This window comes from Rhinatrema bivittatum, chromosome 4 (genome assembly GCF_901001135.1).
Source record: "Rhinatrema bivittatum chromosome 4, aRhiBiv1.1, whole genome shotgun sequence".
Classification (NCBI taxonomy): Eukaryota; Metazoa; Chordata; class Amphibia; order Gymnophiona; family Rhinatrematidae; genus Rhinatrema; species Rhinatrema bivittatum.
The window spans coordinates 238,016,446-239,151,500 of NC_042618.1; the positions used below are offsets into that span (position 1 = coordinate 238,016,446).

General features: G+C 44.6%; 2 protein-coding genes and 2 long non-coding RNA genes across 6 annotated transcripts; 2 read left to right on the forward strand and 2 right to left on the reverse strand.

Annotated features, from left to right (window-relative positions):
* Positions 1–145,179: 145,179 nt before the first annotated feature.
* LOC115090607 lies at positions 145,180–235,975 on the reverse strand. Its single transcript, XR_003856430.1, has 3 exons — positions 235,579–235,975; positions 162,707–162,751; positions 145,180–145,897 (listed from the first exon to the last, which is right to left on the reverse strand). It is a non-coding gene; the product is annotated as an uncharacterized LOC115090607 (long non-coding RNA).
* LOC115090606 lies at positions 179,413–257,046 on the forward strand. Of its 2 annotated transcripts, none has more exons than XR_003856428.1 (5): positions 179,413–179,586; positions 192,719–192,941; positions 198,732–198,892; positions 219,363–219,417; positions 255,031–257,046. It is a non-coding gene; the product is annotated as an uncharacterized LOC115090606 (long non-coding RNA). The 2 variants fall into 2 exon arrangements; XR_003856429.1 differs by lacking the exon at positions 255,031–257,046 and adding an exon at positions 236,914–237,024.
* A 4,429-nt stretch (positions 257,047–261,475) lies between these two features.
* On the reverse strand, positions 261,476–801,672 carry IQSEC3 (IQ motif and Sec7 domain 3). The gene is made up of 17 exons (XM_029597483.1): positions 801,127–801,672; positions 578,677–578,757; positions 483,066–483,364; positions 482,000–482,662; positions 452,148–452,259; positions 449,054–449,366; positions 428,513–429,603; positions 409,563–409,724; positions 364,584–364,706; positions 356,409–356,575; positions 336,117–336,256; positions 332,655–332,780; positions 326,764–326,863; positions 305,969–306,130; positions 292,363–292,455; positions 265,385–265,428; positions 261,476–262,376 (listed from the first exon to the last, which is right to left on the reverse strand). Exons 1-17 carry the CDS (start codon positions 801,645–801,647, stop codon positions 261,918–261,920), a joined length of 4,656 nt encoding a protein of 1,551 aa, XP_029453343.1. The 5' UTR covers positions 801,648–801,672; the 3' UTR covers positions 261,476–261,917.
* Positions 801,673–949,669: 147,997 nt separating this feature from the next.
* LOC115090608 (WASH complex subunit 1-like) lies at positions 949,670–1,111,532 on the forward strand. Of its 2 annotated transcripts, none has more exons than XM_029599948.1 (11): positions 949,670–949,898; positions 1,013,023–1,013,167; positions 1,057,138–1,057,249; positions 1,057,867–1,058,013; positions 1,072,848–1,072,981; positions 1,075,038–1,075,173; positions 1,095,242–1,095,446; positions 1,107,333–1,107,485; positions 1,109,782–1,109,934; positions 1,110,634–1,110,699; positions 1,111,019–1,111,532. In XM_029599948.1, exons 2-11 carry the CDS (start codon positions 1,013,028–1,013,030, stop codon positions 1,111,171–1,111,173), a joined length of 1,401 nt encoding a protein of 466 aa, XP_029455808.1. In that variant the 5' UTR covers positions 949,670–949,898; positions 1,013,023–1,013,027; the 3' UTR covers positions 1,111,174–1,111,532. The 2 variants fall into 2 exon arrangements, with proteins under 2 accessions (XP_029455808.1, XP_029455809.1); XM_029599949.1 differs by lacking the exon at positions 949,670–949,898 and adding an exon at positions 988,323–988,464.
* The last annotated feature ends 23,523 nt before the right edge of the window (positions 1,111,533–1,135,055 follow it).

Sequence of the window (1,135,055 nt, forward strand, 5' to 3'; positions counted from 1 at the left end):
GATTTTATAAGATACGCGCCCTCCCCCCACCTTCCCCTTCCTTCCCCTACCTAACCCACCCCTCCCCCCCGGCCCGATCTAAACCCCCCCCTTACCTTTGTTTCATGATTTACGCCTGCTAAAAGCAGACATAAATCTGCGCGCGCCAGCGGGTTGCTGGTGCTCCGTCACCCGACCCAGGGGCTGGTCCGGACACCGCGTCGTTTCGGGAACGCCCCCGACACGCCCCCTCCTCTCCCCTTTTAGAAAGCCCCGGGACTTTCGCACGTCCCGGGGCTCTGCGCGCGTTGGCGGCCTATGCAAAATAGGCGCGCGAGGGCCCTGTGCGCGTAAATCCTTCCGGATTTACGCGCGCAGGGCTTTTAAAATCCGCCCCATTGTGCATGTCTCATGTATCTGCATAAGTTGATCCAGACTAAGTGGAGGCCTTCCCCAGGAGGCGTCATTGGGGAGGGGGTTTGCATTTCCCTGCATGATTTTTCATTTTCAAAATCTTTTAGGTAAACTTTCAAGAATTATTTCTGTGCAGAAATTAGCAGGCTGCAATTGTGTGTATGCAGTTTGGGGCGATAATTTTTAAATGGACCATAATGCACGTGTTTGCCTTTCGAAAACTCATGTAACTGTTTTTGCTGCCCGTTTTATGTGGGTTATTGCAAAATTTCCCTTATAAGCAATGTTCTCAGTGGAAGTAGGCTCTACTGCCATATAATTGCACAGGTCAACTGTGACCTGCAACACAACTTGCTGGGTTTTTTTATGTGTTTTTTAAACAGAATATTTTATTGCAATATGCTGCACAATTATGTATTTAACTAGCTGAGTTTCCAAACATTTGAGCCCCGTATCACTAGAATATTCAGAAAACTCTTTATGAAGGGAAATTCTGCATTCTGTCTTACATACCCCATGATGCATGAATGAGAGACATGCTTGCTTGATTTGAAACTGGTCTACATTTGAAACTGATCCTGGTCAATGTATTGTCCCCACCACCATAAACCTGACCTGGGAACTCACCCCAGCCCTATCAAAAGTCTAGAGCCTCTTTATGTAGAAACACAGAAATATGATGGCAGAAAAAAGACCATCTGACCTATCCAGTCTGCTGAACATGCTAAGTAATTCTGAAGATTGGAAATGAGATTGGGAGCCCATTTTAATCTAACCCAATAAAAAATGCTTCCTCCAAAAATCAGGGCTATGCCCAGAACCAGGATGTCACTTCATTCCAGTAAAAATGCTGATGATGTTTCTGCCTCTGGGAACCCAACACAGTTCAGTCACAATGCTTCTGCCTTCTCCTAAAACTGGCATAAGCACTGGTACTCAAATAAGGAAAGGAAGGGAACACATTAAAAGGGTTAGAGAGTTAGATGCCAGTGTAAAGATAAGGAGCAACATGCAGGTGGGAGACTGAGTATATATGGGCGTAAGAGTGTCATTTCTGTAAGTTTGCTCCATATTTGTGTATAATAAGTTTTGACAAAATAGTAGACCCCAAGGAGAGGACACTAAAGTCAGAACAGAACAAAATGGTATTTTGAACAAACTAGGCTATACTTCTGATTTTAAGAAGTTGTTCCGGCAATTCAGTTTGCAGTTGTAAGCATAATAAAGATCCTCCTGTTTCCTTCTGAATTTTAATGTAATTTCTGAAGAGAAATATGTTATTAAAGTTTCTGAAAGCTTCTCCTGCTTAGTAACTTCCATAATCATGAATCCGATTTATGCATGGAGCCACCGTAGTGACCCTCATCAGACCCTAGCAAGCATCACAGTGATACAAGTAAAGTAGGAATACAGTACAAGTAACGGCAGCGCAAACTCAGGGAAGGAAAGTTTTAATAACAGAGGGTGTGGACATTATAAAAAGCATAAAATATGTTCAGAGAAAAATATGTTTAGAGAAAAATAAAGGAAACCTAGCAATCAGACCAGAAGAGGGCACACTAGAGCCAGGAAACAGGCAGGTTGACATCCAAGTAACCTAGATAGAGGTGCTACTTTAAACCAGAGATATGATGAGCATGACTCACACAGATGTGAGCAGCCAAGTTTCCTGTTTTAGCAAAATAATTCCAGCTACAGCAACAGAAGTGCAAATGAATGCAGAAGGAAATTATATTTAGTTTTGCCTATTATTAGTATTCTATGCTATACATTCCACTGGTAATTGGAGATAGCTAAATATTGTGAAAACAGAAGACTCAGGGAGCAGATATATCAAAGCTTTATTTCAGTTTTGGTTCATTGTGGAAAAAAAAAAAAAAGCCCTCCAAAACCTTGAGTTTTGCATCAGGGGTTTTCCCATTGCAAATACTACAATTTTTCTGTAGCAAATCTGGAATAGTTTTTGCATTGAAATAAAACTGCAGCTATCCCTTGATAAATCAGCTCAAAAGTGCCTCGTCATGATGTGCTCACATGCCTGTTTTCATTTCTTTTTCAAAAGCTGTTCTAACTACAAAGTTCCAGTAGACTTGTCCTGTCAGGTTTGCTGGATAAACCCATAGTTCAATGGTTACCAGTGCCAGACTAGGCATTTTACCATACAGGGCAGGCAATAAACTCCAGCCCATTTCCTATATCATCTTCCCAGTGGACCTTAACCATCTCAGTCCATCAATTCCTGATGATCCTTGAGCCCCCCCACTTCTTCAACAGTGCTCGATCTCTAGGGTCCTCCTTTTCTCTCTCTACTTCCCTGTCTTCTCAGATATCCCCTCAGCCTCATTCTGTTAACAGACCTGGCAGATCCCATCTCTGTCCGGGAGGCACAAAGAACCGGTCTGGTTTTCAGGATATCATCCAGAATATCAGATTGGATCGAATTACCTCCAGAAATGGGTTGGGAAGCACTGCTGTAACTGGGGTATCTCTTTCTTAAACCCTACATTGATTTCTAGGATTGTTTGAGGCTCTAGCCCAGTTGATCTCAACCCGGTCTTCAGCCAGTTTGCTTTTCATGATATCCACAATGAATGGGATATATTTACATATAATGGAGGCAGTGCATACATATATATCTCAAGCATGTTCAGAATATCCTGAAAAGTACACTGGTAGCTCTCAACCTACATTTGATCCAAGACAGGAATTTCAGAAATCCTGATATCCTCATGTAATATGGCCTATTTATATACATCCTGTTATAGTATAAGACTTATTTTTAGAAAACACGCCTCAAAGAATCAGTCCATATGAGCTTGGTCAAGCTTCCACTGTCTCTTCATTTTTGCAAGTATGGAGTCTCTGTGCTTATCCTATGCTTTCATGAAGTCCATTACAAATTTAGCTTCCACCACTTGCTCTAGAAGAGCATTCCATGCACCCATCACCCTTTCTGTGAAATGTATAATACTCTTCCATTTCCCAATTCAATGCCATTGCAGCCTCAGCACGTCTGATCCAGAAAAGAAAGGAGAAAGCAAGCAATGAAGCCTTATCCCAACACGTGAAGCACCTTTAAAGTTCTGTGACTGTGTATGTCTTCTTGTACATTTTGTATGTATGGATTAAGTCTCTCCATTTTCAAAAGCATTGTATTATTATTTTTTTAAAAATTATGTATATTTTATAAGCTTTGAACAGAACATTATCTGATAAAATAAAGATGTTTACTTATGGTATCAGACTGAGATTGCAGGCTTATTTTTTATTCAAATTATAAAGCTTTGGGTTTAACTAATGCCACTACTTTACACTAGGTCATGTAACAGGTAGGGTGTTGAGAGCAACCCCCCAAAAAGAGCAGTCAGTACAGATAAAGAGTGTGAGCAATACCCCTGGCCTTTTACCTCATGGTCAACCCTCAATCTCAACTCCGGTACCCTCAGAAGCACCTAAGGAGATTGCGCAAGACATCCCTGGTGTGGAGAGAATTTAACCTTTGGGATGACCTGCATTTTGCTCAATGTATTCACTGCAGTAAGGCTGTTAGTCAAGGGAAGGCACTGGGCCATCTGCCAAGTGCTGGTATGCATCATTGCCTACAGAAATGCCACCCACTAGTATTTGGCATCAGGGGAGGGTGGCAGTATGATCCTGGGGTCCCACTCTGCCATTCAAAGTGAAAGCTTTAGCAAAGGGGTTGAAAAGGGGAAGAATTTTCCCCAAGCTGATTCCACGGCTCCTTCCACCAGTCAGGTTGCAGGCCAGCACCATATCATGCATCTGCAGTGACAAAGCACCATAGATAAAATAGGGTGATGTTTAGTATCACTGTCCTGGGGCAAAGGACAAGCAGCATCCAAAGTAGTGATGAGGTGCATTGGGGTAATGATTAGGGATGTGCATTAGTTTGTGATGAAATAGGAAATAGAAACGATATTTCTTATTTCGTCGCATTTCAGGCGGCGGGGGGGGGGGGGGGGCTATGAAACTATATCAAAACCCACAAAATTTTGTGTGGTTTTCTTATCATTGGGTGGGGGGGGGGGGGGGGGAGAAAGGGCACTAAAAAAAAACCCCACCCCAACCCTTCAAATTTAATTCATTGCAACCCCCCCCTCCTGACCCCCCAAGACTTGCCTGACTTCCCCCCCAAGAGTTACCGAAAGTCCCTGGTGGTCCAGCGAGGTCCCAGGAGCAATCTCCCCCTCTCAGGCTGTCGGCTGCCACTAATCAAAATGGCGCCGATGGCCCTTTGCCCTTACCATGTGACAGGGGCTATCGGTACCATTGGCCGGCCTCTGTCACATGGTAGGAGCAGTGGATGGCCCGCACCATTTTTAAAGATGGCGCCAGCCATCCATTGCTCCTACCATGTGACAGAGGCTGGCTAATGGCACCAATAGCCCCTGTCACATGGTAAGGGCAAAGGGCCATCAGCGCCATTTTGATTAGTGGCAGCCAACGGCCCGAGAGCGGGAGATCGCTAATATAAATGACGCCGATGGCCCGATAAAAAAAACCCCACCCGAACCCTTTAAAACCAATCCCTTACCCTCCCGAACCCCCCCAAAATGTTAAATTACCTGGTGGTCCAGTGGGGGGAGGGGGGGTGTCCCGGCGCGATCTCCCGCTCTCGGGCCATCGGCGCCATTTTGGCTGCCACTAATATAAATGGCGCCGATGGCCCGATAAAAAAAAACCCCACCCGACCCTTTAAACCAACCCCCTTAGCCTCCCCCACCCTCCCGACCCCCCCAAAACCTTTTAAAATTACCTGGTGGTCCGGGGGGGGGGGGCGCGGGGAACGATCTCCCGCTCTCGGGCCATCGGCTGCCACTTATAAAGATGGTGCCGATGGTCCTTTGCCCTTACCATGTGACAGGGTATCCGTGCCATTGGCCGGCCCCTGTCACATGGTAGGAGCACTGGATGGCCGGCGCCATCTTTACAATGGCAGCGGCCATCTTTAAAGATGGCGCTGGCCATCCAGTGCTCCTACCATGTGACAGGGACAGGCCAATGGCAAGCTTTGTTTTGTATGAGTGAATACGGGAGAGAGGTGCTGCCGCTGACGCCTGCCACCGTAAGCACACCCAATAATATCGGCACATAAACACCAGCATACTCCTGAGTGAATGAGAGGCAGGGGCACCACTGCCCATATATGGTTTCCAAGGTCTGTTTAATAATCAGCTGTTGTAGAGTCTTAATTAAGACCGGGATATTTATTAATCAAAACACGACACAAGTTGAGCCCCTGATGTAGCCCCATTGAAAGAGGGTGAAACTCGGCCAGCGTCGAGCTTGTTTACATATTCGTGTTGCTGCTCAATAAAGAAATCCTGTTTGAACATCTGGCTGCTAATCCTGTTTTGTTGCCCTCACGGCTTTGTTAGACAGCCTTCCTTGCTGTTTCTTCAGTCCTTGTTCTGTTCATGCCACACTTGATGCCACTTTGCCCCTCTCATGCAGCCTTGGGATGTTCATGCCACTGTTGGTGGTGCCCTTTGTCTCACCTTTGGAGCCTTTGGGTGTTCTGGCCACTCTTGCTGTTGTTTTGCTCCTCTGATGGTGACTGCAGGTGGCTTTTTGCCCCATTGCAGGTCCTTGGGCTATTCATGCCACCTTTGGTGCCACATGGAGACAGTCTTGATAAGTTGGAGGGCTTTTACCCTTCTGGTGATGTCTTCTACAACATAAGAACATAAGAACATAAGAAAATGCCATACTGGGTCAGACCAAGGGTCCATCAAGCCCAGCATCCTGTTTCCAACAGTGGCCAATCCAGGCCATAAGAACCTGACAAGTACCCAAAAACTAAGTCTATTCCATGAAACCATTGCTAATGGCAGTGGCTATTCTCTAAGTGAACTTAATAGCAGGTAATGGACTTCTCCTCCAAGAACTTATCCAATCCTTTTTTAAACACAGCTATACTAACTGCACGAACCACATTCTCTGGCAACAAATTCCAGAGTTTAATTGTGCGTTGAGTAAAAAAGAACTTTCTCCGATTAGTTTTAAATGTGCCCCATGCTAACTTCATGGAGTGTCCCCTAGTCTTTCTACTATCCGAAAGAGTAAATAACCGATTCACATCTACCCGTTCTAGACCTCTCATGATTTTAAACACCTCTATCATATCCCCCCTCAGTCGTCTCTTCTCCAAGCTGAAAAGTCCTAATCTCTTTAGTCTTTCCTCATAGGGGAGTTGTTCCATTCCCCTTATCATTTTGGTAGCCCTTCTCTGTACCTTCTCCATCGCAATTATATCTTTTTTGAGATGCGGCGACCAGAATTGTGCACAGTATTCAAGGTGCGGTCTCACCATGGAGCGATACAGAGGCATTATGACATTTTCCGTTTTATTCATCATTCCTTTTCTAATAATTCCCAACATTCTGTTTGCTTTTTTGACTGCCACAGCACACTGAACCAACGATTTCAATGTGTTATCCACTATGACACCTAGATCTCTTTCTTGGGTTGTAGCACCTAATATGGAACCCAACATCGTGTAATTATAGCATGGGTTATTTTTCCCTATATGCATCACCTTGCACTTATCCACATTAAATTTCATCTGCCATTTGGATGCCCAATTTTCCAGTCTCACAAGGTCTTCCTGCAATTTATCACAATCTGCTTGTGATTTAACTACTCTGAACAATTTTGTGTCATCTGCAAATTTGATTATCTCACTCGTCGTATTTCTTTCCAGATCATTTATAAATATATTGAACAGTAAGGGTCCCAATACAGATCCCTGAGGCACTCCACTGTCCACTCCCTTCCACTGAGAAAATTGCCCATTTAATCCTACTCTCTGTTTCCTGTCTTTTAGCCAGTTTGCAATCCACGAAAGGACATCGCCACCTATCCCATGACTTTTTACTTTTCCTAGAAGCCTCTCATGAGGAACTTTATCAAACGCCTTCTGAAAATCCAAGTATACTATATCTACCGGTTCACCTTTATCCACATGTTTATTAACTCCTTCAAAAAAGTGAAGCAGATTTGTGAGGCAAGACTTGCCCTGGGTAAAGCCATGCTGACTTTGTTCCATTAAACCATGTATTTCTATATGTTCTGTGATTTTGATGTTTAGAACACTTTAGAAATGAATTAAAAAAAAATAATAATAAAAACAGTTGAAAGCCCAAAATAGGTTGTTTTGCTTCTCCCATTGACTTTAATGGGAAACAAATGAACAGGTGAATAAACATTTTTTTTTCATTTGAAATGAGCCAAACAAATGATTGTGAACTACAAATTGCATAAACAAACCAAAACAAAAGTTTTCCCTCTGCACATCCTTAGTAACAGGTGAGCAGGCATTGGCCTTTCAAGATGCTCCCAGAATGCTCTGAAGGAGGTGAAAAACTAGGGCTCACGTCTGTTGCTCATATGCCCCTAGATTCAAACCCTAAACTGATAAAACACCAAGCCTTTTCTCCATTTCTGTCTCTGGTAAAAAAAAAAAAAAAGCTTAATGAATTAGGCCCTTAGACAACCCAAAGACCCTGATACACCACAGGAAAGCACTGAGGTGAAACCATCAATATTTCTTTCAGTACAAAATAGTTCTAGTTTTTTTTTTTTTTTTTCAGTGCCTTCCTCATTGAGAATACTAGAGTATTTTCATTGATAAGATCTGCCACAAGATATTACTAAATCTGCTCATAGAAAGGTTAATTTTCATACAGCCCTCACAGCGATAAAATCTGCATGCACGTTGAATAATGAGACTTTTACCAAGTATTCTGAAAGCAAACACATGTTTTGAGAATACTGAGGTAAGTGGCTGAGTATGCACACACGGACTCTTGAGCAAGGTTACACCTCCTTTTCGGAGGGCGTAATGTACACATGTACTTCTTAAAATCAAAAAGGATATGTGTTAAATGCTGACTGCACTCCAGTTCTACCCCTGGAACCCCTCTGCTCAGTTTGCATAACCGGTTACAAGCAGACTTTTACAGGAACACAGCCCTGTACAACCATTTACATGCATAAAACTGGGTTTTATGTGCATAAATAGCTTTGAAAATTACCCCCCTTGATCAGTGGTCTTCACTTTCAATCTTTGAGGACCACAAATGGGTTGGGTTTTTAGGATATTCCTAATGACTATGTAAGAGAAATTTGCATGCACATTGCCTCTTTCTATGCAAATCTCTCATGCATATTCATTAGGGGTAGCCTGAAAACCTGACATTTGCAGCCCTTGAGGACTAGAAGGGAATATCATTGCTCTTTAGATAGTAACCTTGAGAGTCAAAGTTTAAACCCTAGCCAGTAGGATGTTTGTAGAAAATTTGTGTTGGCAGTAAAGGTTTCAACTCAATTCCCAACGTGTGGGGGTTTCTGTGTGGCAGAGCTCACTATCCTGGTAATTTATTTTGCTGGATAAAACATGAAAGACTGTCTAATCACTTAATTTGTCACCCCCTCTGGAGCAAAGATTTCTGATTGTAGATTCAGCACTTAGAAAAATAGCACTCACATCATCAATGTTTTATTTAAAGCATACTGCTTTTTCAATTCAAATAAAGTTTCCAGTGGCTAAATAGAGTGCCTTTCTGGCTGCATGAAATGAGTTCTAGCTCTGGAACTTTCTATTGCTCATTCTGCTAGTGAGGGCCTTAGTGTCAGGTACATAAATTGTTCCCCCCCAGTTTTGCATTTTTAAAGATATTCTAAAGATATTGTAAATGTACATTTTTTGGCCCACTTGTTTCCTCTTGCTCCTCTGGGCTGCCAGATCGATTGGAATCAGCTTCCATTGACTCTTCATTTGCAACAACCTAGGGTTTTCCCCTGATTTATTTATTTATTTGCTTTATTAACTTTTGCGGACTTCCATACTGTACTGCAAACTCTAATCTTCTCAAACCTTGACTACTGCAATTCCCTACTACTAGGTCTTCCAGCAGGTCACTTAAAATCACTACAACTATTGCAAAATGCTGCAGCAATGCTATTACTAGGATTTAGGAAATATGATCACATTATACCATCGTTGATATCACTGTACAGCAAAGGGCCATTGGCCATCGGCGCCATTTTGTTTACTGGCAGCTGATGGCCCAAGAGCGGGAGAAAGCTCCTGGGACCCCCACTGGACCACCAGGTACTTAAAAATTTTGGGGGTGGGGTTGGAGGGTCCGGAGGGTGGGGGGATACTAAAGAACTAATTTTAAAGGATCAGGCTGTATTTTTGGGTTACTTTTAAGTGCCCTTTCTTCCCCCCCCCCCCCCCCAATAATGATAAGAGAACCCACGAAATTAATCATTGGGTTTCCTATCACTATCGGGGACCCCCCGATATCTGACAATATTTTCAATCGTCAGATAAATGATTCACATCCCTATTAACAATAATATTCAACATCATTCATTCCAATAACACCAGCTTAATAGGAATTACACTACAACTTTACAATCCTCAATGAACACTAAGATATCAAAATAAAGGACCATTATCTATTCCTACAATACGGAGCACACAGCTGCTGCAAATAAGAGATTGAGTGTTTTCCATAGTGGGTCCAAAGCTCTGGAATTCTCTGCCAGAGACGTTGCGTATTTTAACAGACAGAAAGAGATTTAAACATGAATTAAAAACATGGCTATTCAAAAATGCATATATTTTAACTTAAAAACATCTTCTGAACCACAAAGGGACTTTTCGCGTGCGATACCTAGATCGGGGCGGAGTCAGGGAGGAGTCCGCACCAGAAGGGGCGGAGTCGGGGCGGCCTCCACGACGACTTCGCTGACGGCGAAAGGTAAGAATCCTTATCGCCGCCAGTAGCACACCCAATAGCATCACCTTTCACGGTGGCGCTATTGGGTGTGAAAGCTGGCAGCGATCGCACCGCGGTGGTGCAATCGCTGACGGCTTTTGCAGGCCCGCCCCCCCACTTTGCCCCCCACCCCCCTGGTACCACGCAAGAATAGTGAATCCAGGCCTAAGATGTGAAAACCATCATTTTGTTTTTGTAATTATTTGTACTCTCTGCCTTATATACTAGATCAATCCTTATTTGTTTGTTTGTTGAGTTATAAGTATGAATGTCACTTTGTAAACCTTTGTGATCTATAAATGGACCGATGGTATATAAAATGTCTAAGTAGATAAATAAATAAATACATTGATTTTGCTTAATACTCTGCTTTTCAGGCACTTCAAATTGGATGTGTAGCAGTGGAGAAACATGAGAATCGGATGATGAAAAGAAGCCCTTTATTAAAAAATGCCCAACTCTGGCCGAGTTTCGCTCTTTAACATAGAGCTGCCTCAGGGGCAATTAAATTTGGCAGGACTTAAGGTATGCCTGCAGGGGCGATGTCGCAGTATCATACAAAGTCTTAAACTTGTACAGAGATGGCAATTATCCTGTTCTGTCAAGAGACTGTACTCTGATCACGTTGCCATGTCACGTAGCAACATTAGTGAGGAAAACCTCAATCAGTCTGTATCATCGACTTAATCTGAATCTATATGGCTGCGGAGTGCATCAACGATAATTCAGAATTATTGTTGATACACTCGTTGATATCAGAATTATGGTTGATACACTCCGCAAAAAAAAGGATTTGCATTCACAAAAAAGCAGGGAGTAGCTTGCTTGTTACGGCGGTTACTACCCCAAACCAAATAAGCCTGATACTTCACTTTCAATACATATCCAGCATAGCTCTCTGCTTCAATGGCAGGGGAGAAAGACCGATACTTCACACATATCCAGCATAGCTCTCTGCTTCAACAGCAGGGGAGAAAGACTGATACTTCACGCATATCCAGCATAGCTCTCTGCTTCAATGGCAGGGGAGAAAGACTGATACTTTACGCATATCCAGCATAACTCTGCTTCAACGGCAGGGGGAATGAAGAAAGGTGGATCTATATACAGAAAACAACCAACAAGGACTGAATTACATAGTCTGGGTAAATAAATAAGCATGGGTGTAGCTTGCTTATTGCGGCAGTTACTACCCCTAACTAATTAAGCTAGATATTCACTTAGATGCAGTTCCAACACTGCTCTCTACAGTAATGGTGGAGGTGGAAGGGAAATAGAACCAAAATGTTACTAGGAGCCAAGACTAACAGAAGTATGAGAAAATAAAAAAGAGTGCAAAGCTTGCTGGGCAGACTGGATGGGCCGTTTGGTCTTCTTCTGCTGTCATTTCTATGTTTCTATGTTTCTATGAGACAGAGGCTAGCTGGAGCTTCACCAATAGCAACCCGGGGTTCCCTCAGTTTGAGCCCTTGGTTACCCAGGCCGCCTGGTCTTAGGTGGGCTTTGCAGGATCTCCTGGAGAGGAAGTATAGAGGAGTGCCCACCACGAACAAGGGTGCGTGATTGAGGTCCACACCAGAATGTCTAGTGGTCACAGGAGGCTAGAACAGAGAGTCCGAATGGATAGCAAGGATCAAGGCCAGAGTAGACAATCAGAATGATCAGCCGAAGCAGGGGTCAGTACTTGTGGTCTATCTGGAAATAGTCAGTGTCCAGGCAGAGGTCAGTTCCAGGCAGCGGTCAAGAGTAGTTGGAGTTCAGGCAGAGGTCAGGTCCAGGCCGCGATCAAGGATAGTCGGGAGCAAGCAATGGTCAGTGCCGTGAGATCAGTCCGGAGGGTACTACCAAGGATGGAGAGACAAAGGAACAGGAGATGCTGGAACAGGAGACACAGGAGACTCTGGAATAGGAGACACTGGAACAGGAGACACTGGAACAAGAGACACTGGAACAGGAGACGCTGGAACAGGAGACACTGGAACAAGAGACACTGGAACAGGAATCGCTGGAAGGCAAACTAGACTCACCGGAGTGTATGACCCGATTGCCAAGGCAATAAGCTACAACTAGAGCCGCTGGTTATATACCCTGCTTATGTGATTTCAGACTCGAGCGCCACCTGAGGTTTTCCCATGCTTGGCCCTTTAACTGGAAGAGAGCTCCGCGCGCATGCTCTAGGGGGCAAGGCCGACGCCGAGCCCCAGTGTGAGGACAGCTGCAAGGAAGAAGGCTGTGAGGAAGCCAGGGATGCCCATGGATGCTGCGGCCGAGCAGCATAGGGACTCAGGGCAGAGCTGGTGGACGGTCAGGCCAGGTGAGCAGTACTGGCCGCGGAGCAGATGCAGCCAGGAAGCGCAACAGTACCCCCTCCTTCTAGGCCTCCCCCTTAACGGCCTGGGTTTGTCAGGATGAGTCCTGTGAAACTCAATGAGGAGGTTCTTGTCATATATGTCATGGGAGAGCTCCCAGGAGTTCTCTTCTGGACCGAAGCCGTCCCATGACAGGATGTACTCCCAATGGCCTCTCCTCCTCTGGACGTCCAGGACTTCCCTGACTTGGAGGACGTTCTCGTGTTCCACGGAGACTTGTGAAGGACGGGAGGTCTGCGAGAAAGCCAATTCAGTTCCAGGGGTTTCAACTACGAAACATGAAAAGTATTGTGGATACCCATGGAAGTAGGTAGTCGTAGTTGATATGTAACCGCCCCAATCCTGGGAAGGGTCCAATAAAGCAAGGAGCCAGATGCTGAGAAGGCAGGCGTAACTTGATGTGCTTTGTACTGAGCCACACCTTCTGGCCAGGTTGGAATAGAGGCGCCATGCGACGATGGGAATCCGCAACACGTTTGGCTTTCTCGGCTGACTGACCCAGTCTGACTTTGACCTGATTCCAGAGGCGGAGAATCATCTGTGCCATGGACTGGGCCGCAGGTGAGGGTACAGAGAGTGGTACTGGAAGAGGTAAATGTGGCTAGTGTCCGAAGACCACAGAGAAGGGAGAGACATCTGTGGCGAAAGCAAGATGAGAGTTATGGGACAACTCAGCCAAGGGCAAGAGGTTGGCCCAATTTGCCTGTTGGTTGTTCACGTAGGATCTCAGGAAGGTCTTTAATGAACGATTCATCCTTTCGGCTTGGCCGTTCGCCTGAGGGTGGTAGGCCGAGGTTAGGTTCAGAGAGATGTCGAACTTTGTGCATAGAGACTACCAGTACTTGGCTGCAAATTGTGGTCCACGATCGGAAATGATCTCCTTGGGTAACATAGAAACATAGACATGATGGCAGAAGAACACCAAACGGTCCATCCAGTCTGCCCAGCAAGCTTTCACACTATTTTTTTTTTCTCTTACTTATCTGTTACTCTTGGCCCTTATTAGTAACTTTTTGGTTCTAGTTACCTTCCACCCCTGCCATTGATGTAGAGAGCAGTGCTGGAGCTGCATCTAACTGAAGTATCTAGCTTAATTGGTTAAGGGTAGTAACTGCTGCAATAAGCAAGCTACTCCCACACTTATTTGTTTACCCAGCCTGTGCCATTCAGTCCTTGTTGGTTGTTGTCTGAATATAATTCCTCTTTTCTTTATTTCCCCCTGCCGTTGAAACAGTGAGTTGCATTGGATATGTATTCCAAGTGAAGTATCAGGCTTAATTGATTCGGGGGTAGTAACCGCCGTAACAAGCAAGCTACATCCATAATTATTTGTTTACTCAGACTATGTAATTCAGTCCTTGTTGGTTGTTGCCTGAATATAAATCCTCTTTTCCTCTCCCCCCCTGCTGTTGAAGTCGAGAGCTCTGCTGGATATACAGTGAAAGTGAAGTATCAGTCTTTTTCCCCCTGCCGTTGGAGCAGAGAGCTATGCTGGATATGCATTGAAAGTGAAGTATCAGACTTATTTGGTTTGGGGTAGTAACTGCCGCAACAAGCAAGCTACTCCCTGGTTTTTTGTGAATGCAAATCATTTTTACCACATTTCCTCTTGCTGTTGAAGCATAGAGCAATGCTGGAGTTGCAGTGACAGTGAGTATGTTTATTGAATAAGGGTATTAATCTCCAGGTAGTAGCTGTCATTCCCACAAGCTACCCCCATGCCTCTTCTCTTCATTCACATCCTCTAGCCTTTATGGATCCACAGTAGGCCATGTAGTCGGAATACGTGATGCAGGAAGAGTTTTGCCAACTTTGGAGCCAAAGGAAGACTTGGGAGTGGCACGAAGTGGGCCATTTTTGAAAAGCAGTCGATGATAACCCAGATGACCGTGTTGCCCTTTGATGGGGGCAGATCGACAATGAAGTCAGTAGAGATGCTTGACCAGGGTTCGGTGGAAGCCGGAAGAGGCTGAAGGAGTCCCCAAGGACGGCCCGTGGGAGGCTTCTGCTGTGAGCATATAGGACAGGAATCAACATAACTGCGGGAGTCCTTGACAAATTTGGGCCACCAATAATGTCTTCTCAACATTTCTAAAGTTTGGGCTCGGCCGGGATGGCCAGCCAACTTTGAGTCATGGGCCCAGCAGAGGATGCGCTCTTGGAGACAGCGTGGGACCACCATTTTCACAGCTGGCACCATGTGGGTAACCATGAGGTTTATAAAGGCTGGGTCAATGATGTGCTTGGCAGTGTCTGGAGTATCCTCTGGTTCAAGAGAGCGAGAGAAAGCATCCGCTCAGGTGTTCTTTGCGGCAGGGCGATAGCGGAGCTCAAAGTTAAAGTGCTCGAAGAACAACACCCAGCGGGCCTGTCTGGGATTCAAGAGTTGAGCTTCCTTCAGGGGTTCAAGTTTTTATGATCTGTGAAGATCGTGAATTTATGTTGGGCTCCTTTGAGCCAGGGACGCCACACTTGAAGAGCCAACTTTACGGCTAGCAGCTCACAGTCACCAATGGTGTAGTTTTGCTCCGTGGGTGAAAACTTATGAGAGTAGAAGGAGCAAGGTACCAGGGCCCCCTTGGGAGAATATTGGCTTAGGACCGCCCCTGCCCCAATGGCGGAGGCGTCTACCTTGACGATGAAGGGGTGGTTAGGATCTGGGTGATGTAGACAAGGTCCAGTGCAAAAGGCCTCTTTCAAGGCATAGAAAGCAGATTGAGCCTTGGGGCTCCAGACTTGAAGATTGCTACCTTTCCTAGTCATGGCTGTGAGTGGAACAGCGAGCATGGAGTAGTTAGCAATGAAGTTCCTGTAATAATTGATAAATCCAAGGAATCTCTATAGGGTGTGGAGGCCTACTAGCTGGGGCCAGTCTCGAATTCCCTGGAGTTTCTCAGGATCTATGGTAAAACCACAATTGGATATAATATAGCCCAGGAAGGGAAGATGAGTTTGTTTGAAGATACACTTCTCTAACTTTGCATAGAGATGATTGTCTCTAAGAAGTTGGATTACTGTCTGGACGTATGAATGGTAGGACTTCAGATCTTTGGAAAAGATCAGTATATCATCTAGATATACCATGACAAACGAATAGAGTAGGTCGCGGAAGATCTCATTCATCAAGCGCTGAAAAACCTCAGGGGCATTACAGAGTCCGAACAGCATCACTAAGTACTTGTAATGGCCGTCCCTAGTATTGAAAGCGGTCTTCCAGATATCATAGGGCTGGATCCGCACCAGGTTGTATGCCCCTCGGAGGTCTAATTTTGTAAAGATCTGGGCTCCTTGGAGGCGATCAAAGAGTTTGCTAATGAGTGGTAGAGGATAATGATCCTTACGGGTCACGGCGTTGAGCCCACAGTAGTCGATGCAAGGACATAAGCTGCCATCCCTCTTTTTCACGAAGAAGAATCCGGCTCCTGCCGGAGAGTCAGAGGGTCTTTTAAAACCTTTATTCAGGTTCTATTTAATGTACTCAGACATTGCTTGAGTCTCTGGTAACTAGAGTGGATAGGTTCTGCCCTTGGGAGGCATGGCGCCTGGCAGGAGCTCAATGGGGCAATTGAATTTATGAAGTGGGGGCAGAATATCTGCCTTTTGTTTCAAAAACACATCTTGAAAATCTGAGTATGATTCTGGTAACCCGGTGAGGGTTGTAGACTTTAGGACGGTGACTGCTGGAGTCACCTGATTCAGGCAATGGTTCTGGCACTGAGATCCCCACTAAATCAGCTGCAGGGATTGCCAGTCGAAATGGGGTCCATGGACCTGGAGCCATGGAAGTCCTAGGATTATTGGGTGCATTGAACGGTGCAAGACATACAAGGAGATCTCCTCTTTGTGAATGGTTCCTTCAGAGAGGTGGAAAGCCATGTTGCGATGCGTGATGTGTCCAGGAAGATGTTCTCCTTGGATGGATGCGATGCGAAGAGGCACCTCCAGTGGCTGAAGAGGGATCTTGAGCAAGAATACGATGTCGTTCATGATGAAGTTACCACTTGCGCCAGTATCCACGATAGCAGTTGTGGCAAAGGAGCGTGATCCCATGGAAAGAGACAACGGAAGCAGCAATTGAGGGCCAGTAACAGTGGTGCCCAAGCTCGGGACCCACACCAGGCTTCAGCAGTTTCCCGGATGTACAGGGCATGATTGTCGAAGGTGTCCGGAACCGCCACAGTACAGACAGATAGGGATGTGCAGACCAAAAGTTTAAGTTCATAAGTCCATAAGTCGAAAGGGGGGGTCATTTGCGGTCAATATGGACATATGGAGAATTCCATAAGTTGAGTCTATCTCCATATGTGCAAATACAAATTTAAACCCCTCACCCACCTTAATCCCCCCCCCCCAAGACTTACCAAAACTCCCTGGTGGTCCAGCAGGGTCAGGACGCCATTTCTGAACTCCTTTGCAAGGAGCACGTGAGGTCGGCGTCACGTCGGAGTGACGCGGCGTCACGTGATTCCCCTCGGGTCCGCTCCCGGACCCTCATTGGGCCCAAAAGGCACTTTTGGCCAGCTTGGGGGGGTCAGGAGGCCCCCCCCAAGCTGGCCAAAAGTGCCGTTTGGGTCCAACGAGGGGTCCGGGAGCGGAACCCCGATGGACCACGTGACGTCGGCGTCACGTCGGAGTGACGCGGATGTCACGTGATTCCCCGCGCGTCTGCTCCCGGACCCTCACGGAACTTTTGGCCAGTTTGGGGAGTTTTGGTAAGTCTTGGGGGGGGGGGGATTAAGGAGGGTGAGGGGTTTAAATTTTTATTTAGATCAACAATCACGATTTCCAACGTATTCAACATAGCTATGTTGAATAAGTTGGAAATCCGATCGTTTATGCCTCATCACTTTTTTAAGTTAAAAAAAAAAAATAAGTTGCATTTTACATTTAAGTTCAAAACGAATGCACACCCCTACAGACAGTTGCCTTCTTTCTTGCAGTGGAGACACTCCTCGGGAGACAAGCATCCTCAATTAATCTGCATCGGCTCCTCAGATGATAGAGGAGGTGCCGGTAAGGCCTTCAGCTGAGGACTGGGATCAGGGATTGGACTTGAGGCCGCAGACTGGGAGACCTTTACCTCTTGGTGTTGCTGACGTAGGCGATGGTCGATCTTGCCAACCAGGCAAATCAGGTCATCCAGAGATGTGGGAATCTCAAAAGCAGCCAGCTCATCCTTGAGGGCAGAAGACAAGCCATCTAGATAGATTGCCCTAAGGTAGTCTTCTTGCCACCCCAGTTCTATGGCTAGTGTCCTAAATTCCACAGTGAATTTGGTGAGTGAATGCGAACCTTGACGGAGGTGAAGAAGCTGATGCCCCACAACCGTCTGTCGACCGGGGTCTTCAAAGGTCCACTTGAAGAGGGTCATGAAGTGGGAGAGATGACGAAGAGTATCATCTGAACGTTCCCAGAGCGGAGAAGCCCATGCCAGGGCCTTCCCTTCAAGACGTGAGAGTATGACGGTAGCCTCATTTGGGAACAATGCAGGCTGCAATGAGAATTGCATAAAGCACTGATTAATGAAGCCTCGGCAGAGGTGTGGATCTCTGTTGAAACGAGGTGGAGCTGGAAGGGCCAGAGATGCCAGTGGAGGTGGGGTTTGAGCCCAATCCCCAGAATTAGCCATGTCAACGTCTTGAAGCTGAGACCATAGTTTCTCCACGGATGAAGTCAAAGCTTTGATGGTTCGCTGTTGTTCTCGGACATGGGCGGCTAGGCCAGGGATGGCCTGCAAGGCGGGAGACTCCGCCAAGTCCATGGCCTTGGCAACCTGTTGCACTGGAGGTGGACCCTTGGCCCGGTGTAGGATTGGTACGGCCCTCTGGTCGGACCCGGAGAGCGCCTGCCACCAGGAGGCGGAGCACAGGAGGAGACAGAGACTAACTGGAGCTTCACCAATAGCAACCCGGGGTTCCCTCAGGTTGAGCCCTTGGTTACCCAGGCAGCCTGGTCTTAGGTGGGCCTCGCAGGATCTCCTGGAGAGGAAGTGTAGAGGAGTGCCCACCACAAACAAGGGTGCACGGTCGAGGTCCACATCAGAATGTCTAGTGCTCACAAGAGGCCAGAACAGAGAGTCCGAATGGATAGCCAGGATCAAGGCCAGAGCAGACGATCAGAATGGTCAGTCGAAGCAGGGGTCAGTGCCTGTGGTCAAACCAGAAGTAGTAAATGTCCAGGCAGAGGTCAGTTCCAGGCAGCAGTCAAGAATGGTCAGTGTTCAGGCAGAGGTCAATTCCAGGCAGCAGTCAAGAGTAAGTAGGAGTTCAGGCAGAGGTCAGGTCCAGGCGGTGATCAAGGATAGTCGGGAGCAAGCAATGGTCAGTACCGTGAGATCAGTCCGAAGGGTACTACCAAGGATGGAGAGATGAAGGAACAGGAGACGCTGGAACAGGAGACACAGGAGACGCTGGAACAGGAGACGCTGGAACAGGAGACACTGGAACAAGAGACACTGGAACAGGAATCGCTGGAAGGCAAACTAGACTCACCGGAGTGTATGACCCGATTGCCAAGGCAATAAGCTACGACTAGAGCCGCTGGTTATACCCTGCTTATGTGATTTCAGACTCGGGTGCCACCTGAGGTTTTCCCGTGCGTGGGCCTTGAACTGGAGGAGAGCTCCGCGCGCATGCTCTAGGGGGCAGGGCCGACGCCGAGGAGGACGCCGAGCCCCAGTGTGAGGACAGCTGCGAGGAAGAAGGCTGCGAGGGAGCCAAGGACACCCGTGGATGCCGCGGCCGAGCAGCACAGGAACTCAGGGCAGAGCTGGTGGACGGTTGGGCCAGGTGATCAGGACCGGCCGCGGAGCGGACACGGCTGGGAAGCGCAACAGTTCAGAGTCAATGATGACTCCTAAGTCTCGTGCATTGTTAACTATTTCAATTTTAGAATGTTGATCATCCAGTATAAGGTTTAATAGATTGGTGCATGATGACCTCCTGTCCAACAGTATGATTTCTGTTTTGTCAACATTTAGAATAAATTTCATGTTTGTTAGTAATTTTTTTTTATCATTGACAGGTACATTGCTGTGAATTTACAGGTTGTTTCAAGTGAGCTATTGATCTGGATTAAAATTTGTATATTTTATCTGAAATAGTATTCTTAATTTTTACTTGGAAGACGCAGTTTGTAAGATATGAGGAGAATCATTTGAGTGTGGTGTCTGTCAATTCGATTTAAGTCTGTCTAGAAGAATTGTATGGTTCACACTGTCAAATGCTGCTGATAAATCCAGTAATATTAGTAAATAGCTGGAAACGTCTGCCCAGAAAAAACAGATATTCAGTAGTAAAGAAAGAGGCACTCAATATAAAATGGGCACTAGACGCCTTAAAATAATATTTGCTGGGGCAACATTTCACTCTAATTTCTGATCACAAGCCCCTGAAATGGCTATATAAAAATGAAGAACATCCAAAGATGTTTTCTAGCTCTGAAGCCTTTTTCCTTTTGAGTGGAACATCAGCCAGGGTGAGAGAATGCCCGTACAGACTTTCTATCCTGAGGGGGAAAATCCAAAGAAGCAAGTATTCCCCAGACATGGAGCTGAGGGTGAGGGTATGTAAGAGACAAAGGACAGAGGAAGGAATCCTCACTTTAAAAAAAAAAAACCCTCAAGAAGAATTAGACCAGTCCACCTTAGAAACAAAACAAAAACCTACTGACTCACCAGGTCAGTCCTGTCTCTTGCAGGCTAAAACAGACAAGAGGAAGTAGACATAGAGCGAGAGACTGAAGAACCCAGGAGTCTTGAAGCTCAAGCACAAGGAACCAACTTTGATCTTGCTATAGATCCAAGCCACAAGGAAGAAAGTCTTGCTAAGGAGAACCAGATGAGAATCTGACCGGAGCAGCTCCCGGAAGGGTAGGAAAATTTGCTGATTGAAGTAAGCCTGCAGCTGAAACTGTTTCTTTACATAAACCTCTGGGGTAGATTTTAAAACCTATGGGCGGGCATCCATGTGCGTTCACTACCCGGCGTGCACACATGGACGCCCGATTTAATAACATGCGTGCGTACGTGCGCGCATGTTATAAAATCAGGGGTTGCCACGTACAAGGGGGTGCACAATTGTGCACCCTGCATGCGCTGACGCCCGCGGCCTTCAACCGTTCCCTCCCAGGCCGCTCCAATTTTGGAGCGGCCTGGGAGGGAACTTCCTAACCCCCTAACCTAACCTCCCTTCCCCTTCCCCTAACCCTTCCGCCACCTAGCCCTATCCTAAACTCCCCCGACCTTTATTTTACCTCTTGCGCCTGTCTCTGGGCAGGCGCAAGTTGCGCACACCGGCAGCCTGCCAGCATATGATCCTCCGACATAGCGGCAAATAGCCACTGTGCCAGAGGCCTCTGACCCTGCCCCAGACCCTCCCCGCCCCTTTTTCGAAGCCCCGGGACTTAGACTCATCCCGGGGCTTTATGCCCATTGCCGGGCCTTTGTAAAATAGGGCCGGTATACACGTAACCCCACCTACGCGCGTAAATCCTATGGATTTACGTGCGTAGGGCTTTACAAAATATTGCCCTTTATGTTTCTCTGAGAGAGAACAGACTTCAATAAACCTCCATTAAAGCTATGTCTGCTTCCTGGGGAGTTATTTTAAAAAGAAGCAACTCTTAGCTTTGAGAAAAGTAAAGAGAAAGAGAGTCAGAATTCCCAGGCTGGATTCTCACGGTGTCATTTTTAGTCTCTCACTAATAGCCTGGACAATAATGCTGAAATCATTGGACATTTTCAGAGAAAAGCACATTTCTGACAGTGTCCCTAAAAAAAAATGCAAACACTGAACTCTTGGAGCTATCCTCCCTGCAGAATAAAAGAGATCATCGGTGGTGCTGTCCCAGGAGCCATGTTCCCACTGTAGAAACAAATGTAGGAACCACAGCATAGAACGAGGGAGGGGCTGTCCCATAACTGCCCCTTACTAGTGCAGAATCAGTGTCTCAACAGACACTGAATGTGATGAGTGATGTCAGTGATGAAAGAGGTGTGACACTCCCCACTTGAAGGTGTCATGAGTTTAACAAAACTCCTGGGCCCCTCATGGTTTAGGGTTCTTCCAGCCTCTTCTTTCCAAAGAACATTTCCTCAGGTGATCTCTCCAAGATGCAAGGACTACCAGTCCTACTTTCTATCTTGGGAAGGTGACCGGGGCTCAAGGTTGTGGTGCTCAGGATTAGGGAGTTCTTTTCTTGGGCTCCAAGAGTGATTCCTGTGTTCTTGCTGAGGATTTCTAAGTTTCCCGAAGGTCCATATCAAAGGGATTCTTCAGAGAGGTTGGAGAAAGAAGACTGTCCCTTGTGGGAGTCAGAGGGAAGTCTGCCTAACAAGAGAAGGTCCTAACTGGAAAAAGCAAATAGCCAGAGCTTCATCTGCTGGTGATTATTGGAATAGAGAAACTAAAACAAGCAAAGAGACCCCCGGAACAACAGTCCGCGAGTTCAATCAAGCAAAGTGCATTATTTAAATTTCAAGAATCATATCTTATCATATCTTAAAGATTGATATGGAGTATTTAAAGAGGAGTTTTGGTTTATATGCCGGAACATTGCCAGCTAAGCATGGTCATTGTAGCAATTTCTTTGCAATTTGTTAATCAAAGTTTGAAAAATAAAATAAAAATTATCAGAAAACTAATAGAAAATGAAAGTAAAAAAATCTGAAATAGATTGGATAAATATGAAAGTTGTATTGATATTTAACTTGGAGGCTTTTTATGATTAATGATTTTGCCGAAAATCTAAAATACACGCAGTGTGCACAAGGCCCGGCACACAAAATTCGCCTGATTTTGTGAGTATTCCTTTAAGAATTTTTCAAATTTATATTTACTGGGTATTTTTCTTGGTGAATATTAGAAGAGAAACAGAAGTAAAGATAGAGAAAGGGAGCTGCATCCAGAGGAGCAAGTGCCAGGGGAAGTGTCCAGGGAGGGTGTGCCTATCTCAGAGTGTCTACCTGGCAAAAACAAATTAGTGACCTGCACCCCACATCCACAAATATCAGAAAAAAATATATGCTAGTGGATTAGCATCAAAACTATACAGGTAGGAAGTGAGACTTTACCTCTCTAGTCCAAAATGTGTCTATTAAGATGTGTGAAAGTTTTTTTTAATTAAAAAATTAAATTTTTTTAATTAAAAAATTAAAGAATTTTTTAAGGACTCTTGGATTTTATTTTTTAGAAATTTTTTCCCTGGTTCAGAGAGGGAAATCCACCTGGCCTGGGAAGGATTTCCCACCTTCAGCCAGGAATAGGGACTCCAACTCACCTGAAGAGGTTGGGCAGTGGTGATTCTGTGCGGATAACGATAGAAAGAAGAGAAGACAAGCTAATTCCTTCACTCCCTGGATGGGCAGTGGTGACTCTGCCAGTGAAGCTGCCTTTGAGTATTTTCAAGTGTGTTTACATTTTGGTTTTGGGAGGAGGGTTTTTTCTCCATCTTTCCTACCCAGGAGTGGGGAAGAGAGGAGTCTTTCCTGCTGTGCTAATTTCCAAAAGTTTTCTGTCTGCTTGAAAGTCCTGCTGAGGAGAGAGTGGAGAAGTGCAAAGGATTTAATCTGGAGACATCCACAGGAGTCTCTACCCTCAAACAAAAGGAGTGGGAAAAGTGAAGTCTGAGAACAAGTGTAACTTCAATTACTGTTATTGGAAGGGAGAACCATTTGCCAGCTAGGAACCCTCTTTCTATGCTGGGATCCATGCTTCTAGCATCCAAGCGGAAAGGTTATCCTTGTGCTTGCCACCATGGACACATACACACAGCCAGGTGATTTTTAAAAGGCTGGCGCATGCCAAAGCTGGGAGATACGTGAACATGTTGGGCCGATGTGCGCTGAGCGGATTTAAAAAGCCACCCAAGTGCACATGTATCTCCTGCTGTGCGCAAAATGAAAAGTTCCAAAAAGGGGCGGGGTGTGGGCATGGTCTGGGTGGGGCATTGGGCGTCCCTGGTAATGGCATCGGCGCATGTGTGTCTGAAAATCCCCCCACTAACGGGGTAGAAGTGGCATTTGAGTGCACAGACGCACATCCACTTAAAATTGCATGCATATGTGCACGCGTTCAGGCTATTTTATAGCATTCGTGCATATATGCTCATATGTTAGAAAATGGCCGCCTCTCTGGGCACACAGATGAACGCACGCAAATTTATGCTTGCATGCCTGTTTAAAAATTACCATCAGAGAGAGAAATAAGATTTGCGGAGTAATCATAGATGTAACTAAAAAGAAGTATAATTGATGTCAGTTGTAGACTTAGACTACAGTAATCTTTACTTTTGGAACACTGTTTGAGTATCCAGCCTGGTTATTTACATCTGGTACAGAGAACTTCCAAGAGACTGCAAGTATACCGAAAGAAGAGGTTTCTCCTGTGCGCTTTGAGCCCTAGAGGTCTATTTTATTCCCTTCTGGAGAATCTATGGTCCAGGGCAGTTGGGACTGTGAAAGGACTTAACTCCAGACTGAGTGTGATCTCTGCCTTCCCAGATAAAAAGCAGAAGGGGAGCTACAGAAACATGAAGGCATTCTGCAAATACTATAAATGTAAATTATCTGGACACAAAATGCATAGTTCTGAAGAACCGTCAATAACAATTTTAAATAATACAGCAAGTTTTCTATTGACTAAAATTAATAATATTTAATTCCTATAAAATTAGTGATTGGAATATATCAATGTTATGTGATTAAACACAATACAGTTGCAGAGTTAGGGCTCAATTCACCCTCGGGTGTTTGGGTGTTCAAAAGATGAATAAAAGCTGAATATTGGATTTTCCCAAAATCTACTGGAAGAGGATATTCAGTCACTATGCTATGTGCTTTTGAAACATTACAAAAGCTATTCAAAGGGGATCAAATAAAGATATTTCGAGCACACAGAAGGTGAAACCAGTCTATAAGGCCAAAGTGCTAAAATGTGTTAATTAATTTGTGTTAATGGCCCAGGATATTGACATGCAAATCAGTTTTGCATTTACAAGTATAGTGACCCTTTGGGATCTCTACTAGATGGCTCTAGTCAATGACCTGGATAGACAGTGTAGTGTAACCCCCGAAGGTGGATTACGAAAAGTGAGCTTTAGAACTGTAACAGGGCAAAAGCAAATAACCTCTTTTCCTCACTTTACTTCAATGGCAGCCACACATAAAAGAACACTTCTGTATTGTGAATATTAACAATACAAGAGGCTTCCCCAAAGGTAGGGGAGAGAAAAAATGTATCAATAATGAAATCCTGAAATACAAAGGGACGATAACTTTAAAACGAGCGCGCATGTGCCCACATATGCATATATGCGCATGCGAGCACACATACACAAGAATTTTAAATTGTCCACACAATTGCACGTGTACTATTTATAATACACCTAGCATACATACGTGTGCTACTAATTTTAAGCAGTTACATGAGCAAACATTAATCGCGTATCTTTCTTAGGAATTTGTCGGCTTCAGCTAATCAGATTTGAAAATATACGTGCATGAAGGAAAAGCCAGTTTGACCAATTAATCCATCAGTTGACCCAGGTTATATCTAGGTCATCCAGATCCCTCTGGTTCTTCAGCCTGCACTCCCCATACTTTACCCAGATCTTTCACCCAGTCATTTTAGACTTAAAACAATTTTTCTTCAGACTTACTCCTCATCAAGAGCAGAAGTAAATAAGCGCGGAAAACAGCCTTACACATGCCCTGGGGGATGGGATTTAAAATCTGTATTATGCTTGTAAATGTCGGCCCCGCTCCAGAACACGAATTCACCCCTTTTTCCCATGCATTCAATTGCTCGCGCATGCACATATACATGCGTTATTTGCATATTTTAAAGTTCAAATTTCTCATGCTGGGCCAGTTACTCATGTATAGGGGCCTTTTAACATAATTAACTCTTAAAATTCATCCATAACCTTTAATTCACAGCAATAAATACCTTGACTCAAATTCTCAAATTCAATATAATTTATTTAACAAAAGAACACAAATTGAAGAAAACTTACAGGGTCATTCATCAAAGTGTGCTAGGCCGTTATCGCAGGCATTAGGGCCCTAACACCCGCAATAACAGCAGTGTTATTTATCACATCGCTAGATGTGAATGCACATTTATTCTAAGGGGAGATGTTTGGGCAGGCTTTATGAAAATGAGGGGCATTGTTATGCCTGTCGGTCATAGATGGCTGTGACTGCGAGTATCACAGCTTGTTCTGCTTTCCTACCCTCCCCACTGCATGGTCTCCTCACTGCATGGCCTCTCTGCATCACCGCGTTCTGCGGGCCTCCTCGCGGAGGCATGGACGCCATTACTTCTGGCTCCGATGTTGGGGCCTCCTAGGCGTGTGAGCGCATCACGTCCCGCCTTTGAAGCCACTTCGTCGGGAACCTCGGGGGCGTCCCTGTTGATGATGTCATCGGACTCCGGTATTTAAGCTCCTGCTTTGCCCCCAGCAAGTCGACTTGGCAACAAGTTCCGTATGAGTCCTAAGCCTGCCTTGTTCCTGAGACGCTGCTCCTGCTTGTATCGTGGACCCTGTCTGGCACCTGCTCATCGGGGGTCAGTGTGCGCTCTACGGGGACCTGTTCCCTGGCCTTCCCCACTCCTTGGGCTGGCCCCGCGCCTCTTGGGTTCCATCTCGCTTCCTGCTCTACCTCGGCTCTCCTTGGCAACTACTGCAGCAACTTGTGAGTTCTCAGCCGGCCTTCCCCGCTCCTCGGGGTTGCGCCGTATCCTTCAAAGACTGTTCGTGCCTTCCCACTCCTCAAGCTGCGCTCACCTACTCCAAGACCACCCTGAACTTCCCAGCTCCTTGGGGTTTGCTCCTGTGATTCTACAATTGACTGCTGTCCCGCTCCACGGGCCTGTTTCTCCATTACTCAGCTAGCTACCCTCCGATCTCCAGGTACCTGTCTACATGATCTACTGGACTTGGGCTTGGGCTCTCCGTCCCGGAGGGTTCGCCTACACTCTCCCTCTACGCCCACTGTGCTGTGTCTCCGCCCCTCGGGCTGCACCATCAGAGAATATCCTGCTTGGATGTTTGAGCGCCCATCATCCTGTGATCTGTCTGGTGCCCTCTCTCTTCAGTCTCTTCAAGTGCCATCTACAGACTGCTACCCTACGGGGGTCATCTCCTGGTCTCTGGGGCTCTCCCCTCGACTGTGTACAGAGCTTCCCTACACTAAAACACCTCGTCTCCTGATGGTGCGGACCTGTGGGGCTCCTCCCCACAGGCTGTATCAACTTGCACCTCGAGCCAAGGGTCCACATACAAACTAATCATAACAGGTATTAACACAGCATGCAATAGCATAATGCATGTTATTAATGACAGAAATAACTACACCTTTTTTTGTTCTGGTGTTAAGCTGTTTGATATGCCTGAAACAGAATTTGTGATATTGGGAGAGAGGGAGAGGGAGGGAGGAAGAGAGAGAAAGAGAGAACACCTCTAGGGTGGCACACATAATTGTCATTTACCGTATTTTTCGTTCCACAAGACGCACTTTTTTTTCCCCAAAAGTGGGGGGGAAAGTCTGTGCGTCTTATGGAGCGAATGCAGCGTCTCTCCCTCTTGCTCGCCGTCCCTCTCCTCCTCCTCCCAACTCAGCCCAATCAGTATGGCACAGGTCAAACACCAGCTGTTTGAAACGCGTGCGCTACAGAGGCCCCTCCAGTTCAAACAGCTCTCTGCCGGTCTGCTGTTCCCGGGGTGCCGCGGGGTGCATCTTACTGCAAAGGTCGGCGGCACCCCGGGAACAGCAGTCCAGCAGGGAGCTGTTTGAACTGGAGAGGGCTCCGTAGCACACGTGGTTCAAACAGCTGATGTTTGACCTGTGCCATGCCGAGCTTCACAGTAAGATGCACCCCAGGAACAGCAGACTGGGTGGGGGGAGCTTCAGCTCTACCGGCAGAAGACAATACATGGCATCAAAGTTAGTACAGGCCATTTCATTCTCATTTGTTTAGATATATTAGATGTTTCATGCATTTACCTGCGCCACCATACTGATTGGGCTGAGTTGGGAGGAGGAGGAGGGGGACGGCGTGTGAGAGGCAGAGACATTACATTCACTCCAGGGGGAGCTCCATACAGAGCCCGTCATGGGGACAGAATTGTTTTTCTTATTTTTCTCCTCTAAATCCTAGGTGCATCTTATGGTTAGGGGCGTCTTATGGACCGCAAAATACGGTATATATACCACTATAGGAGGGTAATCTAGTAGCTCATGGTGAGATTTTGGTGGTGGACTAGGGTTTGGAGGCCATTTTTACATGCACAGTCAAATGTACAACCAGCACAGTACATCAGTGAAGATTGGATGTGATTTGGAATGAGGAAAGATACACAAAGATGAGATTTCTACAAAGTTCTCTCGCCCTAGTTTGATGCATCTCTACCTAGGTACTATCAAGCTAGGGCGAGAGAGCATTGTCAAAATCTCAACTTTGTGTATCTTTCCTCATTCCAAATCACATCCAGTCTTCACTGATGTGTATTGTGCTGGTCGTGCGTCTGACTGTGCATGTAAAACTGGCCCCAAAATCCTGGTCCACCACCACAACCTATCTTTCTCTCTCTCTCAGCAGCCCAAATTGCGATAACATACCGATGCAAAGTAGAGATGTGAATCGTGTGCCCGATCGTCTTAACGATCGGGTTCGGCTAGAGGGGGGAAAAAATCTGATTGTGGGTGATGTGGGTGATGTGAATCGGAATTGGTTCCGATTCACATCGTTATTTTTTTTTAGTGAGACCCGACCCTTTAAAATTAACCCCTTACCTTCCCCCACCCTCCCGAACCCCCCCAAAACTTTTTACGATTACCTGGTGGTCCAATGGGGGCGCGGGGACCGGTCTCCCGCTCTCGGGCCATCGGCGCTATTTTGGCTGCCACTCAAAAATGGCGCTGATAGCCCGATAAAAAAAAACAACCCACCTGACCCTTTAAAAATGACCCCTTAGCTTCCCCCACCCTCCCGAGCCCCCCAAAACATTTTAAAATTACCTGGTGGTCTAGTGGTGGTCCCGGGAGTGATCTCCCGTTCTCGGGCAGTCGGCTGCCACTCATAAAGATGGCGCCAATGGCCCTTTGCCCTTACCATGTGACAGGGTATCCGTGCCATTGGCTGGCTCCTGTCACATGGTAGGAGCACTGGATGGCCAGCGCCATCTTTAAAGATGGCGGCGGCCATCTTTACAATGGCGGCGGCCAGTGGTGGCCATCTTTAAAGATGGCAGCGGCCATCTTTACGATGGTGGTGGCCATCTTTAAAGATGGCGCCGGCCAGCCAGTGCTCCTACCATGTGACAGGGGCCAGCCAATGGCACGGATACCCTGTCATATGGTAAGGGCAAAGGGCCATCGGCGCCATCTTTATGAGTGGCAGCCGACAGCCTGAGAATGGGAGATCGCTCCCGGGACCACCACTAGACCATCAGGTAATTTTAAAATGTTTTGAGGGGATCGGGAGGGTGGGGGAAGCTAAGGGGTCGTTTTTAAAGGGTCGAGTGGGTTTTTTTTTTATCGGGCCATCGGCGCCATTTTTGAGTGGCAGCCAAGATGGCGCCGATGGACCGAGAGCGGGAGATCGGTCCCCGCGCCCCCACTGGACCACCAGGTACTCGTAAAAAGCTTTGGGGGGGTTCGTGAGGGTGGGGGAAGGTAAGGAATTTGTTTTATATGGTCGGGGTGGGTTTAGGGGCTTTTTTGGTGTGCCGGTTTTTCCCGCCCTCCCCCTCCCCCTCCCCCGATTTACGATTTTTGACGATAAATCGGGGGAATTTCTATTGTATCGCGACTCTTAACGATTTTTGATGATTTAAAATATATCTGACAATTGTTTTAAATCATCAAAAAACGATTCACATCCCTAATGCAAAGCACTAAAATAGCGCATGGTGCAGTATCTCAAAAATTAACCTAAACACACCCCTTTTCCTTATTGCAGGCATTTATAGCATTTTGATGAATCTAGGCATTATTTTGGTAACAAGTCACATTTCTGAAAATAATTTCCAGGAACACACTTCAATAACCTCCAGTGAAACATCCAACAGGCACATCCCACAATTATTTACACTTCACTAGGTTTTTCAAAGAACTTCAAATATTAACTTCTTTTTCTTTCATCTTGCAGGTACAATGATTCACCACCAACAACAAAAATCAGTTAAGTTTTAGTTCTAGTCAAGCAACACAAACTTGTAGTGCAAATGTATTAAACCAAGAATATGATTATTTTCTCAAAATATTTTCACTCTTTTATTCTTGTAGGTTTCATTTCTTACTCAATCACCAGGTATAGATTATCTTCAATAATCAAAAAGGAAGAACACTAAACTTCTGTCAATATTTCCTTGTGCCTCACTCTATATACAACTTTCTGTGTGTCTGAATATCTGTAGTGTCTTTGTAACAGGTGTGCAAGAAATAGCTCACAGTTCTGTAGTCCTTGTTGGTGCTGTTGGAGTGTGTTGGTGCACTTTCTTCTTGAAATTATTTATAATCTGTTCCTCATCTGCCACACCACCTAAGCTTTACCAAATCAAAATAGAGACTATCTACTCAGTCTCTACATGAATTATCTTCCAGTAGAATCTAGGTATGCAAATGCCTCATTTGCTAGAACCACTAAACTGGATTGTGAACTAGCCAAAAAAATGTGTGTCTTTATCTAATTTTTGCAAGCTATTCAAATGTACTTTCTTAATCTGATTATGTGTATGTTAGTCTTAATGATATACAGTTCTAGTAGAGAAGGGCTTCCTTAGATTTTCTCTCCTCAGTTATTAACAAGGACACTTGGTTTTAATCAAACTCTGTGAAGGTCTTAAAGAAAACCTGCCATTTTACAAACAGCAGTTCACTCTGCCAGGGTACTTGTGTTTTAGAGAGTAGTTACAGCTTTTGTTTTTAATACCAGTCTGGCTCAACAAATCCTTGGATTTAGTTTCCAATTTCACAACAACTTTTCTATACTTAAAACATTTAACTTGATTTCTATGAATCTCTGCTGACCTTTAAATATCCTTTCACACAAATTTCTCTTTTTGTTTGCACTCTCTTCAAAAGTTCTCTTTTTCTATTTGAGCTGTACCACTGGGTTAAAATGCAATCCACATTTGCCAGAGTTAAGGACAATCTTTTGCCAAACAATTTCTTTCACTTTCTGACCAAAAAAACTACTTTTCTTTCTAACTAGTTGCAGCTACTCAGGCATGCTTCTGGTCCTCTCCAAATCTCTCTGTAGTCTGGATCCAAGTTGTTTCTTTTCTACGTGCAGATGAAATAAACATGAGCACTGCTTAGTTCAGCTGCTTATTGACTCTCATTTCCCATCCAAGTGCTCTTTATTTTTCCCTTTCCTTCCTATCAAAGACTCTACAGGTCAGCAAGCAATTAATTAAAAAAAAAATAAACCACAGGATCTCTCTGTTAGAACTAATGCAGCTCTGACCACTCTCTCCCAGGCTCATTCCTCAGGGGCCCAGGCAATAAATTATTATATTTTTAATTCTGTTACAGCAGAAATGGAGCAAAGTGTTGTGCAGTAGGTGGACCCTTGGTCCGAGATGGGGTTGACGCAACCCGTAAGTAGGGATCTATGAGTCCCCACCATCAGCAGGCGGAGTGGACTGATGAACAGAGGCCAGCTGGAGCTTCACCAATACCAGCCCTCATTCCCCATGGGTTGAGCCTTTGGGTGCCAGGGTCGACTGGACTTAGGTGGGCCTCTGTATGTCATCGATGAGGAGATCGTGATCAGCCCAGAGACAGCAGAAGGGAGATGATACAGTCTTACACTGGACAAGGCAGTGTCCTGGAGACTCGGGCGCCAAAGGAATGTCAGCAGACAGGGGGCACCCGAGCAAGAGCAGGCCAAAGCCTGAATAGATCAAGTCCAGGTAGTAGGCTGAAGAGGCATCAAAGAACAGGCTTGAGTCAGGGCTGGTGGCAATGTGGAAGCAGTGGCAAGCAAGGCTGAGGTCTGAACATGGAGATGGTCAAGCGTAGTCAAATGCTGCTGAGGTTTGGGTCTGGAGAGAGGCAACGACATAGACAGGCAATGCAGAGGTCTGGGTCTGGAGAGAGGCAATGACATAGTCAGGCAATGCAGAGGTCTGGGTCTGGAGAGAGTCAATGGCGTGGTCAGGTGAAGCAGAGGTCCGGGCTTGAAGAGAATCAATGGCGTGGTCAGACAAAGCAGAGGTCTGGGCTTGGAGAGAGTCAACGACGTGGTCAGGCGAAGCAAAGTCAAAGTCCATGTACGGAATCCGAGGAAAAGTGAAGAGCAGGAATGTAGAGGCAAGGACTCAGGACTCAGGAACAGCGAGGAACAGGAACACGGGAGTGAGATAAATTTCTCAGGATCCAACGAGTTCTCAACCAGCGAGGAGACCTGTTGCAAAAGCAAAGCTAGTGTTAGGCTTGCCACCCATGGCAGCCCAACGGTGCAGCCTTCTCACCTCTCAACTCAAGCTTCAGGCTCCAGCTCCTTGTCGCTGGCGGCGGTGGGCCGTCAGTCTTGACCTCGGACTTCCAGAAGTTCCTCCGGCCCTGCTACGCTTCCAGGGAGTCCAAGAAGCCTCTATCCGTTGGGCCTCTCCACAGGGTTCACGGAGAGACGCCGTTGGCAGCGCTGAGCCCCTCCCTAGGCGAGCGCATGCAGCAGTGAAACCTTTAAAGGGCCCACGACGGGAACCTGGCCGCAGACCCGGATGTTGATGTAGTGCCTACGTGTTCCTGAGACTTGCTCGTGCCTTGGACTTGGACCCTGTCTGGTACCCACTCCTCAGGGGCCAGTGCACGCATGGGAACTCACTCTCCTCACCTACCCCACTCCTTGGGCTGGCTCTGCGTCTCTTGTGTTCTACCTGCAAGGCCTCCCTTCCTCGGGACTATCTCTGGGACATCTCAGCTATCCATGAGTTTAACAGAGGGACTATGGTATGCCTGATTGACAAACTGAAGAGTAGTAAATCACCTGGACCGGATGTTCTACACCCCAGGGTTCTGAAGGAACTAAAAAATGAAATTTCAGACCTATTAGTAAAAATTTGTAACCTATCATTAAAATCATCCATTGTACCTGAAGCTTGGAGGGTGGCTAATGTAACCCCAATATTTAAAAAGGGCTGCAGGGGCGATTCAGGAAACTACAGGCTAGTTAGCCTGACTTTAGTGCCAGGAAAAATAGTGGAACGTATTCTAAATATCAAAATCACAGAACATATAGAAAGACATGGTTTAATGGAACAAAGTCAGCATGGCTTTACCCAGGGCAAGTCTTGCCTCACAAATCTGCTTCACTATTTTGAAGGAGTTAATAAACATGTAGATAAAGGTGAACTGGTAGATGTAGTGTATTTGGATTTTCAGAAGGCGTTTGACAAAGTTCCTCATGAGAGGCTTCTAGGAAAAGGAAAAGTCATGGAATAGGTGGCCATGTTCTTTCGTGGATACAATCTGGCTAAAAGACAGGAAACAGAGAGAAGGATTAAATGGACAATTTTCTCAGTGGAAGGGAGTGGGCAGTGGAGTGCCTCAGGGATCTGTATTGGGACCTGTACTTTTCAAAATATTTATAAATGATCTGGAAAGAAATATGACGAGTGAGGTAATCAAATTTGCAGATGATACAAAATTGTTCAGAGTAGTTAAATCACAAGCAGATTGTGATAAATTGCAGGAAGACCTTGTGAGATTGAAAAATTGGGCATCCAAATGGCAGATGAAATTTAATGTGGATAAGTGCAAGATGATGCATAGAAGGAAAAATAATCCATGCTATAGTTACACAATGTTAGGTTCCATATTAGGAGCTACCACCTAAGAAAGAGATCTAGGCGTCATAGTGGATACAACATTGAAATCATCGGTTCAGTGTGCTACAGCAATCAAAAAAGCAAACAGAAAGTTGGGAATTATTAGAAAGGGAATGGTGAATAAAATGGAAAATGTAATAATGCCTCTGTATCGCTCCATGGTGAGACCACACCTTGAATACTGTGTTCAATTCTGGTTGCCGCATCTCAAAAAAAGATATAGTTGCGATGGAGAAGGTACAGAGAAAGGCGTCCAAAATGATAAAGGGAATGGAACAACTCCCCTATGAGCAAAGACTAAAAAGGTTAGGACTTTTCAGCTTGGAGAATAGACAGCTGAGGGGGGATATGGAAGAGGTATTTAAAATCATGAGAGGTCTAGAACGGGTAAATGTGAATCAGTTATTTACTCTTTCGGATAATAGAAAGACTAGGCAGCACTCCATGAAGTTAGCATGTGGCACATTTAAAACTAATCGGAGAAAGTTCTTTTTCACTCAACACACAATTAAACTCTGCAATTTGTTGCCAGAGGATGTGATTAGTGCAGTTAGTGTAGCTGTGTTTAAAAAATGATTGGATACGTTCTTGGAGGAGAAGTCCATTACCTGCTATTAACTAAGTTGACTTAGAAAATAGCCATTGCTTTACTAGCAACAATAACATGGAACAGACTTAGTTTTAGGGCACTTGCCAGGTTCTTATGGCCTGGATTGGCCACTGTGGGAAACAGGATGTTGGGCTTGATGGACTCTTGGTCTGACCCAATATGGCATGTTCTTATGTTCTTATGTCCTCGGGGTTGTGCCTGCAACCTGAACAAGACTGTCTGCACCTCTCGCTCCTCGGGACCGCGCTTACATTGTACAAGTGACTGCCAGGTCTTCCCCGGAACTCGGGGCTGTGCCTTTTGGCTTCCCTGGGACTTTACTCGCTTCCCTACTCCTCGGGGTCACGCCTACGTATCCTATCGAGACTGCCAAAATTCCCCACTTCTCGGGGCAGTGCAACGTCATCACAAGAGGCTCAGCTAAGGCTGCCCTGTCCTGTGGGTTGGCCTACGGCGTTACTTCATCATCCTACGCTGTGCAGCTCCTTCCCTCGGGGTTGCCCTCCGGAGTACCTCCTGATTGGCCAAGCCTCGCGCCCCTGCTCTGCGGTCTGTCTGGCATTCCTCTCCTCGGGATCCCTGCCCAGGTATTGCCTCCAGTCTACTCTACACGGGGGCTCTCTCATGGCACCATGGGACCTCTCCATTACCTCAACGAGAGCTCTCCACTGTCTCTGACCTCGCCTCCCGACAGTGCAGACCTGTGGGTGTCCTTCCCACAGGTCGTGACAACTTGCATCTCAGGCCAAGGGCCCACATACCCACAAATCATAACAGATTGCCAAGTCCATTGACCCGGCAGAGGTCTCGGCCCTCCAGGCCATCCCTGGCCTGGTGCAAAGGATCAATGAACAGCATAAGGTCTTAGAATCTCTAACTGCCGCCATAGACAACCTGAGCTCTCATCTAGATGCTACTGTGACTGCCACTACAACGTCTATCAAGCTCAGTTCCTCAACATCTACGCCAGCTCCTCAGCCAACTGTGCCTTTGCCGGCACCACCACGCTTTTCTGAGAACCCTCTCCTGTGTCGAGGGTTCCTGAACCAATGCAATATGCATTTCTGTTAACAACCTGCTTACTTTCCAGATGTGATCACCAAGACCACATACATCCTGGCGCTTCTAGATGGTAAGGTCTTGGCATCATAAGAACATAAGAAATTGCCATGCTGGGTCAGACCAAGGGTCCATCAAGCCCAGCATCCTGTTTCCAACAGAGGCCAAACCAGGCCACAAGAACCTGGCAATTACCCAAACACTAAGAAGATCCCATGCTACTAATGCAATTAATAGCAGTGGCTATTCTCTAAGTACATTTGATTAATAGCCGTTAATGGACTTCTCCTCCAAGAACTTACCCAAAACTTTTTTAAACCCAGCTACATTAACTGCACAAACCCCATCCCCGGCAACAAATTCCAGAGTTTAATTGTGTGTTGAGTGAAAAAGAACTTTCTCCGATTAGTCTTAAATGTGCTACTTGCTAACTTCATGGAATGCCCCCTAGTCCTTCTATTATTCAAAAGTGTAAATAACCGATTCACATCTACTCATTCAAGACCTCTCATGATCTTAAAGACCTCTATCATATCCCCCCTCAGCCGTCTCTTCTCCAAGCTGAACAGCCCTAACATCTTCAGCCTTTCCTCATAGGGGAGCTGTTCCATCCCCTTTATAATTTTGGTTGCCCTTCACTGTACCTTCTCCATCGCAACTATATCTTTTTTGAGATGCGGCGACCAGAATTGTACACAGTATTCCAGGTGTGGTCTCACCATGGAGTGATATAGAGGCATTATGACATTTTCTGTTTTATTAACCATTCCCTTCCTAATAATTCCTAACATTCTGTTTGCTTTTTTGACTGTTGCAGCACACTGAGCCGACGATTTTAAAGTATTATCCACTATGATGCCTAGATCTTTTTCCTGGGTGGTAGCTCCTAATATGGAACCTACGTGTAACTACAGCAAGAGTTATTTTTCCCTAAATGCAACACCTTGCACTTGTCCACATTAAATTTCATCTGCCATTTGGATGCCCAATCTTCCAGTCTTGCAAGGTTTTCCTGTAATGTATCACAATCCACTTGTGATTTAACTACTCTGAATAATTTTGTATCATCTGCAAATTTGATAACCTCACTCATCGTATTCTTTTCCAGATCATTTATATATATATATTGAAAAGCACTGGTCCAAGTACAGATCCATGAGGCACTCCACTGTTTACCCTTTTCCACTGAGAAAATTGACCATTTAATCCTACTCTCTCTGTCTTTTAACCAGTTTGTAATCCACGAAAGGATATCACCTCCTATCCCATGACTTTTTAGTTTTCTTCGAAGCCTCTCATGAGAGACTTTGTCAAACACCTTCTGAAAATCCAAATACACTACATCTACATCTACATCTTTCTGGGAGTGAGCAGATCCAGTCCTTCGGGACTTTCCAGGGTTCCTGGCCCTATTCCGGACCATCTTTGAAGACCCTGTCGTTGAGCTGTGCCCAGTTCATCCTTTCTGCATCTTCAGCAAGGCTCTCGCCCTTTAATGGATTAAGTCATTGAATTCTGCACCCTGGCATCGGAGTTACATTGGGATGCTGACTGCTTACGTTCTATATTCCTCGAAGGGCTGAGTCCTCTGATTAAGGATGAGCTGGTGGCTCGCAAATTACCCTTCTCCTTGGACTCTCTGATTGACCTTACTGGGCGCATTGACCGTCGTCTACAAGAATGCTCTCTGGAGTCCAGCACATCCCGGAAGACTGTACAGGACCATCCTGATTCAAACATTCGTCCTCTCTGAGACCGCACCCACCGCAGAATAAGAACCCATGTAAATGGGTAGGAGTAGGTTCTCACCTAAAGAACGTTGACATCGACAGCAGGCTGGCCTCTGCCTGTACTGTGGCCAGTCGGGCCATGCTATTGCTTCATGTCCAGGCTGTCCGGGAAACTTCAGGGCCTAGGATCTGATGGAGGACCCCTCCTAGACCTAACTTTTCCATCTCCTCCCCTGACATTCCAGTATCACTAAAGATGGACAATCAAGCGTTCCACACCTTGGCACTGGTGGACTCCGGGGCTGGTGGGAACTTTATTCTAAAGCAGCTAACGGAACATCTACGAATCCCCACATCCGCTCTCCGATACCCCTACTCCTCTCCTCAATTCATGGTGAGCCTCTTCCTGGTGAAGTCACCCTCACTACAGCTCCCATCCAGTTATGCACTGGAACCTTGCATGTCGAGACCATCTCGTTCCACATCTTAGACAAGGCCATCCATCCCGTAGTATTGGGTCTACCCTGGCTTCAGCAGCATACCCCATACTTTGACTGGGCCACCCTACAGCTCTCTCATTGGGTCCTTGCCTGTCATAAGAATTGTCTGGAATCCTTTTCACCATTGCCTTGTATGGCAACCATTACTGCTCTTCCCGGCCTTCTGCCACAATATCCATTCTTCTCCAATGTGTTCTCTAAGAAGGCCGCGGATACTTTACCTCCACATCGCTCATATGACTGCATGATCAACTTGCTACCTAATATGGAGCCTCCAGGGGGGCAGAATCTACCCTCTCTCTCAGATGGAAACCCAAGCCATGTCAGAATACATTTGAGAAAACCTGGCTAAGGGATTCATTCATCTCTCCAAGTCCCCTGCTGGTGCAGGGTTCTTCTTCGTAGGGAAAAAAGATGGCTCCCTGGGCCCTTGCATTGACTACCGGGGTTTAAATTAAATAACCGTCAAGGATCTCTACCCACTGCCACTCATCTCTGAGCTCTTCGACAGACTTCAAGGAGCTAAGATCTTCTGAAAGTTAGACCTCCGTGGGGCCTACAATTTGGTCCGGATCCGCAAGGGCGATGACTGGAAAACCGCCTTTAACACCCGCGATGAATATTTCGAATACCTCGTAATGCCGTTTGAGTTGTGCAATGCACCCGCGGTATTTCAAAACTTGATGAACGAGGTTTTCAGAGGCATGCTATACCAGTGTGTAGTTGTCTATCTTGATGATATACTAGTTTTTTCACAAGACCTCAAAAGCCATCGCCGGGACATTTCTTGAGTTCTACAGCGACTACGGGAGAATCAACTATTCGCCAAGCTTGAAAAGTGTTCATTCGAACAGGAGACCATCCCTTTCCTGGGCTATGAGGTATCCAGCCAGGGGTTTCGTATGGATTCTCAGAAATTGAAGAGCATCCGTGATTGGCCTCAACCTTCAGGCCTCAAGGCCCTCCAGAGATTCATTGGCTTCACCAATTACTATCGCTCTTTTATCCACCATTATTCTACTCTGACTGCACCACTCACAGCCTTGACTCATAAGGGGGCTAATCTCTCTCAATGGGCACCCGAAGCTAAGACAGCTTTTCAGGATCTCAAGACTGCCTTCCTTAAGGAACCCTGTCTCCGTCATCCAGATCCTAAGCGCCCGTTTGTGGTTGAAGTCGATGCCTCTGACGTCGGCGTTGGAGCTGTATTAAGTCAGTACTCTACTACGCATACACTGCACCCCTGTTCTTTCTTTTCCTGACGATTTACACCCACGGAGCATAATTATGCTATCGGGGATAAAGAACTGCTGGCCATCAAGTTGGCATTTGAGGAATGGTGACCCTGGCTCAAAGGGGCACAGCACCAGATTACTGTATACCCAGACCATAAAAATTTGGAGTATCTCCATCAGGCCCAGCAACTGAACCACCTCCAGGCCCACTTGTCTCTCTCTTTTTCACATGATTCAATTTTGTGTTACGATACCATCCTGGCAATAAAAATGGTCGCGCTAACGCCCTCTTGCTCTCATTTGTCACAGAGGATGTACCCGATTAACCACGGCACATCATAGATCCTGCAGGGTCATTCTCTCTGCCACCTATCAGGTGCCTCCAGGGAAGACTGTGGTCCCTCACCCGCTATGACAGAAGGTGCTGTAGTGGGCCCACAACTCTCTGACCTCCGGACGTCCGGGTCAGTCCAGAACTCTGTCAACCCTTCTACGCTACTATTGGTGGCTTACTATTCGAAAGGACAAGCCTAAGTCGAATCTTGTCCTACATGCGCTCGTCATAAGACCCAGCTGGGAAGCCCTGGGGGCTCTTGCAACCACTTCTTGTCCCGAGCGAACCTTGGACCCATATTACCACTGATTTTATAGTGGACCTGCCTGCCTCCAGTGGGAAAAACACCATATGGTTCACTGTTGATCGCTTCTCTAAGATGGCGCACTTTGTGGCTCTACCTGGCATTCCAACAGTGCCCCAGCTGGCCAAACTATTTTTTTGGCATGTGTTGCACCTCCACAGTCTCCCCAAACATATTCTCTCCGACTGTGGTGTCCAATTTACGGCACGTTTCTGGAAATCTCTTTGCAAGAAGTTGGATATTTCCTTAGACTTCACGTCGGCCTACCAACCTCAAGCCAATGGCCAAACTGAGAGGACCAATAGGACTCTAAAACAATTCCTGCGAGCCTACGTGAATCTGCGGCAGGACGACTGGGACAATCTTCTGCCTTGGGCTGAGTTTGCCTTAAAATCTCATGTGTCCACATCCACCGGTTCTCCTCTGTTCCAGCTGGTCTATGGGCGCCAACCATTGCCACCGCTTCCACTTCCGCTGTCCGTGGAATCTCCAGCAGTGCAGGTGACTACCGAAGAATTATACCAACTGTGGCGCAGTACCCAGCAGCTGCTCGAACACGCTGCCCATAGATCAAGGAAGGCCTTCGATGCTCACCATCGCTCAGCACCCCAGTTTCAACCTGGAGATAAGGTGTGGCTTAGCACTAAGTTTATTTGCCTCAAACTGCCTTCCACATGCTTTGCTCCTATGTATATTGGCCCCTTTCCTGTATTACGCCACCTGTGTCCTGTTACCTACCGACTTCAGTTGCCCTCCTCACTCAAAATTCACAATGCATTTCATGTTTCCCTACTGAAGCCTCTGATACTCTCCAGGTTCTCGAAGAAACCACTGGATCCCATATCGCTATCCTCTGAGGCTGATGTCACCTACCAAGTCCAAGAAGTCTTGGACATCAGGAAACATGGCAGGAGATGGGAGTACTTCCTCTCATGGGAGGGCTTTGGACCCAAAGAAAACAGCAGGGAGCCCATGATCAATATCCTGGACAAGGATCTCATTTGACAGTTCCATGCTAAGCATCCTCACAAACCAAAACTCCTGGGGAGGGGCCTTAAGAGGGGGGGGTACTGTTATGCCCGTCAGTCGCAGATGGCTGTGACTGCATGTACTGACCTCCTGCACTGTTCTCCTGCCCTCTCCAGGGCTACTCCCAGCTCAGGCCAGCGTTCACTGTCACATTCCTTGGGACTCCTCGTGGCGGCTGGATGCTGCTGCCACCCTCCTCGACTTTGGGCCTTCCTAGTTGCGCACGTGCACTATTGGGCCCTCCTTTGAAGCCTCTTTGGTGGGAACCTTGGGGGCATCTCCAGTTGATGACAACATCAGACCGTCATATTTAAACTCCACCTTCGCCCTCGGCTAGCCGACTTGGCAACAGGTTTCGTACGTCTTCGACTACTGCCTATGTGTTCCTGAGACTTGCTCATCCCTTGGACTTGGACCCTGTCTGGTACCCGCTTCTCGGGGGCCAGTGCACGCACTGGGGACTCGCTCTCCTCGCCTACCACGCTCCTTGGGCTGGCTCTGCATCTCTTGGTTTCTGCCTGCAAGGCTTCCCTTCCTCGGGACTATCTCTGAGACATCTCAGCTTTCTGTGAGTTCAACAGAGGGACTTCCCCGCTCCTTGGTGTTGCACCCGCAACCTGAAAAAGACTGTCTGCACCTCCCGCTCCTCGGGACCACGCTTACATTGTACAAGTGACTGACAGGTCTTCCTCGCTCCTCGGGGCTGTGCCCTTTGGCTTCCCTGGGATTTTACTCGCTTCCCCGCTCCTCGGGGTCGTGCCTACGTATCCTATTGAGACTGCCAACATGCCCCGCTCCTCGGGGCAATGCAACGTCATCACCAGAGGCTCAGCTCAGGCTGCCCCGACCTGTGGGTTGGCCTATGGCATTACATCATTATCCTATGCTGTGCAGCTCCTCCCCTCGGGGTTGCCCTCTGGAGTACCTCCTGATCAGCCAAGCCTTGCGCCCCCGCTCTGTGGTCTGTCTGCAGTCCTCTCCTCAGGGTCCCTGCCCAGGTATTGCCTCCAGTCTACTCTACATGGGGGTTCTCTCCTGGTACCATGGGACCTCTCCATTACTTCAACCAGAGTTCTCCGCTGTCTCTAACCTCGCCTCCCGACAGTGCAGACCTGTGGGGGTCCTTCCCACAGGTAGCGACAACTTGCATCTTGGGCCAAGGGCCCACATACTCACAAATCATAACAACCTGCTCTCAGCGAGGTCCAGCGCAGCATCTGTCATAGTTTAAGCTATGACAGAAGCTGTGTTGGAGCTCGCTGGGAGCAGGTAAGTGTAGTCGCTGATAAATTGAAATTCAGAAAGGCTGGAAGATCCACTGATTGACTAAGATGCAATGCAGAAACCACCTTCGGAAGAAACGAGAGTACCATACGCAACGAGACCCCGAACTCTGAAATCTGTAGAAAAGGATCTCTAATAACAATGTCTTTCTGGCCGAACAAATTGCTACCAGGAAAACTACCTTCAGGGTTAAATCTTTTACAGTTGCCCTCTTCAGTGGTTCAAACAGAGCCACACACATTCCCCTTAGAACCAAATTACCGTTCCAAGGGGGACATATCTTGCGCACGGGGGAACGCAAATGTTTTGCTTCCCAAAGAAAGCAAACCACATCTGGATGCATGGCCAGGGCCACTCCGTGCACTTACCCCACAGACAGCCAAAAGCCACCATCTGCACCCGAAGGGAATTAAAAGCTAGTCCTTTAACCAAGCCCCTCTGTAGAAAAGTCAAATATGTGAAACTGAAGCATGAGTAGGCTGCACTCCCTGATTGATACACCAGGACTTGAAAACCCTCCAAATCTTCATGTAGGCCAAGGAAGTAGATGGTCTTCTGGCTTGCAGCAAGGTGGTGATGACATCCTTGGAATAACCCTTCAATCTCTGATATTTCTTCACAAAATCCAAACCACAAGACAGAAGTGATCCACTTGATCTAAAAATATTGGATCCTGATGAAGAAGTTCCAACAGATGTCCAAACCTTAATGCCCCATCTACTGTCATATTGACCAGATCCATGAACCATGGTTGACATGGCCTAAATTTGGACAGATCACCAAAAATGTTCCTGATCCTTCCAAAAGAAACTCTAAACTGCTTCACTACTATGATGCGAATTTGTCACTAAAATTCTCCTAGATATTTCCATTTTAGGCAGTGGGAGAGGGTTTTGCATTTTTTGGAATCCTTCCTTGCTTTATCCCCACCTTTTTGTGAGAGGTTTCAGGGGATTATAAAAAAATCCCCCAGAGTGCGCCTACCCATGTGACAGGGGCCGGCCAATGGCACAGATACCCTGTCACATGGTAAGGGCAAAGGGCCATCGGCGCCATTTTTATTAGTGGCAGCCGACGGCCTGAGAGCGGGAGATCGCTCCCAGGACCCCCACTGGACCACCAGGTAATTTCAAAACATTTTGGGGGGGTCGGGAGGGTGGGGAAGCTAAGGGAGCTATTTTAAAGGGTCGGGGTGGGTTTTTTGTTTCAGGGGATTATAAAAAAATCCCCCAGAGATATTTGCTATCCCCTAGGTAGATTGACCAAGAGAAAAAAAGTTTTCTCTGCTTTGCAGTAGAGGCGATATAGGGAGTAGATTCTTGGAGATTTGAAAATTTTTGCTACTTTTGGATTTTTGTATTCTGACCAGTTCCTAAAGGAAGGGAAACTCCTCGTATCTGGAAGGGCTGGCTTCAAATTTATTTTTGCCTTTGCTCATAGTCAACAGCAAGGGTGAAAATAAAGGATTTTGACATTTTTGGACTTTCTAGCAAGTGTTATTGGATCTATTGGATTTTGAAGACTAGTTGTTGGAACAGGGTGTGTTTTTCTCACCTTTTTCCAGCTTTTGTATGCTAGATCTACAATAGGACTTTCCTACCCTCCAAGGGGAAGGAATATTGGATATGGATGCTGGTGCAGTGGAGAAAAGAACATTAAGGAGGAGTAGAAATGAATAAAGAGACCATGATTTTTTTGGCATTGATTTTCCTAATGCTTTTCTTATTTTATCAATTCTTGCCTGGATATTGATTCTTAAACTAAAGTAAATTTTGTTGAACACCATGTGCTGGACTCTGTGACTTTTTCTTTGGACTCAGTAGTAGGACATAGAGTAGAAAGGGTGCTTATGGATTTTTTAAATTTAATTTTCCCTGCTTTTTTATCCTGACTCCTGCTGAAGAACCTCATGCACTGCATCTGAGACCAGAGAAGCAATGCCAGTCAAGCATAGACATGACCATGCCAAGGGCCCAGGAGGTTAAAACTTTCCTACCCTCCAAGGGGAGGGAATATTGGATATGGATGCTGGCGCAGTGGAGAAAAGAACATTAAAGAGGAATAGAAATGAATAAGGAGACCATGATTTTTTCTGACATGCTGGATGGACCTTGGCATTGTAGCTCCCCAGATGCAACCAACCAGTCAAAAGGGGATCCTGCTACACTACTACCTATTGTAAACTCCTCCTCACTTATAGTACTGACATTCACAATTCCAGTCAGCCTCAGGGGAGGTGCTGTTTCAAATGGTATTCCCCTCTCCTAAGCTCTCTAACCCCAGGTTGGAACTAGAGCCATCTAGTGGAGACCCAAAGGGTAACGAGCTGTTTTACAGCTCATTACCTCATTACCTAATTTGCATAGTTTTTTGCTTTAAAACTTGCAAACTAATTAACACATGTTAAAAGTGCTGATAATGCATAAACTAAATTGCAGGTACTAGCAGTGCTTTTGACATGCTTTAATACTTATGAAAGCATAACTGCGATTCAACATTGGTCTTTATTAGGGATGTGAATCGTTTTTCTGACGATTGAAAATATCGTACGATATTTTCAAAGTCGTCAGAAATCGGGGGCTCCCCGAAACCGATAGGAAAACCCCATGAAATTGTTCATGGGGTTCTCTTATCGTTTTGGGGGAGGGTGGGAAAAATGGCACACAAAAACAACCCCTAAACCCACCCCGACCCTTTAAAACAGCTCCCTTAGCTTCCCCCACCCTCCTGACCCCCCCCCAAAATGTTTAAACATTACCTGGTGGTCCAGTGGGGGTCCCGGGAGCGATCTCCCACACTCGGCCTGTCGGCTGCCACTAATAAAAATGGCGCTGATGGCCCTTTGCCCTTACCATGTGACAGGGTATCCGTGCCATTGGCCGACCCGTGTCACATGGTAGGAGTAATGGACGGCCGGCGCCATCTTTAAAAATGGTGCGGGCCATCAAGTGCGCCTACCCATGTGACAGGGGCCGGCCAATGGCACAGATACCCTGTCACATGGTAAGGGCAAAGGGCCATCGGCGCCATTTTTATTAGTGGCAGCCGACGGCCTGAGAGCGGGAGATCGCTCCCAGGACCCCCACTGGACCACCAGGTAATTTCAAAACATTTTGGGGGGGTCGGGAGGGTGGGGAAGCTAAGGGAGCTATTTTAAAGGGTCGGGGTGGGTTTTTTGTTTATCAGCTCAGGCACAGCCGATAAAAAAAAAACCCGATCGGGCCACATGAAAAAAAATTCACGATGTGAATCAGAACCGGAATCGGAACCGATTCAAGTTCCAATTCACATCTCTAGTCTTTATATGTTCCACTATTAAGCTTCTCTCCACTTCTGCTTCTTCTCTGAATGGGTTATTCGCCACTCCAAAATCTGTACCTGAAATAGATTTATTCCTGTTCAGAACAGGAGTAAGTCTGGCTTGCCTCCTGTTTGCCTTCATAGCTCCCATTCTTTCCTGGAGGAGAAACTTGTCATTTTTACTTTGTTTTTCTCCCATGAAAAATCATAGAAGCTGGTCAGTGCCAATCTTTTTCCTTTTGCTTTATGCAACAGCACTAAATCCCTTACATACTTTAAGGAAAGAGGCCTAAACAATTAATTTATGGATTATCAGCTATCATTTAGAATTCCAACAAATTATATGCATCATAAAAGAACAAATGTAGAGTGGTGACCACCACCAATTATTACAGCACTAGATTCTGCTGTCATATTATTATTTTTCACTTGGACACATGCTAATGTATTTGCAGCCTCATTTTCATTCAGCTTTTCTTTTTCACAGATTTTGTTGAAAAATGTTTACAGATATATATTGGCTTCAACTGGCTTCTACCCATAGCTCAGCCATCACAGTAATTCAGGACAAGGAATGAGAAATATTAGCAACTCTACAGAACCAAGTGAATGCAACTCCTCAGTAAAAGTGTGACGTGCACCATGAACTGTTGGCAGGTTTTGTTCCATCTAATAAATGCAGCACCAAGTGACTTTTCCCTGGAGCCATGGTTGCACTGGTCCAGTTAATGCATTGCATTGGAATAATTGCTCTGCAATTGTAAACTGGGCAGTTACTGTGGGATATCTGCTTCTGTATTTACTGTGAATGTCCATTGGGAATAAACCATAATCACAGCTTATCAAAAAGATATTGAAGTCCAAATGTGCTCCTCTAGGAGTTTTATGGAAAACAGTGATCCATCTCATTGCTTCTTTCCCCATCATACTTCATCTTATAGATTAGATGGCACATTTCTTAGACTTTTAGCTGAGCCATCGCTGAGCATGAAAGCAGCAGCTTTGGCAATCAGCATGCTGCTTGCATAGCCCTTCCTGCTTCCTTTGTAGAGCCTCAGAGCAGCCAGATTTGTCTTGAGGTACTTTTAATAACCTATTTTATCTGCTCTACATACAGTTCAGGCCAATTTTGTTTAAGCCATGAATGTCACACATATAAAATGACCTTTACAATAAAACTGCTGCCAGTAGGAAAAAACCCTTGCCTTTTAGGTGGGTTTTGCAGCCCTGCTGGTAGCAAAGGACCAGATGTGTAGTGCTAATCATTTTTTTTTTATCGTAAACACAAACTGGCAGGAAATCCTGATTACATCTGGACCTTAGAATCATATTATGAACAATGTACTAATAAGAGAAATTAAATCAGCCATTGATATTAATGATTGAATCTGATGAACTCAATATTGTGTAGTCGTAATTATAAAATATTCCAAATCATAATAGAAACCGTTAATGTAACAGCCAACTATGCAGTTGGTGGAAATGAAAGCCTTCGTAAACAGCGCTCTCAAGGGACTTGAAATTTCCAGCAAAGGCTCCCGCATACTGTGCAGCTGCTGTTCATGCCTGTTGGCAGTCAAGAGATAGTATTCATAATTTAATCATTAGTATGAGAGGATACAGCACTGATATAAAGATGTATTACAAAACCTAGGAGGGAAGCTATAGAAAACTCACTTGATTCTGCTTGGTTTAGCCATGATGTTAGGCTAAAACATTTCTGAGGCTCCTTGTCGTGCTGACTGTATTACAGAGTTTTAGTGTTGGGTGTTTGGCTCCTTTAGACTTCCAAGAAAACCTTAGAAAATGATTTCTTCTCATTTAATGATAGAAAGGTTATAAGTGTTCACCTTGAGTGATTTTTTTGTCTTGCTAAGTTCAAATTTACATCTGAATTGGGAGTTCAGGTCTTCATTTCAGTTGTTGTACCATATAAATATCTATACATTTTCAATTGCCATCTGACAATTAAATGTATCATTTTTTTGTTTGCAATCAATTGCAAACATTGCATGAAGCAAGTAATGAAAATGAGTATAGGAAAGTGCTGAATAACTATGTAGTCAGTTTCTACCACACACAAGCCTGGGTCCACAGCTTTATACCTTATGAAAATAATTCATTCACATTGAATATATACTGAATAGGGCTTTTTTTTTTAAATGATAATACTTGCAAAACCTTCCTTGTTGAATATTCAGGATTTGGCTGTAGAAGTAAGAGTCAATAAACAAGCTATAGGTGATCTCTTTTTATTGTCTGGAATTCTAAATGTGCGGATGCATGCCATTTAGAATAAAGAGATCTGACAGCACAAGAATGTGCAATTTTTTTCCTCATCTTTTGTTATCAAATATTCTAAAGCAAAACAATACTGTTTTTGGTTGTGGGTGAGGGTGGGAACTGGGAAAGATGACAGACAATTTTTTCCCAGTAAATACAAGTACAATTAACTATTCCATTGCACTTCCCCCCTCCCCCCCATTATCTCTGGCTTAGTACACAGTCGATAAAACTGGGGATCATGTATAAATGGAAGAGCTTCTTCCACATTTGTCTCATGGTATAGCACAATCTTATACACTATGGGGTAGATTTTCAAACTATGCGAATAGGCCTACTTTTGCTGGCGCATCAGGCGCAAGCAAAAGTACGCTGGATTTTAGTAGATACGCGCGAAGCTGCGCGTATCCACTAAAATCCTGGATCGGCGCGCGCAAGGCTATGAATTCTGTATAGCCGGCGCGCACCGAGCCGCGCAGCCTACCCCCGTTCCCTCCAAGGCCGCTCTGAAATCGGAGCGGCCTCGGAGGGAACTTCCTTTTGCCCTCCCCTCACCTTCCCCTCCCTTCCCCTACCTAACCCACCCACCCGGCCCTGTCTAAGCCCCCCCCTTACCTTTGTCGGGGGATTTACGCCTCCCTCTGGGAGGCGTAAATCCCCGCGCGTCAGCGGGCCTCCTGCGCGCCGGGATGCGACCTGGGGGCGGGTCCGGAGGGCGCGGCCACGCCCCCGGGCCACCCCGAGCCGTAACCACGCCTCCGGGCCCGCCCCCGAAACGCTCCCGGCACGCCCCCTAAACGCCACGCGGTTCGGGCCCGCCCCCCGACACGCCCCCGACACCCCCCCCCTCGGAGAACCCCGGGACTTACGCGAGTCCCGGGGTCTGCGCGCGCCGGTGAGCCTATGTAAAATAGGCTCACCGGCGCGCAGGGCCCTGCTCGCCTAAATCCGCCCGGATTTGGGCGGATTTAGGCGAGCAGGGCTCTGAAAATCCGCCCCTATGTAATGTGCAATTGTGATGTCACATATTGCGTTGCCCTGATACTGCAAGACTCATCCACTGTGGCTGAGACACTTGAACAAGTTCTTCAGTACAATCAAGGTCCTCGCTAAAACAAACCTTGCCTTACAATAGTGATGTCCAGAGCAAAAATGTTTGTTCGGTTCGTTCATTCATTCTATAGGGCACCTAAATTTGTTTCATTAGTTTCAAATGAAAAAAAAACAAGTTTCATTAATTTCATTAGTTTTGCGTTTCTCATTAAAATCAATGTGGTAAACATTGCAATACTACCTATTTTGGGCTCCCAAATTGGAATTTCTAATTATCTCTAATGAAACTGGTAGGTAGACATCATCAGAAGGGTGAAGGCATGCCAATGAATCATGACTATGTCAACATGGAACAAAAGTGGAATGAAGAGCCCAAGGACTTTCAATGAGGCAAACTGGTACCAGCAGTGGCAGGAGGTCTCCAAGGCACCATCAGAGAAGCAAAGAAGAGCATGAGGCATAAGAACACCTCAGGGCTCCAAAAGAGGGCATCAACAACAGTGGCATAAACCCTAGAAGGCAGCATGAGAGGTAAAGTGGCATCAAAAGTGGCATCAACATCCTAAGTGTTGTGTTTTGGACATTGAGGTGTGGGCCCTTGGTCGCTGCAAGAGATGGCACCTCCCACAGGGCAGAGCCCTGCGGGGCTTGCAGTGATCGGCTAGCTCTAAGCAGTGATGGACACAGAGTAAGTGAGTATTATACTGCAACGTAGATGGTAATGTTCCATCTTGAAGACTGTAGAGTGAAAAGGCAGTACACAGTCTCACCAGGTCCCGAGCGGGAGATGGATCCGGTAATGGTCCGCGAAGCAGGGTAGGCCGAGAACCTGGTCCTAGATGGAAAGGCCAGTGAGAGTAGATCCGGTAGTGGTCCATGGTGTGGGGTAGGCCAAGGATCTATGAAGAGAGAGATGAAACAATGCAGAGACAGAACTGGAGCAGTAGTACTCACTCTGATGCTGGTAGTTGTAGTAGGAGAGAACCCCTGAGGAGCAGAGGTCCGGGACGAAATAAGGCCCCCGAGGCAAGAACAGCCCAAGGTGTAGAGTCTGGGGTATGACAGCAAGGGAGAGTGACAGCAGGACCCTCAATTTACAAAGTCTACGCATGGAACCAATGTTGATTGAAAAAGAAAGATTATTTTGCTGTAGAATAAGGGGTAATACAGCAAGGCAGCAAGGCATTGGATATATATTTCTCCCTGTTGAAGTACTTACCACTGGTCAAATTTTGTTCGAGAATGATCTATCATCAGTATTATTTTGTTAGAAAAGCTTTTATTTCATTCCTTACTTGAACTTGATCTTGCTGCTGGGTAGAATTTTTTTTTTTTTTTTTTTTTTGCGAAATTAGCTTTCTAATTGAAACTTTTGTCACAATCAGAACATGTCAATAGTCTCTCCTCAATGTGGCTTTCCTAGGAACACTGATCTACAGTCAAAATGCTTCTGAAATGAATGTAGTCAAATTTTACTAAATCTTGGTCACTGAGAACGAAAATAATGCTTAAAATTGTTGATTGGCTTAATTTTCAAGATATGCTACTAGGTCTGTATATATGACCTTTGACTTGGGAATTGTGGAGAATAAATGAGTTAAGAAGGGAACGGATATCAAATTAAATCAGAAATGACTAATAAAAATGTTTGTTACCTCCTTTACACATCCATGGATAGACTTTGTGACTTGAGGGTCTTGCTGTCACTCTCCCTTGCTGTCATACCCCAGATTCTACACCTTGGGCTGTTCTTGCCACTTTGGGGTGCTACTTTGCACTTCTCATGGTGCATTGGCGTGTTGATGCCACTCCTTATTCTGCTTTGTACCTTTATCAGCGCTTTGGGAAGAACTTTGTCAAGGCCATGAACAAAACTAAAACAGTCTTCAAATATCTCAGAATTAAATTTCCAAGATTAAGTGAAGCCAAGGTAAAGGAAGATGTCTTTGTTGGCCTTCAAATTCATGAACTTCTTCAAACTTATGCATTTAACCGTGCATTGTGTGGCAAGGAAAAGACAGCATGGAAAGCCTTCCAGTTAATGATAACGCATTTTCTCAAAAATATCAAGGGACTTAAGAAACAGCAAGGAAGGCTGTCTAACAAAGCCATGAGGGCAACAAAACAGGATAAGCAGCCAGATGTCCAAACGGGATTTCTTTATTGAGTAGTAACACGAGTATGTGAACAATGCCCAACTCTGGCCGAGTTTCGCCCTCTTACAATGGGGCTACATCAGGGGCTAGAACATACAATAACACATACTTGTAAATAATAAAAATCATAAAAACATGATTAAAATACACAAATAAAATGGTAACATAAATATGTGGTGTAACATGTAAAAAATGACAAATCCATGTGTTATAAAAATGAAAATATGAACAAATCAACAAATATATCACCTTTACCTCAACTCAAATCGTGTTATGGTGAAAATCCAAGTCTTAATAAGGACTGTGCAACAAATAGTCTGTAATTTAAAAAAAAATATAATTCATTCATTCATTCATTCATTCAAATGAATTAAAAAAAATATATAATAATAAGGTTGCTTAAACCTGGCATGTCAAAAAATATATGAAATAATTAAAAATGAAATGAATGAAAGAGAGCACTATAAAAAATATGGGTATACAGCAATAAACTAATATCCAAATATTGAAACATAATGTAAGTAATAGAATGAAATTGGCATCAAAAACTGAAAAAAGAAAAATTATATTGTGGGAAACAAAAAAAGAAATTATGAGAAACCAAAAATGAATTAAAATATGTCTCACGACACCACTATTTTGCATTTTAACTTTAACTTATATAGCTATTAGAATTAAATAATAAAATTGTTTATGTTCTTTAAAATAAAAATTATGAAATCAATATGTATGACACACCAAAGGTACTTGAAAATGTATTATTGAAAAACTAGGTGTGTCACTAGAAAACGTGTCTGCCTCATACGTAGTGTATACTCACTATTAAATAGGCTTCTCCAAACACTCATTGATAGCGGTACCTCTGTTTCTCATTAGATCATCAATACAAGGGTTGTCAAAGAGCCGGTATCTTGTTTAGAAGGATTAACATTGTTTAAGGAAAAAGACATGATTCAAAAGGTGAATATATGATGAATTAACTCTGTAACATGTATATGAACAATTGCAGGTCATAAAGAAGATGAGCCTAAAAAAGAGACAACCAGTTCATATTACGAAAAAAATGTATATAAAAAATATTTTTCTCAAAAATTATTCTGAAAAAAATATATATTATTGCACGGGCTGAGATGGGGAACTTGACTTTGAAAATGAACATATTTATTTATTTATTTATTTATTTATTTATTTAACACTTTTTTATACCGACCTTCATAGTATTAACCATATCGGATCGGTTTACATAAAACAAGGGTATAACTGAAGCAATAAATAAAAGTAATTAACAAGAGAAGTGCATAAGGTAAAGTTACATTTAACATGGAGTAAAAACTTGGGAAGCTTAAAAGCTGGAAGAGAAGAAAAGCACATATGTGCTTGATATTGATTTATTAATGCCCTGTTATGTATTGCTTATATGACTTCTACTAAATACACTCATAAATGTTCCTCGGGATGCACGGCCGAGAATCAGATAAAACACAGCGATGGGATCAAAAAAACGCAAAAAGGAGAAAAGAGCAATTCAAAAATAGCAAATAAAATAAAAGCACCAAGTGATATGTATTTATTTATAGTGGTATATATTTATTTCTAACCACGATTAAGTCACTGACGAACTATAACAAAAAATTAAATCAAGAATTTACTCTTTAATGTGCTCGTGAAAAAACTATGACAAAAAAATATGACAAAATAAATAAATAAAGAACTTACTCTTTGATGTGCTCGTGATATTTATGGCTACTACTTAATGCACCTATAAATGTGTACCGGGGCACACGTCCGAGAATCAGATAATACACAGCAAAGGGATGAAAACAAATGCAAAAATAAGAAAAGGGCAATTCAAAAATAGCAAATAAAATAAAAACACCAAGTGATATATATTTGTGTGTGTTTATTTCTTGTCACAATTAAGTCACTGACAATTTGTAACAAAAAACTTGCTCTTTGATGTGCATGACTGCTACTTAATACACTTATAAATCTGCCCCGAGACGTATGTCCGAGAAAAAAATATATAAACACAGCGATGGAATCAAAACAACCACAAAAGGGAGACAAGAGCAATTCAAAAATGCCAAATAGAATAAAAACATCAAGTAATTTATATTTATTTCTAATGGTTTGTATTTATTTCTAGTAGCGACTGAGTCACTGATTAACTGTAGCCAAAAAAATGAATAAAGAACTTACTCTTTGATGTGCTTGTGACAACAAACATAGGCCTGGGTTTATCAAAATGCGGTAAGTACCGCATGCGATAGCAAAAGGGGTGTGTTTTATGCTAATATAGCATTTATTGCAATAATTACCTGTGTGAAGAGCTAAGTTATCACAAATTGCGATAAGTGCCAGACCTGTTGTATTTCCTGCATTCAACCACTGGGGGACCATTTGTGATGAGAGAGAGAGAGAGAGAGAGACCTTCATAAATGGAACATATTATTTAGTAAGGAATCAGAATGGCCTGTACATACTTAATGCAGAAGAGGTCCAGAAGTGTTTGACATTATACCTGTACCCTCTTCATAGGTTCCCTGACCCACAGACCCTGCTGAATGCATACATGATGGAATACTACATCTAGTATACAAAATAAATAACTTGCTAAAAAATACTTATATACTTATATAATGCTTTTGGGAATCAATGCATTATATAAGTATTTTTGAGCAAGATATTTATTTTGTTTAGTATTTTTTATTTTGATTGCTCTGGATGATTGTTTACTTTTTTGAGGAAACTGAATCTAGTACCATAACCTTTAAATGTTGCCAGATTCAGTCTTGGAATTGAAATGTGTGCTTTTGTCCATAAGCACATGTTTGCTGGTCTTAAATAATTTCACCAGTATGCTGACTATACTGTTTTTCCCTTTATTTATTCAGATATGAAGAGCTGAGGAACAGCAATTTAATCTTGATAGAGGATATTAGCTTTTAGTAGATTCGAGATATCATTAGTTTTGTTTTGACTTGAGTGGATATGAGAATAAAATGGCCCATATGAATGGGATATTTCCTCAGGAAAGTTATGGGCTGCTATTGAAACAGCTGAAACTGAGAGAAAATTAGATGAACAAAAGAAAAAAAAAGCAAATGAGACATAAGATTTTCTTTTAATCCATGTCCTCATTCATGGCATTTCTGCATTGACAAATGAGACTGAGGATTCAAGAAAGCAAAATATCAACTTGAAATGATGTTTGGGAGCGGTTTACACAAGAGAGAGAATGTTAAGATTTATGCTACACAAGCTAACAATTCTTGTCTTAAAGTGGCCTCTGATCTAGAAGCATTGAAGTATGTAATGTAGTTTCAAGAAATCTTTAGCTAAACAACTTGACATTGAAAAAAGGCAACACGAATATTGAGCTTCTACACTCTTTGCAGGCGAGAAAGAGTGAGGCATCTTTAAAGGAACATGTTAACACCGACTCTGCCTTCATACTAATGTCAGCTGACTGTACTTTGTATGAGAGAAGATCTTACCTGCATTGCAGCTTCCATAGGTCGAACACCTATGGAAACTAATAAATGGTTCAAATGGATTTTAAAATTTCTGTGTTTTTACAATTATGGATCTTGGTTCTTGGTTCTTAGACCATCGACCTTTAAATATGAGTTCCTGGCTTTATACTGACACATCAGAAGCTTCCCTTGTCTAAACTACAACAAAATTATTTTTTGTGAACTTTATGGACATTGTTGAACATTTATGCTCTTCCTTCTTTCACATTGATTTCTTAGAAATGTGGAACATGGTGTTAAAACTCTGCTAGTCTGCTGTATGTTACAAAGTTGCCAATAATGCTGATCCCAGGCAAATTATTGTTGTAGAAACAGGGGAAGACAACCCAAATGAGGTCATAGAAAATATAGGAGTCAGCCTGTTTTTCATGAGATAAAAACAGAATGTGATACACTATGGGGCGGATTTTCAGAGCCCTGCTCGCGTAAATCCGCCCAAAACCGGGCGGATTTACGCGAGCAGGGCCCTGCGCGCCGGTGAGCCTATTTTACATAGGCTCACCGGCGCGCGCAGAACCCCGGGACTCGCGTAAGTCCCGGGGTTTTCGGAGTGGGCGTGTCGGGAGGCGTGTCGGGGGGGCGGGGCCGGAGCGCGCGGCGTTGCGGGGGCGTGTCGGCAGCGTTTTGGGGGCGGGTACGGGGGCGTGGCCGCGCCCTCCGTTCCCGCCCCCAGGTCGCGGCCCGGCGCGCAGGAGGCCCGCTGGCGCGCGGGGAAATCCCCCGACAAAGGGGTAGATTTTCAGACGAGCGCGAATAGCCTACTTTTGTTTGCGCTCCAGGCGCAAACAAAAGTACGCTGGATTTTAGTAGATACGCGCGTAGTCGCGCGTATCGGCTAAAATCCTGGATCGGCGCGCGCAAGGCTATCGATTTCGTATAGCCTGCGCGCGCCGAGCCGCGCAGCCTACCCCCGTTCCCTCCTAGGCCGCTCCGAAATCGGAGCGGCCTAGAAGGGAACTTTCCTTTGCCCTCCCCTCACCTTCCCCTCCCTTCCCCTACCTAACCCACCCGCCCGGCCCTGTCTAAACCCCCATCCTACCTTTGTCGGGGGATTTACGCCTCCCGGAGGGAGGCGTAAATCCCCGCGCGCGAGCGGGACTCCTGCGCGCCGGGCCGCGACCTGGGGGCGGGTACGGAGGGCGCGGCCACGCCCCCGGGCCGTAGCCGCGCCCCCCTAACCCGCCCCCAAAACGCTGCCGACACGCCCCCGAAACGCCACAACGACCGGGCCCGCCCCCCGACACGCCCCCGACACGCCCCCCTCCGAGAACCCCGGGACTTACGCGAGTCCCGGGGCTCTGCGCGCGCCGGGAGGCCTATGTAAAATAGGCTTCCCGGCGCGCAGGGCCCTGCTCGCGTAAATCCGCCCGGTTTTGGGCGGATTTACGCGAGCAGGGCTCTGAAAATCCGCCCCAAAGGTAGGATGGGGGTTTAGACAGGGCCGGGCGGGTGGGTTAGGTAGGGGAAGGGAGGGGAAGGTGAGGGGAGGGCAAAGGAAAGTTCCCTTCTAGGCCGCTCCGATTTCGGAGCGGCCTAGGAGGGAACGGGGGTAGGCTGCGCGGCTCGGCGCGCGCAGGCTATACGAAATCGATAGCCTTGCGCGCGCCGATCCAGGATTTTAGCCGATACGCGCGACTACGCGCGTATCTACTAAAATCCAGCGTACTTTTGTTTGCGCCTGGAGCGCAAACAAAAGTAGGCTGTTCGCGCTCGTCTGAAAATCTACCCCTATAGAAATTAAAAAAAAAACAAAACACTTTTGTAAATGGTAAAAGTTAACTCTGGCAAAGGATAATATGGGAAAAATACAAATCTATCCCTTTTACGGACCTGATTTTCAAAAACATTTATGTTCATAAAATCCAATTTTATGCCCATAAGTGGCTCTTTGACAATTGCCTGGGGGGAGGAATGGGCCCAGTGCACATAAAAGTAGGCACATAACCCTCTTAAGTGCTTATTTTTATGCAAATTGGGAGCTGACATTCCAGAGGGTAGAGCTGAGGCAAGTATACAACTTATATCCTGTTATTGTATTTTCAAACGTTTTCAGTTAAGTTTCAAAGGAGTTATACACAAAAAATTAGTATATAGTTATATACATGTGCAAGTAGCTTATATTCGCAAACATGCTATTTTATAAACAAGAAAATTTAAGCACATAGTTTTAGTTTCTTGCACACAAGTACCTGAGCAAAAAAGGGGCGGTCTAGGGTGGGGCCAAGAGATATGTGCTCAAGTTGCTATTTTATAAGAGATTTACATAAATGCATTAGTCAACTTATTTGCACAATTTTATACCTGCAAATTAACGAACGCAATTTATATCAGATTTGTCTGTTGTCTGCTATTTTTTGGGTTGGAGGTCTGGGGGAAGTTGAGGATGGAGTAGCAAGAGGGTCGCGACAAATTGGAGACAGACTAGGTATTTTGGTGGAGGTATCTTCAAACTGTGGATTTCAAATGTATGCACATATTTTAAAGTATATCTACTTCTGCGTGGAAAGCAGTGTTTTATGCATACAGGTTATTTTTTCATGCGCAAAATATGCGTACATATGTTTATGAAATAGGTAAAGAAAGCAAGCATTTTTAATGCTTTGCAAATATTCATGCATACTGAAACACGCCCGAAGGTTGGAGGGAGCATATATATGCGTATTTTATAATCTGTACATGCCAGAAATGTGCAGATACTGTAGTACATCTCCGCACCCTCATATACGTGTATATATGTGGCTGCACAGAGATCTTTCTAAGTTATTCTTTAAAAGGCCAATATTCAGTAGGCAGCTTAGTGGTCAAGTAGCCAGATAAATTTAAAACCTAACCGGTTATGTTTGAATACAGCCGGTTAGATTTTGAAGTTATCCAGGCCTTGTATGGTCATATAACTAATTACTTAACTGGATATCTTCAACAAACTCCATGTATTAAAAAAATTAAGACCCCTCCTCCATTTCAACGACTTTCGCACAGTCCTCCAAGCCAAACCTTTCTCCAAAATAGACTATTGCAATACCCTCCTCCTAGGCCTCCCTGCAACCACAATCAAACTTCTCCAAATGCTTCAAAACACCACGGCCAGAATCCTCACCAACACTCGCAGAAAAGGCCACATTACCCCCATACCTATGGACCTCCACTGGCTCCCAATACGTTTTAGAATCCTCCACAAGAGTCTCTCTATTATCCATAAAACCCTGCATAACCAAAGCATCCAATGGCTAGAAGACTCCCTGCACTACCATTCATCTAACAGACCTACCAGAACAGCTTATAAAGGAACTCTCTACACCCCCCCCCCCCCCCTCCAAACTCACCCATCACATAGCCACGAAAGAACGGGCCCTGTCTATAGTTGGACCATCCTTATGGAGTTCAATGCCCTCAGACCTGCACCAAGAACATTGTACCCAGACCTTTAAGAAAAAACTAAAAACTTGGCTTTTCTCACAAGACTTTTCATAACCTCACCTCTTCTAAGCCTTAGCTACCCCCCTCATTTTATTATGTCCCGTACCCTCTCCCCCCTAACTGAAGTTGCTATTCTACGACTAAGTTCCACCTACATCCCTCCCTCCACACTCCCTTCCACTTGCTTAATGCTCCCTCCCTACTCCCTTTTCCATAATCCGCAAGCCTATTCTCCTTAAATATACACCTCAAATTGTAAATATACTCTTTTAAATACTCTATTTCTGTGCTATATTGTAAATACCCTATACAGTTCTATATGGTAAGTATTCTTTTCTGTTACTCGACTCTTCTTTTCTATCCCTTATACTCCCTAGTTCCAGTTCCCCCTCATTACATGTAATTTCTAATTCCTTTTCTAAAAGTTAACTGTTGCCCCTGTTCAATGTAAACCGATGTGATATCCCCATGAATGTCGGTATAGAAACGTTTTAAATAAATAAAATAAATATCTGGTGAAGTAGAGATCTGTAAAAGGAAAAAAAATATATGTAAAGGGGCCTGTGGCCTGTTTCTTTTGATCCCTTGTCCAAATTATAAAAGAGGCCCTGTTGGCCTTGCATCTGCCATCCCTCAGACCCAATAAAGTATGTTTAAATGTCCAAACCAAACCTGTTAGCAATTTAAGCAAATAGTAATCTCCCCCACCCTACCCCCCACTCATCCATGATTTAAGATGTGGCCAGTCCACCCCTCCCCTGGATCTTCCCTGGACACCCCCCCCCCCCCCCCAGATCTCTCCTCCATCTGGGCCACAAAGGATTTCCTCTCCCCTCTCAGAAAGAGCTCACTCCCTGCAAGTTGCAAAGAGAAGGGGAAGGGTGGTGAGAGTAGCCCCGACGGCTCTAGGGGAAACAGCAAACCCCTTGACAAAGGGTTGCAGATTTTTTTTTTCCTCTTACAGACCTCTACTTAACCAGATATCTTTGAAGGGCCTCATTTATAATTTGGACAAGCCCCATTGTTTAAGCAACCTAGCTTGATAGACTCTCTACCTGGGTAACATCAAGCTAGGTGGAGAGAACATTGCCCAAATCTCATCTTGGAGTGAGTTTCCTTACTCCGAAGGTCATAAAATCTTCACAAGAGACCACTGTTCTGTTCGTACGTCTCACTTTGAATGACAAACTGGCCCCTAACCCCCTACACTAATACCTAAACCTCACCTCGAGTTACTAGGTAGGCCTACCATAGGGATTCAAATACCTGTCTAGGGAGAGGACATTATGGCCAGGTTCTCTCTCTCTCTCTCTCTCTCTCTCTCTTACTCACTCAGTGGTTGTATGCAGGAATTACAACAGGTCTGGCACCTATTGCAAAGTCTGATGATGTTATCACAATTTGCACTACCTTAGCTCTTCACATAGGTAATTAGCACAAAGTGCAATAAACTTAATATTTGCATAAACCATGCCCCTTTTGCTATCACATGCGGTACTTACCGCATTTTGATAAATCTAGGTCTCTATGACTTTTGAATATTGTCCTGTGTAAGTTACCACACACACAAGTTATGCCCTGCTTGGAGCACCATATAACATTGTGCAATTAAGTTAAGATTTTCACTGTAAACTTATGTGCACTAAACACATAAGACCCGATTTTAAAAACCTGGCACGTGTGAAAACTGGGAGATGCGCACATGGCCGGGCTGTGCGCATGCCTCAGGGATTTTTGAATGCCCATGGCCACTTGTGAACAGCTCGAGGAAAAAGGGGAGAACAGAGTTTGGCTGGGGCATGGGTGGGCCGGGACAGTGCACTTTTCGGGTGCAATATAAAGTAGCTTGCATCCTCCACAACATAATATACGGAAATTAAACAGAATGGCTAAACTTTGCCATTCGACTACATATACCACAAAGGAACCTTCGATCCAGTAATAAAGGTCTCCTAACAATTCCTACAATTAAATCAGCAAGACTTAGCGAAACCCGAGAGAGAGGAATTTCTATCGCAGGTCCCAAGCTTTGGAGTACCCTGCCATCCCATCTATGGCTGCAAACTGACACCAAGAAATTTAAATCCGACTTAAAGACATGGCTATTTGCATGTGCCTATGCCGAGTCAGGTTAACCAATCAGCAAGTTTTGAGAATCTACATATTTCTCTGTTTTCAGTTCTATTATACTGCTTTGATTTAATTTAATTTTATTTGATGCTTTGTATTACTATTTATTGAGTTATTAGTGTTTTATAATTACTTCTAGATTCATTTAATAACTAGTCATTTTAAGCTACACATATCTTAGTTGATATTAGCCATTATTATTTATATTTATCATTTTATTGTATTTCCTGCTTTTATTGACTGTACACTATTGTGATGGTTTTATTACTGATGTGACGGTTTTACAAAAACCAAATAAACCATAAACCATTAGGCATTGTCCCGCTGAAGCACGAGCCTGGAGCTGACTGGCCCATACAAGTTGCTACTGCTCCATAGAGCAGATAAGTAATAAAACAAAAACAACTTAGGTTAGTTAGTGGGGTTTTAGGGGTCGGGCCGGATAGGGGAAAAGAGAGGCAGGTTAGCTAGGGGGTTTAGGAAGTTCTCTCCCATTTATCCAGTGGTGGGAAAAGGCCTAGGCTGTCGCCGTGTGCATGTAATAAAATTTCCCACCCCGCCACCTTACACACACAAGTTGGCACTCGCGTGCACATGCGCATGCCGATATAAAGTCAGGCGCGCATGTGCGCGCGGGTAGCAGATTTTATAACGTGTGTGTTGGCGCGCGCAGGTTGTAAAATCAGCGCGTCCATGTGCGTGTGTTGGGAACCACGTGCACAGGGATGCCCGCATGCGTGTTTGAAACTTACCCTCATAGAGTTTACTAATATATGGGGAGTTATAATATTACCTTGCCTAAGTCTAGAACAACGTATAGCCTGGGGTACCTCCTTCCTCAGAACCCTGGCTGTAGTTTTATAAGTGAATTTGACTTAGAAATCTGGGGGCCACTTCGTGATTAAAACCATAATTGGGGGAGTTGAAGAATATTCATTGACAGATACAGGGACAGCTGTTTGTTACATGGACAGAATAGACAAAGATCCTGCAACCTGATATACAACATTAAAGCAAGGAGTGAATGAAAGCTAAAACAATTGTTCACAGCACAACCATCTGTAATTGTATAAATGCCGAATGAATTTGCAGTAGTGGATATTGCCATAGGAGAACAGAGAGAAATTCTGGGAACTCCAGAGCTGTTAGCCATGGGCATTACTATTGATTTTGCTAATCAATGTCTGTGAAAACATGAGGGCTCTGAAAATGAATCCAACCAGAAAAACACAGAAGAAATATTCTTTGTCCCAAAGGAGATGACTTCTGTATGTAACAAAGCTCCAAAATTATTATCTAGCATCAACAGATAGTTTATTATCTGATATGAAAGAATTAGATGCACGGGCAGAGCATATATTGAATTATGCAAGTTGGATACTTTTTTATCTTATTGAAGGATGAAGACCCTCCCCTCCAGAAATAATGTCTGGTACCAAGAAAAGCAATTAAATATGTTGCAAAACTTTTGCAAGGATTAATTAAAAAAAAATAAAAATGGTTCTAACTGTTCAACTCCAGTTTTGCTCATGATTAACCCTGATAATACACAATGTCCTGAATGCAGCATCTAAAACTGTGGTACCAGTCCAGTACTCACCTCATTCACACCCAGAAATGATTTATAAACTGAGTCCTGCTAGTGAGATTTTCAGTGTTCTGGATATTTCTGAGGGCTTTTGGAATCTGCCTCTGGCAGAGGAATATCAATATCCCACAGCTTTTATATGGAAATGGCAGCAGTATGTGAGGACTAGAATGCCACAGAGGTATAAGGACTCCCCTCTGTTTTTCAAAAACACACAAAGCTGTGGGTGACACATTATCCTACTAAGAAAAAGTAATACAGGATGTAGACGTCCTTTTGATTCAATCACCTCAGAATGCCAGTATTATGATGACCTCAGCAAGGTATTGACTGCTTTACAGAAATGAACGTTAACCCTTGCAAAGTTCAACTTGACAAACTAGTTGTGACTTTTCATGGCTGTGTGTTCATTTCAGATGATGGTAGAAATACTAACAGAGATTGAATAGCTTTGCTCACCAGATTGCCACTATTCACTGACAAAAACATATCTCTAGTCCTTAGTGGGAGGATTTTGCAGAGGCTTCATGCATAATTTTACTGCAATGTCTGCACTTCTGTACATCCTCTTAAAAAGCAAAGATTACAATTGGAGAGAGTAAAATACTGAAGCAGAAAAGAAATGGAAAGAAACATTAATGTCTGCTCCAATGCTGGCATATTCAGATGAGAATAATCACTTTTACATTTATCCAGTGGTGGGAACTACTACCATAGAAGCTGCCATAACTCATATGGGGGTTTCTGAAAAGCATTTCTTAGTATGCTTCTTTGCCGTCACCAAATTTCAATACATTATTGAAAACAGAACTGATGTCAGCTGGGATGTAGCATTGCCTTGGCACTAATGAGAATTAGGGCCAAAGAAAACAGAAGTACTGATTTTACTTCATAGGATGCACTATTAGAAAGGCCTATGCCCAGATGGGAAAAACCTTACTTTGTCACATCCTGCAGTATAGCTAATTGAAAATCTTTATACTAAGCATAATTACTTACAGAACGTGTTTTTTTGTCTTTTCCTATTCCCAGCTATGTTGAATTAAAGATGTTATATACTCTGGGCTCAGCAGGAAATCTGACCAGACAAAAGAAAAATGATTTTCAAATCTGAACCAAAATTTGTAATAGCATTAGACAAATTAGAAGTTGGAATGTCAACTAAATGAGGGGCTCAGCGACTAATCTGGAGCTTTGGGATGATGTTGAAGGCAAGCTGTCCTGTGGTTGATTGTCATAGCAGAGGGTTAGCAGAAATGCAAGTAAGACAAACAGAATCTGTAAAGCACCTGGAGCACCTTTAGGGATGTGCATTTGTTTGCGACAAAATAGGAAATAGAGACGATATTTCCTATTTCGTCGCGTTTAGGGAGGGCGATGAAACGATAAGAAAACCCACGAAATTTCGTGTGGTTTTATCATATTCGGGGAGGAGAAAGGGCACATTAAAAAAAAAAAAACCCAACCCAAACCCTCCCCAACCCTTCAAATTTAATTAATTGCAACCCCCTACCCTCCTGACCCCCCCAAGACTTGCCCGACCCCCCCCCCCCAAGACTTACTGAAAGTCCCTGGTGGTCCAGCGGGGTCCCGGGAGTGATCTCCCCCTCTCGGGCCGTCGGCTGCCACTAATCAAAATAGCACTGATGGCCCTTTGCCCTTACCATGTGACAGGGGCTATCGGTGCTATTGGTCGGACTTCGTTTCGGATGGGCAGATGAAATAAAATTGGCCAGAACTGTGGGAAAATGAATCACATCTCTACCTTTAATAGTGTTCTCGAAAAGATGGATACAGAACGATTTCCTGCTTCTTGTAAGAGCGCAGAGTAAGTAGCCCCTTTCTTTTTTTTTAAACTTTAAGATGTATAACACTGACAAACACACAGTTTCTATACCACACTAGTACACAGCTGAGAACAGGTGTTGTGATAACAGACTGGATTCAAAATACATGTCTAACATCCCCACTCAACAACAGCTTAGATTTGATATTCTTAAACTTTGACCTTAGAAGTAGAACTGGCTTAGTCATAATATCTGCTAGCATATTGTCAGACTCACAGTATTTAAACACAATCACATCTTATTCCACTAAATCTCGAAGATAATGATGTTTGACATCAACATGCTTGGTTCTGGCATTTATTTTCTCACTGTTTGCAAGCTTTATATATTCTTGATTGTTCTCACATAAGACTGTTGACTGAGGCCCATATCTTGTAGTAGCTGTGCAGCCAAGCAACTTCTTGACTAGCGCAGGCCACTGAGATGTATTCAGATTCTGTTGATGACAGTGCAACTGATGTTTGCTTTTTACTGGACCAAGAAATTAGATTGTCGCAAAGTTTAAACAAGTAGCCACTTACGATCACTGGAATCACCGGCAAGGTTACAAAGATGTGTAACAGATCCTTAGTTCATTTACCATTAAGACCTGGGTGTCAGCTATCAGATAACTAGTGCAGGATAAAGAATGAGGAGGATTCATTCAAATACAGCCCCACCTTCTGCGGGATCTGTAATGATGACCATTCATCCAGTGAGCTTTTAAAAGCAGGGCTCTGGCAGTATGTTGAGTGTGAACAGTGCTCAGAGGTAGAGAGGAACTTAGCTTTTGTTATTTTCCAAGCCCAGCCAGAGAAGCCAAGCAAACCTTGGTTCATGGTCCTGACCAGGATTGGGAGGGGATTTGCCTATCCAGTACACAACCTGGGGTAGATTTTAAAAGAAGCATGTGCACACACATGTACACCTGATTTTATAAAATGCGTATGCAGGTGCGTGCTTGTTATAAAATCGGGGGTTGGCGCGTGCAAGGGGGTGCACAATTGTGCACCTTGTGTGCGCCGAGCTGCGCTGCCTTCCCCCGTTCCCTCCCAGGCCGCTCCGAAATCGCAAATTGTGTGCGCTGACAGCTTCCCCACCCCTCCCCGCCCCTGGACTGCCCCTTTAGTAAAGCCCCGGGCTTTTTTACTTTTTTAAAATAGGCCCGGTGCGTGTAAGGCCGGTTACGCACGTAAATCCTTTAAAATCCGGCCCCCTGTCTGGTGGGAATTCTCTCTCTGGGTACATTTTTTGGAATTTAACCTTTTAAGTTGTAGGAGCTTTACTGGAGCCTGTTCAGCTCCTGGGCCCAGGGAATGGGGAACACTAGATCTAGGCCTAGGCATGTTAGGGAAGACCTGCTCCCCTATATCCTCAGTGAGGTTGCGGGTGTGAGTGACCTGCTGTAGGGGTAAACTCCAGTGGTATTTTTATTTTTTGCTAAAGATTATTTTCAAGACCCAGGAAGAAGTTCTGACTGCCCTTCCTTCTTGACTACTCCTACTCCTACTCCAGGGGATCCCTCCCATCAGGGATCCAAACAAAGTACTAAGGCCTGCATTAGAGCAAAGAAAAGGTTTGAGTAATCCAACAGTGAGTAAAGGAAATCCTATCATCTAAAGGAACACTCATCCGATGAATCTCAAGACCCCTGAAAAAAATGAGAGTTTATCTCTCTGTGCAGAGACTGTCATTGTATCCTTGCCAGTTTGGAGGGGGTGTTCCTGTCTAGCATCACATAGGTGGAATTCCACCGGGTGGCAATGTCTTGAATGAGACGCTGGTGGGGCATCTCCAAATCAGTCTGCTTTTGTCGGAGAACCTGCCCCGCCTTCACACTTCTGTGGAAGAGTGCTGCTATGTTCCTGCACTTCTGTATTAACATATGCAGGTATTCTGTTATAATGGGTGAGTGGAACCAATGTCGGTGACCGCTTACCTTGAATAGAGGAGGTACAAAAAGGACTGGAAACTTGCAGCGGGACGCCAGGTAGGATGTCCAGGTTATGCAGAGAACCAGTAGCAGAGGCAAGCGGCAGGCAGGGTAATCCAGAGACAGTCCAGGTCAGGGCAGGCAGCAGACAACAGGAACCAAAGCGAATAATCCAAAGGCAGGCGGCAGGCAGGGTAATCCAGAGACAGTCCAGGTCAGGGCAGGCAGCAGACAACAGGAAGCAAAGCGAATAATCCAAAGGCAGGCAGCAGGCAGGGTAATCCAGAGACAGTGCAGGTCAAGCAGGCAGCAAGCGGCAGAGCAATAATCCAGCAGAAAGACTCCCAAACGCACTTGTGGCCGAAGCAGGAAACAAGCAAAAAGACTCTCCATAAAAAGGCGAATCTCCCGCGCAACCCGAATCCCATCGGCGTCTGGCGTCACAGGGGGCGTGGCCAAGCCCCAATTCACGTGGAACCGCGCTGCCAGCATCAGGGAGAAACGCCATTGCCAGCAGAGGAGGTAACATATTCATTCTCTTGGTGATTGGACTCCAACCCCAGAGCTGACTTCACTACCAGGTGCAGAGTGTGTGTAAAACATCAGATGTTCTGAAAGCCCCCGTCACATATTACCTTTACCATGTTGGCACCATTGTCTGTGACTAAGAATCCTGTCTGAATATTCCTGTCTCACTGGTGAAGCTGCCAGCCCGCCAGCATCTGTCAGATGCATGCTAGAATATTGGCTGAGGAATGGGCGTCATCCATCAGGTGGGTGTGCAGTAAAGCCCACCTCCACCCTGATACTTGTTCACTAATAGAGCTGCTGCCTGCCCCTGCCTCAGCCAGGTCCCACCAGTGTGCTGTCAGGGAGAGGTAAAAGTGTGCAGCATTCAGTGCGGTCCAGATATCGCAGGTGAAATGCACACTCCCCTCTGCCTTAGCTAGCAGCGCTTGGATGCGACTGCGACACTGGTTGTACAGGCTGGGGATGACCTTTCTGCTAAATGTGGTTCTGGAGAAGACTTTGTAATTTGGAACTAAGACCTTCAGCAAATGCTTGAAACCCACATTCTCCACTATCTGCAAGGGCTGGTAATCAAGGGCAATCATTTCTGCAATGCTCCTGATTACAACTTTTGAGGCTGCCTGCCTCCTTCCCCGGGATAGCATTACTGAATACCACCCCATTTCCTCCATGGTGGGCTGTCGCTTCTGACACATGGCATGGGGCTGCTGGCCTATCACCTGACTGTTTGAAGGGGCTGAGGGCGTGGGGTGACTTTGCTCCTTTTCAACCACTTTATGCTGCCTGGAAAAAGGGGTCCACTGGCTGGTACTGCCACCATCCCCAGATGGCAGTACTGTTGGGTGTTGCTTCTGCATAGGATGCATCATGCCAAAATTAGTTAGATGTCCCATTTGTTTGCCTCTGCTAATAGCCCTGGCACAGTAATTACACTGAGCAAAATGCGGGTCCTCTGTCACTTTAAAGTGGCTCTATATCGCAGATTTCTTTCGTGATCCCTTCTCTATAGCCTTCGGGGTAGATGCTGCCACTGGAGCTGAAGTAGTGGGTGCACCCTGAGAAGCAATGCCAGGGGCATCAGTCACACTCTGTGCCTGCACTGACTGCTCTTCCTCCTCATCATTATCAGTTTCATCTCTCCCCTGCAGCACTGAAGTGGAGGCTAAGACAGGACTAACTAATCATCCTAAACCTTCTTCAGCTATTACTTCTTCCATTTCTGATGATGAGAATCCCACACAAGATGATTCTTCATCGAAATCAGAAGCAAATAGTTCCTGTGCTACAATTTCAATGCTACATCAAGTCTGGTGTCTCACTGCTGCTTTTGGGTCTCGCCCTTTTGTCTTGCATGACTCAGCCTCCCCTTCCCCCTCACCTCCAAAACTAAGGGTCAGAAACAGGTGGTGGAGATGCATCATTTTTAAATTTCAATTTTTTTCTAGATGGAATTGCCTCCCCTCCAGAGATTTTAGATTGGAACAGTTCCCTTTTTAACTTTAATGGGGGACTGGCACTGCCTTTTGAAGTGTCTCCTCTGCCAGTGCCTCCTCTGCCAGTCCCAATCACTCGACCACATCTAGCTTTCTCTGACATAATGGATTTAATGTCACTGCCTACTAAGGATTTCAATTAAAAGAATTATTTCCAAAAGAAGCCTACTGCGGATTTGGCTTCAGAGAACACCGCTGTCCCAATATATGTGAGTCTGCAAAACTGCCCACAGGCCGACAAGGCAGTGTCTGGATGTACACTACAACTGGGACCGCTGTATGTGCACACACAAACTTGTAACTACAGAAGAGGCCTACTGGGGATTTGGCTTCTGACAACACCGCAGTCCCAATATATGTGAGTCTGCAAAACTGCCCACAGGTCCATGAGGCAGTGCCTGGATGTACACTACAACTGGGACTGCTGTATGTGCACACACCAAACTTGTAACTACAGAAGAGGCCTTCTGTCGATTTGGCTTCAGAGATCACCGCTGTCCCAATATATGTGAGTCTGCAAAACTGCCCACAGGTCCACGAGGCAGTGCCTGGATGTACACTACAACTGGGACTGCTGTATGTGCACACACCAAACTTGTAACTACAGAAGAGGTCTACTGGGGAATTGGCTTCAGAGAGCACCGCTGTCTCAATATATGTGAGTCTGCAAAACTGCCCACAGGCACACGAGGCAGTGCCTGGATGTACACTACAACTGGGACCACTGTATGTGCACACACCAAACTTGTAACTACAAAAGAGGCCTACTGGGGATTTGGCTTCAGAGAGCACCATTCTCCCAATATATGTGAGTCTGCAAAACTGCCCATTGACACCCAGTGCACTGCCTTGTTGGCTTAAAAGAGCACTGCTGTACCAATATATGTGAGTCTGCAAAACTGCCCACAGACGCCCAGTGCACTGCCTTGTTGGCTTAAAACAGCACAGTGAGACAGTCTGAGTTCAATAAAAAAAAAAAACTGCAGTTAAAAAAAAGCCTGGCTTGCACAGCAGCAAAAACGAAGAAATATCTTTTTCAATGGAAAATTCTATCAAACTAGCTAGAAATGTAATATATCTCCCTCCCACAACACCCAAATCCTGCTTGCAACCTACCCCAGGGGGGTAAATTAAGCAGCAAAATGCCACTGCTAACAGCTTGTGTCAGTGGGAGAGACAGTCTGAGTTCAATAAAAAAAAGTGCAGTTAAAAAGAAGCCTGGCTGACAGCACAAATGAAGAAATATCTTTTTCAATAGAAAATTCTATCAAAGTAACTAGCAATTGAATACAGATTTGAGACACTCAGACTAGCTCTTAGTAAAGCCACCTCCCTGGACCACCCCTGCAAGGAAAGAGCGTGGCACGCAATGTGCTTAAGGTATAAATAGTATAGCGTCATCAGGAACAGCGTCACAGAGCACTGAGTGAGAGCGGCGATTGGCTGCATTAGAAAAATGCTTAGCTCTGATAGGTTGCATTCTCGTCTCCTTGCCAACCTGTCTGACCCACTCTATGACAGGGCTGTGAGGTCACTTATGATTCACAGGAAAGGGCTGGTTTTTGCTATGGATACTCCCACATGGCCTTCTCCTATTTCAAATGGCTGCTAAGAAATCACTGCAAACCAAAAGAATGAAACTAATATGATATGTTTTATTCGTGGGGGATCGCCATGCATTTCGCGAACCCACAAATACAACGAATAGGGTCTTATGCGTTGCGGATTGCAGATTTGTTGAAAATGAATGCACATCCCTATTACTTGGTAAGAGATCATCTTTTTCAACTTCAGGTAAGATGCAGTCATTGGCATTGCTACACCCTTAGCTGCTGACATCCCAAATTGGTCGAGAATTGCACTGATTTTAGCAGTCTGATTTAGAAGAAAACTCCCATCATTTTATAGCTGAATATGGATTCCTAGATAGTATATCACTTCTCCTAGATACTTAGTAGTGAAGTGCAGGTGAAGAACTTTGCTTAGCTTTGAAAACTTTGAGCTTTGTTCGTGAGCAATAATCAAATCATCTACATAGAGCAATAGATACATCCATTTTCCATCCTCAGACTTAGAGTATAGGGATGGATCAGCTTTGCTTCGCATGAACAGCTGGTTAAAATGCTTATAGTCGTTCTACAATTCTTCCCCTTTCATATCCAAGTTATTTTTCCATGTTTTTGTAACTTTCTCACATCCAAAATATTGTTATAATATTTGTTAAGTTTCATACTATATTTGTTCTTGTATTGGGAAATGTTCTTTACTTTGTTACTCTCTGCCTTTACTCACATTGTTAATTGTAAACCGGGTTGATGTGATTCCTATCATGAAACTCGGTATAATAAAAAAAACAAATAAATAAATAAAATAAATGAACCCTTGTTCTAGCAAACTTTGTTTATTTTGCAGTTCCATGCTCTAGCTGATTGCTTAAAACCACAGAGAAATGTTTGTAATTTGTAGACAAGATGTTCTTTTTCCTTTTAAATTTAACCTTCAGGTTGTACCATATATAGCCCCTCTTCAATATTACCATTGAAAAAAGCAGTTTTAATGTCATAATGTCTCTCTTCCATGTTGCGCCAGAGGTGGACCCTTGGGACGAGGTGGGGTTGACGCAACCCATAGGAGGGATCCTACAGGTCCCCACTGTCGGCAGGCGAAGAGGGCTGATGGACGGAGGCCACTTTGTTTTTCAATTACTGCAATTGGAGGTTCCCTGGAAAACTTCTACATGGGTTACTGTCTGGCATAAACCCTACTTTCAAACTGGTTACTCCACTCTGTGCTGGTGTCCATGGATTCAAGCTGGTATATGGTCTCTTGCTCAGTTGCTTGATGAACATCGCTTTATATCCTTTGCTCAATTAGAAGACCAAAAGGGAAAAAGTTAATTGGATTCAGACAACAACTGAGAGCTCTGACTTTTATGGTTTGGGGAACAAATAAACATGGCTGTAGCTTGCTGATGTGACTTTTTCTTCCCTTAATCACTGAGCCTGATAATTTTGATGTAGCTCCATCATTGCTCTCTGCTTCCATGGCAAGGGTTAAGGGAAATTGGATTCAAACAACATCTGAGGGCCCTGATTTTTATGGTCTGGGAAACTGATAAGCATGAGGGTAACCTGCACAGTGCAGCAGATACTGGCATAAGCATAAGCTTGCTGGGCAAACTGGGTGGATCATTTGGTCCTTTTCTGCCGTCATTTCTATGTATGTTTCTATGTAAGAGCGTTTTTTTTCTACCTTTGTCTCAATTTTTCCGATGGATGCAACTAAAGGCCTGCGTTATTGCCCTTTCAACCAATTTAACTCTTTTACATGACAACCACAAATGCTTAGCTTGTTGTGTATACTAAGTATTAATGGTCATATTGCTTCTAATATATATATAAACATCTTAAAAGAACTAAATTTCAGGGTTGTGCTATGGTGGAGAAGTTATGGACCCATGATTTTGCATTGCCAGATGATTTTACATGGAATCTCTACTGGAACAATTCCCTTTATGTTTCTTTGTTCTCTCAATTAACTCAATCTATGTTTTTCTAGCTCATAATACAATGTGGACCCCATGGACTTTGTTTTGGGCTGGCCTTTCTCAATCTCATAGCTGTTGCTTATGTGGGACTCTTAAGGCAACACTATCTCATCTTTTGTTTTATTGTGAAGTTTAGGAGAAATTTTCCTTATTACTATCTCTTTCTATGCCACTTACATATGATATCATTATCTTGAAATCTTTTATGGTCTATCCCGCATTGCCACAACCTAAGGCTCAGGCTAAATTATTTGATGTTTTACTTTCTGTTGTGATAAAAATGGTGTTATTGACTTGAAAGAATGCTTCCTTTCTCAATGTACATTTTTGGTTGAACACTGTATGTTTATTTTATAAGTATGAGAAGGTGGCAGACGTTTGGTTTAATTGAGCGGCAAACTTCTGTCGGATGTGGTGTTTGGTTGATCAATATGTTCAAACTTAAGATAGATGTATTGGGGTTATGCGCTGTACCTTTTTAGTTTTAGTTTTATTATGGTTTTATTACCATCTTGTATATCTCAATTTCATTTTTGCTTTCACCTGTTCTTTATATGATGTTTCAATAAAAAGATTTGAACTTAAAATATACTGCATGGCTTTCCAGGATCCTGGCTGGGGTTGTGGTGGTATCTGAGCAATGTAGGATAAATATTTAGGTGGGATTCCCTTGTTCCATCTTGTAGATTTTCTGAGCGAAGACTAAAGTTGTTGCTCTTCTTCTTCTTCAGTATTAACTAGATCATCTATAGCAACTTCACTATCTCATGAAAGGTTAGAGATACTGAGTTGTCATCAATCACGATACTCTTACATGTAACTGCTGTTTTCTGCACTATTGTTCAAGTTGTTAAGTTTATTATAATTGCACCCCTGTTTCTTGTGAACCAGCATGATGGGACTATCGTCTTGAATGTTGGTATATAAAAAAACTTAAATAAAATAAATAAATAAATAATTGTTACCTTGTTGGTATCTCTGTGCAAAATTCTGTAACTCTTTTGTGACTCACTGTAGCCTACACTTGTGTACGAGTATCCTACTTTGTGCACTTTTCCTTTGGAACATGTTCAAACACTTTGCTTCCAAATATTTTAATATGCTGCAGGTTAGGTTTCTTCCCATTCCATAACTCATATAGAATCCTTTCAATTGCCTTTCTCCATATGTGATTTTGGAGATAGCAGGCTGTCATAATGGCTTCTCCTCAGTAGGTAACTGGTGTTACGTTCAAGGACTGTGGTAGTCAGGTAGTGAACCCTTGGGCCGGGCTGCCAGGGGTGACAGTATGGCAGACCGGGAGGCGGAGTCAGATGCCTGGTAGGACTTCACCCGGGACCGGAATCCTCCCGGGAGGAGCCCATAGGGAACCAGGCCCTTGGGGCTTAGGCTGTGCAGGGAGAGTCCAGAGGCTGATCAAGGAGGTCAGTCAGGTAGCCAGGAGAGAGCAGACCCTGGCACGGGTCAAGCGGAGAAAAAGTAACAGAGTCCAGAACTGATCCGAGGCTGGGCCAATGCTCTGTGGGCAAGGTCAGGGCAGACCGCTGGAAGGACAGAGTTCTGTAGCAAGGCGGGGCCTGGACCGGCAGCAGACTGGCGGGCGATGTGCTGAAGCAAACCGGGATGGTGGCAGGCAGCGACAAGCAGGCAGAGTACTGAGGCAGGCCAGTCTTGAGGCGGGCTGTAGACGGGCAGGCAGGGTACTGAGGCAAACCGGAGTCGAGGCAGGCGGCAGACAGGCAGGCAGTGTACTGAAGCAAACCAGTGTCGAGGCAGGCGGCAGAGAGGCAGGCAGTGTACTGAAGCAAACCGGAGTCGAGGCAGGCGGCAGACAGGCAGGCAGTGTACTGAAGCAAACCGGAGTTGAGGCAAGCGGCAGACAGGCAGGCAGTGTACTGAAGTAAACCGGAGTCGAGGCAAGCGGCAGACAGGCAGGCAGTGTACTGAAGCAAACCGGAGTCGAGGCAGGCGGCAGAAAGGCAGGCAAAGTTCTGAAGCAGGCCGGAGTCGAGAACCAGGAAGTCAAACGAGAACGTCACTGAAGCAGGTACAGGAACGGACGGCAACTAGTATTCAGAGAACCTCATTGCAAGGCATTTAGTAGGAGACTGGATGCCGGTTAAATGCGGACCGAGGCGTGACGTCAGGAGAAGGGGCCGTCCCGAACTTCCGGGTGCTGGGTGCACATAAGGGCCTTCTTCGCGTGCGCGCGAAGCAATGAGAGGGGCGGAGCTTCTGGTGGCCTAGACGGCGTTCTCCACGTGATGGGGCAGCAACCTGGCGGCCTACTGGACTGGAGGCGCGGCGCGGCCCTCCGCGGACCGGGGTGGAGGTAAGCGGATCCGACCCCGAACATGGGGGAAGCGCTCGGGGCCACAACAGTACCCCCCCTTCCTTTACGCCCCCTCTTCAATGGCCCAGGTTTCCCTGGGTGGTCAAGGTGGAACCGCCGGAGGAGAGTTTTGTCCAAGATGTTGCGGGCAGGTTCCCAGGTATTGTCCTCATTTCCGCAACCTTCCCAGGCTAAGAGGTACTCCCATCTCCGATTGAAGAACCGAACGTCGATGACTTCTTGCACTTGGTATGTGGGGTCCTCAGCCACGGGCGTGCAGACCCCTCCATAGTTCAACCTTTGTTGGGCTATTTGGAGTTGATTTGGGGTGCTTATAAGGAGTACAGCAGGTTTGCATGGCTCAACTACAATTTGACCTTCAGGGAGAGGATGGCAGGCAAGAGTTCAGTTTCTTGGAGTACTAACCAAAATGACAACTGGGGCATATGATGCAAAAGGAAACTTGAGATCCTTTTGGAATTCAGGAGGAGGTAGAGCGTATGTGGATAGGCAAGCCCCTAAAAGAAGATTTAGGATTATGGAGAGCTTTCTTAAAGGACTTTAATGGCATCTCAGTGTGTCTGCCCCCACCCGTTACCAGCAACGACTTTCAGTTGTATTCCAACACGTCTGGGTTATTGGATTCAGGGTCATCTGAGGGCAAGCTTGGTGTGCCTCCGCTTGGCCAGATAAATGGAAGGAGAGAGGAGTGGTAGGAATGTAGGAATGTTACATACTTAGGTAGGTGGATGGGATAGTGAGTGGGTAGGAGGGGTTAGGGGCTCTCTGGTCTTGGGCAGAGTCCCTCTGTCTCAGGGGCCCAGGGCAGAGTTCCTCTGGCTTAGAGGTCCTGGGGCATAGGGTTTCCGATTCTGGAGTTCCAGGGCAGAGTCCCTATTACTCAAGTATCCTGGAGCAGAGGGTCTTGGACTCAGGGATCCCAGGGCATAGTCTCTCTGGCTGATAATCCTGAGGCAGAAGTCTTTGACTTAAGGATCCCCATATGGACCAGAATGTTTCCAATTTTTGAAAGTTAAAAACTGTAGTAAAGTTAGTGCACTTTTTAAATTTTTACTGCACCTGGCTGACATTAAAGGTACTGTACGCTTAGCTTAGTGCACTTTTTTACTCCAGTTGTAGCACACATTTTTCCAGGCATGCATTTTTACTCCTGAAGCATTAGCATACCATTTGCTTATGGCATCAAAAGTTATCTTAAATTTTAACATGTTAAAAACATATGCACTAAATTTTAGCACACATTTTTTACTCAAGTTTTATTACTTAGGCCCCGCGGTATTTTTTTATCATTTTGTCTGTTCACTGATCTAAAAACCACATGAAAAAAAAAAAGAGAGTTAACATGGAAAATATAATTGCACTGACTGTATATGAATGAAAAAATATAATAGTGTTTCCAAACAAATTAATTTGGGGCAATGTCTGAGAACATTTTAGTGTGGAGGACAGAGCACTACAAAACTAGTCTTTTATTATCATTTTATTTTTACTACATTTATAGGTTTTCCCATCCTTGAAAATATTGTCACTGCATAATGTGGACCACACAGTTCATAAGAACAGTAGCTGGAAGTAAATTGGTTGGCTTCCTGTTTTATTATAGCTATACCCTAACCTGTGAAATTATTTTGAGACCAAATTAACTGACTCTACAGAAAGAGCTCTATCTGTAGATTTCACTTTTGCATGTTTACCCTGTGATTTACAATTAAGGCTCAGGGGCTTCTGCAAAAATGGATAGAGAAACCCAGAAAAGTACACTGAGAATAATAATAACTTTATGATTGCATTCTGCAGCCTTCCCCTCCCATACTAATGTCCTTAAGTCTGTTTTCTCCAGGCTATTTGCTAGACAGCATGCTAGTTTCCTGATGATGGCAAGAGACTGGACATGCAGAGCAGTGATCTGACCAGACATGAACTCAAAGCTCATTCACTACTCATCAATATTTTTAATAACAAGCAAGGCCAATGCGTCTCTTTGGAGGTAGTCTCTCTGCAAGCGAGGCTCAAGGTGCTTCTGTTTTTATGGGAGAAAGGTGACATACATCATGAGGTTCCATGCTTCAGTTAGAGGAGAACTGGAAGAATTTTTCCTAGGTAAGTGCCTCTTCCAGGACTAACCAGAAAACTCTTTATTGGTAAATTAGAAATTCCAATACCTAGGCCAATTGTAAGGGAGAGGAGAACAAGCATTTCCTCTTTTTCTAATATGATCTGGTGCTCGCTCTGTGCAGGTTACCCCCTTGCCTTCTGTTAAGGATTGTAGTAACTGCCGCTCCATGCAGGTTTTCTCCATGCAGAACTATTACAACGAAAGTTAACAAAGATTACCCCTTTCTTTTCATTTCCTTCCTCTAGCCTGTAGGGATCCAAGGTGTTTACCCAATACCTTTTGGAATTCCATCACCATTCTCGTCTTCCCCACCTCTTCTGGGAGGGCGTTGCATGCATCCACCGCCCTCTCAGTGAAGACATATTTCTTCTGAAAATATTTCTTCACAGAGGGGGTGATGGATGCATGCAACGCCCTCCTGGAAGAGGAGGTGAAAGACCAGAACTGTGATGGTATTCAAAAAGCATGGAAAAAAAACAGTGCGGATCCCTAGAGGCTGAGGATAGAAATGAAAAAAAGGGGTAACCTAAGTTAACATTAGGTGTAACATTTCTACATAGGGTAATCTGCACAGAGCGGAAGTTACTACCAAAAACAACTTGCTGGGCAGATCTTTGATTTTTATCTATCACCATTTACTATGCTATTGTCTTTCCCATGACAAAAGTAGGACTCCAAGTTCAATCAGAAAATATTAGCAGGGGATTAAAAAAAAACAAAAAAACAACCCTAAATATGGTTCATCTGTTCCTCGGAACATGGGCCATTTGTCAGCCCCATCTGGAAGGCAGATGTTAAAGTGAATTTTAATGGAAAACTTTAGCAATGAATGAAATACTCAACTCAAGGACAGCTGAAGTGAATAATTCATAATGATCAGGCAGCAGTCTATATGAATCATATTTCATTTATAAGAATCAATTTTCTCTGTGTTTGGATATGTTGAAGTATAGAAATAGTATATTTATAATGTCCTATGGCTTTCTTCCCCTCCATTTACTTTGGTTATTCTTGTGCGTATGCCACTGTCTTTGAAAATCACTTAGCAAACCTTCCATAATTGATTGCACAGATGAGATACACAACTATACCAGAGCTACTGCAGTTCAGGAATGCATTCCAAGGACTGATTACATTGAAATCTAGGACAGTGGCATTAGTTGCACATGATATCAGGTTTATGCGATTGAATCATGGCTGAAAGCTGTCTAAGGAAGACAAAATAGGAGAAAATGTATGACCTACTAATCAGGTTGCCTCTATAATTCAGGGTGAATTACTACTATACTAATTAGAAGGCCCTAAAGACCCATGTTGCCCATTATCAAACGCCCTTATTAATTCATTTGCCTTAGATGTTAGTAATTTATGGTGGCAGACTGCAGTTCTTGCATCTACCTTTTGAAGCTTAAAAAGCTGGTTACTGCTAAATATTCCTGCATAACCCTTGCTAGCGACACAATTTGGATTGCAAGTCAGTATAAAGCTAAGAAATGACCTGATTTTTTATGGCAATAGTGGTAGTTTAACATTTTTCTCAAGCTACGGCTTTTTGAATGCTGATTTACAGGACAATTTTCAAAAGTACATAACCTGGGAATAATAATAGACCCTGAAATCAATCTGAAACAACACATATCACTAAAAGTAAAGGAAGGTTATGCAAAACTCATGGTACTCAGAAAACTTAAACCACTACTAACGCAAAACGACTTCCGAACAATGCTACAGGCACTAATTTTCTCCAGCACGGATTACTGCAACGCCCTTATGCTAGGACTACCTAATACAACATTAAGACCACTGCAAATACTCCAGAACACAGCAGCTAGAATACTAACTGGAAAAAGAAGGAGGGACCATATAACTGAAACCCTAGCAGAATTACATTGGTTACCTATTGAACACAGAATTAAATTCAAAACCCTATGTACCATTCACAAACTAATTTACAATGATAAATCAGACTGGTTAAACACAGCATTATGGGTACACGTCCCTCACAGGAACCTCCGATCAGCAAATAAAGCACTCCTAACCATTCCTTCAATAAAACTGCAAGACTGACCCAAGTGAGAGAAAGAGCCCTATCACTAGCCCTATCACTAGCAGGGACAAAGTGATCTCAAGGCATTTAAGAAAAGTGTAAAAACATGGCTCTTTAAACAAGCATTTTACAAAGAGATGGGAGAATAGAAATTATTCAGGAAAAGGCAGGGGAGCACCGACACACAGTACTTAGGACTGTACAGTAGATTAATCTATGAACTTTACACCACAATAAGCATAACTATAATACTATGTGTGATAAAACTACCCTTGTAAGAACCTTGGTACAATTGGTCATGAACTACTTCGCTAAATGACTATGTCTAATGGTATATTGTAACCGAACCTTTGACGGCACCTGTTAGAATGCACTATAGTACACTTTTACCTACATTAAATATGTGCCTACATGTAAACCGTTGCGATGGTATTTAACTTAGCGACGGTATAGAAAAGATTTTAAATAAATAAAATTAAATAAAATGCATTTACATGTTGTGGAGCGCTAGGAGAGCGATCCCACTCTTGGGTGATGTGTGCCCTTGGGCCGCGACTCGACGCCAGAGGGGTCTGAAGAGGTGCCGCGGGAGGCGTGGCATGCCCAAGCATGGGCTGGACGGAAGCAGGGCTGGAGTGACATGGAAGACAGGCCCTCCTCCGGACCTGCACGCTTCGGAAGACCCAACAACGCAATGTTGGTCTTGTGAACAGTCCTCCGACCGTTCCTAGCCCTTTCGGACCTGCCGCAGGGTACGGCACGAAGCGGCAGGCTGGATGGAGGCCAGGGCAGCGAAGACTGGAACATGGATTCAGACGAGACTCAGGAACGACGTAGACTCAGTCATAGACGTGGACTCAGGACGAGGTGCAGGATCCATAGATGTGGATTCAGGCATAGATGCAGGATCCTTAGACATGGACTCAGGCAAAGACGTGGACTCAGGAATGAGGTGTAGGATGCATAGACGTGGACAGGCACAGGCGTGGACTCAGGACTGGATGCACAGAGGGGGAATCAGGAACGAGGGCTGAAGGAAGACATGGGCACCGTCCCTCAGGGCGCCCTACTCAGACCACCCGCGGGACTGAGTCGCGGACCACCCTGCCTCATGCGCGCCCTACTCAGCCCTGGAAGGCTGGTCACGGACCACGCAGAGAGCGGGAGAGCACAGGAAAGAGGAAGCAGGTTCGCTGCACTCCTGGCAGCACTAGGCAAGGATACGCTGCTCTCCTGGCAGCACAAGGCAAGGATATACGCTGCTCTCCTGGCAGCACAAGGCAGGTTAAAGCATCAGGATCAGGAACAAGGATATCTGGAACAGCAGGAACATCAGGACTGGAACACAGATACTGGAACAGGAGACACACCTCAGGGCTGGAACATGGACATCAGGAACAGCAGGACTGGAACACAGTTACTAGGGATGTGAATCGTGTCCTCGATCGTCTTAACGATCGATTTCAGCTGGGAGGGGGAGGGAATCGTATTGTTGCCGTTTGGGGGGGTAAAATATCGTGAAAAATCGTGAAAAATCATTAAAAATCGAAAAATCGAAAAATCGAAAAACCGGCACATTAAAACCCCCTAAAACCCACCCCCGACCCTTTAAATTAAATCCCCCACCCTCCCGAACCCCCCCCCAAATAACTTAAATAACCTGCGGGTCGTTAAAAATCGAAAAATCGAAAAACCGGCACATTAAAACCCCCTAAAACCCACCCCCGACCCTTTAAATTAAATCCCCCACCCTCCCGAACCCCCCCCAAATAACTTAAATAACCTGCGGGTCCAGCAGCGGTCCGGAACGGCAGCGGTCCGGAACGGGCTCCTGCTCCTGAATCTTGTCGTCTTCAGCCGGCGCCATTTTCCAAAATGGCGCCGAAAAATGGCGGCGGCCATAGACGAAAAAGATTGGACGGCAGGAGGTCCTTCCGGACCCCCGCTGGACTTTTGGCAAGTCTCGTGGGGGTCAGGAGGCCCCCCACAAGCTGGCCAAAAGTTCCTGGAGGTCCAGCGGGGGTCAGGGAGCGATTTCCCGCCGCAAATCGTTTTCGTACGGAAAATGGCGCCGGCAGGAGATCGACTGCAGGAGGTCGTTCAGCGAGGCGCCGGAACCCTCGCTGAACGACCTCCTGCAGTCGATCTCCTGCCGGCGCCATTTTCCGTACGAAAACGATTCGCGGCGGGAAATCGCTCCCTGACCCCCGCTGGACCTCCAGGAACTTTTGGCCAGCTTGTGGGGGGCCTCCTGACCCCCACGAGACTTGCCAAAAGTCCAGCGGGGGTCCGGAAGGACCTCCTGCCGTCCAATCTTTTTCGTCTATGGCCGCCGCCATTTTTCGGCGCCATTTTGGAAAATGGCGCCGGCTGAAGACGACAAGATTCAGGAGCAGGAGCCCGTTCCGGACCGCTGCCGTTCCGGACCGCCGCTGGACCCGCAGGTTATTTAAGTTATTGGGGGGGGGTTCGGGAGGGTGGGGGATTTAATTTAAAGGGTCGGGGTGGGTTTTAGGGGTTTTAGTGTGCCGGCTCACGATTCTAACGATTTATAACGATAAATCGTTAGAATCTGTATTGTATTGTGTTCCATAACGGTTTAAGACGATATTAAAATTATCGGACGATAATTTTAATCGTCCTAAAACGATTCACATCCCTAACAGTTACTGGAACAGGAGACACACCTCAGGGCTGGAACATGGACATCAGGAACAGCAGGAACAGCAGGACTGGATCAAGAGACAGACCTTGGGACTGGAACGGCAGGCAGACATCAGGACTGGACGAGGAGCTCCAACAGGTAACACGAAACACAGGACCTTGCAGAAGTGCTGGAACACTGACGACTTCCTGGAGCGAAGGATCTCAGGAGTGACCAACTCCTTGCGAAGGCAAAGAGACACTGAAAGCTGAGCCCTTTAGTAGGGCTGAGGTGGACAACGCCCAGGGAGGGGTCAGCAGGGGGCCACACCTGGCTGGCCCTTTAAGAGGAGCAGAGAGGCGCGCGCTCGCGCCCTAGAAGGCTGGAGAGAAGAGCTGGCAGCTGGTGGCATCCTCAGCCACATGGAGGGCCCATGGAAGCCGCGGAGCAACCCTGGACTGGAGCTGGGTGAAGGCAGGTCAGTGGAGCAGCTCCCAGCCGCATGGACAGATGCAGAGAAGGTAAGGCTGGCTGCAGGCACCGGCAGAGAGAAGTGCTGGCTGCAGGGAACTGTGAGAGAACAGAAGCAGGAGAAGGGCTGACTGCAGGAACGGCTCCATGCCGTGAAGACAGCCCCAGGAGGAGAGGTAAGACTGCAGGCAGAGTAGAGAGCTGCAGGCACCGGCAGGGATGGCTCCCTGCCAGGCAAGGACCCGGGCTGAAGCAGGCACTGGGAGAGACGGTCTTGCTGCTGGCTAAAGGTCCCGGGATCGCAGCAGCACGTCGGGGAAAGGCAGAAACAGGAGCCGACCGCATGGCATCAGTCCCAGCTGATTCAGGGAGAAAGCAATCAACAGCGTCAGCAGCCTGGCTGGCTGTCTGTGAGAAGGTAAGAGCCTGCCCATGCTTCTTGTGGGCAGGAGCGTAACATTACATGCATGACTGAGCCATCTGCAAATCACTCTCCTTCGATGTGGCTAAAAGTAGATCTGTTGTTCATGTGCACTTTTATCCCATTTAAAGGTGAATTTTAAAAATGCTGTGAACATAAAAAAGAGCACATATGCATTCAGGGACAGTAACTTTCAAATGAGTGCACAAGCGCCCATGTACATGTGTATATGGGCTCGTGCCAAATGCATTGAAATTTTATATCATGTGTGCGTGTACTCGTACATGTTATAAAATAGGCCAGGCATGTGTATGTATGCTCCTAATTTTAAGAGTGTATGTACACAACAGGGAAATGTCAGCTTTGAGGTGTGCAAGTGAGGGAATTTTATAACAGGCACGCCTGTTCAGCAGTTCACCAGTTCATCCACCAGTTTGCTAAGTCTATAGCTAGGTCCTCCAGACCCCCCCTGGCTCTTTAGTGTGCACTCCCCCCAGTCAATCCAGAGCCCTCATGCACTTCATAGATGCCTAGAAATAGTTATATTCAGGCTTAAACCTTTGCGCTGAAATATACCTGGACCTATGCCCAGGCACGTAGCTACATGCACGTGTATCTCTTGACCCCGCCCTGGAATGCCAATGCCTCACCTAAATTCCACCCCTTTTTTCCCAATGTGAGATATTCATGCGTCGGTACTCGTGCATGCATGCGGGCAGTTTATAAAATTGGGTGGACACACACACGTGCTAGATGCGTGCCCATCTCTCAGTTTGGGCACACATCTAGCTGAAAAAAAGTGGAGAAAAGATCCTACCCCACCCCATCTGGACAAATACAGAACAATACCCCAAATCTACAAGACTAACATAGACCAGGCCAAACGAGAATTCTAGGCAAAGAAAATCCACAAACACCAATACAACCCAAGAGCCCTCTTCAACCTCGTCACCAAACTTACCCAACCCATCCAAAACTCAGCCTCCAACGAGAATGCCACCATAACATGTGACAAACACGCGCATGTTTTCCTCGACAAAATCTCCAAATTAATAACACCCTCCCCACAAACGTCCAAGGAAACACCAACCCACCTGCCCAAGACCGCCCTCACTTGGACCACCTTTGAGCCCATAGCATCTACCAAAATAAAAACCATCATTCAAAAAATAAACCCAGCCACCCACCCCCTCGACCCCATTCCAATCAGAACACTGAAACTAAACCCAGACATCATATCCAAGCCAATAGCTGATATTATCAACTTATCTCTAGAGCAAGGAATCTTCCCCAAAGCCCCAAAATACGCCATCATCAGACCTATACTAAAGAAACCCCACCTTCATACCGCTGACCCTGCTAGCTACAGACCCATCTCCAACCTCTCATTCATCTCGAAAATCCTTGAAAAAACTGTAAACCACCAACTCTCCAAACAACTAGAAACCCAAAAAATACTATACCCATGACAGCACGGATTCAGAAAAAATCTCAGCACAGAAACACTCCTACTTACCCTCACCGACTCAATTCTCAGAGGTCTAGATTTCGGGCAATCATACCTTCTCATACTACTAGACATATCTGCCGCATTCGACACCATCAACCACAACACCCTCCTAACCAGACTAAGCGAGATTGGACTAGAAGGCACCACAATCAAATGGTTCAGCTCCTACCTCTCAAACAGTTCATACAAAGTAACACTCAACAACAAAGAATCAAAACAGTTCCCCCTCTCACACGGCATCCCTCAAGGATCATCACTCTCCTCCACCCTGTTCAATATCTACATTCTCCCCCTGTGCAAACTCCTCATCGACATGAACCTACTATACTTTGTATATGCCGACGATGTCCAGATCCTCCTCCCCACAAAAGAAGACCTACAGAACACACTACTTCAATGGAACTCCATCCTAACTCAAATTCAATAACTCCTGTCACAAATATCTCTTACTCTCAACAGCACAAAAACAAAAATTATGCACATCACAAACAAACCCCCAACTTGGAACATCCAAAACCCCTCCTCCAGGCAAACCAAGAGCCAATATTATTATTAATAATGTCAACATTGTGACATTGTATAACATACACAGTAACATCAATAAGGTTGCAAGTATGTGTTTCTTTGAATATTTAACGATATAAACTTGTGTCAATTGTATCTTGTTGGCTTAGTGTTATAGCAAGTGCAAGGTAATGATTCACCAATGTAACAGGGTTTAAGAGGTAGTGGGGCAATTTGATTGGATGTAGAACTGTTGTTTTAGGGGGGTGGGTGAAGGGGTGGGATTGGAAGGGCAGGAGTTGGATGGTGCTGATGCGGGGTTAGCTGTTTTCAGGATAGGCTTTGAGGAAAAGCCAGGTTTTTAGTGCTTTCTTGAAGGATTGCAGAGAGGGATCTGTCCTGAGTTTTTCTGGTAGTTTGTTCCATAGAGTGGGGCCTGCTATTGAGAATGCGCATTTTCATGTTGTAGTGAGGTGGGCCTGTTTGTTGGCGGGGATGGGAAGTAGTCCAGTGTTTTTGAATCGCAGGTTTCTTTGAGAGGTGTAGGGATGTAAGGTGTCCTTTAGCCAGTCGGTCTTTTCGTTGCTGATGGATTTGTGCATGAGGGTCAGCGCTTTATATTGAATTCTGTAGTTTAAGGGGAGCCAGTGGAGGTCTTTTAGTATGGGGTGATGTGTGCGGAGTGCTTGTTGTTTGAGATGGATCTGGCTGCTGCATTTTGTAGAAGTTGGATGGGTTTGAGGGTGGAGGTTGGGAGCCCGAGGAGGATGAGTTACAGTAGTCGATCTTGGATAGGAGGAGGGCTTGTAGTATGGACCGGTAGTCTTGAATGAGTAGAAGGGGTTTGATTTTTTTGAGGACTTGTAGTTTGAAATAGCCCCCTTTTATTATTGCATTGATGTGAGTTTTCAGGTTGAGCTCAGAGTCTAGATTAATGTCTAGGTCTCTTACGGTTGTATGCTTAATCATAGGTCAGTCCATATTTTTAAGTGTTTTTGTTGCTTAATTCACCCCAGTGATATACTCCAAATTTCTAGCAATAATCTTGTGTTACATCAATTCAAGGTTACTTTTGTTGAAAATTATGAACCAAACTTATCTGGATAATACAATGTTATTACTTCTTCTTAACCACCATCGACTTTGAGCTTGATGCCCTCAAATTCACTATATTGCTGTTCTATGCCCGACATTGCACAATGTTTCGGACTAGCATCGAGTCCTTCTTCAAGGGCGTAATATATTCCACAGCATGGCATATCTTGGCGTGGCATCAAGCTCAAAGTCGATGGTGGTTAAGAAGAAGTAATAACATCGTATTATCCAGATAAGCATAAGGCAGAGTGACAAAGGTATACTTTACCACACAATGATGCCTATTATGATGGTCATGAATTACTGCGTTTGATAAGTTTAAGGAAAGAGGGTTCCTTCATCATTGAATTTGTAATTAGTTTGAACCTAGTTCCATCTTAAAAGTACATTGCCTTTCTGAGCTTTTTTCAAGTAGAAATATTTTGGTACAACATTCCAGAGGGTTTTAAAACATCTCACAGAATACTGTGATGTATGATGAGATATCTGTCTTTATAGTAGACTAGTATATGGTTCTTTGTAAGTTATGAGATACTGCCACTTGAGATCTCTTTAAGTATAATTGAAATGCTTTCATAACTATATATTAGGTTTAGCATTGGTAGCTGCTTGAAGTAATTGAGTTTAAAATATTAAAAGTATAACAGCTGTAGCAGATTATTTAGAAATCTATTGTCAGGTGTGTGTGTGTGAAAGTATTTATCAATAAGAATATGAATTCCATGGCTCAGACTTTTAGTGCCCACCCATGTTAACCTTGGGCCCAGCCAAAAATTCATTTCTGGCTACGCCACTGGCAGGTACTTTTTTTTTATATTTTTGGGGTCTCGGTCAAGGCCTTGGCTGAAACCCTGGCGTTGCAGTCGCACCTAGGCCACAGTTCGTGCTTCAAACCATTTTCTTTTGTTTAAAAATAAAGTAAGCCACCAAAAAAAAAAAAGCCATTCCTGGGCCCTTCTCTCAGTTCCCCCATCTTTCCTCCTAAACTCTCTTACCATGTTGATGTTCTTCATATGCAGGAGCAATCTCTGGTTACTCCTGCTCCACTAGTGATACAAATAAGAAATGGCACTGGTGGACCAAGGCAGGCACCATTTTTAATTTCCTCTATACAAAATGGTTCTGGCCTGGGCCTGGGCCTGGGCCTGGCTGAGGCCACTTTTTGGACAAAATTAACCATGGAACTGGTCTTGGTCTGCTGGTGCCATTGTTCATTTTGCAGTACAGAATAGTGCCAGGCTGGCCCTGACCCATGTGTAATGGCCCCTCCGGGCGCATTACCAGTGGTACCCGAGTGATCTCCTTATGAGCGAGTGATAGTGCAGAGAGAGTAAATAATTGAGGGTGGTGTCATTCATATGCAGCCCCTCCCTTTAAGGGAGTGGCCATCCCCTTTTTTAGGGTTTATAAGCAGCTCTCTCCTGAAAGCTCTGGGAGCAGAATTAGTTTGGAGTTTTGGAGGAGGCTGGAGAGTTTTTTTGTGTTGAAGGTTTGGCCTTCTCGTAGGACCAGGCACACCCTTCTTGGAGTCTGTGAGTCAGGTCGGGGATTTGCCTTGCTTATCCACTCCCTGCTGTGTAGGGTTTGCCTCCTGGGCTTATTTTGTTTTAGCTTAAAGAGACCTTTGATTTGTAAGAACCCTGGTGAGACCCTTGGACACTGCTTGGGGAAACCTCTCTCTGGGATTCCCAGGTTAGGGAAGACCTGTCCTCCTGCACCCTCTATGAGGACAGAGGAAAGTGCCAGGACGTTCTGGTGTTTTACCTCAGCTGGGGAAGAATAAATTGCTTTAAGAAGATCTGGGAGGAAGGTTTGGCTGCCCCTCTTCCTGCCCATTAGAAGGACATCTGGAACTGCCTGTTCCAGAGTGGATCTCTCCCATCAGGGATTCGTCTTCTACATACAGAGATTTAGGAAGATAAACTAACTGTGAGTACGAACTTTGAGGACCCCCATCAGGAGTCTTCACCCCCTGGGGAGCAGTGGCGTAGCCAGAATTGATTTTTTGGGTGGGCACAAGGTTAACATAGGTGGGCACAAGGCATGCAGGTCTACTAGTTGTTTTCTTACTGATAAATAATGCCATATACTGCACCCTAGAATGGCTTTCTAAGTAGTTTGCAACAGCCATTATGTGTCATGTATGAAACTTTAAAATAATTTACTTCAATTATTTCAAGTATAGAAAACAATCAAATCCAATCATATAATAAAACAAAAATTAATGTATTCTTTCATGAACCATCTTTGCAGAAACCCAGAAATCTTCATAAATACAATAAAATATAATTAATCATCAGAACAGGTGCAGCGCAGAGCTAGGGCAATTCACATTACAAGTAACATGAAAAAAAAAATTCAAATTCTGGTGTAATCTCAGCAAAAAATAACCCTCCACTGCTATTTTGTGAAGTAACAAACTCTTGCAAAGAAAGAGGCATCTGGAACCTTGCCAAACAATCACAGCACTGACTCTCAGGATTCAAACAGCAACCTTATGAAAAAGCAGCAATGCAAATACTACGCCAGGCCCTAGAACATTAATACATCACCTACGGGAATAACAGAACAGGCTGGACTACTACTACAGAGAAACTATATGCCAGAAATACTCATTTCTGTCACAAACAGGCAAAACTGAGACCGACCCTTACCTAATATAGAAATAAGAGACTATAAATTAGAAACAGAAACATGTAGATAAAGCCAAAATAGAAAGCCTGAGAAACTAAAATGTCTGAACAGTGGAATACTTAAGAAAGAGCAAAATACAAAAATATAAGAATGCACATTCCCAAAGATGACATATTTAAATTGCTAACATCTCCCTCTCTCTCTCTCTCTCTATATATATATATTTTTTTTTTACCTTTGTTGTCTGATCTTTGTATTTTTCTAATCAGTTGGTCCTGGTCTCTCTTTCCCATTTTTTCCCTTGTCGCTCATTTCCTAATTCCTCTTCAGTGTCTTTTCTACTACTGTCTTCTTCCCTTCCATACACACACACATATATACATAAATGCTTTCTCTCACAGACTCCCTCACACACTCAGGCTCTCAGTCTCATATGCTCTCCCCTCCCCCCCCCCCCCAGCTCACATTCTCTGCAGACACACATACAAGCTCTCACTTTCTCACCCCTCCCCAGGCTTATATTCTTATGCACACACAGACGCACATCCAGGCACCCATTCTCATCCACACACACAAACCCATTCTCCCATTCTCACCCACACATACACACATTTAAGGTCCCATTCTCACCCACACATACACACTTTCAAGCACCCATTCTTACCCACATATTCAAGCTTCCATTCTCACCCACACACACAAACCCAGGCTCCCATTCTCACCCATATATACACACATTCAAGCTTCCATCCTCACCCATATATACACACATTCAAGCTTCCAACCTCACCCACATATTCAAGCTTCCAACCTCACCCACATATTCAAGCTTCCATCCTCACCCACATATTCAAGCTTCCATTATCACCCACACACATTCAAGACTCCATTCTCACTCCCATACACACCCAGGGTCCGATTTTCACCCACACCCACACAACAAGGCTCCCATTCTCATCCTCACATACACATTCAAGCCTGTGCACAGTTTCCGCTTCCTCCCCCTAGAGCAGGAAGATCAGCTGGCCTCTCCTGCTGCCACTGGCCTCCTGCTATCTTCGGGCCGTATGGCCGACCGATCTTCCTGTTTGGGGGGGGGGGGGAGGAGAGCGGAAGCGCCGCGCACAGTTTCCGCTTCCTCCCCCCAGAGCAGGAAGATCAGCTGACCTCTCCTGCTATCTTCGGGCCGTATGGCCGACTGATCTTCCTGCTGGGGGGGGGGGGGGCGGAAGCTGTGCGCGGCGCTTCCGCTCTTCTCCCCCCCCCCCCCCTAACAGGAAGATCGGTCGGCTGTACGCAGGAGGCCAGTGGCAGCAGGAGAGGTCAGCTGATCTTCCTGCTCTGGGGGGAGGAAGCGGAAACTGTGTGCGGCGCTTCCGCTCTCCTCCCCCCCCCCCCAAACAGGAAGATCGGTCGGCCATATGGTTGTAGGACGCTTCCCCACGTGTGCCGTGATGGTGCGCCAAGCATGGGTTCCCCTCTTCACTGTCGCGGGGATGGGATCCCGCGACAGCCTTGCAGTTCTGGTGTCAGTTGGGTGGGCCTGGGTCTAAATTGGGTGGGCAGCTGCCCACCCAGGCCCACCCGTGGCTACGCCACTGGTACCTGCTATGGGGAACCAGCATCATAAATCTTGGTGAGGAGTAGGCACTACACTCTTTCTATGGGTTCACTTTAAACAGTGGCCTTTTCCATTCCTCCCATTTGGAGCAATTGAACTCTCACTGGCTAATCAAAACCTTTAAATGTCCACACAGCTGGGACTTGCAGATCAGGTGTGCCCTGACAGGGATGGATCAGCTAGGATGTCAGGCACAGTTTGTCTTGCCCTTCACACAGGTAAACCAGAAGCAGTGGCCTGTGCATTTTGGGGCCTAGCATATTTCCTGTGACAGGGCTGACAAATTTGTATCTCTGGAGAAATTAATGAAGAGCAGCAAGAAACTTTCACTTTCAGATCACGAGTTAGAGGTTTTTCTGCTGGAACAGATATGGCAGCTCTGATCTACTGCTTCAGGGTTTGATGACTGCTACAAATGAGTAGTCTTAGCTTGGTTGTGAGGGGCTACCACACATTTGGTGGAATCCCCAGATGCAGTTTACTAGTCTGGAAGATCTGCTATACTGCTATACTGGTCATACTGTGTCACAGAAAAAGGTGGCATGCACTTAGCATAGGGAAATAGGATTTTAAGGCTCACGCTAAGCTAGAGGTTAGCTTTTACTGTCTTATAGCATGCTGTGGTTTGACAACCAGCTCTCAAAGTGACTGTGGTGTGAATGATCCCCCATTCTGTCTTTCCCGCAGGAGATTCGGGATATGGTTACAGGACCTGGCTTCTCACCCCTGTTGTTATTTCCAACACACCAGCGAAGACAATGTATGAGGCTTTATGTTCTACCCGCTGTGTCATAGAACATACCTTCGGAGTTCTCAAAAGTAGATTTTGCTGTTTGGACAAAATGGGTGGAGCTTAAATGTATGCCCCATCCAAAGTAGGAGATATAGTCGTGCTCTGCTGTGTATTTCATAATCTCGCTGTATGCCATTGCATGCCAATAGAGATACTTCTGGATCTACCCCCGGATCCTCCATGTGCACCCGCAGAAGCTGAGGACACCATTATTCGTGGCAGCTAGCTTTGGCAAAATATCATAGAATGCTACTTTGCCTGTTAGACCTCAACTACCCCTTTCCCCTTCCATGGAAGTGAGGCCAATAGAGTGTTTGCAGCTGCTCTCCTCTATCATCTTTTTTTCACTCACTGCTCCTCTGTCTAGGTTAGTGTGTAACAGAAACAACATATGCCTAGTTAGGCTTCATCTTGACAATGGAACAGTAGACTGTACTTGAAAAATTGTAGTCAAAATAAAGATAATACCAAATACATGTGGCTGGCCTCATGTTTTCTGTCTGATAGCGAGTTTAAAAGAGGCATGTATTGCAAGAGAATTCTTGTAGTACTGCCAACACAGTGTACATAGCTTGGCCTAGCTTGACTGGTCTACCCCTAGGACCCTTCAGATCTAATTATTTATAATCCCCCACCCTCCCGACCACCCCAAAACTTGCCTAAAGTCCCTGGTGGTCCAGCAGGGGTCCCGGGAGCAATGTCCCCCTCTCAGGCTGTCGGTTGCCACTAATCAAAATGGCACCAATAGCCCTTTGCCCTTATCATGTGACAGGGGCAATCAGTGCCATTGGCCGGCCCCTGTCACATGGTAAGGGCAAAGGGCCACCGGCACCATTTTGTTTACTGGCAGCCGACGGCCCAAGAGCAGGAGAAACCCATGCATGATGCGATCAGAGCATAAGGGAGCCCATTTAGCTGCTGCTCCTTCTCCTGTGCCGATCCTGAGGCACAGGAGAAGCATAAAGCATAAAGGTCGCTCCTCTCATGATTTTAAACACTACTCAGGAATGGCGGAAAAGCTTTATTGTCTTACATTCTCAAGTTACTTTGATGAGTTATTCTTTTGTTTTATGTTATCCCTGTAGGTGTATTGTTAAGGACAGAGATGATTCTTTAGTTTTCTTTCTTCCTGATCATCTAAGGTCCTTTTTAGAGTCCAGAAATGTACCATTATCTCGTGACGATTCTTAGTAGGAAGCTATTGATAGATCCTAGGGATGTGCATTCGTTTTGAACAAATGCGCAATCTGCAACGTATGTATAGGTCCCTATTTGTTGCATTTGTGGGGTTCCGAAATGTATGACGAACTCCCACGAATGCAACGTATCACTAACGAATAAACCCCCACCCTCCTGACCCCCCCAAGACTTTCCAAAAGTCCCTGGTGGTCCAGCGGGGGTCCTGGAGCGATCTCCTGCACTCGGGCCGTCGGCTGCCAGTATTCAAAATGGTGCTGATAGCCTTTGCCCTTACTATGTCACAGGGGCTACCGGTGCCATTGGTTGGCTCCTATCACATGGTAGGAGCACAAGATGGTGTCGGCCGTCCATTTTGAAACTAATGAAATGAATATGAGTCCCAACAAAATGAATGAATCAACCTAAACAATTTTTTTTGGTCTGCACCTCCCTATGGATAGTTTGCATTCCCAGATATTTGTGATTACCCACATAGAGAAGCTGATCCATTCCCGCGAAGGCACTTTTATAGAAATGACTCCATTTGGGGTAGTTTCTAGTCTCATTGGTCCACCTGTCCCAAGCAATTTTAATTTACCAGCTTTAGGTCAGGACTAGATGACACTGGGATGTAGTCCTTTATAACTGCTGATGAATATGCTCTGGCAGTATTTTTGTTAGTTCCCTCTTTAGGGTGTCAACTTATATGTGCCTGTATTTCTGTTACATTGCACTCATTTGTATGCATTTGCTTGTTTGTGCTACTCCTTTAAATAAAGTGTATTAAAAAAAAAGAAACTGTGATGAAATTTCAGAAAGAGAGAATCCTGAATGCTACCCCTATTAAAAAGGCTGCTTATTTTGCTTTATTCTTTCCTTTTTCTTTCTTTCAAGTGCTTTCTTGCTTCCTAACTTCCTGATCCTGGTTTTGGCTGGTATTCCTCTTTTCTTGTTGGAGACAGCTCTTGGACTGGGGGGATCTGGAATTTAGCACCCATGTTTAAAGGTAGAGTACTGCAATCCATCACATACACCACAGAGTATTTTATATAGATAAAAATATTTGAAAAATAGAAACTCAGATACAAGGGTGGATTGGCCTATCAAGGGATCGGGTTTCCCCTAGTGAACTGATTGCTCCCATAACGTGGTTTTTTTTTTATGCTCCCCAATCAAAAAAAAAGAAGATTGGCTGCTGTACTAATATTATCGTCGGCAGTAGCACGCCGAATAGCACCACCTTTCACGGTGGCGCTATTCAGTGCGAAAGCCACCAGCCGGCGCACCGCCATGTGCGAAGCCTGCGGGCTTTCACAGGCCCTTCGCCCCCCGCCCCCTGTTTTCGCAGGATTCATCATTCTGCAATGAATGATGAATCTAGGCCTTAGGCAGCAAAATCTGGGGTGCAGCAGATATCCCCCTCAAAAAAAACAACCCTCTGCGGTGGCTGCCTCACTCTGCATTTTGATTATTAAAGCCAGCAAGGTTCCCACACCTTGCTGGCAAGAAAATCCATGGCGCTGTGATACGACGTGCTGGCGAGGTTCCCATTCCCCGCCAGCACTGCAGAAGGCCCCGCAGAGGCTATCGGCATTTCTCCTGCAGCCGGTGGCAGAAGAGAAGGCCCAGAGGTGCAGCCAGTGTTTCCCCTGCAGCCGGCAGAAGAAGAAGCCCTGTTGTGCAGCTGGCAGCAGAAGAAGGGGCTTCCTTTGCACTGCCGGCAGCCAATGAAGAAAATCAGTGAGAGACAGAGAGAGACTGGCATCAGCTCAACCCCCGCGCGCAAGAGAGGAGGCTGCCACTTCAGTCTGGGCCTCGCTGCTTAAGAGAAAAGGCTGCTGCATTGGGGTGGATCACGTGGCTGAAGAAAAGGCAAAGCTTCTGCTGGTGAACTGTATACATTCCAGGGACAGAGTGAGAGGGTGAGAGCATGTGTGTGTGTGTAAGCAATAGCATGTATGAAAACTTGTGTGTGTCTGTGAGCAAAAGCATGTATGAGTGAGAACAATAGTACATATGACAGCTCGTGAGTGTGTGAGTGTGAGAAATAGCATTTGTGAGAGTTTGAGTGTGATCATTAGCATGTATGTGTATGTGAGTGATACTGCGTGGTCCCAAGGAGGCTGCTGCTACCTACAGCTTCCAGGGAAAAAACCTGTAGGTAGCATGTGTGTGTGTGAGAGAGAGCATTTGAGAGCTTGTGTGTGTGTGTGTGAGAGAGAGTGAGAGATGCTGCACAGGCCCAAGGAGGAAGCTGCTGCTCCTCTATATTAGAAGGAGTTTGTGCATATATTTGTGTATGTGAGAAAGAGAGCATGTGAGTGAACATGAGAGACCATATGGGAGAGAGAATGTGTGTGAGTAGACGAGTGTGTTACTGCATGTGAGGAGAAAGTCTGCATGCCTCCTTCCAATTCCCCCCCGTTAATCTGCAACAATCTCAGGATGGCTGGAAATCAAACATTCCTAGGTATGGAAAGCGGGCGATTTTTTAAATCCTTATTTTGATTATTGCTTGTTATTTGATGTATTTGCTGTTTTGAAATGTTTTATTGGTGTTTGGAAAATTTTAATAATTTTTAATGAGTTTTTAAAAATTGGATATTTTTTGTCAGCTGTTTTGAAATATTTGTTCTATAAATATGGTTTTACTATCATGATATTTAATATTTCTTGATTTTATAGTTTGATGTTTTACATGGCATGGTAATGTTTCAGTTTTTCCATTGTTGCACTGCATACTGTGGCTTGTTGCATTTTACAATTCAGTTTTTGACTGCATGTTGCTGTTTATACTTTATGATCTCTTTATTTTGTGTGTGATGAAGGTTTGTCTGTGTTCTGCATATGTGACCGAGGTGAGGTATTCTGCTAGCATGTAGTTTCAGTGTAAGGATGTATAGCATCCTGACTTTTTCTGTTTCCCTAAAATGAGGCATATTGGTGTTTTAGGGCCTAGTAATATTTGCAGTGTTGCCTTTTCATAGGTAGGGTTTTTACTGTTTGAGTGCTGGTAGTTAGTGTTGTATTCATATGGGAGGTTCACTATATTGTAATTCAGTTTACTTAAAACATTCTGAGGGCCAACATGCTTTACAATAGTCCTAATACCATATGGCTGCAGGTGTCGTTATTGCAGTTTTCTGATTGGTACCACAACAGTGCAAGTAAATAATACACTTTTTATGTTATATTTTTCCCTTACAACACAGATTTTTTTTCCTGTAAAATTTGTTACTATAAATGTGTATTTTTTTAATTATTTGTGGGAAGTGTGTGCAAGGCTGTAAGGTTCGCCTATGACACCTAATACCCTTGCACCAGCCCTGGCTGCACTGACTCCACAAGAGAAAGCAGGATCCCATCTGGCTCTCCCCAGTCCCTGCCAGGGCTTAATTTTCTCTTTTTATCAGCCCAGGTAACAGTATGGGTCACTTCTGGTGCCCCCTCTCCTGAAGTCGGTAGGCAGAGCAGAGCCTGGGGAACCATCAAAACAGCAGACTGTGTAGCCTGAAGCCAATGGGAAAGCACTACAGTGGTGCGAGCATTGCAGAGAAGTGGAGGTAAACTACAGGCACAGGAAGGAAGGGGGTAATTCAGGAGGAAGTGCCTATACAGTGTTGGGGAGGCTTCGGACTAAGGTAACTGTACTGAGCTCTGAGAGAAGCAGCTGGTTGTGGAACCAGCAAAACTCCTAAAGAATGCGATTGGGAAAGAGAGGGTCTGCTGCAGAATGGGGAAGGGTTAGCAGCGAGCAAGAATTTTAAACTAGGATGCAGCAGTGCTGGACTGGGGACACTCACGGTGTGAGGACATAAGCAGCAGCACAACATTAGCTTGTAAGAGAGAGTTTGTGTGTCTGTGTCAGAGAGCATGAGAGAGATATACACACCCATGCACGCTTTATCTGTAAGAGAGTGTGTTTGTGTTGGTATCTTTCTCTCTGATACAGTCAAATACACACTCTGTGTGGGTGGGTCTTTTTGACTGCGAAAGAGTGTTAGGATTTGTGAGTTTCGTGGACCCTTGGCCTGAGGTGAGGTAAGGTGCAGCAGGAGATGCAGTAGTGTGTAGAGGAACAGAATGTCCCGCGTCATAGCCATGTGGTCGCAGGAGCTTGTAAAGAGAAGTCTGTGGGAGGTCCCAAGGAGCGGGGTGAGTGACACAGTTCAGAGGGACCCCACAGTATACAGGCTGAGCTGGAGAGCAAGTGCCAAAGCAGGAACCTCCGAGAGAGCGGTGCTAGGTAGGCCCGAGGAGCAGGGAGCGCGAGGCAGGAAGTTCAGGAGGTATGCCGCGGAGACAGTCCCAAGGAGTGGAGCTGCATAGCGAGGAAGGCACTGGCGAGATGACATAGGCTGTCCCGCGGAGTGGGGAAGCCCGAGTCGAGTCGCCAAGTAATGACGTAAGCAACCCTGAGGAGTGGGGCTGCACACAATAGAGCCTCTGGTTGAGGAACGGAGACCCCACCCCGAGAAGCGGGAAGGTGCAAGCACAGTCACTGGTGTAAAACATAGGCACTGCCCTGAGGAGTGGAGAAGCACAGAATCGAGTCTCCAAAGCAGAGAGGCAGTTTTGAGAGGCAACCCCGAGGAGCAGGGAGACCGGCAAGTAGGACCTCTGAAAGACGCAGGGCTAGCCCGAGGAACAGGGGAAGCCAGGAGTCAAGGTCTCCAATAGGAGTGAAAGCAGGCCCCCGAGGAACGTGTACCCGAGCCAGTGTCCAGAGTCCAAGGAAGAACAGAGACAGCCACCACGGGTCCGAGGAGACGTGCGTAAACACCAGTAGTGAAGGAACTCGTTGCCAAGTCACCTAGCAAGGGGTGAAGGCGGTGCTTAAGAACCCTGACCAAGTGATGTCATCAGTCGGGAATGCCCCTGAGGTTCCCGCCATAGAATCTTCAAAAGAGGGCCCAATGGCGCGCGCACGTGCCTAGGAAGGCCTGGAGTCGGCGTGGGTGTATGTGCCAATCAAGTTTCTACAAAATAAATAAATACAATCTAAAATTCTGTGACTGAGAGTGTGTCTGACACTGGCTGGCAGTGTCATTACTTGCAACTGGTTCAAGAGCCAGATCAGGAATCCAGGATATATCTCTGTAAAGATATAAGCAGCTGTGTAGGGGGCCCAAACAATTTGCATGGATGGAACTTCAGTTTTGCTCACCCCTGGGCTAAAATGTGCTCACTTCTTAGTTATTTAGTGTATTTTGGAGATATTTTGGCTCAATTCTGCTGAGTTCCAGGGTTGATTTGGCATGCTTTTGGGAGCTATTGATGATACATGTACTGCAGGGAACATGCATGGGGGTGTAAGATATCTCACGGGCTGGTTTTGAAAAAATCCCCCAGGCCAATATTTTCCTGCAATCTGTCCCTGCTCATTCAAGTAGCCTTCCATATCTCTAGTTGAAGATATTTTCTGTTTTATTTTTATTCTGGGTTTTCCTCCACTGTGTTTTATAGTTTTTATTTATATTGATTTTTTTCAAAGATAATTGAGGAGCTCAGTTATTGATTGTACATTCATAATGGCTTTATTATTACATATTCAGAATTATAATTAGGTTTACTAATGTATAGGGCCATATGTGATGTTTATGAGATATTTAAAGGAGATAAGCCATCTCATTTGATAAAACTTGATAAGGAATGAAGCAGAATTACATGCAGTGGTATGACATAAACTGTAAGCTCAGACCAGCTGTTTGAAATAGAGATAATAAAGGTTTAATTGGTTTGAAATGATAGAATCATTTTCTGGAATTTTAAGTCTCTTAATTGGAATGTCAAGCCTTTATTTAGAAGTAACACATTAAGAATTTGCAACACGTAGACCATTTGTCTTATTGCTCATATTGGAACTGAGAAAGAATGTATATCCTGTTGTTTAATGACCGGTTACAGGAACATAGTACCCTGAGATTCATATGTCATATTTACTGTGCAGTGAGTGTGTAATAAAGGAAGTTTATGCAGAAAACAGAGAAGATATGACCTAGGAATAACAGAGTAATGATATAAAGTCAACCTGCAGGCATAGTCTTTCCATGGAGAATTTATCACTACAGAGCAACTTTAATGTTTGTTAAAAAGTGGCACCATCAGCTGGGAATTTGGCCTGAAGGTCAGCACTCTCTTGAAGAATTGCAGTTTAGGGGCTAAGAGAATGTCACTTGAAAGGCTAAAATTTGATTCCTGGGGCATCCATAGTACCTCACAAACCTATTTGTCTTCAGTCCAATTTCCAAGGCCTTTGGTTGTATCTCATTCTTGGCTGCATTTCTTTACATTGTTAGTTAGTTAGTTATTGCTGTTATATACAGACATTCGTTTGACACATCACATCGGTTTACAGAAAACATATGAAGGATGAAAGGGAAATTACAACATAACAAATATTTATACAGTAAAATGGCAGCCTATTAGATAAACTTGCATTTTCATTACCATGAGTGCAGAGAACTGTTTCTGCAACTCATAAGAAATGAAGCTCTATTGTATTTATGGAAACTCCCTCACCTTGTGAGCAATTATTATTGCTTGGATTTTTGCAAAATGGAATTCACTCAAAGGTTAGAGCATATTAGAAAAAATTTGCTTATAGCTTCACATTACAAAGATGTAAACAAATTTGAATAGCAGCAAAAACACAATACCAGTCGCCAACATAAAGTGTGCCTCAAGGCCTAACTAAAATAATTCTACAATTATGACATTACTCTAACTGCAACATAAAACTGGTGATTAACTCAAAATAAATAGTATCATAGCAAGACTGGGTTGTAGCAGCATTAGTCAGGCATTCATTGTTTCTGTAGACAATTTCCAGGATTAGCATTTAAAAAACTGATAGAATAGCCAAACTGGAATTTGCTTCCTGAAGTGAGAGCAGTCTTGTATTTGTTAGAGCTCTTTTGGTAGGAAGTTCCATAAGGTAAGCAGGCCCGGCGCTACCAGGTGTGCAAACCGTGCAATTGCATGGGACGGCACACCTGGGAGGGCGGTGGTTGCAATGGAAGGGGGCCCAGGACAGGGAGCAGCGAGAGGCCTATGTAGGTGCCGGTGGCAGAAGAATGTAAAGGCTTGTGCAGTCACTAGCAGCATCAAAAGAAATTGGGAGCTCATTCTGCGTTTCCTCCTTGTGTGCTGCCAGCCTCGCAGTACTCAATATTCGTAGTGCTTTAATTTCCTGTATGGTCATCTTGCCATGCATGTGATGAGCATGCAGGAAATGCTAGCACTGTGAGTACTGAGTAAATAAAATTGGAGATTAACTCAAAATAAATAGCATCATAGCAAGACTGGATTGTAGCAGCATTAGTCAGGCATTCATTGTTTCCGTAGACAATTTCCCAGATTAGCATTTAAAAAACTGATAGAATAGCCAAGATGAGACTTTATTTAGAATCAAGATGGCGTCTTGAGGGGAGGATGTGGTGTTAGGAGCTCCATATTGCTCATTAGAGGTGTGAATTGGAACCGGTATCGGTTCGGATTCCGGTTCCGATTCACATCGTGAAATTTTTATCTTGCAGTCCGATCGGGTTTTTTTTTATTGGCTGCGCCTGAGCCGATAACCAAAAAATACAGCAGACTCTTTAAATTGAGTTTGTTAGTATCCCCCCACCCTCCGGATCCCCCCATACATTTTTAAATACCTGGTGGTCCAGCGGGGTCCCAGGAGCATTCTCCTGCGCTCGGGCAGTCGGCTGCCAGTAAACAAAATGGCGCCGATGGCCCTTTGCCCTTAGCATGTGACAGGGTATCCGTGCCATTGGCCGGTCCCTGTCACATGGTAGGAGCAATGGATGGCCAGCGCCATCTTTAAAAACGGCACGGGCCATCCAGTGCACCTACCATGTGATCAATGGCACCGATAGCCCCTGTCACATGGTAAGAGCAAAGGGCCATCGGCACCATTTTGTTTAGTGGCAGCCGACAGCCCGAACACGGGAGAATGCTTCCAAGACCCCCGCTGGACCACCAGGTATTTAAAAAGTTTTTTTTGGGGGGGGTCCGGAGGGTGGGGGGGATACTAACAAACTCATTTTAAAGGGTCAGGTTGTGTTTTTAGGTTCTGTCCTTTCTTCCCGCCCCCCCCCCATAACGATAAGAAAACCCACTAAATTAATCGTGGGGTTTCCTATCGCTATCGGGGACCCCCGATATCTGATGATATTGAAAATATCGGATATTTTCAATCATCAGATAAATGATTCACATTCCTATTGCTCATTCCTTTTTTCTCTAATATCTTGAAAAACAATGCTGCATACAAAGAGGAAAGGGCGGGTGAGAAAGGTTAACTTGGCCTCGCCTCAGCCCGCCCTGATTCAGAGGAGCATCGACAGCTTCTGTACCGCTAAATTGGATTCACCAGCTCCAGTTGTTGGGTCCACTATGATTGCCGGCATTGAGTGCATATCGGCATCCCTGGACAAAATGTCTTTAAGACCTGGAGCTCCTGCTACTAGGGATGTGAATCGTGTCCTCGATCGTCTTAACGATCGATTTCGGCTGGGAGGGGGAGGGAATCGTATTGTTGCCGTTTGGGGGGGTAAAATATCGTGAAAAATCGTGAAAAATCGTTAAAAAATCGAAAAATCGAAAAACCGGCACATTAAAACCCCCTAAAATCCACCCCCGACCCTTTAAATTAAATTCCCCACCCCCAAATAACTTAAATAACCTGCGGGTCCAGCGGCGGTCCGGAACGGCAGCGGTCCGGAACGGGCTCCTGCTCCTGCATCTTGTCGTCTTCGGCCGGCGCCATTTTCTAAAATGGCGCCGAAAAATGGCGGCGGCCATAGACGAAAAAGATTGGACGGCAGGAGGTCCTTCCGGACCCCCGCTGGACTTTTGGCAAGTCTCGTGGGGGTCAGGAGGCCCCCCACAAGCTGGCCAAAAGTTCCTGGAGGTCCAGCGGGGGTCAGGGAGCGATTTCCCGCCGCGAATCGTTTTCGTACGGAAAATGGCGCCGGCAGGAGATCGACTGCAGGAGGTCGTTCAGCGAGGCGCCGGAACCCTCGCTGAACGACCTCCTGCAGTCGATCTCCTGCCGGCGCCATTTTCCGTACGAAAACGATTCGCGGCGGGAAATCGCTCCCTGACCCCCGCTGGACCTCCAGGAACTTTTGGCCAGCTTGTGGGGGGCCTCCTGACCCCCACGAGACTTGCCAAAAGTCCAGCGGGGGTCCGGAAGGACCTCCTTCCGTCCAATCTTTTTCGTCTATGGCCGCCGCCATTTTTCGGCGCCATTTTGGAAAATGGCGCCGGCCGAAGACGACAAGATGCAGGAGCAGGAGCCCGTTCCGGACCGCTGCCGTTCCGGACCGCCGCTGGACCCGCAGGTTATTTAAGTTATTTGGGGGGGGTTCGGGAGGGTGGGGGATTTAATTTAAAGGGTCGGGGGTGGGTTTTAGGGGGTTTTAGTGTGCCGGCTCACGATTCTAACGATTTATAACGATAAATCGTTAGAATCTGTATTGTATTGTGTTCCATAACGGTTTAAGACGATATTAAAATTATCGGACGATAATTTTAATCGTCCTAAAACGATTCACATCCCTACCTGCTACTCCCTCTCCCCCCACACACTCTGACACTGCTAGACCGGGTGAGCCGCCTGGATGGACGGCGTTTACAGAAGCGTCTGTCGCTGAGGTGGGTTTAGCAGCTAATGCCGAAATGTGCAAATCTAATGGCGTTTTGTCATCATTACCACTGGAAGGAACATCAGTTGAGTTTGGAAACAGAACATCATGGCTACTCTGCCTTGGCTTCTACTCCATTCGGGAGACATTGTTTGGAACCCACCCAGGTCACTGACAGAGAACTTTCTCAAACCTCTGTGGTAGGTTCTTTTCCTCAGATTTTACCAGTTAAACCTGCTGTAATAACTCTAGACTCATCTGGAATGCACTTTTGTCGCTGGAGCGCTCTATTACTTCACTAACGTTAGTTATGAAGGATACCCAGAGTCATGCTCACTCCTTGGATCCACTTATTACAGCTCACTCATCCAAGATAGATGAGCTTGACTCTAAAGTGAATAAGCTACAATCTAACCAGAGTGGTTGAATTCAAGGAGAGCTCTCTTCTTCTAAAAGGCTGGAAGATTTAGAAAATTCCTCTAGATATTTAAACCTGAGAGTTTTGAATTTTCCTAAGGTTAAGTTGTTCTCCTCAAGGGAACAATTTAAAAATGATTTGTAAGATGTTCTACATTTTTCATTAGAAGCAATTCCACCTTTTTCAAGGATTTACTTTGTGTCATCTCAGAGGAAACATAGTGCTTCCTCTGCAGCTGTAAATTTAACTGAATTATTGGAAACATCAGCTAAAAACCAGGTTGAAAGTCGTGGAATACACTTGGTTAATTTTGTATTTGCCTCAGACCGAGACTCAGTTCTTAGACTTTTTCTACGTAATTGTGATACCTTATATTTTGGGCAGAAGATCTGGATCTACCCCGATATATCAAGAGTGACTTAACAATGACGGAAGAAATTCCTGGCTCTTTGTCCATGAGCTAGACAGTTAGGTGCCCAGATAATAGTTCAATTTCCTTGTAAATGCGTTATAAATATTAAGAATACATATTATGTTTTCTTTGAACCATCTCACTTATCTTCCTTTTTGGATTCTTATCAATCTCCTGATGAGGTTAGTTAGATAGTAGCAGTAATGTATAACTGAAAATCCATATCCCTTTGATTGCTTATTTGATGTGTTACACAGTGTTGCAACGGTCACGGCCCGACGGCTTCACTCCGCCTACCTTTCTTTTTCTGCGACTCATCCTGCTCCCTGTAGATGTCTGGCTGCCGCGGCGTCTGCCCGCCGTCCTCTCCGGCATCCCCGGACCGGCTTGGGTGCTGCCTCCCACCATGCTCCTCAGGTACCTTAGGGCGTACGTGCTGCGGGGCCTTCATTCTTATTTCTTCTATGGCGTGAACCTCAGAGGCGTCCCCCTGTGATGATGTCACGCTGCCCGGATATTTAAGCCTATTGTTTATTGCTAGCCTTTGAGTTAACAAGGGAATTCCTACGGATGGGATTTGTTCTCCGTACCCAGCTACGCTGCCTCCAACTTCTATTTGGACTCTTTGCTGTTAACGAGGTACTCGCTCCTCGGGGGCCTCTCTGCTTCTTTCAGGTCACTATCAGGAACCGGTACTCGCTCCTCAAGGGCCCATGTTCCCTGACTCGCTGCCTGTGTCCATCTCCTCTTCTACTTGGAAGAATTCGCTACAGACACCATCTGTGAGTACTACTACCATCTAGTCCTCAGAGCTGTTTCCCTGGAACCAGGTACTCGCTCCTCGAGGGCCTGCCTCCGTTCCAGCACCAGTGCCATCTTCCATGGAGAACTGCTGCGTGAGTACTTGCCAACGAGTCTCTGAGCCCAGGGATCTGGTACTCGCTCCTCGAGGGCCAGCTCTCCCTTTCTCGGGGCTTCTCCATTCTGGGGACTCTGTGAATATCTCAGTGTACACATTTTCTCAGTTCTTCTTCCTACAGCACTGCTACCGGAGAAGCCACTGTTCCAGCGCCCTGAGGAATACTAGCCCAGCTGGGCTCCATCTTCTACTCACTACTGCCACCTCTGGTGGCTTCATAAACTGTCTAATAAAAGATATAATCTGTGTTTGTGTGTGCGGAGCTGAGCCTGATTTGTGGCCCCTCACGGGACTTCCACCCGTGGGCGTGGTCAGCTGCCACAGTGTCCAAGGGTCCACCCAAACCCTACAAAACATAACAGATTGCTAACTCCATGGATCCGGCACAACTCAATGCCCTGCAGGCCATACCAGGCCCTGCGCATTGCTGAACAACAGGATGCATTGGAGAAACTCACTTCTGCGTATCATCAGCCACACACACAGAAGAATCAAGGCGCTACCTTCCAGGAATGAAGGTCAGTTACCTGAAGTAACTTTAAAGACAACTGTACCTCTGGCTGCTCCAGTTCGTTTCTCTGGAGAGATTCAAAGGACTAGAGGTTTTCTAAATCAGTGCTGCATGCATTTTGCATTTCAGCATTCTCATGTCCCACGGCTTATGCCAAGACTACATACATTCTATCTTATCTTGATGGAAGGGCCTTGTCTTGGGCCTCTATGCTGTGGGAACGTAAGGATCCTATTTTGCAGGATATTGACAGATTTCTGGGTTTATTTAAGTCCGTCTTTGATGATCCTGCTCGAGTGACTGTTGCTGGTTCTACCCTGATGGACTTGAAGCAAGGCAACCGACCACTGGCTGATTTTGCAATAGAGTTCAAGATTCTTGCTGCACAACTATGCTGGGACTCCAAATGCCTGAAAACCCTCTTCTTCAGAGGTCGGGATACTCGCTTGAAAGACAAGCTGGCCGCTCGTGAGACACCTGACTCGCTGGATGAACTAGTGGCTTTGGCTACTAGAATTGACCACCGACTCCGTGATAAGGTGAAAGAACTCAAGCTTATCACCAGTCTGGTTCAGAAGGAGGTTCGTGCTAAACCTGCACTCCAGACAGTCCCAGCAATACCAGTCACCAGTGGAGAAGAACTGATGCAACTTGGTCGCAGTCACCTGACATCAAAAGAGAGAAGACTTCGGAAGAGGCATGGCCTGTGTATGTACTGTGGATAGACTGGTCACGATGTCCCAACATGCCCAATTCGTCTGGGAAACGGGCGGGCCTAAGTCCTGCGGGAAGACTGTTTTAGGCCTTTACCACGACATCTCCTCCACCCTCTCTCCCAGTCTCTCTGATCTGCGGACCATCCGAAGTTCAAACTCTTGCCCTGGTGGATTCAGGGGCAGGAGGTAACTTTATACTTCGACGCCTAGTGGAACACTTGAGGATTCCCCTCATGACCTTGGAAGTTCCACTGCTCCTATCCTCCATCCATGGAGAGCCTTTGCCGTGTGATGTAACCTGGTGTACCGATCCAGTAACCCTTCGCACCAGAGCCTTCCATAGAGAATCAATTTCCTTCTTTGTGCTGGAGAAGGCTATGCACCCTATCGTTCTGGGGTTACTCTGGTTGCAGTCGCACCAGCCTCAATTCGACTGGACCACCTTGGAAGTCTCCCGCTGGGGCCCAGGTTCTCATGGCAAGTGCCTTAAGGAGGTGTCTCCTGTCCTCTGCATGCCTACAACTCCAGTGATGCCAGGACTGCCACCTCAATACGCATCATTCAGTGATGTATTCTCCAAAGAAGCTGCTGACATCCTTCCTCCACACAGATCGTACGACTGTGCCATAAGGCTGAAACCTAACACTGAACCTCCTAAAGGATGTGTCTATCCTCTCTCTGCCATAGAGAACAAGGCTATGTCTGAATACATGGCTTATGGAATAGAAGAGAGGCTAGGAGAGATTTAGGAATGTAGGCCCTCGTGGAGCAAGTACCGGGTCCTATCTGTGAATCTGTAATAATAATCCATAAAATATAGGTATGCAATATCTTCTGAGAAAGAAGAGAGTATGAGAAAAGAATTAGGAACATAGGCCCTCTTGGAGCGAGTACCGATTCCTATCTGCAATCTGCAATGGTAACTCACGATCTCTGTACCTGCGATAGCGTCTTAGACTGAAGGGAGCCTTAGCGATTAGGAACAGTGGCCCTCATGGAGCGAGTACCGGTTCCTGTCTGTAATAGGACTCACTGTGTTCATGTCTGCGATCGCCTCCAGGCAATAGGAGTCATCTGAGTCTTCGGGAATGTAGGTCCTCAAGGAGCGAGTACCGGATCCCGTTCAACAATCTGAAATCAAGAAATAGAGAGCGGAGCCCCCGAGGAGCAGGTACTCCTGGTAAGTTTGAAAAGGCCGAGCAGTGGAGAAGAATTCCCCTTGCTCACTCGGAGCGTAGTTGCAAGTAGCGTGGACTGCCAATGCAAGTCCCATTGGAGTTCCTTGCTAACTCGTTTGAGGTTAGCAAACAAAGACCTTTTAAATTGAAAACGGATGACGTCACTACGGGGGGACACCCCTGAGGTTCGTGCCTTTGCTGGTACAAAGTCTGGAGCGTGCGTGCCCTTACGTCCTCAGGAACATGGCAGATCCATGATGCCACGGTATCCCCGTGGCGTCAAGCCAGCCCGGGGATACCGAGACCAAGAGGCAGGGAGAAGCCGCAGCTGCATCTGTCCCTCTGAGCCAAAGGGAGTCGCCACAAAGGTAGAGAGGGTGGAGCGAGGGCGAGAATAGGCACGAACACAACACGTCCCTGGTTTTGGCTTCGGACTTCTGACTTCTGGCTTCTGAACCGGCTTCGTTCTTGGACTCTGACTTAAGCTTCTTCCACCTCCACAGGTATCTGGTTCTTGCTGGTCCAGAGGATTCTTCTAAGTCCCAGCAGCTCGGGCTCTCATGGGCTCCTCCCGGGGGAGCTGCGGGCTTCCGAGGGTGAAGACTCTTCTAGCCTCTTGGGCCCTGCCGTCCTCATCTTCCATCTCTTCGGCCGCTTCCTGCATCCTTGGTCGCATAGGGTCCCACCTAAGTCCAAGAGGTCAGGGTCCCTATGGGCTCCTCCTGGGGGGACCTTTGACTTCCAGTGGTGAAGCCTTCTTCGGAGCCTCTCATCAGCACCACCTCCCAGCTGCAACGCTCACTGTGGGTCCCCACAGTGCAACACCTGCAGTCTCAGCCGGCTCAAAGGTCCACGATCCTAACAGTTTGCAAGGCCATGGACCCGGCGGATCTCGCGGGCTTGAAAGCCATCCCGGATATTGCACAGAGGCTGCAACAGCAGTAAACTTGCCTCAACTCACTGATGGCAACAGTGCAGAGGTAAGCTGACCGCGTTGAAGGAGCCGCCGCTTCCAGTTCCACGGTACCTGGACCTGTGACCAATACCGCACCCATACAGATGCCAACACCCTCACGGTATTCAGGGGCGCGAAGTTATGTCAAGGATTCTTGAACCAATGCTATATTCATTTCAATCTACTACCAGTTCAGTTTCCCTGTTGGATGGGAGACCCTTGGCACGAGCCTCTTCGCTGTGGGAGCATCAGGACTCCCACCTAGCCAGCATGATACAATTCGTCACCTCCTTTCGACGGATCTTCGATGAGTCCTTCCGCAGACCTACAGCCGCATCCGAACTGCTCCAGCTGCATCAGGGTAACCGGCCATTGGCTGAACATGCTGTGGAGTTTCAGACTCTTGCTGCCGAACTGAACTGGGGAATTGATAGCCTGCACTGCATCTTTTTGGAAAGTCTCTCCCCAAGACTTCAGGATGAGTTGGCGGCCAGGGATCTCCCGGACGATTTGAACGATCTCATCGATCTGGCGGGCCGCGTGGACCATCGTATCCAACGCCGGTTCCGGGAGAGGAAGCCTGCTCAGAGATCCAGGAGCTCTGGAACCATACCTTCTCGAAATGGGCACTCCCCTTCTACCCCTCCCGGGGCTCAAGATGCAGAACTCATGCAGGTGGGCCGGGATCCTATTTTTCAAGAGGAGAGGAGAAGACGTCGGTCCCAGGGCCTGTGCCTGTATTGCGGTGGCAAGGGACATTTCCTTGCCCACTGAAGCGAGCGTCCAGGAAATGCCTGGACCTAGGGATAGTTGGGGAGCTAACCCTAGGTAACACCACTTCTGCCTCCCCGTGAACCGTTCCGGTGACCTTACTCCTTCCTGAAGGGGAATTGATACGCTAGCCCTGATTGACTCCAGAGCCGGGGGAAACTTCATCCTCAAGGACTTAGTCCAGCAACTCCAGATTGGGGTTCAACACCAAAGACCCCCCCTCCGTGTGTCTTCTATTCAGGGGAAACTCCTTCCAGGGACCATCTCTACTCATACCAAGCCTCTCACGCTACGCACTGGTATCCTGAATGTGAAGGAAATTTCATTCCTCATCTTGGAAAGGTCCATGCATCCGGTCATCTTGGGGCTACCTTGGCTGCGGAAGCACTCTCCTGTAATCTCCTGGGATACCCTCCAGGTGGCATCCTGGGGGCCCTCGTGCTTCGACTCCTGTTTGACCGCTGTTCCTCGACCACTGGTACCTCTCCTGGCGACTTCATTGGCACTGCCGCCCCACTACCAAGACTACTTCAATGTATTCTCTAAGGAGAAAGCCGAGATCCTCCCGGAGCACCGCCCTTTCGACTGTGCAATCAGCTTGCTTCCGGGTACCATGCTGCCACAAGGACGGGTGTACTCGTTGTCACTCCCAGAGATCCAGGCCATGTCCGCATACATCCAGGAGAACCTGGACCGAGGGTTCATTCGACCATCCAAATCCCCAGCTGGAGCGGGGTTCTTCTTCGTAGCTAAGAAGGACCTGTCCCTCCGACCCTGCATAGATTACCGTGGCCTGAACAGCATTACCCGGCGTGACCGGTACCCATTGCCCTTGATTCCTGAACTTCTGAACAGACTTCAGGGGGCCAAGGTGTTCACAAAATTGGATCTCCATGGGGCATGTAACCTAGTGAGGATTCGGCCAGGCGACAAATGGAAAACCGCATTTAACAAAAGGGATGGCCGCTACGAATACCTGGTCATATCCTTCGGTCTCTGCAATGCCCTGGCGGTTTTTCAGAACCTCATGAACGAGGTTCTAAGAGAGATGCTACATACCTCGGTAATTGTTTACCTTGACGATGTGCTAATTTATACCAAGGACTTGGAGACGCACTGCCACGATGTCCGTCGAGTACTACAGAAACTGCGAGATAATCGACTTTACGCAAAATTTGAGAAATGCCAATTTGAGCAAGAATCACTGCCCTTCCTTGGGTATATTGTATCCGCCACGGGGTTCCATATGGATCCAGAGAAGGTTGCCGCCATCAAGAATTGGCCTCAGCCTGTGGGAGTCAAAGCGCTTCAGCGGTTCCTCGGGCTTGCCAATTTCTACCGGCAATTTATCCCACACTATTCCCAGATGGTGGCCCCGCTGACGGCCCTCATCAGAAAGGGGGCAGACGCTAAGAACTGGCTGGCGACGGCCCTACGAGCCTTTCAGGAACTGAAGAACACTTTCCTCCAAGACACATGCCTCCGGCACCCAGACCCTCAATACCAGTTCATCGTGGAGGTCGACGCCTCTAACATGGCCGTCGGGGCCGACCTAAGCCAATTGTCTAATGGAGGTAAATCCCTGCCGTGCTCCTATTTTTCACGCAAATTCTCGCCCACAGAGAGGAACTACGGCATAGGGGATAAAGAGTTGCTGGCCATCAAACTAGCATTCGAAGAATGGTGCCAGTGGTTGGAAGGGGCCCAGCACCCAGTGATCGTGTATACGGACCACAAGAACTTAGAATACCTATGCCGCGAACAGTGCCTTAACCCCCGGCAAGCCTGGTGGTCTCTCTTTAGCTGCTTCAACTTCCTTCTCCGCTACCGGTCAGCAGACAAGAATATCTGGGCGGACGCCCTTTCCCGTACAGCGGAAATGGAGGACACCCCTAATCTACCACAGTACATCCTTGACCCAGCCAAAGTGCTCATCACGGCCTCCAATGTGGTCCCGATGGGGAAGATAGTGGTGCCACTCCAACTTCGAAAAAAGGTCCTCTCTTAGGCCCACGACTCCCTGACTGCTGGTCACCCGGGAATAGCTAGAACCCAGGAGTTACTCTCTGAGTTCTACTGGTGGCCTCAGTTTAAGAAGGACATCCATCTCTATGTCAGCTCCTGCCTGACCTGTGCCCAACAGAAGACTCCCACCGGCCATCCCTGGGGTCTTCTTCAGCCTCTGCCTGTCCCCACTGAACTGTGGACCCACTTATCCACGGATTTTATTGTAGATTTGCCCACTTCAGAAGGGAAAACGGTGATCTGGGTTACGATAGACAGGTTCTTCTCTAAGATGGCTCACTTTGTGCCCCTCGCTAAACTGCCCTCAGCACCTGAATTGGCGAACCTGTTTACTCATCATATCTTTCACCTTCATGGACTCCCTCTACACATTGCCTCGGACAGGGGCTCCCAATTCACGGCAAAGTATTGGAGGGCGCTCTGTAAAAGTTTTGGGGTCCAGCTAGACTTCACGACCGCCTTCCATCCCCAAGCTAACGGCCAAGTGGAACGCACGAATCGGACATTGAAGACGTTCCTCCGATCCTTCATAGGAGACCTGCAAAATGACTGGGTGGCCCTACTCCCGTGTGCGGCGTTCTCTTACAACCACCACAAGCATTCCGCCACTGGTAGGTCTCCCTTCTACACGGTATATGGGAAACATCTTCAACCTCCTTTGCCATTGCCGTTGGAAGTGCCGTCTCCAGCCGTACAGATCATGGCCCGACAGTTGCGCCAGGTCTGGAAATGTACACAGGAGAAACTTCTGCACACTGCGGTTATTGTGAAAAATTTTGCGGACCACCTGCAACGGCCAGCCCCGGTATTTCTTCCCGGGGACAAGATGTGGCTAAGCACCAAACACCTCCGCTTGCAGCTTCCTTCAATGCATCTGGCTCCAAATTACATTTGCCCGTTCGCTATCAAGGAAAGGGTAGGGGCAGTTTCCTACTGTCTCCATCTCCCGCCCACGCTCAGGGTACACAACGTCTTCCATGTTTCCCTGTTGAAGCCATTGGTTCTCTTTCCCCTCCATAGGAGGTCGCCTGCACCGGCCACTCCTGAGGCACAAGAAGATACTATCAGGTTAAAGAGGTACTGGACATGCGGTTTCGCCTCAGATGCTGGGAGTACCTCCTCTCGTGGGAAGGCTATGGTTCCGAAGAGAATTCCTGAGAGCCAGCCGCCAATATCTTGGACAAGGGCCTTCTCCACCAATTTCATGTGGATCATCCAGGTAAACCCAGGCCTCCAGGAAGGGGGTGTAGGAGGGCGGGTACTGTTACAGTCCCGGGCCGTGCCCCGGGCCCTTCACTCACTGCGCGGCACTGTCCGGCCGCAGGAACTCCTCCTCTTCGGCCACCCAGGCCCGAAACGCAGCCTACCGCGGCGTTCTCCCTGCGAGGGAGACGCTGCCGAAGATCCAAGGTTAGCCCTGCCCCCTAGGTGTGCGCGCGCACCGGGGCTTCAGATTTAAAGGGGCCAGTGTGGGAAACTAAGGGACAGCCTCCCCTAACATCAGACGCTGCCGGGTTATTTAAACCCGGCAATCACAGCTATGCCTCGCCTTGCAACGAGGTTCCCTCTCTTCCGAGAGCTTCCAGTTGCTGTTCCCTTCTCCAGGTTCCTGACTTCGGACTTCTGACTTCTGGCTTCTGACCCGGCTTTGTCATTGACTCTGATTCCAGCTTCTGCCCCCTGCTTTTGGCTTCGGACTTCTGACTTCTGGCTTCTGACCCAGCTTCGTCCATCGATTCTGATTTATTTATTTTTATTTATTAAGCGTTTTTCTATACCGGCATTCATGATACAATCACATCATGCTGGTTTACAAATAACAGGGGGTGTAATAACTTAGAACCTTGAACAAGTGCAGAGAATCAATGCAGTTACAATAAAACAAGGCTGTTCAACGGGGAAGAAGAAACAAAGCTATAGTAGCTTAACAGACAGAGCTAGATTCCAGCTTCTGCCCCTGGTTTTGGCTTCAGACTTCTGACTTCTGGCTTCTGAACTGGCTTCATTCTTGGACTCTGACTTCAGCTTTTTCCGCCTCCACAAGTATCCGGTTCTTGCTGGTCCAGAGGATTCTCCTAAGTCCCAGTGGCTCGGGCTCTCACGGGCTCCTCCCGGGGGAGCCGCGGGCTTCTGAGGGTGAGGACTCTTCTAGCCTCTTAGGCCATGCCATCCTCGTCTTCCATCTCTTCGGCCGCTTCCTGGATCCTTGGTCGCATAGGGTCCCACCTAAATCCAAGAGGTCCAGGTCCCTAGGGGCTCCTCCTGGGGGAACCTCGGACTTCCAGTGGTGAAGTCTTCTTCGGAGCCTCTTGCCAGCACTGCCTCCCAGCTGCGACGCTCACTGTGGGTCCCCACAGTGCAACACCTGCAGTCTCAGCCGGCCCAAGGGTCCATGATCCTAACAACCGGTAGGTGGGGAAGGAGCACCTGGGGATCATTCCTGCACAATTTAGAAAATTTAGACCTGTGGATGGGATAAAATAGGTTCACAGGAGTGTGTTAATTTTCATAGTTTCGATTGTCAGAGGGAGCAGGGCTTTTTTTGGCGATGGAAGGGGAATTGGGACAGAGCGTGAGACTGACAGGCTCTGTTGTGTGCTGAAATAACAGGAGTTGAGCAGCATCTTATAGACTAACCAATTTATTATAGCATGAGCTTTCGAGAATAGTCCACTTCATCAGGTACATTGTGAGTTGGTTATTGGGGAAAAACTACAGAGCAGCAAAAATGCTAGCAATGGCCCTGAAGGAAACTGTTCCTTCATTTATTGACAGAGTACATATGGAAGCTCTGAGTGAGGATCTTAGTGGTATGGAAGGCATATAAGTGGCTAGCCTTTTGTTCAAGTAGAAAGGGCAATCTCCTCTTATTTATCATGGTTTTGCCTGCTATGCAGTCTCCCTGTGCCAAGGTTCCATTGTTTGCGCAGCCTTCATTCCACCAGGGTGCCTCAGCGAGCCTCATTCCTAGCTCTGCCAGTTAACTCTTCACTGGTCATACCACACCTCAGCTTCTGCCCTACTTAACCCAGTCTGCTCAATGCCTCTTCATTGAGTCACCTTGGCTCTCTGACCTGGCCACTCTTTCCTGGTTATTCTGTCTTGCCTTGTGGCCTACCCAGGCCTCCTTTCACCTTGCGGCCTATCTAGGCCTCCTACCTTGCCTTGTGGCCTATCTGGGCCTTCTGCCTTGCCTAGCTTGTGGCCTCTGGAGCTCCTGCCTTGCATTTGTGGCCTCTCACCTTGCTTTGGGCCCTTCCAGGCCTTCTGGCTTTGCCCTGCAACCTCTCAGGCCTCCCTGCCTTGCTCTGTGCCCTCTTGGGCTTCTCTGTCTTACCTTATGGCCTCCAGGTCTATTAGGATTACCTTGCCCAGTCTCATACCCTGATGAACTTTCTTGTTCCCTGTTCCCTGTCTAGTCTAGTCCTGTCCTTGTCTGGTGCTTGTCCTGCCCAGTTCAGTTTACTCCCTTATCTATTCCCCAGGCCTTGCCCTTGCCCTTGTCTCAGATCAAGCCCCTGCTTGTGGTCTTTATCCAGCCGTAAGCTAGTACCTGTATCCAGCCCTCAGCCAGTATCTGTATCTAGCTTCCAGTCTGTGCCTGCTTTGTCCAGCCTGCCATGTCTCATCCCACCTGCCCTGCCTTGTCCAGCCTATACCTGACCTCAGCTCCCACCAAACAAAAACTTGGCTCTCGCAGAGCACGATCTAAACTTCTTTAGGCATATGTGCCCAGGCATCCCTGAGCATTGGATTCCACTGTCCTTTCCCTGCCTCAGTTAATTTCTGGACAGTCAGTGAGTCTTATAGCCTGGCTTCAAGCTGGCTGGTGACAAGTCCCTTCTGGTGGTTTGTTTCCATCCCATGTCGTCTTACCTTCAGGTTTTCTGAAAGTGTAATTTCTGCTGTCTGCCTGCAACAAAGGTTAAAAAAAAGAACACCCTCTGCTTACTTCCTTATTCTGCAAGAAAGGTGGAACATGACAGATTTAAAGTCCCAGTCCATATTTTCCAAAGGACTCTCAGAGCCCACTGGCTTTCTTAGTGGCTTTGCCACCTTAGGCACATCTCATTTTCTCCACTGGGAATTTTTGCAGTATGCTCCCTGGTGTCCTATCTATATTCCTCCAGATGTTGTTTCCTATGTACAATGTAGACCCATTGACAGTGATCTAAAGCAATTAGTTCTATTCCAAAACACAGTTGTTTCAGTTATGCAGTTTATGAATAATGAATAGCAGTAAACAATATCTTCCAATCAGTTCTCAATAATGGACTATATGTCTTGAAAGTTAGTAGAATTACTGGACAAACTAGGGATGTGCAGCAGCAAAATTTTCATTTTGCTTTGTATCTTCTTTTTGTAGGTAGCAATCATTCATTTAGATTGTTTTAGATGAAACAAATATTTTAATTTATTTGTTTTATTCATGCATTCATTTCCCTTTAAAGTCAATGGGGGAAGCAATGCAGCCTATTCTGGGCTATCAAATTGAGGTTTTCTAATCATTTCTAATTAAACTTGTGGATAGACATAATCAGAATAGTAAATGGCAGTCCAATGTATCAAGACTGTTTTAACATGACACCAAAAGTGCCATGAATAGCCCAAGGACCCATAATGGGACAAAATGATACTAGCAAAGGCAGGAGTTCTTCACAACACCAGAAGAAGAGCAAAGTATACACAGGAGTGGCAAGAACACCCCATGGCTACACAAGAGGGAGAAAGGATATCAACAGAAGAGGTATGAACTCCCCAAAGACTGTGACACATTCTTCTGTGATAAGTATTTTCAAACTTTTTGGGATTGTGACCGGATATCGTGGTTTTTTTCAGCCTTACTAGTTCATCAGCAATTTTGAGAGACTGGTTTTATTGAAAATATACAAAATATATTAAAAAATGAACAAAAATGAACAAAATATAAGTGATATTAAATAAAAGCAAAGTGACCCTATATCATAAAAGAGTCTGTTGTTAACACTGCCTCTAGGATTTAAGGGTCCAACAAAGTTTTATGGCAGTTGGGAGTGCTACAAATATATACCAGTTTAACCATTGTTTTGACTATGTCACTGATTGAACAGGATAGTGATAGCCTACCTACTGAATATGGTCCTGGAGGGCACGTTGTAATTGGGGGCTTATACATGCAGCAGGTGTTTAAGGGCCAAGTTCTCCACAATCTGCAGGGGCTGTTGGTCTTCCAGAGCAATCATTTCCCCAATGCACTTCATGACTATTTTGGATGATAACTTCCTCTTGTTGTGGAACATTGATGCAGAACCCAACCCAACCTGCTCTATGGTGGATTTCCACTACAGACGCATGGCAGGAGGCTGCTGGCCTGCCACCTGACTGTTAGAAGGGGTTCTGAGGTCAGCTTGAGAAAAAGTCTTCCTCTTTTCAACCCTTTTGGTACTGCTTTTGCTTTTAGTGGAAGAAAGGTTTCCCAATCTAGTTCTGCCACCCTCCCCTGCTGCTAATGCTAGTGGGTGATGTTTCTGTAAGTGATGCTATATATTAGCTTTTGTCAGATGCTCCAGTAACCTCCCTTAACTGATGACCTTACTAAAGTGAATGTACTGAGCAAAACACGGATCCTCCCTCACATTAAACTACCTCTACACCATCTCTTCTGCAATCTCCTTTTTGGATTCCGCTTCTGGCCTTGGAGGTAAGGATGAGGGTGAACCTTAGAAGTGATAATCATGGAGGAGCACGTTGCTGGTTTTAGGTGTTTCACTTCTAATGCCCCTGTTCTTTTTTTTTTGCAATGTAATGTTTATTGACAACCATAAATGATCATTTACACAAGTAAATAAGTATACATGTACAATATGCAACTGTAACCGCTCCAAATATAACATGTAAGAAATGAATAAAGAATGATGTTACACGAAAAGCAGAGGATACCCATCCCTCTCATCTTTAAGAAAAACATATTTGACAATCATCGGTAGGTCCAAGTATCTCCTATATTAACTCAGTCAAGTCCCCCACCTCCTTTGATGAGCTATCAAATCTCAAGGAATATACTCAAAACAGGTAGAATCTGAAACTTCCAGATATTTATACAGTGGCCATTGTTGATTGTGTAGAGGTGTCATTCCGCCACATTAAATAAGGGTCCCAAATCTTATTAAAACTAGGCATTTGTTGATGCCGTTGAGCTGTGATTTTATACATTGCACACATAGAATCTAATTTATGTATTAACTTGTCTTTCGAAGGAACCAATGGTTGTTTCCATGTGGCTGCCAGTAAACAGCGGACTCCAATACAATATTGATGAACCAAGATACCCTCATATTTGGAGCCCTCCACTGGTACATTTAGCAAACATATAGCAGGGGACAACTCAATCCTCCGCTTAAGAGTGCTGATGATGAGATCATTCACATCCATCCACAACCTCTGTACCTTAATGCAAGTCCACCACAGGTGAAGGAATGTGCCCACCTGACCGCACGCCTTCCAACATAACGCATTCTGGCAGATACGTGCTTTGTGTAAGCGATAAGGCGTGAGATGCCAGCGGAACAACACTTTGTACCCAATTTCCGTCAGGGAGGCAGATACAGAACACCGCTTAGTGCAAGAAAATATCAGATCCCACTCTTCTCGAGTAAATGACTGTCCCAGTTCTGCCTCCCATTTCTCTGTATAAGGGGGCAACCCTGCTAATGATCCTTGCAAGACATTATAAATTTTTGACAGTCCGCCCTTAATTCGTTCAGCCAGGATGCACCCCCCTTCGAATTGAGTTCTCCCCTGGACAAGCGCTTTTGATACGTGTTCTGAGCACATAAAATGGCGTAATTGCATAAAGGCATAAATAGCCGTTGACGGGAGATGATAGGTTTCCTGCAACTGAAGGAATGACAGTGCACCATCCGGCCCCCATAACTGCCCCATAGTGTTTATGCCTCTCTGGCGCCAAACATGAAATAAAGAAGAGTCACAGCCTGACGGAAATCTATTATTATAATAGAGATATGTGCTATGGTAATATTGTCTAGTCCCAATGCCCCTGTTCTTGCCCGTGTCCTGCTAACACCAGTTTCTGATTGCTCTCCCACCCTTTGTACCTGCTCCAAAGCAAGAGGGAGAGTAACAGGCGATGGTGGCACATGTTCTCCCAATTTTAATTTCTTATGAGTATGCTTTTATAAATCACATAAAGGTGAATGTTAAAAGCCCGACATGCACATTAATTAGTGGATTCGTGAATATGTCAGGCTTAGGCGCACCAAGCGGATTTTGAAAGCCACCAAGGTGACACACGTATCTCCTGGAGTGCGCACATCTCAAAATTTGTCATAAAGGAGGGTTGTGGGCATGGTCTGGGCAGGGCATGGGCGCTTGGGGCATGAACATGAGATGTGCTTGTAAATAATTATGTGATCTGCCACGTAATTTTACTTCTGCTATGGATGATGTGTAAGTTAAAAAAATAAAGAAGAATATGTAGATCTGCGAGGTTTTAAGAGTCGGGGCTAACTGGAGGGGAGTGAAGGCTATCAAACCAGGGGGAGCTTTGGAGGATCTCTCTCTTACATGGGTGAACTATGGCCGAATTGGTAAAACTGGGAATGGCATCAGCATGCACTTCTTTTAAAATTCCCCAATTTATCTGGTAGATGCTGGATTTGCACGCCCATGTGCGTGTCCACTTAAAATTTAGTGCATATGTGCATGCAGGCAGGCTTTTTTATAACATGCATTTGTGCGCATGTTATTAAATAGCCATGTCCCTAGGTGTGGGCTGATGCATGTGAGCTCGCGCACCAGTTTGAAAGTTATGTCCCTGGTTTAAAATGATAAATACATGAATAAATGAAATAAAACATATGGCTTGAGCTGGCTTTCACTTCTAGCTTTCTGTGGTTAAAAATGTCTGTTTTAAGTTTAGGCACAGGACTCTTTTTTTTTCTCACTACGACTACTGCTTGTGCTTCTGACAGGCTGGGCTGGCTCTGCAGGAGCATCTAATCCTCTACCCCTACCGCTGCCATCCCTTCCTCTCCCCTTTCCTCACAATGGCATGATGGAATTGGAAGTGGCTAATGGGAATTTTGATAGTATTAAAGTCACTATATTTTACTGAGTATCTGTCACACACATTCAATCAAGTTAACAGACTGAGTTCACATCTGTGCTTAGTAAGCTTGCCAGTGGCATAAACTTAGTCTCTGCTGTCTAGCTAGAGCTAACTGTCATAATGTATGCAAAAATGTCTCTCACACACATACACAGTATGTAAGTACACTGCTAAATGACTGCTTTTGCACATACACAAAAAAACTGTCAGCAAGGAAGAAACTGACAAGCTTGGCAAGTCTGCTCTTCTGTTCTCTCTCTGTACTCTGCATTATCAGCAGTGCTCTGTGCAGAATGAGACAGAGATTTAAAAAAATCACTGTTCACTACTTCTCTATTTTCAGTCCACTGTCTTGCTCCAGTGAACAAACAGAATGCAGTACCTCTGTCTCTCTCCTACAGTGAGAGCACTGTGACCACAGCAGTGAAGATAAGAAAAAGCCCTTTGCCGATAGCATCTTCTCTCACTCCTTTTAATTAACTTTTTATTTCACTCTAACAGAACTTCCATAAAGATCACCTTTCCCTGTGAAATCCAAAACAGGGTAAGGGGTTTGCACTTGCTCATACTTTCAGTGGGAGGGCATTAGCATCATTTTATCCTGGTGCCAGCCATAGGCTAGTTATAAAAATGCTTCACCTTGATTGATCCTCCATCCTGTTTACTTATCTACTTTTCCTCTCTCAGCTGTATTCAGTCTAACTACTCACAGGCATTGCTTAGTTGCTATAGTTACCAGTCTAATTGCAGCATGTTTAAATAAAGCATAGACTTGAATGAGAATCATAAAGAGAATGAAGTGAAAACATTTGTTTATATTCATGAGCACCCTTCGTTTGTTTGGGGGGGTCACAAATGAAACAAAAATGCATATCCCTAGCACAAACATCAATTTTAAGTAGAATGTTGTCAACACTGATGACACTTGACTCCAAGTCATAATGAGTAGTTGAGTTAGTCCTAGTTTATCAATTCCTGTTTCAAAGCATTCTGAGAATCTTTCAATGTGTAGTACTTTCAAGAGAGCAGTTCGCTTTAGACTAATCATTCCTGTGTTATATTTTCTATATGATCTGAATATAAATGGTCACTCTAGTTTAGCTGTACCAGCATAACTCTTATATCATCTAAAGAGTGCAGATACATTATACTGATATAAGTACATACTGAGACACTTTATGCTAATTGCCTTTTGTTTAAAACTGGTGTTCACATAGTGATTTTATAAACTTCTATTGCTGATCTGAATTAATTCAAATATATTGTTATTCATTACTCATAAACCAACAACAGTTTTCACAAGAAGATTATGCTAATGTTTTATTCCTAATAAGACAGGGATCTTTTGGGAGCTAAGATTATTGCTGAAGGTCACTGACAGAAGCACACAGATCCAGATTTTCACATTTATTTTCAAAATATTAAGTAAGCCTGTTATATTTTTTTAAATTATTGTTTTGGTGCATATTGACTGACACTTATTGGCACAACAGAATTTTCACATACTTTGCTTCCTGTACAAGATTTGGGATAATAGAAATGTATATACCTGTTAGCATACCGAGTAATTTGACTGACTAACTCTAGTAATTATGTTATGTGTTGCTTCTTTTCTAGGTGTGGGTTTAGCTGCAGTGGTTCATTTCATTCTGACTGAACACTTATTACATTGTTATCATAGCCTGGGCATTTTATTATCTCTTCAACTCCTTCATATCAATTGTTTTGTTTCTAGCTGTCTAAGGGTAGTCATGTAAGATCTTTACTTAAAGTCCATTCTTAGTGGTTCTCTAGATGCAATCTATTCATGGTGGTCTTGGTGCTGAGTTCTGACTGCCAAGGAGAAATAGATATGGTATAGGAGAGAAACATGGAGAGGAGATGAAGAATAATAGAAGAAGCAATAAGGAGATAATCCCTTAAAGTCATGATGGATTTCAGTGATGATTTGTCTTTCTTACTGAAGGAAATGATTCCCATGACCTTTGGGACTGCTTGACGGAATGCACGACAATGAATCCAATTTTACTGCATTATCATTCCCAGCACTCCATGATTATCACTATTGTTATGTTGACAACATCATGAACAAGAAAGATAGCATTATCTTTAAAGTGAAAGCTCAGAATAAAAAATGGCTATCCTAATTCCTCTTTTTTACATTCTAAGAACATAAGAACATGCCATGCTGGGTCAGACCAAGGGTCCATCAAGCCCAGCATCCTGTTTCCAACAGAGGCCAAAACCAGGCCACAAGAACCTGGCAATTACCCAAACACTAAGAAGATCCCATGCTACTGATGCAATTAATAGCAGTGGCTATTCCCTAAGTAAAATTGATTAATAGCCATTAATGGACTTCTATCTCTAATTTGCTTTATTTTGGTATATTGCTAAATCTCATTTAGGCAGAGGTAAGCATAAGCAACTAAGGTCCATGGGCCAAAAGCAGCCCATGAGGCTCATTTATCTGCCCCCTGCTCCCTTCCTAAATTTTAATGCAGAACGACCTGCTGGCACTAAAGCTCTGAGGCTGTCCATACTGACGTCATCAGGAAAAAACATAGAAATGAAGGCAGAAAAGGACCAAATGGTCCATCCAGTCTGCCCAGCAAGCTTATGGTAGTATCTGCTACCATGATTATCAGTTTTCCAGACAATAAAAATCAGGGCCCTGTTACGCGTGCCGGCCGTGGCAGACCCGTAGCTCGGCCCCCTCACCTCTTTCAAAGTGATCCAGCACCTGGTTCCTCGTCTCTGGTGGCTATGGGCCACCGGCTCCGTCCTCGGGCTGCCCCTGGGGCTTCTGGCTCTGCTACAGTTCCTGCTGCTCCGCATTGGGCCTCTCTGCATGGCCCACGGAGAGACTCCATCCCAACCAACGCTGCACCCCTCCCTAGGTGCACCCGCGCGCACAGCTGGTCCTTTAATAGGGCCCACAGCGGGAACTTGGCTGCGACCCTGGATGATGACATCGACTAAGCTCTGGTATATAAGGCCGGGCTCTGCTCTCTCAAATTGCCTTTGCAACAGGTCCCCTCACTAGTCGAGTACTCGTTGCTTCTTCAGTTCCTGTTTCCTGATCCTGATTGCCTTCGTTCCTGTTTCCTTGTTCCAGTGTTCCTGTTCCTTCATCTCTCCTTCGGATTGCTAACCTGGTTTGACCCTGCATTGCCTGATGACGCCGTTGCCTATCTCCAGCCCCAGACCTCTGCATCGCCTGACTTCTCCGCTGCCTCTCTCCAGCCCCTGACCTCTGCATCACCTGACTAATCCATTGCCTCTCTCCAGCCCTGGACTTCTGCTTCGTCTGACCATCCTTTGACGCTGTCCTCGCCTAGACCTCAGCCTTGCTTGCCACTGCTTCCAAACTGCCGCCAGCCCAGAACCCAGCTTGCTTAAATACATCTCTTCAGCCTTTGTCCTGGATGTGGTTCATTCAGGCTTTGGCCTGCTCTTACTCAGGCGCCCTCTATCAGACTGTGTTCCTATTGGCGCCTAGGTCTCCGGGACTCTGCCTCGTCCAGTACAGACTGATACCTACTGATACCTACACCAGTTGCTGCCTCTGGGCTGACCTCGATCCACCCATCGATGACCACTGATGGAGGCCACCTAAATCCAGCCGGCCCTGGCACACAAAGGCTCAACCCGCGGGGAACGAGGGCTGGTATTGGTGAAGCACCAGCCGGCCTCTGTCTGTCATCCCTCTCTGCTGCCGACGGTGGGAACTTGTAGGATCCCTCCTACAGGTAGTGTAAACCCCACCTCAGCCCAAGGGTCCACCTCTGGCAACAGGCCCTCATTGGTTTACTGTTTGAATCCTATTCCCCGTTACACCTTGCCATTGAAGCAGAGAGCAATGTTGGAGTTGCATCAAAGTAACAGGCTTATTGGTTAAGGGTACTATCCACTGCGTCAGCAAGTTAGCTCCATAATTATTTGTTTGTTTCCCCAGACCATAAAAGTCAGGGCCCTCGTTGGTTGCTCTTTAAATCCAATTCCCCATTACGTCTTGCCATTGTGAAACAGAGAGCCATGTTGGAGTTGCATCAAGAGTATAAAGGCATATTGGTTAAGGGTTGTAACCGCTGCACCAGCAAGTTACGCCCATGCATTCTTTTCTTCATTTCCATCTTCTAGTCTTTAGGGATCCACGGTGTTTATCCCATGTTTCTTTGAATTCTTTCCAGTTTTCGTCTTCACCGCCTCCTCCGAAAGGGCATTCCAGGCATTTCAGCAGCATGGAGGAGAGTAGCTGCAATAGTAGTAATCTATCTGTCCTAGAGCTGGCAAGCCCCCATCCCCTCACTAGCGGAAGATATACACATACCTGCATCAGCACTGGAGAGGCTGGAGTGCCAGTGGGACCCTCATATCCCTTTTGGCTAAAAGAGTGAGAGAGACCTGGGTGGCCATATAGGAGATGCTGGAATGCCAAAGGGGACCACCATCCCCATGTTGACTGAAGAGAGTAACAGATATCCCCAGTGGTTCAGAAGAGGTCAAAGTGCAAGTGGGGCCCCATTCCCCCACTGGATGAAAAGACACACATACTTGCAATAGCACAGGAGAGGCTGCATTGCTAGTGGGGTCCCCGTCCTCCCACCAGCCAAAGAGCGAGACCCCATGTGGCCATATAGGAGAGGCATTTCCCTGTAGGCTGACAAGAGAGACAAATACCCATGGTGGTGCAGGAGAGGCCAGTGTACCAGAGGTACCCCATTCCCTTGCTCCCACCTGCAAAGAGAGAACCACTAATGTAGCCCATTTTTAAAAAGTTTGACAATTTCTGCACTAAGAACCTTATTTTGTAAAGTTCTTTTTTTCATAGGCATAGAGTTGGGAAAAAGTCATTTTTTAATAAAGCCCTAAGTCTTCTAGTAAACCCAAGGTGGGCAAATTATGGCCCAAAGGCCAAATCTGGCCAGCTTTCATGCAATCCATGTTGGAAGTGCAATAGTTTCCAGCCTGAGGTGGTGGCCATATGTTATTTCCATCCTGGGACACAATATTGACCAGAAGGGGGATGCAATTGGTGCCAGGGACATCCACATCCCACAATCTAGAGGAGTGGAGGGAACAGAGCTCTATTCATAAAAGATGAGAAAAGCCCTAGTTGCTCCTGCCCCGCCAAATCTGGTTCAAAAATGCCACGAATTGGCCCTGAAATGGTGCCATTTTGTTGTATGGCCATAAAACAAAATGGTGTCAGCCTGAGAGCCTTCAGACCAGTGTGATTTTGTTGTTAAGCCAACTGCTAGTTAGGCTCCATGGATTTGGAACCGGCAACCCTAGAGGGCAGAGATTGAAAAGATTCAGAGGAACTACAGAATCAGGACATTTATCCTCCAGTTACCAGGTAGCTAATTACATTGGTTAGCAATCCCTGATTAGTACAACAGATTCCTGGGATACATCTTCTGGAATTTGCTCATTTTTGTGCTATGTTAGACTCTGCAGTCTGCTCCAGTGTTCCTGTTCATCATCCAGTCCTGAAGTCCTACGCAAGTATTTTTCTATTTCATATCCAGCTCTGCAGTCCTGGTTCAGTGTTCCTGTTCCATGCCTCTCACCTAGGTTCCTGATCATAAGCTTGCTTTAGTATTACAGCAGCATGTCGAGATGGCTGCCAAGCTACATAGCCTGGGGTAATCCTGAAACGCTCAGAATCCTTTACTCGGGAGTGCTAAAACTCCCAGAATCCACTTCAAAGAGTAACTGAGTTTCTACATTGTTACAAGAATATCCTAAGAAGTGGAAAGGCCTTAACCATGAATTAAAAAATAAATGGTAACATGAAGGATCTATCTGGCATAAACTCTTATCAGAAGGGTGCAACTATTTTTGTGCCAGAGGTGGGCCCTTGGCCCGAGGTGGGGTTGACGCTACCCGCAGGGCAAGCCCTACGGGTCCCCACCGTCGGAAGGTGGAACTTGCTGAACGATGGAGGCCGGCAGGAGCTTCGCCAATACTAGCCCTCATTCCCTGCAGACTGAGCCCTTGGGTGCTGGAGCTGGTTGGTCTTAGGTGGGCCTCCGTCCGAGGACTCCCAGGATACGACGATGGATTCAGCCAGGGACCAGCAGTGTTAGCAGGAAGACGATGATGAGTCCAGACGAGGCAGAGATCCAGAGACCCAAGCGCCAATGGAGTACGGGAGACAGGACAGCTGGCACCCGAGTAGTAGTAGGCCGAAGCTTGAAGCCAAGTCCAATGTAGAACCAATAGAGGTGTAGGTGAGCAGGCTGTGGTCAGGACAGGTGGCAGACAAGGACAGGTGGGCAAACGAGCAAGGGTCAAACCAGGAGACAGTCCAAGAATGGTCAGGCGAAGCAGTGGTCAAGCCAGAAGTCAATCCAAGATGTGGTCAGGCAAAGCAGGGGTCGAGCCAGAAGTCAATCCGAGATGTAGAAGCGAGGACCGGGTACAGGAGCAGGAACCAGGAATGAGGACAGGATCAGGTACAAGCAACAAGCACCAAGGAACGTGGAAACCTGTCGCCAAGGCAAGGAAGCACTGGCTGGGCCTGGCCTTATATACCGGGACCCAGTGATGTCATCATACGGGGCCACAGAGTGGATTTCCGCCGAGGCCCCTTTAAAAACCAGAGAGGCGCGTGCGCCTAGAAGGCAGCATGGCACTGGATGGTGGCGTCTCTCTGCGGACCACGCAGGGAGGCCCACCGAGGAACCAAGGAGTCCACGGAGGAACCGGGGACAGCAGAGAAAGCTCGGGTGCACAGGCGGCTGCCTACTGCCATGAGAGGGGTCGAACCTGGAGCAGGAGCTAGCAGTCAGGGGTAAGTGGGCCTGGATATGGGCCTGCCGAGGGCGGCATATGCAACAACTATAATGCACCTTATTTTTCTTTTTTTAGTTTGTATAGGTCAGAAATAACAAAGCACATACCAAAGTATAAACATAGCCATAAGATATTTAACTTAGGAAAATATATTGGCTTTCATCTACTCTAGGAAAAAAAAACATGCTTATGAAAAAATATATTAACCACAAGTAACTTTAGGTATTATTGTATACAGTAATAAGAGGCATAGAAGTAATCAGTGATTAGCGTATAGTCAATAATAGCGTGTGAATGTGTCAACCATGGAACCATGGAACAAAAACATCATTCCCAAGGAGAGATAGCTGAGAAGAAAGAGAAAAGAAAGAAACAGTTGTTAGTGAAGAACAAAATAGATATACTGCAGTTTGGTTGTATACAATTATGTTTTTTTTATTTTGTATACTAAATTGTACTGTGGTTATGAATAAAATAAACTTGAAAAAAAATAGGAAGACCACATAAGGAGAAAGATAACAACTGCCAACATCTGGGCATCAGGAATGGGAGAACAACATCAGAAAGCTATTAAAATTGTACTTATTTAAGCAAGCATTCAGTGTTCAACAGACTCCATTAATTTGCTGGTATTAACAATTTTCTTGATACACAGTCCCAAGGCAAATGCATCATGTTCTGGAGGTAATTTTATTGTATTTTATTGATTTTTATTGTTTTATTGTTGTTATTTTGGGGTTTGCTTTTTTTTACTTGTTTTATTTTCTTTTTCATTTTGTCTAATCTTTTTTCTTTTAATGTTATCATTTTAATTCACTAATAGGTGAATTTTAAAAGCCCGGTGCATGCCAAAACTGGAAGACAGGCGCACAAGTTGGGCCAGCGCATGCCGAATGGATTTTAAAAGCTGCCTGAGGACCGTGTATCTCCCACTGCAATCACAAGTAAAATGTTTCTAAAAAGGGGTGAGGTATGGGCAAGGGAATGGGCGGGATATGGGCCTGGCCCATAGTTGGAGCCTGGCCAAGAGATGAGCGAGTAAATACTTACGTGCACAGGCGCACCTGGGGTCCCCAACTGCATAACTTTACTACTGTTATGGATGATGTGTAAGTCATAAAACAAAAAAAGTCTAAGCTAGTCAGTGGGATTTTAAGGGCCGGGGCTAACAGGGGGGGGAAGGGAGGCCATTAAACTAGAGGGGTTTGGAAATCCTATCCCTGAACTGGGAATGAACTGGGAAAACTAGCAATAGTGTCAGCACATGTTCCTTGTAAAATTTCTCCAATTACACAGTAGACGTGGGATTTGCGCGCACATGCACACGTCCATTTAAAATTGAGTGCACATGAAATGCATTCTTGCTATTTTATAACACACATGCATATATGTGTATATGTTATAAAATGGACACGTCCATGGATACAGGTCAATAAACATGCACACGTACACCCACGCACCGGTTTCAAAGTCTAAGGCTTTAATATATGTTATCGATTGTTCAACTGTACCAAATTATGGATGTTTACATGAAAACTGCTTAGACATTTTTGATAGGTGCTATAAAAATGTTTTAAATAAATACATCTATGTTGTATCTATTGCCATATGGCTAGAACTTGGTGAGAAAAGGATGCACTTTTCCTTTCAGGATTCTGAAGCTAATTTAGTTTTAGTTTTCTTAATTGTACAGAATAAAGGTACACACATATACACACACTTCGTTTGGCAATTTTGGTTTGTTGCTTTTTTTTGTCTGGGAGCAGTTTGCTAATGTAACCCATCTTCTAGGTTAGGCTGAGAAGGCAGGGTTCACTCTCAGTCCTGGTGCTACGTCCTCATAAAGTCTCACCAAAGTCCTCATAAAGTCTCACCATCCTGGGGGTAGAGTCTCTACTATGGGGGAAAGATAGAGTCATAGGTGCAGAGTGAAAGCCTTTCTGTGGAGGTTCTCAGCAGTTGTAAGCTGAGTGGATGTAATCGCCAAATAAACAAAATGGACACTAAAAATAGACGTTTTTAGTAGCACACCTAACTGTAAATTTAAATGTTTAATTTTAAGCATGTACAAAACAACCTGATTTCCATAACATGTCCTGAAATGCTTTTTTTGTGTGGACAAATTAAGAACATAAGAAATTGCCATGCTGGGTCAGACCAAGGGTCCATCAAGCCCAGCATCCTGTTTCCAACAGAGGCCAAACCAGGCCACAAGAACCTGGCAATCACCAAAACACCAAGAAGATCCCATGCCACCAGTGCAATCAATAGCAGTGGCCATTCCCTAAGTAAACTTGACTAATAGCCGTTAATGGACTTCTCCTCCAAGAACTTATCCAAAGCTTTTTTGAACCCAGCTACACTAAGTGCACTAACCATATCCTCTGGCAACAAATTCCAGAGCTTTATTGTGCGTTGAGTGAAAAACAATTTTCTCCGATTAGTCTTAAATGGCTACTTGCTAACTTCATGGAATGCCCCCTAGTCCTTCTATTATTTGAAAGTGTAAATAACCAATTCACATCTACTTGTTCAAGACCTCTCATGATCTTAAAGACCTCTATCATATCCCCCCTCAGCCATCTCTTCTCCAAGTTGAACAGCCCTAACCTCTTCAGCCTTTCCTCATAGGGGAGCTGTTCCATCCCCTTTATCATTTTGGTTTATGTGCATTATAAATTTACAAGCATATTTTTAAGTGGCTGAATAACCACTTGAGTACATAAAGTGACATATTTGTTTAACTTCTTTTAAAATAAAAATGAAGAAACTACTACCAAATATACCAATCTAAGCAAAATATATTTTTGGTAGGCATAATATCAATGTCCACTGTGATAGAACATAACCAATATCAAATTTATTATCCAAAAGTGTTTCAAGACAACTGTTGCATGTAATTCAGGTGCTCAGTTTTATATTTTTCTTTGGTTTTATGCACATTGCCTTAAGAACATAAGAAATTGCCACACTGGGTCAGACCAAGGGTCCATCAAACCCAGCATCTTGTTTCCAACAGTGGCCAATCCAGGCTAAAAGTACCTGGCAAGTACCCAAACACTAAGTAGATCCCATACTACTGATGCCATTAATAGCAGTGGCTATTCAATAAATCAATTTAATTAATAGCAATCTCTTCCAAGAAGTTATCCAAAACTTTTTTAAACCCAGCTACACTAAGGGCCGGATTTTAAAAGGGTTACGCACTTTGGTTAAGCGCGTAACCCTTAAAAAAAAACCCTGCGCGCGCTGAACCTACTTTACATAGGCTCGGCAGCATGCGCAAGCCCCTGCGTGTTGGGGGGGCATGTCGGGGGCGGCGTGACGTTCGGGGCGTTCCGGGGGGCATTCCAGGGGGCATGGTGCCGGCCCGGGGGCGTTCCGGGGGGGCGTGACCGAGGCCTCCGGACCAGCCCCTGGGTCGGGTGATGGCGCGGCAGCGGGCCATCGGCGCGCATGAGTTACGCCTGCTTCAAGCAGACGTAACTTGTGCGATAAAGGTAGGGGGGTTAGATAGGGCCGCGGGTGGGTTAGGTAGGGGAAGGGAGGGGAAGATGTGGGGGGGTGGAAGGAAAGTTCCCTCCGAGGCCGCTCCAAAATCGGAGCGGCCTCGGAGGGAACGGGCAGCGCGCGCGGGACTCGGCGCGCACGAGTTGTACAAAATGTATAAAATCCGGCGTACTTTTGTTTGCGCCTGGTGGGTGAACAAAAGTACACGCGCGCGCTGTTTTTTAAAATGTACCCCTAACTGCGCTTACCACATCCTCTGGCATCAAATTCCAGAGCTTAATTGCATATTGAGTGAAAAAGGAATTTTCTCTGATTACTTTTAAATGTGCTGCTTGCTAACTTCATGGAGTGCCCCCTAGTTCTTCTATTATCCAAAAGAGTAAATAACCGATTCACATTTACCCGTTCTAGACCTCTCATGATTTTAAACACCTCTACCAGGAGCACGTGATGCGGTGAGCTAGGTCGGACGTGCCTAGGAGGGCTCCGGGTGCCTCGCTTTGATTTCTCTCTGTTTTAAATCTGCAAATTGCATCTTTCGGCTAGCATCGGGGAGCCAAGGCTTAACTACATGTCCATAACCAATTATATGCAGCGATCACCGGCTGGTATGCCTTTACGAACGGGGAAACGGGACAAGGACAAGGTGAAACCAGGGGACGCTAAGATGGCGGCGGTGCAAGATTCACCCTCAGCCCCTGCCTTACCCGAACTCACGCCAGCGATCTCGGAGCAGTTAAAAATAATTCTTATGGAAGCACTGGACGTGAAGCTTGCTACCATATCCTCTCAGATCACGGATATTCACACTGCTCTTTCGGACCTTAATCCCAGACTCGAGCAAATTGAAACGCGGGTGGGTACCTTAGAGGACGACGCTCACACGGCTTCTACCAAATTAGCTGCGATGGCGACGCAACTGGACGTTCAGGCAGCGAAAATAGAAGATCTAGAGAACCGGAGCAGAAGATCTAATATCCGACTAGTGGGCCTACCGGAATCGCTCTTGGAAAAGAACTTGGGGTCCTTCTTAGAAAGCTGGCTCCCGGATGCCCTCCATTTACCGGAGTTACTCTCTGTTTTTCGCATAGAGAGGGCTCACCGCTTAGGTCAAAGACGGGAAGGGGAGATCCGACCTAGAATTGTAATAGCCAAAGTCCTTAATTATGCTCACAAGCAGGAGCTATTACAGGCATACCGGAATGTTCCTGATTTGGCCTATGAAGATCATCGGGTCCGCATTTTTCAGGACTATTCAGCCAAAGTCTCTGGGCAGAGACGGAGCTACTCTCAAATCTGCTCTACTTTGTTTTCAAAGCAGGTTCGCTTTACCTTGCAATACCCAGCCAGACTTAAAATATGGCACGAAAATCGCACGCATCTTTTTGAAACTTCCGAGGCGGCACAACAATTTTTGACCCGCACATGGCCTTGATGTGGAGGTGAGGAATGGCCACTTTCTATTTGGTAGACTCTTTCTGTGTACTGCAGAGGCCCCCTGCTCATGAGAGGACTTTGTTGGACTTTCTTTTCTATTTTTATTTTTTATTTTTTATTATTCAGTGCCTGATAATGTGTTTGGGACGGAGAGCTTTTACGCCTTTGTTTGGTCTATATGTCCTTCAGGACCGGAGGTAGGGAGCGAACCTTTGGGACCCCTTTCCCACGAGGCGCACTCTATTGCAGGGAGGAAAGGACTCGTATGTCTCAGAGCAGGGCCCGGCCGGGTCTTTGCGGAGACGGTTATGTGTTTTGTTTTGTTTTTCTTTTCTTTATCCTCCCAATCCTTCTGTTTCCCAGAGTGCAGTGTTGCCTTTGGGGAAGGGGCTATATGCGATCCGGTAGTGCTTCGCTCTGCGGAGGGGATACGGATTAGATATGCCGCACTGAACGTGTCTGAAGAGAGCTTATCTATGACTGTTCGCCCTGAGGCAGCCGGAGGAGGCGAAGAGAGGGAAGCGGGGCACCCGCCCGCATCATTACGTGACTCTCGCCCCATTTAAGGGGCTTAGGAAGGCTACGAATTTGTAGTTGGGGTTTGGGGATGGGTTTAGGAGGATGGGGAGGGAGGGAGGGAGGGGAGGAGGTGAGGGGAAGGGTAGGGGTAGCAGGGTTGGGTAATGGGGGGAAGAATATGTGTCAATGGCTCATGTTAGTATGGTGGATATGCTTGTGGTTCTGTTCTTTGTTCAATATGGGGTGGGTAAATGCTTCTTTTGGTTCTCCCCTGGGTTTCCTCGGGGCTTGTACAGAGGTGATTAGCCACGCAATGTTATGTAATGGGTGATATTACCAAAATTGTGTCCTGGAACGTAAATGGGCTAGGGTCGCCAATCAAACGCTATAAAATACTGCAACAAATTAGGAAATGCAATCCTACAGTAGCCTGCCTTCAGGAGACGCACCTGACAGTTGGTGAAAGTCAAAAATTCCAGAGGAAATGGGGAGGAGCTTGCTATTTTTCGCCAGCTAGAGGGAAGAAGGGGGGAGTGGCGGTTTTAGTCCACAAGTCTGCGTCTTTCACCATCTCCAATACTATTCAAGATTCGGAAGGGAGGTTATTAATGGTTATTGGCACCCTTAATGGAAAGCTTATTACGATATGCTGCATATATGCACCGAACACCTACTCACATGCCTTTTTTACCTATGTGCTCACACAGCTCGTGACCCACGCTCAGGGTTATATTGTGGTAGCGGGAGACTTTAATTTCACCCATGATCCACAGCTCGATAGGTCTCCGCCGGGGCCTGTTCCTAGCGGTCATGCCGGGAAAGGAGCTGCGTTTTTATGTCGTGAGCTCTCGTTGATAGACTCGTGGCGTACGCTACACCCCTCCGAGAGGGATTACACCCACGTTTCGAGGGCTCATATCGCCATGTCCCGCATAGACTATATACTTACCCCACAGGATGGTTTTCAAGCGTTGGTTAAAGCCGCCATAGGATCTCCTGCGATATCAGATCATGCGTTGATATGGGTGGAGCTTCGGTTTCAGGCCAGGGAACCCAACGAAAAGTTTTGGAGATTTCCCAGTTTTTTGAGGGGAGACCCAGACTTTAAGGACTTCCTCTCCAGTAAATGGAAGGAATTTGCCCTTCATAATCAAGCCCATGAGGACAATTCCCATCTCTACTGGGAAGCAGCTAAGGCTGTTCTCCGTGGAGAGGTCATTTCTTATGTGGCTTCCCGGGCTAAATGTTTGAATCAGACCATATTGCAGTTAGAATCTACCCTACAGACACTGAAGCAAAGTATGTCACAGAATCCGTCCCCGGTTCAGCACAAGACTTATTTTGGTATCTTGCGAGATCTTAATTGTGCGCTGCATAAGAGAGCACAGCAGGCATTTCAGACGGCTGAGAAAAATTTTTTTAAATATGGTAATAAGGCCGGTAAATATTTGGCTTCCTTGGTCCGGGCTCATAGGGGGAAGACGTTTATCTCTTCCATGAAAACAAGAGAGGGGCTGACGGTCGTCTCCCGTAGGGATATATGTGAGGCCTTCCGGGTCTTTTATGAATCCCTTTATACCGATGATGTGCCGGGAGGGGCGAGGGAGGAGGCTGATTTCTTTCAAGATCTCTCGCTTCCAGCACTGTCAGCCTCCCAATTGGCATTCCTCAATAGACCCATCATACCGTTAGAAGTTTCTACTGTTATAGCCTCCAGTAAAAGGGGAAAAGCACCGGGCCCAGATGGATTCTCCTTCGATTTTTATAAAATGCTTCAACTACAGGTGGTCACCCCTCTCACTGATTTTTTCAATGATGCTATACAAAAGGAATCTCTCCCGCCACGTTTTAATACTGCCTATATAACGGTGCTTCCGAAACCGGGAAAGGATCCTTTACTCCCAGCCTCGTATCGTCCAATATCACTTTTAAATTGTGATCTAAAAATCTTGGCTAAAATACTCACGGACAGATTGGGGCATTTTTTGCCGGCGCTTATTTCTAAACACCAGGTGGGGTTCGTAAAAAATAGACCCGCTTGTACCCACATCATCCGCTTGTTAACAGCTATGGCGACCTCCCTTCATAGTCAGTCTCCGGCCTTGGCCATTGGGTTCGATTCAGAAAAGGCTTTTGATAGGGTCTCATGGCCTTATATGTTTTCGTGCCTTCAAAGATATGGTCTTACTGGGAACTTTTTGACTTATATTTCACTTCTATATCGTAGTCCAGAATCTCATATAGTAGCCAACGGCTATAAATCTGAGGCAGTGCACATTGGGAGAGGTGTTAGGCAAGGCTGCCCCCTTTCTCCTCTACTGTATATTTTGGCAATAGACCCCCTGTTGCGGAAAATAGCTCAAAATAATAACATCAGAGGGCTGGGATATGGAGAACATGAGTTTAAAATTGCCGCTTTCGCGGACGACATATTGGTTTATCTGACTAACCCCCATTCTTCCCTTTCACTGCTTTTAAATTTACAGGCAGCATATGGAACATTTGCGGGATTGCGGGTAAATCAGGATAAATCTGAGGTTCTGGATGTGGGAGGTAGAGTACGAAGTGTATGGGTAGGAACCTTCCCGCTTAAATGGGTGCAGGGCACGATGAAGTACCTGGGTATTCAAATTCCCTCCAATTTGCATGATTTGTATAGAGTAAATATTGAACCGCTTCTACATAACACACGAAGAACATTAGAAAGGTGGCAGTCTCTCCCACTTTTGATCACGGGCAGAATACAGCTTTACAAATGATGATCCTGCCTAAGTGGATCTATATTTTTCAAATGTTACCGGTTTGGCTTTTGCAGAAACACAGGCGAGAGCTTTGTGTGATCTTACGAAAATTTTTATGGGCGGGTAAGAAAGCCCGTATAGCACTGAGCTCCTTGATGGTTCCGGTTGATAAGGGGGGTTTGAATTGCCCAGATATTCGGACCTATAACTTAGCGGCACTCTTGAGACATCTTAAGGACATGCTTGAACATACCACCTATTATACCCCGTTAGCAGAGATCCAACGATGGGTGGGAGATCTCTCTCTCAATGTGGCCATTCAGCTGCCCTTGATTCACTTGCCCTCCTTGATGGCAGCACAACCTCTGATCAAGTCCTGTCGTCTCGCTTGGGCATTTATATGTAAGAAACTACACTTACCCTCTAAAGTGACGGCCTTTTTGGATATTTGTGGTCATCCATTATTTCCCCCGGCGTGAAACTTATCCACTTTCCATAAATGGAAGGGTCAGGGGCTACAGTGGGTGTATCAATGTTATTCTCAGAGCACAGGGCTACTATTTTCTTTTGAGGAATTGCAGGCGACCTATGGTCTCCCGAATTCAGATTACTATGCATACATCCAATTGCGGCACTTCCTGGAACACCAGGGCAGTTTTTGTACACCGTCACCCGCTTTCTGGGCTCTGCACAGATTGATAGGGGCCAAAAAACTTAATAAGCCGACGATAGCAACTTACAAACAAGCGTTACAAGCTGTGACCGATGCAGGCGACCTTGACTCTTTGTACGAACGCTGGAGACATTGGCCTCACTTTTCGTTGTCTCGGCAAGCATTTTTCCAGTGTTTTAAGGTCTTACCTACATGGTCTGAAAGTATTTTATTTAGGGAGCTGCAATACAAGTTTCTACGGCTCTATTATATGACACCTGAAAGGGCCTTTCGTGCCCATGTCAGTACTTCACCCATATGTTTGAAGTGTAATTTGGCTGTGGGCTCTTATTCCCATTGTTTCTGGACCTGCCCAGTGGTGTACGCTTTTTGGGTAAAAGTTGCACAAACCTGTGGGCAACTGCTCATGAAGCATCTCCAGATGAATCCTATGTGGTGGCTGTTTGGGGTGACACCGATGCTTTCTTTGAAACCCTTGCTGGATGAACACAAATTTGTATGTAAAGCAGGTCTGATAGCGAAGAAGGTGATTCTCACGGGTTGGGTAGGAGTGGACCCCCCCAGCCATGAACATTGGTTCACACTCCTTATTAAATTGTATTCTTTAGAATTCAGTAGTGCTGATCACACCTCAGCTAAGCGTCGAGTGGAAGTTGAGTCGGTATGGAAACCTTTAAACGCATACTTACGTCCCACTACGGACCCGGGTCAGTAGTTTGACCTCAGGGACCCTGCTCAGCCACTCCCAAGGGTACGTCACATTACATTACCTTACATTATGCCACCAAGCTTAGAGGCCACGAGAGTACATTGGCTGGAATATGCCACATACACTTACAGGGTGGGGGGAAGGGGGGGGAGGGAGGGAATGGGTGGTTTGATAGAACGTTTGTTGTTGTTGAATTTTCATCTACCGACATTATCTACCTTCAGTTACCGACATTATTATGCTTCATGTTTTGTGCCAATAACAGGGAAGTTTGTTAAATGCGGTAGCAGATATGTTTCAAGTGCCTTTTTCTTTTATTGTTATTGTTACTGTTATGGAGGTTCTATCTAAACCCATAATGTCTGTGAAAATGCAATAAAAATATTATACAAAAAAAAAAAACACCTCTACCATATCCCCCCTCAGTCGCCTCTTCTCCAAGCTGAATAGCCCTAACCTCTTTAGCCTTTCCTCATAGGGGAGCTGTTCCATCTTCTTTATCATTTTGGTCACCCTTCTCTGTACCTTCTCTACTGTAACTATATCGGCCCGTATGACATAGTGAGGGCAAAGGTAGCGCCGGCGCCATTTTGAATATTGGCAATACGGCCCGCGTGCAGGAGGTTGCTCCCGGACCCCCGCGGGGGTCCGGGAGCGATCTCCTGCACTCGTGACGTCGGGTGCCAGGAACCAAAATGGCGCCTGCGCTACCTTTGCCCTGTCACATGATAAGGGCAAAGGGCCACCGGCACCATTTCTATTAACGCAGCCATGGCCCAAGAGCAGGAGATCGCGCCAGGACACCCCCCCCCCCCCCACTGGACCTCAGGTAATTTAAAACATTTTGGGGGGGTTCGGGAGGGTGGGGAATTTGTTTTAAAGGGTCGGGGTGGGTTTTAGGGTTGTTTTGGTGTGCCGGTTTTCCCGCCCTCCCCCCTCCCCCGATAAAATGATTTTTTAACCAAAAAAACCATGGCGATCAGATTTCCCCCACACACCCCCCCCCCCCAGCCAAAATCGATCGTTAAGACGATCGATCACATGATTCACATCCCTGTTGGAGACATTAATTTGCCAGATGTAGACTGGACAATCCCATCTGCAGAATCTAACAATAGTAAAGAAATAGTGGATGCCCTGCAAGGAGCTTTTTACAAATGGTAATGGAACCCACAAGAGAGGAGGCTATGCTCGATTTAGTGCTCACTAATGGAGATAATGTCTCTGATGTCCAGTTGGGCGCCCACCTCAGCACCAGTGATCGTCATACAGTATGGTTTAATATCACAAAAAGGATATGGAAAAGAAGCACAAAGACCAGAGTTTTGCAGTTCAAAAACACAGACTTTGATGAAATGGGGAAGTTCCTGGAGGAAGAACTAGTAGGCTGGGAGAACGAGAGAGATGTGGAACAACAGTGGACCAAACTAAAAGGAGCAATTACCAAGACAACTAATCTATATGTTAGAAAAGTAAATAAAAGCAAAAGAAAAATTAAATCTATCTGGTTCTCAAAGGAGGTGGCTGACAAAATAAAGGCTAAAAGAACAGCGTTCAAGAAATATAAAAGATCCCAAAGGGAGGAGCACAAGGAAGAATATCTGGTAGAACTGAGGAAGACAAAGAAAGTAATCAAGATGGCAAAAAGTCAAGAGGAAGAAATGATTGCCAAAGAGGTAAAGAGAGGTGACAAAGCATTTTTCAGATGCATCAGTGAAAGGAGAAAAGTCCAAAGTGGTATAGTGAAATTGAAAGATGAAAAGGATCAATGTGTGGAGAGAGACGAAGAAATGGCAGAAATATTAAACAATAGGGATGTGAATCATATTTTTGACGATTGAAAATATCGTTCGATTGAAAAGGGAGCACTGGATGGCCGGCGCCGTATCGTATGATTGGAGGGAGCACTAGATGGCCGGCACCATCTTTAAAAATGGTGCAGACCATCCAGTACTCCTTCCATGTGACAGGGGCCGGCCAATGGCATGGATACCCTGTCACATGGTAAGGGCAAAGGGCCATTGGCACCATTTTGATTAGTGGCAGCCGACGGCCCGAGAGCGGGAGATCGCTCCCGGGACCCCCACTGGACCACCAGGTACCTGTAAAAGGCTTTGGGGGGGGGGGGGGAAGCTAAGGGATTAGTTTTAAAAGGTTGGGGTGGGTTTTTTGTTTATCGGCTCGAGCGCAGCCGATAAAAAAAAACCCGATTGGGCCGGATGAAAAAAAATCATGATGTGAATCGTATTAAACAAATACTTTAGTTTGCTGTTCACTAAAGAGGACCCTGGAGAAGGATCATCGCTAGTTAACAAGAAACTGGAGGGGAATGGAGTAGATGTAACTCCATTTACAGTAGAGAATGTATGGGAAGAGCTGGGGAAATAAAGTGGACAAAGCCATGGGGCCTGATGAGGTTCATTCCAGGATACTAAGGGAGCTCAGAGATGTGCTGGTGGGTCCGCTGTGTGAACTGTTCAATAGATCCTTAGAAATGGGAGTGGTGCCGAGTGATTGGAGAAGAGCGGTGGTGGTCCCGCTTCACAAGAGTGGGAACAGAGAAGAGGCTGGTAACTACAGACCGGTCAGCCTCACCTCAGTGGTGGGAAAAGTAATGGAGTCACTGTTGAAAGAAAGAATAGTGAACTATCTACAGTCGGGAGAATTGCTGGACCAGAGGCAGCATGGATTCACCATGGGAAGATCCTGTCAGACAAATCTGATTGACTTTTTTGACTGTGTAACCAAGGAATTGGATCAACGAAGAGCGTTCGATGTCATCTACTTGGATTTCAGCAAGGCTTTTGATATGGGCCCACACAGGAGACTGGTGAATAAAATGAGAAGTTTAGGAGTGAGTGCCAAGGTGGTGGCCTGGATTGCAAACTGGTTGCGGACAGAAAACAATGTGTGATGGTAAACGGAACCTACTCTGAAGAGAGAGCGATGTTAAGCGGAGTGCCACAGGGATCGGTGTTGGGACTGGTCCTGTTCAATATCTTTGTGAGCGACATTGCGGATGGGATAGAAGGTAAGGTTTGTCTTTTTGCGGATGACACTAAGATCTGCAACAGAGTGGACACGCCGGAAGGAGTGGAGAGAATGAGACGGGATTTAAGGAAGCTGGAAGAGTGGTCAAAGATATGGCAGCTGAGATTCAATGCCAAGAAGTGCAGAGTCATGCACATGGGGTGTGGAAATCCGAAAGAACTGTATTCTATGGGGGAGAAGGGCTGATTATGTACGGAGCAGGAGAGAGACCTTGGGATAATAGTGTCTAATGATCTGAAGTCGGCAAAACAATTTGACAAGGCGATAGCAAAAGCCAGAAGAATTCTGGGCTGCATAGAGAGAGGAATATTGAGTAAGAAAAGGGAAGTGATAATCCCCTTATACAGGTCCTTGGTGCGGCCCCACCTGGAGTACTGTGTTCAGTTCTAGACACTGTATCTCCGGACAGAGACAGGATGGAGGCTGTCCAGAGAAGGGCAACCAAAAAGGTGGAGGGTCTTCATCAAATGACTTATGAGGAGAGATTGAAGAATCTAAATATGTACACCCTGGAGGAAAGGAGGAACAGGGGTGATATGATTCAAACTTTCAGATACTTGAAAGGTTTTCATGATCCAAAGACAATGACAAACATTTTCCGTTGCAAAAAAATCAGCAGAACCATGAGTCAAGATTTAAAACTCCAGGGAGGAAGACTCAGAACCAATGTCAGGAAGTATTTCTTCATGGAGAGGATGGCGGATGCCTGGAACGCCCTTCCGGAGGAAGTGATGAAGACCAAAATTGTGAAGGATTTCAAAGGGGCGAGGGATAAACACTGTGGATCCATAAAGTCTAGAGGATGTGAATGAAGATAAGAGGCATGGGGGTGGCTTGCTTGCAGGAATGACGGCTACTACCTGAAGATTAATATCCTTATTTAATAAACATACACACAGTTAATGTGACTCCAACATTGCTCTATGCTTCAACGGCAAGAGGAAATGTGGAAAAAAGGATTTGCATCCACAAAAAAGCAGGGGAGTAGCTTGCTTGTTACGGTGGTTAGTACCCCAAACCAAATAAGCCCGATACTTCACTTGGAATACATATCCAGCATAGCTCTCTGCTTCAACGGCAGGGGGTAATGAAGTAAAGATGATTTATATTCAGAAAACAACCAACAAGGAATGAATAAACAAATAAGCATGGGTGTAGCTTGCTTGTTACAGCGGTTACTACCCCGAATCAATTAAGTCTGATATTTCACTTGGAATACATATCCAGCGCAGCTCACTGCTTCAATGGCAGGGGGGGAAGAAGTGAAGATGATTTATATTCAGACAACCAACAAGGACTGAATTGCACAGGCAGGGTAAACAAGGAATGGGTAAACAAATAAGCATGGGTGTAGCTTGCTTGTTACAGCGGTTACTACCCCGAATCAATTAAGTCTGATATTTCACTTGGAATACATATCCAGCGCAGCTCACTGCTTCAATGGCAGGGGGGGAAGAAGTGAAGATGATTTATATTCAGACAACCAACAAGGACTGAATTGCACAGGCAGGGTAAACAAGCGTGGGAGTAGCTTGCTTATTACGGCGGTTACTACCCCAAACCAATTAGCTAGATACTTCACTTAGATGCAGCTCCAGCACTGCTTTCTGCATCGTTGGTGGGGGTGGAAGGGAATTGGAACCAAAAAGTTACAAATAAGGGCCCTGACCTCAGCGGTCAGAGTAACAGATAAGTATGAAAAACATAGGTGTGAAAGCTTGCTGGGCAGACTGGATGGGCCGTTTGGTCTTCTGCCGTCACTTCTATGTTTCTATGTCCTTTAAATGTATTAGTGAATTCACTATATGTCTGGTACTGATCAAACTCTCAATAAAGTTTTTGTTGTTTTTTGTTTTTTTGTGTTCCTGATTCCTGTGGTTCCCAGTTCCTGTCTTCCTCGTTCCTGCCTCGTCTATGTGTTGGACTGACTCTTTGGATTTCGACTCTGCTTTGTTTGACTACTCTTCAGCTCGTCTCCAGCCCCGGACCTCTGCTATGCCTGACTACTCTTCAGCTCGTCTCCAGCCCCGGACCTCTGCTACGCCTGACTACTCTTCAGCCTATCTCCAGCCCCGTACCTCTGCTACGCCTGACTACTCTTCAGCCTATCTCCAGCCCCGGACCTCTGCTACGCCTGACTACTCTTCAGCCTATCTCCAGCCCCGGACCTCTGCTACGCCTGACTACTCTTCAGCCTATCTCCAGCCCCGGACCTCTGCTACGCCTGACTACTCTTCAGCCTATCTCCAGCCCCGGACCTCTTCTACGCCTGCCTTCTCCATGTCCTGACCATTGCCTTGCTCGACTACGCCTGCCTTCTCCATGCCCTGACCATTGCCTTGCTTGACTACCCCTGCCTTCTCCGTGCCCTGACCATTGCTTTGATTGACTACACTACAGACCACTCTGTGTCCAGAGTTCTACATTGCTTGCCATGTCCTCTACTTGCCGCCGGCTCTGATCCTAGCCTGTCAGTGATGCCTTCTCTCGCTTATCCTCTGGACGTGGACTTACAAGGCTCCGGCCTTTCTTTGTGTAAACCACCACTCTTGTGGGATGGGAAGGCTGTCGTGACCGGTACTGATCTGACTGGTATTAAAAATGTAGTCTTCAAAATAGGCAGCAAGCTCTCAGATGTTGCCCACAAGAGAGTGCAATCCAATGCCTTCCTCCCTACTGGGTCTCACTAAGGATTGGGATGCATAGGGATCCGAGGTACTACGGTACCACCCATCCAGTAAAGTCTCTTGAAGATAAAGAGGGGAGGCAATGATAAATAGAATAATATTATATTTTTATAATTTTGATTAAAAACACTTCTTTAAAGCAAACATACTGTTTCTTAATACCATTGTGAACATTTAAACAATTTTCTCAATAAACCTTAACATATATTTCTTTTCTTTTTCCTACAAAAGATTATAAACTATAGCTAAACAAGAAATTACAAAGAAAATACTCAAGTTGTTTCTACCTCATCTACTTATCAGATAAGTGCTACAGTTAAACTTCCCTTTTTTTTCTTTATATTAAACTTAATGTTCCATATATTGTTTCTTTTAACTAAAAGATAATTGATTCTTTGTGTTTCCTTTTCTTTTTTTTCATTTAGGTCCAGTATTCCTTCTCAGCATCCACCCCGGTGCCGACGCCGCCCAGAACCCGCCCCGATTTAGGTATCACATGCTAAAAGTTCCTTTTCGCGTGTGATCCCTTTAGAGAATGAATCCCTAAATTAAATAAAAAAATAATCAAAATAACCCTATCTTTCTTTATATATTGAAGAACAGTTCACACATCAATAAAACAATAACTTCTGCCACACAGTCATTCACTCTTTCTTCTTCCTGCTAAAATGTTCTTAAGGGTTCCTCAAATTCTAGATAAAATTCTGTTACTTCATATATAGTGCACTTATAGGCAGACAGGAGTCTCTGATTATTTTTTATAGAAACAGCATATGATGCGCTTGTCTCATATATATATCAGACCCTTATAGCTAGTTAGTTCATTGAAGTAGTTGATGGTTCTCTTTATAATTTTCTCAGCATAGGGTGTCTTTTCTGCGTGATCTCCCACTTTTCTATAGTGATTTGCTCTGAATCCTCACTTCTTGGAGTTCACTATTAACAGGAGTCACAAACATCCACACTCTAATATTGATTCTACAATTGCTGTGCTAACACGCAGTACAGCAAAAACATTTATATCTTAGCTTTGCTGCCTATCTTCTTACCTTGGCAGGAACCTCACAATCATTCATTCATACACTCATACTTCTCTACTAAAGTGAATGTTCTTTCATTGACTTTGAATATTTGTTATATTTGTTATAGGCCTCGGAGTCAGAGGACATTGACAGCACCTCTGCTCCGTTTGACTTTAGTCTCTCAAGAGTTGTATTCTATAAATGTTTTTTCTTTTTCTGATCTCAGTAGATCACTACTTTTGCTGATGTCACTAACTTAAATAGTACATGATACTGTCTATTATATATTTTCTATTTTTCTTTCTGTGTAAATTTCTATCTGGATTTATTACTTTTAATTTAAGAAAACTTTTAATACATAGTTTATTAGCCAAATCTCCTTTTATTCTCTATTTTCATCCTGTGCTGAGTCTTAAGATAGTCTACTTGTGCTCACCTCATCACTGGTAACCAGGAAAGCCATTGTCATTGCTCCATGGTTACCACCTTATTTTTCAAAGGTGTTGTGGTCTGTACTACCTCAAATAGGGGTGTTCGGATCATACTAACTGTATTATCATTTCATTTTCTTAACTTTCTCAGACTTTTACATTTTCCCTAAATGCAATAAAAATATTCTTCATATTTTTTTTAAACTTTTCTAGTATTTTTCTTTTTTCAAACACTTAACATCCACACAATTATCATAAATATATGTCTCTCAGACACACCACAATTCCAAACCATTCCTATTAATTAGAGTCCCTAACGTTTACATAAGCTTTTCTTATACCTTACCAAATTTTCCCTCAAATTTTATAGATTATTTTATTTCTACAATATCAGGGTGTTCATTGGGGCAATTTACATATTTTAAAACATTTCTGGGACCATGGAGCTAGTCTCAGTCAGGTGGTCTGGGTCTCTTTATCTGGCCACCATTACCATTTCATTTAAAAAGTATGTAATTTTCTTTATTTTATTAAAAATTGATAGCCCCCCCCCTCACTCAAAATCGGGCTCCTGCTGACATCATTGATGATGTCATCTAAACTGTCGCAACCTAGGCCTGCACCGGGACCTTAGTCCACCAGCGCCAGCCACAATTCCCTTCCAACTGCTCTCCCCATTCAGCACTCACCCTACAGTCCTGATCACCAGCTGCTCCAGCTCCTGTCAGCTCCAATGCCCTTTACATGGAAGGGGAAGGCCGTCAGCAGCGATCGCGATTCAGCTCAGCTGATCGCTGCCAGCCAGCTGATCCTTCCCATGCTGTTTTCTTTCCTTCACTCCGGTGCCATCCTGAAGAAATTCCAGTGAGGCCTGTTCCTCATCGGGCTTCTCTCTTCACTCAATAGCACTGTCCGACGAAGCCCCATCTCCTGCACCGCCACAAATTCAGTCTCCGCCCCTCTGCTGTCTTTCTGCCATCCCTCCGCCATCCTGAATCACAGCTTCCGCTCCAGGCTTGACTCAATGCCCTGCCTCCGATTGCGTCAGGCCTGAGGCAGCAGCAAGCAAAACAAAACAAACTAAAAAAAAAAATGAAATCGCCAGTTTTCTCAACGCCTCTCACAACTCTCGGCCTGCCTCTAAATTACTGCCTGGCTCCTGATCGTGGCCTGCTCCTCGAACACAAAGGAGGGACCAACCAAAAAAACCCAACAAATCGCTAACTCCCAGCATTTCCTCCTTCCAGGTAACCTTTTTAATTTATATAATTTACATTTGCTTGATCGCCTCCAGTTACCTTTCATTCCTTTGGCGCCTGAGTTCCTGTACTGAATCTAATCCAGGGTAGGACTACACCATCTACCGGCTGCTGTCTCTGGGCTGAACCACTTCTCTTCCCTAACTAACCTCGAGGGCCACCTAAGTTCTGCTGGCCCCAGCACCCAAAGGCTCAACCTGAGGGAAACAAGGGCTGGTATAGGTGAAGCTCCAGTGGCCTCTAATTTCAGCCCACTCCACCTGCCGATGGTGGGGACCCATAGGTCCCTACCTACGGCTTCCGTGAGCCCCACCTCGGCCCAAGGGTCCACCTCTAACGCAACAGGTTACAAAGGCCATGGACTCGGGGGAGCTGCGTGCCCTCCAGGCCATTCCAGGCTTGGCCTCCAAGGTACAAGAACAGCAGCAGTTCCTTGAGAATCATCTTCATGCCCAGCTTGATGCCCTTACGAATAATCTGGTTCCTCTTCTGGCTCCTCTCATCCACAGCCACCTCCATCAATGCCTCGAGCCTTGTTGACACTTCCAGTGCCCCCATGCTTCAGCAGAGATGCCAGACTCTGCAGAGGGTTCATTTACCAATGCTATATGTAATTCACTCTGCAGCCCTCCGTCTTCCAGGACGAGTTGACAAAAGTCACGTTCATCCTATCCCGCCTTGAAGGAAAGGTGCTGGCCTGGGCTTTTCCCCTGTGGGAATGCTTGTATTCCTTGTTGAAGAAGTTGGCTCAGTTTGTGGCTGTATTCATATGGTCCTTTGATGATCCTGGGTGACATGCCATGGTAAGCACCAGCTTACTACACCTCCATCAAGGACAAAGATGTCTTTTTGATTATACCATTGAGTTTCAGACCTTGGCTTCTGAGCTTGCTTGGTAGGAAGACTGCCTCCGAGCTAGCTACCTGGATAGACTCTCCCCACAGCTGAAAGATGAGCTGGCTGCACGGGAGCTCCCTTCCTCTTTGGAGGATCTTATAGACTTGGCAGGCCAAATCAACCATCGTCTTCAAGAGCATCACTGGGAGAGTCGGATGCCCAAGACCCCCTCACGGGTTCGTTCCCGTTCACCACCTATTACCAACCCTGTTTCCTACAGTGATGTCAGAGTGGTAAAGCGGAAGAGCCCATGCAGTTGGGTCATGGGTGGCTGACACCAGAAGAGCTCCTCCGGTGGAGACAAACCGGTCTGTGTCTGTATTGCGAAGTACCTGGCCACCATCTACAGATTTGACCTATCCATCCAGGAAACTCCTTGGCCCGAGTTCAATAGAGGTCCTGAACTTGGGTGCAACTTCTCCGGCCACTCAGTTATCTGTACCTGTTACTCTGATCTGGGATTCCCGGTCCTTCCCGGTTCTTGCTCTGGTAGATTCTGGAGCAGGAGGTAATTTTATTCTCAAGGACCTTGTTCAGCTTTTGGGCATAAAGACCCGCTCGCTTGACACATCATTATGCATAACTTCTATCTATGGAGAGCTATTACCCGGCCGAATTTCCTTGACTATGGAACCCGTCCAGTTTCATACTGGGGCCTTACACATCAAGGAACTCAAACTACTAGTGTTGTATAAATCCATCCATCCCTTAGTACTTGGACTCCCTTGGCTACAGAAGCATTCTCCTCAATTCAACTGGGCTTCATTGCAACTGGTGGAGTGGGGTCCTGCCTGCCACCAGTCCTGCCTCCAGAAAGTGATACCATCTCCTGTGGTCCCTCTGGCTACCATGTCCTCTGGCATACCTGCTCCATATGCAGCCTTTGAGGACGTGTTCTCTAAACAAAAGGCCAACCTCCTTCCGCCTCTCAGAAGGTTTGATTATCCAATCGATCTCCTTCCAGGAACCAAGCCTCCTCGAGTATGCACCTACCCTCTGTCATTGCCCGAGACAATGGCAATGAAGGAATATAGTCAGGAAAATCTTGCAATGGGATTCATTTGCCCATCTACGTCTCCCACTGGGGCGGGATTTTTTTTTGTGACCAAGAAAGACGGGCCACTTAGGCCGTTTATTGACTACCATGACCTAAACACCATCACCCATAAGGATAAATACCCCTTGCCATTCATTTCTGAATTATTTGACCGCCTCCAGGGTGCCTCCATACTCACGAAGCTGGATTTACACAGGGCATATAACTTGGTCAGAATCCGTCCCGACGACATTTGGAAAACTGCCTTTAACACCCAGGACAGGCACTACGAATACTTGGTGATGCCCTTTGGCCTCTGTAACGCGCCCACAGTATTCCAACGAATGATGAACGAAATCTTCCAAGATCTACAGTACACCAAAGTCATGGCTTATCTGGACAATATCCTCGTCTTTTCCAAAGACCTCGATACTCATCGTGCCGATGTCCAAACCGTCCTCCAGTGCCTTCATGAAAACCATCTGTTTGTGAAGTTGGACAAATGCCTATTCTAGAAATCCAGTCTACCTTTCCTTGGTTATATAATCTCTCGGCAAGGCTTCTCTATGGATCCAGCCAAATTAAAGGGAATCCGGGATTGGCCACAGCCAGTGGGCCTCAAAGCGCTCCAGCGCTTCTTAGGATTCCTCAACTACTATCGTCACTTCATTCCACACTATTCTACCCTGGCTGCTCCGTTGACTGCCTTAACCCGTAAAGGCTGACACACGAAATTGGTTGCCTGAGGCCATTGCCGCCTTTCATCGTTAAAGGAAGTCTTCCAGAAGGGGTCCTGTCTGCACCACCCCGATCCCAGTCTCCCATTTCTAGTTGAAGTTGATGCCTCCGCCATTGGAGCTGGGGCCATCCTGAGTCAACGCATCGCCTCTGGTACCGTAGTTCCCTGTTCTTTTTACTCCCGTAAATTTTCATCTGCGGAGCAAAATTACAGCATCGGGGATCGTGAGCTGCTTGCCATAAAATTGGCTCTCAAAGAGTGGCGTCCATGGCTAGAGGGCGCACAACCCAAATTTACCATATTCACCAATCATAAGAATCTGGAACATTTGAGTCAAGCACAACGTCTCAATGCCCGTCAAGCTCGATGGGCCTTGTTCTTCTCCAGATTCGATTTTGAACTCCGCTATTGCCCAGCCGACAAGAATCTCCGGGCATATGCCCTATCATGATCCTTCAAGCCCGAAGATACTCTGGAAGAGCCGACACATATAATCAATCCGGCTTGTATTTGTTTGTCTGTCACTCATCCAGTTCCTGCTGGAAAGACGGTCGTGCCCCGGCGACTCCGAGAAAGTGTTCTCCGCTGGGCACACGATTCCAAATTTGCTGGTCACCCAGGATGAGCACAAACTGTGGCACTGCTCCAGCGGTTCTTCTGGTGCCCTACCATGGTCTCTGACGCGAAAGCATTCTTCAAATCCTGTAACCTATGTGCACAGCAAAAACCCCAGGTTGGGTTCCAGCACCTGAAGAACCGTGGACTCACTTGTCTACGGATTTCATCATGGATCTGCCACCTTCAAAGGGTCACACCGCAATATGGGTCACCATAGACTGTTTCTCAAAAATGGCCCATTTCGTACCTCTACCAGGCCTACCATCTGCTCCAGAGCTAGCACGATTATTCTTCCATCATATCTTCAGACTGCATGGCTTACCCACGGACATTGTTTCAGATCAAGGTCCTCAATTTGTTGCCAGGTACTGGCGCTCCCTCTGCCGAAAATTCGGCATAAATATTAGCCTCATAACCACCTATCATCCCCAAACCAACGGGCAAGCTGAGCAGATGAATTGCTCCTTGAAGGCCTTCCTACACGCTTACATCAACAACCAACAAGATAATTGCTCAGACCTCTTATCCTGGGCAGTGTTTTCACACAACTCTCACATCGCCACTGCTATTGGAACATCTCCATTTTCAGTTGTCTATGGGAAACAACCACGACCACCACTATCCATACCTCTATCAGTGCCATCCCCTGCGGCACAGGCTACTGTGGATGCCCTTAAAATGCTATGGGAACAGAGAAATCTCCGCTTGTGTCAGGCTACCTCCCGGGCCAAGAGAACTGCTGACAGCTGACGTTGCTCGGCTCCTGAATTCCTCCATGGCCAGAAAGTCTAGTTAAGTACTCGATATATCCGACTTCGAATTCTGTCTCAGAGATTCGCTGCTAGATACATCGGTCTTTTTGCTGTTACCCGACGCATTGGACCTGTTACATACCAGCTTCGGCTGCCTCCTACGCAAGGAATACATAATACATTCCATGTATTGTTCTTAAAGTTTGTGATCTTATCTTGGCCTGCCCGGAAAGACCCTGAGCCTCCTCCTTTGGTGGCAGAAACCAATACGATGTACAAGGTCCATGAAATCCTAGACGTCTGCCGTAGGGGACGCCGGTGGGAATACCTTCTCTCCTGGGAGGGATACGGTCCCGGAGAATTTGTGGGAACCAGCTCGAAACATCCTGGATAAGACCCTCCTCTTAAATTACCATCGTGCCCATCCGAGCAAACCCGACCTCCAAGAGGGGGCGTAAAGGGGGGTTACTGTTACCTATGGGTTGCATCAAACCCCACTTCGGCCCAAGGGTCCACCTCCGACGCAACACCTTATCTTTAAAGCTAATGAAATTAGCAAATCAAACACTGGACAGTTCACTTGATAGAATAGCTGATTTCTGTGATATAGTTTTTGATGTAAGAACTCAAATATACCATGGAATTTGGAAACAGAAACTTTGATTACTGTGATTCTTATCTGAGAACAGGAATGAACTGATGGACTTGTGATGAGTTGAAAGGAAACCACAACTCCAATTATTTATTTACTAGCCCAAAGAACCCAAACCACAGCCATTATTGCTTGTCCCGTTGTGGTCTACTGTTTAATAACATTTTACACATTATGAACAGAATAAATAAGTCTTTTTAAGTAACCACTGGAGTGTGTATTAGTATGACTGTGGTTTTAGTCTCAAGGTAAATATTGTGAAATGAAGACATGCTATTTTGTGTATTATTGGCCTGTTGCTATATGGGAATGTGACTTCATTTCAATTAGATGGTGAATTTGTATCTGGTGAAAATACCTGTTTTTATATGGTTTTGGAGGTAAGAGGAGACACTGGTAAACCACTGGTCAAGTCAGGTCAAGGAGCTCTGTTATTCCTCATGAGTATATAATTGCAAGTTTTTTGTCTGCGCTAGTGATTTTATATAATTGAGGTAAAGCCTGCTCATAAATCAATCAAAACACTGCTTTTCTGCTGCCAGCGATTATGTCAAGTTTATGCTGAGTACGACTCCGTGCCAAGTACAGACAAGCTGGAAGCTGAGTAATGATTGAATATACATTGCTTGTTAAATATGGAATTCTTACAAAGTAATGGGTTCTCTTACAGCCTTGAGTGCTTATTACAATTCACGTACAAATGTGCCAGCCTTTGCGAATTTGCATCTGTCTTCAGTTCTTAAACCATAGGTAATATGCTCTCCAGTCCTGAATGTTCCATTTGCTTTATGGTGAGCTTTGCTAAATGCATACTCAACTAAACCCTGGAGAATACTGCTTTAAATGTACAACTCAAACTTGCCATTTACAGCACCAGTTCCAACACAGGCAATGCAGTTTGATGACATGATACACTAATGTCAGCTATTCTCTAGACTTTGAGCTGGGAAATCAGTGTCCAGAAATCGTCTTGACAGTCGGCTGCTGTGGTTTGCAGAGCAGACAAGTTTCCTAAGAATGAGAGGTTGGGAGCATTACTGTATGAGTAGCAAGAAATGAAGAAAAATGAATACTTAATTATCAGATGCACTTGTACTTCACTTACCATCTCTGTCTTAGTTTAACAAGTGAACATTCAAATAATGATGTGCATAAGTACATTAGCTGTTAGGTTCATGCTAGGAATGAGTGTTATTTAAACTATAACATTCTTCTTCAGTAACCTGATAATGTGGAACTTTTTAAAGTTAAGCAAAAATAATTTTTAAAAATCTCTGTATTATTTTTGCATCTGTACTTTACACAGGGCTTATGTTGCTGTTTATATGGGGCCTGATATTCAGCACTACATAGCAGAATAAGTTGGGATTTATCTGGCTTAAGTGGCAGCGTTTCAATATTTGGCCAGATTCAATGGCCGCCACTGTGACGAGTAACAATTTGTCTAGCTAAAATTGTCATCCTTTTAAGTAGAGGACTGGGACAGGGACTTCTGGGGTAATTTTGAAAGACGTTATGCGCATAAATATAACATACTATTGCAGCAATTTTCAAAAGCCCATTTACTCGAGTAAAGTGCATTCACTCAAGTAAAACCCAGTTTTATGCATGTAAATGCTTTTTAAAATTACCCCGATGGCTTTTTTCCCATTCTGTCTAAGGAAAAATAGATTAGTGAATCAGGGCCCTAGCTAGATAAGTGGTAATATTCATGGCTGGGGCAAGGTGAGGTTGGCGCCATTTTCGAAAATGGCGCCGACCGGGATGGGTGTGAGGGTGCACCATTTCCCGACGCAGGCTCGATGCTAAGGTAAGGGGATCTCTGGGGGGGGGGGTTTGCCTCTATGGGGGGGGGCTGGGGGAGGGAGATTTCTCTATTGGGGTCGGGGGGGAGATGGGGCTGCCTCTATCAGGGGGACCAGGGAGGGTCGCCACTGCCCACGTACTTTACACTTTATATTTATTCTGGGGAAACCGGAGCTGCTTCAACCGGCAACCCTGGGTAGAAACAGGGGGTCAGCAATGACACCTGCTCATCCTCCCCTTTTGGCCATGGATTTTTGGTGGGGCAGCCAGCAACTCTTTAAAACGATAGCAGTCTTGTGAGGTTGGGGCCACCATCGCTTTAAAAGGCTGCTCACTGCAGTCTTTTGTATCATGGTATTTGCCACGATACAAAAGAACACACCATCAAGCTGCAATGTGTTTTCAGGGGAGGGGCCCCAGTATCGCAGAGACACGCCCCCGTGATAGTGGGACCCCTCCTGCGAACAAACATCGCATTTTGATGATTATAGGACTACGTTAGCTGAGATATGTTTATCTGGCTAACTTTCTTATCTGGATAATGTTTGAATATGGACCTCATGGCAACTAATGGTCTGACTCCCTTTTCCTGATAAGCTGATCACATTTTCTCCATGGCACACATGCAAATATAATTCTGATTTATTTAAAAAAAAAAAAAAATAGAAACCCACAAGACTGGATCTCTACTTCATGCATGCCATGGGGTAAAACCAGAACTGGATCAGACTTTTGGGGAAAAAATATTGGAGCAAAAAATACACTCCGTCCAACTGATATTTAGCAGCGGCCTCCACTTCCTGGCTTGACTTCACATAGCCTCTTCGGCCCCTGAAGCAGGCATTGATTGCCGAAACACTGCCAGTGTTACAAGCGCCTAGAGAAATTCATCAGTAATGCGGCAGATCGTTAAAAGAGAAGTTATCAGCTGTCCTAGAAATGAGCGGCTTCCCTCCCATTTTGCAAAACAACTTTATTTAAATGATCCTAAATATTTTAAGGCCTGTGGTTATTAAGGAGAACTTAAAAAAAAAAGTTAATGAGACTGAATAGGCCATAAATATACATATAGGCCCGGATTTTAAAAAGGTTGCGCTCGTAAATCCTGTAAAATGCCGGCACGTGGAAATCCTGGCAGATACGTGTCCGTGTACTGCCAGGTCACGCAGAAGTGCTGGCAGAGCAGAAAGGGGTGGGGGCAGGGCAGTGGCCGACCATGACAGCAGTCATTAGGCCCTGTCCCAGGGAAGCATGTGCCTGCTGGCTACCAGCATGTGGAACTTACTCCTGCTCAGAGGAGCGGGTAAGTTCTGAAATAAAAAAATTTCTGATAGTTAGGGTAGGTTTAAGGGTTGGGAAGAAGAGAGGAAAAGGGAGAAAGGTAAGGTAGGGGGATGGGAAAGTTCTCTCCTAGTCCGCTCCTTAATTGGAGCGGACTGGGAGGAAACGGGTGTAGGTCAGATTGCATCGCCGTGTGTTTTTAACTAAAATCCCCCCCTTGCATGCATGAGTCGCGACCCGACCACACATGCGTGCGCCGATATAAAAATCAGGTGCACATGTGTGCGCAGGAATCGTATTTTATAACATGCATGCAGTCACGTGAGCATGTTATAAAATCGCTGTATCCATGTGCGCACACCAGGAACCACACGCACATGGACGCACACGTGCATCTTTGAACATCTACCCTCATTGAATATTGAATAATTGAATAATTGAATAATCTTTGTATAATAATGAATAATTGAATAATCTTAGTAGTATTATATTAATTTTTAGAATCTACTGCACTTGTATGTTTGAAATGCCCCTGAGGAAGCCAATTTGTGAAACAAGGGTCCTTGTTGGGGATGTGTGTAACCAAGTAACAAGCATCACACTGGACATGCATGGGAATTTGACCAAGGATATGAAGAACTTTTAATTCTAGCATTTGATCTGAACATTTTCTACATTTCTATTGTGTTTTTTGAAACTTTAAAAAAATATTTTGTACATTAAGGGGCGGATTTTAAACCCCCTGCTCGCGTAAATCCGGCCGGATTTACGCGAGCAGGGCCCACCCGTGCCGGCACGCCTATTTTGCATAGGCCGCCAGCGCGCGCAGAGCCCCGGGACTCACGTAAGTCCCGGGGTTTCTGAAAAGGGGCGTGCCGGGGGCGTGTCGGGGGCGTCGCCGCGATTGGGGGCGTGGCGCAACATTTGGGGGCGGGCTCGGGGCGTGGCGCCAGCCCGGGGGCGTTCTGGGGGCATGGCCGCGCCCTCCGGAACAGCCCCTGGGTCGGGTCTCGGCGCGCCAGCAGCCCGCTGGCGCGCGCGGATTTACATCTGCCTCCGGCAGGCGTAAATCAATGGATAAAGGTAGGGGGGGGGGTTTAGATAGGGCCGGGGGGGGGTGCGTTAGGTAGGGGAAGGGAGGGGAAGGTGAGGGGAGGGCGAAAGTAAGTTCCCTCCGAGGCCGCTCCAATTTCGGAGCGGCCTCAGAGGGAACGGAGGAAGGCTGCGCGGCTCGGCGCGCGCAGGCTGCCCAAAATCGGCAGCCTTGCGCACGCTGATCCTGGATTTTATAAGATATGCACGGCTACGCGCGTATCTTATAAAATCCAGCGTACTTTTGTTTGCGCCTGGTGTGGAAACAAAAGTACGCGAACGAGCAATTTTTTAAAATCTACCTGAAAACCTATAATAATTGTTTATATGTGATTATATATGATGAGGGTAATAGATGCTTTGGTGGGTGTATTATATATTGGATGTCTTGATCGAATTCCAATAGCAATTCATATTGCTGTACAAGGTATGTCTTTTTAGTGTTTTTCAAATATAACTACATTGAAATTTTTTGTATTATGGTTCACATATATAATATTAACTATTAGTCAAGATGTTATTAGAATGAATAATTAAATAAAACTATTTTTGCATATGCTTAGCATTTTTAAATGGATAACATTAGTGCTTATCCTTTAGGGTTATTTAATTGATTGTATTAATGGAGCACCTAGATATATTGAGTAACATTGTCTGATATCTTGTTATTCTTATAGATCTATATCTATATCTTTCTACCTATCTATATCTATATATATGTATATATGTATATATAGATATAGCTATATAGATATATTTATAAATGTTCCATAAAGGAAAAGTTATTTAAATAAAATCTTGCAGAAGACAAAATGCAATATGGAATCTCTATAATAGAAATTCCGTGTGTGATGTGGAAGATTATTTTGGTGGGGGTATACTACCATCAGTATAACCAGGATGAAGAGATAGACAGTAAAAAGCTAACAGAAATTAAGAAAGCTAACAAATTATGTGACACAATAATAATGGGAAAAATACTGCAGTAGCATATAACTTTAAAAAGATAATATTAGGAAATTAGGAAAAAGACTAAAAGGAGAGGTTGCAAATCTTTAAAAACACCATCTTGAAAGCCGAGACTAAATGTATTCCATGGGGCGGATTTTAAAACCCCTGCGCGCGTAAATCCAGCTGGATTTACGTGCGCAGGGCCCTCCCGCGCTGGCGCGCCTATTTTGCATAGGCCGCCGGCGCGCGCAGAGCCCCGGGACTCGCGTAAGTCCCGGGGATTTCGAAAAGGGACGTGTTGGGGGCGTGTTGGGGGTGCGTCTAGAATGACGCGACATTTCGGGGGCGTGACGCGGTGCTTGGGGGGCAGACCCGGGGGCGTGGTCGAGGCCTCCGGACCAGCCTCCGGGTTGGATGATGGCGCGCCAGCAGTCCGCTGGCGCTCGTTGATTTACGTCTGCTTTGGGCAGGCGTAAATCACGAAATAAAGGTAGGGGGGGTTTAGATAGGGCTGGGGGGTGGGTTAGGCAGGCGAAAAGAAAGTTCCCTCCGAGGCCGCTCCGATTTCGGCGCGGCCTCGGGGGAACGGAGGCAGGCTGCGCGGCTCGGCGCACGCAGGCTGCCCAAAATTGGCAGCCTTGCACGCGCCGATCCTGGATTTTATAGGATACGCGCAGCTACATGCGTATCTTATAAAATCCAGTGTACTTTTGTTTGCGCCTGGTGCGCCAACAAAAGTACGCGATCGCGTATGTTTTAAAGATCTACCTCCATGTGTTTAAGAAAGAAGACTAAATGACTGCCAGAATGGCTAAATGGTGACGTGAAAGGGCTATTAATGCCTAAAGGACATCTTTTGAAAATTGGAATGTGGATCTAAATGAAAAAAAAATAGGAAAGAGCATAAGTACTGGCAAGTTAGATTTAAAGATACACTTAATGAGAGTCAAAAAATTCACAAAATAAATACAAAACAACTCTAAAAACTTTTATTATATAGCTTCATAGATAAATGCAATGTATGTACCTTAAATCCAAAACATCCCAATCACACCACATTCATACCTTTAAAACAAAAAATGTACAACAAAGTTTCTTGTAAAATACAATGAAATCTATATCCCTTCAAAATGATTTTTAATACCTATACAAAGGCATATGTTCAGCTCATCCCACCAATATATAATAATGATGTTGTCCTCACTAAAAATATATTCCCTTATCTCCTGAATGTAATGATACAATTTTTTTTCTAAATAAATATATTCCTTTTCTCAACTCTTATCACAACCAAAGGATTTTTCTTCTCCCAAAATTTTCTTTATCCTTCTCCTCATAATGACTTCTGTTATGAACGCTGCCCACGGGTCCCCCCACGAGCAGGCTCACTGACTCACCACGTTTGTTCGCCGACCCGGCAGGACGCCGCTGTCAGCCCGCCAACGCGGCCCGGAGGTCGCCCGTGCTTCCACTCTTCACCGTGGCCGGAGCCGCGGACCTTTCCACCCTCTTCGGGGCTGGGAGTGCCCCTGACGTCATCTGCCTCTTCGCGGCACTAGGCCGCAAACCCCGGTGCCATCCAGCGGCCTCCTGCAGCATCCCAGGCCAGCCCTGCCTTGTTTGACGCTGTACGTCAGTGCAGGCCACTGTCCGCGGTCCTGCACAGCTCCTGCACTCTTCTTAGGCGTGCGGCCATGTCTTCCTTCTGCATTTAAAGGGCCAGACACAGGAAGTGTCTAGGCCCCACCTTGATGACAGTTTCCTGCTCAACCCTATAAAGGGCTGCTCCGTCTGTTGTTCCTGGCCTTGCACCATCGTGGAGTCTTCGCTCTGGAGGCTCCGGCCTGCCAGAGTCCATGTAAGGTCTTCTAGTCTTCTAGGAGCTCCTTGTTTCGTCCTGCTGTTCCACGTCAAGTCTTCATGCCTGAGGTCCATGTCCAGGTGTCTTCGTGATCCTCTACGTCCTAGTGTTCCTGCCTTCCTTGATGTCCTTTCCTATGCCACACCTCATCTTCGCTCTCGAGCCTTCTGGTCCGGTAGGCCGGGGGTCCCTCAGATGCAGTACTCCTGAGTGGACTAGCCTGCCGGTGGAAGGTTGTCCTGTGCTCCTGAGCCGTCATGTCCCGGATGTGTGTTCCTGTGCTGTCCCGCTCCTGTCATGGTCCGTGACCAGCCCTTGGGGCTGTGTAGGGCGCGTAACAGACAGGGTGGTCCATGACAGTCCCGCGGGTGGCCTGAGTAGGGCGCCCTGAGAGACAGTGCCAATGTCCATGCCTCGTGTTGCCTTTCTGGATCTCAAGAGTCTCGTCCCTGGATGCCGTTGCATCAGCCACGTGTCTTCGTCTGGATGCCGTCGCATCACTCCATAGTCATGTCTTCATGTCAAGGCCCATCTGCCCTCAACCTCAGGCCAGGCCTGCTGCTCCATGCTGCTCGCAGCAGGTCCGAAAGGGCCCGGAATGGTCGGAGGACCATTCACCTTCCATCATCCTCGGATGTTGGCCATGGGAGCTTGCCAGCCTGGAGGAGGGTAGACCGTCAGCCACGCGGGGCCACCGTCAACCCTTGGCTCGGTCCTGAAGGTCGGGGTCAGGCTGAGGCCTAAGGGCACATGAAAACACCGTACACAACAACTTCACAACAACGATCTTCCTTATCTTCCCAATATATGGCAATGAATATATCTTCACTAAAAATGTTTCCCTTGTCTTCTAAATACACAATTTTTATCTTGATAGAGTTTCTTTTCTCAACTCTTATCACAACTAAAGTAGTTTTCTTCTCCCAAATATGTCCCTTTCCCTACAATGTATTACAAGAGGGGCATTTTCTTTAAATGTACGAACACTTCTTTTCTGTTCAATAATTCACTGTCTAATTTGTCTTTTAGTTTGTCCAATATAAATATAAAAGCATGGACATACTGTTGCATATAGCACCCTCCTTCTCAGTCATACACACACAGAAGCAGATCTCACATGCATAAGTGTGCCCCTCCTTTTTCTTTGGGCCCACCAACCTAAGCTCTGACGGCGGCCTGTGGCTCTCTTCATCAGCTCCTCGATGGCCTGATTCTTTCTTCTTCAACCCCACCGGCCTCTGCACTGGTGGCAGCCCATGGCTCCCTTCTTTAGCTCTGCCAACCTGAGCTCTGGCAGTGATCTGCGGCTCCCTTCTTCAGCCCCACCGGACTGAGCTCCAGTGGCAACCCGCAGCTCCCTTCTTTGGCCTGCCTGATCCGATGTTTGACTCTGGAGGCAGAGTGAGGCAGTAGAGGTGTTTTGAAGGGGCACTTTTTGCCGCTTCAAAATTCTGCCACCTCACCCTGCCTCATGATAGAACCGCCCCTGGAGACATTTAAATATCTCAAAGGTTTCTATATACAATAGGCTAGCCTCTTTCAATGGAAAGAAGGCTCTAGAACAAGAAATCATGGGATGATGATGAAAGGGGTATACTCAGGAGTAATCATAAAAAATATTTCTTTACAGAGAGGGTGGTGGATGTGTCAAACAGTCCCCCAGAGGAGGTGATAGAGGCAAAAACAGTATCTGAATTCAAGAAAGCATGGGGTAAATACAGGGGATCTCTGAGGGAGTGATGAGAATTGCAAGGGCTTCATAAATTGAATGGATGGGAAGACTAGGTAGGCCATATGGTTTTTTTCTGCCATCATGTTTCTATATTTCTATTCTGGGGGATATCTATGGTGGACTCTGCAGGTCTGTGCCTAGGTGGAAAAAATCTTGGTGTGGCATACAGGGCCAAAGACTTGCTGCTTCCTGTTGCTCAGGACAGGAAACGATCCCCCAGGGGGTCATCCTCCTCTCAGTATGAGAGGGAGATTTTTCCATTAAAGATGGAAGCCCTAGAAGGGATGATGTGTTTGATATGTGTATGATATGTATGTTTAAGGGGGAGGAGAGGAGAATAATGGGAGAGAAAAGAGGAGGAGGATTGGACGGAAAAGAGGGCAGGAAGAAAGAGGGAGATGCTGAGCGGTATACAAGATGGGGGAGAAACAGATACTAGGCAGAGCAAGGGGCCAAGAGAGAGGGAGTCATTGAGCACAGTATGAGAGAGACTGGGCAAGCATGGGCACAGAGGGGAAGAGATAAAAACATTGGGCAAAGCATGGGAAGAGAAAGGGAGATAGACACTGCAGATTATGAAGAGGGAGATAGAGAGTGGGAGAGCTTAGAGAAAATGCAGAGAGAGAGAGAGAGAGAGACTGGGCAAGCATTGGACGAAAGAAAGAGAAAGACATTGACAAAGCATTGGGAGAAGAGAGGGGAAAGAAAAACAGCAGAGCATAGAAAGAGCGGGAGAGACTGGGCAAGCATGGGGAGAGAGGGGGAGAGATAGAAATGCTGGATAGAATATGGGAAGAGTAAGGGAAGAGTGAGAGAAAAACCCCTGATAGCAGAGGAGAATGGCAGAGTATGCTAAGAAGATAAAGGTAATGCTGTTGTTATTAATAATAATAATAATAATAATAATAATAATATAGTGTAATAGTAGTAGGAACCTTTTAATTGTTAGAAAGCATAAAAATAACTATCTTTGGCATGATTCATTCTGATTTCTTGGCTCTTGGTCTGTGAAAGGTTAGCCACCTCTGGATTAAAGTAAAACATTTATGACTAGTTATTCTAATAGATCCTTAGAAAAAGAAAAATGCCAGCATATGAAATTAATGTACAGAGCAGCTCAACTAAAAATAGGCTAGATAAAGTACAGCAAGCAAAAGTCGTAATCTGCTGAAATCTGTTTAGACTTGATGAAGGGTGTTTAACAGTCAAAAACTTGAGATAAAAATATATCACCTGTAACTTGTTTTTTTAACCTTTCTTTCTGTGTGCAAGTAGAATTTATAATCCTCATTTTCTTATTAATGATTTCCGACTCTAAGTACTGCCCTCCTGTATTCACTAGTCAGCAGTAGGAAAATTGCAAAGGGTGTTTTATATCCTATGTCTCCATTTTTCTTAGGACTCCATCATTGTATGTAGCATAAACTCTACCACCAGCATATTTGCAGGGCTTGTCACCTTCTCCATTGTAGGCTTCGTGCCTCACATCAATCTCTAAGCTTGCAGCCTCAGGTAAAAAGTTGGCAGTTAGGGTTAGAGCTAGATCTAGAATTGGCGTGGCCAACTCCAGTCCTAAAGAACTACAAACAGATCTGATTTTCAGATATCCCCAATGAATATGCATTAGGGATGTGAATCGTTTTTTGACGATTTAAAATATCGGACCGCCGCTGGACCCCCAGGTAATTTAAGGCATTTGGGGGGGGGGTTCGGGAGGGTGGGGGATTTAATTTAAAGGGTCGGGGGTGGGTTTTAGGGGGTTTTAGTGTGCCGGCTCACGATTTTCACGATTTTCACGATACTTCAAACACCCAAACGGCAACAATACGATTCCCTCCCCCTCCCAGCCGAAATCGATCGTTAAGACGATCGAGGACACAATTCACATCTCTAATATGTAATAAGGAAAAAACATGCTGGAAAACAGGACTTAAAACCCATGCTGGGATTAGCAGGTCTCCATGCAAATTTCAGGGTAACGAGCTTATTAGCTATTACCCTGTCATGCAGGGAGGTGTGCCAAAGGTCAGACCTCGTTGCATAGGTACCTCGGGGAACTTTAACTCCTGGTCAGAGCAGGATTAGACTTCTCGTGGTGGAGCAAGTGAAACTTCCCCCCCCCCCCTACCTTTCCATTTGCCCAAGTTTAAAAAAAAAAGAAAAAACAAGTGTCTCAGTGCACACATTTCCAACCCTTCCCTGCCCTGATTTAAACTTTCCACAGTAGAGTGGGTTGAGCAGTGAACCCCCTCTCTCCCTCAAGTAAAAAGTAAATAAATACATTTGTGGCCCAGGGCACTTAAATTCTCAAAGATCTTACCTACTCCGGCGGCTGTCAATACTGGTACTGCTCTCAGCTGACATCTATCTTATTCTGTCACTGAAAAATGATGCCGTCAGTTTGAAGAATGCAATGCAGTAATATCACTGTGGCGCCTTCCTTCTGAATGGACAGTGTCATTTTTATGTACGATCATTGAAATGTATGGCCATAAACAAAATAACGCTGTCACTTGGCAGAAAGGCACTGCAGTGACATCACTATATCGCATCCTTCAAATGACATTATTTTTCAGTGATAGAAGAATAAATGATAGAAGAATAAATGCCAGAAGTCTAAGTCTAAATGATAGAAGAATAAATGCCAGAAGTCTAAGAAGTAAGATGGGAGAGTTAGAGTGTATAGCAGCAAATGATGAGATTGACATAATTGGCAGAGACTTAGTGGAAGGAGGATAACCAATGGGACAGTGCTATATCAGGGTACAAATTATATCGCAATGATAGGGAGGATCAACTTGATGGGGGTGTGGCACTTTATGTCCGGGAGGGTATAGAGTCCAACAGGATAAAGATCATACAAGAGAGTAAATGCTCAGTAGAATCTATAGGATAGATTTTAAAACCCCTGCGCGCCGGCACGCCTATTTTGCATAAGTCGCCGGCGCATGCAAAGCCCCGGGACATGCGTAAGTCCCGGAGTTTCGTAAAAGGGGCAGGAGGGGCGTGTCAGGGGGTGTGTCGGGGGCAGGGGGCGGTCCAGGGCGGGTCCGGGGGCGTGGCAACGGTTTGGGGGCGGGCCGGGAGGGTGATCCCGAGTCCCCCGGCACTGCGGCCTGTGCCAGGGGATGCCGGGGCGGCGCGCGCAAGTTACGCCTGCCTATGGTGACAGATCATATGTACAGGCCCCATTGATGCTCCTCCCCCAATAGAAGTGAATGGGGAGCCCCTCCCACACACCACCCCCAAACCGCCCCCCCATGATATCACGGGTGGATCCACTCAGACCCCAGCCCCAAGCCACACCCCCTGTGATGTCATGACATCACCGGAAGTCCACCCCCAAAAACACACCCCCTAAAATGTCATCAGAACGGGTCCTTTCGCTTTTTTAGTGATACCAGATTTAATGGACTCTTGCTGTTTTTTATGATCTCTCCAGAAGTACAATACAAAACCCCCAAATTATGCGCTCCTAGAACATCCTGATGCCTTTTAATGATGACGGAGCCGGGAAGTATGCTTTTAAAATGTGCCCCTAGAACATCCTGACATCTTTTAATGATGACAGAGCAGGAAGTATGCTTTTTTCTAGCCCCTCTGTTTTTAAAAAAAATTACAAGCTGTTAGATGGCAGGAAAACTGGCTCATTCTGTTGCCAAGGATTTGGTTTTTAAAACAAGTGATTACTTGGAACTACATGTGGTGAACTGCATGAACTGCAGACAATGTATTTTTTAACATAGGCACGATCAAACCTGCAAGACAGGTTTTGCAAGTCCGGAATAGTCTATGGGTACTCTGTCACTCAAACCCCCAAGCCGAACCCCCCCCCCAGTGATGTCACCAGAAGTCCACCCCTCCCCTCCAACCCCTCGCTGTAGATAGGCATGCCCCAATAAAAGTTACCAGTTAGGTGGCAGGAAGCTGTGACTCATTCTGTACACAGAGACAGGGAGAATCTTCCCCACACCCCTTCCCTCCACCCCTCTCTGTAGATACGATGCCTCAACCCTCCCTGCCCAGCTCTAAATCTGAGCAGAGGATAAATGACAACAGTGGGGGGTTGTTGTGTGTAGGCTTGCAAAGGTAAAACACATGGCTTTAGTTTTCTTTTTAAAAAAAACAGACCGCTGTATTTACAGCCATATAAAAAACAAGAATGCACCAGCGGATCTTAAAGAAAATTTATTATAACCCAGGCTCTATAGGTAGCTTTGCCGGTATAACACCTCTTTTTCAGATGGCTAAAACATGTATGCCGACTGTGACCAAGAAACAGGTGATTGACTGGCTTACAGAGCAAGATGCTTATTTTTTACACAAGCCTGCTAGGGTACGATTTAAAAGAAATAAAACCATAGTGTCTGATGTGGATGCGCAATGGTAAGCAGATCTGGTTGACATGACCACCTTGTCTGGTTATATCAGAGGCTACAAATACATTTTGACGGTGATAGATGTTTTGTCAAAATACGCATGGGCTGTGAGCCTAAAAACAAAAACAGGTCATGATGTGGCCAAGGCCTTTGAAAATATATTTAAAGGTGGTCGTGTTCCCAACAAAATACAAACAGACAGAGGTAAAGAGTTTTTAAACAGCTCTGTGAAGAATTTGTTAAAATACAGAGGCATTCATCATGTTTATGACCAACAATGATGTTAAGGCAGCAGTTGTGGAGAGATTTAGCAGGACTTTAAAATCCAAAATTTGGCAATACTTTACAGCACGCAACACTTTTCGATATGAAGATGTGCTTCAGGCTTTTATGAACAGTTACAATCACAGTTTTCACAGAACAATACAGGCCCGCCCCATCGATGTAGCAGCCTCAAACTTTCTGCAGTTCTGGAAAGTAATCTATGGCAATAACAACAAACATGAAACGGCTAAGCCTTTTTTTAAAAAAGGGGGATCATGTTAGACTGTCAAAAACTAAAGGGAAATTTGAAAAAGGTTATGAACAAACATGGACAGATGAGATATTTATAATAACTGATGTCTTAAACAGGGGTCAGAAAACAGTATACAAGATACAAGATTATGGTGAGGAAGCCATTCAAAGTTCTTTTTATCCTGAAGAATTACAGAAAGTCAGCCCTCAACAGGACAGAATATGCCGCGTTGATAAGGTTCTAAAGGTAAAAGGGAGAGGTAAGAACAAGCAGTGCTTTGTGAAATGGCGAGGGTGGCCCGAAAAATTTAACAGCTGGATAAAAGCATCAGAGATTCAAGACATTTGATTTGAAAAGGCCTTGTATCATAAAAAGAAAAAATGAAGGGGGATTTTACATAACACTGCCTAGTAACGCTTCTGTGAGAATAATTCCACAAAACACCAGCTCTAATTTCACTACACAATTAGCTAGACCTTTGGACCTACAGGTTCCCTGGGAAGTGGGTCTGGTGGAAACACAGTACCCGAACACATGGGATAATATTAAAGAAGACCATAAATATGTTGTCACCATGGGTGAAGGAAGCATGGAGCATCACTTTGTTGTACGAAGAGGGTATTATGCAACAGTTCAAAACCTGACGGACCAAATGAACCACGACATGAGCAGTCTCCTCAAACCCATGGAACCACGAATCATCTATGACCCCAATATCCGAAGAATCAAATTAAAATCAGAGGACAACACCATCATTTCTGCAGGGGGTGTCTTAACGACCATTTTGGGGCTAGAAGCTAAAGCGAATACGAAGCACTCGCTATTTCCAATGGATATCACAGGAGGGTTTAATACCTTATACCTGTATACGGATATCGTAGAGCACCAGCTGGTGGGAGACCATTTTGTGCAGCTACTTCGCTGTGTTCCCGCTAAAGCGGGTAAGGATGAGTTTATCACCTTCACTTATGATAAACCGCATTATGTTCCTGTGAACAAGCAGCACATAGACACCATAACATTTGAAATAAAGATGGATCAGAACCAACACGTCTCATTTCGCTATGGGAACGTGATCCTTAAGCTACACCTGCGACCCCGGAAAAATATTTTTTAAAAATGGTTGTGGTTAAAGACTATGGGGACCCTGGCACATACAGAAATTACTATGCAGCACAGGCCGGTGAAGGCCTTTCGGGGTATTACGGTGCTCCAGTCATGGATGGGGCTGGGATAGGTGGTATTTTTCATAGTCTCTTTAGAAAAGTAATACCTCTTTTGAGAAGGGGTTTTGAGATTGTTAAACCTCATGTGAAAAGTGCAGCAAAAAACATCAAAAAAGATGTTATGGGCCGTGTCACAACGGCCATTCTGCATAAAATGAACAATAACACGGAGCAGGAGGGGTCAGGATTAGAGGTTATTAGAAGAGCTGTTAAAAGAAAGAGAACCAATCAACAGGGGCCTCCTGAACCTTATAAAACAAAGAAGACCAAACGTGTCAAGTCTCAAAAGACTAACCGCAAGGCTAAGAAGAGAAACCTCTTCGCAAGAAGCAAGATATATTCTAAAAAACTATGGCTTTTGTACATCAGGGGTCTGAAGAATGCTTGAAATCAGAACTGGATCTGTTTCAACTGGCCCCCATACAAACCAGCATAGAAAAAAGTATTTATGTGGAGGTTCCGCCATTATCTGCCTTGTCAGAAACAGCCCCTTTAGATTGGTGCTCTTTCTTTTAACAGCTCTTCTAATAACCACTAATCCTGACCCCTCCTGCTCCGTGTTATTGTTCATTTTATGCAGAACGTCCGTTGTACCACGGCCCATAACATCTTTGGCGATGTTTTTTGCTGTACTTTTCACATGAGGTTTAACAATCTCAAAATCCCTTCTCAAAAGAAGTATTGCTTTTCTAAAGAGGTGTTATACCGGCAAAGCTACCTATAGAGCCTGGGTCATAATAAATTTTCTTTATGATCCGCTGGTGCATTCTTGCTAAATGTACAAAATTCAACCACTTTTATTAATGAATTGGATAAAATCAAGGTGCAACAATCTGGCCACATATTGGTTATGGTGGACATAAAGGCATTGTACACCAATATCCCCCAATGTGGGGCTTTAGAGTTATACATCAGGTATTGGAAAGGTTGGCGGTGCCTATTAATAGATTTATTGCAATCGAACAAATGGCAGATATAGTGATCAGGGCATTTTATTTTGTGTTCCAAGGAGTTTATTACAAACAAGTTAAGGGGATCTCAATGGGGTCCCCATTAGCCCCCTAAATGGCATGCCTATATATGGCAGCATTTGAGGAGATGCATATCTACACATCACCATGGTTTGGGCAGATTGCTGCCTGGAAAAGGTTTATTGATGATCTTTTTTGGGTTTGGATGGGTAGTGAGGAACAACTGGGAGAATTTGGTAAATGGTTAAATTCCCTGAATATGAATATGACGTTTACTTTACAATTGAATTTAGCAGTCATAGCATTGCATTTTTGGACATAATTGTACAATGGTTAGGTAATAGGCTGGTTACTATAATTTACACTAAACCGACTGATAGAAATTATATTTTGCATTTTAAGAGTTTTCATCTGCTGAGATTAAGAGAGTCCATACCCATTAGTCAGTTCTTGAGATATTGGAGAATTTGTACGTTGGTCCAGGATTATAAAGTAAGAGCACAGGGATTTATCCAGAAATTTCTGGATAGGGGATATCCAAGGAAGAAGAGCTTACAAAAGGGCATTATATGCCAATAGAGAACATTTATTAACTACAGCTACCTGGTTTCGGGTGGATAGATTGATGTATTGCATACCCCACTTGTCTTGGTACTCCCACATCAGGGCTATCATAATTAAATACTGGCCTGTTTTACAATCATTGCCTGGATTTCAGGATAATCCTATTTTTGCTATAAAAAAGGGTAGGAGTTTGAGAACACTGATAAAAGGTAGTGACAGAGTGGATGTGAGTCATGTAAGTTTGCGCTAACAGAGGTGGCCAATAGATTTTGTATTTTCAAGTCTTTGTTTAGCAACTTCTATATTGTTCTGAAGTTATATAGCTAGTACATAAGTGTTTTCTGATTTACTTTTTTGACTTTTTGTAATCCTAAAGCCATCATTCCTGCTTCAGAGTAAGGGGTAAGTCTGTAAAAAGCAACATTTTCTTAATGAACTTCTTTTCAGTAGATTGTAAACTGTTTAATCAATAACTAATTTTTTTCTACTTATCCATTTATCCCAGAGGGTGGCAGAAGGAAATCGTTTTTCTGGTAAAAAAACATTCTAATCATAGTTAAAATAGTGTCTCACTAATTTCTTTAGCGGGTTGCATTCTGTAGCCTGTTAACATTTCTTGAGGAAATCCACTCTTGCAGATCTGTTTCACCCCCAAAAAATAATTAGAGCACTTACATTTGAGCAGACCCATATGTGGTATAAAGTGATGTTGAATTGACTGGTAGTTCCAGGCTAAAACCTAGTTGCTCATTGCTCATCAGTGTACTTTGTTAATGTTTGAAATTCCTTCTTCCTCCCCCAGGCCACAAACAAGAGAACTCCATTGCCTTAATTTGTTTTCTATAGAATCAAATCAATTATTACAACTCCTGCATAGCAAAATTCCCTTTGTAGGCAATGCCTGAATATGGCATTTTGGCTGCTAGGCATTTTGGAAAGCCTGCCATGTGTTTTAGATTACTACAGTTGTATGTTGCCTGTTTGGGCACTTAGGGATGTGGATCTGTGAATAAAATGCACCTGGGTCCCCTTATGGCTTGCAGGATTCTGCACTCTTATCTATGAGTACTGTTGTGTTTGCATATTCTTTTATTTCTGTCACATTTCAATTGCAATAATATTTTATAAACACTGTATGATTTTTCAATCATGACTGTCATGGAAATAAGCTAAGACAGAATTTTGGCCAAATTTTAAAGAGAGATGAATATGCAGTGCATATTGTGTGCTGTGCAAAGAGCATACATTTCTGAACAGGTCTGTTCCAGTTTTAATGAAGGTGGAAACATTTCTGGTGTACTAATGAGCAGCATATGGGTCTGCATATTTATGTGTGTGCCACTTTGTATTGGATTAGGCTTTTCTTTTCCCAAATAGAGTTTAATCTGAATAGGTTCTACGCTGAAAACTACAGGAGAAGTGAATTCTGTGTTAACATACCTAACACCACTTGATTGCCGGGCAGGACCATAGTACCCTGAAAACCTGAAAAAGAAGAGAAAGAGAAAGACTGCAGAAATGGAAATATTGATGATGAAGTAACTACTTGACACAGCTGCTGCTTCAAGGAGTGTGTCCCTGAAGAAATGAGCGTGTCCCAGGAGCACAGAGCTCCTAACTCAATAACTATTAATACTAATAAAAGCAGAAAAAGATTAAATATGAAATTTAAATAAAGTCTGAGTATACAGCTTCCTTCCTCCAAAGAAATATTTAAAAAAATATTACCTTCCAAGATTTTTCAATAATGTTCATTCTTAACTAAATAGGCATCTTCACACAAACCCAGAAAACACACATAAACTACCACCTCCTAGCAGGTGTACAAATTCCAGCATTTTCGAAGGCACAACAGATGCCCAAGTCTAAGTCACATTACATATAGCTCCTGCGCAACATGCTTTGTCCCAGAATAAGTGAACCCCTGTGTTTTGAGCTCTCATGGTAGCATCCCACCAAATGTTGTCAACCTGCTTCTGAGGGAATGTGTTTGGTTCAGTTTAGTGTGTTTTGAGAGAAACTGAAGCAGGACTTTGGTATGTGAAGCAGCTTGAGGGAGTACCTCCCTATCTTGAGCAGAGGCAGAGATTTCCAGACAAGATGGCAGTAACATCGAAGCTCGTGCCCTAGTGAGGCCCAGAGTTCCTGGGTGTTGTATGCATTCTTACCTATACAAGCGTCACAACAATGAGGACCTAGAATAGTGAATAAAGTGGAAATTAAGAATGGGAAGAAGAAAAAATATTTTGTTTTCAGGGGCATATTTTCTATGAATTTCGTTTTGTTAAATGTTTATTTAGTTTATTTTGTTAAAAAAACAAAAGCAACATTTAAACAAAAGAACCCCCAAAAACAACAACAAAAAAAGAAATGGGACCCCCTGAGGCCTCCCACACTCCCACCTATCCTTCTCACCCAAACAAATGTCAGGGCCAGGTTTCTCCCTGGCACCCACATGCCTGGTATGGGGAGGATCCGACGTCGAGGCCTAGATACAGGCTGAAGCTTGAGCTTTGCGTATGACATAGGACAAAATCGCAGATACTTACCTCAGCCTAAGCATTGGGATGATCCCGACACCTAGGCCCAGACTGAAGCCTCGGCCTTGCAAAGACCTAAGCCGTGAAAGGTCGCCATGACCTCAGCCTTTGCCCTACCCAATGCCCAGGCTTTAAGGTCAGGACCCAATGCCTTTGCCTTGGTCTATGCTGGGGATCGTGCCCAGGTCCGATGCCATGACACAGTATGGAGGCCTGGTTCTAACCACGGGGCCGCAACAGGCCATACCCATTCTGGAAACCATGTTGCAACGCCGGGGCCTTGGCCATACCCATGCCCAATGCCAGGACCTGACCCAGAGGCCATGTTCCAACACCACGAACTGACATGGAGGCCAAGTCCTAATGCCAGATCCTCAGCCCAGGGTCAGGCCCAGATATAGGAGCTTAGGCCTTGGAACTTCTCTTTTTCGGTGGCTTCTTTCATTGGCATTTGAAAGCCAAATGACACTGTCCTCTGGGGTCGCACTGGAGTTAATTCACTCTGGCACATTCACTGTAGTGGACAGCATCATATTGATGTATGGCAATGTCGTACAATATTGTACATCAAAATGATGTCATCCACTGGGGTGAATGCCTGACTCTGGGCTCTGGTCCAAGAACTGAGCTTGGGTCCAGAATGAGGCCCCAGCATAGGGACCCAACCTCCAAATCGCTTCATTGCTTTTGGTCTAGATCTGGGCTGAGGCCCAGGCATAACGACCCAGCCTCCAGGTTGGGTCTCGGCAGCGGACCTGTGCCTGGGTCTGGACCATGATGCTGGATCCCCAGAACGGGAACATTTTTTATATTTTTGGAGTTTCAGTCAAGGCCCCGGTGTTAGGCCTAGGATGTGGTTCATGTGGCATCACACTCTGGCCTAGGCCGAGGCCCTTGCTTTTGGTCTCAGTCTATTCCATAGGTGAGGCCCCAGCTTTGGGCCTGGGCCTAGTCCCAACAGATCCTTTTTTTTTTTCAAAATGAAAAGTGAAAACCAACAAAATTGTCAGATTTTCAATTGTTTCAGTTTGATAACAAAATGAAATGAAATAGGAAATTTCATCTAATTTCCTATTTCATTTCTCCCAAATTCTCATTCCTAGTGAAACCATCCAACAAACACACTCTAAAATGTGGTCATTTTCTGCCAGGTCACCAACATGGAACTTTTCTTGCTGACCTGGATTCTTTTAGAACTTGTTTGTTTTAGAAAATTATCACCGACTGTAAAGATATACTAGATCCTATCATATATATATATAGTACCTTTTTAAAAGGGAAATGTCTGTAATGAGTGAAGCAGAATATCTATCGCCTCAGAAAAAGCTGGTAAAAACAGCATGCATTTGGTACTCTCATTTTCCCTGAGAATCCAATCTTTAAAAGGAGTGATGCAAAATATTTGATCTCTGGAATGAAATTATGAAATTGATCCACTTGGTCAGCACAAAGTAAAGAAAAATGTAGGACTGTATGAATCCCCCCTCCCAAGGAAGAGAGAGTAAAGAGCATGATACCATTTAAGTGAACTGCAGCAGAGAAAAAAAGGGAACAATGCAGCTATGTAACATGAGCCGCCAGCCCAGGAAACCTAGAATGAGATTGAAAAGGTTGCCAAACCCCTTAATGTGAAGGTGCTTAAATGACCATTGAATGACCATTGAAAAGTTGATCCAAGAAAACAAAGAGGTAGGCGATCTATGATAGCCATCAAGAAAAGACAAAAGAAATAGATGCCTTGATCTTTTCCAACGTTTATTAAACCAAGGACGTGTTCGTAAAATTGCCCAACTCAGGCCGAGTTTCGCAGCTTAGTAGCCGCTGCCTCAGGGGCTTGAACACTTCAGAAACAAAAATGAAACACAACAATCTGGTTTCATCCGCTGACCAATAATTGTGTACACAACTTTCCAAGTGAACGAACAAACTGAGATTGAGTGCGGCACGTCACTTGGAAAGTTGTGTACACAATTATTGGTCAGCGGATGAAACCAGATTGTGGTGTTTCATTTTTGTTTCTGAAGTGTTCAAGCCCCTGAGGCAACGGCTACTAAGCTGCGAAACTCGGCCTGAGTCGGGCAATTTTACGAACACGTCCTTGGTTTAATAAACGTTGGAAAAGATCAAGGCATTGAAAAGTTGAGACAGAGGCTCAGGTAGGGGATTTGCATGTCACAGCCCCCTGGACTACTGTTGGTAACTTCTAGTGAAATATCACATTAAATCAAAGGATAGCAAAATCCTAAATTATAGAACTATGACTGGAAAAGTCCTTCATTGGATAATTCTGAATGATAAAGGGATTTATTTATTTATTTATTTATTTAAATTCTTTTAATATACCGATGCTCAAGACCAGGTCTTATCGTACCGGTTTACAGTAAACTAGGGGGAACCAGTTAACAGAGCAAACAAAAACAAAAAACAAAAGTTACATTATAACAGGGAATGTGGAACTAGGCTGTTAGAGAAAAGATAGGTTAAACAAATTCTAACTGGAGAGAAGGGCAAAAGGAGGAGAGGGTGCTTACAGGATAAGAATTATGTACAAATTTACATAGTGTATATGAATTAAGCAAGTTATAAGATAGTGCAATTAGTCGGACAACAGTTCCTTTGAGTTGCGGAAATGGACGCATCCGTGGGGTAAGAGACTGTGTGGGTGACCCTGAGGCTTTTTCAGGGGTAAGCTTGGGCGAACAGCCAAGTTTTTAATTTTTTTCTGAACGTGATATGGCAATGTTCCTGGCGGAGATCTGGCGGGAGGGAGTTCCAGTGATGCGGACCAGCAATTGATAGTGCCCGTTTTTCAATAGAGTTGTGAAAAACGGATTTTTGGGGGGGAACCTGGAGGGAATCTCTATATGCAGATCTGGTGGGTCTTACAGAGGAGTGTGGTTTGAGGGGTATGGTAAGTTGGAGCGAGGATTCTTGAAATAAGGTTTTGTGGATAATAATAGTAAGTGTCTTGAAGAGAATTCTGAAGCGAATGGGTAGCCAGTGAAGTATTTTTAGAATCGGGGTGATGTGGTCCATGCGGCGGGAGTTTGTGAGGATCCTGGCTGCAGCGTTTTGCAGCATTTGAAGAGGTTTGGTAGAAGAGGCCGGGAGACCAAGTAACAGCGCATTACAATAGTCTATCTCTGAGAATAGTATGGCTTGAAGGACCGAACGGTAGTCATGAAAGTGAAGGAGAGGTCTTAGTTGTTTTAATACCTGTAGTTTGTAAAAGCCTTCTTTGGTGGTGTTGTTGATGAATTTTTTAAAGTTCATTCTGGAGTCTAGGAAGGCTCCAAGGTCTCTCACTTGATTTACTAGAGGTGTGTTAGTATTGATGGCTAGTATGTTGTTATCATTAGGGGAAATGATTAGCAGTTCGGTCTTGGACGTATTGAGAACGAGGCAGAGACTTGTGAGAAGGAGGTTGATGGCGTGAAGGCAGCTATTCCAGTAGTTTAGCGTGTCGGAGACGGGTTCCTTGATGGGATTAGGATCTGCACGTCGTCCGCATAGATGAAGTATGTGAGGTTGAGGTTATTGAGGAGTTGGCATAGGGGGAGAAGATATATGTTGAATAGGGTCGGCGAGAGAAGGAACCCTGGGGAACTCCTTGTTTGGCAGCTACAGGGTGCGACTCTTTTTTGGTTATTTTTACTTTGTAGTATCTGTCACTTAGAAAGGATTTTAACCAGAGGAGTGCAGCATCTGAGATACCTATTTCCATGAGACGGTCGATGAGGATTGTGTGGTTCACTGTGTCGAACGCTGCCGAGATGTCTAGCAGAGCTAGAAGGTATGATTGACCTTTGTCGAGACCCAACAGGATGTTGTCAGTTAATGAGAGTAGGAGAGTTTCTGTATTTCTGTGTTTCCTGAAACCGAATTGCGATGGATATAGGATGTCGTGGGATTCGAGGTAGTCTGTGAGTCTAGTATTGACCAATTTTTCCATTAGCTTGGCTATGAAAGGTAAGTTAGCGATAGGGCGAAAATTTGTGGGATTAGATGGGTCCAGGTTGAGTTTTTTTTAGTAAAGGTTTCAGCGAGGCTGTTTTCAAAGCGTCTGGGACTGTTCCGTTTGTGAGTGAACAGTTTATAATGTCGGCCAAAGGTTTGGCGATGATGTTAGGAATTGTAAGAAGGAGTTTGGTCGGAATTTGGTCTATTGGGTGCGATGAGGGCTTCATTTTCTTGATGATAGATTCTATTTCCAGGGATGATGTGGTATCAAAAGATTCTAGGGACCGTTTGTGTGTTGATGGGGCGTGGTTTTGGTCCGGTGGAGGCTGGGAGTTGTGAATGGGGTTAGGAATGGGGTTGGAGGATGTTAGCGGGATAAGTAGATTTTTTATTTTGTTGTCGAAGAAGACTGCCAGCTCGGTGGATTTGTTTTGTGCTTCTTCTTCCGGGATGATAGGAGGAATAGGGGTGGTGAGTGTGGCAACATATGAGAAGAGTGTTTTTGGGTCGTATATGAAGCCGTGTATTTTTTTGGCGTAGAAAGTCTCTTTTGGTACGAAGGAATAGTGGCCCTATAGTAGCACATAGTGGTTTTGTAGGAGGCCCGTGCAGTATTAGTGGGGTTCTTCCGCCATTGTTGTTCTTTATGTTGAAGGTTTGTTTAAGTGTTCTTAATTCTGATGAGAACCAGGGTTTTTTGTTAGTACGGGCAGGATTAATATTTTTGGATGTCAAGGGGCATATTTTATCAGCTGCTGCGTGGGTGATGGTTAGCCAGGAGTTCATGGCGGTGTCTGCATTTGTGAGGTCCAGGTTAGTTAGTTCCTTGGTGAGCGTGTTGCTGAGAGTTTCCATGGAGCATGTTTTTCTAAATTGGATCGTGGATTTGGAGATGTTGTTGGTGGGTTTATTCTTTATGGATATTTCCGTTTCTATAATTGAGTGATCTGACCAAGGGATGGGGGTGCAGGTAGGAAGAGCAGTGGTCGAGGTTGGATCATTCGTAAATATTTAATCTAGTGTGTGTCCTGCTTTGTGCGTGGGTTTGTTAATAATTTGTTTAAAGCCCATGGCCATGAAGGATGAGAGGAGGGCTTCGCAGTTGGCTGAGGGAGATGGGGAGTCCACATGAATGTTGAAGTCTCCTAGCAGGATCGCTGGTGAGTTGGTATTGATGTGTTTGGCTATAAGTTCTATGAGGGGCGATGGGTCGGAGTCTAGGAGCCCAGGCGGGGCGTAGATGAGGCAGATTTGGAGTTGATTGGATTTGAATAGCCCGATTTCAAGTTTAGTTGAAGTTTTAATTGCATGCTGGGTTAGTCTAAGTTCTTTTTTGGCAGCTAGCAGTAATCCTCCCCCTCTTTTTTTTGTTCTAGGGATGGAGAAAAAGTCGTAAAGTTGTGTTGGTAATTGGTTGATTAGTGGTGTGTCCGTGTTTTTTAACCATGTTTCAGTTATAGCACACAGGTCCGGTTGGGTGTCCAGTAGGTAGTCATTGAGCAAGTGAGATTTTTTTGATAGAGATTGGGAGTTGAGGAGGGTTAGTGTGATTAAGGATAGGCCTAGGAATTGGGTTAGAGGGGAGATCATGATGGGGATCAGGGATCTCTTAGAGCGTTGTATCTTGGGAAAGGGTGAATTAACTCTGTTGAGGGAGGAGTGCGGGATGATAGGGATAGGGAAGGTTTGCATCATGTTGATTAACTGGAGAGGCTGGCTGACTGCTGGAGAGGCTGGCTGACTGCTGGATGTTGGAGGGCTGGTTGAATGCTGGGTGCTGGATTCTAGAGTGGCTGGATGAATGTGGATGCTGGATTCTGGAGGGGCTGGTTGAATGCTGGATGTTGAATGATGTTGAATGCTGGGTGGTGGATGCTGGAGTGTCTGGATGAATGCTGGGTGCTGGATTCTGGAGTGGCTGGATGGATGCTGGGTGCTGGAGTGGCTGGATGGATGCTGGGTGCTGGATGCTGGAGTGGCTGGATGGATGCTGGGTGCTGGATTCTGGATGCTGGAGTGGCTGGATGGATGCTGGGTGCTGGATTCTGGAGTGGCTGGATGGATGCTGGATTCTGGAGTGGCTGGATGAATGCTGGATGCTGGAGTGGCTGGATGGATGCTGGGTGCTGGATTCTGGAGTGGCTGGATGAATGCTGGATGCTGGAGTGGCTGGATGAATGCTGGGTGCTGGATGCTGGGGTGGCTGGATGAATGCTGGATGCTGGGGTGGCTGGAAGAATGCTGGGTGCTGAATTCTGGAGAAGCTGGAAGAATGCTTTATGAGAGAAATGTACTGAATTTATGAGAGAAATGTACTGAAAAACAATCCTAGGAAGCAAATTCTCACCCTGACTAACAAGGGAAGTTAGACAATAGAAAAAAAAAAGCCAGGCAGGATGGAAGGGTGTGTACATAATTTCTTTCCATGGTCCTGCCTGGTCTTGGCCTTTTGGCTGAAAGAATGTGATCAATCCAGGCTGGGTAACAAAGAATGACTGGCCATCAGCTTAGCGAAGCTAAAATCATTAAAAGCTGAGACTGTAGAGGGCCTGAATCACTGAATGCTAAATAAGTCAGAATCCTAGTGGAGTTGTAAACCCAAGCCAGGGAAAACCCTCCTAATAATGAGAAGCACCAAAGGACAGCGGAAGATCCAGAGGTAGAGCAGTCCCTCAAGAGGAAAGCACCCCAGCAGGAGATTGGGAGGTGACTCTGGGTCCCCCTTGAGCAAGGGGACCCCAGCAGCAGATCGAGCGGTCCCCCAGGAGGAAGGGGACCCCAGCAGCAGATTGGGAGGTGACACTCTTTCCCCTTAAACAAAGGGACCACAGTGGCAGATTGAGTGGTCTCTCAGCAGAGTGTGGACTCCAGTTTTCAGATCAAGCACTCCTCCAGGAGGGTATGGATCAAGCCCTCCTCCAGGAGGAAGGGGACCCTAGCAGCAGGTCCAGAGTCACAGTTAAGTTCCCTAGGAGGGCATGAACCCCAGCAGCATTTCAGGAGGCAGCGTCAGATCCCCCAGGAGTGAGTGGACCCCCACAACAGACCAGGAAATGGAATCAGGTCCCCAGGGGGGCATGGATTCCAGTGTTGGCATGGAACTTTCAGCGGAGTGGAAGCAGCACTAAGGAGATGGCAGCAGTTTAGATATAACAAACCCTCCCAAGGCCAACATTGCCCCCCCAAGGCCAACATTGCCCACCATCCCAGTTGCATCTATTTACATGGGTGAGACGTGGAATAAAAAGGGGAGGATAATAATAATACCTGATTAAGCGGGAATGCAAAAGGTCCCTTCTGTTGTATATGGTGTTACACTGTGGGGGCCAACAACTCCAAACTGCCAAATATTAAATTTTCTTGCTACCTTGTAGAAATGTATATAGTTGTGTGGCCTGAGACTATTAACCACAAGTAGATAAGTGTGCGGTTTGGCATCCTATTAGTGATGTGCATAGTCATATAGAAATGTATATACTTATTAGGGTTGTGAATCGTTTTTCTGACGGATGAAAATATCGTATGATATTTTCTCATCTGTCAGATATCGGGTGGTCCCCGAAAGTGATAGGAAAACCCCATGACATTTTTCGTGTGGTTTTCTTATCATTTTGGGGGAGGGGGGAAGAAAGGGCACACAACCCCCCCCCCCCCCCCCCAAACCCACCCCGACCCTTTAAATCTAATTAGTTAGAATCGCCCACCTCCTGACCCCCCAAAACTTTCTTAAAGTACCTGGTGGTCCAGCAGGTGTCCCGGGAGCGATCTCTCACTCTTGGGCTGTCGGCTGCCACTAATCAAAATGGCACCGATGGCCCTTTGTCCTTACCATGTGAACAGGGGCTATCCATGCCATTGGCCGGCCAAGGCACTGCCTCGTGGGCCTGTGGGCAGTTGTGCAGACTCACATATATTGGGACAGCGGTGCTCCTTTAAGCCAAATCCCCAGTAGACCTCTTTTGTAGTTACAAGTTTGGTGTGTGCACATACAGCAGTCCCAGTAGTAGTATACATCCAGGTACTGCCTCATGGGCCTGTGGGCAGTTGTGCAGACTCACATATATTGGGACAGCGGTGCTCCTTTAAGCCAAATCCTCAGTAGACCTCTTTTGTAGTTACAAGTTTGGTGTGTGCACATACAGCAGTCCCAGTAGTAGTATACATCCAGGCACTTCCTCATGGGCCTGTGGACAGTTTTTCAGACTCATATATATTGGGACAGCGGTGCTCTCTGAAGCCAAATCCCCAGTAGGCCTTTTTTGGAAATAATTTTTTTAATTGAAATCCCTATTAGGCAGTAAAATTAAATCCATGATGTCAGGGAAAGCTAGATGTGGTTGAGTGATTGGGACTGGCAGAGGAGGCACTGGCAGAGGAGGCATTTCAAAAGGCAGTGCCAGTCCCCCATTAAAGTTAAAAAGGGACATATTCCAATCTAAAATCTCTGGAGGGGGAGGCAGTTCCAACCGGAAAAAAATGAAATTTAAAGATGATGCATTGCCACCACCTGTTTCTGACCCTGTAGTTTTGGACGCTGAGTCATGCAAGACAAAAGGGCGAGACCCAAAACAGCAGTGTGACAGAAGACTTGACTTAGCATTCAAAATGTAGCGCAGGCACTGTTTGCTTCTGATTCCAATGAAGAATAATCTTGTGGGGGATTCTCATCATCAGAAATGGAAGATGTAATAGCTGAAGAAGGTTTAGGAGGACTAGTTAGTTCTGTCTTAGCCTCCACTTCAGTCCTGCAGGGGAGAGATGAAACTGATGATGATGAGGAGGAAGAGCAGTCAGCACAGGCACAGAGTGTGACTGATGCCCCTGGCATTGCTTCTCAGGGTGCACCCACTACTTCAGCTCCAGTGCCAACATCCACCCCGAAGGCTATAGAGAAGGGATCACAAAAGAAATCTGCGATCTGAAGCCACTTTAAAGTGACAGAGGACCCGCATTTTGCTTAGTGTAATTACTGTGCCAGGGCTATTAGCAGAGGCAAGCAAATGTGACATCTAATTTTGGCATGATGCATCATATGCAGAAGCAACACCCAACAGTACTGCCATTTGGGGATGGTGGCAGTACCAGTCAGGGGACCCCTTTTTCCAGGCAGTGTAAAGTGGTTGAAAAGGAGAAGAGTCACCCCAGCCCTCAGCCCCTTCTAGCAGTCAGGTGGCAGGCTAGCAGCCCCCTGCCATGTGGCAGAAGCAACAGCCCACCATGGAGGAAATGGAGTGGTGCTCAGTAACACTATCCCGGGGAAGGAGGCAGGCAGCCTCAAAAGTTGTAAACAGGAGCATTGGGGAAATGATTGCCCTTGATGATCAGCCCTTGCACATAGTGGAGAATGTGGGTTTTAAGCATTTGCTGAATGTCTTAGTTTCAAATTACAAAGTCCCCTCCAGAACCACATTTAGCAGAAAGGTCATCCCCAGCCTGTACAACCAGTATCACAGTTGCATCCAAGTGCTGCTAGGTAAGGCAGAGGGGAGTGTGCATTTCACCTGCGATATCTGGAGCACCATGAATGCTGCACACTCTTACCTCTCCCTGACAGCATACTAGTGGGACCTGGCTGAGGCAGGGGCAGGCAGCAGTTCTATTAGTGAACAATTATGAGGGTGGAGGTGGGCTTTACTGCACACCCACTTGGAGAACAAGGCCCATACCTCAGTCAATATTCTAGCATGCATCACACAATGCTGGCAGGCTGGCAGCTACACCAGCGAGACAGGAATCTTTAGTCAGGGTTCTTTGTCACAGACAACGGTGCAAACATGGTAAAGGCAATATCCAATGGGTGATTTCAGAATATCCGATATTTTGCACACACTCTGCACCTGGTAGTGAAGTCAGCTCTGGGGTTGGAGTCCAATGAGCAAGAGAATGAAAACCTGCATACGTTAATACACAAGTGCAGGAACATAGCACACTTCCACAGAAGTGTGAAGGCGGGGCAGGTTCTCCAACAAAAGCAGACTGATTTGGAGATGCCTCACAAGCATCTCATTCAAGACATTTCCACCTGGTGGAATTCTACCTATATGGTGCTGTAGAGGTTAGTGGAGCAGCAGACACCCCTTCATGAACTTTCTGCGGCAATGGACATAGGTGTGCATAGTCCTCTAGGGCATAATGACTGGTTAATTATGAGTCAGCTGGTAAAGATCCAGCAGCCCTTCAAGGATGCCATGGAAGATCTGAGTTCCAGAAGTGCCACCTTGGCTGACATCATCCCTATAGCTAATTTTCTGGAGGAAAATTTGGAGGGCTTTAAACAGGAAGAGGGAATGACATCAGAGGTGCTGCATTGTCTGGATATTTTGCAGAAGCAGGTGCAAGAGAGATTAAGGCATTTAATAGACCAGACATACATGCTCGCCACAGTCTGTGATCCCCGCGTGAAAGGAAAACTTGCCCTACGGTACAATTGTCTCCTATTGGTGAAGGACCCACTCTTAGTAAAAGTCCGTGAACAAGAGCGCCATAGGCAGAGACGGATTAGGCATGAAGCAGAGGAGGAAACAGCGGGTTCTTCAGAGAGTAGTGCTAGCCCAAGCAGGAGCAGCATTCTGTCAGTGACAGCTAGTACTTCCTCCTCCACTTCAGTATGCCAAAGCCATGTTGCCCATAAAGAATCATCTGTTCTGCAATGGGCTAGAGAGAAAGCAGCTGGCAAGAGTGACTCTGAGCCCACCCAAGCAAAGGAGACACCAGCACAAATTTCAGTGACACGGTATATCTCAGAGCACACAGAGGACATGAAGACAGATCCACTGGCATATTGGGCACACAAGTCCACTGTCTGGCCACACCTAGCCAAAGTGTCTCAATGATATCTGTCATGTCCAATAACCAGTGTGCCCAGTGAACGTGTATTTGAGCCCTCACCACTCAAGGCTGGCACCAGAGTTGATGGAAATTCTAGTGTTTTTGAAAATAAACATGCCTTTGCTTGGGTTTCCAAATTTTCCCTGTGAACGGGAAGATGAATAAAGCAATTGAAAGCCTTGCAGCAGCTCCAACTGCCTCCTATGTCCAGATAATATCAGCACATGTACCTGACCTGAATCGCTGTGCCAGCCTGTCCACTGTCCAGCCCTTACGTCCCTACAAGGGCCTGACCTCAAACGCTGTGCCTGTCTGAGTTTAGTTCTAGTATTTCTAATTTCAGTTTCATGTATTTGTGCATCACTTCTTTCCAGAATATTCTTTTTCCTGTTTTGCAACATTTGGGATGTAAGCTGACTTAAGATGTTTGGAGCTTGCATATTTCATATGCTCAATAGTTTTCATGACCTTCATAATATGGGCCATTTTCCCTAGATGTTTCTTAGGTGCTAACATTAATGTTTCTAGTACTATAAAAAACTGGTGGTAGTTGCATTCTACTTTATCCTCTGTGTTCCCATAGTTTACAGAGGCACTGTGTAAACTAGAAAGTCAACATAGGTTGATAAGGTAGATTTGGACTTGAGTAATGTTTTTTTTTTATTTCTGAGAGCTCTTCAAATTCCTTTGTCATCAGCTGAAGTGCATAAGTACAGTTAATAGCTTCTGGATATTTACAAGGGCTTGACCTCAAATGCTGTGCCTGTCCATCCAGGCCATATGTCCCTACAAGGGTTTGACCTCTAATGCTGTGCCTGTCCGTCCAGGCCATAAGTCCCTACAAGGGCTTGTGCTCTATCCTCTAATGCTGTGCCTGTCTGTCCAGGCCTTACGTCCCTAGAAGGGCTTGACCTCTAATGCTGTGCCTGTCCGTCCACGCTTTACGTCCCTCCAAGCGTTTGAGCTCTGACGCTGTGCCTGTCCATTCAGGCCTTACATCCCTACAAGGGCTTGACCTCTAATGCTGTGCCTGTCCATGCAGGCCTTACGTCCCTACAAGGGCTTGACCTCTAATGTTGTGCCTGTCTATCCAGGCCGTACGTCCCTACAAAGGCTTGACCTCTATCCTCTAATGCTGTGCCTGTCCGTCCAGGCCTTACGACCCTATAAGGGCGTGATCTCTATCCTCTAATGTTGTGCCTGTCTGTCCAGGTCTTACGTCCCTACAAGGGCTTGACGTCTAATGCTGTGCCTGTCCATCCAGGCCTTATGTCCCTACAAGGGCCTGACCTCTAACGCTGTTCCTGTCTGTCCAGCTTGGAGCTTGGATATTTCATATGCTCTATAGTTTTCATGACCTTCATAATGTGGGCATTTTTTCCCTAGATGTTTCTTAGGTGCCAACATTAATGTTTTCTAGTGCTATAGAAAACTGGTGGTAGTTGTACTCTAGTTCATCCTCTGTGTTCCCATAATTTACAGAGGCACTGTAGGGTACAAAGTCAACATAGATTGATATTGTAGATTTGTACTTGAGTAGCAGAGCTCTTCAAGTTCCTTTGTCATCAGCTGAAGTGCATAAGTACAGTTACTAGCTTCTGGGTATTCACTAGATGCCAATGGAACCACCACACTCTAGGGGCCAATCCATTTCATGGAGCCCTTTCCTGCGCAAAGGAAAGGGAACTCTCCCCGGGTGTAGCCAGCCTATCTGTTAGTACCTGTTGACCCATGTTGAACCGCTGTTCATATAGAAACCTCCTCCATGTCGACCCGGCACGCTTGAAGGCTCATGCTCCACTCTAGGGGCCAACCCATTTCAGGGAGCCGTTTCCTGTGCAAAGGAAAGGGAACTCTCCCCAGGTGTGGCCAGCCTATCTCTTAGTACCCGTTGACCCATGTTGGACCAGAACCACTGTTCACATGGAAACCTCCTCCACGTCGACTCGCCACGCTTTGAAGGCTCATGCTCCACTAGGGGCCAACAACCCATTCTAGGGAGCCCTTTCCTATGCAAAGGAAAGGGAACTCTCCCCGAGTATAGCCAGCCTATCTCTTAGTACCCGTTGACCCATGTTGAACCAGAACTTTTGTTCACATGGAAACCTCCTCCATATTGACTTGCCATGCTTTGAAAGCTCATGCTCCACTCTAGGGTGCCAACCCATTTCAGGGAGCCCTTTCCTGTGCAAAGGAAAGGGAACTCTCCCCGGGTGTAGCAAGCCTATCTCTTAGCACCCGTTGACCCATGTTGAACCACTGTTCACATGGAATCCTCCAAGTTGGCTCACCATGCTTGAAGGTTCGTGCTCCACTCTAGGGGCCAACCCATTTCAGGGAGCCCATAACTGCGCAAAGGAAAGGGAACTCTCCCCCGGTACCTATCTCTTAGCACCTGTTGACCCGTTATTCACATGGAAACCTCCTCCACATCGACTCGCCACACTTGAAAGCTCATGCTTCACTCTAGGGGCCAACAACCAATTTCAGGGAGCCCTTTCCTGCGCAAAGGAAAGAGAACTCTCTCCAGGTGTAGCCAGCCTATCTCTTAGCACCCGTTGACCCATGTTGAACCGCTGTTCACATGGAATCCTCCTCCGCCTCGGCCTTGACAATTCTCGTTTGTATATCTCCTAGGTCCACCAGATTTTAAAAGACCAGTGAGAGCTCACTAGACGCCAACGGAAACACCCCGCTATAGGCGCGAACACATTCTAAGGAGCCCTTTTCTGCGCAAAGGAAAGGGAACTCTCCCTGGGGCCAGCCCGTCTTGCTCCTATCAAAACCACAGGGACGTGACTACCTCAGCTCTGCCAGCCTGTCTTGCCCCTATCAAAACCACAGGGAACAGACTACCTCCGCTCTGCCAGCCTGTCTTGCCCTATCAACTTTCTGCCACTCTGCCTTGCTGCCATACACCAGATGATTCACTCTACTCCTTGTGGTATTCTTACCACTATCATGTTTCCTCAGTGGGTTGGTGCTAGTCTTTCTGCTGCTTTGTCCCTTTATCGGCGCCTTGTGGTTTTTTCTGACACTCTTTCTGCTTGCTATGTTCCCCCTTCATTGTGCTGTAGGATGCTGATGCCACTTTGCCTGTCGTGCTGCCTTCGAGGGTTCATGCAACTGTTATCAGTGCTCTCTTTTGAAGCTGTGGTGTGTTTTTGACACTCTTGCTGCTGCTTTGCACCTCTGTTAAAGCACTCTTGCCACTCCTGGTACCCCTTTGCCCTTTTACAGTGCCTTAGGCTATTCATGCCACTTTGGTGCCACTTTGCCAGAGTCTTAAGTACCTTGGAGCTCTTTTCTTGTTCTGATGATTGCTCCACAGAAGTTTCGTCAGAATTGATAAGAAAATCCCAACTCTGCAGCCAAAAATAGTCTGCAAATACTTCCCCTATTGACTTTAATGGGAAAATGGACAACGAATAAAACTAATCAATGAATTGTTTTTTCCCCTTTGAAACTAATGCAACAAATTTGGGTCCCAGCGAAACAAAAACCGAATCGAAACAAATTATATCCTTCTGCACTTCTCTAATCAGTCCTCTGCCCACAGTTCCTCAAGAGTGGGATACAACCATACGGTGCTCTAGTTTTTGCAGGTATGATTAATATATATATATATATATATATATATATATATATATATATATATATATGAGATGTGAATCGGAACCGGAATCTGATCGGTTCCGGTTCCGATCCAAATCTTAAAATTTTTATCGCCCAGCCCGATTTGAGTTCTGATTAGCGGCTGCGCCCGATCCGATAATAAAAAAACCCTCCCCCACCCTCCCGAACCCCCAAAAAAGGTTTTAAAATTACCTGGTGGTCCAGCGGGAGCACGGGGAGTGATCTCCCGCTCTCAGGCCATCAGCGGCATTAATAAAAATGGCGCCGATGGCCCTTTGCCCTTACCATGTGACAGGGCAAAGGTAGCGCCATTGCCATTTTGAATATTGGCAATACGGCCTGAGTGCAGGAGATCGCTTCCGGACCCCCGCTGGACCCCCAGGGACTTTTGGCCAGCTTGGGGGGGGCCTCCTGACCCCCACAAGACTTGCCAAAAGTCCAGCGGGGGTCCAGGAGCGACCTCCTGCACTCGGGCTGTATTGCCAGTATTCAAAATGGCGCTCGTGCTACCTTTGCCCTCACTATGTCATAGGGGCCGATGGTCGGCCCCTATGACATATAAAAGGGCAGACTAGGGTATTGAATGGCATGATCAAGAGGTACAAGTAGAAGTTGTTATTTCATAAGAGATATTTGCATTATAAATTATCTATCTTATTCACACAGTTTTTTTTCCTGCTAATTGACTAGTGCAATTGAAATTGGACTTGTCTATTGTCTGCAGTTTTTGGGTGGGAGGTCTGGGTGAACAGACGGGGGATCAGGTTGAAATGTTAGAGGGTGTAGGTGAACTGTAGATTTCAAGTTTGCACGCAAGAAAGTATTTATGCACACATGCATTATAAAATACTTGTTATACGTAACTATGTGCAACTAGCTATTTGTTTAATTATACCCTATTTTGTCAGTTTCTCAATCCTACTTTTTTTGCTCTGCTATGATCGTTTACATGAAATTTTTCAGTCTTGTGTATAAAAATCAGAGCAAACCTCAAACATTTTGGCAGAAATCCAGATGACCTTTCTCAGAATGTTAAAAATGGAGCCAAGATTATGTCTGTATAACAAGAAGCAGCTGTTCATAGACAATAGCATGCTCTTGGATGAGTGCACTCAATGCACATCAAAAATCTCCCCTGGATGCTAGCCTGATATATATGCCTCATACTTGAAAGACCTGAAACTAATCACAAAAACTATGGTGTATTAAACTCCTACTTCCTCCTCTGGTGGTTTGGAGCAATCCTGGATGTGATGGAACGGCAGATTTTCTAAGGTGGATACCAGAAACTTTGTCAGGACAGGATGCTAATAGGATTGCAAAGAAAGCACTTTATACCTGAACCCCTCTGAACAGGTCAGTGACTTCTAAAATGGATAGACCCATGTTTCCATTAGTATTTGCTTTAATGTCCATATAATAAATGGAACAATGTAAAAGCGTTTTAGAATCAGTAATCAAGAAGCCAGGATTTCAATTAGTATTTTGTCAAAGCTATTCTAAATTGCTCATTTATTATTGCACTGAAAACAAAAAGGGAGGGAGAGGTAGCATAAGCTCTGAGAGATAGCAGTTTAATAACTGCAGAGTAAAAATGATCTGATTTTAAATGAAATGTGTCTGAGACCTGAATGCAATAGGAATTGAGCAGTCATATATTCAGGATGATAGAAGGTACACTTTATTAAAGATGTGCATTCGTTTAAATGAATGCACATTTCGTAACAAAAAAAGGCTATTTTCAGTCTGTTCTGAATGAAACAAACTGAAAATCAACTTACCTGAAAATATCTTAATATTTTGGATAGCTTTTTAAGGAGACTGTCCAGACATCTCCAACCACTTCCCTGAAGCTGAAATAGAACATCTGCAGCATGCACTTAATCCTTCCATGGGGTCGTCAAGGTAGAAAGGGGCAGGAACAATTCCCAGTTATTCCTGCTACGCCAGCTCCTGATGCACAATGGTATTAGATGGCCCTGAGACAAGTGCCATTTTGATTAATAGCTGTAAAACATTGATATCAGTTTCAGGGCGGGCTGGTGCAACTGTGCATCAGGAGCTGGCGGGACAGGAACAACTTTGGAATCAATCTTGCCCCTTTCCATATTGAAGAATCTGCAAAAGGGGGATGTGTTTAACATCCTTTGCTCAGGGGGAGCTATTAATGTGTTGCCCTTGTCTGTTTTGAATATGAGTATAGTGTTAAGTGTTTTGCTGCTATGGTTATAAGTGATGTTTTTGATTGTGTACATTTTCCTGTAGATAGAATGGGATATAATATTTTAAATAAATAATTGAGGGCTGGGGAGGACAAGGCTCTGGCTTACTTGTGAGGGGTGGAGGGGCGTGGAGAGACTCTGTCTCCCTTCAGGTAAGAATGTTGGAGGGGATGAGGGCAGTTATGGAGACCCCATTTCAGTTCATTGTTGTGTAGTTTTTTTGTGTTTTTCTTTTTAATTTAATGTTTATTTTGGTTGCCAACAAAACTGAAACACTTTTAACCGTTTAGAGTAAATAAGTTTGCAAACAGACCAATTTACCCATGTAAATCACTATTTACATTGCTAAATGGCTTTAAAAATTGCCCTGTTTCTTCATATTGGCTTTTATCTGTTGCACTCGGGGATGGACCCTTGTCCTGAGACAGTGAAGGAACGTCTCCTGAAAGGGAACAGGAGGTAACTGCCCCCAGGGGGCGGAGCACTGGAGGAGACAGAGGCTGTGAAGAGCTTCAACACTGGAAGCCCAAGGTCAGCCCGGGAGGAGCCCGTAGGGACCCAGGCCGCTTGGACGTAGGTGGGCCTCGCAGGCTCTCCTGAGAGAATGAAAGTCCAGCGTGCCCAAGGACACAGGGGGAGCGCGATCGGGTTTGAAGTTGGAGGCTGGTTGGAACAAGGAGAAGTAGAACAGAGTTGGTGATGACAAGGCGAGGAACAGAGCCAGAATCTGGAGACGAGGTCAGGCAGGCAAAGGTCAAGATCCAGAGGTCAGTCCGAGGAATGGTCAGCAAAGCAGGGGTCAGGTACCGGAGGTCAGGCTGAGGTCTTGAGGCAGGCAGGCATGTCAGGAGCAAGCTGAGGTCAGTACCAGTAAGACAGTCCGAGGGTACTACCGGGGTAGACAGACAGACGAACACAGAAACAAGCAGGACGCAGGAACTAGGATGCAGAAACAAGTCAGGAACAGAACTGGAACAGAAGGATCCTGGAATGAGACTAGGAACAGACAGGAGCAGGAACAAACGCAGAGGCAATCTTAGAGCAAACCAACCCGATTGCCAAGGCAAGGAAGCTTAGACAGGAACTTCCTTATATTGAGGGATCAATCAAGGCGCGCCACGGAGCTAAGACCCGCTCTTGGCCCTACATGAGTCCGGGCGGTCCACGCGCGCGTAGGGGCATGGCTAACGTGGCCGAGGACACTGAGCCTCGGCGTGAAGCCTGGCGCGCAGTGGAAGGAGTGGCAACTGCTGCCGCGGGACGCCGGGGCCTGGCAGGACTGGCAACTACCACAAGGGAGGTCATCCCAGGGCCCGCTGTGGGACCATGAAGGTGAGCAGGTCCGTGCACGGGATGGCCGCGGGCGGGGCGTGTAACATTATCTATATCACTTGCTTTCTCCGTTCTTTGTCTCTCTCTTTGATAGTACTATGTTCTATATGTCATAAAAAAAAAAGAAAAACAAGAAAGGAAGGAAAGTGGAGAAAGAAAGATGGAAAGAGACCGTAGCAAAAGAGGGAAGCTAGAAAAGAAAATAAGCAATAACATTAAAATGATGCGATGCAATAGGGAAAGCTTAAAGCACAGAAAGTAAATAAAGCAATAACAAGCATGAGAAAGAGGTGAAGAAGATAGGAGACTGCACAGGATGAGAAAAAGCAGAGATAAAAAACATTTAGTATTTTATCAAATTTACAGTATATTTAACAAAATAAACTATGCTTGAGCAGTGTGGGCTGGATTTTCAAAGTCCTACATGCGTAAACCCATAGGATTTATGCGCGTGGAGGGGGGGGGGGGTTACATGCGCCGGGCCTATTTTATAAAGGCCCTGTGAAGAGCGTAAAGTCCCAGGATGTGTCTAAGTCCCGGGGCTTCGAAAAGGTGCAGGGAGGGGGCGGTCCGGGGAGTGGGGTCAGAGGCTCCCGGCACAGCGGCTGTTTGCTGCTGTGCCGGGAGATCGCGTGCCAGTAGGATGCTGGTGCGCGCAACCTGCACCTGCCCAGAAGCAGGTGCTGAAGGTAAAACAAAGGTCGGGGGTGGGGGGTGGTTTAGGATAGGGCTGGGGGGGATAGGTTAGGGGAAGGGGTAGGAAGGTTAGATTAGGGGGTTATGAAGTTCCATCCCAGACCGCTCCGGAGCATGTTATAAAATCAGGTGTACATGTGTGTGCGCCGGGTAGCGCACACACATGTACGCCCGCGCTCACGTTTTAAAATCTACCCCTATATGAGCAGTAGATTTGCTGATTGATGCTACTGGCCTCAAGTTTCAAACTTGCGCTCATTCATCCCTTTTTGTGCCTAATATGTGTGTGTATTTTTCTCTGTGATTAGATGAAACAAATCCTAAAGTGTTTAAATCACTCAAATTTGGTCTTAAGAAATGTCTTCCAAAAAGGGATATGTTGACAAGCAAATAAAATATTAGTATACTGTGTTTAAATATTCCATCACGAAGATCCCACATGTCTTAGGAAAACTGAATAAACTGCTTTTGCACAGGAGTTTAGAACAGCCCCTGTTTGGTATCCTATAATACATTATCAATTTTGTTATAATTTATATGAGCTTCTTTATCCCATTTCCAATAAGCAGATTCACTCTCCTGGTGTCACTAATATCTACAACTGGGTAGAAAAAGTGACATATGCATGCTCTGATTGATATCTGTTTAACTAGGCTAAGAAGCCAAAACTGCTCACACTTCCTTTACCAACTACATAAGAAAACATAAGAAACATAAGAAAATGCCATACTGGGTCAGACCAAGGGTCCATCAAGCCCAGCATCCTGTTTCCAACAGTGGCCAATCCAGGCCATAAGAACCTGGCAAGTACCCAAAAACTAAGTCTATTCCATGTTACCATTGCTAATGGCAGTGGCTATTCTCTAAGGGCCTCATTTTCCACGCCGCTTGCACGCGATAAGGGACTTTTCGTGTGCAAAAGGTCCCTTATCGCGTGCGATACCAGGATGGGGGCGGAGTCGGCCCCGGAAGAGGAGGAGTCGCGGCGTTTCTGGGGCCGACTGAGCCGACGCCGCGGACAGCGAAAAGGTAAGTGCCTTTACGCAGCAGCTTTCGCTCCCAATAGCTACACCTCCTATGGTGGCGCTACTGGGTGAGAAACCGGCAGCGATCGCACCCTCCCCCCGTTTCGGTCCACCGCCCCTCATCTTCTAAAGTATCTCAGGCCTGCGATACTTTAGAAAATGAGGCCCTAAGTGAAATTAATAGCAGGTAATGGACTTCTCCTCCAAGAACTTATCCAATCCTTTTTTAAACACAGCTACACTAACTGCACTAACCACATCCTCTGGCAACAAATTCCAGAGTCTAATTGTGCGTTGAGTAAAAAAGAACTTTCTCCGATTAGTTTTAAATGTGCCCCATGCTAACTTCATGGAGTGCCCCCTAGTCTTTCTACTATCCGAAAGAGTAAATAACCGATTCACATCTACCCATTCTAGACCTCTCATAATTTTAAACACCTCTATCATATCCCCCCTCAGCCATCTCTTCTCCAAGCTGAAAAGTCCTAACCTCTTTAGTTTTTCCTCATAGGGGAGCTGTTCCATTCCCCTTATCATTTTGGTAGCCCTTCTCTGTACCTTCTCCATCGCAATTATATCTTTTTTGAGATGCGGCGACCAGAATTGTACACAGTATTTTCCGTTTTATTCACCATTCCCTTTCTAATAATTCCCAACATTCTGTTTGCTTTTTTGACTGCTGCAGCACACTGAACCGATGATTTCAATGTGTTATCCACTATGACTCCTAGATCTCTTTCTTGGGTTGTAGCACCTAATATGGAACCTAACATTGTGTAATTATAGCATGGGTTATTTTTCCCTATATGCATCACCTTGCACTTATCCACATTAAATTTCATCTGCCATTTGGATGCCCAATTTTCCAGTCTCACAAGGTCTTCCTGCAATTTATCACAATCTGCTTGTGATTTAACTACTCTGAGCAATTTTGTGTCATCTGCAAATTTGATTATCTCACTCGTCGTATTTCTTTCCAGATCATTTATAAATATATTGAAAAGTAAGAGTCCCAATACAGATCCCTGAGGCACTCCACTGTCCACTCTCTTCCACTGAGAAAATTGTCCATTTAATCCTACTCTCTGTTTCCTGTCTTTTAGCCAGTTTGCAATCCACGAAAGGACATCACCACCTATCCCATGACTTTTTACTTTTCCTAGAAGCCTCTCATGAGGAACTTTGTCAAACGCCTTCTGAAAATCCAAGTATACTACATCTACCGGTTTACCTTTATCCACGTGTTTATTAACTCCTTCAAAAAAGTGAAGCAGATTTGTGAGGCAAGACTTGCCGTGGGTAAAGCCATGCTGACTTTGTTCCATTAAACCATGTCTTTCTATATGTTCTGTGATTTTGATGTTTAGAACATTTTCCACTATTTTTCCTGGCACTGAAGTCAGGCTAACCTGTCTGTAGTTTCCCGGATCGCCCCTGGAGCCCTTTTTCAATATTGGGGTTACATTTGCTATCCTCCAGTCTTCAGGTACAATGGATGATTTTAATGATAGGTTACAAATTTTACTAATAGGTCTGAAATTTCATTTTTTAGTTCCTTCAGAACTCTGGGATGTATACCATCCGGTCCAGGTGATTTACTACTCTTCGGTTTGTCAATCAGGCCTACCACATCTTCTAGGTTCACCGTGATTTGATTCAGTCCATCTGAATCATTACCCATGAAAACCTTCTCCATTACAGGTACCTCCCCAACATCCTCTTCAGTAAACACCGAAGAAAAGAAATAATTTAATCTTTCCGCGATGGCCTTATCTTCTCTAAGTGCCCCTTTAACCCCTCGATCATCTAATGGTCCAACTGACTCCCTCACAGGCTTTCTGCTTCGGATATATTTAAAAAAAGTGAGTTTTTGCCTCTACAGCCAACTTCTTTTCAAATTCTCTCTTAGCCTGTCTTTAAATGTCTTACATTTAACTTGCCAACGTTTATGCTTTATCCTATTTTCTTCTGTTGGATCCTTCTTCCAGTTTTTGAATGAAGATCTTTTAGCTAAAATAGCTTCTTTCACCTCCCCTTTTAACCATGCCGGTAATCGTTTTGCCTTCTTTCCACCTTTCTTAATGTGTGGAATACATCTATACTATGCTTCTAGAATGGTATTTTTTTAACAATAACCACTACAAACAATCTTAACTGAATACATTTAAGAAGCATTTATGTATATAGATGTGCAAACAATTCAAAGTTGAATTAGAACCAGATAGAATAATTTTTAGGCATTTTTTGATTTTTTTCCCAGATCTGCTGGGAACATCTGGTTTTGGTTTGTTTTTTTTTTACTAATTCATTTTGGAAAAAAGGAAATGAAATATTGAAAACTGTAGAAATGTCACTTTGGATTTTTGAAACATTTTTAATGAACTCCTCCAAATTGACAAAATATGAATCAAAGATTTTTGAAAATTCAAAGTTTGTTTTTTTTAAATCTGCTTCAGATTTTTCAAAAAGGTTTGTCAACAACAATTAGAGAAACCTAATACTACTGCTTATTTCTACAGTTCTACTAGACATATGCCACATACCAGAATAGATATGAGTTGTAAGTGAATACATATATGTAGTATAAGGTAGATTGGTGAGTGATATATGTTTTATGCTTTGTGTTTTATGTAAACATGAGTATATGTGGTAGTCTTACCTAGTGTTATGAGTAGTCAGTATATACATGAGTAATGCTTGATTATATAGTTGAGAAGAAAGGAATGCAAGGAAACATAAGGTTAGCTCAGTAAAAAAGTAATGTCATTGTTTTAAATCACTCCTATAGAAAGTAATTGCAACTGTGTGCACTAATCCAGTTTTATACGATCCTCAAGCATGAGTAAATGGAATCATATCTGAGGGTTACCAGAGCCAAAGAAAAGTTTAGCATGTATTTTGTTTAATCGTTGGTTTGTAGGTAGGACTATGGGCATTTTTGTTTTTGTTTCATTCATTTTTTTAAATTTTAGTATGCACTAAAGCTATGTTATTTAGGGCCTGATTTTCAAAAGCATTTATATGTGTAAAACTGGATTTTACACATATAAATGCTTTTTCTGGTTGACAGACAGAAGACAGTGTGTGATGGTAATGTACATTTGCACATTTAAGGCCTGATTTTAAAAGCATTTATACATTTAAAATAGATTTTATATGTGTAAATGCACTTTACTCATGTAAGTGAGTTTTTGAAAATTGCTATAGTATATGCTATTGAATTATCCATAGGCTTTTCCTGTATAAGTATACTTTTTATGCTGGTAGCTTTTGAAAATTACTACAATAGTAGTTACATTTACATGTGTAAATCCTTTTGAAAATTATCCTCATACTTTAAAAAATCAAAAGTATGTGTGTAAATGTTTTTCCTGCCCCAACTCCGTCCACGCCCCCCCCCCCCCCCCCCCCCCTTCCCCAGAGCACCCCTTTGTAGTATGCATAAACGTACACGTGGAATAGCCACTGGGCACTTTTCAAATGCTCATTCTTGTGCATAAAACCACATTTTATTAGCATAAATCCTTTCAAAAATTCAGCCCTTAGTGCATGTTTAAAAACAAAACAAAATGAAATGTTGCTTTTTTGGGTCTTTTCAATCCATATTGACACAAAACAAAACAAATTTTGTTATTGTTTCTCTGACATTTTCAAATGGCAGAACATCCTTAATGGAATGTTCAGGGCGGCTCCTCTCCCAGCATGCTCTAAAATTCTTTTTCCAGGCTGTGATGGATTTTTTTTTCTGCACATCTTTCAAATTACTATTCTCACCTTTGATTCTTTTCAGTCTCCAGAGCCAAATACAAATTTAGCTAAATCAAGCCATTAGTGTTATAATTTAGTATAAACTATATAGGAAATTGTTGAAACAGAAAAATACTCTATAGCAGAAATTTAGATTTACACAGATCTGTAAACTACAAAAGTCAACCTTTACAGGTAGAAACAAGTGTGAAGATCTGTATAGTATACCTTCCTCCTTGACTTCACAGGAAAAGAGCTCAGCACTACAGCATGCCTAAATATACCCATGATGCATCTGGTGCCAGAAGACATCTCCACCATCTCCTATAGAGGACAAAGCAGCCCTTTGAGGTTCCCCTGTTGTCTAAGACTATGTGATAAGAGACCACAGTGACCACCAAGTTCATTCTTCATTTGAAATCCTACAAGAAATCATGTCAAGAACTTTCATGTTCAGAAGACATACAATGGTGGAGTGAAGGATCTTGGTTTATACTAGCACAGATAATGCAGCAGAGAAGGCCCCTCATTATGTTAATATGTTTATTGGAAATGTTGTAAAATATCTGAGGAACATTTGTGAAGTAATAGTGCAAAGATCCCAATATTCTCTTTCCAACAGTGAATGTAGTGCATATAGCTTCCTGGAATAATGATTCAATGTTTCAGTTTGACTTATTCTGACAAAAAGCATTATTAGGGCATGTTTGGCTTCCATCACATTACTGTCTTGAAATAAACACTAAAAGGGCCCAGAGACTATCTCTCTCTTTGTAATATAACCTTAGAGAGGTCAGTTTTGAGCTGCCAAACATTGGCCTGGATTCATCATTCATCGCGGAATGATGAATCCAGCGAAAACAGGGGGCAGGGTTGAAGGGGGGGGGGGGGGGGGGCAGGCCTGCGAAAGCCCGCAGCCTTCACACCACCATGGTGTCTTCGCTGCCTGCTTTCGCACCGAATAGCGCCACCGTGAAAGGTGGTGCTATTCGGCGTGCTACTGGCGACAATAACATTACTAACTTATTGCCGCCAGCGAAGACACTGCCAAGTCCGCCCCGACTCCGCCCTGAATCGATTTTTCATGCTATCGCTCGCGAAAAGGGCCTTTTCGCGTGCAATACAGGCTTATCGCACGCGATATGGCCGTATTGCATGCAATAAGTCTTTAAAAAATAAAACCGATTGAGAGAAAGTTCCTTTAATCATACAAAGGTTTTTGGGTCATCCACTAATTCCATTCATCACAATGTGGCATGAATCCAGTGGTTTTTTGTTTTAGAACAAACTTATCCTTAGGTTACTTTTATTGAATTATTTTGAAGCTAGACTAATATTTCAGATTTTCTTTCTTTTAATTGCATATTAAAATGACAGGTATTAACTATTAAACTAACTTTACATTTTATAGGAGCAGAAAAGGTTTAAGACAAGTATGTAGTCTGACAAGGGGGCCAATCTGTGCATAAGAAAACATTATGGATATTTACTAAGAGACATTTGAAGATTTAAATAAGACTCATTTGCTTATATTTTCTGTAAAACTGGTCTGCTTGGGTCATAATTATCCCAGGTTATAGTCTGCCACTTACACAGAGGATAGTTTTTCAAAGGCTCAGCACATGCATACTTTTACACACAAAAAAGGCATTTCTGGGGGTGGAGTCATGGAGGGGTTAGCACACATGCACAAATTTACATGCATACTTATTATATGAGTATAATTTTGTGGGAAAAAATATCTGCACAAATAGCAGTGGTGGTCTCTGTGTGTATGTGTTTTCCTGATCCAGTTTCAAAAGGGAACATTTTCTCTTTTTGATCCATTTTCAAAGTACTGTGACCTCTTCTCCAACCACTTAACTCATCCACAGTCTAAGGGGCAGGAGTGATCTCCAGTCACTCCTACCCTGCTAGGTCTTATCTCAAAAAGCTGGCTGGGACCATTTTCAGAGGATGATCAGGTGGGGCAGGAGGAAATAGGAATTGCTCCTGCCTTTAGACCCACAGATGAAGGTAAGTGGTGGGGAAGGGTCTGAAGAGTTTTGGGGCTGTGATAGCAGAGAGGAAGGGACAAGATGCACCTAATATTTTTTTCTTTTCTTTTTTTTTTATTTTTGAGTGGAGGGGGGCTTGTATGTTGTTTGTATTTTAAATAAAACAAAAAATGAATAAACAAAACAAAAAAAAATCAAAAAAGAAAATGACAAAATTAAACAATATTTAGTGCACACCCCTATTTAGAACAACCATTCTTGAAGCATAGTACTTATTCTCATCCCTATCACTATCACCATCTTGGCAGTATTGGAAAATTTAACCCGATCAATTTAAAATTAATTCTGTAGGAGATGGGTGAGAAGAAGGAGGTGAAAGGAGAACCGGCGGCCTTCCGGAGGAGTGGTTCCTGGCCTCGATGGGGTTTCTGCCGGCCATTTCTTGTGACTGACGTCATTCGTCAGCGATGCTCTAGGGGCCTACAAAATCAGCCCACTTGCGGCAGGGTGCGCAGCTTTGTTTCAATTAACTTTGCCTCCATCTCTTCCCCCTCTGTATTTTATAAAATTCAACTGCCGCTTGGAATTCTTAAAATCCTCCATGATTCATTGGAACTAAGAAAGATTGATCCTACACGTCGAGTGTTGGAGTACCCGTTTTAAGCCCTTTTTGTTACTACGTATTATAATGCCTCATTTTGTGAGGAAAAGGAGGGCAAGGGAAAAAGAAACCCTACCCACACCAATTCCAGTGATATCAGGTCTGATGGACGTACACGTGAGACGGAGAGATATGGAACTGGGAGTGAGCTCGCTAGGAGAAGGTTGGGAGGAAGTTTCACCAGACAACTCCTCGGAGCTGCAAACAACGTTTTTCATGGTATATTGGGTGGCGCCGGCGAATCCAGTTGAAGACAGGGTTTTGGAACAACTACGCATCGAAGTGGCTGCTGGCTCATCAGAGGGATGGGAGGGATGAGTTGGAGCCAAGACTGAATCCTCTACTCCTCAACAGAGTGCTAGTGAAGGTACCAGTAAAGTGGGATTTCTAACATCAGTTGGAGATGAACTTGATTTCCCAGAAATAAATAAGACAGATCTAGTAAGACGATACGAGAAAGGAACACTCTCATAGAAAGCCATTTTCGTAGGTGATAGTGCATTTATTAACAAGTGTGTCAAAAAAGTGATAATCAAATAAAAGTAAAAAGGAAGAACAGAAATATTGCAACAGTTCACTTCCTTGGCCGTCCTCTCCTATGGCCACCAGGAAGTTTAGACTATCCCACCCGGGCGCTCCGGCGCAGGGGACTCCTCCCACTGCTTACACTACCCTCAGAGGGCAGAGGTGCTTGGGGCAGTTCCAGGCCATGGCTGCAGGACGGTACAGCCAGGGGCAACAGCAGTTCTGGTGCTGGTGGGGGAAGCATCACAGGAGGTGCAGGCAGGGGTGGTGGTGCCATCCACGGATAGACTGGAACAGGCTGAGGCGCAGGTGGTGGTACCACACCGGGCGCCTCTGCACGAGCAGGTGCCATCCATGGGTATAGAGGCCCATAAGGTGGAGGGTAATGCATCCAGGGCCCCCATGAAAGGCCATGGAGCCGCTGGTGGCTGCGGCTGCATGGGAGGCAACAGCTGCAGCATCTCCCTCCAAACCGCCGTCTGTTCCTCAGTAGCCCGGCAAAGGTCTCGGAGGCACGCCTGAATCCCGTCACACACCTCCCTGACGGTATCACGGAGGGAACTCGCTTCCTGCTGCACCACATCAGACAGGCCAGAGATGGCGTCCAAGAGGCCAGTGCCCTGCTGTAACAGTCTCTCTGCCTGACTGGTATAGGGGTCGGGTTCGGGCTGGTCCGATGCACTGCTCTCCTGCCGCCGATCATGTAGCAGTTCAGCCAGTGGGTCCTCCGGCTCCTCTCCCTGCCACTGCTGCTCTTCCTCTGCAGGGTGTTCCATGTGTTCACGGGCTTCCACCTCCTCCTCTGCCAACGAGTCAAGGACCACCCGCAGATGCCGGTACAGCCTTTGGGGTCGTCTAGATGCAGGTCTGGGTTGCTCATCATCTGGCTCCCCTAAATTCAAAAGCATATAGAAATTAGCCCACTGGCAATAGGGGTGTTATGTACTTGGCTCCATATGTGATACATGGTACAGTAGTAGACCTGACTACTAATCCAGTGGTAGTCACATGGGACTCGGCATTCTAGGTAAGCCCGCATCCTGATGTACATGCCTGGGGGTATCATGTGTGGCATAGTGGGGCCGTCAACCACACCATCCAGCACCTGCCCAACAACCCCTTCTGGACACAGAGTGTTGTCAGTGTGCTGCATGGAATGTGGTAAGTTACCAGGCTGAGTTAGGACAGAGGGCCCTGTCGTAGGAACAGCGCCTTAACCCTCAACCTAATCGAGCCCCACTGTTTATGCATTCCAGGGACACATGACCTGTGCAATATGCTATGGAACCTGTGAAGTAGGTATGCTTGCTAGAGGAAGGGGGGGGAAGGGAAATCATAGGGGAAGGGTAGGAAGGGGCTGAAGGGGGACATGGGGAATGGGGAATGGGGGGTGGGGGGGTGGGAGAGAGTTAAAGACCCCTTTGCAAGGTGGAACATCCATTACTGAGCAGGTGATACTACCAACTGTAATGGACACATCGGTCATATGCCTTACATCAATTCCAATACAACAACTGTGCACTCTCATTGCAGACAGTGTGGAAAGCTAGCATTGTGTGTCTGCTTACCCATGTGGACTAGCAGATACTCTGACAGCCTACCTTGCCCGTAAGAAATAACATCCACAAAATATTGTAAGACAGTCCCTACACTATACTGCCGTATACGGCCTGCTGTATGACCACATATATACAGCATCGCCATACACACACCTACGAGATTAGTGCATGCTGTCCTGCTAGTCTAGTACCAAAGCTGGAGCAGTGCAATCCTCTGTGCTGGCTTGGTACATACATCTGTACAGGAGCCCTGCCTGGAATCCTGGATACTGACTGCTCTACATGCAATGGCCACAGTGTTGGCTATACAGGTTAACAGTAATCAGTACTTACATATAGGCAGAGACGGGAGGTATGTCAGTTCAGAAACAGTACAGCTGCCCAGGTAGTAGAGATATATGAAGACTTATGCTGCTATACTATGAGGAGGTACATGGATAGGATTACAGGGGGGTTGACAATGTTGTAGTTCTGCTTACCTTCCTGCCCTACATGGCGCATGGTGTCAAGCTGGCTAATGCCACCCACAGCTGCCTCAGAGATGGTACCCAGTATCAGCTGCTCAGAGGATGAGAAGGTTATATGGCTCCGTTCTCCCTCTGCAAGGTGCCTGGCCTGCTTGCGCTTCACCAGTCTCCTCATGTCCCTCCACTTGTGCATGAGTTCAGCAATACTCTGATTGTAATGGAACACGGAGTTGACAGTGTGCCTGATCCCTCTCCAGATCTGCTCCTTCCTGTATGCACCCACCGTATGAGACCGTGGACCATACAGCAGATCCCGGTGCCGTATGACATGCTCCACCAGCATATCAACCTCGGCTGACATGAAGTTCGGCTTCCGAATGAGAACAGGACGTGCCTGAGCCATGGTGAAGGTGCCCAGTGAGTGGACCAGCGATCGTTTTGAAGGGAGCCCAATTTGCGTGTTTCCCTCCCCACTGCCGCGTAAGTAACATGCACAGCTGATCCCATCAGCGCGAATAGCAATTACGCGTGCCGACAATTAAAATTGATGCGGAACATGTGCGCACTGGATGACTTGTGCATGCCACCTATTGATTTTACTGAAGATGTGCGCACCGCCTATTGATTTTCATGAAGATGTGCGCGCTGCCTATGTACCTCAATAGAGCTGTACATATTGTCCTATCAAAAATGTGTGTGTGTAGCCATTAACGAATATATGCAACATGTGCGTGCTGTTGCCTTTCCCCACCGGTACTCATGGGTAATCAACTACCACTTTGTGTCAATGCCTTACTGGGTGTTGGAGGTGCTAATTAGCAGCTGCCCATGATTGAGTTGACCTTCTCTGTGCCCTGCAGTGATCACAAGTCTCTGCACATACTACTCAATTGCTGCGGATGTAGGACCCAGAGTGAAAAGTGTAGATAAGACAGCTTTAATAAAGCCTTGGAAGGGGACATCTGTTTTTATTTTGGAATACTTGTGTATAGTATGTCTGAATAGTTGTAACCTGTGTTTGCTTTGAAAGGGGACCCATACCATACCTTCGCTGTCTAACGTGTAGTCTGCTTCTCAACAGCCTCTCTGAGGTCCATTATCCAGGATTTGTAGCTGTTCATCTTTGTATGTCACTGCACTGTCGTCCCACTATAGCGGCCCACCAAACAGCCTGGATTACCGTTTATATTGTATCATCTGCTATGTAGTATGGTATAGATTACAGGCAGCATATGCGCATTGCCCATAGACTTTAGAGGAGATGTGCGCGTCGCCCATAGACTTTAGAGGAGATGTGCGCGCCCCATAGACTTTAGTGGAGATGTGCGCGTCGCCCATAGACTTTAGAGGAGATGTGCGCATCGCCCATAGACTTTAGTGGAGATGTGCGCGTCCCATAGACTTTAGTGGAGATGTGCGCGTCGCCCATGGACTTTAGAGGAGATGTGCGCCCCATAGGCTTTAGAGGAGATGTGCACCCCATAGACTTTAGTGGAGATGTGCGCGCCCCATAGACTTTAGTGGAGATGTGCGCGCCGCCCATAGGCTTTAGTGGAGATGTGCGCGTCGCCCATAGGCTTTAGTGGAGATGTGCGCCCCATAGGCTTTAGTGGAGATGTGCGCCCCATAGACTTTAGAGGAGATGTGCGCCCCATAGGCTTTAGAGGAGATGTGCGCCCCATAGGCTTTAGAGGAGATGTGCGCCCCATAGGCTTTAGTGGAGATGTGCGCCCCATAGACTTTAGAGGAGATGTGCGCCCCATGTAAGTGTTGCTGTTACATCCCCCACAGCCCCCTGTATCCATACCATTTGCTATAAACACATAGCCAGAGAGGGAATAGAAAAAGAAACATCTCTTACCTACCAGCCAACAGAGCTTTTCGTTGTGGAAGATCTCCTCCCAGTTATGGGGCGGGATGATAGCTACATGAGTGCAGTCAATAGCTCCCAGAACACAGGGAAAGTGAGAAATGGCATAAAAGCCTCTCTTCAATTCCATCAAGTCCTGCCTGTCCCGAGGAAATGCTATGAAGTGATTAAGGTGGTCAAATATAGCTGTTATGACCTGGCCAGACAGCGTAAAAAGTGGATTGGGACATGCCCCTGATGACCCCCTACTGTAATTTGGAAGGAGCCAGATACCATGAAATGCAGGGTGGCCAATAGTTTGATGAGGCTTGGCACAGCATGAACCTTTCTGTGACGGGACCCAGATCCCCTCTGATTGCTTCATATAATTCTAGATAGCATGAGGGCTGAGGCCATACCTGCTAACCATATAATCCTCTGGCATGCCCAGCAATGAGGCTCATGGAGGAAAGATGCACTCCCGGTATCTTTTCTGCCGTGCCCACCTACATGCCAAGTGCTAGCGTGGGCCTCAGCCTTCTCCTTGCAGGGCCAGTGGCTTGGGCTCCGGTGCAGGGACTTCCCTAGGAGGGCTTGACACTTCCCTTGCCTATTCTAGTGGTTGTAGTTCTTGTTGTTGTCTGCGGATAGTAACCTGAAACATCCAGTATTCCCCAACAAGTAAACTTGCCAGAGGAGGACAGACCAGTTAAGAAAATGTGTTTTTATTGGCCAAGGAGTGTGTGGTAGGTGTGTCTGATAGACAGCCTCATTTTATCTCGAGATAATAGCTGTGAAAATTAGGGATGTGAATCGTTTTAGGACGATTAAAATTATCGTCCGATAATTTTAATATCGTCTTAAACCGTTATGGAACACAATACAATACAGATTCTAACGATTTATCGTTATAAATCGTTAGAATCGTGAGCCGGCACACTAAAACCCCCTAAAACCCACCCCCGACCCTTTAAATTAACTCCCCCACCCTCCCGAACCCCCCCCAAATAACTTAAATAACCTGCGGGTCCAGCGGCGGTCCGGAACGGCAGCGGTCCGGAACGGGCTCCTGCTCCTGCATCTTGTCGTCTTCGGCCGGCGCCATTTTCCAAAATGGCGCCGAAAAATGGCGGCGGCCATAGACGAAAAAGATTGGACGGCAGGAGGTCCTTCCGGACCCCCGCTGGACTTTTGGCAAGTCTCGTGGGGGTCAGGAGGCCCCCCACAAGCTGGCCAAAAGTTCCTGGAGGTCCAGCGGGGGTCAGGGAGCGATTTCCCGCAACGAATCGTTTTCGTACGGAAAATGGCGCCGGCAGGAGATCGACTGCAGGAGGTCGTTCAGCGAGGGTTCCGGCGCCTCGCTGAACGACCTCCTGCAGTCGATCTCCTGCCGGCGCCATTTTCCGTACGAAAACGATTCGCGGCGGGAAATCGCTCCCTGACCCCCGCTGGACCTCCAGGAACTTTTGGCCAGCTTGTGGGGGGCCTCCTGACCCCCACGAGACTTGCCAAAAGTCCAGCGGGGGTCCGGAAGGACCTCCTGCCGTCCAATCTTTTTCGTCTATGGCCGCCGCCATTTTTCGGCGCCATTTTGGAAAATGGCGCCGGCCGAAGACGACAAGATGCAGGAGCAGGAGCCCGTTCCGGACCGCTGCCGTTCCGGACCGCCGCTGGACCCGCAGGTTATTTAAGTTATTTGGGGGGGGGTTCGGGAGGGTGGGGGATTTAATTTAAAGGGTCGGGGGTGGGTTTTAGGGGGTTTTAATGTGCCGGTTTTTCGATTTTTCGATTTTTCGATTTTTTAACGATTTTTCACGATATTTTACCCCCCCAAACGGCAACAATACGATTCCCTCCCCCTCCCAGCCGAAATCGATCGTTAAGACGATCGAGGACACGATTCACATCCCTAGTGAAAATAGTCACAATCTGCAATAATGGCCTCAGGCACATGCTAAAAACGTTTTTCCCTTGCACCACAAAAAAATAAGTGTCGTTATTTCTGATGTTAAATTCCACGTTAGTGTGCGTTCATCTATCGCAGAATACGGTAGGACACCTTATTCTGCATTAAGTCCTCCCGCTTGCACTGTATCGCGCATGCAACCAGCGTTAGACCCTATTTAACGCGCATTAGGGCCCTTTTTGTATGCAGTGCAACAATGGAAAAAATGAAATATTACCATTTTCTCATGAAATAATAAAATAAAAAATATAAGTTTCATCAACAGTTGTAAAACACACCAAAAAAGTATAATTCAAAACACATTGAGGCAATGGAGGGTAAAGTGACTTGCCCAAGGTCACAAGGAGCAACAGTGGGACTTGAACCCTGGTCTCCTAGGTCATAGTCCACTGCTCTAACCACTAGGCTATTCCTCTTCCATATAAAATAACATCCAATAAATAAAAACATATAAACATTTTCTGAACACCAATAAAATAGACACATTGAATAACACCCATCAATTAAAACTAATAAGAATTTTAAAAATCCCCTGCTTTCCATAGAGGGAACTTTGATTTCCAGATTCGCTGGATTAGCAGGCAGAAAGATAAGAAGGTTGTAAACAAACTTTCTCCTCTTTCACACACACACACACATTCTCTCTCTCATACACATATGCTCTTTTTAACACACACACACTGTCTCACATACACACATACATGCTATCTCTCACATACACGCATGCTGTCTCTCTCTCTCACACACACACACACACACACACTTTCTATCTCCTACATGCACATGATCTTTCTCAGTTTCACACACATACACACACACATGATCTCTGTTTCATACACACACACACTCTCTCTCATTCTCTCACAAACACACGCTCACTCTCTCTTTTACACACACACACTCACACACATGCTATCTCTCACTTTTCCCCTTCTTGAAATAGCAGCAGCAATTTCAGCCCCCAAGGCCAATGGGATGACGTTTTCTTGGGGAGTGGGGCTGATCCAGTTCTGGCCTAGTGCTCCATACAGAGCAGGCCATTCTGCTCCTCCTTTTGCTTCTCCTAAGGCTGTGCTGACAATTCCAACAGGGACCATGGCATTCCTTCTCCTATTCAGGCTGTGATGGTGATTCTGGCAGGGCCACAGCACACTTCACCTTTCTTCCTTCTCATAAAGTCTCACCAGTGATTCTGGCAGGGCTGTGCCACTCCAAAGGAAAGTGATAGGTGACATCACTGGTAGTACTAGGGTGTTTTTTTAGGTAGCGACACCTATGACCAAGGCCATATTGGCCATAGACATGCTACAACTCTGCTCAAGCAAACAATTCAGGGTCATTTCTCCCAATCCTGATCAGTCTAATGAAATTGAGCCAGTCCTGCTTTTGTGCCATTGTATCTTGGGAGTTGCTTTAATTTCTCTAAACCTCTTTCTTCCCACCAAAAGACAAAACAAAAAAAAACAATAAACTAGGACTTCATGGATATAATAAGATAAACACAAAAAATACACAAGAAGTGTCAACCATTCCACAGTAATCCAAACAATTACTTTAAAAAGTGGATTGGAACAGTGGATTTTAATCATTGTGGAATTTGCAAGGAATTATCTGGAGTGGATGATTAGTGTGGAGTAGACACAATCCACATTTCCATATTTTATGCCAACATGCCACAACATTTTTTTTTAAATGTTTTGTATGTTGTTTTTATTGGAAGACTATAATAATGTCCCAATCTGTTTTTTGATGTGATTGCAATATGGTAAAACCAGGATTGGAATTGCCTCTTTGGAGTGACCTAGACCAGGCAGCAACACTAAACCAGATTATGGTTTGTAAATTACTGTGCCCAACTCTAAACCTGTCATCCTATAAATGACACTTTATTCCGGAATGTTATCCTGTTCTGCAACAGATTGCCTACAAATCATACCATGAGATGTGTGTGACATATCTGATTCAGATTGCAGTCTACACTCCTAAGCTACCAAATTGCTGTCATCTGCTGGCCTTTCCTGACTGAATGAGGCTTATTTGTGACTGGCTTACAGGCTGGGTAATAATGTACTGTGCTGTATGGATCAATGAATATGTGTGGTGACCTTGAACCTGCACAGAGAGACCGAGAGGAAAAGGTAGTGAGTATAGGACTGATTATGCTGTTATCCATTATAGTTCCTCTTGACTGGGCACAGTCAACATGAATTTGCAAAGTGATTTTGATAAAGTGGCTTTTGCACGCAAATGAAAATAATCAGTATTCCATTTGCAATGTGCACTCTAAGTAGGTCAAATACATCAGTCTGAGGTAGCAGTGCTTGGGCAAGATCTCTGAAAGGTACCTAGACTGAAATATTCTAAAGCATAATAATCACCAAATTTAGACTTTATATCGAATGAAATCCAATGCTTGCTTTAATGCTGTCAATGTGGAATCTATTTCTAAATGCAGAAATATAAACATCAGGAAAGGAAATGGTGACATCAACTTTAAGATGCACTGATGTTGTCTGCACAAATAAATCCTAAATAATTTTCTGCCAGCTGAATCCTGAATCTCAGAAACTCTATGAAGTCCATTTTGAGAGGGACAGCAAGCAAGAAGTTATCCAGGTAAAATTGTTTTATTTATGTATTTATTTATTTAAAATCACTTATTTCCCATACCCTTCAAAGTTTGGGGTGGGATACATAAAAACATGCATAAAATCAAGTACAAACTATACATGAAAACTAACAATAAATAATGGACTAATACACAAACATTGATGGAGCAATGGGAGTGCTGTACAAAGATAAAGGTTATGCTGAAGATCAGAAACTTGTCCAAATGTAAGAGGAGGCCAGGGAAATGATGTATGGCAACACGGTAGTCTTAGCAATCAGGCAGTTTAAAAGCAGTGAGGAATAGGAACATTTTGAGGGCTTTCTAAATTTTTGGGGATCTTCAATGCTGCAAAGGTTTTGGGGGAGAGAATGCCATAAAACAGAGCTAGTTATCAAGAAGGCTATTTCATTTGTAGATGCAAGGCAAGTTTGCCATGGAGAAGGAATGTCGAGGAGATGTTGACTAGAGGAACAAAGGTTTCTACTGTAAGCGTATAATCTTAATGTAGAGCTTAACTAGGGGGAGGTAATATTGTGTAGATGATTATGAATGATGGTGGCTAATTAGAATATGCCAATGTACAGGGAGCCAATGTAAGGAATATAGTACTGGAGTAATGTGATCCTGAATATTGGTCCCAGTTAAGATGTGAGCTGTGGAATTTTGAATAATCTGTAATACCTGAATGGTGTTTTGGGGAAGGCCAACATATATAGGGAGTTACAGTAATCTAGTGATGAAAATACCAGTGACTGCCTGCAGTACAGTTATGAAGTCAGATGGATCTAGGAAAAGGTCTGAGATGACATAGTAATTTTCAGTTTTGCAAACAAGACTTATATTGTAGTTGTAATGTATGGTTTCATGGAAAGTGTTGAATCAATTGTTGCACTCAGGTTTTGAGACTTTTGGGAAATCTGAAATATCTGATTGTCAGATACAAATGTGTTGGAGTGGGATATTTTGATGGATGATTAAATATCAAATTTCTGTCTTCTTTAGATTACGAGCTAGTCTATTGTGAGATAACCAGGATCTAATATTAGAGACACAGAGAGTGAATTGTAGCAGACCAGGTGGATTTTAAGGGAAAGTAAAAGTGTAGTATCACCATATAGTCCCAAAGTAAATGGTAACCGAGAGTAGGGTGAGGTAAATGTTAAATAATGCAGTGGATAAAGCTGAACCCTTGGGGATTCCAGTGGTGATGGGATGCCATGATGAAGTTGGTGTGGCAATTCTGACTTATTGGAGTCTATTTCAGAGATATGAGGTGAACCTGGAATGAACATAACCTGCAATTCCAACCTCAGTGAGATATGAAAGGAGGATATCATGGTTTAAAGTGTCAAATGCAGAAGTAATGTCGAGGAGAATTAACATGTAAGATATATCAGAGTCAAAGCCCTTAAGCATGGAATCCATGCTGGATAAAAGAAAACTTGCTGGGATAGATTTTATAAATTTCCGCGCGCGCATACTTTTGTTCGTGCACCAGGCGCGAACAAAAGTATGCTGGATTTTATAAGATACATGCGTAGCCGCGCGTATCTTATAAAATCCACCCCCCCCGCACCTTCCCCTCCCTTCCCCTACCTAACCCCCTCCCTACTTTTCTTGGCAGATTTACGCCTGCGGAAAGCAGGTGTAAATCTGCGCATGCCAGCGGGCTGCTGGCGTGCCATCACCCGACCCGGGGGCTGGTCCGGAGGCCTCGACCACGTCCCTGGGCCGGTGCCACGTCCCCGGGCCCACCCCCAAAACGCCGCGTCACTCGCGGCACGCCCCCCGACACGCCCCTCCATGCAAGCCCCAGGTCTTACGCGCGTCCCGGGGCTTGCGCGCGCCGCCGAGCCTATGCAAAATAGGCTCGGCGCGCGCAGGGGGGGTTTGGGGTAGGTTTTCGGGGGGTACGCATGTATCATACGTGCGTACCCCTTTGAAAATCTACCCCTCAGTGTTATGGAAGATTCTGAAGCCAGCTAAGTATTGGTCTAATATGGAATTAGTATCAATGTCATCAGTCAATTGTTTTAGGACAAGCCTTCAATTATTTTTGCAAGGAATGGGAATGATGAGATTGGTCAGAAGTTGTAATCATTGGAAGGTTTTTTTTCAATAGGAATCGAATTACGGTTTGTTTGAATGATGCGGGAAGTTGTCAGAGATCATGTTGCGCTCGGGGGTGAGCCCTTGTCCTGTGGCAGTGGAGATATGCCTCCTGGTAGAGACCAGGAGGCAACTGCCCCCAGGGGGCGAAGCACAGAAGGAGACAGAGGCTAGGAAGAGCTTCACCACTGGAAGCTCGAGGTCCCCCCGGGAGGAGCCCATAGGGACCAGGGCCGCTTGGACTTAGGTGGGCCTCGCAGGGTCTCCTGGGAGAGTGGAAGTCTGGCGTGCCCACAGACTGAAGGGGAGTGCAGTCAGGTTTGAGACTGGAGGTCAGGTGGAACAAGGACGACCAGAGCCAGAATCTAGAGATGAGGTCAAGCAGGCAAAGGTCAGAGTCCAGGAGTCAGTCCGAGGAATGGTCAGCAAAACAGAGGTCAGGTACCGAAGGCCAGACGAGGTCACAGGCAGACTGAGGTCAGGAGGCAGGCAGCAGACAGATGAGTCGAGTAGCAGGTTGGAGTCAGGAGGCAGGCAGTAGGCAGGCAGGTCGAGGAACGGACCGGGTTCAGAAGGCAGGCAGGCAAGCAGATGGGTCAAGTAGCAAACAGAGGTCAGTACCAGAGAAATAGTCCAGAGGTACTAATTGGGGAGACGTACAGACGAACATGAACAGGAGGACGCTGGAACTAGGAAGCAGGAACAAGGCAGGAACAGAACTGGAACAGAAGGATCCTGGAATGAGACTTGCAACAAGACAGGAGCAAGTACAAGCGCAGAGACAATCTAGCATAAGCCGACCCGATTACCAAGGCAAGTAAGTGCAGGCAGAGACTTCCTTATAACAGAGAATCAATCAGGGTGCGCCACGGAGCTAAGTCCCGCCCTTGGCCCTACAAGAGGCCAGGCGGTCCGCGCACACACGCGTAGGGGCATGGCCAAAAGCGCCGAAGACGCCGAGCTCCAGTGTGAGGCCTGGTGCGCAGTAGAAGGCCCGGCGAACGCTGCCGCGGGACACCGGGACCTGGAAGTGCTAGCAGCTGCCACTAGGGAGGCCGACCCGGGACCTGCCGTGGAACCATGAAGGTGAGCAGGCCCATGCGCGGGACGGGCGCGGATGGGGCGCGTAACAGATCAGTGGCAGATTTACAATTCTAGAGAGAGATTCAGTTATTTCATGATGGGTTATCTTGAGAAGAAGGGTGGAGCAGGGATTTAAAAGAGAGGAAGATGAATTTAGCTTACTTATAATGTGCATTATTTTGGGCTGAGAGATATATTCAAAGTCTGACCAAAGCATGGGAGTGTTGTTGATAATTGGGGGTGTGTAAGTGGGAAAGGCTGCACACAGGTTGGCAATTTTGATTTTGAAGAAGAAAGCAAAGGATTCACAGATATTTGTAGTTGTATCAGTGGATGGGAGGGAGGTGACTTACAGGGGGTTGGGGCAGGGGGCTGTTAACCATATAGTCCACAATATGAAATAACTCATGGGAATCATGCATAGCTGTTCTGATCCAATTGCTGCAGTATGATTTCCTGACCAGATTGGTGGCTGTTCTATATTGGACAAGAGTATAGCGGCAGGCTTTCAGATTTGGAAAGGTAGGATATTTTTCTCCATCTGGATTCTGTTCGACATAAGGATTTTTTCTGTAAAGTCAGAGAATGAATGTACCATCTTGCTTTAAATTTACATTTAGTGGTTTGCAATTTGAGGGAGGCTAGCTTGTTAGCAATGATTTGAATTGAGTTGTGCCAAGTGGTAACCATGTTATCCAGGGTATCACTGGGAAAAGTTGACATTATAGGTTATAATTGCAGTGAACTTTATAGTAGGGGATTCAGTCTCTCTCTCATTCCCCTCTCCCCTTCTGCTCCCCCAAGCCCCCAGGACTCTAGCAGTCTTGCTTCCTCAACGCCCTCTTCCCAAGACATAAAAGACTCTTGGAACTCATATGGCATTAGGCCTATTGTAACATGTATTGGCTGTGGGCTTGCCCACGAATAAACAATTATATTAAAGTAAAACTCCAATACCAAAAGAACATTAACTGCCAGCTCTTAAAGAGTAACAACACTACCTATGAAAAGGCAACACTGCAAATATTACATTAGGGCCAAGAAAAAAACAGAACACCTCTTATTAAGAAAACAGAACAAGCCAGGCTGCCTTAAAATACCTGTAGAACAAAAATATCTATGCCTAAAAATATTGTACAAAAGCTTTTAAAACTACAAATCAGAGATTCACATCTAAAAACAGGTCCTATATTGTCTCAATAGCTCATGTACAGTATTTTTAGATAATAGTTACATAGATCCAATAAAAGCTATCACAGCCTACCAAGAATACAATTTATCTCAAGAAACAAATCTACTGTATCAAAACAACATTAACTCCCAGGATTCAAACAGCAGCAATTCTACCCAGTAAAGAGAAGCACGGAAAATATTACATCAAGTCCTATAAGACCAATATACCTCATATTGAAAACAGAATAAGCATGACTGCTATAGACCTCTACACAGAAACTATAACTAGCAGAATCCCTCATCTTGGTCAGACATAAGAACACAGACAGAGCCTTACCAAATACAAAATAAGGTACCAATAAACAATAAAATCAAGACATGTAAAAAACAAATCAATCATAATAGTAAAACCATACTAATAAAACAATAAATATTTCAAAACAGCTGATAAATAGAACATTTAATAATTAAACATTATAGAAAATGTTTATAAACTTCCCAAAACACCAATAAAATATTTCAAAACAGCAGATGTATGAAATCACATTCAGTAATGAAACTAATAAGGATTAAAAAAAATCTCCCGCTTCCAAACCTGAGATTTTTTTATTTCCAGTCACCATGAGATTTTGTGGATTGAGGGAGCAGGATCCACACATATTTTATCCTCTTTCTCTTTCACATACACCCACACATACTCTCACATATATTCCCTCTCTCTTTCTCTCACACACACACACACACACACACACACACATATGATCACACAGAGGATCTCTCTCTCTCCTCATATATATTCATAACTTCTCATTTTCTTTCTTCTCTCATTCTCTCTCACACATACAGAGGCTTTCATACTCTCACAGGGTTCTTACACATGCCCCCCTCTTTCTCACATACACACAGACTCTTGCACATACACATATGTTCACAGAAAGGCTCTCTCTCTCACACACACACGCTCATACACAGGCTCTCTCTCACACACACATACTTTCTATCTCTCTCTTTCTCTCACATCACATACACACACACACCTCTTTCTCCTCTCTCTCACACACATCATTATGCTCTCTCACACACACATACACAGGCTCTCCCACATATCTCTTCCATCTCACACAAACAGCCTCTCACATACTCTTACTCTCTTTCTCTGAAACACACATACACACACACACAAACAAACTGTCTCTCCCTCTTTTTCTCTCACATACACAAGCTCACATACAGGCTCTTTCTCCTTCACACATACACTTTCTCTCTCTCATACACACATACACATGTGCACAAGCTCTCTTACACACCCTCTCTTTCTCTAACACACATACACATACATAATCTCTCACACACACATGCTCATATGCTCTCACACAAGCATCCTCTCTCTCTCATACACACATATGCAGACTCTCTCACACACACATGATAACACACAATGTCTCTCTCCCTCTCACACACACACATATTCACCCACATGCTCACACACAGGCTCTTCCTCCCTTTCACACACATGCTCATACACAGGCTTTTTCTTTCTCTCACACACGTGTTCACACACATACCCTTTCTCTCACATATACAGAGACACACTGAATCTCACACGTACCCTCACCCTTCTCTCTCTCTCTCGCATATACACATATTATTTTTCTGTCTCTCTATCTCTCGATCACACACATATTAATCCACCCCCTAATGTAATAGGGGGATTAGCGCCTATTTAACACATGTCTGACATGGAGTGAATGTGATAGCGCTCATCACATGCAAATGCATGTGAATGAGGCTATTACTCATTCACTCCGCATTAAAAAAAAAAAGTGTGCGTCTCAGATGCACATTTAGCTCTCAGATATTAACCCCTGCCTGGAGCAGGCGTTAATAGCTGAGTGCATGTAAAAGAAGTACAGAAAAGCAGAAAAAAAAACTGCTTTTCTGTACTTCTTTTTTTTACTTAAGAAAAAAAAATACCTCAGCAGACCGCTGAGTTAGGAAGACCAACACCGGTAAACTCGGAATCGATTTTCATAACCGTCCGTCTGCCAGTAATGAAAACAGACGCCGACCCTAGCACCTCCTTCCTAGCGCGATCCCCCTAATTTGTTTATAGCATGGCACATTAAGAAAGCGGACGCTGAAAAGTCAGTGCCTGCTTTCCGCGATTATTATAGCATCGGCCCCTTTATCTGTAACTTGGGATTTTTTCTGCCACATTTTCTACTTCATTCCTTCATGGTGATTTAGGGTCCTGATGCCACTTTTGGTTCCACTTTGCTTCTCGTGATGCCATCAACTTTTCATGATACTATTGCTAGGCTTCCATCCTTTTTGTAAAGCTTGAAGTGTTCTTCCTCCTCTTCCTCCTATTTTGCTTCACTTATGTTGCATTAGGGAACTCCTGCCAAGCCTGGTACCCCTTTGCAGAGTCTTAGGCTACTTTATGTCATTTTTTGATGCCACTTTACCACATTCTAAAGTACCATATGGCCCTTTCCTCCTTCTAATGTTTTCTTTTCACAAGTTTAATTAGAATTGATTTTAAAGAAATCGCTATTCTAGAACCTATTATAGACTGTAATAATTCTCCCATATGTTTTAATGGAAAATAAAAGCAACAAATGAAACGAATAAATGAAATTATTATTTTTTATATGAAACTAATGAAACGAATATGGGTCCCAACAAACCAAAACCATCTTTTTGTTCTGCACATTCCTTCTGCATTTCAATGGAAACCTCCCCCTTCATTCCATGCTGCACTAATCTGGTTAGCATCTAAGTCCCCCCCAGGGCTTATTGGGAGTGTGACTGACTGACTGTAATGTCCGCAACACATCAAAAGTATACACAGAAATGATTTCCCTACTCCACCCCTGCCACCAGGAATGCATCTTTGCAGCATGTATAACAGTACTCACAGAATCACTTTTACTTAATGTTTTCAAAAAGCCCATACGTGCTTTGAAAATTATCACCATAATCTTCAAGTTAAACATTTGAGAATATATCCTTGCAGGTAACCACAAAACAGAAAAAAAAACCCCACCCAAAAAGCTTTGGGGGCCTGAGTAGTATGCATAGTTATAAAGTATGTGGATATTTTGTAGCTAATTTTCAAAGGCAAATGACATTTGCTCTACTGCTCACAAGTTTCAAAATTGTGCTAATTCAACTTCTTTTATTGTCTGTTACCATGTATCTAATCTATGTACATGCATTTTCCAGTGCAGCATCTTGAAATGGTTCTAGTAGAGGAATTATCTCAATGCATAATTGCTTTATTAAGAATTGAACTGGAATTTTTAAAGAGTGTGATAGTTTCTTACCAGGCAGACCAAGAGTGTGAAATAAGCCCAGCAAAGCTTCCAGCAGACACATGGTCTATATCCAATCATCTTTTCAATATTGCTGTAAAATCTATCTGCTTCTGAAGAAAATACAGTCATAATAAGAACTAGAAGTGCACAAAAGATAGGGATTTAAGATTGTGATTCTAAATGCCTGCCCTTCATACTGGCATTTGCTATCAGTTAGTTGTATTTAATGGATCAGGATCCAAGATGTTATGAAAGCAATTCAAAAATATCAGTGAAAACAATAACAGAGACTGCATTAGAGAATAGGAGAAGAGTGGTGATTTTGCAAGCACATACACAGGCTCAAGTATTTAGAAGCATCACAATTCTCTCTCTCTCTCCCTCTGTCTCTCTCTGTTTCTCCATTCTACTACTACTATTATTTATGAGTTGTAAAGTGCTACTAGCCATACACAATGCTGCACAGATACACATAAAAGACAGTCCCTGCTCCATGGAGCTTAAATCTAGTCAAGACAAACATACATGACAAACAAGAGTCTATGGGAAGTTTATTTATCATAGAGACGAGATTAGGATTTAAAAGCAGCTTTTAAACTGGACTTGAATACAGCCAAAGAGAGAGCATGATGCACTTATTCAGGAAGTCTGTCTATTCCAAGCATATGGCACAGCAAGGTAAAAAGTGTTGATGGTATAGAAGAGCACAAATAAAAGCAACGTTCTCGATGACTAGAATTCAGAAGGAAGGGTGTATGAATATATAAGAGAAGATAGGAGCTGCAAAATGAATGCATTTATTGGTGAGTAACAGAAGCTTGAACTGTTAGTGGATGGGGAGCCAATGTAGCAACTTGAGTGATTACATGGTCATACTGATATTGAAGGAAGATAAATTGTGTAGACAAAATTTTATAGATTGCAGTGGAGAAAGTTGGTGCCATAGAAGGCCACTGAAGAACAAATTGCAGTAGACTAAGGGGTAGATTTTCAAAGGGTTATGTGCTTAACCCCCAAAACCTACCCCTGCACGCGCCAAGCCTATTTTGCATAGGCTCGGTGGCGTGCACAAGCCCCGGGATGCGTGTATGTCCCGGGGCGGGTCTGAGTGCCCCAACACAGTGGTTTGTGTCGGGGCCTGGTGTGCCGGCAGCCAGCTGGTGCGCGCAAGTTATGCCTGCCAGAGGCAGAGGCAGGAGTAACTCATCGAAATAAGGTAGGGGGGGATCAAAAAAAATGTTCCCTCCAAGGCCGCTCCGATTTCGGAGCGGCCTTGGAGGGAATGGGGAAAGCCATCGGGCCTCCCCTAGGGCTCGGCGCATGCAAGGTACACAAGTGTGCACCCCCTTGCACGCGCCAACCCCAAATTTTATAACATGCACATGGCAGCGTGCACATGTTATAAAATCGGGTATACATTTGTGCGTGCCAGGTAGCGCACAAATGAACACACACACCCCCCCCCCACCGTAATATTAAAAATCTGCCCCTAAGTGTAAGGTGATGAGTGGATGAGCATTTTGGTAGCATGCTCTGAAAGGAAGGGATGGATTTTAGTAATGTTTTAAAAAGGAAGAAACAACACATTTTAGCTGTATTTTGGATATGTGTAGAAAAGGAGAGAAAGGCACCAAAGATGACCATAAGGTTACTGACCAAGGGAACTGGGATGATGAGCATCCCATCTACGGAAAAAAAAAGAGAAAAGGGGGAAAGTGGGTTTGGGGGCAAAACAAGACGTTCCATCTTGGCCATGTTAAGTTTGAGATGGTTATGGGACATCCAGGCAATGATGTCAGATAAGCAGGCTGAAATTTGAGACTGGATTTGTAGTGACATTTCTGGTGTAGAGATCTGAGAGTCATTAACATAAAATGGAACAGAAAGCCATGGGCAGAGATTTGAACTTTGAGGGAAGAAATATATAGGAAAAGAGAAGAGGGCCTAGGACAGAGCTTTGAGGCTCACCAACCAATAGCAGAATACTAGCAATGAAGGAAGAACCCCCAGAGGATACTGTAAAAATTACAATGCGACAGAAGAAAACCAATAGAGTACAGTCAGAGTAGACAGTTATCAAAGTTGTCAAACACAGCAGATAACTGAAGGATGATGAGGGCTGAGTAAAGGCCCTTGGCCTTGGCCATGAAGAGGTCACTGGAGACTTTAGCAAGAGCAGTTTCTATGGAATGTGGAAGGTGAAAGCCAGACTGGAATGGATCCAGAATTATTTGAGATGAAAGACAGCAGAGATGAATAACACATTCAAGGAGTTTGGGATGCGAAAGGGAGGAGGTAGATGGGATGATAGTTAGCAGAACATCTTAAAAGATGTGTATGATCTTAAAAGATGAGGGCTACAACCAGTTGAACTATTGTGATTTGGAATTTTAAAAAAAATCATGCACATCTCTTCAGCAGGTATAGACTTTAAAGTTTGTAAAATAAATAAATAAATAAACAAATAAATAAAAAGCAATTCCCCCCCCCCCCCCCCCCATAGAATACATGGGGTAATACTATATTTATCACTGAAAATGTCTGAGTGTTTTCCATGGAAAATACAGTGGCCAGAACTGGATTAGTGTGTAACATATTCCCCATAGTACCAAATATGGTTGCTAGTTGTGCATAACTTTCTATTACCTAATATTAATTATATAGCAGCAAATCACCAGGATCCTATGACAGTTACCCCAGAGTTCTAAAAGAACTCAGAGATGAAATGACAATTATGTTAACGAATTTGTAATCTATCACTAAAATCTGGCACCATGTTTGAAGTCTGTAAGATAGTACATGTAATGCCAATTTTTAAATAGGACTCCAGGGATGATCCGGGGAACTACAGGCAGAGACTTTGACTTTAGTGCCAGACATAAAGGTAGAAATTATTAAGAACAAAATTACTGAATATATGAATTAATGTGGGAATAGCCAACATAGATTTAGCAAAGGGAAATCATGCCCTACCAGTCTATTAGAATTTTTTAAAGGTGTAAATAAACTTGTGGATAGGGGAGAAGTTAGTCAATATAGTAAACCTGAATTTTGAAAAAATATTAAAAAAAAAAAAAAAAAAAGATCATCTGAACATATACTTGAGGAAATAAAAAAAAGCCATGGAATAGGAGGTAATGTCAGTTTTAGTCAGGTTATTGTGGGCTGCCTGAAAATGAAGAGGATTCCACAACTGAGCTTAATTTTATTACAAATTTTATGGAAAAACAGAAATGCAGCCTGGCTGACTCTTGCAGGTTTATGTACTAGTTAAAGGTCCCTTCTCTTCAATGACAACATTAGATTCAGTAGTAATTTAAGCAGATTCAAAAGGCAAATTCATAGTTCAGTACAGTCTGGGCCAGGTTAAAGAAAGCACAGATATACTTTCTATGATAACACAAGGCTCTCAAATCTTCTCTGGATCCTCAGCCCTTAAATTACCAAGAACATTGTCTTGTTCCCAGCAACCTCCTTGTGGTAGTTGAGCAGTAGGTGGCTTGATAACAGCCAGAGGAAACAGAAGGCAGACTCTGGCTGTTTCTTAAGTGAAACAAACTCAAAACTAATATGGCAACATACTTTCACTTCAGGAGTCAGAACAAATGATTGGCTCACCTTACTTCAGGTATTGCACACAGTCCTTTAAACTTAGGAGGTCTTTGAATGAGGTAGACGGGTTTATTTCTCTGTGCCAAGCTTAGAAAAATCCCCGACCTGACACCATATGTGGTAGCTTGAGCAGTAGGCAGCTTGATAACAGTCAAAGGAAACAGAAGGCAGACTCTGACTGTTCCTTAAGGGGCAGATTTTAAAATGTACGCCAGATTTTATAACATGCGTACACACCCGGACCGCCCCGATCCCAGACTGCCCATTTTTTCAAGCCCCGGGACTTACACACGTCCTGGGGCTTTACATGCGCCGCCGGGCCTTTTGAAAATAGGCCCGGCGTGCGTAACCCCCTTACGCGCATAAATCCTCTTGGATTTATGCGCGTAGGGCTTTTAAAATCTGCCCCTAAGTGCAGTTTATTTACAGTGAAACCAACTCAAAAAATATATGGCAGCACACCTTCACTTCAGGAGTTAGAATAAACGATAAGGCTCACCTTACTTGAATGCACAGTCCTTTAAACATAGGAAGTCCTTGCATGTGGTAGCTCTCTCGCTCTGCTTCGTGGACCCCTGTAATCCCTCTCAGCCCTCCCAATTTAACTCAAGCTTGAGGGAACTCCCCTGGATCAAAATCTCTTGTGGTGTTGGTCCTTATGGAGGACCGGGCCAGATACCATGGCCATCCTTTAAGGTGGTTTGAGGGAGTTTTTTATAGACTCCCTTACACTCCTTATAAATTCAAAGGGCCAATCCGGATCATCAGGGACAAGGTTGTAGGTCTGGGCTTTAGAAATTAAGCAATTCCTTTCTGGGTGTTCAACTCCCCTTCCATATAGCCACTAGAAGCATGCACTGAAAAAGTTTTTGGTTAAGTTTAGGCTTTTGGTTAAGTTTTCTGTTTCATTTGGTTTGGATCAAAATGTCATTCATTTGATTTATTTCCATTAAAGTCAACGGGGAAGCAATGCATCCTGTTTTTGACTCTAACTTTAGGGTTTTCCATCCGAGTTTTAAGAAACCTGCTGGAAGACATCAGTAGGAGAGCAGCACCCCAAAACACCAAGAGTGGCATAAACATCCCATGGCACCAAAAGAGGTGCAAAGGATATCAATAGTAGCATAAACAGTCCAAGTTAAAAGGGGGAAAGCAGCACAAATAGTGTCATGAACACCCCAGGACATAAGTATAGCAGCAAGTATAGAGGGATGAAAAAATTATAAGGGATATTTGCTGATAATGTGCACTAAACTTTAGTGCAAGAGTCAACCATAGAAGAATTAATATGGTGTCAAGATGTCACACTTAGTGCAAGAGTCAACCATAGAAGAATTAATTTGGTGTCAAGGTGTCACTCTTTTTTATACAGACAAATAAACTTTCCCCTGCCACATTCAGTCACTGACCATTCTGTGTATGTGGCAAGAGAAAATCAATCTGTATGTTTCTTACAGGCACTGATACATATTACCTGTCATCTGTAGAAGAGAAGTTCAGTTTTACCCTGCTGATGTACAGTTACATGTAACCCTCTGACAGAGAGAGTACAGTTTCTATGCTACTAGCAGCACAGCTAAGACATTGGGGCCAATGCAATAATTTTTGCGGAGAGCAGGCGCTGACTTTTCAGCACCCTCTTTCTTAACACAAGGGGGGGTGCCATGCAATAGGCAAATTAGGGGGTCGCGCTAGCAAGGAGGTGCTAGGGTCGCTTGCATGACCTTAACGCCTCCTTGCTAACGCGACCCCACGGCGGCTGCTGGTTATGAAGAGCAACGCTGGTAAACCCGGCATCAGTTTTCATAACCGGCCGTCTGCCAGGAATGAAAATGGATGCTGATAAATTCGGCGTCCATTTTCATTCCTGGCAGACGGCCGGTTATGAAAACCGATCCGAGTTTACCGGCATCGGTCTTCATAACTCTGTGGTCTGCTGAGGTATTTTTTGTTTTGTTTTGTTTTTTTACTGAAGCAGTACAGAAAAGCAGTTTTTTCTGCTTTTCTGTACTTCTTTTACATGCGCTCAGCTATTAATGCCTGCTCCAGGCAATCGTTAATATCTTAGTGATAAATGTGCATCTTAGACGCACATTTATTTTATTGCATGCGGAGTGAATGAGTAATAAGCTAATTCACATGCATTTGCATGTGATGAGCGCTATCTCATTCACTCCGCATTAGACGCAGTTTAAATAGGTGCTAAACCCCCTATTGCATTAGGGGGTGGATTAGCGCCTATTAGAGATGTGAATTGGAACCAGTATCGGTTCGGATTCCTGTTCCGATTCACATCGTGAAATTTTTATCTTGCAGTCCGATCAGGTTTTTTTTTTTTTTTATCGGCTGCGCCCGAGCCGATAACCAAAAAATACAGCCGACTCTTTAAAATAAGTTTGTTAGTATCCCCCCACCCTCCGCCTCCCCCCCCCCCCCAAAAAATTTTTTAAATACCTGGTGGTCCAGCGGGGGTCCCGTGAGCATTCTCCCGCACTCGGGTCATCGGCTGCCAGTAAACAAAATGGCGCCAATGGCCCTTTGCCCTTAGCATGCGACAGGGTATCCGTGCCATTGGCCGGTCCCTGTCACATGGTAGGAGCAATGGACAGCTGGCGCCATCTTTAAAAATATCGGACGATATTTTCAATCGTCAGATAATGATTCACATCCCTACCGCCTATTTAACCCGTGTCCGACAGCGGGTTAAACAGTGCGCTCGTGTGAGCGCACTGAATTGCATCTTCCCCATTGACAAAAACTGTAGGAGCATACCTTGTTTTGTCTTCTAAATTTAAATTACTTTTCTCTTTTTTCTTTAACTCTGGAATTTTCAAATGTTTGAACTTTGAGCTTCAAAATGTCTGCTTTTCTCTCTGAGATCCAACAGAGAAATTACTGAGAATAAAATGGTCACTGGCAAAGTCTGTAAATACAGCACTATTTTACCAGTGGAAGTGCCTTTCCAAATTGCTTCCAGATATACTAAGAGCTTTCTTCCATTTTGTGTCTATGGGTAAGTCTCATTAAATTTCTCATCTAAAGTTACCCAGGTAAATTCCCATTCTCTGAGCTTTCTGAATATGGATATGCTAATGACCACAAGTTATAAATAGAAATATACAGGCACAAACTGAACCCTTGCCCACCTCAGTCTTACCCCTTTCCCTCCTGTTTCCTACAGGACAGGAGAGAAGGGAGCAAAAAATAGGAGGGGAGGGGCTGTATTAGGGAGTAGAGTGGTACTTCTTTGCTTTGCTCTGTTCACGCTAGTCTCACCACCTCCTCACCTTCCCTACAAGGGAGCGGAGAAACAACAGGAGAGGGGGTATGGCTGAATTAGAGAGCAGAGTGGCTCATTGCTGTTCTCCAGGCTCACCCTCTTCCCCATCTTGTTCCTTGCAAGCTTCCTGGGCAGGCAGGGGCTGCATCAGGAAGCAGAGGGTTGTTCTCTGCTGCCTGAGATTTGAGAAACTGTCCAATAGAGTCATCAGGGCAGAGCCTTGTGAGCTCATGTACAGGGAGTTCCCTGGTTCTGACTCAGAATTGTTCCACTCAAGGCGATGGCCTAAGTCTGCCTAATGGAAGAGCTGGCTAGTCCTGTCTGTAACTTAGGGATGTGATGTGGTCACCCAGATCCAGGCTTCCAAACAGCTTTTTGCTAAAGTTTTACTTTTCAGCACACCTTACAGATATGCTGGCTATTCAATAAAACTATGCTACTTTGGCATTTTAGACTAAAACTTTGGACATTGTGTTTTTTTTCTAATAAGTCAAATGTACCGGTGTGAAAAAGGACTTTTATCACCCTCCACCTCCCAAGTCCAATCCACCATCAACCTGCCCTCCTAAAATAAGCTCTAGTCTGAACTTCCTTATCTTGCTGAAAAGCATAATAATCTGGTACAGATGCTGCTGCTGAAAAATCAGTGTAACTTATTACTTCTAAAATGGATAGGGTGAGGAGAAAATAAAGGAAAATTGCTAAATGAAGAGAAATAGAAAAAATACGGCAGAAGATTTCCAGAGAATAGATGAAAAGCATTATGGGGTAAATGAGAACAGAACATTCCTATGATGTGCTGATTAAGAATGCTGAAAGGATACTGTAGGATATGAGAAATTCTTAAGCTGTGGTATGCGAGATGAGCAATTTTGAGCATAGGGTTACCAGATGACTCCAGGTAATAAGGTACAAGCTAAACCAATCCTGGATTTGACCTGTTGCACAAATGAACACACAGTTCTATTGTTCTCAAGAATATTAGCATTGTGATGAGACCCTCTTGGTCCCCACTAGATAAATTGACCCTAGCTTAAGACTTAGGTTATAGGAAGAAGTAGTTTGCTGACTATCCCTTAGGTACACCTCCAGAGAGGCTTGCCTGGATTGGTCAGTTAACTCCTTAAAAGCAGCAATGTACAAGGAGTCAGTGTGATATTTTTGAGTTAAGAGTTTTTGAGAAGCAAGAAAGTGCTGCAATGGTCCCCAGTTTAGACCCCCCCACAGTCTGATCCAGGGGGAAGAGGCTTATCTCTAGCCAGTGCTCCCTAGGTTTGAAAAGGAGGGCTTTATGAGAGTGGAAAGCAAGTTTTGTTGTTGTTATTATTGTTCAACAGCTTGCTTTTAGAAAGGATTCATTTTTGGAGATTGGCCCGGTCCAGGAGGAATATCAACCCTGCCTGTGGGAGGTTAGGATAAAGTGCTGGTGAGTCCCTGCTGACCAGCTAAAGAAGGATATTGGTGAAAGAAGAAAGAAGCAGTTCTGAGTTTTGAGAAGTTTTGTTCTTGTTGTTTTGGAGGGATTTTTTTGCCACTTTTCCCTATCCACTGAGAAAGAGAAGATATTTTGGATTTTGGACATTTTGTTAGGACGTCTAGCACCAGATGTCCAGAGCTAACATCAGGGAAAGTGATAGGAGATCCCACTAAGATCCTACATTCTACCACTAAGGGGTGTTCGATTGTTGCCTAGGGTTTGCCACTAGGGGAGACTGACTCAGTCGATAGAACTGAGAAAAGAAATATTTTTGGACTGTTTAATTTTTGTGAGAAGATCAACTGGAGACGTTTTTGGATGCTAATTGGGCTTTACGTATTTTCAGTTGCAGTAAATTTATTTTGGAACACCCCAACATAGACGGTAACTTTCATACCAGTATACGGACACACATGTGCGCAAGTTTGCTGGCTCGCGCCCAGGGAAGCAGCTGTTTTATAACATACGTGCATAAATGAACTCAGTTTTAAGTGGGTGTGGTGCCTGTGTGCGTAAGTGGGAGAATTTTAAGAGACGTGCGTCATCATTGCCAGTTGCCCCGACTCTTAAACCCTGCTGATCTATCTAGATTTTTTTGTTTTATAACTTGCACATTATCCATAGCAGAAGTAAAGTTACATGGCAGGGGACCCCGGAATGCGCCTATGTGCATTACTATTTATGCGCTAACTTCAAGTTAAAATCCAGGAATGCCCATGCCCCACCCATACCAGGCCCACACCCCACCTCTTTTTTAAAACTATTTGTGCGCACAGCAGGAGATACACGTGTACATGGTCAACTTTTAAAACCTGTTCGGCACATGGTGGTCCGACGTTTGCGCATATCTCCTGGTTTTGGCACAAGCCGGGTTTTTAAAATTCATCTGATAGGGTCCAGCAACTTTCTGAGAGTCAGAGGTGCCCTAAAGCCAGCAGGCAAAAGGACTTTTAATGTCCTTGTACAGTTCATTACTGAGGCCTCATCTGAAATGCTGTATTCAGTTCTGGAGACCCTATCCAAAAAATGGTTAGAGACAGGATAGAAGCAGTCCAGAGAAGGGCTACCAAAATGGTGTTGGGTTTGCACCAAAAGAGTTATGAGATGTTACCAAAGGACATAAATATGTATACTCTAGAGGAGAGAAGAGACAGGGGGAATATGATACAGACTTTTTTATATACCGGAAAGGTATTAATAATGCATGGGAATCAAACCTTTTTTGATGGAAACAAAACTGTAGAAAAGGGGTCATAATATGAAGCTTCAAGTGGGTAGAGTCAGGAAGTATTTTTTTCACTGAAAGGATGGTGGATGCTTGGAATGTCCTCCTGGAAGAGGTAGTGAAGAAAAAAATGGTAAAGGAATGTAAAAGAGCATGGGATAAACACAGAAGATCCCGGTGGTTATAGGACAGAGATAAAGAAAGGGGGTAACCCATGTTGACTGGGGTAACCTGAGCAAAACAGCAATTACTAGGATATTCCTAGGAATAAAATGCCTAAGAATAAAATAATAAAAAAATAGTTTGCTGGCAGACTGGATGGACCACTTAGGTCTTTTTCTGCTGACATCTACTATGTTAGGATATCCAAATCATGAATACATCTGGGAGAAACAGCAGAGAGACCAAGAGACTGTGTGCTGGTGTCCACCCCTGTGAGCCTAGCACCTCGGAGGTTAAATCATCCTCCCTGCTGTAAAGAACCCTGCGGCAAATGCACTGTTGATGTGAGAAAAGAGAAAGTTGGGAGAAAATAGCCCTGAGAACAGTAGTCCCGTGTATTCCTGTAGCCAGGATGTCCACCAAAAAGGGGATTGCAATTATAATGCAAAATGAAAGCTCGCTCATCTGGCATCCTTCTATGGGATTTTTGAATTATAGATACTAGAATATAGAAACATAGAAACATAGAAACATAGAAATGACGGCAGAAGAAGACCAAACGGCCCATCCAGTCTGCCCAGCAAGCTTCACACATTTTTTTCTCTCATACTTATCTGTTTCTCTTAGCTCTTGGTTCTATTTCCCTTCCACCCCCACCATTAATGTAGAAAGCAGTGATGGAGCTGCATCCAAGTGAAATATCTAGCTTGATTAGTTAGGGGTAGTAGGGGTAGTAACCGCCGCAATAAGCAAGCTACATCCATGCTTATTTGTTTTACCCAGACTATGTTATACAGCCCTTATTGGTTACTTATTACTGATATACGAGGAATAGTAATTTTCTAGACTACGGAGGTAACAAAATTTGAATGCAAAGTGGCAATGTTGGGTTTTGGAAGATGTATAAGAATCACTTACCAACCATAGCACCAGGAAATTGAAATAATCTCAAAGAAGAAAGAGAGGACACAGTAGTAGTCAAACAGCTTGAAGACATAGATTCCACCCTGTGGAGATGAAGCCAGAGATCTAATGGTTTAAGTGAGTAAGTAAGGGATAATAGAATATAGAAATAATCACATTTTGAATACTCTGACTTTACATTTCAATTATGATCAAATATAGAGGTCAAGTATTCTTTGTTCTTATTAAGAATCTTTTATTGGAACAGCAGATCATATGCTGTAGTACATGAGCTTTTGAGTCCTATAGATTTTCAATTTTTTTCTTATTGGTGATTGCAACTCATTCCATGTAAAGCCCCTTTCTCTTTTGGGCAGTTCATCGTTTTATGTAAACCGGAGTGATTTGTAGTTCTCACAAGAACTTCGGTATATAAAAATTAAAAATAAATAAATAAATAAATAAATGTGGGTATCAACGGTGAGTGTAAGCGGTTTCCGCTCTGAGTGCTTTCTTGAACATCTTGCCAGATTGGTTTGTCATGTCCCTATTTTGGAGAGTTCAGTTAATCAGAAGGGAAGTGACTTTTTCATCTGTACAAGAGTTAAATGATAACATGGGAATCTCTATAAGTTCACCACAGGATCTTTGTCAGAGGTGTGACAGCAAAGGAAAAGTGATTCTACTTGAGCTGCCTTTTCAGGGTAAGGATTTTCAAAACAGACCTGTTTCAGTTTCTTAGATTACTGTCACTTAAAATAATTGTTCATTCCCTAATCATCTAACTATGGGGGTCATTTTCCAAGGAGTTACTGCAGGTGATAATTCTGAGAGAGAGAGAGAGAGAGAGAGAGAGAGAGAGGGAGAGGGAGAGAGAGAGAGAGAGAGAGAGAGACTGAGACTTGCTATAGTGTCTCCTCCCTAGACAGGTATTTGTATCCCTATGGGAGGCCCACTTAGTAACTCGAGGTGGGGATTAGGTATGAGTGTAGGGGGTTGGGGGCCATTTTCACATTCAACATGAGACGTACGAACAGAACAGTGGTCTCTTGTGAAGATTTGCTGGCCTTCGGAGTGAGGAAACTCACTCCAAGATGAGATTTGGGCAATGTTCTCTCCACCTAGCTTGATGGACACTCTACCTGGGCAACAACAAGCTAGGTGGAGAGAACATTGCCCAAATCTCATCTTGGAGTGAGTTTCCTCACTCCGAAGGCCAGCAAATCTTCACAAGAGACCACTGTTCTGTTCGTACATCTCATGTTGAATGTGAAAGTGGCCCCCAATCCCCTACACTCATACCTAATCCCCACCTCGAGTTACTAGGTGGGCCTCCCATAGGGATACAAATATCTGTCTAGGGAGCAGGTACTATAGCAAGTCTCTCTCTCTCTCTTTCTCTCTCTCTCTCTCCCCCTACACATGCTGATTAGCATAAGGTACACCCCCTTTTGGTATCCAATGCGATATTGGAAAATGAGGCCCAATATCTCTGTAGAACATTGAGATGAAAATATATAATGCCATTAGGAGACATATTCTGTTTGAGATACCTGGGTCATATTGGAAAATCCAATGAGATAAGAGACCAGGCACACATTTGCAATGAATAACTTCTTTCTTGCCCTCAGCAGCTCCGGATACTCATCCATCAAGGCTGTAATAAATCCTTTGACTGTGCAAAACTGCAGTAAAACAGATACAAGTTTACAAAAATTGTATTATTCCATGCATCCAAAGTTCTTCTGGTAACCTAAGTATTTTTTGGAATTTAATATAATTACAATGTGATCCCCAGTTATAAGCCTGCAGTAGATTTTTACTAGGTTAGGAAAATGACTGTATTTCTTAGTATAATTATTATTGAAAAATATATTTGATGTTTATTGTTTAATGTTATCCTCCATTGTTCATTTCCCTGCATGATGGTTAACTAATCTGAAACTGAAATAATTAAAAAGAGATCTGAAAAATGAACTATGTCTGAGTACCTGGTAAGTACTTGTAGCTTAGCATGTTTTCTTGACTTCCTAATAAAATGTGGTTTTGCACAAGATACACAACTAACAAATAACATTCTGAGTACAGTATCTCCACTGAACAAATGATTTTAAATATCTTTTTAAACTAGATATGTTAGAGCCATCAGTACCATGCTGCTGCTGCTTTCTGCTTGACTGGAAGTGGTGAGTGACCTCAACTGAATCTAAAGTCTTGTGACAACCACCTGTAAAGGATGATGGAAAACCGGCAACCTGAACACTGCTATTTATGTGTCAAACTCTATTACTTCCTCTCAGCTGCAGAATTTTATTCAGCTTGCTTGAGACTGCAGGATAGAATAGAACTGTCTAGAAGAATAAGGCAATATGCCAAAAGAGTCATTTGGAGGGGGCTGTCATTACATGATTATTGAAGAAACAAGTTCTTGGTTGTTTGTTGACTGGCAAAAAGAGAAAAACAATTCTCAACAGTCTTAATAAAGGATTGGCAAAGAAGCAGGGTATCTGGGACCGAAGCCTGTACAACGTCACATAAAAATCCAGGGCCAGTGCAAGGATATTTAGCACCCTAGGCAGACCTTTGGTCATGCACTCCCTACCTCCAACTTACCTATAAGTGGCAGTTCTAGCACAGCGCTCCATTCTTTGGCAGTTTCTGCTCTCTCCATCTGTGCCTTGTGCTGGTGGGATTTTGCCACTCCCAAAATTTTGGCACTCTAGGCAACTGTCTAACTTGCCTAATGGAAGCACTGGTCCTGCAAAAGCCTTTGCGAATATGAAGGAAGAGACAGTTTTGCCTGCTCCATCTGTTCTGTAGCTTTAAGAAACTACTTTTCTTAACTATAAGTAAACCAACCACAAATAGATTAAAAAGAAACCTAAACTATCGATGAACAAGAAGGGGCTCCCAGTGGTTCTTCAGAACTCCTGGTTAATTTTTATTTTATAGAAATAGAGAGTATTTCACTAGTGAAAGCTCTTTGATAAAATATTGGTAGCACATTGCTGGCTTGATGACTATCATTACAATTCTATATACATGTTAGTATAATTATATCACTGTTGGACATGTTAGGATGAATAAAGGAACTTTTGATTGGATGACCCTCAGGATCACAAGTTGGCTACAGCATGTCAGGTACAGATTGTGCTAGTTTTAGTTTACAACTCTCATACTATCACATGCAGAAACTTGTAGTCCAGTATTTTATAATGAAAAATAAATTGTAGCATCACAGATAAGACATCAAATAGCATCAGAAGACTTATTTTCTAGATGTTTGCAAACTTGAAAAATATTTTAATCAAGAATCATTCATGAGGAAATAAAGTATGTGATAATTAAATGTTCATTAGATATTACAGTACTTCTTTGACTGATCCACTTCTATGATAAAGAATTGCTTGAATATAGTTATTACCAAGGCATTATAATTATTGCTAACAGTAATAATAAGCACTATCCATGTGATCTTTTATAATATTTATAAAGAGTGAGCAAATATTAGTACAGTATTACCAAATTACAATTGATATATGTGTGATCCTTAGAAAAATGCTGGAGTGTTGGCTATACAAGAATTTGAACACTTGTACAACAGAAGCTGCAGATGAAGTATTATAAAGTTTTTTTTATGCCATATTTACAAATTGTAACATCAGAACCCCCGCTGAACGACCTCCTGCAGTCGATCTCCTGCCTGCGCCATTTTCCGTACGGAAAACGATTCGCGGCAGGAGATCGTTTTCCGGACCCCCGCTGGACCCCCATGGACTTTTGGCCAGCTTGGGGGGGCCTCCTGACCTCCACAAGACTTGCCAAAAGTCCAGCGGGGGTCCGGAACGACCTCCTGCAGTCGAATCGTGTTGGTCTATGGCCGCCGCCATTTTGCGCCGCCATTTTGAAAAATGGCGCCGGCTGAAGACAACACAATTCAATTGCAGGAGGCCGTTCCGGACCGCTGCCGTTCCGGACCGCCGCTGGACCCCCAGGTAATTTAAGGCATTTGGGGGGGGTTCGGGAGGGTGGGGGATTTAATTTAAAGGGTCGGGGGTGGGTTTTAGGGGGTTTTAGTGTGCCGGTTTTCCTGCCCTCCCCCTTCCCCCGATTTACGATTTTTTGACGATAAATCGGGGGAATTGGTATTGTATCATGGCCCTAAAGATTTTTGACGATTTAAAATATATCGGACGATATTTTAAATCGTCAAAAACCGATTCACATCCCTATTACATATCAGGATTGTGTTAGAGCTGAAAATCTGCACCAGAACAGGAGTTGAAAGGCTGGCTAGGGTCAGTGCAGCTTATTACATTGCCCTCTCTGAGTAAGGCACCTGAGTTTGCTGCATGCCTCTTAGTGCTCATAGTCAGGGAAGGTCCCTCTGCATTAGGAGTGTGGGTGGTGGGATTGGTCCCACTAGGTCGGATTAGAATATGTTCAAGGAACTCTGTATCATGGGTCACATGCAGGTAGCTTCATGCGCCTATGCCTGGCACTGCTGCAGAATATAAGGTGCATAAGCCAGGGGTTGGGTTGCTACCCATTTTCACCCCACCTGCTCCAATATCTTCTCCTGAACAATAAAGAGATAGAGGACAGAAAATGAAAAGAGCTATTATTGTTAAGTCTATAGTAATAGTAACATTCCTCTGTATTATGGAAAGAAACAAGAGCTTCTACCACTGAAAACTGATAGTCAATCTATTAGAATAATAGTTGGATGATCAGTAAAACCAGGAAAACAGTTGATTTAAAATACGGTTCATCTTAACAAATAACCAAGAAAGGTAGTTTGTGACTATAACCTGTCCAAGTAACTATAAATTGTTACTTCCTCTCCATGCTAAACTCTATATAAGGTGGCCATAGCTAAGGTTACGTAAAAAAAAAACCCACCAGTGGAAATGTGTTAAGTTATACAAGATGTAGGGTGCATTTTGGCATATGTAACTGATCTAGGGGAGGTGGTTCCCTCTTTACTCTGAACCCCAAAGTGGGTATCTTCCATGCTCAGAAGGGTGATCCCTAATCTTACTTGACTGTGTAATGGGTCCCCCATGTTGCAGCGAATAAATGGACCTTTCTTTATGTGTAAACCATACTTAAGATCATGGAAAATATGGTGTTACCTGGAAGTTATGCTAAAATGTATTAGCTGAATCAAGGCTGCACAACCACTTTGGTGAAAATTCAGGAGCAGAGAATGTAAGCAATAAAATGCCTCTGTATGTTTGTAATACTTTACTTGGGGATTTTAAGTCCCAAGGGCACACAAACTTATTTATTCTTCGGGGCCGCTTTGGCTAACACTTCTCCCATAACTTTATTCTCTGTCCCAAGGGTGGAATCAGAGCTGCAGCCAGGCAATTTGGCACCTATGGCGAAGTGGAAAACTGTGCCCTCCCCCTTTACACAACACATAACACCATGAGTTGGGAGACTCTGTTAAATGTTTGTACAGCAATGCCCATGGCCAGTGCAATTGTATTAGAGGCCTTAAGAAAACTTACAGCCTTGCACCCCCACCCCATCACACCCTCCTCACACATAGTTAAAAATTATGCATTTATAATAACAGAACTTACATGAAAAAGAACATTCAAAATACAGTCTTCTGAGGTAAAAATGTCACTTACAATATGTATATTATATTTACAAGCGCTGCTGTGGTGCCAACTAGAAAACCCTGCAAAAAAGCAAGAGACACTTGGAACTTATATGGTATTAAGCCTACTGTAATGCATCTTGGGCATGGGTATGACCCTCAGAGAGCCACAAGTAAAAAGAATTTCTATATAAAAATAGCACTAACTGCTAGCACTCAAGCAGCAACAACCCTATCTATGAAAGTTAATACTATAAATATTACACCAGGCCTAATATAGTAATATAGCCCCTATTAGGAAACCAGAACAAGCCAAGCTGCTATAGATCCACACACAGAAACAACACACTAATGGAATAACTCAATTCAGTCACACATGCAAAACACAGACCATACATTAAAAATAGAAATGTACAGACAAAAACTGAACTGGAAACTGCAATAAGCCAAATTCTGTATGCACTGCAACAATGTAAAAAATAGAAAAATAACCATTCTTCATAAAACAAAATTAGTAAAACCATACCAATAAAAAGAATAATTCACAACAATTAGGGGTCGAATTAAAAAAAAAACAAAAACGTGCAGGCGTCCATGTGCGCACAGTTCCAGGCGCATGCACATGGACACGGCTATTTTATAACGCACATGTCGGCACGTGCGTGTTATAAAATATGATACCCGCACTCACATGCGTGCCCGATTTTGTAATTGGTGCATGCATGTGCAGGTGGATGTCTGTCACACGCGCAATGGAAGGGGATCTTAAAAACATACATGCGGCGACGCAGGTAGGCCTTTCCCAGTTCTCTCCCGATCCAATCCAATTAAGGAGCAGAATGCAAGGGAATTTCCCTAACCCTATCTTCCTCTCTCCTCCCCGACCCCTAAACTATCCCTACCTAACCCCTTTTCTTTTTTTATTCATACTTCTTCTCTGGAGGAGCAGTATCTTCCACATGTCAGCCAGCTGCCGGCGTGCACTTCCTTGGGACAGCGGCTGATGGCTCTGTCCCAGCCCGCACCCCTGCGCCTCCAGACCCAGACCCCACCTCGGCTCGCCCTTTTGGAGAGGTCCAGCACTTCAGCGCGTAACAGGGATTATGGCGTGGCCGGGCCCTTCCGAAAATGCTTGCAGCACGCACAAGGCCCAGCCACGCACATAACCCCTGTTATTTCCGAACATAGCACTTTTAAAATCGGGCCATTAATGAATAGAATAGCATTCAATAATTAAAAACTCAGATAAAAATCTTCCAAACATCAATAAAATATTTCAAAACAGACTCATCAAATAACACCCAACAATTAAAATAAGGATTTTTAAAAATTTCCCTTTATCTATTCCTTGGAGCTTTTGATTTCTAGATGCCCTGAAATTATCATGGATTAGCAGGCACAGACTAACTTGGGTAGTTGTGCACACACATGCTCCCTCTCTTACACACACATGCTCTCTGTCATTCCCACACATACACACACATGCTCTCTCTCACTCTCCCACACACAAGCACACATGCACTCTCTCACTCTCCCATACATGCACGCATGCTCTCTCTCACTGTCCCACATACATGCTCTCTCACTGTCATACACACAGATACACATGCTCTCTCACTCTCCCACATATATGCCCTCTCACTCTCCCACACACAAGCACTCATTGTTATGATCTGCTATGCTGATGGGAGGAGCAAGCAGATGGGAGTTAGCAATCTGTTAGGAAAGCTCTCTGTTAGAGCTAGGATTTAGCAATCTGTTATGGTTCAGCTCCCGTGGTGGAAGGAGTTAGCAATCCGTCACGCTCTACTCCTCAAGAAGGAAGGAGTTAACAATCTGTTATGAATCGGCTCCTGTAGAGGGAGGAGTTAGCAATCTGTTACGGTTCTCCGTGAGGAGTTAGCAATCTGTAATGAACTGGCTCCTGTGGAAGGAGGAGTTTAGCAATCTGGTATGCTCAGCTCCTGAAGAGGGAGTAGTTAACAAACTGTTAAGGTATAGACTGCAGAGTAGCAATCTGTTATGAATCTGTAGCTGAAGAATCCTGATGGGGAAGGAGTAGCCATCTGTTACCAGCGGAGTGCTTGGAGATGACACTCGGCTGTAGAGGAATGTAGATAGGTGAATCCTTGGGCCGATAGCAGATGTCTGTGTCCCCAGGAGGATATCCTGAGAGGGACCACCGGCTAGGCTTGGGTATGGAGACAGACACAAATATTTCTTTTATTAGACAGGTTAGTGAAACCACCAGAGGTGGCAGTAGTGAGCTGATATGCCTGGCAGGGCTGAAGTCCCTCAGGTACTGGAATAGCGATCCCAGGGTGGCTGAGCTGTAGAGAAACTATAGATAATAAGTAGACAGGATATGCTGTGTTCATAGCCAGAACTGGATGACAACTCACATACGGTCTTAAGGAAGCTCAGTAGCTGGAAAGGGTTAGGCCCTCGAGGAGTGAGTACCTGGTTCCAGGGAAGGCTCTGAGAGAGCGATGGTAACTCACAATTGTCTGTATCTGCGATAGCTTCAGAGTGTTCAGGAACATGGACCCTCGAGGAGCGAGTTCTGGTACCTTATCTGCAATCTGAAATAAAGAAAAGAGAGCGAGGCCCCCGAGGAGCAGGTATCCCTGGTAAGTCTGAGGAGGCAGAGTAGCTTGGACGAATCCTTGCTAACTCGAATCATTAGCGAAAACTGAGACCTTTTATTTTGGAAGCGGGTGACGTCATCTCGGGGGACGGCCCTGAGGTTCGCGCCCTTGCTGGTACATCAATCGGAGCCCTATGTCATCAGGCAACATTGTGGATCCGCAGCATCTGCCGGTCCGGGGACGCCGGAGGGAGACGGCATGGAGACGCCACGGCAGCCAATCGTCCATCAGAATCCACGGCAGCCAATCGTCCATCAGACCCAGAGGAAGTTACCACAGAGGTGAAGAGGGCGGAGTGAGGGCATCGAGTAGCGACGGACACAACACTCATGCTCTCTCAGTTTTTCACACACATGCACATATGCTCTCCATCACTTCCCCACACATGCTTTCTTTCACTTTCCCACACACAAGCATATATGCTGTCTCTCACTCTCCCACATATGCTCTCTCACTCTCTCACACACATGAACCCATATTCTCTCTCACTCTCCCACACACATGCACACATGCTCACTCTCACTCTCCTGCACATATGCTCTATCTCACTTCCTCCTTGAGTAGCAGGCAGCAGCAGCGGGAATGACTTCCAGCCACAGGGCCATGCCAGCTCTTTCTTTTTTTTAATTTTATTTTTATTTGCTTTTAGATATTTGTAACACTATTATTCAGATATATAATAAAGACATATCTCTATAGCATATTTAAACAAAATGTTACAGAACATTACTATATATCTATAGTATCAGGAAATTCAAGGAAACATCAAGAAATTAGAAAAAATTGGTTCTTAAGTACATAATGAAGCTGTAATCAGAAGAAATGACATTGTTCTATTACAAATTGTCTAACTCCTTCATCAAACATTTGTTTCCTTCTCTAAGCATCTTCTAAGAGTGTGAATCAAGATATATATGCAACTGGTCTGGCTGATTGAAAACATATCTTGAGTCTTGATGTTTAATAAAACACCTACAAGGGTATCTTAGGAAAAATTGAGCGCCTCTTTCTAATACCTCAGCTCTCATAGCGATAAATTTTCTACGTCTTAACTGAGTAGCTCGTACTACATCGGGAAAAATTCTTATACGTTGACCATAGAAATCCTGATTCTGATATCTAAAGTATAACCTTAATACAGAATCTCTTTCTAGAAGTGAGGAAAACTGGACTATTAAGGTAGCCCTTGAGTCGATATTCATCTCGTATGATTTTTCAAGAAAATCAGTAAGGTTAAAATCAACCTTATCCAAATTCTCTTGTTTTGTACTACCTTCTCTATTCTGAGATTGCTGCAAATAGTAGATCTTAGACAATATGGGGCAGATTTTTAAAGAGTACGCACGTAACCCCCGAAAAGCTGCCCCTTCCACCCCCTGCGTGCGCCGAGCCTATCTTGCATAGGCTCAGCGGCGCACGCAAGCCCTGGAACACGCGTAAGTCCTGGGGCTTTCCTGGGGGGGGCATATCGCAGCCGGCGCGTCATCAGGCGGTGTTCTGGGGGCGGGACAGCGGGCGTGGTTCTGGCCCAGGGGCGTACTGGGGGCATGGCCGTGGCCTCCGGACCAGCCCCCAGACCGGAACATGGCACGCTGGCAGCTGGCCGGCGTGCGTAACTTGTAAAATAAAGGTGGGGGGGAATTAGTTAGGGCTGGGGGGTGGGTTAGATAGGGGAAGGGAGGAGAAGGTGGGGGGGCTGGAAGGAAAGTTCCCTTCGAGGCTGCTCCGATTTCAGAGCGGCCTCAGAGGGAACGGGGGATGGCTGTGCGGCTCGGCACGTGCAGGCTGCAGATTTTGCGCAGCCTTGCGTGCGCCGACCCTGTATTTTATAACATGCACGTGGCAGCGCACGCATGTTATAAAATCGGGAGTAGATTTGTTCACGCCGGGTTGCGCAAACAAATCTACTCCCGCGCGCACCTTTTAAAATCTACCCCTATAGGAATAGATAAATCTGAATATTTTAGAATATTCTTCAGATAACTCTTGAATAAATCTATTGGGGATGCTAAATGTATTTTAGGAAAATTTAAAACTCTAAGATTAAATTTCCTTAACTGGTTCTCTAATATTTCAAATTTATCCTCTTGCACTTTTTCAGATTTTATTAAATTTATTTGTATTTTTTGAATTTCCTCAACTTTCGTTTGTAGGATATTCACACTTTTATCAATACTTTCTATTTTATTCTGTACAAAAATATTTTTGTTTTGAGCTTCCTGAACTGTTACAGTAAGATTATTTATGGATTTTTGCATTATAATCATCATAGACCCAAGTTCTTCAATAGAGAATTTCTTTGGTATAATAACAGGAATATCCTCAATATTCCCTAATTGTGCTTGGTTTTTCACTCTTGATTGCTCAGGTATCCCTCCAACTTCATCTGTTAAGGATTCAGGTAAATCATTTGATTCCCCGGGACCACGATCTTCTAAGTCCTCTGAGATATTTGTCGATTCTTCGACTTCTCTCTGGGAGCCAAATGAGTCTTTTGAGATTATATTAGATTCTAAATCCATCTTTCCAGATGGGGGGGCTGGTTTTTCTGGAGCACCAGGGCTCAAAGATGTTTCATATGCCTGGTAGTTCGGCTCCTGCTCCTGGCCTAAACTTCCTGCGGCTCCAACCGGTGCAGATGAGGAGATTGTTTGAAAACAATCCGCTATTCGGGGTTGAGTTAGTCTCATATTTGGTGTAGAGATAGGGGAAAACTCTCTCAATTTAGCTTTCCTCTTTGTATGAGGCATAGCTAACTGGAATTTAGTGTTAATACCGCTAGGAAACTTCTTTACCTCAAAGAATAAAATTCCCCGGGCGTAGTTGTTTACAAATAGACAAAAACCAGTTACTTAACTTGCCAATGATCTCAAGGCCGCTGAATCGCCAGCATAATCCGCTCCAAACCGTTCCAATCCGGGCTAAGCCGCTCGCGGCTTTGTCGTCGCGCCGGCAGCATCACGCCAGCGTGAGGCAGTTCTTATTGCCGACCCGGCTCCTCCCACCAACGTCACCGCAGCAGGCTCCAAGACAAGGAAATCAATTAAAGAAGCACTCAGCTCACCACCGGCAGATCCACTCAGCTCCAGGCAAATTCAAATTCAGCGGCAACGTCACGCCAGCATGAGGCAGCTCTTATTGCCGACCCGGCTCCTCCCACCGACGTCACCGCAGCAGGCTCCAATACAAGGAAATCAATTAAAGAAGCACTCAGCTCACCACCGGCGGGTCTGCTCAGCTCCAGGCAAATTCAAATTTAGCGGCCAGCCATGCCAGCTCTAGCATTTGATTACTTCCAGCAATGGCGCTCCTCTTCCTCTGAAGCAGTGTGGCCATGCTGAAATTGATGGCGTTGTAAGCACGGCCATAATAAATGGAAAAGCAGCGCGGCCCCACCAGAATCAGCAGCGTTCCCAACACGGCGGCTCTGCGTTTCCACTTACTAAGGCCATGCCGACCACGCCATCTATTTGGACAGGGCCGTGCTGCTTTTCTTTTGCTGAGGACCCACCAGGGGCTGACCGTTTTGCTCTCATTGGCACATGGTGCCTTTTGGTAGTGGTGCCTATAGCCATGGCCATATTGACCATAGACACACTATGACCCTGGGTGGAATCCTTTTTGTGGGGGATAGCTCTCAATTATGGCCAAGGCAGTGGTGTGTGCATGTAACTCTCTCTCTGTGATGTTAGCTGCTGTTCCCCAGGGTGTGAGATGCTGGAACAAACCAGGCAGGACAAGGAACTGGGTGTTAAATTAAATGTTTACTGATTCTTTAACAATTAAATTAAAGTCCATTTTCATAAAAGTGAATTTACAGCTGGGTAGGTGTCCTTTATCTCATGTATCTGGGCAAAGTTTACCATGGTGATTTGAAAGTGTTCAAAAGCTTTCCCAGTGAGTTGCATGGTTTCTAGGTCCGCAGGCTTAATGTGCCGCTGGCCTTGCCCAATGACTGAAAGTAACATAATGTATACTATGGAGCTTTGACTCTAGGCCTCCACTTGCTCAGCCCTCGATGGTTTTATGACATCACCAGTTGCACCTCTATACAATGATTCATCGACCATTGCTTCCACCACCATGTCAGGGCTATCACCAAACAGGAAGGCCTGGTCACACCCTGTCTCATGCTTGGGCGCGCCAGATCCAACAGGGACACTCGGCACTCTTGGCGAGGGGGGTTCTCAATTGCCGCTGCTTTGGTTTTCCCGGTGCTGCTGCTGCTCTCCTCCAATCCTACCTGAGAGATTCTATCACCCCACTGGTGAATCGCCATACAGCGGAAAGTGCTGGTAGCAGAAGGGCCTATTCTCCATCCTATGGAAATCCCAGGCTCCATCCTAATGCCCTGAAATAGAGAGCCATTGCAATAGTAACAATGCATGTTAACAGTAGAGGGGCACTGGCAAGCCTGGCAGTCTGGACATTCAACAGCTGGGTTAGCTCCAGTCCCTGCAAAAGACATTCAAAGGCCCGCTTTGAATTGCACAGGACACGCAAACTCAGTAAATGCAAAAACATGGCCTGATCCACAGTCAGGTACTTCTGAGGGTTTGCACAGCATATGCTTCTTCATGAATCATATTCATCAGGAAACCCTGAAGGGAAAAAGTCGGCTTTGGCACGGATTTCTCGGCCATGCTGTTCTATAAAAGCTGCACTGCTTTTACTTTCACCACTTTGCACAAGTTGTTGATTAAATTTCGCTAGTTAGCAGTCAAGATCGGAATGTCCGTAAGTTTAATAAATAATTATCTATTAGTTAGAAAGTCGATCACAAGCTTCTGCTATCCTTTTGTAATTAGGAGTCACAGCCTACTAACTGCAATTTGTTATGGTAGTACCAGGCTAGACTCAGATGCACAAACACAGAGAGTTTTTATTGTACAGCTAATTGAGTTCACCAGAGGTGGAAGTAGTGAGTAGATTCCTGCAGCAGCAGTCTGGGGTCCTCGGCTGAGGAGACCTGTCCCACAATGGTGGTATAGGGAGCTCCGATGCAGATCTTCAATGAGGAGCTGTAGGTGAGACAGACTGGTAGATGTTAGTTTACTCACACTCTTGTAGCTGTAATGGTGGAGTTCCCAGCAGGTAGAAGTAATGTTAGCAGGCACCAAGGTAGACAACTCAGGCCCTCGAGGAGCGAGTACCTAGATACTGTATAGGCACCTGGAAAGAAGCATAGGGCCCCCAAGTAGCGGGTACCCAAGTTAGTAGAACCCCGGAGGGTAGAGAGAGCTTCCAGGAGCAGTGAGAAGCGGCAGAGCAGCTTAGACCGGACGAATCCAATCCTTGCTAACTCAAAGTCAGTCAGCAAATGGGCAGCCTAAATACCCGGATGTTGTGACGTCACTCGAGGGGAATGCCCCAAGGTTTGCGCCAATGTTGGAATAAAGACATGGGTAGCGCGCGCACATGCACCCTAGGAAGCCCTCAGGTGAATCAGGGCGGAAAGCCTTGTCATAGCCATTCCTGGGACGCCGGAGAGTGTGGCAAGTAGACGCGGCAGTCGCCATTTTTCCGAGGCTGGTGGAGAAAGTGAATATTGAGGTGAGGCATGTGGGATGAAGCTGTCTGAGTCCGATGGACGCAACATAATTGCTCAGTGCACACACCCATGCCACATCGTCCTTCATGCTAAGAAAGTCATTGTGAGCATACTGCTGCTTTTAGAGTGCTATATTGGTCATACTTCTCATATGCTGTGCTGATGTCAGATGCACATGTCACACATTTCTTCTTTGGCGCGCTTTCCTTTTCGCTGATATTTAAACAAGGGAACATGAGCCATTTTTGTTGTAAGTGTTGCTTTATATTTCCTCTTTACACTTCTTTACACTCTTTACATGGTACATTGTACATTCACCAAAATTCACATTTTTCATTGGAAACACACAGTTCTACTTTTCCCACAATCTTCAAGCCCCATTTTCTTTGTACACAGCAAGGTTCCATAAGGTGTTTTCTAAAAGTTAGACTAACCACATCTTCAGCTTACAAAAGAACAGTTGCAAACAGACCTGGAACTAAAGGACTGTAGGGTTATTTAAAGACACAAAAGTAATGAACATTCAACTGTAGAATGTTAATGTCACTGACGTCCAACCCCAGAGTATCCTAATGGCCCAAAAATTGGACGTGAATTCGACAGATTCCAATGAAAATTTAAAAGGAAAGAGTCATTTCCTAACCTCTGCCTACTCCATGCGGTCTGCATGATTTTCCAGTCTTCATTGTTGGCAGGGTTATTTGCTATTACTCATGTAGTTGCCTAATTCTTGCTCGCAGACACAAGAAAAAGGTCAACATGACAAGGTGTTGCGCCCGGTCACAGACGCCTGCGCCCTCTATTGCTCACCTTTTTCCTGCCTGACTTGGTTCCTTTTGGGAAGATGGCTGCCTCCGCTTCTCCATGCCGACCCTTCCGGCATCTCCAGTCCGGCATGGGCAATTGCGTTCGCCATCTTTCTCCCAGAGTCACTCAGGGCACGTGCGCGCAGCCCCATTCTTTACATGTGTCATGGCAGGAATCTCGGGGGTGTCCCACCTCGGGGGTGTCACGAGCTCTGGTATTTAAACTCCGTTCACGATTCCCAATACGAGTTAGCAAGGAACCCTCCATGCTGATCTCTTTACATTACCAGATGCTGCCGCTCTGTGTTCTCTCACTCCAGGACGACTTAGGTACCCGCTCTTTGGGGGCCTTGCCTCGCTCCTGTTTACCCTCTGGGGTTGCCTACCACCTTCAAGGACGCCTAAGGTACCCGCTCCTCGGGGGCCTTATTTCGCCCCGTACCTCCACTCCTTGGGGGTTCTTTCCTACTACAACTGCCAGCATCAGAGTGAGTACTATCGCTCCAGTTCTGTCTCTGCATTGTCTCATCTCTCTCTACCTAGATCCTCAGCCTACCCCGCACCGTGGACCACTACCGGATCTACTCTCACTGGCCTTCCATCTAGGCCTGGGTTCTTGGCCTACCCCGCTTCGCAGACCACTACCGGACCCATCTCCCTCTCGGGACCTGGTGAGACTGTGTGACTGCCTTGCCACTCTGCAGCTTTCAGTCGGAACATTGCCATCAGAGATCTCCTCTTCTGGCTGGGATCATTGCCCGTTCCTTGGTTACCATCTACGTTGCAGTATAATAAAGACTACACTTCTCTGTGTCCATCTCTGCTTGGAGCTAGCCTATCACTGCAAGTCCCCTCAGGGCTCCGCCCTGTGGGAGGTGCCATCTCTTGCAGCGACCAAGGGCCCCCAACTCAAAACAGAGCACAAGGAAATAAGCAGTATCCATTACAGAAACAGAAAACAGCACAATAACGCCAGTGTAATGCAGGTGCAAAATTTTGAGCGCTAAAAAACTCGCTAAAGATGCACAAAATTTCAGTGAGCGTTATTGTATCGGGTACTAACTCCTAATTGGCACATTTTACTAAAATATGCATGCCATTGGTGTTATGCCATACGCGCATATTTTCCGCAAGCGTTAAGGACGCGTAAAACCTGATATTGCATTCACGTTCCCTCTGCGCTCAAAAAATGTGCATTCAACCACACATTCTCGACCGAGCTAAGCCGAACGCCCCGTATTGCATCGGCCCCCTAGGGTGTAGAGTAGGCTCACAGGTCTTCAGGCCCCTGGGTTGAGAGCCCTTTTGTGCCAAAGGGAATCTGGTAAAAATCAATCTCACTGCAATTAAATACAGGACAGCCCTCTGTCAGGATGTGCATAGCAAGGAACCTCTTCAAAAATAAAGTTTATGATAAGACTGGGAGGCCTCAACAGGGAATGGGAAAACTGTATCCTCACTGCTCTGATGCTAACTGAAAATGACTCCTTGGATTACTAAAAGGGCTGCACTATATAGGAGCAGGCAACCAACCACAGCCTTCCAGATTGGGAGGGACTGAGAAGGATGGAAGGCACATCTATGTAAGGGTTCTAAGCAGGAACCTAGTGACATCTAGTGGCCAACCCATAGGGCTGCCACTTGTTATACTAGTTAACATTCTGATGTTTTAGTGGTTTCACAAAAATTGGTAATTTTACCATAGTGCCCTGTAGTCAGGTAACTTTGTTATTTGTGTTGACCACTAAGTCCTTCCTCCACTTTGTCCAAACTGCTGTATGCTAAGAGAGGCCCTGATCAACAAGAAACTATTAGTCCCTATAACTGTTTCATTCCAGATGACCTGAATAAAATCACTTTGAAAACTTAGGGGCCGATGCAATACAATGCACTCAGCCAAGCGTACTGTATAACCCACACGTACTGTATAACCCACGCTAACTAATCCCCTTATACAATATGGGGATTAGTGCCTCTATAACACGTGTCCAACGCAAAGTGAAACTAATAGCACTCATGACATGCAAATGCATGTGATTGAGGCTATTAGCTATTCACTCCCAATGCAAAAATAAATGTGCGTCTAGGATGCACATTTTATTGATCAGAAATTAACGCCTGCGCGAAGCACCCACTTTCAGCACAACTTTTTTGCACTGGCCCCTTAGTTGGTCTCCAATAAGAATTAAGGGAATCAACTTCATGGTAGAAGATAAGAGGTTCAGTTGAAGGATCTGTGTATCTTGTTTTGATATTTTTTATATTTTTGTAACCACTTTAATGGTTTGAAATCAAATTGCAGTAATAATAATGTGTGCACATGGAAGGGAAAGACAGCAAGGTGAAGCCGATTGTACATGCACTTCTGTCAATGTGTGCATTTTGGTATGTGCCTGCCAGGGCAGGTATGAGAACTTCTAGAGGAATCTTGTCTTATCTACAAGTATGGCAGGGTAAGTTCATTCTGTCTGTAGAAAATCACCAGTGCATGGGATCTTTGAGATGTTTCCAGTGATGGATTTAGGATTTTTGCCATCCCCTAAGGTGCCATTGGTGCTGTCGTTCCCCCCATCAACCCTCTCTGCCTCCCCGAAGTTGGACAACAGGGAACAGAAGGTCCAAGGCACAGTTTCCTAGTTTCCTGTGGCTGCTCAAGGGTAGATTCTGTTGTGGCAAAAATGTAAAAATTCAGAAGCAAATTTGGCAAACATTTTCATCTTTTATATTACATTATAAAAATAAAGTAGTTTTACACTATGATTAATATAATTTTATATTACTTTTAGTGGGTGAAGAAAAGTGATCTCAAGTATCAATACAGGGAGGAGACAGGGAGGGGAAGAGAGGGGGGATCAGGAATGGGATGGGGAGAAAGGGGAAAGAAGACTCAGGATGGAGAAAGATGGGAGATGGGGAAGATTAGGAATCTGTGATGAGCGAGAGAGAGAGAGGAAGGACTTAGATTGAGGAAGGGTAGGAGGGAGGATGGAGTATGAAAGCTTGAGGAATGGGTTTCAGGATTTGGAGAGAAGGGAGAAGTAGGAAGGGAGGTTCCAGGATATGGGGGATATAATCCAAGATCAAGGAAAGGAGGATTTGAATTGCAGTGAGTAGGGAGGTGTCTCTATCATGCCCCATTCCTGTTCCTCCTTGCATCCCACTCTCTAACATCCCTCTCAGTATGACACATACACACTCAACCCCCAGCCTCATTTCCCACCCTCCAACAATCTCTAGTCAGCCCCTCTAATCTCCCCAAAATGATCCCCCTTTGCCTTGTCTGCTGCAGGCTCTCCTGTTCCCTGCATTCTATCTGGGAAGGGAGGGGGCTGGATCAGGAAGCAGAGGGTTACTCTCTGCCGAGTGAGATTAAGCACAACTGAAAGGCAGCAAAGCTTCAGCTAGCCTGCTGCGTCCCGTCCCCCCCCCCTCCGCCTCCGACACACACACACACACACACACACACACACACACACACACACACACACACACAGGTTTCTGCTGCCCTAGCCAAAGGCCTAGTGTGCCTATTTACAAATCCAGGCCTAGATGAAGGCCTAGTGAAGGCCATTCGCTAAACTTCAGTATACAAAAACATAGAAATAAATAAATGAGAATTCTGATAATCCAGCAATTGTGCTCATCTGGAATCAAAGCTCTGTCCTATAAGCATTGCATGGATAGTGCAGGGTCTCCACCTTGGCCATGCTACTTTAAGGATCTATCTTTACCTTTTATGTGTGGTTGATCTGGATTCCAGTTTCTTCTTAGCAAGAGGACTTGAATGCAGCCTGTGAATCTGGCTTATAATTGCAAAGCAACATGAATTTGGCGGCAAAGGCCTCACTCTGCAGCTTTTCTTTACTGCAGCTATCAAATGTCTTTTAGATGCAAGGAACAATTATCAAGGCACAGGCAGCACAAGCTTCACTCTGCAGCCTTTCTTCTTGGCAGACCCTGCGGTTTGGGTTTCCTTAATCACAACATACTGGAGATTTCTAGACCCTCTTTCTTCTTTCCAAAATCATAAAAGAAAATCTAGCCATAATCATCCACACTGGCAAGCTGCTTTCACTTTTTTAACTTAATTTCTGTCTGTGTTTTTGGATGTGCTCTGCTGCTGTCCTCTCCTACTGCACACTTTCTGGGTGTAGTCTTCATTCTTTCTTTTACACCCCATGCTGGTTTATTAATTCTGCTCACCTGGGGTTAGTTGGAAATCTCCACCCTCTACTTCCCCTGCAGGACCCCTTGGCATTTTGGGAGTTGTAGTTTTCCTCACCTGTCCTGGAGGATTTCTACAGCCAGCCTTTATTCTCCTAAGGGTTACTGGGGTTTTTCCCTGCTCTCTCAATGATGGAATATAGATTCCATCACTATAGACAGGGAATATGTAATAGGCCATATTAACAAATTAAAGAGTAGCAAATTATCTGGACCTGATGATATGCATTCCAAGGCTCAGAATTAACTTAAAAATGAAATTTCAGATGTATTATTGTTACGCCGATCGACCACACAGGCCGTGGCCGACAATGCTTACCCGCCTTCATGTCGGATCGGCGGTCCCGGAGATGCCGAAGAGGTCTTCTCTGCGGCAGGAGCGCTGCCGCCGCCGAAGCCACACCCCCCTGACATCGTCTGGATGCTCGCGCCGATGTCAGCCCTTCTTTTAAAGGGTCCAGCATGGGAAATACCCGGGGCCAGCCCTGGAAGTTCCCCACCTTTATAGGTTATCCTTGCTACAATTTTAGTTAGCAAGGACTCAAACCCACTCCTGTCTTCGCTACTCTGCCGCTTCCGTGCTGCCGCTGTAAGTTCTCTCTCTGCCCTTCGGGGTAACTCCTGCTCTCTCTCTGCCCTTCGGGGTAACTCCTAACCTGGGTACTCGCTCCTCGGGGGCCCTCTGCTTTATTTCAGGTGCCTTACAGGGAATAGGTACTCACTCCTCGAGGGCCTGCTCTCCCTGCCTCGGTACCTGCACTATCTGCTTCAACCTGGTGGAATCACATACCTACAGCAAACACCTAGTGAGTACTCTAACTCTCAGTCTATCTCATCCACAGTATTTCCTTGCTGGGAAACCTGCTTCGGAATCTTCCTATACCAAAGGAGTGAGAAGGGCTCTCTCTGCCGAGGTCCCTGAGACTGCTACTACCAGACTGCCTCACTACTGCCACCTCTGATGGTACTCTTCAAGATGTATAATAAAGATCTAACTGTGTTTGTGCTTTCTGAGTCTAGCCTAGTACTGTGGCTCCTCACGGGGCTCCTCCCCATGGGCGTGGTCATCTGCCACAGTACCCCAGGATCCACCCAAACACCGCTTAACCATAACAGGTTTAATGGAACACAGTTGTGGGAATTATAAGCTTTGCCAGCAAGCCATTTCAGGGTTTTACACTAACTTCCCTTTTCCCTGGCCTTTGCGCTGAATAAAGCATCACTTGTGCTTAAGCCTCTCTGCCTAGGAGAGGATACCTGACTGTCATGTATTTCTCTGGCTTATAATTAACCCTGATTGCCTGAAAGAAAAGCTAGTTGCCCCTAGTCAGGGGCAGGACAAAGACAGGAGGTATAGGATTCAGCAGCCAATGAAATGATCCGTACACACCCCCTGAGCCAAGCCAATAGTGTAGAGTCACGTCTGTTGCTATGTGGAAAGGAGCCAATCATGTGATGACACATCATCTGCCTTTGTATGAATGTACAATAAAAAGAGCACCCTTGGGAGTGCTCGGCCCTTTTCCTGCCTGCCATGAAAGCTGCCTGATGCGTCTTCATTGCCTCCATATTCAACACACAGTTAGCATGGATTTACCCAGGGGAAGTCTTGACTCACAAACCTGCTTCATTTTTTTGAAGGGGTTAATAAACACGTGGATAAAGGTGAATCAGTAGATGTAAACAGAATGTTAGGAATTATTAGGAAAAGAATAGTGAATAAAGCGGAAAATGTCATAATGCCTCTGTATCGATCCATGGTGAGACTACACCTTGAATACTATAGACCTCTATCATATCCCCTCTCAGCCGACTCTTCTCTAAGCTGAACAGCCCTAACCTCTTTAGCCTTTTCTCATAGGGGAGCTGTTTCATCCCCTTTATCGTTTTGTCTCCCTTCTCTGTACCTTCACCAGTGCAACTGTATCTTTTTTGAGATGTGGTGACCAGAACTGTACACAGTATTCAAGGTGCGGTCTCACCATGGAGCGATACAGAGGCATTATGACATTTTCCATTTTATTCACCATTCCCTTTCTAATAATTTCCAACATTCTATTTGCTTTTATGACTGCCGCAGCACACTGAACCGATGAATTAAATGTGTTATCCACTATGACGCCTAGATCTCTTTCTTGGGTGGTAGCTCCTAATATGGAAATTAATATTGTGTAACTATAGCATGGGTTATTTTTCCCTATATGCATTACCTTGCTCTTATCCACATTAAAGTTCATCTGCCATTTCAATGCCCAATTTTCCAGTCTCACAAGATCTTCCTGCAATTTACAGATCCCTGAGGCACTCCACTGCTAACTCCCTTCCACTGAGAAAATTGTCCATTTAATCCTACTCTCTGTTTCCTGTCTTTTAAGCCAGTTTGTAATCCACGAAAGGACATCGCCACCTATCCCATGACTTTTTACTTTTCCTAGAAGCCTCTAATGAGGAACTTTGTCAAACGCCTTCTGAAAATCCAAATACACTACATCTACCGGTTCACTTTATCTACATGTTTATTAACTCCTTCAAAAAAGTGAAGCAGATTTGGGAGGCAAGTCTTACCTTGGGTAAAGCCATTCTGACTTTGTTCCATTAAGCCATATCTTTCTATATGTTCTATGATTTTGATATTTAGAACACTTTTCACTATTTTTCCTGGCACTGAAGTCAGGCTAACCGGTCTGTAGTTTCCCAGATCGCCCCTGGAGCCCTTTTTAAATATTGGGGTTACATTAGTCACCCTCCAGTCTTCAGGTACAATGGATGATTTTAATGATAGGTTGCACATTTTTACTAAAAGGCCTGAAATTTCATTTTTTAGTTCCTTCAGAACCCTGGGGTGTATACCATCCAGTCCAGGTGATTTACTACTCTTCGGTTTGTTAATCAGGCCTACCACATCTTCTAGGTTCACCGTGATTTGGTTCAATCCATCTTAATTATTACCCATGAAAACCTTCTCCAGTACGGGTACCTCCCCAACATCCTCTTCAGTAAACACCGAAGCAATGAAATTGTTTAATCTTTCCACGATGGCCTTATCTTCTCTAAGTGCCCCTTTATCCCCTTGATCATCTAACGGTCCAACTGACTCCCTCACAGGCTTTCTGCTTCAAACATATTTTTAAAAGTTTTTACTGTGAGTTTTTGCCTCTATGGCCAACTTCTTTTCAAATTCTCTCTTAGCCTGTCTTAACAATGTCTTACATTTAAATTGCCAACACTTATGCATTATCCTATTTTCTTCTGTTGGATCCTTCATCCAATTTTTCTATGAAGATCTTTTGGCTAAAATAGCTTCTTGCACCTCCCCTTTTAACTATGCAGGTAATCGTTTTGCCTTCTTTCCATCTTTCTTAATGTGTGGAATACATCTGGACTGTGCTTCTAGGATGGTATTTTTTAACAATGACCATGCCTCTTGCACACTTTTTACCTTTGTAGCTGCTCCTTTCAGTTTTTTTCTAACTATTTTTCTCATTTTATTAAAGTTTCCCTTTTGAAAGTTTAGCACGAGAGCCATGGATTTGCTTACTGTCCTCCTTCCAGTCATTAATTCAAATTTGATCATATTATAATCACTATTGCCAAGCGGCCCTACCACTGTTACTTCTCTCACCAAATCCTGTGCTCCACTGAGAATTAGATCTAAAATTGTTCCCTCTCTTGTTGGTTCCTGATCCAATTGCTCCATAAAACTGTCATTTATTCCATCCAGGAACTTTATCTCTCTAGCGTGTCCCGATGATACATTTACCCAGTCAATATTGGGGTAATTGAAATCTCCCATTATTACCGCACTACCAATTTGGTTAGCTTTCCTAATTTCTCTTAGCATTTCACTGACCGTCTCACCATCTTGACCAGGTGGACGGTAGTATACTCCTATCACTATAGTCTTCCCTGACACACAAGGGATTTCTACCTATAAAGATTCTATTGGGCATTTAGTCTCATGCAAGATGTTTATCCTGTTGGACTCTATGCCATCCCGGACATAAAGCACTACATCACCTCCCGGTGCTCCTCTCTGTCATTGCGATATAATTTGTACCCCAGTATAGCACTGTCCCATTGGTTGTCCTCCTTCCACCATGTCTCTGAGATGCCAATTAAGTCTATGCCATCATTCACTGCTATACATTCTAATTCTCCCATTTTACTTCTTAGACTTCTGGCATTAGCATACAAACATTTCATTTTTTAGCTCAGGTGAGTTTTTAGTTACAGGCACTTGGACTACTTTTCTTATTATTGGAACCTCACTGTCAGGATGCCCTAAGTCTAATGCATCATTAGTATACTATGAAGATACCTCCCTCCGAAGTCTATTAACTGCTATTAATCAAGCTGACATAGCATAGCCACTGCTATTACTGGCAACAGTAGCATGGGTTCTTCTTAGTGTTTGGGTACTTGTCAGGTTCTTGTGGCCTAGTTTGGCCTCTGTTGGAAACAGGATGCTGGGCTTGTTGGACCCTCGGTCTGACCCAGTATGGCAACTTCTTATGTTCTTAACCATCTTAGGGGGTTATTTATCAAACTGCTATATGGTGTTTTTGCATGTGTTAAGGCATTTTCGCATGCAAAAAATGCCTTTAACGCATGCGAAAATGCCATAACACATAGTGCGATGCAAATTAGAGAAAGGGGAGGAGTTTGAGGGTGGGTCTTCATGATTTGTGAAGCCATATTGCATGGCTTTAAAATGTATTTTAACTACAACTTTTTCATTTGTGTTAAGCCGTGCAATAGGGGTTTATTTTGCTTTGCAATGATTTAAGCTCCTGGAGAGCCAGCCTAGCTATCAGGGCCCTTCTACAAACACTGAGGGGGGGGGGGGGGGGGGGAGAGAGGGAGAGAGACTAGCCATTAAGCCATCATAACCTCATATTAGGTAAGTATTTATACCTCTATATGAGGCCCACCTAGTCACGCGAGGTAAGGTTTAGGTATTAGTGTAGGGGTTAGGGGCCACTTTGACATTCAAAGTGAGATGTACGAACAGACCAGTGCTCTCTTGTGAAGATTTGATGACCTTCGGAGTGAGGAAGCTCACCCAAAGTGAGATTTGTGCAATGTTCTCTCAGCCTAGCTTAATGTCCATTAAGCTAGGTTGAGAGAACATTGCACAAATCTCATCTCAGACAAGGTGAACCTCATATAGAGGTATAAATACTTACCTAGTATGAAAGTATTATGGCTAGTTTCTCTCTCTCTCTCTCCCCCCCCCCCCCCCAGTGGTTGTATGTAGGAAATTCAACAATTGTGAAAATTATCACAGTTTGCACTCATACCTATGCAAAGCACTAAGATAGTGCATTTTGCAATAAACTGCCTATTACCATAAAACACACCCCTTTTCCTATCGCATGTGATATTTAGTGCATTTTGATAAATCCAGGCCTTAGTTAATTTGGATTGAAGAGAGGTGGATACTGCTCAGTGACAATTGAAGACCTCTGCATTACCCTCCGGGGCTGAGATTAAGAACTCTAGTTCTGTTCACTTTTAACCATTTGTTAAAAAAAAGTGATTTGTATTAAAGATTCCCTGCATACTGCTTTTGAATGGAAAGTTTATGGTTTAATTAAAGAAAAGGAACATCTTGGGAACTTGAAGACTGTGTGTGAACTGGTTTTTTGTTGTAGTTTTTTAACAGCGTGCAGTGAGATCACAATGTCTCCTACCAGTAGGGTCTTGAAACATGGAAAAGTACCCTTGAGCCTGCCTCAAATCCCTAAGAGCTACTGTGCTCCACTTAAATAAGTTAAATAATATTAGCAATATTTGAAATGCAAATGTGCAAATTTAAATACATTTGCATAAGTACTCTTAAGCTAAATACACAGGTTAGCGGAGTATAGTCAGATAAAATCCTTTCTCGAATTGATTTTTACCTTGAAATAATCTCTGCAAAGTAATGAAATTCCCATATGTTGAAACAAACTCCCCAGCATACTAGAATTCAAAGAACAACAATGCTGGATTGGGAGTTCCATTTGGACAAGGTGCTCTTTGGCAGAATGTCCAGACAAGAAGGTAACATAAGAACATAAGAACATAAGAAAATGCCATACTGGGTCAGACCAAGGGTCCATCAAGCCCAGCATCCTGTTTCCAACAGTGGCCAATCCAGGCCATAAGAACCTGGCAAGTACCCAGGTAAGAGGAATGAAAGCTTCTCCCTTTAGTACTGAAGATGATATCTCACCTTCTTTCCTCCTCCCCCCTCCCCAAGTTCGATTTACTAAACCTAACCTTTTTACTACCAATGGGATAACAATCCACAGTTTATCATATTGCTAGTTCTTGATCCCTCCAGCTGGCAAGTGTCCAGAAGCTGCATTTCAGGCTTTCTATTTCTTAGTTTTCCCTTTCCACAAATTGGCATCGCCTTTGCAGTTAAAAAACATTTATTATGTTTGTAGGCACTGCTGATATTTTTTTTTTCTCCTAATTAAGTCATTGTTATTTACTAGGTCAAACTGACAGATGGCCTGGGTGGTATTCCTCAACAATTTGTTTAATAAGGGTTGTTGGCCCTGCTTGTTTTCCTTTGTGCGCCTTTGAGTTCATGCCATATGCACATAGCTGCCAGTGCATTGTTCTTGTATCCTGATGCCAGATGAGAGGGATTTTGACAAATTTCCTCAGCCATTCTGGGGAAAATCTGAAAATTCCATCAAATTCAAACCAGGCTGAAATGTACCTAACTTGTTTGACCTCAAAGTTTCCATATTTCTATTTATTACCTTTCTGTGATGAAGATTACATTTTTGTTTTGTCTGTTTGTAATGTTAAATATTCTAATATGAAATATTGTATTGTTAATTATAATACCTTTGTTTTTCTGTTAAAACAGTGAAAGACTTGAAAGATTTTCTTATTAGTTTAGTAATGTCAGTGCTGTTAAATGGACAGATGATGGTAACAGCTTTCTTGTACATTATCCAAAGAACCCTCTGATCCTGTTACACCCGTCGGTCGCAGATGGCTGTGACAACTAATGCTCACCTCTTTCTTTGCTGCATTGACACCGTTGGGGAGAGTGGCGGCCTCCGCCAGCTACCGCCGACCTGCCTGGCATTCCTGGGACGGCATGGGCGCTGTGACCGCCATCTTGCCTTTGGGATCACATAGGCGCGCACGCACACGGGCCAGTCTTAAGCACGTCATGGCGGGAACCTCAGGGGCGTCCCCTCCAGATGATGTCATCACTCCATGATACTTAAGCCAGCTGGCCCTGCCTACTGATGACTTGGCAACGAGTTCCCTCTTTGCTGAATCTACTTCGCTCACTACGGACTTCCCATTCCAGTTCCTGCACATTTGACGTGAAACGCACTGCGGGCCACTACCGTACCATCTATAGTAGAAAACCTCTTCGGTGTACCTCGCGCTGTGGACCTCTACTGTACCATCTCTAGTGGGAAACCCTCACCAGTCTACCCCATGCTCCGGCCAACTACCGTACCATCTCTAAGTGAGGAACCCCTTCAATGTACCCTGCGCTGCAGGCCACTACCGAATTATCGCTACAGAGGAACCTCATCGATGTACCCCGCTCTGCGGACCATTGCTGGATCTCCACTACTGAGGTATTCCCTCTAGGTATACCCCACCGCACAGACTCTGTGACTTTCTCCTGCACTCCCCGCTTCTCGGGCAGTGCCTCTCTATCTCTCTAATAAAGACTCTATTCCACAGCTGTGTCTGACGTCCACTGAGACCTTGCCTCCCGACGGTGAGGCTCACAGGGCTCCTCCCTGTGGGCGGTACCATCTCTCACCTTGGCCCAGGGCCCACACACCTACAAATCCTAACAGATTGCCAAGTCCATGGACCCGGCACAGGTCTTGGCGATTCAGGCCATCCATGGCCTGGCCCAGCGAATTACAGAGCAGCAAAAGCTATTAGAGACTTTGGCTAATGCCATAAATCAATTGAGTAATCAGCTGGACTCTGCCTCGACGCCTGCCAAGCCAAGTCCTGCTTCATATGCATCATATCATTGATATTTTCAAAATCGTCAGAAATCGGGGGTTCCCCAAAACGATAGGAAAACCCCATGATATTGATCGTGGTGGTTCCCTTATCATTTTGGGTGAGGGCGGGAAAAACGGCACACAAAAATAACCCCTAAACCCACCCCGACCCTTTAAAGGTAACTCCTTAGCTTCCCCCACCCTCCCGACCCCCTAAAACCTTTTTACAGGTACCTGATGGTCCAGTGGGGGTCCCGGGAGCGATCTCCCGTGATCTCCCGCTCCAGGCATTCCTCCGGTTCCCGGGCCGTCGGCTGCCACTAATCAAAATGTCTGTCATTGTAATTGAAAGTGTTTCAGTGTTAAAATTCTTCCTAAAACCAAAATGATTGGGAAATAAAATATTATTGCACTCTAAAACAGCGGTTCTCAACCGGTGTGTCGCGACACCCCAGTGTGTCGCCAAGCACCAGCAGGGGTGTCGCGTGGCTCCCGGTCCCTCCCACTGCTCTTTCTTCCCTGCTGCCGTTGCCGCCGGGCTATCAGCACATTCAAGCCCAGCGGGAACGGCAGCGGTGCAAAAAAAAAAAAGCTGTGGCATCCGCGGCTGGCCTTTTCTTCTTCCCGCGTCTGCATTCCCCCCTCCCCCCCCGGACCCGGAACAGGAAGTGATACGCGGTGCGTGGGAAGAAGAAAGGCCGTGCCACGTGATAAACTAGCAGCGGCCGCTGCAGCATCGGCCCCCAAGCTATTGCAGCAGACGGTAATCGGGAAAGGAGAGAGCAGCATGAGCCTCCCGCGATCGATGGAGTTCTTCCTTCTTGGCCTGCGGGGGCTGGAGGAGGAGGAGCAGCTGTTTGTGCTCGGGGGGGGGAGAGGAAGTGAGTGACAGAAAGAGAGAGAAGCAGCCAGCCAGCCTGTGTGTAAGTGAGAGAATGTGTGTGATTGAGAGCCTGTGTGTAAGTGAGAGAATGTATTTGATCGAGAGTATGTGTGTGATTGAGAGAAACTGGTCAGAGAGCTGATGTATGTGTATATGTGAGAGACAATGAAAGTGGCTGCTCAAGGAGATGACTGATGTGTATGTGAGAGTGTGAGACAGTCAGGGATGTGTGTGTGTGTGTGTGAGAGAGAGAGAGAGAAAAAGCATGGAAGTGAGAAATCTGGGTATGTGAGAAAGCATGGGAGTAAGAAGCCTGGTGTTGTGGGGGTGTATGTGAAAGAAAGCATGGGAGTGAGAAGCCTGATTATGTGAGAGAGAGCATGGGAGTGGGAAGCCTGTGTGTGTGCATGTATATGAGAGAGACTGGTTGGTAAGGTGACGGTGTGACTGGTGTGTATGTGAATGTGAGAGAGAGAGAATGTGATTCAGGGAATGAGAAGCCTGTGCACGTGGAGAGCGAGCATGGAAATGAGAGAGAGACTGGGGTGTGTGTGTGTGTGTGTGTAACAGAGAAAATGATTATGGGAATGAGAAGCCTGTGCATGTGAAGAGAGTGAGCATGGGAGTGAGAACCTGGGTGTGTGTGAGACACAGCATGGGAGGGAGAAGCCTGTGTATGTAAGACAGAACATGGAAGTGGGAAGCCTGTGTGTGTGTGTATGCATGAGAGAGATCAGGTGACGGGTGTGTGAGAGAGAGAGAGAGAAAGTGATTATGGGAATGAGAAGCCTGTGCAGGTGAAGAGTGGGCATGGGAGTGAGAAACCTGTGTGTGTGTGTGAGACACAGCATGGGAGTGAGAAGCCTGTATATCTGAAAGAGGACATGAGAGTGGGAAGCCTATGTGTGTGTGTATATGCATGAGAGAGATCAGGTGACTGGTGTGTGTTTGTGTGTATGTGAGAGAGAGAAAGAAAGTGATTATGGGAATAAGAAGCCTGTGCATGTGAAGAGTGAGCATGGGAGTGAGAAAGCTGGGAGTGTGTGAGATACAGCATGGGAGTGAGAAGCCTGTATATCTGAAAGAGAACATGGGAGTGGGAAGCCTGTGTGTGTGTATGCATGAGAGAGATCAGGTGACTGGTGTGTGTGTATGTGTGAGAGAAAGAAAGTGATTATGGGAATGAGAAGCCTGTGCATGTGGAGAGAACAAGCATGGGAGTGAGAGACTGGTGAGTGTATGTGAGAAAGAGAAAGTGATTATGAGAGTGAGAAGCCCATATATGTAAGTGGAACACGGGAGTGGGAAGCCTGTGTGTGTGTGTGTATGGCATGAGAGAAACTGTTCAGGAAGGTGACTGGTGTGTTTGTCAAAGACTGGGAGATGATTGGTGTGTGAGAGACAGAAACTGGTCATGGGGGCATGACTGGTATGGTGTGTGTGTGTGTGTGAGAGACATGGGCCCTAAGGAAGAGGACCATGAGTATAGAGCTTAGCCACTACTGCTGCTTCTGGTGTGTGCTACAGCCTGCATGGAAGAGGAGTAGGAGAGCTGCTGGAGGGGGTAAGTAAAGGTGGCTTTTTAAGTTTATTTTTCTTGATTGACTGCCATTTTAATTATTTAATATTATGTGATGTGTCTGCTTTTTTTTAAATATTTTATTGGTGTTTGGAGAATTTTTAATAGTTTTTATGAGTTTTTAATTGTTGGATGTTATTCTGTTCATAGTTGTTGTGAAACATTTATTCTGCTTATTAGTATAGTTTTACAATTATTTCTGTGTGGGGATCTACAGCTGCTTGCTAGTTCTGTTTTCCTAATAAGAGGTGTATTGGTTTTTAGGGCCTGATTTAATATTTGTAGTGTTGCCTTTTCATAGATAGGGTTGCTCCTGTTTGAGTGTATTCCATAATACAGGTGTAACTGTGTGTGGATTAGTTTATGTGCACTACTACAGATCCTGGGAGTATGTTAGGTCAGTTCTGTGTCTGTTACAGAGATATTTTACTAGCATGTAAGTGTTTTATCAGTCTTATTTGTTGCGTTTTCTCAAGAGGACATGCATTGGTGGTAAACTGCTGTCTTTTCATAAGTAGGGCTATTGAGCCTGAAAGTAGAAGGAGTTTGAGTTGCTGTTACTGAGATGACACCAGAACCAGAATATCTTTTTTGTAGAGTGAGTTGAATGGGGAATGTCATAATTCTGCTTTACATCCATTATTGTGGATCAGGGGGGTTCCCGTGGATGCAAACTGTACATTTACATCTAGCCCTGTGACGATCATGGGTCAGTGTGTCACACATGTGAGAACCATCTGTCAGGTGTGTCCTGACAGAAAAAAGGTTGAGAACCACTGCTCTAAAACATTATCAAGCTGTTTTTGGATAACGTTTTCTAAAAGTTTTGTGATAAAAGATAAATTTAAAATAGGTCTAAAATTACTTAATTGAGTGTCGTCCAGATTGGGTTTTTTGAGAATGGGTTTGATTATTGCATTTTTCAAAATGTCAGGAAAGATACCTTCTTTTAAAGATAAATTAACTATTCTAGCAATGGAGGATGCAATTGTATCAGCAATGGTCTTAAGAGTAGTAACCGGAATGGCATCAATTGGATGCTTTCCTTGGTTTAATTTTTTAATAAGAGATTCAATTTCAATTTTAATAAGAGATTCAATTTCAATTTGTGAATTCAAAACTACTCCAGTTTATTCCTATTTTGATGGCCATCTTAATTTCTTGATTAGGCTTTAGCTTAATGTTAGAGTTTAATAAGTCTATTTTGTTTTTGAAGAATAAAGCTATCTCATTGCATTTATCTTATGGCAATACAGTATCTTTTTCAGATTGGTTTTTGGTCAAATTTTTTACAATTGAGAACAGTATCCTAGGATTATGAAGACATTTCTCAATTTTTTTCTTTAAAAACTCTTTTCTCGCTCCTCTGGTTGCTTTTTTATAGTGATTTAAAGCAGATCGGTAGATCCCTAAAGACTGTGGTGTACCCCATGCTGCAGCCTACTACCGTACAATCTCAAAGTGAGGAACCCCTTCAATGTTCCCTGCGCTGCAGGCCACTACCCACTGAACAGGCAGGGCCTCAAACAAGGATAGATGGATTCTCCAGGCAAGAAGGCCCTCCAAGGAGCGGATAGCCAGAACGTAACAAGGCCCCCGAGGAGTAGGTACCTAAGGCGTTCTAAGTCGGATTACAGTATATACAGACCATAAGAATCTCCAGTATCCATACCAGGCTCAGCGCTTAAACAGCCGCCAGGCCCGCTGGTCCCTCTTCTTTACAAGGTTCAACGTTATCTTCTGCTACCGCTCTGGGGATAGGAATGGGCGTGCTGATGCCATCTCTCAGTCGTTCATCACTGAGAACCTACCAGATATTCCACGACATATCATTGACCCCGCAAGGGTTCTTCTGTCAGCCACCTTTCCAGTTCCTCTGGGTAAGACCATGGTTCCTCGTCCACTGTGACCCAAGGCTCTACAATGGGCCCACAACTCACTGACCTCTGGACACCCCGGACAGACCAGGACTCTCTCCACTCTGCAACACTACTACTAGTGGCCTACCATGCATAAGAATACTCAAGCGTATGTAGAGTCCTACCCCACGTGCGCTCAGCATAAGCCTCCGGCAGGTAAACCTTGGGGACTTCTATAGCCGCTCCCCACTCCCAGCAAACTTTGGACCCATATCGCCGCAGATTTTATTGTGGATTTGCTGGTCTCCAATGGAAATAACACCAAATGGGTCACTGTCACCCGCTTCTCTAAGATGGTGCATTTTGTGGCTCTACCACGTCTCCCTACGGCACCTCAGTTGGCCAAACTATTCTTTAAGCACATATTTCAGCTCCATGGCCTTCCCAGACACATTCTCTCTGACTGTGGGGTCCAATTTACTGCACGCGTTTGGAAAGGTCTTTGCAAAAAATTTGATATTTCTTTGGATTTTACCTCAGCGTACCATCCTCAAGCCAATGGCCAAACCGAGAGGACTAACAGGACCCTTAAGCAATTCCTGCGAGCATACGTGAACCTGCGGCAAGATGACTGGGCCAACCTCCTGCCTTGGGCAGAGTTCGCACTGAATTCCCATGTCTCCACTTCCACAGGTTCATCAACTTTCCAGCTGGTCTACGGACACCAACCCTTGCCACCGCTTCCACTTCCACTGTCCGTTGCCTCCCCGGCAGTGCAGGTTACTGCTCAAGAGTTACATCAACTGTGGCAAAACACCCAACAGTTGCTGGAAAAGGCTGCTCAGAGATCAAAGAGGGCTTTTGACGCCCATCACTGTGCTGCACCCCAGTTTCAACCTGGAGATAAGATATGGCTCAGCACCAAGTTTATTCGCCTTAAGTTGCCCTCTGCCCGTTTTGCTCCAAGATACATTGGACCTTTTTCAGTGGTACGTCGCCTGGGATCTGTCACCTATCAGTTACAACTACCATCATCACTCTAGATACACAATGCCTTTCACGTTTCTCTACTCAAGCCTCTGATTCTCTCTGGATTCTCTAAGAAGCCACCAGATCCTGTTCCGCTGTCTTCAGAAGCTGATGTCACGTACCCAGTCCAGGAGGTCTTGGATATCCAAAAGCATGGAAGGAAATGGGAATACCTCCTGTCATGGGAGGGCTTGGCCCTGAGGAGAACAGCTGGGAACCCATGGCTAACATCCCAGACAAGGATCTTCTTCAGCAGTTCCATGCCAGTCATCCTCACAAACCCAAACCCCTGGGGAGGGGTCTTAAGAGGAGGGGTACTGTTATGCATGTCGGTCGCAGATGGCTGCGACCACAAGTACTCACTGCTTGCTCTGCACTCCTGCCCTCCTTGGCCTGCTCGCTGCATGGGCCTGCCTGCACCGCCGCTTTCCTCGGGCCTCCTTGCGGGAGCATGGACGCCGCTACTTCCTACTCTAATGTTAGGCCTTCCTAGACACACGCGTCACAGGCCCCGCCTTTGAAGCCGCTTCGATGGGAACCTCGGGAGCATCCCCGTTTGATGTCATCGGACTCCTGTACTTAAGCTCCACCTTCTCCCCCAGCAAGCCGACTTGGCAACAAGTTCCGTACAAGTCCTCTATGCCTGCCTCTAGTTCCTGAGATGCTGCTTCCTGCCTGCCGCTTGGACCCTGTCTAGCATCCGCTCTTTGGGGGTCAGTGTGCGCTCCTACAGGGACTTGCTCCCCTGGCCTACCCTGCTTCTCAGGCTGGCCCCGCGCCTCTTGGGCCCTATCCAGCTACCAGCTCTACCATTCGGGTCTCCCTTGGAACTACTGCGGCAACTAGTGAGTCTCTCGGCTGGCCTTCACCGCTTCTTGGGGTTGCACCTGTGCACATCAAGACTGTCTGCGCTTTCCTGCTCCTTGGGTCGTGCTCACCATTTTAGAGACTACCTTGAGCTCCCCCGCTCTACGGGGTCTGCTTCGGGGTGTACTACCACTGCCAACTGTCCCACTCCTCGGGCCTGCTTCTCTACTGCTCAGCTGGCTCTTCTCCGATCTCCGGGTACCTGTCTACGTGGGCTGCTGAGTTCGGGCTCGGGCTTCCCTGCCTTGTGGGCTGGCCTGCGCCCTCCTGTCTACGCCCACTATGCCGCAGTTCCGCCCCTTGGGGCCGTCCCACCAGAAACCTCCTGCACAGCTATTCCTGCGCCCACCACTCTGCGGTCTGCCTGGTGCCTCTCTCTCTTCAGGCTCTCACTCCAAGTACTGTCCACAGTCTGCTACCCTACGGGGGTCACCTCCTGGTCTCTGGGGTTCTCCCCACTACTGTGCTCAGAGCTTCCCAATATCTCCTATACCTCACCTCCTGATGGTGCAGACCTGTGGGGCTCCCCCCCACAAGCTGTATCAACTCGCACCTCGGGCCAAGGGTCCACATACACCCCAAGCATAACAGCATGAATTTTGCTTCGATGTTTAATGAATAGCAGAAAATGAAAGAAACTTAACTAATTGTGCAAATGCTTATGGTGTACAATATACACATATTGGGGCCAATTTTCAAACTGTCTGCACCTGCTGTTTTGTGCGGGTAGATTTTGTATGGTAAATAACCTGCATAGATTTGGAAATGCAATCTACATGCACTATTTTCTGATTCTGCACAAAATACAGCCCCCCTCCAAAATATTTCTCTCCAAACTGGCTACAAGTCCATGCGTTGTGGAAGAGCAGTTTTCAGAAAACCAATTTGCCAGGGTAAATTGCTATTTAAAACATGGATAGGACTTTGAAAATTGCCTTCCTACAGAGTAATTTTCAAACCTTCCACATCAGGACCTAATTCCTGGGTATTTTTTTTTTTTTTTTTACCTGCGGGCTTTGCACCACTTCTCAAAGGGAGCATACATGCATTTGCTTTCACTTTGAGACTTGCCGTGGATACTTGCAGATGCTTTTTTTCGTGCAGGTACTCATTTCATGAGTACAGCACATGTAGCAGTCTATGTGCGCTATTTATCCCTGACCTCAGCACGCCTCCGGGAACCTCTCCTCATAATATGGCAAATGACAGGCACGGTGCAGGACACAGCATATACTTCTAGCCACATGAAAGGAGGTGAATTTTCAGAATGTCAATTTTATGTAGGTAAAGAGTGCTTTACTCATTTACATGGGTTTAGAACTTGTTCTCTTGATGACCAACATAGGTTGGCATGATGAAGCCACAGCTTATTCAAGGGATGCTTCGCCATATCTCAAGAAACAATGTTTCACTGCTGGAACAACACATCAGGAAGGCTTCTCTTTGGAAAGGAAATTCCAGCATTTTCTTTTTTTCAATTCCCTGAGAATCTCCTAGCTTTAACCCCCCCCCCCCCCCCCTTGTTGCTGAAAAGTTATTGCTGCATTCTTTTAAAGCATGCAACAGGCCAAGCTACATTGACACTAGGGATGTGAATCGTGTCCTCGATCGTCTTAACGATCGATTTCGGCTGGGAGGGGGAGGGAATCGTATTGTTGCCGTTTGGGGGGGTAAAATATCGTGAAAAATCGTTAAAAATCGTTAAAAATCGAAAAATCGAAAAATCGAAAAACCGGCACATTAAAACCCCCTAAAACCCACCCCCGACCCTTTAAATTAAATCCCCCACCAAATAACTTAAATAACCTGCGGGTCCAGCGGCGGTCCGGAACGGCAGCGGTCCGGAACGGGCTCCTGCTCTGAATCTTGTCGTCTTCAGCCGGCGCCATTTTCCAAAATGGCGCCGAAAATGGCGGCGGCCATAGACGAAAAAGATTGGACGGCAGGAGGTCCTTCCGGACCCCCGCTGGACTTTTGGCAAGTCTCGTGGGGGTCAGGAGGCCCCCACAAGCTGGCCAAAAGTTCCTGGAGGTCCAGCGGGGGTCAGGGAGCGATTTCCCGCCGCGAATCGTTTTCGTACGGAAAATGGCGCCGGCAGGAGATCGACTGCAGGAGGTCGTTCAGCGAGGCGCCGGAACCCTCGCTGAACGACCTCCTGCAGTCGATCTCCTGCCGGCGCCATTTTCCGTACGAAAACGATTCGCGGCGGGAAATCGCTCCCTGACCCCCGCTGGACCTCCAGGAACTTTTGGCCAGCTTGTGGGGGGCCTCCTGACCCCCACGAGACTTGCCAAAAGTCCAGCGGGGGTCCGGAAGGACCTCCTGCCGTCCAATCTTTTTCGTCTATGGCCGCCGCCATTTTCGGCGCCATTTTGGAAAATGGCGCCGGCTGAAGACGACAAGATTCAGAGCAGGAGCCCGTTCCGGACCGCTGCCGTTCCGGACCGCCGCTGGACCCGCAGGTTATTTAAGTTATTTGGGGGGGGGGGGTTTGGGGGGGTGGGGGATTTAATTTAAAGGGTGGGGGGGGGGTTTTAGGGGGTTTTAGTGTGCCGGCTCACGATTCTAACGATTTATAACGATAAATCGTTAGAATCTGTATTGTATTGTGTTCCATAACGGTTTAAGACGATATTAAAATTATCGGACGATAATTTTAATCGTCCTAAAACGATTCACATCCCTAATTGACACCCCTAGCAGTGCCACATTGTGGAGGACTGGAGACTCTATCTTATTTCGTTGCCATTAACTTAAACCAAGCACAGTGCTCCTTTCCACTTCTGTTCAGATCCCCAGGTAAATAATTGCAAAGGTACAGATGCAGGTCCAGTGCCATCAGATCAGAACACTGGAGCACTAGGAGCAGATTCACAGAATTCCAGCTGGCAAGTCCATTCTTCCTTCATTCTGGTTTAATTGGATAAGGGCATTTTCCATCTGCGATACCGAGTCATGTGACCATCTGTTTACTTCTGGGTATTTGTGCATTATTGTACTGTGCAGTCCTCTCAGTGCTGAGTGCCAGAACAGAAATTTGCTGTATTGGAGAAATCATTGTCAGGTGAGACAATTTGTCTCTTTAATGTTTAAACAAAGCATGAGAAAAATGTATTGGACATATGGCTATTTCTATTACTTCCAAATCCCTTTTTGTTTTGTGTAACAGAAAATTGCAATCATTATGAATTTTGAAATAAGACTGGGACAGCCAGTGAAATGCAGAATGATGTTTCCTTTAAAATAACTTCTGTTGCCCTGTGAGAACACATTTCAATTAATCTGAGTTTTCAGAATTGTTCACTGTTTCATTGGATTCAATATATCAATATCCCATTTACTATACATATGTATATATACATATTTATATTTATACACACACACACACACACACACACACACATATATATATATATATATATATATATATATATATGTTCTGTTTCATCAACCCCATGTGCACATGCATGGCTGGCATGTAGCACTGCACACGACATGCAGTTGGCTCCTCTAGACTTCAGTGTCACTTGGGAAGCCAGGGGGAGGGGCCTGCAGATCTGGAATTGTCTCAGCCTGCTGAAGGAGCAGGGGCATGCCACACCTTCCACTAGTTTACTGGGAAGCCAAAGACGGTGGCAGCCTGTGAGGGCCGTGAAACCACTGTGGGGGAAAGTAGTTCAAGCTGGGTGAAGGACAGTTGGAATGGCCGCAGTGACAGGCAGGAGAGAAGGGAATAATCTGGGCCACTGAACACATGTATGGAGGCTGCGTCAGCCCATCCTTTTTGAACGGCCTTTTCAATTAGTCCTATATAATAAAAAAAACAGTGCCTGTCACCCTCCCTCCCAGACGATGTCACAAAATCTTGCCAATGCCCAGGCAGCAGATCAAAGCCCCAGTTTTGTTTCTCTTTGAGATTTTGGAAAAAGCTTCCCATACACATATGCACAAAAACACATACACAGAAGCACAGAAACAGACCAATGAAGGCTTGTGGATCTGCTGGGGCTGCGGGTGGTAATGGGTTGGACTAGGCTGGAGAGCTGATGAGGTTGAGGTGGGTGATTGAGACTGGAGGGATTAAGACTGGAGGATGACTGAAGCTAAGGGAATTGCTGGTAGTAGGGGAGGGCACTTAGGGGAGTGGTTGAGGTTTGCTGGGAGGGGCACTAAGGGAGGGGTAAATCAGTTTTGGGGAATCCAGAAAAGATTGAGGATTGAGAGATAAGGGGGTGGGAGAGAAAGCAGTGAGAACTGAGCAGACATACCCAAAACACACACACACACACACTCACAAATACAATATAAAAAACATCTTTTGAGATTTTGTGCACCCTGTGGAGTACTTTCCCAGTCTTGCAAGAGAATGGACTGCGTGTGTATTGCACCATAAAATTTTCAAACACTGACATCCTGTCATTTGTGATCAGCATTCTCATTACAAAAGGATCCCACTGTATAGTAATGTAGGTATGGCTGGATGCTCAACACAAGCATGTGTGTATCTGTATGGACAGGACGTCTGTACATGTGCATGGGAACAATAAGAGGTAAAAGAAAACAGTATTGCACAAGTGATTTATCTTGATATAATTTCCAGAGCTCTATTTTGTTACAAAATGTTAGACATTTGGATTCTTGCCCCATATGGACACACTGGTTTGAACTATGTCTCTTCTTCTTTGTGCAGGAAACAGGTGCTAGATAATGTTCAGAATTCACAGTTCACTAATATTATGTCCTTTTCGCAGAGACAACGTGTGGAGGGAAGCCCATCAATGGAGTTGAACTAGATATCTCTTGAAGCTTTTGCCTCAGATGTGACTGTCAAGGAGGGACCAGAAACAACGTGACCAAAGGTCTCAGGGTTTTTCTGGCATCACATTTCCAGCACTCAGAGAATACTTCCTGTGGCACCCCCCTTCTCTCCTCAGTCCAGGATGTAGATCCCATTCCCCTGTGAGCTTTCAGTCAAGAAACAATATGGAGAAAAATGGACCTTGGGATGCCAAAACCCCGATAAAAAAATATATGAAACCATAGCCATATGCCAATACTAGTCATATACGCATTACCAAATTTGTACAAACTCCTGTATAATGAGGATCTACTATTTGAAGTAGAAGTTGACTGTGGTGTTGAATTAGTAGTTGAATGGAAACACAAAGTATATGACGGTGACCATAAATATGAATACTGTAACTGTAAACTTTGTGATGTTCTTTTGGAACAACGGTATATAAAACATCTAAATAAGTAAATAGATAAATGAGTGAATAAATAAATAAATATTTCAGCATCATTTTATAGAGAAATGTATCAGAATTCATACTATGCTTTAAGCATGAGTTATTGTTTTAATAGAATTTTGAGGTACACATGAAATATTTAAAAAATAAAAAATAAAAAAAGAACTGAGATGGCCTTTAAAAAGTGTCAGTAGCTAATAGTCAACATGGCTCAAAAGAGAGTAGCCAAAGAGATATCAGTGCAAATGCAGCACTGAAGTGTCACTCCACTGGGATTATTTACAGATGCACAATTTTAATAGAAAATGTGTAAAAATATATCCAGAAATAAATGCTTATAAATATTCTTAGAGGTTTTATTTTTATTTTGGCTTGCAGCATCTCTAGTTCTTTTGATTTCCAAACATTAATTTAACAGAGCTGGACATACCAATAAAGAAAAAAAAGGACATTTTCATCAGATATCAAACCTGACGTGAAGAACTGCTTGTGCTGAAGAAAAGTTGTATGTGGCTGTAGAGACTATGAGGATTCCAGTGAAGGCCATTAATCATTTGGAAGTGCATGTATTAGGGTCCTCAGGATTATTGTACAAGAGGGGCACAAACCACCTAACTGCGAAGAGTTACTTTGATTTTAATTTAACATTTTGGAGTGAAAGGAAAACTCCCCCCACCTTAGAAGAGGTGAAGCAAAAGAGCTGCCACGTCTGAGAGGAAGACCAACCACAATAGTCCTGTTAAAAGTAACGACACATATCACACTCTACTTAAAGTTTCAGTCCTTTGAATGTAATGACACACATCAGAATGATGAGACAGTTTTGGAGTAACAAGTTACTTCTATTGTCTCCCAATGGTGTGACTGCAATAATTATTTTCTTTGAACAATGTTGCTCTTTGCATTCATATGCACTCTTCTGTAACACCAACCCAGTGGTTAATAGAATGTATTTCCTCTATCTGCATATACACAGTTCATTATGCAATGATGCTGAATCAGCACTGTAAGCATAATGGCACCCTCATGCCACTTTTACAATGCTTTGAAGTTTTGCCCTGTCCATTGTTAAAGAATCATACCTAAGAGGGAAGGGGGTTGCCTTCTCTCATTTAAAAAAAAAAAAAAAAAAAAAAAAAGCAAAATACCAATATTTGCTTCTGTTATAGTGAAGATACGTTATGTTCTTATTTTTTGTGTTCCCTGATATGGTTGCCAGAATGATTAAGGGATATATTTGGGGTGCCCTGTTACAAAGTGTTTCTTTCTGCTCATGAAATTCCAAAATAGTGGTTCATGTTTGGAATGGTCTATGAATTCTGCTGCATTTCTATATAAAATGATGAACAGCATTATACATTGCTTGTCCAGAAAGTGTGGTTTCACAATATGTATTCATTTATGGCCTGAATATTTCTATCTAGTAGTCTACATTAGCTAAAAAGAGGCCTTCTCCATCCTAGCCAAAAACTATAAAGTTTATTAGCCGGTGTAATGACAGTTTGCCAATAAATGTGGTTAAAACAACTGTACATGCTACAATCCCTACTCTTTTGTTTATTACTATAAATGCTGGGCAAGGCTCAAATGCCCAGTTTCTCAAAACTGCCATCCCCTAGCTTTTAGTTTCCAGCTTCACTTTTTAATGAGCAAAATGTCTAGTCTAGGGCTTCCCAAACTTTTAGCTAACGTGATTTGTTTTAGTCGCCAGAGGGCGACTAAAACAAATCAGCAGAGGTGTTGTCCCACTCCCTGCATGCCAGCTGATCCCCTCTCTCAGTCTTCACTCCCTCCAGCTGATACTTTCTTTTAACCTCTCCACCCCATCAGCAGATCTCATTTCTTGACCAGCTGTTTCCCTTACCTCCCCAACCCATCACCACTCTCCTACCCCTCCAACCTTTTTCACATCCCTCCCCAGCTGATCTTCTCACACTGAGGGGTAGATTTTATAAAAGTACGCCTGCGCGTACTTTTGTTCGCGCACCAGGCACAAGCAAACGTACGCCGGATTTTAATAGATACGCGCGTAGCTGCGCGTATCTTTTAAAATCTGGGATCGGCGTGCGCAAGGCTGCCCAAAATCGGCTGCCTGCCCGCACCGAGCAGCGCAGCCTGCCTCCGTTCCCTCCGAGGCCGCTCCGAAAGCGGAACTTTCTTTCCACCCCCCTGCACCTTCCCCTCCCTTCCCCTAACTAACCCGCCCCCCCCCTCCTACCTTTATCGCGAAAGTTACGCCTGCCCGAGGCAGGCATAACTTGCGCACACCGGGCCGGCTGCCGGCGTGCCATACTCCGGTCCAGGGGCTGGTCTGGAGGCCGCAACCACACCCCCGGAACGCCCGATGACCGCCGGCCGTAACACGCCCACCGACACGCCCCCGATGAAGCGCCGCTGCAACACGCCCCCCGACACGCCCCCCCCAGAAAAGCCCCAGGACTTACGCGCGCCCCAGGGCTTTGCATGAGTCGGCAGCCTATGCAACATAGGCTCGGCACGCACAGGGGGAGCTTGGGGCAGGTTTTCGGGGGGTACGCGCGTACCCCTTTGAAAATCTGCCCCACTCCTAATTGATCCAGTCACTCTCATTGCCCATTCTCTCACTCTCACCCCATCTCCTCTCTTTCACCTGCCAACCTCCCCCCTCCCCCTCCAATCCTTCTCTCACATCCCCTCAGTTGATCCCCCTCACCCTGACAGCTCCTGTCTTACATCCTCCAGACATTCCCCTTCTCTCACCTCTCCATCTGATCCCTCCCTTCAAACAACCCCTTCTCCAAGCAGCCCTTTGGCCAGGGTCAACAGCAACATTTTCTTTTGGGTTCAGGGCTAAAGATGGTTAACAGCTAGAGGACCATTTTTCTTGTGGCTAGGTTCACTGATGGGTGAGGACAGGAGCAGCGGCAATCTCTGCAGACCTGTGCACATTCAGCCATGTCCTTCCCCCATGACTGATTCCAAGCCTGGCAGCAACATTAGCAATGAAAGGCAGTGGAGGGCGAGTTCACAGGCCCCTGTAGTGGCCCAATCCCTCCTCCTGCAGGGTTTTCTGTTACTATAGAAACTCATGCGAGGGCAGGACCCTGTAGGGCCTGTTGCGTGTGTGCTGGTTCACAGGCCCCCACCTGCATTTCACTATTAATGCTGCTGGGCTCCTGAAGAGTGCTCCCATTTGAGGCATTTTTGACCCAAGTTAAAGGTATTGTGACTCCGTTTGGAGTTCCGATTCATACTTGGGGAAGCCCTGTTCTAGTTCTTTAGTTTAGTCTGAAATGGAACGATCACACCCAAGGAAATGGATCCAGGGCCAGCTCTAGGGCACATGTGGACAAGTGCAAGGTGTTGCACATAGGGAAAAATAACCCTTGCTGTAGTTACACGATGTTAGGTTCCATATTAGGAGCTACCACCCAGGAAAAAGATCTAGGCATCATAGTGGATAATACTTTCAAATCATCGGCTCAGTGTGTTGCAGCAGTCAAAAAAGCAAATAGAATGTTAGGAATTATTAGGAAGGGAATGGTTAATAGAACGGAAAATGTCATAATGCCTCTATATCGCTCCATGGTGAGACCACACCTTGAATACTGTGTACAATTCTGGTCGCCGCATCTCAAAAAAGATATAGTTGTGATGGAGAAGGTACAGAGAAGGGCAACCAAAATGATAACGGGGATGGAACAGCTCCCCTATGAGGAAAGGCTGAAGAGATTAGAGCTGTTCAGCTTGGAGAAGAGACGGCTGAGGGGGGATATGATAGAGGTCTTTAAGATCATGAGAGGTCTTGAATGAGTAGATGTGACTCGGTTATTTACACTTTCGAATAACAGAAGGACTAGGGGGCATTCCATGAAGTTAGCAAGTAGCATATTTAAGACTAATCGGAGAAAATTCTTTTTCACTCAACGCACAATAAAGTTCTGGAATTTGTTGCCAGAGGATGTGTTTAGTGCAGTTAGTGTAGCTGGGTTCAAAAAAGGTTTGGATAAGTTCTTGGAGGAGAAGTCCATTAATGGCTATTAATCAATTTTACTTAGGGAATAGCCACTGCTATTAATTGCATCAGTAGCATGGGATCTTCTTAGTGTTTGGGTAATTGCCAGGTTCTTGTGGCCTGGTTTTGGCCTCTGTTGGAAACAGGATGCTGGGCTTGATGGACCCTTGGTCTGACCCAGCATGGCAATTTCTTATGATCTTATGGCATCCTGGATGAAACATACCCCCCTCCCCACAACTGATGGCACCCCTCCCCCGGCCTCTCTAAGGTCATGGTGGGATGGGATTTTCCACGGGCATGCTGGGACTTTCTCTGGCCACGGTGGGATGGGATTCACAGTTGCCACACTGCCACGGGACGGGTGATGTTGGTGATACCCCCTAGCTCACAGCGCCCTGGGCAACTGACCAGCTTGCCCTACCCAAACACTGGCTCTGGATGAATCCCCCAAATTTTTCTTGAAAATTCTGGCCCCGTTACAACACATTTAACTTTTAACAGAATCCAAAACTGTAAAATTAAATAAATGCACAACCTGTAAAGATTATTTTAGGAGAAGCATTTTAAGCATCTCACCCAAGTTATGAGAGTCAAATCACTTTAGCCTTCACTTCTGTTATCATATTATCATTATTATTATTATTATTATTATTAATAAAAACTTATAAACTCTGAGTCAGGAAAATCTTTTAATGTTGGTTGACTTATTTTTATATCCTACTTAATTATTCTAAAGCCAGGCCTCTTAAAAGACCAATACCTTTGAGCTAATTACATTGAATCTTCTCTTCCATGGAGAATATTTCTAAAAATACAGCAAAATCTCACAGTAACGCAAAATTTCTGAACTTTAAATTTGTTTTATGATTCATGGGAATGCCCCATACAGATTGCATTCTTTAACTCTTTCCTGTACTTTCTTTTGTCATCTTTTGATGTTTCTGATAGAAGAGCTGTGTGGGAGAGAGGGAAAAGAGGAGGGATGGAAAAAGGAAGTAACCCTAGGCAAAGGGGAAAAGAGAAAGAGAAACGTAGTGGTGATGGGGGCCAGAGGAAAATGTATTTAGCATTTTTCTGTAGGAAAATCCACCAAAGGTCTGATGGCTAGGAAGTGTTTTCTTGAGCCAGGCTGTTTTCAATCTGAAGTCAGTAGTGACAAGACAGTGCCTTCTGAGGCCCCCAACAAGCAACAAAAGGTTAAAGCAACATTTGGCTCAAATTGATCCCAACCGGTTAGACTTGGTATCAAACAGCATATAAATTCTATGTGTGTGAAAACGTGCCGCCAGCCCTCAAGGAGAGGGAGTACATTCCAAATAGAATAGAAACATCTTGATGCCACAATTTAAAAAAAAGGGTCAAGTTAAATGGTGAACATGTGAATGTGCTTATTAATCTCCAGTTTGCATGTTATGCCTGTGGTTTGACCATGGGAGTGTGGGTTGCCTCTGGGTGAAGGTTATTCTGCCTGCTACATTCATGTGTATTTTTTGTGTGTGCGCTGCATAAGGATGTATTATTATGTGAGGTCTTTGGGTGTCCAACTATGCTAGCTCAGTATAATCTCAGGAGAAATAAACAACCTTGCCGAAAGATTTGACCACTCTCTCCCCCCCCTCCCCCCAGGGCTGCTTAGCATTTTCTTTGGTAAGCATGCTTCATACTGTACCAGACACATATTTACATGTGATGAGGTCTGCTGGTGAGCAGCAAAGTTATCTTACTACAATATTTCCTTAGCATAAACATTTTTTTTATGGTTAAATGATATAAAGCTATACTAAAGCTGGTGAAATCCGTATCCATAAACCAATTGCTGGCACTGAAGAATTCCAAGGCAATGAGTCAAGCGTCAAGAGTTTCACAAGTCCTCAGCTCCAGGCAGCAGCTCCTCCAAACCATCTGCCCCTCCCACCCCCCACCCACTACCACCAGCACCACCAAGTCAGTGCAGAAGACATGCAGTCTGTTTCCTCAGAGGCCTGCAACATTGTAAGATGGCAAGGATTGGGAGAGAGACGGGTGAAAAAAATAGCAATATTTTCTCAATCCGAAACATAAGCCACATAATACAACAGGGAGCTCTCAATTTCTTCAATCAACAAGGTGGAAAACTACGATGCAGGAGGTAGGGAGTAGGTGACAAAACTGTGGGTGAGCTCTTGGTCCAGCTGGTACTATAAATATTTTTCTACATTTAGAAACATCGGTAGGATGGGAAAAGGGAAAATAATTATTTTTGTTTTTCTAAAAAATATATATTTTCACAAACTAGACTTTTCCATGGACATAAGATTAGGTAGAAAGGGCCTGTAAAGGTGTCAAGTAGCTAATTCTGTGCAAGTGTCAAGATAGGTAAGTCTGTGCAAGTGGCAAGGGATGTCTGAAGTGACTACACCAAGCTGCGAGAGCCACTGGAATACCTACGCCTGCTCAGCAGGGAGCTAGGGGGACAGTACTGGTGCGGGTGGTTGTAGGGTGGTGGTGGAGGTGGAAGGGGTGGCTGGTGAGCAGTTTTCACAGGGGTTCCTGGAAGCCCACTGCTCAGGCTGTGGAGGGGGGTGGAGCTGCAGGAATCAGACATATAGCGGGTCAGAGTCTGATTGAGGGCCGGCATGGCATGAGCGAGATTCGGCTTGTCCAGGACAATGACTTTGACAATCTGCTGGCACTGTACAAGTGTCTCCGGGGTAGGCTGCGATGGCACCATTGCAGTCTGGAGCACCTGCTGCTGCTGCTGCTGCTGCTGCTGCTGCTCCTGCTGGTTAAGATGCATGCTGTGCTGCGTTCCATTCTCTGGCTCCAGGGCGGAGTTGTGCTGGTACGTTTGAAGCCTGTTGTGAATTGACACCTAGTTTAGAAACAGTCAAAGAAGCATTAAATGTTACAAGACTTTTTCCCATCTGCTAAGTCTGGCTGCCCTGTACACCTACACCCCCATCTCCTGTGCATGAATTCTACCCTGATCTTTCCCAGGCAAAAGCTTCATCCCTCCTCCTTATCTCACACATGGCAAGGATCAGAAGCTCCAGCTAAATTAATTACTAGGACCCACTGCAGTTCTGGGTTTGGGTCTTAGTCTAGACGTTTCAATGAATTCTACTGTTCTAATTTATCTAGAACCTGATGCCAACAATAACTCTACAAACAGATTTATGAACTGGTCAAAAGAATCCACAAAGGGAATGATTTTTTTCTCATGTCACCAAATATAAGACCCAGGTAAAAGAATCCCACAGATGCAACAAAAATGTGCAACACAGCACTGAAAGGTTGATCTTAATAGCCCTATGTGCGCCAAAGCCGGGAGATATGCGCGTCTCGGGCTAGTGCGCGCTGCGTGGATTTTAAAAAGCACCTAAGTCTGTGCATATCTCCCAGACTCCCAGTATGCGCACAAATCAGAAAGTTAAAAAATGGTCGGGGTGTGGGCATGATATGGGTGGAGCATGGGCAGGACATGGGCATTCCAGGAAGTCACCTTGAAATGTGCACGGATTTATGCACACAAGCGTGCTCCAGGGTCCCCTACCACTTAACTTTACTTCTGCTTTGGACGGTGTGTAAGCATTAAAATAAAAACTAGGAGGCGAGTCAGTGGAGTTTTAAGGGTCAGGGTAAAAGGGAGGCTAAATAGGAGGCATTAGGATATCCAATCCATTAACTGGAAAAAATGGGAGCAAACTGGGTAAAAGGACTATTGCATCGGCACGGGTTGCTTTTAAAATCCCCCGCCCACTTACATGGTAGAGCCAGCATTTACGCACACATGAGAGTGTCCATATAACATTGTGCGCAGATGTATGCACGTACAGATGATTTTATACCATGCGTGCATATATGTGCCTATGTTCTAAAATGGCCATATCCACTGGCACGAGCCAGCATACGCGCACACATGCATGCATGCCCGCACAGCTGATGAAAGTTACTGTCCCCAATTTTGTGTTGCAAAGTGTTAGACTTCAAAATATCTCATTTTTGCATGATTTTACAGATTTGCTTGAGGTAGTGTAAATAAACTTCTTTATACCAACATTTTTCTTTTTTTCTTTCAGCATTGTTACTTTTTACAGGGGGCTTTATGGCTAAAGCTAGGATAGCACTGGTATATTTGTAACAAGCAAGTACTTTTAATGATCAGTAGTAGGAAAAAGTTGATAATTCAATTGACCACAAAATTTTATTTTTTTCTCCTCTTAAATCAGGCTTTTTGTCATTTCATAGGCTATATATATTTGGTTAGTTCACCCTATCAAGTCAAAATTACTTTTTCAAGTTTAGTTATATATGAATATGAATATATATATTTTTTACATTTTAAAATAGAAATAGGTGCCAAAGTCAGTCTCCCTTCTTCAGGGACCATATGTTCCATATGTTCCATATGTTCAAAACAAAATTTTAGGCACAAGACAGGTTGATCAGCAATTTAGCTATGGCTTAAATCTCATTTACTTGTTTGTGCCAGCATAATTGTGCCAGAAATGCCCCATTTTTAAAAATCATCTGGCAATCCTTTCCTAAAATCAAACTATACAAAAAAAATAAATAAATAATGCCAAAAGCCCTAAATCCGCCCAATTTTCCTCTAGTGCGTGTTTTACCCAAGCCACAAATTCTAAAAGATACCCGAAAAGTGCTGCAGGACTTTTGCCCAATCCTTAAATCTGATGCTCCATTTTTAAATAAGAAAATGTTGAACCCAAACAAACCCCGGACTTAAGATACAAGAAATCTGCAAATAAAAAATAAACATACCTGCCATGCATGTATTGGGAGAAAGGAGAAAGCAGAGCATAAGGCAACTGGAGAGACTTTAAGAGACGTTATATTTTAGGATGCATTTCTAAAGAAGAACTATAATCTACTAGAACAGTTTGTGTCATAGACAGCAACAAAATCACAATCAGGCAATCAAATTAAAATGGCCATCCATTTTTCTAGCTAGTATGCAATATGATAATCATTATTATTGTTTAATAATGATGTCATTAAGGGTATTTACGATGTCACATCTTAGGAGAAGTCCTTTGAAACAGATGCATTCTCTTTCACTTCTTACCACTGTGCAGCTCTATAACATTCAGGAATAAAATCGACTAGCTGGGGAATCTTTTGGTTCTCCAGTATAAAAAATTAAAGAAAGAAATAAACAAATAATTCTCATTATTTTTCAAGACTAAACATAAGGATAAAAAGAAAATATGCACCACTACTCAAAATTATCCATACTTCATAGACAAAAAAAAATCCCAGTATTTTAAATCGTACTGATTTATGATAGGAAATTAATAAATCCTAATGCATTCATCTTAGACTTTTAATTTTTTTTTTTTTTTTGTCTATGGAGTCTTGAGCTCTGATTGGCTAAACTGTCCACTTGAAAACATAATTCCATGTATATTTTCATCAACCTTGATGAGTTTTGTAGTAGAAAAAGTGATCTCTCAGTTGGACATTTTTATTCACTAACTACCAGTCAAGATTGCTAATGGTCAGTAAACACCCCACTCCCCAAAACCCAAGACAGATGTCTATAAAAATAATTTCATGTCAGTAAAAAAAATGTTATAGTTCAGTGCATTGAGCTTGGGATCTGTGAGGCTGCACTACTTGGAAGTGTCTTCGTGCATAATGTGTTGGGTAACCCTGATGATAGAGTTCATGCCTTCTTCACTAGTCCTCTTGGCTTCCAAACTACAGCAAATCATTTCAGTGTTGTTTAGTGTGTTTATGGCACTCTCAGCCTGGCTAAGGAGGAACACTCAACAGAAGCTGAGAAACTATGCAAGCAGTAACATCAAAGCAGAGACACGCAACAATTACTTACCTGGCTTGTTCTGAGACTGCACTTACCTCCACTGTGCTGTCAGAACTTTTCTCCCCACAGTCTTTATTGCCTTTAAAAGTAGAAAGAGAATTTCTCAGCACTGCAGAAATAATGCTGATCTGACAAAGCAACTCGTGGATTAATAACTGAGCAACACATTACAGCTTTTCCAACAGCATGCACTATATGACAGAAAGCATAGGAAAGGGGCAAAAATATCCAAACTGGGCCATTTTGAAATATTTTAACATAACGATATTGCTCTGGATGCAGTTATCTCTGTGGTAACTATACAGGGGCAGAGCCCTTGGCTTTGATCCTTACTCTCTAGACCTGTCCAGTCTGCTATGTCAGATGAGATGGCATCCCAATATGCTCACTGAACTGACTGCCAGCGTACCAAAGTGATAAACGTATCTAGCTAACTTTGGAGGAATATTCAATAGTGCAGCCATATTATTGAATATGGTCAGTTAACTTTAGGACAGTTCTTTGGTCCAATCAGACTTAGCCGGCTAAGGCCTGGATTTTCTAAAATCGCAGGCCTTAGTGAATCACGCGGTACCGGGGGACGGGCCTGCGAAAGCCGGCAGCGATCGCAGCACCGCGGTGCTATCGCGCCAGCTTTCGCAAACCAATAGCGCCATTGTGAAAACTGATGCTATTGGGCGCAATCCTGGCGGTGATAAGGGGGCCTTACTTTTTCGCCGTCAGCGATGTCTTCGCCGCGTCTGCCCCGGTGCTGCCCCGACTCCTCCCTTTCCGGTGCCGACGCCGCCCCGATCTAGCTATCGCGTGCGAAAGCTATAGAAAATGACCCCCTAAGTCATTTGGCTAAATCTGAATATTGGATTTAACCAGTTGAATTAGCCAGCTAATTCAACTCCTCCTCCCCTAACTTATCCGGCCAAATTCTAGTCACCTAACTAATTAGCTGGCTAGAATTTAGCTGGACATTGTGTCCAAATATTTGTTTAGCCAGCTGACTTCTGAGTTAGCCAGCTAAATGCTTTTGAAAATGGGCCTCACAAGGTCCTTCTGCAGTTCATCACAAAATGCTGCTGTTTTATCAACATGGAGTAGTTTCATGTCATTCTGGAAATATGTACACCTGACTCGTTCCGTTTTCTAGATTTTTTATGAATATGGTGAACAGCACAGGTTTCAAGTAAAGATCCCGGTGGTACTCCACTAATGACTTTACTCTTGGAAAACTGACCATTTAGTCCCACCCTCTGCTTATTGTCTTTTAACCAGTTACCAATCCACAATAGAACTCTGCACCCCTCAAGACATCTATCAACTCAATTGACTCCTTACTTGTATGGCTTTTTGCTTTCAGTGTATTTGAAAAATATTTTACTATTAATTTTTGCCTCTCTAGCAAATTTCTTCTCAAATTCTCTCTTGGTCTGTCTTACTACTGTTTTATATCTAACTTGCCAGTTCTTATGATCTTGCCTATTTTCTTCATTTAGATCTTCTTTCCATTTTTTGAATGATGCCTTTTTGCTTTTATTGCTCTTTCACCTCTTCATTAAACCATGCTGGCAGTCATTAATGCATGTAATACATTTTATCTGGGCTTCTAAGATAGTATTTGTAAACAATGTCTACAGCTCATACAAATTTTTTTTATCTTTGTAAGTGTTCCTTATACTATTTTTTCTTACTAATTTCCTCATTCTATCATAGTCCCCCTCTATGGGTTTAAGTCTATCTACTACTGACCTTGGGCTTGTCATTTTATCATCCTGTGCTTTTCCAAGTCAACAAAAATGTGTGTTACATTTTTATTTATGTTTCTGTGTTTAATACATAATAACATAGTAAATGATGATAGATATAGACCAAAAAGCCCATCCAGTCTGCCCAGCAGTGATTTTCTTCACTACCCAAAGTAGACAAAATTCCCATTTGGAATCCAACTCCCCAATCCCACTGTATCCATTGAGGGAGTCTGTAAGAAACTCCCTCAAACCACCGTAAAAGACTGGTCAGAGGTAGCTGGCTCAGTCCTCCTTAAGGATCAACACTGCAAGGGATTATGGTCCAGGGGAGTTCCATTTAGCCAGGGGTTAAGTTAGTAAGGCAGGGTTAGCTTGAGAGGACTCTGGGAAGCAGAGAGAGCTACCTAGTGTAAGGACCTCCCCTAACTGAAGGTTTGTGCATACCTGAAATAAGGTGAATTATATTGTTTTGTTGTAACTTCTGAAGCAAAGGTGTGCTGCCGATTTGTTTGAGTTAAATCCACTATAAATAAAGTGCACTGAAGACACAGCCAGAGTCTACTTGGTGTTTTCTCTGGCTGTTATTAAGCCATACATATATGGTGTCATGTGTGGGATTTTTTTCTCTGAAAGGTGGTAAAGAGAAAAGCCCAAATTTTGAGGGAGTTTCGCAGGAGATGGACGCTTGAACCGAGGTGGGGTTGACGCTACCCGTAGGGCAAGCCCTACAGGTACCTACTATCGGTAGGCGGAGCTGGCTGACTGACGGAGGCCGGCTGGAGCTTCATCAATACCAGCCTTCATTCCCCACAGGTTGAGCCCTTGGGTGCCGGGACTGGCTGGAGTTAGGTGGGCCTCTGTCCGAGATCTTCTGGTAGATGAGGAGGAGGTTAGCCAGGGGCCAGCAATGGAAGTAATGGAGAGTCTGAACTGAACGAGGCTGAGTCCCAGAGTCCCAGGTGCCAAGAGGAATGAGAATCAGACAGGGGGTGCCCAGGTAAGAAGAGGCCAAAGCCTGAAAGACCAAGTCCAGAGTAGAGACTGTAGAAGCATCGTTGAACAGGCTGAAGTCAGGGCAGGTGGCAGGCAAGGAGGTATGGCAAGGCAAGGCAAAGGTCAGGTCCAGGAGATGATCAGTAGCATGGTCGGGTAAAGCAGAGGTTGGGTCCAGGAGATGATCAGTAGTGTGGTTGGGCAAAGCAGAGGTCAGGTCCAGGAGATGGTCAATAGCATGGTCAGGCAAAGCAGAGGTTGGGTCCAGGAGATGATCAGTAGTGTAGTAGAGCAAAGTAGAGGTCGTGTCCAGGAGATGATCAGTAATGTGGTCGGGCAAGGCAGAAGTCAGGTCCAGGAGTCAGTCCATAGAACAAGTAGAATAAACGCAAGACACAGGAACAAGAAGAAGCAACGGGACCAGGATCAAAAACACAAATGGAACAGGAACCAGGAATACGAAGGAATCACCAGAGGAGGCAACGAAGTACACGACCAGCGTGGAGACCTGTTGCAAAGGCAACTAACAGGAGCTGAGCCCGACCTTATATACTGGAACCCAGTGAAGTCATCATCCGGGTCCGCGGGTTGGATTCCCGCCACGGCCCCTTTAAAAGGGAAGGAGATGCACGCGCCCACCTATGGAGGAGTGCGGCATGGGACGGCGGCATCTCTCCGCGGACCACGCAGGGAGGCCCACCGCAGAGCAAAGGCATCTGCCGTGGAGACAGGAGCACCGGGGTTGGCCCGAGGTCTGAGGCAGTGGCCCATTGCCGTGAGGGAAGTGGAGCCAGATGCTGGAACAGGCAGAAGAGGGTGAGGGCCTGGCGCGGGCCTGGCACAGCCGGCACACACAACAGTACCCCCCCCCCCCCTCTTACACACACACACCCTTGGAAGTCTGGGTTTGCTTGGATGGGCACGGTGAAACTGCAGGAGGAGGCTTTTATCTAGGATGTTATGAGCTGGCTCCGAAGAATTTTCTTCTGGGCCGTAGCCCTCTCAAGAAAGGAGGTATTCCCAGCGACAACCCCTATGGCGTACATCAAGGAATTCATGGACCTTGTAAGTGGTGTCAGATTCAGCAACCAGCTGAGGTGGTTCAGGAACCTTACAAGAAGGCCAAGAGAGAATCACTGGCTTCAAAAGCGGCACATGGAATGTTTTGTGAATTCCCAGAGTTGGTGGCAGCTGGAGCTGGTAGGTAACAGGTCCAATAAGATGGGTGACTTAAAAGGGTCCAATGTATCTAGACGCAAATCTTTGAAATGGTATATTGAGATGGATGTATCGGGTTCTTAACCAGACATTTTGACCAGGAAGAAACTCAGGAGCAGAGCGTTGATGGGTGTTCGTGGACTTCTTTGCTCAGATCTCTGCTTGGCACAGACTAAGGTTCATCTGATTCCACAGAGCCTTGAGGGCATCAGCAGTGGCTTGCACAACCGGAGAGAGTACAGACAGTGGAATAGGTAGTGGAGGCTGTGGCTGCCTGCCATAAACGATAGAAAATGGCGACACTCCTGTGGCAGCGGCAATGTGCGAGTTGTGGGAAAACTCCGCCCAAGGAAGAAGTTCTGCCCAGTTGTCCTGCTGATTATTTACGTATGCGCAGAGAAAGGCCTTTAGAGAACAATTCATACGTTCAGCTTGACCATTGGCCTGCGGATGATAGGCTGTGGTGAGGCTGATTTTAATGCCGAGCTTGCAGCACACAGTGTGCCAGTAGTGGGCGTCAAACTGGGGACCTCTGTCCAAGACTATGTCCTTGGGTAAGTCGTGCAAATGAAATATATGGAGGAAAAACAGGCATGCCAATTCTGGAGCAGAAGGTAGGCCAGGCAGTGGAACAAAATGGGCCATTTTTTAAAACCTGTCAATAATGACCCATATGACAGGATTCCTTTAGATGACGGCAAATCCACAATGAAATCCATGGAAAGATGTGTCCACAGCTCCCCTGGAGCAGGCTCCAGGGTCGACTGACCTGGGGCTTCTGTTGGGCACAGGTATTGCAGGAATTGACGTACGCTCTGGCGTTGGAGGCCATAGTGGGCCACCAGAAAAATCGCTGGAGTAAAGCAAGAGTTCGCGCTCGTCCTGGGTGATTGTCGAACTTAGAATCATGTGCCCATCGGAGAACTCTTTCACGGAGGTGACGTGACACAACAGTTTTCCCAGCAGGGACTAGAAGAGTCGCAGACAAGCAGATACATGCAGTATCAATGATGTGACTTAGTTCTTCAGGAATATCTTCGGGTTCAAAGGAATGAAATAAGGCATCCGCCTAGCGATTTTTCTCTGCTGGGCGATACCGGAGTTCAAAATTAAGCCTGGAAAAGAACAGGGCCCATCGGGCCTGACGAGCGTTGAGACGCTGGGCATGACTCAGGTGTTCGAGGTTTTTGTGATCAGTGAAAATTGTAAATTTGTGCTGGGCGCCTTCTAACCATGAGTGCCATTCCTCTAAGGCCAGCTTAATTGCAAGTAATTCTCGATCACCAATACTGAAATTCTGTTCTGCGGGTGAGAACTTGCGAGAGAAAAAGGAACAAAGGATCAGGGACCCGGATGATGAGTGCTGGCTCAAAACCGCCCCGGCCCCGATAGCAGAAGCATCCACTTTGACCAGGAAGGAGCAGTTTGGGTCTGGATGATGGAGACATGGTCCAGCAAGGAAGGCCTCTATAAGGCGCTGAAAGGCTGTAAGGGTTTCCTGAGTCCAGTTCCGAGTGTCACGGCCCTTACGGGTCATAGCTGTCAGAGGAGCCACCAGAGTAGAATAGTTGGCAATGAAATGGTGGTAGTAATTTGTGAACCCGAGAAACCATTGTAAAGCTCCCAGGCCCGGGCCTGTCTTGGATTCCCTTGAGTTTCTCTGGGTCCATGGAAAACCCTTGTTGCAAGATAATATATCCTAGAAAAGACAGACTGGATTGTTCAAAGAGACACTTGTCCAACTTGGCAAAAAGATGGTTCTCACAGAGACGTTGGAGGACCATATGAACATCTGCATAGTGTGTAGTGAGATCCTTAGAAAAGACAAGAATATCGTCAAGGTAAGCAACTATCTTGATATACAGGAGGTCTCGGAAGGTCTTGTTGATCATTCGCTGAAATAAAGCTGGGGCACTACAAAGGCCGAAGGGCATTACCAGGTATTTGTAACGCCCGTCCCTGGTATTAAAGGCCATTTTCCAGATGTCTTCAGGGTGTATGCGAACCAGGTTGTAGGCTCTGCATAAGTCTAATTTAGTAAAGATGGAGGCCCCTTGGAGACAATCAAACAGTTCGGAGATCAGAGGAGGAGGATACTTGTCCTTACGAGTTATTGCATTTAAGCCACGATAATTGATACACGGCCTTAAGGATCCGTCTTTCTTCATGACGAAGAAAAATCCCACTCCGGTGGGAGAAGTTGATGGTCAAATGAACCCTTTAGCTAGGTTCTCTCGGATATACTCCATCATGGCTCGGGTCTCCGATTGTGACAGAGGATAGGTCCGGCCCTGAGGGGGTGTGGTACCAGGCAAAAGCTCGATAGGACAATCAAACCTCCGAAGAGACAGAAGGATATCAGCCTTCTGTTTTGAGAAGACATCTTCAAAGTCTGCATATGGATCTGGAATGCTGGAGGAAGTGGTCGCTAGAGCAACTGTAGGAGGTGTTACCACCTTTTTCAAGCAAGTCTGATAACAAGCTGGACTCCATTCAACAAGCTGGAGGGATCCCCAGTCAAACTGGGGAGAATGACGCTGGAGCCAGGGTAGTCCCAGGACAACCAGGTGAATCCGTTTTTCCAGGACAATAAATTCAACTTCTTCAATGTGAAGTGTGCCAGTAAGGAGACAAACTGGCTCAGTTATCAAGGAGATCTGGCCGGGTAATGGCTCACCATAAATGGATGCAATACCCAAGGAAGTTTCCAAAGGTCAGGAAGCAATACCCAAAAGCTGAACTAGGTCCTTGAGAATAAAATTTCCCCCTGCTCCGGAATCTATCAGAGCAAGGACAGGGAAGGACCGGGAGTCCCAGGTTAACGTAACTGGTAAGGATAGCTGAGGGGCCGGAGAAGTAACGCCCAAGTTCAGGACTCCTACTGAACTTAGGCCTGGAAGTTTCCCGGACGGACTGGACAGGTCTGAAGACGATGGCCTGATGCTCCACAATATAGACATAGGCCCGATAGCCTCCACTGGAGGCACTCTTCCGGGGACAGCCGCCCATGGCCCAACTGCATGGGCTCTTCCACTTTAGCAAGAGAGGGAGTCCTGCCAGAGGCGGAACTCGTGGTAGGTGGTGAGCGGGAGCGCTCCAAGGTGGACCTCATGGGCATCTGATTCTCCTGATGGCACTCTTGGAGGCAATGGTCGATTCGGACGGTCAAGTCAATAAGATCCTTGAGAGAGGATGGAAGCTCATGGGCTGCCAGTTCATCTTTAAGCTGAGGAGATAGTCCGTCCAGGTAGATGGCTCGGAGGCAATCTTCTTGCCAGGAAAGCTCTGTAGCCAGAGTCTGAAATTCTATAGTATAATCAAGCAGGCTTCGTTGACCTTGCCGCAAATGAAGAAGATTAGCACTTGCCACAGCATGCCGCCCTAGGTCATCAAAGTCCGACGGTAGACAGTCACAAAGCGAGATAATTCTTGTAGGAGCGAATCTGACCGCTCCCACAGGGGCAAGGGCCAGGCCAATGCCTTACCCTCCAATCGAGAAAGAATGAAGGTGACCTTCATGAGTTCATCTTGAAAGATAGATGGCTGCAGAGCAAACTGCATATAGCATTGGCTGATAAACCCTCTGCAGAGCTTAGGATCCCTGTTGAAGTGAGGCAGAGCTGGTAGGGCCAGCAAGGCTCTGGAGGAGGAGGGAAATGGCTGTTGGTTGGCTGAAGCTGGTACTGGAACCGAGTGACCGGATTGGGCATCAAGCCAGGCGTGTAGATGCTCGTTGGAGGAGGCCAATGCCTCATGGAACTGTTGCTGTTCTTGTGCTTTAGAGGCCAGGCCAGGGATGACTTGGAGGGTCCACGGCCTTTGCAACCTGTTACACAGGAGGTGGACCCTTGAACCAAGGTGGGGTTGATGCTACCCGTAGGGAAGACCCTACGGGTCCCCACCGTCGGTAGGTGGAGATGGCTGACTGATGGAGCCCGGCTGGAGCTTCGCCAATACCAGCCCTCATTCCCCGCAGGTTGAGCCCTTGGGTGCAGGGGCCAGCTGGAGTTAGGTGGGCCTCCATCCGAGGTCTTCTGGTAGATGAGGAGGAGGTCAGCCAGGGGCCAGCAACAGAAGAAATGGAGAGTCTGAACTGAATGAGGCTGAGTCCCAGAGACCCGGGCGCCAAGAGGAACGAGAGTCAGACAGGGGGCGCCCGGGTAAGAACAGGCCAAAGCCTGAAAGACCAAGTCCAGAGTAGAGACTGTAGAGGCGTCATTGAACAGGCTGAAGTCAGGGCAGGCAGCAGGCAAGGAGGTATGGCAAGGCAAGGCAAAGGTCAGGTCCAGGAGATGATCAGTAGCATGGTCGGGCAAAGCAGAGGTTGGGTCCAGGAGATGGTAAGTAGCGTAGACAGGCAAAGCAGAGGTCGGGTCTAGGAGATGATCAGTAGCATGGTCAGGCAAAGCAGAGGTTGGATCCAGGAGATGATCAATAGTGTGGTCAGGCAAGGCAGAGGTCAGGTCCAGGAGTCATTCCATAGAACAAGTAGAGTAAATGCAAGACACAGGAACAAAGAGAAGCAACAGGACCAGGATCAGGAACATGGATGGAACAGGAACCAGGAACACGAAGGAATCACCAGAGGAGGTTGGCTGAAGCTGGTACTGGAACCGAGCGACCGGATTGGGCATCAAGCCAGGCGTGTAGATGCTCGTTGGAGGAGGCCAATGCCTCATGGAACTGTTGCTGTTCTTGTGCTTTAGAGGCCAGGCCAGGGATGACTTGGAGGGTCCACGGCCTTTGCAACCTGTTACACAGGAAGTGGACCCTTGAGCCAAGGTGGGGTTGATGCTACCCGTAGGGAAGACTCTACGGGTCCCCACCGTCGGTAGGTGGAGATGGCTGACTGACGGAGGCCGGCTGGAGCTTCGCCAATACCAGCCCTCATTCCCCGCAGGTTGAGCCCTTGGGTGCAGGGGCCAGCTGGAGTTAGGTGGGCCTCCATCCGAGGTCTTCTGGTAGATGAGGAGGAGGTCAGCCAGGGGCCAGCAACAGAAGAAATGGAGAGTCTGAACTGAATGAGGCTGAGTCCCAGAGACCCGGGCGCCAAGAGGAACGAGAGTCAGCAGGGGGCGCCTGGGTAAGAACAGGCCAAAGCCTGAAAGACCAAGTCCAGAGTAGAGACTGTAGAGGCGTCATTGAACAGGCTGAAGTCAGGGCAGGCAGCAGGCAAGGAGGTATGGCAAGGCAAGGCAAAGGTCAGGTCCAGGAGATGATCAGTAGCATGGTCGGGCAAAGCAGAGGTTGGGTCCAGGAGATGGTAAGTAGCGTAGAAAGGCAAAGCAGAGGTCGGGTCTAGGAGATGATCAGTAGCATGGTCAGGCAAAGCAGAGGTTGAGTCCAGGAGATGATCAATAGTGTGGTCAGGCAAGGCAGAGATCAGGTCCAGGAGTCAGTCCATAGAACAAGTAGAGTAAATGCAAGACACAGGAACAAAGAGAAGCAACAGGACCTGGATCAGGAACATGGATGGAACAGGAACCAGGAACACGAAGGAATCACCAGAGGAGGCAACGAAGTTCTCGACCAGCGTGGAGATCTGTTGCAAAGACAACTAACAGGAGCTGGGCCCGGCCTTATATACCGGAGCCCAGTGTCATCATCATCTGGGGCCGCGGGCTGGATTCCCGCCATGGCCCCTTTAAAAGGGAAGGAGATGCACGCGTGCGCACCTAGGGAGGAGCATGATGTGGGACGGCGGCATCTCTTCGCAGAACATGCGGGGAGGCAAACCGAGGAGCACAGGCATCCACTGTGGAGACAGGAGCACCGGGGGTGGCCCGAGATCTGATGCGGTGGCCCATAGCCGCGAGGGAAGTGGATTCAGATTCTGGAACAGGCAGAAGAGGGTAAGGGCCTGGCTGCAGGCCTGCCGCGGCCGGCAAACACAACAGAGAAAAGATTTGTTTGCTGTGGTGCCTACCAGAAGCAGCTGAAGACAAAAGGGTGTGGCTTGCAGAGCACACTGAATCCAAGCAGCGCTGCTAGAACTGCAGAGCTAGAAGGGAAGAGCACAGAAGTTTATAGGCAAAGGCCTACAGCCACAAGAGAAAAAAAGAAAACTTTGCAAAGAGGTTCTTTCCTGGGGCCCAGTTGCAACCCACGTTTGTGCACAGCCAAAGGGCCTATCCCCACCTGACTAGCCAGAGGTCAAAGAGTGAGTAAGGGTCAGACAGGCCAGCAGGCTTTTTTTGTTTGCTTCCTGCTGTCCTATCCCGGAGAGGTATATAACTGAGCCAGCACAAGAACAATGAAATGGAGCAGGTGATCCAACTCCTTAGTTCTGCACAGCAGTAAATAAAGATAGCCCTGGAAACACAAATTAGCTAACAGCAGCCGGTACAAAGCAGCTGATGCAGCAGCACACGGCATTAGTTGTGTAGCTGGGTTCAAAAAAGGTTTGGATAAGTTCTTGGAGGAGAAGTCCATTAACGGCTATTAATCAAGTTTACTTAGGGAATAGCCACTGCTATTAATTGCATCAGTAGCATGGGATCTTCTTGGTGTTTGGGTAATTGCCAGGTTCTTGTGGCCTGGTTTGACCTCTTTTGGAAACAGGATGCTGGGCTTGATGGACCCTAGGTCTGATCCAGCATGGCAATTTCTTATGTTCTTACGTTCTTATCACACGGTTTTAATGCTGAAAATAACTACACCTTTTTTTCCGGTCATTAAGCTGTGCAGGGAGAGAAAGGGAGAGAGAGAAAGAGGGAAAGAGAACATCTATGGGGAGACCCTCACAGTGTGCAACTATTTATATCTCTATAGGAGGGCCACCTAATAGGTTGAGGTTAGGTGTTGGTGGTGATTTAGGGTGTAGGACCAGTTTCTCACGTAGAGTAAGATGTACGAACAGCACTGTACACTTGGGTGAAGATTTGACATCATTTGGAGTGAGGAAAGTTTCACATAGATGCCATTTTTACTATGTTCTCTCACCCTAGTTTGATGGACTCTATAACAAGGTACCATCACGCTAGGGTGAGATAACACAGTACAAAATTTCACCTTTGTGAGACTTTCCTCTCTCCAAATAATGTCAAATCTTCACCGAGGTGTACTGTGCTGTTCGTACGTCTCACTCTACATGAGAAACTGGCCCCTAAACCCTAAACCACCACCAACACCTCACCTCGACCTATAGACGGCCCTCTTATAGAGATATAAATACTTGACTGCTAGGCAGACCATGTAGATAGCTAGTCGTTCTCTCTCACACACACACACACACACACACACACACACACACACACACACACACACACACACACACACCAAAAATTTCTAACTCAGCTGGAACCTACTCTAAATTTTATGTAAGTGGAGCCAGGTTTATTTAATTACTGTTAAAGTTTTTCATCCTTCCAATGTTTTGTTTTCATGGCAGACCAAACCCCTGCATTTTTTTAAATTTCATTTTGTTTATCATTTCTTTTTTTTTAATTTTGTTTGTTGTTGTTTTTGTAAATTAAACAAATTAATGAAATAATTAAAAAAAAACCCCAGGGATGGTAACTTTAAAACAATCGTGCGCACACCCATATATACACATATGTGTGCATGTGACCATATACACAGGAATCTTATATTGGTCACACAACTACGTGCGCATGTTGTAAAATAAGCCTAGCGTGCATATGTGTGCTCCTAATTTTAAGCATTTAGACAAGCATCTGCTCATTGTGCATTTTCCTTAGGAACTGTGGGATTTTACATATGCACTTGAAGTAATTTTATAATATGCATGGTGAAGAAAATGACCAGTTTAACTAGCTCATCCACCAGTTTGTCCAGTCTATCTCTAGATCATCAAGACCCCCTAGTTCTTTAGCCTGCTCTCTCCCCAGGTAACCCAGACTTCTCACACAGCCCGTATTTGGCTATAAATTGTTTAATTCAGACTTACACCTGATAATAGCAGAAGTAAGTATACGCAGGGAAAAGCTGTACACATGCTGTGATCGTTGGATATAACATTGCTACGTACGCGCGTATATGTTGGCCCCACCCTTGAACGCCCCTGGCTTGCCCCTATTCCATCCCCTTTTTTCCAAGATGAAAGATATTTGCACATCGGTACTTGCACGATGTTTATAAAATCTCCATAGTGTGAATAAGAGCTATATAAAGTGAATTTTAAAAGCCAGATGCACACCAAAATCAGGAGGACGCGCATGTAGCACATGCATGTGTCCACCCAATTTTAGAAGCCATCAACATTCATACACAAGTCCCGATGTTGCATTGGGGAAAAAGTGATGGAAAGTGGGCATGATGTGGGCATTAGGGATGTGAATCGTTTTCCATATCGTCTTAACGATAGAAATCGTGTGGCAGGGCAAGAAAATCGTCTTAGGCACGATTATTTCATTGAAAAATCGTTAAAAATCGTTTTTTCCGATTAGTGCGCACTAACTCGAGTTAGTGCGCACTAACTCCCCGTTAGTGCGCACTAACTCGAGTTAGTGCGCACTAACTGAAAATGATACAAATAAACACTTTCCAGGTCACTGAAGGTCAGTTAGGAATGAATATGTGTTCCTATTGGCTGGCTGCCCTCTTATCTATTGATGTTACCACTGAGGTGATGGTTGGGTGGATGGGAAATGGAACTGGAAACTCACGAACACCAACAGAAAATGAAACAAAGTGTTGACACTTCCCAGGTCAGTAAAGGTCACTTAGGAATGAATATGTATTCCTATTGGCTGGCTGTGCTCTTATCTATTGATGTTACCAAGGTTTCCACTGAGGTAATGGTTGGGGGGATGTGAAATGGAAACAGTTGCAAGCTTGACAAAAAAAGTAATGTGATGATCAGCACTTCTTTGTTTATTATTTTTGTTAGCAGGCACCTGAAATGCTAGTGCATGTTGAATTTGCCAATCACTGTGCATTTTAGAAAGGTGGTCCTGGCTGGAACTGTACACAGTTCAAATATATGTAATTGATTGTTGGTAAGTGTATTTTTTAAGTAGCCACACTGGCACCAGTATGTTTACTTATCCTCTTACTTAACTCACTAGCTCAGCTTTGTAAGAAGGGCTTCTCTGCTTGTGTGTTGCTTTTCTTTGCTGTGAGGAGAGCAGAAACATCAGATCTGTATTCAATCTACTACAGTCATCTCTTATATTAACCTACTCAATTTTTTTTAAATGATTTGTTATATCACTGAATTAATAATTCATTATTATTAGGTGGTGGTGAATGTCTGGACCCCCGCTGGGCTTTTGGCAAGTCTTGTGGGGGTCAGGAGGCCCCCCCAAGGTGGCCAAAAGTCCCTGGGAGTCCAGCGGGGGTCTGGGAGCGATCTCCTGTCGCAAATCGTTTTTTCGTAAGGAAAATGGCGCCGGCCATAGCAGGGTGGGTTTTAGGGTTGCTTTAGCGTGCCGGTTTCCCCGCCCTCCCCCCCACTGGACCCCAGGTAATATAAGGCACTTTGGGGGGGTTCGGGAGGGTGGGGGATTTATTTTCAAGGGTCAGGGTGTTGTGATCTTCCTGCACACAGTGCCCTAACCCTGGCAGGAGGGTGGGGGATTTATTTTCAAGGGTCGGGGTGTTGTGATCTTCCTGCACACAGTGCCCTAACCCTGGCAGGAGGGTGGGGGATTTATTTTCAAGGGTCGGGGTGTTGTGATCTTCCTGCACACAGTGCCCTAACCCTGGCAGGAGGGTGGGGGATTTATTTTCAAGGGTCGGGGTGTTGTGATCTTCCTGCACACAGTGCCCTAACCCTGGCAGGAGGGTGGGGGATTTATTTTCAAGGGTCGGGGTGTTGTGATCTTCCTGCACACAGTGCCCTAACCCTGGCAGGAGGGTGGGGGATTTATTTTTAAGGGTCGGGGTGTGTTTTAGGTTTGCTTTAGCGTGCCGGTTTCCCCGCCCTGCCCCCCACTGGACCCCAGGTAATATAAGGCACTTTGGGGGGGTTCGGGAGGGTGGGGGATTTATTTTCAAGGGTCGGGGTGGGTTTTAGGGTTGCTTTAGCGTGCCGGTTTCCCCGCCCTGCCCCCCATTGGACGCCAGGTAATTTAAGGCACTTTGGGGGGGTTCGGGAGGGTGGGGGATTTATTTTCAAGGGTCAGGGTGTTGTGATCTTCCTGCACACAGTGCCCTAACCCTGGCACCAGGGGTGTTGTGATCTTCCTGCACCCAGTGCCCTAACCCTGGCACCAGGGGTGTTGTGATCTTCCTGCACACAGTGCCTGACCCTGACTCCTCCCCTCCCCCATGTCCCAGCCAGTGAATAGTGTGTGGGTGAGTGGTGGGGGGGGGGGGAGGGATGGGAAGGGAGAGACAGCCCCTGCATTCAGGGGCTGTCTCTCCCTTCCTATCCCTCCCAGGGAGTGGGGCTGGCTCTCCCTTCCCATCCCTCACAGGGAGTGGGGCTGCTTGCCCCTTCACCTCCCCCCACCCCCTCCCCTTCCCCTTCTCTCTCCCATATACCAGCAGTGGGGGATGTGAAGGGTGGGATACTTCAGCCCTTTCCAGTCTGAGCTTCTGAACTTACTTTTTTTCATCTTCTTTTTTATTTTCTCATTGTAGATGGATCATGATAGGGAGTCAGCCCAACCGTCCTCCTCAAAGGCCGATCGTGATGCTAGGTCCCGGAAGCCACGGTTCACACAAGCAGATGTGGACCTCCTAGCCTGGCTACTCCTCCTGGATGAGGAGCATCTCTACACCCCCTCAGGCAGCAGGCCTAACCTTCAAAGGGAGTCTGCAGCCTGGGTGGCTCTCCAGGAGGAGTTCTGCCGGAGAGCCTCTTACCCGCGTGAGATCGAAGATCTCAAGAAGAAAGGTGAGAGATAATGTTAGTGGTGTATTATATTTATTTATATTTATTTATCATTTTGAAATGATGTGATTTGTATTTGGGAATTTTGAATGCCACATTAAAAGATAGCTAATTTTTTTTTTATTACTAAATGTTATATATTGCATAAAAAAATAACCTAGCAGGGCATGTTGTGTTTGTAAGTAATTTATTAATCAATTAATGTTATTCTATTTCCTTTCTACCTCTAATTCTCAGGTCGGCATCTGAGACTTCACGAGGGTGATTGGCTTGAGGAGGTCCGCCTGACTTTAGCGCGTCCTTCGCCTGGTAGGCTGTTTGAGAATACTCCACAAGTACACAAATATTATTCAATTAATTGTAATGGAATTTGTGTTTAATATTGTTTGTGTCAGTTCCAATTCCTTTTTTTTAAATTTTAACTGTTGTTCTGTGAAATTTGATCTGTGTCTTCGTACAGAACCACACACCAGCAGGGACGAGGCAGGGCTTCCTGGGCCCAGTAGCTGTCAGCAGAGGAGGACGGAGCAAACCGTCACTGGTGGGCCAGGTATTATATTATTAGATAATTGAGCCCTGACCATTGACCAACATGCTGCAAATGTGAATGGGGGATAAATGTGAGACTGAGGGAAGGGGGTATTAGTCACTGTGAGAGGGGAGGGAGGCAGTGGGAGAAAGAGGATGAGTGAGGAAGAAGAACTGTAGAAGAGTGCCATGTTAAAAAATGAACTGAAAAACATTTTTTTTTAATGTAGCACGTGTGTACGGGCTTAATGGCTTGTATTTTGGCCCACAGGGCCAGTATGTATGTTGTAGTACTAGTAGTAGTAGTTTGTCTAGTATCTGTCTGAGGCAGAAAATCAAAATTATTGTTTGTGATCAGTCAGTTATATAGGGTGGGATAGATGTATGTTATGTTATATATTTATATAATATTATCTCTAATTATCTAGAATGATATCCCTCCACTCTCCCTCTCCGAGGTTGTAGACTATAAACTCATTTTTCCAAAACCCTACAATTTAGTAAACTAAGGGGTTGAATGTATTTTAATATTGTAAACTTGCTGGTGCGTACAATACTGGTTTGTGGCCCTCGAGGACCATAACTGCCCACCCCTGTTCTATATCTTATGTAGAATTTTTTACATTTCTTTACAGGGCAAGAAGAGGCAGCCACAGCCACCAGTGCCACTGCCAGTGCCCAAAGGATGGAGGCAGCCACAGCCGGGCCCAGCAGCACCAGCACCAGCACTGCTGCTGTACTCCCTGCAGGATCTCCTCCAAGCTGCGTATGTACTGCACATGCGCAGTTTGGCATACTGAAGGAGCTCCTGCAGGGAGGAAACAGCATCAGGGCAGATGTCAAGGATGTGCAGAGGAGGCTGTCAGCCATGGAGGAGGCCTTTCAGGAGCTGAGGGCACAGGTATCTCCTCCTCATGAGATGCCTCGTGAGGAGGAGATGCCACTGCCCTCTGCTCCAGAGCAGGATCCTCCTCTCGGGTTGCCATTCTCCTCTCCACATCCTTGAGTACTGGGTGCTAAAACACATAATTTTTTTTTGGTATGTTGTCATTGTAAAGTTATATTTTTATAACAGTGTTATTTAATTTCGTTATAGTTTTGTAGTTAATAAAATGTTTTAAATTTGAGAAATATTAGTGGACTCAATTATTAAAATTATTATAAATTGGGATTTATAGTCAACAGATTTTCTAACATGCACAGACACAGCAATAAAATTACCAGTGTTATCAATTAGTCTTTCAGTTTCCAATCCAGTCCATCTGCAACTCATCAAGATCAGCCTCAGCTTCCCCCCATTTCTCCCAGACCACGACCTAGTCATGATTTGACTGTTAAGACTTCTTATACTATCACTTACTCCAGATAAAGAGCGAGAGTAAATATAAAGCTGCCAAATCTACACATACAGTAAATCTCTTATAAAATAGCGACTAACATACATAAATGTTGGCCTCCACTTGGGAACACCTAGACCATCCCTTTTTTCACACGTGTAGATTTACTCATGTTGTACTATATGTATATAAAGAAGTATATGCTATTTATGTAAACACGTAAATGCTGTTTTTTATTAATGCAACTTGAAAATTCAACTTAACATGTATCTGCTCCGCAGGGAGAAATAATTAAATCTCGGCCAGAGAAACCTTTTACTGACCACAGGGAGGTTAGGTAACTCATGACACAACTGGAGATGGTTTTGATTTAGGCACTAACTTACGTGGTCAGGCTTTATTTAGAGAGTGAGACAAATTGGTCCCTACAAACCAGGGTTTTCCAAATAAATAACCACTCACTCAGCAGGATTTTATGCATGATGTAAATTTGCATATACTGAGTCCCCATGATATGCAAATGTATTTCATGCATAATTCTTTGTGGATATTCTAAAAATCCAACTGGCTGTGGAATCCCCAGGACCGGTTTGGTAAGCTGAGCTATAAACTGTCTCAGCCTGAAAAATAAACCATGCCCCTATCACAGTATGATATACATTAACTGCTTAGAGAGACTATGGTCAAAACTCAAAAGTACTTTAACTGCCTGTTTTCTAACAGCTGCTAAATAAGCGCACACAGTTGATAGACACAAACTTAGGTTTCTTTCTTGCACATACAAAGTCCTTATTCATCAAGCTGACAAGATAGATGATAACAGCACAGCAGACACCTGAGGTGAAGAGGCAGGGGCAGTTCTATCATGAGGCACTGGCAGTGCTTCTGCTGAATGCTCCATCCTGCTGTGTTCCCAAATGACCTTGCATCCCCATCCTAGACAAGAGACTCACTCCTCCTCCCAGTCACAGCGAATTTTCACATTATGAAGCAGCGGAAGGTTGATTTTGATGAAAACCAATTCCTCTACTAAGTCTGGATTCAAACGTGCACGGAGTGGACTCACAATATTCCCTGTCAATGAAAATACTCGTTCACTTTGCACACTGGTGGGTGGGCAGGAAAGAAAGTGTTGTGCTACTCTGGTAAGATAAGGCCACATTGAAGCTTTTTCTGCCCAATATCTCAGGGGATCTGACTCCATGCTCTCAACTGGCTCAGAGAGAAAATTATTCACATGAATTTCTGCAACCTTCTCTTGCAGGTGCTGCTGGTTAGCAGCCCCACCACTCTGAAATGTGACAAATTTTGCTCTTGCTATTGAAATAGGACCAGTTTCATGAAATTTGGGAGGAGAATGGGTTGTCATCATGGGAGGGAAGCAGCTGGTGGAACTGGAAGCAGCTGAGCAGGATGGAGTGGGAGGAGTTGAAATCTTTTTAACCATTTCAATCAACTTATTTGTCCAGGATGCAAGAGTATTGCACTTGAGAGCAACATTGCCTTTCACACGTGGGTCACACATAGTAGCTAAGATATAGCTATCCTTCTCCATTAGAGGTTTCAACCTTTTCTGTACTTGCTCTTTTAAGCATCTCACAAGCTGCAACACTTCCTTCGACAAATCTGTCTGATGCAGATATTCCTGTAATACCTGCTCCAGATCATATATTACAGGAATGATATCACCTAACGTGGCTGTAGCTGCACTCAGTGCATCAGTATATACTTTGAAAGGCTTGAGGACATGCACCATCTGTGCAATGTTTGTCCAGTCCTGACATCCAAGTGGATTTTCCAATCCAATTTCAGATTCCATTGCCAAATCATGCAGAGGTGTCTGTTGTTCAGACAACCTCTCCAACATAAGATAGGTGGAATTCCATCTGGTAGGCACATCCTGTACGAGGTTATGCAATGGTGCCCTAACTGCTTTTTGTTTTTCTCTGAGTTCCTTCCCACTTTTCACACTGCGATTGAAATGCCCAGTTATTTTGCGGCACTTTTCAATCAACCGCTTCAGGGCTTGACGACTAGTACCTTGCACTTCCTTGGCACCTAGCCCCAACGCATCCCTCACTACCAGGTGCAGTGTATGTGCAAAGCATCGGATGCCTTTGAATCCACCATCCTCCAGAGCCTTAATCATATTGGCAGCATTGTCAGTAATGATATATCCATTTAAACATTCCATATCACTGCTTCTAAGTAGCCCTTTCCATCCTTCCATCATCCCCTGAATTGTCTGTAAGATATTTGCAGAAGTATGTCTCTGGTCTAGCACTTGAGCATGCAGTAAAGCCCACCGGTATCCTGGAGAAAGCTTTTTGGAGCTGCTGGTGCTACTGCCACTGCTTGTGCTTGTGCTGTCAGTTAATGCCTCATCCAGCTGCCACCAATGTGCTGTTAGAGACAAATATGCATGTGTTGCATTCTTACTAGTCCAAAGATCAGTGGTGAGATGTATGCTCCTTCCCTTTGCCCTTGCCATCACAATCTGCATTTCAGCACGACATTGTGAGTACAGGGAAGGAATCACCTGACGGGTAAATGTAGTTCTTGAAGGAATTTTGTAGTCAGGGGCTAAAAGATGGATCAGCTTCTTAAATCCACTATTCTCTAAAATCTGCAGTGGCTGATCATCCTCAGCAATCATTACAGCAATTTGTCGTGTCACCACTTTGGATACTACTTGCTTCCTAGTCTGTGAAATTGAAGAAGGACACCACCCCATCTGCTCAACAGTAGCTTGCCGCTGCTGCCGGGGAAGAGGAGAAGAAGAAGACTGCTTCTGCTTCACATACACACAATCTTCTGAAGTAATTTCCTTCTGTGGCTTCCCTGCAGCTTCTTCTGCAAGCAACAGTGCTTTATGTTCTCTTTCAAGGTGATATTTCATGTTGGTGGTAGTAAGATGTCCAATAGTTCTTCCACGGCTCACCATCCTTTTACAATGGATACATTGAGCACATCTCCAATCATCCGTAACATTAAAATGATTCCAAACCTTAGATGTTTTTCTACTGTCCCTTACTCTAGGCTGGACATTTCTTGTCAGTGTTGTCATCAGAGTAGGAGTAGTAGTACTAGGAGTAGAAGTAGCAGAAGTTGTTCTTGTAGTAACCTGCAAAAGTTCAACTGGTTTAGGACTAGAGAGGATACTACTGGCGCTGACAGTGGTTTTTTTGACAATCGGACTACCATCATCTGATTCATCATCACTACTATCACTGTCATTGGCGGTGTTTTTCTCCTCATCCTGATTATCATCATTGTCATCCTCCTCCTCAGACTCAGAGTCCTCTGATTCTCTATTCAGCACTTTCTGTAGCACTTCATCCATCAATAAACTTTGCTGCTGCCGCACAGATTTCACTTTCACCTTTCCAGATTTTGCTCCTTCCTTGTCCTGCAAGTTACCTTGCTCCTTTACATTCGCTGAAGTAGAAGGGGTATCATCAAATCGCAGTTTTTTCCTACTGACTGGAATTTTCTTTCCAGTAGCACTCTTCTTCTTACCAGCAAACATTTTAAAACGTTATGGCTGCAAGTCCAGTCCAGTACCAACAAGTAAGCTGGCACAGCAGTGTACTGAGCAGCACCTAATAGATAAGATATATAGAAGGGTTAAATACAGTTAGTGAGTGACTTCGTCAGTCAGTGACAGGTCACTGTGTGATTAGTAATCTGACTAGTGGCTCACTGGCGTGGCTAGTAGCCAGCCACTAGCCAATGACACTAGGCTACCCCATAATATTATATTTACTTATACTTGCACTACTAACACAAACAATTTATTTATAAATTTAAGGCTCACGTGCATTTGCAAGTCCAGCACCAACACAGGGGTAGTGGCTGGCTAGTGTAAGACAACACACTAGTTTACTAGTAAATCGGGGGAAGTGGGAGGGGAAGGGGAGGGCGGGAAAACCGGCAGACTAAAGCAGCCCTAAAACCCACCCCGACCCTTTAAAATAAATCCCCCACCCTCCCGAACCCCCACAAAGTGCCTTATATTACCTGGGGTCCAGTGGGGGGGAGGGCAGGGAAACCGGCACACTAAAGCAACCCTAAAACCCACCATGACCCTTTAAAATAAATCCCCCACCCTCCCGAACCCCCCCAAAGTGCCTTATATTACCTGGGGTCCAGTGGGGGGGAGGGCAGGGAAACCGGCACACTAAAGCAACCCTAAAACCCACCCCGACCCTTTAAAATAAATCCCCCACCCTCCCGAACCCCCACAAAGTGCCTTATATTACCTGGGGTCCAGTGGGGGGGAGGGCAGGGAAACCGGCACACTAAAGCAACCCTAAAACCCACCATGACCCTTTAAAATAAATCCCTCACACCAAACAAAAGCAACACACAAGCAGAGAAGCCCTTCTTACAAAGCTGAGCTAGTGAGTTAAGTAGGAGGATAAGTAAACATACTGGTGCCACTGTGGCTACTTAAAAAATACACTTACCAACAATCAATTACATATATTTGAACTGTGTACAGTTCCAGCCAGGACCACCTTTCTAAAATGCACAGTGATTGGCAAATTTCACGTGCCTGCTAACAAAAATAATAAACAAACAAGTTCTAGTCACGTGAGTGCTGATCATCACATGTCAAGCTTGCAAACTGTTTCCATTTCACATCCCCCCAACCATTACCTCAGTGGAAACCTTGGTAACATCAATAGATAAGAGCACAGCCAGCCAATAGGAATACATATTCATTCCTAAGTGACCTTTACTGACCTGGGAAGTGTCAACACTTTGTTTCATTTTCTGTTGGTGTTCGTGAGTTTCCAGTTCCATTTCCCATCCCCCCAACCATCACCTCAGTGGTAACATCAATAGATAAGAGGGCAGCCAGCCAATAGGAACACATATTCATTCCTAACTGACCTTCAGTGACCTGGAAAGTGTTTATTTGTATCATTTTCAGTTAGTGCGCACTAACTCGAGTTAGTGCGCACTAACGGGGAGTTAGTGCGCACTAACACGATTTAACGATTTTTAACGATAAATCATTAGAATTTCTATTGTATCGTGTTCTATAACGATTTAAGACGATATAAACATTATCGGACGATAATTTTAATCGTTGAAAAACGATTCACATCCCTAGTGGGCATAGCACGGGCGTTCTGGAGCAGGGCCAAGAGATGTGTGTGCAAGTAACTACGTGCCTGGGTGCTCACCAGGTACATTTGAGTATAAAGTTACATCTGCTACAGAGGAGATGCAAATCTCAAAAAAATATTTCCAGGCATCTATGAAGTATCTGGATTACTTGGGGGGAGGGCAGGCTAAAGAACCAGGAGGGTTTGTAGGGCAAACTGATGTAAGAACTGTTGAAGCCGGTCATGGTGTGGATGTGCGTCTGTTATAAAATTCTCTCATTTGCATGGCTCAAAGCCAACATTACGCAACTGTGTGTGCATACTTGTAAAATTAAATACCACATATACACATGCCAGGGCTATTTTATAACTTGCACGCGTATGTGTGAGCAGGATATAAAATTGCCGTATATCTGGCCATGCACCCATATACACATGTATATGGCTGTCGCATGCCCGTTTGAAAGTTATCATCTATGCTCACACATCTCTGAAGTTTTGCACAGGCAGCGCTTTAAAATTCACCATAAAATGATTCAAAATATCTGTGCATGCCTCTAGTGGAATACAAAATGATATCCCATACAGGATGATGGTTAGGAAACGTATGGAGTATTTTTCAGCTCTAACTGCAGGACAGAAGGTTTTATTGAAGATATAGTTGAAGTCCTTGCTGTCATCAATGTTTGCTGTGTAACCCACCTAGATGTGGATAAAAGTGCGGGCTAAAATTATTTAAAATAAATGCAAATATGACTAATGCCGAGTAATATCAGTATTTACCCTTATATTCCTATAGAATTAAATTGATTTCCTTTCTATTGTCCATGCCAAAGCTTCTCAAACTCACACTGGGGTCCATATAACTAGTCTGGTATTCAGGACATTCAAAAAGAATATGCATGATTTGCATCTGTCAGGTCACCGATGAATGCAAATACATCTCATGCACATTTGTTGTGGATTTGCCAGGAAATGTTTTGGAAGCCCTTATCTATACTATATTTGAAACTTGGCAGGTAGATTTTAAAAGGGTTACGCGCATAAGGTATGCGCGTAACCCTTTTAAAATGCCCCTGCGCACGCCGAGCCTATTTTGCATAGGCTCGGTGGTACGCGCAAGCCCCGGGGCTTCGCTAGGGGGGGCGTGTCAGGTAGGCGGCGCGACGTTCGGGACGTTCCGGGGGGCTTGTTGGGGGCGTGGTGCCAGCCCGGGGGCATTCCGGGGGTGCGGCCGAGGCCTTTAGAACAGCCCCCGGGTCGGGAGATGGCACGCCAGCAGCCCACTGGCACGCGCGAGTTACACCTGCTTCTGGCAGGCGTACCTTTTAAAACACAGGTAGGGGGGTTTAGATAGGGCCGGGGGGGGGTGGGTTAGGTAGGGGAAGGGAGGGCAAGGTGCAGGGGGTGGAAGGAAAGTTCCCTCGGAGGCCGCTCCGATTTTGGAGCGGCCTCCGAGGGAACGGGAAGCACACGCAGGGCTTGGCGCACGCAAGGTGCACAAATGTGCACCCCCTTGCACGCGCTGACCCCGAATTTTATAAGATATGCACGGCTATGCGCGTATCTTATAAAATCCCTCGTACTTTTGTTGTGGGAAGAAAAAATATTTTTTCTTATATTTTCAGTCTAGTTTGGATGATGTATTTATGGAATTTCTATACCGTCTTTAACAATATATAATTGACTAAAATGGTTTACAATGGTATAAAATAAAATAAATAAAATCATAGAAAGTAATAAAGAATAGCTAAATAAAAACATTAGCTAAATTGTGTAGATTAAGCATAAACCGACATAAAAACCAAGATAACTATAGGAAAATAAATAATATAAATTAAATTACATTAAATCAAAATAGAAAGATGGAGAAAAATACAATTTCATGTTAAAAACCCTATACTAATCTGACATCTAATACATCAGTAAGCTAAACTTTCTACCATAATAATTACATTTAAGAATCAAGTACAGCAGGAAAGGCGAAGAACCGAAAAACCTAACAAACAAATGAACTTTCTCTAGTTTACCAGATTATTGTTGGCCTGAACCACAGCTGCAAAAGCCTCTTTGAAAAGGTGTGATTTTAGTGACTTTTTAAATTCTTTACTACTAGGAATTTGTCTCAAATCATTGGGAAGGGAGTTCCTTAATATGTGGCCTGCTACGGAAAACGCTCTTTCGCTCGTAATATTCAGTCTGGCTAACTGTACTGTAGGAACTTCAAGCAGATTCTTATTTAAGGATCTAAGGTTTCTAGATGGTTTGTAGAGTCGTAAGGAGGTACACAACCATATGGAATCTTGATTATTGATTTTGTATTTAATTCTGTATTTAATTGGTAGCCAGTGTAATTTGTATAATATAGGAGTGATATGTTTTTTCATAAGTGTGCCAGTTAACAACCGGGCTGCTGCATTTTGAATCATTTGCAACTGTTTAATTGTGGAATCCAGAAGGCCTAGGTATAGTCCATTGCAGTAATCTAGACCGGAAAAATTAGCAATTGAAGAACTGTTTGAAAGGCCGACAAAAATAATAATGGTCTCAGACGTTTCAAAATATGCAATTTGAAAAACAAATTTTTAACAGTATTGGAAATGTGTTGCGTTAATGATAAATTTGTATCAATTTGAATTCCTAAATTTCGGGCCACTTTATTAATTGGGATCCTTTCATTTCCTATTATAATATGAGATGGTGGGCTGTTAGTGGGATTTTCAATGACACTTAGAAATAGGATTTCAGGGTTTTTTGCATTTAATTTCAACCTACTGTGAGCAAGCCATTGGTCGATGGTTTTGATGTAAATTTGAATCAGGGAGAGAGTATTTGTCCATGAGATTTGTAAGGGACAAAGATCTGTATGTCGTCTGCATAAATTTTAAATTGATCGTTTAGGGTTGATAGTATTTGACAAAGTGGTATTAAATATATATTGAATAATATAGGTGATAGGGAGGACCCTTGCGGGACTCCTGTGGATTGCATGTAAAAGTGAGAGGAACATGATCCGATGTTAATTTGGCAACTGCAGTTGGTAAGATAACCGTTGAACCAGTTTAGAACAGTATTTTGCAGAAAAATAGATTGGAGTCTTGATATTAGAGTCTTGTGTTCAAGCGTATCAATCACAGCGGAAATATCTAATAATACTAGTAGAAAATCTGTATTAGAATCGAAGCCTCTAATGTATGTATCGAAAGAGGACAGGAGAAGTGTTTCAGTAGAATGCCCTTTTCTAAATCCATGTTGATTTGGGTGAATTATGTCATGATCCGATAGATATTCATTTAGCTGATGTAGAACGACTGATTCTAATTTTTTTGATAGAGAGGTTAATGTGGCAATTGGTCTAAGGTTGGAAAAATCTGTGAAATCCACTGATTTTTTCTTTTGGAGTGATGGAAGACTGCTTTAAATAATTTGAGAACTTACCCATTTCTAACGATTGGTTTATTAAAGTGCATATGAAATCTGAACAGATTTCTCTTAAAATTTTGAAGAGTAGTCCGGAACAGGGGTTCAATGGAGAGCTTGATATTTTTTGTTTGTTTATAATTTTTTTGTCTCGATCGAAATTTTGTTAAAGGAAGACCATTGGTTTATAGCTGTTGATTCTTATAATTAGGATAGGGAAGATCTTTGAACTCTTGTGCAATATTGGTGACTTTTGATTGAAAGAAAAATCCTATTTGATTACAGCTGGAATCATCAATGTCTGAGGTATCTTGATGGGAAGATGAAGTTAAAGATTTGACAATATTGAACAATGTGGCTGGGTTATTATTGGCTGAATTAATTTTATTGGCATAAAAATGTTTTTGTTCTACATTTACTTCTCGACACTATATTCTTAATGTACAATAGTAGTTGCTCTTAGTTGTGTTATTGTTATGTTTTTGCCATAGGCGTTTTTTTTCCCTTAGAACTCAGTGATAGTAGTATTCCACTTTTCAACTGATTTATCCACATCATCTGCTAGAGCCAATGGTAATTTGGGTACCAAGGCCTCGAGAAAATCCTCAGATGTAATGAATTTTCTCTTTTTTGAGTTATTTGAGTTATTTGTTTTATTTGAGTTATTTGAGTTATTTGTTTTCCCCTGCTTTTTGATATTTAAGAAAAAAGAAATCAGATGATGATCTGACCATGGAACTTTACTAAGCAGATTGCACACGATAAGGGACATTTCACACGCGAAAAGTCCCTTATCGAGTGCGATACCAGGATGGGGGTGGAGTCAGCCCCAGAAGAAGAGGAGTCGGGGTGGCACAGGGGGCTGATGCTGCAAAGACTGCGCCGACAGCGAAAAGTAAGCACCTTTATCGCTGTCAGTTTCACACCGGCTAGCTCAGGACCGCCCCCCGCTTCGCTCCCCCTGCCCCCCGTTATCGCGGGATTCACTGTGCCTTGCGGCATTAGTGAATCCGGCCCTATATTTGTCTAGAGGTAATATAATATAAGAAGGTTTATAGAAAACTAAGTCTAGGATATTGCCTTTAGAATGAGTGGGTTCTGAGATAAACTGAAGTCATCCTAACCCTGCCATAGCTTCTAAGAACGAAGTGGTGGTAATAGATTGGTTAACTACATTTATGTGGAGGTTAAAGTCTCCTATTATGATTGTCTCTTTCAGGTTTAACGTTAAAGAAGTAATAATTTCTAAGAACTTAGATAATTGTGATTCTAAAGTTGTCGGCGGACAGTAGACTACTATAATATTTAAGAGTGATGTAGTTATGATAAGCAGTTCAAAAGGATCTGTGTTGGAGATCTGTTTCTTAATCAGACTGAGGGAAGATTTTATTACTGCAAGGACTCCACCGCCTTTATGTTTTGCTCTAGAGACAGAGTCTGCTCGCTGCACTGTTCCTAGATTTACAAATGCAAGATTTTCAAAGGTCAATTTCAAGAGACTCCAGGAGAGCATAACTTGTCATGCATATATACAAAAATAAAAAATTCCAAAATAATGCATGAAAATCTATGGCAGTGCATGTGATATTCTCCCTAAATTAAATGCTTCATTTTTAATCTACTTTCTCTCAAAAAGTAGCAGATTAGCAGGAAACTCTACTGATAACAAAAACATACTTTGCTGATGTCTATATATGCCACAGATAACATGGAAAATGTATTCCTCCTTTTACCAGTGGTTAGAATTGTCTCTCTAGGATAGAGGTGAGGAAAAGGAAAGTATATTTTAATACTTTAAAAAGTTCTCTAACACTTATGAATAGCTCTTTGTAGTCAAAATGAGAGAACGAGTCATCCAACCTGTTGGAGATCCTTGCTTGGACTGTGATTCTAACTGGGATCCATTTGTCTTCAGCGACAGAGTCTTCGCACCCTGTTGTCTTTCCAGCTCCCCTATATGATGTGAGTAGAGCAGTGAGAAGTAACAATAAACAAATCAAATTGGAACTGAGAAGCAAAAGAGAAGACAGAAAGAGAGGGAGATAGAGAGAGGGCGAACAAAGGCAAAAGAGAAAGGATAGAACTACGATAGAAGAATGAGGGAAAAGAAGGCAGATGGGTAGAAAGGGCAGGTTAAAAGGTTATATGCAAACTTTCAAACACGAAGGCAAATTTCTCTTTTCTGATAATAGGGATGTGAATCATTTTCCATATCGTCTTAACGATAGAAATCGTGTGGCAGGGCAAGAAAATCGTCTTAGGCACGATTTTTTAGTTAAAAAATCGTTAAAAATCGTTTTTTCTGATTAGTGCGCACTAACTGGGAGTTAGTGCGCACTAACTGAAAATGATACAATTTGACACTTTTCAGGTCAGTTAAGGTCAGTTTAGGAATGAATATGTATTCCTATTGGCTGCCCTCTTATTTATTCATGTTACCAAGTTTCCTACTGACAGTATATGGGGGATGGGAAATGGAAACAGTTGGTAGCTTGACAAAACAAGTAATGTGATCAGTCAATGTGACTAGAACTTGTGCCCTAACCCTGATACCAGGGGTATTGTGATCTTCCTGCACACAGTGCCCTATCCCTATTAATACCAGGAGTGTTGTGATCTTCCTGCACACAGTGCCCTATCCCTAATACCAGGGGTGTTGAGATCTTCCTGCACACAGTGCCCTATTCCTGATACTGGGGGTGTTGTGATCTTCCTGCACACAGTGCCCTATTCCTGATACCGGGGGTGTTGTGATCTTCTTGCACACATCCCGATATCAGGGATAGGGCACTGCATGCAGGAAGATCACAACACTCCTGGTATTAATAGGGATAGGGCACTGCATGCAGGAAGATCACAACACTCCTGGTATTAATAGGGATAGGGCACTGCATGCAGGAAGATCACAACACCCCTGGTATCAGGGATAGGGCACTGTGTGCAGGAAGATCACAATACCCCGGAGGAGTGAGGGTCAGGCAGCTCCCCCCTGTCTGTGAAGCCAGCCTCTCACTAGTAATGCAGGGAGGGAGCTGTCTCAGACTTCACCAACCACCCCCCCCCCCTCACCTACACACCATTCACTAGCTGGGACATGGGGGAAGTCAGGAGTGAGGGTCAGGCAGCTCCCCCCTGTCTGCGAAGCCAGCCTCTCACTAGTAATGCAGGGAGGGAGCTGTCTCAGACTTCACCATCCTCCCCCCCCCCCCTCACCCACACACCATTCACTAGCTGGGACATGGGGGAAGTCAGGAGTGAGGGTCAGGCAGCTCCCCCCTGTCTGTGAAGCCAGCCTCTCACTAGTAATGCAGGGAGGGAGCTGTCTCAGACTTCACCATCCTCCCCCCCCCCCTCACCCACACACCATTCACTAGCTGGGACATGGGGGAAGTCAGGAGTGAGGGTCAGGCAGCTCCCCCCTGTCTGTGAAGCCAGCCTCTCACTAGTAATGCAGGGAGGGAGCTGTCTCAGACTTCACCATCCTCCCCCCCCCCCCCCCCTCACCCACACACCATTCACTAGCTGGGACATGGGGGAAGTCAGGAGTGAGGGTCAGGCAGCTCCCCCCTGTCTGTGAAGCCAGCCTCTCACTAGTAATGCAGGGAGGGAGCTGTCTCAGACTTCACCATCCTCCCCCCCCCCCCTCACCCACACACCATTCACTAGCTGGGACATGGGGGAAGTCAGGAGTGAGGGTCAGGCAGCTCCCCCCTGTCTGTGAAGCCAGCCTCTCACTAGTAATGCAGGGAGGGAGCTGTCTCAGACTTCACCATCCTCCCCCCCCCCCCCTCACCCACACACCATTCACTAGCTGGGACATGGGGGAAGTCAGGAGTGAGGGTCAGGCAGCTCCCCCCTGTCTGTGAAGCCAGCCTCTCACTAGTAATGCAGGGAGGGAGCTGTCTCAGACTTCACCATCCTCCCCCCCCCCTCACCCACACACCATTCACTAGCTGGGACATGGGGGAAGTCAGGAGTGAGGGTCAGGCAGCTCCCCCCTGTCTGTGAAGCCAGCCTCTCACTAGTAATGCAGGGAGGGAGCTGTCTCAGACTTCACCATCCACCCCCCCCCCCCCTCACCCACACACCATTCACTAGCTGGGACATGGGGGAAGTCAGGAGTGAGGGTCAGGCAGCTCCCCCCTGTCTGCGAAGCCAGCCTCTCACTAGTAATGCAGGGAGGGAGCTGTCTCAGACTTCACCATCCTCCCCCCCCCCCCCCCTCACCCACACACCATTCACTAGCTGGGACATGGGGGAAGTCAGGAGTGAGGGTCAGGCAGCTCCCCCCTGTCTGTGAAGCCAGCCTCTCACTAGTAATGCAGGGAGGGAGCTGTCTCAGACTTCACCATCCTCCCCCCCCCTCACCCACACACCATTCACTAGCTGGGACATGGGGGAAGTCAGGAGTGAGGGTCAGGCAGCTCCCCCCTGTCTGTGAAGCCAGCCTCTCACTAGTAATGCAGGGAGGGAGCTGTCTCAGACTTCACCATCCTCCCCCCCCCCCCCTCACCCACACACCATTCACTAGCTGGGACATGGGGGAAGTCAGGAGTGAGGGTCAGGCAGCTCCCCCCTGTCTGTGAAGCCAGCCTCTCACTAGTAATGCAGGGAGGGAGCTGTCTCAGACTTCACCATCCTCCCCCCCCCCCTCACCCACACACCATTCACTAGCTGGGACATGGGGGAAGTCAGGAGTGAGGGTCAGGCAGCTCCCCCCTGTCTGTGAAGCCAGCCTCTCACTAGTAATGCAGGGAGGGAGCTGTCTCAGACTTCACCATCCTCACCCACACACCATTCACTAGCTGGGACATGGGGGAAATCAGGAGTGAGGGTCAGGCAGCTCCCCCCTGTCTGCGAAGCCAGCCTCTCACTAGTAATGCAGGGAGGGAACTGTCTCAGACTTCACCATCCTCCCCCCCCCTCACCCACACACCATTCACTAGCTGGGACATGGGGGAAGTCAGGAGTGAGGGTCAGGCAGCTCCCCCCTGTCTGTGAAGCCAGCCTCTCACTAGTAATGCAGGGAGGGAGCTGTCTCAGACTTCACCATCCTCCCCCCCCCCCTCACCCACACACCATTCACTAGCTGGGACATGGGGGAAGTCAGGAGTGAGGGTCAGGCAGCTCCCCCCTGTCTGTGAAGCCAGCCTCTCACTAGTAATGCAGGGAGGGAGCTGTCTCAGACTTCACCATCCTCCCCCCCCCCCTCACCCACACACCATTCACTAGCTGGGACATGGGGGAAGTCAGGAGTGAGGGTCAGGCAGCTCCCCCCTGTCTGTGAAGCCAGCCTCTCACTAGTAATGCAGGGAGGGAGCTGTCTCAGACTGGTATCAGGGTTAGGGCACTGTGTGCAGGAAGATCACAACACTCCTGGTATTAATAGGGATAGGGCACTGTAAGAGATGACTGTAGTAGATTGAATAAAGATCTGATGTTTCTGCTCTCCTCACACCAAACAAAAACAACACACAAGCAGAGAAGCCCTTCTTACAAAGCTGAGCTAGTGAGTTAAGTAGGAGGAAAAGTAAACATACTGGTGCCAGTGTGGCTACTTAAAAAATACACTTACCAACAATCAATTACATATATTTGAACTGTGTACAGTTCCAGCCAGGACCACCTTTCTAAAATGCACAGTGATTGGCAAATTCAACATGCACTAGCATTTCAGGTGCCTGCTAACAAAAATAATAAACAAACAAGTTCTAGTCACGTGAGTGCTGATCATTACATTACTTTTTTTGTCAGCTTCCAACTGTTTCCATTTCACATCCCCCAACCATATTGGTAACATCAATAGATAAGAGCACAGCCAGCCAATAGGAATACATACATACATATTCATTCCTAAGTGACCTTTACTGACCTGGGAAGTGTGAACACTTTGTTTCATTTTCTGTTGGTGTTCGTTAGTTTCCAGTTCCATTTCCCATCCCCCCAACCATCACCTCAGTGGTAACCTTGGTAACATCAATAGATAAGAGGGCAGCCAGCCAATAGGAACACATATTCATTCCTAACTGACCTTCAGTGACCTGGAAAGTGTTTATTTGTATCATTTTCAGTTAGTGCGCACTAAATCGAGTTAGTGCGCACTAACGGGGAGTTAGTGCGCACTAACTCGATTTAGTGCGCACTAACACGATTTAACGATTTTTAACGATAAATCGTTAGAATTTCTATTGTATCGTGTTCTATAACGATTTAAGACGATATAAACATTATCGGACGATAATTTTAATCGTTGAAAAACGATTCACATCCCTATCTGATAATACATATCGCACTCACACATACGCATCAGACTTCACATAGAACGCAGCAGTTAGTTCTAGCTAGACAACGATTTCATGCAAAGTATGGCTGGGTATCCCTATCTAACTCTGTACAATTTCCCTTTGCATGCTGTAACTCATGTAAGTAGGGTTGCCAACTCGCTCTAGATTTTCAGAACAGGTTGATCCTGTCATGGCTTTGCCCCATTGCATGCAGGGATTTGTAGTTCTGACTTCCCTATTGCATTCCCTTAGAAAAGCAAAACTAAAAGTCCTAGCATGCAGTGGGGTAAAATCATAACTGTATCAGCCTTTCCTGAAAACCTGGAGCTACTTGGCAATCTTACATGGAAGCTTCCATGCATTCACATTTACATTGCATTCCCTTCTCCTCAGCAGGTACTGCACTCAGTATGCATACTGTTTGCATACAGGGACAATCAGAAATACATGTGTGGTTGTTAGATTTCAGAAAGGACTTTCCAGTAATGATGAGTTGTAATAGCTGCATCGGTGCTGGAAAAAGAAAACATGATTTCTTTGTAGGTTGTTCTGCCTTTTAAAGGACCAGCAAATAATAGCATTCTAGTACTTGAGCTTTTGAGATCATATTGGCCCCTCCTTCAGGCTTAAGATGTTGCAAAAGTTCTTATACCACAGCATAATCTTAGTTGGTCCTTTAAAAGGTACAAAGGCTTAAGGAGGGTAATTTTTAAACAGCCCACATAATGGTAAAGTCTGTGCATACATTGTGCATGCAGATTTTCCAGAGTATTTTCAAAGCAAACTTACAAGTTTGTTCTGAAATTACTCGGGTGATTGGCAGAGCATGCGCACACATTACCACACACAAACTTACGTCTGCTCCTTAAAGGGCGTAACTTGTGTGGGGTAACTTATGCACTTAGAGGTGAATTTTTAAAGCTGGGTGCGTGCCAGAATTGGGAGATGGGCACACATGTAGCACATGCACGTGTCCACCCGATTTTATAAGCTGCCCACATGCACGTACCAGTCCCGATGCACAAATATCTTGCATCAGGGAAAAAAGGGGCGGAACATGGGTGGAGTGTGCACACTCTGGGGGGGGGGGAGGGGCAAGAGATGTGCGTGCAAGTACCTACTTGCCTGGGCACGCGCCATAGTATAATTGAGCGTAAAGTTACTTCTGCTATGGAGGAGGAATAAGTCTCAATAAAACTATGTCCAGGCATCTATGAAGTGTTTGAGGGGTCTGGGATAACTGGGGGGGAGTGCAGCATAAGAACCAGGGGGGTTTGGAGGACCTAGCTGTAGACTGGAAACACTGGTGGATGAACTGGTGAAACTGGTCACGGCATGGATATGTGCCTATTATAAAATTACCTCACTTGAGTGGCTGTACATGCAGCCTTGTGAAATTAGGAGAACATATATGCGTGAGAGGGCTATTTTATAACAGACACGCGTATGTGTGAGCAGGATATAAAATTGCCGCCTATCTGGCTGGGCATATATGTGCACCCACGCACCTGTTTGAAAGTTACCGCCCCTGAGGTGAATTTTCAAAAGATGCGCACTAACAAATAACATGTGTGCGTGTAATATAGAATATGCATGAGTATACGCCATTTTACAAACTGCAACAATTGCGCATATATCGGGGAGCAAGAATAAACTTGGAAGTGTAAAATAGGGGCGAACTATGAGCGCTCCAGGGAGGGGCCAACAGTCACACGCATAAGTTGCTATTTTACAACCTGCCAAAGTGACGCGCATAAGTCTTTTACTTGCGTCTATTTACTCCTGCTCAATATCTGGTGTAAGTGATTGTAAACATCTCAAAAGTGAAAAAATGACTGGGTGGGGGGTTTGAGTGAAATGGGGGGGGCTTTGGGCTGAAGAACAATTAGGGTCTTCATGAGCTCTAGATGGACTGGGTGAAGTGGTACCTAATTGGTAAAACTGGTAATTTCATTGCCTCACACATGCTATAAAATCCCCTGACTTAAGTGTGTAAAAGCCGACTTACGGAGGGTAAATACTTCTGAGTAAAATCTATTTGCATATTCCTTTAAAATTCAAAGTAGAAATACATACGTATATCATTTGCGTACATTTATCCGGCTAAGTAACATCTTTGCTGCTATTTAGAATGACAAATTTGAAGTTATCTGGATAAAACCTTTGTTTTAGACTTATCCGGCTATCTTACATACCTGGATAAGTCGGAAAAGTGCTAATTAGATGGACAAGTAGTGCTTTTCAGACTTATCCAGCTAAGTGACACTACTTAGCTGCATAAATCAGAACTTATCCGGATAAATGCTGCTACCGTATCATTTGCATGCAGGTAATGAAATAGAGTAGTAAATTCATTTGTGCCCATATATATGCGTATATAGGCACAAGCGAGCAGTTTTGAAAGTTACCCTCCCTCTTTTTAAAATAAAAAGTATGCACGTTAAATCGTGACTGTGCCCCAGTTCCGCCCCACAAAACACTTCTCCTCAGTACATTTCAAAGCACGCACAAAAACCAACTTGTGCGCACACTTTTACACGCACTGGTCCCTGATTCATTTTCAAAATGCCGCTTACATGCATAAAACAGGGTCATAGGATCTTTCCCAAGGAGGAAAGAATATGACTGCAAGGTATGATGAATAATGCACCAAGCTCCATAGGACCTGGATTCAACTGATATTTTGGAATTGCTTCCGTGTGTGAACCTAAAAAGGTCTGTGGACAGCTTTGATTAGAAATAGCATAGGAGAAATGTGGGTTTTCTCAGGCTATCTGCCATGATTATGAAAATATTGTCATACAACATAAGATATATATCTTAAATCTTAGAATAATTTGTTAGATTAGTTGGAAAACAGCTAGGAACAATGGCACAGGATTAGATCATGGAGTATATTTAATCCTTACCCTTCTATCTAAGCAAGGACAGCATGTTATTAGATTCTAGCTATTGCTTTGGTTCCGGGGTGCTATGTGCTGTTTGTTTCTGTTATCTCACTTGGCAGTTTGCTCCATAACTTAATTATACATTTCCCTGATGAATAAACATTTCTCTACATTTGTTCTTATTTGATCTCCCTTTATTTTGCTTTTTTTGTTCCTGAGATCTTGTATCTTGCCTTACTTGACGTATCTTTGTAAATTCCAGTTTCTGAAACCCTATCATTATTTTAAACAGCTTTTTTGTTTCCTAAAAATCTCACCCAAGGACAATATCCACAACCACTTCACTTTTTAGCTATAACTGCTCTTAACTAAACCCCTTAATTTGGGGATTTTATTTTTACCAAGCAAAATCCTGTTGGGTGCTTCAAGAAATTGGAAAATGGGAGTCTCACATTGAAAAGTCAACACTGGGCATAAAATGGTATGGTTATCACCTGGCATCATGTCAAAAGGAACAGGCTAAAACAGTCTTGGTTTTACCCTATTGTATGCAGGGACTTGTAGTTCTGATTATCCTATTGATTCACCTAAGAAAATGAGAACTACAAGTCCCTGCATGGGACTGGATTAGCCTATCCCTTATGACATGAATCCAAGTGGTAACCCTACACATTGGTAATGTTTAAACATGCCAAAGCAAGAGTGCATGAAAATCTTATAAAATGAGAAAGAAAGTATGGGGGGGGGGGGGGCCTCTCAGTTGAACCACATTAAATCCTGGAGATTGTGGGACTCTGTACTTAAAGTTCAGTTTCCTGGTTACTGGGGCAAGGGGTAGGGAAGGGCAGGAGACCAGATTATCCCACATTCTCATTTGCAGTTCCTGCAGGATTGAATATATCAGGATCACTGCAGGCTTAGTGTTGCACGTTCTGTTCATGCTTGGCCCACGCATGGGCCTGCTCATCTCTCCAGCTCCTCCGGGGGTCCCGGGTCATCCTCTCCTGCAGCGGTGGCAAGCATGGCTAGGCCTCGGCGTCCCGCGGCAGCAGTCACCGGGCCTTCATCCTCCAGCCAGGCCTCATGGTGGGGCTCGGCGTCCTCCGTGGCGTCGGCCCCACCCCTAGGCACGCGTGCACGTAGGGCCAGGGGTGGCTCCCAGCTCCGCGGCGCACCCTGATTGAGCATAGTATAAAAGAAGTTCCCTGCCATCACTTCCTTGCCTTGGCAATCGGGTCGATCCTTGTGATTTCTAGTTTGCCTCTGCGTTCCAGTCCCTGTTCCAGACTTTGTTCTAGTCTTGTTCCAGCCTTTGTTCCAGTCTTGTTCCAGTCTCGTTCCAGTCCTGTTCCAGCGTCCATCCATTCTAGCATCCAGCGTCTTTCAGTTCCAGCATCCTTCTGTCTCCTCATCTTCCCAGGTAGTACCTTTCGGACTGTCTTCCCGGTACTGACCTCGGTTTCCCTTGACTATGTTTGATCGCTGCCTGCCTCTGACCTTCTGCCTGATTACTGACCACGTCTGCATGCTGCCTGAACTCGACCTCATCTGACTACCTCCTGGAACTTGACCTCTGCTTGGCTAGCCACCCACAGACTGACTACTGGTAACTGACCTCTGCTTTGCCTGACCATCCTCAGACTGATTACTGGCTCTGACCCTCGCATTGGCTGACCATGTGTCCTTGAATCTGGCCTTGATCCTTGCTATACATTCAGAGACACTCTTCCGGCCTTCTCAGGCATCCAGGACTTCCGGCCTCAGTATCGACCGTGCACCCTTGATCGTGGTGGGCACACCCCTGAACTTCCTATCAAGGAGATCCTACAAGGCCCACCTAAGACCAGGTGGCCCGGGTACCCAAGGGCTCAACCCGGGGGTACCTAGGGTTGCTATTGGTGAAGCTCCAGCTAGCCTCTGTCTCCTATTGTGCTCCATCTCCTTATGGCAGGCGCTTTCTGGGTCCAACCAGGGAACCTACCAATCCTGCACTAGGCCAAGGGTCCACCTCCTGGCGCAACACTTAGAAGGCATTTCTAGCATCCAAAGTATCCCAAAGACCTCTGCTCAGGAATCTTTGTCCCTGTGGCCGTTGGCTCCCATCTCTTTATCCACCTTAACCAAGAATGTATTTGTAAAATGTATTTACCGTATAATCAGTAAAAACAATAAATATGGGTGTCTTCTAGTGGAGATGAATGTTCCAATAAGTTAGGTGAGGGATCTGAGAGGATCCCTGTAAACCATTCTTCTGAACTGAGAGGTAGAGGAACACTAGCCCATGACCCAGATGAAGATGATGGTGATTGGGGAAGAATCCTCAGTCATTTCGGATGGGAATACTCCTAGGGCATGATTCAGATGGTGGTGCCCCATGTTCTATCCTTAGACTGGATGGATTCCTCTGCAGATAGGGATGGTAAGCCCAACTGATGAGGGCTAGATCCTACCAATGGGACCTATGATGGGAGCTATAAAGGGGTGGAGATGAGAGGGACTCCCTGTTGTGGGATATTCTGGACAGGAGAAGTTTAAGGGTGTTCTATTTGTCACTGGCCACCAACGAAGTAAATTCTGCATCAATTCAACCACCTTGTCTATGGACTGTTGAGTCCTTTGACCTGGAGTTGGAGAAGATACATCTTCCTCTGCAACCAGAATAAGGTCATCCTCCTGAGAAACACATACTGGACTCCACGAAGAGACTCCCCCTTTGTTAACTATGATGGTGGCCACATAGAGACCAGAGTCACAATGAAGCATATCTGATCCGGAGACTCTGAACGAAACCTATGGGCAGATGGAAGAGAAGGAGCTCCAGAGGGTCTGGGATCAAAACTGAGGAGGCAAGATGGAGATATGGACACCAACATGGAGGAAGGTAATGGGAAGGAGTCTTTTCTCATTCCCCCTACAGCATTGAATGCAAGATGGCACCAAGAATCAGTGTGCTGACTGCATTAAAGTCCGGTGCTTTGACAGCTCTACAGGCTGATGGGTCGACAATGCCAAGGCCCAATTTTCTAATGGCATCAAGAACTGATGTGTTGATGGTACCAAGGGCTGGCACATCAGTGGCACCAAGGGATTAGACTATCCCTTACGACGTGGAGCCAGGTAAAGTTTAAACATGATGTTGTGAAGACACTGAGGCCTGGTGATACATTGACAATGCATGCTTTGTCATCAATTTCTGTTTCAGTAGCACCAACTGCTCTGCTGGTTCCAATGAATGGCATTTCATCTCTTCTGCTCTGGCAAGCCCTATCAAGAAGGGGAAGTGGTGCCTGGGTACACTTAGTAGGTCACTGGCTCTTGTGCTCAATACTTCTGCATCTTGCTTGACTCCTGAACTATGGTGGATCCAGAGCCTGGAGCCACAATTGGGGATGCTTTACTTGAAGAGCTTCTGCTCAACTCACTGTAAGGGAGCCTAAAGAGGCCTTGCTCCAGAAGGAAGAATGGCTCCAACCATTTTCACCAATTTGTGAAGTTCCTCCATACTCTAGACCTTGTTCCTCTGGGATCTCAGCAACATCTGACCACAGTCATAGCAAGCAGTTGAATTATGATTAGGACCAAGGCATCTGTAACAGATATCATGGCTGTTGGTGATGGAGGTGGCCTTCATGGGAATCTTGAATTATTCACCTTTTTTAGGGAGGTATAGCACTGAAAAGTGCTGTTGAGGAGCTGCTGAGGTGGCGAGGCAACTTGAAAAATGAGTTAGCTGAAGCAAAAACTTAAATAAATTAAAAAAGGCTAAAAGAAGAAGAAGAGAGAGGGTACACATCTATGCAGAAGCTCAGACAAAAAAAGACTGAGGTACTCATAAAACTGCATGTGAGTATGGGAACTCCCGCACATGCTCAGTAGCAAAACTTTACTGAGCTAGAGTGATGAGTCTATTTGTTGCCATTAGATGACTTCACCCAAATGTCATTATTTAATGAATTTATTCAAAATATTTAGATCCTGCACACTCCAAGGTTCACAGCAGGTTACAATACTACATTTATAATTGATAAAATAACAAACAAAACAGAATATCCACAAATCGTACTATGTATTGAATTACAAAACCACATTCACTTATATGGCCCTAGAAAATACAAAACCCAAGACTCTACAACTGGAAGAATCTATAATGGACAGGACTTAGTCATTCATCTCAAATGCTGACTTCAATAAGCAGGTTTAAGGGCCTTCCTAAATGCATTTACATCTAGCATTATTCAAACTGTCATGGCTAATTCAGTCCTGCTTGTCAACTGAGAAAAAGTAGAGTCACAGCACAGTTATAGAAAACTTAGCACTGACAGGCACTTTAATATTAAACATATGTGAGTACAAATAGGAGTCAATATTCCAAAGGCTTAAGTTGCTAACTTTGCAAATTGGGAACTAAAATTGGCCAGGAGAAGGAGTTTGGGCTGAGAAAAATGTTAGGTTCTTTTACCTGATTTTTAATACTAGGCACCTGTTTTGGAGGATGATATATTAAACTGAGAAATTTTCACAATCAAGGGACTAATGAGTATTAAAACTCACAAAAATGGACTAGTGTTTCGGGCTGTCTGAGAAAATTACTCCTTTCACAGGTAGTGAACTTTTGCGCGTAATCTTCGACTTGTGAAAATGTACTAAAATTACGCATTAATAAACTGTTGTGATTCTCCCCCCCCCCCCCCCCACCCCACACACACTCACACACACACACTTTTTTTATTGGGCTACTCTTATGACTGATTGGATGCATATTGAACACTTGGATGCCTTATTCATGTGTCAGTTCATGTTCAAAGATTATGCAAAAGCTTAGACTCTTGTTTTTTGAACTAATATCATTTAAGGTCATTGGGATTGGTTCCCAAATGGGTAGGATTGTGCTTATGTGTTGTGACACTTGCATAACAGTTTGGAGATTGCATTAATAACAATAGATGTGATATCAGAGTTGCTTTACAACAGTAAATGTTACTTTAATTGTATTAAGGATATTTATGTTATCTTTTTTCTATTAGGTTTTTTTTTCCTATTCTGACGTTCGTACTATAATCTTTATGCAAGTTGGGATTCGCATTTGCATTAATAAAAATAAAATAAAATAAATAAATAGACTGCCTTAACTTGCTCTCATGCAAATCTTCAGAGGGATAGCCATGTTAGTCTGGTCTAGCAAAAATGACAAGAGGCAAGTGGCACCTTAGAGACTAACCAGTTTATTGGGGCATGAGCTCATTAATGCAGCATGACCAAAAATCATCGCTAAAAACATGCAATGACTTTTGGTCATGGAGGGAGGCTGAGAAATGTTTGCAGTACTGTTGTTATGTTCTGTATATCTGAATATGTCTTTTTATTATATTTGATCTTTAGTATTTTTTATATATTGGTTGTTTTTATTTTAGTCTTTATGCATTTTATTATGTATGTAAATTTTACCTGCTTTGGATCCAAATGCATAAAATAAATAAATAAATCGATCAGAGAAAAACTGTGCATGAAGACGTCTTTGTGGGCTGGTTTTCACTTCAATGAGGTGTCATTATCTTTTTCAGCCAGGCACATTAGCAATGTTTGCTACTGAGCTCATTTGCATCCATTCAAAACTTTCATGGAAAAGGGCCACTAACTGTGGTAAGTTCTGCAGGTTAGTATATTGAACCCTTTAGGCTCCTAAATCCAGGCAAATGAATTGCAAGCCTAAATATAGATCCCTAAGTTTTAGATGCCAAAATTTAGGTAATTCTCAACTGAAAACTTAAGGTCCCTAAATCCACCTAAATTTATGTGACTAAAATTTAGACGTTGGTTATTTTTTTGAAAATTGATGCCTGTGATAGCGTGAGGTGGCACTTGGGCTCAGGGAAGAGTCCCAGGGCACAGAAAAGGCCTGGACTCTAGCTTTTGCAACAGAAAACACCTTTTTTTATTTACAATAACAAAAATAGCAAATGCCAGTTTCCCTCAGCAGAGCTACAGCAAAACCCGGATATGCAAACATATAAAGATTTTATTCTAATTCCTGCAGCTTTCTCTTCCCGCTCTGGGCCTGGGTATTTATATTCCCCTCACCTGGGGAAGGCCTGTGGGCTGAGATCCTACTCTGGCTGGATTTTATGGTGGACCATACTAGATGCCTGGTCCTGGCCTTTTAAGGTGTTCCGGGGTTTTTAAAGTGTACATCCCTTTACAACTCCATAAATGTGTACATGCCCGTTCACAAATATGCATGCACAGAAACACATTATTGTGGCCTGCACCACCATCGGCACCCGATCTGAATCTTACATTCAATTCGAATCTGCTCCATTTCCATCACTTCTGATATGGATTCCTTCAGGTCTTCCACAAATTTTTGCAGCTCCTCTGAACCCACCGCACAGAAATGCAGGACCTGTTTCTTCTCAGATCCCGAAACCGGAGTTACTAATGTCATGCCATGGGGATAATCTAAGGACCACAATCACAAACACATGAATGTGATGACAAAAGTGAAAAGTCACTACCAGACATAAGAACATAAGAAATGCCATGCTGGGACAAACAAGTGACCAGCAAATCCCAAAGTAGATTTTTTTTTTTTTGTTTGTTATTTGCTTCCAGCGATAGCAATGGTTTTCTCCAGGAACTTTGGTTAAACCTCTTTCAAAACTTGCTATGGCAACAGATTCCACAACTTGACTGTGCTCTGTGTGTAAAAAGTAAATTTTCTGATATGTTTTAAATTAGCTGTTTGTTTCATGGAAAGCCCACTTCTTCTAGTATTTGAAAGGATAAATTAACCTTTCCACCCTACTCATGATTTACCTGTTCCATCTCACTCATAATTTTATAAACTTCTATCACGTCCCCTCTTAGCTGTCTCTTTTGGAAGCTGAGGAGCCCTAACCTGGGTAGTCATCCCATCCGCTTTATCATTTCTGTTGCCCTTCTCTTCCTCTTTTCCAGTTCCTTTCTGTCTTTTTTGAGATAGGGGTAACCAGAATTGCACACAATACTCAAGTTGTGGTCACACCAAGAATGGATACAGAGGCAATTTGATATTTTCCAGTTTATTCTTCATTCCTTTTTGGATCATTGCTAACATTCTCTGTGTTTTTTAGGCCGTGGCAGCATTCTGAGCTGAGGATTTCAATGTATTGTCCAGAAAGGACTCCAAAGTCCTTTGATTGGGTGGTGTCTTCCAATTCAGAACTCAGCATTGTGGGGTAGATTTTCAAAGGGGTACGCCCCGGGACACACGTAAGTCCCGGGGCTTTGCAAAGGGGGCGTGTCAGGGGTGTGTCGGGTGGGCGGCACGAATTTCAGGGCAGGGCGGGAGGCGTGTTGGGGGCGTGACGCTGGCCCGGGGGCATGGTTGAGGCCTCCTGACCAGCCCCTGGGTTGCGTGATGGCGCGCCAGCAGCCCGCTGGCACGCGCAGATTTACACCTGCTTTCGGCAGGCATAAATCTGCCACATAGGTAGGGGGGTTTAGATAGGGCTGGGGGGGGTCGGTTAGGTAGGAGAAGGGAGGGGAAGGTAAGGGGAGGTGGAAGGAAAGTTCCCTCCGAGGCTGCTCCGATTTCGGCGCGGCCTCGGCGCGCGCAGGTTGCACAAATGTGCACCCCCTTGCGCGCGCCGACCCCGGATTTTATAAGATATGCACGGCTACGCGCGTATCTTAAAAAATCCAGCGTACGTTTGTTCGCGCCTGGTGGACGAACAAAAGTACGCGTGCGCGTAAATTTATAAAATCTACCCCTGTGTTCCTGTATCTGGAATCATTTTTCCCTATGTGGATCACGTTGCACTTTTCCACATAAATTTCATCTGCCATTCAGATGCCCAGTCTCTTAGTCTTGCAAGGTCCTTCCACAGTGCCCCGCAATCTGATGATGTTTTAACAGCTTTGAATAATTTCATGCCATCTGCAAATGAGATCACGTCACGTTATTCCCTTTTTGCAGATCATTTATGCACATAAACTAATCCGCACACAGTTACACCTGGAACTCTTTTAAAAGATCGGTGTCACATTGGCCACCTGCCAGTCTTCAAGTACTGTGGCTGTTGTTGCCTTAAAAATGCAATAGTAGCCTCTGTTAAAGAGTTATTACCTCGCAGAATCTCAGCGTATACAGCAGTAAAGCAGATCTGTGTTATTACTGTGTTACAACATCTAGAACAAGGATGAGAAAACTATAGGGCTTGAACAATCCTGAAGGTGGGCACACTGGTTGCCTAATCAAGGAAGAAAATAACAGCTGCACTGTTGAGTCTTGATGCTGTGGAGGCATTGCAAGCTCAGGAAGGAGGAAGCTGCCAGAGTGTAGTGACATCATTGTTAGTATAGTATGGCTTAGCCATGCTTCTCTTTTGGTGGGCCAGGGTGATGAGCTGCTTTTGCTGTGGTGGGCCAGTGGGTGAAGGAGAGCTGCTTACTTTGCAGCAGAACTGGAAATGGGAGCAGCCACTCTAGTGTTCCACCACCCAGGAAGAGCTGTCATCCTCAGGCCTCAGCCCAGGAGGAGTTCCTCAGAGCTGATGCAAGCACTAGGCAGACTAGGTGGCCACTTAGAGCACCACCTTCCTGGGGGTGACAGAAAAGCAGAGCTGGCATGGCAGCATTAATCAGACCAACTTGCCCGAGATGAGGAGAGGAGCTGCAGCAGCTGTTAGAGCACTGCTTCCCAAACTGTGGGTCGGGACCCCAAATGGGGTCACAAAACCTCCAGCCGGGGTCACAAATGCCTCAAAGGGCAGTCCTCTCCAGACATCATCAGCAGCAGAAGTAGTGGAAATCAGCATGGGATCTTTGAGCTAGCATGCACTCTCAGGGCCTGAAATGGTCCCTACCTCCCTTGAGTTTCTACATGTATGAGGAAAGACTGGGGCCACTGCAGGGCCTGTGAGCTTTGACAGGCTCACAGATCCTGTGTTGACGTTCATTACTAATGATGCTGCCAGTTGCAGATCAACATCAGGCATTGGGCCAGCCTGCCCTCTCTTCCCACTACCTGTCATCCACTTATCGCCTGAGGCCCAAAGGAAAATATTGCTGCTGATCCTAGTCAAGAGGCTGGGGGCTGTTTGAAGGGAGGTATCAGACACAGGAAGGGTTTGAGGTTCGATCAGTGGGAGAGGGGTTGGCTGTGGAAAGTGAAAGGGGGATGCAAGAGAGGAGCTAGGGGCAAGAGTATCAACTGGGGTAGTTTGAGAGAAAAGAGAGAAGAAGGGATGACAGATGATCAATTAGGGATACAAAAATGACTTGGAGGTGAGAGAGGTTCAGTGGGGAGGATGTAAAAAGCTGGTGTTGGATTCGTGAACCCTTGGGCCGGCTCGGACAGTTGGTGGCTCACTGAGGAGATACTCAGTGGGTGTCGAAGCCGGGAGGTGGCACAATCAGGAGACCAAGAGATCTTCTCCACTGGAGACCCGAGGTCCCCCCAGGAGAAGCCCGTGAGGACCCGGGCCACTTGGACTTAGAGTGGTCTCCTGTGAGGTGGTATCCCGGGAATGGAGACGAAGAGCTGGAGGCCAACTGGAACTTCACCACTGGAAGCCCGCGGTCCCCCCGAGAGGAGCTCGTGAGGACCCGAGCCGCTTGGACTTAGGCGAGGCCTCCTGGACAAAGATGAAGTCGGAAGCCAAGGACGAAGCTGAATCAGAAGTCGGTGGACGGAAACTGGAGTCGAAAGCCAGGAGTCAGAAGCCAAAGTCAGAAGCCAAGGATGAAGCTGAATCAGAAGTCGGTGGACGGAAGCCGGAGTCGAAAGCCAGAAGTCAGAAGCCGAAGTCAGACACCGAAGGATCCGAAGCAGCAACTAGCAACTCTTACCAGAATGAACCTTGTTGCAAGGCAGGGAAGAGATCCTGTTGCAGGGTTAAATACCCTAGGAGCGTCTGACGTCATCCCAGGGCAGGGCTGCATTTCCCGTGCTGGCCCCTTTAAGAGCAGAGCCCCTGGGCGCACGCGAGCCTAGGGGGCGAAGCAAGCCGTGGAGCAACGACAGCATCTCCCTCGAGGAGGGAGCGCCGCAGCCAGGGTCGAGCAGGCCCAGGGAAGCGTCTCAGTGGCCCGGACAGTCCCCGAGGTAAGTGGAGGGACCGGGCATGGCCCGGGACCGTAACAGTACCCGTACCCCCTCTCCTACGCCCCTTTCCCGGGGCTTGGGCTTTGCAGGATGGTCCAAATGGAACTGGCGAAGAAGGTTCTTGTCCAGGATGTGCGAGGATGGCTCCCATGAATTCTCCTCGGGACCGTAACCCTCCCAGGAGAGAAGGTACTCCCATCTGCGATGGTGGAACCATACATCCAGTACGTCCTTCACCTGATAAATGCCATCTTGTTCAGCAGACGTGTTGGCGGGCGCAGGAGATTTATTGTGGAATTAAGATAGAACCACAGGCTTGAGGAGAGACACATGGAAGACATTGTGAATCCTCAGGGTGGATGGTAGTCGTAGCCGGTAGGATACTGCACCTACTCACTCCGCCACAGCAAACGGACCAATATACCTGTGGGCCAGGCACATGGAAGGAGTCCGTAATTGGATGTTTCTGGTGCTCTCTCGGGAGAAAAACAGACGCCGGCCGCCGTAGCCTGTCGGCAAACTTCTTTGCCTTAGCCGCCGTCAATCGGAGCTTCTCTTGGGTGGAACTCCAAAGGTCGTGCAACTGACATGCCATAAGTTGCGCTGAAGGAGACGGTACCATCAGAGGCAGGGGCAAGGGAGGTCTAAGGGTCTTCCCATAGACCACCTGGAAGGGAGACAAGCTGGTGGCAGAATGTCTGTGGCGGTTGGAGAACTCTTCCCAGAGTAAGAGAGTTACCCAGTCATCCTGGAGATCCCCCACAAAGGCACGGAGAAAGGTCTTTAATGTTTGATTAGTGCGTTCGGCTTGGCATTTGCCCTAGGGATTAAAAGCCGTCATAAGTTCTAGTTGGACCTCGAATTTCCTGCAGAGGGCTCTCCAATATTTTGCTGTGAACTGGGGCCCTCGGTCCGAGGCAATGTGCAAAAGAAGCCCATGCAGGTGGAAGATATGTTGAGCGAAGAGACTTGCAAGTTCTGGTGCTGGAGGAAACTTAGAGAGGGGCACAAAATGGGCCATCTTCGAGAATCTATCGACCGTGACCCAGATCACGGTCTTCCCATCCGAGGTAGGCAGATCCACAATGAAGTCTGTGGACAAATGGGTCCAGGGTTCAGTTGGAATGGGCAGCGGCTGGAGAAGGCCCCAGGGGTGGCCAGGCAAAGGCTTCTGTCGGGCGCAAGTAGGGCAAGAACTAACGTAGAGATGGACATCCCTCTTGACCTGAGGCCACCAGTAGAAATCTGTCAATAAGTCCAAGGTCTGGGTTACTTTCAGATGGCCTGCGGTCAGTGAGTCGTGGGCCCGTGATAACACCTTCCTACGGAGGTGAGTGGGTACCACCGTCTTGCCTGCGGGAGCCACCTCGGTAGCCGCAAGAAGGACTTTGGCCAGGGCGAGGATGTATTGAGGCGGATTAGGGGTATCCTCTGTCTCCACCATGCGAGAGAGGACATCGGCTCAGATGTTCTTGGAAGCTGGCCTGTAACAGAGGAGAAAGTTGAAGCGGCTAAGAAAGAGGGACCACCGAGCTTGTCGAGGGTTGAGGCGCTGGGCACAACACAAGCATTCCAGATTCTTGTGATCCATATAAATGATCACAAAATGTTGGGCTCCCTCCAACCATTGGCGCCATTCTTCAAAGGCCAATTTGATGGCCAGAAGCTCCTTGTCTCCTATGCTGTAATTCTTTTCTGCGGGCGAGAATTTCCTGGAAAAGTTAGAACATGGCAAGGACTTGCCGTTGCTGGATACTTGGCTCAGGGCGGCCCCGACTTCCACGTCAGAGGTATCAACTTCCACGACAAATTGATGCTGGGGGTCCAGATGGTGAAGACATGTGTCTTGAAGGAAGGCAGACTTCAGTTCCTGGAAGGCTTGTAGCGCTGCCGCGGACCAGTTCCTAGCGTCAGCCCCCTTTTTGGTGAGGGCCATTAGCGGGGCCACCATCCAGGAGTAGTGAGGTATGAACTGGTGGTAAAAATTGGGGAAGCCTAGGAATCGCTGAAGTGCCTTAACCCCAACGGGTTGAGGCCAATGTTTGATGGCCCTTACTTTCTCAGGGTCTATGTGGAAACCCGTGGAGGATACAATATACCCGAGGAAGGGTATGGACTCTTGCTCAAACTGACACTTCTCCATCTTGGCAAAGTCGGTTATCCCTGAGCTTCTGTAGTACACTCCGAACGTCTCTGCGGTGCGTGGCCAGGTCCTTCAAGTATATGAGCACGTCGTTCAAGTATACTATGACCGAGGTGTGTAGCATATCCCTCAGCACCTCATTCATTAGGTTCTGAAAAACTGCAGGGGCATTGCAGAAACTAAAGGGCATGACCAGGTATTTGTAATGCCCATCCCTCGTGTTGAACGCGGTCTTCCACTCGTCGCCTGGTCGTATCCGTACCAGGTTGTATGCTCCACGGAGATCCAACTTGGTGAAGATCTTGGCTCCTTGTAGTCGATCCAGTAGCTCCAGGTTCAGTGGTAATGGGTATCTGTCGCGTCACGTAATATTATGCAGTAGAGATGTGAATCGTGTCCTCGATCGTCTTAACGATCGATTTCGGCTGGGGGGGGAGGGAATTGTATTGTTGCCGTTTGGGTGTTTAAAGTATTGTGAAAATCGTGAGCCGAAACACTAAAACCCCCTATAACCCACCCCCGACCCTTTAAATTAAATCCCCCACCCTCCCGAACCCCCCCCAAATGCCTTAAATTACCTGGGGGTCCAGCGGCGGTCTGGAACGGCAGCGGTCCGGAACGGCCTCCTGCAATTGAATAGTGTTGTCTTCAGCCGGCGCCATTTTTCAAAATGGCGGCGCAAAATGGCGGCGGCCATAGACCAACACGATTCGACTGCAGGAGGTCGTTCCGGACCCCCGCTGGTCTTTTGGCAAGTCTTGTGGGGGTCAGGAGGCCCCCCCAAGCTGGCCAAAAGTCCCTGGGGGTCCAGCGGGGATCCGGAAAACGATCTCCTGCCGCGAATCGTTTTCCGTACGGAAAATGGCGCCGGCAGGAGATCGACTGCAGGAGGTCGTTCAGCGGGGGTTCCGGACCGCTGCTGAACGACTTCCTGCAGTCGATCTCCTGCCGGCGCCATTTTCCGTACGGAAAACGATTCGCGGCAGGAGATCGTTTTCTGGACCCCCGCTGGACCCCCAGGGACTTTTGGCCAGCTTGGGGGGGCCTCCTGACCCCCACAAGACTTGCCAAAAGTCCAGCGGGGGTCCGGAACGACCTCCTGCAGTCGAATCGTGTTGGTCTATGGCCGCCGCCATTTTGCGCCGCCATTTTGAAAAATGGCGCCGGCTGAAGACAACACTATTCAATTGCAGGAGGCCGTTCCAGACCGCTGCCGTTCCGGACCGCTGCTGGACCCCCAGGTAATTTAAGGCATTTGGGGGGGGGGTTCGGGAGGGTGGGGGATTTAATTTAAAGGGTCGGGGGTGGGTTTTAGGGGGTTTTAGTGTGCCGGTTTTCCTGCCCTCCCCCTTCCCCCGATTTACGATTTTTTGACGATAAATCGGGGGAATTGGTATTGTATCGTGGCCCTAACAATTTTTGACGATTTAAAATATATCGGACGATATTTTAAATCGTCAAAAAACGATTCACATCCCTATTATGCAGACCACAATAATCTATGTAGGGTCGGAGAGAACTGTCCTTCTTTGCAACAAAGAAGAATCTGGCTCCGGCCAGTGAGGTGGATAGCCGAATGAAGCCTCTGTCTAAATTCTCCCGATATTCAAGGACATGGCCCGCGTTTCCAGGAGCGACAAGGGATAAACCCACCTGGGATCAGATTGATGGAACAATCAAAGGGCCGGTGTTTCGGGAGGAGCTTGGCCTTTTCCTTCGAGAAGACATCCATATAATCCTTATATTGTAGTGGCAGCACCAAGGGTGTGGTCAGGAGTGGTACCGAAGGTCAAGGAATAGGTACCAGGCAGGTGTCGAAACAAGGCAGACTCCAGGATGTAATCTGGAGGGTATCCCAGTGGATAACCAGGGAGTGCTTCTGAAGCCAGGGTAAGCCCAAGATGACCGGGTGCATGGACCTCTCCAAGACGAGGAATGAGATCTCTTCTATGTGCAGAAGACCCATGCGCAAGGTTAGGGGCTTGGTACAAGTAGAAATGGTCCCCGGGAGGGGGGTCCCGTGAATGGAAGACACTTGGTTGGGGGGCTCTTGGGGTTGAACCCCGATTTGTAGTTGTTGGACTAGATCCCAGAGGATGAAATTCCCCCCGGCTCCGGAGTCAATCAGGGCCAGCGTATCGAAGTCTCCTCCAGGAAGGACTATGGTAACCGGAACGGTGCATGGAGAGGCAGAAGTGGTGTTACCTAGGGTCAGCACCCCGACGATCCCTAGGTTCTGGCGTTTCCCGGCCGCTCACCACACCGGGCTAGGAAGTGCCCCTTGCCACCGCAATATAGGTACAGACCTTGAGTACGGCGTCTTCTTCTCTCTTCCTGTGAGATTGGGCCCCGGCCCAACTGCATAGGCTCTACGTCTTGATTCCCTGGAGAGGCAGAAGAGGAGGGTACCGGTCGGGAAAATGTAGTTGCAGAGTTACTGGGTTTACGACCGGACCTCCCTTCCAGAACCGGCATTGGATACGGCGGTCCACCCAACCAGCCAAATCGATGAGGCTGTTCAGGTCATCCGGGAGTCCCTCGCCGCCAGCTCATCTTGGAGTTTTGGGGAGAGACCCTCCAGGAATATGCCGTGGAGACTGTCATCCCCCCAGTTCAGCTCGGCTGCTAGAGTCTGGAATTCTACCGCATACTTGGCAAGGGGCCGGTTGCCCTGGCGTAGCTGAAGTAACTCAGAGGTGGTAGTGGGCCTGCGAGAGGGCTCTTCATAGATATGTCGGAAGGCTGCGACAAACTGTTCCAGATTCGCAAGATCTATTCCTGACGCTCCCATAGTGGGGAGGCCCACGCCAGGGGTTTCCCATCCAACAATGAAATAATATAGCTGGTTTTAATCCAATCCGTAGGAAACTGGGCTGGCAGTAGGTTGAATCGGATGTAACACTGACTGAGGAATCCACTGCAAAGCTTCGCTTTCCCAGAGTACCGTGAGGGTGCTGGCAGTTGTGTGGGCATGGCCGGTCCGATATTGGCCGAGGCTACTGGTACCAGAGGAATGAATGCAGTGGTTCCATCTATCCGATCAGTTAGTCTCTGCACGGTCGTCATCAGGGAGTCAATGCAGATTTGCTGTTGTTGCAACTGCTGTGCAACACCGGGAATGGCTTTCAAGTCCGTGGTGTCCGCCAGGTCCATGGCCTTGCAAACTGTTGGATTCGTGAACCCTTGGGCCGGCTCGGACAGTTGGTGGCTCACTGAGGAGATACTCAGTGGGTGTCGAAGCCGGGAGGTGGCACAGACAGGAGACCAAGAGATCTTCACCACTGGAGACCCGAGGTCCCCCAGGAGAAGCCCGTGAGGACCCGGGCCGCTTGGACTTACGAGTGGTCTCCTGCGAGGTGGTATCCCGGGAATGGATTCGAAGAGCTGGAGCCAGGAGGCCAACTGGAACTTCACCACTGGAAGCCCATGGTCCCCCTGAGAGGAGCTCGTGAGGACCCGAGCTGCTTGGACTTAGGCGAGGCCTCCTGGACGAAGCTGAATTCGGAAGCCAAGGACGAAGCTGAATCAGAAGTCGGTGGATGGAAGCCAGAGTCGAAAGCCAGGAGTCAGAAGCCAAGGTTGAAGCTGAATCAGAAGTCGGTGGACAGAAGCCAGAGTCGAAAGCTAGGAGTCAGAAGCCGAAGTCAGACGCCGAAGGATCCGAAGCAGCAACTAGCAACTCTTACCAGAGTGAACCTCGTTGCAAGGCAGGGAAGAGATCCTGTTGCACGGTTAAATACCCTGGGAGTGTCTGACGTCATCCCAGGACAGGGCTGCATTTCCCGCGCTGGCCCCTTTTAGAGCAGAGCCCCTGCGCGCGCGCGCCTAGGGGGCGGGGCCAGCCACGGAGCAACAATGGTGTCTCCCTTGAGGAGGGAACGCCACAGCCAGGGTCGAGCAGGCCCGGGGAAGCGTCGCAGTGGCCCAGACCATCCCCGAGGTAAGTGGAGGGACCGGGCACGGCCTGGGACCGTAACAGTTGGAGTGGGTGAGCAAGAGGCTAGGCTGGGAAGGAGAGAGAAACTGAGGAATGTAAAAGGGGATCAGCTGGAGGGGCAGAGCTTAAGAGGCCCTCTGGAGGGGGATGAAGGTTGAGAGAGGGGATCAGTTGGAGTGCAGGAATGGTGAGTGGAGGGATTGTTGGAGGCAAACTACACCCCCACTAATTAGACTTGGTTGTTCTCTGGGGTCGTGTGAATTTTCAAGTGCTAAAATAGGGTCAGATTGGCTAATCAATTGGGAAGCCATGTGTTAGAGTATTTATTGCAACTTAACAACTGCTCAAACAATTCTCTCCTCTGGTATTCCTTCCCCCCCCCCCCCTTGCATGCAGCAATGATTATTAGAGATGTGAATCGTGTCCTCGATCGTCTTAACGATCGATTTCGGCTGGGAGGGGGAGGGAATCGTATCGTCGCCGTTTGGGTGTTTAGAGTATCGTGAAAATCGTTAAAATCGTGAACCGGCACACTAAAACCCCCTAAAACCCACCCCCGACCCTTTAAATTAAATCCCCCACCCTCCCGAACCCCCCCCCCCAAATGCCTTAAATTACCTGGGGGTCCAGCGGCGGTCATAGCTAAATCGGGGGAAGGGGGAGGGCAGGAAAACCGGCACACTAAGACCCCCTAAAACCCACCCCCGACCCTTTAAATTAAATCCCCTACCCTCCCGAACCCCCCCAAATGCCTTAAATTACCTGGGGGTCCAGTGGCGGTCCGTAGCTAAATCGGGGGAAGGGGGAGGGCAGGAAAACCGGCACACTAAAACACCCTAAAACCCACCCCGACCCTTTAAATTAAATCCCCCACCCTCCCGAACCCCCCCCCCCCCCAAATGCCTTAAATTACCTGGGGGTCCAGCGGCGGTCCGGAACGGCCTCCTGCAATTGAATCGTGTTGTCTTCAGCCGGAGCCATTCTGCGCCGCCATTTTGCAAAATGGCGGCACAAAATGGCGGCGGCCATAGACCAACTCGATTCGACTGCAGGAGGTCGTTCCGGACCCCCGCTGGACTTTTGGCAAGTCTTGTGGGGGTCAGGAGGTCCCCCCAAGCTGGCCAAAAGTCCCTGGGGTCCAGCGGGGGTCCGGAACGACCTCCTGCAGTCGAATCATGTTGGTCTATGGCCGCGGCCATTTTGCGCCGCCATTTTGCAAAATGGCGGCGCAGAATGGCGCCGGCTGAAGACAACACGATTCAATTGCAGGAGGCCGTTCCGGACCGCCGCTGGACCCCCAGGTAATTTAAGGCATTTGGGGGGGGTTCGGGAGGGTGGGGGATTTAATTTAAAGGGTCGGGGGTGGGTTTTAGGGTGTTTTAGTGTGCCGGTTTTCCTGCCCTCCCCCTTCCCCCGATTTACGATTTTTTGACGATAAATCGGGGGAATTGGTATTGTATCGTGGCCCTAACGATTTTTGACGATTTAAAATATATCGGACGATATTTTAAATCGTCAAAAAACGATTCACATCCCTAATGATTATTATTGGGAGCCTGGAAATCCTCAAGTGGCCAGATGCAGCAGAGAAACTCATGCTATCTGCAGCATACACATTTGAGGAGAAATGGATCAAGAGCACAAGCAGCAGTACATGGGAAAGAGGAGGAGGAAATACAACCTGCCCTGTCCCGACTGACCAGACCCAGCAGTCTCTTGCAGAAGAAGGGCATCTGTAGAGGCAGCTTCCCTCCTCCTTGTAGGCTGGTCTGGACTGGGACCATCGGAGACAGCAGAGCTACAAACCCAGGTCATGGAGACTGGGCACTGGTTGCATTAAGCAGTATACTTGAAAGCTAGGCTGCAGGTAAGCCAGCCAGAGCCTCCTTTGCCTGGGGATAAAAAAATCAGGGGGTTGCATCACAGAGGAGATGAAAGGCTGGGCCAGAGAGCAGAGAAGGGGAGGGAGAGAGAAAAAGAGCAGCCCTGAGGGGAGATGGGGGCCTGGAGAGATGGCATGGCAGGAGAGACGGTGTGGAGAGGAGAGGGTGGATACTGATAGAGACTACAGAGATAATATTTAAAGGAGTTACACGTGTAAATGTAACATACTCTCATAACAATTTTAAAAAGCTATTTACGCACATAAATTGCATTTACACATGCTTATCCTATGGACAATTCAAAGGCATATATTGTAGTAATTTTCAAAAGCCCACTTACACTAGTAAAGTGCACTTATATATGTAAAACCCATGTAAATGCTTTTTAAAATGACCCTCTAAGGCAGTGGTTCTCAACCTTTTTCCCATCGTGACACACCTGAGAGACCACGTTCACATGTGTGACACACTGCTCATTACAATTTACGGCAGAAATAAAAAATAAAGATCTAGTATTATTTTTATTGTTAAGAATGACACAAGGAAAAGATACATATTCTATCTGAACAGAAATTGCATAAACGGCAAACATCCCACACCAAAACAGCACCAATTTCCAGCACTTAACAGTAACCACCTTACCTAAGAAAAGGCAACACTGAAAATATTACACTAGGCCTTAAGACAATACATCTCCTATTAGGAAAACGGATCAAGTCAGGCTGCTATAGAGCCCTACACAGAAACTACACCCCAGCAGAGAACCTCACCTGAATCAAGTGCTGTCCCTCACCTAACATAGAATAAAGAGACCAAAACGCATAACAAGAAGCATGCAGAAAAAACTGAATTGGAAACTGCAATAAGCCAGAGTCTCTGTATGCAGTGCAACAAAGAAAAAAAGAAACATCACCCATCCTTATAAAACAAATCAAGAAATATAAAATCGGTAGCAGTAAAACCATACTAACAAAAAGAACAGATTATTTCAAAACAGCGGATGAATGGAATATCCAATAATTAAAAACTCATATAAAAAATTTCTAGATATCAATAAAATATTTTAAAATAGCAGACACAAAGATCCAGTAATGAAAAATAATAAGAATACAAAAAATGTTTTTGCTCTGCATACCTGGGAACGTTTGATATCCAGGTGCCCTGAGATTGTTTTGAATTAGCAGGAGGAGGGTGGTTTGCTTGGAACTTTCTCCTCTCTCTCTCTCTCTCTCTCTCTCTGTCTCTCTCACTGGCTCACAATTGCTCACATATACACATGCTTTTTCTCTCTCACTTATATAGGCTCTTAATTACACATTTACACACATGCTGTCTATCTTTTCAGGCTTACACACATGGGCTTTCAATCACACACATACATGCTGTCCTTTTCTCTCACACACAGACTATCATTCACATGCTTACAAACATGCTCTCTCTTTCTCTCATTTACACACAGGCTCTCAATCACATACTCATATGCTCCTTCACCTAAACCAGCTCTCAATCACACACAGACACACATGCTTTCTCTTTCTCTCATCATTTACACACAGGATCTCAATCACATACTCACATGCTCCCATACCTAAACCAGCTCTCGATCACACACATATTCTCTTTCACATGTACAGGCTCTCAATCATTCACATACATGCTATCTCACTCACACACACACAGAATCTCAAACACACATGCTTGCTCATTCACTCACTCTCCCCCCTCCCCCAAACTAGCAGCAGCAGCAGCAGCTGCCTCTTCCACTTCTAACCCTAAAGGCAGCAGCAATCTACTTCATTTTCAGCCCTCGCGTAGCAAGGAGTCCCATTGGCCGCGGGGGATGACGACGTTCTTCGCTTTTCTCTGAGCTGTGCTGCTCATTCCTCAGGATGCACCACTCCTTTCTTCGGGCCGACGCTGCCTGCACTAGCATGGTCTCTTCTTCCCGCTCATACACCCACTGCTCACCACTTCCTCTTCTGGGCCGCGGGGGGTGGGGGGCGGGAAGAAGAGAGCATGCCGGTGCCGCTGACTCCAGCTTTCCTGCCGTGTTCCACCCGTGCTTTCAGCGTTTTAAGCTCGGGTAGGGGGAGCAGCTGGGTCAGCAGGAGACCGGGAAGTGTGGCGACACACCTGTGTGTGCTTGACGACACACCGGTTGAGAACCACTGCTCTAAGGGATTAAGTGGGTGAATAGAAATTTGGGGATTGAGGGGGACAGTAAGGACTCAGATTGGGTGAGGGGAGGTTTGAGGGAGAGAGTAGGAGGATATGAGAGAGAGTGGCCCCAGGTGGGGAGGGAAGATTGGTGATTGATGGGAGAGAAACCTGGGAATGGGAGAGTAGGGGATTGGATTGGGAGAGGGCACAGGAGCATGGATTGAGAGATTGAGTGGGAGAGCGGGAACATGGGGAATGGAGGGATGGAGAGAGCGCGAACTGGGCAATGGGATAGGGTGAGAAGGATGCCTGTGGAGGAGAGAGAAGAGGCTATGGGGTTGAGTTGGGAGTTGGGATGTGAAAGAGGCCCTGAGTGGAGAGGTGAGAGTAAGGAATCAGATTGAGGGGGGGATGAGAATTCAGGGATTGGGTAGAAACTTGTGAGAACAGGGATTCATGGATTGGGTGGAAGGGAAAAGACTGATGAGAAAAGTGGTAAAAAAAAGAACAAGATCAATGTGTTTGGAAAAATAAAATGTCCAAACAACAAGGTAGAGAAAAGCATTTTATTTTCATTTTAGTAACTGAAGTATGGAAACTTTGGGAATATGCATCTTTTATGTTTATATTTTGCAAAGTATAAAAAAAATGTTACTTATAGGAAAACATAAAGTTCTGCACACATTTTCAAATCATGTACTCTCCTCCCCCCACCTATCCATACAGGCCTGACCCCTCTGCTTCTTTTCTTGAATCCCTTTCTTTTTACCTTGCTCAAGCTGATTCCCTGCTCTCCCTCTTCTTCCTCCTCCACTTCTGAACCCTCTCTCTCTTCCTCTTCTTCATCTCCAAGCTGATTCTGTATTCTCTCTCTTCTTCCTGCTCCAAGCCTGAATCCTACGCATTCTGTCTCTTCTCTAGGCCCAACTCCCCTCCATGTTTTTATCTCCCTTAGGCTGTTATGGTCTCCATTTCACTACAGATCCTAGAGAGGTGCATTCATTTTGAATGAATGTAAAAAATGCAATGAATAAAGCTATTTTCAGTTTGTATGAATGGTCTGAAACTAAAATTAGCCTTGGATGAAAATACCCCAAAATTTGGGGTATTTTCATATTTATATTTATTTATTTAATTAATTTAATTTATTTATTTAACACTTTTTTATACCGATATTAGTAGCTACATCATATCGGTTTACAGCAGAACTGAAGATTGAAATTACATTAAACAGGTACCAGGGTTGGGATTACATAGGAACAGAGATATATAGCTTCGAACTGGCAAACAAAAGCAACAGGCTGCTTAAAAACAAAAAGAACAAGAACAAGAAAACATTGTAACATAACTTATACCAACTATCGGGCCTCCGGCAGGACCAGGCCTTTACCTAATCTTGGGTCCAGTATCTGAGGCCCAGATCTAGTGCTGTAAAACAAAATGATGTCACCTGCCCTGGAGGAAGCTGCCATGGTGATACCACTGCAGCACATCCTCCAGGCAGAGGTCATCATTTTTAGTCACCAGATCAAGACATTAGAAGGCCTGTACCCGGGCATTGTGGCCTAGCCTAGGCCCGGGCCCTGGTCTCAGTGATTGGGACATGGCTCAGACCTCTCAGTGAAGAAATCCAGCCTTGGGCAGGGTCCCAGTGTTGGGCCTAGGCCTTGGCCCAACACTGAATGGACAATGGCAAAGCACTGATGCTTTCTTCCTGCCTGCACAGATCATGCTGTATTCACTATCACCCACCCACAATTCCAAATTCTGTGTAGAATTATAGAATTCCCTGTGGAAGGGGAATTCTGCCCATATTCTGCATTGCACAGTTGGACAGAATTCCCTTTGAAGTAAAATGTGTTTCTGTTTCTCCAGTGTTACACTACATACAGAGTATGACTTCTGGTGATTTTCATTTCAGTTTTTGTATTCAGATTTCTAATTTCTAATTTGCAGTCACTTAATTTGCATTGTTGAGAGTCTGATCTCTGTGTTATGCATTTGTGTCCAAGGTGAAGTATTCTGCTATTACGTATTCTGTGTAGAGATCTATAGCAATCCAATTTGTTTTATTTTCCAGTAGGAGGTGTATTGATGATCTAGCACTTGTTGTAATATTTTTCATAGATAAAGTTGTCGGGATTTGAGTCCTGGGAGATAGTGTTCTTATGGTATGGCAATTTTCCCATTTAGGTTCTGAGTGTCTATTTTGCAGAGTTTTCAGTATTTGGTCTGGTTGTCACGACCGCAGTGAATAGAATAGCCTAGTGGTTAGAACAGTGGACTATGAACCAGGAGACCAAAGTTCAAGTCCCGCTGTCGCTCCTTGTGACCTTGGGCAAGTCACTTTACCCAACATTGCCTCAGGTACAAAAACTTAGATTATAAGCCCTCTGGGGATAGAGAAATACCTACGGTACCTGAATGTAAACTGGTGTGATATCTCAATTGAGATGAATGTCGGTATATAAAAATAATAAATAAATATGTATATCATAGTAAATGACAGTTTTATCTCAGAAGACTGTACTTGGAATGTTTCTTTATTCATGTTCTATGTTGTTTAATATTCTGTTTATCTTGAAAAAATATCTGTTTGGTACAAAAGTTTAATTTTTCAGTTGATAGAAAAAAATTGGCAAACGGTATCGTAAATGGAGGGCTAAAAAGATCAAAGAATAGGCAAAACAATAAGATTCCTTGCTGAAGTATTTTCATCCATAGCATAAAGGTGAAGGTAGATCAAGGGATCTGTCTGAGACTGAAGCAGTGATGACAGTTTTGCCTACAGTTTCACAATATGAAGAGGAGTTTGAGGAACATATGAATGTAGAAGATGAACCAGTTAAGGTCCAATAGGATCAAGATTCGAGAGAATGTAAAGATAGAATGTGCCTTCAGTTTGAACTATGGTCGCCCTGCTACTTGGATCGATTTGCCACCCACCTATGATTGTATTGATAAATCTTGGTAGAATATGAACCAGAATAAGTTCTGCAGTTTGATTTCCCTAAAGATGATGTAGCGAGCCAAAAGGTTCTCTACGAGCAGAAGATGGTTCCTCCTAAAACAAGGGGGGGGGGGGGGGGGAGACAGAATTATCATTTTGACAGGGGTATCTCCCCCATGTGGGAGCCTTATATGTTGGGTTCCAGGCATATAAAACCTCTTGCCACCATGTTAAGGCCTGGAAATCTTACTTGACCTTTCTAGAGGCTGCATATTCATCAATGCTATTCGCTATTTTTCTTTTCTTTTGGCTAAGAAAGCACTCTGGGGTCTCTGGGGTTGAGACCTAGGGCAAAGTATGGAGACAGAGTCCCTTTACTCCTTTTAGTACCCTATTGTTGGAGACCTTTTCTGTTGTCTGAGGGCAAAGATTTTCACCCTATCCACCTCAGTTTCTTGATTTTTTTAATTGGGTATGGTGTATCCCTTTTGATTTTTCCTGGGTACCCCAGGATCCAGGCTCGCAGATATTTTCCATTCTTTGTCCTACATCAAGAGGAAGGGTGCTTTTCACTGACAGAGGACCATAGGATCGCCAGCATCCTCCAGGAGGGATGTTATAGAAGTCATCCATGGGGAGAAGGAGTATAATGCATTCTGAGGTTCAGCAGTATAGATGAAAGGAGAGAAGAACTACAGGCGAGTTCGGAAAATTTGGATTTTTCCATGGAACACACCAAATTGACTAAAGAGATATTTCCATCAATTGGGAGGGAGTTATCCTTACCACCTAATTGGACAGGGGAATAACCAAATTGGCAATTGGTATTTAGTTCAACGAGGGTCACAAATTTATTGAAGGAAAACATAAGAGAACTTGTACATCATGTTTTGGGAATAACTAAAGCTGTAAAGAACGTTTCCATCAATTACATAATTCAACAATAAAGGTTATGTTGGAACCTATAACAGATTCCAGCGTGATTACTGCTAATGTTTACAAGGAAGAGATCATCAGTGCTGTATACAATGAACTGTAATATGGGATTTGACTAAAATCAATGCACAGGGCCTAGAAGAAAAATCTTCTTCCCACCCAGGAAATCTCAGATACTCAGATAGCAGGAAATACCATTCATACCATATATAATAAAATCTAATAAAGTAATACTTGTCCACAATAAATCACATAACTTAAGAGAACACAATCCATTTGTTAGTACATATCTCTCAATGCTATAGACTGTTGTAAGCAGTGTCTAACATCTTACAGCAACTAGTGAGGAATATTTTTTCCATATTACAGTATTATAAAAAGTTTGTGGACAAATAGTGACTTACGTGGAGGTCTAACACCTTACAACAGTGATTGAAGCAATTTTGAAAAACGTACCTCTCATTGAGAGCACAGGAACATTAGCGGATAAAATAGAATTGACTGCTTGCCACACAAACTGCTTGCAACAGTGCTATAGCATTGAGAGATATGTACTAACAAATGGATTGTGTTCTCTTAAGTTATGTGATTTATTGTGGACAAGTATTACTTTATTAGATTTTATTATATATGGTATGAATGGTGGCGTGAATGGCAATGTCATTTTTTGATTTTATGCGATTTGTATAAAAACGGTTTTGATGTTTAGAATGGATTTAAATAAAGTTTTGTAATGTGGATAACAATCTCGTCGTACTAATATAAAGTAATCTTTAAGGAATTGATTAGCAGTATTTGTTAAGGCTAGACTGCGGTAAGGCAAGAAGTGGACCCTTGGGCCGGCCTGCAGGTCGATCACAGAGCAGACTGGGAGGCGGAGTCAGGTCTGGCAAGGTTTCACCCAGAGCCGGGAATCCCCCCCGGGAGGAGCCCGTAGGGACCCTGGCCCTAGGGACTAGGGCACAGCCGAGAGAGTACAGAGAGTTCAGAGAGTTCAGAGGGGCCCGCTGGGCACAAGGCAGGTCGTTGAAGGTAGGCAAGTCAGAGAGGTAGGTGGAGTCAGACCCGGTGGCGAACTGGTAGGCTGGGCCACGGGCTGACCAGGACAGGGGCAGACGACAGGCTAGCAGGGAGGTCCGCGGTGGACCTGGGTCAATGCAGACGGCTGGCTAGCAGAGAAGTCCGTGGCAAACCGGGGTCAATGCAGACGGCTGGCTGGCAGAGAAGTCCGTGGCAAACCGGGGTCAAGAAAGGCGGCTGGCTGGCAGAGAAGTCCGTGGCAAACCGGGGTCTAGGCAGGCGGCTGGCTAGCAGAGAAGTCCGTGGCAAACCGGGTCAACAACCAAAGAGACAACAAGAATCAGCAAGCAGGAACAGGAACAGGAAGCAACTAGTCAGCAGGGAACCTCGTTGCAAGGCGTCTAATGGAGGACTGGACGCCGGTTAAATCAGGAGCGGGGCGTGACGTCAGCAGGCGAGGCGGAGCCGGGCTTCCGGGTGCTGTGCGCTTAAGAGAGCCCTCCTCACGCGCGCGCGAGGCCAGGAGGGGGTAGGCCTGTAATGGCGTCTTCCTCGTGGGAACTCCTCAGGCAGGGCCCTTGCCGAGCCAGGAGTTCAGCGGAATCCTGCGGAGACTGGAGAGAAGGTAAGCGGGCCTGACCCCGAACATGAGAGGAGCGGTCGGGACCGCAACAGTATTTACAATATAGGAGGTTGGTCTGTCTCTCTCTCTATATATATATATAGAAAGAGAGAGAGAAAGAGTAACCCATCTTGGGGGGCCCCCAACCAATTGCATGACTAGAAGGGAGCTGAGACTCAAAACTTTCTTCACCCCTGATCTAGAAGCATCCAGCCCTGAAACACTACTGCATTACCTCTGCCATAATCATAGAAGAGCAGCCAGATACATCTGACACTGAAATATGACTGCATTACCTCTGGTACAGGGTATGGCATTTGCAATACAATTTTCCTCAAGCACTCAGACATGATAACACTATAAACCTCCATTTTATGACTTTCATTAGTCTATACATTGACAATATAGTATACCAGCCAGCTCCAGCTCTGTCACATTACATGCCACAGCATTTAGGAAAATGAAAGCAGAACGAGTTTACTGAAGATGGCATCACAGCATTTTAATATTCTATCTATATAACTGCAGACAAGAACTATTTTTCTTCAGCATCTTTCTGGCAGAGGAGATGCAGATTTTTATTTGCTGCTTACTGAAATGCCTGCTTAATGTTAACTTTACTATCTCATCTGCTGTTGGCTATAATTATTGTACTTGGCTACCTTTTGTATTCACAGACAGAAAGAAAGAAAATAAAATGAAGAGAGAGTGATCGGGCAAGAGCAAGGAGCAAAGAAATTCCCTTCTTTGATTGCTTTTTGTATTGCTCTTGTTCACAGAGATCCATGTCTGATTCATGTCCTCAGAAAAATCTATGTTCATTCTTCAGGATCGCATCATTTTCTTTGACAATAGGAGAAGAGAGACCAATCTATATCCCTGTCAGCTGAGAAAAGGACATGCAAGACACCATGGATTCATTGCATAAAGACGTCAGATTGGATTTACAAGGGAGAGGTCAATGTTTTATATCCCTCACATAAGCTAAACGCATGCCCCAAAGCACCAAGCAGTGATGGCAGCTGATGAAAGCCATCTGGTCCTTACTTGATGCCATTTACACGTAAGAGCTTTGTCACCCCATTCCCCTAAAATGTTTCCACTATATAGTCAGAAATGAGGACTCCTTCTGCAGTATATTCAGCGTGAAGATTATAATGCAGGGTTTGAGAACCAGAAATACACACAAATGCTATTCCTGGTTGTTCTCACTAATGTCTTCCAAAGCATCGTGTTCTCCATGCCGTGCTGTGAATAAAATCTTGTTCTGTGCACAACTGAACTCCCAAGTGATAAGTTATCTCCGTTTTCATCCAAGAAATGTCTTATACTTACTTCCTCTTTGTGGACTTACATTCATTTTCGAAAAGGTGGAACTGCATCCCCAACAGGCCTACAGACTTGCAGAACGTGTAGGTTGAGGAACTTTTCTTCTTAGGACAAAGTTTGAGGATCTGTCAAAGATATGGTAGTAATTAAGAGCTTTGAATGAAGAGAATCAAAAGGACAATTAAAACAGACAAAGATGAAATGAAATTTGCTTATAATTTTGATGACAGACTTGGCAGAATTCTCCTTCCAGTTATTCTTTAAAATTATACTGTATGTGCACAGTCCTGCTCAGTGCTTTAGTGGCAGTACTCAGCTGAGCAAATAATCTGGGCTCTGTTCCTTGGGATAGTTGGATCTGGGGAAATTGCTGAAGTAGGGTTCATGAGGGATGTACATTTATTTGAAACAAAATATATGTTCTTATAGCCACTGTTATTATGTTCTTATAGCCACTGTTATTAATTGCATCAATAGCATGGGATCTTCTTAGTGTTTGGGTAATTGCCAGGTTCTTGTGGCCTGGTTTGGACTAGTTGGAAACAGGATGCTGGGCTTGATGGACCCTTGGTCTGACCCAGCATGACAATTTCTTATGTTCTTAAAATAATTTTAATGAAATGTCCCATTTTGGGTTTTTTTTAATATTCCGCTTTTTGCACTTTTTTCCGCACTTCAAAGTGGATTGCATTCAGGTACTGTAGTTATTTCCCTATCCCCAGAGGGCTTACAATCTAAGGGAGTCATTTATCAAAGTGCTATATGGCGTTTTTGCATGCAAAAAGCACCTTTAACACATGCGAAAATGCCATTATCACATGCAAAAACACCATAACGCATGGTGCGATGCAAATTAGGAAAAGGGGAGGAGTTTGGGGCGGGATTTCTGGCCAAGTGGGCTCGCTTTGCAATGCCATATTGCACAGCTTTAATGTGGATTTTAAATACATCTTTTTCATTTGCGTTAAGCTGAGTTATATGGCTTTATCACACTTTGTGATATTTTCGCACATAGCATTTTAAGCTGTTAGGGGAGGGGGAGAGAGAGAGAGAGAAACTAGCTATAAGGCCCTCATACTAAGTAGGTATTTATACCTCTATAGGAGGCCCACCTTGCTACTCGAGGTGAGGTTTAGGTATTAGTGTAGGGGTTAGGTGTTGCGGGGCGTGAAACCTTGGGCCGGCTGAGACTGATGGAGTTGCATTGTTGGGTCCCACAGTGGGCGTCGCAGCCGGGAGGTGGCGCTGAAGAGGTGTTCTGAAGAGGACTTCACCACTGGAAACACGAAGTTCCCCCAGGAGAAGCCTGTAGGGACCCAGGCCTCTTGGACTTAGGTATGATCCTATGCGACCAAGGACCAGAGAAGCAGCTGAAGAGGTAGTCGACGGGAGCAGAAGAGCCCAGGAGGCAAGAAGAGACTTCACCCTTGGAAGCCCACGGTCCCCCCGGGAGGAGCCCTTGAGGACCCGGGCCGCTGGGACTTAGGAGAGGCCTCCGGGCATGAAGAACTGGTTACCTGCAGAAGAGATGAAGACTGAAGCCGAAGTCAATGGACGAAGCTGGTTCGGAGCCAGAAGTCAGAAACGAAAGCCAGGAACGGAAGCTAAAGCCGGAGTCAGAGAACGAAGCAGGGTCAGGAGCCAGAAGTCAGCAGTCAGAAGCCAAAACCAGGAACGGAAGCAGAAGCCGGAGTCGGTGAACAAGCAGGGTCAGGAGCCAGAAGTCAGAAGCCAAAACCAGGAACGGAAGCAGAAGCCGGAGTCAGTGAACAAAGCCGGGTCAGACGTCAGGAGCCGAAGACAAACAGGAATCCAACGCAGCAACTATCAACTCAGGAGAGTGAACCTTGTTGCAAGGCGGGGTCTAGCTGTGGCTGCCGGGTTTAAATAACCCGGTAGCGTCTGACGTCATCGATGGGGCTGTCCTCCATCTCCCGCGCTGGCCCCTTTAAATCTAGTGCCCCGGCGTGTGCGCGTGCCTAGGGAGCGGGGCCAGCGGCAGAAGGTCGGCGGAATTTCCCTCGCAGAGGGAACGCCGCAGGAGGCCATGTTTCAGGCCTGGGTGGCCGGAGCAGGGTCCCCACGGCCCGGCTTGGCCGCGAGGTAAGTGAAGAACCCAGGGCCCGGTCCAGGACCGTAACATTAGGGGCCACTTTGACATGCAGCGTGCGACGTACGAACAGAATAGTGCACTCTTGTGAAGATTTGTTGACCTTCAGAGTGAGGAAACTCACCCAAAAATGAGATTTGTGCAATGTTCTCTCAACCTAGCTTGATGTTACCCAAGTAGAGAGTCCATCAAGTTAGGCTGAGAGAACATTGCACAAATCTCATCTTTGGGTGAGTTTCCTCCCTCCGAAGGTCATCAAATCTTCACAAGAGTGCACTGTTCTGTTCGTACGTCGCACGCTGCATGTCAAAGTGCCCCCTAACCCCTACACTAATACCTATGCGAAGCGCTAAGATAGCACACTTTGCAATAAACAGCCTATTACCATAAAACGCACCCCTTTTCTTATCCAGGCCTAAGTTTGTACCTGAGGCAATGGAGGGTAAAGTGACTTGCCCAAGGTCACAAGGAGCAACAGTAGGACTTGAACGCTGGTCTCCTGGTTTGTAGCCTGCTGCTCTAACCATTAGGCTACTCCTCCACTGTTTCAATTAATTTTTACAATGAAAAGAAAGAAAAAAACAAAATTTTGTTCGTTTTCATTGCTTTCATTTAAAAAAAAAAACCATGCCACCAAAAAACAAACCCATTCCCAGCCCCTCTATCTAATTCTCTTACACTGACAGAGCTTGAATGAGCAACTTTAAAAGCCTTTAGGCCTAGAAGCCTCAAAAGAGCCACAGACTCTATGAAAAGCCAGGGGATATTTACCCTCAGAAGGTCCCATTGGTTCAGCAAAGAGTGTGCCCTAATTGATGATAGTATATCAGGAAAACAACAGAGTCACCTTTGCTGGTACAACAGCATCGGTTCAGTGTGCTGTGGCAGTCAAAAAAGCAAACAGAATGTTGGGAATTATTAGAAAGGGAATGGTGAATAAAATGGAAAACGTCATAATGCCTCTGCATCGCTCCATGGTGAGACCGCACCTTGAATACTGTGTACAGTTCAGGTCACCGCATCTCAAAAAAGATATAGTTGCGATGGCGAAGGTACAGAGAAGGGCGACCAAAATAATAAACGGAATGGAACAGTTCCCCTATGAGGAAAGACTAAAGAGGTTAGGACGTTTCAGCTTGGAGAAGAGATGGCTGAGAGGGGATATGATAGAGGTGTTTAAAATCATGAGAGGTCTAGAACGGGTTAATGTGAATCACTTATTTACTCTTTCGGATAATAGAAAGACTAGGGGGCATTCCATGAAGTTAGCATGTGACACATTTAAAACTAATCGGAGAAAGTTCTTTTTCACTCAGTGCACAATTGGACTCTGGAATTGGTTGCCAGAGGATGTGGTTAGTGCAATTAGTATAGCTGTGTTTAAAAAAGGATTGGATAAGTTCTTGGAGGAGAAGTTCATTACCTGCTATTAATTAAGTTGACTTAGAAAATAGCCACTGCTATTACTAGCAATAGTAGCATGGAATAGACTTAGTTTTTGGGTACTTGCCAGGTTCTTGTGGCCTGGATTGGCCACTGTTGGAAACAGGATGCTGGGCTTGATAGACCCTTGATGGACCCAGTATGGCATGTTCTTATGTGCTTATGTTCTTACAGACTCCTGGTGTATGTCCATTGGAACCTCTGTTTGTCTGGCTTTAGTCGTATTCCAGTGCTTCTGCTCCATGTCTTTGCTCGGGGTTCCTGATTCTGTTTGCTCCAGGATTACAGTTGCATGCCTATTGCCTAGACACATCCCAAACCATCCAGCGTCTTCAGGGATGCCTTTTTCTAATGTGTCATTTGAAAGCCTCCAGACATACACTCCTGAGCCATCCTACCATCTTGATGTTCTTCAAAGGGCAGGAGTGGTCCCCAGTTGTTCTTACCCTACCAGTGTTGCAAAACGTAACCGCGCGTATCTTATAAAATCCAGGGTCGGCGCGCGCAAGGGGGTGCACATTTGTGCAACCTGCGCGCGCTGAGCCCAGCGCGCGCTGCCTGTTCCCTCTGAGGCTGCTCCGATTTCGGAGCGGCCTCGGAGGGAACTTTCCTTCGCGGCCTCGGAGGGAACTTTCCTTCGCCCTCTCCCCACCTTCCCCTCCCTTCCCCTACCTAACCCATCCCCCCGGCCCTATCTAAACCCCCCCCTTACCTTGGCAGATTTACGCCTGCTGAAAGCAGATGTAAATCTGCGCGCGCCAGCGGGCTGCTGACGCGCCATCACCCGACCCGGGGGCTGGTCCGGAGGCCTCGACCACACCCCCGGGCCAGAGCCACGCCCCCGGGCCCACCCCCGAAACAGCACGTCACGCCCCCGAAACGCCACGTCATTTACGGAACGCCCCCAACACACCCCCGACATGCCCCTTTTACGAAGCCCCGGGACTTACGCGCATCCTGGGGCTCTGCGCGCGCCGAGTGCTTGGGGGGGGGGGGAGTTTCAGCCATTGCACTCAGGGTATATACAGAATGGATTCCTGAAGTAGTTGTGGTTTGTCATCCTTGGCTGAGGACAGTCACTGCAATGCTGAACTGGGAATTGTAAAATACAGGTGGGGGAGCCCCAGGTAGTTGCGAATTGAGGCTCATAGCACTGAGGCCCAATAGAGGTTGGTTCTGAATGAGCTGGAAGGCCCATAGTGAAGGAAGAAACTGCTCAGGTAAAAGAGAAATTGTTACGTTCCTGGGCCGTGCCCCGGGACCTCCACTCACCACGCGGCCTGGTCCGGCCGCGGGAACTCCTCTTCGGCCACCCAGGCCCAAAACGCGGCCTACCGCGGCGTTCTCCCTTCGAAGGAGATGCCGACGACGATCCGCAGCTGGCCCTACCCCCTAGGCGTGCACGCATGCCGGGGCTTCAGATTTAAAGGGGCCAGCGCGGGAAACAAGGTACAGCCTTCCTGGTGACATCAGATGCTACCGAGTTATTTAAACCCGGCAGTCACAGCTATGCCTCGCCTTGCAACGAGGTTCCCTCTCTGCTGAGAGCATGCAGTTGCTGTTCCCTTCGTCTAATTCCTGACTTCGGACTTCTGACTTCTGGCTTCTGACCCGGCTTCGTCCATTGACTCTGATTCCAGCTTCCGCCCCTGGTTTTGGCTTTGGTCTTCTGATTTCTGGCTTCTGACCCAGCTTCGTCCATCCACTCTGATTCCAGCTTCCGCCCCTGGCTTTGGCTTTGGACCTCTGACTTCTGGCTTCTGACCTGGCTTCGTTCTTGGACTCTGACTTCAGCTTCCTCCGCCTCCACAGGTATCCGGTTCTTGTTGGCCCAGAGGATTCTCCTAAGTCCCAGCGGCTCGGGCTCTCACGGGCTCCTCCCGGGGGAGCCGTGGGCTTCCGAGGGTGAAGACTCTTCTAGCCTCCTGGGCCCTGCCGTCCTCATCTTCCATCTCTTCGGCAGCTTCCTGGATCCTTGGTCGCATAGGGTCCAACCTAAGTCTAAGAGGTCCAGGTCCCTACGGGCTCCTCCTGGGGGGACCTCGGACTTCCAGTGGAGAAGCCTTCTTCGGAGTCTCTCCTCAGTGCCGTCTCCCGGCTGCGACGCTTACTGTGGGTCCCCACAATGCAACACCTGCAGTCTCAGCCGGCCCAAAGGTCCACGATCCTATCAGAAATTTACAACCATGGGAAAATCTAAAAGGAAAACTGAAGTGCAATTTACAAAGCATGGTGAGGAAACAAAGGCAATATTACCCTAAAAGGTAACAATTAGATGTGAGTAGTATTTAGTGATCCCTATTGGAGGTCAAAGATTTTTCTTGTTACTCTGGACTATCAGTGTTAAAACACACTGTACTCACCACTAGCAGATCATTAAAGAGGAATACCTCCCGCTGGTGTGCAGCTTGCTTCTGTAGTTTGTTCACATCTGTCACTTCATAAAGTCGACTACAGCAAACCAGGCGACGATGCGGTACTGAGAGGATCTACAAGAAGCCAGCCAGGAATCAGTGAAGAATGCTTTCATTGAATTCCTTCTCTACTGGGTTTACACACTCAAAGCCTAGCACCATTTTACATAAACTTGGACCAGATCTTCCATTGTATTCATAACTACTTAATTTAAATCTTTAATGTATCTTTATTACAGCAACAAGAAAGATCTACAATTCCCTGAACTCTAAATTAGAAATTACTTATAGGGTCTCCTTTGCTCCTTGAGCCCTAAGGATGATTATGGACTTTTATCCCTATGTATTTGCAAAAGAAGCATGGTTCCTATGTCTTAACTAAAGATGTAATTGCAGGCTCTGTCTTAATCCTTGTGTACAAGGTTATTAGGTGCCCTAGGTGAACCTTACAGCCTAGTGCACATCTGTCTCCTCCCTCCCCTTGGCTCTCCCAACACACAATTACAAATTATGGATTTAAATTAACAGAGTTTACATGAAAAAGGGCATTCAAAGTACAGTTTTCTCAGGTAAAAATATCACAACAAAATGTATATTATATTTGCATGAACTGTAGTGGTGCCAACCAGAAAACCTTGTACAAATTCAAAAGAAACACTTGGAATCCATATGGCATTAGGACTATTGAAATGTGAACTTGGTTCGTAGAAAGCCATAAGTAAACTGAATTTTAATTACAATATAGTAAGCCTCCCATACTAAAGCTGCACAAACTGTCTGCACTCAAACACTAACAACCCCATCTATGAAAAGGCAACACTGCAAATACTATGCCAGGCCTTAAAATACCAATACACCTTCTATTAAGAAAACAGAACAAACCAAGTTGCTTTAGATCCCTACAGAGAAACTACATGCTAACAGAATACCTCACCTTGATCAGGCATGTAGAACATAGACAGATCTTCACTAAATACAGACTAAAGAGACCATAACGTATAAACAAAAACATGCAGATAAAAACTTAACTGGAAACCACAAACAGCCAGACTCTATATGCAGTGCAACAGTGGAAAAACAGAAACATTTCTATTCTTCGTAAAACATCTATTCAGATGAAGTAAGTTCTGAAATAAAGAAAACAAAGGTAGGGAAAGGGGTTTTAAGGGTCGGGGAAGAGAGGAGAAAAGGGAGGCAGAGTAGGAAGGGGTATAGGGAACTGGGAACCGGCCGATCGCGTCGCCATGCATATTTCTCAAAAATCCACCCCCCCCCCCCGGTTGCATGTGGGAGATGCTACAGACCCGCATGTGCGTGCACGGACATTAAAATCCAGTGTGCATGTGCGCATCGGAATCATATTTTATAACATATGCGAGGCAATGTGCGCATGTTATAAAATTGGTGTTTCCATGTATGAGCACTGGGAACTACGTGCACATGGACGCGCGTGTTTCCGAAAATCGATCCCATACTCTCTTTCTCTCTCACATACATGTTTGCTCATTAGGGGTGTGCATTCGTTTTCGAAGTATTGGCAATCCGCAACGTATATGTCCCTATTCGTTGTATTCGTGGGGTCACAAAATGTATGGCGAACCCCCACGAATACAACATATCTAATGAATAAACCCCCCACCCTCCTGACCCCCCAAAGACTTACCAAAAGTCCCTGGTGGCCTAGCAGAGGTCCTGGAGCGATCTCCTGCACTTGGGTTGTCAGCTGCCGGTATTCAAAATGGCGCCGATAGCCTTTGCCCTCACTATGTCACAGGGGCTACTGGTGCCATTGGTCGGCCCCGGTCACATGGTAGGAGCACAAGATGGTGACAGCCGTCCATTGCTCCTACCATGTGACAGGGGCCGACCAATGGCACCGGTAGCCCCTGTGACATAGTGAGGGAAAAGGCTATCAGCGCCGACAGCCCAAGTGCAGGAGATCGCATCAGGACTCTCGCTGGACCACCAGGGACTTTTGGTAAGACTTGGGGGGGTCAGGAGGGTTGGGGGGTTGTAGTTAATTAAATTTAAAGGGTTGGGATGGGGAGTTTTTTGGGAAACGAATACATACGTAACTAATGAATGGATTGGGGACCCCCGAGAACAGATGCAATGGATTTGGCTCCCCACGAATATGAATACCGAATGGGACAAATCCATCCCTGCTGTACATCCCTATTGCTCATTCACTTTTCTCTCTCTCCGGAAGACATGAGCTTCAGCAACCTCCCCCTGGCCGACTCCGCTTTCCACAGACTGGGCAGGCCCATGCTACTCTGCCTCCTGCTCTTCTTTCTTTGGTGGTGGGACCCAACTAGTCTAGCTCCTGCTTGCTATTTCTTGCCCCATGGCTCAATGGAACACTACCTTGTACTCTTTTGGCCCCATGAACTGAAACTACTCTACCTCTTGCTCCTTTTTTTTCAGGTCATGGGACCGATGGTGTTCTGCCTCCTGCTCTTCTGGCCCTGTGGCCTGATGCTGCATTGCCTCTTGCTTCATTTTTTTTCAAATCTTGGGGCCAACGATGCCTTGTCTCCTGCTCTTCTCCAGATTCTGCAGCCCAATGCTACACCATCTCTTGCTTCTTTTCGGGCCTCTGGGGCCCAAGTTGTTTCACCACCTGAGTTCTGCCTGTTCCTTCTGGCAGTGATTACTCCTTCTTCTTCCAGCCCACTTAGACAACATGAAGGCACAATCTTGGTGGTCCTTCCACTGGCCCACCGCCCCAAAATAGTGGTGCTCAAAGTGGTCGCCTAGTCCTCCTAGTGCTTCCACTGGCCATGGTTCAAATGAGATTTACCATAATTTCATACCCTCTGGCTAGATAATCTAACTGCCTTCAGTATATTCATTTATTCATACTTGCTCAGTTTCCCAATCTAGTACATCCTACCCTTCTCCTCCTTTTTGGTACATGATTTCCCGTAGTTATAAAATAGGGAAGGGTGGGCTAAGTACACAAATGCCGGATAGAAATAGAAACAGAGCAAGTAACAGAGGAAGAAGCAAGGTTGTCCCAAAAGAAGACCCAGACCCCAGATTGATCGAGACAAAATGCTCTGAAAAGAAAGATATTTAAAATATTGAGAGAAACCAAAACAATCTTGGGAAGCACTTTAAAGAAGGCTTTTTCATCGATTTTGCATATGTCTCCATTACATATATGGTACTGCTGCTTTAGCTAACAAGGTGGTTTTGGCTTTCCTCTCTGCTCATTATGAGGAAATTTACCTTAGATAGAGTCATGTTACAAAGGTCTACTAAAACTTGAGTGAAGACAAGATCTGATTTAAAAAAACATTAAATTAAACAAGTGAAAAAGAGATATGAAGCTGTCAGAAAAGAAGATTCAGAAAAGAAAATTAGGTTAGAAAAAAGAGCAAAATAAAATACAGTTATAGCACTCACAGTTTTCATTCCTGTTATGGATTTTTCCACTTTGGTGACATAGGTAACATGATCTTCATTGGACTTCAGCTCTTTCTGTTGGATCCTCTCATAAATACCAACCACCATTTCTCTAGGAATGTCAGCACCATCATCCACACCTGCCAGCAGAAATTGTACAGAATGAGCTAGACAACAAAGAAGGAAGCTGAAGAGAAGGAGTTTACAGTACAGTCAGATTTCTTTTCTAGGATTTCTGAGGGGAGACAAGGATGGCAAAGGTATATTCATTTAATTTAATTTCCAGATTTACATTTTGCATTTTTTCAAGAAGACAAGAAAAAAGAGGATACTACCAGCTCCAGCATAACACTGAGAGGAGAGGATCACCTTGCTGGTGGCTGAAAGGAATCAGTACGTTTTTGCTTGGGACATTTTCTGTTTTAAAAATATTGGGGCGAAGTTAACTATTTATTTATTTTATTTATTTAAGGTTTTTATATACCGGCAATCATGAAAACATATCTTGCTGGTTTACATGGAATGGGAGTGCATTAAATACATCAATTCGAACTGTGGTGACCGAAGAAACAGTTACAAATAACAAGGGTAGCAGAACTTGGAGAAGAAGGAAGAGATAGGAAAGAATAAACGGAGACATATTTGCGAATATTATTTTGTGTGTTTGTGTGTTTGTGCTTTTAATAGTCAGTAAGGCAGTGAATAAACAAACGTGAGACTGTATTTTTAAATAGTCAGTAAGGCAGCTAGTAAGCAGTAATTAGTATGTTTATTTTTAATACTCTGTAAGGCAGCTAGTAAGCAGAAGTTAGAGTGTTTGTATATTAAAAACAAACAAGCAAACAAACAAAAAACAAAACAAAAAAGTAGCCAGAAGCTAGAAATAAGCTAGGAGCAGGGTATACCTAAGTAAAAAGGTTGAAAAGTTCAGTTCAGTTACTCACCTTGGAAAGGTGTTGAGGTAGTGTGATTTGGTTTGATTAGGTACCAACATGTGTTAATCAAGAGAGCAGTGAGTCACTCTGGCTGACTAACTGAAGTTAGACTGTTTCTATTTAAAACTAATCAGAGAAAGTTCTTTTTCACTCAGCGCAGAATTAAACTCTGGAATTTGTTGTCAGAGGATATAGTTAGTGCAGTTAGTATAGCTGTTTAAAAAAAAGGATTGGATAAGTTCTTGGAGGAGAAGTCCATTACCTGCTATTAATTAAGTTGACTTAGAAAATAGCCACTGCTATTACTAGCAACAGTAACATAGAATAGACTTAGTTTTTGGGTATTTGCCAGGTTCTTGTGACCTGGATTGGCCACTGTTGGAAACAGGATGCTGGGCTTGATGGACCCTTGGTCTGACCCAGTATGGCATGTTCTTATGTTTTTATGTTCTTACTGTTACACGTGCCGCCCGTGGCAGCCCCGCTGCGCGACCCTCTCACCTCTTCAGACGGACTCCAGCTCCTGGCTCCTCTTCGCTAGTGGCGGTGGGCCGCCAGCTCTGACTTTGGGTTCCCTCCGGTGCCTCCAGCCCTGCCACACCACCCAATGCTGCTAGCTGAGATGTCCCTGTTCGTCGGGCCTCTCTGTGTGGCCCTCAGAGAGAAGCCGCCCTCAGCGCTGCGCATCATTGATTCTTTTAAAGGACTCGCGGTGGGAACCTGGCTGTGGACCTGGATGCTGATGTAAGACTCTTCAGCGTATAAAATCACAGGCCTTGCTTCATAGTGTTGCCTTTGCAATAGGTCTCCACGTACTCCAAGTTATTGTTGCTGATCTTAGATGCGGCTCATTGGGTGTTCCTGTTTTCCTGTGGTTCCCGGTTCCTGTTCTCTTAGTTCCTGTTTTGTCTATGTGTTGGACTGACTCATTGGATTTGACCTCCGCTATGCCTGACTACTCTTCAGCTTCTCTCCAGCCCCAAACCTCCGCTATGCCTGCCTACTCTTCAGCTTCTCTCCAGCCCTGGACTTCCACTATGCCTGACTACTCTTCAGCTTCTCTCCAGCCCCGGACCTCAGCTATGCTTGACCACGCCTGCCTTCTCCATCCCCTGACCACTGCCTTGATTGACTACGCCAGCCTTCTCAGTGCTCTGACCACTGCCTTGATTGACTACGCCGGCCTTCTCTGTGCCCTGACCCTTGCTTTGAACCACTACGCTACAGACTATCCAGTGTCCAGTGTTCTACGTTGCTTGCCACAACTACTCATTGCCGGCTCTAACTCTAGTGATGCCTCTCCTCACCTATCCTCTGGATGTGGACTTTCAAGGCTTCGGCCTTCCTTTGCTCAAGTGCCTTCAGTTCCTCATTGTTTCTTTGGCACCTGAGTTCCGGTACCAAATCCAGTCCAGGATAGGACTGCACCATCTACCGACTGCTGTCTCTGGGCTGAATCATCCTTCTTCTCTAGCTAACCTCGAGGCCCACCTAAGTCCTGCCAGCCCCGGCACCCAAAGGCTCAACCCGAGGGGAATGAGGGCTGGTATAGGTGAAGCTCCAGCGGCCTCTAGCTTCAGCCCACTCCACCTGCTGATGGTGGGGACCCGTAGGTCCTCGCCTACGGGTTGCGACAACCCCACCTCAGCCCAAGGGTCCACCTCCGACGTAACATATACATGGCAAAGAATATACATAAAAATTATAAATTATATCTAACAAAAATATTCCTGTCTAAAAATATACCAGACATCAAAGAAAAGACATAGCATAACACGGCAATTAACTCCTCTAATTGACCATCTCTCAGAAATTCCCATCTACACCTTCCCTCCTAACATTACCCTTAAGCAGAGATCCCAGAGCCTCGACAAAACTAATCAGTCTACTAACTGCCATTCAATATCTAGCCAAACAGCCAGCTTTTTAGGCATTTTGAAACATCTCCTAGTTTTTGACGGCCTTAACTTTGGGAAGTAATTGATTCCACAGCAGAGATTCAAGTACATGAACCCACTCTCAAGTCAAGAGATAAATGGACACCCTTTGTTTATCACCCTGTAGCAATACACACCATTATGTTCAACTGGTAAGCTAAGCATCTCTTAAGAAACCATTTTTTAAAATACAGCTTTCATCATGAGTGCATGACATATATCAAAACTAACATCTAAAAAAATTATAATTTCCATCTTGTAACAAAACCAATTGTTTCCAATGATACTGCTCTGCTCAAACAAACACAAAAAATAATATCAGAACTAGCAAAATTATTCTTTAATAATTAATTTTTGTTCACATACCCTCTCCCACATGTGCTTCCTTTTAAACAGGAAGTGCATAGGTGTGAGGAAGGAGCAGCTGCAGGAAGTAGGAGCACACACTCAGGGTGTACCTGAGCTGTTACCATTGATTTCACTGTAGCTGGGTGGGAAGGTGGGCCTCGAGGGGAAGAAGGAGAAGGAAGAGCAAGCTTCTCTGCAGCAAGTAGTAGGATTGGGTCTACCAGTTGCAAACTTACAGTTTTTTTTTTAATAGATCTTGATAAAACAGGACAAACTTGATTTATTAAAGAAGAATTTTACAAGATTTGAGAGAGCTGGTTTTTTTGTTAGTGTATAATTTCTGCATGCACAAAAATAAATCTTCTTTTGTCCAACTTCTTGCAAACTTAGCAACATTTAATAATGATTAATCCTACTAGACATTATTTTCATAGCGACCAGTCATAATAGGAACTCCCAGCTTCATAGTCTTCATTTGCCTTTTAGGAAATCATAGATCACAATTTCATTTCAGTTAGTAATCTATAGATTTTTAAATTTCACCCAAAATTGGTGCTAAAATGAGGTGAAACACCAACAGAATGCTCCAGACACTACACTAGTCACCCGATGCTTGTGCTGCTCTGGCACGTCCTCCAACTTCTTCGCTGCAGATGTCGCCTCCTCATCTCCGCCAGCAGCCCTTAGGTGCATGTTCACAGAGCCCTCACTTCAAGGTCCCACAGTGAGAAACCTACTGGGCACCCAGAGATGACATCAGCGCTGGCTAGATATATAACACTCGCATTCACTCCCATCCAGCATCTTAGCAACAGGTCTCTAGCAGTACATGTTGCCAGCGTTCCTGTTTCTTTGCCTTCTGCCACTCTGCCTGCCCTGCCTTGTTGTGTCCAGCCAGCCCTGTCATTCCTCTCCAGCCCTCTGTATCTCATCCAGTCTCCTTGCCTTGTCATCCCCTTTTTCTTATGCTCCTGCCTCCCCTTGGACTGACTTTCTGGAGCTGACCTCTGCCTGGACCTTGACTACGCTTCCTGCTTGCTGCCTGCCACTGACCCTAGCCTGGACACCAACTATTCTTGACTGCTGCCTGCCCCTGACCATCACCTGGACTCTGACCACTCATATCTGTTGCCTAACCAGACACAGCCTGATTCTGGATTCTCCTTTTTGCTGTACCCTAAGGGACCCTTCCCTAAATCCTGCCGGTCCCTTGAATCCAAAGGTCAACAAATGGGGGAAAAGGCTGGTATAGGCGAGGCTCTCATCCAGTCCCATCCCAGATTTCATCTGCCGGCTGTCGGTGTGGACCTAGGGGGCCAACCCTCTAGGTGGTGCCAATTGCACTGCAACACAGGGGTCCACCTTCCCTAACAAATTTCCTTTTGGAACTGTCAGGATGGATGTCATGCAGCCTTCTCCTTCTCCAGTGCCAGCACCGCCTCCATAACCCACTCTGCAGTTGCCACCTTCTCTCTGCTATAATGGGAATCTGAGGGAGTACAGAGGGTTCATGAATCAGTGCAGCATGCACTTCAAACTCCAATCTGCTCTATTCCCCACAGAAAAAGCAAAGATTACATAATTGTTGTTTGGTGGGACAACACTTGCCTGGGCCTCTCCACTCTGGGAGGGAAAAGATTCAATCCTCCAAGACCCTGTGACAAATCCTCACTGTCTTTGATGAGCCCAGTCGTACCTCTTCCATGGTGGAGAGCTCTTCCATATCCAGCAAGGCACATGCACCATTGGGGAGTACTCCATTCAATTCTGTACCCTTGCCTCAGAGCTACACTGGGGAGAGGATATCATGACTGCCATCTTCTGGTAAGGCTTATCCATAAGAATCAAAGATGAGCTGGCCAGCCACAATGTTCGGACCACACTGAATGCCTTAATCTCCCTGGCCACTCATGTGGACAGGTGATTCCAGGAGTGCTCCCAGGAATCTAGGGTTCTCTGGTGCTCCATTCCGCTGGAGCCTCATTTCCAGCATCCAAAATGTCTTAAATTACCTGGGGTCCAGTGGGGGGGTCCCGTTGTGATCTTCCACTCTCGGGCGTCGGGCGCGTTGATAGAAAATGGTGCCAGCGCCATTTTGGTTCCTGTTCCCTGACGTCACGATCGTAGGAGATCGCTCCCGGACCCCCGCTGGACCCCCAGGGACTTTTGGCCAGCTTGGGGGCGCCTCCTGACCCCCACAAGACTTGCCAAAAGTCCAGCGGTGGTCCAGGAATGACCTCCTGCACTCGAATCGTGTTGCCATACGGCCGGCGCCATTTTGCTGTTCGGCAATATGGCCGGCGCCATTTTAAGCAAAATGGCGCCGGCCATATTGCCGTACAGCAAAATGGCGCCGGCCGTACGGCAACACGATTCGAGTGCAGGAGATCGCTCCCGACCCCCGCTGGACCCCCAAGGACTTTTGGCCAGCTTGGGGGGGCCTCCTGACCCCCACAAGACTTGCCAAAAGTCCAGCAGGGGTCCGGGAACGACCTCCTGCACTCGAATTGTGTTGCCGTACGGCTGGCGCCAAATGGCGCCGGCCATATTGCCGTACAGCAAAATGGCGCCGGCCATACGGTAACACGATTCGAGTGCAGGAGGTCGTTCCCGGACCCCCGCTGGACTTTTGGCAAGTCTTGTGGGGGTCAGGAGGCCCCCCCAAGCTGGCCAAAAGTCCCTGGGGGTCCAGCGGGGGTCCGGGAGCGATCTCCTATGCTCGTGACGTCGGGGAACAGGAACCAAAATGGCACCGGCGCTACCTTTGCCCTGTCATATGACAGGGCAAAGGTAGCGCCGGCGCCATTTTCTATCAACGCGCCCGACGCCCGAGAGTGGAAGATCACAACGGGACCCCCCCCACTGGACCCCAGGTAATTTAAGACATTTTGGGGGGGGGTTCGGGAGGGTGGGGGATTTATTTTAAAGGGTCGGGGTGGGTTTTAGGGATGTTTTAGTGTGCCGGTTTTCCCGCCCTCCCCCGATTTACGATTTACACGATATTTAAAAACACAAAACCGCGACGATCCGATTCCCTCCCCCCCCACAGCCGAAATCGATCGTTAAGATGATCGATCACACGATACATACCATATCTCTAATACCCAGGGCAGTTATCACATCATTGTGGGCCTGCCTTGGCTGCAGCAGCATCAACCATATATCGACTAAAACTCCTTGGAGTTGGCACGTTGGGGACCCATTTGTACCACCACCTGCCTAATAACGGTTCAGCCTCTACATGTCTTGACTGTGACCATGACTACGCCGAGCCTGCCATCCCATCCCTGTATGCCATTTACGCAGATGTGTTAGCACTGAGACCCTGCCCCTGCATCCTTCCTATGATTGTGCCATGGACCTCCTGCCTGGGAAGATGCCTCCATGCAGAAGGGTTTATCCCCTATCAGTTCCAGAGATAGCTGTCATAACCCATTACCTAAAGAAAAACCTAGAAAGAGGATTTATTTGTCCCTCCTCTTCCTCTGCAGGAGCAGGTTTCTTCTTAGTGGGCATCATTAAAAGAAACTGTAATCCTTTGCCACTTATCTCAGAGCTATTTGACCACATGTAAGAGGTGAGAATTTTCACCAAACTGGATCTTTGGGGAGTGTACAACCTCCTTCGCATTTGTGGGGGAGATGAGAACAAAATGGCATTCAATACTAGAGATGGCCACTATGAATACTTAGTTATGCCATTCAATCTATGTTATGCCCTCACTATATTTCAGAACATGATGAATGAAATCTTCAGGGATCTCCTGTACTCCCATGTAGTGGTATATCAAGACAACATCCTTATATTCTCTTGATCTTTGAACCAACACTGGGAGCACATCAATCAGGTACTACAGAGGTTGCGGGAACCTCACCTCTATGCAAAGTTGGAAAATGAATCTTTGAAAAGGAAGAGCTTCCCTTTTTGAGATATATCATCTCCCGGAGTAGCTTTCATATGGACCCCATGAAGTAGGAAGCCATCCTGGGCTGGCCTCAGCTGGTGGGACTCAGGGTGCTATAGCACTTCCTAGGATTCCCAAACTATTATAGAAGTTCATATTCAGGTACTCCTCTCTCACAGTGACCATTACTGCCTTAACTAAGAAGGGTGCAGATTCCCGACACTGTCTGGTTGTTGCGGTCCCGGGCCATGCCCCGGTCCCTCCACCGGGGACGGTCCGGGCCGCTGCGACGTCTTTTTGGCCTGTACGGGCCTGCCTGGCTCCTGCTGCGGTGCTCCCTTCTCGAGGGAGATGCCGCCGATGCTCCGTGGCTTGCCACGCCCCCTAGGCATGCGTACGCGCAGGGGCTCAACATTTAAAGGGGCCAGCTCGGGAAAGTACAGCACCGCCCTGGGGTGACGTCAGATGCTCTCATGGTATTTAAGCCCTGCAACTAGCTCCACTCCTTGCCTTGCAACGAGGTTCACTCTTCCAGAGTTGCTAGATGCTGTTCCTGGTTTCTGACTTCGGCTTCTGACTTCGGCTCGTCCACTGGCTTCTGACTTCGGCTCATCCTCCGGTATCCTGTCCTGCACTGTCCAGGGGGTCTCGCCTAAGTCCAAGTGGCTCGGGTCCTCACGGGCTCATCCCGGGGGGACCGCGGGCTTCCAGTGGTGAAGTTCCGGTTGGCATCCTGGCTCCAGGTTTTCCTTTCTTCAATACTCTGGAACTCCTCTTCAGACACCTGCCCACAGGAGACCTCACGTAAGTCCAAGCGGCCCGGGTCCTCAGGGGCTCCTCCTTGGGGGTCCTCGGGCTTCCAGTGAAGATCCCTCTGGTCTCCTGCCCTGTGCCACCTCCCAGCTTCGACATCCACTGTGAGCCTTCCCATGGTGCGTCATCATCTGTCCCAGCCGGCTCAAGGGTCCACGAATCCAACAGTTTGCAGCAACACTGCCTAGATGTCCTCACTGTGACAGTAGAGAGGCTGGCTAACCGTTTGGATGCCACGTCTTCGGCAGCACCTCCAGAAATGGTTTCCATGCCCATTCCTGGTCCTGCGACCTCTACCCAACTGCCAGTGCCGCCCAGATACTCAGGGGAAGCAAAGCAGTGCCGCGGGTTCCTCAACCAGTGCTAAATACATTTCACTCTACTGCCTTCTCAGTTTCCGACAGACATGGTGAAGATCAGTTACATTGTGTCCTTGCTAGATGGGAAGCCCCTGCCTGGGCCTCCCCGTTATGGGAACATAATGACCCCATCCTCGTCAAAAATGTGTCGGCGTTTCGACACATTTTTGACGAGCCCGCCCGCAAGTCCACAGCAGTTGCCGAGCTACTCCAATTGCGCCAGGGCTCCCGTTTCCTTGCAGAGTATGCGGTCGAGTTCCACACACTAGCCACGGAACTGGACTGGAGGGACGACAGTCTCCACAGCATATTCCTGGAAGGATTGTCCTCATGTCTCAAGGATGAGTTAGCAGTTAGGGACCTCCCGAAGGATCTCGACAGTTTGATCAACTTGGCAGGAAGGGTCGACCGCCAAATCCAACAACGGTCCCGGGAGGGGAGGCCTGGCCGTAGAACCGGTAATTCGGGTTCGATGTTTCCTCGGGTGGTGCCCTCGTCCTCTGCTTCCACCAGCGCCCAAGGAACAGAACCCATGCAGTTGGGGCGTAGCCCAATCTCGCAAGAAGAGAGGAGGCGATGCCGCACCCAGGGCCTGTGCCTATACTGCGGCAACAAGGAAAACTTCCTAGCTCAATGTGGTGAGCAACCGGGAAACGCCAGAACCTAGGGATTATCGGGGAGCTGATCATAGATAATACAAGTTCTGCCTCCCTATGCACCATACCGGATAACATTGTCTACCCCGGAGGTACTTTTGATATGCTGGTCAACTCTGGAGCAGGAGGGAATTTCATCCTCATGGATCTCGTCCAGCAGTTACAGCTTGAGATCCAACCCCGACTTCCTCCATTCCGAGCATCTTCGATCCACGGTACTCCCCTTCTGGGGAGCATTTCTACCTGCACCAAGCCCTTGATTCTACGCACCAGTCTCCTACACGCTGAAGAGATCTCGTTTCTCATACTGGAGAGATCCATTCACCCTATCATCTTGGGCTTGCCCGGGGCTTGAAATAGGGGCAGGGCATGGGTGGGGCGGTCCGGGGGTGGGGCCAGATCCTCAGGCACAGCGGCCATTTGCCGCTGCACCAGGGATTGCGGGCAGGTGTCGGCTGGCGTACGCAACCTACGCCTGCACGGAGGCAGGCACAACTTATAAAATAAAGGTTAGGGAGGGTTTTAGGTAGGGCTGGGGAGCGGGTTAGGTAGGGGAAGGGAGGGGAAGGGAGGGGAAGGGAGGGGAAGGTGGGGGGGGGGAACGAAAGGAAAGTTCACTCCGAGGCTGCTCCACTTTCAATTTCGGAGCAGCCTCGGAGGGAACGGGGAAAGCCAGCAGGGCTCCCCAAGGGTTCAGCGTGCGCAAGGTGCACTATTGTGCACCCCCTTGCATGCACCGACCCCGGATTTTATAACATGCGCGCGGCTGCGTGCGCATGTTATAAAATCGGGCGTACATTTGTGCGCACCGAGTTGCAAGCACAAATGTACGCCCGTGCGTAGGTATTAAAATCCGTCCCAAAGCCTGGTATTCTCTAGAACCAATTATAAAAGCCTAAAATAAATCAATCCGGGTCAAAATCAAGTCTGTTACACTCGCAGATTTCAAGAGAAGTATAAAACCTAGTTACAGAAAAAGCAAAAGGGGAAAGGAACACCTTGTTCTGATATTTGTACCTAGGGCCACTGAAATTATTTAAGTGTCTCTCAAAAGACAATAAGTTCACTGCAAAGAGAAAATAAAAACAAGGCAGCACACAATATCAGCAGTCTTAATCCAAGCTTAATTTAGAAATCAATTGAATCTTATTAATGAAGAGATAATTTGATTGACTTTTTAGGATGCTGGTTTAGGAGCTACCTTTACATGTCAATAGGTGAAGCAAAGGGAGTTAATGAAGTGTTCATTGTGCTTCCTCCCTTTTAGAGCCCTGAATATCTTTTTTTAGACTGTGACAAATATTTTCTTTGGGTTTTAGTTTTTGTCATGTTGCAGATATCCACCTTTACAATAGTTATTACTCTTGGCTGTTTTTTGTTTTGTTTTCCCATTATTTGCCTTAGAAAAGCCAGAAATGATTTCAGGTGAACCAAGCCTTGATGGGATAATGCAAAACTGAGACTGCAGATGTAGAAAAATACAAGCAGCACAGTAGATCAGATTCGTGACTTTACCAATGGGATTTTAAGATGTGCCTTCCACCCACACGATGGAAAATGCTTCCTAATGTGCATAGAGCACAGTGCACCTTCCCTGTAATTGCTTGGTGCACTTGTAGGAAATGGAATCCTCAAGCTACAGATGTGAATTTTAGAAAGATTTCAAAGGATGAGTCATTTCAATTATACATGTTTCTGGAGGGTTCAATATTAATTTGTATTTTAATTGCAAACAGCAGTATTGCAAAGCCAAACAAGGTTACAGATACAGAACTCTGTACACAAGTACAGCAAACTGGGAGCTGAAAGGAAGAGAACGTATGCAAACCCTGTTGTCTTGAGTCTGAGAAGACTCAACTGCACAGACTAGGAAATGCCACCCTTTGAACAATATGTGAAATTGCCTTTAAGGATCACTGATGAGAACTTTTTGAACTTCACTCATTTAAAAGGGTCCTCCAGAGAAAGAAAATGTGTAAAAAATAGACTTTAGGGAAGGGCTTGCCATATCTAATCAGAGATCCCAGTCAATATCCAAGGGCTGAATGCCTGTCTCCCAGCTCCCCCAGCTTTCCTCTGTGGCAGGCTCCTTTCATTCTCATGCTGCAGCTTCAGGGCTTAAGTGGCTTAACAGACCTCAAGCCTTCCCACACTAAATGGCTACCCTCTCTCTCAAAAGCCCACTCAGACTCTTCTCTCTTGGGCCCTGCCTGGATTTTCCCTGATCACCAATGTAAGTAAAAATGTTTGTTTTACTTATTCACAGACAGAGGGGGAGAAAAGCGAACATAAGTGAGCATGACTAAATGTATGAGCCAGTGAGGGTGTGTATCTCAGCATGTGTGAGCATTAGAGTGCAAGTGTGTTAGTGAGCATGTGCGCAAGGGAGAGAATGACAGCATGCGTTAATGTGCATAAGTCTGAGCATGTGTATGAGCGTGACTGGGCAGATGAGTCAGAGTTTGTGTGTCAGTGAACATGTGTGAGTGTGACAGTGCAAGTGTGTCAATGAGCATGTGGGTGAGGGACAGTGAATGAGTCAGCATGTATCTGAAAGCATGTATAAGGCCATGAGTGAGAGCATGTGTGTCAGTAAGCATATGTCAAACCCACTGATACCCTCCTCAACATCCTCAGGAGTATTGGAATCACTGGCAATGCACTGGCCTGGATACAATCATATCTCCAGAACCGATTTTATACTGTCTTAGTGGATAACAATGAATCTGACCCGATCAGTCTCCCTCAAGGTGTACCCCAAGGTTCTTCCCTCTCCTCCACCCTTTTTAATATCTACATGTTACCCCTTACCACCCTCCTCACCAACCTCCACATCAAGCACTTCATTTATGCTGACGATGTGCAAATCATATTCCCCTTCTCTGACTCCCTCCAGACTGCTCTACGAAATTGGGAATCCTGTCTCTCCTCAATTAACAAACTACTCACCGATATGCACCTCGCACTAAATCCCAACAAAACTGAACTAGTAATCATCTCCAATAAGCAACCGTTCCCTGCCATCCCCCCCACATACTCATCCACGATTTTCCCCACGCACATTCGCAGTTTAGGTGTCCTTATTGATAGTCATCTTACTTTTAAACCATTCATCAAATCTATCTTGAAGGAATGCTACTTTAAACTGCAAACGATCAAAAAACTTAGACCCCTTCTACACTTCTCGGATTTTCGTACTTGCTCCAGTCTATTATATTATCAAAAATAGACTACTGTAATGCACTCCTCCTTGGCATCCCCACATCACACATCAAGCCGTTACAGCTGCTACAAAACGCCGCCGCCCGGATACTGTCAAATTCTAAAAAAAGAGACCATATTACTCCCACCCTCATCCAATTACACTGGCTCCCAATTCGCTCAAGAATACTTTATAAAGTACTCTCCCTCATACACAAAAGTCTGCTACACTCCAATCTCAATTGGATCAACCCCCCCCTCCTCCCACGTACCTCCAACAGACCCACCCGCCCTGCCCTGCAAGGAACCTTACGCACACAACCCATCAAATCTCTTAAACTATCCTCCACCATAAGCAGAGCCTTCTCCCTTGCCGGACCCACAATATGGAACTCATTGCCCTATGACATACGCATGGAGTCCTACACCCCCAAGTTAAAAAAAAAATTGAAAACCTGGCTTTTCCAGCAAGCCTATCCCCTGACACCATCCAATTCATAATTATTCAGCAACCTACGATTAAGTATGCTCCACGACTTCGACCAAGAATGCCCACGACCACCGATTTATGCCTTGACGTATTTGATGACGACTGATGCTTTGTATATAGTTTTATGTATGTTATATTTATAGTTTCTCCCTATTTATTGACCTATTAATTTGCATTGCCTCCTCCCCCGGTTATTTGTATTGTTATCTGTTATTTGTAAGGGCGCTGCCCATAAGTTTTTTGTTCTTTGTGAACCGATACGATGTGCGAACGGCTATCGGTATATAAGAGACGTTAAATAAATAAAATAAATAAAAATAATACACACATTGTTTTAAGTGATGTTTTTACCTCAGAAGACTATACTTTGAATTCCAGGTAAAATGTTATTAGAAATGCATAAATTGTAATTGTGTTTGGGGAGGGCAAGGCTGGGGGGAGAGAGGAATGCAAGGCTCTAAGATTCGCCATTTGTTCCTAATACTTTTGTACTGGGCCCTGGCTTTGCTGGCTCCATACAGGAAAGCAAGGTTCCAACTGGAGCTGTGCTGCTGTAATCACTGACTCTCCCCAGTTTCAGCCAGGGCTTAATTTTCTTTTTTTTTTTAAATCCAGGGAACAGCATGGATCACTTCTGGTTCCCCCCTCCCATTCCCTGGAGTAGTTATGCAGAGTAGTAGCCTGGGGAATCATAAAAGCAGCAGGCTGTGAAGTGCAGTCAATGGGAATATGCTCGTGGGGTGGGGGGCAGCGGAGAAGTCTAGGAAGGGGGTGAGTCAGGAGGAAGTGCATGAGCGGTGCTAGTGAGGTTTAATGTGAGGTGACTGGGCTGAGCTCTGAGAGTGGCAGCTGGCTGTGGAACCTGTGAGTCTCCTGAAGAGTAGGCATGTTGAGAAGGGAGAGGCTGCTGCAGACTGGGAAGGGCTGGCAGCAAGCAAGAGCTTTACATAGTGATGTGGCAATGATGGGGCAGGGGGTAGGGTGGGGCATTCACTTACAGGCCGATTCAGTAAAAACGCGGGAGAGCGGACGAACACCCGCTCTCCTGGCGCGCGCACCGGCCACTCGCCGGTGCACACGATACAGTATTCAAATTAGGTGGTGCGGTAGAAACGGGCAAAAGGAGGCGCTAGGGACAGTAGCGCGTCCATAGCGTCTCCTTTTAGCCCGGAGCGGCAGCTGTCAGTGGGTTTGACAGCCGACGCTCAATTTTGCCGGCGTTGGTTCTCAAGCCCGCTGACAGCCACGGGCTCGGAAACCGGACGCCGGCAAAATTGAGCGTCCGGTTTTCGGTCCGACAGCCGCCGGCCCATTAAAAAAAATGTTTCTTTTTTTTTTTTACTTTTTTTTACCCTTCAGGACCTCGGACTTAATATCGCTATGATATTAAGTCGGTGGGTGCACAGAAAAGCAGTTTTTACTGCTTTTCTATGCACTTTCCCGGTGCCGGCAGAAACTAGCGACTACCTTTGGGTAGGCGCTAATTTCTTAAAGTAAAATGTGCGGCTTGGCTGCACATTTTACTTTCTGTATCGCAGAGAATACCTAATAGGGCCCTCAACATGCATTTGCATGTTGAGGGCGTTATTAGGTGCCGCGGGTTGGACGCGCGTTTTCCACCCCTTACTGAATAAGTGGTAAGGGAAAACCGATACAGTAAGTGGTAAGTGGTAAGGGAAAACCGATACAGTACAGTGCGCTCCGATGGAGCGCACTGTACTGTATCGGCCTGTTAGTGAGCACATGAGGAGCAGTACCACAACAGCAGAGTGTAGATTTGTCTGAGAGAGAGACTGTGTGAGTGTATGTGTGTCTCTCTGACACAAAGATGCACACTCTCTTTCTTGCTGTCAGTGTGTGGGTGTAACCTTGTGTCTGAGAGCAAGAGTGTGTGTGTGTCTTTGTGACAGACACCCACACACTGACAGTATGTGTGTGTCAGTGTGTATGTGCCAAAAAAGTTTGTGTGTGTGTGTGTGTGTGTGTGTGTGTGTGCCTGACACTACTTGGCAGTGTGGTTCATTACTTGGCAATTGGCTCAAGAGCTGATTGATTGACAAGAGACTTTAACACTGTACTAGGATATCTATCTATATATAAGAGATGTAACCAAACTTGTGGAAGGACCCAACCAAGTGAATGGATGGAAGGGGGACTACAGCTCTGTTTGCTCATCCCTGTTCAAGGATGACCTCTACCTCTTATTTAGGAAAGAAATTTAAAATTTTATTTTGGAGATTTTTTGGCTCAGTTCTGCCAAGCTCCAGGTCACATGATGTCTTTCTAATGGGTCAGCTGTTGAAGTATGCGCTGCAAGGAAAGTATATAAGGGATAAAGTTACCCTGTGGGCCAGTTTTGAAAAAAATACCCTGGGCTGATATTTTCCTGCAATCTGGCCCTGTACATGAACTCCCTCTATATGCAAAACTGGAGAAGAGAAAAGTCTTGTGGTGCAGGTAATTGGCTCTGTTAGTTACCTTGGCTGGCACATTTGGCTGCCAGAGCTCCTTCACTGCTGCTGCTGCTGCTCCCAACACTCAAAGGGGCCAATGCAATAAGACGTGCGGTAAAAAGGGCGCTTGTATTGAGACAAATGGGCATTTATATGAATTTATGTCTCCATTCAAATAAAGCTTACACTTGGACTATTTTGGCGCCTAATCTGCATTATTGTCCAACAGTGGCCAATCCAGGACATAAGAACCTGGCAAGTACCCAAAAACTAAGTCTATTCCATGTTACTATTGCTAGTAATAGCAGTGGCTATTTTCTATGTCAACTTAATTAATAGCAGGTAATGGACGTCTCCTCCAAGAACTTATCCAATCCTTTTTTAAACACAGCTACACTAACTGCACGAACCACATCCCCTGGCAACAAATTCCAGAGCTTAACTGTGCATTGATTGAAAAAGAACTTTCTCTGATTAGTTTTAAATGTGCCACATGCTAACTTCATGGAGGGCCCCCTAGTCTTTCTATTATCCGAAAGAGTAAATAACTGATTCACATCTACCCGTTCTAGACCTCTCATGATTTTAAAGACCTCTATCATATCCCCCCCCCCCTCCCCCTCAGCCGTCTCTTCTCCAGGCTGAAAAGTCCTAACCTCTTTAGTCTTTCCTCACAGGGGAGCTGTTCCATCCCCTTTATCATTTTGGTTGCCCTTCTCTGTACATTCTTCCTGTCTCACTCAGCCTAGGGAAAATACAGAGGCAGGAAAGCCTCAAAGGAGGCTCAGGAAGGGGAGGATGAGGAGGTGCTGTCTGCAAAGTATGTGCAAAACATAGTAGGGCCCACTTATCCGTGCCCTGTATGCTGCCCATTAATTACCACACTCTGAGGCTCATCCTAATGCTAGGAAGAGAAGACACGTGTGAACCGGATTTCAGAAGATTGCCTCCTTGCCCTCCTGAGCTTATGCTATATCAGGACTATGAACTGGGACAGGAAGCCAAATTAGTTTTTCCCCTCATTTGTGGTGTTTCAGATTTGTTTTGCTTAGTCTGGGCTCTCTAATTGCCCCTAGCACCAGGGAATTAAATCAAGGATTTTGATAAAAAGGTTGAGCAGCATTCAGTCTGATACTTGTCCTGGTTGGAAAAAAAAAACTGTAGCTAAAAGAGTTCTTTTACATCTTTGAGCTGCTGTCTACAGAACCCACCATCAAAAGGTTAACAGGCAAAAGAAGCAAGCTGAAAGAAAGGGGGAATTTGTAGGGAGAAAGTAACAAGGAGTCAGCTGACCCCAGGAGCCAATGGGAGCTGTAGAACTCCTGCACGAATGAATAATGACAAGAGAAAAGCAGCACGGGCTTGGTTTTTGAATCTCCCAGGCGGCTAAGAAAAGAGGGAGAACATGCCACGCTGTGAGATAGAGAGAGAGAGAGAGACTTTCCTGTCTTGGTAGGGTTGAAGGAGCTGTTTACCCACTGTTCCAAGAATCCAAAGATCTGAGGGGTGTATTTGCCTCTTCCCCACCTTGTATGGAGAGAGTACCTGACTGTTGCACCCGGCCCCCATAAGAGAGAACAATATCTAGTGAATGATATTTCTCTGGAGGGGGTGCCAGTTAGAAGATAGTCTTGGACCCTGCCCTGCCTGTTTGAGTGGAGGGACAGCTTTGTCAGTGTTTGTCAACATTTTCTGACTTACCTGAATTACTAAAATGGGGTAGCGCTGCCCCAGAGATCTACACTGAAGAGCTGGGTTCAGGTTGGGAATTTCTACCCAGGGGACTCAAAGCTGAAGAATAGTGAGCTGGTAGGACTGTATATAAAAGACAAGAAAATAAAGCCCCAGTTTGCCACTGTGAAATTCCAGCATGGGCCCCAACGCTGAAGGTTATATGTACATTTACTGATACCAGACAATATTTATGCTATATTTTGATCAACTACGTAATCGACTAGTTGCTATAATAATTGCTGTGCAAAGTGTACTTCCCTAAGATGGGGTTACCCTGTTTTCTGTTCCTGTTACTTGTGGGTTTCATAACACCAATGTTTCTTATTACTGTATTATATTTGCTTTTAGGAAAAGTTAAAACTCTTACTCATGTTGTCAATGTATTTAGATCTGCTGAACTGAGGGGGAAATATTACTGCTCAGAGAATCTGTATCGAGAGATATGAGTCTGGTACTGGGGGGGGATTCTGGGACACTGTCTCATCTCCTTCCAGCTGAGTGGAGGAGAGGGGGTAAATGACTGAAAGGTGAATGAGAGGGAAGGGGAGGGAGGAGGTAGAAAAGAGAGTTAAACATAGAAACATGACGGCAGAAAAAGACCATATGGTCCTTCTACTCTACCCATCCATCCAATGAATTTAGCATTGTAACTCCCATCACCTCCTTAGAGATCCACCTGTATTCACCCCATGTTTTCTTAAATTCAGATACTGTTTTGATCTCCACCACCTTCAGTGAGTGTCTATGCCACGTATCCACCACCCTCTCTGTAAAGAAATATTTCCTAAGATTATTCCTGCATCTACCTCCTTTTAACCTCATTCTAGAGCCTCCTTTCCATTGAAAAAGGCTCAGCTCCTATGCATGGAAACCTTTAAGATATTTGAATGTCTCTATTATATCTCCCCTCTGAATGTGTGTGTATTTGAGTGAGAGAGAGAGAGAGGAGAAAGTTTGTGTGTCCCCCACCTCCTCTCTACTAATCAACTACAATCTCAGTGTGACTGGAAATCAAAAGTTCATAGGTATGGAGAGGGGTAAATTTTTATCCTTATTAGTTTTTATTATTGGGTGTATGATATGTCTGCTGTTTTGAAATATTTAATTGACTTTTAGGAAATGTTTTTAATTTGTTTATCCTTATTCTTCTTAATTATTGTGGGGCGGATTTTCAAAGGATTACGCTTGTAATATACGCGCGTAACCCCGAAAACCCACTCCTGCGCGCGCCGAGCCTATTTTGCATAGGCCCGGCGATGGGCGCAAGCCCTGGGATGCGCGTATGTCCCAGGGCTTGAAAAAATGGGTGGGGAGTAGGCGGGCTGGGGGCAGGGCAGGACCGAGGCCTCCGGCACAGCGGTCGTGCCGGGGGCTCGAGAGCTGGCATTCAGCCGGCGTGTGCAACCTACACCTGCCTAGAGGCAGGCGCAACTTCGTCAACAAAGGTTATGGGGGGGATTTAGATAGGGCTAGCGGGCGGGTTAGGTAGGGGAAGGGAGGGGAAGGTGGGGCGGGTGGAAAGAAAGTTCCCTCCAAGGCTGCTCCGATTTTGGAGCGGCCTCGGAGAGAACAGGGAAAGCCATTGGGGCTCCCCTAGGGCTCGGAGCGTGCATGGTGCACAAGTGTGCGCACACATGTTATAAAATCGGGCGTAGATTTGTGCGCGCCGGGTTGCGTGCACAAATCTATGCCCTCGCGTAGGTTTAAAAATCTGGCCCTGTATGTTCAACTGTTTTGAAATATTTTTATTAGCATGTTTTATTATCATGATTGATTTTATATTTCTTTATTTTGTTTTATAAGGAATGGTGATATTTCTGTTTTTGCATTATTGCATGCATATGATTCTGGCTTGTAGTGGTTTCCAGTTTAGTTTTCTGTCTGCACCTTTCTATTTATATTTTATGGACTTTTATTCTTATATGGTGAGGGTCTGTCTGTGTTCTGCATTTACGACCGAGGTGAGATAGTCTGCAAACTGTAAAAATGCCTTATACCTCTTGGGTTAAAAGTTTTGCTGATTTTTGGTAGAAGCTGGGATCCATGTCTGAAGGAACTCCTCGCATGCTAAAAATGATGATGCTTAAGCCTGCTGGATGCTGAAATACTGCAGCAAGTGCTGGTGGTTTGATTTTTGTGTCAAGGAGCTCCAAGATGCCCCTCCCCGGCCCTCGTTGCAGTCAATAACTTGTAACATGGCCCCTGTTACCTCTGCTTGTTGTTGTGTTGGGTTTGGTTATGTTGTTAGAGCTCGGGGGGGAGGGGGTGGGTAGCCCGAGCCGATTAGGGGTTATGTCTGGTTAACGGGTTGACTGACTTGTCGGTGGTCATGTCAGGGATTCCTAGCAGAAGAACTGGGTGCAGTTGCTACTGGTACGATTCCTTGCTGGGGTGGTGGCGGGGGTCGTGGGTATGCTCATGATTGATGTTATTAACATACAGACGGTGTTGCCTGTTGGTGCCCATCTTGCTGGTCGGTGGCGGATGGGCGATGGGGGTTGATTGTTATGTACATTTGGTTCGGGCTCCTGGTTGTGAATTGTAAATAAAGCCGTGGCCTGTTTTGACCCCACTCATTTGTTTGTGTATTTATTCTGTTGTTTGTGAAGGGACGGGCATGGGGGAAGTGTTAGTCCTGGCTACCCATATTAATGCCTTGTGGTCTCTCAAAAAAAAAAACCCTGTACATCCTGCTATGTGAGTACCCACATCTTTTTTTTTTTGTTTTGTTTTTAGAAAGAAAGCACTAGTTAGTTATTACCATCATTTTTGAAAGTTGATTTTTAGAGAAAAACGTAATTCTTGTCTCCTGTTTTTCCCAGTAACTAATTCCTTCTACATCTGCCTGAAGTCCTACAGCATATGATATTTTGGTGAGGTCAGCCAGTCTGCAATTTTAGGAAAAGAGCTGAAGAGAGAAACTGAGAGCTAAAGAAAGAAGCTGTTTGGTTAGAACACAAGATTTTTATTGCTTAGGCAGCTGCTACCTTTAATAATTTGGTTTTCTAACCAGGATGGCTTTTTTTTTTAACAGCTGCCACCTTCTTCTGTCTCCCTTGGTTGCTGAACTGTAGGTGTGTGAAATTAAATTATTTTCAAACAAAATGAGCGAAAGATTTTTCTCTTTTTACCTTTAAAATGGTCATTTAAAAATTCTGACAATAGCAGAAGTTGGCTTTTAGAAATATTAAATATTAATCTACAGCCTGGAATTCAAAATAAACCAAAGGGGATTTTTTTTTTCCTGTTGGGAAATATCACAATTTCACATTGTACCCGTGAGAAAATGCAGAGCACATTGAACTAACAGATCAGTCTTACTGGACGAAGGCCTGCTAGGGACCTTCAATGAATCTGATAGAGCCCCTTCTTGTGGGCAGTGGTAACAGTGCTTTAAAATTAAGTGAGCCACTCTCGAAATAAGGAACACTCAGGAAATGTGAAGACACCCCCCCCACTGACCTCTCAAGTTCCGGATGAAGTCTTCCACCATCATCTTTCGGTCAGGTTTGATGTTGGGACTGTACATGTCCGTATTGAGCAGGATGATGGCAAAAGCCAAGATGAAGATGGTGTCAGGGTTATGGAATTGTTGAACCACTTCTGGGTTACACATGCAGTACCGCTGGCTGAAGAATAGTGGGATTTAGAAAACAAGAAAAGAAAAAAAAAAGAATTGTTACTATGGAAATGCCGTTGTCTTGTCCTGAATCTTCTGATCACAAAGAGAAGAAAACCACAGTACTTATCTACTCCAGACCTGAGCAGTGTCAGCTGAATGCACCATCAATATTTTTCAAATGATAAAAATATCACAATGCTCTGTAATAATCCAATTCAGATAAGATGGTGAGTAACATATTTATAGGGCAAAACTGAATGGCTCATGTCTGAAAACCTCATATTGTAATTTTTGAAATGTATGTGTAATGGGGCCCTTGGTCCCTTCACTAGCTCTTTGCTCTTCCCAAAGGAGGACATATTGAGAATGTCAGAGCCGTGTCTTGGACTAACCTATTTGCTATGGTATCCACCTCTAAGAGTGGCCAGTGTGGTGCAGTCCTCAGCTGGGTTAGGGCAGCTGAGGATTTTTTATTTGGAAGGGTTAGGAAACTGAAACAAAGCAAACCTCTGTCTCTGAGAAGGGAGAGGATCAGTGTCTCAGTTCTCTATAGTAGTACGGAGTTCGGGAAAGAGAAAATCCTGCCTGCATCCCCCGTTTGCTCCATAGTCTTTGGTAGGAAAAGAAGGCCACACAGATAGTTCCATCTGGTGGTGCTTCTGAGACCTTTCTAAAATTAACTGTTCTTGGTGTTTTCACCAGTGGGGTGGAAAGCTAGCAATCCCATTTTGAGGGAGTAAATCTCTCGCCTTGGGTCTGTCTTCCTATGGGGCGTAGACGTAGGCGTTTCAGGAGACGGTCTAGACGTGGGAGAAGGAATGAGCCACTCATTTAGTGCTCTATTTCCAGAGATTCAGGAGTCCACTGGAGCCCAAGAAGAGGAGAGGAAAAAAAAAGTAAAAGAAACATTCAAGCATTGGAATAATCAGATACAACAAGGGCCCTTGGGAGGCAGGGAACTCAATGACTGCCTTTAAAAGAATGAGGGGAACCCAGGAAGACAACTCAGCAAAGTTCAGTGATCTCCCTATGCAATTCTGTACCTGTGGTGGGATTTGCAAACAAAGACTGTACAAACTGCTATTTTTTCCAGTGTCATATATTTTTGGAACGCCATACCTTTGTCAAATGTCTCTTTTTGGTATTTCATCGGCAATATGCCTTGATCCCTGGAGTTTAAACCTCCTCCCCTTTTGAAAAATCAACAGCTGGGTTTGCAGGACTGAGTCAGGCCTAAACCCTGGTATTGAGTGTGCTCCCCAGTTAACCATTATACACAGAGCAGAGGGCTACATATGATACATGCCACAATATCTAATAGGTTATAGAGTACTTTGAAATGTTAAAAAGAGTGATCAGGTGCCACAGTGCCTTGCCAAAGCACAATTCACTCCCTACTGTCATAATACTGGCTGAACACAGTATGCATGTTATAGTAAATATACATGGAATTCATATTTCAAGGCTAGATCACAAATCTCCAATCTCCAAGTTTTTTTGTAAGCCAATATCCAATTAGAATCATAACTGTAGCGCTGAGCCTTGGAAAATGAAGAATAAAACAAAGAAAACATATATTACATAGTAACAAACATAATAGATGACAACAGATGGGGACCAATCAGCTCATCCAAGACTGTCCAGTTGTCTTCCTCCCTTGTTTTTTATCACTTTGGATAGTTGAGATTTTAAATTCCCATAAAAAAAAATCGCCACCAGCTCTCCAGCCCTGTTTTTTACCGAAAGCCTCTGTCTCTGTCCCAGGCTTGTTTAAATTCAGTTACAGTGCTGGCATCCACAACCTTTGCTTGTTTCTTGTAAGTCCTATGTTTAATCTAATACCCAGCCTCCTTCCCAGATCTTACCATCAATTTCTGTAATAATCACATAGCCACAAAAATTGTTAAGGCTGTTGTCTGAAACATCCAGCCACCCCACACTTATTGATGCTAGGATTATAACCATGGCTGCTCCTTGCAGGTTAACCCAGCCTTCTTCAAAGCCTAATGCAGCTGTATTTCAGATGTTAGGATTTTACCAACAAGCCAGATGATGTTGGATCACCTCTCTATGCCAAATGGCTTGTATCTTCCCCTCTGCAGCCTTTTAAAGTTCCAGATGACTGAGCAAACACACCCTGACTTGCATTTCTTCTTCCTGTTACCCCCTTACTACTGTCCTCTGTGCTGGACCCAAGCAAGCTTAAATTCTGCCACAGTTTTGGTTGCCACTCCTGCTGATAGGCGACTCCAGTCATCTACTACCCACTGAGTAAAATGTGTTTTCTCATCTTTCCTCTGAATCGTCCTCCCTGCAATTAGATGTCATGATCTATGGAAAATTTCACCTCTCCATACTTGATGGAAGCACTGTCAAGTATTTGAATGTTTCTATTATGCCCCATCCCTTCTTTCCTCCAGCAAGTACATTTTAAATCTCTTCAGCCTCTCTTTGCAGGGTTTCTATTGCAGACATTGTATGTTTTTAGTAGCCCTTTTCTGAACTGCTTCCATCCTTTTAATGTCCTTACAAATCAGGGGCGGATTGCCCTATCGGGGGATCAGGCATCCCCCAGTGGGCCGGTCGCTCTAGTCACGTGGTCTGCCAAGCGCGGCTGTGACAGAACCATGCTCGGCAGACCATGTGGTATCTCCTGGGCTGGCCTGGGCGGCGAATCCCCGGGCCGGTCGTCATCGGGAATCCGCCCCTGTTACAAATGTATAACTTCAGAACTGAATACAGAATTCAAGATGGGGTTCTTATTTCTACAAAGGCAATATTACCTGGTGATACATCTACTTTCGCAACCTAGTAAGCCATTAACTTTTCCAGTTGTTTTATTACATTGACTGGCTACCATGACGCCTTCTGAAATGATTACTCCTAGAGCTCTTTTTTTTTTTTTTTATAGTTTCCAGTTCTTCTAAATGATATGTAGCTAATTGATTTTGGTAATCCAAATGCTTTATCGCAGTATTTTTTCCATAGTTTTGCTTATAACAGAAGTCAGACTAATGGGTGTCTAGTGGCTTGCCTCCTCTTTATCCTTACTTTTCTGTAGCAGTATGATATCCATTCTCCTTTAGCCTCTCAGAGCCTTCCCCATTTTCAAGGACATTTTGAACAGAGTTGCAAGGGGCGCAATCCGAATATTCTTGAGCTTTTTTAGTGTCCTGGCAAGATACCCTTGAACACCTTTGAATCTATATGTCTACCCTCAAATCAAGTTACAATATAACAAATTATCTCTTAATATGTCTAAACCGAATTTCTTTCAATACAGAGATGCCATTCTATCATTCAGTAATCCTCTGTTATCATTGAAAACTGTTCTTTTCCTATTAATGAATGTATTAAAAGTTTGGATGTCTGGCTAGATTCCAATCTCTCATTTCTGCCTCATATTAAGTTTATCAGATCTAGATTCTACAAATTGCAAGTCATTTTTGGCTTAAAGCATATTTTGCATGATGTCGATTTCCATACTATTATATAAGCTTCAATTTTTCCATGAATTGATTATTGTAATTTACTTTATTTAGGCTTCCCAGATGTTTCTTTTCAACCTCTACAACTTCTTTTGAATGCTGCCACATGCTTCATGTCTAGTGTGAAACGCTATGAGCATTATTTCTCCCACTTTTATGAGTTTACATTGGCTCCCTATATATCAATGAGTGGATTATAAAATAGGAATGACTGTTTTTTAATTGATTAATTCTGGGACCTGCCCATGGCCCAATTCTCTTTTTAAATTGATTCAGCTGTCTCGTCTGCTAAGATCATCATAGAGAGGTTTAACGAGACATCCCTTCTGTCAAGTGTGCTTGCTTTGACCAGAGAATGTGCTTTTTCTGTTGCAGCTCCTGTTTTATGGAACTGCAGCTGAGTGATTGTTTAAAGACATTCAGTGGTCTCTTCAAGATATTTCTTTTTGGACAGGCTTATCAATGAGAACAATGGGGCCGATGCAATAAAGGGGCGTAGAGAGCGGGCGCTGAACAGTCAGCGCCCGCTCTCTTAACGCGCGCATGGTGCCCCAAAGGGGGGGGGGGGGCACCATGCAATATTTAAATTAGGGGGTCGCACTAGGAAGGAGGCGCTAGGGTCGCTTGCACTTAGCGCCCCCTTCCTAGCGTGACCCACCGCAGCTGCCTGTCTGCCAGTAATGCAAACATTCCCCGAATTTATCGGTGGCCATTTTCATTACTGGCAGACGGCCGGTTATGAAAACCGACGCCGAATTTACCGGCGTCGGTCTTCATAACTCGGCAGTCTGCCGATTTTTTTTATTTTATTTTTAAAAAGTTCAGAAAAGCAGTTTTTCTGCTTTTCTGTACTTCTTTTCAATGCGCTCAGCTATTAACGCCTGCTCCAGGCAGGCATTAATATCTGAGCGATAAATGTGCATTTGAGACGCACATTTATCTTTTTGCATTGGGAGTGAATGAGTAATAGGCTCATTCACATGCATTTGCATGTGATGAGCGCTATCTCATTCACTCCGCATTAGACGCACGTTAAATAAGCGCTAATCCCCTTATTGCATTAGGGGATTGATTAGTGCCTATTTTACCAGCGTCTAACTGCTCATTAAGAGTGCGCTTGGCATATTGCATCAGCCCCAATGCTTGCTATAACAAGTTAGAGTCCATCCTTCCAGATATTGTTGAATTCAAGTGATTTAACAATTTTTGTTTGTAATTTGAAATTGTCCTATTGTCATTTGATTAAACTTAAGGAGCTTGCTTAATTCTATGTTATACTTTATTTTTGTTTTGTGAAACATTTTGGATTTGAATGTTTTATATGTACATCACTTAGACCGGTAGTTCTCGAACTTTTTCCTGTCGTGACACACCTGATGGACAACACTCACATGTCTGACACACTGCTCATTACAATCCACGGTGGAATAAAAAAAAGGTCCAGTATTACTTTTATTGTTACAAATGACAGAAGGGAAAGATAAGAGTATTCTCTCTAAATAGAAATTACATAAATAGTAAACCTCCTATTCCAGAACTGCACCAACTTACAACACTCAAACAGTAACCACCTTACCTAAGAAAAGGCAACACTAAAATATTACACCAGGCCTTAAGACACCAATACACATCCTATTAGGAAAATGGACCAAGCCAGGTTGCTATAGAGCCCTACATAGAAACTACACGCCAGCAGAATACCTCACCTCAGTCACATGTGCAGACCCTCACTAACAAATAGGTTGATTCAGTACGGTGTGCTCAGGCCGATATTACCCCTTATACAGTAAGGGGTAATAGCGCATGGAAAACGCGTGTCCAATCCCCCTGAAACTAATAGTGCCCTCAACATGCAAATGCATGTTGATGAGCCTATTAATCCTGCGCGATACAGAAAGTAAAATGTGCAGCCAATCCGCACATTTTACTCTCAGAAATTAATGCCAGCCCAAAGGCAGGAGTTAATTTCGGCCGGCACTGGGAAAGTGTTCAAAAAAGCAGAAAAAACTGCTTTTCTGTACACCCTCCAACACCCATAGCAATTTTGTGGGGTTTTCCTATCGGTTTTGAGGAGCCCCAATTTCTGACGACTTTGAAAATATCGTACAATATTTTCAATCGTCAGAAAAATGATTCACATCCCTACTGTCTACATTTTCTCAACAGCTCAGCCATCCAGGGATCGCTGTTCCAGTATCTGAGGGACTTCAGCCTTGCTGGGCACTTCAGCTCACTACTGCCACCTCTGGTGGTTTCAAGACCTATTTAATAAAATAACTAGTGTGTGTCTATCTCCATACTCTAAGCCTAGCCGGTGGTCCCTCTCAGAATCTTTCCCCTGGGGCGTGGTCATCTGCCACCGGCCCAAGGATCCACCCACTACTATCTCCGCCTATGGAATACATCAGATTGTTACTCTTATCTGATTGCTCCTCCCATCAACATAGCGGATTATGACAGCCATCCACTGTGGTTGCTCCGGACTCTGTAACGGGAGGCCTCGTTTTCATTTTTTGGCCATTTTCTGGAGAGTTTTATTTAAATTGTTTGATTTGTGTTTTTCACATGAATGAAAATGAATCAAACAATCCACGAACTGAAATTCATGGAAAAAACCCCCCCTGAAAACGAACCGAAAATGAAAACAATTTTCTTCTTCCTGCACATCCCTAGTGATCACTAGATCTTTTGAGGTCTATATTCATGTACCTGATGAGTAGACAAGTTATCCTACTAAAGTTAGCTGGATAACTTGTCTTGGATATTCAGCGGGATAATCATCCCACTGAAAGTACTCGCCTAAAGTTAACCGGCTGCGTGTAGGGGGACTGCAGCCCTGATAATTTGTTTTGGTCGTCCTCTTGGGTCATGCAAATTTTAAATGCTAAAATGGGGTCACATTGGCAAAAGGTTTGAGATGCCCTGGAGTAAAGGGATGGTATACTTGCAAATCATCTGCGGAAGGCATCTGCAGAACTAGTAAAACCAGGTTACCTACTCAGAAGAAAAGACTGAATTTGCAAAGCAAGAAAATTATCCTAATTCTAGTTGATACATTTTTTTTCAGGACTCAGAAATAAGAGTCCAAACCTCCTCTCAGGAAACAAGAGAGACCTAAACATAGGTATGCTTGGTAAGTAAGGGGCACAGGTGAAACAAAAGAGGTAGTTGAAAGAAGGTGGGTAAAATGGAATGGGGGTCAGAATGACTTTCAGGTCACTTTTCTAAGGCCCGAAAAGTCATGCAGAGTGGGCATGATCGCTGGCTAATTTTAACTTGTTATTGAATTTTCATCCAAATCTAACCAGCTAGATTTTCAGTTGAAAATGTCCCTACATCTAGCAAGTCAAAATTTGAGCAGTTAGATTTGGGACTGCTCTTTGTGTAGCTGGAGTTAACTGCTTAAATTTAGCTTGTTAGAGTTGGAAAGCAGCACTAGCTGCTGAGGTCTCAAACATGCCCTGGGGATGCTTCTGTAGCCACTCCTTTTTTGCCTGGAAAAATTAGGCCATCTTGCAATTGTATAGGATTGAATTTAGCCTCTCAGAGGGGGGAAATTAAGCTGGTTAGGTTTAACTGGCTAACTCCTAAAGTTAGCTGGTTATACCTCACGAAAGTCCACCTCTTTGTCACAAATGCATCGTACTCTGTCTATCTTTGGCATGCAGGTCAAAGTTGTGTCTATAAAATGAGATGTCAATGAGAACTCGGTCATGAATTTTCACTTCTAATTAGTTCTCAATCACAAGTTTCTGCTCTTTCCTTCTCCTTAAAGTTGTATATTTCCTATGAAGTCCTTATCTGTTAAATAATGGATTCATGCTTCTTATACCAGAACACCGGGTGCCTGCGCACAGGGATGCCACACACCATCACCACCGGGCTCCCTGAACTAACAGTGATGAGAAAGACAGAAAGAAAGAAAAAAAGGTGAAAGAATCCATCTGGAACTGAGAGGGGAGGGGCGGTGTGTGATCCTCGATTGAGAGACCCGCCCCCCCTCTGATGTCACTGAGGACTGTGACGGACATTAAACGGCGCCAGAACACCGGGTGCCTGCGCACAGGGATGCCACACACCATCACCACCGGGCTCCCTGAAATAACTAACAGTGATGAGAAAGACAGAAAGAAAGAAAAAAAGGTGAAAGAATCCATCTGGAACTGAGAGGGGAGGAGCGGTGTGTGATCCTTGATTGGGAGACCCGCCCCCCCCTGATGTCACTGAGGACTGTGATGGACGTTAAATGACGCCATAACACCAGGCGTCACGCGCTGAAGGGGCACTCCCCTTTGTGCTTCCCTTCGTGCATCCCGTAGTGTTAGCCATTCCCCCTGTTCTTTTATATCCCTTGTTAACAATCCCCATATTTAAATGTTTAATGTATTTGACAAAGGTAACGCATAAGTTCCTGCAAATTTTGTTTAAATGTAAACCGATGTGATATGTAAAATCGAACACCGGTATATAAAAGTAAATAAATAAATAAATATACCATCTGAACTGCAAAACACATCTCTATAGTACCTGAAAGCCTCAATCAGCCGTTCCACCTTCTGGGCCTCGCCCTGTACACGAATATGAGCCTGAAATTTACGCAAAGCTTCATCCAGTTCCATGTTTGAGAAGTCCATTTCATCCACTACACAACTGAAAAAAAAACAAAATAGGGTACTACTGTTAGAATCGCACTGCTCTGATGAGGACAGGATCCCTAAATCACCAATGAAAGATGAAGAAAGTACACTGATATACCTTAACAGCCCCAAGAGATAAAAAGCTTGCTGCAAGAAAACCCGTTATAGTGGAAAAAGAGAAAAGCACAATAATAGTTCATTGTTCCAATGAAAATAATAATAATAATAATAGTTCATTGTTCCAATGAAAAAATTTGTTCCATGTAAACTGCCACACGGCAGTAGTTATTACCGTTTAACTGTGAACCGGAGTGATATGTATTGTATACAGGAACTCCCGGTATATAAATTCCATAAATAAATAAATAAATAAATAATAGCACTGCTAATTGACATGTTCAATACTAACAGACTATTCTGTGGACCATATAGAGAAAGAGAAGATGCTTGTGATGCAATCAGAGATCAAGAAAATGTGGCAGAAAGATTCAGAAATAGTCCCAATTGTATTGGGTGCCACTGGCCTGATTAAAAAGAATTTCCATGTGACTCTAGACATGTTGCCTGTGCAAATTACATCTTGTGAACTTCAGAAGGAAGCTTTCCTTGCCAAATGCAAGTATTAAGAAAGGCATTAGCAGTGAATTTGAAAGATTGAGATTCCTTTAGAATTCTGGAGTCTCTAGGCCAAATCTGGAGAGTTCCCAGGTATGTTCATTAGTAAGGTTGTTGCTGTTTGGGTTCTGGTCGTTAGCACTGTTTTGATGTGGCAGGTATTCCATATGGATTGTGAGTGACATTTTTTGCAGGGTTCTGGGTTACTTTTCAAAGTGTCTGGTAATGGATGAAATTCATGTCACTGTCATACCAAACAAAGTCCAAAGGAAGGGGTGAATAAACTAACCAAAACAAGGAACCACGATCCCTCACCATTACTGAAGTGACAACAGAACTGGAATTTTTTTTCCTATGGTGAATACTAAGGGGAAACATTCTATTTCAGCCCAGCCAACCATTACAGGGATTACCAATGCAATATGGGTTTTTTTTTATTTATACATTTATGTATTTCTTGAATTTGTTTGGCAGTCTATCCCAAACAAACAGAGGTGACATATTCAGACACTGTGACATAATTTCTGAAACATATATTCATAGACAGGCCGATCCAATAAATGTGCGCAGAAAGTGATAGCTAAGTTCTGAGCGCCAACATTCCCAATGCATGCCCAGCCACCTCTACTGGGCGCACGATTGAACATTGAAATGAGGGGTTGCACTAAAAAGGAGGCGCTAGGGACAAATGTGTGTCCATACTGCCTACTCAGCATCGGGTGCACAAGAGAGGTGGCTGTCAAGAGGGTTGGGAAAATGGATGCTCAATCTACGAGCGTCCATTTTCTCCCACTACCAGCATAAACATGCACAAGATACATGGCCTAGACCGTATATATTGTGTGTGTATTGGATGTCCAGAATTTTTTTTTCCAAAGACTTTTTATAAAATAAATACTACTTTACTTGGATCCACCTACTTAGTATCACTACACTACTATTAGGATGAATCATAGAAAGCAGGATTTTTCTATTTTTTCAATGCACCCTTGAGTGTGGCATACCTGGGCTGGTATAAAATTTGCCACGTTGCAAGGGTGCATTAGCCAAGGAGAAAATGTATTGTATTGTGGGGATTAGCTAATAGCCTCATCTACATGAATTTCCATGTGATGAGTGTAATTAGCTACACGGTGATTTGGACGCACATTTTGGACATGCTAATTCCCGTATTGGATCGGGGTAATGGACACACATCCAATCATGTGTTAAGCCATGCGCAGTAGCTAGTACATGGTATTGGATTGACCTGATTATGTACATATATGAAACAAAATTTAAAATTTAAAAGTGTGGAGGTCAATATTCAAAAGATATTTAGAAAGATAACTGAAAAGTTATTCATCAAAATGGCTACTCAGCTATATTTAAAGCCGTATGCAGCTAAATTCTAGCCCCATAATGACATATGAGGCTAGAATTTAGCCGCATAAGTCAGGGGCATTTTAGGGCCAGGCACGAGGAATTTCTGGGTGGAGTAGAGTTAGCCGCATAAAGTTGACAGGATATACTTATCCAGTTAACTTTAAGATATCTGGGGATATTCAGTGGCGCGGCTATATCCTACTAACTTAACTAGCAGCTCCAAAGCCGAATATTGGCCCCATAATGTCCAATTATATGTAGGGATTTGCAAAAAAGTTTATTTTGAGGGATGAGGTTTTATTCAGGTTTTGGTTCATTTACATTTATTTTGATTTATTACTTTTTCTCTCTCCCCAGGCCAAGCTTACCCCTTCCATAGAGGTCTTTGTTGTAGAAAGGGGAAAGTGTGATGCCAACTTGCTCCTGCCCTGCTCACTCCCAGTGTTGGGTTCACTGACAAGAATGTGGACCCCTTGCCCAAGGTGGAGTTGGCACAACCTGAGAGGGCGAACCCCCGCAGGTCCCCACTGTCAGGAGGCGAGGCCAGGCTGTTGCAGGGGCCGGCTGGAGCTTCACCATTACCAACCCCATTCCCCGCGGGTTGAGCCTTTGGGTGTGGGGGCTGGCTGGTCTTAGGTGGACCCCTGTGAAGATTGTTGTGCAGCAGCCAGGAGAATCGTCCAAAGTCAGTCCAAGATCAGAAGCCAGAGGATCGCCGATAGCCAGTCCAAGGTCGAAGCCAGAGGAGTCACTGAAGCCAGTCTGAGGTCGAAACCAGAGGAGTCACCGAAAGCCAGTCCGAGGTCAGAAGCCAGAAGATCTTTCCGCAGGAACCAAAGGATGGGAGCAGGTACAGGACTCGGAAGGCAGGAACAGGAACCGGAAGGCAGGAACAGGAACCAAAGCACCCACGAAGCACCGAAGACCTCACCGAAGCGAAGTAGACTCGTTGCCAAGTCGTAGGACGACCGGGGAACCTCCCTTAAGAAGGCCAGGGGTCCTGACGTCAGCTAGGGGCTGGACCTGGTTTTCCTGCCGCGGCCCCTTTAAGGAGCAGAGTCCTGGCTCACGCACGAGCTAGGAGACTCCCGGGAGATTTGGAGTCGGCGGCGTCGGAGGCAACATGCGGCCGAATGAAGGCCTGGGCAGCCGGGAACCAGTGACATTGACTTGCTGCTGAGGAAGGGGCCCCCGAGGGAGACTGGACAGCCGGGCCGTGGGTAAGAGGACGCGCCCACGGTCCATTGGCGCCAGCGGTGCTAACACCCAGTTTGAAAATGGTGCCGACCGACTTTGAGGCCGGTGCTATTATGTTGCATGGCTGTATAGCATATAGCCATACAAGAAAATGGCATTGGCATCAGCCTCAAGCCTGGTCAGCACCATTTTCAAACTAGAATTTGGCAGGGCAAAAGCCACTGGGGATTGTTTCTGTTCCTTTCTACATCAGAGACCCTTGCAGAAGCATTAAATGTGGTCTGGGGAAGGGATACATTGTGAATCATTGTATTTCTCCAACAGAAGTCAATGAAAAAAAAAATTTCTGAGGTGGCGTTTGTTTCATTTTTCTGTTTAAATCTGTTTTATTGATTTATATTAACAAACATATGATGGTATAATCTAGCATCAAAATGTAACAAAAAAGAAAACATAGCTAACACATGTCATTAGATAGATGTATATGTCAAACCAATTGCAGCCCTATCCCAGTCATCTCCCCCTTACCCAACCCAACCCAATCCCCTATATTCCCCAGCAAACTAAACCCATAGGTCTAATAAGATTTCAAGCAGTATAAACAACAGTGACCCTCAATTAAATTCATTCAGAACTTGACTTCGAGTAGAGTGTATAAGTGACGAAATATATGAAAGCCATATTATCCAATATTAACCTCCTCTTTCTGAATGAGGAAGATTTATTGGACATCAATTCCATAATCAACAAATTATGAATTTTGGTTCCTGGATGGCACCAAAAAAATAAAATAGTTCTCTCCAGTAATGACACCTTACGTCAGTGGCATAGCCAGAACTGAATTTTTGGCTGGGCCCAAGGTTAACATGAGTGGGCACTAAGTATACACATCTGAGCCAAGGTAGTTAAACTATTATTGATAAAAACTTTAGCATGCACCCAGTAGAAATTACCATTTCTCATAGAACATCAAACAACAAAGTCAAGAAAGCAAATCATGAATCATAATGGTAAAACCATACTAATAATAAATATTTCAAAACATCTGATAATTAAAAATATGTTATACATTTCAGAAAATATTAATAAAATATTTCAAAACAGCAGAAAACATCAAAATTCACTCAATGATTAAAATAAATAAGGATTTTAAAAAAATCTCCTGCCCTCCATACCTGGACATTTTTGATTTCCAGTCACCCTGAGATTGTCATAGTCTGGGAGAGGTGGGGCTGCATAAATTTTATCTTCTTTCTCTCATGTACACACACACATTCATTCTCTCACACACTCCCTCTCTCTCACATACACAGGCTCTCTCTCCCTCATATAAACACACAAGTACACAGGCTCTATTACACATACATACATGCACACACACACACACACACACACACACACAACTTTCATTCTCTGACACACTCCCTTTCTCATACCCATGCAACAACCCTACATATGAAAATGCAGCACTGCAAATATTACACCAGGCACTGAACACCAATACACCTCCTATTAGGAAAACAGAACAAGCCAGGCTGCTATAGATCTCTACACAAAAATTATATGCTAGCAGAACATCACCTCGGTTACACATGCAGAACACAGACAGGACCTCACCAAATACAGAATAAACACCATAAAGTATAAATAGAAACATGCAGACAAAAACTGAAATGGAAACCCCAACAAGCCAAATGCTGTATACAATGCAACAATGGAAAAACAGAATAACCACCATGCCTCATAAAACAATAGAATCAAGAAATATAAAACATCAATCATAACAGTAAAATCATACTAATAAAAAGAATATTTTGAAACAGTTAATGTAAAGATCAATCCAATAATTAAAAACTCATACAAAAATATATTGTCCAAAATATAATAAAATATTTCAAAACAGCAGGCATATCAAATAAAACCCAATAATTAAAACTAGTAAGGGAAAAATATTTTGCTCTACATACCTGGGAACTTTAGATTTCAGTCATCCTGAGACTGCTGTGGACTGCTGTGGGGTGAGGGGGTCTGCACAAAATTTCTCCTTTCTCTTATTTATACACATTCTCATATGCTCATTCACAAGCACATGCTCCATACACATGCTCACTAACACACACGCACTCTGTCAGATGCTCACAGACATGCTCCCACACACGTACACAGACACACACACATGCTTTCAGAGGCTCCGACTCAAACTCTCCCATATGCATGCTCCCTTACACATGCACATGTTCTCTCAGATGTTCACAAACACGCTGTCTGATTTACATGCTCTTTCACACATGTATCTGCACAGACATACATGCTCTCAGACACTCCCTAACACACTCTCTCCCTCCCTCACATATTCCCACACCTGCTGCCTGACTCACACATATACTTTCTCTCACGCTTCTCCCTTCCATAAAACAAAAACATTTTTTTCTTATATTGGTGATCAGAGAGGGAGGATTCAACAAGCATAATGGCCCCCAAATAATTGGATCCAGGTCAGCTCCTGCTCCTGACCTGGTGGTGTACCTTGGTGTGGGAAGAGGCTGGAAGGCCTTGATGGTGGTTTTTTTTATTATTATATTTTGCCACGGGCCCAGCATGAGGGGAGCCGACAGCTGACAGCAGTAGTGAGGCAGGGACGGAAGGTCGCTGTCCTGCCTCCCTTCTGCACTCCAAGGCAGAGACAATATGAGGGGAGCAGCGGAAGCAGCTACTGCCTTCGCCACATGAGAAAAATGCTGCTACAGAGTCTTGTATTGGTCGCAGTGGCTCCACAGGCATGGAGCCTCTGGGACCAAAATATCAACCACGTGATTGCCCCCACATCACTAGAAACAGTGACTACTGAGCTGCTCGACACTGATCTCCGAGCCTTACTGGTCCTGTCACAATTGGTAAGTACATACTGCAGTGTAGTGCAGTCCTGTCTCATGCCACGCCGCGCCAGACTGTACACTTTGACTTCCTTCTAGGCCAGGTCCTATCTACATGCTACTACTGAACACACCTCTACCCAGAATCCTTTTGGGCATCACAAGAGGGAGGGGAGGGAAATAGAGTGAGGGGAAGGCCTGGGGCTGCAAGAGCCTGCTGCTGATCTTCCAGCTGCCGCTGCTGCTGCTAACTTGTACCTGGCGGGTAGCTGCACTAAAAGTGTCCCATTGGCCGTTGATTCCCACCAGCTTGGTAAGGTTTTCCTGCTTATTTTGCTACCTCCACGGATTCCTTAATTTTCTGCTGGGTGCTGCCCTTCTACTGATGTGATAGGCAGGTTCCTATTGGCCCTGAAATAAATTGGGCGGGCCTGAACAAAAAGTGGGTGGGACATGGCCCACCCAGGCCCACCCGTGGCTATGCCACTGCCTTACGTATCCAGGAGCTTTGTGAGGGTGTACAGCACATTGTAGAATGAATGTCCCCAAATAAAGCAGAGATAGGATCATATTTCAGAGACAGTGTGGTAATTTTCTCCATGCACATAAATATTTTTCCTCCAAAAATCTGTATCTTAGAACAAAGCCAAAAGGAATGTCCCAAGGTGCCAATATCTTCCCCACACTTATCAGATAATGCAATACTCGCCTTAAATGCCTTTCTTTGCAACATGTATGCTCTACAGAAAAATTTAAATTGAGTTTCTCTCAATTGTATATTATTTGTTATCTTAGCTATCCCAGCTATGCCTGTAGTAAACACTGACATAGAAAGCATTATACCTAGCTCTTCTGTCCATTTATTTCTCAAGGGATTAATGTCCCTAGTATCTTCATAGAGCAACCTGACCAGATCTTCCACATCAAATCAATCTTGTAACTCAGACCAAAGTTCTTTAATTAATTCTGTACATGATAATGACCCCACATAAGAACAAGCCTGCATTTATACAAAATAATTATTCCCAGGCAGCTCAAATGTTTCTTGCGAATCAGGAAATTTAACAGTTTTCCCCTCCTCAGTTATCAACTAACCAATCATCAACAATCTCTTAGAGCTCCATCTAGTAAAAGTGCCTGTTTGTAAATCTCTCATTATCCATCAATGGCAAAAAGGGAGAGGCAGATTGCAATAAATGAGGTTTACACAAGAGCCACTGCTAGATTTTTTGTAGAAGGCTAATCATACAATGATGCTGTAGATGTGAGGATAGTTGTGTGTTGGTAAGATGAAGAATGTACAGTAATGAATAGGGTGCTATCAAGCCAGATTAATACTGAGTAACCATATAAAAATTAGATCTTTGAAGCCAGTCACATGTCATAGATTGGCAATCATATTATAAAGCTGTTGTGTATATGGCATTGTGGACCCTTGGTCGCAATGGAGATGACTCCGCCCACAGGGAGGAGCCCTGTGGGGAACCACTGTGATAGGCTGATACAGATAGCAGACACAGTATGGATAGAGTCTTTATTGTACTGCTGTAGATAGATGGTGAAAGCAGGAAGGTAAGGCACTGATCCACGAAGTGCCAGTAAGTTCAACAGGCTCAGAAGTATAGTCTCACCCAGATGTTCCCGATAGGCGGGGGCGCAGTGTGGGTAACGTCACGGCTGGTGGGTGGAGTTGGAGCGCCGGATCGTAGAGGTACTCACAGAATGAAGGCGACTTCCTGGTGGTAGAATGGTGGGACCGAAGGTCCGTGGTGCAGGATATGAAGTAGATAGGCCCTCGAGGAGCGAGTACCCAATGGTCCAATATCCTGAAAAGTAGAATAGAGAGAGGGAGAGACCCCCAAGGAGCGGTTGTCTTAGTGAAGAACCCCGAAGGGAAGTCAGAAGCGAGAGACCCCGGAGGAGCGAGTGTCTAGAGCTTCTTACTGGAGCGAGGCCCCTAGAGTGAAAGCGGCGTCTAAGCTGGCAGCTTAGAGCAGTCAGAGTAGCGAAGCAAAGTCTTTGCTAACTCAAGGTGGTAGCGGAGGGGCCGCCCCCGAGGTTCCCACCATGACGTGTGTTAGAGCATAGGAGATGTACGCGCTCGCGCCCTAGGAGGCCACAGGAGTGAGCATGGCGGATGGGGACACCCATGCTGGTTTGGAAACGCCGAGACCCTCAGCACGCAGCACCGAAGGCAGCCATCTTGTCCAAAGAAAGAGAAAGGGGAGAAAAAGAGGTAAGGCAGAGCGGTCGCAGCCGTCTGCGACCGACAGATGCAACAAAAGCTTCAAATTGGACACTCCTAACCCTCCTTTCCTCCAACACTTCATGAGATGATTGATCAAGATATGTGATTTCTTCCCCCTCCATAGGTACAAGTTCAATCCTGCTAAAAAAAACTGATTATTAAAGATTTCTTTAAATAGAGAGGGATTTGACCAAATATTGACAGCCACTTGGGTAATATGATCATTTTAAAAAGATATACCCTCTCCAAGAGTGAAGTATTAAAAGGTGTCCAAGCTCTCAGCAAATGTTTAGTAGTAGTCATCAATCTTTGCACATTAATTTCTTGTAGAGATATCAGATCCTTTGGTATTAACATTCCCAAATATTTGATAACATTTCCCACCCATTTAAGAGGAAATACACACACCCATATGTTTCTGATTTTACAGGATTTTCATGGAAGGGTTGATGATGGGGTCATAAGGATTGTTGACTTTAATTATCAAAATCATGTCAGGGGAAAGCCTTTGGAACCAGTCAGGTTTTCAGGATATCAGCAATGAATATGCATGAGAAAAATTTGCATGCAAGGGAGGCAGTGCATGCAATTCTGTTTCATCACACACTGACCAGAAGAAGATAGCAGTATATTTGTGTAAGGCCAGAAAATGTAGAGGTATATTTATGTTAGCCTACATAGGCTAGAAGGGGTATGCAGCTGCTCTCCCATCAGCTGATGCAGAGGAAGAAAGCTGCAGCAGTGGGCTGACAGTGTCAGATTAACAGGTGGGCGGGATAAAGGAGAGTGCTAGGGTTGGGGAGATGAGGAAGTGTGGTTGTCAATATGGAAAAAAATAAAAGAGGACCAAGTCACAGAAGTTTGCCCAAGGCTCTTTAAATTGTTAAAATTGGCCTGGCTATACTGTATGATTATCTACCTGTTAGTGAGAGGTGGTATGTGTACACCATGTGCAAAGAGCTTCTGGTATTCAGAGAATGAGTCAAATCTCTGCTCTGGAAGCTAGCATGGCAGATCTGAGGGAGGTGAGGCAGATAGAGCAGTGTATAGAGGAGACCTTCAGGGAGACATATAAAACAATCCTACCTCCATTCTGGCAGTCCTTGTGCAGTTTTGAAGGAGCAAGGTCAACTGGATAGAGAATAGCACCTTGGTGTGGCAGGAAGTGATCCTGTAGCTAGGACCTGCTCTCCAGCTTATGCATTGTCGCTTGCAGCAAGGATTTGTCTCCAGGAGCATGTACCTCAGAAGGAAGTGTTAGGACTCCTGTTGTAATTGGCAATTTGATAGGGATGTGAATCGTGTCCTCGATCGTCTTAACGATCGATTTCGGCTGGGAGGGGGAGGGAATCGTATTGTTGCCGTTTGGGGGGGTAAAATATCGTGAAAAATCGTTAAAAATCGTTAAAAATCAAAAAATCGAAAACCGGCACATTAAAACCCCCTAAAACCCACCCCCGACCCTTTAAATTAAATCCCCCACCCTCCCGAAACCCCCCCCCCAAATAACTTAAATAACCTGCGGGTCCAGCGGCGGTCCGGAACGGGCTCCTGCTCCTGAATCTTGTCGTCTTCAGCCGGCGCCATTTTCCAAAATGGCGCCGAAAAATGGCGGCGGCCATAGACGAAAAAGATTGGACGGCAGGAGGTCCTTCCGGACCCCCGCTGGACTTTTGGCAAGTCTCGTGGGGGTCAGGAGGCCCCCCACAAGCTGGCCAAAAGTTCCTGGAGGTCCAGCGGGGGTCAGGGAGCGATTTCCCGCCGCGAATCGTTTTCGTACGGAAAATGGCGCCGGCAGGAGATCGACTGCAGGAGGTCGTTCAGCGAGGCGCCGGAACCCTCGCTGAACGACCTCCTGCAGTCGATCTCCTGCCGGCGCCATTTTCCGTACGAAAACGATTCGCGGCGGGAAATCGCTCCCTGACCCCCGCTGGACCTCCAGGAACTTTTGGCCAGCTTGTGGGGGGCCTCCTGACCCCCACGAGACTTGCCAAAAGTCCAGCGGGGGTCCGGAAGGACCTCCTGCCGTCCAATCTTTTTCGTCTATGGCCGCCGCCATTTTTCGGCGCCATTTTGGAAAATGGCGCCAAAGGATCTGATATCTCTACAAGAAATTAATGTGCAAAGATTGATGACTAATTGACTACTACTAAACATTTGCTGAGAGCTTGGACACCTTTTAATACTTCACTCTTGGAGAGGGTATATCTTTTTAAAATGATCATATTACCCAAGTGGCTGTCAATATTTGGTCAAATCCCTCTCTATTTAAAGAAATCTTTAATAATCAGTTTTTTTTAGCAGGATTGAACTTGATCATGTCAGGGGAAAGCCTTTGGAACCAGTCAGGTTTTCAGGATATCAGCAATGAATATGCATGAGAAAAATTTGCATGCAAGGGAGGCAGTGCATGCAATTCTGTTTCATCACACACTGACCAGAAGAAGATAGCAGTATATTTGTGTAAGGCCAGAAAATGTAGAGGTATATTTATGTTAGCCTACATAGGCTAGAAGGGGTATGCAGCGGCCTCGGAGGGAATGGAGGCAGGCTGCGTGGCTCGGCATGCGCAGTCTGCCGATTTTGGGCAGCCTTGCACGCGCCGACCCCGGATTTTAATGGATACGCGCGGCTACGCGCATATCTATTAAAATCCTGCGAACAAAAGTACGCATGTGCGCAGATTTATAAAATCTGCCCCAGTATATTCATATCATTCCTTATGCATCGTTTCATCTTCCATTTACATTGCCTGTCTATGTAAACCCAGTATCATCATTTCCACCATCCCACAAATGCATCATCTTCCTACGTTCAGGCATCTTCACCGCCCCCCACAAAACACAAAATTTCCTCTCCCTCAGCGCATATGTCCAGCATCATCATCTTTCTTCATCCAGATATCAATCTTTCAATATATCACTAATGCAACTGCTTCCCTAAGCAGAAATTCCATCAAACCAGCAGCACCATTAATTGATTCATTGAGTTCTATGAATGTCGGTTATTTCTGTAATCATTTACCCATCCTTACAAATATAGGTCATCTGTTCTCTACCATGCACACATCACATCTTTTCTCCATCATATTTCTGTTCTCCCAGAGCACATACTCTACATTCACATAGTTTCCACTTCTGACATACTGTCACAGTGTACTTCCTTCAGACAAACACACAGAGGTGAAGTTATAGCAATGGGTACTCAAATACAGACATATTCACGCTTTGACTGCAAAACATTTGGGCTGCGCATTCTGCTCTTTCCTGCTGTACCCTGCTGTAGCACAGTGTGCTTGTGCTATATGAGTACCTTTGGGATCAGTCCCTCGTGTGCACTGTACTCAGTGCAGGACATTATGAAATACATAATGAGAAGAGAACTACAGAGGGAGGCTAATCAATGAATCTCCTCTCTGGAGACAGTGTTTTTCTCTCTTCAAGGTGGTGATCACAGATGCAATCAAAGGCAGTTTATAGAAGCAGAGAGCGAGAGAGAAAGAGTTTGAAAGGTTTGTTTATAATTCTCTCCGAAGAGCAATTTCTTCTTCTAATGCAGATGATAGTGACCTTTGGTTTGTTTTTTTTTCCTCCTCCCACCCTCCCTGCCTCCTCATGTGCTGACATACAGCTGTCCAATCGTTTCATATTCAGCGGTAGTCCTGTGAGAGATTTTTACTCTGCTTAATAATTATAACAACACAGCAGCCCTGGCCAGATGCAAAATTCAACACAGCTTATCTGAGCATTAAGTGTTCCCGGACTTAAACATTTGCCAGGATTAAGATAAATAAACAGGCATAGGCAATGCACCAAACCCATGGGCTGGTGGACATGATTGCACAGGAACTGAATGTCATTATCAAGCAAATAGATCTGCTACTATAATTTATACTGAAACTGACAATTAAGTCATAGCAAAACTTTAAATCACAGTAAGATCATGACTCTTGTTCTCGCTCAACTTTATAATCCCTTCTACATTCCTTTCTCATCTCTCCTTTTCCACCTCAATTTAGCCATGGCCTCTTTGAACCCTGGTTTCACCACTGTTCAATTCCTTTATTACAATCACTTTCCTTTCCTTTCATCTTACCTGCTCAGGTAAGAAAAAATTTGCTATTATTTATATTGTATGCTACCACTCTTGCTTTTCAATCTGTTATGTTGTAGGTGAAGGGATTTCTAAAAGGAGATGGGAAAGAGGTAGTTATCCAGGCTTGCAAGAGAAGTCATTGGCAGAAGGAACGATTTGACTGGAATGTGTAGGCCCCTGAGATTAAAGTTTGCTGTGCAGGAACTTCCAAGATTGGTTACTGGGAACAACATGAGAGTGCAGCTTCTAGAACATGGCCACATTCTCAGACTGGAACTTTGTAATGCAAGATCATAGCCATATCAATGCCCATACTGGGTGACGGCATTTCTTGGCTAAAAGGGGTATCACCTTGAAAAGAGGAGAGAGGAGCCATCTCTGCCTAAGACAGTCTCACACATTTCCTGTTAGAGGTCCTGGAATAGCAGATAATGGCAATGAGAGAGCTGGAGCAGTATTTATTTATTTATTTAAAATGCTTATATACCGCTTTTAAAACAATTAGTTCATCAAAACGGTTTACAGGATATAATATACATTGTAAAATACACATAGAAACACACATAAAACAGATATAAAAGAACATTATTTAAAAAAAAAAGGTGGAACCACTTGGATTGGGGGGGGGGGATGCTTATGGGAAGGGTAGCGTTAGGGGGTAGGCATCCATGGGTCTCCTACCAGGTGGCAGGGCAAGAACCGAATGCCAAAGAGAATAAGTAAGTTTTTAAATTGCATTTAAATTCCTTGCTAGAAGAAAACTGTCTTAGGTGGTCTGGGATCGAATTCCAGAGCGTAGGGCCTGCTACTGAAAAGGCGTATCTTCTAGTGATGTCCAAGCGCACTGATGGAATTTCCAGTAGGTTTTTGTGTAGTGACCGTAATTGTCTGTACGGTTGGTAGATGCAGAGAAAGGAGCAGAGCCAAGTTGTTGTTACAGAGGATAGGCTGTATGGCTGCATCACGGGTACAGTAATGCAGACCAACTCCAAGTAATCCTGTAGAGGTTCCTTCTTCTCCTCTCCCCGTGAACAGTGCTTCTGGTTTAAAAAGGAAGAAGAAACAAGAAAAACAGAAGAAGGAGGGGCTGCCATGGGGACCTATGCAAATGTTCTGCATTACTGTTTCCATAGATCATGTTGCAGCAGTTGCTACACTGAAGTTAATAATGTGGGAATGAGAGAGGGAGCAAATGAGGCTCTGGGAAGGGAAGGGTTCAGTCTGGACAGTGGGAGTTGATGGAGAGCTGAGGGACCAGAAGATGTTGAGAGAGGCAAGACATGGGGGATGGTGAAAGCTGGATTGTGAGTAATCAAAAGGAAAGTTGATAGGGAGCTAGAAAAGAGGTAGGGGGATGATAGGCAGGGATATAGGGGGCATGGTAACCTCATAGGGCAGAGTAAGGAGAGAACTTACCATCCTGAATGTAACCCAGGATTCTGGCAACAGAATTAGAGCTGCCCACCATTTCTGGAGCTATCTGGGAGAAGGAAGTAATTAAAATGGACAAGGGAAAGTTGTAGGAATTAGAAACTTGAATTAAACCAGAGCTGCATTTAGGCCCAAGTTATCTAAACTTAGGGCCTCAGATTCTGAGGGGCCTCTAAATACAAAAATATATCTATTAGGGATGTGAATCGGGCTTCGGATGATTGAAAATATCGTCGATATTTTCAAAATCGTCAGAAATTGGGGGCTTCCCCAAAACGATAGGAAAACCCCACGATATTGTTCGTGGGGGTTCTCTTATTGTTTTGGGGGAGGGCGGGAAAAAGGGCACACAAAAATAACCCCTAAACCCACCCTGACCCTTTAAAACTAATCCCTTAGCTTCCCCCACCTTCCCGACTCCCCCAAAAACTTTTTACAGGTACCTAGTGATCCAGTGGGGGTCCCGGGAGTGATTTCCCGCTCCCGGGCCATCGGCTGCCACTAATCAAAATGGCGCCGATGGCCCTTTGCCCTTACCATGTGACAGGGTACCCGTGCCATTGGCTGGCCCCTGTCACATGGTAGGAGCACTGGATGGCCCGTGCCATTTTTAAAGATGGCGCTGGCCATCCAGTGCTCCCTCCATGTGACAGGGGCCGGTCAATGGCACGGATACCCTGTCACATGGTAAGGGCAAAGGCCATCGGCACCATTTTTATTAGTGGCAGTCGACGGCCCGAGAGCGGGAGATCGCTCCCAGGACCCCCACTGGACCACCAGGTACCTGTAAAATGTTTTTGGGGGGGTCAGGAGGGTAGGGGAAGCTAAGGGATTAGTTTTAAAGGGTCAGGGTGGGTTTTTTGTTTATCGGCTCAGGCGCAAAAAAAAGTCCTGCGGCACCCTCAGATGATATCCCATACTTAGTCCTTTAAAGTGTCTCTGCTGCTTCTTTCTTACTGCCTCAGTAACAGATTGACTAACTTTAGGTAATGTAAATTGCTGCTTCAGGAGTCCTTGTCTTCATCCTCATCCAGCCTTGCCTTGCCTTCCTCGTCGTCAGGCTCGTCCAGCCTTGTCTTTCCTTGCCTTCCTCATTTTCAGCCTTGACCGGCCTTGCCTTACCTTCCTAATCTTCATCCTCATCCAACCTTCCATGTCTTCAGCTTTACCTTGCCTTCCTTTGGATTAACCTTTGGCCTGTAACCAGACCATCCATGTTTGCTGCCTGCCTCGACCATAGCCTGTGACTACTGTTCATCCTTGCTTCCCACCAGCCCCGAGCAAAACTGGACTTCTGAACCTCTCTTCAGCACTCACCAGAGACTATCACCTGCCAGTCCCCGGAACCCAAAGGCTCAACCCATGGGGAAAGGGGCTAGTAAAAGCAAAGCCTCAGTTCAGTCTCTGCATCATCTTATACCAATTGGCAGTGAGGACCTACTGGGCCTTCCCAGTGGCTAGCATCAACATCACTGCAACACAAGGGTCCACAACTCTTAACACATGTAAAATCTGTTATTTTAAATGTATAATTTTTAATTTTGTGTGGTGAGGTCTGGGAGGGAGGGGTCACAAGGCTTCAAGGTGTGCCTGGGCTACCTAATACCTTTGCATTAACCTGGAAACAGTTTTCAAGGGTGATAATTCAGATGAAATGAACCAAGTTATGGTGAACCTGGAAGATGTAGAAGGCCAGATTGACAAACTGAGGAGTAATAAATCACCTGAACCAGATGGTATACACCCCAGGGTTCTAAAAGAACTAAAAAATGAAATTTCAGACCTATTTGTAAAAATTTGTAACCTATCATTAATATCGTCCATTGTATCTGAAGACTGGAGGGTGGCCAATGTAACCCCAAAATTTAAAAAGGGTTCCAGGGGAGATCTGGGAAACTATAGACCAGTGAGCCTGACTTTAGTGCTGGGAAAAATCTTGGAAACTATTATAAATAATAAAATCACAGAACATTTTTATGAAGCGGTTAATAAAAATGTGGACAAAGGTGAACTGGTAGATGTAGTGTTTTTGGATTTTCAGAAGGCGTTCGACAAAGTCCCTCATGAAAGGCTTCTAAGAAAACTAAAAAGTCATGGGATAGGAGGCTATATTCTTTTGTGGATTGCAAGCTGGTTAAAAGACAGGAAACAGAGAGCAGTATTTATTTATTTATTTATTTAACATTTTTCTATACCGACCTTCAAGGTTAAATACCATATCAGGTCGGTTTACATCGAACAGGGGTAGATCAGTGTAACATAACATAACAAAGGAACAACTTTTTATAATTAGTGGAGGTAAAGCAGAAAAGTAAGAAAGTTACATAATAACAAGGACCATGAACTAGGAAGCTGAATTCAGCTGGAAAAAGAGAAACCTTAAGAATGTATTAAATTAAAATACTAGGAGACTAGTAACTGATGAGAATATTGAAGGGGCGAAGTTCCAAATTCAATGCTGAGTAGTTGTAGTTGTCTAGTGAAAGTTTGAAGGATCAGGGAAGGCTTGTAAGAAGAGCCAAGTTTTGAGTTTTTTTTTAAATGTTGGTAGGCACGGTTCCATTCTGAGTTCTGCAGGTAGGTTGTTCCAGATGGCTGGACCTGCTGTGGAAAAAGCTCGGTCTCTGGTAGAGATGAGTCGTGTAGCTTTAGAAGGTGGGGGTTGTAGTGCTCCTTTGTAGGTTTCTCTCATTGGTCTGTTGGAAGTGTGGAGTTTGAGTGGGAATTCGAGGTCAAGATGGAGGAAGCTATGAATTGATTTGTGAATTAGAGATAAAGCTTTGTGCAGAGCCCTGTGACTGACTGGTAACCAATGTAAATTACGGAGGACGGGCGTAATGTGGTCTCTCTGGTTGGTGCTTGTTAAAATTCTCGCTGCAGCGTTTTGTATCATCTGTAAGGGCTTGGTTGTTGAGTTGGGAAGGCCAATGAGGAGAGAGCTGCAGTAGTCAATTTTGGCAAATATTAGGGATTGAAGAACAGTCCTAAAGTCATGAAAAAATAGGAGAGGTTTGAGTCTTTTAACACTTGAAGTCTGTAGAAGCACTCTTTAGTTGTGGTTTTGATCATATTCTTTAGGTTAAGACGGTTGTCTATAATTACTCCAAGGTCTCTCACATGAGTGTGGGTGAGAAGGTGTTTGTGATGGATCTGTGACGAGGGGTTTTCTTGGTTGGAGGAAATGAGGAGGAGTTCAGTCTTAGAGGCATTGATGACCAGGTTTAGACTGTTGAGGAGATTAGTGATGGCTTGTAAGCTGTTGTTCCAGAGTGCGATGGATTTGTTAATAGATTCTGTTATGGGAATCAAAATCTGGACATCGTCCGCATAAATGTAGTGAATAAGGTTAAGACTGGTTAACAGTTGGCAAAGGGGAAGGAGGTAAATATTGAAAAGGGTAGGTGATAGGGATGAACCTTGTGGTACGCCAAGGGAAGAATTTGTAGATGGTGATTCTTTATTGTTTATTTTGACTTTAAAACTTCTATTACTGAGGAACGACTTGAACCAATTGTGGACTGTTCCTGAAATGCCTATGTCTGAGAGGCGATTCAAGAGGATGGGGTGGTTGACTGTGTCAAAAGCCGCCGAAATGTCTAAAAGGATTAGGAGAAAGGAGTGTCCTTTGTCTAGACCCATAAGAATATGGTCAGTTAGAGATATGAGTAGGGTTTCTGTGCTGCGAGATTTGCGAAACCCATATTGGGAAGGGAAAAGTAAGTTGTGATCTTCTAAATAATCCGAGAGCTGGATGTTGACCAATTTTTCTGTGATTTTGGCTAGAAATGGTAGATTAGAGATAGGGCGGAAATTTGCCAGCACACCAGGGTCTAGGTTATGTTTCTTGAGGAGTGGTTTCAGGGAGGCGTTTTTTAGATTATCTGGGTAGAGTCCTTGAGTTAAGCAGCAGTTTATGATTTTGGTTAAGGGACCAGAGATTATATTAGGAATAAGTAGCAGTAGCTTGGAAGGAATGTTGTCCGATGGGTGGCTGGATGGTTTCTGCCTTTTAAGAATGGATTCGATCTCTTTGGTCGATATTAATTCGAATTTATCGAATTTGACTCCCTTAAGAATGTAGGTGTTATCGAATGAGGTGTTGTAGTCAGTCTTGGTAGGAAGGAGAGCAAGTGTGTTTGAAATCTTCTGCTGAAAGAAAAGGGCTAGCTCATTTGCTTTGGACTGAGCTTGTTCGTCAGGTATCGACGGTGGTAGAGACTTTGTTATTTGAGAGACATATGCAAAGAGGGTTTTTGCATCAAATTGGATGTCATGGATTTTTTTACCGAAGTATTCTCTTTTTGCTTTTAGAATGGAAGTCCTGTAGTAATGTAGTGTTCCTTTGTATGACAATAGTGTAGTGGTGGAAGGTGCTTTGCGCCATTTATTTTCTTTGTGGCGTAATTCTTGTTTTATCCGTTTGAGATCGTTGGAAAACCAAGGTTGGTTTCCTTTTTTTGTCGTGTTGCTTAGTTTTGTGATTAATGGGCAGAGTTTGTTTGCTACCTCTTCAGTGATCTTGTGCCATGATAGCACTGCTGTGTTAGGGTTGGATAGATCTAAGTTCGAGATTTCCTTGGAGAGATGTTCACTGAGGGTCTCAGAAGCACAAGGTTTCCTGAATTGAAAAGAGGAAAGGTGCTGTGGGGAGGGAGATTGTTTTTTTGTAGTGAGGGTGGTAGTTATCAGAAAGTGATCTGACCAGGGGATAGAAGTACACACAGGTTCCGTAGAGTTAGAAAAATTAGAGTTGATAAAAATAAGGTCCAGGGTGTGTCCTGCTTTGTGTGTAGGTTTGTTTACAATCTGAGTGAATCCCATTGCACTGAGGGCTGTGAGGAGGGCGTCACAATTGGGTGGGTGGGAAGAAGCCTCAAAGTGAATGTTGAAATCTCCCATGATTATGGTGGGTGAGTCAGTGTTGACGTGTTTCACCACAGATTCTATAAGAGGGGAAGCATCTGTGTCTAATACTCCTGGGGGTGCATAGACTAGTAGTACTTGCAGCTGGTTTGATTTGAATAGACCTAGCTCAATTTTAGATTCTGACTTAATTGTATGTGGAGTTAGTCTGAGTTCTTTTTTGGTGGCTAGTAACAGACCGCCTCCTCTCTTTTTTTTGTCTGTGAATTGTAAAAACGTCATATTTGTGGGTGGGTAATTGGTTGATTAGGGCAATGTCCGAGTTTTTTAGCCAGGTTTCTGTGATAGCACAGACGTCTGGGTTACAGTCCAAGAGATAGTCGTTGAGGATGTGAGTCTTTTTTGTCAGAGATTGAGAGTTAACTAGTGTTACTGAGAGGAGAGATAATCCTAGGAACTGAGTCAGCGGATTGATCATGATTGGAATGAGAGATCTAGGAGTTCTTACTGGAGGTACCAGAGTCAGAGCTGGAAGCATGCTGCGGTGTAATCGATGGTATCTAATTGGAATATGTTGGGCTAGCATGTTGGAGAGTCTTGCTGGATGTGGGGGAGGCTGAATGAGAGCTGGGTGGATGATGAAGAGTCTTGACTGACGGTGAGGAGGCTAGAATGAATGTTGGAATGGCTGCTGGTGTGAATGGGTGAAAGGTGGCTTTATTTCAGACAGCAGAATCTGTTAGCCCAGTAACTTTGCAGTCAGCAACAATTTATTAATTTATTAAGGTTATAGATTTAGATTCTTCCCTGGATAGGGCTCGGGGCTTCCTCGGGGCTTTACGAAGGGGCGAAACAAAGGGGCAGGCCCCTTTGTCGCGCGGCGCCGTAGGGAGAGGAGATTTAAACTTCCCTCTGCTGCTGTCTGATTGGCCGGATCGGGCTGGTGGGCGGGTCTTAGCGCCGGGGCCGCTGCTCAATCTGTGAGGTCGGCGATCAGGCCCGCCGGGGGGAAGGGAAAATTCAACAGGCCTTACCCCGACGGGTCTGGGCGCCGATCGCGCAGGCCTCCCTCCTCTGATGAACGAGCGATGTCAGCTTCGGTAAGTAAGGGCAGCAGGCAGGCAGTCAGACGCGGCGCCGTAGGGAGAGGAGATTTAAACTTCCCTCTGCTGCTGTCTGATTGGCCGGATCGGGCTGGTGGGCGGGTCTTAGCGCCGGGGCCGCTGCTCAATCTGTGAGGTCGGCGATCAGGCCCGCCGGGGGGAAGGGAAAAATTCAACAGGCCTTACCCCGACGGGTCTGGGCGCCGATCGCGCAGGCCTCCCTCCTCTGATGAACGAGCGATGTCAGCTTCGGTAAGTAAGGGCAGCAGGCAGGCAGTCAGACGCGGCGCCGGAGGGAGAGGAGATTTAAACTTCCCTCTGCTGCTGTCTGATTGGCCGGATCGGGCTGGTGGGCGGGTCTTAGCGCCGGGGCCGCTGCTCAATCTGTGAGGTCGGCGATCAGGCCCGCCGGGGGGAAGGGAAATTCAACAGGCCTTACCCCGACGGGTCTGGGCGCCGATCGCGCAGGCCTCCCTCCTCTGATGAACGAGCGATGTCAGCTTCGGTAAGTAAGGGCAGCAGGCAGGCAGTCAGACGCGGCGCCGGAGGGAGAGGAGATTTAAACTTCCCTCTGCTGCTGTCTGATTGGCCGGATCGGGCTGGTGGGCGGGTCTTAGCGCCGGGGCCGCTGCTCAATCTGTGAGGTCGGCGATCAGGCCCGCCGGGGGGAAGGGAAAATTCAACAGGCCTTACCCCGACGGGTCTGGGCGCCGATCGCGCAGGCCTCCCTCCTCTGATGAACGAGCGATGTCAGCTTCGGTAAGTAAGGGCAGCAGGCAGGCAGTCAGACGCGGCGCCGGAGGGAGAGGAGATTTAAACTTCCCTCTGCTGCTGTCTGATTGGCCGGATCGGGCTGGTGGGCGGGTCTTAGCGCCGGGGCCGCTGCTCAATCTGTGAGGTCGGCGATCAGGCCCGCCGGGGGGAAGGGAAAATTCAACAGGCCTTACCCCGACGGGTCTGGGCGCCGATCGCGCAGGCCTCCCTCCTCTGATGAACGAGCGATGTCAGCTTCGGTAAGTAAGGGCAGCAGGCAGGCAGTCAGACGCTGCGCCGGAGGGAGAGGAGATTTAAACCAGTATTAAATGGTCTGTTATAGAAACATAGAAATGACAGCAGAAAAAGACCAATCGGCCCATCCAGTCTGCCCAGCAAGCTCTCACACTTATTTTCCCATACTTATCTGTTTCATCTACCAGCAAGTTCAGGGTCAGAATGTGGCCCCAGTGAGCCCCCCAATCCCCGTTAGCTGGCGGGACAGAGAATGCACAATGCAAGTATTTGAAGTTTTGCCCTCTTGACCTGGTCTCATTTGGAGGTTACAGTAAAGGGATAAAGAGAGAAGTAAATAAAGAGACAAAAACCACTGAGCAGGAACATGCCACTACAGGGTCAGAGCCATCATAAACCAGAGAAAGAAGAACAGGTAGAAGACAAAGGGAGGTACATGGAATTGTGTCACACAAACCTTGCATTCATATATCTTAGACAGCCACTCAGATTATTTTGCGGAAGATTCATATCTCAAAGACCTGGCATTATGTCCAAATTTATTGGAAGCCAGGGCTATCCAGAGTTTTCATATCACTCTGATCCAGTGATGCCTAGTAGTGGGAGATAGGGCTGCACTCAACAAAGTGGTAAAAGGGTTACTTGCCAGCAGGACGCGGCTGCAGCATGCAGGGGGGGTGTACTGATATGCTCAGCTGACTGTAATGACCTACCTTCAAGCATTTCCACTCAGGTGACAATGCAAGAAGAGCTGGACTACAGGGAAGATTGCCTGTGATAAATCCACAGGGCAGGCTCAGAAAAGAATTAGGGAGCAGAGCGGGAGCAGTCGAGTAGAAAATCATAAAACCACAAAGAAAAAAAAAAAGTACAAATAAATAAGGAAAGCTTCAAAAAAGTATAGAACGGTATCACACTCTGGTTGAACAAAATATAAAGACATCCCTTTTGTGTGATGTGTCCACCATGATCTCTTTGGTCAGATTATTTTCAGTGCTGTGTCCGCACCCATATCTATGCTGGTCTAGTTTAGGGTGTAGTATAGCCTGTCTTCTCTTAACATTTAGCGCACACAGGGCTCCTATGGCAAGTACTTCTTTTTTTCTAAAAGAAAATACGGCCAATAATACAACACCATAGCGCAGAGGGTCTTGAATTTAAAAGTATATGGCCCTATCACTCCATTCAAAAGGATGTATGCAGGCATAGTAAGCCCAGGGTGGCCAGCTCTGGTCCTTATCAACCATAAAACAAATTAGGCTTTCAGAATGTCTAAAATAAATATTCATGAGTACTGCACATTTGCATACAATTAATAAAAAAAAAAATTTTTTAAGTATTGGTTAATTTGTATGTTTGGTTTACACTGAAAATCAGAGCTCTTTGTGAACTTTGTGGTTTAAAGGACCAGAGCTGGCTCCCCTTGTTTTTAAGCTCTCCATAGATCTAACTTCTCTTAAAAATCTGGAAATGGGAAAGAGCAAAGAAAGAGTTGTGACATACGATTTCTTCCTAATCGCAATCTTTATCTGGATTGGTGTGGTGACCCCTGATGGAACTCAAGGTCCAGAATCAGGTTGCTGCTGATTCTTGCTCACCATTTTTTATGTCTAATGCATTAGGGATTAAAAAGAAGTGAAACCTGGAAGGTAATATAGCCTTGATCGATAGAGCAAGAAGTCTTTTCGGATCCTACAGTCTTCTAATCCCATGGAACAGAAATTTTCTAGGGGGCCATGAACCAGAAATAATTTACATTTAGAACTCCTGCTAGTATTTCTTGTAAAAGAAAGGGGAAGTGGGGGGTTTTTTTCTCTTGCCACTTACCCCAGCCCTCACCTTTCACTACTGCCTTCCCCCAGCATTCATCTCCTTTCTGCATCTCTCATCTCCCACCTGTTTATTTCTATGTCACTGGCCACCATCTCCAAATACCCTTCCATTTAAACATTACACTTTTCCTCAGCTTCAACCTTCCTCTAACCCTTAAAGCCTGCCTCGCTAATTAAAATGTGCTTATAACATATTCATCTAATTTGAAAACAAACAAGGATTCTGAGACAAATTTATGCTCAAAGCTTGCAGCAAATGTCACCTACCAGCAGTCAGTAACAGGCTACATATCCCCTCTGACTTCATTCTGGTCCAGACAGTTGGAAACTGCTAGGGATGTGAATCGTTTTTCAACGATTAAAATTATCGTCCGATAATGTTAATATCGTCTTAAATTGTTATAGAACACGATACAATAGAAATTCTAACGATTTATCGTTAAAAATCGTTAAATCGTGTTAGTGCGCACTAACGGGAGTTAGTGCGCACTAACTCCCTGTTAGTGCGCACTAACTCGATTTAGTGCGCACTAACTGAAAATGATACAAATAAACACTTTCCAGGTCACTGAAGGTCAGTTAGGAATGAATATGTGTTCCTATTGGCTGGCTGCCCTCTTATCTATTGATGTTACCAAGGTTACCACTGAGGTGATGGTTGGGGGGATGGGAAATGGAACTGGAAACTAACGAACACCAACAGAAAATGAAACAAAGTGTTCACACTTCCCAGGTCAGTAAAGGTCACTTAGGAATGAATATGTATTCCTATTGGCTGGCTGTGCTCTTATCTATTGATGTTACCAAGGCTAACACTGAGGTAATGGTTGGGGGGATGTGAAATGGAAACAGTTGGAAGCTTGACAAAAAAAGTAATGTAATGATCAGCACTCACGTGACTAGAACTTGTTTGTTTATTATTTTTGTTAGCAGGCACCTGAAATGCTAGTGCATGTTGAATTTGCCAATCACTGTGCATTTTAGAAAGGTGGTCCTGGCTGGAACTGTACACAGTTCAAATATATGTAATTGATTGTTGGTAAGTGTAGATTTTAAGTGATTTTCCTGCACACAGTGCCCTAACCCTGGCACCAGGGGTGTTGTGATCTTCCTGCACACAGTGCCCTAACCCTGATAACCAGTCTGAGACAGCTCCCTCCCTGCATTACTAGTGAGAGGCTGGCTTCACAGACAGGGGGGAGCTGCCTGACCCTCACTCCTGACTTCCCCCATGTCCCAGCTAGTGAATGGTGTGTGGGTGAGGGGGGGGGAGGATGGTGAAGTCTGAGACAGCTCCCTCCCTGCATTACTAGTGAGAGGCTGGCTTCACAGACAGGGGGGAGCTGCCTGACCCTCACTCCTGACTTCCCCCATGTCCCAGCTAGTGAATGGTGTGTGGGTGAGGGGGGGGGGGGAGGATGGTGAAGTCTGAGACAGCTCCCTCCCTGCATTACTAGTGAGAGGCTGGCTTCACAGACAGGGGGGGAGCTGCCTGACCCTCACTCCTGACTTCCCCCATGTCCCAGCTAGTGAATGGTGTGTGGGTGAGGGGGGGGAGGATGGTGAAGTCTGAGACAGCTCCCTCCCTGCATTACTAGTGAGAGGCTGGCTTCACAGACAGGGGGGAGCTGCCTGACCCTCACTCCTGACTTCCCCCATGTCCCAGCTAGTGAATGGTGTGTGGGTGAGGGGGGGGGGGGAGGAGGATGGTGAAGTCTGAGCCAGCGCCCTCCCTGCATTACTAGTGAGAGGCTGGCTTCACAGACAGGGGGGAGCTGCCTGACCCTCACTCCTGACTTCCCCCATGTCCCAGCTAGTGAATGGTGTGTGGGTGAGGGGGGGGGAGGATGGTGAAGTCTGAGACAGCTCCCTCCCTGCATTACTAGTGAGAGGCTGGCTTCACAGACAGGGGGGAGCTGCCGGACCCTCATCCTGACTTCCCCCATGTCCCAGCTAGTGAATGGTGTGTGGGTGAGGGGGGGGGAGGAGGATGGTGAAGTCTGAGACAGCTCCCTCCCTGCATTACTAGTGAGAGGCTGGCTTCACAGACAGGAGGGAGCTGCCTGACCCTCACTCCTGACTTCCCCCATGTCCCAGCTAGTGAATGGTGTGTGGGTGAGGGTGGGGGGGAGGATGGTGAAGTCTGAGACAGCTCCCTCCCTGCATTACTAGTGAGAGGCTGGCTTCACAGACAGGGGGGAGCTGCCGGACCCTCACTCCTGACTTCCCCCATGTCCCAGCTAGTGAATGGTGTGTGGGTGAGGGGGGGGGGGGGAGGATGGTGAAGTCTGAGACAGCTCCCTCCCTGCATTACTAGTGAGAGGCTGGCTTCACAGACAGGGGGGAGCTGCCTGACCCTCACTCCTGACTTCCCCCATGTCCCAGCTAGTGAATGGTGTGTGGGTGAGGGGGGGGGAGGAGGATGGTGAAGTCTGAGACAGCTCCCTCCCTGCATTACTAGTGAGAGGCTGGCTTCACAGACAGGGGGGAGCTGCCTGACCCTCACTCCTCCGGGGTATTGTGATCTTCCTGCACACAGTGCCCTATCCCTGATACCAGGGGTGGTGTGATCTTCCTGCATGCAGTGCCCTATCCCTATTAATACCAGGAGTGTTGTGATCTTCCTGCACCAGTGCCCTATCCCTAATACCAGGGGTGTTGTGATCTTCCTGCACACAGTGCCCTATTCCTGATACTAGGAGTGTTGTGATCTTCCTGCATGCAGTGCCCTATCCCTGATACCGGGATGTGTGCAAGAAGATCCCAACACCCCCGGTATAAGGAATAGGGCACTGTGTGCAGGAAGATCACAATACCCCTGGTATCAGGGTTAGGGCACAAGTTCTAGTCACATTGACTGATCACATTACTTGTTTTGTCAAGCTACCAACTGTTTCCATTTCCCATCCCCCATATACTGTCAGTGGGAAGCTTGGTAACATGAATAAATAAGAGGGCAGCCAATAGGAATACATATTCATTCCTAAACTGACCTTAACTGACCTGAAAAGTGTCAAATTGTATCATTTTCAGTTAGTGCGCACTAACTCGAGTTAGTGCGCACTAATCGGAAAAAACGATTTTTAACGATTTTTTAACTAAAAAATCGTGCCTAACACGATTTTCTTGCCCTGCCACACGATTTCTATCGTTAAGACGATATGGAAAACGATTCACATCCCTAGAAACTGCCATCTCTCATGACTATAACAGAAGTTTGACTATGACAGGTCAAACCACAGCACTTGGAATCACATTAACTTGCCACTGGTCTCCAAAATATCTCTTGCACAGAAATGTTTCTTTGCAAACAAATTCAGCAGACTATCACTCATGACCTTCCCTTGTTCTTCGAAAAAGAGATGCAAAGCACTGAACTAGAACAAGTTTTAAATATGCAGGCGGTAGCCCAAATTGTCAAAGCTTCAACTTAAGCTACTGGTCATTCATGCAGCTTTCATAGGCATTCATAATTCAAGCAACTTTTGAAAACTAAATAAAAAGCATTCACACGCTTCATGCTTACCACAGAGGCTTGGGTTGCTATAAGAAGTCAGGGATTGCTATTTTAGGGATTAATTTTCAGGGTTTTGACCTAGTCCTCCTTAAGGCAGAACACTGCAGAGGATTCTAGGTGAAAGGAGATTCCCTTCACCCTACCATAAGAACCCAGCCCTAGATGATTAGAGCGGTCCCAGGGAGCTGGTAAGATCTCACGGTATACCCGTGCACACTATGTCTACCTGATTTTTGTGTCTGATGTAAGATGAGCTATTATTTTGATTTATGTAACTTTGAAGCACTGTAAATAAATACATGCACCAGAAGTAAGTTGGTCCAGTGGCGTAGCCACGGGTGGGCCTGGGTGGGCAGGTGCCCACCCAACTTAGACCCAGGCCCACCCAACTAGCACCGGAACTGCAAGGCTGTCACGGGATCCCATCCCCGCGACAGCGAACAAGAGAACCCACGCCTCGCGCGCCATCACGGCACACGTGGGGAAGCGCTGCTGCGGCCGTATGGCCAACCGGTCTTCCTGTTTGGGGGGGGGGGAGCGGAAGCGCCGCCTGCAGCTTCCGCTTCCTCCCCCCAATGCAGGAAGATCAGCTGCCTCTCCTGCTGCCACCCGTTCTCCTGCTATCTTCGGGTCAAACGGCCCGCCGAACTTCCTGTTTGGGGGAGCGGAAGCGCTGCGCACAGCTTCCGCTTTCTCCCCCAAAGCAGGAAGATCAGCTGCCTCTCCTGCTGCCACCGGCCTCCTGCTATCTTCTTCGGGCGTCGGGCCGTATGGTCCGCCGATCTTCCTGCTTGGGGGGGGGAGGGAGGAAGCGGACGTTGTGCGCTGCGCTTCCGCTCCCCCCCCCCCCCGACAGGAGGTTCGGCGGGCAGTACGGCCCGACGCCCGAAGATAGCAGGAGGCCGGGGGCAGCAGGAGAGGCAGCTGATCTTCCTGCTCTGGGGAGAAAGCGGAAGCTGTGCACGTGCTTGAATGTGTATGTGTGGATGAGAATGGGAGTGTGTGTGGGTGAAAACTGGAGCCTGGGTATGTATGTGGGTGAGAATGGAAGCTTGAATATGTGGGTGAATGGGAGTTCGAATGTGTGTATGTGTGGTTGAGAATGGGAGCCTGGGTTTGTGGGTGGGTGAGAATGGGAGCTTGAATGTGTGTATATATGGGTGAGAATGAGAGCCTGGGTTTGTGTGGGTGGGTGAGAATGGAAGCTTGAATATGTGGGTGAATGGGAGCTCGAATGTGTGTATGTGTGGTTGAGAATGGGAGCCTGGGTTTGTGGGTGGGTGAGAATGGGAGCTTGAATGTGTGTATATATGGGTGAGAATGAGAGCCTGGGTTTGTGTGGGTGGGTGAGAATGGAAGCTTGAATATGTGGATAAGAATGGGTGCTTGAATGTGTGTATGTGTGGGTGAGAATAGTACCTTAAATGTGTATATGTATGGATGAGAATGGGAGCTTGAATATGTGTGGGTGAGACTGGGAGCATGGGTTTGTGGGTGAGAATGGGAGTCTGGGTTTATGTGTGTGGGTGAGAATGGGTGCCTGGATGTGCGTCTGTGTGTGCATAAGAATATAAGCCTGGGGAGGGGTGAGAAAGTGAGAACTTGAATGTGAGCTTGTGGGGGGGGGGGGAGGGGGGAGAGCATATGAGAGTGACAGCTTGAGTGTGTGAGAGGGAGTCTGTGAGAGAAAGCGTGTATGTGTGTGTGTGTGGAAGGGAAGAAGACAGTAATAGAAGAAAGACACTGAAAAGGAATTAGGAAATGAGCTATAAGGGAAAAAATGGGAAAAAGAGACCAGGACCAACTGATTAGAAAAATACAAAGGTCAGACAACAAAGGTAAAAATATATATCTATATTTTGAGATGTTAGCAATTTAAATATAAGCAACACAACCGCTCTCTCAAAATTTATGGACAGGTAGGAGCCGTGTATAAAATCGTAATAATAAGAAGGCTAAAGTACCACAAATCACCATGAATTATGTTTGTATCATTAAGTAAACCTCATACTTAGGCGTAGATGTGAATGCTATGCTGCATAATTTGGCATTATTTATCAGTAAAAAAACAACTAGTAGACCTGCATGCCTACAGCCCACCCATGTTAACCTTGTGCCCACCCAAAAAATCAATTCTGGCTACGCCACTGAGTTGGTCTAGTCTTATTGTGTTCCTGAGCTATTCCTGAGGCCACAATAGGCCCAAATACATGTTTTATGCATGGAAATGGCTATTATAAAATAATCAGGGGCTCAGTGTGAATAAAAGTATGCACATATTTTTATGTGAACTTTGGAGAGGCATTCCAGGGGTCGGAGTCAGAACTTACACACGTACTTTTTTAATTTTAAAATATATGAGGATAGCTTTCAAACAAATGCATGCAGTGGAATATAAGTGCATATATGGTCATTAGCAGATCTATGCAAGAGTTTTATAATACACGTGTATGATATACACGTGTGTTATAAAATATATGTATCTCTACCCTGTATGTGCACATGTAGACTTATGTGTGAATACATGCAATGCATTGAAACCATGTATATCAATGTATTGACCACGTGCACTCTTCCTACATATTTAAAAATATATGTGCATATATTTTATGCATGAAAGTAAAGTAGGACGTACTCGTGTATATCAGGATGTACACAAGTAAACTGGCCAATTTTAAAACATGCATGTGTAAGTGGCAGTGTACTACAGTACGGGTCCCTGCCCCCATGTGCATGTATTTGTGAGAGGCTTGGGCATAGACAATGAGTGTGGTGAGGCAGTGGCGGCTGCTCGGCGGGGCCGATGCTGCCGAGCAGGGCAGGAACTACTGCGACCTCCGGGCCGCAGGGGACGGCAGCAGCGGCGGACTGCCGCGAAGAGCACAGGTGGGTGGAGGGGCTGCCCGCGGGTCACCGCGGGCAGGACCATAACAGTTGACTTGGTCAAGAGCAATTTACAGCTGACTTGGTCAAGAGCAATTTACAGCCACCTTAGATGCTGGAGTATCTCAGTCTTCATTTTGACATGAAGCAAGACTGGATTTTTCTGTTGGAGATCCTCAATCAGAAGCAGATGTCTCAGGCGCGACTACTGATAGAAGCAGTTCGTCCAATGGTATGGTCTTACCTGCAGGTACTCGGTTTGATGGCAGCCACTCTAGAGGTGGTTCTGTGGGAAAGAGCACATACGTGTCCTCTTCAGTGCACACTGCTTGCACGGTGAAGTCCATGGTCTCAGGACTACTCGATACGGCTTCAGTTACCAGTGGGGATCATCATCCAACTGAAATGGTGGTTTCAGGTGGATCATTTAAGGAAGGGAGTTTCCTTGCAAGCTCTAGACTGGCTGGTGCTCCCAGTCAGGAGTTGATGGCGCAGGGGCACTGGAGTGCAGAGAAGTCTCTCTGGAGCATTAATCATCTGGAAGCGCATGTCATTCAGTTGGCATGCTTGCAGTTCATCAACCGCTTGCAAGGTCAAGCAGTCCAAGTAGCATGAGACAATGCAACAACAGTGGCTTACATCAATCACCTGCGAGGCACCAAGAGTCATCAAGTGTCACAGGAAATTGACCAGCTCATGGTATGGGCGGAGGTACATCGCCAGGAGATTTCTGCCTCCCATATTGTGGGAAAAGACAATGTAAAAGCCAATTTTCTCAGAACCTGGATCCAGGAGAATGGGAATTGTCAGATAAAGCGTTCTAGCTCATAGTGGGCCACTGGGGCCGACCATATCTAGACTTGCTAGCGACATCACACAATGCGAATGTTCCTCGTTTCTTCAAACGCAGATGACATTCAAAGTCTCTGCTCTAGTGCAGAAGAGGCCGAGGGGCAAGCTTCTGTATGCCTTCCCCTATTGCCCTAGTTGGGCAGGTTGGTTTGGAGGATTGAAAGGCAGACGATGGTTCTGGTGGCTTCCAACTGCCCCAGAAGGCCATGGTATGTAGATCTGTGGAGACTGTTGTTTGACTCTCCAGTTACTGGTCCAAAGAGATCTGTTACAACAGGGGCCTATTCTTCATGAAGATCTGACTCGATTTTCTCTTACAGTATGGCCCTTGAAAGGGCTCAGTTGCTGAAGTGTGGATATTCCACTGCTGTGATTTTCACATTGCTTTGAGTTCAGAAGTTCTCCACTTTCTTAGCCTATGTTTGGGTTTGGCGAGAGTTTGAAGCTTGGTGTGAGGAACGAGGGGTTCATTCAGTTAAGATCCTGCTCATTTTGGACTTTTTGCAGGATGGGTTGAATAAGGGCTTGGCTCTTAATTCCTTGAAGGTACAGGTGGCAGCTTTTGCCTGTTTCCAGGGTCAGGTGAATGGTGGACCCTTGTTGGCCCATCTGGATATGGCCCGGTTCTTGAAGGGGGTGAAGCATCTTTGCCCTCTCTTGCGGTTCCCAGTGCTTTTGTGGAGCCTTAATCTGGTTCTGGATTTTCTGGCGGGTCCCACCTTTCATTCACTGTGTAGCCTCGCCTTGGGGTTACTTACCTTGAAGATGGTTTTTCTTGTGGCAATATGTTCTGCACGTAGAGTTTCCAAACTGCAGGCTCTTTCTTGCTGGGAACCATTCCTGTGAGTGACTCCGGGGGTAATCCATCTATGAAGTGTTCCATCTTTTTTGCCAAAAGTAGTTTCAGACTTTCACTTGAATCAATCGATTTCCCTGCCAACACTGGATGGGAGAGAGATGTGGATGAATATCATCTGTTGCAGACCTTGGATGTCAAGCGGCATTCTTGAGGTATTTGGAGATTTCTAGACCTCTTAGGAAGACTGACTGGCCATTTGTACTCCATGGTGGGGGTAAACAGGGTGACCCAGTTTTGCAGACTACAATAGCCCATTGGATTAGGGAAGTTATCATGGCCTCATATGTGGATGCTGAGCAGCTGTTATCTAAACAGGATAGGGCTCATTCCTCTAGGGCTCAGGCGGAGCTTCAATTGTTGTCTCCTGTAGAAACTTGCCGATCGGGAACATGGTCCTCCTTACACAATTTTTCCAGGTATTACCATCTGGATGTGCAGGCCAGGAGCACGTAGCCTTTACACGTGCGGTGTTGGTCGGACCACAGGCAGTCTCCCCCCCTCTTTGGGAATAGCTTGAATACATCCCACTGGTCGTGGATTAAGCTGTCTGAATGCTGAGAAATGAGAAATTACTACTTACTTGATAATTGCCTTTTCTCTAGTGAAGACAGATTAATCCACCTTCCCATCTTTGGCTGCCGGTTTGTGGACCTATTGTCCTCCTGGTAACTGCATTTCCGGGGATAACTGGTAAGTGTCAGTTTCAGTCCCTAGATTAGTGATGTTATACTCTTTGTTATGCGTGCCAGCCGCGGCAGACCCGCGCCTCGGCCCTCTTACCTCTCTCAAGCTAATCCAGTGCCTGGTCCCTCGTCTCTGGCGGCAGTGGGCCGCCAGCTCTGTCCTCAGGCTGCCCCTGGTGCCTCCGACTCAGCTTCAGTTCCTGGTGTTCCAAGTCGGGCCTCTCCAAGTGGCCCACGGAGAGTCGCTGCCATCCAGCACCGCGCCCCTCCCTAGGTGCGCGCGCATCACTATGACTTAAGTAGGGCCCACGGCAGGAACCAAGCTACGGCCCCAGATGATGACTTCAGCGGAGCTCCGGTACTTAAGCCCGGGCTCCGCTTCCTCAGATTGCCTTTGCAACAGGTCTTCTCACTGGTCGAGTACTCGTTGCCTCTTGTTCCTCCTTGTTCCTGTGTTCCTGATCTTCAAGCTATTCTCGAATTGCTCCTTTGGATCATGACCTTTGCTTTGCCTGACCACGCCGTTGACTCTCTCCAAGCCCGGACCTCTGCTTTGCCTGACCACGCCGTTGACTCTCCCCAAGCCCGGACCTCTGCTTTGCCTGACTACGCCATTGACTTTCTCCAAGCCCGGACCTCTGCATCGCCTGACTACGCCATTGCCTCTCTCCAGACCCAGACCTCTGCATCACCTGACTACGCCGTTACCTCTCTCCAGACCCAGACCTCTGTATTTCCTAACTAATCCGTTGCCTCTCTCCAGACCCAGCCTACCCCTGTCTTGCCACCTTCTCAACGCCCCCAAGACTCACGAAAACCCCTGGTGGTCCAGCGGGGGGCCTGGGAGTGATCTTCCGCTCCTGGGCCATCGGCTGCCACTAACCAAAATAGTGCCAGTGGCCTTTAGACCCTACTATTTGACAGGGGCTACCAGTGCCATAGGCAGGCCCTACCACATAGTAGGGGCAATGAACGGCTCGTGCCGTTTTGGTTAGTGGCAGCCAACTGCGCTGGGCATCCAGTTCCCCAACCATGTGACAGGGTCCAGCCAACGGCACTGGTAGCCTCTGTCATATGGTAAGGACTAAAGGCCAGCGGTGCCATTTTGGTTACTGGCAGCCAATGGCCCGGGAGTGGCAGATCACTCCAGGGCCCCCAGCTGGACCACCAGGGATTTTCATGAGCCTTGGGGGGGGGGGGGCGTTATTTTATTTAAATTTGGGAGGCAGCACAGGGGGTGGGGGAACAGCGGCATGTGGTCCCTGCCTCAGGTGGCACATTTCCTTGAGACGCTCCTGTGTCCCCTCATACAAGTGGGAGTGATTCTTCTTGTGCAGCCCTCTCCTTTGCCTCTAAGTGAACATAGAGAGGGGCATTATATGTAAATGAAATTAATCAGTTTACCAATTAGTCCACCAGTTCACTCAGACCTTCTACAGATCATCAAGACCTTCCTGATTCTTCAGCCTGAACTTCTTCCCAGTTCACCCAGATCTCCCACCCATTCAGTACTACACAATAAACACATTTCATATCACTTACACCAGATAATTAGCAGGTGTAACAATATGCAAGTAAGTTGGAAAATGAACACAATAATTGTCTTTTAAAATAGCAATGTACATGCGTATGTGTTGGCCCCGCCCGGGAACGCCCTGAGACTGCCCTTCTTTACGCATGTATATGTGTGCGCAAAAGCAAAAATATGTGTGTATTGTCGACTTTTATAAAATAGGGAATACATGAGTAGGTGCTATTTATGCACATATATGCTAATTTTATAAATTTAACCTTTTTTAGAATTCACCCCCAAGCATGTAACTTAACCCAAAAAGGACATATAACTTTAGGAAAGTTAATCTATGCATGTACTGGATCAATTACTTTCTCAGCCTACTCCTCTGGGAACAGAGAAAAAAAAGCATGCCCAGGCAGAGTATTCCTTACAGAAGCCAGATGGATGAGAGCTGAGATCTTCTGCCTGCAGGATCTGCCATTCCCTGCAGGTTATGCCCCTGGGTCCAGGATGCTGCTAGAACTTACCAGGCAGAGGCTGAAAGCCTGAAATGAAATAGGACCTAGGAGCAGAGTTGAAGACCAGGAGCGAAGCCAAGGACCAGGAATGAAACAGGATACAGCAGATACCAGGAACACGTAGGAAATTGGCCAGGCAAAAGGATATCACAGAGCAAACTCAATCAGGTCTGTTGGACCAGCAAAGGGATGTAGGCTAAAATTTCTTATATACAGCTGTCAGTTTGAGACACACCTAATGCTGGTCCAACAGGGAGCCGCTGGTGACAGAGTACCCTAACACTGTTTTAGCATCATAGTTTCTACAGGAGTCTCCCTAAGACAGAGTCCCTGTAGCTCCACTGCAAGATCCCTTGGGCTTAAATTCCCAGCACTACAGGTTTGATCCTCACTGCCCCTGACAAAATACCCCACCAGGGCTCCTACTCTTGGTTTCTCCAGATGTTCTTGGTAGAATTGAGCCACCAATTCTTTGGCATGGACTTTTTGGGCCAGTTCCCAACTCTGGTCCTCCAGGTCATACCTTTTTCAATCCACCAAATAATCTGGCATCCAGAATCTGGTAGATTACGAATTCTTGGTGCCCCTTCACTGTGATTGGTGCTGTCTCTAAACAGAAGTATTTGGGTGGTGACAGGATAGCAAACCAAAGTGACATTTATACACATCACGCTCCCCTGCCATTAAGTTGGCTATAAAAGATACAATAAGAAAAGGTTTGAAGGTCCTTCTGTACAGTTAAAAAAAAAAACCCTAGCCAGTTTCAACTTCACAGTAAAACAACCATTAAAATTATTTCATAGTCTCATTTAAGTTCTTCTGTATGGACATGAAAATGAAGTCTATATAGAAAGGCACATAATCGCAATATAGAGTGCATTTAGAAAGTATTCAGATCTCTTCACTTTTCCAACATTTTCTTACTTTTCAGCCTTATTCTAAAATGGATTATTTGAATTTTTTGCTCCTTAATCTGCACACAATACCCCATAATGACAAAGCAAAATCAAGTTTGCAGAAATTTGAGAAAATTAATTTTAAAAAATACCTTAACTATCATATTTACATAAGTATTCAGACCCTTCGCTATGACACTCAAAATTGTGTTCAGGTGCATCCTGTTTCCATTGATCATCCTTGAGATGTTTCTCCAACTTGATTGGAGTCCATCTGTGGTAAGTTCAATTGACTGGACATGATTTGGAAAGGCACACCCCTGTCTATATAAGGTCCAACAGTTGACAGTGCATGTCAGAGCAAAATCAAAGCTTCAAAATATTGGTACACCTGGTATTCTCTTTAAATTAATGAAGAACTAGCTACCATATATTTGTGGGACCTCTCCTCACAGGGTCATGGTATTTTTACCAGACTCTATCTTATGGTTCTTGGCCCATTTTGCTTTGTATTTTTTCAAGTATTTTTTACATATTTTTTCACCACATTTTCACCACATTCTTTTGTGAATTAAATCTTTTTTTCAAAGCTGATGAAAACTTCAAACACAGTCATATATGGAAATCGTCACTTTTTCTCATTCCGGAGATCAATATATTCAGCAACAGTACTTATCTGCATATCCCAACACGATCGCATTTTGGACCCCCTCTCTTGAGGTCCTGCTTCAGGGGACAAAACTTTCCATCTTATTCTGTGACAAAACAACCAGTAAGAAGAGTTCAATAGCTACATTCAATCGTTGTATTCTTATAGCCGCGATCCCAACATTGGAATCGCCATTCTTTGAAACATGGCTCATACCGGATGGCTTTTAAAGAGCTAGAAACGGAAGTCCCTCCCCTCACTTGCTTCCTAATTGGTTAAACACTGTCGCCAACTAGGTCGGATCAATACATAGGCTCCAGCTCAGTTCTCCATCACGTCGTCTTTCTTTTGCGTCTACTTTTTTTGGGAACGTAACTATCCGCTGCTGGCGTAGTCTTCAAACAGGTCGGTTTGAGCTATATAATACAAGTAGGAGAAATGGACTGAACTAGGCTGTAGTTCTCCATCACATCATCTATTTTCAAAACAAAAATTCAGTCCCGCCCCTAATGGCGGGAAACTTAAACCCGAATTGATTTAAGGCAACAACTCCTCATTGTATTCCTGCAAATCCAAAAGGATCTAAGCGACCCAACATATTTATTGTTTGCCACAAAAATTGTATTCAAATTAATGAATACCAATTGATTTTCTCGTTCAGACCACATGGATCCATTGTGTTTAAAGTACAAATCCAGTGGTGTTCCCGTTTGTTAAGATGATACTGAATATCTCCTCCTCTACAGCTAGGCCGGATTTTTTCTATGATTAACCACCGCAAATCGGTGAAAACATGTTTGTGTGAAACACAGTGTTGTACAAGAGGGGCCGCCATTTTTAACGTCTTCAGGCAACTTCTATGTTCGATCAATCGAGTACGAATTTTCCTTTTTGTTCTCCCCACGTAACTCAATCGACACGGACATTGTATAACATAAATGACGCCCTCAGATTCACAGGACGTCATAGATCTAAGTTTCACCTTTACATTTGAATGTGATTCCTGCCATTCCTCACCAGACCACGAAAGAGAACACATTTCACAATGGCCACACGGGTAATGACCCCCGCTCGTCGAACTCACCGCCATTGATTGAAAGGTGGAATGTACCACCATATCTCGTAAATTTTGTCCTCTAAAAAACGTAAATCTTGGGCCTGTTTGGAAAGCTTCATGTAAAGCCAACACTTGCCAATGACTGCGAATCACATTAATAACTGACTGAGCTTGAATAGAGTATCTTAAAGTACAAGTACGATGTTTAGAAAAGGGACGTTGTTGATAATCCAGAAGCAGTTCTCTATTTGCAAATAATGCCCTTTTAAAGGCTCTCTTAATGACTGATTTTGGATAGCCCTTTTGACAAAATCTATCAGACAGCTCCATTGCTTGAGCACGAAATTCTATGTCAGTAGAACATATTCGGCGTAGTCGGAGGAATTGTGAGATGGGTAACCCGTCTTTGAGGCGGGACGGATGAACACTGGAGTATCGTAAATAATTATTCCGATCTGTTGTTTTTCGGTACAGAATGGGAGTACTGATTTTATCACCTTCACACCTGATCCATATATCCAAAAAGGCTATCGCCGTCTGTTCATATTGGGCAGTAAATTGTAAATGTGGATCTAATGAATTGAACCAACACAAAAAAGTTTGAAGATCCTCTAATGATGACAACCAAATAAAAAAGATATCATCAATGTAACGTTTGTATAGTAGCATTTTTTTAAACCATTGTGAAGAATACAGATATCGCTCCTCAAATTGTGTAACATAGAGGTTAGCGATATCCGGTGCAACTGTAGCACCCATTGCCACACCTCGTATTTGTAAGAAAAACTGCCCATCAAACTATTTTGAAGCATTATTTACAATTGGGGTACCCGGAATACATAAGGTGTATAAGAGCCGATATTGTGTGACTGATAGAGCAAAATCAAAGCCATGAAGTTGAAGGAATGGTTTGTGGACCTCTGGGATAGGATTGTGTCGAGGCACAGATCTTGGGATGGGTACAGAAAAAAATGCTGCAGCATTGAAGGTCCTGAAGGACACACTGGCCTCCATAATTCTTAAATGGAAGAAGTTCAGAACCACCAGGACTCTTCCTAGAGTTGTCTGCCCGCCCACTAAGCAATTGGGGGAGAAGGGCCTTGGTCAGGGAGTTGACCAAGAATCCGATGGACACTCTGACAGAATTCCAGATTTCCACTGTGGAGATGGGAGAACCTTCCAGAAGCACTCCACCAATCAGGCCTTTATGGTAGAGTGGCCAGACAGAAGCCACTCCTCAGTAAAAGGCACATGATTGCCCACTTGGAGTTTTCCAAAAGGCACTTAAAGGACTCTCAGAGCATGAGAAACAAGATTCTCTGGTCTGATGAAACCAATATTGAACTCTTTGGCCTGAATGCCAAGCATCATTTCTGGAGGAAACTAGCCACTGCTTATCACTTAGCAAATACCATCCCTATAGTGGAGCATGGTGGTGGCAGTATCATGCGACCGTTGCCCGTATGACATAGTGAGGGCAAAGGTAGCGCCGGCGCCATTTTGAAGATTGGCAATATGGCCCGCGAGCAGGAGGTCGCTCCCAGACCCCCCGCTGGACTTTTGGCAAGTCTTGGGGGGGTCAGGAGAACCCCCAAGCTGGCCAAAAGTCCCTGTGGGTCCAGCGGGGGTCCGGGGGCGATCTCCTGCACGCGTGACGTCGGGAGTCAGGAACCAAAATGGCGCCGGTGCTACCTTTGCCCTGTCACATGATAAGGGAAAAGGGCCACCGGCGCCATTGCTCTTAACACAGTCGTGGCCAGAGAGAGGGAGATCGTGCCGGGACCCCCCCCCCCCCCCACTGGACCCCAGGTAATTTAAAACATTTTGGGGGGGTTCGGGAGGGTGGGGGATTTGTTTTAAAACTTCGGGGTGGGTTTTAGGGTTTTTTTGGTGTGCCGGTTTTCCCGCCCTCCTCCGATTTACGATTTTTAACGATTTAAAAAAAACAAAAACAAAAACACGACGATAAGATTTACCTCCCCCCCCAGCCAAAATCGATCGTTAAGACGATCGATCACACGATTCATACTCCTATTAATCACTGCAAAAGGTGCCTCAACAAAGTACTGAGTCTGAATACTTATATAAATCTGAAATTTCATTTTTTAAAATTAATTTGCACAAATTTCTACAAACATGAATTTATTATTATAGGGTATTGTGTCTAGATTGAGGAGGGAAAGAATGCATATTATCCATTTTAGAATAAGGCTGTAACATAAAAAAATGTGGAAAAAGTAAAGGGATATGAATACTTTCTGAATGCACTGTCAATCCTACACCTTCAGTTCTATCTCTGCATTCACAGAAAGTCCTCCAACAACAGCCCTTGGACATTGACCCTTACAATTCACATTACAAAAAAAACCCCTTTCAAATCTTATCACCTCAGTAATTGCAGCACAAATGCCCACCATTGCCAGATGCTTTAAGGAGAATTTTAAAAGCCCGACATGTGCATTAATTAGGGGATGTGCAAATATGTTGGGCTGCGCACACCAAGCAGATTTTAAAAGCCACTGAGATATGCGCATATCTCCCGGAGAGCACACATCCGAGTTTTCAAAAAGGTGCAGAGCGAGGGCATGGTCTGGGCGGTGCATCGGCGTTTCAGGATATGAACTTGAGATTTGCACGTAAATACTTATGCGATCCTGTGCATGCCGAGACCCCCTGCAGTGTAACTTTACTTCTGCTATGAATGATGTTTAAGTTAAAAAATAAAGAAATATAGGCAGATCTGCAGGGTTTTAAGGATCGGGGTTAACTTGGGGGAGTGAAGGCTATTAAACTAGGAGGATTTGAAAGATCAGACTCTTAACTGGGTGAACTGGGGATGAACTGGTAAAACTGGGATTAGTGTTGGCACATGCCCCTTTTAAAATCCCTCAATTTATGCGTTAGAAACATCATTTGCACACAAATACATGCACTCATTTAAAATTCGGCGCACATGTACATGCAGTCGGGATATTTTATAACAGCATGCATATACGCACATATGTTATAAAATGGCAACGTCCTTGAGCACGGGCCAATATATGCACGCAAATGTATTGTGCACACACACGCCAGTTTGAAAGTTACCATCCCTGTGAAGTAACACAAAAGCTCTAACAAAATTAAACCTAGAATCTATATAGTAAACCTATCATACCATAACAGCATTAACTCCAAGGACTCAAATAGTATCAACCTAACCTATGAAAAGGAACACTGACAATATTACTCACCTCGAGCACACATGCAGAACACAGATAGACCCTCACCAAATAGAATAAACAGATTCTGTGTGCAGTGCAACAATGGAAAAACAGAAACATCATAATTCCTCATAAAACATGAACAAAAAAAATCGAGAAATATAAAACATCAACCATACTAATAAAAAGAATATTTCAAAGCTTCTGACAAATTAAATAAAATCCAATATTTAAAAACTCATATTAACATTTTAAAAATGTACCAAAGATTAATAATATATATCTAAACAGAAGACACAATAGCATCCAATAATTAAAACTAACAGGAATTTAAAATATCTTCTGCATCCATACCTTGGAACTTTTGATTTCCAGTCACCATGAGATTGCTCTGGATTAATGGAGGAGGGGATAATTCACAAACTTTATCTTCTCTCTCATATACATACTCTCACACATGTTCACTTTCATGCATACATGGTTACTCAGTGGCTGTCTCCCCCTCACACACACACAAAGTTTCTGTCTCTCTCACACACATACACAGGCTCTCTCTTTCCACACACATACACAAGGTCTTTTTCTCTCACACACACAGGGTTTCTCTTTCTCAAACACACACATGCACACACACACATACGTGGTCTCTCACACACACAAAAAAACACACACACACACATACACACATTCAAGGCCTCCCCCTCTCTTCTGGGCCTTTTCAAACAGCCATGCCAGTTCTCTTCTTCGACCACAACAAGATGGGGTCCACGGTGGCCCACCATGCCTAGTCTTTGGCCACTGTGGGATGGGATCTGCGATGGCACCACTGAGCCTAATCTTCAGCTGCCATGGGATGGTATTTATATTGGTCCTGCAGGGCCTAGTCTTCTGCTGCTGCAGGATGGAGTCCTCTTGTGTCCCTCCTACATCAGTCGCCATTTGAACTGCATGCCACAGGAGGGACAGAAGAGATGCTGGTATTAGCAGCAGGGGCAGCTGGCATCTGAAACTGAGGGTGGTAAAGTGGTGGCAAGCCATGTTTTTGGCGTGGCACTTGCTACCCCTTGCCACCTTGTAGCAACACTTATGTCCTGGAGGAGGAGGCTCTCTTCTTGGGAAGGGATTAGGCTTATAGGTGTTCAGAAGTACCACATGAAAAACTGGATAAACCTGCAAATTGGCTGGAAAATGAAGCCTGAATGCTACTGGATTTATTTGTTCTTGGCCCCATGAACCTCTGCTCAAGCTTACTTGCAGGTCACTTGCTTACTTACATGCTTTATGGACACCCAAACCATGTCCCATACTGTGAATTGTGGGTCTTCCTGGTGTGGCCTGTCCATAAATTTCTTCTGGAATTATTTAGCCTGTTCCAATTCATGTTGGACTTAGCATGGGTACCTCTCGTAAGGCATTTACCTACTGTGCTGATGCAGGAACCCTGGACTGCCAAGTCTCCCCCAAATGGAAGTGAGATTGGATGCCATAGTTTACAAAGAATGGGGAGGCATTAGTTGCTGATTTCTCAGAGTTATTATAAACTAATTTTTCCATAGGGAGTAACTGTGCCCAGTTCATTTGATTAGAATTACAGAAGCAGTGGAGATCCAGAACTAGAATCTGATTTAGCTATTCTATCTGCCCATCAGATTGTGGGTGGTATGCTCAAGACAAATGGAGTTGGACATCCAGAAATGTAGTTATCGCTTGCCAGAAGCATGCAGCAAACTGGGAGTCCCAGTCAGAGATAATATGAGATGACAAACTGTAGAGACACACTACTTATTAAACTAGCAGATCTACTATTTCAAGGGAAGAGGGAAGAATGTTAGTGGCTATTAAAGGGCCATCTTGATGAATAAATCTGTCACCACCAGAATCATGGTCTTTCCTTTTGATTATGCTAATTCGGGAATGAAGTCCACCGATACTCATTCCCATGGTCTCGAGGGTAGTGGTAATGGCAATAGTAATTCATGAGAGTGAAGACATGGTACCTTGTCCTGGGCACATACTTCACAAGAAGTATGTGCCCAGGACATACACTGTTACATCTCAGCTCTATCCCAGCCATAGAATTTGCATTCAACTAGTTCCTTAGAATTATGACAACCAGGATGACCTGACAATGGGGAGTCATGGCTGATTTGAAATACTCTTGGGTACGTAGAGTCAGTCCTTCTTATAAAGGATGGTTACTCGCTGGCTGAACATGAGGATCCTCATCACCAAAAGCTTGGTCAAGAACAAACTCAAACAGATCTATTTGGTTCATTATTAGATCATCTTGTTCCAGAAATGGTGTTACCCACACTACGGTCTTCTTTGTGAGCAGGCTAATCACTTGATGGAACTAATGCAGATATAGATGAAACCATAGTTGCACTAATCCTCGCAACTCACATTTATAGCCACCAGGGCATGGCAATCAAGGTTTCAGAATTGGTTGGTATGGTCAGGACTGCTCACCTTGACTGGCAGTCAAGCCCTAGAGTGAGTCCCCCTCAGCTGAAAGGCATGAAACTGAGCCTGTATCCCTTGTTCTGCCTTCATAAGATCTTTCAAGTATTTTGGGTTTGCAGGGGGCTGTTACCTTCTAACCAGGGTTCTAGTACCTTCTCTGTGACCCCAATGGAGCTGCTTCAGCATGCTCCATTGGGGTCACAGATAAGGTACCATCCCCTGAGAGGAGTGTACCTTAGAGAAGCCGGACAGTCCATAATAGACATCTTCTAACTGCAGCAGTCTCTGTTCCCCATGGGTTGGGCTTTTGAGTGTAGGCAACCACCAGGTCTTACCAGGCAGAGGCTGGAAGCCAGAAATGGAGCAGGCCCCAGGACTGGAACTAAAGGCCAGGATCGAAGCCGAGGACCAGGAATGAAGCAAGAGTCAGGATACAGCAGGTACCAAGAACACTCAGGAAATCAGCCAGGCAACAGGATATCACAGAGTAAACTCAAAGAGGACTGTTGGACCAGCAAAGGTGTGTCAGGCTAGAGCTTCTTATATATTGCTCTCAATTTAGGACACTGCTGGTCCAAATAAAGAGCCTCTGAGGGCAAATCGCCCTAATGCTGTTTTAGCTTTATTGTTTCTACAGGATGCTTGCTGAGATAAAAAGCCTGTGGCTTCAAAGCAAAATCCTATAAGTTTGAATACCTGGTGCTACAGGTTTGATTCCTGCTACCCCTGACAATTATCTGTGCATTTTCAAAGTGAACCTATGTGCAACTTTGAAAATGCTGGCTGATGTCTGTATGTAAACAAACTACAAGAGGATATTTAAAATATCACTAAGGAAGGTGAGTTTGTAGGGGACAGCTCTAGTCTAGAGGAGAAATGGGAGAAACATATTTCTAGCACCTAGGATGTTGACCTCAGAGAGAGAAGATAAAACACCAAAATATAGGAAGAACCATACATTACTAATGATTCTAAAGCAGACAAAAGAAAGACATTCTGCTTTGAAGCCTATTTTTGGAAAAGTGGTCAATAAATTGGAAAATACAAATAAAGTTATTCCAAAAGGAGTTTTTCCTATCTTGTGCCTATGAAAAACATCTTTATTAAATAAACCTCATAGTGTGAGCAGAAGGATCAGAAAGGAGAAAAGAAAAACAGTAAAAAAAAAAAAAAAAGCAACAAAGGAAGGCAGAGGAAACAGAGAGGCCAATGTACTAACTGGAGCTAAATGTTGCACACTATTTGTGAAGCAGTGTGTGCTATTATTTTATCAGGTATATATGCAAATAGACCCAATACAAAAGTAGTGCACATAGTTCTTCTACAGCAGTGGTTCCAAACTTGTCCTGGGGACCCCCAGCCAGTCAGGTTTTCAGGATATCCACAATGAACATGTATGAAATAAATCTGTATGCACTACTTCTATTGCATAAAATTTTTCTCAGGCATATTCATTGTGGATATCCAAAAACCTGACTGGCTAGGGGTCCCTCAGGACAAGTTTGTGAAATTTAGCAAAAATTTTAATATACCTGTTTGAGGTATAGTTAAAGCTTTTGTGAAATTGACTTTGCCAAGCAAATTCTGTACATAGTTTTACTAGGTTAATAGCTAATGAGCTGCTTTGTGCAATTTTGCATTGCAACAATTCATTGATTTGAAAAATCAGCTATTTGTGAATGCTGAAAATTTTCTCAAAGTCTGCTTCATGCTCTAAAAGGGAAAATAATGCGTGCTATTGCAAATTATATATGTATTATTTGCTGTTTTTATATGCAAAGTGGACTTTGCAAAATTTAACTTCCCTTTCTACAGTGGCCTTTGAGAGAAAAGCAAGACTAAGGAAATGATAAAGAGATCATGTCTCTGACCTGTATCAAGCACTGTCCTCTATACTAGAGTTGTACATTTGGATGATCCGAATGGGAAATATGATCCAAATGACCCAAACCAAAAATCAGCTCATTTTGAAAATTCTGAATATTTTCGGATTATATATATAGGCAAATAACGCACACTATTTTCCGAAATGAACTACTGTAATGCTTCATTGCATTTTCTAAATCTCTATTTTGTTGCTTTATGCAAAAGTAACTGTTGCTCTGTTCTCATTATTGCTTTATACAGGGTGGCACATGGAAAAGTAGCCCGCCTCCAATGCCAGCACCACGCAGGCAGGCTACTTTTCCATGGGCCACCCTGTATTGGTAGTATTGTTTATGGTCTCTCTGATGGAAAACCAATAAACATGTTTAATACAAAAATCCAAAACACTCGCTTCCCCCAGAAACAAAATTTGGTTGGAAAATGGACTGAAAACTACTAATGACCCGACCTAAAAATAAAGGCTTCTGTATGCACTATCCTAATCAGGCTTCCTCTGGTTTTTATACCTTCTCTTTTCTTATCCCTTTTTTCTTTGGAATAATCTCCCACTTGATCGTCAACAAGTCCTATGCATGCTTAATTTTAAAAGAAAAACAAAAACGTATTTATTTTTACTGGACTGAGTGTATAAACCCCATTTTTATTCACCTACTTTGTCGTCAAGCCCTATATTATATATTGCTGTATTTGTTTGCTCTATTTACCCGAAGGCTGCCTGGGTAGGGTGCCACATAAATAGCATAAGTAAATAAATGTGAAGCAGAGACCGGTATTTGGCTGTAAGAACATGAAATAGGAGAACGTGACAGATAAAGAAAGCCAAGCCCATTTAGTGTGCCCCATTGTCCCTTCCTACTCGGATGCAACCGATTGACTTGACTTGGTCTCTGGCCAAGGACTCTTTGTGCATGTTCCATGTATTTTTGAATCATGATACAGTTTTTGCTTCTATTGCATGCATTGGGAATCTGTACCAGCCATCTACCACCCTTTCTTATAATCTAAGCCTAAATTAAATAAGCTGGTTGTACCTAAGGCCACAATTTTGGGCTTTGTTTCTATTTCTGCCTTCTAGAGTCCTGCAGCAATTCCTGGTCTATACATCTACTCCCAAGATGTAGTTTTATAAATAAAATGAACCATGCAGGAGTCATGAGGAATGTTAATTAAATCCTAAAAGTAGAGATGGCCCAAAAATGATGTCTAGGATCAGCACTGAATCATAGATAGACAGTAGAGGTACATGAGACACTTACTCCAGGACATCACGATTAAACTGCTTCTTGCTGTTTCCCAAGAATTCTCCAATCATCTGCCGACTGAGCCCCTTCCTCTGGAGCAGGAAATGCGCTACTCCAATTGGAGTGTCTGGAATGAAGCCTTGAGATATCAGGAACTGAATTCCTTTGTCTGGATTTCTGGAAAGAAGAAGCAAGAATGTAAAATCTAGCTTTCATGTAGATTTCAGTAAGTTAAATCAGGTTTATTTATTTTATTTATTTATTTATTTATAACTTTTCTATACCGAAGTTCAAATAACAGAGTTAATTATCACTCCGGTTTACATTGCAACCATAAAACAGTGACAAAGTTGTCTTACATAGAACAGGGGGAGAGAAAAACTTGGATACAGCTTAAGCATGGGGAGTAATGTGTCAAAACTGGTAAGAACTGATAAGAGTTGGCTTTTTGGGGTAACAAGGTATTCCGAGGGAGGGGGTAGGAATGAGGGATTGGAAGGGGGTTGGAAGGGGGGTTAGAAGGTGGGGGGGGGGGGGAGGGTAGCGGAGGGTTACCATAGATTTAATGAAACTAATATACATATATTAAATAGCTTAGGTAGCGGAAGAAAAAGTGCTTAGGCATCTGAGCTTAGGAAGAGAAGGTCCGTGGAGGATGAGGCAAGGACAAGTGTTATGGGAAGGCTTGTCTGAACAGTAGTAGTTTAAATGGCGAAGGAATACGTTAATTGAGAGATTCTTGTACTGTGAGCCTAGCCTTCCTGGGGAGGCTTAGCTACACATAAGCAAAGGCATGAACTGCCTGTCTCAAGGCTATTATTTATTTTAAGAAAGTTGTAGTGATAAATGCATAATTTTAGAAACATGTTTTCCCAACAAGAACATTTTCAACTTTGGAAGTCAGTTCTAAGTCTTGTCTAGTATGTGGTAATTTTTATTTTTTGTTTTGTGATGATTGTTGCCTCTGTATTATATCTGGTACTATGTATATCTATAGTCAACTAATTGAGTGCGTATGGCGTGTGTGTGGTGTGATTGTGGGGGCAGTTTTAGAAAAAGTGAGTCATATTGCTCTTTCTGTATCACGTTACAGGTTTCTTTTTTTACACTGCTCTGTATGCATCTCTGTATGGCTTGTATTTGATGTTGTTGACTCAAATAAAAAGATGTTTTAAAAAAAAAAAAAAGGAAGAAAGCTTTGGTGATAACCTGTTAGGAAAATGTTCACCACTAGTGTAAATCAGTGGTGCACAACATTTTTAAATGACAGATCCTGTTGCATATGTGCACATTTTCACACACCTTTCATCCTCCCTGCCCCATTTTATATCTAGGTTCTCTCTCTCTCTCTTGCCACCTTTTATTCTCCCAAAAACCTCCTTGGCCATCTTTTTGCTCCATCTTCCAGTCTTCCCCATCGCTCCCCTTCCATATTCCTCTCACCTTATACATCTCCTTCTTTCAGTTTCCACGTATTACCTCTCCTCCCTTGTCATGTTCTTCTACCCCCTCATCCAGGTTCTTCTCTATCCCTTCCCTTTCCATCTGCTTTTCCCCATCCTGTCTTCCACTGTTCTCTTTCTATCCATTTCCTCTTCCACTATCCTCATTATCTTCATCTCCCCTCCCACCTGCCTGTTTCACTTCGCCACCTCCCCTTCACCTGGCTATCTCCCTTCCCTCCCTCCCTACACCTTCCATGTTCCTCTTCACCCCACTACCAGCTTTCAGTTTCCTTTCACCGTCCCCATTTCCTCTCCCTATTCAGACTCCATGCCACTCTCTTTCCAGGATATTATTTCCACTCCCTCCTATGTTATTCCTACACCTCCCAGATTCATATATCCTCCTCCCTCCCTTCTGCTCTCTTGTTTCCCTCTCATGTGTTCCTATCTCCCTTCTCCTGCTAGACCCCTCATTCCTGGACCTCTCTTTTTTAGCAGGTTTTTCCCCCTTCCCTCCCCTGGCAGTTGAACTCAGAGTGATGGCAGTAGAGTGTGAGCCAACAATTAAGGAATCCGATAAAGGTGTGCGCCCAGCCTCATGGCTGCTCCTACTTGCCTGCATTGAACATGTCCCTTCTAACCTAGAAGGAGCAGCAGCCACAATGCCAAGAGTGCGCCTTTACTGTGGTATCGCACTGCTGGCCTGCAAGCTGCTGATGCTAGGGGTGTGCATTTGTTTTCAATGTATTGGCAATCCGCAACGTATATATCCCTATTCATTGTATTCGTGGGGTCACGAAATGTATGGCGAACCCCCCATGAATACAATGTATCTAATGAATAAACCCCCCACCCTCCTGACCCCCCCAAGACTTACCAAAAGTCCCTGGTGGTCCAGCGGGAGTCCTGGCACGATCTCCTGCACTCGGGCTGTCGGCTGCCGGTATTCAAAATGGCGCCGATAGCCTTTGCCCTCACTATGTCACAGGGGCTTCCGGTGCCATTGGTCGGCCCCTGTCACATGGTAGGAGCACAAGATGGCGCCAGCCGCCCATTGCTCCTACCATGTGATGGGGCCGACCAATGGCACCGGTAGCCCCTGTGACATAGTGAGGGCAAAGGCTATCGGCACCATTTTGAATACCGGCAGCCTGAGTGCAGGAGATCGTGCCAGGACCCCCGCTGGACCACCAGGGACTTTTGGTAAGTCTTGGAGGGGTCAGAAGGGTGGGGGGTTGTAGTTAATTAAATTTAAAGGGTTGGGATGGGGTTTTTGGGGGGAAACGAATACATACATAACTAATGAAGGTATCAGGGTCCCCCAAAAACAGATGTAACGGATTTGGCTCCCCACGAATACGAATACCGAATGGGACGAATCCGTCCCTGCTGCACATCCCTAGCTGATGCCACTATTCTGAGTTCAATGGTGGAGAGGCAGGAGGGAAGAAGAGCCAGTAGTCTGAGCGTTCTTAGTGTTTCCTCCCCTCCTCCCAGAGGACAGAGAAGCATGGTCCCCAATTGGCATACTCCTGGTGTAGATTTTTTAACGTCCAGAGAATGAACACTTTTGGGTTTCCTTACTGAAATGGCAGCTCTGGTCTCAAATTTTTATTTATGTATTTATTTGACATGTTTTGTATCCCGTCATTCGGTTTCGCCATCATAACGGTTTACAGTAATCATAATAGGTAGACAAAGTAACAAATGACATCTATTTTGCATCACAGCATTCCATAGCAGTCCTTACACTGTATAGGTTATCCTTGTGCAAAATACTTTTGGCAGCATTTTCCCATCTTACTAGAGAAATAGTACTGATGAATGCTAACATCTTTATAATTGTTTGGCAGGACTGAATTCCGCTGGCGACTCTGTTTGCTGTGAGGTGCGGAGAGAAGAGCCCCGATGCTTGTCTGGTTCCAGGCATCAGGCAGTGGTGACCCTGATCAGGTCTGAAGGCACACCAGTGTGCCCTGGCATGCTATTTGGAAAACACTGACCTATACTAACAGGATCTTTGTATTAGGAAAGGAAATAAAAGTAAGTGGAAAAAGAGACCAGTATGTTTGTCAAATGAGGAGCCTGAAAAAGGAAAGGCATAAAGATTAGAATTTAAAAGGTTCAAGGGATGTCAGAAACAAGAGGATAGGGAAAGTATCTGAAAAGACTGAGGGAAATAGGGAAGGTAATCAGAGTAGCAAATAGAGCAAAATAGCTAAGGCAGAAAAGTAAGGTGACAAGACTCTTTTTTAGATATGTTAGTGAAAGAAGGAGATGTATAAGTGAGATTGTAAGCATGAGAGTGCACAAGAGGAATGTACAGAGAGTGAGAAATAAAAAAGCAGAAATACTGAATAAATATTATTTTTGTTCGGTGTTCATCACAGAAGGGGAGAGCCCACAGATAGATGGCAAGAGTATGGGGTAGATTTTAAAAGGTGCGCGCACTTCCCGGCAATCACACGTGGATGCGCCGATTTTATAGCATGCACGCATTATAAGATTACGCACGGCGACACAATCGGCCCTCCCCAAGTACCCTCCCAGACCGCTCCAATTAAGGAGCGGACTGGGAAGGAACTTCCTTACCCCCCATTCCCATCCTCCCTCTTCCCCTCTTCTCCCCACCCTCTAAACCTTGTCTCCTACCTTTTCTTTTTTTTTTTTTTGTTTCGTTGCTTACTGCTCTGTTGGAGCAGAAGCAACTTGCGCGTGCTGGCCAGCTGCTGGCGTGCGCTTCCCTGGCACAGTGGCAAATGGCCTCTATACTGGCCGCCTCCAGCCCCCCCCCGGACTGCCCCTTTCTCTGGACCCGGCACTAACGGGGGCCACGCACATAACCCCCCGTTTTTTATGCGCGCAGCATTTTTAAAATCTACCTGTATATTTTTACAGAGGAGTCAGTTTGAATGGAACTAGCAAAACTGAAAGTGGACAAGGCAATGGGGCCAGATGGAATACATCCTAGGATATGGTTCTGGAGGACTTCCTCTGTTTTTCCTGACTTCATAAAGTTCACCAGGCTGTTTTTAAAGGACCAGTGTCACTGGATGGGACAGCAGCATTTGCCTTTAAAAAAAAAAAAAAACCACCTGGCTTCTCTAATACCTGCAATATCCTATAAAATAGTCACAGCATCTTTCTTCTCATATGCTAAGCCTAGTTTTATCATCGCTCACAACTTTGCATCCTGACTCAATAATCTCACTCAGCAGCACCTCACATGCGTACACTTGCATTCGACATGCTCAAGGGTAGCTGAAAGCCTTCTTATACAGATGGAATTATAAATATTGAAGACGTTCTTTAGAGATGAAGATGATAAAAGAGACCAAGAACCATGCTGGCAAAGACTGTGGCAAGCGCTTTGCACGAGTGCTTAATAAAAAAGGAGCAATCGGCAAAGAGACAAGGGATTGCAATCAAGAATGCCGAGACAAAGCACGGCAGAGATAGTTCAGCGCCTGACGAGTGAGGTAAGTAATGTGCCACAGAAACAGCCGAATAAGGTCCTGGCCTGGGCATGGCTGGAATGCACCTAAGAGACTTATGCGAGATGAAATGCTTTCAGCAGGAGTTTCTGAGATTCTTTGCAAAGAATTGACTTGCTAACGGTCTGACTGGTAGATAGGATGGGATATCCTGTGGCGGAAAAGGATAAAAGGGCTGAACCATGTGAAAAACTCTGGTAGTCTAACTAATTAACAAACGAGAGATAACAGTACCTCAAGGTCAGAGAAGCAACAAGAAAGAAGTCACCAAGGAAAAGCAACTTAGTCTTCTCTGCTGAAATTGATTCCCCCCCCCCCCCCCCAAGAAAATTACAGCAGATAGGCAAAGAAAAAGAAAGCTGCTATAATTTTGTTGTCTTGCAATTGTAATCGGCCGCCGTATTTCACAGCATTTTGAAACACAGGGATAAGCAGGAAAATATGCAAACTATATTAAAAAAATGAAATGTGCTGCTCAGCATGTGCAAGCTGAGATGACATCATCCATCATTAGGACAGTAAAATGAATGATGCCGGCTCAGAAGTGCGTGCATTCTGTGCCTCTTGCCGTATACCGTGCAATAAATGAGCGAGAAAAAGGGAGTTTCTTATATCATCAATAATAAACTTGACAGACATGACCTAGAAATCAAGGACCGAACACAGGAAAAAAAAGACTGTTTATTACGAGAGACCAATTCCAAATGTTGTATTGTAATTCCTTTGTACCTAAGGCAGGCTATGAAACAGCAGCCTTTGCATAGCTCTTTGAAGGAATGGTAAGAAGGAAGAAAAGCAACAGAATGTCTGTCCCATTAAAATTTTGACACAGCAACTGCTAGGTTAAAAACTGAGAGTAAAAAAAATGCTGAATAAATATCTATAATTCAAGTTCAAAATTAAAATATTGATTTGCAATATTGATTTTCCCTTTTTTCCTCTATAGGTTTGCTTTTTTTTTTATTTTATTTTTCAGTCATCAAATAGGTTATCACTAATCCCTTTTAAACCCAAGAATTTTGTATTCTTTCTCTCTGTCTCAAGCTTTTCAGGGTATAAAAACTGTGGGCCATTTCTTTCCCATGTTAAGACTTTTTTTTTTTTTCCTTTTCGAACATGAGACATGGTAGATTTCTTTCATAAGAACCCCTGTGGGATTAAACAAAAATGCCCTTACAAGCAGAATGTTCTTAGAAGAGGAATTATTTCCAGAAGAAGCAACAAACACAGAAAACAATGCTCTTTGGCTTGGAATGCCTTTGTACTTAAATTGAATTTTTACAAGTGGAAGGGCTGGAATTCATTGTAGTGGCTTCTGTGCCTCTCGGCTGAAGGGGAGGGAATCTCTCCCAGTCATTATGAAACGGATGCTGTTGTAGATGGCATTTCTCTCAGAGATTTGTCGGGGATTTTTCCTGGTGGTCTTGCTTCACTGGTAGCATCCTCTTTGCTAAGAAACTGGAATTTATTTCCAACAGATTCTTGCTTTGGATGACTCAATTGTTTTGCATTATCGCTCCAGCCACCTGCCAGTACTGCCCCCGCGTTATCCAGGCAGTCTTTTAAAAAAAAAAAAAAAATGTAAAAATGCTGTGCAGGTTTCAGGAAAAGAATAAAACACCTTTTCTCTTCCCTTTGTGTGTCTTTCTCTTCAAGAACTCCAACTAGAGTTTTTAAAATGTTGACCATATGCTTGTATAGTCTCATACAGTTTCTGGGGGCCAGGGCAGCGGAATGCCTTTTTGGTTGGGGGGAGGGGGCAAGCCAGCAAAATTCCATTCCCTCTCTCTTTCCACTCTCTTTCCCCTCCCTCTCTTTTCTCCTACCTCCCATTCCCTCTTGCTGTCTTCCTCTACCCTTCTTTCCTCATCCCCTCTGACTCTCTCTTTCCCTGCCCCACCTCCCTTTCTCTCACCCTACCTAGGATCCCCCTTCCCCACTCATCAGGAGGAGAGTGGTGGTGCTTCGACCACATCCTCTCCTCCTCGTCTGTCGCCTGGCCCGACTGCTGCAGCTGTACAAATGCATTTCAAAGCAGTCGGGCCCAGAGCTGCAGAGGTAGAGGATATTAGCTGATGCACCACAACTCTCCTTTTCCTGCAGTTGAAAAGCTGCTTCCTGCTGACCCGGCCTCTGATCTCCCGCAGAGATTTTGCAGGAAGGGCCAGATTTTCCTGGCGCCATGGCCCCTGTGGCCCACCCCTTTCGGGCACCTATGGTTAGGGCCTTTCTCTCTTCTTTTCTAGTTATTTTATTATCCCTGTTTGATTTTCTTCTCATGAATTCCATGCAAGGTTTGTCAGAATATGTGTGCCTTTTCTCTCTTAGCTGCATTGCTACATGTGTCCTTCTGTATCCCTTTCAAACTTTTGTTTTCTTCTGCATTGATCATTGAAAGACATGAATATAGAATATGGTTGCAATGTATTTGCTCCTCTGTCTCTGCTTTTTGCATGTCTGACACTCGTGGCGCAGGGAGAAAGAAAGGAGATCAGTCAGCCACTCAATAACTCTGTCTGACACCTAAAGAAATAGCGGTTAACAAATAAAAAACAAACAAAACAAATTATTTGTGTGTATATATACACACAGTAAGGTGATATGTTTTTATTGAACTAAATACACTTCATGACTAGCTTTCAAGAGCAAATTCTCTTCTTCCACTCAGAATTCAAATAAGTAAAATATGATATTAGCATGAAATATAAAATAGAGCGGCTGCCATAAGCGAATCATAAAAGGCATTCCGATGATAGGGTAGAGGGAGGGGTGAGAGGGGTTTGATGGGTGATCACAAGTCAGCAGGTATTTCTTTAGAAAGTTCTATTTCATTATTAACTTCGGTTATGACTGATACAACGCAATCTGTCCATGCTATGGATTCTTTAATTTCCTCTCATAGTTCCCAAATCGCCAATTTGGATCAACGGGTGGAGAAGCTCCAAACAACTCAGATTGGGGTTGGTTCAATCTGATGTAATAAATGCCAAAAAAGATGAAAAATTTGGAGAATTCTCTCAGAGCTTTAAATCTGAGAGTGTTTCGTTTTCCTCATGTTAAATGAATACCTCCTCGTGGCCCGTTTAAGAAATATCTTCAGGAAGTATTGCAAATTGTCACTGATGTACTTCCACCTATTTCTCGGATATATTATACTTCCCGTGAGAGGAAATCTAATACTTCTCCGGAAAATCCTAGCCCAGCTACTGCCATTGCAGATCTCTCTGCCTTCCTGGAAACCTCTGGAGATGATCAGGTGGAATACCGTGGAACGTTATTTGTTGCCTTTGTTTTTCCATCCGATCAAGGTTTAGCTTTGAAACCTTTTCTACGTAACAGGGATAAGTTATATTATGGCCAGAAACTGTGGATTTATCCTGTCATCACCAGGGCTACTCCACAGCATAGGAAGGGATTTTTAGCAATGTGTCAAGAGGCTCATCAGTTGGGTGCTCAGATTATAATTTGCTACCCTTGTAAAACACCAGAAAAAGGGACCATATCACCCCCATTCTCCAGCACCTACATTGGCTACCTATCAAATACAGAATTCACTTCAAAACCATTATGATGATTCACAAGGCCCTACATAACATCGCTCCTCTCAATTTAACTTTTCAACTTCAGCTTCACACCTCCAAGAGACCGACAAGAAGTGCGTACAGAAATATGCTACGCGCCCAGCCAGCAAAATCCTCCCTGAGGAAACGCGCACTATCCACAGCTGGCCCCATACTCTGGAACTCGCTCCCTCTAGACCTTCGCCTCGAACCGTGCCACATTACTTTCAAAAAGAAACTAAAGACTTGGTTTTTTGCACAAGCTTTCCCAGGAATCTAAAAGCCGGAAGAAAATAATATCAGCCTGGTCTCTGACCCAACTCACCTTATGTACATTGTTTACTGTATATTGTATATTTAGTTACCTCTATTTAGCTATTTATGCTTAATCTCTGTATCCTTTGCCAAGTTCCGCTGCCCCCCCATATTATCTGTTATCTTGTTATCTTGTTGCAATGTAAACTGCCCTCTGAGGCGTCAGTTTGAGTTCCTTGTAAACCGGTGTGATATGTATATTATACAGGAACATCGGTATATAAAAACTAAAAATAAATAAATAAAATAAATAAATGCATAGTTTTGTATAATATTGATAGATATGTCTTTTTTTTTTAGCCTTTCCAACTCAGGTTTTTCCTTGATTTGCATTTGCCATCTGATATCACTAGCTAACTTGGTTATGGCTGGAATACTTTTGTTACCCCGTTGTCTGCTCATTTATTACTTTTTATTTTTTGCCACTATTTTTTGTGCTTTATCCCCCTTGGTTTCCCCATTTTCCTTGTACATGAGTCTAAGGGGGTCATTTTCTATGCGGATCGCACGCGATAAGGGACGTTTCACACGCGAAAAGTCCCTTATCGCGTGCGATGCCAAGATGGGGGCGGAGTCGGGGCGACATCAGCCCCGGAAGAGAAGGAGTCGGGGCGGCACCGGGGCTGAAGCGCGTGAAGACTTCGCTGACAGCGAAAGGTACGCTTCTTTTTCGCTGCCAGTTTCGCGCCAAATAACTACACCTTTTATGGTGTAGTTATTTGGTGCGACGCCAGCAGCGATCGCACCGCGGAGGTGCGATCGCTGCCGGCTATCGCAGGACCGCCCCCCCCCCCCATTTCGCCCCCCGTTACCGCCGAATTCACTATGCATTGTGGCATTAGAAAATCCAGCCCTAAGGGGGTTTGTTTCCCTTTACTCTTCTTTTTTTTATTATTATTCTATATGACTCTGCATTTCATTGACATGTTGTTTTGCTGTCTTATATTGTTATAACTTAATAAAAATAAATATAAAAAAAGAACTCAACAGGCAGTATAATTCTATGGCTCATAATGTGATAGGAAACCTAGATCTTTGCCCTACATCTCGGTTTTTTAGTCTTCCCACTTTATCCTGCCTGCAGGCAACTGCACTATTCACTGTAGCTGTGCTGCTTTGCCCTACTCTGGATTAGAGATGGCCTGAGAGAGTCAAGGCCTTGGTGTCCTCTGGAAACCTCCCTTCCAAAGAGAAGAGGCTGCTATGTGTGCCGGGTCCATGCAGCAGATTAACGGAAGCTGATGAATTGTCTGGGCCTGAATGGCCAAAAAGAGAATACACACACATACATGCTCTCTCAGATGCTATTTGATCACACACACTCATACGCTTTCACAGGCTGGGCTACGTGGCTGAAAAAAAGGCCGCTGTGAGCTGGGCCACATAGCCAAAGGAGGTTGCTGCTGTTGGCGGAGCTGCACTGCCATTCTTTTGTTTGTAGGGCCACATGGCCAAAAGAAGCTGTTGCATTGGTGAGTTATTAGTGGGGTCACCTGGCTGATGTCTGCACCCTGTATGTTCTATAGAGAAAGAGAAAATGAATGTGTGTGAGTGAGTGCATGAGAGAGAACATGTGTGTATGTGAGCAAATACCGTAGCTTCTCAGAGGCCATATGTATGAGACAGAGCATGTGTGTGTTTGTTTGTGTGTGTGTTTGTGTGTGTGTGTGTGTGTGTGTGTGTGTGAGAGAGAGACAGAGCATATATGTATGTGTATTTGTATGTGAGAGAGCATATAGGTTAGAGAAAGAGGGAGAGGGCATGTTTGTGAGGATGTGTAAGTAAGCAAAGGCATGTGTGTAGGAGAGCGTGTTTATGTGAGAGAGAAAGAGGGAAAAGAAAGTATTTAATACTCCCTCCCCAACTAATCCACAACAATCTCATGGTGACTGAAAATCAAAAGTTCTCAGGTATGCAGAGTGGGGGATTTTTTTTTAACCTTATTAGCTTTAATTACTGGGTGTTATTTGATGTGTCTTCTGTTTTGAAATATTTTATTTACATATTTATTTGATTTAAATTCCACTTTTATTGATGTTTGGACATTTCAAACAGTTTGTATATGAACTTTTAATTATTGGATATTCTTTTCAATCTACTGTTTTGAAGTTCATTTTATGAGTCTGGCTTTAATATGATATTTTATATTTCATGATTTGATTATCTGATGTTTTATTTGGAATGGTAATGTTTTTGTTTATTCATTTTTGCACAACATGTAGAGTCTGGCTTCTTATGGTTTCCAATTCAGTTTTTGCCTGCACATATCTGTTTATATTTTATGGTCTCTTTATTCTGTGTTTAGTGAGATTTGTTTGTTTTCTGCTTGTGTGATTAAGGTGAGGTATTCTGCTACCTTGTAGTTTCTGTGTAGAGGTCTATACAGAATCTCAGCTTATTCTAGTTTCCTAATAGGAGATGCATTGGTGATTTAGGACATGATCTAATATTTGCAGGTTGTTACTGTTTGGGTGCTGGCAGTTAGTGTTGTTATGGTATGAGAGGTTTACTATATTGTAATTATAATTCACTTTTTTCAGAAGATTCATTATCAATTTGTTCTCAGCATCAAAGACAACACTATTTTTAAATATCTACAATGTTATAATCCAAAGGCTGTATGTATGTAAGTGGCTGTGTGCTGTGCTCTGCCTGAGCCTCTCAGCCAGCTGTGAGCACACATTAAGAAGAGATCAGTGAAGGGTGTAGATGATTGATGCATTCATAATATTTCCATAACATTTGAAAAAAATAAGCAATGCGTGCCCACAATTAAGGGAATACATGCATCTATGCAGATTATGCTCCATCATTCTTATTATGTTTTAAATTGATTCATGAGTGCCTCACTTATCATTGATGGATCTATTGGCTCTGTAGATCTATTGGTAGATTGTTCATTGTCACTGTCCTGGAAATGCTAAAATAGAAGGAGCAGAGGAACGAGAAAGAGGAGGCAGGTTTGGGGGCAGTGGTGGCAAATGTGGATAAGATACAGCTATGTTCTTGTACTTTTGAATGTATCATCTGCAATCAATATCTTGGATCACAACATTCTCTTATTTCGGTTGTGAGAGTGTGGCATACCTGGTATTCTTTTGTCCTGATTTGAATCATACTCTGCTGACCATATTTGCAGGTTAGAATTAGCCAGCAACACTCTCGATGGTCTGCTGTTTCCTCTGGAGTCCCATAAGAACTGGCTCTTTTTGTTTTAAATATCTATCTTGCACCTATTTGCAATATTATTTCTGGCCTTTGTGAGGACTGCAGAGTTTTTGCAGATGATATTCAGTTTTTCTTCCGTGTGTGCAATCTACTTGGATTGATACTGTAGAACTGATTTAGATTTGTATTTCTACAATAAAACAATGGCAGTTCCACAATAAGTTGCCTTCCTGCAGCTATTAGAGCTGAAAGTGATCTTTCTCCGTTTAAGAAGCTCTTACAGACATATCTCTTTTCTCTAGCCTTCCCAGACTTATTGCTCGATCTTGTTAAGCTATGGGGCAGATTGTCAAAGGCTACGCGCGTAACATACGCGCGTAACCTGAGAAAATCTGCCCCTGCGCGCGCCAAGCCTATTTTGCATAAGGGATTTAGTTAGGGATGGGGGGTGGGTTAGATAGGGGAAGGGAGGGGAACGTGGGGGGAGACAGAAAAAAAGTTCCCTCCAAGGCCACTCCAATTTCAGAGCGGTCTTGGAGGGAACGGGGAAAGCCATCGGGGCTCCCCTTGGGCTCGGCGCTCACAAGGTGCACATGTGTGCACCTCCTTGTGCGTGCCGACCCCGGATTTTATAACGTGCGCACGGCAGCACGTGCATGTTATAAAATCGGGCATAGATTTGTTTACACCAGGTTGCGCGAACAAATCTACGCCCGAGCATAAGATTTAAAATCTGGCCCTATGTTTTTTGTTCCCCAAGAGTATATAGCAATGTTGCTTTTTAGTTGTTTTGGTAAGTTTGTTTTGTGTTGTGTAAGGTTTTATTATGCTTTACTGTGTATGTTGACTGCTATCCACTGAAATTGGTGGATCAGTGGAATAGAAATTGTGGAAAGAAAGAAAGAAAGAAAGAAAGAAAGAAATGTCAAAAAACAAATTTACAGTGATTAATAATCATCCTGATTGATGTTTCCCTACTTCTTCGACCATTGAGAATATTGTCTTTCCAATCCAAACCATGATTTAAAAGCTTAGGTATGTGAATCAACTCAAATTTGTCTTTTCAATACCATATTATTTCTGTTGTGAAGGCTAGGTTCTTCAAGCGATGAGTTCTTCAGGAATTGAAAAACCTTTAGGAGCCTTTTGATTTTCGTATTGTCATTCAGGCTCCCATTTTGCTTTATTGATGATTATTGTAATGCTATATATGTTCATCAACCTGGCTCTACCACAAGGGCCTTACAACTATTATAAAATGTTATAGTAGGGCTGATCTTAGGGAAAAGACTAAGTGACCATATTTCACCTGTGTTGCTTGATTTGCTTTGGCCGAAAGTACAGAATCGTATTAAGTATAAAATCATTTTGTTAGGCCACAAATTTTTGAAGTTGGACACTCTGTTATGGGCTATTGTGCTCTTTTAAATTTACAACTCTACATGGTCTCTAAGATCATCTCAATGTGGTCTTTTGGATGTTCCATCTGTGAAATCAGCACATCTAGCAGAGACTCGAGAATGTGCTTTTTCGGTGGCAGCTTCAGTCATTTGGAACTCGCTACCTGTGGCTTTAAGGTTAATGGACTGCACTAAAATATAAAAAAAAAATGCTCAAGTCTTTTTTTTTTTTTTTAGCAGAAAGAGGTTGAAGAAGTGTATTGACTGCTGGCTTTAATTTTAGCAGTTTGTGATTGTTAATTTCCAACACTTTAGTTATTTAGTTTTCACAGTTTGGTAGTTTCATAGGTATTTTTTTTACAGGAAGTATTACGGCATTCAGTGTATTTTATTTGCTTATGGGAGTTGTTAATTATTTGTTGTACTGGTATATATATTTTTCAATATGTATGTATTTTGTAAATAACTTAGAGCTTAAATAAATTAATATGTATGCAAATAAGGGGAGGTCAGGTATACACCCCCTCCCGGTCTGAGGAAAAGTTGGTATTCCAGGGAGGGACTGGGGAGGGGATGAAAGAGTAGGTGGTTTTAACAAGTATACTATATGCATATTTTCAAAGGTAAAATGCAGGTGTATTTTCCCTTTGAAAATTTGGATAAAGTACATGCATTTAAATCACATGCATAGTTTGCCCTTACATGTGCTGCTTGAAAATATTTCCCCTATATCTATCTATCTATCTATCTATCTATCTATATATATTTATTTTTATTTACGATTTTTATATACCGATGTTCATTTCAAAAAGAGATATCACATCGGTTTACAATAAGGTACAATCGGTAATTCACTATCCCCTAAAAGGGCTTACAATCTAAAATTTTTGTACCTCAGGCTGAGGTATATATATATATATATATAACTATCTATATATATATATATATATATATATATATATATATATATATATATATATATATATGGTAGTCTTTGCATTCACTAGAGGGAATGCTCTTATATTTTTATTATAATTTTAAATTACATTTCTCAAATACACCAACTATGATGGGGCAGCCAACTCCAGACCTCAAGGGCCACAAAAAGGCCTGATTTTCAGTGCATTCACAATGAATATGCATAAGATGGATTTGAATACAATAACAATGCAGGCAAATCTATCTCATGCATATTCATTGTGAATAGCCTGAAAACCAGGCTTGTTTGTGGTGCTTGAGGACTGGAGTTGGTCACCCCTGAACTATGGTAGTTTGGGGGAAAGAAGGGCTGTACAAAATCTAGAGAACCAAAGTGAAATATAAATATTTTCTATTAGAAAGAAGGGAAAGGGCAATATTTATGTATTATTATTTATTAAAACATTTATAGGCTGCCTTATCAAACATCAAAATACCAGCAGGCTTTGATAACATACCAAGCTATAGCATTTTCCATAGGACAAGCAGCTTATATGACACTATAGACATCAAACCACTCAGGTTTTCAGGATGTCCCTAATGAATATGCATACATTAGATTTGCATGCAAACTGCTTCCATTCTCTGAAAATCTATCTCATGCATATTCATTGGTAATATCCTAAGTATCAAAGCAAACTGGTGCCCACAGGACAGAAGGTTGCCCATCCTTTCCTAAAAGGAATTTCAAAAAAACGCGCCTTCACAGACAGGCTAGTGAATACCTACAACGGACTTCCAGTGAAGATATTAGGAGCCCAAGCAGTAGCAAAATAAAAACATTCTTTGGATAAATGAAAAGGGGCCTTAGTGACAAAGCAAACGAAAGAAGATATCAGAGGTCAAGTAGGGTCTAAGGCAGCATTGTTGGCAGGTAGACAGAGTGATAGACCAAGAAATTATTACCTGCCTGCCCCTTCTGGTTCTGTTTCCAAAAAGACTGATCTTCACGGCTAAAATATTTTTCCTTACTTTCACATCTGTTGTGTGTGCCGGTCGTGGCAGGCCTGCGGCCAGACCCTCTTACCAAGTGTGCCTGCTCCAGCGCCTGGTTCAGCTTCCCTTGTGGCCAGGGGCAGTCTCCTCCTACTCCGGGCCGCTCCCCGTGTTCCCAGCTCCGCAGTGGAAATTCCAGCTCCGCGGCAGGCCTCCCCGCGTAGTCCGCGGGAAGACGCCGCCATCTCATGCCACTCCCTTCCCTAGGCACGCACGCGCATATCTGGCCTCCTTTTAAAGGGGCTGCAGCAGGAATCCAACCCACGGCCCCGGATGAGACATCACTGGGTCCCGGTATATAAGGCCGGGCCCAGTCAGTGTTTCCTTGCCTTGGCAACAGGTCTCCATGCTATTCGTGTGCTTAGTTGCTTCTCCGTGTGATACCTCCATGTTCCTGGTTCCTGATTCCTCCCTGTTCCTGTTCCTGATCCTGGTATCTGTTCCTGCTCCGGTGTTCCGTGTCTACCCTGCTTGTTGCTACTGACTGACTCCTGGACTTGACTACTGCTTTGCCTGACCACGCTACTGATTGTCTCCTGGATCTGACCACTGCATCGCCTGACCATGCTCCTGATTGTCTCCTGGATCTGACCACTGCTTTGCCTGTCCACACTACCAATTGTCTCCTGGATCTGACCACTGCTTCACCTGTCCACGCTACTGATTGTCTTCTGAATCTGACCATTGCTTTGCCTGACCACGCTACTGATTGTCTCCTGGACCTGAACCTTGCTTTGCCTGACTACTCTACGGACTGACCTCTGGTTTGACCCTTGCCTTGCTCGACTATCCTCTCTCTGACCCACGCTTGTCTTGCCACTCTTCCTTGCCTGCCGCCTGCCATGACTTCAGCCTGCTTGACGACGCTCCTTTCAAACTCATTCCGGACTTGGCCTTTCAGGCTATGGCCTGTTCTTACTCGGGTGCCCCCTGTGTGCCTTCAGTTCCCTTTGCCACCGGGTCTCCGGGACTCTGCTTCATCCAAATCAGACCATCAACTCCTACCGCTGCTGACCCCTGGCTGACCTCCTTGCTGTCCCTCAGAAGACCTCAGACGGAGGCCCACCTAAGTCCAGCCAGCCCCGGTACCCAAGGACTCAACTTGTGGGGAACGAGGGCTGGTATTGGCGAAGCTCCAGCCGGCCTCCGTCAGTCAGCCAGCTCCACCTGCCGACAGTGGGGACTCATAGGGCTTGCCCTGCGGGTAGCATCAACCCCACCTCAGCCCAAGGGTCTACCTCCTGCGCAACAACATCTATGTTTTTGAAATTTTTTTTCATTCAAAATGCAATATTTTGTTTAAAGAATATAAATTTGAAAGAGTAGTGATCCATGGCCATGTGGTGCTTAGAACAGTGAGCCTGCAGTTAATAGGAGTTGGCGCAGTTTCTTCAGAAAGCTAGAAGCACAGCAAAGTGTGCATATGTAGGTTCAGGGCCATCACAAGGGGTGGGCAAGAAGGGCAATCACCTTGGGCACCATTGGGGGGGAGGGGGCACTGCGCTATTCTTTCGAGTCAGTCCGTGAGTCTGTGAGCATGCAAGCCCAAACGGAAAGGGGACGCCAAAACCAGGCCTTGTCTGGGGTGCTATTTTGTCCATCTGCTATATTGCAGAGTCTGCTTATTAGCTCACTAAAAACTAAAATTTATTCCAGCAGCCTAAGACTTGACTTTTTCTGTCAGTTGACTGCAGAAGGGAGGTAATTAACGCTTGGATTTTTTTCTTTAGTTCTGTTTTATTCTGTTGTGGTTTTGTACTAACCACAGGCAGTTTGTGATTCCTCAGGGAATGGTAAATGAAGATCAGAACTGATTTATTAAAATGGATTAGACTTCCTGGACTCTGCACAGGTTTAATCGAAGGGTGTGTGTATGCGGCTCTTCCAGAGAATGTGTCACAAACCATCCAGTGTATCTACTGCTCTATTCATTGCATCAGTTGGGCTTATCACGGACCTGTACTTTGGGAAACACATTTACATTTTCTGCCTTCACAAACTGGGCAGGAAAGAAATGTAAGGAAAATGAGAAAAAATGTCAAAGAAAATAAAAATGTTCATTCAATTAAAAAATGTGCACAAAAAAGATAAGTCACTCTCAACTGGCATTATATTAGGAGAAAACTCAATTCTAGTGTTGCAGGCAGCTGAACAAATGATCTCCTGCTCTGACAGTGTGTTACAAAACTAGTTCTCTGAGGTGCTCGGAGAAAGCAGAAGAGTTATGCAAATCCTATCAACGTCATGCATTCTGCTATACCAGGATAGGCCCTGATCTATCTCTCCTTTCTTCAATCAAACAGCAAGGGCTCACAATATATGAATGAAAATCAGTTTGGGGATGTCAAAGATACAGTAGAATATGCAATGTTGAACTTTAAATGGAGGAGGATAAAATTGGCTTCTGATTCATCGCAACCGATCACTAAGGTTTTGCAAACCAGAGGATGGCAGGCTGAAGGGCTCAGCAAGTCTCTTTTCCCAAAACAGTTCTTGGTTTCAGTTTCCGCAAAAGACAGTGAATGTCCTAGCTCTAGCAAAGCTCTCAATTAGCAGCAATGCTGCCATAATCCTAGAATTCCATCATGCATTCTGCTTTCTGTCTGCCAAGAAGCTACTGGCTGCAGAGGTACAACACTTTTATTAGCGTGTAATTCAATGCATCAAGAATTGTGAATTATTTTGACACCTCAGCATTGAAATCATGTGCAGTGCAAGGAATGCAATGACAGATATAGTCAACCACTTTCCGTAATCAAGCTAATACGTATCACAATGCCCCCAATGAAATGTTTAGCAGCCAGCAATCTGTTTCAGATATGAACAATGAACAATGGAACCAGCTGACTGACATGAGTGAGCACAGCTGAGTTAGTGTGCTGTCAGAGTGGGCCAAGATGTCACATAGCTGATCGCATTATAGTTTGGTGGAAGGTGAGGAGGGATTTTGCGCTGATTTTCGCATATTCAAATACCAAATAATGTTACCATCTTTTTTTAGCTCCCTTCTGAGAGACTAGAGACTGGTGGTACAATATGATAACTGCTTTAATTTAGTGAAGACCCATGTCGCCAAATGTGGTGATGAGATCATGGTCGATATTTCATAAGAGCTACTAAGAAAATGATATGAAGAGTCATATAACATCCTGCTATGAACCTCAGAGTAAAGCATATTAAAATAGTTGATTATGTGAATAAGTACCTCTTTCATCAATTCTATCATTCAACATAACATTTTGTTTCTTTTATTTCCTTTGAACTACTTTTTCTAGAAATGGCTTTGCTTTAAAGACAGGTCATTCTTTTTAACTGAAAGATTATTTTTTTACAAACTTAACAAAAGCTTACAAATGGACTGGTTTCATTAGTTTTCATTAATTCCTGTTATGCATAATGTTTTTTTTAATTTCAAAACTTACTTCTGGAAATGTTAAACCTTTTAATTCAAAGGGAAGTTCTAAGCAACCAAACAGTAACCTACCCACGGTGCATTTCTTTCCCTATTCTTTCTGACCATACACCAGACAGTAACTAAAGTGTCTCTGTTGAATGCATGCAAATCAATGAAGAAAGCAGGGAATTTCAAAGACAATTTCAGTCACTTACATGTTGAAGAGATTCAAGCCGATGCGGTACAGGCGTTTCCTCATGGTGTCTGTAGAGAGAGTTGGGGACTTGCAACTAGCTGGGTTCTCACAGTGGTATCTTGGAAGGCTCAGAATCATGGCTTGTAGGGCTTCCTTGGATGATACCTCAGATGCTGATTTGGCCGAAGTAGAGGTACTGCTGCTGCTCAGCTGCTCTGAGTTGTCTGCTGTTTCTGACTCCACACTTTTGCTCTGGCCTGCTTCATTATTGGCATCAACCTGAATTTTCTGCACCATCATCTGTCCTTGTTCCATCAGCCCTCCTGCCAAACCATTGGTGTTAACATTCACTTCTGTGAAAGTGTGACTATTTTGAATGATTCTCGTCTCAGGCAACCCTTCCAAATTATTTGAAAATTCCTTGTCCTTCTCATCTCCATCCACTATGTTTTCTACAGGTTTTGCATCCTGAGAGAGCATAGCTTGGGCACTGCTAAGGCAGTTTGCCATGGATACAGAGGTAGATGATGAAACAGAGATATTCTTGTTGTCAATCTGAACAGTAACATCTCTGAAAGCCATCATGAGGGTACTACTGCTTTTGGGCAGGGCATCCTGCAGACCTTCCTCAGTAACTTGATCTTGAAGCTCAGCTTTGTTTAACTCTGGATTCTGCTGCATTGAGCTGGCACTAAAGGTCTCGCGGATCTGGTAGGAACTTCCATCCTGGAGAGAACACATGGTCTTCAAGCTCCATGTGCTGAGGGCATCATCAATGGATTTGGCAAGAGACTGGACTTGTTCTGTAAACGAGTCCTCCAGTTCTGTGAGTGCCCCACTGAAAGTGACTGGCAAAGAAGGAGACCTCACCAAGGGAATGCCAACAAAGTTGTAACCCTCCATCAGGGCTTTCTCAGTAGAAAAACTTTCAGAGTTCTGGACACGTATTTTCCGCAGGGATATTCGCCTGGGCATACGGCTCTCAAGAAGAGAATTCCGGATCTTTTCAAAGTTTTTGCTGAGTTGGTATTGGCGGAAAGCTGTCTGGATGGTGCAGGCTGCCCTACGAGAGACTAGATGGCCTCCATATTTGTGCTCTAGCATTTCAATCTGAAACATAGAAATGAAATTAGTTAATAGATGACTATTTTCCAAATTCTTAAACATGGATTAGGAAAAAATGAAAACAAATGGGGAAGACATGAACCTAATCTTATCAAATCGTCTTCACAAAAATATTCTACAGTGGCTAAGGGTGGACTCAAACAGTGTGAAATGTTTCACAATAATTCCAGTTATGGTCATTCCAACAGTATAAGGGATAGCTTTTCCATAAGCCACCAAACAAAATGCACACGTACTGTTCAGCCCACACAAAACAACTTGATCTTTTACTGTCTCCACAGTGTGTGTGGGATGATTGGGTGGTTATGTAAATAAATAAGTACAAATGTTCTTTTTAAAAAGTAAATGTACATGTGTAGTTTTCCCCCAACCAATTGCACCCATCGAATGTATCTAATAATTGCAGCTAATGTTTGCTTTTAGCCAGCTGAAACTCCATTTATGCGAATTTGGTCATTCTACCCATGCAACCCCTGATCTTACCCACAAGTTCCCACCTAAGTGGTTGAATATTTACCCCTAAATGTCTAGACACCTGAGCCCCATCAATGCCAGTTGAGACTCTAGCGGAAGCCTCACCCAGCAATGCTTATGCAAACTAAGATTTCAGCAGTGTAAGCTCTTTTGCACCTACACATGCACTGATTAGGGAGAGATGATTTGTATATCTCTGCTTTTGGATGGCAACAAAGTGCATACACGAAAGAAAATTAAAATCTGTTTGAAATGCAAATGAAATAATCAAGTGCTAATCTCTCTGGCAGTAATAAGCAATTGTCTTGCTGGAGGGCCTATTGACAAGGTAATTATTGCTTTTAGAAATTTTAAACAATTTTGGAAAACATAATTTTGAACTCTGTTTTAGTTCTGCTAAATTGATACTTTATCAGAGACTTATTTTATCTGTCAGATAATGTCTGGTGGACTTCAGTGCTTCCTAACTGGCAAAAACATTCCATTTTCAGACTTTTATATATATATATTTATTTGTTTATAAGCCCAGGATAACCTAGCTCATAAAGCCTTGCCTGATTGAGATCTCTGGCAATTAATGACACAGACAAAAAAAAAAGTGAAGTAATAAATGGTATAGCGAGAACAAAGGGTTCAGACTTGCCAATATTTCTGAAATGCAGTCATTTGATTAAATAAATTAAAAGGCTATATTCAAGGTTTTCAGTGCAGCTTAGGTTTTTGTTTCTGTTTCACATCTATAGGAAAACACAGCATGAAATCACATCATGTCATAGACATGACTTCATGACAGTGATTGTCCTGTAAAAAAAGAATACAGTCCTCCAAGAAACTACAGAAATTGACCAGTATCTGCATTCTCTTAAAGTCGGTAATACCACAAAGAGGATATGTCAAATTTCCTTTAGGAGGAGCCCAGTGTTGCTAATGGGACCATGATGGTAGCTTCCAAACTCTTTACTTCAAATGATCACAGGCTGGGAAAGAGCCTTGCTTGCTCACATTTATGGACGTGCACAAGGAGGACTTCAAGGAAGGCACATTGTTCCCATCACACTTGGCATCAGTTATGCAGCTAAAAACTCAACAAAAGTTCTTGAGTGCAGCTTTAATGATTCCATGCTCTTGCCACATCACTGCCCTCTACAAAAAGTGAAAAACAGCTAGAAATCAATAATGGAGTCTCATATTATCGCCCTCATGCTGACTGCCTGAATACAACATTTTCTTTTTATTTGAGAGAAAGGGCAAGCGTGATTGGTCTTATTGTAATAATAATAATAATAAAAAAAAAAAAAAAATTTGGAATCACAAGTAATCTCCTACTTGTAACTGCTCTTCCCAATGGAACAATCCCGCAGAAATACCAAAGAAAGAGGGAAAGTTATTTTAGGAAACAATTATTTGCCTGCTTTGCTGCTGAGGAATGTTTGAAATTGGCAACCCCAATGCACAGTGGAGTAAAAGAATTGTTTGTAGGCAAGAAGGAGGAGGTTGGAGATTCTTTGGCCTCCTCTTAAAGATAAACGCCATGCAATTTGGAAGTGCAATGCAACTGCTAAGTACAGGGCTGGCGTGACCCACTGCACCCTTGCACAGGGCAGCAGCTAAAAGGGAGCAGCTGAGACTGCCCATTGAGTTCAAGCGGTACAGATCATGGCTTGGCTTATCTCTTCACTCCCCGCTGCACCCCTCTCTGGAATGGCACTTAACCCAGAATCAACTTCCTGTGCTGTGAGGGTCCAGTTTCACAATTATAAGGCACAAGATCTGTGTAATCCACCAGACCGGACCCACCTAGCGCAGGAAGTTGACACTGGGTTAAGCATCACTCCTTCTGCTGAGCAAGGAGGACTGGGAGGCAGGCAGGCTGCACTGGGGATTGCAGGGCAGAAAAGATCAGGGGGAACTGGGGAAGGGGATGTGTGAGAGCTTTGGGTGGGAGGAATGTGGGGAAAGCTTCCAGGGGAAGGAGGAGTTTGTGGGGAGATCCTTTTAGAGGTGAGATGGGGATATGGGGAGAGCCTTCCAGGGGTGCAAGGGAGATGTGAGGAGAGCTTTCTGAGATTAGAAACAGGGACAGATGTAGGATTTTGCCGCCCCTTGGCACGTTTGATACTTTCAAACCCACTCCCACCCCCACCTCCCACCTCCTGTAAGGGGTTTGTTACAGGGTAGCAGAGGGCTGCTCTTTGCTGAATGAGATCCAGCAGAGGTGGAAGGCAGAACATCTTAGCCAGCCTTCTGCCCCTAAATGTTTGCCACCCTAGACACAGGCCTAATGGGTGCCTATTGACAAATCCAGGACTAGTTGGAAAGGAGGTGTGGGAAGATCATTCTAGGGGTCAAGGAGAGGGAATGTGGGATGAGTATTCCAAAGATTAAGGAGAGCGAAGATTGAACTTGGACAGCAGAAAAGAGGACATGGGGATTAAAGAGAGGAAAAAAGCACCCAGGAAGGAAGGAAAGAGAGAAATAGAGGGCCAAGTTCTAGGGGAGTGGCACAGACAAATGGTATTCCATGCATTAAAAAACTTTGAAGGAAAACCAAATGAGTGCCTGCATGGTTTAACAGTGAGGTGAAAGAGGCAATTAAAACCAAAAAGGCATCATTCACAACATTGAAATCAGAACCAAATAAGGAAAATAGGGAAGAGATTAAGCACTGGCAAGTTAGATGTAAAAAAGTAATTAAGCAGGCTAAAATAGAATTTGAAAAGAATGTGGCCATAAAGGTGAAAGCAAGTAAAAAAATACAACTTTTTCAAATACATTTGAAGCAAAAAGCTTGTGAAGACTGCTAGATGACCAAGAACTAAAAGGGAGGTCAAGGAGGAAAAGGAAATTGCAGAAAAATTAAATTAATTCTTTGCTTTTGTCTATACTGAGAAGGATGTTGGGTCGTATACACACTGGAAATATTTTTTGATGGTGATGACTCTAAGCAACTAAACAAAATCAATGTAAAACTGGAGAATGTAATAAATGTAAACTGATAATGTATTTATTTATTTTATTTTATATCTTTTCGAATGACAATATTTAAAACTCCTAAACAAATAAATAAAATCAGATTGACAGGCTAAAGAATAATAAATCACCAGGACTGTATGGTATTCACCCCAGAGTTCTGAAGAAATTCAAATAGAAACTGCAGATTTGTTTCTGGTGATGTCACAGTTCTGCCTACTACACAGCCCCCTTCCCCCCCCCCCCCCCTCCTCCCGCATAGGTCATCAATGTACCTCGCTCACAGCTGCTCTAGTCCCCTCTTTGTTGATCCCTTGAGGCATCAACTCCAGCCTTACTTTACCCAACCTGTCTAATATCTTATTACATCTTCAAGTCACCTTGGCTCCTTGACCTACTTTCCTGCCTTGTGACCTTCCTTGGCCTCCTGCCTTGCCTTGTGGCCTTCCCAGCCTTCCTGCCTTGCTCTGTAGCCTTTCAGGCCTCATCACATGGTTCTGTGGCCTTCCAGGCCTCCCTGTCTTGTTCTGCAGCCTTCCAGGACTTCATACCTCACTCAGTGGCCTCCTGGGCCTCCCTGTCTTGTCTTGCTGAATTCAGGCCTTCTAGGCTTTGCCTAGCCTAGCCTTGTGCCAAGTTTGAGCCTTCCTGTTTATGTTAAGAACATAAGAAATTGCCATGCTGGATCCATCAAGCCCAGCATCCTGTTTCCAACAGAGGCCATACCAGGCCACCTGGCAATTACCCAAACACTAAAAAGATCCCATGCTACTGATGCAATTAATAGCTTGTTCTAGTCCTGTCCTTGTCCAGTCCTTGTCTAGTCTTGTCTTATCCAGTCCACTCCCTGTTTCCAGTCCAGTCCTTGTTTGCCTGTCTACAGTCCCTGCATTGTCTCCTTTCTTAGGCCTTATATCCAACCCCAGCCTTGCCCTTGGTTCCAGTCTGGTCTTCATTCCTGCCTGTGTCCAGCTCTTGCCTGCCCTCAGTACCAGCCTTGCCTCCAGCCCTGCCTGTATCCAGCTCCTGTCTGTACTCAGTACCAGTCTGTGCCATGTTCCAGCTAAGTCCTGCCAGCTACCAGGACCAAATGCTCAACCTGCATGGGAGGTGGCTAGTTCAGGCAGAAGAACTTGCTCTGCCCTGCCAGAAGTCCTGTACTGCACCTATAGGAATTTCCCAGCCCTAGCTGGACCTCCAGCCATGACAGGTGATTTGCAACCTATCATTTAAAACAGCCATAGTACCTGGAAGGTGGCCAATGTGACACCAGTTTTTAGTAAGGTCTCCAGAAGTGATTCAGGAAACTATAGACCAGTGAGTCTGACATCAGTGCCAGGCAAAACAGTAGAAGCTATTCTTAAAACCAAAGTTACTGACCACATAGATATGATTTACTAGGGAAGAGTCAACATGGTTTTTGCAAAGGGAAGTCTTGCCTTGCCAATTTACTAGATTTTTTTAAAGGTGTAAATAAACATGCAGATGAAAGTGAGCAGTTGATATAGAGTTTTAGGATTTTCAGAAGGCATTTAACAAATTTTCTTATGAAAGACTTCTCAGGAAATTGGGAGGTCATGGGATCAGAGGCAGTGCCTATTATGAATTGGTAACTGGATAAAAGACAGGAAACACAGGATAGGACTAAATGATGAGTTTTCCAAATGGAGACAAATGGAGTGCCCCAGAGGTCTGTATTGGGAACCATATTGTTTAGGATACTAATAAATGATCTGAAGAAAGGAACAACGAATGAGGTGAGCAAATTTGTAGACGACACAAAATTGATTTGAGTTGTTAAAACAGCAGAGGATTGAGAAGAACTGCTGAAGGACCTTGTGAGACCAGGAGACTGCAATGCAAAAAGACGGAATGTGGAACAAATCAAATAGTCCTTACATAAGCAGCTCACTGCTTCAACAGCAGGGGGGAATGAAGAAAAGAGGATTTACATTCAGACAACAACCAGCAAGGACAGAATTGCACAGTCTGGGTAAACAAATAAGCGCAGGAGTAGCTTGCTTATTGCGGCGGTTACTACCCCTAACAAATTAAGCATGTTACTTTACTTGGAAAGCATATACAGCGCAGCTCACTGCTTCAATGGCAAGGGGGGAATGAAGAAATAAGATTTACATCCAGACAACATCTAACAAGGCATTGATCTGAGCAGTATGAGTATACAAACATTGGGGTAACTTGCTCGATATGACGTTTTTTACTCTCAAACATTAAGCCTTATACTTCACTTTATGCAGCTCCAACACTGTTCTCTGCATCAATGGCGGGGGTGGAAGGAAATTAGAATAAAAAAGTTACCAATAAGGGCCTTAAACTCAGTGGTCAGAGTAACAGATAAGTATGAGAAAATAAGTATGAAAGCTTGCAGGGCAGACTGGATGGGCCTATTGGTCTTCTTCGGCCGATATTTCTATATATGTTTCTATATATTTCTATACTTCTTGAGAAAAAGCCTATCTTTTTTAATATATGAATACTCCACAGCTTCAGTGCAGATAATTAATTTTAAAAAGGTTAGTGTCCCCCGACATGGTCACAGTGTTTCGCCCCACAGGCTGCATCGGGAGGAACAACGAAATACCATTTACAAAGCTTAATAGCACGTTTTTTCTTTTCATATGCAGGAGTGTGTTACATGGTGACCGTGTCAGGGAACACCAACCTTTTTTAAATTCATTATCTGCAATGAAGTTGTGGAGCATTCATATATTATTAAGATAGACTTTTTCTCAAGAAGTTTGTAAGGACTATTTAATTTGTTCCATGCTCCGTCTTTTTGCATTGCATTATTTTTGAGTGTATGCCTTATCTCCATTATTTGTGAGACTAGGAGACTGGACATCTAAATGAGAAATGCAATTTAATATGGACAAGTGCAAAGTAATGCACATAGGGCAAAATAATCCCAACTATATGATGCTGGGTTCCATGTTAGGAATCACCACCCAGGAAAAGGACCTTGTAGACAATACCATAAAATCTTCCGCACTGTTTTGGCAGCAGTAAAAAAGACAAAGGAATTATTTGGAAAGGAAAAGAGAACAAAACTGGGAATATCATAATGCCTTTGTATAGTATCCATGGTGCAGCTGCATCCTGAGAATTGTGTGCAGTTCTGGTTGCCCCATCTCAAAAAAGACATAGCAGACATAGAAAAGGTACAGAGAAGGGTGACAAAAATGATTAAGCGGATGAAAAAACTCCCTTATGGAGAAAGGCTAAACAGATTAGGGCTCTTTTGTTTGGAAAAGAGATGACTGAGAAGGGATATGATTGAGATTCATAAAATCATGAGAGGGGTAGAATGGATAAATAGGGAATAGTTATTTACCTTTTCAAACAATACTAAGACTGAGGACATTCCATGAAACTAGCAACCAGCAGATTTAAACAAATTCTAGGAAGTATTTTTTCACTAAGCACATAATTAAACTATGGAATTTGTTTCCAGAGGATGTGGTCAAGGCAATTATCATGAAGGGGTTCAAAAAAGGATTGGACAAATTACTGAAGGAAAAGTTCATAAACAGTTATTAGCCAGGTAGACTTGGGAAAGCCAGTGCTTATCCCTGGGAGTGAGATACAAGAAATAGATCAACTACTGGAGACCTGCTGGGTTCTTGTGATCCAGACAGACCACTATCAGAGACAGGATGCTGCACTCGATGGACCTTGGTCTGACCCAACATTGCACTTAAGTTCTTAAGACTTAAGACTGGAGATGGAGGACAAGTTATAGGGAGAACTCAAGACTGAGGGAGAACGTACTCTGGCCAAGGGGGAATGTGTAGGAGAGAGGAATAAGGATACAGGGAGAGGGGGAGACTGGTTATTGATTAGAAGGAGAGGGAGAAAGGATCCATGATGGTGGGGGGTGGGAGGACAGAGGACCAGGGATGGGGCTGATAGAGAGAGGACTTTGGATTTGATGGGTAGAGGATCCAGGAAGATAATGTGGGGAGAGGAATGGAGGAGAGAGCATATGAAAAAGAAGGAAAGGGGGAGGAATTGGAAAAGGCAAGCAGACAGAAAGAATCTGAAGAGGAGAAAAGGAGGAAGAGAAAAGCAGAAGAGAACAGAAAGAGAAGGAAGAGAAAATATTAAAATATTCACTTTGAAGGAAAAGAGAAGGAAAGGAGAGAACTTAAACAGAAAAGAAAAAGAACACCAAAGAAAGAGAACAAAAAAATAACATAAACAAGTACAAAGCATTTAAAAAAGAGAGACGCTGAGCAGAAAATTAAAGCCAGAGACAGCAAAGATTGGAAAGCATTTTATTATCTTATAGAGAATATTAATAACATCAATTTAAAATATCATGGGACCCAGTTCAAAGACTCTGACCTCAACATTCACACAGAATTTAAATGTTGATAATGGCTGCATTTTGATGCCTGATTTAATATTTTTTTCTGATGCATATGAATTCTCTTGTGTACATGACATATTACCTACCAGCCCTGAGACTTTTTGAAGTTTGAAATGTTTTGCATTGACCAAACTTAGAGTGTGCTTTTAGGCATATTTTGAGAGTAGATTGCTACAATTTTTCATAGAGATAATCTAGGCAACAGTCCTCTCACCCGCAAATGAACTGCTTGATCACTGCTGGCACTACCGTGAGCGTGTATCCCAGGTTCATCCACCAGAAATCTGGCAACCTTACTCTAACCCCAACACAACTATAGTCAGTGTTCAGACACTCATAAATTTATTGTTGGTGAAAAAGAGAAGCCCATGAAGGGCTCCATTAGAATCTGTGATTGGGGGGGAGGGGGGCAGAATGAGAATTGTTTGACCGGGCAGCAAAAGAGGTAGCATCAGCCCTGGCTAAATGCAAACAGTAAATACAACTTTTCTGTATTTTTACTAGTGGATATGAGAGAGATGTAAAAATCTGGCATTGCATAAGACTCACAATGGTCATGGTAGATGCTCTGCTGGGAAAAGTGTGAGACAAACTCCTGAATCTCTCGTCTTCGTCTTCAGCATTTTCTCTCTCATTCCCATTAGTTTTACCCTTTCTCTGACCTTTGCTAAGAAGCTTGACCACTAGCTTGTGCTGAATTTGAGGCTTAACCCATGAATCATAGAGAGACTCTAGTAGCCACATTGGTCCTGGAGAAAACAGTAGTCTTTACAGTTAGTGGTACCATTTACTGGACCGATATAAGAATCATTCCTAGATGCAGTTGTACATTAATTTTTGAGAGCAGGTAGGTCTCTTGAATTATTCTTATGTTGGTCTATTAAAAGATACCACAACTTGCAAGGAATACAATAGAGAGAATGGAGAGAAGTACAGGATGTAGGATATGGAAGAGAGAAATTGTTTCCAAGGATAGAAACCAATAAATGATGTTTAACTTATTTAATGACAGCAGGATTACTGCAGGCAAAGCTACTCTTCATCTGGTGCCTCCAGCATATTTTCTATGCAATATGAAGGGTTCTGATATCTGTGAGTAACCCTTTTATTTCTAATGGACAAAGTCTTGGGTCTAGGTTCCAAATACATCCTAAATAGGCTCATCTGCATTGCAGCAAAAGGGTCAGGTTTCCTAATGAATATGCATGAGATAGATTTATATGCAAATCTATCTGATCCATATTCAATAGGGATAGTCTGAAAACCTGACCTATTTGTGGCCCTCAAGAATTGGAAGTGAATACCACTGCCTCCCAACTCTACACAGTGCTAAGTAATTCTCTAATGCAGTGTTTCCCAATCCTCTCCTGGAGGAACCCCTAACCAGTCGAGTTTTCAGGGTATCCATAATGAATATACATGAGATAGATTTGCATACCTTGGGACCCAAGGAATGCAAATCTATCTCATACATATTCATTGTAGCAATCCTGAAAAAGGGTATCTCCAGGAAAGGGAAAGGAAATGCTGCTGTACTGCAATAAATATAGACCTGCCTGGTACAAGCATTCTCCATCCACCAAATCACTAATCTAGTCAGTAAGGTGAGCACATTGAACTTTTTCTCATTTTTTTTTCTTAGGGGCAATTTCAATTTTTAACAACACTATTTGTAAGCAGCACACATTATAATATATTTGAGTGCATGTTATTTGCAAATAGAGCACACTAAAAGCTAATAGCCAGTCCCATACCCCTGCCAATTAAACTCAGCTCCTAAGCTTTTAAAAATGTCCCTTCCCCTGGGGTTGCCCTCCATACCTTCCATTCCTTTGGTACCACACTCTATCTTACCCAAGTCTGGGGTCCAAAGAGGACAGGAATGATCCCTAGCTGCTCCTGCTCCTCCAGTGCCATACTCCAAAATGACACCCAGCACCATTCTGAAGTACTGGTCAGCTGGTACCATTTTAGCATATAGCATCAGAAGGGCAGGAGAAACTGGGGATCACTCCTGCCCCTTGATCTCTGTGACTAGAGTTAGATAAACAAAGGGTTCCTGAGGGGGTGGGAGGGATGGAGGTCAAGAATGGAAGGGGTTAAGGAGGGAAGATGGCCGCCGAGGAGTGAGCAGCAAACGCTGAGCTCCGAGGTTTTCAATTCTCCTTTTGGTGTTTTCTCTATTTCCTGGAAATATTTTCTTCCTTTCTGTGGCATAATGCCACATACTAAACGAAAAGCCAAAATTAAGGAAGTTACCTCAACTCCGATCCAGTTAATTCGGTAACCTCGGATCGAAGAAGCCTTTGCTGGACTGTTGCAAACACTGCCAGGAGGAGGGGCCATTGGAGGCATCAGTGTGGAGCAGCCATTGTGCCTCCAGGCCATTGAAACATCTTTGAGCCCCGGCACACCAACAATGCCTGAAGCCCCGCTTAGGAAAGTGGAATCCCCCCTAGATATTTCTGCTCTGCTAGAAGGAAAATCGGCCATTCAGTTAAAGGAACCCCAGAGAGGTGGCGAGGTATTCACAATATCCTCGGAGAGCCCTGTGATATTGGGCTCCAGGGAGTTGCCAGCTGAAGAGACGCAGCGAGCCGGGGAAGGATCCTACCCCCTAAAGCCAGGAACGAGAGGAGAAGATCACATTCAAGTGGTATGTGGAACCCCCCCAATCTATCCCTTTCAAAGAAACCTTAGAGGAGATTTTAAAAGCAATTTTATCTATGGAGAATGCTATAGCCTCTTTGACAGTGACTGTAAAAGAAAGTATTGAAAAAAATCAATTCTTAGAGAAAAGAGTGGAAAAAAATGAATCACTAACTCTTAGTCTGGAAACTAAAGTTACTGAAATGGAGAAGATTCAGGGGAATTTAATAAAATCAGAGAATTTTCAAATGGTTAAAATGGAGAACTTGGAAACTTATATAAGGAGGAACAATATAAGACTATTGAATTTTCCTAAAATGCGATTGCTTAAATGTTATTTCCTTAAAATATTGAAATTGGAAGAAAAGGATTTACCATAAATTATTAAGTTGTATTATCTACCACAGTCAGATAAAGTTAAAGAGAAAGGATTAAGTGATCAGAAGGAAAAGATGGAGGCCTCCTTTGACTTGACGACTATCTTGGAAAAATCCAGTGACTTAGAAGTTGAAGAAAGAGCTACTTTATTTGTACAGCTGGATACAGCAATGGAGAGAGATCTCATCCTATCCTTAAATTGTTCTTTCGGAACCGAGAACAAAAGTTTTACGGACATCCTATTAAGAATTTTCCTGATATTACTAAGTTAACACAAATAAAAAGGAGGAAATTTCTGGAGATGAGAAGGGAGGTCCAAGATAGGGGGGGCAAAATATCTGCTTGGCTTTCCATGTCAGTGTTTCATAATTCATGATAATTCTAGATATTTGTTTAAAGAGCCAGATAATCTACGTACCTACTTGAACTCTCATTCTAATTAGTTGAGGGAAATTGGTATAGACTTAATGTGCAATGGTTAACTCCTAAGCATTTGTATTAATGTTAATATAGTATCTTTATGTATTCTGCTCCTAATCACATCTTCCCTCTCACATTTCTTAGTACAGAGACATGTATAGCATAGAGGGAGATAAAAAATGTATTCCTATTGTAATGAGGCTTCTATATAGTAGTTAACCTGTATATTCCGATATTGTGGTTCATGTCAAATTTCCAAACATTATTGTTTTGTGAATTTTTGTAAAATCTATAAATAGAAAATTAAAAAAAAAAGAATGGAAGGGGTTAAGTGGGGGGGGGGTTGGTTGGAAACAAAACTACAGAAAAACGAAATTAGTTTAATTCCATTTTCTGTCTAGGGAATTTTGTCATCATTTCAAATAACAGCACCTTCCTAATAGTCAGAGGTTTATTTGCTCACTTTTATAGCTTAGATCTGCTATATTGATATCTCTAAAGATTTGTATTAGCCACAGGCTCACTGTTTCACTTTTCAGTCCAGTACTTTTCAAAACCCATGTTTAAATTCCTAATTAATGAACTTATGGTATAGCATTTGCTGAAACAGGAAATCAAAAGCACTTTGTGCTTGCTTGGAGTTTCTTAGACAAGAGTTCAGCAGTTAGACAACATGGGTAGATTACAAAGAACCTATCATTTCCAAAATAATGCTCTCTAAACAGCAAATAAGAATTCATTCTAACATCTGAACAATCCTGAGAGGGAGGGTTGAAAATAAAAAAGCAGGGAGATGTAAGCTACTTTTGACATTAATTAGAATACGAGCATCTTTAGGAGATGAAAGGTAGAATTTTCTAACTTGTGAGGCTAAAGAAGACAGTTCCCTCCTAAAGCAGAAGTGTTGGCAAATCTGAATGAAATTTGCATAAACTACTCCAACTCTCACAGGTTTGAACATATAATTAAACAAAGTACAAAACAGACAGGATGCATGGAAAGATGGTTGAAATTAGCACATGTAAAGAACAGGATGAGAGCAAGAAATGGATTGCATTCCATCAGATTCAGATCTCTCAGAAAGCTTCCGTCCACTCTCACTTCACCAGAATAGGATCAAGTATTCAACTGGTCACTAATTAAATTAATTTTGTAATCTCAACTCAGCTTCTAGTACTAAAATCTAAGATAAAGCAGAGTTGCTTACCTATAAAAGGTGTTCTCTGAGGACAACAGGATGCCAGTCCTCACACATGAGTGACATCATCGGATGGAGTCCGGTACAGAACTTTGATCTCAAAGATCTTAAAGCTTTCAAACATGCCCCACCTAGCATGTGCAGCTGTAGTTATCATCCTGCCCCCTAGGCAGACTCCCTCGGTCCATGGTATAGCTAATACATGGAGAAACCAACTCCCAAGGGAGGCAGGTAGGTTTATTGAGGACTGGCATCCTGCTGTCCTCGGAGAAAACCTGTTACAGGTAAACAACTCTGCTTTCTTCAAGGACATGTAGGATGGCGTCCTCACACCTGGGTGATTACCAAGCTATAGGCTGCCTGTGCTAGACAAAGCAGGGAACCCCACAGTGCTGAAAGCACCACCTTTCTCCCTTTTGCCTGTGAAGCAGATGACCCTAAAACAGGTCCAGGTGGGAAAAGAGTTGGATTCTACAAAAAGAAATCTTAGGACAGACTGAGACACAAAACCTCAATGTGTAGCAGAGGCGCCTAAGGCAGGGGTGTGACAAGCATATTTTGCCTCACAGAAATATTACTTTCAGAGTTTTGGCTCAGTGAACCCTAACAAGCAAAGTAGGTCTAAATCCTCTGTATACAGGAAAAGGCCTAGAAAAACAACCAAGAGAAGAACTCCTGGACGAAGCCCGTTCAGTTTCCTTCAATGTCACAAGTCCATCGAAAAAACCAACTGGGGTCAGAAAACCTCTCAGAAAGAAACTGAAGTCCACAAGCATCTGAAGGACAGACTACATTTGCAGAGGTGCACCCAATGGTTGGCTGATAGGCACAATAGGCAGAAAACCCAAGTAACACTTGGAAGAAAAAGCTGCAACAATGGCAGAGTCTATGGCAGACCCTACCTGCCAAAGTACCAGACAGGTCAGATGTCAAGATTGTCAGGGGATGAAAGACAATCCCTGACATGGGATCACTAACCCAAATCCCAGAACAAGGAGTTAAACTGGGCCTGAAGTTCACCCATGCTCCACCCTATCAAGGGTAGGCCTATCCATCCCATCCACAGGATAGCTCAGGTGAGCCAGGAGGCACTTTGGTCAATCCAGTGAAGTATGAAAAGCTAAAGCCAGTACTTGCCAGAACTTGATGAAAAAACAGGGAAAAGGTGATGTACCGAACCCTGCAGATAGTGCCGCAGTTTTTCTCCCCCCCCCCCCCCCCAACATTCTGACCAGAAGTTGGAAGGAGCAAAGAATGCAAGGAGGCAGACCCCGGGGCTGCAAAGATAAGCAAAAGCCACTAGGCTATATTTATCAATCCCAAGCAAACAACTCCAGTAGATAGTTATCTCCTGAGGTAGACCTCTCAGCCTGATAGGACCAGCTGAAACTGAGACTGAACCTCCTGGGGAATAAATCCACCAAGAGGCAGAAAGCAGGGATACCACAAGTGCAAACCCCTGTAGAAACAGAATTTCTTCATTGACCTGGCAACCGAAAGGGTACCAGGGCAGGATTGGTCTGTTCTTGGAACAGATTGCCCAACAACCTGGGTACCAATGTGGCATGCCGGTGCTCTGGGACACTAGAGGCATAGATACAAGGAGGGTAATGTTGGGAGTCTTTCCCTCCCACAGAAGAGGGGTATGTCTTTCGACCCTTTCCATGTTCATTTACATTGAATCCCCTTGGGGGGAAGCCTCTGGGGCTCCATCCCTTGCAGGTCATTCACCAAACTGGAGTCAATAAGTATCAATATCCAAGGCCATTATTATAAATACTTTCCCCCAGGAATCAAGCGGTTCAGTAAGTGAAACAATGGTCACATGAATCAGGACCCCCCTGTCTGTTAACAGGATTATCTTAAAAGGGAGACTTGTAGCGTGCAAGCCACCGCAACAAAAGTGTAGCACATCTGTTGCAGGGTCCCTCAAACCCTAACTCACGCAGCCAATTGGGATGCAAATGGACCAGAACCCTCCTCACTGAGGTAGGGTCTCACATGTGAGAATGACTGGCAAAAGCAGTCATCTGCGAAAAACGCACATTGTGCTGAGCAAGTATTAAAAGAGTGACTCCTGCACGGGAGAGACCCCTAATCTTTGCCGGGGAGTTGCTCAGAAGAGGAGACCACTGGAGCAATGGGGAGATCGAATCAGGAATAGCTCCTCCATGAAATAGACCTGCTGCACCTTAGGATGGCCTAGGAAAAAGTGCAAATGCCCATCTTGCTCCTGGATTCTGCAGGGAACAGAGAGACCATTCAGAGGAAATTAAATCCCTTATTTGGAAAATGGAGAACAAGGACCATCTCTTGTAGGGGTGGACAACCCAGTGTCCCAGGGGGAACCCATAAGGGTCACTTCTGGAACCCCACTTGTATCTCCCCTTTGCAAGGGACAGGAAAGCAATGGGAATCAGGGCCTCCCTATCTCAAAAAACCTTTCTACTCTCCAGGGGAGAATGGGTTACTGTCGTTGATTGCTGAGGTTTATAAGTGATCAAATCAGCTGCAGGTGGCCACCATCAAGAATGGTCCAATGACCAACACTGCTGTTCCCTTTGGTCTGCAAGGAGATGCATTGATTCAAAAGAATAGAGACTCCAGTTTGGTGAATGACCTGCAAGGGATGGAGCCCCAGAGGCTTCCCCCCAAGGGGATTCAATGTAAATGAACATGGAAAGGGTCGAAAGACATACCCCTCTTCTGTGGGAGGGAAAGACTCCCAACATTACCCTCCTTGTATCTATGCCTCTAGTGTCCCAGAGCACCGGCATGCCACATTGGTACCCAAAGGAATTTATGACAGCCAGCGTCCTCAATGGTTCCTCTTGACTGCAGGCTCGATGGCATCCATGCCAGTGCCCATGGCTGCTACTAGCCTTGACAGAAATTTCAATGCTTGGCAGCACTGATGGTGCTCAAAGCCCCATGGGGCTTCCAATGCCTCACAACCCCAGTGCCTTTGATGCTGTATGGCGGCTCCAGGTACCTGAGCGCATCAGTGCCCACAACACCCGGCAGCCTATATGCCCTCCTTGGAACATTTCAATATCCCTTGATGTCCCATCTAGATATCACAAAGGAGGTTATCGGCACCCCCAATGCTTGATAGCCTCAAGGGCCCCAGGGCATGGTGCACTCTGGTTGCCTCGGTGCTCCAGGTGCCTTGTGTCAATGATGAAAACCCTGTCAGCAATTCTTGAGGGCTCTCAGGACCCCCATGCCCCAGCAGTAATTGGCCACAAGGATGACTAGGTGATCTATGATGATCCCAGTTTGACATTTTTTTGAGCAGCCACAAACGGAATCACTGGAAAATACACCCGATGCCCTTAAAGGCACTCAATGGCATTGAGGGTGGCTCTGATGGCATCAAGGATGACCATGGTGCTCGATGTAAGCCCTGGTCCCTGACATGGTCCAGACCATGATGCTCAAAGTTGGTGCCACTACTCCACCATATTGAAGCTCATGGTGCTCGATGACACTTGGATCGATGCCGTTTCTCTAGTCCATCAAGAGCCCATAGCGCACAATGGCAGCTATGGCACCCACTGATGCCTACACCACAGAAGGGATCCCACCCCCAGCCAGGGCACTTGACAACTTGCACAGTGCTCGATGGTGCCCTTGGTCAATGGCTCTTAACAGCATCGCGGATGGTCACACACCTCAATGCCATAGAGGGCTCCCCAGCACCTCGATGGTGTCAAGGGTGACCATGGTGCTCAACTGTAGACCTGGTCTCTGACATGGTCCTGACAACAACACATCAGACTATCGATGTGCTGGCACAGGTGTGCATGGACAACTGTTACCGGGCATGGCACCAAAGGTGCAGCATGAGCAACACTGTTTGCCCAGGCTCCTACTCATCCTCTCTCACAAGCAGACTTCACTGCCATCACTGGCAAGCAGGAGGAAAGGCTACATGATCCAAGGCTCCTGCCACTGCAGACTTGTTCCTTAGAATGTGGGGAGGATGAGATCTTCCCCCCACACACAGGGATGGTGCAGTCCTCAATTCCTTCACTATCCACTCCTCTGTCTATGCCAATCGATTGGTGAAATGACATGGAACTCCTACCCGGGTAGAACTCAAGCGAGTCCCCATGCTCATTGGCCTACACAAATCACTCACAAACTGCATACAGTTGGCCCTGTCAGCACCAGACAAAGGAACCAAAAATAGACAGAGCAAGGAGAGGACACAGAAACTAAACTGCAGATGCAGTATTTATTTATTAAAGAATTTGACTCAGCCAGGCTGCACATTGACTAAGCCCCGCCCTGCAGCTGGCAGAAAGTTGAAAGGAAGACAAAAAATAAAATAAAAAATACAACTACCATAAGGAAAAGAAAAAGAAAAACATCTGCAGTTCCAGAAAAAAAATCAGAACAAAAATTGTGAGGAGAGGGCAAAACTGAATACCATGACAACACGGCTCCTTGGAAAAAAAGAGATTGAGAGACTCTGCCAAGGGGTCCGGGTAATAACTACAGCTACACATGTTTAGTAGGGCATGTTTGAAAGCTCTAGAATCTTTGAGATCAAAATTCCAGGCCAGTCTCCATCTGATGATGTCACCCATGTGTGAGAACTGCTATCCTGCTTGTCCTTGGAGAAAAATAGATTCTAGAGGAGATCCCTCTTATTGGGATTACAAAGGAACTTGCTGTAAAACCAAATCCCTCAACAATCTCAGCAGATGGTCATTGAGGTCAGAGTTGGGGCATGACAGAACACAGAAAGGGCTGAGAACAGCAGTTGCCTTCTCCTCTCAGTACAGGAGAGCATGGCTCACAAAGAATAGTGGTTGGCTATGCTAGAGAAGCAGAGAAAAAAAATCCAATACTGAATGAGCCTGCAGAGAATTGCCCTTTCCCTGCATGCAAATGAATTCAGACACGTTGGGTGGAGGATAAAGAAGGAAGAGAAACCCAAAACCAAATGAACATGGATTGGAGACACACTCTTTTTCTTCCACTCTAAGATAGTTAAAGATTTTCATGACACATTAGAAATTATTTTAAGCAGAAGAGTGAATTAAATTAATTACACCAAAACAGCAAATTAATGTCATGGGTTCCTGACAGTAACTTGCCGATATTTCTCTCACTACAAACAAAATAACATATGAATCCAGAAAGCACCATACACTGCACTGTGCCAGAGATCTCAATCCTTTTAGCTGGTTGATGTGTCAGCCAATGGCTAACTTATCTATTTTGTTCACGAGCACCAGACACGTGCCTTATAAGTGACCAGTGAATTATTGAGTGGGAATGCTAGCTAGTGACCCCTTGTGTTTTAATAGAGTGAATCTGAGCCTTCCATTTTTAACAATGATCTCAAACTAATACCCTGCCCAGCTCTTCAAATGCCCTTAGTCTGTTACCATGCCCGGTACAGACTAAGGTGCTCAAAACCAGGATAAATAAGTAGCACAAGGAAATGGGTCAGCACTCCCTTTTTTGGCCTGTAAGATAAAATCTTCCATAGGTTAATAAATGATTAGATAATGAGTTTCAGTTTTTAGGAAAAAATTGTGAAGATAAATTAATGATTTTTTTTTATTTTTTGAAAGTTTAAGAATGACCAATACTTCAAATTGCCACTAGGCAGCATGATATTTTTGTTAAATATGAACAGTGGACATTCTGGACAGATTACACCTGAGACTAGGATAGATGCTGGGACATTCATATGTTATATCGGATGGCAGCAGTACTTTAAAATTTGAGCCTAGCTTATTGTCTTGGATAGCCATGAATAAAATTATTTTTATTTACTACCTTTAGGTGAATGGGTATTTTTTTTTTAGGGCATGCCAGCCTAGTTGTAACAATTTCTCATGAAATTAAGGGTGGGGGAGGCCTATTTATAACTGCATTGCTTCATTGATCACCAGTAATGAATCTTCTAAGGTCAACTCTTGATGAAAACTTTTATTTTAATCTTTCTAGTTCACACCATAGTGGAGCCGCAGCACTGGCAAAGTCCTCAAATGCCCTGTAAATACCTTGCGGGGAGGGCAGGAGGAAAAGAGGTTTAACCATTGACTTTCTGTGTTTCCATTGAGAACCATGTCTGGAAAGATGCAAGCCTTTCTTGGGGGATAGAGCAGGGTTGGCCGTTTCCAGTCCTTAAGCGCCACAAATAGATCTGGTTTTCAGGATACTCACAATGAATGCATGAGATGGATTTGCATGCACAGTCTCTATGCAAATATATTTTATGCATAAGCATTATGGATATCTTGAAAACTAGGCCTCTCTGTGGCTCTTCAGGTCTGTAGTTGGCCACCTCTCGTGTAGAGCAGGGGTGCTCAAACCGGTCCTATGGGCCCTCTCAGCCAGTTGGGTTTTCAAGATATTCCTAATGAATAAGAATGAGAAATATTTGCTACACAGGAGGTAGTACATGCAAATAAATCTCATGCATATTCATTAGGGATATTCTGAAAACCTGTCTGGCTTGGGGGGCCCATGGGACTGGTTTGAGCACCCCTGGTGTAGAGCATGGTACTTAAATGAGACTGAACTGTGCTCCAAAATCAGGCAGGAGCTTTGGAGAATGGGGAGCAGGGTACTGTTAGTTATTTATGCGTAACGTTAAGACAGAGACGTGAGTGCAGTGCTGTTGAAACCAGAGAAATCTGCTTTTCAGGGAACAGGGCCTGGGAGATAGTCTTAAAAAACCCATTGAAAGTGTTTATGTATAAAGCTGGAATTGAGCCGGCATGGATAGCTGCACTATTAGAGACATTTGTTAGAAATGTAATCACCGTCTCAGTTCTTTTTCTCACCCACTGCATGGCCCATCCTCAGACAATACATGTGCTTTTCTTACTCTATTTACATCGCTATTGGTATGGACACCCCCCCTTGAAACCCGCCCCCCCCCCCCCCAATCTGACCTCTACCAGATCCTGAGGTTGCTGAAGGTGTACCTGTTTGTTCTTTAAGTCAAGAGAAATCTCATAATCGGAGGCAGCCGCATGGGAGCACGTGGTAGTCCCTTTGCTGCGCTGCACTCTCACCGGGGATGCCGTGTGGTGAAGGCTGGCCTTCTGCACCAGGGCGAAGCACCCCGCTGCCTGCTCTTCCTGCAGTTCCGCCTGCTTGTTTTTAAACGTCAAGGGGTTAAACCTGCATTCCTGGCCCCGCTGTGGGTCGGCTTCCTTCGGCTCCTCCGTTTCACAGCCTGGCTTCTTGCTGGCAGAACCGCAGGACTCGTCACTGTGAATAAAATGCAACGGTTCTCTTTGTTTTATTTGTCTCTTTCTTTATTGCTGCATACGCATAACTCGATCTATTGGATTTCAAACTCAGAACGACCCTTTCAGCCCGAGTGGCTCTTCTGCAACACAAGTAAAATCAAACACAGGTAATGAAATCTAAAGGAAAAGGTCAGTGACTGCACAGGCAAAGCTATGAAGAGATTACAAGTCAAAGACCGACTGCTCAAAATCTGTCAAATGTCCTATCAATTATAAAAGGATTTGGTAAAACCCAGATCTGTCCACTTGTCCGTGATACATCTGCTCAAATATTTTAAGGTTATAGCTACTTAATTTCCTAAATCAATTCTCAGTCACTATAGGAAAAAGTGAAAAAAACTGGGTAAATGTAACCAAAATGCTCCATCTAATCTGCCCAGCAAGGTGTTTAAGAGTTACAACTGCTGCTCCATGCAAGTTACTTGCATGCAGAAATGTTACCACAATTTACCTGTTTCTTCTAGCCATTAGAGATCCTCTGTGTTTATCCCATTCCCTCTTGAATTCCATTACTGTTCTTGAGTTCTCTACCTTTTCTAGGAAGGCATTCCATGCATCCACCACCCTTTTTGTGAAAAATTATTTCCTGTCGTTCCTGAATCTACCCCTTGGAGCTTCATGTCATGATCATAGGGGCCGATGCAATACAGTGCGCTGCAGTTGGACGTCGTTAAGACAGAGACGTGAGTGCAGTGCTGTTGAAACCAGAGAAATCTGCTTTTCAGGGAACTACAATAAGGGGGATTAGCGCCTCTACAATGCACGTCCAACGCGGAGTGAAACTAATAGCGCTCATCACATGCAAATGCATGTGAATGAGGCTTTTAGCTATTCACTCCCTATGCAAAAAAAAAAAAAAAATGTGCGTCTAGGACGCACATTTTAGCAATCAGAAATTAACGCTTGCCCGGAGCAGGCGTTAATTGCTGAGCACTACTAAAACTAGTACAGAAAAGCAGAAAAAACTGGTTTTCTGTACATATCCTCCTACATAATATCTGTATTGCCTCCTACTTAATATCCCCATAGCTCTGTAGCCCATTTTGGGGCCGATGCCCAACTCCAACATGGAGTGAAACTAGTAGCGCTCATCACATACAAATACATGTGAATTAGGCTATTAGCTATTCACTTGGGATATTAATATCCTTGGGATATTAAGAAGGAGGAACAACTCTTTAAAAAAATAATTTAAAAAAATATTTTAAAAAAACACTGGCAGGGGTTTGGAAAATGGACGCTGGTTAATTCAGCGTCCATTCTCCGAACCTGACTACCGGCACCAGAAGGAGTGTATAAAATCAATATTAAAGTGTCGGGCACTTAATATTAGTTTATTCACTCCTTCACTTATTGCCCATTGGTCCTTTTCACTGACATTTATTTATTTATTTATTTATAACTTTTATATACCGACATTCAAATGAATATCACATCGGTTCACATACAACTGGGAAGTCAAAAAACTAGTAGAGAGAAAGGAAGGATAAAAAAGTTACAATTAACAGGGAATCATAAGGAACTGGGTGAGAAAGCGGAACGGTCTAAGGGGCCAAGTAAAGTGTTAGCAGGAAGAATACAGCAAAACTTAAAACTTTGTTGCGATATTTACAAAACTGTATGACAGTCAATAGCATTTGTCAGTGAAAGGACCAATCCCCTTTAAGGACAGCCTTCTGAAAGGAGATTGGTCCTTTCACTGACATGTGACAGTAAAGGGACCAATGGGCGATAAGGAGTGAATAAATTAATATTAAGTGCCCGGCACTTAAATATTGATTTATACACTCCTTCTGGTGTCCCTATTCAGGTTGGGAGAATGGACACTGAATTTATTAGCGTCCATTTTCCTAACCCGTGCATGTGCACGGGTTAGGAAAACCAACGCTGATAAGTTCAGCGTCGGGTTTTTTAACTGGGGGACAGCCGCCGACAGCGGACCTCTCTCCGGTGCTCGCTGTCAAGGAGGTGCTAGGGGTGCGCAGTCGCCCCTAGTGTTTCCTCGACAGCGAGAGCCCTAATTTAAATATTGCATTGCGCCCCCAGGAGAGGTGCCTGGGGGCGCGTTAGGAAAGCGGGCACTTAACACTTATCGCCCGCTTTCAACGCAACATTTTTGCATCGGCCCCAAATTTATTTGTAGGTAAAGTGTTCATGAAATAAAAAAAAGTGATTTCAACTAGTAACCTGAGCACACCTGATTTGGAGGTAATTAAAACTACCTGCAAACATCAAAGCAACCCAAACGATTCAGTAGGAGCAATGACTTGACTCGCCAGTAGACTAGTTCAGATTTCAAAAGGACCCTTGTGAACTGCAACAAACCCTGCCAACCACCCATCTCCAGAAAAAAAATCAACATTTCAAAACAAAATAACAATGTACATCAGGCACCCATGTAGGAAACAGACTTACAGGTCTGTGAAATGATAATATTTATAATTTGTCTTCCTTACAGTTAAGTTTTACTGATAAGGGACATCTAAACGCAGATCAAAATAAAACTATTTCTAAAAGTTAGTCTGTTAGGAGGAAGCTAGAGATGGTTAAGAAGGTACTATTTCACTCGGGGGAAGGAAGGAAACAACCATTTCTAATTACTATGAATTTAAGGTTTCTGATAGGTTTTGGTTTTTTTTATAAAAGGATAAATATGAATAAAGTATCTATGGTGCTGAAGAAAACCGTTAATAAATAATATCATGTAGAATGCATCACTTGGCTTTTTTTTTTACATATTTTGTGAGCTTTTTTTTTTTTTTACTTGTTCACTGTTACTAACAACATGTGCATGGACCCATCAGTTATGCTGCTGCGTCTCATCTTCAGGTTTTGTCTTCCATTGGTGACGTAGCAAACTACTGCAACAGACATGGCTGTGATGTCCCGCACAGGAGATTAGAATCTCAAACAGGGTTAAACTACAGGGTCAGATGACTTTTAGAAGGCATAAATCTTATTTTCATGAAAAGACCTTTTCATAAAGAAGAAGAAGAAGAGTACTAAATAATATATGCTAAATGGTATCTAAAGACCTATACCACTGGCATTTTAATATTTTTAAAAAGAATAATTAACATTCAAATGGATTATAAAAAAAACCCACTTTTCTTTAAAGCATATCAATTTTGATACTTTCTCAATTACCCCAAAACAATCTGCTGCAAATTTGTAAAAACATCTTGCCTGCAATAATATTTGCCTGTAAGTGTTGAAGCCTATGGTACCTGGATTCTGTTTTAAGACTGAGTACAGGTGGCAGGTGCTATTCCTGAAACTTGGTAGCTGGTAGTGTACAGCAGAATGGTAATTCCCCAGCATTTTCTGCTAAGAGCCCACCTGAGAGGGGAATTTAGTGCCCTGGAAATCAGCTCTCTAACTTCCAACCAGGGAAGGCAGACTTCTAGTTGGCAGCTAGTTAGAAAAATAACAGGTTTGCTAGTAAATCATCTTCAAATGCTCACTCCTTGACTCCTGGTCATGCTGCAACTCTAGAAACCGGCGCAACCTGACTCCACTCATCTAAACCATACAGTAGGTTGAAGGCAGAGTTAATGCTACAATGGATGCAGGCCACTCTGCATAAATTGGCTACAGTTGGTAGTTTTAGAGCCAGTGATTATAGCTGGCAGTTTTGCTTGTCCACTCAGGCTGAAGCAGAACCTGGTGCGTTCAGGAAATCTGGGACTTTTCACTAACAACCTGATGCCACTATGTTTTCCAAGCAGCTGAGTCTTTGATTGCACCACCAGCTTCCCAGAATTTGGGAAGGAATGGGAGTGGGAGTATTTCATGGAAGCATATGTCTGTGCTCATGTACGCTTTTAAGCAGGTACAGAACAAAAGGTGGTAAACGCCTCACTTTTTAATATCCAATTGATTTATGTAAACTTTTACTTTTTATTGTAAATCGCTTTGATTTGTAGTAAGAAAAGTGATACATCAAATACAATTAACTAACTAAGGGCCTGATTCACTAAACTGTTTTCCCATAGACACAGAATGGGAATAAAAGCCTTAGTGAATCAGGCCCTAAGGTAGTTAGGTCAGGCATGTGGCTGAGGCCTGCATGCCTGAGCTAGCTACCTCTTCCTAATGCCAGCCAACATTATAAAGCCATATTTATGTTTGTGCAGTGCAATCATCACCAGACCCCCCCCTTCCCCCCAGGGCATGATACAATTAACAGGGTACTAAAAGCTTTGTTTTCTAGGTGACTGTATGCCCCATCTAATATAGCAAAGAAAGACCCTCTTATGCTGTCTTGCCTTCTTTTGATGTAAGAACAGGTCAACTTTCTCAACTCCCAATTCAAAAGAATGTGAAAGAGTACTCTTATTATATAAAAAACATAAGGTTTGCACACTATTTGTTAATGCATGTAATGGGTAATATACTGAGGAGCCATTGAAGCTAAATGTTTTGTTGGCACTCAATAACAAAGTATGCTGTAGGCATTGCTGATGAGACATCACAATTACAGAGTGAAGTTATTATTCTCCTAGGCTAAAAATAATGATCCAATCCTATACAAGTAGAAAAAGTCTCAATTTGATAGGCTGATGCTTACTTTAAACCAAATTGCCTCCATAATAAAAACAACAGGTTGAGGACTGCGGCTAGGAAACTTGTCTGACAGAGACACTAGGGAAAAAAACAAAATTTATTTTTATGGCCAGATGTACTAAGCATTTTCCCCATAAGCATAGAATGGGAAAAGGCCTAAAATGGAAAATACCCTTTAGGACATCTGGCCCTAAGTTTGAGATTATATTAAGCTTGCCTGCTGTTATTATCACAGAGCTATCATGCTGATATTCTAGACAAAACTTTATTCAAGCCATTAGTGTTCGTGATTAAGAAATGAGGCACAGCAGGGTTTTCCCTGTAGTGTGACAGCACATGCCTAGGTGCATTGTTAATGTTAAGCATAAAGCTGCAGAATGAAAGTTATTTGATACAATTAAATGTGTATAATTACTCAAAGGGGGAATAATTATAAAATAGGTGAATAAAAATAAATGGATAAAATGGATGAAATAAGTAAATGCAAAAACATTTAAAAAAAAGCAAAAGGGCACATTTTATGTGCTCAATATTGTTTCAACTGGAGACTTATTTCTGTTTGGGTGCTGCATAATAGGGATGTTCATTAGAAGTGCTACTTTAATGGGAGGGGTGAGGGTAGAAATAGAGTCGAGGTAATGAGTTGACTGTCTATAACATTGGAATTTGTACTTTCTTTCTTTCTTGACCTCTGTTCTAAGTCCTTATAGTTATCCTATAGCAATTGTATTGTTCTTTGCTTTATTTTTCTCTTTGTAACTCATTGTTTCAAAAAAACTTAATAAAAATGTTTATGAAAAAAATGAATGGGCATTCAGAAATGAATGGGACCTTATTTGTTTCTTTTGGAGGTACCCCAAATTAAACAAATCCTATTCACTCCATTTGTTTTGTTCCTCATTCATTTCTATTGGCCATTAAAGTCTATTGCAGTTCAAGTGGGGAATGTAATAAAAGATCAAAAACCCTTGAATGTGTGAGGTTTTTTTTTATTCCAAAATTCTAGGAAATCCACACGGAGGAGAAACCATTTACATGTTATCAATGTGACTAAAGTTCCAATTGGAAAACAAATTTCTGATGAAACCCACACTACCACCCATCAGCTAGATCAAGTTCAAGCAAGGAATGTAATAGCCTATTTCAAGAAAGAAAAATTATACTTATTACAATTCATTTCCTTGTGCTGAATCTAAAATTTGACAAATGTGCTACAGTACATTGACTGGCATCTCCCATGCCACTCTGCCTTGCTGCTATACCTCTCATGCTACATCTTGAGGGTCTTTTTGCCACTCATTCTTGCTACCATGCCTGTATTTTACACCTTGGAGTTCTTTCTGCCACTGTGCCTTGCTGTCATACCCCAGACCTTACACCTTGAGTTGTTCTGGCCAGTCTAGGAGGCTGCTTTGCACCTCTCATGTTGTTTTGGTATTTTGATGCCACTCTCTGTGCTGCTTGGCCCCTTTTTCATCCCTTGTTGGTTTTTTTTTCTGCCATCTTTTCTGCTTTGTTCCCCTTTTATAATACCTTAGGATGCTGATGCCACTTTTGGTGCCAGTTATCCTGTCATGATGACATCAAGGGTTCATGTCATTATTGCTGGTGCCCTCTTTTGGAGCTTTGGGATGTTCTTCCCACACTTTCTTTTGTTCTTGGCTCCTCTGCTGATGCCTTGGAGAAGTCCTGCAAATGTTGGAATCCCTTTTCCCATTTATGTAATCTTAGGCTATCCATGCCATTTTTAGTGCCACTTTGCCATAGTCTAGAAACTTGGAGTTCTTTCCTCCTTCTGATGATTTCTTCCCACAAGTTCCATGAGAACTGATTAGAATTCCCCAATTCTGAAGCCCAATATAGGCTGTAATGCTTCCCCCATTGACTTTAATGGCAAATGAAAAATGAATCAATTGAAAAAACTTTGGGGTAGATTTTCAAAGGGTTTCACGTGTAAGATACATGCGTAACCCCCCCAAAACCTACCCCTGCACGCGCAAGCCCCGGGATGCATGTATGTCCTGGGGCTTTCCAAAATGGGAGGTCCGGGGCGGGGGGCAGGGCGGCGGCCCGGGGGTGGTCCGGGGGCAGTCCTGAGTGCTCCAGCACAGCGGCCTGTGCCGGGGTATGGCGCGCCGGCCGGCACATGAAGTTACGCCTGCCTTGGGCAGGCATAACTCCTGAAAAAAAGCAAGGGGGGGGATTTAGTTAGGGCTGGGGATAGGTTAGATAGGGGAAGGGAGGGAAAGGTGGGGGGGGAATAAAAAAATTTCCCTCCAAGGCCGCTCCGATTTCGGACCGGCTTTGGATGGAATGGGGAAAGCCATCGGGGCTCCCCTTGGGCTCGGCGCGCACAAGGTGCACAAGTGTGCACCCCCTTGCGCACGCCGACCCTGGATTTTATAACATGCGTGCAGCAGCGCACGTATGTTATAAAATCGGGTGTACATTCGTGCGCACCAGGTAGCGCGCACAAATGTACCCCGCGTGCGTAACATTTAAAATCTGCCCCTTTATATTTTTTTGTTTTGAAATTAATGAATTGAGGTCCCCATATAATAAATGGATGAAACAAAATGAAATGTTTTCTTCTATCCATCCCTACTGCATAGCTATCTGTCATTAAGCAATGTGTCAGCTGCACCAAAACTAGCATCTTCCATAATACATGTATGTACAAATGAGCATTATCTGATTTAAATCTAAAGTTTAAATAAGCCAAAACTGAGCATACATATCAGAACTGATGAAAATTGTATTATCCTAGATCAGTGGTTCTCAAACCTGTCCTGGGGGACCCCCAGTCAGTCAGGTTTTCAAGATATCAGCAATGAATATGCATGAGAGATATTTGCATGCATTGCCTCCATGCATACAAATTTATCTCAAGCATATTCATTGCAACTATCCTAAAAACCCAACTGGTTGGGGAACCACTGATCTAGATTATCTAAAGTAAATGGCTGCTTCTTATAGATATCGAGGCTAATGTTCAAAGAGATTAGGAGCCTAAATTTGTCAGATAAGCCCCTAAATTGGACCTTTTGAAAATGTACTAGGGCTGAGAGCCTAAAAAGTGATTGGGTATGGAGGTGGAGTTAGGGCTGGAAAAACAAATAGTTGCTTAGCACTGACTTTCAGCATGAGGCACCTCAAATCTAGACAAATGAATAGTTATCCTAAATTTAGGACCTAAGGCCCTAAGTTAAGTACCAGTTTTCAGCTAAAACTTAGGCCCATAAGTTCAACTGAAAATGGATGCCTAACTTAGGTACCCAAATGTAGGGGCTCAATTTTTTTGGATAATCAGGCTCATAGGCTGTGTATACATTCTTATCAACTCTTAGACCAGATAGGAAGCTATAACTTTGCACACTTAGAAATGTACTAAAATGTGCTAGCATTGGCTGTTAACACATGTAAATGCAGTGTATCATATGTATTAACATCTAATGCTAATGAGATGCAAATGATACTCACACAGCAATATAGAAACACGAAGGCAGAAAAAGACCATACGGTCTATCTAGTGTGCACATCCACACTAACTGCTGAGCTCTACAATCCCTGCCACTCCAGAGATCCCCTGGGCCTGTCCTATGCTTTCTTGAATTCAGATAGTGTCCTTGTCTCCACCACTTCTACTAGGAGGCTGTTCTATGCATCCACAACCTTTCTGTAAAGAAAAATTGCCTTAGATTACTCCCTTTTCAACCATATCCCATGAACCTTCATTCCAGAGTCTCCTTTCTGTGGAAAGAGGCCTACCTCCTATGCAGTGATATCTTGGAGGTGTTTAAATGTATATCGTATATCCCACCTTTCCTCTAGGGTATACATGTTTAAATCTTTAAGTCTGTCCCCATATGCTTTAAACTGAACACCAGTGACCATTTTACTAGCCACTCTTTAGACCGATTGCATCTGGTTTATATCCTTGTACACAGTATTCCAAAGAGGCAGGGCTGGATTTAGGTATAGAAAACACAGGCAGATGCCTTGGGTGCAATATTCTGAAGGCCCCCAAAAAAAACTAGGACTCCATTTGCTGCTGTCTGATTTATAGGGGCAAAATCTCCCATCTTTGATTCTCTACTTATAGACACACATCAGTCTTAAATCCTGCTCTGAAATGAGGTCTCTCCAGGGACTTATACAGGGGCAATATTACCACTTTTTTTTTTCCACTGATCATTCATCTCCTTATTCCTCATGAATCTTTATGACTTTTGCCATCACTTTCTCTACCTGTTTGGCCTTCTTGAAAAATATCAAATATAACAGATCCTGCTCTTTTTTCGTGCATAGAAGAAATATACCCTCCATTGCCTCAGGTACAAAACTTAGATTGTAAGCCCTCTGGGGATAGGGAAATACCTACAGTACCTGAATGTAAACCGATGTGGTATCTCAGATCGAATGTCAGTATATAAAAATAATTAATAAATAATAATAGTAATAATAGTAATAATAATAAATAATACCCCTATAATGTATTGCTCCTTTGAGTTTTTGAATGACCTTGCATTTTTTAGAATATAATCTTAGCTGCCAAATGTTAGACCTTTCCTCAAGCTTCACTAGATCCCTCCTCATCCATTCCACGTCTTCCTGCGTGCCTATCTTGTTGCAAATTCTGGTATCATCTGCAGAAAGACAAACTTCTCCCTATAGTCCTTTCACAATATCACCTGAGCACCCTTGGTATGGGACTTACAGTGACTGACTGGGTTAGAAAATTCTGGTTAAATCTTTTTCATTAGCATTCACAGAGCAATACGGCCCAATAAGGGCCTTGGGTGGGTGTACTATTTCCCAGCCCAGGCTTAGAACATATTTTTGTCAGGTGTACAATTCTGAACCCCAGCTCCACCTCCCCTTCACCCTACCCCTTTCCCACCCTTTGCAGAATGCCCAGCATACGCCACATGTTTAACCCACACTTCACTGATTCATGTCATTCAAGATCAAACTTCGGGCCCTTGGCGATAAGTAATATCAATATACATCCCGAACTTTTAAGAAAAAATTCCATGTTTCTTAGTCACATCTAATTGTTCCACGTGGCTTTCCAGGTGAAACAGTTGAAATACCATGTTTTTAAGCTGTCCCAAGCTAGACACCTGTGATACTGTCCATTTTTGCAGGATACATTTTTTTCCTAACCTTTCTGCACCACAGCCTGGTATAGTTTCTCAGATCATCAAATAATAAAGTATTTACATTAAATCCAAGCGTCACCCCCATTACATCTAAAATGTACCTCTGAACTGTCTTCCAGTAGAGGTATATTGTGGGAAATCCCCCAAAATTGTTGCCTAGTGTTCCTGTCTCCTGTTTACATTGCATGCATAGACTAGATGCAACCAGATTGCTCCTATGTGCCTGTTTTTGGGAGCAGAATGCTCAATGAAGAAATGTATACTGAGTCTCCCTCAAAGAGGCATTTGGCGTAATAGCCTGTGCCTTTGAGAAGCATCTGGTTAAAAACTGTCCTGACACTTCTACTCCCAATTCCCCATTCCAGCCCCTTACCACATTTTCATACTCAGGCTCCAATTGCATGTTTCTCAATGTCCTATACCAGAAAGAGTTGACAAAGAGTAAATGAAGTTCACTGCAAGCAGAGTGGAGTTAATAGTGGTGTGCTGCAGGGAGTTGTCCTTGGTCTTTTTAAGTCTCCTATGCGGAAGCATGTCAGTGTTCTTACTGAAATCCAAGTATACTACATCTAATGCCCTCCCCTGATCCAGTTCCCCGGGGACTCAGTCATGGTACTGCACCTATTAAAGTATATGCACACAGTATTGGAAAGACTTAACTACACATCTGAGCTGCAGTTAAGATTTTTGTATTAATGATTCTGTGAAACATTTTGCATGCATACTTTTTCACTTTACTAACAGGTATTTGAGCTTTTTTGCATAGTTTGTCATTTCATTACCCAATTAGCATACGTTTTGCATTAACACTATCACTATTTTATTTACACATATTAGTAGTACTCTCTCAAACTCCCAGATCTGATATTTTTGTAAAAATGCTGTAGATGAAGGCCTCAGAACAGGCTTCTGTTCTCCTTCCTCAGGGTCGCTTGGTTGGCCAGCTGTCGTTACACTTCAGGGACAATAGAATCTGTTCAGAATTTTCCTTTATTCCAGCTAGAATAATTTTTAAAGCCCTTCTGTATGTTTCTAGGCTATTCATAAGTGCATTAATTTATTTACGTTTCAATAGAGCATTAAAAACAGTTTTTACTGAAATAATGAAGGTTATATTGTATATTAATAACAAGGTCAAATATTCTTAGGCCAATATTCAGAAAGCCAGTGAGTGGACAAGTTGTCCAAATAAATGGCCCACTGAATATACTCAGCTAAAAATATCTGGCTACCTTTAGCTGGATAACATTCAAATATAACCGGTTAGGTTTGAACATTATCTGGTTGGGTGTGGCTGGGTAATTTGTTGCTTAACAAGCTATATTCAAACTATAGCTGGTTATGTGCTTGCAAAGGAAAATTTAAAAAAAAACAAACTTTGAGGTCTTCAGGCACAATCCCCCAACCCGCCACCTCAGAGAACACTTATAAATAAATGTGGTCATAGTCCCCAATCTTCCCCCCACACTCCACAACCCACCAAATCTTTTTTTTAAAGCAGAGGACTGAAGACAACCCTCTCCCTTTCCCAGGTTTTATGGTTAAAATCACAATTCCCAGTCTTGCAAACTCCCTTCTTTCCTCCTCACCCACCCCCGGCCCCATTCTCCACCCTGGGTCTTAAAAGCCCCAGCTGGGAATGCAGTAATCTGTGACAGCTCTGACAGCAACACTAAAAATGTTTGCTATTAACATTCAGGCGGATTCAGTAACGTTTTTACTGCTTTTCTGTGCACTTTCCCAGTGCCCGAAGAAATTAGCGCCTACCTTTGGATAGGCGCTAATTTCTGAAAGTAAAATGTGCGGCTTGGCTGTACATTTTACTTTCTGTATCGCGCGGGAATACCTAATAGGTCCATGAACATGCATTTGCATGTTGCGGGCGCTATTAGGTTCAGCAGATTGGACGCGCGTTTTCGGCCCCTTAGGGGCGGATTTTCAGAGCCCTGCTCGCCTAAATCCGCCCAAAACCGGGGCGGATTTAGGCGAGCAGGGCCCTGCGCGCCGGTGAGCCTATTTTACATAGGCCTACCGGCGCGCGCAGAGCCCCGGGACTCGCGTAAGTCCCGGGGTTCTCTGAGGGGGGCGTGTCGGGGGCGGGCCCGGTTGTCGCGGCGTTTCAGGGGCGTGTCGGCAGCGTTTTGGGGGCGGGTACGGGGCGTGGCTACGGCCCGGGGCGGTCCGGGGGCGTGGCCGCGCCCTCCGTACCCGCCCCCAGGTCGCGGCCCGGCGCACAGGAGGCCCGCTCGCGCGCGGGGATTTACTTCTCCCTCCGGGAGGCGTAAATCCCCGGAGAAAGGTAAGGGGGGGGTGTAGACAGGGCCGGGCGGGTGGGTTAGGTAGAGGAAGGGAGGGGAAGGTGAGGGGAGGGCGTTAGAGGATTCCCTCCAAGGCCGCTCCGATTTCGGAGCGGCCTTGGAGGGAATGGGGGTAGGCTGCGCGGCTCGGCGCGCGCCGGCTATACAAAATCGATAGCCTTGCGCGCACCGATCCAGGTTTTTAGCAGATACGCGCGGCTCCGCGCGTATCTACTAAAATCCAGCGTACTTTTGTTTGCGCCTGGAGCGCAAACAAAAGTAGGCCTATTCGCGGAGTCTGAAAATCCGCCCCTTACTGAATAAGGGGTAAGGGAAAACGCATGTCCAGTGGCGGGTTAACAGTGCGCTCCGTCGGAGTGCACTGTACTGTATCGGCCTGTTTGTGCTATTCATCATTGGTGACCGATTAGGGAACAGCCACTGCCTATTATCAGCTTTAATAGCATGGGATCTGTTTAATATTTGGGTATTTGCCAGGTACTTGTGACCTGGGTTGGCCACTGTTGGAAACAGGATGCTGGGCTTGATGGACCCTCGGTCTGATCCAGTATGTCAATTTCTTATGTTTTTATGTTTAATGGTGATGAAGATGAAAGGGCACAATTAGTAGTGACTGATACCAGAAAAAATTGTAAACTAACAAATTAATCAAACTTGAGGGCCTATGCACTAAAACTCATGCTAAACATCGGATAACTGCCAATGTGCTAAATTTTAGTGTATACATTCAAAAATATAAAGCCTCCATAGTGCATGAACAATATTAGCATGCATGCTAACCCATAAAACTGTAGCTTCTATACATTAATAGAACCTGTATGCTAAGGGGATGGAACAGCTCCCCTATGAGGAAAGGCTGAAGAGGTTAGGGCTGTTCAGCTTGGAGAAGAGACGGCTGATGGGGGATATGATAGAGGTCTTTAAAATCATGAGAGGTCTTAAATGAGTAGTGAATTGGTTATTTACACTTTTGGATAATAGAAGGACTAGGGGGCACTCCATGAAGTTAGCAAGTAGCACATTTAAGAATAATCGGAGAAAATTCTTATTTACTCAATGCACAATTGAGCTCTGGAATTTGTTGCCAGAGGATGTGGTTAGTGCAGTTAGTGTAACTGGGTTTAAAAAAGGTTTGGATAAGTTCTTGGAGGAAAAGTCCATTAACTGCTGTTAATCAAGTTGTCTTAGAGAATAGCCATTGCTATTAATTGCATCAGTAGCACGGGATCTTCTTGGTGTTTGGGTGCTTGCCAGGTTTTTGTGGCCTGGATTGGCCTCTGTTGGATACAGGATGCTGGTCTTGATGGACCCTTGGTCTGACCCAGCATGGCAATTTCTTATGTTCTTATGTTCTTATGTGTACAGAATGTGAAGCCCTCTTTTCCTCATGGCTTAGTTCCCATGCTGCAAACTTGTATAAAAATAACCCTGACACATGGGACTGGTTTCCAGTCCTGAGGGCATAAATGGGAAAGCATCTGACCCCAGGAGAGGAGGAGAAAGAAAAGACTTGGGGGTTGATTTTAAAACCCGCGCGCGTGCATCCATGTGTGCGCGGTTCCTAGCGCGCGCTCATGGACACGGCTAATTTATAACATGCGCACATCGGTGCATGCATGTTATAAAACATGATTCCTATGCACACATGGGCGCTAGATTTTAATGTCCACGTATGCATGTGTTGGCAGGTGGCCTCTTCCCCGTGCAACGAGGGGGGGGGGGGGATTTTAGAAAACAACAGATGGTGACACGAGTAGGGTTTTCCCAGTTCCCTATCCCCCTACCTACCCTTCCTCCATTTTCTCCCCAACCCCTAAACCAACCCTATGTACCCTAGAATGTTTTGTTTTGCCAACTTACTCGCTCCTCCAAGCTGGTGTAAGTTCCGTGTGCTGGCCAGATGCCGGCATGTGCTTCCCCTGGACAGGGCCTATTGGCCGCTGTTCCAGCCGGCCCCCGCCCTGCCCCTCCCTGCCCCTCCTCACCCAGGCTGGCACTTCTGCACGTACCGGAGGATACGCGTGTGGCCAGGCTGTTTTTAAAATACGTTCAGCGTGTGCACAGCCCACCCACGCCGCATATCCCCCGGTTTTAGCATGCGCAGCACTGTTGCATCCTGTCCACCTATGCCACACAGGAATGGCTATTCCCTAATTGACCACCTATGATGAACAGGTCTCATCCTCCACGGACCTTCTCTTCCTAAGCTCAGATGCCTAAGCACTTTTTCTTCCGCTACCTAAGCTATTTAATATATGTATATTAGTTTCATTAAATCTATGGTAACCCTCCGCTACCCTCCCCCCCCCCCCCCCACCTTCCAACCCCCCTTCCAACCCCCTTCCAATCCCTCATTCCTACCCCCTCCCTCGGAATACCTTGTTACCCTAAAAAGCCAACTCTTATCAGTTCTTACCAGTTTTGACACGTTACTCCCCATGCTTAAGCTGTATCCAAGTTTTTCTCTCCCCCTGTTCTATGTAAGACAACTTTGTCACTGGTTTTTATGGTTGCAATGTAAACCGGAGTGATAATTAACTCTGTTATTTGAACTTCGGTATAGAAAAGTTATAAATAAATAAATACATAAACAGCACAATGTTACTATCAAACAGTTTTAAAACAGAGGTTGGAAGACTGGACAGGAGTATCCAATCTTGGGTAGGAATAGGCTGCCATCTGACCATCCCTATTAGTTTTCCCTTAATGCCTTCTGTGAGGGACTTACACCTGAACTACTGAAGCCTTGTCTCTGCTGGATCATCTGTCTTGTAGACTGTTTGCAATATATTTGATCAGTGATATTCACTCCCAGTCCTTGAAGGCCGCAGACAGGTCGGATTTTCAGGACATCCCTAATAAATATGCATGAGACACATTTGCCTGCACACTGCCTCCATTGTAGGCAAATTTGCATGCACACTTCCTCCATTGTATGCAAATCTCTCATGCATATTCAATAGGGATATCCTGAAAACCTGACCTGTTTGTTGCCCTCAGGGGCTGGGAGTGACTACCACTGTCTTAGACCATACAGACAACAGAGCATATGCAGAGCAACATTTCAGCACTATTATGGTATTTGGTTGGAAGTTTTGGGATAGGTCTTTATTTGTAATAGTTACAACAGTTTGCCTTAATGTAATCAGGAGTTAAAAAGCAAAAAGGTTTTGTTTTGTATTCCTACACTGGTGTGACTATCACTTATTTTAAGAATAGTATTACTTATAAAAAGCTATGGCTGAGAAAAACTTCAACCTTTGTTCTTACCATGTGACAGAAGCTTGAGGTCTACAGCCACAGATTGGCTTCACAGTCAAATGGGTCCCTATGGGAACTGAAGCTGAGTTTGACAATGTCCCAGATACAGTTTACGGGTCAATGTCTCTGTGTGATATCATGAAGAAAATGCAAAAAAAAAAAAGGGGGGGGAAGGTGAAATAGCATATATGTGTGTGTGTGTGTGCGCGCTGCTGTGATGGGACAGATGGCGTGAAGCTGAAGTAAGTTTTTCAGAAAACAAGTTGCTGAATAGGAGAAAATCAGAAAAGCCGCTGACTGGATTGCCTGGAGTCAAGGTAAAACAGACTTATATTGCTCATGAAAGGGGTAACTGTGGAGTTTAAAGCCTCTCCTAAAGTGAGATACCAATCTTGAGAAAAGGAGAGCCAAGGAAGGGCTTTATTAAACCTCTGTTCTGTAAAGACTGAGAGAGTGGGTGCGGGGGAAAGCCAGAGTGTTACCCAGAGTCACTGTAAAAAATAGACAAAAGCTGAGAGAAAGAAAAAACCAGAGGCAGAAGGCAGCACTTCTGGACTGTAGTGACTGTGAGCCTGCCCTGAGAAGGCCATTGAACTGTAGCACAGTATGTGAAAGAGAGATGTACTGGAGTTGTTGCTGACAGAATTGCTGCGGAGAATATTTTGTGTGTGTGTGAGAATAAGTGCAAGAGACATTACTCCACCTAGCCAGTATAAGTTATTCTTGTGCACACTACACATTGCTGTGATTTAAAAAAATAGGAATACATGTCATTTCTGTTCTCCCTCCACCTGATGAACAGCCAGGAGATGAAGAGAGAACCCTGCATCAGTCTGTGGAAGATTTACAGAGAAAGTGTTGGCAGGTTTTACATTATTGATTTGATTTCTTAAAGTCAAGGAGACAGGTATCTTCTGGAGAACAGAGCAACTGGTTCAAGAAGTGCTGTGAAAATCTGCACCAAGTGACCTATATGTAGGACCACACGGTGGCAGATCTGGAGACCACATTCCACTGGGCCCCATCCAAGCATAATGATGAGCTCACGAGTGCTGCACATATCCACCCTTACGTGAGTCCAGAAATTATGATCAGAATTTTATTGATGTGAATAATTTAGGAAGAACTTTGACAAAATCTGAAATGTAAAGGCCAAACTTGAAGAAACCACCCTACCATGTCTACTAGAAGCTGTGTATGTAAAGGGTGTTTTCAAGTGGTTCTATATGCTGTATATCCTATCAAATAAAGAGAAACAAGGTTTAAAAGGGAGACGAGACAAATTTTATAGTGTTGATTGTCAGAGGTTCTTACCTGTACAAGTGTGGAAATCTATCAAAAAGAAGGAAAGGGAGTTATTAATAATAGGGTGAAGTCTGAAATAAAAGAAAGGAAGAGACAAGTAGATACCAAAAAAGAACTCACCCTAGTGAAGTTGTGTTTACAAGGGAAGTGAAGTGCACTGGTTAACAGAGAAATAACTTGTCTAAAGTCAATGGAAAAACTGTTATATTTGTACAAGATCATTTGTGTGACTTACCTGTTATTTAACAAATGTCGTAATATTGCTAACATTCTTCTTTCTAAATAAAAATTGTTGTATTGATCAAAAGTCTGGTTCTTGGGTGCGCTTATGATTTTCATGTACCCGCCAACCTACCTGGAGGTGAATAAGCTTTCGTTTAGTCTTGTGCCTCAGCTTCTTCTCCCAGCATGTGGGTTTTCCCATTATACAAGAATACCGGTCCCCAGATTCCATTCAATAACCACACTGTGTCATCATGACACAAAGGGGGTCATTTTCCAAGGTGTTATCGCGGCGCCTAATAGCTGGTGAGAGAGAGAGAGAGAGAGAGGGGGGATTAGGGGATTAGGGGATTAGGTATGAGCATAGGGTGTTGGGGGCCACTCGCACATTCAACATGAGACGAACGGAAAGAACAGTGGTCTCTAGTGAAGATTTGCTGGCCGTCGGAGTGAGGAAACTCACTCCAAGAAGAGATTTGGGCAACATTCTCTCCACCTAGCTTGATGGACACTCTACCTGGGCAACAACAAGCTAGGTGGAGAGAATGTTGCCCAAATCTCTTCTTGGAGTGAGTTTCCTCACTCCGACGGCCAGCAAATCTTCACTAGAGACCACTGTTCTTTCCGTACGTCTCATGTTGAATGTGCGAGTGGCCCCCAACCCCCTACGCTCATACCTAATCCCCACCTCGAGTTACTAGGTGGCCCTCCCATAGGGATACAAATACCTGTCTAGGGCATAGGCGCTCGCTCGCTCGCTCTCTCTCTGGTGTGAGACAATTGCTCAGTTCCATATAACATGTTGCTTGCGGCACCTAAGAGTGGAAGTAGGCTGTTTGGACACTTTCGTGTACTGCGAAGATTCATTGGTTGTTTTATCGCAGTGCACGATGTTGTCGCGATTTGCGAATCCATTTCCGCAAATGGCGAAAACATCGCGTGACGCGATGTTTCCCCGCTGCACGAAAAATGCCTTATTTGCATGGGACACGCCCCCTCATGCGTTACCACTGCGATATTGGAAAATGAGGCCCAAAATGAAGGAGGGACTCAGAGTTCTATACTCATGCCACACCAGTCAATTTACATTAGATACTGTGGAGTTTACAACAATACTTGAAAAAATTGTTGTCTTCAGTGAACCTTTGGTTTCAAAATGCTTTTGTAGGGATGGGCAATTTTTTTGAAATTTTATGCACTAGCCAAAATTCCTAGAAAACAGGGGGAAAATTCTTCATAACGTTTATTGACTTGTCATTTTGTTTTTAATCTAATTTTTTTAAATGTTCTATTTGCTCTTTCCCCTCTAACCTTTCTTCCTTCTTCTGCAACCCAATGTCTGTTCATGGCCCTTCTGCAGCTCAGCATCTGCCCACAACTCAGAGTGCTGTGTTGGCTACCACCACTTCCCTTTCCAGTCCAAGCTGATGCCGCCAATTCCAAAGTTATCAAACAAAATGAAGATTTGGGCACTTATAAAGATATATTCTAGCCGGCTAATAAGTTAGCTGTCTAGAATTTAGCCTGCTGAGTTAGGGGCATTCTAGGAGTGTAACTGGGAGAAGTTGAGTTAGCCGGCTACATTATCCAGCTAACTCCGATATTCAGAGTTAACCAGTAACATAACAGGCTAAGGGGGTCATTTTCTATGTGGATCGCATGCAAAAAAGGACTTTTCACGTGCGATAGCTAAATTGGGGCGGAGTCGGGGCGGCTTCAGAACCGGAAGGGGAGGAGCCGGGGCGGCACCGGGGCGGACGCGGCGGAGACATCGCTGGCGGCGTAAAGGTAAGAACCCTTATCACCGCCAGTAATGCCCCCAATAGCACCACCTTTCACGGTGGAGCTATTGGTTTGCGAAAGCCAGTAGCGATAACACCGCGGTGGTGCAATCGCTGCCGGCTTTCACAGGCCCTCCTCCCGCCTCACCCCCCTGCCCCCTGGTACTGCGCGATTCAGAAAGGCCTGCAACGTTAGAAAATCCAGGCCTAAGTCTGGTCAGCCCAAAGAGCTGTCTTAAATTTAGCCTGAGAAAGTTAGCTGGTTAACTTTAAAATAGCAGCTATATACAATAGTGCACATGTACTATTGAATATACCTCCATAGTTAGCCGGACAATGATTGAATATGGACCTCAAAGTGTTTTTGTTTCACATTGTAGAGAATTCTAAATATTTCCTGATAGTAAAAGCAGGATTCTGAAATTCCAGAATACTTCACAAAGGATTTAAAAATCAACCTGTCCTTAAAGAGGTGGATTTATGCAATCAAGGTGTTTATTGAAAGAAAAAGCAAAACAACAGAACTATAAAAAGACAGTTTTACACAGCTCTAAAGCATTCAGCTAATTTTTGCTGTCTCAAAGAATCTGTTCTTTTGCACAGAACAATTTTTTGCCCTTGTAAAAACAAATGCTGAGTTGAAGCTTTACAGTACATTAAATCACAGCTCCCCTGAGGACATCCCTGGCATATGTTGAGAAGGTTTATCAAAACTCATTGAAAAATGACTTAGGCTGGCATGGCAGCATTAGAATAAGCATTTTCAAGGTTCAGAGGCTTCTGATGTACAGTGTTGTTTTAAGTCTGGTGTTTTAACTCATTTGAGTTACATCTGAGGAATCTCAGGGAATGGTCCATATCAGTGGATTCCAACCTTTTTGTGTCGTGGAACACCCAGTATAGGGTTCACTTCACATTGGCACACCATCACTTTCACAATCATCATTCTCTCTTACCTTATCTTCCTTTCCCTCTCCCTCCTCCATCCCTCGGCTTAATCGTCACCTTCTGTTCTCATCCATCTCCCACCCTCTGGTATCATCATCATCACCTTCTCTTCCTCTCCGCTGACATCATCATCTTCCCTTCCTTTCCCTCTCCCACACTCCCTAGCTTCATCATTATCAGGGGTGATGCTAGGCACTTCAAAGATCTGGGTCATGGACCCATAGATCTTTTCCTTACCTCCCCCTTCCCAGGGATGCCAACTTTTCCACAGACTGGACACTTAAGGACCAGGAGGGGGCATTCACCTGAACTCCCCTCATTTGTATAGATTTGCCACCACTGCCCCTGAGCCTGCCTCCTCTTTCTCATCCCTCTGTTCCTTCTATTCTCGCATCCCCAGGATAATGGCAATGAATAATCTGCCAATGGATCAAAAGAACCCTCAGAGCCATCAATGATGAGTGATGCACTCATGAATCATCTTGAAACACCATAAGAATGATGGAGCATAATCTGCATAGATGCATGCACTCCATTAATTGTGGGCACACATTGCTCATTTTTCCAAATGTTATGGAAATATTATGAGTGCTTCAATCATCTATACCCTTCACTGATCTCTTCTTAATGTGTGCTCACAGCTGGCTGCGGGACCCAGACATAGCACAGCACACAGCCACTTACATGCAACTTTTGGATTACAGTATTGTAGATATTTTAAATTAGTGTTTTCTTTAATTTAATGCTGAAAATAAATTGAGAATGAATCCTCTAAAAAAAGTAAATTACAATTACAATATAGTAAACCTCCCATACCAAAACAGCTCTAAGTGCCTACACCCAAACAGAAACAACCCTGCCTATAATAAGGCAATACTGCAAATATTACACTAGGCCCTAAAGCACCAAATAGAAAAAGCTAAACTTAGATCTCTACACAGAAACTACAAGCTAGCAGAATACCTCACCTCAATCACACATATAGAAAACAAACAAACCAAACTCAGAATAAAAAGACCATATAATCTACACAGAAAACTGCAGATAAAAGCTGACTTGGAATTCGCAACAAGCCAGACTTTGTATACAGTGCAACAATGGAAAAACAGAAACATCACGATTCCACATAAAACATCAAATAATCAAATCAAGAAATAGAAAACATCATAATCATAAAAAAATATTTCAAAACAACAGATGAAAAGAATATCCAATAATTAAAAATTCATATAAAAATGATTTAAAATTTTCCAAACATTAATAAAAGCAGAATATAAATCAAATAAATATATAAATAAAATATTTCAGAAATGAAGAAACATCAAATAACACCCAATAATTAAAACTACTAAGAATTGAAAAAATACTCCGCTCTCCATACCTAGGAACTTTTGATTTTCAATCACCATGAGATTGTCGTGGATTAGTTGGGAGGGAATAGTAGAAGCTTTCTTCTCTTTCTCTCTCACACATACACATACTCTCTTACACCCACACCCTTGCTTACTCATACATCTTCACACACATACTCTCTCTCTCTTCCACATTTTCTCTCTCACATACACATATACATATATTCTCTTTCTCACACACACACACATATGCTGTTTTACACACATATGATCTGTTTCACCCATATGCTTTCTCTCTCACAGTCACACACACAAACACACATATACATGCACACACATGTGGTCTTATATGCTATTTGCTCACATGTACACATGCTCTCATACATATATAATCTCTCATACACATATGCACATGCTTTGCCTCACATACATATGCTCTTTCATGTCTCTCACATACATACACATGTCACAAACATGCTTTCTCTCACATAACACAGGCTCTGTCTCACACATATGCTCTTTCACACATACTCTATCTCATTCACACTCACATACTCACGGTCTCTCTCACAAATACACATGCTCTCTCTGTCTTCTAAGAACATACAAACAGCAGCAGCCTCTTCCTTGGGCCTGTGCAGCATCTCTCACATCCACACATATGCATACACATGCTGTTTCACATGCTAATTGCTCATGAACACGTTTTCTCTCACATTTACAAACACACACACACATTCACTCTCTCCATGGAACATACAGGGTACAGACAGCATCAGCCCTCCTACTTCAGCCACATGGCTTCACTAAAGCAACAGTTTCCATGCTGCACAACTCACCAACACATAGCCTCTTTCAGCCATGTGGCCCTATAGATGCAAGATGGAGCGGCTCCACTAACAGCAACAGCCTTCTCTTTTCAGCTGTGTGGCCTGACTGATAGCAGTCATCTCTTATTTGCATAGGCCCAGACAATTTAGCAGCTTCTTCTCTTCAGCCACGTAGCCCAGCTGATAGCCTCCTTCTCTTTTTAGCCACATAACCCTAGGCAGTTCAGCAGCCTCCTTTCTAGCGGTGCACGGGATCCAGTGGAGTACAAGGTCTTGACTCCCTCAGGCCATCTCTAATCCAGAGCAACAAAAGTGAATAGTGCAGTTGCCAGCAACAGGATTAACTGGGTTTGAAAAACATTAGTAAGCACCGCGGCTGAGTCTCAGGACCCTGACCTTTGGACTCAGGGCACAGACCCCATGTGCTCAATGCTAACAAAGCCCTTATTCAAAGTTCTTAAATCACAAGAGGATTTTAAGAAATTGCCAGACTGAGAGACTAGGCATATAAATGGCAAATTAAATTTAATGCGGACAAGTGCAAAATGATACACTTAGGGAAGATTACTCAAATTTAGCTACACAATGCAAGGTTCCACATTAGGAGTCACCATTCAGGAAAAGGATCTACATTAGGCGTCATCATTGATAATACATTGAAATCTTCTGCTCAAATCGCAGCAGCAGCCAAGCAAGCTAATAGAATGCTAGGAATTATTAGGAAAGGAATGGAGAATAAAACAGAGAATATCATAATGCCTCTGTATCACACCATGGTGCAACTTCAACTTGAGTATTGTGTGCAGTTCTGGTTACCACATCTTAAAAAATTTATGGCAGACTTAGAAAAGTACAGAGAAGGATGAACAAAATAAGAACATAAGAACATAAGAACATGCCATACTGGGTCAGACCAAGGGTCCATCATAAGAACATAAGAACATGAAAAAGGAGATGGATCAATTCCGCTATGAGGAAAGACTAAAGAGGTTAGGGCTTTTCAGCTTGAAAAAGAGAAGGCTGAGTGGAGATATAATAGAAGTCTATAAAATAATGAGTAGAATGGAATGAATAAATGTGACTCCATTGTTTACTCTTTCAAAAAGTACAAAGTCTAGGGGACACACAATGAAGTTACTAATTTGTACATTCAAAACTAATATGAGTAAATATTTTTTTTTTACTCAGCAGATTATTAAGCTCTGGAATTCATTGCCAGAGGATGTGGTGAAAGCTATTAGTGTAGCTGTGTTTAAAAATGGTTTGGACAAGTTCCTGAAGGGAAAGTCCATAAACCATTAGCAAATTGCAGAAATCCACTGCTTATCACTGGGATAAGCAGCATAGAATCTATCTACCCTTTGGGATCCTGCTAGGTACCTGTGAAATGGTTTGGCCATTGTTTAAACAGGATACTGGGTTTGGTGGACCTTTGGTCTGACCTAGTATAGAAACTCTCATGATCTTATGTTCTTATGATCATCATCGCCTTTTTTCTCCCCCCCACCCCCTGGCATCATCACTTTCCTTTTCCCCCTAGTCCTCTCCCTCCACTCCACTGGCATCATATTACCTTCTCTTCCCTCTCCCCTGGCATCATCACCTTCTTCTGTTCCCTCTCCCGATTGTCCTAGCTTAGGAGCCTATACAGAAAGTTAAACCTCTTCCTTGCTTTAAGCTTCCAAAGTCAGAGAGAACTCAGATCTTAATACCAAAACATTTATTGAATGATAAACAGTTTGACACTCACTGCAAAAGGTCTGGCACTGAAGATAGCCGCACAGACGATAGACCTGATACAGCTGTGATGAGAAACTCAGGGCTCAATCAAAAGCAGATGAGTGCAGCTGTAGAGAAAGCTGGGACCATCAGTAAACAGCAGAAGACACCAGCAGTGGGAAATAGATGCGTGGGGCATCAAGGAAGCAAGGTGAAAATAGTGATGCTATAAGAGCCTGCAGAGGAATTCTGGAGAGCTGCAAGCTAGTTAAGAGCCAGTTCCAGACTGAACTGTCAGCAGAGGGTAATTTCTCCCAGGGATTCCAAGGGGCAAAAGACCAATAGTAAAAATGAGAACTCAGACAGGGGCCGATGCAAATAAAAACACGTGATAAAATGGGCACTCGTGTTGAGCACCCGTTTTCCTAATGCTCGCTCATCCATAGCCCCTGGGCGCACTATGCAGAATATAAATTAGTGGCTGAAAGGGACATGCTAGGGACAAATTGTGCGTTCCTAGAGCTCAAAAGAACCGGGCACCCTGGAAATATGGCCGTGCGTGGATTACAAATACAGACGCTCAATACGAGCATCAGTTTTATCCCGCCACAGATAACTCAAACGCAGGCCTGAGGCATGTATATTCTGTGTGTTTATAGTGTGCCCACAAATATTTTTTGTTATCAAACCCTTTTTTTTGTAAATTTTAATCCCCACAAGCAGTGAATCTTAGTATCACAACAATACTAAGTAGGAGGAACCACTGACTGCAGGACTTTTTTGTTTTTTCTTGAACCCTTAGCCAACTCCATGGCTGGCATTAAGGGCCTTATTTTCTAAGGACTTATCGCACGCGATACGGCCATATCGCGTGCGATATCGCGCACTGCACTAATAGCTGTTTTCGCGGTCTGCGAATGCAAATTTTAAATTTAGTATTCAGGGGCGGAGTTGGGGGCGGGACAAATGTAAAGTATGGCGGACTTCCCGCAAAACGGCTGCGCTGTTAGCGCGGCTCCTAACATGGCCAATAACTACACCTTTTTCAATTGCGATAGGCTGTATCGCTGCGCATAGCGCACACAGTGATATTATCGCAGGGAGCGAAAATGAATATAACCAATCCCCACACACCTACAAAGCTATTCTTACCCAATAAAAAGGCTTGTTCTTAGTAGGTCTATGTTCCCAACACCATCTACACATTCCCAGTGTATGGGGCAGGCTCACTCCATGGATGAGCAGGCCCAACGCAGACGCCAGGACGTGGGTCGACGTCGCCGCAGATACAGGCAGTGGATCTTCCACGAACCTCATTGCTGGGTATGCCAGAGGACGTTGTGATCACCAGGTATCACCTCAGCTCTCGTGCCATCCTGCAAATATATTAAGACATACGAGGTGCTCGTGACCCTTGAACCCAAAAGAGCCGGGCTGTCCCCGTCCTCACCAAACTCTTGGCCGTCCTGCACTTCATAGCAAGTGGCTCCTTCCAATCCACAGAAGCTGTTGTAAGTGGGATGTCACAGAGCACCTTTTCACAGTGTCTGGACCAGGTCATTGAAGCAGTTATAGCCCACATGCCTCGATACATAGGTTTCCTGCGCAACAGACAGGACCTGATGGACCTCAAGCATGGTTTCTATGCCATTGCCCGCTTTCCGAATGTCATTGGAGCTATTGACTGCACTCATGTGGCCATCATTCCACCCTGTCGCCTGGAGGCAGCCTACCGCAACAGAAAGCAGTTCCACTCCCTCTACGTGCAAGTGGTGTGTGATGCTGGAATGTGGATCCTCTCAGTGATGTCCAGGTTTCCGGGATCAGCACACGATTCCTTCATACTCAGGCAATCATCTCTGGTTCGCAAATTTGAAGCTGGCCTGTATGGTGATGGTTGGCTTGTAGGTAAGAAATACGTTTCCATACATCTACCATATTTGCAATGTTTATCTCTGTAATGGCACACAAATGTGATGTATACGCCTGTCCGGATGGAGTGATATGTCCCCATCACACCAGGCCTCAGTGGTTCGTAGTGTAACCTTAAGTGGTGGAAATGCTCTTGCACCCAACCAGTTGCTATGGACTGCCAAGCTCCAGGTTCACACCAGCCACAGTATGGCCTGTATGTGGCATGGCTTGCTCACTTCACTTCACTAGTGTACAGCCTACACATATTAGGTATAGCCATGGTTAATGGCATTGCCAAAGGTGATTCCACAACTGTGATGTAAGGGCAGCTCACTTCCACAGGTTTCCTGAGGTCATGATGTTCATGATACTTCTCATGATCACTTCTAGTCAGCTGTGCACATTCAGGGGCAGGCAGATTACACCATGTATGTTATTGGGAATGCGTACCTACATAAAAGGTCAGGTTGAGTAGATATGTCTGTACACAATGACTAGAGTGCATGATGCATACGATCCGAACACAGGTATATAATCTTTAAGGACCGTGATTTTACGGATCTACCACATACAAATTGCTGACATAAATGTCACTGTTTAGGGGCCCTTCACATGCTATACTTCCTAATAGCAGCACACCTACTGTAAGACAAAGCAAGCATGGAGCCCCACAAATAAGGTATTAGGAAACAAGAATGGCCTGCCTCATCCCATCCGGTTCTACTGCATGTACTGAGCACAAACACCCATCTGACACAAACATCATTATTTGTAATGGCTTGCCTATGTCATTGCTACAGGAGACTCAGAGTATGGATGCAGGCCCTGGCTTATGACCCCAAACCTCCGGCCTGCCATGGCACAACAGATGGGCTATAATGAGGCCTTACGTGCCACACGCTCAGTCATCAAACGTACCTTCGGCCTTCTGAAGAGCCGCTTCCGATGTTTGGACAAGACTGGGGGAGCGTTACTGTATGCTCCCCCCAAAGTTGCTAGGATAATCTTGCTTTGCTGTGTTTTCCATAATGTGGCTCTTCAGCATGGAATACTATGGCTATAGATCCTGATCTCAGACCTGATCCCCCATGTGTGCGTGCACGACTTCATGAGAACACAGTCAGTGGCAGCCAGCTTCACCACCACCTTATACAGACCCACTTTTAAGGAAGGCATGGGACAGAATCTTGCCCCAGCAGGGCAGTTCAGGCACAGATGGGTTAGGACCTATTTTCGAGTCTGCTACTTGCATGACTTGCTAAGTCTGTCCACCCAACAACTATTTGGGGGTGGTGCTCTAAATCTGAGGGTATAGCCCATAACAGGGTGCCTAAGGGCTGGCTCTAGGCACTGCTGAGGTGCTCTATGTGTGTTACTTATTCAGTGGCATTGGATTAAGCACTTGTTACATACTGATATCCCACCAAGGATGAAAGTACTATACACACCTGTCCTCGTGAGACACAATACACTCACAGGCCTCACCAGATTTGCTAACACCTTACAACATTTGTACCTGTAATGGGCCTTATCTCTGTCAGTCCCTAATGCCATCACTGTCACATGCATATAGGTGCTTCATTTACGGCCATTAGGACTAATGAACCCTACATACTTCACTCGTTCCTTATTTGCGACCCCTCAATATTATTGTCATGTGCATCTTGCAGCAACTCTAACGACCCTTCAGTCTGCAAGTGGTATCAGTGAGGGCCTAGGCAGCACAGCCTCAATACACAGCAGGGAACACATACCAGCCTTACAACATCCTGATGCCTCATGAATGGGTGCATGAGAAAAAAAAGCATCTGGCGCTACACAGACTTAACTGAAGGTCCCTTATCACTGTAGCATCCCACATCCACACAACTCTTGGGTCATTGCAGCTGGCCGAAAGGAGAGCCATCTATGTTGTTGCATGCACATGGCTGTGCCGGCTGTATGCTGCTAAAAGAAATCGTTGTGAAGGAAAGGAGATGCATGTACAGTTAGCTCTCCCACACTGCTATGGCAGTATGTAACCCACTGTGCTGTCATGGGGACAATAATACTGGTTTCAAAATGGTGCCGATAGCCTTTGACCTACCATGTCACAGGGGCTACCGGTGCCATTGGTCAGCCCCTGTCACATGGATGGCTGGCACCATCTTGTGCTCCTACCATGTGACAGGGGCTGACCAATGGCACCGGTAGCCCCTGTGACATAGTAAGGGCAAAGGCTATCAGCGCCATTTTGATTACTGGCAGCCAACGGCCTGAGTGCAGGAGATCACTCCTGGACCCCCGCTGGACCACCAGGGACTTTTGGCAAGTCTTGAGGGACCCTGATGACCCCCACAAGACTTGCCAAAAGTCCACCGTGGGTCCGGGTAATCAAAATGGCGCCAATAGCTTTTGCCCTTACTATGTCATAGGGGCTACCGGTGCCATTGGTCAGCACCTGTGACATGGAAGGAGCACAAGATGGCACCGGCCATCCATGTGACAGGGGCTGACCAATGGCACCGGTAGCCCCTGTGACATGGTAGGTCAAAGGCTATCGGTACCATTTTGAAACCGGCAGCCCAAGGTGTGAGTGCAGGAGATGGCTCCTGGATCCCCCGCTGGACCACCAGGGAGTTTTGGTAAGTCTTGGGAGGGTCAGGAGGGTAGGGGGTTGTAGTTAATTTAATTTTAGCCGGGAAACGAATAAAAAGTAATGCATTAACGTATCGGGGGGCCCCCTTGCCGAATGCAATGTAGCTGCCCCCCGATGAATACGAATTATGAATGCAACGTATGGCGTCCCTCTGCACATCCCTACCAATTACAGTGGCAGACTATCTGTCAAGGATTGTGTCCTCCACGGCCGCACAAACCTACTCATAAAGGAGTACAGAAGTGTGGGCCACACGGAGATACATATAGCTTCAGACGTTGGGACTATGGCAATGCGTGAGAGTCTATATGTGGCCATGACCCCTTTAGCTTGCTGCCCAACTATGTATTCCACAGGAGCTGCAGGACAGTGGTTATCCCAGTCAGTGCTAACTGAGCTGTGTGCAACAATAGAGGGAATATGGACCAGATATGGCCCTACATCTTCTTCCAACTCAGATAGATGCATCCATATCCCTCAGTTGGGAGTGTATGCATCCCATTCACATGATGTCCCTCAAGAAAGTCTTGCAGGAACAGGAGCTTCAAGATGGAGTATGTAGAAGAACAAGTGTGAAGTGGGTATATTATGTGAAGGTGTCACAGGTCATTCAGTGTGTGCAAACACTAATATTCCGCTGATAATGTGTGAGCAACATTCGTTACCTATAACCTTTTGAACAGCAGATCTGTAGGGAGGAAAGTCCACTGGGGTTCTGCAGCATGTAACTGTATGTTATTGTGTTAATAGTAATTAATGTATACCTAATATTTAACAACACAGACAGATACTTGTCAGTGGACTGTACTTGATTTCCAAACAACATGCACTATCAACAATGTCATTAACCATGGATAGTGGCTCGTATATCAATGTCTGGCGATGTAATATTTTTGAAGAGAATGTAGGACTGTGTACTACACATTGTGGCCCTTCAGACAGTGTTCACATGTTGGACGTGGCCCACATTATAAAGGGTGCATGCACACACCACAGCTGGGAGACACCACCGGAGGGATGCGTGTCATAACGGATGGTGACCAAATCTTGCAACATTTGGCCTTTTCTGGAGGAATGGCTGTGTGTCTGATAACATAACATTATGTGTAGTCTGGCCATCCAATTAATATACTGGTAATTAACACTGACTGCACACCAGCAGTCACCATTTGTATGTGCACATGGACACCAGATAGACACTCTTAAGGCCTGTTGAACATTCCTTACACAGGTTGCACCATGTAAACGGGTATGACACATTAGCATTATTATATTAACCTCTCCTTACGACTAGCAACAGCCTTGTAACCTGTCCGCTGACAGTCTGTGCAACTGTGTTAATAAATGGCATGTAGATAGCTTCATAACCATTCCCATGCATCACTTTTCAGTGGCCCACAACCTTAAGGCTAACACAGTAACTATAGAAATCCTTCCCTGCCACACAAGGAATCCATGTACAAGCTGGCATGTGGTGTATGTACAGTGATATGTCAGTATGCACAGGATACATGCTTAGCTTGTGCAGATGAGAATGGCTACACACTATTGTATGCCTATAGCACCAGGACATTGAGCATATACATGATCCACCACTATAATGGAAGTCCTGCATGGCACCAGAAGTTAGTAATCTGCCTGTCAGTCACCTAGAGTTGGTGGAAGGCATCTTCCGTTTACCAGCACATGTGAGAGACCAATATAGGAAGGAAACTCGGTTTGTACCCTAGCATAGGTTTGGCTCACATACGTGGCGTTTGTCAGGCTGAGATAGCTGTAATACTGAACACTGCTAAGAAATACGTGTTTAGATCCTCACCACCAAGAGTGGCTGAAATGAGCACTGCAATTAGAATAGACCGCTGCCCACCCCTTCCCCTTTCCTCACAGATCTTAACAACATGCATACATCAGAACACTCCCTGACTGTGCATTGATTGTACTGAGGGACAGTACCTTTTCTACTGTGAGGAACATGTCATGTACTCACATTATGTTTACACTGCAGGGTCCTCCTTAGCACCCTCCTTGTACATGAACCTAACTGTAAGGTATGTCAATGGCAGGTGCAGACGTTGCTGTACTGAATCTCAGACAGGGGGCATTTAGGAAGCTCTGCATTGGTCCAACGTGCTACCTAAGGGGTGTGATGCAGCATGCTAGGTGTGGTGGGTGTAAACCAAGGGCACAATAGGAACATAAAGAGGACACAAAAGGTGGTAGGTAAAACAGGATATTTATTCCTGACAACATTGTGCAGAGTATTGTGATTTATTTGATCAGAAGTTTAACCATACATTAGACGTTCATAGGTAGTCATTATCTGCAAGTACTGGATAATAGGGGTGTGAATCGTGTGATCGATCGTCTTAACGATCGATTTTGGCTGGGGGGAGGGAAATCTGATCGTCGTGTTTTGTTTTTTGTTTTTTTTAAATCGTTAAAAATCGTAAATCGGGGAGGGCGGGAAAACCGGCACACCAAAACAACCCTAAAACCCACCCCGAACCTTTAAAACAAATCCCCCATCCTCCCGAACCCCCCCAAAATGTTTTAAATTACCTGGGGTCCAGTGGGGGGTCCCGGCGCAATCTCCCACTCTCTGGCCACGGCTGTGTTAAAAGAAATGGTGCCGGTGGCCCTTTGCCCTTATCATGTGACAGGGCAAAGGTAGCGCCGGCGCCATTTTGGTTCCTGGCTCCCGACCGTCACCCGTATGACATAGTGAGGGCAAAGGTAGCGCCGGCGTCATTTTGAATATTGGCAATACGGCCCGCATGCAGGAGGTCGCTCCCGGACCCCCGCTGGACTTTTAGCAAGTCTTGTGGGGGTCAGGAGGCCCCCCCAAGCTGGCCAAAAGTCCCTGGGGGTCTAGCGGGGGTCCGGGAGCGATCTCCTGCACGCGTGACGTCAGGAGCCAGGAACCAAAATGGCGCCGGAGCTACCTTTGCCCTGTCACTTGATAAGGGCAAAGGGCCATCGGCGCCATTTCTTTTAACGCAGCCTTGGCCAGAGAGTGGGAGATCGCGCCGGGACCCCCCACTGGACCCCAGGTAATTTAAAACATTTTGGGGGTGTTCGGGAGGGTGGAGGATTTGTTTTAAAGGGTCGGAGTGGGTTTTAGGGTTGTTTTGGTGTGCCGATTTTCCTGCCCTCCCCCAAATAATTCCCGTGCCCTATTTAACGATACAATACAAATGCCCCTGACGATAAATCGGGGGCATTTGCATTGTATCGTGCACTCTAACGATTTGGACGATTTTAAAATTATCTGACGATAATTTTAATCATTCAAAAACGATTCACATCCCTACTGGATAACTAATTGCTCCCAAATGGGCTAATTCTGTGCAACATCACATATCGTTGGATGTAACTCCCACATAAAGAGTATACTGTACACAAATATGCAGGTAGTGGGTGTTATCTGTACTGGCAAAGCATGATTAGCTAGGAACAGAGAAACAGGAAGTGGCACCCCAATAGCTCAGATACTGCAATACAAAGATTACTGCTGGACAGTATACAATGTGTAGACAGGCATAGGGCCCAGGCGGTCTATGTTGAAAGAGTGCACTGAAAGGGGAGAGGCTGAGAGGCCCACCAGCAGAGTGAAAGTCCGGGCCCCAGGCGGTTCATGTTGAAAGAGTGCACTGAAAGGGGAGAACCTGAGAGGCCCGCCAGCAGAGTGAAAGTCCAGGCAGCAGACAAGGTAGCCTACAGTTCAGCATGTAGGTACCAGGGGAATACATCAAGGGTGTGGCAACAGCAGTGAAGAACCAGGACGAGACAGCAGCAGCATGGCAGCAGGAGGAGGCCCAGGACGAGACAACAGCGGTGAAGGACCAGGACGAGACAGCAGCAGCATGGCAGCAGGAGGAGGCCCAGGACAAGACATCCCAAGTGGCAGTTGGAGCCCTGGAGCACAGAAGGCACCCCACAGCACACAGCCAGATTTTTCAGCCCTTGAGAACTGAAGGTACCCCACAGCACACAGCAGAGTGGCGCAGTGGATGCAGATGGCACACAGCAGAGTGGCGCAGCGGATGCAGATGGCCCAGCTGACCAGGAGGGCGGGAGGTGGTGCCTCATCTGCTTTGGATCATGCATCTTCTTCCATCTTGACGGCACGGCAACTCTGCGTGGAGCAGGCGATGATGCTGTTACTTCCATCTCGACGGCACAGCAACTCTGCGTGGAGCAGGCGATGATGCTGTTACTTCCATCTCGATGGCACAGCAACTCTGTGTGGAACAGGCGATGATGCTGTTACTTCCATCTCGACGGCACGGCAACTCTGCGTGGAGCAGGCGATGATGATGCTGTTACTTCCATCTCGATGGCACAGCAACTCTGTGTGGAACAGGCGATGATGCTGTTACTTCCATCTCAACGGCACGGCAACTCTGCGTGGAGCAGGCGATGATGCTGTTACATCCATCTCGACGGCATGCAACTCTGCGGGATGGCCATCCCGGTGGTGGTTATGAGATTCTGACCTGGCCAGTTTAGGCTTTCTTGTATTCCCCTCAGAGCCCTTTGCCACGTTGTGCAGGTCCTGTGGAAGGTGGCATCGTCTTGGGGGGACGTCCCCTGATACCTCGGGACCCTGAGGGACTGCTTTGGGGTGTAGATGTTGTTGAGGAAGTTGACTGCTGGTCCGGCATCTGCTGCAGGATTTGTAGCATTAAGGTGTTAAGTGTGCCAATCGCTGTAGTCATGCTGGTGGATGCTGCCGTGTGGAGCTGGAGGAGGCGGTTTAGCCGTGTTAGGGATCTCCTTATGCCGTGCAGTTCCATCCGCACTTGCTCTGCCTGTGTGCCAGTCATAGGGTCCTGGGGCGGTAGGAAGGGTGGGGCTGGTATTGCTGGTTCTAGTGCTGGTGGTGGGGGTTCTGGTGCTGGTGGATGTGGATGTGGTATTGGTGCCACAAGTGCAGGGCTGTGTGGTGACATTACTGGGGTTAGCTGGGTGAGCGTCATGGGAGGACCTATTTCCAGACTGAGTGGTCTGCTTGCCTGCGGAGCAGTGGTGGAGCCCTCCCACTCCAGACTGCCAAGGGCAGCTGACAAGTTGAGGGGGCTGCCCTCGGGTGCTGTCATGGGGCCCACCTCTTCCTCCTCGTCATCTGACCACTGCGTCATGGCATCCATATAGAAGGGCCTGGTGAACACTGGTGACCGCCTTGTCCCAGGTGGATCACGACTGGTGCCTGGGCCTTCCCACCTGTCTCCTGGACTCTCCTGCCTGTGACCAGAGTGCTCTGTGGAAAAAGGGGGAAAAAAGGATAGACAGCATCAGTACCACAGCATTTTGTTGCATTCCAGTAGCATGACACAGGGACACATTTTCATTGAACAACATGTCATGCTGCTTATAAAGTTATGTTGTTTCTCTGTACCTAATGGCCTGTGGCCTGGGGAGTGGAAGGGGGGGGGGGGCAAGACTGGTCAGGAGAGGACATGGGGAACTTAAACACAAAACAGTTCTAAGCATTTGGGTTACACCTCACACTGCTAGTCTCAGTCTGTGGCCTGGAGGATGGGGGGAAGGTCAAGACTGGTCAGGAGAGGACTATGGGGAACTTAAACACACATTTCTAAGCATTGTGTATGAACCTTGAACAGGACAGCTAAGGACTTGGTGGGGGGTACAGGCCAACTTACCATCTTCGAGGTAGGATGTGTCAAGGCATGGATCCAACCCCTCAAACACGTCTGGTCCCAGCCGCTGCATTAGGCGCCTCTCCATGTCACTGAACCTTATTGGGCAAGGGGCCCTTCCTCCAGTCTCGTGCAGGTACTCATTCCTCTCTGCTATCTTGCCCTTCAGCTGGGCCTTGATGTCCCGATAACGGTGGGCCACTTGCTCCCTGGTGCGCTGGATCCCAATCTGATGCCTGATGACCTCTGCAATGCTGGCCCATAGCTGTGCCTTGGCTGCCTTAGAGGTCTTCACTGAGAGGCTGCCAAACAGATGGGCGTAATGGTGGAGGACACCTTCAATGAGCCAATCGTTGTCCTCCGGGCTGAAGCGGATAGCACGCTGCCTCACCCTTGCCTGGCTGCCTGATTGGGGTGCCACTTCCGGAGGGGTCTCCTCCCTACTCTCACTCTCCGACCCACCTGAATCCCCACTCCCTTCCTCCCCCCCCCCCCCCCCCCCCCACCTCACCCTGCGCTTCCAGCTCCCTTCCCCTCTGGCCTGGCTGCCTAACCCTACCTCCTTCCACCATTCTTTCCTGCCTCACCCTTTCCCCCACCCCCACCCTCCTATCACTTCCCTCCTGCCTAGCTCTCCCACTAGCCCTGTCCCTGCTACTACTCCTCATACCCCTACCACTAGGTTCCTCTTCCTCCCTCCTCCTCTCCCTCCTCCTCCCTCTACTCTCATCTCCCCTCTTCTGTCCTCTCCTCCCACTCCTGTCACGCTCCATCCTCCACAACACTCCTTTTCACCACCACCACCACACTCCTCCTCCTCACCACCACTACCACCACCACACTCCTCCTCCTCCTCACCACCACCACCACACTCCTCCTCCTCCTCCACACAGATAAGGACAAACAAGTAACAAACCACCTTTCACTCCAACAGATATGAGAAACAACAAAGGTTAAGGGAAACAGATGAAAACACAGAAGACACATCTCCGCACTCAGTAATCAATATATCTAAACCACCAACACCTCCTAAGCCACAAACCTATCTCCACTACAAACCTCCTTCCAAACCCTCAAAGGAGGAGGGGCAGGAAGTGACCTTTTATACATGTGACATTATCACGGTACGCGGTATTTATTTTTTTTTCACTGACTGCGAAAACAGCGCGAATCGCAGTGTTTTCTTTTTGCAAGGTGCTATTGCAGCGCGAATCGCGAAAACGTATTTGCAATTCGCAAAAACATCGCAGATCGCGAAAACTTCGCAGCTATGCGGAAAGATCTTCATTTGCATGGAAACGCCCCTTTTACTAACGCATGCATTAGCCATGCGTTAACCATGCGATATTGGTAAATCCAGCCCTAAGTTTGCTGTGTTAACGAGTATGTGTTCAGAGCCAGGGGATTTTCTACATCGGGGGTAATAGCTTTTATATGTGATGAGTGCTATTAGCTACGCGCTTGTTTCAATGCGCGTTCTGGACGTGCTAATCCCATTACTGCATTGGGAGTTATTCTAGTACGTCCAAAACATGTGTCCAACCACACGCTAAGCTGTGTGCTAGGCTAAGCGCACTATAATGCATTGGCCTGACAGAGGGGAAAAAAACAGGAACATATCCAGTCAGAATCTTAGCAACATTTAAAGAATATCCAATAGGGATGTGAATCGGGCTTCGGACGATTGAAAATATCGTCGATATTTTCAAAATCGTCAGAAATCGGGGGCTCCCCGAAACGATAGGAAAACCCCCTGATATTGTTCGTGGGGGTTCTCTTATCGTTTTGGGGGAGGGCGAGAAAAACGACACACAAAAATAACCCTTAAACCCACCCCGATCCTTTAAAACTAATCCCTTTGCTTCCCCCACCCTCCCGACCCCCCAAAAAACATTTTACAGGTACCTGGTAGTCCAGTGGGGGTCCCGGGAGCGATCTCCTGCTCCCGGGCCGTCGGCTGCCACTAATCAAAATGGCGCCGATGGCCCTTTGCCCTTACCATGTGACAGGGTATCCGTGCCATTGGTCAGCCCCGTCACATGGTAGGAGCACTGGATGGCCCGCACCATTTTTAAAGATGGCGCTGGCCATCCAGTGCTCCCTCTCTAAACCCAGAACTACAGGGGCCAGCAGATCTCGCAAGACTACAGGGCTCCATGCATTTTCAATTACAGAGGAGAGCCAGTAGAGGGACAAGCAGCAGCAACAGGTAAGCACTGCTCCCCCCCCCCACCCCCCACCATCACACCTCAACCCGGCTGGTGGGAGGAAATCCTGCAGGCCAAGAGGGAAAGAAAATGAAGACTGCAGCTGCACCTCAACTCCTTCTTATATGGCTTTTTTTTTTTTTCACGGCACAACTGCCCCGCAACCATGGCACATGGTTTTGGGAAATGCTGGTCTATCTGGTCACACAAGACAAGACATGATCAAAAGTAATGCAATTTGAATCCCTTCTACTACCTCTATAGTCTGACGTTGACAATATTTCAGCCCAAATGCAAGGCAGCTGTCAAAAAAGCAAATAGAATGTTAGGTATTATTAGGAAAGGGATGGAAAATAAATAGAGGATATCATACTGCTTCTCTAGCAATCCATGGTGCAACCACACCCTGTATACTGTGTGCAGTTCTGATCGTCCTGTCTCAAAAAAAGTATTCAGCTGAACTGGAAAAGATGCAGAGAGGGCAACCAAAATGATAAAAGGGATGGAACGGCTCCCTTGTGAGGTGAGGTTAAACAGGATTAGCCTCTTCATCCCGGAGAAGAGATGGTTGACAGAATATGATACAGGATTATAAAAGCGCGAGTGGAGTGGAAGGGGTAAACAGAGAATGGTTACTTAATAGAGATGTGAATCGTGTCCTCGATAGTCTTAACGATCGATTTCGGCTGGGAGGGGGAGGGAATCGTATTGTTGCCGTTTGGGTGTGTAAACTATCGTGAAAAATCATTAAAATCGTGAGCCGGCACACTAAAACCCCCTAAAACCCACCCCGACCCTTTAAATTAAATCCCCCACCCTCCCGAACCCCCCCCCCAAATGCTTTAAATTACCTGGGGATCCGGCGGTGGTCTAGAACGGCGGCGGTCCGGAACGGCCCCCTCAATAGAATCGTGTTGTCTTCAGCCGGCGCCATTTTTCAAAATGGCCGCCGCAAAATGGCGGCGGCCATAGACAAAAACGATTCGACGCAGGAGGTCGTTCCAGACCCCCGCTGGACTTTTGGCAAGTCTTGTGGGGGTCAGGAGGCCCCCCCAAGCTGGCCAAAATTTTCCTGGGAGTCCAGCGGGGTTCCGGGAGCGATTTCTTGCCTCAAATCGTTTTCATACGGAAAATGGCGCCGGCAGGAGATCGACTGCAGGAGGTCGTTCAGCGGGGGTTCCGGACCGCCGCTGAACGACCTCCTGCAGTCGATCTCCTGCCGGCGCCATTTTCCGTACGAAAACGATTCGCGGCAAGAAATCGCTCCCGGAACCCCGCTGGACTCCCAGGAAAATTTTGGCCAGCTTGGGGGGGCCTCCTGACCCCCACAAGACTTGCCAAAAGTCCAGCGGGGGTCCGGAACGACCTCCTGCGTCGAATCATTTTTGTCTATGGCCGCCACCATATTGCGGTGGCCATTTTGAAAAATGGCGCCGGCTGAAGACAACACGATTCTATTGAGGGGGCCATTCCGGACCGCCGCCGTTCTGGACCACCGCCGGATCCCCAGGTAATTTAAAGCATTTGGGGGGGGGGGGGGTTCGGGGGGGGGGGGGATTTAATTTAAAGGGTCGGGGGTGGGTTTTTAGGGGGTTTTAGTATGCCGGTTTTCCTGCCCTCCCCCGATTTACGATTTTTTAACGATAAATCGGGGGAATTGGTATTGTATCGTGGCCCTAACGATTTTTTGACGATTTAAAATATATCGGACGATATTTTAAATTGTCAAAAAACGATTCACATCCCTATTACTTAATACTTACTCTTTCAAATAATACTAAGACTGGGGGACTAATGAAGCTAATAGGTAATACAAATTGGAGAAAGTATTTTCTTTTTACAGAGCGCACAATTAAACTGTGGAATTTGCTACCAGCTACACTGTTTTGGTAAAAAAAATATAGCATACCTGAGTTTAAAAAGGCATTGGACGAGTTCCTGGAGAAAATGTCCATAAACCATTATTAGCCAAGTAGACTTGGGGAAAACCACTGCTTTTCCCTGCTTATGAGTGAGAAGGATTGGATCTATTCTTTGGGATCCTGCCAGCTACTTGTGACCTGGCTTGGCCACTGTTGGAGACAGGACGGTGGGCTAGATGAACCCTGTATGGTAATTCTTATGTTCTTGTGTTGATATTTACTGAGTGCAAGCTGATCCGAGGGTAAATCAAAATTCATGAGTCTTCTAGTATATCTCATGCAAGGATATTTAATAACTGGTAATCATTTGATTCTTTTTTTTTGCTTTTTTTTATGATTTATTGTGCAATTGTAGATGTCAGCAAAGATGACAAATATGTTTGTTGTTCCAGCATTCTGCTTCTAAATAGGAGGTATAGCCATAATTCACTTTAGCATATAGAGAACTTGTGTAACCTCTGTGCTGGTTATACCCTGCTAGTGGTACCAGAGACCATATCTTAAATTGCAGTTTCAGGTGGTAAGCTTCTCATATAATGTTAAAATGTCCTGAACTTCTGGGTTCCCTGAGCAGGGGTAGCGGGAGGAGATAATTTTCAAGGCCCCTCACATTCCTACACTTCATTCCCAGTTTAGAGTTCTTGTGTACAGCACTGATAAGCACTAAAGTTACTTTGCAGCAAAAAGCACACTGGAAGTTGACTTTGGTTTCCAACAATACTTTTACCGATAAATGATGCAAATGATGACACTATTCTTTACAGCAGTTCAGTTCACTCATTTATAGTACAAATGCCGTAAGTACATTTGTGACCTCTTAAGGTTTAGATGTTAAAGTCAATTAATTCAGTCTTTAATCTGATGTTTCTCTCATCCCACTTGTTTAAGGCAAGTTTTTACTTCCCTCCCAGTTAGGTAAAATATTAAAGTTGTGATCCAAAAGTTAGATGTTTCTTCCAATACAAGGAACCTATAATAGACCTCGGCTGATACCAGAAATGGAACGCCATCACGCCATATTTGAATAGTGAATATTGCAACATGATTTAAGCCCTTGAAAAAGAATCGTTAATCCGAAACACGGTCCGATGTTGGGCATGGTTGCTTCGTAGTTGAAGGCTTCTATTATCAAGACGTGCAAGATAACACAAGACTTATAAGCTATGTGTATTTGAGATGAGAGGAAGTTTTCCCACGATTTCATGAATTGGTATTTTTGCGCACAAAGAGCATATGTACAAACTACAGTTTATTTCACATCAATGGGGCAGTGGCTCAATTTCAAAAAATTTAAAACATTTTAAAAAATGAACATTCAGTGACCGATGATTAGATATAAGGCTGAGTTCTAAAGTTATACTTGAAAACTATACGATGAAGCCTATTATGAAGATCATCAATATCTATTATAGGTTTGTTGATAATTGAGTATATTAATGTTGGACTTTTTGGTACTCATAAGATATTAGTTAATTGATTTACCAACAGTCCAATTTTGTAATTCCTGAGGTGAACGTGGCTGGTTGAGTCTTCCAATACAATACCATTCATCTCCTACATCTCTATGTAGTTTTCTTACACTTCTTGGTCTCCACACATGTACCTGAATGGCACAAGTTATCCTTCTCTCTTTTTCGTATTAGAGCGATACTGCAGTTACTTCTCCCAAATCTTTAGTAGATGGCCCTGTGTCCTAAGGGAGTACATTCCAACTCCTTTCTCCCCTCTCTCCTTTTTTCTCCTCTGGATGGCTGTAAGTCAACCCTCTTTTGCATACTGAAGATCTGCAGGTTCCTCCTCAGTGAAGGGACCTCTCCCTTTTATTGTTCTAAACAGAAAGTAACTGAGTCCCTAGTTATTGGGTGCTCAGAACTCAAATAAATCATCATAAAAATATAAAAGGATTACGGAGGTGGAAAAAACTTCTATCCAAAAATAGTAAGCTCCATGGAGGCATTAAAACTTAAGCTAACAGAAAACTCAGAGGACAGCTAAGGCTGTAGTTACACAATGTTAGGTTCTATCTTAGGAGCTACTACCCAGGAAAGATCTAGGCATCATAGTGGATAATACATTGAAATCGTCAGCTCAGTGTGCTGTGGCGATCAAAAAAGCAAACAGAATGTTAGGAATTATTAGGAAGGGAATGGCTAATAAAATGGAGGCTGTCATAACGCCTCTGTATTGCTCCATGGTGAGAGCACACCTTGAATACTGTGTACAATTCTGGTCATCTCAAAAAGGATATAGCTGCCCTGGAGAAAGTGCAGAGAAGGGTGACCAAAATGATAAGGGGCATGGAACGACTGTCCTATGAGGAAAGGCTAAAGAAGTTAGGGTTATTTAGTTTGGAGAAGAGACGACTGACGTGAGGTATGATAGAAGTTTACAAAATAATGAAAGGACATGAACAAGTTAATGTAAATCGGTTATTTACTCTCTCAGATAATAGAAGGTCCAGGGGGCACGCCATGAAGTTAGCAAGTAGCTCATTTAAAACAAATCAAAGAAAATTCTTTTTCTCTCAGCACATAGTTAAGCTCTGGAATTCATTGCCAGAGGATGTGGTTACAGCAGTTAGTGTAACTGGGTTTAAAAAAGGTTTGGATAAGTTCTTGGAGGAGAAGTCCATTAACTGCTATTAATGAATTTTACTTAGGTAATAGCCACTGCTATTAATTGCATCAGTAGCATGGGATCTTCTTGGTATTTGGGTACTTGCCAGATTCCTGTGGCCTGGTTTGGCCTCTGTTGGAAACAGGAAGCTGGGCTTGATGGACCCTTGGCCTGACCCAGCATTACAATTTCATATGTTCTTATGTTCTGTATTAGGAAAATAAAAATGGTATCTGCTACATACCAATCCATATATGTATATAATAGATTTCCTTGCTTACCATCTTTGGAGTAAAGTGCAAGAAAGGAACAGAGAAATTGGTTTATACACTCCTAGCATTCTTCTGACTTATTTTTCTCCTTTGCTATAATTTGAGATGGGGGGGGGGGGTGTTTCAAGTCAATTAATTTATCTCTAACCAGGTTACATTTAAAGCTAATTCAAAATTCACCCTGATTTTTTATATACTCTTAGGGGCGGATTTTAAGAGCCCTGCTCGCCTAAATCCGCCCAAATCCGGGCGGATTTAGGCGAGCAGGGCCCTGTGCGCCGGTGAGCCTATTTTACATAGGCTCACCGGCGCGCGCAGACCCCGGGACTCGCGTAAGTCCCGGGGTTCTCCGAGGGGGGCGTGTCGGGGGTGTGTCGGGGGGCGGGCCCGAACCGCGCGGCGTTTAGGGGGCGTGCCGGAAGCGTTTCGGGGGCGGGCCCGGAGGCGTGGTTACGGCTCGGGGCGGCCCGGGGGCGTGGCCGCGCCCTCCGGACCCGCCCCCAGGTCGCATCCCGGCGCGCAGGAGGCCCGCTGACGCGCGGGGATTTACGCCTCCCTCCAGGAGGCGTAAATCCCCCGACAAAGGTAAGGGGGGGGCTTAGACAGGGCCGGGTGGGTGGGTTAGGTAGGGGAAGGGAGGGGAAGCTGAGGGGAGGGCAAAAGGAAGTTCCCTTCGAGGCCGCTCCGATTTCGGAGCGGCCTTGGAGGGAACGGGGGTAGGCTGCGCGGCTCGGCGCACGCCGGCTATACAGAATTGATAGCCTTGCACGCGCCGATCCAGGATTTTAGTGGATACGCGCGGCTCCGCATAGTTTGAAAATCTACCCCTTAGTTTTGCAGAATCTACCCCTTAGTTTTGCAGAATGGAATATCTGATTTCAGATTCTGAATCACCATCTTTCAGAAACCTCTGATACAGAATGTCATCTTATTTGGTTGAAATAATTCAAATATTTTTAATATATGTTTGCTTTTCATTTTTTTCCTGCTAGTTTCCATACTTGGACCATAACCTGGTTGAGAAGTTGCTTAGAATACATGTTTGAATACACATCTGTATTTGTGTATAAGAAGCAGCTATTTGTATTCGATAAAGAGGGAGAAAGCAAAATTATTCAGGGCTGTATAACACGTGAAAACCACTGAATGAATCATCTGCATCCTTTGAGGGCTGTAAAACACAGTACAGCAGACTTTCCTGAAGGGTTTTATTGCACAGTTAAAACAGATTAAGAAAAAAATTATGGCACTTTTTTAAAAGACTAATTACATTGATAAATGCATTAAATGGCATTGTGCCATGACAAAATTAAATCTTTTTTTTTAAAAGCCATTTAAGTAAAACGCATATCCTGCTTTACTTATTTCTGTGGGGAAACAATAAACTCGTCTTTAGTTCTTGGAAATTTTCTCTTCTATTTGTGTGTCTCTAGCAAACCAATTTGAAAATAGGACATTTATCATAGTATCTTTAGTCAAATCTGAAAGGGGGCTTATGCCATATGTTATCTCATGTTCTACAATACCTTTGCATTACTAATTGCTGGTGTAATGGAAGGTACCCTACCTAGAAAGAATCTGCAGTATTTTCCAAAGACATTCTCTGAGTCTCAATTTCTAGCTCACACAGGTTAGAGGCCCATTTTGAGAAAGTTAGCTGCAGATGCTAATGACACCAGCTTTCAAGATGGCGTCAACTGACTCTTGAGCTCCTTTTCACGTGGCCTGTGAAGAGCTCGGGGTTTGGTTGCTCCCATATGGACCTCCATGAATTTATGATACACAAGAGGTTTCACATGGGCAGTATGGCCCCTTTAACGCTGTGAGCACCATGTTCCCATGTCAGCAGCTCAGATATCTCTACATCACTGAGAAATTTTTTCACAAGAGTGGGCTTTGTGTGAAAAAGAACACAAAACTGAAATGTTAGTATTTTTGCACATTTCAGGATGCTTTGTGCTATTTTTCATGTAAAGCCTTTTCCGAAAAAATTGTGGGTCTTAATACATCAGCCTCTAAGAACCTGATTTAGACTATGAGTGTGGAAAAAAAAGTTTAGTGAATCAGACTCTTAGAAAGCAGAGCTCTTAAAAGAAAACTACTGTTGCCTCAGGCTATAATTTATAAGTAGCCAGTGTTCAGGATGCATTCCATAGCAGGTCATGGAGATATATGTAAGGCTTGCTTCACTCCCTTATTAAAACGTCTTTCCTTTTTTCCATTTTTAAATAGGGATTTGCATTTTCTATGACCATCCCTAAGATTATTCCCCACCCACAGTGCTGAATTGGTCAAGCACCCCCCTATATAATCTGGGTTGAGGACATGCAATGTATGGGTTGGTTGTAGCTTTTTGGTTTTGGAAGAAGGGAAGTTGTTTGGAGGTTCCTTCAATTCAGGCCGCATAGCCTGTTCCACAGGGGGTTGGACTTTGCTTTGCTTGCCAGTGTCTTTACAGACCTGGCCAGTTTGAGAGGAAAGGGTTTTGAATTTTGAGAGAGCTGGTTTTGGTTTTGACTTGTTCCCAGCTTGGGAGAGACCCTCCCTCTCTCCCGACCTGAGGGGACAGAGTTGAGTGTTGTTGGCCCTGCTGCCGGTCAAGATGGACTCTGCAGTTGTCTGGGTGTTATTTTGCCCTGCGTCCAGTGAAAGTAGGGATTGTAGTTGCCAAGAAGGAGAAGAAGTAAGAATTGTTTTGGAGAAGACTGTTTTTTCTGACGTTTGGAGGGACATTCCTTTTTCAACCACCTTCCTACCTATTTATTGGAAGAAGAGATTTTCCCTGTTTTTCCATCACTGGAGGAGGGGGTAAGGCAATGACTCAGAGGTTGGAGATGGAGAGTTTGTGGCACTTGGGGTTTTCATTGTATCACGATGATTTTTGCTGTTTTGGCCTGGATTCTGTTTTTTTAAGAAACAGTAAATTTATTATTTGAAAACCAATCTGTGTCCTGCTTGCCTCTTTTCCAAGATGACAAGCAGTGAATATATCAACTTCTGAGACCGACTGGATCTGAGAGACAGTCTATTAACAGTCCGTATGCCTGTCTATGGTGAACAGATAAGTTCTTGGCTTTCCCTAAGCCTCTGTGCTAGAGGAAGAGGCCAGACTTCCCAAAAGTGATATTTCCAGCTTTGGCCTGTGGGTCCAAGGACACAGGGCAGATTTTTGGTTTAGGACAGAAAAGGTTCGAATGATGCCCAGCCCATGTGATTAAGCCCAGCAGTGTGTTACTGTCTGGCTACCATCCCAAAATATGGGGTTTGTCACTTTTACTCCCACTGGAGTACGATAAAAGGCTGATCAGAGATGCCATTTCCCAGACAGAATCTACTCACAGATCCCTCGGATGTATGGACCAAGATACTGGGGAGACTGATCCACTGGACCACACACAGTCTCCCCCAGTGTCATCTCTGATGTTTAAGGTTGCAGCTAGCAAGAGGGTCCTGCTCAAAAGATGGGGTTAAGAGGTTGTGCTGAATCTCTCCCAGAGTTTTCAAATTATTCTGGAATCCCAACTCTCCACAGAGAGTACATCCCCCTACTGGCAGAGAACGTTTCATGAAATCAGAGGACTACACTGGATTGTACAAGTCCTTCTTTGAGGGTATGGATTTACTTAAATTAGGCAAAGGGGTCTTGCACATTGCAATGTGGAAGGCAATAGCAACATAACTATACAGTCAAATCAAAATTATTTTCAGGATATTATGTATCCTTTTAACATAGCATGAAGTAAGTCATTTTGTTTTACTGCAGTGTGCTCAATGACATATCATGTATCAACTTCACTTCAGTATAAACTGACTGATATAGAGTTTTGCCTATTTTTTTATTTTTTCTTAACTACTGGGAATGTCTGTGACTATAAATAACAGATAAAAGCAACCTGAGCAAAAATAAAAAATAAAATACTGCTATTTTGATTGGCGTATTCTGAAGTATACGTAGCCTCCTCCTGCTACCTGATTATAATGCACCTCTACAACTTACACATGGAAAAGATAAGAGCATTTCTCTTTCCATGTTGGCTCGGTAGTACACAACATTATGAAGGTGGAAATGTATTTTTATTTGATTCCACATTTACGTTGCCATTAACAGCTAAAAACTTGGCTCTTTGAGCAGGCGTATAAAGAATGTACCTGTTAACAGTGAAAGTTTTATGATCATTTACATTATCCTGTTTTATTTCTGTTTTAATGGTATTATTTTATTCCATGCTATTTATAATTTTATGATTTATTTATTATAATTAATTTTTGATTATTAATGTTTATATTTTATTATCTTACCTTATCTTTAGGAATTTTAAGGCTGGTTATTAATAATTTCTATATTCTCTTCCTTTATTATTATAACTTTTTTATTGTTCATTTCATTATTATTGTTATTATTGTACTTTTATTTTCTTTTGCTAATGACGATTTTATTTTTTTATGTTTGTGAACCGTTGTGACGGCCTGTGCTATACAACGGTATAAAAACGTTTATAAATAAAATAAATAAATGAATAACCTTCTACAACTCATAAGACTGTTGACAATAGATCTTATTTAATAGTGTTATTACTAATGTATGGACTTAAAGCATTTCCCTCAAGCAGGCTCTGTAAAAGAAAAGGGACACTTAAGAGTGCTTTCTTGTACAATGTATATATTTTTTTTTTACTTTTGTCTTTTTTTTTTTTATCTGCTTCCCACTTCTCCTGCCAGATATCTGCTTACATCTCAATAGCAGAAGTAGCACACGAGACAGAGCCATGGGAACACTGTCTATGGGGAAAGTCTAACAGTGGCACAGGTATAGGATAAGGAGGAAACTGACGCTGGGTGAGATTGGAATGAGGTGGAGAATAATGGGTAGCCTGTGTGGGACCTGAGGCAAGGAGGTGTATGTGAAGAAAAGACAATGGTGATTTGTTCTGAAGGTATCAAGAAGCCTAGAGAGGTGTAGAGAAATGGATACCTGAATTCAACTACTGGCATTCAATGTGACCTGAATTTTCAGAGTATCTTCCTGAGGAGTTTTCCTTTGAAAATTCAGGGCCCAGCCAGGGCTTTGTAGCAAGTGTAAAGTTGGCACCATAAATAAGGGATATACATCTGGCTAAAAAGTCAATTTTTTATTCGTAATGAAAGGAACAAGCCAAAAATGAACTTATTTGAAAATATTCCAAAATTTTCAGATACTTTTCATTCATTAACCAAAACAAAGAGCCTCCCCAAGCTCCCTCCCCCCCAGATTTGAAATAGGGACTTCCTGCCCCCCCACAATCTTTCCATGGGGTCTTCAGTGTAGAAAGGGGCAGTCGTGATTGCAGTATCCTGTCAGCTTTTGATGCACAATGGTGTCAGCCTGAGGGCTCTGCCATTTTTTAGTACAGCCTTACAAACATATGGCTGCACAACAAAATGGCACTAGATAGCCCTGAGACTAGCACCATTTTGTTTTATGGCTGTAAAATATTTGTGCTGGTCTCAGGGCCAACTGAAGCCATTGGGCATTGGGAGCCCTGGGGCAGGAGTGGCTGGAGATTGCTCCTGCCCCTTTCATCACTGAATGCCAGGTCTGGATTTGTCAGTAGGCACCAAAAATCTGGAGGGGGGGGGGGGGGGGGAGGCAGTAGTCTGGCTGAAGATTTAGTGCCTTCCTGCTGTGCTGAATCTCACTCAGCAGAGAACAGCCCTCTGCATCCTGATCCAGCCCCCTCCCTTCCCAGACAGCATGCTGAGAAGAAATGGGAGGGGGCGAACCTGGCGCACAGAGAGCCAAGGGGGATCATTTTGATAAGATTAGGAGGGGCTGAATGGGGATCATTGGGGATGAGCACAGAGGCTGAGGAATGAGAGTGGATCAGATGGGGGGAAGGAGGCAGTGTTTCTGTGTGGAGAGAAGTGATTGATGCTGGTGTGTGTGTGCCAGTTTGAGAGGTTAGAGAGGAGTTATAAGGGGGAGCAGGGATACCTTCCTCCCTATCGTTCCCCTCTCCCACCCATTGCAATTGAGGTTCTCACTCCCTTGATCTCAGACTCTATCCCCCAGATCCTGGAACCTCCCTTCATTCCCTTCTTTTGAGATCCTGGAACCCACCCTCAAACATTTCCTACTCCCTTTACCCATCCCAGAACCTCCATCCATCTCCCTCATTTCCTCCCATCTCAAATTCCTGATTTCCCCCCTTTCCTCTACCTTCCCCATAACCCATACTCCCCATCCCTAGTCCTTTCTATCTCTCCTGCCCCATCCTCAGTCCTCATTCCTTCTCATACTCCTCCCCCCATCCTCAGCCCTCTTTCCTTCTCACACTCCTCTCTCCTATCCCTAATCCTTTCACCTTCTCCTCGCCCATTCCTAGACCTCCTCCTTTCTTCTCCCCATCCATGCGCCTCTCACCCTCCCCTTCTCTTCTGCCCGTCCCTGAGATCTCCTTCCTGTACTGATACCTAAGAACCCAATAAAAATACATAAATTATACAGACACAAACATGGAAATTACTTCATTTTTGGACATTACTTTTTGGAAATGACTTCATTTTTATAATATGAAAGATGGAAATGTTTGCCAGTGTGCTTCAGATTTTTCCAGTTTTGCCGCAAACTGTGGGGCTCTGCCTTACACCTCCTGCTCACTGTTGTCTGACCTTATGGAGGGGCGCAACAGCGCCTAGGGGTGGCAAACTCCTAAATCCGTCTCTGCCGAATGCCCCATGGAAGGGGTTACTGGGGGCAAGGAAAGCCCCCAGCTCTGGTTATAGGGGGGGGGGGCAGAGGAGCCCAGCTTGGCTCTGGCTCACTTCTAAAGTGGGAAAGTGGTGGTGCGGGGGGGGAGCAAAGAGGCTCCATCTCTCTTGAGGCAGTAGCAGGGACCTAAGGAGATCTCATTTTGATTCTTTTTTTTTTTTGTATTATTTAATGTTCATTTTGATTTGCTTTACGAACCAAGTTGAAATAAACATTAAATGAATCAAAACCCAAATTAAAAAAGGAAATAAAGGAACCAAAACAAAAATGTTTCTCCCACACATGCTTACTATAAAGCATGCGAGAGGACTTCGAAATGAAACTCCTGCGCGTTGCTTGCTGGCTCCACCCTTCCCCACCCCACCCAGGTAAAAGTACCCGCCCTGTGAAATAACACACATAATTATACTTGCAGAGGGGAAGGGGAATTTGCAGTGGCCAGTCTGAAAATGATCCTTCCCTTGATGCGGTATTCAATTTGTTCTATAGAATTCCAGCTACCGCCTCTTATACATGGTAACATAGTAATGACAGCAGAGAAGGACCAGATGGCCCATCCAGTCTGCCCAACAAGCTTCTGGAGCTCCATGCAGGATACGCCCATGTTTCTCTCAAGAGTAGTAACTTGCCACTCTGTGCCGTTACCCCCAAGCATGTATTTATTTATTTATTTAGATGTTTATACGCGTTTCACAATTTTTTTCAGCACTTCAAAGCGGATTACATTCAAGTACTGTATGTATTTCCCTATCCCCAAAGGGGATAGGGTAAGGGTAAGGGATAAGGGTACTAATATTTACAATCAATCAAAACGAAGCAACTGTCAAACCCATAAATTATTGCTAGCAACATTTTTACTGGGTAAGAAGCCTTCTTGATAATTCATACAGTGCTGCTTGACGTTCTTTGCTTTGGGATTTGACCATAGAAACCGTCCTGTGCTTTTTCTCTTACGTCTACATGTCAGTACCCCAGACTGTAAAAGTCAGAGCCCAGGTTTGTTGTTGTCTGTATCCAGTTCCCCTCCCTCCCCCCACCATCAAAGTGGGAAGCAATATTGCAGTTGCGTCGAAAGCATCAAGGATATTGATTGAGGGTAATAATCTCCATGCCTTCTGTTAAGGGTAGTAACTGCCACTCCATGCAAGTTACTCCCATGCACAGGATGCTGGGCTTGATGGACCCTTGGTCTGACCCAGTATGGCATTTTCTTATGTTCTTATGTTCTTCATTTTCACTGTCTGTCTGGCCTTTAGGGGTCCACAATGTTTATCCCATGCGCTTTTGAATTCATTTTGAATTTGTTGACTGTTTTCTTCTTCACCACCTCCTCCAGAAGGGCATTCCAAGCATCTGCCACCCTCTCTATGGAGAAATATTTCCTGATGTTGGTTCTGAGTTGTCCCCTCTGGAGTTTCATATTGTAACCCCTAGTTCTACAGTTTCCTTTCCAACGGAAAAAGTTTGAAGTTTGTGCATCATTATAATCTTTCAGGTATCTGAAGGTCTTTATCATATTTACCCGGCACCACCTTTCTTCCTGGGTGTACATATTAAGATCCTTCAACCTCTCCTTATATGTCTTCTGACATATACATGTCAATGTAAATAAAAAATAGAGGTTCAGGGAGAGGTATAAAAGAGGACTGAATGAGCTCATGTGAAGAAGGGTTTTGAGCAGTGACAGCTTTTAGGTAGAGCGAGCTGGGTGGTTGCCCAAGGCACCATTGGCATCACCTATTGGGATAGAAAGGGACCCAGACAAAAAGAAGAACCGGTGGGGGAGCTCGGGCCCATAAGCCAATGAGGAGCCCAGCGTTGGAGAAAATGAAGCAGCTGCCTGGCGGAGAGCCAAGGCTCTTCCAGCCAAAGAAAAGCACTGGAGGAGAAAGAAAAGTGCCGGCGGGGATGCCCCAGACTCTGTCAATAAAGATCCAGAGGCTGGGGCACAGCCAAGGATGGGCCATGGCTCTCCAACTTTGGATTAAGGCCATTCCATGGGCTCCACAGGCCTGCCCAAACTGAAGGCATATGAAGCACTAGCTGGTCTGTCACCATGGGGGATCTTCAGCTGACGTCAAAGCCACCGATATGAAAGAAATTCAGCATGGGACGATAGCCTCTGTGCGATTGAAGATCCTGCAGTGGCCCTGCCGCCTCCTCCTTCATGAGCTTCCTGTAATCAAGGAAACCCATGCAAGGGGCAGGGTTATTGCAGAGCCTGTGAGAGCATGCATGCTGGATGCATTTCTTTTCTGTTGCCACTGGGCCAGTAAGGGCTATTACAAAATATCCCCACTATGTTAAATATCCCCAATATGTTCAAATATATCTATGCACATTCAAAACCATGAATAAGTTAGAAACTGGGATGGGGAGAAAAGGGAAGGTGAGAGTAGCAGGTGAAAGAAAAGCAAGGGGATTTACTACAATGAGAAAAACACAGGGAAGGAAACATGGAAAGATATACGTCTAAGGAAAATAAAAATCTGCCCAAATGTGCCCATATATGCACGTTGGAGGTAAATTAATGGACAAATCAACCATGTGAGTTACTTTAGGAAAATAAGTAACCATGCTCAGAGATGAATTTAAATGAAAGAGACCAGAAATTTTACTTTTGTACTATTTGTAGTACATGACATTTTAAAGAGAATGCCTGATGGGAACCACAAGCAGGAGTGCATTCCTTACTGTGTTGAAAATAAAAATAGATGCTGAAAACCCACCAGAACTAAGATCAGAGTTTCAGTAATCTGCATTTCAGGAGGATGTGCAATTCTTGATAATTGGTGATGGTGTTCACTAGTTTCAAACCTATGCTATCCCCATTTATGTGTATTTTATAAATGAACTTGCTGCAGGGCAATTTAAGTCAGCACAGTATGGGCCTGCAATACTATTTATTTAATTATTTATTTAGGAGTTTTATATACCATCTTTCCTTTAGTTTTTTGCTCGAGCATGCGCATATATGTGCGTAATTTGTGGCTTTTAAAATACGCGTTGCTCACTCGCAGCTCAGATACTCACGTGTGCGGGCCCTTTAGTGCGAACAATGCTTTTAGAATTCACCCCCCTAAATGTTTCATTAATTTAGCTGGATAAAATGTATCCAGCTAACTTACAGGTGATATTCAGCAGCACGGGAATGCTGCTGAATATCCTCAAATAAATCGTTAATTAGCCAGATAAGCTTATCCGGCTAACCTTAGACCTGCTATTGAGCAGGTCTAACTTATCCGGTTAATTTAACCAGCTAAGTTTGAATATCATTTCTTATCTGGCTAAAATGGTCAAATAAGTAGCTCCCTCCCAGAACGCCCATATTTCGCCCACCACTTATCAGGCTAAGTAGCGTTGAATATCGGTCTCTTAGTGGATAGGCCCCAAGGAGTAATAAGATTTTAGTTTCATTTTTGGAAAGCAATCAGCAGAAGCCATTTCTCCCTGGAGCCTTGCCTGAACAGTCGAGGTGTAAAGAGGAAAAAAAATGTGTTTTCTGTCATCATTTTGTTTTGTTTGGGTTTTATGATGTTCATATCATTTTGTTTTGTTTGGGTTTTATGATGTTCATATCATTTTGTTTTCTCACAGATATCAGGGATATTTTTTTTCATTTTAGCAAGCGCTACATTTTTACAGTGCATGTACTTTGCTAACTTTTATCACAATGTGCACACTGTGGTAAATTTTGTGAATAGTGTGTGTTGAAACGCCTTAGCATGCCCAAAAATGACAAGCATTGTTATTCAGTCTTGATTTATGTACAATCTTTTCTGTGGCTTCCTTTCAATTTTCAGGGAAAGGTCTCTGCAGAGCTTTCTTCAGTTAGCACCTTTCTGAGCTGAAGTTCCAAGGTCAGTTTTCTAAAGAAAAAGCAATAACAGCCAGTAAATGACTATCCAGAGGGGATTATGGCTAATGCAGAAGGAACTGTTTTTTAAATATTTTGATTTGTGATATATCCCACGAATACCGGGCAGTAATAACTCACATAATGCTTGCTTGTAAGCAAAACTCCAAAACTTGAAGAGAAAAAATGCTGCACTATAGAAAAATATATGTATACTCGCCAACCAGGGAAACCAGGGTTCAAATCCCGCTGCCACTCTTTGTGACCTTGGGCAAGCTACCTTACCCTCTATTGCCTCAGGTATAAACTTAAGGCCTAACTTACTAAAACGTTTCCCTCATTCTGTGTGTATGGGAAAACTGCTTAGTAAATGAGGCCCTTAGATTGTAAGCCCTATGGGGGTAGAGAAATACTCACAGTATCTGAATGTAATCTGCTTTGAAGTGCCGAAAAGTGGAATATAAATCAAATAAATACATTGTGAGATAGTGATAGAATGGAGGAACAATACAGTTGTATAACCACCTCAAGACCACACATTGGGACTTCCTTTTACACTCCCATGCATACTTTATAAAATGTGGGCATTACTGAGCCTTTTACCTCTAGGTCACTAATTCAAATCCAGCTCATGTCAGTAGGGACTTAAAAAGGTAGATCTTGTCAAAGGAGGCTAATCAATTTCTTTGACAGGATGGTCAGAGACTTAGATCAGGGGAGACAGCTAGATGTAGTGTACTTGGGTTTCAGTAAGGCCTTTGACATGGTTCCAGTTAGGCCACTTATAAATAAACTAAGTGCCCTTGGACTGGGCTCTAACGTGACTAACTGGGTTAGAAACTGGCTGAATGGGGTATGATAAAGGACAGTGGTAAACAGAGTTCAGCCCAAGGAAATGGGGTGTTGCCAGTGGAGTGCCACAGAGACATCAAGGGTGGTCCCATCCAATGAGTGAGATTGTAGGCTGAGTGAGATTTTTCAGGTAGTGTATCTGGGGTATAAATCTGGGCTTTTTTTGACCCTCAGTGGGTATCTCCCTGTACCATGGGAGGCAGATAGCACTTTCCCTTTCAGAGGACAGGAAACACAGTCAGACTTTGATATGTTCAAGAATCTGAGGAATATATCACTGTCCTGCCACCCAGCTCCCAGTCTCTTGCTTTCTCAGTGTCTTGTCTCTGCCTGTGTGTGGCTTCTGTCACTGCTATGGTCTCCTCTTTCTCTCCATGTGCACTTTCTGTGTCTGGCTCTTGACCAGGGCCAATGCAAGGGTATTAGGCATCCTAGGCAAAACGTATAGCCTTGAGACCACACCCCCCCCCACACCCCCACCCCCACCCGCCAAAAAAAATCCTCTCCATACACAATTAATAATTATGTATTTATAACATATTTTACATGAAAAAGGACATTCAAAGTACAGTCTTCTGAGGTAAAAATATCACTTAAAATAACATTTATATTAGATTTACATGCACTGCTATGGTGCCAATCAAAAAACCCTGCAAAAAAGACCTGTTGTAATGCATGTTGAATGTGGACTTGACCCTCAGAAAGCCATGAATAAACTATTTCAATTACAATATAGTAAACCTCCCATGCAAAAACAGTAGAGATGTGTATCGTGTGATCGATCGTCTTAACGATTGATTTCGGCTGGGGGGGGGAGGGAATCGGATCGTCGCGGTTTTGTTTTTATAAATATCGTGTAAATCGTAAATCGGGGGAGGGCGGGAAAACCGGCACACTAAAACATCCCTAAAACCCACCCCGACCCTTTAAAATAAATCCCCCACCCTCCCGAACCCCCCCCAAAATGTCTTAAATTACCTGGGGTCCAGTGGGGGGGTCCCGTTGTGATCTTCCACTCTCGGGCGTCGGGCGCATTGATAGAAAATGGCGCCGGCGCTACCTTTGCCCTGTCATATGACAGGGCGAAGGTAGCGCCGGCGCCATTTTGGTTCCTGTTCCCCGACGTCACGAGCGTAGGAGATCGCTCCCGGACCCCCGCTGGACCCCCAGGGACTTTTGGCCAGCTTGGGGGGGCCTCCTGACCCCCACAAGACTTGCCAAAAGTCCAGCGGGGGTCCGGGAACGACCGCCTGCACTCGAATCGTGTTGCCGTACGGCCGGCGCCATTTTGCTGTACGGCAATATGGCCATATGGCCGGCGCCAGCAAACTGGCGCTGGCCATATGGTCATATTGCCGTACAGCAAAATGGCGCCGGCCGTACGGCAACACGATTCGAGTGCAGGCGGTCGTTCCCGGACCCCCGCTGGACTTTTGGCATGTCTTGTGGGGGTCAGGAGGCCCCCCCAAGCTGGCCAAAAGTCCCTGGGGGTCCAGCAGGGGTCCGGGAGCGATCTCCTACGCTCATGACTTCGGAGAACAGGAACCAAAATGGCGCCGGCGCTACCTTCGCCCTGTCATATGACAGGACAAAGGTAGCGCCGGCGCCATTTTCTATCAACGCGCCCGACGCCCGAGAGTGGAAGATCACAACGGGACCCCCCCACTGGACCCCAGGTAATTTAAGACATTTTGGGGGGGTTCGGGAGGGTGGGAGATTTATTTTAAAGGGTCGGGGTGGGTTTTAGGGATGTTTTAGTTTGCCGGTTTTCCCGCCCTCCCCCTTCCCCCCGATTTACGATTTTTGACGATAAATCGGGGGAATTCCTATTAAATATCGCCTGTAACGATTTTTGACGATTTAAAATATATCGGACGATATTTTAAATCGTCAAAAAACGATTCACATCCCTACAAAACAGTACTAACTTCCAGCACTTAAACAGTAGCAACCCTACCTATGAAAAGGCAACACCACAAATATTACACCAGGCCCTAAAACACCAATGCACCTCCTATTAAGAAAACAGAACAAGCCAGGCTGCTATACAACTCTACACAGAAACTGTATGCTCACCTCAGTCACTTGAATGGAACAAGGATAGACCCTTATCAAATACAGAATAAAGTGATCATAAACTATAAACAGAAACCTGTACACAAAAACTGAACTAGAAAACATGTCAGAATTTGTATGCAGTACAACAATGGAAAAAATAAACAGTGCCATTCCTCATAAAGTAGCAAATAATAAAATCAAGAAATATAAACTGTAATCATAATAGTAAAATAATTCTAAGTAAAAGAATAAATATTTCAAAACAGATGATGAATGAAATAATATTCAATAGTTAAAAACTAATTACAATTTTTAAACATTTACAAAAACACCAATAAAATATTTCAAATCAGCAGACACATCAAATAATAAGCCATAACTAAAACTAATAAGGTCAAAATATCTCCCGCTCATCATACCTGGGAACTTTTTATTTCCAGTCACTCTGCGTTTGCAGTGGATTAGTGGGGAGGGGAAAAAAGTGGAAAGAGCATACAAGTTTTCTTCTCTGTCATACACACACACACACAAACACACAATACTCATGCTTTCATATATATACACACACATACATACAAGTGCACTCACACAAACACACACATATACACACCCATGCTCTTTCTCTCATACACACATGTTGCTGGCAAGGATCCTTGGGCCGAGGCAAAGTTGACGCAACCTTCAGGGAGGAGCCCTGTAGATCCCAACCATCGGCAGGTGGCCTGGGATGAGGTAGAGGCCCAACTGAAGCTTCATCTTTACCAGACCTCATTCCTCTCAAATTGAGTCTTTGGGAGCCGGCAGGTCTTAGGAGGGGGTCTCTGCAGAGATTCTTTGACGTAGCACAGTTGGAGTGGATTGGGACCAGGCATATCCTGAGACAGACTGGGATCAGTGGCAGGCGGAGTTCAGGGAGGTCCAGTAAGCAGGCTGTGGTCAATGGCAGGTAGAGTTCAAGGATGCCCAGAGAGCAGGCTGTGATCAGTAGTGGGTGGTATTCAAGGAGGTCTAAAAGGCAAGCTGAAGTCAATACTGGGTATCCATCCAAAGAGAAGGCAGGATGGATAGGCAGGGCAGGAAGGCAAGGGGCAAAACAGGTGTATGGACAAAGAGATGTGGAACACTGAAGAACTGACCACATGAACTGAAGATGAAGACACAGAAACTGGACCTGAAAATGAAAATGAGGAACTGGAACTGAAGATCAGAGGAACTGGAGAATGCAGAGAAAGGAACACTGAGGCAATTCACACTACTAAGTCAATAGAGAGACCTGTTGTCGAGGCCAGTTGCTGTTCGGAATTTCCCTTTTATAGGGCAGTAATAGTGACATCATTTTCAGGGTCCATGGGGCTTTTCCAGTCCCACTCCCTTTAAAGCCGAAGAAGAGATGCATGCTGTGAAGGAGTCATCAGCGGCATCCTGCCGCATCAGAGGGTGGCGATTAGCTTGGAGGAATTCAGCAGCGACGTTCCGCCACATGTGCTGATGGCATCCTGCTGCAACACACACACATACACCCATGCTCTCACACACACACACGCGCTCTCACATACACACATACCCAAAATCTCACACACACACATACCCAAAATCTCACACACACACACACACACACAAACACACACACACCCATACCCATGTTCTCACTCTCTCTCACACACACTTATACATGTTCATTGGCTTACACACGCCTTCTTTCATACATATTCCTTCTCTCTCCCTCACATACACACACAGGTTTTCACACACAAACATTTTGATGGCCTCATCCTATCTGCAGCCATGGCGGGATGGGATCCGCTGCAGCCCTGCTGGGCCTCTCTTCAGGCTGCAGCGTCCCTGCTCCTGGCAGCCAAATCCATGAGAGGAAGGGCTCACAGCATGACAGTGTGAGACCCCCCCCCCCCCCCTTCTAATTTGTGAGTGTCATGCTTAATGCGCAAGACTTGGCATGTCTGGTGCTGCAGGGATCAGTCCTCGGTCCGGTTCTGTTCAATATTTTGAAAAGTGATATTGCAGAAGGGATTACGGGAAAGGTATGTTTTTTTTACAGATGATACCAAAATCTGCAGGCACCCTAGAAGGTATGTGTAAGCGGATCCCAAAATTTGCCACTTACTAGAAATGTTTGCCCTTTAGTGGAATGATAATTTTAGCCTCAACAAGTCATCCTGCCAACAATTTGAGTTAGAGGTCTCCATCCAGACCCTGCTCCTATGTGTGAGGTCAATATAATGTAGGTATGTTAATATGGTATACTGTTCTGCACTGGGAAGGGTTTGTATGTTAACAAAACTCTTATGCCCATGTGTCACGGGGAGAATTCAGCATCAGCCTTATAACAGGGCTGAGGCGATAGATATCTCTCCTTGCAGAGGGCACGTGGGTGGTCTGTCCTTCCACAGGGACAAGGCCTAAAGAAGTGAAATCCTTTTTGGGCAAGGAGTGCCTGAAAGGGGAGAGATGTCCCAGAACCAAGGAGGGGTAGAGTACTGTGTCTCCAGAGTGTCTGGAAGAAGAGTTCCTGAGAGAATATTAGAGTCTGAGGAGCCCTTAGCGACATGAAGATTTTGTACTTATCCAGATAGGTGCTCAAACCGGAGGAGATGGCTTCAGATTCCTTCACTAATGGGCAGACATTCAGGAAAACAGCTGGGCTGCCAATTAAAAAAAATCTTTTGAAGATCCTTTATGACAAGCACCTTGTTACAGACCAATATTTCAATCGCCACCTGGGGGGGAGGCCATCATCAGATAAAGCACATATGCAGAAGGAAAGAGAGAAAGAATTAAGATTAATACAGCCTAAACACCATCAACATATAAAATCGGAATGAAGGTAAAGCTTTAAAAATACATATTAAAATATAAACAACAGGAGGCCAATATTCAAATAGCACTGTGCGCTTGGGCCAGGAAGACAGTAAATAAGAATTTGAAATAAGTAAATAAATGTAGGATACTAAGGGGGTCATTTACCAAGCGGATCGCGTGTGATACCAAGATGGGGGCGGAGTCGGGGTGGCGTCAGCCCCGGAAGAGGAGGAGTCAGGGCGGCACCGGGGCTGACGCCGTAAAGACTTCACTGACAGCGAAAGGTGCGCTTGTTTATGTTTCGCACCAAATAACTACACCTTTTATGATGTAGTTATTTGGCTCGACGTCGGCAGCGATCGTACCGCAGAGGTGCGATCGCTGCTGGCTATCGCAGGACCGCCCCCCCCACTTCGCCACTCCGCCCCCATCTTGGTATCGCACACGATAAGGGACTTTTAGCATGCGAAACGTCCCTTATCGCGTGCGATCCGCTTGGTAAATGACCCCCTTAGGCACCCACTGCTGGAAATCAGCATTAAAACCCTAACTATGCACCTTCAATTTGGCCCCACCCACTTTCAAGGCACCTAAATTTAGGCACAGAGCAGGGGAGAATTTTTATTTAGCACTATCTAGACACCTAACCCTTAAAGCTAGGTGACTATATCTTTTGAGCATCGGGCTTCAAGTAAATATGTAATAGCCTGAGAGTCCTAAAATGTAATTTCAGAAAGCAATTTCAACATCAATATGTACTTTTATTTTACTTTTATTCCAGTTTTGCATGTTGATTGTGTCTACTTAGACCTCTTTGATGCTGACGACATTGCCACTTAGAGCGCTGGAGAAGACTTTTTTCCATAGAAATGCTGTCTGTAAAAATATTATACCTACAGATAGTGTTTACCTTGATGACAGTCCTATAGTACAACTGAAACATTTGTCTATAATGGGAGTGTAAGAAAGCATCTTCTGTAGAGGTTTTTCATTGGCATATCTTACGTCCAAATGATTATGATGCCTGATGTTATGGATCTTTTTTTTTTTTCTGGAGCAACCTGTTCCGCCAAACATTTCTTGACAATATTAGGGGTCTTGTGCATTTTCAAAAGTATGTGCCTAAAATTTTCTGAAAAATTTCTGCATGCATAATAGCAAGAGTAATTGTGTACAGGTAGTTTAACTGAGATAATCTTTAAAGCACAAATATATGTGGAAGATTCCTTAGAAAATTGGTGTAACTTAAGAACATATTTCCCAGCAAATTTATGCAGGTTTTTAAAAATATATATATCCCATAAAAGGATAACATAAATCTCCTGTAACTATAACCACTCCCCCTCTTGGGGTGTGAAAGAGGATAAATAGGAGGAGAAACAGCAGAAGAAGAGAACAACACTACAGAAATGATTGTATATCCCCAGGTACTTAAAAATGGGGAGGAAATATTACATTTCTGGGCCCCCCTATTCCATGCAAGCCAGGAATAACGGTTCTCAGGGAAAAACAGTTTACTATAGATACTGGATGCGGTGATCCCAATCCTGTAGTCAATAATCAATAAGCCCACAACCGGGTAGGAGATAAAATTTTATAGAACAGTGAATTAATCACATGGGTGGGTAAACTCCACACAGAAACTCAATCTGTCACATTACAGAAAAAATCTAAATACCATGGAGCATAAAATAAAATGAATCATAGAAACATAGAAATGACGGCAGAAGAAGACCAAACGGCCCATCCAGTCTGCCCAGCAAGCTATGTACTTTTTTTTTTTCTCTCTCTCATACTTGTTACGCTTGGCTTCTACTACCCTCTAGTTCTATTTCCCCTCCACCCCACTATCAATGTAGAGAGCAGCACTGGAACTGCATCCAAGTGAATATCCAGCTCAATTAGGGGTAGTAACCGCCGCAATAAGCAGGCCACACCCCTGCCCCTGTCCACCCAGACTATGCAAACCACAATACAGATCCTCCCTTCCTCATTCCCCCTGCCGTTGAAGCAGAGAGCTACGCTGGACATGCATTGAAAGTAAAGTATCTGCCCAGCTACACCTCGCTTCCCTGTGAATACAAATTTTTTTTTTCTTCCACATTACCTCTTGCCGTTGAAGCCCAGAGCAATGATGGAGTCTCATCAACCGTGTATATGTACACTGAACAAGGGTATTATCTCTAGGTAGTAGCCCCCATTTCCGCGAGCCACATTAACAATCAACAAATATTGAACAAGCCTAATAATTGGCAATACCTATAGCCTATGACCTCACCGGTAATTTTACATACTCTTACCCACCCCTGTTTTTTGTTTTTGTTTTTTTTTTTGGAGATGGCAGCCCTCCATCCTTCCGCTCTGTGAAGGTGGTATACCATACCAATCAAGGCCAACAGTTCAATTAAATTTAAAGGAATATGATCAGGAAAAGATCAGAGGTAATTTCAGGGCCGGCGTGACCATTAGGCAGGACTAGGTGGTTGCCTAGGGTGGTATCAGTGGGCGAGGCACCAATTTCAAAATGTGAAAGAAGGGGCAACAGCAGTCACGGAGCACTGGCTAGGTTTGTGAAACAAGAGAGAGAAAAAAAAGAGAGAGAGAGAGAGAGAGAACTGTTAAGACAGTGACCATAACTCTATATATCTACCACTGTCAGAGGGCACATTCAACTCAGGGTAGGTAGGGGAAGTGGTGTTACATTGATCTACCTAGGGCGCTACAGACCCTTGCACCAGCACTGGGTTATTTGCAGAACAAATGAAGCTGAAAACAGAAACAGATCTGTGTATTAGGTGGATCGAAGACCAAGTCTATTCCTTGGGAAGTAATTAGGATAAAGATCCTGGCTAACTACCTCACTAGTAATATTCTTTTTATGGATATATTTTACTTCTCTTTTCCCAAGATAGTTTCTAATGCATTTTTTTTAGTATTACTCAGTTACGGAGGTGGATTTAGCTTCTCTTTTAGCACAAGACTGAGAGATTATTACCTTTCTGATTTCACTTAGTATGTGTGTGTGTGTGTGTAACAGATGCAGCATGACTTGCCGCTGGGTCATAACACTTCCCTGCGAATCTCAGCTCCTCAAGTGTGTTGCTGGTGCTGATTTCCTTTCTCAAAACATCAAAAAGGGAGATCTCTATTCTATCTCTTCCTGAGTTGGCTGAACTTCCCACTTTCTGATCTCTCCTGGCCTGTATCAAGCAGGTACTTTCAGGGGATTTCTTAGACACAGAACTATGACAGCAGAAAAAGACTGTATGGTCCATCTAGTCTGCCCATCTGCCCAATTAATTTAGCTTTATAATTCTCATCATCCCCTTAGAGATGCTCTGTATTTATCAAATGCTTTCTTAAATTCGGATACTGATTTTGTCTCTACCATCTCTATAGGGAGGCCGTTCCATGCATCTACCCCTCTTTCTGTAAAGAAATATTTCCTGAGATTATTCCTGAGTTTACCCCCTTTCACTCTTATCCCATTGAAAGAGGCCCACCTCCTGTGCATGGAAGCCTTTGAGATATTTAAATGCTCTATCATACCTCCCCTTTCTCTAGGATGTACACGTTTAGATATTTACATCTATCCCCATATGCCATAGAATGAAGAACACTGACCATTTTACTAGCCAACTCCATCCTGTTTATATCCTTTTGAAGGTGTAATCTCCAGAATTGTACACAATATTCCACATGGGATCTCACCAGGGACCTACCAAAGGCAATATCACCTCCCTTTTTTTGCTGACCATTCCTGTGATAAGGCAGCCAAGCATTTGTGGTTTTTGCCATTACTTTATCCACCTGTTTGGCCACATTAAGGTTAGCAGGTACAATCAACCCCAAATCTCGTTTTTCCTTAGTGTTTAGAAGAATTTCACCTTCAATACTATACCTCTCCCCTGTATTTTTAGCTTTAAATCTTAGCTGCCAGATCCTAGACCAGTGGTTCTGAACCTGTGGTTTGTGGACCCCTAGGGATCCACCAGACAGTAACTGGGGGTTTGCAAAAACACATGCCAAAAAGAGGCATGACATACCTGTATGCCACAGAGGCTGCAAAAGAGAAGGCCCAACCTTCAGCGAAGCTCATCTCCCCTGCGGCTGAAAACTGAAGTGGGCCACCAGCGCATCCCATCTTGCTGGCTGCTGAATACTGCAGAAGGCCACCGCCAGCGGCCAAGGAATATAGGCCAAGTGGCCACCAGCGCACACCATTTCACTGATGGTCAAAGACTGCAGGAGACCATGGGGACCCCGGCTCCCTCGATCCCCCAGCAGCCAAGGAATATAGGAGGGAGTGGGGACACCGGCTCACTCCTATCCGCCGGCAGCCTGAGTGAGAAGGAGGCTGCTGGACCCCTCTCCCCATGAAGATTTCAGGACAAACAGAAGAAGCAGCCTGGGTGAGAGAAAGGGTGTGTTAGCATGTATGCCTGTGTGAATTAGAGAAAGGGAGCTTGAACATATGTGTATATATATATATATATATATATATATATGTGTGTGTGTGTGTGTGTGTGTGTGTGTGTGAGAGAGAGAGAGAGAAAGAGAAAGGGAGCCTGTGTGTGAGAGAGGATGAGTGTATGAGAGATAGGGAAAAAGTGTGTGTGAGTGAACATGTGTGTATGAGAGAGAGGGAATATGTATGTGTTTGAGACAGAGAGAGACATGTTTGTGTGAACATGTATGTGCATGAGAGAGCATGCATATATGAGGGAGTGTGTGTGTGTGCGTGTGAGAGAGAGAAATGGAGTGTAGGTGTGAGTGTGAAAGCCTGTGTGTATGAGAGATGGAGTGTATGTGTGTGAGAGAGACACCATGTGTGTATGACAAAGAGGAAGCTTGTATGTGGGCATGTGTATATGAGAAAGTGTTTGCATGTGAGAGAGAGGGAGCATATGTGTTTGAGTGAGAATGAACTTGTGCATATATGCGTGTATGAGAGGAGAAAGTTTGTGCATCCCTCCCCCTACTGACTCACTGCAATTTCAGGATGGCTGAAAATCAAAAGGTTCCAGATATAGAGAGTGGGGAATTTTTTAATCCTTTTTAGTTTTATTGTTGCCTGTTATTTGATGTATCTGATGTTTTGAAATATTTTATTGTTGATTGGGAAATTTAAAAATAATTTAAATGAGTTTTAAATTATTGGATGTTTATGTGTAAGTTGTTTTGAAATATTCTTTTATTAGTATGGTTTTACTATTATTGATATTTTATATTTCTTGATTGTATTTTGATGTTTTATGAGGAATGGCGATGATTCTGTTTTTCCATTGTTGCAATGCATATAGAATCTGGCTACTTGCAGTTCGCAGTTCAGTTTTTGTCTACACATTTGTATTTATACTTGGATTCTGTATTTGGAGAGTGTCTGTCTGTATTCTGTATGTATGACTTAGGTAAGGTATTATGTTAGCATGTAGTTTCTAAATAGGGTTCCATAGTAGCCTAATTTGTTCTAGTTTCCTAATAGGAGGTGTATTAGTGTTTTAGGGCCTGGTGTAATATTCACAGTGCTGTCTTTTCAAGGATAATGTTCTTACTCTTTGAGACTGGCAATTAGTGTGTTATGGTATGGCAGATTTTCTATAGGCTCTAAGTACATTTTTTGCAGGATTTTGTATTATACAGTGTTCCTAGTAGTGGAGGGAGTTTATGTTGCTGTTACTGAGATGACATCAGAATTTGTTTATTATGTTTTTACGGTGAGTGGTTAGGAGAAATGTCCTTGTTGTGCTTTGCATCCTTTATTGGGGGAGTTTCTGTGAACACAGGGTATTGTAGAATTTGAAGTGCAGGTTTTATATTGCAATTTGCCCACTCCTATCTAGAAACATTTTTTTATTTATGCTCTTGAATAATTTTAGTGGTAGTTTTACTAGATAGCTGAAACTGGCTAGGGTTTGGGGTTTTTTTTTTTGTTACTTAGGTTCTTCTTTCTGGAGAGGCCACTGACATGCATACCTAGCACCTTGCAATAAGGGTGAAAAATGTTTGTAGCACTACCTCTTGCTTTATGAACAGGGGTGTATTGAATCTGCATGCATGGAATTTGGTAGCAGGCAGGTGTGGAGAGAGCCATTAGACCCCTGTCAAGAACAAACTAGCAGGGTGTTTTCCCTGTCACAGGTGATTTTCTTAAAAAATCATAATAGTAATTTAAAAAAAAAAAACTTGCTGAGGGGGTTGGGAGGGAAATATGTGCACCAAGCTTCTCTACATCTCCCTTTTAGTGATGTGGGCCTGTCTCAAACATCCCTCCTGCCCCCTTTCCCACCTGTCTCTCACTCCCTGTCTTTGCTCCACAATCCATCCCAACCAGACTCCTCTCTCACTCCACCAGTCCAGTCACGCCAGTCGCTCTGTCTCCCTCCACAAGTTCATCCCCACTTGTCTCTCCCTGCACCACTGCATCCTTCTCCAGTTACTAACTTCCTCTCTTTCCACCAGTCCATCCATGCCACTCTGTTTCTTTCTCTCTCTTCCTCCTCCAGTCTATCCCCACCAGTTTTTCTCTCTCTCTTTCTCCACTAATCTCTCACCAGTCTCTTTATCTCCCTCCACCAGTCCATCCCCAACTGTCGTTCTCCACGAGTACATCCCCAACAGTTTTTTTCTCTTCAACAGTCCATTTCCACCAGTTTGTCTCGCTCTCCTCTCTCTCTCTACCAGTACCTTTCTACCAATCTAGCTATCTCCACCAGTCCATTTCCATCAGTCTCTCGCTCTCCCTTTCTTACCAGTCTGTCTCTCTTTCTCCCTCCCTCCACCAGTCCATCTCTGCCAGTCTGTCTTTCTCCCACCCTGTCAGTATCTGTCTCTCTCCTTCTACCAGTCCATTGCCCTCAGTTGGTCCAGATCCAGACAGATCCAGCTCTGTGACTGCCTGTTATTGAATATGAGTACATTCTTGCACAATTACTGCTGTGCTTTGCAATTATATGTATTCCTTTTAAATCAGTAAGCATTATTTAATAGGGATGTGAATTTGTTTCGGGGAACTTGAAAAACGAACTGGATTTTTCCGAAATTTCAGAAAAATTCATTTTTCAGGTTAGTGCGCACTAACTGGAGTTAGTGCATTCTAACTCCCATTAGTGTGCACTAATGTTTAAATGTTAGTGTGCACTAATGGGGAGTTAGTGCGCACTAATGGGAGTTAGCATGCACCAACTCCGTTAGTGCGCATTAATCCGAAATTTCGGATTCCCCCCCCCCCCCAAAAAAAAAGCCCAAACTGCGGGAAAAACGAAATTTCCCGTGGCGGGCCGAAACCGAAGCTTGAACCGAATGGTTCGGGCGATGCACATCTCTATTATTTAATAAGTTTTATATATTATGAATGAGTCTGGGGTGGGTGCATATAATTATTTCATTGTTATTACATTAATAACTTTTCTAAATATGGTATATTATGCAGGTAAAAAGAAAAGAGAAGCATGTGGGGGTCTGTAAAAGTTTTGGAGGTTGAAAAGGGGTCCACACTCCCAAAAAGGTTGAGAACCCCTGCCCTAGATGATTCCTCGAGCTTTGCTAGATTCTTCATCTTCACGATTTAGCTTCTCCCGATCACTTTAGTTCCAGTCTCCCTGCTCACACATGTCACTGCTCTTGATGAGCTTTCTTCTTTTTTTCCTTAACACTGATGATCCTTTATACACAGTCTGCAGGCAAGACAGCATCAGAGGATGCTGTTTCTCCTCCAGACTGGTTCTGGGCAGCAAGCAGCTTCCTGATTAGTTACTTTGATATGGCACTCACACTTCCAAGCCAGGGAGAACAGCCAGGCTTATGTAAACCAACAAAAATTAATCTCTTAAAGCCAGGTCTGCATTATTCTAAGGAAATGTTGCTGGTATGCATCATTTAGATGCTATTTTAAAAGAATAAAAGCAAAAAAGGACTGCTGTCACATAGTTTCATCAATACATAAATTAATATGACATCAACCCTAAATATGCAAAACTGAAAACAAATCCCATACAGATAATATTCAAAAATAAAATAGTCCAACATCTTACAAAAAAAATGACTCCCAAATAAAATTAATTAAAAATTCAACTCCTTTCTAATAAAATAATATAATATAATGAATAGGATCCCATTCACCTCTTCAGTTTTTGCTATATATGATCTTTTAGATCAAGAAGGGACACACAGAGAGCATCTTGCATTAGTGTAACTGTATGCTTAGTGGTTTGGGAAAAGAAATCTGACTTCTCAGCAATAACCTTTCTGTCTCTTTGACTCAAACTACTGGGCTCATAGGAAGGTCTGAACAGCATGGAGCATACTGATAAAATCTTGTGGTGTAAGTCGGCAGAATATGGGATTTTATTGCTTAATTGCAAGGAACTCATCAGAATCACACAGCAGATGTAATCCGTGAAGAGTTTTGAATTCTCAAATTTTAGACATCAGCCTAAGCAGAAATTTCATTTCATTACAGCACATCATGGCCAAGCACAATGCATGTTCATCTGCAGACCTGAATATTTAACCAACAAGGAAAGAGGGATTATACCGCACATCTCATTTCAGCGTCCTGCTTGCAACCACATGAACTGCCAATACCCCACTGTTTCATACACATTGGAGTATCTCATTACAGTTATTCAAATGATTTAAAAAAAATCCTTGAATGGTGTTTGAATTCAACCCAGACCATTATGTGGCCATATCAGTACAAGTTGAAACCTTTCGTATCCAGTCACAAAGAAGAAATTCTAATCAAAGGAGTTACCATGGATGGAGGGCCAGAAAATGCCCCCCAAAACATGTGCTATCCCCCTTTTTCTCCCCAATGATGGTACTTTTCTCTCATACTACTTACTTCAATACTCTCCCGCCTCCCGACTCTCCCCTTTTCAAGGCCTGCCCAGAAGATGAGCAGTGCCAGCAGCTGTGGCCCGGCACTTCAAATCCACCCCTACTATTGCCAGCATTTCACCTTCATGCAGGGCCGATGCTAGCAAATTTTCTGCCCTGTGCAAACAATGGTTGTGCTCCCCCGTCCCCCAGTTTCTATATTTTTTAACAGACAAATTGTGTTGTTTTCCCCAATAATCAAAACACATTAGAAGCTGTCAGTTTCACACTGTGTCCCGGGCCCCCCTTCCCTCCAATGAGCCTTCTAGGCTTAACCACCATAAGAGGGGCTACAGATGCAATATAATAAAATATGTGGAGATGGCAAGGATGGAAAGGTAAGAAATAGTGATTGTGATGGAAGAAGGTGAGAGAGAGGCTCAGGTGTCTGGAGGGGTTGGGAGAGCTTGAAAGAGGACGATTAGAAGGGATAAAGAGTGAAAGGGAATGACTGGGAGGGCATGGCTGGAGAGACTCAATGTGGGGGATGATGGAGTAGGAGAGAGAGCCAGAAAGGAATCTGTTGTTGGTAGTGGGGAGGGGGGAGAGAGACAATGTAACCAGATAGCTGAAGGTGAGTAAGGGGAGCAATGCAATGAGGAAGAGATGGAGGGTCAAGAGGCAGCAATGGATGAATGAGTTGGGAAGGTGAAAGGTTGGAGACAAAAGAACTGTAATGTAAGAGATAGTGAAGGAGGTGGAGAGAAAGGGAGAATGAGAGGTGAAATCTAAGTATAAGTGGATAGTGAGGAAAAGAAGAAAGAATGTGATATGTTGAAATGTTGTTCATACCTAATTAACTCCTTTTTTCCCCTTTAAATACCTTTGTCTATAGATACTACTGCCCTTGACTGCCTACCAGTGGCATCTCTAGACAAAAGTATTTAGGGGGAGCAACTGGGGGCAAAACTAAGTATGGAGGGGGCAAGCCAAAGTGACATCTCCACACAACATGCTTACCTCAACAGCATGACCCCTGCCTTTAAAGGTTCTTCTGTGCAATTTCAAAACAAATATGGGCAGTTTCAACCTCTCAGTAAAACTACCATTAAAATTATTTGGTAGTCTTATTCAACCAATTCTTCTATATGGATATGAGAGTGTTCTGGAGTCTATACAGGAAGGTGCAGAATCTTAGCATAACTCTTGAACTTCCAGTTCTGTAACACATTCTGCATCCACAGAAATTCCCCCATCAAGGGACCTAGGACATTGACCCTTACCAGACAAAAAAATGTATTCAAAATCTGGTGTCACCTCAGTAACAGCAACAAACACCTTCTGCAGCTAGACTCTTTGAAAACTAACTCAAAACTGGAAAAAGACACTCAGAACCTATATAGCAAATCTATCATACTGTAATAGCATTAACTCAAACATCAACAGTCCTACCTATGAAAAGCAGCACTGTAAATATTACATCAGGCCCTACCCTACCAGTACTCCTCCTATTGGGGAAACAAAACAAATTGGATTGCTGCAGATCCCTAAATAGAAACTACACATTAGCAGAATCCCTCTCCTTGTGTTGTGGGCATGGACTCTTGGACAAAAGTAAATAGTAGGCAGAGTTGAGACATGGTCAAGAGTCAGGCAGTGGTCAGTGGCAGGCAGAATTCAAGCATAGTCCAAGGCATGCTGAAGTCAGTACTGTAGATCCGAGCAAGGGAAGATGAGACAGATAGGCAGGTAGGGAAGCAAGAAACAACACAGCCAGGCAGGTGATGACAGTGAAGACACCGAACAACTGAAGAAGTGAAGACTGACCACAATAAAGACCAGATGAAAAACGGAAGACAAGAACCACTGGAATACAGGACACAGGAGACCAGGAACGCTGAGACAAAGACCAGCAACAGGCGAGACGAAGACTAGGAATGCTGAGGCAACTCAATCTACTTCTCAGTAGTGCACCTATTGCCGAGGCATAGATTGCAGGGCGGAAGGCTTTTTAATGGGCCTGAGGCTGTGATGTCATCAACAGTGGGCACCGTGGGGGATTTCCCACCATGGGCCCATTAAGTCAGTGGAAGTAGGGCTCACACATACTTAAGAGCATCACAGAGGATAATCGGTGGCATCCTGCTGTGTGTGGCATCAGGCTGAGCATGACGGCCTGTCACATCACGGCTTGTAGCATCCAAGGTGGCATCGGGAATTGGCAAACATCGTTCGGGGCTGGAGGTAAGTATGGTGGTCTGCAGGGTAGTCTTGCGGACTGCCAAATGCAACACCTTGGTCACACATGCAAAACATGTTCAGACTCACCTAATCCAGAATAAAGCACTGTTTCCCAACCAGTGTGCAATGGTACACTGGTGTATCTTCTGATCTGATCAAGTGTGCCACAGAAAAATTACCACTGCCTGATGCTCGGATCCAAGTCACCACCTGGGCTCTGCTCTTAGTACCTCACAGCTACAAGAGACACCAACAATGGATCTTAAACTGATAGGAACTCTTTTCTGAATACATGTGTAATCTTGTTTGCCTCTGCTTTCTAGCTACAGCATGAACCCTGTTGTGAGAGAATTAATGGGCAGCTTGGAGGACATGGATAGCTGGAACTGCCTTGTGTAGCACACATAATGCACACAGCACATCCTCATCTTTCCCATATTTGAGTCCCTTAAACCTCTCTTATTCCCAGGCTGAATGAGATGGAAAGGGCATTCACTCAGCACTAGATGTGACTCACTTTGAGTGTTGGGAGCAGCAACAGTGGAGGAGATCTGGCAGCCATATGCAGCAGCCAAGATAACTAACCAAACCAGCTGCCCACATCACATCGACTTCTCTCTTCTCCTGTGGGAGCTGGTACATTGTGATAGGTCTATATGTGTGTCTCCCCTGTTATTTTAGAATTTGGAAGAGAGACTGATGGGGCTTTCAGAGCTTCCTTAGTTCTTCTTTTGGCCATATGAATCCTCTACATGTCTGAACTGCCTGCTCCTTGGTGGCTGGTGTGTCACACAGCATTTTTGTTAATGTAGGTGTGCCTTGGGAATGAAAAGGTTGGAACATTCTGTAATAAAGGTCCACAAATTAGAATAAGAAGACTGCCAGCAAAAACTGAAATAGAAACCTCAAAAAGCCAGATTTTGGGAGGAATGTAGTACTGAAGAAAGAGAAACAGAAATGCATTTGATTCTATACTTTGTAAAATATAAATATAAAAGTGCACATTTCCAAAAGCTGATATATTCCAATCTCTAAAAATGTAATCTTTTTTCTTCTAGGAAATTTTTCTAATTGTGTTTGTCCCAGTCTTTCTCTTTCCAGTCTTCTTCTAGGGGTCAATATTCAGCAGCATGTAGCTGGATAACTCATAAGTTATGCAGTTAAATGCCAACATTTCCCCACTTATATGACTAAACTTTAGCCAGATTATATCAGAGTGCTTCAAGCTGTGTTTTATGGTAATAGCCTATTTATGACAAAGTGCTTCACATAGGTATTATTACACAGTGTGATAACATTTTCACACTTTGTGGTGAGAGAGAGAGAGAGAGAGAGAGAGAGAGAGAGAGAGAGAGAGAGAGAGAGAGAGAGAGAGACTAGCTATAAAGGCCTTATAGTATGTAGGTATTTATACCTCTATATGAAGCCCACCTAGTACCTCAAGGTGAGGTTTAGTAGGTAGTAGTGTAGGGGTTAGGGGCCACTTTGACATTCAGAGTGAGACGTACGAACAGAACAGTACATTCTGGTGAAGATTTGATGTCCTTCGGAGTGAGGAAATTCACCGAAAGATGAGATTTGTACAATGTTCTCTCAACCTAGCTTGATGGATTCTCTAACTGGGTAATAGCGCCTGGAAAGCTATGACCAAAAACGCTCATAGTCTGGGCAATAAAATCCCAGACCTACAAGCCCTAATGGTGGAGGCAGACTTGGACATTGTTGCTGTTACAGAGATATGGTTCACTGATTCTCATGATTGGGATACAGATATTCCGGGCTATAACAACTTGTTTAGAAAGGACAGCGAGGGTAGAAAATGTTGAGGAATAGCTCTTTATGTCAAAATCTACATCCATGCTTCTAAATTCCAAGGGTCATGAAGTAGAGAAGAAGCATTATGGACCATCCTAAAAAAAGAAGATGGTGTTTCCATTTTCCCTAGAGTGATCTACAGGACTCCTTCTCAAACAAAAGAACTGGACAGAGATCTAATCAAAGATATCCAAAAAGTGGGAAAGAAGGGAGTAGTGTTGCTCATTGGAGATTTTAATCTGGCAGACATGGACTGCAGCATCCCTTCTGCGGAATCTACAAGAAGAAAGAGAGATAGTGGATGTCCTTCAAGGGGCTCTGCTCAAACAAATAGTAATGGAACCCACAAGGAAGGGTGTTATATTTGACCTAGTGCTCACTAGTGAGGATAGTGTCTCTAATATCCAGGTAGGTGCCCAGCTGAGCACCAATGATCATCAGATGGCATGGGTTGATATTGTGAACAGGATACAGAGAAGTCATACGAAAACCCAAGTTTTGAATTTCACAGATACAGACTTTGTCAAGTGGGGATGTACCCGAAAGAAGAACTGGAAGACTGGGTGAAAATGGGTGAGGTGGAACAACAGTGGGTCAAATTAAAAGGAGCTATTACAAAGACAACAAATCTATATGATAGAAAAGTAAACAAAAGAAGGAGGAAAACAAAACCAATCTGGTTCTCAAAGAAGGAGGCTGATAAAATAAAGGCAAAAAGAATAGCATTCAAGAAGTATAAAGGATTTCAAAAAAAAGAAACACAGGGAAGAATATTTGGTGAAGCTGAGGGAGATGAAGAAAGTGCATGGTACAAATCAATTCCTCTTGTACCTTTCATCGATTCAAACAGCAAAAAATCTTCAGTGATGTCAACTTTACTGTTCATACCTCCTACTGTGAATGTAAACACCCACCCCCCAATCCCACACCGAGTTAAAAGTGCCCCCTCTTATAGTGGTATAAATAGTAGAGTGACAGATGGTTCACTACAGAATCTCTCTCTCTCTCTCTCTTTCTCTCCCTCCCCTCAAAATGCTGCAATGTAGTAGTGTGGGCTATGGAAAATTAGTATAGCCACACCCCTTTTTAATCAAGGGCACTATTTCTGCTATAAATATAAGAAATTGCCATGCTGGGTCAGACCAAAGATCCATCAAACCCAGCATCCTGTTTCCAACAGAGACCAAACCAGGCCACAAGAACCTGGCAATTACCCAAACACTAAGAAGATCCCATGCTACTGATGCAATTAATAGCAGTGGCTATTCCCTAAGTAAACTTGATTAATAGCAGTTAATGTATTTCTCCTCCAAGAACTTATCCAAACCCTTTTTGAACCCAGCTACACTAACTGCACTAACCACATCCTCTGGCAACCAATTCCAGAGCTTAATTGTGCTTTGAGTGAAAAAGAACTTTCTCCGATTAGTCTTAAATATGCTACTTGATAACTTCATGGAATGCCCCTTAGTCCTTCTATTATTTGAAAGTGTAAATAACCAATTCACATCTACTCGATCAAGACCTCTCATGATCTTAAAGACCTCTATCATACCTCCCCCCCCCCCCCCCAGCAGTCTCTTCTCCAAGCTGAACAGCCCTAGCCTCTTCAGTCTTTCCTCATAGGGGAGCTGTTCCATCCCCTTTATCATTTTGGTTGCCCTTCTCTGTACCTTCTCCATCACAACTATATCTTTTATGAGATGCGGCGACCAGAATTATACACAGAGTTCAAGGTGCGGTCTCACCATGGAGCGATACAGAGGCATTATGACATTTTCCATTTTATTAACCATTCCCTTCCTAATAATTCCTATCATTCTGTATGCTCTTTTGACTGCTGCGGCACACTGAGCCGACTGTTTTAAAGTATTATCCACTATGATGCCTAGCATTTGATAAATCTAGAGTTATGTGTGTTATTTTTGTCTCCCCACCAAACACCCTGGAAATGACTCCCCTTAATGCTAATAAACATACACACCTTGCCAAACATCGTGCATGCTTTTAGTCAAACTGAGGGAGGGCAATTTTCAGGCAGCCAATTTACACAGTGAAAAAACTTTAAACAGCTTTGAAAATTTTCCTACTATTCAACAGCTCATGGCACTTGCAAACACAGCTTTCAACCCAGTTAACTGCCTCTTCTAGTGTGAAAAAAATATATTTCTCCCTTAAATACACCTTTTATTTTTGTTTAATTAATATTTAATATTCAGGTTATCTAGTTTTTTTTAGCTTCATCCAACTGGGTTTCATGTTTCCAGAACTTCACAGAGAAGTCAGAGCATAGCGCCACCTTGGGTGAATGGAAGATGATCCACCCAACTTGTCTAGCTTTCCGGATGATCAGTTCTTTGCCTCTGCACAGCAACATTTTAATAATCACTTTGATAACATTCCCAGAAGGGTCTTCTGCACCGGCAAGCTATAAAAATGTTCAATTATAAAGGCATCCAGTAGATGTTCCCGGGCAAAGGTTACAACAGCCAATTTCCTACACATTTCTACATGTCTGCGCCTTCTGAGTCCTCTGGCATGCCCAGTACTCTAATATTACTCTGGAAGGATCTGATCTCCAGGTCATCAATTTTTTGATTGCTGTAAGTTAAGCTGTTTTTCTGGCTTATTATTGAAGAAATGAATGTGTTTCCCTTAAGCTTGCACCTTTTTTAAGTTTGTCCTTTATATCACTGACAAAGATGCTCTGTCTCCCTATTCACACTGATATATTTTATAGGGATGTGCAGAGGGATGCCATACGTTGCATTCGGGATTCGGATTCGTCGGGGGGCAGATACGTTGCATTTGGCAAGGGGGCCCCCCGATACGTTAATATGTCGATTTCTATTTGTTTCCCCGCTAAAATTAAATTAACTACAACCCCCACCCTCCTGACCCCCCCAAGTGGTCCAGGAGGGTGGTCCAGCGGGGGATCCTGGAGCCATCCCCTGCACTCACACCCTCGGCTGCTGGTTTCAAAATGGCGCAGATAGCCTTTGACCTACTATGTCACAGTGTCTACTGGTGCCATTAGTCAGCCCCTGTCACATGGTAGGAGCACAAGATGGCGCCGGCCATCCATGTGACAGGGGCTAACCAATGGCACCGGTAGCCCCTGTGACATGGTAGGTCAAAGGCTATCGGTGCCATTTTGAAACCAGCAGCCCAGAGTGTAAGTGCATGAGATGGCTCTCGGACCCCCCGCTGGACCACCAGGGAGTTTTGGTAAGTCTTGGGGGGGTCAGGAGGGTGGGGGGGTTTGTTTAAATTGGTTTCTTTAGGTGGCCGAATAATTCGGCGAAGATTCTTGTATTCGTGGGGAATCGCGATACGTTTCGCTTCCCCACGAATACAATGAATATGGCCACATCCGTTGCAGATTGTCAATACGTAGGGACCAAATGCACACCCCTAATATTTTACCCTACCATTCTGAAGGGAAGAAGGCTTATGAAATCGCTGTGTATGTCCTAATAATTTTTATTAATAATAATTTATTTTTAATATTTTTAATAATAATAATTTAATAATGTCCTAATAATAACTTTCAAACAACTGTACACAGCAGCATATACATGTGTATGTGGCCACAACAAAAACAAAAAACAAAACAGGGATGGGATCCATCAGGTCTAGAGGACACATATAAAGAGCAGGTAGTAAAATACTGCACGGAGCGGCAGTAGCCACAGAGGCATTCACGGAGCGGGATGCCAGTGGCCAGTGGTAGGTGTCCATATAAAGAGCAGGTAGTAAAATACTGCACAGAGCGGCAGTAGCCACAGAGGCATTCACGGAGCGGGATGCCAGTGGCCAGTGGTAGGTGTCCACCTTCACGGAGCGGAAGGATGGAGGGCTGTCATCTCCCAATTAAATAAATAATAAAAAAAACCCAGGGATGGGATCCATCAGTTCTAGAGGACGCATATAAAGAGCAGGTAGTAAAACACTGCATGGAGCGGCAGTAGCCACAGAGGCATTAACGGAGCGGGATGCCAGTGGCCGGTGGTAGGTGTCCACCTTCACAGAGTAGAAGGATGAAGGGCATCCATCTCCCAATTAAAAAAAGAAAAGAAAAAAAAGAAAAAAAAACAGGGATGGGTACATGGGCTTATAGGTATTACCAATTATTAGGCTTTTCAATATTTGATGATAGTTAATGTGACTTTCAAGGCATTCTTCACTTTCGGTGCATGTCCGGCATGACTCCTTGCTTCAATGACAGGGGAAAAGAAAAACTGATACTTCACACATTTCCAGCATTGCCCTCTGCTTCATGGCAGAGAGCTATGCTGCCGCTTACCCAACTAATCAAACTTAATATTTCACTTGGAAGCAGCTCCAGCACTGCTCTCTACATTAATGGTGGGGGTGAAAAGGGAATTAGAACATAAGGTTACTAAGAGCCAAGAGAAACAGTTAAGTATGAGAACAAATGTGTGAAGCTTGCTGGGCAGACTGGATGGACCGGTTGGTCTTCTTCTGCCGTCATTTCTATGTTTCTATGTTTCTATGCTATAGTATTTTATAATACATGCAATAAGATTTGTGCACATTTCATAAAATATATGTAATTTTACCACACAACATATGCTTGTACATAGGCTTAGGCATGCTCATACATAGGCTTAGGCATGAATGTATGCAATGCATTGAAACTATGTATATGAATGTATTGAATGTGCATAATTTACCCACCTATTTTAAATATATACATGCGTATATTTTACATGTGAAAGTAAACTAGGACTTACTCACATAAGTCCTGATTTACATGTGTTAAGTTGGTGAATTTTAAAACATGCATGTATAGAGGAAATTAACCAGTTTACCAGTTAATTGACCAGTTCGCCAATTCTTCTCCAAGTCATCCATACCCTCTTGGTTCTTCAGCTTGAACTCCCCCCAGACCACCCAGATCTCCCACCCTGTCAGCACTATAATGTGCTTAGTTGTTAGCCCTGCCCTGGAGCACCCCTAGACCGCCCCTTTTTTACAGCTAACAAATAATAATGGGTGATTTTGTACTAGTGTGAACCCCTGGGCCGAGGTGAGAGGTGTCTCTGCCCACAGGGAGAAGCCCTGTCAGCCTCACCGTCGGTAGGCACAGTCTCAGCGTGTTATTGTTTGTAAGGTTTTGGGTGGACCCTTGGACACTGTGGCAGATGACCACGCCCACGGGGGAAGACCAGTGAGGGGCCACAGGTCAGGCTCAGCTTTGGGACACACAACACAGAGTTATATCTTTTATTAGACAGAGTTGAGAAGCCACCAGAGGTGGCAGTAGTGAGTAGAGATGAAGCCCGGCTGGGCTTAGGGTTCCTCAGGATACTGGAACAGTGATTCCCTCTATGGCTGTGACAGCGGTTTCTCCCGGAAGGTGACACAGAAGCTGGAATAGAGGCAGGCCCTCGAGGAGCGAGTACCTGGTTCCAGGGAACAGCTCTGAAGAAATAAAGTTGGTAACTCACTGATGATGTAGGCAGTGGTTTCTTCCAAGCAGAAGCGATAAGCTCAGGCAGCGAGTCAGGGAACATGGGCCCTCGAGGAGCGAGTACCGGTTCCTGATAGCGACCTGAAAGAAATGAGAGAGGCCCCCGAGGAGCGGGTACCCCGTTAGGATAAAGTCCAAAAGTTGGAGAGGCAGAGTAGCTAGGTACGGAGAGCGAATCCCATCCGTAAGGAGATCCCTTGCTAACTCGATTAGCTAGCAAAAAGTGTAGGCTTTTGTATCCGGGATGCGTGACATCATCACAGGGGGACGCCCCTGAGGTTCGCGCCAAAGAGAGAATAAGATGCAGGGCCACAAGGCGCGCGCGCCCTATGGTACCTGGACAACATGGCGGACTGGGGGTGCCGGAGAGGACGGCAGGCAGACGCCGCGGCAGCCAGACATCCATCAACCGCAGGAGGAGTCGCAAAAAAGGTAAGGTGGGCGGAGTGGAGACATCGGGCAGTGACAGTCGTAACACAGTGATGTCAGACACAGCTGTGGAACAGAGTTTTTATTGATAGAAGAGAAAGGCACAACCCGTGGAGCGGGAGATGCAGTGAAGAGTAGTACTGAGCAAAGGGGTATACCCAAGGGTGATACCTCAGATGTGACGATCCAGTAGTGGCCCGCAGAGCGGGGTATGCCAGGAAGTCTTGCAGTAGAGAGGAATACCTCAGATGTGTCTCAGTGATGGAAATGAGAAAGCTGTCCGAGGTGCAGGAATCCCAATGAGGTTCCTGTAGCTGGTGGTGCGGTAATGACCTGTAGGCATGGTATATCGGAGTGGTTCCTTCTGCGATGAAGCGGTAGTGACCCGAGGCACTGGGTACACTGTAGAGGATCCCACAACGAGGCTAGATAGTTGAAGTCCATAGAAATAGGTACTCACAGGAGGTAGTTCCAGAAGAGGTCCTGGGGAGCAGGACCGATAGCAGTCCAAGACAGAAGGTCCTCCGAGGAGCGGATAACCAGAGAAAAATAGGGCCCCCAAGGAGCAGGTACCCAGAGTGTCTCACGCCAACATAGGTTAGGGCTCTTCAGCTTAGAGAGATGGCTAAGGAGAGATATGATAGAGGTCTATAAAATTATGAGTGGATTGGAACGGGTAAATGCAAATCGGTTATTTACTCTTTAGAAAAAAAAAAAAGACCAGGGAACACTCCAGTTGGACAACATTTTTTTCACTCAGTGCATAATTAAGCTCTGGAATTCATTGCCAGAAGATGAGGTGTAAGCTATTATTTTAGCTATGTTTAAAAAAGGTTTGGGCAAGTTCCCAGAGGAAAAGCCCATAAACCATTAGTAAGTGAACTTGCAGAAATCCACTGCTTATCCCTGGGATAAGCAACATTGAATCTATCTACCCCTTGGGATCCTGTCAGGAAACATTATCGGAAACAGGATACTGGGTTTGATAGAACCCTGGTCTGACTCATTATGACAGTTCTTATGATCTAATGTATTGTGCTTTGATTGTGACAGCTTAAACTCTCTGTCTAAAGGTGATAGTGTATTGGGTGATACATAACAGTAGTCGATAGTCTAAATTAGTGAATGCATAGTCAGTGGTGCACTACTGTTTTTGACAAAAGTAACTGTCTGTTTCACTCTACTGTGTTCATATTGTAACATTATAAAACACCCAAACCACTGGTGATCTGTTACTTTAAAAAGTCCATCAATTTAATGACATTAAGATCTAGGTCTGGGAGTGGGAGAGGGCAGAAACCTGCTGAAAGGAAGACTGTACCAGCAATAGTTTAGACCAATACTAGAAGCAGAGGTGATGCTAGCCATAAGATCAGCAACATAAGTCCGGGTCCCCTTGCCAAGATCAAGGGTAATTTTTAAGGAGAGGAACACCAGCTAGAGATGCAAGGTTGGGTGTGAAGCTGTAACAGTTGCCTACCGCCTGCTCCCATCTCCGCTGTTGGTATAGTGCAATGGCAGAAAGAGGAAGACACAGGGAAGATAGCAGCAGTGGGGAGGGGGGGGGTCACTAGAAGGATGCTATTTGTGTATTTTTATTTTTTTTTTAATTTATAACTCGTACTCTCCATTTGGTGTGAGGTACAGCAAAAACATAAAAATATATAATACTTAACAATAATCAAGCAGATAAAAATCAAGTAGTTTGGTCAAAAATGAACATTCACACACTTCATATTGGTAGTGGAGAACTATATTGCCAGGCCGAATGCATTTTCACTCAGGCTGGAAGGATTCCAAGGAGAAGGCTACACATGGGGAAGATGAGGAAGTGCTATGTGTAATGTGCATGCTGCATAAAGCGGGTTCCAGGTATCTGCCCTGCATGCTGCCGATTAATTACCACACTCCAGGGTACATGCACTCCCCTGTTTCATTCTGACCAGTATCTAGAGCAGATCTTTTAAAATCCTACTGATTCAGATGAATCATGTTAGGAATCTGAAAATTTAGAGGAAAGCTATATTGAAGGTCTAGTATCTGCAGGACTGAAGAATCAGGTTACTAGTGTGATATCTGGTAAGCAGGCACAAATGGATAGCATAGTTGTAAAGGCAATAACTGATAATGCTGGGGCCAAGAGCACCCCCAGGAACAGTAGGCAATTAAGAGCATAAGAGATGCCGCTGGTCTTTTATCAAATCATCCACCCTTAACCCCAGCCCTAGCAGCAGTGTCCAAGGAACCAGAGAGGGGATCCCACAAAAAATCACAGGTGTGGACACACTCTAGTACTATGTAGAAAAAATTGTAACAGTTAAAAATGTAATATTATAATATAACATTATATATATAACATTATATATATAACATTTCCCCATTTCCCTCGACCACCCTCCCCGACCTCTTGAAACTTGTGAATGCTGTAAATACTGTAACTCTCGGCCATGGACTCTTTAATGTTTTGGCCATGTAATCGTTAAATCCTTTGTCAGATCTTGCAACCTGTAAATAACTTTTTAAATTGTTGAACCCTTTTAATCTTTTTGTACTCTTCTAAACTTAACTCTATTTTCACTATCCTTCTCGCCTACTTTGTTGCAATACTGTGCGATGCTCTTACCTTAAGAGCCTCAATCCGTAGCCTGCCAGTTGTCCTATTTCCCCCTCCCCTGTTCATTGTAAATTTCCTCCTTTCTAGTTGAAATGTAAACCGATATGATATGTATTTTAATGTCGGTATAGAAAAGCTGTTAAATAAATAAATAAATAAATACATAAATACAGTCATACAAATATAAATAAAATAACGTATTAAAAGAAACATGACATCAGGGAAAGTATAAAAAATACGAATAAAAAGAAGCAATACAACAAATTCTTGCATGCAAAACAGTAACAGAAGGGACAAAAGAAAGAGGAAATCTGTCTCACAAGCTGATCCCTCCTAGGCCCTTTCCCAGTAAGGTCACAGGCCAGCAGCTCCCACCCCCCACATCAGGGCAAGACATCCTAGAGCAGATGGGGAGGTGTCCACATCAACCTCCCAGGATAAGAGGCAGGTATCATTAAAGGTGGTAACATGGTGCCTAGGGGAAATGATTGTCCTGAATGACCAGCCCTTGCGGGTGGTTAAGAACATGGAACTGAAGTGGTTGCTCCATCTATTGGCCCCCAGTTACAAAGTGGCCTTCAAAGCAACATTTAGTAGGCACATGATCTCCGCCCTGTGTACTCATTGTCATGCCTGCATGCAAACACAGCAGGCCAAGGTGAGTAATAGGGATGTGCAGCCGGAAGGTATTCGTTGGATTCGGGATATTTTCAGAAAAGTCCTCATGAGAGGCTTCTAGGAAAAGTAAAAAGTCATGGGATAAGTGGCGATGTCCTTTCGTGGATTGCAAACTGGCTAAAAGACAGGAAACAGAGAGTAGGATTAAATGGACAATTTTCTCAGTGGAAAGGAGTGGACAGTGGAGTGCCTCAGGGATCTGTAATGGGACCCTTACTTTTCAATATATTTATAAATGATCTGGAAAGCAATACGACGAGTGAGATAATCAAATTTGCAGATGACACAAAATTGTTCAGAGTAGTTAAATCACAAGCAGATTGTGATAAATTGCAGGAAGACCTTGTGAGACTGGAAAATTGGGCATCCAAATGGTAGATGAAATTTAATGTGGATAAGTGCAAGGTGATGCATATAGGGAAAAATAACCCATACTATAATTACACAATGTTGGGTTCCATATTAGGTGCTACAACCCAAGAAAGAGATCTAGGCGTCATAGAGGATAACACATTGAAATCGTCGGTTCAGTATGCTGCGGCAGTCAAAAAAGCAAACAGAATGTTGGGAATTATTAGAAAGGGAATGGTGAATAAAACGGAAAATATCATAATGCCTCTGTATTGCTCCATGGTGAGACCGCATCTTGAATACTGTGTACAATTCTGGTTGCCGCATCTCAAAAAAGATATAATTGCGATGGAGAAGGTACAGAGAAGGGCTATCAAAATGATAAGGGGAATGGAACAGCTCCCCTATGAGGAAAGACTAAAGAGGTTAGGACTTTTCAGCTTGGAGAAGAGACGGCTGAGGGGGGATATGATAGAGATGTTTAAAATCATGAGAGGTCTAGAACGGGTAGATGTGAATCGGTTATTTACTCTTTCGGATAATAGAAAGACTAGGGGGCACTCCATGAAGTTAGCATGGGGCACATTTAAAACTAATTGGAGAAAGTTCTTTTTTACTCAACGCACAATTAAACTCTGGAATTTGTTGCCAGAGGATGTGGTTAGTGCAGTTAGTATAGCGGTGTTTAAAAAAGGATTGGATAAGTTCTTGGAGGAGAAGTCCATTACCTGCTATTAAGTTCACTTAGAAAATAGCCACTGCCATTAGCAATGGTAACATGGAATAGACTTAGTTTTGGGGTACTTGCCAGGTTCTTATGGCCTGGATTGGCCACTGTTGGAAACAGGATGCTGAGCTTGATGGACCCTTGGTCTGACCCAGTATGGCATTTTCTTATGTATTCGTTGGGGCCCATATACGTTGCATTTGTTCAAGGGAGGGAAAGCCCGATCCGTTAATCCGTTGAATTCGGCATTCGTTCCCTTTAAATTTAATTAACTACAACCCCCCCCCCACCCTCCTGACCCTCCCCAAGACTTGCCTAAAGTCCCTGGTGGTCCAGCGGGGGTCCTGGATCATCTCCTGCACTCGCGCCATCAGCTTCTGGTATTCAAAATGGCACCAATAGCCTTTGCCCTTACTATGTCACAGGGGCTACCGGTGCCATTGGTCTGCCCCTGTCACATGGTAGGAGCACAAGATGGCGCCGGCCGTCCATTTCTCCTATCATGTGACAGGGGCCGACCAATGGCACCAGTAGCCCCTGTGACATAGTAAGGGCAAAGGTTATCGATGCCATTTTGAATACCGGCAGCCGACAGTGCGAGTGCAGGAGATCGATCCAGGACCCCCGCTAGACCACCAGGGACTTTAGGCAAGTCTTGGGGGGGTCAGGAGGGTGGGGGGTTTATTCATTCAGGATTCGTTGCATTCGTGGGGGTTCGCCATACTTTTCGCGAACCCACGAATGCAACGAATAGGGATCTATACGTTGCGGATTGCACATTCGTTCACAACGAATGCACATCACTAGTGAGTAACACCCATTTTATCAGTGACATCTAGACCAGCCAGAATGCTATGCATGCCTCCCTCTCCCTGGCAGTACATTGTTTACAGCTGAATAAGGCAGAATCTGGCAATTACTCTAGTAAGTATGCACCAGCAGAGTAAAAGTGAGCTATGGGTGATGGGCCAGAGCCATAACTCAACCCACATCTTCGAGGTGATATGGGAAATGATGAAAGGCTGGTTAGGCTGGAGAGACAGGAATATTACTGTTTTTTTCAATACAGATGGAAGCAGCAACATGGTCAGGACAATGATCAAAGGGGGCTACAAAGGGATGTAATGCTTTGTACCCTTGCTGCACATGCCATTTGGGATACCCTTGAGCTGGGGGCAAGGATAACAGCAGTTTTGTCACGTGAGATCTGAGAGAAGTGAAGGAAAATAGCAGGGCATTTTAACCAGAATATGCAGGGTGGGCAGAAGCCATGGCAGAAGTAAGAAGTAGTGGGGCCACCTCTGACCCTACTTACTCAGAGATTTTTTCATGAGTTATCTGTGGATGCTGACATTGATATGAATTGCTCCCTGGGGCATCAGGATTGGTTACACATGACACCGGCAGTGCACATCCTGAAGTACTTCAAGGATTTCACTGAGGCCCTGAGATCAAAAACAGCCACCCTGGGCAAGATTATCCCTAGAGTCAACCTCCTGGAGAAAAAGTTACAATATTTCTGGCAGGAGAAGAGAATGGCACCAGAAGGGTTGACACTTGTGGACTGCATGCAGCTGCAACTGCCACATCATCTAAAACCCTTCCACCAGCTGGATTCTTACTTGCTGGCCATCCTGTGTGTCCAACTGGTGAAAGGGGATTATCACTCCCTAGTTTAATATTCTGATTTAATGGAAGAGGAAGCTGGTGGGTAAGGTGGAGGATTGTGCCTTAGCGTGGTCATGCCACTGTTGTTGATGCCCTTTGCTGCTCTTTTGCTGCACTGAGCTGTTCATGCCATTGCTCGTGCTGCTTTGCCCCTCTCATGATGGCTTGGGGTGTTCATGTCACAGTTTACGCTGCTTTTCCTTTCTCACAGTGTCTTGGGATATTCATGCCATTGTTTGTGATGCTTCAATGGCTTTTGCAAATTGCTACAATACATACTTTTGAATTGACAATAGGTTTTGCCCACATTAAGTGCACTTAACATGGCTAAATGGGCTTGTGAAGATTGCTATGATACTATATTGCCTTTACATATACATTGTGATTGAGTCTTGGGGTGTTCAAGCTATGGTTTGTGATGTTTTGCCCATCTCATGGTGCCTTGAGTTATTCATGCTACCATGTTTGGTACTCTCTTTTGGTGCCTTGGGCTGTTCAAGCCATAGTTCAAGCTGCTTTGCTCTTCACTCAGCTTCGGTGGGGGGGGGGGGGGGGGAGGTCATGTCACTCTTTGTGCTTCTTCATCACTCTCATGCCTTGGAGAGTTCATGCCACTATTTATGCTATTTTTCCCCTCCCATGGTGCCTTGGGGGTTGCTGTTACATCTGCTGCTGATGCCTGCTTGCAGGTTTTATAAAATTGGTGAACCCCAATGTTAGTGTCAAAAATGGGATGAATTGCTTCCCCCCATAGACTTTAATGGGAACAAAATAAACAATATAATTAAATAAATAACATTTTTGCACTCACCGCCCGCGGAACCCCCATGCCAGCTCCTTCCACTCGGCTACACCTCAGGGCCCTGCCTGGGTCGTCGGCTGCCGCGGCCTGCCTCTCGATTCCTCTCCACTCACACCCGCCGACGCCAGGACCTCCTTGGCCTCGCCAGCGCATGAGACGCCGCCAGCTTCCAGCCCCACCCGGGTTCCCCCTAGGCACGCGCGCGCGGCACCGGCAGCTATTTAAAGGGCCTTCGGCAGGAAACCTGGGACCCCCCAGGAGGATGACGTCATCAGCGCGGGACTATATAAGGCTCCCTCGGGCCTTACCGAAACGGCTTGGCAACGAGTCTCCTGCGATGCTTCTTTCGGGATCCTGCGCTTCTCCTTGAAGGACTTCTATTCCAGTACCTGACTCCTGTTCCAGTATCTGACTCCTGTTCCAGTTCCTGACCTCTGCTCCAGGACCAGGCCTTGCGCCCTTCTCCCTGGAGTCTCTTCGGATGGATCTCTTGGCTCTGAACTTTGGACTGGACCTCACCCTGCTCGTCTGCCGCCTGCCTCTGAACCTTGGACTGGACCTCACCCTGCTCGTCTGCCGCCTGCCTCTGAACCTTGGACTGGACCTCACCCTGCTCGTCTGCCACCTGCCTCGGAACCCTGGACTAGACCTCACTCTGCTCGATTGCCACCTGCCTCGGAACCTTGAACTGGACCTCACTTTGCTCGTCTACCCTTCGGTGGGATTGTGGTTCTTGGCCTTTCCTGACCAGCCTGCCTTTTTACTCTAGGCAGGCGCCTGCCTCCTTCTCCTGCTGCTGGCACCTGACCTCTGCCTGTCTTGCCTGCCAGCCATCTGACTCCAACCTCGTCCTGCTCCAGCTGTGGACCATGCATCAATACCACGTCTCAGGGGTCCACCTAATTCCAGCCGGTCCCGGCACCCAAGAGCTCAACCCACGGGGAACGTGGACTTGTATTGGCGAAGCTCCAGCTGGCCTCTGCTTCCCCCGGCCTCGCCTCCTGATGTTGGGGACCTGTGGGGGTTTACCCTCTCAGGTAGCGTCAACCCCAACTCAGGCTAGAGGTCCACTGACCACGCCGTGGTTCCTACAGACTTAACTTGTGAAGTAAAATGAACAAAATGATACAAAATGACAAGCAAAATAAAATAGTGACATGAAATGAGTGGTTTTCCATGCACAGCCCTAATACAAAACCACTTGTACAGTCTGTAAAATAGGTGTGAAATTTCTTATTTAAGCTTTATTTTCTAAAGGACACATCTGTTTTAATTTCATCGATTTTATCCTCTAAAATCTGTTGGCAAAGTTCAGTAGATTCTAAAATTACATTCTGTCTCTGTTTCTTTCACTGGATTAGTCCTCTCTGCTAAATATGGCGCATGTTGAAGCCCATCCTTCTGCCAAGAAAATGCCTCCAATTTTCACGGAGCTTCAGTCATGATAGACTTTCTCTCTACCCAGGAGAGTAGGGTGACTGCTGAAGTTGGTGGTGCACCAGAAAATTTGCTGCTGCTGCTACCAGGTGCCCTAGAACACAGTCCACCCGCCTACATTACCCTGTGAGCACTACTTTCTTTGATGCAAAAATCCTATCAATTTTACGCTCACAGCAACCCAATCCTTAGAGGGAAAATTAGCTAAGTACATCCCTTAAAATAATTGCCTAATCTACTAACAGCAGTTAAATAAAATTTGGGGCAGATTTTAAAAGGTATGCACGTGGCGTACATTTGTGTATGCAACCCGGCGCACACAAATGTACGCCCGATTTTATAACATGTGCGTGCAGCCGAGCACATGTTATAAAATCAGGGGTCGGCATGTGCAAGGGGCTGCATACTAGTGCACCTTGCACACGCCGAGCCCTCAGGGAGACCAGCCAGCTTTCCGCATTCCCTCCGAGGCCCCCCCACCTTCCCCTATCTGTCCCGCCCCCCAGCCCGAAACCCCCTGTACCTTTATTTCACAAGTTACGCCTGCCAGCCGACTGCCGGCGTGCGATCCCCCGGCCCAGCGACCTTGCAGAGGCCTCTGGCCACGCCCCTTCCCCACCCTGCCCCCGTTCCGCCCCCAGACCACCCATTTTTTCAAGCTCCGGGACTTACACACATCCCAGGGCTTTATGCACGCTGCTGGGCCTTTTGAAAATAGGCCCGACACGCGTAACCCCCCTACGCGCGTAAATCCTCCTGGATTTATGCACGTAACCCTTTGAAAATCTGCCTCTATGTGAATGAAAAAATATTTTTTGCATGAACATTGAAAACCTCTTTCTGCATGTAAATGAAATGAATAAAGAGCAAACTTCTGTTTAGAACAGAAATGAGGAAGAGAGGACCATAATGCCGTAAAAGCCAGTGATGATAATTGCCATCATTTTCACAGCAAGAACTAAAGCTACACAAGAACTGGACTTTTAAAATACAGAGAAACCCTCATCAAATAAAAATAAAAATGTGCCAACAAAAACTCTGCTGGAAATCACAATCTGAAATGTATTATGCAGTGCAACAATGGAAAAACAGAAAGATCATCATTCCTTGCAAAATATCAAGCAATACCCCCACCCCTGTAGGTATTCTCCTCCTCCTCCCCCCCCTCCATTACTTTCCCCCCAAATACCGTCACTGCCTTATTTAACTCATTTGTTAAAATTAACATGTACATTTGTATATTATTCCTGTATATAATTCATGTATTGTCCCCTGTTAACCCTCTCCCTGTTAATGTTAATATTGTAAAGCTGGTTGCTAAGTTATGTTATATTGTGAACCGAGGTGATGTTTTTTTCAAACGTGCCTCGGTATATAAGAAACCTCAAATAAATAATAATAATAATAATAAATAATAATATTAAAAACATCCAATAATTTTTAAAAATTTGCATAAATTAGTTTAATATTTATCAAACACCAATAAAATATTTCAAAACATCTGATGAATAAAACAAATAATTTTTAAAATGTTCTAATATTTCCTAAAAATAAAAACCATTAAAATATTTCAAAACAATAGAAACATCAAATTACACCAAATATTTAAAACTAATAAGAATTTTTTAAAAAGTCCTGCTCTCCATGTCTGGGATCTTTTGATTTCTACTCACCCTGAGGTTATTGTAGATTGAGGGAAGTGGGGACAAACAGTCTCCTCTCTTTCTCATTTACACACTAAGGGCCTCATTTTCTAAAGTATCGCAGGCCAGCGGTACTTTAGAAAAATGCGGTAATGAGGGGGGGGGGCCGAAACGGGGGGGAGGGGCAGTCCTGTGCTATCCGGCAGCAATCACACCTCCGCGGTGTGATCGCTGCCGGCATCGCGCCCAATAACTACACCATACAAGGTGTAGTTATTGGGCGCGAAATAGGCAGCGAAAAGGCTCCTTACCTTTTCTCTGTCTGCGCCGTCCTCGCAGAGTCGGCCCCGGTGACGCCCCAACTCTTTCCTCTTCCGGGGCCGACTCCGCCCCGATGTAGGTAGCGCAGGCGTGCGCTACCTTCGCTAGCTATCGCAGGCTTGCGCTGTTACCGCAAGCCTTTGATAGCCTTAGAAAATAAGGCCCTGACACATTTATTCTTTCACACTCTCCCTTTCTCATATACATGCCAATGCTCTCAGACATACTCCCTCTCTCTCACAGACACAGGCTCTCTCCCTCACATACACATTCGGACCGATATAGTAAAAATCGCGGGAGAGCAGGCGAGTGCCCACTCTCCTGTGCACGCGATTCAGTAAATTAATTTATTTAAATTAGGGCCCGCGATAAAAAGAGGCGCTAGGGACACTAGCGCGTCCCTAGCGCCTCTTTTTGGACAGGAGCGGCGGCTGTCAGCGGGTTTGACAGCCGACGCTCAATTTTGCCGGCGGTGGTTCTCAAGCCCGCTGACTGCCATGGGTTCGGAAACCGGACGCCGGCAAAATTGAGCGTCCAGTTTTCAACCCGCGAGTCACGGGCTGATTTAAAAAAATTTTTTAATTATTTTTTACTTTTTTTAACTTTTGGGACCTCCAACTTAATATTGCCATGATATTAAGTCGGAGGGTGCACAGAAAAGCAGTTTTTACTGCTTTTCTGTGAACTTCCCCGGCACCGGCAGAAATTAACACCTACCTTTGGGCAGGCGCTAATTTGAATTTCTTAAAGTAAAATGTGCGACTTGGCTGCACATTTTACTTACTGTATCGCGCGGGAATGACTAATAGTGCCCGCAACATGCATTTGCATGTTGCGGGCACTATTAGTCTCGGGGGGGTTGGATGCGCGTTTTCGACGCGCTATTACCCCTTACTGAATAAGGGGTAAAGCTAGCGCGTCAAAAATGCGCGTCCAAATGCGGGTTAACAGTGCGCTCCACTGGAGCGCACTGTACTGTATCGGCCTGATTATGGGGTAGATTTTCAAACCCCAACGCATGTAAAAGCCTGGGGTTTATGCGCATGGCCAGGCCTTACTCGTGCCGGGACAATTTTCAAACGGCCAGCGCACACATCTTATAAAATTGTGCATTCATGTGTGCGCGATGGGTAGCGTGCACGTAAGTTTTGAAAATCTACCCCTATGTGAATGTGTGTATGTGCGTGTGTGTGTGCGCGTGTGTGTGTGTGCACGCACACATGAGCTTATGATAGCCTATGTGACAATTCAGGCCCTAGAACACTAACATACTACCTGCTGGGCAAGCAGAACAAACCAGACTGCTACAAATCCCTTCAGCGAAACTACACACTAGTCAAAATACTGCATCTCTATCACACAGGCGCATCACAGACAGACCCTTAACCAATACGGGACTACAAATTACAAATAGAAACATGCAGGCAAAACTGTAATGGAAAGCCAGAGAAACCAGACTCTGTGAACTCTGGAATACTGAAGAAAAAGCAAATTACAAATATATAATAAATGCACATTCCCAAATACGGTATATTCCAATTGCTGAAAGGCAAAATATTTTTTTTTACTTTTGTTGTCTGATCTTAATTTACTAATTGGTTTGTTCCAGTTTATTTTTTTCCCTTGTCTATCTTTTCTTTATTCCTTTTTCAGGGTCTCTTTTATTCTTTCTGTTTCTTCTCTTTCCTCCTGTCTTCTTTCATTCCTCCTTCATATACCCACAAGCTCTCTCTCACATGCATGCTCTCACACACAAGCTTTTGCTCACACAGGATCCCAGTCTTGCATGTTCTCTCTTACATACACACAAACTCCCACTCCCACACACAGGCTCACATTTTTATATGCTCTCTCTCAATGCAGGCTCTCACTCTCACATGCTCTTACTCGCAGGCTTCCATTCTCACAAACACACACATACAGGCTTTCGCTCTTACATGTCCCTCACACACAAAGTCACAGGATCCCACATGCTCTCTCTCACATGCAGGTTCCCACTCCCACACATACGTACACACACAGACTCTCACTCTCACATGCAGGCTGCCACTTTCTCACCCATACACAGGCTCGCACTCACATTTCTTTTTTTTAATTATATTCTGCTTTTCACACTTTTTTCAACGCTTCAAAGTAGATTACATTCAGGTACTGATGTCTCTCACATACAGGCTCCCATTCCCCTACACAGATACACATAGGCTCTCACTGTTACATGCTTTCTCATACAGCTTTATATACCCACACAAATACACAGGCTCTCACATGCAAACTCCCATTCCCATATATACCTACACATACACACAGGTTCTCATTCTCACATGCAGGCCCCCACTATCACACACACACACATACACATACAAGGGCTCCCACTCTTACATGCTCTCACATGCAGGTTCCCACTCTCACAACCCCACATATTCCCTCACACACACACAGGCTCTCACTCCCACATGCTCTATCACACACACACACACCCAGACAGGCTCCCATTCACATTCCACCCCCCTAAGCAGGCCATCATTCACACACAAACACATACCCACCCCCAGGTAGGTTATCATTCACACACACACCAAGGAAAGTTATCATTCACACACACACTCACACCCAGGCAGATTACTATTATCTCTCTCTCACACACACATACACAGACACACACACAGAGGCAGGTTACCATTTTCACACATACAGACACACATGCCTGGGCAGGTTACCATTCACACACACACACACACACAGGCAAGCAGGCTACCATTCACACACACACACACGCACACGCACACACACACACCCAGGCAGGAACACATTCACTCACACACACAAATACAAAACAGAGGCAGACTCCCCATCAAGAGCAGAAGGGGAGCTCATTCTGCTGCTGCTGATCCTCAAAACTCAATTTCTCTATGTTGATCTTGCGATGCACAAAATCAGTAGAGAGTACCTACTAGCTGCTCGAGGTCCAGAGGGCAGGAACACTTGGATGAGCGGAAGAATGGGCTCCTTCCTCTTCTTAGCCACTGGCATCCTCCCGTGTCTGCTCCTTTTCTCGGCTGACAGCGGGATGGGGTCCACCGGTGTCCTCCCAATCCTGCTCCTTTTCTCAGCTGCTGGCAAGATGGGTTCCGCTGGTGGCCTCCCAAACCTCTTCTTTCTTTGGCTGCCAGTGGGATGGGGTCTGCCCGACAGCCTCCCAATCCTACTCTTCAGCTGCCAGGGGGATGGGGGTCCACTGGCAGCCTCCCAGTCTTACTCCTCTTCTCATCCACCAGCGAGATGGGGGGTCCATTGGCGGCATGCAGGCCTCTTCCTCTTATCTGTCGTCCACTCCCCTGGATGTGCACACTGTACCCTTGTGACAGGGCTTCTCTTCGTGGGCCGCCAGGCAGTCGGCGGTGTATGGCAGACCCTGTATTAAAGTTGGTGGTGACTGCGCATCGTTGTGCACTCCGTCGCTATGCCCATGTCTCTACCAAGTTTTATTTTAAGAGAAGATCACAATTTTAACAAGCAAATGCAGAAACATAGGCCCAAAGTTATGCAGATGCATCACGGAAGTCCACAAATGCTAAAACTTGTTTTTTAAAAATGTTTCAGCTTGGTTTGGTTGGAAAAACTTTAAAGAAATCTAAAAAAACATAAAAGTAATTAATCTGCACTAGTTTAAGAGCATCACCAAGACCCAGGCTACTCTCATTAAGGAGCAAGCATGTAGAATCCAGCAGTAGACACCCAACACATCAGGGCCAAGTAGCCTGTATACCACAGGCAACCAGATTTTATTATTTTTCTTATTTGTTCACAGCTTCTTTTTTTTTTTTTTTTTTTTTTACTGAAAAAAGTTATTCACTTTAACAGAGATTTCTAGTTTACTCATTGGAACTGTAGTCAGTTATAATAGGCATTCCTGTTCTAGGCAAGCCCCTGCACGCCACAAATGAATCCAAAAGAAGAAAAAGTCAGGCACTACAGGGCGTAAATCACAAATGTGAAATGCTGGCATCTGTTAATTAAAACTCAGTTTTGTCATTTACTTCCTGGAGTGCAACATTTTTCAAATACATGAAAAAGGACACATTTTGGTACTTCAAACAAAAATGCCTCTTTAAAACATGAAAAAAAAAATTGCTGCAGCTAAGCAGATGTTCGGGAGAGAGAAGAGAGAGAATTTGGCTAAGAAGCTGATATGACTAGGAGAGAGCCAAATCAGACATAATGCCAGGGCTCTGAACTCATGGTACAGCTTAATGATCAGATGTCCAAAGAAGACCCAGAATGTCCAGTAAGAATGAGAAGGATATTAAGGGAACTTAGAAAAGATCTGGCGGCATTGCTGGATGATGACCTTTCCAATGCTTCTTTAGAATCTGGAGGTCTGGGGACGGGCGGATGTGGTTCCTATTCACAGAAGTGGAAGTAAGGTGGAGGCTGGGAACTGCAGGCTGGTTAGTCTAATCTTTGTGATGAATAAATTAATGGAATTACTGCTAAAGCAGATAGCGCAGTTTCTGGAATCCAATGGTTTGCAAGATCTGAGGCAGCATGGTTTTACCACAGGTAGATCTCGTCAGACAAATCTGAAAAATGTCTTTGACTGATCAGGGATCAGTGGAAAGCACTAGATGTAGTGTATTTGGATTTCAGTAAAGCCTTTGAGAAGGTTCCGCATAGGTGACTTATAAATAAATTGAGCACCCTTAGTATGTTCCCTAAAATGACTGACTAGGTTAGAAACTGGTTGGGTGGGAGGCCACCCAGGATAGTGGGTAAATGGAGTTCAATCAAAGGAGGGGGGGGGCATTACTTGCGGTGTGCCTCAGAGATTGGTCCTTAGACCGATTCTTTTCAACATTTTCAGGAGCAGCGTTGTGGAAGGATTGATGGGAAAAGTTTATCTTTCGGCCAATGATGCTAAAATTTTCCATAGGTAGACAGCTAGGAAGGTGTGGACAATAATGAGAAGGGACCTAGAGAAGCTTGAGGAATGGCCTAGGGTCCGGCAGCTAAGATTTAATGCTAAATTAATGCAGACTTATGCATTTAAAGGGGATTTTCAAAGATGTGTCGATTTTATAACATGCGGGCGACTCTGCGTACATGTTATAAAATTCGATACCTGCGCACACCCGTGCGCCCAATTTTATATGGGTGCATGCATGTGTTGGCAGGTCACGACTCGCATGCGCTGGGGGGGGATATTTTTTTAAAATGTGCAGTGGACTGGGAGGGAACTTCCCTAATCCCCTACCTATTCTGCCTCCCTTTTCCCCTCTCCTCCCTGATCCCTAAAATCCCTCTTCCTACTTTGTTTTTTGTTTTAAAACTTACTCGCTCTGACGAGCTGCATTAAGTTCCGTGCGCCGGTTGGGTGCCAGCGCACGCTTCCCCGGGACAGGGCCTAATGGCAGCAGTCCTGGCCGGTCCCTGCCCCATCCCCGCCCTGCCCAAATATCGCCCCTGGCCCACCCCTTTCAAAGAGCCTGGCAATTCCATGCTTACCAGGAGTGACACGCATGGCTGAGCCATTTTCAAAATGTGCTTGGCGCACATACATCCTGGATGAAATTCTTCTAAACATAAAAAAAGAGTGGAATCCTGAAGTGATCATATCTGACGATCGTAAAATGGCCTAACAGGTGGATAAAGTGAAAGCAAAGGCCAGAAAGATGCGGACCCCCGCTGAACCACCAGGGACTTTTGGCAAGTCTTGGGGGCAAGATTTGTGCAATGTTCTCTCAACCTAGCTTGATGTTACCCAGGTAAAGAGTCCATCATGCTAGGTTGAGAGAACATTGCACAAATCTCATCTTTGAGTGAGTTTCCTCACTCCAAGGGTCATCAAATCTTCACAAGAGAGCAATGTTCTGTTCGTACATCTCACTTTGAATGTCAAAGTAGCCCCTAACTCCTTACACTAATACCTAAACCTCACCTCGAGTTACTAAGTGGGCCTCCCATAGAGATATAAATACCTATCTAGGATGAGGGTATTACAGCTACAATCCTTTCTTCTCTCACAGCTTGATCCCCAACCTCTCTCTCCCCTCTATTCCTTTAATTTTTTTTACTCAGCTCATGGAAACAATTGAGTCTCCCAGAAGCAGCAAGTTTGGCAGTGGTATCTTATCAACAATCAAGCTGCCTTTGGAGCACATGCACAACCACGGAATCTGAAACTGCAACCCGCCTTCTCTCCCTGCTGCACATAGGAAGTGACAATTGCAGGTGCAACAGTTAAAGAGGAGACAGACCACCTCAAGGTCAGTGCACAAGCACACGCCTGGCTCCTCCCCTCTCTTGTACCAGCTGGCTTGCACTGGCACACCTGATCCCTGATCCCTGCCATAAACTTACCAGATGTTTGGCAAGCAAATTTGGAACACTTGCTCTCATAGTAGTAGTGAGTACAATGAGTCAGCAGTTTATAGCAGAACAAGGGAAGTCTATCCCAGGAAACGTTTTGCTAATAAATAAAATAAAAAAAATAATAATAAAATAAAAAAAATAAATAGACTCAAAATATGCAATATTCTGATACCTACGGAACATTCTTTAAGTTTTCTTATCAAAACAAAACAATTTAACTCATCTGGGGTATGTCTTGCTGAGAAAGGACACAGACACCAGAAAAAAAAAATCAGCCAATTAAATTCAGCTTTTTTCAGAATATAAATACTCGATGTGAAATGTACACACAGACCATAATGATTTGAACTGGTGCCCATGATTCTTTATCTTAATTAGCAATATTCTCTTTTTAAACCTTAAGTATCTCTAGTTTTATTTTGTGCTCTTTATTGACAAAAGTGAAGTCTTTTTCATATGCCAGCCTGATATTATGGAATACTTTTCACAGGTATTTGAGAGAGGAAGCAGACTATCATAAATTGATGTTTGAGCAAGCTTTCTCTTAGCTGTTCTTAAATGCTATTGTCTTATGTTGGATGTTGTCTTATTTTTAAATAAGTATGTTGATTTGTGTGTTTTTATGTTGTTTACAATTTATGTTGAATTATGTAACATGATTTTATGAATGTTATGCTTATAATCTACACTGAACAGATTTTTGGAAGTTGTATTTTGTTTTTCTCTAGTATCTCGTTGATCTTTTTTATTTTCCATTTCAGTTCTGTTTCTTGTTTGTTTCCTTCAGTGATGTTGTTCCTGAGTAAAACAAACTGATGCCAGTGTCAGAGTCAGCCAACACCATCATGAAACAGGGTCTGGCAGGGCAGAAGCAACTGGGTATTGCTCCTATCTCATTTTCAACAAACTCCATAGATAGGGTAAGATGCCTCTAGAAAGGGGATGTGAGCAGGTCCAATGTTAGGGGTTGGGGGGGGGGGGGGAGAGGGTGGCACTTGCATTTTCTGAATTGTGGTGGTGCTAATATTTTTTGGTGGTGGAGAACCAGTCAATGGCTGATGGCTGTTACCAGTAAAAATAAAAGAAAATGAAAACATGAACAAAAGCTCTCTTGTGAAGCCGGCAGCCTTCGCACCACTGTGGTGCACCGGCTGCTGGCTTTCGCACTGAATAGCGACACCATGAAAGGTGTAGTTATTCGTCGTGCTACTGCTGACGATAATGTTAGTAACATTATCGCCAGCAGCAAAAACACCGCCGACTCCGCCCTTCCCCGCCCTGACTCCTCCCCTCCCCCTAATTTGCATCATATCGCATGCGAATAACCCCCTAAATGAGACAAATGCACAGTACCTAGTAACCTATTTTTTGCTGTGAGTCCCTAACTACCCCACCCTATCTTCCTTCTGAAAGGACGTGGTAACTCTGCTTCCTAACTAGGGACACAGCCAAGGAGTAATCTTACCCCGCCACTAGGAGCTTGAGTAGGGTACAATAAGAAAACTGGGGGCAATGCCCCCTATGGCACAGAGATGAGCAGTCAAGGCTTTTTCTCTTTAAGTGTTTTATTTTATAGTGTAACAAAACCATTAGCATTCATGCTCACAAATTCCAAGTCAGTCTAGCCTTAAGCAGTTCTGGCCTGTATGATGTATCATTTTACAAAAGGAGCATTCTCTTAGGGCTTCTTTCACATTACCATATTGCTTTCCCCATGGAGTTCTCACTGTTTCCTTCTCATAGGGACAACAGTCTTTGTGCCTATTTTCACACAGAAGGCACAAAAGGAACATCAAGCTAGGTTGAGAGAACTTTGTACAAATCTCATCTTGGTTGAGTTTCCTCACTCTGAAGGACATCAAATCTTCACAAGAGTGCACTGTTCTGTTCGTACGTCTCACTCTGCATGTCAAAGTGGCCCCTAACCCCAACACTAATACCTAAACCTCACCTTGAGTAACTAGGTAGGCCTCCTATAGAGGTATAAATACCTAATTAGTATGAGGGCCTTGTAGCTAGTCAATCTCTCTCTCTCTCTCTCTCTCTCTCTCTCTCTCTCATGGTAGCAGGTAGCTTAAAAGACTAAAAATGCTATGTGCAAAAACATCACAAAGTGTGATAAAGCCATGTTACACAGCTTAATGAAAAATGTGTAGTTGTTTGCTGTGTTAGAACTGTGTGATATGGCTTCATAATTTGTGCCCACTTGGACAGAAATCCCACCCCTTTTCTAAATTAGCATCACACCATGTGTTATGGTGCTTTTTGCATGAGAAAAGCCCATAACACAATTTGGAAAATAACCCTCTAAGTTTGAGACAGCCAGACAAACCCTGAGGTTTCAATTTCCCACCCCTCACATTGGCTATGTTTTAGCTGGGTAAATCTTTACCTGGCTATAACTTACTTGGATAAAAAAAAGAGGCAGTGTGCAGACATTCTGTGGCGGGGCTTAAACTTAGCTAGCACTGTTATTCAGCACTGTCTTGATAAAGTTAGCTGGGTAAGACTGGTCCTTAGGGAGCCTGTCCTAAAGTGATCTGGATAACTTTATCTGGATAACTTTGACTTTAGTCAGGTATGTTCAGCAGAACTCCCTAACCAGGCTTGTTTAACTGAATGTCCAAGGAAATTTATATGGATTCATGTTGCCGGGATAATCTTTCTGCTCCCTGGGAAATGCAATATGGACCTCAATATGACATGGGCTATTCTGATTCTAAGTAAATTATGCCCTGAGTAAAAAATGAGGGTGTTCTGCTTTCAAGAAACATATGGGTGAGGAAAGGCATAAAATGTTGGTTCTGTTTTAATGTTTTATATATTTTATTTATTACTTGTTGTTATGTATATATATATTTTGCTTTTGTAAACCACACTGAACAAATGTTTGAGAATATGCAGTATATACCAATTTTAAATAAATTAAATAAGTAAATAAGTAAAATCAAATAAATATTGACTTTTTTGAAATCTCTCCTGCTATATAATCTATTTCATAGTCCCAATAGCAGTCAATGAGTAGGGCACACTTTTGATGACACTTTCATGTGATTCTAGACTTTTTGGTTTCTCTACTACCTCTAGGTAAAATAACGTGATAGTGATGGTATAATGTTGGTTCCTGAAATCCCCCTCTCTGAGTAACTCTACTAACTTTCAGACACTGCCCTTTCTTGATTAATCCCATCCATAGCATTGTCATCCTAATCCCAGGCAGAGCTAGAGTGCTGATATCTTTAAGCTCTGTACTCCTTCCATTGCCAAAGATACAAATTTAGGGCCTGATTCACTAAGGCATTTCTCCCATTCTGTGTCTATGGGAAAATGCCTTGAGAAACAGGCCCTTAGATTGTAAGCTCTCTGGGTGTAGCGAAATGCCTACAGTACCTGAATGCAATCTTCTTTGAAATGCTAAAAAGTGGAATATAAATAAATAAAAACAAAATAAAATAAAAGATAAATAAAAGATAAATAAATAAATAAAAATAAAGGAGCTGCATATGCTTAATAGTACTAGAAAAATTATAGAATTGATAAATAGAATCACCTTCAATAAGCTAGCAATATTTGCTTGATTCAATCTTCAAAAAACAGATTTACTGTGTTCTGACTCCATTGTTTCAATATTTTGCCATATTCCTAGATTGCCTTTTCATTTTTACCTAGAGATGGTAACTTTAAAACAGCCGCACAAGCGCACATGTACATGTGTATGCTGGCTTGCGCAAATGGACACAGCCATGTCATAACATAACAAGTGCAAGGTGTTGCACATAGGGAAAAGTAACCCTTGCTGTAGTTACACAATGTTAGGTTCCATATTAGGAGCTGCAGCAGTCAAAAAAGCAAACAGAACGTTAGGAATTATTAGAAAGGGAATGGTTAATAAAACGGAAAATGTCATAATGCCACTGTATCGCTCCATGGTGAGACCGCACCTTGAATACTGTGTACAATTCTGGTCGCCGCATCTCAAAAAAGATATAGTTGCGATGGAGAAAGTACAGAGAAGGGCAACCAAAATAACAAAGGGGATGGAACAGCTCCCCTATGAGGAAAGGCTGAAGAAGTTGGGGCTGTTCAGCTTGGAGAAGAGATGACTGAGGGGGGGATATGATAGAGGTCTTTAACATCATGAGAGGTCTTGACCGAGTAGATGTGAATCGGTTATTTACACTTTCAGATAATAGAAGGACCAGGGGGCACGCCATGAAATTAGCAAGCAACACATTTAAGACTAATCGGAGAAAATTCTTTTTTACTCAACGCACAATTAAGCCCTGGAATTTGTTGCCAGAGGACGTGGTTAGTGCAGTTAGTATAGCTGGGTTCAAAAAAAGGTTTGGATACGTTCTTGCAGGAGAAGTCCATTAACTGCTATTAATCAAGTTTACTTAGGGAATAGCCACTGCTATTAATTGCATCAGTAGCATGGGATCTTCTTAGTGTTTGGGTAATTGCCAGGTTCTTGTGAGCTGGTTTGGCCTCTGTTGGAAACAGGATGCTGGGCTTGATGGACCCTTGGTCTCACCCAGCTTGGCAATTTCTTATGTTCCTATGTTCTTAACATATTCGCGTTAACATATGCAAGGTATAAAATAGGTTATACACGTGTACATGTGCACAAATTTTATATAGACACGTGCGTGTGCGCGCAAATGCCGCCTCTGCCACGTAAGTGGGGGGATTTTAGTAGACACGCACCGATGCAATTACCAGTTTCCCCAGTTCGTTCCCAGTTCTCCTAGTTAAAGGATAGCACATCCTAACCTCCCTAGTTAACTAGCCTACCTTTTACCCTGTTATTACCAACTGTTAAAATCCTGCTAACCTCTTTAGTTTTTTCTGTTTCAGGACTTATACGCCATCCATAGCAGCGGTAGGGGACCTGGCGTGCGCTTGTGCTTGTAAATACTTACGCACAGATTTCATTGAGAAATCTAGGAAAGCCCATGCCCACACCCTGCCCCTTTTTTTGCCCAAATCTTTTTGTGCTCGTACCCATGCGCTTTTTAAAATCTGCTTAGCGCGCACCGGCCCAACCTCTGTGCCTATCTCCCGGCTTTGGCATAAGGCTTTTAAAATTCACTTTTAAGAGTATTTCTTAAGATTTCTTACACAGGAGTCGATTTTCACAGACCCACTGAGCAGGTAAGATAACCAAGTGAATTTACCTGGCTTTATTTATCTGGATTTTCAGCAACATTACTCCAGCTAAAAGGGCAGATGAATAAGAGGCTACATGTACCCGTCCAAATTTTGTGAGAGGAGATTTAGGAGAGGCATTTGCGCGGACGAAGTTGACTGCACGGATTTAGCCAGACAGCACTGAATATTGTGCTACCTGGCTAAATGTGAAAACCCTGCCCCTTTTACTACTCAGTCAAATTTGTGCGGGCAGCAATCTTTACCCCCATAAATGTAACCAGGTAAAGAGGTGGGGGGGATTTGAATCAACAAAGATTCACTCACTTAGCAGGGCAAATCTTTTGAATATTGACCTTTTAGTTTTTGGAGTAAAAGTTGTTCAACTTACTTTTCCTTTTTTTTTTTTTACCATGTCACATTTTTTTAAAGCTTCCCTTTCCTAAGTTCATTCTTAGGGCCTGATTTTCATTAACATGCTTAAAACTGGGGGTTACATGTACACATGCACTTTGCCCACATTAAGTGGCTTTTGAAAATCGCTACAATTTATGCTATCAATTGCCCATATAGTAGGTTTTACCTGCACTTAAATGCACTTTACACAGCTAAATGGATTTTAAAAATTGCTATGATAGTATGTTACATTTGCATGCATAACTCCTTTGAAAATTCACCTGTAAAATTCTTCACACCGCATTATTCATATCGGTGTAACAATTGCATGAATCCCGGTGGGTCTCAGCAGTGCAGCACCCTGATTTACAAAACAATGGTGGACAAGACTTTGCAGAAGGAGCTTTCTAAAGTTTTAGGCATTGCGATTGCCTCAGGAATGAAATAAAGCTAAGCATGAACAGGGACAGTCTTATTGTCTTCAACTACCTTGTCTAAGAAAAAAGTCGTTCGTATTTTACATATCTCTAGGGCAGGAGAAGGTCACTAACCCTCTGAATGTATTACTTCTCTAGGCTTCCATTCTAGAGGCTTTTAGTTGGTAGGGATGTTCCAGAGTGTCCCCCAATTGTTTGCAATTTGCCAGAAGGAAATCACAAAGGAGATTGAGTGTATTCTATGTTTATTTTGTTAGGCTCTATTCTCTCTAATCATTTTAGTCTGATGAGCCAGGGAAGGGATCAGGCAAGGTGTTTAATTAAGGGAGTGATGTTCAACCCTGTAGATCTGGGGTTTCTGTAAATGCACTCTGAGGGCATTATTTTACCTGGCAAGCAAAGCAGTCTGGGCAGTAATGAAGCAAACTCCAATTAAAAAGCAAATGGGTGAAGATTATGAACAGTTTTGCTTCTGACAGGCTTTATTACATTCTGCACCAATGCCTGCTTACAAAACAGATAGAGAAGAAATAAATATAAAAGTGTTTTACTTCAAGCCCTACAGCACTTCTAATGACTGCAGCAAATCTTAGTCATCACTTCCCACTTAAGACTACTGCAACCTACTCCTCACAGGTCTCCCACTGAACAATCTCTCCCCATTACAATCTGTACAGAATTCAGCTGCACAACTTATCTTCCACCAATGTCATTTCACTCATACAACCCCCGCTTCTCAAATCACTACATTGGCTCCCTGCCTTTTCTCACATACAGTTCAAGCTTCTCTTATTCGTCTATGAATGCATTCACTCTGCAGCTCCTCATTACGTCTCTCCCTACACTCTTCCTCATGAACTCCTTTCATCGAGCAAGTCACTCTTCTCTGTGCCTTTCTCCTCCTCCGCCAATTCCAGACTTCATGCTTTCTACCTTGCTGCTCCAGACATCTGGGATAAACTTCCTTCATCGATGCATCACGCTCCCACTGGTTTTATTCAAATCCAGCCTAAAAGCCCACCCTTTTGAAGCTAGTTTTTAAATCTCCTGATCATAGCCTTGTTGGTTTTAAACGTTTCCCATAATAAATGGAACTCCCTAAGTCTATTTGTCTGATTTGAATAGATTGTAAGCTCTAGGAAGAAGGGACTGTCTTTTATGTGTAATTGAACAGCGCTGCATATGTTTAATAGTGCTATAGAAATAATTATTAGCAGCAATCTCCTGAGCTTTGGTTATTCTGATGGCCACAAATGCCATACAATGTACAGCTTCCCATTCCAGCTCTCCTTCCACAAGAATTCTTCATATTTCAGTCGCACTTATCAGCCTTTCCAGGCTATCACTGTGACTCTCTCTTTCATATAATTTGTATTATAGATGGGTATCAAGGTAGATTTGGCCACTTTACTATATTCTGGCTGAGTAATTTATATGAAACTCAACATTATGGATGGTGACATTAATGTTTTATTGTCCCTGATTATCTCCTGCCATATCTTACTCTAGAACAAGACACCAGCATGTTGTATTTAACTGAGGGATTCAAACAGTGTTAACATGGTCTAAGTTAATATCATCATCAGATAACAGGGAAAGAAGTGTCATCATTTTACTTTCATTCTCTTGTCTATAGAGGTGATGTCTCCTACTCTCTTCCAGGATGGACACTAGATATTCTGAGGTAGGTTATTCAAAAGTCTTGGTATGGGTAATGCCCACAAAAACTGAGATTTCAATATTTCCCCCTGCCAACCTTATTCTAGAGACAGGGCCTATACTGGTGAATGCACATATTAAATGCTCTCCAGATAAAGTTATGCTCACAAGTCTGGTTGGAAAAACAGCAGTCCCGAGTTTAGCCGGATAAAGTTAAGCATGTGCCATTACCCAAGTATTGTCAGCAGGAGATGGGCGCCAGGAGACGTGCACGTAAATCCTGTTGAATATCTGTAACTAGTCATACGTATAACTTTCCCAAGTTAAATTTGCTGCTTGTCACTTCACTAGATATTAACCTCTCTGGTAATTCCAAATATAGTGGTCTACAGAATGATTTGAGGACTAGGCAAAATTCTCACAAATTAAAAATGCAAAATGGTGAGTACTCAGGAAAAAGTTTTAAGCAACTTTGCACAAAATAATACCATACCAGTTGTATGAGAAATTATGACATTCATTTTAAAATGAAACCTTGCAAGACATTTGCCTGCAAGTACTGTGGGTGTAGAAATGTACTATTTTTTTTTTTTGCAAGAGTTTTATAAATTCTTAAGGGATTTGATTTAGTTCTTTAAAGCAAACTTTTACCACTAAGATTTTTCTCTTTTCTCAAAAGTGATTATATATAGGTAGTACAAAGAGTTTCTGTATTTTAGAGAACTTTTGGAAAATATAAATAGCTGTCAGTTAAAATGTCCAAAATTACTATGCCTCCTAGAACTTTTTATTTCATTACTTAGCAGAGATTGTTTAAGTATCTAGACAAATTCTGTAGGGAGATACCAGAAGTTTTACTACTGTATGAAGCAAAATATGAATACTGACTCCACAAGATGGACACTGTCTTCACATGATGGACACTGACATATAATCTAGCAGAAATATAAATATGAGGAACTTTGGCCAGAATAACAATACATGACTACATTATCTGATCTACCTCTTTAATTAATGAATTCAACTTATCTCCACACACTGACTTAAGAAGCAGCCCAGATGTATTTATCAGGGACAGGTCCCAAATCTGCCTGGAAATAAAAACAACCAATCAGAATGAGCTTATCAGGCATGTAAACTGCTGCAACCAGGTCAGCTCTCTGGTCCAAATGTCACAAGACTGAGATCACACATCCTGGTCAGGAGTTGCCATTCAGCAGGTATAGTGACACACCCCCTGCCCCCCCAGATGGGAAATGGGGGCTGGTGATCTGAAATGAAAGAGATATCCCTTTTTCATGCTCCTTCTTGACTATGCATGAGCAGGAGGGGAGAGGGCTCAAAGGGGTGGCCGGCAGAAGTCCATTCACCAGCAGAAAATGGATGCCAGAGACATCACCCCTGCCCCTCCCTATGACAAAGCAGAAGAGCTCCTGAAAGGTTGCACATAAGAAAGTCCTGGCTGTTACCTGGCTGCTTCCTAGAGACAGTCTTTTCTAAAAGTAATATCCTAAAGTTATGGGGGTAGTTAGCTAGGTACATTTATTAATAGACCCTAAACAAGTCAAAGTCTCTGATATGTTTGCCCTGAGTTCACTAATGATGCAAAGATTTAATCATTATAAGCCTGTACTGTGTTAAGGAATATAGAGTCATGAATTGTCTGTCTTATTCTAACTGCCAAGCCTAAAATGTCTGACCAATAAAAGTCTGATGCTGAGACCAGCAGTGTCCTTTCCTGGACTGCTCAGATCACAACCATATGAGGCAATAAGTGGTCAGTTTCTGTAGTGCTGCATCTCCCCCAGAGACAGGGAGCGAGAAGAGGGAGGATGAAAGCAGGTTGCAGAATACCCTTATTTCATACAATTCCATTCCCTTGCCACTCCCATGATTATGAACCTATGTGTGATGAGCCTCCAAACTCGCCCTTGGAGAGTGTAAGTGGGGGAGATCCATGATCTCTACTTGGAGGTTTGGTGATGGTTGTTATATAATATCTATAATAATTTCAAATGCCTTGATATTTTGGAACAATATTTTTGGAAGAAGCGAGAGACAATAGAATATATTAGATTGTGAATTCCAGGATTTCTGCTAAATGATATATGGAAGTATCTTAACCTTTTTCTCTATATAAACTATTGATAAGGTCATGTTGGCTGTACTTTAGATGGGGTTGCTAGTGTTCTTTTGAAGAGATATGGGGAAAGAGGATCCTTAAGGAAGAGTATTTCTGAGACCCATATAAGCTTGTACTCAAAGGTTGATGGGAGGAGATTAAAAGGACCCACGAGAAGGCAGAGTTGCCCAGAATGCATCTCCTCAAGAAGAGAACTCTGTAAAGGGTTTTACCCTGTAGGATAAAGGCCCAAGGCTGGAGGATTGTTTCTCCCCAAGAAGAAATAATTAAGGGATCAGGATATGGTTCTGAAGTTTGAGAAGTGATCTGAGGTCGCAAAGACTGAGAAAGACCAAAGAGTGCAGTGGTTTTTTGGGAGTGTAAGTTCAAGATGCTGGAGAATCCATTGCAAATGCCTTGAGAAGGAATTATGTGCCTGTCAGCTCATAAACAGGCACCAGATACCTCTCTTACTTTAGGTGCCCTGTTTGGGGAGGGGGGGGGGTTACATATGGAAATTAGACTTCTGTACTGATCCTTATCGAAACAAATTAATATAATATTGTTAAAGCGCACATAGCTGTATCAGTCTCTTTTCTTATAAGATGTAATACAAAAAATAATATTCAGTATATATAGGAAGCAATTTTCAAACTATGGAGTAATTTTCAAAAGTATTTACATGCTTAAAATGGGTTTTATTTGTGTAAGTGCATTCTAAGTGTGTAAGTGGGTACACACCACCCTCCCTTTCTCTAAATTGAAGTCTACAAGCTTCAAGTTCACACATCACAAAATGAAGACTTAATTAAAAGCATAAGACCACTACTTTCTTAAAGCCAGCTAGCATATTGAGAGTTAAAACTTGATCTTGACTTGCTACAACTGTCAAGCACAGCGTATGCTCTACAAAAAGCTGAGCGCTGAAATATCTGGCAACTGTCCAGGACAGAATGTGTTAGGTTTAAAGCTGGTGGTCACAATATGGTAATTAGCAGCAATGAACAAAAACAAAGATGTCCACCATCTTAGAGAATGTATGCAGTAAGTTTTTCTTATCAGTAGCTTGGCAATATTTGGGGAAAGCTACACAAAGAAATGTAAACAGTGCATGTCCTATTCCAAAAGACATATATAACCCTGGCATACCCTATGCCAGACAGATTCCATGCTGAAGCCATGATAGGGATCTCCAGTGCTGACCTGTCTCCAACTGAGAACTTGCTTAGCTGATTCACCATCTGGGGGGGCCTGGAGACACTCTTTTCCAGGAAGGTGAAAAGCTTCCACTAGACTTTTGTATATAAATATTTCCTATTAGTTGGAGGATTAAGATATTTACTCTTGCTTATTGTGCTGTCATACTGCATATATTCCTTTTTGTTATTTGTCTCAGGTGTCCTCATAAGCAGGTGTTTTGTGCATATATTATACAGAAAATTATATCTTATTTTTGTTTCACATAAGACATAGTGAGTGTTGTTATTTTCTTAGTCTGTCTGACAACAAGACAAATACCTCATTTCAGAATCTACTACATTTTTCTATGGATACCTTTTTCCCTGAAAAATACACATCATTTTGAAAATGCAAAATTATGTGCATTGTTGCCTGCCCTGACCTAGTCCCACCTCTGAGCCCACCTACTTTTCCCATGGGTAAGAGTATACGTGTTTCTGATCCCTGCGTATCATTTTTCCCGGCAAAAGGATGAGCAATTCTCCGATAGCCCTTTTACCCAGATTAATGACTGTTAAAAATTGTCCTCCTAATATACAATCCTTTGATTTGCATTTTGTGATCAGACTGCTTCATTTTCTCAGAAAAAAAAATAAACTGTGCCATCTCCGCCAAGATTAAATCTTACTACTGTATTTTCTCAAGATTAATTGCATAAAAGCACCCATCACAATTTAACATAGATTCTCTTTTAAAATCCAACCCGTGGAAGGATGAGTCCATATATGATTACATTGAGTTTGGGCACAAAAAGTAATTGATCCTCATAATGTATGTCCACAATAAAGCAGAGGTAGAAAAGGGTCTGGGTGCAAGGTGGATTTCACCACACATTCAAGAATGCTTTCCACTTTGAAAAGGCTATGATAGGTAATTAGCTAAAAATTGAATGCAAAGCTAATACACGCCAATGCTTAACATTCCACAGACCTTACATTAGGTCTGTTGTGCAGAAGGTGGACCCTTGGTTCGAGGTGGGGTTGAAGCTACCTGTAGGAGGGATCCTACGTGTCCCCACCATCGGCAGGCGGAATGGGCTGACTGATGGAGGCTGGCCAATACTAGCCCTCGTTCCCCATGGGTTGAGCCTTTGGGTACCGGGGCCGGCTGGACTTAGGTGGGCCTCCGTATGTTGTCGTCGAGGAGTAGATGGAGAGGTCAGCCCAGAGGCAGCAACAGCAGAGCTGGAGAGTCTGTACCTGACGAGACAGAGTCTCGGAGACCCGGGCGCCAATAATAACCAAAGTCCGACAGGGGGTGCCCGAGCAAGAACAGGCCGAAGCCTGAAAGGCCAAGTCCAGGATGTAGACAGTAGAAGCGTCGTAGAACAAGCTGGAGTCAGGGCTGGTGGCAATCAAGGAGTGGTGGCAAGGCAAGGCTGAGGTCTGGACTAGGAGAAGATCAGTAGCGTAGTCAGGTGAAACTGAGGTCTGGACCAGGAGATGATCAGTAGCATATTCAGGCGAAGCGGAGGTCTGGGCTAGGAGAAGATCAGTAGTGTAGTCAGGTGAAGCGGAGGTCTGGACTAGGAGAAGATCAATGACATGGTCAGGCAAAGCAGAGGTCGGGTCCAGGAGAAGATCAACGGCGTGGTCAGGCAAGGCAGAGGTTGGGTCCAGGAGAAGACCAATGGCGTCGTCAGGCAAAGCAGAGGTCGGGTCCAGGAGAAGATCAATGGCATGGTCAGGCAAAGCAGAGGGCATGTCCAAAAGGAGATCCGTCCAAAGGAAGGTTAGGTAACAGGAACACAGGAACAGAGAAGACAACAAGGAACAGGAACTCTAAGGAAACAGGAACCAGGAATGTGAAGAATCACCAGAGGCAATGAAGTACATGACCAGCATGGAGACCTGTTGCAAAGGCAACTAACAGGAGCTGAACCCAGCCTTATATACCGGAGCTTCAGCAATGTCATCATCCGGGGCCGCGGCCAAGTTCCCACCGCGGGCCCTTTAAAAGAAAGAGTGATGCGCACCTAATGAGGGGCGCGGCGCTGAACGACGGTGTCACTCCGTGGGCCATGTGGAGAGGCCCACCGTGGAACACAGGAGCTTGTCACAGTGACTGGAGCACCGGGGGTGGCCTGAGAACGGAACCGGCAGCCTACTGCTGCGAGGGACATGGAGCCAGATACTGGATTCTGAAGCGGAGGGTAAGAGGGCGTGGCCGCGGGCCTGCTGCAGCCAGCACACACAACAAGGACACACTAAGCAGATGGGCAAAATGACTTGTTGAACATAAGAGTTGCCTATATGCTCAGAAGATCAACACACCTATGGTAGATCATTGTGTGTTTCAACAACATGGTTTTACATATTTGAAATGATGTGTTTTAGATCAAGTATCTTCTCATTGGCACAGTTCTGATGTGAACACTGAATTAAACTAGAGAGAACAGCATTGGATTTTTATTTTCCATGAGAAAAACCTGAGGGTTTGAATAAAGAAGTTGAGTGGCACACATTGTGATCATCTATGAAGAACGTCTATATGTTTATTGTTTTGCTTGTTTATTATCAACAATAAACTGATTCTATAATTTTCATCTTTGATATCATGACATAAGGGACTGTAGAATTAAGCTTGTTTTTTTAAAAGCAGCACCAGTCTTGCAGTAAAGGTGGTCTGGTGAAAGATTTGGTTGGAGTTTTGTGCCCCTGATATAGACTCCTCGAAACATGGTTCCACGTCAGCGTAGTATCGGTCATAAGCTCATTTTTATATTTACTCGCATGTATTTGCTTCAAGTCAGATTTTGTTCATTTGACAGTTTCTCAAATAGTAAATTAGTTCTACCCTGTTCTCCCAGTTCATTGTAACCCTTGTTCGTTGTAATTGCTTTTTGCACTGTTCTTTGTTTCACTGTAAACCTATATGATATGTAATTTCTCTACATGAATGTCGGTATATAAAAGTTCAAAATAAATAAATAAGAACATAGAACATAAGAAATGCCATACTGGGTCAGACCAAGGGTACATCAAGCCAAGTATCCTGTTTCCAACAGTGGCCAATCCAAGTCACAAGTACCTGGCAAGTACCCAAACATTAGATAAATCACAAGCTACTATGGCTTATTAATTACCATAATAGCAGTTTATGGATTTAACCTCTAGGAACTTATCCAAACCTTTTTTAAACCCAGTAACACTAACTGCTGAAACCACATCCTCTGGCAATGAATTCCAGAGTTTAACTATATGCTGAGTGAAAAATAATTTTCTTTGATTTGTTTTAAATGAGCCACTTGCTACCTTCATGGTGTGCCCCTGGTCTTTCTATTATATGAAAGAATAAATAACCAATTTACATTAACTTGTTCAAGTCCTTTCATGATTTTGTAGACTTCTTTCATATCCCTCCTCAGTGAACTCTTCTCCAAACTGAGCAGCCCTAACTTCTTTAGCCTTTCCTCATAGGGCAGCCGTTCCATGCCCCATATCATTTTGGTCGCCCTTCTCTGCACTTTCTCCAGTGCAACTGTATCCTTTTTGAGATGCAGTGACCAGAATTGCACACAGTATTCAATGTTTGGTCTCACCATGGAGCAATACAGAGGCATTATGACATCCTCTGTTTTATTTTCCATTTCCTTCTTAATAATTCCTAACATTCTGTTTGCTTTTTTGATCACCACAGCATACTGGGCTGACGATTTCAATGTATTATCAACTATGATGCCTAGATCTCTTTCCTGGGTGGTAACTCCTAGGGATGTGCATTCGGCTTTCTTAGCGGCCATTTGAAATAGGAGAAGGCCATGTGGGAGTATCCATAGCAACAACCAGCCCTTTCCTGTGAGTCATACGTGACCTTATAGCCCTGTCATAGAGTGGGTCAGACAGATTAGCAAGAAGACCAGAATGCCAATGTAGGCATCTGGAGTTTAAATTTTTTTGTGTACATACGGCAGTCTCAGTTGTAGTGTACAGCAAGGCACTGCACTGTGTGTATGTGTGTGTATAGTTTTCCACACTCACATATATTGATACAGCGGTGTTCTTTTAATCCAAATCTCCAGTAGGCATCTGGAGTTTAAATGCTTTTTGTGCACATACAGCAGTCTCAATTGTAGTGTACAACAAGGCACTGCAATGTGTATGTGTGTGTAGTTTTCCACACTCACGTATATTGGTACAGAGGTGTTCAGTCACCAATAAAAAAATAATTCTTTTAATTGAAATCCCTAGTAGGCAGTGACATTAAATTTATGATCTCAACTCAAATGCTTAACAACGATCAATTCCAGTTCGGAACAAGTCATGGAAAATACAAACTCAACTAAATTGACCTCCTTCCTGTTTCATACTTCACATTTGACGCAATTGAGCACCAATATATTGACCTTCATAATAGGTATCATAATTTGGTAATTAAACCATAGTAACTCAACCTTATAAATAATCATTGGTCAGTCCATGTTTTTAAAGATTTTTTTGTGCATAAATAATCCTCGTGAAAAATAAATCACATAATCATAAAAATTCTTCTTAAGTTTTCTTCTCAATCTTGATAGTAAGAGCAATACTTATCTCAATATGATGCATGAATTCTTAAGTTCGAAATCCACCAAATTATACTCTTGTTTCATACGCCTCAATTCATAATCAACGCAAGCTCGCTTGTAGTCCGCTCAATTCTTGCCCGACACCATACTGTGTTTCGGACTTAATCATGTCCTTCATCAAGGGCTATGTGTCTGCGTTTTTGTAATAGCATGGCGTTTCTCAGCGTTTCTCAGCGTGTATCTTAACTGCAGTTAATTTAAAATAAATCACATAATTTAAAATAAATCACATAATTTAAAATACATAATTTAAAATACATAATCACATAATTTAAAATAAATCACATAATTTATAATAAATCACATAATCATAAAAATTCTTCTTAAGTTTTCTTCTCAATCTTGATAGTAAGAGCATTACTTATCTCAATATGATGCGTGAATTCTTAAGTTCGAAATCCACCAAATTATACTCTTGTTTCATACGCCTCAATTCATAATCAACGCAAGCTCGCTTGTAGTCCGCTCAATTCTTGCCCGACACCGTACTGTGTTTCGGACTTAATCATATCCTTCATCAAGGGCTATGTGTCTGCGTTTTTGTAATAGCATGGCGTTTCTCAGCGTTTCTCAGCGTGTATCTTAACTGCAGCGTGTATCTTAACTGCAGTTAAGATACACGCTGAGAAACGCTGAGAAACGCCATGCTATTACAAAAACGCAGACACATAGCCCTTGATGAAGGACATGATTAAGTCCGAAACACAGTACGGTGTCGGGCAAGAATTGAGCGGACTACAAGCGAGCTTGCGTTGATTATGAATTGAGGCGTATGAAACAAGAGTATAATTTGGTGGATTTCGAACTTAAGAATTCACGCATCATATTGAGATAAGTATTGCTCTTACTATCAAGATTGAGAAGAAAACTTAAGAAGAATTTTTATGATTATGTGATTTATTTTTCACGAGGATTATTTATGCACAAAAAAATCTTAAAAAACATGGACTGACCAATGATTATTTATAAGGTTGAGTTACTATGGTTTAATTACCAAACTATGATACCTATTATGAAGGTCACTATATTGGTGCTCAATTGCGTCAAATGTGAAGTATGAAACAGGAAGGAGGTCAATTTAGTTGAGATTAAATTTATGATGTCAGGGAAAGGTAGACGTGGTCGAGTGATTGGGAATGGCAGAATAGCCACTTCAAAAGGCAGTGCCAGTCCCCCATTAAAGTTAAAAAGGGAGCTGTTCCAATCTAAAATCTCTGGAGGGGCAGGCAGTTCCATCTGGAAAAAGCTGAAATTTAAAGATGATGCACCACCACAACATGTTTCTGACCCTGTTGTTTTGGAGGTGAGGGAAGGGCAGGCTGAGTCATGCAAGACAAAAGGGCGAGACCCAAAAGCAACAGTGCAACAGTAGACTCTAGTTAGCGCTGACAACGTAGGGCAGACACTGCTTCTGATTCAAATGAAAAATCATTTTGTCTGTCCAGTCCTTACATCACTACAAGGGCCTGACCCCAAATGCTGTGCCTGTCTCTTCAGCCCTTATGTTACTACAAGGACCTGACCCCAAACGCTATGCCTGTCTGAGTTTAGTTCTAGTATTTCTAATTTCAGTTTTATGTATTTGTGCATCACTTCTTTTCAGAAAATTATTTTTCCTGTTTTGCAACATTTGGAATGTAAGAACATAAAAAGCTGACTTAAGATGTTTGGAGCTTGCATATTTCATATGCTCAATAATTTCCATGACCTTCATAATATGGGCCATTTTCCCTAAATCTTTCTTACGTGTCAACATTAATGTTTCTAGTTCATCCTCTGTGTTCCCATAGTTTACAGAGGCACTGTGTAGAGTACAAAGTCAACATAGGTTGATATTGTATATTTGGACTTGAGTATCAGTTTTCTTATTTCTGAGAGCTCTTCAAGTTCCTTTGTCATCAGTTGAAGTGCATAAGTACAGTTAATAGCTTCTGGGTATTCACAAATAATCTCCAGCTCAGTTCTTGCTTTACAAATGGCAGCCTCTATTGCTCTAAAAGTATCCTCTGTTGAATTATCTTTAACAAATGAAAAAGATGCCATTTTCTTCTGGCAGTGAACCAGTTTAGGAAGAAGTGACAGATCAAACCACAACATACCTCTTAGTACCCACTGACACATATTGAACCAGAACCGCTGTTCACATGGAAACCTTCTCCACTTCGCCATACTTCGAAGGCTTGGGCCCCACTCTCGGGGTGAGCCCATTTCAGGGAGCCCTTTCCTGTGCAAAGGAAAGGGAACTCTCCCCGGGTGTCGCCTATCTCTTAACACCCGCTGACACATGTTGAACCACTGTTCACATGGAAACCTCCTCCACTTCACCACACTTTGAAGGCTTGGGCCCCACTCTTGGGGTGAACCCATTTCAGGGAGTCCTTTCCTGCACAAAGGAAAGGGAACTCTCCCCGGGTGTCGCCTATCTCTTAACACCCGCTGACACATGTTGAACCACTATTCATATGGAAACCTCCTCCACTTCACCACACTTTGAAGGCTCGTGCCCCACTCTCGGGGTGAACCCATTTCAGGGAGTCCTTTCCTGCACAAAGGAAAGGGAATTCTCCCAGGTGTAGACTATCTCTTATTACCCACTGACACATGTTGAACCGCTATTCACATGGAAACCTCCTCCGCCTCAGCCTTCAAAATTCTCGTATGTATATCTGCTATGTCCACCAGATTTTAAAAGACCAGTGAGAGCTCACTAGATGCCAATGGAACCACCACAATCTAGGGGCAAACCCATTCTAGGGAGCCCTTTCCTGCACAAAGGAAAGGGAACTCTCCCCGGGGCTATTGTTTGAATATTTGCTACTACCACCAAGATCTGCACCCGCAGCAGCTCCACCCTACCCAGGAATAGTTCATCATGTTTCAGGTCCTAGTACATGTGTTAGACTCCTTGGTCCGTGTTTCAAGATGGGTCAGGTGGACAGTACGCCTCGGTTGACAGTCGTGCTGCATGCAGGGGGCCCTGTCCCCCTTCACCGCACTCCCCTCTTCTTGGGTTCTATCTGAGAAGCTTATTTGCTGTTTGATCTCGGTCAGAGTGTCTCAAATCTTTATTCATTTGCTATTGCTAGTTTGCTACAATTAATTTTCTATTGCTGAAAAAGATATTTGTTCGTTTTTGCTGCTGTGCCTGCCAGGCAGCCAGGCTTTTTTTTACTGCACTTTTTTTTATTGAACTACTTGTTGACTATTGGTCTCGTGCTGGTATTCAGCCTTAGATGGAGTTTACCACCCACATTCAGCTGCATTCACAAACAACATGACTCCAAGAAGACCTGGTCCTGGTGCGCCAGGGGCCACTACTACCGGCCTAACACCATCCGTAGGCCGAGCCTCATCTTGTCTTGCCCCCTTGTCTTTCCCCTATCAACACCACAGCGACCTGACTATCTCAGCTCTACCAGCCTGTCTTGCCCCTATCAAAACCACAGGGACCAGACTACCTCTGGTCTGCCAGCCTGTCTTGCCCCTATCAAAACCACAGGGACCAGACTACCTCTGCTCTGCCAGCCTTTGCCCCTATCAACTTTCTGCCACTCTGCCTTGCTGCCATATATCAGATGACTCACTCTACACCTTGTGGTGTTCTTGCCACTATCATGGTTCCTCAGTGTGTTGGTGCTAGTCTTTCTGCTGCTTTGTCCCTTTATTGGCGCCTTGTGTTTTTTTCTGACATTCTTTCTGCTTGCTATATTCCCTCTTCATTGTGCTGTAGGATGTTGATGCCACTTGTCTTGCCACTTTGCCTGTCATGCTGCCTTCGAGGGTTCATGCAACTGTTATTGGTGCTCTCTTTTGAAGCTGTGGTGTGTTTTTGACACTCTCGCTGTTAAAGCACTCTTACCACTCCTGGTATCCCTTTGCCCCTTGATAGTGCCTTAGGCTATTCATGCCACTTTGGTGCCACTTTGCCACAGTCTAAGTACCTTGAAGCTCTTTTCTCGTTCTGATAATTGCTCCCTAGAAGTTTCATCTGAATTGATAAGAAAACCCCAATTCTGCAGCCAAAAATAGGCTGCAAATACTTCCCCCATTGACTTTAATGGCAAACAAAAAACGAATGAAACTAATGAACGAATTGTTTTTCCCCCCTATGAAACTAATGAAAAGAATTGGGCCCCCAGTAAAACGAAAAATGAAATGAAACAAATATTTTCCTTCTGCACATCCCTAGTAACTCCTAATGTGGAACCTAACATTGTGTAACTACAGCAAGGGTTATTTTTCCCTATATGCAGCACTTTGCACTTGTCCACGTTAAACTTCATTTGCCATTTGGAAGTCCAATCTTCCAATCTCACAAGTTCCTCCTGCAATTCATCACAATCCGCTTGAGAGTTAACCACTCAGCAAATTTGATCACCGCATTCATCATACCCCTTTCCAGATCATTTATAAATATATTAAAAAGCACCAGTCCAAGTTCAGATCCCTGAGGCACTCCACTGTTTACCTTTTTCCACTGTGAAAACTGACCATTTAGTCCTAACCACTTTGAATATTGGTGATGATATGATGCACTGAATACTTGTCTGCCTTTGTCATCAAATAAATTGAAGCAACTTAAGTGATGTGCATTATGTTAAAAATCTCATAATGGTATATCAAGAATAGGTGTCTCTCCTGTTTTATTCTGATGGTCCTCTGCATATTTTTTATTGTATAGATATTTGAACACTTTTGGTCTTTGTACTGTCACTGCAGTTCATTGAATGAATTTTGAGCATCAAAGTCTATTTTGGATTGACTCTTTAGCTTTTGTTTATTAATGAGAAGCCTCCAGAGTTATAGATAACCCAGAATGCCATGTCATACTAGTATTTTGTGTAAGAAAGAAAAGTAGACAATCTTTCACTGTGTGATTGCTATTGTAAGCATATCTGTACATTTTACTCTTCATTTAAAGCAATGAAATTTTTTTTTTTAAATTAGGCCATTTCTACTGGTGACCTTCCAGATCTGCAATGTGTATGCAAGAGAGTATTCCCTGCTTCAGATTATATCCAAAATAATTAAGAATCCAGCATGCTTAGTATTCTGATGGAGAGAGAGAATTTAATCAAGCCAAGATAGAGCTCCCCAGTTTGAACAAATATGAAATCATTCTATTAATAACAACCCCTTGCATGCTAAAGAGAAGACAATTGTCTTTTTGAGAAGACTTCCTCACACTGCTTTCTCACTTCAACTAAAGGGAAACTGCAGACACATTGATCTTCATTTTAGTCAATGAATGCAAACCACAGAATTTAAAGCTACAGACTGTTTCATAGAGTAAAAACACACCTGCCATCTAGAATCAACTAATTATCCTTACTGAAGGCATGGCATTCATGGACTTCATTAAGATAGATTTCTATAGCATAAAACCCTGAAAACAAAAACTTTGATAATAAATTATCAGCACTGTGCCTAACTGCAAAATTGCATACATAGGTTTAAGCCCGCATGTAACACTAAAAGACCACTTAATGGGCTATATACTGAATTTAGTGTGCAGGCATTAAAAAATGACCAAATAGCATGATCATATTACTAGCATATATGTTAGCCCTGTAGTTTCTATGTGCTAATAGTGTCATCTATGAACTAAATAGTATAAGGACATGACAAAAGTGTTTTAAAATCAAAACTGAACATGCCAGTCCTCTTTCCTCATGGCTAAACCCTTTTGCTTCAAAGCTATCTACAAGTAAATTTGACACATAGGATTGTTTGTCAGCAGTGAGGACAGAAGTGGAAGAGCACTGGGACCCCAAGGAGAGAAGATAAAATAAGGCACTTCTGTAAGAGAAGAAACCAAACTGAACGGACACAGCCTAGATGTCTTCCAAGGAGAATGGCTGGAATCAAAGATGCCTTAGCCAGCTTGGGTACACACATCAAATTAGTGGCAGGGAAGTCAAAGGTAGCGCCGGCGCCATTTCTACAACGCACGGAGGACCGAGAGTAAAAGATCACACCGGGACCCTTCCTCTGGACCCCAGGTAATTTAAGGCATTTTGGGGGGGTTCGGGAGGGTGGGGGATTTATTTTAAAGGGTCGGGGTGGGTTTTATGGTTGTTTTAGTGTGCCGGTTTTCCCGCCCTCCCCCTTCCCCTCCCCCTTCCCCCGATTTACGATTTTTTAACGATAAATCGGGGGAATTGTTATTGTATCGCGGCTCTAATGATTTTTGACGATTTAAAATATATCGGACGATATTTTAAATCGTCAAAAAACGATTCACATCCCTAGTAATTACCTCTATCTGTGAAGGCATATTTGAAGGGTGGGTTAGGTAAGATGGAGGTCTCGATGGGCAGGACAACCTTTAAGCTGGGCAGGAAAACCCCTTCCATGGATGGCCAAAAATCCTGTCCTTGCACAGAGAGTAATCTTTTTCCTTTCCCCAGTGGTTGAAGACTCCTGATGGGCATCCTCTAGAATCATTACAGTTCTGTTATGGTTAGCAGTTTCTTCCTCGCTTTAGTAAAGTTCAGTCTCTGACTCTCCTTTGAATCCTTTTTGGAAGGGATCCCTGGATGCAGGTTTCTTACCCTGCTCCAATGTAGGTAGGAGGGGCAGCCAAACAATCTTCCTCCTGGATATATAACTCAATAGTCTTTTTCCTTACCTGAAGATAACACCAGCGATATTCCTTGTAGCGGGTCACCACCTCAGATGGGCAGGTCTTCCCTATGACTGGGTGTCCCAAGCACAGGGTTCCCCATTCCCTGAATCCAAGAAAGGCCCAGGTGTCCAGGAAGGCTCCTACCATGAAAAGGTCAAAATTCCAAAAACAACCCAGAGGGGTATCCACACCAACAAGGGAGTAGACTGGCAGGACCACTCTCCCGACCCAGGCTGGATGAGCCTGTTCTCACCGAATGGGCCTGAAAATTCAACAAAAGGTAAGCGCCTACCACCTCCTAACTCTTCAAAAATTATACACGACTGCCTTCAGACTCTCAGAAGAGAGCTGTTACAAAGCCTCCTAGGGGGATGGCCATTCCCAGGCCCCTGAAAGGGAAGGTCTGGAATTTGAATGGGTCCTCCCCCATCCACTAATCTATTCTACCTAGTTCTTCCCTGGTCATACTGGTAACCAAAGAATGTCTCTTGGTTACATTAATTTTGTTCTTAAAGGTTTTGTTTCAATTGTCCTTTTAATTCGATGTCCAATGCTTTTAGTTGAGATGTACATCGCTTTGAGAGGTTCATTGTAACTGTAAGACAATTCATAAATTTTCTTAAATCTATATAAATAAAAATGTAAATGTTTGTTTGTTCAAAATCTTAAATCTCCGAAAGTTCTTCACTGATTGCTTTGAAATTTTGACACAGTGTTGCATTCGAATACGCTCGTGTTTCTATATATCTATATTATATAGATATCACACCTGTGACAGGTAAAAACATGCTTTTTTGGAAAAACAGCGCCATCTGTTGGACGTACAAGCAACACATGCTATCTACAATATAAATGGGCTCTGACCCACGGCCCACAAATGCGCAGTAGAGAGCAGCTCTACCGCGCATCGGACCATTGAGCTCTGCGCTATGTGCTGGGTGTCACAGAGGGGAGGAGGAAAGGGCAGACGAGTCGCCGCTCTGAGAAATGGCTCAGCCCGTCCTCCCCCGCTGGGGAAGAGGGGAGGGACTGCCGGACAGTTACACACAGGAGGAAGAAAGGGTAGAAGAGTCGCCAAGCCAGTCTGTCCACCGCCAGGCAAGGGGGGGAGGGAGTTGGGACGGCCAGAGCAGAGCAAATGCAGTAGAAAGCGGCTGTGAAGGGATCACAAGCAGCTGCAGCCAAAGCGCAAAGAGCTGAACAGAGAACAGCTCGCCCTCCTCCCCCGCCCCCTGAGTCCCGCAGATAAGGAGAAGCCAAGTAAATATCCCGCAACTGCGGGGGGGGGGGGGAGAGGGAAGGCAGTGCTGTCAGCCCGCCCGTGGGTCTCAGCCACCACGGGAAGAGTTTACATGGGCATCGCTCCACCCCCACTCCCAGCAAAGCACCGTGACGAAAGTGAAAGCCAGAGCTCTGCTCCCTCCTCCCTCTCAAGACCCCGATCGGATTTCTTAAAGGCACAGGTCTGCCAGAAAGAGCAAGCTAGGCAACATGACCCAAATCTGTTGCAGTGCCTGCCACCTGCCCTTTGCGAGGGTGGGGGGACGGAGTGTTTTCCTCTCTCTCCCAGACACAACTGGCATGGGAACTTTGCAAGCTCTTGCGCGTGCAGAGCAAAGACTTGGGTGGAGAGGGGACAAAAATCCCACCCGTTTTAACTGTGTGAGAGAGAAGTGTGGTAATGTGCACTGAAGGCGAATATGAGTGCCAGAGAGAGAGGGAGACTACGTGAGGGATTGTGTATGTGTGTGAGAGGGATTGGGTATGCGTGTGTGAGGGACAGAGGGAGAGTGTATGTGCAAGAGAGAGAGAGAGAGGAAGCTTATGTAGGGGGCTGTATGAGAGAGATATTCTCTGCCCCCCCCCCAGCTCTCCACTTATAGGTTACAGTGGAAGGGGTTCAGTGTAGAGGGGAATGGGAGAGCAAAGGAGTTGGGGCCTGTAAGGATAGAGTGAAAGGGGTCTGAGCTTGTCCCTCCGCCACCAGGGAAGGGGGGAGGGTGTTGGGATGGCAGGACCATTATGCCTCGCGAGATCCCCCTCAGCCACCGCTGCAGCTCCTACCACCACCGCCGCCTCTGGCCCTTCGTGGTGCTGGGGGGGGGGGGGGAAGCAGAACAGAGCAAAGACATAGGAGGAGAGGGGACAAAAATCTTGCCCGTTTTAATGGGCTTAACGGCTTGGAATAAATATTTTACGATTCCATTTCAATGTTTCTGACTGCATTGTTAAATTGAATTTTCATAGATTTCGATTTATTTTCATTTTGATTTAATTATTTCGTGTGACATTGCGTTGGTATTGAGCTGTGTCGTTTACCATACCGTTCATTTACTGAGTATAGTTTGTTTTTTCTTTTTTCATTCTTTTTCATTTCTAGAATTATGCGGTTTACATCTAGACACTGATTGCTTCTCACATGGACAATTATATGTTGCGTGTTCTAGAGTCAGCAAACCAGACAATCTCCATATCTCCACAGACAATGGAACAACAAAAAATATTGTATACCTACAAGCATTGTGAAATTAACCATATTTGAAACGTGCACTTTCTCTTTTCTTTCTTTTCCATTTAACCAGACTGAGCCATAGCAACGCGTGGCCGGGTACAGCTAGTAAATAAATAAATGCTAATATTTTTGTTTTGAAAACGAATTGGTTACTAATAAAAAGCCAACATTTTGTTCACTCTAATCTCTGGTCTGGTGTGTTTAGATTAATATTAAGAGAGCAATCTTTCTGTGTTCTTAGTTTTAACATCCCCCCTTTTTATAGAATCTCAGCTTGTCAGCCTTTACTCTCACATCACACTCATGTACTTTCCATGTGACTCAGTCCCTTTCACCATGCACTCTGCTTAACTGCACAGAGGATGTTAATTTTGCCCTGGAGATTTTTTTGCCTCCCCTTGGGAAGAAGGTAGCAGAGTATGCCCCTGAAATGCTGCCAGTTGAATGTTAGTGAGCCTCAAGTTTAGTGAGGAGGCCTTCAGCTATATATATTATATTTACATGCACTGCTGTGGTGCCAACCAGAAAACTCCTACAGAATTTATAATAGCACCTCAGAAAGCCATGAATAAATGTAATTACCATTACAATATAGTAAATCTCCCATACCAAAACAATCCTAACTACAAGTACTCAAACAGTAGCAACCTTATCTATGAAAAGGTAACACTGCATATATTACACCAGGCCCTAGAGACACCAATACACCTCCTATTGGAAAAACAGAACAAGCCAGAATGCTATAGATCCCTACACAGAAACTACATACTATTACTACTACTACTTAACATTTCTATAGTGCTACACGGTATACACAGAACTGTACAAACACACAAAAAGATAGTCCCTGCTCAATAGAGCTTACAATCAAATAAGACAAACATATAGGACAAGAGACTTGATTAAAAGAAAAAAAAGTTAGTCAAGACTAAAAGCAAACAATCAGGCATAAGATTTAAAAGCAGTTTCAAAAAAGTGGGTCTTTAGATGGGATTTAAACAATGGCAAGAGAGGAAGCATGTCACACCAGTTCAGGAAGACTATACCAAGCACACAGTGCAGCCAGATGGAAATCATGGAGTCTGGAATTGGCAGTAGAGGAGAAGGGCAGTGATAGCAGTGACTTATCTGATGAGTGGAGTGCATGAGGAGGGGTGTAGAGAGAGATAAGAGAGGAGAGATAGTGAGGTGCTACAGAGTAAAGGCATTTGTAGATGAGAAAGACGAGCTTGAACTGTATGCAGGAGCGGATAGGGAGCCAATGCAGTGACTTCAGAAGAGGGGTTATGTGAGCATAGCGACACTGGTGAAAGATAAGTCGTGCTGCTGAATTTAGGACAGATTGCAGACTACATGCCAGCAAAATAGCTCATCTCGGACACATATGCAGAATACAGACAGACCCTGACCAAATACAGAATAAAGAGTACAGAAAGAATAAATAGAAACATGCTGAAAAGAAATGAACTAGAACCCACAACAAGCCAGCCACTATATGCAGAGCAACAATGGAAAAACAAAAACATAGCCTTTCTGCATAAAACATTAAATAATAAAATTGAGAAATACAAAGCATAATAATAGTAAAATCATATTCATAAAAAGAATAAATATTTCAAACCAGTTAATGAACAAAATATAAAAAATTTCCCAAACACCAATACAATATTACAAAATATCAAATAATTAAAAAAATGTTCTAATATTTCCCAAAGAAAAACAATAAAATAGTTCAAAACAGCAAAAACAACAAATTACACTCAATAATTAAAATTGCTAAGGATTAAAAAAATATCCTGCTCTCTATACCTAATATCTTCTGATTTCCAGTCATCCTGAGATTTTTGTGGATTTGGGAAGATAGGGCCGCACAAACTATCTTCTCTCTCACACACACACAATAACACATTGATTCTCTCACATACTCCCTGTCTCATATACATGCCTGAGGCGAGCGCCCGCTCTCCCGACGCGCGCCCAGGCCACTCTCCTGGGCGCGCGATCGAGTATTTTAATGGGGGCCCGCGGTAAAAGGAGGCCCTAGGGATACTAGCGAGTCCCTAGCGCCTCCTTTTTGACAGAAGCAACGGCTGTCAGCAGGTTTGACAGCCGCCGCTCAATTTTACCGGCGTCGGTTCTCGAACCTGCTGACAGCCACATGTTCAGAAAACAGACGCCGGCTAAATTGAGCATCTGTCTTCCAACCCGTGGGCCACGGGTAGATTTAAATTTTTTTTTTTAATGTTTACTTTTTTTTTATTTTGGGGCCGCCAACCTAATATCGTTATGATATTAAGTCGGAGGATGTACAGAAAAGCAGTTTTTTTCTGCTTTTCTGTACACTTTCCCTGTGCCAGCCGAAAGTAACTTCTGCCTTTGGGCAGGCGTTAATCTCTGAAAGTAAAATGTGCAGCTTCGCTGCACATTTTACTTTCTGTATCGCGCAGGAATAACTAATAGGTCCATCAACATGCATTTGCATGTTGCGGGTGCAATTCGTTTTGGGGGGGGGGGTGGCCGCGTGTTTTCAACGCACTATTACCTCTTACTGTATAAGGGGTAAAAATAGAGTGTCGAAAACGCACGGCCAAACCGGGGCTAAAGGTGCACTCGGCCGAGCGCACCATACTGAATCGGCCTGATAATGCGTGTGCGCGTATGCTTGTTAGAGCCTATATGTGATACATAGGCTCTCACAGGTGCATGCACACATATACACAAGCTCTCACACAGACACACACAAGCCCTTACACAGACACACATACATTCACACATGCACACACACAAGCACATTGTCTCTCACACAGCTACACACAAGCCCTCACATGGCCAAACGCATGCATAAGACTGTCACACAGACACACACATACAAGTTTTCACACAGACACACACATGCATACAGGTGTTACACACACACACATAAGCTTTCACATAGACACACACAAGCATATAGGCTGTCACACAGACACACACACAAGTTTTCACACAGATACAGACACACACAGACATACACACATTCATACACTCCCACATAGACTCAGACACACACATACACGGCCTCCTGTGTCTTCGGACCGTGGCGGTATGAGCTCCACCAAGACCCCGCAGGCTCCTCTTCTCTTCAGGCCATGGTGGGATGAGCTCTACCATGGCTCGGCGGGCTCCTCTTCTCATTGGCCCCAGGGAGGAATTGGCGCTGAAGTTGGAAAAGTTGTGTGCGGGCATATATGCGGTATATTTTCAGGGAACACTGTGGAAGCATGGTGTTTCCTCTTCAGCTGCCAGCAGGTTGAACTATGCTGGTGGCCTTTCTTCCTCTTCAGCCACCGGCAGCCCTGTGACATCTTCTGTTGCCACCACCACCCCCAGGTGAGCCACCCTGTGCAAATGCATGGTATGCACACCTGGTCACACCGGGAATGCTCAGACTTTACAGTGGGAGTTGGTCAGCATCACACGATCCAGATAGCACTTTAGACTATTTAAAAAGATGCTGCACTGTGATTTGTCCTCTGCTAGGATCCATGCCAACTTGATGACCTCCCTCAGCTCTGGCAAGGTTCTGACAAAGCAGTGAGGTCACAAAAGCAAGAGCTGGTTACTAAATTACCTGTAATTGTTTAATTGTTCACAGCACAACCATAGACTTCAATGGGCCTTAGAAATGAATGTTAATAAGAAACAAACAAAATTAATTTTTTTGTTTCATTCCTGGGATCCCTTCATGTGTTTCAGAGGTCAATGAATGAAACAAATATGGGCTCATTTATTATACTTTGTCATAGAAGAGTAGCCTAGTGGTTAGTATAGTAGTTGGGAAGCCATGGTTCAAATCCTACTGCTTCTCCTTATGACCTTGGGGAAGACACTTCATCCTCCATTGCCTCAGGTACAAGCTTAGATTGTGAGCTTCTGGGGACGGGACAATACCTGCACTATCTGAACGTAATCTGCTATGAAGTAGCTGAAAGGCAGAATATAAATAAACATTTGTTTCAAATAAATGCACATCCCTGTGTATAAGGTTTGTCTCTAATATGGATACAAGGTAGATAAGAACAGAAAGGATATTAACTGCTTCACACTCTGAGATTTCAGCATCTGCATCCTTAACTACATAGCAGCCAAAGGTTTTGTATGATCATCAGCCTACTACTATATGTTTGCCTATAGCCAAATAGTCTTTTTTTTCTCGAGACCTATTTGTTTTATTTATTTATTTATTTAACTTCTTTTACTATACCGACACTCAAGACCAGGTCTTATCGTACCGGTTTACATTAGAACAAGGGGAAAAAACCAATTAACGTATAAGTGGAAATGAGAAGTTACATTAAAACAGGGAGAGTAAAAACATGGATGTCGGAAGATAGGACAGAATTAAGTAATCAAACAATAAGTTAACAAAAATTCCAAACTATAAATTAACATAAAACAATAAATTAGTAGTACAGAAACATGGATTATAGTCAGCGGAAATATACATGGAAATATATATATATGGAAATATATACAGCTGAAATATACATGGTATGTCAAATGGGAGGAGTGGTGGGGGTGAGGGGAAAGGGTGGGTTGAGGTTGAGACCTAGGCCAAATAAGTCTTTGTGTCACTATTACATGACTGACTGCAAGGGTGACCTCTCTATAAGGGTACCTTTTGCACACCCGGGTTACCTTGTGTCCTCTCTTGGCTTTTTCAGGTGAGTCCACACCAGTTTTTGGACTGCTTAATGCCAGTAGATTGAGCTTTGACTGTCAAAGAAACATCCAGGGAACTGAGATAACAGCTACTGCTGACATGCAATGAGCCTAAACCCGGAGTTGAAACACCTGGAATAGTGGCAAGGGGAGACAGGGCAAGCTAAATACATCCCTTACATGAATTACTGATAAAAAAAAAAAAGAAGGAGCATCACAGAGTGCATCATGAAAGCAGTGTTACATGCATTACTTGTGGAATCCTAGCTTTAATGAAAAGATTGCAGTGAGTACTGTAGACAGGAACCAGACGTTGCATGTATCACCATGTGAGGTACTCTTAAAAGCAATTCTGTGCATGTGCTCTGCTCCTGTAACTTCTAATAACATTTCTACTCCTAACTTCTACTAATTTATTTAAAACATTGTTAGCCCACTCAATCCAAAGTACTTGGAAGGTTACAGTAAATTCATACATAATAAATTAATAATATAACATCAAGACATTCACAGGAACAACAAATAAAAGATTAATAAAACATCCAATCAGTTTCATTGTTCCATCCCAAATTAGCTTACCATGCTCTGATTATCCAGAGATTTGTAAGTAGAGATTATGGAGGCACATAGGGGCAGATTTTATAACATGTGTGCGCGGCCTACATGTGTGTGCACTACCCGGTGCACGCACATGTACGCCTGATTTTATAACATGCACCTTGCACGTGCCGAGCCGCGCTGCCTTCCTCCGTTCCCTCCCAGGCCACTCCGAAATCGGAGGATTTATGCGTGTAACCGGCCTTATGCGTGCCGGGCCTATTTTAAAAAGGCCCGCCGGCACACGTAAAGCCCCGGGACACGTGTAAGTCCCGGGGCTTTACAAAAGGGGTGGGGCATGGGCGGGGCCAGAGGCCTACATCACAGCAGCCATTGCCGCTGTGTCGAGGGATTGCGTGCCGGCAGCCTGCTGGCAGGCGCAAAAGGTAGGATAAAACTTTTGGGGGTTTAGAGTAGGGCTGGGGGGAAAAGGTTAGGGGAAGGGGTGAGAAGGTCAGGCTAGGAGGAAGGGAAGTTCCCTCTCAGGCCGCTCCGATTTTGGAGTGGCCTGGGAGGGAGCGGAGGAAGGCAGCACGACTCGGCGCGCGCAAGGTGCACAATTGTGCACCCCCTTGCGCACGCCGACCTCGGATTTTATAACATGCGCGTGCCTGCGCACGCTTGTTATAAAATCGGGCATACATGTGCACATGTAGGCCGCACGCACATGTTATAAAATCTACCCCAATAGTTGCTCAGATCCAAACTTAAACTTTTCTTCCGGCCATATGCCAGAAAGCCTTAACACAGAACAAGCAAGAAAACAAGTGTTAGAATCTTACCCAGTAGCCATTCATCGCCATACTTCCCATTCTCAAAGTGCTGACAAACAGCCGAACGCTGCAGGATATAGGTGTCATGGGTGGCTCCCGGGAACCCCACCATCACATTAAGGATGCGCATGTGTATATCACCCACAATTTGCATATGGAGAGAAAGAGGTTGCAGTTGCGGTAGGAATTTTCTCTCTTACGGGGTGGAATGAAAGCCACATGTGTGCAGTCTATGGCACCCGGAACATTAGGGAACTGTGCGACAGCATAGAAATCTGTCTTCAAAGTCTGCAGTTCATACCTCTCTGAGGGAAATCTGATGTTATCACAAACATGGTAGGGCAAGGCTCACAGCACCTGGTGCAAGAACCTAGAAAAGTTTGTTTGTGACATGCAGCCTACAATGCTGACAACTTGTTTAAGAGAAGCCAGAAGCTGTGAAATGTAGTGAGCGCAGCAATTTCACAAATGGTACCCCCTGATCACCTCCTCCTCGGGAAGACCTAGCAATGAGGTACGGGCACAACAGATTCACTCCTATCCAGGCCCAGTGTCACCTCCTATGTGATAAGAGACTCCCAGCTCCCTGCAGGCCCACCTGCCCTGTTCCTCATCCACCTCCTGCTATGGCTCTGGCATGGGTGGCATTTCTGCCTCCCTGGCTTCTCACTGGCTCTAGTTTGCTGCTCAAAGCTGCCATGTTGCCAAAAGCAGACTATAGTGGCCACACAGTAACTTGCTCAGCTAGGAAGGCAATGGTCCAATGCATAGTAGGTGGGTCTGGAGGGTGTGAACAAAACTATATTGTAAGAAAAATTGTGATTTCTACACAGTATTTTATGTCTTTACCAAAATAACAATTCTAGAGTTGTTATTTTCCATAAAATCTGATATTTCCAGTGTTACCATGCAATATTTTACCATGAGAAGCTGAAGACTTCCCTCATCTGCATAATTTGCATCTGTTTTCCCTTTTGGCATAAAAATTTGCAAAAATTGTTTTTACTGCACCATGAAATATTTTACTACATGATGTGAAATTGTTTTGTGCAAAATCAGGCATTTAATGTGGGATACAGGTGTTTTTAATGTACTGTAATGCCCTATTGCAGATTACTGAATGAGGTCCTTAATCTGTTCCTTAATTGAACTTTGTAACTGAGATGATAATTCTTTCATCCGAAAAATAAGACCTTTTAAGTCCTGTAATAATATCCCACAGGTTGTCTAAACTGGCCACCTAGGGTTTTAACAGAGTCACAGCCAAGGAAATACCAACAAGATCCTGAGAATCCGACTTTGAAGCCCACTCGGGGAAAAACCCAACAGTAATATCCATGGATAGGATTCACCACAAGTTCCTCCGCACACAGAAGCTCCTTGTCTTGCCACTCTCCCAAACCTCCAGCAGACAATCTGACAAGGACCAGCGCTGGAGTCACAGTCTCACTAACCTACGCATCCACAGTCAGAATGCTACTTGGCACACACACACACACACACACACACACACACACCCCGATCCCTCTAGCAGTGACCTCATTTCATCTAGAGCACCATTGCTACCATCTCATCACGCTCTAATGCTGGATCCAATAGCAGCATCCTTAGCCTGGAGCTACGAGAAGATTCCAATGCCCATGTGTGGATGGCTCACCTTCCTCCACTAGCAACGCCATAGGACTGTCACTGGGCTATTTAGCATCTTGAGATTGCACCATAAAGTGCTCAATGGAACCAACAAAAAAGGCAGAGGTTCAGATGAGAAAACTCAAGCCTTCCCATCATGCTCGACCATCATAGCAAAAAAAACCTGAGGGAAATCAAGGTTGGTGTTCAGATCTGCTTTACTCTGCAGCCAACATATTGCACTGCCCCCACTCCCAACCCCCAATATCTTTCTTTTTAATTAGTGCAGAGATTGGGGTTTTGAATACTGAAAAAAAAACTGGCATGCCGAGTGGATGCTAATCCCCACTCCACCCCCCTACCCTAATAAAAGTAGTAGCCATATCCCTACCTCCCAAAGCTCCAAAATTGACCTGGTGACCTGAATACATAGGGGCAGAATTTAAAATGTACGCACGCGGCCTACATTTGTGCGCGCTACCCGGCGCGCACAAATGTAAGCCCGATTTTATAACAGCCGCGTACAAGTTATAAAATCAGGGGTCGGCGCACGCAAGGGGATGCACACTAGTGCACCTTGCACGCGCCGAGCCCTCAGGGAGACCAGCTGGCTCCCCCACCTTCCCCCCCTAGCCCCCCAAAAAAAACCTCCCGTACCTTTATTTCACAAGTTATGCCTGCGAGAGGCAGATGTATCTTGCGCAAGCCGACCAACTGCCGGCGCACAATCCCCCGGCCCAGCGGCCTTGCAGAGGCCTCTGGTCCCGCCCGCGAACCTCCCATTTTTTCAAGCCCCGGGACTTACACGTGTCTCGGGGCTTTATACGCGCCGCTGGGCCTTTTGAAAATAGGCCCGGTGTGCGTAACCCCCCTACGCACGTAAATCCTCCTGGATTTACACGCGTAGGGCTTTTAAAATCTGCCCCTAAGTGCCATAGAGCTGACAGCTCCTGACACATTAGTGTTTATTCACTTCATTCTGGGTGAAAAGATCAGTGATTGGTCCTTTCACTGTCTGTTATCAGTGAAGAGACCAATCCCCATTCAGAAATGAGTAACTTTAAGTGGCTAACTTTAGGAAGTCAAAATTATCTTTCTAACTTAAGCCAGATAAAGTTAACCACTTAAAGTAACTCATTTCTGAATGGGGATTGGTTTTTTACCCAGAGTAAAGTGAAAAAAATGAATACTAATGTGTTAGGAGATGTCAGCAATATAGCACTTAGCATTCAGCCTTAGTATTCAGTATTTTTAAGGTTTTTAAAGTAGGGGATTGGGGTTGATGGTGGGGAGATCAGCACCTACTCGGCCTGCCAGTGGTTTTTTTCCAGGTATTTTTTTTTGACCAGAGTTAGTTGGATAAATATACAAGGCAAGCACAGATATTCAGCATTGGCCAGGTAAGTTTAAGCCATGTCCCTGAAATGCCCTCACCCAGCCTCTTTTTCATTCAGCTATGCTTCAGGCGGTCAACGATTTACCTGGTAAAAACGTTTCCATTCAGCAGGGCACAATATTACAAATTCAGGGTTTGCCCTGCTGAGTTCTCAACTTAGCTAGATAAACCCTTTTGAATACTGACCTCATAGTCCTTTTATGTTATTTTATTCTTGGTAAATGGGACTTCCATGAAACTATTCAAGAGAAAAAGACTTGGCATCCCATTTCTTTAAAAAAAAAATAACATCCTTAAGGACTTCTTTAAGAATATCTAACACAGCATGAGTATTCCCAGGAAATGATGGACATGCTTAGGAGCGTAACTCTTTCCAGATGTTGGGAAAGAAGCCCTGGAAATTAGAGTTGATTCCCTGTTGAGTATGGCAGATACTGGACTGGATTACTGCTTATCTTGAATGCATGAATCTTAAAAGTGTCATTTTATCCTGTTTGATATGCTTTTGTTATAGATAAATCATTTTTCCCTGACATGGTATTATAAAATAAAATATCTGCCCATATTTTTCTTCCTACTTTGCAAATAAAATGGGTGACAAAGGGCTAGATATCTTTGCCCTAAAATCATAACTGAGGAATTAAAAGGATGGATATGTGTCTTATTATTTAAAGAACCACCTGTAATTTTAATTTCTGTGTTTATGACTAGTAATATGTAAATACCTTTAAAATAGACGTGAGGCAAAGTTATGAAAGTTGAAACTTTTTAAAGAAATCTGAAGTGAACCTGAAAAATTTGCTACAATTTTGCAAATAATTCAAAGTGAATTTCCTCTAATTGCAAATCCACTTTGAATTTTTTAAACATCCAATTGAATTTTCAAATTTTCTTTGGATTTTTTCTTTGCATACAAAGAAAGCTAACAACCCCCCCCCCCCCAATAAAGTGATACCGTTTTATTAGACTTACTTAATACATTTCTTGACCAGCTTTGGGGTTTAAACTCAAGTGACTAACGCAGCAAGCATACTACTTTATTCAAAATAAATTTATTTCAAATTTTCCCTAAATCTGCCAGTAAAAATCCAACAGATTTCTCTAAACCTCCTAAATTTTCAGCAAACTCAAGTGAAGATGAAATCTCCGAAGTTGGAATTTGACTTTGAATTATTTGCATAATTCTATTTATGTTTTAATTTGTTGGAAAAATTCCAGTGAAGGACTTTTACTGAATGAACATTTTCTGGTCAGGTATGTTTGAATCATGATCCAGAAACTCCCAATTCAGGGTAGATCAGATCACAACAACTTGTTGTGAAACTGAATCTGCTATAATCATGGAGAAAATAGCAAAATTCCTGATTATGGAGCCTATTGAATAAACTTTAGTGTGTACTGTAAGAAACTCATGTGCACACTAAAAATGGTGTGCTATGCAGAAAGGCCTTGACATGCATGTTAAAAGGTTGCTACAAGACATTAGCATCTGTACACTAAAGGTTGCAAGTCAATGCTCGCAAATGAAGGAACATCATATACAAAGGAGGGCTTACCAAGTGTTCAGTAAATAACATAGTAAGCTTATCTCTTCACACTATTTACTGACTGCTCAGTCAATGGCTGCTAGTTATTAACTGCTAGAGCCTGATGTCTAACTGGCTACTGTCCACAGTAAACCCCAAAATCTCCATTGCTAACTAGCTCTAAGTGAATGGGCCAGTTAGCAGTGGGAATTTCATTCCTCCCTGTAGAGCAACATTCAGTTCCCACTGGGGTATCCTTCTCCCTTCCTCCCTCCCTGCCTCCCACTCACAGCATGGAAAAGCCTTATCCAGGGCATCCTCTTCCTCCTCTAATCACAGACTCAGTGGCTTCCACTCCCCATCCTGAGTCGTAAGCTCCCTCTCCCAAGTTAGAAGATGCTCCTCCAGCCACAACCAACCTCCCCACGAGTTGCAGGCACTCCCAACCCTCTTGGCTGCCCTTCTCCTACGCTCTCCAGGATAGTGCTGAAGTAGCTCTTGTGGCACCATTCACAGAAAGGGAGTGATGCTGATGGCGGGGAGCTTTTGCCTTCTCTCCTGCCTGTGAAGACCTGGGACTCTTCAGAAGGGTAAGTGCATCTTCTACAGGAGTGATGAGGTAGCTTATGGGGGCCAAGAGGATTCCTGTGACTCATGGGGATGTCTTGTGACTCAGGTGAGGCCTTTTATTGTGAGGGGGCATCTTGACAATTGGTTTGAGGGGAAGAGAAGCTGCAGATTCTACAGGTGGGGAAGAAGAATGCCCTGCCCAGGGATTGTTCTTTTCATGGGCTGGAAGAGGAAGGAGAGGGATGCCCCAGTGACTGAGTGCTGACTGTTGCCACAGAAGGGAGGAAATCTCCACTGCTTACATTTTGTTCACTTTGGGCCAGAAAGCAGTGGGGGTTTCAAATGTAGAATCGTGGGGGTTGCCATGCATGTTACTACCAGCACCATGCTGCTGTGACCAAAATTAACACACTGATGCAAAATCTCGTTCCGTAGCATGTTAAGCAGAGATTTTGCATGCACTTTAAATTTCTTTCAAAGCTCACACTAAAAACTTTTTAGCATGAGTTTTAATGCATCAACCATTTATACAGGGGACTGTTATATTTTGCCATGGAGAGGATTTTTACAAATGTGGATTGTGACATGATAAACATTTTTCACCACATGGGAAAAATCCCCAGTTAGACAGGGCATTCATTTATAATCTCCATTCCATATCCTTTTGCCAGCTAAAGGCTTTTATTCTAAAAAATTGAAACATATGCAAAAATGAACATAACAAATCTCTACAGGAGAACACATGGCCCAAAAATCTGCATTGACACAAATAATACAATACAATGCAATTCTCAGAACTCAAGACAATAAAATATAAAAAGGATTGTAACCCAGGTCATAGATGCCCAGTGTAAGGAGGAAAGAGCAGAGGAAGGTAAAAGAGGGAAAAACAAATGCAAAAAAAAAAATAATAGGAGAAATGTAGAAAGGGAAAGAATAATCGTCATATCTCACCATGGAGAGGAGCAGGGAGAAGACGGCTTTTGCTCAGCGTCAGCAGCAGGACAGCAGAATTGGTGCAAAACTGTTTCATTCCTGTTGTGAAAAAGGAAAACTGTGCAATCAGGATCACTCCAGAAGCAATACAAATGAACAAATAGTTTGTCTTAATGCCTAAATTGCTTCTTATACCACTCAATGCATTTTCTATCAGACATATGGACAAAACCTACAGAAGAGTAGACTTTCACATCCAATTAATACCACCAGACAGTGGGCATGTAGCACAGATGTCTTCTCTTATCTTTGGTAGAATCAGTTCAAAGACTAATTAGGGAACATTTCATCCCCTCTTTCCTATGACACATCTATACTTATTTGCATTGTTTGTTACAGTGGATCAGCAGGTTCTCTTGTTTTCTCTTTCCATCTTACTTTCGCTGATATGAAAAGGAAAACAGAAGAAGTCAAAGTCAGGGTTAGGACAAATGCAGAGACTAGAAAATAGAGGGTTTGAGATCAAGGCTGTTTGTAAATAACAAATTTATGAAGCTTGGGCAGGAATCAGCTGGAATACTCTAAGTGACTCAGTCTTCTCATAGATCCAGAAATTGGAAGAACAGTTTTTTACTGCAGCAGATATTTTTGTTGTGGGAAAAATAAAAGTGTGCCGACAATGAATCCAGCACAGCTGCACTATTTGTGGTCGCTGCCTGAACGTTTGCTAGCTCTCTTAACCTCGCTGTGAGTCTGAGTCATCAAAATTTGGGACTTAGAAAAATTACCAACACAAATCTATTTGCCAGCTTTAGCAAATAAAAATAATCACATCTTCTGTATAAAAACCACAGCTCAGAGGGCCTGCATAGCTTGAGAAAACTGAATAAACAACCTTAGTGCAGGTTTTTAGTCATATATTATTAGCTTCATTACCATAGGCATGACACCTATTCCTTTCCCGAAGTGGAGAGCCACTCTCCTGACATCACCCAAAGAAGAAATTGGGGAAGCTATAACCATTAACCATCTGGATAGGACAACTAGAGCAGCCCCTGGCCCATGTACAATTGCAATAGTGGCCTATGTGACAGGAGTCAAATGGCACCTTATAGACCAGTGTTGGCGAACTCCAGGCCTCGAATGCCACAAACAGGCCAGGTTTTCAGGATATCCACAATGAGTATGCATGAGAAAGATTTCTATGCAAATACTTTAAGTGACTTAGTCTTCTCATAGATCCAGAAATTGGAAGAACAGTTTTTTACTGCAGCAGATATTTTTGTTGTGGGAAAAATAAAAGCGTGCCGACAATGAATCCAGCACAGCTGCACTATTTGTGGTTGCTGCTTTAACAAATTGGTTAGTCTATAACAGTGAAGGCAAACTCCAGTCCTTGAGTGCCACAAACAGGCCAGGTTTTGTATGCAAATCTATCTCATGCATATTCATTGTGGATATCCTGAAAACCTGGCCTGTTTGTGGCACTCAAGGACTGGAGTTTGCCATCACTGTTATAGACTAACCAATTTATTAAAGCATGAGCTTTCAAGGACAGAGTACACTTCATCAGATGCAGTAGTGGCCTTTGTCATTGAAGCACATTGTTACAACATATTCTTTGTGCACAATACAGTCATGTTGCATATGTTGAGTGATTGTAGACAGCTGTGAAATCTAAATAGTAGGGATGTGCAGAGCAAAATTTTATGTTCATATTTTTTATGTCCGAAAGGGGGTCCCACTTGCGGCCAATATGGACATAAAAAAAATCCAATGAGTTGGGTATATGTACATATGTGCAAAAAAAAAATTTAAACCCCCTCACCCTCCTTAATCCCCCCCCAGACTTACCACAACTCCCTGGTGATCGAGCGAGGAGTGAGGACGTCATTTCTGCAATCCTTGGCGAGAAGCATGTGACGTCGGTGGCACGTCGAGTGACGCGGCGTCACGTGATTCCCGGCTCGTTCGCGCCGGACGGCTCGTTCGGCCCAAAAAGAACTTTTGGCCAGCTTGGGGGGGCCTCCTGGCCAAAAGTTCTTTTTGGGCCGAACGAGCCGTCCGGCGCGAACGAGCCGGGAATCACGTGACGCCGGCGTCACTCGACGTGCCGCCGACGTCACATGCTTCTCGCCAAGGATTGCAGAAATGGCGTCCTCACTCCTCGCTCCATCACCAGGGAGTTGTGGTAAGTCGGGGGGGGGGATTAAGGAGGGTGAGGGGGTTTATATTTTTATTTTGGCTCAACAATCGCGATTTCCCACATATCGAACATATCTATGTTCGATATGTGGGAAATCCGATCGTTTATGTCGAATCAATTTTTTAAGTAAAAAAAAAATATGAGTTGCGTTTTACTAATGCGGTCAATCCGAATGCACACCCCTACTAAATAGTAATGAATATATCCACACAGAATACATACTAACGGCATTCGTTTCTCAAGCCATCTTTGGATATCACCACCACAAAGCATTCTCCCACTTTTTCACCAAATTTACCTCAGTTCCAGTGTTCACTGGTACCTAATTTTTTAATATTTTTTAAATCTTATTACAAAATTTAAAAAATGTCTTAATTATCTTCAATACAGATAGTACTGTTCTCCTTCTGCTCTCTCCGTCACTGATCATTTATTGTATTGATTTACCTACGCAATGTTTTGAATGAAAAGGAAAAACCTCAAACAGCACCAACATAGGAATCTCTATGTAATGGTTTATATATTAATACAGCAAATGATCAGTGGTGGAGTGAGCAGAAGAACAATACTATCTATTAAAAATAATTAAGACTTTTTTTAAATTTTGTAATAAGAATAAAAAATTGGTACCAGTGAGCATTGGAATTGGGGTATCTTTGGATATTAGCCACTTTCTTCCAGATGAGGTATTACAGTAAATCTTTTGAATTAAGAACAGAGATGTATAAAAGTGGTTACAAAACAGGAGGGTCACTGTTGTGAAGGGCCTCGAAAGGCCTTGCATTCTGTTGGGAACGGGGGCATTTAGTGTGCCCTTGGGCCTCAGCCCGGACCCAGACCATCAAGGCCGAGCCGAGGATTGACGGTGGCTCCGCATGGCTGATGGGCTGACCCTCTGCCAGGCCTGCAAGCTCCCAAGGCCAACACCCAAGGATGTTGGAAGTTGAATGGTCCTCTGACCATTCCGAGCCCTTTCGGACCTGCTGCGAACAGCATGGAGCAGCAGGCCTGGCCTGAGGTTGAGGGCAGGAGGCGGCCTTGACACGTAGACAGGACTATGATGGATGTGGGGGCATCTCGGACAAGACTGGGTTGATGCGACGGCATCACAAGCATGAGAAGGAACTTGATCCAAATAAGACAAGACATAGGGCAGGAGGACATTGGCACTGTCTCTCAAGGTGCCCTACTCAGCCTACCCCCGGGACTGAGTCGCGGACCACCCTGACACAGGGGAGCGGGACAAGCGCAGGAAAGATCCAGGCAAGGAGAAACTTAAATGACGAAGCCGATGTCATCCGAAGCTCCCTCTAAGGCTGGCGGGAACGGAGGCTCCGGAGCGCAGGGAGCAATCCCACCTGCAGACTGCACCAATCTCGGGCATACACCATCTGGGAACCACAGCTGTGCAGGAACAGAAGGCTCAGGAGCACCAGACGAAGACGCAGGGAAGAACATCCTGGCAGGCAGACACATCAGGATAAGGAAGATCATGGTGGAACATCAGGACATGGTCAGGGACCTCAGGCAAGACATCAAGACACGAAAATGTGGTATAAAAGCAGACGAGACGAGGAGCTCCACGAAGAACAGAAGACCTTACAAGTCCCTGGAACAAATCCTGGACAATTCACAGTCGAGACCCTGGCTTGGAGCGGCTTCCAGGAAGAGGTAAGGAGCCTCCCGTAGCACCGCTACAGGAGGGTTCATAACAGTCACTTGCTCAGACACATGCATATATATTTTAATAGGCCATCATATATTAGCTGCCCTTTATTAATATTTTCCCTCACCCATTCTGTTCATAGCCTAGCAGCTGTCTGGATATCTTGTTCCAGGAACCATTTTGGGCACCAGGAATCTTTATTGGAGGCCACTGAGGAGTTTTTTTTATTATTATTGAATCCTCGTTCATCTAGCCTAGTTATCACAGCAATGATCTTGAGCCAAGAAACATGGGTCACAGCAACCTTCTGAGCTCTGTAGTAGGTACTAATGTGCTGATATATCAGTCAGTAGGTGTCACTGTAGAGCAAAAGTATGTGCCCTCCCTACTTGGGAGCTGGAAACACTGCTTCCACAGAGTCCCCAGTTTAAACTGGCCTGTGGATTAGGAGTTCATAACTGCAGTTTATGCATGTCAGCGTATAGCACCGCCAGTTCTGCAGCCCTTTACTGAAATCTTTTATCCTATCCTTTCTATCAGCAGCATTAAGAGGTCAAGAAGCCTTGAACTTCATCTACTAAATCAATCTTTGATGCTGTGCCACTTATGTGATTTTGGGCAAATCTGTCTAAACTCTCACACCTCTGCAGTCCTTCTGCTGTAAATATCTCCCCCTATAAATACCTCCTCCACTTTTGTATTTACTCTCCTCTATCTTCTCAGCTTCTCTACTTTCCTCCTATCTATCCCCCCACTCCCGCCCCTTTTCGCACCTGCTCCCTTTCACCCTCTCCCTGTTTTCTGTATTTTCCTCCTTTCTCAAGTTTTATTGTAAACCGGCGTGATGTGCCACACGAACACCGGTATATTAAAAGCTGTTAAATAAATAAATAAATAAATAAATAAGGGTAAAAAGAAGCATCTATAATGGTTCCCTCTCAAGTCTGCTCCAAAGAGTTTTTCTCAGGCAAATATATATATAATTTTTTTATGACAGTTGATTTTCAGATCTTTTCCACTATTCATCCTCCAGAGATCAAAAATATTTTAGAGGAATCTATCTAACCTCTTTAGATCTCCCTCCAGAATCTGTCCATGGCCTCTTGTTCTTCTCTCGATCTTGATCCTATCATTTTAAGTTGATGACCTCCCAAAAATTTTCCTCATTTCCTTCCATTTATTTTGTCATTTCTGAAACAGTTTTCTTCTTCTGCTTAGCCAACAGATCTACTTCCTGCAGCTGGGGCAAGCACATTGCTCTTTATTTGCTCATCCAGTTCACCATTGCAAAGCTGATCACCTCTTTTCTGTTGTTCAAAATGTCCGGTGAGACTACAGAGGCTGTTGCCCTGAGGAATACAATACCTTACCTAAGCCACTATAGTTCAGTCGCATTGATTTACCTTATTGGGTATTATTAAAAACATGTATTTTAAAATAATAATAATTTTGGATTTTAAGCCCGCCTTTCCAAATGTTGCTGCCAACAGTATCTGTGTAAAACTGAATGGTAAAGCTGAGACCTGGATCTATGTGCTGACAATCTGCAATTTTACATACCACTAACAAAATCATTCAATAAAAGTGCATTGCTTATCTCCTATTACATGGTCATAATAAAAGAAAAGCTTGCACAAATGAAACTATTGATCAACCCCAACAAAACTGAATTAATCTGGCTGAGCCGAAACCCACCTAAATCTATTCCACCAGGGACTGACCTCGGAAATTGCCAATTAACCCCATCAACTCCAGAGAGAGATCTAGGAGTACAAATTGATGAAAACTTAACAATGAAAACCCATATTAGCAAACTGATCAAATCTGGTTTCTACAAGATATGAATCCTGAGCAGATTGAAACCTCTTCTAAACACAACAGATTTCAGAACAGTTTTACAATCTCTAATATTATCTAACCTTGATTACTGTAACTCCCTACTTCTGGGAATTGTATCCAGTCACCTAAAACCTCTTCAGCTACTACAAAATGTTGCAGCTAGACTATTGTCTGGAAAACGGAAATACGACCACATCACCTTTATGCTGATCGCTCTACATTGGCTCCCTGTACAATCAAAAATAATCTACAAAGTACACATCATAATTTTCAATAACATGAATCGGAATAGCAATCTGTTGGGAATAAGATTTAAACCATATATTCCATCATGAACGCTCAGCTCACAAAATAAAGGCCTCATAGAAATCCCGACCATAAAAAACTCTCATCTAACGCAAACTAGAGAAAGAGCAATTTCAGTCGCTGGACCAAAATTATGGAACTCAATGCCAGAGGACCTATCAACTATAACAGACATTAAAAAATTCAAAAGTGAGTTGAAGACCTGGCTATTCAAAACTGCCTACTGTCTGGAAAATGCCTCCAATTTCCATAAGTCAGAAAACCTAAAATGTACTGATCTTTACTCCCACCCCTAATCCTCTTAACCCAATTATATTTTCTTAACTGTATCTGTCTTTGGATGCACACATTGTATCTAAATGTTTCCCTGGGTTACAATCTGTATGTATGTCTACCTCTGTTTTATTAGTTATTTATGTTATGAACCCTCCTGTAGCGGGGCTACGGGATGCACCTTACCTCTTCCTGGAGGCCGCTCCAAGCCAGGGTCTCACCTGTGAACTGTCCAGGATTTGCTCCAGGGCCTGGGAGGCCTCGATGTCCGTGGGGCCTGCCTGAGGCTGCTTGTGCTTGCATGGACTTCCTGGTTTAGGCCATGCCCTTCCCTAGGGGCCGGCCCGCAGCACTTCTCCGTAGTTATAGGGCCAGCTAGCTGTGGGCCTGCCAAACTCCTCCCAAGGAGTCGCCGGTCTGCAGCTCTATAAAGGACTTCAACTTCAGTCTGTCTTGGCCTTGCATCATCATGACTTCCCTCTGGAGGCTCCTGCCTGCCAGAGCCTTGTAAGATCTTCTGTTCTTCGTGGAGCTCCTCATCTCGTCTGCTTTTATACTACATCTTCATGTCTTGATGTCTTGCCTGAGGTCCCTGACCATGTCCTGATGTTCCACCATGATCTTCCTTATCCTGATGTGTCTGCCTGCCAGGATGTTCTTCCCTGCGTCTTCGTCTGGTGCTCCTGAACCTTCTGTTCCTGTGAACCGATTCTCTCGGATGGTGTATGCCCGAGAATGGGGTGGCTTGCAAGTGGGAAGTGTCCCTGCGCTCCGGAGCCTCCGTTCCCGCCAGCCTTAGAGGGAGCTTCGGATGACACCGGCTTCGTCATTGGAGTCCCTCTTTGCCTGGACCTTCCCTGCGCTGTCCCGTTCTCCTCGTGGTCCGTGACCAGCCTGCAAGGGCTGTGTAGGACGCGCAGTGGTACAGGGTGGTCTGCGACTCAGTCCCGCGGGTGGCCTGAGTAGGGCGCCCTGAGAGACAGTGCCAATGTCCACGCCTTGTATGTTGCCTGTTTGGATGTCAAGTTCCTCGTCATGCCCGTGATGCCGATGCATCAACCCAGCGGTTGTCAAGTTCCTCGTCCGTGATGCCGATGCATCAACCCAGTTGTTGTCAAGTGTCTTCGTCAGGATGCTGTCGCATCAACTAAGTGTCTTGTCCGTGATGCCGCCGCATCGACCATAGTCCTGTCTACGTGTCAAGGCCTCCGTCTGCCCTCAACCTCAGGCCAGGCCTGCTGCTCCATGCTGTTTGCAGCAGGTCTGAAAGGGCTCGGAATGGTCGGAGGACCATTCAACTTCCAACATCCTTGGATGTTAGCCTTGGTAGCTTGCAGGCCTGGCAGAGGGTCAGCCCATCAGCCATGCGGAGCCACCGTCAACCCTCGGCTCGGCCCTGAAGGTCTGGGCCCAGGCTGAGGCCCAAGGGCACACTAAACCACCAAGTATAACAATTTATGAGCATCTAACCTGTACACCATTATGAACCAGTAATTCTCACATGCAATAACGTTATATAAAACACACAAATAAATAAATAGTGTATGCTGGTTTGGTTTTGGGTTTTCCCTGTTGCACCTGATCTCATTTGCATCCTCCAGTGCAAAACACTATGGATGAAACATGGACGAATAGGCCAGAGATTGGAATAATGTGCAATGCTCTCATTACCCTAGGTCCTAGATTAAGATCCAGGCAAAATTTGCGGTCTGCAACTCAGTTTGCTTGCACAAGTATGGAATGGCACATCTTTCACCCATGGCTTTCATTTTTTACAATTTCTTGAAAGGGAAAAACACCACAAAAAAAATGTAAACAATATCTTGTGGATTAAAGAAAATGGTAAAATAGTGCTCCTGCAGGGGAGAGAGAGGAGGAGAAGAAACAGGAGAAAAAAAAATTGGGGGAGAGCGATTAGTGTGGGTGGGAAGAGGTGAGAGAGGAAGGAACCAGTGGGGGCAGGAGGATAGAGGGAGGGAGTGGGGTGGGTGTACATGAAGTTTGGTTGGCTTGACCCCTGACCAAATAATGGGTCCAAAGTTCTGAAATTCTCTGCCTGAGACGTTACATATTTTACCAGATAGAAAAAGATTTAAATGTGATCTAAAAACAAGGCTATTCAAAAACGCATATAAATTAACTTAAAAACATAACATAGAGAGCCACAAAGAGAAGAAGATCAAAAGATAATAATCGAATCATGAAGAATAAATCTAAGGAGAAAATGTAAGTTCCTTAAAACAATCCACTAACTAAAATGTGAAAATTATCATATCATTTTAATTTCCTGTATTCTTTGCCTTATGTACTAGATCAATTATTAGCAGGTAATAGAAAATCCACTTGATAGATATTAATGCCTGTATATGAATACTACCTATGTAACTAATCATTGTTTGTTTGTTGAGTTATAGCTATGAATGTCACTTTGTAAACCGTTGTGATCTAGACATGGAACGATGGAATGAATGAATGAATAAATGAATAAATAAATAAAAAAAATGTTCCCTGCCCGTGGCACTATGGAAGCGATACATAGTATAGTAGTAGACACAGTGCTAGCTCTCTTATAATTCATGGTCTTTTATGTAGATATGTGCCTAACAGCAGTGTAACACTTGATTCAATTCTAAAACACGACAACATTAAAACCACCAATAAAGTATTTACCTAAGTTCCAATAGCATTTATGGTTTCACATCCTCTTCAATAGCAATGTGACAGGTCAATACAGTAAAATTCGGCCGCGGTTACCCTGTTTCTAACTCGCCTTTTACTCACAATTTGGCCGCATTAGTCCAATCCGCGATTCACTATCCCCTTTAACCCATTCTTACTGCCTCTTTAAATCAACGAGTAACCCCTTCCGCCCGCGGCATATATATGAGATGTAAACGATCGGATTAGTATTCCCCCCCCCCCCCCATTCAGTAACGCGCGCCCCGACTATCGCCTTTTTAACCTGCAGTTTAGCCGTGCGTTTAACCTGCAAATTTACCGCCTACCCCTACCCCTTTTGAAAACCTAAAATCCCCTCCTCCTGAAGCGACTGGACATGTAAAATATTGAAAACCTAAAATCCCCTCCTTCCGAAGCGACTGGTCATGTACCAACTTACTTTCTGTTGCTTTTCAGCCCTTTCAGCCTTCTCTGCCGTCCTCCGGAGGGGGCAACCAGCGGCGAAAGCGGTCCCCGCCAGCCCCCACGGCCCCCGCACGCCCATAATGCACGGGCGCTCAAGCCAATGAAAGAACATGGACGGGCGTGCATGACGTACGCCGTGACGTCACGCACGCGCGTTCATGTGCTTTCATTGGCTTGAGCGCCCATCAATTTGGGCGCTCTAGCCAGCGAAGCGCATGACGTCTCGGCGTACGCTTCGTTCGCTCTAGCCAGCAAAGCGTATGCCGTGACGTCATGCGCTTCGCTGGCTCTAGCCATTGGCTTAAGCCAATACAGGTACCAGCGCACCCAGGATATATATACTGTATAAAGCGCCTATAGAGTAAAATGGGTTGCGCGGGGCCTAATGCTTCACGGATGCTTCTTGGACGCGGCTTGCATTTGCAAGCTATTTAAATACAGTATCGAGTGGTAGGTGAGCCAGACTGTGCGTGCAGCAAACGCAGGTGTGCCCGGCACTAACGCAGCTCTTCCTACCGCTCATTACTGTATCGGCATTTGCAAAAACAATCACAGATACTTTACAGATAAATGTATGGCTCTGTGAAAAGATAATGTGCCATATCAATGAACCATTAAAGTTTACGCAGATATTGACAAGACAACCATGCAATGTGTGGGCTAGAATACTGATATCATGATGACACTCTTACAAACTATTACATACAAGTGTCAATACTGATTGTGTAATCTGTTATTGATAAGATATTAAAGCAGTGCCCAGTCTTATGTCCTAATATTAATAAGATCCAAGGTTATTAAATGACTGTTATTTATAAGATATTTTTCTCAGTATACAAATCTATAAATTATTTATAAGACAAAATTCCCAATGAAATACTAATACACCCTGCAACCCTACAGCCTGATATTAATCTCTATCCCCAGTTTCCTGTTACAGCTAAGGAATAGATTCTGTGGCAGTTTCTGAAATTCTCAAGCACATTTGCATATTTTTGCCTATTAAATAATGTAAATTGTATTCCCCATTATAGAAATAAAGTTCTTTTCCAACCTTGCTTGTGTATCTGTAGAATTTATTGTGGGTTTCTTTTTGTGTTGTTGGGTGAGGAAAAGGGATCTGAAGTATCAGCACAGGGACTGATCTTAGAGGTAAGGAGAAGGAAAGGGGGGAAGGAGAGAGGATAGAGGATAGAGGATAGGGAGAGGGAGAGGAGGGCAGGGGATAAGGAGTGGAGATGGGAGGAAGAGAAAAGAGGAAAGGAGAGGGAGAGAATATCAGAATGGGGAGGAAAGGGAAGAAAGGAAGGGCCGACCAAAGATGAGGGAGGGGACAAAGAGAGGGTGAGGAATGAAGGAAAAGAAAAGAGATCAGTGAATAGGAGGAGGGAACAAAGACAGAGAGAGCGGACAGGCTAGTGAAGGAGAAGGAGAGAGAATCTGGGATCAGGGGAGAGAAGATTGGGACAAGAGAGAGAAGAAATCTGGAAGGCTTGGGAAGAGGGTTTGGGATCTGGGGAAAAGAATCTGCGATTAAATCAATCATACATAGTCATTGGCATATTTTAGCAGGGATAAGTCCTTTTAATGAGCCTCTTGTATATAAAAGAAATAGAAACCTTCGAGACCATTTGGTCTCCACTGTTTTACCCATTAAGGAAACTTCATCTAGCAATGGAAATCATTCACCTTGTGGGTCCTGTACAATCTGCTCATATGTACTAAACTTTTTGATCTATGATCATCCAATTTACTAAAAACTACATAATTCCTGGCATTTTCAACTGTCAAATGACCCAAGTGGCCTATGCAATAATATGCCTGTCAGCTGATTTACACTAAACAAATGAAAAGGCAAGTGATAACACATTATCGAACACAAGAGTTGCATTCTCACTTTGAAACGTCAAGCTCCATTAGTAGAGCACTGGTTCTCATCTAATCATTCTCTTGATGACTTTAAATTCTTTGTTACCTGTAAGGTCACATTGAGTTGGAGGGAGATATTTCTCGCACCCTCACACGCAAAAAACAGCAGTTTATCTACCAGTAGCACACTTTAAAGCCAAGAGGACTGAATCAAGATGTGGAATGGGTTTCTTTTTTATGACTGTATTTCATCTTCACCCTGCCCTGGCTAAAGGCAGGGCTGGCATGACCTTTAGATGGACCTAGGCAGTTGCCTAGGGTGGCATCAGTGGGCTGGGCACTGCTTCATTACAAGAGGGTGCCATTTTCAAAATGTGAAAGGAGGGAGGTGACAGCAGTTGCAAGGATTGTGAGACAAGAGAGAGTGAGAGAGGCCATAACTCTATACATCTATCACTGTCAGAGGGCACATTCAACTCAGTGTGGGTGATGTGGGAGGCAGTGCTACATTGGTCTGCCTAGGATGATATAGACCCTTGCATCAGCCCTGACTACAGGTCAAGCTTTTTTTATATGGACCTCATGTCCATGCACATGTGTAGTAGCAGGTCTCATAGGTCATGAGATAACCCTAGTGTGTCTTGAGTTTATAAGCGGTAATGCGCAAGCACAGCGTTTTCTTGTCTTGCCAATCCTTTCAGTGGGCACCGAACCTGTAATTTAAGGAATTTGATGTTAAGCTGCCATTTAATAATCATTATAAAACATTTTTGTGTTATGAGGTTTTTCTTTTTTTTAATAATTTAAAATGTATATTAGATTTGTTTCAAAGTTTATTTAACCTTTGTAGATGTCTGTCATGGTTTAATTGGACAGAGAGGCTTCCAATCCTGAGTGGCATTGCTCTGTGTTCGAATGCAGCCACTAAAGATTTCTGTAAGTAAGCAAGGCTCTTCAGTGGTTCATAGAAGAAAGAAAAATAAGTACATAACAATTCTTCTAGTTGGTATTGATATTTCCATTTATTAACAGAGCATGAGAGCTATTTGAAGATACATTGCTCATAATGTATAACATCAGAGAAACTGGAGATTAAATCAAGTTGGAGCGGTACTGATCAATGTTAAATTCCAGTGGCAACAACAATCTAATTAGGGTCATATTCACTATGGCATTTCCCCCATTCTGTGTCTATGGGAAAATGCCTTGATGAAGTAGGTAAGATCTGAGTGTTTGAAAAATTAACATCTAAGAAGTAAATTGGCTATATTTTTTAATCTTTATTTATTCATAGTGCATGAGAGTTTGACAAGATACATGCGGTGTAATTTTGAAAGTCGAATTGATGTAATAATACACTTGTTAGAAGCTGTTGATTAAACATCAGACATCTTTTGAAGCTATCCAAGATGTTCCCTTAATGTACCATTGAAAATATTACTCACAAAAGAAAGCATCTTCCAAACATCCGCACAGTATTTGTTCATTAATAAATCCCCCCAAAAAAGCTGAATCCCAGAGAAACAGGGGCCTTTGGTGTGGTTAAAGATTGGAATCTATCTGTGTTTTACACGTTTCAATCAAGCTAGGTTGAGAGTACATTGTACAAATCAACTCTTCTTTTACCTTTCATCGCTCCAAATGACAGAAAAACTTCACTGATGTCAACTTTGCTGTTCTTACCTCTGACTGTGTATGTAAAACTGCCCCCCAAAATCTACCCCACATCCCCAAACCTAACCCCGAGTTAATAGTTCTCCCTCTTACAGTGGTATAAATAGTAAACTTACATCTTTTCCCTATACAGAAGAACTGCTATTTGCAAAAAATCCTTTTCGGTCGCTAACGCGGGTACAACGTACATTATTTCTGGCATTAAAACCCGTGTGAAATAATAAATGACCCTAATAGATAGATATAGATTTGGTTGAAAAGTTGTTTGGGGCATGTTTCTGGGTTAATAAATATGTGTTAACATGTCTTTAAAAATATATGTTTAAATTTTATAAAATTTGTAATAAAATGATTGTTAAAAATTATTATGGCTTCCTTTTGCAATTTTTAGTTTTATCCATAAGTAAGTAGCAGTTTTTACCCTACAAAGACATTTTTCCCATTCTGTGTCTATGGGAAGTAAAAGCTTAGCAAATCAAGCCCATAACTAGTTTGAACACATTTACAACTAGGGAGATACGTTGCATAAATTTTCCAGAATAGAGAAAAATTTAGAGTTTCTGTTCCTTTCAACTCAATTTAGTTCATTTTATGGGATTCTACCATCACTTCTATTGTTTTCAGAATGGCCAACTAACCAACACCAGAATGTATAACATGAGAGTAAAAAATTAGGACCATCTTGTTAGTTGTGATTATGAGTAAGGCTTCTAATAGTAGATGTTTATACAATGTAAATTTCAGTGTTTATTTTTTAGCTCATTGGGGTTTTTTTTAGAAAACACTTCCAATTCACGATTTACAGTGTTTTTGGGTTGCTAGCACATTTATCAGGTTGCTTTCTCAATTATTTCAAATTGACAATACATTTTATAAGCATGTGATATCAGAAGCCCTACTTAAAATGTTTTCTCGCCATAGTCACAGCCTCTGCACTTTCACCTCTTCCCTCAGGACTGTTCCAGGGCAGCTCCCACAGCGTGTTGTATCTGTGGACCCTTGGGCCGAGGCAGGATTAGCTCTACCTGCAGGGAGGAGCCCTGCAGGCTCCCACCATCAGCAGGCAAACCCAGGCGAGGCAGAGACCCATCAAGACCTTCACCTAAACCAGCCCTCATTCCCCTCATGTTGAGCTTTTGGGTGCAGGGGCTTGCAGGACTTAGGTGGGGTCTCTGCTGATGGCAGGAGAGGTCCATAGTAAGCTGGGTCATAAGTAGGTAGCAATCAGAGATATTCTGGGTCCAGGTAATGGTCAGAGGCAGGCAGCGGTCAAGCGTATCAGAGGTTCAGGCAATGGTCAGAGTCAGGCAGTGCTCAATCATATTAGAGGTCCAGGCCAAGGTCAAACCAGGTATCCATCCAAGGAGAGGATCAGAGGGACAGAAAGGCAGGGTGGGTATGCTAGGACAAGAATAGGTGGACAATGTGAAAGAACAAGGATGAAGACAGAAGACAGTTGGATGAAGACAGGCTGGAAAAAAGGCTGAAGACAAGGCTGAAATGAAGACTGAAGACACTGAGAAGCAACACGCACTACTTAGCAAGTAGTTGGACCCGTTGCTGAGGCAAGATGCTTCCAGGGAGCTACCTTTATATAGGGCTGTGTGGCTGACATCATCTCTAGGGTCCGCAGGGACATTCCCACTGTGGTCCCTTTAAATCTCCAGAGGTGGTGCATGCATCTAGGGGAGAGGTGCAATGGGTACTGTCAGTGGTGTCCCACTGACGGCATCCTGCCGCATGACTGAGCAGTGATGTTTGCCGAGTTAGGAAGAGACCAAGGCGGCCAGCCAGGAGAGGTAAGTGCGGCAATTTGTGGGGGCAGCCCATGGACCGCTAAACACAACAGAAATTAAGCAGAAATCACCCACAGATTAAAGAACTGTGAAAAAGGACTAGGATTTAATTAATATTAGCACAGAGGAAAAAAGGAAGAAGCTGGCCATCCCTTATAGTTGATAGGCTTGTTTATTTATTTTTTTATTTGAAAATATTTTATATATCGCATTCTACAATGGGGTTAGATTAAAGTGGTTTACAAGTCACATACATAATAATAAAACATAAAACCAAGGAGTGTATATAAAATTAAAGATGAGCAATCATAAAATCAACATATGTGAAAAGAAAAGAAAAACAATAACAACATCATGCCTCACAAGATATACAGTAAATGATCAGTCAGGCACTGACTGTTTAAAAGAGATGGAACACAGGTAAGTTTTCAGATTTTTCTTAAACTCCTTAAAGTTGGAAATTAGCCTAAGGGAATCAGGAATAGAGCTCCACAGAATAGAACCTGCGACCGAAAAGGCACACCTTCTAGTAAGATCAAGCCTAGCTAATTTGACTGACGGAACCTCGAGAAGATTTTTATTCATAGAACAAAGGTGTCTAGCAGGTTGATACATATATAGACTAGAACATAGTCAGACTGTGGATTTCTTAAGTAGTAGGTTATGAATGAACGTGAGAATGTTATTATTGTATTTGTAAGGACAGAGGAAGCCAATGTAATGAATAAAGGACAGAAGTTATGTATTCTCGATAGCTTGCAGTTACGAGAATACAGGCAGCAGTATTTTGAATTAATTGTAAAGGGCATTCAGCGTTAACTGGAAGGCCCAAATATAATGCATTACAATAATCTAAGTTGGTCAATATTAGGGCTTGCAAAACTGTACAAAAGTCATTAGGTTTACAGCAGAGGTTTGAGTCGTTTCAACAAGTGAATCTTATAAAATGAGGTTTTTACTACTGAAGAGATGTTTTGAGACATAGATAATTCTGAGTCTAAAATAACTACAAGATTATGAGCTTTAGTTGTTATGGGGATGGAGTGACCATCAAAGGTTAAGTGACTTGGTGGATGACACGAGAACTGAGGAATAGTGGATTAGTTGTAGAATTTCAGTTTTAGAAGTATTGAGTTTTAGAAGGTTATGGGTTAACCAAGTATTAACGGAGCTAATACAAAAACTAACAAAAGATAGAGTTTTAGGCCAGGAAGTACTATAAGGGATGAAAAATTGAATGTTGTCGTTGTAAATTTTGAAATCTACACCTAAGCCTGCTAGAAGATGACAAAAGGGAAATAGGTAAATGTTGAGTAATAAGGCTGAGAGAAATGATCTTTGTGGGACGCCTGAGGGAATTCAGAATTATGTAAGCCAATATTTGCTGAGGACAATTAAATAGGAAAGAGGTGATCCATTTGAGAACTATATCGGCAATGCCAATAGATTGTAGACCTGCTAGCAGAATTTTGTGATCCAGGGTGTCAAAAGCAGCTGAAATGTCCAGTAGTACTAGGATATAGTCAGTATTTGAGTCAAACCCTCACAAAAATGTGTCAAATTACGATAATAGTAATGTTTCTGTGCTATGACCTTTCCTGAAACCATGCTTATTCGGATGGAGAATGGCATTATTGTTGATGAAAACTGTCAGCTGATATAGGGCAACTGATTCAATGATCTCTGCTAAAGAAGATAATGAGGCTAAAGGCTGCAAATGGCTAAAATCCATTAAATCTTTGTTTTTCTTCTTAGGAATGGGCAAAATGGAAGGTTTGTTTTAGCATATGAGAGAAGGTACCTGAACATGGGTTGAAGGGACTAGCTGAGACTTTTATTTTAGATAGTATATGAGTAATTGTTGTCGAGTCAATCTCATCAAAAGAGGACCAGATACTATTAGCAGTCAGTAAATTTGATTTGAGGATGGGTAAATGAGAGAATTCAGCTGTGATTTTGGTAACTTTATCCTTAAGGTGTTGTGCAATGCTATTGCAAAGAGAGTTGTAGATATGGTCAAAGGTATCTGATTTCTGAGTGGTTAAGGATTTGACAATGTTAAAAAGAGTGATTTGTTCCTTGTATCTACCTAGGCAGATGAAGAAAGCATTTTTACTCTCAAGTGTAGAACACTTGTGCCAGTGTTGTTTGTGGCGTTTAAGCTCAGTTTTTAGCCTTTTTAGGTGAGGAGTGAATCAGGGAGAATTGGGGTTTAGCCTTTTTTGGAGCAATGGAATTTAGAGGATATGTAATTGAAGAGTCTGATACAGAGCGGTTGATATTATCACTAGTGATGGCTGACATATTTGGGAGGAAGGCTTTGAGAAATAGTTCTGAGTTCACTTTCCTCCTCTTGAAGAGATTTTTACCCTTATAGGTGACATTAGAATTTTTGCAAATGATATTAACTGAGATAACAATTAAAAAATGAGCTGGCCACAGAACAGGTTCCAACATAGATTTAACAGAAGATACGTGTACAGATTGAGGGTTATAAAAGACAATTTCTCATCCCTGCTGTCTCTCTGTAGAAATATCAAGTCCTTTATTCAAAGCCTAGCCAACTATTTATTTATTTATTTAAAATCTTTTCTATACCGTTGTTAAGTTATATGCCATCATAACGGTTTACAAAAAGGCACATATAGTAATGTTAAAAAATAAAAATGGGTAATAAGTTATAGAAGTGCCAACAAGGTTTCGGTTACAGAAAATTCTAATATAAAGACAATTTGATGAATGTCATATGTCTTGTCCTTTTAATACATGCATCAAGGTTAATTTACATGTAAGTCTCTCTTGCAATTCATATTTTTATCTAAGGTTATCAGTTATTCTCTACCTGGGTAACATCAAGCTAGGTTGAGAGAACATTGCACAAATCTCATCTTTGGGTGAGTTTTCTCACTCCGAAGGTCATCAAATCTTCACAAGAGTGCACTGTTCTTTTCAAACATCGCACTCTGCATGTCAAAGTGACCCCTAACCCCTACACTAATACCTAAACCTCAACTTGAGTAGCTAGGTGAGCCTCCTATAGAGGTATAAATACCTACCTAGTATGAGGGCCTTATAGCTAGTCTCTCTCTCTCTCTCTCCTAGCAGCTTAAAATGCTATTTGTGAAAACATTGCAAAGTGCAATAAAGTCATATCACACAGCTTAACACAAATGAAAAAGGTGTAGTTAAAACTGTGCAATATGGCTTCACAAAGCTAGCCCACTTGGCCAGAAATCCCACCTCAAACTCCTTCCCTTTTCCTAATTTGCATCACACCTTGCATTATGGTGTTTTCGCATGCAAAAATGCCATATAGCACTTTGATAAATGACCCCCTAACTTAGCTGGAAAATTCAGGAGTGAGGCCGTGCTGCTGAATATAGACTATTGCGTATTCTGAGAGGGTAGGGGGGGATATTGAATGTGCACAATGCATATATGAGTATGTATATACACATTGATCTGGAGTCTCATAAGGTTGATTGATAGTTTCATACTGATAGCTGAGAAGATTTTCTCTCAGGGTGTAATCCTTGAAGGTGTGTTTGTGTCTATGCTTTTTGTGGTAGTTTTATGGGTTAAGATGTGTATTATATTTGGTATATTTAAATGTTTGCTCTTTAGCTGAATGGTATATCTATGTACCTGTTGGTAGATTTTTAGATTGAATGGTATACCACATTCATGCATTTAAATAATTTCTCCCTAATTGATTTGAGCGATACATCACATTCCATACATTAACATGATAGAGGTTTTTAAGATCATGAGAGGTCTTGAACGAGTAGATGTGACTCGGTTATTTACATTTTCGGATAATAGAAGGACTAGGGGGCATTCCATGAAGTTAGCAAGTAGCACATTTAAGACTAATTGGAGAAAGTTCTTTTTCACTCAACACACAATTAAGCTCTGGAATTTGTTGCCAGAGGATGTGGTTAGTGCAGTTAGTGTAGCTGGGTTCAAAAAAGGTTTGGATAAGTTCTTGGAGGAGAAGTCCATTAACTGCTATTAATCAAGTTTACTTAGGGAATAGCCACTGCTATTAATTGCATCAGTAGCATGGGATCTTCTTGGTGCTTGGGTAATCGCCAGGTTCTTGTGGCCTGGTTTGGCCTCTGTTGGAAACAGGATGCTGGGCTTGGTGGACCCTTGGTCTGACCCAGCATGGCAATTTCTTATGTTCTTATGCTCTCTGATTGAAAGTGAATAGTACATTCAGACATGTATGTGGTTTCACTTTGATTATGATGGCCAGATTTGAAACCATTAGATAGTTTCTCTGTGGTTGAGAGTGAGGGTAATACTGTAAGTATACCTTCTAGATAAAGATGGCATAAAATTATAATTGTAAAAGGTTTACCTAAGGGGAGTTGTGGTTTATTGTAAAGTTGTAGACAAATGGGCATACTCTTTGGCACAGGCCTATGGCATCATGCCTGCCAGTGAGTGGGCCCACCTTTGATTCAGCCCTTATGTAGCCAGCCATGTCTGCTCCTGTCAGGTAGAGTGGGGCTATTGGAGTCCCCATTCCCAGCCTGGCAGATTGGGTCATTAGTAGTGGAGGGGGCGAGGGTCTCTAGAAAGTGTTTGTGGGGTCAGCCTCCTCTCTCTCACTCTCTTCTTTTTGCTGGAGTGTAGCTTTGGTGGTCCTTCAGTATGGCCCTCATAGGGCTGACCATATCAGTTCATATCGGACAGAGTAGGGAGTGGGACTATCAGAGCCCTCCTTCCAGCCTGGAGGATTGCATCACTAATAGTGGAGATAGAGAGGGAGCCAGAAGAGCAGCAAGTAATAAAGACAGAGGAAAAGATAAATATAAATGAAAACCTGGAAGAGGAGTTAGGAAGTGATGATAGACAGAGAGAGGAAAGTAGAAATAAGAAACCCGGACCAATACAATTAAAGGAAAAACACCCAGGCAACAAAGGTAGTAGTTTCAGTTTTGTGACTAGATTATAAAGTATAATGCAGTAATCTAGAGTTGTATTGCTCCTGGTGTAAACTGGATTACCTATAGGCCGTGAAAGCTTTTATTAGATCATATAAGAATTATTCAAAAATATTGTACTTGAGCTTTTGAGACCACATATCTACCTAGCTTCAAACAAGTTTGATAGAAAGTGCATTGTACAAATCAACTCTTCTTGTACCTTTCATCGATTTAAACAGCAGAAAATCTTTGGTGATGTCAACTTTGCTGTTTGTACCTCCTACTGTGTATGTAAAAATACCCCCCCCCCAAACCCCCACACCGAGTTAAAAGTTCTCCCTCTTACAGTGTTATATATAGAGAGTGGCATATTTCTCACTCTCTCTCTCTCTCTCTCTCGATTGCGCGCTCAAAAATGCTTCTGATGTGTTAAATGACACTAGGCAGCATGTTGCAGAAATTAACACAAGGTGTGCAATAATGTGGCATGCGTTGTGGAAATTGCCTATGCGATGTAGTAGCTTGGAAATTAGCCTAACCTGAAGTGGGGCCTTAAAGCTATTCCCCACAGAAGGATACCTGGCCAGCCCTGACTCAGGAAGACCACCAACCACCCACTCCACTCCTTCTCTGCCTGGAAAGGCTGGCAGCAATCAGAATGTAGAATCCATGAGACTGAATGCTCACAGGTCCTTCAGTGTCCTCACCCCCTCCCCAAGCACAGACTTTATGTTCAGTAAAGAAACCTATGGCGGAGTAGGGGCATTTGTTCCATTTTCCCCTTTTCTGTTGGATTTTCTTCATTTTGTTTCATTATTTTACATGTATAAAAATGCATATTTATGTGCATAAAATAGATTTTATGTGTGTAAATTCAATTATATGCAATTTACATGTGCACAGAAATAATTAAACAAATGCACTATGTTGTGGGGAAAGCAGAGCCATTCTGGATGCTGTGATCACAGGTTGGATCACAGGTCCTGTATTTCATAACTGCTGCCACTGGCCATCACTACTGCCAGAAGAGGCAGCACAGTAATCATTTGCACAGGGCAGTAAAACAAGTAACATCAGCCCTGAGTTCAAGGGAATGCAAAAATATCACATGCAACTTGTTTGTTAATCTTTATCTCCATGGAAAAAAAAAACCTGAGAAATTCAAAACATTTTCAGGGTTTATTTTTATCAGTCCAAAACTTAGAATGAACAAATATTTCCACCCAGTCAAACTTTCTAAACAAAGCTCCCCATCTCCATATTTCCACACCATTTATGATTCATTCACTGTGCTATAATTAAATCTGTTTTTCTATTCCAGTAATTCTAATGAATAAATTATAGTCTCCAGAATTGTAGTGATCTGAAAAGAGTTTTCTTTATTCTCCCTTCCTTTAGTTCTTAAAGGGACATTAAGGAGCACATGCAATACACTTTAGCATGCACATAGGGAGGATAATTTTCAAACAAGTGCATGTGGTGGCATATACATGTGTATATGGTGTGAGTATTTTTACTATAGTATTCTAAAACCCATGTCAATCATATATATGTGTTTTATAAAATACATGTATCTATACCCCCATATACCTTATGGGGCGGATTTTAAGAGCCCTGCTCGCCTAAATCTGCCCAAATCCGGGCGGATTTAGGTGAGCAGGGCCCTGCGCGCCGGTGAGCCTATTTTACATAGGCCTACCGGTGCGCGCAGAGCCCGGGACTCGCGTAAGTCCCGGGGTTTTCTGGGGGGGGCGTGTCGGGGGCGGGCCCGAACCGCGCGGCGTTTTCGGGGCGTGTCGGGAGCATTCCGGGGGCGGGCCCGGGGGCGTGGCTATGGCCCGGGGAGGTCCGGGGGCGTGGCCACGCCCTCCGGACGCGCCCCCAGGTTGCGTCCCGGCGCGCTAGCGGCCCGCTGGCGCGCGGGGATTTACGTCTCCCTCCGGGAGGCGTAAATCCCCCGACAAAGGTAAGGGGGGGGTTTAGACAGGGCCGGGCGGGTGGGTTAGGTAGGGGAAGGGAGGGGAAGGTGAGGGGAGGGCAAAAGAAAGTTCCCTCCGAGGCCGCTCCAATTTCGGAGCGGCCTCGGAGGGAACGGGGGTAGGCTGCGCGGCTCGGCGCGCGCCGGCTATACGGAATTGATAGCCTTGCGCGCGCCGATCCAGGATTTTAGCGGATACGCGCGTATCTACTAAAATCCCGCGTACTTTTGCTTGCGCCTGATGCACCAGCAAAAGTACGCCAAATCGCGCGGTTTGAAAATCTACCCCTATATCTGTGCATACAAATAAAGGAACATCATATGCAAATAAGGGTTTAGCATGTGCTTGGTACCACAGTGTAGTATGCTCACAATCCATGTATTTAGTAAGAGCCCACTAACTGTAAGCTATTTAATACTTTCTTTAAAACATGCTAGCATGCAATTTAGCAAAAGCAAGCTAAATTGTTACGGTCCCGGTCGCGATGGTCGCAACCCGGCCCTTACCTCCTTGGTCCCGTTCATTTTCCGAGAGCCTGCGGCCTGTTTCGCGGCGTCCCCACGGGGGGGGGGGACGCCACTGAGAATCCCTTCCTGGATGCCGTCTCCCTAGGCGCACGCGCGCACAGGAGCCGCGCTTATGAAGGCCTTTTCCCGCCACTGAAGGCTCCTCCTTACCCCTGACGTCAGACGCTGCGGCCTATGTAAGGCCGCCACGGAGCCCAGGACTTTGCCTTGCAACAGGGTTCCTTGCGGTTCCCAGTTGCTCCGAGCCCCGGAGCGTGCTATTGTGTTAGCAGCTCCGTTCCTGCCAACGACTTGCTACGCTTCTGTGTCCAAGTCCTGTCTTTGCTTTTGCCTTGTTCCAGTAACCTGTCCTGCTTCAGTTCCAGCTTGGTTCCAGTAACCTGTCCTGCTTCAGTTCCAGCTTGGTTCCAGTACCTCTCCTGCTTCAGTGCCAGACTGGTTCCAGTAAACTGTCCTGCTTCAGTTCCAACTTGGTTCCAGTACCTCTCCTGCTTCAGTGCCAGCCTGGTTCCAGTAGCCTGCCCTGCTTCAGTTCCAGTTTGGATTCAGTACCTGTCCTACTTCAGTTCCTGCCTGCCTCCGGATCCCTGCCCGCCTGCTTCAGCTCCAGCTTCCGTGACCTCCTAAGTCCCAGTGGCCGGGCTCCTACGGGCTCCTCCTGGGGGAGCTCCGGCTTCCAGGATGAATCCCCTAAGTCCCAAGCAGCTGGGCTCCTATGGGCTCCTCCCGGGGGAGCACCAGCTTCCTGGGTGAAGCTCACCGTCCATCGCCTGCCTGGTATCGGCCTCCCGGCCTGCCCTCTAGCAGAAACTATAGTCCATTTCTCTCCAGTCCCCTACAGGTCGGCTCAAGGGTCCACTAAAACAGCTTACCCTCAACATAAATAGCATGGTCATGCTAAACTGAGCATATTCTTGAGAGGGATCAGGGAACTTCAAGCAGAGGTCCTGAAAAATGAAGACATAGACAAGAGAGGATACTATATCCATAGAACCTTGGGGATGAATACATTTGACCACGCTTCTCTTTTCCTAAACAAAAGACAGCTAACACATGTTTTGAGGGATATATATACATATATTCACAACACAAATATGTCTTCATAAATAAAACAGTTACACATCACAGAAGCTCTTCAAACATTACTCCTCACTATGTACAAGACTCAGAAATTTCATGTTCCGAGGATCATTGCAGCATAGTAACATACTAACACACTAGATGATGGTATATAAACTGGCTAGTCTACTCAGCTGAGATTCTTCCACTATTGGTAGATGGATATATAAATTTCCTATATATAACCCAATCCTAACCTCCTCCGCCCTCCATAATATCTTGTCTTTTACCTGTCCTCTCAACCATTACCTCCATATCTGTCACAAGCATGACAAAAATCTGTTATAGTAATGGCCTCCACCACTGCTGTTGATAGGTTATAAACAGCCTTGTCTCTTCAGCTTTAATTCTTAAATACCAGTACTTAATCTATTAACCAAGCCCCCTTCTTTCAGGGTTTCTGGTGGGGAAACCCACCTGAGGAGTGGTACAGGACTGTAAGACAGGACTCTGGACTGAACAAGGGCCAGTCTTCTGCCTAGCCAGCTCTCTCCCCTGCAGGCTGAGCCCTTGGGTTGAGGGGTGGCAGTACATGGTAGTGAGTTTGTACAGGCTGGAACCAGACTAAACAAGGCAAGCCTGGGCAGGCAAGGCTTAGATGAGGCAAAGCTGAAGGCAAGGCTTGGACGAGGCAGCCAGGGCTTGGTACATGGAGGCAAGGCAAGACTGGTTATTGGGCAGGACCTGGAACTAGACAAGACATAGACTGAGGCAAGACAAGGACATGACTTTGGTACAGGATACGAGAACAAACAGGACTGGCAGGGCACAACAAGGATAAGACCAAACAAGGCAGACTAGGGCAGGAGCTAGACAAGGATAACATCCATGCCCAAAGGCAACAAGGCAGGAGGCCCATAGGCCAAAGGCAATAGGAAGGCCTAGATAGACTACAAGGCAGGGTACAAGACAGAATAGGCCCAAAGGCCTCAAGACAAGATACAAGACAGAGTATGCCCAAAAGCCTCAAGACAAGGCAAGGCACAGAGCAAGAAGGCCCAAGACCACAAGACTAGACAAGAAGCAGGAAGGCCCTTAGGTCACAAGGCAAGGCAAGAAATGAGGGTCAGGTCACAAAACCACAAGTAACACCATGAGAAGACAAAGATACACTGGCAAGGCTGGGTTACATAGGGCTGAGACTTAGGCGTGGCAAGAGCAACAAGGAAGAATTTAGCAAGGATAGTGGTAAGGCTTACTTAGGGTGGTGGGGAGGCATCATTGCAGGAGGCAGCAAGGTAGGATGAGGCTGTGCAGCAGATGAAATCCTAACACCTTCCATGTTTTATTATCAAGTTTAGTAATAATCCCCACACCCAACAAAATTAGTGAGGCTGTTGTCCAAAATAATCCAACCTTTCTGTGATTACTGAAGTTTGTGTTTTAACCATGGTTCCTCCATGCAGATTACCCCACTCAGTTTGGAAGCTGATGCACTCATACCACTGCTATTTAAGGTTGCAGCTGACACTTCATGTAGGTTACCCCACTGCCTTCTTGGAAGCCCAATTCAATCTTTTGTGTTGTTACTGCTGCTTCATTCAGGTTACCCCAGTGATTCTTTACCATTATCTTTCTCATTAGGGATCCTGTGTACTCATCCTATGCTTTTTTGAATTCTGTTATTGTTTTGTCTCCACTAACTCCCCTGGGTGTCCATTCTATGTATCCATCACCCTTTCAGTGATGAAATATTTCCTAATGTTGCTCCTGAATCTAGCTCCCTGGAGCTTTATACTATGACCTCTTGTTCTAGATCATACTTTCTTCTTTAAAAGATTTGCTTCTTATTCCTGATTTATAACTTTGAGGTATTTAAAATTCTCTATATATATATCTCGCTTGTCTCTTCTCCATGTAACTTCCTTTTCCAAGGGCACTCCCATACACAGGTAAAGGGATCACCTTTAGATGTTGCAGGATTGAAGAAAATCTAGCTGCACTCCAGATCATGATTCTTCCATAGGGAACAACAAAGCTCTAAGACTTAAGAGGATCACTCACAAAGTCTCTCCAACTGGGGGTGTAGCTCCAGAACAAAAGAGAAAATCAATTTTATATCAACAGTCCATCAGAACAAACAAGTGCAAGTTCTCATGCCATTTGAGTAACTGAGTAGCAACACAAGGGTCTTCTCTTGCTCCCTTCAGGTCTTCTTTCCCTGCAAATTTATGTATTTATTTATTTATTTATTTATTTTACAGCTTTTATATACCGGTATCAGTAGGGACATCATACCGGTTCACAAATGAACAGCAGGGCTGAAATTACATGATAACAAGGGAGCGTAACTGGGAGGGGGATAACATGAGAACAGCATGGAAGGAGAGGTTAAAACAACAAGAGATAACTCTGCAGAAACTTCAGATTCAGAATCATAGAGAAGCAGGACCTGGAGGCGCAGGGAGTCAAGCAACTATTCTGGGTAGACACGTTTAAATAACCAGGTTTTTAACTTCTTTTTAAATTTGATGGAGCATGGTTTGAGGCGCAGGTTAGGGGGAAGAGCATTCCAAAGGGACGGGCCAGCACTTGAGAAGGCGCGGTCACGTGTGGAAGAGAAGCGGGCTGTTTTGAGTGGGGATACAATTAGGGTGCCTTTATTGGCTGTTCTGATAGGCCTAGAGGACTGGTATGGGTTAAAAGCCAGGTCGAGCCAGTTGGAGTTGTAGACATGAAGGAATTTGTGTACAATGGTCAGAGTTTTGTAGTGGATGCGGGAGAGGATCGGGAGCCAGTGTAGCTCTTTGAGTATGAGGGAGATATGGTCACCCTTGCGGGTATTTGAGAGTATGCGTGCTGTTGCATTTTGCAGCATCTATAGCGGCTTTATTGTGGAGTAAGGAAGCCCAAGGAAGAGTGTGTTACAGTAGTCTAGTTTGGTAGGGATGGTAGCTTGGATCACTGTGCGGAAATCTTGGGTGTATAGTAGAGGTTTGAGTTTCTTTAAGACATTCAGTTTGTAAAAGCCGTCTTTGAGTATGGAGCTAACATATCTCTTCATGTTTAATTGTTGATCGAGGATGACACCAAGATCCCTAACAGATGATTGGGCTGTGGCGATGCAGAGCTTGGGGTCATTAGATGGTGGGTGGGAGGGAGGAGAGTGGGAGGAGATAAGTAGGAGTTCGGTTTTGTTGGTATTGAGTGCCAGATGGAGGTTGGTGAGCAGAGTGTTGATGGCAGCCAGGCAATTTTCCTAGTGGTTTAGTGCATCAGAGATAGAGTTGTGGATCGGTATAATGATCTGAACATCATCAGCATAAAGGAAGAACTTTAGTTTGAGGTCAGTGAGGAGTTGGCATAGCGGGGTAAGGTAGAGGTTGAAAAAGGTAGAGGAGAGTGAGGAGCCCTGTGGGACTCCCTGTTGCAAGGGGTGAGAAGCAGATATGGAGTCTCCTATTGTGACAGAGAACTTTCTTTTTGATAAGTAGGACTTGAACCAGGCAAGAGCAAGGCCAGAAATGCCTATGCTTTCTAGGCGGGCAAGGAGGTGGTTGTGGCTGATGGTGTCAAAGGCCAAGGATATGTCTAGGAGGGCAAGAAGGTAGTTTTGTCCTTGGCCCATGCCTCTGAGTAGGTAGTCTGATAGGGTGAGGAGTAGCGATTCTGTGTTAAGATGTTTACGGAAGCCGAATTGGGATGCATGAAGGATCTCATGATTTTCAAGATAATCCATGAGTTGTGAATTGACAACCCTTTCCATTAGCTTGGCTATGAGAGGGAGGTTCGAAATAGGGCGGAAGTTGGATGGATCTTTCGGGTCTAGGGAGGGCTTCTTTAAGAGGGGTTTGACTACTGCATGCTTGAGTGAGTCAGGTACGGTGCCATGTGAGAAGGAACAGTTGATGATGTCAGCTAAGGCACTGGCAATGGAGTTGGGGATGGCCAGGAGGGCTTTGGCGGGAATAGTGTCACTAGGGTGGGAGGCTGGTTTAAGTTTTTTGAGGATGTTTTCGATCTCTTTGGATGATGTGAGGTCAAGAACATCCATTGCAGGGTGGGAAGAACAAGGAGGTGGGGGTAAGGGGGGGCAAGGGTTAGGCGAGGGGGAGAATCTAGAGAGGAGGGTTGCAATTTTACTCTGGAAGTAAGTGGCAAGTTCCTCACATTTGGAGGTTCCGTCGGAGGTGGGTGAGGTAGTTGGGGCAGATTTGGTGAGACCGGAGACATAGGAAAATAGCACTTTGGGGTTGAATCTATATTCATGAATTTTCTTAGCGTAGAAGTCTCGTTTGTGCTTTAGGGTAGTGAGTCTGTAACTGTGTAGTGCAGTTTTGAAGGTGGCGGAATGTTGTGGGGTTGGGTCCTTGAGCCATTTACGCTCTTTTTGTCTGAGGATATTTTTTAGGGACTTGAGCTCCAATGTGTACCAAGGCTTTAAATCCTCCTCTCCCACTTGGAAAGTATGGCAAATACTTGGTTGATGTCACCAACCTCCCAGACAAGATGTCCAGTCCTAAGAGCTAGAAGTAATGCCTTTCAGAGCATAGCAGGCTACAGAACCCTTACTGGAATCTCTCCAACCACTTCAGAGAGCGAACACAGAGTACACTTCAGTAGTTCTTTGGAGCTGACCAAGTGTTTTGGTTTGAGTGCAATGCTCATTTCTTTCATCTCTGAGAAAGAAACAGACTGTGTGGTGCAGCCATTGCGGTGCCTACACTACAGGGTGATCATAGAGGGGGATTGGTCAGATGCTTGGACCCTTTTAAGCCAAGGCAACGAGATTCTTTCCCAGGTCTCCTCTTGGTTGCTCTCTTTTGTCCCCACCCACATCCTCTCACACTACTCTTTGAAGATTCCTACTGACATTGAAGAAAGAGGGTTCTAAATATGCAGTGATCTCAGTTTTCTGCTTTCCTGGAGTGTAATAATTTTCCCACTTTTTCCTTCTACACTGGCAAGCAACCTCATTGTGTTAGGTTAACTTGTCACTGGGAAGCCCACAGAAGTCAAGCGAAAAAGAGAATTGAGCTTGCTCAGTTTAGAGTGCTCATGCCATTCAGCTTCCCCTTGGTAAGTGACTTGCTCACACTATTTAGCCAACATATTTTGGGGTTTGAATAGCATAGTGATACTATTGGGGGCATTTTTTTTACCTTACTAAATCTTTTTTGTCTCATTTGTTAAGTGGAACTTTTTTTTTTTTTTTGCTAGAGCATGCTTAATGTTTTGCTGTGCATTTTATTGAAAAGGCCCCTTATTCATGTCAAAGCAATAACATTAAAGGGGAGGTCTAACAACTTTTTCTTTTTCTACTTTAGGTTCTTCAGTACCACTGAATTATGGCATTTTCTTCCTTTTGCTGCTCTCTTTTGGTCTGTTTTGATCATCTTTTATATTATGCTTGACTTCACTTTAAGTTGAACTCCTGTTATTCCTCAAGGCATTGATTGTAATTGACTGTCTTTGATGTCATTGAGTACATAGAATAAAGTTACAGTGCACACAGAAGTGGTTATCCCCATCAATAACAACAGCATAAAAGAATATTTTACAATATCACAATATTTCTTAACTTCTCGACTTGTTTTCATTCCCAGCAGGCAGTGTCAGTCATCTATTCCCAAGATTTCCAGCTTTTTTTTTTTAACAATACAAAACAATCTCTTTTTATTCTTTCTGCTTTAATGGGCTTCCAACTCAGATGGGTTCTGGTGCCATATACCTTCATTGGTAACTACATACCCGCATTCTTTTTCTTTTTTTTTTTATATCTCCCTCACAGCTTAGCCTAGTCATTTTCCAAAATGGCTCTGACTGGCCCAGAGCTAGGGGGGGTGCCCTGAACCACACCTAGACTACCAGGGACTTCAAATTAAGGTACGTGGAGGTCCAGGGTGTCCACCCTAGAGCACCATGGATTTATTTCATGGAAGGGGTTGGGGGGCTACTAGACTCCAGAAACTAGGTATTGTTTATGAAGGCGGACAGGGGTTCAAATAACGAGAGGAAAGAATCCCAGGGTAGGGGCAAGGAGTCACCACACAATACTGCCTTCATATTTTAAATTTTTTTTTTTTTTTTTTTTTTTTTTACCGCGAACCACCTCAACAAGCAACAGAAGGGTAGGCAAGGCTCTCCCAAGACCCCTGGGGGAATTTTTCACTTGGGGGGGTTATTTTGGGCTATATAGCCCTTTAAATAGCAGCCCTGGAGCACTGGAACATGCCCTCCCGTCCCAATGCTTAGGGGATCAGTTAGCTATAGATTTTCATTTGTAGCTGTTTTGAAAATAATGTGACTTGGGCCAGCTGTGTTATTTTATTTGCATAGGATCATCTATCCATTAGCTTCTTTGCATGCATTTGCAAAATGTATTCATGCAAAGCACATGCACCAGAACCCATCTGAGTTGGAAGCCCATTAAAGCAGAAAGAATAAAAAGCTCATTGTACTAGAGACATGTTTTAGCCCAAAATAACGCACAATATTATGAATATTGCGCAATATCTCCATGACATTGGTTTATCGCATGACAAACTGTTTTTCGTGCATTTATATCACAGTTTAGTAAATGATCCCCTTAGTGCTGTTTAAAGTATGCTGATTATTGCTTTCACAGTTTTTGTTTCGGTAGTGTTTTATATGTACTGTTCCTCTGTTAATTTTTGTTTATATTATTTTTAGGTTAACTTGTCCTTCCCAATGCAGCCTTAGGGCGAAACACAGACCATGTTAGGGGACTCACTGTCTCATGAATTGGTTTGTGTCTTAACTCTTTGCTATTAAAAGTTTTTTGAAGAACTATTTGTTTATCGTTTCTTTTGCAATTTGACAGACTTGAGGAGATCGCTGTGCACAATTTCCCTTTTTGACTTTTCTGAGTTCATTGCTGCCTTTTTTCCATTCTATAATTTGCTGATTCTTAAGCAATGACCATGTCTCCAAAACCACCACCTCCCCAACCATCCCCCCACACCCCTAGGCCAGCTTTAAGGTATTTTCTCATTATCACATAGTTTGGTCATTAATGTGTACTGTTGTTATTAACACTGCTGTCCAAATATTAAGATTAGCATGAATCTTGCCGACTCCTAGGAATTGTATATGAGATAAAAGTGGAATATACATACCCTGCATATGGGCCACCCCATTTTTTATATCTTTCTTTTATGTTTCTTCTCTGACCAAAGTTAACATTAGACATTTATGCTTTCCTTATCTTTCTGACTGAAGTTTTTATCACTGGAATGTTTATGGCAGCAAAGCGTTAATGTGCAATTTTAGATGAAAAAGACAGAAGAACAAATACCAGAATTCAAGAACAGGGATTATTGCTTTTACCATTTAAAGCACCTTGGGGAAACACAGTTAAAGCTAGAGAAAATCAAACAGTGCTAAAGGTTTTAGTGCAATAGCTATATATTCTACATATAATAATACTGGGAGAGAGACAATTGTGAAAATATATCTTCCTTAGTTTTAAAAAGAGAGAGTGCATTTTTTTTGCTTAAGGTGTGTGTCTGCTTTCCCATACATGCACAGTTTCAAAACTGCAGCTTTGAAAATGATAATAAAAGTACACCAACAAACTAATCCTCACTGCAGGGATAATAAGTGGCAGGCCACTGACATTATTGCTCATTTAAAAACACGAAAAGCTACAAAGACAAAAACAAACTACAATGCTATCAGCATTGTGATACTTGGAAATAATTCATTTTTAATTGAGATATTTATGACTTTTCTTCTGCATGAGTGTCTGTTGTAAAGTAGAAGTCATTATACTGTACAACAATAAAAATACTTACATTTTTCAATATACAAACTCCTGTTGATATTTTAATCAACTTATTTATAACTAGCGGTACCCGGCCACGCGTTGCAGTGGCAGAGTCAGGTTCTTTACCCTCCCTCCCCCTTCCCCTTGCTCATTTACCTCAGTCACTCATCCCCCCCCCCTTGGTCCCTCCCCCCCCCCCCCCCTTCCCTCCCCTGTCCCCACTCCAACTCTCTCCCCTCACACTCACCTCTCCCCTCATTCTCCCTCCCCTGACACTCACCTCCCCCCTCATTCTCCCTCCCCTCACTGTCACCCTCCCCCCGCCTACTGCCTACCCTTCAGATCAGAAAACCTATGTCTTTCTATTTCTGTTGGAACCCCCCTACCCCCCCCCAAAAAAAACCCAATCCCAACCCTTTAAATCAAATAATAACCCCCCACCCTCCTGCCCCCTCCCAAGACCTGGGAAATTAAAATTGTTGGTGCTACCTGTGGTCTGTCCCTGGGCATCTGTGCACGTTTATGCAGCCAAATAGGGGAGTGCCTAACCAAATTTGCACTTCCAAATTTGTTTTGTGGTCTGGGAAGGGCTATTTTGGTGCGTTCCCGAGATCGTGCAAGTTTAGTGTATGTATTTGTGTGTGAACCTCCCCCTTCCCCCAAAAAACAACCCTATGAGAAAAGTTCTCTTAAACTAACCACCCCACACTCTCCTGCCCCCTCCCCCAGCCATGCACAAAACAGTAGCCCCCCCCCCTTGCCCTGCCCCCCCCCCCCCCCAGAGTTGCTGAATGAATGAAACCTGCCCCCCCTCGTGACCCCTCCCCAAGATGTTCGCAATAAATTCATCACCACCCTCCACCCTCCAGACCCCCCGAGACCTGATAAAAATGTCAGTCGGTGGAGCGGGCGTTCAGGAGCGGTCCAGGAGCAATGTATTGGCGTTGGTCCGTCGGCTGCAAGCCCTTTGCCCTTACTATGTCAGTGAGGTGGAACAATGGCAGCGGTAGGTCCTCTGACATAGTAAGGGCAAAGGTCCGCCAGCTGCCAGTCCTGAAAATGGCGCCGAGGGGCCCTCGCCCTTACTATGTCACATGGGCTACTGCCGCCATTGGTGTCCCCGAGTGGCCTAGTAAGGGAAAGGGCCGTCGGCGCCATGTTGATTGCTGGCAGCCGACAGCCGTAGTACAGGAGATGTGTCCTGGACTGGTCCTGGCCCCCCGCTGGAGCCTCCCGGACTTCTGTCAGGTTTTGTGTGTGTTGTGAGGGCCTGAGAAGTAAATAAATTTAGCATGTGTGTGGGGGGTGTGAGGAGGGTGGTTTTGTGTGTGTTGGGAGGCTGTGGGAAGTAAATCAATTTGGCATGTGTGTGGCGGGTGTGAGGAGGGTGGTGGGTGTATTTTATCTGTAAAGGAAATAGTTATCTTCCGGCGAAAAAAGTGCGTGAATGTGTTAAAATAGAAGTGAAACGTGGACCTGGACTGGCGAAATGATTAGTGTAGCGTGTGTTAGTGAAAGGTGTAACAGATGGCACTTACGTCCAGCAGATGTCGCTGTTTCCTGGAAATTATTTTTTTTAAAATTTTTTATTTATGCAATTTTAGATATATTACATCATATATCAATAGGAAATAAAGGCTCCAAAACATTAACTTCATTGACTAGAAACATATACATGCAATTTTCCAATGGATCTCTTAATATCAGGTAATATTGGACCAAGATTTAAGCATTATTATAGAGCTCATCACAAATATCATGAAAACAGACAGAAATTAAACCGCACACATAGGATCTACCCCTACTAATTTATTACAGCGATTCAAGCCTTCCCGTCTAAACAATCCCTTAGTTGTTCCGGTTCTAAAAAGATATATTTAGCCTCTTGATATTTCAAAAGACATTTACAGGGATATCTAAATGTCATACTAGCTCCTCTATTAATCACTTCATCTCTCATATGGAGAAATTTCCTCCTTCGCTCTTGTGTACTACGGACCAAGTCCGGATATATCCAAATATTTTGCCCATAGAATTGAACATATCTATTTCTGAAAAAGAATTTTAAGACAAGATTTCTATCCTGTTCAAAAGCGAAGGATACCAACAATGTCCCTCTTGATTTAATTTCAATATGTGTAGACAGCTCAATCAATTCAGATACATTCATAGACGGTTGATCAGGTGTTTCCACTGGTTCTGACAACATTGACTTTTTTGAAACAAAAAACACTTTAGTAATAATGGAAACATTTTTTAAACCTATTTTACCTGTCACAGGTGTGACATATCTGTAATGTAAGTACAGAAGAACCTTCCTGTATGCGAAATGAAGGTTGTGTCCAAATTTGAAAGCAATCGGTTCAGTGGTTTCTGAGATTAGCGATTTTGTCCAAACTATTTAACATTTTTATTTATATAGATTGAACTCTGATTTCCAGATACAATATAATAACTAGTAATTTGTATAGCAGTTTCTTTCCAGATCATTTATAAATATATTGAAAAGTACGGGTCCCAATACAGATCCCTGAGGCACTCCACTGCCCACACCCTTCCACTGAGAAAATTGTCCATTTAATCCTACTCTCTGTTTCCTGTCTTTTAGCCAGTATGTGATCCACGAAAGAAAATCGCCACCTATCCCATGACTTTTTAATTTTCCTAGAAGCCTGTCATGAGGAACTTTATCAAATGCCTTCTGAAAATCCAAGTACACTACATCTACGGTTCACTTTTAGCTACATGTCTATTAACTCCTTCAAAAAAGTGAAGCAGATTTTTGAGGCAAGACTTGCTTTGTGTAAAGTCATGCTGACTTTGTTCCATTAAACCATGTCTTTCTATATGTTCTGTGATTTTGATATTTTGAACACTTTCAACTATTTTTCATTTGGACTTGCTCAAGAGACATGTATTTATTTTATTTATTTATTTGATATATATTCCGATATGAGAAAGTAAGAGGTCTATATTCAAAAGCATTTAGCCAGCTAACTCAGAAGTTGGCCACCTAAAATTAATATTTGGGCAAATATCCAGCTAAATTCTAGCCACCTAGTAAGTTAGGAAGCTAGAATTTAGTCGGATAATTTAGGGGTGTGCAGGGGCATAATTGGGAGGAGTTGAGTTACCCGGTTAAGTTACCCAGCTAACTCCAATATTCAGAGTTAGCTGGATGACTTACCCGGCTAAGTCTGCTTGAGCCATAGAGCTCTCCTAAAATTAGGTGCCTATAGTTAGGAGGTAAACTTTAAGATAGCTGACTAAATTCAGTAGTACGGTTGCACTACTGAATATACCTCCAAAGTTAGACAGATAAGTTTATTCGGCTAACTTTGCTATTCAGACTGTGTCTGACTTGCATTGTCTGAGAAGCTGTGTCATTTATTCTTGGACAGTGGACTTTTTTTTCTTTTTTGTCTTTATCTTGCCTATTTTTTTCTTTTGTAAAAAATTTCTCTTTTTTGGAACACCAAGCTTTCTGTGGACTAAGTTTTTGGTGATCCCTTGAGCCCCACAGGTAATCCTGCTCCCCACAATACAAATCCATGCCAGGATTTCCAGGGGCTGCACTGAGTGGGTCAGTGTTCTGCAGTCTCTGAAGGTGACCCTTGGTGAAGGGAGGGTTGCATTATTTATAGTGACAGTGTATATATAGATTGCTAAAGGATTTACTGTTCTGCGAGGAACATTTTTGTATATGTATTTTTCAGAACAGTTTGGGCTGAAATTGAGTTAGCATGTGTATAATAAAATGTTAGTACAACCAAAACTCAGTGACCACTTTTTGAAATTATCGAGGAATTGTACATGTGCCTCCATGTCCAAGAGCTGAGCAGGAAGGGGACAACATATAGATACCAACCTATTTGCTTTCATACAGGCCGATACAGTAAAGTTCACGGGAGAGTGAGCGACTGCCCGCTCTCCTGGCGCACGCGATACAGTAAAACAAAATATTTAAATTAGGGCCCGTGGTAAAAAGAGGCGCTAGGGACACTAGCGCGTCCCTAGCGCCTCTTTTTGGACAGGAGCAGCAGCTGTCAGCGGGTTTGACAGCCGACGCTCAAGTTTGCCGGCATCTGTTCTCGAGCCCGCAGACAGCCACGGGTTCGGAAACCAGACGCCGGCAAAATTGAGCATCCAGTTTTCAACCCGCGAGCCGCAGGCTGATTTAAAAAATTTTTTATTTTTATTTTTAACTTTTTTTTAACTTTTGGGACCTCCGATTTAATATCACCATGATATTAAGTGGGAGGGTGCACAGAAAAGCAGTTTTTACTGCTTTTCTGTGCACTTCCCCGGCGCCGGCAGAAATTAACGGCTACCTTTGGGTAGGCGCTAATTTCTTAAAGTAAAATGTGCATCAAAAACATGCATTCAAATGCAGGTTAACAGTGCGCTCCACCGGAGTGCGAGTATGCACATTTTTTTTTATAGGGCGGAGCATAGACGTGGTATGGGCTGGGAATGGGCATTCTTAGATTTCTCAATGGATCTGTGCATAAGTATTTACTTTACTTCTGCTATAGATGGTGTGTAAGTCCTGAAACAAAAAAAATAAAGAAGTTAGAGGGCTTTTAAGGATTGGGATTAAAGTTAAAAGGTAGGCTGGTTATCTAGGGGGGTTAGGAAGGTCTATCCTTTACCTGGGCAAACTGGGAAGAAACTGGCAATTGCATCAGCGTGCGTCTCTACGAAAATCCCCCCACTTGCGTGGTAGAGGTGACAATTGAGTGCACATGCAGGCATCTATATAAAATCTATATAAAATTATGCGCACATGTATGTGCGTACAGCCTATATTGTAACATGTGCGCATATACACGAGTATGTTATAAAATGGCCCTGCCCTTTGGCGTGAGCCGGCATATGCGCATACATGTGTGCCCGCATGGCTGTTTAAAAGTTCCCATCGTAGTGTATGAAAAACCAGTGTAGCTGTGCAGATTTGTAGAGACAAACCAACATTTTTTCTGAGCTTCCCTTCCCTTCCCCTCCCCCCCTACTCTGCAAAATTAACATACCTGAAATGAAACTACAGATATTTACATTCAACTCTTGAGCATCAGGCTTTTTATGTTCAGCTTAGTGGCAGATGTACAATGAACTCAATTAACCTAAATTTGTTTTGACCTATGGAGAGTGTCTATCAGAAGAAAAAACAAATAGTAACTGGCATAAAAGCTGATATATGCAGCAATATGTGTGTGTGTGTGTGTGTGTGTGTGTGTATATATATATATATATATATACAAAAATTGGCACCTACCCTAAATTAGATGAGTGGGGACAACCACCCAGATACAATCTATTAGAAAAATTGAACCCCCAATAATTTATACTACAAGCTTGACTTTACTGAGTCTTTACATTCATAAATAACTAAGGCCTAGATTTTTCATTCCTCTATAAATATAGTGGAATGAAGAGCTGCAGCCAGAAAAGTGGCAGGGGTGATTGTATGCATCCAGCCGCATTGCGGCGGTGCATTTTTGCCCGCTGCAGTTGTAACCGCAATGCATGCAATCGCCCCCATATCGCCTCTGCAAAAGGTGTAGTTATTTCTGGTGCTACTGCTGGCAATAATGTATAAAACATTATCGCCCACAATGCAACCAGGCCCAAAATTTTTTAAATCCTGCCCAAACCCCTCCTCTTTCTCTCATTTAAATTTTATCGTCGCGATGCGGTCATTATCGCGTGCGTTAGGGTGTTATCACATGTGATAATGGCCTATCGCATTTTGAAAAATGACTCTGTAAATGACATCCTATCCTAAAAATACTTGAGCTAAATCCACTCTATCAGTACTGTGTAAGACAATGTCAAAAATAAAAGGAAACAATACTGGAAACAGACCAAACTATTTCTAGAACAATCCAAAGCAAGTAATTTAACCTGTACAATTTAACAACCAAGCTATGTTTTAACGACTAAGATAACTTTATTAACAAGCTTATACATTTTTGTACACTCTGTTAAACATTGAAACTTTGTAAACCGTTGTGATGGCAAAACCGAACGATGGTATATAAAACTTGATAAATAAATACAAAAATAAATAAATAAAATATTGATCAAAGAATCTACAGAGCATCAAATGGAAAATTCCATTCCTTCTTAAATACAGTTTCATAGAAAAACAGTGAAGAACATAATCATATGATGAATTCAACAAAAGGAAGAGCACTAATTCATTAAGGTTCAGCAACTATCCAATGAAAAACAGATTTCTGCTGAGAACGCCATAGGGTAGAATAAAAGTCCATGAAAATCCAGAGACTGTTGAGAACCATACAAAGCACTTGTTTTGCCTAACCAAGGCTTCCTCAGGGGGTGTTTATGTTTGTCCATGTGACATGTTACCTCTGGATTTTACATCCCTCACTAAAAGGCTATTCATTAGTTCAATATTCACAGGATATTATTCAAAGGTCTTTTGATATATCGTCCAATGCTATTGAAACAGATCTCTGTTTATGGGTTTTGTTAAAATGCCCTCTGATGTACAGTCCACCACATTAGTTGATTTCAGCGTCTAACAATAGTGGAAATCATTGGCGTTCTGGAAATAGTTTGGTCTGTTTCCAGTATTGTTTCCTTTTATTTATGGTATTGTCTTATATAGTACTGACAGGCTGCTCAGGTATTGGTAGGCTAGGATGTCATTTAGGCCTGGATTCACCATTCTATCGCAGAATGATGAATCCAGTGAAAACGGGGGGCGAGGGGCGAAGGGGGGTGGTGGGCCTGAGAAAGCCGGCAGCCATCGCACCACTGCGGTGTTATCGCTGTCGGCTTTTGCACCCAATAGCACCACTGTGAAAGGTGGTTCTATTGGGCGCGCTACTGGCAATGGTAACGTGGCTTACCTTATCACCACCAGCGAAGACATCGCGGAGTCTGCCCTGATGCTGCCCCAACTCCTCCCCTTACCGCACCAACTCTGGCCCGACTCCACCCCTAGCAAGCTATCGCACGCAAAAAGGGACTTTTTGCATGCAATAGTGGCTTATCACACGCGATACACTTTACAAAATGACCCCCTTAGTTATTTATGAATGTAAAGAATCAATGAATTCAGGCTTTTGATATTAATTACTGCGGTTCAACTTTTCTAAATAGATTTTATATATATATATATATATATACACACACACACACACACACACACACGTATTGGTAGTAGATTGGGTCAATCATTCATCAAACTGATTGACAGGTGAGATAAGGATGCTGTCAGCCAATCAGCATTCACTTCTGGTTTAGGCTATGTTTGAGGTCCTCCGGACCATAGTGAGCAAACCAAGCTCAGGCAGTACCACACAACCCATTCAATATCACATGCAACTACAGACATTCTCCCATTCTGTTCGCAACTCCCTCCCCTCCCCCCCCCCCCCAACCCCTAGGAGGCAGCCCCTCTATTTCAATCTTCAACAGGTAATCAGAGAAGGATAAATATCAAACCTCATTTAAGGTCTGTGCCTCACCTTACTACAACATTGACTGCAGATTGTTTACTTATTTTTGATTGGCTCACTCTCTGAACAGCTGCGTGCCTTTTATATTTTTCTTTTGGGGTTTTGTTGCATGGTGGATGCTGGTCTGAGTATGTAGGTTGACATATTCAGTTCTAATACAGCAATATTTCTTGGTCTAATACGAAAAAAGTTCACAGATGGTTATTCTTTTTTTTTTTTTTTTTTTACAATAGTTTTAAAACAAATGTAAAAATAAAAGCTACTATAAAACCATTGCTTACCTTTTAATTTTCTTCATTGCTGCCATTTAGTATGTGACATCTTATTTATAAAACTAGCCTTTTGCCTCTGTTTTGTTGATGTATTCAGTTCTGCTACTGTGACATTTTCAGAAATATTATCTTAGTCTAATATGAAAAAAATACAAAGTGATGTATTTTTTATTTATATACTTAATGAAGATATGAGAATTATTTGGAATTTGCACATGCTATTGCATTTATATGTTTTAAAACTTTTACTTATTTTTCATCAGCTGGCGAGCTGCATGGCCTTTTAGATTTTTCTTTTGTGGACTTGCTGCATGGTGGATGCTTTTTGGTATATTCAGTTCTGGTACAGCAAGATTTTCAGAAACATTTTCTTGGTCTGATATGAAATAAAAGAACATAAAGGAGAATTTTCAAAAGAATGTATGCATCTAAAACTGGGTGCTACGCACAAAATGGTTTTTTTTAAATTGTTACTTTTGCATGCATATCTCCTTTGAAAAATCATTCCATAGAGCTGAATTTTTAAAAGTATTTATGTGCATAAATGGGCTTTTGAAAATTGCTATGATATATGCTACTTTTTTTGCATTTAAATCCTTTGAAAATTACCTTCCTCTTTATTTATGCCTAATGAAAATGTGGGAACTATTTACTCATACAGCTTTAAAAATGTTTACTTATTTTTGATGGCAATTTAGATTTTTCTTTTGAGGTCTTGCTGCATGATGGATACTAGTCTGAATTCGCTGGTGTATTCGGTACTGATACAGAAACATTTTCTTGTTTAATATGGAAAAAGTTCACAGGTGGTGACAATTTTTCTTTTACAATAGTTTAAAAAATGCACGTAAAAACAAAAGCTACAACTAAGTTATTACATCAAAATTTTCTTTGTTGCCATTTAGTTAGTAAGTGGCATCTTATTTATAAATCAAACCTTTTGCCTCTGTTTTTAAACAAAAACAACAATTATAGATTCAACAGTGGTACGACGAGTGAGTGAGACACCCCACCTGCTTGCTCCAGGTGCCTCTCCCATTGAAGAACAGAAAAGAGAGCCCATGGAAGAGGAATTAACAAAGATTCTTTCGGGCGGATTTTAAATGCCCTGCTCGCGTAAATCCGCCCGGATTTACGCGAGCAGGGCCCTCGCGCGCCGGCGCACCTATTTTGCATAGGCCGCCGGCACGCACAGAGCCCCGGGACACGCGTAAGTCCCGGGTTTTTTTAAAGGGGGCGTGTCGGGGCCTGTCGGGGGTGGGGCCGAATGACGCGGTGTTTCGGGGGCGGGACCGGGGGCATGGCACTGGCCCGGGGGCGTGATCGAGGCCTCCGGACCACGCCCCCGATTTACGTCTGCTTCTAGCAGGTGTAAATCGAGGAGGTTTAGATAGGGCCGGGGGGTGGGTTAGGTAGGGGAAGGGAGGGGAAGGTGAGGGGAGGGCGAAAGAAAGTTCCCTCCGAGGCCGCTCTGATTTCGGAGCGGCCTCGTAGGGAACGGAGGCAGGCTGCGTGGCTTGGCGCGCGCAGGCTGCCCAAAATCGGCAGCCTTGCACACGCCGATCCAGGATTTTATAAGATACGCGCGGCTATGTGCGTATCTTATAAAATCCAGCGTACTTTTGTTTGCGCCTGCTGTGCGAACAAAAGTACGCGATCGCGCTCTTTTTTAAAATCTACCCCTTTATAAATATTGAAAATTTAGGTCTGTGGCAACTCTGTTATTAAAAAGGCTTGGAAATGGCATCTAAGTTTCAGTAAAAGGAGAAAGAACCAGAAAGCTGATTGGCTCCGAGATGGCAGACAGGCCTGGTGAAAATCCTGCAACAAACTCTAGTGCTTTTGCAATGGAAGCTTCGGAAGCTGTGGTAAGCGTATTTGGGAACAAATCTTATCAAAGCTATGATAAAATGGATGCGATAAATTTTGCATTGTCTGATATAAGGAGACAGTTGGACAAGAATCAGAAATTGATAGCAGACGTAGGAACTGATGTGAAGTTATTGAGTGATATGCAGAAGAAAAGAAATAATCTGGTAAGCTAATTGGAGGCAAAAGTGGGTAATCTGGAGAATTGCTGACATTGGAGCAGTTTAGGCTATGGCTGAAGTAATAAGATACATATCTTGGAATGTGTCTGGATTAGGTTCCCCAATAAAATGGAAAAAAAATGCTACAAGCATTGGGGTAGATTTTAAAAATTTGCGCGATTGCGTACCAGGCGCGTACCAGGCTTACCAGGCGCGAACAAAAGTACGCTGGTACGCGCAAGGGGGTGCACATTTGTGCAACCTGCGCGCACCGAGCCCAGCGCGCGCTGCCTGTTCCCTCCGATTTTGGAGCGGCCTCAGAGGGAACTTTCCTTCGCCCTCCCCCCACCTTCCCCTACCTAACCCCCCCCCCCCCGGCCCTATCTAAACCCCCCCACCTTACCTTTGTTGGCAGATTGCCTGCTAAAAGCAGACGTAAATCTGCGCGCGCCATCACCCGACCCAGGGGCTGGTCCGGAGGCCTCGACCACGCCCCCAGGCCGGTGCCACGCCCCCGAAACGCCGCATCATTTCAGGAACGCCCCCGACATGCCCCCTCCCCGCCCCTTTTACGAAGCCCCGGGACTTACGCGCGTCCCGGGGCTCTGCACGCGCTGGCGGCCTAGGCAAAATAGGCGCGCCGGCGTGCGAGGGCCCTGCGTGCCTAAATCCAGCCGGAAGGCAAGGACTGTGATATTTTACAAAAAGCTTACTTTTATGTTATCTAAAATATTTAAAAATTCTGAAGGCTGGTATCTTATTGCCCTGGGTAAACTATTTGGAAAGGCAATAACCTATATAATATCTATATGCATCAAATGATGATGATCACAAATTCTTTACAGACATTGTAGGTATCCAGTTGACAATTATTGAGGGTCAACTTATAATGACTGGTGATTCTACCTGTGTGTTGCTCTTCTGCTCACGGGATAGCCGCCAGCCTGCCCACCTTCTGACGCCGTCTCTTCGGTAGGCCCACTGCCGCCGTGGCCCGGAATGGCCGCTGACTCCACCCCTCCGCGTGGCCTAGAGGCTGCAGATGCCAGTGTTTCCTGGCGGCTGGGGCCGCCCTCAGTCCTTTGTCTGCAGCAGGGAAGCCACTTCCCATGTCAGGGCCTGTCCTGCGGCCCATTCCTCCTCCTGCTAGGCATCATCAGCGGCAGGGATGCCGCTCTCCAGGGTCTTGCACTCCTCCTCCTTAGGCCCGGGGCTGCGCCTCTCTGCTGAATTTAAAGGGCCAGTCCTCCTGGCCCCTCCTGATGACATCACCGTGGGAGTTCTCCTTCAACCCTATAAAAGGACCTTGCCTTCAGTTCTTCCTTGCCTTGGCAAGGGCCTAGTCTTCCTGAGGACTCCTCGCTTCCTGCTCCTGCCTGGCATTTCTCTTCGTCTTGGGATCCCTCGTCGTCTATGTTCCTGGTCTCTGCTGATGTCTGCTCTGTTCCTGATGTGTCCAGATGACCCTGTCGTCCACCATGTTTCCAGATGTCTCCGAGGATCCGCTTGTTCCGTCCCTGTGTTGCCCGCAACCAGCCCAGCTGGGTTGTTTAGGGCGCGCAGTGGTCCGAGTGGTCCACGACCATCCCAGCTGGGGTGTGTAGGGCGCTCAGTGGGAAAGTTCCATCCTTCGTGGCTGAGGATTCTCCACGTCCCTCGTCAGATCACAATTATGTTCCTGGTTCCGGATTTACCTACTTGTGGCCCGTCCTCAGTCCAACTTCGGGATGACCTTCTGTTGCATCTTCCATGCTGGGTCGGAAGTTTCGCCTTCCTTCAAATGACCTGTCAGGTGCGTTGATCACGCTGGGTTCCCGAGGCTCAGTCCTGGACGTTGCTGCTATGAGTCTTGGCCGGTCACCTACATCCGTCTGTTCTGATGTCCTCCGTCTCTGATGTCTAGATGTCCGTCTTCCTGTTCCTGGACTTCCTGAGGGGCCATTGTCTGTCCTTTGCTTCTGTGCTGCTCTTTTTTGAGTGTCCACGAGTGGCAGGTGGTCCTGCGCTCTCTTGGAAGTTCCGGACTTTTACTTGTCTGATTTTAACTTACTTTGCCTTCTGTCCCAGTGTCTTCGTCAGCATCTCCAGTGTCCATCCTTGCCAGATGTCCTCATCCACCTCAGCTGTTACCCAGCGGCAGGTCCGAAAGGGCTTGGAGTGGTTGGAGGACTATTCAGAGACCAATCTTGCGTGGTTGGCCTCCCGGAGGCTGTGCAGGTCGGCAGGGACCTGAGCTTCCGGTCTCCGCCCAGACGAGGCTCCGTCTCACCTCCCTCGGCACTTCCTCGGAGCTCATTTCCCGGTTCGCTGAGGTCCAAGGGCACACTCCACTTGTCCCAGCGCAACATTGTGTAAGTGGACCCCTCGGTTAATAAAACATCACAAGGAAACCCTGTTTGGATGAGCACAAATAAGGGTATTCGATACATAGAAAAAATAGAAACAGAGAAATAATGGCAGAAAAGAACCAAATGGTCCATCCAGTCTGCCCAGCAAGGTTATGGTAGTATCTGTTGCACCGTGCAGGTTGCTGCCATGCTTATCGGTTTCTCAAACTGTAAACATCAGGGCTCTCAGTTGTTTGAATCCAATTGCCCATTACCCCCATGCATATCAGTTTCCTAGACCGTAAAAATCAGGGCCCTCGTTGATTGCTGTTTGAATCCAGTTCCCTGTTACCCCTTGCCGTTGAAGCAGAGAGCAATGTTGGAGTTGCATCAAAGTATCGTATCAGGCTTATTTGTTAAGGGTAGACCGCCGCATCAGCAAGTTTACCCCTATGCATTCTTTTCTTCATTTCCGTCCTCTAGCCTTTAGAGATATACAGTGTTTATCTCATGCCCCTTTGAATTCTTTCAGTTTTTGTCTTCACCACCTCCTCCAGAAGGGCATTCCTGGCATCTACCACCCTCTTCATGAAGAAATATTAACTGACCTTGGTTCTGAGTCATCCTCCCTGGAGTTTCAGTTCATTACCCCTAGTTTTACAGATTTCTTTCCAATAGAAAATTTTTGTCGAATCTATATCATTAAAACCTTTCAGGTATCTGAAGGTCTATATCATATCTCCCCTTCACCTCCTCTCTTCCAGGGTATACATATTCAGATTCTTCAGCCTCTTCTCATAGGTCTTCTCATACAGACTCCACACCATTCTAGTCACTCTTCTCTGGACTGCCTCCATCCTGAAATTGTCCCTTTATGATATGAACTCCAGATCTGAACACAGTACTCCAAGTGAGGCCTCACTTGTACAAGGGCATTATCACCTTTTTCTTACTGGTTATTCCTCTCTCTATGTAGCCCAGCATTATTCTGGCTTTAGCTATCGCCTTGCTTCACCGTCTTCAGATCTCCAGATATTATTACTCCCAGATCCCTCTCTTGTTCTGTGCACATCAGTCTTTCACCCACCATCACATAGAGCTCTTTTGGATTACCGCACCCCAGATGCATGACTCTGCACTTCTTGGCATTGAATCCCAGCTGCCAAATCTTCGACCACTGTTGCTTTCTTAAATCTCTTCTCATTCATTAATTAATTTTAAGTATACATTTACTCGGGTACCTAACTACCATGTAAGCTCCCAGATTTTTTACTTCCTGCGACATTTGTAGGAATTTTTTCCTGCATAATTGTGTATTGCGAACAATGTCTGGATAGATCCACACTTTTTCTCCGAGATAAAGTTTTTCTCTATTTCGCAAAAATGTCCTCAAGATGGTATCTCTATCAGATGGAAACAAAAATCGAATACAAAACGTCCCTCTAAATTCAATCTGTTCTTCCATGGACTGTTCTAAAAAGTCCGTTAGGTTTTCCAAATCTTGAGCTTGTGCTTCTATATTCTGTAACACTTTTCCTGTCTGTTTCCCAGTGTATTAATAGACAGAGATATGTTTATTTTGACCCACAAGATTTGCGTAGATTTCTTGATGCTTATATCCCTCCAAATAAAGCTACTGAAACTTCACGGGAGCAAGAGTAAAAATAAGTAACCTTCTATTATGATTCTATTGTAATTTCCTTTATGCTCCTAAAAAAAATCAGATTTGTCTGACAGGACCTTCCCCTGGTGAATCACTGTCCTTTCCTTCAGCAGAGTCTCCATTAATTTTCTCACCACCAAGGTAAGGCTAACAGGCCTGTAGTTTCCAGGATCCTCTCTGCTACCACTCTTGTGAAGTGCGCCGCTCTTCTCCAATTCCGCTGGACAACTCCCATTTCCAGGGTCTATTGAACAGGTCCTTCAGCTGATCTGCCAGCACATCTCTGAGCTCTCTCTCAGTATCCTGTGATGTATCTCATGGCCCCATGGCCCCATGGCCATGAGATACATATTCATGTATCTCATGGCCATGGGCCATATTCATGTATCTCATGGCCCCATGGCCTTGTGCACTTTCAGTTTGCCTAGCTCCTCCCATACATTCTCTTCTTTAAATGGAGTTTCATTTACTCCATCCCCATCTACAGTCTTGTTAACCAGCAACGGTCCTTCTCCAGGGTCTTCTTTAGTGAATACTGAACTGAAGTATTTGTTTAATATTTCTGCCATTTCTTTGTTGCTCTCTATACATTGCTCCTTTCAATTTCACTTTACCCCTTCTGACCTTCCTTCTTTCTCTGGTATACCTGAAAAATGTTTTGTCTCCTCGCTTTAACTCTTTGCCCATCCTTTCTTCTGCTTGATCTTTTGGTTTCCTTATTACTTTCATTCTCTCCCTCAGTTTTAATAGATATTCTTCCCTGTGTTCCTCTTTTTGGGATCTTTTATACTTCTTGAACGCTATTCTTTTTGCCTTTATTTTTTCAGCCACCTTCTAAGAGAACAAAATCAGTTTCTTTTTCCTTTTATTCTTGTTTATTTTTCTAACATATAGATTTGTTGCCCACTTTTAACTTGGCCCACTGTTGTTCTACCTCACCCATTTTCTCCCAGTCTTCCAGTTCTTCCTCAAAGTATGTCCCATTTTGACAAAGTCCATAGTTTTGTAATTCAAAACGTGGGTCTTCATGTGACTTCTGTTGCAATCACGATGGAAGGGAGTGCTAGGGGGCGCTCCCCATTACGGGACGCTGGAGATGAGTGTACCCTTGGACCACGACGCAACCAGAGAGGAGCTCTGGATAGCGCCGTGGCAGGCGAGGAGTGCCAAGCACGGGCGGCAGGCTGGAGATGCAGGGCCCTAGCCACTACCGAACCTTAGTGCATGGAAGAGACCCTCAATGCAATGTGGTCTCTGGAGTAGCCCTCCGGTCACTCGACAGCTCTTTCTTACCTGCCATACAGAAAACAGCACATCCAAAAGGACGGACCATGGCTGAGGGCTGGGCCAACGAGGACACAGACAAGGTTGCAGACGAAGACTCAGATGAAGTTGCAGGATGAGAGGAGAGTTGCATGGAGAAAGATACTGCCATGCCACGCACCCTAAACAGCCAGTGAAGGCAGGTCGCGGACCACGTTACCAATGAAGCAGACTTCCAACTCGGGCATTGACTCAGAAAACTAGAGTTCAAGATGGCAGAGAGCAATGAACGAGCGTTGCCTCACCGCGTGCCCTACACAGCCAATCAGGCTGGTCGCGGACCATGCCGATGGTAAGGCAGACTCCAGGTGAAGCAAATCCTAACATGGCAAAGTTTCCGATGAAGCCTGCACCAAAGCGCGCCCTACCCGGCCAGTTAAGGCAAGGCACGGCCACACAGGAACGGAGCAGGGAGGGGGAACTAGGGTAGAAATTAATGAATAGTCACTCTGATGATATTTTGGAATTACCAAATTTACAATATTATAATTGGGCATGTTAAAGGGTTGGTTTTATGATACTTTGGATTACTCTCCATTAGCTTACTTAGGGAATGGCCTCATCCTTTTTCACCATAGTATATATTGCACACAAGAGAGAGAGATTTACCATCTCATATTAACAAAATGTATTGATTAAGTGTAGCAGGAAGGAGTGGAAACAATTATGTCTAAAACTTGAGAGTTTGTACAATATCATCTTCCCTATCTTTTTATGGTAATATTGCATGGACCCTTGGGCTGAGGTGGAGTTGGCAAAACCTGCAGGGAGGAGCCCTGCATGTTCCCACTGTTGGTAGGTGAACTCCAATAAGCAACCGCTCCCTACCATCCCCCCAACATACTCATCCACTATTTTCCCCACGCACATTCGCAATTTAGGCGTCCTTATTGATAATCAGCTCACTTTTAAACCATTCATCAAATCTATCATAAAGGAATGCTATTTTAAGCTGCAAACGATAAAAAAACTCAGACCCCTGCTACATTACTCGGATTTCCGTACAATGCTCCAGTCTATTATATTGTCTAAAATGGACTACTGTAATGCTCTACTCCTTGGCATCCCCACAACACACATCAAACCATTACAGCTATTACAAAACGCCGCCGCTCGTATTCTGACTAATGCTAAAAAAAGAGACCATATTACCCCCACCCTTATCGAACTACACTGGCTCCCAATACGCTCAAGAATTCTTTATAAAGTGCTCTCCCTCATCCACAAAAGTATGTTAAACTCCAACCTCAATTGGATCAACCCCCCCCCTCCTCCCACGTACCTCTAACAGACCCACTCGCCCTGCCCTTCAAGGAACCCTACATACCCAACCTATCAAATCTTTCAAACTCTCCTCCACCATAAGCAGAGCCTTCTCTCTCGCCGGCCCCACTGTATAGAACTCCTTGCCCCATGACATACGCATGGAGACTTTCACGCCCAAATTCAAGAAAAAATTGAAAACCTGGCTTTTCCAGCAAGCCTACCCCTTGACACCGCCCAATTCATTAAACCCCTCTCCAATTGATTCAACGAACTATGATTAAGTATGTGCTACGACTAAGAATGCCTTTTGACCACCGATGTATGCCTTGTGCTCTTATGACTACTGATGCCATGTATATATGTATATAGTTTTATATATGTTTATATTTACAGTTTTCAATATTTATTGATCTATTAATTTGCATCGCCTAATCCCCCTGTTATTCTGTACTATTATTTCGGTTTTATGTAAGGGCGCCGCCCAAAAGTTTTTGTTCTTTGTGAACCGATACGATGTGCGAACAGATATAGGTATATAAGGGACCTTAAATAAATAAATAAATAAATAAATAAATAAATAACTCGGATAAGACAAAGGCCCAACTGGAACTTTGCCTATATCAGTCCATATTCCCCTGATTTGAGCCCTTGGGTACCAGGACCAATAAGTCTTAGGTGGGGGGCCTCTGTTGAAGAACTGAAGATACATAGAAGAAGCTGAAGCAAGAAGACGATCAAAGGCAGACTCAGGTCAAGGATGGGCAGAGTTCAAGCTGAGTTAAAGATGTAGGCAAAGGTCAAATACTAGGAAATCCTCCAAGGGAAGATGGGACGAATAGGCAGGCAGGGAGGGAAGGAACAGCACAGAAGGCAAGGCACACTGAAGGACCGGGTGGATCACAAAGACTGATGGAGAGAGCAAAGAACTCAGAAGCAGGAAGATGAAAACACCAAAGAACACTGGAACTGAAGGAGACTGGGGACAAAGACAAGAATGCTGGGACTGAAGGCACTGGATGCTTGAACTTAAGACAGACGCTTGAATTGAAGACTGAAGACGAAGACAGACGCTGGAACAACACACACTATTTTAGAAAGTAGAGGACCTATTGCTGAGGCACTAGCTGCAGGGACTGGGAGCAAGGACCTTTTATAGGCCATCATGTCTGACATCATCAGTAGGAGTCGCAGGGGATTTCCTACCACGGTCCCTTTAAATTTCACAGAGAGACGCGTGCACGCACCACCTAGGAAGTTGGCGGCATCTAGCCGCATCAGAGTCTTTGGTAGAATTTTGGCACAACATGGAGTGACTGGCTTGGCTTGCAGCATTCTACCACGTGCCGGGGATGGGACTAGATGTAGGAGTGGCGGTCCGTGGGGCAACCCGCAGGCTGCTGATCATAACAGGTAATGGGCAATTTGAACTTGGAATGAATACTGTTCTTTTTAAGAAATGGAGAGACCAAGGTTTAAATTTTGTATCTCAGTTCTTCCCATCCCATAATACTGCTCTTTATACTTCTCAGGATTTAAAAACTAAGTTTTCTTTATCTAATAAAGATTTCTTTGCCTAGTTACAGAGAAGACATTACATAGAAACTCTTCTCAATAAAATTAAGACATTTCTTAATAAGCAACCTGTAGAAGATGTTCATTATGATGGCTCAGCAAAAGAATGGTCCTGTGCATCCTTAATTAAAGCAATACACAAAATACAAGAATATAAGTAACTAAACTCTTTATTGTGTAAATGGGGAAAAGATAGAAAAGTTGAGATCTTTATTGATTTAAGTATTGAAGAATTTAAGGTTTGCTTTAATCAGATTAAAGACTGCTCAGAAAACATTATTCTTTGCGAAATGCAATACAAAATTCTGAGATGTTTATCTGTGCCCCAAATGTGGGCTTGCAGAGCACACATGGTGCAATATAATAACTTTATTAAATGTTACAGTAATCAAGGTACTTTCTTGCATAGCTTATGGGGATGTCCTAAAATAATATTGTTCTAGACTGAAGTAATTAAATATCTTGAAAAGATTACTGTTTGCCAGTTATTAGTGTCATCTAAAATATGTCTTTTGAAGTTTTCAGTGAATTGCGTCCTGAAAAGACAAATATGAAGTTATTTTTAAGGAAAGATTTTCTAATAACAAAGAAAACAAATTTTGGCAGGTTAGATATTAACTCAACACACTTACACAATGGAAACTGAGATTACATAAATTACAGATTTTTGAATATTTAACAGCAAAGTGTTCAAATCATAAAAAATATGATTAGATTTGGGAATTTGGCATAGTTATATTACGGCTCTGTTGCCTCAGGCAAGAAGTTTAGTGTTTAATTCATAGCGAGAAAGTGTATCAGAGGAACATGAATTGAATTAAGACTACTAAAGTTAATGTAGGTTACCCTATTTCATTTCCATCCTCTAGCCTTTAGGGATTTGCAGTGCTTATCCCATGCCCTTTTGAATTCCATTATTCTCCCTGTCTTTACACCTCTTCTGTGAGGGCATTCCAGGCATCCACCATCCTCACTGTGAAGAAATATTTTCTAATGTTGGTTCTCAGTTGTCCCCCTTGGAGTTTCATATTGTGACCCCTAATTCTGCAGTTTTCTTTCCAATGGAAAATATTTGATTGCTACACAGAGCACCAGGTACTGCTCTTAACATAAAGCTTGGGGTGACCAGCACAGATATGGAGTGACCAACTCGTACAACTGAGGCCATAAATTCAGGACTAGGTTATGGCAGAGAACAATTATTTATGAGTCCAATTAATCTCAATGCTTTTGATGCAACTGCAACGTTGCTCTCCACTTTGATGGCGGGGGAATGGGATTCAGACAACAGCCAGTGCTGGACCCCAACTTTTATAGTCCAGGGTACTAATACGCAGACATTTGGGGAAAAGCATAGGACTGCTTCTATGGCCAAGCACAAAAGAAAAGCATGTTCAAGCAGCATTGTTTGAATTATCCAGAATGCAAGTCACCCTGTGAAAATGTTGTTAGCCATAATTTTGTTATCGGTTTGACTGTTGCTTGGGGGTGGTCTGCATGGAAGCTCTGTTGTTAAAGCTGGTATTTAGTAATCTGTAGTTATTTAGAGTAGTTGAGGGTGGATCCTTGGACCAGTGGCAGGTGACCACGCCCTCGGGGGAAATCCCGGGAGGGACCACTGGTCAGGCTTAGTGTAGGAGACAGACACACACTATTTCTTTTATTAGATAATATGGTAAACCACCAGAGGAGGCAGTAGTGAGCTGGAAGTGCCCAGCTGGGCTATAGTCCCTCAGGTATTGGAACAGCGATCCCAGGGTGGCTGAGCTGTAGAGAAACTAAAACAGTGAGTAGGCACTATGGGGTAGATTTTATAAAACTACGCCCGAGCATAGCGTAGCCGCGTGTATCTTATAAAATCCGGGGTCGGCGCGCACAAGGGGTGCACATTTGTGCACCTTGCATGCACCAAGCCCTGCGCATGCTGCCCGTTCCCTCCGAGGCTCCTCCGAAATCGGAGCGGCCTCGGAGGGAACTTTCCTTCGGCCTCCCCCCACCTTCCCCTCCCTTCCCCTACCTAACCCACCCCACCCCCCCAGCCCTATCTACACCCCCCTACCTTTATCGCAAAAGTTACGCCTGCCCCAGGCAGGCGTAACTCGCACATGCTGGCCAGCTGCCGCCTCACGATTCCCCGGCCCGGGAGCGATTTCGGAGGCCTCAACCATGCCCCCAAAACGCCCCCGGGCCAGACCCACGCCCGCGGCCACGCCCCGGAATGCCCCCACGACACCCCCCCCGACACACCCTGTCACGCCCCCCCCCCCCCCCCAGGAAAGCCCCGGGACTTACGCGCGTCCCGGGGCTTGCGCATGACACCGAGCCTATGCAAAATAGACTCAGTGTGCACAGGGGGGTTTTGAAAGGGTTACGCGCATAACTTGTGTGCGTAACCCTTTTAAAATCTATCCCTTATGCAGAGTTCTGGAACAAGTCCTTGATGGTAACACTCACACAATACTCTCTTAAGGCAGCCCAGGAGATGGTATACATTAGGCCCTCGAGGAGCGAGTACCTGTACCCAGGGAAAGCTCTGAGAGATAGATGGAAACTCACAATGTTGTAAGCACCGATGACTTCTTAGCAGAAGTGGTATTCAGGAGCAAGTCCGGAATACGGGCCCTCGAGGAGCGAGTACCGGTTCCGGACTGCGACCTGCAAAGAAAAAGAGAAAGTGAGGCCCCCAAGGAGCAGGTACCTCTAGTGAAGTCCGAGGAGGCAGAGTAGCTAGGGTTGCGGAGAGCGAATCCCATCCGCAGCAACCAGGAGGAAGCTAGGTAACCAATCCCTTGCTAACTCGTCTTGTTAGCGAAAACTGAGACCTTAAATATCTGGAGCTGGTGACATCATCTCAGGGGGACGCTCCTGAGATTCGTGCCAACGTTGTTACATCAGTCGGGCCGCGCACTCGCGCGGCCTTAGACATCTGGTCAACATGGCGGCTTGCAGTGTCGAGCCGGTCAGGGGACGCCGGAGGACGGCATGGAGACACCGCAGCAGCTAGCCTCCCGAAGGGAGTCGCCAATGAGGTAAGGTGGGCAGAGCGAAGACGTCGGGCAGCAACGGACACAACACTATTGAGGGGATTACCCATTCACACACCTTGTAAATTGCCAGTTCAAAGTTCTATTCCCTTAAGTAATTACACTGTCCATTGTTTTACTTTAAGGAGTTTACCCCTTCACAGGCCTTGAAACCAGAGGTCTGTTCCCTAGATCATCATATTATCCATGCCCCGAGTGCTTGAAATGGCTGCAGAATCCTCCAGAACAAAGGGGAGGTATCTTCAAAGGATACTAATGATGCATTAGAATTAGGGCATCCCAACAGTGAGGTTCCAATAATAAGAAAAGTAGTCCAAGTGCCTGTAACTAAAAACACACCTGAGCTAAAAAATTCTAACATCCCTATCAATTAAAAAACAGAATGAAAATACAAACAAAAACCACACTTTGAAATGTTTGTATGCTAATGCCAGAAGCCTAAGAAGTAAAATGGGAGAATTAGAATGTATAGCAGTGAATGATGACATAGACTTAATTGGCATCTCAGAGACATGGTGAAAGGAGGATAACCAATGGGACAGTGCTGTACTGGGGTACAAATTATATCGCAATGACAGAGAGAAGCATCTGGGAGGTGGTGTGGCGCTTTGTGTCCAGGATGGCATTGAGTCCAACAGGATAAACATCCTGCATGAGACTAAATCCACAATCAAATCTTTATGGGTAGAAATCCCTTGTGTGTTGGGGAAGAGTATAGTGATAGGAGAATACTACCATCCACCTGGCCAAGATGGTGAGAAAGACAGTGAAATGCTATGAGAAATTAATGAAGCTAACCAAATTGGGAGTGCAGCAATAATGAGAGATTTCAATTACTCCAATATTGACTGGGTAAATTTATAATCTGGATATGCTGAGAGATAAAGTTCCTGGTAGGAATAAATGTCAGTTTTATGAAGCAATTGGTTCAGGAACCGTCGAGAGAGGGAGCGATTTTAGATCTAATTCTCAGTGGAGCACAGGAGTTGGTGAGAGAGGTAATGGTGGTGGGGACGCTTGGCAATAGTGATCATAATATGATCAAATTTGAAGGAGGACAGTAAGCAAATCCATGGCCTCTAGTGCTAAACTTTCAAAAGGGAAACTTTGATAAAATGAGAAAAATAATTAGAAAAAAACTGAAAGGAGCAGCTACAAAGGTAAAATGTGTTGTGTTCCACGGCCGCGGATGGCCACGGCTGCGGTCCCCTACCTGACCGCAACGGCGTCCCGCCGCAGTGACATCGGGCAAAGCTGCAGGAGACCGGTATCCATCGCCCCCACACCCAGGCGCGGGTCTCTGGGGTGGACGCCAAGCTGGGAGCCATCCCTGCTCCTCCCTCACAGCGTCGGGCAGCTTTTCCTCCGCGGCCAAAATCCAAGATGGCCGCCGCTATCTTAGGCACGAGGCCGCGCCTCCTCACTAGATTTAAAGGGACCTCATCCCTTTAAGTGCCTGCACCTGTGTTCAATGAGCCAGAGCAGAGGAAGTATATAAGGAGACTTCCTCTGCTCATTCCTTGACTTGGCAATGTCCCACATTGGTCAGGTCTGCTTGCTTCGGTGAGTCTTCTTGTGCTTTGGATCCTTGCTTCTTAGTTCCTGTCTTGTCTTAGTGATTCCTGGTTCCTGACTTCGGATTGGCAAGCAGTGATTCCTGGTGTGTGACTTCAGACTGGCAAGCGGCGATCCCTTGGTGTGTGACCTCGGACTGATAAGCGACGACCCTCTGGCACTTGACCTTGGACTTCTTCTGGACCATTGTCTCTAGGGGCCCACCTAAGTCCCAGCAGCCCGGGTCCCTACGGGCTCCTCCCGGGGGGACCGCGGGCTTCCAGGGGTGAAGCTCCAGTTAGCCCTTGCACCGATCTCACGACTCCTTGACCTCTCAAAGGTCCACCTAAGTCCCAGCGGCCTGGGTCCCTAGGGGCTCCTCCCAGGGGGACCACGGGCTTCCAGTGGTGAAGACTCAGTTGTATCCTCGACATCACGACTCCTCGTCCGCCTCCACAGACACCACAGTCTCTAGTGCTGAGGGTCAGCCAGTCGCATCTTCTGTTCTGCCTTGCCACCCGACGAGAGAACCTAGAGATCCACATCCTAAGGTATACCATCCTCCCATCGGTCCAAGGGTTCACAAACCTGAGCATAACAGATTGCCAAGTCCATGAACCCAGTGGAGGCATCCGCCCACCAGGCCATTCCGGGAATGGCCCAGCATCTGATGGACCAGCAAAAGACCCTGGATGCCCTTATCTCTGCAGTGAAGGGCCTGAACCAGTGCTTCGAGGCATTGGGGCCCATGAACCCCACTCTGACGTCCCCGCCTGTGGTTTCCGGGGGCCATCCAGTAATCTGCCTGACTACACCCTCACGCTTCTCAGGGGAACCCTGGGCCTGCAGGGGTTTCATTAACCAGTGCAACATGCACTTCCGCCTGCAGTCGGCCCTTTTTCCCAACAGCGCTACCAAGACTACTTTCATTCTCTCTCTCTCTCCGAAGGGAAGGCCCTAGAGTGGGCTTCCCCCCTGTGGGAACGGGATGATCCCGTTCTGAGCAATCTGAGGGAGTTCTGGGAGCTCTTCCGGATGAGCTTTGGTGATCCCACATAGGAGGTTTCCGCCGGGCCCAAACTGCTTCAACTACGTCAAGGTTCAAGGACATTGGCCGAATTCGCCATAGATTTCCGGAGCCTTTCTTCGGAGCTCGGCTGGGGCCCCGACTGTCTACGAACCATCTTCCTTCAGGGACTTAGCCCCAGAATTAAGGATGAGCTTGCGAGCCGGGAACTACCTAGATCCTTGAACGCCCTTATCGATCTGGCAGGGTGTATAGATCGTCGACACCAAGAGCGCCGCCAAGAGACCCAGATGACACTGAAAGCCGCAACTCCTTCCAGGCGCCCTCGATGCTCGCCTTCTCCCAAGGGTAGATCGGGAACCTCTCAAACACCGGCCGAAGAGCCCATGGAATTGGGCCTTGGGAGACTTTCCACGCAAGAGCGCCAGCGGCGAATGAAGGAAGGACTCTGTTTTTATTGCAGCGCGGTGGGCCATCAAATAGCCGCATGCCCGGCGCAACCGGGAAACTCCCGGGCCTAGGACCTGAAGGAGGTCTCTTCCTGGGCCTAACCTCACCTGCACCTCCACTAACTCTACCAGTGGTGCTAACATCTGCGGCCGGTGAATTCCACATGTTAGCTCTGGTAGACTCTGGCGCCAGCGGCAATTTCATTATGAAGAGCCTGGTAGAGCACTTGAAGATTCCACAGGTCCGTGTTCCAGCTCCATTGGTCATCTCATCGATCAGGGGTAAACCCCTCCCGGGACATGTGACACACATCCCGGAACCCGTTCAGTTGAGGGTAGGACTCCTTCATCATGAGCGGTTACCCTTCCATATCCCGGAGCATTTTATACATCTTGTCATCTTGGGCCTTCCCTGGCTCCAGGAACACGGTCCCCAGTTCAACTGGAAGACCTTGCAACCATCCCACTGGGGGCCAAATTGTCATGGCAATTGCTTCCAATCAGTGATTCCAGTCTCATGCTCCTCCTCCCTCACCAGTCTTCAGGGCCTGGCGGCCTCCTATGCCTATAGTTGCAATGGAGAAGGCACAGAGAAGGGCAACCAAAATGATAAAGGGGATGGAACAGCTCCCTTATGAGGAAAGACTAAAGAGGCTAGGACTGTTCAGCTTGGAGAAGAGACGGCTGAGGGGGGATATGATAGAGATGTTTAAAATTATGAGAGGTCTAGAACGGGTAGATGTGAATCGGTTATTTACTCTTTCTGATAATAGAAGGACTAGGGGGCACTCCATGAAGTTAGCATGTGACACATTTAAAACTAATTGGAGAAAGTTCTTTTTCATTCAACGCATAATTAAACTCTGGAATTTGTTGCCAGGGGATGTGGTTAGTGCAGTTAGTGTAGCTGGGTTTAAAAAGGGATTGGTTAAGTTCTTGGGGTAGAAGTCCATTACCTGCTATTAATTTGACTTGGAAAATAGCTATTACTAGCAACAGTTACATGAGATAGACTTAGTTTTGGGGTACTTGCCAGGTTCTTATGGCCTGGATTGGCCACTGTTGGAGACAGGATGCTGGGCTTGATGGACCCTTGGTCTGATCCAGTATGGCATGCTCTTATCTCTTATGTTCTTATGTTCATTTATATAGCCAGAACATGGTCATCAATGATGCTTAATACCATTGGCCTCACTTACTACACATGTTTGTATGGGATGTGCCCTTTGATCCTCATCTCCTAATTTGACCTCTGATTATTATTAACCATGGTAAAGATAAAACCTTCTATAGATCCTAAAATACACTTGACACAATTGTTAATTCAAATATATATTTTTTATGAATTGCTTTGATGTTTCTTTATAAACTGTTTCAGTCATGATAAAATGTTATTAATCATCGATGTATTACTTTTTTTCTCCATATATTTCATTTCACGTTCAGTATGTATTTCTATAAATACAAACACAAATAACATTGAAAACACACATCAGCTTTTTTTATCACTATTTAGTTTTAAAGAACAACTGATGCATTCTGCCACAGATGATGGTGTCTACATTTATTACACTATTAGGGCATTATCTATAAGCCTAAGTGTTCTGTCTAATTTTTCGACACAATTTCAAGCACTTTTTACACTGTGTATAAAGTTGTATTATTCAGATTTAATACAACTCTTTTGTACACTGTTAACAAAATAACATTTAAAACACATTCGAAGCACAACCTAATACAAACTGTCCTCAATTTTTTATGTATGTCACTGTAGACATTTGTAATGTTTTTGACTTGAGTCATCTATAATACATCAAAAACAATCATCATGATGAATGCCAGCCCTGCATTTTGTAAGAATACTGTGCATAGCCACACATATGGTTGATTTAAATGTGCTTTTATGATAAAGACCATGTACAAGCCAGGGTCTAGGCACCCCCTATCTCACTCCTCCAACTGAAATCATGAGCATCTTCAGGTCTTAAATTTTTATTGTGTTTTTGCATCTGACGGTTCCTTGATACATGGACAAAAACAGAACAGACAGGATAGTTTGATAGCTCCCGATTGCAAAGATCCATCATTTACCTATAAAATGAAATGCTGACATGAAATTAACAGTCTCTTTTAAACATGATGGACCCAATATTCAGCCATATCTGTTTAAGTAACTTACAACATATCTGGCAAAGTTACAAGGGATATCCAGTAGCATGACTATGCTGTTGAATATCCATGCACAAATCACTAATTAGCTAGATAAGTTATATTCGGCTAAGTTAGTCCACCTCTATGGCTGGTCTAACTTATCCGATTAACATAACCTGATAAGAGTGAATATTGTAAGTTATCCAGTTAAGTTAACCGGATAAGTAGTGCTGCCCTGATCCACCAACTGCCCACCCACTTTCTATGTGGCTAAAAGATAGCTGGATAAGTGACCTATCCAGCTATCTAGCAGCTGCTAAATAGCCAGAATAAGTCACACATATCCAGCTATCAAGCACTGAGAGCACTGAACTTGATTTGAATATGCCACTTGACCTCTGTTATCATAATATTCTATCCTAAAATGCTTAATCACAAATAAAAGATATTTTGTCTTACCTCTGCTGCTTTTAGTTTTTAAGCAAATAATATGCCTCAGCTCCTGCAGTAGCTTGGTACTCAACTGTATGCATAGAATTCACTGCATTATTGGTACCATTGTTGTTTTATTGTATCCTTGTTTTATTGTAACTTTGCTTCTTTCTCATTGTTAATGTTATAACCCTCTTGTTCCTTGTAAACCGATATGATATGATCGGTATCATGAATGTCGGTATAGAAAAGAGTTAAATAAATAAATAAATAAATAAATAAATAGATCATTGATGTCAAAAGCAGAATCTTATCCCACATCCTGCAAATTAAGCAGTTTTGTCCCAATGGGAGCACCTCTATTTCTGTGCCTGTCATTTCCTATGTTTTTTGTTTACTGCCATCATATACTTTGCGCAATGACATATGCAGCATTTCTACCAGTGGGAAACCTTCTGATTCAGCATCAAAGTCCGCAAGTTAGAAGCCACATTTACCATCCTTCTTTAGTGCTGGCCGTTGTTCACTTTCTATTCCCTGCCTTTTAGGGGTTTCATATAGATTAATTTTATTTTTAGAATTACTAAGCTAAAGCTTCCACATGCAGTTATGTGGCCATGTATATTTATTTAGTTATTTTTTTATTTATTTGCTTGCAATAATTTATAATATGCTTCATTACCAGAATCTGCTTGAGGTGGATCACAACATAATCAAAACAGTCAATCTACACATTAAAATTATAAAATATAAGACATTAATTAAAAGCACTTCTAAACAAATAAGCCTTCAATAGTTTTCTAAATTATTTATAATCTTCAATCTTCTGCAGCTCCAAAGGTAGAGTATTCCAAAGTGTCAGGGCAATTAGTAAAAATGCATGATAGCTAGTCTGCTGTAGCCACATTGCCCTAGCCTTAGGAATGGCCAATAATTGCTGACTGGCACAGAACAATAAGTTGTCAGTAAATGCTGAGGACAAATAGTTGCCAGTAAATGTTTCAAATAAACCGGACACTCCCAATATAAAACCCAATGAGCTAGGTTATGATTTTAAACTTAATCCTTGACTCAGTGGGGAGCCAATGTAGGTACCTCAGAACAGGAGAAATATTTATTTATTTATTTATTTTTAGATTTTTATATACCGGTGTTCCTGTATTAAAATACAGATCACATCGGTTTACATTGAAACATAAAAATTACGCCAAGAGGCGGTACATATAACAAGGTTATAGAACTATATGGAGAAAGGGCATCCTGAGACAAATCTAGTTGCTCTATTCATTAAAAGCAGTAGTGCAGGAAGATGACATTTTGGAAGTCCAATGTAAAGGTAATTAAAATAATCTAAAATAGATAAAACAAATGTATTCATAAGTGTTTTAAAATCATCTCTTTCCAATACATATTTTAAATGATGAAACATCCTAAGTTTAAAATCCCTTTTTTTTTTTTACCACTGAACATAGTTGATACTGAAAATTAAAGTCTGAATCAGAAAACTAGGTCATAGACAACCTCTGCAGGAGCAATATCTGAGTCTTCAAGTTGGAGAGAAAATGACAGATTAGAACCATCAGCTCAGGCAATCGGCAAAATCTCAGTTTTCACAATGTTAAGCAGTAGGCCTTTTTGTCTCACCCAATAGTTCACTACTTCTATTGACCTAAAAATCTCTTCAATCATGTTCTCCAAGGAACTCACCACTGGGAACACAAGTTGTAAATAATCAACATACATTCAAAAGAAGATATATTTTTCTCAAATAAGAGACAGAGAGGATATAAGTAAATGTTAAAAAACACAGCAGGTGAACAGAAGCCTTGGGGTACTCCAGATCATAAGGGAGCCTTTTCAGAGAAGTATTTGCACACCCATATCTATTGCACCTGGTCAAGCAAAAATGAGGAGAACCACTTTCCCACTGTCCCACCAATCCCAGTTTCTAGAAGTCTATGCAGCAATATACAGTAGAATGGAAGAGTGAATTAAAAACTGCAGCGGCATCTAGAAAAACTATCACTATTGAATGCTTCTGGTCTAACTCACAAAGAACAAAGTCTGCAACTGAGACCAACAAGGTTTTAGTGCTGTGGCCATTACCAAAGCCACTTTGAAAATCACTAAGGATTTATTCTCTTCTAAAAATGAGGTCAACTGACCAAAAACTATCTTTTCAGCAACTTTCCCAACTGAAGGTAAGAATGAAACAGGGCGATAGTTGACTGGGTCAGTATGAGGCTGGAGTTTTTACTTTAAAATAGGAACTATCATTTTCTTGAATATCTCAGGAAAGACAACCTATCTTAAACAAAGGTTTACCAACTTAGTGGACCAAAAAACATATCACTCATGTTATGTAGAAGCTGAAATGGGCATATGTCCAGCGGATTCTGAGATGCTTTCAACTTTGCACATGACCTCTACAACATGTTAGCAATCCCGTTGTTTAGTTCTATGTCCTGTTGTATATAACTAGGCTTGCATGTATGAGTTACATGGTTCTCAGTCATCATGGCAACTAGACAGAGAGAGATAGGGGAAGGGGAAAAGGATTTCTCCCTCTTAACATGATCATTTAGTTTCTTTTAAAATATGTCCTAGCATCTTGGTCTGCAAGCCATTTGGTTACTTGCTTTCTAGTCACTCATTACATTTTTAGTAGACTAAGGAAAAGGATTTACCCCCACCAAAACTGCCTATTTCCTCTGGGTCATAATACATTTTCTTTAAAAATCTCATACACAGTTGCTTTGAGTGGCTGTAAACACAGTGGTCTGTATTTAAAAACATAATGCTTATTTTATCCATATTACTTGTTTGAGTACTCTTGGGCTAATCATAACCCCATCTATTAATCATTTTTTCTGTACAATGAATCTGCTCAAACTTCACTCTGAATGTCCGACAGGCAGGCTCATTGAATTTGTGCATTTTCACAGAAGCCTCCTGAACAGAGAGAGAGGGAAGAGAGGGGATTTCTCCTTATCCTTGTGCAGAGTGTGAGATATTCCTGCTACATTCCAGGCCTCCCTGTAGCAGTAACTTGGAATTCCATGGTGAGGAACTCCCGTTTCCAGCTTTGTCATTATCCTGGTAGCCTTCCAGGTCAGGAATTTTATTTCCACTGGTGTCACCACCCCCATAACAGCTGTTTGGACTTCCAATGATGTCATCAAAGAAACAAAAGAATCCATTAATTCTGCTGTCATCAAAAGTGACAGGGCCATTTCTGATGACAATGTAGGGGGTGTGTTAGAGGGCAGGTTGGGTGTGATTTGATTGAACTTCTGGTTATGTTTTCAAAAAGCGGCCAGGGACTATAAATTGTGAAGTCAACAACAGTGGCAGTGAGCCATTAATTGTGATTTCATCAAAGTGACAGCAGCCAATTCTGATGATATCATAGGGGCATGGTTTGAGGCAGACTAGCTTTTGGAGAAGGTTAGAGGCATGGTTTGAGGTGGGGCATGGGCATGATTATATCCATTCACTTCTAATAGGGGAATGGGGCATGGGCAAAATTATGGGTAGGCAATGGCCATGACATAAACTGAAAGTGATTGCTGATTGGCTGAAGTCATCCTTATCTCCCCAGTCAATCAGTTTGATGAATGATATACCCATTCTACTTATTTTTATTTATTTATTTATTTAAATGTTTTTAAAATATACCGACATTCATAGGATATATCATGCCGGTTTACAATCAACATTGAGGGAGTGAAAGAGAAATTACAAATAACAGGGAGGAGGAGGGGGAGCAGGATTGGAAAAAGGAAAGGATGGGGGCCAGGTGACAGCAAGCGCACAAGTTGCGGGAAGGATAAAGGTAGTAAAGTGTAGTGGGAGAGAGAAAATATAGAAACTGTGTTAACAACTGATATATTATAACAATTTACAAATTTACAAAATCAACATTTCCATAAGAAGCATCAAAAGATTAGCAGGTAGTAGGGGGATAGAGAGGAGGCAGTAAAAGGGGTATGTATGTATGTATACATTGCTGCAGATGCTCCATTACTCACTGCACTCTGCCAACAAACATTTATTCACCCAAATACATGCATGCCTTTTAATTACCTCTTAACATGTAATCACCAATTGGAAAAAAACTTCATTTTTCTTAGATTGTGAAACCAGACCTCATATATTATAAGGGAGAAGTTTCCAATTGGTTGGTGATATTTTGGTGATTATATGTTAAGTTACATCGTCTGGGCAGTTCTGAGGTATAAGTTTTAATTACCTCTAGCATGCTGCCAGGTACAAATGAATTAACTCTTGTTTGGGAGTGGCATAACTCCAGGCTAGAGCAATGCCATAGCTTTATAATCCCAGTACTTTCTATGAAAGCACTTTTGAAATTTATTTTATGCTTGGGGGAAAATGGATAACACCCACTCGGAGAAAGTTCTTATTCACTCAACGCACAATTAAACTCTGGAATTTGTTGCCAGAAGATGTGGTTAGTGCAGTTAGTATAGCTGTGTTTAAAAAAGGATTGGATAAGTTCTTGGAGGAGAAGTCCATTACCTGCTATTAATTAAGTTGACTTAGATAATAGCCACTGCTATTACTAGCAACGGTAACATAGAATAGACTTAGTTTTTGGGTACTTGCCAGGTTCTTATGGCCTGGATTGGCCACTGTTGGAAACAGGATGCTGGGCTTGATGGACCCTTGGTCTGACCCAGTATGGCATGTTCTTATGTGTCGATACATTTACTGGATTGCTGTGTTTTTTTGTGCAGGGTGAAAAAAGAATGCCCTGCTGAAAACAAATTTCCACTTTCACTCTGCATCTCCCACTTTCTGTACTGATGGCTCTTCTTTTCTGTGTAATCTCTCTTTTCTATTTCAATAATCTATTGATGGCATCAGTCCTTTTATCAGAGATGATTCTAGAGCGCTCGGGGCAGTGAGGCACAGCTCTTTGTTTCCAGAATCCTCAGGAGTCACTATTCTGACACTAATAATGTGCATTGTACAATTCCATGTACTTATAGTTAAATAAAAGAGCATTGTGAATGAATAAAAATCATTAAATCTGCATTCATACCCCACCCCCCAACCACACACACACACACACATACACACACAGATCCAATGTAACAAATTTACACAAAAAAGGTGTTTTAAAAGTTTGTGCTTTTTTATATCATAATTCAGATTCTCATTTTCTTTCTCTTTCCATTTCTCTGTTGCCCTGTTTATCTTTCTCCAATTCTCTTTCTCTTCACTAAGGGAGAATAAAAACAAATGAAAATACTGAAGAATCTTATTTGTAAAGGCATTTTGTGCCAATGGAAAAAAAATATTTTTCCAAATAAGGCTCTTAACCAGGCTAATGGTTCAATGTCAGTAGAAGATATAGCTTTGATTTGCAAGACTGAGGGCTGAGGATGCTCTGGAGGCAGAATTCATAGCTACTAGGAAGAAGAAGTTTTAGATATGGCACAATAGTGACACCCACTGACTGGATTCAAGCTGCATGCATTCAGGGTTCCTGTGAGAGCTGCAAATTCAGTCTGTGGCTCATAGCCAAGCACTGCAACTGCTTTGGCTGGGCTAGGTGATAGGGGTTATAGGTAATAGGGCAGGGGTAGCCAACTCTGGACACCGAGAGCCATAGACAGGCGAGGTTTCCAGGATATCCACAATGAATAGGCATGTGATAGATTTGCATGCACTGCCTCCATTGTATGCAAATTTATCTCATGTAAATTAATTATGGATATCCTGACAACCAAGCTTATTTGTGTTCTTGAGAGCCAGAGTTGGCTACCACTGAAATAGGGTATAAAATGGCCAGTTAGTTGCAAATGAAGGATCATAGAGCCATAGCCCAGTAGGGACTGATTTTGATTGAGCAAGAAGCTCGAAAGAGCAGGAAGAAACTTCCAAGTCCAAAAAAATAAAAAATAAGCAGAAAATAAGTGGCATGCAAATAGGATTCAATTCAAATTCTTAGGTAATAATCAGTGCTGATATAGTCTCCAGCCTTGTATCCACACACAATTTTCCATCTCTACAAAAGCCAGCTGAACAGCAATTAAAAAATAAAAGATGAGAAAGATAAAGCTTGGTACTGCCTCAAAGAAGATGGACTGATTCCTAAACAGTACTAAGGGCTGCAAATTCCTTGGCACACATCATTAGATATATTTTCAGGCCAGCATGCAACAGTGTTGCATGGAGATAAAGGCATGAACTAATACACTTTCCAGTGAGACGGCACACGGCAAAACAGCATGGAGATGCATTCTTTAACCAGCGAACAGCAACACAGCATAGGGATATTTTATTGAACTGGAACATATTCCCAAACACACAGTATAATATAGTAAAATCACAGTCTGCCCAGTTGAAAGTTCTCCATTTTGGGTAGATGGACATTTATTTATTTATTTATTTATTTATTTATTTATTTATTTATTTATTTAACAGTTTTTTATACCGACCTTCATAGTAAATAACCATATCGGATCGGTTTACATTTAACAAAGGAAAAACTGGGGTAACAATTCTGGTAAACAAAAGATAACAAACGAAAGGAATAAGTCAAAGTTACAATCAACAAGGAATGGAAAACTTGGAGGCTTAAACAAGCTGGAAGAAAGATAAAGGCAGAAGAATAATTATAGAGAGATACAACTGAGTAACGGGTTAAGGCTTAAGTGCTTTAACCTGTAAATGCCAGTGTCCGTTGTTCAAGCATACAAACTACATATGGCATACAAACTACATATGCAACCTAACACTATCTCCTACCCCCCCCCCCCCCACCAATATATTTTATCTAACCTCTCAACTGTTTTCTTACCACTTCCCTCCATATCTGTCCCAAACATGCCCAAAATCTGTTATAGTAATGGCTTCCACTACCTGTCCTTGTAGGCCATTTCAGGCTTTATCGTCTTCAACTTTGATTATTGCAAGCCATCTTTGATTCTTACAAGCCAATACCCATACTCCTTCAGTGTCTTATTACCAAGCTTTGCAATAATCTCCACAGCCACCAAGGTTAGTAAGATTGTTGTCTAAAAAATCTGGCCTCCCGTTGTTCATTGAAATTGGAATTTTAACCTTGATCCGTCCATACAGGGCACCCCAGCCAGATTCTTGGAAACCTAATGTTGCTGTACAACTACTGTTTAGGGTTGTTACCTTCACTCCATGAAGGTTATCCTAGTGGTCCAATGCAGACTTATCAAAGCAGTAATGAAGCATTATTCCTGAACCATGCACTACAGCATCAGGACTAGATTTAAGATTTTGGCACCCATAGCCAGGTCCAGAAAGCAAGGGGGCAGGAGGGTTCCTCTGGCAAAACTGAGATCAGAGAATGCAGGGGGGATCCCCTGAGGAGCGGGATGGGGAGGGCCACTGCCATTATTGCACCAGCACATGGCCTTAAAGCAAGCAGTAGCAGGCTTCTCTTTGGTCTGGGTATCTGGTCATTTTAAAATTTGGAACCCTAGGCAATTGCCTATGCTGTCTCTGCTTAAATTCAATTACTAATAAAGACCCCAGAATGGAAGACAGTCTCCAATGTTACCTTATTACTCTACAACTGATTAACATCCACAATTCTTGTATTTATTGACACAATATTCCATCACATAACATAATAAAAAAACATTATCAAAAGGTCACCTGTGCTCTTTTAATACATTATTTAAACCCCCTATATTTCCACTCACACTCCACACATACACATCCATTCAATCTATTCATCTAACTTAAAGCTCATCCTTCAATCACATATTTTAAATCACTTTTGTTGTGACAAGACTTCCCACTTATAAGACACAATTCACATTAATGTCCCTCCTTCTTCAAATTTTCTCAACTTCACTTTTATATTGCAGCATCGCCGTAGCACCTCAATAGTCCAGCCCACATTTTATTCATTTCAAATGTCACATAATGTACTTCCAAATTTTGCCTTTATCACCACTTCCACTCTGTGTAGTGCCCAAATGAAATATAAACAGAGCTTTTCCTTATCTTTTCATACAGAGTTCCGCAATGCTGAATCTCCGTGTCCTCCGTGTATGGTGTCAGCCAAAGCTCTCTTTTACTTCCCATTCACCATATACGATATCCGTGTGACATCTAAACCAAAACTGAGGCTGTATCTTTCACAGCAACATTTCATTGCTGTCATGCTGGATCCCCACATCCGCCGCAAAAACACTCTTTCTTCCCGAAAGGTTGTAGTGAATGCAGGTTGTAGTGTATGCTTAAATTCAAGCCAGGACAGCATGGTGATATTATATATATAATTCCTAAACCAACACACACTACTAAAGTACTGAGAACACATCAGTATACAGTGGTACTAGATTGGGATAGAATCTATACCCAGTGTTACAGCACTGCCATTCAGGATGAACAGATTGTTTTAGTTTTCTTTCCTGTTTAGATCCTCCCAATTGCAGCCAATCTTGCCCTCTAGAATTATTGTTGGGTAGAAATACAATTCTCTAGGGATTTAACCCAACTCTGATTCTAGTTTGGCATATACAGAGAGGAAGGTTATAATTTAATATAAGAAATTACATCAAAGTTCTTGAAATTGCTGAGCCAATATGCAGCTTTCCAGGACTGCTACATATGAGCCAGTAGAGTCGTAGGATTACTACCATACTAATACATCACTGCAGGACAGATGCAATGAAAACAAGTGCAGAGCACCATAGGGCTGCTACCTCCGTACCGGAGAAAGTTTTCATGGGTAATGATTCAGATGGACTGAACCAAATCACAATGAACCTAGAAGATGTGGTAGGCCTGATTGACATACTGAAGAGTAAATCACCTGTTCCGGATGGTGTACACCCCAGGGTTCTGAAGGAACTCAAAAATGAAGTTTCAGACCTATTAGTAAAAATGTGTAACCTATCGTTAAAATCATCCATTGTACCTGAAGACTGGAGGATAGCAAATGTAACCCCAATATTTAAAAAGGGCTCTAGGGGCGATCCGGGAAACTACAGACCAGTTAGCCTGACTTCAGTGCCAGGAAAAATAGTGGAAAGTGTTCTAAAGATCAAAATCACAGACCATATAGAAAGACATGCTTTAATGGAACAAAGTCAGCATGGCTTTTACCCAGGGCAAGGTCTTGCCTCACAAATCTGCTTCACTTTTTTGAAGGAGTTAATAAACATGAGGTTAAAGGTGAACCGGTAGATGTAGTGTATTTGGATTTTCAGAAGGCATTTGACAAAGTTCCTCATGAGAGACTTCCAGGAAAAGTAAAAAGTCATGGGATAGGTGGCGATGTCCTTTCGTGGATTACAAACTGACTAAAAGACAGGAAACAGAGTAGGATTAAATGGACAATTTTCTCAGTGGAGTGCCTCAGGGATCTGTATTGGGATCCTTACTTTTCAATACATTTATATATGATCTGGAAAGAAATACAACGAGTGAGGTAATCAAATTTGCAGATGATACAAAATTGTTCAGAGTAGTTAAATCACAAGCTGATTGTGATTAATTGTAGGAAGACCTTGTGAGACTGGAAAACTGGGCATCCAAATGGCAGATGAAATTTAATGTGGATAAGTGCAAGATGATGCATACAGGGAAAAATAACCCATGCTATAGTTACACAATGTTAGGTTCCATATTAGGAGCTACCACCCAAGAAAGAGATCTAGGCATCATAGTGGATATCACATTGAAATCATCGGTTCAGTGTGCTGTGGCAGTCAAAAAAACAAACAGAATGTTGGGAATTATTAGAAAGGGAATGGTGAATAAAACGGAAAATGTCATAATGCTTCTATATCGCTCCATGGTGAGACTGTACCTTGAATACTGTGTACAATTCTGGTCACCGCATCTCAAAAAGGATATAGTTGCGATGGAGAAGGTATAGAGAACGGTGATCAAAATGATAAAGGGGATGGAACAACTCCCCTATGAGGAAAAACTAAAGAGGTTAGGACTTTTCAGCTTGGAGAAGAGATGACTGAGGGGGGATATGATAGAGGTGTTTAAAATCATGAGAGGTCTACAATGGGTAAATGTGAATTGGTTATTTACTCTTTCGGATAATAGAAGGACTAGGGAGCACTTCATGAAGTTAGCATGTGGCATATTTTATACTAATCGGAGAAAATTCTTTTTCACTCAATGCACAATTAAACTCTGGAATTTGTTTGCCAGGGGATGTGGTTAGTGCAGTTAGTTTAGTTGGGTTTAAAAAGGGATTGGATAAGTTCTTGGGGGAGAAGTCCATTACCTGCTATTAATTAAGTTGACTTGGAAAATAGCCACTGCTATTACTAGCAACAGTAGCATGGGATAGACTTGGTTTTCGGGAACTTGCCAGGTTCTTATGGCCTGGATTGGCCACTCTTTGAGACAGGATACTGGGCTTGATGGACCCTTGGTCTGACCCAGTATGGTATGTTCTTATATTCTTCTTATGTTCTTATATTCTTATGATCACAATTCAATTGCCTCATAAGGCTGAAATCAAGATTTCACAGTTTCAAGTTTCATAGGAGGACAGTAGGTCAAATGCCCAGTTGAAAAATCAAAGATCTCACATTGTAGTATAAAACACAAATGGCATTAAAGGGCAGGCAATGATCCAGTACATTGCACTCCAGGGACAGGCACTAGACTTATACAAAGCTCTGATGGTCTTAAGCAAGCCACAGAATTGGCAACACAGATATACGCCATATTACAATGACACTATGGCTTATCTTAGATCTATTATATGGCACGCGATGCTGGAATCAAACTGTTTTGGTGGACTGAGAAAAGAAACTCAGATCAAGAAGAATTTGCAGGATTCACAGTAATATCTTCCTTTTAGCATTATAAAATTGGAGTAAGCAGGTCTAGTGGTTAGAGCAGCAGGCTAAGAACCGGGGTTCAAATCCTGCTTCTTCCAAAGGTATTCCTTGTGACCTTGTTCAAGTCACTTCACCGTCCATTGCTGCAGATACAATCTTAAGGCCAGAGTTTCTAAGCCACAAGAACAATGACAGGAGCTTGGAAGTCTGCACATAAAACACCCTCTCTCCACAAGAAAGATGATGGGTTCTTGGCTTAATCAGGGGAGAAAATGTATTTCTGTTTCTACTTTTCCAGTATTGAACTACTTACAGTATCTAGTATATTTTGGTTTCCATTTCAGTTTTTGCCTAGACATTTGTAATTTGTGGATCTACTTTTGGGATCTGCCAAGTACTTGTGATCTGTTTTGGCCACTGTCAGAGATGGGATGCTGGGCTTGATGAACTTTGGTCTGATGCTGCAACTGTTTTGTCTGTCTATGCTTTGCAAGTGTGACCAAGCTGAGGTAGTCTGCCAGCATGTAAGAATCTACCTCAGTCTTTTTCATTATGGGGTAGATTTTAATAGGCGTGCACGCGAGTCCATGTGCGCGTGCTACCCGGCGCGCACACATGAACGCGCCAATTTTATAACATGTGCGCCAGTGAAAATGAAGGCCCCCCCATGGGACGTGCTCCACTCATGGCGTAGATGAAGGCCCTGATGAGAGTGAATGTGTGTAGAGAGGTGTGTATGAGAGGGGAGGGGGATGGGGTATGAGGGAGAGGAGATTGAGAGAGCAGAGAGGGGGGAGGGGTGTGAGGGGGAGGGTGAGAGGAGGAGAAGGGGAGGGGGTGTGACAGAGAGAGAGCATGGGGGGAAAGGTGTGACAGAGCGAGATAGCAGGAGGGTGAGCAGGAGGGTCTGAGAGAGAGCAGGGAAGGTGAGAGAGCAGGGGTGTGTGAGAGAGAGCAGAGGGTGTGAGAGCGGGGGGGGGGGGGTTGCTTGAGTGTGGGTGCCAGAGAGAGGGAGCCTATATGAGGAGATTGTGAAGGAGTGTGTATGTGTGTGAGAGATTGGAAGCTGGTGAGTATGAAAAAGGGATCATGTGTATGTGAGGGTGCTAGCCTATGTGAAGAGATTGTGTATGTGTGAGACAGAGCCTGTGTGAAGGGGTGCGTGAGAGAGAGACATAGGTAGCCTGTGTGAGGGTGTATGCGTGAGAGAGAAAGGGAGCTTGTGTGGGTGTGTATGCAAGAGAGACGGTCTCTGTATAAGGGGATGTGTGTGTGCGAGCTAGTGAGGGAGCCTGTATGAGGATGTGTGTATGTGCACTAGAGAGAGGGAGTATGTGTGTAATAGAGGGACAGAGGGAGCCTGTGAGAGAGACAGTACTGAGAACGGGGTCAAACTCTGGGAGTGGCGATAGAGTGGAAGGGGTTGAGCCTAGAGGTGGAGGGGAGAGATACTGGCAGGTAGAGGGCAAAGTGGCCATTGGAGTAGGGAGAGCAAGTGGAAGGGACACTTACAGTAAATTTCTAGGGGAATTCTGCTCAAAATATTTAAAATTCTGCATCTTTAAGTAATACATTTTTTCTGTATTAATTTAAAATGTAGTTACTTAAAGACTGTCATTTAAATTGTGTTGACCAATATAAATTATGCAGAATTTTAAGTTTTTTTGCACAGAATTCCCCCAGGAGTGTGTGTGTGTGTGTGTGTGTGTGTGTGTGTGGGTGGGTGGGTGGGTGGGGGGTTGTTCTGTGGATACAGAGTATATATTTATAGAACTGGAGGTACAGGATGTATGTTTGGTTTGCTTGCACATACACTGACAATAATGAACCTTGCTCTAGCCAGGGTATGTTGGGTATGATCTCAGTCTCTCAAATTTACTGCTAGCGCTCTTCTTAATACTTGCACTGTGCCACACAGCTTCTTTCTGAAGCTTGCACAGTATAGTATACATAGGCAAAACATCGAGGTGAGCTTGGAAGTACATTTTAATCAGAGGAGTGGTGCCCAAGCAACTGGAACTGTTTCTGTATCTTTAGGCCACATTTTCTTGGTCTCTGTTTACATCTGTTGGTACTTGAGGATCTTTACTATCTCCATATACATAGTACTGAATAGTCACTAAGTACTAACACTTCTATTACTAAAGCTGTTTTTCCCATTTTCTCATTTACCATTATGTCTGGCTTTTTTAAACATCTAACTTTTTATCAATTGGTCTGGGAATGAATAATTATGCTCTGTGATTAATGCAAAGAATGTATGTGAGAAAGAACAACATCAACAGTAAACATAAAGGTATTGCCTGGAAAGCTTGGGATGGAGCTGGGGTTGGAGTTAGGATGGAGTTTGGCTGTCCCCCCTCCCCACCCCAATCAAAAATGCATTCTACTGCCCCTGACTATACCTGAATGTAACTCTAAATGCATAAGCTAAATCTCAAGAAAATAATTTTTTTTTTAAGTTAAACAATTACTTACATGTAAAATATATGCACACACTTTTAGGTGTGGAAACCATGTGGATGTCTGCATAAAAAAATGCGTATGTACAGAAACATACATACATACTTTTGGGGTATTTTCTGTGTGGCTCCCTACAGTGTAACTTTAAGCACATCTGCTGCTGGGTCTATGTGTTGAGTTTGGCATACCATTGAAAATTAGTTTAAAATACCGTACATATTAATTTGCAATATATGTTGGTATTTTTGGAGTACCTGCTTATGATACAGTAGGTATGTATGACCTGATTTATACAGGTTCCATGTTAGGTTCCACTATAATACTGAAAGATGGACAGACATGTCTAAACTCTTTCTCTTGATACGCTTCTAAAGCAAACTCAACCATCAGCACTGCAAAAAAAGTTTCCTTTCCCTCACCGGGTCCTGAGACTGTTTTTTCCTCTAGGCCTTTCGTGTTCTCCAAAAATATGATTGCGGGTTGCTAAGCAACCAGAGCTCTATTGTTATGCACACTTCCATTAAGCATATTAGCTGCTTCTCCCTTCCAGTTTGGAAATTAGAATAAAAATCCCCAAAGTCTAGGCCAGGACGCATTAACAGACAGCCCAAGTCTGGATCACTGCCTTCTGGAAGACTGGCATGTTTCAGGGGAAGATGTAGGGAGGGAAGCGGAAGTTACAGCAAATATAATCTCTCCTTCCCATAAAAAACTATGACAAAAATCAAGGCTAGCATTTATTTAGAGTATGAAAAAGAGTAGAGGAGTACCATTTCAGTTTTTACACCTATATTTTCATGGCACATTTAAAATATTACATCACAGCAAATATCAGGGCTAAGAAGCTCAATAGGATATAACAACAATGAACAGCTTCTGTAGAATATAGAAAAACAGATGGAACAAATAATATAAGGGCCAATATTGAAAGAAATCCATCTAAGTAAGTTAGCTGGAAAGGACTTATCCAGCTATCTTACAAAGGATATTTAGCAGCACGTAGTTTACGCTTCCTCCATAGCTTTGACAGACAGGCCTAGCCTCAGTGATAGATTTAGTGAGAGGAAGGGGTTTGTCAGGGTGTGGAGGGCAGCAATCCCAGGACATTTTGGCTTTTCTGAGATGTGGGGAGGGGGGATAAAAGCTCAATTGGGCATCTTTAATATTAGGTGAGGGGACACAGCAAATTGGACCATAGGCTCTTTTAGTTTTTGTTGTTTTTTTTTAACAAAAGCACTACATACTGAGTGTGACGGGGTCACTATGCTAGACCAGAACCGTCAGATAAAGACCCAGGAACCAAAGATTCAAGGGAAGGGGGGGGGGGGGAAGGAAAATATAGCAACACCAGGCAAGAGACATCCCTTGGTTCCTTTCCCCGGATGTTATAAGACCAGAGGAACCACAGGTGCGGGAAGTTGAGGGTGTGGCTAAAGGAGCCAATCAGCTGGCAGAAGAGGCGGAGTTAGCCACAGGATAAAAAGGACTCCGTAGGAGAGCAGTCTTAGTCTCCTGCCAGGGACTGAGGAGGAAGGTTGGGCTACCTGGCTGCTGCGGGAAACTTTGACACTGGATACTCCCCGACCGTGTGGAGGATGGCAACCCCTATCACAAGGAAGGTGAGCGTGGGGACTTTTGTTGGTCTGGACTCATGATAATGATACATTTTCCTGGAGAACTGCCAGTGGGTGGCTGTACCTCTGGGGATGGGTTGAGGTCCCAGAGGTACGGAGGGAGGTGGCAGTTAGGCCCAGTGGGGCTGGACTCTTGAACTATGAACATTGAGGGACTTCTGAAGCCAGTGGTTGGACAGTGAGTTGCTGGCTCAGTGGGGAAGGCATTGGCCTTCCATCCAAGTGGTGAGGGTTCAATTCCCACCTGGGGACTTGTAGGATAAATACTACTAAATTGCTTTTTTGAGTTTCCAAGGGATCAGGGAAGCTCTGCAGGGATCGGATCCCGGGAACAGATGCAAGAGATGGTGTACAGAGAGGTGAAAGCGTCACACTGAGATACCTTTTGAAGCTATTCGGATAAATAGCAAGTTATCCAACCACACAAGGTCGGATAACTATAGGCCTGTTCAGAAGCAGGCTTAAGTTATCTGGCTAACCTAGCCAGATAACCTAGCTGAATATCGCTAGGTATAACTGGATAACTGAACCTCTCCCTGGAATGCTCCCATAATGCCCAATTTTTACCCAGCTAAACAATAGCTGGATAAATACTTATCTGGCTATAATTTAGCTGGATAAGTGGTTGAATATGCCACATTTGCCATTTAGGCCTGGATTTTCTATCAGCACACAGCTTACTGAATTCCATGGTAATGGGGGGTGGGGGGCGAATGGAGGGGCCTGCGAAAGCCAGCAGAGATCGCACCACCTCGCTGTTATCGCTGCTGGCTTTCGCACCCAATAGCGCCACCGTGAAAGGTGGTGCTATTGGGTGCGCTACTGACGGCGATAACAGGTCTTACCTTATCGCTGCCAGCGAAGTTACCGCCATGTCTGCCCCGATGCTGCCCCGACTCCTCCTCTTCCTGTCTCAACTCCGCTCCTATCAAGCTATCGCACGCGAAAAGGGACTTTTTGCGTGTGATACTGATAGAAAATGACCCCCTTAGATAGATAACCTTTGCATTATCCATCTAAATGGCTTTTTGAATATGGACCTCCATGTTTTCAGAAGCATATGTCATAAAGAGCTCCATGGGACCTGGACAATGTAAGACTCTGGAAAAAAGTTGAATTTTATTTCATAATGTAAAAATATTTGTTTTTTATTTTTCTCCAGTATTATGCCAGCTTTGATGTAGAATTTCATGGATTTTAGCGGTCACAGATTAGAAAGCCTTTACAAAGTGAACTTGAGTCTTCATCAAGAGAAGACATACATAATCAAAGTGGTTCTTTGTGACATTTATTTTGCTACACTTTGAGTCTTGTGCACTTTAGTTAATAGGAGCTATGATAGAAAGAGCTAATTTGAATGTGTAAGTGATTTTGGAGATATTTTTAAGATATTTTGAACATTCATATATTTTTTCACTCAGTACACATTTAAAAAAATGGAGGATTTTCTGACCTATGATTGAAAAGAGCTTTGATCAGCTCATTTGACAGTTTGGCTCAGGTTCTGAGGTCTTTTCCTCCATATTTACAAATATTAAATATCAGAAATATTTTCTATATTTTTGCTTTTTTTTCTATATTCTATAGAAGCTATTCGTTATATTTAATCTTTCAAAATTTACACAATATCCAGGATTTAAATTAAAAAGATTTATCACCTTTTTGTTCTCATTATATTGTCAATCTCCTTTTGCTTTTGTCTTGTTCATCCTCTTCTTTCTTCTTTCCTGCTATGTTCTTCCCCAATCTCCCCTTCCCTTGTCTCTTTCACATCCATTCTTTCTTACATGTTGTTTCTCTTCTCTATTTATTTCTCCTTTTCATCAACAATTCTTGTCTTTTCCTCTTTTTCATTCATAGCAAATCTGCCCCTCATCGCAAAAATCATGGAACAAATTGCAAATAAACAACATTCTTTCCCCCTTGCAATTCGGCTTCCGCCAAGCTCGAAGTACAGAAACTCTCCTAATCTCATTAACAGACTCCATCCTACTGAACCTGGAAAAAAACCAACCGTGTCTACTCATCCTCCTTGACCTAACAGCAGCATTTGACACGGTCAATCATAATACACTGGTTGATAGTCTGTCAGACATTGGCATCAGAGACGTCGCCCTCGCCTGGTTCAAATCATTCCTTCACAACAGGCAATATAAGGTTAAGATCAACAGGGAGGAATCTCAACCAGTCAACTGCAACCTGGGAGTCCCACAAGGATCCTCACTTTCTCCAACCTTATTCAACGTATACCTGCTCCCACTCTGCCAGCTCCTCCGCAAGCTAAATCTTATCCATTACCTATATGCTGACGATGTTCAGATTCTGATTCTTATTACTGAATCACTTCATAAAACTCTGGACTTCTGGAACTCATGCCAACAGGCCATCAACAACCTGCTGACAAGTCTCAATCTGATTCTTAATCAAAACAAGACAGAGTACCTTCTCATCTCCCAAGATGGAAACCACCCACAACCTATCACTAACCTAGCCTCTCAATTAACCTTATCCCCACAAGTCAGAAACCTAGGAGTTATACTAGATAATCAAATGAATTACAGATCCTTCATCAACAACATCATAAAGGATGGATTTTTCAAGTTATAAGTCTTAAAGATTGAGACCCCCTTCTCCATTTTCAAGATTTTCGATCAGTTTTACAAGCAATCATTCTCAGCAAACTTGACTACTGCAATTCACTACTACTTGGCCTCCCTGCTAACTCCACAAAACCTCTACAGATGTTGCAGAACGCAACAGCAAGAATTCTAACCAAAACAAACAAAAGAAGCCATATTACACCCATCTTGAAAAATCTACATTGGCTCCCCATCAAATTCAGAATACTTTACAAAGCGCACTCATTAATCCAAAAGGCAATACATAACATCACCCCACTTGAGCTCAAGATCCCTCTTCAACCACATACCTCCACCAGACCAGTGAGACAAGCTTACAGAAACAACCTACAGGTCCCACCGATGAAGACAACATTAAGTAAAAGAGCTTTCTCAACTGCCGGTCCCAAACTTTGGAACTCTCTCTCCCATCAGACCTCAGACTAGTGCAATGCCCTATTGTATTTAAGAGACTCAAGACCTGGTTATTCAACCAAGCATTCTCCTAACTTCAGCTTCAATTTGAATGCCAACAAATGATCATAACTAAAGATGTAGCTTTGTTGATAACCCCAATTATTTTTATCCAAGTTCAATCTCCTGTTTATTGTAAGACATCCTCCTGTCATGTTATTGTTTAGAATGTAAACCGACTTGATTAGTAATTTCTGTTACTGGAAAATCGGTATATAAAAGTGCTAAATAAATTCCTCTCTATAATTTTTACCCATCTCTGACTTATTCTCCATATCTTTCTTTCCAACCTTTGTAGCTCACCCTTATCGTCCCTCCCATGCCATCTTACTCTTTTCCCAGGGCCGGTGGAAGGCTAGTAAGTATCCTAAGTGACTTCTGCCTTGCGCCCATCCCTCCTGGTCGCGTCACCCTACACCGCGCCACCACCCCTGCCAGTCTCAGACCTGACTCCTGCCTTGTTCATACTGCTGACTGGGTGCTTCTCAGGGCCACGAGCAGCACGCACTGCTCACGGCCCGATGAATCTTTGCTCCTCTTTGCCACATGGCTGCTCTTCAGCACCCCTTAAGGGTCAGCGCCATTGGCTACCATCTAGTTCACCTAATGGATGCACTGGCCCTGCCTTTTCCCCTCTCCCTGCTTTTCCCTTTCCAGCCCTCTATCTTGCTTTCTCTTTCTCTCCCTCACTTACCTCTCTCCCATTCCTCTTTTGTTTCCTTCTATCTTTCCCCATCTTCCAATTCCATGGGTATCAGATTACCATGTTCAATCTTTCCACAGTGACCCCTGCTCCTCTTACTTGCTCTGTGTGGCTACTTCCTTTTATAAAACCAGAAATGATGAAGCGAGAACAGGAGGAGGGATAGACACAAGTGCAAAGAGCAGAGCACTTGCTTGCTATCTCATTCCCCACTGTGTGCATTGATGGTTTAAGTGTTCTAGGACAGGGAAGAGGCAGTGGAAGATGGGTCACCTTGCTGACACCCCCAGAACCTGAAGCCAGAAAACTGGTAGCAGATCTGGTAAATCCGACAGTAGATCCAGGAGATTTGAGCTGTCTGTTTTTAACTTTTGACCCTTGTGGTGTTTTTTTGTGTTAGTAGTGGAAGGGACCATCAAAATGACTGGGTAAAATGTGGTGCAAGTGTAACATACCTCTAGGAACTAGGGCAGAGAAATGTTGAATCATCATTGTGACATGAAAAGACTGACAATAGAGTGCTGTCTCTTTAAGAGCTGGGGGGGGGGAAAGGAGATTCAAAATTGGATTGTCTGAGCATGTGCAAACAGATCACTGCTCAGCTTGAACAGAGTTCCTGCCCTGCTCTGAATTAATAAATATTATCTGTACTGATTAAGGTTCTCTTTTCTGGAACCCTGCTGTGGACGACTTGGGAGTAATTGAACTGTGCCCTGTCAGGATTTGAAGCTCTTCTTTCGGATAGAGGCTGCTGTATTGTGGATTTGGCAGTTGAAGCAAAGAGCAGTACTGACGCCCTCTTCAGCTCTAAATTCAAATGGACACACAGTAGGATACAATCTGGGACTTTGCTTGTTCAGAGACTGCTTAAGGTCGGGTGCTATGTCACATGCTGATTCTGGTTGAAATACTTAACATGAGTTATGACAAAGTTGAGTTTTCTCTTGTACTATATACATGTGTTTATATGACAAATGCAGATGCTTAGGAAGTGAACAGATTTATTTCAGTCATTCATTCCAGTAAAGATAAAACTGTTACTCACTAAAGAGCGTGTGGATTCATTTCTGATACTGGGTTGGGAATCAAAGTGCAGGTTTCAGACACAAGGAGTCATAAAGAAAATTGAACTTCAAGGGTTACACAAGCCATTCCCCATCTCCTCTCCCATGCCTCCTGCACATCCCTACTCAGTCCCAAGGCAATTTCTGCTCTTCCCCGGCTAGCTGAGCACATCATCTCTGTGAGCCCCACTACACCAGTGTCCCACCATTGCCCTGACTCCTCAGCCAGTAAGGCTTGATCTTGCTTCTGATATTGCCTCCCTTGCAGGCAAGGGAGGCCCGTGCTCCCCATCAGCTATGGCACTCCTGCTTCTGGTGCTGCTGCATCTTGCAACATGGGGTATTTCGAAAGTATGGTGGGCTGCACTCGCATGACCAACCACACCACCAACAAACCCCCATGTGCACACACAGAGAAGATGTGCCTGAGTACACACTGATGGTACTTTGTGTTCACGAGTTGTCAGCATGCGCAGTGGCAGGAGGCAGTATTCTGTGAATGTACTGTTAGGACTGTGTGTGCACAGGCAAGTCAATATGTGCAGAGGCAGGAGACTGTATACCCAGAGAACATATTGTTCGTGCCTGTGCACACAGTGGAACATTACCAACACACAAGTGCCTTTTACCCATAGGGGAGGATTATGGCCCTTGCCAACCATCTATCAGACATCAATCAGACTTTAGTTAGGTTACCGTTACCAAAAGTACTATCAACTTAACACTAAGAAAGTTGTACAGAACCTTCTACCTTTTCCTTCTACCTTTCTCACCAGAGATTGTGTCCCTGGTGAGAATAAACATTCTGATAAGATCCAGGGCTATTTTTGAGTCTCGCCACACCCTGGAAAAGTAGCAAAGATTGTGTCCCTTCCAAGAAGAGCTGTTTGTCCCTCCAGAGTTTGTCAACATGTTCCACTTCTGAGTTCTCAGCACTCCTAGGTGTAGGTGTGAAACTCGTAATGTTTCTGACTAGAAAAAAAAATATGCATGGATTGCTTTTTCACAGGCAAATATCAAATTGCTTGCTTTCACTTCAGTGATCACCGGAGCTGTTTCCAGGTTTTTTTCACTGATAAGGGATTTGGGAAGGCTGGTTTCTGTCAGGTGTTTGTATGCCAAGTGCTGTGCAGAGAGTTGGCATAAATTTCATGCACAGAGGGGCTTTTTTTGATGCCACAACAATAGAGGTGCAGTGTGAAGAGTTTTGTCAGACTGGAAAAAAATGCAGCCTGTAGCTTTGGGGGGTTATGTGGGCAAATTCTTGCTGGGAGTACTTTCTAGAGACAGGTTTATTTCTTTCATTTAGAAAGAAGACAAAAACAAAGGCTTGGAATGAACAAACAACCCCAATTTTGAGTGCAGGTCATGACATGGGAAAGCCATAGGCAATAAATAACATGGGGCAAGGAGGAATTCATAGTTAAACATGGGCAAGAACCTAAACCCCAGGTTGGAGTACCCAAAATATCAGACTTATTGCTAGCCAGAGCTCTGTACTAAAAGTAGTCATTGTTCATACACTGGATCTGGAGTAATAGATTAGAGAAATATATCTGCGATCCCTAAGCTGTAAAACCAGGTAACAAGCAATATTATATTGTGATCCAGAAATAAAATGATGCCTGCCTCCTTGTGAGCAGAATCTTCTACTCATACGGGCCGATGCAGTAAAGTGCACTCAGGCCGAGCGCACCATTAGCCCCCATTTAGATGCGCGTTTTCCACGCGCTATTTTTACCCCGTATACAGTAAGGGGTAATAGCATGTGGAAAACGCGCATCCAACTCCCCCAAAACTAATAGCGCCCACAACATGCAAATGCATGTTGATGGCCCTATTAGTTATTCCCGCGCGATACAGAAAGTAAAATGTGCAGCCAAGCTGCACATTTTACTTTCAGAAACTAACGCCTGCCTAAAGGCTGGAGTTAATTTCGGTCGGCACCGGGAAAGTGTACAGAAAAACAGAAAAAACTCCTTTACTTCTGCTTTTCTGTACACCCTCCGACTTAAGTCGGAGGCCCCAAAGATTAAAAAAAAAAAAAAATCTGCCCGCGGGTTGGAAAACAGACGCTCAATTTTGCCGGCGTTCGTTTTCCGAACCCATGGCTGTCAGTGGGTTCGACAACCGACGCCGGTAAAATTAAGCGTCGGCTGTCAAACCCACTGACAGCCACCGCTTCTGTGGGCCCTAGTTTGCTTATCTGGGCTTCCTGAATCGCGCGCCCAGGAGAGTGGCCTGGGCATGCGTCGGGAGAGCGGGTGCTCGCCGGCTCTCCCACAAAGTTTTCTGTATAGGCCCGACTGCAAGAGACCACCTCTGGCTCGTTTGTCTTTTTGTCTGTAATGTTCAATGGTATCAGAAGTATCACTTGGAAAGGAGTGCAATCCCAGCTCTCACCACCACAAACTAGTAGAATAGGAGCCGCCAAAATAAGGTGACCATATAGTTCCATCTCCTGATTGAGCCAGTCCTGGTTTTAGCCCATTGAGAGCAAGAAGATGTAATCCTGTATATCAGGGGTGCCAACTCCACTTGAGAACCACAAATGGGCCAGGTTTTCAGGATATCCATAATGAATATTCATGAGAGAGATCTGCATGCACTGCATCCATTGTATGCAAATCTATCTCATGCCTAGTCACTGTGGTTATCCTGAAAACCTGGCCTGTTTGTTTCTGTCGAGGACTGGAGTTAGCCATCCCTGCTGTATATGTATTTACCCTCTCTCCCTCCTTCCTCCACCACAAGGACAGACTTTGGATCATGTAGAGGTATTTTTGCCAGAAGTAGTATTTGTGCATGGTCATTTGTATATATGGTATTGATGAGAACAATATCAAAAGATAATTTGAAAATGTTTGATGTTAAGGATGAGAATCGAGGAAGCTTAATGAATGATGAAAAAGGAGGAAATGCATGCAGAGGAATGACTCCAAGAAAGCTTTTAAACATATAAGGGGTGGGTATGAGAGGGGTTGTGGTGGAGGTATGTTTTTGGAAGAATGGGGTTATGGATGTTTGTAGGGGATGTAGGTGGGGTATATTGGGAAGTATGTGTGAAGGGATGGGTGGAACTCGGCATGGGGGAATGTGTAGGGTATGTGTGAGTATATAGATGTATGGGGGTTGCGTGTGGTGGGTGTATGAATGTGGAAGTGTGTAGGTTGTGGGTTTGTATGGGTGATATAGGAATGTGTGGTGTATGTAGGTATGTGTGAGTGTGCAGAGTAGTAAGACAGGTAGGTGGAGGTATGTGTGAGTGCATGAGTGGGTGGAGGGAGGGTGTAAGTGCATGTGTGTGTGTGTGTGTGTGTGTGTAGGAGTATGTGTTGAGGTGTAGATTGTGTATGGGATCTATGTGGCGGGGACTGGCAGATGAGTGGGGGTATATGGGGAATTTGTATCTGTGTGTGGCCATGCTGGTGTATGTGGGAGTGGGTGTGTGTCTACTTGTATGGGTGTAATATGAGAGTGTGTGGGAGGGCAGTGTGGGATTTTGTGTGTGATGAGACTGTTGGGATAGTGGGGGGTATGGGGGTGTATATGGGATGTGTGTTGGTGGAGCAGTGTGTGTGTGATGTTATGGGAGGTGTGTGTGTGGGGTGAGTGTGGAATATATTTTGGGGGCAGTGTAGGTGTATGTAATGGGGTGTATTTGAGGGGGCAGTATGGCGTAATGATGGGTGCATGTGGGATGTGTGGGGGTGAGGAAGTGGAGTTGGGGTGTCATTATTGAGGTGACAGAAATGCATGTACATATGTGTTTGTGATGGGGTATGTGGGGGTATATAACTATATATGGCCTGTTCAGGGTGTGGATGGAGTGGATAGGGTGTGGGAGGGTAGTATGGCGTGTATGTGTGATGAGGGGTTGTAGAGGTGTGTGTATGTATGGTGGGGTCTTTTTGTGGGGGCGGTGTGAGTGTATGTACGACACATACACTGGGATTCTAATGGAATGGAGTGCTTCATGGGCTTCTCCCCCCTCCCCCTCCCCCTCCCCCTCACAAAATAACTTTACGAGTGTATGAACACTGTGTACAGCTGCAGTGGGTTAGGGAAGTGTTTGTCAAAGTTTTTGATGTCTGGGACTGGTTGGCTGCCCACCTAAACTGATGTGGCTGAGGTGGGGGAAGGGAGACAGCACAGTGATCATCTGTGGCTGAGGAGCAAGAGGAGGGTCCCCTGTGTGGCAGAAGAGCAGCGAAGGAGGGAGCATCCTTCATGTGCTTCAGGAGTCTCCCCAGTCTCGATCCATTCACGTTGGCGGCAGTGCAACCTGCATAGCCAAAACTCTTGGGTTTAGCCAGCCAATATTTTTTTTCTCATTATCCACTGGCTGTGCCAGGGTCTGACTGCAGCGTTACATTATGTCATATCCTTCCATCTTACCTTACTCTGCTCCCATGGCAATATGCTTGTGCAAAGATTTGGATGGGATTTACCATGGGAGCTGAAATCTCAGCAAAGAACTCCTACCATCTTCCATCCAAATACACCCATGAGGAGCAGCACCCCTGATACAGGCTTATAGACAGGGTGAATGTAATAGGCATATTTGATGAAACATGCTTTAGAATACAAAGTAAATAAGAAAACAAGAAGAGGACATATATGTGACTCATCATACAAAAAAAAAATTTCAAATTCTAGTGTCATCTCATTAACAGCATCATAAACTCCCTCCATTAAAAGGTATATTTTGATGCAATGCAGAACCTTGCCAAAAAGACACTCAGAGCGTTTGTAGCAAACCTGCTATACCATAAAAACATCAACTTCCAGGAATCAAACATCAGCATCCCTTTCCATGAAAAGGCAGAACTGCAAAATTACACCAGTCTCTAGAATACAAATATATCTACTAGGACAAAACGAACAAGCTGGACTGCTACAGATCTCTACGTAGAAACTACAAGCTAACAGAATACATTATCTCAGTCAAGCATGTAGAACATAGACAGACCCTCACCAAATACAGATAAGGGGTCACAAATTAAAAACATGCAGACAAAAAAATGAACTGGAAACAGACTCCACATCCAGTGCAACACTGTAAAATTCAAACAAATGTATTTCCTCCTATATTGAACAAAATACAAAGATATAAAATGTACATGTTCCCAAAGGTAACATTCCAATCTGTAAACTAAAAATAAAAGTTTTTTCTACCTTTGTCTGGACATCTTATTTTTCTAATAGTGTTGGTCCCAGTCTCTCTTTTCTGCTTTCAACTGACCTCCCTTACCTCCTTTTCCAGGGTTTCATTTTCATTTTCTGTTTCTTCTTTTGTCTCCTATCTTCCGCACTTCTTTTCCCACTTTTGTCTTTGTTGTTAATCTTTCATGGTCATTTATTTATTTAAAACATTTTATGTACCATTTTTTTTTATATGGGAGTAATCAAAACGGTTTACATAGTAAACGTACATAATCTTATATCACAAACATAACTAAGAATTTAAATAAGGGTACATCCACAAGATAAAAGAAGACATACATTAAAAATAACTAAAATAAGATGACTAAAAATACAATAAAGTAAATAAAATAACGTATTTATTTCTTTTTCTGCCTCTCTGTCCATTGATAGCTAGATTTCACCCCTCGTTCTCATTCTCTCACTTTAAAGTCCTTTTTTGCACCTCTCACCTTCCTACCAACTTTCCATCCCCTATTCTCACCTGTTCCCAGCCCATCGCCCCACTCTCTCATTCCTTCCCTAGCCTCCTATTCACCCATGGTCTAGCTTCATTTCCACCTTTTGTACTTGTCCCTTCTCAACTATCTTCTTCTGCCTCTAATCTTCTCATCAGCCTTAATTCCTCTTACATTGTTCATCCCCTCCCCTGCTCCCAGCCCTTCTTTTAATCTCTTATCCCCTACTTAGAACATTATGGGCCTCATTTTCCAAGCCGCTTGCACGCGATACCAGGATGGGGGCGGAGTCGGCCCCGGAAGAGGAGGAGTCGGGGCGTCACCGGGGCCGACTCTGCGCTGACGCTGCGGACAGTGAAAAGGTAAGGCCCCTTTCGCGTCCGCTTTCGCTCCCAGTAGCTACACCTCCTATGGTGGCGCTATTGGGTGTGAAACCAGCAGCGATTGCACTGCGACGGTGCAATCGCTGCCGGCTAGCGCAGGCCCGCCCCCCGATTCGGCCCCCCCGCCCCTCATCTTCTAAAGTATCGCAGGCCTGCGATACTTTAGAAAATGAGGCCCTCATAATCTTTCACATCCTCACCCATACCACTCAGCCCCTCTAATAACCTGTAATAAATCTGTTGGAAATCTGCTAGGGAGTTAGCAATCTGTTAAGAAAGCTGGACGTAGATGGGAGGAGCAATCTGAATGAATGGCTCCTAAGAAGGAGGAGTCAGCTATCTTGTAGTGTCTCAGAGTCTGTTATATTCCACTATGCTGGTAGTTAGCAAACTGTTATGAATCTGAGATAGTAGTGGTGAACCCCTGGGCCGGTGGAAGATGACCACACCCCCCGGGAGGATATCCCGGGAGGGACCACTGGCTAGGCTTGAGTATGGAGACAGACACACATTAGTTCTTTTATTAAACAGGTTTTGGAAACCACCAGAGGTGGCAGTAGTGAGCTGATATGCCCAGCAGGGCTGTAGTCCCTCAGGCACTGGAAAAACGATCCAGGATGGCTGAGCTGTTGAGAAACTGCAGAAAGTGAGTAGGTAGAGTAGACAAGGTTCATGAACAGAACAAGATGACAAAACTCACATAAGGTCTCAAGGAAGCTCAGGAGCTGGAAAGGTTTAGGCCCTCGAGGAGCGAGTACCTGGTTCGATGGTAACTCACAATTATTTGTAGCAGAGATAGCTTCCGGGCAGTAGAGAATCTTCAGAATGTCCAGGAACATGGGCCCTCGAGGAGCGAGTTCCGATTCCTATCTGAAAGTAAAGAAAAGAGCGAGGCCCCCGTGGAGCAGATACCTCTGGTAAGTCCAAGGAGGCAGAGTAGCTTGGGGGAAACGTAGCTGATCCGTATCTGAATCCTCTCCTTGCTAACTCAGATAGTGATTTAGAGACCTTTAAATAATGGAAGCGGATGACGTCATCTCAGGGGGACACCCCTGAGATTCGCGCCCTTGCTGGTACTTCAATCAGAGCACGAGCGTGCGCCCTAGGTCATCAGGCAACATGGCGGATCTGCAACATCGAGCCAGTCCGGGGACACTGGAGGGAGACGGCATGGAGATGCCGCGGCAGCCAGCCATCCATCAGACCCGGAGGGAGTCGCCACAGAGGTAAAGAGGGCAGAGTGAGGGCGTCGAGCAGCGACGGAGACAACATAACCGCCCAGTGTGTACACACTTATAATACTAAATTGCTGAGTCCCAACTATCCCTCACAAATTCCTGTTCAATCTCAGAGTCTCTTCTCTCCCCCCCCAGTTTTGGAATCCCAGCTCTTGTAAGTGCCAACTTTCTGCCAAATCCCCATTCTTCCCTAACCCTCCTCCCAAATTTCAGATTCCCTGCTCTTTCCCTGTTCCAATTCCCAAGTACCTTTTCCGCCCTAACAATCTCCAAGTCTTCATTCTCCAGCAAACCCAAACCCCTAAGTCAGCACTCTCTCTCCCACCTTCCCGTTCTCTTCCCTATCCACTGTCCCCAAAAGCTTCAAATCGCCTCCCCCTTGTTTCTGAGTCTTGCAGAATCTTTAACCAGGAACCAGCTGCTCCTCCTGCTGCTGGAGCTTGTATCTCTTTTTTTTCCTCCTACCCACTGCAAGCTGAGTTCAAACAACTGCAGAGAGTTGATGGAAGGAAGAGAAGAGGTATGGGCCAGACAGCAGAAGGAACAGCTGTAGTCTGCTTAGAGATCCTGCAGAGCCCAGGAACCAAGTGAGAGGGAGGCAGGAGCCCTGAGGAGAGAGAGCAGAGCTCAGTCATTTCAGAGGTGCCGCTGCTTCTGCTGGGTGGGGACCACCTCTGCAGTCTATATGGGCTGATTCTAATGTCGCCTCCACCACTGCCATCACTCTTCACTTCCCTGCTGCCTACTTCAGTGCTATTGCTAAAGACAGGAGAAAGGCTGTTGGTAGAGATGTGAATCGTGTGATTGATCGTCTTAACGATCGATTTCGGCTGGGAGGGAGAGGGAATCGGATCGTTGCCGTTTGGGTTTTTTGAAAATCGAAAACCGGCACACTAAAACATCCCTAAACCCCCCCAAATGCCTTAAATTACCTGGGGTCCAGTGGGGGGGAGGGCGGGAAAACCGGCATACTAAAACAACCCTAAAACCCACCCCTACCCTTTAAAATAAATCCCCCACCCTCCAGAACCCCCCCCCCAAATGCCTTAAATTACCTGGGGTCCAGAGGAAGGGTCCCGGTGTGATCTTTTACTCTCGGACCTCCGGTGCTTGTAGAAATGGCGCCGGCGCTACCTTTGCCTTGTCATATGACAGGTCAAAGGTAGCGCCGGCGCCATTTTGTTTTTTGTCCCCCGAGGTCAGGAGCGTAGGAGATCGCTCCCGGACCCCTGCTGGACCCCCAGGGACTTTTGGCCAGTTTGGGGGGCCTCCTGACCCCCACAAGACTTGCCAAAAGTCCAGCGGGGGTCCGGAACGACCTCCTGCAGTCGAATCGTGTTGTCTGTTTAAAACTGCCCCCTAGTGCTGCTGCCTTGTGCAAGTTCACAGTTTGCACAGTAGGTCATGCCAGTTCTGACCCTTCCTCAGCTGAGCAGTTTTTTTGTTTTAGTTTTTTTTTTTTACAAACTCTCACAAAGGACCAATCTTCTTGGAACATGCTTCTCCAAAACTCTCTCAGGAACAAGATGACCTCTCTCAAGAATTTTTCATTCCATCCAAAAACCTGTGTAGCCCCTTTTCCGTTCTGGTCCTGGGCATGGGGGCCATTATCCCCAATATGCACCTGTATGCCTGATCCACGTACTCTCTATTCATGATTTCAGCAGCATGAATGCTGATTTGCTAACAAACTTCAGATCATATTAAATAAAATTGCATTCACTTTCTTTGTCTTTGTGAATTGATTTGATGATTTTCTTATTAATATACAAAGTGTTCCACAGCCTTGCTCTTCTAGACATGTCGGAATTAGTCTCTAAATGGAAATGTGCTCCTGGCAGAGCTGAGGCTGCCTCTAAATCTCATAAATCTTCAATACCAGGGATTTATTTAAGCTCCTAAACAGCAACAGTCTTTCCTCCTTGGGGGTCTTCCTCATTTCTCTGTTGACAGTGAGAACTTGCAAATTTCTTAGCCAGGGACTTTCACCAGCTCTGATTCACTTGGTTTGACACAGTTTTCAGAAAATAATTTTACAAGGGACTCCCAAGAGCTCCCCTCCACTGTTTGTGTGGCAAAATCCAGATAAACTCATAGTCTCTTTATAGCAACTTAAATTGTATTCAGAAAGACAGAGAGCATTTACAGGCCTGCTACTGTGGCTGCTTCCTAGCACTTACTGCTTCTCCTCTGCTATAGTCTGAGGAAATCACATTGAGGGGACCAACTCAATTTTTAACAAAATATTTAACAAATATTTATTCTAAAATTATACATTCATATATATCATTTATAGAAAACCCCATCAGCACAACATTGCATAACAATATTCAATTTTTACAATATTCTTAAAAATAAATAATGAAAATCCATAATCACACAAACATCCATTACATAATAATAATTATTTTAATATTATAAAAATCTACATTGGTACACATACCTCTAACTAGTATAAGTTAAGTTCCGGTACTAAAAAATCCTTTGACACCTGATTTTTATTTGGTGCCAAAAATGAATCAGTTGCTAACAGCACCTCCTGGCCGCCTGATACTATCAGGTATTGGATCTCTTTTTGAACCTGCTCCATCATTTTGTAGGGATTCTTCCCATTTTATCACAATGCTACAGGCAGTCTCCCAAACTGAACCTGGATGGCTGTTAGTGACTGCAGATATCACTGCACTCTGCATTATCATCCACAGGTGGCTGCATTATCCATTATTGAGGCATCTTAATTATCCAGGTGGGATTATCTCTCAAACAGGGTGAATTTCTATGGACAGTAGCATCAATAGTTCTCACAAAAAAATTATTTTATGTTTGGGCAACAGTTATATCAACAGGTAAAGGGGATTGCGATGAGGACTTCTATGGCCCCGTCCATTGCATGTTTGTATGTTGACATATTTGAACAACAGTACATTTATACATCTCCCATTTTGCATTGATATTATCATCTGGAAAAGATTTAAGATGATGTGTTTTTGGATTTGGTCTGGAACAGAAGAGAAATTATAACAATTTATTGAATGGATTAATGAAATGGATTCTACTTGGAAGTTCAAGGTTAAATTCCTTGTATTATAAATAATTTTTCTTATCTGATTATTTATAAGAGAAATTATTAGATTGTTACTTCCATTCATAGGAAAGTCACAGATGTTGCATAACTCCAGCTTTCACTTTAAAGGTTTAAAGAATAATATTCCAGTTGGGCAATTCCTTCATCTTCACAGGTTGTGTACCTCTGTACAGCAATTTAAATATCAAACTCGTGAGCTGACTCAGAGATTTACCAATTGGGGATATTCTTCTACATATTTTAAACGTGCTTACAAATGGGCACTTTATGCAAATCAAGACAATTTGTTGTTGCCCACTCATAAATCTCCTTTAACTCGCCTCGTATGTGCTATTCCATTCTCCAATTATTTGTCAGGCATTAAGGTCATTATTTGCAAACACTGGCAGATATTGAAGGGAGAAGGTCCTTTTAGGGAGTCACCTGTATTTGCATGTAAAAATAATAGAAGTCTGCATAATCATTTAGTATTAGCAGCCTTGCCCTTTGATGTCGAACCATGTGTGACAATTGGCCAATTCTCTTGTGAGGTTTACATGGTGTGTCCCCATGTAAGTACATTAAGTCAATTTGATCATCCAAACTTAACTAAAGTGTATAAATTACCTGGGTTTTTTGATTGTCATACTTCCCAAGTTGTATGTGCCATACAGCGTCCATTTAATTTAATTTATATCAGAGAAACACAGTGTTCAGTTTGTATACATATTTTAGAGCATAAAAGCTGCATACGCACTGTAAACTTCAGGCACCCTTGGTGGAACATTAGTTGTCACAAAAGCATTCCCTTGAGGACATGAAGTTTTTTGCAATTTCAATGTTAGCTTTAATGAGGTGAGGTGATTTATCTCAGTCCCTTGTACAACAGGAACAATGGTTTATGCCAGTCCAACTTTCTAGGATCATTTAGCAATCACTTCCCAAAAGTACCTTAAGCAAAAACTGTAGGTTTTTCTGCTCCTAGATCCATGGAAACCCTTTCCCTCTGGGTTTCTCATCTGGTCCTGTCTCTCTCTCTCTTTTTTTTTCTCTCCTGTTCTCTGACTACAGACAGAGCTTAAGAGTCACACTGACTATGCTGCAAATTCAGCTGAGTCTCTTCAGTCCTCTCCATCTGTTTGTCTGGCTGCTGGCTTTAACCTTAACCCAGGCCTTGCCTTTGGTTCTACCTGTGTTTCCAGTTCCAGGCCTAGTCTCCTGTTCCAGCTAAGTCCTGCCAGCCATCAGAACTTAAGGGATAAACCCAAGAGGGAGGTGGCTAGTCAGAAGGAATTCCAGTCCAGTCTTGCCTCAGAGTCTGGCCCTAATCCTGCTGAGGGAAATCCCAGACCTAGCCTGCCTGATGGTGACAATGTATTTATTTACTACCTCAGGGGTAAGAGGGAGGATCAGGGGGTGGCGAGGTTCAGTTCTTTGATTGGCTATTTGGAATTGGGGTGAGAGGCTAATATTTTACTACTTTGAGAGAAAGAGAGGGGATCGGAAAGGTGAGTTATTTTTGTTTTTTGATCAGGTAGGTGGGGAGGATCAGGAGATAGGGGATTCTGTTCTTTGATCAGAAAACAGTTATGTGGGAATACAGCCAGTTGGAATTGATGCCAGAGGTTCCTGAGCAGTGAGGTCTTGAAAGATCTTCTCCAAGAGGTCACCTCTTATGGTATTTGTGACAATCTGGGAAGCCGGTATAATAGAGCCCTTTTCCTAACATATAGGGGCTTCTTCTGTGGAGAACTGCCATGGAAAGGAATCATCCTTGACATTCTTTGAACCAGGATGGTAAGAAATAATAAACTGTAATTGGGCAAAGAACATGGCCCATCATGTCTGCTTAGGATTTAATCATCTAGCAGCCTCAACATAAAGTAGATTTTTATGTTATGTAAAGATCATAGTGGGAAAAGTAGCTCCCTCCAACAGATGTTTCCACTCTTCCAAAGTCCATTTTATGGCAAGGAGTTCTCAATTACCAATGTCATAATTAAGTTCTGCCAGAGAAAACTTTTAAAGAAGTAGTCACATGGATGGAGTCAGAAATCTGGATCTGGTCTTTGAGACAATATTACTTCTGCTCCAGTTTCAGAGGTGTCAACTTCCAGTTATGAATGGCATAGCTGGATTGGGTGACATAAGATCATAGATGATGCAAAGAGCTGTTTCATTCTCTCAAAGGCTTGTGAGCTTGGCACTTCCAAGTATTCCTTGGGGCCCTCTTACAGATCAAGGTTGTAAGTGGAGCCCCTATCCTCTTGAAATCTTGAATAAAATGCAGATAGTAGTTGGTAAAACCCAGGAAGCACTGGAGATGCTGAAGGTCCAAAAGTACTGGTCAGTTAAGTTCTGTGACAACCTTGTCTGGATCCATCTCAAAGCCTTGGATTGAGATTATATAGCCCAAGATGTGGACCTACATTTGTTCAAACACACATTTCTTAAACTTAGCAAAAAGTTGATGTTGGCAAAGTCGAGAGAGGATCTCTATAACATGCTACCTATGATTAATCAGGCCTAGGGAAAAAAAACAGGATGTCATCAAGGCTGTGAGAGAAGGTCTGAAAACATGTCGTTAGAAAAAGCTTGAAAGAAAGCAAGGGTATTACAGAGTCCAAATGGCATGACAGTATTCATTATGGCCATCCCTGGAACTAAAGTCAGTTTTCCACTCATCCCTTGTCTAATCCAGATGAGGTTGTAAGCACCCCATAAATCCAATATAAAGAAAAACTTGGCTCCTTAAAGCTGTCATAGAGCTCGGAAATTAATGGCAAGGGGTAACGATCCTTGACAGTAATCTTGTTAAGATTACAGTCATCAATACATGGCCTAATGGAGTCATCTTTCTTCTGTATGAAAAAGAATCCTGCTCCTGCAGGAGGCTTTGAAGGACAGATAAAGCCACAAGCCAGGTTTTCTTGTATGTACTCAGGCATAGCTGAAACAACAGCATCAGAATCAAAAACCAAGGGAACTTGTCTCTCCCAGAGTGGAGAAGCCCAAGCCAGAGTTTCACCTATTAACAGTGAGATAATATAAGCTGCTTTGAACCTATGATTGGAAAAACATGAAACCTGGATAGTAAACACAATTGAACTTTGATTCAAAATCCTCTACAAGATTTTGAGTCCCTAGAAAAATTCAGGGAAGTCTCTACTCAGAGCTACCTATATTGTTGCTCAAAATCTGCAGGTGGTATGGCACTTCAGAGGTCCTAGGTCAGAGGGTTAGGATAAGTGCATTTACCTGTTCTTCCAATTTTGCCAAGCATTGGTTTAGCTCACCCAGGTATTTTCCATGGATGGACACAGCTACACCCAGCAGGGCAAAGTCCATTGGCCAGAGCTTGATTGTCGGCTTAGTCAGCCGGAGATGTGACCCCCCTAAGGTGAAGAGTGGCTGCAACACTGGCAAGGCAAATCTGATGGATTCCAACTGGAACAGCAGCAGGAAGTTTTCTGCCTGCAATGGCCACCAGCTTAAGGTGAACACAAATAAATCTGAGGCTATATGGTTTACCAGAAAAGACATTTGCACTAATTAAGCCCTAGAGATTTCTGGTGTGGATATGCCATTGAAAGACTCGGAAACAACATGAGGGATTAAATTAGATTTAAGGTTATCTGTGTCACAACAGTTATTGTCTCTCATACAATCCGCCTTTTTTAATCGCAGGTTAATTTGTCGTCTTAGGCAGATTTACAAACATTAGCTCATTCTGGGGTAGATTTTAAAAGGTTGCGCGCGGGCATACATGTGCGCGCGCTACCCGGTGCGCGCAGATGTATACCCGATTTTATAATTTGTGCGTGCAAGTTATAAAATCAGGGGTTGGCGCAAGCAAGGGCGAGCACAATTGTGCACCTTGCATGCGCTGAGTCACGCTGCCTTCCCACCCCTTCCCCTAGCCTTCCCCCCCCCCCCCAGCCCTACTCTAACCCCCCCCAAAATGTTTATTTTATCTTTTGTGCCTGCCTCTGGGCAGGCGCAAGTTGCACATGCCGGCAGCTTGCCGGCACGCGATCCTTCGACACAACAGCAATGGCCACTGTGTCGGAGGCCTCTGGCCCCGCCCCTGCCCCACCCTTGGACCGCCCCTGCCCCACCCTTGGACTGCCCTGCCCCCGACCCACCCTTTTTTGCAAGCCCCAGGACTTAGACGCATCCCGGGGCTTTACGCGTGTCGCAGGGCCTTTATAAAATAGGCCCGGCACGCATAACCCTTTTAAAATCCGTCCCTCTGTGTTCTTATCTGATTTAGACTATTGTAATATTTTGTATTTGGAGCTTCCCATGACTGCCTTAAATAGAACCTCAGCATAAAGAAAAGACAAGTGAAGGAACAATCATATACAGCAATCAAAACACCTCCACCAAAAATTCAAATGATTTTTACCATGCAAAAAGCTAATGTAAAAACTAAGGCGGAAAAGACCTCAAACAATAGGTATGCATGTGAAAACTCATTTATAGCACACTGAATGATCCAATCAGTCAAAAAGTTTCCGTCTCCTATGACATTTTTTTTTTATTACTACTTATTTAATTTATCATAGACTATTATTTTATTAATATAATTTTTAATGGAAAAATGTTTCTTCTCTCTTTATTCTTTAAGATTACAATATATCTGAATCTATGAACCATACTTGTCTGAAAAGGTCCATGAATTTCCAAAACAAAGCCACTTATTTAAATTTTTTTAAACAGTCCAATTGGACAAGTTCCCAAGTTTCCTCTTTCAAAAATTTGAAATGACCACAAAGTTCCAAAGTACAAAACAATTAACTGGATAAGTTTTGTAGAAGAATTTTTTCTTAAATTGTGTACTTATCTATATATAATCCACAAGGTCATCACTTCAAAGGACCAAGCTTGAATGAAAAAAATACCCAAATGGAGGTAAGCCAGTGACTGATGCCAAATCGCCCAAGATAAAGTAATCTGATATAAGCTGACGATGGCCAGCATTTTGTTTCTATGCTGCATCAGGGCTATGATATTTTGATGTAGAGTCGACCATTTTCAATGGAGCCATTGCTGATATAAGCCAACGCTGGCCATTGTAAAATTCATTTGAATTTTTGGTGATGTTTTGATTGCCTTCAAGAGAATCAGCTCCTCTAAAATACTGCCTCTAAATTTTTCTTTGATTCACATAAATTTGATCACGTCACCCCTCTTTAGAGAGATCTCCACTGGCTCCCAATTATTGTAAGGATTAGGTTCAAGCTTTTATCTTTGGTTTTTAAAGCTACTTATCTAATCCTTTAATTCCTTATGAGCAAGCAAGATCTCTATGCTCATCAAAGCAACAATTTCTTAATATTCTGGCCCCTAACAAATCAGATTTGAAGGTACAAGACAAACAACTTTCAGCTATCAAGGGCCACTGTTATGAAATTCACTATCTTTCTATCTGCCTGGAAACTAATAATTTGAAGTTTAGAAAATAAATAATAACATGGCTTTTAAACAAGTCTTTTAGTGAACAATAGGAACACCAGCCACATGTCAGTCTTTTATCTTTGAGTAGTGAAGGACTCCAGGATAGTTTTTATTTTTTATTGTTTGTGTTTTTATTTTTTTTTTGTTTTGAGGGTTATTATTTTGTATTTGTGGAGTTGTGTCTTTTTGTTTGTTCAGAATAGTTTTGTGGTTTAAAATATGTTTAATGTTGAATTACAACTATAAACCGGTTTGCTATTATTGTTTAAAAGTGGGATGTCAAATTCAAAATAAACATAAACACTTTCCCATTGGATTGAGCCATCGGATGCTGGCGGCCAGCAGGAGACCTGGAGCCAGATCTAAGCAGGAACACAGCTAGAAGTGCAAGAGAACACTAGAACAAGAAGTCTAGATAAGATGAATCAGATGATCTGAAGAAGCATAGAATATGATGAAGTCATGCTTCAAGAATAACTCTGGAAGTAGGACTCCAACAAGTGAGCCAGAGAATGAGAACCAAGTTCTAGCAACCTGCTGACTGGAAACTTGGAAATATATATGTCCAGACAGGACCCAAGATGGCCGCCAGCAGGTCATGTGAACCATAAAGATGCAAGAATTGATCAGATAGTCACAGAGGTCCCTACTGGCAGGAGCCAAGAATTACCTGTCGTGACCTCACAGCATAAAATGTAGGCAGTGCATGCAGCTCTCTCATTCATATTCATTGGCACAATCCTGAAAACCCAAATGGGCAGGTGTGCCTCCAGGAAAGAGTTGGACACTGCTGTACAACATCCACAGTCCCAGTCAACTTGACAAGCAGAAGCAAAGATCAGAAAGTGAACCCATGTTTCCCATATGGCAGCAAGAAGCACTACCATTTTGTATCAGGCTGATCCTTTTAAAAGTAAAGGGGCCTATGGTCCATTCACTAGGTCTGTTCCTCCCAACCCAACAGAAGATATGTTGTGCGAGTGGACTAAATCACTCTAGGAGTGGCCACAATGGTGTACCCCTGGGTTTTGGTCAGAGAAGGCCAAGAATATTCTGGTTAGTGGGTGAAGAATAGGAGACTGACTCTTGTCTCTTACAAGAGTCTGGAGTTAGGGAAAAAGGAAAACCTGCCTTCTATCTCTAGTTTTTGTGAGTTATGTAGTCAATTTAGAGAGGTACATGGACAGTTCCCTGTGGTGATACTTCTAATACTTAACTAAAAGAAACTGTTCCCATTGGTTCCATTGTAGGGTGGAGAGTATCCCAACTCTGAGGGAGTAAACTTTTTTCTGTGGGGGAAAGATGAACTGATGGGAGTTCTTTATGCAGGAGCAGTGAGATGTGAGAGACAGTCAGATGCCTGTCCCAAAGTAATCAGCAGTATGGAAAGAAGAAAGTAGTTAAGGTCCTGCCCATCCAGTGCTCTAATCCAGGAATCCAGAGGAGAAAAGTGTGCAGGAGAGGGATTCAAACAGAATCAGGTAACCAAAAGAGTCTTTGGGAGTCAGGGAACCCAACATCTTTGACAAAGGTCATACATTCATACTAGCCCTGTTAGACATATCAGCAGCTTTCGATACTATCAACCATTCTATCCTTCTCGATAGGCTAGCTGGCATAGGCATAGCCGGGACCCCACTTCACTGGTTTAAATCCTACATCAGTGATAGACACTTCAAGGTAAAGATCAAAAACCATGAATCCGAACCAATTGACATCACAAGGGGTGTACCACAAGGCTCCTCACTATCATCCACCCTCTTTAACATATACCTCTTCCCCCTTTGCCAGCTCCTCTCTACTCTCAATCTCCCACACTTCGTATACGCAGACGATGTACAAGTCCTAATTCCCATAACCGATTCCATATCAAATGCCCTAAAAAGATGGGACACTGCTCTTTCTTCCATCGACCAACTCCTCACTCAACTTAACCTAGCTGTGAACCCCAAAAAAACTGAACTTATGATCATCTCTCCTCAAGCCATCAATCCCCTACCCTCCCTCTCAGCCAAATCACCCTCTGCCCCTACCTTCTCCCAAACCGTAAGAGACTTAGGCGTCACACTAGATCCACAATTCAACCTTCAGAAATTTATCACCTCCACCATTAAAGACTGTTTTTTCAAACTACACACCCTTAAACTTAAACCCATACTGCACCACAACGATTTTAGAACCGCCCTACAAGCCCTCATACTATCCAAAATAGATTACGCCAACGCATTACTCCTAGGTCTCCCAAAGAACAGCACTGCTCCCCTTCAGCTGCTCCAGAACGCTGCAGCACGCATTTTAACTGGCTCCCATAGAAACGAACACATAACACCAGGTCTTAAACAACTTCACTGGCTCCCCATTACCGCCAGAATTCAATTCAAAACCCTCACACTTATACATAAAGCCATCCACAATCCCGACATGCTCTGGTTCCCAGACAGCCTTCTCATTCGTCCCTCCTCCAGACCTACCAGAACACCCTACACAGCAATTATTCACACTCCTTCGCCCAAACATTTTCACCTATCCTCCACCAAGCAACGTGCAATATCCCTAGCTGGACCCTCACTATGGAACTCCATGCCCACCCAACTACGCCTTGAAACATGCCCCAGAAAATTCAGACAAAACCTCAAGACCTGGCTCTTCACCCGAGCCTTCACGTGAACATCCCAACCACCCCCCTCTCATCCCAACCCCTTCTTCCCTCCCCACACTACCTACCCGCCCCCTAAGCACACACCTCCTTCCCCTTTCCTCCCCTCACCCACCAATAAATCAACCCCTCCCCCCCTCATAACGCCCCCCCAGATGCTTCCTATAAATAATTCTCTTGTATATAACGCCCTCCTTGTATATATCCATCCATACTATATCGCTTGTTAATTTGTACAGTGCACCCTTGTTCTCTTCCCCCCACCTTCCCTGATACCCAGTTCGCCTATCAGTTCATTGTAAAGCCCAGTTGGCTACTTTATGTTATATGGAAACCGATATGATGTTCCCCGAACGAATGTCGGTATACAAAAATTGCAAATAAATAAATATAAATAAATAAATCTGGAGCTTTAAACTTCAGGAAAAGGAGTGTGGTGATGCAGGAGGATGTAACAGCAAGGTTGTCAGTACCTGATGTCTTGGATGTTCAATACTGAAAGACTGTAAATTGCTGCTTTCTAATTTTGAACTGTTTCCAGAAAGACTGTTAATTTTGATACACCATGCCTTATGTCAAAATGTCTCCTTGGTGCTAGACCACCAGAACACCTTAGGCCCTGAAGGCAATCCTTCTGCTTTTAAGGATCCATACCAGAGACTTGTATGACTGAGTTGGGATTAAGCCCTGGTATTGAGTGTGCCCACCCCCAGCTAACCAACCATTGCACAGGGAAGTGGGTGGGGGCTACATAAACATTTTTAACTCTAGGAAAATACAGTCAAATGCACACATCTGTGACTTTCTGTGATAACAGATCATAATTGTTTATTGTCTTTATTTTCTTTCTAACTAATCTATGTTTTAATATCTGCCAAATAAAAAATCACCTTTCAATTTAAATGAACGTGGAGAGATACAAAGATAAATATGGAAGAACAAGATTGACATTTTCAGCATAAACCCCATGATAACAAGATTCATTGTATGTAATTTAGGTTGCCAGGGTCAAAATATAAATCTCACCTAAAACGTAGAATTTATTTTATCTTAACAGGAAGCGACATTTCTCAGAATGCTATGCATATTGAAATAGCCCCAGGGTAGTGGATAAAAACAGAACAGGAAAGGAAAGAAACAGAAAATGACAGCACATAAGCACAATAAGGCTCATTTTGAGCCTACCCAATCTCAAGCTATAACCTCACACACTCATATCAAAAGATCCTCTTTGTTCATCCCTCACTTTCTTGAATTCTGTTACTGTTGTGGCCTTTACCAGCTCCACTGGCAGGTAGGTTCATGCATCAGCCACCTTTTCTGTGAAGAAATATTACTCCAGAGTCTAGGCCCATAACCCTTTTAGAACTTTCTTTACATTGAAAAATGCTTGCTTCTTGTACATTATTAATGCATTTTCGGGTAAATTTTCAATAACGTGCCTAACTGGCATGGTACAATCAGACTTTATTTTGGCCCTTTAGATTCCTCCTCCTCCTTTGGGTTTCCAGTTTGATCGGAACCGGTCTCTAATGGGCTATGGTGCCATGAGCTTTCAATTGCAATTATATGGGGGGTTTTTCCCCCTCTACTTATATCCCTGCCAACTCATGCTAGTCATCGCAGACAACAGTCCTAGGCAGTGGCCACAAACTGCAGCTCCCTCCTCATTCGCTCTAAAACTCCTCTGATGTGGACCAAAAGTCTGACCTCTAGGTGACACTGATGAGCAATGGCTGAGATTCCATTCTCCCAAGGACTGTGAATGTTGCCTCCAAAGCAGTACCTTCACACAAAGCCAGCCAATTTTCAAACACAAGGTACCTGCATTCCTTATGTTTGAAGATCAAGTTGTTAAGAAGGCTGTAGTAACATGGCCAGTCATGACTTAGCAAACAGAATCTGGCTGTTTCCTTAAGTGAAAAAATAAAACGGAAAGCAAATGCAGCTCGCATTGCAGTTCTGGTAGCACTCGGACATTAAACATAGCAGCTCTTTGCATAAACTGGGTTCCTGCCTGCTCCCCAAGACTTTGCCAACCCTTCTGAGCCCTGTCTCCTTATAGTATGGTAAGGGGAGCCTCCCTTTATCCAGAATCCTTTGTGAGGCTGATCCGTAAGGAGGACTGGGCCAAATAGCTGTGGCTGGTCCCTTAAGGTAGTTTGAGGGAGTTTCCTGTATACTCTCTCACAAGGGTAATATTCAATATTCAATATTTGTATAGGTAAAATAGCAATTTACCTATGGAATTGGGGAGTTTGAATATTGTCCACTCTTCCCTTTCTGCAGGTAAAAGCACTCGTGCTAGTCAGAGCTTGGATATTTTTATCCATGATAACAAAGGGGTGAAGTTAGGTCAGGTGAGAGAAAATCTGCTTAGGGCTTGCATTTTCATATCCCCACGTGTACATTTCACTGGTCCATTTGTTCCTGTTTCAAAGCAGGTGCAAACTAATGCACCAAGGTTTGGGCATTCATGGGGTTTCCCTTTGAAAATAAGCTTGTAGTCCTTCAGGCACAATGTACCCATGGAATTGCAAGGTAGCCATGGTATCTTTATTTTTATCTAAAATGTATTTATCGCCTATACACTAGGCAATGTATGAAGGATCTATAGAGAGAACCTAAAACATGCATAAAACCATATACACAATACAAAACATATAATAAAACTTAAAAACATACATACATCATGTGTAATACTAAACATAAATTAAAACCTGATCTGATTATTACCCCCTAAGAAGCTAAAAGTATGTGTGTGCTTTTACACGTGGCATAAAGTGTACATGCTAGCAGCATGCCTGTTATGTGCATACATTTTTTAAAATTAAATGTATGCGCATAGACATCCAAATGCACCTCCTCCTCAAATGCCTCTTTTTATGCAAACAAAAGTTTACATAGTATGAAAATATGCATGTCCTTTATGTTGGATAAATATCCACTTATCCCTATGTGGCTGACTTAGCAGGTTAATTCAATTTTTATTTGTATAATAAGTGTTTAAACCTTTAAAAAATTACCCCTTGAGATATCTGAATATCTTTTTTTCCCTCTAACCCCCTATCTCCCTTTTCTCCTCTATGGCATACAGGTTTAAGTTCTTCCATCTCAGTTCATGTGGCTTATGGTGCAGACTCTGCATCACTTTGGTAGACCTGTGGACCGCGATTCATCTGTTTATATCCTATGGGCGATACAGCCTTTAGAATTTGACATAATTCTCCAGATGAAATCTCATAAATGACCTGTACCAAAGGAAATGATCACCTCCTATTTCTATGTAACTATCCTCTGATGTGGTGGCAATGCACTTGCCATTTAAAAATCTTAACCAGTTACAAGCCCCAGTCTAAGAAGTAGGCACTAAACAGTTCCAGGATCATTACCTCAGCAGTGCATGAACCTACTCTGATGATAAAACCCTTCAAGTTGTTTTAATGATAATTTTTTAAAAATTCAAAATACTTGAGCCTCATGACTAAAAACCACATTTCTACTGGTATATTGCCAACATTGTAAGGAGAGCAGAATCTTGTTTTGAATATTATATCCTTGCAGGTTCTTTCATAATATCCAATAAATGTGCAGGCATAATATAATTTCTTCCACTAGCTATGCATTAATAGCAATAAGACATGTCATGCCTTGCATCTGTAAAGATTCAGTGTGCTGACTGGTTTACTCACAGCAGGGTGGCTATCAGAAACATGCTTTGCAACAACTCACTGGGAGACATGTAGTGATCCCACATAAATGTACAGCCTGCATGTTTTCTTGTCCAGTGATTACCCGTTCTTTGACTTGTAACTAATCAGTAGACAGTCTTTTATTATGTAAGATGTACTTTCTGGCTAGAGCCCCTCACACATATTGAATGGTTTAGTCACTGACCGCACTACTTAAAATAAATGCAAGGAGTCAATATTCAAAGCGCATTCAGCACTATTTAGCTGGATAAACGGGACTTATGTAGCTAAGTAGTGGCCACTGAAAGATGTAGATTTTAATAGCGTTGCTCGCGCAAAAACAGCCACATACACATGTATGCAGGTTGTGCACGAGTAACGCAAATTTTAAGAACCTGCGAAGAAAGCGCGTACATACTTATGCGCACATCGGGGTAGATTTTCAAATAGCGCGATTTGGCGTACTTTTGTTGGCGCATCAGGCGCAAACAAAAGTACGCTGGATTTTAGTAGATACGCGCGTAGCCGCTAAAATCCGGGACGGCGCGCGCAAGGCTATCGATTCCGTATAGCCGGCGCCCGCCGAGCCGAGCAGCCTACCTCCGTTGCCTCCGAGGCCGCTCCGAAATCGGAGCGGCCTCAGAGGGAACTTTTTTTTGCCCTCCCCTCACCTTCCCCTACCTAACCCACCCGCCCGGCCCTGTCTAAACCCCCCCCCTTACCTTTGTCGGGGGATTTACGCCTCCCGGAAGGAGACGTAAATCCCCGCGCGCCAGCAGGCCGTTAGCGCGCCGAGACGCGACCTGGGGGTGGGTCCGGAGGGCGTGGCCACGCCCCCGGGCCCGCCCCCGAAACGCTACGTCCTGCCCCAAAAACGCCGCGCGGATCGGGCCCGCCCCTCGACCCGCCCCCCTCGGAAAACCCCGGGACTTACGCGAGTCCCGGGGTCTGCGCGCGCCGGTAGGCCTATTGAACATAGGCGCACCGGCGCGCAGGGCCCTGCTCACCTAAATCTGGGCGAATTTAGGCGAGCAGGGCTATGAAAATCCGCCCCATCAAGAATAAGGGGTGGAAAAGGGGCAAGGCATGGGCAGGGCATGGCCATTCTAGGATGGGCCTAAGAATTATGCACATAACTCCAAATTTTAAAAAAGCTGACCATGGCACGTCCATGTGCTATCCGTGTAACTTTGCTGCAGGTCCTGATGAGGAGCAAGTCCAGATATCTCGAGTTTTAGGGGTTTCAGCACAACGTAAAGGTTCAGGGTGACCAAAATGATAAGGGGAATGGAACAGCTCCCCTATGATAAGGGGAATGGAACAGCTCCCCTATGAGGAAAGACTAAAGAGATTAGGACTTTTCAGCTTGGAGAAGAGACGGCTGAGGGGGAATATGATAGAGGTGTTTAAAATCATGAGAGGTCTAGAACGGGTAGATGTGAATCGGTTATTTAGTCTTTCAGATAATAGAAAGACTAGGGGGCACTCCATGAAGTTAGCATGTGGCACATTTAAAACTAATTGGAGAAAGTTCTTCTTCACTCAAAGCACAATTAAACTCTGGAATTTGTTGCCAGAGGACGTGGTTAGTTCAGTTAGTATGACTGTGTTTAAAAAAGGATTGGATAAGTTCTTGGAGGAGAAGTCCATTAATTAAGTTGACTTAGAAAATAGCCACTGCTCTACTATTACTAGCAACGGTAACATGGACTAGACTTAGTTTTTGGGTACTTGCCAGGTTCTTAATGCCTGGATTGGCCACTGTTGGAAACAGGATGCTGGGCTTGATGGACCCTTGGTCTGACCCAGTATAGCATGTTCTTATGTTCTTAGGGTCAAGTTGGGGGCTTACAGGATGAAGATCCAGAGGGGTCTTGAAGATCTCAACATCAACTGCACAAACTGGTGGACTAATTGGAAAAGCTGTTTTTTCCCTCGTGTGAGCATGTTTTAATATCCGTCTGCATATGCACATAAACGTCGGTAAACCCCTAGCTGAAATATACGCGGGACATTTACTTGAGCTGCCTCTTAAGATTACACGCACACATACACGCGGCAGGGGGATTTTAAAAGATATGCACGTACTTGCATGCACAATATGAAATTGCAGCATATCTCCGCTCGCACACCGATATGCGCGTTTATGGGCGCACGCGCATTTGGAGTTAGGCATATAAGTGTATGTCTGAGTATAGATGCCCCAAAGAGCAGGTCTAAACTTAGCTGGGTAGACTTATCCGGTGAAGTGCGCACAAATACGCATATATTCAGTGTCTTCGCTGTGCTGCTGAATATACATCATAACTAAGTCGGATAAGTTATATCCCTCTAAGTTACTTAAACAGCCAGCTTTGAATATTGACCTCAAGATTAATACTTTTAAGTAAATGATCTACAAAAGAGAGACAATGGCCATGAAGTTCCCCTTGATTAATCAAGTGTGCTCTCTAGAGTATCCTCAGAAGACAAGAATTACTCGACTCCTTTGCTTTTCTGATATCACTATCTCTATATAACACTCATGCTAAGCCAAAATAATAAGCCTTACAGCCATTGTTTATACATAGTACTGCCACAGGGCATTTGGTCTGCAATAAGGAGATGAGTGACATGAGCTCTTTAAAGTCTCTTGTCAGGGAACATCCAGGGAACTGTTACTGGTGGTCAAGCCCACTAAGAAATCTAGAACCGAAACATTGCTGACTTGGAGTACCAACTCTGCATCTGAAAAAAAATACCTTAAAGATTATCTGCCAGATTATAATCATATCATGCATGTTATTTTGTGCATCGCCTAGTATTTAGGCGATTAATAAATTTTAATAAAGGTAAAGATAGCTAGAAAATGAGCATTCTTTACAGTTTCCTAACAATGGTATTTCTTGACCCAGCTATGCTGACCTAGGAGAGCCTGCACTTGCTAACTCTTAAAAGCTAGGGAGGGACAGGCTTGGCTAGGGGGAACCAAAGAAGAGCAGGTGCTGTGAACTGAAAAAAAGTGATGGCAAACCTAAACTAAGAAAAAGTCACAGGCACCAATGTAGCATTATATTCACCTAACTCTTGACTCTTATAAAGAGGGTAGGAAAAACAAACTTTTTTTTTTTTTTTAATTGTCTCGGTACTTGTCTGTGTATGCTGCAGAGTCCATGAGTACTTTCATTTACAGAATTTGCATCACAAAGGGACAGAAGCAGTTACAAACTGTGGTACACAACCAATATTCCCAGCAGCAAGCACTGCAAGAGCAGGTTATGCAAATAGCACAAGCAATACAACCTGCTACACCATGACCTACCCCACTATCACCTGAGTGTTTAAGATGACTCCAGGTGAGAACCCAGTCTGCGATGTCCTTTTGTGGATTACAAACTGGCTAAAAGACAGGAAACAGAGAGTAGGATTAAATGGACAATTTTCTCAGTGGAAGGGAGTGGGCAGTGGAGTTCCTCAGGGATCTGTAATGGGACCCTTACTTTTCAATATATTTATAAATGATCTGGAAAGAAATACAACGCGTGAGGTAATCAAATTTGCAGATGATACAAAATTGTTCAGAGTAGTTAAATCACAAGCAGATTGTGATAAATTGCAGGAAGACCTTCTGAGACTGGAAAATTGGGCATCCAAATGGCAGATGAAATTTAATGTGGATAAGTGCAAGGTGATGCATATAGGGAAAAATAACCCATGCTATAGTTACACAATGCTTGGTTCCATATTAGGTGCTACCACCCAAAAAAGAGATCTAGGCGTCATAGTGGATAACACATTGAAATCGTCGGCTCAGGGTACTGCAGCAGTCAAAAAAGCAAATAGAATGTTGGGAATTATTAGAAAGGGAATGGTGAATAAAACAGAAAATGTCATAATGCCTCTGTATCGCTCCATGGTGAGACCGCACCTTGAATACTGTGTACAATTCTGGTTGCCGCATCTCAAAAAAGATATAATTGCGATGGAGAAGGTACAGAGAAGGGCGACCAAAATGAAAAGGGGAATGTAACAGCTCCCCTATGAGGAAAGACTAAAGAGGTTAGGACTTTTCAGCTTGGAGAAGAGATGGCTGAGGGGGATATGATAGAGGTGTTTAAAATCATGAGAGGTCTAGAATGGGTAGTTGTGAATCGGTTATTTACTCTTTCAGATAATAGAAAGACTAGGGGGCACTCCATGAAGTTAGCATGTGGCACATTGAAAACTAATCGGAGAAAGTTCTTTTTCACTCAACGCACAATTAAACTGTGGAATTTGTTGCCAGAGGATGTGGTTAGTGCAGTTAGTATAGCTGTGTTTAAAAAAGGATTGGATAAGTTCTTGGAGGAGAAGTCCATTACCTGCTATTAATTAAGTTGACTTAGAAAATAGCCACTGCTATTACTAGCAACAGTAACATGGGATAGACTTAGTTTTGGGGTAATTGCCAGGTTCTTGTGATCTGGTTTGGCTTCTGTTGGAAACAGGATGCTGGGCTTGATGGACCCTTGGTCTGACCCAGAATGGCAGTTTCTTATGTTCTTATGTGAAGGAGTTGCAGAATACCAATAAGGCAGAATGGCATGGGAGATGTCTGTCTCCCGTTGAAGCACTTTCCATTTGTCAGATTTCATACAAGAGACGCATCTGTCATCAGTAGTATTTTTGTGACATAAGCTTTTATTACATTCCCTATTTGATTTTGATCTTGCTACTGAGTGGAATTTTGAGATTTTAGTGAAATGTGATTTCCGATTGATACAGTGGTATTTTTCATGTTGTCTACCTGTGCTGCTATTTTCCTGGAGTTGATATCAACATTGTTTTAAACAAATGAATATTCCTAAAATATACATATAGAGGACAACTAAATTATTTCCCTTGAAATAGCCTATTTCTTTTTTCAGCTGCCAGCAATTCATATTTGTAGTTTACAAGGACAAGATTCCATCAAGCAAGCATAATATTTTGGAATAATCCATCCAGTTTCTTAATCTTATGTTACGCGTGCCGCCTGTGGCAGACCTGCAGTTCGGCCCTCTCACCTTCTCATACAGACTCCAGCTCCTGCTTCCTCTTCACTGGCAGCAGTGGACCACCAGCTCCAACCTCGGGTCACCTCCGGTGCCTCCTGCTCTGCCATGGTCCCCAGTCCAGTTAATATAGTATATCTGGATTTCCAGAAAGCATTTAACAAAGTCCTTCATGAGAGATTTCATTGGAAATTAAAATGACATGGGATAGGGGAGAGTGTCCTATTGTGGATTGCTAACTGGTTAAAGGATAGAAAACAGAGAATAGGGCTAAATGGTAAATTTCCCAATGGAGAAAGGTGACTAGTGGAGTGCTCCAGGAATCTTGTCTGGGACCACTGCTTTTTAATATATTTATAAATGACCTGGAAATGGGAACAATAAGTGAGGTGATCAAATTTGCCAATGACACAAAATTATTCAAAGTTGTTAAATCACAAGAGGATTGTGAGAAATTGCAAGAGGACCTGTGGAATGTAGAGTAGAAAAACCATTTTGAGGGGTTCTAAGGTCTCCATCTTCTAGGTCAGTTCTATTGAGAAACAGTGGAACATTTTACATTTTATATTTTATTCTGCAGAGCTAGTTGTTTTCAGTTCTCTAAGTTGTTATCTTTGAAAAACACTTATTTTTAGTGAGGCTTTAGACAGTAGCCATAACATAGGGCTAGCAGTGCCTCTGTTACGCCCGTCGGTTGCAGATGGCTGCGACAGCGCTTACTTACATCCTGCACCGTTCTCCAGCCCTCCCCGGGTCTGCTCGCAGCGCAGGCCAGTCTCTGCCACCGCGTTCCCCATGGCTCCTCGTGGCGGCCAAGACGCCACAGGCAGCTATGTCATCTCAGGGTCTTCCTAGGCACGCGTGTGCGCCACTGGGCCCTCCTTTGAAGCCTCTTCGGCGGGAACCTCGGGGGCGACCCTACATGATGATGTCATCGGATCAAGATACTTAAGCTCCACCTTCGCCCCCAGCTAGTCGACTTGGCAGCAAGTTCCGTTCATCTCTACTAGCTCCTGTTCCGGGTTCCAGTGACTTCGCTGTTGGACTCCGTCGGACCTTGGACTCTGTCTGGTACCCTCTCCTCGGGGGCCAGTGGCACTCTCACGGGGACCTTGTCTCCTGGCCTCCCCCGCTCTAGGGCTGGCCCTGCGCTCCCTGAGGTCCTACTCTGCAAGGCTCCCCGCTCCTCGGGTCAGCCCTCCGGAACTCCCTTACCATTTGGGAGCTACTCTAGCACTTCCCCGCTCCTTGGAGTTGTGCCTACATGCTGTCTGGACTGTCAGAGTTTCCCCGCTCCTCAGGGCTGCGTCTCTCTACTTCTCTACAGACTCTCAGCACCGTCCAGCTCCTCAGGACAGTGCCCTTGTGCATACTGTGACTGTCAGCGCTTCCCCGCTCCTCGGGGCTGCATCTCTCTACTTCTCTACAAGACTCTCAGCACTGTCCAGCTCCTTGGGACAGTGCTCTTGTGCATACTGTGACTGTCAGCACTTCCCCGCTCCTCGGGGCTGCATCTCTCTACTCTACAAGACTCTCAGCACCGTCCCACTCCTCGGGACAGTGCCCTTGTGCATACAGTGACTGTCCGCGGCTCCCTGCTCCTCTGGGTCCCGCCTACGTGCTTCAAGACTATCTGCACTTCCCCGCTCCGCGGGGCTATGCTTCACTATCTACAGAGACTGCCGGTGTGCCCCACTCCTCGGGGATACCTACGTCATCATCAGAAACCTGACTCGGGCTTCCCTGCTCATCGGGTGAGCCTGCGTCACTACTGCCGCACCTCCCTCATTCCACAGCGCCGCCACTCGGGGGGGGGGGGGTGTCTCTGCTACTCCTCCTGCACACCATTCTCAAGCCTCCCTCTCTACGGTCTGCCTAGCGCCTTCCCCTTCAGGGGCCTCAAGTCAAGGTATTATTAGCAGTCCGCTGGGTTACTGGGGAATCCCTCCTGACTCCTCAGGACTTCTCCAGTCTTACCCAGAGCTCCTTGCCGTGCCTGACCTCGCCTCCCGTCAGTGTGAGCCTGTGGGGCTTCTCCCCACAGGTTGTAACAACGCATACCACGGGCCAAGGGTCCACCAACCCACAAACTATAACAGCCTCTACTGCAAAAAGTATTTGCAACTGACATCCAGCATGATATGGTTGATAAAACCTAGAATGGATGAAAAGGGGGTATTGCTTAAGTATTTGAGCTTAGTTACATGAGGCAATAAGTGGCTGGGCCAACTGTGTGATAACCAAAAGAGTGACGCATTGATTAGTTATATGATCTGCTAACGAAGAATTGGAAGATATTAGCCGCTGTCTAATTTGTATAGGGTCAGAGGGAGGGAGCAACTTGCCAATGCCACGTAGTTAGTTTTTGCTTAATAAATGAAAGAAGGAAAAAAGAAACAGAAGATGAAGTGTTGGTTTCTTTCAAGCAGAATTGTTTTTATTTACCAGATAGGTTAGACAAACTGAAAGTTGCTCGATGGAAATTAATAATTCCAGGGTCCTCTGACAGCTACATTTAATCTGCCAGGGTCTTTTTAGACCATAAATCTGACAAACCTTGCAAAACTGGGAGACTGGGCATGCAAATGGCAAATGAAATTTAATGTGGACAAGTGAAAAGTGAGGCACTTAAGGAAGAGTAATCCAAATTATAGCTACACAATGCAAGCTTCCACATTAAAAGTCACCATTCGGGAAAAGGATCTAGGCATCATTGTTGATAATACATTGAAATCTTCTGCTCAGTATGCTATGCAATAGCAGCCAAGAAAGCAAATATAATGCTAAGTATTATTAGGAAAAGAATGGAGAATAAAACAGAGAATATCATAATGCCTCTGAATTGCTCCAAGGTGTGACTTCATCTTTAGTACTGTGTGCAGTTCTAGTCACCACATCTCAAAAAAAGATATAGCAGAATTAGAAAAGGTACAGAGAAGGCGACCAAAATGATAAAAGGGGGATAGAACGATTCCCCTGTGAGGAAAGGCTAAAGAGGTTAGGACTCTTCAGCTTGAAGAAGAGACGGGTGAGGGGAGATACGATAGAGTCTATGAAATAATGAGTGGAATGGAATGAGTAAATGTTAATTTTTATTCTTTCAAAAAGTACAAAGACTAGGGGACACACAATGAAGTTACTAGGTGATACATTTAAAACTAATAAGAGAAATATTTTTTTACTCAACACATAATTAAGCTCTGGAATTCGTTGTCAAAAGATGTGGTGAAATCTATTAGTGAAGTTGTGTTTAAAAACAGATTGGACAAATTCCTGGAGGAAAAGTCAATAAACCATTATTAAGGTGGAGTTGCAGAAATCCACTGCTTATTCTTGGGATAAGCAGCTTGGAACCAATCCACCCTTTGGAATCCTGGCAGGTACTTGTGACCTGGCTTGGCCACTGTTGGAAACAGGATACTGGACCTAATGGACTCTTGGTCTGACCCAGTATGACAAGTCTTATGTTCTTATGTAATTCAACCAGCTTAGACCATACTGAGACATCTTTCTCTCAGGCCTTCCCATCAGAAGAACTGAACTTATATGTCAGGGAACCTATGATATCCAAACCATGATAGCAACATGGGGGAAAAAAAAAGCTCAATGGTTTCCAGCATTTAGAGGCTGCCATAGATAGATGCTCTGGGGATAAACAGGGTTTCCCAAGCACTCTATGATCCCTTAGTTGTTCCTCCAGAAGGGAATGGGGAGAGTAACCTGCAAAATAACTGTTCAGACAAGCTTTCCCATAACCACTCGCCATTCACTACTACCCCTTGGATCCTCTCATCCCAAGATTAGGTTCTAAGTTCATCTTCTTCTTAGCTTGCTATTTTTTCATCTGATCTCCTATTAAAACTGTAACCTCTCATCCCTCCAGTTCTTTCAGTTGATACACTACATCTCCCCTTGTTTAAGTTGCTCCCAAGTTATCTCCTCCATTGTTCTATGTAAGACAACTTTTGTTACTGTCTGTATTTTGGTTGTAATGTAAACCGGATTGATAATTAACTCTGTTATTTGAACTTCGGTATAAAAAAAAGTTATAAATAAATGAAATTTTAGGAATACTTGAGGAGAAGATGAGTCAATTAAGCTGGCTCAGAAACATAGGGTAGGCAGGAAGCCAGTCACTGGGTTCAAGGGCTATAACCCAACTTTCCCCTTCTTTATAATGAAGAAGGATATAAAGTATTGAGTTGCCAAATGAAATCAAGAAGGTGATTCACTCCCCTGGGAGGTAACCCTCTAGAAACAGGTGCTTAACATGGAGAGGTCAAGCTGAGGGGGAGGGTATGTAAAAGGAGTGTGTATATCAGGACCCCTTAAAATACCAGGACTAGGCACTTAGCCTGGTCCGCCTTAAGACCCAGCCCAGAAGGGAATCCTGGGCCCAGGGCATTTCCCTCAGCAGGGGATTGGGTAAGCAGGCCCAGGAGGGAAAGGAGAGGCCCGAGCAGGAGGAAGAAGCAGATAATATGCTAAAACTGTCTAGGTGTGACTTCTATTGTTTGATTTAAGCACTGCTGAGGTAAGCAGGTGTTTTTCTGCTTTTGTTCTTGCATTACTAATAAAGATTCCTGTGAAGCATGGCTGGATTGCAGACTGCTCTGTCCTCCAGCATGCCAAGGGCTGGTCCCTGGCATTTCAAGCCCCTGAAAAACCAGGCAGTGATTCACACTGTGGGGAGCAGGAATACTTGTGAGGCACAAAGGATCTAAAAACAGGAAAGATTATTGATTTTTCAGTTTCAATATAGCTCTTTTTTTCTCTATTTTATTTTTATTTATTTTATTTAACGGTTTTTGTACACCGACATTCATTGAGGATATCACGTCGGTGTACATTGAACAAGAGTATGGCGCCATAGGCGTTTGACAATAAACATGAGAGCATAAATGAGTTTAGACTTGAGTGAATAGCGTAACATAGGAGAAAAGCAAGGTAGTATAAGAGTTATATAAGATATATAACGGCAAAACAATGCTATATAATATATACAATTTAAGAAACACAGCTGGATGCATTGGGACTGCAAGGGGAAGGGAGGGAATCAAAGAAGGAAGTTAGCTAAAGGGGGATTGAGGGAAGATAGACAAAGAGGATGTGTGCGTGCGGAGAGTAGAGGGCCAAGGTGTAGATATTAGGAGTAAGCTTGAGAGAATAGCCACGTTTTGAGTTTTTGCTTAAAATTTTTTGGGCTTAGTTCTTGGCGCAGATCTGCGGGCATTGTATTCCATAAGACGGGACCGGCTAAGGAGAAGGCTCGGGCTTTGGTAGAGGCAAGATTGGTAAGTTTAGGAGAGGGGATGGGTATGGTGGCAAGGTATTGGTTTCTTGTCGGTCTGGAAGAAATGTGGAATTGGAGGGAGTCTTTGAACCAGTTCATGTCGGAGTTGTGTAGTGCTTTATGAATGATTGAAAGAGTCTTGTATTGTATGCGGGAGGAGATTGGTAGCCAGTGGAGCTCTTTTAAAACAGGAGTAATGTGTTCGTTGCTGTGTGTATTGGTGAGGATCCGGGCGGCAGTATTTTGCAGAATTTGTAGGGGGTGGATGGCATTTTTGGGTAAGCCTATGAGGAGCGAGTTATAGTAATCGATTCTGGAGAAGAGCATAGCTTGTAGGACTGTGCAAAAGTCAGAGAAATGAAGCAAGGATTTAAGTTTCTTTAGGGTATGTATCTTGTAAAAGCATTCTTTGAGTGTTGAGTTGATAAAAATTTACACCTTGATCAATATTTTGAATTTATATTTTCAATTCTTTTTTACCCTATTTGTTATCTACATTCTTAATTCAGTTTTATGTTACTTTTAAGAGCTCCTCATTAATGTCTATTACAGGGGTGGCCAACTTCAGTCCTTGAGAGCCACAAAGAGGCCTGGTTTTCAGCATATCCCACATTGAATATGCATGAGAAAGATGTGCATGCACTGCCTCCACTATTTGCAAATCTATCTCATGTATATTCATTGTGGATATCCTGAAAAGCTGGCCTATTTGTGGCTCTCGAGGATTGGAATTGGCCACCCCTGGTCTACTGTATATTAAAACTCCCCATGGACTCATTTATTCTCCATGAGAGTTGATTCACCTAAATTCTTTTTGGCCTCTGAAGGGTGAAGATCCTAAAAAAAATGACTGTTGTAAAAGCAGATAGTTGGGAGATATTTAACAAAAAATTTCAGGAAATATTCATCACTGTTTAAAATAGATATTTGAAGCAGGCAGGAGAGAGCATTACTAGATGCTTCCTTAACACTCTCTTCTTTCCCAATAATCATGCTCACAAACACACATTTACCCACAAACTCACATACCTTTTATTCACTTCCAGAAGCCCTCATTCTGGAATATATGTAGTTCTGCCTAAGGCTGATGTAAGCCTGGGTCAAAGCACTGCCATGGACATGAGACTACTATTGCTCAGAGTGAGGCCGATTCAATACGGTGTGCTCAGGCCAAGCGCACCATTAGCCCCCGTTTGGACGCATGTTTTTGACATGCTATTATTACCCCTTATACAGTAAGGGGTAATAGCGCTTGGAAAACGTGCGTCAAACCCCCTTGAAACTAATAGCGCCCTCAACATGCAAATTAGGGATGTGAATCGTTTTTGAACGATTAAAATTATCGTCAGATAATTTTAAAATCTTTCTAAATCGTTAGAGTGCACGATACAATACAAATGCCCCCGATTTATCGTCAGAGGCATTTGTATTGTATCGTTAAACAGGGCACGGGAATTATTTGGGGGAGGGCGGGAAAACCGGCACACCAAAACAACCCCTAAACCCACCCCGACCATTTAAAACCAATTCCTTACCCTCCCCCACCCTCCCGAACCCCCCCAAAATGTTAAGTTACCTGGTGGTCCAGTGGGGGGGGGTCCCGGCGCGATCTCCTGCTCTCGGGCCATCGGCGCCATTTTGGCTGCCACTAATTAAAATGGCGCCAATAAAAAAAAAACCCCACCCGACCCTTTAAATCGACCCCCCTTAACCTCCCCCACCCTCCCGACCCTTTTTTTTTTTAAGGGAGGCCCGCGCCGCTAAAAAAAAAAACCCACCCGACCCTTTAAATCGACCCCCCCAAAACCTTTTAAAATTATCTGGTGGTCCAGGGGGGCCTCGGGGAGAGGAGAGATCCAGGGGGGCCTCGGGAAGAGATTTCCCGTTCCCAGGCATCAGCTGTTCTAAAAACAAAATGGCGCCGATGCCCCTTTGCCCTTACCATGTGACAGGGTATCCGTGCCATTGGCCGCCCCCTGTCACATGGTAGGAGCACTGGATGGCCGGCGCCAGTGCTCCTACCATGTGACAGGGGCCGGCCAATGGCACGGATACCCTGTCACATGGTAAGGGCAAAGGGGCATCGGCGCCATTTTATTTTTTTTTAGAACAGCTGATGCCTGGGAACGGGAAATCTCTTCCCGAGGCCCCCCTGGATCTCTCCCAGAGGCCCCCCGAGGCCCCCCTGGACCACCAGGTAATTTTAAAAGGTTTTGGGGGGGGTCGATTTAAAGGGTCGGGTGGGTTGTTTTTTTTAGCGGCGCGGGCCTCCCTAAAAAAAAAAATTAGCGATGTGAATTGGAATCGGAAACGATTCCAATTCACATATCTTAACGATCAGATTTCCCCCCCCCCCCCCAGCCGAATCTGATCGTTAAGACGATCTGGCACACGAATCACATCTCTAATGCAAATGCATGTTGATGAGCCTATTAATTAGTCCCATGCGATACAGAAAGTAAAATGTGCAGCCAAGCCGCACATTTTACTCTCAGAAATGAATGCCTGCCCAAAGGCAGGCGTTCATTTCGGCCGGCACCGGGAAAGTGTACAGAAAAGCAGAAAAAAATGCTTTTCTGTACACCCTCCTACATAATATCATAGTGATATTAAGTCGGAGGCCCCAAAAATAAAAAAATTTTAAAAATCTGCCCGCGGCCCGCAGTTTGGAAAACGGACACTCAGTTTTGCCGGCGTCCATTTCCGAACCCGTGGCTATCAGCAGGTTCGACAACCGATGCCAGTAAAATTGAGCATCGGCTGTCAAACCCACTGACAGCTGCTGCTTCTGCCAATAAGAAGGCACTAGGGACATGCTAGTGTCCCTAGCGCCTCCTTATTAGTGCAGGTCCTCATTTGCATATTGAATCACATGCCCAGGAGAGTGGCCTGGGCATGCATTGGGAGAGCGGGCGCTCGCCTCGGAGCACCGGCTCTCCCACGCATTTTACTGAATCGGCCCGTATGGAAGCAATTTTTTTTCTCTTGGGGAAAAAAGTAAGAAAGCTAGACAGAACAGAGCCTTTTCTGTCATTCTATCAGATAACATTCAAATGTAAATTTTAACAACCTTTCTCTGTTTTGAAATATTGATTAAACTTCCCCATGCGAAAGTCACTTTCAAATGGTCAATGCTGCTTTTTCCATAGGGGATAACAATGCTTGCAATTTAAAAAATGTGTTAGCTTACCCGAGCCTCTTCATTAGCTTTTCCAACATTCACTCAGCTTCTTTTTTTTTTTTTTTTTTTTTTTAAATCTTGACTTTACATACCCTCTCTCACATTCTCATTCTGTCATACTCCATACACTTTAATCTTACATGCAAACCTTTCTATGCATATTAAAGTTTAGTCACCTCACACTTCCAGCTTATTTCCACAGGACTATGCATCTCCAGGACTACAGAAATAATGACAAGGCAGATGCAGGTACATTCTGAGCAGTGTGCTTAACAGCAAAATTATGTGCTTACTTTTAAGCACACACAAAGCAACTTGATTTTCAAATACAAGGTACCTTCATAAATTGTTGGAATATCTGGTTGTTGTTATGTGGCTAAATGTACATGCATAACTTTATATGCATGAATCAGACACAGTAATTATGATGTTATACGAGTATACACTACAAACAGACAGCACATAGTTTAACCCTTGCATATAGTCATTCAACATTTCAAAACAACAGGAAAAAAGTGTAATCACCTCCCTAGTAAATGTAATGGGGTTATGTAAAATGTGAGAGGGTCAGCTACTCCGAATAGAGTTCAAAAAGAGTTTGGGTCAAGCAGATGCTGTAATGGACCAAGGCCCAGAGCCTAGGAGGGGGTGCAGGTGTCCTTAGCTAATAGGGCTCTCACCCACAATCACCTTCTCTGACTGCTATATTCCTGCTGCTTCACTCCACCAATTATGAAAGAACATGGCTAGCTCCAAAGCATATTCCAACAAACAGAACTTTTATTTTTCTGGCAATATCAGCAATCAGACTATAGACTATAGTAATAGAGATTCACTGATTAAATAAGAATGCATAGGCTTACACAGTTAAGCTGAGGCAATTGCTAAAAATACAAGGAAAATTAAAGGTATAAGTGTGTTACATTTACCAGCTCTCGGGACGACCCTTGAGCCGACGCACTCACACGATGCCACTGATCAGCCATGCAGCAGGACACTGCTAATATGAATCTTCACAGCCAGTCATCACCACTCCAGACACCCTCTAGTGCCCACTGGACTTAGCCCTTCTTAAAGGGCCCCAGTGGGAAAACTCCAGCAGCACCTACCAATGATGTCAGGTCCTAGCCCTATAAAGGGCCTCCCTCGGCATTCATTGTTTGCCTCAGCAATGGATTGAGTATCTCCTAGATAATGTGAGTTGCTGCTACAGCCATGTTTCCATGTCTTCAGCTTTACCTCCATGTCTTCAGCCTTGCCTCCATCTCTTCAGCCTGCCCTGCTTTTCCTTCATCTCTTCAGCCTGCCCAGTCTTGTCTTCATCTTCCACCCTTGCCTTCAGCCTGCCCAGCCTTGTTCTTCTTCTCTCAGCCTTTGCTTAGCCATGCTTTCATCCCTTGGCCTTACTTCACCATCTCTCTCCTACCCTTGGGCAGATTACCAGTATTGACCTCAGCCTGGGCCCTTGATATCTCTGACTGCTGCCTGCCACTGACCACAGCCTGGACCCTTGTTATCTCTGCCTGCCACCTGCCACTGACCACAGCCTGGGCTCTCATTATCCCTGCCTGCCACCTGCCTCTGACCTCAGCCTGTCCCCAGATCTACTCTTCAGCCTATGTCCCAGAGATTGTCTCTTAAGACCTGCCAGCCCTCAGAACCCAAAAACTCAATCCAAGGGGAAAGAGGTTGGTAAAAGAGAAGCTTCAGCTCAATCTCTACACCATCTGCTCTGCCAGTTGGTCGTGAGGACCTATGGAGCCTTCCCTGTAGGTTGCATCAAGCTTACTCAACACAAGGGTCCACAATCCTAACAAAATGCTTCCATAACTATGTACAAGTATCCCTTTAGTTAAGAGAATATTTTAAAACATTTTCTCCCCACTCCTCTATTCAACAGCTTAAAGTACTATCAGTGGGAAACAATTTTCAAAACTCTCATCTGTTGCATCTGAGGACCCTTGGGCTGGTGTGAGATTGGCTCTATCTGCAGGGAGGAGCCCTACAGGTCCTCACTGCCAGCAGGCAGACCCAGGAGAAACAGAGACCAGTCAGGAACTTCACCTTTACCAGCCCACGTTCCCCTTGGGTTGAGCCTTTTGGGTGCCAGGGCTGGCAGGACTTTAGGCAAAGGTCTCTGCTGAAGGCTAAGGATGTGGTCCAAGGGCAGGCTATGGTCAGAGACAGGCAGGGTTACAGGCAGGCAGCATTTATGGGAGTCAAGAGTCCAGGCAAGGGTCAAAACTAGGCATCCATCCAAGGGAGATGAAAAGGAACAGATTGGGCGGAGGCAGGCTGGGCAGGTAAGGTAAGAACAGGCTGGTCAGATGAAGGAGAAACAGATTGGGCAGATGAAGGCAGGAAGCAACAAACACTACAAATGTAGCTGGACCTGTTGCATCTGAAGGGCATCTGGACAACCTTTAAATAGGAGCAAATGGTTGACATCAACTAAGAGAGTCGAGGGGGTTTTCCAGCCATGGGCCTTTAAAATCTGGGAGCATTGGCATGCACACATGCTAAAGGGGGCCAGTGGCATCCTGCCATGCCGGCAGGGATGGCGGCATGCCGCTGCATCAGTGGGGAAGTCTCAGCTATGTCGGAGTAAGTAGAATGGCTCATGGGAGATACCGCAAGCCACAAAACACATCATCATTCTCACCCTTCACTATTCTCCCTTCTTTCTGAGAGACCATAGATATCCCAGCTCCAACATCCAAGTTTTTATCACCAGTCATTTCAGTACTCTCTACTTATTACATTGTATCTTTTATTCAAGCAACAGGAAACTCTCATCTCCCCAGAATCTGTTTATGCCAGTTCTCAAACAGGCAATCATGATGAACTTCCCTAGTGTCCAGGCTCTCACTCTTCCAAGTTTCTCTACTTCAAAGCTCTTTGCTCACCATAAACTTCTCCTAAGAACTCCAATTCCACCATTAGGACTCAGGACAGATCCCCAGTTGTCTCTCTGTGAGAAGAAACACCACTTCTGGCTGATTCTCAATGAGGAGAACTGCCTATCGCCTCAGGTCTTTTGGCTTCAAGGAGAAATCCCTTGCAGGGCCCTCTCTTTATAAGAGTCAGGCTGAACCCACTCCCGGATGGTTTCCCTCTTTGACTCTCCTAATCCATGTTAGCAATCATCCATCAAAATCTCATGCATCATCTATCCATCCATCAAAATCCTTGCATAATCTAACCGCTTCGACTGTCCCTCTAATCCACCTTTTATATCCTCTACGACCACTTGAATTTTAATTAAATGTTCATCTAAGGCAGACATAACACTGCTGGATATTTGTTGCAGCACTTCTTTCGTCAGATATGCCAATGTTTTGTCTATGCTCTCAGCCCCCACTATCTTAGCCTTTAGCTGCTTCTTGTCACAACCAGGATGGGTTACTTTCGTGCTCATAATCTCTCAAAACACTGCACTTAATGATAAAAGAAAGACTGGAAGCTGTTCCTCTCATCAGATGTCCAGCTTGGCAGGAGAAGGCCTTATGGATCTGCTAAGAATTTTATATTTTCATAAATTCAGGAACTAAGTGTTTAAGGTTCTGCCAAGTATGGGAAGTTTGTTTCTGACTGCTTATCATTACACACCCTCCCACCTATCTGGCTTACTCGAAAATGAAGGAGTAGGCTTTCAGCTCATGTTAAGGTACTTGTCTGATAACAGATGTTCGAGAGTTCCTCTCTGCACTCATAGTGTGAGAATTAAAATCCTAATTTGGGTTGAATGATCTGGAAGTGAACAAAGGTGGAATAAAATAAAAGAAGAAAAAAACAGAAACAAAACAAGGGAAGAAAAAAATAAAACAAAACAAGATTACGTTATTAATTTCTGGATATGTCATGGTCGCAGAAGCTTGTTCTAGTTTATATAGTTCCTGTTAAATGAGTAAGGAGAAAATATGTTATGTGGGTTACATTCTTTCTGCTGGGCATTATTCAATGAATATATTTTTTATTATTGACTATTACCTATATTTGTATATTGGGATATGTGAATACATTGCAGATGCAATGAGTTACTCATTATTACGGGATGGGTATTTGCTGTTCTTGATACATTCGATAAAGGAGGGACATTCAAGGTTGTGACCCTAGTTAAGGAAGGAGAGAGAGAGTAGGGGTTAGCGATTCCTTGGAGCTTTCAGTGATGGGGTTTATGTGGGAATGGGTAAAGGGGAAGGTGGGTGTGGGTGTGGGGAGGAAAGTGAGAATGTGTGGAGGGTTGTCTGGAGAAGTGTTGTGACATGTGCCTGGATGTGGTGGATACTGCTGTTGGTTATTAATCAGACAGGAACATGGGTGGTATGTGAGGGTGACTGGGCGCTCAGCTGAGAGGTACCCTGGACATATGAGGTGTCTCCAGCGCAATAATTAGGGGGTACAATAAAAAAAAATGCAAACATTGCCACTTTTGATGTTCATGGAATCCACTCAACATTAAAGCAAAAGAAGCTGCTGAAATTATAGGCTGGTTAGCCTCACCTCAGTGGTGGGAAAATTAATGGAGACTCTGCTGAAAGGACAGGGAACTACCTACAATCTGGTGGTTTGCTCAATCCAAGACAGAATGGATTCACTAGGGAAGGTCCTATCAGACAAATCTGATTGATTTCTTTGATTGGGTGACTAGAGAATTGGATCAGGGAAGAGCACTCAATGTGATTTATTTGGATTTTAGTAAAGCCTTTGATACAGTCCCACATAGACTCATGAGCAAAATGAGAAGCTTGGGAGTGAGCACCAAAGTGGTGGCATGGATTACAAACTGGTTGATGGATAGAAGACTGCAGGTGATGGTAAATGGAACCTACTCTAAAGAGGGAATGGTGTGTTGCAGGGTTCGGTGTTGGGAACGGTTCTGTTCAACATCTTTGTGAGTGACATTGTGGAAGGGATAGAAGGTAAACTTTGTCTATTTGCAGATAATACTAAGATCTGCAACAGAGTGGACATGCCAGAAGGCGTGGAGAGAATGAGACGTGATTTAAGGAAGCTTGAAGAGTGGTTGAAGATATGGCAACTGGGATATAATGTCAAGAAGTGTAGAGTCATGCATCTGTGAAACGGTAATCCAAAAGAAATTATGCAATGGGGGGGGGGGTTAAGCACTGCTGTGCACGGAACAAGAGAGGGACATTGGGGTGATAGTGTCTAGCAATCTAAAGATGGTGAAGCTATGTGACAAGGCAATAACTAAAGCTAGAAAAATGCTGGGCTGTATAGAGAGAGGAATATCTAGTAATAAAAAGGAAGTGATAATCCCCTTGTACAGATCCTTGGTGAGGCCTTACCTGAAGTACTGTGTTCAGTTCTGGAGACCGTATCTCAAAAGAGATAGAGACAGGTTGGAGGTGGTCCAGAGAAGGGCGTCCAAAATGGTGGGGGGTCTCCATCAAATGACTTATGAGGAGAGGTTGAAGGACCTAAATATGTATACCCTGGAGAGCAGGAGCAGAGGAGATGTGATACAGACCTTCAGATACTTGAAAGGTTTTAATGATGCATGATCAACAACAAACCTTTTCCACTGGAAAGAAACCAATAGAACTAGGGGTCACAAAACGAAACTCCAGGGAGGATGACTCAGAACTAATGTCAGGAAATATTTCTTCAAGGAGAGGGTGGTGGATGCCTGGAATGCCCTTCCGGAGTAGATGGTGAAGACAAAAACAGTGAAAGATTTCAAAAGGGCATGGGATAAACACTGTGGATCCCTAAAGGGGAATGAAGTAAAAGGCATGGGGGTAACTTACTGGTGTGGCAGATACTACCCTTAACAAATAAGCCTTCATACTGTTTATGCAACGCCATCATTGCTTGCTGCTTCAATGGCAGGGGGTAAAGAAGAAAAGAGGAATTGGATTCAGTCACAACCAACAACGACATTGAACTGTACAGTCTGGGAAAACAAATAAGCATGGGGGTAACTTACTTGATGCCAGTGGCGTAGCCACGGGTGGGCCTGGGTGGGCAGGTGCCCACCCAACTTAGACCCAGGCCCACCCAACTAGCACCGGAACTGCAAGGCTGTCACGGGATCCCATCCCCGCGACAGCGAACAAGAGAACCCACGCCTCGCGCGCCATCACGGCACACGTGGGGAAGCGCTGCTGCGGCCGTATGGCCAACCGGTCTTCCTGTTCGGGGGGGGGGGGAGCGGAAGCGCGCGCGCAGCTTCCGCTTCCTCCCCCCCAATGCAGGAAGATCAGCTGCCTCTCCTGCTGCCACCCGTTCTTCTGCTATCTTCGGACCAAACAGCCCGCCGAACTTCCTGTTTGGGGGAGCGGAAGCGCCGCACACAGCTTCCGCTTTCTCCCCCAAAGCAGGAAGATCAGCTGCCTCTCCTGCTGCCACCCGTTCTTCTGCTATCTTCGGACCAAACGGCCCACCGAACTTCCTGTTTGGGGGAGCAGAAGCACTGCGCACAGCTTCCGCTTTCTCCCCCAAAGCAGGAACATCAGCTGCCTCTCCTGCTGCCACCAACCTCCTGCTATCTTCGGGCATCGGGCCGTACTGCCCGCCGATCTTCCTGCGGGGGGGGGGGGGAGGGAGGAAGCGGACGTTGTGCGCTGCGCTTCCGCTCCCCCCCCCCCAACAGGAAGTTCGGCGGGCAGTACGGCCCGACGCCCGAAGATAGCAGGAGGCCGGGGGCAGCAGGAGAGGCAGCTGATCTTCCTGCTCTGGGGGAGAAAGCGGAAGCTGTGCACGTGCTTGAATGTGTATGTGTGGATGAGAATGGGAGTGTGTGTGGGTGAAAACTGGAGCCTGGGTGTGTATGTGGGTGAGAATGGAAGCTTGAATATGTGGGTGAATGGGAGCTCGAATGTGTGTATGTGTGGTTGAGAATGGGAGCCTGGGTTTGTGGGTGGGTGAGAATGGGAGCTTGAATGTGTGTATATATGGGTGAGAATGAGAGCCTGGGTTTGTGTGGGTGGGTGAGAATGGAAGCTTGAATATGTGGATAAGAATGGGTGCTTGAATGTGTGTATGTGTGGGTGAGAATAGTACCTTAAATGTGTATATGTATGGATGAGAATGGGAGCTTGAATATGTGTTGGTGAGACTGGGAGCATGGGTTTGTGGGTGAGAATGGGAGTCTGGGTTTATGTGTGTGGGTGAGAATGGGTGCCTGGATGTGCGTCTGTGTGTGCATAAGAATATAAGCCTGGGGAGGGGTGAGAAAGTGAGAACTTGAATGTGAGCTTGTGGGGGGGGGGGGGAGAGCATATGAGAGTGACAGCTTGAGTGTGTGAGAGGGAGTCTGTGAGAGAAAGCATGTATGTGTGTGTGTGTGTGTGTGGAAGGGAAGAAGACAGTAATAGAAGAAAGACACTGAAAAGGAATTAGGAAATGAGCTATAAGGGAAAAAATGGGAAAAAGAGACCAGGACCAACTGATTAGAAAAATACAAAGATCAGACAACAAAGGTAAAAATATATATCTATATTTTGAGATGTTAGCAATTTAAATATAAGCAACACAACCGCTCTCTCAAAATTTATGGACAGGTAGGAGCCGTGTATAAAATCGTAATAATAAGAAGGCTAAAGTACCACAAATCACCGTGAATTATGTTTGTATCATTAAGTAAACCTCATACTTAGGCGTAGATGTGAATGCTATGCTGCATAATTTGGCATTATTTATCAGTAAAAAAACAACTAGTAGACCTGCATGCCTACAGCCCACCCATGTTAACCTTGTGCCCACCCAAAAAATCAATTCTGGCTACGCCACTGCTTGATGCCATGGTTATTACCCTTAACCAAAAAGCCTGATACTACACTTTTAATGCAACTCCAACATTGCATGCTCTCTACTTCAGCAGTAGGGGATGAAAGGAAATTGGACTCAAACAGAAACCAACAAGAGCCCTGACCTTGGCAGTCTAAGTAACTGCTAAGTATGGGAAACTGATAACTATGGGAGCTTGCTGGGCAGACTGAATGGGCCATTACGTCCTTTTCTGCCATCACGTCTATGTTTCTATGTTTATGTTTATGTTTAAGTGCCTAAAGTCTCAGATTGTGTTTTTACAGGTGGTGCATTTAAATGATGTGGAACATGCTAAGTAAAAGCGAGAGTGGGAGGGGCAGTGCTTCTACTCTTTTTTTTCTCAAGTCGGCAGTGAGGAATGGCCATTTTGGTTCACAGACACCTGCCATCATTCCAGGTGGAGCGTGAGTGCAGGATGCAGAAGGGAGGTATATGATTGTGCTTGTCACATTATACCAACAGAAATTGGCCCTGTGCAACCTGTACACCCCCAATACTTCTCCTCAGCTATTCTTCAGAGAGATGTTTGCTAAATTATTAGTATACTCAGAATACAAGCTCATAGTGGGGGGAATTTCAATGTAATAGCAAATTGTGGGGAAGACTATAGGTCCGCAAAACCTCCGAGGCTTGGAGCTGAGGGAATGGTGGTAAACTTTGTCTGCAAAGAACTAAGACTGCCAGATATATGGAGGACTCTCCACCCCAGGGAGTTGGATTTTACTTTTTTCTCCAACCCTCACAATTCCTACTCATGCCTGGACTACTTTTTGATTGTGGAGAGTTTGTTCCCTAGGGTTCACAGTTCCTCCATAGGTACGATTTCTATTTCGGATATTGCACCAGTCTCTCTGGGGTTAGAGCTGGGAAAACATAGGCATTCACTGTTTTCTTGGTGGATGAGCCTGGGGTTATATTTTGCTGCGGATATGTTCATGGCATTCTCTTCGTTTCTCTTTTTTGGGGAGATGCACTCTTTTAAAAATGGTGATCCTCCTAAAACTTTTCTATAAAACACAGATCCTTCCCTGCTGGCTTCCAGTCAAGCATTTGAGCAGACTTAGGGCTGCATTTTTATCTTTTATCTGAAATGGGAAGGGGGCTATGATTAGCTGCTCTAAGTTAATGTGTGGCAGGGAAGTTGAGGGGGATAGATTTTCCAGGTCTTAGATATTACAATGCTGCATGCCAACTGCACTTTATTGGCAAGTGGATTTCAGGAAAATATGTGTACTGTGAAAAAGACTTGCTGGATAGTATAGTCTATCCTTAGTTCCCTGGTGATAAACAATTGAGGACAATGGTGAATTCAAATGTGCTATTAAGATCATGTGCACTAGCATGGTGCTGGCTTCGCAAGACCTGGGGTTTCAGAGTTCATCAATCGCTATTCATGCCTCTACTTGGAAAGAAAGATTTTGCTCTCAGTGTGGACTATAAATCTGTCTTTAATTTCTGGCAAAGACAGGGATTGTCTTAGATCTCTGACATGTGTGAAGAATCTTTTGAATATGTTCAAAGGTGTTACCAGATTCCTGCTACGTAATTGTTTTGAATTTTTGCAGAGAAGGCACTATCTGTTTATTCTGCACTGACCAGATGGGGTGGTTTCAAAGGAGTCCCTCTTTCCTACAGGATGTGCAGAATATGTTGGCTAAAGGAAATTCCATTGCAGGGTGGAATAAAATGTGCAAACCTGTCTCCAAAACACCATCTGGTGGCATTAAGCAAATTTTGGTCATCCAGTTTGAGTGAAGATATTGCACCAGAGGACATAAAGAAATTTTGTCATAGAAACATAGAAACATAGAAATGACGGCAGAAGAAGACCAAATGGCCCATCTAGTCTGCCCAGCAAGCTTCACACATATTTTCTCTCATACTTATCTGTTTCTCTTAGCTCTTGGTTCTATTTCCCTTCCACCCCCACCTTTAATGTAGAGAGCAGTGATGGAGCTGCATCCAAGTGAAATATCTAGCTTGATTCGTTAGGGGTAGTAGCCGCCGCAATAAGCAAGCTGCACCCATGCTTATTTGTTTTACCCAGACTATGTTATTAGCCCTTATTGGTTGTTTTTCTTCTCCCCTGCCGTTGAAGCAGGGAGCTATGCTGGATATGTGTGACGTATAAGTCTTCTCCCATGCCGTTGAAGCAGAGAGCCATGCTGGATGTGCATCGAAAGTGAAGTATCAGGCACATTTGGTTTGGGGTAGTAACCGCCGTAACAAGCCAGCTACTCCCCGCTTTGTGAGTGCGAACCCTCTTTTCTTCTCCCCTGCCGTTGAAGCAGAGAGCTCTGCTGGATGTGTGAAGTATCAGTTTTTCTTCTCCCCTGCCGTTGAATCAGAGAACTTTGCTGTATATGCATTGAAAGTGAAGTATCAGGCTTATTTGATTTGGGGTAGTAACCGCCGTAACAAGCCAGCTACTCCCCTCTTTGTGAGTGTGAATCCTTTTTTCCACATTTCCTCTTGCTGTTGAAGCTTAGAGCGATGTTGGAGTCACCGTAAGCCTGTGTATGTTTATTTAATAAGGGTATTGACTCCAGGCAGTAGCCATCATTCTGGCGAGTCACCCACTCTTCATTGGCAGCCTCTTGACTTTATGGATCCACAGTGTTTATCCCACGCCCCTTTGAAGTCCTTCACAGTTCTGGTCTTCACCACATCCTCCGGAAGGGCATTCCAGGCATCCACCACCCTCTCCGTGAAGAAATACTTCCTGACATTGGTTCTGAATCTTCCTCCCTGGAGCTTCAAATCGTGACCCCTGAATCATGCAATGCATCAGTTTCTCAAAGATTCAGAATTAAGAGAAATGAAGTTCAAAGTGTTTCACCATGCATATATTGAGGATGTTAAACGACACAAGATGAAGCTTACTCCATCTTCTCTATGCACAAAGTGTCAAGCTGAACCAGGAATGCTACTGCATCATTTTGTGCTTTGTACTGGAATGAGGCACTCCAAGTACTGTTTTAGCTGCACTGGAGTTATGTGGTTGCATATGGGGAGGCAGATTTTGTTGGGAGACTTCCCAAGCCTGGAAAAGCATTCTCATGCCACAAATACATTTTTGCATTTGGCACTGGTGGCAGCTTGTAAGTGTATCTTACTGAATTGGACAAGGGATGCCCTTCCCCCAGTAGAATTATGGCAAAGAAAGATGACTCAAATTATGCAAGTGGAGTGGCTGGATGTCAAAATGCCTAAACAAAAAGCTTCTGCTCAATCTGTGAAGATTTGGAAGGGGTTCTTTGATCAGTTGCAACACGAGCTGAAAGCCTGTGCTCTTGCGTGTGGATATTCTACAGACAGGGGTGGTCAAGCTAGTTCTGCTGATTAATTTGGTGTCAGAGTCCCAGTACATGTGTTTTTTTGTAAACAGTGATATCAGAAGGATTGAACTGAACTGTACTGGGAATTTTTCAGCTTTAGGAGTGGTGTCTAAGCAGTTGCTCCATGCATAGGTGCTGGTTGAAAGAGTGTAGTAGTGTCTGACCACCTAGGCAATCAAGTTCGTCTGTAATATTTTAGCTGTGAAGCTAGGTGTTTGTGTGGAATATGGGAGCATGCACGCAGGAGGTTTTCAAAGATGGGTGAGTGAATATGTGTAGGATAATGGTAAACATGGTAAATTGTGTGTGTAGCAGAGGAGAAGATAGGATTGGGAAGAAGAGGGTCATGATTTGAGAAAAAGGTGGCTGGTATAGTTGGTTTTATGGCACTCTCCTGACATTACTTTTGAATATTTAATTTATTTATTCATTTATTTATTTTTATATACCGGTGTTTGATTTTACACATCACATCGGTTTACATTCCAACAAAAATGCAGGAAATCAAGCGTTACCTTTGTCAATACATTGAACAATAATAAACATAAAAATTGTTACAAGGGAGATAAAAACATGTATATGAATATGTGGAATATGTTATTATATGTATTTTGTTGGGTGGCTGTATTTACATTGTTGATGTTATCACTGTTGTGCTCCCCGGCTGTGGCAGGCCCGCAGCCAGGCTCACTCACCCCCCGACGCTGGGCCCCCAGACCTGGCCTGACCTCCTGGGCGGCAGTAGGCAGCCGCCTACGTGCCCGTGTTCCCTCTGTATTCCTGGGACCCTCCTGTGCCACTGTGGCCTCCTCCGGGGCTGACTGGGCCTCCCCACATGTGCTGCGGGGAGACGCCGCCACTTCCTCTCCCTTGGCCCATCAGCCTTAGGCTTGCGCGCTTCTCTGGACTTTAAAGGGGCCGCGTCAACCAGCTTCCCTATATAAGGCAGGCTCAGATATTCAGAGCTTGCCTTGGAAATAGGTCTCCATGCTTTCCATTCGTGCACTTCTTTGCTACTCCTTTCCTGTACCTGCTCCAGTTCCTGTTCCAGTTTCTGCCTCAGTTCCAGTTCCTCGTCCAGTACCTGTTCCAGCTCCAGTTCTTGTTCCTGCTTACCCTCTGATGGATCTCCTTGGCTTTGACCCTATGCTCGGACCTGACCTTGCCTCTAGCCGCCTGCCTCGACTCTCTGCTTGAACCAGACCTTGTCTCTAGCCACCTGGCTCGACCCTCGTCTGGACCCAACCTCAGATCTCGTCTCCTCCTTCTGGGACCCTCCATCTCTGCTGTCACCTGGCACTCTGCCTCTGGAAATCTTCTCCAGGATCAACCACATGGAGGCCCGCCTAAGTTCAGCCGGACCCGGTACCCAAGGGCTCAACCTGCGGGGGAATGAGGGCTGGAACTGGTGAAGCTCCAGTCGGCCTCCACTTCCTGCTTGGCCTCGCCTCCCGACGGTGGGGACCCGTGGGGTTTTTCCCCCATGGCTGGCGCCAACACCATCTCGGGCCAAGGGTCCACCTCTGCAACAATCACACATGTGCCACATCAATAAAAATTATTTTGAAAAAAAAAAAAAGAAAATCTCTTGACTTAAGCATGAAAAATGCATGAGAACAATCTATTCTCATTTCCCTTTTAAATTTTGAACTACGCAATTATATCTTTTGTGCACACTTATGAACGTTTCTAGCTAAATCGCGCCTTTGCCTGCTACTTAGATGAACAATTTTGAGCTTATCTGGATAAGTAGCGGTATTTTTAGAGTTATCCAGCTATCTTACTTACCTGGATAAATCTGAAAAGTGCTACTTAGACAAGTAACACTTTTCAGACTTACCGGCTAAGTGCTGCTATTTTTCCGAATAAGTTCGAAACTGAGGTATTGCATATTATGTTGGATATTAACTCATCATCATGTCCACTGAATGTCTGTGACACCTCAAAAGATGAGATATGACCATCTGTGGCCTCCATTGTTGATTTCTCATTAGCTACTTGGTCATTTTTTAGTTCTCAGAAATGTGCCTCTGTTCATCCCCTCCTCAAACAGTCAGGGCTGGATTTGTTAGATCCCAGTAATTACCATCCAATTTCTTCACTTCCTTTTCTGTCCAAAACTATCAAGAGAGCAGTGTTGAGCTAGTTAGATAGATTTTTACAAGAATAACAGGTTGTTAGATCCAAATCAATTCAGCTTTCAAAAAGTCCTCAATACTGAAACCCTCTTACTTTCCAGCATTGTCGCATTCAGAAGGGTTACAATCAAAGCCAAGGGTTTGTGCTGGTTTTACTAGAGATGCCCATGGCATTTGATTCAGTAAATCACCAAATTTTATTATATTGTTTTCGTGAATGTGGATTGCCGGATCCATGCTTAACTGGTTCCATTACTATTTCACTGATAGAGCCTATAGAATTACTATTGGCCCTGATTCTTCATGTAACCTCCTTTTTTGGAGGAATGTTGTTCTTAAGAGCACACAACTAATTTATTTCTTCTGGTTGCTCTGGCTAACTATCCCATCCCACGCTGACTCTTAATCACTGGTGGGGGATTCTTTTTATGGGGGAAGCTCTTGCTTATGGCCCAGATGATGAGAAAAGGGTGTGTGTGTGTGTGTGTGTGTGTGTGTGTGTGTGTGTGTGTGTGTGTGTGTGTGTGTTAAATAAACATTTACTGATTAATACTCATAAATTAAAGTCCATATCCAGAAGTGTGAATTTATATCTGACTGCTGGTACAGCTATTATTCTGTGTAGGTAGGTGTCCTTTTACCAGACCTCTGGGTAGAGCCCATTTTAATTGTACAAACTCTCCCAGAGGCTGTGCAAGAATTCTAGTGGAGGTGTCCCCAGCTTTACTGAAAATGAATTATTAATTATACAGTTAACTTAGAATGGATTTTCAGCAGTATGATTATGCTGCTGAATATAACCATAGAAGTGCTAGTACCCAGATAGGTTATATCCAGATAATGTTACACTTGCTATTGAGCTGGTCTAACTTATTCGGTTAATTTAACCAGAGAAGGATGAACATAGGCACTTATCTGATTATGATAATCGGATATGTTGCCCTGCCTTGCTCTGCCCATTGCCCGCCCCAAGATATCCTGCTATCTACTTAACTGGATAAATACTTATCTGGCTAAATGGCAGTCACTTAGCCGGATAAGTCCTACTTATCTGTCTAAGTAGTGTTTGAATATCTATCTCTATGTACAATTCAATTGTTGCAAAACTCAGCTATTCAGCTTATAGCTGGTCTGAACAAAAGAGATCACATTTCGGCTACTCTAAAAAAAAAAAACTGCACTGGCTTTCAGTGTCATTTAGAGTAAAGTTAAAGGTCATCTGGCTTGTCCATAAAATGACAAGCTCTAAGGCACTCCCACGGATGAATTCAATGTTACATATACATAATCTATCAAGCTCCTTAAGATCATTGTCCTGTCCAGACCCGTGAGAGAGTATTTTGAGTGGTTGTTCCAGACTTCTGGAATTCGCTGCCAGTAGAGCTACAGCTGACAATTTTCCTGAAAGCATTTAGAAAAGCTTTGAAAACTTACTTGCTCCACCTGGCATTCTCACATATCATGTAAGTTGTGCTACCTTCTATGACAGTTATTGCCGATATTAGTTACATTTTGCCCAGTTGATTTTATTGTATTTTGAAATGTATGTTTTATGAATGTTTTTCTTGTGAGCTACTCAGCTTTTGTTATTGAGTATCATATAAATAAAAATAAATACATATGAATAACTTGTATGGCTTGTGGCCTTTACATACATGAGCATTTGTGCATGCATATGTACTCATATTTTATACCCTGTGCATATTGTATCCATGCAAGTTATAAAATACAGTAGTAAATCTGTGTGCCCCCTTTACACATGTAAATGGATGCATGCAAATAATTTTGAAAGTTATCCTCTCTCTGCACTTAACACAAGTAAATATGAGTTTTGAAAATTGCTGCAATTGCATGATACATTTATATTTACATTTTCCTTTGAAAATTGCCCTAATTATTTATGTCACCTAACTAAAAAGGTCTCCAAGTGGCATACAATAAATAAAAGCTTCAAAATAGTATATAGCCAACATTTAGTATATTTTAAGATCAAATAAGAAGATGGACAGAAAAGTAGCATATAGGCCCAGTTATAAAATGACCTTGAATATAAGACAATTCCATTACATTTGGGTCACCATGGTAGAATGGGGACAAATAAGGACAAGCCTCCTGCTGCCACAGCCAAAACTGCCATCTTCATTTGGAGCTGCCCTCTCCTCCTTCCTCGGCCTTGATCAAGCTCACTACTGTCTCCTCCCCAGCCCTGTGCCAAATGCTGCCTTTAACTCCACTGCCCTGATCAGGCTAAATCTTGTCTCCTGCCTCCTGGCCAAATGCCACCTCCTTTGACTTCCCTAGTCCCATGCCAGAGATGTCACCTCCTTCTGCCCAAGCCTCATGCTGAATGCCATTCCTCCTCTATGAGTACTATTCCACAATTATAGGATGAAGTTCATTTATGAATGGCATTTTTCAAAAAATACTGTGTCTTAAAATCTGGTCAATATGATACTCACAAGGAATCTCCTGCGAGTCTCAGTAGTCAAAAACTGCTTCTGAATCACCGAGTGGGAAAAATGGGCCAGCCTTGGCCTTCAGATGACCATCGTGGCAGATTTCATGCCGATCAGTCAGGTAATGAGAAAAATCACGTCATAGTCACAGTATGAAAGTTCCATATATAACCACAAGGACAGGCTGTAAAGGAAATTATGTGCATTTCACACAGATGATACTGATGATAGAATAAAAAATTTCTATAAAAAGCTGTCAATATAAGAAGCTCTAGAGGTGTGAACTGACATTCTACTCACACAGTCTTTATATAATGGATTTTTATTTGATGTTCATGTATGTGACTTTGCAAGTGATCCTCTTGTTATCACTACTGAAAGATTCATGGAGTCTCAAACTGAAGTTTCTTTGATCCTGCACTTGGTCTAGAAGAGCTTATTTAGATAGATTGCATGGTTAGTTAGTGATTCCTTTAAGGGTGAGAGGAGACATGATTGGCATCAGTCAGACCAGTTTCCAATTGCTTCAATTTCTTTTTGAATGCAATGGCTTCGTACATTCATTAGATCTATACTAGATATGAGAGGGATATCTGACCACAGGCTGAAGTTTACTGGAGCCTGCAATGGAATATATTTATTTTAAAAGATTTTGGCATTATGTGTGCACTAGGTTACCATTTGAGCAGTATTATTGATATTTTGGATAATATGTTATCTGCATTGTTTGAATATAGTTTTGAAATATTTTAAGTCATTGTTTAGCTATATGCTATCTGTACTGTTTTTAATATGTGCCCTTTAATGTAGGTAATAATTTGGCTTGTAATCTGCATTGATGGGTCTTTATTTTCAAAAGACGTAATGTAAATCTCGAATTAATTTAAAAGCGTTTTTATAAGAGATCTCACTTCCTGTAAGTGATGTGACTCTGGGGATGGCTGTGGTGTTCCAGACAGATGACTCTTCTTCCCCAAGTCCTTTAGAGCTCTCCATTCTTTCTCTCACCCCTCTGGATAGTTTATTCTGTATTCTGCAGTTTACAAATGTTACTGAATGGATTCGTAGAAGCATTTGAGCAGAGAATGAAACTTCCAAGATATGGAAAGATCTGGTATGAAGGGAATGGTCCTCCTTTATGTGTGGTGTTGGTAAGAGAATGAGGTCCAGGTGTAGAATACAATATGGATAAGATGGTATTTTTGTTGTTGGTGGACTTCTATATGTATGTGCATCTTCACAAACGAATTTTGATCACACTGAAAATCCAGTATAAATGTTACTTTTTCCACCATCAGCTACAGATTTCTTTTTTTCCCATTGAATCTAATGGAGATGGAGGTATATAAGTGCTTTTCAACATATGTAAATGAAATAATGTTATAATATGTACATACAGGACCACACTCACTCGCATCCACCCTGAACATAGAAATAACTCCAAGACAATATGTTGGGAAAACAAAGGCCGCAGCTTTATTCAAAATGGTCTGAGCCCCCAAAATACAAACAACAACTATTGTTCTGGGATTTCAGCATTTCCTCCCCGGTCTATCCGCCACTTTCCGGCAGGATAGCCTTCTCCAGCCACACGGCTCAAATAATAGGCACACACTCCGAGTTCCGGCTCCCGTCGCCCTCCTGCGAGGAGCCAACCTGAGTGGACCCCCGCCTCCGCCTGCCAGGGGTCTGGCCTCAGTGGTCCCCGCCTCCTTCCAGCAAGGGTCCACCCCCTGACAACAGCTCCAGTTGTCAACCATCACATGCATATTGCTGAAATCCCTTTCACATCAACCATAACTTTAACTCTGCTGGTTCGGACCAAGCGCCCCCGCTGCGACGACCTGCACGACAACAATTTGTTCCATCCAATATACATAACAAGAACAAGATAACAAAAGGGTGGGTGGGAGGGAAGCCAAATTGTCCCGCTTGACCCGCCGCCGTACAGCTAACTACTGCGAACGGCAAAAACTCCCTCAGTGAGATTCAAAATTTTCCAACCAATCAGGGACTCCCAATTTCCTCCCATCCAATCATGAGCTGCCACACGTACCCTCAGGACCTACGCTGTCCCCCCCCCCCCCCCCTCGACACCTGCCCCCACTTGGAATTCTTCACTACCCACGCTCGCTAACTCTTTACCTCCCCTTTATCCCCCCCCCCTTTTCCAATCCCCCCCCCCCGCCCCTCCCGCTCCTCGAGTGGGCCTTAGTTCATATTATCTAGTCTCCGCGGACACAAGGTCCACTTCGACTGTCATAATTGAAGTATGGACAAGTTTTTATGGTTTCTTGATCTTACATTGTGTTAATATCTCAATATACTTCAAAAAAAGGTGTACTTAGCTGTAGTAACCAACTGGTATCTACTAGATAAATGAAGCTTGACCGACGTGCCGCAAATGCGCAGTAGAGAGCAACTCTACCGCGCATGTGCAGGCAGCACGTCGGTCAGAGCTTGCCAGTAACGAAAATGGCGCGGCGAGGAGCACGAGCAGTAACGGCGGTGGCGGCGGCAAGCAGTAACGGCGGCGCGCGCGAGGGAGGGAGGGAGGGACCTCCCCCGGAGATCTTCCGTCTGTGCCATCTGAAGGGGTTGTGAATGAGGGGAGGGAGGAAGAAGTGACTGAGGGGAGGGGAGGAGGGAGGAGAGAGTGACTGAGGGGGGAGGGAGGAGAGAGTGACTGAGGAGGGAGGGGGAGGAGAGAGTGACTGAGGGGAGGGGGAGGGAGAGTGACTGAGGGGGGAGGGGAGAGAGTGACTGACTAAGGGGAGGGAGGAGAGAGTGACTGAGGGGGGAGGGGAGAGGGGAGGAGAGTGAGGAGAGGGGAGGAGAGTGAAGGGAGGGGGAGGGAGGAGAGTGAGGGGAGGGGGAGGGAGAATGAGGGGAGGGGGAGGGAGACTAGAGGGTGAGGGAGAATGAGGGGAGGGAGGGGAGAATGAGGGGAAGGAGGGAAGAATGAGGGACAAGGAAATGGACTGAAAAAAAATGTTAATGTAGCCCGTTGTTACGGGCTTAACGGCTAGTAAATAAATAAAATGAATCAGTTGACTATGCCTTTTTTTTTTTTACTTCTGAATATATAAGGTGTTGATTTTTCTTTTTCCCTTTTGTCTGGATGGCATCACAGCATGAGCATAATCAGTGAGCGAACTCTGTCCAATTCTAGATGTTAGTCAAGAAGATAAATCAACAGCATATAAGAAAGGGGTAATGAGGATCTTTTAAGGAAGGGCCAGTTTGAGAAATTATGAAAAAGAGATTTATTTGGTTTACCCTCTATGTGCAAGGCCTATGAGCCACATTTTTAAGATAGGGTGTGATTATTTTTATTCACTATAGAACACAATGTTAGGGAGCACGGCCATCAGGTCCTGTTAGGAGCACTGAGACGTGGTTCCATCTCAAGGGAGGATGTGAGCTCTTGGATCACGGCATGGCTCAGGGAGGAGCCCCATGACACACCGCGAGAGGTGAGCAAGTATGAGCACGGGTGGAGCAGGAGCAAGGATGGACTGAAGACAAGGCGAGGAATATCCGGAACAGGAACAAGGCAGGCTCAGCCCTCCACTGGACCTACACACACCTATGAAACTGTTGCGTTCGTGCCTGTTCTCACCCTCGCTCCACCCTCTCTACCTTAGTGGCGACTCCCTTCGGGTCTGACGGACAGATGCTGCCGCGGCTTCTCCTCGCCACTTCTCCCTGGAATCCCTGGGCTGGCCTGACGCTGTGGATCCACCATGCTCCTGATGACATAAGGACATGTGCGCACACTCCAGAGTTTGTATCGGCAAGGTTGCGAACCTCGGGGGCGTCCCACCGTAGTGACATAATCCGCTTCCAAATTAAAAGATCTTTGCTTGCAACTACGAATCGAGTTAGCAAGGGGAATTCTTTCTCCACTGCTCTGCCTCCACAAATGTACCTAGGGGTACCCGCTCCTCGGGGGCCCCGCTCTCTCTTCTTGATTTCAGATTGCTAAGACGGGATCCGGTACTTGCTCCTCGAGGGCCTAGGTCCTTGAATGCTCAGAAGACTCCTTACTACCTGGAAGTGATCGCAGACGTGAATACTGTGAGTTCTATTACAGATAGGAATCGGTACTCGCTCCACGAGGGCCTATGTTCCTAATCTCCGAAGACTCCCTTCTGTCTAAGACATTATTGCAGGTATGGAGATCGTGAGTCATTATTGCAGATTGCAGATAGGAACCGGTACTCGTTCCACAAGGGCCCATGTTCCTAAATCCCTTCTCAACTCTCTTCTATATCAGAAGGTATCATATACCTATATCTTGTGAATTACTATTATAGATTGCAGATAGGAACCGGTACTTGTGCCACGAGGGCCTATGTTCCTAAAACCCTCCAAAGACTCTCTTCTATTCCAGAAGCCACCTCATACACAGATATTGTGAGTTCTCATTCCAGACTGCATATAGGAACCAGTACTCGCCTACGACTCCTGTTCCTGAATATACTGAAGACTCTCTGTTGCATAGAAGCCATTATAGATCTCTACAATTGTGAGTGTATCATCTACTACTGGTTATGTATCCAGCATATCTGTCTACTCACTACCTATAGTCTCTCTCTACAGCTCAGCAACCCAGAGACCTCAATTCCAGTATCTGAGCAACTTCAGCCCTGCCGGGCACATCAGCTCACTACTGCCACCTCTGGTGGTTCTACTTTCTGTCTAATAAAGAACTATCTGTGTTTGTCTCCGTACTCCAGCCTAGCCAGTGGTCCCTCTCAGGATATCCTCCTGGGGGCGCTGTCATCTGCCATCGGCCCAGGGTTTCACCAATTTACCTTACGTGTTCATTCCTTACACTACTAGAGCAGTATTATACAGACTGCCACTCTGTGGGAAGCCAACCCACCACAGATCATTAACTCCGCCTACTGAGTATTACAATTGTTAGCTCTTCCCCATGGCAGGGTGATCCATTACAGATTGCTAACTCCCTGGCGGACTTATACAGATTGCCAAGTCCTCCCCTTGGCGGGGTGATTTATTACAGATTCTAACTCTGCCCCCTGGGGAGCAGTTTCTACAGCTTGCTACTCCTAGCAGCAGGAGATAGATAACAGATTGCTAACTCCTCCCTCTACGGGAGGAGCTCGATAACAGATTGTTAACTCCGAGCAGCAGATTTACAACCGATTGCTAACTCCAGTGAATCCGGCTAAAAGTATTGGAGAACAATTGGAGAAACAGTAACTCCAGTGAATCCGGCTAAAAGTATTGGAGAAGAATTGGAGAAACAGTAACTCCAGTGAATCTGGCTAAAAGTATTGGAGAAGAATTGGAGAAACAGTAACTACAGTGAATCCGGCTAAAAGTATTGGAGAAGAATTGGAGAAACAGTAACTACAGTGAATTCAGCTTTCAAGAAAAGTATTTGGAGAAGCAGTACTCCTGGGGATTCAGCTAAAGGTATTTGATGTCTGTAGTCCATGGACCCGGCTCACCTTTCTGCCTTGCAGGCTATTCCGGGCCTGGCTCAACGCCTCTCAGAACAGCAAGAAACCTTGGAGAAACTTACTGCAGCTTTCCACCAACTTCACACACAGAAGGCACAAGGCACAGCTTCTATACAAGAAGGTCAGTTACAAGAGGTAACTTTGAAATCAGCTGTTCCACTGGCGGCGCCTGTTCGATTCTCCAGAGAACTCCAAAAGACTCGGGGCTTCTTGAACCAGTGCAGCCTACACTTCACTTTACAACCTTCATTGTTTCCCACAGGCCTCTCTAAGACCAGCTACATTCTGTCTTATTTGGATGGGAGAGCCTTATCATGGGCATCTACCTTGTGGGAATGCAAGGACCCTATCTTGCAGGACATAGAAGGATTTATGGACTTGTTTAAATCCATTTTTGATGACCCTGCTCGTATGTCTATTGCTGGATTTGCTTTGGTGGACCTGAAGCAAGGCAACAGATCTCTGGCGGAATTTGCTATCGAATTTAAAACTCTTGCGGCGGAACTTCGCTGGGACCCCAGATGTCTGAAGACACTCTTTTTGCAGAGGCCTGGACACCCGCGTAAAGGACGAGCTGGCTGCTCGTCAGACACCTGACTCGCTGGAAGAATTAATAGCCTTAGCTACTCGGATTGACTGGTGGCTCCGAGACAAGGTGAAGGAACTCCGGCCTAAGGTGTTACCTGGGTTGAAGCAAACCAGTGCTCCTGCACTGAGAGGGGGTACAGCACCTCCTGCTGTGGAGAAAAAAGAACCGAAGAAACCTGGTCACGGTCACTTGACTTCTAAAGAGAGAAGATTTAGGAGGAAGAACGGCCTATGCATGTACTGTGGTCAGCCAGGCCATGATGTTTCTGCTTGCCCTATTCGGAGTAAAAATAGCGTGTCGAAAGCGCGCGTCCAAATGGGGGCTAACGGTGCGCTTGGCCTGAGCACATTTTTCTGCATCGGCGCAAGAATGAATGAGTAAATATCCAGTTTCCTGAACTTTAAATAATTCACATAGGTCCGGCTGACCAATGGTAAAGAATTCCAGAGCCAGCGAATTAATTTGATGCATAAAGTGGGAATTATTTAAATGAGTAAATAGCTGTGTGAAACTCTATCATCTGACTAGAAGCATGGGGAAAGGATTATCTGGCTAGTGCTAGTTTCTGGTCATACTTAATTTTCATTCAGACTGAAGAGGGAAACAGGTAAAAAAAAAAAAAAAAATGGATAGACTCAAAAGTTTGAATCAGGTTCTGTGTGATTATGGCTCCATAGATGAAGGACAAGATAAGTCTCAGGGATGCTGAAAAAGGGGAGAGATGAAATGGAATAGCATTAGTCCACCAAAGTAAAAAAAAAAAAAAATGCAATATAAAAAAAATATATTAAAGTGTTTACTTCCTTTCTAACTAAAATGTAATAACTCTGCCATGGAGATATAAAACGTATTGCTGCACAAAGCTGATAAATCCTGGGTCTTCCAAAGCGCAGAAAGAATAGTAAGTGGGATCCAGTCCTCGATAGAAAGGTATTACAGACATTAATTTGGAATCAAGGAGAGTGCCTGCCAATGCATGAAACCAGGGGACTCCCTAGAAATGAACAGTTTACCTCACTTTCTCTTCTATCTGCCATCAGTCTCCTAAATAACCCAGATCACATCCTGCATTTAAAAGGCATCAAAAACAGAAAAGCTTTTTTCATTTATCTGCGTTCTAAGGCAGTCTGTTTTCAAAACTGAATTTCCATTTCTGCATCAGGTTCATTTGTTAACCATTGTGAACTAAACAAAAGTGGTCAAGGGTTATTATATCTCTATTTAAAAAAAAAATGGAGTCTAAATATGCTTTGATCTATTGGTAGGACCTTTCAATATAGCTCCTCAGCTAGCTGATTGATTTGGGAAGAGCTCTGACTAACTGAGAGGAAACAGGAAGAGAAGATACAGAAAAAGAAAAGAGGAGGAAGAAAAGAATGAAACAGAGAGAAAAAATATATTAAGAAGGGAAGAAAGAGACATATAGGGGCAAATTTTAAAAGCCCTATGCGCGTAAATCCAGCTGGATTTACACGTGCAGGGGGGTTACGCGCGCCAAGCCTATTTTGCATAGGCCCGGCGACACGCACAAGCCCCGAGATGCGCTTATGTCCGGGGACTTGAAAAAATGGGCGGGGCATAGGCGTGGCCAGAGGCCTCCCTAGGGTTGCTAGGCCGAGGGATTGCGCGCCGGCATTTGGCCGGCGCGTGCAACCTACACCTGCCCAGAGGCAGGCGTAACTTGCTAAATAAAGGTTAGGGGCGGTTTTAGGTAGGGCTGGGGGGCGGGTTAGGTAGGGGAAGGGAGGGGAAGGTGGGGGGGGGGGCAGGAGGGAACAGGGAACACCATCGGGGCTCCCCTAGGGCTTGCACTCCCTTGCGCGCACCGACCCTGGATTTTATAACATGTGCGCAGCTGCACACGCATGTTATAAAATCGGGCGTAGATTTATGCGCGCCGGGTTACGCGCACAAATCTACGCCCACGCGTAGATATTAAAATCCGGCCCATAGAGAAGAAGGAAGGCAAGGCTATTTGGAAGGGGAAGCAAGGTTAATGAGAAATAAAAGAAAGGGGTTATTAGAAACAAAAGAAAAAGAAGAAAGAGACATCTAAAAGCAGTGCAGTGTGCAAAACGATAAGAGAAAGTAGGGAGGATTGTAAAGAAAGTAGGTCAAGAGTAGAGCAGGAGAGAAAGAGGGAAGAGCAGGGAACTAGAATGCACCTACAGAGTACCATCAGGTCTAATTTAGCAGAAAGCTATCTAATATCCTTTAGCCCATAACCTGATTTTTAGTTACTGATAGAACTGTTATTAGCAGTTTTTATTAGCTTTTCCTGCAGTGCTTCTGCAGTAAAATAATGTAAAATTGCATTCTGCCATTAGAGCGTGGCACACTGCAATGATTTTTTTTTCTGTACTTCATCTTCAGGCTGAAAATGATCCTCTGGCGTGGACCAGGCACGGACGCTCCCAGGCCACCTGCTGGCTTAGCCCTCACTGCTCTTTCTGTGTTATTATTTACAATGGACATAACAGAATAAGCATGTTGCACCCAGGACCATATTCCAAAATAAGTAAGCAAATGTAAGCAATGCAGTCATTGTGAGTTGCAGTACAGCAATAGTAAGGGGGGGAAAAAACAACCTTGATTAAAAGAAGCAGAAGAAATTGCAAGGTGCAGTTTGGCCTGCTACCACCAATCTAAGGGCCTCATTTACTAAGCATTTTCCCAGAATGGGAGAAAAGCCTTAGTAAGTTGTGGGAATTATAAGCTTTGCCAGCAAGCCATTTCAGGGTTTTACACTAACTTCCCTTCTCCCTGACCTTTGCCTGAATAAAAGCATCACTTGTGCTTAAGTCTCTGCCTGGGAAAGGATACCTGACTGTCATGTATTTCTCTAGTTTATAATTAATCCTGATAGCCTGAAAGTAGGGATGGGTGTTCCTTAGTCAGAGGCAGGACAAAGTCAGGAGGTATAGATTTCAGCAGCCAATGAAATGATCCGTGCACACCCCCTGAGCCAAAGCCAATAGTGTAGGGACTCGTCTGTTGCTATGGGGAAAGTAGCCAATCATGTAATGACACATCATCTGCCTTTGCATGAATGTACAATAAAAGAGAGCGCTAAATTGTGCTCAAGTCTTTTTTACCTGCCTGCCATAAAAGCTGCCTGAAGTGTCTTCTTTGCCTCCATATTCAACAGTAAGTCAGGTCCTAAGAATGGCAATGACGTTTGGGGTTTTTTTTTGTTTTGTTTTGTTTTTTTTGGGCTAAAAGAGTCTTGACAGATTCCCTTAAATGTGTGCAAAAGAATTGGAAATCAGAAAATAGATTTCGGCTCTGAAAGGAGATGCCTAGTTTGCCATTGTTCTATAACTATACAGTCTTTTCTTTAGGGAGCTAGTTGTTCAACATCTCCATCTTACAGCTGAGTACCGGAGAGCAGGAGTATTAACCTAGAGCACCAACTGCCAAGCAAACAATTCTAACAAAGATGGAGAATTTTGGAAAAATGTCCTGTCAGAAAGAACTGTGAGAGTAGAACTTAATTAGCTTCTCAGCACTGGAGTGCCACTTTTTTTTTTTTTTTATGTTGCTGTATGCATTTAATTAACACGACATTTGGAAAGAGAAAACAGAAAGCACTCAAAATTCTATTTACCACCCTGCATGAAGTGAACCATTAATGGGCAGCACCATGACAGGGAGTGATTATTGACTCCTGCACATGAATTCACAACAACTAAATCTTGCCACGTAAACTAATTTCACTTAACAGGTTTTTACATGAATGTGCTCTTTGTTCTCTCATCTTAAAAAGGCTTACGCACACGTTCGAGAGCTGCCATCTTTTATAAGTTTAGGGCAGAATGAAAGGAACTGACTGAGTACAAGAGGCAAGCATGTTGACTTGCCATTGTTCTGCTGCACTTCCGTTTACACTCACATGTTCATTCATGTGCACATTTGCATTAGCAAGTACAAATGCATTCAAGCATAGGCACAAACCGCAACACACAACATCTATTTTTTTTTTTTAATATTTATCTTCCGCCTATATCTATACCTTTTACATGGTGACGTGAGCAAATATGTGCACATGCCCACACAATAATGATCTGATATAGAGGATCACTAAGAGCTATTTTAGATTTCAACATGATAAAAAATATTTGGGTCCGAAAAAATGGCTCAGATTGCTTATTTTCCCAGGCCTTCCAATCCCCTTACTATTACTAAGCTCTGGGAGGACTCTGGTTAGTCTGTTTCCCATCTCCCCTCTCCCCTCCTTCTCAGCATCCATGTTGATATAGAATTGTTTTTTTTTTCTGATAAACATAACATGGAAGAATATTCTTTACAAATCATACTCAAAGAGAAGAGTCTATATTTGGCAGTGTTACTTGGAGATTTCTCAACTAAGAACAAGTCAGATTCAGCCCTGCTTAGCTGCTCAGATCCCATTATGATATCAGAAATCAAGGTGGTGTGACTACAGGGCACTGCAGACACTGTCACAAACTAATTTGTTCATGGGCTTGTTCCCCAGTGAGAAACATATGTTATTGCTAAGAACATAAGAATCACAATACTGGGTCCATCATACTCAGCATCCTGTTTCCAACAGTGGCCAATCCAGGCTACAAGTACCTGGAAAGTACCCAAACACTAAGTAGATCCCATGCTACTGATGCCAGTAATAGTAGTGGCTATTCCCCGTCAACTTGATAAATAGCAGTTAATGGACTTCTCCTCCAAGAACTTATCCAAACCTTTTTTAAACCCATCTATACTAACTGCACTAACTACACCCTCTGGTAACAAATTCCAGAGCTTAATTGTGCGTTGAATGAAAAAGAATTTTCTACAATTAGTTTTAAATGTGCTACTTGCTAACTTCATTGAGTGCCCCCTAGTCCATCTATTATCTGAAAGAGTAAATAACTGATTCACATCTACATGTTCTAGACCTCTCATGATTTTAAAGATCTCTATCGTATCCTCCCTCAGCCGTCTCTTCTCTAAGCTGAGCAGCCCTAACCTCTTTAGCCTTACCTCATCGGGGAGCTATTCTATCCCCTTTATCATTTTGTTCGCCCTTCTCTTTACCTTCTCCAATGCAACTACATCTTTTTTGAGATGCGGTGACCAGAATTCTACACAGTACACAAGGTGCAGTCTCACCATGGAGCAATACAGAGACATTATGACATTTTCCGTTTTATTCACCATTCCCTTTCTAATAATTCCTAACATTCTGTTTGCTTTTTTGACTGCTGCAGCACACTGAGCTGACAATTTCAATGTATTATCCACTATGGTACCTAGATCTTTTTCCTGGGTGGTATCTCCCAATATGGAACCTAACATCGTGTAACTACATCATGGGTTATTTTTCCCTATGCAACACCTTGCACTTGTCCACATTAAATTTCATCTGCCATTTGGCTGCCCAATCTTCCAATCTCGCAAGATCCTCCTGTAATATATCACAATCAGCTTGTGATTTAATTACTCTGAATAATTTTGTATCATTTGCAAATTTGATTACCTCACTCATCATATTCCTTTCCAGATCATTTATATATATATTTAAAAGCACCGGTCCAAGTACAGATCCCTGAGGCACTCCACTGTTTACCACTCTGTTTCCTGTCTTTTAGCCAATTTCTAATCCACAAAAGGACATCGCCTCCTATCCCATGACTTTTTAATTTTCTTAGAAGCCTCTCATGAGGGACATTGTCAAACACCTTCTGAAAAATCAAATGCACTGCATCTAACAGTTCTTCTTTATCCACATGTTTATTAACCCCATCAAAAAAAATTTGGCAGGAGGCCCAAGTTGGCGGTGTGATTAGATGCAGGGGAAGTCGCTCCTGCTTGTTTTTTATTTCCTTTAACGATGCCTCCTAAGAGAAAGGGGAAGGTTTGTGTTTTCCCCCCCAGAACGAACCCTATCTACTGGGCAGAGACCAATAACTTCCTTTTCAACACAGATGGTGAATAAAGGGAGTGAAATTGTCTCCGCTTCGGCACTTGGAGAGGTAGCTCCTGAGCTGTATGGGGAAACCACCCTGAGTCCCTCTAATTGTCGGCCTCCACCATTACCAGCATTGCTACTACCGCCACAAGGAGAAGCACAGAGAGATGCCATCATCTCCACGGCGGGTGGGAGAAATCGAAGTGGAGGAACAGCACTGCTGCCGCAGCTCTCCTCAAGTATGCTGAATGCAGCAATGCCGAAGGAGCCTGCAGAGCCTGAAACACCAATATCACCGGTGGACCTTGTCGATGAAGAAAGAAAGATCAAGGCCGCGCAAGCAATGGACTCTTCTGAAGTAGCGGAACAGAAGGTGAGTTTTACCAGCTGCCCCCAAAACCGGCTGTGGTAACCCTAGAAGCGCTCTGGGATCTGGTGACTAGCCTTGGTGGGCTAGTGAAGGACTGCCAAAATAAAAATGAGAATTTGGCTAAAGATATACAAGCCCTAAACTGGAATTTGGGAGGCCAGATTAAGGATTTGAATAAGAGAATCAAATTGGTGGAGCATACAACATTTCAAGTCCAGGTCTGCAATATTAAGTTGATGTGTCCTACGAATGCCGGTATAGAAAAATGTTAAATAAATAAATAAATAAATAAATAAATAAATAAATAAATAAAAAGGACTATGGAATTCAGTCTAGAAGACTAGAATACCTGGAAAATCATGCCAGGCATTTAAACCTGAGGTTTTTAAATTTTCCTCGTGTGTTGGGAAAGGACACTCTTAAAAAATTCTTTTTGGAAAATTTAAAATTTGCGGTTGAATAACCCCCAATGGTGAATAAAGCGTATTTTATATCTAGCGCTAGTAAAAAACCTAAAGATAATCAGTTAGAAGCTCTTACTAATCTGACTCAATTTTTGGAAAATTCGACAGCAGAGATTATTGATCGTGGAACGTTACTTGTATCCTTTGTGGCAGAAAACGAATTGAGTGAAGTAATGAAAAGGTACTTCCAAAATATTTCCCTCACTTTCTATGATCAAGCTGTTTGAATATTTCCTGATTTTTCTTTTTTTTTTCAATTCTTTATTTTAAATTTTCACTAATTATAACAGCAAAATGTATACATACACTGAAATATGATCATACAGTAATATTTACCTACATAATAATATTCAAATTTGCCCTTACAATCAATATATCAGTAATTCATTCAGGAAAACTGTAAGACAATAAAATATTCAATTGAGCGATTTAAGGCAATTAAGTAGTGTTTATCACACATTTTTAAAGAAATCAGAGATACAACAAAATCTATACTTCTTGCTCTCACACATTTGCTGCATTTAGGGGGTGTGTATCTAGAAATGTCTGTAACGCAGAAACCTCATAAAAGAGATATTTATGATCTTTATACCATATTTCACACTTACATGGATACCGTAGGAAAATTTAGCCCCCCTAGCCACAGTATCCACTTTTAATCTAAGAAATTCTTGTCTCCTTAATTGGGTTACCCTTGATAAATCTGGGTAATCCAAATCTGTTGGCCATGATATTTCCGTGAGCTATTGCGTAAAAATAAGTGCAAAACTGTATCTCTTTCTAACGGAAACATAAATGAAACAAATAAAGTTTCTCTTGAAGATATCTCTGTTTCAGTAGTTGTTTCTCGTATTTCTGATATGTTCATGGACTGCTCCGGTTGCATGTCTCTTGTAGGTAATTTTTTAGGAATATAATACATTTTTGCCAAAGCCGGTATAGCCTGTTCTGGCATCTTCAGTATTTGTAGTAAATATTCCTTAAACATTTCTTTTTGTGAGATAATTCTTTGAAATGGAAAATTTAATATTCTTAAATGGGAGTATCTAAGATTGTTCTCCATATATTCTAATTTTTTTACATTCGACATCTCTGTCTTAACCAGGTTTTTTTGAATAGTTTCAACTTTAGCCAAACGTTCTTCTTGTACTTCCAATTTACTATTATGAGTAACAACCATTTTTTCTACTTCTAATACCTTTTGTTGAGCTTCTGTATGAGTTTTAGTTAACTTTATTATGGCTGTCTCAAGAGACTTAACTGCAGTCCAGAGAGTGTCCATGGTTACTTCAGATGTCCTAGAAGGTATAATTATTTTCATTTCAGACTTATCTTCCTCACCACCCCCTGCAGCAATGTTCCCCATCCCCTTTTCTAAATTAAATACTACATTTGAATCAGGAGATAATAAATCTCCATTATTGTCCTTTAAAGCTGTTGGTGGGGATGGAGTACTGGGAGCACCGGGGCTCAAAGAGATGGCTTCGGCCTCAGAAACGGATTCTCACTCCAAATCCGTGTCCACAGCGGCCCTTTCCTCCGGCATCATGTTTGTTGCAGACAAAGAATAAAGAAATCTGAGGTTGGGTTGGTCTGGGTAAGGGAGATGACGATATGGCTTCCCTTATATGGGCCTTCCGCTTTGTATGAAGTCAATATTTTCTCTTCTTTATGTTTAACTCTCCTTTTTTTTTTTTTACCAATGGCTTACAGATTTGGAGGCTAAGAGAGGGAATATACATTTTACTTACAGATCTTTCATCATAAGTTCTTGCTTTTATCAGAAGATGAATTTTTTGTTATATCCAGGCAAAGCCGTGCGCCGGCGTCGACTGCACACCGCATGGGGATCCGGTTTGATCCTACCGGTCCCTCCCCCTGATGACGTCAGCGGCGCGATGCAGGCAATGCTGGAAGCAGGGTTCTCCTCAGCTGGGGGCACCTCAACCGGCCAGGTAATGAACAAGGTAATGTTCAATCGGGCCGGGATTTCTCCTCACCCGTCTCTCTCTCTCTCTCTCTCTCTCAAGCCTCGTTATGTACCGCAGGGGGGGTCCGGTTTGATCCTACCAGTCCCACTCCCTGATGACATCAGCGGCGCAACGCAGGCAATGCTGGAAGCAGGGTTCTCCTCAGCTGGGGGCACCTCAACCAGCCAGGTAATCAACAAGGGCCGGGAACCAGGTTCAATCGGGCCGGGATTTCTCCTCACCTGACTCTCTCTCTCTCTCTCTCAAGCCTCGTTCCTGATTTTTCTAAGGCAACCCAGATAAGGAGGAGGGAATTTCTTATTATGAGACCACAAGTATTACTTTTGGGTTAAACATTTGGGTTAAAATACCCTTGCAAATGTATGATTCGAGGTAAAGAAGAATGTTTTGTTTTTACCCTGCCGAAACAGTTGAAATCCTTCTTAAATGCCAGGAGTTTGAATATCAATCCTGGGGTAACAGATCCTTAAGGCAATCAAGTAATTATACATCTACTGTGTACCCATTAAGCCTGTTTTCTGGTATTTTTTGTTTCTTCAATTGCTTCTCTTAGTATTACTGGGCCTTCAGTGTTTTTATTTTCCTCAAAAAAAAAAAAAAAAGTAATCCAACTTTCATTGTTTTCTTGTGAATGGGAAACTATGTTAATGAGTTTGTTAGTGATATTACATCTCTTTTGTCTTTTTTTCTGTATGGAGTAAGATGTAAGCTTACTTTATGAAAAATTAATAAAATGTGAATTATATAAAAAAAAAGGTGGCATTGTCTTTCTCTATGTTCTGTGATTTTGATCTTTAGAATGGTTTCCACTATTTCTCCCAGCACTGAAGTCAGGCTTACTGGTCTATAGTTTCCTCCATCATCCTGGTACCCTTTTTAAATATTGGGGTTACATTGGCCACCCTCCAGTCTTCAGGTACAATGGATGATTTTAATTATAGGTTACAAATTTTAACTAATAGATATGAAATTTCATTTTTTTAGTTCTTTCAGAACCCAGGTGATTTGCTACTCTTTAGTTGGTCAATACGACCTACTTCATCTTCCAGATTCACAGTGAATTGGTTCAGTTCATCTGACTCATCACCCTTGAAAACCATCCTGGAACTGGTATATCCCCAACATCCTCATAAGTAAGCACAAAAGCAAAAAATTCATTTAGTCTTTCTGCAATGGCCTTATCTTCTCTAAGAGCTCCTTTAACTCCACGGTCATCTAACGGGTTCTTTTTCTAACTATTTTCCTCATTTTATCAACGTTTCCCTTTTGAAAATTTAGTGTTAAAGCTATAGATTTACATATTGTCCCCCTTCTAGTCATTAATTCAAATTTGATCATGTTGAGATCACTATTCCCTATTCCCAAGTGTTGAGATCACTATTCCCTATTCCCAAGTGGCCCTACCACCATACCTCTCTCACCAAATCCACTAAGAATTAAATCTAAAATAGCTGCCTCTCTCGTAGGTTCCTGAATCAATTGCTCCATGGAGCAGTCATTTATTCCATCTAGGAACTTTATGTCTCTATCATGTCCTGATCTTACATTTACCAAGTCAATATTGGGGTAATTGAAATCTCCCATTATTTCTGCATCATTATTGGTTAGCTTCCCTGATTTCTCATAGCATTTCATCATCTATCTGGCCATTTTGGCCAGGTGGATGGTAGTATACTCCTATCACTGTACTCTTACCCAACACACATGGGATTTCTACCCATATAGATTCTACAGAGCATTTAGAGGTAATTTTTCAAATGTACGTGTATGCATCCATGTGCGGGGATTTCCTGGCGAGCGCACATAGATGTGCTGATTTTATAACATGCGCGTGCTGGCACACGCATGTTATAAAATCCATGAGCTGCATGCACATTGGTGTCAGATTTTAAAAACCATGCATGCATTTGCAGGCAGCACGTGCAGGGAGGGATTTTTGTAGATTACGCACAGCAACGAAATCGAGCATTGCCCCATTCCCTCCCAGTCTACTCTAATTAAGGAGTGGACTGGGAGGGAACTTCCCTACCCCCCTACCTAAACCCCCTCCCTCTTCCGCTCTCCTCTCCACCCCCTTAATCCATCCCAAAACTTACAATTTTTTTGTTTCACTACTTATTGCTCCCCTGGAGCAGAAGTAGTTTGCGTGCGCCGGTGGTTGGCCGGTGAGCTCTTCCCCGGGACAGTGGCTAATGGCCACTGCTAGGCTGACCTCCGACTCAACCCGGCCAGACCATGCCCCCTGGCCTGCTTCTTTTTTAGGGCCCAACAATTATGCGCATATTGTCACTTATGCACGTGGCTGGGCTCTTTTGAAAATGTGCAGGGCGCACACAGGGCCCAGCCATGCACGTAAGTGACAATATTTGCGCGCATGGCCAATTTAAAATTCGACCAAAGAATAAACCGTGTACTAGTTTTAAATTTAATATAGCACATATGACGCCAAACAGCTTATGTAAGACCCTCTATTCACGGGCAGACATTTTATATGTACAGCTCGTTTTTCATAGGGGTCACTATTACTTTAATCATGGTAATCCATAAACTCAATTTTTCATTTTTTAAAGTTTTTTTCAAAAACAATTCCCAATCAGAATAAAAACCCAATCAGTTCCCAAATGAATAGAGGGTCTTACATAAGCTGTTTGGCGTCATATGTGCTATATTAAATTTAAAACTAGTACACGGTTTATTCTTTGGTTGTTTACAGTGGTGTGTACTGGAATACACCAGTTGGTGTGTGTGGGTTTGTTGTGCAATTTAAAATTCGTACATTAGTCTCTTGTATGATCTTTATGCTGTTGGACTCTATACCCTCCCGGACATAAAGTTCCACACCCCCACTACGTTGATCCTCCCTATCATTGTGATATAATTTGTACCCTGATATAGCACTGTCCCATTGGTTATCCTCCTTCCACCAAGTCTCTGAGATGCCAGTTATGTCAATCTCATCATTCACTGCTATACACTCTAACTCTCCCATCTTACTGCTTAGACTTCTGGCATTGGCATACAGCCATTTCAAAGTGTTTTTTGTTTGTATTAGCAACCTGCTTTTCAATTGATAGGGATAATTTGGAAATCTTTAGCTTAGGTGATTCTTTACTTAAAAGCACATGGACTACATTTGCTTTTATTGGAACCTCTCTGTTGGGATGCCCTAATTATCCTGTTTCATTAGTATCCTTCAAAGACACATTTCTCCAAACCATGCACTGCTGAGTGACTGTCGGCTTTTCCCATTGTTCTAGTTTATAAGCTGTTCTATTTCCTTTTTAAAAGTTAGCTCCAGCAGCTTGGTTCAACTCAGGTTAAGGTGGAGCCCATCCTTGTGGAAAAGTCTCCTCCTTCCCCAGAATGTTCCCCAGTTCCTTAAAAAAAATGAATCCCTCTTCCCTGCACTGTTGTCTCATCCACACATTGGGACTCCGGAGCTCTGCCTGCCTTTGAGGACCTCCACGTGGAACAGGGAGCATTTCAGAGGTTCTGGATTTCAGCTTTCTATTTAAAATCCTAAATTTGGCTTCCAGAAACTTTCTCCCACATTTTCCTATGTCGTTGGTGCCCACATGTACCATGACAGCTGGCTCCTCCCCAGCACTGTCTACAATCCTATCTAGGTGATACGTGAGGTCTTCCACCTTCACACCAGGCAGGCAAGTTACCAGGCGGTCCTCATGCCATCCAGCCACCTAGATATCTACATTTCTAATAATCAAATCACCAACTATGATGGCAGACCTAACCCTTCCCTCCTGGGCAGCCCCTGGGAGACTTGTCCTCAGTGTGAGAGGACAACACATCATCTGGAGAGCAAGTCCTTGCTACAGGATCACTTCCTGCTACACCAGGATGATGTTCTTCACCTGGGAGACCTTTCTGATCCAAGCATCGGGGCTGCCAGATTGGATTTGGGACTTGGCTACTATGTTCCTGAAGATCTCATCAATGTACCTCTCTGTCTGCCTCAGCTCCTCCAGGTCTGCCACTTTAGCCTCCAGAGATCTGACTCGTTCTCTGAGAGCCAGGAACTCTTTGCATTGGGTGCACACGTACAATCTCTTGTGGATGGGTAAAAAATCATACATGTGGCTCTCAATACAAAAGATTGGAAAGTCCCCCTCTTGCTTCTCGACTGCTGCCTTCATCTTAATTTTGTTGTTTATAGTTAAGTTTAGGTTACTAATGGGCCGATACAGAAAAATCCGCGGTAGAGCCAGCAAGCGCCCGCTCTCCCGGCGTGCACCCAGGCGCGCACCCAGGCCACTCTCCTGGGCGCACAATTCAGAAAAAAAAATATGTAAATGAGGGTTTGACAGCCGATGCTCAATTTTACCGGCGTCAGTTCTCGAACCTGCTGACAGCCACAGGTTCGGAAAACGGACGCTGGCTAAATTGAGCGTCCGTTTTCCAACCGCGGGCCGCGGGCAGATTTTTTATTTTTTTTATTTTTGGGGCTTCTCACTTAATATTGCTATTAAGCAGTTTTTTTCTGCTTTTCTGTACACTTTCCCGGTGCCGGCCGAAATTAACGCCCAAAGGCAGGCGTTAATTTCTGAAAGTAAAATGTGCGGCTTCGCTGCACATTTTGCTTTCTGTAGTGTGCGGGAATGACTAATAGGCCCATCAACATGCATTTGCATGTTGTGGGCGCTATTAGTTTCGGGGGGGTTGGCTGCGCATTTTTGACGCGCTATTACTCCTTACTGTATAAGGGGTAAAAATAGCGCATCGAAAACACGCGGCCAAACGCGGGCTAACAGTGTGCTCCGCCGGAGCGCACTTTACTGTATCGGCCCGTAAGGGAGTTGGAATTAGAGTACTTTAAATTTACAGGCGTATTAATTCATCTGCTAGTGTCCTACAAGGGTATGATTAAACTCTCAATAAGGGCTGGTGCAATAGTATGATTTAGATAAGAGCCTGATTGATTTTTAATGAGAAAGTGCCTCTTGCTTAAAAATCGGAGGGTTGAGATGGGGTGGGTGGGTGGGTGGAAAAGAAAGACCCTAGAATTAACTCCCTCTGGCTTGCTTATTATCTCAGACACACACAAACTCTAAATAATATATCCTACTATTTCACCTCTCTCCACATTTTTTTAAGTCCTAAGATTTCCCAAAGCTATACTTACCAATCCTCTTTAATCGCCATTAAATTGATCTTCACTCAAAGGATTGAGAGGTTTGAGATTCACGTGCCGTTAGGTGCGCGCTTCCGGTCGTCTTCTACTGCAAAGGGTGCAGGGCCTCTGGAAGCTGGGGCTGTGGAGTTCAAAGCCTGGATTGCTCACTGTGACCTCTGGACTCCTCTCCCAGGGGATGCTGGGAGCAGTATGCAGATGAGCCTTCCGGTCCTCTTCTATTGCTTTTGCAGCCTTTCCGAGACAATTTCCAAACAGTGATACAGAATCATGAGAGTGGTGTGAATTAATAGAATTTCTGATTGCATTCACAGCTTATCAGTCTTTCTTCATGCTATTGTTTGTCTGGACAGTGTGTCAGTGCTCTGGCAGTGCTACAAGCAGCAATGAAATTTCTAGCCAAGCAAACAGACTTGCATGAGGAGACTGGTATTTAACAGAGACCTGAATAAAGACATCATGAGTAAGAAAATTGCATAATGTTGCCTTTGGGTGGGTATTATAGTGAGGTAACCGGAGAGAAATTGCAATCTGTCTATATAATGCAGTTAGGAGAATGTGATGTCTGTCAGCAGCAGAGGACCTACTAGGCTTCATTTTCCACAGCCCCTGCACTTTTTTCAGCAGTAAAGTACAAGAAGGCTCATCTGCCTACTTCTCCCAGCAGTCCCAGCAAAGGACTCCAGAGGACACCATAAGCCATCTAGGTTTAGCTTCCACATTCTCTGCCCTCTTTCTAGCAGCAGAGGATCAGAAGGTGTGAGCCAAACCCCACTTCCTATACATTTTCAACAGATTTATTTATTAGATACAATAATGTATTATTTGTTCAAAACAAAAGTCAATATATATGCTATTGAATTGTCAATGGGTTTTACCTTCTTTGAAGCTGACCTCAAAGAAGCAAGCTCTATCTTGACCAAATGATTGATGGCCCCACTCATCAGGGAGGCCACACCCTAGACCTACTATTTATCAATAAATGTATCACAACAAAAGAATCAACAGAGATTACACCAATACCATGGTCTGACCATAAGAACATAAGAAAATGCCATACTGGGTCAGACCAAGGGTCCATCAAGCCCAGCATCCTGTTTCCAACAGTGGCCAATCCAGGCCATAAGAACCTGGCAAGTACCCATAGATTAATATATACATCACTGAATATAGCCAACAAGTTTAAAGTAGAAACAAATAAAAAGAAGGTAATCTCATATAGAAAGAAATTCACAACTGAGGAATTATTAACTAAAACCCTTGAATCACTTCACATGTTATCCGAGAATAACTCTTGCACTGCTATAATGTAGGATATTAGTCCAACTATAACTAGACAAGTTAATATGAATAAGAAGAATAAGCTCTGGTTCAACCAAAAGATTAAGAACTAAAAAAACATCTTGGAAAAAAGAGAAGATATGGCAAAAAACACAAAATACCCATACCCTTGCAAATTTTAGATCATGCTTAACTAAATACAGATCCCTTATAAAGTTTCTCCAATGTAGATAATCAGAATATTTTATTACAAAAAGATGAGTAATTGAGCTGGTCAAGGTTTGATCATGCTTCACAATCAGAAAGTAAATCGATTTTGAACAAATTAAATCCAGCAACCCACCCTTTGTTGTAGCTAGACTGCTGTGAGGGTAGATGGTGGACCCTTAGGCCGGCCTACCGGAGATCACAGGGCAGGCCGGGAGGTGGAGGCACGATCTGGCGAGGTTTCACCCGGAGCCTGGGATCCCCCTGGGAGAAGCCCGTAGGGACCCAGGCCCTTGGGACTTGGGCACTGCTGAGAATGTCCTGAAGAGCTAGTGTGTATGGAGGGCAGAAGGCCCACTAGGAGCAGAGCTGGCTAGCGGGTGGCCAGAGAGTCAGAGAGGCAGGCCGGATCAGGACGCTGGCCCAGAGGGTAACAGTCGGGGCCCGAGCAGGCTGGCAAGCGGCAGAGAGTCCGAGGCAACCCGGGTCAGGGCAGGTGGCAGACTGTAGAGAAGTCAGAAGCTAACCGGAGTCTAGGCAGGCAGCAGGCTGTGGCGAAGTCAGAAGCAAACCGGAGTCAAAGGCAGGCAGCAGGCTGTAGCAAAGTCAAAGTCAGAAGCCAACCGGGGTCAATGCAGGCAGCAGGCTGTAGCAAAGTCAGAAGCAAACCGGAGTCAAAGGCAGGTATCAAGGAGTCAACAGGAAACGCGAACAGGAAGCAACTAGTCAGCTAGGAAACTCGTTGCAAGGCGTTTAGTGAACGACTGAACGCCGGTTATATCGGGAGCTGAGCGTGACGTCAGCCGGGGAGGCGGAGCCGGGTTTCCGGGAGCTGGACGCACAAGAGGAGCCTCCTCGCGCACGCGCAAGGCCGGAGGAAAACAGGCCTGTAATGGCATCCGCCACGTGGGAATTGCGCGGACGGAGGGCCTCCCGGGACCTGGGCTGGGCGGAATCCCGCGGCTGCCGGAGCGGAGGTAGGCGGGCCTGAGCCCGATCAGGAGAGGGGCGGTCGGGACCGCAACACCCTTTTGATTTATTAACAAATCAATGTGTTACGCTCCGCGGCCGCAGACGGCTGCAACCGCTGCTGCTCACCTTTCTTTTTACTACTTTGGCTCCGTTGGGCGAACTCGTGGCCTCTGCCAGCTACCATCGGCCTTCCGGCCTCCGTTCCTGGGCCTATCAGAGCAGCATGGACGCTGCCGACCACCATATTACCCTCGGGGTTCCCTAGGTGCGCGCTCTCCGAACTGCTTTAACCACATCATGGCGGGAACCTCAGGGGCGTCCCCATCAGATGACGTCACTCAACTATGATATTTAAACTCGCCAGCCCAGACAGCCGGCGACTTGGCAACGAGTTCACTTGCTGTATCTACCTACTCTCATTTCAGCGTTGTTCCGGTTCCTGTTCCTGTGGTGTGAGACTATCGGGTACCCACTCCTCGGGGACCCTTCCTCTTTTCTTGGCTATCCGCTCCTCAGAGGGCCTTTCACCCGGACTCCTGCCTGCTTCACTTCCCGAGGCTTTCTATGAAACTATTACTTGTCTTCAGTTGCTGTGAGTACCACGCTGTGGAACCCTGTTGTGATATCTACGTGGGAACCCTCTCCGGTGTTCCCTGCTCTGCGGACCATTGCCGTGATTCTTAGAGGAGCCACCTCCGGGTCTACCCTGCTCTGCGGACCCGTGTCCTGATATCTCTAGAGGGACCCTCGCCGGTGTACCCCGCTCTGCAGACCACTACTGTGATCGTCCACTGAGGAACCCTCTTGTGTACCATCTCTACAGACCCAGTGTACTAAAGTGACTGTAACTTTTCCCCGGCACCCCCACTCCTCAGGTAGTGCCACAGCTATTGCCTGACTCTAGTCCTACAAGCTGAGTCTGATGTCAGCGTCTGCGCTGTCGCTCCATGGCTTGCCTCCTGGGGTCACCCTCTCTTTCTCCATCTATTCCCCTGCTGTATATCATCCCGCAGCTGAAGCTCCGCCTCCCAACAGTGAGGCTCAGCGGGGCAGCTCCCCTGGGCGGTACCACCTGTCACCTCGGCCAAAGGGCCCACTTACTTACAAATCCTAACACAATGACATCAATTGCAGATACTGTAGTTCCTTATTTAATAAATCTTTTGTTAAACCTTTTGTTAAACCTTATTTTGATAAACCTTTTGTTAAAAGAGAGCTATATTCCAATGAGCTTGAAGTGCGCACCAATTAGACCTATCCTGAAAGGACACAAAGCTGATATTAAAGTACTAAAAAACTATAGACCAATTTCAACTCTTCCTGCAATCACAAAAATTCTAGAAAAAGTAGTTTTTTCACAATTAACAGATCACCTTGAAACAAATAATATTTTATTTGCAACACAATTCGGTTTTAGAAAGCACGATAGCACAGAAATATTGTTGCTGGACCTAACTCATAAATTTTTGTGAGGATTTGATGCCGCATTTGATACACTAGAACATAGTATCATGATCCAAAGGCTGTCTGAAATTGGGATTGAGGAGAAAATATTAGAATGGTTCAAATCCTTTTTAACAAATTGAACTTACCAAGTTAAATTACATGGATGCACTTCAGAAAAAATCAACATGATAACCAGACTTCCACAGGGTTCAGCTCTCTCTGCTGAACCTTCTCTCTTTCAATATATTCATGCTGCCGCTATGTAGATTATTATCAGGAATGGGTATTAATTATTATATCTTTGCTGATGACATACAGTTCTTAGGTCCTATATATATTTCTATTGTGCATTCATTAAAAACATTAGGTATTTATTTAATGGCAATTAAGCAATTATTAAAACACATGAAACTAGTCTTAAATATACAAAAAACAGAAATTATTCTGTTAAACAGAAAGATTTCAATAGCAGCAACAAGTTTCATAACAACTGACCAGAGTAAAATTGAAATAATTGATCAAGCCCGTGATCTAGGAGTATTTGCTGATGAAAAAACATATCACAAAAAATAAGAAATGGGTACTATACGATGAATATCCTAAAATATCTAAAACCACTGCTCACTCAAGACAATTTCAGAACAATTCTACACTTATCTTTACTGAATTTGATTACTGTAATGCACTTTTTCTAGTCTTACCTACAAGCACAATTAGACCTCTGCAAATATTATCGAATACAACAGCTGGATTACAATCAGGCAACAGAAGAAATTAGCATATAACACCTATATTAAAATCACTCCTCTGCCTGCCAGTAGAATATAGAATCCAATTTAAAGTCGTATCTATAACTCACAATATGATTAATAACAATAATATGGAATGGTTAAATGCATCATTACATCTTTACGTGCCTGCAAGAAACTTAAGATCTGCCAATAAAGGTCTACTTTAAATTCCATCTATACATTCGGCACACCTAAGCGAAGTAAGGGAAAGGGCACTGTCAGTCGCCGGTCCAAAAGTTTGGAATAGCTTACCGGAAGAACTACATATGATGAAAGATGATAAGCTCTTCGGAAAGGATTTAAAAACATGGTTGTTTAATATGGCATCCTCAGAGTAAGAGAAAGAATGGAAAGCAGAGTCAATGAGAGAGCAGATGTTATAACTTTATTTTATTTAGGAATTTTATGGTATACATTCTTTATTGTACCTAATTGTATTGTATCATTGTACTTTTATTATAAACTGCCATGACTGCATCCTCCAGAATGACGGTATATAAATAAATAAATAAATAAGATATATATGAAATATATGAAAAGTGATTGCAGAAAGGTGCTGTCAGGGAGACAGTGTGGCCGAGGGCCAGGGCTGGTCAAGAAGGACTGTGGTGAGGATGGAGCCACCATTACCAGGAAGCAACGGAGCCTGAGGCAAGCCAGTAAAACGCACAGCTCGAGGCTGGCCACAGAATGTTAGAGTATAACCTAGGACAGGGGTGGCCAACTCCAATTCTCGAGATCCACAAACAGGCCATGTTTTCAAGGACCATCTGTCACCATTGCATTCAGTTCTATCTCAGGCACATTCATTATGGATCTCCTGAAAACCTGGGCTATTTGTGGCTGTTGAGGACTGGATTCACCATCCCTGACCTAGGAGGTAAAGTCTGAGTCTCTTATGGGGAAGAGGTAGTCTACCTACACCAGAATGTATGCTTACGACATTGCTTTATTCTGTAGAACCTGGCCTGTGTGGTATGGCAGACTGGCAAATAAAACCTACTGTTTCAGTGTCTTTGACTGCAGTTGTGTGTGTTTGGACAATCGGGCAGCAGTCCCAGCAAGGCATAGACAAGTGCTTTGTCAAAATAACATTACTATATACTGTAGATATTGTAACACTACAGCTATCTCAGCACATACCTAACTCCAACTAACATCTGAGCCCCTCAATCACATGTTCACCTTCACTTTTTCTACACCATATATATCACCAAACACACAACATTTTCATTTAATTTTCCTTTTAAATTTTCCTTTTAAATTTTGTTGTTGTTCTTTCTAGGATAGGCTGCTAGGTCCTTCTTGCCTTTGTTTGGAGACAGGGCCTCCTTCCTCTGCTGCTGTTCTTGTGCTTTCTATGGTTGATCTTTCTATGTCATGGTGAATATAAAATAAAAAGCAATGAAAAACTAATCTTCAGCAGACACCTGTGGCAATACAAACTATTACATCAAAATTGGAAGGAAGAATGCAGCCAGCATACACAATTCCACAATCACAAGATCTATCATTTCCATTCCATATATATACCCTTAAAGGTGAATTTTCAAATGTTGCACATGCAAAAATTAGCATTTGCATGAAAAAATAGCATATATGTGAGTGCATGCTATTTTAAAAATCACAACATACACACATAATCAGGGTCCATTAGCAAATTTGCACAGGTAAACAAGGTGCAGGCTGGGGTGCTCCAGAAAAGAGCCAACATTTACTCAAATAAGTAGCCATTTTACAGCCTGCCAGACTGAAACGTGTAAGTCTTTTGCTTGCATATGTTTACTCCTGTTCAATATCTGATGTAAGTGATTGCAAACATCTTAAAAGTAAAAAAAAAAGATTGGGTAGAGGGGTTGGATGAAATGCGGGGACTTCAGACTGAAGAGCCGGGAGGGTCTTCACACGCTGCCAATGGACTAGGCAAACTGGTAGACTAATTGGTAAAACTGGTTATTTTGTTGTCGCACGCCTGTTATAAAATCCCCTGACTTATGTGTGTAAAAGTCGACTTATGGGGGGTAAAAGCATCTAATTAATGCAAGTAAAATCTTCTCGCATATCCTTTTCAAATTTGAAGTACAAATATGCGGGTTTGCCATTTGCACACACTTATCTGGTTAAATTCCAACTTAAACACATAAAAAAAGGAGAAGGAATCAATCTAATACAAAAAGAATATTCAACTTAAATGACAAAAAAAATAACAAAAAAATAATGAGAGAATAGTTTGTGTCTTGCCCTATTCCTCTGTTGTTTATCAGGTTCAGCGCAGTATTAAAAACATTGGAATGTTTTGGGTTTACATGAAGTTTTCACAATGAGACTTCTATTTGCATTAAGACTTGGCAGAAACATTAGAGACATGCTGGTACACTCTAATTTTGATGATTAATGCCAGGGTTTGTCTAGTGCTTCCTCTACTCGTGATGGGCACTATCCATGTAATAGGTGCTCAGTATGCCCACAATCTTTTTCAGGAGATGTTTTGCCTTTTTTTAAAAGGGCATTTTTCAGCTTAGTGTTTTGACTGATTGTTCATCAATGGGGGTGGTGTATGGCCTCTGGTGCCCTTGTCCATTGTTGAATATAGGGAAAAATAAACGGGTTCTGCGCATGTGATTAATAGAGCATCGCAGCATGATTACAAGACTTCATATAGAGGCACTGTTAGTGCAACATTGTTTATTAAAGGTGCATAGTTTTAATGACCTCACTTTTTCAGTCGTTCAACAACCTAAGCGTTTATCCCGTGGTGGGGATTTTGATAGATATCTGAGTCAGAGAGGACAAAGGTGGATTTATTTTTTTGATAGCATTGAGCCCAATGGCTTAAACAAGGAAATAGATTGGTCTGTTATTTAGCCTTTGGGGTTTTGTGTGCGATAGACATGAAGATAATAGAAATCTCTATTTGGATCTCAGCGACACTCCCAGTAATGATGTCACTCAGTTGGTCTATTTAAATAAAAGAAGTGAGTTTGCGTGACTGGGCAGTTACAATGTAGCAGTCTTTATTTCAGTACAGGTATTGAGCCTCTGCAGTCATAGAGATGTGTGTTGTGTGTGAGCTTTTTAATGCTATTTTAGTTTTATTTTCGATTTCAGGATTCTTTCTTTGAGTAGAAGAGAAGCATTCGTTTGAAAAAGATTGTTTGAAGTTCAACCCCTGATGAAGGCAGTGTCGCCAAAACATGGCCGATGTCGAATGGACAGAAAATATTGGGTCGAACATGGGTCGAACATGATGGTTAAGATGGATTGCGGGTTGAGCAATGTTTGATTGCCGTTAGAGCTAAGTACTTTCTATCGCAATATAAAAAAATTTACAATAATTTTTTGGGGGTTTAAAAAAATAATTGTTTTGTCAGGACATTAATAAAAAGATATAGATGTTTTTTAGGTCTGAGCTAACAGAGTGGGATGGTAAAAGATCGAATTAAGAGTGCTGTGAAGGCTGGTACTGTTTGTGGCCCATTGCGGGTGAGAGACAGTGGATTATATCTTTGGGCACAGTAATTTCTGATACCATCTCTCTCGTTATTTTTTTGTCATTTAAGTTGAATATTCTTTTTGTATTAGATTGAGTCCTTCTCCTTTTTTTGTGTGTTTAGTGCATTGGAGAGGTGGTGCTCTGCTTTTTGTGATTGGCTAATTAAATTCCAGCTTATTCAGCTAAGCAGTGTTTTCTGCTGCTACTTAGATGGACAAATTTGAATTTATCCAAATAAGCAGTGGCATTTATCCAGCTATATTCTGATCTATCCGGCTACTTAGCAGTAGGAGCTACTTAGCCAGATAAGTCTGAAAAGCTTTACTTGTCTATTTGTGTAGCACTTTTTGGACTTATTCATATAAGTGCCGCTACTTAGCTGAATAAATCAGCATTTATCTAGATAAGTCGAACTTGCGTGACTCGTGGTTTTTACATGTGCAAGCATTTGTTCGTGTATAAGTACTCATAGTTTATAACCTGCACATATTGTTTTCATGCAGGTTATAAAATACAGTAGCAACTTTGCGTGCACCCATTTACACTTGTAAATGGGATTACGCAAGCAGTTTTGAAAGTGATGCTCCCTACATATCCATGAATATGTAAAAACACAGAATGGAGAAGTCAGACCCTTTATGGAATAAGCTACCTAGACAGCCTACAAAGAAAAGAAGACATGTAACAAGGAGAAAGACAAGTGCTAAAAAAAGATCTTGAAACAGTAGCATACAAAGTTAGATAAAAACAACAAAGGCGATAAGCACAAAAGAGAAAAAAATAGACTATATAACGACAGGTTATAGCAAATTCACAAATGATGCTCACTCTGTAAAAACAAAGCATATGTGAACACTTGGCACATACAACAACAAACATAAAGAAAAACAAGTGAAGATTAAGGGAGCACACACATGAGAGCAAAGGACAGGCATGAGGACAAGGCATGCAGTGTACAGGAGGTTGAAATACGACACTCACCAAAAATAATGGAAATCATCACCTTCCACACCAAAATGGCAATTTTCTTGCCGTCACAAACACACAAATTACTATGCAAGAAAATAAGAGAAATGCAAAGAAAATTACTCACTGCCTAGACAAACATCACCTACCATGGCTAACCAGACCCTAGTAGCCATCAGCGCCCTCCTTCAACCACTGGTTCAACTCCCTCTTCTTATATCTAGGAGGGAAGATACCCAGCTTGAGCCTTAAACCAGAAAAAGCGATTTATTGGTCTCTGATTAGTGTGTCAGACAAAAAAATGCCCAAAAAACACTAATTGAAAGTAAGAAAGAACAAAATTTGTAATCTGCTTTGAAGTGACGGACCAGCAGCAAAAATCTGAATAGAAATCCTAAATTGAATTTAATTAAATCTCCAATGACTGCTCACTTTCAACCTCCCAGCAGACATTGGACACCTCAACAATGTATGAGGCCCTCGAACTTCACCGACAATTTCTGACCATAAGAAAGAATTTCTCTTACCAGCGTGGGCACAGGACACTCCATAGCACATCTCCAGGGTTCCAATTAATATCTTAGAGCAGTGTTTCTCCAGCACCAGCCCATGAACCCGGCACTAGCCCCCCGGCAGCAGTGCTGCTGCTCCACAGAGATATGGTTATTGCAGGACGATGCGGAGAAAGCACGGCCTGCCCTGCATCTGCAGCCTCTGCGGCGCGCCCTGCACAGACTTTTCACAAGGCATCCTCCCCTCCACTGTCCTGCAGACCTTTTTCTTTCCGGCGGAGGGACAGTCCTGATGTCTCCCACCTCTGGGTGGGGGAAGAGCTGCAGCCGAATGTTAAGGAGCTGACGTGAAGCTGCACAGAGCTAGGAAGGAATGGAGGCCACAGCAGGGCCACAGAGCGGAGTAGACACTTAGGCTCACACCAGCTCATTAACATTCAGCCGCAGCGGTGCCCCTTGCAGAGATTGGTCCCCAGAATCAGCGCCAACTGGGAAAAACAATGGCCAAGGGACAACAGTAGCAATTGTAATAGTGTTGCTGGCTGGCAGGGGGGAGGGAGAGAGAAGGAGGGATTTCTTTCTTTTTTTTTTTTTCAAATGACCAACTGGCAGTTGACTAGATGGTGGAAAGAGAGCGGGAGTGAGATGTTTTTATTTCAATGATCAACTGGTGGCTGGCTAGAAGGGAGAGAGGTATTTTACTTCTTTTCTTCAGACAGTACTGTTGGTTGGCTGGGAAAGAGAAGGAAGGCTTTATTTGTTGTTGTTTTTTAATAACAATTTTCTTAAACTGACTACAACCCCCTTCGTAAAAAATGACACAGACCGGCGGCAGGGTTGATTCATGAGATTAAACACCGGGTGCCGGAGAGAGGGAGCTTATCCTCCCTCACAACCTTTCCCATTCTTTAATTTTCTGGGGAAGCCCAGCACCCCACCTGTTCATAATAACTACTGCAACTGGCCCATGTCATTTAAGGAAAGTAGCTAGCCAGTCCCTGGCATACTGTCTTCGAGGACAAAATGTAGGAAAGTGGGCCTTCCTGGCATATGGGTGGATGGTGTGGCCATGTCTGCCATTTAGCCAGGCAATAAGCAACATATTTAATTCCATTTGCTATTCTGCCTTTTCCTATTCAACACCTGCATTCTTATAGTGTGAAGTGCTTATAGGGGATATGTCTGTTATAGCAAAGTTCACACAGCTGAACCGTCCTTCTACATACAGATTTCCAATAAACAACTACCTTTATTAAATATAGTAACATAGAAATTGATGGCAGATAAAGATGAAAAAAATGGTCTCTTTAGTCTTCCCAGTGCTGTTCAGGGTTGTAATCACCGCTCTGTGCAGGTTACCCCAGTGCCTTCCTGAAAGCATGAAGCATTCATGCCACTGCTGTTGTGGGCTGAACTGCCACTCCATGCAAGTTATTCAGTGCTTCGTTACCATCCCACTGTTAACCATTTTCATCTCCACCAATTCTTCTGAAAGGGTATGCCAGGCAGCTACCACCCTCTCCCTGAAAAAATGTAACAATTTCCTTTCCATTAAAACAGGTTTGCTTGTACATTAGTATCCTTCAGATATTTAAATGTCTGTATCATATTCCCCCCCGCGTCTCTCCTCTGTTTCAGAGTATACCTACTGAGGTCTTTCAGTCTCATCTCATAGAGATTTCAGTGCAGACCCCACACCATTTTGGTCGCCTTTCTCTGGATTGTCTGTAGCCTATGTACTTTCTGAGGAACAGCCTCAAGAACTGAACACAGTACTCCAGGTAACACTTCACCTCACTATACTCCCTTTTTCTATTGATTATGCCTCTATTTATGCACCCCGACATTTCTCTAGCTCTGGCCACTGCCTTATCACACTTTTTTGTTATCTGGAGATGATCAAATACTATTGTCCAAAGGTCTCTCCCCTATTCAGTGCACATCCTGTAGATTTCTGCATCCTAAAGTGTATGACTCTGCACCTTTTGGCATTTAATATTAATTGCCAAGCACCGACCACTCCTCAAGCTTTCTTTGATCATTCTTATTCTGTCCTCACCCTCAGGGGTCTCCACTCTGTTGAATATATTTGTGTCATCTGCAAGAAGGCAAACCTTTCCCTGTAACTCCTTCACAATATCACTCACAAAGATTTTGGTGCCAGGACCAAGCCCTGTAGTTCTCCACTAGCAATCACCTTTCTCTCCTCAGATTGAATTCCATTTACCACTACTCTCTGCTATCTATCACTAACAGTTTCTAATCCAGTCCCCCACCTTAGGACCTATTCCTAGGCTTCTCAGTTTATTAATGAGCCTATGGTTAGCCTCCCTGATTTCTCTTAGCATTTCATCATCTGTCTCATCATTTTTGCCAAGTGGAAGGTAGTATACTCCTATTGCTATACTCTTACCCAACACACTTAGGATTTCTACCCATAAAGATTCTACTCTGTGCATTTAGTCTCTTGTATGTTCATCTTTATCCTGTTGAAATCTATGCCATTCTGGACATAAAGCACCACCTCCCCACCAAGTTGATCCACCCTATCATTGCAATGTAATTGTTCCCTAGTATAGCACTGGCCTTAGCTACTACCTTGTCACATTGCTCACTACCTTCAGATCATTGGGCACTATCATTCCAAGGTCCCTTTTCGTTGTCCGTGCAAATCAATCTTTCACCTCCCAACAGCTACACCTCTTTTGGATTTCTGCACCCCAAATGCATGACTGCACTTCTTGGCATTGAATTCTAGCTGCCAAGCCTTTGACACTTCTTGAGCTTTCTTGGATCACTTCTCATTCTATCTTTTTCTTCAAATGAGTTGCAGATCTTAGTGTCATCTCAAATAGACATATTTTACCTTCAAGCCCTTCCACAAAATTGTTTACAAAGAGTGATCTGCTCCACTTCAGAAAGGATCTTAAAACTCTTTTTTTTTTTCTTTAGCCTAACCTAAAGTTTCAATCTAGTTTATGGCCTTTAACTTCATTAACTGGGTTCCTTATTATCTGCATAATCCAGCATATATTTAGAGTGTAAGTAAGCAAGTAATGTTATATTGTCAGTGAAATGTGTTTTGATATTATATATATTGTTTTGTAATCCACTGAGAATGGTGGATCGGTGAAATATAAATTGTTGAAATAATAAATATTGAAAGACCTGACTCTATTTACAATTATTCATCTGTCAATCAACCAAATTGCAATCCAATTCACCACCTTGAAATCGATTTCCAGGCTTCTTATTTTATTCATGAACCTCCTGTCATGGTTTTGCCTGCTATGTAGTTTCCCAATGCCAAAGTTCTGCCTGCTGCACAAACTTCCTTCCAACAGGGGTCCTCATTGAGCCTCACTCCTAGTTCTACCAGTTTTATCCTCACTGATTACATCATGCCTCAGCCTCAGCCCTACTTAATCCAGCCTGTTCAGTCCCTCAATGCATCTTCATTGAGTCACTTTGGCTCACTACCATGGTCACTCTTACCTTGCTATTCTACCTTGCCTAGCCTTGTGGCCTCCAGGCCTCTTGCCTTGCCTAGCTTTGTGGCCTCCAGGCCTCCTGCCCTGCCTAGCCTTGTAGTCTCCAGGCCTCCTGCCTTGCCTTGTGGCCTTTCTTGGCCTCTCACCTTGTTCTGTGGCCTCTCTTAGCCTCTTGTCTTGCTCTGGGCCCTTCCAGGCCTTCTGGCCTTGTTCTGTGGCCTCTCAGGCCTCCCTGCCATGCTCTGTGCCCTCCTGGACGTTTTGTCTTACCTTACAACCTCCAGGGCTACTAGGATTACCTTGCCAAGTCTCGTGCCCTGTTGCATTTTCTTGTTCCCTGTTACCTGTCTAGTACAGTCCTGTTCTTGTCAGTCCAGTCCTGTCCTTGTCTAGTCTAGTCCTGTCCTTGTCTAGTCTAGTCCTGTCTTTGTCCAGTTCTTGTCCTGCCTAGTCCAGCTTAATTCTATGTCTATCCCCCAGGCCTTGCCCTTGTCCTTTGCCTCGGATCCAGCCCTAGCTTATACTCTGTATCCAGCCCCAGCCAGTATCAGAATACAGCCCTCAGCCAGTACCTGTATCCAGTCCTCAGTCAGTCCCTGTATCCACTCTCAGCCTGTGCCTTTCCTCAGTTTCCAGCCAGCTTTGCCTCATCCAGACTGCCCTGCCTCATTCAGCCTATGCCTGATCTCAGTTCCCAGCCTGTACTCAGCTCCCAGTCCGTACCCTAATGTTCCACAGACGACAATTCCTACTAGCCCCCAGAACCCAAGGGCTCAACCTGCAGGGAAGGGGATTGGTTAGGCAGAAGACCAACTCCCTGCAGCCCTGTACTGCCTCTGTGGGTGTACTCCCTGCCAATCCATGACACTTACTTTTCAGGACCACATCAGAAGCTTTGCTGATACCCAAGGAAATCACATCAAGTGCTCTTCCTTGATTTATTTCTATAGTTGCAATCAAAAAAAATCAATCAGATGTGTTTGATACAACCTTCCTTTGGTAAAAACCATGTTGCCTAGAATCCTGCAACCCACTGCATTGCAAATAGTTTACTATCCTATCCTTTCCTTCAACAGTTTCCATTAATTTTCCCACCACAGAAGTAAGGCTAACCAGCCTATAGTTTCCAGCCTCCTCTCTGCTACCACTTTTGTGAAGTTGAATGACAACCATTCTTCTCCAATCTTGCAGCACCACTTCTGACTCCAAGCCCAAGGATCTATTAAACAGGTCTTTCAGCGGACCCATCAGCACCTTTCTGAGCTCCAGGGGCAGCAGAATGTCTTCTTGGCTGGGGGGAGGCAACCAAGCTCTGCCCCCAACTTCACCCAAGTTGCACTCATATGTTCCCATTGCCAACTTTTTACATTTACAGTTAATGCATTCTATCTTGCATACATTCCTTGCATAAATCATGGAGTATAATTATTCATTACCAGAGTAATTCTTTGCATAAATCTTATAATATAATTATTCATTACCAGACTCTGAAGGAGGAGGCAGAAGAGCACCAATACACAACAATTAGTAACAAGCAATAGAGGGATCCATGAACTCTACATCACTATAAACATATTTGTAACACTATGAATAGTGAATTTTACCCATAAACAGTACCTTCCTGGTACACCCGGTCATGACCTACTTCACTAAACAATTATTTGTCTTAATGATTTATTGTAACTGAACCTTTGACGGCACCTGTTAGAAAGTATGATAGTACAATTTCCCCACATTAATTTATGTGCCAACTTGTAAACCGTTGCGATGGTAGATAACTTAGCGACGGTATAGAAAAGATTTTAAATAAAATAAATAAATAATTACCCAGACTAGCTTGACACTAGAAAACCAGACATAGTGGTAAAGTAGAAAATGACAAAACAGCTTTACTAATAGAAATATCAGTACTAAGTGACTATTCTGTACTATGTATGGAGAAAGAAAGGCTCATCAAGTACCAAGAGATGCAATCAAAGACCATCAAAATGTAACCTAAAGATACAGAAACAGTCCTATTTGTTTGGACACCACTCACCTGATTAAAAGGAACTCCCAAGCTTACCTCAAAATATTGCCTATATATATAACACCTTAGCAAGCTTCAAAATGAAGCTGTTTGGCACAGTGCAAGTCATTAAGAAAAGCCCTAGCAGTAAATTTCAGAGACTGAGATCATACCCAACATACTGTATCCTGGGTTAAGAGAGGTTCATGCTTTTCATTGAATGAACAAGACAACCCCAATATAAATCCTGCACCCCCAGTTCTGTAAATATATATTTAGTGGTTACAGCCTGCCCACAACACATATACACCTCGCTAACAATGGGGGTAGAGCAAGATATTTTTCCTTACACCTCACCATACAAAAAAATTCTGGTGTCCGCTAAGTATCCAGAACACAAGTTTCCTGCACCAGCAGGCAAATCGCTGCTATGCAAATTGTGTTCTGGCCCTCTCCTCCCCTGTACTATCTAGCTCTGCTCCACTCTCCAGCTCCACCCCCTCTGTGTATGGAAATTGAACTTCACCCCTTCTCTCACTGTACTCTCCAGCTCCACCCCACTCTCCAGCTCCACCTCTCTCTCTCTCTCTCTGTATCATCCAGTCCACTCTCTACTACCACATATGGAAATTGAGCTCCTCTTCTCTCTCATGCTGTACTCTCCAGCTCTGTCCCTCTCTCTCTCTTAATTGTTGAATCCAATATGTACTACCACACAGTACACCCTAGCATTCTCTACTATCACACAACTCAATTAGATTCAGTTTTCTTCACTTCACAGTACGTCCCCATCCTGGGACTGGCTTTTATTGCTATTTGTGAAATAACACAAAATCCTTAAAAAAAAAAAAAAAAAAAACCCACTCATCACATATATAACAAGCCTGCTATACTACAGCAGCAGTAACTCACAGGACTCCAAAAGCAATAACTCTACCTATGATTAGGCAGCACTGCAAATATTAATCTGGGCTCTAGAACACCAATGTACCTCCTGTTGGGAAATTACAATGAACAAAACTGCTACATAGAAACATAGAAATGACGGCAGAAGAAGACCAAACGGCCCATCCAGTCTGCCCAGCAAGCCACGCACTCCTTTCTTTTTCTCTCTCTTTCATACTTGTTACGCTTGGCTTCCAGTACTCTCTAGTTCCACTTCCCCTCCCCCCACCATCAATGTAGAGAGCAGTGCCGGAACCGCATCAAAGTGAACATCCAGCTCAATTAGGGGTAGTAACCGCCGCAATAGGCAGGCCACACCCCTGCCCCTGTCCACCCAGACTATGCAATCCACATACAGATCCTCCCTTCCTCACTCCTCCCGCCGAGGAAGCAGAGAGCCATTCGTTGAACGAGAAGTATCAGACTTTCTCCCCTGCCGTTGAAGCAAAGAGATATGCTGGACATGCATTGAAAGTAAGGCATCTGCCCAGCTACACCACGCTTCCCTGTGAATACAAATTTTTTTTTTCTTCCACATTATATCTTGCCGTTGAAGCCCAGAGTAATGATGGAGTCTCATCAACCGCGTGCATGTACACTGAACAAGGGCACTATCTCCAGGTAGTAGCCCTCATTTCCGTGAGCCACATTAACAAACAACAAATATTGAACAAGCCTAATAATTGGCAATACCTATAGCCTATGACCTCACCGGTAGTTTTACATACTCTTACCCACCCCTGGTTTTTTTTTTTTGTTTGTTTGTTTTGTTTTTTTTTGAGATGGCAGCCCTCCATCCTTCCGCTCCGTGAAGGTGGAACACCGACCATTGACCTCTGGCATCCCGCTCCGTGAATGCCTCTGTGGCTACTGCCGCTCCATGCAGTGTTCTGCCGCCTCCTTCCACCTTTGGGCTTGCGGGCCCCGGTTATTGATCCCTGCGTCTGCTACTTTTCATGGCTGTGACAACTGCCCCCCCCCCCCCCCCCCAACAAGACCTTTAATTAGGGCTTCAAGGGTTGCTGCTTCTCCCTTTTACTGCAACAGGTCTGAGGCAATCTCTAGCTCAGCCTTTCTGCGCACTTCGGCGGCGGCTGTGGCAGCAGCGGCTTCCTGTTCTTCTATTTTGAGCCCTTCTATCTTGAGGGCTGCTGCTTGTTCAGCATTCTGTATGCGAGCCACCCCCTCTTCATTCACGCCCTCTAGACTTGATGGATCCGCAGTGTTTATCCCATGCCCCTTTGAAGTCCTTCACAGTTTTTGTCTTCACCACTTCCTCCGGAAGATCCCTACACAGAAACTACCTGCCAGCAAAATACCTCACCTTAGTCGCACATGCAAAATGATCCTCAACAACTACAAAATAAGTGATCACAAATTAAAACAGAAATATGCAGACAAAAACTAGAATGATAACCTCAAGAAACCAGACTGAGCATGCAAGGCAATACTGGAGCACTAGAAACAGACATGAATTTCTTCCTAGACTAAGCTGGGACCTAATGATTGTTCTTGTGGGGAGTGAGGGCTGTTATGTTACATAACACCCCTGACAAGAAAAACAAGAGTCTCAGCGGCACCCACATAATATAGTATTATATTGGGGCTGCTGGGCCTTTGTTGTTTTTCTTGTGGGAGAAGGATAAGGGTGGGGACAGGAGGGAAAGAAAGCAACAGGAGGAGGAGTGGAAGAGAGGAGGGAGGTTGGGGCAGGGAGGAGGGGGATGGGGCAAAGGGTGAGAGCAAGAGGGAGTGGAGATGAGGCAGGAATGTGGTTTGCTGAAGGGGGAAGAAGGGGGCAGATGTAGGATGCTGAAGAGGGGAGACAGCAAGAAAGTGAGATGTTGAAAGAGGAGAAGGATAGGTTAATGGAGGGATGCTGAAGAGAAAGAAGAGAGGGCTGAGGGGAGGCAAGAGAGAAAGAAAAGAGGTCTTGGGGCCAGGAAGAGAAATCCTCCCCCAAGAAAAACAATGATACTATGTTGGGTGTACCAAGCCTTCATTGTTTTTCTTGTGGGAGGTAGGGCTTTGGTTATGGATAGGGATAGGGATAGGGGTGAAGCAGGAGGGAGATGAAAGAGCAAGTGGAGGGGGTGAGAACAGGACAAAGGAGAAGAAGGGGGCAAAAGGGAGAGGAGGAAGGCAGAGAGGGGAAACTAAAAGGAACGGAAGGGTATTGGGGCAGGCCGAAAGCAGTAAGGGTGGAGAGAGACAGGGGCTGAGAAAAGAGGCTGAAGAGAAAAGAAATGGATGTGGGAGATAGAAGGAATGCTGGTGGGGGAGAAAAGAGGCTGGGAGAAGGGGAGAGAGGGGAGAAGCCTGATCTCCAAGAAAGTCAACGAAGGCTTGATGGCCCCAACATAATACTTCCACAACAAAAACGATGACTAGGCCTCTCTTCTTGGCCCTCTCCTTTATCTTCCTGCCCCTGCATCTCATCCTTTCCCCCCATCTTCTCTTCTCCTTCAGCCCCTCTTTTCTTTCCCTATCCCCAACCGCGCTTGCTTTTATTCCCTGCCCCATCCTCTCCCCTCAGTCTCCTTCTCTCCCCAATTTTGCCTTCTCCACCTGCCCCCAACTCCCTTCCCCTAATGCCCTCATTCACCCTCATCCACTCCCTCCAGACCACAGTTCTGTCAGTCACCTCCTTCACTCCTACCCTCCACAATCCTCTCACCTCCTTCTTCCCACCTCCCCACAATCCCCTCACTCTTTCACTCTAACCCTCCACTCACCTCCTTCACTCCCACCCCCCAGAATCTCCACTCTTTCACTCCCTCTCCCCACAATCCCCTCATCTCTTTCACTCCCACCCCAACACAACCCTCTCCCTCCCCCCACAATCTCCTGATGCACCTACTTTACTCCCACCCTCATGATCCCTGCACCTCCTTTTCTCCTCCCCCACCCCCTCTCACCTTCACTCCCATCCCACCCAGAAGAGAAGCCTCGATAGTGGCAGGTGGGATGGCCCATTATTTCTTTTCCATGCCCCCACTCCGCCCCCCCCCCCCGGTGCTGCTGCAATCCCCTCACTCACTGTCCATGCTCTGAAAGAGGAGGAGGATCAGAGCCTTGCATCGTCACGGGCTGCTTCCTCCTCCTGACTGCCGGTGCCTGATTATGCCATTCACATGCTGGCAGCCAGGAAGAGAAAGCAGCCCGAGGCGCTGCAAGGCCACGATCCTCCTCCTCTTTCATAACATGAAGGGTGAGTGCGGGGATTGGGACAGGGGCGGCAGCAGTGGCAGCAACTGCCGGGGAAGGGGGGGAAGGGCACAGATAGGAAATAATGTACCATCCCACCTGCTGCCAATGAGGCTTCTCTTCTCAGCGGGTGGGGGTTTGGGAGAGCAAAGACAGTTGCGGCTCAGCCAGACAAAAATCTTATAACACCACCTCTGGCCTTCCTCCCTTCTCTGACATACCTGAAAAATGTTTCGTCACCTTGCTTTTACCTCTTTGGTGATCCTTTCTTCCATGAGATTTTGCTGTCTTGATTTCTTTCCTCATCTCTTTCACCTTCACCAGATTATCTTTCCCTGTGTTCCTCTTTTTGAGTCCCTTTGTACTTTTTGAATACAGATCTTTTTGCCTTTACTTTTTTCGGTCGCCTCTTTGAAGAACTGCTACATATCGGTGTCCTTTTCCTCTTACCTTTATTTACTTTTCTTACATGAAGTTTTTTTGCATTTATTAATTTGGCCCCCTGCTGTACCACTTTGCTCATCTTTTCCCGGTCTTCTAGCTCCTTCTCGAGGTACATTCCCATATTACCAAAGTCCGTGTTTTTAAAATCCAAGTCTTTGATCTTCCTGTGACTTCTCTCTTTCTTGGCAGTTATATCAGAGCATCCCATCTGATGATCACTTGTGCTCAGGTGAGCACCTATCCAAACATTAGAGATATAATCTCCATTTATGAGTACCGGGTCCGGTATCAATCTGCCCCTTGTGGGTTCAAACACCATTTACAGATGAATTTTAAAAGGAGTTACACATGTAAATGAAACATACCTTCATAGCAATTTTTAAAATGCACTTACACATGAATATCCTGTGGACAATTCAATGGCATGTATTGTAGCAATTTTCAAAAGCCCACTTGAATGGGTAAAGTTCATTCACCTATGTAAAACCCAATTTTAAGCGTGTAAATGCTTTTTAAAATCAGGCCCTTTATGAACAGAGCCCCTAGAAAGGCATCCACAATCTCCCTGCTTCATACATATTATGCAGCAGGGATACTCCAATGCACATTTGGCAGGTAAAAATCTCCAACGAGCAACACCTCTCCTTTCCTTCCCATTTTTTGGATGTCTTTGGCCAGATTTCAGTCTACTCTTCTGTCTCAGTCAGAGGCCTGTGGCCCACACCAGTGTAAATGAAAATGTGATCATCTTTTTTTAAGACAGCCCACAGCACTTCTTTCTTTCCCCATGCCCCCTGCTTTTGAGTTGTTTGGAGACTGTTTTTAAACTAAAGACTTACTCCTCCCCCTTTTCTGCCATCTCAATCCTTCCTCAACAGGTATAGCCTGGTATGGCCATAGCCCATTCATGAGAGTCACTGAACCACGTCTCTATAATAGCAACACTGTCCAAGTTTGCATACCCCATTAGGGCCTGCTGATCTGGAACTTTCTTGCCCAGACTGCGAGCATTTGCACTCATAGCTTTCCAGCTTTTCTCCCGTGGCTTGCTGCACTTCCTGCTTAAGCATGGACCACTGAGCTGATTAATTTTGTTAATTTCTCTACCTTCTTCCTGAATTTCTTAGGGGTGACATTCCAATTCCATTGCCTTCTTTCTGATGCCCCCTTCCTCTGGTTTAAACATCTGATGACATATAATCTGAATTTCTCACTTAGGCTCCTTTTTCCTGCTATGTAGGCCACCTTTACCGTATAGCCTTTTACTGTACCATATAGAGCCCTAGCCCCCAGTGTATCCAAAACCTTCTTCTTTACACCAGATTTTGAGCCCATATTGACGTTGTCTACATGGCTTAGTCTTTCGTTTCCCCTTCTGTGAATAGGTAACACTTCTGAAAAGGTAATGATCTTCCCATTGTGCCCATGATGCTTCCCCAGAGACTGAAAATTTCTCTGTACTTCTTTGATGATGTTTCTAGTCATGTCATTGCTGCCAAGATGAATGACAACATCAGTTTTATATTATTTGCTTTCTTCTTTAATTGCATTGACGATTTGGTTTGCATTTTTTTGACAGCTTGAGGATTCTGGAAGGCATTAAACAATCGTGTGTCCCTCAAAATGAGTCCCCAAGTTAGTGCCTCTGGTTTTGTTCACTTTTAGTGTTGCTAGTTGCATACAAATGCTCTCCTCCTTAAATGGTGTTGCAGCCATCTGACCCCCATATATGCCTCTGACAGCCATCAGCGGTCCTTCTCCAATCCCTTCTTCAGTGAAATCAAAATGGAAGAATGTGTTTAGTATTGCTACTTTTTCTCCATCTTTGTCCACACATTGCTCCTTGTCTCCCCACCTCTGGTCTTCCTTCTTTCATCAATGTATGAAAAAAAATGTGTTTTGTCTTCCTGAGTTCTTTTCCTGCTTCTTTCAGCAGTACCAGATATTCTTTCCTGTGATCTTTTTTCTCATATCCTTTGCACTTTTGGAACGCTAATCATTTTCCCCTACTGTTCTTAGCCACCTCTTTGGAGACTCATGCTGGTTTCCTTTTCCTCTTACTGTTAATTACTTTCCTGACATTAAGATCCATTGCTCTTACTATTATAGCTCCTTTCATTTCGGCCCACTGTTCTTCCACTTCACTCACCAACTCCCACCAACTCCCACCCTGCCGGCAACATTTTATCAACTTGGTATTTTTGAAATCCAGGACTTTTAGCTTTCAGCATGACTGGGAATAGCCACTCTTCTGTATTCAGGTGTGTCAGATCCTGGCTGCATGCCATGGTTGCCTGCAAGGTGGGCATAGGGGAAGGGAGAAACAGAGCCTTACCATATGCTGTTTACAGAACATATGAAGCAGAAGGCGAAAAAGAATTTTTATCAGCTAACTCACTTTTCCAATGTGGGCGAGAGATGTGGTAGTCAATTTGCAGAGTCCTCCTATGAACAGCATATATGAAGACGTAGCCGTCTATATGAACACAATTGTAGTGGAGATGCCCCGAGTGGAGTCCTGCAAAAAAGATTTTGCAGGGATGCAGCCCTTGTGTAGAGCAGATGAGGCTGCATGTCAAGATCAATGGAGCTTGAACCAGTGACCCTAGAAGGCAGAGGCCAGGAAGTTGCAGATGAGTCATGAAAGGTACAGAGAAAGCCCAGAGAATATTTACCTTCCAGTTGCCAGATAGACACACCATCGGAAAGTCTCATTGGTTCAATACAGGGTATGCCCATACCAGTGACGGTATACACAGCTTTGCTGGTACAACAGACTCCTGGGATCCATGCTCTAGAAACTTTGGCTCATCTGGTCTTCTTCCTGTGCTACATCCAGTCTTGCTGTAGTGTTCCTGCTCTGCAGGCCTGCTTCACTGTTTACTGTTCTGCATCCATCTCTGCAGTTCTGCTCCAATATTCCTTCTCCTCACATCTTTCTTGGTTTCCTGATCCTGAGCCTGCTCCGGTATTACAGCTGCATGCCGAGATACCTCCCAAGCAAGGCCTGTTTTTACTGGCCTTGGTTCAGCCTTCATCTGGGCATTCAGGCACCTCAGGTACACCTATTCCTAATATACCATTCACTAGCTACCCGGATGTACCCTGACACACCATTTCTCACATTCTCTATACTTCTTGTCCCAGCTTATATATATATATATATATATATATGTGTGTGTGTGTGTGTGTGTGTGTGTATTAAACAAAGAAGAAAAGAAAAGGAACAATGCAGTGTTAGAAAAGCAAAGAAGATTTTTTTTTGTTCTTTAATTACTTAATTTTTTATGCAAACATGATATTTATTACCCCAGAACTAGACAATTGACAAAATAAGATAAAATCACCTGTGTTACAAAATCTTATAATTTAGAAGTTTCATTCAGATGAGAAGTGTCCAAGAGTCCTTTTCGGATAAACAATATCCATGCTTATTAAAATAATGTCCCAGAAAATTATATTTCAAAGATGCATGCTAATCACTGCAGCTATAAATCCCGTTGTGGAAACTCTTAGGGTGATTCCAAAAAGATTGTATATTTTAACTCACAGTTATGCAGACAATTGTTTGTAGTTTATAGTCCTTGCCAATGTAGAAAATAAACCAGGAAATCGCAAGCCCCTGGCAAAGGCCTGTTGCTTTGCCGGGATCGGCTTCATCAGGGGGAACGAGCTGATAAATTGGTAAAACTTGTATGGCGAAGTAAAACTTGTATTCCACAAATTACAGGATAAAATTGTATTGCAATGCTGACTAAATAATTCAGAAAAAAAAGGGCAAAGCGGCGTCATGAATTGCCAGTAAAGTAGTTTAACTTGCAGCTGTTTGTTTTAAGTTCATTGCCTTCCTTCCTTCAGCCTTCTTTGAAAGAAATCACGGGGATCCTCTGGGTTTTGCAGTTTTTTTCTGAATTATTTAGTCAGCAATACAAGAATTTACCCTGTAAAACCAGAGTTTTAATCCTGCTTCCCTCGCTGACATTCCTATTGCCTCAGGTACCCACTTAGATTGTAAGCTTTTTGAGGCAGGGACTTATTGTACCTGAAATCTAAAACCAAAAAAAAGGCTGTAAACTGCCTTGAGCATTATTTGGAAAGAATGGCTATAATACCAAAATGTAATTAAATTAATTATGATTTTATAAAAAGATCAAGTTGTTTCACTTACATTTAATGTGATTGGTGGATGGGCCTGCCTGTTCCTGATCTTCCAATCTGGATCAAATGATGAAGGGCTGTCCCATATCATTTGCTCTTCTGTCATTTTCTCTCTCTCTCTCTTCTTAAATATTCACTTTCCACCCCAGCTCTCCCTTGCTTGCTCTCACCTATCCAGTCCCCTTCATTTGCTATCTCAAACTTCCTGCCCCCCTTTCATAAGAACATAAGAAACCATGCTGGGTCAGACCAAGGGTCCATCAAGCCCAGCATCCTGTCTCCAACAGAGGCTAAACCAGGCCACAAGAACCTGGCAATTACCCAAACACCAAGAAGATCCCATGCTACTGATGCAATTAATAGCAGTGGCTATTACCTAAGTAAACTTGATTAATAGCAGTTAATGGACTTCTCCTCCAAGAACTTATCCAAACCTTTTTTGAACTCAGCTACACTAATCTTTAGAAGATCTTGGCTTGATTTGAAACCACACCCTTCAGCACACTTTCCTCATTCTTATACCTTCAAACTCCTCTTCTTGTCAATCCCAGCCCCCCTTACTCAACCCTCCATCCCCCTCACTTACTATCTCACTCCTCTTGCTATCACCACCTAGCACCCCTTGTTCATTCTCTCACCCCCTGAAGACCCCTCACTCTTACCCCTCTATCCTCTTCCTCACCATTTCACCCTTCCAGCTCCCCTTGCTCTCATCGCCAGCCCCTTTGCTCACTCTCCCCCAATTCATTATTTGCTCCTCCAGTCTCAATTTGTACTTTCTCTCCCCATTCTTTTCCCCTTCTTCCTTTTCCCCTCCCCCTTCTTCATTTGTTCCTGCTCTCCTTTTGATCCTCCCTGTATCACACCAGACCACAAGAGCCACTCTTCCACCAGCAGGAGAAAAGCAGTGTCAGTGCTTTATTCCTGCTTCCTTATAGCTTTCACATATATTACAAATACTACCAGCAGGATTTCTTCACAGATGCTCAGGCTACAGATCTTCCTCATCCCAGGGTCCACAGCACAACTTAGCCTTCAAATTGACAGGAACCCCTAAGTACCAATCCAAGACCTCCAGGTTAGGGTTACAGGGCTGTCTGGCTGGAAGCAGGTGTGCAAGTCTTCCAAACTAGCAGAACCACTCTGTGGCTTACGGGCTGAGCACTGGCCTTCCAGCAAGACAGCTTGTGGTTCAAGGCCAGGTCTGGACCTCTTTCCCTCCCTTACAATCCTAAAGCAGGTGAAATACAAACAGGAGCAGCTGAGACTTGGACATGCCCCATGTATCCAGAGCTAATGACACCCCTGGATTATACTAACAAGAGGTAAAATTGCATGAATGTTCCTGACAGAGGTTTACTTGAGGCAGGATTTATTGGATTGCAATCACAGGTCAGTTTCTTAAAATTCCAGAAAGTCACAGGGAACATAACAAAGTCTCCAAAGATCTCAAGGACTTTGTCCTTTGTTTGTCCTTTCACGGATTACAAACTGGTTAAAAGACAGGAAACAGAGAGTAGGATTAAATGGTCAATTTTCTCAGTGGAAAAGGGTAAACAGTGGAGTGCCTCAGGGATCTGTACTTGGACTAGTGCTTTTCAATATATATATATAATTGATCTGGAAAGGAATACGACGAGTGAGGTTATCAAATTTGTGGATGATACAAAATTATTCAGAGTAGTTAAATCACAAGCGGACTGTGATACATTACAGGAGGACCTTGCAAGACTGGAAGATTGGGCATCCAAATGGCAGATGAAATTTAATGTGGACAAGTGCAAGGTGTTGCATTAAGGGAAAAATAACCCTTGCTGTAGTTACACGATGTTAGGTTCCTTATTAGGAACTACCACCCAGGAAAAAGATCCAGGCATCATAGTGGATAATACTTTAAAATCGTTGGCTCAGTGTGCTGCAGCAGTCAAAAAAGCAAACAGAATGTTAGGAATTATTAGGAAGGGAATGGTTAATAAAACGGAAAATGTCATGGTGCCTCTATATCGCTCCATGGTGAGACCGCACCTTGAATACTGTGTACAATTTTGGTCGCCGCATCTCAAAAAAGATATAGTTGCGATGGAGAACGTACAGAGAAGGGCAACCAAAATGATAAAGGAGATGAAACAGCTCCCCTATGAGGAAAGGCTGAAGAGGTTAGGGCTGTTCAGCTTGGAGAAGAGACGGCTGAGGGAGGATAATGATAGAGGTCTTTAAGATCATAAGAGGTCTTGAACGAGTAGATGTGACTCGGTTATTTACACTTTCGAATAATAGAAGGACTAGGGGGCATTCCATGAAGTTAGCAAGTAGCACATTTAAGACTAATCGGAGAAAATTCTTTTTCACTCAACGCACAATAAAGCTCTGGAATTTGTTGCCAGAGGATGTGGTTAGTGCAGTTAGTGTAGCTGGGTTCATAAAAGGTTTGGATAAGTTCTTGGAGGAGAAGTCCATTAACGGCTATTAATCAAGTTTACTTAGGGAATAGCCACTGCTATTAATTGCATCAGTAGCATGAGATCTTCTTAGTGTTTGGGTAACTGCCAGGTTCTTGTGGCCTGGTTTGGCCTCTGTTGGATACAGGATGCTGGGCTTGATGGACCCTTGGTCTGACCCAGCATGGCAATTGCTTATGTTCTTATGTTCCCTGATTTATTGGAAATGATCTCATCTGTGATCTTGATTCAATAAATAACACTTACTATAAACTTCTGGATTATAAGTGGGCTTTAACATCATAGATTGCAGTTTTTAGGCCTGCCACTTCTACCTGGGGGATCTATTTGAGCTCTTACACATAAAGCTCAGCAAGTACATAATTATCCTTCCCTCCTCCACCCTCTGATCTTGTAGAACTGGCTCTCCTCTAAACTCTGCAAGCTCTTCTCAGACCCAATCTACACTTGCATCACCGAAGTATGGCACTCAGCATGAGATGGACAGAGACCGCCAATTGTGCCCTATTCAGTATTGATTTTCTGCCATGGACATAAACCACCCACAGCAAATTCACACTAAACCTGTGCCCTAGCATGAATCTGACCTTGGAGATCAAAGGCTAGCACTGTGCTCAAGTGAGCCAACTGCCACAATCATGTTTTAATAGGCTGTCAGAAGCAATAAAGAGCGGATCATTTCCCATCTTACCAGACTCGTGGGCGTAAAATAGCTCTTGAAGCAGGGAACCAAAGTCTATTTTTAATTTAGATACAGTTCCTTAAAGGGTTATTTCTTGCTGCTGCAATATCCTTTAATTCTCCTCATTCTCCCCTTTGCCTCTTTGAGCTCTCCTCCAATAAAGCTTGTGCCACAGGTGACTCTTGTAATTATTATTGTAGAAAAGTGTTGTAAACAGCACAAGGTATTGATTTGATAGATGCGAAAACACATGCAGTCAGCTCCTCATTTATTCAGACTTTCTGCTTATCTGACTACTTTTTTTCATTTTGTTTAATCTTATTTATGCTTTATGATAACAATACATATATGTGCAAATTTTTTCAGCTGTACAGGGAATTACTTCTCTGACTGTAAATAACCCCAGGTACCACATTAATAGCAGCAACTACCTAAACTGACATTGGAGGATTTCCACGGGGAGCTGCATCCAACACTCTCAGACAAAGGAGCTCATAACTATACCTGGTCTATGGAAGGGCAGAGGGGAGTGGCAGGGGAAGGAGTTTAGGAGTAGCGCATGATAGCACTTGCTTCTAAGAGGATGACAAGCTTTAGTCCTCCTATCCATCCCCTCCAAAGTAATTGGCTTTTGCATGAACTATAGATTATTGTAACCAGAGAGATCAGAGGTGGCAATGAATGGAATATAATAAGGGCACCAAGGGGGTCATTTATCAAAGTGCTATATTTTATTTATTTATTTATTTTAATTTTTTTATATACCGGAATTCCTGTATGCAATACAAATCAATCCGGTTTACAAGTAACGAAAAGGTTGCCCTGGGCTAGGGGGTAGACCGGGGTTTTTTACATAGAACATTGAACAATAACAATCAACCCTAAAACATTATTACAAGGAACATTGAAGTAAAAATAATGATATTTAACAAAAAGCAATTAACATTATTCGTGTTTTGAAACAGTATGTGTGTGTTCAACTTTTTACAAGGAACTTTAGAAGCGTATATAGTCTGCAAGTAAACGGTTATATAGATTGTGAATAATGACTGTTGAATAAACATTGCGTTTTCGTATGCAAAAAACACCTTTAACGCATGCGAAAATGCCATTAACACATGTGAAAGCACCATGACATTTGGTGCGATGCAAATGAAAAAAAAGGGAGGATATTGGGGCAGGAATTTTGGCCAAGTGGGCTGGGCTCACAGTTTTGTGAAGCTGTATTGCACGGCTTTCATACAAATTTTAACTACACCTTTTTCATTTATGTAAAGCTGTGTGATAGAACTTTATTGTGGTTGTGATGTTTTTTGCACATGCTGTCCCTCCTGGAGAGAAAGAGAGAGTAAGAGAGAAAGAGCACCTAGCCACGATGCTCTCACACTAGATAGGTATTTATATCTCTATGGGAGGCCCACCTAGTAATTCGAGGTGAGGTTTAGGTATTAGTGTAGTGGTTAGGGGCCACTTTGACATTCAAAGGGAGACGTATGAACAGAACAGTGCTCTCTTGTGAAGATTTGATGACCTTCGGAGTGAGGAAACTCACCCAAAGATGAGATTTGTGCAATGTTCTCTCAACCTAGCTTGATGCTACCCAGGTAGAGAGTCCATCAAGCTAGGTTGAGAGAACATTGCACAAATCTCATCTTTGGGTGAGTTTCTTCACTCCGAAGGTCAAATCTTCACAAGAGAGCACTGTTCGGTTCGTACGTCTCATTTTCAATGTCAAAGTGGTCCCTAACCCCTACACTAATACCTAAACCTCACCTCGAGTTACTAGGTGGGCCTCCTCCCATAGAGATATAAATACCTATCTAGTCTTGGAGGCATTATGACTAGTCTCTCTCTCTTCCCCCCCCCCCCTCCTCCCTCTCCCCAGTAGGGCCCTGATAGCTAGGCTGGCTTTCCAGGAGCTTAAAACTACTAAACATGGTCCACCCCCCCCCCCCCCCCCCCCCCTCCAGTGGTTATATATAGGAAATACAACAATTCTGGCACTTATCACAAAGTGTGAAAAGGTTATTGCAATTTGCACTAAGATAGCACTTCACATAGGTATTAGTGCAAATTGTGATAAACTGCCTATTACCATAAAACACACCCCTTTTCCTAACGCATGTAATATTTAGTGCATTTTGATAAATCCAGGCCTAAGGCAGATCCTGGTAAGGAGTGCAACGCAAAGTAGTAGACATAGGGTAACCATAGATATAGTTCCTTGTCAACGTTTTCTACACTTACGCAGGCAGTACCTACTGGACATACCATCTCCTCGGGTAGCACGACTTGCTATAACGAGAGAGCATTCCTTTTCTATTTATGGCACCATGTTATGGAATTCTCTACCTAGTCATATCCAACTCACCCAAAATGCAAAGTCTTTTAGAAATTGTTAAAAACGCATCTAGTCACTGCAGCTTTTGTCACTCGAGTAAGATATGTTCAAGTGAGTCTGGCTTCTCTGCTCTCCTTTATTTACTTCATTCTTCTTTATTAACTTGTTTATTAACTTTATTCTTTATTAACTTCTTTATTAACTTCTTTATTAACTTTATTAACTTCTTTATTAACTTTATTAAATTGTTAAATTGTATCTATAATATTTCATTATTACAATGTTAAATTGGCATTCTGTTCTATTGTTCCATGTAAAGCCCCTTTCTCCTTGTTGGGCATTTCATCGTTTTATGTAAACCGGAGTGATTTGTAGTTCTTACAAGAACTTCGGTATATAAAAATTATAAATAAATAAATAAATAAACTGCTATTCCTGGTGTTATTCCAGTAGCGAGATGATATTGTTGTATTGTCAGTTGTTTTTTGTTTTGGTATTATTTTTATGACTTGTATATATTTTATTGTACCCCACGCCGAATTTGTTGGAAGGGTGGGTAATGAATACATTTCAATAAATAAATAGGAACAGATTGAGCCAGAACAGGTGTTACCACCATTGAATCCATAAAGGCGTAGTCCTGCTCTGCTTAGCACAATCAAAAATAGATTCAGGTTCAGATTCAAGAAACATTATTGGCAGGACAATTTGTTGCTGAATAAAAACATAAAGCAGTAAAAGTGAATAATTACAAAGAACTACAGTTGCATGAACACAATGGAGTGAAACCAAGACTAATTCAATCTGTCAGTTTTCTGGATATGAGATTATAAAATGCCCCTGAAACTTGAAAAGTAAAAATAAATAAATATTGCAAAATATTTTTCCATGGGCATAGAATGGGGATAAAATTATTAGTGAATACGGCCCTTCGAGAAGTCTAATATTCTTCAGTGATTATAACTATTTATGTATACTTATAACATTTTTTATTAAAAAGTTATTTTAGTACATTTATTTATTTATTTAAAAGTTTTTATATACCACTACTATGATTAAATTAATCCATCTGAGCAGTTTACAATAGAACATACATAAAATTTAAATTATATAATAAAAGTAAAAAACATCAAATAAACAGTAGTAAAAGGGGTTGTACATAAAAACATTAGCTAAAATAACAGAATCATATAAAATGACATCTTAATAAAAGATTAGAGTTGAATAACTTAGTTAAATATATAATTAAAAACATGGGTAGTGAAGATTTTCTTGTGTCCTAGATTTGGTTCAAGGGGGAAGTCGAATAAGTGAGATTGTGCCACCTGTGGCAGGATTTACCATGCCTATTCCTACAATAAATGCAGCAGAAATGCGGCAGAAACCCTCCCCCCCCCCCCTGCATCTCCTCATCCTTCGCAATATCTGAACGCTCCTACGGATGTGACTTCTCATTCGCATACTATCTGAATTATTTTTTGTATCTAACAATCTGTCATAAGTTAGTTGTATCCTATACTCTGCTGTAATTAAGTTGTATTTTTTAACCTGCTTTAAATAATGTCACCTCTGCAGTTATTCTGCTGTAAATAACTTCTCCTCCTCAATTATGGTTACTCTTCTCTATCTTCTCTGCTGCTATCCCTTCTTCTTCTAAGTCTATCTCCCTTCCCCCCCCCCCCCCCCCCCCCCCCCCCTTCTCGCCTGCTCCCTCACCCGCTCCCTGTTTATTGTAATTTCCTCCTTTCTCAAGTTTTATTGTAAACCGGCGTGATGTGCCTCACAAACACCGGTATATTAAAAGCTGTTAAATAAATAAATAAAAATAAAAAAAATAAAAGCACCATGGGATATTTCCTGTGTAGAAAAATGGCATCTCCAGCAGTATAGTGCCCCCTAGAGCAATGCCGAGGTACAAGGGCCCTATTGGCCAGGAAGAACCTAAAGAACCACCAGGACCATTCTTTGCATTGTTTGGGAGTTTCTTTTGTGAGGTGGCTCAGGATTAACCTTGCTTGATTCCTAAATTCTCAGATGTTCAGAGCTTTGGGTGATAGGGGCGTGGCCCTCCTTAAGTAGCAATGCAAAAATAGCAATGGCCCTCTCTGCACAGAGCCCAGTCAGAGTTGGCCATGTTAAGGGGGAAAATAAAGCACTATGCGGCAGAAACTGAAATTTAAAAAAGAAAGAAAAAAAGAATATATTCACTCATTACTGCATCAGTCAATGGCTGAACAGAACAAAAAAAAAGTCATTGGCACCCTAGCCTGATATCCATCTGAGAGAAAAATGAGAAAATTCAGATCACCACGAAGAACAGAAAACACAACATTTTAAAAATATCACCTTTGGAAAATATAATAACATTTGTTATAGCAATTTGCTTTTACAACAATCTAGAGGTTCCTACTCAAAGTTTTTGACAGGAAAGACATTTTTTTCATTATTGAAACCATGTTAATACAAGAGAAAAATTCTGATTAAATGATAAAAAAAATCCCATCCATTGAAAATGTATTTTTTATGGTGCAAATTAATTTTTATAATAGAGACTCCTGCAGAATAGTGCATGCTGTGCAGGTTTTATGTAAAAGCCACAGGGATGAGCCTGCATCCTCAGTTCTCAATGTTAAGGCAGGCAGTGAAGGAAAAGTGATGCCATTAGCCCATCAGAAAATCAAGGTAAGAATAGCCCAAATGAAAAGGGGTTAATAATAGCACTTTGGCAATCAGTCAGTGCTAATAGAATGTGTCCGGGCATAAATGCTATATCAGAAATGAGGGGGTAGGGGGCTGAATATTCTGGTTATTAGAGGAAATGTAAACCATAGTCCAGAATCCATTAAGCTAGAAATATCAATAATGCCAAGATCTGTCCTGAGAGAAGCAAGAAAAGATGTGAACATATATAAGAGAGAGAGAAAAAAGAGTAAGCATATGATTCAGCAGGTCTTGCAGTACAGTGCATGCTTCAGGTTTCCATTAGATCTTTGGATGTTAATTGTGTGTTGATGTACAATTTTTCATGTGGAATGGGGGGGGGGGGGTTGTTCCCCCATTCCAGGCACTGCACAGAATGACAGCATTAGGCAAAAGATGAACCATTTCAAAATGTTTGCACTGTTGTTGCCTTCCTTTTTGCCCGATCTTTAAATCTGGCTCTAAGTAAGGATGTGCAGTTGTTTTCTTTAAAATGACATTGAAAATACCAAGGACATTTCTTTGTTTTTTTTTAATTCCAATCTGAAACAACACAATGAAAAGAACGTTTTTATTTTGTTTTCATGCGTGCTAACAGCATTCACCGTGCACTTAAATTATTTAACGAATGATAAAATGCAAAAACAAAATAAAAAAGAATAATAAAAGAAAAACAAAAATGAAACAAAAGATTTTCCCGTGCACACCCCTAGCTCTAAGACAATAATTTGAGCAGCAATAATCTCTAAGAGCTCCATTTCCTATAGGTGTTCTTCATAAGCACAAAACTGGCAAACGTCTTTGCAGCCCAGTTCAAACCATTTCATGCTTGGATACTGCCCACAAACTGGAGTGTTATTTATTGATTTTTATTTATTTATTTTAGCATATTTATTACTCACCTCCCCATTATAAAAAAAAAAATCGCCCAAGGCAACAGCCAGCCTGGGTCAGTCATGAATTTCCAGCTAATAAACTGCTGAATCTCAGGCAGTATGTGGCTCTGGGAAAGGAATGGATTGAGCCATTAATGAAAAAGGAACTGAGCTATTCTCTGTTACTCTAAGGCATTACCCAGCTGTTTACTGAAACCCAGGACACAGGCTTCCATGTTGAATATGCACAGGGATTCTATTTTCAAAATTGTTCCTCTGATGAAAATCATCTAAAAATAAGGCGCAGGACATGTTCATTCTAATAACTCATGTACAAACTTATTTGCATACATAGGTACATCTAAATGCCAGCAAATACCCTGAGGAGACACACAGTAAAAGCCTGCCATCTTAACTCCTCTCCTTCTCTGCCCACATTCAAACTGCTGCTAAAATATGTTGTTCCATTTTCTATAGCATCAACAATGGTCCCTTAGTTTTTGAACACACTACCAAAACCCTTAAGAACATAAGATATGCCATACTGGGTCAGACCAAGAGTCCATCAAGTCCAGCTTCCTGTTTCCAACAGTGGCCAATCCAAGTCACAAGTACCTGGCAAACATTAAATAGATCTCAGGCTACTACTGCTTATTAATTAATAGCATTTTATGGATTTTTCCTCTAGGAACTTGTTCAAACTTGTTTTAAACCCAGTTACACTAACTGCTGTAACTACATTCTCTGGCAATGGATTCCAGAGCTTAACTATGTGCTGAGTGAAAAAGAATTTTATTCAATTTGTTTTAAATGAGCTACTTGTTAACTTCATGGAGTGCCCCCTAGTCCTTCTATTATCTGAGAGAGTAAATAACCGATTCACATTAACCTATTCAAGTCCTTTCATGATTTTGTAGACCTCTATCATATCCCCCCTCAGTCGTCTCTTCTCCAAACTTAACAGTCCTAACCTCTTTAGCCTTATTCACTCTGTCATCACCTCCTGCTTAGACCAGTGCAATTTTCTCTTCCATGGTCTACCATTGAAATATCTCCCTCCATTGCAGGCTAGTCAAAGTTCAGCTATGTGATCTATCTTCCTCCAATGTTGTTATGACCATATAACTCCTCTTCTCACGTCAGTACATTGACTTCCCATCCACTTCCTCATATCTCCCCTAAACCCATCTTCCCAAAATTCTTTCATCAGGCAAGATGCTTTTATCTGTACCTTCCACCTCCATCGCCATCTCCTGATACCACGCTTTCCATCTTGATGCACTGAATGGCTGGAGCAGCTCTCCTGAGATGGTATACAATTGTCCCCTCTCTGACCATATTCAAATCCCATCTAAAAACCCATCTTTTTGAGGCTTCTTGTAAAATTTAAACCGTGATTTTTCCCTGATCATGGCCTTCTTGAATCTAAACATTTTCTAAACAATGCTGCTGTTATTAATCAGGTGTGTCTTGTCTACCTGTCTTGAATAGACTGTAAGCTTCCTGGAGCATGGATTCTCTTACACGTCTGTATAATGCTGCATACATTTTGTAGTACTATAAAAATGATTAACAGTAGTAGTATCTATGACCATTGTATTTATAGTTGAATATAATACATATGTTATAATCTGATGTGGTTGTGGACCCTGGACCGTCGTGAGAGTTGGTTCCACCCACAGGGATTCACTGCGGGAGGCGTGGCCTCAGTAAAGATGGGCACAGATGAGACAGACTTTATTGTACTGGAATCGTGGGAAATACCCACAGCATGGAGAGAAGATATTGTCCAACGTAGTAAAGCAGCTCAATGCAGATATCCCCGGTAGAGGCCCACAGAGCAGGGTATGCCAGGGGCGTCTTCTCCTAATGATGACTCTCTGGAGGGATCCGGTAGTGGCCGGCAGCGCGGGGTATGCCGAGGATCAGCTGGTAGAAGTCCAGAGAGATGCAGAAGGTCAGCAGAGCGAAGTAGGTGATGGTACTTACTCCAGAGTGTAGAAGGTTAGCTGGAATGAGAACAGTAGTGGCCCGAGGAATGGTGTATGCCGGCGGTTCCTTCAGCTAGGAGGTAGAAGCAGAAATAGAATTCACTAGGCTGAACTCACAATGTCCTGAATAAGAATCTCCAGGCAGGAAGGCGCCCTCTGAGGAGCGGATAGCCAGAACGTAACAGGGCCCCCGATGTTATCGGGTACTTAAGGCGTTCTAGTTCAGGAGTAGTGAAGCAAAGCGTCTCCGAATGGAGTGGAATGAGCAGGAAGGAAGTCCTTGCTAACTCGTAGGAAGCTTAGGCTGGCTGGGTTAAATACATCAAGCAGGTGACGTCATGCGGAGGGGACATCCCCGAGGTTCCCGCCATGACGTCAATAAGAGAGGGCCTGGCGCGCGCACATGTGCCCTAAGTAATCTCCGACTCAAGATGGAAGACGGGATCGCCCATGCCATCCTGGTGATGCCGAGGAAGGCGGCATCTGCAGGCTGAGGCCGCTACAGCCTTGAGAATCGCTGTAGCAGAGAAAAGAGAGATGAGCAGCAAAGGTCGCAGCCGTCTGCGACCGACGGGCGCAACAACATACATACATAAATAAAGATATTTCCTTGAAATAATGTTCCTTGTTCACTTGAGTACCTATCTCTCCAAAATAACAAGGGAACCCAATGCTCTCTCCCTTACCTAGTATAAAAGAGGGTTTTCTAAACCACTTTCTCTGTCTGTCCAAATTGGGGTAAAGGCATTAGAAAGTTGAACTTTCTATCCTTTAAAGGAGAAAATACTTTTTTTTCTGGCCATCATCAATAATATTTTGTGTTAAAAGGCAAGGATTTTCATTAAAATGTCTCTGGCATATGTTTGTGGGTACACAATGAGGCTTTTCAATCCTCTAGATCAATGGAACAGTTCTTGTATCTGAACAATTCCAAAAGCATATGATTTATAAACTCTAGTACATTTTTAACTCTCTCCATTTAGGGAAGCCAACAACGTTGATGACTGATGTCTTATATCTCTTTTCCAAGGCATCAAGCTCATCTTGAAGTAATTATTTATTTAGTTGAGCTCCCAGATCTTCATGAACTGCAGAGATTTCATTTTTGAGGCCAATGTACTAAAGTGCACTAAAAGTTTTGCAAGCATTAAAAGTACTGTTAACATGAGCAATCTGGTTTATTCATGTTAACAGTGCTTTTAACATGCATTGATTAATTTGCAAGAGGTTTAAAGCAAAAACCTATGCTAATGAGATAATGAGATGTAATAGAGATCATTACTTTTTAGCACATAGAAAAATAACCTGTTAAAATGCACTAAAGTAAACACAGACCTATTAATGAAACAAATCCCTGGAACTGCACCTCAGAAAGACGTAGTTAAGTTTCTGCGATAACATCTGCATTAGTGAGCTAATTTTAATGCTAGTAAATTCATACAAAATTCATTTACATGCAATTAATATGGACTCAACACAAGCTAATTAATGTGTATTAAAAGTAGATATCAATGCACTTTTATTACATTTGCCTCTTTACGTGTTACTGATCTCTCAACTCAAGTTGGTCTGTTTGACAGGTTAGGAAACATTTTGATTCCTCTGATAGTGTTAGTAGGGGTGTGCAGTATTTTTTTTTTCTTTTTTTGTATTGTTTTTGTTATGTGTTATGTTTTTGCTTGATTTCATTTTTAAAATGGTTTGTTGGGTTTTTTCATTTTCCCTAATTTCATGGTTAGTGCACATTAAAGCCCAAATTTTAAAAGCCCAGTGCGTGCAAAAACCGGGGGATATGCACGTGGCCGGGACATGCATGTACCGAGCTCATTCTGAAAACAGCCTGGCCACGTGCGTATCCCCCAGTTCGCGCAAAAATGCTGGGCTCCTTGAATGGGAAGGGCTGGTGTTATGACCATCGGGCATGGGTGGCCGCAGCCGACCCAACTCACATCATGTCTTGCCCTGCTCTCCACTCCTGGTAAGCTCACGGCTGTGGCCGGCCACTACTACCGTGTTCCTCCTGGCTTTTGGGACTCCACGTGGAGGCTGGGACACCACCGACCTACTCTCTGACTCTGGTCCTCCCTAGGCATGCACACACGCCACCTGGCCTCCCTTTAAAGGCCCTATGGCGGGAACTCCAGGGGCATCCCCGTCTGATGACATCACAAGTCTGAGACATTTAAGCACCTCCTTTGGCCTACGCTAACCGACTTGGCAACGGGTTCCCTGAGCTCCTGTGGTGCTTGTACCAGTCTCCGAGCCTGCGGTTCCTGCCTTGGATCCCTGCTCTGCAATCTTGGACTCTGGCTCTGGGTACCCACTCCTGGGGGGCTTGCTCTGCGCTTCCTTTCAGGACATGGTCCTGCGCTGCCCGCTCCTCGGGATAGCCTCAGCGTTACCACACTGCAGTTCCTGTCTCTATGCTTCCCCACTCCTTGGGGTAGTCTCGGCATTACCACACCAGAGTTCCTGTCTCTACTCTTCCTCACTCCTCGGGGTAGTCTCAGCATTACCACACCAGAGTTCCTGTCTCTACTCTTCCCTGCTCCTCGGGGTAGCCTCACCTCAGCGTTACCACACCGGACATTCAGTCTCTACGCCTCCCCGCTCCTCGGGGTGGTCCCAGTGCTACTACTCCAGAGATCCTGTCTCCACGCTTCCCCGCTTCTCGGGCCAGTCTCAGCATTACTACACCAGAGAGCCTGTCTCCATGCTTCCCAGCATCTCGGGCCTGCTCTGTGCATCTCTGCCTTGGAGATTCTTCCTCTGGTTTAGCCTGTCTCCTGACCTGCCTGGCATTGCAATACTTTGGACTGTTCTCTCAGACCCCGCTCCTCGGGGCACCCCGCAATATTGCCTCAGTGCAGGTGTCTGCGATCATGTGGCTGTGACGCAGACAACTCGTCTACGCCTCCTTGCTCTTGGGCACAGCCATGGTCCAGTTGCCTGGGAGTTCCACCTCGCCTCCCAACGGTGGGGCCCTGTGGGGCTCAACCCTGCAGGGAGTCAACTCCAACTTCGGGCCAAGGGTTCACGAAATCTACAGAACCTAACAGCCAGGGGCAGAGTCTGGGCAGGGTCTGGACAGGGCAAGGGCGGGCCGGGGGACAGCTGGGACAGCGGCCATTAGGCCCTATCCTGTGGAAGCATGCACCAACAGCCAGCCAGTGCGCAGAACTTACTTCATCTATTCCAAAATTTTAAAAAAGTTGGAAAAGGGGTTTTAGGAGTCAGAAAGGAGAGTGAAAAGGGGAAGCAGAGTAGGAAGGGGGATAGGAAAGTTCCCTCCCAGTCCGCTCCAATTAAGGAGCGGACTGGGAGGGAAATCGTGTAGGCCCGATCGCGTTGTCATGCATATTTTTTTTAAATCCCCCCTCCCCCCTTATGCATGCAAGACACCACCCACCTGCACATGTGCGCACTGATATAAAAATCAAGTGTGTATATGCGTGTGGGAACCACGCGCACATGGACGAACGCGCACAGGTTTTAATATTTACCCCCAAGTTCTGTTAGTGTGCACTAACTGGACTTAATGGACACTAAATCCAAGTTAGTGTGCATTAAGTCCAGTTAGTCCACACTAACGAAACTTAGTGCACACTACCTTGAAACTAAAAAAAAAAAATTGGGCATTTTTTGGCATTGTCTATTTCATTTTAAATGAATGCATATCCCTAGTTGTTAGTAGTGTTATTATTTCCTTCTCCGATTTCCTTCAGAATATGGCTAATTGTGGTTAAGTCTTGTTAGTCCATTCAGACTTTTATTTATTTTATTTATTTATTTATTTAATTTTATATACCGGCAACCGTTTGCACATCGTGCCGGTTTACAGATAACTTACAACAAGGGTATATGTTCCTTCAGTTTCACCCTTTATCCCACTTCTGGAATCCCAAGCAACCAAACCCACCTAACTATGGTCAAGGGGAGTTGATTATCCTTAGTGGCTGGGACCTTCATTGACCTTCTTATTGTTAGGAGGGATGTTTTTCTTTACTGACCATGTTTTTTGATGCTTTACATAAGAGATGATTGTATCTAAGCTGGGACCCAGCTACTATAGACAATCTAGATGTTCCAGATAGGTAGTTTCACCTTCTAACCATAGGAGGAAGACTTACAAAATGGCTGGTTAAGGTTAACCCTACTCCCTTCCATGGAGGGCATGTACCTTATTCCGGCAGTGATTAGTCTGGTCTTTGTCATTAACCCTCTAGATCAAAGCAGATCCTGGATTATTGTCTTGGTTGTTCTTCCACCTTTCATGTGCTAGGACTGGTTCTTTCTTCACAGTGAATCCATTTTCAAAGCATCAATTGGATAATGGCCTTCTCTGGAATTGCATCATCAGCTGAGGTCCCGTAACTCCAACTATGCTAGTGAAAGGGATCTGTGGGTTGGCCAGCAGCTGCAGCCAGTTAGGGTCATTCCCTGCACTGGCTTTTCCACCTCCCAGGGGCCCAAAAATTGTCCTTCCACCAGCATGGCTCCCCATTCACGCTCCTTCACCTCCCAGCAATATACCAGGACTCATCTAAGCCTCCTTCATGGTACCAAACTCTGCTGCAGTTCCTTTGTCAGGCAGGAAGGTTGGCAGCTACTGCTTATTCAGATCATCCCTTAGGTTTGGCTCCAGTTCCGTGGCCTGTATTTGTTGTGGTTCTAATGCTAGGACAGTTGGTCACAGCACCAGTGCACTCTCTAACATAGAGGTTTACTTTGCCGCTGCACTTTCCATGTTGCCAGCAGCAGTTGCTGTCCAGAATACATTCCCCCAGGGTCTGGTTTTGGCAGATGCTCCATTTGGGGCTCCATATCCAGAAGTTGAGCAACTGGTCTTGCTGGATCATCCTGCTTCTGATCATAAGGGTAAAATTAATTTCTGCCAAATATTCAGGGCACAAACATGAGATTTATCAAATAACACATCTGGTACAGAAAACCGGAGGTTGGCAAGGGTTGTTTATGCCATATAGCCCCTAGTGTAAAATGGTACAATCATTCATGTATAAATCTTGCTATAAACACCCAGGAAAACTGAATTCCCTCCTAACATATAAGCTGGTAATGCAAAGTAATCAAGCATAGAGCTGTCAGCCTAAACAATGTTTAAGTACCTAATCACTATATAAGATGTCAACTGAGTCGGGCATTTTTATATTACATCACATTGGAGTTTATATTTATGGTTCATCCTCCTCCAAAAAGGACTCAGGGAGGCTAACAACACGCATCATCAAAACACATCCATACAATAGCACATAAATACCTAAGAACATAAGAATTGCTGTAATTGGTCCATCAAACCCAGTATCCTATTTCCAACAGTGGCCAAACCAGGTCACAGGTACCTAGCAAGATTCCAAACAGTACACAGATCCCATGCTACTAACGCACAGTGATACGTAGTGGTTATTCTCCAAATCTACTTGGTTAATAACAATTTATGAACTTCTCTTCCAGGAATTTGTTCAAATCTTTTTTAAACCCAGCTATGCTAATTGCCTTAACCACATCCTCTGGCAAAGAATTCCAGAGCTTAACTGTGCACTGAGTGAGAAAGAATTTTCTATGATTTGTTTTAAATGTGTTACCTAAGAACCTCAGGACATGTCTCCTAGTCTTTGTATTTTTTGAAAGAGTAAATAACTGCCAATTGATATATTGTGTGGTAAATTTGCAGAAGTTCTTTTCTGAATTCCTTTGTCAGAAGATTAGAGACTGCGCATTTAAGCTTAGCAATATGGCTGTAACAGTTTAAGGCAGAGAACCAAAGATGACAAAGCTTACCACATGCTATAAAATAAACAGTTACACTTCATGAGCTAAAGTCTATCATATATAGCAATAAATAAACTTGTTTACTGCTGAAGGGAGAGTTATATTACACAGGTAACGTGTGACTGATGCATGGGTAAAGGAGGGTTCATGCATATTGATATTGAATACTGAGAGCTGACTTGTCAATTATTTATTATCACTATCTATAGATCATATATAAGTATGAATTTTAACTGAATAGATACACAGGCTCCTTATTTTGCTATTTTGTTTAGTTAAGATATGATTTAGGCGGAAAATATACAAGCTTTGGGGCCTTTTTCTGTGGTTCCCAAGGGATTTTCCACAAGTGTATCTGAATTTCCAGAAAGCATTTGACAAAGTCCATCATGACAAACTTCTTAGGAAATTAAAACATCATGGGATAGGGGTTAGTGTCCTATTCTGGATTGGGAATCTGCTAAATGATAGAAAACAAAGAATAGAGCTAAATGGTAAATTTTCTCAATGGAGAAAGGCGAACAGTGGAGTGACCAGTGATCTGTTCTGGGACCACTGCTTTTTCATATATTTATAAATGCCCTGGAAAAGGGAACAAGGGCCTCATTTTCTAAAGTATCGCAGGCCTGTGATACTTTAGGGAATGAGGGGCGGGGGCCGAAATGGGGGGCGGGCCTACAGCGATTGCACCGTCGCTGTGCGATCGCTGCCGGTTTCGCACCCAATAGCGCCACCATAGAAGGTGTAGCTAGTGGGCGTGAACTTGGACGCGAAAAGGGCCTTACCTTTTCGTCGTCCGCGGCGTCTTCGCGGAGTCGGCCCCGATGACGCCCCGACTCCTCCTCTTCCGGGGCCGACTCCGCCCCCATTTTGGTATCGCATGTGATAAGGGACTTTTCGCGTGCAAAACGTCCCTTATCGCGTGTGATCCCTCTGGAAAATGAGGCCCTCAAGTGAGGTAATTACATTTGCTGATGACACAAAATTATTCAAATTTGTGAAATCAGAATAGGATTGTGAGAAATTGCAAAAGGCTCTTATTTATTTATTTAAAAGCTATTATGGGGAGAGAGGAGGGGAGGAGTTAAGATGGCAGCCTGAATGCCATCCTTGCCTCTGCTTCACTGTTTCTGTTTTGGATTATTTCCTTTATTTCATATTTGGAGCCCAAACAGAGCTCCTAATGCCTTCAAAATGGAAAAGAAAGGTTCAGCTCTATCCCTCGGAGCCTTTTCCAGCCTCGGGTCAGTTAACCATCGAGCAATGTTTGGCACCTGTATTGGATTCCAGGGCTCTCATTCCTGCTGCTGGGGGGAGTGCAGGAGAGCTTAACCTCAGCTTTGGAAGAGGCATCTTTGAGCCCCCTTGATGACCGCTTGCTGCCTGCTGCATGGAGCTCCATGGCTGAACCCTCAATGATGGATCCCGATGAGGACATTCTGCCAGTCAAGAGAGAGGGAGATCTGGCGACTGGCAGCCCTGCTCAGAGACCTTTGGTGGCGTTAGGAGGTTACTCCGGAGTGTCTGGTCTTGCCGTAGTCTTTTCTGCACTAGGGGAAAGTGAGACTCTTTCTCCCCCGGGTTTTCAGTCCAGCGTGACCATCTTTTCTCCAGAGAAACTGGCTGTTGTTACATTGGACTCTCTTTGGGACCTTATGATCAATCTTGGGAAGGCTTTTTCTGACTGTTCTTCAAAAGTAACTGCTGTGTCCCTTCAAGTTGACACCCTGGCTAGGAATAACATTTCACAATTTCAGGAGATGTTGGGGAAAATCAAGGAGGTGGAAGGAGAAATTCATTCTATTAAAGGAGTACAAGCTTCTATTATTCAAGACTGTGGTGCCTTGAATAGAAGAGTTGAATATATAGAAAATAGACTGAGACATTTAAATTTGCAATTATTAAATTTTCCAAGGGTAGTAGGAGAAATTCCTTGTGATACTTTAAAAAGATATCTTACAGATATCCTAGCTTTTTCCTCTGATTCTACTCCTACCCTAGATAAAGTTTGTTTTCTACCATCTCACTCAGTCAATCAACCTCAGTCTCAGTCTTTGGATGGTAATTTCACTGCCTTCCTTGAATCCTCAAATTATGAAGCCTTTGAATGAGCTACTTTATTAGTTTTGTTGGTTTTTTTTACAGAATATGATTTGAGTTTATTTATGAAAAGTTATTTTAAAAATCTGAATGCTTTGTTTTTGGGTCAGAAGGTGAGAATATTTCCAGATCTTTCTGGAATCACTCATGAACATAGGCATGGATTCCTGGCCTTGCCCAGGAAACCTGAGACATCAGGGCATCTTTTTTTTTTTTTTTAGATATCCCTGTAAATGTATTGTCAAATATAATAAGGATTGTTTTGGGGTTTTTGTACCAGAACAGCTAAAAGCCTTTGTTGACCCTAAGAAAAAATTGATTCCTATTGGTATGCCTAATTTGTCATCAAACTGATAGTTGTACACGGGTCTTCTCAGGTTAAATTTTTTCTTAAGATGTGATTATCCTTATAATCTCTCCTTTATTTTCCTTCTCCTCTCTTCATTGTATTTGGGGAATAATGGATGTATGTTTATTTCCTTAACTTGTTTTATTTGCTATATGATTGCTACATCATATTTTCTTTTACAACGTGGATGCTTTGTTATAATGTTAAAAATTCAATAAATTATAAGTAAAATCAAAAAAAGCAATTATTACCTGCCCTTCTTACATTCAGAGTGGGGTACATTAAGAACACACATAATATGTCAACTAGCTAATGAAAGAAACTGTTAGGTAAATCAGCAAAATGGGTAAAGCCAAACATCATATAGCATGGATTCACATGGAAAATACAGGCATACAGTAATAGCTAGTCAATAAAGTCACTATTAAGTAGTTAAGACATAATGAATGATATCGAACATGAGCATAAGGGATCGCAGGGAAGATTTACAGGTAATTCAGGGGGGCTAGAGGAACTTCAGAAGGGAATAGTTTAGGCGAGAATAGGTTGTCACTTCATGTTGGGAAAGCGTTTTTGAATAGGTGGGTCTCTTTAATGCTTTTTTTTAAAGAAAGCTCTTTTATGGAGGCATCTCACTTCCTTTGGTAGACTATTCCACAGGAGTGGACCTGCCGAGAAGAAGGCCCGATCTCTGGTTTCATCAAGATGGGCCAGCTTCAGAGATGGAACATTGAGTAACATTAAATTTGCTGACCTGAGGGACCGTGAAGGGGTGTGGATTTTCAATTTTGAAGAAATTCATGGGGAGTGTATGTTGTACATAGATGAGTGAATAATCACAGCAAGCTTGTATCGTATGTGGTGTGAGATTGGAAGCCAGTGTAATCTTTTGAGGACTGGAGTAAAATTGAGAGACTGGGTTTGCAAATGGAAAATGAAATTTAATGTGGACAAGTGCACAGTGATGCACTGAGGGAAGAGTAATCCAAATTATAGCTACACAATGTAAGGTTTCACATCAGGAGTCACCATTTAGGAAAAGGATTTAGACATCATTGTTGATAATACATTGAAATCTTCTGCTCAGTGTGCATGAGAAGCCAAGAAAGCAAATAGAATGCTAAGGATTATTAGGAAAGGAATGGAGAATAAAACAGAGAATATCATACTGCCTCTGTATTGCTCCATGGAGCAACCTCATCTTGAATATTGTATGCAGTTCTGTTCACCACATCTCAAAAAAGATATAGCAGAATTAGAAAACATACAGAGAAGCGTGACCAAAATGATAAAGAAGATGGAACAATTCCCCTATGAGGAAAGGCTAAAGAGGTTAGGAGTTTGGAGAAGAGATGGCTGAGAGGAGATATGATAGAGGTCTATAAAATAATGAGTGGAGTGGAACGAGTAAACGTCAATTGATTGTTTACTCTTTCAACAAGTACAAAGACTAGGGGACACACAATGAAGTTACTAAGTTGTACATACAAAACTGTTTAGATGGAATGTGCACAAAATTAAATACCTGGGGGTCTAGATACCTTTGGACCTAGGATCGCTCTATGAGTCCAACCTTAGGGAATTATTGGATGGCTTTGTCCATCAATTACAAGTATGGTAGGATCTATCCTTCTCCTTGTTCAGAAGAAATGCTCTTTTCAAAATGGTGTTACTGCTCAGATTGCTATATCACTTATAGATGCTGCCATGCTGATTAAAGATGACCAATTTAGCTTTTTTTTAAATTAATTTTTATACAGTTTCTATGGAGTGGCAAACAACCAAAAATAAATTATGGAAAATTAGTCAAATCAAAGGAGCAATGGAGTATTGATGCTCCAAATTTTCATCATTACAATCTGGCATGCCAAATGCATTTCACTGGGGAAATAAATTGGGGATAGATTCATATTTGATACTGCCCCTGTTTTGAAGGAGATGGTTGTGCCTCATTCTCTCTGCTGGGGCTTATAAATATTTCAGAAGCTTCTTTGCCAAAAGAGGCAAAAGGGACTATACTGGTGAAACCTATGAAGACAGCATAGAGATATGTACAGAAGCAATTAGGCACTCTTTTTGCCTCTTCAGAATAATGTGCATTTTTTAACTTGGATTGATAGTCAAGTATTCTGGGATTGGAAGAAGTGGGGGTACATATAATACATCAGATGATAGATGATGTCACAAGCTGTTTTATGAGTTTTCAACAGCTACAAAGTGTTTTTCCAATTCCCAACAGGCATTTCTTTGGTTTCTTGCAAGTAAGACATTATTTCCTCTCTTTGGATATCCCTAAGGCATCTCTTCAGTCAGATATTCATGTGACTGCTGAGATGGCATGCACAGTGCTGGGAAAGAACTCTATAGCACACTGGTATAAGTTTTGTAAAAGTCATATTGGTCCTGAGACTCTGGGAGATCTAGTGGATTACTGGAAACATGAACTTGGAGTGTCATACACTGTGAATGAGTTTAATAAGATGTTGGAGTTTGTCCACAGAATTCCAATGACAGTCAACTATAAGTAAATGCAATACAAGGACTTTCTTCATAGCCAACCATACAGGGTACAGTTACAAAAGATGGGATTGGTAAATACCAATTTATATCATCAATGTGAGATGGAAGTAGGTTCTTTCAGTCACTTTTTTCTTACCTGCTATAAAACATCAACTTTTGGAAACAAAAAAATGTTATGTATACATACTTGTATACAGACAACATTGCCTCTCCTAGGAGAGATTTTACTATTGGATGATATATAAAGGATGAGATTAATGTGTCCTCAAATGACTAAGTGGCAATGTCACTTTTCTACCATTCTTTTGCTAGTGGCACGCCAATGCATTCTGAAAGATGGATCTCAGAAGATCCTCCTGCTATTGCAGTATGGACAGAGCAAATGCCTATTTATTATGCAAATGGAAAGGTATGATGCATGTTATATAAGCTGATCAATGTCAGAACTGTATGTGAAAGACTGAGAATTTTTTTTCATTCATTGTCTTATAAGATGAGACTAAGATTTATTAAGAATTTGGGGTACTCTCTAATTTGGAAAATAGTGGCGAGCGCTAAGCTAAGGTTCCCGTGAACTTGAGAGAGGGGGAATAGGTCGGTGAGAGTGGTGGTGTGCATGGGTATGAATGTGCTGTGGGTAGTTGCAGAAGGTTTTAAAGTTCTGAGTGGGCAATAATCATTGGCGGGGAACTGTATAATAAAACTGCAAGATGAGAGTGCTCTGCATATTAGGGGATATGCATATTTTTTAATTGTTGTGATGCTGTTTCTATTGTATTGTAGCTTTGAGTGATAATGTTCTATAACATTATATGATGTTTATTTTATCTCCTGTCTTGCTCAATAAAAATGATTATTAAAAAAAACTACTAAGAAAATATGTTTTTACTCAGTGCATAATTAAGTTCTGGAATTTGTTGCTAGAAGATGTAGTGAAAGCTGTTAGTGCAGCTGCATTTAAAAAAGGTTTGAACAGGTTCCTGGAGGAAAAGTCCATAAACCATTACTAATATGGAGTTATAGAAATCTACTGCTTATCCTTAGGATAAGCAGCATGGAATCTATCTAACCTTTGGGATTCTGCCAGGTATTTGAGACCTGGATTGGCCATTATTGGAAACAGGATACTGGGCTTGATAGATCTTTGGTCTGACCCTGTATGGCAAATTTTATATTGTTATGTTCATTTATCCATTCTATTTCTTGCATAATTTCATAGACTTCTATCATAACCCCCCTCAGTCATCTTTTCTTCAAGTTGAATAGTGCTAACCTCTTTAGCCTTTTCTCATAAAGAAGCCATTGCATCCCCTTTAACATTTTGGTCACCCTTCTCTGTATTTTTTATTTGTTTATTTAAAATAATTATATTCTGCCTGTACCTATTCCAATGCAATTATATCTTTTTTGAGATGTGGCGACCAGACTTGCACACAGTATTCCAGGTGAGGTCTCACCATGGAGCAATACAAACATATTATGACATTCTCCATTTTATTCTCCATTACTTTCCTAATAAATCCTAACATTTTGTTGCTTTTTTTTGACTGCCGTCTCACACTGAGCTGAGGATTTCAAAGTATGGTCCACTATGACACCCAGATCCTTTTCCTGGGAGGTAACTCCTAATATGCAGGGTCATTCATCAAAGTGCGTTATGGCATTAATGCTCAAGATAATGCCATAACATGCACGATAGTTATTGCAGTGCGCGGCATGAATGCAAATTTGTCAACTATATTCAAAGGGGTGGGATTAGGGAGGGGTTTGTGTGGGATTAATGAAAATGAGGGGCATTACAGCACTGTATGATAGCATAACACATGCTATCGCATGATTTTAACACTGGAAATAACTACAACATTTTTCCTGGTGTTAAGCTGTGTGATATGCCTAAAATGGCCATAATGCAACTTTTGATAAATATTGCAAATTCTGTTTTGGGCATTTTTGGCCATGGGGAGAGGGGACTGGAATAGAGTGGAGTAGAGAGAGATAGAGTGAGAACCTCTGGGAAGGCACACATATAGGAGAGCCAACTAGTAACTTGAGGTGAGATGTTGGTGGTGGTGTAGGGTTTTGGAAGCAGAGTGAGACATAATAAGAGCACGGTAGACCTCAGTGAAAATTTGATGTCATTTGGAGTGAGGAAAGTCAGACAAAGATGAGATTTCTCCAATGTTCTCTTGCCCTAGCTTGATGGACTCTCTACCAGAGTACTATCAAGCTAGGGCGAGAGAACATTGAAGTAATCTCATCTTAGTCTGACTTTCCTCACTCCAAATGACGTCAAATCTTCACTGAGGTTTACTGTGCTATTCGTACATCTCACTCTGGGAGTCATTTATCAAAGTGCTAGATGGCGTTTTCGCATGCAAAAAAAGCCTTTGAAAATGCCATTAACACATACAAAAGCACAATAATGTTTGGTGTGATGCAAATGAGAAGGATATTGGGGTGGGTTGGGCTCACAGTTTTGTGAAGCCATATTGCATGGCTTTAACTGCACCTTTTTCATTTGTGTAAAGCCATGTGATAGAGCTTTATTGCAGTTGCAATGCGTTTTGCACATGCTGTTTTAAGCTGAGAGAGAGAGAGGGGCACCTAGCTATAATGCCCTCAAACTAGAGTAGATTGGTATTTATATATCTATGGGAGGTCTACCTAGTAACTCGAGGTGAGGTTTAGGTATTAGTGTAGGGGTTAGGGGCCACTTTGATATTCAAAGTGAGATGTACGAACAGAACAGTGCACTCTTGTGAAGATTTGATGACCTTCGGAGTGAGGAAACTCACCCAAAGATGAGATTTGTGCAATGTTCTCTCAACCTAGCTTGATGGACTCTCTACCTGGGTAACATCAAGCTAGGTTGAGAGAACGTTGCACAAATCTCATCTTGGAGTGAGTTTCCTTACTCCGAAGGTCATCAAATCTTCACAAGAGTGCACTGTTCTGTTCGTACATCTCACTTTGAATATCAAAGTGGCCCCTAACCCCTACACCACTACCTAAACCTCACCTCGAGTGACTAGGTAGGCCTCCCATAGAGATATAAATACCAATCTAGTGTGAGGGCATTATGGCTAGGTTCTCTCTCTCTCTCTCTCTCACTCACTCTCTCTCTCTACTAAACATGGTCCCCCAGTGGTTATATGCAGGAAATACATCAATCCTGGCAAAGTGCAAAAATATTATCACAATTTGCACTAAGATAGTGCTTCACATAGGTATAAGTGCAATAAACTGCCTATTACCATAAAACATAGCCCTTTTCCTATCACATGCAATATTTAGTGCATTTTGATAAATCCAGGCCTCTGCTTGTAAAACTGGCCCCAAATCCTCACCTTATGTTACTAGTCAGCCATATCTCTCTCTCTCCCTCTCCCTCCTTAAATTACCTAAGCAAAGCACACAGTGCAGCAATTCTAAGATTATCACAGCAACACCCCTTTTTCTTATCACAGGTGTTATCCATGAGAAAATTATAGCATTTTGATGAATCTAGGAGTTAATCACTTCACTTGTCATTCCCTTTTCCAAATCATTTATAAATATATTAAAAAGCACTAGTCCCAGTACAGATCCCCAAGGCATGCAACTCTTTACCTTTTGTTCACTGATAAAACTGACCTTTTAGGCCTATTATCAGAAGTTTCCTATCTTTTAAACAGTTTGCAGTCCACAATAGGACATTGCCTTCTACCCTATACCTTTTTAATTTTATCAGGAGTCTCTCATGGGGGACTTCAAATGCTTTCTGAAAATCTAAATACAATAGCATACAAGTACAAAATGTACTCTAAAAATTGGCAAAGATCCCCTCCCCACCCCTACTCAAATAAGGGGTTGAGACAACTAATATCCAAATATTATTCCCACCCAAGCCCCAACCAAAAAATACATATATACCTTAAGCAGGGTTGACTAGAGTGCCAAACTTTTGGGGGTTTCAAAACCATGCTCACACAAAGCCAGGGGGGATGCTGTGCCAGACCATTACCACCAAAGAAAGGAGTGCTGTGTTGGAGCCACTACTACCAGTAGGAGGGAGTGCTGTACTAGAGATGCCACCAATGGGTAAGGTGGGAGAATATATGACCAAAGGGTCACCTAGGGCACCAAATAATCTTGCACTGGCCCTGAGCCTCACTCACCCACTCCTTTTGGTCACTCCCAAAGAAGCTTCTACAGGGGCAACTCCCTTCCGAGGTGACTACCCCCCTCCCCCCCACATACACACACAATGGACCAGCTCTTATGACTGGCCCTCAATTATATCAGCAGGAAGGGGCCAGGCCATCAAGGAACCATTCAGGAGAAGGAAACTATTCTTAACGACAGTAAGAGTGGAAGGGGAAGGGGTGAACATGAATGGCAAAAAACCATCTCACCTCCAACATCAGCCGCACCTCACAGCCTGACAGTTCTCCCTCCCACAGTAGGCCAACTCTTATGATCAGTCCATGATAACCTCAGCAAAGAGAGGACAGGGCAATTTTGGAGTCCAACAATTTCTCTGTTCTCAAATTTAGAACTTCAGCTCTTCAGGGAAGCAATTTTGCAACTATGATTTCATTTTGTTCAGTGCTATGCATACAGATGATGCTATTATATAAGTAATGTTATTATATTATCACAAGCATGAACACATTCTAAATAGTTGTGTAGAAATAAATTTTGTAAAGCATAAACATATGGGGTAATTTTCAAAAAGATTTGTGCGCTTAAAACTGTTTTTTTACGAGACGCAGTACACTTTACGTGCCTAAGTAGGCTTTTGAAAATGACTATGATATAGGCTACTGAATTCTCAAAAGGTTTTAAGCACACAAGTGCTTATTGGGGAGATAATCTTCAAAGGAGATATGTATGTAAATACATCTTATTGTAGCAATTTTCAAAATTGCATTTAAAGTGCACATACACATGTAAAACCTATTGACAATTCATTGGCATATATTGCAACAATTTTCAAAAGCCCACTTACATATGTAAAGTACATTTATACATGTAAAACCCAGTTTTAAATGTGTAAATCCTATTGAAAATTACCCCTTTAAAGTGTAAATAAGCTTTTGAAAATTGCTACAACATATACTACATTTACCTGCCTACATCCTTTTGAAAAATACCTCTTAAGACTTTAAGCCATACATAAATGTAACTGTCTTAATTATAAGCTGTGTATTCCTATGCTATATTTTACACTATGTGAAACATAAAAATGATTTTATAAAATGAATTCATTTTCATGCCTTTTGTGCTGTTCCCATTACACTAGAGAGGCAACCTTTATCGGTCAACTGGATTTGAGACTAGACTATTTTGCAACAAAATAATTTAAAAATATAAAAGCACATAGCATATACTGCATGTCAGAATTAACTCACCTATTCTTGAAAACAAACATGTAACAGAAAATTAGCTGAATTAAGCACAAGTTTAAAACCAAATTCAACTACTTTTTGTCATACAACTACACTATTGGCCTGATTTTTCAAAAGCATTTACCCATGTAAATAGGCTTTTGAAAATTGCTACAATATATGCAATGAATTGTCCATAGCATTTACTCACGTAAATGCACTTTATGCACGTAAATGACTTTTGAAAATTGCTACGATAGCATGTTTTTTAGTGAAACCAATTAAAAACATCAGCTCATTTAAAATCTATAAATTGTGAAAGGAAAGAAAACAGTAGTTTTATGACTAGTTATTTCTCATTCTGCTTTAAGCCAGGCAGAATACAATTTAGCAATAATGACACAGAAAGCAATTACAGTTCTACTGTTATCCCACGCATTCTAATTTAAATAAGGTAGTTTGTGTAATGCAGGGCTGAGGTAGTGATTCTCACACAACTATTAGCACCAACAGAGAGTAAGTATGCAGTTTACTACAAGCGAAAATGCACTCACTCACAAAGTATGACTAGGTCAGGTAGAAACTCCAAAGGTTTTCATATTTCTGATATTTACAGAAGTTAGAAACCAGCAAATGTTTTACAGACATTCCCCTTCCTCAGAAAGGGGAATGTCTGTAAAACTAAGAAAGGGAGATTTCCTGGCACTATGTACTAGTTTCTGCTTCTTTAATAAATACTGGAATTATGAAGATTCTTAAGAACATAAGAATTTTCCATGCTGGCTCAGAGAGAGTCCATCAAGCTCAGTACCCTGTTTCCAACAGTGGCTAATCCAGGTCACATGCATCTGGCAATATTCCAAACAGTAAATAGATCCCATGCTGCCATCACGCAGTAATAAACAGTGGCTATTCCTTAAGTCTACTTGGTTAATAACAGTTTATGTACTTCTCCTCCAGGAACTTGTCCATACCTTTTTTAAAACCCAGCTATGCTAACTGCTTTAACTACATCCTTCTGCAATAAATTCCAGAGCTTACTTGTGCATTGAGTGAAAAATAATTTTCTCCGATTTGTTTTGTTTGTGTTACTTACTAACTTCATGGAGTGTCCCCCTAGTCTTTGCATTTTTTGAAAGAGTAAATAACAAATTTACATTTTTGCATTCAATTCCACTCATGATTTTATAGACCTCTATCATATCCTCCTTCAGCCGTCTCTTCTCCAAGCTGAACAGCCCTAATCTCTTTAGCCTTTCCTCAGGGCAGCTGTTCAATTTCCTTTATCATTTCGGTCACTCTTCTCTGTACTTTTTCCAACGTAACTATATGTTTTTTGAAATGTGGTAACCAAAACTGCAGGGCTCCTATATGACCTGTTATCTTGCTAATAAGCACAGTTAGTTTTGCAATATACCTTCTGTAATTCTAATATAACAACATCTTAAACTGGCTTCAGAACATTTATTGGCTGGAATCCAAGATGGCCATGGAGAGCTGCTGCTAGACGCCGGGGTACAGATTACCTGAGTACCTTGGTACTCAGATATGCCTAACACAGCCAGGAAAAGATGGGCAAAGGAGAGAGAGCTGTCCCTGGAGCAACTTCAGAGCCCATCCAAACCGGCCCAATGGACTCCCATGTTGTTCGAGGAGAGCTGAGATCGGCGGAGGAGCCGCAGCAGGGAGGAACTCAAGTGACTGGGCTGAGTTTCTCCCCGGGCTCAGACATCTCTCTATCGCCGATTCTGAGGGAGCCACCAGTGAATCCTGCGTTGCATAGAGCCCTGGATGAGGAAGTGGTCGGCATGCTTGCCGAAGTTGCAAGCAGAAGTTTCGGCCAGCCAGGGAACCCATGCCTGGGAGAGGTATCCGACGACGACGCCGGGAAAGAGGGCGGTGAAGCCACTGGAAACACAGCCCCAGGAGAGAGAGAAGAGGCCAGACATGAAATATCTACTCCGAGTAAGACTATTTTTGATTTTCAAATGGTTAAACCTATGTAAGTAACGCTGGAGTCTCTCTGGGAGGCTATAGAGGGTTTGGGAAAGTTCATATCTGGACAATTTGCTCCCTATGCTGCGAAATTCCAGGACTATGAGCAAAGGATCCAGACGCTTGAAAATTCAATGGTTAGTCTCTCTCATCCAACATTAGAAATAAAGAATATTGTGGATTCAAATAAGAGCTTGCAAGAAGCAATAGTAAAAGATAATTTGAACCTGAATACGAAGTTGGAAAATATCGAGAATATTCTTAAAGAACAATATTTGAGATTTACTAACATCCCACAACTCCCTTATGTATCTCCTAAAGAGATGTATAAACGATACTTGAAAGAGGTGTTGAAAATTTCAGATGAAAATATACCCCCGGTTACTCAAGTGTTTTATATACCTAATAAAATTAAAGAAAGCCTTAGAAGTAGTAGTCTAATAGAAGTAACATTTTATTTATTTATTTAACATGTTTTGTATACCGTATATTCGGTTTTGCCATCATAACAGTTTACAGGGCAGGAAAATTAGGAGAGTAACAATAGAGTTTTAACAAAGAGTTTCAACGATAAAGTTGAGTAACTTTGGGGGATTGAAGGCTGTTGCGATCCCCCCTGCTGCTGCGCTACAGGAGGTCTCTTACCTTCCTCCAGAGGCCACTCTGAAGCCAGGGCCTCGCCTACGTTCCATCCGGGACTTGCTCCAGGGCCTGAGAGGCCTAGCTGTGCCTGTGGCTTGCATGCCAGCGTTTGGACTTCCTGTTTGGCGACGCCCTTCCCTAGGGGCTGGCCCGCAGCTCTCTACCCTAGTTATAGGACCAGCGGTGGGCGGTCCTGGCAAGCTCCTCCCAGGGAGTTGCCTTCTACCTCCAGTATTTAAGGACTGTCTGTTCATTTGCACAAGGCCTGCGGATCGGGCTCTACAGTCGTCTGTAACTTTGCCGATCCAGGTCCCCCGGTTTCGCCTATGCCTTGATGGGTTCCTGTCCTGTGTCTCTGCCTAGATGTATGCTCCTGTTCCTGCCAGCCGTAAGGACTTCGGATGTGAGTATCCCAGCATCGGAGTTCCTGTTCGCCTGGGTCTTCCCCGCACCCTCCTTCTCAGTGTGGTCCGTGACCAGCCTTCCTGGGCTGTGTAGGGCGCGTCTGGGACAGGGTGGTCCGCGACTCAGTCCCACGGGTGGGCTGAGTAGGGCGCCCTGATGGACAGTGCAATGTTTCCGTCCAGCCTTGTCTACAGTGTCTTGCTTCAGCCCTTGCCCGGATGTCTTCCTGTCTCTGCCTTGACCTACGTCCTCGTCTGGTTCCTGAGCCTTCTGTCCTGTTGGGCCCTGGAGTGGCCAACAGGAGGGATTCGTCCCACGGGCTCTTGAGCTTCTGCCAGCCAAAGGGGCTTCGGATGTGAGTATCCCAGCATCGGAGTTCCTGCTCGCCTGGACCTTTCCTTCTTGCTTCAGCCCTTGCCCTAATGTCTTCAGTGTCTTGCTTCAGCCTGTCTTGGATGTCTGCTTCAGCCCTCGTCTCACGTCCTCAGTATAAGGACTCTGTCTGCCCTCGCCTCTGTCCGGCCTGCTGCCCATTGCCGTTCCCTGCGGCGGGTCCGAAAGGGCCGGGAACAGTCGGAGGACCGTTCATCAGTCAACTTCCCCGTGTTGGCTACCATGGGCATGCAGGTCCGGCTGAGGGTCGGACTCCCTGCTTCTGTTCCTGCCTGCCTGGCTCACCATGCCTGCTCAGCTCACCTCCCACGGTGTGGCTTGGGGCTCCTCCTTGAGTCCTGCCGTGGCCCAAGGGCTCACCACCACCCGCTTACGATGACCGCGCCCGCACGCGCTCGTAACAGAAGGGGGTGAGTTTATATAGGTAAAAAGGTTCTTAGATGTCTATTCTAGAGTTCGAGGTTTTATTGGTCCATCAAGGGTTGATCAGGCGGTGTTTCTGTTTTCTTTTGAGTTTTCTGGTTGGGAGTTTGATGGTGTTGGTGGTTAAGATCATCTGAGAAGGCTCAGGTAAAAAGCCAGGTTTTTAAGTCTTTTTTGAGAGTTTTGGTGTCAAATTGAGTTCTTAGATTGAGAGGTAAGGAGTTTCATAGAGATGGACTGGTGATGGATATAGCTCTTTCTCGGGTTGGTACTAGATTCGTGATTTTTACATGAGGAATTTTGAGGAGGCCTTTATTCATTGAACGAAGGTTCCTTTTTGGAGCGTGTATTTCAATGTGTTCAGATAGCCAATGTTTCTGTTGTCCTGTGATTAATTTGTGGAAGATTGATAAGACTTTATATTCTATTCTGTATTTAATTGGGAGCCAATGCAAGGAAATAAGAATAGGTGTAATGTGATCTTGTTTCTTGGTTCCAGAAAGAATCCTGGCAGCTGCATTTTGCAGTATTTGTAGTGGACGTATGGTGGTAAAAGGGAGGCCAAGGAGTAGGGCGTTGCAGTAGTCTAGGTTTGTAAATAGGAGTAGTTGGAGAATTGTTCTAAAATCATTTTGAGAGAGGAAGTTTAATATCACTAAAAGAATAGGGAAAAGAACCACAAAGACCCGAGTTTTACAGTTCAAAAACACAGACTTTGAGGAAATGGGGAAGAACCTGGAGGAAGAACTAAAAGGATGGGAGAATGAAAGAGATGTGGATCAGCAGTGGACCAATCTAAAAGGAGCAATCACCAAGGCAACTGCTCTATATGTTAGAAATGTAAAGAAAAGCAAAAGAAAATTGAAACCTATCTGGTTCTCAAAGGAGGTGGCTGACAAAATTAAAGCTAAAAGAACAGCATTCAAAAAATACAAAAGATCCCAAAGGGAGGAGCACAAAGAAGAATATTTGTTTCAACTGAGGGAGACGAAGAAATTAATCAAGTTGGCAAAAAGTCAAGCGAAAGAGAGGATTGCCAAGGAGATAAAAAATGGTGACAAAACATTTTTCAGATACATCAGCGAAAAGAGAAAGGTCCAAAGTGGTATAGTGAAATTGAAAGGTGGTAATGATCAATGTGTGGAGAGAGATGAAGAAATGGCAGAAATATTAAACGAATACTTCAGCTCTGTGTTCACTAAAGAAGACCCTGGAGAAGGACCATCTCTACACAACAAGAAACTGGAGGGAAGTGGAAGAGATGAAAATCCTTTTACAGTAGAAAATGTATGGGAAGAGCTAAAGAATCTGAAAGTGGACAAAGCTATGGGGCCTGATGGGATTCATCCAAGGATACTGAGGGAGCTCAGAGATGTTCTGGCGGGTCCGCTGTGTGACCTGTTCAATAGATCCCTAGAAACGGGAGTGGTACCAAGAGATTGGAGAAGAGCAGTGGTGGTCCCGCTTCACAAGAGTGGGAACAGGGAGGAGGCTGGCAACTACAGACCGGTTAGCCTCACTTCGGTGGTGGGAAAAGTAATGGAGTCACTGCTGAAAGAGAGAATAGTGAACTATCTACAGTCAGGACAATTAATGGACCAGAGGCAACATGGATTCACCAGGGGAAGATCCTGTCAGACAAATCTGATTGACTTTTTTGACTGGGTAACCAAGGAATTGGATCAAGGAAGAGCGCTCGATGTCATCTACTTGGATTTCAGCAAAGCTTTTGATACGGTTCCGCACAGGAGACTGGTGAATAAAACGAGAAGCTTAGGAGTGAGGGCCGAGGTGGTGACCTGGATTGCAAATTGGTTGACGGACAGAAGACAATGTGTGATGGTAAACGGAACTTTCTCTGAAGAGAGAGCGGTTTTAAGTGGTGTACCGCAAGGATCGGTTTTGGGACCGGTCCTGTTCAATATCTTTGTGAGCGACATTGCAGACGGGATAGAAGGTAAGGTTTGTCTTTTTGCGGATGACACTAAGATCTGCAACAGAGTGGACACGCCGGAAGGAGTGGAGAGAATGAGACGGGATTTAAGGAAACTGGAAGAGTGGTCGAAGATATGGCAGCTGAGATTCAATGCCAAGAAGTGCAAAGTCATGCATATGGGGAGTGGAAATCCGAATGAACTGTATTCGATGGGGGGGGGAAAGGCTGATGTGCACGGAGCAGGAGAGGGACCTTGGGGTGATAGTGTCTAATGATATGAAGTCTGCGAAACAATGTGACAAGGCGATAGCAAAAGCCAGAAGAATGCTGGGCTGCATAGAGAGAGGAATATCGAGTAAGAAAAGGGAAGTGATTATTCCCTTGTACAGGTCCTTGGTGAGGCCTCACCTGGAGTACTGTGTTCAGTTCTGGAGACCGTATCTACAAAGAGACAAAGACAAGATGGAAGCGGTACAGAGAAGGGCGACCAAGAAGGTGGAGGATCTTCATCGGATGACGTACGAGGAGAGATTGAAGAATCTAAATATGTACACCCTGGAGGAAAGGAGGAGCAGGGGTGATATGATTCAGACTTTCAGATACATGAAAAACTTTAATGATCCAAAAACAACGACAAACCTTTTCAGACGGAAAAAAATCAGCAGAACCAGAGGTCACGAGCTGAGGCTCCAGGGAGGAAGACTAAGAACCAATGTCAGGAAGTATTTCTTCACGGAAAGGGTGGTGGATGCCTGGAATGCCCTTCCGGAGGAAGTGGTGAAGTCTAAAACTGTGAAAGACTTCAAAGGGGCGTGGGATAAACACTGTGGATCCATCAAGTCTAGTGGGCGTAAATATAGAGGAGGTGGTAAAACACTGCACAGAGCGGCAGTAGCCACAGAGGCATTCACGGAGCGGGATGCCAGTGGCCAGTAGTTGTTCCACCTTCAGGCAGCAAAATACTGCACGGAGCGGCAGTAGCCACAGAGGCATTCACGGAGCAGGATGCCAGTGGTTTGTGTTCCACCTTCACGGAGCGGAAGGTTGGAGGGCTGCCATCTCCAAAAAAACAAAAAACAAAAAAACAAAAACAAAAAACAAACAAACAAAACAGAGGTGGGTAAGAGTATGGGGCAGGGGTGTGGCCGTTTATTGCGGCAGTTGCTACCCCTGATTGAGCTGGATGTTCATTGGGATGCGGATACGGCACTGCTCTCTGCATTGGTGGAGGGGTGGAAGGGAATTGGGGCCGGAGGGTGCTGGAAGCCAATAGTGACGGGGGAGGGGGAGAAAAAAGGGGGGGGGGAAGATTAAAAAAAAAATGGATAAACTGCGTAGCTTGCTGGGCAGACTGGATGGGCCGTTTGGTCTTCTTCTGCCGTCATTTCTATGTTTCTATGAAGGGTTTGAGACGTCTGAGTGTCAGTAATTTGTGATAACCTTCTTTGATTTTATTTGAAATGTGAGTTTTGAAGGATAATTCTTTGTCAATTGTAATTCCGAGATTTCTGGCGTGGTCGACAGGAGAGATTATTGATTCTGGGTTTTCTGTTTTGAGTGCTTGTCTGGGTAAGTCATTGATTTTTTTGTCAAGGATGATTAGTTCAGTTTTCTTGATGTTAATTATGAGTTTTAATTTGGAGAGACATTGCTTAATTTTGAGAGATAAGAAATTATTTTTTTGTTTCTTCAATCAAATTTTGAATTGTGACTAATATTTGAATGTTGTTAGCACAAAGGAAATGTGATAGACCCAGATGATCGAGTGTGTGACAAATAGGTAGGAGATAAATGTTAAAAAGTGTTGCCGATAGTGCAGATCCTTGTGGGACTCCTGTATTTAGGTTCACTTTATTTGAAAGGTTGTTGTTGAAAATTACTTGGAAACTTCTTTGGGATAAATATGAGGTGAACCATTTTAGAAGGTGGAGGGGGATAAAGGAAAATGGTATCTGAATTGGATGTATCTGCATTGTTAGAAACTTCGGATTCGGTACAGGCCAAACTGGCTACAATGATAGTTATGTTTGCACTAGAACCTGATAGGGATTGGGTGCTAAAATTGTATTTCAGAAATAGAACGCAGATGTTTTTAAACATGCAGATTAGAGTTTTTCCAGATGTTGCGAAAGCAACACAAAAGAAAAGAAGGCAATTTTTGATGCTTAGACCATTGGCTTTACAAATAGGGGCTTCTTTCTTGTTACAATTTCCCTGTCATTGTTTACTCACATATAAGGGTACAAAATATCTGTTTTTTATACCATCACAATTAATTCAATTCTTGTGTAAAAAAAAAAGGAGGAGTTGGGTATTTGAGAAAGGAGAAATACTGTCTGGTTTACAGGACTCTCCAAAATTAGGCTGTGTGTATCCCTCAAAAAAAGGAAGAGCCCAACTGCTAGTAGTAGTATACGATTTTCCTAAACAGTATATTGAATTAATATGTAATAGAGAATTGGATTCCCTACGTGTTTAGGACTTATATTTGAAGTTGAAAAATTAATATGTTTGATTTTGAAAGAATTGTATTTTCTTATTTCCTTATTAAATTAATCGACTCCAAATATTCTGTATCAAGTAATTATTATTCTTGATGTAAAATTAAATAATGAATAAATTAAAAATTAAAAAAAAGAACATTTATTGGCTCTCCCACTATTGAAATTAAATTTTTGGTCCAATTATTTGATATAAAAGAAAAGATACTGATCAAATCAAACTTTGTAGAATAATGATAAATTAATGCAATAAAAATAATTTAGCTTCATTTTGCATTAGTTCACATATATACTGATTGCAGATTTTTTTTAACTCTATCTTTTTTCTGTTACTGACTTCAAATGTCCCCTAGGAATCTACCTTATAAATGGGCCATGACCGACGGCCCGCAAATGCGCAGTAGAGCACAGCTCTACTGCGCATGTGCGGGCAAGGACGTCGGTCTTAGCCAGCATAAAAAAAAAAAAACAACATGGCGGCGTCGGGTGGCAGCGGCAGCGGCGTCGGGCGGCAGCGGCGATGGCGGCGTCGGGTGGCAGCGGCAGCGGCGATGGCAGCGTCGGGTGGCTGCGGCAATGGCGGAGGCGGGTGGCAGCGGCGGCGGTGGCGGCGGCGTCAAGCGGCGGCGGCAGCGACGGCAGCGAACGACGATGAGGAGCAGCGGTGGCCAGTAGCGAGGGAGGGGGGAGGGAGGAGAGAAAGAGAGGGAGGGAGGGAGGAGAGAAAGGGAGGGAGGGACTGAGTGAGGGGGGAGGGAGGGACTGAGAGGGAGGGAGGGATTGAGGGGGGAGGGAGGGACTGAGTGAGAGGGAGGGAGGGATTGAGTGGGAGGGAGGGACTGAGGGAGGAGGAGGGACTGAGTGAGAGGGACTGAGTGAGGGAGGGAGGAGTGAGGGGAAAGGTGAGAGACAGGGATGTGAGTAAGTGGAAGGGTAAGAAGTTGTGGAGCAGAGAAAAAGGGAGTGGAGGAGGGCTGAGGGAGAGGGGATGGGATTGAGACAGGGTGGGGAGTGACTGAGGGAAGGGGAGGGAGGTGAGAGTGAGGGGAAGGAGGCAGTGGGAGACAGAGAGTGAGTAAGACTGAGGGGTGGGAAGGGGGTGAGTGACTGAGGGAAGGGGGAATGAGGGAGAAAAAGTGTAGGAGGGTGCTGTTTTCGAAAATGGACCGAAAACAAAAATGTAATGTAGCCCGTTGTGACGGGCTTAACGGCTTGTATAATAGATCTTATACTGGGAAGCAATAAACATCATAGCCTCACCCAATATTTCTTGAAAGCTGGCAAAAATCACAGAAACTAGTTGGATTGGTTATCAATTGATGCTACAGCTACAACAAAGCAAAGCTCTACAGCTGAGAAAAGTTTGAGTAGCCATATTTACATTACACAAAAGGAAGGTGATCTGCAGCAGCATCTAGCTGAAGCTCTGGCCTCTGTGGTGCACCTCTGCCATATAATCCTCACATCTGATTAGAAATCAAAGTAATAGCAACCAATAATAAACAGAATACAAGAAGTTCCACCCCGAACAAAAGATGCTTATTTTCCAGGATGTGCATCTGCACACATCCACCCTCTGCAGATATGCATAAATCCAGGAAAGAAAAACACCCCTGCCAGAGCCTTCATGCCGTTCCCCTCCTTCCCTCTTTCTCCCTACCCGCCACCTCACCCACATGTGCACGCACACACACATGCCCTGAAAATGTAATGTGGATAGGACTCCAAACACAAACGTTAAATGGGAAAGCACCCACACACAGAGGCATAGCGCTCTCATAAACCTTTCTCTTCAGAAAGTGGGTTAAAAATGGCCTCGGTGAAAGGGAATAGTATCTGGCAGTGAATTACAGAAGGATATCCTGATCCAGCAGCAACAGCAGAGTAATTTCTTCAAGATTCTACCAACTGCTAGCAGCAGAAGGATCAAATGACCTGGTGGCAGTAAGAAGTATATTCTGCAAAATCACTTCTACCACTAGGCAGACTGCTAGAGTTCACAAAATAACTAATAAAGCCTATAAATGAACCAACTAAAACAAAGCAGATCACTCTAGGGTTTCAGATTTGAGTGAAGCATATTAAAGTAAAATAGGGAATAAAGATACCCAAGAACAACATAGCCCTTGTTAGTCTCTATTTTCTCTCCTATGAAAAATAGCTTTCCACTGTAAAATTAAACAACTACTACCTTCAGAGAGGGCAATAGTTCATCCCATTGTTTGCTCATCGGATCATCTCTAAACCAACCAAAAGCCCTATTGCAAACATAAAATTTCATAAAACTATGACAAGCACATCAGAGGTGAAGGAATGAGATGTCAAGTTACTGTCAGTCATTGGGGATTGAAAGAAAGAACTCCTACCCTTTTCCAGAAGGGCAGAAAGTTAGTATAACTCAGACCATGGCCCTGCTCTTAAGAATGGCAACAAAGGAGTCATTATAATGGTCCTTTTCATCAACAGACATCTGTAAACTAGGCAGTAGACAAAACCTACAAATTAATTTAGTTATTGCCAAACTGATCTTGACTGGAAATCTGTCACAAATGGTGTTTAGAGCACATGGTTAACAAAATTAGATTCTTCAGCCAAAACTGATGAAACCTTATGTGCACTACTGTTTTTTTTGTTTGCAATATCCTACTTATCCTGTTCAAGCAACTTAATTTTAGATAAATAGTTGTAAAATGAATTGGGAATGTCAATTTTCAATAGAGCTGCAACTTGTTTTAACTGTAAAACTTTATTTGCAGATACTTTGTGTTGACATTCACTAGTGTAGAAATGCTTGACATTACTGTTCAAGCTAATATGTAAATCATTTTGTAACAGAGCCTCACTCATAGGTAGCTTGAACAAGTTCAGGTTGGCAGTGACCAAATAAGTTTATAGTTTTTGTCTACTTCTTAGTTTACAGCTGTCTGTTAGTGGAAAGACCATCACAATGATTACTTTTCATTTATTAATGCAAAAGATGCTTGATATTACAGCTCAAGCTAATATGCAAATAATTTATTTATGATGCATCCTGAATCTGATGTTTAATATTCTATCAGTTCTATGTCGGGTGAGTGCTGAGAATATTTTCCTTATTCTCACTGAATATATACCAAATTCCTAAATATATTTTATTAATTTCATCATTATTGATGCTCCAGGTTGTCACAGATAGATCAAAACATACAGATTGATAATCTCACTTATATACCAAGATCTATATGTTACATTACTATATAAGCTTCAAACCAAAGAGGTCAGAACAGTTGATATATTTTAGTATCTAACAAACATGCATATTTTTTTTTTAGAAAAAACCCTTGATGTAACATTTTAGAATAAATGTTTTATAGATAGATTTTTTATGAATTTTATGGATGCTGTTTTATTGTAAATTGCTTTGATAGCTTTACTAATGGTGCGGTATATACATTTTTAAATAAATAAATGTTTATAAATATACTCTTATATGAACATAAGAACATATGAAATTGCCATGCTGGGTCAGACCAAGGATTCATCAAGCCCAGCATCCTGTTTCCAACAGAGGCCAAACCAGGCCACAAGAACCTGGCAATTACCCAAAACCAAGAAGATCCCATGCTACTGATGTCAGTAATAGCAGAGGCCATTCCCTAAGTCAACTTCATTAATAGCAGTTAATGTATTTCTTCTCCAAGAACTTATCCAAACCTTTTTTAAACCCAGCTACACTAAATGCACTAACCACAACCTTTGGCAACAAATTCCAGAGCTTAATTGTGCGTTGAATGAAAAAGACCCCCTTCTCTTCAATAATCCATTTCCTCTGAAGAAGCCAACCCGGTGAAACAAGGGCCTTGTTGGGCATATTACGACACACTAAGAGGATACATTGAAGTGTGAGTTAGGTTATGTAAAAATATATTTGTTAGTAATGAGGTGAAAAAAATAAGGGGAGGAGGGAATTTACGATATATGTGTTAAATAGGTGTTAAAACAAGTAGCATTATTATTGGAGAACCTATTTCGAGATATTGATTGGTTTAGAAATTGAGATATTAATTAATGTTTTTTATGACTGTATTGTTAGTTTGTGTGGTTGAGTGTGGGGTTGTGAATGAGGATGAATGATGTTTTAGGTGTGGTTAAAGTGTATTTGAATGGTAAATTAATGTTGTAAAGGAGATATGTTTAATGTATTAAGTAGTAATTTTAAAAAAATGTGTAATGAGTGTCTTTGAATAACATGTTTTTGTAATAAAATTATTTTTAATGAGATAAAATGTTTGTATTGATAATGAACATGAAACAATTACCTTTGAGTATATGAAGTGCTTGTATCCCACTCTGTGTAGAGTGTTTTGAGATATATATACCAAATGTATATGTAACAGCCCCTTGACTGCTCACCTCACAGGGCATTCCTGGGTCCAAGACTGACCTGGCAGGAGCCCCCCTTTAGGGCAGACTTTGTCAGTCCTCACATTCTTGGTGCCTAGTGCCTCCACCTGGGGAAGAAGGTGTTAGGGGGTGGGATTTCCCTCTCTTCCCCCAGGAAGAACAAATGGGACCATGAACAAGGCTAGCATATGTACAAATGTGTACATATGTACAAATATATACAGGTTTATTAGACTATATAAGTATATACCTTTCGCATTGCTAATAGGATGTCAAACAGTATACTTATCTACTTGTGGTTGACAATCTCAAGCTACACAACCATATACATTTTTACAAGGTAGCAAGAACATTTAATATTTGTCAGTTTGGGGTTATTGGTCCCCATGGTATATCACCATATAGAATAGAAGGGAACTCTTGAGTTCCTGTTATAGTTAGTGAGGTTTAGGTGGACCCTTGGACACTGTGGCAGCTGACCACACCCACGGGGGGAAGTCCTGTGAGGGGCCACAGGTCAGGCTCAGCTCTGGACACACAAACACAGATAGTTCTTTATTTAGACAGTTTGAGAAGCCACCAGAGGTGGCAGTAGTGAGTAAAAGATGTAGCTTGGCTGGGTTAGTATTCCCCAGGGCGCTGGAACAGCGGTTCCTCCGGTAGCAGTGCTGTAGTGGAGAGAACTGAGAAAGTGAGTACAATAGAACATTCACAGAGTCCCAAATATAGAGGAGCCCCGAGATAGGGAGATCTGGAACTCGAGGAGCGAGTACCAGATCCCTGGAAGCAGAGAGACTTGTTGGCAATGTACTTACACAGTGGTTCCACTTAAGAGATGGTACTGGCACTGGTATGGAGGCAGGCCCTCGAGGAGCGAGTACCTGGTTCCAGGGAGACAGCTCTGAGGAGTGGATGATAGTAGTACTCACTGATGGTGTCTGTAGCAAATTCTTCCAAGTAGAAGAGGAGATAGATGCAGGCAGCAGGTCAGGGAACATGGGCCCTTGAGGAGCGAGTACTGGTTACCTAATAGCAACCTGAAAGAAGCAAAGAGGCCCCCGAGGAGCAGGTACCCCGTTAGCAGAAAGAGTCCATTGGTAGTTGGAAGGCAGAGTAGCTGGGTACGGAGAGCGAACCCCATCCATAAGAACACCCTTGCTAACTCAACGGCTAGCAATAAACAATAGGCTTAAATATCCGGGCAGTGTGATGTCATCACAGGGGGACGCCCCTGAGGAACGCGCCAATGAGGAAATAAGAATGAGGGCGAGCAGCGCGCGTGCCCTAAGGTACCTGAAGAACATGGCGGGAGGCAGCGCCCAAGCCAATCCAAGGATGCCGGAGAGGACGAGAGGCGGACGCCACAGCAGCCAAGCATCCACGAGGAGCAGGAGGAGTCGCCAAAAAGGAAAGGTAGGCGGGGTGAAGCCGTCGGGAAGCGACGGTCGCAACAGTTCCCACTTAATCAAGTGTTATTACTATCCTACCCCTTTTTCCCAAATCCCATCCATGTGAAAGATGCAACTGAGCCGATGGGCAGTGTTGGCCTGGGGGGGGGGGTCCATTGTATCTAAAAAGTTACGATCTCCTTGGTGCTACTTCTGCTCTGCTGAAAGGTCCATGCCAATGCTGGTGTTCACGCCCTCCTGGAGACCTGACTCCACTTTCTAGTCTGTTGCTGGGGTCCAGGCCTTCCTGGGGGACCAATCTCTGCCTTCTGGAATGCTGCTGGGGTCTACGCCCTCCTGGAGAAACCAACTGCACCTCTGGACCTGTAGCTGGGATCCCTTTCTTCCTAAAGGACCATGCAATCTGTTGCTGGGGTCCATGCCCTCCTGGGGGAACACTCAATCTGCTGCTGAGGTCCATGCATCTCAAGTGGACCTCTCAATCTGCTGCTGGATTGCCTTTGCTCAAGGGGGTCCCAGAATCACCTTCTGATCTGCTGCTGGGGTCCACACCTTCCCTGGGGACCACTAGATCTGCCACTGGGGTCCCCTTACTCAAGGGGGACCCAGGCACCTCCTGATCTGCCACTGGGATCCATGCCCTCCTGAGGGATCACTCCACCTCCAGATCTGCCACTGTCCTAGGTTCCTCTCCCTTGGTAGGAGTGTTTATCCTGGCTTGGGTTTACAGCTCCACTAGGCACTTGGCTTGTTTAGCATTCAGTGATTCATGCCCTCTCATTCTGGGTTGCCTGTCTTGGCAGCTCATGTTACCTAGCTGCATTATCCTCTTTTTTTCTCTGCTGCAGTTCACTTAAATGGTAGTATTCTCTTTAACCCTCTCTCCCTTGGGAGAGGTGTTTTACTCTCCCCCACTTAAATTTCTTGTTGTCCTCAACAAGATGCCACTCTCTTGCAAGTATCTCCCCTTTAGATCAAAGTCTCAAAGCATTCCTTCATTACGTTTGGGTCATAGACAGTCACCTGTTTGTGTGCTACTGTCAGGGGGGACATTCACTGGGTTTCCAGGGTTATTACAAGTGAACCTTATTGTGGGCTTCACAGTCCTGCCAGTCCTTCTGGACTCTCGGGATGGCAGTGGAACCAATTCCTCAGCCTCCATGATTTCTGATTCTCTTTGGGGGTGAATCTCATCTGTGGCACCTCTTTCCATTTCTTGTTTTAGGCTGTCCATCCCTCTCTTGTCATCTATACCACCCTCAGTCCTATTATTACTCTGGAAAGCTTCTTGGATTTCCCTCTCCTGGGTTTTCATCCCTGGGAACTGTCTTACTAAGTCCTCATCATATGCCTGTTGGTTTGGGGTATGGTCTCTCCAATATGGTTCCCAGGTGAACCTCATATTTCCTTCACCTAACTCTCCTTCTGAATCCTAATTATCATATCCACTATGTCTGTTTTCCAGTGGATACTCAGGGGTCCCTAACAGTTCCGATGAGGATTCCTATCAAACTTCCAATGAGGTTGGGTCTCAGGTCTTAATGATCCCCTTCTTTTTGGTCAGGGTGGAGGGGGTGCAGCTATAGCTTGGGGTTCCTCTAGGGGAAATAACAACTGTCCAATGGCCAGGAGATGGTTTCTGTGTACCATTTTTACTGGTCCTTCACCCCATTTTGGCCTTATCTAGTAAACAGGCAGGTTGTTCAGTTTTTGCTCAAGAGCAAAGAGGGGTAGAATTCCACCTATTAGAAATTTTGTGTCTCCCAGCCAGCCGCCAGTTCTCTAAAAGTACTCTGGCCCTTGCCATCAAGTCATTCTACCTCACCTTCTGGTCATATCAGTGCTAGTTTCTCTGGCTTAGTTTGTAGGCAGACTCTGCAGCCAACCTATAGGCTACCACAATTATTCTTTTAGCCTATTCACATAGCTTTGAAAAGTCTGAGGCAATGACCCATCTACTGAAATCCCAAACCACAGATCAAGTGGCAACTGATCTCTCTCCCAAACAGAAAATAGGGTGAAAACATTGTAGCATCCTTATATGTGCGGTTGAAAGCATGCACCAAATAGCACACATACTGGCTCCAGTTCCTCTTCTGAGCTGGCTTCAATGTCCCCACCATGTTTAGAATTCCCTGTTGAATCTCTCGGGCTGGGGGTCTCCCTGGGGATGATAGGGGAGTGTGACTTCCTAACCCCAGCTACCTGCATCATCTCTTTAATGAGTCTGCTTTCAAAATCCCTCCCCTGATCAGAGTTTATCTGGGCTGGGAATCCATAGTTCAAAAATAATCTCTCCCATAATACTCGGGCAACAGTCTCTGCTCTCTGGTCCTTTGTGGGGTATGCCTGTGCATACCTGGTGAAATGGTCTGTCATAACCAGAATTTTCTCTTTACACTGGGAGTCCATTTCCAAAGTCAAGAAGTCAATTACCACCAAGCCCAAAGGGTCTTGAGTAGTAATGTTTACCATCTGTACTGCTCTGTGTGGTAGGGTCTTTCTTTTTATACAACTAGTACATTGTCTACAATGTTTTTCTATGTCTTGTGCTTGTTTAAGCCAATAGAACCTGTCCCTCACCAGTTATAGGACCCTCTCTGCCCTCATATGCCCCATGTCATCATGGAAAGAATGTAACACAGTTCTGTGGAATTTTTGTGGTAAACACAGTTGTTCGGGATGACCCGTATTGGTATCTTTCCTTCCTCTGTACAATACCTGATTCTGCACAAATAGATGATTCCACTCTCTGATTAGCAACCGAGTGTCTAGGTGGCTGTGATGGACTGCTTGTGCCCACAGATTTCTCTCCTTGACCCTAAGCACATCACCTATTAAGGGCCTCCTGCACAATTGGATGGGTTCTGGGGTGACTGAGCGCTCTCAACATATAGGGCTCCCGGGAGCTCTCCATCTCTGGATCCTCCATGGCTCCTCTGATTTTGGGAGGTCTCCATCTCTCCCCATGTTGCCTGGGGGGGCTTACATTCTCTCTTATAGTGCCCTAGCGTCCCACATCTGTGACATACACCAGAATGCTTAGTGTTTGTTCCTGATGCGAGCACATTATTTCTATATTGTCTGGGCAGTTCTTCCCCCCCTCCAGTTCCTCTGGGGGGGGGGAGCAGCCCTCATTGGAGAGTCGAGTCTAGTCTGAAGGGCCTTCAGCCTTGACTCCAACTCATGGATTCTAGCCTGGTACTACTTCTCTGGGGTTGAGGAGGGTTAATGCTGCACTCCCCCACTCCTTTGTTCCTGTGGATTCTGAACGGTAGCAGGGGGTTTTGGATGATCCTGGAGGGTCTTAGCCTCTGATACTATTCTCACTTCCAATTTGGGGTAGGGTCCTTCTGTGTTGGGGTGACTTAGAGAGCTCCTCATAGCTTCACGGTTTTCCCCTTCCCTGATCCCCCTCATTACAATAGCAAAGGGAGGAGGATCCCTCCTCTTTTCTGCTAACCCAATTTTCATCACATCTGAATATAAGGCTCCCCTGACTATATGTTCAATTCGAGCCCTATCCATGTCTTGTGCATAATCACCCCCTTCCTCATAGCTTTCAGTAGGACATGCTCCAGACGGGATACATATTGAGAGACTTTTTCTCCAGGCCTCTGCGTAGTAGTTTTGAAGTGGATAAAGCAATCCTCTTTGTCTTCTGTACTACCATACTTGCTTTCTAAAATGTCCAAGCAATCCTGGGCAGTAGCATCAGGTTTGGAAAGGGTCAGAGACATTACTGCATCAAGGGTAGGGGCACAAAAACTCTCTACAACCCTCTTCTTTTTCTCCAACTCAGTTCATTGCCAGTCTTTGTTACGCCCGGTCACAGATGGCTGCAATCTCTCATGCTCACTTCTTTTTTCCCTGCACTGTCAATCATCGGAAGAATTGTGGCATCTGCCAACAAACGCCGACCTCCCCGGCATCCCCAGGATGGTGGGGGTGCGGCCGACCACCATCTTGCTTCCGGAATCACCTAGGCATGCGCATGCGCAAGGGCATCCTTTGAACACATCATGGCGGGAACCTCGGGGGCGACCCCTCCGGATGATGTCAACCCACTGCTGTACTTAAGCTGACCGGCCCATTGCTTCGATGAGTTAGCAAGGAGTTCTCTCGTTGCTGAATCCACTCCAGTCTGGGATTTCCTGTTCCAGATTTGTCTCTTGGCATTGGATGCTCTGGGTACCCGCTCCTCGGGGGCCCTTTTGTGTTCCTGGCTATCTGCTCCTCGGAGGGCCTTCCAGCCTTGATCTACTTTCTGACTCACCTTTCGGGACTATCTCCTGGGACCACCAATTGTGAGTACCTTTCTACAGACTTCAATGATACCATCTCAACTGAAGCTCTCTGTGGTGTACCCCGTGCCTCGGGCCACTACCGTTTCCCCTTCAGTGGAAGTTCCGTACCAGCTACAAAATCCACTTCCGGGTTCCTGCACCTCAGACTGTCTCACCAACATCATCGTCTGTGCAGATATCCTTGACGTACCCTGCTCTGTGGGCCACTACTGGATCTGCGCTTCTGAGGTAATCTCTACTCATCTGAAGGGACTTCCTGGCGTACCCCGCTCTGCAGGCCATTACTGGATCTACACTTCTGAGATATCTCCACTCGTCTGAAGGGACTTCCTGGTGTACCCTGCTCTGCGGGCCACTACCAGATCATCACACCTGCGGTATCGCCATGGGTATACCTCACTACTCAGAACTGTATTTATTTACATTACCTGATCCACGGGCTTGCCTTTTCCTTCCTTCCTAATAAAGTCTCTATCTACATCTGAATCCTACGTCACTGAGACTGCACCTGCCGGCAGTGAGGCCCAGCAGGGCTCCTCCCTGTGGGCGGAGACACCTCTCATCCTGGCCCAGGGTTCACAACCTTACAAAAACATAACATAATTTAGTCATTGCCAATCTAATCTTGACTGGAAATCTGTTATAAATGGTGTTTAGAGCACATGGTTAACAAAATTAGATTCTTCAGCCAAAACTGATGAAACCTTATGTGCACTACATTTTTTTTTGTTTGCAATACACTACTTATCCTATTCATGCAACCTAATGTTGGATAAATAGTTGCAAAATGAATTGGCAATGTCAATTTTCAATACAGCTACAACTTGTTTTAACTGTAAAATTTTATTTGCAGATACTTTGTGTTCACATTCGTTAGTATAAAAATGCTTGACATCACTGTTCAAGCTAATATGTAAATCATTTGTAGCAGAACCTCACTCATAAGTAGCTTGAACAAGTTCAAGTTGGCAGTGACCAAATAAGTTTATAGTTTTTGTCTACTTCTTAGTTTACAGCTGTCTGTTAGTGGAAAGACCATCACAATGATTACTTTTCAATTACCAATGCAAAAGATGCTTGATATTACGGCTCAAGCTAATATGCAAATAATTTTTTTATGATGCATTCTGAATCTGGTGTTTAATAATCTATCATTCCTATGTCAGGTGAGTGCTGAGAGTGTTTCCCATATTCTCACTGAGTATATACCAAAATCCTAAATATATTTAATTAATTTCATCATTATTGATGCTCCAGGTTGTCACAGATAGATCAGAACCTACAGATTAATAATCTCACCTCTGCACCTATATACCAAGATCTTTATGTTACATTAATATATAAGCTTCAAAGCAACAGAGGTCAGGACAGTTGATATATTTTAGTATCTATTAAATGCATTTTTTTTTAGAAAAAGACTTTTATGCAACATTTTAGAATAAATGTTTTATGTATTTTATGGATGCTGTTTTATTGTAAACGTCTTTGATGGCTTTGCTTATGGTGCGATATATACATTTTTAAATAAATAAATGTTTATAGATAGATAGAGATAGCTATAGATATATATATACATACATACACATACACACACACACATACACATTAGAAATTAATGATTAACTGTCCAACTGATGAATCCTCACTCTTCATGACTTAGATTCCCTTCAGGATTTTTAATGTCAAATTCTCAGTTCTAAAATGCAGATATGTATCTCTGACTTCAGAAGGGGTGGGGGGAACAATAAATGGTACATTAAATATTAAAAAAAACTTATTGAAAAAACAATGTGTTTCATTAATCTCTGGCCTCACTGGAACTTCTTCAGAGTCTTGCTCTTTAGCAGATGAATGTTCTGTTCACATCTGACTGGCGAGCCCACTCTCTACTCTACTCTTACTTCCACACTGCATTCCAAAACTCTGAATTAGACAGAATTAGGATGGCCATTTTCTTTTTGGATAAACTCTTTACTTAATGTTCTAAGTGGGGAAAAAAGTCAACTTTATTGGAAAATGATGTCTTTAGTAGTGTAGTTTGATAGTTTATGAAGGAAATAACTTGCCCAGGTTCAAAATGCATGGGAGGAGGAACTCCTTTGCATATATACAGTATATTTTCTACTAATGTCTCCATTCAGCTCCTCTGTATTTGAATTAGTATTTGTTTCCCAATAAATGTATCCTTAGAATATTGCAGACTATATAAATCAGGGGTGGCCGATTCTGGTCCTTGAGAGCCTATAAACAGGCCAAGTTCTCAGGATATCCATAATGAATCTGCATGAGGCAGATTTGCAAGCACCGCCTCCATTGTAATGTAAATAGAAGATCATTAAAATATATATATTTATTTTATTTATTTTTTAGCTTTTCTATACCGGAAGTTCCTGTATAATATACATATCACTCCGGTTTACAAGGAAATGATTAACTATCGCCTGGATGGCGGTTTACATAGAATATATAGAACAATTAAAACCGTTAGAAAAACAAATTAAAACAATTAATAATTAAATTATTGCTGAAACAGTTAAACAGAGCAAAAACATGAAGGTGCAAAGAGGGCCAATCTACTTTGTTTTCTTTGTTTTCTTTAAACATGAAAATACTGGAGAGAAATCATTTTATTCTGTAGAGTGATTTGCTACCGTTTTTGGGTCTTATAATACCAACAATTTCTTTAACTAACTCATTATTCTACTTTGTCACATCATATAAGGAACACTGAACCCCTTTCTTTCTCCTTTGCGTTTTATTGCACTTGAATTGAAAAGCAAAAAGTAACATGAAAAATGACTATCTTTCTGGCAAGTTTAACAGGGAAACGAATATTTAGTAATTAAACTGACTTTTCGTCTTGTATGAGGTGGAAATAAAATAACGCAGGGGCCCCCAGCTTCAGCTTCTGTCTGCCTAATGGGAAGGGGATTTAGCCATGTGCAATATTGACACCTACTGACTGATCAAAAGCAATCTTGAGGGATCCCCAGTTAGTGCCTGTCAGCTACAGGACTATCGCTGTCATGGATGTGATAGATGGAAAGGAGTTAAAAATAGAAGAAATCCCCTCGTAGATTCACAGGAAGGTTTATGACACCTTAACCCGATAAGGGGCTGGGTTCCAATCAGGGTGAAAACCCCAAGGATCAGGAAGAAACTTACTAAGGATTACGCAATGCTTAGCTCAGGAATTGGTTTTATGTTAGAGTGCTGTTAAGAAAATGAAAACGGAAAGAGAGCAGACATGACGGATTTTCACTCTTACATTACTACAAGCTTGTTTCTCTCTTTCTGTCCATCATGGAAGCAACCCAGAGTGGAGAAGAGCTCTGCTTATACAGAAATGTCATAAAACAAAGAATTTCATATTTTGTCCTGGTGTTGCTGATCTCCGAGAAATACAGTGACTACAACCTTTGATCTGGAAAAATGAGCTGAGATATTGACTGACTCGTACATGAAAACTGCACTAAAAAATCAGTTTAAAAGCAGTTTGACCCTTACAAGTTCACCGACTGTGAATTATCGGAAAAATAATTCCTCAAATCTGACAATCAGACATCTAACAAATCTAAGAAATCTACCAAAAATGTTTTACGTTACCTGGTTGTTTGATCATGAATCTAAATCATAATTAACAGAGAATCCCAGCGAACTGAGCTTTTTCCCGACAAATTGTTTTAATAAAAAGTATAAAGCATATGCAAAAAGTAATAGGAGGTGACTCAACAAAACAGTTATAACTCCAACCAGAGTACTAATTAAATCTACTTAGCCATATATACGTAAGAATTTATGCAGCAATATAACTCTATAACGAAAATACAGCAATCTAATCCATTCAGGATGATCAGCCGCCGACTGCTCAAGAGAAAGAAAATATATATCCGAATACGAGCCTCGGCTCAGGATACTTTGCTCAGAAATAACCTTGCCTCTAAGACCAGAACCAAAGGCACATGGGATACATGAAAATAAAAACTGGCAAATAAAAAAGCAATTAGAAATTAATAACACATTTCACCCATACCCAAATCTCACCCTTATGACTATTTTTTCTCTTATAGATATCATTATATATGTTTACCTAATAAGAAAAAGTCTCCATACATTTATTCAGACATTAGTGCCTACTTGCACTTCTCGGTCCCATATAAAAGTGCTACTCACTCTGTTTTCCTGCCTAGAATGGCTTTGCCGATGGCCGCAGGTTTCTGCTGGAGCGGTGCCGTGCAGCAGCCTTGATGGTGATGCTGATGACGCTCTTTTTCCCTGTCTTTTTCCTTCTCCTGCTCCTTCTCGTGGTGCTGATGAGATTGGAGTTGCTGCTGGTGCTGGGAAGCCTTGCCGAAGCTGCCACTGGGGCCCGGCTGTGGTTGGGGCGCAGGGAGCTGTTGGTGGTGCTGAAGGGGCGGCTGCTCCGGGGGCAGCGCCGGGAGCTGTTGGTGGTGCTGAAGCTGCGCCGGTTGCTGTTCCTGCTGAGGCTGCGGGGGCGCAGGCAGGAGAGGTTGAATGGCCAAGTGCTGCTCTCTCAGGCTCCGGTTCTCGGTGCTGAGCTCATCCAGTCGCCTCTCCAGCTCGTCGATGCGCTGGCGTTGGGTGTGAATGAGGCTCTGCTGGTTCTGCACGATGGTGGTCAGTTCCTTCAGATAGAGCACTGCCCGCACCGGATTCTCCAGCAGGCTCTCCATGCCTTTATTCCGCCCCCTCAGCACCTCCCCAGCCAGCTACGACTCGAATGAGAAAGCCCCTTTGCCAGCCCTCATTTAGTCCAACAGCCGGCTGACGTCATCACACATAAGGGCGGGGCTCCAGCATGGCTCCAGCCCCCTCCTTAAAGGGAACCCGTTGAAACTATGCGTGGGAAGAAGCAGAGGGGGAAACCCTTCCCTCCTAGTGAAAGCGGGTGAGCTTGTCTCACACTGCTGATAATAACGGGTGGCAAGCGAGCGAGAGGGTTAGAGGAAAAGGAGGTGGGGGAGGGAAGGAGTGGGAAAAGGAGGGGGGGTAAGGAACCAATGGCAGCGGGGACAATTCAAATGGGGAATAGGGATTGGATGTAGGAGCATAGTAGTAAGGGGCAGCCGTTTTCGTGCCTCAGTTGGCGAGGAGACGGCTGAGGCAGCAGGCAAGCAGCTTTTGTGGTGTTTCTGTGAGTGGTTATTAATAAAAAAAAAAAAAAAGTTTTAAATTGAACGGGCTGGCATTGAAAGGTTAATTGGATTAACAGAGTCGTAGCCTGGGGATTTTATAGTACTGGGGCTGTGCTATGTCTCGTAGAGGGCGGGAGCGTGGCCGCGGTCCTGCGCGAGGCCAGGGGTTGGGCTGCACCGATCCTGCGTTGCCTGTCTTCCTTTTAAGTAAGACTGCTGCTGACATGTCTCCTGGTCAGCTCGCCAGCGGGGGAGGGTTGGGGCCGCACGAGGTTTCCAGCGTTTGCAGGGGTAATACCTTGGATCTGACGGTCACGAGTGCTGCGTTGTCCTCAGCCTCTGGCACGGCAGAGCAGGTGATCATGACGGCAGACTCAGGGGAGAGTGGCCCAGAGTCTGCTGAAGTGGAATTATTCGATCCTCCACAAGTGCTTTCGGGTGCAGTGGGGGTAGGGGCGGAGGCAGAGATTTCTATTAATGCCTCCGTCATGGACTTTAGTTTCCTTTCAGATGCTAATGAGTTAACTGCTCGAGGCAGAGTAAGGAAAGGGGGGAGGGTAACCATGGAGATGGGAGGGCGGTTGCTAGCAGGGGAAGGGGCAGCAAAGGAAGGGACCCCTTCAAGCACAGAAAAAAAGGTGCTGCTGGTTTTCAGGTCAAGGCAGGGAGAGGTAGGAAAAAGGGTTTTTTAGAGGCATCCACGATTAGGGCCAGAGCCAAGACAAGTGAATTTACCAGCAATGTGCAAGGGCATGTTCAGGCACAGAGGACGGGTTTTCAATCTAGGATAGCCCCTTTAGTTCAATATTGTAATGCAGGTGAGAAAGCTAGTTTAATCACAAGTTCCGTGGGGAGGAGGCAGGGCGTACAGAGTAAGTTGCCCAGAGGTATTCAGGAGAGTTCGGGGTTTGATTTAGAGCAGGGTATGTTAAGGGAAGGGAAGCAGGTTATTGAGGATAGGGATATTGGTGACATGGGAAATTTTGGAGGATGGCCAGATTGGTATGGTAAGGAGTCATGCAGGGGTATGGTACCGAGTTCGGGTCCAGTGGGGTTGTATGGGAGGGAGGGGCATAGAAAGGGGGGTAAATTTCCTAGCAGGGGTGGTTTTGAGGGCAGAGTAAGGCATGAGGTGTCAGAAGGGAGTTTAGGTAGGGAAAGGGGGGCATCTTTTCTTGCAGGACCTGAAGAGGAGGTGATGCCTGGAACTTCGAGTCAAGAGGCCTGGTGGGACAGGGAGTTTGCAGGACCGATGACAGGTCAAGACAGCGGTAGTTCCAGAAGGGGAGGATGGCATTCTGCATCCAGGCAAGAAAAGGAGGATCCAGTGGAAGCAGGTGAGAAAGAGTCAAAGGGTAAAAAAAGGAAGGTTAAAAGAAAAAGTGAGGGAGTATCATCCAGTTCCTCATTTAGTTCAACCGATTCATCAGAGGACTCCTCTGATTCGGGGCCAAATTACAAGGAAGTATTGTGGGAGGGGCCTCAGCATGGGGTAGGGCAATCAGCGGGTGCTACATTAGCGGAATTGTGGGAAGGAGTACCGAGAAAACTCCGCAGACGCATTCGCAAGAGGAAGTATGTGAATATTTTTAGGCTGTTGGAAGGGAGAAGGGGATCTAAGAAGAGTAGAAAGAAGGATAAGAAGAAGAATAAGAAGTCCGGAGGCCCTCGGGTAACTAAGAATATAGTGAATTGGGTGAGAGGATTTTTGCGTTTGGCCAGTGTGGTGGGTCATTATGATCCATCGCAGTACGGAGCGTTGCTGTCATATGCTGACAGCATACTTGGAGCGTTCCGGGATTATGAGGGTTGGGCATGGCTCAACTACGATGAAAAATACCGGGATAAGATGGAGGGCAGTAGAGTAATGTCTTGGGGTTCACAAGATATCAACTTGTGGTTAACCCAAATGACAGGCAAGGGGTCCAGGGGTTTCAAGAGTGTTGGACAAGGTAATAGTAGTTTGGGTGGCGTTGCAGGGGCTAGCGGGGTAAGTGGGGCAGTTGGCTCCTTTCGTGCTGGAGGACCAGTTAGTAAAGGCAATACAGGAAGTAAGGCAACCGCAGGAGGGAATGACGTTTGTTGGCGGTATAACAAAGCAGTCTGTTTATTCCCGGACTGCAAGTTCCGACATGCATGTTCCATGTGCGGAGGTCCACATGCAGCCTCTAAATGTGCACAGGGTGCAAGCGGAACTCATGGCAGAGGGGGAAAAGTTTAAGGATTTGAGCAGCAAGGCTGACTCGCCAGTGGCTTTGCATGCCATGCTATACTGGTTGAGGCAGTATCCTAAGAGGGAAGTGGCTAGATTCTTGTATAAAGGGTTCTTAGAGGGTTTCGTCATCCCGTACCAGGGTCCGGGAAAAGGGGAGGGGGGAAGGAACGCAAAGTCTGCTATTAAGCATGCTGGGATTGCTATGGAAAAAATATGGGCAGAAGTTAATTTAGGGAGAGTGGCAGGGCCTTTGGTATCGCCACCATACGTCAATATGCATTTGTCTCCGGTTGCAGTAATACCAAAAAAGGAACAGGGTAAGTTTCGAATGATTCTGAACTTATCGTACCCAAAGGGCAGGTCAGTGAATGATTTTATACCTAAGGAGTTTTGTTCAGTGCGTTACGCTTCCTTCAACGAAGCAGTTAGTTTAGTTAAACAGGCGGGAAAGGGAGCATTGTTAGCAAAAGCAGATATAGAATCCGCTTTTAGGTTGTTGCCTATACATCCTAGCAGTTTTCCTTTGTTGGGGTTCCAGTTTGAGGGTCAGTATTATATAGATAAGTGTTTGCCAATGGGTTGTGCAGTGTCGTGTGCATTTTTTGAAGCGTTTAGCACATTTTTGCAGTGGGTTGTTGAGCAGAGTACAGGCGTGGGAGGGATGTTGCATTACCTAGATGATTTTTTCTTTGTGGGACCAGTACTGCTGTTTCAGACAGCTTTCGTGCTGGCATTCTTTGGTGCAATGCGAGTTAGGGAGCTAGTGGCAAATTCTAAAAAGAATGCAGAAAGCACAGGACTCATGGTAAAGAACGTTTGGGTGGGTAATAGGGGTGTGACGATTTGTATACATCATTCAAAAGTTGACCAGCAGGGGAAGGGTCATTTTGTAACTTTGGAGACAGCAAGAGATAGGCGGGTGTGTCCGGTGCGAAATATCCAGAATTTCCTGGAGGTGCGACCAAAAGTGGGGGGTTCCTTTTTGGTGCATAAGGATGGATCGCCTTTGACGGTTTATCAATTTGTGCATGTGTTAAAAAGAGTGATAAGTATTTTGGGATGGAAGACAGAGTGTTATACCTCGCATTCATTTAGGATAGGTGCGGCGACATCGGCGGCCGAGAGAGGATTATCTAAGGAAAAATTACAAGCCATAGGACGGTGGAAGTCGCAAGCTTTTTTGTCCTACGTAAGACAGGGTTGGTAAAAAAAAAAAAAAAGTAGGAGGGGTGAGTGAGATTTAAGATAGGAGGTATTAACATTGTGTTTTCTTACAGAATTGCGGGTGCGACGGGGGGATCAGGAATGTGCCTGGGTCGTGGGCCATTCTTTCGTGCATTGGGCCCATCACAGAGCGGAGAGGAGGCCATATGGATCGAATCTCTACCTGGAAGAGCTGCAATGGAGCATCAAATGGTTTAGTTGGCGGGGAATGAAGTGGGACGGATTATTAACTTTCTTGCAACAGTGTGTTATGGAGAATGGGGTGCCACAAATTTTGTTAATACATTTGGGGGGGGGAATGATTTTGGCAAGTGGTCATGTAGGGAAATGGTGTCCAAGATCAGGAAGGATTTTGCGACCATTCTGAATGGGATGCCGCACACTGTGTTAGGGTGGTCGGACATAATTGTGAGGTATCAGTGTTTAGATTCCCCAATCTGGTACAGGGGAGTTCGAAAGATGAACAAGCAAATTGGGAAGTGGTTGGAGAGAGAGGGGGGGTTTTGGGTGAAGCATGAGTGGTCCAGGGAAGTTATTCCAGGTTTATTTAGGTCTGATGGGGTGCATTTGTCGGACGTTGGTATCGATTTATTTAATAACACGTTGCAGGAAGGATTAGAGCAGGTTATTGCCAGAATAGAGGGCCGCAGTGGGGGGGAACAATGACAACGGAGGTTGTTATTGTTCTATGGTGAAAAACCCGAGCCCTAATGTTGGTGATTTGATTGTATTGTTAAAAGGTATGCGGGGGGGGGGGCAGAATCTTGTGTAGCATGGGGGCTGCTACATGAGATGGCCAATGAGCAAGAGGGGGGCTGATGCTCAGAGGCCCTGTCGCTTACTCACGATGGGACGCGTGGTAAGAGATGTGGAGGACACAGGCAGAGCTCTACCACTGGACGAGGTGGAGGGCATGTTAAGAACAATGTTACAAAGGGGTGGGGGGGGATGTTTAGCTTTGTATTAATGTTTAGGGGGCTCGGGTCTTGTTGAAATAAACTGCGGCCTTTATTTAACCAAATAAACAAGAGGTGTGTCTTTTTGGAAAGGATGTAAGGGGGAGGGGGAGGATGGCAAAAGGAAAAGTGAGTCTTGCCTCTCCCAGTTATTTATTCTTCACAGTTTCAGTACAAAGTGTATAGGCAGAAAAGTCAATATTCCGAGCTACAACTCAGTTGGTATGTAAAAGAAAGAAGAAGGTGCATACATCAATGCTAAAATCACAGTATCGTAAAGCTTATGACTTGCCATTATGTATTTCATTTCAGAGGCAGTAGAGCACCCTTTCTGTTGCGGCCCCAAGCAAATCAACCAAGCTCCACCCCCAGCTCCCAATTTCTCATTTTACAATTAAACTCATTCTTTCTTACATATATTCTTCGTGTGAATAATACAGTACAATTATCCCTTCCCAGACCAACCAATACTGAGCCTGATGACAGAAAAAGACATAGTGGTAAAGGAGAAAATGAGAAAAACAGCATTACTAATACATAGCGACTGTTCTGTACTATGTATGAATGTATGGGAGAGGGGATATCATCAATCAATAAGAGATGGTACAAGAGGTCTGTGGAGATCCTTGGAGTTTTTGAGTACTTTCGGATGGAGGAGCTTATTCAGGGCCATTGGAACCATGGGATGTGCATTAGTGTTTTGATGCTTGGGGGGAAATGAGCTTTAACTCAAGAGTTTTAGCTAATTTCAGGTCAAATAACATAACTTTCAATTTTTTGAGCAAACTGCATTATTTGATTTGCCTTCTTTAGGGTATTAATGAGCTGATTCCGTACATTTGCATACTAATCAACTCATTATAATATGCACAGTGCCAGGGCTGAAATTATATGAGGTATTTCAAATACCTTGTATGATCCCCACATTAGTCCATTTATCATGTGAAAAACAGCATTTATTGTGTGGTAAATGGCCTAATGTGGCTTTGTGAACCTGCCCCAAAATTTGGAGGGTGTGAGATATAAGTAATTTTAAATGAAATAATATAAATAAATGGTGAATGAGCCCTATAGTTTGAAGCTTCCAGCTAATCTTCATTGAATTGGACAAATGCATCAATCATTTCAACATAAGTTAAACTCTTCAGGAACTGACACAGCAAAAGGGAGAGTGAAATCTTTATAATTTTGTGATTTTTTTTACTAAGATTAGACCTTTGTTTTCCCACATACAGGTTTAGTCATAAGGTTTAGTTCAGGGGTAGGCAACTGTGCTCCTAGAGTACAACAAACAGGACTGGTTTTCAGGATAGTTACAATGAATATGCACATGATATATTTGCATATAATTGAGTTAAAAATTACAAATATATCTCGTACATATTCATTGTGGATATCCTGAAAATCAGACTTGCTTGTGGCACTCCAGGACTGGAGTTGCATACCCCTGCTGTAGTTTAAGAATAACCTGCTTCTGTCTTTAACAGTCATAAACAGGTCTGATTTTCAATATAACCTAAATATATAAATCTAGCTATAATCTTACTAATTAATGTAAGGATGTGATGTGATAATGTGAGCTATTTACACCTTTTCTGGTATCAAAGATAAGCAGTACCTCTTGAAGTACAATAATGTTAAAAATATAAGGCTATTGTGGATGTGAATAAAGACATCCATTATTAGGAGTAGATAAAATGTAGGACTGAAAAAGCAACAAGGAAGGTTGCTTAATAAAGCCGTGAGAGCAACAGTACACAATAAGCAACCAAATGTCCGATCTTGTAAAAATGTATTATGTAGAAACCAATGGATGCAATTGAGCCCGACCCCAGCCGAGTTTCGCCCTCTTTCAATAGGGCTGCATCAGGGGTATTTGCATGTATCAGTACTATTTCTTCATCAAAGTATTGTATATATGAGCTATGGGCAATGCAAGATTTTGCCAGTCTGTACAGTGCAAAGAGCATCAATGTCATCAGAAGTAAAACTCCGGATCTCAATAGTGCAAATTCGCTCTGGTCACTTTCAGAGCAAATTGGAAACACAAGGTGAAACCAAACCAGGCTGTTTGCTATAGTATTAAAGTTTGTGGAATCATTAAAGGACTAATGTGTCGTTTGCATCTGGAGTGGGTGTTTCTTATTGTTGGCTTGTCTCAGCTACCTTTTTGTTCTTTCCAGAAGATACTACACTTGTCTGCACAGCACGTTGTCCCACCATGGAACTGAAGTGCACCCACATTGAAATTTTGTCTGATCTCTTGTTTGAGGTGGGAGGGCCTCGACCCCAAGCTTGTCATTTCTTTCAATTCCCAATTCAATGAGGGGGCACTTGTACTATGGCCTCTCTGGTACTTAGCATGTGACGGCTGATGGCCCTCTAATTTCTCTGATTGGGTTTGTTTGTGTTTTATACACTGTGAGGTGATTCTGGTTGATCACTGTCCCACCTGTCGCTATTGATGGTCTGTCTCTATAGCCCTCTGCATTCTATCTCACCCTGGGAGACATTGCTGCTATTGGCTGCTTCGGGCATGTGATGATGGGGTTTGCTGACTTGGCTATGGCTGCATATTTTAAATCTTGGTGATCCTGGGAGCCTTATAGAAGAGGTACCTTGGTTCAGCACAGAGAGAAGGAACCCCTTGGTGCTGGAGGATTGTGTGGCTGCTTTCTTCACAGGGACTCAGGGTTACATGGGGATCAATAGGGGGTAGGGGGTGGATTTTGTATGGTATGGGATTGTGTGTGTGTCTGTCTGTGATGCTGTGAATTAATGTGTATGGGTGTGGCAGTTGTGCTGGGCTCATTGGTATTGCTGTTTACCTACTGTAAAGCCTTTTTCTGTATATGTGTATATTGCCATTTTTTTGTTGCTGCTGGTTTTTATTACTTTTTTATATGATGGAGGGAATTTAGGCTGAGGGACTCACCTCTGGGCTTTTCTTTTGATCAGTGAACAAGACCAAGTATGGCTTTCCAATGGCTGATATTTTGGTATGCTCTCTTAACATTGATGGGTTGCACTCACCAATCAAGAGGAAAACAATATTGACAGCAGATCTTGAGCACACCAAGCTGCATAGGGAATGGGTGAGGCAATGTTTTTTCTCCTCCTATTCTAGGAGGCAGGCGGGGTTTGCCACTCTTTTCAATAAAAACACCCCTTTTGTTCTTGGGAAACAGATCTCTGATCCAGAGGGTGGGTTTCTTCTCTTGATGGGCTCGTTGTATGGTACTAAAATGGTTTTTGTCAATGTATATGTCCCAAATCAATATTCCCATCAGTTTTTTTCTTTTTTGGTAACCAAGGTACTCTGTTGGGAGGGTTATATGTTTGTGTTGGGAGGTATTTTTAATGTGACAGACAACCTGCTTGTGGATTGTTCACTACCCAAGACCCCTAAAAAGATGCAGGCAAATATTGGCATAGGTTTTCTTTGCCAAGAACTCGAGGTCATTGATAGTTGGCATATGCAACACCTCCATGATAGGGAGTACTCTTTTTATTCTCATGCCCATATAGTGTATTCGAAAATCGATTACATTTTAACATCAGAGTCCTGTTTCTCTCAGATGCAAATGTGTGAAATGTATGATCCCTTTTCGGACCATTCTCTTATCGCTTGTAAGTTTGCTTTGGCTGATGCGGGGGGGGCTGTAAACTACAGTGGAAAATATCACCCTTGCTTTACTGTGACAAAGAGTTTGCTAAATATCTCTGTACGCAATGGGATATAGATAGGATTTGTCAGCTCTTACTTACTTCTTGCCTACCATGTGCATAAGAGGCTGCAAACTGCTCAAAAAGAATTGGCCCTATCTAAACAAGTAGCTCATTTTAAGCACATTCATATTAAATTCATGATGCCAGATATTTGGCCACAATTGGGGGTGGCTCGTAAGGAGATAGATACACTTCCAGTGGGAGAACAAATCTGGTAAGTTGTTAGCTCTTTTACTTAAAAATACAAATCCAAAAACATTTGTTTCTAGGTTACAGTTTCATGGTAAGAAATATGGGGGTACAGAAGAGGCACTTAGTGTTTTCAAGAGTTTTTTTTCACAATCTTTATAAGAGCGAATCACAGAATTTGTCTCATAGGCAGCAGTTATTTCATGGGCTACAATTTCCTAAATTGGTGCAACTGGACAAATCTAAATTGAAAGAGCCAATCTTCTTGGGGGAAATTAAAACAATGGTTCAGGGGCTCAGATTGGATAAGTATGCCAGACCTGATGGTTTGGGCCTTGGGTTTTTAAGATCTTAAGGGAAAGGATATTTGAGCCTTTACGAGAGTTTTTTCTTGAGGCCATGACCAAAGGCAACATGGGGCCCAAGAATAACCTAACCATGGTAGCCCTCCTTTTAAAACCGGATATTGACCTGTTTCTCTATTAAATCAAGATATTAAAATTATTTCAGCTATTTTGTCCACTCATGTTGACAAGCTTATAAAAACAATTGTGTCCTGGGATCAGACAGGTTTCATCTCTAACAGACATTCCACTTCAAATATGCTAAAAGCTATACTAACTTTGACACTAAATGGGAGCTCAAAGGGGGACGGAATGTTGGTCAGATTGGATTCTGAAAAAGCATTCAAACGGGTGGAGTGGCTCTATATGTAGTGGGTGTTGGAGCAATTCAATTTCGGGGAGCTATTTGTCCATTGAGTAAAAACTGTAAAACTGTATATTTCTCCAAGGGCACAGATTATGGTCAATGGTGCGCTGTCCTCCCCTTTTTTGTTGGGGAGAGGATATGCCAGAGCTGCCCTCTGTCTCCGTTACTGTATGAACTGGCAATACAGCCTCTTGCTTTCTTGCTCCATAATATGGCTTCCTTCCAGGGCTTAAAAATACATAGTCAAACTAAGATGTTTACTGATTATATGCTCTTATTTATTAATAATCCACAGGAATTCTTAGATAATATTATGGAATGTACCAATATGAATGGCTCTTTCTCAGGCTTAAAATTTAACTATGATAAGTCTACTATGTTCCCTAGATGTTGAACTGCCTGGCAGATGGAGAGGTGTTTTCCCTCTTAAATGGAGTATGGGGGGCAAGAAGTATTTGGGAATTCACATTTCCAGCATGGTCCGAGGTTTGTACTTGAAGAATATTGGAGCTGCATTGGGGAAGGTTCAAGTCTTGCTTGAAAGATGGAGATATTTCCCATTGTACCTGACATTGTGGTGTGCAGTAATAAAGATGGTTATTCTCCCTAAACTGCTATACCCCATCCAAATGTTTCTTTTATGGCTTAAACCATCTGGCATAATGCAATTTAGGTCCATGGTCTCTACTTTCATATGGAATGGAAGCGGCTTAGAATTCGGTTGGTTGTCTTAATATAGGAGAAAAGAAGAGGGGAATTGGCAGTACCGGACCTCCGCTTGTACAATGTTGCCCTGCTTTTGCATTACATCCAGGACTGGGCCTCGCTTCCCCACAAATACGATGAGGAGGGGTTACTAGAAGAATGGGCTAGTCCATATCTGGGAATGTCTTTACTTCACCTACCTAGGTCTACAGTCAGATGTCTAAAACTTATTTCTTTCTGGTTGGGGGCCTTGCAGAAGGCGTGGCAGTGGTGGAGAGCCCTTGTTCATAGTTGCACTGCTGTGACTCCATATTTGCCTCTCATTGGCAATATGATTTATTCTGCCAGTCTAGAACTTTTTGTAGTTCATGCTTGGAGGGAAAAGGGTTGTCTTGCCTAGGCCATACGGTAGACTCCGAGAAATGCCGGTTACAGTCTTTCCAACAACTTCAGGAGATGTGGAACATTCCCAAGGAAAATCTTTTTGCTTACTTACAGAGTAGGCACTATGCCATGGCAATTAGTAAAGGGAATGTTGTGCTTCTTTCCTTCTCGGATGCAGAGGAAACTTTTTTTTAGAACCTAATCCTTGCTTTACTAAAATTGGCATCTGGGTTCATTTTCTTTCAGAGCAGATGACATCCCTGAGCCTGGTTGACCTGGCCAAAAAATGGCGTGAGGACTTGCGACAAGAGTTTGATGAGTCTGATATTATACAAGCATTTGAAATGATTTATAGATGTATAGTCCCAGTTAATCTGCGAGGAATACAATTCAAGATAGTTCACCGCACTTATATATCTAGAGATAAGGGGGCTGGCATGCAGCTTTGCGAATCTGATGAATGTTTGAAATGTTCACATCTTTGGGGGTATTTTTGCCACATGTTCATGGAATGCCCTAAGTTACAAACATTTTGGTAAAAAGTGTGTGAAACCCTAGAAAGGATGCTGGGCAGTTACATTTCTTGGGACGGTGGCCTCCTTTATTTACACTTCTTTGCTGAGGCCCATCAACTACCTGGAAGGGGGTCAGAGGTTTCTTGTGGTCTCTTTGACTTTGGCAAAAAAAAGTAACTTTATCTTGCTGGCACAATGATGTGGTGCCTGCAGTTCGGGATTGGTGACAAGCAATGATTCACAATACTATGTTGGAACGTCTGCGGAAGAAAGAGCTTGGCAATATGCACAGAGTGCTATACTTGAAAGGTTATTTCACACTTTGGGAAAAAGCCTTAAAGTTGCAGACTTGTTAGTGTTGGAAATGTGGACCCTTGAGCTGAGATGAGGTAGACACTACTACCAGGAGTGGGCCCCTGTTGGTCCTTGTCGTCAGGAGGCAGTACAGGTGAAGAAGACCCAACTGGACCTTCACCTATACCAGCCCTCATTCCCCGCAGGTTGAGCCCTTGGGTATCGGGGCCGGCAGGACTTAGGCAGGGGTCTCTCAGGGCATGGAACCAGAAGAAGAGGCTGAAGTGGCGTCGGATGAGCAGGAGTCGAGGCAGGCAGCAGACAAGTGGATCCAGGAACAGGCCAGAGGTCAGGACAAGCAGCGAACAAGTGGAGTCGGTGAAGCAGGCAGATGGTCAGGGCAGGTGGAGATCAGTAGAGTCAGGCAGTCAGAGGTCAAGCAGAGTCAGGCAGGCAGGGTCAGAACCAGAAGATCAATCTGAAGGGACGAGGAACAAGGCAGGGACTGGAGACAAGGAACAGGAACGCTGGAACCAGGAACCAGAAACAGGAAGCAAGGCAGGAACACTGGAAACAAGGCAGGTATCAGGAATGCAGACAACTCACACTCACGAAGGAGCAGGACCCATTGCTGGGGTAAAGTTCTGGTATCAGAACAGGGTATATATACACCCACCCTGCCTGACATCATCTTTGCGGGCTGCGGGGAACTTTCCCGCCACTGGCCCTTTAAATTTGCAGCAGAGGCATGCGCGCATGTGCGCCTAGGAAGCCAGGTACAGAGCTCTGCATTGGCAGCGTGTGGCGGCGCTGCGTAAGCAGACCGCAATTGCAGCAGTCGGAGGTGGCAGTGGGGAGCGGTAACGGGGGGAAGCAGGAATGGGCCGCCTGCCTGGCCAGGAAAGGGGACCCTGTCACAGTCTCATGCGGCCAGGGATCCTAACAGTACCCCCCCTTTTACAGCCCCTCTTAGAAGGTCCAGGTTTTCCCGGATGGGTGGTGTGGAACTGCTGGAGTAGTGCCTTGTCGAGTATATTGGCAGTGGGTTCCCAAGTATTTTCATCGCGTCTGAACCCTTCCCAGGCAATTAGGTATTCCCACCTTTTATGATGGCATCTTATATCCAGGATCTCCTTCACTTAGTAAATTTGTTCCTCTTCTGCCAACACATCCTGTGGTTCAGGAGGCTTTCACTGTAGCCAGGACAAGACCAGAGGTTTCAAGAGGGATACATGGAACGTATTGTGTATCTTCAGAGAAGAAGGCAGTCTCAGATGATATGTGACAGGTCCAATTTGTTCGATAATGGAGAAGAGACCAATGTTTCTGGGAGCCAGTCTCATTGAAGGTACCCAGAGGCAGATGTGGTGGGTACTTAACCTCATGCGGTCCGTGGATTTAAAGAGGGGTGCGGGCCACCGATGTCTATTGGCCCCCTTCTTTGCCTCTTCAGCCACTCGTCGGAGATTGTTCTGTGTGCTGGTCCAGAGAGAGAGTAGTTGTTGTGCAGTGAGCTGAGCTGTGGGAGAGGGCACGAGAGAGGTGTGGGGAGTAGCAGTACCGGTTGTTTGCCATATATTACCTGGAAGGGCGAAGAGCCAGTTGCAGAGTGGATGTGAGAGTTGTGCGAAAACTCTTCCCAAGGGAGCAGGGAGGCCAAGTCATCTTGTCTACTGTTCACGAAGGAACGGAGAAAGGTCTTTAAAGTTTGATTGGTGCACTCAGCTTGTCCATTGCCCTCTGGATGGTATGCCAAGGTGAAGTTGAGTTGGTCACCGAACATCTTACATAGCGATCACCAGAAGTTTGCCATGAACTGAGCTCCGCGATCAGAGGCTATATGCTGTGGAAGCCCAAGAAGATGAAAAATGTGCTGAGTTAAAAGCTGGGCCGGTTCTGGGGCTGAAGGGAGTTTGGAGAGTGAGGTAAAGTGGGCCATCTTCAAGAACCTATCGATGACTACCCAGATGATGTGAAGGCCACTCGAAGGAGGCAGGTCTACCATGAAGTCTGTCGAGAGGTGGGTCCACGGTTCCTTAGAAATGGGCAGTGGTTGCAGGAGACCCCAGGGACATCCAGACAGAGGCTTCTGTTGGGCACAAATCGGGCAGGAATCAACATAAGCCCTAGCGTCTTGTTCCATCCGCGGCCACCAATACTATCACCCAACAAGTTGAGTGTATGTGCTCTTCCTGGGTGCCCAGTGGTGAGGGAATCCTGTGCCCAGGCTAGGACTTTCTGTTTGAGGCGAAGAGGCACTACTGTCTTCCCTGGTAGGACGGTCTGAGTGGCAGCCAGGAGGACCTTCGCGAGGAGGTCAATGATATACTGGGGGGTCCCTGGTGTATCTTTCATCTCAAAGGCCCTGGACAGGGTGTCAGCCCGGGCATTCTTGGAGGCCGGTCGGTAACGTAGGGTAAAGTTGAATCGGCTAAAGAATAGCGACCAGCGGGCCTGGAGAGCATTTAGCCATTGGGTGTGGCTGAAGTATTCTAAGTTCTTGTGGTCTGTAAAGACAGTGATGGTGTTACTATTGCCACCCGCGGGAGGCCCACGGCCTTCTCACCTCCATCGTTGGCGGCAGTTGGCCGCCGGCTCCAACCTCGGGCCCCTGCCAGTGTCCCTGGTCCTGCCATGCTGCCTGGGACCTCCAGCCAGGACTCTTCCTCCAAGCAGGCATCTCCGCTCGCTTCGCTCGCTCTGCAGAGAGATGCCACCGACAGCGCCGTGCCCCCTCCTAGGCACGAACAACTCTAAGTCTTTTAAAGGGCCCGTGGTGGAAACCTGGCCATGGACCCTGATGCTGACATCATCACCCTCAGCGTACTTAAGCTCAGGAAGCGCTCCTAAGCATTGCCTTTGCAACAGGTCTCCTCGGTTTCCTGTTGATCGAGAGCTCATTGCTTTTAGAGATTCATCTCTGCCTTGTGTTCCTGATTCCTGTTTCCTCGTCTCCCTTGTTCCCTGCTTCGGACTGACTTCATGGAATTGGACTTTGCTTTGCTGACTCTGCCTTGTGACTTTCTCCAAGCCTGACCTCTGCTACATCTGACCTCGCCTGCCTTCTCCAAGCCTGACCTCTGCTACATCCAACCTCACCTGCCTTCTCCATGCCCTGACCTCTGCTTCGCCTGACCACGCCTGCCTTCTCTGCGCCCTGTCCATTGCTATGAATAACCTTGCTATAGACTCTTTCTTGTCCAGAGCTCTACATTGCTCATCACAGCTTCCTTTGGCCACCAGCCTCCATCTGAGTTTGACAGAGATGCCTCTGACTCTATCCTCTGGACGTGGACTTTCAAGGCTTCGGCCTTTCTTTCCTCAAGCACCTTCAGCCGTTCCCTGTTCCTTGGTACTTGGGTTCCAGTTCCACAACCCATCTGGGATAGACTTACGCCACCTGCTGGCTGCTCTCTCTGGGCTGAACCAGCTACCTTCATCATCCAATCTCAAGGCCTGCCTAAGTCCTGCTGGCCCCGGCACCCAAAGGCTCAACCCGAGGGGAACGTGGGCTGCTGCAATCTCCAAAAAGTGCTCTCTCTTTGTTTCTGCTTTTAATTCTAGTTTAGGGCCTTATTTTCCAAACGTATCGCATGCTGTAAGGGACGTTTCGCACGCAAAATGTCCCTTTTCGCGTGCGATACCAAAATGGGGGCGGAGTCGGCCCCAGAAGAGGAGGAGTCGGGGCATCACCGGGGCCGACTCCGCAACAACGGTGTGCACAGCGAAAAGGTAAGTGCCTTTTCGCTGCCTATTTCGCTCCCAATAGCTACACCTCCTATGGTGGCGCTATTGGGTGCAAAACTAGCAGAGATCGCACCGCAATGGTGCGATCGCTGCTTGCTAGCGCAGGCCCGCCCCCCCCGTTTCGGCCCCCCACCCCTCATCTTCTGAAGTATCGCAGGCCTGCGATACTTTAGAAAATGAGGCCCTTAGTGTCCTTGTGATTCTTAATAGATGACACCTTCTGTTGCCACATAATGCTAAAGTTAAATACACACACAGAATATTCTGTACTCAATAGATTTTCTTATGCACTATCCTGCTTTCTGCAGATTACAGGAAAAATTCTTAACACAACCTAGACGATCCCAACATAAACAAATCAGCCCTTCACACTAAAAGATGAAGGGGAACACAGACACAAATTAAAGGCTCATATAAAACTTTCATGTTTGATTCCCAGTTTTCATAAAGCATTTTATATGGTTTATTCTCCCATACAGGGATATCCAGGAAGTCTTTTACCCCACTAGCTTCAATTTTTTTTTTTTTACAAGATAAATACATTATATATTGCTTATTTACATGTTACACTACACTAATTTCCTTTCACTTTGGGGTAGATTTTAAAAAAGGGCGCCCTCGCGTACTTTTGTAGGCGCATCAGGCGCAAACAAAAGTACGCTGGATTTTAGTAGATACGCGCGTAGCCGCGCGTATCTGCTAAAATCCTGGATCGGCGCGCGCAAGGCTACCGATTTCGTGTAGCCGGCGCGTGCCGAGCCGCGCAGCCTACCTCCGTTCCCTCCGAGGCTGCTCCGAAATCGGAGCAGCCTCGGAGGGAATTCGCTAATGCCCTCCCCTCACCTTCCCCTCCCTTCCTCTACCTAACCCACCCCCCCCCCGGTCCTGTCTAAACCCCCCCCTACCTTTGTTGGGGGATTTACGCCTCCCATAGGGAGAAGTAAATCCCTGCACGCCAGCGGGCCGCTGGCGCGCCTAGACGCAACCCGGGGGCGGTTCCGGAGGGCGCGGCCACGCCCCCGGACCGCCCCGGGCCGAAACCATGCCCCTGGGCCCGCCCCCAAAACGCCGCGTCCCGCCCCAAAAACGGCGCGCCGATCGGCCCCGCCCCAACACGCCCCCGACACGCCCCCCTCGAAAAACCCCGGGACTTACGCGAGTCCCGGGGCTCTGCGCGCGCTGGCAGGCCTATGTAAAATAGGCGCACCGGCGCGCAAGGCCCTGCTCGCGTAAATCCGGGCGGATTTACGCGAGCAGGGCTCTTAAAATCCGCCCCTTTCTGCGTAGCCCGGCTCACTGCACCACGTTGTATTTGTATCGCGCCACCTGTACGGCTGCCCTCTCTGCCACCACTTGATATTTGTTCGCTTTATCTTTACAAAGCTGCAACTGACATTGCAACTCCACTCTATCCTGCCTTAACTTCTCTAATTCTTCTTGGGCTGTGGCTAGTTGCTACTGCAACTCATTAACCCTTAAGTGAGCTTTCCTATAACCAGGAAGAAGTATCCATCCCTGCCGGGCAATGCACGCCATTTCTTTCCCTGCAACTACAGGGACGTTTTGTAAAATATCTACCAGCTCACAAGATTCTATCCCTACCTTCCTATCCCAATTCTCACATAACCCCATATTACACCCCCACTCATTGGCCAGCAGTGAGTAGGTTACATCTTCCCAACCAGGAATTTCTACCTCGGGTTTCTCCTTTTCCCCCTTAGATTCTTTACTGTCCTCTTTTCATTTTTCCTCTTAAACAAGGACACCCTACTCGCTGCGCCAAATGTAACAGGATGCCCAAGTGAGAGATATACAAACCACACACATACACTGTAATATACAAGATATGTATATAGTAATAAAATATAGCTTTATTTACAGAGTACATGCTTCATTTCCCGTGATTATAATACATACCAAATCAGTATCCTGCCACTCATCAGGTCGGTGCGACCGAAAAACAGGAGCACAGAGCTTCAACAGGAAAGATCCTGCGCCACTCGTCAGTGCACAGGTGAGGCTCCAAGTTCCCACCGGAGGACCCTGAACTTTTATAGGGCTTTGTAAACAAGTGCACATGCAGACTACTGCTCGAGCCTGGGAACCTTCCTGTCCAACGTAGGGCTGCTGGCCAGACATCCCTCCTCCTGTTGAGTCAGGTCCCAGGCACAGACAAGCTACTCTCCCTCACAACCACCTGCTCAAGCCCTGCCTATACTGTTCTTCGCTTGATAAACAAGTTTTTCAAAGTTCAACACAGTGTTTGTCCTGAGAGCATTCTTTATCCCATCGTATTACACCAACATCAGGAGAAAAGTATGGCCAATGTATTAGGTTGTCTCCTGATATTTCCAAAATAACACAAGAAAGGAGACGGGGTTTCCTTTGAAGGAGTTGGGAAACTATTTTCCTGGGTGCCTCTTTTCTTATACGATACACCTGTAAGTGTATTGTTAAAATTAATAATGATTATTATATTCTTTTTGCCCTGGAATAGTTGAGATGCTTCTTGGATGCCAGAACTCAACCTATAGGTCACATGTTTTTCTAGTTAGTCTAGTTGAGATATAAATTTATCAGTAATTTGTTCCAGGTTAAGCTATTTCCTATGATTTAGTTTTACCTTTATTCTCCTCAATTACATGCCTCCAGTATTTTGATGTTATGTGATGAATTTTAGGTTGCCAAATAATGTATCTTCACTAATTTGTAATTTTCCTTTGTATGTAATTTCTTGGCACTTATAATGTTTCCTGTACAAAGTTTTGAATATGCTTCGAAATGACTGAAATATATATAAATAAATAGTTTTTTAAAAGTATTGCTTGGTACCAGAAAGAGATGTGATAATAAATGAATTAGGTAATTTTGTATTTTCTGCAAATAGAACAAATTAAGTAATTTTTTTGTGAATTGATTGGTAGCATCATATTAGATATTGTGGTAATAATAATTTCTATTTGCCCTGGTTTATTTTTATACTTTCAGCAACAGGAGTCTACAAAGGGAGCAATCCAAACTACATACCTCATAGATTTATAAATACATTTTAAAGTCTGAAAGAATAAGATAAGACATTTCATATTTCTAAGCATCAAGTGAGCAGGCGAACAGGACTGCAAGCTGGGATTCTGAATGTAGAGTTGGAAGTTAGATTCCACAGGCTAGCTAATTTTACTTGCAGGACAGTTGAGGAAAAAAACAGGGACTTTGGCAGGTCTTTCTCATTTCTTTTAACTGGTACTAGAAGCTATCAATAACACTGGTAAACAAATTTCAGGGAACATTTTGTTTCCTCCACAACCTTCGGTGAAATAAGTAGAGTTTAACAAGCTAAACACAAATATGCATTTAGTATGTCTGTATCACGTACCGTTTGCCAGAAAAGTGCGATATACATTAACCATTGTTACATGTCTGTAGCGGCATAATGTATAATGGCAATGTTGGCACCAGAAAACAAAACTAAAAATGTTTTGCCACACATTTTCATGACGCTTTGTGGATGAGTGTCCAACAATAGTCACCCAGCATGGAGGGGTTCCAGTTGCCTTGATACTGTTTCTCCATTTTGACAATGTCTTGATGAAACCTTTCACCATGTTTGTCACTCACAGTGCCAACGTTGTCTGGGAAGAAGTCCAAGTGGAACCAACTTCCTATGGAGAGGCCAGACTTTTCTGATGTAATGCGAATCTCTTGCTCGACTGTCCCACTCACAAACAGGCCGATACAATAAGGGCGCGTAAGAAAAAGTGCGGCAGTGCCGGGCGCCCACTCGTTTGCCGCGCACACAGTTCAGATCACATACCACTCGATACAGTATTTAAATGGCATGCAAATGCAAGCCACATCCAAAGCGCGTCCATGTAGCGCAACCCTTTTTACTGTATAGAGTGCTATACAGCACCTATACAATATCCTGGGTGCGCTGGTACCTGTCATTTCAAATGTCATTTCAAATGACATTTGAAATGACAGATACCAGGAAGTGGATGGTTCTCCTACGCTCGGGCATCGGGGATTGCCAGTCCTCTCTCCCCCCCTCCTGAAGCAAGGCGCAGGGCGAAAATTGACTCGACATGTTATTAAAGCAAATAAAAATTGTAACAAAAGTAAACTTACTGCATGCTTCCAGCAGCCCTAGTCCTCTCTCCCCTCCTCTCGAAGCGCCCACCATGCCTCCCCTGCCTCCCGGGGGCAGCCGGCGGCAAAAGTGGCTTCCAGCAGCCCCGCCGGCGAAGGTACATTAACTCACGTCCAATTTGGGTGCTCAAGCAGCGAAGGCGCATGAGCGCACGCCGTGACCTTGGACGTCCATCCGGGCACTCAGGTCATGGCGTGCGCTCATGCGCCTTCGCTGCTTGAGCACCCAGATTGGACGTGCATTCATGTACCCTCGCCTGCGGGGCTGCTGGAAGCCGCTTTCGCCACCGGCTGCCCCCGGGAGGCAGGGGAGCCGCGGTGGGCGCCTTGGGAGGAGGAGAGAGAGGACTGGGGCTGCTGGAAGCATGCAGTAAGTTTACTTTTGTTACAATTTCTATTTGCTTTAATAACATGTCGAGTCGATTTTCGCCCTGCGCTTTGCTTCGGAAGGGGGGAGAGAGGACTGGCAATCCCCGATGCCCGAGCGTAGGAGAACCAGGCCCAAGTGTAGGAGAACCAGGCCACACCATGTTACTCGCTTGCTCCAACCCACCCACTTATTTGACCAGAGCCTGCCTATTGCTGTCACATCCCTCTAACGCCAGGGTCAGGGTAGGCGGTCAATTAGCGGTTAAAGACGCGGGAAAACAGTTGGTTAAAAAGGCAATAATCAGGCCGCACATTACTGTATGGGAGGGAATAGCTAATCCAATCGTTTACATATCATATACATGCCGCGGGAGGAAAGGGATACGCGTCGATTTAAAGAAGCGGTAAAGATTGGTAAAAACGGATAGTGAATCGCGGGTTAGACTTAGGCAGCCAAATTGTGGGTAGAAAGCGGGTTAGAAACAGGGTAACCGCGGCCGCACTTTACTGTATCAGCCTGAAAGGAAGCAACAAAACTTGGTGTAACCAAGCTGCAGACCCAGTAAAATTGCAACTACCTTGAGATCACCATACAAATTCCAGTTGTACTTCGAGTACTCAGTGTGGTTCAGCAGTAGTTGCATGTTCTCACATGTTTCTTTCATATGAATGGCATGTCTGACAGGTATTAATAGGTAGATATTGCTGTTGTGCAGCAAAACAGCCTTCAAACTTAAGACTGATGAATCAATAAACAATCACCATTCTGTTGGGTTGTGGTCACATCCGAGAGCACAAAACAATCCATTGATGTCACAGCAAAAAGTCAGACTGTCTACTTGGTTCAAATATTTTGTCAAATCTTCATGATGGCTGCAAAATACTGAAATTTTCGTATCAGATGACAAAAGATTCCATCCTTGCAGCCTTGACCCAAGCAGCTCCGCCTGATTCTTCAATAAAGCCAAATCTCTGACCAGATCTTTCAGCTCTGACTGAGATATTAAATGAGGATCGCTGGATGTTGATGGTACAAAATCAGGATCAGCCGCAGCTTCCATCTGCGATGGCTCGCCATCATCTCCTACCTCCTCATCCTCGTCATCAAGTGTCCACACCTCTGACAGTTTTGGAACAGGAAGACTGTTGTCATGCGGCCCTGGTCTCATTGCCAATGCAAGGTTAGGCTACTCAATAAACTTCCTGTTCTTTGATGAGTATCCTGACACATTCATCATGCAGAAGTAACAGTCAGTTATAAGATCTTTCTGTTCCCTCCATATCATTGGGATGGCAAACGGCATGGATGGTCGCACACCTTTCAGCCAAGCTCGCAGACTACTGGCACAAGATGTGCAATGTATATGAGGAGCCCATGCTCTGTCCTGGTCACCAGTTTTACACCTGAAGTATAACTCATATGCCTTCTTAATGAGTGCAGTCATGCTCCTTTTCTGTGCTTTCAGAGTAAACTCACCACAGATGTAAGAAAACGTGTCATAGCTATTATGACATTGACGCGACATTTCATAAAGTATATGAAATTAAATCCACAAGCTTTAAACTCAACAGTTTTAGTGATACAATTCGCTCATTCACACAGATGTTGCATAGGAAACTACTCATTGCTGCTACTTATATAAGGCTGCATCATGGAAACAAGTTGGAATCTTGCAGCCGAGCTGGGGCTTGCCCGAGCAAGTTCTGGCATGATCAGGCAGAGTTTCTTGGTGTATTTTAAAAAAAACGTTAGTCTCTGTTACATGTTACGTTGCTTATGGCCGTCAAAAATATAACATGAATTTTAAAAATCATAAAAACTACTGTCCAGCAAGAAAATATATGTACGTGAGATTATGTTTTAAAATTTCACAATTATTGTAACACAAAATTGGCCGTTTCTCAAAAACCTTACGTGTTGTACAAATTTCGAAGTAATATCTGTGATCAGCATCAAAAAATCTATTTGAAGCACCAAAAAGCCTGAAGGAAACAAAAGCTTTGTTTACCAGTGTAATTGAAGGATGGATGGGAAACATTGTATCACCAGATCTGCCACTGCTGTTACCAGTTTTACTGTTGTCCAGACAGATGTCTTGATTCATAGTGAGGAACCGGTTCAATATGAAAGATGTCTGCAGATCAACTCCCTCAGGAAAGAGGTAGCTGAACTCAGTGAGGAACATAAGAACATAAGAAAATATCATACTGGGTCAGACCAAGGGTCCATCAAGCCCAGCATCCTGCTTCCAACAGTGGCCAATCCAGGCCATAAGAACCTGGCAAGTACACAAAAACTAAGTCTATTCCATGTTACCATTGCTAATGGCAGTGGCTATTCTCTAAATGAACTTAATAGCAGGTAATGGACTTCTCCTCCAAGAACTTATCCAATCCTTTTTTAAACACAGCTATACTAACTGCACTAACCACATCCTCTGGCAACAAATTCCAGAGTTTAATTGTGCGTTGAGTAAAAAAGAACTTTCTCCTATTAGTTTTAAATGTGCCCCATGCTAACTTCATGGAGTGCCCCCTAGTCTTTCTACTATCAGAAAGAGTAAATAACCGATTCACATCTACCCGTTCTAGACCTCTCATGATTTTAAACATCTCTATCATATCCCCCCTCAGCCATCTCTTCTCCAAGCTGAAAAGTCCTAACCTCTCCTCATAGGGGAGCTGTTCCATTCCCCTTATCATTTTGGTAGCCCTTCTCTGTACCTTCTCCATTGCAATTATATCTTTTTGAGATGCGGTGACCAGAATTGTACACAGTGCGGTCTCACCATGGAGCGATACAGAGGCATTATGACATTTTCCGTTTTATTCACCATTCCCTTTCTAATAATTCCCAACATTCTGTTTGCTTTTTTGACTTCCGGAGCACACTGAACCGATGATTTCAATGTGTTATCCACTATGACACCTAGATCTCTTTCTTGGGTTGTAGCACCTAATATGGAACCCAAAATTGTATAATTATAGTATGGGTTATTTTTCCCTATATGCATCACCTTGCACTTATCCACATTAAATTTCATCTGCCATTTGGATGCCCAATTTTCCAGTCTCACAAGGTCTTCCTGCAATTTATCACAATCTGCTTGTGATTTAACTACTCTGAACAATGTTGTGTCATCTGCAAATTTGATTATTTCACTCATCGTATTTCTTTCCAGATCATTTATAAATATTTTGAAAAGTAAGGGTCCCAATACAGATCCCTGAGGCACTCCACTGTCCACTCCCTTCCACTGAGAAAATTGTCCATTTAATCCTACTCTCTGTTTCCTGTCTTTTAGCCAGTTTGCAATCCACGAAAGGACATCGCTACCTATCCCATGACTTTACTTTTCCTAGAAGCCTCTCATGAGGAACTTCGTCAAACGCCTTCTGAAAATCCAATTATATTACATCTACCGGTTCACCTTTATCCACATGTTTATTAACTCCTTCAAAAAAGTGAAGCAGATTTGTGAGGCAAGACTTGCCCTGGGTAAAGCCATGCTGACTTTGTTCCATTAAACCATTTCTTTCTATATGTTCTGTGATTTTGATGGAGGTACTGAGACTGAGAAGCATCCAGAAGAATGGGGACTAAATTGATGAAATACTTATCGAGGCATCTAAGATAGAGAACTCAAGTAGAAAGGTAAAACTGGACCCAGATTATTACAGCTCCTAGATCCTACATTATGGCTCTGATTTCCCTTGAACTGAAGAACTGGTATGTAGCCCTGGATCTGGAGAAGGATATTTCATCCCATGTTGAGGAGGAACTAAAACATGCAAACCCTAAAGCTTCAGGCACAACTACTATACCTAGGAGGCAGAGGGTAGTGGTGGTTGGTGATTCGCTTCTAAGGAGCATGGAGGAATTCATCTGCTGACCAGATATGTTGACCCTAGAAGTCTCCTATCTGCCAGGTGCCGAAATCTGACATATTATGAGATATTGCTGAAAACCCTCAAGCCTACTGGCCACAATCCAATGCTGCTTGTCCATATTGGCATGAATGATACTGCGAGGTACCACACAGATCATATCAAAAGTGATTTTATGGCTCTGGGAGACAGGGTAAAGCAGATAGGTGCACATTTAGTATTCTCCTCAATCCTCCCAGCGAAGGATAAAGGCCCAGGCAGGGAAGCTCTCATTTTGGAGATAAATGAATGCCTGCATAGATAGTTTCTATAAGAGCATTTTGGCTTTCTGGATCATAGGATAATATTTCAAGGATTGCTGAAAAGAGATGGGGCCCACCTGTTAAAGAAGAGGCACAGTGTCCTTCAACACAAAATAGCAAACCTACTGAGGAGGGCTTTAAACTAGAATCATCGGGGATGCTGATCAAAATCCTAAAGTAAGTAAAACAATAAATACTAGTATAGAAATAGGAGATATTGGGAAAAGGGCAATATTTGGAAAGCTAAGTACATTAATGCTCATAGTATGTGAAATAAAATCCTGGATCTAGAGGCAGTCATGGAAGAAGCTGATTTAGGTATAGCAGCTGTCATGGAGACCTGGTTCATGGGGGGGGGGAAAAGACTGGGATATAAGTATACTAGACTCCATTCTATTCAAGAAAGATAGGGTAGTAAAAAAGGGAGGAGACATGGCATTATATATAAAAAAATATATATTAAAAAAACAGAATTGCTGTTGCATTTCCTGGCCACGGCAGGCCTACAGCTAGCTCCACTCACCCCCGACGCCTGGGTCTCTGACCTGGCCTGCCTTCCCTGGCAGCAGTGGGCAGGCAACTCCATGCTCATGCTCCACCTGTGCACCCAGGTCCCTCCAGTGTCCCTGCGGTCTCCTCTGGTCCCAGCCAGGTCTCCCCACGTGCGTCATAGGAAGACATCACCACTTCCTAGTTTCTGGCCTGTCTGCCTTAGGCACGCACGCGCACCTTCCCTGGCTTTAAGGGACCGCGGCGGGGAAAGCCTCCCATGGCCCCAGATGATGATGCCATCCAGCCTCCGTATATAAGGCTATCCACACCATTCAGACTTTGCCTTGGCAACAAGTCTCCATGCTTCCTGTCATGTGCTTTGTTGCTGTTCTTTCCAGTTCCTGTTCCAGCATTCCTGTACCTGTCCCTTGTTCCAGTACCTGTTCCTTGCCCCAATACCTATTCTAGCTTCCTGCTCCTTCTACCCTTCGGACGGATCTCCCTGGCTTTGAACCTTGCTCGGACCTGACCTTGTCTCCTGTCGCTTGACCTGACTTCTGCTTGAACCTGACCTTGTCTTCAGCCGCCTGCCCTGACTTCTGCTTGAACCTGACCTTGTCTCCATCTGACTGGATCCTTGCTTGGATGTGGTCTCATCTTAGGCTTTGCCTACTCTCAGTTTGGACTTAACCCTGTTCTTAACCGCACTTCCTGCTTCAGTCTGTCCGGACTTTGGAACCCAGCTTCGTCTTCAGTTCTGCCTGTCTTGCTGTCTGGACTTGCCGCTGTTCCAGTCAGTTTGACCTTGCATCTTGCCTCTCCGCTGCTTCCTGGCACCCTGCCTTGGGCACTTGTGCCGGGATCAACCACATAAAAGCCCACCTAAGTCCAGTCGGCCCCGGTACCCAAGGGCTCAACCTGCGGGGAATGAGGGCTGGTATTGGCGAAGCTCCAGTTGGCCTCCGCTTCCCATTTGGCCCCACCTCCTGATGATGGGGACCCTTGGGGGCTTCCCCCATGGGTAGCGCCACACCACCTCAGGACAAGATTCCACCTCTGCAACAATTGCTGGGCTTATAAGGTAAGGAGGAGGCACTGTGAGTTAAATCTGGAAAGAGGGAATGGAACATTTATTTTTGTAGGTGTAATATTCAGACCTCCATTACAGACAGAAGAAATGGATAGAGATTTAATGGAAGATATTCACTGTATTGCTTTGAAAGGGGAGGTGCTACTAGGGGATATCAATTTTCCAGATGATGATTGGGACATCCCAACTGCAGTATCTTTTAGAAACAGGGAGATCCTGGATTCTCAGAAAAGAGAACTGTTCTATCAACTGGTAACAGAACCCACACTGGTGGGTGAAATACTGGACCTGGTGCTTACCATAGGGGACAGTATTACTAATATAATAGATAATCATCTGGGATCCAGTGATCACCGAATGGTATGGTTCAGTATTAGGGTGCAAAAGATGAAGGTTCATTCAAAGTCTAGGGTCCTAGACTTCAGGAAAACTAACTTTCTTTAAACAGTGGAGTACCTCAAGTTGTCATTAGCTGGATGGGAAAATCTAGAGGAAGTAGAAGGGTAGTTTGCAAAACGGAAAGAAGATATCAAAAGAGCAACTAATCTTTTTGTTAAGAAATTAAATAAAGGAATGAGTTAAAAGAGGCTGCTACGGTTTTCTAAAGAAATAGCAGAAAAAGTAAAGGAGAAAAGGTTAGCGTTCATAAACTACAAGAGGGAAGCAGGTGACAATAACTAGAAAAATTAAGAGAAGCTGGGAAAGTAGTCAGGAATGCAAAAGTTCAAATAGAAAAAAAATAGCAAATACAGTAAAACGGGGAGACAAGACTTTTTTTTTAGATATGTTAGTAATAAAAAGAAGTGCAAATGTGGCATTGTGAGACTCAGAGATGAAGGAGGGGAATATGTAGAAGCTGATGAGGAAAAAGCAAAATTGCTTAACAAATGTTATGTGTTATGTTCTGTGTTCTGTGTTCTGTTCTGTGTTCACTGTGGAAGGGCCTGGAGAAGGTCCACATAAATGGAATACAAATAAGATTGGAAGTGAGGTAAACCTCAATTTATTTTTGGAACAATGTGTTCAGAAGGAGCTAACTAAACTTAAAGAGGCCAATATTCAATAAGCTCTTTAGTGGACAAGTTATCTGGCTAATATTGGTCAGATAACTTGTTCTGTTTAATTTCTATATTTCCACTTGTTTCTCTCCAAGATGTATTCTTGTATTTTTTTTTGTTAAAATGATAAATAATTTTAAAAAATGTGATTTAAAGAAGGACTATTCTAGGTCTTTTGTAAAAATATTACTGTAATAAACATTATAATTACCATATGAGACTTGATTGTGGAAACAACAGATCTTAAAAAACAGTGCTTTAGTATATTTTTAATCTAGTCCTGCAATAGTGGAACCTAGCTTTTATTGATATTTTAGGCATGAAACTCCTGCAGAGACATCACTACATTTGTGAACAAGGAGTTGCATTCCTGTAGTGACATCAGAAGTCTCCTTTCCACTCTTACAGTACACCTGGAATGTATTACAAGCAGCACAGACTCTGTTTTGAAAATCAGAGCCTCCTATGGGAAGTAATTACAATGTTTTATTTATAGCAATATATTTAACACAAAAAAAATGCAAGGCTGCCCCCACCCCCTTTAAGAACATTCTTACAGTATGTTTTGTTAGCAGCACTTTATATTATTTGTTAACTGAAGAGAAGAAACTTATTTCATGATATGTGCTGTAATTATATGAAAGAATAGGGCTAGGATTTTCCCTTTTATGTAAAAATGTCACTGTTTGTTTTGGAACAGTCTTATTAAAGGATGTATATAATAAAAACAGCATTTCAGGACTGTGGGATGGAAAGGATGTGATATCACATGATTCACTACTGGGCTTATTGCATTACAATCTACTTGGGCTTATTGCATTACAATCTACTTGGGTACAATTTGGAGATGGGTCTGAAGGATAATATTTCAAAGCAGTATGTTCTCCTGGTTATGAAAGAGATCTGTAAGGCAGGAAAACTCTAGGGCTCATCAATTTAAGTCCCGTGCTCCCACAGACCATCTGTGTGATGATAGGCAAGCCACTTTACTTTCTTGTGCCTCATTTATCTAAATATAATTGGAGGGTATAAATAATAATGTTCTTTCCGCCACTTAGGAAGATCACAAGTCAAAATTAGTGGCTAGCATTGTACCCAAGAGATGACTGCATGTTTATAAAGTATTAAATTGTAACTCATAGCTATACCCAGATGTGATTAAGTTATTACTATAATTTGCTAATGACACAAACTTGGGTAAACTAAAAAATACAGCAGAGAACTCACTCGTACTCCAAAATCACCAGACAGCTGCCAGATAACTTTAATGTTGATAAGCATAGTACCATGGACAGTTTTCAATGGGATCTAGCTGGGTAAATAGTAGTTTCCCAGACCGATTCCTCGGGTGAAAGGTTTCACCCTCCGAGCATGTATAAGTATGTATTAGCTTTCACGGTGTGCGCACTTTTGGCTGGATTAGAAAGAGGTGTGCCTGGGGAGGGTGAGGGAGTTGGTTAGGTTTGGATTTTCAAATATATATGCATTGCTTTACCCTCAACCCGCTACCCACATAGAAACAGCAGAGTGAAAATGTATGCATGCATTTTGTATGTGCATACCTGTAGCAAATTTTTTCTAAATTATTTATTGGTTTAATTATTATGCAGTGCCTTTATATTATCACCAATCTATTATTTTAACTTGCTGTACCTGGGCATTAAAGAAGCCAATATAAAATGAATTCAACTTTTACAAAATACTGCTGCAAGCACTTGTTACAATCCCCCCTGTTGCTGCGCTACAGGTGGTCTCTCACCTTCCTCCGGAGGCCGCTCCGAAGCCAGGGCCTCGCCTGTGTTCCACCCGGGACTTGCTCCAGGGCCTGAGAGGCCTAGCTGTGCCTGTGGCTTGCATGCCAGCGTTTGGACTTCCTGTTCGGCGACGCCCTTCTCCTAGGGGCCGGCCCGCAGCTCTCCTCCTTATTTATAGGGCCAGTGGTGGGCGGTCCTGGCAAGCTCCTCCTAGGGAGTTGCCTACAACCTCCAGTATATAAGGACTTTCTTGTCATTTGCACCTTGCCTTCGGATTGAGCATTACAGTCGTCTGTAACCTTGCTGATCCAGGTCCTCCATGTATTGATGGTTCCTTGTCCTGTCTCTGTCCGGATGTCCGTGCCTTGATGTGTTACCTGATGTCTGATCCTGTGCCTGATCCAGTTCCTGCTTTTCCTTGATGTCCTCGTCTGGCTCCTGAGCCTTCTATCCTGTTGGGACCTGGAGTGGCCAACAGGAGGGATTCGTCCCCCGGGCTCTTGAGCTTCCCTGCCTGCGAGCCGAAGGGGCTTCGGATGTCAGTATCCCAGCATCGGAGTTCCTGCTCGTCTGGACCTTTCCTGCACCCTCCTTTCCTCAGCGTGGTCCACGACCAGCCTTCCTGGGCTGTGTAGGGCACGTCTGGGACGGGGTGGTCCGCGACTCAGTCCCACGGATGGGCTGAGTAGGGCGCCCTGATGGACAGTGCCATGTCTTCCTTCCAGCCCTCATCTTCGATGTCTGCACTAGCCTTGTCCACGATGTCTGCACCTGCCTTGTCTACGACGTCTTCTGTGTAAGGACTCTGTCTGCCCTCGCCTCTGTCCGGCCTGCCGCCCATTGCCGTACCCAGCGGCAGGTCCGAAAGGGCCGGGAACAGTCGGAGGACCGTTCATCAGTCAACTTCCCAGTGTTGGCTACCATGGGCGTGCAGGTCCGGCTGAGGGTCAGACTCTGTGCCTGCTTCTGTACCCGCCTGGCTCACCATGCCTGCCCAGCTCACCTCCCACGGTGTGGCTGGGGCTCCTCCCTAGCTTTCGCCGTGGCCCAAGGGCTCACCACCAGCTCGAGATGACCGCGCCCGCGCGCGCTCGTAACAGCACTGGCACATCTAAGTTTGATCATGTCTCTCCTCTGCTTCAAGAGCTCCATTGGCTATCAGTATGTTGTCATCTTGTATTTAAAATTCTGTGTTTGACATTCAAGATACTTTCCAGGGGTAAACCTGGTTATGTTTTTACTCTTCTTATGCCATACATGCCTTCTAAAGTTTTACAATCATCCCAAAAGAACTATTGAGATTACCATCCCCTAAAGAAATATTACTAGAAAGGACCAGAGATTGTAGTTTCCAATATCAAGATCCATTAATCTGGAATACTATACCTCTTGCTTACTGCATGGAAAAGTATTAAATGAAATTCAGGAAATTGATCAAAACTTGGTAGTTTTCACCCCAATTCTTAAGGAGCTACACTGGCTACCAGTAACATAACGAATACAATATAAGGCCCTAACCTTAATACACAAATCCCTACATAATCAAAATATGCAATGGTTCAACGAGTTGCTGAAATTTCGCATCTTCACAAGACCCACCAGAACACAATACCAAGCTACTCTGTGCATGCCAAATCACAAAGTGGCACACTATAATACCACGAAACAACGCGCACTCTCTCTTGCGGGACCAACACTTTGGAATTCCATGCCAATAGACATGAGACAAGAACTCTGCCTTAAGAAATTCAAGCAAAAACTTAAAACATGGCTATTCAAACAAGCCTTCAGCTAATACTTCCAGACATCATCATTTCCTCACATTAAAAATCATCTCCCCACATTTCCCTACCCCCCTCGCCTCCCCCACACCTTCAATATTGTCATCTTATAAACATCATTGTTATCCTCCCCTAATGTTATATAGAAACATAGAAATGACGGCAGAAGAAGACCAAACGGCCCATCCAGTCTGCCCAGCAAGCTTTCGCACTTTTTTTTTCTCTCACATACTTGTTGATTGTTGCCTGAATATCGATCCACCTTTCTTCCTTCCCCCCTGCTGGTGAAGCAGAGAGCCATGCTGGCTATGCATTGAAAGTAAAGTATCAGTCTTGCTCCCCTGCCGTTGAAGCAGAGGGCTATGCTGGATATGCGTGAAGTGTCAAACTTTTTCCATAATTGTAAATTCTATTTTCACAATTGTAAATACTATCTTCATAACATTTAAAACTCTCTTAATCTTAATCCATTAACATAGTTACCCAAGCCTATTGTTACAAATACTATTCTTATACTTTCGACTCCTATTTTAGCCATGTCAAACTAATTTAATATGATCACAAGAGTCCTATAGCACCCAACTTAAAAGAGGGAATAGCTGCCCAGTAACACAAAAAATGAATATCAGCCAAGGACCCAAATTCTAAACTCAATCGTAGTGTAAGTACACGATGTAGTCCTATATATAGCAGACCTCATACATAGTATACATAGTTCATGCTAATTAGCATAAGTATACCGCAGTATAATCATAGGTCATATAGTGTCCAGAAATTTTTTTAGAGAATTTTCTTCTGCATTCGTGAACATTAAAGCCGATTGGCATATTGTGACATTGCAAGTTTTGCAAAACATTTCATTACAGTCAAGCACTTAGCTTAGTAGTTCCGAGGAGTAAGCAGAGACATGGAGGTGAGGACGAGCACGGTGGCGAGCCCGACACGGACCGTGTTTCGGCTTAAAAGCCTTCTTCAAGGGCAGATAGTGTCTGCAAGTCAAAACGCATAGTAAATGAAAAAGAATCATATCGCAATTCATATATTTATAAACGTTATATAACAGTGGTACCAACATGTGAATAAAGTAACAGCATTTTAAGCAATGAAATTTTTTCTCCTCTGCCGGAGCGGACGCTCTCGCGCCATTTTTCAAGGAGCTGCGACTAATCAGGATCCCGACTCCACCCAGGAAGTGACGCGCATGGTTGCTAGGTGAATTACAACAAAGAATACCACTCAATGGCTGCATTAAGCCCTTCAGGTTCCACACATTGTAATTGAAATATCCAGCGCTGTTCCTTCAAATTGAGAAGTTTCTGGAGATCTCCTCCTCTCTTTGTGGGAAGGATGCGGTCAATGACCCGCCATTTAAGATCAGTGAACTGATGTTTATTGTCGAGGCAATGCTGAACAATTGGTGCATTCGTTTTGCCCGTATTCACGCAGCTACGATGTTCGATTAAACGTGTCTTAATGCTGCGTTTTGTTCTGCCGACATAAATTTTGGTACAAGGGCAGACAATTATATAGATCACATGGGTAGAGAGACAGGACGAATGGAAGTAAGCCTCATGGGTCATACCGACAGTGTCAGTCCAAAAAGGGCCATCCAATGATTGTGCACACATTGAGCATTTGCCGCAAGCCCAATGACCGGGCAAACCTGCAGAATAGGTAGACGTATCAGTATATGTCCCAGTTCGAGTTAACAGATCCCGGAGATTTTTGCCTCTGCTGAAAGCTATTAATGGAAATTCAGAAAAAATTGAATGTATTTGAACAACATGCCAATGCTCTCGAAGGATCCTCACAATATCTTGAGATCTAGAAGAGTGGCGAATGGTGCACACCAGCGGAGGTTCTGATCGTGCTTCAGTGGAGTCCAATAACAGCCATTCGCGCTGTGCGTTAGAAGCTCTTTTTAAAGCCTTTCTGATTATGGGCGGAGGATAACCGCGGTGAAGTAATCGGGATGCCAGGGCTTGAGCCTGAAGAGCAAATTCAACCTTGTCAGAACATAGACGACGGATGCGCAAAAATTGACCAATAGGAAGGCTTTTTTTTAAACTATAAGCATGAAAACTTGAAAAATGGAGTAATGTATTTCTGTCTGTGGATTTCTTGTACAGAGTAGTAACGAAATGATCATTGACCAATGAAATTGAGATATCCAAAAATGAAATATAAGAATGATGATATTGCATAGAAAAACAAAGATTAGGATCCAAAGTATTTATCCACTGTAAAAAATTATTTAAATGAGTGACATCACTGTGCCAAAGAAAAAATATGTCGTCAATGTACCGTGTCCAATTAGAGATGTATGCAAAAATAGGAGCTGGATATAGTAACTGTTCCTCGAAATTTGCCATATACAGATTAGCTAGACTGGGGGCCATGGTGGCCCCCATCGCTGTTCCATGTGTCTGATTATAAAAATAATCATTTTCCAAAAAGTAATTCTTACACAGAGCAAATTCAGCCAAAGTGACCAAAAATGTGGTGGGAACCCGATGAGGTCTAGGGCGAGTGTCCAAAAATTGTTCCAATATTAGAAGAGCCATATCCTGCGGAATGCTGGTATACAAAGATTTTATATCAAGAGTCACAAGCATACAGGTAGTAGTCACATGGATGGAATCCAATCGAGTGAGCATGGATTTAGTGTCTTTTATAAAGGATGCCATTTGAGGAATCAGGGGCTGTAAAAATCTATCTACAAAGATGGACAAAGGTTCTAGCAAAGATCCTATTGTGTTAACAATGGGTCTACCTGGAGGATGAGTTGGATGCTTATGTATCTTTGGAAGCATATAAAAGACAGGTGATCTATATTCCTTGTTGACCAGGAAACCAGCTTCTTTTCTTGTAAGAAAACCAATGGCAAAACCATCTTCGATACATTCCTCTATCTGTGTAAACAGGGATGGGCCGGGATCGTGAGGGAGCATAACATAGTTGTTAGTATCAGAAACGTGTTCAGCAACCATCGATGTATAAAAAGCTTTGTCCATAACAATGGTAGCACCCCCCTTATCGGCTTGTTTAATAACAAGGGAGGAAGATTGTCTCAATTCACGAAGCGCCTTATATTGATCGCGTGATAAATTGAATTGAATCTGTTCCTTATTGCGTTCAGTGCAGATTAAAGCATTCAGGACTAAATCAATAAAGGTTTTAATGTAAGGATCAATAGGGCCCGGGGGAAGCCAGAAAGATTTAGAAGTAACGATAGAGCTATCTATAATGGGTGGTTGAGAGGCGAAAAATAATTTCAGCTGTAGTTTCCGAAAAAATTGATATAAGTCACATCTAGTAAGAAAAGCATCATAGGAATAGAACGGAACAAACGAAAGCCCCTTCTCAAGCAGGGAAAGTTGGGCAGATGAAAGTTGCTGTGAAGATATATTAATTACGGTGGGTTGCGGTCGCTCTGAGATCTGGTCTGCGGGCGACTGCCCGTGTCCGGCCAGTTGTTCCCGCGTTGTCGAAAAAAACGGCGACCAGCGCGCCTATTTGAAGAACGATAGTTGTTATATCTCGCGTCCGGATGTGTAGATGATTGAACTCCAGAAATCTCTTCATCAGAACCGGAGGACGAATCTGCAAAGGCGACTTTTCGTGGTTTTGGTACTTTACGAAGTTGCCATGTAAAAATAGTACCAGCTGCATAGTCCCTCTCGTCTCTTTTAAATTTAGAGATTTTAGATTGACGTATCTCAGCTCTGAATTTATCCATAGATTGATTAAACTCGTGTAACTTTTTGGTGTAATCCTCTAAATTCTCTGATGCTTGTAAACCACTTTTTATTTCATCGCAGGTAGTTGTTAACGTGTGCGTAATGACTTTAGTGGTCTCAACTATTAAAAGCATAATATCCAAAGAACATTTGTTCAGAATCGCTATCCATTTTTGAACAAACTCCGGGTCATCACCATAAATTGAGGGCTCGAGGTTCCAGCGCAGACCTCGTGGAATCATCTCAGATTTAACATATTGTAATAATGTGGACACATGGAGTTCAGAGCGAATAACGCGCTGGAATGTATCGGTTAAAGTTGACCAAGTCTGAGTATCGGAGACGGAGGGTTCGTCAAATAGCAGAGGACCTTGCAGAGCTTGCGCAACCTGTTGGTCAGTATAACTAAACACATTGGACCACATATTGTTACCACTGGCGTAAATGGTGCAATAAGGACAATATTATCAATTATGATCACAAGAGTCCTATAGCACCCAACTTAAAAGAGGGAATAGCTGCCCAGTAACACAAAAAATGAATATCAGCCAAGGACCCAAATTCTAAACTCAATCGTAGTGTAAGTACACGATGTAGTCCTATATATAGCAGACCTCATACATAGTATACATAGTTCATGCTAATTAGCATAAGTATACCGCAGTATAATCATAGGTCATATAGTGTCCAGAAATTTTTTTAGAGAATTTTCTTCTGCATTCGTGAACATTAAAGCCGATTGGCATATTGTGACATTGCAAGTTTTGCAAAACATTTCATTACAGTCAAGCACTTAGCTTAGTAGTTCCGAGGAGTAAGCAGAGACATGGAGGTGAGGACGAGCACGGTGGCGAGCCCGACACGGACCGTGTTTCGGCTTAAAATTTAATATCCATCTTATCTAAGCCTACTGTTACAAATATTTTATTTTATTTGTGTTCCATGTAAAGCTATGTTTCGCTGATTTAATGTTCCATGTAAACCGATATGATCCCAAAGAATGTCGGTATATTAAAAAAATGCTAAATAAATAAATAGTTTATTTGATGGACACTGATGTTTTGGCTTATATGATACTATTTTTTCTGTTATTTATGATTAGTATTCTTCTAGTATGAATTATTTACTTATTCAGATTTTATATTATAGTTCATTATTTTAAGCTTAATTTTTTGTTTTTTTATTTTAGATTTAATATATTTTAGTTTTATGTGTATACAACTGTATGTTGGGGTTTGTTTTTTTTTAACCATTTAGAATTGTTTTTATTAGATATCGGTATACCAAAATACATTTCACCATTTACCATTTACAAATATACCGTATCAACACATGAATCTTGTCATCAGAAACAAAGGGTAATGAAAGCTTATAATTTGTAGGCAAGTAAATTTAACAAATATATGTTCATGCTTATACATGGCACAACTCATATTAGTCCACAAAAAAGTAGAGGGGTTCAGAAAATATAAAAAATAGGAGCGTAATAAAGGAAACAAATGTAAAACAAAAAGAAATAGATGCCTTAGTTCAGCATTTCGATCATTTGGACACACCCTGATCTTCTCCACTAATTCCATCTCTTACTAGGGAAAGCCCAGTAATCTTTTTTGAATCAAGGAAACACTTAAAGTTGCTCAGGTAAAAACAAATAGATATTTAACATAACAATTTATAGTATATGAGTAATGCAAGAGGAAACAAGCCACCTTAGCCTGAGTCATATAATGCATTCCCAAAAAACAATTTCTTTCTCTCTTGTAACCTTAAGCCAAGCCAGGAAAACTCCAGATCCTCTGTCTCAAAAACAGCAAATGAGCTTTCTTAAAATATAACCTTAATTCCTGTTCAAAGATAGAAGTTACAAGAAGTGTAGCCCTCTCCTCTTCTTCCAAATTTGATCGTCCTAGGATTGCTGAAATATCAAGCCTGTCTGAAGACGTTTGGGCTACATTTGGACCACACCCACCCCCCCCCCCCACCCCCCCTTCCTGAACGGAAGTTTAAACAATTTTACTCGCAGGAGGAATCGCATTGAGGGATAAACCCAAATTTTCAACTAGATAGTCTTAAAAAGATCACTAGAAGAAGAGCCAAAATATTTCGTACCTGTAGCACATTTTTAAAGGTAAACTATCTGAGTAGTTTGAAATTAGCTACAAGGTACAAAATGTTAGATACAAAAGTATGCATGTACCTTGCAACAATGCAAGGTACATGCATACTTTTGTATTGTCTAAATGGCCTAAATATATATGAATTACACATTTATATGGCCTAAATGTGTAATTGTCCCCACAATTACACATTTACGCCATAATAGTGGATAAACACATTATACGCCGAGTGGGTCCATGCTTTCAAAAAAAAAAATAAATCAGAAGAACCTGCATGTAGTAGTTGAGAATAAATGAAACAAGATAGAACTGTGATAATAGAATTAATAGATTGATCTGGCTGGCCGCAAGTACAGTAATATCTAAAAGTCCTAGTGGAAAAAGAGGAACTCCTGTAGCCAAGTCTGTCTGGCAGTCTATTGCCCCTCATGTTGACAGAGTCGGTATGGCAGGATGGTGGTGGCAGGGTACTATGCAGAAAAACCCCAGGGGATCCAGATGTTTGGGCCATGGCCATGATGGTGTTGGTGGATGTTTGGATTGTTGCGGTGACTTGTGGTTAGGCAAGGGTGGGGAACCATGCTGGCTTGTGAACTGAAAAGGGGACCCAGCAGTGTAGAATTAAAATGAGGACGACAACAGAAACTGTCTCAGATAATGAGTGATATTTTACAGCTGGGATATATCTGTGGCAGAGTGAACAGGAATACCTGGGCTGTCCAGATGGGTCAGTTAGGTCTTTTTCAGCCATCGTTTATTAGGTCACAATGAGTGCTCATTGCAACCATGCTGCTTGCATGGTTGGGGAACTACTACTAATATGAATTCAACAAGGAACTTTGCACAAGGAGAAACAAGTAATTGACATCTTGTATAAGAGGTTTTACTTTTAATACCATGTTACCAAAAGTTTTTATATGTTCTTCGTTCTATGTAATGCTCTCAAGCAATTTTAATTTGTTTTATGTTCTTCATTCTATGTAATGCTCTTAGGCAAGTTTAATTGTTTCACTGTAAACCGGTTTGATTTGTATCCAATGCAAGAAGATCGGTATATAAAAAACCAAAAATAAATAAATAAATATCACTGTGCAAGGCCCTTGTTAAGTGTATGTTCAGTTTCGAGCTCCCCAATGCAAATAAAATATCTGCAAATTAGAAAAAGCACAAAGAAATGCTACTAGATTAGTGAAAGGATAAATCTTTGAGGCAAGATTGTTTTCCTTGGATAAAACGAGATTAAAGGAAAACTCTCATGCAAAAAAATAAAAGCAGTTTATTGTTTTAGTCAGGTAAAAGTACTCGTCCTAGTGGAAAATAAGTTTTAGTTTCTAAACAGGTCATGACCTGGGTTACCTTGTAGAGGCCTTCCTGCTGCTGCCGGAAGCCTCCACTTTGTACTGGTGGTAAAAGAACAGTCGATGCTGTCCACAGGTCCCCCACTTCCCTCGGTGCAGGAGACATGCTGAGGTCATTGTCATGCTGCTGCCACATAAAACGGAAGCTCCTTGGGGCATCAGGCGGATTACTTCAGGATTTACCTGATTTACAAAGGCTTCTCCCCCCCCCCCCCCTTTCTGTGTTTATGGGATACAGTGAATCAGGATCTTAGCGCACACAAGTGATTTGAACCAACCAACTGCGCAGTAATAATGTTGAAGTTATACAGCAGACAAGCTCCTTGAGTAATTTTATTAAAAAGTTACAAAAGTAAGTAATTGGTGGGTGGGGGGGGAGAGGGAACACCAAGAATCAAAAAAAAGGAAAATATCACCCTCATAACAAGCCCTGATGCAAAGAAACAGAATCCCAAGACCATAGGTGTTGCGATCCTGCCCGCGAGGAGCGCGGGCAGGCTCTTACCTTCACAGCCAGTCTGGCTGCTGACGCTGCTGCTTCTCTTTCCCTGAATCAGCTGGGGCCGTCCCCGCAGCTGTTGCCATGCGGCCGGCTCCTCTGCTCCTGTTTCTGCCTTCCCCCAACGTGCTGCTGCGATCCCGGGACCTTCAGCCAGCAGGGAGGTCGTCTCTCCCAGTGCCTGCTTCAGCCCGGGTCCTCACCCGGCAGGGAGCCGTCCCTGCCCGTGCCTGCAGCCTCTCCAGCTCCCTGCAGCCAGCACTTCTCTCTTCAGCCTTGCAGCATGGAGCAGTGCCTGCAGCCTGCTACAGCCCCCTGCTTCCCCTGCAGCCAGCCTTACCTCTCCCTGCTTCTTCCTGCTTCAGTCCTTGCGGCTGGGAGCTGCTCCAGCGACCTGCCTTCACCCAGCTCCAGTCCAGGGCTGCTCCGCGGCTTCCTTGGGCCCTCCACGTGGCTGAGGACACCACCAGCTTCCAGCTCTTCTCCCCAGCTTCCTAGGGCGCGCGCCTCTCTGCTCCTCTTCAAGGGCCAGCCAGGTGTGGCCCCCTGCTGACCCCTCCCTGGGCGTTGTCCACCTCAGCTCTACTAAAGGGCTCCGGGTGCAGTCTGTCTTTGCCTTCGCAAGGAGTTGGTCACTCCTGAGAACCTTCGCTCCAGGAAGTCGTCCGTGTTTCAGCCTTCTGCAAGGTCCTATGTTTCGTGTTCTCTGTTGGAGCTCCTCGTCCAGTCCTGATGTCTGCCTGCCGTTCCAGTCCCAAGGTCTGTCTCTTGATCCAGTACCTGTGTTCCAGTCCTGATGTTACTTGCTGTTCCTGATGTCCATGTTCCTGCCCTGAGGTGTGTCTCCTGTTCCAGTATCCGTGTTCCAGTCCTGATGTTACCTGCTGTTCCAGATGTCCTTGTTCCAGCCCTGAGGTCTGTCTTAGTCCTTGTTCCTGATCCTGATGCTTCAACCTGCCTTTGGCTGTCAGGAGTGCAGCAAACCTTGCCTTGAGCTGCCAGGAGTGCAGCAACCTGCTTCTTCCCTGTGCTCTCCTGCTCTCAGCGTGGTCCGCGACCAGCCTTCCTGGGCTGAGTAGGGCGCGTATGGGACAGGGTGGTCCACGACTCAGTCCCGCGGGTGGTCTGAGTAGGGTGCCCTGAGGGACAGTGCCCATGTCTTCCTTAAGCCCTTGTACCTGAGTCCACCTCTGTGCATCCAGTACCTCGTCCTGAGTCCACATCTATGCCTGAGTCTATGCATCCTGCACCTCGTTCCTGAGTCCACGTCTAAGCCTGAGTCTACGTCGTTCCTGAGTCTCGTCTGAACCCATGTTCCAGTCTTTGCTGCCCTGGCCTCCATCTGGCCTGCCGCTTCGTGCCGTACCCTGCGGCAGGTCCGAAAGGGCTAGGAACGGTCGGAGGACTGTTCACAAGACCAACATTGCGTTGTTGGATCTTCCGAAGCGTGCAGGTCCGGAGGAGGGCCTGTCTCCGGTCATCACTCCAGCCTAGCTCCCGTCCAGCCCATGCTCTGGCATGCCACGCCTCCCGCGGCACCTCTTCAGACCTCTCTGGTGTCGGGCCGCGGCCCAAGGGCACACACATCTCCCAGGAGTGGGATCGCTCTCCTAGCGCTCCACAACAATAGGAGTATGGGGCTAATTTTCTTTCCTTTCTGCATTCCAGCACATGCGCTAATGGAACAAATTGAAATTTTAGTTGGTTTTTGTGTTATTTCAGATGGAAATAATACTAAACTACACAACAAATGTAATCAGTATTTCTATGTCATTTTAAAAGGCTGCACATTCTCAATCCCATGTAATAAATCCCTCATCATTATAGGGATAAGCAACAGGGAGTACTGCGTGAGTGTATTTGGGATATGGAGATCTCATTATGCAAAAGAGCACAGAGCCATATGGAAGATTGTGATAGGGATGTGCAGAACCAGAAAATGAGTTATAGTTCATTCATTATGTTCATTGGGACCCATATTTGTTTAATTAGTTTCACTGTGGGAAAAAAATTGTCTTTTTGTTTCATTAGTTTAATTTCATTTCTAGTAAAACCTATGGAGGAAGTATTATAGTCTATTATAGGCTCTAGAATAGTGATTTTTTTTCATCAATTCTAATGAAACTTGTGAGAAGAAATCATCAGAAGGGAGAAAGAACTGTGAGGTAATTAGAGTGTAGCAAATTGGCATCAAAAGTGACATAAATAGTAGTGTAAGGCTCTGCAAAGGGTTACCAGGCTTAAGGGATTGGCAGGAGTTCTCTAATGAAACGTGAGTGAAGCAAAGAAGCAGTAAGAGGAGGAAGAATACACCAAGGTTTAAAAAGTTGATGGCATCACGAAAGGCAAAGTGGCACCAGAAGTGGCATCAGGACCCTATGGCACCATGAAGACGGAATGAAGTAGAGAATGTGGCAGAAAAAATCCCAAGGTACAGATAAAGGCACCAAGAATCAGAAAGAGTGGAATCAAGATTTCAAAAGAACGGGAGAGGTGCACAGCAGCACCTCAGATTGGCAAGAAAACGCCAAAGTGTAAGAGCTGGAGTATGCCAGGAAGGTACAGGGGCAGAAAGAAGAGAAGAATCCCAAGGTGGAAAATCTGCACATGGAAGCAAGGCCAAGCAGCCCAAGAATCTGAAGGTGTAGGATGAGGGGCATAGCATTAAGGCAGAGTGACATGGGAGATGCCAGCCATTCCACTGGAGTATATAGACAACTGTAGAGGGTGATGCCTCTTCCTGTTGAAATATGGCTGTTCCTGGCTGATCCATTAGTCCAGTAGGATATGTTTGTGTCATGGAAAAAGGCATGCATGTCATTTGTAGGTAGTACTCAGTTCAGTGGAACTTCGAGTGGACCATGAAATCAGTTACAGTTCATGGAGCGGTGCTGCAAGTGTGCAAAACAATGGATAGCCGTGGCAAGAGCAAAAGATGGCAAGAAGGTGAGTGCCATAGATGAAAAATGATATTAAAATCCTGAGGAGTGTTTCAGTAAATTTGCAAAGCAATGTATGGCTAGGGCATGACAAAAAGTGGGCAGATACTGTAGGGGAAGAGTATTTGGCAAGTAACTTGAACACATCTGGAGTAGTAGGAAGGAAGCACCCTCAGGGACCAAGACTGGCTTGGAATGGCAGCGGCAGCAGTGGTGCTGGTGTACCTAAAGAACTTGAATGGTAGGAGCAGAGCAATGCAGCAAGAAGGGTATCCATATAATACCCCCAAAGTGGTTTGCCAGTTCTTGCAGCGGAGCGAGTGAGTACTGTAATGTGGCAAGAATGGCTTGGGGCAGCAGAAATGGTATCGTTTAATCATTGTAAAAAATTGGAATGGTAGGAGCACAACAACACAGCGAGGAGTGTAGCTGTAACACCCCATAAACTGTGTTGTTGTCAGTTTTAGGTCCATGTAGCATTTGAGAAATAACTTTGCAGGTAGAAAATGTAGCATTCTTAGTTACTGCAAAGTTTATGTTGCGAATAACGTGAGCAAGAGCCCTTCTTGCCGTGGCACAATTGATGCAACCTCATGGGCAGAGCTCTAAGCTGCCACTAATCAAAATGGCACTGGTGGTGCTTTGCCCTTACCATGTGACAGGGGCTTCTGGTGCCATTGGTCAACCCCTGTCACATGGAAGGAGCAATGGATGGCCCGTGCCATTTTCTAAGATGGTGCCGGCCATCCATTGCTCCTACCATGTGACAGGGGCCAACCAATGGCACTGGTAGCCCCTGTCACATGGTAAGGGCAAAGGGCCACCAGCGCCATTTTGATTCCTGGCAGGCCTAACGGCCCGAGAGCAGAAGATTGCTCCCGGGCTCCCTGTCTACCAGGGCTTTCAGTAAGTCTTGGGGGGGGGATCGGGATGGTGGGGGGGGGTTGTAATTAAGTAAATTTGAAGGGTTGGGTTTGGGTTTTTTTAAATAAATGTGCCCTCCCCCTGCACTAACCTGAAAATGAATTTTAAATCCGTTTCAGGATTCGGGTCTCCCGAATCCCGATGAATTAGGCAAATTCATTGAAATTGCCTAATTCGTTCTAAATGAATGCACATCCCTAAATAGTTTCCCTCTACGGGGTCCCTATAGCTTGTGCACAACAGGCGCGTGCACCTAAGAGGAAGACAGGAGTGGTGGCATTTCCTTGCTGCGAGGAGCAGCAGTCTATGGTTGGCAACATCGAGGTGAGTGAAGCTGCTTGCGGAGCCATCTCGCAAGCAGTAAACATAACAGTACCCCCTCTTCTAAGCCTCCTCCCCAAGCTTTTTTCTTCAGCTTGTGGGAGACATTGAAGGTACATCTTTACCATCAGGGAACTCGGGGTTCTCAACATGGCTTCTAGGGATTCTTTGGTATTTGGACAAGGCTGGAGAACATCCACTGGTTGATCCTGTTCTACTGACAAGGATCCTTTGGAGGAATGAAGACATGACTTAAAGGTTTCAAGATCATCATGTTGAATGAGGTCAGCCCCTGCAGTCTTGGCAATGGCTTCTACCTCCATGGCAAAGGACTTTGAAGATTTTGAATGGTCAGCTAGGACTACTGGTCATTCCTCATAGCTAAGCTGAAATAAGATGTATACAGGAGTGGCAGATCTGTTCCCTCAGGCAGGGTATTCCAGAGCAAAGTGCAATGCTCCTGGCAGGAAGGACCCCAGTGATTGATTTATAAAGTGTTCCAGTCAATAGACAGTTGATGGAGTGTGAGCCTGGGTAATTCAAGTATCAAGGGACTGGACTTTGGTAGCACATAGAACTGAAGATTTTCTTGATGAGACTCTATTTGCATGGTAATGGTCATGGCGACTGCGGTCACATGGCTGGATAAGGTTCTCCAAAAATGGAATAAATAACATGAGGAGTAGTCAGGATGGTAGTAGGGCAGCCAGATTGGCGTAGCAATGAATCTTGAAAAAAGTTGCCCCTGGCTCCGGTATCTATTAAGGATTCAGTACAAACTGAATACTTCCAGAAAGTGAGATTTACTGGTACCATCAACTGTGGAGGAGAAGTAGGATAATGAAGAACTGCCCTCCCCACTAGACATGTTTCTTGGGAGTTTCCCAGTCTCTTAGGGCACCAACTAACAAAGTGATCTGGTGATGTACAATAAAGTCAGAGGTTGTGCTGTCTTTGCCTTTCCTCAACTGAGAGTCGAGTATTGCCCAATTGCATGGGTTCTTCAAAGGCAATCATCTTTGGCAGTTCTAGGGTGGAGTCTGAGTGGCTCAGGGGCTTGGTAGCTTCGGGACTAGCCTGATGGGAGGCCTTCCTCTCTCAATTTTGTTCCTGAAATCTCAGATATATTTGATTTATTTTCCTGGATAAATCTTGGCAAAAAATGGCAGCTTGGCTATCTTCGCTCCAACCGAGATCAGAAGCTAGGGTACAAAACTCTACCGCATACTCACCAACTGAGCGATCGCTTTGATGAAAATAAAAAAGTTCTGTGACTCACCTGGGTTGGTCAAAAATTAGGCAAGATTGTTGTGTTAAGTTATCCAAGTTCCTGAGAAGTTCGTCATCTTGTTCCCACAAGGGAAAAGCCCAGGCGAGAGCAGGACTGTCCAACAGGGAAAGGATAAAAATAATGTTGTCACGATCAGAAAAAAAAAGAACTGGCTGAAACTCGAAGTGCGTCTTGCAAACACTGAGGAACCCTTTGCACCCCTTAGAATCACCACTATAGCTCAGAGGTGGTGAGAGTTGAATCATGAAATCCATGAGCCAAAAAGGTGCCAGTGCAAGGTTCTTCAGAGCTGGAACTGGTACTGAAACTGGGCGTTGAGCTTGAATCATATCTAAGCACTGTGACAAAGTCAGTTATAACCCATTTACTTGATCAAGTTACTGCTGGGCTAGCTGCATGAACCTGTTCAGGAGACCATTTAATTCAGTCTTTTGCTCCTGCATCTGGGAGGCCAATGCAGCACTGGCCCATCACAGAGACGCATTCACGGAGCTCATGGCCTCACAAATGTCGCAGCGGTGCATCATTTGGGGGCAGGGCTGTGGGCGTGGTTCCGGCACGGGGGCGTTTCGGGGGCATGGCCGAGGCCTCCGAAACGGCTCCCGGGCCTGGGAATCACGCCGGCAGCTGGCCCAGCGCGCGCAAGTTACACCTGCTTTGGATAGGCATAACTTGTACAACAAGAGGTACGGGGGGTTTAGATAGGGCTGGGGGGGTGGGTTAGGTAGGGGAAGGGAGGGGAAGGTGGGGGGAGGCGGAAGGAAAGTTCCCTCCGAGGCCGCTCCGATTTCGGAGCGGCCTCGGAGGGAACGGAGGCAGGCTGCGCAGCTCGGCGCACGCAGGCTGCCGAATTTGGGCAGTCTTGCGCGCGCCGACCCCGGATTTTAATGGATACGCGCGGCTACGCGTATCTATTAAAATCCCGCGTACTCTTGTTTGCGCCTGGTGCGCGAACAAAAGTATGCGCGGGCGCAGATTTATAAAATCTACCCCTATGTGTAGCTGGGTTTAAAAAAGGTTTGGATATGTTTGTAGAGGAAAAATCCATAAACTGCTATTATGTTAAGGGTAGTAACTGCCGTTCTGGCAGGCTACTCCCATGCATGTTTTTCTTCATTTCCATCCTCTAGCCTTTAGGGATCCACAGTTTTTATCCCATGTCCCTATGAATTTATTGACTGTTTTCTTCACCACCTTCTCCAGAAGGGCATTCCAAACATCCACCACCCTCTCTTTGAAGAAATATTTCCTGACGTTGGTTCTGAATCATCTCCCCTGGAGTTTCATTTCATGATTCCTGGTTCTGCTGTTTTCTTTCTGATGACAAAGGTTTGAAGTTTGTGTATCATTAAAATCTTTCAGGTATCTGATGATCTGTATTATATCTCCCCTATACCTCCTCTCTTCCAAGTTCACATAATTAGATCCTTCAGCTTCTCCTCATAAGTCTTCCAATACAGACCCCACATCATGCAAGATCTAATAAAAATATTTTAATATAGTTGTTTCCTGGGGCATGGTGAATTTATCCTAATGAATCTTGTCAATTTAGAAGAGATAAGATATAGACATTTAAATACCTCCAAGATTTCCAGGCACAGGAATTAGCTTCTTTCAAAGGAAAGGAGACTCTAGAACAAGTGGTCCAGGGATGAGGGTGAAAGGGGCAGGGCCAGTGGAAGCACTAGGCGAACTAGGCCTGGGCCTAGGGCGCCGAGCATTAGGGAGCGCCGAGCAGCGGTATACCGAGCGGAGGTCAGGGGGAGCCAATGCAGCTGCTGGTGGACCTCATCCCACTGGCGGCTGAGCAGTGAACTACCGCTGTGCTGTGCTGTGTGCCAGACACACACAGCAGGAAGATCGGCAGGGCTGTGGTAGAGCTCATGTCTCCACGGCCTGAAGAAAAAGGTCGCGTCCAAGCCTGCAGGTGCTCCTCTTCCTTCCTGCCCACGTGGCCCCAGAAGAAAATGTTGCCGGAGCCGCGCGGGCAGGAAGGAGGAGAAGCATCAGCCGCGTGCAGAAGAGGAACAGCGTTTATAGTCATCCGCGAATCTCAAGTCGCAGCGGGCTGAGAAGAAGAGGAGGCCCGGTAGCAGGGCCGCTGCCGTGGATCCCACATTGTGGGCGGTCCGAGAAGATCAGGGCTGCTGCAGAGCCCATCCTGTGGCGACCCGTGAAGAGGAGGCCCAGAGGCAAGAGAGAGGCTGAGGGCCTGTAGAGTGTGTGTATGAGATGAGTTGAGAGATTGTGTGTGTGTATGAGATGAGCTGAGACATTGTGTGTGTGTGTGAGAGTGAGTTGAGAGACTGTGTGTGGGAGTGAGGACCTGAATGTTTGCAGAGACAGCATGTGAGAGCCTCTGTGTGTTTGTGAGAGAGAGCATGTGACAGTGAGAGCCTGTGCTTGAGCAAGACAGTATGTGGGAGTGAGAGAGAGCCTGTGTTTGTGAGAGTCAGACAGCATGTGCAAGAGAGAGACTGTGTGTATGAATGATTGTATGAGAGAGAGCATGTGAGAGTGAGAGCCTATGTGTGTGTGTGTGAGGGAAGAAGATAGATAGAGAGAAAAGAAATAGAAAAAAAGACAATATAAAAGGAATTGGCAAAAAAATAAGAAAGGGAAGGTGGAACAAAAAAGTCTGTGACCAATCGATTAGAAAACTAAGATCAGACAGCAAAGGTAAAAAAAAAAAATTACTTTTTACTGATTGCCACATGTAATCTTTGGTAATGTGAAAGAGTAGCACTTTCTCTATGCGGATCTCACAATGTACGAGATCAGCATGGAGGAAGTGGAAACCCACGGGGCCTACACAGAGGAGGCAGCAGAATGGGCTTCAGTGCCAGTAGCAGCAATCAGCTCCTCCCCAATAACCCTGCGGCAGCAGTGACAGTGGCAGCAGAGGAATGAGAGAGGCTCCAAGGTTGCTGGCAAAAGAAAGAGAGGGGGTCTGCCATTAGTGTGTGCATGTGTATGAATGGGAGTCTGCCTGGGGGTGTATGTGTGTGAATGCATGGGTGCCTGCCTGAGGGTGTGTCTGTGTATGATAATTAATGGGTGTCTTCCTGGGGTTTGTATGTGTAAGAATAGGTGCCTGCCTGTGTGTGGTGTATGTGTGTGTGAGAATGAATGTGTGCTTGCCTGGGGGATTTTGAGGGAGTGGTGTGAAAATGAATGGGAGCCTGCCTGGGGGTCAGTGTGTGTGTTTGTGTGTGTGTGTGTGTGTGTGTGTATGTGTGTGAGAGAGAGAGAGAGAATGACTGGGAGCTTGCCTGGGTGTGTGTGTTTGTGTGTATGTGAGGGAGCCAGTGAGAGTGAGAGCATGCATGTGTATGAGAAAATGCAGGTGAGTAACAGTGTGTGTGGGGGTGTGTGTGGAGGGGGAGAGAGTGTCTGACAGCCTGAGAGTGTGTCAGTGTCTGTGAGAGCGAGAGGTTATGGTGGGTATAAGAGCATGAATGTGTATGTATGTGACAGTGTATGTGTGAGAGAGAATGGACATGTGAGTCTGTGTGAGAGAGAGAGGATAACCTCCTAATCCTCGACAATATCAGGGTGACTGGAAATCAAGAACTCCCACGTATGGATAGCAGGGGCTTTTTAAAATCCTTATTAGTTTTAATTATTGGGTGTTATTTGATATATGTGCTGTTTTGAAATATTGTATTGGTGTTTGGGAAATTGTAAAAAATGTATATGATTTTAATTAATAGAAATTCTTTTTATCAGTAGTTTTAAAATATTCTTTTATTAGTATGGTTTTGCTGTTATAACTGATGCTTTATGTTTCTTGATTTTATTTATGAGGAATGATGGTTCTGTTTTTCCATTGTTAATACACAGAGACTGGCTTCTTGGGGTTTCCATTTCAGTTTTTGTCTAATTTGTGCTCCTTTATTTTGTATTCTGTATTTGGTGAGGGTCTGTCTCTGCTCTGTGTGTGTGACCATGATGAGAGATTCTGCTAGCATATAGTGTCTGTATAGGGATCTATAGCAAATGGGTTTGTTTTGTTTCCTCAGTAGGTGGTGTATTGGTATTCTAGGACCCAGTGTAATATTTACCCTTGCTTTTTTACAGGTAGGGTTATTGTTGTTTGAGTCCTTGGTGTTATTACTGTTATGTTACAATGGGATTGCAGTATAGATTTGTGTCTTTTTTGCGGGGTTTTGTGTTAGTTCACATTGTGTCTGGCAGTGGAAGGTGTTTGTGCTGCTGTTACTGTGAGGTGACTCCAGAATTTGAAAATATCTTTTAGTATGATGAGCTGTAAGGACAACATCCAAGCTCCATTGTTGGGGGAATTTCAGTGGATGCACAGAGTTACAGAACTGGAGGTGCAGGATTTATATTGGCATTCTGTCCCTTCCTATATATTCCAGACATCACTCTCATAGCCACATAGAATTAGTTGAATGAGGCTATAAAATAATTTTATAGTGTGAAACTGGCCAGCTTTTTAAAATTACGCAGAAGACCCTTTGGACTTTTTTATTAACACTTTTTTTTTTATAACCAATTTTAAAGCAGGATCCATGCTATAGAGGTGGGTGAGATGAAGAAATGTCATTTTGGCTCCCCCCCCCCCCCCCCAAAATAAAAACCTCTTCTATCTAGAGATGCCACTGATTTTCTGTGACCTTAAGCATTAGTACAAGAAGGATTAAGGGGGGGGATGCTGGAGAGGCACACAAATGCATTGGCTCCCGGGCGCTGGAGACCCTTGGTGCGCCACTGGGTGCGAGCCATATGGGGCCGCAAGCGATGACAAAGAGGAGTGGAGATTTGGCGGCCGCAAGCAGTGCCCAACCTGCTTGTGACCGGAAAACAACACAGTCAGCAGGCGTGATCGAGAATGAGGTAGGAGTCGGGGCCGAGACCGGGGGGGGGGGTGGGTGGAGGTGGACCCGGGGGGGGGAGGCGGACCCGGGGGGGGAGGCGGACCCAGGGGGGGGCAAAGGAGAAGGCTCGCCTAGGGCGCCAAATCCCCTTGCACCGGCCCTGGAGGCGGACCGGGGGGGGGGGGCGGACCCGGGGGGGAGGCGGACCCGGGGGGAGGGCAAAGGAGAAGGCTCGCCTAGGGCGCCAAATCCCCTTGCACCGGCCCTGGAGGCGGACCGGGGGGGGGGAGGCGGACCGGGGGGGGGAGGCGGACCCGGGGGGGAGGCGGACCCGGGGGGAGGGCAAAGGAGAAGGCTTGCCTAGGCGCCAAATCCCCTTGCACCGGCCCTGGAAAGAGGGAACATTGAGGAGTAATCCAAGGAGGTATTTCTTTATAGAGAGGATAGTGAATGCATGGAACAGCCTTCCCATGAAGGTGGTGGAGACAAGGACAGCATCTGAATTCAAGAAGGCATGGGATAAGCTTAGAGGATCTCTGAAAGAGTGATAGGGATTGTAAACCTGAATAGCTGATGTAGGTGGGCAGACTAGAAGGCCACATGGTCTTTTTCTGCCATCATGTTTCTATGTTAATTTAAAGCTGACTTTAAACCACCCTAATGCCAAAACCAAGTGTCTACGTAGTGGCTGAAATATTAGCATTTAAATATGCATTATCACTTTTAAAAGAAATGTTTGAGGATTTCAAAATTTTTAGAGCATACAAGTTATTTTTCCATGCAGCCATGACAGGCTAATAAATAATAAACATATGTAGCAATCTTGGCTGCTAAATCAATTACTCAGGCAAGAAGAGAGCAATTTTCAAAACCAATTTAGTGGTTAAATAGAGATTTACCTACACAAATTAACTGTCTGAAAATTGCATCTGTCCTCTCCCCCATCCACCTGAAAGCATGCATGGGATTCTACAACAATGTAATCTTTTAGGATTGGAAAATAATGCCTTTAGATTGTACTGTTTTCAAAATCTATGCACGGTCTTTTCCATGAAAAATCTACCCACACAAAAGCAGGTCTGTGGGTAATTCATGGCAGATTCCAAAGAAAAAAGTAAGTAACTTGTGTTCCCTTCAAAATCTGGTGCTGAGTCCCATGGACAAAAGCAGTAGGTGTGAAAATTGCCTCAAAAAGCTAAACTTGCAAGATTTTTGTAAAGCTAAAGTTAACCAGCAGGAATAAAAATATGAAAAAAAACCACCTTAAAAATAACATTATGTAAAATAAAATAAACAGTTTTACATCTCTGGTTATCATAAACAAAATGTTACGATTCCTCCCCATAGCTGGAGCTACGGGAGGCCTCTCACCTTTCTCTGGAGGCCGCTCCGAAGCCGGGACCTCGCCTGATCTGGTTGCCCAGGTCTTGCACCATGGCCTGTGAGGACGTCGACTTCCTGAGGCCTGCTTCAGTCTCCACCTGGACTTCCTGGTTTGGGGCCAGCCCGCAGCTCTTCTCTCCAGTTATAGGGCCAGCCAGGTGTGGCTCATCTGAACTCCTCCCAGGGAGTTGCTTGTTTCCTGTCCTATAAAAGGACTATCTTTTTTACTCAGTCCTTGCTTCGGCAATGGCGCTAGTCTACCTAGGCTGTGGCTCCCTTGGACTTCCTGATGTTCCGGCTTACTCCTGATAGTCCAGTCCTGATGTTCCAGCTTGCTCCTGATGTTTCAGTCCTGATGCTCCAGGATGTGGGACCCATGCCTCCGAGAGTTCCTGCTTCTGTTCTGAGTTCCTAGACTCTTGCTTCTGATTCCTAGTTCCAACTCTGGAGAACCCAAGGGGTTTCCACTACCCTGGGCTGAGTGACTTCCCAAGCTTCTCCTGCTCTTCTCGTGGTCCATGACCAGCCTCTGGGCTATGTAGGGCATGAAGGAGACAGTGTGGTCCGTGACTGTCCATTGGGGTCGCCCGTTGGCAATGGAATGGTAGGGTGCCTGAGGGTCCTGCTCATCCCTCTTGTTCCTGTCTTTGTCCTGAATTCCTCTGTGCTTTGCTCCAAGTTGCAAGGCCTTGCTTTCTCTGCTTCAGTCCTGTGCCAACCTGACCTCCGTCCGGCCTGCTGCCTCTGCTGCTACCTGCGGCAGGTCCGAAAGGGCTGGGAATGGTCGGAGGACTGTTCAGAGACCACCATAATAGTGTGGTCTCCCGGGGCGTGTGGGTCAGCGGAGTGGCCGGGACTTGGACCGTCTTCACCACTGCAAGGGCACACCTCACTTCTCTTCCACCTAGAGAGCCTTGGTATGCCAAGCCTTGAGTGCTTGCTCGAGACTGACGCTAGCCACAACACAAAATGACTTGGGAGAGAGGCCATTTCCCCAAATTTTCCCAACCCATCCTAAAAGGTCGTCCAGATGCATGAGCATGTACATACAATCAAAGTAGTTCAAATGTCAGAAGAGCACCTTGGAAATAGAAACTATCAGTAGTATATCAGCCCCTAAAAGTCATAATGATGTCCTTATCTGCAAAATTCCCAATCTGTGTACAAAGGAGCAAGTGATCTAGAAATAATCATCCTATTGCATTTTTTTCTCATGCTGCAAGCAGTAAATACCAGATTTGTACTAAAACTCATTAACAGCAGCAAATTAATATATGCTACCTGTAAGTTGTTATGACTACCGGCCGCGACCGGGACCGACCACTTACCCCAGTACCCGGACGGACCACTGACGCTGAGGCTGGCGTCAAGGGTTCCTTCAGCGGCAGCAGCCGCTGCTGCTCCAAGATGGCCACGGCGTTCTTCCCCACGCGGCTAAGCTCCGCCCCCTGATGTCTGCTAGGGCCGAGACACTCACAGGAAGTGGGCTGGCCCCTTCCTGCTGAAATAGTCACCAGCAAGTCACCGACTTGCTGGTGACTATTTAAGGCAAGGTCTGAACCCTCAGACCTTGCCTTGGCTTCTTGGCTCCTGAGTTTGTCTCTGCTCCTGGTTCCTGCTTGTTCTCCCTGTGCTTGATTCCTGGACTGGCTGACGTATCTCCTGGCTCTCGACCCCTGGATTGGCTGCAGTGCTCTCTGGCTCTTGACCTCCGGTTCGGCTACGAGACTCTCTGGCTCTCAACCCCTGGACTGGCTGCAGATATCTCTGGCTCTTGACTCCTGGACTGGCTGTGGAACTCTCTGGCATTCGGCTTCTGACTGGCTGCGGAACTTCCTGGTTCTTGATCACTGGACTGTTGGCAGTACCCTCTAGCTCCAGGGACCTGACTGGACTTCTGAGGAATCCTCGGGGTTGGCTCTTCGACCAGCTGAAGGCGTCAGCTACTGCTTACACAACCTGCTAGAGGCGCCAGCTATCTGGACAACACGACCAGCAGGAGGCGCCTGCATCCAGATCTTCTTCAATCCTACCTGCAATCCCGAGGACCGGCCTCGCCTACCGACGGTGGCCTAAATGGACATCGCCGGACCAAGGGTCCACACCTCTGAGCGTAACATCATTTTTAACATGGCTAGGACACGGGACTTTTAATACCCGATGTACTAAAATAATGAGATGTACAACGCAGTAGCATTATCATGGCCATGTTAAACATAACTTGGCCATGATAACACTGCCACATTGGGCAGCTCAATTTGTCCTGGGCCAGAACAGCCCAAAGTGAAAGGCTTGCCTAACAAGGAGAAATCCCCACCACTCTATAAGTCAGATTTGGTGCTCTGGGACCCTTACCCTCACCCTCCCAATTAATAACTGCCTCCCCCCTTCCAAAAGACAAAATGGGCCTCCATAGGTCCATCCTCCCTGAACATTAAATTCAACCTCCATCTCCTACCCACCTTCAGACCCCACTAATCTGTGATATGCTTTATAACTCTTCTCTGGCAGGAGGGAGCCAGTTTCCATTCTGCCAGCCACAGTGGCCACCAAATTTATTCAGGACAGCGGGTGAGTAGATGCTGGAAATCAAATTCATCTTTTGGGTTGAAACAAGGGAATGATGAGTGGATTCTGACTTTAATGAGGGTTAGGGGGTGTGGTGATGCAGGGGCCCAGAGACCCAACTTTATCTTTTAGGTGTTGTTAAGGCGAGTGTCACTTTCTAGCTCGGAGGCCCAATAGGCACTGGCCTTCCTATTGCAGGACTTCTAATTGTACTTACTGAAGTATAGTTAAAAGTCTCATGTTAGAGGGCTGTATTAACCATCGCAGGCAATGTTCCCTCTTAGCTGCGCAGAGTACTGCCATCTTGCAATTTTGATCCACATCGGGCCAGCAGTTCACACGAGACTATTGGGCCTCACAAATTGCATGGCAACTGGAATGCACTAGGTAATTAAACAAGTGCGGGCAGTACCCTGAACAGCCTACAAAGAACATTGCTCACAGGTATGAGATAACTCATCCAACATTAATCTTTTTTTTTTATTATGCTCTCATTTGTATGCAAGTTAGCATTACCAGCAGTAACGCTAATGCACATGCAAAGAATGTGTATTAATACCAATTGTGCATGGGTGTTAACTAACACCCATGTTAGTATTAATGCCTACAAAAAATGAAAGTTAAAGCTTATAATACTTAGCCTACTGGGGTCCAATATAGGAGATACTTGGTTCTGTCCTAGAGAGATTTTGTCATGAGCAGAATTATTTGCACATCTCCAAAATTCTGAGAAGAGAGCCCATTTTGCATGCTGAAATAAGTTTTACACATCATTTCATGGAATCAGCCTGGCTTTCTGCAGAGCACTGCTCAGAAAATTCACTCTCCATCTGATAAAATCTGCAGTGCCAATGGGTAAACTGGAAATACAGTGTGGTGCGCTGTTCACTTAGCATGGCATGTGCTGAACTGCTCGGAGGGAGCTGTCATAATTGAATCTCGTTAAGCTTGATTTACCCATAATAAATTTAGCCTCTAGAGGACGAGCAGCATAAAAGGCCACACAGCAGCTGTCATTAAAGCAGATATTTCTGACATATTTGGCAAAGAAAATATTCATCACAGCCCAAACATGTTATTCATTACGTATAGGAACAACTACCATAGATACGCCTTTAATACCCTCAATTCTACCTAAAAACAATTCAAACAAAATATTACAAATTGAACTATTTATGGAGGTTGTCATGAGGACTCTCCGATTTATGTACTTGAGGAAGACACCCGATGGAGGTTGGGAGCAGCTTTGGTCCCCCATGGGTAGAGCAACTGCTCCTTCAGCTGTTAGGCAATGATGAAAATCATATAAGAGGTGTGCCATGAGAGGACAGTAGATGATCACAATCTAATTCAGAGTAATTTAAAGGGTCTTTGATCATATCACACAACTGATAAAGGCTGCCAATAGAAAAAGCTTAGGACATGTGATCTGACTTCCTACCTACTTGGACTACCAATGATGGAAGTTTGGTAAATGTGCAAGTGTGTGGATGAGAGACTGGCTCTCTCTAGTTTTATGACCATTTTTGCAGATATCTACCTCTAGGCAGAAAATTAGTTTAGCTCCATATCACATCTGGAACATCAGAGTTCCAAAGTGAACCTTCCTGGTGACTTCTACCCAGGTTGACATGAGATACAAGTGGCATTAATCTGATCTCCATGTGCAAAGCTGTGCTATGTAATTATATGCTCTAGGCTTTCCTGCTGCCAACCACCACCTCATTAGCAGCCGGCACCACCAAGAAGTCAAGAGCTGCTCCAGAGTTAGTCCTTTTGTGTGACCCTTCATGAGCAACTGAGGAGAGGTGATAGAACAAGATAGGCTCCATTTCAAGTTACCCAGCTAAGACAATCTTACTCTTCCTGACCCTCCACAGCCCTACAAGAGTTTCCACTGTCTCTAAATTCTCCCACATCCTCACAGAAATAGAGTCTGCCCACCCTCTTTAATCTTCACTACCTCATACATGGTATACCTCAGACTATCTTAAGATGTGTCTCATTACAAGCTCAACTAGAAATTTAGTGGTCACCTTCCAAATTAAAAAAAAAAAATCACAGGCTGGCACAGATGAAGATCTGCAGGATCTCCTGACTAAAACAGTGAACCCTAGGACCATAATCCTAGGAGACTTCAACATCCATGCGGATGATCAAAATCTAGGCTCTGCACTCGACTTCCTAAACTCGATAGAGTCCCTGAGCTTAATCCAACTAGACGACAAATCAGTTCATGAAGTGAGCCACCCTGAAATCTCTGCTACAAGAATAAACTATTGGTACCATGCAGATCATCCGGCTTTCCTTGTCAGACCATCATATTGGTTCTATTTGAAATAGAGCAGCTCTCCTCTGAAAAAGAAGAGATACCAAAACTACAAAACTGGTCAAACTTCACACATAAATCCAGAAAGCCTGCTACAAACTCTCAAAAAAACAGACCTTCAACTCATATTTCATCCCTGCCACTTCATTTGTTCACACCTGGAACAAAGAGCTCACAACAGCCCTAAATGCTTTGGCCCCTGAGAAAATCTGCCAAATCAAAAACCCCAAACCTATGCCATATTTCACATCAAAACTAAAATAATGAAAACCAGCCAGACAATGGCCAGAATGTAAATGGCAGAAATCTGCACTGCAGTCAGATTTGAAATGACTGCAGGCAACAATAAGCATCCTCCCACAGCGCCGTCACCGGGACAAAGAAAGCCTATTTCTCAAAAAAATAATTGACCAAGCAAAAATCTCACCCAGAGAGCTATTTCAGACAGTAAATAAACTACTAGTAGCTAACCCTCCCAACCCCCTCCCCTTGTATCAGAGGCACACTGTAACGAGCTTGCAATCTCTTTCTCAGAAAAGACTGCATACATTCAGGCAGAGCTGGACTCTCACTGGAGAGGACGTCCCACTGGCTTATCTCAAAATTTCACTACTTTTCATTCTTTACTAGAGAAAGACCTTGACCCCCTATCTGACCTTAACGCTATGAGATTCCACAAAGACCCCTACTCTTATGAGGTTAATTGTCTCCAGCCTGGGCCTTCAGGAAAGTTGGAAAAGTGTGTAATAAAGAAACAATGATGAAGATTTTGGGTGAATTAAGTCCACATAGAATAATGATTTTCACTCTTGCTGAAATGCATTTTTATGAGGAGAAAGGTGTCTCAAAATGACTACTTAAGCCCCCAGGAACAAAATTAACATTTTATTCTGGTTTTAGGAGTCACATGTTTAAATTAGTGGACAGTTTCTAATACACCTTTACCATAGATATCCTGAGCTCTTTTAAACTTACTTTTTTTGGTCCTCTATCTGAATGCTCATTCCCTTGACCATCAAACTGACACAAACAGGGCTTAATTTGTAATTATAAAGGAACTGTGGAGGGGGAGTGAGATGAGCGGGGCCAGTTGTGACCAGTGCAGAGGGGCAGGACCAGGACTGGGTATGAAGTCTCTCGCAGACAGCCAGGGCTGGTGGAAGCACCAGGCAGACTAGATAGCCAGCTAGGGCGCCACCGGTCTGGGGGCAGTGAATGCATGACTTCTTCTTCCCGCCCATGCAGCCCAGAAGTGGAAGTGGTGAGTCTGCGCAGGTGGGAAGAAGAAGAAGAGGCAATGCAGGAGAAAGAACAGCGCATTCCCTGGGCCACTGCAGGAAGAGGCAGCATTGGCCCCCAGGTTCAAGCAGCATTCGAACACAGGAGGAGCAGCAGCAGCAACAGTGCCCCCATGTTCAGGAAGAGGCAGCATTGGCCTAGGTTCAAGCGCAGGAGGAACAGCAACAGCGCACCCTCCCACTCCCCACCTCCACCCCGCAGGAAACAGAGCAGCATCAGCTCCCGTGGCCTCAACAAAAACAAAGAGTCCGTCTGCTGTGGGTGCTGAAAAAAGGAGCTTGCCACCGAACTTGTACTTCTACTGGGGAGGAGGGAGGAAGTGAATGAGTGAGAGCATGTGTGTGTGTCTGTGAGGGCAGGTGTGTGACTGTGACTGTGAGAGCATGTCTGTGTGTATTTATGAGAGCATGTGTGTGTGAGAGAGCATGTCTGTGTGTATTTGTGAGAGCATGTGTGTGTGTGTGTCTGAGAGCATGCCTGTGCATGTCTGTATGTGAAAGAGCATGTCTGTGTGAGTGTGTGTGTGTATGTGAAAGCATGTGCTCATGAGTGTGTATGTCTGAGACCAAACCTGTGTTTGTGTGAGAGAGCATGTCTGAAACAACATGTCTGTGTTTATCTGTGTATCTGTGAGAGCATGCCTCTGTGTGTGAAAGAGCATGTCTGTGTGTGTGTGGTGTTGTATCTGAGAGAGCATGTCTGTGTCTGTGTGTGTGTGTGAGAGAGAGAGAGAGAGAGAGAGATGTTCTATGATTGAGTATGTGTGTATATATGAGAGAGATTGTGAAAAACTCCTCACCTTTCCCCTGCTAATCCACAACAATCTCAGAGCATCTGGAAATCAAAAGATCCCAGGTATGAACAGCTGGGAATTTATTATCCTTTTAAAGTTTTAAGTATTGGATGATGGTGTTTGAAATATTTTATTGGTCTTGGTAAAATTTATGAGTTTTAAATTATTAGATGTTATTCTGTTTGTCAGCTTGTTTTACTTCTATTGATGATTTATATTTCCTGATTATATTGTTTCACGTTTTCTGGAAAATCGATGAATAGAAATTCCATGTGTGACAGGAAGATCATACCCTTGAGTATATATTACCATCCACCTGACCAGGATGGTGAAACAGGCTCAGAAGAAATTAGATAAACTACCAAAATTGAAAATGCAATAATAATGAGAGATTTCATTACACCAATATCAGTTGGGCTAATGTCTTATCACGACCTGCTAGGAAAGTAAAGTTTCTAGTTACCACCAATGTCTGCTTCTTGGAGCAGTTGGTACTGAAATCAACAAGAGGAGGAGCTACTTTAGATGTAGTTCTCAGTGGGACACAGACCAAAGTACCTCAGGCAATGGTGATGGATCCATTTGACAATAGTGAAAATAACGCAATCAGTTTTGGAATAATTACTGGAGGGAGAAACCAAAACCACTGCAGTTGCATTTAATTTAGGGAGGATAACCTTATAACAGGCTGCTTAGGGCTGAAGTCCGTGGGTAGAAAGTACAGGTGAACTTCAGCTCTAATTTTCAAAGCAGGCGCGTGTAAGTCCGCTTTGAAAATTAGAGGGTATACGCAGAACCCTGCGGATCATTCATGCACACATTTACGCCAGCTTGGGTGCAGGTATGTGTAAGTGTACTTTTACATGCTTACCTTCCAAAATTGAAAGTATGTGCATAAATGGTTTCCAGCCCCAACTTTACCTCTTTCAGGTACATTCAGAATCAATTCTGCACATAGGTTTATGCACACAACCCCCAGGGTAATGTTCAAAAAGCTGTTTTATATGCATAAATGCTTTTGAAAACCAAGCCCTTAAAAGGGAAGCTATGATAAAGGGGCTGATTCACAAAGATGTGACACATGTTTAATGTGAAAAGCCTGCATTATTTACCATACATCCTATTTTATTCAGTGTGGGCTGTTCACTAAAAGGTGAATTTTAAAAGCCCGGTCTGTGCTAAAATTGGGAAATGCGAACACAAGTCGACCTTGCACCTGCTCATCGAATTTTAAAAGTAGCCCAAATGCACGCCTATCTCCAACTGCGTGCACATCTCACTTGATTTCAAAAATGGGCGTGGTCTGGGTGAGGTGTGGATGTTTTGGGGCATAGCCAAGAGATGTGTGCATAAATACACGCCCCAGCACACGCCCAGGTCCACTACCACGTAACTTTACTTCTGTTATGGAGGAGGTGTAATTTAAAAAAAATAAAAGAAATTAGCCATTTCTGCCGGGTTGAAAGGTTCTGGGTAATTGAGGGGGAGTGAAGGCTATCAAACCAGGGGTTCTGGAGGACCTAGCTCTTAACTGAGTGAATTGGTGAACGAACTGGTGAAACTGGAAATGGCATGGATGTGCACCATTGTAAAATACCCTGCTTATATGGTACAATTGGAATTTGCATGCTTAAGCATGCGCCCACTGAAAAATGATTACACATGCGCACACAGCCAGGCTATTTTATAACATGCGCGCATATGTGTGCACAAGTATTAAAATGGCCATGTATCAGAGGCATGGTGATGATGCCGAGCTGAGAGCACACTCCAAGCTCTCGCTCTCGTGGGGCCTGTGGGGTTTCTTTTATGTTTTTTTTACCGGCCTGACTTGTGATGAGGTGCTGGGATCACGAGTGGAGAGACTCGGTGGTCGATTGATACCGTCAGAGACCCAATGGCGGGCCGCTTGAAGAGAATCGGCATGGAGAAATCTGGCAGTGGTGAAAAAATGGTGCTGGAGGGCCTGAGCTCTGAGTCCGCGATTTTACCCGGGTTGACTGCGTGGCTCTGACAGACCGACTTCAGTGCATTCAGTCCTCGGTGAATGAGCTCCAGGAGCAGCTGGAATCGTACGCCTCTTCTCTGCATGGGGTGTGCAGCACTCTGTCTGAGCACGAGGACCGCATGGTAGTGCTGAAATTGGAAGCTGCAGCAGCCCAGGAGAAGTATTGCTCCCTTGAGGAAAATCTTGATAATTTGGAGAACCGCAGCAGGCGCAATAACTTGTGCATAGTTGGGGGTGCCTGAGTCGGTGCACGGAAAAGAGCTGGTGTCCCTCTGTGGGAAGTGGCTTCCAGAGCAGTTACTTGTTCATATAGCTGACAGGCCGGTGCTGGTGGAGCGTGTGCATCGGCTGGGTCCCGGGGGTCCGGATCAACAGCGGCAGTGACAAGTAATTGCAAAATGCCTCAATTACACCGACAAAATGAAATCTTGCATGCGTACCGTAACATGCTGGACGTGGTTTATAAGGAGGCTAAGTTGCTGATTTTCCTGGATTTCTCAAGTAAGGTGCAGGTAGCCCAAAAGGGATTTTCTCCTTATTGCACCCAGCTTTTTCACCGTGGCATTAAGTTTTCACTGCAATTTCCTGCTCGCCTGAAAGTTTTTCACAAGGGTGGGCCTCTTTTATTTGCAACGCCTCAGAAAGCCAAGGCATTTCTGAATAAATTGCAATGACTCTTTTTAGGGAATATGAGCTAACCCATTGGTTCTTCTTCTTTGCCTCTGCTTTGGTGATCCTTGGAGGCTGATGCCCTTTTCTCAATTTTTGTGGACTGGGCATATCTCTATCTCTTTTTTTTTTTTTTTTTTGCTTTTGCTAGTTAAAATGCCTTGGAGACTGGACCTCAGGATGGTATGGTGCTGTTGATTTGGACTTGTTTGCTACCGTGCATTTGCTCTGGGGCACCAGCTTTCTCAGTTGGAAACTCCCTTGATCATTTCTAAAGTTATTGCTGGTTCTTGTGTTGCTTGTTGTCAACATTCAAGAGCAGCTGCTTTGATTGGTTTGAGCGTTCATTCCAAAGTTCACTGCAGGACCCGGGAGCCCCTGGATAGCAGCAGACTTCTTCCTGCAGACGAGGAGAGAAGGAACACTTCTTCACCAACTTCCTGGCATATCTGCTCTGTCTGGGGGCTGAGAGTGCTTGTTAAGTGTTAGGGGTTAAGGGATGGTGGGGGAATGGTCATCATATATCATAAGAACATAAGAACATGCCATACTGGGTCAGACCAAGGGTCCATCAAGCCCAGCATCCTGTTTCCAACAGTGGCCAATCCAGGCCAAAAGAACCTGGCAAGTACCCAAAAACTAAGTCTATTCCATGCTACTGATGCTAGTAATAGCAGTGGCTATTTTCTAATTCAGCTTGCTTAATAGCACATAATGGACTTCTCCTCCAAGAACTTATCCAAACCTTTTTAAACCCAGCTATACTAACTGCACCAACCACATCCCCTGGCAACAAATTCCAGAGTTTAATTGTGCGTTGAGTGAAAAAGAACTTTCTCTGATTAGTTTTAAATGTGCTACATGCCAACCTCATGGAGTGCCCCTTAGTCCTTCCACTATCCGAAAGAGTAAATAACCGATTCACATCCACCCATTCTAGACCCCTTATGATCTTAAAGACCTCTATCATAATCCCCCTCTGCCGTCTCCTCTCCAAGCCAAACAGCCCCATCTCTCTAGTCCTTCCTCTTAAGGGACCTCCCCCATCCCCATCACCACCTCGGTCACCCCTCTCCGCACCCTCTACATTGCAACTATATCTCTTTTGAGATACAGCGACCAGAATTGTACACAGTATTCAAGGTGCAGTCTCACCATGGAGCGATACAGAGGTATTATGACATTTTCCGTTTTATTCACCATTCCCTTCCCTTCTTTCTTTTTCGGGGTGGGGGGTGTGGATGAATGACTGGGTTTGTGTGGGGGGTGGCTGTTTTTGCTTGTGTGTGAATCTTGGGGACCGTAGACTCCTTTATTTGGGTTTGCTTGGGAAAGGGGGAGAACCTAAGCTGGGGTGGGAAGTTCTCCCTACTTGTACTGCCATTGATATTGTGGGTATTTTTTATTTTTTTTTGCATGTGCTGGCTCTATGCCTATTGTAGTATTTTCTTCGGTTAATGTTGATGGTCTTCATTCCCCTGTTAAAGATACCAAGCTTCTTACTGAATTGCAGAGACGAGAGATGAATACTCTTTTCTCCAGGAAACTCACCTGGATGAGCGTGAACACTCCAAGTTGCAGCATAGCTGGGTTGGTCAGTGTTTCTTTTCCTCCTTTAGTTCTCATCAGCGAGAGGTGACTATTTTGATCAACAAAATATTGCTTTCACAAAGAAGAAAGTGTTCTCTGATCCCAATGGCCATTTTGTTATAGTGGCGGGGGATCTCCAAGGACAAAAGGTGGGGCTTTTAAATCTATATGCTCCCAATATTTACTCTCACAACTTTTTTTCTATGTTAGTGGCCAAGGTATCTGCATGGGAAGATTATGCTATCATTATGGGGAGCGATTTTAATGTTGTCGATAACCCTCTATTAGACAGCAAACCATCTAAAACTCCCAAGAAAAACCAAGCTGACCTGGGGGCTGGACTTTGTTTCCCAGGAGCTGCCACTTGTGGACTCCTGGCGTGTGCTACACTTGTCAGATCAGAGATGTACTTTTTTTTTTGCTTGTACACAGTGGGGTAGATTTTCTAAATTTGCGCGATCGCGTACTTTTGTTCACGCAGCAGGCGCAAACAAAAGTACGCTGGATTTTATAAGATACGCGCGTAGCCGCGCGTATCTTATAAAATCCAGGGTCGGCGCACACAAGGGGGTGCACATTAGTGCAACCTGTGCGCGCCGAGCCCAGCGCACGCTGCCTGTTCCCTCTGAGGCCGCTCCGATTTTGGAGCGGCCTCGGAGGGAACTTTCCTTCGCCCTCCCCCCACCTTCCCCTCCCTTCCCCTACCTAACCCACCCCCCCGGCCCTATCTAAACCCCCCCTTACCTTTGTTCCATGATTTACGCCTGCTAAAAGCAGATGTAAATCTGCGCGCGCCAGCGGGCTGCTAGCGCGCCATTACCCGACCCGGGGGCTGGTCCGGAGGCCTCGACCATGCCCCCGGGCCGGCGCCACGCCCCCGGGCCCGCCCCCGCAATGCTGCGTCATGCCCCCGAAATGCCGCGTCATTTTTGATGCGCCCCCGACACGCCCCCAACACGCCCCTTTTAGAAATCCCCAGGACTTACACGCGTCCCGGGGCTCTGCGCGCGCCGGCGGCCTATGCAAAATAGGCGCGCCGGCACAGGAGGGCCCTGCACGTAAATCCAGCCGGATTTACGCGCGCAGGGCATTTAAAATCCGCCCCAGTGTATACTTGCGACTTCATTATATTCTCATTCCTGAGATTTTTTTAAATAAATTGGTGGTGAGTGATATCATGGATGTGCTCTTTTCTGATCATGCCATGGTTGTCACAACCCTTGCTCTAGTGCCGGACACTCCAATCAGTCTCGTTGGTCTTTGCCTCCATATCGGGGTTTGTTTGTTTTTTTATGCATTTTACAAAACAAAGGAAACTTTAACAATACAGATATTTTGAATTCTGAGATTAAATTATTAATTTCAAATCACTTAGATATGTATCTGTGTAAAAGTAAGAAGCAATCGTCAAGAAGTGAAAAAGAACATAAGCGGCCATATCTTTATCTTGACAAAAGCTTTGCTGCTTTTCTTAAAGAGAGATGGCTGGAATTCGTCGAATTTAATTCGAGGCCTGAAACGGAACCTATAACTTTTTGGCAAGCAGCTAAAGCAGTAATGTGAGGGCATATCATTGCACGCACTAAGAGGGCAAGGAACGAAAAAAAATTTAGAACTCTCTAAGAGGATTATGGCTCTGCAAAGTGCATGTCAGATCTCGGGCAAGTTTCTCAGGAGCGTTTGGTCTCTGTTCGGCCAGAGCTTAATGCTCTGCTGGAATGTAAAGTGCAGCAGAAAATCCTGTTTCTTTATAAGCTCTATCAATGGGGGAATAAGTCAGAAGTTAATGGTTCACTTGGTTAGGCCCAACTCCCATTCTAAAGGCCTCATTATGCGCCTGCATTATGACTCGCAAGACCTGCTGACCACTCCTGCTATCTTGAAAGTGTTTGAAAGGTATTATAACTCCTTGTACACAGCTCAGCCCATGAATGCTCAAGCCCAAACGGAATTTTTTTCAAGGCTTGGTCCTTTCACAGTTGGGTGAGCAAGCGCGGGATATGATAGACAGGCCTATCATGGAAGCAGAGATTTGTTGTATTATTGCTCGGCTGAAACTACTTAAGACCCTGGGCCCTGATAGTTTTGGTCCTGAGTTTTATAAGCTGCTGGGGGATAACATTCTCGGTCCTTTAAAAAACAAGTTTCATGCAGCGAGAGATCGGGGTGCATTTGAGGAGGGGCACAAGTTGCCCAAGCCAGGCAAGGACCACACTTTGCCCCAATCTTATAAACCCATTTCTCTTCTTAATCAGGACATCAAGACCCTAGCCGCAGTTTTGGCCATGCTGGTTAATTCGGTTGTCGAGGAGATAGTCCACCCAGATCAAACTGGTTTTAGAAAGGGCCATCTCCCTAATTCTAATATCAGAAAGCTCTGCTTGCTGCCCACACAACCGCAGCTGTGTGTTCCCAAGAGATTCTTGTTAGCTTAGATGCAGAAAAGGCGTTCGATCACGTTGAGTGGTGGTATTTGGAAACGGTGCTTCATCTAAACTGGATGAAGTTATTATACAATTGTCCCCAGGCACAGCTGTTGGTGAAAGGAACTTTATCAGATGCCTTCAGATTGGGCAGAGGCACTAGATAGGGATGAGCCCTTTCCCCCCATTTATTTGTCCTTGGGTTAGAGCCCTTGGCAGTGAAATTAAGGGTTCTCTTTTCAGGGCATACGAATCCAGGAGAAAAAAGTTAAGTTGAGCTTATTTGCAGATGACATGCTGCTTTTTGTAGAGTACTCTCAGGATTGTTTGCAAACTATTATAGGGGTGGTTACTCGGACTGGGTCTTTCTCTGGTTGTCGTATCAATTTTGGGAAGTCTGTGGCCTTCCCCTTGACCCCTGCTTTGCCGTAATCTTGGGTGGGCTCTATTCCATTGTCACGGGCCAGGGACCATTTTCGTTATCTGGATATTCATTTTGCCTGCACCGTGGATGAATTGTATGTGCTAAACTTGTAAATACTTGTAAATTACTGTAAACTAGTTTTCCTCATTTGATCATTTGATTATTGTTTCTTGTTTCCCTTGTTTTATCTCAGTTACTGTTCCATGTAAAGGCCTTTGCCTATTAGTTCTAAGTTAATTGTAAACCGATACGATGTGCAAATGGTTATTGGTATATAAAAAAATGCCAAATAAATAAAATAAATAAACTTTGATGCCTGTTTGCAGAACGTCAAACAATTATTGCATAGGTGGCGGACCCTCCCTCTCTCCCTGATGGGTCATTGTGCTTTGGTGAGAATGGTGATACTCCCTAAACAGCTTTTCCCCCTGCAAATGCTTCCCTTCTGGCTAAAGACACGATCTGGTAATCTATTCCAGGCGCTAGTGCGCAACTTTATCTGGCAAGGCAAACATGCCCACATACGTTTTGATGTGCTGCACTTAGGTAGGAACCATGGAGGGTAGGGCTTACTGACCTACAGGTTTATAACGTTGCTGCTCCTCTCTGTTATATTCAGGAATGGGCTTCTCTTCATTCCAAATTTGATGTGGAGGGATTGATGTCAGATCGTGTACTCCCTTATTGAGCTATCCATTTGTTACATTTACACTCAGCTAAGCTTTCTTCTTTGCGGATTAGGGCAGTTTGGCTCTCTGCAGCCCGTAAGGCTTGGGATTGGTGGTGCAATTCTCTCTCTATATTTGATGTGAGTGGGGAACCCGGATTTTTTGCCTGGCTTGGGCTTCATAAAGGTTTTTACAACCTCTCTCACTTGGGGGACTCTGAGTCTTCCTGTTTGTACTCTTTTGTTCAACTGAGAGAGAAATGGAATATCCTGCGGTCACGCTTTTTTGCTTATTTACAAGCTCAGCATTATTGTTCCACGGTTTATGCACACAATATTACCCATATTCTTTTGAATGATGAGGAGGAGAGTTTTTTTGGAAACGCCAGCTAAATTTAATAAAATTGTGATTTGGTCTCGTTATTTAAGAGAACGCCTGCCTTCCCCGCATATACAGCGCTTAGCAGCACTGTGGAGTAAAGATCTGGGGGCTCCTATCGCTGCTGAGCAATTGCTTCAGGCCCTTAAGGCAGTGTATCTGCATTTTCTCTCGGCTAACATAAGGGAAATTCAGTACAAACTCCTAGAACATATATCTCTCCGGTCCTGGGTGTTAAAATGAAACTGTGGGACTCAGATCTCTGCTTGAAGTGCAAGGCCTCTCTGGGGACCCTTTTTCACATGTTTACAGGGTGTACAAAGTTGCAGCACTTTTGGAGTAAAGTACAATCTTTTTTTTTTTTTAGAGAGGGTTGTGAGCTGTCAAGTCCCCTGGTCAGGGATCGCTGTGTATCTGGGCCTCTGGGAAGGAGGGTCTTTTTGCCTTCTGGCGCTAAGAAATTTCTTGCTGTAGCTCTCCTTTTGTCAAAAAAAAATCCATTTTGCTTAAATGGAGGCTGGAAGAGACCCCAGCGTTTGCTCAGTGGAAAAATCTGGTGCAGTTTGCAATGCTTCAAAAAAAGGAGGCTGCTTCGCTGAGGTCTTTTTCAGTAAGGAGGGGTTATTATATGCTTTGGCATAAGGTCAAATTTGCTTCATAAGTTGTATGGGCCGTACTTTGCACCATTACAGATTTTCTGGTGCTCAAGGGGTTACCGCAAGGGGCCTCTTTATGCCTGTTGGCCATTGCCTGGGGAGGTATTGGGTTGGATCTCTCTATGGGATATGGTTGGAGTGGTATAATTGGGTATGGATGTGTGTGTGATGGGGTCTTCTCCTCTATATTTCTCTTTTGCTTTGCTGTCTTAGGCCAGAGGGCGTGTTTTATGGTAATAGTGCACTTTGTGATAAATAGACTATCTTAGCACTGTGCATAGGTATTACTGCAGAGTGTGATAACTTTTTCGCACTTTGCGGTAAGTGCCATAATTGTTGCAATTCCTACCTACAACCACCAGGGGAGGAAAGAGAGAGAGAGAGAGAGAGAGACTAGCTATAAGGCCCTTATAGTAGTTAGGTATTATACCTCTATCGGGCCAATACAGTACAGTGCGCTCCGATGGATGTATTCGTGCGCGATTCAGTAAGTAAAATGTGCAGCCAAGCCGCACATTTTACTTTCAGAAATTAGCGCCTACCCAAAGGTAGGCGCTAATTTCTCCGGAGAAATTATCATGGTGATATTAAGTCGGAGGTCTCGAAGGGTAAAAAAAGTAAAAAGAAAAAAAGAAAAAAAATTTTTTGAAGTCGGCCGGCGGCTGTCGGGTCGAAAACCGGACGCTCAATTTTGCCGGCGTCTGGTTTCCGAGCCCGTGGCTGTCAGCGGGCTCGAGAACCGACGCCGGCAAAATTGAGCGTCGGCTGTCAAACCCACGGACAGCCACTGCTCCGGGCCAAAAGGAGGCGCTAGGGACGCGCTAGTGTCCCTAGCGCCTCCTTTTGCCCGTTTCTACTGCCGGGCCTCATTTAAATACTGAATCGCGCGCACAGGTGAGTGGCCTGTGCGCGTCCCGGGAGAGCGGGCATTCGCTCAGTCCAGGTAAGTATACAGGACATACGTATGTAAGTTTACCCTCATATGGGATGGGCAATTTTATAGCAAGCCATTTCTGCAAACAAAGCTCTACTTTACCCATGGAAATGTCTTTATAAATTGCCTTCTATGTGTACATAACTTCAATGAGGGGTGGCCTAAAGGTTAGAGCAATAGGCTCAGAACAAGTGAAGCCAGTGCTCAAATTCCACTTCTCCCACTGACACTCCTTGTGATCTTAAGTAAATCACTGCTTCAACGGCAGGGGAAATGAAGAAAAGAGGATTTGTATTCAAACAACCAACAAGGACTGAGTTGCACAGACTGGGTAAACAAGCATGGGAGTAGTTTGCTTATTACGACGGTTACTACCCCAAATCAATTAGCTAGATACTTCACTTAGATGCAGCTTCAGCACTGCTATCTACGATGGTGGCGGTGGAAGGGAAATAGAACCAAAATAGTTATTTAAAGGGACAAGAGTAACAGAAAAGTATGAAAAAAAAATAAGTGTGAAAGCTTGCTGGGCAAACTGGATAGACTGTTTGGTCTTCTTCTGCCATCATTTCTATGTTTCTATGTTTCTATATGTTTCCTGTTTCCTCAGATAATCACTTAGATTGTAAGTTCTATGGGGCAGGAACTTATCATGCCCAAATGCTAATTATTGTGAAGCACTGCATGTGTCTAGTAGCACTATAAAAATATTAGTAGTAGTTAGGAGTCAAGAAAAGAACTTCGGAATCAATGTGGACTATTTATTTATTTATTTTTCAATTTTGCCACCTTTGCTAAAGGCTCAAGGCAGGTATATAACAAATACCAAAAATTACAATATAAATCAAATATACATGTGATACATAATACAGCATATACATGATGTGATAAACATTAACAAACATAAAAAACAAATCAAACCATACCCAGTATGACATGATAATAATCAGCCAATTTGGGAGTATAAGTGGGTCTGTGGAGATTTATGTTATGTTATGTTAGCATTTTATAAACTTTGTGGGGGAGCCACAGTTTATAGAACACCACATATTTCTGTCTCGAAATTAAGCACGTATATTTGCAATGCAGGAATACACATACTTTTGCTACTCATTTTATAAAAATACATGCAGAATTGTAACAATTCATGTGTAACAATCTCATTTTTAAGCCAACACCAGTTGCCCTCCCTCATATCTTTTACTAAACCTCTCAACCTTCTTTCTACCACTCCACATCTGTCCCAAGCATGTCTAAATTTAGTTAAATGTTTTGGTTGTAGCTTGTAGTCACCAATTCTAATGCAATGCTTAGGTGACAATCTCTATTATTTTTCTAGTTGGCACTGAATGGGAAATGAAAGTGTTGTGCTTCCTGTCCTGATTGCTAACTGACAGCATCCAGGTCACACTAGAATGCTCTCTTGACTACCACTACTGGTTATTGATATTGCAGCTGAATAAACTGCAGTGGATTTGGTTAAATCCATAAGATACTGTACTTTTTCCATATAATGTGTTTATAGATACTTTATTGTTATATAATTTTTTTTTAATTTTTTAAATTTATACTTTATTGTATACACTGCGCTTGGTTCTACTTGTTATTTGTTACTACAGGTTGATTCTGAGTTCAAACGTTTCTTGTAACTATACTATTCCATGTTCAGTTTGTACTTTAGTTCAATTTGTACCTTAGTTCTATTGTTTCATGTAAAGCCCCTCCCTTTTGGGCAACTCACTGTTTGATGTAAACCGGAGTGATTTGTATTCCCTACAAGAACCTCGGTATATAAAAAATTAAAAATAAATAAATAAATTAAATAAATAAATAAGAAGTTAGCCAAGGCTGGCCAATGCTGTAGCTGATTACTGCACAATATCATTATGTATATAGCCGATAGAGAACTTTATATATATATATATATATATATAATGCCAATATATTATATGACCTCCTGAAGATTTCATATCAGTCTCCTAAACTGGTATCCCAAAAAGATTTTCAGAGGTCAGGGAACATCATTTGTACCTTGGTTGATGGATGACTTGTGTATCTTCTTTAACATACAGACTATAGACAGATGGGTGAATTGTTTGAGAGATTTAAACTAATACATGTGAGTATACTGTGTAAGGTAATCAGAACGAGTGTGAAGAAATAGAACATTCTTCTGCCATTATAGGCCGTTCTCCTGGACTTAGAGAAGTTCTCTATCGGGTTTACCCATTTGAACTTGTTTTCTGCAACCAGCCAAATAATTATGGAATGAATAAACTCCCTTGCCTGGGTAGAAAATATGATAAACCATTGAATAAATGGGATTCTTTATTGACCATGTCAATGCTCTAGTGCACAAGCAAATGGAGAAAGCTTAGAATTCTAACAATTACTATAAGATATAAATTATAGTATAGAAACTCCAGACAGGAGATTAGATCATAGTTCTAGTACCCGCAGCAGAACGTTAGCTGTTGGACCAATAGGAGTCTATAAAGTAATAGAATCACTGAGCCAAGAGAACTAATATTAGACAGCTTTTCTTGACCACTGCTGCACTGTGCTGAGAATTTCAATGTACTGGAATTTATTCCTGTAATATTTCCGAACATGTTCAAGCACTGATATATTCTATCTTAGATTCTTTGGGCCATCTAGGTTTGGTTTTCTTTTTTTAACGTGGACTATTATGGTTTTCCCGACAGTGATTTTTAATTTATTGGAAAATTACCTACAATAAAAATAAAATTGATAAAGAGATACATGAGGATTGTGCTCATAAAAAATAGCATAAGCATGTGCAAATAGCATGTAAGCACACAAATGTTACTTTGTAAACCTTGAGAGTACCTGCATACTTACAGTATCGTGGGTAAATGCTAACAGGGGAAAAAATGGGATGGTCTAGGGGTGTTCCGGGGTAGGGTTCAGGAGCTCATGCACAAGTTGCTATTTTGTAAGCAGTATATGCACATGCATTGCTAAGCTTGCTTAAAAATGTTTTCACCTGCCAATTGACTCGTGTAATAGAAAATTGGACTTTGTCTTTTGTCTGCAGTTTTTGGGTTTGAAGAAGGGGTGAACTGGTGGGAGTTTAGAGTGTAGTAAACTGGGTAAACTGGTGAAGGTATGGGCAAACTAGTGATTTCAAGTAGATGCACAAGTATTTTCAGAAGTAGAGTACATGCATATTTCAGAAAATACCTGTCTTTGCTTTTGTTTCTGGGATTTACAGTATATACCGTACTCAACTAATCAAAGTGGGAGAAAACCAGAGAGGAGGAATCTAGACTGGATAGATGCAGTGGACAACTGGTCTTCATCTGCTTCCATTTACTGCGGAGTCAATTTTCAAAGGCTTTAGGCTCTTAACTTTTGGAGTTAGGCTCTTAAATTGGCCCTTTTGAAAATTTACTAGGGCTGAGTGCCTAAATTTAGGATCCTAGTTTCATTAGGACCCTAAATTAATGAGCCTAAAAAATGGGTGGCTTCAGGGGTGGAATTAGGGTGGGGTATCAAAGTTAGAGGCTTAGCACTGATTTTCAGAACTAGGCAACTAATTTAGGAGACTAAATATAGGCAAATAAATAACAATCTAAAATTTAGGGACCTAACTTTTAGGTCCTAAATTTATGTAAATTTTCACCTGAAAACATAGGGCCCTAAGTTTGCCTGAAAATAGGTGCCTAATATAGGGGGTCATTCATCAAATCGCATTAGAGCCTTATCGCGGGCATTAGGACCCTAACACCCGCAATAACGCCATAATGCATGCAATACCACATCACGAGATGCATATGCAAATTTTTGAAATTTAGGAAAAAGGGATGAGTTTGGGTGGAGTTTATGAAAATGAGGGGTATTTAACGTTGCGTACGATAGGTAACACACGCTATCACACAATTTAACGTGGGAAATAACTACACCTTTTTCCCTGGCTGTGCATTATGCCCAAAATGAGAGGGAGCATCCAGGGAGGTGCACATAATAGGCAACTTTTTATACCACTATAAGAGGGGCAATTCTGAACTCGGGGTGAGATTTTGGTGATGGCCTAGGTTTTGGGGGGCAGTTTTACATGCACAGTCAGAGGTGTGAACAGCACAGTAGACATCAGTGAAGACTTTGTGATTTGGAGTGATGAAAGGTACAAAAAGAAGAGATTTGTACAATGTACTCTTGACCTAGCTTGATCTTCACTGATGTCTACTGTGCTGTTCGTACCTCTGACCGTGCATAGAAAACTTCCCACCCAAAACCTAGGCCACCACCAAAATGTCACCCCAAATTTAGTTGCCCCTCTTACAGTGGTATAAATAGTTTACTTACATGAAAGCCTTGTAAAGAGGTTCTTTCTCTCAGCAAAATGATGACTCAAGGCCTAAATTTAAGAGCTCAGCTTTTTTTGAATATCAGTCCCTATGTTACTTCATCTGTAGGTCTGGGGTATTAGCAATTGATAGCTTCTTGATCTGAGTCTGAGCCATACTGTGCAGTAATTCTTCAGAATAAAATAAATGCTTTACACATGGAAATTCAAGTATTTATAATCTTCTGTTGTTTCTCCTCCTAACTCGAAAGACTTTTTCAACTTTGCTTAGTTAGAACAAGAATTCTACAATGTGAGACCATAGAGAACCAGGCAAGATTGCCTGTAATGCAGTTTGCTCAAAAATCAACAAGCAGACTTCCACATCAGCTGCTGTAGACATTGGCTACTTATGTTTGAGAAGGACAGTAGAGATTGATGACTTGGATGTTACCAGTTCACTATAGGACATTACTTCCTATTCCATGACTCTTTAATTTCCTGATGAATTATAAGAAGGGCCAATAAAGATATGGACAAGAAGGAGTCGGTTGACGTAGTGCATCTGGATTTTCAGTAAGCATTTGACAAAGTCAAATGCTTACTGAAAGACTCATCAAGAAATTAGAGAGAGTAATGGGATAGGAGGCAATGTCCTATTGTGAACTGGCTAAAAGATGGGAAACAAAGATTAGGCTCAATGATCATTTCTCTTGAAAGAGAAAGGGAGTGTTTTATTTAAGTAAATAGTGGCGTGCCGAGGGATCTGATTTTTACTTTATTTGTAAATGATCTGGAAAAAAGACGATGAGTAAGGTGATCCAACTGCAAATAACATAATTATTCAAACTAGTTAAATCATGAGTCAAATGTTAAAAATTTCAAGAGGACCTTGTGAGACTAAGGGACTGGGTATCTAAATGGCAGATGAAATTTTAATTTGAGCAAGTGCAAAATGATGCATATAAGGACAAATAATTCAATTAATAGGTACATGATGTTGGGTTCTATATTAGGTGTCACCACCCAGGCAAAGGATCTTGGAGTCACTGTGGACAATGCTTTGAAATCCTTGGCTCAGAGTGCAGCAGAGGTCAAAAAAGCAAATAGAATGTTAGATATTGTTAAGAAAGTTATGGAAAATAAAATGGAAGTTATCATAATGCCTCTCTATCAATCCCAGGTGCAACCGCATCTTGAATATTGTATGCAGTTCTGGTAACCACATCTCAAAAAAGATATAGCGGAGCTAGAAAAGGTACAAAGAAGAGATACCAAAATGATAAAGGGGATGGAATGGCTCCCCTATGAGGAAAGGCTGTACAGGGGCTCTTCAGGCTCTACAACCTGGAGATGAGACAGCTGAGAGGAGATATGACAGAGGTCTATAAAATCATGAGTGGGAAGGAACAGTTATTTACCCTTTCCAACAGTACTAGGAGTTACAGGCACTAACAGTATTTTTTCACAGGGGTAGATTTTCAAAGGTACGCGCGGGCGCGCATGTTATAAAATCGGGGTTGGCGCACGCAAGGGGGTGCACACTAGTGCATCTTGCGCACGCCAACGCCCGCAATCTTTCCCCGTTCCCTCCACCCTAATCTAACCTTCCCACCCCTTCACCTAACCTTTCCACCCTCTAGTCCTATTCTAAACCACCCCCCACCCCCCCACCCCCCGACCTCTGTCTTACCTTTTGCGCCTGCCTCTGGGCAGGCGCAAGTTGTGTGCGCCGGCAGCCTGCAATAAAAATAAAATTGATAAAGAGATACATGAGGATTGTGCTCATAAAAAAAGCATAAGCATGTGCAAATCGCATGTAAGCAGCAAATGGCCGCTGTGCTGGAGGCCTCTGGCCCGGCCCCACCCCCGGACCGCCCCTTTTTTGAAGACCCGGGACTTAGTCACGACCCGGGGCTTTACACATGTCGCCGGGCCTTTATAAAATAGGCCCAGCGCGCGTAACCCGATTTATGCGCGTAGAGCTTTTAAAATCCCACCCTTATCGTACACTTGGACTGTGGAATTTGTTGCTACGGAATATGGAGAAAACAGTTAACATAGCTGGGTTTAAATAAGGTTAGACAAGGCCCTGGAGGAAACATCCAATAACCACTGTTAGCCATGTAGACTTGGGAAAGCCACTTCTTATACCTGGTTATGAGCAAGAAGTACCTGATCTATTCTTTGGGATCCTACCGAGTACTTGTGGCCTGAATTGGCTACTGTTGGAATTAAGATTGGTTTGGTGGATCTTTGGTCTGACCCAGTATGGCATTTTCTTATGCTTTCATGTTTCAGGATATAACAAACCCAGGATTTAAGGAGGGGAAGGGGTGTTTGAGAAATTGTGTGAATTCTGATAAATAACCACAGAGATAATTGTAATTTTTTTCTTGACAGACTTCAGCATTGTAGTTACGTTCTATATCCTTTACATCTCTTTTCTCGGGTCAGGTGTGAGGTTTGCTTCTTTGGCTTTTACTTGAAGAACTGGCAAGTGGGCAGGGGAATGAAATCGATTCACACTGCACGCACAGGGGACTTGGACTGCAGCTCAGACAAATGTGAAACATTCAACTGCACTGGCTGTAGCTCAAATAGCATGGGTGGCAGCCTCCATATCAGCTCTTTTTGATAAATTATAGATTCCTATAGAGGAGATAAATTCCAATTTAGAGGCTCCAGACTTCTGAAGGCTGTCCAGCACTTGCTCTTTTAATGCTTACTTCCCGATTCCATTGTAATTTCCCATCATGCACACACTTTGGTTCCACAAAGCACTTCAGAATATAGATCCAGGGCTGGAATACTCTAGTAATAAAAAAAATGGTTGATCCAATGGCTAATGCACTGAACTATGAATTAGAAACTCAAAATTGATTCCTGGATTAAGCTCCTTGGAAGTCGAAAGTGCTACTAAAGAAGCACTCACTGCCTCTATGCAAAGGAAAGCCAGCTATTGCTCTAATTATGCTGCTTGTTGGTCATACAAGGAAATGTATTGTAGCTCCAAGAGGAACAGCAGTTTGATATTCAATCCAGAGGAAGTTGCAATAAAATTCAACTTGGATGTGAAAACTGAGTATTGGAGAAACTAGAAAAATTGTCCAGAGGTCATGCATTATAGCCTCTTAATGCTCCTCAAAAGGAAGGTATGATTTGCTTTTCAAATTGATCACTTACTGGTGCAAGGAACCATCAGTTGGAATGAAACGATGGGGCCATTTTTAAACAGCCTCCAGACCTGCAACTACATTTTCAAAGGGAAACCCTGTATGGGGGTTTCCCTTTGAAAATGTGGGTCAATGTGGCTGCACTCTAAAGCAGGTGCAAATGTAACTGTGGAAAGTCCACATCTGCTCTTCCTTCCCTGACTTTACCTTGCCCCTTTTCCAACATGGGTAAAAGTCACCCATGCTATGAAATTTATTGTACCCATGCTATGAACAGCATGGGTAGTTTTACCTGCTGTGAGAGGAGGTCAGTTTTCAGGGGGGAGCTTTTACTCTGGGTAAACAGCTGTGTACCCACGGAGAAAGCACTCAAAGCTGCTCTCTGTCTGTTTTCTATTGTACATTGGTAGACTACCACTTTTGGAAGAGTCAAGGCCACGTGCTTAAAAATGTACAGAAAAAAAAGAAGTAAGGAACTAATTAGAGACTGGGGAGAATCATCAAAAGCCCCAGTAGTCACAGTATAGATTGTTAGACAACCTGTGCTGTTACTTGTACGACCAAAAGAAAACTTCACCCAGTGTGCTGTTCAGTGCATCCAAACATCAAAAGCTCACATGGTGCGCACTCACGAGCTTGCTGCACTGCTTCGATTATTATATAATTTTGTTAACCGTCAAATCCTGAAAGCAGCTGCTCTGTAATTCTGGAGCCTCTTTAGCACAGCCATGCTCTGAGCATGGCTGCTGTCTAATATTCTGGAGAAATGCAAACAGAAATGTAAATAATTTTAGAGAAGTACTTCAGGCAAGCAAACTCAGGGTAAAATGTTATCTGAATTATTTCTGTTAGATTACCTTTAGGCAAATGCCTAGGGGCCCCCCACCCATGTAAGTGGACTGTTATATAGATTACATATGGGGCATCTGATTTTAGGTTTTAACCAATAAACCCTGATAAAGCACCTCCAATGCAAAAAAAAAAAAAAAAAGTTTATTAAATAAACACCAGAAAAATACCACTCCCCCTCCTTTGCCTACCCTGGATCCTCCACTTTGTTTTTGTGCCTTTTCCACGCTGATTCCTCGGCTGCACAAATGTATTTGATTCAACGGGAAAAGGTAACCAACAACGGTACCTGCACCACAAAAGCACAGGTACCCCCAAAGAACGCCTTAATGGCTGTGAAATAAACAGCTACATTTACAATTTATAAATAACCTAAAATTAGAAGCCCTAATTATAAAAAAGTCCACCTACAAGGGGTGGGGGCATAGAAGGGGCACCTACTGTCTAGGTGCCTAATAATTGCCCCAGATGATCTCAATCTGCCACTATTGTTAGAGGGCAAAAAATGCATTTTATTTTCAGTCTTGTTGCCTCATTTCAATTGCAATGAGGTTGCATAAACTATGACAAATTCTCCGTTATCTACAAATTGCTTATAACCAATCTGTCTCAAAAATCTAGAGGTCCATATTCAGACACAGTCTGGCCAGCAATGTTAGCCAAATAAACTTATCTGGCTAACTTTGGAGGTATATTCAATAGTGAAACCGCATTATTGAATATAGCCAGCTATCATAAAGTTAGCCGGCTAACTATAGCCACCTAACTTTAGGGCAGCTCTTTGGCCTGACCAGATTGCTATGTCATCCAGCTAACTCTGAATAGTGGAGTTAGCCCAGTTAACTTAGCCTGCTAACTGAACTCCTCCCAGTTACGTGCCTGGAACACCCCTAAGTTAGCCCACTAGAATTTAGCTGGATATTTGCCCAAATATTCATTTAGCTGACTAACTTCTGTGTTAGCTGGCTAAATGCTTTTGAATATGGATCTTGTAAGTGATAGCATAGAACAGTAGTTCTCAACCACTGGTCTATAGATTGTAGGGCATAACCAGAAAGCAAGCCCTGCCCTGCCCTAGCACTACAGCCAGCAGAGACTTTTCTTAACCCTCCCTCCAAGTCCTTCCCTACCCTGCCCTATAGACTTGTTCCCAGGTGAAAGCCAGCCCTGAGGCCCCCTTCAGCTGTAGCTGAATGATAATGAGCCAGTGTGAAACGGAGTCAGGGTGTGCTCTGCTCTCATGCCCTGCATCCCATACAGAAGCCAGGGGGAGGGGGCCATTACAAGGCCTTAGAGCGGAGCACACCCCTGACTGTTGCGTCCGTCGGTCTTCGACAGCTTCGCCCCGCTTGTTGCACCCCTATCTCGGCTCCTCCCGCTTACCTGGGCAAGATGGCTACTGCAGCGTCGTCAAGCCGACCTCTCTGGTGTCCCCGGAACAGCTATGGTGCAGCCATATCCCATTGCTCCTCCCAGGTACCTGCTAGGGTGCAGGCGCAACCCACGTCTAAGTACACCCAGTGGCGTGAACCTCAAGGGTTTTCCCTCATCTGACGTCACGCCAATCCGGGTATATCTACTTCTCAAGATTGCTAGCTCATTGAGTTGGCAAAGGCTCGAATAGACTCAAATGAACACGAACTGTTCCTGTCTGCGCTACTCTGCCGCTTCCCTGCTGCCTGCAGGAAGCTTTTCTTCTGCCCTTCGGGGTTTACAATTAACTTGGGTACCCGCTCATCGAGGGCCCTCTGTTCTATTTTCGGGTGCCATTCAGGGAACAGGTACTCGCTCCTCAAGGGCCTGCTCTCCCTGCCTCAATGCCTGTACCTACGACAACTATCTGGTGGAATCGCATCCATAACAGCTAACACCGAGTGAGTACTCTGATATCTCATCTGTCTCATCCACAGTAACTCCTTACTGCGGAACCTCCTGATGTCACCTAGGAGAGAAGGGCTCCCTCTGCCGAGGTCCCTGAGACTACACTTCACCACTGCCACCTGGTGGCTATCTTCAAGCTGTATAATAAAAGAGTTCAATTCCTGTGTTTTGTGTATAGAGTCTAGCCCAGTGCTGTGGCTCCTCATGGGGCTCCTCCCCGTGGGCGTGGTCATCTCCACAGCACCCAAGGATCCACTAAAACACACGGAATAACAACACTGACTTAGTCTCATGCTGGCTTATTAACATTCAGCTGCATTTGCTCCCCTTCCACAGACTGGGCCTTAGGACAGCTCGTTGATTTATTTTCCAGTGCCCATATACATACCGCATTAACAGTGGCATTTTTTTGAGAAAATATCACCATACTTAAAAGAACCATCATTACCACCCCTGAGGCAGCTCCGTTATGAGTGAAACTCGGCCAGAGTCGGGCTACTACCAATAAAGAATCCCTTTTACACCGATCTCCATTGTTTGTTCTGCTTATCAGCATAATTGATCGGTTTCCGATTTGTTTTCGAAGATGAGGTTGTGCCTCTACTCTAAGAGGCAAATTGAAAAAGCCTGATGCGCATTAATTAAGGGTTGCACAAATATGTCAGGCCCGCACGTGCCTTGTGGATTTTAATAGCCACCTAGATACGCACATAAATGCCGCTGCTCATACATCTTGGAACGTCTTAAAAAGGGGCAGGGCATGGGTGGGGCATGGGCTGGGTATGGGCAGTTTGAGACTTTAACCAGAAAGGTGCACATAAATATGCAATCCGGTACATGCCGAGGCCCTTGCCATGTAACTTTACTTCTACTATGGATGGCATGTAAGTCGAAAAAAAAATCTAAATAAACCATTTTAAAGGGTTTAAAGGGTCTGGAGAAACTGGCGTGGTGTACAGGCAATCAAACCGGGGGGATTGAAGGACCTATCTGTTAAGTGGGTGAACTGGGAACGAACTGGTAAAACTGGAAAATACATCAGTGCATGTCCCGTTTAAAAGCCCCCCACTTACACAGTAGAAGCGGGATTTGCGAGCACTGGTACATGCCCACTTTAAAATGTGTGTACGGCCTGGCTATTTTATAACATTGCATATACGCGTGTATGTTATAAAGTAGCCACGTTCCTGGGCGTGGGCCAACAAACTCATGCACATATGCGCCCGCACACCGGTTTCAAAGTTACTGTCTTATTGTAACATTAGCTTTGGATTCTGACAGAGTCTACATTTTGAAACTTTTTTTTTTCACAATAGAGAATATTTGTTTTTTGGTTTAAAAGTTTGTATATATCTGGATGTCATTAAGGTGGCTCAAGCTTAAAGAAAGAGATTTTTAATGTTGGGATGTGGTGTTGTGAGTTTGGGTGCTTTGTTTTGCTTTATTTTCCATGCAAATTTGTTGTTAAATATCAGGGGATTAAACATGTGTAGACCACCTGCTTTTGGAACTATTCTTTAGCACAATCACGTGGAAGTCGAATGGTTCATAATATAGTTTCCCAATTAATGATGTTATTTTAAAATATTTCACTAGTTATTCAAACTAATACCAGATAAATCCACACCAAATACAAAAATTAAGAGAGAAAATATTCTCTAAGTAAAAAATAAAATTGTTAGGATTTTATCTGCTATGGAGCCTTATCCTACCCTGCTGCCACCTGTTCTGACACCTCCTCACCAGCAGAGACCTCTAATGAACTCTTCTCTTAGCCACCGGAGAAAGCCCCTCAGTGACCAACCTGATGCAGCTTGGGGTACAGTCTTCTCTCCATTAGGAGTCCTCAGCAGGCTTGACTTCCAGAACTTGCCAGGCTCCTCCTTTCTGCCTGCACCACACCCAGCCCCAGCTCTATTTAGACTTGTCTTGCCAGAACAATCTCACTGGCCCATTGAGTCATTCTTCGCTTTTTGTCCTGGCCTCTGTTTCTTGTTCTTGCTCTGTGGCCTCCAGGCCTTCTCGCTTCTTGCCTTGCTTTGTGGCCTAAGGGCCTTCTCATTCCTTGCCTTGCCTGTGGCCTTATCCTGCCCTCTGGTCTATCTAGGCCATGCTTTACTCAGTGGCCTATCTAGGCCCTTCCTGACCTTGCCCTCCAGGGCTTCTTGCTTAGAAGCCTTTGGGCATCCAAGCCTTGCTGCCTTCAGGCTTATATGTTCAGTATTCTGTGTTATCCTTATTGACTCTTACCTTGCCCTGCCCTAGTCTGCCTTGCTTGAATCCTTGTCTGGTCTTGTCATGCCCTGCCCAGTCCAGTCTCTAGTATCCTGTCCACTGCCCCTATCTGTTTCAGTACCCAGTCCAATGATCCCTGCCTGTCCCATTATCCAGTCCATAGCTTCTTGCCTTTTCCATTCTGTCTCTGCTCACTACCTCCAGCCTGTGTCTGCCCACCAGCCCTCACCAGCTTATCCAGCCTAAGTCCTTCTAGCCTCTAGACCCCAAGGGCTCAAACTGCAATGAAGGGAGCTGGCTAGGCAGAACATCATCCCAGCTTTCACCATGATGTTCAGCCGGTGTTGCCAAGTCCTACTAGCCCCCAGAACCCAAGGGCTCAGCCTGCGGAGGAGGGGGTTGGCTAGATAGAAGACACATCCAGCTCCTGCCTTGTGGTCCTGCCCTGCTCCTGAGAGGGTATTCTTGAACCCCACCATTTGTGGTAAAGTTTTATTCTCAAGCTTGTTAAGCTGGCAGTGTGGTAATATAAAGTAGCAATGCCAAAGTAAACTTTCTTAAAGCAATTGAAACAATTTTGTTTCATAAATTCTATTGCAAAGCAAAGTGTTTGAAACAACAGATTAATGTTTCTTTGAAAACAAACCATTAACACTAGGCTATTTTCTTTCAGATATGTCAAAAAATAGAAAACTGTTTTTTTGTTTGGTTTTTTTTATACAAAGAACAGATTAATATCAGATAAGTATTCTTTCAAGAAATGTTCTTTTCTTATTAAAGTATTTTTCTTATCTTTGTTTTATTTCTAAGAATTGATTCTTTGCAAAAATAATTTATCTTTTAGATGCATCTATTGAAGCCAGAAATTCTGAACTTCAGTTTAAGGTAAGCATTATTCTTCTAAGAGTTTCTTTAATCTTTTATTCTCTTCTGTATCTCTTTTTCTTATGTGTCCCTTCTATTTGATTTTCCTATTTCATTCTTGAGTCTTTTTAAATGTTTGTTTTTGAGTCTACAGTCCAGTGTGAGTGTGCACACTTAGCTTTTCTTCTCTTAACTGAAGATGGGGGTGGAACTTGATTATGTTGCTAGCTGTCATTTGTTTGGAATACCCCATTGATGAGCGGGTTTGGATGCTTGTGACTCAAAGCTAGCTAACTAGCATAGACAAGGACTCGTCTCCACTCTTGACTACATTATCTTAGCAGGGCCGGTGCTAGCTTTTTTGCTGTCCTGTGCAAAAAACGTACTGTGCTGCCCCTCCCCCGATTCATTCAGTGTCTGTACTGAGTCCATCAAATAAAGCTGAACTCCATCCTGCAATCTATATTTTTAAAAACTGACACCCACCCCAGAACCCATGGATAGGGAAGGGTATTGGGTACCCTAGGCAAGCCTTACAGCCTTGCACACACGCCACTCCCTCCCACACACACATACTTCCACATCCTTTACAGACACACATAATTAAATTATACATTTATAACAAATTTGACATAAAAAAGAACATTAACAAATGCAAAAATATCGCTTACAACATGCATATTATATTTACATTCACTCTTGTCAACCAAAAAACTGCAAAAAAGGCACTTGGAACTCCTATGGAATTAGACTTTTTGTAATGCATGCTCGTTGTGAGCTTGGCCCTCAGAAAGCCATAAATAAACTGAATTGCTGTTGTGTGTGCTGGCCACAGTAGGCTTGCGGCCAGGCCCTCTTACCCTCTGCTGCCTGCTCCAACATCTGGCTCTGTCTCTCCTGCGGCCATGGGCCGCCACCTGTGACTTCAGGCCTGTCCCGTTGTTCCTGCCTCTGCTGTGAGTGCCCATGCTTCTGCCTCTGCTATGGACGTCCATGCTCCTGCCTCAGCTACAGGTGTCCATGTTCCATGGGGAGACACCGCCATCAGGCGCCATGCCCCTCCTTAGGCGCATGCGCGCGAACCTCCTGTTCCTTTAAAGGGGCCATAGCGGGAAACTAACCCGCGGCCCCAGATGATGACATCACTGGGTCCTAGTATATAAGGCCGGGCCCAGCCACAGTTAGTTGCCTTTGCAACAGGTCTCCACACTGGTCATGTACTTCGTTACTTCCCTGGTGACTCCTTCGTGTTCCTGGTTCCTGTCTTGTTTGTATTCCTGTTCCAAGTTCCGGTGTTCTTCTTGTTTCTGTGATCCTGTGTTATTCTATTTGCTCTACGGATTGACTCCCGGACCTGACCTCTGCTTTGGCTGACCACGCTACTGATCACCTCCTGGACCCGACCTCTGCTTTGCCTGACCACGCTACTGATCATCTCCTGGACCCGACCTCTGCTTTGCCTGACCATGCTACTGATCACCTCCTGGACCCGACCTTTGCTTTGCCTGACCATGCTACTGATCATCTCCTGGACCAGACTTCTGCTTTGCCTGACCATGCTACTGATCATCTCCTGGACCTGACCTCTGTTTTGTCTGACTACGCTATTGATAATCTCGTGGACCTGACCATTGCCTTGCCTCTCCATTCTACCTTGCCAGCCGCCTGCCTTGACTCCTGCTAGTTCTACGAACCTCTACTATATTCAGTCTGGACTTGGCCTCTCAGGCTTTGGCCTGTTTTTGCTTGAGCGCATCCAGTCTGGCTCTCATTCCATTTTGGCGCTTGGGTCTCTGGGACTCTGCCTCATCCAGATCAGACCTGCGACTCCTACCACTGCTGGCCCTTGGCTGACCATCTTCGTCCTTCTGAAGACAAAGGACGGAGGCCTACCTAACTCCAGCCAGCCCCAGCACCCAAGGGCTCAACCTATGAGGAATGAGGGCTGTCCAAAAAGAGGCGCTAGGGACGCGCTAGTGTCCCTAGCGCCTCTTTTTGCCGCAGACCCTAATTTAACTAAATTACTTTACTGTATTGCGCGCACAGGAGAATATGCGTGCGCTGGGAGAGTGGGCGCTCGCCCGTTCTCCCGCGATTTTTACTGTATTGGCCCGTAAACAGGTTCAGCTACGGCTGCACCAGATGGCAAAGTAAGACTCACTGGGACCTCATGTATACTGGTGAGCTGTAAGTGAGCAGAGATGAAAGCTACTGCTTGGATGTGTCTTGCTAGCCCACGACAAAACACCATTGCTTGGCAAATGGGTGGTGGGACTTACATGTTGTTCCCACTATCTGTCTTCCTATGCCAAATAGCCCTAGCTTCACTTGTGCAATTCAAGTATAGAGTGAGGGAGAAGTACACCTGTAGTTACAGTTTTCAGTGTGTTCCAATGTAGCAGAACTGTACTCATGTCATAACTACTACAGATGTGAATCGTGTGTGCCAGATCGTCTTAATGATCAGATTCGGCTGGGGGGGGGGGGGGGAATCTGATCGTTAAGATATGTGAATTGGAATCGTTTCCGATTCCAATTCACATTGCTAATTTTTTTTTTAGGGAGGCCCGCGCCGCTAAAAAAAACCCAACTCATCAGCTATGGGCTGATGAGTAAAGATGGCCGGCGCCATCTTTAAAGATGGTGCCGGCCATCCAGTGCTCCTACCATGTGACAGGGGCCGGCCAATGGCACGGATACCCTGTCACATGGTAAGGGCAAAGGGGCATCGGCGCCATTTTTTTTAGAACAGCTGATGCCTGGGAACGGGAAATCTTTCCCCGAGGCCCCCCTGGATCTCTCCCCGAGGCCCCCCTGGACCACCAGGTAATTTTAAAAGGTTTTGGGGGGGTCGATTTAAAGGGTCGGGTGGGTTGTTTTTTTTAGCGGCGCGGGCCTCCCTAAAAAAAAAGGGTCGGGAGGGTGGGGGAGGCTAAGGGGGGTCGATTTAAAGGGTCAGGTGTTTTTTTATCGGGCCATCGGCACCATTTTAAGTAGTGGCAGCCAAAATGGCACCGATGGCCCGAGAGCGGGAGATCGCGCCAGGACCCCCCCCCCCCACTGGACCACCAGGTAACAACATTTTGGGGGGGTTCGGGAGGGTGGGGGAGGGTAAGGAATTGGTTTTAAAGGGTCGGGGTGGGTTTAGGGGATGTTTTGGTGTGCCGGTTTTCCCGCCCTCCCCCAAATAATTCCCGTGCCCTATTTAACGATACAATACAAATGCCCCAGGCAGTGTGGCTGTGTGGCTTCATTCTCAAAATGTGTGTGTTTTTGAGGGTATCATTAATACATGACGCGCTATTAATCCTTATTCAGTAAGGGGTAATAGCGTGTCCAAAACACGTGTCCAACCCCCCCGAACCTAATAGTGCCCGCAACATGCAAATGCATGTTGACGGCCCTATTAGGTATCCCCGCGTGATTCAGAAAGCAAAATGTGCAGCCAAGCCACACATTTTACTTTCAGAAATTAGCGCCTACCCAAAGGTAGGCGCTAATTTCTCCGGGCACCGGATATTAAGTCGGAGGCCCTGAAAGTTTAAAAAAGTAAAAAAAAAAATTTAAAATGGGCCCGTGGCTGGCGGGTCGAAAACCGGACGCTCAATTTTGCTGGCGTCTGGTTTCTAAACCTGTGGCTGTCAGCGGGCTCGAGAACTGACGCCGGCAAAATTGAGCGTTGGCTGTCAAACCCGCTGACAGCTGCCGCTTCCGTCAAAAAAGAGGCGCTAGGGGCACGGTAGTGCCCCTAGCGCCTCTTTTTACCTCTGGGCCTCTTTTTACCTCTGGGCCTAATTTAAATAAATTAAAATACTGTATCGCGCGCACAGGAGAGTGGCCTGTGCGCGCGCCGGGAGAGCGGGCGCTCTCCAATGATTTTACTGTATCGGCCCGAATGTAGCTAAACTGCTTCACATTGGTACAAAGGACCTTTTGGCTATATCTTAATCTTGCATACAAGATTCCATTGACACATACACATGGGCTTACAGGCTGCAAATAATCACTCAGAGAGCACATTCCCTCCCACACCCTGATTTCCATAGAGCGACAGACACCCAGACATATACTTACTGTGAAACCCATATAATGACAGTAACTGAGAGACAAACATACCCAACAACCAGACCCTCATAAACCATACCATAGCAAGCCAGAAAGCCCACAGGCAGACCCACAGAGACTCGCACATACCACACATAAAAGACGGTGCAAAGATGTCTTTTGTTAATTTGCGAATGTGTAGGTAGAAATATTTATATATTTGTGAATATGTAGGTAGTAATATAGATGTGGATAACATATGTTTATGTGATGTTGATAGTGTGAGATTTGGTTATTTTTTCGGATCTTAGATGATGCTTCTTTGTATATGGGAAGATTAAGAAAGGATAAATAAGGAAAAATCATTACTTCAAAGTTATATCATCTGTGATTCTCCCCATGTGAAGAGGTCTTTTGATCAAGTTTTGAAACATATAAGTGTATCCTACTGTACTTTCCATTGTGATGTGAAGTGGGGACTTTCCCCTGAAGAATCTTTGTTAAACAAAATATGTTGAGAGGCAGTCCTTTGTGACATTTTTACAAGTCCTGTAGGTGTGGGTGTGAATGATATGTGATGTATGTTTTTTAATATTTTTCCTATTTGTCTTTGGTGATATTGTATAGTGGATATATTTTTTCAATGAAGATATTTATAGATATTTTGTATTTTTTGGAATATTGTGATGAATAAAAAGATTGTATTTTTATACATGATTATTTGCTATATTATTCTGGGGTTTACTATTGTGATTATACGGTATACATGATATATTGTCTTCTAACTTGAAAAACATCTGTATGATGCAAATATGCTCACTGATTCCTCCTTGTAACAGACATTGCCACTTCCAGGCTTCTGGTGCCAAAAGATGCATATATTTCAACAAAATATCAATGAAAGTTCAGAGGTCATCATACCTTCCACATGATACCTCTGGGAGCAGTTTGGCTATGCTGATTTCACTGTAGCAGTGTTCAAAAAGAGTTTTTTTTGTAGGCTCATGAGGTCATCAGCTGACAACACTATCTCGTGCCGTAATACTATACACAGAACTGATGATTTTGAGTTTATCAGCACAATTGCCTTGGTCTCGGTAACCACAAAGTCAAAAAAGCTCTAACATCACAGGAGACACATCCAATAGGATTGCAACTCTGCAATGTTGGCCACAAGTTCTGTCAGAATATGAACTTTTCCAACTCCTGCATGGTAGCCACATGGAAAACGAAAGAACATAAGAAATTGCCATACTGGGTCAGACCGAAGGTCCATCAAGCCCAGCATCCTGTCTCCAGCAGTGGCCAATCCAGGCCACAAGCACCTGGCAAGTACCCAAACATTTAATAGATCCAATGCTACTAATAATACCAGTAATAGCAGTGGCTATTACCTAAGTCAACTTGATTAATAGCAGTTTATGGTCTTCTCTTCCAGGAACTTATCCAAACCTTTTTTAAATGCAGCTAGCTAACTGCCTTAACCACATCAACTGGCAATGAATTCCAGAGCTTAATTGTGCGTTGAGTGAAAAATAATTTTTCTCTGATTTGTTTTAAATGTGCTACTTGCTAACTTTATGGAGTGCCCCCTAGTCCTTCTATTATCCGAAAGTGTAAATAACCGAGTCACATCTACCCGTTCTAGACCTCTCATGATTTTATAGACATCTATCATAATCCCCTCAACTGTCTCTTCTCCAAGCTGAAGAACCCTAACCTCTTTTGCCTTTCCTCATAAGGGAGCCAGTCCATCCCCTTTATCATTTTCCACCCTTCCCTGTACTTTCTTCAGTGCAACTATATCTTTTTTGAGATGTGGCAACCATGGAGTGATACAGAGGCATTATGACATTCTCTGCTTTATTCACCATTCCCTTCTAACCATTTCAAAGTATTATCCACTATGACACCTAGATCTCTCTCCTGGGTGATAATTCCTAATATGGAACCTAACATCATATACGTACAGCATGGGTTATTTTTCCCTTTATGAATCACCTTGCACTTGTCCACATTAAATTTCATCTGCCATTTGGTTGCCCAATCTTCCAGTTTCAAAAAGTCCTTGTTGATCTTCGCTGCCCACGGGCCCCAACCGAGAGCAGCCTCACTTACCATCCGGGCCAACGCCACCAGTCCCCTGCTTGACACAGCCTATGCCATCCTGGACTGCCACTGCCTGCTGCTGCCTTCTCCCTTGTGCGCGGAGCCGCTTCTGAAGCCGCTGTCCACAGCGGGAAGGGCCGCTGCTGACTTCTCCTCTTCGTGGCAAGGAACCACCACCATCGCTGCTGCCTGCGCTAGGGAAGCCGCCGCTGATTCCTCCTCTTCTCACGACTGGGAAACTACCATCAGTCCTCTCTTCGCAGCCCAAGTGCCGCCGACGTTTCTCCTTGTGGCAGGGATGCCGCTGATGCTGCCTCTCCTGTCCCTGGGCCCTGGAACCTGCATAGGCGCGCGCGTAAGCCTCTTCTTAACATTTAAAGGACCAGCGGCGGGAAAAATCCCGCGGCTCCAATGGATGATGTCATCAGTCCTTGCCACGTCCAGCCCTATAAAAGGGCTCAGCTTCCATTCTTCAGGGCCTTCGCATGGATCCTCACGGCTGTCTGTGCTTCCTTCACCATGCAAGGTTCTCCATGGTCTTCGCCTGTCTTGATGGTCTTCATGTTAGTTGTTCCTGGTCTCCTGTGAATGTCCCTGGTCTTGTTCTTCGTTGGAGATCCTTCCTCGTCTCTCTGGTGTCCCTGATGTTCCATGTTCCTGATATTCCTTGTTCTTGATGTTCCGAGTTCCTGATGTTCCAGTCCTGGTCCTGATGTTCCTGTCTCCAGCTCTTCGTCCTGCTTCCAGGTTTCCTTCTCATCCACCTTTCCTGATGTGCCACCATCGTGGTCTGTGACCAGCCAATGGGGAGCTGTGTAGGGCGCTTTGTGACACAAGACCTGTCATCACATCTGCAGTGCCAGTCTCCGGAAGGCCCTTGCTTTTAATGTTGAGGTCTGTTCCTGAATTAGAGTTCTGAATCCTTGAATCCTGAGTCTTGAATCATGTGTCTTGAATCCTGTTCCCAGTCTTCAGAGTTCCTTGTTCCTGCTTCCGTCCATGCCCTAGACTCAAGCCAGAGCCTGCTCTGCTTCTGCGTGGTCCACGACCAGCCACGGGTGGCTGTGTAGGGCGCGCCTCGGTGCTTCCAAAAAGGCTAAAAGTGGATGTCTGCTATGTATTTATTTATTACTTTTATATACCGACATTCCTGTATAAAATGTTGTGACCGCCGGCCTCGGCAAACCGCGACCGGGGGCCGGTCACTCACCTTCACGGCAGGGTCAGGCACAGACGCTGGGGCTGGCATCGGCAGCCCGCCTCTACGGCAGCGCTGCTCTCCAAGATGGCCGTGGCATTCTCTACGAGCACTCCAACGTTTCCTAGGTTTTGCTAACTATTATCGTCAGTTCATCAAGAATTTTTCTAAACTGACCGCACCACTAGCTGCTCTAACACGTAAGGGGGTTAACATCAAAATTTGGCCGGTAGAAGCCATAGAAGCATTCCAAACTCTCAAGGACACTTTCTTACGGCAGCCCTGTCTCCGCCACCCATATCCCAGACATCCGTTCACGGTGGAGGTGGATGCTTCTACAGAGGGGGTTGGAGCAGTTCTGAGTCAGAACGATGCAGGTGGGAAATTTCATCCTTGTTCCTATTTTTCAAAGAAATTTTCCCCTGCGGAACGCAATTATTCCATTGGCGATAAAGAGTTGTTAGCCATCAAACTTGCATTCGAAGAGTGGTGTCAGTGGTTAGAGGGGGCTCAACACCGGATCACAGTTTTTACGGATCACAAAAACCTGACATATTTGCAACAAGCCCATCGTCTGAACCCGCGTCAAGCCCGCTGGGTGTTATGTTTTACACGTTTCGACTTTGAATTAAGATACCGACCAGCAAGCAAGAACATTAAAGCCGATGCACTATCACGATCATTTATCACTGAAGACGCAGAAGAACCTTTACAGCACATTATCGACCCGGCCCGTGTCATTCTTTTGACGACCTTCACGGTTCCTATCAGCAAGACAGTGGTACCCAAGAGGCTCCACAATAAAGTTTTAAAATGGGGACATGACTCTCAGTTGGCTGGGCATCCGGGCTGTAGACGAACGCAGGAACTGCTTCAGCAACACTATTGGTGGCCGGGCATACACAAGGACATTCAAGCGTATGTTGACTCTTGCCCTGTTTGTGCGCAGCACAAGAACCCTACAGGGAAACCCTGGGGTCAGTTGCAACCACTTCCAACGCCCACTAGACCATGGACACACATCTCCACCGACTTTATTGTCGACCTCCCAGCCTCTGAGGGACATACGGTAATATGGGTAGTGGTTGACAGATTCTCAAAAATGGCTCACTTTACACCACTGCCTGCCCTTCCCTCCGCTCCCCAATTGGCACAGCTATTTATGGCACATATTTTTCGCCTCCATGGAATACCCCAGCACATCACCTCCGATCGTGGGTCTCAATTCACAGCTCGATATTGGCGAAGCCTCTGTACCAAGTTTCAGATTGCACTGGACTTCACCACGGCTTTCCACCCCCAGGCCAACGGGCAGGCAGGGAGAACTAATCGAGCTCTGAAACAATTCCTGCGCTCTTAAGTCAACACCCGACAGGATGACTGGGCGGCTTTACTGCCTTGGGCAGAATTTTCCCACAATTTCCATTCTTGTACTTCAACTGGGTCCTCTCCATTTCAAATTGTCTTCGGTCACCAACCTGCTCCGCCAGTACCGCTACCTCTGCCTATCTCCTCTCCGGCAGCCCAGCTCACCGCCTCCTACTTTGAAAAACTTTGGACACGTACACAACAAATGTTACAGAGAGCGGCACTGACCGCTAAGAAATTCGCTGACCGTCATCGGAGACCAGCACCATGTTTTCGCCCTGTAGTTAAGGTCTGGCTCGGTACCAGATATATTCGGCTACGGGTTCCCTCGATGCACCTAGCTCCTCGGTACATCGGGCCTTTCCCGGTAATCAAACAATTAGGTCCAGTGACTTATCGATTACGCCTCCCGGCTACCCAACGCATTCACAACTCATTTCACGTTTCCCTCTTGAAGCCGTTACTCCTCAACTGGCCCTCCCGGAAGGTTCCTGTTTCTTCTCCATTGAGGGCAGAAGAAGATACTTATCAAGTTCGAGAGGTTCTTGATGTTCGTAGGCGAGGTCGTAAATGGGAGTATCTTCTGGCTTGGGAGGGATTCGGCCCAGAGGAGAATTTGTGGGAGCCTGCTACGAACATCTTGGACAAGGATCTCCTCAAAAATTTCCACATCAGTCACCCTGGGAAACCCAAGCCTTCTAGGGGGAGGCCTAAAGGAGGGGGTACTGTTGTGACCACCGGCCGTGGCAAACCGCGACTGGGGGCCGGTCACTCACCTTCGCGGCAGGGTCAGGCACAGACGCTGGGGCCGGCATCGGCAGCCCGCCTCCGCGGCAGCGGTGCTGCTCTCCAAGATGGCCGCGGTGTTCTCGCGACGCAGCTAAGCCACGCCCCCTGAAACCTCTTATGGCCGCGCGGGCGACAAGAGCCTGGCCTTAAAGGAACCCCTACAGGAAGTTAGGGGGGTTCCTTCCTGCTGACTCCATCTTTTGTATACTATTTAAGGCAAGGTCTGAGCCTTCAGACCTTGCCTTGGCTTTGTGGCTCTGGTGGTGTATCCTGCTTGCAGTTCCTGATTGTTCCTCCGTGTGGTGATTCCTGGTTTGGCTGACATTCCTGTTTGGCGCTCGACCCCTGAACTGGTTACGGAAGATTCTGGCTCGATCCCTGGACTGGCTGTGGTACTTTCTGGCTCTCGACCCTTGGACTGGCTGTGGAGTGTTCTGGCTCTTGATCCCTGGACTGGCTGTGGTACTTCCTGGCTCTCGACCCTTGGACTGGCTGCGGAGTGTTCTGGCTCTTGATCCCTGGACTAGCTGTTGGTACCTTTGCTCTCACGACCTGCTGGAGGCGTCAGCTTCTATTTCCACGACCTGCTGGAGGCGCCAGCTTCTATTTTCCACGACCTGCTGGAGGCGCCAGCTTCTATTCTCACGACCTGCTGGAGGCGCCAGCTATCTGGATTAAACGACCTGCAGGAGGCGCCTGCATCCAGATCGTCATTGAGTCTCTCCAGCGACCTTTGTGATTGGCCTCGCCTTCCAACGACAGAGCTACCCTCATCGCCGGATCAAGGGTCCACCTTCCAAATCAGAACAAAAATACAAATCACACCGGTTTACAATAAAATTAAAAATCGCATGTATGCACTCAGATGTCAGCACTGCCTCAAAAACTGATATTGGTATTCTAAGAAGTCCTGATATATGTGGTTTTTGATTCATATCATAAACTGATAAGGCAGTGCTGACATCTGTGTCTTTGCATGCCCATATGAGATTATGAATCAGATGTACTTGTGGATATATTCAGATTGGGTATCTGGCTTTAACATGTAGAGTCAGTGTTTGATGATTGTAGCTGTCAGCTTCTAGCTTCAGGCTGTGCCTTTAAGCAGCTGAGCTACTCTTTATTGTACAAATTGAGCATTTGGCTCCATGTCATAGGCCCTCCTGGACGTGCATCATACATATGCAACTATCTGCCAACATGTGAGGGCTAGGACAGGATCAAAAGGTGTAGCTGAGGCAAGTAAGAAGACACTAGCTATGCCATGCTATGCACACTGTTTTGGCAGTCCTATATGAATGCAATGGCGAGATGAGACTCTTTTGAATGACATTCAATATGAATACATTAACGCGGCCACTTCTCTTTGTTGTTAGGTTTCTTTTATGTCTACTTTGTATACTATTATAAAACGCAGCTAATGATATATTTTCATGATGTTGCCTAACTAGGCTTACGTGTTTTCTGTTACACACTGATCCAGAATTGGTGAGTAAAAGAAAGATACAGATATGAGAAGCAAGAACCAGTTTGCTGTGCTCTCTTCCATGCAATGGGAAGGACTAGATGACGACTAACAAGCAAAGTAGTGTTGAATACTAGCACTGCTGAAGTTGGCTGCCAGTCTGTGTGGTCTCCCCAGCTTGTGCAGGGGGACATGGGGGATCCTCAGGTAGATCTGGCACAAGGTCAACTGGGATGCCATGAAGGTTATGAAATACATAGCAGACAAGCACTATCTCTGCTACTCAGGCTGGGCCATACATTAAAGCTCACCCCTACTTTGTCCAAACAGCAAAATCTACTTTTAAGAATTTCTAAAGGTACATTCAGTGTCTCAGCAGGTAGAACATAAGGCCTCATTGTAACTCATCTCTGTTGGTGTGTTGGGAATAGTGACAGGTTAGAAGCCAGGTCCTGCAAACATATTCCGAATCTCTTGTGGCAAAGAGAGAATGGCTGCATCACTCACACCACCGTTACTTTTTTATATCACTGCCAACCTACAGCATGCTATAATACACTAAAAGTTAAACTATAGCTTGACATGAGCCTTAAAAGGCTATTTCAGAACCCAAAGTCCATGCTGCCTTTTATTGTTACGTTATATGTACACTATAGCACTTTGTTGTGCTGTGGCAGATCTTTATGAATGGAAAACTACATCTGGGTTTCCTACACATTGTGTACATGTCCCTCACAACCAAGTAATCTCTACCCATTTCTTGCACTCCTATAACACTGAAGCTGTACATCACAGCTCCCACACATGACATTGCAAAATGAAATCAACCTCGTGACTGTTCAGGTCCCTGGCTGTACTGCATTACGTCCTCCAGAGATACACTTTTGTCAGACTTGACACAGTGAATAGGATTGGCCCAAAATGCACATCCCACAGCTTCTATGGAACCCGTGAACCCATGCGTTAATCAAGACAAACTGTGGCTGACATCTTGGCTGTCAGAGCACAAGTGCTGCAGACTGGATACTGATATGGGCATCATTAGCTGAGGGCTGACAAAGCACTAGCAGGGCACACCTGACCTCGGAGTCCCTGCACTGTGGACCCAAAGGTTTTGGTTGACAAGTAACATTTCAACAGCTCTAAAAGAGAGGATTTGAACAGCCACTTGTTTAAAGCTGACAAGTTGAAACTCTATAATGCTTGATCACACACTGTCCTCAGTGGAAACTGCATTGGCATGCAACATTAGCAGGCCTCTTCCACATCAAGAGAGAAACCTGGGCCCTGCCACTATGGCTTGTTGACATAAATGTGCAAGCCACTTGTCATCTAATTGATGCAGTCACATCCCTGACAGCCCCCCATGTCACTGCTGTTTGCTGTAAACACATAGCTGGAGAGGGCTGATAGAAAGAAGCAGCTCTCTTATCTATTAGCCACCTGTCACTATAGAGGCTGTCTTGAAATTGTTCAAACAGTCCAGATTGCCTAATTATAAAGGAATCATATGCACCTCCTGGGAATCTGACGACTACATCAAGGATGCACAGTCGAGCAACACAGACCACTTGCACATTGATGGAGTGGAAGAACTTTCTGTTGCATTAGATCTCCCTGCAACAGGGTAGGACGAAGCCTACGTAAGTGCAGTCAATAGCTCCAAGAACATGTGTAAAGTTTGCTATGGCATAAAAGCCTCTCTTCAAGTCCAGCAAGTCCTGCCTTTCATGAGGGAATCTTATGTAATAATGAATGCGGCTGTGTACAGCTCTTAGGACATGGCCCAGACAGCGGGAAAATGATGTTTGCAACATTGCACCAACAACCTCAACTATTGTTTGGAATGAGCCAGATGCCATAAAATGCAGGGCACACAATAGTTTGGAAAGGTCTGGTATAGCGTGGGACCTTTCTGTGACTGGATCCAGCTCGCCTCTGCATTTTTGATATAATTCCATGATAGCCTGAGAGCTGAGGCGATACTTCTTAACCACATGGTCCTCCAGCATCCCCAGCAATATGGTGCGGGGATAAAAAATGCACTCTTGTACCACCTGCGTGCCCTGCTGTATGGCAATCCCTGATGTGGGCCATCCCGCTCCACCAGCAGGGCTTGCAGCTCTGGCTCGGATGCGGGTATTCCCTAACAGGCATTTGAACCATAAGAACATGCCATACTGGGTCAGGCCAAGGGTCCCTCAAGCTCAGCATCCTGTTTCCAACAGTGGCCAATCCAGGCCATAAGAACCTGGCAAGTACCCAAAACCATCCTTCCCTGTCGATGTTGTTGTTGTTGTGCTTACTGTTGGTGAGCAGCTTGAAGCATCCAGTGTCCCAATACTAGTACACTTCCACCTAACATTCTAGCTTAGACAGAAGAGGTGTTTTTATTTGCTCACTAGGGCTGTGCAGGTGTGTCTGAGAGAAGGTCGCATTTTATCGCGTGCGATAATTGCCGCTATCCTACGATAACTGCCGCTATGGCACAATAAAAACTTTTTTGCCACCCTACCACAAATAAAAAAGGTGTTATTTACCACATTAAATCCAGCGTTAGTATGCAATATTTTACCATAAAATGCGATTGGAGTCCCTCATTTGCATAATTGTCTGGATTTTGCATGCTCATTATCATATTTAAATGCTAACGCACGTTGCAATAAGCATTGTATATTAGTACTGCTTTATCGGGCAATAGACCCCATTTAATGTGCCATAATTCCCTAATGCTATTTGATGAATGACCTGATGAGGTACATCAAGTAACAAATGAGGAAGTGGTACCTGTATAAGTAAAACATTGTGTTCATTAGGGATGTCAATCGTTTTTGAATGATTAAAATTATCGTCATATAATTTTAAAATCGTCCAAAATCGTTAGAGTGCACGATACAATACAAATGCCCCCGATTTATCGTCAGGGGCATTTGTATTGTATCGTTAAATAGGGCGCGGGAAAACCAGCACACCAAAACAACCTAAAACCCACCCCAAACCTTTAAAACAAATCCCCCACCCTATCGAACCCCCCCAAAATGTTTTAAATTACCTGGGGTCCAGTGGGGGGGTCCCGGCGCGATCTCCCGCTCTCTGGCCACGGCTGCATTAAGAGAAATGGTGCCGGTGGCCCTTTGCCCTTTTCATGTGACAGGGCAAAGGTAGCGCCGGCGCCATTTTGGTTCCTGGCTCCCGACGTCACGCGTGCAGGAGATCGCTCCCAGACCCCCGCTGGACCCCCAGGGACTTTTGGCCAGCTTGGGGGGGGCCTCCTGACCCCCACAAGACTTGCCAAAAGTCCAGCGGGGGTCCGGGAGCGACCTCCTGCACGCGGGCCGTATTGCGCTACCTTTGCCCTCACTATGTCATATGGGCGACGGTCGCCCGTATGACATAGTGAGGGCAAAGGTAGCGCCGGCGCCATTTTGGTTCCTGGCTCCCGACGTCACGCGTGCAGGAGATCGCTCCCGGACCCCCGCTGGACCCCCAGGGACTTTTGGCCAGCGCTGGCGCTACCTTTGCCCTCACTATGTCATATGGGCGACGGTCGCCCATATGACATAGTGAGGGCGACCGGCAAAGGTAGCGTCTCCAAGTCTACATCCAGTCTTCCAAGCTCCGTCCAGCTCTGCTCCTGTGCCACCCATTCCTGCACACACACCTCACCAAGGGTGCAACTCGTGTCCCAACCTGAGCCGCTCTGTGGTCTAAGGGCTCCGCTCTCCTATGAGCCAAGTGATGTGCGCCGAGCCCACACCATCAGCTCCCAAAGGCTGCACTCGCAACAGCCCTATCTGCACTAAAATCTACTGTAATTGCAAATTATTTAAAGATGGACTTTAATTTGACTTGTAACAATCAGTAAAGTTATTATTTAACACCCAGTTCCTGGTCCTGCCTATTTAGTCCCAGCATCTCTATCCAGGGGATGCTGCAGCTATCAACAAACATACAGGATTGTCACACTATTGTCTGGGCCATCAACAAGAGTCTTCTCCATAAAAAGAATCCACCTCTGGGAAATAGAGTGCAAGCCAAGGGAGAAATGCTAGCCAGAGCATCCCTAAAGTAAATAAATATGTTTGTGTGCCCTGAAAGTAGCAACCACTTTCTAAAGAGGGTTACATAATTATTTAGAACAGCCCTTTAACATAGCTTAGGAAAAACCCAATATTGTTAAACTTCTAGGACTTTTAGATTCACTCTGTATGGTTTCCCAACATTGACTGTGTGTTGTGTTCGTGCCTCTTCTCGCCCCTCGCTCCACCCTCTCTACCTGGGATGCAACTCCCTTCAGCTCTGACGGACAGATGCAGCCGCGGCTTCTCTCTGCCTCTTGATCCCGGTGTCCCCGGGCTGGCTTGACGCTACGGATCTGCCATGTTTCTGATGACGTAAGGGTGCTCGTGCGCGCACGCTCCAGACTTTGTACCAGCATGGGCGTGAACCTCGGGGGCGTTCCCCCGTAGTGACATCATCCATTTACACTTTAAAAGGTCTTTGTTTGCTAACCTCTAACAAGTAAGCAAGGAACTCCAACAGGACTTGCTTCGGCAGTCCACGATACTTGCAACAACGATCCGAGTCAGCAAAGGGAATCCTTCTCCACTGCTCGGCCTTTTCAATCTTACCAGGAGTACCCGCTCCACGGGGGTTCCGCTCTCTCTTCTTGATTTCAGATTGCCAGAACACTCGGAAGACTCCTCATTGCCTGGAAGCAATCGCAGACGTGAACACAGTGAGTTCTATTACATAGGAATCGGTACTCGCTCCACGAGGGCCTACATTCCTATAGCTCTGAAGACTCCCTTCTGTCCAAGACGTTATCGCAGGTACGAAGATCAAGAGTTACATTGGCAAGATTGCAGATAGGAACCGGTACTCGCTCCACGAGGGCCCATGTTCCTAGAATCCTTTACAGACTCTCTTCTACTCTAGAAGCCATTTCATATACAGCAATTGTGAGTTCTTATTATAGACTGTTTGTGGGAACCAGTGCTCACCTACGGCTCCTGTTCCTGAATATACTGAAGACTCTCTGTGGCATAGAGACCATTGCAGACATCTACTATTGTGAGTGTACCATCTTGTATCCAGTATACCCTGTCTACTCACTACTTCTAGTTTCTCTCTACAGCTCAGCGACCCAGAGATTATATTCCAGTATCAGGACTTCAGCCTTGCCGAACACAACGACTAACTACTGCCACCTCTGGTATCCAGCTTCCAGTCTAATAAAGAACTATTTGTGTTTATCTCTTATTCTAGCCTAGCCGGTGGTTCCTCTCAGGATCTCCTCATGGGGGCGCTGTCATCTGCCATCGGCCCAAGGATTCACCATTTCCTCCAAGTGGTCATTCCTTTCACTATTGTCACTCTGTGGGAGCCAACCACTACAGACCACTAACTCCGCTCACGGAAGTATTATATAGACAGCTACTCCTCTTTCTTTGAGACTTGCCAGCAGCTTATATATATACAGATTGCTACTCCGTAGCGGAGGCATGATAGATTGCTATCTCAGTAGCAAAGTACAATATACCTATTATTCTCTCCTCTCCTCAGAAGAGTATCATTATACAGATTGCCAACTCCTCTTCCTTGGAGAGTTGATCCATAACAGATTGCTACCTCCTTTCCTTATAGGAGCATCTAACAGCAGTTCACTAACAGATCTACAGATAGCTAACTCCTCCCTTCTGGAGGAGCAGATCATGTCATATCGCTACTCCTTCCCCTTTCAGGAGAACAGAACAGATTGCTAACTCCGCCCTCCTGGCAGGGTGAGCAACAGAAGATTGCTAACTCCTCCCCTCTGGAGGAGGAGAGCGTACCAGATTGCTAACTCCCTAGTAGGGATGTGAATCGTTTTTGAACGATTAAAATTATCGTCAGATAATTTAAAAATTGTCCTAAATCGTCAGAGTGCACCATACTTTACAAATGCCCCCGATTTATCGTCATAAATCGTCCTAAATCGTTAAATAGGGCACGGGAATTATTTGGGGGAGGGCGGGAAAACCGGCACACCAAAACAACCCCTAAACCCACCCCGACCCTTTAAAACCAATTCCTTACCCTCCCCCACCCTCCCGAACCCCCCCAAAATGTTAAATTACCTGGTGGTCCAATGGGGGGTGTCCCAGCGCGATCTCCCGCTCTCGGGCCATCGGCGCCATTTTGGCTGCCACTAATTAAAATGGCGCCGATGGCCTGATTAAAAAAAAACCCCACCCGACCCTTTAAATCAACCCCCCTTAGCCTCCCCCACCCTCCCGACCCCCCCAAAACCTTTTAACATTACCTGGTGGTCCAGGGGGGCCTCGGGGGACGATTTCCCGTTCCCAGGCATCAGCTGCGCTAAAAAAAAATGGCGCCGATGCCCCTTTGCCCTTACCATGTGACAGGGTATCCGTGCCATTGGCCGGCCCCTGTCACATGGCAGGAGCACTGGATGGCCGGCGCCATCATCAGCCCCTATTATAGTATCTTCTGTTATTAATCTGACTTTATTAATAAGAAAAATTGTTCAGAGAGAAGCTGATTTATCTATACCAGTCTAACAGCTCTTTTTTATAAAAGAGTAAATTCTGGGAATAATAAAACTTAAGCGGTTGATTTTCAAAACCGCGCGGTTCCCAGGATGCACACATGGATGCGCTTGCTTTTATAACATACGTGTGCTGGCATGCGCATGTTATAAACTCCAATGTCTGCGCACACATGTGCGCCGGATTTTAACATTTGCATTTTCAAATTATTTTAAAATTACGTGTGGGGGTATTTTCAAATTACGTGTGGCGACGCTATCGGCCTTTTTTCCAGTTCCCTCCCAGTCCACTCCAATTAAGAAGCGGACTGGGAGGGAACTTCCTTACCCTCCTGCCTAACCTTCCTTCCCTTTCCCTTTCCCCACCCCGACCCCTAATCCCTACCTAGCTACCCCAAAGTTTTTTATTTCACTACTTACTGCTCCTCCTGAGCAGAAGTATTTTCCATGAGCTGGCCGGCTGCCGGCGCACAGTTCCACAGGACAGAGGCTAATGGCTAATGACTGCTGTCCTGGCCAACCTCCTTCCCACCCCGCCCCTCCCTGCCCAGACCACGCCCTCAGCCCGCCCCTTTTTCAGGGCCCAGGATTTCTGGGTGTAATGGGAGCTACACGTGTGGCCCACACGTGGCCCAGCCACACGTGTAGCTCCCATTACACCCAGAAATCCTGGGCCCTGAAAAAGGGGCGGGCTGAGGGCGTTACATTATATATCAATGCTGATATATAATGTGAAACATATAGTGACTTATATGATGTCATAATCTTTACTAATTTCAAAAAAGAGAAATTTCCAAAAGACTTTGCTTTCAAAATTTCATAACATTACCCCAAGGAATACCCATCTATGACATTTTGTGTCTTAAATAGGCCTCTGTGTAAGTAGAGGCAGCACAGCTCTTCTCCCACTGAAATCCAGCATCATTCGAAGCACAGTATTTGAAATTGTCGTATATCTTTTCATGAAGATTTCTTCTTTTAGTAATGTCATCTCTCAAAATAGTACTTGTTTCATCTCTTGTGAAGATATAACTTCATATATTTGAATTTAAATCACTCAGCCCATGCGTACAGGGAATAGAGATATTTTAGGTAGCATTTAAATTTCCTGTAATGCAATAAAATAAACTAAAACCAATTTTACTTTGCCAAAATAAAAGTAGAATTACTAGTGGTGTGCGGTGACATTTATAGTAGGGGATTCAGTCTTGTTCCCTCAGCCCCTTTCCACTTCCAACTTCCCCCTCCCCCCCCAACTCCCGAGTCACCAACAATCTTGTTTTCTCCATTCCCTCCCACACGCCCCTCCCCAATCCTTCAGCAATCTCGCTCCCTCCTGTCCCCTTTCCTCAACATACGAAAGACAGTTGGAACCCATATGGCATTAGGGTTTTTTTTGTAATTTATTTATTTATTTTAATTGGACTTATTTGCCTGTGCCCTCCGAAGTTTGGGGCGGGTTACAATGGAAACGTGCATAATAAAACATTCATAACAAAATGATCACGAAGGGATAATAAATACAATGGTAACAATAAAGGACAAAAGAAACAAGCTGTCATACAAGAATAGACTTGGAAAGAAAAACCTTTAAACCTAAATGGTTTAAGGAAATTGGATATGAAAGAGAAAAGGTATTTATGGTCTATTAAGATCTTTATATGCCTGATTGAATAGATGGTATTTCAAAACTTTGTTTGAAGTCTCTCACACTAAAGTATAGATCTTATGTGGAGTGTGAGAGTGCCTATGTGTGTAACATAACATAATCACATTTAAATACCTTGGATTTAAAAGACACCAAATAAATAGCCAAATTTAAAAACTATTAAACTGAGAGATATGCCTATGCTTAATCGGTTATTAAGATGCTGTGCCGGGCCAGTGCTCAGATGCCGCTGATAACTCTGTGCCACGCCTGGAGCAAGGGGGGGGGGGGGGGGGAGGAACACAGATGGGTCACTCACCTGGCTGGGCCCGGATGACTCAGCGAATGCGGGGGTGCTCAGTAGCATCGGCATCAGTTGTGCATCAGCGGTTAGCACTGATGGTGTCGCCCCCCATGTTGACATCACCGTTCGGCATGGGCATGTGCTGAGGAGAGGGCGGGCTGGCCCAAAAGCAAGGGTGGCTGGGAGCAGGGCGGACCAAGGCAGGACAGGGGCATGCCATGGGGGGGTGGGGGGGAGGGATTGGACTGGAGGGACAGACCAGCCCACATCCAGCAGCCCATTGGGCAATTTGAAGCTGGGGGCAGGCCATGGGGGCAGAATCAGCAACACGGGGAGGCTAGCAAGGGGCATGGCTTGTGTGCCATCCCTTTTTGCTCCTGCTCCCCACACTGCTGCCTTCCCTGCATTCAGTTAGTAACTCCTCTCCTCCCCCACCAGCTGCAAATTTGGTCCCATATTCGATTGATTGGCACTGCTACAGAATATAAAAGGAAGCATCGCTTCTTTAAAAAAAAAAAAAAAAGAGAGACTGTTTGCATCAGCACATAGTACATAGGCAACCCTTATCGGCAGCCATGCCTCGCAGCCATAAGGCAAGGGCCCCAGTGTGTCGCTCGATTCCTCGGAAGGGGCCGATAGCACAGTTCCACCCTCTGAAGAATTAGGGAGTGCACTGCCATCCAACTCTCCCAGGGTAGAACAGGGCAGGGCAGGTGCAGGGGCCACCATGGAGGAGGTGGTGGTGGTGGGTCCAAGTTCCCTTCTGGTGACTCAGGAGCGGAAGGGACGCGCCCAGATGCAGGCAGCATAGTGTGGGAGGATGGAGCGAGGCCAGGGCCCGGTGGGGATGGTAATCCTGCAGGTGGCAGTTGCACACACCCCCCCCTCCCCCAGACCCATATGCCGGTGCTCCAGCCAGCCAAATGGGTGCTTCCATCGAAGGAGCAGTGGTATGCTGTCAGGGCCTTCAAGAGATTCAGTGAATCCCTGGCCCTAACCAGTTTCCTTTATTTACTTGTTTTGTTTTTGTGTTTTCTGCATTTTTTTTTCAAATCAGGCATGGATAAATCAAACCCCCTGCCCAAGCCAATGCTACACTCAACCACATGATCCACTTCATCAGCCCCCAGCTGGCAGCAGGAGTCACATTTAAGTGAACATCATCTCCTGCTACCACAGGGCTGATCTCACAGCTCTTACGGCGAGATCAGCCCCCATGGCAGCAGGAGATGACGTTGCTTCAATGCAATTCTTGCTACAGTTCATGTAACAAAAGGAACCTGTAATCCAGCAGACTGCCAGCAGAGTCCATCCTGTTGGTGGCTGAAGACAAGTCCCAGCAGGCCACTGTGGAGCCCATACTGCCACAGCTGAAAAAGAGAGGACCCATGACCCAGTGGCATGATGAAGAGGCGGAGAAGAAAGCGGGAGACCCTGAGCCTGTGTGAGTGACAGTTTGTGTGTATGTGTGTGTGTGTGTAAGCAGGCCACTGAGTGTGACAGAGAGCTTTAGTATGTATGAGTTTGTGTGCAGAGAACCACTGAATGTGAGAGAGTGCATGAGTATGTATGTGTGTGTCTGTGAGAGAGAGCGCCACTAAGTGTGACAGAGTGCAGTTTGTGAGGGGGAGAGAGCCACTGAGTGTTAGAAAGTGCCTGTGTCTGTATGAGTTTGTGTGCAGTGAGCCACTAAATGTGAGGGTGCATGAATATATGTGTTTGTGTGATGAAGAGAGCCACCAAATGTGAGAGAGTGCCTGTGTGTGAGGAGAAGAGAGCTACTAAGTGTGAGAGAGTGCCTATGTGTGAGACAGAGATAACCACTGAGTGTGAGAATGCCTGTGTTTGTATGAGTTTGTGTTCAGAGAGCCATTGAATGACACTTTTTTGCACATAAAATTGAGAACTGTTAGATGATTGTTAATTAGTGTGCCATATCCAGGTCTCCAATCACAAGGAAGACAATTCAGGGCAACCCCGGCTTCGGAGTCCTGGGTCACCAGTCATGCACTGTGGTTGTAGGTCCAGTACGGAGACACCTTGGCCCAGGTGGATCCCACACTATCTGTGCCACAGCCCAGTTTTAAACCCATTGCTCCACCATTCCCAGCTGTTCCTGCACCAACTGGGAATGCTCTTCCCAATTCTCTGTTGGTCCCAACATCAGGCCCAGCAGACCCTGGGCCTTCACCTTATGCAGATTCAGCTCCTGACTCTTCAGTTGACCCATCAGTAGCACTGCAGGCATTGGAGGGTGGGTCTCATGTTTCTCTGACTGTGGTCAGGGGTGGGGAGCCTCAGGTTCCTCCTACTAGGGTGGAGGGTGTCAATATTATCCCCGCTTCTGCCGAGGGCGGCAAGGGCGCAGGTTGCAAACATAAATGTACAGTCAGTAGAAACTCCCACTGCTCCGATTCATTGGTCAGTTGGAGTTCCTCTTCGGTGTCCTCCTCAGGTTTGCAAGGCTCATTGGTGGTGGAGGGAACATGGGACACTGCCACTACTAGTGCAGACTTGCCTGCCCTAAACACTACAAAGTAGATGTGTCAGGGTATACCGCGTTCACTCCAGTGCCAATTTCGACACCGGCAATATGTGAACATATTTAGCTTATTGGAAGGGCACAGGAGGGAGGATAGCTTGCATAAGGAGCGCAGGTGGCAAGAACCTCCAACTGGCCCCAGGTGGGTGCCAAAGAACATTAATAATTGAGTGCGTCCTTTGCTCATCTGGCATCAGTAGTCGTCATGGATGATCCCTTGCAGCATCTGGCAATGTGGTTCTACTTGGACACAATTGTCAGTGCACACTCTACTTATGAGGGATTCATTTGACTGAACTATGATGAGCAGTTCAGAGAAAGGATAGTGGACACTCCGAGCACATCTTAGAGCACCACGACATTGACAGCTAGGAGCTCGGATGCTCCGGCAGATAACAGCTCCTTTCGAGCCCAAGCAGCTCTCAGTAAACGGTCTCACATGCTGCTGCCAAAGCTTGCTGGTGCTTTAATAAATGGGGATACTCAGTGCAGGATTACAAGTACCTGCATATTTGCACTACCTGTGGGTCTTCCCGCCATCAAATGCCCCAAGAAGGTCCTCACTGGAAAAGATAAATAGTGCTTTTGGAGGGCCTCAACCCTAGTCCAGTGGGAGCAGCTAGAGACGGGTTTGAGGCTTTGCCCTAATTTGCGGGCTGCTTCAACCTTGTGGGAGGGATTCAAGGCCTACTTCAGAATCCTATACGAGGGTCCTCTGACTGCTGTTGGTTGAAAAACGTGCCTTCTGCTACTTGGTTTGCCCAAGTTGTGAGGGAAAAGATGGCCATTGAGATTAGTTTGGGTAGGGTAGGGGGCCCCTTTCCTCAGCTCCCTTATTCCAAGATGGTTTTATCGCCCCTGGCAGTCATGTCCAAGAAAGAATCAGGTAAATGTAGACTGATACCCAATTTATGTATTTATTTATTTTAAAACATTTTTTCTCCACCTATAATAATGCAATCATGCTAAGCAGATCACACCTTAACATATAATAATAATAAAATCACATAGATACATTTAAACAATCTTCAATTTGACAAATCATCAATTAAAAGCTTTTCTAAACAATAATGTCTTCAGCTGTATTCTAAAAAAAACCTTCAAATCAGACAACATCTGCAAATCTAAAGTCAATTCATTCTACAATTTAGGACCTATTAATGTGAAGGCTTCTTATGGTGCTTATCCCCATGTTTACAAATAAACAGACACGGTGCTCAGTCAGATTAGAAACATTCATTGGTATGCAAAATAAGACAGAGTATCTGGAAGAAGAGACAAATGACCTGACAGTCGCTAGCAGAACTCCTTCAGTTTTCTGGTTGCACATTAGCTGCTTTTATAGAAAATTTCTTTTTTTGTTTACCAGTTTCCTCTTATCTCAGAATCATGACAGCTGAATCTGTTTTCTTTTCATCTTAGCCCACAATTGCCCTAACATTAGTATCTTTCCTGTTCCACTGGTTCTCTCTGAATTTCAGTCTTACCATGGCACCGGTGGTTTCCATCATGAGTCCCTTTTGTCTGGTTGTCAGATCTCCCTGCTGGCAATGTTTCTTTTCCTGATATGGATCATGAGCACCACAGCTGCAGTTCTGTGCATACACATTGGGGCGGATTTTAAAAGGAGCGCGATTAGCCTACTTTTGTTTGCGCTCCAGGCGCAAACAAAAGTACGCTGGATTTTAGTAGATACGCCGGCGCGCGCCGAGCCGCGCAGCCGGCGTATCTACTAAACGGGGGTAGGCTGCGCCGAGCCGCGCAGCCTACCCCCGTTCCCTCCAAGGCCGCTCCGAAATCGGAGCGGCCTCGGAGGGAACTTTCCTTTGCCCTCCCCTCACCTTCCCCTCCCTTCCCCTACCTAACCCACCCGCCCGGCCCTGTCTAAACCCCCCCTTACCTTTGTCGGGGGATTTACGCCTCCCTCCGGGAGGCGTAAATCCCCGCGCGTCAGCGGGCCTCCTGCACGCCGGGACGCGACCTGGGGGTGGGTCCGGAGGGCGCGGCCACGCCCCCGGGCCGCCCCGGGCCGTAGCCACGCCCCCGGAACGCTCCCGACACGCCCCGAAAACGCCGCGCGGTTCGGGCCCGCCCCCGACACGCCCCCCTCGGAGAACCCCGGGACTTACGCGAGTCCCGGGGCTCTGCGCGCGCCGGTAGGCCTATGTAAAATAGGCTTCCCGGCGCGCAGGGCCCTGCTCGCCTAAATCCGCCCGGTTTTGGGCGGATTTAGGCGAGCAGGGCTCTTAAAATCCGCCCCATTATGTCTGCTAGAGCTGTCTCTTGCTCTGCAGATATACATAAGACAAAGCTTGATTCCTTGTAGACTGTAGCCAGACTTCCCCCATAGATGGAATCACTAGAAGCTGTTGGGTAGCAGATCGTAAGCAATGGAATGGTTAATGAAACAAACATATTTGTAAACTATGTATTGTAGAATAGTTCCCTTTAAAGCTTTAAAAACCATAATTAATATTTTAAATTTCACCCGGAACATAACCGGTAACCAACAAAGTTGACATAGTTGGAGAGTGATATGCTCCTTTAATAAACTTCTTGTATCTAAACGCGCTGCAGAGTTTTGCAACAACTGCAAAACATGCCAATGGTTTTGGGTTAATCCGCATATAAAGGTAGATTTTAAAAGGAGCGCGCATGCGTCCATGAGCACACAGTTCCCGGCGCACACACATGGACACAGCTATTTTATAACATGCGTGCGTCTGCCCCAGACAATTAATGTTGAGTTGACTCAAGGGGACAGCCTAAGGACCAAGACAGCAGAGCTCAGCAAGAAGGTAGCAGGACCAAACAGCACAGCATGCAGGCAGGAGAAGACACAGCAGCATGGAGGCAGCAGGCCCCGGAGAAGACACAGCAGCATGGAGGCAGCATCAGCAAGAGCTGTGATGAGATGAGAGCCAGCATCAGGGGCAGGAGATGAGACATGATGAGAAGAGGCAGCAGCTAGACCATGACTGGAGGCTGCAACAAGGAGGATGGAATATGGGCAGAGCATCAAGGAGGGCTTTATAGTTAGGCTGCAAAACCACAATGACTGACAGTAGACCATCCCTTCAGCCAGCTGGCACAGGGACTCTGTAGGGAAGAAGGGCTCAGCAGGCTTCTTTCATCTAGCCAGCACAGGAACTCTATAGTGAGGACAGGCCCATCAAGGGTTCTTCCATCTAGCCAGCACAGGAACTCTGTAGGGAGGAAGGGCCCAGCAGGCTTCTTCCATCGAGCCGGCACAGGACCTCTGTAGTGAGGACAGGCACAGCAGGCTTCTTCCATCGAGCCGGCACAGGACCTCTGTAGTGAGGACAGGCACAGCAGGCTTCTTCCATCTAGCCAGCACAGAAACTCTGTAGTGAGGACAGGCCCAGCAGGCTTCTTCCATCTAGTCGGCACAGGAACTCTGTAGGGAGGAAGGGCCCAGCAGGCTTCTTCCATCGAGCCGGCACAGGACCTCTGTAGTGAGGACAGGCACAGCAGGCTTCTTCCATCGAGCCGGCACAGGACCTCTGTAGTGAGGACAGGCACAGCAGGCTTCTTCCATCTAGCCAGCACAGAAACTCTGTAGTGAGGACAGGCCCAGCAGGCTTCTTCCATCTAGCCAGCACAGAAACTCTGTAGTGAGGACAGGCCCAGCAGGCTTCTTCCATCTAGCTGGCATAGGAACTCTGTAGAGGGGCCCACCCAGAATTACTGGTATAACTCTTCTATTTGGCATTCGATGCCACCACCTTTGCTGCTTCATGGCCCCTTGCAATGCTGTGGCTTGCCACTTAGGGGGAGGGCATGTCTTTTGGGGGCCTACCCCTTAGGCGTCTATCAGGTTGGGAATTGCTATGTGGTGTGGATTCCAATGATGCTGGGGAAGACACGATGGTTGCTCAGGCATCCTTTGAATGATCTGCATCATACTAGTGACTGCTGTGATCAGTATCTTTACACCCTGCGTGTGTGTGGCAGTCTGATCTCACAGGGCCTGGCTCTGCCTGTTCACAGCTCTCCTGAGGCACACTAGCTCGGCCTGTATGTGTTGGAGGTGGACGTCATGCCTCCTTTCCAGCTGGTCCAGCTGCTCATGCATTGACTTCTCTGTTGCTTGCAGAGATGTTGTTGGTGCTGGTGCCGGTGCTATGATGGTGATGAGAGTGCTGAAATTTGGGCCTCCAAATGTGGTATGATGGGGCTGCTGGGCTGCTCCTGCTGAGCACGTAATGCTTCAGGCTGGCACCGTGGTATGCTGGCTTGAGGTTGTGCTGCATCAATTGGCTCCTAGTCAAGGCTGAGTTCCTCCATGAAGCCAGAGATTTTGAGGGTCACAATTGAGTGGGCTGGGTGAACTCAGGGGTTGAAGCATCTGCAATGCCTCCTGAGTCTGTTGCCGCTGCTCCTCCTCCTCGTTTACATGGGTGTGGGCGTCCATCATGAAGGCCCTCTGCAAAAGGGCTGTTGCACTGCTGGTCCCTGGTGCTTGCTGGCTGGGACTGGCAGTTTCGTGGGCAAGAGCTGTGGAAACAAAGAATAAGACATAAGTACCAATGGCAGAAGTATCCATTTTGCATTTGACATCAGAGGTTCACTTTGCTTCTTAAGCATTGTGAGCATCGCATGCCAAATGATGTGTACACCCGTTGCAGCCTGGCCATTTAAGGGTGAAGTGAACTTACCGGCTGCAGCTCGCATGGTGTCCAGCCGCTCAGCCATGACCTCAAAGACATCCGGTCCCAGCCTTTCAATGAGGTGCTTTTCCATGGGTGTGAGGATGATGGGACAAGGGGCTCCTCCTCCGGTCCAGCGTCTATATTTATTTCGACTCGCCACCTTAGCCTTCAATTGCGCTGTGATGTCCCGGTACCTGTGGGTCATTTGCTCCCCGCTGCATTGGACTCCGCTGCGCCTGGAGATTGCCTGGGTTTAGTTGTGCCAGATGTGGCCCTTGGCTGCCTTCAAGGTCTTGGCCACACAGTTGCCGAACAACATGGCACAATCCTGCAGGATTCCTGCAATCACCATCTCGTTGTCCTGCACACCGAACTTGATAGCCCTAAGATGAGGATGTCCTGCTGCCTGGCTGCCATAAGTGGGTGCCACTTCCACTTCTGGAGAGGTGTCCTCCTTTTCCTCACCCTCCCTTCCACTCCCCTCCCTTCCTCCCCCCCCCCCGCACCTGCCTTGCAAACTCCCTTCCCTTCTGCCCTCTCTCTCTATCCCTGGCCTGCCATCCTCCTCCTCCGTCCATCCTCATCTGCCTATCCCTTTTCCCTTCCCGCCTCCTCCTATCCCTTCCCTCCTATCTCTACTCCTGTCTCTGTTCCTACTCCTCTTCCTAGCACTCCTGCCCTCATACTCTCACCTCCTGTACTCCCTCCTGCCCCTCCTCTTCTCACGCCTCTCCTCTCTCCCCATGCCTCTCATGCTCCATCTTCCTCACTCCTCCACCAACACCACTCCTCCTTCATTCCTCCACCACTCTTCACTCCTCCACCCACACCACTCCTCCACCAACACCACTCCTCCACACTCCTTTCCTTCACTGCTCCTCCTCACTCCTCTACTCCTCTACCACCACTCCTCCACTACCACCAATCCTCCTCACCAAAAAACAGACAGCCAAACTGGACAAACAAACAAACACTTTCACTCTAACAAAGAAGACAAAAGACCAAGGTAAAGGGAAACAGATGGCAATAGAAGACCATACTTAAGTCTTTGGTTATACCTGGCCTGGACAATTGTAATTCGATATATCTTAGTCTCTCTCTATCTATAACATAGTCTATCTTATAGATAGTCTATGTTACGAACCTTTCCGCGGACCCCATCCCGCGGACAGGCCCTCACCTCTTTCTTCAGGCCGACCCGATGCCGCAGTCCTTCATCGCGGCTGGAGGCCGCTGTTGGCGTCCCTCTGCGCGGCTGCTGCCGTGCCGCCGATTCCTCTCACCCTCGCGGCCTGGAGCCACCGCCATGTTCCTTCTCCTTCCTGTGCGGCTGGAGCCACGCTGCCGACTCCTATGGGGGGGGTATGAATAAATAAATAAATAAATCCCCTCGCAGGGATTCCTCCCTCCTCCGTGGCCTGAGCGCTGCTCCCAAAGTCCTTCTTCGCGGCAGGGAGCTGCCGCCATCGACCCCTCTTCTTCAGGGTTGAACCCTGCCCCAGCACAGCTCCTTTTTCAGCGGCAGGAGCCGCCTCCGGCCTTCATCTTCTTCCTCCATGTTTCAGGACATCGCTACAGGCCCTAGCTCCGCCCATCTTCTTCCAGGGCTCCCCCTAGGGGCTGGCCGCGTGGCTTTCTTCCCTTCTTAAAGGGCCAGTGACAGGAAGCACTTCTGTGCCCTCTCAGATGATGTCTTCAGGGCTCTTTCTGGTTCTGCCCTATAAAAAGGCACTGCTTCAGTTCTTCAGTGCCTTTGGATGGAGTTACATCCTCTCCAGATTCCCTAGAGTTCCACTGCTTCCATTGTGGTCAATCTTGCTGCTCCTGTCCGGAAGACTTCATGTTCCATGTCTTCTTGTTCCTGAGGTGTCCTTCCGACGCTCCAGGTCTCATCCCTCGTCGGATCATCTTCACAGTATGTTCTAGCCCTTGGCTTCCCTTTCTGTAAGCCTTGGGGTTCCTCGTCCGTATCATGTTGTCTCAGACTTCCCTGATGCCCAGATGTCCTTTGCTTCAAGTGATCTAGATGTCCAGGTGTCCTTCATCCTGATGTCCGTCTGTCCAGATGTCCAGAGACCCTGATGTCCAGTTGTCTTCTCGTTCTGAGATCCAGATATCCAGGTGTCCAGTCGTCCAGCTGACCTGCGCTTGAGGCATTCCCCTCTTGCGTATTCTCTTCTCTCTCTTCTCATCTCGATCCAGAAAAATCCTCAGCAGTCCTTGCCGTCCCCCGGGCTCATTCCCAGTCAGTGTCCAGGAGCTTCCGGCATCCCCGGTATTCGTCTTCTGGCGACTGATAGTCTCTCTGGCTGGCCCTCTCTCAAGAGCTGCCCGGACCCTCTTCTCCGTCCTGTGCACGTCCCGCTCTTTGCGTGGTCCGCGACCAGCCTTCCAGGTTGTGTAGGGCGCGCAGTGGGACAGGGTGGTCCGTGACCAGTCCAGATTGGGCTGTGTAGGTCACCCTGAGGGACAACACTCTTCCTAGTCTCCAAGAGTATCGTCTTGTCCAAGTCTCCACATCTTCGAGAGTCTCGTCTAGTCCAGGGATCCTCTTCTTGTCCAAGTTCCAGGAGTCCTTGTCCCTCTATGTACTCTGACTCTTTCACTCTCTCAGGTACGGAATCTCCTACTCCGGTACCCTGCCTCAGAGTTTCCAGCCCTCTGCCTCCATCTGTTCTCTCTATTATGTGTTGATTCAACAGAGGGTTGACCCACTTCATCCTCCTCCTATGTTCTTGCTCCACCCATGCCTGTACCTGCTCACCTACCTTGGGGTGTGTCTTGTAGCTCCTCCCTGAGCCACCTTGGGGCCCAAGGGCTCACACTCTCTCAGAAGCAAGCGATCACGTCTCTACGCCTTTCCCAGGGCTCTCCGGGCGCATTCGTAACAGTCTAGAACTCGGCGACATGCATTTTTACAGGGGCTATTTGCTATGATCATATAACCACTATACTGTACTCACTGAATTGGTTGCTAATGGAATGGAGAATTAGGTATAATATCTTAACAATCATTCACAAAGCTTTGAGTAATGAAGCTCCACATCGTATTAGCTCCTGTTTAAAGATTTATAGACCATAAAGGAATTTAAGACCTAATGGCCATTATTTATTGAATATGCCTACAGTCTGTTTAGTTTGGTTAGCAAAATCACAGGAACTGTTTACAGTAGCACAACTAATAGTTTGGAACCAAATCTCTGAAACACTTCAGAAGTAAGCATGCTTGTTAGCATTTAAAACATCTTTGAAAACATTTTTATTCAGCATGGTCTTTAGTTGGAGCTAATATTGATTTGCAAAGAAGCAGTATCTTTTCCAAGATAATATGAGGGCAGAAAGTGTTTAGAATACTGTGTGGCCCATTCTGATTCAGGAAGACATAGATTTTGTATGTGTGTATGAATGTTTTTGGTATGAGCTGCTTAGAACAATGGATAACCCAACATCAAAATCTTTAAATAAATAGAAATTTCCTTCAGTCCTGGAGACACCATTGCAAGCTGGGGACATGAGAAGATGATGTCATTAGTATCTCTTTATCGGACCTTCTCATCCTGCCTTTTTCTTGTCCTAATGTAACAGGGGTATAAATTTGGCTTTCACTTACACTTTTCACTTAAAAAAGAGACTGCTGTGCTTAGAGCAGAACAGAGAGAAACTCCTGCAGAATAAGGGACAGTTTAGAATGCAACACAGAAAAAAAACAGCTGAAGAAAGGAGCTGCTGATAAATAAGAGTTCTCGTTCTCAGGTGTGTGAGTAAAAAAACTAAAATTAGGTACCTAAAACCAAAATTACTGTCCATATAGAGAGACATGGCTTAATAGAGAAGAGTCAACATAGTTTTAGCAAAAGGAAGTCTTGACTTACCATTCTTTTAGATAAGAACATAAGAAAATGCCATACTGGGTCAGACCAAGGGTCCATCAAGCCCAGCATCCTGTTTCTAACAGTGGCCAATCCAGGCCATAAGAACCTGGGAGGTACCCAAAAACTAAGTATATTCCATGTTACCATTGCTAATGGCAGTGGCTATTCTCTAGGGGGTAGATTTTTTAAAAAAGTGCGTTCGCGTACTTTTGTTTGCGCACCAGGCGCAAACAAAAGTAAAATCCTGGATCGGCGCGCGCAAGGCTTCCGATTTTGGGCAGCCGGCGCGTGCCGAGCCGTGCAGCCTGTCACCGTTCTCTCCGAGGCCACTCCGAAATCGGAGCGGCCTCGAAGGGAACTTTCTTTCGCCCTCCCCTCACCTTCCCCTCCCTTCCCCTACCTAACCCACCCCCCCCGGCCCTATCTAACCTCCCCCCTACCTTTATCCACGGATTTACGGAGGGAGACGTAAATCCACGCGCGCCAGCGGGCTGCTGGCGCGCCGAGACTCGACCCGGGGGCGGTTCCGGAGGGCGCGGCCACGCCCCGGCCCGAAACCACGCCCCCGGGCCCACCCCCAAAACGCCGCGTCCCGCCCCCAAAACACTGCGTCGTTCGGCCCCGCCCCTGACACGCCCCCTTCCGAAAACCCCGGGACCTACGCACGTCCCGGGGTTCTGCGCGCGCCGGAGGCCTATGAAAAATAGGCGTGCCAGCGCGCAAGGCCCTGCTCGCATAAATCCGGGCGGATTTACGCGAGCAGGGCTTTGAAAATCCGCCCATTGGTGAACTTAATAGCAGGTAATGGACTTCTCCTCCAAGAATTTATCCAATCCTTTTTTAAACACAGCTATACTAACTGCACTAACCACATCCTCTGGCAACAAATTCCAGAGTTTAATTGTGCGTTGAGTAAAAAAGAACTTTCTCCGATTAGTTTTAAATGTGCCCCATGCTAACTTCATGGAGTGCCCCCTAGTCTTTCTACTATCCGAAAGAGTAAATAACCGATTCACATCTACCCGTTCTAGACCTCTCATGATTTTAAACACCTCTATCATATCCCACCTCAGTCGTCTCTTCTCCGAGCTGAAAAGTCCTAACCTCTTTAGTCTTACCTCATAGGGGAGCTGTTCCAGTCCCTTTATCATTTTGGTAGCCCTTCTCTGTACCTTCTCCATCGCAATTATATCTTTTTTGAGATGCGGCGACCAGAATTTTTTTGAGATGCGGCGACCAGAATTTATTTGAAGGTGTAAGTAAACATGTAGATAAAGGTGAGCCAATTAATATACAGGCCGATACAGTAAGGTCACGTGGAAAACAGGTGCTCAGTGTTGAGCGCCCGCTTTCCTAACGCGCACCCAGCCACCTCTCCTGAGCAAACGATACATTATTTAAATGAGGGGTCATGTTATAAAGGAGGCGCTAGGGACAATAGCGTGCCCCTAGCGCCTCCTTAGCAGCAGAAGCCCAGGAGAGGTGGCCGTCAGTGGGTTTGGAAAACTGACGCTCAATTTTATTAGCATCCATTTTCCTAACCTGTACACAGGCATGGATTTTAGGACATATAAAATTGAGCGTCCGTTTTCCTAAACTAACTGCTGACACACTTTTTTTGTTAATTTTTTTTTTTTACCTTTTGGTTCCTCCGACTTAATATTGCCACGCTATTAAGTCGAAGGATGCACAGAAAAGCAGTATTTTCTGCTTTTCTGTACACTTTTTTGGGCTGCTCAGAAATTAACGCCTGCTCTTGGGCATGCGTTAATTTCTAAAAGTAAAAAGTGCAGATCGGGCGCACATGTTTTTTCTGTATCTGGGCAAATAGCTAATAGCCTCATCAACATGCATTTGTATGTGATGAGCGCTATTAGTTTTGGGGGGGTTTGGACGTGCGTTTTGGACATGCTAAACCCCTTACTGTATAAGGGGTAGCATTCGCATGTCTAACCACGGGTTAAACAGTGCGCTCTGCTGAGCGCGCTTTACTGTATCGGCCGGATAGTGTATTTCGATTTTCATAAGGCATTTGACAAAGTTGCCCATGAGAAACTTCTCAGGAAATTACAAAGATATGAGATAGGAGGCAGTGTCTTATTGTGGATTAGTAACTGGTTAAAAGACAGGAAACACAGGGCAGGATTAAAGTGAAGTATCATTAGTGAAGTACAATATGATACTGGGACTGTGCTGTTTAACATATTAATAAATGATCTGGAAAAGGGAATGATGAGTAAAGTAATCACATTTGCAGATGTCACAAGATTATTCAAAGTTGTTAAAACAGCAGCAGATGGCAAAGAACTACAGAAGAACTTTGCAAGATTAGGAGACTGGGCATCTGAATGTCAGATGAAATTTAATATGGAAAAGTACAAAGTGATGCACATACGGACAATTTTAAAAGCCTTACAAATGCCAAAACCATGTCCCTGGTAGATGGGGACATGGTTTTGGCATGCTGTACAGATTTTAGAAGGTCCACGACAATGTGCGTATCTCTCATTACGTGCACACATTTTTTAATGAAAAAAGGGGTGGGGCATGGGTGTAGTCTGGCGAGGCATGGGCGGGCTGGGTCTGAAGCATGAATTCAGCATGTAAGTATGCGCACAAATGCGCGCCAGAGTACTCTACCATATAACTTTACTTCTGCTGTGAATGGTGTGTAACTTGCAAAATAAAAAAAAATCAAGGCTAGTCAGCAAGATTTTATCGATCGGAGCTAACAGGGTAAAAGGGAGGACATCTAGCTAGGGGGGTTAGGAAGTCCGATCGTTTACCTGGGTGAACTGGGAGCAAGCTGGGGAAACAGGTAATAGCGTTAGCGCGCGTGTCCACTAAATCCCCCCAGTTGTGCAGTAGAGGTAACATTTGTATGCACATGCACACGTCAATATAAAATCTTGCATGCAAGGACGCACATAAAGCTGACTTTATGACATGTATGCGCGTCCATGTGCGCGAGCCAACAAACACGTGCACATGTGCGCCAGCTCATGGGTCTTAAAATTTACCTCACAGGGAAAAATAATCCAACTACAGGTACAAGATGCTGTGCTCTGTATTAGGAGTCACTACCCAGGAAAAGAACCTTGGAATCCTTGTGGACCATAAATCATCATCATCATCTATTTATCATCATGCTTTTTCACCATAAGAGTTCAAATTATGTTACAGGGAGATTATAAAAGAAATGAATCAATCCAACAGTGAGTTACAATAAGCAATTCAATAGCAGATAAGAATAGCAAAACTCTGGTGGGACAAGACAGGAGATAATTCCTTTTACATACAATATAGAATTTTCACATTAGTCAAGCATAACAGATATGGTTGTCTATGAACTAGTGAGTATGCTCTTTGATGGAGCAGAGGGGGCTTATCTCTGGTCCATGCGTTTATGTGGTTCTTTTGGGTTAGGATGGGGTATCAAGGGTCTCATCAGTTCTTTAGGGGGTCAGGATGCAAGCCATAAGCTGTAACGTCCACATTCAAAAGAATTTAGCGAGGTAACTCAGAAGTTATCTGGTTAAATAAACATTTAGGCATTTAGCTGGCTAAATTATAGCCGGGTAATAAATTATCCTGCTAGAATTTATCTGGATAAGTTAGGGGTGTTCCGGGGGCATAATTTGGAGGAGCTGAGTTATCCGGCAAAGTTATCCAGCTAATTTTGATGTTCAGAGTTAGCCAGAGAACTTATTATTTATTTATTTAAAACTTTTTTATACTGGTATATGGTTATAACCGTCATATCGGTTTACAATACATAAAAACTTATCCTACTAATAAAATACATCGATTAAAAAAGAATGACCAAATGTCTTCATTCATACATTGTTACAATTAATTACTAAGTTATAATTTCATTTTATTCTTAATTCATACATAGCGCATTCATAACATTGATAATCTCGTGCTTCTAAATTGTTCTGTATCCTGACCTTATTGTGCCTTTGTTAAGCATTAGCGATCAGTTGCTAAATCATTTCATTCGTATCATGCCTTACTTTTTTTCACCCTCAAATGCTTGTTGGAATAACCATGTTTTAATTTTTTTCTTAAATTGTGTCGCATTTGTTTCCAATCTTAGCTCAGTTGGTAAGTTGTTCCAAATTTTTGGCCCAGCTAATGATAGGGCTCTCTCTCTTACTAATGTTAGCTTTGCGGATACTAAAGATTGAATTGATAGCAAGCCTTTATTGGCAGATCTCAAATTTCTCTGCGGTACATGTAACCTTATTGCTGCGTTCAGCCATTCTACCTGCTCGTTGTATAAATATTGCCTTATGCAAAATACTCAGTGTTTTATATTGAACTCTCTGTTACATAAGAACATGCAATACTGGGTCAGACCAAGGGTCCATCAAGCCCAGCATCCTGTTTCCAACAGTGGCCAATCCAGGCCATAGGAACCTGGCAAGTACCCAAAAACTAAATCTAATCCATATTACCGTTGCCAGTAATAGCAGTGGCTATTCTCTAAGTCAACTTAATTAATAGCAGGTAATGGACTTCTCCAAGAACTTATCCAATCTTTTTTTAAACACAGCTATACTAACTGCACTAACCACATCTTCTGGCAACAAATTCCAGAGTTTAATTATGCGTTGAGTGAAAAATAACTTTCTCCGATTAGTTTTAAATGTGCCACATGCTAACTTCATGGAGTGCCCCCTAGTTCTTCTATTATCTGAAAGAATAAAAAACTGATTCACATCTACCCATTCTAGACCTCTCATGATTTTAAACACCTCCATCATATCCCCCCCTCAACCGTCTCTTCTCCAAGCTGAAAAGTCCTAACTTCTTTAGTCTTTCCTCATAGAGGAGCTGTTCCATTCCCTTTATCATTTTGGTCACCCTTTTCTGTACCTTCTCCATCGCAATTATATCTTTTTTGAGATGCGGCGACCAGAATTGTACACAGTATTCAAGGTGGGGGTGTCACCATGGAGCGATACAGAGGCATTATGACATTTTCCGTTTTATTCACCATTCCCTTTCTAATAATTCCCAACATTCTGTTTCCTTTTTTGACTGCTGCAGCACACTAAACCGACGATTTCAATGTGTTATCCACTATGACGCCTAGATCTCTTTCTTGGGTAGTAGCACCCAATATGGAACCTAACATTGTGTAACTATAGCATGGGTTATTTTTCCCTATATGCATCACCTTGCACTTGTCCACATTAAATTTCATCGGCCATTTTGATGCCCAATTTTCCAGTCTCACAAGGTCTTCCTGCAATTTATCACAATCTGCTTGTGATTTAACTACTCTGAACAATTTTGTATCATCTGCAAATTTGATTACCTCACTCATCGTATTTCTTTCCAGATCATTTATAAATATATTGAAAAGTAAGTGTCCCAATACAGATCCCTGAGGCACTCCACTGCCCACACCCTTCCACTGAGAAAATTGTCCATTTAATCCTACTCTCTGTTTCCTGTCTTTTAGCCAGTTTGTAATCCACGAAAGGACATCGCTACCTATCCCATGACTTTTTATTTTTCCTAAAGCTTCTCATGAGGAACTTTGTCAAATACCTTCTGAAAATCCAAGTACACTACATCTACAGGTTCATCTTTATCCACATGTTTATTAACTCCTTCAAAAAAGTGAAGCAGATTTGTGAGGCAAGACTTGCCTTGGGTAAAGCCATGCTGACTTTGTTCCATTAAAGTTTAATACCATGTCTTTCTATATGTTCTGTGATTTTGATGTTTAGAATACTTTCCACTATTTTTCCTGGCACTGAAGTCAGGCTAACCGGTCTGTAGTTTCCCGGATCGCCCCTGGAGCCCTTTTTAAATATGGGGGTTATATTAGCTATCCTCCAGTCTTCAGGTACAATGGATGATTTTAATGATAGGTCTGAAATTTCATTTTTTAGTTCCTTCAGAACTCTGGGGTGTATACCATCCGGTCCAGGTGATTTACTACTCTTCAGTTTGTCAATCAGGTCTACCACATCTTCTAGGTTCACTGTGATTTGGTTCGGTCCATCTGAATCATTACCCATGAAAACCTTCTCCAGTACGGGTACCTCCCCAACATCCTCTTCAGTAAACACCGAAGAAAAAAAATCATTTAATCTTTTCGCGATCGCCTTATCTTCTCTAAGTGCCCCTTTAACCCCTCGATCATCTAACGGTCCAACTGACTCCCTCACAGGCTTTCTGCTTCGGATATATTTAAAAATGTTTTTACTGTGAGTTTTGCCTCTATGGCCAACTTCTTTTCAAATTCTCTCTTAGCATGTCTTATCAATGTCTTACATTTAACTTGCCAATGTTTATGCATTATCCTATTTTCTTCTGTTGGATCCTTCTTCCAATTTTTGAAGAAGATCTTTTGGCTAAAATAGCTTCTTTCACCTCCCCTTTTAACCATGCCAGTAATTGTTTTGCCTTCTTTCCACCTTTCTTAATTTGTGGAATACATCTGGATAGTGCTTCTAGGATGGAATTTTTTAACAATGACCATGCCTCTTGCACACGTTTTACTTTTGTAGCTGCTCCTTTCAGTTTTTTTCTACCTATTTTTCTCATTTTATCAAAGTTTCCCTTTTGAAAGTTTAGCACGAGGGCCGTGGATTTGCTTACTGTCCCCCTTCCAGTCATTAAATCAAATTTGATCATATTATGATCACTATTGCCAAGCGGCCCCACCACCATTACCTCTCTCACCAAATCCTGTTCTCCACTGAGAATTAGATCTAAAATTGCTCCCTCTCTCGTCGGTTCCTGAACCAATTGCTCCATAAAGCTATCATTTATTCCATCCAGGAACTTTATCTCTCTAGCGTATCCTGATGATACATTTGCCCAGTCAATATTGGGGTAATTGAAGTCTCCCATTATTACCGCACTACCAATTTGGTTAGCTTCCCTAATTTCTCTTAGCATTTCACTGTCCATCTCACCATCTTGACCAGGTGGACGGCAGTATACTCCTATCACTATAGTCTTCCCTGACACACAAGGGATTTCTCCCATATAGATTCAATTCTGCATTTAATCTCGTGCAGGATGTTTATCCTGTTGGACTCTATTCCATCCCAGACATAAAGCATCACATCGCCTCCCTTCCACCATGTCTCTGAGATGCCAATTAAATCTATGTCATCATTCACTGCTATACATTCTAATTCTCCCATCTTACTTCTTAGCATTAGCATACAAACATTTCAAAGTTTGTTTTTTGTTTGTATTTTCATTCTGCTTTTTAATTGATAGGGATAAGTTGGAATTTTTTTAGCTCAGATGAGTTTTTAGTTACAGGCACCTGGACTACTTTTCTTATTATTGGAACCTCACTGTAGGGATGCCCTAATTCTAATGCATCATTAGTATCCTTTGAAGATACCTCTCTCCGAACCATGCGCTGCTGAGCGACTGTCGGCTTTCCCCTTTGTTCTAGTTTAAAAACTGCTCTATCTCCTTTTTAAAGGTTAGCGCCAGCAGTCTGGTTCCTCCCTGGTTAAGTGGAGCCCATCCCTTCGGAAGAGACTCCCCCTTCCCCAAAAGGTTCCCCAGTTCCTAACAAAACTGAATCCCTCTTCCTTGCACCATCGTCTCATCCACGCATTGGGACTCCAGAGCGCTGCCTGCCTCTGGTGACCTGCACGTGGAACAGGGAGCATTTCAGAGAATGCTACCCTGGAGGTTCTGGATTTAAGTTTTCTACCTAAGAGCCTAAATTTGGCTTCCAGAACCTCCCTTCCACATTTTCCTATGTTGTTGGTGCCCTCATGTACCACGACATCCGGCTCCTCCCCAGCACTGTCTAAAATCCTATCTAGGTGACGCGTGAGGTCCGCCACCTTCGCACCAGGTAGGCATGTTACCAGGCGATCCTCACGCCCACCAGCCACCCAGCTATCTACATTCCTAATAATCGAATCACCAACTATGACGGCCGACCTAATCCTTCCCTCCTGGGCAGTAGGCCTTGGGGAGATATCCTCGGTATGAAAGGACAGTGCATCACCTGGAGAGCAGGTCCTTGCTACAGGATCCTTTCCTGCTACACCAGGTTGAAGCTCTCCAATCATGAGACCTTCTTCCTCCAAGGCAGCACCAGGGCTGCCAGTCTGAAGTTGGGACTTGACTACTATGTCCCTGAAGGTCTCATCTATATACCTCTCTGTCTCCCTCAGCTCCTCCAGGTCTGCCACTCTAGCCTCCAGAGATCGGACTCGTTCTCTGAGAGCCAGGAGCTCTTTGCATTGCATGCACATGTACAACGTCTCACCGGTGGGTAAAAAATCATACATGTGACACCGATGCAAAAGACTGGAAGCCCCCCTCTTGCTGCTGGACTGCTGCCTTCATCTCAATTTTGATCAGTTCCTAGTTAAGTTTTAGGTTGCTATGGGAGTAGGAATGTGTCTAATTAACGTCCTTTAAATGTATTAGTGAATTCGCTATATGTCTGGTAGTGGCCTACAGGGGGTCTGATCAAACTCTCAATAAAGTTTTTGTTGTTGGGTTTGTTTGTTTTTTTTTGTGAAAGTGGCACCTGCCTATAAATTAAAGGATGAGTTAGGGGTGGGTGGGCAAGGGGTGGGAGGGTTGGGAAATACAAACAGTCTAACTTCAGTTAGTCAGCCAGAGTGACTCACTGTTCTCTTGATTAACAAATGTCGGTACCTATTCAAACCAAATCATACTGCCTCAACACCTTTCCAAGGTGAGCAACCGAACTGAACTTTTCAACCTTTTTACTTAGGTATACACTGCTCCTAGCTTATTTCTAGCTTCTGGCTACTTTTTTTTTTTTTTTGGGGGGGGGGGGTGTTTGTGTGTTTTTGTTTTTTTTTGTTTTTTTTAAATACAAACATTCGGTTCTGCTTACTAGCTGCCTTACAGACTTTAAAAAATAAACACACTACCTACTGCTTACTAGCTGCCTTATTGACTGACTATTTAAAAATACAGTCTAACTTGTTTATTCACTGCCTTACTGACTATTAAAAGCACAAACACACTAAATAATATTCCCAAATAGTTAACTTTGCCCCAATACTTTTAAAAAAGACAATGTCCCAAGCAAAAACTTACTGATTCCTTTCAGCCACCAGCAAAGTGATCCTCTCCTCTCAGTGCACCCACTGGAATGTTCTATGGGCAACCAATGGCAACCAATGGAGCTCCATCAGGACGGGAGTAATGTGTTCCTTTCTACCTTTCTCTGCAAGTATTCTTGCAGCTGAGATATGCAGTATTTGGAGAGGGCGTATAGTAGCATAAGGTAGGCCCAACAATAATGCATTGCTAAGTCTGGTCAGGCCAAAGATGTATCTTAAAATTAGCTAGATAAAGTTAGCCGGCTATCTTTAAGAGAGTTGGCTACATTCAATAGTAAGGCTGCACTACTGAATAAACCTCCAAAGTTAGCCGGATAAGTTTATCTGGCTAACTTTGCTATCCGGACAGTGTCTGAATATGGACCTCCAGGTTTTCAGTCTCTTCCTGAAAGTAAGAAAGTCTGGGACAACCCTGATTTCCAATGGAAGTGAGTTCTAGAGGGTGGGAACTGAGCCTAAGAAAGTTCTTGTCTAGCTAGTTGAGAGTCTCATTTCTTTGGGGGCTGGCACTACCAGGTGAGCATAATGTATTGACTGTAGTGGGCTGATGGAGTGTAAGGCGTGAGTCAGTTGCTCAGGTAGGAAAGTGCTAAGCCTTTGAGGGCCTTGAACACCAAGACTAGGAATTTGAAAATAGTCTGGTAGTGAGTTGAAGCCAAGAAAGAGTTTTGAAGAGTGGGGTGATATGATCAAATATTCTGGCTTTTAGTAAGGTTCAGACAACTGCATTTTGCATGAGCTGCAGGTGGCGATCAAGAGTTTTAGGAGGTCCAATGTATAGAGAGTTGTAATAGTCCAGATGGGAGATTGCACAAGCCTAGTTCATCGTTGCATTGGCTGGGTCATCAAAGAAGGGACAGAATAGCCATAGTTGGTATGGTTGGAAAAAAGCAGATTTTGTTACAGAAAGTATCTGGGCATCAGTGGTGAGCCTTGAATCCATGATGAAACCCAGACTTTAGACCTGCTGGGCAAAAGGGAGGGCTGCTCCTTGTAAGGTCACCCTTGAGTGGATATGTGTGTGGTCTTTTTTTCTAATCCATGGGACAACTCTTTTTTGGGGGTTTACATTCAATTTATTGCAGTGTAGCTAGTTTGAGACTTTATCCAGGCACTTGTTAAGCCTGGAAATTGCCTGGTCAAGGTCTGAGCCTAGGGAGCACAGTAGTTGGATATAATCTGCATGTGTGTGGTAGAGGATTTTGGAATTCTTGAGTAACATGTTAGAGAGAAGATGGAGCCTTGTGGGACCCTGCACACTAGGGGATGGGAGTGACAGGATACCAATCTAAGGGAAATGGTCTGGATGTGAACTTGGAGGAAAGATTCAAGCCAGCTGAATGCCAGGCAGATGATGCCCATGTTTTATTAGGCATGTGATAAGGAGCTCATGCTAAATAGTGTTGAACGCTGCCGAGAGGTCAAGAAGTGCTAGGAGAGGAGGCTGACCACAGTCAAGACAGAGACAATCATTAATCAGGCTCATTAATGCTGTTTCAGTGCTGTGATGGGCTCTAAGCCCAGATTAGAAGGGGTCTAGGAAGTTTCCAGTTTGTAGAAAATTGGTGAGTTTTAGTAAGACTGCTTTCTCAGAAACGTTATTGAGGCATAGGAGGTTGGAGACAGGTTGGTAATTTCCCAGGTCATTTTGTGTTTAATCCAGGTCTTTTTAAAAGACCTTTGGGAGGATATCCTTCTGCTACTGATAGGCTGGATGTGGTGGAGTAGCCCAGCTTGTTTGATAAGTCAAGATGGGTAGGGGTCTTATGGGCATGGTGTGGGCTTGAGATTGGTGAAAAGGAGATTACATTTTCCTCAGACAGTGGGTGGAATGCTGTGAGGGAATAATGAGATGTAGGTTGAAATCCTTAGCTCAGTGTTTGGCAGTGGACAAAATAGTAAATAGAATGTTAGGAATGATCTGAAAAGGAATGGAAAATGAAACAGAAAACATCATACTACCTCTGTTATCAGTCAATCCATGGTGCAACTGCACTTGGAATTTTGTTTAGTTTTGCTTGCTCCATCTTAAAAATGACATAGTGGAACTAGAAAAGGTGCAGAGGATGACAAAAATGATAAAGAGAATGGAATGGCTCCCTTATGATGAGAGGTTACACAAGTTAAGGCTCTTCAGCTTAGAAAAAGAGATAGCTAAGAGGGGACATGATAGAAATTTATAAAATCATGAGAAGTGTGGAACAGGTAATTAATGGACAGTTATTTACCCTTTCAAATAATACTAAAACAAGAGAGCACTCCATAAAACAAACAACCAGCAGATTTAAAATAAATTATAGAAAGCGGTTTTTCACTCGGCTCACAATCAAGCTGTGAAATCTGTTGCCAGAAGACATGTTCAAAGAAACTAGCATAGCAGGATTTAAAAGAGGTTTGAACAAGTTCCTAGATGAGAAGTCCATAAAACATTAACCAAGAAAGCTATTGCTATCCTTAGGAGTGTGTAATAGAGAAGAGATCTACTTTAAGGTTTCTGTCAAGTACTTATGACCCAAACTGGCCACTACTGGGCCTTGTACTGACTAAACATGGCATTTTTCATGTTGTTATGTTCTAGATTTCTCAGAAGTTGGCAACTCTGTCACACACCTGGGAACCTTTCCTCTGCCTTCCAGATGTGTGAAAGAGTGTGCATATGTATGAATGTGTGGGGGAGGGCATACTCCTTCCTCTCCCATCCCTTCCCTCCCACTCCTTTCTTTAGTCACCCTCATTTTGCTTCCATCTCTTACCCATTTCCCTCCATCTCCCTTCCCAGATCTCTCATCTACCCTCTACCTGCCCATTCCCTGTCCCACCTCCCTAGGCTCTCACTCGCCCCGTTCAATCTTCAGCTAATGGGCCTGGCCTTCCCCCAAGAGACTCAATTAAGTAGTTTATAGTGTGGGTCAGATGGCTCCTTTTCTGCTGATGAGGCCTGGGAAACTGTGAAAGCTTTTCTGTTGTTGACATCACCGATCATCATATTCTGCTTCCGCTGGCATGTCCTGGGAAACCACACCAGCCTTTGTTGTCACCATTGTCATGTGTTGCAGAGTGGAGGAGTAGCCTAGTGGCTAGAGCAGCAGGCTATGAACCAGAGAAGCCAAAGCTCATGTTAGGATAAGTGAGTGGACCCTTTAGCCGAGGTGAGAGGTGGAACCACCCAGGGGAAGGAACCCCGCTGGGTCTCACCGTCGGGAGGCGGAACCTTGGCTGCGGGATGGGATACAGCAGATGTAGAGTTGGAGACTTAGAGGGTGACCCCAGGAGGTGGGCTATGGAAAGACAGCACAGATGCTGACATCAGACTCGCTGAGACAAGAGTCAAGAGAGGAAGTGGCACTACCTGAGGAGCGGGGGTGCCGGAAAAAGTCACTGTAACACACTGAATCCGTAGTGAAGTTATGCAGGAGGATTCCTAGATCGGAGAACACGGTAGGGGTCCGCAGAGCGGGGTACACCAGCAAGAGTTCCTCAGATGATATCACGGCATGGGTCCGCAGAGAAGGGGGGAACCTGGAAGTGAGTCCTCACGGCAATGGTCTGCAGAACGGGGTACACCGGCGAGGATTCCCATGTAGAAATCAGAGCAGGGATCCAGAGAGTGGTACTCACAGCAACAGGAAGCAAGCAGAAGTCCCATAGAAGGCCTCAGGAGAAAGGCAGGCTGGAGTCCAGGTGAAAGGCCCTCCGAGGAGTGGATAGCCAAAAGACGAGAGAGGCCCCCGAGGAGCATGTATCCAATAGTCTCACACCACTGAAGCAAAAACGGAACAAGCTGAAGTAGAAGCTGGTAGAACAGCAAGTGAACTCATTGCCAAGTCGCCGGCTGTCTGGGCTGGTGAGTTTAAATATCAGAGCAGACTGACGTCATCTGGTAGGGACGCCCCCGAGTTTCCCGCCATGACGTGGTTAAAGCTGGTTGGGGAGCGCGCATGCCTGGGGAACCCCACGGGTAAGTTGACAGTCAGCAGCATCCATGCTGCTCGGATAGTCCCGGGAACAGAGGCCAGAAGGCCGGTGGTAGCTGGCCGAAGCTGCGAGTTCACCCAACGGAACCAAAGTTGTAAAAAGGGAGGTGAGCAATGGCGGCCACAGCCATCTGTGGCCACGGAGGGTAACAGTACCCCCCTTCTTAGGGCCCCTCCCCAGGGATTTGGGTTTTCTAGGCTGAGACATATGGAACTGTCTGATCAGTTCTTTATCGAGAATGTTCGCTGCTGGCTCCCTCCTGTTTTCTTCTGGCCCAAAGCCCTCCCAAGATAATAAGTATTCCCATCGTCTTCCTCTTTTCCGTATATCCAAGATGTCTTGTACCTGATAAGTGATATCCTCCTCAGAGGCTAGAGGTTGCTGTTCGGGCGGTTTCTTGGAAAACTCAGAGAGAACAAGAGGTTTAAGTAAGGAGACGTGGAAGGCGTTATGAATCTTGAACAAGGTAGGCAGGTGTAGACTTTATGTAACTGGGCCCAGGTGACGAAGTACGGGAAATGGCCCGATGTATCTAGGAGCAAAGCGGACTGAAGTTAGTCTCAGATGAATGAATTGAGTACTGAGCCACACTGTATCTCCATGACTGAATTGTGGTGCTGCCCGGTGATGCATATTGTAGCATTTTTTGGACATCTGGGCAGCCTGTTGTATAAGGAGCTTAGTGTCTTTCCAGAGTTTATGCAACTCTTGAGCAGTAGCTTGCGCCGCCAGAGAAGCCACTGACAGAGGCAACGGAAGTGGAGGCAGGGGCTGGCGTCTGTATACCACTTGGAAGGGAGAAGACCCAGTGGATGCAGAGAGATGAGAATTGAGGGCAAACTCAGCCCAAGGCAACAATTCGGACCAATCATTTTGTCGTGAGTTGATGTAGGCCCAGAGAAACTGCTTTAAGGTCCGATTCATTCTCTCCATCTGTCCATTGGCCTGCGGATGATAAGCTGATGTAAGATCCAATGCAACGTCAAACTTCTTGCATAAGGCCCTCCAGAACCTGGCCGTAAATTGTACTCCTCGATGTGCTTTAGAATAGTTTCTAGATTTTTCCCAGCACTGAAATCAGGCTCACAGGCCTATAGATTCCAGGATCACCCCTGAAGCCATTTTTAAAGATTTGCATTACATTAACCACCCTCCAGTTTTCAGGTAAAACAGACAATTTTGATGATAGATTACGAATTACTAGTAATAGATCTGCAATTTTATATTTTAGTTCTTTCAAAACTTGAAGGTGTATCTACTGTAATATTGCCAAGTTATACACAACATTTTGCTCTGTTTCTCTTTCTTTTTTTTTTAATACCATGTGTTTTTATCTTTTAATTTAACCTACTGTCTAAAATTGGCATTGCACATCAATGAAACTCTCAAGATTACACATGGCTGCATTTTTTTCATTTGTGAAATTTCAAAGCATTACAGAATAAAATATAATTGACAAACATTTTAATTTTTTTTAAATGAGATACTATTTTAACATATTGAAGATATAGAGTAGCTCACTGTTAAAGGAGGTTCTTTGACTAGAAGTTGTAAGAGGCTGTTAAAAAAAAACAAGACACAAGGGGTCATTGCTATGAACTCTAGGTTTTCCAGTAGCACAATATGTTCACTATGGAGCTGCCATAATCAGTGGGTTTTATGCCTATAATAACGGAAACACAAAATGTGAGATATTGCTTGTACTGTTTATTTTAAACATTTTAACAGTTTAAACTAATTGTTCTTGGCTCAGTGAGGTCTGACAGTGTTTCTCAACCATTTCAAGCTCAAGGCACACCTGCATTAACAAAAAATGGAGGCGCGCCAGGCTCGTCCTGGCTAGCCGCAGGTAACAAGGGGTCGAGCAGCGCGAGCACGTCTCGCAGCAGTGGGGGGAAGGGGGGAAAGCTCAGGGGACCAATGGTGGCGCTGCACGTTTTTGAACTGCGGCAGCACTATTGGTCAATGAGTCGGGTATATAATTAGGAGAGGGGGGGGGAATGGGCAGTTGAGAATTTGGAAGCGGAGCGGAGGCTGAATTCGGCTTGGCTCTGCTGCAAATTCCCAACTGCTTTTCGAGGTATTTTTCGTGGGCCCAGGCGAGGGAGCGATGAAGGGAGCCAGGGCGCAGCCTGCGCCTAAGCCGGCGGGGGTGAGTCCTCAGGGCACAAGGGCCAGTAACCGGAGGGTTAGACGGGTTCCGGGCGGCGATGCAGCCTCCTCGGGGGCGACAGCGAGCGTGGTGAGTTTAACAGCCCCTCCCCCTCCCCAGCTTGCTTTACCTCCTCTGGCCGCAGTACTGACTGATTCCGGGGAGAGCGGTCCCGAGCTGTCCGCCTCTCCCCGAGCCCCTAGCCCGAGTGCAAGCCCTCCTCGTCCGGCCGGTGCACCTCTCCTCCCGAGCCTGCCCATACGCCTTCCGCCGGGTGTTTTTTCGCCGCGTCGGGTGTCCGACGACGCCGGCTCCTCGTTGAGCGGAGGGATTGGTGAAGCGTGTTCGCGGGTGGTAGCGGGCGGCGAGGGACGTGTCAGCGGGGCTAGGGCTAGATTCGTGCCCCGACCTCGCGGAGGTTTTTCCCCTCAGGCGCAGGCCGTCCGAGGCAGTGGGTTTTCCTGCGCAAAGGGAGCGACGTTTGCGAGGGGGAGGCATCTGGGGTTTGCTTCCCCTATGCCTTCGGGTTCCAGGCCAGTTGCGGGTAGCTTGGGTAAAGGGAGACAGGGCTTAAGGGGGCGGAGTTTGGGACCCAAGGGCAGAGCGATTGGGCCCCTTCCTGTGGTGGCTGGTCTGGACCTGGGAACTGAGCAAGGGGGAAATAAGACCCCTTCAAGTGCCACTCCTCCCCTTCCTCCGGCTTCGGGTTCGGGAGCTACCGCGGTGCTTATTGCGGAGATTCTTAGCCAGATGGCCAGGTCCGGGTATGGTTTCCTGCCGCAGGAGTCCAGGCAGGGGGGGGACAGGAATGATGGAATAGGAGGTTGGCAAGGGGGAATTAGTACTCAGATGGGGGAGCAGGTGTTTCCTGCGGGGATGGGTATTCTTCGGGATGGCGGTCTGGGTTTGCCGTCAGGCCAGAGGCAAGTTATGGGATCCTCACAGAGGAGTGCATTGCCTGCGCCACAAGCAGAAGGGGGTATGGGGCAGAGCAGAGCTAGGAGTTTTTTCGCAGATGATGGGGAAGACGACCAGCCAGGATCGTCCAGCAGGGAGGCTTGGAGAGAGCGTGCTGATACTGCAAGCTGGCAAGAGGAAGGGCAGGTGACGCAGGGAGTGAGAAGGACGCCAATGGTGGGAACGACTGGCACGACATTAGGATCCAAGGACAGTAGCGCTTTCGGAGTGGAGCACACTGCAGGTAAGGAAAGAATGTTGCGGGAACGTAAGGAAGGGGGAAAGAAGAGGAGGAGGTCGACGGTGACTACGAGTTCCAGTTCATCGTCCTCCTCTTCATCATCTAGTGATAGCATATGCAGCAAGCGGGAGGTCTTAGCGGAAGGTCCCAAATACGAGGTAGGGCATCCGGCACTGGCATCGCTTACGGAGTTATGGGAGGAAGTGCCTACTAGGTTAGTGAAACGCATCAAAAGGAGGAAGTTTATAGATATTTTTAAGTTACTGGAGGGAAGGAGGGGCGGGAGGAAAACATCTAAAAAGGATAAGAAGCGCCGCAAGAAGGAAGGTTACGGGCCCAAAATTGCTAAGAATATCGTTAATTGGGTTCGCGGGTTCTTGCGTTTGGCCAGCGTCGTCAGTCATTTTGATCCATCCCAATATGGAGCGTTGCTATCCTATGCGGATAGCATCCTGGGAGCTTTCAGGGATTATGACGGTTGGGCTTGGCTCAACTATGATGAGAAGTTTAGGGATAAAATGGCGGGCAACAAATACATGTCCTGGGGTTCGCAAGACATTCATCTGTGGCTTACGCAGATGACTAACAAGAGTTCAGGTTTAGGTAAGGGTGGGGTGTCCAAAGCAGGAGGTATGGTCAGCACGGGTTCTCAACCGCCGATGGGGATCAAGAGCTCGTACTTTCGTGCGGGGCCTTTTCGGAAGGGCGAATCAGGGATCAAGGGAGTCGGGGGGGGGGGGGGGGAGCGGAGATGTCTGTTGGAGATTTAACAAGCTCACTTGTTTGTTTCCTGACTGCAAATTCAAACACGCTTGTGCAACGTGTGGTGGAGGGCATTCGGCCCTCAAGTGCCCACAAGGACAAGGGGGCTTGGGTAGTAAAGGTACAAAATAATCAATGCTTGTTGTCTAAGGCCGAAACGCCGATAGTTCTGTCGGCCTTGATAGACGGTTTGAGGACTTACCCGAATAAGGGAGCAGCCTTCCTGTTATCTACGGGTTTCACTAGCGGTTTTATCATTCCATACGAGGGTCCAGGGGAGGGGGGAACAAGGAGGAACTCTAGGTCCGTTTCCAGGAGGGCGGATGTGGCCCGTGCAAAGTTGCAAGAAGAAATACGACTGGGGAGAATAGCAGGGCCTTTTCGTAAGAGACCATTTGAGCATATGCATTTGTCGCCGTTAGCGGTTATCCCAAAAAAGGTCCCGGGTAAATTTTGTTTAATCCTTAACTTGTCGTACCCAGCTGGTTCCTCGGTTAATGACTTTATTCCAAGGCACGCTTGTGCGGTGAAATATGCATCTTTCGACGAAGCCCTGGTGTTGGTGCGTAAAGCCGGTCCGGGTGCCTTGATGGCGAAGGCTGACATCGAATCGGCGTTTCGGTTATTGCCTATACATCCTTCCTGTTTTCCTTTGCTGGGTTTTTCGTTCGAAGGTTTTAATTTTATCGATCGTTGCCTGCCTATGGGATGCGCGGTGTCGTGCGCCCTTTTCGAGGCTTTTAGCACTTTTATTCATTGGGCTACTAAGTGCTTTAATGGCTGCGATGATTCGTTGCATTACCTGGATGATTTTCTGTTTGTATGGCCCAAAAGTTCTGACGCTTGTCAATGGCAACTCTCAGGTTTTTTACAGACGGCACAATACTATGGAGTACCGATCGCGGCCGACAAAACGGAAGGGCCGGTCTCGAAATTAATTTTCTTGGGAATTGAGTTGGATTCGGTACAGATGGTGTCCAGGTTGCCACAGGAAAAACTCGATCAGTTACGGGAGGACATCAAGGTGGTTCAGGGATCAGTTAAGGTGACTTTGCGTCAGTTACAATCCTTGATAGGTTCTCTTAATTTTGCGTGTAGGGTTATCCCCATGGGTAGGGCGTTCATTAGGTGTCTGTCGGCCAGGATGGTGGGTGTTCGGGCGGGACATCATTTCATCAGAGTTACCAGGGCTGTGCAGGAGGAATTGGCGGTATGGGAGAATATTTTGCAATCGTTTAACGGCATTCGCATAATACCAGAGGCAGAAGTTTCGAACATCGATTTAGAATTGTTTTCTGATGCAGCGGGCGCTACGGGTTTGGGGGTGTATTTTCATGGGAATTGGTGTGCGGAGCGATGGCCAGTACAGTGGGTTTCGGAAGGGATTGTCAAGAAAAGAAAATTATTACTTACCTGCTAATTTTCGTTCCTGTAGTACCATGGATCAGTCCAGACAGTGGGTTATGTCCCCAATCCAGCAGATGGAGTCAGCACAAGCTTTGAGGGGGCGTATCCATATATACTACTACCCCCTCTGCAGGAGTTCAGTATCGAGTATATCAAAGCCCGAGTAGAAACCCCCGAAGGATCAAGTTTGTGGAAACAGATAATGAAAACAATTGTAACCGCAACAAGTAACTGCAAACATCCTACCAACTTGTAGGGAGCTGTGAAAAACAGCGAAAAGAAACGACTGTGACGACACAGAACACTGCAAGCAAGAAGGAGCGCAGAGCTGAGCAGGATCAAGAACCCAAACGCGGTGGGCGTCTGGACTGATCCATGGTACTACAGGAACGAAAATTAGCAGGTAAGTAATAATTTTCTTTTCCCTGTACGTACCTGGATCAGTCCAGACAGTGGGATGTACCCAAGCTTCCCTAAATCGGGTGGGGTCCTGCAAGGCCTGCTCGGAGAACCTGCTCGCCAAAGTGTCCAGAGACCGAAGAGGCGAGGTGCAGACGATAGTGCCTCGAGAACGTGTGTAACGATTTCCAGGTGGCTGCTCTACAAATTTCTTGAGAGGATACCGAGTGAGCCTCCGCCCAGGAAGCCGCCTGAGAACGTGTAGAATGCGCTACGATGCCAGGTGGGGGAGTCCGTCCCGCCCCAATGTAGGAAGCAGCAATGCCGGCCTTCAGCCATCTGGCAATGGAAGTCTTCGAGGCCTGAGACCCCTTCTTAGGACCGGACCAGAGAACGAAGAGATGGTCAGAGGACCGGAACTCATTTGTAGCCTCCAGATAGAGGCGCAGAGTGCGCTTGACATCCAAGAGACGGAGAGACTTCGGCTCTGAGGAAGAGAAGGACGGCAACTCCACCGTCTGGTTCACATGGAATGCAGAAACCACCTTTGGAAGGAAGGAGGGAACGGTGCGAAGCGATACTCCAGAGTCGGAGAACCGGAGATAGGGCTCTCTACGCGACAGAGCCTGCAGCTCCGAGATGCGTCGAGCGGAACAGATGGCCACAAGAAATACAGTCTTGAGAGTGAGATCCTTTATCGTTGCGCTGCGCAGCGGCTCAAACGGTGGTCCCGACAGGGAGTGAAGCACAAGGTTAAGACTCCAGGAGGGACAAGGGTCCCGTAAAGGAGGACGGATATGCTTGACACCCTTGAGAAAACGAGCAATTTCAGGATGCTGGAGGAGAGAGCCCCCATCGCTCAACAGCGAACCAAGCGCGGCCACCTGAACCCGTAGTGAATTATAGGCGAGCCCTTTTTCCACCCCCGCCTGTAGAAACTGAAGGATCTGAGGTACAGAAGCATTAGCGGGACTCGTGGCCTGGCTGGTACACCACAGCTCGAACACCTTCCAGACGCGAACATAGGCCGCCGACGTCGATGTCTTTCGTGCCCGCAGAAGTGTAGATACTACCGCCTCCGGGTAGCCCCGACGCCGGAGGCGGCGCCTCTCAAAAGCCAGGCCGCAAGACAGAAGAGTTCTGCCTGCTCGAAAAATACCGGGCCCTGATGTAGGAGCTGGGGGAGGTGCCCCAGCCTGATTGGCCCGTCGATCACCAGCTGTAGCATGTCCGCAAATCAGGGTCGCCTGGGCCATTCTGGGGCGACAAAAATCACGGTCCCCTGATGGCTTTCTATTCTGCGGAGCATCCTGCCCACCAGGGGCCACGGTGGAAAAGCGTAGAGCAGAAGATGAGGCGGCCACGGGAGGACCAGGGCATCCACTCCCTCCGCGCCGCGCTCTCTCCGGTGACTGAAGAAGCGTGGAGCCTTGGCGTTGAGAGCGGACGCCATCAGATCCAGGTGGGGGGTCCCCCACCGATGGACGAGAAGTTGCATCGCTGTGTCGGAGAGAGACCACTCTCCCGGGTCCAGCAGTTGACGACTGAGGAAGTCCGCCTGGACGTTGTCCACCCCGGCGATGTGCAAGGCCGCTAGCCGGACGAGATGACGCTCCGCCCATTGCATCAGCAGCGCCGCCTCGAGCGCGACCTGCGGGCTGCGCGTGCCTCCTTGTCGGTTGATGTAGGCCACGGTGATAGCGTTGTCCAATAGGATTCTGACCTCCCGGTTCCGAAGAAGCGGGAGGAAATGTTGCAGAGCTAGCCGGACCGCTCTGGTTTCCAGACGGTTGATTGACCACTTCGCCTCCACCGCGGACCACATCCCCTGCGTGGTGCTTCGATCGCAGACTGCACCCCAGCCTGCTAGACTGGCATCAGTGGTCACCACCACCCAATTTGGCAGATCGAGGGACACGCCCTGGGCCAGGTTCGACGGATCCAACCACCAGACCAGACTTTCCCTGGCATTCTGCGGGAGCGGGAGGATCATCTGGTAGTCCTGCGATACTGGTTTCCAACGGGAGAGGAGCGCCCACTGTAAGGTCCTGAGGTGCGCGAAAACCCAAGGTACAAGGTCGATGGTGGACCCCATCACTCCCAGGAGTTGGGCTCTGGTAACGCAGAGAACCGTCGTGTGTGATCCCGCAAGGATTGAGCTTTGTCCTGGCGCAGAAAAACTTTGCCCAGTAGGGTGTCGAAGGTCGCCCCCAAAAAATCCAAGCGTTGCGAGGGCATGAGGGAGCTCTTGGAGAAGTTCACTACCCATCCCAGGGAATGTAGAAACCGTACTACTCGAGTCACCGCTGAGTGTCCATGATCGAATGACTTCGCTCGGAGGAGCCAATCGTCCAGATAAGGATGAACCAGGATGCCCTCCTTCCGGAGAGCTGCCGCCACGACTACCATGATCTTGGAGAAGGTGCGCGGCGCCGTCGCCAATCCGAACGGGAGAGCCGTTAACTGAAAATGCTGGTCCAGAATTTTGAAACGAAGGAAACGGTGGTGGTCCGGGCGGATGGGAATGTGCAGGTAGGCCTCCGTTAAGTCCAGGGAGGCGAGGAACTCCCCCCGATGCACCGCCGCAATCACTGACCGGAGCGTTTCCATGCGGAACCGAACGACTCGAAGGGATTTGTTGACTTCCTTGAGGTCTAGGATAGGCCGGAAGGAACCGTCCTTCTTTGGTACGACGAAATAGATGGAATAGTGGCCCAAGCCCACCTCTCCGAAGGGCACGGGCGCAAAAGCGCCTATCTCCCGGAGTCTGTCCAGAGTCAGCTGTACCGTTCCTCTCTTGAGGTCCGAGCCACAGGGGGAAAAGATGAACCTTCCCTGCGGGGGGCGGACAAATTCCAATGCGTAGCCGTGTTTTATGGTATCCAGGACCCACTGGTCCGAGGTGATCCGTGCCCACTCCGCGTAGAAATACGTTAGTCGGCCCCCAATCCTGGGGACAGGGGAGTGGGCGAGACTGGCATCATTGTGAAGACTTGGTAGAGGGGTTCCCGGTTCCGGGAGTAGTGCGTGCGGGCCGACGCCCGCGAAAGGAGCACGACCAGGGCTGAGACCTGGGGGCGGATGACCGGGAGCCCGCCTGTCTGTATCCCCTGTAGCGCCGTTGCGCTCTAGCTCTGGTCCGAGAAGAAGAAAACGCTCTGGATGGTCGAAACCTATCCTCCGGCAGCCGATGAACAGCGTTCTCCCCCAGGGACTTGATGATCTGGTCCAAATCCTCCCCGAAGAGGAACTTGCCCCTGAAGGGAAGAGAGCCCAGACTCGACTTAGAGGACGTATCAGCCGCCCAATTGCGTAGCCACAGTAGTCGTCGTGCTGCCACTACCGAAACCATGGATCTTGCGAGGACCCGAAAAAGGTCGTACGAGGCGTCCGCCCCATACGCCACTGCGGCTTCTAGCCGATCTGCCTGGGCAGTCTCATCGGACGGCAGGTTCTGAGACGTGAGGAGTTGTTGCACCCAAAGGAGACTAGCCCGCTGGGCAAGCGAACTGCACATCACCGCCCGCATACCCAGAGCGGAGACCTCGAAAACCCGCTTAAGGAAAACTTCCAACTTACAATCCTGTGTGTCCCGCAACGCCGCACCTCCCGTCACTGGGATAGTCGTCCTCTTCGTGACCGCTGACACTGCGGAGTCCACCTTTGGGACCTTGATGAGGTCCAGAAAATCTTCGAGGAGCGGGTTCAGCTTTTCCATAGCCCGGCTGCTCTTCAGGGAGGCCTCCGGGGTGTCCCATTCCCTGGTGAGAAGTTGTAAAAACGAGTCATGAATGGGAAAAGCCCGAGCCCTCGGCCGGAGTGCCGCCAGGACAGGATCTCCCTTCTTTGAAGAAGTGACGACAGAGGGAGCTACTGGGGCAGGCGGGTCTGGTGGCGGGTCCAAATCTAATTCTTGGATGATCTGCGGGATGAGGTCGTCCAGCTCTTCCCTCTGGAAGAGGCGTAGGGTACGCGGATCATCCCCCTCCTGCGTGCCGTCCCCTTGTCCCCCGTCCGGGAGGTCAAGTCCATGTCCCGCTGGGTCTGGCACCGCCCCCACTGCCGCGGGCGTGGATCGGACCCGGGTAGGAAGGCGGGAGGCCCCCACTCCCGGAGGGTCGGGGGGGGGGGCCGGCGTCGAGGGCGACATCCGAGGGATCTTAGGAGGGGGGGGTCCCACAGGTGCTTCCAGCCCCTGCAGATAAGCGGTATGCAGGAGCAGGATAAACTCCGGAGAGAACCCCGGCCTGCTCGGGAGCGCTTTGGGGGGCGGCGTGGTTCCTGCTCCCTGGCTCTGGGTGCTTGGTTCCTGCACCAAAATCGGGGGAACACCCCCGCTGGTAGAGTCCTCCAGGGATCCGTTCTCCCTCGTGGCCTGCGCCTCAGGGCGCTCAGAATGTAAAATGGCCACCGTTCCCGCCAAAAATGGCGGAGTGGCCGGCCCGCGCCGCCCGGGCAAAAAAGAGAAATCAGTCAGGGACTGTGAGGTACCTTCCCCCCCCCGGGAAGGCATCGTGCACAGATGCCCTCCCGGGAAATCCGGGACCCCGGGTCTCCACAGGCCGCACAGCAGGACGGCCGCGGCATCGGGATCGCTGTAGGAGAAAAGAAAAAGCCACGGGGGGGGGGGGGCCCGTTCGGCCCGCTGTCCGAAAATAGAGGAGGGTGCCGCGGGGGGGCCTTCCCGGCCACACGACCCGCCCCAGACGTCTTTCCCTAAATGGCTCAGCAGCCCACGAGGAGCTGCAAAATGGCCGCGGGTGAGGGAGTAAAGAGCGAAGAGGCCAGCTCCACCGGCTTTCGCGGGCACCGGGGACTGTGCTGTGAAGGAAAAAACTAAAAAGGAAAAACAAACTTACCCCTGGCTGCAACGAGAAATAAACAGCAAGGCCGCAGAGAAGAGACAAGGAAGATAAGCCACTCCCCAGAAGTTGAAAGGACTCTGCCTTTTTTTTTAAACTTAATACAAACTTGATACAAACTTGATCCACAGAAAAAGACAACAACAAGCCATAATCAAGCAAGAAAGTGAAGAAAAAGGAAAAGGAGGGGAAGCCTGATTCCCCTACTCGCATCTGCTGGAGTCAGAAGATACTGGACTCCTGCAGAGGGGGTAGTAGTATATATGGATACGCCCCCTCAAAGCTTGTGCTGACTCCATCTGCTGGATTGGGGACATAACCCACTGTCTGGACTGATCCAGGTACGTACAGGGAATATTACTTTCTTAGAACTGTTTCCTATTATTGTTGCATTAACCATTTGGGGTGCAGAGCTGGTGAATAGGCAGGTGATTTGGTGGTGCGACAATCTGGGGGTTGTTCAAGTAGTTAACAAGCAGTCCGCCAAATGTCCTAGAGTTTCAGCTCTGTTGCGCGAAATGGTTATGTTATGTTTACGATGGAATGTTACGGTGAAAGCGAGTCATGTACCGGGGACGATGAACCTTATTGCGGATGCTCTCTCTCGTTTTAAGCGGGACGTGTTCCGCGCAGAGGCACCCCAGGCGAATCGGTGGGGAGTACCAATCCCAGAGCACCTATGGGAGCTTGGCATGAAGAACAGAGGAAGTTGATTCAGCAATCGGTGTCTCCGGCTACCTGGAACTCGTACATTGCGGGAAGGAGATTAGTTTCCTGTTTTTTATGTAATAGGGGTTGGGATGGGGGGGAGGTCCGCGAAGGAGAGGTAGTCCAGTTCATCCTTTGGGCCAGGTCTGAAGGGTACTCCTTGGCATCAGTTCGGAGGTATTTAGCAGGGTTTGTTTTCTTTCAGAAGCTGGGGGGATGGGGTAACCCAGCTAGCAGTTTTCTAGTTCGGAAATTGTTGGAGGGCTGGGGTCGGGGTGCCGGTAGTAGTTCGGATATTAGGCTGCCCATTCGGTATATGGAATTGATTAGGATAGCTGGAAATTTACGTTTCGTGTGTAGTTCCGAATTCGAGATGGTACTGTTTCGCTTAGCTTTTGCATGGGCATTCTTCGGAGCCTTCAGAGTAAGTGAAGTGGTCGCGAGAACAAAATTGGAAGGAGACGTGTCGGGTTTGTTGCACATGGACGTGCGGGTTTATGAACAGAGAGTGACTATATTTGTTCGTAAGTCCAAAACGGATCAAAGGGGCAGGGGAGCGTGGATTTCTTTGATTCAGGCGAACAATGCTGTAGCGTGTCCGGTGAGGTTGGCTCTGGAATATTTACAGGTGCGGCCGTCCTGGGCCAAGCATTTTTTGGTACATGAGAATGGTAGTCCGTTAACCATGTATCAATTTTCCGCTGTATTGCGCAAAGTCGTGGGATCTTTGGGGTGGGACGTTAGGCGGTACACTTCCCATTCTTTTCGCATAGGGGCTGCTACGACGGCTGCGGAATTGGGATGGTCGGCGCAGAGAATTCAGGCTCTGGGCCGCTGGAGGTCGAAAGTTTTTAGGGGGTACGTTAGGAAATAGGGGGAGAGGTGAGTCTGGTGGATTGGTCAGAACACGACGGTAATGCTTACATTTGTTTTTCAGCATCGGTCGGGGTGGAGCTGAGTAGCGAATGTGCTTGGATCGTGGGCCATTCTTTTGTACACCGAGCGCAACGGAGGGCGAGGAAGAGGCCGTATGGCGAAAACTTGAACATTGATCCCAAACAATTGATTGTGCATTGGTTTGGCAAAGGGGGATTAAGGTGGGGAGATTTGCGTGACTTCCTACAAGGCAAAATAGGAGAGTGGGGGATTCCCAGCCTAATTGTATTGCACCTAGGAGGCAATGATATTGGTAAATTAACGTGTAGGGAGTTAATCTCCATAATGCGTAAGGATTTGGCCTGGTTAATGAATTGCCTCCCACACACCAGATTCGGCTGGTCCGATATTATAATTCGGATCAGGCATGGGGAAGAACTGTTTTGGCGCAATGGCGTCAAAAAGTTGAATAGACAAATTGGGAAATGGTTAATTAGAGAAGGGGGGTTCTGGATTCGACATCCATGGTCGTGGGAAGTTTTGAGTGGTTACTATTTGGGAGATGGGGTTCACCTGTCGGAGGTGGGAATGGACTTATTTAATGATGCCTTGGAGGAGGGTCTGAAGCAACAATTGTCTAGTTAATGGCCGCAGTGGGGGAACAAAGGCAATTAATTGTCTTTGTTAGTGGCGGAATAACCCGAGCCAGATTTATAATGTATTGTTTGTAATTGCGAAAGAGATTTTGGAGGGGGTGGAAATGCTCGTGTAGCTTGGGGCTGCTACCCGGGAAGGCCTAAAGAGGAAGGGGGGGGGGCCGATGCTCAGGCCGCACGCTTACTCTCGCTGGTGCCGTGGCGGGGTAAGCATGGGGGGGGGGGGGGAACAACGCCGGTTTACCATTGGGCCACGATGGTAAGCGAAGAGAGGCATGCGGCAGACGAAGAGGGGGGGGGGGGGGGAGTTTGGATTGATGTTAATTTAACGGCTCGGGTTAGGTTTAATAAACTGCGGCCTTTTGATTTCAATGCCACACTGTTGTCATGTCTATTTTGTTAAATGGGATGAAGGGGGGGGGGGGAGGGGGAGTGATAGTGAGAGCGACGGGTCTCGAGTACCTTTGTTAATGGAGGCGCGCCAGGCTCGTCCTGGCTAGCCGCAGGTAACAAGGGGTCGAGCAGCGCGAGCACGTCTCGCAGCAGGGGGGGGAAGGGGGGAAAGCTCAGGGACCAATGGTGGCGCTGCACGTTTTTGAACTGTGGCAGCACCATTGGTCAATGAGTCGGGTATATAATTAGGAGCGGGGGAGGGGGGGAATGGGCAGTTGAGAATTTGGAAGCGGAGCGGAGGCTGAATTCGGCTTCCCTCCCTCCCTCCCATATGCAAAAAAAAAAAATGTTTTAGGTGGTTGTGTTACAAATTTGTTAATGCTGTTGGTTGTTTGTCGCAGTCTTGGCGGAATAACTTGAGCCAGATTTATAATGTATTGTTTGTAATTGCGAAAGAGATTTTGGAGGGGGGGGGAAATGCTCGTGTAGCTTGGGGCTGCTACACGGGAAGGCCTAAAGAGCAAGGGGGGGGCCGATGCTCAGGCCGCACGCTTACTGTCGCTGGTGCCGTGGCGGGGTAAGCATGGGGGGGGGGGAACAACGCCGGTTTACCATTGGGCCGCGATGGTAAGCGAAGAGAGGCATGCGGCAGACGAAGATGGGGGGGGGGAGTTTGGATTGATGTTAATTTAACGGCTCGGGTTAGGTTTAATAAACTGCGGCCTTTTGATTTCAATGCCACACTGTTGTCATGTCTATTTTGTTAAATGGGATGAAGGGGGGGGGGGAAGGGGAGTGATAGTGAGAGCGACAGGTCTCGAGTACCTTTGTTATGATCTATGGCACATCATTAACATGTAGAGGACAAGGGAAGTATTCATATGGCTAAAAGAGGAACAAAGGAAACACTGAATGCTCCACTAGTCTCTCTTCCAAATTGTGAAAGAAGGGAGAGAGGGGGCAGAGACACACACACATGAACCTGTCACGATGGACCAGCTCTCTCTATACACATGTTCAGAAGAAGGGAAAAGTTAGTATGGGGTGGGCAACTGACTCGCTATCCCATCCTGCCCAACAGCGTGCTGGCAGCGCGATGCACACATTCACAGCACCATACACACATATATAGTCATCAAATTAAAAAATAAAAACCGATCTATAATAAAGATGGTTAAATATTTCCTACAGGGGATCACGTGATGCTGTGAAGAGAGAAGTCGCACATTCTCTCTTGTCGGTGGCCTTAGCCCGCCATCTGGCTCCATCCGGCGTTTAAAGAGGCCCCAAACTTTGCTAACCGAGCATTTTTATAGCGCTAACATCGTGCGGATTGCTTTTGACTCCATGACTTCGAGGCAGGCAAAAAAGGACAGAGAAAAAGAAAAAGATCGGGTGCGGCCCTCGGAGGCCATGCTTGAGGGGGAGGAGCAGCCCTCGGAAGTAGTACTGCAGGCGAATATGGCGGATCTGAAGGCAGCAATCCAAGATACGATTAAACCAGAATTGTTAACCATATCATCTAAGTTAACTGAACTGAATAACTCTATTCAAACCTTTGAGACTCGGTTTGACGTGGCGGAGCAAAGAATTTCTGACCTGCAGGACGGACACCAGGCGATGCAACAGGAGTTGACTGCGCTTAAACAAACGGTGCTTAAACAAACCGAGCGCATGGAAGATCTGGAAAACCGCTCTCGGCGGTCGAATCTCCGGTTTGTTGGGCTGCCGGAATCCCTTTCAGATCGTGAGTTACCAAAATTTTTAGAAACATGGCTGCCCACCGTGTTGGACTTGGCGGTCACGCATGGCCCGTTGATTATCGAGCGCGCGCATCGACTGGGCCTGAAGAGGTCGGAGGATACACGCCCGAGGGTTGTTATCGCGAAGGTGCTGAATTTTGTGCACAAAAACGAAATATTAATGGCGGCACGGCGTGGCAAAACCCTGCAATATGAAAACCAGCGCATTTTGGTGTTCCAGGACTTTTCCGCGGCGGTGTCACAGCAGCGCCGAGCCATGGCGCCTATTTGTTCTAAACTGCACGCGATGGGAGATAAAACGATCCTGGTTTACCCGGCTCGACTGCGCGTTCATACCAGTGAGGGTCCACGTTGGTTTATGGATCCGGCTGTGGCTGCCAAATTTGTCGAGGAGCGTGGGAAGACGGCTACGCCGGCGTTAGCGGCATTGTGACCATTTGCTAGCAATAGCAGCCTCTGCTCCAGGACATGATTTCAGCTTCCACCTAAATAGAGGTGGTCATCGCTCATCTGCACAACGATAATTGGTGGCGAATGAGCTGATTGATTGGGACACCGCATTTGCCTGTCATTCCGGGACAGATCTAGCCGGTGGGCTACAGCGTATGCATCTGCCTAAGGGAAATGTCAGTTTTGTTTTAGTTGTGGTTAACCTGTCTGCCAGACATTGGTTTTTTTTTTTTCATATGTCCTTGTCTGCGCGTTTTACAGGGGTTCTCGTTTAAATTGTCTGTACACTGAATTTATGCTTGGGGTAATGTTTAATTGTACCTTTGCCATTGCATTGATTCAGGATGGGGCTGGGTGGGGAGTGGGGGGTGCCGACCAGCAAAATAGTGATCTTCAACTCCAGAAGGAGGTTTTGAGGGGGAAAACAGTGATAACTGTGTATGGAGGGAAGGGGGGAGAGGGGGAGGGATGGGGGGGAGAGGGTGGGTTGTGCGTGGGTTCCACTCCTTGGCTTGTTGTTGTGGGCTGTATTTAAGGACCTCTTGATGCAGGTTCCTATGTTGTCCCGCTCAGCGGGACCATCGGCGCGGGGGCTCCAGCTGGGAGGGTCCCTGGGCCGTCACTTCAGTGACATGTTTTGTAGCTTATCCAGTTGGGTCTCGGGGGTTACTTAAACTATGACACACCCTAATCTTAAACTCTATTCTTGGAATGTTTGTGGGGTTAACTCACCTTTGAAACGTTCAAAAATTCTATCGGTTCTTAATAAGAGGTCAGCTGATGTGGTCATGCTCCAGGAGACTCATCTTAATGATATTGAGCATCAAAAACTGCGGAGGCAGTGGGTGGCCAATGCTTACTATGCATCAGGTACGACTCGTTCTGCCGGGGTGGCAATCCTAGTCAGAAAACACGTGCCTTTGATTGTCCATAGGGAGATTAAAGACCCTCAGGGAAGGTACTTGATTCTCGAGGCGGAACTAGATCACAAACCGTTAGTATTGTGTACTGTGTACGCTCCTAATAGTCCCCCTCTAGCCTTTTTCCATGGGTTATATGGAGCGTTATTGCCATACATTGATCAGAACCTCATTATTGGGGGAGATTTTAACTCTGTTAGGGACCCCCTCGTGGACAAGATTAGTGCTCGGGCCCCAACAATGCCTCCTAGTAAGGGTATTCACTTTTTGGAGAGATCGCTGCATTTATTAGATCCCTGGCGACTATTCCACCCAGGTGAGAAAACTTTCACGCACATTTCTAGGGCGCATCAGTCACAGGCTCGTCTGGACTACTTTTTTATTAGTTCCAACTTGCTAAGTCATGTCCTTCAGGCAGATATAGATGAGATAATAGTGTCTGACCATGCTCCAATTTCATTAGAGCTCAACAGATCAGTGACAGAGCCGGGAAGGCGGTGGTGGCGTTATCCCCTTTATTTGGTGGAAGACCGAGGGTTCCAGGATTATCTTCAGACTAAATGGGATGAGTATTTAAGCTTCAATAGGGAACATACATCGGACCCTGTGTTATTTTGGTACACTGCTAAAGCAGTGTTGCGGGGCGATGTGATAGCGTTCATGGCCCGCCGCAGGAAATTGGGGGACCAGAAATTGGTGCTATTGTCGGCTCAGCTTCGGCGAGCACGACAGAGGCTGCAAGGTGCCCCGGGCCCTGAGACGCGGGCCAACTACCTGGCCCTTCAGGCCGAAATTAACACCTTATTACATCATAGGGCAAAAAAGGGGTGGGCATACTATCAATACCGATTGTTTCAATTTGGAAATAAACCGGGACGGATGTTGGCCAATCTTGCTAAATCGCAGAGAGCATCTCGGCACATCCCTGCTATTTACACCTCCTCGGGGCAATTGGTACGGGATACCTCGTCCATTGTGCAATCTTTTAGGGAGTTTTATTCGAATCTATACTCACAGGGGCATGTAAATGGGGTCAACCTGGACCAATTTTGCAGCCGCACACACATTCCCCAGTTAACATCCACTCAGCAAGACGATTTGAATAAGCCCATTTCTGAGGAGGAGGTTCGCTTAGTCATTGCCAAGGCAAAGCGATATAAGGCCCCGGGTCCAGATGGCTATGCGGTTGAGTTTTACAAAACTCTCTGAGACTCTATACAGGGTCCCCTTTCTCAAGCTTTTAATGCTCTGATACAGCGGGGTTCTTATCCGCCGCATACGAACAGTGCCACTATTACTTTGCTGCCTAAGCCTGGGAAGGACCCCTTGCAAGCAGAATCTTACAGACCAATCTCCCTTCTTAATGTCGACCAAAAGCTCTTAGCAAAAATTATGGCTGACAGGCTGGCACTTGTGTTGCCAGATTTGCTGGGGACGGGTCAAGTGGGATTTGTTAGGCGTAGGTACGCCATAACAAATATTAGGAAGGTTATCGCTGCTATGACCCTTGGTCAGAATGACGGCTTCCCTCACTTGGTGGTCAGTCTAGACGCTGAAAAGGCGTTCGATCGGGTTGAATGGCCTTATTTATTTCATGTGCTTCAATTGGTGGGAATTAGGGGGTTTTTCTATCAGGCGATCCAGTTGTTATATCATGACCCGCTAGCCACTATAGTGGTCAACAATGTTTGTTCCGACGCCTTTCCCATTCGCAGAGGCACTAGGCAAGGGTGCCCCTTGTCCCCCTTGCTTTTTGTGTTACAAATTGAGCCTTTACTGACCGCTATCCAACATACCCGTACTATTAAGGGAATCAGGTTTCAGTCGGAAACTTTTAAATATGCAGCGTTCGCTGATGATGTTCTGGTTTTCTTGACGGATCCTGTAAACTCCCTGACCTCCTTATTGGCATTGATTCGGGAATTTGGCTCTTTTGCGGGGCTTAAATTGAATCTAGGCAAGTCTGAAGCGCTGCCCTTTCCTTTGTCCTTAAAGGATAGGTGGGGACAGGCTTTTCCCCTATCGTGGGCTGATTCTCGGATACGCTATTTGGGAATCATAATCCCGGTACAATTGACACTGTTGTATGCGAGTAATGTCGCCCCTCTTTTGCAGCAGACCATGGAAAAATTAGAGGCATGGCGCTCGCTCCCTATTTCACTGCTGGGTCGTCTGAACTTGTTTAAGATGATAATTTTGCCTAAATGGCTTTTTCTTTTTCAAAATCTACCCATTTTTCTTAAGGCTCTGGATAGGAATCGTTTGGAGAAGGCACTGCGCCAATTTTTGTGGCAGGGTAGGAGGGCGCGAATACCTCTTCGGTTTTTGCAGAATCGTTGGGGGCAGGGGGGGGATTGGAGTACCCGACATACAAATGTATAATGTGGCAGGCAACCTCAGACTTGTTCGAGACTGGCTTAGGGGCGTCCCGACGTACACTAATCTTTCAGTGGAGAGGGCTTTGGTGGCTCCCATTGGACTGAGCTATGTGCTACAGGCGGATGCCTCCACAGTATCCTATCCTCCGCTGGTGGAGGCCTTACTGTCGCCTTTGTGGCGTGCCTGGCGGGTGCTGACTCGTAAATTGGGAATCCCTAGGAAAAATGCTTATCTTTTGCCTTTAAGAGGCAACCCAGAATTTTCACCTGGCTCCCTAACAAGGGGTTTTCAAGATTGGGCAGCGCAAGGTATTGAGTATTTGGGCCATGTTCTAGATGAGGAAGGCCGTCTCTTGCCGCATAAAGAGGTAATAGTGCAATATGGATTGTTGTTTCAACATGTTTTCCCTTATATGCAAGTGCAACACTATTTCAATTCGCTCCCTTTGGCCATCCGGCAGGTCCAAGCTTTTCACAAGTTAGATGCCTTTCTTTCCCTATCTACTCAGAAAGCTCCCACACTAGCTAAATATTATAAAAAGCTTATGGGTACTCAGGTGGAGGGAGTTACTGTGGCCTTGGCCGAGCGTTGGAATGGGACGGGGACCCCAGTGGTAACAGCATTGGACCTTCAGCGATGTTTTAGTCGCGTATCTTGTATCTCCTCGAATTCATATTATCGAGAGATGCAGTTCAAATTTTTGTGGAGGGCCTTCATCCCACCTATCCGGGCTGTACATTATAAATTGGTGCCCACTGGGCAGTGTGGGAAATGTGGTGCAGTTGAGGGCTCTCTACAGCATATGTTTTGGGATTGTATACGAGTGCGCAAATTTTGGGGTAGGCTGGTGCATTATTTGGAGGGATTGTTGGATGCCGTGATACCTTTTAAGATTACTCTGATACTGTTTGGACTGATTCCGCAAAGTAAAATCCGAGGAAGAGGACCGCGTTTATTCCTCCAGAAGGCGTTCGCTGTGGGGAAAAAAATCATTTTACTGAACTGGCAATCTTTGGAGTCCCCAGCGTATTGGCAATGGAGGAATCATCTTCATAGACTTCTCTTGATGGACAAGCAGTGGGCGATCACATCCTTCCAACGGGAGCGCTGCTTCCTCAGTGTTTGGGACTCTTACTTACAATCTCTATCACCTATGATTCGCAGCCGGATACTGAACGACGTAGCTGCGACACGGCTGGGAACCTTGCAGTAATTTGAGTAAAAGGAGAGACATACAACCAAGGAGTGGGGGGGAAAGGGGGGGGAGGGATAAAACAAAAGGGGGGGGAATGGGGGGGGGATGGGGGAGATAAAATGAGTTGGCTGTTGCAATTCAGAGGTTTCGGTGGTTTATGCTGGTACCCGTGTTAGTGGAACAATGATTCACAGCTGCTGTACTTGGGTCTGTCCATGTGTAATGTCGGTGTTACCACTGTTCATTTGTTTCTGTTACACTCAATAAAAAACCGTTGAACGTTAAAATATTTCCTACCACTTCAAGTCAGTTTATTTGAACCTAACACTGTTTTAAAATACAAAACGGTTACTTTCCTTGCAGGTTACTGCCATAACAGCAGCAGAAGCAGACTGCAAGGAGCATTGGAAACATTCGTCACCACAGCACCGTAAGCACCAGTTGCATTACAGCACGCACGGAGGTGGTCTGCTACGTCCACACTCTTCTCGGTGTCTGCGGGAGATAATTATGGATGCAAGGAAGGAGATATGGCTAATTGCCTGAAGCGAGGTGGAAAAGAATACTCTGCAGAAAAAACACGCCTATGAAGTTAAAAAGCAGTTGTATTTGGCTAGAAAACGTATCTTTTGGCAACACTATGCACGCGGCCCCTGACGTGTGGGCATTTGTACCCAAATCAAATATGGCCACCAGCGACTTCAGCACTAGTCACATGCTTTGAGCTTCGATCTTCCGTTTACAGTTCCAGGACTAGCTGTCAGGAGCAGGAAGTGAAGCCGAAACGGGGCCAGTCTCGGGAGCACCGGAGGGAGGAGCTGCTGGAAGGAGTCCGGAAAGAGGTGATTGTTCCAGGTTGAGAGACCACCAGGGCAGGGCAAGGCCAGCTGCTGCCGTCAGGTGAGGAGAACACGCTTCTGGCTGTTTCAGCTGTCAGTTCCCGGTTGTGGACAGGTAGGGAGAGTTTCTAGGATGCGAATGAAGAGAGGGTGGCTTGCGGGAAAGACGGCTAATACCTGATAATACCCTTATTCGACAGACATACACATAGTTAATGCGACTCCGACAGTGCTCTATGCTTCAACGGCAAGAGGAAATGTTGAAAAAAGGATTTGCATGCACAAAAAAAGCGGGGAGTAGCTTGTTACTACCCCAAACCAAACAAGCCTGATACTTCACTTTCAATGCATATCCAGTGTGGCTCTCTGTTTCAACGGCAGGGAGGAGTGAAAAATAAGATGATTTTATATTCAGACAACAACCAACAAGGACTGAAATACACTATCTGGGTAAACAAATAAGAACATAAGAAAATGCCATACTGGGTCAGACCAAGGGTCCATCAAGCCCAGCATCCTGTTTCCAACAGTGGCCAGTCCAGGCCATAAGAACCTGGCAAGTACCCAAACACTAAGTCTATTCCATGTTACCATTGCTAATGTCAGTGGCTATTCTCTAAATGAACTTAATAGCATGTAATGGACTTCTCCTCCAAGAACTTATCCAATCCTTTTTTAAACACAGCTATACTAACTGCACTGACCACATCCTCTGGTAACAAATTCCAGAGTTTAATTGTGCGTTGAGTAAAAAAGAACTTTCTCCGATTAGTTTTAAATGTGCCCCATGCTAACTTCATGGAGTGCCCCCTAGTCTTTCTACTATCCGAAAGAGTAAATAACCGATTCACATCTACCCGTTCTAGACCTCTCATGATTTTAAACACCTCTATCATATCCCCCCTCAGTCGTCTCTTCTCCAAGCTGAAAAGCCCTAACCTCTTTAGTCTTTCCTCATAGGGAAGTTGTTCCATTCCCCTTATCATTTTGGTAGCCCTTCTCTGTACCTTCTCCATCGCAATTATATCTTTTTTGAGATGTGGCGACCAGAATTGTACACAGTATTCAAGGTGCAAGAGATAGAGTTTAAATGAGAGATGTAAAGAGGGAGAGAGGGGTGTTAATATTGTATGGGGGAGGTAGATATGGGCAAGAGAAAATTAGTTTACCCAATACCGTCTGGGAAAGTTTGTCTAAATAACCAAGTTTTCAGTTCTTTTTTGAAAGATTTACTGTCATTGATAGAGCATGGGTGTAGCTTGCTTGTTTACAGCGGTTACTACCCCAAATCAATTAAGCCTGATACTTCACTTTCAATACATATCCAGAGTAACTCTCTGCTTCAACGGCGCGGGGGGTGAAGAAAAGTGGATTTCTATTCAGATAACAACCAACAAGGACTGAATTACACAGGCTGGGTAAACAAATAAGCGTGGGAGTGATAGAGGTGTTTAAAATCATGAGAGGTCTAGAACGGGTAGATGTGAATCAGTTTTTTACTTTTTCAGATAATAGAAAGACTAGGGGGCACTCCATGAAGTTAGCATGTGGCACATTTAAAACTAATCGGAGAAAGTTCTTTCATCAAGGTAACAGCGGTGATGGCTGCATTTTTGCAGTGAAAAGGGGTTGCTGGTTCATCCCTATCTGGATAGTTGGTTAATCAAGGCAAAGTCTTGTCAAGAGGGGGGTCCAAGCTTCCAACAGGCAGGTTTTAGAAACTTGGGCTGGCTTGTCAATTTTGTAAAGAGAAATCTGATCCCTTTGTAATTCTTGGAGTACTTGAGAGTGCCCTTCAACATTGGTCGGGGGTGTGCTTTTATGACATCAGAAAGGGTGAACAAGCTGCTTCCTCAGGTACAGAGATTCAGGCATTGTTGAGCCCAAGGGCCTGGATTATCTTTAACTGCTGGGATCCAGGGCGTCTGCTCTGGATATTATTTATTTAAAAATATTTATTGTCCACTTATGGACCTACTGTGTTAAGTGGATTACAAAACAGTAAACATAAAAACAATCACAGTAAAACACTCATAATTATCTTATAATATGCTCATGCCTTTAAAGCAAACTACATCAAAATCTCTTACATTTGCAGACTTCCAAAAGCCTCCTGAAATAAAAATGTTTTAGATTCTTCTGAAAGGAACTTAGATTATCCATAGATCACAAGGTTTCGGGCAATGAATTCCACAGGTTGGGACCAATTACAGACAAGTGGGCAACTTTTACTTTGTAGATCGATAATAATCCCTTACCTTGGGAGCGGAGAGTTGTGAAAGAACATAAAAGGACAACAATCAAGACAAATAAATTGGACCTTCCATTTTTAAGGATTTAAAAATCAAAACCATTGTGATCCAGGATAGAAACATAGAAACATAGAAATGACGGCAGAAGAAGACCAAATGGCCCATCTAGTCTGCCCAGCAAGCTTCACACATATTTTCTCTCATACTTATCTGTTTCTCTTAGCTCTTGGTTCTATTTCCCTTCCACCCCCACCTTTAATGTAGAGAGCAGTGATGGAGCTGCATCCAAGTGAAATATCTAGCTTGATTCGTTAGGGGTAGTAGCCGCCGCAATAAGCAAGCTGCACCCATGCTTATTTGTTTTACCCAGACTATGTTATTAGCCCTTATTGGTTGTTTTTCTTCTCCCCTGCCGTTGAAGCAGGGAGCTATGCTGGATATGCGTGACGTATAAGTCTTCTCCCATGCCGTTGAAGCAGAGAGCCATGCTGGATGTGCATCGAAAGTGAAGTATCAGGCACATTTGGTTTGGGGTAGTAACCGCCGTAACAAGCCAGCTACTCCCCGCTTTGTGAGTGCGAACCCTCTTTTCTTCTCCCCTGCCATTGAAGCAGAGAGCTCTGCTGGATGTGTGAAGTATCAGTTTTTCTTCTCCCCTGCCGTTGAATCAGAGAACTTTGCTGTATATGCATTGAAAGTGAAGTATCAGGCTTATTTGATTTGGGGTAGTAACCGCCGTAACAAGCCAGCTACTCCCCTCTTTGTGAGTGTGAATCCTTTTTTCCACATTTCCTCTTGCTGTTGAAGCTTAGAGCGATGTTGGAGTCACCGTAAGCCTGTGTATGATATTTAATAAGGGTATTGACTCCAGGCAGTAGCCATCATTCTGGCGAGTCACCCACTCTTCATTGGCAGCCTCTTGACTTTATGGATCCACAGTGTTTATCCCACGCCCCTTTGAAGTCCTTCACAGATATATCTTAAAAGTTGTAAAACTCATAATTTAAAATAACCTACTTTTAAAACAGAACAAATATGTGGTCAAAAAGAAAGGTGAGAATCAAATAAAAATCCTAAATTCTGGTTCTTTGGGTCTAGAGCTCTGCAGTCTGCTCTCCTGTCACGTTAGTCGCCAGACTCCTAGGATTACAACTTGCATCTGATTCTGCCTGAGTCAGTAAGAGACAGTTTCTGTTAGTGGCTAATCCCTCAAAACCTATTGTGAGGAGTCAGGATAGTTATACCCTTCTTGGATTCTGATCACATTAGATGCAAGCCTTTCCAGTAAGGGGGCTCACTGTCTGGATCAGGTGACTCAGGGTCTCTGCTGTCCTTGGGAAGCATTCTGGTCCACTAACAGGCTGGAGAGCAGGGCAATCAGATTGACCTTCTTTCATTTCTTACCCCTGATCCAGAGAGAAGGCAGTGAGTGTTGTTGTCTGACAGTGTGATCTTGGTAACATATGTGAACAGGCAAGGTGGAACCAGTAAGCAGGAGGTCTCAAAGGAGGCAAATCTTCTTTTTCCTTGGGCCGATGAGAATCTGGAGCCCTATCAGAGGCTCATATTGTGGGCCAGGAAAATGCAAGTAGATTTTCTGAGCAGGAATCTTCTGGATCCAGGCAAACGGGTGCATAGCCAAGATGCCTTACATAGTATGGTTCTCAAGTGGGGCTTGCATCTCATGGATCTGAAAGCCACTCGCAAGAATGCCAAGGTCTCTTAGTTCTTCAGTTATCGCAGGGAGTTCAACGCCGAGGGCATAGGCGCTCTGGTTCAGTCTCGACCAACGGAAGGTGGTCTTTGTCTTCTCTCCTATGCATCTAATCGGCTGGATTCTGCGAATTGTCGAGGTGGAAAGCAATCGAGTCGGGTGATCTAGAGGGCTAGGAAAACTGGAAACTGTGCAACGGAGGCTGGTGAGTTACTTTGTCCTCCATGGAAAGCAATAATATTACTTTCGGGGGGGGGGGAGGGGGACGACGGACGGACAGACAAAAGAAGCTTCACAAGTTAGTGTTTGCAGTTTCAGTTTTTAGTTGCTTCTGTTTAAAAGTAATATTTCTTGACATCCTGGTTACTGATGCTAAATTCAAGCACACACTATCTGTTTCCATTAATGTTATTTATCATCATCCAGTCCAGGCAGGGTACTGATCCTCATTCATGTAATAACATACTGTATTTTTCGCTCCATAAAACGCACTTTTTCCCCCAAAAGTGTGTGGGGGGGGGGGATGTCTGTGAGTCTTATGGAGCGAATATAAAAGAAAAATAATAATTAACTACAACCTGACCCCCCCAAGTCTGCGATCTCCTGCTCTTGGGCCGTCGGCTGCCAGTAATCAAAATGGCGCCGGTGGCCCTTTGCCCTTACTATGTGACAGAGGCTACCGGTGCCATTGGTCGGCCCCTGTCACATGGTAGAATCAATGGACGGCCCATGCCAAGATGGCGCCGGCCGTCCATCGCTCCTACCATGTGACAGGGGCCGACCAATGGTATCGGTAGCTCCTGTCACATAGTAAGGGCAAAGGGCCACCGGCGCCATTTTGATTACTGGCAGCCGACGGCCCAAGAGCAGGAGATCGCTCCCGGGACCCCCGCTGGACCACCAGGGACTTTTGGCAAGTCGGGGGGGGGGGGGGGTTTGTAGTAAATTAAATTTGAAGGGCTAGGGTTTTTTTTCCACGAAAGGGAACGATAAAAGTTTATTGATCCGGGGAGTGGACCGAAATGGCCCTCCCCAGACCCGAAAACGAAACGGGGGACAAAAATAATTGTATGTACACCCCTAATTTGCTTTAGAAGACATACAGACGCCCGGGAACAGAGCCGGTTTAGCACACCATTTTTTTTTAAATGTTCCCCCTCTTATGGAGCGAAAAATACGGTAATTTAGTGAATGTATAACCTATTAAACTCACGCAGTAGAAATAGTTCATTAAAAAAAAACCCTCCCAATCTAGCCCATTGAGCTGGAATCCCATAGCCCAGAACAGTCAATTTTGCAAAATTAAATCGATTCATATTGTCCACTTAATGCATCAAAAACTAATGTACACAGAATTTCACAGACATGATCAGAGCTTTTAATCAGTCCTCATTTTCTTAACAGCCTCTCTTGATGCAGTTTGGGATCTGTAGTGTTGATATTGCAAAGGAAGAACCAGGATAACAAACAGTAGAATGCAAATTATTCTTCAACCATACATCCCGTCAAAATTCTAAACCATCAGCTCTTTTTGGCAAATAAGCAAATACATTTAAAGTTCACAGTAAATAAAGCAATAGTAATACATAGCATCCCGTACCCCAAAGCAAATATCACGTGAAAAAAATCATCAAAACAATCTACAAAAGGATAAATTTAGCAGTATAAAAATTCTAGCAACAACAAGGATTATATAACCATTAAGACACTCGCAAGGCAAAACTAGCAAGCTTAAATAAATGCTGCCACACGATGCCTCAGCGCCACCCTTAACACCCACTTAGAGTTAACCGTGTGGCCACTGAGGATCCTGCCAGGCACTGCCCAGTCTCACTTGCACCTATGGCCATGCAGCAACATTGGCGACTTTCGATCTGCCAGCTAGTTTCTACTTGCCCCTCAGCAAGTCCCTGGCTACAAGCTATCTCTTGTCAGTGTCTGGGGACACTGAGACCCCACGCAACCCATGGATTTACACAGTTTCTAGAATTAAACCCACAGACCAAATATATAGAATACTGGGATTATTAATCACTAAATAATAGACAATGCTAACAAAGTAATGAATTTATTAAAAGAAAAAGTGAGAACAGTGAATGGAAAAAAGATTCAATTTGCAAGCAGTACCAGGTATTAAAAAAAAAAGGATTAAACAGCAAATGCTAGCTAAATGGTTTTTCACTTCTTAATGTCTGTGGAGCTTCAGGAAATGTGCTGTCCACCAGAATTAGAGCAGGCTCTATTTGCTTTCATTGAAGGGCCAATCAGGGCTCAAAGCACTAACAATAGCACAGTGATCAATGGCTTTCTGATCAGTAATAATAGCTTTCTGGCCAGTGGCACAGCAGGATGTTTCAGTCTTACAGCTTCCTCAGGGATATCAGGATACATACACTGCCTAAGTATCCTTCTGAGTCAAGCCAGCATGCCAAGGTCAGTTCCCTCCGAGGCCGCTCCGATTTTGGAGCGGCCTCGGAGGGAACTGAGGCAGGCTGTGCGGCTCGGCTCGCACAGGCTGCTGATTTTGCGCAGCCTTGCGCACGCCGACCCCGTATTTTATAAGATACACGCGGCTACGTGCATATCTTATAAAATCCAGCGTACTTTTTTAAGATCTACCTAAGTGCGTTTAGGATCCCCAGTTTCATCACAAATGCAGAATTTTTGGTCTTGGAGAGGTCATTCAAGGGAAATTCTTGTATTAACAGAATTATTTTGTGAAAATCTAGTGGCGTCAGGAAAAGGCTGTTCAAAAGAGCTAGGATCTTACAGATTTGCAGAAAGGCAAATAATTATTGATGAAGCCGGAGTCTTGCAGCAATGGAATTCTACAACTTAAGACCAGTAAATAAAGTAAAAACTGTCAGTGGCCAAAGGTCACCCTCTAGAATCTAGATTTCATCACATCTCTGCTTTAATGGGACCTGAAAAGAACTTGAAAAACAGAGTGAGGTCAGTCATCAGCTCCCTCTTTTGGGATCATGCGCCTTTTTTGTCAAACAGAGAATTATAATGAGTTGAAAGGGCTCAGTAGGGAAGTTTTATCATGTTGAAGCTGTTGGGGTCCATAGAGAAAAAATTACTGAAGATCCTGAAAGTGGAAATGTGGAGCTAATGAGAGAACAAGCTTCAGCTCTTAAACTTATTGCTAGTCATTTTAACTTTTCATCAGAATGGCTTGTCCCCTGCTGGCCTCTTGACACAGCCATCCCAACCTCTCTGGATTTAATGAGCTGCAATTCTTAGCGCTTTCATATTCTATCCCAGTTTCTACATAATGAGCGAATCTCACACAGCTCAAACTTTTAACAAAACCTCCACACTGCAGTCTTGCCATAGCGACTCCATACAAACAGGTTGATATCTTGTTACATTTGTCTGCAGAGATTCTGGGCAACTGATATAATCTTGGGTCACAGCACGAACACAAAACAGTTGTATGTAGACACAAGTGTCATACCCTACTCTCTGAACCAATTTAGGATCACAGCAGTAAAAAAAATCTCTTGGTGTATTAAACACTAAATTTCCTAGCATGTAGATAGATGGACTCAGGACCAGTGGATTATGTTTCCCTGCCAGCAGATGGAGAACGGAGCAAGCTGACATCACAATATATATATACTCCTGCAGTATTCTCTGTCTCCAGCAGATGGTAGATGTGCATCTCCCTCTGGGGATTGCTTCAGATTTTGGAAGAATTTTAAATTGCATAAGAATAAGCCCTGCTGTCCTGCGGTGATACCAAGTGGTCCCTCTTCTAGCTGCGAATTCCTGAGGTGATTTCCATGGACCCTCAGAGGTGTGCCTTAGTCCGGTAGCTGAGTTTCCCCGACGTGGACATAGCTGATTGTGCAGCTGAAAGGCAGTGGGTGCAGGAGGCTGAGCATGGCGGTGATGGCAGATGCCCTCTCCCCCTGCATCTGCTCTGCACACGTGCTGTGCATGCAGTTTGGGTGCACAACATTTTAGACTGCTGATACATGCAAGTTCCTGCACACAGTGTGCATGCAAATTGAGTGGTGCTTATTTTTTGGAGGGCACCTCATTTTTGTGCTCATAAAATTTTGAGCACGAAATGTTTGGATGCACATTCACTGCTGTGATGCCGCTGGTGAACAAGAAGCCTTAGTGCCTTTCTCTCTGTGTTGCCTGTCATATCTGGGCTTTATCAGCCTAACGTAGTTTCCAACCCATGTCGGCGTTGTTTGGACGCTCAGGGAGAGTTGTCTTCCTCTGATTTTGCTAAACCAGGGTCTTCCCATCCTGATGAAAGTTTGGTGATGGCTTTGTCCAGAGGACCGCCAGCCCTTGGTACTCCCTTGACTGGCTCCTCTGCAGGAGATGGCAGTTCAGTGGGCCCGCTTCAGTTCTTTCTGGGTTTGGCCTGGATCCAGCTGTGTTTTCTTAGGTGGAGTTTTTTTTCCAGGGTTTACAATCCTTTCTTCAGGTGCAGTCCTCCACTTTATCCAAGCTGGTCAGGTCAGATCCTCAGCCGGTGGCCCCTCTCTCTTCCACTCCTGTGGTTCAATGCTGGGGCACGTCTCGGTTCACTGTGGGTATTCCTGACAGGAACCCGGCTGGCATGGATGATGAGGCTGATCCTGATTCCCTGGAGGATGGGAAAATTCCTCCAGGACTGAAACCATATTGGACCATGTTAGAGTTCTTTCTTAGAGATTAGCTGCTGGCTCTGATCCCTTAGACCTTGAAGAAGCTGGGTGATCCTGGTGCACATTCCTTGTCAAACCTGAAGAAGAATCCCCTTTTGGTTTCTTTGCTTAAAGCCTCTTTTTTTTTTTTCCCCCCAGTTTGATTGATCTGGAATGGAATGCCCCGGAGGCAAATTTCAAAGGGGGTCAGACTTTGGAAGGTCTGTACCCCTTGGATCCAGCTGTGAGAGAGCGCTTGCTTCTTCCCAAAGTGGATGCGCTGGTCTGTGCCATCTCTAAGTGGATGACTATCCCCCGTGGAGGGAGGAGCGACCTTGAAGGATATATGTGATAGGCGGATTGAGCTTCTCCTTAAACAGGCCTTTGAAACAGTAGCAATGACTTTGCAGATTGCTTCCTGTTACACTCTTGTGGCCCATTCTTGCCTGCTTCTCTCTCAGGAAGTTGATGATTCAGGGGTGAATTCCAGAGCCGTTATGGAACCCACTGCCACCTTATTGGCTGATGCGGGCTGTGATTTGGCCCGTACCTTGGCCAGAGGAGTGGCTTTGGTGATATCGGCCAGTTAGCAACTATGGTTGTAAATTTGTCAGCTGTCGTAGCTTCCAAAGCTAATCTTATGTAAATATCTTTTAAAGGCTCGCTCTTGTTTGGGAGTGAGTTAGAGAAGCTGGCCAGTAAGAAGGGTGAGTCTCCAGTTCCCCAGTTGCCAGAAGATGAGAAGCAATTGCAGCGCCCCTCTGCTATGAGGGGTTGTTTCTAGGGGTTCTGGTGGTTTCATCACTACAGAGGGTCGACCTTTCAGAGGACTCAACCTTTTTGGTAGGTCTCAGTCCTTTTGTCCCAGACATCCCAGGAGAGGACCAGGCTTGGGTGGCGGATCTTCCCGAGCTTCTCAATGAAGTTTTGCTGACCCACCCTTGGGAACAAGAGATAGGGGGCCGTCTCTCTTTTATCAGAGATGAGATGAGATCATATCAGATCAGTGGGTCCTGGAGGTGAAACGAGAGGGATATGCACTGGAATTTCACAGTATTCCTTGGGGCATGTTCATGGAGTTTCCTTACCACTCCCCACAGAAGGCGGTGGCAGTGGAGTCTATGCTTCTATGGCTCCTCGAGCTGAGAATGGTGGTTCCTGTGTCTCAGGAAAGTATGGGGCGATATTCCATTAATTTTGTTGTGCCCAAGAAAGAGAGTTCCTTTCGCCCCATCCTGGATCTCAAATGTGTCAACCACCATTTGAGGGTGACTCAATTTTGCATGGAAACCTTGCGATCTATGATAATGGCCATGCAGTCGGCGGAATTTCTGACATCCCTGGATCTGTCCAAGGCCTACCTTCATATTCCCATCCGTTTGGAACACCAATGTCTTCTGCGTTTTGTGGTGTTGGGGCGCCACTATCAGTTTCAGGCGCTGCCCTTTGGTCTAGCAGCTGCCCCAAGAACATTTTCCAAGGTGATGGTGATAGTAGCGGCGGTGTTGAGAATAGATGGGATCCTGGTGCACCCCTACTTGAATGACTGGCTGATTCGGGCCAAGTCTCAGGAAGAGAGCCACCTGGTGACCAACAAGGTAATCTCCTTATTGTAAGAGCTCAATTTGGTGGTGAACTTGACCAAAGAAGTCTTCAGCCTTCCCAGTCATTGGAGTATCTGGGGGTCCGGTTCGACGCAAGGCAAGGTTTTCCTGCTGGAAGTTCAGCTTCAGAAATTGATATCACAGATGCGTCAGTTGGTGAATTCTGTATTCCCATCAGTGTGCTATCTGCAGGTGGTTGGCTTGATGGCAGCAACCCTGGAAATGGTGCTGTGGGCAAGGGTGCATATGCATCCTCTTCAGGGCTCACTGTTGTCTTGTTGGACCCTGCAGTCTCAGGAGTATTCGGTTTGGCTCCTCTTGCCGATGGAAATCTGCTCTTGCCTCCAGTGGTGATTGCAGGAGGCTTATCTGAGCAAGGGCGTTTCCTTACCCTCCACACAGTGGTTGGTGCTCATGACAGATGTGAGTCTCCAGGGCTGGGGAGCTCACTGTCAGGACGTTGGCCCATGGACGTTGGAGTGCTCATGACAGATGTGAGTCTCCAGGGCTGGGGAGCTCACTGTCAGGACGTTGGCCCATGGACGTTGGAGTGCTGAGGAGTCCCTTTGAAACATCAATCGCCTGGAGGCCCAGGCTGACTGGTTGGATTGCTTGCAGTTCAGCGGCAGGCTGCAAGGTTGAGCGGTCAATGTGATGTCAGACAACGTGATGATGATGGCCTACATCAACCATGAGGGAGGAACCAAGAGCCAGCAAGAGTTGCTGGAAATAGTCCAACTTATGGATTGGGCGGAAGGATATTTACAGATGGTTTCGGCCTCTCACATTGCAGGAAAAAAACAACGTAAGAGCAGACTTTCTCAGCAGGGAGAGTCTAGACCCAGGGAAATGAGTGTTGTCTGATGAGGCATTTCAGCTGATCGTGGATCACTGTGGCTTTCCATTCTTGGACCTCCTGGAGACTTCATGCAGTGCAAAGGTTCCTCAGTTCTTCAGTCGCAGGAGAGATCTGTGGTCCTTGGGCATAGATGCTCTTATACAGGTCTGGATGGAAGACAAGTTTCTATATGCCTTTCCTTCGTAGTCCTTGTTGGGCAGAATAATTCGCAAGATCGAAGGCCACAGGGGGCTGGAACTCCTGGTGGCACCGGACTGGCCCAGGAGATTGTGGTATGCAATCTGCGAAGACTACTGATGGAGACCCCCCCCCCCCCTTTATCTTCTGCTGCACATGGATCTGTTGCAGCACGAACCAGTTCTGCATGAGGATCCAACTCTATTCTGTCTTACGGTTCCTTGAAAGGGCTCGCCTATTAAAGCGTGGATATTCTTCTGCGGTGATTGCCACTTTACTCCGTGCTTGGAAGTTCTCTACTTCTCTAGCCTATGTGCGGGTTTGGAGAGTATTTGAGGTCTGGTGCGAGGAGTGCAGGTTTCTTCCTTGTTCAGTTAAAATCCTGCTTATTCTGGATTTTTTTGCAGGATGGGTTGAATAAAGGATTGGCCCTTAATTTCTTAAAGGTACAGACTGCAGTTCTTGCCTGTTTCAGAGGTCTGGTGAATGGTGTTTCCTTATCGTCCCTTTTCTGATGTGGCCTGTTTCTTGAAGGGAGTGAAGCATCTTCAGCCTCCCTTGAGTTTACCGTTTCCTTTATGGAGTCTTAATTTTTGGTGGGCCCTATATTTTGACTGCTCCATAGCATTTCCTTGCAGTTATTAACCTTGAAGACACTGTTCCTGGTGACTATATGTTCTGCCGTTGCATTTACGAGTTGCAGGCCTTGTCTTGCCAGAAGCTGTTCCGGGTGACTCCAGGGACGTTGCAGCTGCGTATTGTTCCATTCTTCTTGCCTAAGGTGATCTTGGAGTTTCATTTGAATCAGTCCATTTTCTTGCCGTCCCTGAATAAGGGCAGAGATGTGGATGAGTATTGCATCCTACGACCTTTGGATGTTCAGAGACTTGTTGACTGTTATCTGGAGGTTTCTGAATCTTTCTGAAAGACAGCTCGCCTGTTTGTCCTCCATGGTGGGAGAAAGCAGGGTGAACCAGTTTCGCGGGCTACAATAGCTCTCTGGATTATGGAGGTAGTTATGGCCGCGTGTGTGGATGCTGAAAAGCCGTTGCCTACTCAGGTTTGGGTTCATTCCCCTAGGGCTCAGACAGTGTCATGGGTGGAGGTTAAATTGTTGTCTCTCATTGATATCTGCTGAGCTGCGACGTGGTCCTCCTTACATACCTTTTCCAGGTTTTATCATCTGGATGTGCAGGCCTGAGAGGACGCAGCCTTTGCACGTGCGGTGTTGACTGGACTGCGGGCAGCCTCCCGCCCTGTTTGGGAGTAGCTTTGGTACATTCCACTGGTCTTGAGTCCATCTATCTACATCAGAGCTTTCCAAACTTTTCATGTTGGTGACACACTTTTTAGACAAACATAATTTCGGGACACAGTAATTCAGTCTACTAGCAAACCAGAGGTTAAAGGTTAAACGAACAAAATGTATTTCGACAATTTATGTATGTTTCCTTAAATATATACATAATAAAATGTTTCATGACACAACCTATCTTGTGAAAACCTTTCATTTATATTAAAAATATATAATATTCCAAGATTAATATTATTGTTATAATTTATGAATAACAATAATAAAACAAAGTTATTGTGTTATTCAGTTTACCTCTTTAATGAGATATATGAGCTTGATGGGATGAACACAGCTTTTGAATATTTGGTGTTAATAAAGTCCAAAGGGTCTTCTGCGTAATTTTAAAAAGCTGGCCAGTTTCACACTATATAATTATTTGATAGCCTCATTCAACTAATTCTATGTGGCTATGAGAGTGAAGTCTGGAATATATACGAAGGGACAGAATGTCAATATAAATCCTGCACCTCCAGTTCTGTAAATCTGTGCATCCACTGAAATTCCCCCAAACAATGGAGCTTGGATGTTTCCCTTACAGCTCATCATACTAAAAGATATTTTCAAATGCTGGTGTCACCTCACAGTAACAGCAGCACAAACACCTTCCACTGCCAGGCACATTGTGAACTAACACAAAACCCCGCAAAAAAGACACTCAAAATCTATACTGCAATCCCATCATAACATAACAGTAATAACACCAAGGACTCAAACAACAATAACCCTACCTGTGAATAAGCAAGGATAAATATTACACTGGGTCCTAGAATACCAATACATCACCTACTGAAGAAACAAAACAAACCCGATTGCTATAGATCCCTATACAGACACTACATGCTAGCAGAATCTCTCATCATGGTCACACACACAGAGCAGAGACAGACCCTCACCAAATACAGAATACAAAATAAAGGAGCACAAATTAGACAAAAACTGAAATGGAAACCCCAAGAAGCCAGACTCTGTGTATTAACAATGGAAAAACAGAACCACCATTCCTCATAAAACAAATAAAATCAAGAAACATAAAGCATCAGTTATAATAGTAAAACCATACTAATAAAAGAATATTTTAAAACTACTGATACATAGAATTTCTATTAATTAAAATCATATACATTTTTTACAATTTCCCAAACACCAATAAAATATTTCAAAACAGCACATATATCAAATAACACCCAATAATTAAAACTAATAAGGATTTTAAAAAGCCCCTGCTGTCCATACGTGGGAGCTCTTGATTTCCAGTCACCCTGATATTGTCCAGGATTAGGAGGCTATCCTCTCTCACACAGACTCACATATCCATTCTCTCTCACACATACACTGTCACATACATACACATTCATGCTCTTATACCCACCATAACCTCTCGCTCTCACAGACACTGACACACTCTCAGGCTCTAAGACACTCTCTCCCCCTCCACCCCCCCCCCCAAACTCTTACTCCCCTGGATTTTCTCATACACACTCTCTCTGGCTCCCTCACATACACACACACCCAGGGAAGTTCCCAATCATTCTCACACAAACACACACACCCAGGGAAGTTCCCAATCATTCTCACACAAACACACACACCCAGGGAAGTTCCCAATCATTCTCACACAAACACACACACCCAGGCAAGTTCCCAATCATTCTCACACACTGAAACTGACCCCCAGGCAGGCTTCCATTCATTTTCACACCACTCCGTCACCATCCCCCAGGCATGCACACATTCATTCTCACACACACAGACCCCCTGGAAGGCACCAATTCATTCTCACACACACACATACACCACACACAGGCCGGCACCTATTCTCACACATACAAACCCCAGGAAGACACCCATACATTCTCATATACAGACACACCCTCAGGCAGGCACCCATGCATTCACACACTTACACCCTCAGGCAGGCACCCATTCATACACATGCACACACTAAAGGCAGACCCCCTTTCTTTCTTTTGCCAGCAACCTCGGAGCCTCTCTCATTCCTCTGCTGCCACTGTCACTGATGCCGCATGGCTATTGGGGAGACGCTGATTGCTGCTATTGGCACTGAAGCCCATTCTGCTGCCTCCTCTGTGCAGGCCCCGGGGGTTTCCACTTCTTCCATGTTGATCTCGTACATTGTGAGATCCGCATAGAGAAAGTGCTACTCTTGCACATTACCAAAGATTACATGTGCCAATCAGTAAAAAGTAATTTATTTCTTTTTTTCCCTTTGCTGTCTGATCTTAGTTTTCTAATCGGTTGGTCACAGGCTTTTTTGTTCCACCTCCCCTTTCTTATTTTTTTGCCAATTCCTTTCATATTGTCTTTTTTTCTATTTCTTTTCTCTCCATCTATCTTCTTCCCTCAAACATTCAGTCAGGTTCTCATTCTCACATGCTTTCTCTCTCTCACACACACACACACACAGGCTCTTACTCTCACATGCTCTCTCTCATACAATCATTCATACAGTCTCTCTCTTGCACATGCTGTCTGACTCTCACACACCCAGGCTCTCTCTCACTCCCACATGCTGTCTTGCTCAAGCACAGGCTCTCACTATCACATGCTGTCTCCCTCTCACACATACAGGTTCTCAAATGCTGTCTCTGCAAACATTCAGGTCCTCACTCCCACACCCAATCTCTCAGTGCACCTCATACACGCACCCAATCTCTCAATGCACCTCATACACGCACCCAATCTCTCAACTCGCCTCATACACGCACCCAATCTCTCAACTCGCCTCATACACGCACACAATCTCTCAACTCGCCTCATACACGCACTCTATGGGCCCTCAGCCTCTCTCTTACCTCTGGGCCTCCTCTTCACAGGTCGCTGCAGGACGGGCTCTGCAGCGGCCCTGATCTTCTCGGGCCGATTGTGGCGGCGGCGGCGGCGGCCCTGATCTTTTCGGACCGTCCGCGGTGGGGGCCCTGCTACCGGGCTCCTCCTCTTCTCGCACGCTGTAACAACGCTGCTCCTCTTCTGCACGCGGCTGATGCTCCTTCCCCTTTCTGCCCCTGCGGCTCCAGCAACATTTTCCTTCTGGGGCCGCGTGGGCAGGAAGGAGGTGGAGCACCTGCACGTTTCGACGTGACCTTGTTCTTCGGGCCGTGGTGAGGTGAGCTCCACCACGGTCCTGCTGCTCTTCCAGCTGTGACTCCGGCACACAGCACAGCGATTCTTTACTGCTCAGCCGCCAGTGGGATGAGGTCCACCGGCGGCAGCATTGGCTCCCACTTGCCGGTGTGTCACGTGCACCTGGCTTGCGCGACACACCAGCACACTGCAGGCGACACACTTTGGAAAGCTCTGTTCTAGTGCCATGGGACCTAAATGTTCTATCTCAACTGATGAAGCCACCCTTAAACCATTAGAATTATCTTCTCTTAAGTTTTTAACTTTAAAAAGTAGCCAGAAGGATCAACGAACTGCAGGCTTTAGTTCACTAGCTGTTTAGATATCCTCTCGAGGATATCTAAACAGCTGTTATTTGGTCATCAGACCATACCTTTACATCCCATTATTGTTTGGACAATCTCTCCAGGAGCAACAGAAAATTTGGATGAGAAGTTTTGAATAGCCTGTTCACCCAGTAGTATACTCTCCACGGTTGAGTCCAGGTTGCTTACACAGTAAACTCCGCTGCAACCCTCAACTTGAGATTCCCCACATTAGGGCTAATTCAGCCCTGTTTATCTATTTTATTTATTATTTATTTTAAAAGATTTAGAAGCCACACATTACAATAGGGTTAAAAAGGGCTCCAGGGGCGATCCGGGAAAATACAGACTAGTTAGCCTGACTTCAGTGCCAGGAAAAATAGTGGAAAGTGTTCTAAAGATCAAAATCACAGAACAGTGCAAGGTGATGCATCTAGGGAAAAATAACCCATGCTATAGTTACATGATGTTAGGTTCCATATTAGGAGCTACCACCCAGGAAAGAGATCTAGGAATCATAGTGGATAATACATTGAAATTGTTGGCCCAGTGAGCTGTGGCAGTCAAAAAAGCAAACAGAATGTTAGGAATTATTAGGAAGGGAATGGTGAATAAAATGGAAAATATCATAATGCCTCTGTATCGCTCCATGGTGAGACTGCAACTTGAATACTGTGTACAGTTCTTGTCGCCACATCTCAAAAAAGATATAGTCACGATGGAGAAGGTACAGAGAAGGGCGACCAAAATGATAAAGGGGATGGAACAGTTCCCCTATGAGGAAAGGCTGAAGAGATTGGTGCTGTTCAGCTTGGAGAAGAGACGGCTGAGGGGAGATATGATAGAGGTGTTTGAAATCATGAAAGGCCTAGAACGGGTAAATGTGAATCGGTTATTTATTCTTTCGGATAATAGAAGGACTAGGGGGCACTTCATGAAGTTAGAATGTAGCACATTTAAAACTAATCAGAGAAAGTTCTTTTTCACTCAACGCACAATTAAACTCTGGAATTTGTTGCCAGGGGATGTGGTTAGTGCAGTTAGTGTAGCTGGGTTTAAAAAATGTTTGGATAAGTTCTTGGAGGAGAAGTCCATTACCTGCTAATCAAGTTGACTTAGAATATAGCCACTGCTATTACTGGCATCAGTAGCATGGGATAGGCTTAGTTTTTGGGTACTTGCCAGGTTCTTATGGCCTGGATTGGCCACTGTTGGAAACAGGATGCTGGGCTTGATGGTCCCTTGGTCTGACCCAGTATGGCATATTCTTATGTAGAGTTCATGGAGGTTTACATAAGTTACATATTTAATGTAATAAAACAAAAGAAACAAATACAGCAGTGCATACATGAATAGAAGCCAAAAAATATTTTAGAAAAGAATTATACTACTGAAAATCCCATCAATACCCTTGAAGGCCAGGGAGAAGAGAAGTCTTCAATGCTGTTTTAAAGGACTTTGTTGTTGAGGCAGTTTGTAGCTGGTCCAGGATAGCATTCTACAACCGAGGAGCTGCAATTGAAATTGTCCTGTTTCTAATAATAATATGTCTTGTCAGTTTGAGAATTGGAATTTCTAGGAGGTCTTTATTTGCCGATTGTAGGTCTCTAGTAGGCTTACAGAGGCGGAGGAAAGAAGTGAACCATGCAGAACATTCATTATTCAAAAGCCTGTATTGTGTATTATAGTCAACACTTTGTACTTTGCACACCATGCAATTGGGAGCCAATGAAGCCTCACAAATACTGGAGTAATGTGGTTTCTAAGTTTTGTTTCCCGTGCGCATTCTAGCAGCGAATGGAAAAAGCAAGTTTGCTTACCATAAATGGCATTTTTCTATAGATAGCAGGATGAGCCTGCCTCCCTGAAAGTTGACTACCTAGCTAAGTTTAGTTCTACAATCAACTGAAAAGGCTCATGCGACAACACCCATGTGGAAATTTCAGTTCTGCTGAGCATGTGCAGAACGCTCTATATGAGTTGAGAGATGAGTCTGTTCAGTAGTGCTAAATGATGTCGCCCACATGTCATGGCTGATTCATTCTGCTAGCGATGGAAAACTTATGGTAAGCAAACTTGCTTTCTGCACTAGGGTATTCTCTGCTGTCTCGGTCCTCATTGCAGCAGTCCAATGCAAACAAACTCTGTCTGAGAACCACAGAACATTAAAAAGAGATTAGAGCTCACAGGTATTAGGAGAGAGGGAATCTTGGCCATCACACTGCAATGATGCCAGCTGACCTGGTACAGGGTGCATGTGTACTGAGATACAGGCTGAGAGCCATGATCCATGGTCCTTGGCGAATGATTATCACTGCAATGACCAGGCTGTATGGGAAGGAGAAAGAGGGCAGGGAAATCCTGGGTAGCAGTAAATCGTGCCAGAGCCCTAGTAGAAGCTGGCTCAGATTTAGCTGAAAGCCCAAAGCAGCAGGAGGAAACTTCTGGGCCAAGAATAAAGTCCAAAGCATTATTTAGAAAGAAAAGAAGGTTTTGAAAGTACCCTTGGAATCCCTTATCCTTTTTCTTCCAAAAAAGGGAAGGCCCCCACATAATACACTACAGTCAGTGCATGAATTTGTTTACCAGTGGCTTTTGTACTTTTCCTTCTGCTGTGCATCTTGTTGTAAGCTTGGATCTCAGCACTGCGTTTGGCATGTTTCTCTCTTTAATACTGTCTTTTAAGTGGGTAATTTTAGATATAGTGTTAAAGGGGAGACCCTTGATAATGGCCGAGCTAGCACCTCTCTGGGCCCTGAAGGAAGAGCTGGAAACATAGCAGAGAGCCTCCTGACTGCAGCTGCAAGGTATCGCCTCAGATACAGGAAGGGCTTGCAACTTGCAAGTCAGGTTAAATGAAGGTTCAATGGAAACTGCATGCTGATTTAAGATCAGATTCAGCTTATTGCCATAGCAGTTTTATGTGAGTTACCAAGGAAATATAAACTGCTTAAAATAAAAAGGGGGAAAAATGTACCAAATAGTAATGGTAAAATATATTTACAGGGTACAGAAAGGACAATAACAAGGACAATGCTCAGGTTTTGTGCTGGTCTATATACTCCCTGGTCAGATTATATTTTTGGCCTGGTGGAAAGGATAACGATAAATTTGAGAGAGATGGGAGGTTACTAAAAAGGCTGTGTAGGATTTTTTTTTTTTTTTTAAATTTCATAACGTGACTTCAGCTACTGAGCTCTAAAGAGATATTAGCAGTGCATTCGCAGCAGCCGTGTCTGTGCACCAGCAATGTGGCACTTTTCCAGTCTTGTGAGTTGACCCGTGTACTGATGCTGAACGCAGGCTGCATCTGTAAGGACTTGCTTTTTCACAGGTGATGCAGAGATTGATGTCTTCCCCGTAAAACATCTGCTACACATCCCACATGGGATTGGCAGCTCGGCTATGCCAGCCTGCCTGTAATTGCAGTGCAGACGGATCCGTTTGCCAAGCTGTGTCAGCCTTGTGATGAGCACTAGGCAGTCTGGTTAAAACATATTATCTCATGTCAGCTGCTGACAACTAGTGCTGATCAGTTATGCACAGCGTAGGGGAGAGACCATGGCATTGTGAGCTCCCAATCTAAAAGAAAAAGAGTAGTAACTTGAGCTAGCTATTTCAAAGGTTTTCTGGGCTCATTGGATTGTAAAATGTAGAATAGTTTTATATACCAACCTGTGTGAGTTACTCCCCAAGCCCTGTTTTTTCACTTTCTCTGTTTCTCTACTTTTAAATATGACCCAAATGGGAAAGAACAAAATGTAAATACAAATACCAAAAGTTCTATTTCAGGAGCTTCACAGCATCCCTTACAGTTCAGCTCATGATGCCAGTCTCAAAAAATATAAAGATCATCATATTGGGGAACCACATGGCACTTCTCTTACTTTTTTGCCTTCCATTGGTCCCATACTATAATCACTGGTTCAACAATCTTTGTATTTTTCAAAATTGCAAAATAAAAGCACCATCAACAATCTTTGTATTTTGCAAAATAAAAGCACCATCAAATGCAGCCACACTTACTTGAAAATTGTACTTTCTTATCATTCTGCTACACCAGTCCAGACTAGTAAATGGAGACAATGGACATACCATTTTTCAGTGACATCATCGCTTGGTGTATTTAGATTGGTGCCGCACTGGCAGCAGTCAGTATTTTTGTCTCCAGTGGATGGTGGATATATGATGGATAGGTGCAGGGATGTCTTGGCTCCCAGATGCTCGGTCTTTGGGCCTGGTCCCTGGTGGAACTTGCTCCCAGAGCAACATCTTGTGTGGTCTTTTCCTTGGTTGAGGAGGCTCTTGGCTGCTAAGGCAGTTTTTGTGATTGTTCCCCTAGTGGAGCAGGCCACTCTGAGGGTTCCCTTTGGGGCCTGGTAAGCAACTCCCAGAAGGCTTTGCCAGGTAGCTTGGGACCCTGTGGGTGGCTCTCTGGCCTCCAGCCGAGCCTGGTTGAGACTCAGGTGGTCTGGTAGGGGAGGCCTTTGGCAGGTTCCCTTCTACCTGAGGCTTGTTGGTGTGGACCTTCCCCCCCCCCCCCCCCCCCACCCCACTCCTCAAGGTCTTCCCCATGCCATGCTTGGATTTAATTTTCTTTCCTCTGGTCTGACTTGGATAGGCAGCAGCAGTAAAACTGCTCTTATCAAAAAATAAAAAGAATAGCCAGCTGTGGTCCTTTACTGGCTGCCTCTCAGAGAGTTTATAGAGCCATGATCAGGGAAGGAGACCCTTTGAGAGACCTTTCTGGAGACCCTTCGAGCAGTCGTAAGTATTCACTGTTGTGGCAAGCCTGCCCTTATAAAGTTAAGTACTTCTGGCTTTTATTTCCCTCTCAGGGAATGGGGGCGGCTGCTGCTGTTGTGGACACAATCAGTCCTTAAGGGGGGGGCTCTCTGTAGTCTGATGGGAATGTTTTTTGTGGCAGGCTCTGCAGCTATTCAAAAAGAGCCGTAAATTTCAATATTTTGTCCCAAGTTACAAGGCAAAGGGAAACTGACGGCCCTGCTACCTGAGCAGTCCACTCTGGTAGCGCCATCCGCCAGTTTGTGGTATCCTAAGCGGCTACATATTTACCACTTATATTGATACTGGTTAGAGGCCCTCAGAGTCGAGCAGGCAACCATGGGCAGAGAATTATTTTTATGTGTACATGTGTATAGGTGGTATGAACCCAGCCCGACTGTGCATTTAGCACAGGGCTCGTTAGCCAAACACGGAGGTCTTGTATTCATGATGTGCTTGTGGAAAAGTGCTTGAGCTACAAGTAAAAACTACCACTTGCTCAGACTCCTTGAGTTCCAGTCCTTCTTATTCCTGGTTCTTAATACATTTTGTGGGGACATAAAAAAAAGGGCACTAGTTCCTGAATGCTGGAGTCCAGGAGCTTTAGTGGAACTCTTCTTCACTCTCCCTAAGGACCTTCCAGCTTAGGCTGTCTAGTGAACCTCAGGCTCCTAGGAGGCCTTCTCCACTGGATTCCTTTGTGGCCAGCAGGGTAGTTGATCATGGTGGAGGATAGTCCGTTGGGAATAAGAACAGTTTGCCTCTGATGGGAGCTCCTCCATGCTCAGGTTATTCTGCAAAGAGGAGCTTGTTCCTCCTTGTCTTTTGGGTTGATGCTATGGTATTGGCTGTGGACTGTTAGTTAGGGCAGCAGGTTCAAAGTTTGCAGCCCATTTTAGTAAGTATTCCCTATTAGGGTTGCTGTTTGGACAAGGTCTGGGAAAATTGAGTCCGTGATTACAGACTCCCAGAGGATAGTATCACTGGCCTCAAGAGTGTCTGAAGCCATGGTGGCCTTGGGGATGTCAGAAGAGTCAACCCAGGGAGCTGATACTCTGTCCAGATATGAATCAGCTCTGTCATAGGGTGATGAAGACAAGAATTTTTGATTCAGGGATTTCTCCAGTTATTCATCTGGTCCATGGAGAGTCGTCAGATTTCCCCCCTCACTCCCAAAGCAGTTCTGGTAGGCAGTCTGTTACAGTGGTCCTACTTTGAGTAATTCTTCGCTCCATCACGCCAGTGGTTCTGGTCATGGTATGGGATGTGTGGTCCCTAGAGATTGCTATTCCTTTTGTTCCGATGCCTTGAGGGTGTTTCCCTGCATGTAATCCTTCGAGTGGGTGGTAAAGGCTGCTCTGGAGAAGCTTCAAAGTTTGATAGCTGTGTTTCAGTACTTCTCATGTTTAGCTCGGTATTTCTATTTGAGGTTCGAAAAGAAAAAGGCAGGTGTCTTCCGGCACTTCCTCAGTCAGAAGGGAATCGGATGCCTTGGAATGCTCCACTTCATTACTGGAACCTTTGCTCTGTCAGTCTGACAGTGAGGCACAAGGAGTTCTTTTCTTCCCTGGACCTTTTAGAAGTTTCCATAAAATTCCCACCTGGGAAGACCTCTAGAAGTTCTCTTTGTCCTTTACTGCATTGTATTTGAGGGAAGCATTTCCGCTTTTGACTTCTGACTTGCGTTGTTGGCAGTCTTTCACTTCAGGGTCAGAAAGATACATCTAGCCTTATTTCGATCTGTACCTTGGCCTTTGAAGGCTAAGGAGTGCCTGTCAACTTCATCTAAGGGGGCTCAGATTCTCTGAGTCTGGGCTGAATGGTGAGCTGCATAGATGTCTGGTACCCACTCAGTCTCGAGGTTTCTGGGAGGCTTGTCTTGATACCAGGGGAGACAAATGCCTCCTGACTCAGTAAATGGTTATCTCAAGTGTAAGACATCCCATTGTAGGAGTATCACCAGCTCTTGATTTCTTTGATGACTTCTCTGGATCTAATGCCCTGGAGTCAGGGCTCACATCTGGCATCAGATGCCTCTGTTGTCAAACCACTGCGGAGTGAGTCTCCATTTTCCACTCAGTCAGGGATGGCCTGACTTGGGTGGCAGTTTTCATAATCCACCAAAAGGATTGGAGCTGGATCCTCCCAGATTGGTTGTGGGCATTACAGAATAAGCCTAGTGCTCTGGAGTGCCTTCTTTGACCCTTTGCTTAGCTCAAGGGATCTGGACCAAAAAAGAAGCATGAGATCTATAAACAGACTGAAAACCAAGGCTATCAGACTGGGCTGGTTGCAGTTCCTGCCATTAATAGCTGCTTATGTGAATGGGCAAGGTAACACTTGGAGACCAATGATAGCCTAGAAAGCAAGCAGGTTGTTTCGGTGGGCAGAGCAGAACTTAACTGTTGTTTTTAGCAGTTTGTTTTGCAAGGATAGCACATGTTTAATCTGGTTTCCTTAGCAGGAATAAGTTGGTCCTCAGAGAGTGTGAGCACAGATTGGAAGGTTTCCTGAACAGACTAGATTGAGGATCCCCCACAATTGAATCTGATGGCAAATCACAAGTTTCCAAGGCTGACAGATTATTCAGCCACAAGGAAACAAAAACAAAACAAAAAAAAAAGGAACAAGTTCAGCGTTTATTCACAGCTTAGTATGCTAGGAAATGGCTTTTTTTTTTTTTTTTTGTTGTTGTCTTATTAGCTCAGATAGGAATATTCCTCAGCAGTGACTCTTTCTTCTGGAGTCTCATTAGGCTTCTTTCAATCTCTGGCTGTTTCAACCTGGCAGGTGGACATCCTGTCCATGTTGACCTTCCTGCAAAAGGTTTTGGTGCCGGTTGCAGCTATTTTAAGGTACAGACATAAGATTCAGGGAGTCTGATGTTAAGCATATTTTCCATCCCTTGGGGCTCTGGTGTCCCAATGGAATCTGGATTTGGTTCTTAGAATTCTTGTCTCCTCCTTTTGAGATGTCATGTGTCCTCAAAGGATATTCTTTAAAAGTGGTATCCCTAGTGGCAATGCAGAGTAATCGACCTTAATTGGTAGTGATCCCACCTAGTCTAGCTACAGAATTGGTCATTTTTAACCAATACCATTCTTATCCAAAGTCATTTTTGCCTTCAGTTAAACAGGCAGTATCTCTTCCAGTGTCCCTTAAAAGGGAAATGTGATAGGAAGGGTAATCTCTCCCCTTATTAAAGATGGCTAATCCCTTTTGGCTAATTGCTAGGCCTTTATTCAGTTGACTTTATGGAATGAGGCAGCTTCACAATCCTCATTGTCTGTAAATAAAGCAGATGAGCCTCTCAACCTTTGTTGAAAAGTGAACATGTTCTGAGGGTATTTCATGCTCATTTTACGAGAGCTCAAGTTTCCTCTTGAGCAGAGTCTGCAGCGCCTGCTCCAGAGAACATCCATAAGGCAGCCACTTGGCTTTTACAGTCTTTCATAGATGCTATGAATTAGATATGCACGCCAAGGGAGATATTGCCATTGGTCAGGCATTCTTGGGGCAGCCTTGTCTTCCCACTCAGGTTGGAATGGGCTTGAGTTTGTCCCACTAGTTTGGACTGGTGTAGAGGGATGATTAGGAAGTGAAATTTAGTCTTACCTGTTAATTTCCTTTTCTTGAGTATTGCTACAACAAGATTTTCCCAGGAAGTGAGGGCCTGCATGGTTATCCTTGGCAGTGGACCTTGACTTCAGAAAAATTAGATTTTGCCTTCAAGGTGCACCCTAGGCTGTGGCTTCTGTGCTATTTATCTCTCAATGTGGCACTGCTTGGCATGTGCAGTGCCGTTCAGAGTTAACGTGGGATTAGGTACCTGCTGAGTAGAGTTTGCTTTCTAAACAGGACAAACAGACATGAGTTTCCTCTGTCCCTCCTGCTTATGAAGTTTCTTTTATTGTTCCCGAAGTTAATCATGTTTTAGGGGCAGTTGTTGTTTTCCATTGCTTTTACATAAGAATACTGACTATTGCCGGTGCAGCACCAGCCTAAATACCAAGTGATGATGTGACTGAAAAAGGGACACCTCTGCCTCCATCTGACAATAGGTGGAGATAATCCACCAGTCTGGACTGGTGTTGCAGGACTCAACAGTTAAATTTCACTTTTTTCCCTTTTTTTTGAGACTGGTGTCATGAGTTGAACTGTAAGGGGTGTTATAAAACTCCTGAGATAGAATGTGTGTATATATTTCCACTTTCCTTGTCAAGCTGCACACCCTTGCTTTTATTTATTTCCTTCCTGTTCTGTACATTTGCCTCTTTCCCTCCCTTCCTGGCCTCTGTATAGGTTTCTACTCTTCTCAAGTAAGGTGGACTGCATGAAATACTCCCATGAAATTGGTTTTGTAATTTTCTTTACGCCTCTTATTGCCATGCTCAGCTTTTCAGCAGTGTTGAGGTTTTCTTGGGGGGCATTTCTTGCTTTGTAGTCACCATTAATACAGTGCTTTTCAACAAATTCTTCCAAAGCCTGTCTGAGCGCCCCTCCCAGTCAATCCCTTTCATTTTCTCCTCTCGGCGGCCTTTTTCCATTATTTCCTTTCTGCAGTGTCCTGTCCCTGAGCACAGTCTCTGAGCATCATTCTATCGCTTCCTTCCTGTCAGCTAGCACTTTTTGTCTTCTGCCTCTGTGTACTTTTTTTCTGTTCCCTTTAGCCATCTTGGATCTGCCCAGTGATCTCTGACCACCTTTCCTATTGCTTATCACTGTCCAATCTTTCCTTCCTTTTCCTTGTTTACATGACACCTCCCTTCATAGCCAAAGCCAAGTATTCTTCAGTCTGAGGGGTCAGTAAGTAGCTGTTATCTTCCATTAGGCTTTAATGGGTGAAAAGTGAAATATAAATCAAATAAATAAATACTGTTGAAGTCTGCAAGTCTGTTGCCTGCTCTCTTCTAGAACCTTTCTCTCTCCCACCTGTTGGCATTCAGCCTGCGTTCTCTTAACTTCTGTTCATCTCGCTGAGCTGTGAGGTGTTATTTTTTTTTCTCTTTTGGCTAGGTTTGAGATCTGTTTTAGAGTAATAATGGGAATATTCCTATTTTCAAGCTTTGCAGCTCATTTCAGAATTTCTTTAGCCGCTGTGCTACAGTGGTCTGGGACTTCAGCCTGCCGATCTTGATAAGTTTGGCGAGAGAAGGGTTGGGACTCCCATAGCTCAGTGTCTAGTCATTATCCAAGCCCGGATGTGCCACAGATCTTTAAGGAAGAGCAAGGAAACTTTGCCAATGCAGCTCCAGAAAATCCTTTCACCCAGCTGAATCCTTTTTGTGTCAGTATAATAGGCTATATTAAACTTTTGGTGCAATGTGGAGGTGTTCTTTTCATCCTTAAGAGTTCTTCTCTGTGCGTGGCATCAAAGGTTTGAATTCTTTCCTCTTTATTCAGAGGGCTCCAAGGGTTTCCAGTGATTTAATTATAGCATGTCTTCTCAGTAGGTTGAGGGGGGAATAGGACAGCTTAGTTGAAATCACCAGCATAATCTAGATTTCATTGGTGGGAGTAATTCTAAGGGCCTGACCTCCTACGCTTTTATCCTGCAGGCATATGATGGGGGGAGGGGAACTTTAGGAACAGGCCCTAAATTAGATATGATAAACATACACTGATAAAGGAAGCATAACCCTTGAAAGCTAGTCACAAATAGTATAAAATAATCCAGTTTCTCATGTTGGCTCTTTATTTATCGCCTTGTTAAGGATGTGGTTCCTGGGTTCCTGAGTCAGGCCTTCTGTTCCCTGGTCCGGCCGGAGCTGGAGATGACACTGTGGCAGCGGCAGTGTTCACGGCGCCCTCCCCCCTGAGGAGGTGTTGAGATTGGGGGGGGGGGGGGAGCAGCAGTCCCAGTCACAACGCGACAGCAACATCTAGTGACTAGATTTAGATTAAAGCTACAATTTTGCTGACCTTTAGTTTGTGTGTCCCAGTGAAGCAACATGGCAAACGCAATGCTTTATGTTAAAGAATAATACTGAGCTCCTGTAAAAAGCACACTGATTTCAATAACGTAGAAACTTACAGGAAGGTGACCTTATGTAACAAGTCTTGAATCTCTACAGGATGAATATCTGGATGCAGGTTTAAACCTATGTCCTGCGTATAGAATAGGCAGCATGCAATACATCCCTGTCAGTAGAAATATTCTGCCCTATAGAAAACTGACTAGGTATGATCACAAAAGCTAACCAAAAATGTTGATTGATTTTTCAAGTTACATTTATGATTTTTCAAGTTACATTTTCGACTTTAGGGCTTGATGGCAGATCGTTTCCTTTGTTTTGAGCGGTTTCCCATATCTGAGCAGAGTGACCTAGTGGTTAGAGCAGTGGGCTAAGATACAAGGAAGCTGGGGTTCAAATCCTGCTTTTCCCAGTGACCTTGACTTTGCTCTCCATTGCCCTGCATTGAGCATCCAAAATCAATGAATGCACAACATCACCTCATGTTCATCTATCCACACTTGAATGGGATTTGTATGGGGGTTTGCTTGGTCAAATTGCTGTCACTTTTCTGTGTCTGCAAATAACATGCATACCTATACCTTATCACTCAGCAGCCTACAGTGACATTAAATCTACAGACAGCTGGACAGTGACGTGGACTGTCAGGTTGTTGGCAGTCTCACCCTTTAGTGGCCTGTGTGACATCCCAAGCTTTTTAATTGTTGTATGGTGATGTGGAATAAGGTATGGAAAGAGGAGGCTTGAACACCTGTGTGGAGTTAGCTATGGGTGCTAGAAAACACGATGTAAGAGCTATCAGGTAAGATATCTCCCAAAGAGTGCAGCTTACTGCATAGTCTAATTACATCCTTATTGATGCTTTTTTTTTTTCCTGATTTTAATTCCATCCTTCAGATGGTGATTAGTTCTATTTACAGGAGCAAAGTTCCTTAATATTCCACACAGCACACCTCTTGCCAATCAAATCAGCACCATCTGCATTCTTGATTGCTGGTTAAGAACACTGTAAAACATGGTTAATTAAAATATGCATAAATAGGCCTTTGCATGCTTCCTCTCCTTATTTTTTCCCTTCATTACAAACTGAAATAGGTCTCCCCTCGTCCTCTTCCCATGTGATCCAAATGCAACCATAAATAACTTGGAAATTCCGGTTAATTTTAAGTTCAAGAATAAAATTGTTGGCCTGACCTTAACGGTCCAGTGACTGTGCTCTGTGAATGGTAGAAGATTTGAGGTCTGCTCTGTTGCTCAGTATGCTGGTGAGATTTGGACACGTTGCAGGAATAATACATGCTAGCAGGAGAGAGCATTGTAAAAATGTAGTTTTGGAAGAATATATATATTTTTTTAGCCCTTAGCTGATCATATTTCATCCAGTGCAACTGTCATTTGAAAAGAATAGTATAAAATAATCCAGTTTCTCATGTTGGCTCTTTATTTATCGCCTTGTTAAGGATGTGGTTCCTGGGTTCCTGAGTCAGGCCTTCTGTTCCCTGGTCCGGCCGGAGCTGGAGATGACACTGTGGCAGCGGCAGTGTTCACGGCGCCCTCCCACCGAGGAGGTGTTGAGATGGGGGGGGGGAGGAGCAGGAGTTCCCAGTCACAACACGACAGCAACATCTAGTGACTAGATTTAGATCCATGATTGCTGTGTCCCAGCAGAAGCTCTGGTACACATGGCTGAGGGCTGTGGCTGCAATGATTAGGTTGGGAGATTTGGAAAGGGATAAGAAATGAGGGAGGGGGAGTCCCTGGGAAATTGTGAATGAAGGCTCATGGCTGGGGATCATTTTTATGTTTTTCATGGGGAAAAATGTAAATCCTTTTTTTTTTTTTTTTTTACTTCTCGTGAAATAGTGGGTCGATGGGCAAGAATAGTTCTTGACTGAAGAGGAAGATCCCTTTTGAAATCGTTAGATCTGTGCTTTGCAGAGGAGAGCAGTGCTGTTGCCAGTGCAATACACAGAGTGCAAGGCCCATCTTACTCTGAAACCTGGTTGTAGAAAGCGTCGTCCGCCTCTTCTGGTTTGAGAGAGATTTTCTCTGACCTCTCTTCCTCTGCTTGTTTCTGATTTCTCTTTGCCCCCCTCTCTTGCCATCTTTCATTTCCATGGTCTCCCTTGCTTCTTATTCATCACTAGCCCCACTTTATTTTTGTTTGCTGAATTGTGCTTCTGGAATGGAACATAGCGAATGACCTCCTCCTTTTGTTTTTCTGCACTGGTTTTCATATACTCAATGGATGCCATTGGTTTGCAGTACTTTTTCTTTCTGAGGGACTGGAGTTCATGATGTTTTCTTGCTATTGTTTTAAAAATTAAAGTCAGATTTTGAAATCATATGAGGGAGCAAAGTGTCATAAATATATTCAGGTGGGGCAGGGGCATATTCATTCCTTAAGTATTTTATATAGCCATAGTCTAGAACTGCTGCTGTCGCATTTCAACTACTTCTATGAATCAAAGCTCATCATTTAGAACAACTCAGACAGATGATGGGGCTGCAGCATCCATCTTGTCTCTTGTCTAGCCAGCTACAGTGGATGGAAGAGAGTAAGAGACATGTTGGGAAAGCACTGCCCAGTTAGTTAATTGACAGCCCTTTTAACAAAAGCAATTTAAGGTTATTGATTTTTTTTTTTTTTTTTGTTTTAGAGTCCAGTAAATTCAAGATGCTTTTTCTATTTATCCCTATCCAGAGCTCTAATTGATTTTTGAGACTATATCTTATGTCATGAGTGTTCACTTCTGAATTATCACCTTTAACGCCATTGGAAGGAGTTGACTTTTTATCTTACTTTCCAAAGGGACAGAAGACTTACGAGATCAATATATCTGTGTGTGCGTGTGTTACCCCAATAATCACTGCGTTTGAAGTCCTATCTGTTCCAGATTTTCAGGACATGTCCAGGGGGACATGAGGACTCTGACAAGGGTGTGTGAAGTGTTTTTCGAATCCACACATCTGTAGACCATGGATGTGCACATCTCAGAAAGTAGGCTGCTTTAGTTCTGGCAGAAGTTTTTGTTTGATCATAGATAGTTACAAATCATTGGTTTATCTGTCTTTGATTGATCATAGATGCTTTCAAATCATTGGTTTATCTGTCTTTGAAAAATCTCACTCATAAAAGAATTGTTTATTGTGCCATTTGAGCTAGGTCAGTGTCCTCCACTTAGTGTCACACCAGTAGTAAATGTTGTACAGCTTAACTGAGATTTTCTGGTTGACGCTGTGTGGCTGCATTTTAAATTGTCACAAAGATAATCTAAAAATAGTGGTAAGTACTAATACTGCTAAGAAAAATCTCCAGTATGGAGAGACACACTGTAATAGAGACCTTCATATATCCAATATTTGAAATCACATAATCAAGCGGAGCTGCTCGACATTATAATCATTATAGAAACATAGAAATGACGGCAGAAGAAGACCAAACGGCCCATCCAGTCTGCCCAGCAAGCTTCACACATCTTCTCTCATACTTATCTGTTTCTCTTAGCTCTTGGTTCTATTTCCCCTCCACCCCCACCACCAATGTAGAGAGCAGCGATGGAGCTGCACCCAAGTGAAATATCTAGATTGATTAGTTAGGGGTAGTAGGGGTAGTAACCGCCGCAATAAGCAAGCCACACCCACGCTTATTTGTTTTACCCAGACTATGTTATACAGTCCTTATTGGTTGTTTTTCTTCTCCCCTGCTGTTGAAGCAGGGAGCTATGCTGGAAATGCGTGATGTATCAGTCTTCTCCCATGCCGTTGAAGCAGAGAGCCATGCTGGATATGCATTGACAGTGAAGTATCAGACACATTTGGTTTGGGGTAGTAACCGCCGTAACAAGCCAGCTACTCCCTGCTTTGTGAGTGCGAATCCTTTTTTCTTCTCCCCTGCCGTTGAAGCTATGCTGGAAATGTGTGATGTATCAGTCTTCTCCCATGCCGTTGAAGCAGAGAGCCATGCTGGATATGCATTGACAGTGAAGTATCAGACACATTTGGTTTGGGGTAGTAACCGCCGTAACAAGCCAGCTACTCCCCGCTTTGTGAGTGCAAACCCTTTTTTCTTCTCCCCTGCCGTTGAAGCAGAGAACTATGCTGTATATGCATTGAAAGTGAAGTATCAGGCTTATTTGGTTTGGGGTAGTAACTGCCGTAACAAGCCAGCTACTCCCCTCTTTGTGAGTGTAAATCCTTTTTTCCACATTTCCTCTTGCTGTTGAAGCTAGAGTGATGTTGGAGTCACAGTAAGCATGTGTATGTTTATTGAATAAGGGTATTGTCTCCAGGCAGTAGCCATCATTCTGGCGAGTCACCCACTCTTCATTGGCAGCCTCTTGACTTTATGGATCCACAGTGTTTATCCCACGCCCCTTTGAAGTCCTTCACAGTTCTGGTCTTCACCACATCCTCCGGAAGGGCATTCCAGGCGTCCACCACCCTCTCCGTGAAGAAATACTTCCTGACTGGTTCTGAATCTTCCTCCCTGGAGCTTCAAATCGTGACCCCTGGTTCTGCTGATTTTTTTCCTATGGAAAAGGTTTGTTGTTGTCTTTGGATCATTAAAACCTTTCAAGTATCTGAAAGTCTGTATCATATCACCTCTGCTCCTCCTTTCCTCCAGGGTGTACATATTTAGATTCTTCAATCTCTCCTTGTACGTCATGCGATGAAGATCCTCCACCTTCCTGGTCGCCCTTCTCTGTACCGCTTCCATCTTATCTTTGTCTTTTTGTAGATACGGTCTCCAGAACTGAACACAGTACTCCAGGTGAGGCCTCACCAAGGACCTGTACAAGAGAATAATCACTTCCCTTTTCTTGGTCCCAACAGTGCCGGTATTGGTTATAACCAATAAATTTAAGAAAAATTTATTATGCATTTTAAATATTATGAATCACTTATCTTGTATACATTATACATAGCATTTTAACTGCAGCACAATCCTAACTTGAATACCCAACACGGACCATCAGGGCATGTACTTTTTGCTTCTTTAAACAACTCCCTCAGTCGAATGCTCTCAGGCCTCTCAATGCTACCTATATATAACTGAAGACCGTCACATTGTATGACATCTACCTTGTTTGAGGTATTATAGTCTGAAAAGTTTTTATATTTAACTTCCAATTGTGTGACTGGATGTTTCCAATAGGTACCCGCTATTGTGTTAACGCACACATCACAATTTTGACACGAGTAATGTCCTGTTGCTTTCCACTTGAGCAGTAGGTAACATAGCTCTAACTATTCAGTCTCTGAAGTTGGATCTCTGAATAAATGTAGGATCAGAAAAGATCAAATGTAATGAAAAGAGTATGCCATTGTTATTTGCTAATTTTAGCAAGTTCTGCTGATTTTATTAGAATGCTGAAGGATGCCTACATCCCGCGTCTGTTTTTGCTTACTGCAATACTACAGCAGAGATGGCTATTTGGAGTGCAGTGCTCTACAATATGCTGGTTTGACAACTGATTGGAGAGGGGTCCAATCCCCAGAACTCAGTGAAACATCTGAGCTCAGGAAGGTCGCCATGCTTTGATATTTAGGTGGCTCTCCAATGATTAACTTGGGCTTCTCCTGAACAAAGCATATCTAGGGGATCCTCGAGCCAGTGTCAGAGGGTCTGCAGGGCAGGTCTTCACCTTACCCTTACCTTACCTTTTCACCAGTGTCTGAAGTAAATTTTGTTACAAAACAAAGAAAATTAATAAGTAGAAGAGTGCAAAACCCAAGAGCTGAAACCATGAGTATCTGCTGGGTAGTAGCCATCTTGCTTCCCCCCCTTTATAGATTTAAAGTCTTTAACAGCTGATTTTCTCATAAGGATTTATAGAACTATTAACTTATACACCCATGAGTATGTATTTCAGCATATTGAGAACTATTGACTTGGCTATGATTTTATCTGTTTCTCTCTGCTGTATTACTTTCAGATTATTGAGGCACACAGGCATTCAGAAGGTGTTGATTTTTCGTCAGCTAATGGACACGTTAAATCTTGCAACTCTAGGCATATGAGAACTGGCATAGTTGATGGATTATGCCTAGTTGTAATGAATTAAAAAAAAATCTCTGAGCTTTCATGGGAAGAAGAGATAGCAAGAGAGATGGATGTCATCTTCTAGGGTTCATCTGTCTGCGATAAAACTGATTTGAATGACGAAGTTAGGGAAACAATATTTCAGTTGTCCTGTTACTGAGCATATGGTTAGCATTAGCTGTTCATGTTCTTGTGCAGGATGGATTAACAGGGAAAACGACAGTCTTGGGACTTTTCAATGAGTGCTATTTGCATATTCTTTGTGTTGGCTTCTGGATGGCTTGTGCTGTTTCCACAGCTATAGAATATATTTGATCCTGATGAAATTACTTGTCCTGGCCTTTTCCTCTTTTCTCATAATGATGCAACTTCTGGTATTACTATTCTTTCAAAGAAAAAGAAGGGGAAAAAAATGTGTTCTGCTCTCTTACTTCAGTCCTTCCAGAACCATTTATTTGATTAGCTTCGTTGAAGAGCAAGAACATTTGTTTCTGTGTGCCTCAAGTTACTCAGTGTTAGCAGGATTACAAGAACTTTGGGTTGCTGTTTTCTAAGTGGTTTCTCCATATTTATGTCTCAGAGCAAAATGCCTCATAAAATTTTTTTTTTAGACCATCCAGTATTGAAAATCTTGTATGCTGTGTGCACAAACCAATTGTGTGTGAATAGTCACCCGAGAAAAAGGGTTTTATGACTGTCACCTGTATTGAAATTCTATTAAATTTAAATTGTTTTCATTGGATTATGGATGATTATAGATTATTTGTAATTTGGTGTGTCATGTTGTTTTCTCCTAGGACAAGCAGGATGGTAATCCTCACATGTGGGTGACATCAGATGGAGCCCGGCATGGAAAACTAGAAACTTTCTAGAAACTTTGACTGGCACACTGATCATGCCCAGTATGCCATTAACCATACATCCATGCGGAGTCCCTCTTCAGTCTCTTTTCCGCGGAGCTATTGTCTCGTGGATGTGGAGCTTGCGCTGTTTTTCTCTGGAAAACTGCCACATTTGAGTCTTTCCTATGCCGGGTCCCTCGTCTCCTCCCAGCCTTAAATAGAGAGCGTCGCAGTAAGTTTCTATATTCCCTGCCGTTGATCCCCCAACGGTGCCATCCTCCGATGTCCGACAGCCATCGACCACTTGTCGGTTGTTTTTAGTTTGGCGTTGTCGTGCTTTCGGCGATGCCCCCAGTGACCCCGGACCATGTTGTTCCCAGATCCCCATGAGGTCTTTGAGTTGTGCCTGGGGGCATCGCATGACATCAGATGGTGCCATTTTTATGACCAGATGACCCCCAAGGGTTGCCAATCACGCCTAGATAAAATGGAGAAGTTGTTTGGCCCCAGGAAGTCCGATCCCTCAGCCCCAGCATCAGGGGCATCATCTCTTCTGGACATCGGGGAACCGGTGGCCACCGGCCCTGTACTGACTCCACTGTCGGGTCTCCAGGTGGAATTAGGCGCCGGAGACTGTCCTTTCTCTATCTCCTCTCATTCCAGGTCTGGATAGTCACCATTTTCCTTGGTGCCAGGGAAAGGCTGGGTTGAGCATCATGCAAAATCTAAGAAGCACAGTCACCAGTCTCCGTCTTCGCACGAGATCAAGCTCGGACGGGCGCCTGCTCTGGCCGAGATGCCTCCGAAGCGCCCCTGTGCTGAGGAGACATCGCTGTCCATCGAGGCCAGGGGCTTGAGGCAGTCCCCACCGATTCCTGTGCCAGACGTCAGTCTCCCTTGGGGCTTCGAGGGAGATCTGGTCATGACTCCTCCTCTTTGGACTGTCCTGTCTTCGGCAGCTTTTGAGGAGGAGTTAGAGCGCAAAGTACAGCTGGCGGTCTCTGAGCCATACAAGGCATTGAGGCACTGGCCCTATTGGGCCCGCCATTGATGTTGGAGCCTGCACTATTGATGCTGGCACTGCTGCTGGAGTGCCTGGACCTTCTCCTTGGTACACTACCAACGCAGTAGCTACCAGTGCCCCGGGTGCCTTTGATGCCCCGTGGGGCACCAGCGTTGCCTCTGGTGGAGACCATCCCCCATCATCGATTCTTCGGATGAGGGAGGTCCATCGAGGCCGGTGTTACCACCTCCCATGCTGATCCCACGGCCGGGGAGTTGCCAAGTCTTGGCGCACCGCATCCTGCGACTGTTGGGGCACATGGCTGTGACTGTCCATGTTATTCCCTTCACTTGACTGCACATGCATAGGGCACAGTGGACCCTGTGGTCCCAGTGGCGCCAGGCCACCCAGGACCTTCGGGTGCGCATCTGTATTACTTTGCCACTCTGGAACTCCCTGGTGTAGTGGGAGAATCCATTCAATTAGGTGATAGGGGTGCCCTTCCAAACCTCCCCTGCTCAAATTGTGTTCACCATGGATGCTTCCCTTCTGGGTTGGGGTACCCATGTGGATGGCATTCACACCCAGAGTCACTGGTCCGCTCAGGATGTGCAGTGTCAGATAAACGTCCTGGAGCTCTGGGTGATCCGTTATGCTCTTTGGGCATTTTGAGATTGCCTTGCCAACAAGGCAGTCCTCATCCAGACCGACAACCAAGTGGCAATGTGGTACCTCAACAAGGAGGGGGGCATGAAGTTGTTCCTCTTCTGCCAGGAGGCTGTCAAAATCTGGTTGTGGGTGCTGTCCCATGGTATTCGGCTTCGAGCCATGTACCTGCTGGGATCTGAGAATGTGGTGGCGGACGACTTGAGCCATTCCTTCCTCCCCCACAAGTGGTCCCTGAAGCAGGAGGTTGTGGATTGGATCTTCCATTGGTGGGGTACCCCAGACATGGATCTCTTTGCTTCCCCCTGCAACAAAAAGGTAGTTCAGTTCTACTCCCTGTTCAGGGAAGACGGCAGACCAGCATCGGACGCTTTTGTCCGCCATTGGGGCCAGGGCCTCGGCCTCTGCATGTGTATCCTCCACTTCCGTTGGTGCCGAAGACTTTTCTGAAGCTCCAACAGGACCAGGGCACCGTGATTCTCATCGCTCATTGGCCATGACAGATCTGTTTCCCACTCCTGCAGAATCTCTCCCTTCAGGAGCTGATCAATCTAGGGACCCCCCCAGACCTCATCACGCAGGATCAGGGCAGGCTGCGCCATCCCAACCTCCAGGCCTTGTCCCTAATGCCTAGGATGTGGAGAGGGTGATTTTACAGTCCCTGGATCTCTTGGTTGATGTGTCTCGGGTCCTGGTGGCATCCAGGAAGCCTTCCACTAGGAAGTCTTATGGCCTAAAGTGGAGGAGGTTCTCCATTTGGTGTGAACAACATGGTTTGGATCTGTTCTCTTGCTCCACACCAAAATTACTTGATTACCTCCTACATCTCTCGGAGGCTGGCCTAAAGACCAACTCCATCACAGTATATCTCAGTGCCATCGGGGCCTACCACCAAAGGATAGATGGTTTGTCCATCTCAGTTCAACCTATCATGGAGTGCTTTATGCGGGATTTACTTCAGCTGAAGCCTCCCCTAAGGTCCCCCGCTCCTGTGACCTGAAGTACCTAACCTGGAAGGTCATCTTCTTGCTGGCAGTCACTTTGGCATGCAGAGTCAGTGAACTTCAGGCCTTGGAGTCGTATCCACCTTACACAAAGTTCTTTCACAATAGCATGGTTCTGCGCACACACCCTAAGTTCTTTCCTAAGGTGGTGATGGATTTCCATCTTAACCAGTCAATTGTCCTACTCACCTTTTTTACCAAGCCTCATTTGCACCAGGGCAAATAGACTCTGCGCAGCTTGGATTGCAAGAGGGCCTTAGCCTTCTACCTGGAGCGGACAGCAGGCCAAAGGCAGGCCATATGACTCTTCATCTCCTTTGACAGGAATAGATTGGAAGTTGCTGTTGCTAAGCAGACACCGTCCAACTGGTTAGCAGACTGCATCTCCTTCTGCTACGTTCAGGCGGACTGCAGCTTGGAGGGCCATGTCAAGGCTCATTCTGTCAGAGCTATGGCGACTTTGGTGGCCCACTTGCATGTGGTCCCCGTGGACCACATGCATGTGGTCCACGGGGACCACATGCATGTGGTCCACCAAAGTCGCCATAGCTCTGACAGAATGAGCCTTGACATGGCCCTCCAAGCTGCAGTCCGCCTGAACGTAGCAGAAGGAGATGCAGTCTGCTAACCAGTTGGACGGTGTCTGCTTAGCAACATGGACCACATGTCCCCGTGGACATGTGGTCCACGGGGACCAAAAGTAAGGAGTTCTCTCCTTACTTTTGCCGACACGATAGCAGTTTCGGCCAGTCTGTCATTTGGAATCTCTTTCAGCTGTAGAACCCAACTCTTCCTGCCTAGGGCCCATTGTTCAGGTTCAGGCTGTCTCCTTGCTACTAATGGCACCTGTTGTTGTGGTGTTGTGCCCTTTGGCACATGGTTAGGTGCCTGTTGGTCTTGCTTGATGTTCGAGAATAGCCTGTAGCAGAGTTGCTTGCTTGTAGCAGGTGTTCTTTTAGGACAGCAGGATGTTAGTCCTCAGGAAACCTGCCCTCCACCCCTCAGATTTGGATTTCTCCTAGTTTGTTGTGTTTGATTTTTTTGTAATTCTGTATTATGAGACTGAAGAGGGATCCCATGTGGACGTGTGGTTAGTGGTATGATGGCCATGCTCAGTGTGCCAGTCAAAGTCTCTAGAAACTGACAAAAGTTTTCCGTGCCAGGCTACATCTGATGTTACCCACATGTGAGGGCTAACATCCTGCTGTCTTAAAAGATAAATTAATCAACCTCAGCTTTTCGAATGCCTCAGCTTCATTTGACACATCGGATAACATGGTTAATGAAATTGCGGACAACCTAATCCCAGACCAAACAAAATCAAGCCTTCCCTACCAACGTTCATTTTAACAAAAGAAACCTTGTTACAATGACAAATTAAGACGCGCAAAACAATTATTGAGAAAATCTGAGAGAATTTGGAGTTAAAACCAGACCTCAGAATCACTTGGAAAATACAAATCACTACTTTTTGAATACTGAGCTTCGATCAACAAATTGAAGAAAGAACACTATGCCAAACAGATTCATGGAGTGATTCTTAACTCTGAATTACTCTTTAATGTCATTAATTACCTAATCAAGGACCCATCGTTCTCCATCGTGAGTAGAAACTGCCTCCCTAAGAATGCTTGCAATGAGTACACCAATCACTTGTCAGAAAAAATAATCAGACTAAAAAATCAATTTTCTACATACCCACCCACTGACCATAGAACAAGAAGACCACCTTGAACCTGCTAAATGGATCCCCTTCAATAAGATATCTAAATTACAAATAATTTCTAAATTAAAACCCGCAAATCACCCTGTCGACCGCATCCCAGCAAGCTCCTTAAAACTAATACATAGCGTGATCACTCCAACAATCACATCCTTAATCTCTCGTTGAAGGGCTAGTCCCAGACAGGGTGAAACAATCAGTGATAAAACCTATCCTAAAAACACAAATCTAGCTGTACTGACATCTGGAAAGTTATAGACCTATATCCATCCTGCCCTTTCTATCCAAAATTATTGAAAAAGCCGTATTATCACAACTAGAAGACTATCTAGATGACCACCACATTTTACATCAAAACCAATTTGGCTTCAGAAACAATCACTCCACCAGGGCTTTACTCATATCCTTAATGGACCACATTTTACAGGGATTTGACAATGACGAATCTTATATCCTGGTGCTAATTGACCTCTCTGCTGCCTTCGACACCATTGACCATTCCCTTCTATGCCATCAGCTGAGAAAAATCGGAATTGACAGCATTATAATGAAGTGGTTCACCTTCTTATTTATTTATTATTTTATTTATTTATTTAAATTCTTTTAATATACCGATGCTCAAGACCAGGTCTTATCGTACCGGTTTACAGTAAACTAGGGGGAACCAGTTAACAGAGCAAATAAAACAAAAGTTACATTATAACAGGGAATGTAGAACTAGGCTGTTAGAGAAAAAATAAGTTAAACAAATTCTAACAAATTCTAAAAGTTAAGTTAAACAAATTCTAACGGGAGAGGAGGGCAAAAGGAGGAGAGGGTGCTTACAGGATAAGAATTATGTACAAATTCTTATCAAAACAAATTATCAAAACAAATTCTTATCAAAAAAGACATTCCAAGTCAAACTGGGCAACCATATTTCAGACACCTTCCCGATTGACTCTGGTGTCCCCCAGGATTCAGCACTGTCCACAACTCTATTCAACATCTACATGCGTCCACTATGCAAATTAGTATCTGATCTAGAAATCACCTTCTTCTACATACCATGCACCATTTCCATTGAAAATACAATACAGACGCTGGCACCACACATGAAGGCTATTCAACATGAACTATCCAATCTCAAACTATCTCTAAACATGAAAAAAACTGAAATCATTTTGTTAAGAAATCCTCCAATAACATCTCCACAGTCTCTTGACCTGGGTAACTTCAGCATTACACCCTCAGACTAAGTGCGGGACTTAAATTGATGAGAACCTAACCATGGAAAAACACGTAAGCAAATTAATCAAATCAGGCTATGCTAAACTAAGACTACTACATAGAGTGAAACCTTTGCTGACTCACGAAAACTTCCGTAATGTTCTACAAACCCTCATTTTTTTCAAACCTAGTCTACACCTCTCTTCTACTCGGAGCACTTAAAGTTCTTATTAAAAAACTACAGCTACTACGGAATGCAGCAGCAAGACTCCTAACAGGATGCAGGAAATTCAGTTACATCTCGCAATCACTGATGGCTCTGCACTGGCTACCAATACAATCCCAAATTCATTGCTAAGTCTTAACATTAATACATTCCTCCCTCCATTCTGACAACACTGGCCTGGTAGGGGTGGCATTAAACCATACATGCCACAGAGATCACTGAGATCTCACAATAACATAGAAATGACGGCAGAAGAAGACCAAACGGCCCATCCAGTATGCCCAGCAAGCTTTTGCAATTTTTTTTTTCTCTCATACTTATCTGTTACTCTTGGCTCTTAGTAACCTTTTTTATTCTATTTCCCTTCCACCCCCGCCATTAATGTAGAGAGCAGTGTTGGAACTGCATCTAAGTGAAATAGCTTAATTAGTTAGGGGTATTAACCACCGCAATAAGCAAGCTACACCCATGCTTATCTGTTGATCCAGACTATGTAATTCAGTCCTTGTTGGTTGTTGCCTGAATATAGATCCACGTTTCTTCATTTCCCCCTGCCTTGAAGCAGAGAGCTATGCTGGATATGCGTGAAGTGTCAGACTTTCTCCCCTGCCGTTGAAGCAGAGAGCTATGCTTTATATGCATTGAAAGTGAAGTATCAGGCTTATTTGGTTTGGGGTAGTAACTGCTGTAACAAGCAAGCTACTCCTGCTTTTTTGTGAATGCAAATCCTTTTTTCCACATTTCCTCATTGCCGCTGAATAACGGATTACTGGTTTTGCCATCATTACAGAATACACATCAGACAAAAGTAAGAGACCGTATGTTCTCCACTGCAGGCCCTATACTTTGAACTCTCTACATGAAACTCTGTCTGACCACTGAAACTAAGAAATTCAAACGTGACCTCAAAACGTGGTTATTTCAAAATGCCTACAATCTAACTTAACCTTCCAGAAATCTTCACCTACCTCTACACGGAAATTCTCTGTATTAACTGAATTACAGATCTCATCACCACTATCTTTCTAATCCAGCTCTAACATTTATATCTGATACGCCGTCTCTCATCCCCCCTCCCTCTATACCCCATCAGCAAACACCTTTTCTCAACCCTCTCCCCTATTTCCCATTAGCGCCTCTTAACTCTTGTGAAATGTTTCCTGTTCCCCATTACCTTATCCCTGTATATCTCTCCTTCCTTGACTGCCTTAAGCAATGTACATGTCTATCGCTAAATGCATGATATATGAACACTTCGAATTACTGTAATTGGCTACTTATAATATTTGTGTCATGATGTAAACCGTTGTGATCTTCACTTGGAACGACAATATATAAAATGGCCAAATAAATAAACACCTGTTAGAGGTAAGCAGCTTTGCTTTACTGCAGTATCATTTGTGATCCTTTTATTATGCTGCACTGTTGTAAGAGTGCCTTGTCATACTGAATGGGGGAATAAGTCTAAATAAATAAATATTTGGATTATAATGTACTTTGTAAATGCAAATTATTTCAATTTAGGGGCTAATGTACTAAAGCATGGGAAACATTTCGAATTTCCTGTGCTCAGTTAAACAGACGTTTGCTGCTGCGATGCAGATTATGGTCGTGTTAAAAGTGACAGAATTTATTTTAGAGCTGCTGTAGTCTGCAGCATACGTACATACGTGGGAGCTCTCCTGATCCTTCTTCCACTACCACAAATCACCTGTTCCCAATCAGGAGAGGGAAAACTTCATACCTGCCAATTAGCCCCTGCGTCAAATCGCAAAGCTATGAAGAGCGCCTTAGAGGTGTCAAACAGCCAGCAGGAGGCTAGCATGAAGATCTGTTGGCCTGGGATTTGGATAGAGAAGGTCATGGTGAGGAAGAAGATTGGAAGGTAGAGGAAGGTGTCTGGGAGGGAAGGTTTGTGGCTGGGTAGGGCTTGTGGGAGAGACCAGGACCTGCATCTCAGTTGCTGTTATTGCTCTCCTCCACTTCACCTCCTCCCCCATCCATACCCACCTACTCCTACACCAGGAAGAAGCTAGTGCTTGCCCTGCCATATTCAACACAGTACTTTCAAAACTTTTATGCAGTATTGACACTAATTTAACACTTGAAAATTTGCATGACCCCAGACAAAACAGCAGACTTCTACTCCCTCTTACCTCCATCACCTCCTGCTCTCCTACACTTGCAAAACAGGCAAATAGCTACGATAGCAGTGATGGCCACAGTAAGAGCAGTCTGTGTAGGGCCTGTAAGTCAGTGGGTGCTCACAGGCACCAACCCTCTGCAAGAGAGATACCTGCGCAGGAGGAGGGATTGCGGCCTATGAATGCACACACTTTCAGGCCCTGCACTGAATACTGGGTACATGTCTGTTGGGAGGGGAAGCGACCCTGTTTCTGTAACCCCCCAAATCCACTGATTTTATGACCCTAGTTTGTGAACTACTGCTCTAACATGAGCCTTCCCCTAGCGCTAAATTTCCTGCCATGTTCACCTTTTTAGTAAATTTTGCTCCAAGTAGTGTACTTTAGTTAATAAGGGGTAATGGCCAAGCTGCTCATTTCCCTTCATTTACATATTTTGATCCATATCTGCAGTAAGTAGTGTAATTTCAGTCCTGCAGTAGGACTTAGTACATCGCATGGTTTATACCAAGTGAGGCGAAAATACTGCATTTGGGTATGCAGGCTTGTTAGAGCAGATGTTCATGGTTTCGTCCTCTGAACTACCATCCTTTAGAGGTTTTCTCATCAAAGTAGCAGCAACAGAAAATAGGTAACAACGAATAATTTTAGCCCTAATGATAACCTGACTAAAGGTGTCCAAATGGCATGGAATTTGGAAAATTGGTTGTTTTCTGGTGACATTATTTTTGAAAATACATAATTCTGTAATGTTACATACCAAGCCTTTTTTTTTTTAATTTTTTTTTTTAATTATTGAAAACTGCATGTCTTCCCCCATAGATATTACTTCTCCCCTGAAACATCACTCAACTCTGGCTTGATTTTCACAGAGCCCAGAAAGATAACTGAAAAGATGACTTCTCCTCTGACAAACCCTGCAGTTTTGCATTACTAGAATCTTGTATTGGCAGTAAATTCACATTCCAGGAAATAGTCTAACTACAGCTGTGCCATCTTTCTTTGCCTATAGGATTGCTCAGTTCATGCATCTCTGATGTTTTGGTGACCAAGCAGGTAAACATAGAGTAATATATCTTTCCAAACTATATGCCTGGGGAAACATAACTGGTATGGATTTTTGGACCACTTACGGGGACAGGTATAGGCTAAAAGCTTTATACATAATTTGAGAAATAAGGAAGAGTCACTCCTATGTATCAGAAGTGTGCTTTTACCAGCTACAGACAATGTGACAAAGGGCTTCCAGGATTCTTTGGGAAATCTGCAAAATATCACCTTATCACTTGTCTTCAGATGGGCCTTTGAATGCAGTGACAATAGTAAATGAACTGGTTTAGGAATGCATGTAGTAGCTCATAGTTCTAACGTGTGATGTTTTCTGTCAGTGTCAGATTTTGCCAAGGAGTGTTGCATGGTAAACTTATTAATTTTAGAAATGAAACATTCATTTATTAACAGCTTGTATTCTAGTGAGATCACAGCATCAGTTAAATTTGCACGTAGAATATCAGTTAATTAAAAAATATTTATTGGATGATTGCATTTTCTCTGGTGACTGATTATGCTGGATCTATTCAGGAAGGTACGGTGTAGGCTCTTCATGAGTAATTCTTTGAAGAATTGGTTCTGCTAATTTCCAAAAATCTAGAGCAACCACATTAACAGCAAACACTAGGATAAACTGTGCGAAAAACATAAAAATATACTTTTTCAAGTTCTATATAAGTGCTATAAAATAATGAAGAGCCCTACTTACTAAACATTTTGCCCATAGACCCAGAATGGGAGGAAATCTTTTAGTAAAAAGGCCTTTTAGTTAAGAGTAAGTTGATTTTGCAAACAACCAAGTGTAGATTGGTATAAAAAATGAAGAGACAGGGCTCTTGGATTAGATAGAATTGATGAGGCATCTTACTACAGAAAGACACTTTATGATCTGTAAGCCTCATTCATCTGCATTTCGACCTAACTGGGCCTGTACCAAGGAAATAAGCTCATAATTTGTAAGAAAAATGCAACTTATCTGCTTCTTTTAATATATGGAGAGAGAAAACCAAACATTTTTATCAAGATAACTTCCTCATAATAACTCTGCATGATTCATTCCCCAATATGAATGTTTATCTCTGTTTGGAAGCTTGTAGGCTCATTCATAATGAGATTTTAATTTAATGGTCCATGGCATGATTTCAATAATAACTATAGTCAAAGGGTTATTTTGGAGTTGGGGGAGAGACGGTGGGGGTTGACTAGCCAAGTTTCCACATAGGTGTGTGCAGACTTTGAAGTATGTTGTTGAAGGGTTAGTCAATAGTCTTTTTGCTGCTATCCAGAGCCAGATTTGGGACTCTTGGCGGAAGATCAGAGTGGGGGGATGACGACATTGGAGAGCAAGAGGAGGGTACCCTGGGATGCCCCTATCCAGGTCCTCCCCTGCTATGTGCACTCATTCCCCTACTCCACTCCTTCCCTGGTAGTTTTCACTCTTCCTCTCACTTCTTCTCTCCGAGACCCAAGACAGCGATAGAAAGAAGTTGGCATGGGACCTGTGAGAAGATGCATCCTCACAGGTGATGAGGTGGTCCTGTCCCCCTCCTTTACAAGGGCTTCCTATTACTAAGGAAACACCTTAGGGCAACACATGGGGATGGAGTGGGTACCACAGGTTTTGTGATCATATGCATTTGCTTGGTGTTTTCCATTGTTGCTGCAGATAGGGTAAGGAGAAGGGTACGACGCCTTCTGGATCCACACAGACATGCTTCAGGTTATTAGGATGGGAGAGGGATGCGTATCAACGTTCTCTTTGAACACCCCATGCCCCACACTTTCGCTCGCACATACATTCTTTCTCTCTCCATCTCCCTTCATAAATCATTTACATCTCTTCTTGCCAATGACTTCTTATCAGTCCTTATCCTTCTTTATGATCTATAAGCCTTTGACATTGTTGATCATCATCTACTCTTAGACATTCTGTTTTCACTTGATTTCCAAGGCTTAACACTATTCTGATTCTCCTTTTACTTCTTCTGTTGCACTTTTTGTTTTTTAACACTTTATTTATAATTTTCAAATACAATTTTTTATATATATTGTATTAGGAAATACATAGTATGGATATCAAGAATATTTTTAAACATTCTTTTAAACAAACCTAAAAAGATTCCAACCTATTCAGTGTCATTACAAAAGGGGAGATGCTTAATCTCCATATATAACAAACGGGAGAAAGCAGGAAATTACAAATTAAATCCATGACATACGTGGTAATAGACTATCTCTATTTTAACTTTTTACCCTGTTTGGTCTAAAGGGGAAGATGCTGCAGGTTGTTGTCTCATCTTTTGTTCAAGAAATGATTTTAACTGTTCAGGGATGAAAAAAATATATGACTCTTCCTCTTTACTAATATAGCATTTACAGGGAAACCGCAGTTTATATGAAAAACCCAGTGACAACACATCTTGGTGAAAAGACAAGTCTTTCGCCTTTGTTGTGTTGCAACTGCTAAGTCCGGAAAAATTTTAACCGGTTTCTCCATAAATGAAATAGGAAACTTATTAAAGTACTTTTTCATGGTCTTATTCAGATCATTTATAGTGAAAAAAGGAACCAGAAGAGTACCCCAGTCAATCACTTTTACACTAGAGTCTTCAAGAAATCTCGTAAGATCTCCCTGGAACATCTCTTGGGAAGTATTCCTATTCCTAGTGGACTTTGGAAGGAAATAACAATTATTCACAACTGGTACTTCCCCAGGAGCAATACCAAGCGCTTCTTGGAAAAAATTAGTCAGAGTGATTAGGGGAGATTCCCCTGTCACTCTGGGAAAATTTATAATACGCAAATTAAAGCGTTTGGTAGTGTTCTCTAGGGTCTCCAGTCTAACTGCAATTTGTTCTCTATCTTTTGCCACGGCAATGTTAAACTCCTGATATTTCACAGCATTATTTTCCAATTGAGCAATTCTTTCATCAGATCTTCTTTGATATTCTTGAGTTTGAACCAAATCCTGGGTATATCTAGAATTGTACATGTCCATTTTCCCTTCTAAAACTTTAATATTAAGGGACATTGCTGCAACCATTTCCCATATAGTGTCCAAAGTTACCAGTTCAGGACGTTTAGGAAACACAACTTCTCTACTGCTAGATGTCAAAGCAGCATCAGAGGTAGACCCTGAAACCTCCTGTACTGCAGCAGGAGTTAAAATACTTCCAGCTGTGTCAAAGGGGTCACTGATTTCATTGGGGACTAAATTGTTGCTTGATCCAGATCTTCTTTGAACTGGAGGAAGTCCCACATTAGGACTTAAAGATGCCTCCTCTGCAGAATTGGGCAGTCCTCCCACACTACCCAGCTCACCAGGTTCCTCGGCCTTCTGGGATTGAGAGATAGGTGAGACTAAGAAATTAGTGATTGCCTGTTGGATGGGCGACGTTAGGGGGGCGGGAAAAACCCTAACCCTACCCTTCCTCTTAGCCGGCATGCTATATACTCAATTTCATAGGCAATCACTGTGTCTCAGTATTACCACTCGTTTTTTAATAGGAGATAAGCCGAAGGGAGAGAGACAAGTCCATCAAAATACTAAAGTTTAAATAGTACCTGGAGCAATGGCTGTGGCTGTATCCGGCGGAGTCCGGCAGAGTCCGATGGAGCGCACGCCCCTTTAGCGCGCGCGGCTTCAGCGACGCGCCGGCTCTGCTGCGCGCCGCTTGTTATCAGTTCTTATAGACAGCTGCTTCCTCCTTCCGGTCCGGGGCTCCGCCCACTGCCCTCTATTTTCTTCTCACTGCACCGTCGAGGTATTAAACACCCCCGGAAGCAGGGCTTACAGGCAAGCAGTTTTTAACTTCAGAACGCGGTCTCTCTCACCCTTCTCTCCCCCTCCTGTTGCACTTTCTATTGCACTGTTTTTCCTCTAGGGGAGCCGCCGACTCAGCTATTTCACTTGGGGCTTCATTCTTGGCCCCCTTCTCTTTTTTCTCTACATTCATTGTTTTGGTGATTTTATCTCCTCTTATGGTTTTCAGCACCACCTTTATGCTGATAACTCCCAGATTTAGCTATCTGCACTTGAACTCTCACCTAGCATCCATGCCCAAATCTCCTTTTGCCTATCTGATATTGCTGCTTGGATGTCCAACCGCCACCTGAAACATAACATAATAAATGACAACAGAAAAAGATCCAAGTGGTCCATCCAGTCTGCCCAGCAAGCTTTATTTATTTATTCTTTTAATTAATTAATTTTTATTCTGTTTAATGTAGTAATTTCTGTTCTGTGCAGGTTACCCGAATGCATGTTACCCCTTATCTTCAATTCCATCCTTTAGCCATTAGGGATCCTCTGTGTTTATTCCAAGCTCTTTTGAATTCCATTACAGTTCTTTTAACTACTTCTACCAGGAGGACATTCCATGCATCTATCACCCATTCTGTGAAGAAATATTTCCTAACATTGTTCCTGAGTCTACCCTGTTGGAACATCATATTATGACCCCTAATTCTACAGTGTTCCTTCCATTGGAAAAGGCTCAATTCCCATGCATCATTCATACCTTTCAAGTATTTGAATGTAACATATTTCTGCCGTCCCTTCTCTCCTCCAGAATGTACATATTTAGATTCTTCAGTCACATCTGATATGACTTTTGATGTAGACCTCACATCATTTTGGTTGCCTTTCCTTGGATCACTTTGATCCTGTCTCTATCCTTTTTAAGATACAGTCTCCAGAAATGGACAGAGTATTCCAGATGAGGCCTCACCATTGACCTGCACAAGGTCATTATCACCTCCAAGATGCAACTTTTCATGTTCTCTCCCCCACCTAGGACACATCCCCCTCTTCTCTGTGGACAACACTATCAACCTCCTGGTCTGCTCAGCCTGAATCTTCAAAAACTCTCTCTTCTTCTCTACATATCCAAAGCATTGCAAAATCATGTTGTCGCTCTATCTCCAATGTCTCCAAAATCTCTCTCTTCCTTTCTCCCAGGACAAGCAGAATGGTAGTCCTCACATATGGGTGACATCATCAGGATGGAGCCCTATCACGGAACACTTCTGTCAAAGTTTCTAGAACTTTGACTGGCACACTGAGCATGCCCAGCATGCCACTAACCCTGCATCCAGCAGGGGTCCCCCTTCAGTCTCTTTTTTTTTTTCCATGCAGCAGTTGCCTCGCAGTTCTCAGGAGCTCTGTGAGAATTTCTCACAACTTTTTTTCCTCACAGAACTTTCTTAAAAAATTTCAAAACTTTTTCCCCATCCCGGGATCCCCCGTCGACCTCTGCTAACGCCGGTAAGTTTTTACCTCGTTCTTTGCGGTCGGTTCCCGACGGTGCTCTAATTGGTGCCTGACGTCCATCGACCGCACGCCGTGTTTATTTATCAAAAAATGGCGATCGGTTTTCGGAAGTGCCCCGAGTGTCCGAGGACTATGTCCATTACAGACCCTCATGACGTCTGCTTCTTATGCTTGGGGGCCTTCCCATGATGTCCAACTGTGTACCATTTGCGCCCAAATGACACCGAAAGGCCACCAGGCCTGCTTAGAAAAAAATGGAACACCTTTGCAAATCTTAAGCGCTCGTCCCCGTCTACGCTGGCCAAGAGTGCACCGAGTCGGAAGCTGTCTTCGTCATCAACTCCATCTCCTTCGAAGTCTCAGCATCGGGATGCCGGGGAATGGCCGTCACCAGCATTGTCACATCAAAGGCCTCCACATCATCATCCTCGGCGCCGGAGAAGGACCGGGCTGAGCACCGAGAAAAGCACCGTCATTGACACCGATGAGATCCTTCTTCTGGAGCGGGCACCGACAAACCATCAAAATCGTTGAAACCACCAACCAAGAAGTCCCGGGGAGAGGAGCCCCCATCCTCTTCTGGACCTGGGACACCGAGGCGTTCCCCACCTGCAACGGTGCCAGGAGCCGAGACTCCACAAATTCCTGTGGACCCTCCGGCAATGCTCATGGAGCCTCCAGCCCCGGCAGCTGTGTTACCAACACCAGCCTTCCGGGAGGAATTGGACTGAATGGTCCAAGAGGCAGTCCTCCAAGCGCTTCAAGGATTTCAGTCGCCACCGGCACTGACTCCCATGCCGAGGCCTGACCCGGTGCCTACGATGTTGGCTCCACTACTCGAAAGGCTAGACACCCTTATCGGCGCACTTCCATCGGTGCCCGCGCCTTCCAGACCGACGATCCCTCCGAGACCATCGATTCCTCCACTGGCATCGACCTCGATTCCTCTATCGTCGGACGATGAAGAGCGTGATCCTTCGATGCCAGACCCGATTCTGGGGCTATCGGGTATATTTCCACCCCGACGACCATCGAAAACAGCGATGCCATCTGTGCCTCTACCGGCCTCAGTGCCACCTCCACCTATTTCAGTGCCACCACCGATTCTATCTGTGCCACCTCCTGATCCGGCTGGATTAGGGATTTTGCCTCCATCGGAAGAACCGCAAGGTGGAGGAGACCAACCATATGACCCTGGGGTGATGATTCCTCTGATTCTCAGGATTCTGAAGATATCCCTTCAGAGCCTTCACCTCCAGAAGAAAGACGCTGCTCCCCTCTAGAGGACCTATCGTTTGCCAGCTTTATAAAGGAAATGTCTGAGACCATCCCTTTTAAGCTGAAAACTGAAGAGGATGCCAGGCATAGAATGCTGGAAGTTCTGCAATTCGTGGATGCCCCCAAGGAAGTAATGGCAATTCCAGTCCACGAAGTTCTGCTTGACCTGTTACACCATACCTGGGAATACCCAGGTACAGTTCCACAGGTGAACAGGAAAACTGATGCTACTTTCTTTGTTCAATCAGCTCCAGGATTTCAGAAGAGCCAGCTCCTTCACCACTCCATAGTGGTCGAATCCGCTCAGAAGAAGGCTAAGAGGTCCCGTCCTCATTCTTCTGCCCCTCCTGGAGAAGAGCAGAAATCCTTGGACGCCTTTGGCCACAGAGTGTTCCAGGGCTCTATGTTGATGGCACGTATAGCAGCCTACCAGCTATACATGACACAATACTCTAGAAACCCCTGGAAGCAAGTTCAGGATTTCTCCGAATCCCTGCCCGAGGAGTTTCAAGAGGGATTGAATTCCATCCTCCAGAAAGGCCTTGATGCTGAAAACACGAGGTCAGAGTGGCCTATGATATCTTCGAGACTGCCTCCAGAGTGTCAGCAGCAGGTATCAGTGCCAGACACTGGGCATGGCTGAAATCTTCAGATTTATGTCAAGAAGTCCAGAACAGGTTGGCAGACCTTTCATGTACAGGGGACAATTTGATGGAGAGAAAATCCAAGAAGCAGTTGTGCAACTCAAAGACCATCATGAGACATTGCGTCAACTATCTACTGTTCCCTCTGACTTCTCGTCCACTACCAAAAGGCCGTTTAGATGTGAACCCAGAAGGCTAACCTATAAAACCCATATGTATTACCCTCCTCCATCCCGGGCTTGTCCAACCAGACCTTCTCAGAGAGGTCAGCCTCGCCAACACAGGCCTCCAAAAACCCAACCAGCTCCCCAGACTGGTCCTGCATCGGGGTTTTGACTCCCTTCTAGAGAGCAGCAGTCGATCCTCGCCTCCCACAAAATTTCCTGTGGGAGGCCGCCTGTGCCACTTTGTCAACATATGGCACACAATCACGACGGACCAATGGGTCCTTTCTGTAGTTGCCCACGGTTACCACCTAAACTTCCTTACGCTACCACCAGACTCTCCACCACGTCTGGCATGGAGTCTAATCAACCATACTCCACTTCTCGAGGCAGAACTCTCCATCCTCCTCCAGTCCAATGCAGTGGAACCCATTCCCCGGCTGCAGCGAGGAAAAGGGTTCTACTCTCGATATTTTCTAATTCCAAAAAAGTCAGGCGGCATATGTCCTATTCTGGACCTCTGTGCCCTAAGCAAACACCTCTGCAAGGAAAAGTTCAGGATGGTAACCTTGGGCACCTTGCTCCCTCTCCTGCAAAAGGGAGATTGGTTCTGCTCTCTAGATCTTCAGGAGGCTTATGCCCACATAGCCATATCCCCTCCTCACCAATCTGATTCCTAGTAGGTCAAAGGCATTTTCAGTACTGGGTGCTGCCGTTCTGCCTGGCATCAGCACCTCGAGTATTTACCAAATGCCTGGCAGTAGTAGCAGCTTACCTGTGACAACAAAGTATCCACGTCTATCTGTATCTAGACAATTGGCTACTCAGAGGTCCATCCAAGGAGGTAGTGCTTCAATCCTTCCATTTTACCATCAGCCTGCTACAATCCTTGGGATTTCTCATAAACTATCCCAAGTCACATCTGACTCAATCACACACCCTCTTGTTCATCGGAGCAGATCTAAACACCAAGCCAAAGCGATCCTCCCAAAGGACCGAGCATGCACATTGTCAACCTTGGCCAAAGAAATACAGACTCGCCAAACCACCACAGCTCGTCACCTATTAACCTTGCTAGGTCACATGGCATCCATGGTTCACGTTACCCCAATGGCTCGACTAGCTATGAGAGTAACACAGTGGACTTTAAAGTCCCAGTGGTCCCAATCACGCCAACATCTATCCCACATTGTCCACGTCACCAGCCAGCTTCGACTCTCACTAGCTTGGTGGATACAGGAGTCCATCCTTCAAATAGGACTACCTTTTCAATCCCCGTATCCTCAGATTACATTAACCACAGATGCCTCCAATCTGGGTTGGGGAGCCCATGTCAACAGCCTGCAAACCCAGGGAACATGGACCACAGCGGAAGCAAAGCACCAGATAACTTTTCTGGAGCTCCGGGCGATACGGTATGCCCTATTCGCTTTTCAGGATTGCCTGTCCAACAAGGTAATCCTAATACAAACAGACAACCAGGTAGCGATGTGGTTACTCAACAAGCAAGGGGTACAGGCTCTTACCTGCTATGCCAGTAGGCGGCGCAGATCTGGACCTGGGCTCTCTCCCATTCCATGCTGCTGAGAGCTACCTACCTGGCAGGCGCGGACAATCTTAGCCGGACATTTCATCACCACGAATGGTCCCTAGATCCCACTGTGGCGAACCAAATTTTCCGTCAGTGAGGCCACCTGCACATAGACCTCTTTGCGTCAATCCACAGACAACGTCTACTCTCTACAGCGCAGCCACACGACACCACCATGGGAATGCCTTCGCCCACTCATGGACAACGGGTCTTCTATATGCCTACCCTCCACTTCCATTCATCAGCAAGACTCTTGTGAAGTTGCAGCAGGATTGGGGCACAATGATCCTCATAGCCCCTCACTGGCCGCAGCAGGTTTGGTTTCCCATCCTACTTGACCTCCCAGTCCAGCAACCAATTCGCCTGGGCACAGATCCAACTCTAATAATGCAGAACAACGGGTTGTTGCATCATACGAACCTCCACTCCCTATCTCTGACGGCATGGATGTTGAAAGGTTGATACTACAATCCCTTCACCTTTCTGACAATGTGTCCCAGGTCCTTGTAGCTTCACGAAAGCCTTCTACTAGGAAATCTTATCATTCCAAATGGAAAAGATTTTCCTTGTGGTGCACGACAAAGGAAATAGATCCCTTTTCCTGCCCCACAACCAGGGCCGTTGCAAGGGGATTGGGCGCCCTAGGCAATTTCAGACTTGCGCCGCCCCGACTCCTCCCCCCCCCAAAAGAAAACTCACCTGATGGTCCAGTGGGGGCCCGGGAGCGATCTGCCGCTCCCGGGGCCTCGGCTGCCAATAAGCAAAATGGCGCCGGTGACCTTCAGCCCCAGCATGTGACAGGGGCTACCGGTGTCATTGATTGGCCCCTGTCACATGGTAGGAGCTAATCGGCACCTGTGCCATTTTGGTTAGTGGCAGCCGAGGGCTCGGGAGCAGCAGATCGCTCCCGGGCCCTCCACTGGACCACCAGGGGGGCGTCAGGAGGGTGCCACGGGAGGAAGGCAGGGCGCTGTGATAGGCAGCAGAATTTTGAAAGGGCAAAAAGTGCCCTTTCAAAATTCTAACCCCTACCACTCTGTGCCCTAGGCACAGGCCTAGCTCGCCTAGTGGTTCCTCCGGCCCTGCCCACAACAAGGTTCCTGGACTACCTCTGGTACCTTTTGGAGTCTGGCCTTCAAATGCCCTCCATCCGAGTGCTTGTCAGTGCCTTAGTCACTTACCGCAAAGGTATAGAAGATGGCCCCGATCTTGACACAACCCCTTGTAGGGCGCTTTATGAGAGGCTTGCTACAACTGAAGCCTCCACTGCGTCCTCCGGTTCCGGCATGAGACCTCAATGTGGTACTAGCACGGCTCATGCGACCTCCGTTTGAGCCCCTGCACTCCTGCGAGCTACGTCATCTCACTTGGAAAGTGCTCTTTCTGCTTGCTTTGACATCGGCTCCCAGAGTCAGTGAGCTACAGGCGCTGGTAACATACCCACCTTATACAAAATTTCTACACGATCGTGTGGTACTATGCACTCACCCTAAATTTTTGCCAAAGGTAGTGTCCAATTTCCATTTAAATCAATCCATAATACTACCCACATTTGTTCCAAAAACTCACTCACACCCAGGTGAGCGGGCCCTGCATTCCTTGGACTGTAAACATGCGCTCGCTTTTTATTTGGATTGCACTGCAGCCCATAGGAAGTCTACCCAACTGTTTGTCTCCTTTGATAAAACCAAACTAGGAATTCCGGTGGGCAAGCAGACCCTGTCCACCTGGCTGGTGGACTGTATTACCTTCTGCTACCAACAAGCAGGCCTTCCGCTACAGGGACGCATGAAAGCGCATTCAGTAAGAGCCATGGCAACGTCAGTAGCGCACCTCCGTTCTGTACCTCTTGCTGACATCTGCAAAGCTGCCACATGGAGCTCTTGCCACACCTTTGCAGCTCATTATAGTCTCGACAAGGCTGGCAGGCAGGATTCCATCTTTGGCCAGTCTGTCCTACGTAATTTGTTTCCAGTTTAATAACCCAACTTCCTTCCTGCGACCCACTGTGACACTCGGGCTGCTCTCATACCCAAAACCACCCCAGTTGTTGTGCCTGTTGCATGTCGTTGGGTGTTTTGGCTCATTCTATCAGGGCATCCTGTAGCTCGCTATTCACCCATATGTGAGGACTACCATCTTGCTTGTCCTGGGAGAAAGCAGAGTTGCTTACCTGTAACAGGTGTTCTTCCAGGACAGCAGGATGTTAGTCCTCACGAAACCCGCCCGCTACCCCGTGGAGTTGGGTTCGCTTACGTTTTCTTATTTTATTTTTCGCTCTTACTTTTTGCTACAAACTGACTGAAGGGGGGACCCCTGCTGGAAGCAGGGTTAGTGGCATGCTGGACATGCTCAGTGTGCCAGTCAAAGTTCTAGAAACTTTGACAGAAGTTAATTAACTTTGACAGAAGTTAATTAACTTTGACAGAAATTAATGCCTACCCAAAGGTAGGCATTAATTTCTGCTGGCGCTGGGGATATTAAGTCGGCGCATGGCGATATTAAGTCGGAGGTCCCAAAAGTAAAAAAAAAAAAGTTAAAAATAAAAAAAATAAAAACATTTAAAATCAGTTCGCGGCTCACGGGTTGAAAACCAGACGCTCAATTTTGCCGGCGTCCGGTTTCTGAACCCGTGGCTGTCAGCGGGCTCGAGAACCAACGCCGGCAAAATTGAGCATCGGCTGTCAAACCCGCTGACAGCCGCCGCTCCTGTCCAAAAAGAGGCGCTAGGGACGTGTTAGTGTCCCTAGTGCCTCTTTTTACAGCGGGCCCTAATTTAAATATTTTTATTTACTGTATCGCGTGCACAGGACACTGGCCTGTGCGCGCGCCGGGAGAGCAGGCGCTTGCCCGCTCTCCTGCGAACTTTACTGTATCAGCCTGCAGATTGGCTCCCCATTCAAGCTTTCAGTGCAAGTATCTCCAGTCTGCAGTTTCCAGTTACCTATCCTTTCTCATTTCACCCTACACGCCGCCTCCTGACTTCCATTCCTCAGGTAAGCTGCTATTATCTGTGCCCTTCTCTGTCACTTCCATATCTCAGCTTCGTGCCTTCCACCTTGCCTCGCCAAATGCCTGGAATAACCTTCCTGAATTGGTGTATCTGGTGCCCTTCTTGGCTGCATTCAAACCCTGCCTAAAATCCCACCTTTTTGTCATTGCTTTAAATCCCTCACTTACCTCTCCCCGATCATTCTCATGATATTCTACTAATTCTACGGTTCATGTGAATGGTAGCCAAATGGTAGGCTGCACGGAGCAGAGAGTGCCCGTTATCTGTGTCTCAGCCGTAGTGATGTCTAGCTACATTAATGATAATAGTGGTAGTAGTCACTTTCCCTCCCTAACCTATTTTCCCTGTAATTAAAGCTGTAACTAGATTCCATTACAGATTCCTGTGTGATCTGTCCATCTTTTAAAAAATGAAAGGAAGCAGATAAGAGAGAGAAACCCTGCCAAACATCTTGACTACACTCTATCTGCAGGAACCATGTTTACAGGCAGTTCACCTCAATTAGCAGACACAAACAGTCCTTCCTGCATCCCCTTCTGAACTTTTATCCACCCCTTTGTCTGTCTCCTTTAGATTATGAAAGGCAAAGATCCCACATCTGCCAACATATTCAGCTATCCTCAATATCTGTCGACTAGGCAGTAAGCACCACAGAACAGGGTCTAACGCTTCTATGTGTCTGTACAGTGCTACCGGTATGTATGTCTTGTAGCACTAAATGTTAGTTGTTGTCGCTCCCTGATTTGTGCTCACAGTTGTCGTCTTTCTCCTCTTCCACTCTGCCCTCAGCTGTGCCTCAACTCCTGGGATCACAGACAGCTGTAGGCTGAGGTGTGTTGCTCCAGCCCCTCTCCTGCCTGTTTCTCCCTACCTGCCTCCTATTGACTAAGAAGCTGGAGTGGATGCATCCAATTCAGATAATGTTTATTAGCATGGACATTTTTACATATGTTTGTCAAAGCAATATATATAGTATTTAAAAGGGGAAAAATTACAAAATATTTCTAATAGATGAGAATTACAGGGTACAGGAAGAACAGGTCTCAGTTTCTGGTGCTGGTCTGTACTGTCTCTGGTCAGATTCGGTTTCTGGCCTGGTGCAGTACAGATACAACATATCTTGCTGCTATAGCTGCTTATTCACCTGTTTCTCTTTTGAGCCCCTGCCCTTCAGTTTCTCCTCAAATTCTGCCTGACTCTGACTTCATACTTCCCCCTCCTTTCCCTACAGAATTTTTCCCTATCTATGTAACACACAGTACAATGCGAAAAATAATTTAGATGAGATGAGGCTGGAGCAAACCAGAAAATGATTGATCTGTTCCCTTCTCCTGCCTCTCCTCTCTTGTTCCCTGCTTCTGCCTGAAGTGGAGAGGCTGGAGCAGTAAACAGCCAATTCCCAGGTATGGAGATCAGATTGCACCTTCAAAATTTGGCACCGGAGGCAACTGCTTATATTATCTAGGCTGGATACTATCTGTGAGAGAATCATTTTCGTGCGTCATAAAATAAGTCAGGTGGTGGTCAGTTAATGGTAAGAATGAGCAATGAGCCCCCACTACCCTCTCCGGCCACACACCTTGGGAAGATTGCGAGGGGCTGTTGGGGGGGGGGGGAGGGGGAGGGAGGGAGGATCACTTATGGGCTGTCAGTCATCCCTTTGACCTGCATGATGTTACCTGAAGGGTTAAGGAAGGAGTATCTGGTCGGCCAGATTAAGCTTGCTTATGACAGCACCTAGATTTGACAACCAAGTTAGGCAGCTAGCGCTAGAAATCAGCAGCAGCTACCTAACCTTCTCCTCCCGACCTATCTCCACTCCTGGATCTTCTCAGAATTACTGTGGCTAACTTTAGCCTATTAGTGAAACTTACGTAGCAACATTTATCCACTCAGCCAGGTCAATTTTCAAAGGCCTTTGACCTAGTCAGCTAGATCCCTTTCTGTCCTCAGAAAGGTCAATTTTCAAAGTTAATGCTCACCTTATATTCTGTATTATATGGTTGGGAAAAATCCCTGAAAGCATGAAACAGATTTAGTGCTTTACACTGATGCTGCATGAATTCTGATGCTACAATGAACCATGTACTATTTTTTTTTTAGTTACATAAATGTTTTTTCTGTGAAAGATTTATAGAAACCCCCCCCCCCCCAGTTAAATCTTATGTAGCACATTTAATTAAATTTATTAATTAATCAAATTGAAAATGTTTCCTAAAAAACCCTGTCACCTTAAATCTAGTAAATTAATTTTTCATATTAACTTCCCAAATGAAACAATAAGGATATTTTTTCCTTATACAATTAGTGTATAACAGTTAGGCACAGCATAAAATTCAGCATCGTTTCTTCAAAGACCCATTATTCAGACAGTTTCCTTTGTTAAAGCAAACTGACTGAACAATAATAAAAAAAAAAAATAAATCAGAAGGCAAACATACTTATTAGGTATACTGAAATAAATGTATGTCAGGGTTCCCACTCTTGCCAGAAATAGCATGACAGCAGGAGGCTGGTTAGGCATTTGCATATACGTGTCATAAGAGAAAATAAACTTTTCTTATCTAAAAAAATGAAAAAGAGAGTTCATCAGCTGAAAATCTCATTGACTTGCTTAACATATTGTAAAGCTTCAGAAACATAGAAGCACGACAGCAGAAAAAGACCGTATGGCCCATTTAATCTGCCCAATTAATATAGTATTATAATTCCCATCACTTTCATAGAGATCCCCTGTATTTATCCCAAGCTTTCTTGGAATTCAGATACTGTTTTTGTCTCTTTCAATGCCACTGGGAGGCTGTTCCATGCATCCACCACACTCTCTGTAAAGAAATATTTCCTAAGATTACTCCTGAATCTCTACTCCCTTTCAACCTCATCGCTTGACCCCCTTGTACTAGATCCTTCTTTCTGTTGAAAGAGGCTGACCTGTGCATCCCTTTCAACCTCATCGCTTGACCCCCTTGTACTAGATCCTTCTTTCTGTTGAAAGAGGCTGACCTGTGTGGAAACCCCTATCTCTCCTTTCATCTAGGTTGTACATGTTTAGATCTTTAAATCTATCCCCATATGCTCTAGAACAAAGATCACTGACCATTTTAGTAGCCACTCTCTGGACCAACTCCATCCTGTCTATAGCCTTTTGAAGGTACAATTTCTAAAACTGTACACAGTATTACAAATGAGGTCTTACCAGGGACCTATACAAGGGCAATATCACCTATCTTTTTCTCCTGACCTTTCATCTCCCTATGCAGCCAAGCTGGCACGCACATGTTATAAAATCCCAGTTGGCGTGCACAAGGGGGGAGGTAGAATTTCACGAATTCGCGCAGCAATGCATCGCTGGTCTTCCCCCAGTTCCCTCCCAGTCCTGTCCAATTAAGGAACGGACTGGGAGAGAACTTCCCTACCCTAACCTCCCTTCCCCTTTCCTACCTGCCCCCTATACCTATCCTAGCGCCCCCCCCCCCCCCATTTTTAAAACTTTTTGCTGCACCCTGGCAAATGGCCGCTGTACCAGGCGCCTCTAGCCCCGCCCCTCTGCCGAGGCCTGTTTCTTGTGCAAGTAACGGGTTATGTGTGCGTGGCTAGGCCCCATGGCCTTGTCTACTTTGTTTCCTAGCTCTTCCCATACATTCTCTTCTGTAAACGGAGTATCATCTACTCCACCCCATCCACAGTCTTGTCAACTAGTGATGGTCCTTCTCCAGGGTCATCTTTAGTGAACACCAAACAAAGTATTTGTTTAATATTTCGGCCACTTTTACGTCACTCTCCACACATTGATCTTTGTCATCTTTGTTTCACTATACCACTTTGGACCGCTTTCCTTTCTCTGATATCTGAAAAATGTTTTGTCTCCTTGCTTTACCTCTTTGGCAATCCTTTCTTCCACCTGACTTTTTGCTTTCTTAATTTTTCTTCGTCTTCCTCAGTTTTACCAGGTATTCTTCCCTGTGTTCTTCTTTTTGGGATCCTTTATATTTCTTGAACATTGGGGGTTTTTTGCCTTTATTTTATCAGCCACGTCTTTTGAGAACCAGATCGGTTTCTTATTTCTTTTATGTTTGTTTACTTTTCTAATATATAGATTTGTTGCCTTTGTAATTGCTCCTTTTAGTTTGGCCCAGTCTTCTAGTTCTGCCTCCAGGTATGTTCCCATTTCGACAAAGTCCGTATTTTTTAATTTCAAAACTCTCTGTATCTTAGGTTCCATATCAAGGGCACTCTATAAGTGTCTTGTGCGGAACCATGTCAAAGGCCTTGCTGAAATCCAAGTATACTACATCTAGCGCTCTCCCTTGATCCAACTCTTTAGTCACCAGAATTTAATAAGAAGAGGCTGCAGTCTGGAATCTGCCCTCTTCTACCTTCGCTAAGGGAACTAGCAGTACACAGAAATTAACACTTATTTTACCTTATATATGAGATTTGATCAACAGTGGAACTTAAACTTACATAGAAATGACAGCAGAAGAAGACCAAACGGCCCATCCAGTCTGCCCAGCAAGTTTCGCACTTTTTTTTTTCTCTCATGCTTATCTGTTTCTCTTGGCTCTTAGTAACCTTTTGGTTCTATTTCCCTTCCACCCCACCATTAATGTAGAGAGCAGTGTTGGAACTGCATCTAAGTGAAATATTTAGCTTAATTAGTTAGGGTTAGTAACTGCCGCAATAAGCAAGCTACACCCATGCTTATTTGTTTACTCAGACTATGTAAATCAGTCCTTGTTGGTTGTTGTCTGTATATAGATCCACTTTTCTTCATTCCCCCTGCCGTTGAAGCAGAGTGTTATGCTGGATATGCATTGAAAGTGAAGTAGCAGACTTTCTCCCCTGCTGTTGAAGCAGTGAGCTATGCTGGATATGTGTGAAGTATCGGTCTTTCTCCCCTGCCGTTGAAGCAGAGAGCTATGCTGGATATGCGTGAAGGTATCAGTCTTTCTCCCCTGCCGTTGAAGCAGAGAGCTATGCTGGATATTCGTGAAGTATCGGTCTTTCTCCCCTGCCGTTGAAGCAGAGAGCTATGCTGGATATGCGTGAAGAATCTGTCTTTCTCCCCTGCCTTTGAAGCAGAGAGCTATGCTGGATATGCATGAAGTATCAGTCTTTCTCCCCTGCCGTTGAAGCAGAGAGCTATGCTGGATATGCGTGAAGTATCAGTCTTTCTCCCTTGCCGTTGAAGCAGAGAGCTATGCTGGATATGCGTGAAGTGTCGGTCTTTCTCCCCTGTTTGTCTCAGTTTATTGTAAGGCATTAGGTTACCAGAACAAACCCTAACAACTTAGCAGCCTTAGAAACTTATAATGAATCTTTAACAAAGAATGCAGTTATGGTGAATAGCTCAATAGGTATGAATAAATTAGTAGAAGCATAACACATCCTCTTAGCTGGAGCTTGCTTATAATTTATAAACAGTTCTAACTGACTAGATCCCAGAAATGAACCAGGAACTAAACTACAGTTTCACCACTTTGAAGATTCTTGAGCTGTGTGAAAAGCTGGCTGTGGGTCTCTGTACCTGAATGGAGGGCAGAAGGCTTCCCTAGTTCCTTGAGAACCAGGCAAGTTTAACTCTGGCTAAAGTCGTAGAGCTTGAGATGCTCTTCCAAGCAATGTTACGGCTCACTGAATCTTTTCAGTAGCTTGGTTGCAGGGCAGGGAGAGGAGTGATGACTCGGACAACTTCTTACTGGTGTCCATGGAATCTTCTTAGCTGAGTCTGAGCTCTTTTCCCAGCTGCTTTTAAGAGCTAGCATATGCATATTCAGTAGATTCCTGCATATGGAAAACAGAAGCAGGTGTTACATTCTGATTGGTTCTTCTTTTCACTTTGAATACTTGACTCCCAGCTTGGCTTCCACCACCACTTCTGCTGCATGGCAGCCAGGGCCGGAGGAACCACTAGGTGAGCTAGGCCTGTGCCTAGGGCGCCACGATTTAGGGGGCGCTGTGGCATGCGGCAGAATTTTGAAAGGGGAAAAAGTGCCCTTTCAAAATTCTGTCAGCCCCTGCCTCACCGTGCCACCCTCCCGATGCCCCTCTTGTGGTCCAGCAGAGGGCTTGGGAGCGATCTGCTGTTCCCGGGGCCTCGGCTGCCACTAAGCAAAATGGCGCTGGTGGCCTTTAGCCCCCTACCATGTGACGGGGGCCAACCAATGGCACCGGCAGCCAAGGCCCCGGGAGCGGCAGATCGCTCCCAGGCCCCCATCTGGACCAACAGATATTTTGTACTTTTTTTTTGAGGGGGGGGGAGTCGTGGCTGCGACCGGGGGCGGGACTGGGGGCGGCACGAGAGGGGAGGCGACAAGGCTGAAGGTGCCTAAGGCGCCCAATCCCCTTGCACCAGCCCTGATGGCAGCTGACCTGGGAGTTGCCTTGGATCTGATAATCTCTCCTCTCAGGACTGGATGCTGGGTTGTCAGGTACTTCTCAGCCTTGGCTGAAGCTTCAAGTCTGTCACCTCTGAATGCACACAGCAGGCCAGCATTGTCTTTTGCCTTATCTAATTGATGAGAAGATTTAATTCTTTGACAGAGGCTTAGACAAACAATGGCTTGGCACAGGAGATGAGTCAGTCACATATTGTAGCTTTATCAGAAGTTTAGCATCTGTGTATTTGAGATACAGGCCAGGATCCAAATGTGAAGTAAAAGTTCATTTTGCTGTTTGGAAAGTGGTGAAACTTATGGTTTATATTCCTAAAAACCCAATCAAAGAAATTGATCAGATTCATCTGACAAGATTTAACTCTGGTAAAACCATGCTGCCTCAGATTTTGCAATCCATTGGATTCCAAAAATTGCATTAACCTTTCCAAATATTGCCCTTTTTTCCCATATTAGGCCTGGGGGAATTCTGCGCTACTGCGGAGTGCAGAATTTGCGCAGAATTCCCTCCTGTGCAGAATTGCCATTTTTTGCGCAGAATTGCCAATTTCTGTGCAGAAAATGGCAGAGGAGTCCCTGGTATGCCGCAAATGGAGTGCGTGAAGATGAAGGCCCCGATGCACTGTTCGCGGCGAAGATGAAAGCCCCCGTGTGCTGTGGGACACACTCCGCTCACAGCAAAGATGAAGGTCCTTGCGTGCCGTTTGCGGTGAAGATGAAGACCCCCATGTGCCGCAAATGGAGTGTGCTCCGCTCGTGGCGAAGATGAAGGCCCCGATGAGAGTGAATGTGTGTGTGTGTGTGTGTGTGTGTGAGAGGGGAGGGGTGTGAGGGGAGGGGAGTGAGTATGAGAGAGCAGGGAAAGGGGTGTGAGAGGGGGAGGGTGTGAGAGAGAGAGCAAGGGGGGTGAGCAGGAGAGTGTGAGAGAGCTGGGGGAGGATGCTTGAGTGTGGGTGCCAGAGAGAGGAAGCCTATATGAGAAGATTGTGAAGGAGTGTGTATGAGTGTGAGAGACTGGGAGCTTGTGTGTATGAAAAGGGGGTCATGTGTATGTGAGGGTGCCAGCCTGTATGAGACAGAGCCTGTGTGAAGGGGTATATGAGAGAGAGACATAGGTAGCCTGTGTGAGGATGTATGTGTGAGAGTGAAAGGGAGCTTGTGTGGGTGTGTATGCAAGAGAGAGGGACCCTGTATGAGGGGATGTGTGTGAGAATGAGAGCCTTTATGAGGGTGTGTGTATGTGTATTAGAGAGAGGGAGCATGTGTGTGAGAGAGGGAGGGACAGAGGGAGCCTGTGTGAGGGGCAGTACTAAGAACGGGGTCAAACTCTGGGACTGGTGATAGCGTGGAAGAGATTGAGCCTAGAGGTGGAGGTGAGAGATACTGGCAGGTGGAGGAGTTGGGGCCTGAGAGGGCAAAGTGGCCAGGGGAGTAGGGAGAGCGAGTGGAAGGGACACTCTTACAATGAATTTCTAGGGAATTTCTGCCCAAAATATTTACAATTCTGCATCTCTAACTAATAACTTTTTTCTGTATTAGTCTTTAAGTAATTACATTTTAAATTGTCATGTAAATTGTGTTATTTCGACCAATTATAAAGTTTGCAGAATTTAAAGTTTTTATGCGCAGAATTTTAAATTTTATTGCACAGTATTCCCCTATATGTCCCATTTCTGCACACTGGATCCCAGATGATCATCCACTTTAACATAAAAAATACTGTCCCCGTTGGATATCCTCCATTAAATCTCTATCCATCTCCTCTGTCTATGTTGGAGGTCTGCATATTACACCAATATAAATAATGCTCCATTCCCTCTTTCCAGATTAACCCTCCTCCTTACCTCGTAAGCCTGGCAAGGATAGATAGATCTATTGCCACGCCTTCTACCTGGTCCTTCCTGAATAGATTGCAGTCGGTATAACTATATCCCAATCATGGTTTTCCATGTACCAGGTCTCTGTGACATCAACTGTACCTAAATCAGCTTCTTCCATGACTGCCATTAGATCTGGGATTTTATTCCCCATATTATGAGCATTAGGGTACATACCTTTCCAAATATTGCCCTTTTTTCCCATATGTCCCTTTTCTAAACAAGTATTTGTTTTACTTACCTTCGGGTTTTAAGAAAAGAACATAAGCACATAAGAAAATGCCATACTGGGTCAGACCAAGGGTCCATCAAGCCCAGCATCCTGTTTCTAACAGTGGCCAATCCAGGCCATAAGAACCTGGCAAGTACCCAAAAACTAAGTCTATTCCATGTTACCATTGCTAATGGCAGTGGCTATTCTCTAAGTGAACTTAATAGCAGATAATGGATTTCTCCTCCAAGAACTTATCCAATCCTTTTTTAAACACTGCTATACTAACTGCACTAACTACATCCTCTGGCAACAAATTCCAGAGTTTAATTTTGCGTTGAGTAAAAAAGAACTTTCTCCGATTAATTTTAAATGTGCCCAATGCTAACTTCATGGAGTACCCCCTAGTCTTTCTACTATCCGAAAGAGTAAATAACCGATTCACATCTACCCGTTCTAGACCTCTCATAATTTTAAACATCTCTATCATATCCCCCCTCAGCCGTCTCTTCTCCAAGCTGAAAAGTCCTAACCTCTTTAGTCTTTCCTCATAGGGGAGCTGTTCCATTCTCCTTATCATTTTAGTAGCCCTTCTCTGTACCTTCTCCATCGCAATTATATCTTTTTTGAGATGCGGCGACCAGAATTGTACACAGTATTCAAGGTGCGGTCTCACCATGGAGTGATACAGAGGCATTATGACATTTTCCGTTTTATTCACCATTCCCTTTCTAATAATTCCCAACATTCTGTTTCCTTTTTTGACTGCCGCAGCACACTGAACCGACGATTTCAATGTGTTATCCACTATGACGCCTAGATCTCTTTCTTGGGTTGTAGCGCCTAATATGGAACCCAACATTGTGTAATTATAGCATGGGTTATTTTTCCCTATATGCATCACCTTGCACTTATCCACATTACAAACAGTCTAACTTCAGTTAGTTTTCCTGAGTGACTCACTGCTCTCTTGATTAACAAATGTTGGTCCCTATTCAAACCCAATCACACTACCTCAACACCTTTCCAAGGTGAGTAACTGAGCTGAACTATTCAACTTTTTTACTTAGGTATATACTGCTCCTAGCTTATTTCTAGCTTCTGGCTACTTTTTGGGTTTTTTTTTTTTGTGGGGTTTTTTTTTTCAATACAAACATTGTTTGTATTAAATACAAACACTCAGTTCTTTAAAAGTCTACAGAACACTCAGTTCTGCAGACTTTTAAAAATAAACACACTACCTACTGCTTACTAGCTACCTTATTGACTGACTATTTAAAAATACAGTCTAACTTGTTTATTCACTGCCTTTCTGACTATTAAAGGCACAAACACACTAAATAATATTCCCAGATAGTTAACTTTGCCCCAATACTTTTAAAAAAGACAATGTCCCAAGCAAAAACTTACAGATTCCTTTCAGCCACCAGCAAGGTGATCCTCTCCTCTGTGTTCCCACTGGAATGTTCACTCATCCACGATGATTCTAGTTTAAAGCCCTCTTCAGTGTTGAAAGACACTGTGCTCCTTTGACAAGTGGATCCCATCTTTGCTCAGCTATCCTTGAAATATCATCTCTTGATCCAGGAAGCCAAAACGCTCATGTTGATACCACCTATGCAGCCATTCTTTTATCTCCAGAGTGCAAGCTCCCCTGCCTGTGCTTTTATCCTTAACTGGGATGATTGAGAATACCACCTGTGCACTCTCTCTCCCAAAGCCATGAAGTCATTGTTTTGTATGAAGAGCAAAGTACTATGGGAATAATGTGCAGTTAAGCATGCAAATGTGAATACATGCATAGGCTAGGTCAGGTCTTCCCAGACCTGTCCTGGGGACCCCACAGCCAGTCAGGTTTTCAGGATATCCACAATGAATATGCATGAGATAAATTTGCATATACTGAGTCTCCATGGTATGCAAATGTATCTCATGCATATTCATTCTGGATATTCTGAAAACATGATTGGCTGTGGGGTCCCCAGGATAGGTTTGGGAAGCCCTGGGCTAGGTGTTTGTGTGCTAGCTGTGCTGCACACATACCTTAGCATGCAAAAACCTTGCTAATAAGGTAATGAATGCAAAATTATGCAAGGCAGCTCATTATCTATTAGCTCAGTGATAAGATATGCACACTAAATGTTTCTCAAATGCATTATCATGAAAAACATTGACTGCACCTTGGAGGGAGTAATTATGGATTTTGTGATAGTCTGGGTAAAGCCTCCATCTGCCTTATCGTCTTGGCTCCTTTGCATGCCATTATTGTCAGCTGTTAGCACGTGCACTGTTAGTCACACCTCAGTACATTGGCCTCTGTATTTCATGTACTGCTCACTTAGCCCATTGGTGCCCGATGCTTTCTAAACGCAAACAGCCAGTCCGTAAATATAATAAAAATCCAAAGTGGTTGTCCTCATCCTTACGTCTTATTTCTGCAAAACGTTTTTAATTGAATTTGAACAAATATTGCTGACTTTTCTGCTCACCTTTTAGCTTATGCAAATTTCATAATGATTCCTCTGAAATCTTTAGAAAAAGAACCCCAGAAAATACACACACTTATCAACTCCCAAATCATATATAAACGTATATATTTTTTAACTTTGTTGGAAAGTCAAATGAAGACAAATGTCTTGTTTTCAGTTAGGTTCAGGAGGCACAGGAGAGGAGGAGAGGCCTTGGGTCAGTGACAGAGCAGAGTCTTGAAATCAGATTATAGTACCACTGGATGCCACAAACTACAGGTTTCTCTTTATTGGAGACACATTGATGACGCGGGAGGGGCAGTTTTCATACCACCCGCATTAGGGCAAAGTCCGCAGAAACCTTTTAAGCCACGGACTTTGCGACCATTTTCGTAGAAAAAGCACTTGTGGAATTTTACTCTGAAGCCTGTTGCAGGTACGACGCTTGCACGGACTTTTTTTTGTCCGCAAGGAAAAGAGCACAGGCAGAGCTGAAAATGCAGTCTTCCTCCCCTGACCTAAGCCCACCCCTGGGAGCACCTCCCCTGAAAGTAGCAGAAAGTATGTGTGTTGTGGAAGACCTTGCAGACTTATTTAATGTCTAGACATTTGATATTCTGCCTTTTTCCTTTTAGCCATTTGGAGGGAGGGCAATTTTCTGCCGTGCAATAAACAGCTTTGAAAGTGGTTTTCATGTTGTAGAAACCGAGGTGAGAGACAATAAAAATTGGCTGAAAAAGGATCAGAAATAGGAGAAGAAAAGAAATCTACCAAAACTCCTTGGAAGAGGAGGGATTAAGTCCCAGCGTAGCAAGCACTGTACCACCTCTCCTGGAGAGTGTTGATGAATGATGTTTTAGATAAGACACATTACATGGGGAAAGAAGAGTATTAAGGGATGGGCTTCTATGAAAGATCTCTGTAGCTGTTCTGGCAAGCACATTACTATGAGAAAATTAACTGCACCTCAGGAAATGTGATTAAGTTGTTTGCAATTAAATCTGCAGGTAAAGTAGGCACATACATTACTGTTGTGGTTTATTTGCAGGTCATTAACATTTGTCACACTTTTGTACATTGGCCTCTGTATTTGACATATACTGCTCACTTAGCCCCTTGGTGCTGGAAGCTTTCTAAGTGCAAACAGCCACTCCCCAAGTACAGTAAAAGTTCAAAATGATTGTCATTATATCTTAGCTATGTAAAACATTTTATTGAATTTAATTACGTACCATTTATAATAAAGGTCAACAATTATCAAATAAATGTTTCCCGTGCATTCCAAGTTGCTGTTTTCGAAACAAACATTGTTCTTAGAAAATTCCAATGAAATATAGATATTATTACATAATCCCCTCTGTCCCTTCTCAATTCACATCTTGTCACTGTTTAATGTGTCTCATCTAAAACACAAAAATTCATCCTACCTTTCCGGAAGTAAGGTGGGACTCTGGAATTTGCCAAAAACTGTGGATGTTTGGTTTAAAAACACACTTGACATCTACGCCAAACGTCTCTTGACAGCTGCTGACATTTATTATAAATAGGTACATCATGCCACTCAGGATTGCTGGACCAGGGGAGGAATGCATTTGCTAAGACTGGTTTGGAGGACACTGTGCTAAGCTTCATATGTCTTGTTTTCCCACAGACACGATGCCCCAGAAGCACATCCTCCCGGGGCAGGCATATTCTGTTCCTCTCATCCAGCCAGACCTCCGGAGGGAGGAGGCCATCCATCAGATCGCAGACGCCCTCCAGTATCTGCAGAAAGTCTCCTCTGATATCTTCAGCAGGTAAGAGTGCTGCTTGAACCACTCTGTGGTTTGAAGTGTAACTTTTCAGCTGCTGTTGAGCCCTCTGCTGTGTGGTAAAACTTCTTTGGAAGGGGAGATGATCCTGGACCTTGGCTTTGAGAGGGAGTTGGTCTCTGTGTATGGTTTCTTCGATAGCACTTTGGCGTGTGGATGCTTGCTATAGGGTTCATAATCTAATTCTGATATTATGGCTGCAATTTTTCTGATTTTTGAGGATAAAGCCTATAGCCCTGGTGTGAGTAGGCCTTTACAAATACAATAAATAGTACATTTTTTTGTCTTGGTTTCTGAACGTAATATATATATTACTGCGTGCATGTTAAAGAAGAATCAGAAAAAAATATTTATGTGGGGAAATGGTTTCTGATGTTTTATTTAAAAACTACAGTATCATAGATGCAAGTAAATTTAATATGATCTCCGAGGGATATCACAAAGGCATTCCTTGAGGGCTGAAAACTGGTTTGGTTCTCAGGACATCCACAATGAATATGCATGCGATAGTTCTGCATGCTCTGCCTCCATTGTACACAAATAACATCTCATGCATATTCACTGCATCTGTCCTGACAATTAGACTACGTTGTGACATTCAAGGAACATAATTTGACACCCCGCCCCAGAATATTATGCACAGAAGCAAATTGTATGTTAAACGGTTACAGAAAGCTGAAACTGAGAAACCAGGCCTATGAAAAGAAGTTAGAGGTGAGAAGATGGAAAAGCAGCGGCAGCTGAAAATGAAAGCTTTAAGGAGGACAATTTTCAAAAGTCATTTACATGCGTGGAAAGGCTTTTTGAAAATTGCCATCTCTGTGTTATGCTGGTAAAAGCACTTACATTGTGCCACAATGCGGGTACGTTTTCTTGCATTTTCCTGGAGTCATTACTTTCCCCTTTTGAGAACGGATGTGAAATGCACAGGGAAAAGCACCTGTGGATATTTTTCACCTGCCCACGCGTTTTTTGAAAGTTGTGTTATAGAGCTGGTGGGGCCAGCCTGACTGCTCAGCAGCAGTACTGTGCATTGCCATGCGGGAGAGCTGGATTTGATTCCTGAGCTCTGTGATCAGCTGAGTCTATAGATACTGCAGAAACACTGTTCACAGTCCACCCCTCCCCGTGGTAGGGGGGAAGAGGGTCCCATTCATCTCAGTTATGAATCCTACTGGCTGGACTTGCACTACGTGGGAGGGGGTTAAAAATATGGAAAAACAATCTCACAGGTATTTCATGATGCTGGAGCCTAAGGGGATGGATACAACTGAGTGGAAGGCCCAAAACAGCAGAAGGAAACTGCAAGACCAGGAAAAAAAAAAAGTTACAGTTGGTGACAGAAAAGTGGCTATTAATCTGCTTGATGCCTAAGATTGAGAGATATTGACAAGCTACTCTTTCCATTCTTCTAATATGTTGGTGGGTGGAAGGGGTTATATAGTAAAGCTTTCTTAATTGACTTCAGTCAGCTTAAATTATGCTGTATAATGTCTATGTACATTGTACTGGTACAATCAAGAGTGCTGTATTTCATTTTCTACATTATACAAATTATACAGTTTTTAAATATATTTTTAGTTATGCAAGTTTAAATCATTTAGGAAGGTAACAGAACAAATTGCAAACTCAGCAATTACAAAACAGGAAAAAAAAGAACAAATCAATTCTCCAGTAGCTGCTGCTTTTAACCCTTGAAAGGAACCTAAATGTTTCAGGGTTTTGTTCCAGAATGGCTTGCCACATCTGTTTTCTGTTTCTGCTGCCTGTTTCTCTTGTGATGTTTTGTTCTTTTTTTTTAATTTAATTTAATTTGAAATGCCCAAAAGGTGGAATATAAATCAAATAAATGTATAATAAATACATTTATTAGCCTAGTACTCTATGGGAATAACTGACCTTGTAAAATCACCATTTCTTGCTGTCTGTGCACATACCCCCTTTTTTAGTTTTTAATTGAAAATGTTTATTGAATATACAAACCAATGACAAACATTAGTATAACAAGCTCATAGAAACATAAAAATTACAATAGTGCAATTGTCCATGACCCTTGGCCCATACTTTTCATGTGCCCTCAATATCCCCTATGCTTAAAGAAAAATGGATTCTTCCTATCAGGAGACAGTTCAGGTCATAGCACATTGTGATATCATAAAACATGGTGAAAGCTGTCTGCCATTGGCTAGTGAATCTGGTCAAACAAGGAAACCAGGCATCATGAAATGTTCACACATTGTCATGTTTGGCTTTATATTATTTTTAGTGATCTGGTCAGCAACATTCTGGCCTGTTTTGCGGTGTTTTATTGGCTCTACTTAAAACTTTATTCTGTTACTAATTTTTAGCATGTTTTACGCAATAAAAAGCACATATGGTTTTGGTTTGTCCATCTGTGACACAGGCAGAGGGACCAGAGAGCAGGGAATAGAGCAAAACCATAAATGTGTTGGCTACTGCAGAAATGTTGCCCCCAGAGCAAGCATGCAGGGACTTGGTTATATGGATAGACACCCCCAGATCCTGACTGTCCAGAACACACAGGGCAGAATAAGTCAGCAAAATGCCTTCTCCTCCCACTGCCATAATGCCAGGTAGATTAAGGTGGAGTCCATTCTGCCTAAACTGACTCCCCCCACCTTCCTCAAAAAGTTTTCTATTTCCAAATGAATCTAAAGCCCTCCCCCCTGCACTATCATCTCATGTATGCATCCAGACTGGAGCTCAGCCTGCCTCAGGGGTCCTGCACATGGAACTGAGAGTATTTCTGAGATTACTGCCCTAGAGGTTTTGTATATGTCTCCTAACTAGAAGCCTACATTTTGTATCCAGAGTTTCCATCCTGCACCTTCCTATACCATCGGTACCCCAGCACTCTCTAAAACATTATCTAGATGAGGTGCGAGATCTGCTGTCTTCATGCCAGGGTGGCAAGTTGCCTAACAGGCCTCACGCAGATCAGCCATTCAACTATTTACAATTCTAATGATGAAATCACCAATAACAGCCGAAGTTGTTTTTTTTTTTATGCTGGGTCCCAGCAAGCAGCACAGGAAACACTTGAGCATAGGTAGAACTGCTCTCCTATATACTTCTGCCTGCCTCAGCTGCTCTAATTCTGCCACTGTAGCCTCCAGAGGCTGTATTCATTCTCTGTGAACTAGGAGATCTTTATTCTGGGCACTTATGACTTCTCTCCCAAAGGCAGATAATCGTACATGTGTCACTCAGCACAAAAGACAGGATAGCCATCATCCCACTCCGCGCCTGCTGTCTGCATTTGTTATAGAAATATTAAAAAAGGGACAGGGGAATGCTTAACAAACTTAAGTTCCTTGAAATGATAAACCTTGTGACCTTGAAAGTTAGGGATTTATTAATGGAGATGTAGTAGCCTCTCCAGCGTTTGATAGTTTGGTTTTAATAGACTAATACAGAGGTGGGCAAACTACGGCCTTGTGGGTCAGAAAAGGCCCTCAGGGCCCATTTATCCAGCACCTGCCACCTTCTTACATTTTAATGCCGTCTAGCCTGTCAACATTGCAGTTCTAAGGTTGTCTATACTGACATCACCAGCAAAGGTCCAATGTCATGCGGGCCTTTAATTGAATTTGGGGGAGGGTGGGTGAGCAGCAGTCAAGCTTCAGTGGTGCAGGAATGGCTAGAATGCCACTATTCCACTGGCACAAGAGAGAATCACCAGGTGAGGAGAGGGAAGGGAGAAGGGTGAGAGGAGGATAGGAAAAAGAAAGAAAGGGAGGGGGTGAGGGTGAGATGAGCCAGAAGGGAAGGGTAGGGGAGAGGGGGTGACTCATACACCATATGCAGTCACACATACACCATATGCAGTCACACACTCACTCTTCCCACAGTCACACATACCACCACTCAGTCATGCTTGCAGACACAGAAAACCTCTCCCCCCCCCCCCCCCACACTCTCCTCCCTGCTCCTCAACTGACCTCAGTACAAGCAAGAGCCACCAATGTGGCCTACCTTTGTTATAGTATCTAGTCCCCTAAGCCGCTTCCTTCCCCTGCAGCCTAACTCTCACAGTAGTCCAACATTCAACAGCTAACTCTGTCAACGTTGAAGCGATGAAGACCACAGGAAACAGGCAACCTTGCCAAGGCCCCAATGAAAGGTCTGAAGAGCCCTTTTATACAGCAGCCTGTAATAACATCACACAAGGGCGCCGCAGGCTTTTCCTGCTGTGGGCCCTTTAACTACAGCAGCGGTGCACGCACCAGCCTAGCAGGACACCAGTATCAGGGGTCAGCGACGTATCTAGCTGCAACGATGGCAGAAGCAGAGTCGGGGCCATCATGGGTAAGTGAAGCCGCTTGCGAGACTCCTGTGAGCGGTAATCTAACACAGCCTATTCCTTAAGAGAAATAAGTAACCTCTTTTAAAGCATTTGACCAAGGGTTAGGGATATTGTCTAACTAATTGGCTGTACACAGTGCCCAGTTAATATATGTAGTCTAACTTGCTTCAGCCCTAGAAAAGCTAGCAAATCCAAGCAAGCTCTAACTTTTAATTCAAGCTGCCATTGCTTTGCCTCTACATTTTAATCTTCTATTTTTTTTTTAAAGTTAATAAAAGGGAAAATGTAAGCAGTTTTACCACTGCTCACACTCTATCACGTGTCCCATGCCATTAGTACTCTGCACTTGAATTGGTTTCTGCTCCTGAGGTCAGCAGGGACAGTAGGACTATGTTCACAGCCCCACAAGCATTGCTCAAAAGTGACACCTACTGCTTGGCTGAAGGTGCACTGGTGCCAGGTTTTGAAATATGATTTGTGGGTGGCCCTCGGCTGAAGGATGCCTGCTTGGATGACTGGACTAAATCAGAGACAGTGGAATTAGGAAACCTGGCAAAACATGCAGAGGTAGTCATGAATAGATGTCCATGGTGCCTCAGCTTCAAATGTCTCCTGTTATAAATAGGCGCAATAGATAGCCATCTACAAATGGGCTTGGAAGCTCAAGGGGTGAAAGAAAGCTGGAAAAGTTTTTTTTTTTTTCTTTTTCTTTCGTGTCAAAGCGTGTTTCTGTGCCTGGGTATGCCAACACTGAGCTTTCCAGTGCTCTGCCTCACAGGAGGATTCTGATTGCAGAAGAGAGAATAATCTTAAAAACAAATTGGTGTGTTGTGTATAATGTGGTTGTTTTTTTTTAATATAAAATAAAATGCTATGTTAGTGGACAAATTTCAGAAGGTTTTTCCATGGGTAAACGAGCATTTATGTGCAAAACATACCTCTGAAAATTCCCTCCGTCCCCAGTGTTGGGGGCGGGAAATACATGCATTGTCTTGTGGCATCCATAGTTGTTCCCTTGGGGGAAAGGGATGGGGCGGTGGCAGCACCAGTGCCATCCCGGCAAAGCATGCATGGGGAATTTGTGCCTGCAAATTCCATGGGCACTTAAGGATCTGTGATCCCCGCTGGGGAACTGCCTTTAGCAAATTAGCTTGCAGACCCAAAGTATAAAGGACCCGTGGGCCTGCAAATCCTGTGGGCAAACTGGAAATTGCCTCCTCTATTAGAAAATTGGTGGGAAAAATTAAATAAGCCATCTTAAAACTGGGACCTATCCAAGTCACAAGTACATGGCAAGTACACTAGCACTGAATAGATTACAAGCTAATATTCCATTTTGATTAATAGCAGTTTATGGACTTCTTCTCTAGGAACTTATGCAAACCTTTTGTAAACCCTGTTACACTAAAATCTTATGCTCTGGGAATAAATTCCAGAGGTTAATTATGCATTGAGTGAAAAAAAATATATATTTCTCCGCTTTGTTTTGCTTACCTGTGCCTGTGCAGCCGTGTGGTCGGCTAGCCCTCTTGTCTTCCATCATTATTATTTCCATGAACAATCACCCTCCATTGTCTGGCAGTCCTTAATCGGGCTTGCACATGCAAGACAAAAGTCAGCAAGACAAAGAAGTGCAGGTTCCATGGTTTAAATGGCAGAGAAGCTTTCATGAACCATCAGTTATCACTAGCCCTTGTACAATAACTCTAGGGACAGGGCTAGTGCAAAATTTGAAACGTAAAACATTTGATAAGGATGCACGTTACCACATGGAGGGGTAATAGCTAATGAAGTAATTTAAGTGGAATTGAAATACGATCGGCGCTGTTTGAGACATGCTTGTTTGCACACGCTTTATGGACACGCTAATACCTTTATTGCATGGGGCGCTCATTTCGCGCGTCCAAAACGTGGGTTAACCTGCGCGCTAGCCTGAGCACATGATATTGCATCGGCCTTTATGTTCTTCTGCTGCTGCCACTTCCCTCCTTCAAGATAAATAATTGGGGTCTCATGGTGAGTGCATTTTGTCTGTCTGGATAAATCATGGAGGAATTTTAAAATCCCTGCTGATTCTTTGCATTCAGATTACTTTGCAATTCCTTATAGTATCTAACACCTAATGCTCAGTGCACAAGCCTTTTAATTACCACTCCTACTCGCCTTCACATGAGAGGCTCCACTTGATCTTTTAATATTCTCTGAGTTTCTTCAGGTGCTTTCTCTACTGGTATAATTAATGGTAGTTTTGTAATTATGTAAGCACTTGATTGAAAGTTCATAACCTTTTGATGTGTTCCATCAGAGTAAGACGAGATTTTCAAGATGGGAAAACAGAGACTGGGTTACTTGTTGGAGACCAGCTCTCTCTCTGTTTGCAGGAAACTGGGCTTATTGCAAAGTCTGTGTTCAGTGAGGCCCCGATTAATAAAGGGCCGTCAACTCCTGTCCTTGAGAGACACAAACAGGCCAGTTTTTCAGGATATCCACAATGAGTATGCATGAGATAGATTTGCATACAGTGTAGGTAATGCATGAAAGTCTCTGTCATGTGTATTCATTGTGGATATCCTGAAAACCTGGCCTGTTTGTGGCTCTCAAGGACTGGAGTTAGCCAGCCCTGTAATAAAGAATCACACGATTCCTTTACTCATGTACTAAAAGGCTAACAATCAATGCAGTAAGCTAATGATGTGGAAATCTGAAAATGTGTACACAGCGAGGCATGCTTAGACATGAAACCCATGTTTTTTGTGCATATAAAACATGATTTATGCAGTGATGGATTTAGGATGTTGCTGCTTCTAGATGTTGGTTGCAGTGGCTGCCATCTCCCACTGACCCATAAGGCCAGACAATAGGTACTTCTGGGGAATTCTGCACAGAAAAATTTAAAATTCTACAAAATTCTACATACTTTATATTGGTCAAAATAACACATCACAATCTTTGAGTAATTAACTTTTCTGTATTACGTTTAAAATTAATTACTCAAAGATGCAGAGTTCTAAATATTTTGAGCAGAATTCCCCTAGAAGTACACTGTAAGAGTGTCCCTTCTACCCTCTCTCCCTACTTCCCTGACCCAGACCCCTTGCACGCTGCCCTCTCAGGCCCCAACTCCTTCGCTATTCACTATCTCTACCCTCTCCTCCAGGCTCAAACCCTTCCTCTCTATCTCCACCCCCCAGCCCTCCACTCCCAGAGTTTGATGCCTCTCTCATACACCCTATCATACAGGCTCTCTCTCTCTCTCTAACTCATACACACAGTCTCACCGTCACCTTCACACAGGCTACCCTTCTTTCTCTCTCACAGCTACATACACACACCCCTGCACACTGGGTCCCTCTCTCTGGCACATACACACACACACACAACAGATTCTTTCTCACTCACTAATGCACACACCCTCACACAGGCTTCCTCTTTCTGTCTCTCATATATACACCCCTTCACACAGGCTGTCTTTCTCATATACAAAAAAGCACCCCCCCCCCCCACACACACAAACAAAATCAATCCCACTTTCACACACACCCTCACTCACACACATGGGCTCCAAGTTGCTCCCTCAAACATATTCCCTCACACAGGCTCCCTCTCTCACAACACATACACACAGACCCTTACACACAACTTGCTTTCTCTCTTATGTAGGCTCACAGGCCGTCTTGCCTAATCTTCGGCCATGAATGGGTAGGCTCCATTTGTGGCCTCTGTTTCTTCGGCTGTGAGTGGCATTGGCTCCGCTTGTGACCAACTGGGCTTCTCTCCAAATTCTGCACAAAACATGAAAATTCTCCAGGTTCAGCCCTGAGCATTAGGAAAACATGAGTTAAGCCTACATACCTCTGCATTGAGGATTAATAACTAATGCCTTGATTAAGAAGGGATTTGCATGGAGGAGCGCTAATTTGGGCACAGCCTTACTTAAATTTGTGGATACATTTTTTGGATGCTAAACTTTGTTACATCGAAAGTAAAGTATGCACAAAAAATGTGCACACCACCAAGTGCACCTTAATATATTGCGGCCTCAGGGAGGTGAAGGCTTTCATTGATGGATGGAAATCATCTGATACATGGTTAATGATTCCAGCTCTGTACTCTTATGGTTTGAGCTTTCAGTGTAATGATTGTTTTCTTATGGCTAGATATGTCAAGAATTTGTTCCCTGGAATAGAGAGAGGAGCCTATATGTGAGGAGATAGTGTGGCTGTTTCTTTGAACAGCCTCTGCCCTCTCCCAGTGTCACTGCATGCTGTGGTGCTAGGAAAAAGTGCTTTGAATTTTAATATGTTCATCCCAGAACTACCTGGTTTCTTGCTTGAATAGCTGATGTCCTTTGTTTATGGAAATTTTTTGCCCTTCAAAGAGAGAGATTGACTTATTCAGTGAGCAGTTATCCCTTTGGTCTGGAAGAAAGAATCTGCTCGTCACCCAGAGAGGAAAGATAATCTGGCCCCAGAATACAGTAAAGTCCCTTTTTAATCTTTTAGGATGTGAAAAGGTGCAGTGAATGCTCTTTGTTAGATGCAGACAAAGCTGAACCATGTATACTGCATTTCAAAATTGTGTCCTCTTTATCTTTTAATAGATGCTATGATTGGAATATTCGCAGCACAATAGATGTGCTTGACTGTTTTGTAGGTGTTTGACGTAAGCTTTGGCCTTAGGTGATGGCATGGTAGTTACACACTAAGTCGTTTTTGAGCAGCATCTTTTTTAAATATAGTCCTTTCATCCTATTATTGGAAAGGCAAGGTAATTTCAAGGCCCCATATACTATGAAAGGAGAAAAGTTACAATACTGTGAGTACCAAAAGAGAGGGAGGTTTCCTGTGGGACTAGGAAGAATGAGTGCCTCCAGAGCCTGCATCCTTAGGGGGGGAAAGATGCCCATATCTCCTTTCCTACAACTCTAAAGAATTGGGGGGGCATGATCAGGAGCTCTGGGAAATACCATCCTTACCTGCCTGTCCCCAGCAGCCCCACAGAACCCATGGCTAGATACAGCCACTGCTCCACCCTCCCCAGTGGCTGAAATTTCCTCATGGCCTCATGCAGCCTCTCTTCCTGTCTTTGACTCAAGTGACTCCCCTTGCAGGAGTCGTGCTAACACCGGCAATGCCTAATGCAGTCAAATGGTTGTAGTCTTGCATCGGCATGCCTCCTGCCCACTCTGCTCTGACGTGCTGCCACTCTCACTTCCGATTTTAAGTATCTGAGCTAGTGGCAGCAGTGGAACATAAGAACATAAGAAATTGCCATGCTGGGTCAGACCAAGGGTCCATCAAGCCCAGCATCCTGTTTCCAACAGAGGCCAAAACCAGGCCACAAGAACCTGGCAATTACCCAAACACTAAGAAGATCCCATGCTACTGATGCAATTAATAGCAGTGGCTATTCCCTAAGTAAAATTGATTAATAGCCATTAATGGACTTCTCATCCAAGAACTTATCCAAACCTTTTTTGAACCCAGCTACACTAACTGCACTAACCACATCCTCTGGCAACAAATTCCAGAGCTTTATTGTGCGTTGAGTGAAAAAGAATTTTCTCCGATTAGTCTTAAATGTGCTACTTGCTAACTTCATGGAATGCCCCCTAGTCCTTCTATTATTCGAAAGTGAAAATAACCGAGTCACATCTACTCGTTCAAGACCTCCCATGATCTTAAAGACCTCTATCATATCCCCCCTCAGCCGTCTCTTCTCCAAGCTGAACAGGCCTAACCTCTTCAGCCTTTCCTCATAGGGAAGCTGTTCCATCCCCTTTATCATTTTGGTTGCCCTTCTCTGTACCTTCTTCATCGCAACTAGGTTCTGTTGGTTCGAATCTTCAGTAAGAACCCATGGATTGGAATAGAGAGGAGATAAGCTGAGGGACCTACGTGCTGTAAAAGCAAGAGTGAAGAAACTCTGGAACTCTGGTGAACTAAAGTTAAAAACAGGAAATATTGTGAGGGTCTGTGTGTCACAACAGGAAGAAAGGAAGGTGTATGAGAGCTCATGTTACTGGTACTGTGAGGGGTCTGTGTAAATTGTGGTAAGAAGAGAATTTATTATGGCCCATGTGCTCTGATAAAAAAGGAGAGGTCCAGAGGATCTACTGTGAGGCCAGAGAAAAAGTAATAGGAAGAGCAAGATGGGGGGTTTTATTCCAGATTTTTTTCCTGTCTTGTAAGTATTCCTGTGCCCAGGCAACTTCAGCTTCCCATTTTGGTTGAGGGACGGGGGAGGTTTCTTTCTGAGACTTAATCACCTAGTGCTGCTGTTTGGCTAGTAACATTCTCCATTGTAGTGGCAGCCGCCTTTCCTCACACCCAGATCATGTTTGTATCACCTCGACAACATGCCTGAACCCTATTAGAGAGAAGACTCAAACCAGGTCACAACTGAGGGGACCACATGTGCTGTATAACGAGACTGCAACACTATAAGGGACCACATGAGTTTTAAAAGATGAAACAACATTGAGAGGGGCTGTGAGTGCGTTGTTAAAAGGGGGGAAATATATTATGATGTCTTTTGTGCTGTCTGCACTGTAAAGAGGGCAGTAATATACTGGATAAATGAGTATTTCCAGTGTATTGGGTTAGGGATATAAATCCAATTGAGGAAAATATCCAGAGTGGAAGAGCTTGAACTGTTAAAGACAAAAGCTAGTTTATGTATATGTTGAAGGAAACGTTATTAAAGCTATCAAATAGTTAATTCTCTATGAAGTATTTCAATATTAACTTAGTCTTATTCTAAAGGTTGCCAAGAGGAGTGTATGACTCCACTGAGATTCCCATTAGAGTTGTCTGCTTTGTAATATTTGTTTATGAAGTTCTTTCTCTTATCAGGTGGCAGAAGAGTGGGTCAAGTTGATGCTATGCATAGAAATATGCCCCCTCAGTTTCCTTGGCTTCTTAGTTTTGCAGAGCTGTCAGGATTGTGAGAACTAGATTACTGTGTAGGAGGAAGAGCGCTGGAGACTCATTCAGACGGTTTTACTTGTGCTGTGTGGTTCCTCTTATTCAGTGCCTCATTGCACAAGCATCCATTTTGCACAACAGGGTGAAACTAGCTATTGGGACCAGAGAGATGTTATTGAGCATGAGGTTGTTATATATAATTTGCTTTTAAAATTCACATAAATGCTTTGAAAAATTGAAGCAGCGGGATCACATGTTTTAGTTTTGGTCAAATTTGAATGAGGCATATAATGATGTTTGATCTACCCTATTCTTTTACACTCATCTTTTTCAAAAGTAGTAAAAAAAAAAAAAAAATTCTTGAAAGAATTAATATTTTGAGATTCTCTTAAAGTATGGGCACTATTGCATGACTCCACTTTTCTGATTTGGAGGCCTCTTTTGCATTGTAGAACAAGAGTCTGTAGTTTTAAATAGCAAGGATAAAGATTTAGGGATGCCGCTGAAACAATGGAAAAAAGCCTGGCAGTTTGTGATCTTGACAAGAGTAATTAGGAAAAGAAATGAGTTCTAAAATATAAAAATGAAAGCATCATCAGATGAAATGCAGAAAATGGGTGAAGAAAGACGTTGTCACAGACTTAAAGCTGTGAGGGACAGATATTGAAAAACACGGAGGATCTATTTAGGATTAGGTAGACCAAGAAAATGGAGGAAAGAGAGTCAGGATCAATGGAAAGAGAATACATATGACAGCAATAGAGAAGAAAAAGTCAAAGAATTGGACACAGAGAGAACATAGGAATAGTATATAGAAATTAATCGTATTAACCGTTATGATGGCGAAACCGAATGACGGTATATAAAACTCGATAAATAAATAAATAAATGGAGTTGCCTGAACTTGAAAATTCCCTCAGAAAGAGCCCAAGGGCTTGCATTCACTTGTTTTCAACCGGGCTAGTTTTCCACAATGAAAACTAGCCTCAATTTATTCTATTCTGAGGCTTATTATATTCCGCCTTATTCCTCCACAAGGAGACCTAAAGTGGTTTACATTATATAAAATACATCAGTACAGCACAGTGTAACACACAAAATAACCAACTGCTGTACTGTATACATTCATGAATCCTGAGGAAGTATCAAGAACAGAAGTGGTTGAACAAGAATTTGTGGATATTGCTTTGCTGGGGATTTTTTGACTTAAGGCTTGGAAGAGAAGAGAGATTGTGGGACAGATTGGTTATTCCCGTGTCCTTTGGCCTTTAGAATTTAAAATACTAGCTCAAGGATAGGCAACTCCAGTCTTTCAGTGCTACAAACAAGTCTGATTTTCAGGATATCCACAATGAATATGAATGAGATATATTTGCATGTATTGCCTCCATTGTATGCAAATATATTTCACATATATTTATTCTGGATATCCTACAAACCAGACTTATTTTGTGGCATCCAAAGACCAGAGTTGCCTACTCCTGTTCTAATTTATTCTTGTTTGGCCTTTAAAATTTAAATAAGCTTTTATTGTGTCCTTCATCTTTTAGAATTTAAATACTAACTTATTCCTAAGTCTTTTTGTACCACCCCTCCAACTTCCACCCACCCTAAGCACATTCTCTGATTTATAGACTGTTATCCCAATTAAAAGGACAAGAGAGAAATTTTCACAACAAGAGCACATTAGGGATTTAGAGAAAACAAGGGAAAGCCTGTCCTTATAGATTAACTGCTGTCTTCTTGCTGGAAATTGACAACACAAAATACACCAAATAAATTTGAGGGACTGTTCATTAAATTAAGCATCTCTACTCCCTTAATAACCTTAAATGACCAACAACTCAATAATATTAAGATGCAGACAGTATTCCAGCAGTAAGATGGGGGGGGGGGGGGGGAGGGGGGGTATCCAGTGTTTTGGTTTAAGTTCCACATTTATGGTTATCTACCAGTTGGTGAGAGGCTGTATGTGTGCACCCAGTGCAAAGAGTTCCTGGCTCTCTGCAATCTAGAGCAGCGGTTCTCAACCGGTGTGTCGCGGCACACTAGTGTGTCACGAAGCACCAGCAGGTGTGTCACGCAGCCGCTGCTTTTCCCCCTTCACCTCAGCGAGACGAGCACTGCTGCCGTTTCTGCCCGGGCTATCAGCATATTCAAGCCGCGAGGGGAACAGCAGCAGTGTTTTGTGGAAGCCGGCAACAGGAACATGACCTTTTCTTCTTCCCGCCCCTGTGGCCCGGAAGAGGAAGTGATGTTTACCGGGCATGCGGAAAGAAGAAAAGGCCATGCCTGTATGCTGCTGCTGCAGAAGGAGCACGGCGCCGCTACCCCCCCCCCCCCCCCAGTCTCTGACCTCCTCTTCTCTTGCCAGCGCGACACCTGCAAGAAAATATAAAATTAATAATAATCAAACTGCAAAAAAAAAAAAAGAATGTTGGGGTGGGGAGAAAAGCATAAAATTACATTCTCAGCTGATTGCTCTGTGCTGCGATCGATCGCAGCACAAGCAAACAGCTGAGTGCTGCCTTCTCAGCGCGTGGGGCTGGGGAGGTCACTCCTGCTGGTTTCCAGCCTGTCAGGACACAGCTTTTAATAGCAGCATACTAGCCATCTTAGCTGCTATGTGTGCTGTGGGTGGGGGTGAGTGAGACAGAGAGTGAGTCAGCATGTGTGTGTAAGTATATGAGAGAATGTGTGTGTAATTAAGAGAAATGTGTGAGAGCAAGAAAGAGACTGCTCAGGAAAGTCACAAGTGTGTGTGAGAGAAAGAGATTGGTCAGGGACGTGACTGTGTGTGTGTGAGATATTGGTCAGGGACGTGACTGTGTGTGTGAGAGAGATTGGTCAGGGACGTGACTGTGTGTGTGAGAGAGATTGGTCAGGGACGTGACTGTGTGTGTGTGAGATATTGGTCAGGCAGGTGACTGGTGTGTGTGTGTGTGAGAGAGAGAGAGAGATTGGTCAGGCAGGTGACTGGTGTGTGTGAGAGAGAGAGAGATTGGTCAGGCAGGTGACTGGTGTGTGTGTGTGAGAGAGAGAGAGAGATTGGTCAGGCAAGTGACTGGTGTGTGTGTGTGTGTGAGAGAGATTGGTCAGGCAGGTGACTGTGTGTGTGAGAGAGATTAGTCAGGCAGGTGACTGGTGTGTGTGTGTGTGTGTGTGTGAGAGAGAGAGAGATTGGTCAGGCAGGTGACTGGAATGTGTGTGTGTGTGTGATAGTCTAGTCATGGGCCCTAAGGAAGAAGAGCGTGAGGACAGAGCTTCAGCAGCCCTTGCTGCTTCTGATATGTGCTATTGGCCTACAAGGGAAAGTGGGACAGGGTGGTCCGCGACCAGCCCATTGGGTCCACCCGTGTCGGTAGGCTGTGTTTGGGTGCCCTGAGAGACAGTGCCAATGTCCAAACCTTCCAAGTTCTTCGTCTCGTCTAGAGTCTTCCAAGATCATTATCCACTTTCAGAGTCTTCTCATCCATGTCTTGAGTCTTCTGGTCACAAGGCCTCCGTCTGCCCTCATCCTCAGTCTGGCTTCTTGCCGATACCTAGCGGCAGGTCCGAAAGGGCTGGGAGCGGTCGGAGGATTGTTCACTAACCAACATTGTGTTGTTGGTCTTCCAGAAGCATGCAGGTCCAGCAGAGGGTCAGACTTAGTCTTCACCCATGCTGGGACACGCTTCGCCAACCCTCGGTGCTGTTTTGGATTCGTCTGGGATCGTGCTGAGGCCCAAGGGCACAATTCCCCTCAAGATGGGATCGCTCTCCTAGCAGTCCCAAATATAACAGTAGGCAATAATGATCATAATATAATCAAATTTAACAAAATCACTATTGAGAGGAAAGTAAGGAAAACTACTGTAGTAGCATGTAACTTTAAAAAGGGAAAATTCACTTACAAAAAATCTAAAAGGAGCAGTTGCAAAGGTTAAAAGTTTGAATGTGGCATGGGTGCTGTTTAAAAACACAATCTTGGAAGTCCATACTAAATGCATTGAAAAGGGTAGAAAGAAGACAAAAGGACTGCCAGTATGGTTAAATGGTGAGGTAAAAGAGGCTATTAAAGCCAAAGTAACATCTTTCACAATCTGGATCCAAACGAAGAAAATAGGAAAGTGCATAAGCACTAGCAGGTTAAGTGTAAACCATTAATAAGACAAGCTAAAAGAGAGTTTGAAAGAAACTTGCCAGAATAACCATGTTTTCAAGTATATTCAAAGCAAGAAGGCTGTAAAATGACCAATGGACAAAAGGACTGCTGAGGGAACACAAGGGCATAGCAGAAAAAGTAAATACATTATTTGCTTTAGACTTTGAGGGGAGGGTGTTGGGGAGATGACTACATCAGAAAAAATCTTTGAGAATAATGATTCAGAGGAACTGAATCAAACCGTTGTGAATTGTAATAGAGAAAATCGATAAACATAAGAGTAACAAATCACTGGGATTAGACAGTAATCTCTAAATTCTCATTCAAATCTGTTACGGTACCCGAAAATTAGAGAGTAGCCAATTTTAATACCCATTTTTTAAAAGGGACTCCGGAGTGATTTGGGAAAATACAGATCTGTGAGCCTCTGGTTAGTGCTGGCAAAATGGTAGGAGCTATTCTAAAGAACAAAATTACTAGCCATCTGGATTAGATATAAAATAATGGGGCAAAGCCAACATTAATTTATCAAAGGGAAATCTTGCCTTAAATATTTTAGATTTTTTGAAGGGATTAACAAATATATTTACAAGGGTGAATCAACTATATTGTTTATTTGGATTTTCAGAAGGTGTTTGACAATGCTCTCATGAAAGACTCATCAGGAAATTAAAAAGGCATGGGTTAGGAGTCAGTGTCCTTTTGTGGATTTGGTAACTGGCTAAAAGTTAGGAAACAGAGAGTAGATCTGAATGGTCATGTCTCTCAACGGAGAAACTTGTAACACAAAAACACCCACGTGAAAAGTTTTCACGTGGGTGTTTTTGTGTTACAAGTATTTGAGTATACACCACTGTAATACAGTTTTTATTTTTGAGTCTCAATGGAGAAAGGCAACTAGTGCAGTGCTGCAGAGATCTATTCCTAGGCCGGTGCTTTTTTAATATATTTAAAAATGAACAGGAAAATGGAGTGAAAAGTGAGGTGATCAAATTTGCAGATTGTGAGAAATTGCAAGTGGACCTTAAAAGACTTGGATTGGGTATTTAAATGACAGATGAAATTTAATGAGTGCAAATGCAAAGTGAAGCATATAAAAAAGAATAATCCAAATGATAGGTACATGATGCTGGGTTCCGTATTAAGTTATACCACCCAGGAAAAGGACTTTGGAGTCATTGTGGACCGTATTTTGAAATCCTTGGCCCAGCGTGTGTCAGTCTAAAATGCAAATAGAATGTTAGGTATTCTTAGGAAAGGAGTCGAAAATAAAACAAAGGATGCGATAATGCTTCTGTATCATTCATGGTGCAACTGCACCTTGTGTGGAGTTCTGGTTGCCCCATCTTAAAAAAGATATAGAGGAAGTAGAAAAGCTACAGAGAAAGATGACCAAAATCTTAAAGGGGATAGAACTGCACCCCTATGAGGAAAGGCTAAGTAGGTTAGGGCTCTTCAGCCTGGAGAAGAGATGGCTGTTACGTTTGCCAGTCGCAGTAGCTTACCACAGCTGGCTGCATTCACCCCAGCCTGTTGTCAGATACCGACGCCACTCCCCTTGCTGACTACTTAGGTGTGCGCGCACTCACTGCAGTTATCTAGGCCCTGTGGTGGGAATCTCTGGACACTTACTGATGATGTCACGCGGCTGGTGTATTTAAACCCCAGCCGCTCTTCCTTCCAAGCCTCAGCGACAGTCATCATGCTTAGTTCACTATGTGTTGTTTCTGTTGCCTGTTCCTGCTTGCTCCAGCTTGGCCTTGCCTTGGCTTTGCCTTGGGGTTGCCCACGAGGCAGCGTCAATTGCATTGCAGCACCAAGGGCTTATGCTCACACCACTCCAAGGGCTTACGCTCACACCACTCCTACAGTGGTTGAGAGGAGATCTATCTATATGTGCAGTATTGAGAAATAAATAAATAGAGGTCTATAATATCTTGGGTGGGGTGGAATGGGAAAATAAGACATGATTTCAAATAGTACTAGGACTAGAGGACACGCCATGAAGCTAATAGGTAGTACAATTAAAACTAATCAGAGAAATTATTTTTTCATTTAGTACTTGATTAAACTGTAGAATTTGTTGTCAGAGGATGTGGTGAAAGCAGTTGGCATAGCTGGGCTTAAAAGGCTATAGACAAGCTCTTGGTGGAAGAGTCTATAAGCCGTGTAGACTTGGGAAAGCTACTGCATATCCCTGGTTATGAGTAAGGAAGATTGTCGGTATTCTTTTGGGTATTCATGACCTGAACTGGCCACTGTCGGAGACTGGATGCTGGGTTTGATGATTCTTTGGTTTGACCCAGTATGACATTTCTTGTGTTTCCTTTATATACTCCTAGAGTTCCGTGTTCAGTGGCATGGCAAGCAGCAAGCTATTCAAATAAACATATGGACAACTTTAGCCATGGTATTCAGTGAGAAACAAGTTCCACTGAATATACTTGGTTAGATTTAAAGTTATCTGGGTAGGTTTACCTGGATAAGTTGACCTGCTCTCCACTATAACCAGACTTACCCAGCAAAACTTAGCTGGGTAGTGCTGAATATCACCACTACCTGGCTATTTTGAAGCCCCACCCCGGACCACCTTTATGCCACCTCCTTCTTTAAAAAATGTGGATAAATTTTAGCCAGGTAATAACTTAACTGGCTAAAACATATTTGCTGAGAGGGGCAGAAATCTTGTTTGTCCTGCTTAAGCCATTGAATATCGACCGCTTAGTACAGGGGTGGCCAACCTTTGGCTCTTTCATGAGCAAAATGTGACTCTTGTCCTCCTGGCCACATAAGAAATGAGCAGTACTGCAGAGGACAGGAGGGGGAGGGACTGGAGCACACACACACACAAAAATTAAAACAGAGAAGAGTCATTCTGCTCCAACACCCCTCTACTTCCTGACTTCACAGTGATGCTGGTTGTTGCAGAGACAGAAGAGAGGGGCTGGAGCCAGGGGGGGTTTCTCTACTTATCCCAACTCTATTCCTGTCTTCCTCCCTTCTGCAGTCAGCAGCAGTGGAGGACAGGAGGGGAAAGAAGGGGTGAAGCTGGAGCTAACAGGACAGCAAAGATTCAGTCAGCAACCTGCTCTAGCCCCCACTATCCAGTCTAAACTCTCATCCCACCTGCTGCCTGGAAGAGAGAGCTCCTCTCTAGGCTGCTGTCTGGAGGGGAGGAACTGGAGACACAGCCCCAGGCCCAGCAGTTCACTATGTTCGCCTAGGATAAGCAGGATGGTAGTCCTCACACATGAGTGACATCATCGGATGGAGCCTGGCACGGAAAACTTTGACTGGCACACTGAGCATGCCCAGCATGTGTCCATGCAGGGTCCCTTTTCAGTCTCCTCCATAGAGCTGTTGTCTCACGGTCGTGGAGCTCATGCTCATTTTTTTTTGTGGAAAACCTTTCCTGGTCGCTTCTGCGACAGGTTTCCTGCACTGGGTTCCTCTTCCTTCCACCGGCTTAGTGAGGTGGCACAGTAAGTTTCTTCATTGTGTGCGGTCTATTCCCAGCTTGTTTTCCTTTGGGGTCCGCCGGTCATTGACCGCTCACCGGGTTGTTTTTCCATGGCTTCGGGTTTTCGTCAGTGCCCTTGGACTAAGTCCCTCAAGGATCCACACGACGTGTGTATCCTTTTCCTGGGGGCGTCACACGAGGAGTCCTAGGCTTTCCCCACCAATTCCGGTGATGGGAACCGATCTCCCTCAGGACTTCGAGGGAGGTCCGGTTATGCCTTCCCCTCCTTCATCCGTCCTGTCTTTGGTGTTCCAGGAAGAGCTGGAGTGCAGGGTGTAACTGGTGGTGGACTGAGCCCTACAGGGCATCAAGCCGCCAGCCCTACCAGTGCCTCCACCAGTTCTGGAGTCCGTGCACTTGATGTTGGCACCGCTGCTTGAGTATCTGGATGTCCTCCTCGATTTTCTCCCCACGCGGCTGCTTCCGGTGCCCGGTGTGCCTTCGATGCCCCTGTGGCCACCATTGCTTCCTCCTCCTGGTGCTATCCCTGTGTTCGGTTCCTCTGAGGAGGAAGGGCCTTCATGGGCCTCGGCGCCACCAAGACCCTCAGTCCCCTGGCCGGCATTCCCTGATCCAGTGCTGGTTCCTTCGGGGCCCTCCATGTCCAAGCCGAGGGACCAGGGAAGGGGCCCTCCACTAGTGTCTCTGGGCGATCTTAGTGAGGAAGACATCCCGTATGACCTGTGGGAGGATGACACCTCTGAGTCTTTGTCTGACGACTTGGGGGATCTTCCCTCGGACCTGTCTCCTCCAGAGAAATGACACTGGTCCCCGCCTGAGAACCTGGCTTTTGTGGGGTTTGTCTGGGCCTTGGCAGAAACAATTCCTTTTCAGCTTCTGATGGAAGAGGATGTCAGGCATAAGATGCTTCAAGGCTGCAATGTGGTGTTCTCTACACACTTTTGCCGCTCACTACTGTTTGGATAGGGATGGCTGACACGATAGCAGCTTCGGCCAGTCTGTCCTCCGGAATCTCTTTCAGCTGTAGAACCCAACTCTTCCTACCTATGGCCCATTGTTTGGGTTCATGCTGTCTCCCTCTGTTACCAGCTGCATCAGTGTTGTTGTGCTCCTGGTTAGATGCTGGTTGTTCTTGCTCTTATTTGGGAACAGCCTGTACTAGGGATTCACTCATGTGTGAGGACTACCATCCTGCTTGTCCTAGGAGAAAGCAGAGTTGCTTACCTGTAACAGGTGTTCTCCTAGGACGGCAGGATGTTAGTCCTCATGAAACCTGCCCGCCACCTCACGGAGTTGGGTTTTGTTATGTTTGTTTTATTTTTTTTGTAATTCTAAAGTGAGTTCAGACAGAATATGATTAAATTAATACTCTTTCCTCTCCAATAACTGTGTTATCCCCAGTTTCTTACTCTCTGGATTCTAGGAGAAATGTGGGTTACGGTTATTAGTATAGATCTGGAAGAGGGATGCTTTCAATTCTTTTGAGGAGCATAGGGGGCATTTCATATTTCTCCACACACTTGTTTTTTGTATTTCCAGCTGCATTGAGATGTTTTCTGCACTAGGGGAGATGTACGTGTTACGGGAAAAAAATGGGTTAGAAGCAATGTTTTTTTGAAAAAGACCTCCAGCTAAACCTTGCTCTCAAATCTATGGCTATCTGCACACTCAGTTGCATGATGTAGAGACCAATGGTCAGTTAATTAGGAAGTGGAATTTTGATCTTTCTTTGAAACTGGATGCAAATGCCTGGCATAATATATGGGGACAATTCATACAATTTCTATATGTAACAAACAAACAGAACTGATGTTTAAGTTATTGCATAGGTCTTGTAGCTTTCCATTATATTTTTCTAAATTTAGTAACTGAAGCCCTTTTGTTGGCGAGGTTGCGCTATCATTGCCTCTTACATTCATATGTTGTGGGAGTGTTCCTTGGTTAGAGGGTTCTGGTTGGACATATATAATGATATGCAGGTGATAGTTGGCTGCTCTCTATCACTTTTCCTGCCATTATGTCTACTGGGGCAATGGGGGGGAGGGAGCCCTGTGAACCCTGACTGGCTCTTCTAGACAACTGGTTTCCCACTTTCTCCATGCAGCTCGTATCACCATAGCTTTTTATTGGAAATTGACACCGACCAAAATTTATTAGAGAAATGTAGTGGCAGAGGTTGCGACCATGGAATGGATCACCTATTTGCTGAAGAACCGGATGGAAGGAGAGAGGCTGGGGTAGGGTCCATATTGGGTTTGGAAACGGGTCAGCATTTGTCACCTTATTTTGCTCGAGTTTTGGATGCTTGTTTTTTTTTTTTCTTCTTTATATGGACAATCTTCTTCCTCCTGATGGCTTATGTGTGTGTGTGTGTGTGTGTATGTGTGTGTGTATATATATATATATATATATATATATATATATATAAATTGTATTTGTTCCAGTGTGTAAAATAGTTATAAAAAAAATACATATCTGCTGAAATGATTCACAAACTATTTTCATCTATTTAAGCTTTATTTCACAGTACATTCAGAGTAGATCAGGAATGGAATTTGTGCAGAATAGCAAACATTACTATTTAACAGATTTCTGATTTTAATCAGCTGATACAAATAAAAGCATGAATATGATTGACATGAATGGAAACATACTTGAACTAATAATAGGGGAAAAAATAGTGCCTGGGCAACTTGCACATCGAACCAAAATGAATCTCCTTCCAACAAATTCATGCAAGTAGGATTGACTTTGAAGAGTATCATTTGCTTAAACAGGCATGCAGTCAAGAGTGGAAGAAACTGGAAATTAGGAATGGATTAAATGTGCATTATGGAAGTGCTTCTCTAAATAGGAAGGTGAGAGAATGTGTTGGTTTTCACATGCATTTAAGAATCTGTATACACACTTTTAATTTTTCTGTTTTTTTGTGTGAAAGCTTTGCCTGAAAACCTGTGCTAAAAATTTCAAAGCACATAGTGCATCTCTATTTCAGAAGAATATGCTTTGTGTAATATCCAGCATGCTGAAGCAAGTCCTTTTGCAAAGAAGAGACTACAGAATGTAAGAAAAATGTATTTTGTGGTGAAGAGAAGGCCCTATGGACCTAACACCTGGTTTTTGAGAACAAGAGGAATGGAGGGAACAGAGGAAACCTTTTTCTGTGGCAAACTTGAACATGCCCTATGAAAGGATGTCTGAAAAAAATCAATTTAGTGACAGACAAAAGATCCTAGGAGTTTGAAGAAAATCCATTTTTGTAAATGGCTGTGTGTTTTGTTTTTTTTAATGCGGGTTCTCTGAGAAGAAAATTTTTAAGAAGGTGAGCACATCCTGTGCCATTTGAGACTGGGAACTATTTTTCAGAACGCATTCCAAAAGGAGGCAAGAAACCTGATTTCTCAAGTGGCTAGCATGCCCTGAGGAACAAGAGGAGTGAAAATTTTATATTTGGACTACATGCCTCCTATTTAATTTTAAGATTGTCCTAGAATGTGAGTATTTCACTGTTTAAATAAAATTCAAGCTCTCTTATGGAATGGAGAATAGGAGGGAAGGAGACGGCAATATGTGATGTCCTGTGGCATGAAAAGCCTTAGCATGGGCCTGCTTCATAGGATGTGATTGCTCTCCGTGCTCCCCAAATATGCATGATATGCACTCCATTGTATGCAAATAAATGTCATGTATATTCATTGTGGAAATCCATAAAACCTGACAGGGTCTTGTCCCCCAAGAACAGGGTTGGTGCAAGCATTTTTGCTGCCCAGTGCGAACAATTACTGTGCTGCCCCTGCTCTGTTTATTCAGTCTCTGTCCTGGGCTAACCCAAAAAAAACCAACCCAGCTCTCTCCAGCAATACAAACTTTCTGACACTTCCCAAATCTCTTGGTCTTCACCCCCTGCCCCAGAATCCATGGCTAGTGCAAGGGTATTAGGTGCCCTAGAAGAATTTTGTTTAAAATTGTGTGCATATTGTTGTTATCCACCAAGAACCATCACCATTCCTCAAACATCAAACAACAAAACAAGAAAACCATACTAACAATTCAAAACTGCTGATAAAAGATTGAATATTTAAAAATGTATGTATAATTTTTTTAATGTCCCAAATACCAATAAAATATTTCAAAACAGCAGACATATCAAATAACACCCAAAAAATAAAACTAAAAAGGTTTTTTAATAATTCACGCTCTTCATACTTGGGAACTTTTGATTTCTAGTCACCCTGAGATTCTCAAGGATTAGTGGGAGTGGGGTACACAAACTTTCTCCTCCCCTGTACATATATACACACACACATGCTCCCTCTCTTACTTTTACACAGGCATCTACAGCTCTTCTTTGATTGGGATCTGCCAGTAGCCCTTGATCCTTCTCTTCATTTTGGCTGCTAGCAGGTTGGGATCCACCTGCAACCTCATTATTTCACATACATACACAGAACCCAACCAGGCTACCATTCTCACTCACACCCTCCAGGCAGGCTCTCATGCCTGCATACACACATCCATCCATCTCAGGCTTCACATACCTAGCCACCCATCCCAAGGAGGCTTCCATTCACATACCCATTCCAAGGAGGATCACATTCACACACACAAACACCCACCCCAGGCAGGTTCCATTCAAACACATGCACACACCCATCACAGGCAAGATCCATTCACACACACACCCATCCCTTGTAGGCTCCCATTCACACACACACACACACACACACACACACACACACACACACACACACACACCAGGCTCCCATTCAGACATACACATCCCAGACAGGCTCCCATTCAGACATACACATCCCAGGCAGACTTACATTCACACACACACCCATCCCAGGCAGGTCCCCATTCGAACACACACAAACACATCCATCCCAAGCAGGCTCTTATTCTCACACACATACATACACCCATTCCTGGCAAGCTCTCATTCACACTCTCATACATACACACATTCCAGGCAAGCTCTCATTCACACACACACAGCCATCCCAGGAAGGCTCCCGTTCTCACACACATATACACACCCATCCCAGGAAGGCTCTCATTCACACACACATATACACACTCATCCCAGGCAGGCTCTCATTCACACACACACATTCACACCCATCCCAGGCAGGCTTTCATTCACACACACACACATTCACACCCATCCCAGGCAGGCTCTCATTCACCCACTCATACACACACCCATCCCAGGCAGGCTCCCATTCACCCACTCATACACACACCCAGCCCAGGCAGGCTCACGTTCACACACGCATCCATCCCAGGCAGGCTCTCATTCACACACACACATGCATCCATCCCAGGCAGGCTTTCATTCACACACACACACGCATCCATCCCAGGCAGGCTTTCATTCACACACACACACGCATCCATCCCAGGCAGGCTTTCATTCACACACACACACACACATCCATCCCAGGCAGGCTCTCATTCACACACACACACACATCCATCCCAGGCAGGCTCTCATTCACACACACACACATCCATCCCAGGCAGGCTCTCATTCACACACACATATCCATTCCAGGCAGGCTCTCATTCACACACACACACAAACCCATCCCAGGCAGGCTCTCATTCACACACACACACACACCCATCCCAGACAGGCTCTCATTCACACACACACACACATCCATTCCAGGCAGGCTCTCATTCACACACACACATATTCCAGGCAGGCTCTCATTCACACAGACATATATACACACCCATCCCAGGCAGGCTCTCATTCACACACACACATCCATTCCAGGCAGGCTCTTATTCACACACACACACATCCATTCCAGGCAGGCTCTCATTCACACACACATCCGTTCCAGGCAGGCCCCCATTCGCACACACATACATACACCCATTCCTGGCAAGCTGTCATTTGTGCGCACACACCCATCCCAGGCAGGCTCTCATTCACACACACACACACACACATATTCCAGGCAGGCTTCCATTCACACACACACATATTCCAGGCAGGCCCCCATTCGCACACACACACATATTCCAGGCAGGCCCCCATTCGCACACACACATATTCCAGGCAGGCCCCCATTCGCGCACACATACAGACACCCATTCCTGGCAAGCTCTCATTCGCGCGCGCACACACACACACACACACACACCCACACCCCCAGGTAGGCTCTCATTCACACACACATACACACACCCATCTCAGGCAGGCTGTCATTCACACACACCCATCTCAGGCAGGCTGTCGTTCACACACACACACATACACACACCCATCCCAGGCAGGCTGTCGTTCACACACACACACATACACACACCCATCCCAGGCAGGCTCTCGTTCACACACACACACACACACACACACACATACACACACCCATCCCAGGCAGGCTCTCGTTCACACATTCATATACATACCCAATCGAGACAGGCTCTTGTTCACACATTCATATACATACCCATTCCAGGCAGGCTCTCGTTCACACATTCATATACATACCCATTCCAGGCAGGCTCTCGTTCACACTCACACACACACACACACACACACACACACACCCCCATCTGGGCAGGTACCATACACACAAACACATACACACACATATACTCATCTCGGGCAGGCTCCCATTCACATTCACACATGCACACCCATATCCCGGGCAGGCTCCCATTCCTGCACACCCATCCCAGGCAGGCTCTCATTCACACACACCCCCATCTGGGCAGTTTCCATACACACAAACACACACACACATACTCATCTCGGGCAGGCTCCCATTCACATACACACATGCACACACATACAGACATCTTGGGCAGGCTCCCATTCACATACACATACACACACACACACACACACACACACACACACCTCGGGGAGGCTCCCATTCACTCACACACACACACACACACACACACCTCGGGGAGGCTCCCATTCACTCACACACACACACACACACACACACACACATCTCGGTGAGGCTCCCATTCACATACACACACACATATACTCATCTCGGTGAGGCTCCCATTCACATACACACACACACTCAACTCAGGCAGGCTCCCATTCACATACACACATACACACACAAACACACATACTCATCTCGGACAGGCTCCTATTCCTGCACACCCATACCTGGCAGGCTCTCGTTCACACACTGTTGCGTCTGTCTGTCTCAGACGGCTTCGACCCTTGTGCCTCACCTTTTTCTCTGCTCACCCCGCTAGCCTTGGGAAGATGGCTACCGCCGCATCTGCAAGCCGCGCTCTCCCGGCGTCCCCGGAACAGCTATGGCAAAGCCTCAAGTCATGTTTTTCCTAAGGGCCACCTAGGGTGCGCATGCGCATGCCACCCACGTCTTAATCCACGTCATGGTGGGAACCTCGGGGGCGTCCCTCTCGAGTGACGTTACGCCATCCGGGTATTTAGCCTACACTTGTTTGCTAGCTCATTGAGTTAGCAAGGATCGAAATTGGGATCGTGATATGGATTGGATTCGTCCGGTCTAAGCTACTCTGCCACTTCCTTGCTGCCGCTGGAAGATCTCTGCCCTTCGGGGTAATCTCTAACCTGAGTACCTGCACCTCGGGGGCCCTTTGCTTTATTTCAGGTGCCTTACTGGGATCAGGTACTCGCTCCTCGAGGGCCTGCTCTCCCTGCCTCGGTGCCTTTTACCATCGACTTCTGCCTGGTGAAATCATCAACCTTACAGCTAACATCTAGTGAGTAATCTAATTCTCAGTCTGTTTTATCTACAGCTCTGCCGTGCTGGGAAACCTACACCTGGATATCCCTATACCAACTTGGTGAGATGGGTTCCCTCTGCCAAGGGTCCCTGGACTACTACCTCTAGATCACCTCATTACTGCCACCTCTGGTGGTATACATCAGCTGTACAATAAAAGACAAAACTCCGTGTTTGTGTGTCCTGAGTCTTGCCCAGTACTGTGGCTCCCCACGGGGCTCCTCCCCGTGGGTGTGGTCATTTTCCACAGTACCCAAGAATCCACTCAAACAACTCGAAACCATAACACACACCCATCCCAGGCAGGCAACCATTCACACACACACACCCATCCCAGGCAGGCTCCCACCATTCTCTTAGGGGATTGACTTTGCTTCTGTTTCCATCCTGAGGCTCATCCTACCATCGCTGCCTGCCACTGGCAACTGGAGCCCGAAGACCAGGCCGTGAGCGAGGGCCAGTCCCTCCCCCCCCCCCCCCCCCCGACGTCATCCGCGGGCACAGCGTCAAAAGCGCCGGCCCCAGCTACCATCCTCTTAGGGGATTGACTTTGCCTCTGTTTCCATTCTGAGGCTCTGCCTACCATCACTGCCTGCCTGCTTCTGTCAACAGGAAACCTTCCCCTGAAGACCGGGCCGTGAGCGAGAGCCAGTCCCTACCTCCCGCTGATGTCATCCGCAGGCGCGGCATCAAAAGCACCGACATCCAACCCCAGCTACCATCCTCTGAGGGGATTGACTTTGCCTCTTTTCCATCCTGAGGCTTTGCCTACCATCGCTGCCTGCCTGCTGCTGTCAACTGGAGACCTTCCCCTGAAGACCGGGCCGTGAGCGAGGGCTAGTCCCTCTCCCCCACTGACGTCATCTGTGGGTACGGTATCAAAGGCGCCGACATCTGCTTGGCGCCGTGCGCCAGTGGCGCACATCGAAGGGGCACACCTAAGGGGAGTTTACCCTTAGTGCCCCTCCCCTTTGTGCCTTCACTGGTGGTGCCTGAAAACTAATATTAATTGGATTACTCTTCTTCATTCTCAGTAGTGGATATCAGATCTTGAATTCCTGCCATGGCGGTTCAATCAATACAAACCATCATCAACAACTGTTGTCATAAAGCTTCTAGAAACGAAAGGATTTCGTCTGATCAAGTACGTACTTTGACATCAATACGAAAGGTTCCCAATGCTAAACTTTTGGCCTTAACAATGTTAACATTATCTCTTTTCAATGCCTAATCTTTGACAAAAAAGGTCCCCATCATATTAGATCACATTAGTGATCATAACCCGGACATATATGGAATTACGGAAACATGGCATAAATCCTCGGATTCTGTGTTAATTAATCAACAATCGCATTCCATTTATGATATATTTTCCATCCCCAGGGCTAATAAAAAAATGAGGCGGTCTGTTGCTTTTAGCACATAAGTTTATCTCTTCAGGATGTTAAGATCTCTCCCCATTATGAAATAGGATTTTTTAAATCTAGTTCACTTCAAGTCTGCGTAGTATATACACCCCCTGGCCTGTTAGAACTAATATATCACCATTAATTGAATTGGTTACCGACATAATAAACCCTAGCATTCCAACTTTGATATTAGGGGATTTCAGTCTACATATAGACACAGTTCCATTATCATCCAGTTGTGAGTCTCTGTTAATTGCAATGGAGGCCTTAGGTTTTAAACAAATTGTAAAAGATTCAACCCACAATGCTGGCCACACCTTAGACCTTATTTTTGTTAACACCTTCTTTAACTGTGATAATCCCATTAGTAATGTCCCAGTTCCATGGTCAGACCATCATCTGATCCAAACCTCCTTATCGTTAAATTTTGCTGAATTACACACTTCCCCTTCTAAAATAGAAATAGAATTTTAAAAAATCATGTATTCAAGACGATTTAATTACCAGCTTCCCAAATGCTCTAGAAAATTTAGACACCTCCACTGCAGAAAGTGCAGTTCACTCTTGGAATAAGATCATGTCAGACCTGGCTGTATCCCTATGCCCTACACTTAATGCATCTCTCCATTTTCTAAACACAAAGCACCAAGGTTTAATTCTGAGTTAAAACCATGAAAAGAAAGTGCGTCGCCTGGAAAGAAAATGGCGTAAACATCCCAATCCTTCTTCTCTAGCCCATTATAGAAGCATGCTTACTAAATACAGATCAAAAATAAATTCATCCAAACGTGACTTTTATGCCACAAAAATTCATAAATTTCAATTTAATCCTAGGATGCTCTTTTCATATGTTTCGGAACTGACAAACGCCCATAGACAGAATATCATAGTAGGTAATACAAATAATAAAGCAAATGAATTTGCTAACTATTTCAATGAAAAAGCTCTCAAATTAATTAGCAATTTAGCTAGTCCTAGCCATCAGGTAATCGTCTTGCCCATGAATCCTCATTCTAATTGGTCGGTTTTTGACCCAGTCTCTTCACTAGAAATCGCAAATTTATTAAAAATAATAAATCCCACTACCCATCCTTTTGACCCTTTCCCTATAAAATCCCTTCAAACTGTTCCGGATATTCTACCCAGCTCTCTGGCAGATGTCGTTAATTCCTCGTTGGACGAAGGTAAATTTCCAGATTCACTTAAATGTGCGGTGGTTCAACCAATCCCAAAAAATGCACAATTAGATACAGATATGTTATCTAATTATCGACCAATTTCCACTCTCCCATTTTTAGCGAAGTTGATCGAGAAAGTGGTCTATCAACAGTTGATGGACCATTTGGAAAGTAACCACCTTCTCTATCCTACCCAATTTGGTTTCGGTAAGTCTTTTAATACGGAAACATTACTAACCTCCCTTAGACATTTCTTCAGCATTCGGCATTGTCAATCATGAAACCCTGATAAAGAGATTAGAAGAAATAGGTATAGCGGACACCGTTTTGGCATGGTTTAGATACTTTCTTGCCAATAGAGCCTATAAAGTTAGATTAGGTTGTACCGAAACAGACACAATACAACTCAGTTCTGGAGTTCCCCAAGGCTCATCCCTATCTCCTACTCTTTTTAATATCTAAATGGCGTTCCTTTGTAAATTTTTAGCAGGTAGGCTCTTACTTAGAAAGCTTAAATCCAGAACTTCCAGGGTAACATTCTCTGAAATGCTCCCTGTTCCACGCGCAGGTCCCCAGAGGCAGGTAGAGCTCCAGAGTCTCAATGCGTGGATGAGATGATGGTGCAAGGAAGAGGGATTCAGTTTTGTAAGGAACTGGGGAACCTTTTGGGGAAGGGGGCATTTCTTCCGAAGGGATGGGCTCCACCTTAACCAGGGTGGAACCCGACTGCTGGCGCTAACCTTTAAAAAGGAGAGAGAGCAGCTTTTAAACTAGAACAAAGGGGAAAGCCGACAGTCACTCAGCAGCGCATGGTTCAGAGAGAGGTATCTTCAAAGGATACTAATGATGAATTAGGGCATCCCAACAGTGAGGTTCCAATAATAAGAAAAGTAGTCCAAGTGCCTATAACTAAAAACTCACCTGAGCTAAAAAATTCTAACTTATCCCTATCGATTAAAAAGCAGCATGAAAATACAAACAAAAAACAAACTTTGAAATGTTTGTATGCCAATGCCAGAAGTCTAAGACGTAAAATGGGAGAATTAGAATGTATAGCAGTGAATGATGACATAGACTTAATTGGCATCTCAGAGACATGGTGGAAGGAGGACAACCAATGGGTCAGTGCTATATCGGGGTACAAATTATATCGCAATGACAGACAGGAGTACCCGGGAGGCGGTGTGGCACTTTATGTCCGAGATGGCATAGAGTCCAACAGGATAAACATCCTGCATGAGACAAAATGCACAATTGAGTCTTTATGGGTAGAAATCCCTTGTATGTCGGGGAAGACTATAGTGATAGGAGTAAGCTACTGTCCACCTGCTCAAGATGGTGAGACGGACAGTGAAATGCTAAGAGAAATTAGGGAAGCTAACCAAATTGGTAGTGTAGTAATGGGAGATTTCAATTACGCCAATATTGACTGGGTAAATGAATCATCGATACATGCTAGCGATATAAAGTTTCTGGATGGAATAAATGACATTTTTATGGAGCAATTGGTTCAGGAACCGACAAGAGAGGGAGCAATTTTAGATCTGATTCTTAGTGGAGCACAGAATTTGGTGAGAGAGGTAACGGTGGTGGGGCCGCTTGGCAATAGTGATCATAATATGATCAAATTTGAATTAATGACTGGAAGGGGAACAGTAAACAAATCCACGGTTCTCGTGCTAAACTTTCAAAAGGGAAACTTTGATAAAATGAGAAAAATAGTTAGAAAAAAACTGAAAGGAGCAGCTACAAAGGTAAAAAGTGTGCAAGAGGTGTGGTCATTGTTAAAAAAAAAAAAAAATACCATCCTAGAAGCACAGTCAAGATGTATTCCGCACATTAAGAAAGGTGGAAAGAAGGCAAAACGATCACCGGCATGGTTAAAAGGGGAGGTGAAAAAATATTTTAGCTAAAAGATCTTCATCCAAAAATTGGAAGAAGGATCCAACAGAAGAAAATAGGATAATGCATAAGTGTTGGCAAGTTAAATGTAAGACATTGATAAGACACAGGCTCAGAGAGAATTTGAAAAGAAGTTGGCCTTAGAGGCAAAAACTCACAGTAAAAACTTTTTTAAATATATCCGAAGCAGAAAGCCTGTGAGGGAGTCAGTTGGACCGTTAGATGATCGAGGGGTTAAAGAGGCACTTAGAGAAGATAAGGCCATCGCGGAAAGATTAAATTATTTTTTGCTTCGGTGTTTACTGAAGAGGATGTTGGGGAGGTACTCGTACCGGAGACTGTTTTCATGGGTAATGATTCAGAAGGATTGAACCAAATCACGATGAACCTAGAAGATGTGGTAGACCTGATTGACAAACTGAAGAGTAGTAAATCACCTGGACCGGATGGTATACACCCCAGAGTTCTGAAGGAACTGAAAAATGAAATTTCAGACCTATTAGTAAAAATTTGTAACCTATCATTAAAATCATCCATTGTACCTGAAGACTGGAGGATAGCTAATATATCCCCAATATTTAAAAAGGGCTCCAGGGGCAATCCGAGAAACTACAGACCGGTTTAGCCTGACTTCAGTGCCAGGAAAATAGTGGAAAGTGTTCTAAATATCAAAATCACAGAACATATAGAAAGACATGGTTTAATGGAACAAAGTCAGCATGGCTTTATCCAAGGCAAGTCTTGCCTCACAAATCTGCTTCACTTTTTTTGAAGGAGTTAATAAACATGTGGATAAAGGTGAACCGGTTGATGTAGTGTACTTGGATTTTCAGAAGGTGTTTGACAAAGTTTCTCATGAGAGGCTTCTAGGAAAAGTAAAAAGTCATGGGATAGGTGGAGATGTCCTTTCGTGGATTACTAACTGGCTAAAAGACAGGAAACAGAGTAGGATTAAATGGACAATTTTCTCAGAGGAAGAGAGTGGGCAGTGGAGTGCCTCAGGGATCTGTATTGGGACCCTTACTTTTCAAAATATTTATAAATGATCTGGAAAGAAATCGATGATTGATGTAATCAAATTTGCAGATACAAAATTGTTCAGAGTATTTAAATCACAAGCAGATTGTGATAAATTGCAGGAAGACCTTGTGAGACTGGAAAATTGGGCATCAAAATGGCAGATGAAATTTAATGTGGATAAGTGCAAGGTAATGCATATTGGGAAAAATAACCCATGCTATAGTTACACAATGTTAGGCTCCATATTAGGTGCTACTACCCAAGAAAGAGATCTAGACGTCATAGTGGATAACACATTAAAATCATCGGTTCAGTGTGCTGCGGCAGACAAAAAAGCAAACAGAATGTTGAGAATTATTAGAAAGGGAATGGTGAACAAAATGGAAAATGTCATAATGCCTCTGTATCGCTCCATGATGAGACTGCACCTTGAATACTGTGTACAATTCTAGTCGCCGCATCTCAAAAAAGATATAGTTGCGATGTAGAAGGTACAGAGAAGGGCGACCAAAATAAGGGGAATGGAACAGCTCCCCTATGAGGAAAGACTAAAGAGGTTAGGACTTCTCAGCTTGGAGAAGAGATGGCTGAGGGGGGATATGATAGAGTTTAAAATCATGAGAGGTCTAGAACAGGTAGATGTGAATTGGTTATTTACTCTTTCAGATAATAGAAAGACTAGGGGCACTCCATGAAGTTAGCATGTGGTACATTTAAAACTAATCGGAGAAAGTTCTTTTTTACTCAACGCACAATTAAACTCTGGAATTTGTTGCCAGGTAATGTGGTTAGTGTAGTTAGTGTAGCTGTGTTTAAAAAAAGGATTGGATAAGTTCTTGGAGAAGTCCATTACCTGCTATTAATTAAGTTGACTTAGAAAATAGCCACTACTATTACTAGCAACAGTAACATGGATTAGACTTAGTTTTTGGGTACTTGCCAGTTCTTATTGCATGGATTGGCCACGGTTGGAAATGGGATGCAGTACTTGATGGACCCTTGGTCTGACCCAGTATGGCATGTTCTCATGTTCTTATGTATGGGTTTAGTACATTTTATTTACGCAGGTGACGTACAGATTTTACTTCCGATAGAAGGCTCTTTTGATGCAACATTAAAACTGTGGAATATGTATTTTAAGTCTATTCAGCGTTTACTTAATCAGATGTTTTTATCATTAAATCACTCTAAAACTAAAATTTTATTGATCTGTAATAAGATAAACGAGAGGGTTATAAGAGAAACCAAATCACTAAATAATTCCCAAATCATCACTAACGAGGTAAGAGATCTGGGCTTTGTTAGATACTGAATTTACTTTTAAGACGTCCATAAGAAAAATGGTAAAAGAAGGTTTTTATAAATAACAAATTTTAAAAAGATTAAAACCGTTATTACATATGAATGATTTTAGAACGGTCCTTCAGGCCCTATTATTTTCCAAGCTAGATTATTGCAATGCCCTATTATTGGGCCTTCCGGTGGCAATGATCTGCTCGCTGCAGCTCCTGCAAAATGCAGCAGCACGGCTTTTAAGAGGAAGTAAAAAACACAACCATATCACCCCTATCCTGAAAGAACTTCATTGGCTCCCCATATTTTATAGAACTCAGTTTAAATGTTTAACATTAATTCACAAATCACTAACAGGCCGATACAGTACAGTGCGCTCCAGCGGAGCGCACTGTTAACCCACGATTGGACGCGCGTTTTCGACGTGCTAGCTTTACCCTTTATTCAGTAAGGGGTAATAGCGCGTCAAACACGCGTCCAAACCCCCCCCCCCCCCCCGAACCTAATAGCGCCCTCAACATGCAAATGCATGTTGATGGCCCTATTAGGTATTCCCGCGCGATTCAGTAAGTAAAATGTGCAGCCAGGCTACACATTTTACTTCAAGAAATTAGCGCCTACCCAAAGGTAGGCGTTAATTTCTCTCTGCACCGGGGAAGTAAAAACTGCTTTTCTGTGCACCCTCTGACTTAATATCATGGCGATATTAAGTCAGAGGTCCCGAAAGTTTAAAAAAAAAAAAAAAAAAAAAATTGAAATAGGCCTGCGGCTCACGGGTTGAAAACCGGACGCTCAGTTTTGCGGGCGTCCGGTTTCCGAACCTGTGGCTGTCAGCGGGCTCGAGAACCGAAGCCGGCAAAATTGAGCATCGGCTGTCAAACCCGCTGACAGCCGCCGCTCCTGTCCAAAAAGAGGTGCTAGGGACGTGCTAGTGACCCTAGCGCCTCTTTTTACTGTGGCTCTCATTTAAATAAATAAAATTACTGTATCGCGCGCACAGGAGAGAGTCCTGTGCGCGCGCTGGGAGAGCGGGTGCTTGCCCACTCTCCCGCAATTTTTACTGTATTGGCCCGTGTGTGGCGAAAGAATAGAATAGCTGAAAGCAGCCTTGCACATCCATACTCTGCAAAGCAACCTACAATCCTCAAGCAAGGCCCTACTATCTATTCCATCTCACAAACTGGCACACTTAGGGCACTGTCACTCGTTGGCCCAAGAATATGGAATACACTGCCAGTTGACTTGGGGCTGGAAGGTCATCCATTTACTTTTAGAAATAAACTGAAAACATGGCTCTTTGAATAGGCTTTTTTACATTAAAATCATTCTCCTCCCCCCCCCACCCAATTTTATTGTATTGTTAGAACCTTGTTGAATTTTAATGATTGTATTTCTTAAAGAATGTAAATGTATTTTAGAAAGTTTTTATTTTAAATAATGTTTTATATTTTGGTTTGAATGTTTTTTAAGATGTAAACCGATATGAAGGTTTATGAATACCGGTATAAAAATGTGTATAAATAAATAAAATAAATTCAACACACCCATCCCAGGCAGGCTCCCATTTACACACACATATACATATACACATACATACATATACATGCACATACATATACACATACACATACACATATATGCACATGCACATATACACACATGCACATATATGCACATATATGCACATACACATGCACATATACGCGCATGCACATATGCGCACATGCACATACACATATGCGCGCATGCACATATGCGCGCATGCACATACACATATGCGCACATACACATGCGCACATGCACACATACACATATGTGCACATGCACATATACACGCACATACACACATCCCAGGCAGTCTCCCATTTACACCCCCACATATGCAATCCAGGCAGAAAGGGTCCACAGGGCTTATTGCTCCTCCATTGCTGCCATCATGTGCCTTCTTCATTGGGTTGAGCAGGAGTTATTGAGCTGAAACCAGTTCTTTGGCTCCTCTTCCATGCCAGTCCCGTGGTATTCAACACTTGCGGTGCTAGAACTTCCTGTATGCTCATCTTGTGTATTTTGAGATGGGTATACAGTAAGTGCTAGCACCATGAGTATTGAATCCCATGGGGCCAACACATGAATAGGAGCTGCAGGACGGGCTTCGTCTTCTGAATCATAGAGTGCGGGCCTCTTGCTTCTTCTGCCGTTGGTGGGATTGGGTCCACCGGTGGCCACTCAGTCCTCCTTCTCCTGATGCCGCTTTCCTGAGTTTGCCGCTCTGTGTAGTTTTATGGTTTGCCCACCTGGTGGCACCAGGTCTGCTCAAGGACCACGTTTGGGTTCCCTCCTCTACAGAATATTAACATGTTAAAACAGTTTATTTTGTGAGAAGTTAGCCACTTGTGCCTTGTGAAATATGGAAGAACTAAGATTGATTTTGTGAGGGGAGTTCTGGTCTTTGTGCAGTGTGCATTCAGATAAAATGAATTCATGCTCTTTGGTCCTCTGTGGTACCTGCTAGCATGTTTACTGAAAACAATCAGATTAGTCAATTAGACTGAACATTTCCTGCATATATCTGAAATATATAGCTTCTCTGCAGCCCTGTCAATGAATCTGTTGCATGAAGCTATAGGGACTTGCAAGTTCCATGTATTTTGTTAAGTTTGCACCTAACAATGAGTTTTTTTAACCAAAAAAACCCCCAAAAACTTTTATATTACTGATTGGATGAATGTTTCTTCTAAAAAATACAAATTGGAGATAGACTTGTATGGTAGAACCTTGATACTGTGTTGTACAAAGACTGGGGACAAGCTCTCAGAATTGGGAAGCTTAGTGTCTGACCAGGAGATAAATGATAGCACCTGCTGCTGTGAGCCAGGATCAAGTAGTAATCAACTGTAATAAACATTGATTAGGATAATAATTAGTCATTAATTGAGAAAGTAAGGTTGATTACATTTGATTTGATTGATTCACCTTGAAATTGAGGAAAGAATAATGAATTACGCTTTTCCTCTCCGCAATTCTCACTGTAGGAGTTGATACTCAGCCACACTGCAAAGTTTGATTATGTTTATTTGGAGCTGAAATTAGAGTGAAAAGAGAAGGAAAACTATTTTTCTATTTCTTTCACAGAACCATGCAAGTTCTTTTCAGATTTCTAGTGAAAACCTGCAATCTAACTTGCCCCCTTGTCAGAACAGCAGTTGACGTTGCCATTCTTTAATGAACATTAAGTGCTTTCCTGTTACGCACTTAAATAACCAGTTTCTTTTTGTTACAAGCTTTTTTTTTTTGTTTTGCTCCTGCTAATATAGTGAAGAGTGGGGCTGGATGTGGAGTCTGAAAGACTAGCTTGTTACCCGTTTTTAATTAAGTACCTGTTTGATCCTGCTACCACCTAGCATCTTGCAAATTTCAGGTTACTAGTTATTTTCTGTTTTCTGTTGGACTAGCATTGGCAAAGCTCAGAATGTTACATGGACAAACTTTTATACAGATTTACACAGGAGTTGAACAAATGAGAATGAATGAAAAAGTTGACCATTATTTAGGTGCTGAATCCTTCTCTCTGTCAGGCTGATTCAGTACGGTGCGCTCAGGCTGAGCTCACCGTTAGCCCCTGTTTGGACGCACGTTTTCGACACGCTATTATTACCCTTATAAGGTAAGGCAGTGGTTCTCAACCTTTTTTTGGCCGGGACACACCTGACAGATGGTTCTCACATGCGTGACACACTGAACATGTGACCGTCACAGGTAAAATGTAAATATACATTCTGCATCCTCAGGAATCCCCTCGACCCCCAAAAATGGGTGCAGAGCAGAACTAGGGCATTACCCGTACAGCTCACCATACAAAAAAAGATATTCTGGATCTGATGACATCTCAGTAAAAGCAAAACAAACTCTTTACTGGCAAGCACAATGCCCCTCCTTATGAAAAGGCAGTAATTTACCACTACAAATATTTAACCAGGCCCTAAACACTAATACATTTCCTATTAGGAAAACAGAACAAGCCAAGCTGCTATAGATAGATACCCACTTAGAAATAATTGTAAAACTATACTAATAAATGTTACAAAACAGCCGATGAACAGAATAACATCCAACAATTAAAAATGATTAAAAATGATTAAAAATTGTCCAAATATCAATAAAATATTTCAAAACAGCAGACACATCACATAATACCCAATAATTAAAATGGCAGTCAATCAAGAAAAATAAACTTATAAAGCTGCCTTAGGGCCCACAACCATTCTCTGTCTTACACAGACCAGTAACTTCCCTAACTAGTATCTCTTCCTCACACACACACACACCAGTCACCTCCCTGACCAGTCTGTCTCTCCCACACGCACACCCGTTACCTCCCTGACCAGTTTCTGTCTCTCTCAAGCACACATACACACCAGTCACCTCCCTGACCAGTCTCTCTCAATCACACACATACTCTGTCACTTACAACCACACACACACACTGCCACCCAGGCACCCATTGTACCACACACACACAAGCTTGCACTCAGGCACCCATTCTACCACACACACACAAAGCTTCCACTCATGGATCCAGCCACCCATTCTACCACACACACACACACACAAGCGCTCACTCATGGATCCAGGCACCCATTCTATCATACACACACACACACACACACACACACACACACACACACACGGATCCAGGCACCCATTCTACCACACACACACACAGCGCTCACTCATGGACCCAAGCACCCATTCTACCACACACAAGCTCACATGGAGCCTCTTCTCAATGTTTGGCCCAATAAGCCTGGCCTCTGCTTCTCAGCCGCCTCTGGCCATGTGCAACGTCTCTCCAGCCGCCTCCCGTGGTGCGCAGGGTCTCTCTGCTCTTCGGCCCCGCAGGCCTGGCCTCTGGCAGCGGCGCACAGATCACTCCACTCTTCAGCCGTCAGCGGCAGCGCACAGCATCTCTCTACTCTTCGGCCCTGCCAGCCTGGCCTCCAGCATTGGCGCGCAGCGTCTCACCATTCTTCAGACCCACTGGCGGCGGCGCACAGGTCTCTCTACTCTTTGGCCCTGCCGGCATGGCCTCCAGCGGTGGCACACAGCGTCTCTGAATTCTTCAGCCCCGCCCTAGGGAGAAGGGAAGCACATGCGAGGCGGTGGAACACCGGGAGCCGTGACACACCTGCCAGTGCTTGGCGACACACTGGTTGAGAACCGCTGCAGTAAGGGGTAATAGCGCGTGGAAAACGCGTGTCCAATCCCTCCCCCGAAACTAATAGCACCCTCAACATGCAAATGCATGTTGATGAGCCTATTAGTTAGTCCTGCGTGATACAGAAAATAAAATGTGCAGCCAAGCCGCACAATTTACTCTCGGAAATTAACGCCTGCCCAAAGGCTGGCATTAATTTCGGCCAGCACTGGTAAAGTGTACAGAAAAGCAGAAAAAAATTGCTTTTCTGTACACCCTCCGACTTAATATTTATTTATTTATTTATTTATGGATTTTATAGGGATATTAAGTCAGAGGCCCCAAAAATAAAAAAAAAATAAAAAATCTTAAAAAAATAACAAAAAACTGCCCGTGGGTTGGAAAACAGACGCTCAGTTTTGCCGGAGTCCGTTTTCCAAACCCATGAATGTCAGCAGGTTCGACAACCGACGCCGGTAAAATTGAGTGTCAGCTGTCAAACCCGCTGACAGCCACCGCTTCTGCCAATAAGGAGGTGCTAGGGACGCGCTAGTGTCCCTAGCGCCTCCTTATTAGCGCGGGCCCTCATTTGCATACAGAATCGCGTGCTCAGGAGAGTGGTCTGGACGCGTGTCGGGAGCTCGCCAGCACATTTTACTGAATCGGCCCATGTGTTATTAGCTTAAAAGTTGTTTTTCCATAATTATCTGTGAAAATTCACTCTTGCAACAGTGTTTCCCAACCAGTGTGCCCAAGGCACAATGATGTACCTTCAGACTTGATCAAGTGTGCCATGAAAAGGTCTCTAGATGCTCAGATCCAGACCAGCTTCTGTTCTCTGCTGACAGAACCTCACAGCAGCAAGAGTCACCAGGGGTGGCTTTTAAACATGCAGGAGCACTTTTCTGAGATGTGAAATCATGAATGCCTCCTCTTCCTAGCATGAACCTTGGAGTGTGATAATCACTGGGCAGCATGCAGGACATGAATAACCAGGCCCCACTTTTTGTGGCACACACTACTTCCTCATAGTCTTCCTCCCTTGAATGCTTCCAGTGCCTGCCTTATCCCAGACTGAGTGAGACCGGGTGTATATGTCCTCAGCTCTGGATGTGACTGTTCTGAGAGCTGGAAGCTGCAGCAGGGGAGGAGTTCTGGCAGTCACGTGCAGCAGCCGAGGTAATTAATCAAGCTGGCTGCCCACACCACACTGACTTCTCCCTTCCTTTGCACTTGTATATGGAGGGAAATGGCTCAATGTGGTGAGTTATCTGTCTCTGCCTCCTCTGTTTTAACATTTGGAAGCGAGCCTGGTGAGGTTTTTAGTGTTTCCCTAGCTCTTCTTTTCACCATACAGCTCATCTCCCTGTCCGTATTGTCTGCCCTATGGAGACTGGTGTGCCATACACTTTTTTTTTTTAACGTAGGTATGCCTTGGGTTTGAAAAGATTGGGAAACACAGCTCTACAAGACAGGAGTTGAGTTTGAGTACTTTTTTTTTCTGTACCAGTAAACTGCCCAGACTTACTGACTCACAGAAGAAGTGGGTAGCATGCCTAAAACAAAATGTAAAAATTAGCAGTCTTGCATAGCACTTTACTGTTTCCTACTTACTCTGACATGCAATTAACGCACCTCTTACTTGTGACTTTTTTTTTTTGTTCTTCTCTGAATCATTTCAGCCTTTTCCCAGCTTTATCTGTAATTGCTGGTCATTAATCCTGATTGGGACTCACTCTGTATTTTGGTGATCTTGGTATTTAGTCCCTCTTCCCAGCCTCTGTTCTGCTCTCATGGTGCAACTGGCCCAGCTTAGAATGTGATGGCTTCAGACCAGTGGGCTGATGGTTAATTTCATTTCATCTTTTCATTTATTGTCCAATGCCAAAGGAATGCAAAGAATTTAAAGGTCCAAACTTTGAATTCATGTGAAAAAATTATTTTGTTTTATTTTCAATACGGCAACTCCATTGCTCAAATGCCAAATTGAAATAGTTCTTTTTAGGGTCCCCCGACACGGACCCCGTGTTTCGCCCGAAGGCTGCGTCGGGAGGGACAGGATAAATTTATGAAACTTTAAATGCAGAATGGTGTTCATACAGCTGACAGGATAAATTTAATAAAGGTAAGGGCCCAGGGTGCCCTGGGCCTGATTGGCGCTATTTTCCAAAATGGCGCCAACCAGGCCTTGCCCCGTGACATGACAGGGGCAAGGTTCAAGGACTGGACAACAGTCACATGTCCCCCAGTGACTTTTTTTTTACTTATCAGGGCAATATTGGTTTGGGCCGCAGGGCCCTTTAAGGTGATAGTGGCGTCATGCATTAGGGGTCGCCATCACGATTTTTATAGGCCTCTGCCATATTGTTTTCTCCCAGACTTTTACTGCAAGACAAAACAATGCAGCAATTCTGCTGCAATAAGTTGTTGGAGTGTCAAAATATTGCAGGAAGGTGTCCCCCCCCCCCCCTCCAATGTTATTGGGTCCCTTGCATGATAAAATATAGCAGCTTAATGAAGCCAGGCCTATAATCTTCTCTGGAAATAAAATATCTCAAGGGCCATAATATACAGTTAAAAAAAAATGCTATTTTGGCTACCTTTTTAATCTGAGTCTTAGACATAAACGAGAGGCCAGTTGACTCCCAAATCTCTAGTTTCATTTCGCATCAATATTTGACATCTTTGACATTCACAGAACATTCACTCTCTAACACTGGTGTTGTGCAGATCCTCAGAATTTCTGTTTCTGCAAGTTTAAACAGAGGCTATTGGCAGCCATTCAGCTAGTTACAGCTCTAAAACAGTGATCTAGCAGATCTATAGGGAGGAGAGTTCCATCAGAATTATATGGTACACAAAACGAAATATCATCAGCATATATATAATAGTGTTCCCCCAGGTCAGACAATACCTTCCCAAATGGTTGTATATATAAATTAAATAGTACGGTGATATGCCTCACCGTATGTTAACCTGACTCCAACATCCTCAAAAATGAACTTTTGAATCTAACACTAATCTGCTACTTTTGGTTCAGTAGAAATGAAGAAAACCATTCTAAAATGGTGCCACATATTCCAAATGATTTCAAACATAACGACAGGATATTATGATACGGTGGCGTACCCAGTGGATACGTCTAATGAGATTAATAGTAATGCCACCCCCCCCCCCCCCATTTATCTCTAGAAATATGGAAGAAATCAAGAAAAGAAAGAAGCAGAGTCTGTCTCCCATTCTTTTCTAAAAACATATTGGTCTACATCCATAAAATGATATTCTTTGTAAATCGAATCATGCAACTTTGAAGACCGTAATATAAAATATTCTAAATAAATAATTTGACTAATTATTCCTGCAGTAATACCCATTTTTAATTACTTTAATCAATGAAGGAAGATTAGAAATTGGCCGATAATTTGAAATCTCCCTAGATGGTAGTTTGGGATACTTTTTTATTGGGTAGCTTACTACCTTTTTCAAACAATGAGGCAAACATCTTTCATTCAATGAAGAGTTAAAAATATTTACAAGATGAGTGTATGAAACAGGTATACTTCAAATTACCCAGAATAGACAGGGATCCAATGGACAGCTGGTTACTTTCAACTGAGAAATTATTTTAGTAATTTCAGATATCATTAACTGTTCAAACTGTGTCCACTGTACAAGACTCCACAGGCAGAGGATAAATTAGTGGGATTAATATTAAAGGCAGCAAATGAGATATATTTTTCATCTTATCAACAAAGTAATCATCCATAATCACACAATCAGTAATTGGATCACCCTGATTTTTTTCTTGTTTTCATCAAATTACTAAGGACATAGAATATTTCCTTTGGTTGATTTATGGAGTTCTTTATCTGTTTAGAATACTATGCTCTTGTAGCTCTGTAATCTTTTAGATTTGATAAATAACCATCTTTATTCCCATGTGACTTAGACTTATGTGAATGACATTTACTTCTTAGTTTCCTCCTTTTATTTCTCAGTCTCATTGTATTCCAAAGTGTGGTTTTAATTTGAGATCTTATCCACTTTATTTTCTCCAGGGCTACATTACTATATGTATTGGATAGTGCATTATTCCAGTTATCTACAAGGCTAGTTATATTATCTAAATCAATCACATTAAAAGACTTAGCCCAAAAATCTTGACACTTTTCAGACTCTTTCAACCTCACACTTTCTTAACCCTAATATATTTATTTCTAATACACGCAGCTCTTAATTCAAAGAACAAAGCAGCATGATCTGGCCATGGAATTGGAAGAATAAATACACCAGCCTTAACTAATTCTTCTGGAGAAAATAACAAGTCTAAAATGTGCCTTGCCACATGTGTGAGTGATTGAACCAAGTGGAACAATCCACTGACCCTCATAACAATAAGAAACTCACTGGCAGCTACAGAAACTTTATGTATATGCAAGTTAAAATCTCCTAAAATAATCAGATTATTGGACTTGAAATGAAGATCCAACATGTCTGCTAACTCCGACATGGCAGAGGCAGTAAGACTTGGAGAGGGGAGGGGGAAATAAACTAAACAAAATAGCCAATGAAAAATTTGCAATAATATATACTTCACCCCTGGCTTAAATTTAATAATAATCTAATGAAGTTAAAAGATGTTCAATATATGGGCCCCCCATCTCTTTCCATCTTATGCTTGTGCTTCTCAGGTAAAACTTCAGGGGTGGGGGGTACACATATGATTAAGCAGCACCCTATTCTCAGTGTGCCAAGACTTGCTAATAAATTGTGCATCAAGATTATGCTCCAAAATTAACGCCTTAATTTGTAAAAGATAACATGTCTAACATATATGAAAGAGAAACCCCAGGAAACTTTAACAAATTTGTGTGAAGAAGTGAGCTTTATATTGGATGAGGGCCAGCAAAGGACTAATTTCTCTTTTTATTCACTAAAAACAAAAAATTAACTCTGTAACTTTTGAGGAATTTCAGAGACACTTGTGTTCTCTGATACAGTGAATCCCAACATTTTTAATTCAGGATCCACTGAAGAATAACAATAAAATCATGCAATTCATCACAGTATCTAATTACACCAGTCAAAAATGTTAAGTTATGTTAGAAGATGAAAAAACTGGGCTAGTATAAATAGTCTTCCAAAGGCACCATCTCCAGCCCAACTTGACTTTGTTATAAATTTATTTCACCCTACCCTTTCTCCTCAATCCCCCACCATCAGCTTTTCATACTTGATCAAGTGCTTAATTTGTTATTTTATAATTAACCATGGCTTTCTAAGACAAGAGCTTTGATTTTTGGAAAATGTGTTTTATTTCTAAGGATCTCTCAGCGTGTGGAGACCAATAGGACCCAATTACAGTCAATAAATGAGAGAGTCGCACTTGTTCAGGCCAAAATCAAGAAAATAAAAGGAAGCAAGAAGGCCATCAAGGTAGAACTTTTATAAGAGACTGTTGAGATTTGAGTGAACCTCTCTTTCCTTCTCTCTACCTCTGTGTTCTACTTCTGTTTTTCTTTCTTGCCTTTATTCTGTACGGTTATCACCATCATTCCACCATAACCTAATGGGATCATGTGTGTGGTCCCCAGGTGACTTCTCATCCTGCGGAAACACTTCTTTCCTTGACTACTTTTCATTCATGTCTGTCCACCAAGTCATCAAGCTTCATTTGTGTTTACATAGTGTCTTGTCTACACATGGTAATAATAACATGGTAAATGGTGGTAGAAGAAGACCAAAAAAGCCCATCTAGTCTGCCCAGCAATGAGTTTATGTGCATTTACCTAAAGTATGTCAAATTCCCATATAGAACCCAATTCCCACTCCCATTCTATCCTCTTGCAACTGTTGCTCTGTGCAGGTTTCCCCATCCCATCCAGGAAGTACAATCCAGCTATATAATTGCTGCCTTGGGCTGTAACTTGTCCAATGAGTTCATTACCATTCTCTTGCCACTAGGGATCCTCTGTGTTTATCCCATGCACTTTTGAAGTTTGTCACTGTCCTTCTTTTGTTCATGTGTTTGAATTGTTTTTACTTCTTCACAGGTATTTTCTAGTGCCAAGTATCCAGCACAAGATAAGTTGCTGGAATACAGTTCGATTTTTGCAGGTGTTGAGGATCAAACTTCTCAGAAGCAACCACGGCACAAGATTCAGAGTAAACATCGGCAACTGGAAGAGAAAACATTACAGGTAAATAAAGGACAGAATGATGGCATTTATTTCTATGAGATTTACGTCTTTTTATTAGGGGATTTAACAAATAATTATTATAACTACTGTTCCTCTTATAATCATGTGATAATTGTAAAGCCTGTTGCTAAGTTCTGTTCTCTGTAAACCGACGAGATGTTCCCAACGTTCGTCGGTATATAAAAGATATTAAAATAAATAAATAAAGTATAGAAAAGGGCATGAAAAACGTATATAGCTGAAGCAGAGTGATAGCAAGATAACTAAAAGCAATTTGTTTACACAAGTCAAAAAAGTGAAATGGAGGACTAATTAGTTTTATGCAAATATCAGTAAATTAAATAGTAATGATAGACAATAGCATTTCTATTACAGCCGACTGCAGTCATGATCTATGGCTTACCGCTGCTTGGAAGTGTAATGAGATCAGCAGCTTTCATGAGATGTTATCATGAGACTTATTTTTCTGCTGCCTTTTCCTCCTACTGCTGTTGCAGTGGTCTTTCCTGTCCAGTTTTCAATTGGTCTCAGCAGAGTGCGACATCTGGATACCAAACGGGAAAATGGACTATAAGGAAAGCCCCATTCTAGGTGAATAAGCAGGACAAAAATCAGCCACTCAAGTGAGTGATGTCATCAGACTGTACTGGCACAGACCTGCTGTCTGTAAGCTCAGAAGGTAAACCTTTTTGAGCTTACATGGTAGTCAATTGTCTCTTCAGTAGATTTTCTTCCGCTGACTAAAGATGAAAAACTGCTCTCTCACCAGCCACGTGACTTTCTCAGATTTGTTTCTTGATTTTTTTTTTCATTTTCTTGTAGTGTTTTCTTTCTAATTTTTCATTCCTATTTGTATTATAAAATAAAAATAAAAGGATTTAATTTGAATTAATTTACTTCATAATTTCAAGTAAACAACCATTTCAGTTGTGTGCAAAATGTGGCCACAAAATGGCAGCAGTAGATCTCTATGATGTAATGACTTGCGAAGGTGTGAGCCCTTTATGGTGTGGCGTAGTTTACGCAGCCTCGTAGGCAAGCCTACTAGGCCTATGCCGACAGCTGGCGAGCGCACCCTGATGCGGGACAGGCTTGGAGCTTCGCTTATACTAGCTGCCTCCCCCACAGGTTGATTCCTTGGGTTCTGGCACTTAGGTGGCACTTAGATGCCAGAACCCAAGGAATCAACCTGTAGGGAGGCAGGTCAGGGCCAGCTGCAGGCAGTTGTGGTCAGGTCCAAAGCAAGAATTCAGAATCAGGAAGTCAGGCCAAGGATGGACGAAGACAAACAAGCACTTGACAAGACAGACAGGCAGAGCAGGTCAAGGCTGGATGAGACAGACTGGACTAGGCAAGGCTACGCAGGAGCAACACACACTGTTCTAGGTAGATCTGTTGCTAAAATGAAGCAATGCTGTAGGACCTTTGCTTAAATAGCTTGATAGGGCTGACGTCATCTGGAGGCACTGTTCTAACTTTCTTACCGCAGGGTGTATATTATATGCGCACACGCACACTTGCCTAAGGGGAGGCGACAGCCTGGCTGGGATAGCAGCATCAGCGGTGGTCAGTGGCATGCACCAATGGTGGCATCCTGCCACAACAGGAGGCCTCCAGCAGCATCGGGCAGCAGCTGGGGTGAGTGCGTCAGCTTGTGGGGCAGTCCTGTGAGCCGCAAAATGTAACACAATCTCTGCTTAAGATGCCTGGGTCTATCCCTCAACAAACTGACTGTGAGGCCTGTAGAAAAATGTCCCCGTGGGCCATTAGATGCAGACAGAATAAGCTGACCTACACGACCTCACCACTACAAAAAAGCAAGTCTGTTCTTCTGGTGAACTAGCACTTAAGGAAAAATCCTCAGTCGCTGAAGCACTGCACTTTTTTCATGGAGGTAAGGAAAGGTCCCCATCCACTTATCAATTATGGCATCGAGACCATTAAGCGGTGCAAAAACATAATGAGTCATGGAAACACTTCACCCCATCCATATCAAGATCCTTGGTGCCAACAGTCTGTGGATCCCTAAAGGCTAAAGAATGGAAATGAAGAAAAGAGTGCATGGAGTAACTTGATGGTGCGGCGGTTACTACCTGTAACCAATAAGCCTTGATACTGTTGATGCAACTCCATCATTGCTCTCTGGTTCAACAGCAGGGGGAAAGGAGAATTGGATTCGTACAGCAACCAACGAGGGCTCCAACGTTTACGGTCTGGGGAAAGAATTATGGGAGTAACTTGCTGATGTGGCGGTTACTACCCTTAACCAATAAGACTGATAATTTGCTCTCTACTTCAGCAAGGCATAACAGGGAATTGGATTCAACAGCGAGGGCCCTGACTTTTATGGTGTGGGAAACTGATAAGCATGGGGGTAATGGGGAATTGGATTCAAACAGCAACCAATGAGGGCCCTGATTTTTATGGTCTGGGAAACTGGTAAACATGGGATAACCTACACTGTGCAGCAGATACTACCATAAACTTATTGGGCAGACTGGATGGACCATTTGGACCTTTTCTGCTGTCCTTTCTATGTTTCTATGACCCAAGCGGCATGGCTCTGAAGCATTTGGCACCAATGCATGTGACACCAACATCATTGAGTCACAGATAAAGGAAGTCACATGCATCACCAATTCTGGTTCCAGTTTGCTGCATTTCAGTTCATTGCTGCAGCAAGAAGAAAAAAATAATAAATGGAAAAAATACAGCCACACAGAAAAACCATGGGAAAATATCTGTAACTGAGACACACATTGAATTGAATTGCAAAGTCCTTTGTTGCAGTCTCTGCTGAACAGTAAACAGAAAGATATAAAGGAAAGGAACACAAAAAAACCTCCCTTCTTCGACAGCAGGTCTTTATGTTGATCCAAACAAAGTGTGGCAGGACATTAAATGGAAGACCACAGACTCCTCAGATTGAGCTCATGAAGGTTTCTATCAGCCATGGCAGAAATCATACAGCAAGTCAAATGAAAAAGAAAACTTAAACCACCAAAGTAGGATAATAGTGTGGGCTACACCAGGCAAAAAAATAGATCAGGCTATAATCCATTGCTGGTGAACAGAAGTCTGGAAAGTGCTAATCAGAATAAAGAGACCATGCAAATTTAAAGTGCAGTCCAGAGACGCTAAATTGAAAAATATAAAAAGAAAAATAACTTGTGTTAAGCATTGGCTAGATGGACTTCTCCAAAGCAGTTAAATCAGTCCAAATCAACTCGGCTGCTTCTCCTGCCAATGAAACTGGAATCAGACACAAGAAAAATATACACAAGCCACATTTAGGCCTCATCCACGAGGTCTCTCCAGCGATCCCTTATCCATTTTTCTGCAGGTCTTAACCGTGTCAACTGTCATAGAGGTATCACCATGAAATATTTTCAATTTGGCAGGGTATAATAAAGCATAGTGAAGATTACATTTTTGTAGATCTTTTTTAACAGCAGAAGCTTGCGTCTTTCTTTGGAGATCAGGAGAAAGATCCTGAAATATCAAGATCTGACTCCCCTGATAACGTATGTCCTGAAGTTTGCAGGCAACATTCAATTTTAATTGCTTATCAATATAATTATGTAATTTTATAATCAAAGCTCTCAACCTAGCAGCGGATGCTGGAGCTGGAGCCAGCGCAAGATGTGCCCAATCAAGCTTAATGTAGCCTCCGCCATTTTCGAGTTGCAGGATCTCAGGCAGCCAGATTGAAAAGAAGCTAACTGCATCATTTCCTTTAGCCAAGTATTTGAATATTGCAGTGGCGCGAATGTTTCTCAAGATCATCAATTTGCTCCAATAGGCCGGTATAATTCTTATCCAACTTATTCAATTTTGCCCTGGTGGACATGACAGACATTTTCAGATCGGTAACTTTCATGTCATGGTCATCGATTCTTTCCGACTGATCTTGAACAGTCTGGACTAGGTTAGCCACTTTTTCAGCAATTATGCAGAGGTGACTGTCTAATTTGCTAGATATTTTTTCAGCAAAACTATCCATTAAATCATGCAAGTACTTCTTGCTTACCCCCACATCTCACATATCTGTTGACATCTCGTCCTCAGTAAGCAGGTCTTCTACAGGCCTCATAGATTCCTCATGGGCTTTACTGCTTGGTTTCTTAGTTTTGGATTTGTTTTCTTGGTCAGTCCACCTCGAGGGGATTGATTGTTTATTTCTTTAGATTGTGACATTATATACCGAAGAGTCATGAAAAATAGCAAAACCAGGCAAAAAATATGAAAGAATTGGCAGGAGCTCAGTCAAGCAGCTGCTGACTGGTTCAGAGCATGCCCGGAAGTCTGCCAATTGATTTTTTTTAACATTATTCTCAAAGGCTTCTGGTTAAATTTTGTTAAACTTCTGCTGACGTTTCCCCATATTCCGTATTGAATTCTAAAGGATCAGTTGTCAATTTTACAACAAGGAATAAGCTCTCTACTACCATAAAAGTGTCTCAGCAAGGAAGTTTATGAAGATTCTGGGGCATATGACAACAACAATCCATGTTATTCCCTTTGTGAGATTGCACATAAGAATGGCTTAGTGGCATCTAAAATGTCACTGGAATCAGCATTCTCAACCTCTTGTCTTACAAGATTCTTCTAACCCGCCCTGTAATACATGCTCTCAAATGGTTTCATCCACCACATTTGCTGAAGGGACAGTTATTTCATCAACCTCTGATTTAAAAGACTGTGATGACAGACGTGTTCAGTCAGTCCTGGGCTGCACATATTCCTCCAGTACAGGCTAGACAATGCCAGTACTGGAGGAATATGGACCAAACAGAAGCGAAAGCTTCATATAAATCTTATGTAATTAAAAGCTGTTTTCAGAACTCTGACAGCTTTTGAAGCATTCATAAGGGGAATGATTGTTCAAAATAAGACAATAGAGTAACAATTTATTATATAAACAATCAAGGAAGAACAGGATCCTTCAGTCTGTCAAGAAGCACAATAAACAAGTATTCATCTACCAGGAAGTTTAAATACCATAGCAGACTCCCTAAGTCACCTCCAACCTCACGAATGGTCTCTATACCAGTACATCCTATGAAACATTTTCAAACATTGGGGAACATCACAAATAGATATTTGTTCTTCTGTTCATCCACAGACTTCTAAGATATTGTTTCAGGAGACTGGATTTGGATGCCATAGTATCAGACGCCGTTGCAGTCTCTTGGTCACAAGGTCTCTTATACGTTTCCCTCACATCCACTAATTGCAAAGACAATTCTGAAGTTACATCAGAACAGGGTTGAGATGATCCTAATAGTTCCTTTCTGGCTGTACCACGCTTGATTTCCTTGGCTTCAAAGGCTGTCAATAGTTTGATTATTTAATCTCACAATGTTCCTATTTCTACTAACCCAATTCAGTGGGTCCTTGTTTCACCCCAAACTTCATTCTCTAGCATAGCTGTTGAGCTCTGGTCCTTAATGGCATATCTCTCCCATCTGAGGTAAAAAAGTGGTGTTAGCTGCAAGGAAACCATCCACTGGATGTTCCTACAGTTTCAAATGGAAAAGGTTTTTTCTCTGCTGTAAATCAAGCAACCAAAACTGTTTCCAGTATAAAACCTCCATGTTGTTCAGATACCTTCTTCATTTATCTAAATCAGGATTAAAGTCCAATTCTGTGAGAGTTCGCTTAAGTGCAATAGCTGATTATCGCTATCATTCTGAAGACCTCCCAGTTTCCAGAATTCTTATGATAACGAGGTTCATAAAAGGTCTTTTCCACCTATACTCTCCTATAAAGGATCATCAGTGGGATCTGAATGTGGCTTTGTCAAGTTTAATGAAGCCTCCTTTTGAACTAATGGCAAATAATCATGTGAAATTCCTAATCTGGAAGGTTATTTTTCTCATAGCTGTCACTTCAGCTTGAAAAACAAGTGAACTGCAAGCACTAGTAATACATTCTCCATATATGCAAATATAGGGTAATACTTGGAACTCATTCTAAATTCCTGCTGAAAGTTGTTACCCAAGTCCACATTAATTGGAAAATAAACCTCCCGATATTTCCCCCAAAGCCTCATACCTTGCATGTAGAATAAAAGTTTAATCCCTTGGACTGTAGGAGAGCTTTCTACAAAAAACTTCTCAGCTACTAGTCTCATTTAATCCAGTCAAGCAATGTCATCCTGTAACCAAACCGGATGTGTCAGCATAGCTGTCAGACTGCATTACTTTCTGCTTTAAAAATACAAGAAAACATCTCCCATGCAGAGTGACAACACATCAAATATGGACAGCTGTCACTAAAATAGCTTTCTGCTTTGATACAAGATATTTGTAAAGAAGTTACCTGTTATGAACTCTGCCCGCGGGCTTCCCCGCGAGCAGGCTCCTCACCGTGCTTCTGCTGCTGACTTCTCCATCGTGGTGCAGAGCCGCCGATGTTCTTCACGGCTGGTACCGCAGTCAGTCCTGCTTCTTCACCGCGGCAGGAGCCGCGAACTTTGTCCTGCCTTCCTGGCACGGCGGGCATGCCACCGTGCTTCTTCGCGGCAGGAGGCCGCTGCCGACATCCCGTTTATCTTCGCGGCTGGAGGCCGCAAGCCCCGAGCTGAATTGGCAGCTGGATCCACCTTCGGGGCCTCCTGCAGCGGCAGGAGCCGCTGCCATCATCGGGGCCTGCCTCTAGGCCCAGCCCTGCTGCTCTGCGACGTTGACGTCGGTGCAGGACCGCTGTCCATGTCCTGCACAGCTTCCTGCTTCCTCCTAGGCGTGCGGCCGTGCCTCTATACAAGATTTAAAGGGCCCACGGCCGGATATGCCCTGGGCCCCACCTTGAGACTGTTTCCTGTGTCAGCCCTATAAAAGGGCTGTTCCTGCATTCCGTCTTGGCCTTGTATCGGAGTTTCTTCGCTCCTGGAGGATTCTGCCTTCCAGTGCTCCAACAGGTCCTTGGTGTTCTTCATGGAGCTCCTCGTCTCGTCTGCTTCTTGTCATGTCTTCGTCTCCTGAGGTCCTCGTCCAGGTTTCCTGATGTCTCGCTTCCTGGTGTTCCAGCCCTCCTTGGTGTTTGTTCTTGTGCTCTTGAGCCTCCCGTTCTGCCGGCTGTGGATCTCCGGGTGACACGTTTCTGTCTGTGGAGATGCCAGCAGTGGACTCTTGTCCTGTGCTCCTGAGCCGTCCTGTCCTGCCAGCCTTTGTGGTGCTCCGGATGACATCGGCTCCGTTGTCGAAGTTCCGTCTTGGCTGGATTCCTTCCTGCGCTTGTCCCGCTCTCCGCGTGGTCCATGACCAGCCTCCTTGGGCTGTGTAGGGCGCGCAGTGGGACAGGGTGGTCCGCTACCAGCCCATTGGGTCCGCCCATGAAGGTGGGCTGAGTAGGGTGCCCTGAGAGACAGTGCCAATGTCTACCTTCCCAGCTTCTCGTCTCGTCTGGACTTCGTCAAGTTCCTTGTTTTATCTGTGATGTCTTCGCATCAGCCTTGGTGTCATGTCTTCGCATCAGCCTTGGTGTCATGTCTTTGCATCAGCCTTGGTGTCATGTCTTCGCATCAGCCTTGGTGTCATGTCTTCGCATCAGCCTTGGTGTCATGTCTTCGCATCAGCCTTAGTCTGTCATGTCTTCGCCCTAGTCATAGTCTCATGTCTTCGTGTCAAGGCCTCCATCTGCCCTCATCCTCAGGCCAGCCTGCTGCTCCATGCTGATCCTAAGCTGCAGGTCCGAAAGGGCTTGGAACGGTCGGAGGACTGTTCACCTCCCAAAATCATCTTGTTGGCCTTGGGAGCTTGCAGACCTGGCAGAGGGTAAGACCATGTCTCTGCCATGCTGGGACATGTCACCAACCTTCGGTTCGGTCCTAGATTCGTCTGGGGTCAGGCCGAGGCCCAAGGGCACACGAAAAAACCTGTGCCACGTAACACTACCTGGTCCACTGTTCACACTTTTGTTAAATGCTACTGCTAAGATCTTGGACTCTCAAACAGACAATGCCTTCAGGCAAGTAGTTCTTAAAAACTTATTCCAGTAATAGCTTCAGTTCTCCAGCAACCTTTGAGTGTTATTAGGAAAAAACATTTTCAAAATGAGCAACCTGTTGCACGTCCCGGTCGCGTTGGCACCGCTACCGGCCCTGCTCACCTCGTGCTTCCGTCAACCAGCTCCGGGCACCCTTCCCTTGCGACCGCAGCCAGTTCACGGCATACTCGGGCTTCCAGTTCGCCATCCTCCTCACAGCGGAGCTACCATTGGGGCTTCCTGGCGTCGGTGTCCTCGGCCACGCCCCTAGGCGCGCGCGCCCGATGTTACAGCCCTTTAAAGGGCCCAGGGCGGGAAAACCCGCGGGGGTGCCTCCCAATGATGTCACATAGATGCACTATTTAAGGCAAGGCCCTTTCCCCAGGACCTCGCCTTGGCAAATCTGGTCGACACCGTTGGTGCAGTGAGTTTGCCTTCGTGTTCCAGTGTCTCCGTGTTCCTGTGTCCTCCGTTCCCAGTGGCTCCGTGTGTTCCTGTAACCTTTCCAGGTAGTACCTCTCCGGACTGACTTTTTGGTACTGACCACTGCCTGCCACCTGGAACTGACCACTGCCTGCCTGACCATTCTCTTGCCTGCCGCCTGGAACCTAACCCTGCCTGCCTGACCATTCTACTGTCTGCCGCCTGGAACTGACCCTCGCCTTGACTACACTCTGACTGATTCTGGTTTTGACCCTTGCGCTTCACTCGGACACTCTCTTCTGGCCTCCTGTTACCATTAGGCCAACCTGCTTGGAAACCAACCATGGCTTCCACTTGGCTAGATCTACAGGCGCTGCCTGTCTCGCCCGGAGGACCTCCCTGAACTGTTGCCTCCCTGAGGTCTCTGGAGCTTCCGGTTCAAGTCTAGCTCATTCACTCTGCATCAGCCATACGCCCTTGCTTGTCGTGGGCACACCTCTCCGCTACCTCTCCAGGAGACCACCGGAGGCCCATCTAAGTCCAGGAGGTCCGGGTACCCAAGGGCTCAACCTGCGGAAACCCCGGACTGTTATTGATGAAGCTCCAGCTAGCCTCTGTCTCCTTGTGTGCTCCGCCTCCTGGTGGCAGGTGCTCTCTGGGTCCGACCAGAAAGCCGTACCAATCCTGCACCAGGCCAAGGGTCCACCTCCAGCACAACAGGTTGCCAAGGCCATGGACTCTGCGGAGTCTCCTGCCTTGCCAGCCATTCCGGGTCTGGCTAATCATGTCCGAGAACAACAGGTCCTAGAAACATTGGCCTCCTCCGTGGAAGGACTACGTTCTCAATTGGAGGAGTCTATCTTGGTCAACTCAAGGTGTCTGGCCCAAAACTCACCCTTATGGGCACTGCTGGCCCTCCCAGCTCCACCCTGTTTTAATGGGGATCCACGCCTTTGTCGATATGCAGCTCTCACTGCAACCCTCGCTGTTTCCTGATGAAACTAACATCACATTTATCCTTTCACGCCTCCTGCTCTGATGGTGGATGCGTCGACTTCGACTATGAAGGGGTGGTTAGGATCCAGCTTACGTAGACATGGACCGGAATAGAAGGCTTCCTTCAAGGCATGGAATGCTGACTGGGCTTTGGGACTCCATACTTGGAGGTCACAACCCTTCCTAGTCATGGTGGTAAGCAGAGCGGCTAGAGAGGAGTAGTTAGCGATAAAGTTTCGATAGTAGTTTGCAAACCCAAGGCATCTTTGTAGGGCGCGGAGGTCCACTGGTTGCGGCCAATCTCGAATAACCTGGAGTTTCAAAGTCCATGGTGAAGCCACGGTTGGAAATGATGTAGCCTAAAAATGGAAGACTGGGTTGTTCAAAAATACACTTCTCTAATTTCGCATAGAGATGATGGTCTCTAAGACGTTGGAGGACGGTTTGGACGTGAGAACGATGGGACTTTAGATCTATGGAGAATATTAGTATGTCATCCAGATATATCACGACAAATGAATATAAAAGATCTTGTTCATTAAGTTCTGAAATACTGTGGGGGTGCTGCAAAGCCCGAATGGCATTGCTTCATACTCCTCGTGGCTGTCTCTTGTGTTGAAGGCGGTCTTCCATATGTCTTCTGGTTGGATTCATACAAGGTTGTTCGCCCCTTGGAGATCCAATTTTGTAAAGATTTGTGCGCCCTGCAGGCGATCAAATAGTTCGCTAATAAGTGGCAGTGGATAACGGTCCTTAAGAGTCACTGCGAGTCTATTCAGGGTCTCAAGCTTCCACCCTTCTTCTTTATGAAGAAGAACCCGGCTCCTGCCAGGGAATTAGAGGCACATTTTACCAGAATATGTGGATTGGAATTCAAAACTAATTTGTTTCGGCTAGCCTTTTCTTTTGCGGTGTCTTGCGGATGAGCAAGCTTGGAGCTGTGTCAAAGCAGGATTTAGGCTACAATGGTATGATCCTGCACAACAATGAGGTGAAAGGGCAATTCGTTTTCATAGTTATACAGAGATCCAAAACCGATCAGACTGGTAGGGGCACTATGCTATGTTTGAAACAAGTGAAATCAAAGGTTATGTGTCCTATTACGAACTTGCAAGCTTATCAGGCAGGTAGGCACACAGGTAGTAAGCATTTGCTAATACATGATGATTCAGTACCTCTCATCAGATATTAGTTCTCTGCAATATTTGTTAGCCTTAAACAAATTGGGATTGGATGCCAACAAATTCGGTACCTACGCCTTTAGGAAAGGTGCAGCGACCTGTGCCACGCAGATGGCCTAAACTCCAATACTATACAAAGAATAGGACGATGGAAGTTTTTTGTATGTGAGATGCGGTGTCAGATTTAGTTAAACTTGTCATTGCAGAGCTGCCCAGGGGCAAAGGATGGTCTGGATTGTGCGACATTCCTTCGTCCATTGGGCAGCCAGGCGCACACAAGAACAAACTTATGGGCCACGCTTTGACTTGGTGCTACATGGGATCCATTTTTCCTAGTTGGGAAGATGTGGCATGTGATGGCAAGAACTGTTGCCTGTCATGAGGCATAGAATGCAGATACCCGCTGTGCCGGATGCTCTCATAATCTATCTTGGAGGCAATGACTTGGGGAATCTATTGTGCAAACAGTTGATACAGGTAATCAAGAGAGATATGGTTGCATTAGCTTCATTGACCGGCCATATGATTAGACAAGATCTTGTGTATCAAATGGAGCAACATAAAGTTATGGCACAGGGGGGCATAAAAAATGTAATCAGCAGATTGTTGCTTGCGTACAAAGGCTGGGAGGCAGGCAGATTATGCACGAATGGGCAGACAAGCAATGTGAAGATTTTTACAGACCAAGAAGAATACATCTCTCCGATATTAGCTTGGAATTTTTAATTATACACTACAGGAGCCTTTGGAGAGCATATTTTATTAATTGGTGCTCAGAGGCTGCAGCTTATTCAGTTTGGGGGGACATGAAGCAAGTGCTACACTACCTCGTGCCTGTGGTGAGTACCCAAGCCAACAGGCAGTTTTGAATTGGGTGGCAGGACATTACCTCAGATATGTCAGTAGATGGTGGACAAGCGGGCAACCAGGACACCAGGTAATAATTTGGGCACAGTGAAACCTGGGCAGCAGGGCCTCCTTGTTTGGAAACACAGCAGAGGCTAGAGGGGCAAAGATGGCTGTCTTGGTTGGATAAAAGGCAGCGGCAGAAAAGAGGTGATCTGGTTTAGTATGTTGATTTTTGTGGCTCAGATACAGGAGGTAGTAATTTGGTATTAACAATAAGAATAAAGCTGCGGCCTTATTGATCCAATCAATGTGTGGTGTAAGTTTATTGTGAGTGTCTTGCTGGGTGATTGCAAGTGGACACTGTTATCACGGCTACCAGTGTTATGAGAATCACATAATAATTGAATATATCCTATAAAAGCTACCAACAGTGAATGAGACAACAGAGATCTGTCGGAGCATGGATGGGATTTAGTTGCTGAATAAGAGTGATTAATAGTATAATAATTATGGGATTATATAGGATTTTGGTATTAAACATTACGTAGGCAATCTGTTATTTAGAAAACAATTATTTTATTTCTCTCTATTTTTTGGAGGTTTAACCTTTTTTTAATGCAGGTAATCATAGACTATAGTTGGAACCTAGCACAGATTAGAAGTATTTTTATATAGGAAACTCTACAGGAGCCCTGTCTAACAATCCACTTTGTCAATAAGAGACCGTATATGGTTTAAAACCTACATTTATACCAGAAAGTGCAACTGAAACAAATATACTAAGGTGAAATTGTACTCGTAGTTTTGGGGAGCAAAATGCATTTAATAGAATGGTAAATTAGGGGGTTGATGAAGTCCAAAGGCTCCCTTTTATTGTAAAGGGGGTAGAGAGGCTAAGTCACTCAAAACTGTTGATGTGTTTAGAAACAGAAGTATAATTCATTTTTGTAACTCATCTTCTAAAGTCTGCAAGGAGGACCGAATTCTAGTTGAGAAGATTTGAGGCATGGCCTCCTCCATGGCTGATCATATTTTTATTTTTTTTTTCCTGGTCAACCAAAGATTATAGTTGCGTGTACTATTTTGCCCACTCCCTGGAAATCAAACAAGATAATCTTTGTTACAGGACTAGTCTTTATAAGCCTGATGGACAAGAACAAGTGTTGGATTTCCGGCACCACAAAGAACTACACAGGAAAATGCAGGGTAGACATGGGTCATTTTTATTATTGAGGTATTTTGAACACTTGTGCATGCGTTCCTAGTAATCTTGTAGCTTGCACTTGCTGTAATTTGTCTTGATAATAGATGTCTATGATTAGGTTAAATGAAGCCTTTATTTGCTAGGGTGCTGAGATAAGTTGAGGTTCATTGGAGTTAGTTCCCAGGCTATATAATTTTTTTTTTTTTTTTTACTTACTGCTGTGTTCCTTCCCTTTTATTACTGCATCTATTTCATGGATTTGTTTTGTGAATGAAAGCAGGGGAGTGCAGTAGTTCAGTTGAAATAGGCTCAAAGGTTTTAGGCCACTTGCTGATGTGAGAGACATTCATTCTTCATAAAATCCCATGTACAATAATCAAAATTATTTTCCGAGTGAATAAAAATTGGTTCTGTACAGCCTAGCGAGTGATACCTCTATTTCCAAATTTTGTTCTTTTAATTTTTTTTTTTTTTACTATTTTGCTTGAATCTGAGATGACTGTCAAGTACATCAAAGTCCATGGTTGGTTCTCTGCTCATCTTTTAATACATATGTTTGATTGTCCACAAAGAAAGTAATTTGCTGTAGCCAGACTTCTAGCTCAAAGCATTAGCTGTACTGGTTCAAACTGCTAGACAAGGGAAATATTTAAAGTAAAGAAACCCTGTTTTCTGTCTAATTTTTCTAAAATAGATTTTCTCAGTAGAAGAAGAAAAGAAGGTATGTGAAATATAGCTTGTCATAGTGGTGCTGGATGGATGGTTGCTAAGGTTGACCATGCAGTGGTTCCAACCCCAGCCACCTGTCATAGGACTGATAGCAACATAGAAGTCCTATGCATGTGTGTGGGGGAGTGCAGGAAGTTGGGAAGGGGGGGACGTTAGATATTACAAAATCAATTTAAGAAGCTTTATGCAGTGTCAGGGTTGGTTGGGGAAAAAAAAAAAGGCACCATAACACCATTTCAAATATTTTTACTAGGTAACAAAAGTGGAAAAGAGCCAAAAACTTGATATGTACATATAAATGACTGTTGCTATTGACCTTAAGATGAAAAATCTGTTTGTGTAGCCTTAAGCTATAAAATAACAATAGCTGAGGACACTGTGACTAAAGTAAATGTAGTTTGTTGGTATTCAAGGTCACCAGATGCTATAGTAGTCTAGATATTATTCAATATTTTTGTAGGTTGTGGCCTGGGCAATGCCAATCTGAGTGAGTCTGACCCCCCCCCCCCCCCCCCGTCAGAGCTTGGAAACTAATATAGGTTGAGCCTGGCTAGTACTTGGTTTGGAAACCACCTGGGAAGACTTAGTGCTCCTGGCTGCAGAATACAATGGCAAATCACTGCAGTATCCCGCAAGAATGCCATGGTCATGTGGTGGGTCATGATCACCGTGGAAAAAAAATAAGGTACTTACCACCACCACTGTATGTGGAGCGCCTAGAAACGTACTCATGTAGTTTGGCTTGCTCCCCTTTGATTATATATAGTTGTTTTTTTTTGTTCTGTTTAGTACATTAATTTAAACAGTTGAAATCCTTAGCCAGTCTTCAAACTTCACAAACATGGCAGTGCACACCATTTTTTAGCTTAATTGGGTAAAGTAAGTATATGCAGGTCCTACGTAGGCTAAGTCCAGGAAATGGTTTTTTCATCATCACTATTCCATTTTTGCTCAGTTACCTCCTCCATGATTGCATTCTCACCAAAACAAATCTTAATGGTCAAGAAGATCATCGGCATCTCACAGCACCACAGTGGTGCTGTGAGATGCCGATGCCTTATTTAAATCCAGTTTAAAAACCCACCTTTTGAAGCTACTTTCAAATTTTAATCTCTGATTATTGCACTTATATTCTTATTAATTTTAACCATTTGCGTAATAAGTGAAATACCCAAACTCTCTTTTACCCTGTGTCTTGTAAGCTGTGCTGAGAAGGGACTGTCTCATGTTTTTATACAGTGCTGTGCATACGGATTAGCAATATAGAAATAAATAGTAGTTGCAAGCAGTTGTCAGATCTATTTGTTTAGTCACATCTGGCCTGAGGCACAAAGATATCACTATTAGCATAATGCAGTTCATCCTTGACCCTGCCTTGCTGAAGTGGCTGTTGCTACATCCAGGACCTAGGATTCTTTGTGTAATGTGGCACCAGTACGTGATCTAGCTTCATTTTTTTCCAGGAGAAGCTCAAGTACTTTCCTGTTTACATGAACACACGGATCCATGAGGACGATGAGGAAGGAGGCCTGGGCAGTCTTCCTAGGAATATCAACTCTGTCAGCTCCTTGTTATTGTTTAATACGACAGAAAACTTGTAAGTAACTGAAGAGAAGAAAAATTGATTAAAGTTTTACTGAAGGCACAGTAGTCTTTTGTAATACAGACCTATTTGCCTGAACTGGAGAAGCTCGGATATAAAGTCTTGGATTCACTTATCCATCATTAAGCAGATAATTTGAGGTTGAAGGATTCTCCATTTTCATTCTAGACCTATGTAGGATGGAATCATGAATGAAAAAGAGTGCCTTATACCTATTCTGGAGCCAGCAGTTAGGGGAAAAACCCACTTGCGCTATTACAGATTCATTTATTGCACTTGGTGTAAATCTCATTACTAGAATGTTTCTATGCATAGGCATTTTGTACAACTTTTGTTGGTTACCATCGCTTTTCTGGTTCTGCTGCTCTCTCCTTCCCCACAGCTGGCAGGAGGAGAATGGTGCTCTCTCATGAGGTTCCAGCAGGGCCTATGAGAAACTGGAACTGCCTGCTAGAGATGGTTACATATGGTCATAAAGTGCCGCTCTTCTCCTGCTGACCCCCAAAAAGGAGTACGGATGCAGTGGGGATGGAATGGGGAGTGAGGACTGGGAATTAGATGGCAGTAAGACATGGACTGGGGGTTGATAGAAATTGGGGGAGAAGACTTGTCAGATAGTCTTCCCCTTGGCTGTTCTTCTGGTTGGTCCTACCGAAGCTTCCTCTTCTGTGCTGCTCTTCTTCTCTGTGATGACCCATGGTTCAAACATGCTTAGCCCATATTTCCAAATTGACAGAGTACAGGCATCACGGTCCCATATAAACTTGCTGTAGGGGCCGGTAGCTTTTAAACAGCCGCGTGGGCGTATATGTACATGTGTATGCTGGCTCGCACGAATGACCGCGGCCATTCTATAGATATGGACATATATGCGTGCATGGTACAAAATCAGCTGTACGCGAGTAAGTGTGCACAATTTTATAAGGATGTGCACGCAAATGCTGGCTCTATTGTGTAAGTGGGGGGATTTTAAAACTACGCACGCCGAAGCAATAGCTCTTTTTCCCAGTTTGTTCTAGTTCGCCCAGTTAATGGATCGGACTTCCTAACCTCCTCCATTATGTAGCCTCCCTTTTACCCTTGACCCTTAAAACCCTGCTGATTCGCCTAGTTTTTTTTTTGTTTTTTTTTCAATACTTACACACCATCCATCGCAGAAGTAAAGTTACACAGTAGAGGACCCGTGCGCATGCTGATGTGCACATTTCAAGGCAATTTCCCAGAATTCCCATGCCCCGCCCAGATCCCGCCCCTTTTTAAACCTTTTTGATGTGTGTGCATACTGGAAGATACATACGTGCTCGCATGCTTCCTGAAATCCGCGCAGTGTGCGCCGACCCAAGATATTTGCGTCTCTCCCGGCTTTGGCACACACAGGGCTTTTAAAATCAACCTTTATGCTTGTATGTAGAGATTAGGGTTTATTTAAAGATTTTGGAAAAGAGAAAATTTGAAAGGTAACTTGGAGACTGGTATCAAAAGAAGGTTGCAGTAAGGACAGAAGTAGACAAGATGAGAAGTAGCCCTAGATTTATTTTTAGAGAGAGAAATGATAGAATGGCACTGCACATTATTCGACCACCAACTATAACTTTTTCATTATATGATGTTCTGAAGTCAGACAAGTTCAATTAGCGTCAATTGCTTTATTTGGACCTCAGTGACCTCTCCCACTTGCACCCTCTTTCTCATATATCCCCATACCTGCATGCCATACTTATGCCACTCAGCACCTTGAGCCCACCACTGTCTCCTTATGGATGGTTAAACAGTTCATTTTGAAAAATATTCTAACCTTCATTCTGCCTTGTTTTTCCTTCTTTCTTACTCCACTAGCTTCATTTATTATATACTGATTGAGTCTAGATAACAAACTTTCCCATTATCCGACCTACTCCAAGTTTCAAGTTTGTCAGCTAATAGGTCAGTAGAAATGCAGAAACATTTTGAAAGCACAATATGCAGGAATGCTATTTAGGTCAATTGACCTTTTCCTCTCCCATATAATCTTTCCTCCATGACTCAGGAGCCATTGTTTTTCTGTCTCCAGATACAAGAAGTATGTTTTCTTGGATCCACTGGCAGGAGCAGTAACAAAAACCCACATGACCTTGGAAACTGAGACTGAAGAGAAACTATTTGATGCACCGCTGTCTATCAGCAAGCGAGAGCAGTCAGAGCGACAGGTAAGACACAGGAAAGTGAACTGTTGAGAAAGCAGCACTTGGTGGAATGTCTCCAATGATAGTAGCAGGCCTTCTGTCATGTCATGTGCAAGGCGCCTAGTTTAATGAAGGAGAGGTTCTCCTTTGTCCTAGATGCTTGAAATTTGTGGTTTGTTTACATGTAGCAGCAAGGCTTTTGCAGTGTTATTGAAAGTTGGAAAATTTGTGGTGAGGGAGAAAAGCAAAGCTAGTATCCCACTTTCTCAAGAGAGGTGAAATGAGATCCTTCCCAATGACCTAATTTGTAAGATGGCTATGGAAGTCCATTCTTTCAATATTACCACTCATGCTGTTGGATGAGATAAACTACCACCACCACAAATCCTTCCTACTTTACCCACATCCACTGTGAATAGACTAACATCAAAACAACATTTCTACTGCCCATTACATTTAGTGGTGGACAATAAAACTTACAAAAGAAAATGCTCACACACACACGTACAAAAAGTCCACAGATATCTACACAACTCCAGCTTTCACCCAGCCACACACAAAAATCTGCAATTTTACAGTAAGGCTGTCCAATACTATCAAATCTGTTTGGAAGAAGATACTAAAAGATAGCTCACCTCTCTTTGCAACTCCGTCATCCAACAGGGCTATTCCAGCAGACTCAGACAGAGAAACTGCACATGCCATAAAAATACCCAGAGAATACTTGTTTTAATACAAAGAAAATCTCAAAGATGAATTCATGGATCTTCAGTGTATGCTTATTATGTATGAAAAACATAATCGCTGAGCAACCCACCGTGATCTACAACCATCTCCAACTTACTTATATCAGGAACAAACCAACATCTAACCAGGCAACAGAATCAAGAAATACTCCACTCTGCAATAAAAAGAAATGAAGACATTCTGGCACATGCACACAGTCAGCTTCACACCGAAGTACAAATCCATAGAAGTAAATGGAATGTTCACTAGAGATCCAGCATTGTAATGTACCTCATCCAGTATAAGACGTGCCCCACCAAGCGTTACATGAGACACCCAAATAGGCCCTCCTAACCAGGATGAACCACTACTGATACACTCTGACCCGAACCTCCACACACCTATGGGACAGTGCTTTTCCCAGCCAAAACATAGCTTCCAACCTGCAATTTAAAAAAATATACAGGAAAGAAAGACATGAGAACTTAATATGAGTAATCTATTGAAATCTAGAATTAATGGAATGAACCAAGACATTGGATTAATGACGCTGTATGGTAACCTTTAACACCTTCTGCTCAGAATCTCAACAAGATGCTACCTTAACTGCCTGTTCACAGTATTTTTAGGTGTCCAATAACTAAGTTTTTGCCTAGCTGATACTAACTTGATTTGTTTGACATCACCTGCAATCTACCTTATAAATGGCCTGTGACCGACGGCCCGCAAATGCGCAGTAGAGCGCAGCTCTACTGCGCATGTGCGGGCAAGGATGTCGATCAGAAAAAAAAAATGGCGGTGGGGCCGCAGGAGCGGGAGGAGAAGCAGCGGCGCCGCGCGCGCGCGCGGTGCCGCTGCTTCTCCTCCCCAGATCTGCCGGCAGATCTCGGGGGGGGGGTGTCACTCCCGCGCCCCCCCCCACCGAGATCTGCCGGCAGATCTCGGTGGGGGGGGTGTCACTCCCGCGCCCCCCCCCACCGAGATCTGCCGGCAGATCTCGGGGGGGGGGGGTGTCACTCCCGCGCCCCCCCCCCCCCACCGAGATCTGCCGGCAGATCTCGGGGGGGGTGGTGTCACTCCCGCGCCCCCCCCACCGAGATCTGCCGGCAGGAGCGGGAGGAGAAGTAGCGGCACCGCGCGCGGTGCCGCTACTTCTCCTCCCCAGATCTGCCAGCAGATCTCGGGGGGGTCACTGCCGCGCGCGCGGGAGTGACCCCCCCCCCCGAGATCTGCCGGCAGGAGCGGGAGGAGTTAATGGAGCCGGGTGAGGGTTGCGGGAAGTCGCGCTTACGGCGCCGGGAGGAAATGGAGGTGGGTGAAGGGAGGGAGAGGGGGACTGAGTGAGTGGGAGGGAGGGAGGGAGAGGGGGACTGAGTGAGTGGGAGGGAGGGAGAGGGGGGACTGAGTGGGAGGGAGAGGGGGGACTGAGTGAGAGGAGAGGGAGGGTGGAGAGGAGTGGGTGGGGGAGGGGGGTGGTGAAGAGTGAGGGGAGAGAGAATGAGGGGGAGGTGAGAGACAGAGGGATGTAGCCCGTTTTAACGGGCTTTACGGCTTGTCCATTATATGCTACAGCTTTGCTGTAGGAATTCATGCTCCACAATAATTTTTAGTTATAAATGCTTCCTTCGTTCAGCCTTGCTGTATGATGTTAAAAATTCTTGTATGACAAAGTCTAAATTGTATGCTAATAACCACTAGTACTGTCCAAAAATTCTACAGGGTTTCAAAAGTTCAAAGATTTCCATGTTTCATGGGAGGGACTGCGTTAGGCGGAAACCACCTTACATCTATTAGTAAAAACATATATCAGGACAGTGATACAGTAGATATTGTAAAAGCGAGAACAAAGTAAAATGTTTCAACATACATATGATTTTCAACAGTGTCCATATATGAGAAGTCTACCAAAATGGAAAATCATGAGGTATTTAAATAAGCTATGCAAGAACAAACCCTGGGAAAATAAACATGCCAAAAAGTTGGCCAATCAGAGAAGCATTCAATTGCCAATCAAAGCTCATATATCTGAAAGGGGTGGGCAAATAGTATAGGGACAAATCAGAAGCAAAAGTGTCAGAGAGGGAACCTCCAAGGAGGGAGGAGTTATGTTCTGCAAACAGTGGCCAATCAGCAGGTAAAACATCAGAGAAACCTCTGAGGGAACTCCAAGAGAGGGAGGAGGCAAGATAGTGATGTATTTAATCAATAGCCAATCAGCACCCTCTAAGGAAAAAGGCAAAAATATATTCCACAGACAAAGCATAGGAGACCACATGGAGGGGCCAAACCAAAACTTCAAAAGTGTGGGGGTGGGGTACATTTAATGGAGTTGTTAAAGGAACGAGGCCCTTTCTATCTCCCGGTTCAGACCATGGGGGGATAAAGATTGTAGGATGTAAATTTTGTTTATGGCGAACCAGTAAAGAGGAAAAATCACCACCTCTGCTCAATGGAGGAACCACCTCTAGTGCAAAGAAACGGAAATCATCAAGGATATATGAAATTTCTGACCAATGGGAAACCAAAGGTACCTCTGGGCGAGAGGAGTGGATACAAGATAGGTGTTCAAAAATCCTTGTCTTCAAGTGTCTGGTAGTCTTACCGACATAAAAAAGTGGGCAAGGGCCTAAAATAATGTAGACCACCCTTTGGGAAGGCATGAAAAGGAGTGTTTTAACGCATACTGTTTCCCAGTGATAGGATGGGTGAAAGTTCTCAGACAAAGTGAATATGTGTAGGCTATGCATTGACCATATGTTGCGTGGCCAGTGTATAACATTTCTGATGGTGTATGAGAGTCTAATTCAATGAGACCAAAAAGTTTCGTAGATTCCCACTGCGATGAAAGGCAAAACGAGGAGGTACCTGAAAAAGGGTATGGGTGTTTAGTACCCTAATACTTCTTAATGATGCTACAGAAGTGATTAATTCTTGCTGAGTAGGGAAGTACACAGGTGAGATGGTCTGGGGTATCCCTAGATTGTGGAAGAAACAGGAGATCTCAGTTAACAAACAGAACTTGTTTGAAAGCACATTTAATGATTCAAGAGGCATAACCTCTTGCTAAAAACTGAGATAGCATTTGCCTGTTTGATGAAATCTGTGCATGATGAGCTGAAGGCAGAGGAGGTCAAAAGTAATGAGAAAATACTGCTTCATTGAGAGGGTGGTGGACACCTTGGACAGACTTCAAGTGGAGGTTTATAGGAGCCAAAACAGTAACAGAATTCAAGCATGCATAGGATAGACACAAAGAGGTCAATATTAAGTAAACCGGTGAACAGTAAAGTTATACATAGCCAGATAAGTGTTCTGCTGTGAATATACCTCGATAAAGTTTTCTGGGTAACTTTGTCAGGTATTTCTCTGACCAGACTTACCTGGCAAACTTAAGCTGGGTAGCACTAAATATCAGCACTCGCCAGCTAAAATTTAACTAGGCCTTTGGAATTTCTCTATCACTGCCTCTCTTTATCTGATTACATTTTTTGCGGTAATGAGTTAGCTAGATAAAAATTTAGCCACATAGTAGGAAGTGAGACAGGGAGGATATTTAAATCTCCAATTTGAAAAGTTACTTGGACAAAGACTTTGAATGTTGACCTCAAAGAGGACCTTGCAGAGGGAGGGAGAAGACCACAGATCAAGCATGACTCATGATTGTACAACAGGCATTCACAAATGGGCAGACCGGATGGACCAACTGGTCCTTTTCTGCCAGCATCCTCTGTTTCTGTGCTCAATAAAAGATATCACAATGTACAAAAAAATCTAGTTTTCTCCAGGACTGATATGACTAGTAGGGCTCTCTACTGTTGCCCAGTACTGCATCATATACATAATATTAACATTTGTAACTAGTCAAAACCTGATAGAAGAGAAATGTCTGCAAATAAACTTTCTGCTGACATCACTACCGGAACATATGATAACTTTTTAGGTAAAGTTTTGATTTTGATGTTTAAAATCCTATTTTTAAAGCACTGTTTCATTTAAAAGGCTTCCTGCCACTGTTATGCATAATTGATGCAATCAGTCTTGGAGGTGTAGTAAACGAACATTCCCCGAGCTTCTTATTTTTCAGGAGCTTGCACGCTGACTTTTGGTGCATTTTTCAACGGGAACTGTAAAATGAGTGATTTAGTTTGAATATTGGGGCTTTTGTCTGAGACTGACATGATTTGCTGCCCTTCTGCATTTTCTTTTTCTGCCTCATTTCTTTCCCTTTACAATGTTTTCTGCTACCTTAGCACTGTTATTTCTCTTGCTGCATTGTTTCTTTTGCTTTTTTCACTCTCCCCATTTCCCATTTTCTTCCTTTCCCTTGCATCTCACCCTCTACCTTAGTACATGTTTGATCTGTCGAAAGAAATTTTACGCAACATGGGGTTTCTTGTGTGGAGTAAGAGAGATTAAATATTTTTTAAAGTCTTTTAAGGAGTTTATGAGGTAGGAGGATAATACTGGCAGACTTTCCCTGTTCCTCAAACTGTATATGTGTTAACTGCCTGGGAGCTTGATAAAAAAAAAAAAAAAATCTAATTAAAAATTGACAATGCATAAAGCTAAAAGTACTCTCTTTTTCTGTTTTTACAGTCATGCTTGCTTAGCTGATAGGCCTGATCTGGTCATTATCTTGCTACATAAAGTGTCATTGGCAAAGAAACGAGAAAATGTCTGTTTAAAGTATGTAAAGACCTTGCTACCATTTCAGGTAGAGGAGATAGTGGAGAATAATCTAATATATAGAGCAGATAAAATAGCATCATTTCATTGCCTGGTAAAGCATTTCACAATACAAATTTCAGCCAATGAATGTGCAAATGAAATTAAAGCCAGTGCAAATGAATTTAAAGTATTACTAATACCTAAAGACATGTATTAGCTGTAACCGGCCAGCTTGGTGGCTAAGCAGCAGATTCTGTTTCTCCTCCCACACTGGCTGGAGATGGGGATATTGAGGAGGCAGTGTTTACAGTCTCTGGGGTCAGAGGATGTCTCAGCCATTGCTCACTGATGGCCAGAATTATGATGCACGCATGCCGAGTTCCATAGGGGGAGCCAGGATCCATGGTCCCTGTCCAAAGGGCTGTCATTGCAATGACTGGACTATGTGGAAAGTTATAAAATAGGGGTGAAGAAAAACCCCAAGTAGTTGCAAATGAAGGCTGATGACACCATAGTCTTAACAGAGACCAGTTCCAGTTGAGCTGGAAGCTCAAAGCTGCTGGAGGAAACTGCCAGGAACAAAAGAGAAATGTAACTGTAACTAAGCCATACTGTCATAACATTTTTGTACAAGAGCAAAATGGGAAGGCTATAGAAGATAAAGCAAATGTTGCATACCTGTAACAGGTGTTCTCACAGGACAGCAGGATGTTAGTCCTCACATATGGATGACATCACAGGATGGAGCCCTATCATGGAACACTTTTGTCAAAGTTTCCAGAACTTTGACTGGCCCCTACCCGGCATGCCCAGCATGGCACTAACCCTGCAGCCAGTAGGGGTCCCCCTTCAGTCTTGTTTAAAAGCTACAGGCAGTGCCAAAAAATAACATAAGAAAACGTTACGAACCCAACATCATGGGGCGGCGGGCGGGTTTCGTGAGAACACCTGTTACAGGTAAGCAACATTTGCTTTCTCACAGGATAAGCAGGATGGTAGTCCTCACATATGGGTGAGTACTGAACTGAGGATGTCCGAGAAATGCACCAAATGTACCCAGGTGTGCGAAGCACTAGGACTGGGATAAAATTTGGTCTAGGGCATCCTGAACCCTAACGGGCAGGCAGAAGGATGTTGGTACGTCACATTGTAACAGGTTACGAAGGACAGACTGGCTGAAGATGAAATCTTGTCTTCCGGCTTTGTCCAAGCAATAGTGGGCTACAAAGGTGTGGCAGTCCTACAAATGTCAGGAAGCGACACCGATCGTAGGTGTGCTACTGAAGTCGCCATGGCCCTCACAGAGTGTGCTTTAACACAGTCTTGAAATGGAATGCCTGCTTGCTGATAGCAAAAGGATATGCAGTCCGCCAACCAGGAGGAGAGAGTCTGCTTACCCACAGGCTTCTCTAACTTGTTAGGATGGAAAGAGACAAACAATTGAGTGCTTTCCCTGTGGGCAGCTGTACGGTCTAGGTAGAACGCTAGAGCCTGTTTACAGTCAAGGGTATGCAGAGCCTGTTCTCCTGGATTGGAATGGGGCTTGGGGAAAAAAAAAAAGTAGGTAGTATGATTTAGATGAAAATCTGAAACTACCTTGGGTAAGAATTTAGGGTGAGTGCGGAGTGCTGCCCGGTCCTGCAGAAGTTTAGTGTAAGGCGGATAGGTAACTAAGGCCTGTAATTCACTAACTCTGCGAGCTGAAGTGATAGCCAAAAGGAAAACACTTTCCATGTGAGATATCTAAGGTCACAGGAGTGAAGAGGCTCGAATGGTGGTTTCATGAGCCGACCCAAAACCAGGTTAAGGTCCCAAGAAGGGGCCCGAGGACAGAGTGGAAGCTTGAGGTGAAGCAAGCTTTTCAGAAAACGTGTTACAAGGGGTTGTACTGAAATAGGTACGTCCCTGACACCTTTATGGAAGGTGGCTACTGCACTGACATGCATTCTGATGGAAGAAAGTTTTAGACCTGACTGACAAGTGCCACAGATAGTCCAAAAACTTTGTGATTGGACAGGTAAAGGGGTCAAGGGACTAAGAAGAGCACCAAGACGTAAACCTGTTCCATTTGTAAGAGTAAGATTTTCTCGTGGAAGGTTTCCGTGAAGCAATCAAGACACGGGAAACTGGTTCAGAAAGGTTAAGTGGTTGAAGGATTAACCTTTCAACATCCATGCCATCAGGGACAAGGCTTGAAGATTGGGGTGGTGTAGGCACCCATCGTTTTGAGTGATCAGAAGCGGGTCTTTTCCCAAGGGGAATGTTCCTGCGAATGGAGAGATCCTGAAGTATTGGAAACCACACTTGGCGTGGCCAGTGAGGTGCTATCAGGATCATGGTTCCCTTGTCCTGACGTAACTTCACGAGAGTCTTCAAGAGAAGAGGAAGTGGAGGGAATGCATAAAGTAGACCGGTTGCCCATGAGAGGGAGAATGCATCTCTGGGTTGAGAGTGTTTGCTGCGAATGAGAGGGCAGAAGTTCTCTACTTTGCGGTTTTGAGGAGACGCAAAGAGGTCTATTTGAGGATATCCCCATTGTTGGAGGATGGAGTTCGCTACTGAGGGGTTGAGAGACCACCTGTGCGGTTGAAAGATGCGACTCAGCTTGTCTGTCAACACATTGTCCACTCCCGGCAACCAGGTGGCCCTGAGGTACATCGAATGGGAGAGAGCTTCGGCCCATATCTGTGCAGCTTCCTGACACAGAAGGAAGGAGCCGGTGCTTCCCTGTTTGTTGATGAACCACATGGCCACCTGGTTGTCTGTCTGGATCAGGATAACTTGATTTGAGAGGCGATCCTGAAATGCCCTGAGAGCATATCTGATTGCTCGAAGCTCCAGGGTTCCGCAGCCGAGGTTGGAAGCATCGGTGGTGAGAGTTAATTGAGGGTCTGGAGCTTGAAAGGGCAAGCCTTGGAGGAGATTGTTCTGATTTCTCCACCAAGCAAGAGACTGACGGAGTGAATCGGTTACGTGGACAATGGTCGACAGGGGCTGAATGCTTTGAGTCCATTGTGACCATAGAGTCCACTGCATGACTCTCATGGCCAAACAGGCCATTGGTGTGACTTGCACTGAGGATGCCATGTGTCCCAGGAGGATGAGAAAGTGGCGTGCAGTCGCGGAGTGCTGAGACTGCAGCTGGTGCGCAAGAGACACGAGGGTGAGAGCTTGCCGTCGAGGCAGAAAAGCCTTTGCCTGCAAGGTGTCCAAGTCTGCCCCAATGAACGACAAGGTTTGAGATGGGACTAAGTAGGATTTGTCGTAGTTGAGAAATCCTAATGAAATTAGAGTGTGTAAGGTTAGATTGAGGGATGACAGAGCAGCTTGCTGAGTGGGAGCCCTGATTAACCAATCGTCTAGATAGGGGTAGACATGAACACCTTGAGTCCTGAGGAAGGCTGCAACTACTACGAGGCATTTTGTGAAGACTCATGGCGCAGACGCTAGGCCGAATGGAAGCACTCGGTACTGATAGTGCTTGGGGCCTACTAGAAACCTCAGGTATTTGCGATGAGATGGAGTTATCGCAATATGAGTGTATGCGTCCTGGAGGTCCAGAGAGCAGAGCCAGTCTCCTCTTTGTAGAAGAGGAAGAAGTGAGCCTAAGGTTACCATTTTGAATTTCTCTCGCTGGAGGTACTTGTTGAGGGCCCGTAGGTCCAGAATAGGAAGAGCGCCTCCCGATTTTTTTGGGGATTAGAAAGTACCGGGAATAGAATCCTAGGCCGTGCTGAGAGTAGGGTACGGGTTCTATTGCCTTGGACTGGAGAAGAAGGGAGACCTCCTGATCCAGAAGGATGGAGTGATCGGATGTTCTCCACGTCGGCAGAGGTGGGGAGTCAGGTGGTACGGAGAGAAAGTTCAGATGGTAACCCTGAGCAATTATCGCCAGTACCCATTGGGCTGAGGTGATTGAGTGCCATATGTTGTTGAAGTGGCACAGTCGACCTCCCACTGGTATGTGAGTCAATGGAAGCTGGCTGCTGCTCTCTTGGTAGAAGTCAAAAACCTGAAGCAGGACCTGGTTTAGGAGCTGCTTGCGGTTTTTGTTTCCGTGTCTAACGAGACTGGGCTTTTTGAAAAGTTCTCGTGGAACGGGATCTGGTTGGTGACGGGTAGGACTTCTTCGGGCGGAAGAATGACTTCTTTGAGTACTTTCGGAAGGGCTGTTTTGAAGAGTAGTCAGAAGGCATCAGAGAGAGCTGTCTTAGGGTCTCATGATGGTCCTTAAGTTCCACTACCGTCCATTGAATCTATTCTCCAAACAGATTATCTCCTACACAGGGTAGGTCAGATAACCTGTCTTGTACCTCAGGGCGAAGGTCGGAAGACTTGAGCCAGGCCCACCTCCTTGCCGAAATAGCTGCTGCAGATACTCTAGTAGCAGTATCAAAGATATCATAGGATGATCTTATCTCATGCTTGCCTGCCTCAAACCCTTTGTTTACTAGGGTTTGGAGTTGCTGTTGAAATTGCTGAGGCAATGAGTCTGTTAAATCTTGTATCTGCTTAAAAATGACCCCATTATATTGGGTCATATAGAGCTGATAAGCGGCAATTTGGGAGATAAGCATTGATCCTTGGAAGACACTGTGACCAATGGCATCTAGAAACTTCTGTTCCTTGCCAGGAGGAAAAGAAGTGTGAGGTTTTGATCTTTTTGCTCTTTTCTGTGCGGATTCTACCACTACAGATTGGTGATCCAAATGAGGTTTTTGAAAACCTGGAGCTGACTGTACCAAATAGGTAGTGTCAGCTTTTCTGTGGACTGGAACAATGGAGCCAGGATATTCCCAGTTCTTCTTGAGGAGATCCAGAAGAACCTGGTGGATAGGGATGGAGGTTATTTCCTTGAGAGCATCCAGGAATTGAAGCAACTCCATCATCTGATGTCTATCATCCTGTTCAGTCTGTAATTGGAAGGGAACCAATTCAGACATTTCCTTCACAAAATTTATAAAGGAAAGGTCCTCTGGAGGAGAACGCTTTCTACTTTCAGTGGGTGAAGGTGGTGAAGGCAAATCATCTGTGTCTGGGGAGGAATCATCAGTCCAGGTATCATAGGGATCAGCACCTGTCCCTCTAGGAGCTAGAGGGGGACGGGGTGGTGGGATACCCGAGGGTCCTGGTCTAGGTTCTGAAGGAATCGAAGGAATAATTGGAGGCACCGATGAAGGCATTGAAAGCACCGGCATCGAGGGCATCGATGGAAGGCTCTGTGGCGCCGACGGGCATATCAGCACCGTTTGTTGGATCGGTGGCGAGGGATGTATCTGCATGGATGGCTGAGGCAGAACTCCCAATGGAGGGATGCGGAACTTTGTTTCTCCTCCCGATGACAAAGTAAGTGGGGAGGGTACCGGAGCCATCGGTGACCCGGGGTCCATCGGTGGAAAAGCGGCAATGAGCGCTTCCATCCTGGAAAGCAGCGGTGCCAATGCTGCCGGAATCAAGTCGGTGGTCGGTTCCACAATCGCTACAGGTGTCTGTGCCGGAGGAACCTGGAGTCATTGCATCGCCTTGTTGATGGCCTCCTGAACTATCTGGTCCAGTTCTTCTCTGAGACCTGGAGCAAGCAGCCCCGGCTCTGGAACAGAAGAAGGAGGCAGAGGCATAGCTGGAGGGACCACCGTTAAAGGCAGAGTCGCGGCTCCCCTTACCCTGTCAGGTGAGGATTGCCTTGGTGACCTGGTCGCTGAATAGGTCGGTGCCTTTTCTGGACGGGGCTTCTTCGGCGGCTCAGACGATGGCGAGGTCAATGATTTCGCTCCCTCAATGGTTTGAGACTTTCGATGGCAATGTTTGTCTCTACGATCCCCTCTGCCCTGGGGGGGAATAGAGGGTGTCGAAGGCCAAGATGTCTATGCCGGATGGTCACCGGGCAGTGGTCGATGCTGGTGTGAAGTTGACGGAGCCAGTTCTGACGACGTCGACGCAATGGACGGAGTCTGGGTTTGAGCACGAAAGAGAAGTTCCATCTTCTCCATTCTGGCCTTGCGACCTTTTGATGTCATGAGAGCATATTTGGTGCAGGTCAAGACATTGTGCTCTCATCCAAGACACATTACACAGACTTTATAGGGGTCTGTGATGGACATGGTGCGATTACAGCCCGGGCACCGACGGAACCCCGACGCCATGGAAAAAAATTGAGCCGCGGTACGGTCGATGGCCAGTAGGCCGTGAGGGCCAAACTCGACGGTAATCGACGAAAAACGGGTAAAAACTTACCGGAGTACTGCGGCTTGAAAAAGTTAAAGGAGGGACCCCTGTGGGGCAAATTAACTTTTAGTAATTCCGTGAGGAAAATTCCTGTCAGGAATCTCTGCAGAGCTCCTTAACCGCGAGGCTACTGCTGCACGGAAAAAAGAAGACTGAAGGGGGACCCCTGCTGGCTGCAGGGTTAGTGCCATGCTGGGCATGCCCAGTAGGGGCCAGTCAAAGTTCTGGAAACTTTGACAAAAGTGTTCTGTGATTGGGCTCCATCCTGTGATGTCACCCATATGTGAGGACTAACATCCTGCTTGTCCTGTGAGAAACCCTAAAACACAAAATGCAAAAAAAAAAAAAAAAAAAAGACATATAAAAAAATTAACTTTTCAGAAGAATCTCTACATGAACCAAATTAGGTGCCTATCTTTTATTTCTTACATCAGTACCTCATTTTAGCATACTTTGAAGAACAATATAAAAACTAAGACCAGAAATCCATGAGCTGAATAAAGTCCAGCCTGCATCTAATTCTCAAGAACCGTTCTCAGCGCCATTTCTGTACATAAATGGACCATCTGAAAGTTCATTCCCTCACTATGGCTAAAAGCATGCGTGTTATATTTTAGCTGCATTTAGAGGCGGCGTTTCCAAGGTTGTGTTTAGGTTGGGGGAGGAAAATGACATACATAGATTACATTTTCAAATCTGCACATGGTTACTTGCCATAGAAAAAAGTACATGCACAAAAAAGCAGGCACTTTTGACTAGCAGCAAGCCTCAAAACAAAAGTACGTGCACATTTTTTTTTTCCTTTGAAATAGTGCAAAGTCCACAGTTAAAAAAAAAAAAATACCCATGGACGTTATCTCAGTGTGGATAGTTTGAAAATTGTGGTCCTGACTTTGTGGTGAAACAGTCTTATGGTGAGAGAAAATATTTCACTCGCATCTTGAGCATTATGTGCAATTCTAGACACCACATTTCAAAAAACATATATAGCAGAATTAGAAAAGGTACAGAGAAGGGCAACCAAAATGATAAAGGGAATGGAACGATTCCCCTATGAGGAAAGGCTAAAGAGATTAGGACTCTTCATCCTGGAGAAGAGATGGCTGAGGGGGGAGATATGATAGAGGTCTATAAAATGAGTGGAACGAACAAACATTAATTGGTTATTTACTCTTTCAAAAAATACAAAGACTAGGGGACACACAATGAAGTTACTAAAACTAATAAGAGAAAATATTTTTTACTCAACGTATAATTAAACTCTGGAATTAATTGCTAGAGAATGTCATGAAAACTGTTAGTGTAGCTGTGTTTAAAAAAGGTTTGGACAAATTCCTGGCGGAAAGTCCATAAACCATTATTAAGGTGGAGTTGCAGAAATTCAGTTTTTTAGCATTCAGATAGGTGGATCCACGAAAGTGGGTTATGCATCTCTACCAGCAGATGGAGACAGAGCAAAGCTGACATCACGGTATATATACTCTTGCAATGACATCAGCCCACCAGTATTCTTTGTCTCCATAGATGGGGACGTGCATTTCCCTACTGGAGGCTGTGTTAAAAGTTTTTTGAGGAAGGTGCAAAGAAGAAAAGTTTATTGCCCCGCTCTCCTGTGTGATACCTTAATTTCCCTCCCTCAGTTGAGTTTCCTAAGGTGATTTCTTCGGATCCCTCCCTCAGATGAGTGCCTTGGTCCAGTAGCTGGTTTCTGCTGGTGTGGACTTAGCTGTTAAAAAAAAAAAAAAAAAAAAAAAAGCTGAAAGGCAAGCGGGTGGAGGAAGCCAATCATGGCAGTAAAGATATGTGCCCTCTTCCTCCATAGCCAGAGACCGACTCTGTACTCGACCAGGATGGGCTAAGCTCAGGTAAAGAGTAATTTAAAAAAAAAAAAAAATGGTAAGGGGGAGTTGATTTAGGGATTCCTCTCCCCTCTGGTCTCCATGCTTGGCGCACCGATCCGACATCCGTTCCCAATTCCAGGGGAGCTTGGGGACTTGGGCAGCTTGAGCAGCCTTCTGGGCCAGGCCCTGCTGTCAGGCTTAGATCGTTTGCTGTGTGGTAGGCCACGGTGGCGTTTGCATGCTTTTTCTCTGTGCAAAACACTGCCCTCTTCGGGTATATCGATTCATGCTTACAATCCTGGCTGTGCATCTACTTGTGCGCATAAGGGCACCTAGATGGAAGCAAAGTGGGTCGTTTAAGGGTGCCTAGGTGGGTGCTCAAGTTGCACCTACCTCAATAGTGTATTAGCCACCTAATTTTTAAGTGCCTATGTTTTGAATGTGTTTGTTTTGGTTTTTTTTTACAAGCACCTATTGCAAGCACAGCTGGATACACAGTTCTCAGACGCCTGTTTCCAAGGTTATGGTGGTGGTTGTGGCAGTGTTGAGAATAATATGGCATTCTGGTTCACCCGTACTTAGACGTTTGGCTGATTCGGGTCAAGAGTGTGGAAGAGAGCCTTTGGGTCTCTCACAAGGTGATCTCCTTGCTACAGAAACCAGGTTGGGTGGTGAACTTGGCCAAGAGCAATCTGCAGCCATCCCAGACACTGGAGTATCTCGGTGTTTGGTTCGACATGAAGCAAGGCAGGGTCTTCCTGCTGGAGGGCCGCATTCAGAAGCTGATGGCACAGGTGTGACTATTGACAAACAATATGCCCGACAGTGCGGTCTTATCTACTAGTGCTTGGGTTGATGGCAGCCACCCTAGAGATGGTTCTGTGGGCGAGGTCTTCAGCTCACTCAGCAGGCTCATTGGAGTGCACAGTCTCAAGACTATTCAATACAGCGTCACCTGCCCGTGGAGATCAGCATATAGCTGCAGTGATGGTTGCAAGTGGATCATCTAAGGAAGAGGGTTTCCCTATGATCACCAAACTGGCTAGTATTAAAACGATGGATGCGAGCCTCCAGGGCTTGAGGGCCCACTGTCAGGAATTGACAGTGCAAGGGCACTGGAGTACAGAACAGTCTCTCTGGAGCATCAATCGGCTGGAAGTTTGGGCCATCTGGTTAGCAATCGTATGATTTGTCGAGCGGTCCTGATGGTGTCAGTAAATGCAACAACAGTGGCTTATATCAGTTGCCAGGGAGGAACCAAGAGCCAGCAAGGGTCGCAGGAAATAGCCCAACTCATGGAATAGGTGGAAGTGCATCTTCAGGAGATCTCAATCTCCCACATTGCAGGAAAAGACAATGTAAGAGCCAACTTTCTCAGCAGACAGAGTCTGGACCCAGGAGAATGGGAATTGTCAAATGAGGCATTCCAGCTCATAATGGATCGCTGGGGCCTCCCGTTTCCAGACTTGCTGGCAATATCTTGCAATGCGAAGGTTCCTTGCTTCTTCATTTGCAGGAGAGATCAAATGTTCTTGGGTATCTATGCAAGAGTGGCTGGAGGACAAGCTCATATATGCCTTCCCCCTCCTGAGGCATATGTTGGGTAGAATGATTCAGAGGATCAAGAGTCACATGGGGAATAGTGCTTCTGGTGGCACCAGATTGGCCCAGAAGGCCTTGATATGCAGATTTATGAAGGCTCCTGGTGGACCCTCCTGTCCCTTTACAGGTTCACAGGGATCTGCTATGGCAGGGGCCTGTTCTTCACAAAGGTCCGACTCAATTTTGTCTTACGGGATGGTCTTTGAGAGGGCTCAGATGCTGAAGCATGGATATTCCATTGTGATGATTGCCACCTTGCTACAAGCGAGAAAGTTCTCTAATTCCTTATCCTATGTGCGGGTTTGGTGAGTGTTTGAAGCTTGGTGTAGGGATCGAAGAGTTCATCCTTGTTTGGTAAAGATCCCTCTCATTTTGAAATTTTGAAAAGGGGTGAAGCAACTTCGTTGTTCCCTTGTAGAGTCTTAATGTGGTTTTGGATTTTCTGGCAGGTCCTACCTTTTGACTGCTGTGTAGCCTATCCTTGAGGTTAGTTACCTTGAAAACGGTGTTTCTTGTGGAAATTTGTACTGTGCCTAGAGTCTCTGAACTGCAGGCCTTGCCTTGCCAAGAACTGTTTCTGCAAGTGACTATGGGGGCGATACAGTTGCGTATTGTTCCGTCCTTTTTGCCAAAGATGGTCAATCAATTTCCCTGCTGACTCTGGATAAATATCTCCTGTTACTGTCCTTGGATGTCAAGAGGCATATCTTGAGGTATTTAGAGGTTTCTGAACCTCTCAGGAAGACAGACCAGCTGTTTATACTCCATGGTAGGAGTAAACCAGGTGAGCCAGCGTCGCGGATTAAATAGCCCGCTGGATTAAGGAGGTAGTCACGGCCGTGTATGTGAATGCTGAGCTGCCGTTGCCTAGTCAGGTTTGGTGCTTGCTTTAGTAGTCAGGCTATACTGACTACTAAAGCAAGCACAAGATAAGTGGTGGCTAAGGCCAGCGTTATAACATTCAGTGTTACAAATTTACTTTGAAGAGCACTATCCAGTGGACACTAACATAATTTAACAACTAAGTATTGAAGTACCTAATGATTTAGAAGCCTAAGATAGGCTCACAGACACGATAGCAGAACCAGCCGTTCGTATCGTGTGAAGGTACACTCAATTTTCATCCAAATATAACAGGTCTTTGTTCAATGTATTTAGTTACATGTTATATGATATTGGGTCTCATAATTTTGTGTAGCATTTTAAGAAAGCATGAGTGATCAGACAAAACATGTCTGTTGTTTGTAATGTGTTTCAAATTAAAACTATTATGCATCACAGAATAGCACAATCATTAAACAAACCATAGCAATAAGGGAAATAATAAAATGGTCCTGTTCAAAAGTTTATATACCCTTGAATGTTTGGGCTGATAATATACAATGAAGTAAAACACTCAGGTTGAGATGACAATGAAGGGTAGGTATCCACACATGTGTCTTGTTTGATTGTAATTAATGTGTGTATAAATAGTCTGAGTTTCTTAATTCTTGAGAAACCCTTGTGCATTTCATCCAGGGCTGAACTGACTTTGGTGGTTACTGAAGCATGGGGAAAGCAAATGAACTGTCAAAGGATCTGCGAGCAAAACTAGTTCAACGTTATAAATCAGGAAAAGGATATAAAAACAGACCCAAAGATCTGAAAATGCCAATCAGTACTGTTCAAACTCTGATCAAGAAATGGAAAATTATGGGTTATGTTAATACCAAGGTAGACCAAGAAAGATTTCAGACAACTGCAAGGAAAATTTGTCGGGATGCAAAGAAAAGCCCACAAGCAACTTCTACTGAAATACAGGCTCCTCTGAAATAAAGTGGTGTGGGTGTTTCAGTGTGCGTGATGAGGGGATGGTTGAGCAAAAATGGGCTACATGGTAGAGTTGCCAGAAAAAAGCCATTACTGCACCAACATCACAAAACAGCCCACTTAAAATATGCCAAACAGCACCTAGAGAAGCCTCAAAACCTCAGGAACAAAATAATTTTCAGTGATGAGACCAAAACTGAGCTTTATGGTCACACCCATAAATGCTATGAAGAAGAGTACACTATTCGTAATGTGAAGCATGGAGGTGGATCTCTGCTGTTTTGGGGGCATGTGAAATACAGCAACACAGAAAATTTAGTCAAAAATAATGGCAGGATGAATGCAGCATCTTATCAGAAAATATTGGAGGACAGTTTGCATTCATCAGCCAAGAAGCTGAGCATGGGGAGCACTTGGACTTTCCAGCATGACAATGATCCAAAGCATAAGGCCAAGTCGACCCTTCAGTGGCTGCAGCAGAAGAAAGTGAAGGTTCTGGTGTGGCAATCACAGTCTCCTGACCTCGACATCATTGAGCCGCTTTGGGGAGAATTCAAACATGCAGATCATGCTAGACAACCAAAGAATTTACAGGATCTGGAGGCTTTTTGCCAAGAGGAATGGGCAGCTTTACCACATGAGAAAATAAAGTGCCTCATTCCCAACTCTCACAAGATTGCAAACCATCACTGATGCAAAAAAGGACAATACATATTAAGAACTAAGGGTATGTACACTGTTTTATTATTTATTTATTGAATTTCAGTATATATTCCAAGAATATACTTGAATTAGAAAACTTTGAGACAGAAAGGAACTTAAACAATTCCTTGTTACAGAAAAAAGGAAATAAAATTTAACCAAAGAGAGAGAATATATTAGTCTGATTTAATCCTAGTCCTCAAGCTAAAGAAATCCAAGGATCACAACCTCAGGAAAAAGAAAATCAGAATCAAATTTCAAAAGGTAAATACCGGCATATAAGGGAGACCTAATATTATATAGAGCGGTCTAATCACCGAACAAGTAAAGGCTTAACTGCCTACAATAGGAGAAGATGTTAATATAAAAGGCAATTTATCACTCCAAAAAGCTGTTAATTGCACAGGGGGAAAAGAAAATGTATGTATCATTTTGATATTTAATAAGATATTTGCAGGGAAATTTTAACAAGAAAAAAGCACCCAAGTCTAACACCTTGGGCCTTAATAACAAAAGTTGCCTCCTCTTCTTTTGAGTAGATCTAGCACTATCAGGATATACATGAACTTTTAAAGTTAGGAAAGTTTCCTGACCCTGTCGAAAGAACATTCTTAGAATCCAGTCTCAAATCTGACGCCTTAAGAAAAGTTACTATAAGGGTGGCAGGAGTAACCATGTCAGTGTCTGAGGATTCAGTAATTGCGGTGAGATTCCAGCTGTCTCAGTCGGGGAAAGAACTTGCATATTCCCATTATTTGAAGTATCTTTTTTTTAAAGGGTGGAAGATAGACCCTAGTAGCCAATGGTAGCGCTTGCTCAGGAATTTTTAAAACTTCCAGCAAATATTTTTTCCACATGTCTTTAGGATAAATAAGTGGATCCTTGGGAAAATTAATGGAACGTAAATTTCTTCCTTGAAATTGTTTCTCCATTTGTTCCAATCTGGAGATATGCGCTTGATTCCTTTTAATAAGAGCCTGTTACAATACAGTACCACTTTGGAATTCCACCGTTGCATTCTCCAAAGATTTTTTTATGGTCAGTAATTTCACTTTTTTAGTGTCTGCACACGAGTCTCTAAAGCATTAACCCAATTGACCTCTGGATTAAATTTCCCTGAGATGATATTATTTAAAGTCTGGATAGCTTCCCAAATAGATTCAAAAGAAATATTAACTGGTCTTACCAGCTCAGAAAAGGAAATTTCTTCTAGTGGCTTAACAGTTTCTCCAATCTGCCGTTAAGCCTGTTACATCGTTTCTCTCTGTTGTACCGAGAATGTCAGCTGGTACTGAGGTGATCCCCGCGTGTGCAGCTGCCTCAGGACAGGAGCCACCACACCCGTCATCATCAGTCGGCATCTTGTTGCGTTTCATGCGACCTTGCAGGATTAGGAGGGAGCCACTTTTCCAGAGAGAAAAATGTAAATGGCTGAGGGAGAGGGCTGAGTCCTTCTTCTTCCTGGCATGACTCCATCAAGCCTTCACCCGGATTGAATTTCTCCCGCACAAGATGAGTGTCCATCGGCCCTACGACAGGACTTGAAAAAGACGCAGCTGGAGTATTTTGCTCTCTAGCCCATCGCTTACGGCCGGAATGAGCTATTATACAAAATGAAACCAAAGCCAGATGAAAGCAAGCTCAATCGTGCGCTGCCAGTGCGGCCATCTTGGATCAAAGTTGGGTATGTAAACTTTTGAACAGGACCATTTTATTATTTCTCTTACTACTATGGTTTGTTTAATGATTGTGCAATTCTGTGATGTTTAATAGTTTAATTTGAAACACATTACCAATGAGTCGTGTTTTGTCTGATCACTCATGTTTTCTTAAAAATACTCCATTTTACAAATTCTGCCAGGGGTATGTAAACTTATGAGCACAACTTTATACAGTATATGCATACCAGAAACAATACAGTTAAATTATGATCCCATATAGATACATTCAGGCATCTGAATGCTTGTACTGCAACCATATATATACAATATCAATGGGTCATGCTTCATCTTTTAGCTCCCCTAGGACTTAAAATTTGTACTTTTCATTCATATTCTCTCCCCCCATTCTTCCGAGGCTTAGCTCTGCTCATTCATTCCTTCATTATAAAAGGATCACCTTTGTTTTATATCCTGCAGGCATAAAGATGGTGATCTTTTTTTTTCTTTTTTCATCTACTACTCAGATTTAAAAGGATCATTCACTGACACACAACTGCATAGTGTCGTTTTTTCACTGCGAAAACTTAATTTTTTGCCCAGATGAGTTCCAACAACTTTGCTATATATGTTAAAGGCAGAAATTCTTTTCTACTCTCGTTCCCTTTCATGTATCTTTGGCATTCTTTACAGAAAAATAGAATCCAGTCCTCAACAAAAAATGCCAATTTATTAGGAAGTCTGTTAACTAGAAGGGAGTTGCTATAAAGATATTGTATACTTCATTATAGCCTTTTTCCATTCCAGCGTTCTTTTGAAATCCAACTTCTAGAGCATTGTCCTGTTGGTTTTCTCCTTTAGACTGCAGAAAATTACTTCTATGTGCCAGATCTTGGTCAGGTTCCAGAGATTGATGTTCCAGCCTATCTCCCTGATTTGCCTGGCATTGCTGATGACCTCATGTACAGTGCAGACCTAGGCCCTGGTATTGCACCCTCTGCACCAGGCAGCACAATTCCAGAGCTGCCCATGTTCAACACAGGGTCCTTGGAGACGTTCAAGCCAGGTACGCTATTCTATGCGTGAGCTTGGTAGATCAGAGGGCGAGCAAGAATCAATAGTTTGAAGAATGACAGAAGAACACTGTATAGATAAAAAGTAATTTAATTTTCTTTGGATTACCAAATATTTCCATGCCAAAATTGATGATAATATGCTGTGGGGAGTGGGAATTTATCTGAGTAAGTTTGAGTAAGAAATTCGGTGGGACTTACCCAGGTAAGTGTACCATTGCAGCTCCTTGCCTAAAGTTACCCAGTTAACTAGGACTTTTTTATGACCAGGCTCACCTGGGTAAGATTATCCAGGTAGTATTCAATGTCGGTGCTTCCTGGCTAAATTAAGCCCTCCATCCTCCTTTTTACCAAACTAAATTTTACCTATGAGGAAGAGAGTTGTTTAGAGAGGGGAAATGTTTAATTACAGGTTTTTGTCTGGGTAACTGAAAAGTTACTTGATCAAACCCCTTTTAATACGGACATCTTAGTATCCATGTCTAATTAGGTTTATTCAGCAATAAACTGCATATGTGAACTTGTGCAAAATAAAAATGCACTTGCTGTAATGGGTATTTGATGATTTAATTCTTTAATATAAAAAAATATTCTATGAAATTGCATTATCCTTCTGGTTTTGTACATTGCGCTGAAAGGGATGCCTCTCTGTCAGCACACCACTCAAACATATGAAAAACACTAAAAGCATGGAGAAAGCAGAGTTACTTACCTGTAACAGGTGTTCTCCCAGGACAGCAGGATGTTAGTCCTCACATATGGGTGACATCATCAGATGGAGCCCTGTCATGGAATACTTTTGCCAAAGTTTCTAGAACCTTGACTAGCACACTGAGCATGCCCGGCATGCCATTAACCCTGCGGCCACCAGGGTCCCCCTTCAATCTTGTTTGTAGCAAACGTATGAGCAAAAAATGAAATAAGAAAATGTTATCAAACCCAACTCCGCGGGGTTGCGGGTGGGTTTCGTGAGGACTAACATCCTGCTGTTCTGGGAGAACACCTGTTACAGGTAAGCAACTCTGCTTTCTCACAGGACAAGCAGGATGGGAGTCCTCACATATGGGTGACTAGCAAGCTACAGGCTGAGTCGAACGAATCAGGCCAACCAGCACACGTGCAGCAGGCACAACAACTGGGGTGCTGTTGGCAGTGATGAGGCAGCCTGAAAATCACAGCAGGTCGAGGTAGGACGAGTTGGGTTTCTACACTGGAAATAAATTCCTTAGGACAGACTGGCCAAAGACAGAGTCTTGTCCAGCCTTGTCTAGACAGTAGTGAGCTGCCAAGGTGTGGAGAGAGCTCAATGTCGCAGCCCTGCAGATGTCAGCCATCGATACTGAAACTGTAGTGTGCTACTGAAGTTGCCATGGCCCTGACTGAGTGCGCTTTCACTCGTCCCTGAAGTGGAAGGCCTGCTTGTTGGTAGCAGAATTCAATGCAGTCTGCCAAACAGTTGGAGAGAGTTTGCTTGCCCACTGCAACTCCAAGCTTGTTTTTGTCAAAAGAAACACAGAGTTGGGTGGATTTTTTTTGTGGGCAGTAGTGTGGTTTAAATAAAATGCTAGTGCACGCTTACAGTCCAAGGTGTATAGAGCTCGCTCACCTGGATGAGCGAGGGGCCTTGGAAAGAAAGTGGACTGATTTAAGTGAAAATCTGTTACCACCTTAGGAAGGAATTTAGGGTGAGTCCGGAGAACCACCCAGTCATGGAGGAACCTTGTGTAAGGTGAGTAGGTCACAAGGGCCTGTAACTCACTTACCCTGCGAGCAGATGTGATATCTTACATGGAAAGTAATTTTCCTAGTAGCAATCGGAGTTCACAGTGGCTCAAAAGGGAGAACGCATTAGCCGTGCAAGTACCATGTTGAGGTCCCCTGCCACAACCGGTAGTCATAGAGGTGGCATAAGCTGTATTAAGCCTCTCATAAATCGACTGACCAGGGTTGAGCCGTTATCGGTGTATCCCCCTACTCCTTGATGGTAAGCAGAGATGGCACTGAGATGTACTCGTATGGAGGAAGTCTGTAGGCCAGATTCCGAGAGGTGCCAGAGATAATCCAAGAGTGCTGGTATGGGACACCAAAAGGGGTTAAGGTATTTTTGTGTGCACCACCCTGTAAACCTTTTCCATTTAGAGCAGTAAGACTTCTGCATGGAAGGCTTACGTGAAGCTATAAGGACTTGAGATACACTAGTAGAAAGGTTGAGGGGTTGTAGTATCAACCTTTCAACATCCAGGCCGTCTGGGATAGGGTCTGGAGGTTCGGGTGGCGTAACTTGCCGTGATTCTGTTTTGAGATTGGGCGCTGTGCCCAGGCAAATGGGTTCCTGGACAGAGAGGTCGAGAAGTATGGGAAACTAGACTTGGTGTGGCCAATACAGGATATGAGTATCATTAAGCTTTGGTCCTGTTGTAGCTTCATGAGAGTCTTGCTTATTAGCGGAATCAGAGGGTAAGCATATAGCAGGCCTGTGTTCCAGGGACGGGCAAAGGCATCCATGGTTGGTGCTCTTCGGTCCCTGTGTAGAGAGCAGAATCTATCCACTTTGCAGTTCTGGCTGGACGCAAAGAGGTCGATATCCGGCTGACCCCACCGGTGGAAGATTCTGCCTGCAACAGAGGGATCCAGAGGCCACTCGTGGGGCTGGAAGCTTTGGCTGAGGCAGTCCGCTAGTGCATTCTCTGTGCCTGCCAGGTAAGTGGCTCGCAGTAGTATGGAATGCGACAGGTCCCAGGCCCAAATCTGTGCTGCCTCCTGAGCAGATAAGAGCCTGTGCCTCTCTGCTTGTTCAGGTACCACATTGCTACCTGGTTGTCTGTTTGAATCAAGACTACCATCACCCGAAGCTCCAGGAAGTTGATCTGACAGATTGCTTTGGTTTTTGCCCAAGTCCCTTGGGTTTGAAGGCCTTCGACATGGGCTCCCCAACCTAGGTTGGAGGTGTCCGTGGTTAAGGTTACCTGAGGAGCTGGTTGCTGGAAGGTTAGACCTGTTTGTAAGTTGGCCTTGTGTGTCCACCAAGTAAGAGACAAATGAAGTTGACTGGTTATGTGGTCAAGGGACATAAACGGCTGAGTGGCTTGATGCCACTGAGACTTTAAAATCCATTGTGTCAGTCTCATGGCCAAGCGTGCCATTGGGGTGACGTTGACTGTTGATGCCATGTGGCCAACCAACTTGAGTAGTTGGCGAGCCAAGGATGTTTTTCAACTGCGGATAGAGCTGGCGAGGTTGGACAGCGTGGTTGCTCGGTCGTCGGGTAAGAACGCTTTGGCTACTGTGGTGTTTAGGTCTGCTCCTATAAAGAAGAGACTGTGTCAAGTGGGATTTCAGGTAGTTGACTCGAAAACCCAGTGAGAGCAGGAGCCTTATAGTGAGACCGAGAGAGTCGAGGGCCCCTTGTCTCGACTGGCTTTTTATGAGCCAGTCGTCCAGATATGGAAAGATGTGTACGCCTTTTCGGCGTAAATGTGCAGCCACTACTGCCAGGCACTTCGTGAACACTCGGGGCACCGAGCCGAGGCCGAATAGCAGTACTCTGTACTGATAATGCCCGTGACCCACCACGAATATTAAGTACTTGCCATGAGTAGGGAAGTTTGCAATATGGGCATATGCGTCTTGAAGGTCCAGAGAACAGAGCCAATCCCCTTGATGTAGGAGAGGTAGGATGGTGCCCAGGGACACCATCCTGAACCATTCCTTGTAAAGAAATGTGTTTAAGGCACTGAGGTCCAGATTTGGCCAGAGGCCGACGGTCTTTTTTGGAATTAGGAAATAACTGGAATAGAATCCTCTCCCCTGCTGGGTTAGGGGATCTGGTTCTATGGCCCTGGCATACAGAAGGCTTGAGAGTTCTGACTCGAGAAGTGTTGTGTGATCGTCCCGGCTCCACTCTAGACTGGGTGAGGAGTCCGGGGGTACAGCTGAAAAATTTAGACGGTAGCCATGGGTTATGATGGACAGTACCCACTGGTCCGTGGTAATTGGTTGCCAATTGGTTACAAAGTGATAAAGACGACCTCCCACTGGTGGACTTGGGATCAAGGATGGTTGGTTGTTGCTCTCTGGAAAGGAGTCAGAATCCAGTCGCAGGACCAGCTTGTGAGCTGGCTGCTCTCTAGGTGTCCTCATCGGGCGTGCATGTCCTCTCTGAGGAGCCGAGCTGGTTGAGCATGGGATGTGGGAGGATAATACCTGCATGGTCTATAGAATTGCTCCCTGACATCCCTGCATATGCCTCTGCGGACTACAGAGGATGGCATCTGAGGTGGCAGTTGATAGTTGATGCAGGGTCTCATGATGGTCTTTTTACCTAGGCCACTGTGTCTTGGATCTTGTCCCCAAACAGGTTTTCTCCTGTACAGGGGAGATCAGCAAGCTTATTCTGCACCTCTGGGCATAAGTCTGAGGCCTTGAGCCAGGCCCAGTGTCTAGCACTCTGGATGCTGTTTCAAAAGAGTCGTAAGCAGCTCTGACCTCGTGTTTACCTGCTTCCAATCCTTTGTGTAGGATGGAGGACAAGGTCTCTTGTTGTTGATGTGGTAAAGTCTCTGCAAATTCTTGGATTTGTTTCCAGAGATTTCTGTTATATTGGGTCATGTATACTTGATATGCTGCTATTCATGCTAGCAACATGGACCCTTGAAAGAGCCTACATCCCATTGCATCCAATGATTTTTGATCCTTTCCTGGAGGAGCAGAGGAGTTTGGATGGGATTTTTTAGCCACCTTCTGGGCTGATTCTACAACCACAGAGTGGTGGGGCAATTGGCTTTTCTGAAAACCTGGGGCTTGCTGGACCAGGTAAGTAGCATTTGTCTTCCGGTTTACTGGAGGAACAGTACCTGGATGGTGCAAGAGATCAAGGAGAACTTCATGTACTGGTATCGCCATCACCTCTTTTGGATCATCTTCGAATTGTAAGACCTCCAACAATTTGTGTTGAGCGTCCTCCTCCGTTATCAATGGAAATGGTATAGTCTCAGACATTTCCTTGACAAAGCTGGCAAAAGAGAGGTACTCCGGGGGAGAAAGACGCCTCTCTTCAGGAGGTGAAGGCTCTGAAAGCAATTCCTCGGAATCTTGTGAGGAATGATCTGAGGATGCCTCCTCCCATGGATCATAGAGAGTGTCTTCCTCTCCCACCGGATTCCTGAGGGAGGAAGGATGCCAGAACCTGGAGGGCGAAAAGGCATCAGTGGATGTCGAAGTGGCATCAATGTATGCGGCATCAGCATCGACAGAGGCAGTGTCGGCACCGAGGCAGATGCAGTGCGCTTAGGCACAGACAGTCCAGATGGCCCTGGAACAGGCTCCGGCATCTGTGGATTCCATGGTGGGATCGGGCTGGACGTCCTTCTTTCTCCGAGGAACCTGGTATGGAAATCGGGACCTGCGGAGGCCTCGATGGTCGACTCAGTGCCGGTGCATCCGATGGCACGGGCTGAGTCGGTAGGGCACCGATGAGGGTATCCAGGCTCTCGAGGAGCGGTGCGAACATCGAGGACGCCGGTTCCGGTGCCGGTATGGGGGCCAGCACCGGTGGAGAATGGAAGCCCCGAAGGGCATTCAGCACTGCCTCTTGGACAATGCGGTCCAGTTCCTCCCGAAAATCCAGCATGGATGGCACGGTAGCTGGGGTAGGAGGCAGGCTAGGCATCACCGGAGCTTCCATGGGAGTTCGTGGAGGCTCTGTGCCTGACACCAATATTGGGGGGGGGGAACGCCTTGGGGTCCCGGGCCCTCTTTGCAGGTGGCTCGATGGAAGTCTGCCGCTGCAGTATTGGTGCTTGCACTGGGCGGGGACACACGTTGGTGCCGGTGACTATGTTTCCCTCACTCCAGTCCTCCGCCACCGAGGACAATGACATCGATGCCTTCGATGCTGTCAGTGATGGACGTTCACCTGCTCCACGATGTTCCTGGCGGGGCATCTCCGAGGTCAATGGACCCTCTCCAGTCGGTGGCATTTGAACTGGAGTCGATGGAGCAGAATGTTTAGACTTAAACAAATTTGCCATCTTGTCCAGACGAGCACGCCAGCCTTTGGGGATCCTTTATGCACAACTAGGGCATCGACTGACGTCCTACGAGGGACCTAAGCACAAAACACAAACACTGTGCTGGTCCGTGATGGATATGGTCCTCGGACACTCGGGGCATTTTCTAAACCCGGTCACCATCGAAAAAGAGGGTGGGTGCGGGCGGAGGGAACGGAGAGCGAATGGGGACCCCGGTGAGGGTGATTTTAAGAAGATAAACTTCAAATATTTCCATGAGGAAAGTGGTGAGAATGTCTCACAGAGCTCCTAACCGTGAGGCAACTGCTGCGTGGAATAAAAGAGACTGAAGGTGGACCCCTGGTGGCTGCAAGGTTAGTGGCATGCTGGACATGGGTGCCAGGGGTTCCAGTCAAAGTTCTAGAAAATGACAAAAGTATTCTGTGACAGGGCTCCATCTGATGGTCACCCATATGTGAGGACTACCATCCTGCTTGTCCTGGGAGAATTATCCTTGCTGGTGCAACCAGATTGGCATAGTAGAAGAGGAAGCTCCCTCTGTCAGGGATATCATAGCATCATGTAAGTGTCATGTTGCAAAAATTACAGCAGTTTCTCACTGCAACATTACCAAGTTAAAATTAAAAAAAAAAAACTTCATGCAAAAGAATTTTAACAATTATAGCTATTTGTCTTTTGGACACTGAAAATAAATTGAAAAGATCCCTATAAAAATTCTGAAAAAATGAATATATTCATTTCAGAGGCACTGATTGGCTAATTTTAAAAGGAGCATGTGTGTGCCCATAAACGCGCATATTGGGCATACGAGCAGAGATACACTTAATTTTTTATTGTACATGCAAGTACACACGTATCATTTAAAATATCCCTGCCGGGCATATGTGTGCAACCTTTATGTGCGTACTCGCACAAGAGAACATAATTGGGGGCGGGGGAGAGAGAGACAATCTGATACTCTATATCTCTCTCACTGTAAGAGGGGTACTTTCAACTCAGGGTGGGTTTTGGAGAGGGTAGTGTTACAAGGGTCTACAGACACTTGTGTCCTAGGCAGACCAATGTTAACACCCCCCCCCCCCCCCCCAAAAAAAAAACCAACCCCACCCTGAGTTGAAAGTGCCCCTCTTTCAGTGGGAGATATATAATCTCATATTGACTCTCTAACGCTCTCCATGCGCCTCATCAAGATCAGTAGTAAAGTTACGCAAGTAACATGACCCCACCCCTAAACGTCCATGCCACGCCCCTTTTCTGCCGCCTTATTCTTGACGTGCGCACAGGTATCTACGTGCATACTGCCCAGCTTCTTAAATTTGCATTGCTCACACGAGGCCATTTTTGTGCAAGCAACGCTTTTAAAATCTACCTGTGAGTGTGTAGGCATGTGCAAGTCGTAGTTGTAGAAGTGTATTATATACAGACAAGTGAATGAGAACATTGTTTTAAACTACAACTCTAGTTGATAATTGACATAGTTTAAAAATTATATTTATACTAACATGCTTAAGGAACTTGAGATTTTCCAAGGATAAGTAGGATGACCAGCAACACATATGGAGGATGTCATCTGGCCCCAATGTGGAACATCTCCCATAGCCTTATGGAAAAGCTCGAAAAAGTGTTTCTCAGCATGCATGGGAATTCATATGCAGCTATTTCCTCATAGAGCCCCATCTGTCTATTTTTTTTTCCCCGTAGTATTGTTCAGACATATCGCATTACAGATCTCTCACCACAAATTTCTATTTTTATCTGATCAAGCCACCTCAGTAAATCTTTTTCAACTCCTATCCCTTAGTTTTTCTAGCACTTTTATATTTTCTCTATTTTTTTATATATGGCTACTTAATCCCAAGTTATTTTTTTTCCCTTTCCTCTGGCCACGTTCAGCAACCTTGGATGCCCTCTTCATGTAAAAATTACATCTTTTGATTTTGCTTTGTCTATTTTTCTGACAGTGGTGAAGAAATTTAATGACTTCAAATATGTTCCATACTGCAGTTGAAAAATGGCCATCACAGACCAGCATGAGGTTTATTCGCACTGCTTGGGACTAGAGCATATCATCCCTAGTTTTGGCATCAAATATGTCATTCAAGGCTGTTAAAGCAACTTGCATCTATGGAGCTTAATATTTTCTCTGCAAACAAAAAGACTGGTACTCCACACCAAAGGCAATGGTTCCAAAGGACCCAGAAGTGGCACTGTCCGCTAATGTTCAGTGTGTGCCACTCATCCTTAGAGCTAAAATTGAAACATAAGCCCATTAGCAGGCCACCCTCCTGCTCAGCAAACGAGGATTCCTCAGGGTCAAGCTTGGATTCAGAGAGAGCATCCTACATCAGGGAAAGGCACCGAAACTTCAATACCGTTCTCCTTCAGCACTCAAGTCCGAAAGCAGGCAAATTATGATGCTTGCTGTATACTCTCCCAAGTGGCTTCATTTGGAGGTGAGGACATAAACATCCATGCCTCCCTGTTTGCTTATGTAGAACATGGCAACTTGGTTTTCTTTCCTGAAAGAATGTGATAGAAAGGCCTTAGAGCATAGCAGATGGTTCGCAGCTCCAGGTGGTTGATTTGTAAATGGCTCCCTATTATGAATTATAATCCTTGGGTCCACATCATACAAGTATTTGCCCCCCACCCCTTGGTGGAGGCAGTGGTAGACTATCACTTGATGGACTGCTCAGCAAGAGACCCATCTTTTAGAACTTCTGGTTTCATCCACCATTGAAAGGATACTTTCATCCCTGGGATTTTGGAGATTAAATGGGATAATGACTGATAGGGCTGAACCCCCTCCATTGAAGGCCCCACATGTGCATGCACCACAACAACCATGTGTCCGGAGAAGTACTAGGACCGATCTTGCTGATGCACTCTATTTTTGAAGGAGAGACCTTTTTAGATCCTTCAGCAAAATCCATGTGCTGTTTCAACAGGAAGAAATGCTTTTTCCTGAAGTGAGTCTATCCAAGCTCCTATAAACTGAATTATTTGAGACCGAACCAGCTTTGACTTGATAAGTTAACTAGAAAACCCAGGGACTGGAGGAGCCGTACAGTCTTCTCAAGGAACTCCTGATGGAGATGGGCCCATCACCAAACAATCATCCAGTTATGAGAGCACACGAACTCTGTGCCAAAGCAGCTGTACCACCCCTTCCACACGGCATTTTGTGAACACCTTTGGGGCTGCTGAGGGAACACCTTGTGTTGGTAGTATGTATCCCTCACCAGTTTCAGTGGGCGGGTGAATGGGAATGTGTGCATAAGCATCTTTCAGAGCCAGAGCACAAAACCAATCCCTCAGCTGAATTTATTTATTGATTTAAAAAGCTTTTAAATACTATTTGGCTATAACCATCATAATGGTTTACAATATTTGACATTATCAAACAAATAACAAACAGTATGATCAAAAAACGTAACTTACTTTCTTAAAATTAAACAAATATTACAATTTAAAATCAAATTTTAACTTATTCATTTAAACATTCATATCATTAGCAGTCTCAACATAAATACTACATACTGAATGACAGGAAGGGGGTTTATCGTGAACCTAGTAGCAAGCTGAAAATTAGGGAATCCAGGGTTCAAATTCTACTCATGCTGCTTGTGATCTTGGGCAAATCACTTTCACCCTTCATTGCCTCAGGTACAGATTTATAGGCTCATTTTCCAAGGTGCGATAGCCCATTGTTGCATGCGATAATGGGCTTATCGTGGCGGTAAAATTAAAACTAGGGGAAGAGGTGGAGTTAGGGAGGGGTTTAGAGAAATTGGGTGGCAGCACCGCTGCTGGCGATAATCTTTTGGACATTATCGCCAGCAGTAGTGCGGGAAATAGCACCACCTTCCCCTACCTAACCCGCCCCCCAGCCCTACGTAAACCCCCCCCTTACCTTTAACTTCTAAGTTACACCTGCCTCTGGGCAGGCGTAGGTTGTGCGCGCCGCTGTGCCTGGAGGCTCCGGCCCCACCCCTTTTCAAGCCCCAGGACATACGCGCGCCCCGGGGCTTGCACGTGTCGCTGAGCCTATGCAAAATAGGCTCGGCGCGCACAGGAGCAGGTTTTTGGGGTAACACGTGTAACCCTTTGAAAATCCGCCCCAATCTGAATATTGGCTTTACTAGATAGAAAATAGACTTTTGTTATAGATGAAACCAAATCTGAGGACACATTCAAAATCTCCTGGAAATATCTTCGAAGGGTGAGACGAGGCATTTCACTTATTACCTGAGGAAAGTTAATTAAATGGAGACTCAAATGTCTACGTCTATTTTCAATCAATTCCACTCTTCCGGACATATTGCTCTGATCCTGAAGCTTGAACTGTTTTAACTGATTTAACTTCATCCTATAGAGCAATTATTTTCCCAGCAGTATCCTGATGGAATTTATCATGGCCAGCCAATAAAGATTCCAGTTTTGAAGCTATAGAGTCAACTTTTATTGAACACTGTGAAAAAGCTTCACTGGCTTCTTAAAGTAGCAGAAATTCTCTGGAGGAAAGGTATGTGGAAGCAAGTCCAACAGGAGATCTGAAGAAATCCCTGTGGAATCTTCCTCCTTCCTCTCCCGATCACAGTGGAACACTGAGCTATGACCCCAACAATGATGAGGGCAACAGATTTCTACTGGTCTGAGGGGGACATATCCAGTAGGCACTAGAGTGAACTGATCCCACTTCTTCTCCTTCCTGTTTTCTGAAGGGACTGTCCTAGAGAAGAATCCACCACCTCATCATGAGAACTTATTTCCAATGCTGTATGCTTTTGAGAAGAGGTACCACAGTGCAGAGCTTTGGGCAGCGCCACTAAGCAGGAAAATTCCTTTCATCTTTGACAGTAGAGGCTCTAACCTCCCTCTCTGGTAGGGAAAGAAGTTCCTCACTAGCTCTGATAGCTAGGCTCCCACTGGCTGGGGAACTCTCTGCACTGGAGTTGGAGGACTGCATCCTCTTCAGAAACTCAGACTGGCTCATCTTCACTAAGGGCTGCCTGCAGAGTTGAGGAGGAACTCTGTGCCGCAGCAGCTGCATATAGGGTGGCAGTGGCCAGTTCTGAGGTACTCTGCAGCAGATGCATTGACAACTCTGTTTGTTGCCAGAGGATGCAGTTAGTGTAGCTGGGTTTAAAAATGGTTTGGATAAGTTCTTGGAGGAGAAGTCCATTAACTGCTATTAATCAAGTTTACTTAGGGAATGGCCTCTGATATTACTGGCATCAGTAGCATGGGATCTTCTTGGTGTTTGGGTACTTGACAGGTTCTTGTGGCCTGGTTTTGGCCTCTGTTGGAAACAGGATGCTCGGCTTGATGGACCCTTGGTCTGACCCAGCATGGCAATTTCTTATGTTCTTATGAACACCATGTTGGTTTATGGACAGCGTCAGCAGCATTTCCTTCCATGCCACAGCAGGACTCATGGGCTTCTGGGCTGAAGCACTGTATGTTGGTACTATCAAATGACATCACTCATACATTATGACTAATTCATGCCTGCTTGTCAACAGAGAAGGCGGGGGAGGGGCTACAAGTTGACTGCTGCACAGGAATTCACACACAAGCCCAGAAAGGTTTTGCCAGAGTGCTCTGGGAGATGCTCATTGGCACAGTTGGATGATGTCATGTGACTGGTTATCTTACTATCCTGAGAACACCTGTTACAGGTAAGCAACTGCTACATGATTGTATAATAGGAGGTATAGTCGGTGTACAAAGGGGTATGTAGTACCACCACATTTGCTGTGGGATGCAGTAGAAAATGTGCATTTTAATGGCTATGGAAGAGATAATGGGACTCTAGAGATTTCTCAAAATTTCTATTTTTATTTTAAGATCTTCAAGATGAAGGAATGGCATTGCCACCTCCACCACCACCACCTCCCCCTCCTCCTCCAGTAATTGTTACCTCACATGCTCCTCCACCACCTCCACCCCTGCCTGCTTCTACACCGTTACAAAGGAGCAGTGGGGAAGATTCAGTTGCAGGTAGGCAAATTTCTGCAAATGACTAAACTCTGAGCTGTCTTTTCCTTTCTTTTTATCTATTCAACAGCAATGGATGTTCTCAAAGTGCAGCATTTGCATTATTTCATGAGTTCAGGGTCTTGATAATTGGCATGTAGTGTCATTCATTGCTTTCATGTTAATAATTGCTCATTAACAGGTCGATACAATAAAGTCCGCGGGAGAGCGGGCGAACGCCCACTCTCCCGGCGTGCGTGATTCTGTATTTAAATTAGGTGGTGCGGTAGAAACGGGCAAAAGAAGGCGCTAGGGACACTAGCGCATCCCTAGCGCCTCCTTTTGACCCGGAGCAGCGGCTGTCAGCGGGTTTGACAGCCGACGCTCAATTTTGCCGGCGTCGCCATGATATTAAGTCGGAGGGTGCACAGAAAAGCAGTTTTTACTGCTTTTCTGTGCACTTTCCCGGTGCCGGCAGAAACTAGCGCCTACCTTTGGGTAGGTGCTAATTTCTTAAAGTAAAATGTGCGGCCTGGCTGCACATTTTACTTTCTGTATCGCGCGGGCATACATAATAGCGCCCTCAACATGCATTTGCATGTTGAGGGCGCTATTAGGTGCTGCGGGTTGGACGCGTGTTTTCCGCCCCTTACTGAATAAGGGGTAAGGGAAAACACGCGTCCAACGGAGCGCACTGTACTGTATCGGCCTGTGTGTTACTGGGCAAGCCAAGCCCACTATCTGAGTTTTCCTTGTAATGTAGAGCAGACTCATTCTCCCAGACTCTTTACCTGTAGACCTTGAGGTCACTATCAGCTTTGGACTTTGCCATGCCCAAAGGGCAGAATCTGAGTAATTATCCATGCTCTCTATCAGGATTAGGCAACTCTGGTCCTTGAGTGCCAGAAGCCAGATAGGTTTTCAGGATATACAAAATGAATATGCATGCTGTGCAGGCAAGTGCACCTCATAAATATTCAGTATGAATATCCTGAAAACCTGACCGGCTTGCAGGACTGGAATTGCCTCCCCCTGCTGTATATTTTCTTGTGCACTTTGGGAGTAATTTTTGTAACATTGTGCACAAGTTGGCAAACAAGTGCAGAAGTTACACCAATTTTAAAAGTGGTCCTGCGGGCCAAAGTCGGCTTTGAAAATTATCCTGGTCAAACTGCACACATAGAATTACACCTATTTGGTGCACATAATTTTGCTAAGAGAATTTACATGCATCCATTATAAAATAAAAATGCATGCCCAAAAGTTTTAACCCCTCCGACTCCACCTGGAATGCCTCTTCCCTTTGCACATAAGTATGGGCATATAGCAAGGATGTGTGTCATTTTACAACCGGTTTAGTCAGGCAGTTTTCTAAAGGGCCATTTTTGTGAGTAAAGCGCTTTTTTACCTGCAGAAGAACGTTCAAAAATTATTCTTCCTAACCCAAAGTTTAAACTTTGCCCACGGAACAGTAGTGAAATATAGTTAACTTGTAATGTACTTATTGTGCTTCTTTTGTTCCCTTACAAAAAATATTTTATAAATGCTTTTTATAATGCTTCACAAGGTATGACACAGTGCTGAGTTTTGTCCACACCCAATGACAAAATACATACACAAAGACATGCTTTCTAGCACAGTGTGAAGGTGTATTTTTAAAATTTATTTTAATTTAAAATGCACAAATAATTCCTTTAACAGGACACAGCAAATAATTCCATTTGCTTCAGTCACTTGCTGGGAAGATTTTTTTTTTCTTTTGTAGAGCTCAGTTGCACAGTATGTAGATGCATTTAGCTTCCCGAAGTCTTTACAAAAAGGTCCCTGCTTTCGGTGAACACTGGCATTTCTTTCCATCACATTTACCATTTTAATAATATAGAAAAAAAGGTGCAGGCATTTCTATTGCATTTAAGAGTCTCCATTTTCCACAGCTTGTGGCTTTTAGAAGAAACTTTCCAAGGATTTGGTGTGGGGAAAATTGCCCCTCCCCCTCCTTTAAGTGCAGATAAAAGTATGGGTGCTGTTGCACAGGGCCCAGTGGGTTTAGGTCAGGGAAGGGAAAATCCACAAGTACTCTGTGTGCGCATTGGTGGATTTTCAAAAGGTGAATCCATGGAGCGTTTCCCTTTGCAAATGAGCTTGGTAGGTCTACCTGCAAACAAGCAAGCTGCACAGGAAGACTGAGTAATGTCCCCTCAATGACTTGTTGACATGGTCTTGGCAGTTTTATGTGCTCTGATATGATGCATTCAGTCATTTAAAGTTCTGTCCCTGGATTTTGATGTTTGAGCTTAGAATTCTTTATGTCCAACTGCAGTGCAAGGTGCTCCAACAGAAGTGGTAAACCCCTCTAACAGCCGGGCCTCCCTCCTGGAGTCCATCCGTCAAGCTGGTGGAATCGGGAAAGCCAAGCTCCGCAGCGTGAAGGAAAAGAAGCTGGAAAAGAAGAAGCTGAAGGAACAGGAACAAGGTTGTCGATACTTTCACATTTCTATAATGAAGTTTTTTTTTGTTCACTTATCTTCTTTCCCTCTTAACTCCGAATCAAAGTCCTGGCCCTGAAGTCTTGAGTCCCAAGACTGAAGCAAAATAAGTAAAAATGTTTTCATGGCTCCCCTAATTTAATTCCTTCTATTATATTTAGTACATTGATATACTTGCAAATACAAAGGGCAGCATTTCCAGTTAGTTTTATGCTTTGAAGCATCAAAGTCCTTTGGTCAAAAGTTGTGTGGCTCCTGCCTGCTGGATAATTAGTACAAATGTACCATCATCACCTGTTGAATAACAGTATCCCATCATGTTTGAGTCTCCTGTCCTCTGGGGTCAGCAATGCTTGGGCATGTTACAGATGTGATATGCTGAAGCCGAGGGAGGGAAGATGGCAGCTGCTCCTACATTGACCCTGGCTGGCCATAAAGTGATGTTAAAGGGAAGTCTCATAGGAGACTGCTGAACCTGCAAAATGTACTTGTGTCATTCAGGCATATGGTCTGGCCCTGAAAAAATTAGGAATAAAAGATGCTTATTTGTGCCTTGGTAGATAAGGTAACATTCTTTGAAGGCAGTGATTCTGTAAAACAAAACTTCAAAATAGTAACATGAATGTGAGTTTCTATAGCTGTATTACTATGCTGTTTCTCTAGCCTGATCCTTGTTTTTGTTTCAGTGAGAGCCACAGGAGGAGGAGACCTAATGTCAGATCTTTTTAATAAGCTGGCCATGAGAAGAAAAGGTATAATATGCAGGAAAATTATTTTTATCATTTATCAAGTAGACATCCCATGCTTTGTCCACCAAGTAGCATTTTACTAGCCATTTAGGGCAAGTGCAGCGAGTTTGGCAGCAGCACCCATCTCAGAAGAATGAATGTTTTCTAGAAGAGCTGCTGGCATGTGGGATAGGGTGTATTTGAGGCATGCAGTTCCTGATCAGCTAGGCCTTTCCTGGCCTGAAAACTGCATCAAACTCAACAACTTCCATCCTAGATAATGCCTGCTTTAGGGTCGCTTTCTTTGTAGGCCCTTGTTCTCAGTCTTTTATCCCCTTTGTAGGAATCTCTGGGAAAGGACCTGCTGTGGGAGACGGAAGTGGTGATGCGCCCAGCACACCTGGTGGAGCTTTTGCCCGTATGTCAGACACAATACCACCGTTACCACCTCCACAGCAGCCAGCTGGGGATGAGGATGAAGAGGACTGGGAATCATAAAGGTCTAAAGCTCTGCAAAACTGAACTAATCTTTTCAGAGCTCAATTATTTAACCAGACTGCCAATCTCTGATGTCAGCCCTTTGTCATATTGTAAGCATACAAACATCAAAAGGAAACAGAGGTACCAATTGCTGAAGTAGATCTCAAGGTCATGCTTTCAGATTGGCAGATATCTCTCTCCCCCCCCCCCCCCTCCATCTTTCAGTCACACTTTATCTGAAACACCACAGCTAAATAAATGTCTTGCAGTCACACTTCTGCTCTGTCTTGTCTCTTTGCTACTGTTTGCTTCCTAAGACTTCATGTTATGTTATGTAATGTTAACAGTCTGTTAATAAATCTCGCCATGGCTGGAAAGGTAGTCGTGTTTTTAATGGCTGAAATAGTGAAGTAATGTTTTTACATAGTACTGTCTCTGCTTGTTAACAGAGGTAGTGCATTTCTAAGACAGAAACTGACAAATTTCTAACTACTGAGCTAGGGTATTACTGCCCACTGTAACGGACCCTTAGATTGGTCTCTCTCATGCCAAGTTCTTTTGAGGTTGAATTACTAATCTTTATTCTCATGGCATCTAGAGTGCTTGATGTGTGTCTTCCCTTCTCATTGCTGTTTGTATAGCCTAGTTTATAGGCCCCCAAAATTCTCTTAACTCAACATGATACATACAGTCTATTCTCGTCAGGTTCACTTCACTGTGGAATTGTGTGTCTACTAGTAAGAACAAAAGACAAGCACCTTGCTATTAAGAGATTGGAGCTGACTTTATTTACAGGTTGAGAACTGTAGTTCCCTGTACGTACCTGGATCAGTCCAGACAGTGGGTTATGTCCCCAATCCAGCAGATGGAGTCAGCACAAGCTTTGAGGGGGCGTATCCATATATACTACTACCCCCTCTGCAGGAGTTCAGTATCTTCTGACTCCAGCAGATGCGAGTAGGGGAATCAGACTTCCCCTCCTTTTTCTTCACTTTCTTGCTTGATTATGGCTTGTTGTTGTCTTTTTCTGTGGATCAAGTTTGTATCAAGTTTGTATTAAGTTTAAAAAAAAAAAAAAAAAAGTAAGGCAGAGTTCTTTCAACTTCTGGGGAGTGGCTTATCTTCCTTGTCTCTTCTCTGCGGCCTTGCTGTTTATTTCTCGTTGCAGCCAGGGGTAAGTTTGTTTTTCCTTTGTAGTTTTTTCCTTCACAGCTCAGCCCCCGGTGCCCGCGAAAGCCGGTGGAGCCGGCCTCTTCGCTCTTTACTCCCTCACCCGCGGCCATTTTACAGCTCCTCATGGGCTGCTGAGCCATTTAGGGAAAGATGTCTGGGGCGGGTCGTGTGGCCAGGAAGGCCCCCCCGCGGCACCCTCCTCTATTTTCAGACTGCGGGCAGTGCGGGCCGACCGGGCCCCCCCGCAGCGGCGCCTTTGTGCGCGTGGCCCCCCCCGTGGCTTTTTCTTTTCTCCTGCAGCGATCCCGATGCCGCGGCCGTCCCGCTGTGCGGCCTGCGGAGACCCGGGGTCCCGGATTTCCCGGGAGGGCATCTGTGCACGATGCCTTCCCGGGGGGGAAGGTACCTCACAGTCCCTGACTGATTTCTCTTTTTTTGCCCGGGCGGTGCGGGCCGGCCACTCCGCCATTTTTGGCGGGAACGGCGGCCATTTTACATTCTGAGCGCCCTGAGGCGCAGGGCCACGAGGGGGAACGGATCCCTGGAGGCCACGAGGGAGAACGGATCCCTGGAGGACTCTACCAGCGGGGGTGTTCCCCCGATTTTGGTGCAGGAACCAAGCACCCAGAGCCAGGGAGCAGGAACCACGCCGCCCCCGAAGCGCACCCGAGCAGGCCGGGGTTCTCTCTGGAGTTTATCCTGCTCATGCATACCGCTTATCTGCAGGGGCTGGAAGCACCTGTGGGACCCCCCCCCCCCCTCCTAAGATCCCTCGGATGTCGCCCTCGACGCCGGCCCCCCCCGACCCTCCGGGAGTGGGGGCCTCCCGCCTTCCTACCCGGGTCCGATCCACGCCCGCGGCAGTGGGGGGCGGTGCCAGACCCAGCGGGACATGGACTTGACCTCCCGGACGGGGGACAAGGGGACGGCACACAGGAGGGGGATGATCCGCGTACCCTACGCCTCTTCCAGAGGGAAGAGCTGGACGACCTCATCCCGCAGATCATCCAAGAATTAGATTTGGATCCGCCACCAGACCCGCCTGCCCCAGTAGCTCCCGCTGTCATCACTTCTTCAAGGAAGGGAGATCCTGTCCTGGCGGCACTCCGGCCGAGGGCTCGGGCTTTTCCCATTCATGACTCGTTTTTACAACTTCTCACCAGGGAATGGGACACCCCGGAGGCCTCCCTGAAGAGCAGCCGGGCTATGGAAAAGCTGTACCCGCTCCCCGAAGATTTTCTGGACCTCATCAAGGTCCCAAAGGTGGACTCCGCAGTGTCGGCGGTCACGAAGAGGACGACTATCCCAGTGACGGGAGGTGCGGCATTGCGGGACACACAGGATCGTAAGTTGGAAGTTTTCCTTAAGCGGGTTTTCGAGGTCTCCGCTCTGGGTATGCGGGCGGTGATGTGCAGTTCGCTTGGCCAGCGGGCTAGTCTCCTTTGGGTGCAACAACTCCTCACGTCTCAGAACCTGCCGTCCGATGAGGCTGCCCAGGCAGATCGGCTAGAAGCCGCAGTGGCGTATGGGGCGGACGCCTCGTACGACCTTTTTCGGGTCCTCACAAGATCCATGGTTTCGGTAGTGGCAGCACGACGACTACTGTGGCTACGCAATTGGGCGTCTGATACGTCCTCTAAGTCCAGTCTGGGCTCTCTTCCCTTCAGGGGCAAGTTCCTCTTCGGGGAGGATTTGGACCAGATCATCAAGTCCCTGGGGGAGAACGCTGTTCATCGGCTGCCGGAGGATAGGTTTCGACCATCCAGAGCGTTTTCTTCTTCTCGGACCAGAGCCAGAGCGCAACGGCGCTACAGGGGCTACAGACAGACGGGCTCCCGGCCATCCGCCCCCAGGTCTCAGCCCTGGTTGCGCGCCTTCCGCGGGCATCGGCCCGCACGCACTACTCCCGGAACCGGGAACCCCTATACCAAGTCTTCACAATGATGCCAGTCTCGCCCACTCCCCTGTCCCCAGGATTGGGGACCGACTAACGTATTTCTAAGCGGAGTGGGCACGGATCACCTCGGACCAGTGGGTCCTGGATACCATAAAACACGGCTACGCATTGGAATTTGTCCGCCCCCCGCAGGGAAGGTTCATCTTTTCCCCCTGTGGCTCGGACCTCAAGAGAGGAGCGGTGCAGCTGACTCTGGACAGACTCCGGGAGATAGGCGCTACTGCGCCCGTGCCCTTCGGAGAGGTGGGCTCGGGCCACTATTCCATCTATTTCGTCGTACCAAAGAAGGACGGTTCCTTCCGGCCTATCCTAGTCCTCAAGGAAGTCAACAAATCCCTTCGAGTCGTTCGGTTCCGCATGGAAATGCTCCGGTCAGTGATTGCGGCGGTGCATCGGGGGGAGTTCCTCGCCTCCCTGGACTTAACGGAGGCCTACCTGCACATTCCCATCCGCCCGGACCACCACAGTTTCCTTCGTTTCAAAATTCTGGACCAGCATTTTCAGTTCACGGCTCTCGCGTTTGGATTGGCGCCGGCGCTGCACACCTTCACCAAGATCATGGTAGTTGTGGCGGCAGCTCTCCGGAAGGAGGGCATCCTGGTTCATCCTTATCTGGACGATTGGCTCCTCCGGGCGAAGTCATTCGATCATGGACGCTCAGCGGTGACTCGAGTAGTACGGTTTCTACATTCCCTGGGATGGGTAGTGAACTTCTCCAAGAGCTCCCTCATGCCCTCGCAACGCTTGGGTTTTTTTTGGGGGCAACTTTCGACACCCTACTGGGCAAAGTTTTTCTGCGCCAGGACAAAGCTCAATCCTTGCGGGATCACACACGACGGTTCTCTGCGTTACCAGAGCCCACCTCCTGGGACTACCTGCAACTCCTGGGAGTGATGGGGTCCACCATCGACCTTGTACCTTGGGCTTTCGCGCACCTCAGGACCTTACAGTGGGCGCTCTTCTCCCGTTGGAAACCAGTATTGCAGGACTATCAGATGATTCTCCCGCTCCCACAGAATGCCAGGGACAGTCTGGGCTGGTGGTTGGATCCGCCGAACCTGGCCCGTGGCATGTCCCTCGATCTGCCAAATTGGGTGGTGGTGACCACCTATGCCAGTCTAGCAGGCTGGGGTGCAGTCTGCGATCGAAGCGCCACGCAGGGGACGTGGTCCACGGTGGAGGCGAAGTGGTCAATCAACCGTCTGGAAACCAGAGCGGTCCGGCTAGCTCTGCGACATTTCCTCCCGCTTCTTCGGAACCGAGAAGTCAGAATCCTATCGGACAACGCTACCACCGTGGTCTACATCAACCGACAAGGAGGCACGCGCAGCCCGCAGGTCGCGCTCGAGGCGGCGCTGCTGATGCAATGGGCGGAGCGTCATCTCGTCCGGCTAGCGGCCTCGCACGTCGCCGGTGTGGACAACGTCCAGGCGGACTTCCTCAGTCGTCAACTGCTGGACCCGGAGAGTGGTCTCTCTCCGACAAAGCAATGCAACTTCTCGTCCATCGGTGGGGGGCCCCCCACTTGGATCTGATGGCGTCCGCTCTCAACGCCAAGGCTCCACGCTTCTTCAGTCGCCGGAGAGAGCGCGGAGGGAGTGGATGCCCTGGTCCTCCCGTGGCCGCCATATCTTTCTTTTCCACCATGGCCCCTGGTGGGCAGGATGCTCCGCAGAATAGAAAGCCATCAGGGGACCGTGGTTTTCGTCACCCCAGAATGGCCCAGGCGACCCTGGTTTGCGGACCTGCTACAGCTGGTGATCGACGGGCCAATCAGGCTGGGGCACCTCCCCCAGCTCCTACATCAGGGCCCGGTATTTTTCGAGCAGGCAGAATTCTTCTGTCTTGCGGCCTGGCTTTTGAGAGGCGCCGCCTCCGGCGTCGGGGCTACCTGGAGGCGGTAGTATCCACGCTATTGCGGGCACGAAAGACATCGGCCTATGTTCGAGTCTGGAAGGTGTTCGAGCTGTGGTGTACCAGCCAGGCCACGAGACCCGCTAAGGCTTCTGTACCTCAGATCCTTCAGTTTCTACAGGCGGGGGTGGAAAAAGGGCTCGCCTATAATTCACTACGGGTTCAGGTGGCCGCCCTTGGCTCGCTGTTGAGCGATGGGGCTCTCTTCTACAGCATTCTGACATTGCTCGTTTTCTCAAGGGTGTCAAGCATATGCGTCCTCCGTTACGGGACCCTTGTCCCTCCTGGAGTCTTAACTTTGTGCTTCGCTCCCTGTAGGGACCACCGTTCGAGCCGCTGCGCAGCGCAACGATAAAGGATCTCACTCTCAAGACTGTATTTCTTGTGGCCATCTGTTCCGCTCGACGCATCTCGGAGCTGCAGGCTCTGTTGTGTAGAGAGCCCTATCTCCGTTTCTCCGACTCTGGAGTTTCGCTTCGCACCGTTCCCTCCTTCCTTCCGAAGGTGGTTTTCTGCATTCCATGTGAACCAGACGGTGGAGTTGCTGTCCTTCTCTTCCTCAGAGCCGAAGTCTCTCCGTCTCTTGAATGTCAAGCGCACTCTGCGCCTCTATCTGGAGGCTACAAATGAGTTCCGAACCTCTGACCATCTCTTTGTACTCTGGGCCGGTCCTAAGAAGGGGTCTCAGGCCTCGAAGGCTACCATTGCCAGATGGCTGAAGGCCGGCATTGCTGCTTCCTACATTGGGGCGGGTCGGACTCTCCCACCCGGAATCATAGCGCATTCTACACGTTCTCAGGCGGCTTCCTGGGCGGAGGTTCGCGCGGTATGCTCGCAGGAAATTTGTAGGGCAGCCACCTGGAAATCGTTACACACGTTCTCGAGGCACTATCGTCTGCACCTCGCCTCTTCAGTCTCTGGACACTTTGGCGAGCAGGTTCTCCGAGCAGGCCTCGCAGGACCCCACCCGATTTAGGGAAGCTTGGGTACATCCCACTGTCTGGACTGATCCAGGTACGTACAGGGAAAAGAAAATTATTATTTACCTGCTAATTTTCGTTCCTGTAGTACCATGGATCAGTCCAGACGCCCACCGCGTTTGGGTTCTTGATCCTGCTCTGCTCTGCGTTACTTCTTGCTCGCAGTGTTCTGTGTCTTCACAGTTGTTTCTTTTCGCTGTTTTTCACAGCTCCCTACAAGTTGGTAGGATGTTTGCAGTTACTTGTTGCGGTTACAATTGTTTTCATTATCTGTTTCCACAAACTTGATCCTTCGGGGGTTTCTACTCGGGCTTTGATATACTCGATACTGAACTCCTGCAGAGGGGGTAGTAGTATATATGGATACGCCCCCTCAAAGCTTGTGCTGACTCCATCTGCTGGATTGGGGACATAACCCACTGTCTGGACTGATCCATGGTACTACAGGAACGAAAATTAGCAGGTAAATAATAATTTTCTTATGGAGAACCCCAAATCTAATAGAGAAACAGATAAAAGATGGCGTGCAACCAGAGCACCAGCTTTTACATTGCACACAATTATCTAATGCATAATTATGCAGATCATCCTAGTTAATTACACACATTCCTAGAGTATACAGGTCTGATTTCTAATCTTTTAGCATACAATATTTCTTCCAGCAGAATAGTTAGTAACAGCAGTGATGGCAGAAAAAAAGAACAAATGGTCCATCCAGTCCGCCCAGCAAATTTCTTATGGTAGCAACTGCCCTTCCATGCAGATTATCCCCAAGCCTTATTTTAAGTGTAGCAATATTTACAATCAAACCAAGCAACTGTCAAACCTGTAACAAACATACCGCTAGCAACATTTTTATGGGGTTAGCAGCCTTCTTGATAATTCAGACAATGCTGCTTGAATGTGATTTGGCCGAGAAGCAGTCCTGTGCTTTATACCTAATATCTGTGTAACAGTACCTCAGACCGTAAAAGCTGGGGCCCAGCATTGGCAGTCTTCTGAATCCAATTCCCTTTTTTCCCCCCACCATCAAAGGAGAGCGTGACATTGCATCACAAGCATCAAGGCTAATTGATTAAAGGTAGTAATTGCTACTCGATGCAGGTTACCCCCATGCACCCTTTTCTTCATTTCTAACTCCTAGTCTTTAGGCATGCACAGTGTTTATCCTATGCATTTTTTAATACAATTACTATTTTCATTCTCACCACCTCCGCCAGAAGGGCATTCCAGGCATCCACCACCCTTTCTATGAAGAATGGAAGTCTTATCTTGGAGAAGCAAACACTCAGGTACTCCAAATATTTTTATTCCTAAATAGAATACCTCTATCAGAGTGTCAGGCTTCTCTCAGCACCAGTCTGCAAAATGTCAAAGTGCATGAAACAGAACAAGCTTACAATCAATCTGGGGGTCTTACTAGCCTGAACCTAGTGCATAAGTATATTTTAAACTTGCAGAGAGAGCAGCTAACAGCTGTTTCTTCCGTAGTGGTTGGAATGCTGCCATCGTGAGAGCTCTCGAGCAGTTACAGGCTCTGCACAGTCGCATAGAATTAACTCTCCAAGCTCTGAGATATTTCCAGAGAGCAGCTAACAGCGGTTTCTCCCATTGTCTGGAATGCTGCCATCTTGAGTGCTCTTAAGCAGTTACAGGTTCTGCACAGCTGCATATGTGTAAAAACAAGGACTCTCTGCTGTTTAACTCTCCAATTGCTGGGACAAAGTGATTGTCAGCAGTCTTGCCTCTGGAGGGTTTTCTCCCTCCCGATCCTTAGGCTAGTTAAACAAAGCCTTTCGGCCTTTAAAGAAAAAAAAAAATTCTGACCAATAGGAAGTCTCAATAATCCGTCTGTTTCACTAAGTTGAAATTTAAGTATGAAAAATTCTCCCACATGACCTTCAGGTCTGAGAGGGACACAGAAGGCATCCATAGCCATTCCACTCTATGCAGAACTGGAGATTAAACTACTTTCAGAATGGTCCTTCCCCACAGGTAAAGTAACATCTGGTTTAAGACACAGGCTACTGACAGATTCTCACCACTGAGCAGGAAATCATCTATCCTTGACGATGGAGGCACTGCATGTAAGGAATTATGCTTCACCTTTTTCCCCATCTACTATCTGTGTGGATAGCATCTGCATGAGTAGGGTGGAAAGAGCTCTATTAAGCAGAAATCTGCAGCTTTTCAATGGAGGACAGACTGCACAGCTTGAATCCGCAACTGCCTAGCATTTTAAAAAGGTTAATGAATTTGTAAGTTCTTAAAGATCACTAGCGCAATAGCAGCTAGAAGACTTCTATGACTTGGGCATTAGACTGCTGGTTCTTGCTTCAAATTGCATCTCTGCAAATGCCTTGTAAAGGGGCCGATGCAAAAAAAAGTGCGCTGAAAGCAGGCGCTGAGTATTCAGCGCCCGCTTTCCTAACGTGCCCCCAGGCACCTCTCCTGGGAGAGCAATGTAATATTTAAATTAGGGCTCACACTGTCAAGGAGGAGCTAGGAGCGATTGTGTGCTCCTAGCGCCTCCTTGATAGCATGTACTCGAGAAAGCTCTGCTGTCAGCAGTTGTCCGCCGGTTAAGAAAACGGACACTGAATTTATCAGCGTCCATTTTCCTAACGGGCACACATCCACAGGTTAGGAAAACCAACGCTGATTGCCGGCACCTGTGCCTGACCTATCCTAAGCTTCTATCGTGGCGATATTAAGTCAGGGGAACATAACAAACAGGTCAATACAGTAAAGTGCGGCCGCGGTTACCCTGTTTCTAACCCGCCTTTTACTCACAATTTGGCTGCGTTAGCCCAACCCGCGATCCACTATCCCCTTTAACCCATTCTTACCGCCTCTTTAAATCAACAAGTAACCCTTTCCGCCCGCGGCATGTATATGAGATGTAAACGATCGGATTAGCTATTCCCCCCCATTCAGTAACGCACGCCCGACTATCGCCTTTTTAACCTGCAGTTTAGCCTTGCGTTTAACCGCCTACCCTTACCCCTGCGTTAGAGGCAGGGGTAAGGGTAGGCAGCAAACTTTCCCCCAGCCCTGGCCGCGTCCATGGGTGCCGGTCTCCGGGGCAGCCCCAGTCCTCTCTACCCTCCTCCCGAAGTAACGAAAGCGAAAAAGGAGGCAACGCACAGGGCAAAAGTTAAAACAAAATTGAATAAAGAGTAATAAAAGTAAACTTACTGGTGGGAGCCGGCGGGCGCGCGTTCATCGAGGGAGGCGGGAGCCGGAGGCAAAAGCAGCCTCCAACAGCCCCCGCCGGCGGCGAATGAATGCACGCCTGTATACGCCTGTGCAATTTGGGCGACGTTTGGCGTCACATGTGACTTCACGCCTTGAGCGCCCAAATTGCACAGGCGTATACAGGCGTGCATTCATTCGCCGCCGGCAGGGGCTGTTGGAGGCCGCTTTCGCCGCCGGCTCCCTCCGGCTCGAACGCGCGCCCGCCGGCTCCCGCCAGTAAGTTTACTTTTATTACTCTTTATTCACTTTTGTTTTAACTTTTGCCCTGCGCCTTGCTTCTGGAGGGAGGGAGGGAGAGAGGACCATCCACTTCCTGGTACCTGTCATTTGAAATGACATACCAGCGCACCCAGGATACTGTATAGGCACTGTATAAAGCGCCTATACAGTAAAATGGGTTGCGCGGGCCTAACGTTTCACGGACGCTTCTTGGACACGGCTTGCATTTGCAAGCTATTTAAATACAGTATCGAGCGGTAGGTGAGCCGGACTGTGCGTATGGCAAACGTGGGTGCGCCCGGCACTAACGCAGCTCTTCCTACCGCTCCTTACTGTATCGGCCCGAGAGTTAGGAAAAACATTTTCTCCTTGCTTGACAGCATGAACAGGGTCTGACCTGCCCTAAGTTCCCTCCCCCTGAGGGAGCTTAGGGCAGGTCAGAAGGAGTCAATAAATCAATATTAAAGGGTCAGGCACTTAATATTAATTTTTTTCACTCCTTCACTTATTGCCGATTGGTCCGTTCACTGACAAATGTCAGTGAAAAGGAGTGAATAAATTAATATTAAGGACCAGACGCTCTAATATTGATTTATTCACTCCTGATCTGCCTTAAGCTCCCTCAGGGGGAGGGAGCTTAGGGCAGGTCAGACACTGCTCACGCTGTCAAGCAGGGAGAAGATAGGAAAATGATCTTAAGTCGGAGGAAGTACAGAAAAGCAGTATTTTCTGTACAATTTTTTTGGGGCACTGAGCGCAAAAGTGTGCATATTGGACGCCCATTTTTTTTTTTTTTTTGCATTGGGAGTGAATAACTAATAGCCTCATTCACATGCGACGAGCGCTATTAATTTCCTGCTGCATTAGACACGCGTTGTGGAGGCACTAATCCTCTTATTGCATAAGGGGATTTGGTTGCGCCTACATGATCCGCGTCCAACTGTGAGTTAAACAGTGCGCTCGCCTGAGCAGGTACTGTATTGCATCGACCCCAAAGAGATAATTTGGTAAGATACGTGAAAGACTAGTCTTGAGTTAAGATGAATCAAAACCACAGAGACTTCCTGAGGATAGGTTAAATATTAGAATTTACAGAGGGTGCCGGAAAACCTAGAACAAATGTTTTTACAAAAAGTGGAGCCACATTACCAGAGACTAATATGTCTTGGATATACCATTGAATTTGTTTCCCCCAACACATTCATGCTTTTCTTTTCCATGTATATCATCAGCAAAGATAAATGAAAAGTGGTTCTTACCTGCTAATTTTTGTTCCTGTAGTACTATGGATCAGCCCAGCTGTTAGGTTATGCCTCCCTTCCTGCAGATGGAGATGAGAAAAACTTGCAGGACACCCCTGTAAGTAGGATATGCCACCTGCAGCCCCTTCAGTATAAACAATATCAAAGCAGAATTAAAGTGGTAACAGGAATCCAAAAATTTAAATGGTTAAACCAAATTTAGGAGACTCAACTATGTACAAAATGGGAAATTTTCATCCTGTTATAGTATGAGAGGAAAAAACCTGATAATCTGTCGAGCGGAATCAAAAAACTGGGCGGGCGTCTGGGTTGATCTGTGGTACTACAGGAACGAAAATTAGCAGATAAGAACAAATTTTCCTTTCCCTGTACGTATCCGGATCAGCCCAGACTGCTGAGATGTACCCAAGCTGCCTTACATGGGGTGGGACATAGTAATCCTCGCTCGAAGCACACCGCTGCCAGAACTCTCTCAATCGGGAGCCCAAACATCCAAACGATAATGCCATGCAAATATATGCAAAGATTTCCAGGTTGCCGCCCTACAGATCTCCTGAGGGGAAATCAATTTGACTTTCTGCCCAGGACGCCGCCTGAGAACGGAGCGAATGAGCCTTAAGACCCTCTGGAACTGCTCGCCCGTGACATATGTATGCTGAAGCAATAGCATCCTTCAACCAGTGGGCAATAGTAGCCTTGGAAGCTTTATGCCCTTTCCTGGGACCGCTCCACAATACAAAAAGGTGATCAGACAGGTGAAAATCTTTAGTGACCTCCAAGTAACGCATCAGTGTCCGCCTGACATCCAAACACTTCAATTCATGAGCATGTGGAGAATTCTGATCCAGATTTGGGAACGCAGGCAACTCAATGGACTGGTTCACGTGAAAAGCCGATACAACCTTAGCAGAAAGGATGGCATAGTTCTAAGAGAAACGCCAAAATCGGAAAACCTAAAAAAAGGTTCGTAACTAGATAGGGTCTGAATTTCCGAAATTCTCCGAGCTGAGCAGATAGCTACTAAAAACACCGTTTTGAGCGCAAGGTCCTTCAGAGTGACGCACCTGAGCGGTTCAAAAGGAGGTTCACACAACATCCTATGGACCAAATTCAAACTCTAGGATGGACAAACAGCTCGACGTGATGGATGCAAATACTTAGCACCCCGAAGGAAACGATCCACATCCGGTTGAGCTGCTATGGATGCACCGTCCACCTTTCCACATAAACATCCTAACGCTGCCACTTGAACCCGGAGCGAACTGAAAACTAGCCCTTTTGGCAAACCCTCTTGCAAGAAGGCTAGAATGTGGACTAACGAGGCCCGCCTAGGGGAAACATTCGACCTACTCCACCAAGAGTCAAAAACCTTCCAGACTCGGACATACATAAGAGAGGTGGAAGTTTTGCTAGCCCGTAAAAGAGTGGAAATCACCGAAACCGGATACCCCTTCTTTCTCAACTGCCGCTTCTCATAAGCCAAGCCACTAGACAAAAGCGATCCACCTGGTCGAAAAATACTGGACCCTGCTGCAGGAGATTCTGAAGATGACCCAGACGGAGTGGCCCGTCCACTGCAAGGTTGAGGAGATCCGCAAACCACAGCCTTCATGGCCATTCCAGAGCCACCAGCACCACCGCTCCCGAATGAGCTTCTATCCTTCTCAAGACCTTGCCTACCAGAGGCCAAGGAGGGAATGTCGCAAGGCCATTGGAGGACAAGAGCGCCCATCCCTTCCGCTTCGTGCTCTCTTCTGCGACTGAAGAAGCGCGGCGCCTTGGCATTCCCTCCAGTCGCTAGTAGATCCAAACGGGGAATCCCCCAGCAATATCAACGTGAACACCTTGTCGGACAGCTCCCATTCTCCAGAATCCAATCTCTGATGCCTCAGAAAATCCGCCCTTATGTTGTCTACCCCAGCAACGTGTGAAGCCGCTATCCTGAGCAGATGAGTTTCTGCCCAGGCCATGAGCTTGTCTCCCTCTGCCGCTACGGGGCAGCACTTTGTGCCTCCGTGCCGGTTGATATATGCTACAGTCGTTGCGTGGTTGGAGAGCACTCACCGACCAATGATGACCCAGAGGCAAGAACTTCTGCAGGGCCAAGTGGACTGCCCTGGTCTGGAGATGATTGATGGACCATTCCGCTTCCTGCTGCGTCCATTGGCCTTGGGCTGCCTGAGATTGGCAAACTGCCCCCCAGCCAGAAAGACTGGCATCCGTTGTCACAATAGTCCACTGAGGGACCTCCAGATCCATCCCCTGGGACAAGGGTTTGTGGGTCAACCACCAAGCTAGGCTGGACCTGGCCGGTTCCTGGAGGGGTAAAGGAACTTGAAAAGCTTCTGCCTTGGGGTCCCAACATGAGCAAAGCCCTTTGCAACGGCCTCATATGAGTGAAAGCCCATGGGACAAACTCCAGAGTAGACACCATAGAACCAAGAACCGTAAATAGTCCAACGCCCTGGGAACTGGCAGGGACAAGAGATGCTGAACTTGCAACATGAGTTTGTCTATCCGATCCTGCATCAGGAAGAGTTTCCCGGTCCGAGTATCGAACCTCGCCCCCCAAAAATCCAGGACCTGTGCAGGGGGCAACTGGCTCTTGTCCGCATTGATGATCCAACCCAGAGTGTGAAGTGTCTGCACCACCCTGGTGACCGCCACCTCGCATAGTTCCTTTGACTTCGCTCGAATGAGCCAGTCTTCCAAGTAGGGATGGACCAGGATCCCCTGGTGATGGAGAGCCACCGCTACGACCACCATCACCTTGGTAAATGTGCGCGGAGTGGTCGCCAGCCTGAAGAGGAAGTGCCTGAAACTGGTAATGTTTGCCGAGGACCATAAACCGGAGATATCGCTGATGGCCCTTCCAAATTGCAATGTGTAGGTACGCTTCTGTCAAATCGAGGGACGCTAAAAACTCCCCTGCTCTGACAGAGGCAATTACGGAACGTAGCGCCTCCATACAAAAACAGGGCACTCTGAGAGCTCTGTTGACCTTCTTCAGATCTAAAATTAGACGGAAGGACCCTTCCTTCTTTGGAACCAGAAAATAAATCGAATACCTGCCGGTTCAAAGTTCATTCAGAGGAACCGGAATGACCTCCCCAAGGTCCAACAACAGACACCTGGCGCCTTTTCTCGAGACCCGCAGGGTGATACCAGAAATAGATTGCAGAGGGGACAAGCAAAATCTAAGGTGTAGCTGTGTTCTATAATGTTTAGAACCCAATGGTCCGTTATTTTGACCCACTCCTCGTAAAACAGGGACAGCCGCCCCCAACAACCGGAACAGGGGAGTGGGCCGGTGCTATTTCATTGGGAGGACTTGACTCCCGTCGCTGCTGTGGCACTGCCATCTCAGGCGGGTCTACAGCCACGAAAGGAATGAGACCAGGTCTGCGACCTGCCAGACGACTATCTTTGACAAAATGGAGCCGGCTTAGACTGGCGAAAACAGCGCTGCCCCCGAAAACGCGACCGGGAAGGGCCAAAACCTCTGGAAGCTTCTGGAATATCCTCCGGGAGCTTGTACCCTTTATTGTCCCCAAGGACTTAATGAGCTGCTCCAAATCATCTCCAAAAAGTAATTTCCCCCGAAATGGAAAAGCACCCAGCTGCAACTTGGAGGAAACATCAGCCGACCAATTACAGAGCCATAAAAGCCTGTGGGCTGATACCGCAGAAGCCATAGTACATGAAGACATACAAAGGAGATAGTACAAGGCATCCGCCCCACACCCTACCACTGCCTCCAAATAATCAGCCTGCTCAGACTCCTCCGGGGCAAAATCTCTGGCACTCAGGAATTGTTGTACCCACCGGAGACTTGCACGCTGCATTAAACTACTGCAAACGGCTGCTCGAACCCCCAAAGCTGACACTTTGAAGATACGCTTGAGAAGCGATTCCAACAATGTGGTATACGCCTTGTGGTGCCCATGCAATCTGATATACATTGGATAAACCACACGAAAGATCAAGACAAGGATTCAGGAACATCTGAGCCGGTTACGTAATCACACAGAAGGGGCGCCGTTGGTGGATCACTGGCAAGAGATGGGACATCAAATTCAAGAATTCAAGGTAGCTGTTATTTTCCAGATGAAGCAGCATTCGAGGGGAGGAGATCTTAACCTCAAGCTGATGCAAATGGAACAACGGTTCATTTACACATGGGGGACAGTAGCCCCAAGGGGTTTAAATCGAGAGATAGATTGGTCAATTTTTGGTTAAACTCAGATAGTAACAGTGTACACTGAGAAACATCTCGTCTGATGGGCTCCATAAGGTTCAATAATGAAGCCAATTAAATGCAGAGGAATTACAGTAATATAATGCTTGATTATTAGATTACACAACAAATGTAGGGTAAACATCAAGACTCACCTATAAAAGACTGGGGGTAGTTCAAAGGCATTGAGAAGACTGGGGGTAGTTCAAAGGTATTGAGAAGCAATAACGAAGAGAGGCAGTAATTGGTTACAGTACACAATAGCATCGTTATAAACAAGCAAATGGCTAAAGGGTTCAGTCCCCCAGTCTTGTTTCATGTTTGATCAATAAGGGTAGTATTGGTATGTGAGCAGGATCATATTTCATTATGTACACAGGACAGTGTTTTGCTAGGTGTTTTACATAAGCTATACAAGGAAATTCGCCAAGCTATACAGAGAGATTCGCTAAGCGTTTCGCTAAGTGTTTTACATAAGCTATATAGGGAGATTGCAGCTCTCATTAAATACAAGCAGTTAATAGGACAGCTATTCGCTAAAGGAAGAGTCTTACACAAATTATATAGGGAGATCACGACCAAAGCTAACAATCGCAGAAGCAAAGAATGAATATTAAAGTGACAATAGGATATCGAAATTTTTTTTTATAGCAGAATAGAAACATAGGGGGTTCTCTGTCAAGTCCGCAATAGAAAAGAAAAAAACCCGTCTAAATAGAGGGCAAGAACCAATCGGGTCTCTTCAAAGTCCGTAAAAAGTGAACGCATCCGCTCACAAGATAAAGAATATTCAGAATAAAACATAGATCACACAAATACATAAAATACATTAAAAAACACACATTCAGGCAGCCAATTTAGGCAGCCGAAATTAGTACAAAAGAAAAGTTTAAACACACAAACTTATAGGTGACGTCATCAGTTATGGTAATCAGCAAAGCACCCTAGGGTGCTAGCACCTAGGATCCGAGGAGGATATAATGATTGGCCAAGGGGTTGGCTCAGAGAAGCCACATTTAAGCGGGAATAGAGAGAGACGCCGGATTTCAAAGTGAAGGCGCCGCTCACGTAAAGGTTCCGGACGCAGCATTAGTAAGTACCGTATACTTGAATAGTGGTTTTAGGACTAGTTACATGTAATGTAAGATGGAACTGATCGATTATTTAAATGTTTTGGTAGGAGTTAAGTGCTTTTCTGAATGTCAAACCTGTGAACCGAGACAGCAAAAGGGTTTCCCGTGGCCCCTGAAGCAGGCAGCAAATCTGCAGAAACATGGCCCATGTCGGGCAAGCAGAAGCGGACCCCGATCAACAGCGGCAATAAACAAGCACATATTAAGTTAAGTGCCACTTTAAAATAAGAATTTATCATAGAAATCGGGTCTGCCTGCAGAACGGGAGCACCATAAAGCACTATTCTTAAATAATTATAGAAAAAAGAAAAATAGAAAAAAGTGGTTTTCAAGCAAATATTAAAGAATAAAAACGCGGAAGCTAGCCCACAGGGTCGAGCCAAGACAGAGGCTGACGCTACGCTAGCCACCGCACAAAAAAAACCACGCAACAAGAGGTTCCCTTGAATGGTTGTTGGTTGTTAAGAGATCACAATCTGGCAGATTTAAGTTCCAAGATTAATGTACAATCAATTTCCTAATTGTGGAAAACAATTCCATTGGGTGATTCAAAGCCTTCAGTACTGAATTAGAATAAAAACTTCATTTGGCAGTCTGACAAGCTTTGCGTTATTCCCTAAGCACCACACTATATTCCTGCCTAGTTAACTCATCCCTACATTGCCTCCAGTGTTTTAACCCTACACACAGTTCTCTTCTTTGCTCAATCAAAACACTAGTAAACCAAGGTGCTGATTTTTTTCCACTTCTTTTTCTGCTGGTGCTACACTATCATAAACTTGTCTAAGACTATCGTTCCATAACAAAACTGAGTCATCAACACAGCCACATTCCAATCAAAATCCTGAATCTTCTCACCCCATTTCTCCATAAAATCAGGGACATTTACCGTTGGACTCAACAGTTTTATAACATAACTTTTTTTGATTTTAAAATATCTTTAAACATAAAAGTGATTAAAAAAATGGTCAGCCCACAATTGTTCACTTATCTTCAGCCCATTAATAGTCTGAAAATCCCCCTGTGGGCACATTACCAAATCAAAAATATGATCCACTTTGTGTCTAAGTGGAAATCAATTGAACATAACCTATGGCAATTAACATTTCCTCAATTGTTCTAATCCCGCCATCAGCTGATCTGGCAGCATATGCATTAATCACCTAAAAAAAATACATTTATCATAACTAACTGAAAAAGTTGTTAAAATCTCAATAACTTCCTGAAAATCCAGCATAAGCAGGTCACGAGGACAGTAAATATTACTAATATACTGGTTATCCATCCTAATAGGACTTCTATGTAAGATGGGAAATTCCACTTTCTGTATCTCTAATGATAATCTGTAAATGAGAACAACTTCCCCCTCTTATGTATATGTGATTGATGAAACTAAGCAAAACCATCCAGGCATATGCCTTTAAGAGAACAATATAAAAGACATATTGCCAGGATTCAGAAATAAAAAATCAACACCATTCTGCATTAATTCATTTTGAACAATATCCTCCTCCTGACGTACCCACCCTAATACTAAATTCTTTACCCTTAACTCTACTACAATAACCTAAAACGTCTCTGTTAGGTTATATCAAGACCCTCTTATTGTTAGAATGAAGGTATCCAATCTGCCTTCCCCCACATTTTCTCCATTAAAAACACACATACAAATAAAAAGAAGGAAAATATCCAACTTTCAAACATGGTGATAATAGACAAACTACTATAACCACATAAAACTTTATCATACCCATTAACTTGCCCAAGCCAAGATCCAAGGGCCCACTAAGGGGCAGGCCCTTTGGTGGGTCCTTAGGCAAGGGCACATTGGACGCCTTCACTTGTTTGTATGCTTTCTTAAGGTGTGGCTCGTGCTTGTAGTGATTTTTGTTAACTGTTTGAAAGTTATTCAGGTAACTTAAAATGAAATGGTCCTGGTTCCGTTTCCATTTATTAGATTTCGATCTTACTAAAATCCCCTTTACAATTGTTACAAATTAGTACATTATTCTATAGATGGGCAGTGTGACAAACTTTTGCAATCAGTGCTCATCATATTTGCTTTTTCCCCACTATATCAAGGGTGGTTCTCATTAGCAGGTGCATGCAGGAGTGCTAGATATAAAGCAAAATTGCTTACCTTGTAATAGGTGTTATCCCAGGACAGCAGGATGTAGTCCTCACATATGGGTGACATCAGTAACAGAGCCCTAGTGCGGGAAAACGTCTGTTTCTAGAAACTTTTGACTGGCCCTGTGAGGCCACTGAGCATGCCCAGCATGCCATGATATTCTCTAACACAGGGGTCTCACTTTAGTCTCGTATGTAGCAATAAGCTTTAGCAAAATAAAATAATAAAAGGTAACATACCTAACTCTGCGGGGAGGCAGGTGGGTTCTGTGAGGACTACATCCTGCTGTCCTGGGATAACACCTATTACAAGGTAAGCAATTTTGCTTTATCCCAGGACAAGCAGGATGCTAGTCCTCACATATGGGTGATTAGCAAGCTAGAGGCTGAGTCATTTTGTAGTGAAGTAACACTGAAGCATTGTTGTTGAAAATGAATCAGCCGAAGATCACAGCAGGATGGATGTGGAAGGAGTTGGGATTAAACTGGAAACAAGTTCTTTAAGATAGATTGTCCATAGGCTGAATCTTGTCGTCCTTCTTTGTCCAAACAGTAATGAGCTGCAAAGGTGTGAAGAGAACTCCATGTTGCTGCTTTACAAATGTCAAGAATTGGCACTGAGCGATGTGTGCTCCTGATGTTGACATAGCTCTTACTGAATGTGCCTTTACTCGCCCTTGGAGAGGAAGGCCTGCTTTTTCATAGCAAAACTGTATGCAATCTGCTAGCCAATTGGAGAGAGTATGTTTACCCACTGCTTTACCCGGTTTATTTGGATCATAGGAAACAAAAAGTTGATTGGATTTCCTGTGGGATGCAGTTCGGTTTAAGGTCCAAGGTGTGTAAGGCTGTTTCTCCTTGGTGAGAATGAGGCCTTGGGAAGAACGTGGGTAAAACTATGGATTGGTTCAAGTGGAATTCCGTAACTACCTTAGGAAGGAATTTTGGATGTGTACGGAGAACCACTCTGTCATGTAGGAATTTTGTATAGGGTGAGTACATGACAAGTGCTTGTAACTCACTAACCCTTCTAGCTGATGTAATGGCTATGAAGAAGATAGTCTTCCTTGTGAGAAATTTAAGATCACAGGTATCAATGGGTTCAAAGGGAGAACACATGAGCCTTGTCAATACCAAATTGAGATCCCATTGAGTGACAGGGGGCTGAATTGGCGGTTTGAGATGAGTTAAGCCTCTCATAAACCTGCTGACAAGAGGTTGTGTGGAGATCGGTGCATCTGTTATCTTGTTACGGTAGGCAGAAATTGCACTTATGTGTACCCTTACAGATGAAGTCTGGAGACCAGATTCTGAAAGATGGTATAAGTAATTTAGCAGAGATATGGTGAAGCAGGTGAATGGATCGATATTCTTTTGCCTGCACCACAAAGTGAATCTTTTCCATTTGGAAGAGTAGTTCTTTTGTGTGGAAGGTTTACATGAAGCTATAAGCACTTGAGAGATATGGGTTGTAAGATTAAGCTTTCAACATCCAAGCTGTTAGGGCTAGGGATTGGAGGTTGGGATGGCGCAACCGACCCTGATCCTGAGTTATGAGATAGGGATCCAATTCGCCTGGAAGCAGCTCCTAGACTGAGAGGTCTAGAAGTGTGGGAAACCATACTTATTGAGGCCAATATGGGGCTATGAGTATCATGGACCCCTTGCCTTGTTGTAGCTTCACTAGAAGCTACAACAGGACATGGTTATGAGCAGTATCGGAGGATACGCGTATAGTAGGCCTGAGTTCCAAGGGCGAGCAAAGGCGTCCTTGGCTGGCTGGTTCTTCTGTTTGTGTAGAGAACAGAAATTGTCCAATTTGTGATTCAGATGTGACGCAAAGAGGTCTATCGTTGGTTGTCCCCAACGTTGAAAAATCCTGGTTGCTACTGAAGGATTCAGGGACCACTCATGTGGTTGGAATTGACAATTGAGTCGATCCGCCACTACACTGTGAATGCCTGCCAGATAAGTGGCCCGGAGAAACATTGAGTGGTTCAGTGCCCAGCCCCAAATCTGTGCAGCTTCTTAACAAAGGAGATACGAGCCTGTACCTCCTTGTTTGTTGATGTACCACATGGCAACTGTGTTGTCCGTTTGTATTAGAACAGTCTTGTGTGAAAGACAATCCTTGAATGCATGTAGCGCATAACATATAGCTCGAAACTCTAGGAAATTGATTTGAAATGTTGCTTCTAGCTTTGTCCAAGTCCCTTGAGTTTGGAGATTGTCTATGTGAGCTCCCCAACCCAAGGTGGATGCATCTGTAGTTAAAGTTATTTGTGAGACTGGTTGTTGGAAGGGTAGGCCCTTGCACAAAATGCCCGTGTTCGCCCACCAAAGTAGAGAGGAACGCAGCTGGTGGGTTACTTGAATTGTAGAATGCAGTGGTTGAATGACTTGGATCCATTGTGATCTTAAAGTCCATTGAGTTACCCTCATGGCAAGCCTTGCCATAGGAGTGACATGAACTGTGGAAGCCATATGGCCTAGTAAGGTTAGAAATTGATGAGCCGTTGCTTGTGTTTGTGAGTGAATTGAGTTTGCCAGGAAGGAAAGCGTTTCTGCTCGATCTTCGGGTAGAAAGGCTTTTGAGAGGATGGTGTTCAATTCTGCTCCTATGAATGGAAGCAGATGTGACGGTGTGAGATGGGACTTTTGATAATTGATGAGAAAACCCATGGAGTAAAGTAGAGCAATTGTCTGGTTGAGGGAAGCTATTGCTCCTTGATGAGATTGACTTCTGATGAGCCAGTCGTCGAGAAATGAGAAGACATGAACACCTTGTTTGTGTAAGTGTCCTGCTATTACTGCCATGCATTTAGTGAATACTCTTGGAGCAGAGGCTAGTCTGAATGGCAGAACTCTGTATTGGAAGTGTTGGTGGCCTACCATGAAGCGTAGGTACTTGCGATGAGGAAGGAATATTGGAATGTGAGCATAAGCATCCTGGAGATCCAGAGAACAAAGCCAATCCCCTTTCTGAAGAAGTGGAAGCATGGTGCCTAGAGAAACCATCCTGAACTTTTCTTTTTTTTAGAAATTTGTTGAGATTTCTGAGGTCTAGGATGGGACGTAGGCCTCCGGTTTTCTTTGGGATGAGGAAATAACGGGAGTAGAATCCTCTGCCCTGCTGAGACCAGGGCACCGGTTCTACAGCCCTGGATTTCAGAAGGGTGGATAATTCTAGTTGGAGTTAAGGCATGTGATGCGAGTTGAGATGAATCTGAGATGGTGGAAACTCTGGGGGAATTGAGAGGAAATTGAGTTGGTATCCTCGAGAACCCATTGGTCTGTGGTTATTGTTATCCAATTGTTGTAAAATTTGGATAATCTGCCTCCTACTGGGAGTTCTGGTCGAGGGTTCATGGAAAGGCTTAGTTCTCTGGAGATCTTTTCAAAAGCCCGCAGCAGGACCTGGTTGTGTAATAGGCTGAGGCCTAGGTGCTCTCTGCTGACGAGTTTGTGTTCTGTGCTGAGTTCTGGATTGTCTAGGTCTACTTGAAGGAGGATAAAATCGTTTCTGACGATAATATGGTCTTCTCACGTCCCTCCTTTGAGTTCTCCAGGTAGTATGTGCAGTGGGGTCCTGAGGAAGTGAGGAGAGCTGTCGTAATGTCTCATTGTATTCTTTTAATTGAGACACTGCTTCTTGTACTTTTGTACCAAATAAATTTTCTCCTAAGCAGGGGAGGGTCCACCAATTTGTCTTGAACTTCAGTTCGTAGGTCGGAGGCCTTAAGCCAGGCCCACCTTCTGGCACTAATACCCGAAGCTGCAACTCTTGATGATGTTTCAAATGAATCATATGCAGCTCTTCTCATGTTTTCCCAGCTTCAAAAGCTTTGTTTATGAGGTTTTGAGCAGATTCTCTACATTCCTGTGGAAGAGATGGGATGAAGCCCTCCATTTGGTTTCAGAGGTTTCTCTGGTATTGGGTGATGTATAATTGATAGGAGGCTATCCTTGAATTTAGCATTGCACCCTGGAATACCTTGCGGCCTAGAGAATCCAGAAACCTGTTGTCCTTCCCAGGAGGATTGGAAGAGTGAACTCTTGTCCTCTTAGTTTTTTCTGGGCAGAATCCACAACTACTGAATTATGTGGTAGCTGTGATTTCTGAAAACCAGGTGCAGCTTGAACCAAGTATGCAGAGTCCATCCTTTTGTTGATTGGGGGAACAGAACAGGGATGTTCCCACAATTGTTGCTGCAGTTGGAGGAGTACATCATGTATGGGAATTGCTATAATTTGTTTAGGAGGGTTGACAAATTGTAGCACCTCAAGTGTCTGGTGACGGAGATCTTGTTCTGACTCTAATTTAAAAGGTATAGAGTCAGCCATGTCTTGAATAAAAGTAGAGAAAGTAAGATCCTCTGGTGGAGATTGCTTCCTAGGGTGTGGTGGGGAAGGGTCAGACATGAAGGTTTCAGAAGTGTCTGACTGAGTATCACTCCATGTGTCATAGTCTGGAGTGTCTAGTACTGTCTTCCCTGTTGTTAGTGGAGGAGCCAACCCAGATGGTCCTGGTATGGGTTCCTGAGAAGAAGAGTCCTCTTGCTGTGGATTCGAAGGTAAGGAATCTATTAAGTCTTGGTATTTCTTTTGGATCACTGAATACAATGCTGCTTCTGATGACACTGGGTGACCAGAAGGAAGTGGCATCGTTGGTATTGTGTGAGATATCGATGGCATCGAGGATTTTAGTATTGGCATCGATGGTAGCGTCGATATTGTAGTCTTTCCAAATGATGGAGCAGTGGTAGTGATAGGCATTGAAAAATGATCTGAAGCTGTAGTTAGCATCGATGTTATCTGCGAGAAAGGGGGAGGCATCGATGTTGGTATCTGAGAAATAGTTGATGTTTCTTGCAACATCGTGAAGGATCCTGGTTTCAGGAAGGTTGTCGTCATCGGGCCGGTGCCCGGCATTGTTGCCACCATCGGCTGTACATCAGATATCGGCACTAGTTCTGCCTGCATCGGTGATGTCATAGACGAAGAAGACGTCACCGGCATCGGTGGAGGCACCGGTAGGTGATCTTTCATAGCCTGCAATACCGCTTCCTTTATAAGCGATGCGATGTCCTGCGGTATCGGGGAAGTAATCGGCTCCGGTGGATACGGAGACGAGAGTTTGCGGTGTAAGTGGCTCTGCCGCAATAGGCCTTGTGGGCATCGGAGTGTCTTTGTGTTTAGGCAGTTTTTCGCTCGGTTCCCCGTGGGTAGATGTGAACGGAGAGGCCGAGGCATGTCGGTGATGGTGTTTGTGTTTAGGCCTTACCTGGGTAGCGGAACATATCGATGCCGTCTATGGTGTAGGTGAGGTCTGTCGCCCGAGCCGTCCGGTCGGCGGTTTTTGAGTAAATATTTCTTAGGAGCTCCTACCGGTGATGACTTCGATGAAGTCGATGGTGAAGGAATCAACTGCAGACTGAAAAGTTGTTGTATTTTTTCTTGACGCAGTTTTCTTCCCTTGGGTGCCATCTCCTGGCATTTTTCACAAGAGGAGATATCATGCTGTTCACCCAAGCAGCGTACACATTCTAAATGCGGATCAGTAATCGACATTGTACGATTACAAGTCAGGCATTTTTTGAATCCCGACGCCATAGTGTCACAGACGGCGTCGATGGC

Bases quoted from the DNA above. Each gene is read 5' to 3' on its own strand.
- IQSEC3 (XM_029597483.1), bottom strand. From the start codon at position 801,647: ATGGAGAGCCTGCTGGAGAATCCGGTGCGGGCAGTGCTCTATCTGAAG. The intron at 429,604-449,053 runs GTACACCTTCAG...TCTATGTTTCAG, and splicing joins TTGACTTAAAGAACAAACAG to ATTGAAATGCTAGAGCACAA. The intron at 364,707-409,562 runs GTAAGTGTCTCA...TTTTTTTTTCAG, and splicing joins TTTAATCGTGATGTCCTGGA to TTGTGTAGTGGATGAAATGG.
- LOC115090608 (XM_029599948.1), top strand. From the start codon at position 1,013,028: ATGCCCCAGAAGCACATCCTCCCGGGGCAGGCATATTCTGTTCCTCTC. The intron at 1,058,014-1,072,847 runs GTAAATAAAGGA...ATTTTTTTCCAG, and splicing joins TGGAAGAGAAAACATTACAG to GAGAAGCTCAAGTACTTTCC. The intron at 1,072,982-1,075,037 runs GTAAGTAACTGA...TTCTGTCTCCAG, and splicing joins TTTAATACGACAGAAAACTT to ATACAAGAAGTATGTTTTCT.